The sequence below is a fragment of the Podarcis vaucheri genome (assembly GCF_965113315.1).
Source record: "Podarcis vaucheri genome assembly, chromosome: 2".
NCBI lineage: Eukaryota > Metazoa > Chordata > Lepidosauria > Squamata > Lacertidae > Podarcis > Podarcis vaucheri.
In genome coordinates, this window is record NC_138760.1 from 114,548,326 (window position 1) to 115,693,780 (window position 1,145,455).

Here is a 1,145,455-nt window from a genome sequence, read left to right on the forward strand (position 1 = left end):
GCAAACCCTTGTTTTGCACTGGTGTGGGCTTTTGCAGCTTGCCCCCCTGCTGCTCCTGGCCAGCAGACGTGCCTTTAGCCTTTGGTGAAGCTGTGCCAGTAAACAACGCTTTGTTTTTCCCTGGCGCCGCGGGCTCTTCACCTTCCCTTCTGCTCCTGGCCATCTGCAGGCATCTGCGTCTGCCTCTGTTTACCTTTGCCTTTCCGGCCTCTGCAAAGGCGTTGACCTTGGTTCTCACGAGAAACAGAGCTCTCAGCTGCCGACTCCTTGGCTCCCCCTGGAGGCTGGAATGCTGCCTGGGATGACGTGACGGTCAGCTCCCCCTGCAGCTTGCAACCGGTGCCCTCAGCATCCCTACATTCATTTGCATTCTGGGAAACAGCTAGGACCTCCGATGCAGTCAAACTCTGGGCTGGGATTATTGGCTTGTGAGCTTTCGTCAAAGCAGTCCACATTCCACGTGCAGTGGTGTTGCCTGCCAGCGTCTTAATTTCCTCAAGAGATACGGATAGGACTATTACGTCTATCGCTTTCGAATCATGCGATTTCCATTTCTCTGTCAGAGGAACTGGGGGGGCTTCAGAAACGACATGCCATACCCCAAACTGACGCAGCAAACTCTCACACCATTTTGCCCAGGTTTCATAATTCTGCCCATCCAACTTAGGGCATTCAGCATTTCCATAAGCTTGGAAAAACTCCATTCCAGCTTTTGGCATTAGCCGTGAGTCTATTTATGCCTTCAAAGACTCGTTATCTTGGCAGCCATTAATCACGAAGCCTCTTTGGCTCGGCTCCCAGGCCAATTAATCTGCCGAAGATCAAAGACTCCTTGCGAGGTAAAACAGAAAAGCGTCCGTCCCTTCCTTTTGCTTTCCCCCCCTTCATACCTCTCAAACGCAGTCTGTTGCAGCTTTACTCTCCTGTAGGTGCCGTGAATCTGGGCCTGAAACCTAGTTGTTGGGAAACTGCCAGGGAGATAACGTCCATCTGAGCCCCCAAGCCGGAGTTCTGGACGTCCATCGGCCTCCCGTAGTCACGCAGATCCAACAGTTAGGGGCACAAAGCCTTAGAAATTCCTAGCCACATTCCTAGGCTGGTGCACCCTCTTTCAGCAGAAAGCACAGTCAAAAGCTTGCACCGCAGAAGAGTATATTTAGCATATTTACAGGCTTTATTAGCGTTTAACAGAACAAAAGAAAACGTGACCGTTCTGTGTCAGCATCTCTGGCCAACTAGCAAAACCGAAAGGAATATCAGAACATAAACATCCTGTGTATAGGACATGCGCAGACTCTGTGACTCCCCAAAGCCTGCTCCCTTTTAAGGTGGAACGGAAATATCCTAACATCCCCATCCCACCCACCCTTAGGTTTAGCTAGCTTTGACCTTGCTATGGACTCCGGTTTTTCGCCGCAAGGGGCCTGGTAGGTATTTTTCCACTTGGCACATTTCCAGCCATTTGGTTTTTTTGCCTAAAGGTAAAGGTACCCCTGCCCGTACGGGCCAGTCTTGACAGACTCTAGGGTTGTGCGCTCATCTCACTCTAGAGGCCGGGAGCCAGCGCTGTCCGCAGACACCTCCGGGTCACGTGGCCAGTGTGACGAAGCTGCTCTGGTGAGCCAGAGCCGCACACGGAAACGCCGTTTACCTTCCCGCTAGTAAGTGGTCCCTATTTATCTACTTGCACCCGGGGGTGCTTTTGAACTGCTAGGTTGGCAGGCGCTGGGACCGAACAACGGGAGCGCACCCCGCCGCGGAGATTCGAACCGCCGACCATGTGATCGGCAAGTCCTAGACGCTGAGGTTTTACCCACAGCGCCACCCACGTCGCCGCAAGGGGCCTGGTAGGTATTTTTCCACTTGGCACATTTCCAGCCATTTGGTTTTTTCGCCTACCTCGTAGCAAACGTCACAACTTCCTCGGCATTGGCGGTTAGGCATTGGCAGGGGTTATTGTTATGCAAATGAAGGGGGAAGGAAGCGCCATCACCTTCCCCCCAAGGAAAAGGGTGGTCCGGTAGAGGACTCTGGGGGGTGTTGCCCTGTCCAAAACCTAGGGAGGTGAGGGCCTATGGCACGCCCCCGAGCGGTGACACCCGGGGGATCCTAGTTGGCGTACTTCAGCAGGGCTCCCCCGGCTTGTGGTTAATTCTTCCTGGTCTCCATGCTGGGTAGTCGATAGGAGCCAGTGCCTAAGGCCAATAGCTTTCAATTCCTGTAATCAATAAAGTTGTGGCCTTTTACGCCCATTAACCTTAAATAATGTCTTCATTTCACACGGGGGGAGGGGACTTGCCACGCAAAGGAGATTCCAACTAAACATATGGAAAAACGTTCTGACAGTAAGGGCTGTTCAACAGTGGAACCGTCTCCTTGGAGGTTTTTAAGCAGAGGCTGGATGGCCATCTTTCACGGATGCTTTAGCTGAAATTCCTGCATTGCAGGGGGTTAAGCTAGATGGCCCTTGGGGTCCCTTCTATGATTCTATGATAATTCGGTGCAAAATGTACAGATTGTGTACACAAATTGAAATGGGCTGTACATAATGTCCCAGAGTTTGGTGCTGGAAGCTGGAGGAGCCATTGGTGGTCAAGATGATTGATAGGAGGCCATTAATCTCAGGGACCATCTTGCCTGCATCCATCCTATTAACCCTAGAGCTGCCTGCACACTGAGAAGAGGCCATGTGTCACCTGGTCAAGCTGACCGCCTCCTCCCCAGTACTGGAGATGACCTGGTTCAACCTTCCTGGTCCCTATATTGCTTGGGGGAAACGCTTGATGGTCCTTGAGCACTGCCAGAGCCACTGCCACGTGGTATAATCCATGAGTGGCCGTCACTGTATAGGGTGTTGCCAGTGAGGCCTCTTACAGGGGTGAAGAGCCAACTTCTGAGATGTGCTTTGTGAGAAAGAAGCGGACAAGTTGCTGCAGCACCAGCCATACAACTGCACCATTGAGCTATTCCTGGGGGCGCCGTTCCCTGCTGGCTGCCTATATGTCAGAGATAGGACTGAACAGGAAGGCTGGGAACTGTCCCCTCCTCTGCCTCCTCGGCTCCTCTCGGAAGAGGAGGGGGAGTGGGAAGATTTGCGCCCCTTGGATCCAGCCGTTTCAAGAGGAGAAGGAGACAGGGTTGACTTACAGCTGTGGGAGTTTTTGGAGAAGAATTTGGCAAGTGGCTTCATCCATCTGTTGAAGGCACCAGGCAGTGCCCCGATGGTGTTTGTCAAGAAGAGGAGGACAGTGGTGCTGCATGGATTACAGAAGCCTCAACTGAGCCCCCACTCAGTCCCCACTGGCCCTCATAGGATAGCTGCTTGAGGGTCTGAGGGTGGCCAAAGTCTTCACAAAATGTCAGGAATGAACCAGCTCCAAGCAAAGGTTTGCAGCCAGCTGCAGAAAGCAGCCAAGAACAGAGAAGCTTTGATGTTAGTCAGGCAGGGGAGAGCTGGCAGCTGCAGACTTTAGCTCTTCCTGACCTTGATGGGCAGGGTGATATGGCAGGAGCTGAGAGCAGGCTAGAACACAGCCAAAGCTCGCCAACAGCACAATCAGGCACGAACAAACTCAGAGACAGCCTCTCAGAAAAGGAAGAGGTTGGAGCTGATCCAATAATGGGAGCAAATGGGAGGGCTGCTAGATAGGAAGCAAAACAAGAGACACAAGGGTCATAAGTTCAATATCTTCTTTAGATGCCGGAAGGAGTCTTCAGAAGGGTCATCTTAAGTAATGATGCCGTAGGCTTTGTTAGAGCAGTCTGGAGCTATGTTTGTTTTTGCAATAAATCCTGGGAGGGGTCGCTAACACCCCAGAGGACAGGATCACACTTCAAAACGACCTTGACAGATTAGAGAACTGGGCCAAAACAAACAAGATGAATTTTAACAGGGAGAAATGTAAAGTATTGCACTTGGGCAAAAAAAAATGAGAGGCACAAATACAAGATGGGTGACACCTGGCTTGAGAGCAGTACATGTGAAAAGTATCTAGGAGTCTTGGTTGACCACAAACTTGACATGAGCCAACAGTGTGACGCGACAGCTAAAAAAGCCAATGCAATTCTGGGCTGCATCAATAGGAGTATAGCATCTAGATCAAGGGAAGTAATAGTGCCACTGTATTCTGCTCTGGTCAGACCACACCTGGAGTACTGTGTCCAGTTCTGGGCACCACAGTTCAAGAAGGACACTGGCAAACTGGAACGTGTCCAGAGGAGGGCAACCAAAATGGTCAAAGGCCTGGAAATGATGCCTTATGAGGAACGGCTAAGGGAGCTAGGCATGTTTAGCCTGGAGAAGAGGAGGTTAAGGGGTGATATGATAGCCATGTTCAAATATATAAAAGGATGTCACATAGAGGAGGGAGAAAGGTTGTTTTCTGCTGCTCCAGAGAAGCGGACACGGAGCAATGGATCCAAACTACAAGAAAGAAGATTCCACCTAAACATTAGGAAGAACTTCCTGACAGTAAGAGCTGTTCAACAGTGGAATTTGCTGCCAGGGAGTGTGGTGGAGTCTTCTTCTTTGGAGGTCTTTAAGCAGAGGCTTGACAACCATATGTCAGGAGTGCTCTGATGGTGTTTCCTGCTTGGCAGGGGGGTTGGACTCGATGGCCCTTGTGGTCTCTTCCAACTCTATAATTGATTCTATGATTCTATAGCTGGAGAATCTCCCCCCCCCCATTGTTCTGCCCGGACACTGAGGTCTAGTGGCAAGGGCCTTCTGGTGGTTCCCTCACTGCGAGAAGCCAAGTTGCAGGGAACCAGGCAGAGGGCCTTCTCCGTTGTGGCTCCCACCCTGTGGAAGGCCCCCCCCATATGTCAAAGAGAACAACAACCACCAGACTTTTAGAAGACATCTGAAGGCAGCCCTGTTTAGGGAAGCTTTTAAAGTTTGATGCATTACTGTATTTTAATATTTTGTTGGAAGCCGCCCAGAGTGGCAGCCAGATGGGTGAGGTATAAATAATAATAAAGCATTATTATTATTATTATTATTATTATTATTATTATTATTATTATTATTATTCTGCAGGCTGGTTGAGAGTTGCCTGCTCGGAACATTGTACTATTACAATTGAAACATGGAGCCGGACAGAAAACCCTCATAAGATAGCATCAGGCATCCGTTGAGGTCTGTGACATTCTGTACAGCATGCAGCTGATTTCTTAGCCCATTTGGTTTTGTCCTAACAACCAGCACTTTATGCCTGAAAGGGCACAAGACAACCATCGCCTTCACTCTCCGCTGCCCATCCGAGTGACCCAAGGATGTTGCCAGAAACAGGTGTTCCTTCCACGTTAGATATTATCAAGTGGCTACAGAGGTCCGGGACATTCTGTACAACATTTGGCTATTCCGTCAGTCCTTCGGGATTTATCCTAACAATCAGCTCATTTTACCCCCAATACTGAAAGGCTGCATCAATAGGAGTATAGCATCTAGATCAAGGGAAGTAATAGTGCCACTGTATTCTCCTCTGGTCAGACCTCACCTGGAGTACTGTGTCCAGTTCTGGGCACCACAATTCAAGAAGGACACTGACAAACTGGAACGTGTCCAGAGGAGGGCAACCAAAATGGTCAAAGGCCTGGAAACGATGCCTTATGAGGAACGGCTAAGGGAGCTGGGCATGTTTAGCCTGCTTGGCAGGGGGTTGGACTCGATGGCCCTTGTGGTCTCTTCCAACTCTATGATTCTATGATTCTATGATTCCTCCTTTTTAATTAGCTACGCTTATTGTGTTATCAAGCTGGGAACCTGGACTCCTGATACAAAATTGGACCTGAGGAGGGCATACAAGATGAGTGGAAAACAATAACCCAAGAGAAGACGCCAGTGATTTATTACGCAAGGCAGGAGCCAGGGCTGGAGGAAGGAGAAAAATCTGAGCAGGAGGAGATGGAGCAGGGGGCAGGATGTGGGGCGGGAGCTGGGGCCACTCTGAAGAGCAGCAGGGATAAGGGCAGTGGTTGCCTTGGGCCATTTCAGGCACAAAGTGCTGGTTGTTAAGACAAACCCAAATGGGATCAGCTGTGTGCCATACAGAATTTCCCGGACTGTCAGGGACTGGGCAGAGGAGATATGGCGGAGACTGCCTCCTCAGCCTGACCCTTCCAGGGGGGAGGAAGAGGAAGACAGTTTAGATTTACAACAGGGGTTTGCGGGAGCTCACAGCTCAGAGGCAAATGGGGGGGGGAGTTGGGAAATAATGGGAGAGGAGGAAGAGGAGGAGGAAGCAGCAGAGAGATGACAGCCGATGGACACAGTGTCTTTAGAAAGCATTCCAGGACCACCACCACCACCCTGAACCCAGCAAGCCATAAAGGTAGGAGAGCAAAGAGCTCAAAGACAGAGGGCACATAGCAGCTCCCATAGAAGTGACAAATGAGGAAGTGGGAGAGATGGGGGGATGGAGATTCACTCGGGACAACACCATTATCCAAGAGGCTGGGTTCTATAGCCGCTCTCTGTAAATACTGAATAAAAAGAAACTTCCCTTGTCTTTATACTTTCCCTTTGTCTTTCTACTTTCTACTTTATTCTATATACTATACTGGCAATCAGCTGGGAGTCGCTCATAGCAGCCTGACACAGACCTCAGCTGATGCCTGATGGCATCTTACGTGGAAGACATGCCTATTCCTTTCACTGGGTTTTCTGTTCAGCTCTAGTTTTAAATTGTAACGCCTTGATGTGCTGAGCAATCTACTCTCAACCAACCTGCAGGTGAAACAGAATGGATGAACGCTGGCTTTATAGGCCATATTCCCTATTTTTTTCTGTTAGGCTAGCACTTTTCTGGTTGTAGCATCAGGAGGAGATATCTTGTTGCTATCTTCTCATGATCTCTTCAGGAAGGAACAATAGCGATGGCTAGCCAGAGCTGCAAAAGTTTAGACGAATACAAATTCAATATATTTATTGTCATTGTCCCATACAGAACAATGAAATTGAAAATCTACATAAGACATTCAAAAACCCCTTAAAAACTCTGAAACCCCATTTTAAAATACAATATACTATAGAGACTCCTTATGATGTGTTTAGAACCAAAATTGCATTTGCGTAGAACCTGTTTCTCAGGTGGTTAGTCCTGGTCTTTATAACCCTATACCTTCTTCCAGAAGGCAGAAGCTGAAAGAGATCATTTCTGGGGTGTGTACTATACTGCGCTATCTCTGCAGATTTCTTATGGCATCTGACAGCATAGATTTGATCTAAGGTGGGAAGAGTGCACCCAACCCCTTTCTGCCGCTGTAGTACATTTGAGCTTTTCCCTATTACTCAGTAACAGAAGGTTATGAAAGGAGACTAGTTCCCTCTCCAAATGTAAGGCCTAAGTTTAGTGGAGGTTGCTCCATTTGTGGCCAGCAATTTATTTTTAATTTTCCACTGAAATCCCAAAGCCAGAATCTTTCTGTCCCACCCGTCCTTCAATAATCCATTTCAATCTAGAGAATCCCAAATACTTTTCCGTTAAACTCTCATTCCCTGCACAGGTTAGTCATTCTCAATCCAAGGAGAGCACTATGGCCACAAAGTCCCACCAGTTTGGCTGAAAAACCTGGCAGTAGCTCAACTTCTGGCAAGCGAGACCTCACTTAGTTTGAGGAGCTAGGTTCAACTCAGCCCTTGTATAAGGCCAGGGGAACCTCCTTGGCTTCCCAGTTCATCTGGGCTTGAAAGGTACAAGAGGCTTCTGGCAACAACCTGGGGTGACTCTGGAGAGCAGCAGAGATGTGGGTTCTCTCTGCTTTTGCGGGGAATAATGTACTGATTGTTAGGAAAAATCCTAACAGGTTGAAGAATCAGCTGGATGCTGCACAGAATGTCCCAGACCTCAGAGGCCACCTGATACTATCTGATGTGTGTTCCTGGCAATTAGCAATACATCCATTGTCTAAGGTTGGGAGGAACCTTGTTGGCTTCTCGCTTCATCCCGGGGGATCTTGAAAGGTAGAGGACACCTCTGCCAATATGCTGGGATGGCTCCCAAGAGCAACAGAGGTGTGGGCAGAAGTTCCTTGGGCTTTTCGGCACACAGTGTACTGACTTTCAGACAAATCCAAATGGCCTAAAAGATCAGCTGAATGCTGCACAGAATGTCCCATATTCCGGTGGCCCTCTGATGCTATCTGAACAGGGAAGGACTATTATCAAAAGCATGATCTGTGATTTGTCCAGCTGGAGAAGTAAATTCGGTGTCCATTTCAACCATTAAATATGCCAGACAGGGACATGGCTAGGTGACAACAAGCTGCTGACTTATAAAGTCTTGTACAACTTGAGACCTGATTACTTGAAGGAGTGTCTGCCTGCATATTAAGATCTGTGGGAGAGGCCCGCTTGATGATTCTGAAGCCCCCTGAGATATGTTATGTAGGGGTGATTCCCTGCTCAGTTGTGCTACCCTTGGCCCTCTGATATATGGGTAGTGCTGATTCTGATGAGTTTGAGGCACCAACTTTAGGCATATCGTTTCACTGAAACATTTGCTGGAGCTTAGCGCCTCTGCCTATTTCTTGTAGTTTTCTTTGCTGTCAAGAAAGATGTGATGGACTCATCCCTGTTGGACTGCCTTGGCCCACTCGCACGCCGCCCCTGAGCTAGAAGGAAGCCACTTCCTGAACCCCACCCCAGGCATGAGCTACTCACATGGTTGGCAGAGGAAGGCTGAGGCTCCTCCCCTTTACACACACGGACATTTGGGCCCCTCTCCCAGGGGCTGATGGGAGATGTAGCAAAGGCTGGTGCCATGTTGGAAGGCACCAATGCAGCTGCCATCCCAGGAGCTGCTTTTACAGCCTCCATCCACAGGCCACGCAAAATTGGGGTGCCCGTGATGAAGGAAGAGCCCAGGACACTTTCAAGGAAAGCAAGGTAGCCCTGCTTAAAGGTAAAGGTAAAAGGTAAAGGGCCCCTGGACGGTTAAGTCCAGTCAAAGGTGACTGTGGGGTGCGGCGTTCATCTTGCTTTTCAGGTTAAGGGAGCCAACGTTTGTCCGCAGACAGCTTTCCAGGTCATGTAGCCAGCATAACTAAACCGCTTTTAGTGCATCAGGAGACTGTGATGGAAACCAGAGGACACAGAAACGTCGTTTAATTTCCCGCCACAGTGGTACCTATTTATCTACTGGAATTTTGACGTGCTTTCGAAATGCTAGGTTGGCAGGAGCAGGGACAGAGCAACAGGAGCTCACCCCGTCATGGGGATTCAAACCGCTGTCCTTCCAATCGACAAGCCCAAGAGGCTCAGTGGTTAAGACCACAGCGCCACCGCTTAAAACGGGGCACTTGGCCGGCATGTAATATATACCACATTTTTAACCCATTGCTATTGCAATGGGTTACAAACGAGCTATAAAATATTTTAAATAAACAGATGAATAAAAATAATCAAAAGCGGAACAGTGCAATATTGAGTAAGAGAGACTGAATTGCCTTTATTGTCAGTATGGTTTTCACCCTTTTGAGGATGAAGGCCACTTGCAAGCCGACCCCTTCCATCCCTGGTAACAGTGGCAGATGAAACTGCTTTTCAGGGCCTTTCTTTCCTTCTGCCTCAGATATCCTTTCACGAGGACTTTTCTTGCATCGGAGCTATCGAAGACAATCTTATAACGGTGAGAAGGCAAATGCAGATAAGCATCCGATTCACTGTTTCTACGAACGCATCTTCCATTCATGTTGCAGAGAGTTTTGCTGCAGAACGTGGCCGCAGAAGTCACATTAATGATGTAACGTCCCAAGGGACCACTTATATAGCTTTTCAGTTGCAAGCAGCTTGCCTAAAAGAAAACAAAGACAACAACAGGCTTAGTGGCAGAGCGATACCTTGCACATCTACAGGGAAGTAAACCCCACAGGGTCCACGGTGGCTCACTCCCATATAAACTGGAATATTGGGTTGCAGATTGCATCTCTATTGCCAAATGACCAGGACAGATACTTGTCTGAGTGATCAAGGAATGTGTCCATGGCAAAGAAGGGAATGGGGGGGGATTACCTAAATCTCATTATTATTTATTTATCTGTATGTTTCTACAGCCCTATGGTAGGGAGGAAAGCAGCAAAATGGGTTCTTCATTTTACTCCTCATCTTTTTCTGTAATTTCCAGATCTGTTGACACCACCACGGGATGCGGGTGGCGCTATGGGTTAAACCACAGAGCCTAGGGCTTGCCGATCGGAAAGTCAGCAGTTTGAATCCCCGCGACGGGGTGAGCTCCTGTTGCTCGGTCCCTGCTCCTGCCAACCTAGCAGTTCGAAAGCACATCAAAGTGCAAGTAGATAAATAGGTACCGCTCTGGCGGGAAGGTAAACGGTGTTTCCATGTGCTGCTCTGGTTCTCCAGAAACGGCTTCGTCATGCTGGCCACATGACCTGGAAGCTGTACGCCGGCTCCCTCAGCCAATAAAGCAAGATGAGCACTGCAACCCCAGAGTTGGCCACGACTGGACCTAATGGTCAGGGGTCCCATTACCTTTACCTTGACACCACCACGACGTGTAGGTATATAGGTTTGCCTAGTAGGAGAGCCCACTCAGTTGAGCCACCAAGATTGTCACATTCAGGTGGTATACTAAGGGCTTCAGTGAGAGCCAGTGTGGTGTAGTGGTTAAGAGCGGTAGTCTCGTAATCTGGGGAACCGGGTTCGCGTCTCCGCTCCTCCACATGCAGCTGCTGGGTGACCTTGGGCCAGTCACACTTCTGTGAAGTCTCTCAGCCCCACTCACCTCACAGAGTGTTTGTTGTGGGGGAGGAAGGGAAAGGAGAATGTTAGCCGCTTTGAGACTCCTTAAAGGGAGTGAAAGGCGGGATATCAAATCCAAACTCTTCTTCTACTCTGCATTTACATTTTGCCCTGCTTTTTCTGAGCTCTCCCCCCTTCTCTCTCTCTCTCTCTCTCTCTCTCTCTCTCTCTCTCTCTCTCTCTTTCTTTCTTTCTTTCTTTCTTTCTTTCTTTCTGCCCTAGAGCTTTCACCACGAAAACCAGCTCTTTGAAAAATCTCTTTTCTCCTTTACTTTTTTTTTTGGTTCTTTTTATGATTTTGAATTCTTGAGAGCCCTCTGTTTATCTTACTCATATGTCAGTTTTATTTTCTGAAGCCCAGAGCTTTTTTTCAGAGAGTACTCAAGGCTACGCAGCACCGGCACCTCTTTTTTGTTGTTAAAAAAGTGTGGCACTTACTTCATGGTGATTACTGGCACCCATTTTCCTTTTTTAAAAAAAAGCACTGCTGAAGACTTATATTTGGGGTAAAAAGATACATACAGAGAGGTGTTGGACAGAAGAGGAAGGCAGGCAAGAAAGGTCTTTCTCAAGGTGTGAGGTTGAGGAAGGGGGAAGCTCCCAGGTGAGAGCTGGGAGGATTTACTTCCCTGTATGTGCACTGAACATTAAGATACAATTGTGATAGATTTTGTGTTGTTGTTGCTGCTGTTCTGTTCTGTTCTGTTCTATTATTTTATTTTATTTTTCTTTCTTCTTTCTCCCCCCTTTCTTCTTCTGTTACATCTTTTTGTTTCTTTTTCTGCTTTACATTATTATTATTATTATTATTATTATTATTATTATTATTCTTTAGACCAGTTTGGTTTTTTACTGTATTACAGTGGTACCTCAGGTTAAGTACTTAATTCGTTCCAGAGGTCCATTCTTAACCTGTAACTGTTCTTAACCTGAAGCACCACTTTAGCTAATGAGGCCTTCTGCTGCCGCCGTGCCGCCAGAACCCGATTTCTGTTCTTATCCTGAAGCAAAGTTCTTAACCTGAAGCACTATTTCTGGGTTAGCGGAGTGTGTAACCTGAAGCATATGTAACTTGAAGCGTATGTAACCTGAGATACCACTGTATGTGTAAAAAAACAAAATTAATACACAGGGGTGGGGAGAGAAGAAGATGAGAGGTTACCCAAGAATTCTTGCAAAATCAAATTCATTTTCTTAATTCACTTACTTTACTTAGGGCATACCGATGGTTTCCCCACAGGACGACTCCTGCAGTCCCCAATGCTGCACTCTCACCAATTGTATTCACCAAGTCTTCCTGAAAAGTAAAGCAGGAACATGCATAATAACCAAGAGGCAAAGGTAAGGCACTGCTGTGATGTCCCCATATGAACCAACCTGCGATCATAACATGAAGCTCTTCTTCATGTGCCTCCTACACGAGAGGACCAGAGAGCAACAACACAAGAACGGGCCTTTTTTGTGGTGGCTCCCTCCTTGTGGAGCACTCTCCTCAGGGATGCTCACATGGCACCTTCATTACATAGTTTTAGGCACCAAGCAGTAGCCTTCTTCTCCCAGGGCTTTGGCGAATTAAACGATCTATGGCCTTTTAAACTGTGTTGGGGGGGCGGGTATAGCTTTTGTTTATTACTATGGTGTGTATTTTTGTGTTTTTATATTGTAAACCATTCCATGATCCTTCGATGAAGGGTGATATAGAAATAATAATAATAATAATAATAATAATAATAATAATAATAATAATATACACACTCGTTTTGCTTTTCTTTGCCTTTTTTGGTTCACCGTTGCAGAAACCACTAAAGAAACAGGTTTTTTGAACACTACAACCCACCCCCCTTGCAACACCTGTTTGCCAGAGATTTCACTGGTAGGAATGTGCACACCAGAGGGTATAATGCCGTTTTCTACAACACTGTCAACGCTCTTTTACAAACAAAGGCTAATGTCTATCTCCTGTGAAAACATGCAGCAATTTCAAGAGTGTGGGATCAATCTGAATGACCAGGATAGGTAAAGGTAAAGGTAAAGGGACCCCTGACTGTTAGGTCCAGTCGCAGGCGACTCTGGGGTTGCGGCGCTCATCTCACTTTACTGGCCGAGGGAGCCGGCGTACAGCTTCCGGGTCATGTGGCCAGCATGACTAAGCCACTTCTGGCGAACCAGAGCAGCACACGGAAACACCATTTACCTTCCCGCTGGAGTGGTACCTATTTATCTACTTGCACTGTGTGCTTTCGAACTGCTAGGCTGCCAAGAGCAGAGACCAAGCAACGGGAGCTCACCCCGTCGCAGGGATTTGAACTGTCGACCTTCTGAACAATCCAAATGACCAGGATAGGGCACAATAAATGTGAACCCTTTTCAGCACCCATAAAGCTCAAAAACTCTGTATTCCGAAAACTGCATCCCTGCTACCTGTGTAACTCAACTCTGAAACTGCCTGGATAGCTCAGTTGGTTAGAGCATGGTGCTGACAGTGCCAAGGTTGCTGGTTTGATCCTGGCAACTGCATATTCCTGCATTGAAGGGGGTTGGGCTGCTCGACAATCCTCAGGGTCCCTTCCAACTCTACGATTCTACTGTGAGCTCCCATGCCACCTCCGGCCCTGTGCTTTTCTACAACTCTGTGAACCTGTTGGGAAAAGTCGCCATGTCAACAGTATGTGGGTGATGTCCAGCTCTTATTCAGGAGAGGATGTGCAGTTGCTGGATCGGAGTCTGGGTGCAGCAATGAGTTGGGTGAGGGCCAATGAATTGAGACTGAACTCTGTCAAGATGAAAGTGCTGGTGGTGGGCAGTACTTGGCTCCATGCTGGATGAGGCCGAACTCTTCCAGAAGGATCAGGTGCATAGATTGGGCGGTATTCAAGGACCCAACACTGGAAGGCTGTCTGGATACTTCAAAAGGAGTTCCTGCGCTGGGAGGTGGTGTAAAATGGGACTGCCAGGCTTCTGGGTAGCATTGCCATTTGGGAATGGACCTTGCCAATCCTTAAAGAACAGCACCGGGATGCAAGTAGGCCCAGGTTCGGACTTTGGTCTCTAAAGTAGGTTCCTGGGCCCAAAATACTTGAATGCTTGCCTCTGCCATTATGTGGTACTATCTACAGCAGAGGCCCTGTTGTGGTCCTGTGACTGTGGCACATCATGCAGCCAACTCACATAGCTCATTGTCAGTTATGGCTGTAGAACTTCGCTGTGGTGCTCTGCTGAGGAACTCTCTCCCACTAGAAATATCACACACACACACAAACACACTTTCTGCTGTTGCCAACTTTTCATCACCACATGAAGAAATTTCTGGTGTGTTTAAAGGCATCGGCTCCTGGAGGCCAAGGCACTTTGACACCCCCATCTCTTTTTTTTGAAAGGGCAGAGCCCCCTCAATATTGTCCAGAGAATCTGGCACCTGTGTGTGTATTGTGAATTTAGGGAAGAGAGCGCTTAGTCCTGCTCTGCTCACCATGACAGTATATTTCTTTTTAGAGTGTTTATGGTTTAAATGCATATATTTGTGGTTTAAATGTCTATGTATATGTCTTATAGTACACATATATTGGGGCTGCTATACGTCCGGGTTTTCCTTTCCTGGACATATCCAGGATTCGTCCAGGTGGAATTCCTGAAAACCCGGACATATGGCAACTCACGCCACAAGTGTTGTTATTTTGTCGATTTTCCTTAAAAATACCTCAAAAACTCGATATAGTTTTTGGGAAATTTTTCAAAAAAAAAAAGCAGCTCAGAAACTTTAGTCAAAGAAAGAAAGAAAGAAGAAGAAGAAGAAGAAGAAGAAGAAGAAGAAGAAGAAGAAGAAGAAGAAGAAGAAGAAGAAACGCTTAACAACTTTTGTCTCTGGATTTTCACTTTTTGAAATATAGCAACCCTAACATATATGATTGTGGAGGTTCAGCTCAGGCCAACTCATTCTGGGCCATTCTGGGGACAACCCAGCCTGCCCTGGAACTAGCCTTAAATTGTTTTGGGGAGCAGCAAAAACCTGCTGAGAGCCGGGAGCTTCCATTCTGCAAAGTGCTCCTCCATAAGTGGCCCCTCTGAATGAGCAATCTGCAGGAAAGTCCCTTGCAAGGCAACAACTGTTCAAGAGAATGTCTATTTGTGTGACCACTGCACTTTTGGAGCCCAAAGGATACTAGTTCACTCTCTGGAGAAGGGATTTCTGGTTTCAGAGCATTGCCTACTTAGTGACAGAAGCTGTCCTAGGATCTCGCATGAATTTCTTTCTCTAACATTGGAGCTTTCATGTGTATACAATCAGCTCTCAACAGTAATGTTTAAGCTGGTTCTGGGAGGTTTATAGCTTCTAGTCTATGCCTTTCTCCTTACCTCTGTCAAAGGGCTGTACGTTCTGGCATAAAATGGCCTAGAATACACAAAAACAGGCAAGGCATAGTCCTTTCTAGCCATGGTAGCAACACGCATTGCTTCCATAACCCGATAGCGCACAAATCTCTGAGAGTTCCGACTTGACTGCAGCCTGTGCTGCAGGTATACGGAAGGATATAGGGCAGTGCTTTCTTTCCATAACCAAAGCAGACGGTCGTTCAATTTCAAGTCTAGCTTTTCACATTTTCCTGTGTATTTATCTGGATGCTCCATGAAATTATAATTATGGCATTCCGGGTATACATAGTAACCCCAGAGTCCCTTTGGTCTCATTCTTTTCACTTGGATAAGGGTGTTCTTCATAAACGTCTCCCCTGCCTTTTCAAATGCTTGCTTGGCGGCGCTCCTGATTCTGAAACTAGACCAGTGAGGATTCTCCTTTCTAATAGGTTCGAGAGACCTAATTTTGTACATATTTCTAGTGCCCACGTTCCTCATCCACTGGGGCTTCCAGTCTTCCCAGTCAATGACTCCAAGTCCCTGGAATTGATTCATAGGTATGGCCTTTTTGAGATCAGACTTGACTTTGGCAATGTGCTTGTAAAGGTTTCCGCGCTGTGGTATTCCTCCATTGATGGGCTTAACAGGGGTCTTTAAATAGGGATAGTAGCCCAAGCGATTGTGATAAAATATTGTCACAGTGGAGCCACTCAAATCGTCATTGGGATTTGCATGAATTTTAAAAGTTCTAAGGTCTAAATCCACCTTGTACCGCAGCTGGCACAGTCTGGTTGGTGCGTTCCATAGCACTACGAAAGGCTTGCGTGCGAACAATGGAGTCCTCGCATGCATAATTTCTTTACCATCCACCACCATCACTAACATCCAGACTCCTAGACATGTAATCCACAGATGGCGCAGAGTATGCCATTTTTCTGATACTGCTGTGGCAACTTCATCAAAGGGTGGAAGGAGGGAGGGGGAAACAGAAAGAAAACATTAGTGAACAGTGAAGACAATATCTTTAAAAAACAACATTGTGATTTGATTTTACAAATGAAAAAATAATTGCAATGCCAAATACATATCCCTAAAATGAGATTTCTCTTAATCTTGTGACTCCCCCTCCCGCACATACACATCACTTCCACGAGTCCTATTGTCAACATTTCCAACTGCATATTATTTCATAGTCTATGTTTTATATCAATCCATATTATCCATGATATTTGTTACATTATAAGTGAGATTTAAATCCTGCTAATGTTTTCATCTGCTTACAGTGGTCTGCTAAATCAATTATAAATTTCTCCCATCCTTCCTTGAATTTCTTGTCTTCTTGGTCTCTGACTTTCCCAGTCAGTTTTGCCATTTCAGCATAGTCTAACAGCTTAGTTTGCCATTCCTCTCTGTTAGGGACTCTTTCTTCTTTCCATCAGTGAAGACAAGACCTAACATAACTTTTTCTAAATGGTGAATCAGTTAAAAATCAAGCCCTAGAGCAATTTAGCCCCAGTAAGGCTGCTGCAGAGGCCCGATTGGCAAGTCAGCCTTTCCCAGAAATCAACCCCAGGTTGCAGAATCTAATGTAGCAAAACAGGCACCAACCTCTCCATGTGCAACCCAGGGCTACAATCTACAATCATGGTTTTTAACATTAAGGAAGGGTTAAGGAATGCTTTTGATAAGCTAGATGGACACATGATGTCCTACTGTTTACATTCATAATGTGTTATTACTTTGTCTTTTTTAATCGCTGTGGTGGTCATGTGGGATTGCTATGAGGAATTATGAAAAATGAAGCAAGCCACTGTGTCAGCAGAGAAAGCATTGTTTTGACTGGGTTTGAGTCATTGACACGATTTCTGATTCAACCCCACAAGTCTTCATCTCTGCCCCATTTTCTCTATGCCTGACAGTCATGTACAGTGGTACCTCAGGTTAAGTACTTAATTCGTTCCGGAGGTCCGTTCTTAACCTGAAACTGTTCTTAACCTGAAGCACCACTTTAGCTAACGGGGCCTCCTGCTGCTGCTGCGCCGCCGCCGCACAATTTCTGTTCTCATCCTGAAGCAAAGTTCTTAACCTGAAGCACTATTTCTGGGCTAGCGGAGTCTGTAACCTGAAGCGTATGTAAGCTGAAGCGTATGTAACCCAAGGTACCACTGTATAAGCATTCTACACAGACCAGTTGCTTACCAGGCATCCTGGGTACATAAAGATAAGGAGGTAGCTTTGATGGAGCTTTTGTTAATCTTAGGGCCAGGAAACAGAGTTCAGAAGGAGGTGGTAAAATGCCTGTCCTTCCTTTCCTATGGTTTATTACCTCCGGGGTTTGATGAATGCATTCCTCCTTGATTCCTGTTTATTTAGCCTGAACATGTATGCATGCTCAAATAGGAAGTAGTTCTTTGTAGTTAAGAGGCTTCCTCTGATCTGACTTTGTCCCCACGTGGGGATTTTTGAAATGCTCAGAGGAAATCTGATTGGCTCTTACAAACGCTGTGTAAAAGTTCTTTTGGTAATAAAAATGGCCTCCGCCAGGGTGTGGCAAGCAAACTTTCTCCCAAAGGTCTTGCTCGTCAAGCCTCGTGTCTATTGTATTAATCAGGGTCCAGTCCTTCCTTTGCCTTCAGAACACAACAAATCGCTTAATTTTTAATCATTTTATGCTGCTATATTGGTTAAACACTCCTCATATGTCCCTGTATGGTGTTTTACCCTATTTTTGCTGCATTCACACTACAATACCCCTCTCATGGTATTTGAGGGACAGGGTTCAGGGAGGGAGAGATAATTAAAATGTGACAGCAGAGGGCAGGGCAGAGCAAGCAGCAGCCAGCAGCAGGTACAGAAACAGCATTACTTACATTTGACCAAAAAAGGAGAGAGAAAGGTAAAAAAAAAAATGTTATCATTGTCAAGTATTGTTTTGGAACAATGTCTCTAATATTGTTCTAATGGGGGTGGGGGGGAATAACGTTAAACAGGTCCATGTAGATCCAGCCCTACTCCCTCCCCTTCAATGCCAACTTGGTCTTTGTAGAGAGGATGCTTCCAGAGGGGAGAAAAGTTCCATGAAAATTTTAAAGCCCAGTTACTTCCCTGTAGCAATCTAACAGCTGGTACCCCACCTGCATTGCTCATAGCCTTGCACTTAGCAGAGCCTAGCAACAAGGACACAGGCGGGAGTTTTGTAGCCTAAGGTCATCCCTGTTGCAGAATGGGAAACTACTAGTCCCTTAGCTACCACCAATTCACAGTCTACTTTGGCATAAAGTGGGAAGGTGAAATTAGAAATGCTTCTGAGGGAGTACATCATGTGTTGTGTTACTGTCTAGAGGGGCTGGGAGCTGGGGGCACTGTCATACAGTGGTTCCGCTCCTTCCTCCTGGGCCATGTCTAGAAAGTGGGGGGGGGATGAGTGTTCAGACTCCTGGGCTCACACTTGTGGGATGACTCAGGGTTCTGTCCTTTCCCCATGCTTTTCAACAGCCACTTCCAGCCACTGGAAGCCACTGGAAGAGAGCAACAGGGGGTTTGGGCTGGATGTCCATCAACATGCGGATGATACCCAGCTCTACCACTCTTTCAAATCAGAACCAGTGAAGGCGGTGAAGGTCCTGTGTGAGTGTCTGGAGGCGGTTGGAGGATGGATGGCGGCTAACAGATTGAGGTTGAATCCTGACAAGACAGAAGTACTGTTTTGGGAGGACAGGAGGCGGGCAGGTGTGGAGGACTCCCTGGTCCTGAAGGACGAAGTGCGCAGCCTGGGAGTCATTCTGGACTCACAGCTGTCCACGGAGGTACAGATCAATTCTGTGTCCAGGGCAGCTGTTTATCAGCTCCATCTGATACGCAGACTGAGACCCTACCTGCCTGCAGACTGTCTCGCCAGAGTGGTGCATGCTCTAGTTCTCTCTCACTTCGACTACTGCAATGCACTCTATGTGGGGCTACCTTTGAAGGTCACCCGGAAACTACAACTAATCCAGAATGCGGCAGCTAGACTGGTGACTGGGAGCGGCCGCCGAGACCATATAACACTGGTCTTGAAAGGCTTACACTGGCTCCCAGTACGTTTCAAAGTGTTGGTGCTGACCTTTAAAGCCCTAAATGGCCTCTGTCCAGTATACCTGAAGGAGCGTCTCCACCCCCATTGTTCTGCCCGGACACTGAGGTCCAGTGCCGAGGGCCTTCTGGCGGTTCCCTCGCTGCGAGAAGCCACGTTATGGGGAACCAGGCAGAGGGCCTTCTTGGTAGTGGCACCCACCCTGTTGAATGCCCTCCTACCAGATGTCAAAAAGAAAAATAACTGCCAAACTTTTAGAAGACATCTGAAGACAGCCTTGTTTAGGGAAGCTTTTAATGTTTAATAGGTTATTGTATTTTAGCGTTTTGTTGGAAGCCGCCCAGAGTGGCTGGGGAAACCCAGCCAGATGGGCGGGGTAGAAATTATAAATTGTTGTTGTTGTTGTTGTTGTTGTTGTTGTTGTTGTTATGGTTTCATAGCAAACCATCAGCACTGGTTTAAAGGTGTGTTTTTGTTTGTTTGCAGATTTGTTTTCTGCAAATTTATTTTCCAAAAGATTGAACCATATCTATGGAGATTCAAATATGCTGGATATTTAAGGTGAGTTATGTGTATATGCTGGCTGCAGACACCATTTTAATATTGAAGTAAGCCCCTCTTCCCCGCGATGGTATTTACCAACACAGTAGCAGCCATAGTCATCCTCTGTTTGTTTTGGGCTTCCAGAGTTAGCCTCTCAGAGGTTGTCCCTGCTGAAACATCCCAAACTACCCATCAAAGCTCAAAAAGCAGCTTAGGGATTTCTCTGATTTTAGGAAGGAAGGTGGTAGGTGGGACTTACCTCCACACCTGAGGCAGAGCAAGACTGCAAGCAGCCATTTCTGAGCCAATCCTGGCCCCCAATTATCAAAGAAGAAGCCCTGCTGCATCAGAAAGCCTCTTTGTACTGAGAGGAGGCTGGTTTTGAAGGATGTCAGCTGAGAGAAAGCAGGCTTGCAAGGCAGACTCAGATTCCTGGCAACCATAGTTGTGTAACCTCTAGAAAGCAACGCATTGCTCAGTTTGAGGAACCAGGAGCAAGTGGTCCATTATATGAGGCTGGGAGGAGCCTTCTTGGCTTTTCAGATCACCTGGCCCTGGTGGGTTTGAAAGGTGCTATAAGCCTCTGGCAATATGCTGGGGTGGTTCTAAAGAGCCGCAGAGATGTGGGCAGTGGTTCCATTGGGATAGTTGGAGCATAATGTACTGATTGCTCAGATAAATTCAAGTGGGTTGATGGATCAGCTGAAGCCTTATAGAATGCCCTCAATAAGAACATGAGAAGAGCTTGCTGGATCAGGCCAGTGAACTTCTAGTCCAGCATCTTGTTCTCACAGGATAGCTCAGTTGGTTAGAGCATGGTGCTGATAAAGCCACTTCCGACCCTCAGGAGGAGGTGGTGTTGTGGGCTTCACGCCCCCAACACACGCGTGGGGGCTGGCTTCCAGCCCCCGCGCAATCAGGGGAATCCTCAGGGCCGCATCATCCCCTGAGCCAGCTAATCGGCTTGCTCGGGGTGTGTGGCTTGCCTCACTTAAGGCAAGTGCGGCCCCGGGATCTCCCTCTTTTGGCCGCTCAGCTGCTGACGTTTCCCACCTGCCCACCCTTTAAGGTTCCCCTTCTGACCTTGCTATGGACCTCGGTTGGTCACCGTTAAGGGGCCTGGTAGGATTTTTTTCCACTTGGCAAATTGTCACTGGCCATTTGGTTTTTCGCCTACCTCGTAGCAAATTGTCACAACTACTTTGGTTTTGGCGGTTAGGCATTGGTAGGGGTATTGTTATGCAGATCTGTTGGGGGGGAACACTTCACCTCCCCCGGATATTGAAGGGTAGTCCGGTAAAGGATTCCAGCGGGCGTGGCCTCATCCGAAGCCTATGGAGGCCAGGGCCTAAAGCGCCCCCCCCGAGCGGTGACGCCGGGGGAGTCCCTAGCTGATGTGCATCAGCAGGGCTCCCCCTGCTGGTGTTAACCCTTCCTGGTCTTCAAGCAAACAGGCTGAAGCAGGATAGTTGGATAGGACCAATGCCTAAGCCAATACCACTCATCACCTGTAACCAATTAAGTTGTGGCCAATTTTAGCCCATTAACCTAAAATAATGGTATCACATGTCTTTATTTCTACTGGTGGGAGGCAAGAACTTGCCACGCAACACCAAGATCTTAGGTTTGATCCCCGTATGGGGCAGCTGCATTGCAGTGGGTTAGACTCAATGATCCTCAGAATCCCTTCCAACTCTACAATTCAATGATTCATCCGGAAGCTTAAGGGAAGCAAAAAAAGCAGGACATGAGCACAACAGAACTATCTTCACATGTGATTCCCAGCAACTAGCATTCAAGGGCATACTCTGATCTCTGAGACCTCTTTATGTCTGTCAGGGACCGTGCTGAAGGAATGGTGGGAGCCTCCCCCTCCCCCTGCTCCTGTTCAGAATCCTGAATCTTCCCAGGAGCAGTGGGGCAGTATAGATTTGGAACAGTGGTTTGCAGAGGGACATAGTTCAGAAGACAAAAGTTGGGAAGAGCTAGGTGGTGAACAGCTAGGAGGAGAAGAACTGGGAGAGTTAACTCATTGCGTGACCAGGCGGTGACCGCCCCAGCCCCCAGGGACCAGCAGAAAGGAATAATGACTCTGACAAAGTGTTATGGAATTAAAATTTGGCCACAACTTTATTCATCATCATCATAGACTTTATTGCACTAGCCAAAGCCCATGGCATCGTTCACAAGGGGAACAAAAGGAAAAACAGCAATAACCATAAAAACATTTAGCACTGCAAGTGCAATAGACGACGGTCAAGTCTCCTAGAAATTATTTGTTGCATAAGATAGAATAGCAGGGAAATCTCAGGCAAAATATGCCTTTTTAAATGTCCGAATCCCCTTTGCAGTTGACCGCTATTTTATCTAGCTCTTTTCTCCTGATCTTCTTAGCTGCCAATGCATATAGTGCTACTTTATAAGTTACAAAGTCATCAGAATCATTCAGCAGCCATTTCACCCTTTCCACCCTGTTAGCATGCATTCCATTCGTAAGCAGGGGTTTTATAAATCGGTCTCTTGGATCTATATGGAGCAGGCATTGCAATAAATACAGATCCTCTACACAGGGTTGCCCACATATACAAAGTCTCTCCTCGTACTGTACTTTGCCGTACCGACCATCCAACACCATCGAGGGCATCGATTGGAATCGTAATTCTGTAAAAGCGATTCTTAGTACAGCAAGTGGGAGCTTTGTCAGAAATCTAGCTCGGGTGTGCTCCATTTTAATAAGTGGGAACCATAGTGAACTTTTGATAGAGGCAACTGTGGATAAATTCCTTTCTACATCGGACCTAAAGAGACAATCTCTTAGGCTCCTCCTATCCATCTTCATGGTCACCTGACGATCTTGTAATTGATATTGGGACAAGAGGCTTTGGGTGCCGGCCTTCCAGCATTTGGTCTGTTCCCATTCAGTGTGGGACATAGCGGGGAATCTCTCCTCCGAGAATGATTGGAGTCTTTTCACATAGTTTAGACACTGATAGTCAATTCTAGCCCATATTGTTGTCACGTCCACTTCAACACGGATAAGAGCAGCTGGGGTCCCGTTGGGGAGCAAGAGCACTTTCCTGAGAAATTTGTTCTGCACTATTTCTAAGGCTTTGTTAGCATTTGGGTCCATGCCCCTTATCACTGCTCCATAGAGCATTTGGGAAACCACTTTATTGGCGAAGATTTTCAGCACAGGTTCTACACTGGCCACCCAGTGTAAAATAGAATTTCATTAGTGCTCCACAAGCTTTCTGCCTGGTGGAACAGCTCTGTCTTGCAGTCCCTGCTGAAAGATGTCAAGTCCCGCAAGGCCCTAATCTCTTGTGACAGAGCGTTCCACCAGATCGGAGCCACAGCCAAAAAAGCCCTGGCTCTGGTTGAAGCCAGCCTAACCTCCCTGTGGCCTAGAATCCCCAAGATGTTTTTGTTTAGGGAAGAAAAGGCTAAAGGATTCCGCCCAAGGCCTTAAACCACCAAAGTTGTGACAAATTGCTACGGTGAAGACAAAACCTGCCAATGCAGGAAAATTTATTCCCGGTTCTTCAACAGCAAACAGTCAAAACACCGTAGCAGGGCCTGCTAAACTGGAAGAAAAAAGGGTAACCTGCAAACAAGAAACATTAAACAAAGGGAGGGTTGGGTGGGTGGGTGAAGCTCCTGAGCTGACTGCCTGGCTACTGCCAGCTCCTTCCCCTATTTATGCAACTGGCCCCACCTCTCAGCAGTGTAAATTGACTAACTGAGGCTGGGCGTTAACCTCCAAAGAATAACAACTGAGGCGCAGGCCAGCCCATACAACCAGTAAGTTCCCTGGGGTCCAAAGAGCTGCACGCAATCCCGCAAAGGGTGTCAGCTTCGCCTTTGAGCCAGTGCCACCTACTGGGCTCAACCTCTTCAGCCCCGACTGGGCCAGGTGATCTGGAAAGCACTTCCAGAGACCTTCCACGCAGGAAGCAGGTCTAAGTGCTGTGGACTCACAACTCAGAGCTGTGAGCACCAAACTCACTTCCAGTAGTCAGCGGAGAACAGCAGAGCATGAATCACTCAAACGACAGCTCTGTAGAATGTTGTTGTTTAGTCGTTTAGTCGTGTCTGACTCTTCGTGACCCCATGGACCAGAGCACGCCAGGCACTCCTGTCTTCCACTGCCTCCCGTAGTTTGGTCAGACTCATGTTTGTAGCTTTGAGAACACTGTCCAACCATCTCGTCCTCTGTCGTCCCCATCTCCCAACATCAGGGTCTTTTCCAGGGAGTCTTCTCTTCTCATGAGGTGGCCAAAGTATTGGAGCCTCAGCTTCAAGATCTGTCCTTCCAGTGAGCACTCAGGGCTGATTTCCTTAAGAATGGATAGGTTTGATCTTCTTGCAGTCCATGGGACTCTCAGGAGTCTCCTCCAGCACCATAATTCAAAAGCATCAATTCTTCGGTGATCAGCCTTCTTTATGGTCCAGCTCTCACTTCCATACATCACTACTGGGAAAACCATGGCTTTAACTAAACAGACCTTTGTTGGCAAGGTGATGTCTCTGCTTTTTTCTTTTTCTTTTATTCTCTACAGCTACTGTACAAACTATCTACAAACTAAATGGAGATGCTGGGCTGCACTGAGTGTTACAGCTGCATGAGCAGCGACCTTATCTATACACAGATAACACTCAGACTCCCCCTTTGAAGTCAGGCTGGAGAGGAATAAGTAATGAGCCAAATCCGCCCCCTCCTTTCTGAAACATTAGCAGATTCTTGCAATGGGAGGGGTGAAATATCCTCAAAGGGCACCCATAGTGTAAAGTGTGAGTGCTCACTCTTGTTGGAGAGCCTACATCCGCCCAGCCCAAGATGATAAGGTATATAAGGTATGATAAGGTACAAGCAGATAAGGTGGCAGCTCAGAAACCAAAGTGGGTTGCGAGATCAGGTTGCAAGATGAAAAAGTGACTTGGGAGGGAGTGGGTGTAAACCTTATTTGGGAGCACCTTTACTCTGAGAATGGACTCTTTGTTCTTTTGCTGTGATCATTAAAGCCTCTTTAAATGGTAAGGGACTATTTTTGCTTTGTTCTGCTTATCTACAGGCAAAGGGAGGGAGGAAGCTGCTTCCCCGAAGCCTGACAATGTCTGACTTAGAAGGAATTATTCTTCCTTTTAATAAGTTTTCGGTCCACCCTCATATTTCTTGTTTCACCGGGCCCATATAGCATCAAAACAGTTGATGCGTGCAACTGGGGAGAGATGGCAGGTTGGTTGGCTGGTTAGTCATTTGGCTGAATCAATTTCACTTTGGATCCTGAGTGCAAGAACTGGGAGAAACATCATGATACACTTGGGCTAGGCTAATATCTAGGGTTCCCAAGTCCAGATTTTAATTTACAGTGGTACCTCGGGTTACATATGCTTCAGGTTACATACGCTTCAGGTTACAGATTCCGCTAACCCAGAAATAGTACCTCCGGTTAAGAACTTTGCTTCAGAATGAGAACCGAAATTGTGCTCCGGCGGCGCAGCAGCAGCAGGAGGCCCCATTAGCTAAAGTGGTGCTTCAGATTAAGAACAGTTTCAGGTTAAGAACGGACCTCTGGAACCGAATAAAGTACAAATTAAGAGGTACCACTGTATATTTAAGAGCTCCTCCAGACTTCCTTTTTAAATTGTGCACTGATGATTACTTGTGCTCGTGATGCTGCTTGCGATCCTGCTTTCAACGCATGTTGCACCTGCAAAAGTTTTGGGGCAGTCTCAGTGGTTCATGCATATATACCATAACTTTCTGATGAAATCCCATGATATTTTAAAACCACAAATGTTCTAGTATATTTTTGTCCCACTTTTGTGGCATGATAGCTCCCCTGGGCAGGAATAATGTGGTATGGTTGGGGGGAAATCACAGTACAAAGCAGAGCAGATGAAATCCAGCACTAATACACTATTGTTGTGTCAAGAACATGTTACAGGAGACCCCCACCATAAAAACCCAGTCTGGAGGGGGTCTTAAGGACATGGAACAATGAGTTGTGCCTAGGTTTCTATCTGAACATCACTGTATTCTGGGCAGGAGCGTTGGGCAGAATTGTGGATCTGCTCTGTACATTCATCCTATTCCTTTGCATTGGCCGCACCATCTATTTACAGTGGTACCTTGGTTTATGAACTTAATCCATTCCAGAAGTCCGTTCTTAAACTGAAGCCATTCTTAAACCAAGGCACACTTTCCCTAATGAGGTCTTCCACCACCGGTGCCCTTCCACTATTTGACTTCCATTTGTAGACCAAGGTAAAGTTCGTAGACCAAGGTAAACTTCCAGTTTTGCAGAAGTTCACAAACTGAATAGTTCGTTAAGAGGGCTGTTCGTAATCCGAGGTACCACTGTAATTGAAAACTAGAGTTATCAAGTAGCTGTGATGAAAATGTGAGCCCCTTCAGTGTAGCACAATTTATTGATTTATAGTAGCATTTCTATACAGTGGTACCTCTGGTTAGGAACGCTTCAGGTTACGAGATCTGCTAACCCAGAAGTAGCTGCTCCTGGCCGGGAACTTTGACCCAGGATGTGAATGGAAATCGTGCAATGGAGGCACACGTGCAGCGGGAGGTCCCATTAGTGAAGGAATGCCTCAGGATAAGAACAGTTTCAGCTTAAGAACGGACCTCCGGAACGAATTAAGTTCATAACCAGAGGTACCACTGTATTGCCCTCTTATAAAATAACAAGGCGATGTGTAACAATGGGTGCTAGCATGTCCTTGGCCCATAGTTTATTTATGTGGTTCATAGCATCAGTGTAGTTAGCATGAGTCTAATATAAAATATGCCTTTCAGTAGTTATCTATGACCCTGGTGTAAACTCCTGTCTAAGAAGTGACCTTGTAGATACAAGCAAGCATCCTCACCATTAATGCTTGCCTTACTAAGCTAATTACTAATTACTAGTATGCTTGCATACTAATCTGGTGCTGGCCAGCAAAATTTAATTATCACTCTCCTGTAAGTAGGAAGCAGACTTATCACAGAGAATGATATTCATTTTAAGACACATTTATTATTCAGGAACCGTATAATTAACCAGATGGTTTTCCAAAATTAAGATCATGTCCCCTCAACTTCAAACTTATCTGTGTAAGCAGCATGTCGAACAAGCAGGAACGAGCATCAATAACCAATGATTCAAAAGGATTGAGGTAACATTATTTGCTCACTCAGGCAGACCTTTCACCCCTCCATAGAGAGTACTTGGCCCCAGAGTGTGCTTAAACCACACATTATCAATAATTAGGTAGCTCACAAGCCCCAATGCGATCCCCTCTCTGCTCTGTTTTCAAGGATCAACCCTACGCTCATACCCTATGCTCATATATGTGTCAGTATTCTCAGCACGCAGTCAGAGGTAACTGGCCTCACTCCAGGCAATCGGATGAGATACTTGTTGACCTTCCCGTCTGCGTCTCCCGGCAGGGCACAGGCAAGGCCATAAATCGGCGATCCTCCTCAAACGTGAGAAGAACACACCCTCCTCCTTCTCCCTCCCTGCATTCCCCCAGGGAGGGGAAAAGAGACAGACAGGAGTCCTATTTACATGTCTTTTATTCCTGTCATTCAGCAGTACAGAGAAACGTGTCTGTACCCTCCAGACTCCGGCAGTAGAGTCACAACTCCACCCCTGTACTTCCAGTACAGGTCAGATGACACTCTGAGCTAACATCCGGTGCTCAGTACAGAGAATAGACTGCCCCTTTTTCCCAACAGTACAGTTCCAGACAAAAACATCCTGTTTTGCATTCCAGCCACCTGCAGCTGGCTTTTGCATTGCTGCTTTTTCCTGACAATATGAACCTCATACCAAGGAATGGGTAAGAGGCGCTATTGCCTTGCTGATATAGGATTTGGAATGCGAGAGTTTAACTCTCACATTAGGCACCAATCTCTGATCCCTGGCATTGGGTTCTGCTTCCTTCCTGATTAGGTATGCCACCTCAGTCCCTTATTTTATTCTACTTTCAGTGTGGCTCTGGGGCACACTGTCACGCTCAACTTTTCAGGCTTGAGTAGTTAGGACTCTCTTTTCTCTCTATAATTAAGGTGGGTATTTACTCAAAAGGCTGTATTTGCTGTATTGATAATGTTGCTGTCTCTTTTCATTTCATGTAATAAACCAATCTTTCTTCATGTCTTTGGTGAATTAGCTTATTAGGCATACAATTTTTTTTTACAGAAACACATGCTGAATCTCCACAAAAGAACCCAATCTTCTCAGAGTGCCTAACAGTGGACAATTAACATAGAATGCTCTCTGCTAGCTCTCATGTTGGTGTGTAGATCACATAAGAAAGGTATTCAGTTGCAAATCTCCATTATGTTTGAGTTGGTCTTTTGTTCCCTCTCTCAGGCCACCAAGGAGACAGGTATGAAAATGATTCTCTCTAGAAACACAGCCTCAGACTGTAATGAAGGCTACAGGAGAGGCAGAGCTTTGTTTTCACTTCTATGTGAATTAATGTCATATGTCTAAGATGTGGTACCTGTGCTTGGATAAACACATGGTAACTCTCTGGATGTAACATTATTGTTTTGAGTGTCTGTTTTGGAAGAAGTTCTGTCAGTAAAGCTTTTGAGCCATATTTTTAGACCGGACAATTTTTATTTCAAGAGGAGTCCGATTTTATTCATCATTACAGAGGTCAGTATAACAGCATGTTGTTATATGTCGGTTATTTCCAATGAAAATTTCCTGTCCACAACTGTATTTCCAGTAATTGTAGCTGCATGATCTGGAGTATTTAATCAAGTCACCATTTTCTTTTGGAGAGAGAAAGAGAAGTATTTGTGTTAATAACAGGTATGAAGAGAATGTTACTGAATTTGCCCATAGCAAAAGAGAATACATTTAAAAGGATAAAGTTTACTCCACATCTTTGATGGCTCTTTGGTCTGATCCAATGTGGCTCCTATTGAGCGCTTACAACCATTGAAAAGTCAGGAGGCCGTGACCCTCCTCTACACCCTGTCATTCTAGCCCAGCATATGCAAAGGAAGACTGTAAATGGGACAGACTCTTACCTGAAAATTCTTGATAAAACGTACAAATGTCTCCAATACACGTGTCCGTACTCACATCGCATGGCGTTTCGTAATGATATGAAAAGCATTGTCTGCATGTCAGAGCATCCACTGTAAAAGACAGACATGTTTGTTTGTTTGTTTGTTTGTCCCTGCAAGCACTGCCCTTACTTTAAAACTCATTAAATCAGGGGCTAGATGTTGTAGCAGCCCTGGCTACAAGTTCCCCAGGCGTATGGTGCCTCTGGGGCTGACCAGGGGGTGCTGGTTGCTAGGAGCTGAGGCAGCCTCAGAGTAAGCAAGCAAGTGGGTGAGGGAGCCCAGCCAGCCAGTCCACTAGTCCTTTCTGTTGGGAATGGACAGACAAGTGAGGAGGCAACGCTCTTTGGGATAGGGGTGGCCCAGTGATGGGGGGTGGCTGCCCGGAGGACTCACAAGGAGAGGGGAGTGGAGAGGAGGCTGCAGGAACACTCCACAAGGGAGCGTCTTCAAAAAGGGGTGAAGGGCTGTGGGCTCTGCAGCCAAGGGGTGGCATAACTAGGCTCCTGAGGCTTGGAGCCCATTTCCTCATAGGGGAGCCACAGAAAGAATGTAGTTCGTCAAGGGAGCTGTGGACCCCAAAAGCTTGGAAACCTCTGCTTTGGGGAAAGACTATCTCAAGGAAGCACTGAGGAGATCAGAAGGATGGTGACAGGTTGTGCTCCTCTCCCTGACGATGGACAAGAGATTTATATTGAAAAAGAGGGCATACTGCTCTCAGCAGAACGGGACTCTCATGTAGCCCCAGCAGCTGCCCAAACATTCTGAGTGCAGGGACTACGCTTGCCTTTCAGAAATTGTCCCTGCTGAATCTCCACCGACGCACACAGCTAACATGTCACACAGTTCAAAAAGGAGTTGGGGGGTTTCTTACCTCCAGGCTTGAGGCAAAGCAAAATACAGAACGCAAGCAGGCAGACCCGAGCCACACGTGGGCCCCGATTATCAAGAAAGAAGCTCTGCCCCATTGATACCCCTTTTGTATGAGGAGGCAAGTTCTGAAGTCTGGCAGATGAGAGACCACTGGGTTGCTGGGCAGATCAGGCCTCCTTGGAGTAAGTAGCACCAGCAGCTCAGCCTCTGGTAAGGTGTGATGAACCAAGCTCAACACAGCAATTATATAAGGTCAGAAGAAACCTCATTGGCTTCTCAGGACACCTGGAAGTGATGGGCTTGAAAGATACAAGACGCCTCTGGAAATATGCTGGGGTGGTTCCGAAGAGCAGTAGAGGGGTGGGTAGTGGTTCCTTTGATCTGATTGGGATATAATGCATTGATTGCTCACAAAAATCCAAATGGGCTGTACTGAATGTCCCAGACCTCAGAGGCCACCTGATGCTATCATGCAAGGAAGGAGTTCTTGTTCCTTTCAGTGGGTTTTTTGTCCACCTCCATATTTCTTGGTTGATGGAGTCACACAGGATCAAAGCTGGAGTTGATGCCCATTAATGGGCAGAGATGGAAAGTTGGCTGGTTAGTCAGCTGGTTAGTCAGTTATTTCATCTTGCTTGTTAACTGCAAGGACTTGGAGAAACATCCTAATATGCTAGAGTTGTGATAACTGATCTGATTCCTTTAACAGTCCCTGTTTTTAAACCACACTCAAATACACAGGTCACAGAGTTAATGCTGTTTGTTTGTTTTATTCCTGAAGTTTTGTGACTCTGCGGAGTTGCCTTTAGAATGGTTCAATCCACTGGCATGGTAATGGGAAGAAGAAAGGGATTTGTTTGTGTTCCTGGACCCATGATTGTGATAGAAGGAGTGAGTATTAGAGGGAAGACATTCAGAGTCCCCATCAGAGATAACTGATGTCTGTGCTGAACGGCAGGCTGACCTCTCATTCTTTTATGAGAGGTCAGCCTGCCGTTTATTTGTTTTTTCGTGAAGTTTTGTGGCTCTGCAGCATTGGGTATAAAATGGTTCAATCCACTGGCACATTATGCAGCCACCTCTCATTCCTCATTGTCAGCTGTGGCTGTAGAACTTCGCTGTGGTGCTCTGCTGAGGAACTCTCTCCCACTAGAAATATGACACACACACACAAACACACCGTTCTGCTGTAACCAACATTTCATCACCACATGAATAACTGTCTAAAGCCTGCAGCCCTGGTGCCTTAGCTTCCCTGCCAGGGGTGGAGGAGGAGGAGGGGAGGGCTTGCGCCGTCCAAATCCTGAAGCACCAGGGCCTGGCGAGCAAGCGAGGGGCTGAGCAGGCATTGACTTTTGATGCACCAGGGCCGCCCGCCAGTCTGTTTTTTCTACTCAGGATAAGCTGTTTTGAGTTTGGCAGGGCTTAACTGTCGGATTCTCAAGCCGCAGTCAGAGGTAACTGGCCACTCTCCAGGCATTCGGCTTGAGATCCTAGTTGACCTCCCCATCTGCGTCTCCCGGCAGGATACAGGCAAGGTCACCAATCGGCAATCCCACTCAGCGTGAGAGGGACACACCATTTCTCCCTCCTCCCTGCTTCCCTCAGGGAGGGGAAAGAGACAGACAGAAATCTATTTACATGTCTTTATTTCTGTCATTGCAGCAGTACAGAGAAACACGTCTGCATTCTCCAGTCTCCAACAGTAGAGAGAATAAACTCCACCCCTGTACTTCCAGTACAGGTCATGTGACACTCTGAGCTAACATCCGGTGCTCAGCACAGTGAATAGACTGCCCCTTTGTTCCCACGGTATAGTCCCAAACATCAACATCCTGTTTTGCTTTGCAGACACCTGCAGCTTGCTCTCGCATTGATGCTTTTTCCTGACATTAACTCCCAGGTCAGTAAGCAGATAAAGACCCCTAAGAAGGGGCTGCTGGGTTTACATGTTCGCTGGGCTTTCCCGTGAAAGCCAACAGAGAAATTTATTCCGTGGAGGTTGCGATCAAACAGCAGCTGAAGAAATGGCAATAATAATAATAATAATAATAATAATAATAATAATAATAATAATAATAAAAACCATTATTTATACCCTGCCCATCTGACTAGTTTTATTTAATTATTTATACTTATTTGTATGTGCACACGCAATTATTATTATCATCTCATATTAAAAATTGGGAGAGGGTGGCTTTAGTACAGCCCTCCAGCGTACACTAGTGGCCAAAATTGTGGAACCTTCTGGAAAAAATGTATTTCCGAGTGTTGATGGCTCATAACACCACTTTGTTTTGGAGTAATACCAGTGCTTATTTTCTATGGGATTGCAGGGGGACGTATACCCCTAAACGTTTTGTGAATTTAATGGGAGAAGAAATTCATTGTATTTATTTTCTCCGATTTGAACTGTATTTATTTTTCCCCAGTGGAGATTTTCTTGAGTCAAAATGAACATTTTTTAGAAAGAAAGAAAAAAGCACTGAGTTATACTATAAAATTATATATCAATGGAAAGATAATTTAATGAAGAATATAATACATTAACTTTTATGAAGGATTATTTATTACAACAGTAATCATAAAGAAGAAATGTGAAACACACAGAAAATATCAGATATAAAGGTTAAATAGCTGTGTTTGCACTTTGTGATAAATAAATGTGTTTGGGGTTGCCGTTTGGGCACTCTGTCTCTAAAAGGTTCACCATCACTGCCCTAGGATCTCCATTATGTTTGAGTTGGTCTTTTGTTTCCTCTCTCAGGCCAACAAGGAGAAAGGTGTGAAAATGATACTCTCCAGGAACACAGCCTCAGGCTGTAATGGAGGCCAGGGGAGAGGATGAGCTTTGTTCTCACTTCTGTATGAATTAATGTCATATGTCTAAGATGCTGTACCTGTGCTTGGATAAACACATGGTAACTCTCTGGATGTAACATTATTGTTCTGAGTGTCTGTTTTGGAACAAGTTCTGTTAGTAAAGCTTTTGAACCATAATTGTAGACTGGACAATTTTTATTTCCAGAAGAGTCAGATTTTATTCATCCTATTGCTTCCATATGTGTAATATTAATAATCACAGTACGCCACAACCCACTCCAGTCCCTCAGACAGTTATGCACTTAGGGGACATTATTTTCCTAATAATAAAACAATGAAAGTATACATAAATGAGGACACACACACGAGTGCACAGAGGAGGAGCAAAGCAGTTGAACTGATGAGCGTTTGATTCACAACAATGCTTAGCCAGATGTTCTGATGCCAAGCAAGGGGGAGAAATCTCCTGTCCTCGTGGAGGCTCCCTATGCATTTTGGACTCTGGGAAATCAGTGGTCAAAAATGTGTGGGAACCAGTGCTGAAAACAGATGCTGGAACTCACCAAGAAGTTGTTATAGCAAGTCGTCGGGTGACTCGGGGCAGCCCTGAATAGATGCTGGTGCCCCTGGTTCTGGTGCAAGTCACTTAAATGCATCCTCACCTCCTGTGTTCTCTTAGATTCAGGCGGATGGCTAGGGCGGCTTGGAAGGGCCCTTGCACAAAGGCACATGCATGCAACAGTAGAGGCCTGGCTGGAAAGCTTCAAGCCTGTCGCCACTACATGGGAAATGGATTAAAGAAAATGAAATACAGTGGTACCTCGGGTTATGTACTTAATTCGTTCCGAAGGTCCGTACTTAACCTTAAGCTATTCTTAACCTGAAGCACCACTTTAGCTAATGGGGCCTCCTGCTGCCGCCGCACCGCTGGAGCATGATTTCTGTTCTCATACTGAAGCAAAGTTCTTAACCTGAAGCACTATTTCTGGGTTAGCGGAGTCTGTAACCTGAAGCGTCTGTAACCTGAAGCGTATGTAACCCAAGGTACCACGGTACAGAACTATGGCAAGAGAAACTGATGGACTATGCAGAACTGGCAAAATTGACTCATAAACTACAGGACAAGGATAACTGTGACTTTAAAGATAAATGGGAACCTTTTACAAAGTACTTAAAGAAACAACAAAGTGAACTGGACTCCTTGGCAGGTTTTGAATAAACACTCACAAATTTTTTTATTGACAATAACCAGTTAGATAAATTAAGGACTTATACAATTATGTAACATGCAGAGAATAGAATCTGTAGAGAAACCAGAGACTGGAGCTGAGGGAAGTCAGGGGGGAGGGAGGCGGGTTATTTTATGGGGGGTGGGGGGATCAAGGATGATATGTACTAAGACAATATGTTTTGTTTCAATTCTTAATAAAAAAAATATAAAAAAGAAGAAAAGGAAATACAAATTGGCCCCACCCCATAGTTTGACCAATTACAGAAACGAGCGGTTAAGAGCTAGGTAAAATCATAGATGTAAACAAACAAAAAAGCAGTGTAGACTCTCACACACTGGCCAGCTTCTGTTTTGACTTAAAATGTTTGCTTTGGGCTTTGTTTTGGGTACATGAAGGGAAGACGTGGGACCAAAATGGCACCCACCTGAGAGGTGCTGGAACTGCACTCTGGCATGCTGAAGAAAAGCACTGGTGGGAACCCTCCACAAATACAGAAGACTGCCCACATCACACAATCAGGCTCCAATTTGTGAAGGGAGATGAGGATGATTGGGGTGGAGACTGTGGGTTTGACTCCCCCCAGTAGGTCTGCATCAGAAGGTCTATTATTTGAATTGTAGTGCCATGAAGTCCCTGGATAGATCGAAACAATCTAAGAACAGAATAGGAAAATCATTCATTACAGAAGTCAGTATCGCAGCACGTTATTTTCTCTCTATTTTCCGCTGTCAATTCCTTTCCACAGTCCTCTAGCGATACTCCAGCGCCACATTCTTTGTAGTATTTCATCAAGTCACCATTTTCTTTTGGAGAGAGAAAGAGAAGTATTTGTGTTAATAGCAAGTATGGAGAGAATGTTACCGAATTTGTCCATAGCGAAAGAGAGTCCATTTAAAAGGACAAAGTTTACTCCACATCATTTGGGGGGGGGAGGGGAATTGGTATTAAACTCTTCCAAAGGGTATACCTGGAACAGAATTTCGAACTGATTTTGCTAAAACTGCTAAAATGTCAATGTTAAATTAAAGTTAAAACACGTGCAAGGTACATGTCCAAATAAAGCAAACCCTTAAATATCATAATCTCCACCACTGTTTTTCCTTTTTTTTTATTAAATTTGTACACGGCCCTAAAGCTGCAGGTATCAAGGCAGTTCACATGATAAAATCACAATATAAAAACACAAAATTCGTAATTAAAATAAAAACAAGAACAACCCAATAACCCCACCCCCACCCAAAAAAAACCACATTTCAGTCAAACAAAGGACTGGTTAAAGAGGAACGTTATTGCCTGTCACTTATAGATGTGCAGTGGTACCTTGGTTCTTAAACACCTTGGTACTCAAATGCCTTGGTTCCCAAACACCAAAATTCCTGAAGTAAGTGTTCCGGTTTTCAAACGTTTTTCAGAAGCTGAACATCCAATGCAACTGTCAGCTATTGTTTCCAGGGCACCTGCACCAATCGGAAGCTGCTCCTTGCTTTTTGAACATTTCGGAAGTCAAACGGACTTCTGGAATGGATTAAGTTTGGCGCTCCTGCTTTTGCTATTTATTTTGCGTTTTTGTTTTTGAGGCTTTTTCAGTTAATTTGTTTTTGTGACTGTGTGGAACACAGTTCAGCTACTGATTGATTGATTGATTGATTGATTGATTGATTGTGTGCCTGCAGAAATGGATAAAAGCCCCCCAACCAAACCATGGCTATCATCAGTGCAGCTAAGAAAAGAAATTAATCTTAATATTTATCATCTACAATACTGTCTTATTTATTTTATAGTCATGGTTGATTGTTGATTATTGATCATTGCTTATTGCTTTCATTTTTGGGATCAATGGTCTTGCTAGTAAAATTCATGTTAAATTGCTGTTTTAGGGTTTGTTTTTAAAAGTCTGGAACGGATTAATCTGTTTTGAATTACTTCCTATGGGAAAGCACGCCTTGGTTTTGGAATGCTTTGTTTTTGGAACGGACTTCCGGAACAGATTAAATTTGAGAACCAAGGTACCACTGTATAATAAAGGCACCAGGAGAACCTTATTATCTATGAAGGATTCCAAATACAGTGGTACCTCTGGTTACGTACTGAATTTGTTCTGGAGGTCCGTTCTTAACCTGAAACTGTTCTTAACCTGAAGCACCACTTTAGCTAATGGGGCCTCCCGCTGCTGCTGCTGCTGCTGCTGCTGCTGCACCGCCGCAGCTTGATTTCTGTTCTCATCCTGAAGCAAAGTTCTTAACCTGAGGTACTATTTCTGGGTTAGCAGAGTCTGTAACCTGAAGCGTATGTAACCTGAAGCGTATGTAACCCAAGGTACCTTTTCCTGAGAGTATAAGATACCAATTAGTTCCCTGTATGGAAGTGAGAGCTGGACCATAAAGAAGGTTGATCGCTGAAGAATTGATGCTTTTGAATTCTGGTGTTGGAGGAGACTCTTGAGAGTCACATGGACTGCAAGAAGATCTAACCTATCCGTTCTGAAGGAAATCAGCCCTGAGTGCTCACTGGAAGGACAGATCCTAAAGCTGAGGCTCTAATACTTTCGCCACCTCATGAGAAGAGAAGACTCCCTGGAAAAGACCCTGGAAAGATTGAGGGCACAAGGAGAAGGGGACGGCAGAGGACGAGATGGTTGGACAGTGTTCTTGAAGCTACCTGCATGAGTTTGACCAAACTGTGGGAGGCAGTGGAAGACAGGAACCTGGCGTGCTCTGGTCCATGGGGTCACGAAGAGTCGGACACGACTAAATCACTCAACAACAACAAACAAGCCTTACTTTTCCTGATACTCCCCATTGTTTCATCTTCTTAAGTAAGGTCCCTATGTGTAATGCCCTTTTATATAACAACAAAGCTGACATTCAAGGACCTTATGAGGCAAATCTTTTAGTAATTCTCCCTCGCAGTTGTGTTCAGGGATGGCAATCTCACCCCTGTGCCACCTCTCCTACCTTCTCTTCTGCCACCACCTCTCTGATGCGCCAATGGTGTCAGTAGGGTGTGGGGTGGACAGGGCATGTCACTGGGAGCACAGGTACGAGGGCAAAGGAAGAGGCGCGGCCGCGGAAGAGGAGGGGGGCAAGTGGCACAGTCCTCAGACCCACCTGAGACAACTGCTTCTTTGGAGTGATACAGCCATGAGTCCCCACCCACTCCTCACCACGATTTCACAACTGAGTCCACCTATTTGAAACATCCGGTCATCCCAGTCCAGCATACATAATGGAGGACTATAAATAGGACAGACACATTACCTGAAAATATTTTTCCCAATACACAGACGTCCCCGTTACACTTCCCATCGCTCAGTTCGCATGGTTCGTCAGGATGATTGGAAAAGCATTTTCTGCATCTGACAGCATCCACTGTAAAAGACAGACATGTTTGTTTGTTTGTTTGTTTGTTTGTTCGTTCCTTCGTTCCTGCAAGCACTGCCCTTACTTTAAAACTCATTCAATCAGGGGCTTTGTTAAGGGATGGGCAAAGGGCTGCAAATCTTGGGTCTTGCACACAGGCCCTGCTAACCCTAACACTTCTCCCCCTTTTAACGGTTCTCTTTCCTAAGGGGCAGCTTCTGCACTACAAAGCATAGTGCTGGTGAAACCCCAGGCATTCCCCTCTTAATTGGATGAATTAAGATACATTGGATACAAGCCTTCACACATACACGCATGAAAAAAAATATTATATCCTGAACAGGCAGCCTGACTCACCTCAGCTGAACTTACACCAAGTCAAGTTCTCTCTCAATTTCCCCCAGTTTTGTCCCCAGAGTCTCAGGATGCTTCATTTTCTTCTCCCTGAACCTTTTGACTGGAGATGCCCGGTGGGGGGATTAACCTGGGGTTTTCTGCATGGAAGACATGGGCTCTAACACTTCTCTTAGGGACCCCATGGTAGGAGGCATCTTTACTCACCCACCCCAAAGTGACATCCATTCTTCTGTTGAAAGAGCCTGACACCAGAAGCTCCCTCCAATGTGGAGTCACTCTAGTTTTCAACTAGTGTGTCATGGGACCGTGGGGTGCCTTGAATGATGGTCAGGGGTGCTGTGGGCAACACTAGCCTCCATCCCTCTTTCCTTCCCTGTTTCATCCCTCTGCTTCCCAAAGGCTTGTGCAACTGTTTGCTGCAACAGCCCTGGCTACAAGCTCCCCAGGTGTATGGTGCCTCTGGGGCTGACCAGGGGGTGCTGGTTGCTAGGAGCTGAGGCAGCCTCAGAGTAAGCAAGCAAGTGGGTGAGGGAGCCCAGCCAGCCAGTCCACTAGTCCTTTCTGTTGGACAGACAAGTGAGGAGGCAACGCTCTTTGGGATAGGGGTGGCCCAGTGATGGGGGTGGCTGCCCGGAGGACTCACAAGGAGAGGGGAGTGGAGAGGAGGCTGCAGGAACACTCCACAAGGGAGCGTCTTCAAAAAGGGGTGAAGGGCTGTGGGCTCTGCAGCCAAGGGGTGGCATAACTAGGCTCCTGAGGCTTGGAGCCCATTTCCCCACAGGGGAGCCACAGAAAGAATGTAGTTGGTCAAGAGAGCCGTGGACCCCAAAAGCTTGGAAACCTCTGCTTTGGGGAAAGACTATCTCAAGAAGGCACTGAGGAGATCAAAAGGATGGTGGTGGGTTGTGCTCCTCTCCCTGACGATGAACAAGAGATTTAAATTGAAAAAGAGGGCATACTGCTCTCAGCAGAACTGGATTCTCATGTAGCCTCAACAGCTGCCCAAACATTCTGAGTGCAGGGACCACGCTCGCCTTTCAGTAATTGTCCCTGCTGAATCTCCACCGCCACACACAGCTAACATGTGACAGAGCTCAAAAAGGAGTTGGGGGGTTTCTTACCTCCAGGCTTGAGGCAAAGCAAAATACAGAACGCAAGCAGGCAGACCTGAGCCACACGTCCCGTTGCTCTCCTGGATCCCTGGTGTTACACTTATTCCCTTCCCCTTCTTCCCAGCTGAGTCTCCCCCTAGCGCTGGGACCTTCTCCTGCAGAATCAGAGACCCTCTCTTTCTCCCGTGCCTCTGATGTCAGTTCCCTGACACCACTCCAACAACAAATTATACATTTTAGACATATTCTTAACTTTAGTATCTAACAACTCCGTTTCCAATTTGGTTTTTTCTGTTGCAAAACCATTTCTCTTATCCATCTTATATAATTCATTAATTTGATAATATTGCAACCAATTCACTTTATCTTTAATTTGTTCAAATGGTTTTAATTTAAAACCTTCCTGATCCTCTAACAACAAATCTGAGTACCTCGACCATTTGTTTTCCATATTTAACTTTTTTGGGGCCTGTACTTCCACTGGTGAAATCCATTTTGGTGTTTTTCTTACTAAGAGATCTTTATATCTAGTCCATACATTGTATAACGCCTTTCTAATTACATGATTCTTAAAGCCACTGTGGGCCTTTATCTTGTCATACCATAGATATGCATGCCATCCAAATCAATTATCTTTTTTTTTATAATAATTTTTATTGCATTTTTTCCAAATTACAGAAAGAACAAAAGAATGAACAAAGTAGAAAAAAGAAAGGAAGGAAAAAAAAACAGAAAATCACAACCATTTCAGGAACTTATTTCAAATTTCCATTGGACTTCCCCACATCTCCCGCATAATGCATTCTTAATAATAAAGTTATCAGCAAATTATACCCTTATTTCGTGTGTTTCTTTATGTTTTCAATTGCAATTTAAGTTTAAATCTCTTATTCTCCATTTACTCTAAAAATATAACATAATGTCGTTTTTACTCATTTAAACTTTGATTCTTTCATAGATATTGTCCAATTTCATAGATAATTAAATTTCGTTGCTGGGGCTAACGTTCCAAATCATACGGCATCTTATGATTCATACAACTTATAATACTTTTGCAAATAGTCTTTAAATTTTTTCCAGTCCTCCTCCATTGCCTCTTCTCCCAGGTCTCGGATCCTTGCAGTCATCTCGGCCAGTTCCATGTAGTTCATCAATTGCGTCTGCCAATCCTCCAGTGTGGGCAAATCTTGGGTCTTCCAATGCTTGGCGATAAGAATTCTTGCTGCTGTTGTGGCATACATAAAAAAAGTTCTATCCTTTTTTAACACCTTCTGGCCGACTATGCCCAGAAGGAAGGCCTCTGGTTTCTTGGGAAAGGTGTACTTAAACACCTTTTTTAACTCGTTATAGATCATTTCCCAGAAGGCCTTCAATCTTGGACAAGTCCACCAGAGGTGAAAGAATGTCCCCTCAGCTTCCTTACATTTCCAACATTTATTATCGGACAAATGGTATATCTTAGCCAGTTTGACCGGGGTCATGTACCACCTGTATACCATTTTCATGATATTTTCTTTCAGAGCATTACATGCAGTAAATTTCATACCGGTGGTCCATAACCTCTCCCAATCTTCAGACATGATATTATAACCAATGTCCTGAGCCCATTTTATCATTGCTGATTTAACTATCTCATCCTGGGTGTTCCATTTAAGCAGCAAGTTGTACATTCTCGATAATAACTTGGTCTTTGGTTCTAACAACTCTGTCTCAAGTTTCGATTTTTCCACCTGGAATCCTGTTTTTTTATCTAACTTAAAAACCTCATTAATTTGGGCATAGTGTAGCCAATTTTGCACCTTATCCTTTAATTTTTCAAAGCTCTGCAACCTCCAATTACCTCCAATGTTTTCTATTATTTCCCAATATTTCGGCCAGTATGCCTCCATATTGGGTGTTTTCCGAGCTTTGGCCTCTATTGGTGAAATCCACCTCGGAGTTTTGCTTTCCAATAAGTCTTTATATTTTTTCCAGACCATATATATTGCTTTTCTGACAATATGGTTTTTAAACATTCCATGTGTTTTCCCCTTGTCATACCACAAATACGCATGCCAACCTAACGAATTGTTGAAGCCTTCCAGATCTAGGACATCAGTGTTTTCTAATAAAATCCAATCTTTCATCCAGCAGAAGGCCGCAGCTTCATAATATAACCTTAAGTCTGGCAGGGCAAACCCCCCTCTCTCCTTTGCATCAGTTAGTATTTTAAACTTTATTCGGGGCTTTTTGCCCTGCCAGACAAACCTAGAAATGTCCTTCTGCCACTTTCCAAAACATTCCACTCTGTCCACAACCTGCAAGGCTTGAAACAAAAACAACATCTTTGGCAAAACGTTCATTTTTATAGCTGCAATTCGGCCTAACAAGGATAGTTTCAATCTTGACCAAATTTCTAAATCTTTTTTAACTTCTGACCAACATTTCTCATAATTATCTTTAAATAGATTCAAATTCTTAGAAGACAGATTGACCCCCAGATATTTCACTTTTTTAACAATGTTTAGTTCTGTTTCCTTCTGAAACCCCTCTGTTTCAGTAACTGTCAAGTTTTTCCCTAACACCTTAGTTTTTTGTTTGTTCAACTTAAAACCCGCCACCTGACCAAATTTCTGAATCAATTCCAAAACTCTTTTTGTACTAGGTTCTGGCTCCTGTAGTGTTAAAACCAAGTCATCTGCAAATGCTTTCAGTTTATATTGTTTCGCTCCGACCCGTATTCCTTGTACCTGCCTATCCTCCCTTATCATATTCAGCAAAACCTCCAGAACTGAAATAAACAATAAAGGGGATAGGGGGCACCCCTGGCGTGTTCCTTTTTCAATATGAAGTTCTTCTGTCACCACATTGTTCACTATCAACTTAGCTTTTTGTTCTGAATAGATTGCTTCTATTCCATTCTCAAACCCCCTTCCCACTCCCATCCCTTCCAAGTTTTTCTTCATAAATTTCCAAGAAATGTTGTCAAAGGCCTTCTCCGCATCAATAAAAATTAACACTGCTTTAGTGTTAATATTTGTTTGTAAAAGTTCCAGAATATCGATAATGTTCCTGGTGTTATCAAACAAATGTCTGCCTGGGAGAAAGCCTGCTTGGTCCTTATGGATTACTTCATTTAATACTTTTTTAAATCTGTTAGCCAAAATATCCGCAAATATTTTGTAATCCACATTTAGGAGTGAGATGGGACGGTAGTTCTTAAGTTGAGTCTTTTCAGTTTCCACTTTGGGTATCAGTGTGATGAATGCTTCTTTCCACGTGTCTGGTGCCCTCCCTCCCCCCATAATCTGGTTGCAAACCTCCATTAATGGTTGTATCAAATAGTCTTTTAACATCCTGTAGTACTTGGAGGTGAGTCCATCAGGGCCTGGAGATTTGCCTAGTTGCATATTCTGGATGGCATCCTCGATTTCCTGTTGTGTTATTTTGCAGTTCAAGATTGATCTTTTCTCTTGAGATAGTTTTGGTAGGCCATTGTCTTTCAAAAATTGTTCTATCTCAGTTGCTTCCTCGGACCCTTGTGTATACAGTTTTTTAAAATATTTCTGGAAACACTTTCTAATTTCTCCCGGTTTCTGAATGTTTTTCCCTTCAACTTCTAAGTTGGTAACATAATTTAATTTTTGTCTCTTTTTCAACTGCCAAGCTAGCAGTTTCCCACATTTATTCGCAGATTCAAAAGATCTTTGTTTCATTTGTTTGATTTTCCATTCCACTTCTTGGTTAATCAATTTCGCATATTGTGACTGGTGAAATTTGATTTCTCTTAAAGTCTCTTTTGATTTTGGATTCAATCTTAATTTTTTCTCTCCATCTCTTATCTTCTCCAATATCTTGTCTTTTTTACCATTCCAAAGTTTTTTCTTGATCGTATTCTGTTGTATCAGAAACCCTCTCATGACAGCTTTGCTTGCGTCCCAGATTATTCTTTTTTCCACCGAGGTATTCAAGTTAATTTCAAAATAGTCCTTTAAAGCTTTTTGGGCCTTCTTTACAATCTCTTGATCTCTTAACAGGTTGTCATTCATTTTCCATCTGAAGGAGTCGGCAGTAGTAAATCTCATTTCCATTTTCAAAGCGTTATGGTCGGAGCAAGTCTTTGGGCAGATTTCTATTTTTGTAGTCTTAGGTGCCAGCCCTCTAGTTGCCCAGATTTGGTCGATTCTTGTCCATGACAGGTGGGCCTCAGAAAAGAAAGTTCCTTCTTTACCTAGGGGGTTTCTCGTCCTCCATAAATCAATTAGGTCCATATTGTCAGTTAATTCAAAGAAAGTTTTTGGTAGTCTTCCATCTTTGGTCAGATTCTGATTCTGTGACTTATCCATAAAAGTAGAAACGACCCCATTCATATCTCCCATCATAATGATGTTGGAATAGTCCAGATAGTCCAGTAGTGTCTCATGCAGCTTCTTATAAAATTCTGATTTCCCCTCATTTGGTGCATAAATTCCTAATATCAAAACTTTCTCTCCTTGAGTCGAAATTTCAATAGCCAGGATTCTTCCTTGTTCATCTTTAAACAAAAATTTTGGTGATAAATTCTCCTTGGCGTAGATCACCACGCCTCTCTTCTTAACTCTATCTGATGAGATGAATTCTTGGCCTAATCTTTTATTTATTAACACCTTCCTGTGTAACCTGGTCACATGGGTTTCTTGCAAGCAAATTATGTCCAAATTCTCTTTCTTTAGAATATGGAAGATCCTTTTGCGTTTTTCTGGGGAATTCGCGCCATTAATGTTCCAACTATACAGCTGCAGAGACATCCTGTATCAATCTGTTGTTACTCTTATTGGGCGTCTTCTTTTTTGTCCAAATCCGAGGGTGGTAACTCTTTTCCAGACTCTGGTGGTGGCCAAATAGCTGCCACTCCTTTCTGCAAGTCTTCTCCGTGGTCGTGTAGGAACTTCTGGCTGTCCTCTTTCGTTTTGATTTTTATCTTCTTTCCTTTGTATTTGAATGAGAGACCTTGTGGAAACTCCCACCTGTATGGTATTCCGTTACCTCTCAAAAGTCCAGCTAGGTCAGTGTAGTTAGATCTGAGATCCAGTAGTTGTTTAGGAATATCCTTGTAGATTTGTGCTCTTCTGTCCTGGATCTCAAGTGCTTTGTTAAAATGTAGGTCAAGTAGCTTGTCTCTCTCCTGCTTAGTCCTTAAGATAATCAAACAGTCTCTAGGTCTGTCCTTCCCAGCAGCCCTTCCCAATCTGAATGCAGTTGTTATTTTAAAGTCTATATCTTCGTTTATACCCCAGAATTTAGAAAATTCTGCTGTTAAGAAGCCAATCAAGTCCTCTTTCTCAATCTCTGGGATAGAGCGTAATCTCAAATTATTTTCCCTGTTTCGCAGTTCCACCAAAGACAGATAGGCCTGCTGGTCAGTAATATGTTTATGGAGCGGCCTCACCTCTCCTTTCAGTTCCTCCACTTCTTTAGTTGCTGCTTCTGCTTTTTCATTCGCAGCCTCGGCCAATTTTCGGTTTTCAGATGCAGCGTCCTTTAGATTTCCAATATCTTGTGAATGCTTAGCCACCTGTTCAGAAAGTTTGGTAATTGAAGATGTGGCTAAGTCAATTTTTGCAGTTTAATCATCCACTTTTTTGTTCAAAATTGCAAATTGTTGTAACATTTCCTCTAGGAGAGTGTTAGATCCCCCAGCTGCCATATCTTCACTTGTTGACTGTTCAGGTTCTTCAGCTGGGGTTGTTGGTGATGGTACAGCCTGTAGAACCGCAGGGACTGAAGATCTGCGAGCCTGGGAAACCAGAGTTGTTTGTACCAATTTGCCTTTCCCTGCTTTCGACGCAGCTCTTGTTTTTACTCGGTCGCTCATTCCACACCTGTCTTTGGATTCAAGGTCAAACTGTCAAAAGTTCCATGGGAAAGACAGGCCTCAGAGTGAATAACCAGACCACAGAGAGACAAAACAAAGTTGGTTCTCAGGAAATTGTAAATCCCAAACTCCACTAGAGGGAGTATTGTTCAGTTCAGGAAGGAAGAAACAAAGTTTCAGTCGCCATTAAAGTTCCTGCAGTTAAATAAATTAACCATAGTCTTTAGAGAAGACCTTTTCCCTCTGGCAGAGCCCTCTCAATATTGCCACAATAGTTTCTTAAAAGGTGCAAAATACAGTTGCTTAATTGTATCCACCAGTAATGCCTCTAAGTATCCGTTTCAGCTTTGTAAGTGTATCCGCAAAACACCTTTTGCCCGCTGCAAGTCCGGGACTAGGGGTTTTCAAGTCTTTAAAGTTTTTAAAAGTCTAGCAGAGGAGAAAATCCCCAAACAGAGTAAACACAATAGCAAGAAAATAAAGATAACTTGCCTTTCCCTTCAGTTTCCGACTTCTCCAGACGTATACTGTCTCTCATTTAAAAACCCTTTTGTACTGCTTCCAGCTTGTCAGTTCCTTTGCCTTTGATCGCTAAGCACCACCGGGAGACGGACTTCCTTTTTCTCGTCTCCCGCTTTCAGCCGAATTCACAAATTTGTAATCCAATCTCAAATAAATCTTACTCACGAGTAGTTAATTTGTAATCCAATGTAAAGGAAGAAAGCTCATCCGTAACAGCCGCGCGGCTTCACTCCCGCAGAAAGAGCGATGAATCCACAGCACCGCTTCCCCTCCGCGCTTCCGGAGCCCCTTACGGGGTCCCTTCTTCGTTTTGGGGGTCGCTCTGGGTGCCCGCCGGATCCCACGGCCACGAGCTCACTCTGCTCGTGGTTTAACTTAATGGGTCGTCGCTTTGCCGTAGCGAACGACCCTTTTCTGCGGAGCCCCTCTTCGCTGCGCAAAGAGGACCGCCATTACTCGTTTCGCGCCGCCTCCGGAAGTCGCCATCCAAATCAATTATCCAGTCCCTCCAAATCTAACACATCATCGTTCTCTAATTGAATCCAATCCTTGATCCAGCAGAAGGCAGCAGCTTCAAAGTATACCTTCAGGTCTGGTAGGAAAAAAAAACCCTCTTTCTTTTATATCTGTAAGTAATTTATATTTAATTCTAGGGTTTTCCCCCTGCCAGATAAATTTAAACAATGCCTTCTGCCATTCTTTAAAACATTTAACATTATAAATGACTGGTAGAGCTTGAAATAAAAACAACATCTTCAGCAATACGTTCATCTTAACCACCAATATTCGGCCCATCAATGAAAGTTTTAGATTTGACCATATCTCAAGATTTCTCTTGATTTCATTCCATAATTTTTCATAGTTATCTTTATACAGATTCAAATTCTTTACCGATAAATTCACAGAAACAAGGCCTGTCCTTTCAAAAAGGGTTTTTCTTTCCTCATTATCTATTTTTTCCCTAAAACTTTGGTTTTGCTCTTGTTTAATTTAAATCCTGCTACCTGCCCAAACTCTTGAATCAGCTCCAGTGCTTTTACTGCACTGGTTTCTGGATCTTGTAAAGTTAAAACCAAGTCATCAGGAAAGGCCTTTAATTTAAATTGCTTGGATCCTACTACAATGCCTTTAACCTCCTCCTCTTTCCTCAACATATTTAACAAAACCTCCAGAACAGAAATAAATAGCAGAGGGGAAAGCGGTCACCCTTGCCTGGTTCCTTTCTCAATTCTGATTTCCTCTGAGACCACATTATTAACTATGCTTTTTGCTTTTTGCTCAAAATAGATTGCATTAATACTATTTAGAAATTCCTGGCCAACCTCAATTCTTTCTAAATTTTTCATCATAAATAACCAAGAAATATTATCAAAGGCCTTTTCAGCATCAATAAACATTAACATTGCTTTACAATTTCTTTTCGCTTCCAGTCTTTTTAATATATCAATTCTATTTCTAATGTTATCTTTCATATGTCTCCCAGGCAGTAATCCTGCCTGGTCCTTATGTATATAATCTGATAGAACCTTTTTCAATCTGTTGGCCAAAATATTTGCAAAAATTTTATAGTCCACATTAAGTAATGAGATTGGTCTATACTTTTTGTTGTTGTTTGTTGTTTAGTCATTTAGTCGTGTCCGACTCTTCGTGACCCCATGGACCAGAGCACTCCAGGCACTTCTGACTTCCACTGCCTCCCGCAGTTTGGTCAAACTATAGTTTTTTACATCAGATCTATCTTGATCTGTTTCTGGAATCAGATTAATAAATGCATCTTTCCAGGTTTCGGGAGCTTTGTCCCCTCTTAGAATCTTATTGCACACATCTGCCAATGGTTGAATTAACCAATATTTCAATATTTTATGGTATTTTTCAGATGCCTAACTGCATCTTATTTATTGCGATCTTGACCTCCTGTCTTGTAATCATGCCAGGAGCCTTTTATCCTCGAGAATTTTCTGCATTTCATTTGCCTCAAGAAATTGCTCAATTTTATCCTTCTCTTCCTTACTTTTTTAATGTTTCTCCATGAAGTTTTGTGGCTCCACAGCGTTGGGTATAAAATGGTTCAATCCACTGGCACATTATGCAGCCACCTCCTCTTTGGGAATGTACCTCGCCAATCCTTAAAGAACAGCACTGGGATGCAAGCAGGCCCAGTTCAGGATTCAGACTTTGGTCTATAAAGTAGGTTCCTGGGCCCCCAAATACTTGAATGCTTGCCTCTGCCAATATGTGCAGCAGAGGCCCTGTTGTGGTCCTGTGACTGTGGCACATCATGCAGCCACCTCACATAGCTCATTGTCAGTTATGGCTGTAGAACTTCGCTGTGGTGCTCTGCTGAGGAACTCTCCCCACTAGAAATATGACACACACATACAAACCCCATTCTGCTGTTACCAACTTTTCATCAACACATGAATAACTTTCTGGTGTGTTCAAAACACCCTGGCTTCTGGAGGCCAAAACTGTTTCTATCCCACCCCACCCCACCCCCAATCTTTTCTTTTTCTTTTCTTTTTTTGAAGTGGCAGAGCCCCCTCAATATTCAGAGGGCCTCACCTGAGATATAAGGCTGCTGTGTTGGGCCCCCTCAATTGTCCAGAGAATCGGGCACCTCTAGGTATATTGTGCATTTAGGGAAGAGAGTGCTAAGCCGTGCTCTGTTCACCATGACAGTATATTTCTTTTTAGAGTGTTTATGGTTTAAATGCATATGTTTGTGGTTTAAATGTATGTGTATATGTGTTATAGTACACATATATTAGGGCTGCTGTACGCCTGGGTTTCCCCAGACATATCCTGGATTCGTCCAGGTGGAATTTCCAAAAATCGCTCAAATATCCTGGAAAACGTATGGCAACTCTTGCTGAAGGTGTTGTTATTTGGGTAATTTTCCTTAACAATGCCTCAAAAGCTTCATTTTTTTGGAGATTTTGAAAAAAGAAGAAGAAAAGAAAAGAAACAGCTCAACAACTTAGTGTCCAAATTTTCACTTTTTGAAATATGGCAACCCTAACATATATGGTGGGGGAGGGAGGTTTCACCATGGGCGATTCTGGTGACAACCCAACCTGCCCTGGAACTAGTCCTAAATTGGTTTGGGGAGCAGGACTAATGTTTCAGGGGGGGACCTGCTGAGAGCTGGGAGCTTCCATTCTGCAAAGTGCTCCTCCATAAGTGGCCCCTCTGAATGAGCAATCTGCAGGAAAGTCCCTTGCAAGGCAACAACTACTCAGGAGATTGTCTACTTGTGAGACTGCTGCACTTTTGGAGCCCAAAGGACATTAGTTCACTCTCCGGAGCAAGGAGTTCTGGTTTCAGGGCATTGCCTACTCAGTGACAGAAGTTGCCCTAGGATCTTGCATGAATTCCTTTCTCTAACAATTCAGCTTTCACGTGTATACAATCAGGAGCCTCAGTTGCAAATCTCCATTATGTTTGAGCTGGTCTTTTGTTCCCTCTCTCAGGCCACCAAGGAGAAAGGTGTGCCAATGATTCTCTCCAGAAACACAGCCTCAGGCTGTAATGAAGGCTACAGGAGAGGCAGAGCTTTGTTTTCACTTCTATATGAATTAATGTCATATAAGATGCTGTACCTGTGCTTGGATAAACACATGGTAATTTATGCAACTCTCTGGATGTAACATTATTATTCTGTGTCTGTTTTGGAACAAGTTCTGTTAGTAAAGCTTTTGAACCATAATTTTATACTGGACAATTTTTTCCCCCATAAGAGTCAGATTTTATTCATCCTATTGCTTCCATATGTGTAATATTAATAATCACAGTACGCCACAACCCACCCCAGTCCCCCAGACAATTATGCACTTAGGGGACATTATTTTATAAATAATAAAACAATAAAAGCATACATAAATGAAGACACACCAACGAGTGCACAGAGGAGGAGCAAAGCAGTTGAACTGATGAGCATCAAATGCCAACAGTGTCCTTCAGCTCTCTATATTGGACAAACAGGCCAAACCTTACGCCAAAGAATAAACGGACATAAATCTGACATCAAGAATCACAAAACAGAGAAACCAGTAGGAGAACACTTCAATCTCCCAGGACATTCTATACAAGATCTCAAAGTAGCTGTTTTACTACAAAGGAATTTCAGAAATAGACTGGAAAGAGAAGCTGCTGAATTGCAACTCATTACCAAACTTAAAACCATGGAGAGACCTGGTTTGAACAAAGACATTGGATTCTTATCCCATTATACATGACTAAGCCATTTCTCGCCTTCTCACCCCTTGCCTTTTCCTGTAAGACCTATTACAGTCGTTAAGAGTCGTCAACAGGCTCATCTCAGCTATCTGCCAATCTCCCATTCCCACCACCCTTCTGAGTAATACCCCTCCCCACCTTCTCACTATATAGAAGGATCTGGCAACTTCTGTTTCAGTGTATCTGAAGAAGTGTGCATGCACACGAAAGCTTATACCAAGAACTAACTTAGTTGGTCTTTAAGGTGCTACTGGAAGGAAAAAAATTTTATTTTGACTATGGCAGACCAACACGGCTACCTATCTGTATGATGAGCATTTGATTCACAACAATGCTTAGCCAGTTGTTCTGATGCCAAGTACTGTCAAGGGGGAGAAATCTCCTGTCGTCATGGAGACTACACATACATTTTGGACTCTGGGAAATCACTGTCGAAAATGTGTGGGAACCAGTGCTGAAAACAGGTGCCGGAACTCACCAAGAAGTTGTTACAGCAAGTCGCTGGGCGACTTGGGGCAGCCCTGAATAGATGCTAGTGCCCCTGGTTCTAGTGCAAGTCAATTAAATGCATCCTCACCTCCTCTTAGACTTAGGTGATGTCTAGGGCAGCTTGGAAGGTCCCTTGCACAAAGGCACACACATGCAATAGTAGAGGCCTGACTGGAAAGTTTCAAGCCTGTCTACATGGGAAATGGGTTGAAGAAAAGGAAATACGAATTGGCCTCACCCCATAGGTTGACCAATTACAGCTAAGAGCTAGGTGGAGTCATAGATGTAAACAAGAAAAAAGTGGTGTGGACTCTCACACACTGACCAGCTTCTGTTTTGACTTGAAATGTTTGCTTTGGGCTTTGTTTTGGGTACATGAAGGGAAGAAGTGGGACCAAAATGGCACCCACCTGAGAGGTGCTGGAACTGCACTCCGGCATGCTGAAGAAAAGCACTGGTGGGAACCCTCCACAAATACAGAAGACTGCCCACATCACACAGCCAGGCTCCAATTTGTGGAGGGAGATGAGGATGATTGGGGTGGAGACTGTGGGTTTGGTTCCCCCCAGTAGGTCTGCATCAGAAAGTCTGCAGAGGGCTTTTGTCTGTTATTTGAATTGTGGTGCCATGAGGTTGCTGGACAGATTGGAACAATCTAGGAAAACAATAGGAAAATTATTAATTACATAAGTCAGTTTCGCAGCATGTAATTTTCTCTTTTTTCCCCAATGTGTATTCCTTTCCACAAAGCTCTCTCGATTCTTCACTGCCACATTCTTTGAAGTATTGAACCTTGTCTCCATTTTCTTTTGGAGAGAGAAAGAGAAGTATTTGTGTTAGTAACAAGTATGGAGAGAATGTTACTGAATTTGTTCATAGCAAAAGAGAATACATTTAAAAGGACAAAGTTTACTCCACATCATTGATGGATCTTTGGTCAGATCCAACAGGGCTCTTCTTGAGCGCTTACCACCACTGAAAAGTCAGGAATCCGTGACCCTCCTCTACTTCCAGTCATCCCAGTCCAGCATACACAAAGGAGGACTGTAGCTGGGACAGACTCATTACCTGAAAATATTTCTCCCAATACACAAATGACTCCGGTACATTTCCCATCACTTGGTTCGCATGGTTCGTCAGGATTATTTGAAATGCATGATCTGCATTCGATAGCATCCACTGCAAAAGACAAACATTTATCTGTGCAAACAATGTCCTTACTTTATAACTCATTAAATCAGGAGCTTTGTTAAGGAATGGACCAAGGGCTGACAAACTTGGGTCTTACACACAGGCCCTGCTAATCCTAACACTTCTCCCCCTTTTAACGGTTCTCTTTCCTAATGGGCAGCTGCTGCACAGCAAAGCATAGTGCTGGTGAAACCCCAGGTGCTCCCCTCTTAATAATATTAATTAAGATACATGCTTGTTTGGAGGTTCTAGCAGGGGAGCGCAGCTATCGTATACCCTTGACCGAAGAACGGTACACTCCTTCTATCTGGGATGGTCGTCCTCTTCCACCGAGCGCGCAGCTTCGGGAGGGACGCACATGGAGCGGTGAGGGAGGAAGGGGACACCCGCCTAGCCAGCCAGATCAGCCGAATCAACCCTGGCGATCAATGGGGTGACAGATGTCGCAGCCAGATCGCCCTCACATCCATGGTCCACTCTTCGTTCAGCTGTAGAGAGGCATGACTCCCGCTCCTTTTGGCGCTTAGTTAGGCCTTCGGCACCACCCAATTCAGCTATCCTGATTTCCGCTGACGAATGGATCGCTTATTATTCGGCCAGTTTCGCTTCTCCAAATAATCTTACAGATCACCTTCAATCCCCGTCGGACCTCTGTTCCCGTTCTCCTAGCTCCACCTCCTCAGTAAATTTTACCTCAACCCGCATCTTCAACATCATAATGTCCATGCGTAGGAATAAGGCCCCCGGCCCAGACATGGTCCCGTTGGACCTTTTCCTGACTGATCCTCTTTGGTGGAGTGAACAGCTGACTTCTGTATTCACCGCTATCTCCTCCGCCTTAGACATCCCCGACTCCTGGAGAGAAGCTACAATAGTCCCGATTTTCAAAGGCGGCCAGCCAAACATCCCTAGGAACTATCGCCCCATCAGCTTACTATCTATTCCGGGGAAAATATTTGCCGCTGTCTTACTGGAAGAACTTCTCTCATGGGTCCAGGAGAGGAACATTCTACCGCTAGAACAGATTGGTTTCCGGAAGTCAGCATCAACCATGGACCACTGCCTAACTCTCTATCACCTTGCCAGTAAATACACTGCACCAAGGCAAGGCCACCTGTTTGCCGCTTTCATGGACCTGGAGGCCGCCTTTGATTCCATTCCTAGACAGAGATTATGGTCCAAACTTGCCCATTTGGGAATTGATCCACACCTCCTTTCCCTAATTATTTCCCTTTATTCAAACACCACAGCTCGCGTTCGAATTGGTCCCAACGGCTACCTTACCACCCCATTCCCAACGGCCAGGGGCGTCCGACAAGGTTGTCTCTTGGCCCCTTTACTGTTTAATCTTTATCTTCATGACGCCCTTTCCCCTTTGAAGCTAGCAACTAAGTACCCTCCTCACTTAGCAGGCCACCCCTTTGCTTCCCTTTTCTATGCGGATGATGCTGTCATCTTATCCAGAACAGCTGCGGACCTAGCAAATGCAGTTAATGCATTTATCGCCTATTGTAAGGCGGAAGCTCTTAATATTAATTATAAAAAATCGAAAGTTCTCCACTTCACTCGTTCCCGCAAACTCAAGCTGGAGCCGCTTAAGATCACAGGTGGCTACTTAGAAAAGGTAAAAGCCTTTAAATATCTAGGCTTAATATTTACTTATAATCTCTCCTGGATCACCCATCTACAATCTGCCTCTCTTGCTGCAACTACAACCTCTAATGCCATTGTCCGATTTTATCACCAGAAGGGCGGCAAACACCTTCCAGCAGCAATTCAAATGTTTAATGCCAAAGTTGTCCCTAAACTATTATATGGCTGCGAAGTATGGACTACAGCAATATCAGGTAACTTGGATCGCCCACTTCACATGTTTCTGAGATCTCTTTCCGGCGTCCCAAGATGTGTCTCAGGTGCAGCCTTACGTCTTGAGTTCGCCCAGCCCTCAATTGTAAAACGAGCATGGAGTCGAGCCATTTCCTACAGCTCCCACCTACTACCATCGGATGCTCGAATTAGAGGTGGTTTCTCCAATCTGATCCTAAGAGATATTCATAATTCTCCTTGGAAAACTACAATTAATCTCAAATTCCGCTCTCTTCTCAATTTGAACCGCAAAACTGTTTTTAATTTAGAGTGTATAAGCCCGGCAGCCCTACCTCTAATCAAAAAGAAGCTGCAGCAACTTGACTTCTCTAACACAGCTTCCCATGCAAGAGGGCCGTGTTCAGGCTTAGCCCTAGCTATTCCACCCCCGGAAGGGATCCCTCTATACTGCTTTACAATTCCTTCGGAGGCTAAACGAAGGGCCTTTACCTGTGCCCGTCTCAACTGTTTTCCTACAGCAGTTCTGTCGGGTCGTTACTCCAGAGTTCCCAGCGCAAATAGAACATGCTCCTGCAATGACACGGTTCTGGAGACTATGGAACATGTAATGCTCTTCTGTCCCAATTGGACAGATGAAAGATCTCGGTTCCTAACTCCTCTCGTGAACAAGCTTCATCTCCCAATCCAGCCTTGGATAGTGTCCCTTCTTCTGCAGGATTCTGACCGTTGGATTACCGAGATGACAGCTAATTTCCTGCTTAGTGTGATGAAGAGGAAAGCGGCACCAACTCCTTCCTCAATACCACAGATGTAGTCGATACGCCACACAATCAAACCTGTTTTTTGTATTCTCTGTCACTCAATGTTTTAAATCTCCCGTTACCTTTGTTATCCCCATTTTCTGAAAGTATTCGCCCAGAACGGCATACACTTTTATCTCCCCACCCCCATTTTATGTTGTTATTTCTATGTATATTATGCTATGGCCACATGGCTAATGCAATAAAATCATTATAATTAAGATACATTGGATACAAGCCTATATCTTCACACACAAATGAAAAAAAAATCCTATATCATGAGAGGACAGCATGACTCACCTCCTCAAACATAGGGAGCTCTCTAACACCAAGTCAAGCTCTCTCCCCAGTTTTGTCCCCAGAGTCTCAGGATGCTTCATCTTCTTCTCCCTGAACCTATTGACTAGAGATGCCTGGAGGAGGGGGGTTAACCTGGGGTTTTCTGCATGGAAGACACGGGCTCTAACACTTCTCTTAGGGAGTCCATGGCAGAAGGCATCTTTGGTCTCCCACCCCAAAGTGACATCCATCCAGCTGCTGAAAGAGTCTGACACCAAAACTCCCTTCAGTGTGGAGTCACTCTAGTTCAGTGGTTTTCAACCAGTGGGTCATGGCACCTTGGAGTGCCTTGAATGATGGTCAGGGGGGCTGTGGGCAACACTAGCCTCCATCCCTCTTTCCTTCCCTCCCTCTTCTGATGCCCTCTTGCATCTCTGCCTCCAAAAGGCTTGTGCAGCTGTTTGTTGCAGCAGCCCTGGCTATAAGCTCCCCAGGCGTATGGTGCCTCTGGAGCTGACCAGGGGGTGCTGGTTGCCAGGAGCTGAGGCAGCCTCAGAGTAAGCAAGCAAGTGGGTGAGGGAGCCCAGCCAGCCAGTCCACTAGTCCTTTCTGTTGGGAATGGACAGACAAGTGAGGAGGCATCTCTCTTTGTGATAGGGGTGGCCCAGTGGTGGGGGATGGCTGCAGGAACACTGCACAAGGGATGGTCTTCAAAAAGGGGTGAAGGCCTGTGAGCTCTGTGGCCAAGGGGTGGCATAACTAGGCTCCTGAGGCTTGAAACCCATTTCCCCACAGGGGAGCCACAGAAAGAATGTAGTTCGTCAAGGGAGCCGTGGACCCCAAAAGCTTGGAAACCTCTGCTTTGGGGAAAGACTATCTCAAGGAAGCACTGAGGAGATCAGAAGGATGGTGGCGGGTTGTGCTCCTCTCCCTGACGATGGACAAGAAATTTAAAAAGAAAAAGAGGACATACTGCTCTCAGCAGAACTGGATTCTCATGTAGCCTCAACAGCTGCCCAAACATTCTGAGTGCGGGGACTACGCTTGCCTTTCAGAAATTGTCCCTGCTGAATCTCCACCGACACACACAGCTAACATGTGACAGAGCTCAAAAAGGAGTTGGGGGATTTCTTACCTCCAGGCTTGAGGCAAAGCAAAATACAGAACGCAAGCAGGCAGACCTGAGCCACACGTAGGCCCCGATTATCAAGAAAGAAGCTCTGCCCCATTGATACCCCTTTTGTATGAGGAGGCAAGTTCCGAAGTCTGGCAGCTGAGAGACCACCGGGTTGCAGGGCAGATCAGGCCTCCTTGGAGTAAGTAGCAGCAGCAGCTCAGCCTCTGGTAAGGTGTGATGAACCAAGCAACGGGACAGGGTGTCCTGAAAAGCCAAGGAGATTTCTTCTGACCTTACATAATTGCTGTGTTAAGCTTGGTGCGTCACACCTTACCAGAAGCTGAGCTGCGTCTCCTTGCTGTCCCCGGACCTGATCACAAGGCGGGTGGCGGGGAGAAGAGCGCTTCTCCCCGCTGCCTGCCCCACAAGCGCCTGGGGGGGAAATAATTTTTTTTTTCTTTATTTCCCCCCAAAAAACGTGATGCGTCCTATGGGCCGGTGCGTCCTATGGGGCGAAAAATACAGTAACTGATGTCTGTGCTGAACGGCAGGCTGACCTCTCATTCGTCCCGTGTAGGGCCTGACTTTCTCGAAATGAATGTCAATTCTTCCCCGAAGATATGTTCACATTCATGGCTTGAAACACTGCAAGGGCATTTCTGCCCGGTGCATTTTCAGCCTGCTTTCTGTAGAGGACATGGGTGTCCTTTAGAGAATAAAGTGATGCCAAGGTGCCAGGAAGTGAGGGTGCAATTCTTCATCTCAAAGCAGCTTATTGCTGAGTGCGTGTTATAATGATCAGGAGGAGGGTTACCAGGGAATATTCCCAAACTCACAAATCCTCCTCAATCCAGTGAAAGCTGAACACAGGAATTGTGGAACTGTAGAAGTGTAGAAGAGTTGGAAGGGACCCAAGGGACATCTAATCCAACCTCCTGCAATGCAGAAATCTCAGCTCAAGCATCCAGGACAGATGGCCATCCAACCTCTGCTTAAAAACCTCCAAGGAGCGGAGGGCAAATCTCTCTCTTACATTTCCTGGCATTGTTGAAGCACAGTCAACTCTAATCTACTCAGAGGATGTTTCCACCTGCAAGGAGCTGCATTCTGTGAGGCAGCCACTGTAAGGCAGCCATCTTTAAACATAGACGCATAATGTGCAGTGTTAGCACATCTAAGGGAATGCCATGTTGTCACTATCTGTGCTACAAGTCGGTGTATGTTAATCTTCATTGCCAGGGAATGCTCTCCATGCAGATTATTAATGTAGCTAATAAGGGAGCAGGTGGCGCTGTGGTCCAAACCACTGAGCCTCTTGGGCTTGCCGATTGGAAGGTTGGTGGTTTGAATCCTCGCAATGGAGTGAGCTCCCATTGCTCTGTCCCAGTTTCTGCCCACCTGGCATGCCAGTGCAAGTAGATAAATAGGTACTGCTGCGACAGGAAGATAAACAGCGTTTCCATGCACTCTGGTTTCCATCACAGTGTCCCGTTGCGCCAGAAGTGGTTTTGTTATGCTGGCCACATGACCAGGAAAGCTGTCTGTGGACAAACACCAGCTCCCTCGGCCTGAAAGCGAGATGAGCGCCTCAACCCCATAGTCACCTTTGACTGGACTTAACCATCCAGTGGTCCTTTACCTTTTTTTTAACCTTACTGTAGCCAGCGGAGGTTCTCTCTCCAATCTGACTTTTTGTGTTGAAATAAATTCTCAGCACACACACACAAAAGAAGTTTTAGAGTTTTACTTGCTGGAACTGGGTTTTAACTTTACAAAAACAACAAATGACGCGTTGTCTCAGTTATACATCTATATTATTACACTGATTCAAGCGTGAGGAACATATTTTTATTTATTTTATTAAATTTATATTCTACCCTTCATCCGAAAATCTCAAGGCAGTTCACAAGATAAAAATACAGGATAAAAGCACAAAATAAATTGTTAAAAACAAAAACAGCTTTCTCTGTAAATAGGTGCTTTTAGCTCATCGATGACTTTAAATTTATTTCTCACGGCACACCAGCGATTTTCTTGTGGCATGATATTGCTTTCCAGTATGGAGTTTAGGATCTACTGCCCTGCCTAGGAAGCTGCCTTATACCACATCAGTCCATGAAGCTTAAGGCTGTCCGCACCAGATTTCGGGAGCCCCTCCCCCTCCCAAGGTTGCCGAACTCACACCAACCCCAGCAAACGAGGCCAATGGCAAAGGATGATGGGAGTTGTAGCTCAGCAACATCCAGAGAACCACAGTGTCCCCACATGCGGCACAAAAAATCCTAAGCTACATGGACTGACGGTCTGACACAGCAGAAGGCAACCTCTGCACCTTGTTCATGTCACGAGACAAAGGTTCTTGAGAGCAGAAGCAGTGAGGTCTACAAGGCCTACCCAATCATTCAAGCCTGCTAACTGTTAACAGCAAACTGCTAAGTCACTGTGACTCGTGACTCACTCTCCCTATAAAAGTAGGCAGCCTCTCTGTGGGCCTCAGTGTCTGAGTGTGTGTGTGTGTGTGTGTGTGTGAGAGAGAGAGAGAGAGAGAGAGAGAGAGAGAGAGAGAGAGTCAGCCAGTGTTGTGTTGTTGCAGACAGAGTGGCTCCAGGACTTTAGTAAATCAGTAACTAAGACTGTGCCTCTGTGAAGAAACAAAATAAAAAAAATTCCTTCCAGTAGCACCTTAGAGACCAGCTAAGTTTGTTATTGGTATGAGCTTTCGTGTGCATGCACACTTCTTCAGATACCTTCAGATTGTTGTTGTTGTTGTTTACTTGTTTAGTCGTGTCCGGCTCTTCGTGACCCCATGGACCAGAGCACGCCAGGCACTTCTGTCTTCCACTACCAATAACAAATTTTGTTGGTCTCTAAGTTGCTACTGGGAGGAGGTTTTTTTATTTTGTTTTGACAATGGCAGACCAACACGGCTACCAACCTGTAACTACCTCTGTGAAGAGTCAGATAGCTGAGCACTCTGTGGGTGCTCTTTAACTATGCTGCTTGCAAACAACTTTATTTTCTCAAGTAAAAGTTTTATTCTGTTTATGAAGAAGACTGCGTTCATCAATTTACCGCTGCGCGACAGTTCATACTGATGGGCAGTGAGTTTCCTTTGCCACCGTGCACACTATGGGCTTTAAGAAATTGGGGAGGCTAGGGAAATATTAAAAGATATGTGAAGGAGGCCCTGTTTGTTGTCCTGCCCATGGCTGTAGTACTTTATGTGACTGTGAACCTCTGCTGTAGAACAGTTCCCCCACCCCACTTATTGACACATTTTCATCACTACACAAAGAGATTTCTGGTCTGCCTTACGGAGAGGGGTGAAATGAGTTTTGTTCTATTTGTTCCCATGACTCTGTCAGCAGACCTGGACCTAAAGGTATACGTGGACCAGATCTTAAGCCACTGCGAATCTTCCAGTTCACCTATAGAGTCTGCCTCCTACACTGATTTCAAAGTAATAATTGAAGAGAACTGGTAGGAAATATACCACACAGCCCCTGCTTTTCTGGGTGTTTCATTATTAGTAGAAGTTTATTTATCCCCACCCACCCCTCTAAGTCCAGGACTTTGTTTAATTTAAAAATACTCACACAATGAGTTTCCCCCCTTTTATTTTTTCACTCAGCCTGCTTCGTTCAGAGACTTAAATCAGCCCCCATGCACACTGTATGGAAGCACCCCAAAGGTGAGAGGGCAGCGAGCAGATATGACCAGGGGCTGAGACTGACCAGAGACTGAAATCCATTTTTAAAACACCTATTGCACCTACATTAACAGAACGCTTTTCAGTTTATGAAAGACATAGTCATCACAATCTCATAGGAAATGAAAACGTATTGTACATTCTTGAATCTTGAGGAAGGGAAAAGATAAGGAACAGCATTCTCGAGGGGAAATTCCAGTCACAATGATTACACAGGAAACAAAATGGAATATGGATTACAACTTAAATTTAACTCCATCAAAACAAAACACTGAAGCATCAGATAAAATAAGTGTTTGAAAGCTTGTATTGTTGCACTGCATGCAAAACTAGCAATGTTTTGCTAGTTATCTATTATATTTCAAATAGCCACCTCCCACCAGTCAAAATAGTTTAAACTTTGCTACATTACAGTTACATGGCAGTATTAAGGAAAGAGAAAATAAAATATATTCCAGCTCTCTAACCAAACAGGGCGTCAGGGGGACAGGGTTCAATGGACTCAGGGGAGATGGCAATTCAGAATCCAATGGACAAACCCAGGAGAGTCTGCGTCCAGCCCCCCCCCCCCACTGACCCCCTTGACTGCGAGTGTGGGATGGGAGGATCTAACAACGCAGTTAAGGACTGACCAATCATTAGAATGCTTCCAAGTTAGGGGAGATGCCTGTTGTGCCCAATGTAAAAAAATCACAGTCTATGGATGGGGCTTGTTACTTTTCTGTGTTTGTTTAGCGCTTGCAGTGTTTGTCATGCCAGCTCAGATCCCTGTACAGACATATTGTGGGCAGGGGAGGGTTTTGTTTTTGCTTTTGCTTTTCTTGGCAAACAGCCTTAACATCAGAACTGTTCAAAGGCTTTAGCGTTGTACTAGATAACAGTGGGGAAGGGAGAACCTTAGAAACAATGACAGAAAGATAGCAAAATTAGGCATCTTAGCTTGAGAACATAGATGGAAATTTTGACTTGGATAATGATTTGAAAAAAATAAAAATCAGGCTAATATATTCTATATCCTTTTCTGTGGTTTGTCCAATTGAAACAGGGCTTCCTGGCTTCCATGATGGAGCAAGAGCATGAACTCTTTTAATACAATGTCTTTGTGAGATTTACACCTAATAGCATAACTATTACAACCACAACCAATTTAAGAATGCAATATTAAAATCACTCAATGCAAAAGTCAGTAAAACAGCAGTCTACTTTCTTTTTAACGTGATTGTAGCGGGTCCAAACTTTTCCACAGTACTTTCTGAAGGATTCGGGGGGACAGTTTTTGTAGACTAATTGTAATTGTAATTCACCGGTTTTGACTGCAGAGAGAAAGGAAAGTATTTGCATTTGAATGAATGTGATTTTATTAGCCTAGTCCGTATACAAGAGAAAGGAGAACATACCAAAAAGCACAAAGGTTTACTACACATCCAAGTAAAATACCTCAAACAGAATTTTGATTTTTAATTTGCTTTAAAAAAAGTGGGGGGGGGAATCAACATTAAAATAAAATGAAGCTAAAGGATGGGAGAGATACATGCCAGAATAAATCTATAATCTTAAATCTCAGAATCTCTACAGTAACAGTAAGAGGAAGGATTTTTTTTCCCCTTTGAAAATTGGTCTAAACTTGTATGGATTTTGATATTGAAATTGTAGGCATATATGTGGCTTGGTCCTGTGGAGGGTTGTGTTCCTCTCCTTGATGGTGGACAAGAGATTTAAAAAGAAAAAGAGGGCACACTGCTGTCCGCAGAACTGAGCTCTGACACAAACTCAACATTTACCCAAACATGCCGAGTACTGACACCAATGCTGCAAAGCCCATTTGGAGATTTCTCCATTTTAGGAAGTGAGGTGGAGGAATAACATACAATAACTAGGGGACTGCTTTTTGTTTTAACCATCCCGAGGTAGTAGAGGAAGAGTTTGGATTTCATAGAATCATAGAGTTGGAAGAGACCACAAGGGCCATCGAGTCCAACCCCCTGCCAAGCAGGAAACACCATCAGAGCACTCCTGACATATGGTTGTCAAGCCTCTGCTTAAAGACCTCCAAAGAAGGAGACTCCACCACACTCCTTGGCAGCAAATCCCACTGTCCAACAGCTCTTACTGTCAGGAAGTTCTTCCTAATGTTTAGGTGGAATCTTCTTTCTTGTAGTTTGGCTCCATTGCTCCGTGTCCCACTTTATCACTACCCAATCGGTCTGAACGTATCAGAGAACTATCGGTCTGAACGTATCAGAGAACAAAGGAGACAGAGATGGGGAAGAACTTCGTGCTCCTTGCTGCGGAAGTCGCAAGGATGATTCAGAGTAAGCAACTGTTCTCATTGCTGAGGGTTGCCTGCTTGTGTTGGCAGCATGGTGCTGTAATAAAAAGGACTATAAAACTATCAACAGCTCACTAATTCTTATCAGTGAGCTACTGAAGGGGAAGAGGGACATCTTTAATTCCTTACTTCAATTCTTTTAGCCACAAGTTCTACGAAGAAGAAGAAGAAGAAGAAGAAGAAGAAGAAGAAGAAGAGGAGGAGGAGGAGTTTGGATTTGATATCCTGCTTTATCACTACCCTAGGGAGTCTCAAAGCGGCTAACATTCTCCTTTCCCTTCCTCCCCCACAACAAACACTCTGTGAGGTGAGTGGGGCTGAGAGACTTCAGAGAAGTGTGACTAGCCCAAGGTCACCCAGCAGCTGCATGTGGAGGAGCGGAGACACGAACCCGGTTCACCAGATTACAAGTCTACCACTCTTAACCACTACACCACACTGCCTCTCAGTAATGCGGAGACTTACCTCCAGACTTGAGGCAAAGTAAAACACAGAATGCAAGCAGCCAGGCCTGAGCCATTCGTGGGCCTCGGTTGTCAAGAAAGAAGCCTTGCCCCATTGGAAAGCTTTTTTTTTAAATGAAGAGACTGCTTTTAAAGGCTGGCAACTGAGAAACTACAGAGCTGGCCTCCAGCCAATAAGTCGTTTGTCAGCTACACATCAGTTGGTTTGAGGAAACAGGCTGAATATAGCTTTTAGGGGGGGGGGAATAAATGCCTTTTTATGAAAGGCAATACGCTCTGGTGGTTTTAAACAGCAGGGATGTGGTAGCAGTTCCCTCAAGCTGTTTGGGGCATGGTGTACTGATCATTGAGACAAATCCGAATAAGCTTTGGAGGGATCAGCAGGAAGCTATAAAGATTGTCCCAGACCTCAGATACTATCTTATGTGAAGGGAATATTTATTCCTTTTAATGGGTTCCCTGTCCACCTCCATATTTCTTGGTTGGTTGAGTCACATAGAATCAAAGCTTGGGTTGATGCTTGCGACAGGGGAGAGTTAGAAGGCAGGTAGCTTGGTTTTCTGGTTAGTCAGTTGAGGGAGACCATTTGATCTTGGATGCTGAGTACAAGGAGAACCATCTGAATATGCCAGTGCTGTGCTAAGGGGTATGAGTTCCTTAAAGGGTAAAGGGACCCCTGACTATTAGGTCCAGTAGTGTCCGACTCTGGGGTTGTGCCACTCTTCTCACTTTACTGACCGAGGGAGCTGGCATACAGCTTCCGGGTCATGTGGCCAGCATGACTAAGCCGCTTCTGGTGAACCAGAGAAGCACACGGAAACACCGTTTACCTTCCCGCCGGAGCGGTACCTATTTATCTACTTGCACTTTGACGTGCTTTCGAACTGCTAGGTTGGCAGGAGCAGGGACTGAGCAAACAGGAGCTCATCCCCATCACAGGGATTCAAACCGCCGGCCTTCTGATCAGCAAGTCCTAGGCTCTGTGGTTTAACCCACTGTGCCACCCGCGTCCCTATGAGTTCCTTAAACAGCCCATCTATTTTAAAGCATACTCAAACACACAGGTCACTGTAATCATACCAGCTGCCATTTGTTTGCTTCTTATTGGAATTTTGTGACTCTACAGCGTGGATGCCAGTCTACCAATGCCCAGGCTGCATCAATACCTGTGGTTAGGAAAGTGATGGGAAGATACAGGGGCAGAGGAAGGGGTGTGTGGTGGGGGCAGGTTGCCCCAGGTGTCACCACTGAGGGGGTTGACAAAATACTGGGTGGCACTCACCACGGGGCCTGCAGCGTGCCCCAGCCACATGTCTCTCCTGGGTCCGCCCGCTGCTCCCTCCCCCAAATGTAGGGTGGCTGAGTGGGAGGAGGCAGGCAGACTCCTTGGAGGCCCCACGGAGCGTCCTGCCCTAGCTCGCCCTGCCCCGGCTCGCCCTGCCCCATGGGCAGCTGGCCCCGCTCCTGGGCACAGGGCACGTGCGCCGCCCCAAACGCCCAATCAGCTTGCTCTGCCGCTGGGAAGATACTGGTCGTTGATTGCAGTATCATCAGCTTAATGAAGTATTTAAGTTGGATAAAAAGAACAGTTTTTTTTTTTAATAGAACGTCCCAGTTTGAAAAAGAGTTGCTAGAAAATAAAAATAAATTATTTCCCAAAATGTATAAACTATTATTGGAATGGCAATCAGTGATGATACACTGGGCAAGAGACTGGTTATAATATGGCTGCATGGCAGAGGTTATGGACTGCGGATTTAAAATGTACAGCATGCTATACTTTGGGGGGCGGGAACTGTACAAAAATGATGTATTGATGACATTTAACCCCTAGTAAATTAGCTAAAATGTATAAATTGAAATCAAACGTATACTGGAAACGTAAGGAGAAAGAGGGTGTCTTTTATCATATGTGGTGGATGTGTAAAGTAGTAATGGGAAATGTTTTATAATGAGTTGAAAAAAACTGTTGAAGATTTTATCTCTTTTAAGGAAGCAGAAACTTTTCCTTTAGGAATAATTGGTGCGGAGAACCCGATGGATCAGAAAAAAAATCTTTATGTGCGTGACCATTGCTGCCCAGATGGAAGGAAGATACAGGCCCGATCAAGGAAGAATGGCAGATAAAATTAATTGACTATGCCAAAATGGCAAAGCTCACGGGAATAGTTAGAAACCAGGAAGAGGTAACCTTTAATAAATGATGGGTGAAGCATATAGTTTATTTGAAAAATTATTGTAAACAATTAATTTCATGAGTAGGATTGATGTATTGATGAGCCAGTGTGGTGTAGTGGTTAAGAGCAGTAGTCTCGTAATCTGGTGAACCAGGTTCGCTTCCCTGCTCCTCCACATGCAGCTGCTGGGTGACCTTGAGCTAGTCACACTTCTCTGAAGTCTCTCAGCCTCACTCACCTCACTGAGTGTTTGTTGTGAGGGAGGAAGGGAAAGGAGAATGTTAGCCTCTTTGAGACTCCTTAAAAAGGGAGTGAAAGGCGGGATATCAAATCCAAACTCTTCTTCTTCTTCTTCTTCTTCTTCTTAGAATCATAGAATCATAGAGTTGGAAGAGACCACAAGGGCCATCGAGTCCAACCCCCTGCCAAGCAGGAAACACCATCAGAGCACTCCTGACATATGGTTGTCAAGCCTCTGCTTAAAGACCTCCAAAGTAGGAGACTCCACCACACTCCTTGGCAGCAAATTCCACTGTCGAACAGCTCTTACTGTCAGGAAGTTCTTCCTAATGTTTAGGTGGAATCTTCTTTCTTGTAGTTTGGATCCATTGCTCCGTGTCCGCTTCTCTGGAGCAGCAGAAAACAACCTTTCTCCCTCCTCCATGTGACATCCTTTTATATATTTGAACATGGCTATCATATCACCCTTTAACCTCCTCTTCTCCAGGCTTCTTCTTCTTCTTCTTCTTCTTCTTCTTCTTCTTCTATGTAGAACTTGTACCTAAAAGAATTGAAGTAAGGAATAATTAAAGATGTCCCTCTTCCCCTTCAGTAGCTCACTGATAAGAATTAGCGAGCCGTTGATAGTTTTATAGTCCTTTTTATTACAGCACCATGCTGCCAACACAAGCAGACAACCCTCAGCAATGAGAACAGTTGCTTACTCTGAATCATCCTTGCGACTTCCGCAGCAAGGAGCACGAAGTTCTTCCCCATCTCTGTCTCCTTTGTTCTCTGATACGTTCAGACCGATGAGTCTGAGGGGCTTCCTCTACACTCTCGATTGACGTATCGCCCAACTGCCCCCTTCCTTCTGGTTCTCTCATCCTTATCTCAAAACTGGGCAGCTCCTCTCTTTGCTGTTAGTTTGCTGTGTGCAAGTCTGACTCTCCCTCTCTGCTTCTGAGAATGCTGGAGGCGAGGGGAGTCAGTGGATATTCCCCCTCCTCTTCTGAACTGAGCTGGTCTGCCTGCGTCTGCGTTCTCCAACCTTCCTCTTCCTCAGAAGAAGAAGAAGAAGAAGAGTTTGGATTTGATATCCCGCCTTTCACTCCCCTTCAGGAGTCTCAAAGCGGCTAACAATCTCCTTTCCCTTCCTCCCCCACAACAAACACTCTGTGAGGTGAGTGGGGCTGAGAGACTTCACAGAAGTGTGACTGGCCCAAGGTCACCCAGCAGCTGCATGTGGAGGAGCGGAGACGCGAACCCGGTTACCCAGATTACGTGACTACCGCTCTTAACCACTACACCACACTGGCTCACACCATTCCCTGACAAAAGATTAGCAAAAATTGAAAGTATAAAGGAAATGCAGGGGGATTAATCATAACGTAAAGATCCACAAAGGGTTTTACAACTGAATTACATTTTTTAGAAACTGTCAACTCACATCAAAATGTCATTTTCTTTGCTGAAACCTTTTATTAAGAAATAATAAATTAAATGTTGGATTTTCTGTGGAAGAATTCGATACAAGGTGAAGTGTGTGAGGAATTGAATGGGTGGTGGAAAGGCAGAAAGAAGAGTTAATTTGTCTGTGGCTAGGGGGCACAATCTGGACGGTTCTGCCAGGGGCGTAAGATCTCCTAGCTACGGCTCTGCAGGAAACCACAGGTGGGGAGAGGGCTCTTGTTGTTGTTGTTGTTGTTTATACCCCACCCATCTGACTGGGTTCCCCCAGTCACTCTGGGTGGCTTACAGAATATATAAAACATAATAAAGCATCAAACATTAGAAATTTCCTGATACAGGGCTGCCTTCAGATGTCTTCTGAAAGTTGTAAAGTTCTTTATATCCTTGACATCTGAAGGGTGTTTCATAGGGTCTTGCCTGAGGCTTTACCACAGGCCATTTGAGTATAGCATGCTGAACTAGATGGGTGGTTGACCTAATCCAATTGTCTCATTTTATAATCTTATGTTCTAAATTCAGTTCTCTACATTTCTGCAGGATTTTTTTTTAAAAAATCTGCACCAAAATCCTCCAGTATTCTAATGCAAACTGTTTTCTAATGCACACCGTTTTATACAAAGCTTTGAGTGACATGCACATATTTGCTGGCAATTTCCCCCAATATAATGCATTTTTGTTAGTGATTCTCAGCTATACGATGATGATGATAATCTGGCCCTAACTGCCACTCTGGGCAGCTCCCAACATAATATTAAAAACACGATAAAACATCAAACATTAAAAACTTCCCTAAACAGGGCTGCCGTCAGATGTCTTCTAAAAGTCAGATAGTTGTTTATTTCCTTGACATCAGATGGGAGGACGTTCCACAGGGCAGGCGCCACTACCAAGAAGGCCCTCTGCCTGGTTCCCTGTAACCTCACTTGACGCAGTGCGGGAACCGCCAGAAGGCCCTCAAAGCTGGACCTCAGTGTCCAGGCTAAACGATGGAGAAGCTCCTTCAGGTATACTGGGCCGAGGCCATTTAGGGCTTTAAAGGTCAGCACCAACACTTTGAATTGTGCTCAGTCTCTGTGACCACTCCCAGTCACCAGTCTAGCTGATGGGGTTGTGCAGGGTTGTTAAGGCAGCAGAGAGCATTGTTGGCTGCCCACTCTCCACCTTAGAGCAGATTTATGCCACAAGGTGCCATAGGAAGGCACTGGACATAGTAAAAGATCCATCGCATCCTGGTCACTGTCTCTTCGAGCTCTTGCCGTCGGGACGGAGATACAGGTCAATGAAGACAAGAACGAGCCGTCTTAAGAACAGCTTCTTCTCCAGAGCGATCTCGGCCCTGAATTGGAAGCCCGGGCTTTGAAAGTCATCTAATCTCCCTTGCTGTATTATACTGTATTGTTTAATTAGTGTTTTTATGGAGAAGTCAAGTAATTTCGTTGTCCCCGAAGGGGGCAATGACAATAAAGATATTATTATTATTATTATTATTATTATTATTATTATTATTATTAGCTGCCGCATTCTGGATTAGTTGTAGTTTCCGGGTCACCTTCAAAGGTAGCCCCACGCAGAGCGCATTGCAGTAGTCCAAGCGAGAGATAACCAGAGCATGCACCACTATGGCGAGACAGTCCGTGGGCAGATAGGGTCTCAGCCTGCGTACCAGATGGAGTTGGTAGACAGCTGCCCTGGACACAGAATTGACCTGCACCTCCATGGACAGCTGTGAGTCCAAAATGACTCCCAGGCTGCTCACCTAATCCTTCAGTTACCCCACAAGTGTGCCTTCTGGAGGAAGGCTGTGGTTCATTTGTCATATTTCTTTGAAAAGTGCAGGTTTGTAAAGTTCAGTTTTAAATGTGATCTGAATCACATTTCTCCTCCCTCCCTAGCTCTGGTCAGCGGGGAAGCTGTTGGCAACATTCAGATGAAGGGTTTCTCCTTTAATCCCTTTGATCAACATATGAGGTGCTGATGCTGTAGAAGTGGTCTAAGGGCAGAGCGAGCAGGAGTGGCTAGTGTCTGTAGTCCGGCTCCTCCTCCCTTCATGTCCTCTGAAAATACTTGGAGGTGAAAGTCTGAATGGGCCTTGCGCTTCCACATGTTCCATTTTCTCCTGTGACTGCATCACTTCTCCCTATTATGCCACTCTTTTAGAAATAATTTTATGGGGAAGCTGAAGAAACCATGAAGAGAGTTATCAACATTATTTGCTGATGAATGTTTTTCATTAGATTTTAATATTGCTATACAGTGGTGCCCCGCAAGACGAATGCCTCGCAAGACGGAAAACCCGCTAGACGAATGGGTTTTCCGTTTTGGAGGTGCTTCGCAAAACGAATTTCCTATGGGCTTCCTTCGCAAGACAACAATGCCTTGCGAGTTCCTGCGGGGTTTTTTTCCTCCCCCCCCCTTTTTCTAAGCCACTAAGCCGCTTATCAGCTGATCCAATCAGCAGATAAGCCGCTAAAAGCCGCTAAAAGCCGCTAATAGCACTAATCCGTCAATGGGCTTGCTTTGCAAGACGAAAAAACCGCTAGACGAAGAGAATCACAGAACGGATTCTTTTCGTCTTGCGAGGCACCACTGTACAGTGGTACCTTGGTTCTCAAATGCCTTGGTACTCAAACAACTTGGAACCCAAACACTGCAAACCCGGGAGTAAGTGTTCCAGTTTGCAAACTTCTTTCGGAAGCCAAACGTGCTCCGATTTGAGTGTCACACTTCCATTTTGAGTTTTACGCTTCCAATTTGAGTGCCACACTTTTGTTTTGAGTGTTACGCTGAGGTCTGTCTGTTTTTGCTATTTTGTTTTTGTGTTTTTGTTTCTGTGGCTCTTTTTGTTTTGTTTTTGTGACTGTGTGGAACCCAGTTCAGCTACTGATTGATTGTGTGATTTCAGTACATTGTTTATTGTTTCATTTTATGGATCAATGGTCTCGTTAGATAGTAAAATTCATGTTAAATTGCTGTTTTAGGGGTTGTTTTTAAAAGTCTGGAACAGATTAATCCATTTTGCATTACTTTCTATGGGAAAGCGCACCCTGGTTTTGGAACGCTTTGGTTTTGGAAAAGACCTCCAGAATGGATTAAGTTTGAGAACCAAGATACCACTGTAGTTTCATTATTAGTAGAGGTTTATATATCCCCTGCCCCTAAGGCTGGAATTTAGGTGTGTGTGTTTTTTAATCCAAAATTGAGTTTTTCTCTTTTATTTTTCACACTGACTATTTCTTGCCAACACTCAAAACAGTGCGCCCTGTCACTTTCCCCCAGCAGGTGAAAGGGCAGTGAGCAGATATAATGGACAAGGGACTGAAATCAGTGTGAAATATTTAATGCAACTACATTAACAGAAGACCAGTGAATGCATTTCAGTTTATGACAGATGTAAGCGCATCACACATAAATGAGCCCTGAGGAAGGGAAAATACAAAGAACAATGTTTTCAAGGGGAAAAATCAAGAAACAACAATTACATGGGCAACAAATATAGATTAAAACATAATTACAACTTTTAAACTTTACTCCAAATAAAACACTGAAGCATCTGGTTAAAAAGTATGATATCTTCTTCAGCTAAGAATCTATAAAACAGGAACTCTACCGATGTTGCCTCAAAATGTTGGAAGATGGTCTTAATGTAAGATATGGGGAATGTGGTCAATGGGGATGACCCACATGTGCTTTACTGGAAATGAGAACCAGATAAAGAGTCCTGCTGTTTCGAGGAAAGCAGACTGCGCACAGCACTGCTTGGCAGGTGCCCATGACCTCATCAAGAAATACCACAGTCCACTCAAATTCCGAAGGAAACTGTGCACCTTTGGGGGGGGTGTCATTTTTCAAACAATAAGACAATGAAAGGATATCTAAATGAGTGAACACAAATGAGTGGACCTGCTTCCTAGAGCACAGAGGAGAAGCAAAGCTGTGAATGAGTACCGTATTGGCCCGAATATGCTGCACTTTCTTCCCAAATTCCGACCGTGAAAAGTTAAAGTGCAACTTAAATTCAAGGCCTTAGGTTTTTGCGATATCACTGCTGAAAGAGACATACGGTAAAACAGAACGGGTGTGAGTGCCTGCGGAATTTTAAGGGAGCCGCTTATATTCGGGTATTGTATTTTTTTATCCCCCACCCCTTGAATTTTAAAGGTGCGGCTTATATTCGGGTGCGGCTTATATCCAGGCCAATATAGTATTTGATTCACAGCTACGCATAGACAGTTATTCCGTTGCTGTGCACTGTGAAGTGGGAAAGCTTCTGTACTCATGAAGGTTTCTCATGCATTTAGGACCCTGGAAAAGGAGTGGTCTTTGGTGCGGGAACCTTCCATGAATACTGAAAGCTCCCTGTGTCACAGTGACAGCCATCAGTTCAGAGATGGTGATGAGGATGGGAAAGGGGATCAGGCAGTCTTGCCTTTCCCCTGCATCCTGCTTGTTCTGATGGCATCCGCAAAGAGCTTTCACCTGTCATTTGAATTGCAATGGGTGGAGGAAGATCTGGCTTCCACCATGCCGAAAGGACAAAGAAATTGTTATGTCTTTCTGAGATCCACATTTGAAAGGATAACACCACCACCACCACAGAATTTCTTACCCACCCTCTACCATGAGGTCCCTGGACAGGTTGAAGTGATTTAGGAATGCAATATTCACAGAATCACAGAACTAGAGGGTTGGAAGATACCCCAAGTTTAGTGCAACCTCTTGAGATCCAGGGATCACTGCTAAATCATTAATTACATTGATTAGTCTCACAGCATAACAATTTATGTATTTTTTTATCTTTTTCCCAATCTTTTCCACAGTACGCTTTCGATTTTGCATCGCCACAGTCTTTGTAGTATTTAGTCATTGCACCAGCTGGAAAGAGAAAGGGAAGGATTTCTGTTAGTATTAACTTGTGAATGAAGACAATGTGATTGATTGTTCATAGGCCATGTCACAAAAGAGTAGAGAACATATCAAAGGGACAAGGTTTACTCCACACCAAAGTAAAATACTTTTTGAACTCCATCTTTAAAATGTACCTAAAATAGAATTTGGAATTTATTGCGCTAAAACTACTAAAAAACCAATGTTCAAATAAAATCAGGTGACAGCAGATACATGTGAAAATAAATATAACAATCTCAAACCTCAGAATTTCCACCACAATGATCTAAAATAGATACAGTTTCCTAAATCTGGAAGCCTTTGCTACAGTAAATGCCACCCTACTTCCCAATCTGATCCCGTTTGTTTCGTGTATTTTTCTAATTATTGTTGGTTTGCATTTCCCTGTTGAATTTATTCATTGTGGCCCTAGCGAAGGACACAGGAGGTCCCTAAGATCATAGGCAAGCTCTGCCCTCCCATGCCTGTTTCATCCTCCAATAAGGAAGGACCTCATTGGTCCACGGTGTTGGCCTGCTTAAATGCGCTTGAGAGGGCCAAGGCCACTGGGTCTGCTCCCTTACTTGAAAAGGTTGCTCCACCTGAAAAGAAGACCAAGCCTGCTGGAGTTGTCAAGCACAAGGAGGCTTGTCCAGGTGCTTTTAATCTTGTCCCGGCATGCCCAGATGCAGGCGGAGCCAAACCCATCACAGCCTCTCTGGTATTACTGGTGCTTACTCTGAATCAGGAGGTAGACCAAGCCCCTGATCCAATCTTGACTATGACTCCAGGTGAGTCACACTCCTCAAAACATGGGGGGGGGGGAGTGGCCCTGGGGTGTGACACCCTGCCAACCTGTGGAGCTTTCAAACGGGGAGACCCAGTCTATCTTAGCTTTTCTCTTGGACCTTAAAAAAAAGGTAAAGGACCCCTGACAGTTAAGTCCAGTCACGAACGACTCTGGGGTTGCGGCGCTCATCTCACTTTATTGACCAAGGGAGCCGGTGTACAGCTTCCGGGTCGTGTGGCCAGCATGACTAAGCCGCTTCTGGCGAACCAGAGCAGTCCATAGAAACTCCGTTTACCTTCCCACTGGAGCGGTACCTATTTATCTACTTGCACTTTGACGTGCTTTCAAATTACTAGGTTGGCAGGAGCAGGGACCAAGCAATGGGAGATCACCCCATCATGGGGAGTCGAACCACCGACCTTCTGATCAGCAAGCCCAAGAGGCTCAGTGCTTTAGACCACAGGACCACATAGCTTTAGTTAAACATGAAAAGGGACAGTGTCATGTTTACATCAGAGGGGGATTTAGAGGTACACAATTGGTTCGGTTGCTCTGGGCGTAGTGCCTCGGGGGTGCTACAAGGGGTATAGTTGCCATGTGTCTATTTTTTTAAGGACACATCCTCTTTTTCAGACGTAAAGTTTATGTCGCGGGGGGGGGGTGTTAATTTGCCAAAATGTCCCTGGCTATACTTTCTGGATGAGATATACACACAACTGGCGATTGAAGTTTTGTTTTCCTTTTCTCTTCTCCTGCACCACCCCCCTCTCCCAGGCAATATATCACAGCTTCTATAGCCTACATATAGAAGGGATATTTAAATTGAGAGTAGTCATAATGTCCTCTTTTCTGCTCTTCAAAATATGGCAACCCTGGCCGTATCTATGATGTAGAATGGAAGGAAAGAGGCAAGGGGGCACCGAATTTTGACACCGCACAGGGCAGGGCTGAAATTTGCGACCTGAAGGTCTGCCACTGTTTACATTTCCCTATATAGTGAATATGGAACACTAGGCTTTGTTTTATGCATTAAGGCCCAAAACCTGGAGCACAGACTGAAGTGGAGAGTACACAGAGCAAGATAGAAACAGTGAGGGGAGAGTTAGGAAAGGTGAGGGGAGAGAAACTTTCTGTTCTTCATCAGGAAATTGTGTCTCCACCTGCCTTGCCCCAATAGCCTTTCCCAGACCATGACTTTGAGAACAGCAGCAGCAGCAGCTGGGAAGAGAGGAGTTCAGGGATTTTTAAAAAAAATATATAGTTGCGTGTCTTTGTTTCTCGAGTTGATCCTTTTACATGGTTTTGTATGTTTTGTGATATTTTATGCATTGTGATTTGCTGTTATCTTTATGGATTATAAATTGGTTGAAGAAGAAGAAGAGTTTGGGTTGTTATCCTGCTTTTTCACTACCCAAAGGAGTCTCAAAGCGGCTAACATTCTCCTTTCCCTTCCTCCCCCACAACAAACACTCTGTGAAGTGAGTGGGGCTGAGAGACTTCAGAGAAGTGTGACTGGCCCAAGGTCACCCAGCAGCTGCATGTAAAACATATGTAAAACAGTTTTGCACCTGAGAATACCGGTACCTTGCACTCCACTGTTCTTATACTTTTTGCCCTTGATATTTCTCTCTGTGTCTTGTGTTCTTATGACTACTGAAAGGAGAGGAGCCCTGTGTTCACCTCAACATCAGATCATTCTAGCTTCGGCCATACACAAAAGACGAACATAGACAGGAAAGACTCAGACCCTCTAAGTGTCCCTATTTTCCAGGGACAATCCCAGATTTACAGAAGCTGTCCCAATTTCTGATTTGATCCTGGAATGTCCCACTTTTCCTTAGGACGTCCCTATTTTCATCGGAGAAATGTTGGACAGTAAGGAGTTATGCGGACCCCGAACCAAGGAGATAAGTAACTATGCAACCTTTAGAAGACATCTCAAATTAGCCCTGTATAATGAAGTTTTTTAATGTTTTGTGATGTTTTTATATATTGGAAGCCGCCCAGAGTGGCTGAGGCAACTCAGTCAGATGGGTGCAGTATAAAAAATAAAAATGTTGTTGTTGTTGTTTTATAGGACATCTCTATTTTCATTGGAGAAATGTTGGAGGGTATGAAGACTGCTTACCATCATATACTTTCATCAATGTGCAGAATGATCCTTCACATACCAGACCACTTGGCTTGCATGGCGCATTTGGGGCACCTGAACTGCATTTGTTGCATTGCACAGCATCTACTGCAAAAGAGAGGAAGTTTTGCATTATTGCGAGTCTCTGCAAAATCAGATCAAGGGCTTCAAAATCAGATCAAGGGCTTCGCTATGGAGCCACAGGCCCTGAGCCCTCCTACAACTGCCCTTATTTTCTTCCCTAATGGGCAGTTGTCTGTGCTGCAAAAGAACACTGCCAGCGAGGCCCCAGCCACTGCCCTCTTCATTTGTGGAGGGACCAATTGATACACATTCTGCTAATGCCTACGGCAGTAGCTTTCAACCAGTGTGCTGTGGCACCCTGGGGTGCCTTGAATGATGGTCAGGGGTACCACGGGCAACTCTGGCCTCTGTCCCTCTCTACTTCCCTCCCACCTCTGATGTGCTCTCATGTCTCTGCCTCCCAAACAGCTTCCACGACTGTTTATTGCAGCAGCCCTGGCTATAAGCTCCACAGATGAATGGTGCCTCTGGGAAGCACCTCTCTTTGAGGCAGGAGGGGGCAGCTCAGAGACCAAGGATAGCAGCAGCAGCCGCCTGGAGGACTCTCAAGGGGAGAGGAGGCTGAGGGAGCCCTCCACAAGGGAGGGTGTTCCAAAAAGGGTGAGAGGCTGCCAGCTCTGCAGGCAAGGGGTGACAAAACTGGGCTCCTGTAGTTGGTTAAGAGAGCTGTGGACTCAAAAAGCTTGAAAACCTCTGGCCTACAGAATGTTGTTTGCACCCTTTGCTGTCAGAATTATTATTATTATTATTATTATTATTATTATTATACCCCAACAAAAAGAGAAAGTGGGTTTTCTCTTTGAAAGTCAGACTAAATTTGCATCTATGTGGATAGATTAGGATATGGAAATTGTATGCAAATTTGTGCCATGGTCCTGTGCCCAACACCTTGTACCAAGACAAACCCCTTTGCTAGACGATGGTGAGACGTTTTGTGCTAGATCGGTTTTTCATCAGCAGCCAGAAAAAGCAGCTTCCTCAGATAAAAGGAAAGCTTAACTCTGCCATGAAGTTTGCTACAAACTACTGTAGAACTGAACTCTGACACAGCCTCAGTCCTTGCCCCAACTGAGTGCTGGTACTATGCTTTATCAGTACTTACCAACACAACAGCAACCATCTTCCTTGTTTGTGTGTTTGCATTGTGAGCCTTTCTATTTAAAAAGTTCCCTCTTCACCCCACCACACCACCTCCAAAACTGGCTAATACATGACATAGTTCAAAATAAAACTTGAGGATTTCTCCATTTTAGGAAGAGAAGAGTAGAAATAACATCTATTTGCCAGTGGCTTCATTTTCTTTTCCCTCTTCTAGGGACGGAAGGGATAATACATACCTCCGGACTTGAGGCAAAGCAGAATACAGAACGCAAGCAGGCAGACCTGAGCCACACGTGGGCCCCGGTTATCCAGAAAGAAGTTCTTCCCCATTGGAAATGCTTTTTGTATGAAGAAGCTGCTCTGAAGGTTGACAGATGAGAGACTGCTGGCTTGCAGTGTCGATAAACAGACGTCGCTCAACCTCTCATCAGCAATGTGATGCTCAGGATGAGGAGCTGGGTCCAAGACATCCCTTATATAAGGCTGGAAGCACCTTGTTGGCTTCTAGCCTCATTCTGGTTGGCTTGGAAGGTACAATAAGCCTCTGGCAACATGCTAGAGTGTCTCTGAAGAGCAGCAGGAACAAAGGGCAGTGGTTGCCTTTGGATATTTGATGCACAATGTGCTGATTGTTAAGACAAATTCGGTTGGCTGAGGGGTGAGCTGGATGCTGCATAGAATGTCCCAGACCTCAGAAGCCACCTGATACTATCTGATGTGTGTTCCTGGCAATTACCAATACCTCCATTGTATAAGGCTGGGAGGAACCTTGTTGGCTTTTCACTTCATCCTGGGGGATCTTGAAAGGTAGAAGACACCTCTGCCAATATGCTGGGATGGCTCTGAAGAGCAACAGGGGTGTGGGCAGAGGTTCCTTGGGCTTTTCAACACACAATGTACTGACGATTCAGACAAATCCAAATGGCCTAAAAGATCAGCTGAATGATGCACAGAATGGGAGACTTCCGGGTTGGTGCCTCCGGCAATGGCGGAATTCCTCTGATCAGGAGGAATTTGCCCCGTGGGAATTTGGGTCTGTACCGCCACGGCGAAGGCGGAGACCCGTAAAAATCACAGGCGGGAGAAGCCTGTGAATGTGGATCCAGAAATTGATACAGGAATCTACTTTGATACGGCAAAGTGTGGATGAAGTCAAGGAGAAAACCCTTGCTGCTGAATGTAAAGTAATACAATTGGAGAGAGAGAGAGTCCCATCCATACAAGGACAACTTGATGAACATAAGCTGACATTGGTTATGATTGAACTTAAAGAGAAACAGATGAATTTGAGGATCAGAGCCCTGCCTGAGGAAAAGGAAAGCTTGGCAGAGTTTCAGGAGGAGACAGGACTAGCATTGGTTGAGAAAGAGAGGTATTTGGGGGTTAGTATGACTGCCAGAAATGTGAATTTATTCAAGGATAACTGTGAAGGACGTTGGATTGAAGAGAAGGGGGATTTGGAAATATGGACAAATCTGAAGTTGTTATTGTTGGGCCGAATTGCTGTGGTGAGGATGAGGGTTGCTGTGTTGTCGGGGATGTTGCTTTTGTTTCAAACATTGCAAGCTTTGGATGGGATGGATTGTTTCAGGAGGTGGCAGAGGGACATCTCTAGATTTGTTTGGCAGGGCAGGAAGCCTCAAGTAAAATTTAAGATATTGACGGATGAAAAAGAAGAAGGTGGACTTGCCCTGCCAGACCCCTAAACTTTGTTGTGAACCATCTGCTTTTTGCTGGCTGAGAGAATGGTTGCTTCTTGAAAGCACTGAAGTGTTGAATAATGGCAGATGAAGTTGATGGACTATATGGAATTGGAGGAAATGACTGGCAAGATCCGAGATCAGGGAGAAGAGTCGGGGGAAGAAGATTGGAAAAAGTTTAAAGACTATTTATAGAAATATTGTAAAATTAATGAATGTTAGAAGAATGTTGGAATGAAGTTATATGGTTTTAGTAGAAATGTTATAAGGAATTAAGTATAAATAGATCAATAGAAAATTAAAGGAAAAAATAAGGCAAGAATGTGTTAAGATAATTATAGGATAGAAAACAGAGGAAGATGGAAAGGAATTGCTGAAACAATTAATAGAAGTGGAATACAAAAAGGGAGGTGTGAGGAGGTCGTTGGAAATAAGCGAATGAAAGATAAGATATTGAAAATGTTTGAGTTGTTTTTGTTTGTTTTTGTTTTGTTCTGTATGTAGTGTTTTTGTATTGTATTTGTATTGTTCTCTTTTTTCTTTTTTTGTTTGTAGTGTTGTCTTGAAACTGTTCGAAAAGTAATAAATATCATTTTTTTAAAAAAATAAAAAAATGAATGCTGCACAGAATGTCCCATATATCGGTGGCCCTCTGATGCTTTCTGAACGGGGAAGGATTATTATCAAAAGAAAGGCCTGTTGCTTTCAACTAACAAAACATCCAAGGAAACAAAGACAACAGTAGTTCTGCAGCCATCCTGTATACATTTCTTTGGCAATAGATTCTGCTGAGTTCCTTGGAAGTAAGCAAGAATATTGGATTGCAGGCTACGCCTCTATGACCAGGACAGATATTCCTCCATAGTGTACTGTTAGGATATTTCCGTTCCACCTTAAAAGGGAGCAGGCTTTGTGAGTCACAGAGTCTGCGTATTTCCTGTTGATAGGATGTTTCTGTTGTGTCTATGCTTTCGTTTCTCTCTCTGTGCCTGGACACTGAAGCAGGCAGCCATGTTTTTTTCTTTGTTCTGACCAACGCTGAATAAACTTAAATAATGCTCTCCTGCATGCATCTTTCGCTGTGCATTTTATCTGCTGATAGAGCGTACATCAGCTCTGGAATGTGGCAAGCTATTTCTGGAGCTCATGTCGCTAATTGCTGATACTGCGTGTCTACGGGAGATGGATGGACGTCTGGAGGCGACGTGGAGTCATGATGGAATTTGTCTACCTGGCAGTATCCCAACATGTACACCATTCTGCAGGCATATAATGCTTTCTGTATATCCTTTTCACTAATAAGGTAAAGGTAAAGGGACCCCTGACCATTAGGTCCAGTTGTGGCTGACTGTGGGGTTGCAGCACTCATCTCGCTTTACTGGCCGAGGGAGCTGGCGTACAGCTTCCTGGTCAAGTGGCCAGCATAACTAAGCCGCTTCTAGTGAACCAGAGCAGCACACGGAAACTCCGTTTACCTTCCTGCTGGAGCGGTACCTAATTATCTACTTCCACTTTGACGTGCTTTTGAACTGCTAGGTTGGCAGGAGCAGGGACCGAGCAACGGGAGCTCACCCCGTTGCGGGGATTCAAACCACCAACCTTCTGATCAGCAAGTCCTAGGCTCTGTGGTTTAACCCACAGCACCACCCATGTCCCTATTTTCACTAATAAATTCACTTTAATGCAGTTGCCACTAGTATATGCATTTTTGTGAATATTTGATGACTACACTGCAAAATTCAGATGAATGTAAATTTTTGAAGGATATTTGTGTTTTGGTTCTCATATTGTTTCAGAGAGTAAAAAATTCAGGTACCGACATACCAAAGGAGCTGAAAAGACACTCTATGTATGGAACAACAGTCGCCCGGCTCTTACTAGCCCAGAAATGGAAAGAAGACAAGGTCCCTACCAGAGAAGAATGGCAAACCAAGCTGATGGACTATGCCAAAATCACAAAACTGACTGTAAAACTCAGAAACCAAAAGGATAAAAACTATAAAAGAATGGGGGAAGCTTGATAAGTTACTTAGGAGACCACTGTAAGCAGATGGACACAAGAGCAGGATTTTGACTCACTTGAAGTGGGGGGGGCACTATGGACAATATGGTTTGATATAAAAATTGGAATAAGGATTAATATGCAGTTGTAGATGTTCAAAATAAGACTCCATGAAGGGGATGGGGGGAAGTCTCAAGATTCGGAGAATCTCATAGAGTTATGTTTTTACTCGTTTGTGTTTATTTGTAAAACCAATAAAAAAATTTTTTTAAAAGGAAGTAAAAAAAAAAATCAATAGATTTGGCTTTAAATGCAAATTGATTCGAGCTCTCCTCCATCGCTAGTGCTACATGGGGGAAAGGGTTGGTAAACACAGCTCTAAGTACAGTGGTACTTTGGGTTACATACGCTTCAGGTTACATACATTTCAGGTTACAGACTCCGCTAACCCAGAAATAGTACCTCGGGTTAAGAACTTTGCTGCAGGATGAGAACAGAAATCGAGGACTTCCGGGTCAGCGCCATCGGCGAATGGCGGAGTTCCTCCGACCGGAGGAACAGGTTCTGTGGAAACTGGGTCTTCCCGCCGTGGCGAAGGTGGGGACCCGCTAGAAATCCCAGGCGGAGGAAGCCTGGGAACGTGGGGTTCGGCAGGGCACCAGGAGCGCCCCCCCTACGCACCGGGAACCCCATTTTGGGGCTTCGGAGTGAAGTGGGGTGAGCGGCGCGGTGCTGTGAACTGACTGCTACTTTCACAGAGTGAAGCCACACAGCCATTGCCGGAAAGCGCTGACTTTTTCCTGTGGACAATTGAATTTAAAACAAGTACCCGTGAGTAGAAACGGAAAATTGGATCAAGAAATATTTTAATTTGGCACCGAAGCGGGAAGGTTCAAAACAGGAAGTCCGCCTCCCGCTTTTTGTACATAGACTGAAGCAAAAACCCTGTAAGCTAAAGCCTGGAAAGTCGTTTAAAAAGTTTAAATTTCCTTCATTTATAATTACTGGAACCCCCTTGGAAGCAGGAGAAAGGGGGGGGGGACTTTGTTTAATGCCTGCAGGAGAGGGAGTGAAGAAAGATAAGTTTCCACCGTCTCTAACCTGGGAACGGGGTGTCAGAGACAGAAATTCTTGGAGAGGTTCATTAACTGTGAATGAAATACTTTGACAGATAGCTAAAGAAGAGAAATAAATTGATTCCAATGTTGCCTTCTGCATTCTAAAGAAACAAAATATCTGAAAAACGAAAGTAATTTTCCTTTGTTGGACTTGCCTTAAAAAAATGGATACAAATAGAAATTGTCTCCTCTAGAGGGAGCTTGCTAAATTGTTGCTGCGTCTACTTGAGGACTCTACAGCTGTCAGATTAAGATCTTGGGACCAGGCCTTTTTGACCTTGACTAAATATGAGCTGGGAGGAAGTTTTGGTGCTTGCTTTATGCAAGACAAGTGCCTTGCTGGAACAGATGCATGAGAAGATGGATTTGATGAATGAGAAAATGGATTTGATGACTGTTGTGGATAATAACTGTGGACAAACAGGGAATATTGATACAGAAACTATTCAGGGACCAACTCAGGAACCTGTACTGATTGGGCAAGTGCAGAAGATAATGGAGGAGGTTGCGGTTGCACCTCAAATAATACAAATGGATAGACCCGAGGCCCTACAGGAGCATAAGCCGCTGTCTTTGAAGATTGAAGTTGGCCAGGGGAGTCTGGAGCTGAGGAGATTCTTAACTTTGGAGAGACCTCGAAATATGTCTTTAAATATTTTTTGGACTACATTGATGACTGTGTGGAGTGGGACTCTGGGGAATGGGCTGGTTGGATGAAGGGAGACGAAGATAATTTTGGGTTGGAATCCCCCAGAGACCTACTCCCCAATGAGAAAGGAAAGAAACTAAGAAAGAGACCAACAAAAGACAAGGAAAAGTGCAAGTATAAACAAGAAGAAGAAGATCTGCAGAAGGGACATGGAAGAGACTTAAGGGCCTCGGACATTAGATTACCAGGTTGATGGACTAGATGAAATGGACAGTAAGGACTGACACGACCCGAGGCCAGGAAGAAGAGACCTTGGATGAAGATTGGAAGAGAATTTATAAAGAATTTTTTTTTCCTAGGGAATTAGCTCAAAATTAATGAACACTAGGGGAAATGTTGGAATGAAACTATATGACTCTAGTAGAAAAGATATCAGGAGTTATGTATAATCGAGTATTAAGTGTTAAGCTCTAAAGTATTTTTTGGTAAGATAAGGTTAAACAACTTAAGGTAATTTGAATAACAGAATATGGGGAAAGGATGGAAAGGATTTGTTGAGTGAATTAATAGGTAAATTGTTAAGATAAATTAGTAAAAATTGAGAAAGATGGAAAGAATTTGCTGAAATAATCAATTAAACTAGAATACAAAAAGGGAGGTGTGAGGAAGTCAATGAAACAAACAAATGGAAGTTAAAGATATGTAATATGGGATTTGTGGGTTTTTTCTCCTTCTTTTTTATCTTTTTGCTGTATTGTGGCATTGGTTTTTATGTCTTGGTTTTTTTCTCTTTTTTTCTATGTATTGTAGTGTTGTTTTTAACTTTTTTCTTTTTTTCTTTTTTTCCCTGCAGTTTTGAAATTATTAATAAATATTATTTTTTTAAAAAAAAGATGAGAACAGAAATCATGCTCTGGCGGCGCGGCGGCAGCAGGAGGCCCCATTAGCTAAAGTGGTGCTTCAGGTTAAGAACAGTTTCAGGTTAAGAACGGACCTCCGGAATGAATTAAGTACGTAACCCGAGGTACCACTGTACATTCAGTTGAATGTGCAAAGTTTCCCCCTTCACTCCTTTTGCTCAACAGATGAAATGCTCAAGCTGTGAAAGCAATGTTGGGCCAGAGCTAGCACAAGTGAGTTTTGTTTGTTTTTTCCACTCACCCTGCTTCTTTCAGATGCTCAAATCAGCCCTACTCCCCATTGTGTGTGAAAGCAAGGCTGTCAATTTCCCCCAATGTGTGAAAGGGCAGTGAAAAAATATGACCAGGGACTGAATTTGACCAGAGACTAAAATCCATTACTTAAATATTTATTGCAACTTTCAGGGACAGTGTTTTCAAGGAAAAATCAAGATACAATCATTACATGGGAAGCAAAACAGAATATAGATTTCCACTTAACTTTTAAACTTTGATATAAATATTAAGAAAAGAGAAAAGAGAGAACAATATAAAAGAGAGATAGTCAGTTTATAAGATCAAGAACAGCAATGGGAATATCGGCCTGAAAAGAATTTTTTAAAAATTGGTAACACAACCTAAAAAATGAGCAGTCATATGGCATTCTACTCCCGAGAATGCAACATAATGCAATCTAAACTCACTCTCATTTCCTTTTAATGAACTTTGCCACCATCCACACCACAGACTCATATTTTCAACAACATCTACTGTAATTTGCCCAGTTCAAGCAAGGAGACCTCCTCCAGTCTCTGGTCAAAATTAGGCATTTTAGGCCTCATTATCAGATGTGGGGCTGGTAAATGTGGGCTGTGTAAAACAATGCTTAACCGGTAACTATGAACTCACCAAGGAACATCCCATCCCACCCTAATCTCTAAGACAATTGTGCATTTGAAGGTGGGGGGCGGGGCTTATTTTGAAAACTTCCAGAGAATGAAGGAATGCATAAATGAGTGGGCAGAAGTGAATGGTCCTCCTCTCTAGAGCACAGAGGAGGAGCACAGCTGAGAACTGAAGGAGCATTTCATTCACAGCTAGGGATAACCAGGTGTTCTTATGATGGGAACTGTGCACTGTGAAGCGGAGGCTCTCCTGTGATCATGGGGGCTCCCTCTGCATTCAGGACTCTGGAAAATAATTGATCTAAAACATGTGTGGGAGCCTTCAGAAGTCTCCCCACAAGGCACAGCCGTCCTCCTATTTGTGGAGGGTCATTTGGGTGGCGTATTGGTAGTAGAGCCTGCGGATTTGCCCTTCCACCCAAAGCCCCTCAAGAGATTACAGTACCATATTTTTTGCTCCATAAGACACACTTTTTTCTTCCTAAAAAGTAAGGGAAAATGTCTGTGCGTCTTATGGGGTGAATGTGTGGTCCCTGGAGCCGAATTGCCCAGAGGCAAAAAGCAGATCATGCTTTTTTTTTTGAAAGAGGGAAGTGGGTGTTGAAAGGAAGGAGCTGATGCGCAAGCGATCGGGAGGGAGATAAGGGACCCTAGAGATAAAGGAGGCTGCCTGGGAGGGGGGAGGTAAAGACAGCAAACTTGCAAAGGGGGGAGACAGGAAGACTAAAACAATGAGGAGAGAAATTAGAAGAAAAGGAGGAGCAAAAAACTGCTCCAGCTAAGGAAAAGACACTAAAGAGGGAAGGGGGTGTTGAAACAAAGCTGCTAATCTGCAAGAGATCGGGAAGGGAGATAAGGGATGCTAGAGATAAAGGAAACTGCCTGGGAGGGGGGAGGTAAAAGCCCATGGATCCTTGGAATTTTTGTATTGGGTCACCCCAAATTCATCATCAGATCACATAGCATGTCTATGGCTACAGCCTGCACCAAAAAAATTATGCACCCACTATTTCCTGGGACTGCAGTGGTGCAAAAATGTGGTTACAAAGCACGGATCTACATGGATCCTCAGGATTCTTGCCCGGGGTCCCCAAATTCACCATCAGATCACATGTCTGTGGCCACAGCATGAACCACAAAAACCATACATCCACTGTTTCATTCAGAATATTTTTTTCTTGTTTTCCTTCTCTAAAAACTAGGTGCGACTTACGGTCAGGTGCGTCTTTTGGAGCGAAAAATACGGTACATGCCATCAAAATGGCAACAGAAGTCTTTTGTCTGTCATTTGGGTTACAGTTCATGAAGGCCCGACTTCCACCATGGGGAAGGGACAGAAAGAATCGCTTAATATTTATTGTGTCTTTCTGAGATCTGCACTCAAAAGCAGCAGCTTTTGAGCAGACGGTGATAGCAGTTAGATTGATTGGATTGGAATCATTGCATTCTTACAACGCTTCGTATTTCCATTCAAATGCACCCCCAAAGCAGCTTCCAAAACAAAATAGCAAACTGAGGAGGGAAGGAGGGAAGGGAAAGGCTGATGGGTTAAAACAACTTAAGGATATTCATCAGAACAATAGTCGTGATAACAGCATGTCATTTTCTCTCTGCGATATTCATGCCATTCCTGTCCACACAAGTATTTTAATGGAACAGTGCCACAGAATTTTAGCATTTGAATAAATTCATCCGTGCCAGCTGGAGAGAAAAGGGGAAATATTTGTGTTAGTATTAACGAGTGAACGATGACAACTTTGTGGACTTTGTCCACAGAACGTATCAAAACAGAAGAGAAAATATTTAAAGCTAAAATAAAATTCATTTCAACTCCATTTTTTTAAAGGTATACCTAAAACAGAACCTCAGATTTATTCTGCAAAAGCTACTACAATGTCAACATTAAAATAAAAGTTGCAACATGTGAACAATGCATGTCAAAATAAATACATATCCTTAAATCTCAGAATTTCTGCTGCAATTGTTTAAAATAGGTTGCAAACACCTTTTTCCTCAGACTGCAAAAGAGGCTGCCTTCCAAATGACGTATCAGTTTGTTCCTTGTAATAAAAAAAGGAAGCCTCATTTTCATCCTATCTGCAGTATTTCATCTTCTTAAGTAAGGCCCCTATGCTTTTGAATTATGGTGCTGGAGGAGACTCTTGAGAGTCTCATGGACTGCAAGAAGATCAAACCTCTCCATTCTGAAGGAAATCAGCCCTGAGTGCTCACTGGAAGGACAGATCCTGAAGCTGAGGCTCCAATACTTTGGCCACCTCATGAGAAGTGATGACTCCCTGGAAAAGACCCTGATGTTGGGAAAGATGGAGGGCACAAGGAGAAGGGGACGAGAGAGGACGAGATGGTTGGACAGTGTTCTCGAAGCTACCAGCATGAGTTTGACTAAACTGCGGGAGGCAGTGGAAGACAGAAGTGCGTGGCATCCTCTGGTCCATGGGGTCACGAAGAGTCAGACACAACTAAAAGACTAAACACCAACAACAACACGTAAGGCCCCCTATATGTGATGGGCTTTGATATAAGAACAGAGCTGTCATTCAAGGATACAATGAGGCAAATCTCCTAGTTTTGCTGCCCCCACAGTTACTTAGACGGAGTTATCTGCCCATTTATCTCGCCCGTGGCACATGCTCCCATCCCCACCACACTTTGTGGCCTTCTTCTTTCAGGCTGGAAATCCTCAGCAGCATTTTTGTCATGCCCGATTATGAAAGGTGATGGACTTCACATTTTGGCACCTTTTTCAACCTTGGCAAACTGAGAGTGCAGGAATTTGAGCCATTTCAAGGCTAGCATTCCCACAGCAGTCTGAGGGGAGATGAGACCATGGCTGCAGTATTTCTTCTTTTTTGTAATTTTTCTCTTACCATTTTAAAATGTCAGTCAGTCTGCTAGCTGCTTCAGGGGCATGGAAGACAGAAGCCCTGCAGAACTTTTGTGCCACCCTGCTGCACTTTCCTCCAAGAGACATTGGTCCTGGCAAGGACGCTGTCATTTTCAAACCTGGTGGAACTCTGACCCATGGGGACACTGGTGTCTCTTGGAATGAGAGGTAATGGCAACCATCGCTCTCTGCTCCTGATACGAGACTGCAAATGCTGAACTAAAGCAGAGCTTTCCAAACTTTTCATGTCGGTGACACACTTTTTAGACATGCATCATTTCATAATTCAGTTTTACTAGCAAACCAGAGGTTAAACTAACCCCTTTTCCAATCCCAGGAGGAGCGTGGGAGTGTTTGTGCGACACACTGCAGCTGACACACTAATGTGTCGCGAGACACAGTTTGGGAAGCTCTGAACTAGAGGGACCTTTGATGTAGTCCAGCAGGTCTCCTCTCTCTCCTCCATAACATCAGGTCATCCTAGTCATGGCATACAAAAGGGAGGAATACAGACAGGAAAATCCACTTACCTTCAAAAACTTCTCCAATCATACAGTAGTCTCCCGTACATGTACGATCAGTCGGAGTGCATGTTTCCTCTGTGTCCCACTTGGAGCAAAACCTGCATGTTATAGCATCTGCTGTAAAGGACCAATAATTGTGTTTTATTATTTGTCCCTGCAAACATTGCCCTTATTTAAAACTCGCCACATCAGCTTCATTAGGGGGTAGACCGGGAGTCCCAAGTTGTGGCTCCAAAGAAACAAAGCTCTGTGCTAGGCAGACAATGGGGGGGGGGGAGGGGAGACTCCCAGGTGGCAAATGGGAGGGCCTCCTCCCTCTGCCCAGAATTAGTTAGAACAGAAAGGCAGAATTTGAATTAGATTATTCGGAGTTGGCTGGAATGTTACCTGGAGAAAAAAGGTTGCACTCTGGTAAAGGAGGCAAGTTAGAGAGAGGATCAGAGCATGGTGGCTGATTTCTGTTTTGAATCCACAGTTGCGGCTGTGGGATAAGCAAGACCAGGGGTAGGCAACCTAAGGCTCTGGGGCCGGATGCGGCCAAATCACCTTCTCAATCCAAGCCACGGACGGTCTGGGAATCAGCATGAGCAGAATGTGTTTTATTTAAAATGTATCTGGGTTATTTGTGGGGCATAGGAATTCGTTCTCCCCCCCCCCATGTAGTCTGGCCCACCACATGGTCTGAGGGACAGTGGACCGGCCCACAGCTGAAAAAGGTTGCTGACCTCTGAGCAAGACCCTTTTGGGGTGTCAATGCCACGAACCCCTCCATCGTAGGCTCGGATTGCATATATGTATATATATGCATATATGTATAAATAAACCTTACATTATAAAGACACCACAGTCGCCGCTGTGCCTCATTCCCAAAATGAAACAAACCCTGGTTTAGCATGCCTGGAACCCCTGAAATCTTGCACTGATCAGAGATTGGAGTTTCTTTCTAAACAAAAGGTCTGCATCTTTGCAGGGAGACGACAGAGGCAGCATCAGCTAGAAAAAGACTGAGGAAGGAGAAGAGAAACTGTGGGAAGAAGTGGGGCTTCTCAAGACCCGAGTAAGTAAACTAGAGGGCTTAACTCAGAGCTTTTCGGGGCTGGAGGTGGTTCTGGGGATTGCTTTGGCTTTGTACAATTTCGTTTATATGCACAACCCCTGGAAATTAACCACCACCACCACAGAAGGCCTGACCATAGCACCGCTCAAAGCACTTGCAGGGTTTCTTCACTTTAGGAAGACAGGCAGATGAATTATGTACATTAACTAGTGGCTTGTTTTTCTTTTACCTCTTGTAAGGAGGGATGGGGATGATACTTACCCCCGGACTTGAGGCAAAGTAGAGCACAGACTGCGAGCAGCCAGGCCTGAGCCCAATGTGGGCACCGATTATCAAGAAAGAATCTCTGTCCCATTGGAAAATCTTTTCTCACTGAGAGACTGGTTTCCGAAGGCTGACGGCTGAGGGACACACTTGGCTCTGTGGCAATAAGCTGTAACAGGAGCACAGCTTCTAGTAAGGAACTCACCCCACAGTTTGAAGGACGAGGTTCAAAACAGCTTTTATAAAAGGGATGGGAGGAAACTTCCTAGCTTCTTGGGACATGTGATCCTTGTGGGCTTGAAAGATATGAGAAGCCTCTGGCAATGTGCTGGGGTGGTTCTGAAGAGCGATGGGGATGTGGGTAGCGGTTCCCTTGGACTGTTTGGGGCATAATGTACTGATTGTTCAGACAAATACAAACGGGCTAAGGAGGAACCAGCTGAATACTTTACAGAATGTCCCAGGCAGCAGTGGCTTCCAGATGCTATACAACATTGAAGGAATGCTTGTTCCTTTTGGTGAGCTTTCTGTCCACCTCCATATTTCTTGGTTGATCGAGTCCCACAGGATCAAAGCTGCGATTGATGCTTGCAAGTGGGGACGGGCTGGTTGGTTAGTCAGTTGGGTGAAGCCATTTTATGTTCCATGCTGACTGCAAGGACTTGGAGAAACACCCGTGTATGCTATGGTTGTGCTAATTGATTTGAGTTCCATCAATAGTCCATCTATTTTAGACTATACTCAAAGACATAGGTCCCTGTAACCACACCTGGTGATTTCTTTTTTTTATATAAGATATTTATTAAGATTTTCAAAATATTTCAAAATAAAAATTAAAAAAAATTACAAAATAAAAATAATTAAAAACAACTCAATATTTCCATTACTTATTTTTCATTAGCTTGTTTCCCGGACCTCCTCTCGCCTCCCTTTTTTGTATTCCAATTCAGTTTGTTGGTTCAGCAAATCCTTCCCCTCTTTGTTTATCCTAATCTTTAATCTTAAAAAATTGTAACATTAAATCTTTACCTATTAGTAATCCATTTTTCATATTCCCTTATAGTATTGCAGCTAAAAACCACTTACATGTAGTTTCTATCCAACATCATTCTAACATTCATTAATTTTACAATATTTCTGTAAATAATCTTTAAATTTCTTCCAATCTTCTTCCACCGACTCTTCTCCCTGGTCTCGGATTCTGCCAGTCATTTCCGCCAGTTCCATATAGTCAATCACCTTCATCTGCCATTCTTCAACACCAGGTGATTTCATGCCTCGCCTTCACATCTTCATGGAGTTTTGTGGCTCCACAATATTAGCTATAGATGCCAATGTATCAATCATAGCCTTGTAGAGTTGGAAGGAATCTCAATAGTCATTTAGTCCAACTCCCTGCAATGCAGGAATTTCAATTAAAGAACCTCTGGCAGATGGTCATCCAAACCTCCAATGAAGGAGACTCTGCCACTTTCTAAAGGAGTCTGCTCCACTTTCAAACAACTCCTACTGTCAGAAAGTTCTTCCTAATCTATCAACATATAGATGTGGTGATGCATCAATCACTGGGGTAGTAGAAAAAGAAAATGATTTGTTTGTGTTACTGTATCTTGGTGGGTATAAGCTGTGGATCCAAACCATGGGGGACCACTAACTGTCAGGAGTTCAGCGTATACTCGAGTAGGACCCCGGCAGAGACACATGCCCGACTGGCATGTTCCCTCCCTCCTGGTCGATCGTTCAGGAGCTTCAAAAGCTTTCTTCAGCCCGAACACTTAGGGATCCACAGAGTCCGCGCAGTTCACATGACAGACCTCAGCAACTCAGCATTTTGGCTAATCTACTTTATTTACATATAAACACGTACGGAGCACTGCAAAATGGCTCCCTCTCTCTCTAGCATCAGAAAACAAAGAGAAAAAGAACAAAGGACAATAGTCCCACTTCACGGAACACAGTAACACAAACATCCTGTCTCCGTCACTTCCCACTCTGTGGAGTCAAAACATATATCGTCATATTCAAAATAAAAAAAATCCTTCCAGTAGCACTTTAAAGACCAACTAAGTTAGTTCTTGGTATGAGCTTTCGTGTGCATGCACACTTCTTCAGATACACTGAAACAGAAGTTGCCAGATCCTTCTATATAGTGAGAAGGTGGGGAGGGGTATTACTCAGAAGGGTGGTGGGAATAGGAGATTGGCAGATAGCTGAGATGAGCCTGTTGATGACTCTTAACGACTGTAATAGGTCTTACAGGAAAAGGCAAGGGGTGAGAAGGTGAGAAATGGCTTAGTCATGTATAATGAGATAAGAATCCAAAGTCTTTGTTCAGACCAGGTCTCTCCATGGTTTTAAGTTTGGTAATGAGTTGCAATTCAGCAGCTTCTCTTTCCAGTCTATTTCTGAAATTCCTTTGTAGTAAAACAGCTTCTTTGAGATCTTGTATAGAATGTCCTGGGAGATTGAAGTGTTCTCCTACTGGTTTCTCTGTTTTGTGATTCTTGATGTCAGATTTATGTCTGTTTATTCTTTGGCGTAAGGTTTGGCCTGTTTGTCCAATATAGAGAGCTGAAGGACACTGTTGGCATTTGATGGCATACACAATGTTAGACGATGAGCAATTAAATAGTCCCGAGATGGTATGTGTGATGTTGTTGGGGCCAGTAATGGTGTTGTCCGGGTGTATGTGGCAGCAAAGTTGGCATCTGGGTTTGTTGCAGGCTCTGGTGCCAGTGTCCGTGTTAAGTCTGGTTGTAGTATTATTGTGGGTTAGGAGTTGTTTAAGATTGGGTGGCTGTCTGTAGGCAATGAAAGGTCTTCCTCCCAGAGCTTGAGAAAGAGAACTGTCATTGTCCAGGAGAGGTTGTAGATCTCTGATGATGCGTTGTACTGTTTTAACTTGGGAGCTGTATGTGATGACTAGAGGTGTTCTGTTATTTTCTTTTTTGGGTCTGTCTTGCAGCAAGTTCTCTCTGGGTATCAGTCTGGCTCTGTTGATCTGTTGTCTAACTTCATCTGCTGGGTATTTTAGTTCTGAAAAGGTTTGCTGTAGATCTCTTAGGTGAGAGTTTCTATTTGTAGAATTGGAACAGATGCGGCTGTAACGTAGTGCCTGGCTATATACAATGGACTGTTTGGTATGTTTGGGATGGTAGCTAGAGGCATGTAGATATGTTTGTCGGTCAGTTGGTTTACGGTATAAGGTGGTGTCTATGCGCCCATCCTGTATTTTTATAGTAGTGTCCAAAAAATGTATTTCTTGCATAGATTGATTCATTGTAAGGTTGATTGTGGGGTGAAAATCATTAAATTTCTGGTGAAAGGTGTCCAGGGTCTGTTGACCATGTGTCCAGATGATAAAAATATCGTCAATGTATCGCAGGTACAAGAGAGGTTTGAGTGGGTAGGAGTTTAGGAAACGTTGTTCTAAATCTGCCATGAAGATGTTGGCATACTGTGGGGCCATGCGGGTGCCCATTGCTGTGCCGCTGATCTGAAGGAACAGGTCATCACCGAATTTGAAGTTGTTGTGGGTAAGGACAAATAGGCAGAGTTTGGTGGCAAGAAACAAATTGTTTAGAGGCTTGAAAATCAACACAGCATCCTTAAACCTGGTCCACTAGCATTTGTTGTTGTTTAGTCGTTTAGCCGTGTCCGACTCTTCGTGACCCCATGGACCAGAGCACGCCAGGCACTTCTGTCCTCCACTGCCTCCCGCAGTTTGATCAAACTCATGCTAGTAGCTTCAAGAACACCATCCAACCATCTCATTCTCTGTCGTCCCCTTCTCCTTGTGCCCTCCATCTTTCCCAACATCAGGGTCTTTTCCAGGGAGTCCTCTCTTCTCATGAGGTGGCCAAAGTATTGGAGCCTCAGCTTCACGATCTGTCCTTCCAGTGAGCACTCAGGGCTGATTTCCTTCAGAATGGAGAGGTTTGATCTTCTTGCAGTCCATGGGACTCTCAAGAGTCTCCTCCAGCACCATAATTCAAAAGCATCAATTCTTCGGCGATCAGCCTTCTTTATGGTCCAGCTCTCACTTCCATACATCACTACTGGGAAAACCATGGCTTTTACTATACGGACCTTTGTTGGCAAGGTGATGTCTCTGCTTTTTAAGATGTTGTCTAGGTTTGCCATCGCCTTTCTCCCAAGGAGCAGGCGTCTTTTAATTTCGTGACTGCTGTCACCATCTGCACTGATCATGGAGCCCAAGAAAGTAAAATCTCTCACTGCCTCCATTTCTTCCCCATCTATTTGCCTGGAGGTGATGGGCCCAGTGGCCATGATCTTCGTTTTTTTGATGTTGAGCTTCAGACCATATTTTGCGCTCTCCTCTTTCACCCTCATTAAAAGGTTCTTTAATTCCTCTTCACTTTCTGCCATCAAGGTTGTGTCATCTGCATATCTGAGGTTGTTGATATTTCTTCCGGCAATCTTAATTCCGGCTTGGGATTCATCCAGCCCAGCCTTTCGCATGATGAATTCTGCATATAAGTTAAATAAGCAGGGAGACAATATACAGCCTTGCCGTACTCCTTTCCCAATTTGGAACCAATCAGTTGTTCCATATCCAGTTCTAACTGTAGCTTCTTGTCCCACATAGAGATTTCGCAGGAGACAGATGAGGTGATCAGGCACTCCCATTTCTTTAAGAACTTGCCATAGTTTGCTGTGGTCAACACAGTCAAAGGCTTTTGCATAGTCAATGAAGCAGAAGTAGATGTCTTTCTGGAACTCTCTGGCTTTCTCCATAATCCAGCGCATGTTTGCAATTTGGTCTCTGGTTCCTCTGCCTCTTCTAAATCCAGCTTGCACTTCTGGGAGTTCTCGGTCCACATACTGCTTGAGCCTTCCTTGTAGAATTTTAAGCATAACCTTGCTAGCATGTGAAATGAGTGAAATTGTGCGGTAGTTGGAGCATTCTTTGGCACTGCCTTTCTTTGGGATTGGAATGTAGACTGATCTTCTCCAATCCTCTGGCCACTGCTGAGTTTTCCAAACTTGCTGGCATATTGAGTGTAGCACCTTAACAGCATCATCTTTTAAAATTTTAAACAGTTCAGCTGGAATACCATCACTTCCACTGGCCTTGTTATTTGCAGTGCTTTCTAAGGCCCATTTGACTTCACTCTCCAGGATGTCTGGCTCAAGGTCAGCAACCACACTACCTGGGGTGTACGAGACATCCATATATTTCTGGTATAATTCCTCTGTGTATTCTTCCCACATCTTCTTGATGTCTTCTGCTTCAGTTAGATCTTTACCACTTTTGTCCTTTATTATGGTAATCTTTGTACGAAATGTTCCTTTCATATTTCCGATTTTCTTGAACAGATCTCTGGTTCTTCCCATTCTGTTGCTTTCCTCTATTTCTTTGCATTGCTCGTTTAAGAAGGCCTTCTTGTCTCTCCTTGCTGTTCTTTGGAAATCTGCATTCAATTTCCTGTATCTTTCACTATCTCCCTCGCATTTTGCTTGCCTTCTCTCCTCCGCTATTTGTAAGGCCTCGTTGGACAGCCACTTTGCTTTCTTGCATTTCTTTTTCATTGGTCCACTAGCATAGGGGCAGCCAATTATCTTAATTGAGTAGTTAAATCTTGAATAACTGGCTGCACAGATACTACTGCAGCTCTGGCACTGAATAATGTCAGAAAATCAAAGTGTGGTACTTAACCATGCTTGGAAGTTGGCACTGTAGAATTTGATGGCATAAGTGCGGGAGTAGTTCCTATTAATCATTGCAGGCAATTGGCAACTTGCATGGAGGGAAGAGTGAATCTGTTGACCAGCAAGTAATAGCTTTTTCCACCAGTCTTGCCCCAGCTTCCAGCCCTGGAGCCCTCGTAAGGAAGTTGCTTCCGGAGAAAGACTCTGTTTGCCCACAGGGGGTGGTTGGTTTCACCTGTGCTGCTCTACTTCCAGCCCAAGGAACCTTCAGAAGGCAGTTGTTGCCATGGGCATTGGGTGTATGTGCACTTTAATGAACTGAAGAGAAGGAAGGATTATGAGTCATGGGAGTTGCAGAGCATTTGTGTATGAACTAAGCGGCCTCGGCCCAGTATGCATGAAGGAGCATCTCCACCCCTATCGTTCTGCCCATACACTGAAGTCCAGCTCCGAGGGCCTTCTGGTGGTTCCCTTACTGCAAGAAGTGAGGTTACAGGGAACCAGGCAGAGGGCCTTCTCGGTAGTGGCATCTGTCCTGTGGAACACCCTCCCACAAGATGTCAAAGAAATAAACAGCTATCTGACTTTTAGAAGACATCTGAAGGCAGCCCTGTTTAGGAAATCTTTTAATATTTGATGAATTATTGTATTTTAATATTTTGCTGGAAGCCACCCAGAGTGGCTGGGGAAACCCAGCCAGATGGGCGGGGTGTAAATAATAATAATAATAATAATAATACAGGGCTGGGTTTGTTATTTGGCTGCTGTCAAGCCAACATACCAACGTACCGCACTGTGATACAATATGAGAGGACACTTTCTATTATGGACCGGTAGAAAGAGGTCATCAATTGTTGTTTAACATTATTGGTCTTTCGCAAAACCCTTAGGAAATGGAGTCTCTGTTGGGCCTTCCTAACCACCTGAGTTATATTGTTTTTCCAAGTGAGGTCTTCACTAAGGTAAACTCCCAGGAATTTAAAGGAAGAGACTTTCTCCACACAGCCTCTTAGTTTCTGTTTGCCACTGAGCAGCTGCTTGGAGTCACAGGACTCTGTTTACATTCCAGAGACCTTCCAGACTGTTGGAAGTCTCACAGGAGGGGAGAAGGGATGTGACCTTAGTGGTTTCCTCTTCCTTTGTTCAGTTGCTCTCTGCTTTCATAGAGAGAGGATGTATATTTCTTTGCTGTCTGCGTAGTGAGAAATAAAGCATAGCATGTAGCCATAAATCTCATCACTTCCCTGTGCTGGAAACTCTGCTGGATGGAAATGTGCCCGAGGCCTTATCAGAGGCTCAGGTTGTTAATTATTCGTCGGGAGGGCGATTACGAAGGCTCAGCCGGAAAATGAGTTTTATCAGCTTGGCTGAGTGAAGATTCCAACACAGCCTCCCCCCTCCCCCCCCCCCGATATACAACGGGGCTAGTTCTCCTCTCTTCCTCCGAAAGTCCAACACCATCTTCTTTGTCTTGCTAATATTTAGGTGCAAGTTATTCTCTAGGCACCATGTAGATATTTTTTGAACCTCCCCACTGTATGCTGATTCATCTCCACCTGTAATTAGACCCATTATGGTAGTATCATCTGCAAACTTAATAATTACAGTGGATAGATCAGATGAAATACAATCATATGTACACGCATCCCTGTGGAGTGCCAGTGCTGAACCACAGGGAGGTAGATGTAACACATTGACTGCTTGCAATAAACTTTCCTTTTACATCTCCTGGTGTGTGCCGCGTGGTTTCGGGGTGTTTGTTTGTTTTCAAATGTGCTGTTGATGGGCGGTGCAAGTGCATGTTTGGGGTGCCTGCAGCAGCTGTCACGAGCTTCATGTGCATTTGTTTACTGGGTCATGCTGCGTTGCAGAGTTGGCGCATGCAGCTGTGTTATGGGGCGTGCCTATGGTGGGCTGGTGGGTGGCAACTGGTTGACGGTGCTGTGGTTGCTATGGACACCATGTGTGCCCGTTCTCTGTCCCCATGGGATGTGCGTGAGCGCTCTTGAAGTGGCAATGCCAAGATAAGATCCTTGGGAGTGGTCCCATTTGTAGAGCCATGGGACAGCTCCTCCTAAGCAGCTGCTCTCTGGTTTTAGGGTTTCTTCCCCCTTCGCTGGCAGGGTCTTGCTCAGCCAGTGTTGGTCCATCCCAGAGGCTCCTAAGCAGTCCCATTTCTCTAGGAAAACAGGAGCCAGAACTCACCATAGACACCTAACTCATTCTCTTAGAATGGTAATAGCACCCACCTGAGTGGTGTTAGAACTGAGTTCCTGTGAGTTCCCCCTGAAAAAAAAGCCCTGCTCCTAAGCACCATTTGGGATGGAGGTCACTTAATTGTGCTGGGAGTGTTTCTGCTTACTTCCTGTCATGAGGATTGATCCATTTGGGTGTATCTCTTTATAAACATTTATTTTTCACTCATCTGCTTCTGTCATCCGCTCAAGCCAGCCCCCACCATGCTTCTCTGTAGGGGAAACGTGTGGCGCTGTGGTCTAAACCACTGAGCCTCTTGGGCTTGCCGATCAGAAGGTTGGTGGTTCGAATCCCCGCAACGGGATGAGCTCTTGTGCTCAAATTCTGCTTGCGGGTTTCTCATGGGCATCTAGTTGGCCTCTGTGAGAACCGGATGCTGGACTAAGATGGGTTGTTGACATAATGCAGCAACCTCTTCCTGTGTTCTTATTGTGTATTGGTCAGAGTTTATGAACCGACTTCCCTTGGACACTTGTCAGCCTCGTAACCCTTGCCTTATGTGTGAAAGTGAGGTCCTTATTTTCCTCCTGCGGGTGAAAGGATGTGACCACACATAACCAGAAGCTGAAATCTGATTTCAATATTTATTTGCGATGACAATACCAGAAGATCAGTTCATGCATTTCACTTTAAGAAAAATGGAAGCCTAATATTCTCAAAGGAAACAAAGGTCATACATAAGTGAATGTCGAGGAAGGGAGAATATAAGGAACAAGGCATGCAAGGGAAAATCAGGGTACAATATGGGGAACAAAAAAGAATGTGGATTACAATTTAAAGTTTAAACTTAAAGCAGAAGGGGGGAAATTGAAGCATTAGATAAAATAACAATAGCACAAACAAGTGGTCTCACTTACAAAACTAGCAATAATTGTAATGGTTATCTAACTCTTTGATTTAACACCTAGAACGCTCCAATAGTCCAAACTAGTTAAAAGCTTTATTGTGTTACAGTTACAGGGCAATGAATTCTTAACAGGAAGGAAAGAGTAAAGAGATTTCTCTCTAATCACAGAGATTCAGAGGACCTGAGTTCTGCAAGCCCAGAGGAGAGTTTTATTCAGAATCCAAGGGATAGCAGCCTAAAAGGTCATAGTAGAATTGGCTCCAACGCCATCTCTGAACATCCTGACTAAGTATAGGATCAAATCAGTGGTGTGCAGTGATTTTTTTATAGGGGAACAGTTCAGGCCAGAGGTGCCAGTTTGCGAGAGCGATGGGGGGACGTGACGTTGTGTGTGTGACATCCTGACATTGCAAGTGTAAGCTTTGCGCCTCTCTCCCTAAGCTGAGCAGAAGCCTCCCGTGCTTTGGGAAGGAGGTACCAATGCTCCAATTTACCAGGAACATTGAGGGGACTAGTCTAGTCCCCATAGTCCACTGACCACACACCACTGTATGAAATACCCAAACAAGTCAGTTAAGGACTGACCAATGACCACTGTGCTCCCAGAACTCAGGGAGACACTTGCTATGCCAGAAGTAGAAAGGCAAATATTATCAATGTCATGGGGTTGTGTTTAATTAGTTCCTACTCAGAGTGGCTAGGCTAGGTCCATTAGCTTCAGTAGGTGAGTAAAGCATAGTGGAACCTAAGTTAGCCGTGTCCATTAACCTCAGTGTGCTACCACTGGGCACCTCCTACGTTCCACAATTTGTTCAGAGTATATGTGGTGTACCCTTCAGCGGACAATTCAGAGTTTGCAGGGCATCAGTTGAAGAAGGAGCAAAAAGGCTTTTCTTGTGTCTCTGTGTTTCTTTGTGGCTGATTAGCTGTTTTCCCTGTGTAAAGGTCAGAGGGGGCAGGGTTTCTGTTGAGGCAGGGGATTAGCTGTGGGAGGAGCTTATCAGAGTTTGCAGGGCAGCGGCGCGCGCCTAGCGACGCGCGCAGTTAGATCCATCTTTTAGATTTAAGGGAGCTAGTCTCAAACGTTTGTTGGGGGAGATCTAGGTGTTTTTTTGTGGGGGGGGGAGTTATTTGTCCTGTCTTCAAGCTTTTTATGATGGAGGACCTCTGTAGCCAACCCCAACGACACGATCTCAAGATGGAAGGGGAGGGAACAGCTGCAGTCGCCTGCGATTCCTGCGCAATGTTTGCCATCTTGCCAAAGGTTGCAGGCAGCTTTACCTGCAGCAATTGCATGTTGATTGCCCTCTTAAAAGACAAAGTCCAGCAACTGGAGGAACGTGTAGCTACGCTCCAAAGAATTAGAGAGCTGGAGCTCTTCTTGGAAGCAACAGAGCACACCGTCTCCACCAAGGAGGAGACAGGGGACTCCCCTGAGAAGGAGTCTAGTTCACCAACACAGGAGCCAGATATATGGAGAAACGTGACTCAAAGAAGTAGGAGGCCCAGGGTTCACTCTGATTGCTTAGAAATACACAATCGCTTTGAGGTCCTCACCCTAGCATGGAAGACGAAGAGCAGACTCCATTTGAGGATCTCTCCCTCATTACAGTCGATCAGGTATATGAAGACGAGCAGCAAAGTCAGTCCTCAGGGAATGTGCAGGCGACCTTGGAACGGACAGCTCACGGAAGAACCCCGACCAAACCCAAGAGGAGGCGTGTAGTGGTGATAGGGGATTCCCTACTGAGGGGAACAGAAGCAGTGATCTGTGGGCCTGACAAGATGTCTCGGGAAGTGTGCTGTCTCCCCGGGGCTAAGATCCAAGATGTAACTGAACGACTGCAAGGAATCATAAAACCCACTGACAAATACCCCTTCCTCTTGGTTCATGTGGGAACCAATGACACTGCAAGCAATAGCCTCCAGAAGATCAAAAGAGACTACGAGGCTCTCGGCAGGAAATTGAAGCAACTAAATGCACAAATTGTCATCTCATCTGTCCTCCCAGTTGAACGACGTGGCCCAGGGAGAGAGGGGAAAATAGTGGAAGTGAACAGCTGGCTTCGCAAATGGTGTAAACAGGAACGGTTTGGATTCTTAGATCACGGACTGCAGTTTCTTGAAGATGGACTTCTGGCAAGTGATGGGCTGCACCTCACAACGGTTGGGAGAAATGTTTTTGCCAAAAATCTCAGAAACCTCATCAGGAGGGCTTTAAACTGACTAATGTGGGGGAGGGAGACAGTGCTCCTGAAGGTAGGAGTCTATCAATTAATGAAGATGATCATCCAAATGTCATAGACCAAATGGAGCAAACAGCACGCGGACCTAGTGGTGGGAGGAAAAAATCCTTAAATAAGAGACACGGGGGAATGATTAATGGACTTCAATGTCTGTACACTAATGCGCAAAGCATGGGAAATAAACAAGATGAGCTTGAGCTCTTGGTACAGCAAACTAAATATGACATAATAGGCATCACTGAAACCTGGTGGGATAAGTCCCACGATTGGAATGTAATAATGGGGGGATACAATCTATTTCAGAGAAACAGACCAGACAAGAAAGGAGGAGGAGTGGCGTTATATGTCAGGGATGTGTATACCTGTGAAGAGATCCAAGATTTAGATCCTCAAAGCCAAAGTGAGAGCATTTGGGTCAAAATTAAGGGAGAGAAGAATAACAGAGACCTCATTGTGGGAGTTTACTATAGATCCCCAAGCCAAACGGAGGACATAGATGATGCCTTCCTGGAACAGATGGCCAAGCATGCAAAAGGAAGGGAGATAGTAGTAATGGGGGACTTCAATTACCCGGATATTTGTTGGACGTCAAACTCAGCCAAGAGCATAAGGTCAAACAGATTCCTCACTGGCCTTGCAGACAACTTCATTGTCCAGAAAGTGGGAGAAGCAACAAGAGGAACAGCCATTTTAGATCTGGTCCTAACCAATGTTGATGACCTGGTTAGTGGGGTAGAAGTGGAAGGATCATTAGGCGCGAGTGATCATGCTCTTCTGAAGTTTACTATACAGCGGAAAGGAGCAGCCAAGCATACTAGGACTCAATTTCTTGACTTTAAGAAAGCCGACTTCATAAAACTTAGGGAAGTGCTGGGTGAGATCCCATGGACAGCAATACTAAAAGGAAAGGGAGTTCATGATGGCTGGGAGTTTGTTAAGAGGGAGATAGTAAAAGCACAACGTCAGGCAATACCAATGAGACGGAAACATGGAAGGTGCCTAAAGAAGCCAGGGTGGCTATCTAAAGAACTTTTAACTGAATTAAGATTAAAAAAGGATGTGTACAAAAAATGGAAAAGGGGGGAAACCACCAAAGAGGAATTCAAACAAATAGCCAGCACGTGTAGACACAAAGTCAGAAAAGCTAAAGCACAGAATGAACTCAGGCTTGCTAGAGAGGCTAAAAGCAACAAAAAAGGCTTTTATGGGTATGTTCGTAGCAAAAGGAAGAACAAAGAAACAGTGGGGTCACTCAGAGGAGAAGATGGTGAAATGCAAACAGGGGACACAGAAAGGGCTGAACTCCTCAATGCCTTCTTTGCCTCAGTCTTCTCCAATAAAGAAAACAATGCCCGACCTGAAGAATTTGGAGCAAATGATTCAGCAAAGGAAACACAGCCCAGAATAACTAAGGAGATAGTACAAGAATATTTGGCTAGTTTAGATGTATTCAAGTCTCCAGGGCCAGATGAACTGCATCCAAGAGTATTAAAAGAACTGGCAGATGTGATCTCAGAACCACTGGCAGTCATCTTTGAGAATTCCTGGAGAACAGGCGAAGTCCCGGCAGACTGGAGGAGGGCAAATGTTGTCCCTATTTTCAAAAAGGGGAAAAGAGAGGACCCAAATAATTACCGCCCAGTCAGTCTGACATCAATAGCAGGGAAGATTCTGGAGCAGATCATTAAGCAAACAGTCTGTGAGCACCTAGAAAGGAATGCTGTGATCACCAATAGTCAGCATGGATTTCTGAAAAATAAGTCATGTCAGACTAACCTGATCTCGTTTTTTGACAGAATTACAAGCCTGGTAGATGAAGGGAACGCAGTGGATGTAGCCTACCTTGATTTCAGCAAGGCTTTTGACAAGGTGCCTCATGATATTCTTGTAAAGAAGCTGGTAAAATGCGGTCGAGACTATGCTACCACTCAGTGGATTTGTAACTGGCTGACTGACCGAACCCAAAGGGTGCTCATCAATGGTTCCTCTTCATCCTGGAGAAGAGTGACTAGTGGGGTGCCACAGGGTTCTGTCTTGGGCCCGGTCTTATTCAACATCTTTATCAACGACTTGGATGATGGACTCAAGGGCATCCTGATCAAATTTGCAGATGACACCAAACTGGGAGGGGTGGCTAACACCCCAGAGGACAGGATCACACTTCAAAACGACCTTGACAGATTAGAGAACTGGGCAAAAACAAACAAGATGAATTTTAACAGGGAGAAATGTAAAGTATTGCACTTGGGCAAAAAAAATGAGAGGCACAAATACAAGATGGGTGACACCTGGCTTGAGAGCAGTACATGTGAAAAGGATCTAGGAGTCTTGGTTGACCACAAACTTGACATGAGCCAACAGTGTGACGCGGCAGCTAAAAAAGCCAATGCAATTCTGGGCTGCATCAATAGGAGTATAGCATCTAGATCAAGGGAAGTAATAGTGCCACTGTATTCTGCTCTGGTCAGACCACACCTGGAGTACTGTGTCCAGTTCTGGGCACCACAATTCAAGAAGGACACTGACAAACTGGAACGTGTCCAAAGGAGGGCAACCAAAATGGTCAAAGGCCTGGAAACAATGCCTTATGAGGAACGGCTAAGGGAGCTGGGCATGTTTAGCCTGGAGAAGAGGAGGTTAAGGGGTGATATGATAGCCATGTTCAAATATATAAAAGGATGTCACATAGAGGAGGGAGAAAGGTTGTTTTCTGCTGCTCCAGAGAAGCGGACACGGAGCAATGGATCCAAACTACAAGAAAGAAGATTCCACCTAAACATTAGGAAGAACTTCCTGACAGTAAGGGCTGTTCGACAGTGGAATTTGCTGCCAAGGAGTGTGGTGGAGTCTCCTACTTTGGAGGTCTTTAAGCAGAGGCTTGACAACCATATGTCAGGAGTGCTCTGATGGTGTTTCCTGCTTGGCAGGGGGTTGGACTCGATGGCCCTTGTGGTCTCTTCCAACTCTATGATTCTATGATTCTAAGGTGCTACAGGAAGGAATTTTTTTATTTTGACTATGGCAGACCAACACGGCTACCCATATGTAACTAGTTTCAGGTTAAGAACGGACCTCCAGAACAAATTAAGTTCTTAACCTGAGGTTCCACTGTATACCAATAAGGGCATCAGAAGTGCCACATAAAAGGAAGGTGTATTTTAAAAACTCCCCATTAAAATAGGCCTAAAACAGAATTTTATTTTATTTTTTACCATTTTGCAAAAACTACTAAAATTTAATCATTACCATAAAATGTGTTAGAAGGCAGGAGAGATATATCACAATACATTTATGTCCTGAAAACTCCAAATCCCCACCCTCAGTTCTCTACAAATGATTCCAAATAACTTTTTCCTAAGACGGGAAGTCTTTACTATGACATACTTATTTGTTCCTTGTAACAGAAACCTTACTTTTTCCTACCACACTCCAGGGTTTCCATGCACTTAAGCAAGGGCAGTGTTCTAATTTAATGTTAGAACAGAACTGACATTCAAGAACATAATGAGGCAAAATTTCTAGTACTGTTTCTACACAATTGCATAGTCCATCTTAGACTAATAGGCCTTGGAATCCCCACAGCAGCAGGCTTGAGTCCATCTATTCAAAGTAGGGTTGGTTAAAATATTTCTGATATTCTGTTTTTCAGTGAGAAATGGCAGGTGTTTTTCATACTGCTGCTGGCAGTCTGCACTTGCCAGCCAGTGAACAATTACATGACCAAGTGTACTGAGAGCCTGAGGTAAAAATCCAACCTGCTATGCTTAATTATTATTAAGGAAAGGGGATCTTTCATTTACTGAATATTCATCCTGATTTGCTCGTACAAAAATTCCAGGGGGTCCAATTATATCTAGTCTTTATTTCCTTCAGCGTATTATTATTATTATTATTATTATTATTATTATTATTATTATTATTACTACTACTACTCTGGGTGGATCTACACAGGAAAAACCCCCACTATAAATAAGTCAGAAATTAAATCGCTATAACAAAAGGGGGAGAAACGCTGTGCAAAATCACAAAGAAATTTTTTTGCTCTCCAGCACCTTCTGGTGTTGCGTGTTTATAACGCATTCAACACACTGTTGTTTTTACTAATGTGGCTGAGTCCTCAAATTGGACTCATTGAAATGAATTATCTATTAAATTTAATCTGTCTCCTCTGAGTAAAACTCAGTTGAATGAGTATGCAATAATAAAGAAAATATATTGTTATGATCTCAGCTATATAAGGTGTTAGGTTTTCTTGAGCTTTATGTTGCTTTTCATTTGGTTAATAGCTGTACACAACTCTCTCAGATTTGGAGATACTGCAAGCTCATCTCTAACTTGTTTTTGCAGAATTTGTGAGAGGACTTCAGCAGCTACAGGGGAGTTGCAGTTAAGGAGATGCTGGTAATGTTCTTTCCAGTGCAATGCAATAGCTTCTCTATCTTTTAGAAGTGTGGTACCATCTGCTGAGCGTAGTGGGCATATGTCATGATTTATTGGCCCATAGATGGTCTTTGTGGCTTTAAATAAACTCTGTGCATCATGAGTGTCAGCTAAGTGCTGGATCTCTTGAGGTTTTTTAATCCACCAGGTGTTCTTTAGTTCTCTGGTTCTTCTTTGAACCTCAGCCTTAACGTTGGCATAGTTTTTCTCTCTCTCTCTTAATGGCGTTTCTATCTGCCAGATCTGAAAGGACTTCCTTTTCTTGTCAATCATGTGTTCAATCTCACTGTCATTCTCATCAAACCAGTCCTGATGTTCCTTGGTTTGGTATCCAATAGTTTGTTCACAAGCTGCAATAATGGATGTTTTTTGCTTGTTCTAGTGTTCCTCAATGTTATCAGGGAACTCTGAAAGCAGATGGTCCTTAAGAGTCATGTGGAAGCAATCCCGCTTAATAGGATCTTGAAGGGCTCGAGTGTTCATTTTGCGCCTCAGTTTCCTTCTTTGAAGCCTGTGTTGAGGTGTAAACTTGATAGCCATCGTGGAGCGTATTAATCAGTGATCTGTCCATTTTCAAATATCTGTCTGTTTGCTAGCTGCTTTGGTGGTGCGGAAGCAGGAAACATTGTAGGACCTTTGTGGCCTCCTTGCTCCTGCTTCCCTTTCTTCTAAGAGGCACTGAATCTGTCAAGGACTGAATCATTTCCAAAACTAGTGGATCCATGTGAACATGGAGACAATGGTGTTCCTGGGAAGGAGGGGAAGAGCTCTGCTCTTGGTGCTATGCTGCAGGATGCTTATGAGAAGGAAACTTTTTTGTTGTTTTTTTTGTTTTGTTTTTAAAATGTGTACTTTGGCATATAGGTAAAGGTAAAGGGACCCCTGACCATTAGGTCAAGTCGTGACCAATTCTGGGGTTGCGGCGCTCATCTCGCTTTATTGGCCGAGGAAGCTGGCGTACAGCTTCCGGGTCATGGAGCAGTGCACGGAAACACTGTTTATCTTCCCGCTGGAGCGGTACCTATTCATCTACTTGCACTTTGATGTGCTTTCAAACTGCTAGGTTGGCAGGAGCAGGGACCGAGCAACGGGAGCTCACCCTGTCGCGGGGATTCGAACCACCGACCTTCTGATCGGCAAGTCCTAGGCTCTGTGGTTTAACCCACAGCGCCACCCGCATCCCTACTTTGGCATATACTTTGGTCCAAAGGTGGAAAAACTCCAGCCATGTAAATGTGGTATATGGGGCTTTGTTAAACACATTGAAGCCCAGAACCTGGAGCACAACTAAAGTGAAGACTACCCAGGGTGGCTGGGGAAACCAAGCCAGATGGGTGGGGTATAAATGATAAATTACTATTATTATTATTATTACTACTACTACTATTACAAAGAGCAAGTTAGAATTATTTAAGATGCTCGGATACAGATACGAGGTGCATCTGGAAGCCAGTGCACATTCCTAATGTGTAACTCCTCAGATGCAAAACTGGACAACAGTTTTGCATCTGAGAGCACTTTGCAAGTCCATTACTGTTATGCTTTTCATAGTGTGTGCACATGTACACGTATGTGGCGACTGTGGGAACAGAATACTGAGCCAGCTGGACTTTGGCGATGATCCAGCAGAGCTGCCTTTGTGTTCTCACAAACCCCTGCGTCCTCCTTGACATTAGGTCAGCCTAGTCAAACCTACGAGAGGGAACCTGGGAAAAGAGGGGGAGTGGGGAATATAGGCTCCTTACCATCATATACAATTTTCTTTGAGCACTTAACTCCAGGACATCTGCGGAATAGAGGCCAACATGAACTCACTTCGTGCCATCCATCGCACATTCTGCATTCTACGGCATCCGCTGTAAGAGGCAGGTATTTTTTTTCATAAAATCAAAGAACTATAGAGTTGGAAGGGACCCAGAGGGTCATCTAGTCCAATGCAGGACTGTCAACTAAAGATTATTGTTCGTCCCTGCAAAGGTCGCCCTTTCTTTAAAAGTCAGTAAATCAGGTGCTTTGCTGTGGGTAGGGGAACAGGGTCCTGAAACCCTCTAACTTTTGCACAAGCCCATTGTTTTCTAGCATTTCCTGCTCTAAAAATAAAATAAAAAATAAGCTTTTCCTAATGGGGAAGGCTGAGCCTTCTGCAAGGCAAAGTGCCACTCAGAGCTCAGCTACTCGCCATCTTAATATGTGGATGGACCAATCAACTTACATTATCCTGAACTTCAAAAATCCTGTTGGCACTCTATAGCTCAGGATAGACACTGGAAGCAGCAGCAAGATCTACCCCCCCCCTTCAAAACTTGTCTCTGTGTGTATAGATTAGGATATGGAAATTGTATTCAAACTTGTGGCAAAGTTCTGTCTTTGCTGCACATAAAAAGGTAAAGGGACCCCTGACCATTAGGTCCAGTCATGACCGACTCTGGGGTTGCGACGCTCATCTCGCTTTATTGGCCGAGAGAGGTGGCGTACAGCTTCCGGGTCATGTGGCCAGCATGACTAAACCGCTTCTGGCGAACCAGAGCAGTGCATGGAAACGCCGTTTACCTTCCCGCCGGAGCGGTCCCTATTTATCTACTTGCACTTTGATGTGCTTTCGAACTGCTAAGTTGGCAGGAGCAGGGACCGAGCAACGGGAGCTCACCCCGTTGTGGGGATTCAAACCGCCGACCTTCTGATCGGCAAGTCCTAGGCTCTGTGGTTTAACCCACAGCGCCACCCACGTCCCCTTGCTGCACATAGCATCATCCTTAAGGAAACCAGTTGTATCCTCTTTTTAAAAGCTGGTGGGGTCCCATGTACTAAGTCGGGGCATTGTTTGGGCACTCAGCTCTCTCTCAACTCCACTCATATATTTATCTCCTGTGCACACTTTCCCCTAATGTGCAATTTTTTTAACACATTGGTTAGTTGGAGGAGAGCATCACAAAATTGGGAGATTTTGAAGGATAACTGTGTTTCAATTTGCATCTTGCTGCAGAAAGAGTCACATACCATATTGGCCTGAATATAAGCCACATTTCCCTCCCCCTGCCCCCAATTCCAACTGCGAAAAGTTAAAGTGCGGCTTATATTCGCGACCTTGCAGTATGCAGCCAGGAGTGCTGGGCAAACAGCTCCAGGAGAGCGGCAAAGCAGCGCTTACCCCCATCCTCTCCCCCAAGGCCGGGAAGGGAGAGAGCTCAGTACACAGCCAGGGGCAGTGAGGAATGGAGCAGCTTATATTCGGGTTTTTTTTTTTCTTTTTTCCTTTCCCTTCTCCAATTTTAAGGTGCAGCTTATTTTCGGGCCAATACGGTAAGTAGGTTCCCGTCAAAATCTGAAGTGAATCCAATTTCTCCCTCATTCCAAAGTACCAATACTAATTTTACTACTTCTACTTTTAAAAAAATAAATAAATAACTGTATTTTATGCGAGTTCGCAGAGGATACATGGCAAAGCTCCGAAAGCAGTCTGAGGATTTCTCTTTTTTCGGATAAATTTGGTTTCACCTCTTCAAGGGGCAGGACATACCTTCATGGTTAAGGGAAAGCAAAATAAAGAATGCAAGGAGGTAGACCTGAGCTAAGCACAGGCCCCGATGGTCAAGAAAGAAGCTCTTCCCCATTGGGAGGCCTTTTAGTATGGAGAGGCTGGCTTTGAAGGCTGACAGCTGAGAGACCTCAGGCTTGCAGAGCAGTTGTTCCTGAACCTCTGGTGAGCAGCACATGGCTCAGTGTGAAGAGCCAGGTTCAAGGCATCCAATATATAAGGCCGGGAAAGATCTTCTTGACTTCTTCCCTCATTCTGGTGAGCTTCAAAGGTACAATAAGCCTCTGGCATTATGCAGAGGTGGTTCTGAAGAGCAGCAGAGGTGTGTGGGCAGTGGTAACCTTGAGCTGTTTGGGGCACAGTGTACTGAAGGTTCGGAAAAATCATAATTGGCTGAGGGATCAAACAGAACACCGGAGAGAATGGCCCAGATCTCTGTGGGCACCTGATGCTATCTTACATGGAAGGCATGCTGGTTCCTTCCTTCCTTCCTTTCTTCCTTCCAACCTTTCTTTCTTTCTTTCTTTCTTCTTTCTACTTAAGATATAATTTTCATTTATGACAAACATTTCAAACAGAATCATCATTACTTATACAGTCAAACCTTGGTTCCCAAACGGCTTAGTTGACGAACAAATCGGCTCCCAAACGCCGAAAACCTGGAAGTAAGTGTTCCAGTTCTCGAACATTTTTGGAAGCAGAACGTCCGACGCGGCTTCCGCTTGAGTGCAGCATGCTCCAGCAGCCAATCGGAAGTCTCGCCTTGGTTTTTGAACAATTTTAGGAGTTGAATGGACTTCCGGAGGGGATTAAGTTTGAGAACCAAGGTTCCACTGTATTTACTCTATTTCCCTGCATATCCCAATTTAAATCTATTTTATATTTTATTTCCATCCATTTCATATATGTTTTCAATGGCCGTGTCATTTCGTCTGTGTGATTTTAGGCAGCACTCCTATACACCAGAAGCTGCTGGCATAAAGCAAAAGTAGAATAAATTAAGTCACGCCATGCCTTGCTGGGTTCACCCCTTGCCCACCTCCCTCCCTCCATCTGTGCCACTCACAGTGAGCCAGAGCTCAAACCATTTATAGAGGCTCCCTTATAACATGGTTTAAAAAGTTTTTGTGCATTTTGACCTTGACGTAGCCTAAATAGGCATGCCAACCATAACGGTTGCCATGCCCTTCCAGATCTAAAAGGTCTGTATTTTGTAGTATACATCATTCCATGATCCAGGATAGACAGGCCGCCTCGTAGTAGAGTTTCAAGGCACGGATCCCTGTGGAATCCAGTGCTGGGGGGGGGCTGGTTGCGCCCATCAGAATTTTGCACCCAGAGCCATGACCCCCCCAGCCCCTGACACTACACCACTGATTCCATGTAAATATGGCTTCCCTGCCTCAAAAGCCATGAGGAGAAAGAGAGAGGGGGGGTATGCCAACAATCTGATAGGCCAAAGTGTGTAGCTCAATTATGAATGTAGCTATATTTTACAGTCAACATGAAAGACACCAGAAACCTTGTAGAGTGGAACCTTGGTTTTTGAACACCTCCACAGTCAAATGTTTTGGCTCCCCAAAGCCAAAAACTTGGAAGTAACTGCTCTGGTTTTCAAACGTTTTTTGGAAGCCAAACATGCCACATGGCTTCCGTCTTGAGTTTCCCTATTGTATTGAGGCTTTCGCTTTTCGAACGTTTCCAAAGTCAGTCAGTCTTCTGGAATGGATTACGTTCGAAAACCAAGGTTCCAATGTACTAGAGAAGCAAGTGGTAGAACTCAGGTTCCTTCCTCCTCGCATGACTGGGGAAGTCTGCAGGTTATGGGGACTTGCTGGCCAGTTCTTTTACAGCAGTAGCCCTGCAGGTGGTGGGAAGCTTTCAAGTCCACCCCCAGAGCTTTCATGTCCAGCAGGATTAGATAATCCGAGGAGCCAAAATGGTCCCATCTGACCTTATATAGCCATTATTGGTCAGACTGTTCCTTACTTTGAATAACTTCTTGCTGGGGGAAGCTGCTACATGCTTTCCAAGAGCCCTGTCTGATCCCTCCAGAAGGGCCGGAGAAGAAGTCAACTTCACTCTCTTTGTTCCAGAAAGCCATCCCATGGGGTGCAGCTCTTGGGAGCCATGGGTGGCTCTTACTTGGCTTTTGGCAGCCTGTGTTTTCTTTGGGCTCAGCCCAGGAGGTAAGTCCCACCTGCAAGAGGAAGATTCACATGTATTTCAACTTTATACTTTATATACTTTAACAGTGACAAATCCCAATCTGCTTTTTTGAACTGGAAACGAAGGAGGGATGTGTAAGGTCATATTCTAAATAATAATTAACTTGGAGAGAAGACTGTATGCAGTGCGCACATATATTTATGTTATTGATTAGTTAGATTATCTACATCTTCCCTGGAAGGATGTGTGAGGTCATATTCTAAATGATAATTATAGTAACTTAGAGAAAATGTGTGCAGCACACGCATATGTTTATTTTATTGATTATTTACACTTTTAAACTTCTCTTCCAAGCGAGCCAAGGGTGATGTACTGTTTTTATTTTACTATGAAGGCACAAGATGCATGTCATAAATGAAAGATAACAACAGTGAACACATTATACAATATATGTGAAACTCACCCTCACAAATACCTGGGGAAGGTAAAAGACCCCAGTCAAAGGCGATTATGGGGTTGCAGTGCTCATCTCACTTTCAGGCCATGGGAACTGGCATTTGTCCACAGACAGCTTTCCGGGCCGTGTAGCCAGCAGGACTAAACCGCTTCTGGCAAAACGGGGCACCGTGACGAGTGCCAGAGTGCACTGAAATTGTGTTTACAAATACCTGCCCCCTTTCTCAGGGACGTGGGTGGTGCTGTGGGTTAAACCACAGAGCCTCTTGGGCTTGCCGATCAGAAGGTTGGCGGTTCAAATCCCCACGATTGGGTGAGCTCCCGTTGCTCTGTCCCTACTCCTGCCCACCTAGCAGTTCGAAAGTACATCAAAGTAGTACAAGTAGATAAATAGGTACCGCTGCGGCAGGAACGTAAATAGTGTTTCCGTGCACTGCTCTGGTTCGCCAGAAGCGGCTTAGTCATGCTGGCCACATGACCCAGAAGCTGTACGTCGGCTCCCTCGGCCAATAAAGCAAGATGGACGCCGCAACCCCAGAGTCAGCCACGACTGGACCTAATGGTCAGGGGTACCTTTACCTTTACATTTAACCTCAGTTAGTAAAAGATAGGTCTGGGAAAGACTGTGAAGAGTCAGTCAGTGAAGACAAAACTGAGCTGGTCTTAGAATAAATAGTAGAAGCTACAGTGGCATAAAAGATACCCATTTCTCCCCTTCCCCTGCCCACCATTGTCCAGAGATCATGTATTTGCCTACATCCATTATTTACTTCTTTTCCAGAGCTTGTTGCTTCCATTTTAATCATTGGCAATCATTTTTTTCAGCATGTTTGTCATCACCAGCAGGACCCAGGGCAGGTTACAAATTGTCAAAGATATCCCAATCACAGGGATAGAGTGTGCAGTGATGCTCCCACTGTACTTCTCTCAGATTTTGATCTGCTCTATTTGTCCGCCATTAGGGATCCTTTGGGAACTGACACACACACCCCAGGCACAATTCTGCATTGTAGGGGGTTGGACTAGATGACCCTTGGTGGGCCCCTTCCATCTCTACTGTTCTTTGATCCTGGTGGCTCCCAGCCGCAATGCCTTTACAAGTACAGCGGATTCCATCATTAATTTTTAGAACTATGGGTTTAAATTTTAAAGAGACAGTTTCCCACAGTGAACGCCCCACTCAAGCCCATGTATGTCTGCAAGGAGAGTCAACATTCTCTCTTTCATAGCACATGGAATAACCTGCCGACGGTGCAGAATCGAGGAGCCAGGGTCACGGTGCTTTCCAGCAACAACATACTGCAGAGTTGATCATGGGGGGTGCTTAGCCGAGAGACAGTATAAAGGTAAGGAGACATTGCAGAGTGTTTCTTTCCCATTTGTGTGCGTGTTTGTATACCAGGGCTGCCATACATCTGGATTTTACCGGACATTGCTTGAATTTCAAAGGCAGAATTGACGTCCAAGGAGAATTTCCGCTTTGTCCTGGATCTTAGGCAAGGCAAATGGAAAAATTGAGTTTTTTGAGCTCAATGACTTTGGGGTTTCAGGTTTTCCTTAAAAAAAAGAAAGGCTGGACAATCTTGGAGGTTTCCTTAAAAAGAAAGCTTGTGGTGTCCCAGTTTTTACTTTTTGAAAAAGTATACTCTAGCTTATACTTGGCGACACGTACCCGTCCCTGTCCACCACAGGCAATCATGTACAAAGAGTCTGAGGCCTTGTGTGAAAATGGTGCATGTAGCTGTAAACAACACTGCAGAATGCATTAGTTCTCTAAAAGGTTGAACATTGTGGCTTCTGTTCAAGCAGAGCTGGCCCCGCCATGAGCCGAGCTGAGGCAACTGCCTCAAGCAGTGGCATCTGGCAGGATCCAGGAGTGGCAAATCCTACCGCTATGGTGTGTTTACCTGCTGCTTAGGTAAATAGCCCAGGCCGGGTGATCTTACAGGGTCAGGGGGAGGCTGACAGCAGTGACCGCACACTCAACCACCCTACTTCACCCATTAGAAACTCACTTAACTCACATAATCAAATACAAAAGACACAGACAAAAACAAGCAAACAGGAAACCAGTAGGGAAAGGTGCATTGAAACAACACCAATAATAATAGTAGTAATGACCAGGAAAGAGGACACCACAGAAAGAAAGAGAGAGGGAGGGAGAGAGGAAAATAAAAGGTAGGGAAGAGGAAGAATGGAAAAATGCAAAGGAAAGAAAAAGAGAGTGGGGAAGTGTGTGTGTGTGTGTGTGTGTGTGTGTGTGTGTGTGTGTGTAGCAGTTCATAGAATCATAGAATCATAGAGTTGGAAGAGACCACAAGGGCCATCGAGTCCAACCCCCTGCCAAGCAGGAAACACCATCAGAGCACTCCTGACATATGGTTGTCAAGCCTCTGCTTAAAGACCTCCAAAGTAGGAGACTCCACCACACTCCTTGGCAGCAAATTCCACTGTCAAACAGCTCTTACTGTCAGGAAGTTCTTCCTAATGTTTAGGTGGAATCTTCTTTCTTGTAGTTTGGATCCATTGCTCCGTGTCCGCTTCTCCGGAGCAGCAGAAAACAACCTTTCTCCCTCCTCTATGTGACATCCTTTTATATATTTGAACATGGCTATCATATCACCCCTTAACCTCCTCTTCTCCAGGCTAAACATGCCCAGCTCCCTTAGCCGTTCCTCATAAGGCATCGTTTCCAGGCCTTTGACCATTTTGGTTGCCCTCCTCTGGACACGTTCCAGTTTGTCAGTGTCCTTCTTGAATTGTGGTGCCCAGAACTGGACACAGTACTCCAGGTGTGGTCTGACCAGAGCAGAATACAGTGGCACTATTACTTCCCTTGATCTAGATGCTATACTCCTATTGATGCAGCCCAGAATTGCATTGGCTTTTTTAGCTGCCGCGTCACACTGTTGGCTCATGTCAAATTTGTGGTCAACCAAGACTCCTAGATCCTTTTCACATGTACTGCTCTCAAGCCAGGTGTCACCCATCTTGTATTTGTGCCTCTCATTTTTTTTGCCCAAGTGCAATACTTTACATTTCTCCCTGTTAAAATTCATCTTGTTTGTTTTTGCCCAGTTCTCTAATCTGTCAAGGTCGTTTTGAAGTGTGATCAAAACGACCATGACAGATTAGAGAACTGGGCAAAAAACAAACAAGTCAGGTGATCTTGAAAGTCAGTTGCGCAAGGGATGTTATCTCCAATCCTTTCAATTCAATACCTTTTTTTAAAGTTCACTGAAGAAACTGTGGCATCAAGGTGATTAATTGCTTTATTATTTTTATTTTATTATTATTATTATTATTATTATTATTATTATTATTATTATTATTGAGTTTGTATACTGCTCTTTGTCTGAAGGTCACAGGGTGGTTCACACTTAACAAACTACAACTTAGCAAACTACTTGAGTGGCAGTGTAGCAGGCCATGTGAGCAGAGAAGACAGCTGGGCTCAACCCACTATTTCAAACTCCATATTGAGACTCCAGGAAAAACCCTGGCCCCAACTGACCCTTATCCTCCGCAAATGGTCTTATAGAGAAGGCTGGTTCTGCTGTAATCTGTCACACCTTCCCAACATTCTGTCACACTCTGGTGTGGCAAACTAGCAAGATTCAAAACTGAACGGCAAAGTATGTATCAGCGGATCTGATTCTCCATTGCTGAAATCGCTGGGTGGTCCAACCCAAATGCACTATACACACAAAAATGAGATGGTTCTTACACCAGGTGATCTTGACAGTAGCACAGGTATTAGGAAATACCTCATAAGTAACACAAAGACTCCCTCTTCTCTCCACAATCCCAGATGGCAAATTGCTGAAAAGAATAAAGAACTGTTATATAAATGGTACCAGATGTGAAACCAATTGGACATCTCCCGAAGATGAAATTGAACACGAGGTGCGCTGCTGTACCGACCAAGACTATTGCAACAAAACACTGTAGAGTGTGGGTGATGACAAGCATAACAGTTAAGGCTGAAATCCTACCAACACCTCTTGTGGAACTCAGTAGAATTTCCTTCTGATTAAACATGCATGTGATTGCGCTAGATAAAAATTGCATCCCTACTTCTAATGTGTATCGGCTAGATTTGGAAATTGTTTCTAATAAAAAATAGATAGATAATAGAATATAATTGACAAATCACAGAGCATATTATTGAAAATATTTATCTGTACAAATGGTCAGAATCTTAATATTTATTTAAGACTGTAAAAACACCCTGATGATTGTGTTGTAGCGCCACCTAGAAATCCAGTGAAGAACTAAGTACATGTTTTTAAATGCTGGCTGCTGTCTTTGCAAATACACTCATCTTCGGTGACTCCTTAATTCCAATTGTGCACCATGTTCAGAGTGGTGAAAAGTTGAGGCTCTTCCTCATTTCACTGGAGGCATGGAGCTCCTAATCAGCTTTCATGAATCTGAATGGATTTTCCATGGGTGCCTGTTCCTGCACAAACATTACCACAGGACCTGGGACTGTAGCCTTGTGTGTATATGAGCCTTTCTTCATATACAGTATTCCATTGCCATTCTCTATGCATATTTTTTGAACGCACCTATAGATACAGCACCGCAGTTTGCGCCACCTCGCGGTATCCTTAGCGAAGGGGTAGGCAACCTAGGGCCCAATCGCCTTCTCTATCCGGCCCACGGACGGTCTGGGAATCAGCGTGTTTTTACATGAGTAGAATGTCCTTTTATTTAAAATGCATCTCTGGGTTATTTGTGGGGCACAGGAATTTGTTCATTCCCCCCCCCTCAAAAAAAATATATAGTCTGGCCCACCACATGGTCTGAGGGACGGTGGACCAGCCCATGGCTGAAAAAGGTTGCTGACCCCTGCCCTAGCAGCAACACAAACACTTCCCTTGGGCGCTTAGAAAAACAAAAACAAACTGCTGCAGCCACTACCACCACCATCTAGCAGCTGCCACCATATTTTTCCTCCACAACGTACCTTTTTCCTGGAGGTGAAAATGAGGATTTGAAAGCTGGCTTATGCAGAGTTTGATTATTGTTCTGCCTTCACATGTACACTGGCAGGCAGCAGTTCTTCTAGTGGACACTGCAAAGTGCAATGCATAACCAGCCCACAAACCTTGCTCTTGATTTAGTATCATAGAATTGTAGAGGTGGAAGGGACCCTGGGGGGTTCATAGTGCCCAACCCCCTGCAGTGCAGGAATGTCAACTGAAGCATCCATGATGGCCATCGAACCTCCAAGGAGGAGAGTCCCCAAGCTCCCAAGGGAGACTGCTCCACTGTCCAAGTGCTTTTGTTGTCAGGAAGTTCTGCTGGTGCTTAGCTGGAATCTCCTTTACCTAAAGCCATTGGTTCAAGTTCTATCCTCCGGGGCAGGAGGAAACAAGCTGGCTCCATCGTCCATGTGACTTTGTCCGTAGTCTCTCTAGCCGGGGAGCAGGCTGCTTCAGAGAGTACATCCATGTCAAAGTATATTAGCAAAGCTTAATAACTAGGGCTGCGCACCAGATTCAGCTGAGGCCCAAAGCCTGAGAAAGATCAGGTCTATTCAGTGGGATCCAGGCCTTGGACAAAACTTGGGAAGGAACAGCAGTGTGCAGGATCCTGCCTTCCCAGCTGGTGAATCGGAGGATCAAATGCTGTGCAGTGCCGGTCCACCCACTTAAACAGTATGTTTAAATAGGGTTCTAAATGTTAGAATTCCTCCTCCGTGATTGCAGTCATTGGATTTTTGTCTATCACATGATGGTGTATGTTTTGACTCCACAGAGTGGGAAGTGATGGAGACAGGATATTTGTGTCACTGTGTTCCGTGAAGGGGGACTATTGTCCTTTGTTTTTTATCTTTGCTGTTTGACGCTAGAGAGAGAGGGAGCCATGTTGCAGTGCTCTGCGTGTGTTTATGTGTAAATAAAGTAGATTAGCCAAAATGCTGAGTTGCTGAGGTCTGTTACGCAAGCTTCGAAGACTCTGCGATCCCTAAGTGTGCCGATGTCTGTTGGCATCGGTCTCTGTGATGTTCGGGCAGAAGTAAGCTTATGAAGCTCCTGAATGAAAGACCAGGAGGGAGAGAACATGCCAGTCGGGCATGTGTCTCTGCCAGGGTCCTAGTCGAGTGTAGGGCGAGCTCCTGACACTAAAACCCCACCAGAAACACTTAGATCTGCCCCTGAACTGCTGGAGACATAGATTCAGGTAGCACCAGGGCAGCACAGGGTGAACTGGCCCAACCCAAGGGCCACAGTTTCAGGGGTGGGGGTCACAGGGCAAATCACAAACTATTCAACTGTCCCAATTAAATCAGGACATCCTGTTTTGCAGTGTCATGCTCTCATGTGACAGCATGACACTCGGAAATGTGCATTTTTTGGTTCCGTGTTCTCCTGAAGGTCATATGACTTGCACAGAAGCACAGTCCAGAAGACGTACATGCAAGTTTTCTGCAGGGACATGTTGGAGGGTGTGAGATTGTGGGGTCTTAGTACAGTCCTATTAGTAACATTAAAAGAGCCCTGGTGGATCAGATAAAAGGCTTCCTAGTTTAGCATTTTGTACTCACACTGGCCAGCCTGATGCCTTTGGGGAGCCCAGAAGTGGGACACGTGCTCAACAGCACAAGACACATGCAGTGAGACTTAGGTCATTACCAGCCTGGAGGAAGAACTTCCTTATCCCAAGGTAGGATGAAGTGGGCAGAAGGAGATGTACTTTGTTCCTTTTGATATAGCAGATATACCCTTTGCCTTTTAATGCTTTGCGCCTGGAGCAGAACGATATGGACAAGGGTCAAGACACACTGCTCTTTGAGCTTATGCTAGGATAACATTCCATTTCAGCTTTTGGCACATCCATTGCTGATTGACATGAACTATTAAATTAATTCAATACAGTACTTTTCCGTGTATAATACGAGGGTTTTTTGTATGTTAAAAATCAGGGGTTGTCTTATACATGGATAGTGCAGAGGGGGGACGGGCAATTTGTTTCAGCCGCAAGCAGCAGCTTGTCACTGGTGATTGGGTGGGTGATTGGTGTATGCAGCAAAGGCTGCTTAGGATTGGCTGTTGCTACAGCAATTGGGGTTTGCTGGTCAGCTTCCTGCAGCAACAGCAGCCCTGCAGTTGTCCGGAGGCTTTCAACTCCACCCTCAACAACTTTCAACTCCAGAAGGCCACATGAGCAGAGGAGTCTTACAGAGCCACTCCCTGTGTGTTCCTTACTTTGCCTAGCCTCTTGCTGGGTGCAACTTGTGCTCTGAGAGGAGCCCTGCCTGAACCGCCCTGACCCCAGAAGGGCCAGAGAAGAAGTCAACTTCACACTCTTTGTTCCAGAAAGCCATCCCATGGGGTGCAACATCTTCCCAGGGCCTTGGGGGCCATGGGTGGCTCTTACTTGGCTTTTGGCAAGTGTTTCCTTTGGAGTCAGCGCAGAATGTAAGTCCCACCTGCAAGAGGAAGGTTTGCATGTAGATTACCTGCACTCTCAATTTCTTCAACAGTGACAAATCCCACTCGACTTTCTGAACTGGAAACAAAGGAAGGATGTGTGCGGTCATATTGTAAATGACAATTATAGTAACTTGGAGGGGAAAAAATGTGTGCAGCGCACACACACATTTATTTTATTGATTATTTATGCCTCTCAATTTCTCGTCCCCCCAGGGGAGCCAAGGGTGATGTGCCATTATTATGTGACTATAAAGACACAAGATGCACATTGTGAATGAAAGATAACAACAGCGAACACATTGTGCACTATATATATGTATGAAACTCACTGTCACAAATACCTGCAACCTACCGTATTTTTTGCTCTATAAGACTCACTTTTTCCCCTCCTAAAAAGTAAGGGGAAATGTGTGTGCATCTTATAGAGTGAATGCAGGCTGTGCAGCTATCACAGAAGCCAGAACAGCAAGAGGGATAGCTGCTTTCACTGCGCAGCGATCCCTCTTGCTGTTCTGGCTTCTGAGATACAGATTAATTTTTTTCTTGTTTTCCTCCTCCAAAAACTAGCTGCGTCTTGTGGTCTGCTGTGTCTTATAGAGCGAAAAATACAGTAACCTCAGTTAGTAAAAGATAGGTCTGTGAAAGGCTGTGAAGAGTCAGTGTAGACAAAACTGAGCCAGTTGCATCAATGGTCTTAGATGACCCACGAGGATCCCTTCCGGCGCCACAGTTCTGTGATCCTAGTGGCTCTCAGATGCAATGCCATTCTAGTACAATGGATTCCATCATTAATTTAAGCACAATGGATTAAGATTTTTAAGAGACAGTTTTCCACAGCGAACGTTCCACTAAAGCCCATGTATGTCTGTGTGATGGACAGCAGAGCCAGACCAGAGTCCGGTGGTGGAGTCCCTCGGAAACCCAGCAGAGTGCTGAAGCCTCTCTCTGATGGACTACGGAGCCAGCTAGCCACAGAGTGGGGAGGAACAGCACATTTGGGGGTGGGAGGGATAAAAGGAGCAGTTTCTGTGTGAGTGGCAGCTGATAACACACAAGTCCGGTTAATTAAAAGGGTTGGTTTATTGGTAAATTGCAGAAATTCATGTAATTGGTGTACCGTGAGGAGGATGCACTATATTTAATTGGGGGCGGTTGGCGGGAGCACATCCGCCACATTATTAATGGACGGATTTGCTGCCGTCTGCACAGAGAGTAAAAGTTCTATGTTTCACAGTGCGTGGAATCAACTGCCAAAGCTGCGTAATGGAGAAGCCAGGACTGCCATGCTATCCTCCAGGAGGAATCTGCTCAGTGGGGGATGATGGTGGGTGCTTTATTGAGAAAGAGTACAAAGGTAAGGAGAACTTGCAGCGTGCTTCTTCTCTGTGCGTGTGTGTGTATGCACCTGTATGTGGCGACACCAATTTATACCTCTGTTCCTGTCCACCACAGGCAGTCATGTGCAAATAGTCTGAGGCCCCAGAGCCCCCCTGCCATGAGGTAGACTGAGGAGAATGCCTCAAGCAGCAGAATAGAGCAGGACCCAGGAGCAGCAAAATCCCACCACTAGGGTGTTGTTTTTTTACGCTGCCGTGGTCTATAGCATTGGCTGGGTGAGCTTACAGGGGCGGGGCAAGGCCAACTGCTGTGTCTGCTATTCGCCGAAGGGCTGTTGTGTGGCACAGCCTCCCCACCAGCAGTGTGCTCTTGCACTGCCTCCTTTTCGCAACTTCTCTCCCTCCAGCTGTTCTCTCCCTCTTCCAGACAGTGCGCTGAGGACTGGCTCACTCCTGAAACCCCTGCCCACTCTGCCACTGGGGCGAGAGCAGCAGCCAAGATTGGCTGCTGCTGCTCCTTGCCCTTCTTCTTTAATCCCCAGCTGCCGCCTTCCTGAACTTGGGTGCTGGGCAGCAGGGCCAGGCGCCAGGAAGGATCTGCCTTCCCTGAGCGCTAATTTGGGGTCCTGCTATAGAGGGGGAGCCTCCTGCCCCTCCAGGAGCAGGAGCAGCTGCCATTGCCACCAGCAACCCAACCTCAGTAGCACTTTCTTCTCAGTATATATGCATAGGCACAGATTGCATAGTTGCAATCCTCTACGTCGGTGGTTTTGAATTAGCTAAGTACTGTGGAGCCCCTACTTTTGAAAATGTCAGTATCTCTATGGTAGTTTTTGTTATGTTAATGGAATATCCTCCAACATCCCGGTGATGCAAATCGGGATATGGTCTGGTCCCTCAATGCAATTAAAAGCCACCTCTATCTTGACAACGCCCCCATCTCCTGCGCAGATATATGCACCCCACTCAGTGACCCCTCGCTTCCCACTGGGCACCTCAACAGAGGCCTTGCCCCTCACTCACACACTCTCTACTCTTTCTCTCCCTGCACCATCCAACTGAGGGGAAAAGTGTGTGTGTGTGTTTGTGTGTGTGTGTGTGTGTGTGTTGCAGAAGGTATTCAGCTGAAAGGGAATTGTGCAGGGGATGCTATCTCCAACCCGTTCATTTCAATAGCCTTTTTAAGGTTCACTAAAGAAAAAGTAGCAGGAAGGTGAATAATTGCCTTATATTATTAGTATTATTAAATTTGTATGCTGCCCTTCATCTGAAGATGAACAGGGTGGTTCACCCTTGTTGTTTAGTCATTTAGTCATGCCCGACGCTTCGTGACCCCATGGACCATTAACAAACTACAGTTCCCAAGGGGAGTTGTTCTGTGGTTCACCTCAGGCAGAAAAATGTCTTGGGCTGGCACTTTGTTGGGAACCCAGCCAAATGGGTGGGGTATAAATATTATCATTATCATTATTATTATCATCATTATCATTATCATTATTATCATTATTATTATCTAGTGGAATAGGGTGCAAACTACTACGTGTAAACTGATTTGAGCAGCAATACAACAGGCCATCCAAGCAGGAATGACAGCTGGGCTCAGGAAGAACCTGAAAAGCCCTGGGCCCAACTGACCCTTATCCTCCGCAAATGGTGTTATAAAGAAGGCTGGTTCTGCTGTATTCTGTCACACCTTCCCAACATTCTGTCTCACTCTGGTGTGGCAAACTAGCAAGATTCAAAACTGAACAGCAAAGTATGTATCAGCAGATCTGACTCTCCATTGCTGAAATCACTGGGTGGTCCATTCCTAATGCACTATATACAAAAAATGTGAGATGGGTCTTACACCAGGTGATCCTGACAGTAGCACAGGTACAGTGGTACCTTGGGTTACAGAGGCTTCAGGTTACAGACTCCGCAGGAGGCCCCATTAGCTAAAGTGGTGCTTCAGATTAAGAACAGTTTCAAATTAAGAACAGACCTCCAGAACGTAACCCGAGATACCACTGTATTAGGAAATACCTCATAAGTAACACAAATATGCCTTCTTCTCTCCACAATCCCAGATGGCAGAGTGGTGAAAATAACCAAGGACTGTTATGTAGATAATTCCAGATGTGAAACCAAATGGAGAAATCATGCAGATAAAATTGAACATGAGAAACGCTGCTGTGCCGAAGAAAACTGCAACAACAAATGGTAGAGTGTGGATGAAGACACACGTAACGGTGAAGGCTGAAATCCTACCAACACCTCTTGTGGATTAAGCACCATGGAACTCAGTAGAAATTCCTTCTGATTAAACATTCATACAATTACTCTAGATGAAAAATTGCATCCCTTCTTCTTTAATATTGTAAGACACCCTGATGATTGTGTTGTAGCGCCACCTATAAATCCTGTGAAGAACTAAAGAAACATGATTTTAAATGCTGGCTGCTGTCTTTGCAAATAAACTCAGCTTCAGTGATTCCTTAATTCCCATTGCGCACCATGTTCAGAGTGGTGAAAAATTGAGGCTCTTCCTCATTTCACTGGAGGCATGGAGCTCCTAATCAGCTTTCATGAATCTGAACGGATTTTCCATGGGTGCCTGTTCCTGCACAAACATTACCACAGGACCTGGGACTGTAGCCTTGTGTGTATATGAGCCTTTCTTCATATACAGTATTCCATTGCCATTGTCTATGCATATTTTTGAACGCACCCATAGATACAGCACCGCAGTTTGCACCACCTCATGGTATCCTTAAGCACACTTCCCTTGGGCACTTAGAAGAAATAAACACACTCTTGTCGCCGCCACCCAGTGGCAGAGGAAACCGCTTGGGCACCCGGAGCGGCAAACATGACATGCACCTGGGGGCGGTGTGATCCACCCACAGAGGTGGGGCGATCTGCCCACATGGGTGCACCGAACCTCCTGGGGGTGGCTGCACCGCCTGCCAACCATGCAAATATGCCTGGCGTGCGGCGTTGGCCACCAGGGTTGTGAGTGCCGCCAGCCAGCAGGTGCATCCCCAGCGGCCAGCACCGCTCGCCGAGCGTATTTGCACAATCAGCGGGCAGATTTTCACGGCAACCGCACCAATCATGAACATCCGCCCACTGGGGGTGGGAGCGCCGCCATGCCGATCTGGCCAGGGAGATTTTGTCACACACACCCCCAGGCATGACACCCGGGGCGCACCACACTCCACACACACACCTTGCGATGCCCCTGCCACCACCATCCAGCAGCCACCATTTTTTCCTCCACACCTTTTTCCTGGAGGTGAAAATGAGGATTTGAAAGCTGGCTTAGGCAGAGTTTGATGATTGTTCTACCTTCCTAAGTACTTTGGCAGGCAGCAGGTCTTCTAGTGCACACCGCAGAGTGCCATGCATAGCAGATCCTGGGCCTTGTTCTTGCTTTGTCCATCTTCTCTCTAGCTGGGGAGCAAGCAGCATCAGAGAGGCCAGTTGCATCACAGGCCGGATTCTGTGCCCTGCATGTTAGTGCAATATGCGGTTGGAATGCTGTCAGCTGCCCTTGGCTTTTGCAATGGAAGGGCAAGCAAGACAGAAACTGTGGGTGTTCGGCAGACCTGAGATCCAGCTTTTTTTACCTGTACAGCTCTGTTTCTAAACATTTTATTATTATTATTACTGGTACCTGCCCTTCACCCCCGGCCATGTTAAAGAGGTAAAAAACAACATTAAAAACAACTTACAACAATAAAAAATATGGTACATCTCTTATTATTAATTCATTTGTTACAGTCTGGTCTGTTTTAGTATCTCTATTTGCTCTCTCTGGTTCAGTCTGCATTTAGCCTTCCAAGCAGTTCAGTATTGTGGGAATGGTCAGGGCGGCAGGAGAGGATATATTGTTTGTTAATATCCTTCCTAACTTGCTCTAGCAAGTTCCTTTACTTAGTAGAGTTTACATTCCACTTCTCACGCACAGCAGGTAACTGATTGCAAGCTCATGTGAGCCTATCACTTATTCCTGGTAAGTTCCCTTGAATCCCTCTTAAAAAGAATAAAGGTGCCACAATCTTATTCAAAGATTATATCACAAAGAAAGGAATATATGATAACAACAAGAAGATGAGGAAAATAACAAAGAGACTATCTGGACAGAACTGTGTAATTAAGGCAGCAGCAAGAGTGATGTTTGGATCCCTTTCGGAGCTTGAAGTATGGGTACCCCCAACAAAAATTTAAAAAAAATGGCTGTATAATTTGGAATTAAGGTGATTTGAAATTAATGTGATTTGACTGGCCTGTTAATAAAAAATAGTTTTTTAAAAAATAGAGTTAATGGCATGGTCATCCAAATACTCTACAGTGGTGCCTCGCAAGACAAAATTCGTTCCGCGAGTTTTTTCGTCTAGTGAATTTTTCGTCTTGCGAAGCACGGTGTCGGAAAAGTTTTGGAAAAGCTTCAAAAAACACCAAAAACCTCAAAAAAGGCTACCACACTGCGTTCTATGAGTTGCTCCTTGAAGTCAAGTCGCATCTGTATTAACGGTGTGAAGAAAAAGGAAACAAACTTGCAAGACATTTTCGTCTTGCGAAGAAAGCCCATAGGGAAATTCGTCTTGCGAAGCAGCTCAAAAACCGCAAAACCCTTTCGTCTAGCGAGTTTTTCGTCTTGCGAGGCATTAGTCTTGCGGGGCACCACTGTAATTCATGTCGAAGTACAGTAGCAAAGGTTAATAGCCAGAGCTGTGCACCAGATTCAAATGAGGCCCAAATCTTGACAAAATCAGGCCTTTCACAGGCCTTGGAATCCAAGGATCCAGGCCTCGGAAGCCACTTGGGGAGGTACAATAACGATCAGACTTCACACCTTGCAAGCTGGTAAACAGGAGGATCCAATCCTTTGCTGGTGCACTCACTTCAAAATGTATTTTAAAACCCTATACAATAGTACCTCAAGGTTAAGTACTTAATTCGTTCTGAGGTCCGTTCTTAACCTGAAACTGTTGTTAACCTGAAGCACCACTTTAGCTAATGGGGCCTCCTGCTGCCGCTGCGCCGCTGGAGCACGATTTCTGTTCTTATCCTGAAGCAAAGTTCTTAACCTGAAGCACTATTTCTGGGTTAGTGGAGTCTGTAACCTGAAGCGTATGTAACCTGAAGCATATGTGTCATGGGCTCAGGCACTGAGCCACAGGGGAAGGAGGAGATGGAGAGCGAAGGGGAACAATCTGAGGGGAGTTCAGGAGGGTATGCCAGTGATCAGAGAGATTCCATGAGTCTCTCCAGTGAATCAGAGGATTCCCAGAAAGGGGCCCCCAAAGGCAGGGCAAGGGGGGCCAGTGGGGAGTCTCCAAGCAGCAGCTGGAAATCAGGGGTAGCTTCCCCACCAGAGCGTAGCGGGGGGGAAGAACCCCAAGGGTTAAAACAAGAGCCTCCTGCAGAAGGAGAGAGTGAGGCTGGACTGACCACGCCTCCGTCAGAGAGTGGAGGGGCGGAGGGAAGAGCAGGTCCGGCCAGCCTCCCTGAAGGAGAAAGCAGTGGGGGGGCAGTGTAGCCGTTAGGAGGAAAGTAGGCAGCTGGGCGCGCGCGCCAAGTTCAAATGTGGAGGCGCGCGGGACAGCAGAAAACCCGGATTGGGAGCCAGGTCCTAAAGCCCGCCGGAAGGGTGGGGCGGAGTCAGAAGAATCCGCCTCTGAAGAGAGTAGGAAGGAGGTAACCCCAGAGGGCAGGAGGACCCGGAGGAGAAAGGAGCAAAAGGAGGAGAGGGATAGGTGGAGCAAAGCTCGGCTCTTGAACTGGTGTATGAGCGGGGAGGAGTCAGACGGAGCTTCGCCGGTCTAAGGACTCAGACGTAGCGCTGAGCGCCACGGATGTCAAACCAACAATGAACCACAATAAAGACTTTTGTTTATATAGAGCAACTGGCGTTGGTCCTCTGTGAGCTAGGACCTGAGGCAGCGCTGACAGTAAGCTCCGTCTCCAAATTTTAACCCTAGCAGCGCGAGTTGGCGCAGCGAGGGGCAAGACTTGGTGTTTTGCGAGCTCACAAAGAGAGACAAAGATGACTTCAGAAGGGAAGATGCAACAGCTGGAAAAAGCAGTTGAGGCGCTTTACGCAGAACTGGAAGTTTCCAGGAAGAGAGAGGAGGAAGCAGCGAAGTTCTGCGAGGATCTGCAGACCAGGTGGGAAAGATTGGGCAAGGAGGGGCTGCCGGGACCCAGAGCAACAGAGGGGATTGCTCTTGCAAAGAGGGGGGGCAGCCTAGTAGCCCATTTTGACGGAGACCTGCAGCAGTATCCTAATTTCCGAGCAGATGTAATTTACGCGCTCAAGCTGCTTCGGAAGGACTTTAGGGATGAGGAGGAGAAAGTAGGATTTATCATAACACACTTGCATGGAGAAGCAAGATCCTGGCTGCGCAATTTATGGCACGACAATCATCCAGCCCTCCAGAATGCGGAAGCCTTTTTGAAGGCTATGGACGCTTGTTTCCAATCAACCACTGATGTCAATGTGGCTAGAAAGCAGATGCACGGTTTACGGCAGGGGAAGGCAACAGTAAGACAATACCATGCCAGATTTTTTGCGTTGGTGAATACGCTGCGTTGGGAAAAGGACTCTGTGGTTGTACGAGATCTCTTCTGGGAGGGGCTAAACGCTTCCGTGAAAGATGAGCTGGCCAGGGGCGATAGACCTAGCACCACTGCAGAGGTGGTTCAGAGAGCACTCACAATAGGAGTGAGAATGGAGGAACGCCCATGGAACAGAGATGAGGGTCCCTTAGCACACACACTGACCAAAGCACCTCCTTTCATGCCCAGGGAGAGTGGACGCGCCCAATCCACGGCTCCTTTGGGGGAGGGAGTAGAACCAATGGAGTTGGGTGTTGCTAAGGCTCAGACAGCGGCCAGAGCCCTAACGCCAGGAGCAGTCAAGCCGAAAAATCCTAGAGGGAACAGGAAGTGTTTCTTGTGCGACAGTGCACAACACATGGTCAAAGAGTGTCCCCGGAGGATCCAGAAGCACACTGCAGCCTCCGCAATTATTAAAGGGGGAATTCAGCAGGAGGGGGAGCAGCAGGGAAACGAACAAGCCTGGTTGGAAGCAGAGGCACTGGGGCCCAGCCAGGCAAGGTTTTGAAGCGAGAAGGAAGCTGACAAGCTACCTCCTCATCGGCCCTACGACTGCACGATTGACCTCCTACCAGGAGCGAAGCTGCCAACGGGGAAGCTGTATTCCATGTCTGAGGACGAATTGCAAGAACTCAAGGAGTTCATAGACCTCAATTTGAAGCGGGGATTCATCCAAGAATCCAAAGCAGTAGGGGGCAGTCCAGTGTTCTTCGTGAAGAAGAAAGACATGCCCCAACGGAGACTTGTGGTGGATTTCAGGATTTTAAATTCGAGGACAAAGCCCACTGCCTTCCCCATGCCCAAGATAGACGATCTGCTGACGGCGGTGAGGAAAGGGAGAATCTTCACTAAGCTGGATCTGCGAGGCGCATACAATCTGATACGCGTGCGAGAGGGCGATGAGTGGAAGACGGCCATGTTTACACCCTTAGGCACCTATGAATACAAAGTCATGCCTTTCGGATTGCAAAATGGCTCTCACACTTTCCAAAAATTTATGCACCACGTGTTGGCGGGGCTCCTCTACAAGAAGTGCGTCTGCTTCCTGGACGACATCCTGATCTTCTCGGAATCGCAGGGAGCTCACGAGAAGGACATCAGGGAGGTCCTGCAGAGACTACGGGAGCACAAGCTCTACGCCAAGCTGGAGAAGTGCCAGTTCGACATGACGGAAGTGGATTTCCTGGGATACAAGCTGTCGGACAAGGGGCTCGCCATGGACAGCGCCAAAGTCCGCTCGGTGCTGGACTGGAAGAGCCCACGTAACAGGAAGGAAGTCCAGAAGTTCGTCGGCTTCGCCAATTTCTACCGCAAATTCATTAAGGGATTTGCGAAGGAGACAGCGGCTATCACGGACACCCTCAGCTCCAAGAAGAAGAAGTTCATCTGGACGGAACAGGCGGAGCAGTCTTTTCAGAGGCTCAAGCGTCTTTTCGCGTCCGAGGAACAACTGCTGCACGTCAACCCCGGCAACCCGCTGAGAATTGAGACTGACGCATCAGACAGAGCGGTGGGGGCGGTCCTGTTGCAGCAGGATCCGCAAGAGAACTGGAGGCCCTGCGCATTTTACTCCAGGAAGCTCAGCAAGTCGGAGCAGAACTACACCATCTGGGACAGGGAGTTGCTGGCCATTCATGCAGCCTTCAAAGCGTGGCGGCATTTCCTCGTAGGAGCCCGACACACCGTGCAAGTTCGCACAGACCATAAAAACCTGGAGTACTGGCGCACGGCGAGGTTCCTGAACCAGAGACACATCCGATGGGCGGAGTTCTTTGCGGATTTCGACTTCAAGATAGAGTACATCCCGGGAGACAACAACGTCATGGCGGATGCACTTTCCAGGAAACCGCAGTATCTGGAGGAGGCGGCGCCGGCGGCAGCGAAACACATTTTCACACCGGCAGTGTGGACGTGCTCTGCAGCCACCGTCGACCTGGACGCGGTACGTCGAGCGCTACGGACGGATCCATTCGCGCAATCCAAGATGGAGGAGGTGCGAAGGGGCACAGCGAAGGACGACGAGTTCCAGATACGTGACGGACTGCTCACCCGCAGAGGGGCGCTCTACGTGCCGGGAGATGACCTCCGTGCAAAAGTCCTGCAGCAGTTGCACGACGCGCCCAGAGCTGGACACTTTGGCAAGGAAAAGATGGTGGAATTGGTGGCCAGAGACTTTTGGTGGCCCCAGATGCGAGGGGAGGTCGCAGATTACGTCGCCAGGTGTGACACGTGCCAAAGAGCCAAACCAGTGCACAGGAAACCGGCGGGACTGCTGGAACCGCTACAGACGCCGTTCGAACCATGGGAGCAGGTGGCCCTGGACTTTGTCATGGATTTGCCCAGCTCGCGAGGCAAGACAGCGGTTCTAGTGGTCGTAGACCTGTTCACCAAGATGGCGCACTTCATCCCATGCGCGAAGGTAGCCACGGCGGAACAAACTGCCAAGCTGTTCATAGACCACGTGTTCCGGGTTCACGGCTTGCCACGGTCCATCCTGTCTGACAGGGGGCGCCAGTTCATCTCGAGTTTCTGGCGGAAGCTCCTGGGCATCCTGAACGTCAAGATCAACTTAGCGTCGGCGCGACACCCGCAGACCAACGGGCAGGCGGAGAGGGTCAACGCCATCATGCAGCAGTATCTACGATGCTACGCGAATCAACAGCCCTCGACCTGGGTGGACTACCTGCCGCTGGCCGAGTTTGCCTACAACAACACAAAGCACGGGTCCACAGGGGTGACACCGTTCTTCGCCAACAATGGGCGGCATCCCAGAACCTTCCCGGGGTTTGAGAAGACGGGGGAGGGGGATTCACGAGGGGGAGCTGAGCACTTGGCAGCAGAGTTACAGGAGGTACATGAGCAGCTCAGGAGGCATTTGGAACTAGCCAAACACGCCTACAAAGTGCAGGCAGACAAGCACAGGAGGGTAGGGGAAGATATCCAGGTGGAGGACTGGGTATGGCTAGCGGTCCAGGCAGTGCCGGCCAAATCGTTAGCCAAACAGAAGCTAGGACACAAGCAGTTGGGGCCTTACCAAGTGGAGGCACAAATTAATCCAGTAGCTTTCAGGTTAGCGTTTCCGGAGGGTTCCAGGATGCACCCGGTCTTTCATAGGTCGGTGCTCACACCCTACAAAGCACCACACAGGTTTCAGGCACAAGGGTCAGCACCAGCCCCAAGCAGAAAATCACCTGAGCGAGGGGAGTCACAGAGGGTGACACCAATCAACGAAGTCACGGAAATTTTGGACTCCAGATGGGGGGAGGAGGGAGTAGAATATTTCCTCGCCAGGGAGGGTACCCCGGCTAGTGCCAACAGATGGGTACCGGACTATGCCCTGGAAGAGAACTATCTCAAGGACGAGTTTCATGCACTCTTCCCCCAAAAACCCATGCCAGCTGATTTTTTCGACGACTGGCTTTTCACACCCACACTTTCCACCAGCACGTTCTGAGGGTTCTCGTCGGACGAGGAGGCGGAGCAGGGAGGGAGCACGCCGAGGGGGTCTTGTTCGGGGGTCGACACTGACCGCTCCTATTGGTGGGACGATCAACCGGAGGAGCAATGGAGGCGGAAATGGTTGAAGGGACCTTGGCACGCAGAGTCACCCGAGGTATCGGAGGGTGGGACTAACATGGACGAGTGGGGTGAGGAACAGGGGTTTGAGCAGGAATGCACAGAGATGGAAGAGGAGGAGATAGACGTCGATGAACACAGTAAGGACTGGCTGGAGCCAGCGGGAGGGCTGCACGACAGGGGCAACGAACAGTATCCAGCTCTAGCCCCCGACGAACTGGAGCGCCCGGAACCCACGCCCGGAGAGGGGGAGGGGGGAAGGGGGGCTTCGAGGGGGGGATAGATGTCATGGGCTCAGGCACTGAGCCACAGGGGAAGGAGGAGATGGAGAGCGAAGGGGAACAATCTGAGGGGAGTTCAGGAGGGTATGCCAGTGATCAGAGAGATTCCATGAGTCTCTCCAGCGAATCAGAGGATTCCCAGAAAGGGGCCCCCAAAGGCAGGGCAAGGGGGGCCAGTGGGGAGTCTCCAAGCAGCAGCTGGAAATCAGGGGTAGCTTCCCCACCAGAGCGTAGCGGGGGGGGAAGAACCCCAAGGGTTAAAACAAGAGCCTCCTGCAGAAGGAGAGAGTGAGGCTGGACTGACCACGCCTCCGTCAGAGAGTGGAGGGGCGGAGGGAAGAGCAGGTCCGGCCAGCCTCCCTGAAGGAGAAAGCAGTGGGGGGAGCAGTGTAGCCGTTAGGAGGAAAGTAGGCAGCTGGGCGCGCACGCCAAGTTCAAATGTGGAGGCGCGCGGGACAGCAGAAAACCCGGATTGGGAGCCGGGTCCTAAAGCCCGCCAGAAGGGTGGGGCGGAGTCAGAAGAATCCGCCTCTGAAGAGAGTAGGAAGGAGGTAACCCCAGAGGGCAGGAGGACCCGGAGGAGAAAGGAGCAAAAGGAGGAGCGGGATAGGTGGAGCAAAGCTCGGCTCTTGAACTGGTGTATGAGCGGGGAGGAGTCAGACGGAGCTTCGCCGGTCTAAGGACTCAGACGTAGCGCTGAGCGCCACGGATGTCAAACCAACAATGAACCACAATAAAGACTTTTGTTTATATAGAGCAACTGGCGTTGGTCCTCTGTGAGCTAGGACCTGAGGCAGCGCTGACAATATGTCACCCGAGCAGTGGCGTAGCGTGGGGGGTGCAGGGGGGGCCGGCCGCACCGGGCGCAACATCTGGGGGTTAGGGTTAGGGGCACAAATCCACAGGTTAGGGGGCGCAAATCCACGGGTTAGGGGGTGCAAATTACTTGCCTTGCCCCGGGTGCTGACAACCCACGCTACGCCACTGCACCCGAGGTACCACTGTATTTAACTGTATGTTTAAATAGGGTCTTAGAAAACCACCAGAAACCCTCAGATCTGCCCCTGAACTGCTGAAGAGACAAATCCAGGTGGGGAGGGTGTCCATCAGGGCAGCACAGTGTAAACTGGCCCAACCCAGGGGCCATACATCACAGTGCTAATTGCATGCCCTTCAACTGTCCTGATTAAATCGGGAAATCCTGTTTTGGGGGGCCATGCACTCATGCAAGAGCATGACACACAGAAACGAACATTTTTTAGCTCTGCGGTATCTCACTGGTCAGGTAACTTGTGCAGGAGCATGACCTAGAAGTCGTACATCCCATTTTTCAGCTGGGACATGTTGGAGGGTATGAGACTGTGGGGTCTTTACACAGCCCTATTAATAACATTAAAAGAGCCCTGGTGGATCAGATAAAAGGCTTCCTAGTTTAGCATTTTGTACTCACACTGGCCAGCCTGATGCCTTTGGGGAGCCCAGAAGTGGGACACGTGCTCAACAGCACAAGACACATGCAGTGAGACTTAGGTCATTACCAGCCTGGAGGAAGAACTACCTTGTCCCAAGGTAGGATGAAGTGGGCAGAAGGAGATGTACTTTGTTCCTTTTGATATAGCAGATGTACCCGTTGCCTTTTAATGTTTTGTGCCTGGAGCAGAAGGAGAAGGGTAAAGACAATCACCATGTATAGCTCAGCCCCAAGATGTTCTTTTGGATTATGTTAGGATAACATTCCATTTCAGCTTTTGGCACATCAGTTGCTGATTGATGTGAACTATTTAAATTTATTAAATACCTCCAGGGCTACCTCTTCAGTCCTTCTCTAGGTGCCTGTTCAACTATGGTATTTTGGAAGGTTGCCTGCTGCTTTCAATTTTCCTTTTTTAGTTTTTATGTACCAAGGTGAAAGTGTCCTTCTTTACTCAGGTTTGGGGATCTCTGTTTAATCTTCATGTGATATGATTCTAGCCAGGTTCGGTGTTCACCTTCTAGTAGTTTAGAATTCCTTCATTTTAATTCTTTTCGGTGGATGAACACTTCTATGATACTTACATTTCATTCTGTATAATGGATTCTAAATGTTTGGTACATATTCAACTAAGTCCTACCCAGAGAAGGCCCACTGAAAGTAATGAAGGTAAGCTAGCCATGCCTACTAATTTCAATGGGTCTACTTTAAGTAGGACTAACATTGAATACCACCGTCTGTCTTTTAAGATTTTTTAAGCTGCGTTGAGATTTTAAAAGATAGACAATAAACAGATGCAATAAAGTTGGGTTGCTTTTCTGGTTCCTTTTTTAAAACCTTACCTGAAAGCCTGCATTTTATTGACCTTTTCAGCATACGGTGAGACTAAAGCCAGTTTTGGTCAATGAAATGCAGGCTATTGGACGGGCTAGCAGAGAAAACACATGAATGTGTTTGAAGGTGCACTTAGTGTTTAGCTCAGGTTATGAATGTAGCTGTATTTTATAGTCAGCAAGTGAGACACTAGAAACCTTGTACTAGAAGAAGAAGAAGAAGAAGAAGAAGAAGAGGAGGAGGAGGAGGAGGAGGAGGAGGAGGAGGAGGAGGAGGAGGAGGAGGAGTTTGGATTTGATATCCTGCTTTATCACTACCCAAAGGAGTCTCAAAGCGGCTAACATTCTCCTTTCCCTTCCTCCCTCACAGCAAACACTTTGTGAGGTGAGTGAGGCTGAGAGACTTCAAAGAAGTGTGACCGGCCCAAGGTCACCCAGCAGCTGCATGTGGAGGAGCGGAGACACGAACTCGGTTCACCAGATTATGAGTCTACCTCTCTTAACTACTACACCACACTGGCCTAGAGAAGGAAGTGGTGGAAATCAGGTTCCTTCCTCGTCACCCAAGTGGGGAAGTCTGCAGGCCTGAGGCTTTCAAGTTCGCCCCCAGAGCTTTCATGTCCAGCAGGATTAGGTAACCTGAGGAGCCAAAAAGGTCCCATCTGACCTTATATAGCAATTATTGGTCCATCTGTTCCTTACTTTGAATAACGTCTTGCTGGGGGCAGCTTGTCTTGTTACAGACTTCCCAGGAGCCCTGCCTGATCTCACTGAAGGGCCAGAGAAGAAGCTGTTTCACTCTTTCTATGCAAAAAGGCCATTCAATGGGACCCAGCTTCTTCCCAGGGTCTTGGGGGCCATGGATGGCTCTCTCTTGACTTTTTGCTGCTTACGTTTTCTTTGATCTCAGCCCAGGAGGTAAGTTCCAACTACAAGAGAAAGGTTCTAAGGTATGAACTGAAGCGCAGCCTTTCTTCAAAATGTACACTTCAGATTTTGCAAGGCAGTTGCCCAGCTAAATCATGTACAAATATGCATATACAGTGGTACCTCGGGTTACATACGCTTCAGGTTACAGACTCCGCTAACCCAGAAATAGTATCTCGGGTTAAGAACTTTGCTTCAGGATGAGAACAGAAATAGCGCTCCGACAGCGCGGCGGCAGTGGGAGGCCCCATTAGCTAAAGTGGTGCTTCAGGTTAAGAACAGTTTCAGGTTAAGAACGGAACTCCGGAACAAATTAGATACGTAACCAGAGGTACCACTGTACTATAGTACAGGGGTCAGCAACCTCAGGCCCATGGGCCAGAAGCAGCCCATGGAGGTCATTTAACCTGCCCATGAGCCAGCCCCGAGCCAAGCCACCAGCACAGCATGGTGCGGGGACTCACTTCCGTGGCGCTGGAAATCGCATCTGCACAGATGCAGAAAATCATGTCTGCGCACATGCAGACGCTGAAAATCGCGGGCGCTCCTAGCCCACGGAGGGATCTCTGTGGGACTGATCCAGACCAGGCAAGATAAACCTTGCTGACCCCTGCTATAGTATGTATAAAAATGCACACATTAGTGAAGGTGACATATAAAGTGTTTCATATTAAGGGAAGTTGTGCATATTAAGCAGAACTGCAAACGAAGAAAGGTGTGTTTTAGGAGAAATCTGCTATAAATGCTGATTCATTTTCACTTGAACTATTCCTCTCCCCCTTTTAATCCACCGACTGATGTGGAAATGTGGAGATCTGAACTTCAGAATGGAGAAAGGAGAAACTGAGAGGAATCAAAATTGGCAGGTGCCCCCCCCAATGCAGAAAAAATATGGGTCAGCCACTGTTTGATCCAGACAGTGGCACATATATTATTTAATAGATTTAATAGATGTGATAACACAAAGATGCCCTCTTCTCTCCACAATTCCAGGTCAGCAATTGGTGAAAAAAGTGAAGGACTATTATACAGATGCTTACAGATGTGGAACCGAATGGATATTACATTCATTTGCAAATTAAAGTCGACTGCTGCGACAATGAAGACAAGTGCAATGAAGGTTCTTAGTGTGCGGGTGACATATGGCTAGGGCTGCAACCCTATCCACGCTGACTGTAGAATAAACTCCACTGAACGTAGTGAGATTTCCCTCTGAGTAAACATGATTCCGCCAGATGAAATGTTGCATCGTTGAGCATGGTTCCTCCTTACGTGCTTTTATTGTATTGGCTAGATTTGAAACTAGATTTTTATATATATATATAAAGGGGGGAGGAGAAATGGGCAAATTACAGAACGTGTTGATTGATCTATTTAAATTATGTTTTATTGGTTTTCCAAATTAATACAAATCAGTCCCAATTATTTAAATTTAATACAATTTATTTTAAAAAATAGGTTTCCCGCTCCTGTTGCAAACATATACCCATTACTTCATTCTTCTTTAATCTCCTCTTCATCCTGCTCTTGATGTTAGCCCATTCTCACAACTGACCTTTCTAATTCCCTTACTCAGTACCTGTGTTACTTTTAAAAAATATAAAATCCATTTCACGTGTGTAGTCTTCATAAATGTTTCCCCAGACCTGGTGTGTCGAGATAGGTAATTGCCATCCTCCTTTGTTCAGTTCTCTGTGATGTTTTCAAAGTCACATTCAATTCCTTTGAGATCATGTTCACCAGCTTGTGTGAAGGCTGCAGCTATAAATAACTCCCCAACGAGGTGACCACTCTCTGTCATTAAATTCCACTCTGGGGTTCTTCCGCAGCACAAAGTTAAAAAAAAGCAGAGCCTTTTCACAAATGCAAGCTGTTGCCAAATTTAATTAGCAGCTGTTCAACTTCTTACTCTTAATTGCTCTTTCATACTCCTGGTCAAGTCCAAAGATAATTAAATAAAGTCCACTTAACCCCAGCCTAGGGGAGAGAGCATAATAGAAACACTGTTAAATCATTTGTTGAGCATAAATCAAATGCCTCCCCCTTTCTCTTTCCCTTGGTGCCAGACAGAATAGCATAGCTATGATTACATGTGGCTCACTCATTTTGCAGGAGAGGTCAAGAAAGAAACCATTTGGAAACCTTATGAAAGCAGACAGTGTCTTGTCCCCCCTTTATTAATTTGAAAAACAGCTGGTTCTACTGAATGGTCAACATACCTCATTCCTTCCCGGAACACTGCAGCAGCCAACAGCAGTGTAAAGCCTCGGATCTGGGCACATAACCTCAATGTCGGCATCTGGGGGTCAATAGGCCAGATGGCTTGGCCCCAGCTGGATCGTCTCCCTCTCAACCTTTGCCGTGGAGATTCATTGGCCTCTGCCACCGATGTAAATCAGTGACTCAAGCTTGAGCACTTTACTTAGCAGAGTAAACTGCACAACAGAAGAAGCTTGAGGCTGTAGATACATACTAAAACTACAGATTTATTTTACATAAATCAGGACAAAGAAACATGTCTCTCCTTGCCGTCTTCCCGGAGAGAGACTCAAAGCAAAAGCAATACACAGAGCAGAAGTTCCGCTCACAGGACCCAGCAAACTGTGCTGGAAAGTAAACAGACATGTGACACGCAGCAATCCCAAGTCTGCAACAAAAGGTGGAATGGAATCTACCAACAGTTTAGGCAGTGCCATGCCCTGCCCTCCTGAGAATGACATCACCTTCCCTTATCAGGATGGTGCAAGGGTGATGGTAAGGTTGGGCCACACTGTGATTGGTTCTGCTGGTGCATCCTTGCTACTGCCTCTTGCACATCCTAGCATCATTTCAACAAGCAGTGGTGATGCTGCTCTCAGGAAGGTGGCGGTGTAGGACCACCGTACTGTGCCAGTTTCTCTTGCTGGTACCGGTATGAAAGTAAAGACTAGAAACAGGGGCTGCTGTGCAGCTCTCTGTGGTGTTAGCAGCTAGGGATGTAAGAAGGGCTCTGTTTTCCATCATACTCTGCAGGCATCACCTGCAACTCTGTTTCTATTCTGCTGCAGTTCGTCTTCTGCCAAAAACAATGTTATCCATTTTTCTGTCCACCATGGCAAAATTTAAAAACTTCCCCAATTTATGGAATTAATGAGGTTTTTTCTAAACATCATTTTCTTTCCCAGTTTCTGATCTCATTCAAGAACATGGCTGGATTTAAACATACGTATCTGCAACAAGTCTTACAAGCTTCCCATACACTTCTCTTTCTTTATGCTGATGTGGTGAAATAATCCCGTTTCATTTCTGATGTGATGCATCTTAGACTTTATTTCTCTTGCACTGCAACGTTGTTTAGCTTCCTTGATTTTTATGCCCACCCCCACCCCAGAAACTGTGAGAATGTTAAGGATAGTAGGAAAGGATATATTGAATCAGTATTATCCTTACTTCACTCCTGCTAGTGAGTGATGTAACAGAGCAGATTCCCCTCAATATAACAGGAAGCTTGTTTGCAGATTCGTTTTTAAGCTCTTTAGTTAAGTAATACAATCTGGCTTATTCCTGGTGTCCCCTCTTATCCCTCTTAAAAGAATAAAGACACAAGTGTCTTTCCTTAAAAGTAGCAAGAAGTTTACTCACATTTCAGTTCACGATTTGATCCCTGAAAGGCAGGCTTTGCCTCGTAGTTACATAACAATCTGTGAGTTCATCTCACATGGAGATTGAGCTCAGGTGCTGCTGACTGAGAGCCAGCAGACAGCAAAATTACATTAAGAGAACAAAATGGCTGCAGGAGAGCAGCAGGGCAGCAAGAGAGAGAAAATGGCTGTGTGACTCGGCTCTTTTATGGAGTCAGCCAGGGCCAGAGCCAGGGTCACATGCAGGGGGAGAATGCTCCAGACCAGTGGAACAGGAAGTTACACTGACTGGAGTAACATTCCCCCTGCCTGTGCTCACTCTGGGGAAATAAGGAATGTTGTATTTGACTGTTCCAATGGATTACATCCCACAGAAACTAAGGAAGTTAAACTATGGTTTACTGCAAGAAAAATAATTGCTTCCACTAGATAGCTGCAATTCTGTAAAAAGTTAAGTATGAGCTTTTTAAACATTATCACCAGTCATGAGGGTGCTGACACACCATACACTGAAAGCACAATTTAACACAGAGGCACTAAAGAAGCCTCAGAATTTTCTGAAACAATATGTGAGCCAAAGCACGGCCACCTTTCAAAATTCAGACTTGCCCAATTTTTGCAGTGCAGTTCTCCAACCAAACCTTGTTTACCAAAATACATATATTAGGCGAAAGTGTGATTAAAAATGAACACATTAGTGAAAATAACGTAGAAAGTTCAAATATATTTGGGTAAATTCTTTCCAAAATGTGTACAATTAAGCAAGACTGCATGTAAAGGTGTGTGTTATTCAGGAGGAGTTCACACAAAAATGCTGATAGATTTCTAGGAGGGTGTGAAAAGTGAATGAATCTGCAAATTGCTGCAGAAATGTGGAGAACTAAATTTAAGATTGGGAAGGTGAGAAGCTGAGTACCCAAACTGACAAATCTCCCACCCCTATCTACAAGGTCCAAGTCTAATTAATCTCTGTGAGGGTGCGACAGGGAGGGAGAAATGGGGACAAGAAGGAAAAGAAAGATAAATTGAATGCTTACAGGCAAAGTTCATTGGCAAAGCTCAGTCTCATCCCCACTTAGTGGCGTAGCATGGGTTGTCAGCACCCGGGGCAAGGCAAGTAATTTGCGCCCCCTAACCCATGGATTTGCGCCCCTAACCCGTGGATTTGCGCCCCCTAACCCTAACCCCCAGATGTTGCGCCCGGTGCGGCCGGGCCCCCCTGCACCCCCCACGCTACGCCACTGCTCCCACTCCCAATCTGAGCATGCTCACGCACTTTCACAGAGCATGCTGCTGTTTCAGCTGAAAATATCTAAGGATATTTCCAAGGAAACCACACTTCGGATTTTGCCTGCGTTTTCTTTAAGCACTAGTGGAGATAACTCATCGAGTGGTTGCACATATCACGCTTGCAACAAACAGTTTTTATAGAGGTTCCTTTTTGGCTTCTCATGCTATGCATGCAGTCCCTGTGACTGCTGGTGCAGCCTTCCAACCGGTACTTCACTTTTTTACCTGCAAAAAGATTGGGAAGGTGAGTAAAAGGAGAGAAGCAAGAACAGATGGGATTACAGCTCACCGGGTTCTCCCTAAGGCCGCAAATGTGAGCTTTGCACCTCTCTCCCTAAGCTGAGCAGAAACTCCCTGAGGTTTGGCAAGGGGTGCCAGGCCTCTGACAGGATGCTGGAGCCTTCTGCCTCCTTCCCAAAGCTGGGTGGGCTGTGGGAAGGTGCAGTCACGTCACGAGGGAACCCTCTCTGGCACCCAGAGCAGGATGCCGAGGGGGCGGGATGAACCGCCCGGTGGCGTGTGCACACATGTGGCATCCTGTAGAATCATAGAATCATAGAATCATAGAGTTGGAAGAGACCACAAGGGCCATCGAGTCCAACCCCCTGCCAAGCAGGAAACACCATCAGAGCACTCCTGACATATGGTTGTCAAGCCTCTGCTTAAAGACCTCCAAAAAAGGAGACTCCACCACACTCCTTGGCAGCAAATTCCACTGTCGAACAGCTCTTACTGTCAGGAAGTTCTTCCTAATGTTTAGGTGGAATCTTCTTTCTTGTAGTTTGGATCCATTGCTCCGTGTCCGCTTCTCTGGAGCAGCAGAAAACAACCTTTCTCCCTCCTCTATATGACATCCTTTTATATATTTGAACATGGCTATCATATCCCCCCTTAACCTCCTCTTCTCCAGGCTAAACATGCCCAGCTCCCTTAGCCGTTCCTCATAAGGCATCGTTTCCAGGCCTTTGACCATTTTGGTTGCCCTCCTCTGGACACGTTCCAGTTTGTCAGTGTCCTTCTTGAACTGTGGTGCCCAGAACCGTACAGACTGTGCACACGTGGCAGCCGGTACAGTCACCATGCGAGTGGCAGCCCATACAGATGCCACACGAGTGGCACCCCATATGGACTATGTACACGCAGCATACCATACGGACTGCACACGCGAGGCAGCCCATACTGTTGCTGTGTGAGTGGCAGCCCGTATGGACGCCCCACATGCAGCACCCATACTGACTGAGCATGCACCCTCGTCCACTCTACAGCTGGGGGGAGGCAGTGGGCCATCTTGTCACACACACCCCAGGGTGGCACCCGGGGCGACCTGCCCCCTCCGCCCCCCTTTCGTACACCCCTGAGAAGGTGGTAGGAGGACTCTTGGACCCCATCTGAGCATCCCACCGCCCCGCACCACCCCGCTAATCTGGGCAGAAGCCTCCCAGGCTTTGGGAAGGAGGCACCAGGTTTTCATACTTTAATAGACCAATTCCCCGGGGACATTTAGGAAGCTACTGCCCCTAGTCCACTGTCTTGCACATCACTGCTTTAAATGAGGATCAGGCAAATTCGTAGAGGAGAGGGCTATCGGTGGCTCTTCTGGACTGATCCAGCCTGCGTGCACATCAACATTTGAAGAACATTATTTCCCCAAAGATTCTGAGGTCCTGCAGTTGAGGATGCTGGGAACTGTAGCTCTGTGAAGGGCATACTAAATTTCCCAGGGTTATTTGCGGGGAGAGATGTGCTTTCAATGCTGCCCAGGAGGGAATATGTGTGACCTATCCAGACTACGGGAGAGTTCTCTCTGTCCTTTTTTCCTATCTACATATCTCTTTTTCCCTTCTTCTCAAGGTTGTTTTGCTGTTGTTGTTCTGCAAACCTTAGGACACACCCCGCTCTGCCCCTGGTCTGCCAATTCCTCCCTCTTGTACACAGATACTATGTTTAGCTACAAAAGCATGGAAATCGCCCTAACAGTTCAGAAAAAGCATATAACATTGCTCATGGCCACCCAACATGAGTTCAACTTACCCTCATAGAAAGTGATAGACATACACTGTTCATTAGGCCTTGGGAAACATACGTTTACTTTGTGTTCACAGCCAAAATCAGGGATATCCCGCATACAGTAGCGGCACTTCAGGCTGTAGGCTGCAATGGCAAAATGTTGGAAATGGCATTCAAAACAGTATGACCCCCTACCCTCCAACTTTTCTCCAATGAAAATAGGGATGTCCTATTCTGTTATTCTTGCTGCTGCTGCTGCTGCTGCTGCTGCTGCTGTTGTATTTATACCCCATGCATCTTATTGGGTTGCCCAGCCACTGTGGGCAGCTTCCAACATACCGTATTTTTCGCCCTATAAGACACACTTTTTCCCCTCCAAAAATGAAGGGGAAATGTGTGTGCGTCCTATGGGGCGAATGCAGGCTCCTTGGCTTCAGCGATAGCAACGCGAAGCCTCCAAAGCCTGCGCTCCGGAGGCTTCGCGTTGCTTCAGCTGAAGCCAGGAGAGTCTGCTCTGAGGCTGGCGGTGGGGGAAAGCAGTGCTTCCCCCATTGCCAGCCCCATAGGATGGGGGGCAGCGGGGAGGCGCGCGACGCCTTCCTGCTACTCTCCAACCTGGCTTTGAGGTTGGCAGTGGGGGAAAGCAGCGCTTCTCCCATCACCAGCCCCAGAGGATGGGGGGGCACAATCTGGGTCGAAAAGCCCGTAGGAGCCGCGCAGCCGTTAAAGAGCGCGCCACTCTTGGGGGCTTTTCCCCAAGGAGGGAGAAGGGACTGACTGGCCGAGTCCGTCCCTTCTCCCTCCTTGTGGGCTTTTCCGGGAGATGGGGGAATTCCCCCACCTCCCACAAAAGCAGGCAAAAGCTGCACGCACTTTAAAGGGGCTGCGCGGCTTCTGCTGGCTTTTCTAGGAGGTGGGGGAATTCCCCCACCTCCTAGAAAAGCCCGCAGGAGCCGCGCAGCCCCTTCAAAGAGCGCGCCGCTCTTGGGGGCTTTTCCCCGAGGAGGGAGAAGGGACTGACTGGCCATTTCAGTCCCTTCTCCCTCCTGGTCGAAAAGCCCGCAGGAGTCACGCGGGGCTCCTGTGGGCTTTTGCAGGAGGTGAGGGAATTCTGCCACCTCCCGCAAAAGCAGGAAGAAGGTCTTGGAGTAGCGCACAGGCTGCGTGCAGCCTGTCCACTGCTCCCAGAGCTGCGGGGGGGGGGATCATATTTTTTCCTTGATTCCCCCCCCCTGAAAACTAGGTGCGTCCTATAGGGCGAAAAATACGGTATATAAAAACATAATGTCAGGGGTTCAGGAGCAGAGGCAAGGGCAAGGGAGGAAACAGAGAGCGAGGGGGAGGAGGCAGAAGAAAGGATGAGTGATGACGACGACCCGAGATCTCCGAGTCTTTCCAGTGAATCAGAAGATTCACAGAAAGGAGCACCAGTGGCCAGGGCAAGGGGGGAGCCTAGGGGAACACCCCAGGAGGAAAGGGCCAGAGGGAGCTCAGAGGGGAGCAGTTGGAAATCGGGACCAGCGTCACCAACAGAGAGCAGGGGAGAGGAAGGGTGTCAGGTATCAAGCGCTGGCAGCTCACAACAGGAGGGAGGGCACGAGTCAGGAGTGGCCACACCTCCATCGGGGAGCGAAGAAACAGTCAGACGGAAAGTGGAAGGTTGGGCGCGCGCGCCAAGTTCAAATGCACAGGAAGGTGGCGCAGTAAGCAGCCCGGAAAGGGAGCCAGGTCCTAAAGCCCGGCGCAAGGAGGCAGGAGGGTCCGGGGGGTCGGCGTCAGAAGAATCCAGGAAGGAAGAGACCCAGGGGGGCAGAGGGACCCAGAGAAGAACAGTCAGGCGGAAAAGGTGGAGTAAGGCTAGGATATTAAGTTGGTGCACAAGGGGCGGAGACTCAGACGGAGCTTCGCCGGTCTAACCCATAAGACGTAGAGTTGCACGCAGCAGCTGGAGAATGGAAACTGTAACTCAATAAAGACTTTTACAAAGTGATTGCTGGCTAGCGTGATCCTCTGTGAGCTAGGATCTGGAAGCAGCTCTGACACATAATAAAACAGTAAACATAAAAAACCTTCCCTATACAGGCTTGCCTTTAGATGTCTTCTAGAGGTTGTATAGTTCCTTATCTCCTTGGCTTGGGCCAAACCCTCCAGCATTTCTCCAATGAAAATACGGACGTCATAAGGGAAAGCAGGAAAATATTCTGGGATCAAATCAGAAAACGGGATGGCTTCTGTAACTCTGGGAAAATAGGGACACTTGGAGGGTCTGTGATTTTCACTGAAGACAGTCGTAGGGTTGTAGGCTTGTAGATGGGAGGCCTACTGCTAACATTTTGATTATTTATTTGGATGGCTCAGTTATTCCATACGCAGCTGCATAGTCCGCATCCTTGCTTAACGCTACATGTGAATAACAGCACGGGCGTGCAGCTCAAATATTTGTGTTAGTACTGTTACTAACCAGATCGTACATTTGTTGAATGTGCCATGTGAACACCCCATACGAAATGAATCTACGTGAATGAATCTTTGGCGCAAAATGGCTCCCAGAGCAAAATAACCAGTCCCCAGGGACTGGGCAGAGGAGGAATGGTGGAGACCGCCTCCCCAGCCTGACCCTTCCAGAGAAGAGGAAGATGGCTTAGATTCACAACAGGCGTTTGAGGGAGGTCACAGCTCAGAGGCAGATGAGGGGGAAAGCTGGGAAATAATGGGAGAGGAGAAGGAGGCAGAGCTGGAGCAGCTGGCTGACATGCTATCACTAGAAAGCATTCCAGACCCACCATCTCCCGGAAGCCAGCGAGGCTTGAAAGTAAGTGAGCAAAGAGCTCAAAGGCAGAGGGCACTTGTCAGCCCCCATAGGGATGACGAATGAGGAGGTGGGAGAGATGGGGAGAGGGTGGAGTCACTCGGGACAACGCCATTATCCAAGAGGCTGGGTTCTGTAGCCTCTCTGTGTAAATACCGAATAAAAATACCGAATAAAAAGCAGACTGTAAGAACATTCCTTGTCTTTATACGTTCCGGGGCAACTGGCAGTGGGAGTCGCTGGCAGCAGCCTGACAATAACACAGGGGGGACCAGAGCAGTCACCTTACAACCCTACAAGCAGTAGGTGGTAGGCAAAAGAGAAGGTGTCATGGAACCCCTGGTGCAGAAGGCACCAAGACTAGGGGAATGAGACAGAGTGTTGTGGGACTGGGCATAGGGGCAGGGTCGATATGATTTCAGGTGTGCTGGGAAATCAGTTAAGCCCTGTCCCAGTTTTGAGGGACGTGGCTTGTTTTATTTAATCTGATTCAGCCCAGGTGGGAGTGGGGAGTTTGCCGATTGCGATTTGGAACATACCTGAGAGGACAAGGCAAAGCAGAACACAGGCTGTGAAGGAGAAACCCCTCATCACGCTGGTCTTCCAGGCTAGATCTCTGGCAGGCAAGACGCTGTGGTGAAGAAAAGGGAGGGTATAAAGGTAGTAAAGTAAAAAAGAAATAATTAACATGTGTGCTCCAGACGCAGGAACGATGACTCCACCCTAGTACCTAGCCAAGGGGTGGAGGAGGGATTCATTACTGGCTTAGCATAGCTGCTTCGACTTTTGGGGATTCAGTCTTCTCCTGGATACTTGCATGTGTATACCCACAGGAAGAGGCCCCCAGGAGTGCATAAAGGCCAAGCGCATTAAGACCAGTGGTGTAGCATGGGGCCCCCACTGGGAAGGTTGCCCTGGGCGCAAAATTGCTACAGTCACAAAATTTCAACACCTGGTGCTGCCTCAATATAGTTGCATGCTTCCACTGCTGGGCTCTGTTGAAAACTGCTTCTCTGTGCGAACCAGGAAGTGACCTCTCCAGACAACAGAACGACTCTTATTTTCTTATCTCTGCAGTTGCTATCTCCTGAGTAATGCAGACGCCGTTAGGCAGTTGAATGTGCATGTGTACTCTGTCTGTTTCCCCCCCCCCACCCACTCATCTGCACAGCCCCGAGGGCTGGCAATGCATGCTACACCACTGGTTAAGAAAAAGGAAGCTGCATCTTCAAAGTCTATGCCTATACCCACCCATGGGGCTACCCCTGGTTTTCTCCTACTGCAAAATGAATTATACCATGCTTCCTTTCCATCAAGCTGCAGTGGTGACCCCTACTTGGAGGCTGGTCCTTAGCCATGAGATACGGCCATCCCAGAAGCGGACAGGCAGCCATTATTTGCCCTTTTATTTATTTCAGAATATTTGTAAGCTGCTGTCTACACTTTCTGGTGGTGGCTCTCTGAGGTTTCAGGCAAGGAGCCTTTCCCAGCCCTGTCTGTAGATGCTGGACGTTGAGATTGGGACCTTCTACATGCAAGGCGAAGGGACACGGGTGGCGCTGTGGGTTAAACCACAGAGCCTAGGACTTGCTGATTAGAAGGTCTGCGGTTCGAATCCCCGCGACAGGTTGAGCTCCCGTTGCTCGGTCCCTGCTCCTGCCAACCTAGCACTTCAAAAGCACATCAAAGTGCAAGTAGATAAATAGGTACCACTCCGGCGGGAAGCTAAACGGCATTTCCGTGTGCTGCTCTGGTTCTCCAGAAGCGGCTTAGTCATGCTGTCCACATGACCCGGAAGCTATACACCGGCCCCCTCAGCCAATAAAGCAAGATGAGCGCTGCAACCCCAGAGTCAGCCACGACTGGACCTAGTGGTCAGGGGTCCCTTTACCTTTACCTTACATGCAAGGCAGATGTTCCACCACTGAGCTATGGCTCTTCCCTTAGAATCATAGCAGTGTATTACAACAATAAAAATGCATTTTTTATTTTTATTATTATTATCATCATCATCATTATCATTATCATTATTATTATCATTATTACTACTACTACTACTACTACTATTACTGCAAGTCTGCTCAGACATATAGTTTAGATACCTACACTGGTTTTTTAAGTTGTGCTGAGGCTAATGTGTGTTTTAATGACCCCCCCCCCCTTTTAATGACAGCCCTGTGGATTTGGGCTGTGTTTTCTCTACAGCAGTGATTCCCAAATTTGGGTCTCCAGCTGTTTTTGAACTACAGTTCCCATCATCCCTGCTCACTGGTTCTGCTAGCTAGGGATGGTGGGAGTTGTAGTCCAAAAACAGCTGGAGACCCGAGTTTGGGAAACACTGACCTACAGTTTTATTATGTGCACCACTTAGAGAGCTCTTTGATTAAGTGGTTTAGAAAATCTTTCTCAGTAAATAAACAAATAAGAACAGTGCCTCGAAGAGAATTTTTATTTACACATCACATGTGCCGAATGCAGCTAGAAGTACACAAAGGTTTGACCAGAGCTATCCATAATCTTTTGTGTGACCTCAGTTTCATTTGAGGCACCTCGGAGAGGTTTGTTCTTGATGTAGGAGAGGAGCCTTGGAATGGCATTTGGGAAACTATACTTCTGAGCCACCCCCAGCTCTCTGCAGTTCAATCATTTGGAAGCTGCATGTGTACCACACATGCCCTGACTTTGAAATAAACTCGAATTGTCCTGGCAAACTGAGCACCCTTCATAGGCATCGGAGCAACTGAGCGTTCTGTTCTAGTGGTGGGTGAGAATAACTGACTTCTGGGAGATTTCAGCAGTTGCCTCAGGAGCATTTGATAAGCATTCCCAGGACCAATGGAACTGATGAGTGGAAGGAGAACAGATCAAAAGGTAGAGAAAGAACAGGAGAGAAGATCCACCAACCACAAGGTGAGAACGCAACATGGGCAGAACTTGTGGTTGAATAACCAATACATTAATTAATTCGGACCAGAAATCTTCAGGAAAACAATGCTAACACTGACAAAATGGCTCTAGACTTCATTTGGCATCATTCATTCCCCCGTGATGTCTACATCAGCTTGCCTCTCATCCTGATTTCACAGAGACGTATGTTTCCCTGTCCCTGTTCTGGCCATGGGGACACTGTGAATGGCAATAATTCTGGGGCATGGAGAAACTCCTCGTGGAACTACCAATCTTATAAGTCATGTAGACCCCATGGATCTAAGTGGATCCAGCATAATTAATCTGAGCCTTGAAAAGCACATAGAGATGAAAGAGGAAGTGAGAAAGAGTGTCATTCTTCCAACTTCCTCTTTCAGCTCTTTGTACATTCTCCAGATACCCAGAGATTCAAATTCCACCCAGATCACAGTGCTCATGCTATGCAAGGAGGGAGGGACAGCACCGGGTTGGAGTTAGCTTCCTTCCCTGGTGTTACATAGTAACAGAGTAACAATGAGAAATTAATTGTCCTTTAGCTCCAAGGCACAGCTCCTCAATATATGAGGCTTTGCAAAATTCAGGAAGTGAATTCAGGCTGCCAAATAACCTGTTGCTTGCAGAATAAAGCAAAAGTGATTGAAAAGAAGCTCCTATCATTCATAGCTGCTGGATGTCGTTTCCCCCCTCATAATTAGCATGTGAATGTTGTGGAGGAAAATGGGATGGCATTCTAAAACGATGGTCCCAATGGCTTATCTTGTTCATAACCCGGCATTAAGTTCCATTTCTCATTCAGCATCGTCTCACAATGAAGAGCAAACCGTTATATTTGCAAATGGGCACCAATCCTACAAAGTGAGGGCTTTGCTGACGTGTTTCTAGGCATGTCTTCACCATCCATTCAGTTCCATTCGCACTTGATGTAAGCTATTTTTGCATTCTGCCTTTTTTTTGTTAAGTTCTGGTCTCATTCTTCATATCTTTTTCCAAAATGGATTCAGAAGAGTCTTCTTGGACTTTTTCTGCAAAATAAAAAAAGCAATTGGAAAAATGATGGTCCACAGAGAGCCAAACAACCCTTCGTGCAAGAGACTGGGTACAACTCAACTCCCATTTTTAACTGAAATGCATCCACAATGGACAGCCAATCACTTTCAACCAAAAGTTGGGGAGGTACATTCCTTTCCTTCTGCTGCTCCCTCCTTACCCAAGTTTTGATAATTTTAAAAGGGGTATACCTAAGATGACAGGGACGTGGGTGGCGCTGTGGTCTAAACCACAGAGCCTAGGGCTTGCCAATCAGAAGGTTGGCGGTTTGAATCCCTGTGATGGGGTGAGCTCCCATTGTTCCGTCCCAGCTCGTGCCCACCTAGCAGTTCAAAAGCATGTCAAGTGCAAGTAGATAAATAGGTACCACTCCAGCGGGAAGGTAAACAGTGTTTCCGTGCGCTGCTCTGGTTCACCTGAAGTGGCTTAGTCATGCTGGCCACATGACCCAGAAGCTGTACCCCAGCTCCCTCGGCCAGTAAAGCAAAATGAGCGCTGCAACCCCAGAGTCGGTCACGACTGGACCTAATGATCAGGGGTCCCTTTACCTTTTTAAACAAGCTATAGCTAAGGGCTATAGAGAAGCAGGAGGGAGTGGAGGGATAGATAGCGAGAGGTGGTGGTGAAAGGTAGTACAGGAAGCAGACATAAGCCAAGGTGACTAGGGAGAAGGGCTGCCACTGATACAAAAGAAGGCAATAACTCTAGGGAAGAGAGAAGAACTGGCAAGCCCTTCACCAAAGGAGCCATAAAAAGAGAGCTAGATGAAAGAAAAGGCCGAAGAGATGGACTAGGGATGGATGAATATGTCAATTTCAGTTTCTCCTTTTTTCCAATTCTCAGTTCATTTCTCCACATTCCCACACCAGTTTCCATTGCCCCCCTACACACAATAAAACACCAAAAACAAATTCCTCATGGAAATTCATCAACATTGTAATGCAGATTTCTCCTATTGTACGCAATTCTACCATACAATTTGCCCCCAAAACAATGCAATTTTGTAAGTTATTTACACTAATAGATGCACACTTCCCACTAATGGGAACAGCTGGATAACTGCATTACAAAATTCAAAGCAGTGCAAATTTTGAAGCATAGCTGTGTTTCGGTTCTCACATTGTTTTTTAAAAAATGAGAATTAGGAAGGCTCACCATTCAATATTAACTTTCTCCCCATCTCTAGAAGTGAGAGAAACAGGAACTAGAATTAGCAGGAAAGCTGATTCTGACATAGACAGAGCGGGCAGAACTTGTGTGCCTTGTTGTCCACTGGAAATATTGCCAAAAAAATGCTACAAAGAGGAACTGGCATGGGACCGCACTGCAACAACGCTATAAATGTGACAAGACCTAAGTCAGTACTAACTGTTGCTGAACTGAGCCCAAACTTCTTCAGCCAAAGGACATGGACTTACTTGAGAGTGTTGAGTTGAATATATGAGCTGCCAGGAAATCGCAGTGGTGGGCAGGAGACGGCTTCCTGATCTCAGGTGGCCCTGCGCTGATGTGGAAGAAGTTCTCCTCTGTGGCATTGTAGAGCGGCCATTGCACCTCATTGGGCACGGACCCAGTGGGGTTCCTGTGGAGGAAACAAAAAAAAACACAGTCCAGATCTAAATCTTCTTTTTAAGCCAAAGGCCATTGTGATGTTAACATATGAGAGTGCTGGAGGTGAAATAGTTAAACAAGTTACCCAATCAGAACCCAGGGGGGTGGAGTCAGAGGGACTATAAAAGCAGCTCTGGGAGGTGTGAAAGGGGAGTTCGTTGGGAGTTGGGTGGTTGGTTGGAGTGGGAGTGAATTGGGATAGTCTGTGGGTAGGTTGAGTTAGTGTAGAGAAATAAGCTGAGTCAGGAACAGTTAGGAGATGGAAAGACAAGTAAATATCTGAGAGGTGGTTTAGTGAAGGAGGGCAGATAGAGGAAGTTATAGGTCTGAATAGGCACCCTATGACTGTAATTGACCGATACCATTTATGAAACCACACACTTGTTAAACTGCAATAAATAAACAGAAGTTTGTGTTCCAATTCTAACCTGACTGGACTCAGTATTGGCCCAGGTAGGGCCTGGGTGGTGGCAGTGAGAAATAAAATGTGGCTCAGGGATCAAAATCAATAGCACAAAACAAAGAGAGAGAAAATCACTCATAGCATTATAAAAACAAAAATGGCATGTCTACACTGCGATAATAGCATACTACAAAATAAGTGAAACCCTATCATTTATCATTTGACTCATTTCCTCAGGGCCCCGCTTGGTTAGAAGGCTGGCGGGGGGAGAAGCCTGCTCCTCCCTGTCGCCAGCCCCGCAAACTCGGGAGACAGCGGCAGGGGCGCAGCGCACCCTTCCCGCTGTCCCCCGACTTGGTTAGAAGGCTGGCCCAACCCCGCAAACTCGGGGGACAGCGGGAGAGGCGCAGCGCGCCATCCCGCTGTCTCCCGACATGGTTTGGAGGCTGGCGGAGGGCTTCCTCCTCCCCCAGCCCCGCAAGCTCCCAGAGCGATGCCAAAGCTGCGTGCAGCTTCGGCATGGCTCTGGGTCCCGTTCTGGGGGAGGGGGAAGCTCGGGCTTCCCCCGCCCCAGCCCCGCGCCTGGCGGGGGGGGGATAAATTTTTTTTGCCTTTATTTCCCCCCAAAAAAAAATCTAGGTGCGTCCTATGGACCGGTGCGTCCAACAGTGCGAAAAATACGGTACATGCCTTTTGTTTAAGACAGAGACTGGGAACTGTCCAGCTGTCCAGCTATTTGTTGATGGGAACTCCAGCTCCTATCAGCCCCAGCCAGCATGGCCAATGGTCAAGGATGATAAGAGTTGTAGTCTAGCAACATCTGAAGGGCCACAAGTTCTCCATCCCTGAGTTAGGCCTTTGAGCTTTTCTCTAAAACCTGCCCCTCTATACTGAAACTTGATGTGGCAGTGCCCTTGTCAAAGATACCGAGAAAATGAATGAAAGACCTTGGGAGGTTCAGGCAGAACCTTGGGATGTAGAGTACCCAGAGCAAGGACTATCAGACTATGTCTAGAACATCCAGGGTCAAGTTGGTGGAATGAGTTGTGTTTGAGGCTCTAGAACAAGAGCTGTGAATGCCTTACCCGCTTCTAGCAAACTCCGCCCAATAGCGCATCATCTTGAGGCTCAAAGGGGCGTCAGCTTCCGTGTTTGTTTGATTTACCCTCTGAAGCGACGACAGAGTTCCAAACAGGTAAGGCACCTCAACTCCATGGGCTGCTCCCATCCACTCCTGCCAAATGGAGCCAGAGATGTGGTGGTTGAAGGAGTAGGTGTACACAGGGCTCCCACCTGCTGCCATCTTTTCAGCAGCTTCAGCCAATGGGCACAAAAAGTAATAATCTCTGCACAGTTGGACCATGGCCCCGTGGTACTTTTCTGGCCCATGGCCATCTTCAGCATACTTCAGCGCTACAGTCTTGGCAACATCTTCTTCAAAAGACATTTCGAACAATGTCATTGTTTCTCCCAAGAGCTGCTCCCAAGTTGACGTTCTGTCATCTTCTATGCGATCCGAAAGACCGCTTAGTGCAAAGACAGACCCATCCTCGCCGGTGATGCCTATGAGCAATGGTTTTGCCTGAAGGAGCCCACTCTGCAGAAGTTTCCTTGGCTCATCCAGAAGGAAGTCCCCATCTGTGGTGGGGTAGAATCGATGCATCAAAAGTTGGAACATTCCCCTATCCATTTCCTTCTCCTGTAGGCAACGCAGCGCCACACTGTGATTCCGATCGTCGCAGCCCAGCCGCTGACTCGCTTTCAAGGAGCGCAACTTGCAATGCTCAGGATCCTTCCAAGCCCAGGGTGCATTGGGAGCTCCACTCTGCACCACAGCGCGGGCAAAAAGGGGTTGGCTTGCAGGTGAGAGGAGGTGAAACCCCACAGAGGCTGCTCCCGCACTGTGGCCAAAGAGGGTCAGCTGAAGAGGGTCCCCACCAAAGACAGCTGCGTTCTCCTTCACCCACTTCAGAGCTAGCTGTTGGTCCCACAGGCCCATGTTTCCTGGGACCTCAGGCGGGAGGAACAGAAAGCCGAAGAACGCCAGCCGATAATTCATGGAAACCACAATGATGTTCTCAGTAGCAGCCAGAAGTGCCCCGTTGTACAAGTCTAAGGAACTGGCACCAACCAGAAATCCCCCGCCGTGGATCCAGACAAGGACAGGAACCGGCGCAGAGGGCCGCGGGTGAGGCACCCAGACATTGAGAAAGAGACAGTCCTCTGAATGTGGCGCGTTGGCAACCCACATTTTGTTGAAAGGCCATTGAAAATCGGTCGTCTGGAAGCAAGCCTTTCCAAAGTTGGTGACCTCCAAGACATGGCTCCATGGCTGGTGGGGAAGGGGCTTTTGGAAGCGCAGCTTCCCCAGGGGGGGTTCAGCATAAGGGATACCGAGGTAGGAAGTGACGGAGGCAGAGCCAACCGGGACTCGCTTGCCTTTGATAGGGCCACTGCTGGTCATCACCACGGTGTCATCTTCAGAGGCAGAGCTGGAATTCAGGAGGGAGAGGGAGAGGAAGAGGCCCAAGGATGCCTGGAGGAGAGTAGGCATTGCAGAAGCTGAAAGAAAGGTGGCCCAGGCACAGTTACACCTTAGCTCTGATCCAAAGCGACATACACCAGCCCCCCCTTTTTAAAATAAAAAGCATAGACCCCAGCATATCGACTGTATTGTGTGGGAGAAGACATGGGAGAAGACAGGTGAAAACCCTTCTCTCCACCCTATCCCCTTCTGGATATAAGTGGATTATAGGTGTGTTAAAAAAAAACTTGGCATCAGAGGGACAGCTTCCATGTGAGTACTGGGAATTGCAGGTGGACTGTTGTTGTTATGTACTGAAGTTCTCACCCTGGGCCAGCAGGGAGATACTGTAGATAGTTTTCACTCAGGTCCACATATGCAAATAAGGAATTGAAAGTGATGTTGGATTGGATAGTTACAGAAAGTTGTTACTGTTGCTTTGTAGTTGAGCTCTATATAAGCAGGGTGGCTGAACCCTTCGGTTCAGTTCTGTTCTGGCCTGTGAATAAACAAGAGCTGTTTGAAGAATTGTTGTGTCGACTGATATGTTCACCCAAAACTTAACAGTTGTGCGCTGGTCCTACTTGTGAGCTTCCCATGGGCTTCTGGTTGCTCACTGTAAGAACCGGACACCAGACTAGATGGGCCATTGGCTTGATCCAACAGTATTTTTATTTGATGGGGAGGGAGGGAGGAAAGGAGCCATGACAGTGGGATCAATGCACACCTCTACCTGGAGCCCACAAAAACCAGCACTGATCCTGAAAGCATAGGAACATTTTAAATGTACAGTTGTACCTTGGAAATTGAACAGGATCCATTCCGGAAGTCCATTCAACTTCCAAAAATTTTGAAAACTAAATTGCTGCTTCTGATTGGCTGCAGGAAGCTCCTGCAGCCAATCAAAAGCCACGGAAGCCCTGTCAGACGTTCCGCCTCCAAAAATAGTTTGCAAACCAGAACAGTCACTTTGCAACGTTCGGGAGCCAAAGTGTTCGGGAACTAAGCTGTTCTAAAGCCAAGGTACGACTCTATCAGCAAGCAAACATTCACAGAAGTCCAATAAGAGAGGTCATATATCTATTGTTTGGGAGGGGTGTTGGGGGGTTGCTGCTATTGCTTCTGTTGCTGCTGGTGGTTTTTTGTTTTGTTTTGTTTTGAATCATTATTTTTGTGATTTATGTGAAAATTGTTCAGTTTGGATGTGTACTTTTTGACATTTTTATTTACTGTTTCTGTCTACTTTTGTTCTGCATTTTTCTCATGTTTCAAGCCACACGGAGCATGGTTTGAATTGTGGCATACAAATAAAATTATTTATGTATGGACATGCACCAAATGCATGTTTGTATGTCGACAACAATGTTCACCCAAAAAAAGAACATACACGTGTCTTTGCGACAATGTTTTTGATGGTACCAATTTCACCTTACCAATCTTCATACAGAAGGAATATTATTCCAGTAAAGATGAGCAGGTCTAGGGGAATGACAAGGCCAGTTGTGTAATTCCTTGAGCTGGAATCTTCCAACATCTGACTTTCCACTAAAGCTGAAAGTGGGCAACTCAGTTTACTGACTTTGAACTCCTTAACAGAGACCTTGCAGTCCCCTCATACCTTGACTTTGTTCACCTCTTTCTCTTTTTTTTTCTTTTGAGGGAGCAAGTCCCAATCCGCAGACCCTCACACGCATATGTCCAAGACTTACAGCATGATACAGGGTTAACTTCCCAAATGTTAAACAACTGGAACAAAACGAAGCAAGAAGCTATGGTGCTAGAATGCAGGATTCCTGACTTCCTTTCTTGTGCCACGTTTACTGTCATCTCCCCCACTCCCAGGTTTAATCCCTACTTCTCATCCCACTCTTGGAGGCATCTAAATCTTCTGCATCCTGAAGACTCACCTCCTTTATCCCCGGTGGGGTTTTGCTGCTCCTTGGTGTCCTCTACAGCTCAATCCAAATGGGAAAGGTGGATACTGAGGCTTATAGGACACTTCCAGCTCTGGCAAATAACACCCAGTGAGAAGGCAGCTGCCAATATGTGTGTATGCAAAGGGCAGTGACCGCCAGGCTCTGCCTTCTCTAGGGGACGAGGCATCTTAGGTAAGAGTACACATCAGAGGGCACAGAGGGAGAGCTGTAGCGTGCAACAACAACAAAATGGGTTTCATGGTTATGCAAAGTCTCTGGCCTTTTGGACATAAGGAAATGCAGGTTATTGAGTACAGTGGTACCTCGGCTTAAGTACTTAATTCGTTCCGGAGGTCCGTTCTTAACCTGAAACTGTTCTTAACCTGAAGCACCACTTTAGCTAATGGGGCCTCATGCTGCGCCGCCAGATCACGATTTCTGTTTTCATCCTGAAGCAAAGTTCTTAACCTGAAGCACTATTTCTGGGTGAGCGGAGTCTGTAACCTGAAGCGTATGTAACCTGAAGCGTATGTAACCCGAGGCACCACTGTAGTGGGTTGACAAAGCAGACGACACAGAGATTTCTCCAAGTAGTTCTTTATAAGTAAGCTGGAACTGAACCGAACTGAACACAGCTCAGCCGTCCTGCTTTTATAGGCAGCCGGCTGTCACATTGTAACAACAACAGCCCAGGGTTTCCCACCTAAATTAACTGGCGTGGACCTGAGTGAAAACTACATACACTATCCCCCCTGGTGGCCAGGGTGAGAACTTCAATACATAACACAAGTACTGTATATGTGAACATAGGCAACCGTGGACAGGCATTGAAGAACATCAAAAGCCAGGTTGAGTTTGAATAGTGAGGGCAGGCGGATCTTTATTTATTGAGCATGCAATGTCCCCCAATGAGATTTATTGTAGCAGGGCCATATCAAGGCTTGTTGCTGCCTGAGGTAAAGGACAAGATGTCTGAAGTGCTGGGGGTGTTTCCTGTGTCCGCGCAAACTGGTCAGTTGCAATCCTCCTTGAAGCAAGTAAAATCCTCAGTGATACAATGGGTCATAATATAGATATGGAAGCATGGGAACGATTGTGGAATATGGATATAAAATTTAGAGCATGTTATGATCCAAGAGAAAATTATATGAAAATGATATATCGATGGTAAATTGGCAAAAAAATGTATAAATCCAAATCAAATAAGTGTTGGAAACGTAAAGAGAAAGAAGGTTATTTTTATCATATGTGGTGGTCTTGTAGTGAGGTTAAGGGAAGTATTTTTTGACGTTTTTATTTATTGTTTCTGACTACTTTTCTTCTGTATTTTCCTCATGTTTCAAGCTACATGGAGCATGGTTTAAATTATGGAAAGGTGGCATACAAATAAAATGTATGGACGTGCACCAAATTCATTTTTGTATGTCGACAACAATATTCACAAAATAAAGAACATACACATGTCTTTGTGACAATGTTTTTGATGGTACCAATTCTCACCTTACCAATCTTCATACAGAAGGAATATTATTCCAGTAAAGATGAGCAGGTCTACGGGAATGGCAAGGCTGATTCCCCTTTTTTTGCAATTACCGCTCACACATCAAGCAGTGGGCAGGGTTTGCGACCCGGCGCAGGCTTCCCATTCCAGGGTGGCACCTCTGCCTACTGGCCAGCGCTCCACTTCCTCCCCCGCTAGCAATGGTCACAACTTTGGTGGTTTTAGACCTTGATCAGTATCCTATAGTTTGGATTTGGATTTGATATTCCGCTTTATCACTACCCTAAGAAGTCTCAAAGCGGCTAACATTCTCCTTTCCCTTCCTCCCCCACAACAAACACTCTGTGAGGTGAGTGAGGCTGAGAGATTTCAAAGAAGTGTGACTAGCCCAAGGTCACCCAGCAGCTGCATGTGAAGGAGCAGAGACACGAACCCGGGTTCACCAGATTACGAGTCCACCACTACAGCACACTGGCTCTCTTCGGAATGGGGGTTAGCATTATTATGCATCCCCATGTGGTGTCATCTGCAGGGCCCATTAAAGGGGTGTTTGCGGGAGTCACTGGCCCTGAGTGGTGGTGAAAGGTCAAACTACCAACATCAGGCAAAGTGGGGAATACGCTGTGTAAATTCTCATTTCACAGTCCCCTTCACAGCTGGGGCTGAGAGGGTTGCCGTCCAATGCCTAAGCCAAGGTTTCCTACATCTGAAATTGATAAAGTTGTGGCCTAATTTTATCCCATACATCGTTGTCACGTCTCCATATTTCGGGCTGGCTCCCAGGCCGGGGGAGTTAGCGCATGGGCTGGCAAATAGAAGCAGTACATGTGTGTCTGAGTATCACATTTTATGTCCGTCTTTTTACTTCTTGTAATATGGCAGCCCTAACCCAGTGGCTTGGAGAACCTTTTATCAGTTGGTGTTCATTCTGCAGTTGCGAAGAGTTGATCTTCCAGGGTGGCAGAACCCAGACTTTGGAACAACCTGCCTATTAATATTAGTCAGGAAGACTTTGCTGCATTGTTTTTGGCACTCGGGTTAAACCACAGAGCCAATCACTTGCCGATCAGAAGGTCTGCAGTTCAAATCCCCACAACGGGGTGAGCTCCCGTTGCTCAGTCCCTGCCAACCTAGCAGTTCAAAAGCACGTCAAAGTGCAAGGTACCACTCCTGCGGGAAGGTAAACGGCGTTTCCGTGCGCTGTTGTGGTTTGCCAGGAGCGGCTTAGTCATGCTGGCCACATGACCCGGAAGCTGTACGCCGGCTCCCTCGGCCAATAAAGCGAGATGAGCGCCGCAACCCCAGAGTCGGTCACGACTGGACCTAATGGTCAGGGGTCCCTTTACCTTTAAAACTTTCTTGTTTCAGCCAGTAATTGTCACAGGCGAGTCATTTTAACATGCAGTTTTAACAAGTCTTTTTATTTTATGTATAAAGTTTTAAAGATCGCAGAGTTTATCAGCATCTTTTAAAATGGTGTTCCCTTATTTTTAATGTTTGCTCTTTCGGGTTGCTTTTAAAATGAATGTTTCAGATTGCCCTTTGCAAACCGCTTAGAAGTTTTCCACTGAAGAAGCGGTATATACATTTTGTTAAATGAAAACTTAAAAGATTTGCCCCGTTCTCACAGTGGCGAACCAGAGGCCTGTGAGAAACTCTCAGGCAGAACCCCACTTGTGATTCCCAAGGTTCAGAGAAGGGCAAAGTTCTGCATTTGCTCCACTCGCTCACCCTCTCCTCCTGCTCCCTGCCTCGTTTCTTTTTCTTCTTCTTTTATTTCAGAAAATGTATACACTGCTTGATTGTAAAACAAACAAACCCTCAAAGTGATTTATAGAAAGACAAAACAAGAAAAATTTCCAACCCTACTTGAAAACATACAGAGGTTATAATACTCAAACAGACTGAAATGACCTCAGCTTTCTTTAAGGTAACAAATAATCTGGAAATAAGCACCTAACAGAGAATGAGAAAGGCTGCTGATGTATCCAGGACCATTAGGTGGAGTGAGACCATCACCTTAGATGGCAGATGCTGGGGAGATCGGGAGATTGAGTTCCATCATGCACACACACACACAATTCCTCCTGAGGGACCCCTGAACATTAGGTCCAGTCGTGGCCAACTCTGGAGTTGCGGTGTTCATCCCGCTTTATTGGCCGATGGAGCCGGCATACAGCTTCTGGCGAAACAGAGCAGCGCACGGAAACGCCATTTACCTTCCTGCCAGAGTGGTACCTATTTATCTACTTGCACTTTGACGTGCTTTCGAACTGCTAGGTTGGCAGGAGCTGGGACTGAGCAACGGGAGCTCACCCCGTCGCGGGAATTCGAACCGCTGACCTTCTGATCGGCAAGCCCTAGGCTCTGTGGTTTAACCCACAGCACCAACCGCGTCCCTCAAGGGCCATGGTAGGGATGAGCAAATCTGTCACTTTCAGTTTCTCCCTGTTTCTATCTCTCCCCCCCCCCCCCCAGTCTTCAGTTTTCCACACCTGTTTGTGATTTATTTTAAAATAACCTCATGGAAATCCATCAGCATTTTAGTGCAAAATTCTCCTGATACGCACATTTTTATGCAGGTATGCATACAATTTTTTAAAAGGCAATAATCTTCACATCAATTTCCCTTAATACATCACACTTCCCCCCCCCCCTTGATAGTTTCTCCAGTACATGCCTCAACCTAGGGTGTGCATTTGGTTGGAGACTGGCATTGCAAAATCCGGATAAGGACTGATTTGGAAGGCTATCTGTTTCAGTTTGCATGCTGTTCCAGAAAGTGTGAATTAGGTGTGTTTGCCTTTAAATGAAAACTGACTTGAATTTCTCCCCCACCCCTACTGCGTACTCCCCTCTCTTCAGGATCAGAACTGTGTGTGTGTGCACAATTGGCATCCATGTGCAAGAGCCCGAGATGCATAGAGTTTTCTGGGGATGGGAATCCTGATTAATCAGGATTTCCATTCTCAGGGAGGAAACAGGTGTCTTCTAGAGACCCCATTCATGCATTTGGTGCTCAGAGGTACTGAATGCCTGAATAGGGTTTACATTTTCATTCAATTCATATCTCAGCAGTTTGTCTGCTTCCTCACTCAGCTTTGCCCCCCATGAACTACTACATCCTTTATTTTCTTTTTAACATTTATTCAAAAGTTACAATACAGCAAGTGCTGATTGGAGCGACCAATCTGTGATATTGTGGCAGTGAACCAAACTGTCTTGAACAGCTACATCCCAAACAGTTGTGTAGTGTTTCGTAACATGGCTAGAGGTCCCACAGATTGTGGGCCTAGCTAACCTGTTCTTCAAGTGTGGTTTCCATTGTCTGGGGTCTCATTCTTCGGACCTTTCTCCAAAGTGGGTGAAGTGCTGCCTTCTTCAGAGACCTCAGAAAAGGCTTTCTAAAATGAAAGAAAGAAAGAAAGAAAGAAAGAAAGAAAGAAAGAAAGAAAGAAAGAAAGAAAGAAAGAAAGAGGAAAAGAACTGATCAATAGAAAGTCAACAAAATCTTCATGCCCAAAATCTTAGTCTCTTGACATATTAATCTACTGGTATACTCTCTTGAGCCAATAAACTTTGTTTGAAACCTGGGAAGATGGAGGCTCTGTGGGTAGGTGGTTCCCATGTTTGAGAAATTGGCAAGTTACCTGTTCTGGATGGCATTGCACTCCTACTAAAAAACCTTTTCCCAACTATGTATGATTTGCCAACTATGGCCATTCCTGGACAGGGATAGCCAGTCTACTGTAGTCCATGCATTGGTAACCTCAAGGCTGGATTACTGTAATGTGCTGTATTTGGGGCAGCTGAGGCAGAATGCCGCAGCCAGACTTTTTAAAAAAAATAATTACTCCTACAGTGATGATAACAAGGCTTTCTGGTTCGCAGCCTTCAGCCACCATGCATCCTGTAGCAGAATGTTGTGGGAACTTTTCTAAAAATAGGGAGGGGAAATGGATGGGGAACTTAAGATCCTGCAGTTGTTGTTGGTCTGATAGTCCCGATTTGCCTCTCCCGGTTTCTCGTTTCTCCATTCTTAAAAACTCCTGCAAAATGTGTGTGGCAGATAACATAACTATCTGTGTGGTTTTGTTTGGGCGCTTCATGTTCTTGCTGTTGTTTTCATGTTTCGTAACTGTTACTAAGGGATTTGGGATGTTGGGAGAGTGACCACTGGAGGGGAGGTAAGCCAGTATGGGAGGCAGAAAGGAGGAGCCTTGAAGCAGTGAATGAAACATACTGCTATGGGGAGTTTCACACTTTCCCCTCTATCCTCTATCCAGGACAGCAAAAGGCATTACAGTGGTAGCTCGGGTTACATACGCTTCAGGTTACAGACACTTCAGGTTACATACTCCACTAACCCAGAAATAGTACCTCGGGTTAAGAACTTTGCTTCAGGATGAGAACAGAAATCGTGCTCCGGCGGCGCGGCAGCAGCGGGAGGCCCCATTAGCTAAAGTGGTGCTTCAGGTTAAGAACAGTTTCAGGTTAAGAACGGACCTCCAGAACGAATTAAGTTCTTAACCCGAGGTACCACTGTATCAACAATCAAGGACACTTTCTAGGCCAGGCAAAAACAAGGGGATTGGGTGTGGCCTGGAGAGAACTGCAAGGGCCAGTTAGAGACATATACAGGACCCACATTTTAGGTTCCCCATCCCTTTTCTAGAGCATTCTGGATTCCATTATTATTATTATTATTATTATTATTATTATTATTATTATTATTCCCTGCCCATCTGACTTGGTTGCCTCAGCCTGTCTGAGCAGCTTCCATTATATATAGAAACACAACAAAGCATTTCAAAATAAATAAAAACTTCCCTATAGATGTCTTCTAAAGGCTGTGTAGAGACTTATCTCCTTGTCTTGGAGGTCACAACGGGAGCACAGCTGAGCAACTACATACACTCCCACCCCCAGAGGAGCCCCAAATTCACCTGCTTCTGTCGCATTTGAAAAAAGAGATGCCAGAAAACCACAGTGTGAGGCAGGTGACCTCCGTTTGGGCTGGGCTGCCTTTCCGCCGATATGAAAGAAGTTCTGTTCTGTGGAATTGTAGACGGGCCACTTCACTTCACTTGCCTCTGACCCAGTGGGATTCCTGTTGGGGCAACAAAGAAACCAGAGAGTAAAGAGCGGGTAATCAATAAATAATACAAGATAGATGATGATGATGATGATGATGATGATGATGATGATGATGATGATATTTTTTTATTTATACCCCACCCATCTGGCTGGGTCTACCCAGCCACTCTGGGTGGCTCCCCACAGAATATTAAAAATATGACAAAACATCAAGCATGACAAAACTTCCCTAAACAGGGCTGCCTTCAGATGCCTTCTAAAAGTCAGATAGTTGTTTATTGCCTTGATATCTGATGGGAGGACAGGGCAGGTGCCACCATCGAGAAGGCCCTCTGCCTGGTTCCCTGTAACCTCACTTCTCGCAGTGAGGGAACTGTCAGAAGGCCCTCGGAGCTGAGCATTGGGGGTGAAGATGCTCCTTCAGGTATACTGGGCCAAGGCCGTTTAGGGCTTTAAAGGTGCTCAGAAATGTACTGGGAGCCAATGTAGGTCTTTCAGGACCAGTGTTATATGGTCTCGGCAGCCACTCCCAGTCACCAGTCTAGCTGCCGCATTCTGGATTAGTTGCAGTTTCTGGGTCACCTTCAAAGGTAGCCCCACATAGAGTGCATTGCAGTAGTCCAAGTGGGAGATAACTAGAGCATGCAGCACTCTGGTGAGACAGTCTGTGGGTAGGTAGGGTCGCAGCCTGCGTACCAGATGGAGCTGATAAACAGCTGCCCTGGACACAGAATTGACCTGCACCTAATAGGAGGATGATAGACAGACAGACTCCAACAAGTGAGAGATGTGGTCTGGGATGGGAGGCTCATGATGGTTGGATAGAGAGGCCTGGAGAATCACCTTTCTGTCCCCCCCTCGACTGACATTTCCTACTCTGCCGCTGCAGAATTGAAGCCTTTTGCAACAATAACATGCTGGGAAGCGGGTGCACATTTCAAGCTGAACCACATTCACGACTTGCACAGAGATCAAAGGCAGCCTCTAGGACACAGATAAGCAGGGAGTGTTTGTTTTACGACGCGGAGGGATTAATGCCTTACCCGCTTCTGGCAAAGTCTGCCCAGTATCGCATCACTCGGCGGCTCAATTCAGCATCCTCAGCCGCCGCCTCCGATTGGTTGGTTTGCGACTCGGATGCCATGATTCCAAATAAGTAAGGCAGCTCAGCTCCGTGGGGTGTTCCTGCCCACTTGGGCCAAGTGGTAGAACGGTGGTCAAAGTAGTAAACATAAACTGGGCTCTCGGCTCCTCCGACCTTTTCAGCAAACTCGGCCAGTGGGCACACAAAGAAGTAATCTCCTAAAAACTGAGTCAAGGCCATTTGGTATTGGTACTGTTCTGGCCCATGGCTCTCTTGGACGTACTTCAGTATTGCAGCATTGATGGCATTTTGTTTAGTTCCATGTTTTACTGTTTGATTCACCCCTTCATAGAGCTGCTCCCTGGTAAGTATTGAATCGTTTCCTATGATGCTAGGAAATAGCATTAATACCATATGTGCCCCTTCGTCAGCACTGACACCAGCGAGAATCGGTTTGCCCTGAACACCACCAGTCTCCAGGAGCTTTTGAGGATCGTCGGGGATGAACTCCCCATCGGTTGTCAAAGAAAACATAGGTCCCAGGTCAGAAAATGCCTTGCCTTCCTTTCCCTGTAGGCAGCTAACCATAGCACTGTGGTTAGCTGTAGGACACCCCATGAGGTCGCTCACATTTACCGAAACTCTTAGGGCATCTTCAGGATTCCTCCAACCCCAGGGGGCATTGGGAACTCCACTCTGAAGCACAGCACGGGCAAAAAGAGGTTGGCTGGCCGGCGAAAACAGGTGGAAACCAACTGAGGATCCTCCAGCACTTACACCAAAGAGAGTTATCTGGGCTGCATCACCGCCAAACACAGCTGCGTTCTCACTCACCCACTTCAGAGCCAGATGTTGGTCCCACAAGCCAGCGTTTCCTGGAACATCTGGCGGCAGGTACAGGAAACCCAGACTCCCCACACGGTAATTCATGGAGGCCACAATGACATTCTCTGTAGCAGCTAGGAATGCCCCGTTGTAGATGTCTAGCGAGGCTGTGCCACTGATAAATCCCCCACCATAGATCCATAGAAGGATGGGCACTGGTTTGACTGGTTGTGGATTGGGCACCCAGATGTTGAGAAAGAGACAGTCCTCTGAAAGTGGTGTGTTAGAAAATAATATGGTGGAATTAGGTAGGAAATCAATAACTGCCTGGTGGCAAGAGTTGCCAAAGGTGGTGGCCTCCAAGACCTGGCTCCACGGCTGATGAGGAACGGGCTTCTGGAAGCGCAGTTTGCCTATGGGGGGCTCAGCATAGGGGACGCCCAGGTAGGCGGTCACAGAGCCAGAGCCAGCTGGAAGCAGTTTGCCTCTAATAGGACCGCTGCTGGTGACCACCACAGTATCATTTTCAGAGGCCGAGCTGGAAGCCAGAAAGAAGAGGAGGCAGAAGGAAGAGGGTGAAGTCCAGAATCGAGGCATAGCGGCTGCAGGTGAAAGAATAAGAAATGGGGTTAGGGTGGGAAACACAACAATATATTATTATATATTTCTTTTAGAAATGCTGCAGCCACATGGCAGTCTAGTCTGTTCTTCAGATGTTTCCCAGACTCTTGTTTTCCACATTGTATTTCAGCTTTCACGTGACATACAACCGCATCTGGAAATCTAGTGGGGTATGGTGCATGTTTAGTGCATTTCTACTTTATTTGCAAAATAAAGTTTGGTGCATTTCTACTTTATTTGCAAACTGATTTTTTCGCAAACAGCATGAAAAATGGTGCTAAACTTGCACCATATTCTGCTACATTTCCAGAAGTGCCAGGGATGTGGGTGGCGCTGTGGTCTAAGCCACTGAGCCTCCTGGGCTGGTCGATCAGAAGGTCGGCGGTTCGAATCCCTGTGACGGGGTGAGCTCCCGTTGCTCAGCTTCTGTCAACCTAGCAGTTCAAAAGCACACCAGTGCAAGTAGATAAAGAAGTACTGCTGTGGTAGGAAGGTAAACAGCGTTTCCGTGCACTCTGGCACACGTCACAGTGTTCCGTTGTGCCAGAAGCGGTTTAGTCATGCTGGCCACATGACCTGGAAAGCTGTCTGTGGACAAACGCCAGCTCCCTCGGCCAGCTCCCTCCAACCCCAGTCGCCTTTGACTGAACTTAACCGTCCAGGGGTCCTTCACTTTTATCCTTTTTTACCCAGAAGTGCCCTTCATGTGAAAGCTCAAATGAGGTGCAGAAATTAACAGGGAAACAGCATGAAAGAAAACTGCAATGTGAATGCAACCCAAGTTAACCATATCAACAAGATGGGGAATCTGTGGCCTTCCATGTGCTGTGGGATATAAGTTACCATCAGCTTCAGCCAACATGACCAATGGTCAGGACATTAATGCAACCCAGGATTGGGGGGGGGGAGACCAAGAAAACAATACCAGGTTGTTTTTTAAGAGAAAGAAAGAAATGGCTTGTTGATTTCCTCTTCTCAAGAATTCTCAATATACTGGTTGTTGAAGGATACTGTGTGAGAGGCAAGGAAGTGAGGATCTCCCAGTCTGGGAGAAGATTGGGAAACTCCCAAGTGAAATCTGAGAGTCTTCACTTCCTTCTGTTTGGGATAAGGGCTAATACATACCTGTGAGAGAGGACCTTCTTTCTTTCTCCTTTTCTCTTCGTTTTTATTTTTGTTTAGATCAGTTTGCTTTTTAATGTAATCTTATTATGAAAACTTTTAACAAAACCTTACTTATAAAAGATATTCCCATCTACAACACAACCGCACATTCTCTGCAGTGGCATACTTACCAAATATCTTTGCTCTGGATGCAAGAAGGGCTTCAGACTGCTCCTTGGGGGTGCTGCAAGGAAAGCAGTTTCACCCCTGCAGTTCTTACACTCCCTTCCCCGTCTTTGAGACTGATGTGTTGATCGCTGGTGCTCCTTTTGTATTGCAAGGCCCATGTGGCAAGAGCATCTTCCAGGAATTGCAAGGCTCCTGTGTTATGTTTCATGCCCACATCCGGGTGCCCTTAAGCCACCAGGTACAACTGTCCTGAAATGTGACATTCTTTCTTCTAATGAATGTTGTTTCACCATCACAACCGCCAACATTTTAAGTCACCAAGAATTACGTAACGTTTCAACTACTGGTCATTCAATTGGGTCTTGCGTCAGAGCTAGCATCAGAATTGCATGGGGGTGAGGGGGTCTGAATGATTCCGAATTCCATCCTCTAGTTTCCTTTGGGCCTGGTGATGAGGGGGGGGGGAATCCATATACAGTGGTACCTCAGGTTAAGAACTTATTTCTTTCTGGAGGTCCGTTCTTAACCTGAAATTGTTCTCAACCTGAAGCACCACTTTAGCTAATGGGGCCTCCCACTGCTGCCGCTGCACGATTTCTGTTCTCATCCTGAAGCAAAGTTCTTAACCTGAGGTATTATTTCTGGGTTAGCAGGAGGCCCCATTAGCTAAAGTGGTACCTCAGGTTAAGAACAGTTTCAGGTTAAGAACAGACCTCCAGAACAAATTAAGTTCTTAACCCGAGGTACCACTGTACAATAATCGATCTGGGAGGGGGAGGGAAATGAGCACCTGGGATCCTGTTGTATAAGTGTTTGGTAACCTTTGACACACTCCCAGCATTGGTCTGGCCAAACATGTTGTGCTCCCGCTCTGTTTAAGCAATACAGTCGCTTTTCTGTCACTCTCATCGGAAGGCCAAGGTCTCCGTGGGGCCTTCATCAAAAGCAGCAGCAAAAATTTGTTTTAAAAAATGCACTCAGGTCCCAGCAGCTTCCAGAAGAGGCTGACCTGGCACAGTGTCAAGTTTGAGCTGAGATGGCTACTCTGTTGCATGCACAAAACATGCCGTGACTGCTGGGTATCGTCAGTGCCGGATTTACGTATGAGCTAAACAAGCTATGGGACGCGGGTGGCGCTGTAAGTTAAACCACTGAGCCTAGGACTTGCCGATCAGAAGGTCGGCGGTTCGAATCCCCGTGACGGGGTGAGCTCCCGTTGTTCGGTCCCTGCTCCTGCCAACCTAGCAGTTCGAAAGCACATCAAAGTGCAAGTAGATAAATAGGTACCACTCCGGCGGGAAGGTAAACAGCGTTTCCATGTGCTGCTCTGGTTCGCCAGAAGCGGCTTAGTCATGCTGGCCACATGACCCAGAAGCTGTATGCCGGCTCCCTCGGCCATTAAAGCAAGATGAGCACCACAACCCCAGAGTCGGTCACGACTGGACCTAATGGTCAGGGGTCCCTTTACCTTTTTAAACAAGCTATAGCTAAGGGCACCACTCTCTTGGGGGCCCCCAAAATAATTAAAAGAAAAAAAACCTGGATGTACATTTCCAAAATATAAGATAAAAAACATTTTGTTATGTGCAAATGGCTTTAGATACCTATTAGGTCCATAAGTTACCATATAGCATAGATTCAACACAAAAAACAGTGACAAATTGTTGTTGACAAAGAACAGCTGGACATATAAAGGGCCCCATTACCTTTAGTAGCTTAGGGTCTCATCAAACCTAAATCCACCCATGGGTATTGTTCATATGTGGGCTTTAGCAGGATCCAGATTAGCAATGTGCAACTCAAAGTCTATTCCAGTGTTTATGTTCTGTGTTGTTGTTCCGTTCCAGATTTCATGCTCCGGTTTCTTTAGGGATGTTTTTAATATTTGATGTTTTATCGTGTTTGTAATATTGTGTTGGGAGCCGCCCATACTGGCTGGGAAAACCCAGACAGATGGGCGGAATATAAATATATTATATTATATTTATTATATATAATATATTATATTATTATTATTATTATTATTATTATTATTATTATTATGCAAATAATCTGTAGGAAAATGAGAAACTGAAGCGGACAAATTTGCTTCTGTAGAATGAGAAAAATTCCTTATGGATCTAGGGTCAGCCTTAGCATTAGGGCAGAGAGAGACTTGCCTTAGAAGGCTGATGCTGGAGTGATGGGGAGTTTCAGCAAGTGTGCGCATGCACGCGCGCACACACACACACACACCGCACTCCCCCTGGAAACCATGGAAAAGATGGGCAAATCTGTCCATTTCAGTTTCTCATTTCTTCCCTTCTTAAATTCAGTTCTCCACATTTCCACATCAGTTGGTCATAAATTCACGGGCATTTTAGTGTGAATGTCTCTCCTAATATATACATTTTTATGCAATTTTGCCCAATACTCATATCTCTGCAAACTAATTTCCCCTAATATAACACATTTTTGTATGTCGTTTTCTCCAATGTATGCCTTTCTGCGCACTCTTTACCCTAGTAATATGTGATTTTGTAAACATTGCTTGACTGGAAAATTGCATTGCAAAATTCAGAGAATTGCACATTTTGAAGGATGTTTGTGCTTTGGTTGGTATGTTGCAACAGAAAATGTGAATTAGGTAAACTTGCCTTTCAGTGCAAACTAAATGGAATTTCCCCTCATCCCTAGCCTGTCAGAATTCCCTTCAGTAGGAGATTATGGCTGTATGTGCCACAAGTTACGCAAACCAGGAAGCTAGGCTGCCGCCCTCAAATTGCCTGAGTTGAAAGTGGTGGTCATTGAATTATGGATCAGTCGATTTCTTGTCCAGATAAGTCTTGCGTGCTTCATTTAAGTTTTATTCATCAGTTCTTCCCATCCCAATGTGTGATAAAAGCACTTTAAAAACTACGTGAACATTTGCATTATATTTGAAACAGTTTCCCTCCCACGAAATGTGCATTTCGTACATGCTTTGTGCATGTTATGCATGTTTTGACTTAGCATATCTATCTTATATGCATTTTGTTATGTTTTTGCACTGAGAACCAGATCATAGTATTTAGTGTGCTATTGAAAACCAAATGATACCTATGTTCCATTTCCAGGATGTGCAAATTACATTGGTTCAATTAAAAAAATGCAGACTGAGCAAACATTTCAAGGATCTTTATTAGGAATAAGTTGTTGTCAAAGCATTAAATCCTATAAATGAGATGGAGGCAATGGGGTTGATCCAGCTAACCTCTAATAGAATAAGGTTGTCCTCACACCATTCCCTTCAGTTTTTCTACCACTCAAGCAGTCAGTATCTATATATACTTAGTGTGTGAAGAGGCTATCCAAAATTCACAGGCCAGTCTCACTGGCCATCCTACCTAGAGAATGTGTGGTTGGCACCGTTCCAGATCCCCATTCTTCTTGAAGAAACCCAAGTACAGTGGTACCTCAGGTTACATACGCTTCAGGTTACATACGCTTCAGGTTACAGACTCTGCTAACCCAGAAAAATTGCTTCAGGTTTAGAACTTTGCTTCAGGATGAGAACAGAAATCATACTCCGGCGGCGCAGCAGCAGCGAGAGGCCGCATTAGCTAAAGTGGTGCTTCAGGTTAAGAACAATTTCAGGTTAAGAACGGACCTCTGGAACGAATTAAGTACTTAACCTGGGGGGGCAACTCCCATCTCTTGCGGGGGCACAATTAGTGCCAGCGCCGTCCGTTAAGAGTTTGGGTGTAATCTTCGACACCTCCCTTTCCATGGAGGCGCAGATTGCAGCTATAACAAAGGCGGCATTTTTCCATCTCCGCCAAGCTAAGCAGTTGGCTCCTTACCTCTCTCGCCCGGACCTAGCCACTGTGATCCACGCGACGGTCACCTCCAGACTGGATTATTGTAACTCGCTCTACGTGGGGCTTCCCTTGAGACTGACCCAGAAACTCCAGCGGGTGCAGAATGCTGCAGCGAGACTCCTTACGAGGTCTTCACTGCGAGATCACATTCACCCGGTGCTACACCAGCTGCACTGGCTCCCGGTGGAGTACAGGATCAGGTTTAAGGTGCTGGTTTTAACCTTTAAAGCCCTATACGGCCTAGGACCCTCGTACCTACGGGACCGCCTCTCCTGGTATGCCGCACAGAGGAACTTACGGTCTTCAAATAAAAACATCTTGAAGGTCCCAGGCCACAGAGAAGTTAGGCTGGCCTCAACTAGAGCCAGGGCTTTTTCGGCTGTGGCTCCGATCTGGTGGAACACTCTGTCACAAGAGACCAGGGCCCTGCAGGATTTGACATCTTTCCACAGGGACTGCAAGACAGAGCTGTTCCACCAGGCCTTTGGCCAGGGCACAGCCTGACTCCCTCCCTCGGAAATCTTCGGGGAGCTCTGGCCCAATGGTTGCCAGTGGCCTGAATTAATTAATTTTATAATGAATGATTTTAGAATGATTTTAGAATGTTGTTTATGCTATACTTTTATACTGTTTTATTGTTGTTAACCGCCCTGAGCCCGGCTTCGGCTGGGGAGGGCGGGATATAAATAAAATTTATTATTATTATTATTATTATTATTATTATTATTATTATTATTACCACTGTATTCTGGAGATACCAAATGCCTGAAGAGGGTTTACATTTTTATTCAATTCATATCACAGTAATTTCTTCCCTCGTTCAGGTTTGTTGCAATGAATAGCTATGCTACCGTGTGTTTTGTATATGGTTGCGGATCCCTCAGAGTTTGGCCTAGCTAAACTGTTCCTGAGGTCTGGTTTTTGCCATCTCGAGCCTCATTCTTCACATCTTTCTCCTGAACAGGTGGAATACAACCTTCTTCAGATTTCCCTGCGAAAGGAAAAATAAACAATGGTTGAGGGAAATAACTGATCAACAGAAGATCAAACTCCTCTTGCAGGAGATCTGATTAGTCTCCCGGTTTTTGTTTTCCATCAAAAGCAGGCCCAAATCCTTCCACCCTGGATTCTTATGGTACTCCTCATGCCCCATTGAAGATGGGGTCCTAAGCTGCTTCACAGGAAGCACCCAAGGGGAGCAAGTATTCCCTTCCCCAGCTCACATTTTTAAAAATGCTTTATCGTGGTGGCTCCTGCAGTGACGATAGCAAGGCTCCAGCCATCATGTCTCCTGTACCAGAATGCTGCAGGGACTAAAAATTTAATTTTAAAAAATGAAAAAGGAGGATGGGGAACACATGGTCCTACAGATGTTGTTGGCCTGTAATGCTCATCCCTGACCACTGTGGATGAACAGATCTGCCCATTTTGGTTCTCCCAGCTTCTCATTTCTCTGTTCTTATGATTCAGTTCTCCACATTTCTCCAGCAATTGGCAATTTAAAAAAACAAAACTCATGAAATGTTGTGTTGCAGATAACGTAACCGTCAGGGAACTGCTCAGAGGCGAGAAATAGAAGGGCAGTTGTGTTACAGGGAGCCTCCAAAAATCTTGCGAAGCAATTCCTCTTCCGGGGAGGAGGAAAGCCCCACCTCCAGTGGGGAAGAGGTGCAAGGACCAGAGGATGCTGGTGGGGGCCTTAACACAGCTCCTGGGCAAGCCGGACAGGAGGGAAACACGCCCTTGCCCATCCTGCGCAGTAGCCTAAGGCACAAAGAGGGGAGGAGAAGGTTGGGGGTAACAAAACTCTTATGTTGGGGGAGGTCCAAAGAAAGACCACTCCCAGATTCTGCTAGCGATTGAGCCAGATATGAGCTTCCGGGCTCTTCACTGTAAATAGTTTGCACCAAAATAAAGCCTGTAAAACACAGGTTGGAGTCCTGCCTGGTTACTCTCGAGCAACCGCAACAGCCACCTGACAGTAACTATTCATGTATTTTAATGTTTGATAAGGCCTGAAGCCTGGAAAAGCCAGAGGATAAGTTAGTAAGGGAGTGGGGAGGAGAGTAGGGACCCTGGAGCACTGAGGGGACAAGATAGCTGTGGGGAGTTTGTGGAGGACCTCTGATAAGAGAAAAATGCCCCCTTTTAATAAAATCCCTTCTCCATATTTTCATCTAGCAACTAAGGGCTGTAGGTTCTCAATCCAGAGCTGGGTATCGCCATATCCTCCCTTTCCAAAGAGAGCCCTGAACTCACTTGCTTCTCTTTCATTTGCTAGATGAGTGGCCAGGAAAGCACATCGTGGAGGAGGTGGAATCCATTTGTGCTGGGCTGCCTCTGTGGTAATGTGGAAGACGTTCTGCTCTGTAGCATTGTAGACAGGCCACTGTTCCTCATTCGGCGCAGAACCCGTGGGGTTCCTGTAGACGCAACAAATAAACCAGAGCTTTATTACAGCCTCAGACTGATTTCAGGGTGAGGATCCAATGCTTGAAGTAGACAGAGCTGACATGGAAGTCAGCAGCAAGCAGTCATCCCTAGAACATTTTCAGTTCTGAAAACCACAGATCAGTTACCAAATGGGAACATTTAGATTTGTATACACGGACACGTATGTGCACATGTTGTTGTTTTTTATGATGGTTTAATGATCCAGGTTCCGCCATTTACTTATTTTTATTTAATTAATTGGATTGTCAGACGTCAAAGCAGTTTGCAGGAACAGAATAGATATCTTAAAATGATAACATTCGGAAGTTTACAAAAAGTAATCCAAAAAATTAAAAGTATAAAAGTATAAACAAAACCAGCAGCTGAAAATATTGTTGTGAGTCTGGGGGAGGGTAGCCTCCATGATCCCAGCATTCCTTGTAATTCTTGGGGTCCAAGACTTGCTGGGGGGTTAATGCTGCCAGCCTCTCCATCATAGAAGCAGGTTGTATATCTATGTGTGTGTAAATAAGCCATATACAGTCATACCACGAGTTGAATGTGCTTCGGGTTGAGCACGTTCGAGTTGCGCTCCGCGGCAACCCAGAAGTCCCCAGGTACAAGTGTATCCTAAAGACATGACAGTCTTCATCCCAAGGAAACCAAACCGAGGTGAAACCCCTGGAACCCTAAAATCTAGCAACAAGGTGGTGTGCAACAATTACTTCATTTATTTTTAAAAACATATTAAAAGGCATGCCAGATAGGCGGTCACAGAGCCAGAGCCAGCCGGGAGTCTTTTGCCTCTAATAGGACCGCTGCTGGTGACCACCACAGTTCCATCTTCAGAGGCAGAGCTGGAAGCCAGGAGGAAGAGGAGGAGGCACAAGGAGGAGGGTGAAGTCCGGAAACAAGGCATAGCAGCTGCAGCTGAACGAATCAGAAATAGTAGTGGCATGGGAAACACAACATAAATATTCTATTTTTCTTCTTGGAGTGCCTACTCTAAGATAACCATGTAAAACAAGATTGGGAACCTGTGGCCCTCCAGGTGTTGTCGGACTTCTCACCAGCTTCAGCTAACATAACCTACAGGCATGTGAGGAATACAACTGGGCACCGGAGAAGGAAAGCAGGGAACAAGGCCAGTGTTTTTTTCCTAGAAAAAATGTTTAGGAGTACTCAAATTCCACACTGCTTCACACATTAAACACTCACTTCCAGCTGAGACTCAGGAAACACCATGACAGGAAATGAGACTGCCATTGGGAGTAGCAACGGAACTGACAATTCACTGTGCTAGTGAAGAAACTAATTTTTTAAAAAATAAATAGTTTCTTCTTCTGTTAGATTAACAAAATGTTTAGGGGTATGCATCCCCCCAGAAAAAAACACTGAGCAAGGCATTGGTACAAATTTTCAATAGGAAACAATCATTCCTAAACTGTCAGCCATACACCACATTTGCACATGGCCTGCAGGGATAGAGTTACAAAACTCAGGGAGCAGCAGTATGAGTTGTAAAGGGCAGAGGAATACAGTGGTACCTCGGGTTACATACGCTTCAGGTTACATACGCTTCAGGTTACAGTCTCCGCTAACCCAGAAATAGTGCTTCAGGTTAAGAACTTTGCTTCAGGATATGAACAGAAATCGGGCTCCGGCGGCGTGGTGGCAGCGAGAGGCCCCATTAGCTAAAGTGGTGCTTCAGGTTAAGCACAGTTTCAGGTTAAGAACGGACCTCCGGAACAAATTAAGTACTTAACCCAAGGTACCACTGTATATGGAACAGGGAGGCAGTTCCATAGAATCATAGGGTGTTATGTACTGAGAACAATAGGATCCAAATTGCAGCAGTCTGATTAGTCCTAGAACAATAGGATTCAGAATGCAGCAGTCTGATTGGTCCTAGAACAATGCAGTATGATTGGTTGGCAGGAACCACCCAATCCTGCTCCAGATTGAAGTGAATCCACAACCTGATTGGCTTACTGTAGAATTCCGGAATTAGCCAATCATGTGCAGCCCATTGTGTAAATAATGTATATAAAGCAGATACTGTGAGGGGACTTTCATTCATTCCTCCTCACCACTATGAGCTGAATAAAGAGCATGAAATCACTCTGCGACTCTGAGTATATTTCACTGGCGACGAAGGTGGGATCCCGCTGAGCTGACTGCCACACACAGCACCGCCACCTGCCGCACCGCTGCCTCGCATCGTGTATCCAGGCTTCAGCTCCGGGACACAAGGAACTCAGAATGGCAGCCAACAGCAGCTTCTCGCCATTCAACCCAGCATCTGGAGACTGGGAAGCATACGCCTCCCGTTTCACCTTCCTCCTAGAAGTCAAAGGGGTCACCGACGAAGAAGACGCCAAGAAGAGGGCGATATTTTTCAGCGTCTGCGGAGAGGAGACGTTTGAAATTGCCCGGGCTCTCCTTGCACCTGAAGACGTCGCTACTGTTCCATACAAAACAATAATGGAACAGCTGAAGGGGCACTTTTCGCCGCAGCCCTCAGTGGTGGCTCGTCGCAAAGCCTTCTACGCAAAGCGACAAGCCCCTGGGGAAACCATAACTGGGTTTGTGACCTCTCTCCGCCAAGCCACCCGGTTCTGCAACTTCTCAGAGCTGGAGAACATGCTTCGTGACCGCCTCGTCGGTGGCCTGAAGGATGAGAAGCTGCAACGACGCCTCTACGCTAAGAAGGACCTAACGTTCCAGGTCGCTCTGGAGGAGGCCCTGGCAACGGAAGCTGCTGAGAGGTCGACGCAAGAGGCACGGCCGAGCCTGCCATCCCAACCGAGGGTCCACCACGAAGACCTCACCGACGACTCAGGATCTGACAGGGAGGAGGTGCACCGAGTACAGCAGCGCACTCAAGCAGTGCACAGACCACAGCTGCCTCGACGAGAAGGAGGAAACTGCACAAGCTGCGGGGAGAGTCACGAGAGGAGGACCTGCCGTTTCCGCAACGCAGAGTGCAGGCAGTGCAGAAAATCGGGACACATCGCCCGGGTGTGTCGGGCTCGGCCCACCCGACACCAGGCATCAGATGACCAACCCAAGAGCCCCAGGTCCCGGGGCCCAACGCACCAAGGCAACTCGACGGAGCTCACGGACTGCCAGGTATACCAGTTGCCCCACCCCAATGTAGAGAAAATTTGTGTAGAGGTACAGATAGAGGGGGCCCCATGCCGCATGGAGCTTGACACGGGTTCAACTCTATCCATAATCTCGGCAAAGACTTTAAGGAAACTGTGTCCTACTGGGGGTCCCAAACTCAGGCCGGCCCCATTCACCCTCCGGGACTTCCAGAAACGTAAGGTCCCCACAATGGGGGTGGGGACCTTCAGGGTGCAATACCGAGGGCGGACGCGGCAACTGGACCTGCTTGTGGTCAAGGGCCCCTACATTAGCTTACTGGGATTGGCATGGTTTGGACCACTGGGGCTAGCTGTCACCGGGGTGAACCACACTAGCTTACAAGTGGACGTGGACGCCATATGCAAGGAATTTCCAGGGGTTTTCGACGGGAAATTGGGACAGTATACGGGCCCCCCCATTGCGCTACAGCTTGACCCCACAGTACGACCGGTCAGGCTCAAGGCCCGCCGGGTCCCGTTCGCCTTGAAACCCCGTATAGACGAGGAATTGGACCGACTCGTGGAGCAAGGAGTGCTGGAGCCGGTGCCTAATGCCCCCTGGGAAACTCCAATCGTCACACCCGTCAAGCCTAATGGTTCGGTCCGCATCTGCGCAGACTACAAATGTACTATAAACAAGGCCCACGCATACCCAGTGCCAGTGGTCAGCCATGTCCTTGCCACCCTGGCTGGGTCGAAAATTTTTGGCAAGCTGGACTTGGCCCAAGCATATCAACAGCTGCCAGTAGATGAGGCCACAGCAGAGGCACAGACGATTGTGACGCACAGAGGAGCGTTCAGGGTAAAGCGGCTGCAATTCGGGGTCAGCGTGGCACCAGGCATATTCCAGAATCTAATGGACTCTCTCCTTAAAGGGATTCCTGGTGTCACCCCCTTCTTCGATGATGTGTTGATTGCCGGCCCCACACCAGAGGAGTTTGAGGACCGCCTCCGCACCGTTCTGCACCGTTTCCAGACGGCGGGTCTCAAGGTGAAGCGGGAAAAATGTCTACTAGGAGTGCCTCAGGTGGACTTTCTGGGATTTATGGTGGACGCAGAAGGGGTCCACCCGACTGGGGACAAGGTACGGGCTATTTGTGATGCCCCAGCGCCCAAGAGCAAGACTGAACTTCAGGCCTTCTTGGGACTATTGAACTTTTACCATTCCTTCCTTCCCCACAAGGCGGCGGTAGCGGAGCCCCTACACAGACTCCTGGACAAGCGGGCCCCTTGGGTGTGGGGCCAGCGCCAGGAGGCCGCATTCCAGGCAGTCAAGGACTTGCTTGTCTCAAATTCTGTCTTGGCACACTTCGACGAGAGGCTGCCAGTGGTGCTAGCATGCGACGCCTCACCCTATGGCATTGGCGCTGTCCTGGGGCACCAACTCCCAGATGGAAGAGAGGTACCGGTGGCATACTTTTCCCAGACACTCAACGCAACCGAGCGGAACTACTCGCAAATTGACAAGGAGGGTCTGGCAATCGTGAAGGGAGTAAAAAAATTCCATGATTTCTTGTACGGGCGGCCCTTCACCGTGGTGACTGACCACAAGCCGTTGCTTGGCTTGTTTGCCCCCGAAAGGCAGACCCCCCAAGTGCTGTCTCCTCGCGTCCTCAGGTGGTCAATTTTCCTTGCCAGCTACCAGTATGCACTGATTCACCGACCTGGGAAGGCGATGGGCCATGCGGACGCCCTCAGCAGGCTACCACTACCGGAAACAGGCCCTGACCCAGCACCTGCACAAGAGGTTATGAGCCTGGAGCTGCTTCCCGACCGCCCCATTCAGGCACAAGAAGTTGCACACCATTCCAAGAAAGATAGGGTCATCTCCCGGGTCCTGGACTGGGTGTGGAGGGGATGGCCCAGCAGCAGCCCCGGGCCAGAATTCGCCGGCTACACAACCCGCAAACATGAACTGTCGGCCCACAAGGGGTGCCTGTTATGGGGAAGCAGAGTCGTTGTTCCCCAGCCCCTCCGCAAAAGGGTCCTCACAGCCCTACACGAGACACATCCAGGGGTAGTAAGAATGAAGGCCCTTGCCAGGAGTTATGTGTGGTGGCCGGGGATTGATGGAGAGATAGAGGCCTGGGTCAAACACTGCCAGGCCTGCCAAGAATCCCGCCCAGATCCCCCAAGGGCCCCAGTCCAGTCCTGGGAGTCCGCCCGAGCACCATGGTCACGCCTGCATGTGGATTTCGCTGGCCCCTTTCAAGGGAAAACATTCTTCATAGTAGTGGACTCCTACACCAAATGGCTGGAAGTCGCGCTGGTACCGTCCACTTCTACATCCGCAGCCATCCGGGTACTACGCAGGCTGTTTGCAACCCACGGGCTCCCTGACACTCTCGTCTCAGACAACGGGACTGCATTTACGTCAGGAGAATTCCAAACCTTCACAGCGCAGAACGCCATCCGCCACATCCGTTCGGCGCCATTCCACCCTGCCACCAATGGCCAAGCAGAACGCATGGTGCGGACCACCAAGGACACCCTTCGCCGCATGACGCAAGGGGACTGGGAGTACCGCCTTGCCACATTCCTTCTAGCACAGCACAGCACCCCCAGCTCAACGACTGGCCGGAGCCCCGCTGAACTACTAATGGGTCGGCGCCTTGCAATCAGATTGGACCGCCTTCACCCCGATAGAGCTCAGGATGAGGTAGTGGTGGGGGAAGGCAGGAACCCCCGGACCTTCGAGGCCCAGGACCCAGTGTACGCAAAGAATTTTGGGGCAGGCCCAGCATGGGTACCCGCCACAGTCACCAGGGTCACTGGCCCAGTGTCGTACGAGGTGCTAACGGATGGGGGGCAATGCTGGCGCCGCCACTGCGACCAGATACGGCGACGATTCCCGGGAGAAACCCAGGAGGAGGACAGGTCAGAGGAGTCCCAAGGGAACAGCGGGGCAGTGAGGCCCATAGAGCAGGAGGGGCCAGCAGGAGAGGCAGAATCAGTAAATACAGAGAGGACCCGTGAGGCCGAAAGGACACCAGAACCACGACTGAGCGAGCCGGTTGCACCAGACCAAACAACCCCATCACAGCCAGCATCCTTGGAACACGAGCCAGAACCTGGAGCCCGGACCAGGGAACACCCCAGGCCGCAACGCACACGTAGGCCACCGGCATACCTTGAGGACTATGAATGCGACCTCCCGGGCAGGACTGGAACTTAGAGGGGAGGGGTGTTATGTACTGAGAACAATAGGATCCAAATTGCAGCAGTCTGATTAGTCCTAGAACAATAGGATTCAGAATGCAGCAGTCTGATTGGTCCTAGAACAATGCAGCAGTATGATTGGTTGGCAGGAACCACCCAATCCTGCTCCAGATTGAAGTGAATCCACAACCTGATTGGCTTACTGTAGAATTCCGGAATTAGCCAATCATGTGCAGCCCATTGTGTAAATAATGTATATAAAGCAGATACTGTGAGGGGACTTTCATTCATTCCTCCTCACCACTATGAGCTGAATAAAGAGCATGAAATCACTCTGCGACTCTGAGTATATTTCATAGAGCTAGAAGGCATTCTGCGGGGGACAGACGAGAAGGCTCTCGGGTTCCCTTCGAACTCTACAATCCTATGATTCTAACCACCCTGAGGGCTGACATTCTTCTTCCAGTAACTGTTGCATCACCACCTCACCTGCTGATGTTTTAAGAGTATTTCAGATAGCCATCAGATAGTTGTCCCTCTTTAATCATCTTGCCTGGAGACTAGGTTCATTCAAAAAAATTTCCATTCAGGCAGGCATCACTGTATGTATAAACTCACAAAACCTTCAGGCTCTTTTTGCAAAATAATAACTGATGTGTTACAGTCAGGAGTGACGGGAAGGCCAACCAGATGTTGGCACAGGCAAACCAAGGGATTTGCATGCAGTATGGCCTGCTGCTATTTTATTTAGAAGACAGGAATGTATGCAATATCCCCCATCTTTGGTTGCCCCCAAAATATGGAAATCTGAAATGATGATGATGATGTTGGGGGTGGGGATAATTTTCTCTGATTCTCCCAGAACTAGATTAACCATAGTGACAAGTCCCTAGGGTCTATGAAGTCCTCAAGGATCTCATTCAGCAGTCGCCACACCTGAAGTTCCCCACACCTTTTACTCTTCCATATTTTGAAGAGAATTGGGTTTTCATATGGGCAGTGAATATCGGCCAACTGACCATACGTTCAGTATGGCCTTAGCAATAGGCCCCATCTGATGAAACTGTTTATTTTTTAATCAATTTCTATTTTGCCCTGAAAGGCTCTCCAGATTCTTTTAAATGTGGGAAAGGTATAACACTTCACCATCACAATGCTGCAATAATATCACACATTTATATTTTAAAAAACCAAAAACCTTTCTCCTCAGTGCCATCATTAACCATAATGTCTGTAACCGGAAACAAATATCTTAATATGGGTGTGAGAGTTTTAATCTGTTTTAGTTCTTCTTACTGATACTGTTATTGTTTTATCTTTTTGCGTGGACAGGCGGAGTCCCCAGATCCCGCGCGGTCCCCCCCGTCATGTGGAATAACGACTCATGACAACGTGCTATGGGATTAAATTGGCCACAATTTATTAAATTTCAAATGTGGGTAGACCTTGGCTCAGGCATTGGGCGTTCTCCCTCCCCAGTCCCCAGCCGGGGACCTAGGGAGCATCAGGGTTATCCAGTGGGGGGGGATGGGCCGGCTCTGGAGAACATATGTTCAAGCAGAGATAGCCGCCCCCGTTACGCCGCCACCGCAGGGGAGAGCAATGACGACCTTTCGGCGTACGGTCAAAGCCTCCCTTCAGAAACGCCTTTAACGGGGAACCCTGGTATCACCGCCGCAAAGAGGAAGATGGACTAAAGGATTCCGCCCAAGGCCTGATACCGCCAAAGTTGTGATGTTTTGCTACGGGAAAGGCGAAACCTGCCAATGCAGGGGAATTCCTTTCCGGCCCTTTAACAGCGACCTTAACGTAGCAGCGCCCGCATACCTGTGAAGAAAAGTTAACCTGCAAAACCTGTGAAGAAAAGTTAACCTGCAAAATAAGACATTAAGTGAGGGTGGGAGAAGCTCTGGAGCCAAGTGAGGATTCCCAGGTAAGATCCTCCCTCTATTGTGTGGGCAGGTAATCCCTCCCCTACCTGGCTTGGTCTCCTTGGCAACGCTTCCCCCAGGTGGGATTGGACAACTGACTGAGGTAGGTGGAGACCTCCAGGTATCCCACCTGAGGGAAGGCAAACCAAGCCTATGCTGTTGGAGCCGCTCCAGATCTAGGGGCTGCGCGCATCCACGCAAAGGGCGCCCCCCGTTTTAAGCGGGGAGCGGTCATTGTAAAACACTTTGAGTGTCTTTTAACAGTCAAATGGCATATACATTATCTGCAAAAAATAAAAAATAGGACATAGAATAACAGAAGCTTTTATAGGACCATAAATACCCTTTAAGATGGCAAGGGACCCTTTCCAGCTTTTTCTGATGTTTTGATGGTTTCTAGTCCCTGTAGCATCCTTAGCACATATAGTTATTCATTACTGTACTATTCATACCTATTTCATTTATTTAACATAATTTTTGGTACCTCTAAATTATGAATGCAACAGGTAATCGGATATACAGTGGTGCCTCGCAAGACGAAAAGAATCCGTTCTGTGATTCTCTTCGTCTAGCAGTTTTTTCGTCTTGCGAAGCAAGCCCATTGACGGATTAGCGGATTAGTGCTATTAGTGCTATTAGAAGCTTTTAGCGGCTTATCTGCTGATCGGATCAGCTGATAAGCGGCTTAGCGACTTAGAAAAAGGGGGGAAGGAAAAAAAAACAGCAGGAACTCGCAAGACATTGTCGTCTTGCGAAGCAAGCCCATAGGAGATTCGTTTTGCGAAGCACCTCCAAAACGGAAAACTCTTTCGTCTAGCGAGTTTTCCGTCTTGCGAGGCATTCGTCTTGCGGGGCACCACTGTATCACATCTCTCAATCATGCACACCTATCCTAACAGCTACACCTTAAATGGAGAAATTGAAGAGAGTCCCCTTCTTGTTCAAATCTGCTGGGGCATCCACACCCAGTTACTCAATGCATCATCAAACTGTCCTTCAGCCATTCTATGGGTGAAGCTTCTCCAGAATTACTGCTGTACAGTTGGGCAGAAGGAGCTATCATTCAAAACACCCAAGACAAACCCAACCAAAAGAAGGTAAAAAAACAACACTGAAACTTCTAGAACTCAAGTTTCTGATTTACATTCCTATGGCAGGTCTTCTACCTGTTCTCCAAAGAACATTCCCCCTTTCTCATTCATTTTTTAGAGGCACTCTGATTCGTGGTCTAGAGTTGCTGTGGTTCCAGTTTTTGGTAATGTTCTGAGTTAACCCCCACGGCCAGCTCACATCGCATTTTTGTTCCTTACAGACTCAACCTGATGGGGTTCTCCTGCTCCTCAGTACCCCCTGCAGCCCACTCCAAAGAGGAAAGTTAGGTACTGCTGAGGATCCAGACTCTCATATGAAAAACACCTGGGCAGGGAGCATCTGCCCATCTGTACATATGCAAAAGTCAATGACCGACTGGCTTTGCTCACCCAGTGGGAGGAGGCTACACCTTGGCAGCATCAGAATGTAGGCCGGGGGTCAGAGAGACCTTGCTTTTACATAAATTGGGGGAAGGTGCAGGGGGAAAGACAAAGGGCTGCCTCCAAAATAAGTCATACTCAGAGGAGACCCACTACAATTAAAGGACATGACTAAGATAAGACCATTGATTTCCATGTGCCTCCTCTGAATAGAACTTAAAAGGATTCAGCCCAAGGTTATTGCAATCCTCCTATCCTTTGGCCACGGAGTAATACCAGTGTCCACAAATACAACCAAAGAGTAGCCTGTCTCTCAGAACAAGATGCAGTGCTTAAGTGAATAATTGTGTGACTCTTCTGTCAGCACCCAATCCATGGACTGGCTGGACACAGAGAAGTGGTAGAAGGCACCAGGTAGGTAACCCCCAAGGGAAGAAGGATCAAAGCCCGGGGATTGGTGGTGGGAGTGGTCAGATGGAGAAGAAGGAGCAGACTGGCAGGAGGAGGTGTTGGAATCTGAAGAGGTAACAAGGTTCAGTGAGCAGGAAGAGTCTGTAGCAGAGGGAAGCTCAGAATCAGAGGCAGAAGCAGAAGCTGGAGAGGAGGGGGGTCAATAGGTAGAGAAGAGTCAGGCTGGTGAAGAAGCCAGGGTGTCTTCCACTCCTGCTGCGACCAGCTCTCCCACCCCCTGTTCCCCTAGAACCAGAAGAGTTATGAAGAGGGACGAGCAAAGACAGGCACAATGGCAGAGTCTCAGATTGCTTAGGAAGGATTTGGGGGGGGAGGAGACATAAGCATCTGTGGCAGCCTTTCTCAACCTGTCGGTCCCCAGATGTTGAACTACAGCTCCCATCACCTCTAGCTAGCAAGGCCAGAGCTCAGGGATGATGGGAGTTGTAGTCCAACAATATCTGGGGACCCACAGGTTGAGAACCACTGATCTATGGGAAGGTGATTCAGTTGTTACTGAATCGGGGATGAATATATCAGTTGATTTCTTCTCCAGATAAGTCTTTCATGTTTCAGTTAAGTTTTGTTCATCAGTTCAACCCATCCTAAAGTGTAAAAAAAAAAAAATCACTTTAAAAACTACACAGCGTTTGATTTGCTTTTGAAAGTGTTTCCCTCCCACGAAATGTGCATTTTGTACATGTTTTGTGAGTTCTGTACATATTTAGACAACGTATCCATTTTATATGCATTTTGTTTTTTGTTATGTTATTGAGCTGAGATCTGGATTGCAGTATTTAGTGTACTGTGAAAATCAAATGATACCTGTGTTCTGATCTGCATATCATTTCCAATAGCATTGGCTCAATTAAAAAATGCAGATGGAAAAGAAGTTTCAAACATCCCTATTATGAATATGTTGTTGTGGAAGCATTAAAATCCTATAAATGGGATGGAGGCAATGGGGTTGATCCAGCTAACCTCTAATAGAATAAGGCTGTCCTCACACCATTCCCTTCAGTTTTTCTGCCAATCAAGCAGTCAATATCCATATATACTAAGTGTGCCAGATTCCCATTGTTCCAGGTCCCCATTTTTCTTGAAGAAACATAAGTATTCTGGAGATACCATATGCCTGAAGAGGGTTTACCATAGAATTATCATAGAATCATAGAGTTGGAAGAGACCACAAGGGCCATCGAGTCCAACCCCCTGCCAAGCAGGAAACACCATCAGAGCACTCCTGACATATGGTTGTCAAGCCTCTGCTTAAAGACCTCCAAAGTAGGAGACTCCACCACACTCCTTGGCAGCAAATTCCACTGTCGAACAGCTCTTACTGTCAGGAAGTTCTTCCTAATGTTTAGGTGGAATCTTCTTTCTTGTAGTTTGGATCCATTGCTCCGTGTCCGCTTCTCCGGAGCAGCAGAAAACAACCTTTCTCCCTCCTCTATATGACATCCTTTTATATATTTTATATATTTGAACATGGCTATCATATCACCCCTTAACCTCCTCTTCTCCAGGCTAAACATGCCCAGCTCCCTTAGCCGTTCCTCATAAGGCATCGTTTCCAGACCTTTGACCATTTTGGTTGCCCTCCTCTGGACACGTTCCAGTTTGTCAGTGTCCTTCTTGAACTGTGGTGTCCAGAACTGGACACAGTAGTCCAGGTGAGGTCTGACCAGAGCAGAATACAGTGGTACTATTACTTCCCTTGGTTTACATTTTTATTCAATTCATATCACAGTAATTTCTTCCTTCATTCAGGTTTGTTGCGATGCTATGTTTTGTACATGGCTCCAGATCCAACAAAGTGTGGGCCTAGCTAAACTGTTCCTGAGGCCTGGTTTTCACCATCTCGGGCCTCATTCTTCACATCTTTCTCCTGAACAGGTGGTATACAACCTTCTTCAGATTTCCCTGCAAATGGAAAAAAGAGAGGGTAGGAGGAAAGAACTGATCAACAAAAGATCGCTCCTCATGCAGGAGATCTGATTAGTTTCCTGTTTTAAATCAAAAACAGGCCAAAATCCTCCCATTCTGAATTGTTATGGTACCCTTTGTGCCCCATTGAAGATAGCGTCCTAAGCTCATTCAAGGGAAAAGTACTCTGAGGTGGCTGAGGGGAGCAAGTATTCCCTTCATCCGCTCACTTTTTAAAGAAAATGTCTCATCGTGGTGAATCCTACACTGATGACAGCAAAGCATTTCATCCTCAGGCTCTAAGCCATCATGTCTCCTGTACCAGAACGCTGCGGGGACTAAAAATGAATTTTAAAAAATGAAAAAGGAGGATGGGGAACACATGGCCCTCCAGATGTTGTTTGCTTGTAATGCTCATCCCTGACCACTAACCACTATGGATGAACAGATCTGCCCATTTTGGTTCTCCCAGCTTCTTATTTCTCTGTTCTTAATTTCAGTTCTCTGCATTTTTTGCACAATTGGCGATATATATATATATATTCATGAAAAGTTGTGTAGCAGATAATATGATGTGGTTCAGTTGGTAGCTTAATATTCTCACTGTATTTTTAATGTTTCATAAACCCAGAGGTTAAGCCAGTGATGGCGTCGGGAGAGGCGCAGGAACCTTGGAGCTCTGAAGGAACAATACTGCCATATGGAGTTTTTAGAGAACTCACTTGCTTCTAATGCATTTGCTAGATGAGTGGCCAGGAAAGCACATCGTGGACCAGGTGGCATCCATTTGTGCTGGGCTGCCTCTGTGGTGATGTGGAAGATGTTCTGCTCTGTGGCGTTGTAGACGGGCCACTGTTCTTCTTTCGGCGCAGACTCAGTGGGATTCCTATAGAGGCAGCAAAGAAATCATTGCCACATTACGACTTCAGACTGATATAAGGGTGAAGCAACCAGTACTTAAAGCAGACATTGCTGACATGATTGTCAGCATCGAGTTGTCATCCCTAGAATATTTTCAGTCCTGAAATCCCACAATCAGTTATCAAATGGAGAGGGGCATTAAACGTATTAAAAGGGCATGTCTGTATATATGGGCAGGCATACTTAGTCCTTGGCACAGAAAGGTTAATACCTTACCCGCTTCTGGCAAACTCCGCCCAGTATCGCATCACTCGCCGGCTCAATTCCACCTCCGTCTCCGATGGGTCTTTCCGCAGTGACGCTGCCAAGTTTCCAAACAAGTAGGGGATCTCTGCTCCATGGGGGGTCCCTATCCACTCTGGCCAGGGAAAGCCAGAACTGCGGTGGCTGAAGGAATAAACATAAGCTGGGCTCCCAACCTCCCTGGCCTTGGCAGCAAACTCCATCACTGGGCATAAAAAGGGATAATCTCCCAAATACTGAATCAAGGCCAAACGGTACCGCTCTGGCCCTTGAAAGTATTCAGCATACTTCAGGGCTATAGCCCTCGCAACCTCTTCTGTTTTCAGAGTTTCCAGCACCCGCTCAAGAAGCTGTTCCCAGGTCAGGATCCCATCATTTACTTCAGCACTAGGAAGCATAAGGTATACCAGGAATGAGTCTTCATTAGCCATGACACCAGTGAGAATGGGTTTGCCTTGAATGCCTCTCTCCAGGAGCTTTTGGGGGTCATCGGTGAGAAATTCCCCATCCGTTGTTATTGATCTGATACCACAGAGTTCAGAAAGTGCATGGCTCTCAATTTCCTTCCCCTGTAGGCAGCTGACCATTGCACTGTGGTTAGTTTTAGGACACCCCATGAGCTGACTCACCATCGCTGATTCTCTTTCAGCCATTTCCGGACTCCTCCAGGCCCAGTGGGCAGTGGGGACTCCACTATGAAGCACACCACGGGCAACAAGGGGTTGGCTTGCTGGTGAAAGCAGGTGGAAACCTGCTAAAGCTCCTCCTTCACCTAAGCCAAGGAGAGTCAACCGAGCTGGATCCCCGCCAAAGACAGCTGCATTCTCACTCACCCACTTCAGAGCCAGATGTTGGTCCCACAATGCAACATTTCCTGGGGCAGCTGGTGGCAGGTACAGGAAACCCAGGGTCCCCATGCGGAAATTCAAGTTGCACACAATGACATTCTCTGTAGCAGCTAATAAGCCTCCATTTAAGACATCGGCTGAGGCTGAGTTCATGCTAAAACCCCCACCATGGATCCATACAAGGATGGGCACTGGTGTGACTGGTCGTGGATGGGGCACCCAGATGTTGAGGAAGAGGCAGTCCTCTGAAAGTGGTGTGTTTGGAGTCCATATGGGTCGATCAGGAAAGGAATCGTTATTAAACTGAAGGCAAGAGTTGCCAAAGGTGGTGGCCTCCAAGACCTGGCTCCACGGCTGGTGTGGAACCGGCTTCTGGAAACGCAGTTTGCCTATCGGGGGCTCAGCATAGGGGATGCCCAGGTAAGCGGTCACAGAGCCAGGGCCAGCTGGGAGCCGTTTGCCTCTAATAGGACCGCTGCTGGTGACCACCACAGTATCATCTTCAGATGCAGAGCTGGAAGCCAGGAGGAAGAGGAGGAGGCACAAGGAGGGTGAAGTCCGGAAACAACGCATAGCGTCTGCAGCTGAAAGAATCAGAAATAGGAGAGGCATGGGGCAGCAGCGTAGGAAGGGGGGCAGGGGGTCAGGTCACCCCAGGTGCCATCACGGAGGGGGGTCACAAATTATCAAGGAACAATTACTGCCCTACTAGGGCGGTTTATAAAAGACTTTTTTAAAAAAAGAAAGCCTGCTCCAAAGGTCTTATCTTACTACACTAGGGATTATATAGCTATACAGTCGTACCTCGGGTTACATACGCTTCAGGTTACATACGCTTCAGGTTACAGACTCTGCTAACCCAGAAATAGTACCTCGGGTAAGAACTTTGCTTCAGGATGAGAACAGAAATTGTGCTCCGGCAGCACGGCAGCAGCAGGAGGCCCCATTAGCTAAAGTGGTGCTTCAGGTTAAGAACAGTTTCAGGTTAAGAACGGACCTCCGGAACAAATTAAGTTCTTAACCCGAGGTACCACTGTATATGATATTTCGTGCATATCAGTTAATATCTTGACCCTCCTCCATGAAAATAGCTGTTTACTCAGCCGTTTTCCTATGTAGTGAAGGCTGAAATTTCAGTTCAGTGGAGCAGGGTCGAGATATGAACTGATATGCATGAAATTTCAGATATAGCTATATAATCCCTAGTGTAGTAAGATTTGGAGCAGGCATTATTTTTTTTTTAAGGGTTTTTTATGAACCGCCCTACTGCCCTAACCTCTGCTGGGCTTCCTGGGTCCTGGAAAGTCTGCCTATGTGAAGAAAATGAGACTAGGCTGGGTAGATTAGGCCTTGCCTTGCCTTCACCCCGCCTCCTGCATGCAACCAATTGGCTAGCTGGGTTGGGGGCGGGGCGAAGGCAAGGCAAGGCAAGGCAAGGCCTAATCTACTCAGCCTAGTCTCACATAGGCAGACTTTCCAGGCTGCTGGGAAAGCCTGACAAGGCCGCTGCCTGTCCTGCGCACCCCCTTCAGGCCCCAATCCCCCTCTGAAAAGTCTCTGCTTCCCCCAAAAGCGGAGCGTGTGGGACAGTGACAGTGCCACCGCCCAGTTTTGCCCATGCGTGGCACCAGGAGGAGGAGCTCAATGCCACCCTGAGCACTCAGCAGGGCAGCCTCCCCTTTGGCCCCAATCTTCCCCGCATGAAGCTAGGACCTCCCAAAAGCAGTTGTGTAATTAAAAGAAGATGAGAAAAATCAGCAAAGCAATTCTGTGGCTAACTGACCAATTCCTTTAAGTAGGGTCTATTAATGAAGTTCACACTTTTGACAACCAGTCTGATGCTTTGCAGAAAAATATTCCTAGACACAAGACTTTTATTTTTTAAGCCCTTTCAGTCTCCCATCTCGAGCCTAAGTACAGCAAACTGTACATTCCCACCCCTCTCCCCAAGGCTGGGTTGTTTACTTCTGTGTGCTTGTGTATCTGTGTCTCCCTTGTATCTATTAGGGACTTTCCTTTCCTTTGCTAGCTATGCTACTGATTACTTCTGCCATTTTAATTTTAGAGAAAGTGTTTAATTTAAAAAGGATCTGTACGATAGAATAACAGCGGTAACAATACATTGAAGACAAGTAAATTATTTGGGGGAGGGTGGTCCCAGAGCCCTAGCGCCACCATCCCAAAGAGGATAAAATGGGCGGACTTTGGTACTCTTTTGTCCTCCCCTCCCCCAATGTCTCGCTATCTGAGCTGGATCCCTGCCTGTTGCGTTACATGCAGGGAAACCCATGTGGGTTTCCTCTCTGTGTAAAGTCTTCAAGCTGTGCCTGCGCGTGCCTGACTAATCTGCCCCATTGTCAAAATTTATCTTTTCCCCCACCTCTAGTCTCCGTTGTTGTATCTTCCTGGCTGAGGGGAAAACAGAAGAAGGATGGCCATCGGTCAGGGATGGTCTAGTTGAAATTCCTGCATTGCCCCAGGAGTTTGGCTAAATGACCCTCAGGGGTCCCTTCCAACTCTACAATTCTCTGGTGCAGGCTTGTGCAGAGTTTTAGGTACAAGTTGGATGCAAGGGGTGCATAGGATTGCAGCCCGTCTTATGCACCCTGGGCTCGGGAATAAGTCCCACTCATCATGATGAGACTAGATTGCTGCTGTGCAGTCCTGTTTCTTAAATAAATGTTTTCCTTTTCGGATAATACAGAGCATGGTGAAATCACAATAAATAAAACCTCCCCTTCAGTAGTTTCAAGCACTACTACAGGTTCCACATAATATCTGTACTGCATTGTTTACTGTGACAGCACCTGCACTTTGGAACTCCTCGCCTATTGCAACAAAGCACGTGCCTTTGTGAGACTCTTTTCGGGCACCTGCTAAAAGCATTCTTCTTTAGGCAAGCATACCTAGATGCTTAGGAAGTTGAAGTAATTTCAATCTTTTGTATGTTTTAAAGTAGGATTGTTAATTTTTCTTTATTCTATCTACTGCTGTGGTGTGTTTTGGGGGGTTTTTTGTTTTGGTAAACCACTTTGCAGGTTTTTTAAAATACATTTTATTAAATAAATAAACAATAAATATAAATACAATAACACAAGCCATCACTTGATCATGCACATCTATCTTAACAGCTACACCTTAAATAGAGAAATTGAAGAGAGTCCCCTTCTTGTTCAACTCTGCTGGGGCATCTACACCCAGTTACTCAAAGCATCACCAAACTGTACTATGGATGAAGTTTCTCCACAACTACTGCTGTACGGTTGGGCAGAAGGGGTTATCATTCAAATCTCCAAAGACCTCCAAACCTCCCACAAAAAGGGGTGTGGGCGAGTGGGTGTATATATATATATATGCTGACACTTCTAGAACTTGAGTTTCTGATTTCCATTCCTATGGCAGATCTTCTACCTATTCTCCCATTCTCGTTCATTTTTAGAAGCACTCTGATTTGTGGTCTACCATTTTTTGGTAATGTTCTGAGTTATCCCCCATGGCCAACTCACATCGCATTTCTGTTCCTTACAGACTCACCCTGATGGGGTTCTTCTGCTCCTCAGTGTCCCCTGCAGCTCACTCTGAAGAGGAAAGTTAGGTACTGCTGAGGATCCAGAGACTCTTATGAAAAACACCTGGGCGTGGGAGCATCTGCCCATCTGTACGTAAGCAAAAGTCAATGACCAACTGGCTTTGCTCACCCAGTGGGAGGAGGCTACATCTTGGCAGCATCCGAATGTATGTCAGGGGTCAGAGAGACCTTGCTTTTACATAAATTGGGGGAAGGTGCAGGGGGAAAGACAAAGGGCTGCCTCCAAAATAAGTCATACCCAGAGGAGATCCACTACAATTAAAGGACATGACTATGATAGGACCATTGATTTCCATGTGTCCACTCTGAGTAGAATTTAAAAGGATTCAGCCCAAAGTTATTGCAATCCTCCTGTCCTTTGGCTACGGAGTAATACCAATGTCCACAAATACAACTAACCAGTAGCCTGGCTCTCAGAACAAAATGCAGTGCTTAAGTGAAAACCAGTGTGGTGTAGTGGTTAAGAGCGGTAGTCTCGTAAGCTGGGGAACCGGGTTCGCGTTTCTGCTCCTCCACATGCAGCTGCTGGGTGACCTTGGGCCAGTCACACTTCTCTGAAGTCTCTCAGCCTCACTCACCTCACAGAGTGTTTGCTGTGAGGGAGGAAGGGAAAGGAGAATGTTAGCCGCTTTGAGACTCCCGAAGGGAGTCTTCTTCTTCTTCTTCTTCTTCTTCTTCTTCTTCTTTTTCTTCTTCTTCTGTCAGCACAAAGGGCTTGTCATGGGCCAGGAGTCGGCTTCACCTGCTGAGCAGCAGCCTGAAGTTGCAGAAGGCAGAGTGACTCCACCTGCTGCTGATCAACCTTCTAGCTCGTGAGGAGAACCAGATGGCTCCAGCTTTCTTGAGCAGGGTTTGCAGCGTCAGTCAGTTGCTAGAAACAACATTTGTCATTCCTGGCCAGACCTTGCTGCTTTCTGCTTCTTGTGACCCTGGACTCTCAGCTTCCTTGATCCCCCGGACTGTTAAGCTACGTGAACTGAGATACTCCTGACTTTAGGACTGGACTGAATTTTGCGTACGGACTCTGCCTCCAGGCAAATACCCACCCACCCTGAGACTTGACTAGTTGGCTGGCCACTCCTGCCACTGAGCTCTGCCATGGGTGGGCATCATGGGATACAAGAGGGCTTGGCTCATAGGGGTTATTCTTCTTATATTGTCTTCTGGATAGGAACCACAACAACCCCTCATTTAAGAAACCTGGAACTCCATTTTGGATTTTTAAGTAGCAGCTTTCGAACAATACACACCCATTCCTAAAATATCATTGCAGGCAATGATATTTATTCATATATCCTAAAAGCACCATCGTCTCCGCTATCCATCATTCCAAGGAAACTGAATCCTGCATAAGCACTGTGATCCTGCTGGCATGCAACTCTTTCCAACGTGTCAATGTTTGAGGCATGCTGGGTTCAAACCTAGTTTTATCCTTGCTTTTTTCCTGCACTTTATGCTTCCACCACTCTATGAGGTTTATTCTGTTCTATACAGATTTACAACTATACCTGTAATGAATCCCAGCTTTCTCACTCTGCTTGTATGAAGCCAGGGCTGAAGATCCTGTGGCCCTCCATCTATTGTTTGGCTGCAGCTCCCACCAGAAGAGATTGGGTAGAGATAATAGCAAATGTAGCCCAACAAGATAGGAACGTCTACTGGGTCTCTGTTCCAGCATAAGCACTGGGTAGCCTGGTTCTACTGATACACTGGTTAACCAGTAGGTCACTTCACCGGAGGTGAATGAGATTGTCACTAGGATTTCTTTAATTTTAATGCTGCTGAGAAAACATTTCAATTTAAAAAAAGAATGTGGCTGGTAAACTCTTTCCATGCTATTTAAAATATAGATCATGTAAGTTAAGTTGTATGGGATCAATTCCAATCTGTTACCCCCGAGGATGTGGACAGGCTGCTTGGACGAGTGAAACCAACCACTTGTCTCCTTGATCCTTCCCCATCCTGGCTTATAAAAGCTAGCCAGGAAGGACTAGGTGATGGGCTTCGCAGGGTGGTGAATGCTTCTCTCTGCGAGGGAGCCTTCCCAGACCCGCTGAAAGAGGCGGTTATCAAACCGCTTCTTAAAAAAACATCTTTAGATGCGGCCAATATGGCCAACTATCACCCAGTCTCAAATCTTCCATTCTTGGGCAAGGTGATTGAGCGAGTGGTTGCTGAACAACTCCAGGCTCGCCTGGAAGAAGCGGACCATTTGGATCCCTTCCAGTCGGGATTCAGGCCTCATCATGGGACTGAAACTGCCTTGGTCGCACTGGTTGATGATCTCCGGTGAGCTAGGGACAAAGGTGAGAGCTGTTTCCTAGTTCTGCTGGATATCTCAGCGGCGTTTGATACCATCGACCACAGCATCCTTCTGGACAGTCTAGAGGGGTTGGGGGCACTGTTATACAGTGGTTCTGCTCCTTCCTCCTGGGCCGTGTTCAGCAAGTCGGGGGGTGAGTGTTCAGACCCCTGTGGAGTGCCTCAGGGTTCTGTCCTTTCCCCATCCTTTTCAACATCTACATGCAACCGCTGGGAGAGATCATCAGGGGGTTTGGGCTGGGTGTCCATCAATATGCGGATGATACGCAGTTCTACCTCTCTTTCAAATCAGAACCAGTGAAGGTGGTGAAGGTCCTGTGTGAGTGTCTGGAGGTGGTTGGAGGATGGATGGTGGCTAACAGATTGAGGCTGAATCCTGACAAGACAGAAGTACTGTTTTGGGGGGACAGGAGGTGGGCAGGTGTTGAGGACTCCCTGGTCCTGAATCGGGTAACTGTGCCCCTTAAGGACCAGGTGTGCAGCCTGGGAGTCATTTTGGACTCTCAGCTGTCCATGGAGGTGCAGGTCAATTCTGTGTCTAAGGCAGCCCTGTTTACCAGCTCCATCTGGTACGCAGGCTGAGACCCTATCTGCCCACAGACTGCCTCGCCAGAGTGGTGCATGCTCTGGTTGCCTCTCGCTTGGACTACTGCAATGCGCTCTACGTGGGGATACCTTTGAAGGTGACCCAGAAACTACAACTAATCTAGAATGCAGCAGCTAGACTGGTGACTGGGAGCAGCCACCAAGACCACATAACACCGGTCTTGAACGACCCACATTGGCTCCCAGTACGTTTTCGAGCACAATTCAAAGTGTTGGTGCTGATCTTTAAAGCCCTAAACGGCCTCAGTCCAGTATATCTGAAGGAGCGTCTCCATCCCCATCATTCTGCCCGGACACTGAGGTCCAGCGCCGAGGGCCTTCTGGCGGTTCCTTCACTGCGAGAAGCCAAGTTACAGGGAACCAGGCAGAGGGCCTTCTCGGTAGTGGCACCCGCCCTGTGGAATGCCCTCCCACCAGATGTCAAAGAGAACAAGAACTACCAGACTTTTAGAAGGCATCTGAAGGCAGCCCTGCTTAGGGAAGCTTTTAATGTCTGATGCATTACTGTATTTTAATATTTTGTTGGAAGCCGCCCAGAGTGGCTGGGGAAGCCCAGCCAGATGGGTGGGATATAAATAATACATTATTATTATTATTATTATTATTATTATTATTATTATTATTATTATTAGATGGGGTGGTTAATTAGAGGCCAAAGGAACAGTAATGGCAAAGTGGGTGTGTCACACAATAGCATTTGGCTCAGCTGCCAAATATTTTACACTCCCAGCACATCTGGGAACCTCGCTTTTTGGAAAGACCTGCATAGATTTAGCTATCATTCCTGTCATTCCTTTTAACAACAGCAACAACAATAAAACACCAAACACTTGCATTATTTTTGAACGTATATATTTCCTCACAAAGTCTGCCTTTATCTACACATTTCAACTAAGCACATCCCTTTTTAATATGCATTTTGGTATGTATCTGAGCTGAAAACCAGTATGCAATATTTAGTGAACTGTGAAAACCAAAGTCTGCCTGTGTTCTGATCTGCATATTTTTTTCAGGACAGACGCATCTACGTTGGTTCAATGAAAAATTCAGAGAGAACAAAAGCTTCAAGGATCCCTAATCTTGATATCTTCTTGTGGTGGTTGGAAAAAACCTATGAATGTGAACGATGACAAAGGGGTAATCCGGCTGCCCTCTGAGAGAACGAGGCTGTACTCACTTCATTCCTTTCAGTTTCAGTCCCACTCAAGCACTTGCTACCTGTTTATACTGAACGTTTGAAGAGCCTTTCCAGAATGACCAGGCTAAGCCATGCTGCCTAGGGGATGCATGACTGACATCAGCATAAAGGCGTCCTATAGGCCATCTGTCATGGATGCTTTAGCTGAGACTCCTCCATTGCAGAGGGTTGGACTAGATGACCCTTGGGCCCCTCCCAACTCTGATTCTATTATTCTATGCAGGTGGCTCCCTCCTTGGGGAGGGAAACCCTAAATGAGTCCATGTCTTCTGCAGATCCCATTCATGCACGCAGTTGCCCAGAGTACCAAATGCCTGAGCGGGATTTGCATTTTCATCAACTGCCTATCACACCATTAATTTTTTTCTTCAGTCAGTTTTGTCCCAATGAACAGCTGCATTGTGAATAGTTGTGTTAAGGAGCAGGCCTAGCTGAAACTGTTTCTAAGGCATGATTTTCCCCATTTCAGAGCTTCCCTTTTCACTTGCTGCAAGATATTTCCTGTTCTGCCTTTCTAAGTTTCTGTCGCACTGTTCACATCTTTCTCCAAAGTAGATGAAGCAGGAACTTCTGGAGATTTTTCTGCAAAAGACAAATGTGAGACAGAGGGAAGGAACTAATGAGCAGAAGGTCAAACGACTATCCATGGAGGAGATTGCTCAGTCTCCTGACTTTTGTTTTTAAGCAAAAGCAGAATCCCCTCCCCACATTTTATGGTACCCTTCATGCCCCACTGAAGATGGGGTCTTAAGCTGCTTCAGGGGCAAAGCTCTCAGAGGTGGCTGAGGGGAACAGGTGTTCCTTTCCCTCCTCACTTTACCAATTATTTTTTTTTTAAGCCCTTGCCGCTACTCCTACAATGACAACAACAAAGTTTCCTTTTCCACAGCATGCAGCCATCATGTCTCCTGTACCAGAATGCTGTGGGAACTGATGAGGCCTTTTTTAAAAAGCAGAGGATGGGGAACCTGTGGCCCTCCAGATGTTGTTGACCTTTGGTGATCATCCCTGACCAGTAGCCAATAAAGATAGACAGATCTGCCAATTTTGGTTCTCCCAGTTTCTCATTTCTTCATTCTTAAATTCAGTTCCTCACATTCCTGCAGCTGCCGGCAATTTAGGTGGAAAAGGACTCATGAAAATATGTGTGGAAGATCATTTATCTATTCGCGTCGTTTTGTTAGGTTGTTTAATGTTCTTGCTGTTTTAACATGTTTCATTAGGCCAGTTGCCTGGGAAAACAAGGGAAAGAATTGAATTGTAAGCAAGTGAAGGTTGAGGGTTTGGGGCAGCCTTGGCACCTGTTGCTAAGGGATTTGGGGTGTTGGGAGAATGACCTTTGGAGGGTGGTTAAGCCAGTGAGGGGAGAGGAGAAGAGGAACTGAGGGAGCAATACTGCTGTGGGGAGTTTGTGGAGAACCTTTGATAAAAGAAAACCGCCCTCGATTTCTTGAAGTGGCCATGAGGAGAACTGAACAGGACCGTGATGTGAGAAAGAACAGCGAGATGATGATTCGCTTTCAGCACTGGTGCCTGGTATGCTGAGGCAACTCTTTCTTAGAGAGGGACCTATTTGGGCCTTGTTCTAGAACATTCTGGGCTCACAGAAGATAGCACTGGTTCCAAGTTTTGGAGGGCCCTTGAACAAAGCACACATCATGAGGCCCCTTCTCTTACCGAGTCAACCGCCACTCTGGCATTATCACCGGCTGGTATTATTCACCTTTCTCCTCACTGCTACCACCGGCTTGTTTGCCAGATGGAGAGGCAAGCAGACAGGGACATCCACTGCTTCGCCTTTTCACCCACCCACCCCTTGTCTGAGCCAGGGTGACAGGCAGGTGTACAAGCAGGTTGCAACGAAGAGAAGCAGGTGGGGACGGATCCTGTCCATGGTCCCTCTCCTGGGGTGCGGGCCCAGAACATATGCCCACCTCTTTGTGCAGCCCTCACAGAAGTGTTGCCTTCTCTCAGTGATATCCCTTCTCCTAGTGGTTGCACTGGGGGCATGGATCTGATCACGCCAAGGCCACGGGTCTCATTCCCTCACGAGCCACCTGCCTATTCCTGTACGGCAGGGGCTTGCACTAAATGATCCTTGGGGTTTGTTCCAACTCTACAATTCTCTGATTCTGTTCTGTGATTCTAATCCAGAGCTGGGAACTGCGTATGGTTCCTTTCCTAAAAGGGCCCTAATCACACCTGTTTGTGTGGCCTTAGAATGCATGGAGCTCAGGAAATCGCATTGTGGGCTAGGTGACATCCGTTTGAGCTGGGCTGCCACATCTGTGCCAATGTGGAAGAACTTCTCCTCTGCGGCGTTGTAGACAGGCCACTGTGCCTCATCTCCCATGGACCCAGTGGGATTCCTGTAGAGGAAACAAAGAAATCAGAGCCATATCTCAGCCTCAGATTGGTTTGCAGGGTGAAGCTTCCAGTGTTGTATAATGCAATAAATAGATAAGCCACACCAGGATTTAAATGCTGTCTAAACCTTGCTCCCAGTGCTGCTGGGAGTGCTGTGCCACAAATAAAAGTTGCCCCATAGCCGACATCAGAAGTGGGCAGCTGTGCAAGGATTCCAGTTGCTGACAGCAGTCCTGTATATGGGCAACAGATTCACTTTAGGAAAAATGGCTGTGTTTCTCAAAATGGTGCCCTCCAACCCAGGATCACACAGGCATTGTCCATGATAACTACAGCAGATATGGAGAACGCCTTTCAGAGCAGGGGCCACATTACCTCATACATAAGCTTTAGGGAGCCAAAAGTGGGCCGGTCAATTGATGTGACTCTTGCCTTGTACAATAGGCTACATTCCTGCCATGAAAACATCAATCTCTCCATCGAGGCATGCAAGAAATATTACCTCACTTTAAGGACATATTCCAGTCTGGGAAAAGCCCTCATGATGGCACAGAACCCAGCAGGTGAGAGGGTTGCACTGGGGAGGGAGACGCCCAATGACTGGACAGAGAGAATCCCACCCGTCCTCCACAAAATGGAAGCCTTTTAGCAAAGGAAACATGCTGGGAGGTGGACAACCCACAACATTCAAGCTGAACCACATTCACAACCTGCGCAAAGGTGCCATCAATGACACAGATGATCCGAAAGTGTTTGACTAATGCCTTACCCGCTTCTGGCAAATTCTGCCCAGTATCGCATCACTTGGCGGCTCAATTCGGCTTCGGCAGCCTTCACCTCCGACCGGTTTGTTTGCAACACTAATTCCACGCTTCCAAACACGTAAGGTACCTCAGCTCCATGAGGTGTCCCCGCCCATTCAGGCCAAATAGAGTCAGGATTGCGGTGGTCAAAGGAGTAAACATAAACTTGGTTCTTATCTTTCCCCACCTTCTCAGCAAACTTAAGCAGAGGGCACACAAAGAAGTAATCTGCCATATAATGACTCATGGCCAAACGATATTGTTCCGACCCATGGCTACCTTCAGTGTACTTCTGTAGCACATCCTGGTCAACATTTTGTTTGGTTGCTCCTTTCAAAGTTCCATTGACTGCTATAAGGGCCTGCTCCCGGGTCAGTATTGCATCCTTCGAGGTCATGTTAGGAAACATAAAAAATACCATGGTTGACCCTTCATCAGCAGTGACACCAGTGAGAATGGGTTTGCTGTGAACAAGGCCACTCTCCAGCAGCTTTGGGGGATCATCTGGGAGGAACTCCCCATCCGTTGTCAATGAGAAGAAAGTTTGCAAGGCATCAAACATTTTGCTGTTCATTTCCAACCCCTGTAGGCAGCTTACCATAGCACTGTGGTTAGCTTTAGGGCACCCCACAAGGCCACTAACCATAGCTGAATCTCTTAGGGCATCTTCAGGATTCTTCCAACCCCAGGGGGCATTGGGAACTCCACTCTGAAGCACAGCACGGGCGAAAAGGGGTTGGCTTGCCGGTGAAAGCAGGTGGAAACCAACTGCGGCTCCTCCAGCACTTTCGCCAAAGAGGGTTATCCGGGTTGCATCACCGCCAAACACAGCTGCGTTCTCACTCACCCACTTCAGAGCCAGATGTTGGTCCCATAAGCCAACATTTCCTGGGGCATCTGGTGGCAGGTACAGGAAACCTAGGGTCCCCACGCGGTAATTCATGGAGGCCACAATGACATTCTCTATAGCTGCTAACAAGGCCCCATTGTACATATCCAAAGAGGCTGTGCCAATGATGAAACCCCCGCCGTAGATCCAAAGGAGGATGGGCACTGGTGTGACTGGCCGTGGGTGGGGCACCCAGATGTTGAGGAAGAGGCAGTCCTCTGAAAGTGGTGTGTTAGCAGCAAATAGCTCTGCAAATGGCATTTTTTCAATGTTTACCTGAAGGCAAGAATTGCCAAAGCTGGTGGCCTCCAAGACCTGGCTCCACGGCTGATGTGGAACTGGCTTCTGGAAACGCAGTTTGCCTATTGGGGGCTCAGCATAGGGGATGCCCAGGTAGGCGGTCACAGAGCCAGAGCCAGCTGGGAGTCTTTTGCCTTTAATGGGACCGCTGCTGGTGACCACCACAGTATCATCTTCAGAGGCAGAACTGGAAGCCAGGAGGAAGAGGAGGATGCACAAGGAGGAGGGTGAAATCCAGAAACAACACATAGCGGCTGGTGCTGAACGAATCAAAAATAAGGGTGGGGTGGGAAACATTAAAATATGGGACATTTGAATAATGCAACCAAGCCTGAATACAAGAAGAAACCCAAATAGAAGGGTCAGTATCAAACATATCTGCTTTTTGTATGTCCCTTCCTACAAAAGAACATATACCACAATAAAAACTCTTTAAGGTACCAGGGGACACTGTCCAGTATTTTGATGGTTTCTAGTCCCTGTACCCTCCTAAGCATATATAGTTATTAATTCCTATTTTATTTAACAGAAGTTTTGGTTCCTCTAAATTATGAATGCAACAGGTAACTGGGTATATCACATCTCTCGATCATGTACATCTGTCCTAACAGCTACAGTACACCTTAAATGGAGACATTGAGAAGTATCTTCACCTTGATCAAATCTCCTGGGGAATCAACACCTGGATACTCAAAGCATCTCCAAACTGTACTTTAGCTATTCCACAAATAAGGTTTCTCCAGATCTATTGTTCTACAGTTTGACAGAAGGGGTTATCATTGAAATCGCCAAAGACAAACCCAACCCCAAAAAAGATAAAAACAGCAACAACATTGACACTGCTAGAACTCAAGTTTCTGATTTCCTTTCCTATGGCAGATCATTTACCTGTTCTACAGAGAACATTTCCCCATTCTCATCCATTTTAAGAGACACTCTGATTTGTGATCTAGAGTTGCTGTGGTTCCAGTTTTTGGTAATGTTCTGAGTTAACCCCCATGACCAGCTCAAATCACATTTCTGTTCCTTACAGACTCACCCTGATGGGTTTCTCCTGCTCCTCAGTATCCCCTGCAACTCACTCTGAAGAAGAAAGTTAGGTACTGCTGAGGATCCAGAGACTCTTATGAAAAACACCTGGGCGTGGGAGCATCTGCCCATCTGTACGTAAGCAGAAGTCAATGACCAACTGGCTTTGCTCACCCAGTGGGAGGAGGCTACATCTTGGCAGGATCCAAATGTATGTCAGGGGTCAGAGAGACTTTGCTTTTACATAAATTGGGGAAAGGTGCAGGGGGAAAGACAAAGGGCTGCCTCCAAAATAAGTCATACTCAGAGGAGACTCACTACAATTAAAGGACATGACTATGTGATATACAGGTGGTACATGACACCAGTCAAGCTTGCAAAAATCTATCATTTGCCCGATAATAAATGTTGGAAATGTAAAGAAACTGAAGGTACATTCTTTCACCTTTGGTGGACGTGCCCAAGGATTCAGGCTTTCTGGGAGATGATATATAATGAACTGAAAAAGGTATTTAAATATACCTTCTTGAAGAAACCAGAGGCCTTTCTCCTGGGCATAGTCGGCCAATTGGTACCAAAGAAAGACAGAACTTTTTTTATGTATGCCACAACAGCAGCAAGAATACTTATTGCAAAGTATTGGAAAACACAAGATCTACCCACCCTGGAAGAATGGCAGATGAAGGTGATGGACTATATGGAACTGGCGGAAATGACTGGCAGAATCCAAGACCAGGGAGAAGAGTCGGTGGAAGAAGATTGGAAGAAATTTAAAGACTATCTTCAGAAATATTGTAAAATTAATGAATGTTAGAATGATGTTGGATAGAAACTAAGTGGTCTTTAGCTGTAATGTTATAAGAGAATACGAGAAAATTGTTATTAACAGGTCAAAACTTAATGTTATAATATTTTAAAATTGAAGATTAAGATGATTGAAGAGGGGAGGGATTTGCTGAATTAAAAATTTAAATTGGAATACAGAAAAGGGAGGCGTGAGGAGGTCCGGGAAATAAGCAAATGATAATATGTGATGGAAAGACTGAATTGTTTTTAACTATTTTTATTTTTATTTTTATTTTGTATTTTTTCTTTTTTTTCTTTTATATTTGGTAACTTTTTTGAAAATCTCAATAAATATCTTTATAAAAAAATAAAATAAAGGACATGACTATGATAGGACCATTGATTTCCATGTGTCCACTCTGAGTAGAACTTAAAAGTTATTTCAATCCTTCTGTCCTTTGGCCATGGAGTGATACAAATGTCCACAAATACAGGGAAAGAGCGACCTGGAACTCCAATTTGGATTTTTGAGAAGCAGCTTTCCAAGAATATACACCCATTCCTAAGGCATGTGCAGGCAATGAGATTTATTCCACTAACAGGATCAGCAACAGATTAAGAAAATGGGGATTAATACACAAATAGATTCTAATCTAGAATGCTCCAGCTTCTCCAAAGGTCCAGATGCGCCAATGGCAGCTTGTCCCATCAGGCTTTTCTCACAGTCAGTTTGGGGATGCAACCAATGAGTAAGGTCCTTCTAGATCCATAATTTGATAGCAGTTTAGCAAGGAACTCCAACCAGCAGGTGGCAGCAGAGATGTTGCAATAGCAACTGGGGGTGCCAGCTAGGGTTGCCAAACTTCAAAAAGTAAAATTCATGACACCTGGGAGTTCCTAACAGCTTTTTGAGCTGTTACCACTGCTTTGCCCATCTGATGCCATTTTTAAACCCGAAAACCAGGACATGTCATGAATTTTCCTGACTTATGGCAAGCCTAGAATTGCAACACTGGGAGGGGTTTCCTGCAGTGCCCAGAATTGTTTAAGCGAAGAAATGTGCTTTGAATGTGCTTCAGATGAATATTTTATACGCACCTTGACTGTGTGTATGAGTCCCTATCCTGAACTTCCTGGGTCTGCCAGGAACCTTGACTCTCTTTTTTTTCATATAATTTTTATTATTTTCATTAATAAAATAAAAACATAAAATATAACAACATTATAATAGCCATTTCTAAAACATTTGCTCCGCCGAGATCATGACTTCCCTCCCTCCCTTCAACTGATTTCTAATTTCCTGATAAATTATATACACATTTCTGCTGTCAGTTTCTGTCCTTCAATATATCTCAAGTCCTTCTATTATCCATGGTCAGATACTATTTTTATATTATGTGGCAAGATTCATATCAATCCCGCTAGTGTCTTCACATTTTTGCAATAGTCTCTTGGGTACTCAATAATCGACTTGGTGGATTACAGATCCTCACAGTCAGTTTGGCTAACTCCGCATAGTCCATCATCTTCATCTGCCACTCCCCGATCATTGGTAATTCTTGTGATTTCCACCTTTAGGCTAAAAGAATTCTTGCCGCAGTTACCGACAAAAGAAGAATGGAGGATGAAACTGATGGACGATTTCTGTTCTCATCCTGAAGCAAAGTTCTTAACCTGAGGTATTATTTCTGGGTTAGCAGAGTCTGTAACCTGAAGCGTATGTAACCTGAAGCATATGTAATCCGAGGTACCACTGTATGTGTTTGCCTTGTACATTTATGAACGTTCATTTTATATTTGGGACCTTAGAATTCTTATAACACAGGCATACTAAAATACAGTATCCAGAATTGGACCTAAAACCTTAGCTCTCACTCCAATGTATGCTCATGGACTGACCGCATAATGGGACAACTGCTTTAATAAACACACCCGTCTGAAAAGCCACATCCACAGACCTGGGAGTCTGTAACCTGAAGTGTCTGTAACCTGAAGCGTCTGTAACCCAAGATACAATCGGAAGAGCACAGGACTCTGAATCTCAGGGTCATGGGTCTGAGTCCCATGTTGGGCATGGCAAAGAGTCAGACTACATGACCCTTCTGGTCCCTTCAAACACTACAGTTCTATGATTCGATGGCCTAGTATTACAATTACAAATGTTAAGAACATCAGAAGAGCCTGCTGCATGAGGCCACTGCCCCTTCTAGCCCAGCATCCTGTTCTCCCCATGGCCAACCGGATGCCTGTGGGGAAACCCACAAGTGGAATCTGAGCATACGAACCCTCTCTCCCGCCTGTGGTTGTCAGCAACTGGTATTCAGAAGCCTCGCTGCCTAAAACTGCGGATACAGAGCATCTGCATCTGTACCGCGGCCGTTGCGCGATTTCTGTTCTCATCCTGAGGTAAAGTTCTTAACCCGAAGTACTACTTCCAGGTTAGCGGAGTCTGTAACCTGAAGCGTCTGTAACCCGAGGTACCACTGTACAGTGGTACCTCAGGTTACAGATGCTTCAGGTTACATATGCTTCAGGTTACAGACTCCGCTAACCCAGAAATAGTGCTTCAGGTTAAGAACTTTGCTTCAGGATAAGAACAGAAATTGTGCTCCGGCGGCGCAGCAGCAGCAGGAGGCCCCATTAGCTAAAGTGCTGCTTCAGGTTAAGAACAGTTTCAAGTTAAGAACGGATCTCCGGAATGAATTAAGTACTTAAACTGAGGTACCACTGTATCAGTGATTCTTCATGCAGGGCAACTTCCAGCTAGCAATACAGTGGTACCTTGGGTTACAGATGCTTCACGTTACAGACGCTTCAGGTTACAGACTCCGCTAACCCAGAAATAGTACCTCGGGTTAAGAACTTTGATTCAGGATGAGAACAGAAATCGTGCGGCGGCAGCGGGAGGCCCCATTAGCTAAAGTGGAACCTCAGATTAAGAACAGTTTTAGGTTAAGAACGGACCTCCAGAACGAATTAAGTTCTTAACCCAAGGTACCACTGTACCATAATTGATCTGAGAGGGGGAGGAAAATGAGCACCTGGGATCCTGTTGTATAAGTGTTTGCTAATGCAGGGACCTTTGACACACTTCCAGCGTTGGTCTGGCCAAACATGTTATGCTCCCGCTTTAAGCAATATGGTTGCTTTTCTGTCACTCTCATCGGAAGGCCAAGGTCTCTGTGGGGCCTTCATCAAAAGCAGCAGCAAAAAAATAAAAAAAAATGCACTCAGGTCCCAGCAGCTTCCAGAAGACGCAGACCTGGCACAGTGTCAGGCTTAATCCGATACAGCTACTCTATTGCATGCACAAAACATTCTGTGACTGCTGGGTGTCATCAGTGCTGGATTTACGCATGAGCTAAACAAGCTATAGCTAAGGGCCCCACTCTCTTGGGAGCCCCCAAAATAATTAAAAGAAAAGAAACCTGGATGTACATTTCCAAAATATAAGATAAAAAACATTCCCTTATGTGCAAATGGCTTTAGATACCTATTAGGTCCATAAATTACCATATAGCATATATTCAACACAAAAAACAGTGACAAATTGTTGTTGACAAAGAACAGCTGGACACACAAAGGGCCCCATTACCTTCAGTAGCTTAGGGCCTCATCGAACCTAAATCCGGCCCTGGGTATGTAGGCTTTAGCAGGATCCAGATTAGCAATGTGCAACTCAAAGTCTGTTCCAGCTTTTATGTTCTGTGTGTCTGTTCCAGATTTCATGCTCCGGTTTCTTTAGGGATGTTTTTAATATTTGATGTTTTATCGTGTTTGTAATATTGTGTTGGGAGCCGCCCATACTGGCTGGGAAAACCCAGACAGATGGGCGAGATATAAATAAATTATTATTATTATTATTATTATTATTATTATTATTATTATTATTAAGCAAATAATCTGTAGGAAAATGAGAAACTGAAGCGGACAAATTTGCTTCTGTAGAATGAGAAAAACTCCTGATGGATCTAGGGTCAGCCTTAGCATTAGGGCAGAGAAAGACTATTGCCTTAGAAGGCTGATGCTGGAGTGATGGGGAGTTTCAGCAAGTGTGCGCATGCACGCACACACACATGCACGCACCACTCGTCCTGGAAACCATGGAAAAGATGGGCAAATCTATCCATTTCAGTTTCTCATTTCTTCCCTTCTTAAATTCAGTTCTCCACATTTCCGCATCAGTTGGTCATTTTCTAAAAGAACATCCTCGTGAAAATTCACGGGCATTTTAGTGTGAATGTCCCTCCTAATATATACATTTTTATGCAATTTTGCCCAATACTCATATCTCTGCAAACTAATTTCCTCTAATATAACACATTTTTTATGTCATTTTCTCCAATATATGCCTTTCTACGCACACTTTAACCTAGTAATGTGTGATTTGGTAAACATTGCTTGACTGGAAAATTGCATTGCAAAATTCAGAGAATTGCACATTTTGAAGGATGTCTGTGCTTTGGTTGGTATGTTGCAACAGAAAGTGTGAATTAGGTAAACTTGCCTTTCAATGCAAACTAAATGGAATTTCCCCCTCATCCCTGTCAGCATTCCCCTCAGTAGGAGATTAGGGCTGTATGTGCCACAAGTTATGCAAACCAGGAAGCTAGGCGTTGCCTTCAAATTGCCTGTGTTGAAAGTGGTGGTCATTGAATTATGGATCAGTCGATTTCTTGTCCAGATAAGTCTTGTGTGCTTCTTTTAAGTTTTATTCATCAGTTCTTCCCATCCCAATGTGTGACAAAAGCACTTTAAAAACTACGTGAACATTTGCATTATATTTGAAACAGTTTCCCTCCCACAAAATGTGCATTTCGTACATGCTTTGTGCATGTTATGCATGTTTTGACTTAGCATATCTATCTTATATGCATTTTGTTATGTTTTTGCACTGAGAACCAGATCATAGTATTTAGTGTGCTGTCGAAAACCAAATGATACCTATGTTCCATTTCCAGGATGTGCAAATTACATTGGTTCGATTAAAAGAATGCAGACTGAGCAAACATTTCAAGAATCTTTATTAGGAAGAAGTTGTTGTCAAAGCATTAAATCCTATAAATGAGATGGAGGCAATGGGGTTGATCCAGCTAACCTCGATTAGAACAAGGCTCACACCATTCCCTTCAGTTTTTCTGCCACTCAAGCAGTCAGTATCTATAGATACTTAGTGTGTGAAGAGGCTATCCAAAATTCACAGGCCAGTCTCACTGGCCATCCTAGCTAGAGAATGTGTGGTTGGCACCGTTCCAGATCCCCATTCTTCTTGAAGAAACCCAAGTACAGTGGTACCTCAGGTTACATACGCTTCAGGTTACATACGCTTCAGGTTACAGACTCTGCTAACCCAGAAAAATTGCTTCAGGTTAAGAACTTTGCTTCAGGATGAGAACAGAAATCATGCTCCATCGGCGCAGCAGCAGCGGGAGGCCCCATTAGCTAAAGTGGTGCTTCAGGTTAAGAACAGTTTCAGGTTAAGAACAGACCTCCGGAACGAATTAAGTACTTAACCTGAGGTACCACTGTATTCTGGAGATACCAGATGCCTGAAGAGGGTTTACATTTTTATTCAATTCATATCACAGTAATTTCTTCCCTCGTTCAGGTTTATTGCAATGAATAGCTATGCTACCGTATGTTTTGTACATGGCTGCAGATCCCTCAGAGTTTGGCCTAGCTAAACAGTTCCTGAGGCATGATTTTCGCCATCTCGGGCCTCATTCTTCACATCTTTCTCCTGAACAGGTGGTATACAACCTTCTTCAGATTTCCCTGCAAAAGGAAAAATAAACAATGGTTGGGGGAAATAACTGATCAACAGAAGATCAAACTCCTTTTGCAGGCGATCTGATTAGTCTCCCAGTTTTTGTTTTCCATCAAAAGCAGGCCAAAATCCTTCCACCCTGGATTCTTATGGTACTCCTCATGCCCCATTGAAGATGGGGTCCTAAGCTGCTTCACAGGAAGTTCTCTGAGGCATTCAAGGGGAGCAAGTATTCCCTTCCCCAGCTCACATTTTTGAAAATGCGTTATTGCAGTGGCTTCTGCAGTGAGGCCAGCAAGGCTCCAGCCATCATGTCTCCTGTACCAGAATGCTGCGTGAACTAAAAATGAATTTTAAAAAATGAAAAAGGAGGATGGGGGACACATGGCCCTCCAGATGTTGTTGGCCTGTAATGCTCAACCTTGACCACTATAACCACTATGGATGAACAGATCTGCCCATTTTGGTTCTCCCAGCTTCTCATTTCTCTGTTCTTATGATTCAGTTCTCAACATTTCTCCAGCAATTGGCAATTAAAAAAAACAAAACTCATGAAATGTTGTGTTGCAGATAACATAACTATTCATGTGGTGGCTCTTATTTTAATGTTTGATAAAGCCTGGAAAAGCCAGAGGATAAGTTTGTAAGGGAGTGGGGAGGAGAGTAGGGACCCTGGAGCACTGAGGGGACAAGACAGCTGTGGGGAGTTTGTGGAGGACCTCTGATAAGAGAAAAATGCCCCCTTTTAATAAAATCCCTTCTCCATATTTTCATCTAGCAATTGCACTACTAAGGGCTGTTGGTTCCCAATCCAGAGCTGGGTATCCCCCCTTTCCGAAGAGAGCCCTGAACTCACTTCCTTCTATTTCATTTGCTAGATGAGTGTCCAGGAAAGCACATCGTAGACCAGGTGGCGTCCATTTGTGCTGGGCTGCCTCTGTGGTAATGTGGAAGACGTTCTGCTCTGTAGCATTGTAGACCAGCCACTGTTCCTCATTCGGCACAGATCCGGTGGGATTCCTGTAGAAGCAACAAAGAAATCAGAGCTTTATTACAGCCTCAGACTGATTTCAGGGTGAGGATCCAATGCTTGAAGAAGACAGAGCTGACATAAAAGTCAGAAGCAAGTAGTCATCCCTAGAACATATTCAGTTTTGAAAACCACAGATCAGTTACTAAATGGGAACATTTAGATTTGTATACACTGAAATGTATGTGCACATGTTGTTGTTTTTTACGTTGGTTTAATGATCCAGGTTCCGCCATTTACTTATGTTTATTTAATTAAGTGGATTGTCAGATGTCGAAGCAGTCTGCAGGAACAGAATAGATATTTTAAAATAATAACATTCAGAAGTTTACAAAAAGTAATCCAAAAAATTAAAAGTATAAACAAAACCAGCAGCTGAAAATATTGTTGTGAGTCTGGGGGAGGGTAGCCTGCATGATGCCGGCCTTCCCTGTAATTCTTGGGGTCCAAGACTTACTGGGGGGTTAATGCTGCCAGCCTCTCCATCATAGCAGCAGGTTGTATATCTGTGTGTGTGCAAATAAACCATATATCCTAAAGACACAGCAGTCTTCATCCCAAGGAAACCAAACCAAGGTGAAACGCCTGGAACCCTGAAATCTAGCACCCCTCAGATATTGGGACGGTGTGCAACAAGATAATTACTTCATTTATTTTTAAAAACATAGTAAAAGGCATGTTGGCATATATGGGCAGGCATACTTAGTCCTTGGCACAGAAAGGTGAATACCTTACCCGCTTCTGGCAAACTCCGCCCAGTATCGCATCACTCGCCGGCTCAATTCCACCTCCGTCTCCGATGGGTCTTTCCGCAATGATGCTGCCAAGTTTCCAAACAAGTAGGGGATCTCTGCTCCATGGGGGGTCCCTATCCACTCTGGCCAAGGAAAGCCAGAACTGCGGTGGCTGAAGTAGAAAGCATAAACTGGGCTCCCAACTTCTCTGGCCTTTGCAGCAAACTCCATCATTGGGCATAAAAGGGGATAATCTCCCAAATACTGAATCAAGGCCAAACGGTACCGCTCTGGCCCTTGAAAGTATTCAGCATATTTGAGGGCTATAGCCCTGGCAACCTCTTCTGTTTTCAGAGTTTCCAGCACCCGCTCAAGAAGCTGTTCCCAGGTCAGGATCCCAACATTTACTTCAGTACTAGGAAGCATAAGGTATGCCATGAATGAGTCTTCATTAGCCGTAACACCAGTGAGAATGGGTTTGCTTTGAATGCCTCTCTCCAGGAGCTTTCGGGGGTCATTGGTGAGAAATTCCCCATCCGCTGTTACTGATCTGATACCACAGAGTTCAGAAAGTGCATGGCTCTCAATTTCCTTTCCCTGTAGGCAGCTGACCATCGCACTGTGATTAGTTTTAGGACACCCCATGACCTGACTCAACATCGCTGATTCTCTTTCAGCCGTTTCAGGATTCCTCCAAATCCAGCGGGCAATGGGAACTCCACTATGAAGCACACCACGGGCAACAAGGGGGTGGCTTGCCGGTGAAAGCAGGTGAAAACCAACTGAGGCTGCTCCAGAACCGAGGCCAAGGAGAGTCAACTGAGCTGGATCCCCGCCAAAGACAGCTGCATTCTCACTCACCCACTTCAGAGCCAGATGTTGGTCCCACAATGCAACATTTCCTGGGGCAGCTGGCGGCAGGTACAGGAAACCTAACATTCCTAGACGGTAATTCATGGAGGCCACAATGACATTCTCTGTAGCAGCTAGTAAGCCTCCATTTAAGACATCTGCTGAGGCTCAGTTCATGCTAAAACCTCCACCATAGATCCATAGGAGGATGGGCACTGGTGTGACTGGTCGTGGATGGGGCACCCAGATGTTGAGGAAGAGGCAGTCCTCTGAAAGTGGTGTGTTTGGAGTCCATATGGGTCGATCAGGGAAGGAATCGTTATTAAACTGAAGGCAAGAGTTGCCAAAGGTGGTGGCCTCCAAGACCTGGCTCCACGGCTGATGTGGAACCGGCTTCTGGAAACGCAGTTTGCCTATGGGGGCTCAGCATAGGGGATGCCCAGGTAGGCGGTCACAGAGCCAGAGCCAGCCGGGAGTCTTTTGCCTCTAATAGGACCGCTGCTGGTGACCACCACAGTATCATCTTCAGATGCAGAGCTGGAAGCCAGGAGGAAGAGGAGGAGGCACAAGGAGGAGGGTGAAGTCCGGAAACAAGGCATAGCGTCTGCAGCTGAAAGAATCAGAAATAGGAGAGGCATGGGGCAGCGGCGTAGGAAGGGGGGCAGGGGGGGCAGGCCACCCCAGGTGCCATTACGGAGGGTGGTCACAAATTATCAAGGAACAATTACTGCCCTACTAGGGCGGTTCATAAAAAACTTTTTTAAAAAAAATGCCTGCTGAAATATAAATAAAATAACACAAGCTATCTCTCGATCATGCACATCTATCCTAACAGCTACACCCTAAATGGAGAAATTGAAGAGAGTCCCCTTCTTGTTCAAATCTGCTGGGGCATCTACACCCAGTTACTCAAAGCATTGCCAAACTGTACTATTGGTGAAGCTTCTCCACAAAGCCCTTTCCGAGCCTGCAGAGGAGAGGGTGTTGCGGGCAGGACCCTCCCACATTTCGCGGGGGCTTCCCTTGCCCCCGCGAGACTTGGGGGGAATCCCCGGGCGTGCTTGCAACCCAGCCCGCCAATTGGCGGGCGGGGGAGGCGTGGCCCAGGCTATTTAGGGCCAGGCACGCCTGGGGACCGCCCTCTTTTTCCCCTCGCCCAGCTGTTGAGCGGTTTGCCCATCCCACCCACCCTTAGTTTAGCTAGACTTGGCCTTGCTATGGACTCCGGTTGGTCGCCGCAAGGGGCCTGGTAGGAATTTTTCCAAGTTGGCGCAATTCTCTGCCTTTTGGTTTTTTCGCCTACCTCGTAGCAATCGTCACAACTTTCTCGGTATTGGCGGTTAGGCATTGGCATGGGGCAAATGGAGGGGGGAAGGAAGCGCCATCACCTCCCCCCAATGTGAAGGGGTAGTCCGGTAGAGGACTCCAGGGGGGCGTGGCCTTGTCCGAAGCCTGGAGAGGTAGGGCCTCCGGCACGCCCCCGAGCGGTGACACCCGTGGGGTCCTAGTTGGCGTACTGCAACAGGACTCCCGCGGTTTGTGTTCAACCCTTCCCGGTCACCATGCCGGGTAGTCGATAGGAGCGAATGCCTAAGGCCAATACCTTCAATTTCCGTAATCAATAAAGTTGTGGCCTTTTATGCCCATTAACCTTATATCATTGTGTCCGTGTCTTCATTCATTTGGGGGAGGAAACTTGCCACGCAACTACTGCTGTACGGTTGGGCAGAAGGGGTTATCATTCAAATCTCCAAAGACCTCCAAACCTCCCACAAAAAGGGGTATGTGTGGATAGGTGGGTGTGTATATATATATATACTACCCCTACACTGACACTGCTAGAACTCAAGTTTCTGATTTCCATTCCTATGGCAGATCTTCTACCTATTCTCCCTTTCTCATTCATTTTTTAGAGGCACTCTGATTTGTGGTCTAGAGTTGCTGTGGTTCCAGTTTTTGGTAATTTTCTGAGTCATCCCCCATGGCCAGCTCAAATCACATTTCTGTTCCTTACAGACTCACCCTCATGGGTTTCTCCTGCTCCTCAGTATCCCCTGCAGCTCACTCTGAAGAGGAAATTTAGGTACTGCTGAGGATCCAGAGACTCTTATGAAAAACACCTGGGCGTGGAAGCATCTGCCCATCTGTACGTAAGCAAAAGTCAATGACCAACTGGCTTTGCTCACCCAGTGGGAGGAGGCTACACCTTGGCAGGATCCGAATGTATGTCAGGGGTCAGAGAGACTTTGCTTTTACATAAATTGGGGGAAGGTCAGGGGGAAAGACAAAGGGCTGCCTCCAAAATAAGTCATACTCAGAGGAGACCCACTACAATTAAAGGACATGACTATGATAGGACCATTGATTTCCATGTGTCCACTCTGAGTAGAACTTAAAAGGATTCAGCCCAAAGTTATTGCCATCCTCCTGTCTTTTGGCAACGGAGTAATACCAGTGTCCACAAATACAATCAACCAGTAGCCTGGCTCTCAGAACAAGATGCAGTGCTTAAGTGAAAACTTGTGTGATTCTTCTGTCAGCACAAAGGGCTTTTCATGGGCCAGGAGTCAGCTTCACCTGCTGAAGCTCAAAGTTATTTCAATCCTTCTGTCCTTTAGCCATGGAGTGATACAAATGTCCACAGATACAGGGAAAGAGTGACCTGGAACTCCAATTCCAGGATTTTGGATTTTGAGAAGCAGCTTTCCAAGAATATACACCCATTCCTAAGGCATGTGCAGGCAATGAGATTTATTCCACTAACAACTAGTGGATCAGCAACAGATTAAGAAAATGGGGATTAATACACAAATAGATTCTAATCTAGAATGCTCCAGCTTCTCCAAAGGTCCAGATGCACCAATGGCAGCTTGTCCCATCAGGCTTTTCTCACAGTCAGTTTGGGGATGCAACCAATGAGTAAGGTCCTTCTAGATCCATAATTTGATAGGAGTTTAGCAAGGAACTCCAACCAGCAGGTGGCAGCAGAGATGTTGCAATAGCAACTGGGGGTGCCAGCTAGGGTTGCCAAACTTCAAAAAGTAAAATTCATGACACCTGGGAGTTCCTAACAGCTTTTTGAGCTGTTACCACTGCTTTGCCCATCTGATGCCATTTTTAACCCCGAAAACCAGGACATGTCATGAATTTTCCTGACTTATGGCAAGCCTAGAATTGCAACACTGGGAGGGGTTTACTGCAGTGCCCAGAATTGTTTAAGCGAAGAAATGTGCTTTGAATGTGCTTCAGATGAATATTTTATACGCACCTTGACTGTGTGTATGAGTCCCTAGCCTGAACTTCCTGGGTCTGCCAGGAACCTTGACTCTCTTTTTTTTCATATACGTAATTTTTATTATTTTCATTAATAAAATAAAAACATAAAATATAACAACATTATAATAGCCATTTCTAAAACATTTGCTCCGCCGAGATCATGACTTCCCTCCCTCCCTTCAACTAATTTCTAATTTCCTGATAAATTATATACACATTTCTGCTGTCAGTTTCTGTCCTTCAATATATCTCAAGTCCTTCATTATCCATGGTCAGATACTATTTTTATATTATGTGGCAAGATTCATATCAATCCTGCTAGTGTCTTCACATTTTTGCAATAGTCTCTTGGGTACTCGATAAATTTACTCCAAACAGTCTCTAGAATTTCTGATCGACTTGGTGGGTTACAGATCCTCACAGTAAGTTTGGCTAACTCCGCATAGTCCATCATCTTCATCTGCCACTCCCCGATCATTGGTAATTCTTGTTGTCAGGGGTTCAGGAGCAGAGGCGAGGGCAAGGGAGGAAACAGAGAGCGAGGGGGAGGAGGCAGAAGAAAGGATGAGTGATGACGACGACCTGAGATCTCCGAGTCTTTCCAGTGAATCAGAAGATTCACAAAAAGGAGCACCAGTGGCCAGGGCAAGGGGGGAGACTAGGGGGAAACCCCAGGAAGAAAGAGCCAGAGGGGACTCAGAGGGGAGCAGTTGGAGATCGGGACCAACGTCACCGCTAGAGAGTAGGAAAGAGGAAGAGCGCCAGGGAGCAAGCGCTGGCAGCTCGCAACAGGAGGGAGGGCACGAGTCAGGAGTGGCCACACCTTCATCGGGGAGCGAAGTGACGGTTAGACGGAAAGTGGAAGGTTGGGCGCGCGCGCCAAGTTCAAATGCACAGGAAGGTGGCGCAGTAGGCAGCCCGGAAAGGGAGCCAGGTCCTAAAGCCCGGCGCAAGGAGACAGGAGAGTCAGGGGGGTCAGCGTCAGAAGAATCCCGGAAGGAAGAGACCCAGGGGGGCAGAGGGACCCAGAGGAGAACTGTCAGGCGGAAAAGGTGGAGCAGGGCTAGGATATTAAGTTGGTGCGCAAGGGGCGGAGACTCAGACGGAGCTTCGCCGATCTAAGCATAAGACGTAGGGTTGCACGCAGCAGCTCGAGAATGGAGACTGTAACTCAATAAAGACTTTTATTTAACGATCGCTGGCTAGCGTGATCCTCTGTGAGCTAGGATCTGGAAGTAACCCTGACACTTGTGATTTCCACCTTTAGGCTAAAAGAGTTCTTGCCGCAGTTACCAACAAAAGAAGAATGGAGGATGAAACTGATGGACTATGCAGAATTAGATAAATTAACAGGAAGAATTTGAAACCTGCGGGACCAGAGATTCACAGAAGACTGGTGTAAATTTACGGACTATTTGAAAAGTAACTGTGATGATCAGATTACGCTAGTAGGTTTGCAAGAAGTTTTGTAAGGTGAACTATTTGAAATATTGCAAAAAAGGTAACGAGGAGAATTGTTAGTTAAGATAATTAAAGGCAATATGAATTTAAGAAATGCAGAAGAAGTGATAAGAATGGAGGATCATCAGAGGTGCTGATGGAAGTCCAAAAAGATTGTATAAGAAGTGAAGTTCTATTGTATGATTGATAATCAATATGTTGAAATTAATAAAAATTATTATTAAAAAAAGAATTCTTGCTGCAGTGGTGGCATACATAAACAGTTTTTGGTCTGCTTTTGTAATCTCTTCTCCCATCAACCCAAGCAAAAACACTTCCGGTTTTGGGGGGAAGGTATATTTTTAACTTGACTCTTGCATTGAACCTGAACTCTTGCTGGAGACTGAATCACCATCTGAATGTGACCACCCTCTGGAAGATAATAGCCACTGTGCATTTGAGAAGGACAGTTAATGCCTTACTGGGCAAACTCCACTCAGTATCGCATCACTCTGCCATATATGTTTGTTTATAAATGCTCTACTAAATAAATAAGTAAAGCAGGCAGTGTTCCACTAAAAAATAATAATTATCTAGTACATATCAGTAGAGCATGAAACTCTTGATCTCGAGGTTGTGGGTTCGAACCTCACATTGGGTGGAAGAATCCTTCACTGTAGGGGGTTGGACTAGATGATTCTCATGGTCCTTTCCAACTCTATGATTCTGTTCTATGACTCTCTCACTCACTCTCTCTCTCTCTCACACACACACACACACACTCACACCAGCTTAAATAAATGTTCTTGCACCACACCGCCAAATTGTGTGGCACACATATTTGTCTATAACATAACAACCACATTTATTATAAACTTCCCCTTTTTCAGTTAAGGGCACAGTAGGAGGGCGCTGTCCCCTTGGCCTCTCTCTACTGCCCAACAATTCCCAAAAGAGATTTTTTAAAAAGCTGTTCTGCTAACCAGCACGAAGAGTACAGCTCTCTTTGCTGACCTTGGGGTTCTTTCAGCAAACAAGCTGCAGTCATTCACCTTCCGGACCCTGGCTTTGAACACGTTCTGTGTTTTCTAGGAAAATGTGAGTTGCTGCTTGTTTTTGGGTTTCCTCCCCGGTACGCCCCAGTTCTTTCACACATCTGCCTCAAGGATAGGGAAACCAGCCAGGCTGGATCCATAAAAGACTGTAGGTGAGGCTAAGGTAAAGGTAAAGGGACCCCCGACCATTAGGTCCAGTCGTGGCCGACTCTGGGGTTGCGGCGCTCATCTCGCTTTATTGGCCGAGGGAGCCGGCGTACAGCTTCCAGGTCATGTGGCCAGCATGACTAAGCCGCTTCTGATGAACCAGAGTAGCGCACAGAAACGCCTTTTACCTTCCCACCAGAGCGGTACCTATTTATCTACTTGCATTTTGATGTGCTTTCGAACTGCTAGGTTGGCAGGAGCAGGGATCGAGTAACAGGAGCTCACCCTGTCATGGGGATTTGAACAGCCAACCTTCCAATCGGCAAGCCCTAGGCTCTGTGGTTTAACCCACAGCGCCACCCGCGTCCCTGTTGGTGAGGCTACCCAACTCTTAATCACCTGACATCAGACATCATGGTGGTGGATGTGAAGTGATTTCCTTTGCCTGCAACCACATGTCTTCTATACAGACTCCCAATATTAAGTCCAAAAGGATTTCAGGATCCTTTTGCTAGAGTTATGGCATGAATATGTGTTAACCTTTTCCCCACAAGAAAACTCATACACAAGAGGAGCAAAGAGAGACTGGTTTATTGCATGAAATGAAAGTTTCAGAATATATGGATGCCGCTTCAGACAGCAAAATTACCCTATAGGCAGGCAGCAGCTCTTGCCACACCAACACACCTTGATTTAAAAAGTAAAATAATCCCTGACTATTCCCAAAAGTCTACAGAAAGTGTGTGTGACAATATTGCCACAGAACTGACACTGAAAGTAAAGTAAGAAAGGGAAGAAGAGGGGCATCTGTGTCCTGAAGCAAAGCACGTTTTGGTTCTTTGAGGGTGTTGAGTTTATTAATGGAGTTTGGAGAGCTAGCTAACCATTGAAAATCAAGTGGCTTTGTACTCATTTTAGCCAATGCATCCTATCCTAAAGGAGAGGAAAGAGGTTGAGCAATTTCTTATAACACCGACATGGATTTGTTCTATTGTCTCTTTCCCACAAGTTCCTGTCTGCTTCCTATGTCATTTACTTTGTTCCGTTGGTTGGTGGAAGAATATAACCCTAGTGAGAGATGGCTAAACTGGTGGTCTTTGTTTTCTGAAGCCTGAAGGTTATCTTACTGTGAAAGAGGCATGGCATTGTGGTATGTATTATGAATATTATTTGGGGGAAACAGGTGGAAGAATGAAGTTGTTAGCTTTGAACTACAGGAATCAAACTATCACTCATCAGGACCAAAGCAAAAGTAACTTAAACTTTGCTAATATCAAAAGGAAATGTACCGTATTTTTCGCTCTATAACACGCACCCGACCATAACACGCACATAGTTTTTAGAGGAGGAAAATCCGTAGGCATGCCACCCATAGGCATTTCCTCCATAGCACGCACAGACATTTCCCCTTACTTTCTAGGAGGAAAAAAGTGAGTGTTATGGTGCAAAAAATACGGTATATTAGATGTTTCAGGAATCTACATCTGCCAAAGATATTGAAACCCACTTCTCAAAGCAGCAGAACAGTTACTTTGCTAGAAGTTCAAAATTTCGCAGACACATTAAAAGATGTGTTTTCAATTGGTTGTGAGCGTGTTAAGATCACAGGAAGCAGTGGGTCTTGACTTCCGGAGGCGGTGCGAAACAGCAATGGCGGTCCTCTTCGGTCTCTGAAGAGGGGCTCCGCAGGAAAGGATCGTGCGCTGCGGCACAGCGGCGATCCACTAAGAAAAACCACGGGCAGAGTGAGCCCATGGCCGTGGGACTCGGCGGGCACCTGGAGCGACCCCCAAAACGAAGAAGGGACCCCGTAAGGGGCTCCGGAAGCGCGGAGGGGAAGCGGTGCTGTGAGTTCATCGCTCTTTCTGCGGGAGCGAAGCCGCGTGGCTGCTGCTGATGAGCGCTGACCTTTCTTCCTGGAACATTGGATACTAAATTACCTACTCGTGAGTAAGGGCTACTCTTTTTGGGATTACAAATTCTGAATTTGGCTGAAAGTGGGGGACGAAAAACAGGAAGTCCGTCTCTCGGCAAATGCTTAAAGATCAAAGGCAAAGAAACTGACAAGCTGGAAGCAATTCAAAGGGTTACAAATTTGGAATTATCGTGCGTTGGCGGAACTGGCAATTGAAAGAGTAAAGGCAAGTTTCTTCTTTCTTATTGTACTGATTTAACTGGAGACTCTCTCCTCTCTGTGGATTATAAAAGTTTAAGACCCAAATATCGGGCTGACAGAAGGAAAGAGAACTGTCATTGCGGAAACTGTATCTAAAATAGAAACTGTTATATTTGGGCGCTCTTGGAAGATACAATTAAGGAACTGTAGCTGGCACCTTTTGGATGAGACTTTGTGGCAACTCGAGAAATGCTCTGTAAGTTAAAACTTTAAAAAAAAAGTTTTGAAGGACTATTGTTAAATTTTCTGGGATTGCAGGGACTTTAATGGCGGACAAATTTCTTTCTTTCTTTCCTGAACTGTAACAATACTCCCTCTAGTGGAGTTTGGGATTTACAAGTGCCTGGGAACAAACTTTATTTTGACTCTCTGCTGTCTTTTTATCTACACTGGGGGACTGCCTTTCCCATGGGAAAATAGACAATTTGACCTTGATCCATAGACAGGTGTGGAATGAGTGGCCCACCGAAAACAAGATCTGCAAAAACGAAAGCAGGGAAAGCTCAACTTGTGCAAACAACTTTGACTACTCAGTCACGCAGATCATCTGTCCCAGCTGTATTAGAGGAAGCTGAACAGCCAACAACAGAGGATATGGCTACAGGAGGAACTGAAACTCTTTTAAAAGAAATGCTAGAACAATTCGCAATTCTAAATAAGAAGGTGGATGATCAAACGGCAAAAATTGACCTAGCCACATCCTCTATTACAAAATTGTCTGAACAAGTGGCACAACACTCACAAGCAATTGGAAATCTTAAAGAAGCAGTTTCTGAGAGTCGGAAATTGGCTGAAGCTGCCAATTTAAAGGCAGATCAAGCAAATCAGAAAGTTGAGGAAATAAAAGGGCAGGTAGGGCCACTACATAAACACATCAGTGACCAGCAGGCCTACCTGTCTATGGTGGAACTGAGAAATCGGGAAAATAATTTGAGATTACGATCTATCCCAGAGCTTGAGAAAGAAGATTTGATTGGCTATTTGACAGTAGAGTTCTCTAAGTTCTGGGGTATAAAAGTAGACAAAGATTTTAAAATAACAACTGCATTTAGACTGGGGAGAGTAACAAGGAAGGACAGACCCAGGGATTGTTTGATCATTTTGAGATCCAAACAGGAGAGAGACAAAATACTAGATCTTCATTTTAAGAAATCACTTGAGATCCAAGATAAAAGAGCGGAAATCTACAGGGATATACCAAAACAACTTTTGGACCTCAGAACTGTATACACTGATCTAGCAAGATTACTGAGAAGCAACGGGATACCTTACAGGTGGGAGTTCCCTCAAGGCTTATCTTTCAACTATAAAGGAAAGAAAATTAAAATTAAAACAAAAGAGGATAACCAGAAGTTCCTGCAAGACCACGGAGAGGACCTTCAGAAGGGAATAGCGGTTCCTTGGCCTCTACCACAGTCTGGAATAGAACCAAACCTTCTCCCTCGGGTCCGGAAGAAAAGGAGGACACCCCATAAAGAGCAACAACAGATTGATTCAGGATGTCTCTGCAGCTGTACAGTTGGAACATTAATGGCGCAAATTCCCCGGAAAAAAGGAAAATGATTTTTCATATCTTGAAAAAAGAACATTTGGATATAATCTGTTTGCAGGAAACACATGTGACGAGACTCCATAGGAAAGTGTTAATTAACAAAAGACTGGGCCAAGAATTTATCTCATCAGACAGAGTTAAGAAGAGAGGCGTGGTGATCTACGCAAAGGAGAACCTGTCACCGAAATTTTTGTTTAAAGATGAACAAGGACGAATCCTGGAAATTGAAATACAAACTCAAGGAGAAAAAGTCTTGATATTAGGAATTTATGCACCAAATGAGGGGAAATCGGAATTCTACAAGAAGCTGCATGAGATATTGCTGGACTATCTGGACTACTCTAACATCATAATGATGGGAGATATGAATGGGGTGGTCTCTACCCTTATGGATAAGTCTCAAAACCAAAATTTAACTAAAGACGGCAGACTACCTAAAACCTTTTTTGAACTGACAGACAATATGGATCTGATTGATACTTGGAGGACAAGGAACCCTCTAGGTAAAGAGGGAACTTTCTTCTCTGAGGCCCATCTGTCATGGACAAGAATCGACCAAATCTGGACAACTAGAGGGCTGGCACCTAAGATTACAAGAGTGGAAATCTGCCCAAAGACCTGCTCCGACCATAACGCTCTGAAAATGGAATTGAGATTTACCCCAGCCGGTTCCTTCAGATGGAAAATGAATGACAACCTGCTAAGAGATCAAGAGATCGTAAAGAAGGCCCAAAAAGCTTTAAAGGACTATTTCGAAATTAATTTGAACACCTCAGTGGAAAAGAGAATAATCTGGGACGCAAGTAAAGCTGTAATGAGAGGGTTTCTGATACAACAGAATACGATCAAGAAAAAACTCTGGAATGGAAAAAAGGATAAGATATTGGAGAAGATAAGAGATGGAGAGAAAAAATTGAGATTAAAACCAAAATCAAAAGAGATTTTGAGAGAAATTAAATTCCACCAATCACAATATACGAAATTGATAAATCAAGAAGTGGAATGGAAAATTAAACAAATGAAACAAAGATCTTTTGAATCAGCGAATAAATGTGGAAAACTGCTAGCATGGCAGTTGAAGAAAAGACAAAAATTGAACTATGTTACCAATCTAGAGGTTGAAGGGAAAAATATTCAGAAACCAGGTGAAATTAGAAAGTGTTTCCAGAAATATTTTAAAAAACTGTACACGCAAGGGCCCGAGGAAGTGTTTGAGATGGATCAATTTTTAAAAGCCAATGGTCTACCAGAACTATCTCAGGAAAAGAGATCAATCTTGAACCACAAAATAACACAACAGGAAATTGAGGATGCCATTCAGAATATGCAGTTGGGCAAATCTCCAGGCCCAGATGGACTTACCTCCAAGTATTATAAGATATTAAAAGACTATCTGATACAACCATTAATGGAGGTCTGTAACCAGATTATGGAAGGAGGGAAGGCACCGGAAACGTGGAAAGAAGCTTTCATTACATTGATACCTAAAGTGGAAACTGAAAAGACTCAGCTTAAGAACTACCGTCCCATCTCACTCCTAAATGTGGATTACAAAATATTTGCAGACATTTTGGCAAGTAGACTTAAAAAGGTATTGAATGAAGTAATTCACAAGGACCAGGCAGGCTTTCTCCCAGGCAGACATTTGTTTGACAACACCAGGAATATTATTGATATTCTGGAACTTTTGCAAACCAATATTAACACTAAAGCAGTGTTAATTTTCATCGATGCGGAGAAGGCCTTTGACAACATTTCCTGGAAGTTCATGAAGAAAAACTTGGAAGGGATGGGAGTGGGACGGGGGTTTGAAAATGGTTTAGAAGCAATTTACTCAGAACAAAAAGCTAAGTTGATTGTGAACAATGTGGTGACAGAAGAGTTTCAAATTGAAAAAGGAACACGGCAAGGGTGCCCTCTCTCCCCCCTATTATTTATTTCAGTCCTGGAGGTGCTTTTGAATATGATTAGGAAGGACCGGCAGGTACAAGGAGTACAGGTCGGAGCGAAACAATATAAACTGAAAGCTTTCGCAGATGACTTGGTTTTAACATTACAGGAGCCAGAATCTAGTACAAAAAGAGTCTTAGAATTGATTCAGGAGTTTGGTCGGGTGGCGGGATTTAAGTTGAATAAACAAAAAACCAAGGTATTGGGGAAAAATTTGACAACTTCAGAAACAGATGGGTTTCAGAGGGAAACAGAGTTAAATGTGGTTAAAAAAGTGAAATACCTGGGGGTTAACTTGTCTTCCAAAAATTTGAATTTATTCAAAGATAATTATGAAAAATGCTGGTTAGAAGTTAAAAAAGATCTAGAAATTTGGTCAAGACTGAAACTTTCCTTGTTGGGCCGAATAGCAGCTATAAAAATGAACGTTTTGCCAAAGATGTTGTTTTTGTTTCAAACCTTACAGATCGTGGACAGAGTGGAATGTTTTGGAAAGTGGCAGAAGGATATCTCAAAGTTTGTTTGGCAGGGCAAAAAGCCCCGAATAAAGTTTAAAATACTAACTGATGCAAAAGAAAGAGGGGGGTTTGCCCTGCCAGACTTAAGGTTATATTATGAAGCTGCAGCCTTCTGCTGGATGAAAGATTGGTTGTTACTAGAGAACACTGATGTCCTAGATCTGGAAGGGTTTAATAATTTGTTAGGATGGCACGCGTATTTGTGGTACGACAAGGTAAAAACACATAAAATGTTCAAAAACCATATTGTCAGAAAAGTAATATTTATAGTCTGGACAAAATATAAAGACTTGTTAGAAAGTAAGACCCCGAGGTGGTTATCACCAGTGGAGGCCAAGGCTCGGAAATAACCCAATATGGAGGCCGGCTGGCCAACATATGGGGAAATAATAGAAAAAATTGGAGACAATTGGAGGTTACAGAGTTATGAAAGACTAAAGAATAAGGTGCAAGATTGGTTTCACTATGCTCAAATTCAGGAGGTGTTTAAGATGGATAAAAAAACAGGTTTCCAGGTGGAAAAATCGAAACTAGAGACAGAACTGTTAGAACCAAAGACTAAGCTATTATCAAGAATGTATAACTTGCTGCTTAAATGGAACACTCAGGATGAGACAGTTAAATCAGCCATGATAAAATGGGCTCAAGACATTGGGTACAACATTATGTTTGAAGACTGGGAAAAGTTATGGACCACCGGTATGAAATTTACGGCATGTAATGCCTTGAAAGAAAATATTATGAAAATGATATACAGGTGGTACATGACCCCAGTCAAGCTTGCAAAAATATACCATTTGTCGGACAACAAATGTTGGAAATGCAAGGAGGCTGAAGGGACATTCTTTCACCTCTGGTGGACCTGTCCAAGAGTGAAGGCATTCTGGGAAATGATATATAATGAGCTAAAAAAGGTGTTTAAGTACACCTTCCCTAAGAAACCAGAGGCCTTCCTACTGGGCATTGTTGGCCAGAAAGTGTTAAAGAAGGACAGAACGTTTTTTATGTACGCAACTACAGCAGCAAGAATTCTTATTGCAAAGTACTGGAAGACACAAGATTTACCCACACTGGAAGAGTGGCAGACGCAATTGATGGACTATATGGAATTCGCTGAGATGACCGCCAGGATCCGAGATTTGGGAGAAGAAGCAATGGAGGAGGACTGGAAAAAATTTAAGGACTATTTGCAAAAGCTTTATAAATTATATGAATTATAAGAACTCGCATGATTTGGAAAGATTAGCTCCAGCAATGAGAGTGGATGACATATGAAACTAAATAATAATTAATGAAAGGATTAATGTTTAAATGTTTAAAATGATACCATATTTGTTTTTTTAGAATAAATTGATAATAAGTAATTTAAACTAAAACGCAAGTTTTTGAAAGTATAAAAGAAACGCATGAAATAAGGTTATAATTTGCTGATATTTTTATTGTCAAGAATGCATTGTGGGGGAGATGTGGGGAAGTCCAATAGAAGACTGAAATAAGCTTTGAAGTGTTCTATTTTTTCTTCTTTTCTTTCTTTGTTGTTGATGTTTCTTTGTATAATTGATTGTATATTTTTATCTGGAAAAAAAGCAATAAAATATTTTTTTTAAAAAAGGAAGCAGTGGGTCTTTATCAGCATGGAAGTCCCAGAATATCTTGTCAGGTTTTCTTCTAGGTCACTTGGTAATGATGCTTTATACTTGAGGGACACAAAGTCAAGCAACACCTGTTGAAACGATGAGTGTGGTTTGGTCAGATTGCAAATATAGGCATGAATGAGAGAAATGCGTTTAGCCAAAAAAATGTGTGTGTTAGGCAAAACTTCAGACAAAAAAAAGGGTATTAGAATAAATTAGCACTATAATGCTGATGAATTTTCATGAGGACTTAAATATATATATATTGCAAATTGATGTGTAAATGTATGGTAAAGGCAAAAGTAATGGACCCCTGGGTGGTTAATGTCTTGTCGAATCAGACTATGGGGTGTGGCACTCATCTCCACTTTCAGGCCAAGGGAACCGGCATTTGTCCACAGACAGCTTTTCTGGATCCTATGGCCAGCAGGACTAAACCACTTCTTGCGCAACGGGACACCGTGACGGAAAACAGAGTGCACAGAAACACCGTTTACCTTCCCGCCACGGCGTACTTATTTATCTATTTGCACTAGTGTGCTTTCGAACTATTAGATTGGCAGGAGCTGGGACAGAGCAACGGGAGCTCACTCTGTCGTGAGGATTCAAACTGCCGACCTTCTGATCAGCAAGCCCAAGAGGCTTGGTGGTTTAGACCACAGCGCCACCCACATCTCAGCATATGGAAATGTGGAGAGCTGAGGAAGAGGGTAACAGGAGAAAGCACTCGCCTACTTCAGCTCCCTTTGGGCTGCAGCACAAAGCCTTCCTGGTGTGGGGAAATGGACAGATGTTCATGTTTGCATTTAAAACATGGTTCCAGGCACAGGTTGCAGAAGGAAGCCATTTTAGCTGTGGGCCATGCAAACCATTAAGCCGGATGACAGAGAGGGGAGAAAATGTCCTCCTCTCAACTGCTCAGTGTGGTCTACCCATTCATTCTCTGTTCATTCATTCATCTTTCTGTACTCCCCAGCGCCAACATTTCCTCTGTAGTCCTAATGACCTTTCATGGAGATGCCCTCTATTGAGTTGTGGATTCCTTTTCGCCGTCCTCCTCCTTCTTGTGTGAAGCAGCAGAATCCTCTTTCAATTTGTCTGTAGAAGAAGGGGAAGCAGAAAGAAAGAAAGCCAGAGAAAAGTTTGAATCTGGAAATGAGATGTTGAAGACTCTGGAACAAGGGTCGCTGACCTATTTAGGCATATATCCACATCTGGATTTTGGAGTGAGTGCCCAGCTCTGGTTTCTTCTCCTAGAAGTGAGAGAGGAAGTGGGAAAGAGTCTCAATCCACCAGCTTCCTCCTTCAGTTCTTGGCTTTTCACAGGACAAAAGGTAACCTCACTTACCATCTTATGGCCAAAGGATGGAGGGGTAGAGAGTACTGCCATGGGCACCCACGCCATTGCACCCATGGTCATCACATTGGCAATCCCTGTTCTAGAAGCCCAGGGCCAGTAGAATCTCCTTTCAGCTGTAGGTGATGCCAGTTACAGTACAGTCATTAGAAGCATTTGCCTTATGAGGTCTTAGCCCCCACCGCAGTCCACTCACACCCATACTGCAAGGCAAAGAACAGAGCTCACTTATCATTCTATTGAAGAAAGTGCAGTGTTGCACAGGTGACCTGTCCACAACCGGGGTTGGCTCAGTGCTTAGGTGGAAGAAGTTCTGCTGTGTGGCATTGTAGAGCGGCCACTCTACCTCTCCGGCAGCTGACCCCGTTGGTTTCCTGCAGAGGGTGTAAAACAAATATATAGCCCTAAACACCAATATACTGCTCTCCATCTTCCATCCTGGCAAAAGGCATTGTAAGAGTTTGGGGATATATCACAGTCAGGCAAAAAAGACACTTGAGGAGCGAAACAGAGCCAGTGAGAGCTGGAGAATTCTGAAGGCCACATTTGGACCTTGTCAGATTTGCAGATGACACCAAACCGGGAGGGTTAGCTAATGCCACAGAAGACATGATCAGAGTTCAAAATGACCTTGACAGATTGGAGAACTGGGCCCAAGCTAACAAAATGAATTTCAACAGGGACAAATGTAAGGTTCCTGTACTTAGTCAGGAAGAACCAGATGCGCAAATATAAGATGGGGGACACCTGGCTTACTAGCAGTGCATGTGAAAAGGATCTAGGAGTCTTAGTGGACCGCAAGCTCAACATGAGTCAAAGGCTAGTGCTATTCTAGGCTACATAAACAGAAGTATAGCGTCCAGCTCAAGGGAAGAAATAGTACCAGTAGTATCTTAGTCAGACCACACCTGGGATACTGTGTCTAATTCTGGGCACCACAGTTTAAGAAGTTGGGGTGTGTGCAGAGGAGGGCAACCAAGATGATCAAGAGTTAGCAAGCCAAGTCTTATGAGGACCGGTTGAAGGAGCTGGGTATGTTTAGCCTGGAAAAGAGGAGACTGAGAGGAGAGATGATAGCAAGCTCTCTCTTTTTCTTTCTTTTTTGTTATTGATACATGAAAAAAGAAAAGAAAAACAGGACAAGAAATACAAATCAACCCATGATATAAACAATATTAGTTACAAATCAATAAAACAAAAAGCGGTCCTTTGACTATAGACCCGACCTCCCGTCCATTCCTTATTTCAGTTATCTATTCTTTGTTGCCAATACACGTTTTTGTCTTAAATTTACTAATTATTGATTTATCTAAGGTTTCAGATCTTTCTTAAAACTACTACTAAAGTTACTCAAACGCTGCAAGAGAGTTGAAGCTACTGTAATTGTTTTTCAAACAAACTTTAAAGACTTCTCATTTTGAGATGAAGAAAGCAAGCTCTTGTAAAGTGAGGCAGGGCTGGCTCAGGGAGAGTGGTGGGAGATGTGCCCCCCTCAAAAAAAATAAATTGTGCCTGAAGCGATTGCCCCAGCAACCACACACACACACACACACACACACACAGTGCCTCTGCTTGGGAGGTTCTGCTCTCTCTTTCCTTGGAGGTTGCTAAACAGTGGTTGGATGGCCATCTGTCATGGATACTTTAGCTGAGATTCCTGCATTGCAGGGGGTTGAACTAAATGACCCTTAGGGTCAGCTTCCAACTCTACAGTTCTATGATTCTATGATCTCATCGTACACTTCCCAAACCTGGTGATCTCCAAATGTTCTCAGTTACAACTCCCACCGGCTCCATGTTCAGTAGGCATAATAGGAATGGCAGTCAAAAAGATATTGGAGGGTATCAGGCTGGGGAAGGCAGCTATAAGGGCCTTCTGTATAAAGGTGAAGGACAAGCAAGGATGCCTTACCCACTTCTGGAAAACTCTGCCCAGTATCGCATGACCCTACGGCTCAGATCAGCCTCTGCTTCTGTGTAAGTTTGATTGGCAGCCAGAGCTTTCTCGAGGGTTCCAAATAGGTAAGGCAGCTCAGCATCATGGGGTGCCCCAACCCACTCAGGCCAAAAAGAGCCTGAGGTGTGGTGCTTGAAGTAGTAAGCGTACACAGGGCTCCCAACTTCTTCCAGCTTCTTAGAGAATTCATCCATTGGGCACGAAAAGAAGTAATCGCGAAAGGACTGCGACAAGGCCCTGTAATACTGGACTGGATCCTGGCCTTCCTTGCTGTACTCCAGGGCCACAGCCTGGGCAACTTCTTCCGTTGCATTTCGTATTGCCATCCGTATCCCTTTCAGAAGTAGCTCGTGAGTGAACTGGTGGCGCTCGATGCCAGGAAAACTAAACGGCATAAAGGTGTTGCCTTCGTCGGAGGTAAAACCAATGAGAACTGGCTTGATCTTGATGTGCCCAGGCTCCAGAAGCTTCTGAGGGTCATCAGGCAGGAAATCTCCATCTGTTGTTGGTACCACAGGAAGATCGATAAGATATTTGCCTTTCTCAAAGAGGAGCATTTCCTGTGGAGAGAATTCTGTGGCATCTTTTGCCTGCAGGCAGCTCATCACAGCGTTGTCATCGCCATCAGCACAGCCCACCAGCTGGGCGATAGCGAGGGATTTTTGCTTGGCTTCCTCAGGACTCTCCCAAGCCCAGATGGCACTGGGAGATCCACTCTGAATCACAGCTTGGGCAAAAAGGGGCTGGCTGCCTGGTGAAAGGAGGTGGAAACCCACTGCTGCTGCTCCAGCGCTGTGGCCAAATATGGTCACCCGAGTCGGATCTCCTCCAAAGGCGGCGGCATTCTCATGGACCCATCTCAAAGCCAGCTGTTGGTCTAGCAAGCCCAAATTTCCTGGAGCTGCTGGTGGCATGGAGAGGAAGCCTAGCATTCCCAGGCGATAATTCAGGTTGACAACTATCACTCTCTCGGTAGAAGCTAAGGATTCCCCTTTGTACACGTCCAGGGAAGATGTCCCACTGAAAAATCCTCCTCCATGAATGAAAACAAGGACAGGGGTTGATGTAGAGGGACGCGGGTGGGGAACCCAGATGTTGAGAAAGAGGCAGTCTTCTGACAGTGGCGTATTGGGTGCCCACACGTCTGCATCAGGGATGCCAGAAAAAATAGACTGGTGGCAAGAGTTGCCATAGCTGGTGGCTTCCAAGACTTGGCTCCATGGCTGATGTGGAAGGGCCTTCTGGAAACGCAATTTCCCCATAGGGGGCTCAGCATAGGGAATACCCAGGTAAGCCGTCACAGAGCCGGAGCCAGCTGAAACATGCTTGCCCTTGATGGGGCCACTTTTGGTGACCACCACGGTGTCATCGTCAGGGGCAGAGCCAGAGGCAGGTGAAAAGAGGAGGAGAATGAAGATGTAGGGGAGCGAAGAGAGGATACCAGGCATTGCAGCAGCTAGAAGGAGATTTTAAAAGTTACATTCAATAAAAGGCAGGTCATTTCTCTCTCAGTGATCCACTGCTCTGGCCTGCTCACATCAAGCCCTGCTCTGTGGTTCTTCCCCAAGGTCCCACAAGGGCACCACACATCATGGACCTTGGATGCCTTCTGCAAACAAGCCATGAGCTCCCTCACTTAGCAACCTGGGCTGACTCAGCACCGGGCTCCGTTTACATTGTTAGAAAGGTGGAAAATCAAACGAATTTAACACATTTTCTCCAGGTTTATGTGTTCCAAGGCTCAGTGTCAGGGAACTGACATCAGAGGAAAGGGAGGTGGTAGGGCTCCCAGAGACTGGGAGAGAGTCAGCAGCTAAAGCAGGGACAAGGAGGGGGAGCGAGGGGTCTCTGGAGGAGGATCTCAGTAATGCTGAGAGAGACGCAGCAGCCCAGGCAGGAAACAGCAGGGGAGAGAAAGGGGTGAGAGACACTTCCAGCGAAAATAGCGGGGAGGTGTCAGAAGCAACTGCAGGGAGACCCATGCTTCGCCGGAAGCTGCCACGTCGTGAGTCCAGGAGACGCGTTTCCGTTAAGGAACTTCTTTGCTGGAAGCGCTTCCGCAGGCAGCCACTGTCAGACTCTACTAGTGACTAGAGCAGACATGTCTGAGGAGCTCTGTCACACACAGAGGTTTGTGGGGCCGCACAAACTCTGAAGGGGCACAATTTTAAGCACAAGCAGCTAATCATCCCCTGACAGCAGTCTGACAGTCTCTGTACGCTGCCTGTGCAGGAGAAAGCATCATGAGCGACCCAGCCGGAGCCGGAGGAGCAGGGGGTGGAGCTGGTCCAAGCTTGGAAGAAAGGTATCAAGCTCTGGAGGTCCAACTTGCGCTGCAGACGGCGAGGCTCGAGGAGAGAAGGGCTCAGGATGCTGACAAAAAGGGGAGAACCACTCAGTTCCCCAGAAAGGTACCAGGATTGGTGCAGAAGTTTGGGGGGGACCCCAAGGATTACCATGCCTTTAGGACTGAGATGCAATATGCCCTGAATGTGCAGTTTGATGAGTTCCCTGATGAGGAATCGCGAGTTGCTTTCGTAATTGGGCATCTTGAGAAGGGGGCGCGGGACTGGGTTCGACCCCTGATGGCAACGCACAACGATATCCTAAAGGACACTATGAAATTCTTTCGTGCAATGGATATCATGTTTTCCAGCGATATTGAGGAAGGGGTGGTGCGCAGACAGCTAATGGCTTGCAAGCAGGGAAGCAGATCTGTCCGTGAGTACTGGACTGAATTTACCATGCTGATTCACAGATTGGGGTGGGATTTATCGGCAGCACCCATTCAGATGCTATTTGAAGAAGGTCTTTCTTCAGCTGTGAAAGACGAGCTGGCCAGGAGCCCCAGGGCGGTGTCTATGGATCAGCTGACCAAATCTGCGCTGACCATTGGAGCGCGCCAGGAGGCAAGAGCCTTGGAGAGGCGGGAAGGGAGAGGGGAACGTTGGAAGGAGTTACGCATTCCAGACATTCCTGAGCCAGCTTTCCCGCCGGCAGAGCCGATGGAAATCGGAACAGCCCGCGCGCGCGCAGTTTCAAAGCCCAGTGAGGGGGCGAAGAAGGAGGGAAAGGGAGCCCGGAAATGCTATCTCTGCCAACAGCCAGGCCACTTTGCCAGAGTCTGCCCCCAGAGGAAGGAATGGCAAGGGATGGTGGGAGCAGTTGAGGGGGAAGAGCAGGGAGAAACGGAGCAGGTAAAAGCCAACGCCTGGTTGCCAACGTCACGGCACTGCAGCCAGGCCAAAGAGCAGTGAAAGTGCCCGTGCCAGAAGCTCCTCGACCTGCTCTAGTGATTGAAGTGTCGCTAGAGCTGCAAAATGGACACCCCCTAAAAATAAAGGCGCTGTTGGACTCAGGCAGCTCCTGCAATTTTATGAGCAAGGAGTTTGCTGCTGAACATCAGATACAGACTATCCCTTTAAGCAACCCCCTGCAGGTGACCACGATCGATGGCAGGGAACTGTTGGGAGGAGGAGTTAGCTTGCAGACCGTCCCAATGATAATGAGGGTGGCAAGGCACACAGAACTGATAGCGTTTAATGTGGCCACCTTGGGAGGCGCTCCCATTATTTTGGGAATGAGCTGGCTAGCCTTACATGATCCGCTGGTGGGCTGGCATCAAAGAGTGGTTTCCTTCGGTTCAGCACATTGCTTAGAACACTGCAGGGGGGAAAAGGGGTCAGCAGGGGCCCAAGCCACCCTAGCAGGGACTGAAGTAATGGGGAAGGGGAAGGTGCCACCACAGTATGCTGATCTCAGCGACGTGTTCAGCGAGAAGGAAGCTGACCAACTACCCCCGCATAGGCCCTTTGATTGCCAGATCAATTTACTCCCTGGAGCACAGCTTCCTGTAGGCAAGTTGTATGCCATGTCAGACAGGGAAATGCAGGAGTTGCGAGCGTTCATTGACAAGAACCTGAAGAGAGGCTTCATCAGAGAGTCCAAGGCAGCGGGGGGTAGCCCAGTGTTTTTTGTGGATAAAAAAAACACGGACAAGCCGAGGCTGGTATGTGACTTTCGGCGCCTAAATGCAGTGACAGAGCCGGCGGCTTTTCCTATGCCCAGGATTGATGATATTTTGACCAGGGTGCGAAAAGGAAAGATTTTTACAAAGCTGGACCTAAGGGGGGCGTACAACCTGATACGTATAAGGAAAGGGGATGAATGGAAGACCACCATGTTCACCCCTTTGGGGGCATTTGAATACCTCGTTATGCCTTTTGGATTACAAACAGGCTCCGCGTGTTTTCAAGCCTTCATGAACCACGTACTGGGGCCTTTGCTCTACAAGAATTGCGTGGCCTTCTTAGATGACGTGTTGGTGTATTCGGAGAATGAGGAGCAACATGTGAGAGACGTCAGAGAAGTGTTGAGCAGGCTGCAAGCCAACAGACTGTGGGTGAAACTGGAGAAGTGTCAGTTTCATACCAAGGAGGTGGAATTCCTGGGGTACCGCTTGTCAGACAAGGGGTTGGCCATGGACCCCGGCAAGGTTCAAGCGGTGCTGGAATGGAAAACACCCAAGACCAAGAAGGATGTGCAGAGGTTCCTAGGGTTTGGAAACTTTTATCGTAAGTTCATCCGAAACTTCGCCCACCTGACGGCGCCCATCACGGACTGTCTCAGCAGTAAAAAGAAGTTTGTTTGGACGGGGGAGGCGGAGCGAGCGTTTGAGGAACTGAAAAGGGCCTTCGCCTCTGATGAACAACTTCTACATGTGGATTTACAAAAAAAGCTGAGGGTCGAAACAGACGCTTCTGACAGAGCCATAGGGGCGGTGCTTCTTCTGCAGCCGGGGAAGGAGGGGTCAGAGTGGCGACCGTGTGCCTTCTTTTCGCGAAAGCTGAACAAATCTGAGAGGAACTACACGGTGTACGACCGGGAACTTCTTGCGATTCATGAGGCCTTCCGGAGATGGAGGCACCTGCTAATTGGTGCACAACAGAAGGTGCAAGTGTGCACGGACCATAAGAATCTAGAGTATTGGAGAACTGCGCGAGTGCTCAACCAACGGCAGTTGAGATGGGCCCAGGAGTTCTCCAAATTTAACTTTGAGATTTGTTACGTACCAGGCCCGGAGAACGTTAGGGCGGACGCTCTCTCACGCAAACCTGAATATTTGGAGGGAGAGGGTGCACCCAAAGAGACCCATGTCATTCCCGAGGACCGCTGGGTGTGTGGGGCGGCATTGGTGGGGCAAAGGGAACTGGTAGAGGGAACGGTGCAGGATGAATACGCCCAGGACAAACTCAGGGGTCTCAGGAGGGAGGGAGACAAACCCGGGGGTTTTGAGGAGAGAGATGGGGCGTTGTACTACAAGGGAGCGTTATACATACCTGAAGGGGAATTGAGGGAAAAGGTACTCAAGCAACTGCACGATAGCCCCACAGCAGGGCATTTTGGGCAACACAAAACCATGTGGCTGGTTACCAGGGAATTCTGGTGGCCCAAGGTCAGGGAAGATGTGCGGGAATATGTGAGAGGGTGTGACCGATGCCAACGAGCCAAGGGGGAGAGGCGGGCACCGGCAGGTTTATTAGAACCACTACCCACGCCGGAAAGGCCATGGGAGGCAGTGGCAATAGATTTCATGACTGATCTGCCCAGGTCCAAAGGGAAAACAGCCATCATGGTTGTGGTAGACCTGTTAACCAAGATGGCCCACTTTATAGCCTGCTCACATGCGGTCACAGCGGAAGAAACCGCTAAATTGTTTGTGGAAAATGTGTTTAGGCTGCATGGCGCCCCCTTGAGGGTGGTTTCTGACCGAGGGAAACAATTTACTTCCAGGTTCTGGAGGAAGCTCATGAGCTTATTGCATGTAGAGGTGAATTTCTCTACTGCCCGTCATCCAGAAACCAACGGGCAGGCGGAAAGAGCTAATGGTGTCCTCCAGCAATATTTGAGGTGTTATGTGAATGACAGAGAGAATGATTGGGTGGAGAAGCTGGCGTTGGCAGAATTTGCCTACAACAATGCAGAGAACGTGTCCACGGGGATGAGCCCTTTTTTGGCTAATCACGGGTGTCATCCCCGAGCCTTCCCAGGGGGGGAAGGGGAGAACTGGAGCGTTCCAGCCGCAGAACAGTTCGTTGAAGAAATGGAAGCGATCCATCGCCAGCTCCAACTTAATTTAAACAGGGCGAAGGAGGAATATAAGAGGCAGGCAGACAAAACCAGAAGGGAAGGGGAAAGCATTAGGGTGGGGGACCAGGTGTGGCTGTCCACCCAAGGGTTACCATTTAAAGGAGGTTGTAAGAAGTTAAGACCCAAAAGACTGGGCCCATTTGAAGTCACGCAACAGGTCAACCCAGTGGCTTTCAGACTCCGGTTACCGAACCACATGAAGTTGCACCCAGTGTTCCACAGGTCGTTGCTGTCACCGTATATAGGGGACAGAGAGGGGAGGGTCAATAGGGGACCAGCTATGGAGGAAAAAGAACACAGCTACCATGTAGCGGAGATTCTCGATTCCAGGTGGAAGGGAGAGCAAGTAGAGTATTTGGTAATGTGGGAAGGGGAGCCGGAGTCGGAAAACACCTGGGTCAGGGCAGAGGATGTAGATGACGAGGTTTTGGTTGAAACTTTTCATCAGAGATTCCCTCGTAAACCCCAGCCAGTGGCGAGGTTCCGGAGGGAATACTTCGCCACCACCGACGAAGAAGAAGAGTTGGAGGGGTTCTCTGATTCCGAGGTGGAGGAGGATTCAGCGAGTCGGAACGAAGACCGATGGAGGGAAATGTTCGAGACGTCTGAAGATGAAGAGGATTCTTTTCGGGGTTTCAGCTCCTCACCGCCCAGAGGAGAGAGTAGGGGCGGGGGAGAAGGGGGCCCTGGAGGGGAGGTGGATGTCAGGGAACTGACATCAGAGGAAAGGGAGGTGGTAGGGCTCCCAGAGACTGGGAGAGAGTCAGCAGCTAAAGCAGGGACAAGGAGGGGGAGCGAGGGGTCTCTGGAGGAGGATCTCAGTAATGCTGAGAGAGACGCAGCAGCCCAGGCAGGAAACAGCAGGGGAGAGAAAGGGGTGAGAGACACTTCCAGCGAAAATAGCGGGGAGGTGTCAGAAGCAACTGCAGGGAGACCCATGCTTCGCCGGAAGCTGCCACGTCGTGAGTCCAGGAGACGCGTTTCCGTTAAGGAACTTCTTTGCTGGAAGCGCTTCCGCAGGCAGCCACTGTCAGACTCTACTAGTGACTAGAGCAGACATGTCTGAGGAGCTCTGTCACACACAGAGGTTCGTGGGGCCGCACAAACTCTGAAGGGGCACAATTTTAAGCACAAGCAGCTAATCATCCCCTGACACTCAGCTATTCAGGAGGTTTGGGAGACCACTTACTCTAGCCATTTCCTGCCCTATTTTTCTGTCTAGGAATCAAATTTAACCACTCATTTCTACATTCTTTATGTATGTCTATGTTCCTATTTCCCCCCTAAATTGCAGCAGGGATGCAAATATGCTTGGAAGTGCATCAGGTGGCGGTGATTAATTTAATCCTTTCACTGCAGATCAAGAGACCAATGAATATTGCAAGGTTTCAACTCCCCTTTTGGAAATGTCCTTTGGATTCCATAACTCTTAATATAACTTGTTTATATTGATTAAAGCTCCATTGAACGCAGTGAAACTTATCCCTGAGTAAGCATGCACAGGGATTGCCACAAGTTTGAGTTCTGACTCTGTGTGTTCCCTTGATGCAGTTGCTGTTTTGCTTTCTCCAGTGTTCCCAATGTTTCTTAAAGCAACAGTTCTTTTTCCAGAACAAGGCTCTTTCCAGAAACAGAGGCTGATGGTGGGTAGGTAATAGAGAGCCTTCATTGACATTTTTCATCCAGCACTTATGTCACAGGGACATACTAGGCTGTCTGATGGCAAAATGCCCCCGGAAACTCAGCTGGACTTTTGAGTAAGCGTACATAGATGAAAGCTGTACCCGGGCATAAGCAACATTAATTCAATAGGACTTACTCCTGATTAGACATGGTTAGGATTGCAGCCTTTGCCATATCACAGGGATGTTGTTGGGACCCATTTCTTAGGAATGGAGGAGAAATTCTGTCTATCCAGTATGCATTTAAAGTTGAAACACAGCTATTCTGAATTTTGTGTCTGAATTTTGTGATACAATTATCTAACCCAACAATGCTTACATAAATGGATGTATTAATGGAAAGTGGAAGGAAGAGTGAGGATCTTAGTGAAAATAGCATAAAAATGCATTATATTAGGCAAATTGTTTCCCCCAAAAATTGTTAATCAGTCAAAACTGCTTATAAATATATATATATATTATGATAAATTCCTACTATGCTGCTACTTAATTTCTGTGGCAATGTCTTTATAAATGCAAATGGATGCAAAATGTGGAGAGCCGAATTTATGGTTGGAAAAATGAGAACCGGAGAAGAAGAAGAAGAAGAAGAAGAAGAAGAAGAAGAAGAAGAAGAAGAAGAGGAGGAGTTTGGATTTGATATCCCGCCTTTCACTCCCTTTAAGGAGTCTCAAAGCGGCTAACATTCTCCTTTCCCTTCCTCCCCCACAACAAACACTCTGTGAGGTGAGTGGGGCTGAGAGACTTCAGAGAAGTGTGACTGGCCCAAGTGTGACTGGCTCAAGGTCATGTGGAGGAGCGGAGATATGAACCCGGTTCCCCAGATTATGAGTCCACCGCTCTTAACCACTACACCACACTGGTGTAGAGACTGATATGGACAGACTCACCATCCCTATTCAGAAGTAAGATCTTCTGGGATTGATGACACTTCCTTCCTAGTAAGTGTGATTGGGAGTGCAACCTAAATCACCCACCTGAAGCAAAATAATTCAAGAGCAAGTCACTAGACCTTTGGAAAACCTGCAAAGAGGGGAGGGCTTCTGGGTCATAAATGACAGAATGGGCATCACATCCCTCTTTCCCCTCTTTCTCACTCCACACCCCAAAAGCTTGGGTTAAAGCTATGTGTAGCTGTTGTAGTTCAGAGAAATAGCAGTCCAAGGAAAAGATCAGCCAGGGTTGCCTTAAATACAGGAATTGCATAGATTCCTGCAACAGACTTGAACAGTCAACCTTGACATTGTTTCAGAATTAGATGCATGCAGGCCTAGGAAGTCTAAATCCAAACCAATTCTTCAAAAGCAAATGGGTTTTACTAATTGTAAGGACTCACCTCCCGTCTCCTTCATGAGTTGTTTTCCACTCCTGATCCCAGCTCAGGCCAAAGGGGAGAACAAATTGCAGAAGGGACAAGTGTGTTCTCTGCAATGTTCACAAACAACCACCAGCGACAGAGGGTAACTGTACTAACTGAAAAGAGCATTGACCTCTCGGGCTCTGTCCAAAGAGTGGGAGGATGCTATAGATCGACAAGGTGGAAGTTCATGTCTTGGATCAAGCATATGGGGAAATGGAGGCGTGGCTTTGCTACGGAGTGATAGAGCAGATTCCCAATCCTTGATATGCAACCTTGTGGCTTTGGGAGAAGAGTCCCTGTCTAAGGCTATCAGGGGAATGGTGACTATGCTGTCCCCCACATACACACACTAATGGGGGCAGTGGGACTCTGAATACCAGGTGGGGGGAGCATTATTGTGCTCAGGTCCAACTTCGGGTCATCTGGTTGGCCACAGTGAGAACAGGATGCTGGACTAAATGGGCCTGGGGCTTGATCTGGAAGACTCGTGTGTTCATAAGAGTGTGTCTTAATTTATTTTAAATATTGTTGCATGCCACCCCACTCTTGAAGCAGTGCAAGATTCCAGGGGTTTCAGGCACTGACCCAGAGTTTGTGTTTCCTTTTGGAAGTGAGGTCAAGCAGAGACTGTGGTGTCTTTATGATGTATGGTTTATTTACATGTACAGTGGTACCTCGGGTTAAGAACTTAATTCGTTCCAGAGGTCCATTCTTAACCTGAAACGGTTCTTAACCTGAGGCATGCTTTTGCTAATGGGGCCTCCTGCTGCCGCTGCACCATTGGCGCACAATTTCTGTTCTTATCCTGAGGCAAAGTTCTTAACCTGGAGCAACCGCTTCTTGGTTATCGGAGTTTGTAACCCGAAGCATCTGTAACCCGAGGTACCACCGTATCATTAGAATCTTAGAATCATAGAACTGGAGAGTTAGAAGGGACACAACCTGAGCCTACAATGGAGGGGTTCACAGCATCAGCAGCCCAAAGCAGTCTTGATTCTCCCGTATCCACAGCCTTGCACTGACAAGGTGGAAATCCAGTGCTAGGATCAAAGGCGTTGGGAAACAGGGGCTTACTTTGATGTGGAGTTTGAAGGGAGATCTGCAACCTCACAGCGCTCAGAAGAGAAGGGTTCCTGAACATATTTTGGTTCTTTATTTTAAATATTTTTATTCCACCTTTCCTATTGGCTTTTGGCGGTGTGTTAAGTAACATTAAAGCAAGCAATTGGCCGTTGGCCCCTGGGCTTGCTGGCCTTCCACCAAGTTGTGTCACAAGTTTATTTGTACTTACACTCTCACTTTTAAGAAAAAGAAGCAATGAGACCTGGGTAAATAAATGCTACTGCCCTGCTATCCATTGGATAGATCAGTTGGTTACAGCATGGTGCTGATAACGCCAAGGTTGTAGGTTCGATCCTCGCATGGGACAATTGCATATTTCTGCACTGCAGGGGGTTGGACTAAGTTGACCCTCAGGCTCCCTTCCAACTCTCCAATTCCATGATTCTATGAATCTGGGAAAGGCAATGATGGAGCTTCAGGAAGCCTCACTTCTCGTAACTCCATGGCACACAGCGAGAATTGATGGGAGGAAATAGGGTTACAGTGGTACCTCGGGTTAAGTCCTTAATTCGTTCCAGAGGTCCGTTCTTAACCTGAAACTGTTCTTAACCTGAAGCACCACTTTAGCTAATGGGGCCTCCTGCTGCGGCCGCGCCGCTGGAGCACAATTTCTGTTCTCATCCTGAAACAAAGTTCTTAACCTGAAGCACTATTTCTGGGTTAGTGGAGTGTGTAACCTGAAGCGTATGTAACCTGAAGCGTATGTAACCTGAGGTACCATTGTATATCTGATTCAAGAGAGAGAAGCAGCTGAGGGAGGCTTGGCAGGAATTGCTCAGGGGGGACCAGGGAGTGCCTGGGTGCAAGAAGAATTCTGACACAGCCCTGAATGATCAAAAGGCGTCATGTGAAGTAAGAGGGAGAGTCCCCCAGCAGAGAGCAGGAGGAAATCCAAGCTGAGGAACAGGGAAGCAAGAGGCAGAAGTATTTGCAGAGAGTGAGTGAAGGGCAGGAGAAATCCCTGCATGAATCGGAGTGAAGATGTGGCCTGTAAATGGAGGGTTGTTTGTTTCGGAGTGTCTGTCTGAAAGAGGAACTGAGAAACAGGAAGATTAGGTGCAGGAATTGTAACTTCACTTCGCAATTTACTTTTTCCCATTTTAACTGGAAAAATTGTTGGTGGAGGGATAATAAAAAGGAAATAATCACCAGACTCCAAAAGTTCTCAAAAGTTGCTGTTGGCTTCTTTTATTTGTTTGTGGCTGTGGAATCTTAGAGCAAAGGCTGAAATCATATTTTAAAGCTGTTGTTAATGACTGAATGCATCTGAAAACACTTCTTTCTCTCTCGTTTTTCTTTGAAAAGTGAGATCCTCAAGATATTCACACACAAAGTAAAATCGACCTGCCACATTGCTTGGCTGAGATTCGGGATAGTTGAAGAACGAGGATAGTTGCATTTTTAAGTGAAATCTACATCATCCATTTCCAGATACTTTTACCAATCAGAGTCACTTTCTTCATCCATCAGCTCAGAGTCTGGAAAACAGGAAGGCATGTTTGGGTAAAGGAAGCTGCAGTAGGAAAAATGCTGGGGTTGCAAATCATATTCCCATTTGCATTGAACCATTCTGAAACTAATGGAAAATTGAGGGGGCACCTCTCCCCATACCAACCCTGAAATGGATAGGAGGGGGCGGGCTCTGCTTGTGCCTCCACCAATGAATGTTGCTCATTCTGCAGGGATAAAAATGAGAGTCTTTTCTGTGGTGGCACCTTAGTTATGGACACGCACACCCTCCCCTTGGAAGCATAACAACACTAACAGGTTTCTTGCGCTTGGTGAAACCCCATTTCTGACCTCTCTGCTTGGAGGACCTAAGAGTTTGTCTTAGGCTGTGTACATAGACCTACAATGTCAGGAAGTCTGCCCCAATAGGAGGTGACCTTAGAAAGCACCATCTGCATATGCAGGCAGGCAGAAATGAGGATGATATTTATATGCCACCCATCTGACTGAGTTGCCCCAGCCACTCTGGGCGGCTCCCAGAAAAATATTAAAAACACAATAAAACATCAACCATCAAAAACTTCCCAACAGGGATGCCTTCAGGTGTCTTCTAAAAGTCAAATAGTTGCTTATTTCCTTGACATCAATTGGGATAGCATTTCATAGGGTGGGTGCCACTACCAAGAAGGCCCTCTGTCTGGTTCCCTGTAACCTCACTTCTCACAATGAGGGAACCGCCAGAAGGCCCTCGGCGCTGGACCTCAGTGTTTGGGCTGAACGATGGGGGTGGAGATGCTCCTTCAAGTATACTGGGCTGAGGTCGTTGAGGGCTTTAAAGGTCAGCACCAACACTTGTTGTGCTTGGAAGCGCAGCCTCGTCATAAAACAGATTATAACTTTTCCAGAAGAATACGCTTTAGATCGGCAAATAAGACAGGGTGGCATATGGGATGTAAAGGTAAAGGTAAAGGGACCCCTGATCATTAGGTCCAGTCGTGACCGACTCTGGGGTTGCGGCGCTCATCTCGCTTTATTGGCCGAGGGAGCCAGCGTACAGCTTCCGGGTCACGTGGCCAGCATGACCAAGTCGCTTCTGGCGAACCAGAGCAGCACACAGAAACGCCGTTTACCTTCCCACCGGAGCGGTACCTATTTATCTACTTGCACTTTGACGTGCTTTCGAACTGCTAGGTTGGCAGGAGCAGGGACCAAGCAATGGGAGCTCACCCCGTCATGGGGATTCGAACCACCAACCTTCTGATCGACAAGTCCTAGACTCTGTGGTTTAACCCACAGTGCCACCCGCGTCCCTCATCATGGATGAGGCCATGTGTACAGCACCCCAAAGCAGCACTTGCATCCAACACTTGGTGCATATTATCACGGAGTGTGCTGGTGCCTATCAAGTGACCGGCTGGCATGGGCGGGGCAAGACAGTGTCACAGACAGATGCTCCCGAATTACATTGAACAGAAGGGTTATCTGGCTGGGATGTGGTATCTTCCAACTCCCCCCACCCGCCAGCCCAAAACCGTGCTCTTCCTGACCCTTAAATCCTTCCGTGGCTAGCCACACCCAGAAGCCGCAGTAACGGGTGGGCAACACCTCCTCGGCCTGAGCTGGCTCTGTGGTAATGCGGAAGAAATTCTCTCCTGTGTAGACAGGCCATGCTCCATCATCAGGAGACCTGTGAGGGGAAGCAAACATCACCAATCAGTAAAAGGAATAAGAATGAGATAAAAATCAAGTGCGGAAATGTAATAAAATTCCACTAGTTAAGCGCCACAATAAGCACAACCATAGAAGTTGCTCTGTGACAAAGTGCAAATGGGCGGGTCTTTCCTCAATCCACTGTCACTCAGCTGCCGGGTAGGACAACGGTAGCCAGAGTTGTGTTTGAGGAGGTTGGAAGCAGACTGGAAGCTGTAGACACAGGACTCAGCTACACAGCTGCAAATATAACGTTTTAAGTGTGTTTTAAGCGCATTATACAAATGTGCCACTAGATGGCAATGGTGAGCTTTAGGCAAATGCCATATATTTTTCAAGACGCCTTTTTAAAAAAGGTATTTTCACAGCGTTTTTTATAAGGATCTAGAGTTCACCACCGAGTCGTGCTTGCTCTATGCCTGCGAAGAAAGGAGAAGCTTGACCTTTTGAGGGGTGAATGCTGCAAGCCCCTCCATCTTGTGCTCGGGTTGTATAGGTTTATCCTAAAAACACCACAGTCGCTGCTGACCTTCACTCCAAAGAAACTGAACGCCACCATCTAAATCAACATGCACTGCTGCTCAAAAGCAAGGTCATGTTTAACTTTTTGCCAGTTTGCTTTTCCTGGTCTTGATAAGATAACATGGGATGTTTCAAAGAACTTAACAAACCCGTTTACGATCCGGCGATACTCTCAATACAACAACTCACAATAGTAAGTCCAGAGCTTTTTCAAAAATACGTAAATAAAACGATGACCCTTCCTTCCTCCTTATTTTCTGTTTTTAGAAGAAATGTTGGTTCCCCCCGCCCCACTTATTTACTGTTGTAAGCCACTTTGGGTAAGCTTTGCCTGGAAAAGTGGCGTATAAAATGTGGGGAGGGGAAAGCAAAGATTGTTGCTGTTCTGCCAATTCAGGCCATCACTGATTATGATAAGCAAAGCCAAGAAATTTGGGCTGCATGCACACTCTACATTTAGAGCACATCTCCTCCCCAACCCCAAAGAATCCTGGGAACTCTAGTTTGTTCAGGGCGCTGAGAACTGTAGCTTAAGTGAAGAGTAATCTGCGGTTCCCAGGATTCCTTGTGGGGGGTGCTTTGAATGTTCAGTACGTACGAAGTCTTGTTCTCAAAATGGGTAAGAGGAAGAGTGCCCAAATGGGGAGCTTGCTAGTCAAAGAGAACAAGGACCAGCTCTTCTGTTGCCGGTGCTAAAGACTGGAGGGATCACTTACCCGGTCCTTATAAACTGTCCCCAGTAGCTCATAACCCTTTGGCTCAGGGTCCCCTCAGCCTCTGTGTATCCTGACGTAGACAGTGGGTCACCAAACAGAAAGGGCAGCTCAGCACAATGGGGCACTCCAACCCAGTCGGAGACGGTTACAAAGGAGGGCTGGTGAGTGAAGGCGTAGGCAAATGCTAGACTTTGGGCTTCTGCCACACGGGTGGCCACCACAGCCACAGGGCATAAGAAAAAGTAGTCTCCAGATGCTTTGATCAAGGCGTTCCGATATCGTTCTTCCCCCTGCTCCTCCTGACTGTAGATGGTTGCTGCGGCTTTGATGATCACCTCAGGTGCCTCTGGCACCATCAGACGGAGGCCTTCCAACAGTTGCTCGTAGTTAATCAGGCTGTCGTTGTATAGGCTGAAACCAGGGGCATTTCCTGCGAGGAAGATGGTGCCTTCATCACGGGTGAAGCCGGTCAGGATGGGTTTGTCCAAGAATTGCCCAGCTTCCAGAAGTTTAGAAGGGGCATCCGGAAGGAATTCCCCATCGGTCGTGGGCACGAAAGGGAAACCCAACAAGGTTTTATGACTGAGGATAGGCAAGTCCTTCATCATCTCCCCTGGGTCTTTCTTCCGCAGGCATCGCACGACAGCCCTGTCATCACCCTCAGCGCAGCCCAAAATCCGGCCCAGGGTTCGCCCTCTGTTCATAGCCTCCTCAGGCCTCACCCAAGCCCAGGGGGAAATGGCGGCACCACTTTGTAAAGTGGCCTGGTCGAATAGAGCCTGACTCGCCGGCGAGAGAAGGTGGAAACCAACCGAGGCGGCCCCGGCACTCTGACCGCCCAGGGTGAGACGGGTTGGATCCCCTCCAAAGGCGGCCATGTTTTCCCTCAGCCAACTCAACGCCAGGTGTTGGTCCCACAAACCAGCGTTCCCCGGAGCCTCTGGGGGTAGCGAGAGGAATCCCAAGGCACCTAGGCGGTAGTTCATAGAAGCCACGATGATATTCTCAGTGGCAGCTAGGAAGCTCCTATCGACGGAGCCAGACCCGTTGAGAAAACCCCCTCCATGGATCCAGACGAAGGCAGGAGCTGGCGCAGAGGGTCGGGGATGAGGCACCCAGACATTGAGGAAGAGGCAGTCTTCAGAGAGGGTGGATTCCGAGTTTTGTTCCGCACGATAGCCGGGAAGTTCTATACTCCCTTGGTGGCAGGTATTGCCAAAGCTGATGGCGTTCAGGGTGTGGTTCCAAGCCTGGTGAGGACGGGGTTTTTGAAAACGCAGCTCCCCCACAGGAGGTTCAGCGTAGGGGATTCCCAAGAAAGCTGTCACCGCGCCAGAATCTGTCATGAGGCGTTTGCCACGGATGGGACCGCTGCTTGTGATCACCAGAACATCTTCCTCAGAGGCGGAACTGAGGCCCAGCAGGAACAGGCATGAAAATACTCGGCACAACATCATGGCAACTGAAAGGAATTAGTTTTTTATGTAACTTTTTTTTAAAAATGACTGCTTTAGACTGTTTATTGTTAACAGCTTAGAGGCCTTTTGTTCTAGTAAGGAGTATATAAATCTTTTATTTTTATTAGCATGTGAAAAGCAACAATAACATACAGTGGCACCTTGGTTCTCAAACTTAATCCATTCCAGAAGTCTGTTCCAAAACCAAAGCGTTCCAAAACCAAGGCACACTTTCCCATAGAAAGTAATGCAAAATGGATTAATTCATTCCACACTTTCAAAAACAACCCCTAAAACATCAATTTAACATGAATTTTACTAACGAGACCATTGATCCATAAAATGAAAGCAATAAACAATGTTCTGCAGTCAATCAATAAATCAGTAGCTGAACTGGGTTCCACATTGTCACACAAAAAGAGCCACAAAAATGCAAAATAAATAGCAAAAACAGACAGACCCAGCGTAACACTCCAAACAGAAGTGTGGCACTCAAAACAGGGCACATTCAACTTCCAAAAAATTTGCAAACCAGAACACTTACTTCTGGGTTTGCAGTGTTTGGGTTCCAATTTGTTTGAGTACCAAGGCGTCTGAGAACTAAGGTACCACTGTATTGCAGGAAAATAACTTGCATCAAAGCAACAGACACAAACCAGCAAGGAGGCCGTTTGAAGAAGGAAACACAGAGCAATGAGCAGAAAAGGAACCAGATTATGCATCTTGAGAGCCATAAAGACAAGAAGACATGAAGAGCTTAAATGCAGAGGTGGCCGCAGGAAAAAGGAACAAACGTCTGTGAGAAAATTAACAAATATTTCCAAATGAAACAAGGGTAGCCAAATTGGTGGAGCATGTGACTCTGGATCTCAGAGTTGTGGGTCCGAGCCCCACATTGGGCAAAGGATTCCTGCATTGCTGGGGGTTGGATTAGATGACCCTCATGGCCCCTTCCAATTCTACAAGTCTATGTTTCTATGAAGGCCCACTTAACTGGAATGAGGACTGTACCGTAGCCTCAAATGTTACTTAATCCTTTCGCCAGCAGGTGGCAGCAAAGTCCATCTGTTTAGCAGTACCGAGGGTGAGCTTTCTCAGGATAGTGCTGGCATCGGTCTGTCTCTCCTCTAAAGATAAAGGTAAAGGGACCCATGGCCATTAGGTCCAGTAGTGGCCGACTCTGGGGTTACGGCACTCATCTCACTTTACTGGCCGAGGGAGCCGGCGTACAGCTTCCAGGTCATGAGGCCAGCATGACTAAGCCGCTTCTGGCGAACCAGACCAGCGCACGGAAACGCCGTTTACCTTCCCACTGGAGCAGTACCTATTTATCTAATTGCACTTTGACGTGCTTTCGAACTGCTAAGTTGGCAGGAGCAGGGACCAAGCGACGGGAGCTCACCCCGTCGCGGGGATTCGAACCACAACCTTCTGATCGGCAAGTCCTAGGCTCTGTGGTTTAACCCACAGTGCCACCCGCGTCCCTCCTCTCCTCTAAAGGACTTCCCAAATGTTACAGCTGTAGCTGCTGAAAGCACATAGCAGTTGCCTTGGCTCCCTGCCCCTAACTACCCTAATACCTCCAACTTTTAAAAACACATTCTCGGTGCATGCAAACCATCTATTCTGTTCAGATGTTCAGCTGAAGGAGAGAGCCGGTGTTGTGTTGTGGTTAGAGAGTCAGACAAGGACCTGGGAAACCAGGGTTCAAATCCCTACCTGGCTATGAAACTCACTGGGTGACCTTGGGCCAGCCACAGTCTCCCAGCCTAAATGGCCTCACAGGGTTGTGGAGAGGATAGAAAGCTCTGGTGAAAGGCGTTGCCCTCCAAAGAGCAGCTATTTGCCCCAAGACCAAAAAAATTAAAACAAAACAAAATAAATCCCTAAATAACATTTTTTTTCAGCTGCCAGAGTGGGTGAGAAAAACTATTGCAGGAGTGAGGGTTAAATCCCCCACTTCCTGAGTAGCTGCACGGAGCCTTTAAAACAGGAGATCCAGTGATGGAGATCCAGTCACAAATCTCCATCATCACCTCCTTTGTTTGGCCCTCAGCATTTAACCCTTCCTTGGGTGGTGGAGCAGAGCAGAGACTCACCTCTTTGAGCCATGATGAAGTTGTGGGTTTGTGGTTCTGAGCCAAATTCCCAGTTCGGTTTGGAAGCAGACGGATTAGCAACAGGTCAGCTATTGTTGTCTCAGGAACAAGCGGGTAGTCTGTGGTTATGACCCTGGTGTCTCTTTGCCTCTTAGCCAGATGGCATATCTCTGTGGAGATACCATATCAGCTGTGCCCCAGTGGAACCCCAGAACGAAGGTCAAAAGCTTAGGAAAATATCCACCTCCTCTGATTAAAGTCTCTGGCAGTATCTTGAGATGAAAGATCTTCATTTGACCTATGATCGCTGCATGCACATGGCACGCCGAGAGCACATCATTTCCCCCAAAGAATCCTAGGGATCTCACGCAGCTACAATTCCCAGCACCCTTAGAAAACTACAGTTCCCAGGATTCTTTGGGAGAAACCAAGTGCTTTAAATATATGGTAATTGCCCCACTATTAGGCTGCTAACACTGAGCACAAAGGCCCGTATAGTTAAAGCTATGGTTTTCCCAGTGGTGTTGTATGGAAGTGAGAGCTGGACCATAAAGAAGACTGATCGCCGAAGAACTGATGCTTTTGAATTATGGTGCTAGAGCAGACTCTTGAGAGTCCCATGGACTGCAAGAAGATCAAACCTCTCCATTCTGAAGGAAATCAGCCCTGAGGGCTCACTGGAAGGACAGATCCTGAAGCTGAGGCTCCAATACTTTGGCCACCTCATGAGAAGAGAAGACTCCCTGGAAAATACCCTGATGCTGGGTAAGATGGAGGGCACAAGGAGAAGGGGACGACAGTGAACGAGATGGTTGGACAGTGTTCTCAAAGCTACCAGCATGAGTTTGACCAAACTGCAGGAAGCAGTGGAAGACAGGAGTGCCTTGCGTGCTCTGGTCCATGGGGCCACGAAGAGTCGGACACGACTAAACGACTAAACAACAACAACACTGAGCACAGAGTGCATTCCTCAGAACACACTGGAGTTTGGTTTGGTGTCCTTAGGTATGGAGCTTGCTTGACGGTAAGGGACAAGTGGCCTATGGGGGGGGGGGTTTCTGTACAACTTTTGAAGTTGTTTTGCAACTTTTCTGGTCCAGTGTTTACAACATTAACATCTGGAGGGCCCTGGCTCGATCGAATTGAGACATCCTTTTCAGGGGGACGTCACTTGAGCCTGGCTTAGCCATCCCACCTGCTTCTTCTTCCCACTCTGAAACCATTCCCTCCCATTTTGGCACTGGATTATGACAGAGTTCCCTGTCAGGAATCCAGAAGATCCACCACATCTGGCTTTGTCCTGAATCCATCCATCACCTGATCTTGCCCCACTCCAGGAATATTTCCCATGGGAAAGTCTCTGAGCAGCGTCCCTTAGCTGTTTATAACTTTTTAATGGTGCTTGCTGTTCCTGAGAGACCTTGTGCACACCTGGCACCTCGACTCCCATTTGGTGCTTCGATGTTTGTTTGCATTAATCCACACTAGACTGAGAGCGGACTACATTTCCCAGATGCCTTTGCTGCATGAAACCAGGAAGAGGATGCACGCGGACGGCTTAGTTGGAGAAAGCGATTGATCCGGAGGCGTTTCTTTGTCCCTGCGTAAGATGTGCTGATGGAGTAACGATCTGGGGGTGCAAAAGGTAGGGTCTTTTTAGGTAAGTCCAGGAGAGAGAGAGCAGATTTCCACATAAAGGGGATTTAATGGATTATCACGCTGTATTTTATGCATGTTTATCTGGATCTAACTCACTCTGCGTTTCACGGCGCTTCCTGCAATTTATTTGCAGCACGGCTCAGTCCTGCCATCTGTTTTCATTGCCAGGGAATTTCCCTTTCACGTTGTGGCATCGAGAAAGAACTTGTTTTAAAATAAGAGGAGGGTGATTTTCCTTAACCGCTCGCTTTAAATAATAAGAATGCAAAAATAAATATACTCGCGCTTCTCCGAGTGTTTTCCACATTCACCACTCTTTTTTTTTTAAAAAAAATTACACATTTTCTCAGGTTACAACAAAGTATATTGGGTTCATAGTTTCACCCATTGATGCAATTGTTTTGATTTTTGGCTTCTGAAGAAATAATCATACAATTAAGATCCAGCAAAAATAGAAGCTGAAGACATTGGAATAGCCCTGTGAGATTGCATGACATAGGTTGCCGTTTGCTACAACCGCTGCCTTTTTTTCCTTTTTTAAAAAATCCCTGTTTACTGCAGGTTTCTCTTCTGTTGTGTCAGCACCATCACTTTAAAAAAATATTGTAACGATTCCCTGTGTCAGCCATGATAAAAGACAAAGAAGCATTTCAGAGGCTCAGCTTCCTCTACCAGGTAAGGGAGAGTATTTCTTGTACACCAGTCGTATTTGCTAGCTACCACGTTGTTCACAAAATACTGTACTTGCAGAATCCTCATCCTCTCTCTGGTCCATGGGGTCACGCTCTGGTCCATGCTCTGGTCCATGGGGTCACGAAGAGTCGGACATGACTAAACAACAACAACAAACAGTGTAGTTTGCAATGATTCAGTTAATTCTCAAATGTATGCCAGACAAGCGCAATGCCCATCAATAACCGCTGCAGTCAGTGAAAATAGCACTATAGTTTTCACATAGCTAAGTAAATTAAAACCTGGAGTGGGACAAACTGCCTAACTATTTTATCCTTCTGCCACTGTAAGCTCTGGTCCATAGAAGCTTATGCTATGGTATACTTGGCTATAAGCTGCTGCAGGACCGTACTGTTTTTTCCATAAGAGACTTAATAAGTTATGGGTGCTGCCATTGGCAAGGACCTGTTGTGCAGGAACACCGTGCATTTATGGAATCTGCATGGCCCCGAGTTTCTCGGTTGGGTGGGGGGTGATGCTGAGGATGTTCAACTTACTTCCATTCCCCCGCAACAGGCAGCGCATTGCGTCCTTCGGCAGAACCCAGAGAACCAGGAACTGGCTCGCTTTTATTGCCACACGCAGAACAGCATCAGCCGGCGGCTCGTGTTAAGACAGTGAGTGCCAGGACAGTAGTTAGGGGACCCAGATGCCCATGAACCCCAGCCACTGGCATTCACAGACATCCTGCTTCTGATACAGGGACGCGGGTGGCGCTGTGGTCTAAACCACTGAGCCTCTTGGGCTTGCCAATCAGAAGGTCAGCAATTTGAATCCCCACGACGGGGTGAGCTCCCTTTGCTCCATCCCAGCTCCTGCCAACCTAGCAGTTCGAAAGCACACCAGTGCAAGTAGAAAAATAGGTACCACAGTGGTGGGAAGGTAAATGGCGTTTCCGTGCGCTCTGGCTTCTGTCACAGTGTCCTGTTGCGCCAGAAGCGGTTTAGTCACTCTGGCCACAGGACCCGGAATGCTGTCTGCGGACAAACGCTGGCTCTCTCAGCCTGAAAGCGAGATGAGCACCACAACCCCATAGTCGCCTTTGACTGGACTTTACCACCCAGCGGTCCTTTACCTTTACTCAGCTGTCCAACACAACATTTGCTACTTTACCTTCATTTCCCTTTGTCTTGCAGGGATCCATCTGTGAAAAGAACCATCTGCAAATCTTGCTTCTCGCCTCTCGTCCCTGGAGTCAGCTCCACTGTGCGCCAGAGAAGTGAGTGGCCCTTTCTCTTGTTCTTCCTCCTCCTCCTCCTCCTCCCCTCCTCTGTGCGGCTATGTGGGCTCTGTGCCCTGGAGAGGCCCCTGGGTCTGGTGCAGAGGTTCCCCTCTTCACAAACAAAGCCGAGAGTAGGCTGCACCAAGTTAGGAAGGCAGGAAGGACAAAACAAGGGAGTGGCTTTCCCACTGAAAGATGTACGGGTGGCACTGTCCACAAACTAAATTACCCTGAGCATTCCCCCAGAATGGTGGCGAACCAGTTCACACATTCCTACTTGAAAGTGTAGCGTGGCCTCCCCCTGGTAAGGGGTGGAGCCTACGGATAATCACTAGGGCCAGATGGAAATTCGTGGAGGGCCACATTCAGCCCCCAAGACTTGGGTTCCCTATAGCTGCTCTACAGGGAACCAGTGGCCCTCCAGATGTGGCTGAGGGCCATCTTCCATTATCCCTGTCCATTGGCCATGTCAACTGGGACTGATGGGATTCAACAACATCTGCAGGGTTCCCCATCCCTGCTTTTTGGGGATCCTCCTTTATTTCTTCTTCGGAGGAAGTAGAGACCGCTGGAGAATTAATATTTCTTCCTAACTTCCCTTTATGTACAGATTATTAGATTGAGAGATGGATTGTTGTGGTTGTGAGCGCAGAAACAAGCGAGGCTGGGCAAAGAAAAAGTGAGGGAACCGATGATGTAGCTGAAAGTTTGGGAGGAAAGCTGGAAATATCAGGGCAGGGAAGGAGTCTGACCCACTGTTTTCCAGGCTTCCCTGACTCATTTGCTCCTCGCCTCTCTCACCAGAGCGCCGTCATCAGCGGTGGACCATTGTGCGTTGTCTCACCTGTGGCCTCACCAAGCGTTTCCTCAGCAACCCCAACTACAAGTTGTGGTCGGAGCAACCTGAGGCGTTGCTGGAGAAGCAGACGCCCCCTAGTGAAGGAGCAAAAGGTGAGTGAAGATGTTAAGCGTTTTAATATTATTATTATTATTATTATTATTATTATTATTATTATTATTATTATATCCCTCCCCTTCGAGCTGAAAATTTCCAGGGTGGTAGACAACATTTCATCAAATAATAGTACAGTTTGTTCTAATACAAGACAGTAGTTGCCATAAAATTTTAAAACCAGCAAGCATTGTCATATTATTAAAACAATAAGTAACAAAGCATGATAAGGAAGAGCAAAACAACCCATCGTTTAATCTGCCCTTTTCTGAAGCTGTTCCGGGGGGAGGGGGGTCAGATGTATCTTCAGTGGCAGGGAGTTCCATATCCAGGGCACCATGGCAAGGAAGGTCCTGCCTTGGGCTGTCATACAGTGAAATGCACCTGTTGATGGAAGTATAGTAAACGCTTTTCCAGCTGATCTTAAGCCAGTGCTTAAGCCCCAATGCCTTCTCATAATTCTCTTGAATAAAGGGCTTGAGTTGTTGGGGAAATATGGTAGGGAAACGTTTGAAAAGTTTCCATACAAAGGGAAGGAATTTTGCACAGACAAAGAGGGGTCAATTGTTGCAGTGGCGGCCATTTTAAGGGTCTTGGTAAAGTTGAAGGGGAGTAAAGATGTGGGCAGCAAAGGTTTGGCGGCCCAAACTAGGTGTGGAGAACGTAGCTGTGGAAAACATTTTTAGGAAGAAGCTTCAATGGAATCACCTTGGGCTGTTTTTCTTTCCTTGTGTCCAGCTTCAGGCCAGACCCCCAGCTCAGTGCAGCAGCCCCCCAAGGCCTCCCGAGCAGAAAAGGCAACACCACCTGCAAGTTCTGGACCTCACAGCCGTGCCTCTGAGGAGACGACAGCAGGCACCAAATCTAAAGGGAAGAAGGGGCAACGAACTCTTCCCAGTCAGGCAGGCAACTGTGACTTGGTAGAAAACGCATAAGCCCCAAGTCGGGGCAGAAGAGTCAAATGTGCTTAATACGATTATTGGCTGTGGAGAAAGGACCCTGGATTGTTTGGAAACTGAAACCTAACTGGCTAACCTGTGGGACTTGAATGGCTGAGGTGATTTGAGTTCAGTGATAACGGCCCTCTTTTATAACGCAACTAGCTTTGAGGCACCCACAAGAGAGGGGCTGGAGCCCATAGCGGCCTAGTCAATACCATGGCCTGCATTTCTTTTATCCCGCCATCTCCATAGCTTGAGGTTCATTTTCCACCTGGAGGGGTGTCTCCACTTAGGAATTGTTGGAGACCAGGAGATTTTGTTGAACTCCTTCCTGTTGGAACTTGAGGTGAAGCGATGATGGGGAAATAGCTTCCCATCATGTATTACACTATGTAAAAACTTGGAAATAAAATTTTGTTTCAACAGGATCATTCTTGCATTGTGTTCTGAGTCATGCAGTGGCTTCACCCTCAAAGACCTAGTGATAAAGTAGACGCCACACATAAGATTTTGAAGATGGCTCTTTAATTGCAGGATGGCAACTATGACCAGCAGTATCATTCTCATTCATATATATATATATATATATATATATATATATATATATATTCCAATGCAATGTGTTTCACTCTCTTGAACCCAAGAGAGGGTCTTCTTGCTTCTAAAACTACAAACTACAAGAAAGAAGATTCCACCTAAACATTAGGAAGAAGAAGAAGAAGAGTTTGGATTTGATATCCCGCCTTTCACTCCCTTTTTAAGGAGTCTCAAAGCGGCTAACATTCTCCTTTCCCTTCCTCCCCCACAACAAACACTCTGTGAGGTGAGTGGGGCTGAGAGACTTCACAGAAGTGTGACTGGCCCAAGGTCACCCAGCAGCTGCATGTGGAGGAGCGGAGACGTGAACCCGGTTACCCAGATTACGTGACTACCGCTCTTAACCACTACACCACACTGGCTCTCGGAAGAATTTCCTGACAGTAAGAGCTGTTCGACAGTGGAATTTGCTGCCAAGGAGTGTGGTGGAGTCTCCTTCTTTGGAGGTCTTTGGAGGTCTTTAAGCAGAGGCTTGACAACCATATGTCAGGAGTGCTCTGATGGTGTTTCCTGCTTGGCAGGGGGTTGGACTCGATGGCCCTTGTGGTCTCTTCCAATTCTATGATTCTATGAAAACTGCTTTGAAGCAGCCCATAAATGATACCATCAACCATGGTATCCTTCTGGAGCGACTCTCTGAACTAGGGGTGGGTGGCACCGCTTTGCGGTGGTTCCAGTCCTACTTGGATGGTCGTCCCCAAAGGGTGTTGCTTGGGGAATGCTTTTCAGCCCCATGGAACCTTCAATTTGGGGTTCCGCAGGGCTCAATCCTATCCCCCCATGTTGTTTAACATCTACATGACACCACTGGGTGGGATTATCCGGAGGTTTGGAGTACGTTGTCAGCAGTATGCTGATGACACTCAGCTTGTATTTCTCCTTTACATCTGCAGGTGAGGTAGCGGAAGTACTGGACCAGTGTCTTGCCTCGGTAACGGACTGGATGAGAGCCAACAAACTGAAGCTCAGTCCAGTTAAGACTGGGGTACTGTTAAGTGGGTGGTTCCCTAGACCAGATGGGTGGGAGATTGCCTGTTCTCGATGGGGTTACACTTCCTCTGAAGGAGCAGGTTTGTAGCCTGGGGGTCCTCCTGGATCCTTTGCTGTCGCTCGAGGCTCAGGTGGCCTCAGTAGCCCAGAGTGCCTTCCTTCAGCTTCAGATGGTGGGCCAGCTACGCCCCTACCTGGACAGGGATAGACTAACTACTGTTGTCTATGCTCTGGTAACCTCAAGCTTCGATTACTGCAATGTGTTATGCCTAGGACTGCCTCTGAAGACGGTTCAGAAATTTCAGCTAATGCAGAATTCAGCGACCAGGTTGCTCCTCAGAGCAGAACAGTTTGAGGATATTACACTGATCCTGGTATGACTGCACAGGCTACCAATTCGTTTCCGGGCCTAATTCAAAGTGCTAGTTTTGATCTATAAATGTCTCAGGACCACAATACCTCAAGGATCACCTTTTTCCATATGAACCTACCCGGACCCTGAGATCAACTTCTGAGGCCCTTCTCTGTTTTCCTCTTCCTTGAGAGGTCCGGAGGGTGGCAACTCAAAAACGAGCCTTCTCTGCAGTGGCTCCCCGTCTTTGGAATGGTCTCCCCAGCGAAGTTAACCTGGTACCTTCATTATTTTACCTTTAGGCGCCAGGCAGAAACTTTCCTTTTTAACCACACTTTTGGTTGATTTGATTGTCATCCTGTGCCCTTTGGAAATGTGTGTGTGTTTTTTTTTGGGGGGGGGGGTTGCGTTGTTTATATTTTGATTTTATTTTGTGAACTCCCCCGAGACCTCCGGGTATAGGGCGGTATATAAATTCAATAAATAAATAAACTAGTGTCCGCCTCTCTGCCATCTGCTCTGCTGTCCCAGTTTTGGGGGCTTCTGTTGACATTGCTAACTATCCTCTACAGTTTTCTTTGCATTTGAGTTTGGAGATTTTCGTTTAAATTTGGAGTCTTCAAGCTGGCGTTCAATTTCACTGCTTTGCGGAATCACTGAACCCAAGTTAATTAGGTCTATTAATTTCAATAGGTTTACTCAGAGTAGAATTAACATTGAATACTGCCCCCACTTATGCCAGAATACTTTATGTGATGATAATTGTGGGGGAGAAGAAATAATTCTGGAGAAATGGTAGGGTGTGTGTATGTGTTGCTCAATGTTTCTGCTGTTCTCTCCCTTTGCACAATCTCCCTTTCCTTGGAAAGAGATGTTTTACCAAAATCATCATCATCATTGTGGTCATCTTTGTAGTAGCGAGGATTAGGATTGCAGCCTAAATGTGTGTGTGTTGCTCAATTCCCCATTTACCATATTTTTCCTTGTACAGTGGTACCTCGGGTTACATACGCTTCAGGTTACAAGTGCTTCAGATTACAGACTCCGCTAACCCAGAAATAGTACCTCAGGTTAAGAACTTTGATTCAGGATGAGAACAGAAATTGTGCGGCGGCAGGGGGAGGCCCCATTAGCTAAAGTGGTGCTTCAGGTTAAGAACAGTTTCAGGTTAAGAACGGACCTCCGGAATTAATTAAGTACATAACCAGAGGTACCACTGTATTAGACGCCCCCATGTATAAGATGAACCCCTATTTTGGGGGGACTAAAAATTAAGAAAATGGGGGGAGATTGCCAAGAGTTGTTGAGCGCTTTTTTGCGGAGGAGGAAAGCAAAACATTTCTATAGCTCTTCTTTGGGAGGCAGTTAGCAAAAAAACACCCTACAGAGCACCACTTTCAATCGCACGTGTCACTAAAGCAACCTACCGTCTGCCCGATCAGCAAAAGCAGACGCAAGACACTCCTGATTGACGCAGCACCAGCCAATACACAGCGGACGTTGCCGCAATCACCTTTCACCTGCCCAATCACAACTGACACTCTCCTGCTCGCTGCAACAACCAATCGCACATCCAAAAAAGACACTACCCATGTTTAAGGCAAACCACCGCCCCCGCCCCCCATTTTATACTTTATTTTTGGGTAAAAAAGGTTGTCTTATACACAGAAAAGTACGGTAATTTGGAGCAGGTGGTGTTAGCAACAACAGCACCATCATCGTAGTAGAAGCAGTGGAATTATGATTGCAACCTGTGCGTGTTGCTGAATGCTTTTGTTGTTGCATCATCACCACCCTAGCACGATATCGTCCTCTTTCAACTCAGCGTTGTCAAATGAACGTGTTGTTATCATTATCATCATTCTTATTACAATCACAGCACAGTCTAGGTGACCTATTGAAACTAATGGCCCTAACTTAGCCATGGGTCTTAACTCTGAACAAAATTTACTTGAATACCACCCTTAAAGTTGCATGTGGGTTTTTATTTATTTCATAGCTATTGTCATAGCACCAGGACAGGACAGAATCCCAGCAGAAGCGCTGACAGAAGGCCTCAATTCCTCCCTCAAAACACACCTGCACAATCTCCTCTTGCGATGTCGGGAACAAGAATCTGTGCCACAAGACATGTGCAACCCCAGCTTTGTGACTTTCTACCAGAACTAAGGTGACTGCCATGACTGACAACCAGTGTTCAAAACTCCCATTGTTCTAGGTGCGTTTTGCGACAGGGAATTTCATTAGCGCGAGCAGTTTCTGAGCTCTGGGCACAGTACTGCGCCTAAGAATTCAGATTAAAACTGGAGAGTGGAAGGAAGGGAGGGCCTTTTTATGCCTTCCCCACTTCCAGCTACTCTCTGAAAACTGGAGAAGAAACCCTCTTAAAGGGGGTTGGGCAGGGGAAGGACTAGACCATGTGAAAACTGAACATAATAGCTGCAGTTCATTTTCAGCTTTGTATTCTTGTTATTTAAAAAGCGTGCCTAGACATTCTGTTGTTGTGCCCATAACCTCTATGGTGCCATTTAGCTCCTAGCTTTCAAATCTCAGTTTCTAACACTGCTGAGATCTCCCTGTTGAGCACTGTAGGGAAAGCCTTTGCCTGTGTAGTTCTCAACAGACTGCAGTCACTGACAGCATCTGTTCTAAGCCACAGTGTGGCTTTAGAGCTGGGAGGTCAACAATCAACATGATTTTCTCCCGATGCCAGCTGCAGGAGAAATGCTGTGAGCAGAGACAATTCTGGTACATCGTCTTCCTGGACCTTACAAAGGCCTTTGATCTTGTCAGCTGAAAAGGTCTCTGTTCTCGCCTCATCTCTCTTTGGCACATTCTTCTCCCTATTGCTCTCAGATGCCTTCAGCTCAACTGAAGATGGTGTGTTCATCCATTCAAGGAGTGATGGGAATCTGCCCAACCTGGCACGTCTCCACTCCAAGACCAAGGTGTGGCAGGTCCTCATCTGAGAGAGGTTGTTTGCAGAAGACGCAGCCTTGACAGCGCACACTGAGGAAACTCTACAGAGACTCATCGGCCGTTTTGTCCAAGCCTGCAGGGAGCTCGGCCTACCACCAGGCTGCTGAAGACCAACATTTTGAGTCAGGACATCACCAGCATCACCACTGGTGATCACATGCTGGAGGTGGTAGACGATTTTGTCTACCTGGGTTCCACCATAACCAGCAATCTCTCCCTTGAGGCTGAACTGGACAAGTCTATTGGCAAGGCAGCTATGGCAATGGCTCACCTCTCCAAAAGGGTTTGGGGGAATGTGATGCTAACATCCAACACCAAGAAGAAGCTCTGCCAGGCTTGTGTGCTGAGCATGTTGCTCTATGGAAGTGAGTTGTGAACTTATAACCATCAGGAGTGACACTTCAGTGCCTTCCAAATGCGCTGTGTCAGGAAGATTTTGAATTGTCGCTGGACAGGAAATAATAATAATAATAATAATAATAATAATAATAATAATAATAATAAAATTTTTATACCCCGCCCTCCCCAGCCAAGACCGGGCTCAGGGCAGCTAACACCAGATATAAAAACAATTGATTGAAATACAACTTAAAAAACAAGATTAAAATACAACATTAAAATGCAGCCTCATTTCAGTAGAAACTCAAATCAAAAACTTTTTTGGTGATGAAAACGTCAAGTCTTCACCAAGGCTAACTATCCAGACTGGTCCTACATGGGCCAGAAAAAAGCCAGGGAAGTCCCCAAATAGGAGTTCCATCACAGAAGGAGAAATGAAAAAAAGAAAAAGGGCTAGGGGATCAAGTTGGTTCCAAGCCAAAGGCCAGGTGGAACAACTCTGTCTTACAGGCCCTGCGGAAAGAGATCAGATCCCACAGGGCCCTGGTCTCATGAAACAGAGCATTCCACCAGGCCGGCGCTAGTGTAGAAAAGGCCCTGGCTCTGGTTGAGGCTAATCTGACTTCCTTAGGGCCCGGCACCTCTAGGGTGTTGCTATTTATGGACCTTAAGGTCCTCCATGGGACATACCAGGAGAGGCGGTCCCGTAGGTGCAAGGATCCTATCAGGAAAGAGTTTCAAACAAACGTGCTCTCCCAAGTCCACATTCCCAACATGTTTGCACTCCTGTGTCAGCGACGTCTACGCTGGCTTGGTCATGGCTACACAATGGAAGATGGAAGGATCCCCAAGGATATGCTCTATGGGGCTTCAGGTACCAGGACCATTGGCAGACCGACTGTGTTACAAAGATGTCTGCAAATGGCAACGTCGACCCTGACATGTGCCACTGTATTCTGCTTTGGTCAGACCTCACCTGGAGTACTGTGTCCAGTTCTGGGCACCACAGTTCAAGAAGGACACTGACAAACTGGAACGTGTTCAGAGGAGGGCAACCAAAATGGTCAAAGGCCTGGAAACGATGCCTTATGAGGAACGGCTAAGGGAGCTGGGCATGTTTAGCCTGGAGAAGAGGAGGTTAAGGGGTGATATGATAGCCATGTTCAAATATATAAAATATATATAGAGGAGGGAGAAAGGTTGTTTCCTGCTGCTCCAGAGAAGCGGACATGGAGCAATGGATCCAAACTACAAGAAAGAAGATTCCACCTAAACATTAGGAAGAACTTCCTGACAGTAAGAGCTGTTCGACAGTGGAATTTGCTGCCAAGGAGTGTGCTGGAGTCTCCTTCTTTGGAAGTCTTTAAGCAGAGGCTTGACAACCATATGTCAGGAGTGCTCTGATGGTGTTTCCTGCTTGGCAGGGGGTTGGACTCGATGGCCCTTGTGGTCTCTTCCAACTCTGTGATTCTATGTGGGAATCCCTTGCAGATGACCGCAGTGCTTGGAGGCAGACAGGCAGGTCATGTATTCATAGCAATGGCCAGAGGAGAAATGACCTCTGGGAGGAGGGCAGAGAGAAGAAAGGTCATGGTGCATCTGCAGGAGCATAATGGGACGCCTTTGTCTTCTCCAGCTGCAACAAATATGTATCTCCCCTATTAGTCTCTGCAGCCACAGTAGGTGCTGCAACCTTCAAACAGTTTGACTTCACCCCAGAGACTCACTCCTCCATCTTCTCCTGAGACTGACAGGTGCCAATTTAGTGCATCATGGATCCTACCCATCTGGATATGCAGGAGTAAGTGGGTAGGTACTGGCAGCAACTGCCAGAGAGTAAGACACAGTGGCAGCCCTGCAGGGCTCTTGTATTGCAGTTGGGCAACAAAGGGGTATAAGAGGCTCTCTTGAGCTTCTCCCTGTCCTTCGTTCCAGGGTGGACCTAACAATGGCAGCAGTTCAAATGTTGTGAAAGAGGCTGAGCTGTCCCTTCTACAACGATTTAAGACAGTATCTTATAACTCCATACTTACCCCAGCTCAGTTCCCAAAGAGGAAAGCAGACAGCATATCTGCTAAATAAGTCTTCTGGGAAAACAACCTTGTCAGTGGCTAAATTTCTTTTCCTGGCACTCAAGTGTCGGAAACGTATAACCTGAATGCTTTGATGTGGGTTATCTGTGAGAGGTCTAGTTCTGTGGCCCTACCTTACTTATGTATCTCCTATGATGTTATAGCTTATAATTATTGTGTAATGTTTTAATTCTGACTATCGGTCGAATAAAGAAATTGATTGATTGATTGTTGTGAAAGAGGCAGTTCTTAACTGAAAACAGTATGGAATAAAAGCAGCTTATGGACTCCCATCAAATCTGGCATGGTGCTCAGTAATCATCTTCATCACCCCTCTGGTCAGTTCCAACACATATAAAAACACAATAAAACACCAGAGGAATGGCTTACGAAACCAATGGACTATGTTGAAATGGCTAAATTAATTGCCAAACTAAGAACTGCCAAACTACATGTATCACCCATACATGTAGTTGCAGGCAGGATTTCAAATAAAAGCAGTTACTGGAAGATTTAATGATAGTGGAGTTTAGATAATAAATGCATATGAATTGTAAAACAGCTAATAAAAAGAAGTAAAGTACAAACTTCAGGAAAGGAGGAGTAAATATCGCCAGATAGGAATATCGCCAGACAGGACACACACACACACTAAAACATCAAACATTAAAAACTTCCCAATACACTCTTGCATCTTTGCACTTGTGTACAAAAGGATCTCAAACCTTGTGGCAGAGAACTCTTGCACACCAGTTAGTAGTAGTAGTAGTAGTAGTAGTAGTAGTAATTTGTACACCGCCCATCTGGCTGGGTTTCCCCAGCCACTCTGGGCGGCTTCCAACAAAGATTAAAAAGACATTAAAATGTTACACATTAAAAACTTCCCTTTCGCAACCGTCCCACTTCACCTAGAACAACCCTTTTCCAACATTTCATTTGTTCAGTAGTCTCCTCCCACTCTGTGTACATAACTTGATGAATCACTGTTCTTGAAATCATTGCAACCAGTCTCTCGAATCCCTTTCCAGGGGAGCAAGGGAGACACCGAACACGCTGAGAACGAGAGAAAAATAAAACCCACCAGGAAAAAGAGAGAGAGGTGAGTCTGTGCTGTCTTGGGAGATGCACACATGCCTCAGGTGATGGGAGAAATCTCGCCTAGAGGATGTGGCACGGTTGGTCCATTTAGCTTAGTCTTGCCTAAGCTACATGGACAGGCAACAGCTGCCCGGGGTCTCTAACAGGAGTCCTTCCCAGGTCTACCTGAAGATGCTGGCGATTGAACCTTGGACCTCCTGCATGCAACGCAGATGCTCTTATCATTAAGCTACAGCCCTTCCCTTAGTGTGGGTGGCAAGGAGAGGAAGCAGGGTTGGGGAGAAATAAAAGGGGATTGCAGAAAGGGAGATGGAGAGACACCCTGCTTACTTTTGGCTCCAGCCCTGATCACTGCTGGTGGCCCCTAGAAGATTGAGGTAAAGGGGACCCCTGACCTTTAGGTCCAGTCGTGACCGACTCTGGGGTTGTGGCACTCATCTCGCTTTATTGGCCAAGGGAGCCGTCATGTGGCCAGCATGACTAAGCCGTTTCTGGCAAACCAGAGCAGCGCACGTAAACGCCGTTTACCTTCTCGCCGGAGCGGTACCTATTTATCTACTTGCACTTTGACATGCTTTGAAACTGCTAGGTTGGCAGGAGCAGGGACTGAGCAACGGGAGCTCACCCCATCGCGGGGATTTGAACCGCCGACCTTCTGATCGGCAAGTCCTAGGCTCTATGGTTTAACCCACAGCGCCACCCGTGTCCCCCCTAGAAGATTACCACTGAGGGAATGCGCCCCTCCAGAGGAAGAATAGGTTACAACTCCCCTGCTCTTAACTTTCGAGCTAGCTGTCATTCAAAACCAAAACTAGGCTTTAAACTGGACTGGACGGTATATGAAACTAAGTTATATTAATGAAAGGACTAATGTTTAAAATAACATTATATTTGTTTTTAGAGTAAATTGATAACAAGTAATTTAAACTTAAAACGCAACTATCTGAAAGTACAAAAGAATGCATGAAACAAGGTTATAACTTGCTGATATTTTTATTGTTAAGAATGCACGGTGAGGGAGATGTGGGGAAGTCCGGTAGAAGACTGAAAAAAGTTCTGAAATGATGAATTTTTCTTTTTTCTCTTCTTTTTATTCTTGTTTCTTTGTATATCTGACTTTGTGTCTTTATCTGGGGGAAAAATGCAGTAAAAAATATTATTTTAAAAAAAATAAGAAATTCCACCTCGGCTATTCAGAGGTGTTATGGGAACACAAGAAGGAAGAGTGCTGTTGTGCTCATGTCCTGTTTTTGAGCTTCCCATGGGCATCCTGATCTAGATGGGCCAATCGACTGATCCAACAGGACTCTTCTGACATAGTGTGTTCTGTGTATTCTACAATTTCTGGGACATTTCCCTTTCAGCTGCTGCAATGGCCCCCCATCTCCTTCCTTGGCTCTTGTGCCTCATCCTTTCGCTGGTGGGACAAAGTTCAACTGCTGAAGATGACTTGGTGGTGGTGACCAGCAGTGGCTCAGTCCGGGGGAAGCGTCTCCCGTCTGGCTTTGGCAACGTCACGGCCTTTTTAGGCATCCCCTATGCTGAGCCCCCTGTAGGCAAGCTGCGCTTCCAGAAGCCCGTTCCTCATCAGCCATGGAGCAAGGTCTTGGAGGCCACCAACTTCAGCAATTCCTGCCCCCAGATACTTATTTCCGGCACTCCAGATGCCGAAACATGGACGGCCAACACGCCCCTCTCAGAGGACTGTCTCTACCTCAACGTCTGGGTGCCCCATCCTCGGCCCTCCAAGCCAGCCGCTGTCCTTGTCTGGATCTATGGCGGGGCCTATTTTCTTGGCACCACCTCCCTAGTGATATACAATGCGGAATTCTTCGCTGCTGCCGAGAATGTCATTGTGGTCTCCATGAATTACCGCCTGGGGCCTCTAGGTTTCCTTTCGTTGCCACCAGCTGTCCCAGGGAACATGGGCCTGATGGACCAGCAGCTAGCCATGTCTTGGGTGAAGCAAAATGCAGCTGCCTTCGGTGGAGACCCTACTCGGATAACCATTTTTGGCGTGAGTGCTGGGGGAGCCTCTGTTGCATTTCACCTCCTCTCACCAGGGAGCCAGCCTCTTTTCCACCGTGCTGTGCTAGAGAGTGGAGCTTCCGTCGCGGCCTGGGCTTGGCTGAATCCTGAGGAGGCCAGGAGAAGAAGTCAGAAGCTGGCCGAAGAGATGGGCTGTGCTCAAGAAGAGGTCCCTGCTTTGGTGAGTTGCTTGCAGGGAAAGAACGCATCAGAGTTCCAAACCGCCCAGTTCCTTGTTGTGGACCCCACGGTGGTTCTGAATCCACCCTTTGCACCAACAACGGATGGGGAATTCCTCACCGATGAGCCACGGAAGCTTCTAGAATCCAAGAACTTCACAGCTAAGCCCATTGTGATTGGTACCACCTCCGACGAAGGGTCCATCTTCGTCTTATATGCAAGCCCTTTTTTGAACACGACCAAAGACTGCCTTTTGACCCGGGAGCAACTGTTGAAGGGGCTGCAGATCACCGTCCGCAACGCAACCAGTGACTTCATCAAAGCTGCAGCTGAGAGGTACAGTCAGGCAGAACCTGAAGGCCCAGCAAGGTACCGTTCAGCCATGGTGAAAGCCTGCGGCGATTACCTTTTCGTCTGCCCAGTCACGGATGTCGCCACAGCAGTGACAGAGGCTGGAAGCCCCGTGTACGTCTATACATTCCGCCACCGCAGCACTGGCTCTGTTTGGCCTGAATGGCTGGGGGCATGCCATGGAGCTGAGGTCCCGTATGTTTTCGGAACTTTGACGCTGTTGAAAGGAACCAAGGAAAAGCACACAAAGGCCGAGTTGGAGCTTATCTCCCGTGTCATGCGGTACTGGGCGGAGTTTGCCCGAAGCGGGTAAGAGAACTTTTTGGTTTCTCCTTTCAGTCACCCTTGCCTCAACAGCACAAAGACAGTCGCTTCTCTATGAGTACGACAACTTAGCCAAAAGACTTGTTTATTGCTTTGAGATTGAAAACATGAAACTTATGGGTAACCCACAACTTGTGCGTATTCCATACCCTCCAACATTTCTCCGATGAAAATAGGGGCTTCCTATTCCATAAGGGACGCGGGTGGCGCTGTGGGTTAAAGCCTCACGCCTAGGGCTTGCCGATCGAAAGGTCGGCAGTTCGAATCCCCGCGGCGGGGTGCGCTCCCACTGCTCGGTCCCAGCGCCTGCCAACCTAGCAGTTCGAAAGCACCCCCGGGGGCAAGTAGATAAATAGGTACCGCTTACCAGCGGGAAGGTAAACGGCGTTCCGTGTGCTGCGCTGGCTCGCCAGATGCAGCTTTGTCACACTGGCCACGTGACCCGGAAGTGTCTCCGGACAGCGCTGGCCCCCGGCCTATAGATGTGAGATGGGCGCACAAACCCCAGAGTTTGTCAAGACTGGCCCGTTCGGGCAGGGGTACCTTTACCTTTTACCTTTATTCCATAATAATAATGTATTATTATTTAGATCCCGCCCATCTGACTGGGGTGCCCCAGACACTCTGGCGGGCTTCCAACATATATAAAAAATGTAGAAAAACATTAAGCATTTAAAATCTTCCCTACGCAGGGCTGCCTTCAGATGTCTTCTAAAGGTTGTATAGTTCAGGGGTCAGCAACAATTTTAAGCCGTGGGCCGGTCCACCGTCCCTCAGACCATGTGGTGGGCCGGACTATATTTTGAAGGGGGGAAATGAACAAATTCCTATGCCCCACGAATAACCCAGAGGTGCATTTTAAATAAAAGGACACATTCTACTCATGTAAAAACACGCTGACTCCCAGACAGTCCACGGGCCGGATTGAGAAAGCGATTGGGCCTCATCCGGCCCCCTGTCCTTAGGTTGCCTAGCCCTGGTATAGTTACTTATCTCCTTGGCTTGAGGGGGTCACATAACTCCACACCCTCCAAAATTTCTCCCATGAAAATAGGGATGTCGTAAGAAAAAGCAGGACATTCCGGGCTCACATCAGAAACTGGGACGGCTTCTGTAAATCCAGGACTCTCGCTGGAAAATAGAGACACTAATGCCAGAGAGTCTCACATTCAGCTTTACACGTTTGGCAAAAAAAACCCAAAATTAAAAGGGGGTGGAAAATGGGTGGGTGTCCAGGACAAAAGACTTTGTCAATCCCGCCCGCCACTGAACCCAATATGTTTTGGCTATGGTTTTGGCAATGGTAAGTTGAGGGTGGCCTGTTTAAAAGCCAAGCTCAAACTAAGATTAGGAAGCATTTCTGATATTCTCAGTGTTCAAAATTTTAGCTGATATCATAATTTGTGTGCATGCTAATTATAAATAATGTCATTATCTCAGCCTCTCTGGATCTAGCTTGCGTTTCTCTATACTAAGGTAGCTATTCTACTTATTCTACTATAACTCCACACTTCTTTCTCCTGTGGGTTGAGGCAGGGGTCGCTAATAGCTAATCACGATGAGCAGGCAAAACCTCCGGAAGCTGCTATGCACTGATAACGCTGATTGCAAGAAGGGTTGTTTGTGCATGTGCAGAGTTGCACAGTTAACAGGCACTGCATTCCGTTTTTGTTGGGGATAGTGAGCAACTGATTAGTGTGAAAGCAGAGTGTTTCGAAATTTTGTACAAAGTACACGCGCATGCGCATGCATGCACACACACACACACGAGTTAGCTATAATGCAATTGCATTACAGTGGTACCTCAGTTTTCGAAGAGCTTAATTCACAAACAACTTGGAAAGCAAACGCTGGAAAACCGGAAGTAGGTGTTCCGGTTTTCGAACTATTTTGGAAGCTGAATGTCCCCTGTGTTTCCTGTTGCGCTGCTAATTTGTGTCCCTCCCGCACCCCCATTGTAATTCAAGCCTTCTGTTTCCAATTGCAGTGTTCTGAGGTGATATTTGGAGCTTGGGGCTTTTTCAGTTAATTTGTTTTTGTGACTGTGTGGATCCCAGTTTAGCTACTGATTGATTGATTGATTGATTGATTGTGTGACTGTGGAAATGGATAAATGGATACTGTTTTATTTATTTTATAGTAGATCACATTGTTTTCATTTTATGGATCAATGGTATCGTAAGATAGCAAAATTCATGTTAAATTGCTGTTTTAGGGATTGTTTTTAAAAGTCTGGAATGGATTAATCTGCTTTGTATTATTTTCTATGGGAAAACACGCCTTGGTTTAGGAACGCTTTGGTCTGGGAACAGATTTTCCAGAACGGATTAAGTTTGAGAACCAAGGTATCACTGTATAGTTTTGAGATCTGGTTCTCACAAATCTGGAAATTAATATTTTAATGGACAAGCTGACAACTCATGTACGAGAGAGTCAAACGGACAAGAAAATCACTACTTCTCAATCTACCAGTTTTATTACATACGTAACATCAACAGAACATAGTTACAGGCCTCCAAAACCACATGGTGATTGGTGGGAACTTTGCTTAACTGAAATGACTAAAAAGTTAAATGTAATTAAACAGACATTTGGTGCTTTGCAGGGGTGGGGGTGGTAAAATCAACTGTATGAACCACTGTTTATGACTGCAAATAAAGAAAAACAATGAGGAGAGAATGCATGCAAGTCCGTGAAATAAGACTGCAAGAAAGAAAATGCACCTTGAAAGAGAGAAAAATAGTATATGTTACATTATAGTAATTCTGGGGACGCTGGTGGCGCTGTGGGTTAAACCACAGAGCCTAGGGCTTGCCGATCAGAAGGTCAGCAGTTCGAATCCCCGTGACGGGGTGAGCTCCCGTTGCTTGGTCCCTGCTCCTGCCAACCTAGCAGTTCGAAAGCACGAAGTGCAAGTAGATAAATAGGTACCACTCCGGTGGGAAGGTAAACGGCATTTCCGTGTGCTGCTCTGGTTTGCCAGAAGCGGCTTAGTCATGCTGGCCACATGACCCGGAAGCTGTATGCGGACAAACGCCAGCTCCCTCAGCCAATAAAGCGAGATGAGCGCCACAACCCCAGAGTTGGCCATGACTGGACCTAATGGTCAGGGGTCCCCTTTACCCTTTACCTATAGTAATTCAACACCTTTAATTACTGCCTGGTTAGTCTAAAATAAATTTTAAAAAGGAAATTGGATTAACAGAATCAGAAATAGTACTCCCATCTAGTATCAAAAAAGGCAATAGTTTTGACTTTCTGAAATATTTTGTATATTGTATATTGTATACACCAGATTTCTCAGAAAGTACACAAATCTGTCTCTTATTATGGAATCACAGATCCATTGGTCTCTGCGGTCTGTAAAAAGGAAACGGTTGCTCTTTTAACTGGAAATCATCTTTCTTCCTCCTCTACATGATTTTGTGAAATCACAGCCTCGTTAGTCTTTGGCTCAATGAGCTCTAAACCAAGTTTAGAATATATAGCTGACGATGATGAAAATGGGAGGCATGTTATCCCTCCTCCAAAACCGGCAACATTACATTAGCTTAATTATGAACACGAGTAAAGTATTTCACTGATACTCAACATCGTTGTTTCGGAAACTCCGTCAGATGGGCAGGGTACAAGAAAGCAGAGTTGTGTATCGTGTGCCTCACACAGAACCAGGGCTATTTGAACAATGATTTCTTTGCTTCCCACTCAGCAACCCGACTCCTTCCGATGCCAGTGAAACAAAATGGCCCGTCTACGACCCGGCACAGCCGAACTTCTTCGTCCTCAGCACCGAGCCACCCCGTGTGATGGAGCCATCACTGGCTCAGCAATGCAGTTTTTGGAAGACACTCCCATCAGGGGCATCAAAGCCAAGTGAGTGGAAAGGGGGAACAGACAGGGCCAAATGCTTTCCTTGCAATGGTCACCTGCCATGGATGCTTTAGCAAGGATTCCTGCATTGCAGGGGGTTGGACTAGATGGCCCTAGGGGTCCCTTCCAAGTCTGTAATACGAATAAATGTCCCCCACCACCATTCAGGCATGGCTTTTTCCAGTTAAAACACAGTGATTTGGGTTTTACATGAACAAATTTCTCACTTGCGCACATATTCGCTTGGGGAGCTCATTCTCACCTCAGATATCTCTTGAAGGTCTTTTGTTTATACTGACAGGCTTATTCAGTTGCTTGCAGTCATTTCTATATTTATTTTGCTTTGTTTTATGTGCATTTTATTGTATTTCTTCATCATCATCATCATTTATACCCCAGCCATGTGGCTGGGTTTCCCCAGCCACTCTGGATGGATTCCAACAAAATATTAAAAATAGGATAAAACATCAGATATTAAAAAAAAATCCTAAACAGGGCTGCCTTCAGATGTCTTCGAAAGTCAGAGAGTTGTTTATTTCCTTGACATCTGATGGGAGGACGTTCCACAGGACAGGCGCCACCACTGAGAAGGCCCTCTGCCTGGTTCCCTGTAACCTCGCAGTGAGGGAACCGCCAGAAGGCCCTCGGAGCTGGACCTCAGTGTCCGAACTCATATTGGTGACTGGAATGTAAATATTTTTGTAAATAAAATAAAAATAGATCAGAAGCTCAGTGTGGTGGTGGTGGCCCAGGAGAAGGGAAATTCTCTGAGGCAGCCCTAAGTTGTGGAATTCCCTCCCTACAGAAGTGTGTTTGCATCTGGCACCTTCATTACCTAGTTTTTTGTCATGTGCTGAAGACATAGCTTTTTACGATGGTCTTAGACACCTGGGAGATATATTCTTATGTTCTTATTTATAGCATCCACCATATACTTACGACCTTAATTGTTGAAAGCAGTTTTTTTAATATATATTTTTCATTGCTGTAACCCACCCTGGGATCTCACAGGGAAGGGTGGATAAGAAATCAAAATACTACTATTAATAATAATAAGTTCATTTCCTCCTTCATTTGCCATTAAAATCCAAGAAGATGTCTTATCCACACAGGAATATGAAAGGAAGGAGGAGCTGTGAATTAAGAGAAAGGCTTTTTTTTCACAGGTAAGTATCAGTAAGGATGGAGAGAAAGAAAGGATCTGGTTGGAAGTTGGGAGAAAGTAGTCCAATGGGACCAGTATAATTTTTTTGGTGGAATACAATTTTCTCCAGCCAAAATTAAGCGTTTAAAAGATCCATTTGAAAAGATTTGATTGGGGAGCAATTTAAGCATCTGCTCCTGGAAATAATGGGGATTAAAAAGTGGTTAATTTGAGTTGGGTTGTGGTTTATATTTACTTCAGTTTATGCCACCACACTGTCCCATTTGATTCACGGTACTTGATACTATTTTTACATTGGCAATTACAGTGGTACCTCGGGTTACATACACTTCAGGTTACAGACTCCACTAACCCAGAAATAGTGCTTCAGGTTAAGAACTTTGCTTCAGGATGAGAACAGAAATCGTGCTCCGGTGGCGCAGCAGCAGCAGGAGGCCCCATTAGCTAAACTGGTGCTTCAGGTTAAGAACGGACCTCCGGAACGAATTAAGTACTTAACCTGAAGTACCACTGTAGTTCTACGCAAAGAAGACCTGTTGAAATGAACGGAAATTACTAACAGGTTCCTTAAACTTCAGTGGACCTACCCTGAGGAAGACTTGGTTGAATACAACTAAGTCAACATAACAGCTCCTACACCTTCCGGGTCCTTACGGAAGACGGGTTACTGCACCACTAGCACCTGGGCACCCCTTGGAGACGACGGGCAGGTTATAAATGTGAAATAATCACAATACATTGTGAACTGAAATAGGAGTGTAGTGCAAAGGAGAACATTTTTCTTCCATATTTCATTTTTATATGTATATGGAGAAATAGTCATTTTCTTGATTGAAAATATTTGGATCCTCTCAGTCACCAGGATTTCCTCTTTTCAAACATTATAAAAATATGAAATTGTTGATATGAAACACACCAACATTTAAACCAAGGATGGAGAATGTGTGACCCGTTACCCCCAGCCAGCATAGTCAATAGTAAGGATTGACTCAAGTTCAGCAACATATGGAGGGCCATATGTTCCCCACCCCTGAGTTAGGCTCCATCTGTGGTCTAAACCACTGAGCCTAGGGCTTTCTGATCGGAAGGTTGGCGGTTCAAACCTGTGGCGGGGTAAGCGCCCGTTTTTCGGTCCCAGCTCCTGCCAACCTAGCAGTTCAAAAGCACATCAAAGTGCAAGTAGATAAATAGGTACCACTCCGGTGGGAAGGTAAATGGCGTTTCCGTGCACTGCTCTGGTTTCACCAGAAGTGGCTTAGTCATGCTGGCCACATGACCTGGAAAAACTGTCTGTGGACAAACATCGGCTCCGTCGGCCAGTAAAGCGACATAAGCGCCGCAACCCCAGAGTCGTTTGTGACTGGACTTAACTGTCAAGGGTCCTTTACTTTTACCTCTACAGAAGGCGTGTAATGCAATATCTGATACCACTTCAAACAGCCATGGCTTCTCCCCCAAAGAATCTTGGGCAATGTAGTTTGCTAAGGACGTTGAGAGTTATTAAGAGACCCCTAGTCCCCTCTCAGAGCTACACTTCCCAGAGTTCCCTGGGAAGGGAGCAGGATTGTTAAATGTTGCTGAATTACAGGTCCCATAAACTCTGACCATTGGCCATGTTGGCTGAGGCTCATGGGAGTTTTGTAGTCCAACAACAAGCTACAGGTTCTCAACCATTGGTTGGCGGGGTCAGATCAAAATCAGCACACCCTCAGAAATGTCATGGCCTGCACATGTGCTTTGGGGAAGATCTTCCAGGACACCCATTCGCAACCACACTGAGCTATCCTCCACCTGTAAAAAGATCTCCTGCTAACACCAAATGCTTTGTGTCCCTCAGAGATGTCTGAAAAGATGCAGAAGAACCTATTATGTGGAATTATAAAGCTTCGTTTTCACAGAAAAGGCTTGCTACTGCCTTGCAAAGACCTGCTGAAAGCCAAGGTTGATTCTCCAAGGGCTGCAACTCTTCGAGATGAAGCAGAAGTATAGTGAAAATGGATACCTTTGTTTTCTTTTTGTGAACCACTAGGCATCCACAAACTCAGCCCTCCAGATGTTTTGCGACTACAACTCCCATCATCCCTAGCTAACAGGACCAGTGGTCAGGGATGATGGGGATTGTAGTCCCAAAACAACTGGAGGGCCGAGTTTGGGGATGCCTGACTTAGAGGTTTGCTTGCTTTTTTTACAACCAAGCGGGATGTAACTTTTATGCAATAAATAAATCTTTTGAAAGCATTTTCCCAGTTTCCTATTCCTGCCTCTGCATTACAGCAACAAAGGTCAGCAATATAAAGTGAAATTTTGTGTGGAAACGGCTGTGAAAAGTTTAGCTTTAGTGGGGATATTCATGTTCTGCACAAAGGCCAAAGTTCAGATCCTCATATAGAGTCTGAGTTCAACAACATCTGGGGGGCCATACAGTCCTCTCTCCGCATTTATATTTTGTTTTTACCAGCTAGATTTATTATGACATTTATATCCCGCTTTTCCTCCAAAAATTTCAAAGTGGTGTGCATGGTTCTCCCCTTCCACATATTTTCCCCTTAACAACCCTGTGAAGCTGAGAAGTAGTGACTGGCCCAAGGTCACTCAGTAAGCTTTATGGCCAAGTGGGGTCTTGAACTCTGGTCTACTGGGTCTTGGATTGCATTAAATGCAGCCAGTACAAGCATGGTATATGTCGGTTATTTGGTTATTATACAAGAAGAATTCATTGGATCCCTAAATCCTAAGGCAAGGTGGAATACTGTCCATTAAAAGAGAGCCCCAGAAGAAGTTCTGAAACACAAAACATGCAGCAAAGAAAAGTGTGGGAATATGGGCTACTAAATATCCTGTTTTAAGTCGTTTACAACACTTCCCCTTTCTACCCTCTTAGCATAGAATAGACCACAGAGTTGGGTATGTTAAAATGGTTTTTACTTACAAACTTTCCAAAGGTCAGATTCATGCGTTTTTCCGTGCCGCAGCAAGAAAACACAGGCAGACATTTTGGGTTACAAAATATAGTAAAATGTTTCTGAACAAGTGGTCTGAGCTTGGAGCGATCAAGCTCACACACATCCTATCTGGCCAAGTTCACATGTTGGAAGAAGACAAACAGTAGAAAGAAAGAGAACAAAGAACCTTCCTAACCGTTTGCCACCACAAGTGAGAGGGCAGAACCTGGTTGAGTCTAGGGGAAAAAGCTTACTCTATGGTCTTAACCCTTTCATCCATTAGCAACAGCTAAGCATGCTGTTTTATATGAGGCTGCAATTATATCCCACAGCTTTAGTAAGAGAGGCCAGGGGCAAGCCATCAGCAATATCCCCTCCTTCAAAATGAATGGGGTGGTGTGAGAGTGGTACCACAGCCTTGAGTGTGCACACTTATCCCAGTATTGTCCATGCTCAGAATTTTTGTAGAGTTTAAAAAAAATAAAAGTGGGACAAACTGATGTGCAGAGTACAGTGGTAACTTGGTTCTCAAACTTAATGCATTCCAGAAGTCTGTTCCCAAACCAAAGCCTTCCAAACCAAGGCACGCTTTCCATAGAAAGTAATGCAAAATGGATTAATCCGCCCCAGACTTTTAAAAACCCCTAAAACAGCAATTTAACATGAATTTTACTGTCTAAGGAGACCATTGATCCATAAAATGAAAGCAATAAACAATGTACAGTACTGCAGTCACACAATCAATCAATCAATCAGTAGCTGAACTGGGTCAAACGCAGTCACAAAAACAAAACGAAAAGAGCCGCAAAAACAAAAATGCAAAAACAAAATAGCAAAACCTCAGTGTAACACTCAAAATGGGAGCGTGGCACTCAAAACGCAGCACGTTCGGCTTCCCAAAAAAGTTTGCAAACCGGAACACTTACTTCTGGGTTTGTAGTGTTTGGGTTCCAAGTTGTTTGAGTACTAAGACGTTTGAGAACCAAGATACCACTCTACCTGAAATAGTCTCCTATCACACCAAACCCTCTTTGCAAAGGAATCCCGAGGAGGCAGTAATATTGGGCAGACACTAGGTGGCACCATAATGCTAAGCATCAAGAGCAGAGACTTTTAACCCCAAAAGTTTGGTGTATGGGAGTCTCCAATGAAATATCTGGCCACAAAGATAGGTATACTGACACCCTGCAGCTGGTGTGTATATTTCCCTCTGAAGTTAGTACAGTAAGAAGTTGTTCTTGTCAGGAAGAAGAGTATTCTTTTTTTTTAAAAAAAATGCATTTTTATTAAAGTTATACACAAAAAACAGACATATATGAAAATACAAAGAAAAAATTACAAAAAAAGAAAAAAAAGAAAAACCACACATCCGAAAAAAACAACAACACACAATCTGAACTTCCCTCCATCCTTTTGATAAGTATCAAATATCTCCTTCCATTACGTATTTGATTTTCAATCTATAGTCTTAAATTCACTCGCTGGTCGTATTGTTCTAACCCCGTCAATTCACTTTAAGCATTTATTCCAATATATTTCCAAAATTTACTCCAATTTTTCAGAAATTTCTGTTCATCCTGATCTCTTATTTTACATGTTAGTTTGTCAAGCTCAGCATAGTTTACCATTCTAATCTGCCAGTCCTTTATGTTGGGGATGGTTTCCACTTTCCAATATTGTGCCAACATAATTCTCGCTGCTGTGGTGGCGTAGAGGAATATCGTCCTATCTTCCTTTTTAATTTCTTTATCCATCATTCCCAACAGGAAGGCTTCAGGCCTTTTGGGAAAGGTATACTTAAATATTTTTTTAAGTTCATTATAAATTAATTCCCAAAAGCCTTTCACCTTTTTACATGTCCACCATAAATGATATAGGTCACCCTCCACCTCGCCACATTTCCAGCATCTCTTATCTTTTAATCTATACATTTTGGCCAATTTCACAGGAGTGTGGTACCATCTATATAGCATTTTCCAGATGTTTTCTCTCAATGCCATACATGCTGTGAACTTTATGTTACAATTCCAAACTTCTATCCACCTTTCAAAATCAATATTATAACCAAAGTCAATTGCCCATTTAATCATTGCCTCCTTCACCTCCTCATCTTTTGTGTACCACTCTAGTAATATATCATAAATTCTAGACAGGGTTTTATTATTGCCTTCTATTACTTCTATATTAAATTTTGATTTTTTTTATCATCAAAACCCGCCTTCCTCTTATCCTCTTTTAACAAATCATTCACCTGGTGGTATTGCAGCCAACCAGTGAATAAATTTTTTATTTCTTCATAAGGTCTGAGTTTGGGCCCTTGGTCAGTTTTTCTTAACATTTCTTCATAGGTGGCGTTTATCTCCTCCATATTTATTTTCTTAATCGTTAAGACCTCTATTGGTGAAATCCACCATGGGGTTTTTCTTTCAAGGAGGTTTTTGTTCCTTTCCCATGCTTGATATAATGGTCCCCTAAAAATATGGTCTAAGAAACTCTTGTGAACTTTCACTTTCCCATACCAAAGGTACGAATGCCATCCGTACCAATTATTAAAGCCTTCCAGATCCAGTAGCTCTCTATTCTCCAGTTTTATCCAATCTTTTACCCAATATATACAAGCCGCTTCATAGTATAAGCTTAGGTCCGGGAGAGAAAAACCCCCTCTTTCTTTTTTGTCTATCAAAATTTTCATTTTTATCCGTGGCCTTTTCCCCTGCCAAATATACTTTGCCAAGGCTCTCTGCCACTCTTTACATTGTTTTAGGCCTTTAAGTATGGGGATGGTTTGGAATAAGAATAACATTCTAGGCAGAATGTTCATTTTAACAACAGCTATCCTCCCCAAAAAGGAGAGTTTCATCCTCCCCCAAATTTCCATGTCTTTCTTTATACTCCTCCAGGTGGCATCGTAATTATCCTTGTATAAATTTATGTTCTTAGCTGTAACCCAGATCCCAAGATATTTCACTTTCTTAGCTACCGCAATTTTGGTCTTTCTTTCTAGATCTATCACTTCTTCCTTTGTTAAATTTTTAACTAACATTTTGGTTTTGTTTTTATTTACCTTAAGTCCTGCCACGGCTCCAAATTCGTCAATTTTTTGTAAAGCTTCTTTTACGCTGTTTTTTGGGTCTTCTAAGGTTAGTACAATGTCATCTGCGAAGGCCTTGATTTTGTATTCCCTCTTTCCTACCCTGACTCCTGTGACTTCTGTTGCCCCCCTCAGTCTCTCGTTTAATATTTCTAATACTGTTATAAACAATAGAGGGGACAGGGGGCAGCCTTGTCTAGTTCCTTTATATATACTAAAATATTCTGTTGTGGTGTTGTTTATTACCAATTTTGCCTTCTGTTCCTTATATATAGCTTCTATACCTTTTCTAAATTTCTCTCCCATTCCCATCATTTCCAAACTTTTCTTCAAGAAATCCCACGAGATGTTATCAAACGCTTTCTCAGCATCAATGAATACCAAGGCCGCTTGTCTATCTATGTTGTTGTTTAGTCGTTTAGTCGTGTCCGACTCTTCGTGACCCCATGGACCAGAGCACGCCAGGCACTTCTGTCCTCCACTGCCTCCCGCAGTTTGATCAAACTCATGCTAGTAGCTTCAAGAACACCATCCAACCATCTCATTCTCTGTCGTCCCCTTCTCCTTGTGCCCTCCATCTTTCCCAACATCAGGGTCTTTTCCAGGGAGTCCTCTCTTCTCATGAGGTGGCCAAAGTATTGGAGCCTCAGCTTCACGATCTGTCCTTCCAGTGAGCACTCAGGGCTGATTTCCTTCAGAATGGAGAGGTTTGATCTTCTTGCAGTCCATGGGACTCTCAAGAGTCTCCTCCAGCACCATAATTCAAAAGCATCAATTCTTCGGCGATCAGCCTTCTTTATGGTCCAGCTCTCACTGCCATACATCACTACTGGGAAAACCATGGCTTTTACTATACGGACCTTTGTTGGCAAGGTGATGTCTCTGCTTTTTAAGATGTTGTCTAGGTTTGCCATCGCCTTTCTCCCAAGGAGCAGGCGTCTTTTAATTTCGTGACTGCTGTCACCATCTGCACTGATCATGGAGCCCAAGAAAGTAAAATCTCTCACTGCCTCCATTTCTTCCCCATCTATTTGCCAGGAGGTGATGGGCCCAGTGGCCATGATCTTCGTTTTTTTGATGTTGAGCTTCAGACCATATTTTGCGCTCTCCTCTTTTACCCTCATTAAAAGGTTCTTTAATTCCTCTTCACTTTCTGCCATCAAGGTTGTGTCATCTGCATATCTGAGGTTGTTGATATTTCTTCCGGCAATCTTAATTCCGGCTTGGGATTCATCCAGCCCAGCCTTTCGCATGATGAATTCTGCATATAAGTTAAATAAGCAGGGAGACAATATACAGCCTTGCCGTACTCCTTTCCCAATTTGGAACCAATCAGTTGTTCCATATCCAGTTCTAACTGTAGCTTCTTGTCCCACATAGAGATTTCGCAGGAGACAGATGAGGTGATCAGGCACTCCCATTTCTTTAAGAACTTGCCATAGTTTGCTGTGGTCAACACAGTCAAAGGCTTTTGCATAGTCAATGAAGCAGAAGTAGATGTCTTTCTGGAACTCTCTAGCTTTCTCCATAATCCAGCGCATGTTTGCAATTTGGTCTCTGGTTCCTCTGCCTCTTCTAAATCCAGCTTGCACTTCTGGGAGTTCTTGGTCCACATACTGCTTGAGCCTTCCTTGTAGAATTTTAAGCATAACCTTGCTAGCATGTGAAATGAGTGAAATTGTGCGGTAGTTGGAGCATTCTTTGGCACTGCCTTTCTTTGGGATTGGAATGTAGACTGATCTTCTCCAATCCTCTGGCCACTGCTGAGTTTTCCAAACTTGCTGGCATATTGAGTGTAGCACCTTAACAGCATCATCTTTTAAAATTTTAAACAGTTCAGCTGGAATACCATCACTTCCACTGGCCTTGTTATTTGCAGTGCTTTCTAAGGCCCATTTGACTTCACTCTCCAGGATGTCTGGCTCAAGGTCAGCAACCACACTACCTGGGGTGTACGAGACATCCATATCTTTCTGGTATAATTCCTCTGTGTATTCTTGCCACCTCTTCTTGATGTCTTCTGCTTCAGTTAGATCTTTACCACTTTTGTCCTTTATTATGGTAATCTTTGTACGAAATGTTCCTTTCATATTTCCGATTTTCTTGAACAGATCTCTGGTTCTTCCCGTTCTGTTGCTTTCCTCTATTTCTTTGCATTGCTCGTTTAAGAAGGCCTTCTTGTCTCTCCTTGCTGTTCTTTGGAAATCTGCATTCAATTTCCTGTATCTTTCACTATCTCCCTCGCATTTTGCTTGCCTTCTCTCCCCCGCTATTTGTAAGGCCTCGTTGGACAGCCACTTTGCTTTCTTGCATTTCTTTTTCATTTGGGATGGTTTTAGTTGCTGCCTCCTGTATAATGTTGCGAGCCTCCATCCATAGTTCTTCAGGCACTCTGTCCAGCAAATCTAAATCCTTAAACCTGTTCCTCACTTCCACTGTGTATTCATAAGGGATTTGGTTTAGATTGTATCTTACCTGTCCAGTGGTTTTTCCTACTTTCTTCAGTTTAAGCTTGAATTTTGCTATAAGGAGCTGATGATCTGAGCCACAGTCAGCTCCAGGTCTTGTTTTTGCTGACTGTATAGAGCTTCTCCATCTTTGGCTGCAGAGAATATAATCAATCTGATTTCGATGTTGCCCATCTGGGGATGTCCATGTGTAGAGTCGTCTCTTGTGTTGTTGGAAAAGCGTGTTTGTGATGACCAGCTTGTTCTCTTGACAGAACTCTATTAGCCTTTGCCCTGCTTCGTTTTGATCTCCAAGGCCAAACTTGCCAGTTGTTCCTTTTATCTCTTGATTCCCTACTTTAGCATTCCAATCCCCTATAATGAGAAGAACATCCTTCTTTGGTGTCACTTCGATAAGGTTTTGTAAGTCTTCATAGAACTGGTCAATTTCAGTTTCTTCAGCACCAATAGTTGGTGCATAAACTTGGATTACTGTGATGTTAAAAGGTCTGCCTTGGATTCGTATCGAGATCATTCTATCATTTTTGAGACTGCATCCCAGTACAGCTTTCGCCACTCTTTTGTTGACTATGAGGGCCACTCCATTTCTCTTACGGGTTTCTTGCCCACAGTAGTAGATATGGTAGTCATCCGAACTGAATTCGCCCATTCCCGTCCATTTTAGCTCACTGATGCCCAGGATGTCAATATTTATTCTTGCCATCTCATTTTTGACCACATCCAACTTACCCAGGTTCATGGTTCTTACATTCCAGGTTCCTATGCAATATTTTTCTTTACAGCATTGGACTTTCCTTTCACTTCCATGCATATCCACAACTGAGCGTCCTTTCGGCTTTGGCCCAGCCGCTTCATCAGCTCTGGATCTACTTGTACTTGTCCTCCGCTCTTCCCCAGTAGCATGTTGGACACCTTCCGACCTGAGGGGCTCATCTTCCAGTGTCATAACTTTTATATGCCTGTTGTCTTTGTCCATGGAGTTTTCTTGGCAGGGATACTGGAGTGGCTTGCCGATTCCTACTCCAGTTGTCTATCTATGCTCATATCCAAATATTCAATAATGTCTATCAGGTTCCTTACATTGTCCCTTAGTTGTCTCCCTGGGAGGAAGCCCGTTTGATCTTTATGTATTCTGTTGTTCAAAACCTTGAAGAGTATTCTGGCACCTTAAAAAATAAACAGTTTTTTTTTATTCTGTGAGCTAGAGGAGCTTGCTCATGCCAGTGTATTGTCTGTAGCAGACAGTTACACACAACTCTGGGGCCAAAAGGCAGCACTGGGTCTTTGGAAACCAGAGTCATAGAAGAGGCTTGTTCACACAACACACTCTACACAGGTATACGTGTGCAAGTGCTTATGTGAAAAAGGTATACTCTTGTTGATTTGTACACCTCAACTATTGTCTGCACAGACTGTACACATGTGAAGCTCTGCATGTACGGTAAATAACTATGAGTGTACAGCTATTTGTGTACACAGGCACACAGATTTTACACTTGCTGAATGGAATGGGTGAACAGCCTTAAGAAAGCTCCAGGTCCAGCTCTCAGTGGCAATTTGTTGTTGTTGTTTAGTCGTTTAGTCGTGTCCAACTCTTCGTGACCCCATAGACCAGAGCATGCCAGGCACTCCTGTCTTCGACTGCCTCCCGCAGTTTGGTCACACTCATGCTGGTAGCTTCGACAACACTGTCCAACCATCTCATCCTCTGTTGTCCCCTTCTCCTTGTGGCCTCCATCTTTCCCAACATCAGGGTCTTTTCCAGGGAGTCTTCTCTTCTCATGAGGTGGCCAAAGTATTGGAGCCTCAGCTTCACGATCTGTCCTTCCAATGAGCACTCAGAATGGAGAGGTTTGACCTTCTTGCAGTCCATGGGACTCTCAAGAGTCTCCTCCAGCACCATAATTCAAAAGCATCAATTCTTCGGCAATCAGCCTTCCTTATGGTCCAGCTCTCACTCCCATGCATCACTACTGGGAAAACCATAGCTTTAACTATTTGGACCTTTGTTAGCAAGGTGATGTCTCTGCTTTTTAAGTTGCTGTCTAGGTTTGACATCGCAAAAACAAACACGTGAAGTGTGAAAGCTCATTTTGTGGTCACGTGCCTTAAATCACAGCTTGCTTTGTAGCTCTGCTACAACAAACAAAAACATGGATCCAAAGCACGGATCCTCACAATTTTAATCAACCAAGCTCCTACATTTATCATGTAAACCGGGGTGCCCAAACTTTTTTCAAAGAGGGCCAGATTTGATGTAGTGAACACGCGTGAAGGCTGATCAAAGTTGTTGCACTTTTTATAGGATTTTACCCCAGGACATATACTGCCATGGGGGCTGGGTTAAATCACCCGGCAGCCCGGCCTAGGCCCCAATATGGACTTTGGACATGCCTGATGTAAACCTACCTCACCATCCATGTGTAGGACTGCACCATGTGTTGCTAAAGCATAAGCTGAAGGAACGCAGCCTCATGATCCATGCGCTGGAACCTCAAGACTAGACTACTGCGATGCATTCTGTGTGGGGCTACCCTTTGGCTTGGTGCACAGGCTGCAGCTGGTGCAAAACACTGCGGGTAGACGGTTGTTTATCACCAGCCCACAACTCCAGTGCTCAAAAGTCTGCACAGCCTGACTTGACAACTACTGGGCCAGGTTCAAGGTTCCTGTATTAATTTAGGTAAAGGTAAAGGGACCCCTGACCATTAGGTCCAGTCGTGACCGACTCTGGGGTTGCGGCGCTCATCTCGCTTTATTGACCGAGGGAGCCAGCGTACAGCTTCCGGGTCATGTGGCCAGCATGACTAAGCCACTTCTGGCAAACCAGAACAGCACACAGAAACACCATTTACCTTCCCGCCAGAGCGGCACCTATTTATCTACTTGCACTTTGACGTGCTTTTGAACTGCTAGGTTGGCAGGAGCAGGGACCGAGCAACGGGAGCTCACTCCGTTGCGGGGATTCGAACCGCTGACCTTCTGATCAGCAAGTCCTAGGCTCTGTGGTTTAACCCACAGCCCCACCCGCATCCCTTTGTATTAATTTACAAGGCCCTTAATAATTTGGTCCTTGAGGATACATCAAGGACCACCTAATGCCTTATATCCCAGCCCGATTACTGAGGTATTTGTAACTGTTAGCGGTCCCCAGTGTCTGGGATGCATGACTCACATTCTCCCCGAGCTGTGGGTGCTGTACTGCGGACCCAGTTTCATGAAACTTCCTTCCGGCTGAGGTCAGACAAGCCGCCAACCCTGTCGAACATCTGGCACCTACTCAATACTTTTTAAAAATTCCAGCAGGCATGTTAATTGAAGCTTGGTTTTATAATTTTAACTGATTTTTACATTGTATCTTTGTAAACCGCTTGCTTAGAGGCCGTGGTAGTTGAGCAGTATATAAATTCCTTAAGTTAATAAGTTAAGTATATTTAGTTGAGCACTTATAACTTAAATTCCTTAAGTTATAAATTCGATAAGTTAATAAACAAATGGTAGTTTCTGCAGAGCTATGCCAATGTTTCCCAAACTTGGGTCGCTAGCTGTTTTCGGACTACAATTCCCATCATCCCTGACCATTGGTCTTGCTAGCTAGGGATGATGGGAGTTGTAGTCCGAAAACAGCTGGGAAACGCTGACCTACGCAGATGAGTTAACTCACAGCTGACCCAGCAGGCTTGAACTCTGCACCCATCAGCTATGGGGCTGTGACTTCAACTCCGCCTTCTCCAGGGGCTAGCTGCACGAGGGAGTTATCTGGATCCAGTCCAGCAACATCTGTGCCTGACACACACCTGACAGCTGTGGGGTATGTGGGCACCATTTGCAGGAAAGAATTTTGCAGGCCTAACTTGGGAGCCGAGTCTAACCCACAAGCTGGAGGTTCCCTACTGGTTACAAACAGTTTATTATTATTATTATTATTATTATTATTATTATTATACCCTCCACTCTGTGTGGCTTCCAACAAAAGATTAAAAATACATTAAAATGTCAGACATTAAAAACTTTCCTAAACAGGGCTGCCTTCAGATGTCTTCTAAAAGTCAGAGAGTTGTTTATCTCTTTAATGTCTGATGGGAGGGCATTCCACAGGGCGGGCGCCACTACCGAGAAGGCCCTGCCTGGTTCCCTGTAACCTCACTTTTCACAGTGAGGGAATTGCCAGAAGGCCCTTGGCACTGGATCTCAGTGTCTGGGATGAACGATGGTGGCGGAGACGCTACTTCAGGTATACTGGACCGAAACCGCTTAGGGCTTTAAAGGTTAGCACCAACACTTTGAATTGTGCTCGGAAAGGTGCTGGGAGCCAATGTAGGTCTTTCAAGACTGGCGTTACGTGGTCTCGGCGGCAGATAGCAGCGCTCACAGCTTACGGACTGCACCGTGTAACAGGTGTCTGGCCCAGCAGCCTAAGGCGGACAAGCCATTGAAACAGGCATTCAGAATCCATTCATTTCATAAACCCTGCAGGGCTCAATCTCTGTGTTTGTGTATGTTTCTGTTTTGCCCAAGGGTCTGGGGGTGGGAGAGAGCTCTTTAGCATGATGCTTTTAAAACAATTAAATTATCAACAAACAAACTTGATGCTACGAATAGCAACGTCAGGTGCTACCGGGGGGGGGGGGAGAGAAGGGGGTCTACTCGGAAGTAAATACTGCGTCCAGGCGCAATTAGCGCTGATTTAAGGTGCACCAAGACTGCCTGAAAACCTCACCAAAGATATGCAACAAAACGCTTCGTTGCAGAGGGGAGAGTTTGTGCACCGTGGGGGCTGGAGGGCTTCTATTCTACATGCGGGGGTGGGGGGGCGAGGAAAATGTGCTCCGTGGGGGGGCGGGGAAGGCAAGGAAAGGAGCTGAGCTCTAACTATAGGCTCCCACGCTTGAGCAGGCCCGACTCGGTGGGGCGGACCACCCTCTCTCCTGGAGGAGGAGGAGGAAGAGGAGGAGGAGGAGATTCCCATTCACGGCGTGGCCTCCCGCGCTCCTGAACGGGAAATCTCTGCAGCCCAAGACTCTCCGCGAGGCAGCTCCTCCCTTCCTGCCTTGAGCCGCCGCCAGCCGCGCCCCCCTCCCCAGTTATCTGCTGCCTGCCAAGCCCCGCCCCTCTTCATTGTCCTCCCCTTCTGTTTATACACAAAGACCCCCATCTTCTTCCCCCTTCCCCTTCCTCCATCCCTCGCTTTTTTCCCTCTCTTTCCTTTTTTTAAAAAAAAATATTTTCTCTTCCCCTTCTTTTTTTCCACCCTTTCTTTTTTCTCTTTCTCCCCCCCCCCACCTCCCCGCCCTCCTGCCTTCCTGGGTTAAAGGCTTTGAGCAATGGGTCTGGAGGTGGAGCTCGTCGGAGGATTAGAAGAAGCGGATGTGAGAAGAGATTGAGAGGGATTTCTCTCTCTCTCTGCCTCGCTCTGTCGCTCCGATCCCGAAAACTTCTCGGAAAGAAGCAGAGGGAGGAGGAAAGAGGAGGGTTTTTTTGTGTGTTTTTTTAAAAGCGAACTAACCAAACCCCCATCGTCACCTCCGCCCAGCAACAATCCTGACTCAGACCCGCTTGCATCTGCCCTCCCTTCCCCTCGGCTTGGGGAAAGGAGGAAAAAGAGATCTGCTGCTGAAATCTACCGCCAAGCAGAGGACCAGCTCCGCCCGCGCCCAGCCACGCTCCCGGGGATCATGGGCCAAGCGAGGGATCCAGCCTGCCGCCTGCCCCACGCCTCCAGGACCTAGCTGGATTGAGACTCTCCTCGCGTGTTGTTGCGTGTCGTCGGAATACCCTTTCCCCTCCGGGTCCTCCGAGCACTGGAGGTGGCTTTTTCCCCCGTCTTGGCGTCTTGAGGACAAGCCGCCGCTCCGGATCTGGGTTCTGATTTCGGAGCGGACGACCCTCCTGCCTTCTCGGACGCCTGGGTTCTAACGGAGCCGTGAAGAAATTCCGCGGAAGGTGGAGCGGGGGAGGAGAAGAAGAAGAAAGGATTCTTTTGATCTCGAAATTCACTGCTTTTTCTCGGGCACTTTGATTCTCTCCAGATACTGAAATACATTATCTCTACCGCTGTCTTTAAAAAAAAAAAAGCTCCTTTGATCTCTTGGTTCCTCACCGGACTCCTGGGTTCTGTCGACTTACTGGAACGCTCCACCATTTTAATTATTTATTTTTGATGTCTATAATCCTCTTTCCTCCCGAGCTCCCGGACTGCTGAATTCTCGGGATTTTCTGAATATTAAGAAATTCTTGTTCTACAGACATCCAGCCACCTCTCTCCATCCTTTTGGACTTCTGGGTTTCCAGCTTGAGATTTGAGCCCGTCTCCCCCCCCCCCAGGGCTTTGTGCTGATTTCCTCATCAGGGATCCTGGCTTCCTGACCCAGTTAAGAACTTTTAAGAGGAGTTAGGTACCAAAGTCAACTCGGCACCTCCATTGTTGCTGGATTTAAACTCCTGGAATCGCTTGAAATTCTCGCATCCGGACTCTGGTAAATTTGATATTTAATTTTTATCTCATTTGCACGCCGCCTCTTGCAGACCCACAAACCCACTTTTCCTTTTCAGTCATCCACTGGGGGGCATCCTGATCAGTTTCTGCCAACAGGCAGGAGAAATCAGAGCCGTTCAGGATTTATTTTATCCCAGTTATTTAATTACAACTTACTTCCTGTCAATAATATTAATCTCCCCCCTACCCCCCACCCCTGTTGCCAATCGCATGGGTCCTTGGTGACCTTCTGAACCCGAACCATTCCCCTCCTCAGGTTCAGATGAAAAGAATTCCCTCCTCCACCCCCAAATTGGGAGCCAAAAAAAATGCCCCCCAAACTATATCCCTGTTATCTGAGATTAGTTGCCACTACTTGTACGGAAACCGCAGGACCTGCATGTTTTAAATTAGATCAAGTAAGAATCATAGAATCATAGAGTTGGATGAGACCACAAGGGCCATCGAGTCCAACCCCCTGCCAAGCAGGAAACACCATCAGAGCACTCCTGACATATGGTTGTCAAGCCTCTGCTTAAAGACCTCCAAAGAAGGAGACTCCACCGCACTCCTTGGCAGCAAATTCCACTGTCAAACAGCTCTTAAGTAAGGAGGATGGCCTGTCAGCCCCTTAGCCTGTGCACACACTTGCCTCTTCAGATTAGTCTGTGCCACTGTTTCAATCTGGATTAAACAACCTGGAATAATTTCACCACCCCTGGTTTATTACTGCCTGACACCAATAAGAATTAAAAAGCACACCTGCAGCATGAATAGCCATTGAGTGGGTTTTCAGAACAGTGGTACATAGGGAGCTACCTTATTATAAATCAGGCTCTCCAGGATGGAGGGGTGGGCATCCTCTTCCCCATCTCTTTAACCACTCTGGCCTCATCTACAAAACTATGGCTGCAGCGTGCCACACTGCCCACCCCCTTTCTCTGAGGCTCCTTCCTTCAGTGGTGTGGTGCCTGAGCTCCTTGCGTGAAGATCCACGTGGAGAGCTGTCACCGCCCCAAGGCAGGGGAGGCAGCGGTGTGCGGTGTGTGTATGGGTGTGAGCCGGAAAAAAGATGAGTGGATTGCATGCAGGGAAAGAAGGCAACTCCCAGGTGGAGCTCCTCGAAAAAGGGCTTTGGACCCTCACAGTTACCTTTCCTTCCCAAGTTCCTCCATTTTCTTCTTCATCGTTTTCCTTCTCTGACTCTGTCTTGCTCCCCCTTCCTTATATCACAACCCTCTTTCCTCGCAGCAATTCCATCTCCTTCCTGCCTTGCCTTCCCCCCCCCCTCCTTCAATCACATCCCCATTCCCTTTCTCTCACAAGCCTTTTCCCATCTACTCCCATTTTGCTATTCACCTTCCTTCCTTCTCCCCCCTCCTCTTTTTCCCCTTCGCTTCCCTCTTTATTCCTCTTTATCACTCTTCCTCCTCCTGGAGTCTTTCACTTTCCCCAACTTGCTCTCCCTCCCTCTTCCTCCTCTTCTTTCTCATCCCTGGATTTCCCCGTCTTCTTCTCACGTTCCCTCCTTCTTTCCCAGGTGTCCCTCCCCGAGCTCCTCAGACGAAGATGTCTTCTTCGGCTTCGGCTCTGCCGGAGTGGAAGCTCCAGCTCCTGGAGCGCCGGCGCAAGGAGGAGGAGGAGGCCCGCCGGCGGGAGCGAGAGCAGCAAGACCGCATGGCCAAAATGCCCGTCTGGAAGCGGGAGATCATCGAAAGGCGCCGGGCCAAGCAGGGCTCCGGCACCTCTTTCTCCGAGTCTGGGGGGCCAGGAGGGACTGAGAGCGGTGCAGCTCCGGCTTCCAGCGCTCCGCAGCCCTGCCAAGAGGGGGAGCCGGAGAGTTCGGTGCTGCAGGAGAAAATCGGCCCCATCCACCAAAACCCGTTCATCCAGCTGGAGAAGCGGCGCTACAAGGAGTCCGAAAGTGACCTCGCCAACGCCAAAGCCAAGCAGATTGTCGACCTCTATGGGCAGATCCCGGGCGTCCGCACCTTGCGTGCCGACAACGTCATCATCATCGAGACGGTCCCGGGGGCACCGCCGGCGCAGCTGGCCAGCAGCCGGCAAACGGGCGAAGCCAAATCGGGGAGCGTGGAATCTCTCAACGAGCTGCTGGCTCGGCGCGGGGGTAGCGTGACCGAGATCCGCGCCGGGGAGGTCTTCATCGTCAAGTCGGCCTTGAGCCGCAGCGTGGAAGATCTCAATTCGGTTGGCCGGGCCGAGAGCCGGGGGTCGCTGCCTGAGCAGCACCGAGGGAGGGTCAGCAAACTGCTGAGCCACTTCAGCCAGGAGGGCGGCAACATCGGGTCGGCGTCCCCGCGCCCGGTGAGGTCGCTGAGTACCGAGAACCTAACGGAAAGCAGCTACGTGGCAAGGAGGCCGGCCCGGGTGGCAGCGGACCCCAGCCCGACCCGGAAGCACTTCGACAGCAGCCCTCCGCACGACCTTCCCGGATTGAGCCCGCCTGTTCCCTACACTGTGGCATCTTATCGCAGCCAGTTTGAATCCAAATCGAGCAGCGGCGAAGGCTGGCCGGACAGCCCTCCCAGGCGCTCCCCAACTGGGAGGAGCTGGGGACGGGAGGCTGCGTCTCCAGAGAGAAGCCCCAGGAAGGACAGTGTTGATTCGGAGGCCGCTTTTGAGATCCAGCCGGCCCCCCCGCCGGCTCCGGTGGCTGAGGACGATGTCCAGGGCAAAGCCTTGGCCAACCTTCGCCTGCACTCTCGGAACTCCTTTGTGGTCGTTCCGCGCCGGGCCCCGTCCTCCCCACCCCCAGAACTCAAGCAGGAAGCCAGCCCTTCTCTGCCTGCTGTCAAGCCCCCAGCCCCCACTTCCTGCTCCTCGCTTCTCCCAGACGCGGAGGAAGAGCCGCCCGAGGCTGCAGAGGCCATGAGGCGTGGTGTGGGGAGCGGTGTCGCCAAGGAGGATGTCCGGGTGGGGGGCTTGGCCCGCGCCTCGTCCCCCCACCCGGCCGTGCAGCGCCGCAGCGGCAACACCATCACCATCAACCCTCGCAAGGCCCCAGCCGCACCTGTGTCCGTGGTGGAGAACGGCATCGAGAGCGACACTTCCCCGGCTGCGGCGCCCATGAAGAAACGCTACCCTACGGCCGAGGAGATCCAGGTGATCGGAGGCTACCTGTCCCTGCAGAGGTCCTGCCTTGCCAAGAACGACCCACACCGGAAAAAGGTACACACACCTGGCGGGCTGGGCTGGGCCTGGCTCAGTTTTGCAGGACCTCCTTCGCTTCTCTCGCCACTGCCCCCTTTTGAGTTTGCTTCTTGCTGCCTTAAGTTGGCCCTGCCTGCTTTCTAACTTAGGTGTTACTCTTTCATCGTCTTCCTTCTCTCCCAAATTATCCTCCAATTCCTTTTGTTTTCTTTTTCCAGCTTCCCTCCCTTCTTTCATTACTTCGTCCTCTTTACTCATAGCTCTGACGCAACTGGAAATAGTCATGTAAGGAATTGTACCGAGGCAACTTAGCTGGTTGAAGGGTGTGGGATTTGAAAGCAGGAGCCAGAACCTAAGCTGGTGACCTAGGCTCCGTTTATGATTGAGCCTTCCAGGAGCTTTTCTTTTTACAAAGTGCAGAATGCTTCACTATTCCCATTTTACAGATGGAAAAATGAGGCCAAGAAGATGCAGCTTGCTCGAGGGTAGACGTATGTCTGAAGGGATTTGAATTCATGCCTAGGAAGCTGTCAGACCATTGATCCACCTAGCTACATTTTGGCTACACTGACTGGCAGCCGCTCTGCCGGGGATCAGACAGGGTGCAGGGCTCCCATCCCTTTCTGAGGATGGCAGGGATTGAACCTGGGTCGCATCTTTTGCAGGCAAAAGTGTGTGCTCCACCCACTGAGCTTCACAGCCTTGCAGGCCCTGGGCTCTGGCCCCGAAACACCCTAGCTTTCTTTCAGCTACTTCCTCTTGGTCTTGAGCATTCCTTTCACATTAGGCATAGTGATGTGAAGGCCTTTTTTTGTTTTGTATATTAAAAGGCGCACTGTATACGCAGTAATTTTACTCATTGCCTTGTAAGGCAAAACGTTTAGCAGGATCAGCTGTCTGCTGGAGCACTTAGTCCTTTTCTCCTGTGCTTTTTTTGTCCCCCTTTCACTCTTTCTTTTATCTCTTCCCTCCACCCCTTCTCTGAATTTCCTCCTCACCTTCTGCCCTCAGCCTTGCTCTGACAAACTGCTGCATCCTGAGAATTGCAGTCGCCTTCCCTGTGCATAATTTTACACAGGAGCTGTGGCTGTGGTTTGATGTTGACCAACAAACTCTGGACAAAAGCTTGGAGTGTTTGCACACTAAAAAAGCACTTTTGAGCTTCTGTTTCTACTGGTGCCATGCTTGGGTGTTCTTAATGGAGGACAGAATGCAGAACCCTGTCTTCAATGTGTAGGGTTATTGTTGTTGTATTTTTACACTTGTTTGCAGTTGTTTTTGGTTTTACAGATGGATTTAAGACTCTCATTTGTAAATTACCTTTGGCTATTTATAGACGAGGACCCCGGGAGAGCCCCAGTTACAGGCTAGGTCCCCTGTTGGGCTGGCTGGGCTTCACAAGCTGCAGACCCGAAATGCAAATCTTCTCCCGGTTCAAAGGGGGATCAATATCACAGTTGTAGTTAACATGCAATTGCTTGTTCATCTGAAATTTCATCAGGAGTTGGCTGTGATCACTTGAATGCAACCACTGCCAAAGGGAGAAAAGCTTCCCCTGTGAAGGAGTGGGGCATCCTTTTCTCAGTAAACACATTTCTCCAAGACGCTTGGTTCTCTGTTTCTTCACACGGTGGTCTGGATTATGGGTTGTGTGGTGTGTGCTCAAATGTGTCTGCGTGTGTGCAGATTGTCGTGACTCATGGCAAGAGATGTTCCCATTTCCAGTCATTCTCAATATCCGAAGAGCAAAACGCCAGCAATTTCCGACTTTTGCCAGTAAATGTTGAACCCGTCAGGGTATCCAAATGTCATGCTTGTTTTCCCATCGTTTAGTTGTTCAAAGGACGCTTCTCATGCCATAGATACGAATGTCAAAAAAACACAAGCTGCACACTCACAGATGTTTCTGGTGTTTCCAGTTGGGCTGTTAAAAATCTTAAGAGTTACTGGTTAATGCCAGCATTTACCAAATTCTGACATTGACCACAACACACACACAAGTCCTTGTTTGCATGTAACAATAAGCTAGGCTCTCTGACATATCATGTTTTCAGAGAATCAAAGAAGGGAAGATTACAGTCAACGTAAAGAGCTACGGAAATGACTATAGTAGCAGCAGCAGCAGCATACTTGCATGCTGTAAATGGAGCAAGATAGGACATGTCAAATCCAGAGGAGAATCTTCTGCACAGCTTCTAGGTAGAGCTTAATGCAGCCTAAAGTTTCAGCTCTGATTTGGGCCTCTGAGGAACAGGGTGCTTTGTGAATTACGGAGGTGACTAGTTGTCTTGAGCCATATCCTGGGATCTGCTCTCTGTTTGGACTAAAACACAAACAGAAACCAAGCTGTGGAAAAGGAAAAGAATCAGGTTGGAAGGGACATTGTCACCTACTAAAGCAAGAAGGTCCCATAGCCATGATTTACTCTTTCACCAGGGACAAGACTCAACACTAATGTTTTCTAGCGTGCCAACACCTGAAACATTAGAGTCCCTGGCTGCCAGTGGTGCATCGTTTTCTAATATGTGATACATATATGAAATAGGTCTATTTATTTGCAGAATGGTCACTTTCCTGCTCTGCTGGAAAAGACTGCACAGAGCAGCTCATGAATGTCAGTGGCAGGACAGTCCCTACCCCTAGTCTTAAAAGTCTCCGGGGCATGACACAAAAGGAAAAAAGGACTGGGAGGGAGGAGGAAAAACCTAAGTTCATGTGCTGTGTCTTAGGTACAGAGCTCTTGCAATGAGCAGCTGGAATGCAAAGAGTTCGAGGAGAGGAGGAACCAAAAGTTGCTGACCTTTGAGCTGGTGGAGAGGATCTGTAGTCCGCTTGCTTGCTTGCTTGCTTGCTTGCTTGCTTGCTTGCTTGCTTGCTTTCTCTCTCTTTCTCTCTGTCCTATGATAGAATGTCTGGTGATAGTTGGCAGTTGACGGGATCCTGTTGGAGCTGCTCTGTGAGATCTGTCTTTGAAAGAGGGGGCATATTCACGGCAATAATTCCTTGGTGGAGGGCAGCTCCTCCAGAGCTAAGCGGCAGCAACTTTCTCCTCAGGGCCTCACCCATCTGGTCACCCTCCTGTGTGTCTATGGAGAGGAACCTATGAGCATCCAGGTGTTACAAGACTACACCTGGAGGACCGCAGGTTCACCATGCCTGCTCTATGGCATCTGCACTGCGGCAGAAGCTCCTCTTTGAGTGGCTGCAGCTTACACAAGATGGCGTCGCCTTAGGCTCTACGGTGTGTGACCTTGGGTTTGTGGTGTGTGTGTCTGTGGAAGTGCAGTGTTCAAAATTCGCCAGGCGCATTTTGCACCTGGTTGTCGGCCACTTGCGACCAAGTGAAGGTGCCAGGATGGCACCTGACGTCTCCACCATCCGGAGGTGCATCTCTGGAGCAACACATCCTGTAGAATTCTATGTGTTATATTTTATCTGCGCAATTTCAGGAAACAAAAAGCCGTATTGAAAAATACGACCTTCGAACCGTCTGCCCCCAAAATAGGAACTAGGCATTCTGTTTTGGCTATTGCAACCCTAGTTTAAGGAACTGTTTGGTGCTCAGCTTATATATCTGAGTTTCTAACACTGGTAGCCACACTTACTTCATTACACCAGTATTTTCGACCTTGTGCAGCACTGGTTTGTGGCCCTTGAGAGGTTACCACAGGGCAATCTGGCCCCTGGGCATAAAAGCTTTAGCTGCCTGTGCCATAGAGGAAACACTCCAGGCATAATACAGTGGTACCTCGGGTTGCATACACTTCAGGTTACATACGCTTCAGGTTACAGACTCTGCTAACCCAGAAATAGTGCTTCAGGTTAAGAACTTTGCTTCAGGATGAGAACAGAAATCGTGCTCCGGCGGCGTGGCAGCAGCAGGAGTCCCTAGTAGCTAAAGTGGTGCTTCAGGTTAAGAACAGCGTCAGGTTAAGAACGGACCTCCGGAACGAATTAAGTACTTAACCCGCGGTACCACTGTAAATGCCTCCCTTGCTGCCATGGAGATAACTTCCTGCTCCTCTCGCCATGTCAGTGGAAGAGTCCAAAATGTGCTGCCCTCAAACGGCACCCAAAGTTCACCACTTGAGACGGAGTCTTTGTGAGTCGGTTGGCCTCGAAAGCATCTAGTTCATGCTGGAAGACATTACACACAGAAGCCTTAAGTTCCCTCCCACAAAAGCCCTTTCATGCTAGCCGCCCTATACTATGCTTCTGGGGTCATTGGATGGGCCCCGAACAAATGTAGTAGCCTGTCTCTTCAGTGCATCATAAGGGAGTTATTTAGCCAAATTGCCAGCTACGTGCAAGGCATCCAGGCTACGTCTTTCTTGCCGGGTGCCATTTTCAGCCAGCTTCAGAAATGCTACCCAGTTCCTAGCCACCCATAAGCACAGACATCTGCCTCCCGGCTTATTAATGCTGTCCTGCCATTTCCAACGTCTTGCACAACATTCCCCCAACGTGGGAATCAGCGACTAAATAGCAGCTTTAAGTCTCGAGCAACTTAGCTAAATACACCCTTTACGGGGATCCTTTGTCAGTCTTTAATTATCACTCATTAAGAAAATTCCTCAGTTCTTCTGTTCCTCAACTCCAAGCCATTAGTGCTGGTGTCCGTAAGGAACATGGGCTTTTGAACCACATCTGCCCCACGTTATACTACATTAAGTCAAACGAGGTTTAAATTGACTTAACATTCTTGGTTTCTCAAAAGGAACTCTGGGAATTATATGTTGTATTCAAGGGCTGAGAATTCTGCTTCAGTCACCAGCCCCATTGCGGAATGGAGTTTCTTTGAGAGGGAGACTTGGCGGTTTAAAAGGGGTAATTACTTTTTAATTAACCGTGATTTAGTTTGTTACGGTTTTCACAATGGAAGACTGCAGTCCCTTGTTCTGCTTACCAACTTCCCTTCTTCCCAGCCTAGGCTGCTCTTGCGCATTGATGTGCAGAAATCCACCTCCAGGGCATGGAGACAGACATTGTCAGCAGCTAATGTCAGCTACAGTGACTGGTTGAAACTTTGACAATGCTGTGGACTTTTTGAGCTTCAGGTACCATCTCAAAACAGACATAAACCAGCAGCTGAGATCCACACACAGTGCCACACACAGTCATGAGAAGGGGAAGTCAGTAAGCTTTGTCTCCTCCCCCCCCCCCCCCCAGTGTGCATGGAAGCATTTTGTGGCCATGCGTGCGGGAGCTTCTCTGAATTCCGCCCAGTGTTTGCTTGAAGAAACTTGCAGACTCGCATTCCAGAGGTCATTATGGCTTCGAGGTCTGTGAGGGCTACATGGCCACTTTCAGCTCCTGCAGATGTTGTTTCCGTAGGCAGGGCCTGGAAAAAAAACACAGAAACTTACAAAGAAGCAAAACGTTCAAGAATTAAAGCCAACTCAGGTTTATCCTTGCCTGCTCTGTGAACTAGTAAATGGAGCATTCCTCTGCTATTATCACCCAAGCCTTCTTGTTCATCTCCACAACAGAATTACCTATGTCTGTGCATTGTTTTTTAAAAAACATTTTTATTTGATTTTACAAATACAAGGTTATTAAAATCCAAATATAAAGCCATATACAGAGATTCCTCTGAATCTCGTGACTCCCCCCCACCCCCTCCATGGGGTCCAATTTTGAACATTTACAACTGCATATTCTTCCATACTATTTTATATCAATCCATATTGTCCGTGATATTTATTAAGACTATAAGTGAAATCAAAATCCTGCCAGTGTTTCCATCTGCTTACAGTGGTCTCCTAAATAACATAAATTTTCCCATTCTTTTATAAAGGTTTTGTCCTCTTGGTTTCTGAGTTTTCCAGTCATTTTTGCCATTTCGGCATCATCCATCAGCTTGGTTTGCCATTCCTCTCTGGTAGGGACCTTGTCTTCTTTCCATCTCTGAGCTAGTAGCATCCGGGCGGCTGTTGTTCCATACATAAAAAGTCTTTTCTGCTCCTTTGGAATGCCGGTGCCTATAATTCCTAATAAAAAAAAGCTTCTGGTTTCATGATGATATATAGTGTTTGTGTGTTTTATATCCCCTCATGCAATGCTCTGCACCTTGACTGAACCTTCTTCATTCTGATGGTCTGGCTAGCTTGGGTGAGTTTGGCATATAGATATCCTTACCTCTGGTTTGACCGCCATGCAACATCTCTCACTCCCAATTTCTATGGTGTTCAGAATTTCAAAATATTGCATGCTGGTGGTGGGGAATCTGTGGCTCTCCTGGTATTGCCAAGCACCAATCCTGTCATTCCTGGTCATTAGCCATGTTGGCCGAGGCTCCCAACTCCTGTAACATCTATAGGACCAGAGCCTTCCCATCCCTGTCGTACTGTTTAGGAAACAAAGTGATCCCCATAAAGGCAGACAGTATTTCTAGGAACCAGAGCTGACACTATAAAGTTACAGTGTCATTCTACTCAAGGCAACTGGCACATGTAGGTTCAAATTCTATTTTTTGCCGTTAAATGGGCACAAGTTATCCTGATCGCAATCTCCCCTTCTAACCTGTGTGTTTTGATCCCCTCCCTCGCCATCCGACATACTTGTTTGCATTTCACCCAAGCCTGTTCACGACATCCCTCAGGGGGGAAATTCCAACCCTGCCTTTTCATCCATTGCTGGACTCTTCTTTTCCTTGTCTTCCTTCACAAAAAGCCCTTTTATCGAGTCTGATTTGCTGGAAGCAGCTAAGCCTGACTGGAGTCCTCCCCACCCCACCCCGCCGCTTCATTTCTTTGGCCTGAGCTATTGCTGTTGGGCTCCGGTCCAGGGCTGACACAACGGCCTCTGAGAGGAAGCGAGGCTGGCTGACATCAGCTGAAAGCAGCGGCTGGCTTGCCCTCAGCCTCCTCCTTCCTCTTCTGAGGGAGCAAATCTGTGAGAACGATCTCCCAACTCTTGCTTCCTTGCCTGGGCCAAAGCCCAGTCAGAAAAGGGAGCTGGGCTACAGGGCTAATCTGATTTCTGGTGGGGGAAAGGGCAGAGATGTTACAAATCACCCGACAGAGAAACTTTGCTGGGGAAAACAGCCATCCGAAAGATGGCGTCCTGTGGTAACTCAGAAGGCGACGAGCTTCTTGTGGCATTAATAGACAACGGCTTATTTCAACACACATGTTTATTTGGATTTTTAAATAATCCACATTCACCCCCTCGCAGAACTTCCACTGTGAGGGTCACAGTTTGCTAAGCCTTTAACTTGTTTTTTAAACTGTCTGACATGGCTGTGGGGATGATTCAGACCCACCACAAGTCCAGCAGATGAAGATTCCTGTTTCTCTCTCATTCGTCTTGTGCAGGGAAGGAGAGGAGGATGGGTACATGGGGAGCTCCTGCAGCCTCCCCACCTGCCACCATAGCGATCTGTCACGCTGCCTTGATGAGTGGAGGGGAAGGAAAGAGAAACTGTTGAGCCTCTGCACCTGTGGCAGAGTTGGATCATGCCTCAAATATTTGCTTAGAGCGAGGAAACGTTGCTGAGGGGGCATGCGGGCAGTTCCAAAGATGGCTACATGCTTCACAAATGGAGCCAGTGTCTTGAAGAATTGTGGGCCATGGGGAAGTGTCAGCAAATGCAGCGTTTTCCCTCATGGCACTGCAGGGATGGGAGAACCGTTGCACTGTTCAGAAGTTGCTAATGTGCAACGGCACCTGTCAGCAGCATTCAGTCTTTCCAGACCCATAAAGTACTGATATAACCCCTATCTGCAACTTATGACACAGATTTAATTCTATGGGTTAGGTGTGTGTGTGTGTGTTTTGCCTCTACTAGCCCTAAGCCTATTTCTTATCTCCCCCTTTTCCCCTTCCTTTTGCTCACCTCTCTCTCTCTGCCTTTGTCTCCAACATATACTTGTAGCACTGTTGATTTGGAGGAGAAACACAAACACATTAGGCTAGCAACTCATCCACAAGAAAGATCCATGATCCCATTGGTGGAGTGTGTGTGTGTGTTGCATTGATGGCGCATACATATATTCTTGAGTCATCAGATGTCTCTTTTTACTCAAGAGTCACCCAAACCTATAGATTACTTTTTGCCGTAGTGTCACAGGGCCACAAAGAACAGTGTAATGGGCAACCTGATCACAGAAATCCTGTCAAGTTCATTTCTCAGGAAGTGTTTATAGGACCACAGCCCTGATCTGCAGCTGTATTCACGCTTTCCTGAAAGTAAGTCCCATTGAGCTTAGCGAGGCTTACTTCTGAGCAAACGTGTAGGATTGCACTGGTTTTGTCCCTTCCTCTTTAATTCTTTTATTCCTAAAGCGCCATTTGTTAATCACTGCCATCCACTTTGTGGCTCAATCCCAAATTTTTTGGCTTAAAACTTATAGCCTGGTGAGTTCAGTAAGACCTATGTCCCAGTCAGCATGCTGGTAGATGGGGCATATTATTTGTACCTACACCCCCCCCCCAAGTCCATCGTGTGTGCTTTGCAGACATATTCCAGCCTGTTAGCCTAAAACCATTATACAGTGGTACCTCGCAAGACGGATGCCTCGCAAGACAAAAAACCTGCTAGACGAAAGGTTTTTTTGTTTTTTGAGCTGCTTCGCAAGATGATTTTCCCTATGGGCTTGCTTCGCAAGACGGAAACGTCTTGCAAGTTTGTTTCCTTTTTCTTAACACCGTTAATACAGTTGCGACTTGACTTCGAGGAGCAACTCATAGAACGCGGTTAATACACCGTATTAACACCGTTAATACAGTTGCGACTTGACTTCGAGGAGCAACTCATAGAACGCGGTGTGGTAGCCTTTTTTGAGGTTTTTAAAGACTTTGGTGATTTTTGAAGCTCTTCCAAAACGTTCCCGACACTGTGCTTCGCAAGACGAAAAAAATCGCAAGACGACAAAACTCGCGGAACGAATTTATTTCGTCTTGCGAGGCACCACTGTATATAAAGAGAAAAGCATTTTGTTGACTCTTGCAACAGGAAAGCTTGATCGTTTTTCCTCTCCCTTTTCAGATGTGATCCAGTCATCCTTATCCTCACACTGCTGTCCTATGCACAGCATAGTCTCAGTTAGTTCATTGGGGCATATTCCTATATTCCTATATATACATAGGATTTCAGCCTCGGTTTCTCTTTTCTCACTGCTGCCCATCCCTGATTGACAGTCAAGTACAATTCTGTGGATATCTATTTAGAAAGGCCCCATTCAGTTTATCCCCAGGTAATTCTGTACAATGTAGATCTCTCTTTTCTCTCTCTCTGGGACTGCCCTTCTCCTGGTTCCAGCTGCCTCTTTGACAGATGCAACCCGCATCGCGAGCAAGAACACAGACAATACACAATTTTCCACACCCTGCCTCTGTAGTGGCCCCTGCCAGCATAGGATTCTGGGGATATTTTGTTGAGTCCCCTCCTCCTAGGCCCTGCGGTTTTGGCTGCATCTCAAAACGCCTTTTGTCTCCTTCTGGCTCTAACGTCCTGCCAGCTGTAGCTGGCCCAGGGGCTGCTGGGTGAGCACAGAGAGGATGCCAGAGAGGATGCCAACACTCAGGAAGTTAGGAGTGGTGGAATTCCTTTCTGTTGCTAACAGAGACGTTGGTTTTCCCCAGGGCCTTTTGCAACACCGGGGATCTTTATGTACAGAGGGCACGTGCTCATGCAGGAATCACATACCCACCCACTCACATGCTCTCCCTATTGCAAAGCACTTGGAGAAGGAGTTTCAGGGGCCTAACAGAAGAGAAGAAGAGGGTAAATAAGGGATCTCTGGGTTTACCGTAATTCCCGCTTCTGGAAGGGGAGTGATGTTTTGTGGGCTAGAACAGAATAGGACAAAAATAAGACTCTGCCACCATGATCAGAAGAAAGAAAAAGCCCAGGCAGCTCTTTAAGAGGAACTTTATGTGCATAAATTAGCACAGGCGTGGGAAACCTCTGGTCCACTGGCCAAATTAGGACCCGCCCAAAGTGGCCTGCAGGGTGTTGGAGGAGCTCAGGATCCAGTCTGCTGGCTGGATCCTGAAATGAAGCCTTGCAGAGAGTGTGATGGTGACATATATTGCTGCCGACCAATTATGTCCAGCTATATGGGCCAGTTCAGAAGCTGGCAACCTTAATTCTATCACCAGATCTGGAAAAAAAATAGTAGTTAAAGCAGGGGAAATGGCTAGACTTCCTATCTTCTGCCAAGAGGCTGATGAGGGAATTGGCAGTGTCCTGAGTCCTGTGGCATCTTAGAAAGTTTTCTGGGCATTTGACAAAGAAAAAAAACCCTAGCAATTCTTGGTTTATTGGTTTCCGGCTTCGTGACGAGTCAATGGTGGAGGTTCAGGCAGGGGAAAGCCAGGATTTATGAGGCAAAAATCTTGGCAGTGTTCCCCAGTGGGTTCTGGGGAGCTCACGGCAACCTGAAAGGCAGAGCGGGTGCGACCTGGGAGTATGTCCCGGCCATGGATGAGCCTCCATCTCCAGCATGGTTTGTGCTTGGTTTCTCCATAATTCGCACAATTGGTAGTAATCAAGAGGTGCTCCTGGATTGACATGTGCCAAAGGGCTGCAATCTATCAGCTGCCAAAAGGATTGGGCTTGGCTCTTTGGAGTTTATTGTGGCTTTATTTTGCTAATTTGTTAGTTGCCTAATACAGGGCAGTCTCTAAGGAGACTTATGATCAAGCATAAAATACATACAAAATAGTTAAAAATAACCATCAACAATTAATGAACATCAAAATTAAATCAATACTTTAAAAAAACACACAAAAACTCCAGCCTCCGCAGGAAACAAGGAAACAGAAATACTTTCAGCAACTGGCACAAACTAATCCAAATGATGAACTAGGCTCTTGCCCAGGAAAGCTAATACTACAATAAATGTTGTAGCCTTTAAGATGCAAGAGGGTTCATTGATGTATTTGCTGCAAGAGTCTAATAGGCTTCTTAGCCCCTCTTAGCTTTTCAGTGTTTCCAAATTAGGTTATAATAAAGATGAGTGGCCTGGAGAAATAGAGTGAGGCACTTAATACCGCATGTACAAGATTACGTTTTGTGTTTAATCCAGAGCTATCACCAGGGTGACCAGCTGCAAGAAAGGACAGGGTTCCTGTACCTTTCATAGCTGTGTCAATTTCCCTCTTCCATATAGCTATTAAAGGCACAGGAGCCCTGCCCTTTTCAGTATCTGGCAACACCAGGTTCAGTAGTCAACTAATACAGATTATAATCCTCACTTTTACCCAAAGGCAGGTGAGAAAAGGGTGGGAACGGCCCACCCTTTCTCTGTTTAAAAGAGCATTAACGGGTAACTAATACACACTGGATGATCTGTTGGGCACACCCTTAAGAGTAATAATTTCTACTATGAAATAAGCAGAGAAAAGTGACAGCAGCAGCCCAGAACTACAGGCCTAACAAAACAGTGAGAGAGTGACAAAAGGAAATGTCTCTACCAAAGAATTGGTAGGTGTCATGATTGCCAGATGTGGTGATGGTGACTAGCTTAGGTGGCTTTCGTTTTTATTTTCAAACGACTGTTAAGCAAATTCATGTTGGATGAATCCCTCAATGGCTATTTGTTGTGGTAATTAAATAGACCCCCCATATTACAGAGGCAGTATACCCAGAGGAATTTTGAACGAAATGGCTCTCCTTGTACAACAAGATGGCGGGGAGCCTGTGGCCCTCTGGATATTGTTGGACTCTGTTAAAAAGAATAGCTAAGGGGGCTCTCAAAAAAGGTAATGAGAGTGGGGCAGAACCCCTCTTCTCTCCCTGTAATTCAGTCCCCGAAGATAGCTGGGTTTGGATGGGCAGCCTGAGGGCCAGACCAATGGTGACATTCGCTTATGTGGGTTGGTCTTACGTGGCTGGTTTCCTAGTTTTTCAACAAATAGGTGTGGGTGGGCCTGAGGCCAATAAGGGACCATTTCCACACACTACAGGCCTGATCCAGACAGGAACCCTCAAATCGGCTATTTATTTTGTTTTGGTTTTTTTAATCAGTCACAAACGGCCAAGACTCTCTGCCTAGTTTGATCCTCAGTAAACAAAGCAGCGCAAGCCTGGAAACCAGCCAGTCATACAGCGACAGAGAGAGATAGTGAGGAGATCAAGGCACGTTGGCCATAGGACGAGGTGACCTCCCCCCCCCCAGCCCTCAAATTATGGGGGGGAGGAATAAGGGTCCTTTATGAAATCCACAAACCCCACCTCCCTGTTCCTCCCAGATTCAGCCAAATCATGTCCCCCTGCAGCCTTCGAATGCCGGAGAAATCAGGGATTTTCAAAAAAGTTGGCCTTTGTGTAGTTCAAGAAGTAAGTTTTTCAGCATCTGCCATTTGCACTTTTTGAGGAGACCTCCCTGAGAATCTGTCTGTGGCAGATGATACACATGGGGCACCGAGGACATTTTTGCGTGTGCAACTGGCAGAAGGTCCAGGGAGGCATCATGGAAGATTAAATACAGAGGGGAGCAGGAGTGGGAGCAGCAGACCAGGGCTCCTCCTGGCAGAAGCCGCCCGCTGTGTTTTTCCAAAGGAAGTCATAAAAAATATACTGAAGTCAGTGTTTATGAAGTTGCCACAGTTACCATGGAAGGCCTCTTTTAACTCCTCACTTCTTTGCGGCAGATGCCCTTAAGAAACCTCCCACCCAAGGCCTGCCGCTTTTTGGCACACACTCAACCCATCCCCTCTGCAGTTGCCTCAGGCCATCGCTGAGAAACATTCCTGGCATTGCGTTGAACTTGATTCCACTGGTTTCAGCTCAGCGCTTCCTAAAGGATGCTTGTGCTAAGGAAGCACTGGCGGAGTTACTGGGAGTGGCACCACTGAGAGTCCAGAGCGATAGGCAGGGATGTCTGTTGCTGCGATTGTGGAGACAGAACAATAACATCCAAGACCAGGGCTGGCACTGTGATTAAGCAGAGTGAGGCGGCTGCCTCATACAGCTCATTTGGAGTGTCTTGAAGTGGCAGCAAACTTGAATTTATTATTGTTGGATTTTTACTGCCAGGGAGTGTTGGTGCTTGTGGGATTCTCCGCTTCAAATGCCAAAGGCTGGAGAACCATAGATACTTACATGGGAGATATGTGCCAGTGAACTCAGCTGGGCTTGCTTCTGAGTAAATAGGAATAGGATTGGACTGAAATTAACTTGGGCATTATGTGCCTTGACTTGTGTGGTTTTGGGTGACACCATTTTGCCGTTCTGTTCTTTATGTGGCCAAATTCCACAGGCAGGCCCTAACCATGGCTGAATTGCATTACCCTTGATTCTCCACCATGAGGGTGGGGTGGATGTTTATTGTATCTCTCCCCCCCTTTTACTATTATTATAGTCTTAATAATTTTTTGCGCTTTTTGTTGCAAACCACTCGGTGGGCTCATGATGAAGGGCGATATATAAATCTAATAAATATATAATAATTCTGGTTTGTGACAGCTTGGGTTCTGCCATTTTGTCTATTTCAGTTTTAGAGCCACAGTTGCTGCTGCAGTCAACAGGGGTCCTATAGATCTGTGTTGCCATAGATCTGTGTTGCCAACTTTTGTTGCAGCCTTGCTCCTGTGTCATTGAGAGCAGCGTAACACATAGATGTTATGCACGTGACACTTTCCCAGGGATTCTCCCCCACACCCACTGCAGCTGTGCAGCACAATTCTGAGCATGTTTACTCAGAATTACTCACAGGTAAGCGTGCATAGGACTGTGGCCAGCAGAACTGTACTTGACCAGATGAAGGGATGGGGAACCCATGGCCCTCCAGAACTCAATGGGGATAAATGGGGGTTGCTGCCCAACATCTGAAAGGCCACAGCTTCCCCATCCAGCATCCTGAAGTAGCCAATACTATTTCCCTCCAGGAAGTGCACAAACAGGGAATGAATGCAACAGCTCTCCCATGGTGTTGCCCCCCCCCCACCAGCCAGCCACTGGAATCCAGTGGACATGCAAGCTCTAAACACAGAGGCTCCATTTAGACAACTTGGCTAATAGGCTGCTGATAGAGTTATTCTTCCCCACCCCTCGGAATGTGTCTAATCCCCTTTTAAAGCCATCTAAGCCTGAGGCCATCACCATACAGTCCGACAGCGAATTCCATAGATTAACTGTGCATTGCATGCAGCGGCTGGGGGCGCGCGGGGGGGGGGCGGAATCCTTTCTTTTGCCTGGCAGTAGACTGTGGGAATATTATGGGAGTTAGGGACAAAATGTCCTCTCTATTCGACTTTCTCTGCTACAGGGTGGGGGAAGCCATGGTCCTCTATAGTCTAGAGTGGGCATAGGCAACCTCGGCCCTCCAGATGTTTTGAGACTACAAGTCCCATCATCTGTGACCACTGGTCCTGTTACCTAGGGATGATGGGAGTTGTAGTCTCAAAGCATCTGGAGGGCCGAGTTTGCTTATGCCTGGTCTAGAGGCTCTTGGGCTTCAACTCCCCATCAGGCCCAGCCACCCTGGCCAGTGATCAGGGGTGCATGGGAGGGCCACAGCTTCCCCACCCCCCTGCGCTACATTCTGCATATTTTTTAAAATAAAGCTCTGTCACGTAGAGCATGAGATGTTTAATCTCAGGGGCTCATGTTGGGCAAAAAAAATTCCTGCATTGCAAGGGCTGGACTAGATTCTCCGTCCCCACCCTACAGTTGCATTCTCCGCCCTAAACTAAAAAGCCCCCAGTGTGTCAACTTTTCCTTGATCGTTCATCCAATTCCTTAGATTGTTTTGGCGGTTCTTTTCTTTTCTTCTCTTGATTAATAAATATGTTTTAGTCATTTTGCATCCGATGATAGACAACAGTAAAGAGGACAACAATGAGTAGTATCAGACCCTAAACCTTCTGAACATGTGGCAGTTCTGAGAACTCTTAATTTGCAGAGGGCTTTGCAATATTTACTTGTGTTTTCTCTCAAGACATCTCTTTAGAGGTTGGTCACTGTTCTTCCCCAATTAGGCTATGGGAGAAGCAAGGCTGAGGAATAACACTTAGAGTCTACGGCAGAGATACAGAAGGGTCAGAGTTCAGTTCTCAATCTGTTTGTGACAGCGCTGTCTCTCCAGATGCATTTGACCCTCTCAGCGTCTCTTGTTTTTCTTGGTTCTCTCCTAGAACTACCTGGAGATGTCAGGGAACGAATCTGGGACATAAAGCTTGCAGAGCAGAAGCCCTTTGCCAGTTAGGCCAGACTTTTGATTTGTTCCACGGCAGATGAGGCAGAGGAGTGAGAAGCAAAGGAGTCAAGAGAGAAAACTGAGGTGGGAGGAGCTACAGCAGCAGTATTTGGCAACCCTTTTGCAGGGTGGCATTACATTCACTAGTCTCGTAGTGTCTGGGTGACCCTGAGGTCATCCAGTCTACCCCCTGCAATGAGGAATCTTATCTTAAGCACAGAGCCTTACGTTTACATCTGGCTGGTTGCTCCTTTCCAGACGTACCATCTTGCAGCCCATTGCATACAACCAAATGTGGTAAGGGCTGCTGTTTCTAGAGCTTGACTGGCTGTGGTTTCCGGCTTCCGTCATCCCCTTTGATGCCCTCTAGAAAGAAATTTCTGGTAAAGATTGCCCAACCTCACCTTCTGGGTAGCCACCACTCTTGCTGCTGTTTTGGCAGATTGCCTTATCTCGTCACAGAGCCTGCTAGGGCTGAGCATGCACAATTGCGCAAAACGTGATGAAGAAAAATGAAAACGGCTGCAATTTTTTGAGGGAGGGGGAAAGAGAACTGCAGAATTGCACATTCCGGGTTGGGTTCCACCCATTTGTTTCCTGTGTTATTTCTCCTTGTGACAAATTGCCGAAACTGAATCGTCCAATCGCACAATTGTTTCTGAACCCCTGTACGTGGACAAGTTTGACATGCCTTAAAGTTAAGATTTCAGTATTACAGGTTCATGGAGGATGGGTCTCTCAGCTGCTATAAGTCGTACAAACTATGCCTCCATGTTCAGAGTACCTCTAGAATAATAATCAATCAGTCATAAGCACACACAGGCCTGGTTCTCACATAACACTAAACCATGGTTTATTAAACTAGTTTCTTAAACCATGGCTTAGCGCTATGTGAAAACCAGCTCAGCAGCTTACCTGTGGTTTATTAACTATAGTAAAAGGTTGCTCATTAGCCAAGGTTTGTACTTGGTTTATAAACCTTACTTAATGTTAACCATAGCTTAGCATTATGTGCAAATCCAGACCTTAACTATGGTTAAGGAAGTGTCACTGCCCCAAAGCTGAGAGTGAAGAGCAGTTCTTCCTGGCTTGTGTGTCCTTTAGTGGGGGGAAAGGGGGAGGAATGTAAGAAACCAAAGTTTAAATGATTTGTCTCCCAGATGCCTCAGTTTTACCTATGGTTTGCTGTTACATGCAAACCGTGCCACAGACACATTTAATTATTGAGAATAAAACACCCATCAGCAAAAATCCACCCCATAAAAGGACAAAACAGAGGGTCAGTTAAACAGGGCTTTACATATACTAGAATAACACCATTTACACCTGGCATCTAAATGCGGTAAGGAAGGAAGCCTCCTACTACATACTCAGGGGTGAGGAATTCCCAAAGGGGACGCCACTACCAAGAAATCCCACTTTTCCAGCTGCTATACCTCAGCAAGCAATAAGATGCAGCCTCATCCGGGAAGTCAGTCCTTAATGAGGCTTGGAATGCCTCCATGGAGGCTTAGAAAAAAGCTAGAAAATAGTTACAGCAGGGATGGGGAGCCGGTGGTCCTCCAGACATTGTTGCGCTACAGCTCCCATCATCCCTGACCGTCCTCCATGCTGCCTGGGGCTGATGGGAGATGGAGTCCAACAATACCTGGAGAGTAGCAGGTTCCCCATCCCAGGATTGCAATATCTCAGTTTCTCATTCTGGTATCATAGCAAGCTGGTGAGGTGGGCCTGTTCTGGGAGATAGTGGCTTGCTCAAAGCCCACTCATAGCAGACCGACTGCATCTTCTCACCATCTATTTCTTCACTGTTTGAAGTCACTTCCGCCTCGCCAACCCCTGCCTGCATCACAGTTCTTCCGAAAACAGGAAGCAGTGAATGTGTGGGGCGGAAACCAGAGGCGGCAAGAGTCCTTCGCCGTGCACCGAGTGCACCCTGGCTAGCTCCACTCAGGAAGTGGGTTGTTGCACTTACTAAAGATGGAAAGCAGGCAGGCATGGGGAGGAGGCTGGAGGCTACGAACAGGCCAGAGGTTTGTCTATGGTTCCTGGCTATGCTCAGTGAATTCTGAACAGATTGTAGGATCGGATGTAAAACCCAGGCTCACTTCCTCTTAAAAACATTTCTCTGGTGGGGGAAATAACCCAGGCAGTATATCTGTGCCAAAATCTTCCTTGTTCAAGAAATGCAGCTGCAATTTCTCCACCCTGACTACCAATTTTAACTTCTTCTCACGGTTTCCGGTCACAGTCGTTCACGTGCACTAGAGCTGCTTTTGCTTCTGAGCGTGCTTTTGGAACTCCTGCCAGGGCAGAGAGTCGTGGTTTGGGATGGGGTGTTGTGCTAGCTGCGATAACCTGTGTGCTGTGCTGTGTTGTAAAGGCGAAGAAAACACATGTAAGATGTCTGGTACAGACCTGCCTAAACTAGCGCTGCCATATGTCTGGATATTCTCAAACATTACCAGGATTTCAAAGGTGGAAGTCCGGAATGTGGGCCTTTCTTAAAAAAAAGAAAGCTCAACAGGGTGTCCTGGTTTTTATTTTTTGAAACAGAATTGTTTTAAGCAGGTGCCAAAAGCAGTACAGTGGTGCCTCGCAAGACGAAAAGAATCCGTTCTGCGAAGCAAGCCCATTGACGGATTAGCGCTATTAGCGGCTTTTAGCGGCTTATCGGATCAGCTGATTAGCGGCTTAGCGGCTTAGAAAAAGGGGGGAAAGGGGAAAAAACCCGCAGGAACTTGCAAGACATTTTCGTCTTGCGAAGCAAGCCCATAGGAAATTTGTTTTGCGAAGCACCTCCAAAACAGAAAACTCTTTCATCTAGCGAGTTTTCCGTCTTGCGAGGCATTCGTCTTGCGGGGCACCACTGTACAGTAAAGGCACCTGCCTGATGTCAGTAGGAAGTGAGTTCCAAAGTTTGTGTGCTGCCACACTAAAATACTGATTTCTTGCAAGTATTATGTTGCACCTGTAACAGTGCCAGTTCCTGGGTCAAAGTGCTTGATAAGGCATATATGAAGCAAGGTGATCCTGTAAAATCTTACGGTTGTGGGTTCGAGCCCCATATTAGGCAAAAGATTCCCCGCATTGCGGGAGGTTGGACAAGATTATCCTTGAGGGTCCCTTCCAACTATGATTCATTTGTAGCACCTTGAACTTGGCCCAGTAGCAAATCGGCAACCAGGGCAGATCTCTGAGCAGTGGTGGCAGATGCTGACAGGCTCTCAAGCCTGACAGCAACTGTTCTGCAGCATTCTGCACTATCTACAACTTTCTGATGAAGTGCAAGGGAAGCTCCACATGGAGTGCCTTGCAGTAATACAGTCTCGAAATCACCAGCGTCTGAACTGCTTTCACGCTTTTCATGAAAGTCACAAATATGTACAATGGGGGGGGGAGCAAAGGGTGTTTAAGGAGATAATAGAAATCACTGGGTTAAAGCTGACTGAAAGTCCAGAGGTAGCATTGCTATCAATTTACGATCGGGTGGAAGGTTCGCAGGGGGCGCAGGTGGTGCTGTGGGTTAAACCACAGAGCCTAGGGCTTGCCGATTAGAAGGTTGGCGGTTCGAATCCCTGCGATGGGGTGAGCTCCCGTTGTTCGGTCCCTGCTCCTGCCAACCTAGCAGTTCGAAAGCACAAAGTGCAAGTAGATAAATAGGTACCACTCCGGTGGGAAGGTAAACGGCGTTTCCGTGCGCTGCTCTGGTTCGCCAGAAGCAGCTTAGTCATGCTGGCCACATGACCCAGAAGCTGTACGCCGGCTCCCTCGGCCAGTAAAGTGAGATGAGTGCCGCAATCCCAGAGTCGTCCGTGACTGGACCTAACGGTCAGCGGTCCCTTTACCCTTTACCTTTAGAAGGTTCGCAGGCTATGAAGGACTTGCTCACAAATTTATTGACAGCTGCACGAATTATGATAGCTAGAAGTGGAAGGGGCAAGCAGAATACAAAATGGAAGAATGGTATAAAGAGGTATGGGATATAGCTAATAATGATAAATTAACATGTGCCATTAATGTAAGATGGGGAATATTCAGGAGAAATGGTTTTGAGGAGATATGGAGGGTGTTTGTAGAATTCTTACTGTTAAAACGGAAAGGGGTCAAACCATCGCTAGAGGTGTTCGAATTTTGGGAGGTTGGATAGTTACAGTGGAATGGTCTCCGTGGTGGGGTGCACATTTTTATTCTTATTCGTTTATGATTATTACTTTGTCAAAAGAAAAAAGAAAAAAATTAAAAGGGAAAGAAATAAATTCAGGAAAAAGAAAAGTCACGAATATGCTTCCTCCCCCTCTTTCACCCTAGCAAGTTAGGTTTGGCCGAGAGGCTGTCACCGGCTAATCTGTGGCCCTTCAGACATTGGATTCCAACTCCTATCAGCTCGGAGAGATTTCTGCCTGAAGAGCTGCTGGGCTCTATAGACCAAATGTTCTGACTTGGTATAAGGCAGCAGTCACAGGGTGTTTGTTACACACATGCAGTTTCGGTTCAAATCATTAACGGTTCAGCTTGCAGGTGATTCTCTTATTTGAAAGCACTTCCTCCAGAACTGCAGAGGTCTTTGTTGTAGGCCACTTCGCTTCTGCTTGCAGCAGTCTTATCGGTTGGGATAAATGTGGGTTAATCTGCAGGGAATTAATGTGGGTTAGAGATAAGAAGATCCTGTCTCGGCAGGGTAGAGGGCAGGATTAGAGCCAGTAAATCCTAAATGGTACACCACAGCACGCTGGTGTCCCAGAAGAGTACTGCTATGAGAAATAAGCTAATGACATAATTAAAAGTTCCTGTGAGCCCAGAGGATTTACCGGTAAAGGAGGTAGCCTGTTGTATCTCTTTGTGTTACATCGTTCTCTGCCCTGCGTGGGAGGCAGGAAATTATTTTCAGCACTGGATGCCAGCGTCACTCCTAATTAGTTGACATCCGTCCGTCTTAGGAGACAATGGAGTGCACCTTGTGGGGTGAGATCAAGCTGTTGAGCAGTTGCAGCGCCTGCTGTGGCTGTAGATGCGGGAGAGACATGTTTTGTTGTAGCTGGGGCAGATGCACTCCTAATAAAGCAACAAAAGAACCACTCATTCTTAGAGGAGGCTGCCTGTTCATCTCTACATGAGTCATGGACTGGGGTTGCAGGGTCTGGAGTAGGGATTGCCCTTTCCTTACCACCTTCTTGGTACGAGAGTATTTTCCTGTTTTAATCCAGAGGAGGTAGCTGGAGGGCAAGGTGGGGTTGTGGAGAAGAAATGTGACTCATCTACCAGTCTGGAAGTGTTTCTGGTCGTATTTGTGCCTAAGATAACCTTTCATATGAGATCATAATAAAGCAAAACCCAGTAGTAGGGTTGCATGCTCTGCACATCTTGAGAAAGCTGGTGGTTCCTTTTAACCTGCTGATTCCTGTACATAAAAGGGTTCCACACTCGTAAAACGAGTTTGCTACCCATTTCTTGCATATAGGAGTTCGTAGAATGGGCCCTCCGCCCCACACAATAGCATTCATGTGTTGTAGCTGCCTATCCTTTCTTCCCCAGCTAATAGCAACTTTTAGGGATGGGGAATTAAGATCAGAACAAGGACTAGAGGAGTAGATGTTGAGCAAGGGCTCAACCCCCAGCGTCTCCAGGCCGGACTGGGCGAGAACCTACTCTGAAATCTTGGAAAGCCCCTGCCAGCCAGTGTAAGACAGCACTGAACTAGATGAACCAATGATCTGACTAAGTAGAAGACAGCTTCCTACGTTCAGGCCTCTCCCATAGGCAAATTCCCCGATCTTCAAAGCCGCCGTACGGAGGTGGCAATTAAAAAAAAGAATCCCAGCAGTAATTGCAAGATATCCTAATCCTAGATCTCTCATGCCATTTCCAGACTGGCAAGAAGTATCCTGGCTCACCAGTTGAGACAACCTGCTTTGCATGCAGACGATATCAGATTCATTCCCTGGTATCTCCAGTTAAATGGCTCGGGCAGCAGGTAACAGGAGAGACATTTAACCAAGACCTTGGAGAGCTGCTGGCAGTCAGAGCAGACAGTATTGAGCTAAAGGAACCAATAGTTTGACCCCAATATAAGGCGACTTCCCGTGTCGGTCCTCAGTGAAGGTGCAAGAAAAATATGTCCTTTCCTGCTCTGCTTCCTGTTGTGAAATTTACCCTCTCTCTGACGGCATCATTACAAAGCACAACTGGGTTTATTTAATCATTTTTTAGGGGGGGGTGTCATCAGAGCAGCAGCACACAAGGTTGAATTCTTCCTTCCCCTTGCGATTAAAAGCTCCTATAGGTGTGAATGGGGGTGGGGGGCTGATTTTCATCAAGATTGCAGCTGGGGAAGGGCGGATTATACCTCCTCATGCATTGCCTTCTGTGTGAAAAAATGGCACACACCCCTTACCTTTTGTTAGATAAACAAAACGAAAACCCCTACTTCTTGTTGTTGTTTTAATTGGTGTCTCTTGTGTCAAGTGTAGTTTGGCCCTGAGGGGGACGGCTTCAGTACCCTGGGAAGAGGAGAGAGCAGGCCTTGTTCGTGTACTGCTGCAAACCGCTCTTTAAATAGAAGTCCATTTTCCTCACCTGACTTACTTCTGGTGTACAGGAGTTGCAGAGCACTCAGGACTTAAATGGGTACTTGTTAAAGCAGAAGTTAACTGTGTGGATGTGGCAGAGATCAGAGTCTGAGTTAGTTAAGCTTTAAACGCCCATTAACCGCTCTGCTGTACTCGCAGTCAGAGTGGATTTTTGTTCCCCTCGTGCTTGCAGTTCTGGTTGGGCAGGCCTGAAACAGTTGCCGTTTCTCAATCTATATATAAGCCAAAGAGACATTTGTTACCCAGGCTGCATTGATTGGTGCAGAGAACAAGGTTGTAGTCTTGTGTATGTTAGTCTTGTGGTGGGCTTAAACCAGAGAGGCCTGCCTTCAAATGTTTCCACAGAGCTCCACTGGGTGACTGTGGGCTTTTCATCATTCTCATAGCCGGATCTCCCCTGCAGGGTTGTTGTGAAGATAAAGGATGGCACGTGAGGCACGCTAAGCTCCTCAGGAAAAGGGTGCGAAAGATATCTATGGAGTGCAATCTGTTTTTTTACTCCCCTACTCCAGAAAGCATCACATCCTCAAAGGCAAGCTGATTTAGACCCCATCTGCACTGTATACTTAAAGCAGTATCATACCACTTTAAAAAGTCATGGCTCCGCCTGCCCCCCCCAAAAAAATCCTGGCAATTGTAGTTGGTGCTGGCTGTTAGGAGACACCCCCCCCCAAAAAAAGAGCTAAAATTCCGAAAGTTCCCTGGGAAGAGGGATTGGTTGTTAAATCACTCTGGGAATTGTAGCTTTGAGAGGGAAATGGGGTCCGCTAACAACTCTCAGCACCTTTAACCAGCAACAAGGTTCTTTGGGGAAGCCATGACAGTTGAAAGCTGCATGATACTGCTTTAGGTGTGTAGTGCAGGTGAGCCCTTGGGCAGAGATGGGGATTTATAGCCAAGGCTGTAGGCAGAAATGTGTTTGTTGCAGGCACCCGACTGCTTCCGCACAGCGTTTCCTGTTTAAAAGGAACTACCTAAGAGCACCTGCCTGGATTATATATATATATTTATTTATTTATACACACACACACACACACACACACACACGTATAGCATTTTGTGGAAGAACTTTAGAGTCAGACCTGGGTGAAGCTAAATCATGCTGGACAACAAAGGTGGCACTAAAATGGAACTGCAGATCAAAGAGTTCACCCCTGCCTACGCTGCTGGACTTTGTTAAGAATATCCTGGCTGGAGGGGTAGAACGGCAGCATGATCTGCCTGCTTTTCAGACTGGACATTTCCCCCCCCCTCACCCCAAAATGAAGCCCCCTTTCTCTGGCAGCCCCTTTAGCCTACAGTTGCTGCTGCAGGCAACAGGGGTCCTTTGGATCTGTGTTGCCAGCATTGTAGCTATCATGTCCATCTCTCTAGTAACAATCCTATAAATGGGGCAGATTAGGGTTCAATCAATGCGTGACTTGATGTTCAAAAGCTGCAGGAAGGAAAGCAAACCGCAATCTCATCCCTTTGGGACTGGGATCCAACTGCATACCTGAGTCTTCTACTGACAGTGGGTTGCTCTCCAGATGTTGGACTACAGTTCCCATCAGGCTTGACCATTGGCTGTGATGATCGGAACTGATTGGAAATACAGTTAAACAGCACCTGAAGAGTGCCACATTGGCAGCCTCTATTCTAGTGTGCAGTAGCAGGAGAGGTAAGTCAGCCGAAAGGGAAAAAAGGTGCCTTCTTCGTTCTTAGGCAGAGGTTGGATGGCCATCTGTCATAGAGGCTTTTGCTGAGATTCCTGCTTTGCAGGGAGTTGGACTAGATGACCCTTGGGTCCCTTCCAACTCTATGATTCTTGAAAGCCTTTTCCATCCAATCCCAATAGATATAAATAGCACTCCAAGGCTCGTGTTGGAGGCTGGCTGGAGCCCTGAACAAGAGCACTCCTGGTGGTTGGGGAATTGCAGCAACATTTTTTGGTTGGTGTTACAGCTCCCTTTATGTTTGAACTAGCCTGCTAAATTAAACCCATTATTCATTCATTCACACCTTTCATGCTGCCTGGAGGTCTGCTTTGTGATGATACTGGTTTTGTAACTCCATCATTTGTTTTCAATTTGTTTTCATTTATTTTGTTTTATTATGCTTGTGAGCCACTTTGAGAGTCCTGTGCAAGACTGAGAGGCAACATATATGCTGCCACTCTGCCAGGAAGTACCTGAGACAGCATAAAACCATTAAAAAATGCAAGGAAGCCTCAAAAGTGCTGAAACTCACTAAAAGCTGGCATTAAATTCAAAGCAGCAGCATAAAAATACACCACGAAACTGTTGTAGCGCCCCAGCGGTAAAAGCCACAGTCTGTTTAATTACTCATCAGTATATAGCGACTAAAACAAAAAGGTTTTTTTTTAAAAAAAAATAAAAGCAATAAAATCAGTCACAACAAAACCTAAGCACACCACAAGAACAGTAAAATAATGAGTCCAAAGAACGTTTATGATTATAAGCATATTACTGTCTTGTGCTGACTGCCAGGAAGAGCTCTGTAAAACATCAAATGACACCAGTCGCCAGCAAAATGCTGTTACTGCAGGGGTAGCCAAATGGGTTTCCCTTGGGAAAGAGTTCTGCAGCATGGGTGCCACGATAGAGACAGTCCCTCCCTCCCCTTTTTATTTATTTTCTGAGCCATCAGTGGGACTTCAAGCACAGACTTTTCTCCCAGATCTTGGATAGCAGGACGGAACGTATGGGAGAAGACAAGTCAAATGAACTATTTGTTTATTGTTACTTAATCCTACCTTTCCTCACAGTGGTTCTCAACCTGTGGGTCCCCAGATGTTGTTGGACTACAACTCCCATCATCCCTGAGCTCTGGCCTTGCTAGCTAGGGGTGATGGGAGTTGTAGTTCAACAACATCTGGGATGCCCTCCAGATGTTGTTACACTACAATGCCCATCAGCCCCAGCCAGGGTGGTCAGTACTGGGGATGATAGGAGTTGGAGTTCAGCGTCTGGAGCTCTGCTCTAACGGCTATGCCAGGTGTAGGTTCTCTGTAAAGACAGACTCCTATTGATACGATGGGCAACCTTTGGCACTACAGGTATTGTTGGACTCTGACTCCCATGAGGCCCAGCTAGCATAGCGAGGAGTGATGAGAGCTACCATCCAAGAACACTTGGAGAGCCACAAAGTTCCCCATCTCTACTTCAGAGCTCAGCACCGAAATCTTAGCAAGGGCCCAGCAGAGCCGAGAATATTGTTGTTTTGCTCCCAGCGCAAAAGTAATCTTAAGTGCCGAATTCTGCGCTATCCTGGATAATTTTCAAGGCTTGCTCCTTGTAGATCCTGTTGCCAAGGCAACAGATGACAGTGTTCAGATCCATATCAGAGAGGAAGGGGTTCTCTAGCAATTGAGGAAACAGAGCTCTCCCTCACCATGCAAAATAGATTCAACAAGCACTCGCAGCTGCAAGCTTGCGGTAGACAAAACAACCTAGGATTGCAGTGCCAGCGACACTTGCATCTAAGCATCTAGTGAACTTTGCTGCATTATCCCTCATCTGTGCCACGGCACTATCCACACATATATTCAAGGCTGTTTGAGTGGCAGCTGGCCATCAGTTAAGATAACCAATACATAGATCATAGAATCTGAGGGGACCCCGGGGGTCATCTAGTCCAACCCCTGCAGTGCAGGAACAATCAATATAATTTAATACTTCTAAGGGATATAGGGCACTGTGCAGGGTTTTCAGAGGCCCAAAAAGACAATTCCCTGACATCGGAAGAGATTACAACCCAAGGGAATAACTAACGTGGTGGGGTGAGCAAGAGTAACAAGGGGGGAATGCGAGCAAGCCCATGCAACTTAAATAGACTTAAACTTGGCTCCGGTTTGGGACAAAGATTAAGAGGTTTAGCCAAAAGCAGACATAATTACAAAGGAAAAAGGAAACTGGGAGACCTGAAAGGAAAAACCAACAAATGTTGCAGCGTGAAGTGCTTCTATTCAGAGTTCCAGTCCTTTTCTGTCCCCACCCCCAGTTTTTTAAATTTCTCCCCCTCCCTGAAAGACAGTCAGCATTCTGCAGACACTGAGCAGCTGTTTTAGGATCTCCCTCCTCTTCTTTCTTTCCTTTTCCCCTCTAAAGATTTGTGGGCTTCCGGCAAACCTTTCAGAGTTTCCGCAAACCAGCCGGTACCTTCCTCTTGTTTGCGTGGGTTGTACAGTTTTGACTACAGAAGGATTGGCGCTCAGATAACGGGCTGGCTGTTGGTGTGTTTAGGGATGGTTTAGAGAACTCAGAAGCCGGTTTCCATGGGTGTAGCCAAGGCGGGGGGGGGGGCAGTTGCCCCCCCATCAAGTAAAACAATAGAAATACTTAACTAACTGACCAATCATGCCGGTACTGCCCCCCCCCCCCCAATAATCCTGGCTATGCCCATGCCAATTTCTTGTTCTTTCCCCTATACTGTTTCACATCTGACCCTTGCGATCGGTGGGCATCCCCTTCCTTGGCCTTCTCATTGCCCTTCCCTCCTTCCCTCTTCTGTCTTGAATTTTGCATTTCCTCCCTCCCCACCGCAGCTGCTGGGGCCCCACCCATCCTCCTTGAGGAATGCACCCGTTCTGAGTCATCCCCTCCGCCAAAGCAGTCCTGGGTGGGTAGGAGACAAAAGCCCAGGACCCCTGCAGCTGCTGCTATACCACCACCAAGTCTAGAGAGAACCCTCTCGGGACTTTACTCTGCTTTTCCTTTGCTGCTGATACCGTGCGTGGGAAAAGAAAGAAAATCCAGAAAGCAGCTTCTGGGTCTCCTCCTGGGAGGAAAGCCGGGAATATTTATTCTTGTATGAAAGAGCGAGGGAGTGAACACAAATTCCAGAGCTATGTTACATCTGTTCCTGGGGGGGGGGGGACCAGCAGCACAACTGGGGCGCCTTGAAGCCTAACAAATGCTAGCGTGGCAGATGCGATTGAGAGCTAGAGTCCACTCAGTCAGGTCACAGAATCATGGAGTTGTAGATTTGGAAGGGACCCTGAGAGTCATCAAGTCCAAAGCTCCTACAATGCAGGAATCTTTTGCCCATAGCAGGCATAATCCGGCCCGCCAGTCGGTTTAATCCAGACTATGTGGCCGGTTGACCTAAAAAAAAGGTCAACAACTTCATCAAATCTGGCCCTCTTTGGACAAATCAAATCTGGCTTTCTTTGGACATCACTGGCCTATGGGGCTCAAACCCATGGACCTGAGATTAAGAGTCTCATGCTCTATCGATTGAACTATTCCTCTCATATACCACTACAGTGATCCTTGGTTGTCAGATGCCTTGGTACTCAAACAACTTGGAACCCAAACACTGCAAACCCAGAAGTAAGTGTTCCGGTTTGCAAACTTTTTTTGGAAGTCGAATGTGCTCCATTTTGAGTGTTACACTTCCAATTTGAATGCCACACTTCTGTTTGGAGTGTTATGCTGAGGTCTGCCTGTTTTTGCTATTTATTTTGCGTTTTTGTTTTTGCGGCTCTTTTTTGTTTGTTTTTGTTACTGTGTGGAACCCAGTTCAGCTACTGATTGATTGATTGTGTAACTGCAGTATATTGTTTATTGCTTTCATTTTATGGATCAATGGTCTCGTTAAATAGTAAAATTAATGTTAAATTGCTGTTTTAGGGGTTGTTTTTTAAAGGTGTGGAATGGATTCATCCATTTTGCATTACTTTCTATGGGAAAGCGCGCCTTGGTTTTGGAACGCTTTGGTTTTGGAACAGACTTCCAGAACGGATTAAGTTTGGGAACCAAGGTACTATTGTAGATTCCTATTGTGGTGCAGCAGCTAGTTAGATCCCCTGGCCATGAAATTCTGGAAATTCTGCTGGAAATTATTTTTGCAAATCGCCTGCGTCCACGGGTAGCTCCAAATCAGACTGGCTGTGGTAAAAGTGGAAGGGAAATTAACCTTTCTCCCCACTCCCTAATCTATTTTGGCCCTCATTGAGTAGCCTATGTAATCCCATCCCATCACGATTTTGAGATAAATTGCAGTGGCTGCTTTCTTTTTGTTGGTGGTGTGGGAAATGCACTCCGCACATGTTCTGTGGCATTCTAGTATTACTTTGTTTGCTGTAGTCTAGAGGCTGAAAATAGGTTTTGAGGTTAAGCCGCATATCATCATAGTTCTCAAAGGATAGCTTCTACATAACCAGAGGGGGGAAACCAAACGAAATAGACTGATCTTCTTCTGTGCTCTTATCATCAGCTTGGAAGCTTTCCAAGCAAGGATTAGCATGATCACCTGGTACTATTTGACAACATGTTGTTAAAAGTAAAGTGAAGGCAGTTTTTAAAAGGTGAGCTTTTGCTTCTACTGACACTCCCCCCCCCACACACTTTTGCTTAAAACCCTTCCCATGTTAAAAACAAAACAAAACCCAAGTACATCAAATTGCAAATATCAGAATTTTGTACCAGAATTCATGCCACGTCATTCTGCTGCATTATTCTGTGTGTGTTGAATATCCAGCTGTTTTTGTACTACATTTCCAATCATCCCTGACCACTGGTTCTGCTAGCTAAGGACAATGGAAGTTGTAGTTCAAAAACAGCTGGAGACCCAGGTTTGGGAAACTCTGGTGTAGACCAACACCCCACCCCCATTTCTGAAGGTGTGACTCTTCCTTGCTAAGGCCCATAACTAGAACTGGCAAGTTTTTGTTTTTTAACTGCTTCCTGTGACTGGAACAGCAGCTTGAATTGATTCAGCAAGTAACAATGTTTGCCGCCGGACTGTGGAAATGTTTCCCCTGTTCCTTTCTGTTGTGAAGGCACAAGCCATTTCCAACACACCCTCCCCATGCCTTTCGGCAAGGCTTTTCTCTTCCCTGTTCAGTCTACAAACAAATCTTCTCTTCCCTGGGTCATTAATAGACTTCAGTTAATTTAGATTAGCTTGGATTAATTCCCATGGGAACACTTGGGAAGGAGATCAAGGACCCCCTAGGTCGCTAAACATAGAGGGCCTGGGAAGGAGCACGTTGATGGCATCAGTGGCCTGAACCAACAATCTGGAAACTGGGTCCTTAAAACTGCAATGGGGGGGCTTCTAAGGGGTTCATCCCTGCCTGCCAGAACCAGCAGGACTTTATGACAAAATCAAAAACGAAGTCTGGGCTTCCGCGGTCCATTCCGAGCTCAGCTTTGTAAAGTTACAGTTAATCATTTACAGAGGACGTTTAAAGCTCTGTAAGTTAAGCACTTTACAATCCCTATCGTGTCCTTTCTCACACCATCCCTCTGAAGTACATGATTCCCCCTGCTTGTACAGCAAACAAATTGTGCAAGGCACTGCCTTAAGTCATGGTTTCCTGTGTTGCCTGAGGTCACTCTGGGTCTTCCTTGTTCCAGGTAGCAGCAGCAAGGAGGCCGTGTCATTCGGGGCTGCAGAACCATTGGCCCTCCAGATGTTGCTGGACTACAACTCCCATCATCCCTGACCCTTGGCTGTGCTGGCTGGGGCGGATGGGAATTGGTGTTCAACAACATCTGGGGAGGGGCAGGTATCCCCCAGCCTTGATGTGCAGCGTCAATTTACAAAAATAAAAATGAGGAATGAACTGCGACCACCTTTTTGCCGGTGACCTTATTTTCCCCTACCATAGCTTTTTTTTGCTTTGCAGCTCTGTGGCTTATGGAAATTCCACAGGTGCGGAGTGTGATTGTTTTCCTGCTCTGCTAGCAGCCTTCCCAGAAGTGTGAGAAACAGGATGCTGGACTCGGTGCAAGGCACTTAGGTTTTTATAGCAAGGAAATTGATTAATAGGGCTAAACATAATCTGTTGAATTTTGGCCTGCCACAAGTTGCTGAGTTTTAAGCCTGTCTAGAAGCCACATTTCCTGACCTTTGAAAGCCGGGTCTCTTGGCCCAGATGTCTCAGCGGAAGTCGAGAGCCTTTCTTTCTTCAGACGTTCTCCGTATGTTTGCTAGAAGCATGCACTGCGGTGGGGAAGGTTGGGGTTCTTGATCAATTCCATTTGTCCATTGCTGGGGAACATGAAACCCTCCAGATATTGTGTGCTAAAACTCCGATCAACCTCAGCCAGCCTGGCCAGTGTGGTCAAAGAAGATGGGAGTTTTAGTTTACAAAATCTGGAGGACACCCCCATGGGCTAGCCTTCTACAGTATTACAGGCAACCTGGGCAAATTGGGATTGCACCACTGTCTTTCTGTGCCAAATGTTTGGTAACGAGAGTAGCTGACTGAGATAACTGCCAACCTACCAATGGGCTGAACAGAGATTAGGCAAATTCATGGAGGCTAAAGCAGGCAATGGCTTCTAGTCAAGATGGCTATATGCTACCTGCAGGATTAGAGGCAAGCCAAGAGTGATTTTACGTTCACATCCTCCTGGGGGGGGTGTTTCCAGTAGGCATCTGGTTGGCCCCTTGGGAGGAATACACTGAATTGGATGCATTTATTTTAAAAATCTTTTAAGAGACTTTTTTGTCTATAAATCTCAGAGCATCACGCAATAGCCACAAGACGGCGAAGACCAATAAATAACAGTTTGAACATTCAGATTGCCATAGAATTTCAGCAACTGCAGCTGCCGGATCCAAACAATATCAACAGCCAGGAAATGCCAGGGTAGGCAGAAAGGTTTGCGAAAACACCCCATGCTCAATGCTCGCCTGGTCCCCATGGGGATCCTGCTCCTTCGGTCTGATCCAGCAAAGCTCGTCTTATGATCAAGTGCTCCTCCTGAGGCCCAATGTCCGCTACTGAGAGCCTATCAGAATATATTGGGTCCTTACCGGCCCCCCGCAGGCAGCATATTCTACCTCCTCTTTCTGCATGCTATTTTGGACTGCCATGCTCTCAGCGCTCGCCAAGGTGACGGGTCTCAGAGGACGTCTGCCCTTGAGAATGGTTGCTTGACTCTCTTCCGCTGCAGGGGTGTGTGGTGTGTGGGGCAGTTTAATCTCATTTCCTCCGAGGTTTATCTCCTGCTGCAGCTTCCACTCTATATTTTGCCATGGGGGTTGAGCATGTGCGTGCATAAGGGAGGGGACGACACATGCTGGCAGGCAGCAGCAGTGACTTACCTGGCAAGGAAGGCTAGGCAACCTCCTTTATTTTTAAGGTGCCCGAAGGAGTAGGAACGTGTTTTGGTTTTTCCCCAGCAGAACCAACAAAGAACCTTGCAGCGCCCAAACGACTGGCAAGCTTATTGTGGCATAATCAGCTTGTTCGTTCTTATTTCATTCCACGTATTCGTACCCCATTTGATATTCCAAATTCCTAGGCGGTGTGCATAAACATTAGGAATAGACAGAGAAAAGGGATGATTAAAATTCATCATAGAGACAGACCTTCAAATGCCTGCTGAAATAGGAAAGACTTTGGAAAGAGTTCCACAGAATTGGGCCCATAGCACAGAATGCAAGGCTTCTGTTTGTGACAAGCCATGGGGGACCGCCAACAGAGACTCCCCACCCACAAAGATCTCAGTGATATAAGGCAGGGCTCCCAAAGTTGGGTCTCCAGCTGTTTTGGGATAACAGTTCCCATCATCCCTGACCACTGGTTCTGCTAGCTAGGGATGATGGGAGTTGGAGTCCCAAAACAGCTGGAGACCCAAGTCTGGGAAACCCTGATATAAGGGATCAAGGGGTCCTTAAGGTATCATGGGCCTAAGCTGTTAAGGGCCTTGTAAATTAATACAAGACCCTTGAACACTGGCCTGGAAACATATGGGCAGCCAGTAAAAGCTTTTAAGCACTGGTGTTATGTGCTGACAGGAGTCTGCCCCCGCCAACAGTCTAGCCACAGCTAAGTTGCCACAAAACTCTTTGTTGTCTTTATTTTCAGGTCATCTCCTCACTCCCTCTCCCTGAAGCTTGTGCTTTCCTGTTTCTTCTTGCCTTTCCCACCTTTCAACCCACCATTCCGCCTCCCCGCTGCTGACCCAGGGTATATCTCTGTAAGCAGGAGAAGTTTGCTCTCAAAAACAAAACAGCAGCACTCACAACGCAGCACAGTCCCCTGGGGTGCCGCCCGCAACTTGCAGGTGGTTTGTTCCTGCCGGATGCTCCTGTCTGAATGAAAGGGACCCACTGGTTTAACCTAGTGCAGTGTGTATGCCAATATTGCATCCTCCCGCTGTTGTTCGACTCCCATCGTTCCTGACCGTTAGCGGTGCTTGACTGGGACTGATGGGAGTTGGAGCCCAACATCTGTTGACTGCCCCCATCAAGTGAGAGGTTGGCTCCGTGGCCTGATCTTGCATGGCCAGAAAAGGAGCAGGAGATGACAGAGCAGAACACTGTGGAACTCGAGATCTAACCAGCTTTCTCCTTTTCCACGCAGCTTAAGATTTCGTTCAGCGAGAACCAGCTGGAGAGGACCTTCCAGTACCCGTCAGAGGGCTCCTTGCTGGAGGAATATGGGCCTCCTGATGAGTCAGAGCCTCTGACCTGCACCAACCCCCATGGGGATGATGAAGACGAAGAGGAGGAGATGCTGCTGCTTCATCGGGGCCTCCCGGGCCTGCTGAGGACCAAACCCCTCATTGTAGGTGAGTACGGGCAATACAGATCTAGATGAACCTATGGCTGGTTTCGGTATAAGGCAGCTTCGTGAGTTCCTGAGAGGCAGGTTGGGAGTCAGTTGCGCAGTCTGAAAAGAGGGAAAGCCTTGCAGATCCAATGTTCGGTCTCACCAAGAGCTTAAATCACTTGGAGCTGCTACGCATCGGTTTTCAGACTGGACCGCTTGACACACGGCAAGCAGCTGGAGAACGGAGTGTTAAATACTCCCTATGACCAGTGGTTCTCAAAGTGGCAGGAAGGGTGGTGGGAAGATTCAGGGACAATCAAAGAAACGTTTAAAGGTTTTGTTTGTGTAGATGAAAAGAAGAGACTTTGTCTCAAATTAGACCTATGGCAAACAAGATTAGCTGGCAAAAGCAAGCTCACAGCTCTCACTGAGTTTGTAAACATACTTAAGGTACATATGTAAGAGGCTCGCTTAAGATCATATTCATGCTCCTATACAGCTGCATTGTTTTGTACTTTCTGGGTGTCCTGTGATCGTATTATAAAGTACAGTAGTACCTCGGTTTTCGAGCGTCTCAGAAACGTTTTGGTTTTTGAATGCCGAAAACCCGGAAGTAAATGCTTCCGTTTTCAAACGCACCTCAGAAGTTGAATAGCTTCTGGGTTTTTTTCAGTTTTCTCCATTGACTTTGCAGACTGCCCTTTGCGCCTCGGTTGTCAAACATTTCAGAAGTCGAACGTTTTTCCGGAACGGATTACGTTTGACAACTGAGGTACCACTGTAGTTGTGTTCTATGTTACAGTATTCCTAAGAGTACCCCCCCCCCGCAAGTATTTATTATCAATTTAGAAAAATTGTGTCGTGCGAGCAAATTTTTATTCTGAAAGTGTGTCCCAAAGAAAAAAGTTTGTGAACCACTGCCCTATGTGAAGGATGGGGCTCCTAAATCCCATCAGCCCCAACCTCACAACCAACGGTCCAGGATGACGAGAATCCAGCAATTTAGTGAAAAGGGGTTCAACATTCATTACTCCTTAGGTCTTCATGCTTTCCTTTTTTGCTGACAATGCCTGTGTTCCTTCTCTCCCTCTTTGCAGACGAGTCTTGTCGGCGGTAACCCCGTTCAGCCTCCATCGCAGAGTACAGCGGAATATGCACAAGGATTCCATGCCACATTCTGAATCCTCCAACTGGACCTTTTATCTCTTTCCGTCTTCCAGTGACTATCGCACCCAGGAAAGAAGCTGGGGCCACGAAAGACTGAGGGGGGTGGGGAGGCGACCACTTTTATCCTGCGGCTACAGGTGCATTTCTTCCTTCGGATGGAGACCACTCCGAAAATACTCTCCCATTTTTGATACATATATTTTTCCCTATCTGACTGAAATCATGTGAGAGACGCTGCCCAACGTAGCTGGGAGAGGGCGCTCTCAACTTTCTCCTTATCCTTGCACTGCCAGCCAACAAGGAATCTGACGCAGCAGCGACTTAGATACTTCATTTAAAAACTGCCAGCAGGGGGAAGCACTGAACCTTGTATGCACACTTCTCTGGGGTTGCAGAGTTTCAAACAAGGGCTAATGATAATGGTCATATCTTTCTTCCTGCTGTCACTCAAAATACAGCTGAAAGCCTCACTGGCCAAGGGACCTTTCTGTAATTGGGTTTGTTTGTTTGTTTGTTTGTTTGTTTGTTTGTTTGTTTGTTTTGTAAAATATTGTCCAGTAGGACTTAATTGCTGCCATGTGAGTGAGATGAGATTTGGGGAGGGAGGGAGTAGGGTGGGGAGGGAATAACTAGCTTTGAGAAGGGACCATTTTGTTGGCACACAGCCTATCAGTATTTCGGGGGGGGGGGCTTTCTACTTGCTTTTTTCCCCAAAGCCATTCTGGAGGAAGGCAATTCAAAATGCCATGGCTCTAGTTATTCCACCAAGAGCCATGAGTAATAAGGCATGTTACTGGGCAAATGGGGAGGGGTCCTGGGTGTTTATTGAAGCAGGAGCGCTCAATATTCAGGCATGGAAGTGGGTCAATGGGGAAGGGCAATCTGCATGTGGGCAGCGCTAGTTGCTCTTTGGGGCCGTTTGGGGGGGGGTTCCCCCCCTCTTTTTGTTTCAGACAGGGGCAGTTCATGTTTGGAAGCAAAGCAAAATATGCAGGGGTTGCAGTGGGGATAGCCAGGCGAAAAATGCAGCGTCCTGTTGCAGTCATGACCATTTCCTGTTTGGGATTCAGCACTCACGTGGGATTGAATGACGGGCGATGAAGAGGCAGATTGAATGTTAGAAAATGAAGTGATATTTTGATAAACAGGGGTTTGGGTTCGTTTGTTTCTCCCCCCCAAAAAATATTATTTTACAAACTGTCTTCTTAATTAGTATTTGCCATTTTTTGCCATGTGGCATTTTGAAGTGGAAAGAAGTGGACCCAGAGATTAAAAACTGAGAACAGCTTTCAGAAATGATTGAATGCATAGCAGTTGCAGCTCATAGTATAAACAGAGCTGGCTTCAGGTTTTGGGGAAAGCCTCAGATGAGAGATTACCAGGAGTCCCCTTCATCAGCAAGGGGCCGCACAAACTGAAGGAGCACTCCACAATCCTTTCCCCAGATGACTGATGCAAGCAAACCCAGGCATTACCATTCTGGATCTTTCTTTGCCAATTCAGCAGTCATTTAAGTCAGCCGATGACAATAAGAACCTCAGTAATGGTGAAGAGGAAGTCAAAGAGCATGTTGTGCATTTGTTCAAAGGTGTCTTATCCAGTTTCTTGAGTGGGCCCTGCTGTTGGTCTCAGGTCAGAGCTTCAGGGATCAGCACCACTGCTGAGACCCATTTCTCAGTAGCGGAGCCATCGCCAACTGCTCGAGCCACAAAGCCAGGTGCTTGTCCTCTTTGGTACCGCTGCTTGTTTACCTGCCCTCTCTGGATGAGTAATTATGGAGAAGGTGCAGTATCCCTCTGTATCCCTTTGAGTGAGAATGCACCTGGGGCTAGAGTGAGGATGGCGGAACCTGTTGGTCTGCCAGAAGTTAGCAAACTCCATCTCCCATCAGCCTCAGCCAGCAGGGATGATGGGAGTTGTTATCCACTAGAATCTGGAAGGCGACAAGTTCACCATATCTGAACTAGAGATAGCAAGCTAAATGTGGCAGTGACAAGAATACTGGCCCTCTCAGGGAAGCAGCAGCCTATCAAGGGCATATTGCCCAATGTCCACTGCCAAAAAATAATATACAAGTGGAGCAGCCTCAGGGCCTTGGCAAATGCCCCACCGTGACACCACAATGCATATATATTTTTAATCCTCTTAGATGAAAATGTGTAACTAAACTGAAGCATCCAGCTTAAATTGGGGGAGTTTTTTAAATTCGTGAACAGGAGCTCCCCACAATTGGAGCGAATAAAACCTGGGAAAACTGGTCGGTTAAATGCCTTGAGGAACAACGCAACTCATCTGCAGGAGAGGATGCATACACAGAGCAGAAGACTGACCAACGTATGAGAGCAGAAAGTTGTTTCTTTAGAGTGCAGGTTGTAGACTGAGCAAACAGTATGAATGAGTGGAAGGAGGCATTGATGAGAGGGAATGAGGAACTTTATACTTGTTTTTTCCCTCTCTCTCTCCCTTCCTTCCTTTCTAATTTATCTTGTTATCTGTGCACAGTTGTTATTATCATTTCCCTCTCCCCCCCCTTATTTTGCACTGCGGGAACAGCCATGTCTGGAGCCCATTAACAGGTGAATGAGTGAATGATTGAACACAGCAGACGTTTCTTTCTTTGCTGGGGGGAATGAGGTCTGCGCAGATCAATGTGTGTGGGGCAAGGGCCGAAGCAGCTGTGTCCAGCCATTTCCATCAGTGTTGTTGTTGAAAAAAATGGTATTGTTATTATTATTATTAACAATAAACCAGAATGATGTTGCACGTTGACCTATTGTTCTTCTGTTGTCTCTTAGCCATGATAGTTAAATGGACTCTTTGTTTACAGAAGCCATATTCCTCTGAATACTGGTGACAAATAAGAAGACAGGCATCACCCTCGTGGACAAGCCACGATTGGACTACATGGACATGTCATGTTCCAGCAAAGCAATATGATGCTCTTCTACCTTTAAGGGTGTCTCTTCTGCACTCTGATGGAGGAGGAATCTGGGTTGGCTTGTAGAATCACAGGACAAAAAGAGTTTATTCTCTCCCACCATAAAAACTATTCCCCCACCAGCTCCCTCTATCAAAACACACACACACACACACACACACACACACGTTGAAGTAATACGTACAGATTGTTAATATTCTTATTTATTAGACTTCTTAGTCACTTGTTAGTAGTGAGTTTGACCAAACTGCGGGAGGCAGTGGAAGACAGGAGTGCCTGACATGCTCTGGTCCATGGGGTCAAGAAAAGTCAGACATGACTAAACGACTAAACAGCAACAACAACAAAAGTTACTTGCTACCTGAAGTTCTCCAAGTGACTTAGAACATAATGAAAATACATTGGTCCATGTAGCTCAATATTGCCTACACTGACTTGACAGTGGCTTGCCAATAAAAAGAAAAAGGCTGTCCACTGGAGTTAAGGAAAAACACATCCCCTGAGGTGTCACCAACACACCGCCACAGCTTGTGGTAGTCCCTGAAACATATAACAACAATCAACTGAAATTAACCTTATGTAAGGATAGCCTGCTGGATCAGGCCAGTGGCTTATGTAATCCAGCCTCCTGTTCTCGCAGTGGTTTAACTTGCGTGTGTGAAACCGGGGAGCAGAATATGAGCACAAGACCACACTCTCCCCTCCCATGATTTCCAGCAACTGGTATTCGGAAGTACTTCCAAATACCAGTTTCCCACGCGTGAGTTAAATCACTGTTAATTTGTGTAATCCTCTTTTAAAGCCATCCAAGTTGGTGGCCATCACTGCCTCCTGTGGGAGCAAGATCCATAGTTTGTCTATGCGCTGCATGAAAAAGTGTACAGTATTACTAAGCCACTTACCCACTGAAAAACAGAAAAACTCTTCAGATTGCAAGAAAAGTATTAAGGCTGGCTTAACAAAGTCAAAGAAAGGAACGGAAGGCGACCAGTTATTCAAACATCTGGTTTGTGCTGGATTCTTTATCAATGCTTTACACCAAAATAATAATAATAATAATAATAATAATAATAATAATAATAATAATAATAATAATAATAATAATATAAAAAACTCCTCTCTCTCATACCCTCTCTATGATCCTCCCGTCTCTATGGTCAGCCACGGCGTAACAACAGCAACCGGAAAGCGCTTCTTCAACCAGAGCGTCGACCGGCTGGCGAGGGCGCATGTCCGGAAGCGCTCGAAGGTGACGGGAGCCGTTGGAGAACCGGCTTTCCGCTGCCATGGCGGGCGAGCTGGAGCGCTGGGTGTCCGGGCAGCTTCACTCTCTGCTGGGGCTGAGCGAGCGCCATGTGGTCGCCTTCATGGTGGGCCTGGCTCACCGGAGCCGAACCCCGGAGGACCTGCTCGCGCGCCTGGAGGAGACGGAGACGCTGCGCGCCGCGGACCCTTCGGCGCGAGCCTTCGCGCAGCAGCTGTGGGAGCGGGTGAGGCCCCGGCGGCCGTTGGGCGCGAGGCCGGACTCGGGGGCGGGAAGGGGGGGGGATAACGCGTCAGAAACAAAGCGACGCTGGAGTTCTCTGGGGGTGGCGCGCCTTGACTACGATACTTGGCATTTAGTGCTTGTGAGTGTCCAGGTAGAGTTACCACCTTTCTACTTGCAAAAGGCGGGGCCGGGCGGTTGGTGGACGATTTCTCTTTTTTCTTCTGGTGCTGAAGTGACTTCAAAGCCATCCATTACAACCTATGGCAGCCCAACAGGATGGCCCCTCTGGAATTTGTCACACATGCGTGCGCTCACATGACTTTGTAAATCCGCCCGTGCTTGGCTACCCAGAGCTGAAATGCATGCCCTTCCACACATATGCATTTGGAGAGGATCCCTAACTTAGCAAAAAGGGGGGCGAGAGAGAGAGAGACCCGAAATACAGGACATAGCATTTCACAATGAAATATGGAACAATCCTGTGTTGTGCAGAACAGGTGGCAACCCTCTGCCCATAGCCCTTCCAGGATGTGGGACTGGCCACCCTTGGAAGACAGCTCAGGAACTTTGCTTGGTCCAAAATGCGGCATACAGATGCAGTGTTTCTCAAACTTGGGTCCCCGCCTGTTGTTGGACTACAGCTCCCATCATCCCTGACCAGTGGTCCTAGTTAAGGATGATGGGAGTTGTAGGCCAACAACAGCTAGGGACCCAAGTCTGAGAAAGATTTGGGTTTATGGCTGGGGGCTTCACCTCCATCGTCCAGCCCGGACCCTGAGGTCCAGCTCCAAGGACCTTCTGGTGGTTCCCTCATTGCGAAAAGTGAGGATACAGGGAACCAGGCAGAGAGCCTTCTCAGTAGTGGCACCTGCCCTGTGGAACACCCTCCCATAACATGTCAAGGAGATAAACAACTATTTGACTTTTAGAAGACACCTGAAGGCAGCCTTTTCAGAGAAGTTTTATTGTGTTTTTAATATTTTGTTGGGAGCGTTTTAATATTTTGTTGGGAGTGGCTAGAGCAACCCAGTTAGATGGGCAGCATAGAAATAAAATTGTTTTTAAAAATTAAAAAAATTTCCAGGAGCACCTTAGAGACCAACTAAGTTTGTTCTGGGTATAAGCTTTCGTGTGCATGCACACTTCTTCAGATACCAACAATAAAATTGTTTTTGTTCATATCTCATATGAACCCCTGTGTTGAAAAAGCTGCACTGGTTGCCAGCTTGTTCCCTGGGCCTAATTCACGATGCTTCCGTTGGTGCCTACAGCCTTAAATGACTTGGGAACCAAAATACCTGAAAGACTGCCTCCTCCCTACAAAACTACTGGTGCCAAGATCGGCACTTTTGATAGTTTCTCTGCCTTCAGAAGTTGGGGTGGGGGTGGCTCTGAAGAGGCCATTCTCTGTGGTGGTCGCTAGGTTGTGGAACTCCCTCTCCACAAAGGTATATCTGGCACCTTTCTTATACAGCTTACACTGATTGCTGAGGATGCATCTCTAACCTTGCTTTTGACACTTGTGGTGTATATTTTTAGGACCCACCTTATTTCTGTAATTTTGTTCTTAAACTGTTTTTAATATTCACCTTGGGGTAAAGGGTGGGTAATTGTAAAAACAATCGTCATCATCATCTTGTTATTTTTACAGTTGGTCAGTATTATCCCCATTTTATAGATGTGGAGGGGAATGAGGCTAAGAGTTGTGCTGAAGGCCACTTAGTGAATCTCTGACAAAGATGCAGTTGTCTTTCAGCCACTGTGCTAGCTCTCTACACTTTAAATGCATGTGGTTGTACATAAAGTGCAACTAATGTGAGGAGCAGGTGAGGGATGGAGAAATTTGTGGTTAGGAAGCACATCTGAAGCATCACCCTGAGAGGAGTTACCTTTTTGAGGAATGGTAATAGGCACTCAAGGGATGCGGGTTTTGCGTGTGAGGATGGAAGTGGGTAAAACCTCAGCGCCTAGGACTTGCCGATCATCAGGTTGGCAGTTTGAATCCCCGCGGCGGGGTGCGCTCCCGTTGCTCAGTCCCAGCGCCTGCCAACCTAGCAGTTCGAAAGCACCCCCGGGTGCAAGTAGATAAATAGGGATCGCTTACTAGCGGGAAGGTAAACGGCGTTTCCGTGTGCTGCGCTGGCTCGCCAGATGCAGCTTGTCACGCTGGCCACGTGACCCGGAAGTGTCTTCGGACAGCGCTAGCCCCCAGCCTCTTAAGCGAGATGGGTGCGCAACCCCAGAGTCGGACACGACTGGCCCGTACGGGCAGGGGTACCTTTACCTTTATGGAAGTCATAGTTTCCTTGTTTTCTGTGTCTGATTTGTTCCCTCACCAAATTTCCTGGTAGGTTCCGCACCAGGCCCCAAGGGAACGTCCAGCTAGGTTGGCCGAACAGGAAGCCTTGGCCTTTCAGCAGAAGAACCGTTCATACACCCTGCTGGAGGACAGCGATGATGAAGAGACTAGCGAGGCAGCTCGGGGCTCCAAGCGTCAGCGCCCTCCGCGAGGCCCTGAGGGCAAGCAGCGAAAGCGGCATAAACACCTGAGGCAGCGCAAGGAGGAAGAGGAAGACGACAAGGACTCTGATGAGAAGGGCAGCCGAGATGATGGGGGAAAGTGAGTATCAGTCACTTGTAGAGAGCAAGATTGGGTGAGGAGCAAAGGAAGCGATAGTTATAATTCTTTTGTCATTCTTGGTGTAGGAAGTCAGCAGCATCCCCCACCATTAAGGAGGATTCAGAGGATGAGTGGGACCGGAGTGAGCGAGAGCGACTGCAGGACCTGGAGGAGCGGGACGCTTTTGCTGAACGTGTCAAACGCAAGGACAAGGAGAAGACACGCAACATTCTGGAGCGTTCAGACAAGAAGGTGTGACCTCAGCCTGTGGCCCCTGCTTTTGGCAGCCCTTCCTGATTGCTCTCCCTGGTTTGTGTCCCCCTCTGTCTAACCTGAATGTCTCACGCTGCCCATCTGTTTTTTATTGCTGCCAGGAATTATCCACTTGCAGTCGAAAAAATCTGGCTTAAAATCTGATCTTGGTACCTAATACCTTTAAAACACAATAGGATTGTGCATCTACTCAAGCTTTAAAAGCACCCACTGCAGAATTCAGTCTTTTACTAATCACAACTTTTCTGAGCCTTACGACAGCAAAAGAATGCCTCAAAGAGAGTTTGGGTAACATCTGGTTAAAATGTCAGTTTCAAGAAAAGGAGAGGTTCCTGAATTACGATTTCAATGTTCAGTAATAGGGCATAAGTACACTGTGTACCTCCTCATCACTAAGCTCCTTTTCCCAAACAACAAGAGGGAATGAGTTACACAAAACAGCAAGGTCATTCAGAGTTACTTAATGCTGAGCATTTGCTGATGTTGCACATCTCTGTGCAGGTTACTCTAGTGTAGAATTTTAGCTCTGTATTCATATATTCTAAAGCATGGAATAACCTGTGTAAGATTGGCACCTAAACAACGCTGGCATATAGGACCCCGTCCTTTTTTTACTCATTTTCCTCACTTCATTCTTTGCAAGGACTTCTTTTCCATTTTCTAGTACTAAACCTGCCCCTACTTTCCTTGCAATTTTGAAATGTCTGCCTTGCCTACTCCATGGTTCTTGCCTCAAGGCCATGTGCTCTAATAATTCTTGCTAGTATTTTCTTTGCCATTTATATACTTCATGCTGTGTATATTTAATTATGTAATTATTATATTTAATTCTCAGCTTTGATGCCGATTTATTTAAACAATTTATATCCTACTTAACTACAGCTGTCTATAAATGGTTTACAAAGACGCAGTACAAAAAACAAAGATTAGTTAAAATTATAAAATCAAACTTCAATTAAAGTGCATTCTGGCTTCTGCAGTTAGAGAAGGATAAGAGAAGTCATGTGTAAATTATGGAATGGGGAAAAGTCAGGGAGGGTAATGGTTTTCTTGCTGAAAATGTTCCTAACAATTCTGTGGACTTGTGCATGACCAGGCCATAGTCTTTAAAAATATTGCACCAAAAGTGTGGTGATAGGGACCCTGTTGACAATCTGCTTTGGTTGAACTATATGTTTGTGTCTTTTATCTTCTGATCCTGCCAAGTCTAGGCCTATGAAGAGGCTCAGAAGCGTCTGAAGATTGCAGAAGAAGATAAGAAAGTTATGGTAGGAACTTTATTTTTACTGTTGGATGGTGTAGCTTCTGGCTCATTAAATTTGTAGCTGTATTCTACAATTTGTAGTTATATTCTACAATATTTTACTACATCTTATTTTTTAACCACTAATCTTTTTATTCTTAACTATCTTTGATCAGACTAATAGAATGATTTTACCTTTGTTCCCTGAATGCCACACAATGTGTTTACTGGGGTATAAGGGGTAACCGCAGCTTTTCAGAAAAGTACAAAATTAATGATTTGCAACCATTTTTCCTGCTTGCATACATTAGCTTTCATGGGGCAGTTTGGCTGGTGGGTTTAGCAAGCTACCAACCTAGCAGAAATACTTTCTCCTAGTGAGAGGCTGGTTTAGAAGCCTATTTATTTCACAAAAGCCCAGTTCATATTAGGGATCATGAATCAAACTCTCATAGTCCTTGCTATTTGACTTACTTGCCTGGCCCCATATTTTCCCTTTCTGCCTGACAGGTTCCAGAGCTGCGTAAGAAGTCCCGCCGAGAGTATTTGGCGAAACGCGAAAAGGACAAGATAGAAGACTTGGAGGCAGAGATAGCCGATGAGGAGTACCTCTTCTCTGAGCTCAACCTAACCGCCCAGGAGCGGCAGGAGCTGGAATACAAACGTGAAGTTCGCGACTTGGCAAAACGGTACAAGCAAGCTGGAGAACAGGAAAAGTTGGAGAAGAGCAATCGCTACTATATGCCTGAAGAGAGTCGCAGCAAGGTAACTATCATGCCCGTAGCAAAATTGGGAGCCTAGACCCCTATGAAGAATGGTTGGTAAAAGGAGCTCTGTGGCAGAGTATATGTATAATGCCATTAACTCAGGGGTAGGGAACTTTGGGCCCTCCAGATATTGTTGAACTGCAACTCCCATCAGCCTTGACCATTGCCCATACTCATAGATATCTCATAGAGAGTTGGAAGGAACCCTGAGGATTATATAATCCAACCCCTTGCAATGCAGCTGTCCCTTATGGGGATCGAACCTGCAACCTTGGCGGTTCTCAGCACATTTGGGGGATAAAATCGGTTTGCTGAGATTTCAGACTAAGGCTCAGCAATACATACACTTGTTTGCAAACAAGATTCCTTTATTTGTTTATAGTATGTAGAACTGCATGGCCCAGTAGGAATAGAAGACACCATCTTTTGCCTGGTCATATCACTTGCTATAGTGCTGTGAACGTTGACTATAACAAATGGAGAGGAGGAGACAGAACACAGCTACATATCTCCCCTACCCCAAGAGTATGCTGTTTGCATTAGCAGCTTGCAGCAGTTTCAGCTGGAATGTTTGGGACTCTTGTGCAGGAGAGTCCTCTGATAAAATCGGTTACCATACAGAACTGCCCTGGGGGAATGTGCTTGTGTAGTTGTGGCATGTCTAGGATGGTGCTGCACTTTGTTTTTCTCCTTAGAAATGAATGGCAGGCATTCCTTCATATGGGAGAAAGTAATGAGGATAAATCTATGCCGTTCTTGATCTCAGCCATTGAGATTCAAGCCTGTTTCTGGCTGCATAGCCACACCCTAAGTTCTGTTTCCTGGTCACACTGTAGCCCAAGGGTAGGGAACCTCCAGTCCTAAACCTAATTTTATGTGGGTGGCAAGGAGGAGGGGCACATAAGGTAAAGGAAGTAGCAGGAAAAGAGGGTAGCTCTGCTCACTTTTGGCTCCAGCCTTGCCAACTGCTGGTATCTGGTCCCTAGTGGATTACCATGGTGAGAGAAAAGTTGCTCACCCTTGCATCGCAGAATGGTGGATTGTGAAAACTTGCTTCCATATACAAGAAGAGTGTCTGAGGGTTTGATGCTTGTTCAACATGGCTTATGTAAACTCAAATGCAGCATGCTTTTGAATAAATGTGCAACAGTTTGGGCTGTGAATATACCTCCAATTTAGTGCTGCCTCACAAGGCTCTGAGATACAAGATGCACAAAGGAAATTTCCATACTGATCTGTTTTTGCCCTGCAGAAGATACCTGATCGCTATGAGGATCCCCAGACAGAGGATCACATGGCCCCTCGAGATGAGCAGCGGCGCTGGGAGGAGGACCACATCGGGGCAGCTTCCCTCCGTTTTGGGGCCCGGGATGCCAGTCAGCGCCATCCTCACAAAGACTATGAATATGTGCTTGAAGAGGATGAGATGATCCAGTTTGTGAACGCCGTGCAGATGCGGGGCACAAACCAGGGCAAGGTGAGAGTAGGTTGTTGGTTAGGGAATGGGACACAGGGCGGCTGGGACCAAAATAGTTAAATCGTGTAGTGAAGTTGTCTTGAAGAGAAACTGCTGTGTGAAAAGAAAACAAGGCCATATTTGACGTGATTGAAAGGGAGCAAGCAAACTGTGTTACAGATAAGAAAACATTTGGGGACACCAGGAGATGGAGAATGCAACAAATTTATCTGTAGAAGCTTGAAAGAGAATTGCAGATTAAGCACTTATGCATAGCTGATGGTGGGAAATAGGGTAGTACCATGAAATGGAGCAGAGCCTCTTCATATTGCTGAATGTGTGCAAACTAGACATGATAGGGGCATTCACGTGTTTGTTCACTTGTCTTCCCCATTTCCCATTCACCTACGAAGCATCGTTGGGTGTGTGGGTCTATTTTTTTTAAAATCAGAAGGGGCACATGGATGAGTGATGCTGAGCTTCTCCCCCACCCCACAAACACAAACATGTTTACCTCCCTGCCCTCTTTCACCACAGGCATCTTTCTCTAGTCCTCCCTCACTTCCAATATCAGAGCTTGCCAGGGATCATGAAGGGTTTGAAGTTGGAGGGAGGGCTCAGTTCCTATATCACCCACATGTTCCTTTTGAGGTAGGAAATCCTACCTACCTACCCACCCACCCCACATCCTTGATTTAGATGTTAACAAGGGAGACAGATGAACAACAAATGTGGCTACCTCCAGTATACCTGTTGTTTTGACAGCTTTCCTGAGCATCTTTAGAAGCAGCTTGTTTGAGTCTTGCTTGTTTGAGCAGGGATTTGGTGTTAGATATGTCAGTATTTAGGAGGGGACACGGGTGGCGCTGTGGGTAAAAGCCTCAGCGCCTAGGGCTTGCCGATCGAAAGGTCGGCGGTTTGAATCCCCGCGGCGGGGTGCGCTCCCGTTGTTCGGTCCCAGCGCCTGCCAACCTAGCAGTTCGAAAGCACCCTCGGGTGCAAGTAGATAAATAGGTACCGCTTACTAGCGGGAAGGTAAACGGCGTTTCCGTGTGCGGCTCTGGCTCGCCAGAGCAGCGATGTCACGCTGGCCACGTGACCCGGAAGTGTCTCCGGACAGCGCTGGCCCCCGGCCTCTTGAGTGAGATGGGCGCACAACCCTAGAGTCTGTCAAGACTGGCCCGTACGGGCAGGGGTACCTTTACCTTTACCTTTACCTATGTCAGTATTTAAGCCCAAGTATGCATAGACACCTGCATGCTCAAGTTCTGTTTACATAGGATAAGCTACTGGAAGATAGGAAAATGCCTTGTACTGTGGCAATCCAAATATCCATTTAGCCCAGAGTTATTTCTGGGATCTTCTGCATGTAAAGCGTGGTACTCAGCAACTGAACTACCATCCCTCCCCAGTTCTGCATGTGGAGCTGGCTTTTCCCAGTGGCAGGATTTAAGTGTAGAACAACAGGGATTTCACCCATGGTCTGTTGCTCTGGGGTAACTAAATCTCTATGGCCACTTTCTTTCACTTAGTCCGTGGAGGAGAATCCAGAGTTGTCCGAAGCTGAGCGCAAGAAGCTTTCCATCCAGGAGGTGCGCCGCAGCCTGCCTATCTTTCCTTACCGTGCAGACCTGTTGGCCGCCATTGCCGAACATCAGACGCTTATCATAGAAGGAGAGACCGGCTCTGGCAAGACCACTCAGATCCCACAATACTTGTTTGAAGAGGTAACTTCGCACAGAAAGTGAGGGATTGTGAAGATCAAGTAAACCTGCACTTTGGCTAGCTAGAGGAAGTGCTTCCTTTGCACTTGCTGCCTCTTCCTGGTAGAAGCTTTTCAGCATCTGAATGAACAGCCCAGTACAAATGCAGTCTGTGAGTACTAAGCAAGATTTTCTTTCTTCCTACAGGGCTACACACAGAAAGGAATGAAGATTGGTTGCACCCAGCCCAGGCGAGTGGCAGCCATGAGTGTTGCTGCCCGTGTTTCCCAGGAAATGGGTGTCAAACTTGGAAATGAGGTATGTACTTGGAGGTGGGGGGCTGCAGAAGAAAAATGTATGTCCTGTTCCCAGTTGTTTCAGCTAGTCATTTCTGAATTGATTTTTACAGTGTCTAGTAGTCCTAACAGCAGCCTACTTGGTCTCAGATAAATATGCTTTGCTGGTGTGACAATGTTCATGCATTAATAGATGGGAAGGACCCATCCTTCCCTTTTGGAATATATTTGGGTAACCGAGAAAATAGGTGTTAAATCAGCTTGGAGTAAACTAAGGTCTCCTTTCTATGCATCCTTTGTTTGTCCATGTCTGTCCTTGATCTGGTGGTAGTACAACCAGCACTATCACCCAGAGGTCAGGTACACTGTTTCCTTCTTTCTTTCTGATGGGAATTTTTATACAACTTACAAATGTATGTGTCCCGCTTTTAGTCTATTGAGCTAAATTGACTTCCTAGCCAAATACTGTTCTGTGGGTAATAAGGATGGCTTCATGGAAACCTGTATCTAAAATTCAGCCTTTCCACAGGTGGGCTATAGCATTCGTTTTGAGGACTGCACCTCAGAGCGGACAGTGCTGAAGTACATGACAGATGGGATGCTGCTGAGAGAATTCCTCACTGAGCCTGACCTGAGCAGCTACAGGTGAGCAACAGCCTACCCACTAGAAGTCTGTAGAGAGCTCAGTTGGGAGGTGGTGAACAGCTCTCTTGTTTCTGAGGGATGGTTGAGCTAGATAAGGTAGAATGCTCAGGAGGAAATCTTGATTTGGGATTATATAGAGTTACAATATGGGCTAAATGCTAGTATGTGTTGTACAGAACATGGAATGCAGCTTTAATACCAGAGCCCCAACTTTGCTTGTATGCATACAATAAAAATCTAAGCATGTCGTCACACTGCAGTTCACTTGGCCACACACAGGTGGTGCTTGAAACTACAGCATGTTGAACGGCATCCGAGGAGAGCCACAGAGGGTCAGTCAGAACAGGCTGCTGCAGCACCCCTTCCGGCAGCCACTCTTCTCCGCTAGCTTCTCTGCCTGCTATCCCCAGAGCTGGGGATCCCTGCAGGATCTAGATTTCTAGATCTACGTTACTCCTCCACAGCCTTCTTGGAGGAATGCTGCTTCTGCCACCAGTTAGGATGAAGAGTTGGGCCTGCAGGAGGAACAGCAAGGAAAGAAGTGGCAGTTAGCTAGCCTAGCAATCTTCTGATGTTGCTGATTAGGCACAGATAAGTTGGCAATGGTGGCAGCAGCAGATTCCCAAGCTGGCGGCTGCTTGTAGCATCCTTCTTGTTGCTCACCTGCCTGGCCAACTCTTTATCCTGGTTGGCCGCAGGGGCATGAGATGGAAAGGGGAAGGTCTAAGACGTTAGTGCAAGAGGGGGTGGGATAGGCAGAGTTGGTGAGGTATGGGGGGGGTCGGCAGGGTTAGCAATCAATGGGAGCAGGTGCACAGCCCCCGTTATATAAATAAAAACCCAAGAGCAGTTTCCTAGTCCTCAAGATTGTGGAGAGAAACATAGAAGCAGTTTCTACTAAGAAGGAAAGGAGTAATTGAGAAGGTCTTTTCAGAGCCTTTTCAGTGGGAAGCTATTGCTTAGTACAGCTGCCATCCCACGCTGCTCATGTTCTTTTGTAATAAATGGTCCATAGCTTTTAAATGACAACTGGTAGTTCAGCAGCACGGCCTCCCTAATTTCTTCCCTAGTGTCGTCATCATAGATGAGGCTCATGAGCGCACACTGCACACAGACATCCTGTTTGGGCTGATCAAGGACATTGCTCGCTTCCGGCCTGAGCTGAAGGTGCTGATTGCCAGCGCTACCCTGGATACGGAGCGCTTTTCCACCTTCTTTGACGATGCTCCCATCTTCCGCATTCCTGGGCGCCGCTTCCCTGTTGACATCTTCTACACCAAGGTCAGCAAGCAGAGAGGCCTGTTGTGGGTTGTGTGTGTGAACATTGCTAAGGAAACAGAGCTGCACCGATGATCAGGACCAGTGCTCATGACAATAGTATACCAAAGGAGCTAAACACAGTGTTATTACTTTTTTAAAAAGCAAGATTCCCAGAACTGTACCCAGAACTGCATTCTGGGCCACATTCAACTAATGGATCCTGCTAACAGAAGTCCACAGAAGGATTTTCACTGGTGCAATAGGGCTTTTGCCCCCTATCCCTTGCATTGGCTCTGAAGAGGGGTCAGGAGAGCCCCTGGAAAAGCGGGGGGGGGGGAGAGATAGTGAGGACTTTGGTTAAAAGCTAAGCTGTGAGTGACATTGTGTTTAATTGAGAGAGAGGAATATCAGCAAGTCCTGGTGTTAGAATAAGCAGAAGACGGGTGCTGGAAGCAGCAGTGAAATTAGGTTCCCCAAAAGAGAGATCAAGTGGTACAAGTTGTAACAGAAGCCACTGAGAGGCAGAGATGGGCTTTGCTTATATGGGTCAGTAGGAGATAGTGATTTCTCTACCTTCCATCCTCTAGGCTCCAGAAGCTGATTACCTAGAAGCCTGTGTGGTATCAGTACTGCAGATCCATGTTACACAGCCTCGAGGGGACATCCTTGTATTCCTCACTGGCCAGGTATGTCCGTGTTTGTTTCAGTGCCCACTTTGCCCTTGGAGGGGGAGGGGGGAGACATGCAACAGCATCCGACTCCCACTATTTGTCGACAGGAAGAAATTGAAGCATGCTGTGAGATGTTGCAAGATCGCTGCCGTCGCCTGGGTTCCAAGATTGCAGAACTTCTGGTCCTCCCGATCTATGCTAACCTGCCCTCTGACATGCAGGCCAAGATCTTTGAGCCAACCCCACCAGGGGCCAGGAAGGTAGGAGCATGGAGTAGAGAAGGAAAGGGGAGCGAAGCTTTGGCTGTTTGCAGTGGAGCTTTATGTCTCTCTACCCACTCTGGAGGAAGGGGGCACTTGGCAGGTTTGGGCTGTAGAGCTAGTGATGGTTTTAGGAACTGGTTTTGTGTTTCAGGGGATGTAGTTTCAAGCTGCTTAGTGTTCTGGGGTTGTGGCTTTGAAGGGGATTGTGCAAGGACCAGTTTTGAGTTCACAGTCTGGAGTCAGACTGTTGGCTCAACTAGCCTGCCATTGTTTACTCTGACACAGGTCCTTCCCAGCCCTTTTGCCTGAAATCTTTTTTAAATTAAGAAGCCAGGTCTAAACCTTCATCAAAGCATGGGCTCTTACCGCTGAGTTATGTCCCTTCCTCTCATAGTGTGCTTTAGGCTATGACAAAAACTTATGTATCTTTTCCCTTCTCCAGGTTGTCGTAGCTACCAACATTGCGGAGACATCTCTGACCATAGACGGCATCATATATGTGATTGACCCTGGCTTTTGCAAGCAGAAGAGCTACAACGCTCGCACAGGCATGGAGTCGCTCATTGTCACTCCGTGCTCTCGGGTACTGGGCTTCTCTACTTTTATTCATCACATTCCTAAGTTTAGTCTTTGGGTTACCTGCAATTTTCATTCAGTCCGTTTCCTCTCTCAGGGAGAACAGTCTAGCTACCAAATAAAATGCCAGGGAGAGGGTGTAAACTGTACTAACGGGTTATGCAGCATAAATTAGATATGTACAAAAAGTGACTCTGTTAAGCCACAAGTTTGAATCTGGTTTTTTTTTTTTTCTGTCTCAAAATCCCCATACGGTAGCATCTGCATAGCCACAAATGGCTTATGTGCTGGTTACCAGTACATTACAGGGAGTCTGGGACCAGTGGCTAGGAAGTGGGTCTTGGGTACGGTGTAACTTTTAAGGGACAGAAAAGTGAAAGTTGATAAGGCGATAGCTAGATATCAAAGCAAAAATGGATTATTGTTGGTCACTCTCATCATAAAGATGTTGAGACCACTTTTGTAAAAGTAAATCAGAACATCTTGTGCAATGGTTTGCTAGGAAAATTTAGATTCCCAACTGTAAACACAAGTTTCCATTTCCCATGAAATTATTGAAACTTACATACGTTTGTGGGGGTTTTATGGTGTGCCTGCATCTGGTTTCTGAGGCTGCCTTGAGCACTGCATACATTTCAAGTGTGCCTTTTCCACAGTCATAAGGACTATAGATGTGCCCATATACCGTTTTTTTCGCTCTATTAGACTCACCCGACCATAAGACACACCTAGTTTTAGAGGAGGAGAACAAGAAAAAAAATGTTGTCTCCCTCTTTGCTCAGCGCCTCTCCAGCAAAGCGGGAGGAGAAATGGAGCCCCTTCCATTTCTCCTCCCGCTTCGCTGAAGGGGCACTGCGCAGAGAGGAAAAGCTGCGCAGCAGCTCTCCAGCAAAGCAAAGCCAGGAGAGCAAGAGGGATCAATCCCTCTCGCTCTCCTGGCTTCAGCGAAAGCAACGCGAAGCCTCCTGAGCGTATCGGGAGCACTCCCGCTGCGTTCAGGAGGCTTTGGGCAGCTATCCCTGAAGCCAGGAGAGCAAGAGGGATTGGTGCGCACTCTTGCTCTCCTGGCTTCAGCGAAAGATGCGCAGCCTGCATTCGCTCCATAAGACGCACACACATTTCCCCTTACTTTTTAGGAGGGGAAAAGTGCGTCTTATAGAGCAAAAAATACGGTACTCAGTGAAGCCAGACATTCTGTATGTGCCGTGCTAGACAGCAACATGGAATTCTAGACCACCTTAATCAGGAACATGTTAATTTCACGGAGGTGCTGTTAGTCCTTGTAATAACCCTGATAAGTTGTCTTTGGAATCTGGTGGGATAAGTTGCCAGTTATCACCCCCCACATCCTCACAGACGCAATGCTTCATCGTCTCCTTCCCTCTTTCCCTCAGGCTTCTGCCAACCAGCGAGCAGGACGGGCTGGCCGTGTGGCTGCAGGGAAGTGCTTCCGTCTCTACACAGCCTGGGCCTACAAGAATGAGATGGAGGAGACCACAGTGCCAGAAATTCAAAGGACCAACCTGGGCAATGTGGTGCTGCTGCTCAAAAGCCTGGGTGCGTGGTTAGTCAATCTAGGATGAGAATGATGTACAGGAGTTGCTCAACTTTCCCTAAAACACCTCCTTATTAAGGCTTCTCTGGATGAGAACAAGCCCATCATTTCCTAGGGTCCTATTTTCCGTTTTAAAAAGACGGGAGGGGGTGCATTTCCTGGTGACAGAAGTACTTGGAAGGTTTGCAGGGTGTTTCTAAGTCTAGCTTTGCTCCATTTCTCCCTTTAGGCATCAATGACCTGATCCACTTTGACTTCATGGACCCACCGCCCCATGAAACACTAGTATTGGCACTGGAGCAACTCTATGCCCTGGGAGCCCTCAACCATCTTGGCGAGCTCACCAAGGTATCGTTTCGTAGGCTCGAGGACATGCTCTGCTACCTGGGCTGAAACTGAGCTGGATTTTCCAGCTGGCTTCATTGGAAAAAGAGCTGGAAGTAGGAAAGGAGGCCGGAGCTCCAATCACACTGACATCTTCTGCTTTCTTCCCAGTTCAGGGCTTCGTGGGTACAGATGGTTTTCATAGCATTGTTATGGATGATGTAAAATACTTGCCATTTTTCACCTGAAAGATGGTGGGGTGTTGCCCTGTGGTAGAGCTCTGTTGAGCAACTACAATGCTAGATTTAGGAACCTATGCTCAGGCTGGTTGCTGCTGAGACAGAAAGCTAGCTGGTAGCCTTGGGCCTTTCACTATTTCTCAGCCTAACCTAGGCTCACACTATTATTATGATGAAAGAGGAGGGGGACATGAATGCTCCCCTAAGCTCATTAGAAGGATATAAAAAAAGTAAGAGATAATAAATGTCTTCCATGGGTTGAACATGTACCCTTCTACTATGATCTTGACAAAACTCAAAAGCTAGGCAGTGTTAGGAAAAGCGGTGAAACTGTTCCCAAGAAAAGGTTTCAAATGGTTAAATTACACTTTTTATTTATTTGCACAATAGCCCACTGCATCCCAGTGACTCCAGGTAGGCACCAATATGAAAACAGGAAACCCCCAATTAGGACAGTTAACCTGAAAGGGTGTGTTTCTGGGACAGGATTTGGGATTTCCTCTGCAGGAGGAGTTTGCCCCCTTCCTTCCTTCCTGTCAGCATATGTGATCAGTTGCATCCATGCACAAACTAAGTGCCAGGATACAGCTGCACCCCCCTCTGCTCTTAAAAGGAAGACTAATGCATTGTGGCGTTGAAGTCGACATTTGTGCATTTGTACAGCAAAGTTTGTCCTTCTTGTGTTCTGTATTTAGCTGGGCCGGAAGATGGCAGAGCTGCCTGTGGATCCCATGCTGTCCAAGATGATCCTGGCTTCAGAACAGTGAGTCCTTCTCTGCCTTCCTCTGTCTCTTTCCAGCCAATTAATTGCGTGCTTAGCATTCCGTTCTAGTAACCACAAGTGAAGCTTGTGATCCCTATTATCTCTCTTAGTTCCTAGTTCCTCTTAGTTCCGCCTACTTATTGCTATTTCCCCAGCAAATTCCAAAGCTCTCAAAAACCTGAACGAGCTCTATTAACTGTTTCTAGAGAGGGACATGTTAGGCTGTTAAGCAAAGATAAACATCTTATGGAATCGTAAAAACGAAGACATTTATAGATCTGCTTTTGTGTGTGCCTGTTGCTGTCATCATTGGCAAACTATTCCTTTGTTCTTTGTTGTGACTTGTGATCGAGAGTTGATTTCTTTTTTCACAGAGAATATAAGTGACCTACTAAGTAATAAACCATTCTACTCAGGGTAGTAAAACATTGTTTTGTTTTGCTTTTAAATGGCAGGTGGCTAAAAGTAGATTTTATCTTGGTTGCATTTTAAATATTGTAGATTTTTAATTTTTATTATCTAATTAAAATTAATCCAAGCACGTGGAACAAACACTTGGATGATATTAAATTCATTTGTAAATTAACCTGTTTTGAGTAGTTAGGTTTGTTTAGGAAACCTTGGAAGTACCTGATTTAAAATTGTGATCAGTCCAGCTGCCCTTTAATTTTTCAGATTGTATTGCTTCCTGCTTCTGGTTGTCTTATTCCCCAACTTTCTGAAGTTACCTTTCTATCGTAAGGCTGTTGCTCTGGATTGAGACTGGCTTTGTTTCTGCCTTGCCGAGATCTAATGCTGTCCTGTTCCTCTGCTGGCATTCTCCAGGTACAAGTGCTCAGAGCAGATCCTTACCATCGCTGCCATGCTTTCAGTCAACAATGCCATTTTTTACCGGCCCAAGGACAAAGTGGTCCATGCTGATAATGCCCGCATGAACTTCTTCCTGCCTGGTGGGGACCACCTGGTTCTTCTCAATGTTTATAATCAGGTAAGGAAGAACTTCTAGGAACATAGGAAGCTGCCTTATACCGTCAAACTATTGGCCATCTAGCTAAGCACCATTTAGTCACTGACAGTGACATTCCAGGGTTTCAGAGATGGACGTTCCCATCCTTATCAGGAAATACCTGGACTGAACCTTAGACCTTCTTCATGGAAAGGAGGTGTTCTACCCAGAGCTATGAACCTTTGCTTATGCTGTGCATATGGAGTCAGGAAGGAGAGGGGCCTTTTGTTAATCCGTTTCAATTGAGTATCCGGCTAGCTCAGGAAGAGAGTTGGCACAGTGGATGCGGATGGCTTTCATGTGCTAGATTTGAGCAGAATGCTGTTTATAGTGGTGGTCTGTACCATGTTGCTAAGGAGTGTGATTACGTCTCCACTGCTAAAGCTCCTTAGAGCAGATTAAACAGATATTTGGTGGGTGAATTTCAACCCTTTGGGTAGGAGGATTGATTAGATGGCCCCTTGAGATCCGTAAGAGACTTGCATCCAAGTGCATCTAGTCGCAAGAGCATGGCCTTTCTGATTAAGAGTGTATTTAGGCAGAAATCCTGTTTTAGGGGTTGAGAGTCTAGTCACCTCTGACTAGGAAAGGCTCATTGGCTGTCACGACGAGAAATTAGGTACAGTATTCCCTTGAGGGACACCAGCTCTGTGGTTGTAGTTAGGTCGGTGGGTGGACGAGAGCCCCAAAAGTGAGACTTGGTTATACCTCTCCTTTCCTCCTTTCTTAGTGGGTGGAGTGCGGTTACTCCATGCAGTGGTGCTATGAGAACTTCATCCAGTTCCGCTCCATGAGACGAGCCCGGGACGTGCGAGAACAGCTGGAAGGTTTGATGGAGCGGATTGAAGTGGACATCACTTCCAGCGAGGGAGACTACATCCCAGTCCGCAAGGTACAGGCTCCCCAGTTTCCATTACAGTGGTGCCTTGCAAGACGAAAAGAATCCGTTCTGTGATTCTCTTCGTCTAGCGGTTTTTTCGTCTTGCGAAGCAAGCCCATTGATGGATTAGCGGATTAGCGCTATTAGCGGCTTTTAGCGGCTTATCTGCTGATCGGATCAGCTGATAAGCAGCTTAGGTCTTAGAAAAAGGGGGGGAAGGGGGAAAAACCAGCAGGAACTCCCAATACATTGTCGTATTGCGAAGCAAGCCCATAGGAAATTCATTTTGCGAAGCACCTCCAAAACAGAAAACTCTTTCGTCTAGTGAGTTTTCCGTCTTGCGAGGCATTTGTCTTGCGGGGCACCACTGTACTTCCTCCAGGGCTGCTTGTAAATGTGGTGGTTGCCACAGGCATGTCAGTGTTTTGCAGATCTAGAAATGGAGGATGGGGGGAACCCAGCATAGATTTGGGAGGCAATGGAGAAGCTCTGTCATACTTGGGGAAGAAGTCCCATGCATGCTGTAATTTAGATGGATGCAGCCCTGTGTGGGGAATAGCCCTCTGTTTCAACTTGACTTTGTTAAATTTCTGTGCATGAAATTGTGTTGCTAAATGTGTATTACGCAATGCAGAAGGAAAGTGCACTGGAAACGCAACCTACAACACTTTGTAGTAACTTATCAGATCAAAGACTCTACCAGTCCTAAATATATCACGCAACACTGAGCATTTTTGATCACTTGAAATGCCAGGGAGTGTAATAAGTAGATGGCTGTGTCAGGCAGAGCAAGCCGGTTCCCCCCCCCCCATTACGTTTTTGGATCTTTTTCATTCTTGACTCCTTTTGACTCTTCCTCTTGTTCTTCCGCAGGCCATCACTGCTGGCTTCTTTTATCACACGGCCCGCCTGACCCGCAGTGGCTACAAGAGTGTCAAGCACCAGCAAACAGTCTTTGTCCACCCCAACAGTTCCCTCTTTGAAGAACAACCACGCTGGCTCATCTATCATGAGCTGGTCTTCACCACTAAAGAATTCATGAGACAGGTAAAAAGACCGTAATCCATGCTGGGACTTCTGGGGAGAACTTTCAAGATTATAACTCAAGCTAAGCCCTAAAGGAGACAGATGACCCGTAATTTTAGAAGAAATCTGTATAACATGGGTAGCATTTGCAAATCCAGCCTTGATAACTGATACAGGAAGAGCTTGATGGGGGTCTTGTGATGGGGGTAGTCTGTCTTTCCACTGTACTACCTTCCCAGTGAACATATATTTTGAATGGAAAAGGTCCCAGGTTCAGTCCGTGACACGTCTACTGTATTTTTCGCCCTATAGGGCGCACTGGCCCATAGGGCGCACCTCGTTTTTTTTTGGGGGGGGGAATAAATAAATAAATAATCCCCCCAGCTGTGGGGCTGGGGTGGGGGAAGCCCGAGCTTCCCCCAACCCCAGCCCGCAGAACAGGCTGCTATCCGCAAGCCTTGTGAGCCTGGCGGGAGTTGCTGCCGGGCTCGCAAGGCTTGCGTACATCTGTGCGAAGCACGGGGCGCACTCCAGAGGGCGCCCCGTGCCTCGGGCTGCAGCCCGCAAGCCTTGAGAGCCCGGCGGCAACTCCCGCCGGGCTCCCAAGGCTTGCGGATAGCTTCCTGAAGCCTGGAGAGCGAGAGGGCTCAGTGCGCACTGACGCCTCCCGCTCTCCAGGCTTCAGCGAAAGCCTGCATTCACCCCATAGGACGCATACACATTTCCCCTTCATTTTTGGAGGGGGGAAAGTGCGTTCTATAGGACAAAAAATACGGTGATTAAAAGGACCACAGGTAGTAGTGATCTCTGCAGGATTGCGGCTGCTAGTCAGAGTAGATAATTATAAGTTAGACCAAAGGGCTTCATTGGTGTAGAAACATTCTTGTATTTTATTGTGCTCACTCTTTAGCAGGGTCTATGGAACGCTTTGGTTTTCCCCAAAGAAGAAAATGATCAGTGTGCCAGTTGACAGTGAGTGGGGCCAACAATGAATATTCTCTGTACCTTGCAGGTCATAGAGATTGACAGTACGTGGCTGTTGGAGGTGGCCCCGCATTACTACAAAGCCAAAGAGTTGGAGGATGCGTCCAACAAGAAGCTACCCAAGAAAGTGGGGAAGACCCGGGAGGAGCTGGGATAGGCTTCTTCTCAGTTATCTGCTTCTCCCCACCAACCCTAGGACACTTACTTGTACAGCTGTATAGTTTTGATGTCATTACAAGGCATTGAATAAAACCTTTTTTCTACAAACACTCATGAGTAATTGCTTCCCTTCTCTTTCTTGGTAAGAGGAGGAAAGTCTCTTTGGAACTCATACAGCTATCTTGGACTGCAGTGTAGCTATGGCTATTTAAGCTACTATAGTTTGTCACTTGTGTTGGCTATATTCATGCTATGCAAGCATTTGCACATTTTGCAGGGGAGTCCATTAATTCAGCTAGGTCTAATACAGAATGCTATCTAGCATTCACAGCAGTTCCCAGCCAATGCAGGCAGCTAACCTACACTCTGGGGCAGTTCATACATTATCTTGTGGCTGAACAGTTTGGTTAAGGATTTCCAGTATATAAAGCTGGTGGTCTGTGCTGCTAAAAAGTTAAAATTCTCTCAAGAACAAATGAATGCTGGAAATAATTCAGTGATAAGTATGTTCTTATTTTCTAACTTATTCTGCTTCCCCCTAACAAGTTAAGCTCTGTAGGACACTGACATTCTGCTTCCAAACCTTGGAAAGCTTGGCACACCTCTCATTTTAAGATTCAGGATGTCTTAGTGACATTTTTAAGCATCTTTGCAATCATTAAGATTAACATTTTCTCTTTAGTGAAAAGAAAGCTGACATTCTTAAGACTTATTTCACAGTACCACTTTCTGTGCTCACACAATTATGACATTTGACACCATACCTCAACAAAGCTTCCAAAGATGCTACTAGCCGATGGGGAATTTACTAATGTAAAATCTGCTGTGCCTGTACTCAGTACAAAATCTACAATGTTGCTACAGGAAGCTGGAATGCCTGCCTTGTTTTTTGTTACATAGTAGAAAAAACCCTGTGTAAGATACAGAAATGTGTTGTAGAGAAATCTGAAACAGGCTTTTATTTATAGCAGTGGTTTTCATCCAGTGTGCAGTGGCACCCTGGGGTGCCTTGAATGATGGACAGGCAACACTGGCCTGCCTCTGTCCCTCTTTCTTCCCCTTTGATGCCCTCTTGCATCTCTACCTCCCAAAGGTTGTCAAAGCTGTTTGTTGCAGCAACCCTGGCTACAATCTCCCCAGGCGAATGGTGCCTCTGGGGCTGGCCAGGAGGTGCTTCCCAGGCCCCTGAGGGGCAGTGTGAGGAGGCACCTCTCTTTGGGGGGGGGGCAGCTTAGAGACCAGGGACGGCAGCAGCAGCTGCCTGGAGGACTCCCAAGGAGAGGGGAGAGTGTTCGAAAAAGGGTGAGAGGCAGCCAGCTCTGCAGGCAAGAGGTCACATAAGTGGGATCCTGAGTCCTTCAGGGGTGCCACAGAAAGAATGTAGTTGGTCAAGAGAGCCATGGACTCAACAAGATTGAAAACCTCTGATTTATATTGTCAGCTGCTACTCTGCTTCTCTTAAGCCAAGGGTGACTGAGCTGTGGCCTGCCAGGTGCTGTTGGACTCTCTTCCCATCAGCTCTAGCCAGCAGGGCTAATGGTCAGGTTTGATGGAAGTTGTGTCTAAGTATAAATATAACCTGCCAATTACCTAATAATTTTCCTAGCCCAACAGAGCAATTGTTTTGATTAATATAACCATCCTTATAATGATTTTTAAGATACAATATAAAATCAACCATAAGTCTAGATTGGCGCTGGACAAAATTTTCATGCAGTTCAATTTTCTGTGCAAAGAAGCTCTTGCCAAGACAAAGCCACCCTTTATGAAAAATTGTTTATAATAATAATAATTTATTATTTATACCCCGCCCATCTGGCTGAGTTTCCCCAGCCACTCTGGGCGGCTCCCAATCAAGTGTTATAAAGTGTGTTTGCACATTATATGCCTTGATTCTATCCCTTCTCAGAAAGCACTTTGATCCATAGAGGCATTCCTCATTTCATGGCGATCTCTATAAAGTGCTGCTAAGAGATGATGCACAGCACCAACCCCATCGCTGTGATTCGCCTCCTCTGCAGTGACCATTGGCATCTGAAAGCTGCCAACCCTTTTTGACCATCTGCATGTGCCCTGAAAGACTGCCAAAACAGGGACCGCCTTTTCATGCTGCTGAAAAGGTGTTGTGAAACGGGGGCTTCTGTTCTGAATCAGTAGTTTAGATGCAAGTTGTGCTACGATGGAGCCACTTCATTCGCCCAGACTTATTTTCAACATAAACCTTTTATTATGTACAGATTAAATTACAACCATCTTTATACAGCGCTTGCTGGTGCAATTGACAGTATAGCCACATGGAAGGCAAAGCCCACGCTATTTATAGAGAGGCAACACCGACACACAATGAGCCACTAGTGGCATCCTGCCGGCCACACACAGATATTGTCAATGAGCTGAGAGACATGACTAGCGAGAGAGCTGGACTTCAGCTATCCCTACAACCTAGTGGTGCTTCCTGCTGCTTGCCAGCCAGAATTGATAACAGCAGGAGCAGCGACGGCTTCTGTTCTGACAGCCCCAGGCCCAGCAACGAGGCTACGACAAGCTTTTTCAACTTGTTCAGGGGAGGCTGGGATGGCATGAGCTGCAAGGGGAAAATAAGCCAGGAATTAGGCTGGTGAGTATAAAATATCTTTGTCTCTAGAACCAAGCAAAGTGAAGGGGTGGCAGGCATGGGGAGGGAGAGAGTGTTTCTGCTCTCTCCTGCAGGTGGTATTCATGCACCAACACTCACCTTGCTGACCCTGTGACACTTAATCAATCCTTGTGAATCTAAGTAGAAAGTAGAATAGGCATCATAGGTCCTGGAGAGGAATTTTTTTATAAAAAAAAAAATTAGGCAAAAGATCAGATGGGTGATGTCTTCAAACAAATACAGCATGAAAGTACACATGTTTTGAATATGTTAAAGCATCTGAAAGGCTCGGCTCATGCTAACAGCCCTCAAACAGCACCCAAATAAGTAGAATACACTATTTTTCTAAAGACTTTCCCATAGCTACTTAACCCTAGCCACGGCAAGCCAGTCTAAATACAGTGGTACCTTGGTTGTCAAACGGCTTGGCTCCCGAACAAATCGGCTCCCAAACACTGCAAACCTGGAAGTAAATGTTCCGGTTTGTGACTGTTTATTGGAAGCTGAACGTACAACGCAGCTTCCGCTTGAGTGCAGGACGCTCCTGCAGCCAATCGGAAGCCACGCCTTGGTTTTCGAACAGTTTCGGGAGTCGAACTGACTCCCAGAATGGATTAAGTTCAAGAACCAAGGTACCACTGTACAGTACAGTGCTTTCAAAAGACCAGCCCTGGTGTAAGATTTTCATTAAGACAGAGCAAGATGGTTAGCTTTTCACTTCCTCCCCCACCCCACAAAAAAAAGAACGATAGAAGCACGTCAAAAGCCCTAGTTCTGATGCCAGGGATTACACAAGACGGTACATTTGTCTGGGGCTGCTCAGCTCTAAAGAGACTGCTTCCCCAAAGGAGATGTCTCACCTGTACAGCTCACTCTTATCCTTCTTGTAGAAGCGCAAAAGGAACACATGGAAAGGCAGCCCTTTAATCCGCCACCGGGCTTGGATGCTCCAGTTCTCAGGGTGCTGTGTCACCTTCAGCACCTCCATGTGCAAACTGGCAAAGTAGTTCCAAGCCAAGAAACGGCAGAAGGTCAGCGCCAACTGGTACATGGTTCGGCCGCTGGTGATGGGAGGCAGAGAGGTGAAGAGAATGGAAAGGTCAGACTGGGATAGGAAATAAAGACACACTTTTCCCCCATCCTCCCAGGTAGGGAATGACCTAGTCCTCTCATCCCTACCGAGAAAGATGATTCACACTGTCATCTCAAGTAGAACTTCCCCCTCTGTTCATCCCTGCAGGTTTAGACAAAAGCAGTACAGTTCCAGCCGTAACACCTGGAAAGCTGATTAAGAAGGTTCTCCCAACCATTCTTCCTTCCCTAAATAGTTCCAAGGGTAGCCAGCCTTTTGGGGACCCATTTGCAAGCTGGAGAAACTGTCGTGAGCACTCCACACAAATCACCACCTTTTCAGCCAACTACAACATAGGGCTTTTTTCAAGCTTAATTTCAGGCATGGGAGAGGGCTCTATAGGAAAGTCTCTGCGGACACTGGCAACCCCCAATAAGCTCGCTCGCTCACTCAGGGGCAAGTTGACACATGCCTTTCAGCCCCTGAGGACTACAACAAAGACTCACACATGCCACGGATAACTCATGTATTCTCGCATTAAACAAAATGCTTGTTGGGGGTGGGGGAAAGAGGAGGAAACATACAAATTCTGCTGCAAGTTAGTAATTCACAAATATTTGGGAATTAGACCTTTAAGCATATGATCCCCTGACACAGAACAGCTAGATGCTGAAGGCAACCAAGGGATTTCAGAGGATAACTGAAGTAGCAGCAATTGTTGGGGATGTTTCAGTAAGCTGAAGCAAGATCATCCAACCAATATCAGAGCACAGGGATGAGGGTCCAAAGCTCTTTCATCATACTGTTGTTTCTTCCAACATGCTCTCAGGCAGAAGCAACACTTCACCGTACTACAAGGGGCCCATGCTAGAAGAGAGCCCTGTAAATCTTCGTTTCTCTACTTATGCTCAACTCAGATTCAATGGTAAGGTATTTGCCGAACGGCATAAGCACATGAGAGTCCATTTCAAAATATTCAGAGACTAAGGCATGACTCCGGGAAGCCCAGCCTGAGCTCTTTATTGCTCTTGCTGTGTCTCTGCAGTGTGACACCATTTGCCAAGTGTCACATCCAATGTGACAGGACAGGGTATGTAATTATAAGAAGACATTGACAAAGGAGATGCGATAGATGAGGAATTGTGAAAGAAACCTTGCCCTAAATACAGGCTGATGAAAAGTGGGGTGGAGTTTAATAAATAAAATACAAAAGATGAGGTAGAGTGCCAGCTAGGGCATTGGGAATGGTGCCATTTTGGAAAGATTTGAGTAACGCCCACTGAATATAGCAAACCAGTGATTCAGGTTGTCTAGACGCTGCCTGCTTTCTTGAGTCCTCAAGATGGTCCATTATCTTTGGGATGCTTCCCAGAGAGAGCCAGATAACTTCTGCTAAGCAACCATTAGATCTTTAACTTACACAATGGATAGAAGGGACTGTTTTCTTTCATCTGCTTTAAACGTCTCACAGAACCTTTCCCCCGTCATCAGAGAGCAGGTCATTCAGCAGGCAGGCATCCCCCCCAATCCCTTCACTGTTCCTAGAACTGACCGTGTTCTCAGGTGCAGAATCTCATTGATGAACTCTACTTCCTGGGAGTAGATCCCATAGTCGTGGGTCTTCAAAAAGAAGTACGGTAACTGGAGGGGGGGAGAGACAAAACAAAAACTATGAAGTATGAAACATTCCCAGCCCAGCTGCAGGCTTCCTGTGCTACCTTCAAAAAACTTCCCCCTGTCCTCAGCTTTCACATCTGTAGTACGTGGCTAACAGCTCTCTCTTCCTCAATTCAGATTGTGGGCTCTTTGGCCTAGGTTTGACCCAGGGGAGTGGGAACATATTCTTGGCTAATTCCAATTCGAAACCGCAACTTCATATGTGGAAATTTACATTTTAAAATCTGATATTCTGACTCAGCCTTCCATGCACAAATATAAAATAGAATTGGTATATACACTTTAGTAAGAAAGTGGGCCAGGATTCTGAGACTCGTGCACGTAACAAAATGTTTTCTGCATGGATGGGACTTGTTACGTGCTGGATATTAATGCACCAAAGTCCCCTGGGCTTTCATGAGTAGCTCCAGGAGGTGGTTGTAAGAGAAGGAGAACTCCAAGCTACTTCTTGGGTTTCTCGGATCCCTGCCTTGAACTCCCGCCTCATTACAAAAGAGGCTTTTAGAAGTCAAATACTCAAGCCCTTAAAATATGAAATCCTATGCTTCAATTTCAAGTTTTCAGTTCTCAGTGGTATTTCTTTACTGCTATCATTTCTGGGCCCTCTAGGGTCTCAAGCAGGCAGAGGTTTTCCCCACTGCCTGTGACCTGTGATAGTGAGGCTTCCTCACTGAGGCTACTTCCACCCTACTCCTCACCCCTCCACCCCTGCCAATAACACAGATAAACATGATGGCTGGAAGTCATCCAAGGAGATATGGGAAGATTTCTCAATGTGGCAGGCATTTCCACTAAGACTATGCACATACCATACATTTAAAGCACATGACTCCCCCCTGCCCAATCCTGGAAACTAGTTGTTAAGGGTGCTGGGAACTGTAGGTCTGATGGGTGAACTACAGTTCCCAAGATTCTTTGGAGGAGGCAGGAAGGAATGTGCTTTAAATGTCTGTTGTGTAAGCAGCCCAAGTCAGTTTTGCATGATAAATTATTTGTGTCTTCTCATGAAAGGAAGGCACTAGAACAAAGAAAACACTGCAGACAAAGGTTGTGGCATAGAAGATTTCAGATCTTAGTACATGAAACTAACTTACTTCATGATATTCACCACGTAAAAACCACCTCGGGGTGAATTTATCTCATAAATTATTATTATTTACTGAATTTATATACTGCCCAATACTCAGAGGTTGCAGGGCAGTTCACAGAATAAAATCAAGATACAAAACCACAAAATACCCAATAAAAATAAAAACAACAACCCAATACCCCCCCCAAAAAAAAAATTAAAGGGGCATAGGATGTTAATCAGATCAACCAAAGGCCTGGTTAAAAAGGAGCATTTTTGCCTGGTGCCTAAAGGTGTGTAATGAAGGCCCCAGGAGAACGTCCCTGGGGACAGCATTCCACAAACGGGGAGCCACTGCAGAGAAGGCCCCGTCTCGTGTTGCCACCCTCCGGACCTCTTGAGTAGTAAAGCAGTAAATGCTGAACCTAACCTCCAAGTATGTCAAGATGAGGAATCCAAAGGACAGCATAACAAGAAGGGGCCCTTAACTCCTGCCCAAGCCACACAGAACAGAACCCAGCCTGCCATGCCACTCCTTATTCCAATATCGAGTTCAGAATATGCTACCCTGCTTTCGGGAAGTCTTCCAGCCCCAGCAAAGCAAAAGCACTAAGCCCCATAACAGGACAAGATCCCCCATATATACCTCTTTCCGTAGTTTCTGATGCATGACTGCAAGATGCTCTTCCATGCTGGGGTCATCCTTTTCTGGAGAACTAACTGGGGAGGGAGTCCCGGTAGTAGCCCTGAAAGGTGCAAGGGGCCCCAGTGCCACCTCTGAAGCCTGGTAAGGCGATCGGTACTGCCAGCCGTGGAAAAGGCTGTGCAGGGAGTCTAAAGAGGCACCGTCCAGCCCTTCACTCTCTTGCACCACAATGTCGTCCTCTTGCCTCCCGTTCACCAGCGTGATGGCACCCTCCATGCCCTCTGGTGGGGAAAGCACAGCGGGGTGGGGAAGGACCCTTGTCTCTAGACAGCGCATCGGTGGGCAAAGGCTGGTCTTCAGTTTCGTAATGTTGATAACGGCAAAGTTGTCCCCAGGAGGTGCAGGCAGGACGGTGGGAACTTCCGATGGGTTCTTGGTGAAGAGGGAGTGGAATGTCGGTCCTATGGAACCGGAAGAGACTAGCCCTGGAGGTAGTTTGTCCCATGAGCCATCCAGGTCCTAGAATAAAAGAAGGTATTTGAGGACAATTAAAGCAAGCTAGCCCAGCTGTGCCCCTGGAACTCCTGAGAAGTGAAAGAAGCTTGCAAAAGCACCTTAATCAGGCTTCCTCAAACTTGGCCCTCCAGATGTTTTTGAGACTACAAGTCCCATCATCCCTGACCACTGGTCCTGCTAGCTAGGGATCATGGGAGTTGTAGGCCAAAAACATCTGGAGGGCCAAGTTTGAGGAAGCCTGACCTAAATTATCCTCCTCAAAAAAACAGAAGCATTTTTGCTCGGGTTGATGGGAGAAGAAATTGCAAAAGTATATCAAAGACTATTTATGTATGCTACCACTGCAGCAAGAACTTTGTTAGTCCAAAGGTGGACATCACAAGAATTACTAATGACTGAGGAGTGGCAGATGAAGATGATGGACTATGTGGAATTGACCAAGCTGACTTTGAGGATCCAGAACCAAGACAACCAGAAATTCCAAAGAGATTGAAGTAAATTTATGGAATATATGAAAGATCATTACAAAAATGTGAAGACACTAGCAGGACTGATATGAATCCTGTAACATAACATAAAAATAGTATCTGACCTCTGATAATAAAAGGATTGGATATATGTTGAAGGACAGAAACTGGCAGCTAAATTGCACATACAATTTATTAGGAAATGGGAAACCAGTTGAAGGGAGGGAGGGAAGTCACAAGCTCAGTGGAGCAAATGAAATTGATTTGTTATTGTAATGTTGTTATATTTGCAATGTTGTTTTATGTTTTTTTATTAAAGAAAAATTATATTCCAAAAAAAAGGAAGTCCTACAGCTTCAGCCACCATTCTCGGTTCTTTTTAAAAACCCACACACACCGATAAATGGGAAGCGTGACAAGATTTGACATAAGACTGACAACTGCTAAGTTATTGGTTCTGGCACCAGGCCTATACAAGGATCTAAAGAGAACAGTCCCATATTTCTTTCCTCAATTCCTGCACCAGCCAGTTTCCATCTCCCAGGCTACCTTGGTATTCAGCGAGAATGGAACTGTTTTAGATATTTCACATCCTCACACCAGATCACATCAGTTAAGTGGTCATTTTTGTGTTCAGCATTGCATAGAAACTGACACACAAGATAGTGCAAAGTAAAAATGCCTAGCAACAATATCAGAGGCAGAACCTGGTACAGTCATACCTCGGGTTAAAGTAGCTTTGGGTTGAGTGTTTTCAGGTTGTGCTCCGCGGCAACCCGGAAGTAACGGAACATGTTACTTCTGGGGTTTGCTGCTTGCGCAGACACTCAAAATGATGTCACGCGCATGCGCAGACGCGGCAAATTGCAACCCGCGCAGACACGGGTTGTGTTTGCTTCAGGATGCAAACGGATCACATTCACATCCAGAGGTACCACTGTATTTTGAAAATGTCAGTTTTCCAGTTGGCATAAATGCAGGGCAAAACCTGAAAACGGGTGGGCAGAGCTGAGTGAAGCTTCACAGACTAAGATGGTATCCAGTGATCAGACAGTAAGCCCCACTTCAGCAATTTGCCCTTGCCTACAGATCCTATTCCCTGCTTCCCCACTGTTTGCTGTCTATCTCAGGGACAATGAAAGAGTGTGCCTTCAGGGATGAAGTCAAACTGTTGGAAAGTTACAGCACTTGCTGTGGCTGTAGAGCCTGATACAGGAGAGACATGTTTTATTGTAGGCGGGGCACAAGAAGGCGTCTGCTTTTGCTGCTCTGGGTGCACCAGGAAATTTCTTCTCTCTGCCCAGTGGTCACTCCTTCTCCAGTCACTGCTATATAGCTCATCTTAGCACAGCCCCAACCCAACCCCTTGTTGTGAAGATCTGAATTTTAGAAGGCCAATAAATTGTGGCGTATGCAGTGCTTTTTTTCTGGGGGGACGCTCCTCAACATTTTGTGAATCTTTGTACTTTTGTCCATTTACTGTATTTATTTTTCCCAATCTGAACTATAAAATGGTGATTTTCTTGAGTCAAAATGAGAGTACAGTGGTACCGCTGGTTGTGAAGGGTGTCCATTCCGGGGCCCCATTCGCAACCTGCAAGGAACGCAACCCGCGTCTGCATGGGTCGCGATTCGCCACTTCTGCACATGCGCGTGACGTCATTCTGCGCGTCTGCACAAGCGGCGAAACCCAGAAGTAACCCTTTCCGGTACTTCCGGGTCGCTGTGGGAGGCAACCTGAAAAGATGTAACCTGAACCCAGCGTAACAAGAGGTATGACTGTACCCCTAAACATTTTTTAAAGGAAAAAAAGCACTGGGCGTACATATGCAGATAGATATAAGAGGGCATGTGTATTGTGGCACTTTAAGAACCATGATGACTATGTTTCCAGGGTACCGGGTCCACTTCACCATGCACTCAAGCCCCCTCCCAAGCATGTACTGTGTGTGTGTGTGTGTGTGTGTGTGTGCACGCGCGCATGCATACGCATACACACACACAACCAGATAGATAGATAAATAAACATAAACCAAACACACAATCACACACACACACAGCTAGATAGCTAGATAAATAAACATAAACATAAACACACAATCACACACACATACACACACACGGGCTCAGCGCACGAGGGAGGCACGAGCAACGATCCAGTTGCCAATCTCGCCACTCGCGATCCTACCCAACTCAGTGCTCAGCAAGTTGGTCCCACGGACCATGTGCCAACCGCCCCCCACCCCCAAAGCAGCCCTCCTTCCAGGACTCCCATCAGCAGCACTCAGAAAGGAGCAGGGTCGCCTGGCCACGCCCCCTCCGCGCCCGGCCACGCCCCTTCGTCCACCCCGACCTCCCGTCTCCCGCTCTCTCCTCGCTCGCTCTCTCACCTTCGGCCGCGCCCGGTAACAGCATCGCGCCGCGTCGCCGTGGCCCAGCCGGAGCCTGCCGCCGCCGCTTCCTCCCCACCTCCACGGGCAGCGGGGCCCCAGGCGCCCGGCCACCGCCCGGCTCCGCTGGTACATAATGCGGACACAGGGCGGCTCCCCACCTCCAGCCCAACGCCTCTCGCCTCAGAAAGCGCCCGCTGCAGCCGGCGAAGCCACGGCGCCTGCGCCGGCAAGGGAACCTCCAAATGCGCAGGCGCAGTGCCGTAGTCTCCTTGGGCTGAAGGAGGAAGGCGTGCGCAGGCGCCCTCTTGGCCGGGCCCCGACCCCGCTTTGAACTTTCCGCGAGCGAGCGAGAGCTCTTCGCCCACTGCGCTTGCGCAACGAGGCTGCTGCTGCTGCTGCAAGGGGTTACGGTTCTGCTGCAGGGAGACTTCCGGGTCTCTATCGCAGCTGACAGCATCCTCCATGTGCGGGGGTCGAGAGTGCTAGAAATGCAGAGGGCCGACAAAAAAATGGCAGTACGGAGTCCTTCGAGTCCTGTCCTTATTTTCCCCCTCCCAGGATATTCCTTCCCATCCTCTCACATCACACACACAGCATGCACTGAGCACAGCCAGGGCTCACTGGGCATTTTTTGGGGGGGTCAACACCCCTTCTCCTCATAAGAAGTTGAATGTATTTTGTTCCCCAAAGCTGCAAATGTCTCCCTCTTGCGATTATGTAGTCAAAACGATCAACCCTAGAAGAACTTCGCTTTTAGTTATGTAGGATAATTAAATGTAAAAGCCCCAAAACACACGTGATTAGAGGCTCCTTTGGGTGGAGGGGATTTGACATAACCATGCCCCTAACAACGAAGTGCCCCTGTGCATTTTTTTAATGCCTCATGACAGGTAGAAAGGCAACAGTTTCACAAAGTATTGCATAAAGGTGTATCTTTCAGAGTCTCTCATTACAGTGGTACCTCACTCAGGTTACAGACTGCGCTAACCCAGAAATAGTACCTCGGGTTAAGAACTTTGCTTCAGGATGAGAACAGAAATCGTGGTGCGGCGGCAGCAGGAGGCCCCATTAGCTAAAGTGGTGCTTCAGGTTAAGAACAGTTTCAAGTTAAGAACGGACTTCCAGAACGAATTAAGTACATAACCAGAGGTACCACTGTACAGTCCTTTGAAAAAGCTATGTCCTCTACCCAGGATAGTGAAAGAAACCTCATGTCCTTAAAGATGTGATAGGAAGATGATAATAATACAGCCTTCTAAAAGCCTTAATGACAGGTAAAGACATAGATCTCAAAAGCTGAGAGCCAATATTTATCATAATAGGCTTCACTATTACAGCAACCCCCTTGGTGAATCCTTACACCCTTAACATGAAGTTGCTCAGTTCCAGTCATAAAGCCCAGTCTTTTAGCTCACTTTTCCTACTTGTTGCTGTTGGTGAATGTTAATCTGGTTTTACCAGTTTATTACCAGTTGAGAGCTGGTCACACCAACACAAACCAGATTGCATCAATTACTCCTTTTGAATGGCTCTCGCTTTCACAGGAAAATGGAAATTGTGCATTGCTCTATCTTCCAGCCTCCCTTCGCGATAATGTATTTCCCTCTGTATGCACACATAAAGTTAGGAACTATTAGGTGGGTTCTCATCCACAAAACCTTACACTACAATATTATTTGAACCCTTTAAGGTGTCGTCAGACTCGTGCTACAACAGACACAACTCCACTTCTGTAATTTCCTCACAAAATGTTTGCTTCAGTTATGAGTGCAGGTATCAAACACGGCGTGCGTATATAGAATTATATAGACTATTGGTTTCAGTGAGTTTAGGTACACCCAATACTTTTTTTTCTGGGGGGACGCAGGGGTACACATACCCCTAAACATTTTGTGAATCTAAGTTTGGCCTCATTGAGGGGCAGTATTTCAATATGAGTAGGAAAATGAGAATACCCCTAAACATTTTTTAAGAAAAAAAAGCACTGGGTACACCTAACAGCAGCTCCCTTTCCATTTTCTATCCTGCATATATTCCCGCCCCCTTCTCCTTAACATTGTTTCTTTAGTTTAGGTAGTACAATATTACTTTAAATTTTGCCAGGTAGTTAGCGTTACTTTGATTCAGAAGTAAGTTTCCTAAAAAATAGTTCCTTGTAAGATTTTGAAAAATAAAGTTACACTGAATATCAGAACTTTCACTGTTGCCTTATTCTTCCCCAAATAAACAAACAAACAAAATTATTTCCTACTTTAAACCCTGTTTTATTCCAACAGCTAGAGAACAGGCTCAACTGAAAGACAAAAATAAATAAATTGCAAGCTAGAGAAGTTACACTGATTTCAACACACTGGAACAAAAAGGTACTTCTCATGTACTTGCAATTCTTTTGTCCTGCATATGGAAGCTTCTAATCTGAATAGGAAATGATGGCTGCAAGGAACTCCGCTTTTTCTCTATCTTGAGCCTGCCCAGACTTAAGTGCTAGAAAACTTTTCTGCATCTATGGGACAAGCAGCCCCAATTGCACGTGTTCAAATAGGGAAAGAAAGCTGGAAGATGCAATTGCATCTTTGCACCAGAACAATGACTGCAAAAGCTAATTCATGCATGTTTTTCAGGGGTCTGTGACTGCATCAAATGTGTAATTTATGCATGCTCTTCAATGCTGTGCTAGCTTGAAGAGATACTTGCATGATCAACCCTCAACAACAGCAATAGCTTGATACGAAATAACCTGTTATACCTACATCTACATAAATTCTGCACAGGACATTAATAGCTATGGGAAGACAACAACTCTGTTCTGTTCAATTCAATATTTAATGGCACATTCTGTATGATGGTACATGTGCAAATGACTGACATGAGGAGATGACACTATCAAGTCTCTTAAGCTCAACACCCGGTGTTTTCATTAGATCTTAAAAATTCTTCCTAATCTCCAAGCAGCCCAGTTAAGGTGATGCATACTGCTAATGGTTGCGCATCTATTTAAAATGTTTTTGCCCCTTCATGTTCACCCTGCCCTGTTTGGACAAGGTGCTGACTTACCTTTGCATAAGTTAGCGCTCCTTTCCAGCCGGTGCAACGTGGAGGCAGAAGCAGATGCCAGAGTCTATAATGGTTTGCCTAAATGGTTTAAAATGATGTGGCCACTACCACCAGAAGAGAATACTATATGGAAAAAGATACTAACATTTGCTCTGTTATTCAAGCCTTCAGGAGCTTTGGCCTAGACACATTAATAAGTTAACAAATGAATGAGAGAACATTAATAAGAAAATGAACAGAAAAGTAAAAGGCATAGGAAGTGCACTTAGCCGATTTTGTAAGGCATTCATTCAATGAAATAAGTATGAACTCACTTTTAACTCCAGTGTTGGCTAATTTGAACTAAACACTCTACTAAGACCATATTCATGTAGATTATATTTAGTCCAATTCGGAAGAGAAATATACCAAATTGGAAGGGGTAAATTTAAATCTAGATTAAGCGGATCCAGAAGTGCTAAATCCCTTTTGATTAAATTGGACCAAGTTGATTTCCTGCACATGCTATTTATTCCTTCCTGTGTTTTCTTCCTACCGCTCTTCATATTCAGGGCAAAGGAAAAGGAAGTGAGCGGCCTTCCCTCCTCAAAGTTTGTGGGAAGTTCCAACATTGTACCGAAACAATTATCGAAAATTTGAATTCAGGCTTTCCTATTTTTCTTGGGATGGAGCAAAAACCCACATAAGATTTGCCAAGTAAAATTCGGTTGGCACATTTCAGCACTGGTATCTGAATTCTGTAAAAATTCAGGCCCTTTTAAGTTTACAAATGCAGGATCACCTAATCGAACGGAGTTTCATTAAAACGCTAGTTTCAAACGATGAAAAGAGGAGGATTTCAAACTGAATGGAGCGAGCAGGAAATACAACAGAAAGGCACCACATCAAGGTGAGTGAGAGGGATATAGTGAATGGCATGCTGCTTCTGCTGGTCCGATCCAGGGCAGAAGGAAAAGGAGCAGGAAAATGCTGGCAATTTAATGCCAGAGGGAGGAGACATTCCAGGTAAGACGGGTTGATCCAAGTCAGTATGTCAGCAAGAGAGGAATCTAAGCTAATTCAGTCCTCTTCCTCATATTGGCAAGATTATCTGTTCTTGGCTGAAGACAACAGCCACAAGTGCAGGCCATTCCTCTCACCAGGGTCTGGTATTGCAATACAGATACTTGTGGTGGATCCATTTGGCTTCATAGGGGCTCCCTGCTACTGTCCATAGCGGCTTCATCTGCCAGGGACTCCTGGGCAGATTGTGCCACCCTCTGTTCTGCTGCGGGGAGAGTCTGGCAACGTGATGGCCGTTTTCGCAGGAGGATTGGCTGTTTGTGACTGCCAAAGCGCAATGGTCCTTAATCCTTTCTGGAGGAGCTAGAGTCATAAGAGTTCTGGAATCCATCCTCTGATGTGTAGCTTCTGCAGAAGGATGAGCTGTCTCTCCCATCTGCCCGACGTTGGCTGGTTCTGGGGGGCTGATGATGGTGCTGTCCAGCCTAGTGGAGAAAACAAATATAATCATCATGATCCCTTTTATCATATGTGGTGGTATTGTAGTAAGGTTAGAGCTTACTGGGAAATGATACACAATGAATTGAAAAGGATGTTCAAAATAACTTTTTGGGGGGGGGGGACTAGAAGCTTTTCTTTGGGGAATTATAGGGACAGAACTACCTAAATTGTATAGCAATTTATTTATGTATGCTACTACAGTGGCAAGAATGCTACTTGCCCAAAAGTCAAAAGAAGCAGAAGTCCCAGCAAAGGAAGAATGGATACAAAAACTTATGGAATATGCAGAAATGGCGAAACTTACCAAAGAATAAGAAAGCAAGATAACCAAACTTTTAATAAAAGAATAGAAATGGTTTGTTGAATATTTACAGATAAATTGCAAACAGATAAAAACATTGTCAGGGTTATTGTAATAGCCTGCAGTTTCATAAGAGTATATATTTAAAGTAGATAATTAAAGGAGAAAATTAAATATATTTGGATATACAGAAAATATTTTTAAAAAATTTAAGGAACTGCAGAAAGAGGAGGAAGTAAGTTTGAAATGTTAAATTGATTGTAAAACTAATGAACTGTATAAACTTGAAAAGTATAAATAAAAACTTAAAAAATGAATAAATCATATGACATGATCCAAAGGCTAATGGTGGTGATGTTCAGTTTTTACACAATCCTTTTAAAGCAAGTCATCTAGACTAGAAGTACAAATTTGATATTGTCATCCTATTAAGAGCCTTCATTAGCCACTGTTGCCTTTAAGAAGCAGAAAAGCATTTGGGCAATATCTAACTAAATCACACTCAGATTAGACCCACTGAAATTAAGGGATTTGGTTTATTTACACTCACAGCGAGCAACTGGAAGATTCCTAGCAGTGAAGGAGGGAGAAAGACTGGCCACTGCGTTTGGAGGGAAAGAAAGAAAACCATTTCCCTCCAGGGATTGAGATTGTTCTCTCCTGCGGGTGGGGAAGAGCTATAGCTCAGTGGTAGAGAATCTGCTTTGCACGCAGAAGGTCTCCGGTTCAATCCCCGGCACCTGCAGGTACCACTGGGAAAAATCCATGAACCACTGCTGTAGGAGTGCAAAAATCCAGAGTGTGGGGTCAGGTGGGATTACTATGAGGAATTCTAAAATATGCATCAAGCCATTGTGTCCACGATGAATGCATTGTGTTGACTGGGTTTAATTCATTGACAATAATTTCTGATCAAATCCCACAACCCTCTGCATCTCTGGCCATTTCCTCTACTGCCCATTTCTCTTGCTTGACAAGTCACATACACAGCCCAGTTGCTTTGCCAGGCATGCATAAAGATAGTGGGCAAGCTTCTTTGATGTAGCTTTTCTGGCATGTTAATCTTAGGATGTTAACCTTAGGGCCAGGAAACAGGTTTCACATAAAGGTGATAATGATCGCTGTCCTCCTGGCCATCCTTCTTATCATGTGTATTGATTGTTTATGACCTTCGGGGTTGCCGAATGCACTCCTTTGTAGTTTTCATTCATTTACCCCAAAAGTATGCATGCTTAACTAGTGTTTGTAGTTTAACTTTGTCCCCACGTGGGGTTTGTTTAAATGCTCAGAAGAAATCTGATTGGTTCTTACAAACACTCTGTAAAAAGCTCTTTTGTGAATAAAACGACCTGGGCCAGGGGCTGGAGGCAGAGATTATTATACGCACCCTTCCCAGAGTCCTGCTGGTTCAAGCCTCTGTGTGTATTCTTATTAATCAGAGCTCAATCCTTCCTCTACTTTGGGAACGCCTCACACTGCTGGTCTATATAAACAATACCAAGTGGGATTGTGCCAGCAGGAGGCACTGTAATATACTTGCAGCGCTGCTGCAGGCTGAATTACTTAGGTATGTTTGGTTAGATGGTCCTGCACGTAGTAAAATACCAAACCAAAATAGCTTTTGGTGCCTTCAGTTGTTTTATTGGAAGAAAAGTCATGGGGCAGGGAAGTAACAAGAAGTACCTCTCTGACTCCTGAAGCTTTCTGGGTGAACTGAGGTTGTCCTCTAAGTCATCTAGATAGGAAGAAACCAGACACAATGCAGCGTTTCAGTAATACAGACATGACAATACCCCTCCCCCTCCCCTCCCAAATTCTTCATAATGGAAGGCAGACACACTATATTAAAACTAGCCCTTAGGCAGAAATTCCTCAAACATTAGCAAGTAATAGCTAGAAAGAAACCAATCAGAGCTTCGTCAATTAATCTGTTCCACATGGTTGAGACTGCTTTTGCACAAGGCCAGAATTTGATATCGAGGACGTAATTCAAAATTCCTGAGAACCGCAGCTTGGGTATTTCTTTTTTAAAGAAACATCTAGGGCAGTGTTGTTGTTGTTTTGTCCAATAGGAACATAGGAATCTGCCTTACAAACAGGCCAGACTATTTGTCCATGTAGCCTAGTAGAGTTTACAGAATACATCCTTTGGGTGTAGAAAAGTTCCAGGGTCAATCCTTGAAATCTCCAGTTAAAGGATCCAGGTTGGAGGGCTGGAAAAAGGTCCCCTGCCAGAGACAGCACAGGGCTAGGTGGACCAAGAAGCTAACTCTGAATCAGACAGGTTCAATGCTTGCTTTCCTCTTCCCTCCCTAGGCCTTTTGTGCTGTCTCTATTAAATTGTGAGCCTGCAGACAGGGACTGTTACCTGCTAATACCAGCACAGTGCTGAGAAAACTTGCAGCACTTTAGAGCAAATAATAATGAGGCATAACATTAAATAAACACTGTAGAAGTGCTATAGAAACGTTCACCGTGAACAGCACAATCCTAAGTGTGCCTACGGAATTCAGTGGGGCCGACTTCCAGGTAAATGAAGTAAAGATTGCAACCTGGGCGAGTCCTTTATGGGCTAGGATCCAAGTGCTGTAATGTAAGTGTGGGGAAACCTTTGGCCCTCCAGACATTGCTCAACTACAGAACCCATCATCCTTGGCTATGCTTGCTGGGCCCTAATGGGCGCTCCAGTTCAGTAACATCCGGAGGGAGACAAAGGTTCTCCAAATCTGCTGAAACGGTTAACCTGTACAGCAGTACCTCAGAAGTTGAATGGAATCCATTTCAGAAGTCCATTCAACTTCCAAAAAGTTCGGAAACCAAGGCGCGGCTTCCGATTGGCTGCGGGAAGCTCCCGCAGCAGGAAGCTCCCGCAGCCAATCAGAAACCGCGTTGGATGTTCGGGTTCCAAAGAATGTTCGCAAACCAGAACACTCACTTCTGGGTTTGCGGCATTCGGGAGCCAAAACGTCCGAATACCAAGGCGTTCGGGATCCAAGGTATGACTGTATTTGCCCCACTACCCAGTCCCTTGAGGAAAAAGCTGGCTATAGATCAGGAAATGTCTCCTATGCCTCCAGCGGTCACTCACTTGCTCTTTTATCGGAAAGCTCCACGGCTGGGGCAGAGTTCTTGAAGCGGCTGTAAGAAGACTTCTGAGCCATGAGGCTGTCCTTTAGAGTGCCTGTCCTGGAGGGCGGGAGGGGGAAGACAAGCGGGAGGGTGGAGATGAAGCGGCGGCAGCAGAAAGCAGCAGGCAGGGCAGGAACACCAAGCAAGGAGGCAATGGGACAAGGATGTCCCACAGGAGAGGATGCACAGAATGAAATCCATCCAGTGGGGCACAGTCCGTCCCCCCCATTCAAAAGGAATTATACTGCAGAAGGTTGTACCTGGAGGGGAGAAGTGAGCAACATTGCAATGTACCGTATTTTTTGCTCTATAAGACTCACTTTTTCCCTCCTAAAAAGTAAAGGGAAATGTGTGCGCATCTTATAGAGTGAATGCAGGCTGCGCAGCTATCACAGAAGCCAGAACAGCAAGAGGGATAGCTGCTTTCACTGCGCAGCGATCCCTCTTGCTGTTCGGGCTTCTGAGATTCAGAATATTTTTTTTCTTGTTTTCCTCCTCCAAAAACTAGGTGCGTCTTGTGGTCTGGTGCGTCTTATAGAGTGAAAAATACAGTACTTTCCCTTGTACTTGGACGACGTTACTTTATATCAACCCTCTGCCCCTACCTGGATTCATTACCCCAACCCTGTATAAGGTAGGCTAACTCAAGAAGGGCAAGCAATCCACACAAGGCAAAGGAGAGGTTTGAACCAAGGTTTCCAGGGTTCAGCCTCAGTGCTCTATTTGCCTACTATTTTACACCAATTCCTGGAAAGGGAGAGGATTTGCAAGTTATTCCATAAGCCAGCAGATGCGGAACAAAAAAGACAAGGCCACGCATTGAAACTTTGCAAAAAAAATTCCAAACTTTATTGAAATGTAAACAAAAGGTTTTGTATTTTCCATGCCAGACACCAACAGCCAAAGGCAGTTCAGAGTCTCAGGTGCTTTGAGATAAGAAGAGAAAGGGGTTGGGAAAGGCAAGGGGCCTCAAGGAGCGGTGCTTCTCAAGCAGCCAAATCTGAATTTAAAGAGGAAAAGGGTGGGGGGCAATGTTGGGAGTTCCCCACATCTGAGCAGCTTTTATAGTCCGTTGTGTCCAGGGAAAAGGGACGTTACTTGGGCTCATGAGCTTCATTCTAGAGAAAAGCTTAAGACGCTAAGCAAACTTCTGCCTTGTCCACAGACGTCATCTCCAAGTGGCTGCTGTCTCACTCAGCTTCACTTTCCCCCCATTTAGCAATACTGAGCTGAGAAGGGTGGGGTCTAAAGATGGCAACTGGGGATGTGCTGTAAGACATAAGAACTGCTATGCTAGGTCTGACCAAAGGTCCGTCACAGCTTTCAGCTGGATGCTCCCAGAGAAAAATGGCTTCCAACAGGCATGATGAAGAGAGCCATTCCCCCATTTGGCCTCAGCATCTGGAGAACAGAGCAATACTGGGATGTATTCAGGGCTAGTCCTACTCGAGAGCTGACCTACTGAAGTTAACAGACATGACTAACTTAGGTTCCTTAATTTCAATGATTTTACCCTGTGTAGAACTTAGGTGGATACAACCTACTGTGTATGAACTTTAGAGGGCCCCCTTTTTAAAACCAGGCATAGGCAAACTCGGCCCTCCATATGTTTTGGGACTATAACTCCCATGATACCTAGCTAACAGGAACAGTGGTCAGGGATGATGGGAATTGTAGTCCCAAAACATCTGGAGGGCTGAGTTTGCCTATGTCTGTTTAAAACCATAAAGGCTGTCAGTGACAGACCTAGCCAATGCTATTTTTCTAGAAAAAGAGGTGCCGGAACTCACCATGAACGCCTCCCTTGTTCTCTTATAATGGCAATGGCACCCACCTGAGAGATGCCGGAACTAAAAGCCAGCCCTGGACCACTGTAAAATTATCAGGGCTGGTCCAATATAGTAATAATAATTTATTCTTTATACCCCGCCCATCTGGCTGGGCTTCCCCAACAACTCTGGGCAGCTTCCAACAAAATATTACAATACATCAAACATTAAAGGCTTCCCTAAACAGGGCTGCCAATACCTTTTGCTGCCTCAAGCTCATCATAACCCCCACCTTTTTCTACATACGAATGAATCTTACTTAACACTGCTGATGGGACAGACCATTTGGCACACCCAGCTCTATTCTTCAGCACCTCCCTGCCACTCGTCACCTCTCCGCTTCTGCCATCTGAGGCAGCTGCTTCCCTTTGCCTAACGGTAGCACCAGCCAGCCCTGATATTTATAGCAACACTCGTTGGTGAAGCTCAGTATCATTCAGGGGCCTGGTCTAAATACAAGTTAAGAGTCAAATTTAAAAGCAGCATGAGCCAAATACTCCAAGAACTAGATAGCCACTAGGCTGGGGGTTTTTTTTTTGAGAGAGAGAGAGAGAGGACAGATTAGATTCAGCGATGGAGGATAGGAGTATCGTAAGCGATCAAAAATGCTAAACTAAAACAGAACTGCAAGAATGACACCAAGTACCAGTTACGGAGGACAAAGAGTAGCAGTAAAACCATCTCCTGCATAATCTTCTTATAAACCTCCTGGGAGCAACCAGCTGGCTGCTGTTAGAAACCAAATGCAACACAGCAAAGCAGTTCCAATGTTCTTAAGCAAAGTGGTCTCCTGTTACAGCCGAGCCCAAGCTACTTGGTGGCACAACCTATGCAAGGTGTAACCGAATACAAGGGCACTCCACACTGCCACATGATACAATTGGCGGACCACACAGGGTGACGACCATTGGCACACTCAGCAGGCAGTGATTCAACCTACCCCTGTCTCTGGCCTCTGCGGTCTCCTCTCTGTTGATCTGGTGTCACAGGAGCACAAACTGTGTATGCCGGAATGCGTGTGGCACTTTACAGTTCTGCAATTTCAGCCCACATGAGGAATATAGCATTGGGCTCTGAATAAAAAAATTTCTTCCAGTAGCACCTTAAAGACCAACTAAGTTAGTTCTTGGTATGAGCTTTCGTGTGCATGCACACTTCTTCAGATACATGTGTGCATGCACACGAAAGCTCATACCAAGAACTAACTTAGTTGGTCTTTAAGGTGCTACTGGAAGGAATTTTTTTATTTTGACTATGGCAGACCAACACGGCTACCTATCTACTATTGGGCTCTGAAGTTAGCATCCCAAGTCTCATGAATTTTCATTGAATCTGTGAGCCTGTGTGTGATGACAGATTTGAAATCGGGCAATGCCACGATTTGTAAGCTCAGAAGCCAGAGGAGAGTCCGAAGGGAAAAGGCAGAGTTTCATTGCCCCTGAATTTTAATCATGGCCACATTTTTATCCTGCCCTTTCCCCAAGCCGCTCAAGCAAGCACACAGGACATCTGTGCCCCCGCCCCCATTTTATCCTCACAACAACCCTGTGAGGTACGTTAGGCACAGAGAGGGAAAGAGGGGGTAAGGTCACCCAGCAAGCATCAGGGCTGAGTGCGGATTTGAATCCAAGTCTTCCCCGTCCTAGTCCAACACCCCATCCACACCACACCACACAAGCTCTATATAGTTCCCCTGCTCCTTATATTATTACTACACCTACTGGTTAAGTAAACATCGAAATTACAGTAGCTAAGTAACCTCATTGGCAAGTTGCTGTTTTCCCTGGCGCAAGAGTTTAGGCTACCTTGGCACTTTTATCCTCAATATATGTGCACTTGCTTCTCTGGCATGCCCGACACCTTTCGGTTTCTTGCTGGAGACCAATTCTCCCCTCCAAGGCACGCAAGACCCAACTCTCATTCTAGGGACTTCTAGTTTCCCGCTTCTCGTCCTCTAAACCTGTCCATCTCCACTCCCAAGTCTGAAAATAAAGGCCAGAGCTTCTGCTTCTCCAGCTGAGGTATCCATTTTAAAGCCCTGTAAGGATTCCTCTCCTGCTTTGTGAAGACAGGGGCAACAGCTGTCAAAGCCAGGTCCTTCTACGCTACATCCCAAACACATCAGCAGCCTCAGGTGACATTCTGAAAGGAATTCAGGGCAGAACATGCTATAGACACAAGAATGTCTGAAGGCAACACACAGTTGGCAAATCACAAAGTGGAGAAAGATGGGAGAATGCAGGGAGGTGGACAAAGGTGGGCAAATCACCTTCTTTCTTCCTCTCTCTTAAAATTTGGCAGAGAGGGTGAAACTACTATCAGTGTTGTGTTCTATGGAAACTGGGCCACGTGGAAACACGATTGTGGTTCTTCTCACATTTCCACCATAACCCCACTAAATGAAACCTTGATAAGTACCTTTGGCTACAGCTGCAACTTTATTAGGAGATAATCTGGGGGGTGGCAGGGGGAGAGGAGGAGATACTGAAGGAGGACTAGGTGGATTTCACCAAGAGCAGCTGTGGCCTTTGCTGGGCTCAACTCTGCTTTGGGGGGATGCACCAGGGGAACTTTCCCAGGCCTACTTTGGAAAAGCAGAGCCCCAGCTTCGCAGGCAGACAGATGGTCCCAGGCACAATCCTTCTGAATACAGTGGTACCTCGGGTTACATACGCTTCAGGTTACAGACTCCGCTAACCCAGAAATAGTGCTTCAGGTTAAGAACTTTGCTTCAGGATAAGAACAGAAATCAGGCTCCGGCGGCACGGCGGCAGCAGGAGGCCCCATTAGCTAAAGTGGTGCTTCAGGTTAAGAACAGTTTCAGGTTAAGTACGGACCTCAGGAACAAATTAAGTGGGTTCAGAATAAGAGGGAAATCACAACAAATTAAATAAAAAAAAATCCCTGGTGACTGCTTAGTAATATTTAATTCAATGGAAATGAAGAACACCTCCAGATGTTGTCGGGCTCCCAGCACCCATAAGCCCTAGTGCAGATATGGCCAACGGTCAGGGATAATGGAGTTGGGAGTCCAGCAACATCCCCACCTCCGACCTAGCATCTCTGGGTCCAGGGTTTCAGATAGCAGGAAAAACTCCTTTCTGCCAATCAAATTAGACTGCGCTGGGCGAGATGGACCAATGGTCTGGCTCGGTACAAGGCCATTCCATTTCTTCCACCTATGCATACCTTAAAACAGAACACACTGTAGCCCGATTTAATGTCTCAGCCACTCCCTCCAAGGGAAGGGTAACAAGTATCTAGAAAGAGGCTGAGGTGCGTAACGGCAAGGGCAAGGGAGAAAAAAGGGCACTCCTTCAGAGTAAGGGACTATGCATGGCGGGGGTGAGGGCAGATAAGGGAGTTTTTAGGGGTTTCATAGAGACCCCTAATGCCTGCCCACTAGTTCAGCCTTGCAAGTAAGTTTACAGCAGCTCCTAGCCTGCCAATGGATCACTGTTAAAGTTAGATCATTCTTCCGGCCTGTCCATATATCAATCTCTGCCATTCACAGCACATGGATACAAAATGCACAAAACGCAACAGGGAGCGTGACCACAACTGGAAAAAAAACTAGAACAAACACGCTATGCTGTAAGTTTTTCAGGGATCAGGGCACTTTGTCAAAATCCACGATGAAAGTGGGAGGGATTCCTACTGACTAGCCAAACATACAGGAAAAATATCACAGGCCCCAATTTTAATAATATGAAGCCGCCAGACAGCTCCTCTGACTTGGGCTCTGCTAAAAGCAGTGGATCCCACATAAAAGGAAACAGGCTTTTGAAGCCCTACAATAATGATGATGATGATGATAATAATAATAATAATAATAATAATAATAATAATAATGCAGCAAACTCTGTTTACCAGAGATAACAGCAGGATGTGTCTGCCCCCCAGGCTGATGCCTCTATCAGAGGCTCTGAAGTTAAACTGTCTCTCTCCAATCTAAAACTCACAGGCAGCCGGCCAGGTAGCGCCTTACACTGTAAATCCAAAACCGTACCTGCCTCATGGTGGTAAGACTATAACCACCATTTCAATAATTCGCTTGTTTTTAATAGTAAAGTAAAATCTGCCATCTGAAGTGGGCGATCTCATCCCTTCTAATAATACACCCAGTCCTGACAGTGTTACGTTTTGTCACCAGTCCGACGACTACTCATTTAATCTATGTGGCCAGTTTTTCAAAAGTGAAATCTTACAGAACTAAGTGATAATTTACAGTAAACTTGCATTGTCTTCTTTGGATCCATGATTGGCAGGTCACAACAGACGACTGACAGGTCTATATGGCGACAGGCAGCAGACCACAGTGTCAAAGAGTGTATACTTGGGACACCAGTACTTTCCCAGCTGTAAGCTCTCACCGCTTTGAAGCTGAAGCCCAACTTAATAAATAATTTGAATTTCGTCAAAGCCCAGCAGTCGGTGCTGCTCTTTGAAAAAAGCAGCTAAGTTCCTTTCCTTAAGGGCATTCCGGAATCTTGGCATTAAAAAATTGAAGACCAAAAACACACACACACACAATATAAATAAACCCACATCCTTACAGGTTCTACCCATAAAGCTTATAAAAAGGAAGGGATGAGGAAATTGGATGTAAAACCAAATTTCGCTGCTAGAAAGAACTCAAGGACGCAAGTGGAAGCCCAACGGCTGGGTAGACACACAGCAGAGACCGGCGATCAATGGCTGTTTTCAGCACGATTCAGGGAGCTGGTGGTGGAGAGGGGGAGGAAGAGAAGAAAGGAAAGGGAGGGAAGAGGAGGGGGTTGAAAACAGAAAAAAAGAAAGAGAGGTTAGACCCCCAAACGAACCATTTGGGGGAAATCTATCAGGTTAAGATAACGAAGAAAACATCTCATTTCCGAGAGACACAGTGCTAATGGATAAATGGTACTCTGGAAATGGTGGATATATTATACTTTTGATGCTGGATTAAGTGCAAGGATGAGGAGGACGGATGGCAAGCACTAAGGAGGGGGAAGGAATGTGAAGATGCTGCCATGGCAAGAGGATAAACAGCTGTGTAGGACAGCAAGACCTTTCTAGAACCTCTGATTTCTGAAACTTCCTGAGGCCCTGTCTACATTTCTCCAAACCTTTTATAGCATATCAGATACTATTAACTGCTGTGTGAAATAAATATGATCCAGGGCACTCTTTATTCTGAGGAACCAAGGTGAAAGCGCATACAATTAGAATTGAAGACCCACAAAAAGTTGTTCTTTTTAATAACTGCATTAGTAGCATGCATGGAAAATGTACAATACACTGTTAAAAACTGTATTTCATGCACAGCAACATCCACAACCTAAGATTAATATAGCCTAGTCATGCAAAACTGGCACATCTTTATGGCTTTATAGCTTTCGAGAGCCACAAACAAATCAAACATAATCTCATCTAGCACTCAGTGAGCCAAGTTCTAACCTAGCATCCTTTCGGCATGTCAGATGCAAAGCAAACTGACAAGCTGCAAGCGCTCAGTCCCATTTCATGTGGTCTGCATGTGATAAAAGACCAATTCTGCCAACTAGCAGAATTGCACAGAGGAATTAGCCACCCAGGGCCACAAGGAATGATATGAAAGATTAAATCCTGGGAGGGAGCCTGTGGGTCACTCCAGTGCAAATCTCTCTATTCCTATGTCTAGGGCAGCTCATCTTTGCCATCACTTTCTGTACATTCCCACATCTCACTCAAGGTTAACGCTGTACCTAAATGAGCACATCTCTGCCCCTCCCCTAGACGTGCAAATCCCACATTTACTGCTGAAGCTCTGTTGCATTTGCAACCACATGAACTCCACCCATCCATCTTGCCTTCATTTATCTTGGCTCGCTGTTGCCACTGCCCTCTCTGATTCCAAGGCTGCCCCTGGCACTCAGTCTCTAGTCCCAACCTGGTCTTTTAACTCCTGTGTCCAGGAAAGGGTAAGCACAATGTAGGAACTAGGTACCTACGCAATACACTAGCAACCACTGCTAGATGGAACGGGAGGTAGCTAGAAAGAGCATTGTAGCTGTTTAAGTAACTACAACGTGCTCATCCTTCTTCCCTGTACTGTTCACACAGTCAGTGTTTTCCAGGGTCTCAAGACATACAGCTTTATCCCAGGGATTTCAACATCCATCACCCAATTCCAGATGGTACAGTTTCAAAATAGGGTACTGAGCACATAGCTAATCTTCTCCAGAATCAGTTTTCATTTTACAAAGCAAGATTCTAGCTAGCCCTTATGGTATGAAGATATGTTTGAATGCAAGTGGGCAATGTCTGGTGAAGTCTCAGAAGCCAGAGGAACTGCTTAACGCCTTTTTTTTAAAATTGATTTACAGTGGGGGTATTTAGTACCTTGCACAGCTGTATTCTTCCCATCTCACTTGACTAATATAATAATAATTTTATTATTTACAGCACATCCATCTGGCTGTGCTTCCCCAGCCACTCTGGGCAGCTTACAGCATATATTAAAAAATTGCAAAACATCAGACATTAAAAATTTACTGATACAGGAAAGTGAAGTCAGAATGAAATGTGTAAAAGTAAGGCAAATTACACAAATCATTTCATTTTGTAATAATTTTTACGGGCAGCAGAATTCAGTTTTTCTTGTCAAGGACTTAGAATGCATGGATGCATAGTTTGAACTACTTAAGTTCAGGGAACAGACTTCTCTGTTAACAAGGCTCCAGTGTGACAAGACAAAAAAAATCAGAATCTGAAGTCATTTGGAAATGAAATGCCTGCTAGTGTTTTGATTCAGATATCCTTAAGGACTGACTACTTCCCAACCTCAACAGAAACAATATTCTGTCCCACACATACACACACAGAGAGAGAGCATTCTTTCCCACCTACTGCAAGATTTTCAGATACCCCACATCTCCAGCTGTACCTGGTTCTCCGCCTCTGTGAAGCTGGGTCTCCGGGCTCACCATTCATCAGAAGGTGGGCCGTTGAGTGGGGAGGGCAGAGGCGCAAGTTCTTCAGCAGCTCCTGCTCATTGAGGAAAGGCTTGAGGCAGCCTCGCACTGGGGAGTTGCCCAGACTGCTGGAGCGGGTCAGTGAGCGAGACTGGTTGAAGGGCCAGGGTGGTTCAACTTCTTCCTTCAGGACTATTTGTGGGGACATATAAAAAAAAAAAAGGTTCAGTCCTCCAGTTCCTAGAGAGGCCCAAGGTATGTATTCAATAAGGCAGCCACTCTGGGTCCCTTAAAAGCCACAGCATCACCATCACCTTCACCTTCTCACTTGCTGTAAGGCCAAAGACCCAGAGAACAACCTTGCTTTTTTCTCCCACTCGCACTACAGAAAGTTCAAAAACAGCTGCATCCTTACTTATGGAAAGCCAGGTAGGACAAAGTTTGAGCATTTTCTTCTTTATGCAATGTTTCCCTGACATCCTGTCAGGGGACCAGTTTAGAACTGGCACATTCTAAAAAGTGGTGGCTGAGCCCCGGGATCTTGTAGCTCACTTCCTAGACAAGGGAACCCTTTTTCTTCTAAAAAAATTTGCCCACTCATTTCCAAGCTTGGATGAAAGGTAGACCAGGCTTCCTCAACCTCGGCCCTCCAGATGTTTTTGAGACTACAATTCCCATCATCCCTGACCACTGGTCCTGCTAGCTAGGGATCATGGGAGTTGTAGGCCAAAAACATCTGGAGGGCCGAGGTTGAGGAACCCGTCTGTAGGCTCTTCTGACTGAAGTCTGTCTCAGATTTCAAAACTGACTTGCCGCTTCTCCTACTCTCCTAAATCAAACAGCTGCCGTACCCTAGATGGGGCCTAGTGACCTAACTGCGACATGTATCACAGAACCACAAACACATAATATGCACATTCCTCTGCTTCATGAAGTCATCTGGTCACTCTACCCTGAGAAACAACATGAAATGGGTTCTCTTGTCTTGGCTTCATTCACAACTTGCCCCCTCAATCTGGAGGCTGATCTGGAACGCTTCCACCAAAAAGAGAACCACTTAAACCCACTTCCCAGTCCAGAAGCAGCCTCAGCTATTAATCTCTTACACTCTCGGTCTGATGAAGAATATGGTTTTATCTCCCCCTCATGACGCTTTGGAGGCAACTTTCTCACTGGAGCTGCGAGGAGAGGGAGAGAGAAAGATGAGTAAGCCTTTGAGGAGGAAGGGAAAATCAGTTAATCACATAAAAACATTTTATCTCAGATAAAATAAATAAAATAAAATAAAATCTTATTCCAAGCATGAGAAGCAGTTGTGAGGAAGATCCCTTAATAATCAAAATAGTTCAATACTGTGAGGTATATAAAAAGGGGGGGGATAGAAATAAAGATGAAAATAGGAGAATAAGTCCAGCAAAGCCAGTGTAATTTATCAAAGTATGTTCTAATTCTTATATTCACAAAGTACAGATCAATAAACTCTAGTTCATCTCATCGGACCAATTGCACTCGTAGAAGTTGATTATTAGTAGGCTAAAAAAGAGTATCATTTAATTATCTCCCTCGTAGATTTAAAAGAACACATCCATGGTGGACCTCCTTTTTACACCGCTAATGTTTGCTGAATTAATTTCAATTTAAATAAACAGTTTATTATCCTCTTGGTAGTTAATTAATTCTAGGCTTTAAAGTTTTGGAAAAGCTACTGCTTTGATGCATGGAGCTTGAGGCTTCTCGTCGTGGAGCTGCGTTGGAGCTTGGTGCTTTCGGCTCCATCTCACCCCCCACAGCTGGAGAGCGGGACAAGAATCAGAATTGTGCTGCTGGACCCCTTTGAACCCAAAAAGAACCTTTGGGGCTTTCTCGGGGGTGCACAGCACCCATGTGCTTCCCCAGAACTCTCACGATGAGCAAGCCGTTCATGGAGAACAGAGCTTGCCATCTGACACCATTCCACGGTAACCCGGAAATGGGAGTAGGGATTTTAAGAGCTTTTTCTGAGCAACCAAATGAATAGCAGTTCTAAACTGTGGGTGATCATCTAAGAATTAACCTAGAAGAACATGATTTCATGAATGATAGTTAAGGCATGCAATAGGAACAGTCCCTTAATTGTATTCCAAGTTCTAGCCAACGAGCAAAAGCATGTGTAGGCAATCTATTCAGGAAATTCCAGGAACAACACTGGAAATCTGTCATTAGACAGAGGGCCCTCACTTCCTTTTCTCTGTGTTTAATTGGCATAATTGCCGTTCCGTTTTCAGATTCTTGGCAGATGCTGAATCACAGCCAAACGGATGTGGTATACTTGTTCTACACTTAAGCTTAGCTTGAAATTATTACTCTCAAACCCCCATCAACGCCACTAATATAAACCCAGCGGCGGAGGAAGCTGATTGGGCACCTGGCGGGGCGGGGCGGGGCACACCGCAGGGCCTCCGGAGTCTGCCTGCCTCCTCCCACTCAGCCACCCTACAACTGGGGGGGGGAGGCAGCGGGCAGACCGTTTGGGCAAGAGACACGTGGCACGGGAGCACTGCAGGCCCCACGGTGAGTGCCACCAGACACTTTGTCATACCCCTCAGTGGTGACACCCGGCGCAAACCTGCACCCACTGCACCCCCCTTCGCCCTTGTATAAATCCATGGTGTAGGATTCTTATTAATGACTTCAGTTTTTGGAGCTGTCAGCAGGCCAAGACAGAGCGGGGGCCATACGGGCTACTTGGCCCAGGCCTCCGATTCCAAAGGGGGCCTTGGTCAGCATATTTTTTTAAAGCACTGCAGTATTGTATATATTTTTTCCATTTTGTCTTTATATGCAGATACGGTTCAAGCCTTGAAATAAAGTTATTTGTCAGCATAACTTTTGTGATCATTATTTATATACTTACTTATTTATAAGACTTCAGTTATTCCCAGGGTAAAAAAAAAGGGGGGGGCACATTATCTACCTGGCCTGGGCCTCTGCCTGGCTCTGCAAAGCCCTGACTGCCAGTCTTGGGGAAAAGGATAACATTGGGCATTGTCAGCCAATTGGTGTCAAAGAAAGATAGAACATTTTTTATGTATGCTACAACAGCAGCAAGAATACTTATCGCAAAGTATTGGAAGACACAAGATCTACCCACTCTGGAAGAATGGCAGATGAAGGTGATAGACTACATGGGACTGGCTGAAATGACTGGCAGAATCCGAGACCAGGGGAAGGAGACGGTGGAAGAAGATTGGAAGAAATTTAAAATTTATCTTAAGAAATATTGCAAAATTAATGAGTGTTAAAATGTTGTGGTTATAGAAAGTAAGGGATTATAGTTGTAAAAGTTTAAGAAAAGAAAAGGAAAAAATTAGATAAAATTAAGGGGGAGGATTTGCTGAAATAAATTTGGGAATTGGAATGCAGAAAGGGGAGGTATGGGGAAGTCGGTGAAGTAAGTTTTAAGAAAAAAAGGATTTGAAATTATACATGTTTGTTTTTGAGTGTGTGTGTTTGTATTGTGTATTGTGTGTGTTTTTATAATTTGTGAAAATTCAATAAATATTTATTTAAAAAGGGATAACATTGTACATGGTGTAGACAAAATGGGGAGCTTTTATCCCTCTCTCATTATACTAGAATCTGGGGACATCCATCCCCAGGACAGAGAAAAGGAAGCACTTCATCACACAGTGGATGACTAACCATGTATGGAATTCAGTACACAAGATGCAGTAATGTCCCGCCAGCATGGACAGCTTATACAAATTCATCAGGGAGGAAGGCTATCAGTGGCTAATAGACATGATGGTTATAGCTCTACTTCCACAGTAGACTGCAATATCCTTCCAAATATCAGCTGCTGGGAACCACAAGTTGGGGTTGCACTCAGGTCTTGCTTCTGAGCTTCCCTTGGGCGTTTGGTTGACTACTGTGAGAAATGGGATGCTCAATTTGATAGGCCTTGCTTTTATTTTGGACCAAAACAGCATCCATACTTCTGAAACCTTTCATGACTTGGACATTCTGGCTATTTGGGCCCAGAATAACCATCTATTGCTTGAGGGTTCCATTTTAACTTCATTACTGGCACAGAATAAAGTCATTCCGTTATTCAGCTCAAGAGTGGGAAACAGAATCCCGTGATGTGTTGTGTAAACCGACAGGTCATTGTGCACAACGCAAACACTGAATTCTACCATAGATTTTGGAATTTTTAACATCACAAGCTGCAAACATTTAGTATTCATCAGGAGGTGGCAAAGGTAACTGACACGCAAAATGCTCAGAAGCCAGCCTGTGTTGAGGGAGATCTTTTTTAAAAGAAGTGAAGAAGCTTCTATACCATTTGCCTCTTCTAACCCTTCTCATGAACAGCACCCCACTCTTAATCACATGCAGAATCAAAGCAAAAGGACGTAGCAATGTTTGTGCCACTGACTCACCATGGTGGTGGCTGAAAAAGCCCTGGAAAATCACAAAGTTGTTCACCTGAAAGAAGAAAAATGAGATTTTAAAAAAATCAGCCAGCAAACCAAACCTACCCCGTTCCAAGCTTCTTGTGAAACACATTTGTAGGGCTCCCTAGTTACCTCCCCGCTCACCCTCTTTTTTGCTGCTGGTCTGCATATTTGCTTCGGGGGGGGGGAATACAGCTCTTAAGGGTAGGGGCTTAGTAGCAGAGCATATGCTTTGCATCTTGGTTTGTGCAATTTATAAGCCTTTCACTACATGGTGACAGGTCAATAAAAATGCACACACGAAACATCAAACTATCATTCAACTAATCATTAGCAAAACACTTATTACAATATATTTGGTAACAGGCAATGAAACAAGATCGTACTGACTGGCTACTTACTGTTCCCTTTAAATACAATCAATCAAAGATTCCCAGTAGTTTTTGAGCAGAAGGTCTTCAAGAGAACAGGGTAGAGCAGAGATAAGGAACCTCTGTCCTTCCGGACACTGTCAGACTACAACATCCATCACTCTTGGCCATTAACCATGCTTGCTGGGGCTGATGGGAGTTGGAGTCCAACAATGCTGGAGGGCCAGAGGTTCCCCACTACAAGGAGTGTGCAGTTCCATTAAAGTGTGGCCACTCAGAACCACCTTTGGGTGACCCAGAGAAAGGTCAAGACGCATTCTGCTGCTGTTGGGCTGTAAGCTGCCTAGACGGAAGATCGTCTGCGAGATCCAAGTGGTTCCGAGAGGATATGCCAGGTACAATAAGAGAGCATACAAAATCCATTTTATTCTTTGCTTCCTGCACAGCACACATCTATTCCCAACTTCTCTGGAGCCATTCCCTTCTTGTCCCACAGTCTGTGCAAGCTTAAAAATGAATACTTTCAGAGATGATGGACACAAACTCAAGTGAACAGAGTATTATTGCATTAGCTATCAAACTGCCTTGAGGGTGATTTTTTATTTAAAAAAAAAACTACTACCACCAAGTGGTGTATAAATTTTATGAAACAAATAATAAATTAAGTCAAAAGGTGAAGGAATTGCTGTTGCGTTCTTCCGTCCTGGCTTCCCATCACAAACAGACCAGCTCACCTGGGGAATAGTGTCACAAAGATTATAGTGTTTCCGGAGAAAGCAGAGCAGTTTCTCTGAGGGGCGATCCACAGCCAGTTTGTGAGGCTCCACTCGCTCTTGCTGAGGGAGGGGAGACAGAGAGAAGTGAAGATAAAGGTTGGGGACAACAGCTTCCACCTCAAAAGAAGGGGTAAAATTTAGGAGCTGGATCTAAAGCATCAGTTGCGGGGCCAGCAGCAAGTTTCTATGAACCCTGAAAGGTGCAATAACAGGGAGGGCAGGTGAAAAGAGGTATCAACAAAACCAAAGCAACAGCAGCTGCTGTTATTTACAGAAGAGAGGTGCAACCAACTTGCTAAGACTGTGAAGCAACTCACAGGGCAAGAATGTTAAACAGTGGATCCCAAGAGCTTGTCCCAACCCCATCCAGGTCAGCCTGGCTACGTGAATTAATTAATGCCTATTAGGATAACCATCCACACAGCTAAAATTAAAAGGAACTGAGAATAGCTCTAGGGCCATAGAAACCACAATGGCCACAAATAAGCATTGCACATTGGATGGGATGTGTTCTCACAGAGATAAAATATCCCCTGGAGAAGACTCTGTGGAGAAACTGTATTTCATGCCTGTTGTCTCACTGATCACCTTATCTGTGGTCAAGAATGAAACCTCCACACAGGTTGATTAACTGTGAAGGGGATTGAGCCTTTAAATGCAGGGAGTAGGCACACAGAATACAGGGATATGTGACCCAGCCAGGATATTACAGGGGCTGGGGAGAGACAGAGACGGAGAAAGAGAGAGAATATGCAGAGGCACACCTGCAGCATGTAATGGAAGAGCTCCTTGCCATAGCCATGCCTCTGGAGGGACTCGTGAATGTAAAAGTCCAATACGCACAGTGGTTCCACTTCATTGTGAGTTCCGTGGCGGTCCTGAAAGAAAGAAGGAAGACTTGCAAGATGTGTATCTATATTTAAACACAAAGCAGAGTACACAGAATAAAAACAGACACTTCATACTCACACCATTAGTAATAGAGCTAAAATATCTGAGCCACTTATACCAATACATGCTAGCTTACGCTTACTTTTCTGAGACACTCTTGCTTAAATCAAGTTGTCAAATGCTACTTTAAGGAAATTCAGGCCCCATGTTTTGACATAGCATGCAACACGATTACAATGAAAACCAACTATAGCTCACGTATCTATATTGCTAGCACTTTCATTTTAAAGATCTTCCTTCTACCTCCAACACATACAAATGTCAGCTGACTTCATGGATATTATAAAGAAGGGAGGCAGTTGTCCCCACCTAGTTCTGCTAGATCTCTCAGTGCCCTTTGATACCATCAACCATGATTCTTTAAGGAAGGGGATAGTCTTATTTTTTATTTTTATAAATATTTTTTATTAATTTTCCAACATACATTTATAATATCCAATCTAAATTTATCACATATTTTCTCTTTTGGACTTCCTTCAGCCTCTCTAACAATCATCCATTATTCAATTTTTTAATTACACATTTCCTAATTTTTGCATTTTATATACCTTCACCCTCTTATTTTTCTTCAACACAATATTTCTCAAACATTCACAGAGCCTCTTGAAATCTCACTAGCGTTGTTTGCTCATCACATATACATTTCAAATAATCTGAAAATTTTCCCCAATCTTCAATGAACTTTTGGTCTCGTAGATATCTGATCTTCCCCGTTAGTTTGTCTAGTTCTGCATAATCCATCAGTTTCATTCTCCATTCTTCTAACGTCGGTAGTTGTTCCTGTTTCCATTTTTGAGCCAGTAGTATTCTCGCTGCAGTTACTGCATATTGGAAAAGTTTACAGTCCTTTCTATTTATCTCATTTCCTACTATTCCTAAAAGAAAAGCCTCTGGTAGGAACGGGATAGTCTTAGTCCTGTTTGGTACCAATGACCCTTTTGCACCAGAGACAACTGCTCTGCACATAAAGGCAACTTCCCATTGCAACTTACCAGTACAAAGAGTTTCTTGTATCCCACCTTCAGGAAGCCAATTATGACTCCTTTCCCGGCCCTGGTAGCAATGAAGAAAAGATACAAACCATTAGTTAGAGATGTATGAACAATGGGCCCCTGAGGCAGAGGAGGGCTATCATTTATTACTTTAATTTATTTATTCCTGATGGCGCCATGGGATCTACAGTCACTTAGAGCAAAAACATTGTTTGCAAAACACCTGCTTATTTACACTTTTAGGGCAAGAGATAAAACCTGCTGTATAAAATTGAGATAAGGGGCCCAAGGTAGACTATCAACCTTCCCTAACCTGGTGCTTGCCAGATGTTTTAGACTACTGCTCCCATCAGCCCTGACCATTGGTCATGATTACTGAGGCTGATGGAAGTTGGAGTCCAGCAAATATATAGAGGGCCAAAGTGTCCTCATCCTTGAACTAGAGTATAGCATTATTAAATAGAGACCTTTTTTTGCTTTTCAAATTCCAGAATCATAATGATTTATGCAAATCAGGAAAATATATGCTATTCCAGGAGCAGAGGATTTTTGGACAAGAATGTCACAGACAGAGGGAAAGAAGCACACAGACACAGGTATACATGGAAATAGCAACTGTGAGGGACAATCAACTGTGCTGAAGGAAACAGGGCAAGATCTCCCCACCCACACAATAAAAAAGGAGGGGGAATTCTGATATTTCAAGGATTCTGCAAATCCCTGAAAAATATTTCTATGGTTGCTATGGCTAAGCAGATTGTGTAGCGTTCCTGTCTATGGTTCAGAACAACAAAGCCTTTTCTTGCTGCCTCCCAAGATGTTCCCACAGAAATGACTTGGGCTGCAATCCTATGCACACTTACCTGTCCCACTGAACTCAGTGGGATTTACTACTGAGTAGGCATGCAAAGGACTGGACCCTTAAGACTCCAGCCCCTCAGTCGCAGCCACACTCACGTTTTTGCTTCACTGTCCTTCAGAATGTAGAGAACATGGCGGTTGGTTTGCATTCGTGAGGCGCTGGTGATTGGAGTTGGCAGGTTCTGGGCCTGAAACCAAAAAGTTTCGAGTTTCACTAACTCAAGAAGACTTTAAAAAAAAAAAAAAAGACTTGGAAGGGCAACTGAACAAACTGATATCTGAACTAGAGCTTATATCCCTTGGAGAGAAAAAGATCCCCTCCTTTCTTGCATTCTCTAGGCAGAACTATACTGTGAGACAGTGAATCTTCCAGGCCAGAGCAATTTAAGACCTACAAAGCCAAACACAGCTGCTTCACCTGTGCTTTTGCCCAGGCATTTAGGAGATGAGTCATTTTCAATGGAACTGTTTCTCCCACCCACCCACTTCTGCTCCACAGTTATATTTGTGTTTTAGTTACAGTTTTAAGTGAATTGGCCGAGGCTTACAAGGGATAGGCAACCTGGCTTCACACACATCCTCCTGTTTACCCAGACCATAATCTATTCTGCGGCCCTTTAAACCCTCCAGATGAAAACCCTGACCCACCTTGGCAGATGCCCTGCCCATCTCATCTATGATCCTCATGAGCTGCTGCTGGTGATCCACCCTGGCCATGAAGAAAAAGAGAGAGAAAGAGAAGCAACTAGGTTGAGAGTCTGAATAATCTAATCAGAATAGAAACCTAGAACGAACAGGAAATGATCCAAATCCTTGAAGGAGGAGAGGAATGTTTGACACGTTGGAGGCAGCATAGTATCAGGCAGCTTCTGCAATGTCATACCCCGGGAAAGAAAGAAATAATAGGAGGCTCCTGGAATTGACCGAGCACATTAGGAAAAATAGCAACTCAGAACAGAGATAAATTTTGGAAATGGTTTAAGGCTGCCTAATAAAGATCCGTCCAGGACGCTAAGCAGAAGAAGACTGCTGCTGGATCAGACCAGAGGTCCATCTAGTAAAGCATCCTTTTCCCCTCAGTAGCCAATTTGTGTTTCTGGGAATACCACAAACAGCATATGAAGCTAACAGCCCTCTCCTGCTGTTGCTGACAAAAGCAAAAGGACAAGAGATTAGTCAACAAAAGGTACCTCATCCATGCAACCAGGTAATCCTAAAGCAATGGGGCATCGCACTGCTATACACTGTGGGTGGATGGATGGATGGATGGATGGAAAGAATGACGCTAATGGAAACTGTCATTGCCCATATTGAAAAAAATATTTTTAATGCTTCAAGACCATGGTTTTCAGACTCTGTTCTGAGAAATTCTAGGCTTCCTTGGAAGTTTATTAAGGGGTTCATCCAAGTAACAGCAGACAAGCTTCCATGAAAGACAACTTGATCACTATTACTTATTGGCCTTTGCAATGCTCCCCCCGTAAGATAGCTCACAATACATACTAGATCATCACCTCCATTATGAAGGGGCAACTGTGGAACCCCAAACACCTAACAAGAACCCTACATCAGGGTAGGGTACCCTGGCCCTCAGACTCTCACCAGGTCACAGCCCTCATCAGCCCCACTTCACACCTTAATGTGTTTTTGACAGGCTAGAATGCTTCATTGAACACTGATAATGTCTACTGGGTGCCTGGATGGAGGATGAGGAGGGGTGTGTCAGTGTGTAGAAGAAGCTAGCCTACTGTACAAAGATAACACACAGAAGCTCCTTCTGTCGATGCATAAAGGATTCCCTACAGATACAATGCCTGAGAGGCACTGCTGTAAGACAACAGAAATGCAGGGACAGTATCTGCCACAGGGAACTGTTATATCTTTTCTGTGCAGACTTATAGAGCAAAAATAAACCCCCTGCAAAGCACATACAGCAACAGGGATCATTGTTCTAAGACAATAGATTGAAGTAGATTAGCCACCATTCTCAGGATGGCAGCTGTAGCTAATTTTAAATATCCTATCCCAGGCTGTGCAGGTAAGAGTAAAACCGTTAGCTACTTCACTTTAAGACTGTTCATGGTCGAACAGAGAACTATAAATCATGCTCTGAAGTAGGCCGATACCATTTAAACCTCACTATTAACCATTTCAAATTATAATATTCTACACTATCATCTTCAAAATAGTAGTAGCACCTTATATGCGACAATCTTCAAAACACCCTTACAAGGTGAGCTCAGGCTATGACAGTGTTGAATGTTGACATGTTGAATGTTACCCAACAAAGCTTAGGTTTAAGTTAACTTTCTTCTGTTTGTATAAACGTCTTAATTGTCATTAAAAAAATTAAAAAACAAACACCAGGTGTCTATGCTAACATGCAACCATGGAGTAATTGACCTGTAAAGCATTTATCATTTCTGTATCTACCCATCCACTTCAAGCGTCACAAACATGGGCTAACCCCCACTTTATTCCCAAAACACGTATGCGAACGTGAGGCTAGGATTCAAATCTCTTTTCAGCTAGGTGACCTTGGGCCAGTCGCTATCTTCAGCCTAACCTACCTCACGGAGTTGTTGTGGGAGGGGAGAAATGGAAATAACAGGTAGAGGGGGGGCAGGGGGAGAGAGAGAACCACGTCTGAACAGCCGGAATTCCTTGAACAAAAAGTTGGGCACAGATGTTAGCATGTAAACAAAGAGGGAAAGAGCGAGCGCAGGAACATTCATGGCTCAGGTCACATGTCTAGGAGTAAAGCCCCGCGGCATTGACTTCTGAGTTAGGAACCAGGGTGTCAAAATGTATACCTACATACGGTATATAAAGGTTGACACCCTCATTCCCGGGGGAAAGAGGTGAGAAGCAGCCAGGGCTATCAATTACCCAGCATGCCCCGCGCCTGAGACAATAGATGGGCGTGGGAACAGCCGCCAGGAGCGGCTCCTGAGGGCGTCACGGGCGCGCAGGGAGAGCGCCTCCCCGCGGTGCGCAGGCGCAACTGAGGGGGCGGACCGCCGCCCTGCGCTGTTTTCGCGGGGCGAAACGAGCCCCATAAGCGAGGGGGGGGGTATGGCAGGCCCCCCCAAAGCCCGTGCCGCTGCCATGGTTACCTGTGGGTATTGGCGAAGCCGGCCCCCCTCCGGCCCGACGGCCGCAGGTGTTGATCCACCGTCGTAATCCGCTCCGCGAAGAGCGCGTCCACGTCGAAGGGGAACTCCATAGCCCCGGCATCCGGGTCCTTTTCTCTCTGCCGCCCCGGTCGCGCCGACTCACGCCTCTGAGCGACGCGGAGCGCGCGCGCGGCCGGCCCCGCCCCTAGCGACCGGGCCTGCTGCCGGCGCCTCCGTTGCCAGGCTCGCCCTAGCAACCGGACGGCCCGTAGCAACCGCCGCCTTCCTCGCCCGCCGCCGAGCGTCTAGACTTGAAGGCCTGCTAGCGGGAGAACCTGCCTCCGTTGCCACGTTTACAACGCACTTTCCCTTTGGAAGTTCAGCCTTGCCCTGGTTGTCCAGCAGCACGGATGTCTACTGAGTTGTCCCTGTTCGCCAGCCTTGTTTAAGGATCTTTTATTTTTTATTTTATTTTTAATTGAATGTGTTTTATTTTACACCATGATGTGAGACCGTGACACCTGTTTAATAAAAGTATACACATCTGTAACTTCACCCAGAATACACTTTTAATGCACATTTTTTTTAAAAAGCGCTCATCTGACAAATTGTTTTGCAGTCCAATCATAATAATAACTTATTATTTATTCCCCGCCCATCTGGCTGGACTTCCCCAGCCACTCTGGGCAGCTCCCAACCAAATATTAAAATATATATTAAACCAAATATTAAAAACATGACACAGCATTAAACATTAAAAACTTCCCCAAACAGGGCTGCCTTCAGATGTCTTCTAAATAATAATATTCTTCTTGAGAATAACTGGCCTATAGAAGAGTTCGATCTAATTCAATGACTCACATCCTATGTAAGCATTGCTTGGTCCCAATAAAATTACTAATTTGCCTTTCCTGTGACTTTTGTTCTAAAGTAGGGCTCCCATAGGTCTGGGATTTTCCAGGCATTACTGGGATTTCAAAGGCAGAAGTGACGTCCGGGGGGGGGGATTTCAGGAAGGTGGCAGTTTGTCCTGGATCTTTGGCAGGTAAACCAAAAAATTGCATGTGTTTTTTTGGTTTGCTTTTGCATTAAAAAAAAAGGTCAACAACTTTGGGGTTTGAAATATGACCACCCTATCTAATGGACTAACGTGGCTATGTGCTTTTGATAGTCATCCATTACTTTTATATTCTGCTTTTCTGCCACTGACAGTACAGTCTTCTGAAGAGAATGTGTAAAGTCTAATAGGCACAATATTAGAGGGAAAAGAGATGGAGTGAGACGAGGGAAATAATTAACTTCAGGTACCAACTCTGCTGTCCTAATGTTACATAATCATTATAATGATCAGGTGGAACAGCCACCGGGGGAGCCAGTTCTGGAAGAAGAGCCTTATGTAATGCGCATGCAATCTTAATGAGCAAATTGCTCTACAGTTGGCAAACATTTAAACCTGCATTATACTATTATTATCCTTTAAGTCAGGGCTGGCATCAGCTCCTTGCATCCACGGGCAGATGGAAGGCGACCGCAGTGGCTTCAAAAGGTTTGCCACTGATGCTTAATGCAAAATTTTATCTATACGCCCCTGATTATAGCATTTTTCAAAACCTCTTAGCACTGGTGAAGGCTAAGAACTTTAAACAAGAGTTAAAGCATTTGCACGTTAGAGTTTAACAAAACTGCATGTCTTCACCAGTGTGGTGTAGTGGTTAAGAGCGGTAGTCACGTAATCTGGGAAACTGGGTTCGTGTCTCCACTCCTCCACATGCAGCTGCTGGGTGACCTTGGGCCAGTCACACTTCTGTGAAGTCTCTCAGCCCCACTCACCTCACAGAGTGTTTGTTGTGGGGGAGGAAGGGAAAGGAGAATGTTAGCCGCTTTGAGACTCCTGAAGGGGAGTGAAAGGCGGGATATCAAATCCAAACTCTTCTTCTTCTTCTTCTTTTAAGAAAAGGGTGACACTTGTACTCCAACTTCATCCTGAAGTGTCGGGAACAGCATGGCTGTAGCTGAATGCATATTATGCAGTCATAAGTTACAGGCAAGTACTGTTGGCTGTCCCGGACCATTATTACATGATTATCACATGATGCCTTGTAATTAAGGCATTCAAAACTCTTTCCGCCTTCCCTGACAGTTTCTTTAGAGATAATTGCTGGCACGACAGGAAGTGTGATGCACTAATTTACCAGGCCATTTACAGCCATTCTCAAATACAGAACATCAGCAGAGATCATAAGCAGAAACAAAACACTGCTTTATGTACAGTATTTATTATTTGTTCTCTCACACACAGTCACACATCTGAAGTTATTATGCACTATAAGGAATGGAAAAAAGATTCTCAAAAGGTACAGCCTTCAAATGCTTGTAGGGACGTGCTAGTGGGCTGCAACAGGAGCACTACTATCATGCAAATATATGGTACAGTGGTGCCTCGCAAGACGAAATTAATCCGTTTCGCGAGTCTCTTCGTCTTGCGGTTTTTTTGTCTTGCAAAGCACGGCTATTAGCGGCTTAGCGGCTATTAACGGCTTAGCGGCTTTAAGAAAAAGCAAACAAACTCGCAAGACGTTTCATCTTGCGAAGCAAGCCCATAGGGAAATTCGTCTGCGGAACAACTCAAAAAACAGAAAACTCTTTCGTCTTGCGCGTTTTTCGTCTTGCGAGGCATTCGTCTTGCAAGGTACCACTGTAAAAGGTTAGGGACGCAGGTGGCGCTGTGGTCTAAACCACTGAGCCTCATGGACTTGCCGATCAGAAGGTCCGCTGGTCAAATCCCTGCAACAGGGTGAGCTCCCGTTGCTCTCTGTCCCAGCTCCTGCCAACCTAACAGTTCAAAAGCACGTCAAAGTGCAAGTAGATAAATAGGTACCGCTCTGGCGGGAAGGTAAACGGCGTTTCTGTGTACTCTGGTTTTCGTCAAGGTGTTCCGTTGTGCCAGAAGCGGTTTAGTCCTGCCGGCCACATGACCCAGAAAGCTGTCTGTGGACAAACGCCAGCTCCCTCGGCCTGAAGCGAGATGAGCGCCACAATCCCATATTCACCTTTGACTGGATTTAACCTCCCAGGGGTCCTTTACCTATGGTAAAAGGTTAAGAAATGGGTCTCCCAAATGCATGATTAGGTTAAAAGTGGGTCCTGGCTCTGACAAGGTTGACGACAACTGGATTACAGGATACTGATTTGCAGCAGCAGAGGATTTTCATCTCCCACGAATGCATACAGCAGACTGTGAAGTAAGAAAACTTCCAGTTTCTCAAAGGGAGTATTCAGCATGAAGCTGAAGTTCAAATCCATTAGGAAATTCAATACAGTGGATCTCTGACTCAACAGACCCTGGGAGTGCCTACCTCACAGTGGAAATTGCTCCATTTCCAGAATGGCTTTTTTTTACTACCCACCTTCTTGTGCCAATTTATCCCCTGCAGCCCTAGTTAAGAGGGCATTAATTTGATTGCAAAGTAGTCTGCATGTTATATCTTGCTTTTTGACTTGTTAGCTTCCTTCTGAGTAAGCAAGTGAAATCCTTTGTTTTGTTAGGTTACTTTGGGGCGTCACTGTGCTCTTTGTTTTGAATATTTGCACAATTCAAACTTAACCTTTAGGCATAGTGTCATCCACCCAACAATTTGCTGGCTGAAGCTGTTCTTGATGTTGCACCAGGTTTTGGTTTTTTAAACTGCTGTATATTATGGTTGCAACTAAATGCATTCATCTGCGAAAGGGAGGTAATGATAGGGGAGGGAATACCAGTGTCAACACAGGTTATGAGTGAAGCCACTGAAAAGTGACAGCACGCTAGTTTGGTTCTTCCGGATGTTAGTTTTGTAGCACAGCTTGGGTGTCAAAATGGGTTCCCTTTCTCTCCCCCCACCCTTCTCATATCAAATTCAATTTTCCTTACATGGTTTCTGTGAGTAGCGTGCTAAAGAAACAGCTTTCCCCACATGTGATAAATAGAATGCTGGAAACGCAAAGTAGATGGAGCTTTTTCCCATATGTGGTGGACATGTAAAAAAGTTAAAGGAACAGTTCAGAGGTTCCTAGGAATCAGAAAAACTTATTCATGTATGCAACAATAACGGCGCGGATCTTGTTAGCCCAACAATGGAAAGTGAGAGAGGTCCCTATTAAGGAAGATTGGCAATTTAAGGTAAGAGTATTGCAGAATCAGCAGGCCTAATGAGTAGAATAAGAGAACAAGAAGACCAGGTATTTAAAGAGTGGAAAATTTTTGTTAAGGATACTGAAAATAATTGTGCACAGCAGAATTAAAGTAATTCAACAGAGTAACATATTTTGAACTGATGTAAGATAGGAAAATTAAATTAGATGGCTATATTAAAATATGCAGGAATGGTGGATAAGTTAAATGAAGCTTCGAAGGGGAGGGACAGAAGTCAGTGAATGTATGGTATAATAAAAGATGTTTAATTCGAAATATAAAATTTGAAAATTTAATAAAAGTGAACAACAACTGTAGCGAAGGAAGAAAAGGTTTGAGAACTGTGACATTCTGACCCAGTTCCCATGATTCAGAGTGAGCGAGGGATCATGTGGATTCCCAGAAAGAAGATTGCAGCTGTTTTGCAGTCGTGCTGGCAACTCCCATCAGCCATACTGCACAATGGACTGGCCTCAAGTACTTGTTGGAAATTTGGGTGCCACTCAGCTGGCTGAAAGGGGGTGGCATGGGTTCAAGGAGTAATGAGCCTCCAGCTTCCCAGACTATCCCTGTACTTTTATCACCATGCTGACTTCTCCCTCTCTTTCATGTTCAGACTGGCAAATCTCAGGCTGCAGCCTCTTTATAACTTCCCGCTCCTCCTCACATTCTTTCTCTGGACCTTGAGCCAAGAGATCATCTTGGATACACCTTCTGAGAACAAAGGGGCAAGCATGGCTTCTTTGTTTCTCCACCTAGATAGCTAGCTAAGTCAACCAGAACTCGGTGTCTCAGTCTGAATACCTTTCAACTAAAAGTGTGCTCCAAGCATGGGCTCATTTAGTGAAGGTTAACTTCTGCTTATGCATATTGTTGTAAACAAAAATCTGCCCTTTCCCCCTTATGGGGTATCCAAGAGCCCATATAGAGTCCTTACATAGGTTCCCTATTGGTAGGAGAAAATAACAGAGGTCAACCAGAGAATATTGAAAAGCAAAGCAGCTAGTAAGCCTGATCTTTATTGACCTGTTGCAACAGGGTGCTCCTCTCATACGCTGAAGAGGAGGAGGAACCCAGAACAATGGAGTGCAAGGCCTTATATAGACATTTTAAATTCCCTGCCCCAGAGCTCAAGACCACCCCTCCATACATACATTACATAAGGGGTGTAACCCAAGACCACCACCCTAGATACATCATACCTACATCACAGAAAAGGCAGTCTAAAACAGAAATTTGAATGTTTATCTCCTGTCTGGCAGGTTACTTGATTGGATACCCTGCTTACTTGATTGGATTGACTGGGGAGCCTGGCCAGTCTTTTGTAATGATAAATACTTAGTTCCTGGACCAGGTCACAGGCTCACACCCTATTCATATCTTAAATGTGCCCTTAAGACAGGATTAGTGAAGGAAAAGACAATGGGGAGGCTTTTCCATTTTCCATTGACCTTGCAGAGAAAACATTTGCTCAGTTTGGGAATCAAAATGGTTTCAGGTCGGTCTTCCTGTGCTGATTGATCTATGTCCGTGCTTGGTTGGTACCCTTATGAACATTAAACGTGTATCTAAGACCTCAAAATTCCCATCACAGAATAAACACAATACCTGCTCACTGGAAGGTTGAGTTTGGAGTTTATGGTTGCCCAGTACCCAACCTTTGCTTTTGCTTCTCCCCTACCCCACACCACGGTCAGATATTGACGGGGGGAGGGGAAATCAACCACCAGAGTCACGGATAAGGTCTCTGACTTTATTGACACATGGGTAGATGAGCAAACAGAAGGCAGCCAAGATCTATCCATCCAAACTGGATGTTCAAAATATTTTCAAGGACCAATTCTACAACCACTAGGGTGTGTTTCACCCAGTGCCACCTGCCTAACTCACGGGGGACTGCTCTCCTCTTTCAGGTAGTCCTTGTAAATCCTCCTCATCCGTTGAATCTCCTTCTCCGGGGGCTGCTGCCACTCGTACCACTCATACCACGCTGTCTTGTTCTGCAGGGCTGGGGACGGAGGGGTCTTGGTGACAGCTGGATGCCGGTTGCTGTAGTCCTCGTGGAAAGTGACAAAGGGGACGCTAGAGGATAAAAGGCCTGAGGGAGGGGGCGGAGGAGTAAACATGTCAGAAAGACAGCTTCTTGCTATCTCCAAAGAAGATGGAACGACAGCCCCTCCCACACCCACAATATCTCCCTGTTGCTGGGCTGAAGAATCTCCCACTGCTGATATGGAGTACGGGTGGGGCTGCGTTATCCCACACACAGCCCTGCAGGCATCCTCTCCCCCTCCAGCTTCAACCCAACTCTCTTCCCCTCCTTTGCTCAGCTTCATGCCACTCACCACTGTCCCGAGCCATCTGAATAGCTTTGGTCAGTTGCTGATACTTCTTCATACAGATACCTGCGACAGAAGGAGGCAAACATTTCAAAGTGCAGAAGAGACTGCATCCGCATGCAAATAAAAACTTGTTTGCACTTAGGGAGGAGAGTCTATCACGCTTCTTATACCTTAGAACCCGGACAGGCCAACTTCTCTACTCATGGAGTGGTTTCTCCAAATCAAATAGTCTGGTAGTGTACCTTTTCATGAGTACAGTGGTACCTTGGGTTAAGAACTTAATTCGTTCTGGAGGTCTGTTCTTAACCTGAAACTGTTCTTAACCTGAAGCACCACTTTAGCTAATGGGGCCTCCCGCTGCCGCGCGATTTCTGTTCTCATCCTGAAGCAAAGTTCTTAACCCAAGGTACTATTTTATGGGTTAGCGGAGTCTTTAACCTGAAGTGTATGTAACCCGAGGTACCACTGTAATTATGATGTCACAAAAGAGCTTGAAAGTATGGAGTCTGGGCATGAGCAGGCCTTTCCACAGGAAAATGAGGAGGCTCATGTACAGTGGTACCTCGGGTTACATACGCTTCAGGTTAAATACGCTTCAGGTTACGGACTCCACTAACCCAGAAATATTACCTCGTGTTAAGAACTTTGCTTCAGGATGAGAAAAGAAATCGTGCTCCGGTGGCGCGGCAGCAGCAGGAGGCCCCATCAGCTAAAGTGGTGCTTCAGGTTAAGAACAGTTTCAGGTTAAGAACGGACCTCTGGAACAAATTAAGTACTTAACCCGAGGTACCACTATACACCTTTTAAAATAGGTCAGGATTCTAAGAAGCTGCCTTATTCCGAGTCAAACCACCTGACAGTCTAGCCAGTGCTGCCTCCTGTGATTGGCAGTGGCTGGCTCACCAGCATGATAGGCCTATCACCTGCTGCCTCGTTTGCTTGTTAATGCCAGGGATTAATCCTGGAAACTTGTATTGCAAGGCATGTACCCTCCCACGCAACTACCATCCTTTCCCTAAAACTTGGCCACACAGCATGACCAATTCCAAGGAGGTCAGGTCAGGTTGCGCAGCAAAACTATGCTTCTGGCCAACAGGCTACTACTCTGTGTGGCACTTAGAAAAATATAAAAAAACCATAAAGAGCCCTGTTGGCTCAGACCAAAGCTCATTACTCCAGCATTCTGTTTCCTCCAGCTTTTTCAGAAAGCCCACAAGCAGGTCTTGAAGCAAGTGGTGTATACCGCCTTTCATCCGAAGACCTCAGGGTGGTTCACAACATTAAAATACAAAATACAGTGGTGCCCCGCAAGACGAATGCCTCACAAGACGAAAAACTCGCTAGACGAAAGGGTTTTGCGTTTTTTGAGTCGCTTCGCAAGACGAATTTCCCTATGGGCTTGCTTCGCAAGACAAAACGTCTTGCGAGTTCTTGCGAGTTTGTTTCCTTTTTCTTAAAGCCGCTAATAGCCGCTAAGCCGTTAATAGCCGCTAATAGCCGTGCTTCGCAAGACGAAAAAACCGCAAGACGAAGAGACTCGCGGAACGGATTAATTTCGTCTTGCGAGGCACCACTGTAAGGCCGCAAAATGCGTAATAAAATACCCCCAACACATTTTAAAGGTCTTAGAATGTTTATTCAGCCAAAGGCCTGGATATAGAGATACGTTTTTGCCTGGCGCCTAAAGATATGTAGTGAAGGTGCCAGGCAAGCCTCGCTGAGGAGGGCATTCCACAAACAAGAAGCCACTGCAGAAAAGGCCCATTCTTGTGTTGCCACCCTCCAGAACTCTTGTACACAAAGAGAGGCCTCAGATGATGAGTGCAGGAACCAGTCAGTTAATATGTGGAGAAGGTGGGAGAAAGCTAGAATTTTTCCAGTGCTGCCAACTGTTTCAGTCCAGTATAGTCGCTCTGTGGTGTTTGGCCTAACAGGGCCAAAATTAATAATGATTACTGCTGCACTCAGAAGACCCAGGTTCAAATCCCAATTCAGACACAAAGCTCCAGGGATGGCCTTGGAGAGGGAGAAGACAACCATGAGTCTTTTGAAAGAAAGGTGCAATAAATAGGCAATGGACTAGGATCATGACTAATGGACGCTGATATACATTCCATGAATCTGACTAACCCCTTTTTAAAAGCTGTCTAAACTTGTGGTCATCTGGTTGCAGTGAATTCCATTAAAAAATATGTATTGCGTGAAACAGTTGGGTTTTTTTAGGAGGTCTGCCCTGAATCCACTGTTAATCAGTTTTTGTGAGTGACCACAAGTTCTAGTACAATGGGAAAGAATTTGGAGGCTGAGAAGAGCCTCTCTGGCATTTGCCTGTCTGGTATAGAGTATGGCGGCCAAGAGGGCCAACATGGAGCCCTGCAGGCTTTCGCTGCGCACCTCGGCTCCTTGGCGATCACGGAAATGTCCTCTGCCTCTCTGGCCGGCTTAGCAGAGCGATCACAGCGGACAGAAGCGAGTGCAGTGTGTGGGCAATAAATCAGAACACACACAAGGCTTTCTCTTATCTTCTCCAGCCTTTAATCGTGTAGCATAACAACATAAATCACACCCGGCGAAAGCTCGCACATCTTCCCTCTCGCATAGCGTACAAGAATGAAACACTCAGAGTAAACCACTCCCGTATGTGTTTGTAACAATGCCTCAAGATGTGAGACGTCACTCAGAACTCTTTAACCCTGTAAGTTCTGAAACCCTTAACATAGAGTTCTCACTTCCTTCCAGTGCCGGAAACCTCAACAAGGTAGACAACAACAGGGATGTAGAATTAAGTGGAATGGGGGATATGAACGGTGGCTCACCTGTGTGCGTCGGGTGGTAGGCGATGCCTGTGTGGGGGCTGATGAACTGCTCCAGAAGCCTCACATTCTGCAGGAATAATCAGACTTTACATGTTACAATTCAAAAAAGGGATCATGGGCACTAAAGCTATTTCTGCCAGTTCCCTATGAAGCTGCCATTAGTTAGTTAGACCATTGGTCCATCTTAAACTCAGTCCTGTTGATACTGACTGACAGCTGCTCCACAGGACCTCCCGGCCCTACCTAAGATGCCGAGAATCGAACCAAGGACCTTCTAAACGCTAAGTAGATGCTTGACCAAAGAGCTACATAGCTCTTCCCTTTGGGGCCATCTGACATGCTGTGGTGGCGACGTGAGCCGGGGGCCTTCTCTGCAGCCACAGAGTGTCCTCTCTAGGGAAGGTCGCCTCATTCCTCCCTTACTGGCTCTTAAGATGTCAAGGCAAGAAAGCTGGAGGGCCTTGAACGTTGTACTTTTACCTCTCTTACTGGTCCCTGCTGTTCTGATTAACATGGCGACCAACCCCACCCCCCCTTTTCAAAATGTAGCAAATTTTTATACTACAGTGGTACCTCTGGATGCAAACGGGATCCATTCCGGAGCCCCGTTCACATCCTGAAGCGAACGCAATCCGCGTCTGTGCGAGTCGCCTCTTCTGTGCATGACATCATTTTGAGCGTCTGCGCACGCATGAGCGGCGAGACCCCGAAGTAACACGTTCTGTTACTTCTGGGTCGCCACAGAGCACAACCCAAAAACACTCAAACCGAAGCTACTTCAACTCGAGGTATGACTGTATTTTTTAACAAGTCTTGTTATCTGCTTTGGAGACTTTCAGTTGAAAAGGAGGTTATTTTAATTCAGAAACAAATTTTGGTTCCTCTTACCCTATAATCCAAGAAGAGGTTTTGGTCTCTGCAGATAGGGCAGGGATTCCCACAGACGTGCTTTCCTCTCTGCAGGAACAAATGTATGAAATGAATGTCATTACATTTTAAAAAGAAGAGGTGCTGGTATTGGTAAAAGTATCATGGGTTCCACCACAAAATGGCTACTATAGGCAGCCCAAAAAGAAGTGACGGTATTGTGTCATACGCACACAGTATCCATTTGGAACTTCGTTTTCCTGGCACACATCACAAAAAATAGGGAAAGAAACACACTCACAATGCAAGTCTTCCGGGTCTTCTGTGGCGGAATCTGGCCCTTGTGATTGCGCCGGTAGCCAAACCAGACGGGATTGCTGCCATATCTTTCTATGTATTCTAAAGGAGGGAGAGAGAAAACGATGCCAGTCAATCACAGTAGCATTTTGTCAAGGCTCTCCAAAAGGACAACACAGCAGAAGCTATCAGCCTCCTGAGCCCAACTATTACAGATTCAAGTACACATCCGCTTCACACTGTGTGCCCCAGATGAAACAACAGGCTTACTGTATTGTGAAGGAAAAGGTGATGGTAGTTTAAGAAACTTGGGCTGCAGCTCTATCGACTTGTGAGCAAGCCCCACTAAGCCGCGTGATTTACCTCAGAGCAAGTCATGCCTTCGACTGCACCGTTCATCAAAATCTCAGATGGTGGTTAAAGGAACATTGGTGTTGTGATGAACCACACCCATTAAAAAATAAATAATTTATTTAATACACCCTCTCCAAGACTACAAGCATCCCTTTGAGCACAAGCCCATGCACGACTTCTCAAATGTAGGTCCCACGGGGCTCAATAGATTTTATTCCCATCCTAGTGTCAAAATAAAAAAATTCTTTCCAGTAGCACCTTAAAGACCAACTAAGTTAGTTCTTGGTATGAGCTTTCGTGTGCATGCACACTTCTTCAGATACACTGAAACAGAAGTAGCCAGATCCCTCTATATAGTGAGAAGGTGGGGAGGGGTGTTACTCAGAAGGGTGGTGGGAATGGGAGATAGGCAGATAGCTGGGAGAGCCTGTTGACGACTCTTAACGACTGTAATAGGTCTTACAGGAGAAGGCAAGGGGTGTGAAACTGTTCTCAGAGCCTCTCTGCAGATTTGTCTCACCCTATCCTTTAGCGTTATTTCTGCCAGTGATATTTGTTCCTCCAACTTGACCACCCCCAGTTGCCCCAAAGTTTCCTGCTCCTCTTCCCTGCTGCCCCTTGTGGCTTGAACTCCCCACGTAGCACTTTCTTCCTTCAAAACCTACCGCTCTCATGAGGATTTTTACTTAACTGCTTAGTTCTCACTCCCAAATCAACTGGAGATTATGTAGCTGCTAAGCGCATTGACCTCCTCTTCATCCAGTACTGCCCTTGCCTCACTCTTTCTTGCCTTGACCCCATTACCTCCCTCTGCTGTTTAAATTTACATCCTAATCTCTCTCTCACGCACACACAGACAGAACGCTCTATAAAACACCATGAACACTGATAGTGCTATATAAATTAAAACAGCACAGAATTGCTTGCTGGGAGTTCAGTGAGTTTTAAAATCTAGCAGTCACCCAATTGCTACTGCTATGTGCCCCAAGCAAACTTTTGTTGTTGTTGTTTAGTCGTTTAGTCGTGTCCGATTCTTCGTGACCCCATGGACCAGAGCACGCCAGGCACTCCTGTCTTCCACTGCCTCCCGCAGTTTGGTCAGACTCATGTTTGTAGCTTCGAGAACACTGTCTAACCATCTCATCCTCTGTCGTCCCCTTCTTCTTTCCCAACATCAGGGTCTTTTCCAGGGAGTCTTCTCTTCTCATGAGGTGGCCAAAGTATTGGAGCCTCAGCTTCACGATCTGTCCCTCCAGTGAGCACTCAGGGCTGATTTCCTTAAGAATGGAGAGGTTTGATCTTCTTGCAGTCCATGGGACTCTCAAGAGTCTCCTCCAGCACCACAGTTCAAAAGCATCAATTCTTCAGCGATCAGCCTTCTTTATGGTCCAGCTCTCACTTCCATACATCACTACTGGGAAAACCATGGCTTTTACTATACAGACCTTTGTTGGCAAGGTGATGTCTCTGCTTTTCAAGATGTTGTCTAGGTTTGCCATCGCCTTTCTCCCAAGGAGCAGGCGTCTTTTAATTTCGTGACTGCTGTCACCATCTGCAGTGATCATGGAGCCCAAGAAAGTAAAATCTCTCACTGCCTCCATTTCTTCCCCTTCTATTTGCCTGGAGGTGATGGGCCCAGTGGCAATGATCTTCGTTTTTTTGATGTTGAGCTTCAGACCATATTTTGCGCTCTCCTCTTTCACCCTCATTAAAAGGTTCTTTAATTCCTCCTCACTTTCTGCCATCAAGGTTGTGTCATCTGCATATCTGAGGTTGTTGATATTTCTTCCAGCGATCTTAATTCCGGCTTGGGATTCATCCAGCCCAGCCTTTCACATGATGAATTCTGCATATAAGTTAAATAACCAGGAAGACAATATACAGCCTTGCCGTACTCCTTTCCCAATTTTGAACCAATCAGTTGTTCCATATCCAGTTCTAACTGTAGCTTCTTGTCCCACATAGAGATTTCTCAGGAGACAGATGAGGTGATCAGGCACTCCCATTTCTTTAAGAACTTGCCACAGTTTGCTGCGGTCGACACAGTCAAAGGCTTTCGCATAGTCAATGAAGCAGAAGTAGATGTCTTTCTGAAACTCTCTAGCTTTCTCCATAATCCAGCGCATGTTTGCAATTTGGTCTCTGGTTCCTCTGCCCCTTCGAAATCCAGCTTCCACTTCTGGGAGTTCTCGGTCCACATACTGCTTGAGCCTGCCTTGTAGAATTTTAAGCATAACCTTGCTAGCGTGTGAAATGAGTGCAAGTGTGCGGTAGTTGGAGCATTCTTTGGCACTGCCCTTCTTTGGGATTGGGATGAAGACTGATCTTCTCCAATCCTCTGGCCACTGCTGAGTTTTCCAAATTTGCTGGCATACTGAGTGTAGCACCTTAACAGCACCATCTTTTAAAATTTTAAATAGTTCAGCTGGAATGTCATCACTTCCACTGGCCTTGTTATTAGCAGTGCTTTCTAAGGCCCATTTGACTTCATTCTCCAGGATGTCTGGCTCAAGGTCAGCAACCACACTACCTTTGTTATTTAAAAGTTTGCCATAAAGCAAACTTTATGGCTTTGCTAACCATTCTTTACTGAGAATCTGGTACATATTCATAGATGGCCAGAAGAAACTACTTTATACTGAATCAGGCTAATGGGTCATCTGGTGTCGTACTGCCAATGGCTTCAGGAAGAATGTTCCAAGCACAGCAACTGGAGGTACCAGTGACTGAACTTGACCCAGTGAGCTTAGTGCTCAACTGTAGCTGGAAGGAGGCAAACAAGATAGCCGCACGAACCCAAAGCAGAGAGCCAATGACCGCACATTCCCAAGAGATACAAGGGAAATCACACAGAGCAAGAATGCTGGTCCTGCTTTGGAACATGCCTGGAAAAAATACTTCTGAGAACCATTTGTATGCTGTCCCACAGGAGAAAGGCATGGCACACTTATAAGAACTGCATGTACGTAATGGTGTATGCGAGGTTAAAAAAAGAAAATGTAAAGTCTAGTACATGGATAGGCAAACTAAGGTCCAGGGGCCGTATCCGGCCCAATCGCCTTCTAAATCCGTCCAGCGGACAGTCTGGGAATCAGCATGTTTTTACAAGAGTAGAATGTGTCCTTTCATTTAAAATGCACCTTTGGGCTATTTGTGGGGCATAGGGATTAATTCATATATATTTTTCAAAATATAGTTCGGGCCCCAAGTCTGAGGGACAGTGGACAAGCCCCCTGCTAAAAAAGTTTGCTGACCCCTGGTCTAGCACATTTCTATAGGAGATTCTTCCAGCCCTGATAACCCTCTAGATGTTGCTGTTTGTTTGTTTATAACTTGTTGTTTACATAAGAAAATAACCTCTAAGGGACTTACAAAAAGTTAAAACATGAAGGCATAGCACAAAGTTAACAATATATTACCAAAAAATAAAATAAAAAATCACAAAAAAACTGTAAAACAAACCAGGTAATGGCAGAAAACTTTAGCAATATAGAACATTTGATCAACAAACAACAGAAGAATTAACCTAATCTGTCAGTGCATGGGAGAAGAGGACATTTTTATCTGGTGCCAAAGAAATGTTAATAATGTTGCCAGGCAGACCACAACAGGGAGAGCATTCCACAAGTGGGGAGCCACAGCTAAAAAGGCCCTTACCATTGTCACCAATTCCAAACTGCTATCAGGGCTGCAACGCCCATCAGCCCCAAACAGAGTGGCCAATGGCCAGCTCCTGTATGTAACTGTACTGTTACATACAGGCAGGGGTCAACATTCTTAGCCATGGGGATTATTCCAGGAGTAGCCAATGTGGCGACCGCAGCACCTGGAGACAGTCAGGTTGTGTATCTGCAGCAGTGACCAGAGGAGGAATAACCACGGGGAGGAGTACAAAGAGAAGAAATGCCATGGTACACCTGCAGCAGTACAACCAGACACCTTCACCTGCCCCAGCTGCAACAAAACATGTCTCTCCAGTATCAGCCCCTACGGCCACAGGAGTTGCTAACTCTCCAATGGTTTGACTCCACTCACAAAGGTGCACCCATCCACTGTCTCCCTAGACAGACAGATGCCAACATGAGCCAATGTGGCATCTAACAGATGTTGTGGACTACAATTCCCTAATCCACAGGCCATCCAGGCCAAGGCTGGTGGAAGTTGGAGTCCAAAACATCTGGAAGGCGCCACACTGACTAATACAGCATTATCCACTTTTATCTATGTAAAAAGATCTGCAGTCGCATGAATGTCATTGCAGCTCATGCCCTATTCTTAAACGACACACCACTTCTTTCACTTGCGTGCGTGCGTGCGCACACACACACACACACTGCTGCTGTCCTTATATTCCCCAGATACCTTCAGACTCAAAGTACTCCCACGGTTTCTCTTTAAAACGTGATTCTGTGTCAGAAGCCGCTTGCTCTGTGGGTTCAGCTTCGCCGGCCTCTGTGCTGTAAATACGGAAAGTTAATCGCTTGGGCTGCAGGACGGAAATGCTGGATACATTCTAAAAGGCAGAAGCAAAGCAAGGCATGTGTAAAAAGGCAGATATCGATATGAATGGTGATAGTGGTTTGTTTGTTTTTTAAAAAGCAGAAACCCTGTATAGGGAAGGTTTTAATATTTGATGTTTTACAATTTGTTGAATGCCACCCAGAGTAGCTGGGGCAACCTGGTCAGGTGGGTGGCATAGAAATTAATAATAATAACAATAATACAGTAATTATTATTATTACATCACAGCAAGTTCAAAAAGCTATATTCCTCAAATGAAGTGTTCAGAAATTAAGGGCCCCATTTGCCATCTCCACTGCCAATTCAGCACACAATAGAAGACAATAAAACTATTCTCATTCTTTCTTGAAACTATGCAAAATAAGTAGCAGTCATATTTTCACTTTTCCTATAGGGAAATTAAATGCAGCCAATATGGGGGGTAAGGAATTCTGTGGTTATGATGGAATTCAAATAATTCTCAGATCCTGGCCTCACACAATATGCATTTATGGGACAGAGAAGACATAGTTCTCCTGTTAACCATGCTCTCTCCTCCATCATGCAGTGTACACAATACATAGTTGAGCTGTACAAATCACCAAGTGTATCACACTTGTATGTGTGCAGCCATAGCTTGCACCTGCGTCCACCGTAATGTATGAACAAGCCTATTAGAAATGGCTATTGTTACACTTTAAGAATTGGTGTCTTTTGCTTTCTCCCCCACCCTTCTCCTTTTTAGACTGAAAGCCTATGGGAGGGAATGTCTTGTTTTGATTGGCTGCAGGAAGGATGGGGGGCGGCTTTTCAGATGAAAAGCAGCAGGGTGAGCTTTCTCTGCATAAATAAAATGAAAAAACATGGAGAGGCTAACATAGATTTAGCTTATTTATCCTCTAATAAATTAAATAAATAATTTGTCCTCTATTAAAGCTATATTAAAGAGACTAGAACTGGCTATGAATTTAGTAAGTAATTAAATCAGGCTGCAATTCTTACCCTGCCTTACTTGGGAGTAAGCCCCATTGACTTCAGCAAGGCTTTCATTTGAGTAGACATAGATAGGATTGTGCTGTTTTGTTATTACTGTAACTGGCTCATGCTCATAGCAAAGGATAAAGGTGAATTAACACACTAACATGCGGGCACCATCAATTACTGGTAATTAATTATAATCAGACACCACTGGGCATGGTAATTTAATTATAATCTCTTCCGGGCAGGGACCGGAACATTGTAAAATAAGAATCACTGCCTGTAATACAGAATTTACACCCATGCTTCCCAAGTCCAAAAGTGCAGTCCATTTTAGTTACAAAACCATAGCGGACAATTAATACAGAAACAGTAGTTTAAGATTTTTTTCTCTGAATAGATAAATGGATGGTTTACAATGTCTATATAAATACAGCGATGTAACCATGGATACAGACATCCCGCTTTCCGCAGCGGGTAAAAGAGGAAGAGCCCCGTCATTTAAAGCCCTCATTTAAAGTTTCTCGTCAGGTAAAAGAAGCAACGATGGAGAATTAGAGAAGGGCAAGAAAGGAGAAGGAAACAGAATTAGCCGAACTTAGTACGAGCACAAAGAGAAACAATTTTGTTTCTGCGGAAGCCTCTAACCCCCGCATAATAAAACGAATACTTCGAGTTGTAGGCGAGCTCCCCGGTGAAACACAAAAGGCTCCTCACCTGCGCCCAGAGAGGCCTCCGAAGCACAGTGCGAGCCACCAAACAGCCCAAGCTCCTGCTGAGCAGCATGGCACAACTGGAGGCAGCCATCTTGGAGTCCGAAGGTTTCGCTGCGCATGCGCCATAGCGCTCCTTCCTCAAGGTGACCTTGTACGTGGTGCCCTTGGGGCATCGACAGGTTTGGGCCCATAGTTTTAAAAAAAAATTATTCCCCAAGAGCCTCTGGTATTTATTCACATATAAAAGTCCACGACAAAAAAAAAACCAAAATGGAAATTTATTTAAATTCGCGTTTTGCTATGACGCGGCCTATTCCCCGTTCAGCCCAGTCTCGCGCACGCGCACAACGCTCTCCACAATAAAACACTGCGCCACAACCCGCCGACCCCCGATAGAGCTTCTTCACTGCGCATGAACACAATGGTTGACCATTGTGCCGAGTTCGGTACTCGCCGTCAACCACCGAGCTAGGCGCATGCTCGGTTTGTGACGCCGTCTCGCACTCACCTTCCCTGCCCCCCACGGAAACTAGGGCGGCGGCCGCGCGCGGGCGCGCACACGTCGCGGCTCTGGCAACAGATCGCGCATGCGCACACGTGTTCTACTAACTGCGCCACAACCTTCACGGGCGGAATTTTTTATTTCGGCTCAGTTAGTCGGATTGGATTTCAAAATGCGATTCAGGTGATGTGTTTTGAAGTAAATTTTGATTCGGATTTGGCCGGGCAACTGTGTCGGCATGGGGCGGCGGCGCGCGCTCTCGCCTTTGTTCTTTACCGCATCGCGCGACGATGGGAGGGGGGAGTTGGGGAGAGGGAGTGGCCTCCTATAAAAGCCTCCGCGCGCGCCCTGGTCGGCCATTCTGGGGTCTGTTAAAAGGTAAGTACGGTGTATCTCGGAACGTTATTGTGGGGAACGGCTAGGGTGGGGACAAAGGGGCATTACGTTAGGGTTATTTTTATTTTTCCCCTTCCCAGAATGCGTCTTAATTGGCGATTTTTAGTAAATTATTTGATTGGCTGTACCTGGAGGTAAATTGTCCTTTCAAGACTGTTCTTAGCTGAATTATCCTTAAAGGAAATATTACCCATTTAAAACCGAGCAACTTAATTTTAAAGGGACGTCTTCCCTTAAAAAGAAAAGGGGAAAAATACTTTCTTCGCCCCCCCCGCCCGCCCCAATGATCGTCGTGGTTCCTCTCCTTAACAAAGGCTTGTTGTTACCTAACAGTTCGGTTTTATTGCTTGCTTTTTCTCCCCCTCTGAGTTTAAATTCTTAAGCTTAACTTTGTGATTTTTTTCTCTCTTTTCTTGTTATAGGTTTGGTTTGGCTTGAGACACCACCGTCGAACTTGCTCCGCGAAACAAAGAGAAAAATACCCCCACAATCTTGAGCCTCTGAGACGACACTAAAAAAGCCAGCTACATTTCAGATCGTCTGTATTGGGAAGCTGATAAAATTCTTTGTGACCTTGAAGGAGAACCGCCACTAAAAAACATAAAAAAACAAAATTAATATTTAGCAACAACTTTCCCTGATTTTTTTAATAGGCAACTTTTTGTTATTTATTGACCGTCCAAAAAGTTGCTATATTTTTTAAAAATGAAAACCAAATATTATTTTTTCTTTAAAAACACAGCTTAATCCAAAAAAAGCTAAACCTTGAGGCGCTGTCGACGAGAAAATTAATTGGATAGTAAGTGTCGCATTTTCAACCAACTGACCAAAAGAAAATTGGTCCGTGTCGAAGTGAGCTAATGGCACGAAGAAAAGACAAAAAAAATGGAGGGGAAGTGGGTTTTGTTTGAGGTGTTAACCCTTAAGACTCGGGCATTTTGTCACCTAAAATGCATATTTATAAGGAGCATGATGGTCTCTTAGACAATCCATCATCTCCAGGACTTGTCAAGGGTTAATGAGCTCCCACATAATAGATGGTGGTGACTGAGCCATAAAGTACTACTTCTTTGTGTGGGAGACGTAGAAATGGAGCTAAATAAGCAATCTGTACATAAAGATTGCAGGGTAAGAGGCGAAGGGATGAAGAAAGCAATAACTTTGTTCTAGCCAGTAGTTAGGCAGTTTAAAATACAGGGTGATATGTCAGTATCTTTCTAAATTTGTCAATGTTAAAATGGGGGTTGTGGGGTTTTTTAAAAAAAAATATTGGAAGGTTTTATAATGTATATGTAAGTATGTAATGCTGCAAAAAATAACTAGCAATCTAAAAATAAAGATTGCAACATGATGGGAAAATTGTTTTAAACCACTCAATTTTTTAAAAAAAGCCAATTAAGAGTTTTCTCGGACTCAAATGAGGTCTAATGTTTTTGAAATGTTCATCCTATTTATTTCCCCTTGCTGCAATATGGCGGTGCTATTTTATCTTTTGTCCCTGACAAGCAGCATTGTATATTTCCTTTACAGGACCTTTCCATTCTAATGCCATTTTCTACCTCCTCCCAAGTGGAGGGTAAAAGAAGGGGGGGGAGTGGAGTTAACCCTATAGTAGTGACTAATGGGAGGTTCTTTGAATCTCCGGCACTCACGGACAAATTCCTTTCTCCCCCCCCCAACTGTGTATGTTAAATAGGTTCTAGTCTATAGAACTGACATAATATGCTACAAATTGTGTATATGGTGGGGATTGTATTGCTATAGTTTCCTCTTAATAGATTCTAAAGCCTCTTGCTTTTTTTCCTAATTGCCTGTGCTTCTAAAATGGCGTCGCTGCCTCTTTCCTTCCTCATGTACAAGAACCCACAAGGCTTGCTGGGCAAGGGAGCTGATGTAAGCAGCTTGTAGTAAACTCCTCCCCCTGAATAGCTTGTGTTTGGCGCCCCAAGCAAGCAGAAGTGAAATGGAGGAAGGAGAGATGATGGGGGAGGGGAGAACGCCTTAACCTTCTCCTTCATCACCTTTCAAAAAAACCGATCTAATGAAATTCCACTCCCACTTCATATATAGGAGGAGATCTTTAGATACAGCTTGATAAGTGCAAAGTATTATCATAAATCCACAATGTGTTTTTTTAGGTTTCAACATCACATGAGCTTTGGATTTCAGTTATTTCTCCCATGTTTGTCTGCTGTACTTGTATTAGGAATTTTTTGTCAAGTGCTTATGTTTAGTATCAGGCAGGCAAACTGTTTTGTGTCTTTTCCTTCTCTTCTCTTTTCCCCTTCCCTTTTTTCATCTCTAGGTTTCTTTGAGGGTGGGCTTGACTGGGAAAGCATGTTCAGACAAATTAATTGCTGAGATGAAATGCTACCACTGGACCCCAAATCTTTTGCGAGTGTCAATGACACTTGCTGGAAAAGTTATAAAAGGGGGGGTGTCTGCATTTTCTCCGGCCACATGCACACAGCTGGGGGAGGGGGTAAGTTTTGTCTTAATTTGCCACATTCCACAGTTCCTGTACAATGTACTAGGAAAGAAGTTATCATTAGGAAAAATGGGAATCCAGCACTTGTATTACCTCATCAAAGGGAGGGGAACAGCCACAATTCCACCTGGTAAGCAAAATCTTTCTGGTATTAATTACATTTCACAACCTTCATTTCTGTTCCAGACCACTTTGTTTTATTTTTATTTTTTTGCTGCTGTTCTCTTCCATTGTCAGCGCCATGAAGTGACACCTACTGATGCATGCAGGCTGTTAAGGGTGTTAAATGTTTGCCAATCTGCTTAGGACACTAATGTTTAAGTTGGTTAATTCCTTAAAACAAGAGGAATCTGGATTTTTAAAATGGGTCTGCATGAACATCAAAGAGCATTTTAGAGATGCTGCCCTTGTGACTTCCCCCCATTAAGCACTGGATCCTTTACTTTCTGTGGGGAATGTTTCACAAAGCAGAATTTAAATGCCTCCATCTACACCTCCGGTGGTAGCATTTCATATTGTAATACTCCCCTCCCCGAAAGAACAAATGACACACTTCTGGCTAGAAGTCCTTATAGCACTGAGGCACTTGTCATTTCTTGTTGAAGAATATTTCAAAGTGCCCTATTAAGAAAGACACCTATTGTCAGGTTAACTTGTGTTTGGGAGTGGGGAATAGAATGAGGTAAGCTATATAATACAAGCTTCTTAAAAGTAAACTTTGCAGAAGACAATTTCATCTCAAAATGCGGGTATTGGGTAATGTTCAGATCATGCACCGATTAAGTGGGCCTTTAAATTTCAAAACTGATAACGCTCCATTAGAGGTGAAGTGATCTTAGGAGAATAAAACATACTGTCCACAACAGTTATGGGATAACTAGCAGCACTGGTGCATCAAGAATAGTTCCTAATAGGCTTTATATCCTTAAAGCACAACAGCAGATGTTCATATTGGTTCAGTAAAGACACATCAGAGTGATAATTCCAATACAGTGTGAGCTTAAAAGGTATAATAAAAACTAGCAGTGTCATTGAACTGCTAAAATTCTATTTTAAAAGTTAAGGAATTCAGTTTTAAGATAAGCAAAGTGTTGGTGTGAGTAGCAGCCTTTCTGGAAGCACAATGGCTTAACTAGGAATTTACCCAAACTCGTAAAAGTAAGGCAAGTAGTGTGGCGTAAGACTTCCCTTAAATCCATTGTTTGAAGGATTCCCTCTTAAGGAAAAACAATGCTTTAGAATCTTTGTTGGCTTGGTATTCTGAAATTTGAATTCTGGAAGCCTGGCAAAAGAGCTGCAGGCCAGTTAAGCATTATAAAGACTAGTGGTGCCATGGGCTTCAGAAGTCTTGGCCTGTTTCCTTATGGCTTAGCTTCTCTGCCAAAAGTTATACCTACATTATTAGGTCAGCCAGTGAGCTGGTGAGGAAATGAAATGTCACAAGACTTTGGGACAAGCTGGTTTAGATCCTGTGTGTGCATAGTGTAAAAACAACAGTCTGAAAAGTTGGCTCTTCCTTAGTAACTTCCCCACAAGTCTGGCATTCTGTTTCTTCATCTCTTAACCGCTGCCGAAGGAAACATGGACTAAGTTAGAACCTTGACCTAAATTTGATGGACAGTAGTACATGTAGTCTGGCCCCTTGCTTCCTGCATACTTTGTGAGGGAAAAGGTATTCCCTTTTGAGAAAATCATTCTTAACTGGAAATTTCAGTGGGGCCAATTTCCATGTAAGTGTAATTAAGCTTGGTGCAAACTAGAAACCTGAGTAATTAACATTTCCCGTAGTAGTTTTGGCAGTTTGTCCGTTCTTTTTAGAAAATTTATTGGTGTTTAACATAATGCCATAAATTGGTCTGAAAGGTGTCGCAGGACTGCGGTCTCTGCAACAGCAGCCATGCAGCTTGAATTTAACAAGACCTATTTGGAAACAAATCCCCTCAACAGTGAGATTTACTTTCAAGTCTATCCAGGATTGCAGCATTTAGCGTTCCTCTCACATCTTGGCTCCATCTTAAAACCTGTGACATTCAGGAGCTAACATAAAAAGAAAGATCAGTTGGATGCCATGAACTCCTTTGCTTAGAGAAGTCAGTAAGCCTCAAGCTAGGTGGTTTTGCTTCTAAGTTAAAATGAAAACTGGCTTTTTGAATTTTGCACTTTTGAAATGCTGACCTCAAGTGGAATTACTTGTCTGCTACAGATCAGTTTCCCCATACTTGCTAGAGTGGAAATTCAGCACACTACCGTAGTGAACAGAGTACCTTTCAAAGAAAGTGAAGCAGACATACTTTTATGTGGGAGTGGGGGTGATCTGAAAACTTGCAGTAAGCAACTGTCACTTCAGTAATTCCCTTGGGAACACATTTATCTAAGACACTTTGCTAACATATATTAATAGAATTGTAGGATATGAAGATGTCTTAATTGGATTAAAATCCCGAGTCCATTCTCTAAAACTGTAAGTATCAAATGACTCTCCCCATGGAGTCCAATCCTGGAGAACTTGTTTTCAGGACAATTGGAGCATTTGGGAGAGGATAATGCTGAATAGATGAGTAGACATGCTTAGCTTGTGGTTCCAGTATCGCCTGTATCTTCCTAGTTGGTTCTCCGTCCAGTTTTTGGCTTTCTATGGTACAGCCTACATGTTACGTATGCTTCAGCAAGCCCAAATTCTGTAGTGTTTTTGTAAAAAGATTGACAGGAGTCTCTGCAAGATAGCAAAGTAATACAATGGGAGCAAATAACTCTTGAGTAATCGGCTTGCTTCTTGCTTGTATGGCAGCAGTTGACACAAGGCATTCTTACAGGAGTGCCTTGTGGGGAACTGCTTTGAGGTTCCTTGCATAACTTATTTTCCAAATCCGTGCTTTTGGTTTAGAAGTAGGGTGGAAGTTGGTAATTTTTAACTTTACACAATTTATGAACATGGATGAAACATTTAAGCATTAATTCACAGTTGTCCTAATAAAAAATGTGTTCTCTTTAGCGATGGTGCAACATGCTACAGTGTTTTTATTGCAAGTTGAGTTTTTGTTGACACCTTAAATTACAGAGGTGTCAGATATCTGCATTTTTAAAAAACAAACTACCTTGCAATTATTTTTTCCCCTTCTTGACCTTTGATATACACGCTATGAAAGTGGCATAATGTTTAATTTCAAAAAGGTTTGTATATGATCAAGGAACCAGTACATTTAACTGCCTAGTGTTATATCTGCCTCTGGAAGCATTTCTAAGTGTGAAAAGTAGTTTTGTTAACTGTTAAGGAATGAATGCTGAGACTTCCCTTTTTTATGTTCATCTGGCATTTTACTATTTTTTGTCTTTTTTTCAAAATAGGGGTGGCATGACTGAGTGCAGATGTATTTAGAATTTGTTCTGAATGGTGTTCCGAGTCTTAAATAAGACAGAGTTTGATTGAATTCCTATGTTTTCAGTCTGCTCTTTGAAAAGACTGCTTACCCTTTCAGGGTTTTTTAAAAACGAAATGAAGGCTTTGATCCTAAATGGCCCTTTATTCGTATTTATTTGGGGGGGTATTTTTGTGGTTAGTATTTGGAATATGTTACCTCTAATTTGGAAGAAAAATATTTAAAATGCCAACTGTGTTTCACACTGGATCTGTTTGCTTGGGCACTACGTAGTAGCTCTTGTGCCAAGTTGTAGTAAAATCATGTCCCTGTTTGCAAATACTAGAACTGTATAGACTGGAGACAAGCACAGTTGCCATTTCTGGTAAGGTTACTGAGGGTTGGATTTATGTGCATGTTAATGAGTACAGGCCCTAAAATCTTCCCCTGTGTGCCTTATTGGGAAATATAGCATATATTTGAGGTTTAGTCAGCTACAGGAAGATTATCGGAGTATACTGTTGTCGACTTGCCAGGATCTGACATGGCCCTTATTTTTCTGAATTGCATGTCACATTTCAATACAGTCATACCTTGGGTTACAGACGCTTCAGGTTGCGTATTTTCGGGTTGCGCACCGCGCCGAACCCAGAAGTACCGGAACGGGTTACTTCCAGGTTTCGGCACATGCACAGAAGCGGCAAATCGCAACCCGCGCGTGCACAGACGCGGCGCTGCGGGTTGTGAACGTGCCTCCCGTATGGATCACGTTCACAACCCGCGCGTCCACTGTATGTTCGGAATTTTAGCATGGTCAGTTAACTAGTTTTTCTAATGGAGGATGAATGTTGACCAGTTTTTGGCTTCATAGCAAAACCAGCTCTGTATAACTGACACTGTCAAACAGTTAAAACAATCCTAATGTGCTAAGAAAAGAATGGGCATTGCTGTATCCACATTCACAAATGAAACAGCATCTCCCCCTCCATTAGTAGTAGTACTGTTAACTTTTGTATGGCTTTGTGCAGCCTGTTTGTTTGGGAACAACTTCTGCAGAGTTGAAGTGTTACATGCATAGTTACTGTACAGGGAATGGAAACTTCATGATGAGCATGAATTTTGAATGTATCTTTACTAATCCTGTGTGATACACCTGGAATGACTGCGAAACTCTTAACTCTTCAGTTTGTTGAGATGTTATAGCAATGTCTTGGTCAAATAGGTTATTGTTTTACAGCTGTGTAGTAGAGGAGAGGGTCACAGCTGCAGAGAAAAAGCTGGCAGTATGAGATTGAGAACTGTGAGTCATAATTAGAAATAAGAATAATTCTGCTAAAATTATATCTTGAAATCAAACACATTGCCATTTTCATAGCGTTCCTTTTCAGAATCTAACTATGTACCTTGGAGCATATGAAAGGTTTCAACTTGTTTCTAAGCTGTTAAAGTAGCTTGCTGCCATCATATTCCCTACTCTAGCTTTTTTAATTTACAGTAAGTACATTTACCCCAGCCCTTGGTAAATTGCCTCTCTAAACCCTTCATTAGTAAATTGTCCATAATCCTTGCAGGATTCTATTACAGGACATGTTGCTTTGAAAACTTCTTTCAAGTCATCATCTAACACAGATTACTTTTCAGAGTATTGACTCTTAATCTGTCAGCAGTATTTTGTGGGGCAGCTTCTGTACAAAAATAATTATATGGCATTTGCAATCCTAATACTGTAGCTTTGTGCATATGCAGGGAAATGACATCTTTTTTGAAGGGGGGAACTTAGATTAATGTTCTTTATAGGGGGGGATGTAATTCATAGCAGCTGAAAGCTAAGCAAACGGGACCTGTGATATCTTCAAAGTGTCGTGGCATAAACTTGAGAACCTAGAGCCAATCTAATCAGAAATAAGGACGCGCTAGCTCATGAAAGCTTGTGCCATAATACATATGTGCTATTTTTTCTGAAGTGTCTCAGGGCTTTCTCATAAATGTGGCGCTTTATCCTGGAGTCCAGTAAACCCTGATAAAGGTCAGTGTCATACTGCTCCTTAGGGGACTTAAAATTACTTGCATTACTTTACATCTAATGTCCAATGTACTTTACATCTAATTACTTTACTAATACACCTAAATTCATGCATGAAATGGATGTGGGGAACATTGTCACAAACCCATAGCTATGGAGCCTGGAAAGTTGAGAATGGACTGTTCTATAGAATTACCAGTCTCACAAGGTTTGTAGCGCACATTGATACTTTAAATTATAGTCCATCTTTGTAGCGGATCGAATGGCAACAAAAGGAGAGACCCTCAAACACAGGCGTGGAACACCAACTAGTTAAACTTGCTACCTCAGTTCTCCACATTGCAGATGTAGGTGTTCTCAGTGTTCCACTGATTGCAAGGCCAGGGAGGTTGGGCAGACTGAAGTTGCTGAAATTGTACATAAGTAACATGCATATTTTTTGAATTTCTCCTGGGAATGTAGTGCTGGAAATTGCCAGATTGACAGCTCTGGAGACTGAAGTCCTCTCTTCACCGCCACAGCAGGCTGAGTCCAAGCATCATCAGTGCAAGTCTTCGTCACCAGTGTATTGCTGCCTTGCATGTGAAAGGCCATATTGTGGGGTGAAAGGGGGAGTTCAGTCTCCAAAGCCCACTTGGTCATTTGGCCTATGAACTACAGGGTGAATTCACAAACATGGACCTTGAATGCAAATGCTTCAGAACTGGACTGAAGCCACGCAAAAAGATCTTCAAGCAACCACAAGCTGGTAACACCTTCCAATCTCCTGCTCAGTTGCCCAGCTGTCCTTGGATTTAATTTTCCATCATATGAGTGCATAATAACCTATTGATTATCACCAACAGTGGACTCACTTTTTAAAATAACCAAATTCAAGGATTTAGAAGAATGTAGGACCTCTCCTGGACCCTATTGATTTAGGGGGAAATCTCAGGCACTGAAAAAAAGCAGGCCTATGAGAAGATCTGGATTTTGTAGTCTAGTCCTGTATTTAAAAAAACAACAACTTGAAACCACACTTGCTGGGAGATAATGCCTCCACAGAAGGCAACTCAAGTCACCAGTCCAATTTCACATTGAGAGTGAACACAAAGGTAGTTTTAGTCTTCCAGGCAGCTACATATATTAAATGCTACAGACTTCTTGAATTGGAGAGTACATTTTTCAACACAGACAGTTGCTACTGCATCAAACTTGCAAGGATTTAAGGTGCTTCAGAATGCATACTGTATTGCCATTAGATAAGTGACATTTACATAGATGCAACCCTGTTTCAGATTGGCATCTGAGCCTGATCCAGTAGAAAGATGCTTAGCAGGTTGCTACAGGCTACCTCTTTGAACAATTTCAATAGCTAGCACGCCTCTTGATGCAACTAGCTGCCCTTGCAAAGAAGATAGAAAATCAGGAAGCCCCAAATCTTAACATGAAACTGGCATCTCACTGCCGCTCTAAGATTTGTGTTGGTCAATCATACATGGTACTCTTTCAGAGACTAATAAACCATAATGTGAGGAAGAGACGGTCTTGACTCGGGCATGATTTTATACCAGCAAGTTCCTACGTTGGCTACCAGAAGTTAACTGTAGAAACATCAGCTGCTCTTGGTTTAATTGCAGGGGGCACAGCTGGAGCACTGCACAGTCTCAAACCAGCTGCCACCCATAATGTGTGCTCATGAGAGAGAGAGAACCATGCACTGGATCAGATTTAAACTAAATTGGCTTCCTTGCTACAATTTAGCTCAATTGCTACCCATGACCAAGCACTGCCCTGTGCTTTGGGGCCTTGACAATCAGCAGCTATATATTATAACAACTGGCCCTGAAAGTTGAGAAGTACATTAAACGTTAGGGGAAGTTGCCAGTAAAAGAGCATGATTCATGAACCTCTTCAGGTAGCTTTTACCATAAAGCTCGCACATCCGCTGACAGCCCCCTTTATTGTTGGCAGCATAGAAATGCATATGGCCATGGCCTTTTTTAATCACACAGCTTCAACTCTTGACTCGCACAGAATATACCATTGAAACACTGCTTTCTGAGCATAGCAACTTCATGAGCCCTTTCCTCAGAAAAGGGGTTGTGCACTTGGCTGATGACCCCCACTGGAATATAGGACCTTTCCTATGAGTGCCTGATGTTGCTGCTCATGGCAATAGAAGTGCTGTGGGTTAATGACACAGTTGAATGTACACCTGAAGGTGCTAGTGTAACAAGAAGAGGTTGCTGCTCCATTTACAATAATGGCAGTGGAGGAACAAGAGAGAGGGCCCTTGGATCTTGCTTGGCTGTTTCCTGATATATGAAGCAATGGACAATTGCAAGCTGCTAGGTCCAAGAAGCCTTTATGTGACCCAGTGAAATAATTACATCTAAGCAACTGTTGTAAATGCTCGTTCATCGCACTTGCCCGTTTTGAATGGGTGTGCTCTTCTGTGTGCTGTATTCCTGTAAAACAAATACTTAGAGTGGATGTCAGAAATGTTACCACCAATAAAACTAGATTCTGGTATATTGCCTCTCACACTTCTCGTGAACTTTTATATTATAGCCTGGCTATATCTCACTGAATTATTTACAGTGTTCTTTTTAGAGTCAGGCCTACATACTCCAGTATGAATAATCCTGCCTTAAAGATAGTAAACTTGTGTAGGATTGTGCTATGAAGTTCGTAAAAGTTATAAAATCTTATGATATTAGTAGGGAAGAACTCTCAGAACATTAGGTAGAAAGACATTTGTTGTGACTGAAATATATGAGACTTGGACTGCATGTGGCGAAACACAAAATGTTTATTTTTAAAAAAATACTTGTTGGAGTTGGAAACAAAATATCTTGTAATGGCCTTCATATTTCACCAACACACGTTCAAAGGTCATGGTGATCAACAAAATGGCAAACAAATTATCAGTGCAGAGGGTAGCATTTCTTCACTGTTTCTCACTGTCTTTCGTTATCTCTTTGCTTACTGCTCCTTTGTATTTTCCAAAGTTTATATGATTGAGGAAGCTGCTTGTTGGCTCAAAGAATAGGATAACTCTTCAGTGCAAATCTTGATCCTTTCTCTGCACTGTACATTGACTCCTGAAAACTTTATCTAAAGAGGAAACATGATAATACTTTGCACTTACTAGAATTGAAAGCTACCCCCTGAAATTTTCTCTCACTTCTTTTTTTAGCAAAGGGAAGGTATAGTTTTAACTGTTTTGAGGAGTTAGAACTAACTGTAGTACGCTCCTTTTCTCCTGTATTTTATCAGAATTTCCAACCATGGGTTCCAGACCGATAGACCCAAAGGAACTCCTGAAAGGACTGGACTGTTTCCTTGGCAAAGATGGAGAAGTCAAAACACATGAAGGAATCACTAAAATTTTCAAGTAGGTTTCTAGTGTTAAGGGTATAATTGAAAGGCTTGTTGTGACTCCTGAAAAGTGATGGCTTACTAAAACCTTACGTTGTACATGCAATGTAAGAACCCTCCAGCGTAGTTTACAGCTGTTCAGCTATGGCAGGCATCCCCAAACTCTGCCCTCTAGATGTTTTGGGACTACAGCTCCCATCATCCCTAGTTAACAGGACCAGTGGTCAGGGATGATGGGAATTGTACTCTCAAAACATCTGGAGGGCCAAGGTTGAGGAAGCCTGACCTTGCATATAATTCTGAAAACTAGGTCAACTTACTGGGTGAGCTGGAATTGATAGAAATTGAATTCCCTTCTCTCAACAAATGTATCTGTGTGTGTCACCCCACTGAAAAAGCTCCCCTTTCCTTACAAATATTATCTGCTGACTATACACAGTCTCATCTTCTGGATGGCCTGCTTGCAGTAGTAGTTAATATTTCCCTTTTCTCCAATTTTAGCTTGATGAAAGATGCCCAGAAGATGGTCAGTCGCTGCATCTATCTGAACATCTTGTTGCAGACCAGAACACAAGACATACTCTCAAAGTAAGGACTTTTGAATGTTTCTAATGAATAGAATTTGGTCTGCTAGTTCCAGAGGCAGAGGGGAGTTCTGTGGATTAAGTCTAGGAAAGGGGCTGGGGTGGACTTCTGACTCATGTCGCCACCTCCAGCAAAAGGAATATGCTTTCTATAATTACGGATGCCACTGAATTGTCCAGTCACTCACTTTACTTCACGTATTTTGCATTTTATGTTTTAACCCACCCTGTGGCCTCTCGATGATACATAAATAAATAATACTGAAATAAATAATAATAGTTAGCAAGGTGAGCCTACCTGTATTCAGGATATTCATATCCCTGCTTTGCTTTTGCCTGTCTGTCCGCCTCCCAGTTAGTCTTACAAATCCTAGGCACTCGTCGCAACCATCTAGGAGGAACGGTGAGCAAGGCACTTATCTCAACAAAGTGTGTTCCCCTCTTTCTGCAGATTCATCAAGGTTGGTGGCTACAAGCTTCTCAACACGTGGCTGACCAGCTCAAAAGCAGCGAATAACGTGCCCCTCCTGCAGCAGATCCTGCTCACCCTGCAACACTTACCCCTTACTGTGGATCATCTGAAACAAGTTAGTCAATGAAACAGCTTTGGGCGTTGCTCTTCACCCTTGCCCTTGGGTTTCAGGGCAGCAGAAATGCCCTGTGGCAAGGTGGGTGGGCCAGGAGGGCTTGGCCTTTTTCTCGGGATCACACGCCTTTCCCAAAGCCAGTACCCCCTGGGTGCAGTAGTAGCAACCTGACACGCATTGTTTCAGCCTGGCGTTTTGCTTGATGTGATAACCTATTTTTTCCTCCCACCCTTTCTATTTCAGAACAATACTGCCAAGCTGGTCAAGCAGCTCAGCAAGACAAGTGAGGATGAAGGTAAAAACCTGTTCCCTGGACACTTGTAGAATTCTGACACATGCCCTCTTAGGGGCTGCACCCTTACATTGGTTATCACTATATTCCAGCAGCTCATTCAATGCTTATGTCTCTCTCCTTTCCAGAGCTTCGCAGACTGGCTTCAATACTGGTCAGTGACTGGATGGGTGTCATCCGCTCCCAGAGTAGCTCCCAGCCTACAGGTGAGTGACTCTGCGCTGTCTCACAGATGCTTAGGTTAAGTTTGTAATAGCCAAATCTGGCTGTTAACCGGTCTCATCCTTCAGAACTAAGAACAAGTGTTTCCCAAACTCTGGTCTCCAGCTGTTTTTCGACTACAACTCCCATCATTCCCAGCTAACAGGACCAGTGGTCAGGGATGATGGAAATTGTAGTCTGATTGGTATATTCACACATTGTTTAAAGCAAGTACAAACAGTGATGAAATCTCCCTTAGCTACATCCCGAAAAGGCCAGGAAGTATTCCGACTTTAACCCTTCTGATCTTCATTCTTCCTTGCAGAGCGAGACAAGAAAAAGCGGAAGGAGGAGAATAAAGGCAAATCACCCGTTCAGGAGAAGCCTCAGGAGGCCAAATCGGAAACCAAGCCTGAAGAGACCCCTGAGAAGAAGAAAGAAAAGCCAAAATCTCTTCGCACTACAGCGCCCAGCCATGCTAAGTTCCGTTCCACCGGTAAGTGCTGGCATAGTCATGCTTAATGAGGCAGTATGGTGTAGCATTTAAGAGTTGGACTAGGACCCTGGGAGAACAGAGTTCAAATCCCAACTCAACTGTGGAGCTCACGAGGTCACCTTGGGCCAGTCGCAGCTTCTCAGCTTAGCCCCACCCCACCAAGTTGTTGTGAGGATAAAATGGGGGGGACGGGACTGTGTATACCACTCTGAGCTCCTTGGGAGGAAAGGTGGGATATAAATGTAGCCAACAAAATAATACGTTTTTGAGCAAAAATACATTCTAGAAACAGCTGGCTTGCAGTCTTGGATAGGCAGGCAGACCATACTTGCAGAGCTATTCTGGGATCATTGCAGCTGTTGTTGGAAACAGTTATGACACTGAATGTTGCCGTTAACTTGCAGGGCTGGAAATGGAGACTCCATCCCTCCTTCCCGTAAAGAAAACTGTCAGTGCTGCAGTAACCTCGGACAAATACAACTTGAAGCCAATACCACTGAAGAGACAGAAGTAAGTCCTTGGATCCTAATGATGACTTCATCTCATTGCTCTTAACTACTTGTCGATTGGAGGATCTCAACCCAGGATTGGGAAAGCTTCAATTATTCCTGTTGAGCCAGCACTTTCCTAAGTTGTAACATCAACTCTTTCAGGAGGCGGGAGTTGATGGTGACAGGAGGCCTTTTGTTTGTTATCTGTAGTGAATGAGGTGTAATAGTTGGAGAAAGTGACACAAGCCGTTCTGTTCACAGATTTTTAGATATGCTGGAGCAAGGAAGTTTGGAATAGTGATAGAGCAGAATCTGGATTCACACTGCCCTGGGATCTTCTGATAAAAGGGCGGGCTGTAAATTGGATAAATAACAACAGCAGGGACGTTCGTTAGACGAATAAAATATGCAATTTGTGTCTCCAAGACAATTTGTCTACTACAAGAGATATAAACTCCCGAAACTGATGGTGACCTTCCTATTGCCCCCTCCTCTTTTAACTGACTGGGTGCCTTTTCCTCCTGCAGCACATCTACTCCCATTGCAGAAAACCCACCTGCTGAGAAGAAATACAAGCCCCTCAATACCACCCCTAACACTACCAAAGAGATTAAAGTCAAGATCATCCCCGCACAACGTAAGCTTCTCTAATTTTTGTTTTTTTTAATGGTTGTTCACACCATTGTGTCTTACCCAGAAGGCTTGTCCCAGGTAGAAAAGGACCTATGGAGTAACATGCTCTATAGAGGCAGCTAGAATACCAGTGCTCTGACCTTCCTCATGAGTGAGGCTGTTGTGGCTGCTGAATGTTTCCGAGGCTGCAGACCTTGCCATGCTTGCTTGGGAGTAGCTCCCACTGAGCACGGTGGGGCATCTTATGACTAAACACGCTCAGGATTGCACTGATGAGGGAATTTGATTACAGAATTGCTTTCAACCCGTTTTTCTCCATTCATCCCCAGCTATGGAAGGTTTGGGCTTTTTGGATGCCCTAAACTCTGCCCCTGTCCCAGGGATCAAGATCAAGAAGAAAAAGAAAGTTTTGTCTCCAACTGCAGCAAAGGTGAGAGGAACCTGTTACCGTATTTTTCGGCCCATAGGGCGCATCGGCCCATAGGGCGCACCTAGTTTTGGGTTTTTTTGGGGGGGAAATAAAGAAAAAAAAATTTTCCCCCCCAGGCGTGGGGCTGGGGATAGAGGCAGCTCTGCGCAAGCCGTGGGAGGGCTCCCGCGGCTTGTGCAAAGCTACCCGAAGCCCGGGTGCGACTGCTCAGCGCGCCCAGGCTTTGGGGTGCAGGCAGCTCTCCGCAAGCCGTGGGAGCCCGGCGGGAACTACCGCAGGCTCCCAAGGCTTGCAGATAGCTTCCTGAAGCCTGGAGAGCGAGAGGGGTCGGTGCGCACCAACCCCTCTCGCTCTCCAGGCTTCAGTGAAAGCTTGCATTCGCCCCATAGGACGCACACACATTTCCCCTTCATTTTTGGAGGGGAAAAAGTGCGTCCTATAGGGCGAAAAATACGGTAATAATAGGAATTGTTGTTATTATTATTATTATTATTATTATTATTATTATTATTATTATTATTTATACTTTGCCCCTCTGGCTGGATTTCCCCAGCCACTCTGGGCAGCTCGCAACAGAATGTTAAAAACGCGATCAAACATTAAAAATTTCCCTAAACAGGGCTGCCTTCAGATGTCTTCTAAAAGTCAGATAGTTGTTTATCTCTTTGACATCTGGTGGGAGGGCGTTCCACAGGGCGGGCGCCACTACCGAGAAGGCCCTCTGCCTGGTTCCCTGTAGCTTCACTTCTCATAGTGAGGGAACTGCCAGAAGGCCCTCAGAGCTGGACCTCAGTGTCCGGGCTGAACGATGGGGGTGGATGTATCAATATGTATATTGATGGCCAAAGCCCCAACTTCCCCTACTGTTAACACCGTATCTGGCAGTTAACTAAATAGAGGCTTGGGGTGTGTTTCTCAATCTTTAGTCAAGCCCCTTTGAAGGGAAGCCAGTTCAAGAAATGAGTGCCACCAAGCCAGCTTCACCAGAGCTTACCCCTGCATCAGAGCCAATGGATGTGGATAGACCTGGCACCCCTGTACCAGCTGTGGAGGTTCCTGAGCCAATGGAGACAAGTAAGGAATAGCAGGAGGGAAGGCACATCCAGTGTAACTCTGTGTGTGTGTGTGTGTGTACATGGAGCAGAGCTTTTTACCCGATGCTGTGCTGAGTTTGTCCAGGAAGCCTTCACCATCTTAAAATTGCTGTCTCAAAGCGAGATCCTGAGCAGCTAGTGCATGGTGTCTAAAAGGCAACTGGCCTAAGGGATATACATGGCATCTGAAACAGGTTAGGGGTTTCCCCGCCTCTTCTGGCCCTGGTATTCAAAGCATGCGATGTCTCTGCATCTCTGTTGCTCAGCTTGCATGTGGTTGTGCTTTTGCAGACTCCTCTGAGCAGGGCGGATTGCTGGATTCCAAACCAGCCGATAGCCCGGTCGACTCAACCCAGCTGACAAAGAAGGGCAAGAAGAAGAAGACTGTGAGCTGGCCTGAGGAAAGCAAGCTGCGGGAATACTTCTACTTCGAACTGGATGAGACAGAGCGAGGTGAGTGCCCTGTTCTGGAGAGAAGGTTTGTGCAAATAAAAGGAATTGGAATGCGAAAACACACATGCCCAGCCCAGGGATTCCTTCTGCAGTGGCTAAGTCAAGGCCATGTGGCAGTGAAAACAATTACCGTATTTTTTGCTCTATAAGACTCACTTTTTCCCTCCTAAAACGTAAGGGGAAATGTGTGTGCGTCTTATGGAGCAAATGCAGGCTGCGCAGCTATCCCAGAAGCCAGAACAGCAAGAGGGATTGCTGCTTTCACTGCACAGCGATCCCTCTTGCTGTTCTGGCTTCTGAGATTCAGAATATTTTTCTTCTTCTTTTCCTGCTCCAAAAACTAGGTGCGTCTTGTGGTCTGGTGCGTCTTATAGAGCGAAAAATGCAGTATTCTGGGCACTCTTGGTTTTTCATCAAGGGTTTCTTTGCAAGCAGTAATGTCCAGGGTTTATTTCTTTGTTGAATTAAAGCTTTGATATTCAGGAACCGAGGGTCCTCTAGGCTAACATATATTGTTTGCTGTGGGAAAATTTGGAGTTTCTCTGTTGTGCTGATCAACAGAAAGGATTGGTTTTCCCTTCCAAGAAGTTGGTGTGGGAAGGCAATAATGAACCTTCAGTGTTTGCACACGAGGGTCCCTGGCTGCATTGTTAAAAAGAGTTTTGCCAGATCTTATTTTAGGCTTACCTGTCTGCTCTGTCCTCACAGTCAATGTGAACAAAATCAAAGACTTTGGCGAAGCTGCCAAGCGAGAGATGCTGAAGGATCGTGAGGCCTTTGAGACAGCACGTCGGCTCAGTCACGATGCCATGGAGGAGAAGATCCCCTGGGTCTACCCGAAGCCCATTGACTTGCCTTCTCCACTGGTTCAGCCAGGAAGCGGGAGCCAGGAGAAGTTCACCCAGGCTGAGCGCGAGAAAGGCATTTTGCAGGAAATCTTTCTCTCCAAAGAGAGGTAGGTGAACTCCAGCAAATGTGCTGACGTGTGCATTTTGAGCACTTGAGACCCTGTCATCTTCAGCAGATGACTTCCAGACTGAGTATAGGACACAGAAACTAGATGGAATACGGACCTGACTATAGGCAATGCTCTAATTTTAACAAGGATTCAGTCATGTATCCTGGAAGACAGCAGTGGAGAAACAGTATTAGTTACATGGCTGGGAGAGGCAATTCCATGGCTAGTCCCATTTTGGGGAGGACCTGGGCAGTTATAGCTCTATCTTCCCGTTTCTTCTGCAGTATCTGGGCTCTCAGCAGTTCTCACCGTGCTTGTCCTCTCTATGTGGCAGGAGAAGGACCTTTATTACGGAGGGCACTAGGTGAACTGTCCAGAGTTGGCCCAGGGATTTCAAGTTTCTTGGCTTTCCTAGTTTCAGGCCTAGCAGTCTTAACTTAGGCAAGGCATTATCCGTCTCTTCTCTCCCTGTATTAATTCCAGACTAATATTCTCTCTCCCTAGTGTTCCCGACAGTCCTCATGAGCCTGACCCAGAGTCCTATGAGCCAGTGCCGCCCAAGCTCATTCCTCTGGATGAGGTAAGTGCTTTCCCACTTTGGTGGTTTCCAATCCCCTGCTTTGAGCAGAGGAAAGCAAAAAAATAAAAAATAGTGGCTACGACAGGAGTGGGAGTGATAGCCAGGGCTAGTCTTGCAACTGTGCAGCAGGCCAATATTTTATTTTTTTAAGAGCAGGACACTTGATAGACGAAAACTCCTAGGTTCCCTGTGCTAAGAAAGCATATTTTAGAAAGGGACCCAGAAACCCTGTGCTCTATGCCTATTCCCCCCCCCCCCTCTCTGTGTTGGTTTCCCTTCTGTGTAGTGGAAACAAGCTGGAGAAGGGGAATATTTTGGATCAGAAGCACAGCCGATGTCCCCTGGGCTAGAACAGCCGGCTCTCCCACCCACCCACCCACCCGCCCCGTCTCCCTGGGTTTGAGCAGCCAGCTCCCCAGCAGCCAGCCTCTGCTGACTCCTTCTGTCTCCTCTGTCACCTCTCTCAGGAATGCTCCATGGATGAGGCTACCTACGAGGAAAGACTCGACCCAACCACCGCCTCGCAGTCTCCGGACGGAGCTGGGGGCTCGAAGCTGCCCCCGGTCCTGGCCAACCTCATGGGCAGCATGGGGGCAGGCAAGAACCCGCAGGGCCCCAACCCCAACTCCATCAACGTGCAAGAGATCCTCACCTCCATCATGGTAACTAGAACTGCCACATTGCAGTCTTTTGAACAGCAGAAAACCAACCGCAGCTGACTTGGCCTGCCATGCCTCCTTCTCACCTGCCTCCGTTGCAGTTGAGAAGCCGAATTTCTGCTGAGCCAACTATTGGCCCCATCTTACCGACACCTTCAAATAGGTGCAGAGACCAGAATCCTCCTCCTCCTCTTCCCCTCATGAAATAAAAAGAGCAGGAGACTATCCCACACTGCGCCAGGAAGAGAAGCTGATAAATGGGATTCTGTCCTGAAACCCGTTTTCTGGTGCCTTCCTTTGCGCAAAACCGGAGTAGCTCCCCTGCCCCAGCTAAGCAGAGGTGTACGCAGGACCAGTGTAGCCAGTGGGGACAGGGTAGGCCAAGGCTGCAGACCTCCTTTCTAACCCCACGGCTTATCTTCCCCATTTATTGCAGGGTGGCTCCAACAATCACAAAACAGAAGAGTTGCTGAAGCAGCCAGATTACTCCGACAAAATCAAGCACCTCCTGGGCAACTTGCAGGGTCAGCCTGGACCGGGTCCTTCAGGAGGTGAGTTGGTTTCATATGGCACCTTAATCCCTCCCCCTCCCCCCATGTTGAATAGGCCTCGCTGTTTCCATCAGCTGTCCTCCCAGATATGCCACACAGTTCCTCCCCACGAGTCAGTTGCATAAGGCATCATAGGGCTGCTTCCCCCCACTTTAAAATGGAAGCCTAAGTAAAGGACTGGGTGGCCCATCCAAGGGAGGACATGCCAAAGCTTTGCGTTTGAATTCCAGGCTTACAGTGGCTAATGGGTTGGGTTTAGCCTGGTGGTTATGTAGAGCTGTTTCTCGCTCTCCTTTCTTTTTTCTTTCATATACAGCTGTTTTTCTCTGGTTCTCCTTTGCGATGGGACTCCATTAACAGTTCCTTTCTTCTCCTTATAGTTCCTCACGGACTGCTTGGAACAGGGCCCGGTCCAGTCCCCAACGGATTTCCCCCGGGGCCCAAAAACATGCAGCTCTTCCCTCCTGTAGTTCCAGGACCTATGCCTGGTAAGTAGAGATGGGTTCTTCCTAAAAAGAAAAGGCCAGCATGGAATCATAGAATCAAAAAGCTGAAAGAGGGAGCATGAGAATCATCTAGTCCAACCCCCTGCAATGCAGAAATCTTTCACCCTATGCGGGGCTCGAAACCACAACCCTGAGATCAAGAGACTTATGCTCTTACCAACCGATTTATCCCTGGGATTGGGGGAGGGGGGCATGGCATATTCCTGAAAAACGATTGTCAGTTGTGTTTCTTTGGCTAAACCCGAAGCCACGCTCATTGTGCTCCCCTTCTGTCTTCCCCAGGACCCCACGGGGGCCCAGTTGGTCCTAACATGCCACCCGGCCCTGGCGTGCCCAGCGGGCCTCGAATGATGGGGCCACCCCCTCCCCAGTGTAATGATGGCTACTGGGACCCTCCCGACGGCATGCGAGGTGGGCCCCACGGAGGCATGAGAGGCGGCAGCCCTGGTCCGGGCCCCGGCCCTGGCCCTTTTCACCGTGGGCGAGGTGGCAGAGGCGGAGAGCCCCCTTTCCGTGGACGAGGCGGCAGGCGGAACGGCGGCCCCCCTAATGGTAGGGGTGGCCCTCCCAACAACAGCATGGGCGGTGGCCATGGAGGGGGACACGGCGGTGGCGGCCACGGAGGGGGACACGGCGGCGGCCACGGAGGCCACGGAGGAGGGGGCCACCCCGGGGACCACGGCAGGGGCCACCCCGGGGACCACGGCCGGGGACATCCTGGCGGTCATCCAGGGGACCACAGCAGGGGACATCCAGGTGGCCATCCAGGGGACCACGGCCGGGGATATCCAGGGGACCACGGCAGAGGTCACCCAGGGGACCACGGCAGGGGACATCCAGGGGACCACGGCAGAGGTCACCCAGGGGACCACGGCTGGGGGCACGGAGGCGGCCATGGTGGAGGTAAATACTGGAGATTTTCAGTGCTCTTCCCTTGATGGGGTGGGATTTGCAAGGGTGTCAGCACAGCATGCAGAGTTTCACAGGGAGGCAAGCAGCTGCTAAAAGAAAAAGCAAAGGGGAACAGAAATGTTTGAATACAGATTGTCCGTCCCCTTTGTCTTTGGCCCCTAAAGCAGATTCTTCAGATGTTAACAATGCTGCCCAGGGCATAGGATAGTCTCTTCCCATTTACTTTTAATAGCATGCTTGCTTTTGAAACTTGTTTTGCCATCTTTGGTTCTTTGTGATGCATCGCATTCTGGGTCTGCGGGTGGCTGGGATGTAACAGCATGTTGAGGGAAGGGGTGCATGCAAAGTGGCCCGAACTTCCTTCCCGCCGTGGCTGACTGCCCTGTCCCTTCCCTTTTGCCTCGCAGACAGGTCGGAGCGCCCCGTTTGCCGTCACTTCACGATGAAAGGCAGCTGCAGGTACGAGAACAAGTGTGCCTTCTACCACCCTGGCGTCAACGGGCCGCCCTTGCCCTAGTCGCAGGGCCCCGGGCCCCTCTCCCCAGCTCTTCTTAACTGTGGTATCAGCACACATTCCCATGTCACGGACTCTGGGACTTGAACCCCCAACTCTCGAGACTCATGCTGCATCCACCTTTTTATGGCTTCTGTGAGGCCCTTTAAACGTTTGGGGCAAGGGGGAGCCGACCACTCTCCCCTCCGCTGCTACTGATATGAACTGCCACATCCCCCCCCCCAAAAAAAGAGGAAACCACTGGGAGGCACCTTCTCCGTCTGGTCTGTGGAGCGATGAGGCCACCCATGGCTGTGAAAGCACAAGAGACGTCAGGGCAGGATTTTTGGAAAAGCCGACCGACCTGTGTAAATATCCCTGTGAAAACCAGCAGAGGAGGAAGAGGCACTGCAGCTCTGAAAGGCCTGCCTGGGCTGGGCTGTATTCCACCACAGGTTCCCAGGAACCAGGCCTGCACTGAGGACTTTGCTTTTCCTCCGGCAGAACAGCTGGCTTCCACAGGCAAACGCTGCCGTTTTAGGAACACGCCTGTGAGCCAGGGCGAGAAGCAGCCGCTTCTGGATTATTCTGCGGTCGACGAATCTACAGCCCTGGTTGAAGGCCCACTGGGAGATGGGGGAATTCCAGTAGTTGCCACTTGCACAATACCTTACTGGTGCCCCAGCCTCTCCCCTTTGTCACATCTTCCCCGCTGGCTGCAGAGATGCGGTTTCCTTTGGTGCTATGTTCTGTCATTAGGGGAAACCTACAAACTGTTTTCTATGAAAACTCAACCTTGACTCTAATGATTTAGGGGGGTAATTTTTGTTTTCCTGATTTATGTTGTTGGTTGTGGGTTTCTTTTTTTCTTTTTTTAAGTGTCTCACAAGGTGTGGGCTTGTCATTACATCTTATGTCTCCCGTTCTCCTTGAAGTGGGTGCAGTCGCCCCTCTCCTGAGGGCAAGGAAATGTCTCTTCTCTCTCTAAGTTTTGTATATTTTGTACATTAGTAATAAACATGGTGGGAAAATGAGTTATCTAATTTAACCCTTGTCGTCTGGGCTGGCTGTTCTTTTCCCTGGCAAATAAATTACATTGTATTCATTGAACCAGGGCTCGAGGGGAAAAGGGGTGAATGGTTTTGAATTATTACCTGAACCAGCCAATTCTCCAGCATAGGCTGGCTTGAGCGGTGCTCTCATTGAACCATCTGTCCAAGAGTGTTTCTTTTGCAAAAGAAAACGGTAAAAGAGTTTTGCTCCACAAACCAGAGACACATCTCCAGCCTTCAGTTCCTGCAAGCTCACATGCAGCAGATTAAAGCGATTACATTCTCTAGGAACTATCTAGTTCCCCAGCAAAGTACTCTGAACCTTCTGTCTGTCCCAAATCTACTACCAGTGAGCCTAGTTTCTAGTACAGAGGTACCATGGTTTAGAACCATAATCGGTTCCAGAAGTCTGTTCATAAACCAAAACAGGTTGTAACCCAAGTCGTGCTTTCGCCAATGGGGCCTCAAAAAAAAAATTTGTTCGTAACCCAAAAAAAATGAGTTGTAATTGAGAAAAAGTTCGCAAACTGGGACACACACTTCCGGGTTTGGCGTGTTTGCAAACCAAGGTACCACTGCATTACAAGAAGAAAAACTTATCTCAGTCCACTTTCTTCATACAACTCTGTCAAATGTCCCTGCTTGCTTTCTCCTGCTGTTAGTGAACTCCAGCCATTATTTTTCCACACAGAGTTGCTTCATTTAGGTTGCCCCTTTTTTGCACGTTTGCTAAAACAAGTTTGTTGTCGAGTGCTGAGAATTTTTAAAGTTTCCTCTGAAGTTGAGCCAGGCAAGTTGGGGTTGACTCCCCTCTGCCACATAGGCCAGGCACCATCATGCAACTTGGCACCCGTCATCCCTGGCTGCTGTTGGGAGTCTCAACAACATGTAGAGAGGCCCACAGGTTTCCCCAGACATGCTGTAGTTCGAAGAGACCCACTGTCTTGGCCTGTGTGTCGTCTTCACTAAACATGTTTCTCTGAAGCCTTTCTAATCTTCTGATAATTTCCACATCCATTTCTTAACGTGCAGGCATTATCTTCCATAATGCCAATGCCAAGGATGATAATAATTTTTAAAAAATTATTTATATCCTGCCCTCCCCAGCCAAAGCCGGGCGCAGGGCGGCTAACAACAATAAAATAGTACAACATTCTAAAAGCATTTCATTATAAAATTCATTCAACTCAAATTGATGGCAACCATTAGGCTAAAGTTCTGAGGAAGATTGCCAAAGGAGGGAGTCAGGCTGTGCCCTGGTGGAACAGCTCTGTCTTGGAGGCCCTGCGGAAAGATGTCAAGTCCCACAGGGCCCTAGTCTCTTGTGACAGAGTGTTCCACCAGATTGGGGGCACAGCCGAAAAAGCCCTGGCTCTAGTTGAGGCCAGCCTAACCTCTCTGTGGCCTGGGACCTTCAGTATGTGATCTGGGCATAGTTAGCTTGTTTTCTGAAAGGGGCTTGCCCATTTCACACCATACATGAAACTGCAGAGCTACAAAACTAGGTATTTCATCAATTTTGGGGTAATATCTACCGAGGGCAGGACACGACATTGTAAAGCCACTGACATTAACATCACCCTTGGTGGAAGCAGTTTAACTCAGGTAGCTATACAGAGGTGGCTTTTCTTCCTCCAAAGTTCTGCTGGATAGGTTGAACGCAACAAGTAATGTGTAGTTTAAACAGTGATGGGTATGTGGCAGTCGGTGCTATGGCTCCTAAGCTACTTATAGCAGACTTTCAGAATATATAGGTGTGAATTGAAGGTGGCAGTAATGCTCTACCACTGGCAAAAGAATGGCTGACTCTACCCTTAAGCAGAGGGAGAGCCCTGGCTCAGGTATGAGTTTTGACAGAGCTGATCTGATCTGCATCTCGGAAGCTAGCCACTGCAGTGGTGATGCTGTCCCAATGCCAATAGGATTCAGGTGCCAGCCTTAGTTGGCTTTGGTACTTAGAATAGGGAGGGCATTGTCTTGTCCACTGCCTCAGGCAGCAAGATGTCTTGACCTGGACAAAATGGGCGAGTTGTTCTCAACAGGCAGGTAGCACCATGATGGCTCAGAAATAAACCTAGGCCTGGAACAATTGGAAGACCTACAGTGCTGCTCTACTAAAGCGGAGCCAGTCTGGTCCTGTAAATTTACCAGTCCGAGATCCTGTACGAGTTCTTCTGGAGAAAGATGTTAACAACAAAGGAGTAATTTGTTGTGGGATCATGAATGGTTCATGGCGCCTTCCCTACATATTCCAGTTGCCAGTGGAGGCTGCTAGGAATAGTTTGTTGTGAGGCAGCTGCAATGGGCATGGATGGGGAAACTTGGTGCTTTAGAGCTCTTGGGACTCCCATCAGCTGGAGCAAACAAGGTCCATGTTCAGGGGTGGTGAGAGATATAGTCCAGCGATGTCTGGAGAGCTTCAGGTTGCTGTTGGCTCATCATGGATGGAACCATCTTTTTCTTTTTTTAAACCACTTCTGTTGCTTATCTATGGTAGAATCTACAGGAAAAACCTACACGATGCCCTCCTTATATTGTTGGAATCCAACTTCCATAAGTCCCAGCCAACATGGCCAATGGTCTGGGATAATTAGGCAACATCTGAAGGGCACTACATTGGTAACCCCTGCATTATGGCATCATGAGGTCATTTCGATTTCAAGTCTTCAGTTCACTTTTGAGGGCTGGATTCAACCAACTAGCTCCACCAATGGGAGCCCACAGAAGACATTCAACTGCTGCAACCGGGATCCCCTCCCTGTGCATTTGCTTGTGCTTGGGTGGGGGGAGGGGAGTTGGGAGAACCTCTGGAACAGAGTGCAAGAGAAAGGGGGGAGATCCTTTCATCAGGCAAAGATAAACAATACACATAGCCTTGAATTCCTCCTTCAGTTTCATAATTTAAGCCATGGGTAGGCAACCTAAGGCCTGGGGGCCAGATCCGGCCCAATCGCCTTCTCAATCTGGCCTGCAGACAGTCCGAGAATCAGCGTGTTTTTACCTGAGTAGAATGCGTCCTTTTATTTAAAATGCATCTCTGGGTTATTTTGGGGGCATAGGAATTCGTTCTTTTCTCTCTTTTTTTCAAAATATAGTCCGGCCCCCCACAAGGTCTGAGGGACAGTGGACCGGCCCCCTGCTGAAAAAGTTTGCTGACCCTGATTTAAGCTTTCTCTATAATTTGCTGATATCATTTGTATGCCTAAATTGTTTCTAGAGCTAATTTTATCCATTTCTCATTAAACTGTTAAAATGAGGAAGCTGTACCACAGCCAAGAGCTTATGTTGATCCATTTTTGTCACCTGATGAAGAAAAAAAAAATTACTGGCAAACTTGTCTGTGTCCACTTCGTTCTGCACAATATAGTTTGCTGCTCTCAGAGAAGAGTGGAGAATGTTGATAGGGCGCCTCTTGCCAGACAAATACCCCAAATTGTGGCTAGAAAGTGGAAGTGGTGGGGAATATGGAAGGCATGCAAACTTTGCCCTAGACAGCATCTTAGGTTAAGCAATGCAAATTTAGCCTGGCTTCTAAACAGTCATTGTGCTGGCGTTAATTACAAGGCACCACGAGTAAATTAAAACAAAAACAAAAACTTCACAGCAACGGAATGCAGGTTTCATGTGACTGAATCATTCGGTTGAAAGACTTTAGAGACTGAGACAAGCAGCAAAGGCTTGAAAAAGCTGTGCTTTGAGCAGACGTCACTCCGAGAGTTGTTTAGTTGCAAACCACAGATTCCTTTCCGATACACTTTTGAGCCTGATTCGAGTCCCGCAGGAACAATGGCTTATAAGGCAAATGGGACTTCAAATGCAGTACCTTTCTTTGCCTGGATTCTAGGTACATTCTAATTGTTTAGCAGCTTGCTAGGATAAGGGATGCGGGTGGCGTTGTGGGTTAAACCACAGAGCCTAGGACTTGCCAATCAGAAGGTCAGAGGCTCGAATCCCCGCGACGGGGTGAGCTCCCGTTGCTCGGTCCCTGCTCCTGCCAACCTATCAGTTCGAAAGCACGTCAAAGTGCAAGTAGATAAATAGGTACCGCTCTGGTGGGAAGGTAAACGGCGTTTCTGTGCGCTGCTCTGGTTTGCCAGAAGCGGCTTGGCATGCTGGCCACATGACCCGGAAACTGTACGCCAGCTCCCTCTGCCAAGGGAGGGAGGCGAGCGCCGCAACCCAAGAGTCGGTCACGACTGGACCTAGTGGTCAGGGCTCCCCTTTACCTTTAGGATAAGTCAAAGCTAAACGCTCTAACAAGAGAGAGCACTAACCTTGCACCAAGGGTGCAACATGAGGACAGCGGGTCTTGTGGCTTCAAGAATAGTGTGAAAGAAGAGGAGAATTTTAGCAGGTAGCACTTGTTCATCCCAGGACATCGCCAAACTGCACCTGACAACGTTCCCTCTTCTACACAGCCACAAAAAGGTTCCACCTTTTCCATCTTGGTACCTGCGCCAGAGTTTACACAAGGTTGTTGTCGCAAGGTTTGGAGCATGTCCCTGCATGAGAGTTTTCTAGCCATTTCAGACATATCTATGCTTGGTGCTCAGAATCATAGAATCATAGAGTTGGAATAGACCACAAGGGCCATCGAGTCCAACCCCCTGCCAAGCAGGAAACACCATCAGAGCACTCCTGACATATGGTTGTCAAGCCTCTGCTTAAAGACCTCCAAAGAAGGAGACTCCACCACACTCCTTGGCAGCAAATTCCACTGTCGAATCAGCCACCTGTCGTCTGATAGGATTAGCTTCCTGCATATTTCACCTTTTCCTTAGGGTCAGGCACATGTAGCCATTGCAAAGTAGCATTTTCCTGCTTTCTTCCACTGCCTTACGGAAGCCGAGCGCATTAAGTAGGCCTTTCCAGCTCTATTGTCACGAGGAAAAGGCCTTTTGTATTTTTAACCACAGAGACAACCATAATAAGCAAAAGCGCTCGGGACAATTCGTGTATTTGGTAACTTGCCGAGTCAATGCTTGTTGGAGACATTTGTGCTTATGATCTATTCGTTTTCTATTACATATAATGCTTCTGAAACGTGTAACAAGCCTCTTAATTCTGTGTTATCCTTTTATCTCCAAGTTAAATAAAGCAGTGTTGTTGGGTTTTTTTAAAATCTAGATTGAAATTTTATTGCAACGAGCAATTCAGCAGTAAGGACACCTTAGCAACTGCATGGCAACTACACTGAAACATTTGTGTGTGCATGGACTAAACAAGCCGAGATTTCTGCATTGCAGTGGGTTGGAGTAGATGACCCTTGGGGTCCCTTTTAACTCTGCAATTCTATAATTCATAGTGACTGGGAGGAAAGAAGCAGATGGGGCTATTTTCTGGCCTGGTTATTTCTCCCTTGCAAGGAAAGATGCCCCCCCCCACCTCAGGACTGTGTGTCTCAGGAGGCACATCTGCAAACAAGAAGCTGTCATGGGTAACCCACACATATCAACCGGTTGGCTACTGGCTACAACAGAATGCTTGCTTCAAGCTAAAAAAAATTTTTGGGGGGGGCGCTGCGGGCACATCGGCACCACATTGGCAATTCTAGTGCTAGGAAGCAGGACTTTAACACTGCTTAGAGGCCTCCCCCTCAAAGGAGGCAGTGATGGTGGGGAAACACTTGCCTGCATCCTTCCCCTTGCTCAACCAACTTGTTCCCACCTTCTCACTCTCTATTCTCCAGAATTAAAAAAAAACTAAACCTGTTTGCAATTGCATAGAGACCTCTGTTGGCTAGAGCATGGTGCTGATAACACCAAGGTCTCAGGTTCTATTCCTGATGGGACAGCTGCATATTCCTGCACTGAAGGGGGTTGGACTAGATGACCGCCGGGGTCCCTTCCAACTCTATGATTCTAAGATGAATATGATTCTCCTTAAACAAAAGATTTTAAGTAACCAAAATGATCAAAGGTCTAGAAACGATGCCTTATAACAGCTAAGGGAGCTGGGCATGTTTAGCCTGGAGAAGAGGAGGTTAAGGGGTGATATGATAGCCATGTTCAAATATATAAAAGGATGTCATATGGAGGCGGGAGAAAGGTTGTTTTCTGCTGCTCCAGAGAAGCGGACACGGAGCAATGGATCCAAACTACAAGAAAGAAGATTCCACCTAAACATTAGGAAGAACTTCCTGACAGTAAGAGCTGTTCGACAGTGGAATTTGCTGCCAGGGAGTGTGGTGGAGTCTCCTACTTTGGAGGTCTTTAAGCAGAGGCTTGACAACCATACGTCAGGAGTGCTCTGATGGTGTTTCCTGCTTGGCAGGGGGTTGGACTCGATGGCCCTTGTGGTCTATGTCAACTCTATGATTCTATGATTCTAAGTACAGTGGTGCCTCGCAAAACAAAATTAATTTGTTCCGCAAGTTTTTTCTTCTTGCGAGTTTTTCGTCTTGCGATGCACGGTTTCCCATAGGAATGCATTGAAAATCAATTAATGCGTTCCTAGGGAAACCGACTTCAGACCAGATCCGGGGACAGTCTGTCCCCCGACCTCTTCTGAAGGCTGGGGGGGGGGGACAAGGGCTTTTCTTCCCACCCACCCCAGCATTTTAAAAAACCCCGGGACAGCGGAGGGCTTCTCCGCTGTCCGGGGCGATTTAAAAGCCCCTGGGAAGGCAGGCAGGGGGGACAAAGACTTTTGCCCCCCGCCAGCCTTCAGAAGAGGTCCTGGACCTCTTCTGAAGGCTGGCGGGGGGCGAAAGTCTTTGTCCCCCCCGCCTGCCTTCAAAAGCTGTCCGGCCAAGGCTTCGCGGACCTCTCCGCGAGCAGCGGCAGCGCTGCCGCTGTTTGCGGAGAGTTGCCGGCATGCCGAAGCCTGCGCGCGCTGAGATCAGCGCGCCCAGGCTTTGCGGACCTCTCCTGCCTTCAAAAGCCGTCCGGGATAGCGGGAAGCTATCCCGGACTGCTTTTAAAATGCTGGCGGTGGGGAGCAAAGCCTTTCGGCCCCCGCCAGCCTTCCTGGACCTCTTCTGAAGGCCGAAGGGGGGGGAAAGGCTTTGCTCCCCACCGCTAGCATTTAAAAGAGGTCCCCGGAGATTTCCCTATGGGCTTTCGTCTTGCGAAGCAAGCCCATAGGGAAATTCGTTTTGCGAAGCGCCTCCAAAACGGAAAACCCTTTCGTCTAGCGGGTTTTCCGTCTTGCGAGCCGTTCGTCTTGCGGGGCACCACTGTATATAAACGGGAAAGATACTGAGTAGGCTCTTCTATGAACTGTATTAAATGTATGAAGTATGTTGCCTTCTTCCTTGTTTATTCAGAGATATTGATAATCTGGATTATAATCTTAGTGACTCATTATCTGATGCATTGTTGTAAACTGTGCAATTGTGTTTCCATCTCAGCGCTTGTTTTTCAATGTGCTGACATATATGTTAGTTCCTGATCTTATCACTGTGTAACTGCTTGGAGTCACGGGACTCTGTTTACATTCCAGAGACCTTCCAGGCTTTGGGAAGTCTCACAGGAAAGGAGACAGGATGTGACGTTAGTGGTTTCCTGTTTCCTTTGTTCCAGTTGCTCTCTGCTTTCATAGAGAGAGGCTGTCTTTTCTGCCTGCGTAGCTTAGAAATAAAACTCTTTACAATGTAGCCCAAACCTCTTGTCTCTTTCCTGTGCTGGAAACTCTACTGAAGAATGTGCCTGAGGCCTTATCAAAGGCTCAGGTTGTTAAACACGTTGGGAGGCGATTCCAAAAGACTCGGGGGAAGAAAATGAGCTTTATCAGCTTGGCCAAGCGGAGATCCCGACCATATATACACATCTATATATATAAATAAATAACTACAAAGGCAGCCCATCAGGCAAAAGCATCCTTCACATTTTAATTTATTAAGTGTACGGTGGGAGGAAAAAGAGAGAGGAGATCTGTAAAAATGACACCAAAATGCCAGCCTCGGGGGTGGGGACAACAAGCCACTGGGAGACACACCCTCACTTTTCCAACCCCCTCAAACACTTTTAACTTTCCTGCTGGTGGTGGAGAGGGAAGAGTAAGATGGAGTTGTCAGCTCCTTCTAAATGCTCACTCTTTCCTCCCTCAGCTGTCAGATAAATAGAGTCCGGCTTCTCAAGGAAAAGGAGGAGCTTCTGCTAGGAAAACCAAGGGAGGCGGGGCCTATACTGAAGAGGCCCCGCCTCTTTCATCCTCATTCCCGGGGCCGATTGACCAAAACTTCGCCCAAGGCCTCCAGCACTTCACGCTTGTAATCTTCGAAGTCGCCATCTATCTGGTTGACAGAGCGGTCTTCCACCACCCAAAGGTGGCAGTTGGTCTCTGTGATAAGCCGGGCGTCGTGGCTCACAACGATCACGGCTGGAAGGGGGAAGAGGCGGGACAGTTAGCGCATCCTGCTCTAAGAAAATCCCACTTGCTGCAAAAAAACCCCCACAAAAAAAACCTTCCACAGGACAATATACCGCACTTTTCCATGTATAAGACAAGGGTTTTTTACTCTAAAATAATGTTAAAAAACGGGGGTTGTCATATATATGGATAGTGCATAGGGAAGTCGGGTTAGTGATTTTCGGCATTCCCCCCAAATTTTCTTAAATCTGAGTCCACAAAAATTTATACACGGGGGCGTCTTAAACATGGAAAAATACGGTATGTGCCTCTTCTGGTCTCAAGAGCTACCAGAGAGAAGTAGTGGCTGGGAACATGAGCAGGGCATGTCCGTATTTGTACTGTATTTGTTAGAAAATGTATTTTATTAAGAATGAATTGTAAGGGTGAAAAGAAAACCAATGTAATGTAATGTAATGTAATGTAATGTAATGTCATGTCATGTAATGTACCGTATTTATTTTTTGCTCTATAAGACTCACTTCCCCCTCCTAAAATGTAAGGGGAAATGTGTGTGCGTCTTACGGAGCGAATGCAGGCTGTGCAGCTATCACAGAAGCCAGAACAGCAAGAGGGATTGCTGCTTTCACTGCACAGCGATCCCTCTTGCTGTTCTGCCTTCTGAGATTCAGAATTTTTTTTTTCTTGTTTTCCTCCTCCAAAAACTAGATGCGTCTTGTGGTCTGGTGTGTCTTATAGAGCGAAAAATACGGTATTGTAATGTAACAGCTGCAAAATCTTGTGACTCCAATTAAGGTCACAATTAAGGTCACAGAAATGCAGAATCATGTTCACATGTGGTGGGGGTGAAAATACGTACAATTTTTTTGGCAAAGGGTGTTTAAGGAAATAACAGAAATCACTGTGTTAAAGCTGACCAAAAGTCCATTATTATCAATTTACAATGGGATGGAAGGTTCGCAGCCTATGAAGGACTTGCTCACAAATTTATTGACAGCTACCAGAATTATTAGAGCTAGGAAGTGGAAGGGGAAAGGCGAATACAAAATGGAAGAATGGTATAAAGAGGTGTGGGATATAGCTATTAACGATAAATTAACATGTGCCATTAAGGTAAGACGGGGAATATGCAGGAGAAATGATTTTGAGGAGATATGGAGGGTTGTTTGCAGAAATTGTACTGTTAAAACGGAAAGGGGTCAAACCATTGCTAGAGGTGTTAACATTTTGGGAGGTTGGATAGTTACAATGGAATGGTCTCGGTGGTGGGGTGCACAGTTTAATTCTTATTCATTTATGATTATTACTTTGTCAAAAAAAGGAAGAATGTATGAAATGCAAATAAATGTATAAAATATAAACAAACAAACAAACCGCAAAAAAAGAAAAACGTGGAATCATTGCTGTGTCAATTCGTTAACTCCCTTTAAAAGTGTGTGTCTGTTAGATAGAAAGGGTTGGAGTTGGCTGGCTGTTTCACTGAATATGGAAACTTCAAACAGACGCTATATCTGGAGGAGTTTGTGAGGACAGACAAGCTATGGACTGCTAACTTACGCACTGCTATAAAGGAGTTTTGAAAGCAAGAAGCAAGAAGACCCTCTCTTGGGCTCAAGGGAGAGAGAAACACACTGTATTGGACTTAATATGCATATATAATACTGCTTGTTAATATTTGCCATCCTGCAGGTGAAGAGTCATCTTCAAAATCTTGTGTGTGAGGTCTACTTCATCACTAGGGCTTTGAGGGTGAAACCGCTGCATGTAGGAAATGTAGGAAACATAATCCATATGCTCTTTAGAATGGCCTTCCCCAACCCCGTGCTCTCCAGATTTTCCACTCACCGCCTTTATACTCGTTGATGGCATCGCCCAAGGCATCGATTGACTCAATATCCAGGTTATTCGTCGGTTCATCCTGGGGGGGGGGGGGGCAAGAAAGTCACAAAAAGAGGATGAAGTACATGGGGTTGGGGACAGTCTCCTGGATTTGCATTGCTCTACAGTGGTGGTGGGTTGGGCTTGAAGAAGGATGATTCAGCTCCCAGGTTCTGCAGCAGCAGAAATCTTTGTAGTACAGTGGTACCTCGGGTTACATACGCTTCAGGTTACAGACTCCGCTAACCCAGAAATAGTACCTCGGGTTAAGAACTTTGCTTCAGCATGAGAAGAGAAATCGTGCAGCGGTGGTGCGGCGGCTGCAGGAGGCCCCATTAGCTAAAGTGGTGCTTCAGGTTAAGAACAGTTTCAGTTTAAGAACGGACCTCCGGAACGAATTAAGTACGTAACCAGAGGTACCACTGTACTGAGCAGATTTCAGAAAGCAGCCTGACTGGGTTTCCAAGCATTAGCAACCGGAAGCCAATGCAGACTCAGGAAGGTGCTTTTAGGACCTTTAAGCTTAGCTCAGGATCTGAATCAGAGGGTAGCTGAATGGGGTTGTGAAGAAAAGAGCATCAGAATTGTAAGAAGGTGCACCAAGGATTACCATCCTTTCATTAAGAGACAGGGAAAGAAAGGAAAGAAAGGAAAAAGAAAGAAAGAAAGAAAGAAAGAAAGAAAGAAAGAAAGAAAGAAAGGAAGGAAGGAAGGAAGGAAGGAGAGAGAGGGGGGGGCAGGCAGGCAGGCCCTTATTGTGGGCCTCTCTGCTTAAAAGATCCAACAGTCTGGGACCACTCCAATACACTCTGCTGGCGGTAAAGGTATCCCTGACCATTAGGTTTAGTCGTGGCCGCTCATCTCGCTTTATTGGCCAAGGGAGGATTGGACAGCCATTTCTGATAATTATTAAAGTAAAGGTAAAGGGACCCCTGACCATTAGGTCCAGTCGTGACCAACTCTGGGGTTGTGGCGCTCATCTCGCTTTATTGGCCGAGGGAGACGGCGTACAGCTTCCGGGTCATGTGACCAGCATGACTAAGCCACTTCTGGCGAATCAGAGCAGCGCATAGAAACGCCGTTTACCTTCCCACCAGAGCGGTACCTATTTATCTACTTGTACTTTGACGTGCTTTCGAACTGCTAGGTTGGCAGGAGGAAGGACCGAGCAACGGGAGCTCACCCCGTCGTGGGGATTCGAACCGCCGACCTACTGATCGGCAAATCCTAGGCTCTGTGGTTTAACCCACAGCGCCACCTGCGTCCCTGCTGCTGGCGGTAAGGTAAGCGCAATTCCTTGGGGAACAATCCCAGTGCTCCAAAATTGATTAGGTTCAAATTTATTGCTATTTTGTAGTAATGAGATAACTATCACAATCTTACAAGATATATCACATACGCCGCCCCTCCTCTTCAAGGGGTTATGTGTGGGACTCACCAAAATGAGGACATCTGGTTCCCTACAAGCAAGTTCGGCAAAGACCACGCGGGCTTTCTGTCCCCCTAGAAGGAAGTACAAAACAGAAGAGAGACAATGAATGTGAGATGCATAGGAACCCAAGAAGAGCCCATCTTGTCCAACACCCTGTTCTCACAGGAGCCAGGGAAGTGTGCAAGCAGGATCAGAGCACAGGAGCAATATCCCCGCTTGCGGCTGGTTTTCCGAGGCACACAATCAATCAATAAAATAATAATAATTATTATTATTATTATTATTATTATTATTATTATTATTATTATACCTCGGGTTACAAACTTAACTCGTTCCGGATTATTATTATTATTATACCTCGGGTTACAAACTTAACTCGTTCCGGAGGTCTGTTCTTAACCTGAAACTGTTCTTAACCTGAAGCACCACTTTAGCTAATGGGGCCTCCCGCCGCCACCGCGTGATTTTCATTCTCATCCTGAGGTAAAGTTCTCAAGCCAAGGTACTACTTCCGGGTTAGCAGAGTCTGTAACCCGAAGTGTTTGTCACCCGAGGTACCACTGCATTATTACTTTATATACCAGAGAGCTTGCAGATCTGGATGGTATGGGCGTGGCTCTCCAGGCCAAAGCGCCCCAGGCATTTGCGGGCATCCTGGTAGGGCAGGTTGAAGTTGCGCTGCAGGTACTCTGTCGCCGTTTCCTGCATATTCAGCTGGTCGGCATACTGCTGGTTGAAGAACCCGATTTTCTGCCAGGAGAGAAAAGGACAGGTCTTTCATCCTGCAAAGGGAAATGTCCCCCGCCCGGTTGTGGCGCATGCCCTGTGGAACACCCTCCCATCCAATGTCAAGGAAATAAACAACTATCTGACATTTAGAAGACACCTGAAGGCAGCCCAGTTTAGAGAAGTTTTTTTTTTAAAAAAAACAAATTATGTTTTTATGTGTTTTTTATATTCTGTTGCGAGCCACCCAGCCAGATGGGCAGGGTATAAATATTATTATTATTATTATTACTACTACTACTACTACTATTACCCCCCCACTCCCTTAACCAGTTTAAAAGGGTGCCACACTGAGGTGCTGTGTGAGCTCAGCTCAGTTCCTGGCACCTCAGGACAGAGAAGAGGGACTTGACATCTTTCCGTAGGGCCTGAAAGACGGAGCTGTTCCACCAGGCCTTTGGCCAAGGCATAGTCTGACCCCCCTCTCTCCTTCTGTAATCCTCATAGAGCTCTAGCCCAATGGTTGCCATTAATTTGATTCTGAATTGATTTTAGAATGTATTTTAATTAATTGACTGTGTGATTTTATGTACACTGTGCTATTTTTACTTGTTAGGCACTCTGAGCCCGGCTTTGGCCGGGATATAAATATAAATATTGTTATTGTTGTTATTATTATTATTATTATTATTATTATTATTATTATTAGAGATCCCATTGCTCTGCACTGATCTTTCAGCAGACCACTCTTATCGAGACATGCATCCATTATGTGTACATCCCTTGTATGCAGGAGAACTGTGACCCACATCATCCAGGGGACCTGTGGGACCCTATAGCAGAGTTTCAGCAAGAAGTGAGGCTGCGTAGGGTATGTGGCATCACGGAAGCTTCTTTATTTACAGCAAATCAAAACAACAAACACGGCTAGTGTGAACAGTGTCTCACATGTCTTCTCTGTCCGAGAGCAGAGAACAAAGAGCAGAAAACTAAAGCACAAAGAACAGATGTTCAGTGTGTGTTCCATACACTTCCAGCACTATGGAATGTAAATAAGGATCACATGATCCAGCAATGAGAGAATGAAATCCCAACATCCACAAGCTTCTTGGAGGAGAGGCGGGGAACTAATGTAATAGCCACCATAAAAGAAAGAAATCAATCCAGGGCCTCTCACATTCAACCCCAGGACCCTCTGCCTCCCAGCAGCTTCTTAAAAGCAAAGGTAGGAAGCCCCTCTGTCATATGTGTCTTGTTAGGTGAAGACATAAACTATTTGTTTTCATGGTTTCTTGGAACAAACCAGCTTCCAGCAGGACAAAGATCCTTCCATTTGGAGTCACAGGCTTGCTTTGCTATTCCAGATGTGAACCGCCCCCCACCCCGCTCAAAATGTCATTCCACATTCTCTGCTGTATTGTCATGGGTACTTACCAGCCTGTGGTTTTTCCTCATTTCCCCTCTTGTCTGGAAGGATGAAAACAGAAACAAAAACAAGTTAAGAGTGTAGTCCAAGGGTCTAATGACCTTCCCTGAGATACAACCAGATCAAAGAAGAAGTGCTTGAAAAGATCGGATTCAGCAGGGCCAAAATGCCAGATGCAAGGATGTTGCTTGCCCAGAGCTGGAAAGATGATAAGATACCTATGAGGGCGGACTGGCAGATGAAACTATTGGACTATTGCAATGATACACAGACTTTGGATATAATTGTGGACTGTAAACTGGATAGATTTATAATCTGCAGTTGGAAACGGTTTTTAATGAAACCACAGAGGGGAGGAGGGAAGTCCTAGGATTCGAAAGAATATTTGTGTTAAATTTTAATATTTAATATTTGCAAGAATATTTTTCTGTGAATGAACTTGTGAAACCAAAACACACACACACACACACACGCGCACACACACACACATATCCATCCATCAAAAGGCAGCCTATTTTGAGATCGTGCAAAATGGAAAGGAATGATTTTGTGCCTGGTTAAGGTGCAAGAGGGACATTTGAGCAGCAGTGATAAGTGTGATAAGAGTTTGCCTGGATTTGACCAACACCTACTGTTCTTTTGGTCCCTGTATGGGCCACCAAAACACACACACACACACACACACAAAAACACCCTACTGTTCTTTTGAATAAAATTTTGGGTTGGGCAGCTCTTGGGATAGGCATTTGCTCAGCAGTTAAACTCCTCAGGTCTAGGCCTACAAACCTGGGTAGGAGAGCGCTTGCTGGCTGCAAAGCAGAGCCTAAGGTTAAATGCTCTTGCAGAAAGCCCCAGATTCACAGGAGGTGAGCAGGCATAGACAACAGCTGGGCCTGCTCCAGCCAGACCGCCCTGTTCCCACCACAGGGCCAAGAAACACCACTTGCCCTGCAGGAAGGAACCCCTGATGCCAGCTCCTGTTTCAGCAGGGATGGTTGTTTTGTGAGCACATGGTCCTTGGTGTACCTGTAGCGCTTTTATAAATGTCGCTTAAAGGATTCTATAGTGAAAAAGTGGTATATGAGTCTACTAAATAAACACATGTGGCCATCCACAGATGGGTCCTGCAGCTCACCCCTTGCTCCCCAGCAATGGCGTGGCCCAATTCATGCACCACGGGGGCTGAATTTGAGGACACACTTAGAGCAGCTCTTCTCGCTGCCTGAGCAGAAATGGGAAACACATTCCTGTCGGGATCAGCAAAGGCATGTGGTGGAGGGAAGACAAGCAGAAAAGGGAGGCCATCTCAGGAACAAAGCGGGATGATTAAAAAAAACGAGGAAGACCAAAAAGGGGAAAGAGGGGCAGGGCTCACTTACCGGCGTCAATTTACCCGTTAACAGCAACAGCAGCGTACTTTTCCCGACGCCGTTGGGACCCACAATACAGACTGAGGGGAGAGAGAAAGGCACAGTCAACTTTGAGATTTCTGTGTGGCAGGAGATGCTTTCAGGAGATCCTCCCCGTGGCCTGCTCTCAAGAGCTGAGGCAGACAGACTTGAGAAGGGAACTCTCAGGCAAAAATAAAACACTGGAAGACGTTAAAACGGGGATAAGCAAGTGTGGCTCCAGATATTGCTAGACCTTTAGCTGTGACGGCCTGGGCTGATGGAGTCCAACAACATCTGGAAGGAGCTATGACGGTTTCAAAGGACATCATGTAGCCAGCATGCTGAGGTGGATTTCTCGTTCAGTAAACAAGAGGCATACAAGTTTCTTAGAAGGACTTATTCACCGCCCCCGACCCCAAAATCACTTACTTCGAGATTCCATGTCAATCCCAAAGTCCAAATTTTTGAAAAGAGGCTTCTGCCCCTCATAACAGAAGTCCACACCTACAGGAGGGAAAAAGGAGGAGAGTGGGCTACAGGGAAGGAAATATCTCTAACTGTAGTCACCCTGTTGTAGGAAACCATGGAAATAAATTTTGTGTGTACGTGCTATTCTCAATAAATATATTAATCTATTATTATTTCAAAGCTAGTTTTGAAGAAGCAATAGAACAAAATAGAATCTGGAGATCTCAACAACAGTGTTTCTTTCACAATTAAATGTGTGTTTTTGGTCTTAGTGGCTCAGTGGCCCGTTCTAGCTACGCAAGCCTGTTTTGCTTTCGTTATAGTACAAGTCTATTTCATATATGCTCTTATGTGCTATTGCTGTAATATACTGTTGTAGCTATCAGTTACAATGATTGCCTCTTAAAACTACAGTGGTACCTGGGTTCTCAAACGGCTTAGTTGTCGAACAAATCGGCTCCAGAACACACCAAAGCCAGAAGTGTTCCGGTTTGTGAATGGTTTTCAGAAGCTGAACGTCCAATGCAGCTTTCGATTGAGTGCAGAAAGCTCCTGCAGCCAATTGGAAGCCGCACCTTGGTTTTTGAATGGTGTCGGGAGTCGAACGGACACCTGGAACTGATTAAGTTCAAGAACCAAGGTACCACTGTATCTGGAAGCAAAACACTCTTGTTACAAGAACATAGCTGTTTTCATAATATGTTGAGACACATGTAAAAGGTTATTCTTAAATGTTGTAGTAGTAGTAGTAATAAATAATAATAATAATAATAATAATAATAATAATAATAATAATAATAGTATATTAATATCAATCTATCTATCTATCTATCTATCTATCTATCTATCTAATGGGGTGCGGGTGGCGCTGTGGTCTAAACCACTGAGCCTAGGGCTTGCCAATCAGAAGGTCGGCGGTTAGAATCCCCGCGATGGGGTGAGCTTGGTCCCAGTTCCTGCCAACCTAACAGTTCAAAAGTACGTCAAAGTGCAAGTACAGTAGATAAATAGGTACTGCTCTGGCGGGAAGGTAAACGGCGTTTCCGTGCGCTGCTCTGGTTCGCCAGAAGCAGCTTAGTCATGCTGGCCACATGACCCGGAAAAACTGTCTGTGGACAAACGCCGGCTCCCTTGGCCAGTAAAGCGAGATGAGCGCCGTAAGCCCAGAGTCGTTCGCGACTGGACTTAACTATCAGGGGTCCTTTACCTTTACAGTGGTACCTCAGGTTAAGTACTTAATTCATTCCGGAGGTCCGTACTTAACCTGAAACTGTTCTTAACCTGAAGCACCACTTTAGCTAATGGGGCCTCCTGCTGCCGCTGTGCCATCAGAGCACAATTTCTGTTCCCATCCTGAAGCAAAGTTCTTAACCCGAAGTATTATTTCTGGGTTAGCGGAGTCTGTAACCTGAAGCGTATGTAACGTGAACGTAACCTGAGGTACCACTGTATGTATGTATGTATGTATGTATCTATCTATCTATCTATCTATCTATCTATCTATCTATCTATCTATCTAATAGATGCCATTGATTTCTTTTATTTGTGATTTTCCAAAGTCACCCAGACAACTGCCTGCCCCTGCTCCCCAATGGACTCTCCTTTGCTAAGGCAGACTCGTACCGTGCAAGCCCAGAATGGGTGGGCTGAGGGGTGGCGGGTTTGGAAAGGTGAATTTAACAGTGTACTCCTTTGGCCGCTTCAGCAGCTCGGGCACCTCACTCGCCTCTTCATCCGGGTTCTTCTTACGGCACTTCTGCTGCTTTCGGGTCAGGGCCTCCTTGGTCTGCTTTTCCTGGGGACGGCCGGAGAGAGACAGGTTAACAGGGACACCGACCATTGGCAAGCATTCTTGACAGGCCCAATCTAGGCTGCTATGCTCTTTTAATCTCAGCAGACAGAAACCCTTAATTAAAAAGTGCAATACTGTGTACATTTTTTCCAGAAGGGCCACTGAGACTAGAACCAACCCCCCTCCTGTCAACTTCCACCACTGGAGTAAAAGTCCTGCAACAAAAAAGGCTTTTATGGGTATGTTCGTAGCAAAAGGAAGAACAAAGAAACTGTGGGGTCACTCAGAGGAGAAGATGGTGAAATGCAAACAGGGTACACAGAAAGGGCTGAACTACTCAATGCCTTCTTTGCCTCAGTCTTCTCCGATAAAGAAAACAATGCCCGACCTGAAGAATTTGGAGCAAATGATTCAGCAAAGGAAACACAGCCCAGAATAACTAAGGAGATAGTACAAGAATATTTGGCTAGTTTAGATGTATTCAAGTCTCCAGGGCCAGATGAACTGCATCCAAGAGTATTAAAAGAACTGGCAGATGTGATCTCAGAACCACTGGCAGTCATCTTTGAGAATTCCTGGAGAACAGGCGAAGTCCCGGCAGACTGGAGGAGGGCAAATGTTGTCCCTATTTTCAAAAAGGGGAAAAGAGAGGACCCAAATAATTACCGCCCAGTCAGTCTGACATCAATAGCAGGGAAGATTCTGGAGCAGATCATTAAGCAAACAGTCTGTGAGCACCTAGAAAGGAATGCTGTGATCACCAATAGTCAGCATGGATTTCTGAAAAATAAGTCATGTCAGACTAACCTGATCTCGTTTTTTGACAGAATTACAAGCCTGGTAGATGAAGGGAACGCAGTGGATGTAGCCTACCTTGATTTCAGCAAGGCATTTGACAAGGTGCCCCATGATATTCTTGTAAAGAAGCTGGTAAAATGCGGTCTTGACTATGCTACCACTCAGTGGATTTGTAACTGGCTGACTGACCGAACCCAAAGGGTGCTCATCAATGGTTCCTCTTCATCCTGGAGAAGAGTGACTAGTGGGGTGCCACAGGGTTCTGTCTTGGGCCCGGTCTTATTCAACATCTTTATCAACGACTTGGATGATGGACTCAAGGGCATCCTGATCAAATTTGCAGATGACACCAAACTGGGAGGGGTGGCTAACACCCCAGAGGACAGGATCACACTTCAAAACGACCTTGACAGATTAGAGAACTGGGCAAAAACAAACAAGATGAATTTTAACAGGGAGAAATGTAAAGTATTGCACTTGGGCAAAAAAAATGAGAGGCACAAATACAAGATGGGTGACACCTGGCTTGAGAGCAGTACATGTGAAAAGGATCTAGGAGTCTTGGTTGACCACAAACTTGACATGAGCCAACAGTGTGACGCGGCAGCTAAAAAAGCCAATGCAATTCTGGGCTGCATCAATAGGAGTATAGCATCTAGATCAAGGGAAGTAATAGTGCCACTGTATTCTGCTCTGGTCAGACCACACCTGGAGTACTGTGTCCAGTTCTGGGCACCACAATTCAAGAGGGACACTGACAAACTGGAACGTGTCCAGAGGAGGGCAACCAAAATGGTCAAAGGCCTGGAAACGATGCCTTATGAGGAACGGCTAAGGGAGCTGGGCATGTTTAGCCTGCAGAAGAGGAGGTTAAGGGGTGATATGATAGCCATGTTCAAATATATAAAAGGATGTCACATAGAGGAGGGAGAAAGGTTGTTTTCTGCTGCTCCAGAGAAGCGGACACGGAGCAATGGATCCAAACTACAAGAAAGAAGATTCCACCTAAACATTAGGAAGAACTTCCTGACAGTAAGAGCTGTTCGACAGTGGAATTTGCTGCCAAGGAGTGTGGTGGAGTCTCCTACTTTGGAGGTCTTTAAGCAGAGGCTTGACAACCATATGTCAGGAGTGCTCTGATGGTGTTTCCTGCTTGGCAGGGGGTTGGACTCGATGGCCCTTGTGGTCTCTTCCAACTCTATGATTCTATGATTCTATGAATATCTGAGGCCACGCAGAAGGCTACGGGTGCAATCTTATCCCAACGGTTGTGCTTATTTAATCCCTGTAAAGAACACTGCAGCGTGTAGTTCCACAGATTAACTCATGGGAAAGCTCTGCCGCCTTGGACCGCCCTGCTCCCAGGAAGCCCATAGAGAAGAACCTAACTGCGCAACTTTTTTTTTTTTTTGGGGGGGGGGTTCCCTCCCGGGTTTGTGGGTCCCATGACAGAATACAAAGTGGAAACCTACTGCCTGCTTTGTTGACTTCCCTCCGGCCTTGAGGTCTTTCAGTTTCTTCTCTTGCTTCTCATACTGTTTCAGAAGCTCCTTCTGTTTCTGCTGATACATCTTCTTGAAAGTCACTGGGGTGGGGTGGGGGGTTGAAGAGAGATGCAGAGGGGTGAAGAGAACTCTTAAGAACTGCGTTGGTTGGATCAATCAGCCTGGATCTGCCTTCTCCTGTTGTTGGACAACAACTCTCATCAGACCCGGTCAGCACCCAATAGCCAGGGATGATGGGAGTTGTAGTTCAACATCATCTTGGAGATCTGAACTATCTTTTTTTTTTAAAAAAAAAAATATTTATTAGAGTTTCAAAGAAGTTACAAAAAAAAGAGAAAAAGGAAAGGAGAGAAGAAAAAAGAAAAGAAAAGCAGAAAATACGAAATACAAGAAAATATAAACAATTAAAAACAATTCCATCTTTCCATGTCTTATCTCTCTTTTACTTGTTTCCCTGACCTCACACCTCCCTTTTTTGTATTCTAGTTCAATTAAATATTTCAGCAAATCCTTTCTGCTTGGTTTTTATCCTAATAATTTATCTTAGTGTACTATAATTTTACATTCTCATTTCACCACTTAAAAAATCAATTTTTACCTAATCTTTTATATCATTTCTGCTAAAACCACATTGCTTCATTCCAACATCCTTCTAGCATTCCTGGATCTTGCAATGTTTCTGTAAATAAATTTTAAATTTTTTCCCAATCTTCTTCCACCAACTCTTCACCTTGGTCTTGGGGAGATCTGAACTATCTTGGTCTTGAATTGGGAGTCTGGCTGTGGCCAGCAAAGACCTTGAGGTAAAGGCTCTCCACCCTGTTATGAAGCACTCCCCGGAGACCAGATTTTTGCTATCGCAGACAGCGCCTGAGCCTGGAAGTTCTATTTTGGCCCTGAAAAAGCCTCCATGGCAGGAACCCAGGCGTGCGTGTTTAAGCCACCTTAGTTGCAATATCTCCTGGGGGCGGGGAAAGGGTGTCAGGATTGCAAGTGAGAACTGCAGGCCGGCATACACACTTCATAACACCCAACACTTGCAGGCACCGGTATTTGCTAATCAGAAGTATATTGCTACCAGATGAGGAAGTTGCCTTTTTAGCTGTTATGGGTGATAAGGACGCATGGACTAAATTTTCCAAGAAGAGGTTTGTGAATGACAGCTGTTGTTTAGTTGTGTCCGACTCTTCATGACCCCATGGACCAGAGCACACCAGGCACTCCTGTCTTCTGAATGACAGGCGACAGAGATTCAAATCTCCATGGAAATGCACCCTGGGAAAGTCAGGCATGGGGAAATCTAGTTTTGCAGATACCCCTAGACTATGGGAAGTGGATTTCAATGCGATCCAAGTCACTGCTTGTCGCTGAGCAGGGACTTGTTTTGCTCCAGGGCTCAAAACCAGCAGCAACCTGGTTTCAGTTGCTCAATCCTATAAAATACATTTGCACATTTGATAAAGCTGTCTTGCTATCTCAGCACTTGCATATTGGCAAAAAAAAAAAAAGGCCGGAGACACGTTAGGCTGGAACACCCCGGAGTTTTAAGATTCCACCGAATCTACTGAATCCCTAATCCTGAGCCCTCATGTTTCCAGAGGGGTGCCCCCCATTTCTCCTCCCATATTTAAGGGGGGGGGAGAGAATGGAGCCACCTCTGCTTAGAGTTGGGCAGGGAGTTCAAATTCTGACACCTCATTACCGGACAAGCATTGCATAGATTTATTTAGTTATTCTGGTGGCAAAACTGAACTTTTCTGTCCCGCTATTCCCCATTCTCCCCCTTCCTTGAATTTAAATTGATTTGATCAGAAGCCAGAGCAAAGGGAGGAAGAGAAAAGGGAAAGAAATTGCCAAGGAGTCAGTTCTGAACTTTGCAGCAAATGGCCGTATGTTGGCTGAGTTAAGTCGTGAGGTAAAATATATTGAACAGAGAGAGGGAGAATGAGTTTTGCCAAACATCAGCATTCCACGTTCTGTGTGAAAACGTCCATTTCCCTTGCCGTGGTGGAAGGCGTGGGAACTGAGAGGCAGCCCTGAAATATTTTGCTACAGTCATGCAACTCCACTCCCAAGTCACAAGATCTGTGTCCTTGCTCTGGTTTGAACAAAGGAAGGAGCTTATGTTGTATCTGCAACAAATGGAGGCCGCTGGAGACATGGCTCTGGGGCAAGGAGATTTCACAGTCTAACAACATTCCACCCAGAAGGGGTGTTTCGGGCCTCTAAGTTTCTGAAGTACCGCACGCTGAACTGGAAGTAGACCTCAATCCCAGAGACTCAGACAGGGCGTAAATGTACAAAGGTAACAGCAGCCTGGGCACTTGGTGAAAATCAGGCCCTCTCCACTGAGAGCACCCCTTCAGCTCAGTTCAATTCACGCAACTTCTAGATTCAACCCTCTGATTCTAACTGTATTTGAAAGCTGGCCTTTAAGAGAATTCGATACTTTACGCTCTTTAAAACAACAACAACCCACACAACACAAAAACACACAGTCAAAAGACTGCCCCGACAAGTCTAAAACCCTTCAAGTTCCGAGGAATTTTGAAGTTGAAACGTCCGAAGTCAAAATCCAATTTCTCTAACTTGACGGATTTCTAGATATATATTTTTTAGGGGGGGGGGGCTTCAGTTCTACAAAGTTACCTTATGACCGATATTGAATGAGTTTTCCTTGATGTTTCACTTCCTTAACTCCCCCCGCAAAGAAACACAACAGCACCCTAGAAACGGCATTGCCCCCCCCAACAAAAAAACCTGCCTAGTCCTTAAATGTGGAGGATTCTGTGGGCACTTACTGTAGTTTCCCCGGTAGTAGAAAAGCTTCTGCATGTCCAGATGGATGATATCCGTACACACGTCGTCCAGGAACCCCTGGTCGTGAGAGACAATAAGGAGGGTCTTCTTCCATGTTTGGAGGTAGCTGTAAGAGGGTGTGGAGTAACCGTTAGACAATGAAAGAGAGAGGACTGGTTTTCAGTTTTAACCCATCACCAGATACTTTTAAAAAAGATTATAGGGAGTACATTTTCCTTGTAATGGAACCACCCTGCTTTGGAAGCAGCGGCCCAGAGCGCCTTCCATCAGCTGGTGGCCCAGCTACGCCCCTACCTGGACAGGGATAGCCTAACTACTGTTGTCTATGCTCTGCTAACCTCAAGGTTAGACTACTGCAATGCGTTATATGTAGGGCTGCCTCTGAAGACGGTTTGAGGATATTACACCGATCCTGGTCCAACTGCACTGGCTACCAATTAGTTTCCAGGCCCAATTAAAAGTGCTGGTTTTGACCTATAAAGCCTTAAGCAGCTCAGGACCGCAATACCTCAAAGAGCGCCTCTTTCCATATGAACCTACCCAGACCCTGAGATCATCTTCTGAGCCCCTCCTTTCTGTGCCTCCTCCTCGAGAGGTCTGGAGGGTGGCAGCACGAGAACAGGGCCTTCTCTGCAGTGGCTCCCCGTCGGTGGAATTCTCTCCCCAGGGAGGTTCGCCTGGTGCCTTCATTATACACCTTTAGGCGCCAGGCAAAAACGTTCCTTTTTAACTAGGCCTTTGGTTGATCTGATTGGCATCCTATACTCTTTTAAAATGTAGCTCTTTTTTTAGGGGGGGGTGTTGTTTTTATTTTGATTATCTATATTGTAGTTTTTATGTCAATCTTTTCTGTGAACCGCCCTGAGACTTCTGGGTGTAGGGCGGTATATAAATTCAAACAACAACAGTTACTACGTACAGATGTTCAGGGTTAGGCCGTCTTTTGAAATCAGAAACAGAGGCAAAAGGAGAAGGATGTAGGTAAGGTGGCAATTAGGAGGGGCTGAGAAATTAACAGAGAGGGAAGAGTTCTGCCCCAAGGAAAGCCTTTGACCTGTGTAAAATAAAATAGGGCCTTTTCAGTGGTGGCTCCCTGGTTGTTGAATGCCCTCGTAAGCACAGCCTGCTGGATCAGGCCAATGGCCCATCTAGTCAAGCATCTCCCAGTGGATACCCAGGTGCCTCTGGGAAACCAGCGAGTCTAACAGGAGCATCAGGACTCTCTCCCCTCCTGTCGTTTCCAGCAACAGGTATTCAAAAGCAATGATGCTTTCTCTAGTCAGGTGTGCCCATCTCCATCCCTAACTTTGAGGGATTTGAAAATATTCCGGTTGGCCCAGGCATTTGGTGGTTGAAGAATACTGTTCCTGGCTGCCCCGAGATCAACGCATAGACACATATTTTAATCTCAAGTGCTTTTAGATGTTTTTCATTGCAATTGTGTTTTAGAACATTTTAACCCGTTTTAAAATGTTTTTTACAAACACAGCAAACTGTGCATCTGTTCTCAGCCCTGGGCTCTATGGGGAAGAAGGGTGAGATGTAAATCAGCGGCGTAGCGTGGGTTGTCAGCACCCGGAGCAAGGCAAGTAATTTGCGCCCCCTAACCCCTAACCTGCCGCCGCTGCCAGCTTCTTCTTGCTGCTGCCTGGTCTGGTCTGGTGTGGTTCTCTCCCGCGCTCAGCGCTGCGCTGGGCGGCTGCTGCACTGTCCCTCCCCCAGATAGTCCCTCGCTCGCTCGCTCTCCGCATCGCACCCCTGGCACCCACCCCCTCCACAGTGGGCGGCGACCCAGCGGCTTGGATTCGCACAGCCAGCACTGCAGTGAGAGAGAGTGAGTGAGCCAGGTAGGGGCAGAGAGCTGCGAGTGCGAGCGCACCCCCCCAGATGTTGCGGCCGGCCCCCCTGCACCCCCCACGCTACGCCACTGATGTAAATTCAATAAATCAGTAACTAAAGCTCGCGTGCATCTTATTATTTCCCACTAGGGCCTGTGTCTGCGTGTCATAAACAATGCACAGCGTGGTTGGTTTTCCTTGGTTGACGCTGGTGGTTTTTAAACTTTTATTGCAAATCGTCCAGAGGGTGGTGTCCATCGGGGAAGTAGGAGGGTGGAAATGAATGATATTAAGGTAAAGAAAAAAGGCTAGCACCAAAACTGCTTTGCCCACCCTTCACTGGAAAGCAGGCATGTTCACCCACGCAGGTGTCCCCCCCCAGCTGCCGAGCTGTTATGCCCCCAAACGCACGGAGGCAGCAACTTACTTGTTAAGCCAGATGACGGCGTTGAGATCCAAGTGGTTGGTGGGCTCATCGAGCATCAGCAGTGTGGGCTCCATAAACAGCGCTCTGAAAGGAGAGAACGGCTAGCAATGACAAAGGGTCAAAGCTTGGTGGCAGAGCATCTACTTTGAAGGTCAAAGATCCTGGGTTCGACCCCCAGCATCTCCAAATGGGGCAGGGAGAAAACTGTGCCTGGAACTCTGGAGAGCTGATGCTGTCAGAGTAGACAATACTGAGCGAGACGGTTTGACTGTTCCTGCACAGGCAACAGACAGCATCTTAAAAGGCAGAGATATCACTTTGCCAACAAAGGTCCGTATAGTTAAAGCTATGGTTTTCCCAGTAGTGATGTATGGAAGTGAGAGCTGGACCATAAAGGCGGCTGATCGCCGAAGAATGGATGCTTTTGAATTATGGCGCTGGAGGAGACTCTTGAGAGTCCCATGGACTGCAAGGAGATCAAACGTATCCATTCTTAAGGAAATCAGCCCTGAGTGCTCACTGGAAGGACAGATCCTGAAGCTGAGGCTCCAATACTTTGGCCACCTCATGAGAATAGAAGACTCCCTGGAAAAGACCCTGATGTTAGGAAAGATGGAGGGCACAAGGAGAAGGGGACGACAGAGGACAGGATGGTTGGATAGTGTTCTCGAAGCTACCAGCATGAGTTTGACCAAACTGTGGGAGGCAGTGGAAGACAGGAGTGCCTGGCGTGCTCTGGTCCATGGGGTCTCGAAGAGTCAGACATGACTAAACAACAACAACACACAAGCAACAGAGGCCATTTGCTCTTCGTGCTCAGTTCCTGTTTGCATAAACTGGCTTGGCCTCTCCTTAAACAGGCCCACATTTCATTGGCGACTAGGAGTGGACACTGGCCGCCTGATCAGTTCTGAACAGAGGAGAGGTGCAAATAAAACATCTCTTTGTGGGTGAGAGTGGCGGTGGCTTATGATATAGGTGTCTATCCTCCTAGTGACAGGAAGGGGGGGCACGCCTTGCGCTCCTGTCTCATTTTCAGCTCTTTTAAAAGTGGCAGCCATTTTGTGTTACATCACACCTCCAAGGCAGCCATTTTGTGTCTGGTGCCCACGGCACTTTCTCAAAATTCCAAAATGTGCTTTGTTGGCTCCCATGACAATCCCTGATCTACCTTGTGTGGTGCAAGACAGAGTGCTTTTGAGGCAGAATGTGGCTGCAGTGGACTTCCTTATCCTAAAGCCACTTGTGACAAGAGAAAATGAGTGGTATACCACCGAGGTGTACATTCATAGGAGACACAGTGCAATTAGCAGACACGACTGGGTTAGGTCCATTAACGTCTACTTTGAGGAAAACTTAGTTGACAACCACTCATCACAAGCTAGCACCTGTGACCTTTCACCCCTTGCTTTATTTGACTTCCGTGCCACAATTTGAATGATGTTGTATTGGATTTCCAATTAAAACTGTTCTGTTACCCAGAGAATATTGGCTACGGGGCAACAAACGAAAAGGAATTAACTTCAAGGATACGTCATGCTGATGCTCCCATTTCTCCACCTCTCCCCACCTGACAATTACCTGGCCAGGGACACCCTCATCCGCCAGCCTCCAGAGAACTTCTTGGTCTGCCGGTTCTGCATCTCAGGGTTGAAGCCCAAACCTGCCAGGATTCTCCGGGCTTTTGCCTCAGCTGCTGCGGCTCCTGTGGCCCGCAATTCCTCATAGACCTGGGGAAAGGGGAGGAAATAGATGGTGTGAGCAGGGATCAACAAAAGGGAACAGGCTAACAACCAGAAATTGAGTGTGAACATGTCCCTTCCTTTTTTTCTCACCCCACAGGAGAAATATTTAATTTGCTTTGCTGGCTTTTGTAAGATGATGATGATGATGATAATAATAATTTATACCCCGCCCTCCCCAGCCAAGACCGGGCTCAGGGTGGCTAGCACCAAATATTTGATTGAAACAATTGATTGAAATACAGCTTAAAAAACATTTTTACAGTTCTGCGAATGTATCTAAGGACACATTTTGAGTGATGCCAGCCATTCCAGATCAGAGAAATCCTGTCACAGGACAGGGAACGCTTCACAAGTACCTTCTCCAGCCGTTCTGCAGCCCCGTCGTCCCCTTTCTCCAGCAGCGCCTGCAGGCGCTTCTCCTCCTCCAGCAACTTCAGCCGCTTGGTGTCGGCCTTGAGCACAGCCTGCACTGCGGGGGTCTCATCCGCAACCACCTCTGTTAAGATAAAGGAGGACACCACCGTGAAGACTCTGCTGCTTAAGCCCCACGGCCAAGGATTGATCAAAGCTAGCACCAAATTATTATTTTTTTAAAAAAAGAAAATCTCTGCAGCCAAAACACTCATATTGTGCTACTGAATGGAGAGGGGGCAGGGCTCTAAGATCAGTGGCTGAGCATCTGGTTTGCATGCAGATGTTATGGACTGGGGAACCCACAAAGGAACCCACAGGGGAAGAAGGCTCAGAGCTCAGGGACTGGCGGTGGAACAAAGCTAAGCGACCAGAGGGAGAAGGAGGAGCAGACTTGGAGATGATGTCGGAAGCTGAAGAGGCAACAAGGTTTAGTGAGCAGGAAGAGGCTGTGGCAGAGAGCAGTCTAGAATCAGAGCAGGGGTGAAGAGGCAGAGATCTGGCTGCTGAAGAAGCAGAGAGTCTCCCCCTCCTGCTGTAACCAGCTCCACTCCCCTCTGGTTTCCCAGAACATGCAGAGAAATGAAGAGGGTGCAGCAGAGACAGACAAAACAAAGGAGCCTTTGGCTGCTGCGGAAGGAACTACGGAAGTAGGGCCCATCTTAGAGAGCGGTGGGAAGGCAGAGACCTTCAGTCTTTGCAACTACCTCATTGGGGCAAGACCCTGCTGGGATCACTAAGGCTGAACTGATTTGGTTTCTTCACTGACACTGGGTGTTTTATGGCTGACCTATTCCTGACTCTGGCTCAGAAGTCCCCAGTAATATCTAGCTGGGGCTAAGAGAGACACTCTGCTGAACCCCTGGAGAGCTTCTCCCCATCGGCACAGGCAGTACTGAAATGAGCTGGTGGTTTGAGTCAGTTCCGTGAACCGTCCTGAGACCTGCGGGTACAGGCGGTATATAAATCCAATCAATTTATCTATCAATAAAATAATAATAATAATAGACGGCAGTTTTCTCTGTTCTTAATAAGAGGGACCCCCTGCCTAGGCGGGACAATGAATGGACTGCAGAGGGAAGGAACGCTTCTTCCTTTACCTTGTTCACAGAGCAGGACATCAATATTGGGAGGAATGCTCAAGGCCCGGTTGGCAATATGTTTCAGCAAGGTAGTTTTGCCTTTCCTGGAGAGAGAGGGGGAGAGGATTGGAATATTGGTGCTCTCCTTAAGCAAAAGCAACCATAGACAAAACAAGAGCTTACAGATAAAGTGCTCAAAAAGAAAGCTGCAAACATACCAACAGATATTTAACATTCCATAAAACGCTACAAGGACATTTTTTTAAAAAAGCACTCCTATACAGTGGTACCTCTGGTTACAAACTTAATTCGTTCCGGAGGTCCGTTCTTAACCTGAAACCATTCTTAACCTGAGGTACCACTTTAGCTAATGGGGCCTCCCGCTGCGGCTGTGTGATTTCTGTTCTCATCCTGAGGTAAAGTTCTTAACCCAAGGTACTATTTCTGGGTTAACGGAGTCTGTAACCTGAAGCGTTTGTAACCCGAGGTACCACTGTAATAAATTTATAAAGGAACATGTCAATTAAAAATGGGAGCAGCCATTTTTTAATTGGCATGTGCCCGAGGGATTGAGGACAGGAGTACTTCCTTAATATGTTTTTACACGTGTAAATGGGACCAAGACCACTGAAATAATTCCACCTGTGTGGTCCAGAGAGGAGGGAAGGCCAATAAGGACGCTGCTGGGCTGGGAAAGGAACTTTAGACAAAGTTTTGTTACATTCCCGCCTCAGGCCTTCCCCCCCCCCCCCGCAAATTACTCTCTGCAGCATCATGCCTGTGGTCACTGGAGATTTAGTTCAAATATTTGCGGACCACACTTCCATGTAAAATATCACAAGGCGACACACAACCTAAACAAACGCAAGGCAAAACAATTTTTAAACATCATTTAGGTTCAACAGGCCTGTCTAACTAATACGGTTTTTGAAAGGCCTCTTAAAACGAGCAGGGGTGACTCCTGGGAAACCTCTACTGGCAAGGAGTTCCATAGGGCAGGACCTGCCACAGTAAAGGCCTGACGAACCTTAGGGGGAACTAAAGACCGCACAGCAACCGAGGTGGAGCATATAAATTATTATTATTATTATTATTATTATTAGGAATCAGGCAGTGAGCTCATAAGGTACTTTGGGGCCCAAGTTGCTTATAGCTTTGTGAATTAAAGAGATAGTGTGTTTCATCATCCACTGGGGTAAGCAAAGAAAACAGTGGAGATTCACCTCTTAACAGACACCTACCCATTAGGCCCCACCAGGCCGTATCGGCGCCCGGCCACAATATATAGATCTGCGTTGACAAACAACTCTTTGCCGTGAGCCGAGATGCTAAATTTCTCCAGCTGAAATAGAAGGTAAAGGAAATCCTTTTTATTATAATTTATTTAGGAGACCACTGTAAGCAGATAAAAAACATTAGCAGGATTTTAATAACACTTGTAACGTAGGAAATAACATGGATAATAGGGACAGATACAAATTATGGATTATGAAATAATATGCAGTTGAAAAGGTTGATAGTAGAACCCAGGGAGGGGGTGGTGGGAAGTCTTGCGATTCAGAGAAATCTCCTAAATATGGATATGCATTCTGCACTGTTATAACTTTGCACTTGTAAAATTAAATAATAATAATAATTTCAGGGGAGGGGCGGGGAGAGGTCCTTCTTAATGTCTTTTAACCTCTTGTTTCCATCTGCTGGCTCTGAACGTTTAGACAAGCCTACCCAGGATGCAGGTTTTAATCTACTTTTACTCTACTCTTGTTCTAACTTTTTGAAAGTCTTGAATTATTGCCAAAAAATTTTTATTCGTGGTAATTTTGTTGCTTTAGCTTTTTTGTAAACTGCTTTGAGGCTACCTCCCTTCATTCTCCTAAAACACCTTTCCTGGACCTTCCACCCAAGATGTTTTAACTGGAGGTGCTGCAAATTTGGCCTGAGGCCTTCACGCCTTGGCCCAACCTGTTTCCCTCCATACAGATGTTTCTGGTGGAAGATGAAGTGCAAAACATCTGGGCCAAGGCTGCCCCTCCTTGCTCTGCCAAAGGTGACTAAGCTTCCTCTTAAGCTTACATATCCGTCGAGAAAATATAATTAGGCGTCCACTCTTGAGACGCAATGGAAGAAGAGACTGGAGGAATGATCCAGACTGGAGAAGAAGAAGAGGAGTTTGGATTTGATATCCCGCTTTATCACCACCCTAAGGAGTCTCAAAGCGGCTAACGTTCTCCTTTTCCTTCCTCCCCCACAACAAACACTCTGTGAGGTGAGTGGGGCTGAGAGACTTCAGAGTAGTGTGACTGGCCCAAGGTCACCCAGCAGCTGCATGTGGAGGAGCGGAGACGCGAACCCGGTTCACCAGATTATGAGTCCACCGCTCTTAACCACTACACCACACTGGATCTGGTGGACAAGGGGCAAGGTGGAGCCAGTGGAACGAGACAGCCATACCTTGATGTCAGAGGCGTTTTCCAGCATGGCTTGCCGTGAGGACATCTCCGCTTGGGACACCGAAAAGTCGTTCTCTGCCGCGCTGGCTGCTTTTAAGGTTGCCACCTGCCGCTCGAACTCCAGCTGTTCGGAGGAGGAAACAAAGTCTGGCCATGAAACAGCAACAAAAAAAGAGACTCTTCCTCATCTACCATTTGCCAGGTGCCAGTCTGCCCACCAACTCACTCTCCAGAGACTTATTTCTATCCAGGATTTGACCTTACAACTGGCAGGCAGAGAAAGCCACAAGTCCTTTTTTTGCCCCCTGGCCAGCCACAAACAGGAATAACCTTTTGGGCCTTTTCCTTCGGTCCCTGGCAGAGATCTAACCTGCTTCTTGAGCTTCTTCTTCTCCTTTTTGCTGAGATGGGCGTAGGGATCGTCTTCCTTCTTCTCCCCTTCCTCTCCCTCCTCTTCCGACTGCTACAGAAATCACAAGGTGGTGCGGTTTGTGTTAGCAAACGGGGCCAGGAAAGGAAACCAAGAAGGCCCTAATACGAAACCTTTGGAGAGACCCCTCAAGGTCAGTTCAGAGTTAAGACTCCTCTCCTGCCCTCTCTCGCTTCTGGTACAGCTCTGCAGGGCTCAAGAGTCCTTTCTGCAGGGAATGAACCCCAGGAAATAGAAGAGGTGCTTCCATAGACCTCTTCAGTCTCTCCAGAAAACTTGCCGGAGTTCCGGGTCAGTCATAGGGTTGAGAAGTGGCTTGCTCATATAGCTCTCCCTTTCATTCCTTGCCCACGTGAAGTAGAAAGGAAGGAGGTGGGGGTTTTTTGGGGGGTGGGGTAAGCTGCAGTGGCACCTAGGTCTTATTGTCCCAGGCACTAGGAACAGCCTTGCCTAACCTGGGGTCCTTCACATCTTTTGGACTACAACTCCCATCAGCCCCATGCTGGCTGGGGCTGATGGGAATTGTAGTCCAAGCCATCTCCAGGTTGGAGAAGGATGTTAGAAGGAGTATGGTTTGCACTCCACCCAATGGGTGACTTGCGGAAGTCAGTTGGTAGTTCACCGCACCTCAACCAGTGTGACGTATCAGCAGAGATTCCCTGCTCCCAGCAGAACAGCTTCTTCCACAATCCCCTATTAAGGGGGGAAAACTCCTCACCCACACAGTTCAAAGTAACGAAGTGAACGTCCTAGAGACTATTATACTTTCTCTAGGCACATTTCCTGAACCAATGGGAGGGTGAATGGCTCAGCAAGGCATACACTCAACCTCCCTGGTGTTGCTACGGTAACCTGGTGCGCCTGGCACCCTTATCTCAGAACATCCAGACGTGGGAAATATACTCCAAGCACTGTGCCATTTCACCCATTGTTAACATGCCACCAACACACACACCCCATAGCTTTTTGCCAGAACCCTCACCAATAGGTGAGTTTGCCTTGCCCAGTGTTTTTTGTTCCTAGTAGACAGGAGGAGCGGAGATCTAAGCTATGCACACAGGCACCGGTAAATACAAGAGACAGCCAGCATGGCGTAGTGGTTAGAGTGTTTGACTGGGTCCTGGGCGACGTGGGTTCTAGTCCTCACTCAGCCATGAAGCTCACCTTCGGCCCACTACCCGATCTCAGCCTAAACCATCTTGCAGGAATTTTGTGAAGATAAAATGAGGGAGAGCCATGCTTGAGAACCCTGGATGAACGAATGTGGGAGGCAAGCGCAATTAATAGAATACTAATAAATAACAAACAGCCTTTTCGCATGAAAGGAGAGAGCAGGAGCCTTAAAGCTCTCTCCTCTGCCTTCCTGCATAAGGTGGAATGCAGTGTGGACAAAGCTCAACTAATGCAGCGAAGTCACAAGCTCCCTTACCGGCTGGCTGCCTTGTTTGGGCTTCTCTTTGCCCTTTCTGGCCTCTTCCTCTTGGTCATCCTCATCCCCCTCTTCCTCGTCGTCTATCTCCTCAGCCTCCAGAGCGGCAAACATGTTCTGTGAAACCAAAGAAACAAAAACTCGTATAAGAACGTGACTTAAGAAGAGGCCCGCTGGGTCAGGCCAATGGGTCTTCTAGTAAAAAAAGAAAAGGTATAGGACCGCTGGATTGTTAAGTCCAGTCAAAGGTGACTATGGGGAGTGGCGCTCATCTCACTTTCAGGCCGAGGGAACCAGCGTTTGTCCACAGACAGCTTTCTGGGTCATGTGGCCAGCATTACTAAACTGTTTCTGGTGCAACGGGACACCACGACGAAAACCAGAGCGCATGAAAACGCCATTTACCTTCCCGCCGCAGCGGTACCTATTTATCTACTTGCACTGGCATGCTTTCAAACTGCTAGGTTGGCAGGAGCTGGGACAGAGCAACGGGAGCTCACCCTGTCGCACGGATTCAAACTGACGACCTTATGGCCTGCAATCCCAAGAGGCTCAGTGGTTTAGACCACAGCGCCACCCGCAGTCCCTGGGTCTTCTAGTACAGCATCTTGACCAATCAGATGCCTGCAGGGAATCTCATAAGCAGGACCTGAGCACAGGAACACTCTCCCCTCCTGTGGTTTCCAGCAAGTGCTGTTCATCATTCCTGCCTCTGACTGTGGAGACAGAGTATAGCTTTCCTCAGGAAAAGGTTACAGTGACTGCGCTCACGAATCATGGCAAACCAAGGGTGGAACCTGAGCCAAGCCCCCTGTGTTGATGGACTACAAGTCCCATCATACCTGACCCCAATGGCCATGCAGGAGAGCCAGTACGGTGCAGCTGCTTATGAGCACTGGCTCAGGACATGGGAGCAGGCTTCAGCTGCGAAGACCACTGGGCGAACTTTGGCCAGGCATTGCCTCCTAGCCTAATCTACCTCACAGGGCTGTACGAGAATAAAACGGGGAGCAGGAGAACACCATGTACACCACCTCAAGCTTCTCAAGAGGCATTGTAATGTCACCACAAATAAAATAAATAAGCACCATCTGCAGGGCCACAGATACCGCACTCCTGCAGTAAGCTATGGTTGTGAATGCACAGATGGCTCTTGCTTCAATTTCCTCCCCACTAGCAAGTGGAAGCAACAAACCATGATGCTCAAAGCTAGGGTTCCATCCATTTCTCTCGAAGAAACCGTGGATTGGTAAAACCAAGGTTTGCTCTTGGCTGACAAACACTGGTTTGTTGGGATGCCGGTGGCACAGCACTACTAAGTCTTGGGGGTTGGGATTTTGGCCACCAGGAATCGCCTTGAGGTGTCCCTTACCTTGGTCGGTTGATTCTTCTTCCCTGCAGCCTGTTTGGTCGCAGTCTAAAAGAAGTATGGAAAGAGATGAGAGAGGCAGAAGGGAGCATGAAAGGCAGCTGTTGCAGCAAACCCTTTCTCCTCCACATGCCCAAATCTTTCCCCTCTGCTTTAAGGTGAGTTAAGCAACTTGAGTATCAGCTATTTTAACTGTCAGGCACATAACCCAGAAGCCTGGGATTCTCCTGTTTGTCTAACTACCCAACTCTGTTTCACATGACTCTCCCATTCCTCTCCTGCTGTACCTTAGCTTTCTCCTTGGGTTTCTTTAACTCTTCGTTGTCTTCCTCCTCATCGCTCTGAGCCAGGATAGCAATGGCTGGACCCCCTCTCTAGGAGTGCAGGTGAAAAACAGACAAAATGTACAGGTAATGCATACCAAGTCAAAAGGGGGTTCAGTACCCAGGGTAAATGAGTAGTATTATCACTATTATTATGGTCATCATCACAACCAATTTACAGTGGTACCTCGGTTTTCGAATGTCTCGGAAGCCAAATGTTTCGGTTTTCAAACACCGAAAACCCAGAAGTAAATGCTTTGGTTTTCGAACGCACCTCAGAAGTTGAACAACTTCCGCTGAGGTTTTTTTCAATTTTCTCCACTGAATTTGCAGACCGCCCTTTGTGCCTCGCATTTCGAATGTTTCGGAAGTCAAATGGTCTTCCGGAACGGATTATGTTCGAAAACTGAGGCACCACTGTGTTGTTATTATTTTCATCATAATCATCAATTAGTCATCATCACTACCATAAAATTTATTTTATCAGCCAGCTTCTACACAGTCCTCTCAAGGCAACGTTCAATAAGAAACAGCTAAAAATTCAAAACAAAAAACCCAGCCAATACATTTCAGACAAAACTAAAACAAAACAAATAGATGCTTGTAGGAAAGACTCATTTATCCAGCTGGAAAAGCCTAAATTTGCTGCTTTCTGACTTCCTTCACTCTGACCAAAGCAGAAATGAAATCTCACACAAATTTAAACTTCAGCTGAGTTTCAAGACCTGAAGCTGAAATTCTGACATCCTGGAATTTTCAAGCTCCATGGGTTTCTGTTCCTCTAAGGCACTGGATTGTTTCCAGTCTCTCCCAGGTGACAACTGGGAAATTATGTTTTGTCTCCAGGGCATCTACTGACTGCCCACTATCCCTGATCAACTATCTACAATTTGCCATGCTGTATGCAAATGCTTTTTACTCTGCAAGCCCAAATCCTTCAGAAATGCTCCAATTCATTTTCCTTTTTAACTCATGCCCTGCAATTAAAATAAAATTATTGAAATTATATATTTTAGCGTGATCTGCACAATTAATAAAAGCAAAAAAAAAAAAAAAAAACAACTGGGAGAGCATATGGGTTTTCAAAATGGTCCACGTAGTCCCAATGGCATATTTTGGCATCAAATATACAGTTTCAAAGATAGAGCCTCTCCCAAGCCCCAGCCTCAATTGCCTATCTGTAAAATGGGAATAATATCAAGCTGCTTTATAGCGCAAGGGTGGTGGAAGACAGAAATAAAAAGGTTCATAAGGCAATTTGAACAGCTTGGACTGCTCAGGCCATTCCAGGAACGTTTTATGCTCAAAAGTAGGATACAAATTTACAAATAAATAATTTAAGAAGAATACTAGCAACTAAAACATTAATTTAATGTTTCGATTTAAAGGTTAAAAAACGCTGTCTTCATTATCAACGATGAAACACCAAACCTCCTGTTTTCCTTTGTTCTTCTCATTTTTCCTACTCTTCCTCTTTGTGTCTTCCTCCTCTTCCTGGGAAATAAAAGACAAGAAATTCTGATTATTATTTCCTACCACGACCAATGCAAATTAGCACAGGGAAGCCCACCTATCTAGAGTGGTCCAGCCATTGAGGATTTGCATTATTATTTTAAAAATTAAATTACGTGTGTTACAGCATAATAGTTACAATCATAAAGAATTAGCAAAGCCCGTGAACACAATTAATTCCAGCCTATGATACATCCTGGAGAGCAATACTGCATTGTTCTTATCCCAACTATTATATTTGTTGCATTTTCTAACTCCCAGTGGAGGAATATAAGAAATATAAGGAGGGCTCTGAGGAATCTCCTTCCTGTTGAAGTTTCCAGGAAAAGCTGGAAGCAAATATTGGTGCGGTACCAAAGGCATCCCTAACTGCCCGGTTTGGTTTTTGAAGACATGAATCCTGGGCATCTGGTTCCAATGCCAGTATTCCATCCCTAGAACATATGTATTAAGAACAGAAGTGCCCCTGAGCCAGTGCAGAGTGCATTTTCTTCACCCTTGTGTAACAACAGAGAACTCCAATGGTGAGGCTTTTAAGGGGAAGAGCTGTCGGAATCTCTGTGCAACCGAGCTGATAAAGCTCATCTTCCGGAATTGCCCTCCGACGTGATTAACGACCTGAGCCTTTGATGAGGCTTAGGCACATTCCCATTCAGCAAAGAATCAAAACAGCACGCGGAAGTGATGAGATTTATGGCTACATCGCTATGCTTTATTTTCTAAGCTACGCAGACAGAAAAGAACTCATCCTCTCTCTGTGAGAGCAGAGAGCAACTAGAAAACAAAGGAACAGGAAACCAGTAACATAACACCTGTCTCCTGCCTTCCGTGAGACTTCCAACAGCCTGGAATGTCTCTGGAATGTAAACAGAGTCTTGTGACTCCAAAGCACTGCACAGTGCCAAACAGAAACTAACAAGAGCTTCCAGGTAAGAAAGGTGGGTTTTTTTTGGTTTTTTTAACCAATCAGATGTGAACCCAAACTCTTTCCCACAACAGCGCCACCCAGAAGCATGCACTGCCCAAACAATTTGGTCCCAACATTTTTAAGGGACCACTTCCTCCTACATATCCTGTTTGCAACCCCTCACAGGACAAGATCAAGAGGGTGATCCCAGGAGGAATGGAAGCACTGGTTTAAATCTGAAAAGAGAGGCACCCTCCGTGGTTATCGAGGGTTCCCTTGACTCTGTCATCTTTTTAAAACATAGGAGACGTTAATGATATAGGCAGGAGTTTGACAGCTGCTGCTAAAATATGATTTACTGACCCACTTCTACACAGAGCCAGACCAATGGCCTATGTGGTACAGTCCAGTCCACCCCGATACTCACCTGCCCACACCTGGTTTGATATGATGTCAGGGGTGCAGCAGGTAAAGCCATGTCAGGAAAGCAACAACTGGGGACTTTAAAGTGTGCTCCCCCAAGTAGCTTTTCTCTGCAAGAGGGGCTTGCATTCAGTGCTTTTCAAATTTGGCACCTCACTTCGTTTTATTGTATTTTTAATATTTGTTGGAAGCCAGAAACCCAGCCAGATGGGTGGGGTATAAATAATAATAGTAGTAGCAGTTATTAAAAAGGTAAAGGACCCCTGACTGTTAGGTCCAGTCGCGGATGACTCTGGGGTTGTGGCGCTCATCTCGCTTTACTGACCGAGGGAGCCGGCGTTTGTCTGCAGACAGTTTTTCCGGATTGTGGCCAGCATGACTAAGCGGCTTCTGGCGAAACCAGAGCAGCACACGTTTACCTTCCCACCAAAGCGGTTCCTATTTGTCTACTTGCACTTCGATGTGCTTTCAAATTGCTAGGTTGGCAGGAGCAGGGACCAAGCAACAGGAGCTCACCCCGTTGCGGGGATTCGAACCACAGACCTTCTGATCGGCAAGTCCGAGGCTCTGTGGTTTAGACCACAGCGCTACCCGCATCCCTTAGCTGCTGTTGTTGTTGTTAGGATCAGCTCCACTCAGAAGCTACCAGCTGGCACTCCCAAGTGCAGCCAACCCCTGCAAGAAGCAGGACTTGCCTTCACAGAGTTCAAATTTGAGTCCAAATTTGGCATGCAATATAAGCCCTGCTTTCAGCAGGAATCTTTGCAGCCAGAGCTGCGAAGGAAGACTTGGGGAACGCTTTGCCAATTCTTCCCTTTGATCCTGAATCACCTGACATTATATGCCATCAGGAGACAGACAGGTTGGCCAGTTCTGGATTGTGGCTGGATACAGTCCCCCACCCCAGTGGACACGTGCTTCTTCCAGCCCTCTATTTTGGCTCGCCTAGTGCAGCCCAGACTGACCTTCTGCTTGGCTTTTGGCCCCTTCTGGCCTGGTTTCTTCTCCTTTTCATCATCTGAAGCAGCCTAAAGAAGCAGAGATGGGTTGTTTATCTGCACTAGGGAAAAGGCCAGAAAGCATCCCTGTTGACTCTGGTTTTGCACTTTGCCACACTGCAACCTCCCAGGAGCAAATGCATACAGGAGAGAGGACTGTCCTGCAGGGCTAGAAAAACCCCAGCAGTCTGATCACTTAGTTATCTATCTGCAGCTCCTGTGCTTAGGAGTCTGAGACCTTTTCCCAGTGCTGGGAAGGCTGATTGCCAAAGGGTTTGAAGACCAGTGCCAAAGAATTTGAGAACTTCAGTATAGTCCTGCTGACAGTCGTTCTCTGGCTGTCTGCATGCTGGAAAATCCCTATGTTCTGTATGTCCTTGGCTCTGCATAAATTTACCCTTCTGCTTATATGAGGAAGGCGGAAGGAACTACACAGAATACTGAAGACCCACCTCCAAACCACCAAGAGCCCTGGGTAACCCTGCATCTCAGCCGTCATTTGACCAGGCCTTTCCGAAGTATTTCAAACCCCTCTATCTGCAGACATAGTGGCAAGAAGCAACTTCTTTTTAATAGGAGTAAATGTTTTGCATTCCGCTCATGCACTACAGAGTCCAAATACGCAAGTGAAGAAGCGTACAAAATTCCTCTTCTGGCACTGTGTCCTGGCCTACCTAATACTCTACAAATTCCCATCCTGATCCAAATCACTTCCTGTCGGATCCAGAGGGAGGCTAACCTTGTTGATCTTATTCTTGTCAGGCCTGGTTGCTTTTGGCGGTTCCTCTTCGTCGTCGTCTTCCTCCTCACTCTGATCCTGGCTCAAAGCGGCAAAGACATTTCCCCCCTAAAGAGAGAAAGCAAGCGGCAGTGAAGAAACTGCAGAGACAAGTACCGTGTAACAAGCTCCCCTTTGCTTGGTCCCCAAAAGTGAAAGGCAGCTTCTCCTGGGGGATTTGCTGGTGGCGCTCCAAATTTTACCGTGCAATGGTCTGGCCACAGAAAGGGAGTCCATTGCGCACAAAGAAAAAGAAGAAGAAGAAGAAGAAGAAGAAGAAGAAGAAGAAGAAGAAGAAGAGGAGGAGTTTGGATTTGATATCCCACTTTATCACTACCCAAAGGTGTCTCAAAGCGGCTAACATTCTCCTTTCCCTTCCTCCCCCACAACAAACACTCTGTGAGGTGAGTGAGGCTGAGAGACTTCAGAGAAGTGTGACTAGCCCAAGGTCACCCAGCAGCTGCATGTGGAGGAGCGGGGAAGCGAACCCGGTTCCCCAGATTACGAGTCTATCACTCTAAACCACTACACCACACTGGCTTTGTTAGTCTCATCCATGGGCCTGAAGTTGACAGTATCCCCTCAACCTGCTGCGGACGCCCCAGGGCGTTATTATTATTATTTATTTGTCCCACCCTTCCCTAACCAAAGGAAACGTCAAAATGCCCAGAAACCCACCTTCTTTTTCTTGCCAGCTTTGCTGATGGGGAGAGGCACTGGAAAGGAAACAAAAAACTGTGAATACCTGCAGGGCAAGAACAGGACGTTGGGGCGAGGTGAATCATTGGGCTGATCTTGCAGTTTCTTCTTGGGTTCCAAGGAGCTTATTCAGCCCAGATCTCTGTCTCCAGCAGTGACTAGCCAGATGCGGAGGAAAGCTCACAGGTAAGCCACGAAATAAACCCCACACTCTGTTTACAACCAGCAGCGCATAGCCTCTGCTAATGAAGGCAACACCACTGCTAACACAGACCTCCTTGAACTGCTAGCCTTAGATATAAATCAGCGGTGGGGAAGCTGCGGTTCTGCAGGTGGTAGCAATGCTCCCATCAGGTCCAGCTAGCATGGCCAATGGTCAGGGATGATAGGTTTTGTAGTCCCTGGCAACATTGGGTGGGCCACAGGTTCCCCGTCTCTGACATAAACCTGTTCCGTGAGGCCAGGAACACTACTGCAGGGGGGCCCCTATGTCCAATATGATTTGGCCCTTGGCTCATTTCACATAGGTGGAGGAAGGGCCAGAAGAAAGGAAGAGGAAAAGCTAAAATGGATGAAGGAAAGGGGAGGGGAACCCACTCCAACCAATAGTTTGGGCATCTGGGAAGAAGCCTGTTTTTATGAGCACAATTCAAGTTTCACGTTTCCGAGCACAATTCAAAGTGTTGGTGCTGACCTTTAAAGCCCTAAATGGCCTCGGTCCAGTATACCTGAAGGAGCGTCTCCACCCCCATCGTTCTGCCCATACACTGAGGTCCAGCGCCAAGGGCCTTCTGGCGGTTCCCTCGCTGCGAGAAGCCAAGTTACAGGGAACCAGGCAGAGGGCCTTCTCGATGGTGGCACCTGCCCTGTGGAACGCCCTCCCGCCAGATGTCAAAGAGATAAACAACTACCAGACTTTTAGAAGACATTTGAAGGCAGCCCTGTTTATGGAAGCTTTTAATGTTTAATAGATTATTGTATTTTAATATTCTGTTGGAAGCTGCCCAGAGTGGCTGGAGAAACCCAGCCAGATAGGCGGGGTATAAATTATTATTATTATTATTATTATTATTATTATTATTATTATTATTAGGGGAGGTGGCAGAAAGAGAAGATGAGAGAAGGAGTGGCCCTGCCCACTAGCCACCACAAGCTCCATTTCCACCCACCACCTACATGCACCTTTCAACCGATAACCCCTGAGGAAAAGAAGGTCCCCAACCCCTGTCCTAAGGACCAATGGGAAGAAATGCCTTGGAACTCACACAGAGCGAAGGGTGACCGGCTTGTGGCTTTCCAGATGGCTGTTGGACCACAACTCCCAGCAGCCCCAGGCAGCATAGCCAAAGGGTCAGGGCTGATGGGAGCTATAGTCCCCAGCAAGATCCCAGAGCAGGAGTGGGGAACATGGGCCTTCCCAATGTTGACTGCAACTCCCATCAGCCTTGGCCATGGGAGTTTTCGTTCAGCAACATCGGGATGGGGAGGGGGCACCAGCTCCCTGCCTCTGGTCTAGGGGGTTGGACAGGTTCCTCAGCCCCAATGTAGAAAATCTCCCCCCCCCCCCAAAGATCGCAGCCTCCAACCTTCCTCTTCCTCATCACTGGCTTGGGCCGACAGCTTCTTCAGCCGCTCAATCAGCTGGTTCTCGTCGTCATCGTCTTCCGCCTCTTTTTTCTTTCTGTCTTTTTTCTTGTCTCGTCGCTTCTTTTGCTGGGGCTGCTGCAGCCATGAAAACAGACAGGGAAACGAGCAAACAAGCATGAGGAGGGTGGGTCAACCTGCCTTTCTTAGGAAATTATCTCCCCGTGGCACTGTGACATCCTCAGCCCCATTGCAGAGGTGAACTTTGGTAATATGGCGCCCTGAACCAGGGCAAAATTTGGTACCCTCCCTGCCCAATATTTCTTATTTTAAGAATAATTCATTTTGGTACATTTGCTTTTTAATGGATCTTCTGAGTAGGTACCTGAATAATAATAATAATAATAATAATAATAATAATAATAATAATAATAATTTTGTGTTCCCTCAGCTTGGCATCCTGTATGGAGAAATGGCCCACACTACCCTAAATCCAGTGCTGCCCAATGTGGTCAACTAGCATGCCCTCTGGTGACAAGACCCACAATATATATTCCTCCCAGGTTCGTGGGTTCAAGCCCCACACTGGGCAAAGGATTTCTGCATTGCAGGGGGTTGGGCTGGATGACCCTCGTGGTCCCTTCCAACTGTACCATTCTATGATTCTACGATTCTGTGATCCTGCTTGGCACTCCTGGTTCCAAAGTCACTTACCTGTTGTTGTTGCTGCTGCTGCTGCTCTTTCTCAACTGCTTGCTCCTCACTGGCATGTTTCTCCTCCACAGCCAGTTCCTCAAAGAACTTGGGAGACAGAAGGGGAAAAGTTTAGGATAGTGGCAGGGAGGTAGTAGCCCCCTCCCTCCGAACCACTACCCCCTACTGGAAGGAGGGCAAAAGGCTTCTCCATCCCCTCCAAAAACCAAAAATAAATCCTCAGTAAGCCAAAAATATTAAACAACCCACCAATTATTGGATTGGCTTTACATATAAATGGAGCTACTACCTCTCAGCTGAATTATGGAGGTGGATAAACAGGAAAGGGGTGGCAAAGCATTCTGGGACATCAAGAAGTGCTAGAGGTGCAGTTAACAACCACCAGTGCACCGTCCCCAAAATGCTGAAGTGTTTGGAGGAGGAAACGGAGCATTTGTGGAAGGTGGCAAAGTTCTCATGAAGGTCAACAGAACTACAGAGAGTGTCCAGATTCGTGGGTGAAGTCAACAGAGGACGAGGCTTACCGACTTTTTGGTCTTTTTATCCTTCTTCCCCTTCTTTACCACTTTGTCTGAAAGAAAGAATCGGGAGGTATTTGAGATACAAATCCAAGAGTATTTGTCTTCAACCACGGAAAAAAAGTATATATATCTCTCTGTCTCCCCCCACACACTGAGACCAGGAACCGAGAAGTGTTCGGGCACACGAGGTCACACACCATATTCCACACTCAAGTCCACTATTTACGATTGAAAGTCAGAGTGGAGCAGAGGCAGTCAAGATGCTGCTCTCCACATGTTGCTGCATTTGCATCACCCTTGACCAATAAGCTATGCCAGCTGAGGCTCATGGGAGTTGTAGTGCAGCAACATCTGAAGGGCAGCACGTTGGCCATCTCTCAGTTGAACTAGGAATGGGAAGAACTGGGCTCAAATCCCCAACCCAGCCACAAAGCTCACCAAGTGATCTTGGGTTAAGTCACTCTTTTTCAACATAACCTACTGGGCTGTTATGGGGAGAAAACAGGGAACGGGGAGAGAAGCACGTACTTCACCCTGATAAACTGAGGATTTTAAAGAAAGGCAGGGGGAAAGTATCAGAAATAAAAGCTGAATTACAACATGGTGCAATTACACAAGGTGCTGCAGGTTAGACAAATACATATACGTGGGTATATATGGATTCATATAGAGAGGGAGGAAAGCAAATTGAAAATATAAAAGCATTAGCCTAAGAACAATAGTAAATCATCTCAATTGCAATTTCAGAATGCCTGGCAAAATAGGAATGCCTCAATTTGTTTCCAGATATTGGCCAGGGGAAACATGCTTCACCAGGAAAATACATTCCATATTAACTATTATTATTGTTAGTATTATTTTTTAAAAAACAACATTACACCACCCCTCATGAAAAGATCTCACAAGATAAATATACAAGATAAAAGCACAAATAAATAATTAAAACAGAAGCAACAAACACATTTAAAAGGCTGTGGGATATTAATCAGCCAAAGGTTGAAGAGGAATGTTTTCACCTGGCATCTATTTCTTACCATGATGTCCGATCTATTAGAGGTTCACATTAGCTTAAAATAAAGTCATAAAGCTAAGAAAAAAAGTCCATTCCAGTCCTACCTGGAGACACCAGGACCTTTTGGGTGTAGTCATATACTCTACCACTGAGCTACGACTAGCTGTGAACAGGTAGCATAGTTTTCTTCTTTCAATTATGACACATCCCATTTCACAGCAGACTAAGCCTGCTAGGCTTCTTCCAAGCCCAGCAACCTTTTCCTCCCAGCTCCAATTACCCCGGCCTGTCAAGCTCATGCATCTCACTCTGCCCACACCCCAACTTAGTCGAGTCTCTCCTGCCTCTTTCACTCCAGCCAGCTTCCTGCACAGCCAATTGAAAATGGCCTCTCTCCCTTGTCCCATATCCCCAGTTCATATGTTAGAACTGGCAATCTGCAGGTGGTTGATGGACTTCAATGCCCAACCATCATGGTGAATCCTTAGGGAAGATGGAGAAATCTGGAGGTCCACGAGGTCCCCGCTCCTGCTATACAGGGTTACTAAGCCCTTTGTTTGTGGGGCTCCTGGATCTTCCCACGACTACATACACACGGAAAATCAATGGCCATTCTGCCGGCAGCGGAAATGCAGTAATAGGAAATGCTAGTGCTAGATCCTTTTTCTCAGAGCACTCTCCTGCAGCTAGCACTGCTGCTTACAACCAGTGTTCAAAATCTGCCAGGCACCAGGTTGGGGACTGCAGAAGGAAATGTCACTTAGAGAAGGAATGGAAATATCTTCCTTAGTGGCGTCCCGTGTTTCGCTAGCCCAAAAATGGAAAATGAGCGAGGTCCCAACCAAAGAAGAATGGCAAACGTAAAACTGATGGAATACACGCAGTTTGCAGATCTAACATGTAGAATAAGAGAACAAGAAGAACGCACGTTTAAAGAAGACTGGAAAATGTTAACTGAGTTTATGGGTGAAAACTGTTCATTTAAAAACACTGGTAGCATTAATTTAAATTCAACAGATTTGATGGATGTAACATTGGATTACTGAATGGTTTAGTTCATGTAAAATATGCAGGGATGTATTGTATGAAAATCGAACCACGGAAAGAGAAGAAGGGTAGTCATTGATTTAAGGTTGTTTAAGTGAATATCTTGAAATGTGATTGAGAAAATTTAATAAAAATTGTGTGTGTTGAGAGAAATATTTTCCTTGACGCTTGAAGTAGTTTTATTCTCGAATGTTTTATTTGATGTTTTAATGTGTTGTGAACCGCTTTGTTCTTTAAAATATAAAGCGCTACAGAAATGGAATCAATTATAATAATTCTCGGGGGGGGGGGAATCAGCGCCTAGAAATTCCATTGTGGCGACTGCAACCTAGATTTAAGGGACCATTTAGCAATTAGATTATATATACTGTATCTGAATTTCTAACAAAGTTTACGACTATAGCTTCCGCAACTGCAGCTCTGCCTCTTTGTTAGAAGCTCAGGAGCCAAACAAGGAAAATAATTATACTATATATAATTGGCAACTCATGGATTACAGCAACATGTGTTGGGACTCACCTGGTTCCCTTCATCATAGCCCAATGCCCCACCCTTTCTCTTCCAAATGCCTTGTCACTGGTGTCTGTAAAATGGGTTGAGCGGTTGAGAAACTTTTATGGGAATTGTTGGGCAGCTCCTTTTGCTGGTGAAAGTTAAGAAAATACAGGCTAAGGAGCAAAAGGATGCTGCCCCAGCCCCAAGTCCACATTAAATAATGCTGAACAAAATATTTCTGTGCAGTTAGCATATTTTAACCAGTCGGAACCTCTGCCCTTTTTCTAGCAAAGGACATGGCAGGAAAGAACTATGGTGTTAGCAGGAAGGAGGAACATATACTGCTTCCACAAGTGGCAGCAGAACATACAGACATCATGGTCAGTAGTCACTGAAAGCTATTTTTATGAAAATTTATTTTGTTTATTTGCTCTTTATAAACAAAATAAATAAGCATTACTACGGCTAAGAGACTGAGTAGCTAATAAGGAAGTCTCTGGTAGAGATCCAACCTCTGCAAACTACTCTCTCTCAGCCCCCTCATCTACAATTCAGGGAATAATAAAACAACTAAACTAAGGATTACAACTAGATCAGATCATGGATTCGAGACTCTCTCAACACTTAAGCACTCCACAAATATCAAAGACTTGTTAAAAGCATACACACACCTTGTTTTTATATACATTAGCAGCTAAGATTAGCTGAAACTTTGATTTACTTAGTACAGGTTGGGTTTATCAGTTTAATCTAGAGTATTTTAAATTTATTTTTATATCACTGTTTCTTTTCCTAGGGAATTCCGTGGTCAAATTATCTCTAGTTATATAAATGAAGACACATATGGAAGCTCACATGTTATGAGGCCTTTTAGTCTAGTTCCTTGTCCAAGCCACAAAGTTTCATCCCCAATATTCCTCCTCTATCTAGCCAGCCACCTGAACGTTCCTTTAACACGCAAATCAAGGAGCACATCAAAAATACTAAGAACAGCAATGAAACCAGTGCCGCATCTGGCACTTCCTAGAGCAACCGGAAAAAAATCTGGGCCCTTATCCATTTAGACAAAACCTAAGCAGCAAATTAGGAAAGAGAGAGTTGGAGGAGGGGAAAGAGAGGCAGGAGCAACTGGAGGGGGGGGAGGAGTGTGTGTGATAAATGCTGGCAAACACATTCAGACACACCTACGGCCAGTGCTTTTTTTGTGGGGAGATGCATACCCCTAAACATTTTGTGAATCTAAGTTTGGCCTCATTGAGGAGCAGTATTTCAATATGAGTAGGAAAATGAGAGTAACCCCTAAACTTTTTTTTAAGAAAAAAAGGAGCACTGCCTACGACTATGCGAGACCCGCTGACCACGGCAGAGCTTGCGTCTGAGCAGACAGACACGTGTATGGACAGAGGTGTGTGAACGGTGGCTGCTTGTTTTGGGTTGTTTTAAATGGCAAACACTTTTACACGGAATTGTGTGTGTTATCCCCCCCCCCCGCCCAGCCCTCCCGCCTCCGCCCTCACCTCCAGCGCCCTCTCCGGGGCAGCGCTTCTCTTCTTCGTCCCCGACCCACTCCTCCTGGGGCTGCTGCACCTGTCTCCCTCCCTTCGGCATGGCTGCTCCCTTCGCTCCGGCGCCCGCCGCCTGCTTCTTTGCGGCTCTTCCTACCGCAATCTTGGCTCAACACATGCCCGCCTGGGCCGCACTGCGCCTGCGCGGGAGGTGACGCGACCGGGGCTTTTCCGGGCCAGAAAGAGAACAGATGCTTTCGTCAGTGATCCCCGAGCGCAGGCCGGGTGCAGCATAGAGATCAGGAAGCGCCTCTCCTAGAAAGGCACGGGAGAGATCGGGTTGCCACAAAGAGATGAGGCAGCGCCTATCCTGGAGGGGCACGGGAGAGACCGGGTTGCCACAAAGAGATGAGGAAGCGCCTATCCTAGAAGGGCACCGGAGAGACCCGGGTTGCGACATCGAGATCAGGAAGCGCCTCTCCTAGAGCGGCCCAGCAAAAACCCGGAAGATTAGTCGCAGGCTGCAGGAGAGCAAATGGAGACGTGCAGTTTCTAGGACGTGCACAAGTTTTCTTTTCCGCTTATTTTAGCCAAGAGTGGGAAGGGGGTAGCTGCCTCCGAGAAAGACCTGCAGCGCTTTTTACTGAGAGGAATGCAGGTGTATGCCCAGAATGAAACATGTCCAGCAAGAAACAGCAACTCTGTACAGTATACACTTAAGAATGCAGGATTGCTTGGTTTAAGTACACACCTCGCGTTTGAATAATAATAATAATTATTATTATTATTATTATTATTATTTATTTATACCCCGCCCATCTGGCTAAGTTTCCCCAGCCACTCTGGGCGGCTTCCAATCAAGTGTTAAAAACCACATCAGCCTCTTTCCCTCCTACGCACCCCAAGATAGGAATCCTGGGAACTGTAGTTTTTAAAAGAGTGCTGCAAACTGCACCTCTCCGAAAGGGTAAAAACTACACTTCCCAGGATTCTTTGTGGGAAGCCTTGTGCTTTAAAATGTAGTGCGAATACATGGCTATAGTCATTATAGCTGTGATTACTGATTTTTACATAGCCTCTAAGAAGAAGAAAACTACACTGGGCAGAAGTTCCAGAGTTTACAAAACCAAATATAAAAAGCTATAAGATTAATGGCAAAGCTTACCATGGCATCGATCAAGGTTTATAATCAGCTGTGAGTAGTGTCAGCTTTTTTGTGGTGGCTCTGGTCCTATCTCTAGGGTCAGTTTCCAAGAAAGGCATTGATTGTCTCTTGGCTCCCAGGCATTTGTGCAATGGGATGCTGAAGAATATCAGACTGTCCCCAGTGCTATTTTAACATATATATGTAGCTATTGGGAGTGGTCATCAGTACACTAACAATTGAATCAGGACAGGCTGCACAAGTCCTGGACTTGGTGGTGGGACAAACAAATTTACATTGGATAATGAATGACAAGACAGAGAGGCCCTGTGGGTAGATGGTTCCTAAGTCCAGGTAATCAGTCAATTGCCTGCTTTAGATGAAGTCATCCTCCGTCTGAAGGAGGAGGTTTGCAGTTTGTGGGTGCTCCTAGATCCATCTCTCTTGCAAGAGGCCCAGGTGACCTCAGGGAATTGGAGTGCCTTTTACCAGCTTTGGTTAGTAAGACAGCTATGGCTGTTTGTGGGTCAAGATAGCCAAGCTTATATTGTCCATGTGCTGCTATATACTCTACGTGATGTGGCTCTTGAGGCCATAGGCGCCGACTCCATGGGGCTTGAGGGGGCCCGAGCCCCCTCAAAAATTCGTTTGGGGGGCTCCGCCCCCCCAATAATCTCCGGCGCCCCTCCAGCAGAGCGCCATCGCCGCCGCTCCCCCAGCCCAAAATGCACAGGGTCGGGCTGCATGCCTCCTGCCCTCCCTCCCGAGCAAAAGCTCCACCCAATTTCCTTCGGAGCTGATTAATAGGCGCAGCACACTCTCCCCTATTTGCGCACGAGGAGGCGGCGCCACTTTATTTGCATATTCATGAGCTTATTTATTATTCATGAGCTTTCCCGGGCCCCCCAAATATTTTTTATAAGTCCGCGTCCCTGCTTGAGGCTAACCTGGAAGCTCCAGCTAGTTGAAAATCCTGTTTTTATATATGCAGTTCTTTATACATTTTTATTGCATTGTAAGTGGCTTTAGGACAACTCATGGGAAGCCATTAAAAACCCAATGAATAATGTAGCAGTGACCATTAACTTAATGAAAGAATGTAAGTTTTCAAAGAATGTCAGTTCCTTTGTTAGTGGCAAAAAATCTATATAACGATACAATATGATATCTTTATTGTCATTGTCCCATACAGAACAATGAAATTGAAAACAAGACAGTTAATGGAATATTTAAAATCTGGCTGCAATTCCAAACACATAGACAGCCAGCTCTAATTGCATTCTTATTAATTAAGTCCTAATATATTAGATGGGCCCTCCAGGACATAGTAAGATCCATTATTAACCTCACTTCTTAATAAGCATTCTTAAATCAGTTGATTTCAGTGGGCCTAGACATGGCACTTATGATGTCCTGCCTCCCCCATTAAAATGTTTTCTTGTTGTTTTTTATAGGGATTTGGTTTCTTTGTTTTAGATTCATCTTGGAAGTCAGCCTGGGAATGCTTTTTACGCTGAAGGTCTGAACCACATTTATTAAATAAACAAATGTCATCTTGTTTATAACACTTGCATACTATCTATAGGCATTTGCCTTAGATGCAAATGGCGTTGTTCTATACCAGTACAGTGGTACCTCGGGTTACATACGCTTCAGGTTACATGCGCTTCAGGTTACAGACTCCTCTAACCCAGAAATAGTACCTCGGGTTAAGAACTTTGCTTCAGGATGAGAATAGAAATCGTGCTCTGGTGGCGCGGCAGCAGCAGCAGGAGGCCCCATTAGCTAAAGTGGTGCTTCAGGTTAAGAACAGTTTCAGATTAAGAATGGACCTACGGAACGAATTAAGTACTTAACCCAAGGTACCACTGTATATGAAAACATTATTATAGCCAAACAATAATATGTCAGCTCACATTAACAATCTTAATTTAAATCTATATATATTAACATAAGCAGCCCACATGACCAGATAGAAAACCAAATGAGACTGATATACAGTTGAAAGAGCAGTAAGTTATTCAGACCACTGAGGGAAGGGTGCTGGGTGTTTTTCTTCCAAGTCCATTTCTCTTGTTCATCTGTGATGCGGAAACAAACAGTATTAATTGAAATTAGTAAATTGCATGTTGCATTGCATTAATTCTTGCATTGCAGGGGGTTGGACTAGTTGACCCTTGGAGCCCCTTCCAACTCTACGAGTCTCAAGTCTTTGTAGTACGTAGGTGGGAATTCCGTCTGCGCTTTTCCCAAGCAGCACTAGGAGGCGCTCAAGGGTTCCATCAAATGGATGAATGGAGTAGTTTAGTTCGGTCCGCTTCCTTCCCCGACAGAAATGGTACGGCCCGAGCGCCCTTGCAGAATGGCAGTCTTGATTTCTCCCCCCCCGCGCCACCCTCAATGGTACCGTCCGCAAATCCCAAACCGCGTTCCATTTTCCTGGAAGGCGACGTTCCATCGCCTCCGTCCACCCCCCTTTTTATGAGTCCCGAATGGTTTCGCCAAACCACTCCGCTCCCCCCTCCTCTCCGCACAAGTTCTGCTCTTTCCGCTTCCTACGTCACGGCCCCGCATTCTTTCACTCGGGAGGTCCCCGCCCCTTTCCCTTTCGGCCCCGCCCCTTGCGCGGCGCTCATTGGGCCCTCGCCTCTCCGCCGAGGAGCGCTCTCCCCTTGGCCCCGCCCACTCCGGTGCCGCGCGTCGGGGCTGGTGGTGGAGGAGGAGGAGGAGGAGGGGACGGCAGCCGGGATAGGACATGCACCGCAAGAGGCCGTTCAGCGCTAAGCAGAAGAAGAAGCAGCTGCAGGACAAACGGGAGAGAAAGCGGCAGGGTGAGCGCGGGAGGGGGCGGGGCCGTGCGGGAGGAGGCGGGGCCCCGCCTTGAAACATCTGGAAGGATGTAGCATTCCCCCACCCTCTTTGGGCTGCATGTGGGGAGCATCCCCCCTCTCTTCAACATCTGTATTCTCACCTTTCTCTTACCTCCCCCAAACATCTCTCCCCTTTTCATGATGAGAAGGAACCCATCATTAGCAACATCTGGTTCTCATGATCGCCCACATAAACATCTGGGTAGCATAAGGCCACGCCTCCTCTTCCTCCTTGAAACATTTTAGAGGGGGCGTTGGAAGGAAGAGAAAGCGTGACCTCTACCTCTCCTCCATTAAAACAAATCGGGGGGTGGATATTTATTGGCTTCTGCAGGAAACGCTTATATAGAAAGCAAATCTTCTTCCCTGAAAACGTATAGCACCTCTCTCTTCCTCTCCCTTTCCCTCTTTTCTCCCTCTCTCGCTCTCTCTCTCTCCCTTTTTGCAAAGCGGGGGTGGGCAGGTATAAGTGAGCCAGGCCTTTCAGCTCACGACTTAGCACCCCGCTGCTCCCCTCCTGGAAACAATTTGGAAGATGAGTCTAGAGATGTTCACTTTCTCTCTCTGGTTTCTCACATGTTGGGTGCATGCTGTTAATTCATGTTAATTTACAAGCCTCATTTCCCCCCACCTCCCTTTGCATGTACGTACATGGAATTGTCAACTCTTGTGGAGCAGTCCAGTCTTCTCCCTTCAATGAAATATTAAATCAGGCCCTTTTGGTAGAGGGAGCGCTAGCCTCTTACTTCTGAACCACCTTTTAAACTGTGTTCAAAATAAAATTGTAGGTCCACCGCCCTCAATTTTTGGATAATGGTTTCTTGATGAACACTTGAAGGATGATTCTCTCTTTGGAAGGCATTGGGGGTGCTTGCTATATTTCTGTGTACCCCCAACATCTGCAATGCAGTGGCCATTATACTGTTCTCTCTTTTTCTCCCACCTAAACTGCTTAATGGAATAAACTGCCCTTCTCCAGTGCATCGGGAATGCTGTGTCCTCACCTTCCGGTAGCTGGGAGACAGAAACATTTTTCAAATAGAGAACACAACTCTTTCCTTCAGTTATTTTGGCTTAGGGCTATAACCATTGAATTTGTTCTACTATTCATATTCAGTTTTGCCCCTTGCCAGATCTTACACATGGTTTCAACAACAGCTCTAAAAGAGCAGGGAAACTGCGAAAATGGTGTGGTTTGTTAAGAAACATGTTAGAGGGGATGGAATTAAGTAAGACGAAACCTTAAAATGCAATTGTATGTAATTTGTGTTATAAATATCAGTGTTGGGTGAGCAGGAAATCACTAGTTTTGTTCAATAGTTCAATAGTTGAGTAACAAATGTAATTTTCTATATGGATTTTTTATTTATTAAAAAAAAAAGAACCCATTAGTAAAAGGTTGCATTAAAGTAGGGATGTGGAACCTGTGGTCGTCAAGATGTTAATGCCGGCTTGGACTGACAAGAGCTTCGGAGTCAGACCATAGGCCCTCCTAGGTCAATATTGTCTAAACCAGGGGTGCCCAAACTTTTTTCAAAGAGGGCCACATTGTTGAGCTTTTTTTTAGGGTTGAAGTTTTTCTGGGGTTTTACCACGGGGGCCAGATTTAATCGACCGGAGGAACTGAACATTGAACTTTCTGCATGCGAAACAGATCCTTTGCAGCTAAGCCAGGTCTCTTCTCCTGGAGTCCCCCAACAACATCTGGAGGGCCACAAGGTTCCACCTTGGCCTTATTAACTTGCACTGAAATCAGTAGGGCTGTATCTTTGTTTAGAATTACATTGTAGTGTTTGCATCAGGTCTGCATATATTGCAACTCACCAAGCTGAATGCAGCCTGCCTGGTGGTTAGCAGCCCTCATCACTGCAGGCCCAGGCAGGGTCTGCAGTATCAAGAGGTTCATATACCGCTGGTCAGATGTGATGTGAACTCCGTTCAGCGTGGTGGACCACAAATTGCTCAGGCCTGCGCCATGTCCCATTCCACTTCCTTTATAGCTATTATTGTCATTGTTGTATTTTGTTATAACCATTATTGTCGTAGTTGCTTGTACCCCACCCATCTGACTGGGTTGCCCCAGCCACTCTGGGTGGCTTCCAACAGTTATAAAAGCATAATAAGACGTCGGACATTGACTTTGGTGCATTAAGGGGGGAGATGCACATCCCACTGTCCCTGGATCAGATCCTTGTATTCACAATTTCTGCAGTCGGAAAGCTACAGGGTTTTTGAGACTGTGATAGGTGCATGTGGTATAAATGGAAGCTTTGCGCAGAAACAAAGGGTAGTAGTACCGATCGGTGTGCCATTATAGCTGGAGCTACGCTAAGCCATTCATTCCAGTGCAATGCGATCGTTTTCGTTGCAGTCGTATTTAAAAATAGCCAGCGTGGTCCAGGCTATTTAGCTGTACTCCTGCGCCCTGCAAGGTTTTTGTTGACTGTAGCATCTTTGGCGGGCAGAGCTTAAAAGAGGAAGGGGGTGGTTACGCATCATCTTGTGTTGCTGCGTTATTGGGGGGGGGGATTCATACGAATAAGGGAAGGGGGGAAACCCCACCTCTTGTGACAGAAAGAGAGAGATGCACTGTGCTCAAACTGCTACTGTGCCAACTCAACTAGAAACAATTCGAAAGAAAAGTGCTGAGCTTCAGTGACAGGCAGTGGGATGAAAACGCTTTATGGGGGTTATGAATTACGTGCTAATGGGACCGAAATAACTCTGAAGGGCATTAAATGAGCAGCTGGCGCTTTTTTTGCACTGGTTTCTCAGATAAGAGAGCTCCGGTTGACACAGAACAGAAAGGTGGGCATGTGTTATGAGTGTGTCATCGTCCTTTAGATAGTGAAGATAATGTCTTGCGCCTAATATAGTGGAATCTGGATCTTTGAAGTGCCTTTCCATATCTCGTCTTTAGTAATCCTTGCAGAAGCCCTGTAAAGTTGGTTGGTGAAAATGGTCCAAGTTTTGGATGAGACAGTCATTGTTTGCCTGATGGCACTTAGATGAGTTAATGGGTGAAGCAGCCATTCTGTTTGCAGGGGGTGGTTTATCCATAGCTGAGTGAATAAAACCAGTTCCACTTCACTTCTGGGCTGGAACTGTGGAAGAAACTGCTTCTGGGATTGCATTGCTGCACTGGGTGAAGAGGGCCCTTTCTAGATAGAATACTGTCGCACAGTGTATAGTTAAACTATGGAACTCCCTGCCACAGGAGGCAGTGATGGCCACCAACTTGGATGGCTTTAAAAGAGGATTGGACAGCCATTTCTGATAATTATTAAAGTAAAGGTAAAGGGACCCCTGACCATTAGGTCCAGTCGTGACCAACTCTGGGGTTGTGGCGCTCATCTCGCTTTATTGGCCGAGGGAGACGGCGTACAGCTTCCGGGTCATGTGGCCAGCATGACTAAGCCGCTTCTGGCGAACCAGAGCAGCGCACGGAAACGCCATTTACCTTCCAGCCGGAGTGGTGCCTATTTATCTACTTGCACTTTGACGTGCTTTCGAACTGCTAGGTTGGCAGGAGCAGGGACCGAGCAACGGGATTCGAACTGCCGACCTTCTGATCGGCAAGTCCTAGGCTCTGTGGTTTAACCCACAGCACCACCCATGTCCCATTATTATTATTTATGATTATGATTATGACTATTTTATTAATACAAGTTTGTATCAAACTGCATTAATTATCAAATTGCTTTACACAACATTCCTTTTGTGTGTGCTTTTATTTGAATATGCTGATGGGAATGTTGCTTGCTAATATTATTATTATTAACATATAAAACGCATACATTTGCATTTACACAATACATATACACAACAGACTGCCTTATTTTCATAGCATAAAACATACCTACATTACTCTATATTATACCTACCTATAGTATACATATCAACATACCTACACACCTACCCCACACGGACACCCACCAAGTGACTTGACTTTCAGTCATTCTTGCTACGCTACTTTATTTTTCCAATTAGTTTAAACACATTTCATTATTTCTTTAACTCTTCTTCTATCTTAACTTTACTCTGCTTTCACTCTAATCATTTTCTGGATTCACTCAATATCTGTCAAAAGTTCTACTTTTTCCACATAGATTTTGATGTATTCCTTAAAGATAGCCCACTCCTTATTCACTCTTTGTACCATATCCCCTCCTTGGCTGGGGAGGGCGGGTTATAAATAGAAATTATTATTGTTGTTGTTGTTGTTGCTGTTGTTGTTATTATTATTATCCTCTCTGTTAATTCGGCAATATGGAAGTATTCCATCATTTTAGATAGCCAGTCTGTTTTAGTTAGGACACTGCTGCTTTTCCAGTTTTTGGCAATTAACCTTGCCTCTGTAGTTGCATACATAAATATTGGTCTGACCGTTCTTTTATTTCCTCTGACATGATACCTAGGAGAAAGGATTCTGTTTTCCCCCCAAATGAAAATCTAAACATCTTTTTCATTCGTTGTAAATATTTTCCCAGAATCCCACTATCTCTTTGCACTCCCACCACATGTGTAGAAAGCTTCCTGCCCTGTTGTGCATCTCCAACAAACATCACTGCAGTTTGTATACATTTTTGCCAGGCGAACCAGGGTCAGATACCATCTATATTGCATTTTCATTACATTCTCTCTTAAATTATAGCACACCGTAAATTTAATATCCCTTTTCCTCAGCCATTCCCATTGGCTCATCATAATATTTCCCCCTAAATCCTGGGCCCACTTTACCATCACTGTCTTCACTTGCTCCTCCTCTACCTCCCATTCTAGGAGCAAATCATATAATTTGGAAATACGTTTACTTTTAGATTGGATTAAGTACTCATCCAATCTTGAAATTTCTTTCTCAGTTCCTTTTTGTTTATCTTTTGGCAATCTCTGGTTAATTTGAAAATATTGCAGCCAATCGTTCAAATATTTTTTAAGTTCCTTATATTCTTTCAATTTATTATTTTCCTCTTCCAGTAATACCTTATATGTTGCCCAGTTGTTATTCATATTCTTTCTCTTTACGGTCATGATTTCTAAGGGTGAGGTCCACCAAGGTGTTTTGGGTTCTAGGATCCCTTTATGTTTCATCCATATTTTATACAATGATTTCCTTATAATATGGTCCATAAAACCATTGTGGACTCTCACCTTTTCATCTATTAGGTATTCATGCCATCCAAATCAAGTGCCTACTCCCTCCAGATCTAGCACATCACTATCCTTTAACTCAATCCACTCCTTTAACCAGGTCAGACCTGCTGCAACATGATATAATTCCAGGTCAGATAGGTCAAATCCGCCTCTCTTTCTCCGATCAGTAAGTAATTTATATTTTATTCTAGGTTTTTTACATTCCATACAGACCTGGTTAGATCTCTTTTCCACTTCTTAAAACAATCCATTCCTCCTAGAATCGGCATGGTTTGGAATAGAAATATCATTCTGGGCAATATATTCATCTTTACTGTTGAGATACGGCCCCAAAATAATAGATGTAGCCTATTCCAAGTTTCTAAATTTCTCTTTATCTCCTTCCATACTTTAACATAGTTTTCTTGAAATAGGTCTATATTTCTTGTTGTCATCCATATGCCGAGATATTTCATCTTTTTTTTAATCTCCAACCCTGAGATTTTTTGTAGCTCGCTTTTTTCTTGATTCCCCATATTTTTTACTAAAAGAATTGTTTTTTTATAGTTTTATCTTAAAGCCAGCTAGGTGTCCAAATTCATATATACATTCTATTGTTCTTGGGATACATTCTATCAGATTTTCAGTAGTGATGATCAAGTCGTCCACGAAGGTTCTTAACTTTATACTTCCCCCTCATCACAATCCCTTTTTAATAGCCTTGCAGATTCGTTGTTGCTGTCAAATCAAAAACTAAATACTTTAGAGATGACTGAGGGATATCGCTGTCACACGCCAGATTCGACCTTTTCAAACGTGACTAGATTAGAGAAGTATGACCGTTCCACCAGCCCCCCTGCCTGCACACATCAAGATGTCGAAGTTCAGCTTAAATGGTGGATCGAGCAAAGCTTTTGGGAAGTACCGTATTTTTCGCTCTATAGGACACACTTTCCCCCCTCCAAAAATGAAGGGGAAATGTGTGTGCGTCCTATGGAGCGAATGCAGGCTCCTTGGCTTCAGCGATAGCAACGCAAAGCCTCCGAAGCGCAGAGAGAGAGCTCCCCCCGCGCTCCGGAGGCTTCGCGTTACTTTCGCTGAAGCCGCTTGAAGTCCCCGGAGTGCAGCGGCAGTTCGCGCTGCTCTCCGGGGGCTTCAGGCAGCTATCCGCAAGCCTTCAGAGCGCAACAGGAGTTAACGCTGCGCTCTAAAGGCTTGCGGATAGCTGCCTGAAGCCCGGAGAGCGAGACGGGTCAGTGCACACCGATCCCTCTTGCTCTCCAGGCTTCGCTTCGCAGGAGAGGCGCTGCACAGTTTTCCCTCTCTGTGCAGCGCCCCTTCGGCGAAGCGGGAGGAGAAATGGAAGGAGCTCCGTTTTTCCTGCCGCTTCGCTGAAGGGGCGCTGAGCAGAGAGGGGGAGAATTTTTTCCCCCTGTTCTCCCCCTCCTATGGTCCGGTGCATCCTATGGTCTGGTGCGTCCTATAGAGTGAAAAATACAGTAAATATATAATTGCACAGTGCTTGAAATCATGGATGGAAAGCTGTGGAGCTGTTAATGAAATCCATATACAGTAGTACCTTGTTTTACAGAAGCTTGAGGTTATGTGTTTTCGGGTTGCGCACCGCGCCGAACCCGGAAGTACCCGGACGGGTTATTTCCGGGTTTTGGCGCATGCGTAGAAACACCAAATTGCAACCTGCACGTGTACAGACGCAGCACTGTGGGTTGCGAATGCTGCAGGTTGCAAGTGTGCTTCCCGCACGGATCACGTTCGCAACCCGAGGTTCCACTGTATCCCACTCTCTGACTTCTGGCCAAAACTTTTAAGTTCCACACACACACCGTCCACAGTTGGGGCATTATAGTAGTAGCTTTGCTCACATGAACATATAAGCAAATAGGGAGTCCTGTGGTGGTTCTTCAGGTGAGATTAATTTACTTCTGTGTTCTTCGTTTGTGGTTTTGAAGGCAGGGCCACATCACAGTCTTTCTCCTTGCCTATTCAGTGCATGCAGGGGAGGTAGCTTGAGTTCTCCTTCCAACTCCCAGCAGCCTCTAGGTAGTGTGGCCAGTGGTCAGAGATGATGAGAGTTGTAGTCCTGCAACATCTGGAGGAACACATGTTCCCCAGCCCTGAAGTGGTAGATAGAAGGACTCAGGCTTCAAACTTTTAATGTCCCTGTGAAGTAATTGTGCTTGGATTTTTTTCTGCAATATTTGTAACGGCCATTAAAGCCACTGGGACCAGGATATCTGAAGGGTGACCTTCTTCATGATGAGCTTCTTGCTTTACTAAACAACCCCCAAAAATGGGAAACTTCCTTATACAGTGGTACCTCGGGTTACAGACACCTCGGGTTACAGAGACTTCAGGTTACAGACTCCGCTAACCCAGAAGTAGTACCTCGGGTTAAGAACTTTATCTCAGGATGAGAACAGAAGTTGTGTGGCGACAACAGCGGGAGGCCCCATTAGCTAAAGTGGTACCTTAGGTTAAGAGCGGTTTCAGGTTAAGAACAGATCTTCGGAACGAATTAAGTTCTTAACTGGAGGTAGCACTGTACCAAGTCAGACCATTGTTTCATGTAGCTCACCATTGTCTACACCAGGGTTTCTCAAACTTGGGTCACCAGCTGTTTTCGGACTACAGTTCCCAACATCCCTGACTGCGTCTTGCTAACTAGCTAGGGATGATGGGAGTTGTAGTCCGAAAACAGCTGGATCTCCAAGTTTGGGAAACACTAGTCTACACTGACCAGCATCGTCTTTCTAGCTTGTTGGACTGGAATGTCTACCTTCCCCACTGGGATATGCTGCGGATTGAACTGTGAGGACCGTTTGCTTGCCAATCATGTTCTCTTCTGCTGAGCCTCAGATCTCGACTGACATCTGCCTACTGCTGGCTGGCGTAGGGGCTCTGGATGCAGGGCTATAAATCAGCCTATCCTTGGAAGCAAACAGGAAAAACAGGAACGTGTTGCAAGGATCAAAGACCTTCATCCTGAGGGCCAGATTAAAACGTTAAGACTGAGAACAGGAAATATGGGGAGAGGCATACTCTCAGGTGTGGCTGCTGCAAGAGAAGGCAGTGGCACTGTTGCATTGGCATGGCCATTAACAGCCAGTAAGCCCAGTTGGCCACTGGGAAAGTTGTTCAGTGGTATCTCGGGTTACCAGAATTCGTTCCAGAGGTCTGTTCTTAACCTCAAACTGTTCTTAACCTGAAGCACCACTTTAGCTAATGGGGCTTCCTGCTGCTGCTGCGCCACCGGAGCATGATTTCTGTTCTCATCCTGAAGCAAAGTTCTTAACCTGAAGCACTACTTCTGGGTTAGCGGAGTCTGTAAACTGAAGCGTATGTAACCTGAAGCGTATGTAACCTGAGGTACCACTGTACTTCAGAATCTAGTCCACTGGGTATGCAAGCGTATGTGCAAAGCAAAATATGTCTTCGTATGTAAATGATTGGTGCTGAGGGGAGAGCTCTGTGTTAGTCAAGTTCTCTGCTCCACAAATTAGGGGCTGGGTCTCCTGTTTCATGATTTGGAAAAATGGCTGGCTCTTTATCCTCCCCGCCTGCCAACACCGCAGCCCGGCTTTGCAGATGTGGGCTGGGAGCTGTCGATAGCAAGACTTACAGGCCCCACCCTGGGGTGAGTCATCTGTTTCCTGCCTTTTGAGCCCCTTCTCGGCCTCAAAATCCCCTCAGAAACAACCAGCAAGACTGTTGCAGCTCTTTCGGACAAATCCCCTCTCTGCTCCTCCTGTTGAGGAGTTGTTTCAGAGTCGATAACAGAAGCGCTGGCGGCCTGTCCTTTCTCCTTCCTTTGGCCTCCTCCTTTGGCCTTCGACAACTGGAATCTTCCCTCAAGTAGTAGGAATGAGCCCTGGAATCCCTATAGTTCTACCTCCCTCTGTTAAGTCTGCAAACACCTATCCCTGTGATAATGAAATTCTGGTTTATATCAGAGGAGGTGGACTCCAACTCTCATGATTCCCATCCAGCATGATCAGTGGTCAAGGATGATGGGAGTTGTAGTTCCCATCTGGGAACCCATTGCTTCCCACCCCTGGTGTGGTTTTCAGCCAGGGTGGATAAAAACCATTGATATTAAAAATAAAATAAAAAAATAAAAATTGGATATTTTTTAAATTTAAATCAGAATTTTTTGATCTAAATCAGATTTTTTTTAATCTAAATCAGATTTTTAAAATAAAATGCTTTTGGAGAAAAAAATCTTCTTAAGGATAGTTTTCTGTTTAAGTTACATTATAGTTCAAAGGCTATTCATCAGGAAATAAGGATTTGTTTAAAGTTTTTCATGTGTGCTAAAACTCGGTCTAAGTTTTTTTTTAACTTAGTTGACAAACATGGATACATATGCTATAATGTTATTGTTTTAGTTAAATAAATTGTTTAAAGTGTTATTAAGGAAATGATTATTTTTCTCCTTCCAATAAAGTACAGCAGAAAAGTTGTCCAAATATAAACAGTTAACTTATTAAACCTCACAATAATTTCATAATTATCTCTCTATGTATTTCTAATAGTATAACCAAATCAGTCATTTTTGATATACAGTGGTACCTCAGGTTAGGTACTTAATTCATTCTGGAGGTCCGTACTTAACCTGAAACTGTTCTTAACCTGACGCACCACTTTAGCTAATGGGGCCTCCCGCTGCGGCTGTGCCGCTGGAGCACAATTTCTGTTCTCATCCTGAAGCAAAGTTCTTAACCTGAAGCACTAATTCTGGGTTAGCGGAGTCTGTAACCTGAAGCGTATGAAACCCGAGGTACCACTGTAACTGTAAAAACTACTCTGAAAATTTATTATTCCAAAAATGAAACCTGGTTGTAAATATTAAGATGATACCAGCAAGAATGATCCTTTCTGTAAAGAAAAGGATTTAAATCAAGTCTTACTGACTAGTGATTTAAATTGTGATATACCGTATTTTTCCGTGCATGACTAGGTTTTTTTCATAAAAAATAATTTCAAAAATTAGGGGGCCCCGTCTTATACACGGGGCCATCTCCCCCCATTTTCTTAAATCTGAGTCCCCAAAAATAGGTGGCGTCTTATAGATGAAAAAATGTGGTAACCCCCCCCCCGTGCCTCCCAGAAATTGTGAGGGGGTTGGGAGAACCCCCAGAACAGCAATAGGAGGGGAGATGGTTCCATCATCAAGAGAGCAGAAGCTTTTGTACAGGCAGAGTGGTCTACTTAGCGCTACTTTGAATTCCTTCCCTGGGGTTTCAGAGTTACGACTCGGCCTCTCTGCTCACTTCCCCTTTGCTTGTCCCCCCAGGCTTTCAAGATGGCGTGAGGTCCAGCTCCAACAGCCGGAGTGGCAGCCACGACAGGCACGAGGACCATACGGACACGTCGGACAGCGAGTCGTTCTCTCTGCAGGTGCGCAAGCTGAACCAGCAGCCCCAAGTCCGCAAGCCGGGAGAACATGGCTACGATCCCAACAGGTAATGCGGGGGATTTTGCTGCGCTTGATTTGAAGAAGCATCCGGGGAGGGGCTGAAGCTGCCCCACAACTTTTAAGATACGTTCTTCATCAGGGACATATTCTCGCATGAGCTCCCCAGACCCCGTTCCATTGCCTGAGCCCAATTCACAGTGCTTGTTCCCAGCTTTCAGGGACCTACATGGGTTGAGACCCAGTTAGCTGAAATCTGCTTCCATCCCACTCTGTTGATGCCCTGTGTTCCTCTTCAGAGGCCTCTCTTTGGGTGCCCTTCCTGCTGGAGAAAGCTCCAGCTTCAGGGATGGAGAACTTGTGGCCCTCCAGATGTTGCTTAACTCTAAGCCCCATGGCCTCAGCTGATGTGGCTCCTGGTCTGAGAAGATGGCAACATCTTGGGCAGCTGCTGAGAGCCGATCGCTACTAAAACCGCTCCCTTGGACCCTGCTCTTCCTACTCTCCAATGAATGCCAAGCAGCCGCCTTTGTATTTACCACAATGCCCCCCATAGCAGCGCTGTTGCTGCAAGGCATTCTGGGCAATTACAATGGAGTCCACCTGATGCTTATTGGAGGAGCCCCTTTCTCCTGCTAAGCCCTCCCGCCCACACGTGTGCCCGGCGTAACCATAACATGCATGTTTAATTATGCTAACGAGATTGAACAGCCATAACATAGATCTGACTTTCCAGCTACTTGCAGTGGTGGAACAGCCTGTGGGCCTCTGGGGGGCATTGGACTACAAATCCCATCACCCTTGACCACTGGCCATGTTGCCAGGACTGATGGGAGCCGGAGTCCCATAATATCTGCAGGGCCATAAATTAATCATGCCTGGATTAGAGTGATTCACGGCCAGAAAACCTATTATCCTCCAGATGTGGTTGGACTTCCACTCCCATCTAGGGGTGATGGGATTTGTAGTCCACTGATATCTGGAGGGCTATAGGTTCCCCACGCCTCCTTGAACCCATTTATTTCCTTATTTGGCAAATTCTTTTTTTCATGGACGTTGGTTAATGGCCTGGGCCTACTCAATGAAAGTGCAACTTTTGTGGCCAGAATGTGTTGGTTGTTCTTAGCTCAGGTGTGATAATTTTGCTGCACGTGAGACAGTGAGTCCTCCATTCTTGTCCTGCCTTTGAATTCCCCTCAGCTGAACAGGCCGCCCTGATATAGTCCGTTTTGAAATAGAATCGAGGACCTGCTTTCAAAATTGTGATTCTGCTGCTCTGACATCTTCACGGCAGAAATCCCTTTCCCTCACGCGTGCACGCGAACATTTAAGAAGTCAGCAACGTGCTTTTAACTCCTGTACTCTTCTCAGTAAGAGACTTGCACATGAGAAGGATGTAGGAAACGTTTCTCCCGACTTGTGAACATTACCAAAATAGGCCATGCTCCACCATTTCCTGTTGTGCCTCTGAGTGCAACATAGAGCAAAGGACAAGTTCTCCTTTAGAGGGCAGAACAGGGAAGAGCTGTCAGTATCACCACATAACCCTCCTCCTGTGGGGTGAATGTACGTTAAAGCACGCATGCGAAAGTAAGTCACAATGTTCACGTGAGCATGCAACACTATTGGCTTGTGTTCGCATGAACACTATCTCTCCTTCTGGAGCAGAGTATTCTGTCTGCAGTTTCCCACCACCAGACTTGGATTTTCTCTCTCTTCTTTTGTATATATTCCATGGAAATGAAAACCAGGCACTCAGCGGAGTCTGCAGCTTGTTGCAAGAATGTGTGTCTTGCATGGCGAAAGTCTTGGGTTTAACCCCTGCCATTGCCCCACTTGTGAATTCCAGCACCTGGCATTCAGAGGGAGAACGTAGCCATCATGGTCCTTGATCACAGCCACCTATGTTCCTTGTTAGATAACAGCTCCAGTCAGAGGACCTTACTGGGCCTCATGGATCAGCGATCCAACTTGATGTGAGGCAGGCTCTTTTATTGCACTTTTATTGCACTCTTATTTCATAACCCATATCTCTTTTCCACCTGGTCCTATGAGGTAGGCTGAGAGAATACTCTTAAAGCTTGTGGTGTAATTTCATCCCTGAAGATAAACATCCCTGCAAAAACTTGGCCAGTACAAGGACGGAGTGAGACTTTAGAAGCCCGCGAAATCCCTTCTCAACTATCTGGGGGAAGGGACAAATATGAATGAATGGAACAAGTCGTCTGTAGCAAGGGCATCCATGATGCTACTATTGTTTGTTATTGTTTTGTTTCATTGAAGGTTTTGTTGTTTAGTTGTTTAGTCGTTTAGTCGTGTCCGACTCTTCGTGACCCCATGGACCAGAGCACGCCAGGCACTCCTGTCTTCCACTGCCTCCTGCAGTTTGGTCAGACTCATGTTTGTAGCTTCGAGAACACTGTCCAACCATCTCGTCCTCTGTCTTCCCCTTCTCCTTGTGCCCTCAATCTTTCCCAGCATCAGGGTATTTTCCAGGGAGTCTTCTCTTCTCATGAGGCGGCCAAAGTATTGGAGCCTCAGCTTCAAAATATGTCCTTCCAGTGAGCACTCAGGGCTGATTTCCTTCAGAATGGAGAGGTTTGATCTTCTTGCAGTCCATGGGACTCTCAAGAGTCTCCTCCAGCACCATAATTCAAAAGCATCAATTCTTCGGCAATCTGCCTTCTGTATGGTCCAGCTCTCACTTGCATACATCGCTACTGGGAAAACCATAGCTTTAACTATACGGACCTTTGTTGGCAAGGTGATGTCTCTGCTTTTTAAGGTGAGAGGCGGAAAAGGCGGATCCAGCCAGCAGATCCTTATCTCCCCTACCTGCTGTGACTGGTGGGAAAGCCTATCACCTGATGCTATGGTGACATGGCATTTGGAAGCCCCAACAGTCAGCTGAATGTTGGGAACTTTGAAATGCTCTTCATAAGACCCTCGCAAACAGCCTTGCACGACGCTGCCTGTCCGCTGTAGTTGGGACTTCAAAGCATCACGCAGGGGCTTTCAAAGAGCTCTGCACTGTGCTCTGAAGTCTCCAATTTTTGGGACTTCAGAAGCACTCTGTGTGTGTTGCTTCAGAAGGCCCCTTTTGTCTCAGCCCGGTTGCCTTCTTAACTGCCCACACCTGATATCAGGTGATTGGCAAGTGGGGGGTAGTTTGGCAGAGTGGCCTGGCAGGCCAAATGGGCTGGGGAGGCCCTGCCTCTGATTTCAGGTATTTGTGGTACCACCCTTTGTAATATAGTTGTCTGGATAGTTGGCCTTGGTGAAGATTTGATGTTTTCATCCCCAAAAAGTTTTTGATTTGGGTTTCTACTGAAATGAGGCTGCATTTTAATGTTGTATTTTAATCTTGTTTTTGAGTTGTATTTTAATCAATTGTTTTTATACCTGGTGTTAGCTGCCCTGAGCCCGGTCTTGGCTGGGGAGGGCGGAGTATAAATAAAAATTATTATCATTATTTGCCACAGGGTAGTTTACAATACACAAATTAAAGAGAAATTGAAGCAGCAAAATAAAAAAGTTTTTGTTTGTTTTTAATCCTCCAGTGCTGTTTTAAACTACAAAGTATTAAAATACCTGTCTTAACATTGCACCTAAGGGACGATAACATTTGATGCCAGGCAATCCCCATAGACAGAGGCTATAGATATATATACAGTGGTACCCCGCAAGACGAACGCCTCGCGAGACGAAAAACTCGCAAAACGAAAGGTTTTTTTGTTTTCGAGTTGCCTCGCAAGACGAATTTCCCTATGGGCTTGCTTCGCAAAACGAAGCTTGCCCCGGGGACAGCGGGTCTTCTCTTTTGAAGCAAGGGGCGGCGGGGAGATCGCTTCTCCCCGCAGCCGATTGCTTCAAAAGAGGTCCGGGGGCAGCGGGAAGCGCTTCCCGCTGCCCCCGGACCTCTTTTGAAGCAAGCGGCTGCGGGGAGATCGCTTCTCCCGGTGCTCCGAAGCGGGGCGGGGGGCGGGAACACCTTCTGAAGGCTGGCGGGGGGCAAAAGTCTTTGTCCCCCCTGCCTGCCTTCCCAGGGGCTTTTAAATCGCCCCGGACAGCGGAGAAGTCCTCCGCTGTCCCGGGGCGATTTTAAAATGCCGCCCGCCAGCATTTTAAGATCGCCCGGACAGCGGAGAAGCGGAGAAGTCCTCCGCTGTCCCGGGGTTTTTTAAAATGCTGGGGGTGGGAAGAAAAGCCCTTGTCCCCCCCCCCCAGCCTTCAGAAGAGGTCGGGGGACAGACTGTCCCCGGACCTGGTCTGAAGGCGGTTTCCCTAGGAACGCATTAATTGATTTTCAATGCATTCCTATGGGAAACCGTGCATCGCAAGACGAAAAAACCGCAAGACGAAGAGACTTGCGGAACGAATTAATTTCGTCTTGCGAGGCACCACTGTACTGGCCTTTGTGGAAGTAGACAAGAAGAAGATGCTGGATCAGGCCAATGGCTGCTTCTAGTCCAGCATCCTGTTCTCACAGAGGCCAACCAAATGCCTATGGGGAGCCCATAAGCAGGATCTGAGCACAAGAGGCTCGCCACATTTGTGCAGTTTCTAGCAACTGGGATTCAGAAACTCTGGTTTGTAGCCATTAATCACTTTATCTTCCATGAATTCGTCTAATCTTTTAAAGCCATCCGAGTTGCTGGCTGTCATTACTGCTGGCCTTTCCTGAAATAGGGAGAGAATGTTGGGGTCACATCCTTTGCTGCAACTTTTTAATGTAAATATTTTAAATTAAGTTTTACATAACAAATTTCCATTTAAACATATCATTCGCCTTTACTTTTAGGATTCTCAGAATCCCTTGACTTCCCTCCGCCCATCTCTGGTTTCCATTATCCATCCCTTTTTATTCCACTTATCCTATTCCCCCCCCCCCACAATTTGTTATATCTATTTTTAACTTTTCCATTCTATTTTGTCTTTTACAAGTGTTCTAATCCTGCGAAGGTTTTTAACTGTTTACAATGTTCTCTTAGGTAACCTATAAACTTTTCCCATTCTCTCCTAAACTTTTTCTCGTCCTGGTCTCTGATTCTCCTGGTCAGTTTCGCCATTTCGGCATAGTCCGTCATCTTCATCAAACGTCCTTCTATGGTTGGAACTTTGTCTTCTTTCCCTTTCTGGGCCAGTAGTATTCTTGCTGCTGTCGTCGCATACATAAATAGTCTTTTCTGCTCTTTTGGAATCTATGTACCTATAATGCCTAACAAAAAAGCCTCTGATTTTTCCACAAATGTTATTTTAAACGTTTTCCCCCAACTCATTATACATCATTTCCCAGAATGCTTTTGTTACCTTGCACATCCACCACATGTGGTAGAACGTGCCTTCTTTTTATCTGCATTTCCAACATACTTTGCTGCAGTTTTTTCATGTGGCAGGTAACCTGGGCCTCCTTTCGGATGTATTAATAAAATAATAATAAAAATTCATTTATATCCCGCCGTCCCCAGCCGAAGCCGGGCTCAGAGCAGCTAACAACAGTAAAATGATACAACATTCTAAAATCATGTCATTATAAAATCAGTTCACATCAGATTAATGGCAACCATTGGGCTAGAGTTCTGTGAGGATTGCCAAGGGAGGGGGTCAGGCAGTGCCCTGGCCAAAGGCCTGGTGAAACAGCTCTGTCTTGCAGGCCCTGCGGAAAGATGTCAAGTCCCGCAGGGCCCTAGTCTCTTGTGACAGAGCGTTCCACCAGATTGGAGCCACAGCCGAAAAAGCCCTGGCTCTGGTTGAGGCCAGCCTAACCTCTCTGTGGCCTGGGACCTCCAAGATGTTTTTGTTTGAAGACCGTAAGGTCCTTCATGTATTGCTTAAATCACTGTAATCCTAAAACTGAGCAAGACGTGCCCGTTTCTGGGCCTCGGGTGGGAAGCTGGGCAGTGAATTTCAGCCAAGGATGGCCCCTCACTTTTAGCTCCTGCCTGATCTTTCCTGCTTTCACTGCTTTCCCCCTGCCTGACAGATACCGGCTGCACTTTGACCGGGAGAGTAGAGAGGAGGTGGAGCGGAGGAAAAAGATTGCCCGAGAGAAGATCTTGGAGCCTGCTCCAGAAGTTGAGACAGAGGTGGACATAGAAGACGTTTATAAGACTGGTTCAGGTGAGCAAAGGGCATTCAGGTGGCTAAGGCATTCCTGGGGAGTCTCGGCTGACAGGGGAAAATGCTGAAGATTTCCTCCCTCTGTAAAGCACTACCCCTCCTGGCCTCTGGAGGCAGCAGACAGTTTTGCCCTATGGAAGCACCATATGCAGGTGGTTTAAAAATGGGCCCAATAGGGAAAAAGGGGGATTAAGTATGAAAGTTCCCTGTATCACTAAACAGTAGGTTGATAAAGGGTTGCCACATTTTAAAGAGAAAATCTAGAGCTTCTTTTTTTTGGCCAAAGTTGTTGAGCTTTATTTGCAAAATATCCAAAAAACAAGTTTTTGAGCTATTTTTAATGGAATTCTCAAAAAAAAATAATCAACACTTCTGATATGGGCTGCAATACACCCTGGATTTTCCAGGACATTTAAACTGATTTCTGAAAATTCCGTCTGGACCCTATTGTTGATGGTTGAATCCCGGATATGTCCAGGAAATTCCGGACTTATGGCAGCCCTGGTTTGATATATATAACATTAATGTGACTGCATGCAAGTTTAAAACTCCTTAATGGCCTGGCAACTTGCCATGTTGCCCACGTTCCATCGGTTCAGTAAGCCTCTGCTCAATTCAGTTTGTTATGTTCCCATTCTTATCATTATGTCAGCCTCGTCCTGGCTTTCTGAAAGGCTTTATATTTCTCGGATTCTCCAAATGGTAGCCATCAGTGAAAAGCATCAATTGGAGTTGGAGTGATCAGGGAAGCTTCTTGATGCAAGATGTAGCTTTTCCCCTTAGAACTTCTCTCCTGCCTCCCACAAGACGTTGGCTATATCTTCCAACTGATCCTTAACCTTTCTCAGCACTGGATTTTCCAAAACGCCCGCCCTGGAATTATCAGATGACCAAGGACCAGCTCTTAGCCCGAGAGGAGAAGTGTTTTCGGGAATATCTCGAGAATATCTACAGTACATTCCCACCAAGCCAGCTGAGCTACTTTGAGCACAATTTGGAGGTGAGCCTTTAAAAGCCTTAAGAGCTGAGTGGGGTGATCTTTTCCACCAGTCCATTCCTTTCATGCAGCCAGAGTCAAGTGTCAAAAAAGGATTTGTAACTGGCTGTCTTGTGTAATTAACTTTGCTTGTATGGTTCAGGGTTTCAGCTATTTTGGGGCAAGAGCTGGGGCGACAAAGAGTTGTGTTTCTTTAGCCACATTCACGCCATGCCTTTAAAACACAACAATACCACTTTAACCTGTCATGGCTTCTCCCCAAGGAATTCTGGGGGCTGCAGTTTGTTAAGGGTGCTGAGAGTTGTTGAGATACCCCAATATATTCCCCTTACAGAACTAAAATTCCCAGAGTTCCCTCTGAAGAGGGACTGGTTGTCATAAACCACTCTGGCAATTGTAACTCTATGTGAGGGGAATTGTGGGGTCTCCTACCAGCTCCCAGCAACCTTAGCAAACTACGGCTCCCCAGAATTCTTTGTCAGAAGTCAAGACTGTTTAAAGAAGTATTGTAGTGCTGTAAATATATGGTGTGAATGTGGCCTTTGTCTCTGCAGCCCTCGGTGTAACTTGAGACCTGATCCAGCCTAATCCAATTTGGTGTGCTGTCTCCTACACTCTGTCAAAAAGCTGTGACTAAATGCAGGTTGTAGCTAGATCATCAAACCAGCTCCTTTCTCTCTCTCCCCCATTCCTTTTTTGCTTAATGTTCAGTTCAACAGAGTCCTGGAGAATATGAAAGTTTGCTCACTATTTTATGACATTTACGTTGGCCCTTATAAAGATATCGCCCCCAACTGCAGATTTTGGATTCCCCCCACCGTATGAACCAGCACTGTTTCCTTTGCCTCCAGTCCTTTAAGAAACTATTAATACTAGTTAACGCCTAATTCTGTTTCCATGGCTATTCGCTTCACATATTATGCCGTTTCTAAACAGGAAATGCTATTGTGCAGAAAATAGCATGAGAATCATGTGGCGATTGCACATGTGCATATTTCACTGGGTGTACAAGCAATGAAAAGGATGCAGTTGACAGCAGCTCCCCAGGATTCGTGCACCCAGTGAGACAACGTGTGCGATTTTCACACATGACAATCTAACACGCGGCTTTCATGCTTTTTCCTATGTGCTTTCATTTTTTCCTTTTCTTTCTTTCTTTCTTGGGTTTTTGGTGCAGTGTAAACACAATGACGTTTGCTGATTCTGTTCCAAAGTGCCAATTAAGCCTTGGGGAGTTGTGATTGCTGGGATACCAGTCCTGACTCCAATTTGATTTCAAGCATTGTGACCCAGGTTCAAAGGGGTCCTTTTAATCCACTTAGGCCTAGTGTAATCTTACACAGGCCTTTTTCTAATCTCCTGGTTTCTCTTGTAGACATGGAGGCAGCTGTGGCGTGTACTGGAGATGTCCGACATTGTGTTGCTCATTACAGACATCCGGCACCCAGTAAGGACATTTTGCGGTTCTGTTGATGACTGGTGACTCGTTCTTGATAGACCTTGTTTGCGCAGACCTTTGACTTGGTTTCTCAGATCCTTTAATGTGATTTAACTAGCTAAACAGGAGGACAATTTCTAGGGCTGAGTCCCTGGTGTGCAGCCTCCCCCCCAAAAAGTATTTTTCTACATGCCCCAAGAGGAGTCCTAGGGTAGCAGTTTAATGTGAATTCCTAGCTAAGAACCACTTAAGAATAAAATGGGAAAATCCTTTGGGAGCCACATACTCTGGGTCCTGGGGGCAGTGTCTCCCATGACAATGTGGAATGACATTTTGTATAACGTCACCCCCACCTGCCACTACATTCTATTTTTTTAATATTAATTTTTATTTGGTTTTACAAATTTAAATTTACTTTTAGAATCACAGATAAAACAAACAAACACAAGATTCTTTCGAATCTTTAGACTTCCCTCCATGGGTTCCGTACTTGTCATTTTCTACTGCATATTCTAAGTCACTCCAATTATTTGATTGTTCGTTACATCCAAAGTCCTTGTTACATTAAAAGTGTTTATTTGAGTTCAATTGTTTACAGTGGTAACTCCCAAATAAATCTCCCCCATTCTTTGTTAACATTTTGGTCTTCCTGGTTTCTGATTTTCCTGGTCATTTTTGCCATCTCTGCATAGTCCATCAACTTTAGTCTGCCATTCCACTCTGGTAGGGACCTTGTCATCTTTCCATCTCTGAGCTAAAAGCATCTTGCCACCTCTGGTCTAAACCACTGAGCCTCTTGGGCTTGCTGATCGGAAGGTTGGCGTTTCAAATCCCCACGACGGAGTGAGCTCCCATTGTTCTGTCCCAGCTCCTGCCAACCTAGCAGTTTGAAAGCACACCAGTGCAAGTAGATAAATAGGTACCGCTGTGGCGGGAAGGTAAACGGTGTTTCCATGCGCTCTGGTTTCTGTCATGGTGTTCCATTGTGCCAGAAGCAGTTTAGTCACACTGGCCACATGACCCGGAAAGCTGTCTGTGGACAAACGCTGGCTCCTTCGGCCTAAAGCGAGATGAGTGCCGCAACCCCAGTCACCTTTGACTGGACTTAACTGTCCAGGGGTCCTTTCCCTTTATATCACAGAGAAGAAAGAAGGAAGAAATACGTATTCTTAGCCCTCACTGTTTGGGACCTCTCACTTAATTTGGTTCTCCCCCAACCCTTCCTGCCCAGGTCATCAACTTCTCCCCAGCCCTCTATGACTTTGTGACTAAGCAGATGAAGAGGAACCTCATCCTGGTACTGAACAAGATTGACCTGGCTCCCCCATCCCTGGTGGTGGCCTGGAAGCACTACTTCAAGAGCCGCTTCCCCGAAATCCACGTGATCTGCTTCACTTCCTATCCGCAACAGGACCAAGATCCCAGCACTGGTATTTTCTTGTTCTTTTTCCAATAAATTGCATTAGCGTTTATAAAAAAGAGACACAAAACTGATACCAAATATATATATTTTTTAATCCAACGTAAATGTAAATGAAATCAAAAGCATAGAGAAGAAAAAGGAAAGGAGGAAAAGGAAAGGAAAGGAGAGAGAAAAGGAAAGAGAAAACAATCAGAAGAAAGAGATAGAAAAGAACTCAAAAGAGAAAGTAGACAAGATAAAACACAGAAATTAAAGATCTGTTTTTTCGAAGCAATAAGTCAACATGTAAACACCCCCTTTGACTTCCATGCCTTCCTAAACTGCATGGAAGTCAAAGATGCTGCTTTGGTTGCTTGCCTCCCTTTTTCTGAATCTTTAGATCCAACTACTTTTAAAGGAAGAGATGCGTTGGCTCACTTTTAGGAAGAGGTGTGTTGGCTTTACTTTGCTGCTGGGTGAAATCTTGGCTCCCAGGACTTGATTTTCTGGGTTTTCTCTCTCGTCAGTGTTTAAGAAACGCCGGAAGCGTCGAAAGGGCTGGAGCAGAGCCATGGGGCCCGATCAGCTGCTGAGCGCTTGCGAGAGCATCGTGGCTGGAAGAGGTGAGTTTGCATGCGTCACTCTGAGCTCTTGGCTTACCCCTGCGGAGTTGATTTTACTCCAGGGCTAAAATTCTTCTGGATGTCAGCACCTGTTTGTTCTTTAAACAAGGAAAGCGCCCAGAACTCAATCCTGCTTATAAGCCGCATTTTCTGATCCTGAAGCTTCTTTAGCCCATGCAAATGGAACCTCAGAAATAATGAGAGGCACTCTGTGGCTCAGTTTGTATGTAGCACTCAGCCAAAGCATGGCTTAGCATGAAGGGGAAGGCTCCTGGAGAGATCGTGGCTGCTTTGTTCCACCTCCGCTGCTGCTGCTGCTGTGATACTGTGAGATAAGCCACGGTTTGGTTTACTGCGACATCTGAACCTCTGCTCATGGTTTGTTTCTTTGAGACAAACCACAGGCCTGTAAACCAAGAGCAAACCTTGGTTACCAAACCATAGCTTAGCTTACAGCAGTGCAGCAGGGTCAGGACTAGAGCGGGAGCAAAGTAGCCATGATCTTCCCTCTGGGGAGGTAAAAGGGTAAAGGGTAAGTCCCATCAAAGACGACTATGGGGTTGTGGCGCTCATCTCGCTTTCAGCCCGAGGGAGCCGGCGTATGTCCACAGACAGCTTTCCAGGTCATGTGGCCAGCATGACTAAACTGCTGCTCGCGCAACGGGACACCATGACGGAAACCAGAGCACACAGAAATGCCGTTTATCTTCCCGTCGCAGCGGTACCTATTTATCTACTTGCACTGGTGTGCTTTGGAACTGCTAGGTTGGCAGGAGCTGGGACAGAGCAACGGGAGCTCACCCCATCTCAGGGATCCGAACTGCCGACCTTCAAATCAGCAAGCCCAAGAGGCTCAGTGGTTTAGACCACAGCACCACCCATGTACTTATGTGTTCACACTAACCCATGACTAACATAGCACATGGACCAGGCCTGTGTCTGCTCTAAGGTTCCCTCCAGCTAATCTAGGCATTGAGAGTAACACAGTCCCAACAAAGTTTTGATACGATATTTGTGTAGCCCAGTTTTCCTTCTCTTTCAAGCGGAAGTAAGCCCCACATAATTTCACCTGTGCTTGGATTTGTGCATTGGATTTCAGCCTTAGATTCAAAAACGGGTTGTGTGGTACTGTTTGCATCACTGCTTGTTATGAGTCTTTTTTTGGCATCTCTTTCCTCTTTTCTCCAGTGGACTTGAGCACCTGGAAGGAGAAAATCGAGCGGGATGCAGCTACCTCTCGCCTGCCGCTTGAGGACTCGGAGGAAGAGGACGACGATGACGAAAGCGCAGCTGTACTAGTGGAGCACCAGACGGATGTGGCCATGGAAGCCGGGGGCTTCTCCCAGGAAATCTATAAGGATGGAATCCTGACAGTGGGCTGTGTAGGTGAGTGCGCCCTCTGGTGGTGGACAAAGACATCCAGCTAGAAACTGTTGAGTGTTGACTCTTAAGTTGGGCTGCGATGGTTATAAAAGTACTTGCTTAAGAAATAGTAAAGGTAAAGGGACCCCTGACCATTAGGTCCAGTCGTGGCCAACTCTGGGGTTGTGGCGCTCAGCTCGCTTTATTGGCCAAGGGAGCCGGCGTACAACTTCCGGGTCATGTGGCCAGCATGACTAAGCTGCTTCTGGCGAACCAGAGCAGCGCACGGAAACACTGTTTACCTTCCTGCCGGAGCGGTACATATTTATCTACTTGCACTTTGACGTTCTTTCGAATTGCTAGGTTGGCAGGAGCAGGGACCGAGCAATGGGAGCTCACCCCGTCACAGGGATTCGAACCGCCGACCGTCTGATCAGCAAGTCCTAGGCTCTGTGGTTTAACCCACAGCACCACCTGCGTCCCACAAAGAAATAAGCTTTATTAAATGATTGCCTCATTTGCTGCTCTTTATATTATATATTTATATTATATTATTGCCTTCCTGAATGGGTACCTGATGACACAGTTCTCCCTTCCTTCAAATCCCTCCTCTAAACCCTCCTTTTATGTATGGTCTTTGGTTTGGTTTATCCTCATAGTCCTCATTTGTCACTGCAGCCAACCTTTAGGCCAACGGTTCTCCACCTGTGGGTCCCCAGATGTTGTTGGACTACAACTCCCATCATTTCTGAGCTCCGGCCTTGCTAGCTAGGGGTGATGGGAGTTGTAGTTCAATAACATCTGGGGGACCCACAGGTTGAGAAAGTTTGCTTTAGGCAAATGCACTGGTATCTGCCCACATTCCTTCTATACTTTCCTTACCTCTCCTCCCTCCCCCCTGCTCTCTGTTTCCCCACTTGCCTGTTTTGGATTTTAAAGCTCATTGGGAGTGAGGACCCACCTGCGTTGCCTTTCCTTGAGGCCCCGTAGGCAGCAAGGGTGCAGCATAAATAAACCGGTAAACCTTATAGGGTATCTAATGCAGGACATGCAGGGCTAGAGCATCCCTAACAAATGACTTTCCAGGCTCAGCTTGAAAACGTTCAGATTTTAAAGCTCATTGGGAGTGAGGACTTGCCTCACTGTGAGGCCCCACATGCACCAGTGGCGCAGCATAAATACATTTGGAGGTAGACCTCAGAGGACATCCATGACCAGAGCATCCACAACATACAATTGCCCAGCCTCTGCTTAAAGACCTCCAATACCTCTTCCTCCCTCACAGGCTTTCCCAACGTGGGCAAGTCCTCGCTCATAAATGGCTTGGTGGGCCGCAAGGTGGTGAGCGTCTCCCGCACTCCAGGCCACACCAAGTACTTCCAGACCTACTTCCTGACGCCCACAGTCAAGCTGTGCGACTGCCCTGGGCTCATCTTCCCCTCCCTTGTTGACAGAAAACAGCAAGTAAGTGCTTGTGAAGTAGGAGAGGAGTGAAGGAGACAAACGATCTGGGAGGGATTTGTTGCTGGGGCTTTGGGGGAGAGGGCGTGAGGTTGAACAAGGTGGGAGATGGCATTTGTGTTGTTTCTTCAGCAGGGGGAGTAGAACTCAAAAGTCTGGTTGGTCTCACATTGGTTGAAAGGAAATCTCTTGTGTCTTAATCTGCTTCCACGGAGTAATACATGGGATCTGCAAGCCCTGTAACAGGTGTGCCCTTGTGCTCTCATTTTTAGATCCTGGCTGGCATCTACCCTATTTCCCAGATCCAGGAGCCCTACACTTCTGTGGGGTTCCTGGCCAGCCGAATTCCAGTCCAAGCCTTGCTCAAGCTGAAACATCCGGACGCCGAACATGGGAAACCTGAGCCCCCGTGGTGCGCCTGGGATGTCTGCGAAGGTAAAAGGGTAAACGAGGGTGCAGCGAGGGCATGGCGCTGCCGTTTAGCACAGGGTAGCCAACCCAGATGCCGTAGACCAGGGTTTCCCAAACTTGGGTTGCCAGCTGTTTTTTGACTACAACTCCCATCATCCCTGACCACTGGTCCTGCTAGCTAGGGATGATGGGGGTTGTAGTCCAAAACAGCTGGAGACCCAGTTTGGAAAAACCCTGCCACAGATAGCAACTACCAGCCTCACTCAGCACAGCCAATTGTCTGGGATAATGCAGGTGGGTGGGGCCCATGACGTTTGGAGGGCACCATCCTGGCAACCCTTGATTTAGCAGGAAGGCTGAGCATTGTCAATACGTCTGTGAACTCTGACACCATCTCTACCCTCTTTTTAGCCTGGGCTGAGAAGCGAGGCTACAAGACCGCCAAGGGAGCCCGCAATGACGTCTACCGAGCAGCCAATAGCCTCCTACGCCTGGCAGTGGACGGGCGCCTCTGTGTCTGCATGAGGCCTCCGGGCTACTCTGCAAGGAAAGGTACCTGTGGTCAAGGATCAAATCATCAAGCTTATAAAAGCCTCACTTGAAGCAGAGTCAGCAGGAGCTATGCAAGGGAAAGTCCTGTCTCACAAACCTATTAGAATTCAATGTCAACGAGCATGTACAGAGTGGGGATCTGGTTGACACAGTGTACTCGGACTTCCAAAAAAGCTTTTGACAAAGGTGCCTCAGCAAAGACTCCCGAGTAAGCTTAGCAGTCATGGGATAAGAAGAAGAGGTTTTGTAGTGGATCAGGAATTAAGGTTAAGTATTAGGACTTGCCGATCAGAAGGTTGGCGGTTCAAATCCCCGCCACGGGGTGAGCTCCCATTGCTCGGTCCCTGCTCCTGCCAACCTAGTAGTTTGAAAGCACGTCAGAGTGCAAGTAGATAAATAGATACCACTGCGGCGGGAAGGTAAACGGTGTTTCTGTGCGCTGCTCTGGTTCGCCAGAAGCGGCTTAGTCATGCTGGCCACATGACCCGGAAGCTGTACGCTGGCTCCCTCGACCGATAAAGCGAGATGAGTGCCGCAACCCCAGAGTCGGCCACGACTGGACCTAATGGTCAGCGGTCCCTTTACCTCTATCTTTATCAGGAAGCAGAGAGTAGGAATAAATGGGCAGTTCTTTGAATGAAGAGGTAGAGAAAGTGAAGCCACCAAGTTTCAACATTGGGATCTGTACTTTTCATAGCATCGTGGAGTTGGAAGGGACCCTGAGGGTCATCTAGTCTGCAATAAGGAATCTCAATTTAAAAGCATCCATGACAGATGGCCATCCAACGCCTGCTTTAAAACCTCCAGTGATGGAGGGTGCACAACCTCCCGAGGGAGTCCGTTCCACTGTCAAACAGTTCTTAGTGTCAGAAAGTTCTTCCTTATGTTTCATTGGAATCTCCTTTCTTGTAACTTGAATCCATTGGTTCAGGTCATCATCACCATCATCATCTAGTTACAGGTAGGTAGCCTTGCTGGTCTGCTGTAGTCAAAACAAAACAAAAAAATTTCCTTCCAGTAGCACCTTCGAGACCAACGAAGTTTGTTGTTGGTATGCGCTTTCCTGTATCTGAAGAAGTGTGCATGCACACGAAAGCTCATACCAACAACAAACTTACCGGTAGTTGGTCTCTAAGGTGTTTACCTTTTTTAAGGTGCTACTGGAAGGAATCATCATCAACATTGTCATCAATTTATACCCCATCCATCTGGCTGGGTTTCCCCAACGACTCTGGGCAGCTCCTAACAGAATATTAAAAACACTATAAAACATCAAACATTAAAAACTTACCTAAACAGGATTGCCTTCAGATGTCTTACTGTCCTACTCTCCAGAGCAGGAGAAAACCAGCTTGCTCCATCTTCCATGTGACAGCCCTTTTGCACTTGTTCATAAATGATCTGGAGTTAGAGGTAAACCAGAGGCTTATCTCCTGGGAATCGCGGCAAAATTGAAGAGTATTGAAATTCCCTCTGTACGTGAATGGATACAAAAGCGGACAGAATATGCAGAATTAGATGGTCTATCAGAAAAAATAAAGAATAAACGAAAACAGGAATTTGTTTCAAAATGGGAGGTTTTCAAAGAATATTTGAAATATAATTACAGTAGTTTAAATTCTGTTGCAGCATTTGAGGAATTTCAGTAATAGTTGCAAGTTAGACATGAGAGTTAAGGTATATTAAGAATAAGTTAAATTATGATAAAAGTGTGTGTTGGCAATAAGTGATATAAAATTGAAATAAGGAATAGACGGGAGGTCGGGTCTATAGTGTTAAGAGAGCCAGTGTGGTGCAGTGGTTAAGAGCGGTAGTCTCGTAATCTGGGGAACCGGGTTCGCGTCTCTGCTCCTCCAGATGCAGCTGCTGGGTGACCTTGGGCTAGTCCCACTTCTTTGAAGTCTCTCAGCCCCACTCACCTCAGAGTGTTTGTTGTGGGGGAGGAAGGGAAAGGAGATAGTTAGCCGCTTTGAGACTCCGTAAAGGGAGTGAAAGGCGAGATATCAAATCCAAACTCTTCTTAAGACCAACTTACATTTTATTGTTTGTTTTAAAAATTGTGTTTATTGTTATTCCTGTGTGTAATTTTGTATTTGTGTTTTCCTTTTTTTGCATTAATAAATAAAAAATAATTATTATTAAAAGTAATCATAGTAAACCATCAGAGATTTATGAAGCACTCCTCTCCAAACGGACCTCTCCAAACTGAGCACATGGGTGGTAAAACGGCAAATGCAGTTCAGCGTAAACAAGTGTAAAGTGATGTGTGTTGGGACAAAATGTCTATATACAGTCGTGGAATCTGAAATTGAGACTTTCAGGGGACAGTTCCCCACACCGTTTTACTTGAATATGAAATTTGCCACCTTAGTGGCTTTCACTGGGTGTCCTTTGACCCTTGGCAATTCCTGTGATTCTGACAGTCTCTCTCTCTCTCTCTCTCTCTCTCCCCTTCAGCCATGTGGGAACACCACCCTGAAACAACTGAGATTGCCGCTTTGCAAGAGGCCCACCGCCATGATGGCAAGCGCAGCTCTGGGGAGGAGGAAGAGGAGGAGGAAGACGAAATCTCCAGCTCGGGAGAAGAAGAGGATGACGAGAAAGACCGTGATGCAGACGAAGAAGGCGAGGAGGAAGAAGAGCTGCACTCGGCGCCCAAGAGCGGGCCTAGCCAGCCTGGCCCTTCTAGGAAGGGAAAGTTTGCTGGCCGGAACTTGTTTGCTTTGCTTGGGGAGGATGAATGTTAGCAGCTTCCCCTGATGGACAGACTGAGAGGGGATGGATGGCTCTCTCCTCTCCCCCATTCTGCTCCCGTCTCTACCCCCCCCCACACCCCATGTTCATTCTCAAGCTCCAGAGCCGCTGTATATCAATAAAGGTGATGTTTATTTCCTGGCCCACCTCCCATCACTGTGGGGAGGGCATAGGGCAAGGGATAAGAATGCAGGGTCGGCCTGACATCCTTCAGTTCTCTGGCTCCGACAGCAGCCATCCAGGCATTTCTGCAAAACTCACAATCAGGAAATGAAGGCGAGAGCCACCCTCTCTTTCTGATCCCACCCTGTCTGAGGAAATCCCGTATACAAATAGCAAATTCAATTTCCTAGTAGCCAACCTTTATGTGGCCAAAATGGAACCCTTCCTCCAAGGAAGAGAGGGAGGTACCAGTAACCTTGAGGCAGCTCCATTGGTTAAGTATGTCCAATAAATTTTTAGGTGGGGGGGAAAGATAGCCAAAGCCACGCAAGGAGAACTGGACATGCTCAGTGGATACCGAAAACTGGCTGTGGGGGTGGGCGCTGGTGGACAGCAGGCATGGAAAACTGGAGAGGGATGGAAAGCAATGGAGTGTGCTGAAAAAGGGTAATGTTTTGAATCAGAAGCACTCAGTGCCTCAGCATTTTCTTCCATGTCTTTACTGGACAGGCTGCTCTGGTGCTTATCACTGGAGATAGAGAGAGTACCTTGCCTTCAACTTCTTCTCAATGCCAGCATCCCCCTTCCTTCATCCATAGCCATAAATGACGATTGCTGAGCCTGATGGGGGTTGGAATTCAGCAACATCTGGAGGGCCAAAGGTTCCGACACTTACTTGCAGGCTCCGGACTAAGACTGAGATCATCAGAGTTGGGTCCTTGTTGACTAAGAGCGCCGGGGATTATGGGAGTTGTAGTCCAACAACATCTAGGGACCCAAGATTGAATGACACCGGCTTGTAGGACATATTGTTGCTGAGGCTAAGCAGTCCTGGGTCTTGGTACGAGGCCACACGTATACCACCTTGAGTTTCGTGATGGAAGAAAGGAAGGATATGGCAGCAGAAAAGTAGAATGTTTCTTAAATAAATCAAGGCCCATGGTTGCTTTTTGCTGAGCCCTGCTATATAGGTCTGCAGGACTCTGCCTCATGTTGGATTTAGGGCAGGGGGAGGTGTGTTGCCAGGATACTCTTTTCATCCTGCTTGCATTTTTCTGTATAAAGAATGTAAATCATTTTAACTGATTTTAATAGCATTCTGATATTGCTTTAAACTGCCCAGCAACACCTTCAGGTCATGTGGGTTTCCCTTGTTGATTCCAGTATCCATCTGGTCTAGACCACACCCAGAGGCAGGGATGGTCTTCGAACAATGATTAATCCTGCCTCCTCGGTAATGACATGGTCTGGTCTTAGCGTAACTCCTCCTCCTGCCCATGATCACTGAGAGCAGATTCCCAGTGCATCCCCCCCCCCCTGTGGAACCTGCCCCAGCCATTCTGTTGGCTGGGGCCCACTCCCATGCAGCCCTGATCCTGCCCCTTAAAAACAAAACACAAACTATACAACTAATAAACAACAAAAAACAAAAACAAAACAGTTATACTCAAATTAATCCCCAACCAGAAACCCACCCCCCCAACACAGCAAAAAAAGGGGGGGGACTGCTTAAGGGCATTTTAAAACACGTTAGACACTCATTTCTATAGCATGTGAGCCTTTGTGTCAGTGTCAGGTAAACAGGTATTTTGTTTTTATTGGCGGTGGGAGAGACCAGAGTGTCCAGGAGGTGGTTGGTTGCAGGATATTCGTCAAAGCAATGCCCAATCTCTGCGGTGTTTGAAAGTGACCCCCAATGGTTGTTTACACATGCGAGGGATCCATTGCCTGCTGCAGTCAACATGTGGCAACCGTTTGCGTCTAAACTCCTGGGAGGCAGAGACCCAAATCTGGACCGAGACAAGGGGACGGCAGATCTCTAGCTAGGGATTGACCCAAGCTCCTTCTGCCCGCTGACCAGAAAAGCCATATCCCCCACAAAAAAAGCCCACCCTGAGATTCCTTCTCCTTTCACTCCAGTTTTACAAAGGCAAACTCCTATTAGGCAAAGGTGGGTTGCAGAACCTCTAAAAAAAATTTGCTTTAAAAGAAAAATTGTGGTGGTTCTCTCATTGCGAATAAGTGAGGTTCATAGACCACAGAATCATAGAGTTGGAAGGGACCAAGAGGGTCATCTAGCCGAACCCCCTGCAATGCAGGAATCTTTTTGACAAGGTGGGACTCAAACCCACAACCTCAAGAAACTCATGCTCTACCAGCTGAACTATCCCAGGACTCAGATCAAATTCAGCCGGTGGGATTGCAAACAATGAATCGGGAGCAAAGCTTTTGTATGAATATATTACCTCAAGTTATTCTGATGCTTCCAAATGCACTGGTAAAAGAAATTTTCAGATTGAACAAGTGGTATCATCATCATCATCATTCCCCAGCCAATTGGGGCAGCTTCCAGCAAAATATAAAAACATAGTAAGACATCAAACATTAAAAACTTCCTGAATCTGCTTCTTTGAGAGAAGTCGACAAATTTAGGACGGATGCTCTATATCAACTCAATGACAGGGAACCAGGCAGAGGGCCTTCTTGGTAGTGGCACCTGCTCTGTGGAACGCTCTGGAACGCTCTCCTGTCAGTTGTCAAGGAAATAAACATCTATATGACTTTTATAAGACAGCCCTGTATGGAAAAGCTTTTCATATAAATTTCATATAAATTTTATTGCATTAGCCGTGTGGCCATAGCATGATATACATTAAAATAACAACATAAAATGGGGGTGGGGAGGTAAAGGTAGATATCGTCCTGGGCAAATACTTAAAGAGGGAAAAAGAAAGAAACACACACACACACACACACACGCAAAAACTGCTGAGGCTGGAGGAGGACCGTTAAAGGGTCCTTCAGCTCTTCAGATTTGTCCTAACTCCATTGTCCTTGTACAATAAGGCTACTTGGAACTTCGTTCGATTGTGCGGCGTATCGACTGCAGCTGTGGTGTTAAGGAAGAAGTTAGTGCCGCTTTCCTCTTCATCACACTAAGCAGGAAGTTAGCTGTCATCTCGGTAATCCAACAATCAGAATCCTGCAAAAAAAGGGACACCATCCAAGGCTGGATTGGGAGATGAAGCTTGTTCACGAGAGGGGTTAAAAACCGAGATCTTTCATCTGTCCAATTAGGACAGAAGAGCATTACATGTTCCATAGTCTCCAGGGCCGTGTCATTACAGGTGCATGTTCTATTTGCGATGGGAACTCTGGAATAACGACCTGACAGAACTGCTGTAGGAAAACAGTTGAGACGGGCACAGGTAAAGGCCCTATGCTTAGCTTCCGAAGAAATTGTGAAGCAATATAGAGGGATCCCTTCAGGGAGTGGAATAGCTAGGGCTAGGCCTGAACACGGCCCTCTTGCATAGGAAGCTGTATTAGAGAAGTCAAGTTGCTGTAGTTTCTTTTTAATTGGAGGTAGGGCCGCCGGGCTGATATACTCTGAGTTAAGAACAGTTTTACAGTTCAAATTGAGAAGGGAGCGGAGTTTGAGGTTAATTGTAGTTTTCCAAGGGGAGTTATGAATATCTCTTAGGATCAGATTGGAAAACCCACCTCTAATTCGAGCATCCGATGCTAATAGGTGGGAGCTATAGGAAATGGCTCGACTCCATGCTCGTTTTACAATTGAGGGCTGGGCGAACTCGAGTCGTAGGGCTGCACCTGAGACACATCTCGGGACGCCGGAAAGAGATCTCAGAAACATATGAAGAGGGCGATCCAAGTTAGCTGATATTGCTGTAGTCCATACTTCGCATCCATATAATAATTTAGGGACAACTTTGGCATTAAATATTTGAATTGCTGCTGGAAGGTGTTTGCCGCCCTTCTGGTGGTAAAATCGGGCAATGGCGTTAGAGGTCGTGGTTGCAGCGAGAAAGGCAGATTGTAGATGGGTGGTCCAGGAGAGATTATTAGTGAATATTAAGCCTAGGTATTTAAAGGCTTTTACCTTTTCTAAGTAGCCACCTGTGATCTTAAGCGGCTTCAGCTTGAGTTTGCGGGAACGAGTGAAGTGGAGGACTTTCGATTTTTTATAATTAATATTAAGAGCTTCCACCTTACAATAGGCGATAAATGCATTAACTGCATTTGCTAGGTCCGCAGCTGTTCTGGATAAGATGACGGCATCATCAGCATAGAAAAGGGAAGCAACAGGGTGGCCTGCTAAGTGAGGAGGGTACTTAGATGCTAGCTTCAAAGTGGAAATTGCATCATGAAGATAGAGATTAAACAGTAGAGGGGCTAAGAGACAACCTTGTCGGACGCCCTTGGCCGTTGAAAATGGAGTAGTGAGGGAGCCGTTGGGCCCACTTCGGACGCAAGCTGTGGTGTTTGAATACAGGGAAATAATTAGGGAGAGGAGGTGCGGATCAATTCCCAGATGGGCAAGTTTGGACCATAATCTCTGCCTAGGAATGGAATCAAAGGCGGCCTCCAGGTCCATGAAAGCGGCAAATAGGTGGCCTTGCCTTGGTGCAGTGTATTTACTGGCAAGGTGATAGAGAGTTAGGCAGTGGTCCATGGTTGATGCTGACTTTCGGAAACCAATCTGTTCTAGCGGTAGAATGTTCCTCTCCTGGACCCATGAGAGAAGTTCCTCCAATAAAATAGCGGCAAATATTTTCCCCGGGATAGATAATAAACTGATGGGGCGATAGTTCCTAGGGATGTTTGGCTGGCCGCCTTTGAAGATCGGAACTATTATAGCTTCTCTCCAGGAGTCGGGGATGTCTAGGGCGGAGGAGATAGCGGTGAATACAGAGGTCAGCTGTTCGCTCCACCAAAGAGGATCAGTCAGGAAAAGGTCCAACGGGACCATGTCTGGGCCGGGGGCCTTATTCCTTCGCATTGACATTATGATGTTGAAAATGCGAGTTGAGGTAAAGTTTATTGAGGAAGTGAGACTAAGAGAGCAGGAACAGGGGTCCGACGGGGATTGGAGGAGATCTGTAAGATGATTTGAAGAAGCAAAACTGGTTGAATAATAGGCAATCCATTCTTTTTAAAAGCTTTTAATATTTGATGTTTCATTAGTTTTTAAAAAATATTCTGTTGGGAGCTGACCTAGTGGCTGGGGAAACCCAGCCAGATGAGCAGGTATAAATAAGGTTGTTGTTATAATATTATTATTCTTATGCTTAATTGAATAGCAGTTCCCGGAAGTCGCCGGAGGGGAGAGATGCTCTTATGCTCCAATCCTTCTTGCAGGCTTGGCCACCGTGAGGAGACAGTGCTGAGATTCCTGCATTGCAGGGGGTTGGACTAGATGACTCTCAGGGTCCCCTTCCATCTCTACGATTCTATGATTCTAACAGGGTGCGGGACTAGATGGGCTTGATCGAACTACAGGGCTCTTCGTGTGTGTGTGTGTGTGTGTGTGTGAGAGAGAGAGAGAGAGAGAGAGAGAGAGAACACCTTCAGGGAGAGGCCATGTCTCTTCTTTGCAAGGAGGATGAATCAGCTGCAATACCCCCACACTTGAGCCACTGCTTCCCTGCCTGCTCTCTCTCCACCCCCAACTATGGGTATTGCACACCCCACTAAATCTTGCTGCACCCCAAGGCGCTTTGCACTACCCGATTCCTTGCAGGACAAGGGCAGTGCACGACGGCAGAGGGGCGGGTCAGCTGTTCCGCTTAAGCCGGGCCCCCTTTCCCAGGTCAGTATGGAGCAGCCCCACCTTCTCTCTCTCTCTCTCTCTCTCTCTCTCTCTCTGGCAGCCTGCACTCTCTGCCTTTAACCCTTAAAGCAAGGAGCATCTGTTCCCTATACTCGAAGCCCAGGTTCCCCTCCCTCCTCTCCCCATTGGCTGGGTACTGCAATTATCCCGCCCCCGGAGATATCCTGCCTCCCAGGCGGGGGCTCCCATTCCTGCCCCCGCTGCCCAGGGTCGCTGTCACCATCGCCAGGATTTCGTGTGAGTGCAAAGCCAGCGGCGGGGAAGGAGGGAAGGGGCTTGGCAAGGGGTGGGGGTCCAGGATGAGAAGCCCCGGGACGGGGAGAGGCGGCCTGCACAAGTCCGGGCGGGGGGAAGAAGAGAAGGGAGGAAAGGGAGCTGCTCTTTTTAATGGGATCTTGAAGGTGGGGGCGGGGGCGTGTTCCTCTGCGGAATGAGAGAGAAGCTTCTTCCTGCCAGGGCAGGGGGGTCCTGGCAGGAAGAAGGAAGGAAGGGGTGAGGCCTTCTCCAAAGCAGCTCTTTGTTCCTTGAACTCCTTTCATAAAGTAGTGGGGGCAGGGCCGAATTGAGGTTTGATGAGGCCCTAAACTAGGTAGGAGGTAATGGGGCCCTTTATATGTCCAGCTGTCTTTTGTCAACAACAAATTGTCGCTGTTTTTTGTGTTGAATATAGTCAGTATGGTAATTTATGGACCTAATAGGTTTCTAAACCGTTTGCACATAACAGAGTATGTATTTTCTCAAAGTAATTGTTGAACTGAAATACAATTATGAAGTATATTGATAGTGAAATAATTATTAAGCTCTAACTTAAAATGATTTTGTTCTTCATAACGAACTTAATAATGCAAACACATTGGCATTTGGCAATAACAAAAGTTCCTTTAGAAACACAATTTACAAAGACTCCTAATCTAGTCCTAGAAACGTGCTATAATAGTAGGTGTAAATATATGATGCAAACTACTAATAATTATAAATAGCATTATTAATATGAAAGTACCGTATTTTTCGCACCATAGGACGCACCGGACAATAGGACGCACCTTGTTTTAGAGGGGGGAGAACAAGGGGGGGGAATTCTTCCGCTCTCTGCCCAGCGCCCCTTCAGTGAAGCGGCAGGAGGCGCTGCGCAGAGAGTGGGAGAATTTCCCCCCTCTTGTTTTCCCGCTCTAAAACAAGGTACGTTTAAGGTGCGTTCAGGCGGCTACCTTGGAAGCCTGGTTATATCAGTACAGTGGTACCTCGGGTTACAGACGCTTCAGGTTACAGACTCTGCTAACCCATAAATAGTACCTCGGGTTAAGAACTTTGCTTCAGGTTCCTTTCGACCTGCTCTTTGGGGCTGGCGGGGGGAAGCCCACCACCAGCCCCAAAGAGCAGGTCAGGGAGGAGCGGAAAGGCGCAGCAGAGAGGCTGCTGCCATAGTCACGCGTCACTTCTCCAGCTGGGAGAGGGTCGCAGGGCTATGGCTTCTTCGCTCCATAGGACGCACACACATTTCCCCTTCATTTTTGAAGAGGAAAAAGTGTGTCCTATAGAGCGAAAAATACAGTAATTGTTATAACCTGTACAATGCAATTGTAGTTAATACAATGCATTTTTTAATATAATCAATATTACCATAATAGTCCACAGTCTTCATTAGGACAGCAGACCTTTGTACCCTGTTACACTTAGTGAGTGTAAAATACAGTATTTCTAGTACAGTGGTGCCCCGCAAGACGAACGCCTCGCAAGACGGAAAACCCGCTAGACGAAAGGGTTTTCCGTTTTGGAGGCGCTTCGCAAAACGAATTTCCCTATGGGCTTCCTTCGCAAGACGAAAGCCCATAGGGAAATCTCCGGGACAGCGGGGAAGCGCAGCGCGTCTTCCCCACTGTCCTCGGACCTCCTCCGAAGCCTGGCAGCGGGGCGGGGACACCTCCCGCCGCCCGGCTTCGGAAGGATGCTCCGAAGCCTGGCTGCGGGGCGGAGAGACCTTCTCCCCGCGCCAGCCTTCGGATGGCTGTCCTGAAGACTTGGGGTGGGAGAAGGGTTTTCCTTCCCATCGCCAACATTCAGAATGCTGTTCTGAATGTTGGCGGTGGGGAGGAAAAACCCTCCTCCCACGCAAGCCCCGGGAACAGAGGAAAAGCGCTGCGCGCCTTCCCCTCTGTTCCCGTACCTGTCCTGAAGGCTTGCGGTGGGGAGAAAAGCCCTTCTCCCCACCGCCAGCCTGGCAAGCGGTTTCCATAGGAACGCATTAATTGATTTTCAATGCATTCCTATGGGAAACCGTGCTTCGCAAGACGAAAAACTCGCAAGAAGAAAAAACTTGCGGAATGAATTAATTTCGTCTTGCGAGGCACCACTGTAATATGTTGCATTTATAAATAATACCAATGCTATACACACCTGTACATAAAAATTATTTTACAGGACTAATTGTATTACTGCATCTACCCAATACCCATTCAACTGTATAATTTTATCGTGATTCATTGTGTACTGTGTATACAAACAGTACACAAACATGATCTAAATTACAATACTTTCCTTCTTGCCTTTGCCAAAGCAAAGTCACTGAGGATATCATCAAATGATAAACTGCTTAGCTTGTCACTTTCTGTATACATGAGGCTGAAGTAACATAAGTTATCTTGAGACATTGTTGTTAAAATTCATTTTTTATCCTCTTCAGCTGAGAAACGAATCTTTACAAATGGCAATTTGCAATCATCATTCAAAGGAACATTCTCAGAATTGCTTCTACATTAGGGAATGCTGATTGGACATTGTTGTTGTTCTTTAGTCTCTTAGTCGTGTCTGACTCTTTGTGACCCCATGGACCAGAGCACGCCAGGCACTTCTGTTTTCCAGTGGCTCCTGCAGTCTGGTCAAACTCATGTTAGTAGCTTTGAGAGCACTGTCCAACCATCTCGTCCTCTGCATGTAAGTTAAATAAGCAAGGAGACAATATACAGCCTTGTCATACTCCTTTCCCAATTTTGAGCCAATTTTGTTCCATATCCAGTTCTAACTGTTCCTTCTTGTCCCACATAGAGATTTCTCAGGAGACAGATGAGGTGGTCAGGCACTCCCATTTCTTTAAGAACTTCCTATAGTTTGCTGTGGTCCACACAGACAAAGACTTTTGCGTAGTCAATGAAGCAGAAGTAGATGTTTTTCTGGAACTCTCTAGCTTTCTCTCTAGCTTTCTCTATAATCCAGCACATGTTTGCAATTTGGTCTCTGGTTCCTCTGCCCCTCCAAAATCCAGATTGTACTTCTGGGAGTTCTCGGTCCGCATACTGCTTAAGCCTGCCTTGTAGAATTTTAAGCATAACCTTGCTAGCGTGTGAAATGAGCACAATTGTGCGGTAGTTGGAGCATTCTTTGGCGCTGCCCTTCTTTGGGATTGCGTTGTAGACTGATCTCCAATCCTCTGGCCACTGCTGAGTTTTCCAAACTTGCTGGCATATTGAGTGTAGCACCTTAACAGTATCATCTTTTAAGTTTTTAAATAGTTCTGCTGGAATGTCATCACTTCCACTAGCCTTGTTATTAGCAGTGCTTTCTAAGGCCCGTTTGACATCACTCTCCAGGATGTCTGGCTCAAGGTCATCAGTCACACTATCTGGGGTGTACGAGACATCCAAATCTTCCTGGTATAATTCCTCTGTGTATTCTTGCCACCTCTTCTTGATGTCTTCTGCTTCTGCTAGGTCCTTACCACTTTTGTCCTTTATTATGGTAATCTTTGCATAAAATGTTCCTTTGATATCTCCAATTTTCTTGAACAGATCTCTGGTTTTTCCCATTCTATTGTTTCCCTCTATTTATTTGCACTTCTCATTTAAGCAGTCCCTCTTGTCTCTCCTTGCTATTCGTTGGAAGTCTGCATTCAGTTTCCTGTATCTTTAACTATCTCCCTTGCATTTTGCTTGCCTTCTGTCCCCTGTGGTTTGTAAGGCCTCATTGGACAACCACTTTGCTTTCTTGCATTTCCTTTTCATTGGGATGGTTTTCACTGCTGCCTCCTGTATTATGTTCCGAGCCTCCATCCATAGTTCTTCAGGCACTCTGTCCACCAAATCTAAATCCTTAAATCTGTTCCTCTCTTCCACTGTGTATTCATAAGGGATTTGATTTTGATTGTATCTTTTTTTTAAATAATATTTATTAAAGTTTCAAGTAATACAAAAGAAAAAATCAACAAAAAAGAAAATTTTTCTCATTACATTTCCAAATTTTCAGTAACTTTTGTCCCAGAACTTCCCCTCACCTCCCCTTCTTGTATTCCACATCCAAATATTTATCTAGCAAGTTCTTATCCCTAACCTTTAACCTTAACTTATTTATTATATTTAATTCAATTTACGTATCAACTTTTAACTTGTAGTACATTAATCCTTTATACTTAAAACTTCCTTCCTAAGATCAGCCCAATTTCCCTTCCACGGATTCCCCAAATTTATACTAATAACAGCAAAAACTTTTAAAAGAATATCAAAGATGTCAAACAGCTTTTGGATTTCCATACCCCACCCTCCCTTCCCCGGCCTCGATCCCAAAACCGTTGTCCATTAATCCATTTATTGTCAGCCTGGCAACCTCACGTCCGAGGCTCTTAAATCTCTTTCAATCCCTCTCTGCCGGTTTCTTTGAATGTCCTTTGTATTTGACACCAAGGCTCGGAGGGGCCCAATCCCTATAGTTTCCATGATCTTTCCAGCCAGGCCTCCATATTTAAAGGTGGAGCTCCAATCTTGTTTCTTAATATTTTTAAATCCAAGTGTCCCAAAAGCTCCAGCTTCCACCTTAATCGAATTTATAGTCTCCATCTTTGCAGGCCTCCGGCTCACCCTTGCCCTCTGTAGCATTGCAGCCCCTCCTTCCTGCTCCTTCTGGTCAGCATCTTCTTCCACTTCTTCCACTTCTTCAGTTTTCCCTGGGTTCTTTCCTTGTTCTGCTGCCTGGGTTTTGTACGTCAAGTCCTTTTCCAATTCAGTAGGTACACTTATTGTTGACTCAGAAGTTATGACGCTTGTAGACAAAACATGGCCTTGTTCATACATCCTTTGTAACTTTCCCACGAGAAAAGCAACCTCTTCCAGGCCAGCAAGTATTTTCCGACCTATTTCCATTCTTGTAGTGTCCCTGAATCCCCTCTAGAGAGATTCTGGTTATTCAGTATTTCTTTCAGTTCAAGCCAACAGCCAAGTTAGTTTGTTTCAGCCCTTATTTATTTTCAACAACTTGCAACTATATTTATATCCAATGTAGCCGGCAGGAACATCAGAAACAAAGTTCTCTATTTTTCCAACTTTGACAGCTAATTTGACAGCTGTCAAAGTCTTTATGTCTCTCAGCAGGCTCCTCTCGCGGATCGCTCCCGGCCTCGGGGGGGTGGGTGGGTGGCACATTAATCAAAGTATTAACTCTTCTCCTCCAGCACAGTCACTTATATTGTCAATCCATGCAATTAATAACTTTTATCCAAAACAAAAGCTCCTTTCTCGATCTTGGTTGTCAATTCCTTGCTTTGACATGTTTACAATGGGGGGGAGACGGACTTCCTCTTTGCACCTCCCCCCGCTCGTGCCGAATTCAATAAAGAAATTTTTTAATCCAATTTCCAGGTTACTCACGGGTTGTTGTTTTCAGATTAAGTCCAAATTTCCAGAGGAAGAAGTTAGCGCTCTCCGCCGAATGGCATGCGGCTTCGCTCGGCAGGGGAAGCAATGGACTCGCAGCGCCGCGCCGCTCCCCGTCCCCCGCTCCGTAGCCTTTAAAAAGGCTCCTTCGCGGGTCGGGAGGGCGCTATTGGCACCTGCCGAGTCACCAAGTCCACGGGCATCCGCGCCCGTGGTTTTTAAGGGTCCCCGCGTCGCCGGCGCAGCAGGACCCGGCCCCTATCGAGCAGACTCCCTCCGGGGCTCGGAGGGAATCCGCCATTCGGCGCTGGCGCCAACCCGGAAGTCCTTGATTTTGATTGTATCTTACTGGACCGGTGGCTTTCCCTACTTTCTTCAGTTAAAGCTTGAATTTTGCTATAAGAAGCTGCTGCTCTGAGCCACAGTCAGCTCCAGGTCTAGTTTTTGCTGACTGTATAGAACTTCTCCATCTTTGGCTGCCAAGAATATAATTAATCTGATTTCAATGCTGCCCATCTGGTGATGAGCATGTGTAGAGTCATCTCATGTGTTTTTGGAAAAGAGTGTTTGTTATGACCAGCTTGTTCTCTTGACAGAACTCTATTAGCCTTTGCCCTGCTTCATTTTGAACTCCAAGGCCAAACTTGCCAGTTGTTCCTTTTATCTCTTTGACTCCCTGCTTTAGCATTCCAATCCCCTAGGATGAGAAGAACCCCCTTCTTTGGTGTCAGTTCTAGAAGGTGTTGTAAGTCTTCCTAGAATTGGTCAATTTCAGTTTCTTCAGCACCAATAGTTGGTGCATAAACCTGGATTACTGTGATGTTAAAAGGTCTGCCTTGGATTTGTCTTCATAGAATTGGTCAAGTTCATTTTGTTGAGCATTGGTAAGGTAAAGGGACCCCTGACCATTAGGTCTGGTCATGGCTGACTCTGGGGTTGGGGCGCTCATCTTGCTTTACTGGCCAAGGGAGCTGGCATTTGTCTGCAGACAGTCATGTGGCCAGCATGACTAAGCTGCTTCTGGCGAACCAGAGCAGCGCACGGAAACACCATTTACCTTCCCGCCGAAGCGGTACCTATTTATCTACTTGCACTTTGACGTGCTTTCGAACTGCTAGCCTGGCAGGAGCAGGGACCGAACAACGGGAGCTCACCCCATTTCAGGGATTCGAACCGCCGACCTTCTGATTGGCAAGTCCTAGGCTCTGTAATTTAACCCACAGCGCCACCCGCGTACCTCAGCATTGGTAGTTGGTGCATAAACCTGGATTACTGTGATGTTAAAAGGTCTGCCTTGGATTTGTATCAAGATCATTCTGTCATTAGGCGCACAGCCCCTGTGGGGGCCGGCTCTCCCGGACGCTGTCTCTGATCACGCAAACTGGTTGCAGGAGCTCGAAATAAACAATTAGAGAGAAGCAAATGCACATATTTCGAGTGAAGATCGGGAGTTAAGACTGCTAATTGAAGTGACCTCTGTGAAGTAGAGCGATGGGCTGGATTCAACAATATATCAAGAAGAAGATACATCAAAGGGTCGGTATGTCGGAACGGGACTGAAAGGGGGGGGGAAACCTTTCTTTTTTTATCTTATGTGAGTACCTAACAACCCTCCCCCCAAGAAGAATCATTGCAATTACTGATTACAAGCAGGATGGTTAAGATCTGTGTGGGAATAAATTACTAATCAAAGACATGGCTTGTGGAATATTGGAAAGGAATGAAAGGCCTTTGTGATGCAGTTATAAAGAGAGATTTGTTAGGGCAGGCCTGCCTACAGGATTTATGATCGAGGGGAACAGACCATGGCTTGTTATTACATCGGACTGTGAGTTTGACCTGGCAGAACCCCCTAAGAAGATTGAGGAGAGACTGACAGGCCTGCGAGAATTAATGGACAGGCTTTAAGAATGTTTTGTACGGAAGTGTAGAAATGGCGTCTGTCTGTTTTGAATATGGCTCTTGGAGGAATGGAAAATCCACACAGGATATAACGTTTGTTTTCAACCTGCTTGTGGAGACTATCAGAGGTCACAAAGAAAGGAATATATGACAACAATAAGACGATGAGGAAAATAATAAAGAGAAGATGGAGTAGAACTGAGAACTGTGAATACCATTTGGACAGAACTGTGATCATTAAAGCAGCAGCAAGAGAGATGTTTGGATCCCTTTCTGAGCTCGAAGCATGGGTACCCCCAACAAAAATTTAAAAATTTGGCTGTGTAATTTGGAATTAATGTGATTTGATTGGTTTGTTAATAAAAATTATATTGAAAGAGATCATTCTATCATTTTTGAGATTGCATCCCAGTACAGCTTTTGCCACTCTTGTTGACTAAGAGTGCTACTCCATTTCTTCTATGGCAGTCTTGTCCACAGTAGTAGATATGATGATCATCCAAACTGAATTTGCCCATTCCCGTCCATTTTTGTTCACTGGTGCCCAGGATGTCAATACTTATTCTTGCCATCTCATTTTTGACCACATCCAGCTTACCATGGTTCATGAATCTTACATTCCAGGTTCCTATGCAATATTTTTCTTTGCAGCACTGGACTTTCCTTTCACTTCCAGGCACATCCGCAACTAAGCGACCTTTCGGCTTTGGCCCAGCTGCTTCATCAGCTCTGGATCTACTTGTACTTGTCCTCCACTCTTCCTCAGTTGCATGTTGGATGCCTTCCTACCTGAGGGGTTCATCTTCCAGCGTCATAACTTTTATACGACCATGGAATTTTCTCGGCAGGGATACTGGCGTGGCTTGCTGGTTCCTGCTCCAGGTGGACCATGTTTAGTCAAAACTCTCCACTTTGACCTGTCTGTCTTGGGTGGCCCTGCACGGCATAGCTCATAGCGTCTCTGAGTTATTCAAGCCCCTTTGCCATGACAAGGCAGTGATCCATGAAGGACACGGTCATTAAATATTATTTGGTACAGATCCTGATGTGTCAGATTATCAAATCGTCTACATATTCTTATTGTCTTTCCTTACTAATTATTATTCCATGAAGTACTTCACATTTTAATCTAGGCATATTAGCATATCTTTTTTTGAGCAGTATTTTGCCATATATTCATCAAAACATTTCCACTCCTTTTAAAATTTTTGATTCAAATGATTTCTTATTATAGCAGTTAATTTTGCCAGAATTAAATATTCATTTAGTTTACAAATCCACTCCTCCTTTGTGGGTATAGTTTTTTACTTCCACCTAGCAACAATCACTATTCTAGCAGCTGGACTTGCATATGGAAAAATCCCCCCCCCCCCGGTATCTCATCATCTATCAATCCAAGTAGATATGTCTCTGTTTTGTTTCTTATTGATATTTTCAACATCTTCTTTAGTTCTTTGTGTACTACTATCCAAAATTTCTTAATTTCCTCACACTTCCACCACATATGTGGTCCAGGCAGTGGTATTTATATAATTTCAAACAAAGCATTTCGGTTTCAACCAATCTTATACACCAGAGATGTCCAAGCGCTGGACCGCAATTGACAGGTAGACCTCTGTGTTGTTTTGGGTCGATTGTGAGATCTTTGAAGGCCCTGCCCCCTTTCCGCAAGAACTTCTGCACATGCTCCTGTTTCTGTTTTTGCTCAGCAGTTCCTTGTTTTAATGTTTATTGTTGCCAAAAGAATCTAAATTTTTCTTGCGTCTCCCACCTCCTTAAAAAAGTCCCCTTACAGTTGCACATTCCTGATATTCATCATTACCTCATTTTATTATAATACACACGCACAACAAGAACTGACAATTTCTGCTGAATACGTTCTGATCCCTACCGCGTTCTGTGACATTGTGTTGGTGTGCATGTTGGGAACCTGTGTTACATGCAGCCATTTGCATCATGTGGCGACTCATGTTCCAGCTTTCAGCTGTATCTTTGTGATTCTCGTATTAGCTGTATTTGTGCCCCAATTGGGAGGTGGCAACTTGCAAAATAATCAGTTTAATAAAGCACAGGCTACCATAACTTCTGTATTAGAAGCACACTCAAGGATTTACAGAGATACACATTATCACATTTATTGTGGCCCTTTGGGCAACTGCCACAAGGCCACTAATGCCCATACCATGCCAGCCTTGGGAAGGGAGAAGGGACAGGCAGACGGAAGGAATTGCCAAAGGTGTTTGAAAATGGGTGGAGGCTCTTGGGAAGCGGGTGCCCAATAGGGGCTTCTAAAGGGGCAGCAGAATGTCTTGGGCAGAATTCCTTCAGGGTCTCTGAGACTCCCTTGACTTCTTCCTTCCTCCCAGGAAGCTACAACTTGCCTTGGCTTCTTTGCTCCTCAAGAAATTGAACCTGCAAACCTGGTCGGGATGGACGGAGGAAGATGGACAGCTGACCTGCTCAAGCTGTCTCCTGCATCCCTCCCTACGACCTCTGCGCATCCCCTCCCGGGACCCTCAGAGAAATCTGGTGAGTTTCAGGGGAGAGGAGATGGGGACATGGATGGCTGGATGGTGGAGGGAGAAAGAGGAAAAGATGGAGAGGAGACCAAAGGCAGGAAGGGCCAGGCAAGAAGAAAGAAGGAAGGAAGGGAGGGATGAGGCCTTTTTCAAAGCAGCTCTTTGTTTTTGGAATCCCTTTCATAAAGTAGTGGGGGCAGATTTTCTTTCTCTATGCTTTTAAATCTCTGGTGTTATTTCCACTGCAGGATTAAGTGACGAAAATGATGTTGCACACCAATCCAGAAAAATGGGTGAAGGGGGCTATGGTAATGCTTCCCGTCATTATGTATACTTCATATATTTAAATACCGTATTTTTTGCTCTATAACACGCACCAGACCATAACACGCACGTAGTTTTTAGAGGCGGAAAACAAGAAAAAAAATATTCTAAATGAAACAGTGGATGTATGATTTTTGTGGTTCATTCTGTGGCCACAGACATGTGATCTGACAGTGAGTTTAGAGTAGCCCAATGCAAAAATCCTGAGGATCCATGTGGATCCATGCTTTGTAACCACGTTTTTGCACCACTGCGACCCTAGGCAACAGTGGGTGCGTGATTTTTTTTGGTGCAAGATGTAGCCATGGACATGCTATGTGATCTGATGGTGAATTTGGGGTGACCCAATGCAAAAATCCTGAGGATCCATGCTTTGTAACCACGTTTTTGCACCATTGTGGCCCCAGGCAACAGTGGGTACGTGATGTTTTTGGTACAGACTGTAGCCATGGACATGTAATGTGATCTAGTAATGTGAGCCAGTATGGTGTAATGTAATGTGAGCCAGTGTGGTGTAGTGGTTAAGAGCGACAGACTCCTTTGTTGAGTTTGAGCAAACGCAGCAACAGAAGCAGGTGGGCAGTAAGATCCTGAGGTAGAATGCAGGAAAGCAGCAGCTTCCGCCTTCCCTCCGCCCGCCCGCCCGATCTTATTTTTGCCTATTTTTGCCCCTGCGCTCCGGCGAGTCAGCTCCAGGGACCATACATTCGCTCAATAACACGCACAGACATTTCCCCTTACTTTTTAGGAGAAAAAAATCTGCGTGTTATAGAGCGTAAATTACGGTAGTTTATATTACTTTTATTTTTTTAAAGACTGGGTCAGAGTGATACATTCCACCAGCAGAAAAATACAGTGGATGCATGCACCTCCCCAGTTTTGTGGGCTTTCGGGACAAAGGACCTGTTATCATGATACATAGTTCATGTGGCTGGAGGCTCTACACATAGTACTGGGCATATGAAGACCAAGTGGCACCAGCTTTCCTAATCAAGAGTCCCCTTTGTCAGACTGCAGCCCACAAAAGCTTAAGCCATAATACATTTATGTGCCTTTCAGGGCTGCAGAAGATGAATTAACAGAAGCATAGTTAATCTATGGACTTCTATCCTACTGGAAACAGTGACTGCCAGCAAGTTGGATATCTTGAAAAAAAGGGATTAGGCTGGTGTCTGTGCTCTGCGCTTGCGGTCCTAGGCAATAATCCTTCATTATACTAGTTTCTGGAAAGCACAGGAAAGCAGAGGGCTTTTGGGCTGAAATCTTGCTTGCTGGTTTCCTACAGGCATCTGCTTGGCTACTGTGAAAACAGGGTGCTGGACTGGGTGGGCCTTTACCCAATGCAGAAGGCTTTGTTTAGGTTCTAATATATTGCAATATTTTTACACTTACATGTTACATAACAACAGTTCAGTTTTACTTCTTACTCATAGGAGAGACTGCTATTGGAGCCTGTGATCCTTTCCTCACTTGAAAAAGAAAAAGACAGATGTTTCTTATAAGCCAGTTCCACCGTAGATCTCTATTATAAAATGATGGTGCTTTCTTAAGTGTGAATGGAGTGATCATGGGTTTCTCTTGCCATTATCTCATCTGCATTCCTAAAAATTTGGAACATGGAGAGGACAGTTGAGAATGGAGAAGGTGTTAAAATAAGAGAAGGTGCACATGGGAATTGACGTGTGTTCAGTTCCTTTCTTGTCTTTCATAGAAGTCTAACAGGATTCTCTCTCCCCCGACCCCTCTCCCAAACAGGTGAGGAAGACGATGGTCAGAATTCTACGGAGCCATCTGTGAATTCATTGGGAAGAACAAAGAAACAGTTTAAATGCAGGGAATGTGGAATGTGCTTTAGTCACTTTGGAAGACTGAGGATACACCAACAAACTCACACAGGAGAGAATCCATTTAAATGCATTGAATGTGGAAAGAGCTTCAGTCATACTGGCAATCTTAGAACACATCAACGAACTCACACGGGGGAGAAACCATTTAAATGCATTGAATGTGGAAAGAGCTTCAGTCATACTGGCAATCTTAGAACACATCAACAAACTCACACGGGGGAGAAACCATTTCAGTGCACTGAATGTGGAAAGAGCTTCAGTCGTAGTGGAGACGTTAGAATACATCAACGAACTCACACTGGGGAAAAACCATTTAAATGCATTGAATGTGGAAAAATCTTCAGTCATAGTGGAGCCCTCAGAACACATCAACGAAGTCACACGGGGGAGAAACCATTTAAATGCATTGAATGTGGAAAAATCTTCAGTCGTAGTGGAGACCTTAGAATACATCAACGTACTCACACTGGGGAGAAACCATTTAAATGCATTGAATGTGGAAAGAGCTTCAGTTGTAGTGGAGCCCTTAGAAGACATCAACGAACTCACACTGGGGAGAAACCATATAAATGTATTGAATGTGGAAAGAGGTTCAGCCATAGTGGAACCCTCAGTACACATCAACGAACTCACGCGGGAGAGAAACCATTTAAATGCATTGAATGTGGAAAGAGCTTCAGTCATAGTGGATCCCTCAGAACACATCAACAAACTCACACGGGGGAGAAACCATTTAAATGCATTGAATGTGGAAAGAGCTTCAGTCGTAGTGGAGTCCTTAGAATACATCAACGAACTCACACAGGGGAGAAACCATTTAAATGCATTGAATGTGGAAAGAGCTTCATTCATAGTGGAATCCTTAGAATACATCAACGAACTCACACAGGGGAGAAACCATTTAAATGCATTGAATGTGGAAAGAGCTTCAATCGTAGTGGAGCCCTTAGAATACATCAACGAACTCACACAGGGGAGAAACCATTTGAATGTACTGAATGTGGAAAGGGCTTCAGTGAGATTGGATCCCTCAGAAAACACCAAGAAACTCACATGGGAGAGAAGCCATTTAAATGCATGGAATGTGGAAAGAACTTCAGTGAAAGTGGAACACTTAGAATACATCAACGAACTCACATAGGGGAGAAACCATTTAAATGTATTGAATGTGGAAAGCGCTTTAGTCGTAGTGGAGACTTTAGAATACATCAACGAACTCACACCGGGGAGAAACCATTTAAATGTATTGAATGTAGAAAGAGCTTCAGTCATAGTGGAGCCCTAAGAAAACATCAACGTACTCACATGGGGGAGAAACCGTTTAAATGTATGGAGTGTGGAAAGGGCTTCAGTCAAAATGGAGCCCTTAGAATACATCAACGAACTCACACGGGGGAGAAACCGTTTAAATGTATGGAGTGTGGAAAGGGCTTCAGTCAAAATGGAGCCCTTAGAATACATCAACAAACTCACAGGGCAGAAACCATTTAAATTTATGGAGTGTGGAAAGAGCTTCAGTCAAAATGGAGCCCTTAGAATACATCAACAAACTCACAGGGCAGAAACCATTTAAATTTATGGAGTGTGGAAAGAGCTTCAGTTGTAGTGGAGACCTTAATATTCATGAGCGAATTCACACAGGTGAAAAGCCATATAAATGTATGCAGCGTTCAACTCAAGTATCACTACTTAATTCACATCAAGAAACTCATAAAGGCAGAAATCAATTTTAAATACATGGAACCCGTGTGATGTTCTGGTTTTTGTATTTAAATTTGTATACACATATATATGTTTTAAAGTAATGAAGGTCACATATACTTGATGTACAAAAGAAGTTGCAAGTTGTTGCTAGATAAATGGGGGAAGTGTGAATATGGAATGCTCAAGGTATGTGATGAATCTGTTGAGTTTTGACCTCCGCCCTTCAATGCCAAAATGATGGGCTGCCCTTGTCTTGTGGATCAGCATCTTTCAGGCTTGAGGGAATTGCCTTCCTTCCCCCTTGGCCGTAGATAAGCAGAACAAAGGAAAAGGGGTCTTCTTACCAGTTAGAAGCTTTAATGATCCCAGCGAGAGAACAAAAACCTGTCTTCTAGGAATGGCAGTGCTCCCAATTAAGAGGTCTACCCCTTTTCATCCCTAGTCACCCCCGTCACTTCTGCATCTCGTAACCTCAGCTCATACACTCTGTGCTTTCTGTCCTGCCATTTTCGCAACTCTCCTTGAACTTGGGGAAAGCGGAGGGATGTTTTCCAGACACAGTGAATCTGTTAACTCTCTCATGTTTCTTCTGCAAGGTGTTCCCCATCCAGTATTTCCCAGCTTCTGCCTTCTGAACTATGTTCCTCTGCAAACCACTGTTTCAAATCTATACAGTCCTGCTGCTCCTGGGAAGATTCATGGGGAGGCTCCCACGGATGCGCCTCAGTGCTGCTTTCCTCAGCTGGGTCCCTGGTTAGGTTAGGGTTTAGGGGAGAAAGCATGGGTCTGGCCCTTGGGTGGGGGCGAGGGGAGAAGGGAAGAGAAGTAGAGGCGATGCTTCTTTTTCCACGCAAGGCTAGTTCTTGTTTCTCCCAAGTACGCGCCTGTAATCAGCGAGCGTGCATTTAGCAGGAGTGCATCCCTTTGTCTCATAGCCTAAGATGCTTCAGGAGGCATTAGGGCGAAGCGTGTGTATCACACATGTGCTGTGAGAGCAATGGTGGGGGGGGACGGTAAATAACTGTCGGGGTGCTTAAAAGGAGGCTTTTGTTTCATGAGAGGGGGTGGGGGAGGAGAGCCTTAGCAATGCCGACCAGAAAGAGCCAAGCGTGCCTATAGGATACATGTGGTTGCTACTCTGAATTTGAAGATGGGTAGTGGTAGTGGAAAATGCTTCTGCTAAAAGCAGATCTAGGGAAGATTAAGTTAATTGCAACCTTAAACACACTTGGGTCCCATTAGAGAGGATCCTCATGAGGCCGGAGGAACATTGCCCGGCTGTGAGGTGTAATGTCCACCACTCCCTGCAAGGCCTTTCCCACCTGGCCTAGGGGGTGGGGTGTAGGGATGATCGCGGAGTGGGCAGTGGGGTCCGGAGGGAGCACACTGCACCAGCAGGCAGCCACAGTCTGCCTGCACGCATGACCTTGGGGTGCGGGGCACCCGCCCCCCAGACAAGCCACACCTGTCTGAACATCGTTCCCTCTGTCTAACCTTTTGCAGTCTCAGTACTCTGCGGTGTCCTGTCTGTAACCTTTGTCTCTGAGACCTTTTGTCTCCTTCATCATACACTGTGCAAGGGGGAAATGACGCGGTGGAAACAGGTGCCAAAATAACTTTGTACCACCCCACTATCTCAGGACCGGAAGATATGCAAAGGTCACAGCCCAAAATGTATCTGCTTGGGTTTGCATATTTGTCTCAATAAAAGGAGGCTCCACAGGGCTGGCCGGCAGCTTGCATGCAGCTCACCTGTGTGCAGCTCACCTGCATTATCAACTCCCTGCCTCATGTCCTTCACTTCAGTGGGGCCCAGACTCACCCAGCCCTACTATGTTAAATTTGTATTCTGTAGTTGACCTCCTTTGCAATGTTTTATTTTGAAATCTTTTTAGATAATATTTTAGATTTCTCATATGTTGCTTTGAATGTATATTCTATACAGTAGTAAGTTGGGACAAAAATGTTATGTCCTGAAGTTCTCACCCTGGGCCAGCACGGGGATACTGTAGATAGTTATGCAAATGAAGGATCGAAAGTGGCATTCAGTGATTGGATAGTTTGTATGCAAATGAAGGATCGAAAGTGACGTTCAGTGATTGGATAGTTTTAGAAAGTTGCAACAGTTACGATTGTTCTGGAGCACTATATAAGCAGGCTGACTGAGCTCAGTTCAGTTCTGTTCCAGCTTACAAATAAAGAGCTGCTTTGGAAGAATCGCTCTGTCGTCTGATATGTTCGCCCACAACCTAACAGTGGCGACGAGGATGGGATCGATGGACATCAGAGCATAGCCGGATGTGGCCATCCTCTGGACTGAGCTGAATCACTGAGCAAAATCACTTAACAGAAGCAATTCAGAGCTGACTGTTCTGGCTAGAGCACTGTGTTCCATCCATCGCCCTTCACGCCGGCATCAGAATCATGGCTTCACTTGTACCTCTACCGCTGTTTCCGCCAGCCTCTGAATCATGGGACTCCTACCTTGCTCGGTTTGACTGCTTCCTCCAAGCCAATGAGCTGACAGCAGTATCAAAGGAACGGAAGCGGGGCTTATTCCTCAGCCTCTGTGGGCCTGAGGCGTTCGAAACGGCCCGAGCATTGCTTGAGCCTGAAGCAGTCCAGGCAACACCATGGGACACGATTCAAGAGAAGCTCCGAAACCACTACGCACCAAAGCCGTTCAGGATTGCTGCCTGCCATGCGTTTTACCACCAGAACCAGGCAGAGGGGGAGTCAATCAACAACTACACCACCGCCCTCTGACAGGCTGCAATGCACTGTGAGTTCCGAGGCTTAGACGATGCCCTGATGAATCGAATCATCTGCGGGGTCTGGGACATCCATCTGCAACGGCGTCTCCGCGCCAAGCCAGACCTCATGCTGCAGAAAGCCATTGAGGAGGCCGTGACCAGCAGCCCGCCTCTTGCTAGGAAGCTAGTTCTAGTGCATCACGAAGAGGCCAGCAGTGATGAGGCATCCTCCAGTGAAGACGATGACGTGCACCACACAAAGCGGGAGCACAGGAAGTTCCAACAGAAGTCCAAGGGCCAACCGGAATGTGCCGGCTGCGGAGGCAACCATTCCCGTGCCAAGTGTTGATTCAGAGACGCCATCTGTCGGACGTGTTCCAGAAGGGGCCACATCGCTAAGGTCTGCCGATCGGCTCCGTCTGACACACACACCCCTTCACCGACTCGCAAGTCCAAGTCTTCACTCCAATCTGCCAAGGAAAGCTGTTTCGCTCTCACCAACTGCCGCTGCCCGTCTGGAACCACAATTGGCCAAACCGACTTGCCTACGCGACGCAAGCTGAACGTCACGGTGCTCATTGAAGGAGCTCCATTTGACATGGAGATTGACACCGGGTCTGCCCTGTCCATCATGTCTTGGAGCACCATCAAAAGACTGGTACCCAGAGTGTCCAAAAGGCAACTCGATTCTCACCGTGTACACCTGAGAGAATACCGGGAAACGACATTCCCGTGGTAGGCGTTGGCCGGTTCTGGATCGCCTTCAAGGACTTTTCGGGCCTGCTCCGACTGGTGGTGGTCGAAGGTCAGCGGCCAAGCCTCCTAGGGCTAGTCTGGTTTGATGCCCTCGGCCTGGAAGTCACCGGCATCAACTGCATCTCTAACGCAGAGACTGAGGGTCTGGTCAAAGACTTTGCCGAGGTTTTTGACGGCACTTTGGGGCAATATACAGGTACGCCCATCTCCTTTAGCCTTGATCCACAAGTCGCCCCCATCAAGCTAAAGCAACGCTGGGTTCCCTTTGCTCTCAAGGCTAAGGTGGAGAAACAACTGGACAAGCTGATCGCCCAAGGAGTTTTGGAGCCGGTTGACCACGCCAAGTGGGAAACCCCCATCACGCCTGTCAAGCCAGACGGGTCGGTGAGAATCTGCGCCGACTACAAGTGCACGATCAACAAGGCACTTCAGCAGCACGCTGTTGTTCAACACCTGCTGCATTCCTTGGGTGAGGGTAAGGTCTTTGCTAAGCTGGACCTTGCCCAAGGCTATCAACATCTGCCCTTTGATGATGCCACTGCTGAAGCCCAGACCCACCGAGGGGCATTTCGTTGCCGCCGTTTGCAGTTCGGGGTGAGTGTGGCCCCTGGCATCTTCCAAAGCCTTATGGAGCGTCTCCTGCAAGGGCTTCTGGGCGTGGTACCATATTTTGATGACGTCTTGGTGTTTGCAGACTCACACCAGCAGCTTTTCCGAGTGCCTCCGTGCCATGCTGACCAGGTTCCAGGAGGCCGGGCTCAAGGTAAAGAGGGAGAAGTGCCAGATCGCTGTTCCACAGGTGGAGTTCCTGGGCTATCATATTGACACCTCCGGCCTTCACCTGACCACATCCAAGATCCGCGCTATCCAGCAGGCCCCCATCCCAAAGAACAAGATGGAGTTGCAGGCGTTCCTGGGACTGCTGAACTTTTATAACATGTTCCTGCTCCACAAAGCCACGGTGGCTGAGCCTCTTCACCAACTCCTCAGCACAAAGACACCTTGGTCCTGGGGTCATCGGGAGACGGCCGCCTTCAATGCAGTCAAGGCTCTCCTTTCATTGGACAGTGTGCTGGTACAGTACAGTGAAGCCAGGCCGCTGGTCCTTGCCTGCAACGCCTCACCTTTTGGCATTGGCACTGTCCTTAGTCACCGTTTTCCAGATGGAAGAGAAGCACCGCTCGCCTACTTTTCCAGGACGCTATCTCCAACGGAATGGAATTACAGCTAGCTCGACAAGGAGGCACTGGCACTTGTGGCTGGAATGAAGAGGTTCCATGAATACCTCTACGGCAGGACTTTCAACCTCATCACCGACCACAAGCCGCTCCTGGGCCTCCTCGCCGGTGATTGACCAACTCCACCGGTCCTCTCGCCGCGCATGCTGCAATGGACTGTTTTCCTGGCTGCCTACCACTACCGGCTCGTCCATTGCCCGGGGAAATCGATGGGCCATGCCGACACCCTCAGCCGTTGCCCTCTTCCAGCGTTTGTGGAAGACCCGGCTCCAGCTTCATCACTGCTCCTGATTTAGGATCTTCCGGCAGCGCCTGTATCGGCTGCCACTGTGGCCTCCGCACCTGCCCAGGATCGCACCATCAGCCGTGTGCTCAACTGGGTGTGGAGGGGGTGGCCACAAGGGCCTTTTGCATCGGAGTTCCAGCCCTTCACAACCAGACAACATGAACTCTCGGCTCATCGCAGCTGTCTGCTGTGGGGAGACCGCATCGTGATTCCCCAAAGACTCCGTCAACGTGTGCTGGAGGCTCTGCACGTTGGCCACCCGGGAATTGACAAAATGAAGGCGTTGGCTCGGTGTTACTCATCACCGACCACAAGCCGCTCCTGGGCCTCCTCGCTGGTGATTGACCAACTCCACCGGTCCTCTCGCCGCGCATGCTGCAATGGACTGTTTTCCTGGCTGCCTACCACTACTGGCTCGTCCATCGCCCGGGGTGGGCCATGCCGACATCGTCCATCGCCCGGGATGGGCCATGCCGACACCCTCAGCCGTTGCCCTCTTCCAGCGTTTGTGGAAGACCCGGCTCCAGCTTCATCACTGCTCCTGATTGAGGATCTTCCAGCAGCGCCTGTATCGGCTGCCACTGTGGCCTCCGCACCTGCCCAGGATCGCACCATCAGCCGTGTGCTCAACTGGGTGTGGAGGGGGTGGCCACAAGGGCCTTTTGCATCGGAGTTCCAGCCCTTCACAACCAGACAACATGAACTCTCGGCTCATCGCAGCTGTCTGCTGTGGGGAGACCGCGTCGTGATTCCCCAAAGACTCCGTCAACGTGTGCTGGAGGCTCTGCACGTTGGCCACCCGGGAATTGACAAAATGAAGGCGTTGGCTCGGTGTTAGGTCTGGTGGCCTAAAATGGACGATGCCATCACTGCCTGGGTTTCCACCTGTCAAGTGTGCCAAGAATCGAGGCCTGCACCACCGGCAGCTAAGGGACACACCTGGGAGACACCCAAGACACCCTGGTCGAGGGTGCACATCGATCTGGCCGGCCCCTTTCACGGCCGGACTTTTATGGTAGTGGTGGACACCTATTCCAAATGGCTGGAGGTGGCCCTGATGCCCTCCACCACTACCGAGGCCGTCATCCGGGTGCTGCGAGGCCTCTTTGCGACGCATGGGTGTCCTGATGTCCTTGTCTCTGACAATGGACCACAGTTCACATCAGGCGCTTTTGAGCGGTATCTTTTGGGACTGGGCATCCGCCATGCCCTAACGGCACCATTTCATCCATCCAGCGACGGGCAAGCAGAGAGAATGGTGCGCTCGGCAAAAGAGGCACTGGCGCACCTGGACCAGGGAGACTGGCACGAGCGGGTTGCCAAATACTTGTTCGTACAACACATCACCCCTCATGCGGCCACAGGGCGGAGTCCTGCTGAACTGCTTATGGGCCGCCGCCTCAGGTCCCCGCTCAACCGGCTGCACCCAGACTTTGCTGTGCCCGAACCCCCATGCTGTGCCAACGCGCCATGGTCATTTGTTCCCAGAAACCATGTCTTTGCCCGGAACTTTGTGGGGGACATTCCTTGGGTGCTAGCAACAGTAGTGGTAGTTACTGGACCTCGCTCGAAGAGGTGGCACTCGAAGACGGATGCTTGTGGTGCCGGCACATAGACCAGCTTAGGTGCAGGGTTGGGGACTTGGACACTACCGTGGTGCCCCCAACTGCGCTCGTGGCTCTGGAACAGACACTTACAGATGGTGAGGCTCCACCTACACCTCCCTTGCAAACTGCCGGCATGGAGCCAAACCAAGCCGCTTCAGAGGGTCTGCCAGACTTACCACAGACTCAGACCACTACCGTGCCTGACATTCCACCAACTCCACTTGCGGAGGTTCCACCCACAGCAGCGGATCCAGGGGACTTGGTTTCAATGCTACCTAGGGTCGCACCACAGCCTCAGCAAGAATTGGGTGGCCCCCCGGACTTGGCTACCAGTCCCCGGTGGTCTGGAAGAGTTTCCAAGCGCCCAACTTATTTAAAGGACTATGTTGTTGGACATGTATCACTGTTGGTCTAAGTATGTGAAATGTAACCGATATGCTCTTGTGCCTAATTGAACCATTACGTGTAGTGCTGTATATAAGAAAACCATTACGATTGTAACTAACACCTTATCTCGGTGGGGAGGGGTGTTATGTATTGAAGTTCTCACCCTGGGCCAGCAGGGGGATACTGTAGATAGTTATGCAAATGAAGGATCAAAAGTGACGTTCAGTGATTCGATAGTTTGTATGCAAATGAAAGATTGAAAGTGACGTTCAGTGATTCAATAGTTTTAAAAAGTTGCAACAGTTATGATTGTTCTGGAGCTCTATATAAGCAGGCTGACTGAGCTCCTCAGTTCACTTCTGTTCCAGCTTACAAATAAAGAGCTGCTTTGGAAGAATCGCTGTGTCGTCTGATATGTTCGCCCACAACCTAACAAAAAACACCTCGGGTGACAAACACTTCAGGTTACAAACTCTACTAACCCGGAGTTAGTACCTCGGGTTGAGAACTTTATCTCAGGATGAAAAGGGAAATTGTGTGGTGGCAGCGGGAGGCCCCATTAGCAAAAGCGCACCTCAGGTTAAGAACAGTTTCAGGTTAAGAATGGACCTCCAGAACCAATTAAGTTCTTAACCCGAGGTACCACTGTATTTCACTTTTTTCAAATTGTTTTATTTATGTTTTATTGATATTTGCTTTAACCCGCTTTGAAGTTATTTTTTAAAAATATAAAGGGTATAGAAATTAAACAAACAAAAAATAAATAAATGTATAGAGCAGGGATATCCAACGTGGGGTTGCTCACATGTTGGGCAACAGCTCTTATAAGCCTCAGCCCGTACGGCCAAGGTTGATGGGAGTTGTAGTTGAAAAGCTCAGGGGTGGAAAATCTCATGTTTCTTACAACTTTTCATTATGAATAATTATAGGCAAAACTTTTGATGATTCAGAGCTCATTTTTAGCTTCCAGGAGCAGCTGGTCACTTCTGCTTTATAAACAAACTCAAATATATTGACACACTTTACATTAAAATTAAATTTCAGAAGAGAGACAAACAATTTTTTTTAAAAAAGCCATTTTTTAACTTTACAAACCATTATCTTCTCAATCCAAGATTTGCTTTTCATATGTATAAAAATACTTGGTTAGCAAGGGGGGGTACAGAAATAATAATAAAAAAGTGACAATAAAAGCATTATCAGCATTTAAAAAGAAATGCTAGTGGATGTTCTTCTGCAAGCTGTTCCCCATCCAGTATCTCCCAGCTTCTGCCTTCTGAACTATGTTCCTCTGCAAACCACTGGTCCAAATCTATACAGTCCTCCTGCTCCTGGGAAGATTCAGAGGGAGGCTCCCACGAATGTGCCTCAGTGCAGCTCTCCTCAGCTGGGTCCCTGGTTAGGTTTTGGTTTAGGGGAGAAAGCATGGGCCTGGCCCTTGGGCTGGGGCGAGGGGAGAAGGGAAGCGAAGTACAGTGGTACCTCGGGTTATACATGCTTCAGGTTACATACGCCTCAGGTTAGATTCCGCTAACTGTCGAGAATCCAGCTCGACATCAGTAAGAAAATCAGTAAGAAATCAGTCTCACACCAAGATGACTTGAAGAAGCTTTGGCTACAGCCGTAACGTTTATTGTGTGCAGTAAAAAATAGATCATCCTCCCTCCTCCAGCACTGCGCTTGCTCTGCCTGGTACTGAAAGGTACCAAATCAAAGGAATGTAACCTTGCTTTTGCCCACAGACAAAGAGAGTGTTATGTTACGTGAGCCAATCATTAGTCTAGCATGAGGTGGTCACGTGCTCATCATGCTCTTAGCAATATCTCGTGCTGTAAAATCACTCTGCAATAATAAGAACTCTGCTCATGCTCTTATGTACAAGCAATCATTTTCCCACATGCCCTCTTTTCTTGTTTATATTATAAGAGGAAATCTTAATCAGAATCATATATCTCATTACCTAAGCGTTTATATTTTGCAATATAAATTCCCCTTGTAACCCCTGTGGTGGGCCGTGGTCGATACCACCATGCAGTACATTGGGAAATCAAAGAAGGCAAGCATTGAATACAACAGCACACCATAATAAAACCAACAATACATGCAATTACAATCAATAACATTTTTCTTAACCATAATCGATTAGGCAACCAAGAAAACAACCAATCCCATGGATCAAAACCTTCAGGTGGATTTAAAGGATTATGGGTTATCATTTGTTCCATATAATCAATAGTAGCGGAGATATTGGTTGATTGATCAGTTATATACATACAACAATGAGAATGAATTAAGGCACAAATTCCACCTTTAGATGCAAGAATTATGTCCAAAACATAAAGGCTTTGAAGAGAAACGTCCCTTATCTCTGACATTTCTGTGTTAATCATTTTTAAAGCCAAGATAGTAGAATTAAACAAGGCTTCAGTCCAGTTTGCCAATCTATGCAGGTCACGGTAATTCATCCCTACACCTAAAGAGGGAAAAAGGGATCTAGAGATGGCTGTTCCTGTATAATGAGAAATAGATGATTGTACTTCCCTTCTGTTACGCAAACGAACCTCTGGGAGCTCGTCCATTTTATATATCAGGGGTATCACTACTCCTAGAGTGCAGGTTCCAGAAAAAGCAAAGGGGATTTCTTTGTAGGCCCTTGTGCCACAGAGTAACCATAAATCAGATTGAAGCAAACATGTAGATTTACTGCTCTTTCTCATCCAGTCGAACCAAACATAAAAATCTCTACACGCAGCCTGTTGGTCATAAGTCATGTAAATTGTGACATTATTAACTGAAACTTTTGGCCTACCACTCATAGTGGTAACATTAAGAAAACAAGAAGATCCATTAACATACTCATATGTCCAATTACAATATGGATAATGACCTAAAAATTTATTGCTACTATGATTGAAACGAAAACAATGAGGCGCTATTTCAACAAGCGATAAAGACATAGGAGGTGAACTTGTACGATTGTCCTTCATATTATTGCTAATCTTGTATGAAGCATTTACAGGAATACCATGTAATAAAATGCCAGAACTTTTCGATTGAGGAGGAATATGCATACACACCCAACAATCAGAAAGATTAAGCAGGGAAGCAAAATGATTTATGTCTCTAACATAAGTGTTATTATTCCAAATCTGATGATATGGTTCAGGCCTCCGGGCCTTCTGTAAAAGAGCAGCACGACGAAAGCGGCGCTTTATAATGTCCACAGAAGAACTCCACCCGTGTGACATAGAATTGTTGGGCCAATCAGGACGATGCCATACTGGTTGCTTGGGGGGGCAATAAGGATGAGAATGGTAAATTATTCCAATGGCCACTTCCGAGCAACCTGTGTGATATTTCGTGGCTCGATTATTGGCATGTAAAAACCACAATCCAGAAGAAGTCACACAACCATTTCTGCAGATACAGGAGCCCATTTGCTGTAAATAAGTCTGATGTATTGCTCCTTGTACTGCTGAGTCAAAAGTCCAAGCCCAATGAAGCGTGATGACACAGATGGGATGGTTGCTATTAGGAGGCAAAACCCAAGCGATGCCAGTCCAGCGAGGGCATCCTTCAAAGCCAGGCTCACTTCCCAAACAAGAGGCGGCAAAACTATAATGGTAATTGGTAGTCGCAGTGGCTTCCCAGGGGGAAGGGGGGCCAATGCGATAAGGATGAAAACGGCCTTTCACCGCGCCTGGAAACACAGGAACAGCTGTGGAAGGTGACTCTATCCAAGGCGCATCAATATGGCGATGTCTCCAACTGCAGTGCGGGTTGAGATCAGGTGAGGGGTCATCACCGGCAGGCAGCGTAAAATACGGTTTCAAGGCGCTGGTGTCTCCTTGGGCGAAGACGAGGCAACAGAGGAGCGGCAAGGTCGAACGCAGCGGGCTGGAACCCATCGTGAAACTCCGTCCACGTCAATGGCAGCAAATCCGCGACCCCAGGAAAGCAAGGGAGCTGGACCCTTCCACTGTGGATCTGGAAGCAACCTGTAAGACACTAAAGGGCGCTGCAATACTTCTTCCTTCCGGAAATGAAGTTCAGCAGGCGTAAAATCCTTATTGTGGGGGTACAAAAGATGATTTAGAGTAAACAATACTTGATGTACAGCATTAGGTATTTCAGATACAATAGCCGAGCGACCTCCCAATTGCTTGTTGAGAAGGGTCTTAAAGGTCAAATGGGAACGCTCGACAATCGCCTGCCCTGTAGAATTGAAAGGAATGCCATGAGTCAACTTCACATCCCACAAAGAACAAAAATCAGAAAAGGCCTGAGAAATATATGCAGGGCCATTGTCAGTTTTTAAAGTATGGGGTTTTCCCATAACAGCAAAACAACGCATCAAATGCTGAATAACATGTCGAGTGGTCTCACCTTTAAGAGGAGTGGCCCAAATAAAGCCAGAGGCAGTGTCCACAGTGAGATGTACTTTAGAAAATGGAGCCAAAGATGGCGTGTGTGTGACATCCATTTGCCAAATTGCCAGGGGATGCAGGCCTCTGGGGTTAACTGCATCATAAGGGATGACTGTTGGAGATTTAGAGCACACAGCACACTGCGACACAATGTCTCGAGCTTGAGAAATGGGCAACGAAAAAGATTTTGCTAAAACTTTAGCATTTTGATGAAATACAGAATGGCTTTCAAATGGATCAGAAAACAATGAAAAAATACCGTTCTTCAAAGCTAGATCTGCTCGGGCGTTACCTTCTGCCAAGTAGCCAGGGTGGCCAGTGTGAGATCTAAGATGGGCTACATAAAACTGACAAGTTCTAGCTTGTACCAAACCCTGCAAAGTGGAAAACAATGTAAACAAGTTATTGTCAATAGCAGGAGTGATATACGACAGCGGTAACACATTCAGCAGATTATATACATACTGAGTATCCACAATAAGATTGAAAGGGATATCAGCAAACTGTTGGAATGCTAGAATTACAGCTGCCAGTTCGGCACGTTGTGCTGAGGTCTGCTCAGTAGTATATAAACTTTTCCATTCCCCCTCCTCTTCCCACACCACCACCCCCCTGGATTTGGTGCCGTCGGTGAATACAGTGAGGGCGGAGGGTAAGGGCAGGGGGGACAAGGCAGTTCGCAGGACATAACGTAGCCCTGTAAGAAAAGACAAACGAGGGTCTCTAGGGGGATTGTGAATGATTTATCCCAAGAAATCAGCAAAAGCTATTTGAGTAGAAACGGCTGTCATCATCAAATGCATAAGTTCCTCCTGGGAGAAGGGCAGGTACACTGACTGTAAGTCCATTCCAGAGAGAGCAAGGGCTCGATGTCGGCCCTTGGCAACAAGGTCCATGACGCTGTTGGGTGTAGCATACACATTACGCGGGGGAGTATGAGGCAGATGAAGCCACTCCACAATAGACACAGTCCCAGGCTTCTGGCCTGTGGTGTACAATATAGCTGTTGGAAGGAGCGGAGTGGCAAATACTGCAAGAGATAACTGTGCCATGGAAAGAGAAGGAATCCTGTCCACCATACATCTGCGAAGATGGTTGTTCACAGTGGTTAGAGCCTCTTCCATTGCAGAGGTGACTGTGATCTTGTCCGCTGGATTCTTATGTCCTTTAAGGGCAGAAAATAGTGGAGACAGAGTGGAGGTGGGCAGGTCCAAATAACTCTTTATCCAATTCAGCTGTCCGAGAATTTGTTGTAAATCCACCAATTTAAGATGATCTGGGAGCTGTAGTTGAGGTGTGACTGGAATGGCAGCAGATGCTGTCAGCTTGTGTCCTAGGTACGTAATGGGTAAGGTCCGCTGGATTTTTTCCTTAGCCACTGTCAATCCTGCTTGCATCAGAGTATGGGTTAAGTCCTCAAGAAGAGCGTCAGAGATGTGCGCTGAAGAAAGAAGGATATCGTCCATGTAATGATAACAAATAACCACTGGGTGGCGCTCACGGAATGGTTGAAGTGCCTTAGCCACAAAATACTGGCACAAAGTTGGAGAATTCCGCATGCCCTGTGGGAGAACCACCCACTGAAAATGTTGGGTGGGTTTGGAGTTGTTCAGGACAGGCAGGGTAAAGGCAAACCGCTGTCTGTCTTGATGTGCCAGAGGGATAGAGAAAAAACAGTCCTTGAGATCGATGACTGCAAGCTGATGGTCTTGTGGCAGCATGTTGGGATTTGGAATGCCAGGTTGCAAAGTCCCCATAGGTTGCAGTTGGTTGTTGACCTTTCGAAGGTCGTGCAAAAGACGCCAACGGTTCGAGGCTTTCTTTTTGATGACAAAAATAGGCGTATTCCATGGGCTGGTAGAAGGTTCAATGTGCCCCAGTTCGAGTTGTTCCGCAATTAACTGGGCTGCCACTGCAAGCTTCTCTTTAGGCAAGGGCCACTGATCTATCCACACGGGGGTGTCAGTGGTCCAACAAAGAGAAAGCGCAGTCTGGGGCATGGCAGGGGCAGCCCTCAGCATAAATTTGTAGAAATTGTAGTTTTTGCTGCGGCAAGCAGATCTCGCCCCCAAAGGGAGACAGGAATGTCCAGAACCAGTGGTAATATAGTCATCTCAAAGCCTTGTGAGCCTTGAATCAAAATAGGGTTCCTGCTGCGCCGAGCCGAAGTGGAACCTCCAATGCCGATAACAGTAGAAGCCGGTTCCGTAGCCCAGGCAGGGGGCCAATCCTTGGTGGCAATCACAGAACAGTCCGCCCCTGTGTCCAAAACACCAGTAATTGTGCGACCTCCAAGGGTCATCTGGATCTTTGGGCGCTCCTCCGTGACTGAGAAGGTAGCAGCAACAAGAGGGTCATGGTTCTGGGTTGACCCTGGGACGCATATGATTTTTGCTACAGGAGAGCCAGGTCGCAGATGCGCCTGGCGATCAGAGAATACAGTCACATAGGGGTCATTTTGTTGTAACCCATGTAAAACATCTGGAACAAGGTGAATCCCTTGCTGCAAAACCTCTGACATTGGAAAGACAAGGCACTGTGCTGTAGAAGAAAAACCAGCCCCTACTGACACTCTGACTTGGTGTGGCACATAGGGGACTGGCAGGTGTAAGTCCTGAGTTAAAAAGAGGCGAGGCAAGGCCGGAGGTGGGATGGCCGGAGAATGCACTGGATCCCCTATTGTTGAACCTGGGCCCGGGGTGGGCCCGACTGGCGGTTTCCCGTCGGCTGGTTCTGTTGGTTTTGGTGATTTTGCTGATTTGCATTGGAGCGGCACTGGTTAGCCCAGTGGAAACCCTTCTTACAAATGGGGCACTTTGTGCTAGGGCGGCGTTGCTGCGTGGTGGATCTGCACTGTGCACGGAAATGGCCTACTTTGCCACATGTAAAACAGGATTTATCCTTTGCAGGATTTTGGGACACTGTGGAAGATAAGGCCGTGGCTAGAAGGTGAGCTTTGTGTGTCTCAGTGCCCACTGACTGGCAGGCTTTAAGCATATCAGCAATGGCTATGTTTGTTGTTGCCATCAGAGGGCGCAGCGCTTGCTTACAGTCCTCATTCGAATTATCAAACGCAAGCTGGCGTACGATCACTTCCTGGGCTGCTATGTCCTGAACTTGGCGCTTGAGGGTATTATACAAGCGATCAACAAATTGTCCATAGGGCTCTGCAGGGCCCTGTCTGACGCTGCCCCAGCGACCACCTTGCTCATTCTTGTCATCAGGGACAGAGGCCAGAGCCTCTCGGGCTGAGGCTGTAGTGGCCTCCCAATACTGAGGGTCGAGAGTTAGCTGTTGGGCAATGCTAAGAAAATTGCCTCCACCCGTTAACCCATCGAGGACATCAGCTTGGGTCAACATGAGAGGGGCTGGGGGTTGGGCGGCACCAACAGCCAGAGCAGCCAGAGCAGCCTGGTGATTAGCCAATGCAACATTATTAAGATTATTTCGAATCCCATCAGCACGACGTTGGCAGGCCCAGTGCCAAGCTTGTATAAACAAAATCATTTGATGAGGCTGCATAACAGTGCGGGCTAATAATTTTACATCCTCTGGAATCAAGTTTTGTTGAAAAATAGTGCCAAACAGTCCGAGAGTGTAGGGTGATTGCAAACCATTTTCCCTCACAGAAGAATACAGTTCCTTTATGAATCTCAAATCAAACTGTTCATGCCGGGCTGGTCCTCCCCCCGGGGCAGCAGGAGCAATTACAGGGAAGAGATTCGGAGTGTCTGAATCAAAGGCAAGCAAAGGAGCAGCAGCACGAAGAGAGTCTTGGAGAGGGGTGGAAATGGGGGGTGTGGAATGCGAATAATGCGGGGGAGGGACAACAGGAGCCGAAGGAAAAATGTCTGGCGGCTTAGGTTTAGAAGGCTGATAAAACACTGTCTCTGAAGGCAACATGGGGGCCGGGAGGGGGGGCAAAGGAGCCGACGCCGCAGCCAAAAGGATATTTGCAGGAGTTAAACTTGACATAGCCTTATAAACTTTACACCAGGCATGCAAAACCTTGACATCAATCTGAGGATGGCTTTGGAAAAATCGCCCTATCTTCTCCCAATCTTTCAAACAATAATTTCCATCCTGAGGAAACCAGGGACAGTGAGTATCCAAGGCTTCTATAAGGGACTTAAGATCAGCATCTGAGACAATAAGGCTGTTGCTGGCCAAAAGAAATTTAAGGTCTTCAAAAAACTTTTTCTGTGGTGGAGAGAGAGACTGCCCCATAATGGCAAAAGAAAGGGGGGGAGCAACTCACCGGGATCCACTAGGTGGATGAACGACGTCTGGAACCCTTGCAGGGCGAGGCGAGAGCTGAACTTTGCAAAACAGCGTGAGGTCCGAGATAAATCACACGGGGCACCAATTGTCGAGAATCCAGCTCGACATCAGTAAGAAAATCAGTAAGAAATCAGTCTCACACCAAGATGACTTGAAGAAGAAGCTTTGGCTACAGCCGTAACGTTTATTGTGTGCAGTAAAAAATAGATCATCCTCCCTCCTCCAGCACTGCGCTTGCTCTGCCTGGTACTGAAAGGTACCAAATCAAAGGAATGTAACCTTGCTTTTGCCCACAGACAAAGAGAGTGTTATGTTACGTGAGCCAATCATTAGTCTAGCATGAGGTGGTCACGTGCTCATCATGCTCTTAGCAATATCTCGTGCTGTAAAATCACTCTGCAATAATAAGAACTCTGCTCATGCTCTTATGTACAAGCAATCATTTTCCCACAGCTAACCCAGAAATAGTACCTCGGGTTAAGAACTTTACTTCAGGATGAGAACAGGCGGCGCAGCAGCAGTGGGAGGCCCATTAGCTAAAGTGGTGTTTCAGGTTAAGAACAGTTTCAGTTTAAGAACGGACCTCTGGAATGAATTAAGTACTTAACCCGAGGTTACCACTGTAGAGGGGATGCTTCTTTTTCCTTGCAAGGCTAGTTCTTGTTTCTCCTTAGTGCGCGCCTGTAATTAGCAAGCATGCTCTTAACTGGAGTGCATCCCTTTGTCTTGGAGTGCAAGATGATTCAGGAGGCCTGTGGCGTTTGCCTCCTAGGATGGGTCATAAGGAAAGGGTTAAAATGGGTGTGATGTGATTGGCCAGTGAGAATGCAGGGGGGGAGTAAAAGTTAGAGTGGGAGATTTTGAAAGTCAGTTGAGGTTTGGGAATTGGAGAAGGAAGAGGGAGGAATAGGCAGTGGGTTGGTTGAGTTGTATTGTGAGAGAGTGAGAGGAATTATTAGGTTGAGTCAGATACATAGTTGGAATAATCAGTTTGGAGTTGTTAGGAACTAAGATTAAGAAACTGACAAGAGAAAAATAAACTGAAACCATACGCTTGTTCCTGCATTTAAAAATAAACTTGATTATTTGTTAATGTTAACAACTGTCTGGACTCCGTGTGTCTCCGAGAGAAGCAGGGTGGGGGCAGCGAAGAAAGCAATCACGGTGGTGGCACAGGGTCAATAGACCTTCAAACGTCCGGGGGCCCTGTGTGACCGCCACAAGGCCTTAGAGCGAAACACGTGTATCTCACATGTGCCTTGAGAGCAATGGAGGAGGGACAGTCGGGGTGCTTAAAAGTAAGCTGTTGTTTCGTGGGGGGGGGAGTCTTAACGAAGTCGAAAAGGAAGAGCCAACCGCGCCTACAGGATACGTGTGCTTGCTACTCTGATTTGGAAGATGGGCAGTGCAAGTGGCACATGCTTGTGTAAACGCAGATCTAATGAAGATTAAGTTAATGGCAACCTTTTTTAAAATTAATATTCTTCATTGATTAAAAAAAATGCATGTCTATACAAACATTATGTACAATCTCTTAACAGGTAGAAAAAAAGAAAATAATATAAAATATTTAACTTTACAAAACTTAATGTTCTCAGTCCATGATTTGCTTTTCTTATGTATAAAAATGTTTATTTCCTGGCCCACCTCCCATCACTGTGGGGAGAGCCTGGGGCAAGGGATAAGAATGCAGGGTCAGCCTGACATCCATCAGTTCTCTGGCTCCGACAGCAGCCATCCAGGCATTTCTGCAAAACTCACAATCAGGACATGAAGGCGAGAGCCACCCTCTCTTTGTGACCCCACCCTGTCTGAGGAAAACCCGTATACAAATTGCCAATTCAATTTCCTAGCTGCCAGCCTTTATGTGACGAAAATCGAACCATTCCTCCAAGGAAGAGAGGGAGGTACCAGTAACCTTGAGGCAGCTCCATTGGTTACGTATGTCCAATAAATTTTTAGGTGGGGGGAAAAGATAGCCAAAGCCACGCAATGAGAACTGGACATGCTCAGTGGATACAGAAAAATGGCTGTGGGGGTAGGGGCTGGTGGACAGCAGGAATGAAAAACTGGAGAGGGATGGAAAGCAATGGAGTGTGCTGGAAAAGGGTAATGTTTTGGATCAGAAGCACTCAGTGCTTATCACTGGAGATAGAGTACCTTGCCTTCAACTTCTCAATGCCAGCATCCCCCTTCCTTCATCCACAGAGATAGATGACGATTGCTGAGCCCAATGGGGGTTGTAATTCAGCAACATCTGGAGGGCCAGAGGTTCCCACACTTACTTGCAGGTTCCGGCCTAAGACCGAGTTCATCAGAGTTGGGTCCTTGTTGGCTAAGAGTGCCGGGGATGATCGGAGTTGTAGTCCAACAACATCTAGGGACCCAAGATTGAATGATGCTGGCTTGTAGGACATATTGCTGCCTAGGCTAAGCAGTCCTGGGTCTTGGGAGGAGGCCACACGTATACCACCTTGAGTTTCATGATGGAAGAAAGGAAGGATATGGCAGCAGAAAACGAGAATGTTTCTTAAATAAATCAAGGCATCTGGTCGCTTTTTGCTAAGCCCTGCTATATTGAAGGGAGTATCGAAATACTGCAAAACTATGCCTAAGGTCCCCTGGGCATGAACAGAGTGCCTTTCTCCCCAGGGAAAGCAACATCTCTATCTCTCTCTCTCTTACTCACTCACTTGAAGGGAGTAGGCAGGGGTGCACTGACAGTTGGGAGGCAACGCCCGGAGAGCAGGAGGAGAAATGCATCTGAAGCAAACAAGATACGCAGGGTTGGCTGATAAGCGAAAGGAGTGCACTGCCAAAATGCTTTAGCAACACCCAAAGAGGCAATAAGGCAAATCGAGGAATATGATATGGTGGGGTGGGGTGAGGGGCTGCAGGAGTATAACTATTGCTGGCTCACGTGTATTGGGGGCCACCAGCCTTTGGAAACAATTCCGCTGGTTGCCTCTGCGCAGATCACAATAAACCCTTTTCTCCGAAGGAACTGAATCCCTGGTGCTTCTTTATCTCCTCTAAGTCCTGGGTAAGCGAGCAAATGGATCCCAAGTAAATAAGGCTTCAGATTTGGGGGCTCGTCCGGGATTTGCCCCAACCCATTGGACCAGAGGCCAGGCTCGACCGTGGTGAACAGCTCAGACCGGAGTTCGCAGCTCCAGCGCGCACCCTCCCAGTTTGTAGAGGGAGCCAGCCACACCGTCCTGGAGTGGAGACACCCGGTCGAGGGAGAAAAGAGGCGGCCGAAGGGGGGAATCCGGAGAAAGAAAGAAAAAAGAGGTAAGCCCGAGGGAAAGGGCTAGGGGTCCGAGGGAAAGGACTAGAGGTCTGATCAGCCTCACCTGGCTGTGGCAGTGCAGTGCCCGGCACCTGCCCGTGTGACAGTAGAGTGTCCGGCAGTGCCACCAGGAAGGGAAAGGGAACTGGCTGAGGTAGGAGTGCCACTAGTAAAGGATTAGTGTGGTACCAGGGGACTTATAGGGTAGGAAGGGGGGGAAAGGGAAATTTGTGTTGTGTGTTGTGTGTTGTGTGTGGTGTGTTTGAAGAGAAGTCCCGTACAGGAGCAGAGTATTCTGTTAGACATGGGGTCTGGAGGCAGTAAATGTACCCCCTTGCAGTGTTTCCTGGATAGCTGGAGAATAGCTACAAGAGATGATGACTGGGGTTTTAAATTAAAGAAAGAACGACTCAGAACTTTATGTGAAGTAGAATGGCCCACGCAAATAACTGGCTGGCCATCAGAGGGCAGTCTCGACCTGCAGTTAATAGACCCCCTGTGGCGAAATATAGTTAATGTTCACCCAGACCAGATTCCTTATATCTCCACCTGGAAAACTAATGTGGAAAAAAATCCCTCATGGCTGAAATCCTGCCGCAGTAGAATAGACCAGGGCGCCCACCTGTGTGCAGTCAGAACACAGCCAAAACCCCCGGTCTTACAGGACCCAGAAGAAGAAGAAGGAGGTGTATTGAGACCTCCTCCCCCATATGCCCCACCAACGGCACCGCCAGCACCAGGGGCAGCCAAAGATGATGAATCAGATGAGGAAAAGGAAGAGGATGAGGAGTTTAGACAGACTATTGGAAGGTTGACAAAGGGTGGAAAGAGGTGGACTGAAGAACAAAGGAAAAGAGTTAGAGATTTTGTAGAGGACTTTAAGAAAGAAATAGACGTTAGTGGGCACTTAGTGAGTGCTGCGGAGTGTAAAAGGGACCAATGGAAAAAGAAACAGAGACATTGGGAACAGGCTTGGGATAGAGCCGCCCTGCATAAGGCAGCCAAGGAACAAAAGGAGAGAGCAGAGAAGATAGCCCCCCTGCGCCGGGTTTATGACCCACCAGGACCCCCAGAGGCGAATGGGGCGCCAGCGCCACGAACATATACCGTCCAACATGTGCCTTTCTCAAGTGCAGATGTATGTAATTGGCGCAATCAGAACCCCTCTTTTGAGGAGAACCCAGCGAAAATTATAAAATTGTTTGAAGGGATCTTTAAAACCTATAATCCCACTTATGATGATGTACAATACCTCCTGGACTCACTACTAACTACAGAAGAAACTAGGAGAGTCCACACTGAGGCAAGAGCGCATTTGCGGGCTCAAAACCTGGGTGAGGTGGCCATAAATATCGCCTACCCCCGAGAAACCCCTAACTGGGATTACCAAGAAGTGGGAGGCCAAAATTCTTTAAATACGTACCGCCAACATGTATTGACTGGGATGAGGCGGGCCTCTCGGAAGCCTACTAATTTGATGAGAGTTAGGGAAGTGATTCAGAAACTTGATGAGCCACCTGGGGCGTATTTAGAAAGACTGAAAGAGGCATATAGACAGTATACTCCCCTGGACCCAGATGATGGAGCAAATGCCCCCATTGTAAAGGCCGCCTTTGTAGCCCAGGCAGCTTCCGATATTCGCCAAAAAATCCAGAAGCATGAAGGGTTCATGGCACATTCCTTGGAGTGGATGCTAGAAATAGCGCAGACTACTTATAACCAGAGAGAGGAGGAAGCTCAGAAAAAGAAAGAGAAATACCAAGCTAGGAAGTTGATGGCGCTACGGGCTAGCAGCCCTTTGGGAGGAGAAGCCACCCGGGGAGGAGGGCGAAGTCGCTTGGGACGGAACCAATGCGCGATTTGCCGGCAGGAAGGGCACTGGAAACGGGAGTGCCCGCAAGCACAAGAAGAAGCCAGGGGACGAGGAGCTAGGATGTCCGAACCCGCCCAGGTTACACCAGGCCTGGGTCCAAGACCCTGGGCTCCTGGGAATCAAGGGAGGGGTAGAGGAAGAGGCCAAGGGCCTCCATGGATGCCACCACCGCAGCGGCAGCCGGGAGCCATGAGCCTGAGGGAAGATGAAGAGACTTATTAGGACAGACCGGGCCCAGCTGATATAGGTTCCCGTGAGCCCATGGTCAAGATACAAGCAGGGAACCAAATGATGCCTTTTTTAGTGGACACAGGAGCGGCTTACTCTGTCGTCCCAATCCCCATGACTAAGCCTACCACCAAAACAATCAGCGTAATTGGGGCAACTGGGAAATCACAAAAGGCCCCCTTTCTACAGCCTGTAACTTGTAAATTAGGAGGCCAGGTAGTACAACATAAATTCTTGTACATTCCGGAATGCCCCATCCCATTGTTGGGCCGAGACTTATTGGCAAAACTACAAGCTCAAATTTTCTTCAACCCATCTGGGGAAGTTGCCATGTCCACTGGGCCCGTTGGAGAGTGGACCCTAGAGGTACCATTGAGGGAACATTGGCGCCTCATGATGGTAGAAGAAGAGGAGGGAATTGTCCCTGATGAACTCCTCAATGAGGTAAACCCTGAAGTGTGGGCAGAGGACAACCCCCCCGGCATGGCCAAAAATATACCTCCAATAATTGTAAAGCCAAAGCCATTTGCCAATCCAGTAGCTGTGAACCAATATCCTATCCCGAGGGCGGCAGCAGAGGGAGTATGGATCCATCTAGATCGGCTTCTTCAATATGGCATTCTGAAACCATGCCAGTCACAGTGGAACACCCCCTTACTCCCTGTAAAGAAGGAGGGAGGAGGATTTAGACCAGTCCAGGACTTGAGGCTGGTGAACCAGGCAGTGGAAACGCTCCACCCAAATGTGCCAAACCCATACACATTACTGAGCCTTATTCCACCAACAGCTCGGTGCTTCACAGTGCTGGATTTAAAAGATGCATTTTTCTGCTGCAGATTAGCAGAAGAAAGTCAGCTTTTATTCGCATTTCAATGGACTGACCCAGGGACTGGCACCAAGGTTCAATACACCTGGACTAGGCTCCCACAGGGGTTCAAGAATTCCCCAACCCTTTTTGGGGTGGCATTAGCCTCAGATTTGGCTAGCTTCCCCACCTCCCCAACTAGGGTTCTGTTGCAGTATTCAGATGACCTCTTATTAGCATGTTTGGATAAAACAACATGCATGGAAGCCACCAAGGACTTGTTAAACCACCTGGCTGAGGCTGGATACCGGGTATCCAAGAAGAAGGCACAGATATGTCAGCCAACTGTAAAATACCTTGGTTTTGACATCTCTCACCAACAGCGAACTATAAGGGAGGAAAGAAAACAGGCTATTATTCAGATACCAGAGCCAAAGAACCGCAGGGAGCTCCGTGGCTTTCTGGGATCCGCAGGGTTCTGTAGGATATGGATACCAAAATACAGCAGCATTGCTCGGCCCCTGCATGAGTCAACTAGGGGAACAGAGAAGGATCCTTTTATATGGGGCAGGGAACAGCAGCAGGCTTTTCAGGATCTTAAAGTGGCATTACAACGAGCCCCAGCGCTTGGCATCCCAAACCCTGAGAAGCCTTTTACCCTGTTCATAGATGAAGGCCAGGGGGTAGCCAAGGGAGTTTTATGCCAGAAACTGGGAAATTGGCAGCAACCCATCGCATACTTGTCAGAGAGGCTAACCTCAACAGAACAAGGGTTGCCCCCCTGTATGAGAGCGGTTGTGGCAGTGGCCACCCTACTCGCAAAGGCAGATAAATTCACGTTTGGACAAGACACCATCTGTGTGACTCCACACGCAGTCCCAGCCTTACTTGACATGAAAGGCACCTATTTTCTATCACAAGCGAAAATGAGAAAGTGCCAGATGCTGTTATTACATCCACGCCTGAAGTTTCAGGTTACCACAGCCCTTAACCCAGCTACCTTATTACCGGTAGGAGAAGGTGAGGGACCGACCCATGATTGTGTAGAGGTCATGGATGAAGTGTATTCCAGCAGGCCTGATCTTAAAGACGAGGCGAACCCACATTGGCCTACATGGTTTGTGGATGGAAGCAGCTTTGTTGAGGCTGGACAGCGAAAGGCAGGATATGCAGTGGTAGCCCTTGAAAACAACGTGGTCGAGGCCAGCTCACTCCCACCGGGAACCTCAGCCCAACTGGCTGAAATAACAGCACTTACCAGGGCCCTGTGCCTAGCAAAAGGGCAAAAGATCAATATCTATACTGACTCAAAGTACGCTTTCCTCACCTTGCATGCCCACGGGGCACTGTGGAAGGAACGAGGTCTGCTCACCTCCAGAGGGGGTCAAGTGGCGCACCCTCAGGCGCTCTTGGACCTTCTGGACGCTGTCTGGGAACCTGAAGCAGTGGCAGTGATACACTGTTATGGACACAAAACTGGACCTAGTGAAGAGGCCAGGGGAAACCGCCTGGCTGACCGGGTAGCAAAGGAAGCAGCCCGGGGTTCATCCCCAACACCTTTCATTGGGGCCCTGGTACCAGAAGAAATTCTGGATAGCACCTTGAAACCAAGGTACTCTGCCCATGAGGTGGCTACCGCAGATGCTGAGGAGCTAAGGCTCTCTAAAAAAGGATGGTACCTCACCCCTGATGACCGGATATGGATCCCAGGATCATTGTCCCGGCAAGTAATTCAGCGGTACCATGAGTCCACTCATGTGGGACCTGATGCCATAACCAAGCACCTGGGAAAGTGTTTTTATGTGGCCAACCTCTACCAACTGGCTGCCCAAGCTTCCAGGAAATGTATGTTGTGCCAAAGGAACAACCCTAGAACTGGACACCTGGCTCCACCAGGAGTTCAGCACAGTGGTACAGCACCCATGGAGGACCTCGTTGTGGACTTTACTGAATTACCTCGGTGTGGATTGTATCATTATTTGCTTGTGGCAGTATGTACATACACGGGATGGGTTGAGGCATGGCCCACCAAGACTGAGAGGGCATCTGAGGTTACTAGGTGTTTGTTGCGAGAAATCATTCCCCGTTATGGTTTGCCTCGCTCCATAGGATCGGACAATGGCCCTGCATTTGTGCAAAAGGTTTTGCAGGAACTGGCAAAGATGTTACAGATTAACTGGAAGCTGCATACTGCATATAGACCCCAAAGTTCTGGGAAGGTGGAAAGAATGAACAGGACTTTGAAAAATCAACTGTCCAAGTTGACCCAAGAAACAGGGTCTAATTGGGTGTCCATGTTGCCCTTGGCTTTGCTTAGAATCCGTAGCCTCCCATCGAAACGTACTCACTTGTCACCCTTTGAAGTGATGTTTGGGAGACCGGTTCCTTATGTGCGCATGCTTTCACCTATCCCTGTTCAAGATGTGGAGTTGAATAATTATGTGCAGTCTCTTTCCCAAGTTTTTCTCTCTCTCAATAGGTGGGCCCAAGCTCGGACTCCTTGCATTTTAATCGAGTCCTTGCATCAGTTCAACCCAGGTGAGGAAGTATGGGTTAAAGACTGGGCCCAAACCCCGCTGCAACCGTGCTGGAAGGGACCCTACACTGTTCTCCTCTCTACACCCACTGCTGTGAAGGTCGCTGGCATCACCCCTTGGGTCCACTACACACGGGTGAAGAAAGCTGCTTCAGATTGGACTGTGTCTCAGCATCCTGAAAATCCCCTCCGGTTGACCATCTCCAGGTGCCCAGCGGACGACCACCCTGCTGGTATCACTCCAGGTGCTGATACCTCTACGCACGCTTAAGAAGTGGATGGAGGAGCGCCCGCTGGCAGCGCTCCCAACGTGCCTGCAGTTCGAGTGACACCACCTGATGATGTTTTGAATCCCAAAAGAACTCTAGTGTGTATTATTTGGTGTGAGGAAGAGCCCGTGGGTATTTTGACACCAAGTGCTGGCCGTGTCAATGCTGCCACCTACTCTTGTGGGTGTGTGGTAATCCACCAACCTTGGGCTCCTTCCCCGTGGGGCTTGTGTTTGCCCTCCACCAACCAAGGATATAGTCACCCCGCAGGACTAGAAGGGTTCTATTTGCATACTATAGGATTTGACGCTTGGAGGTTTCCACACCCCTTTATCCTAATCACCCCAAACGCCCAGGCAGGCCAAACCTTCCCCAGACCCTTATTATGATTAAGGAGTGGTGGGAGGAACCTTGGAACCATTGGGCATGGTGGATAGGAGTAATATGTACTGCCCTGATTATCTGGATGGTTTTTTATTTCTGTTGGCACGAACGCCATAGGTTTTTTGGAAGGAAGAGAGCCCCCTCCATCCCCTTGATGATCCTTCTCCTATTTATGGTGGGAGAATCCACTCCCAAGGCCGAATGCTTCCAGGCCTTAAATCGTAATAGCATTTTCCCCACACAGGAAATGAGAAGACAGGGGGCTCAGAGTCTCTATAACAAGTGGCTTCAATTGGCAGAAATAGTAGCCCATGAAGCAAATAAAACTGCTTGTCTTGTTTGTACCCTCGGACCCTTTGATGGAGGAGGAGGAATGCCCATGCTCCCCGTACCCCTCAATCGTTCTCAGATCCAATATACGTATAGTCCATCCCGCCCAACTCCTTATTGGAACCATTCAACTCCTTTACGAGTCTATAGGGTCTCTGGATGGTTCTGTACTAATAAAACCCGAAATGTCGTTTACAACCATACGAGGTTTTTAGGCCGGTCATCATGTAATTGTACATGTGGTCCTTTGGACATCTCTGAGTGTGGCGGGGCTTGTACCAACCTTGCATTCCTGGAGGCAAATTCTCGAGCCAGCTGGACCTCTTCTCAGCGCGGCAGTAATATTTATTGGATTTGTGGGACAAAAGCTTATCACCTCTATCCACAGAACGGATATGGTGTCTGCTTTCCAGCATTTCTTGTACCTCCAATGTGGATACCCTCTTCCCCATCCCATCGTAACCGCCGCTCTGTTGATATCCCCAACATTGCGGGGGGTAGTAAACAAACCTGGGGAAAGGACGAATGGCCACCTGAACGCATAATTGCCCACTATGACCCTGCCTCCTGGAATCCTGATGAATTGGTGACAGGAGCCCGAGAACCCATTTACAATCTCAATCGCATCATCCGGCTCCAGGCAGTGGTGGAAATCATAGCCAATGCCACGGCCACTGCCCTCCGCCTCGTGGCCACCCAGTTAGATGAAACCCGCACCGCCGTTTTTCAATTACGATTGGGAATGGACTTTATTTTGGCCAAGGAAGGAGGATTTTGTGCGGCCCTTAACCTGACTGGTGGAGCATGTTGTTTTAACATTTCAGATCATGGTGAAGCCATCCGTAATTTGGCGGCTAGTATTGAAAAAGTAGCCCATGTTCCTGTACAAACTTGGGAAGGATGGGATATGTCCTGGCTAGACAATTTCCTCCCAACAGGGTGGCTCCGGGGGCTCTTTGCTATGCTTATGGGACCTTTGCTAATTTTGCTTTCGCTCTGCTTTTGTATGCCCTGCTTGGTGCAATGCTTGCAAAATATGATGCAAAAAATGATGTCCCGAATGATGGGGCCCCGTGTGATTGCCCTCATGCGAGAGTATAGGCCCATCCCTGTGAACGAACCTATGGATTAGGTTATTCAGAAGAAGAGGGGGGAAATGAAGGGAGTATCGAAATACTGCAAAACTATGCCTAAGGTCCCCTGGGCATGAACAGAGTGCCTTTCTCCCCAGGGAAAGCAACATCTCTATCTCTCTCTCTCTTACTCACTCACTTGAAGGGAGTAGGCAGGGGTGCACTGACAGTTGGGAGGCAACGCCCGGAGAGCAGGAGGAGAAATGCATCTGAAGCAAACAAGATACGCAGGGTTGGCTGATAAGCGAAAGGAGTGCACTGCCAAAATGCTTTAGCAACACCCAAAGAGGCAATAAGGCAAATCGAGGAATATGATATGGTGGGGTGGGGTGAGGGGCTGCAGGAGTATAACTATTGCTGGCTCACGTGTATTGGGGGCCACCAGCCTTTGGAAACAATTCCGCTGGTTGCCTCTGCGCAGATCACAATAAACCCTTTTCTCCGAAGGAACTGAATCCCTGGTGCTTCTTTATCTCCTCTAAGTCCTGGGTAAGCGAGCAAATGGATCCCAAGTAAATAAGGCTTCAATATAGGCCTGCAGGACTCCGTCTCATGTTGGATTTTGGGCAGGGGGAAGTGTGTTGCCAGGATACTCTTTTCATCCTGCTTGCATTTTTCTGTATAAAGAATGTAAATCATTTTAACTGATTTTAATAGCGTTCTGATACTGCTTTAAACTGCCCAGCAACACCTTCAGGTCATGTGGGTTTCCCTTGTTGATTCCAGTATCCATCCGGTCAAGACCAGACCCAGAGGCAGGGATAGTCTTCAAACAATGATTAATCCTGCCTCCTCGGTAATGACATGGTCTGGTCTTAGTGTAACTCCTCCTCCTGCCCATGATCACTGAGAGCAGATGTCCCAGTGCATCCCCCCCCCCTGTGGAACCTGCCCCAGCCATTCTGTTGGCTGGGGCCCACTCCCATGCAGCCCTGATCCTGCCCCTTAAAAACAAAACACAAACTATACAACCAATAAACAACAAAAAACAAAAACAAAACAGTTATACTCAAATTAATCCCCAACCAGATATCCACCCCTCAACACAGCAAAAAAAAAAGGGGGGGGGGGAGAAGAAAAAAATTAAAATGTCACCAACTGCTTAAGGGCATTTTAAAACACATTAGACACTCATTTCTATAGCATGTGACCCTTTGTGTCAGTGTCAGGTAAACAGGTATTTTGTTTTTATTGGCGGTGGGAGAGACCAGAGTGTCCAGGAGGTTTTTGGTTGCAGGATATTCGTCAAAGCAATGCCCAATCTCTGTGGTGTTTCAGAGTGACCCCCAAGGGTTGTTTACACATGGGAGGGATCCATCGCTTGCTGCAGTCAACATGTGGCAACCGTGTGCGCCTAAACTCCTGGGAGGCAGAGACCCAAATCTGGACCGAGACAAGGGGATGGCAGATCTCTAGCTAGGGATTCACCCAAGCTCCTTCTGCCCGCTGACCAGAAAAGCCATATCCCCCAGAAAAAAAGCCCACCCTGAAATTCCTTCTCCTTTCACTCTCCAGTTTTACAAAGGCAAACTCCTATTAGGCAAAGGTGGGTTGCAGAACTTCTAACAACATTTTGCTTTAAAAAATAATTGTGGTGGTTCCCTCATTGTGAATGAGTGAGGTTCATAGACCACAGAATGAAAGAGTTGGAAGGGACCAAGAGGGTCATCTAGCCGAACCCCCTGCAATGCAGGAATCTTTTTGACAAGGTGGGGCTCAAACCCACAACCCCGAGAGTCTCATGCTCTACCAACTGAGTTATCCCAGGACTCGGATCAAATTCAGCCGGTAGGATTACAATGAATGGGGAGCAAAGCTTTTGTATGAATATATTACCTCAAGTTATTCTGATCCTTCCAAATGCACTGGTAAAAGAAATTTTAAGACTGAACAAGTATTATTATTATTATTATTATTATTATTATTATTATTATTACCCAGCCAATTTGGGTGGCTTCCAGCAAAATATAAAAACATAATAAGACATGAAACATAAAAAACTTCCTGATTCTGCTTCTTTGAGAGAAGCCGACAAATTTAGGACAGATCCTCTATATCAACTCTATGACAGGGAACCAGGCAGCGGGCCTTCTTGGTAGTGGCACCTGCTCTGTGGAACGCTCTCCAGTCAGATGTCAAGGAAATAAGCATCTATCTGACTTTTATAAGACATCTGAAGGCAGCCCTGTATGGAGAAGCTTTTAATGTTTGATGTTTCATTGGTTTTTTAAAAATATTCTGTTGGGAGCTGCTAGTGGCTGGGGAAACAGCCAGATGAGCGGGTATAAATAAGGTTGTTGTAATATTAATATTACGGGACGCGGGTGGCGCTGTGGGTTAAAGCCTCAGCGCCTAGGGCTTGCCGATCGAAAGGTTGGCGGTTCGAATCCCCGTGGCGGGGTGCACTCCCGTTGCTCGGTCCCAGCGCCTGCCAACCTAGCAGTTCGAAAGCACCCCTGGGTGCAAGTAGATAAATAGGGACCGCATACTAGCGGGAAGGTAAATGGCGTTTCCGTGTGCGGTTCTGGCTCGCCAGATGCAGTTTTGTCACACTGGCCACGTGACCCGGAAGTGTCTCCGGACAGCGCTGGCCCCCGGCCTCTTGAGTGAGATGGGCGCACAACCCTAGAGTCTGTCAAGACTGGCCCATACGGGCAGGGGTACCTTTACCTTTAATATTAATATTATTATGCTTAATTGAATAGCAGTTCCCGGAAGCCGCCGGAGGGGAGAGATGCACTTGGGCTCCCATCCTCCTTGCAGGCTTGGCCACCGTGAGGAGACAGTGCTGAGATTCCTGCATTGCAGGGGGTTGGACTAGATGACTCTCAGGGTCCCCTTCCATCTCACCGATTCTATGATTCTAACAGGGTGCGGGACTAGATGAGCTTGATCGAACTACAGGGCTCTTCGTGTGATCTGTCTGTGCATCCAGACGAACGTTTTCCTGATCTGTGTGTGTGTGTGTGTGTGTGTGTGTGTGTGTGAGAGAGAGAGAGAGAGAGAGAACCTTCAGGGAGAGGTCCCTGTCTCTTTTTTGGAACGAGGTTGAATCAGCTGCAATTCCCCACCACCACCACCTGACCCACAGCTTCCCTGCCTGCTCTCTCTCCACCCCCAACCCCAATTATGGGTATTGCATTGCATGCGCCCCCAAGCTTGCTGCACCCCGAGGCGCTTTGCACTCACCCTATTCCTTGCAGGACAAGGATAGCAGAGGGGGCGGGTCAGCTGTTCCGCTTAAGCCGCGCCCCCCTTTCCGAAATCAGTATGGAGCAGCAGCAGCACCTCCCCATCTAGCAGCGTGCACTCTCTGCCTTTAACCTTTAGGACAGTGAGCATATATTCCCTATACTCGAAGCCCAGGTTCCCTCCCTTCCCTCCCCATTGGCTGGGTACTGCAATTATCCCGCCCCCGGAGATATCCTGCCTCCCTGGCGGGGGCTCCCATTCCGGCCCGCGCTGCCCAGGGTCGCTGCTGCTGTCAGGATTTCGGGTGAGTGCAAAGCCAGCGGCGGGGAAGGAGGGAAGGGGCTTGGCAAGGGGTGGGGGGTCCAGGATGAGAAGCCCCGGGACGCGGAGAAGAAGAGAAGGGAGGAAAGGGAGCTGTTCTTTTTAATTGGGCCTTGAGGGGGGGGGGGCGTCGTGTTCCGCTGTGGAAAGAGAGAAGCTTCTTCCTGCTCGGATCTGGTGCAAAGGGAGTTGCATGGAAGGAGGCGGGAAAGGGGAGAGGGTTGGGTATTGCAGACCAGGCATACCATAGTAGTAATAATAGTAATACTATGATATTTATACCCCCCCTCATTTTCTGGGTTTCCCCAGCCATTCTGGGCGGCTTCCAACAAAATAAGAAACACCAAAAACATCCAAACATCCAAGTCTTCCGTTTTGTAGAGATGGGGACATGGATTGCTGGATGGCAGAGGGAGAAAGAGGAAAAGATGGGGAGGAAAACAAAGGCAGGGGGGCCAGGCAGGAAGAAGGAAGGGGTGAGGCCTTCTCCAAAGCAGCTCTTTGTTCCTTGCACTCCTTGCATAAAGTAGTGGGGGCAGGGCCGGACTGAGGTTGGATGAGGCCCTAAGCTACTGGAGGTCATGGGGCCTTTTATATGTCCAGCTGTTCTTTGTCAACATTTTTTGTTATTTGTCGCTGTTTTTTTGTGTTGAATATAGTCAGATTGGTAATTTATGGACCTAATAGGTATCTAAAACCATTTGCACATAACCGAGTATGTATTTTCTCAAAGTAATTGTTGAACTGAAATACAATTATGAAGTATATTAATAGTGAAATAATTATTATTCATAACAAACTTAATATTGCAAACACATTGGCATTTGGCAATAACAAAAGTTCCTTTAGAAACACAATTTACAAAGACTCCTAATCTAGTCCTAGAAACTTGCTATAATAATAGGTGTAAATATATGATGCAAACTACTACTAATTATAAATAACATTATTAATATGAAATTAAGTGTTATAACCTGTACAATGCAATTGTAGTTAATATACAATGCATTTTTTAATATCAGTATCAATATTACCATAATAGTCCACATTCTTCATTGGGACAGCAGACCTTTGTACCCTGTTACACTTAGTGAGTGTAAAAGACAGTATTTCTAGTAATATGTTGCAATTTTAAATAATACCAATACTATACACACCTGTACTTATACCCAATGCATCTACCCAATACCCATTCAGCTGTATAATTTTATCATGATTCATTGTGTACTGTGTATACAAACAATAGACAAACATGATCTAAATCACAATACTTTCTTGCATTGCCAAAGCAAAGTCACTGGGGATATCATCAAATGATAAACTGCTTAGCTTGTCACTTTCTATGTACATGAGGCTGAAGTAACATAATTTATCTTGAGACATTGTTGTTCCAAATTCATTTTTTATCATCTTCAGCTGAGAAACGGATCTTTACAAATGGCAATTTGCAATCATCCTTCAAAGGAACATTCTCAGAATGGCTTCTACATTAGGGAATGCTGATTGGACATTGTTGTTGTTTAGTCACTTAGTCGTGTCTGACTCTTTGTGACCCCATGGACCTTAGCACGCCAGGCACTCCAGTTTTCCACTGCCTCCTGCAGTTTGGTCAAACTCATGTTAGTAGCTTTGAGAGCACTGTCCAACCATCTCGTCCTCTGCATATAAGACTGATCTTCTCCAATCCTCTGGCCACTCTGAGTTTTCCAAACTTGCTGGCATATTGAGTATAGCACCGTAACAGTATCATCTTTTAAGATTTTAAATAGTTCCACTGGAATGTCATAACTTCCACTTTCGTTGTTATTAGCAGTGCTTTCTAAGGCCTGTTTGACTTCACTCTCCAGGATGTCTGGCTCAAGGTCATCAGTCACACTACCTGGGGTGTATGGGACATCTATATCTTCCTGGTATAATTCCTCTGTGTATTCTTGCCACCTCTTCTTGATGTCTTCTGCTTCTGCTAAGTCCTTACCACTTTTGTCCTTTATTATGGTAATCTTTGCACAAAATGTTCCTTTCATATCTCCAATTTTCTTGAACAGATCTCTGGTTTTTCTCATTCTATTGTTTCCCTCTATTTCTTTGCACTGCTCATTTAAGAAGTTCCTCTTTTCTCTCCTTGCTATTCGTTGGAAGTCTGCATTCAATTTCCTGTATCTTTAACTATCTCCCTTGCATTTTGCTTGCCTTCTGTCCCCTGCGGTTTGTAAGGCCTCACTGGACAACCACTTTGCTTTCTTGCATTTCCTTTTCATTGGGATTGTTTTCATTGCTGCCTCCTGTATGATGTTCCGAGCCTTCGGGTTCTTCAGGCACTCTGTCCACCAAATCTAATTCCTTAAATCTCTTCCTCTCTTCCACTGTGTATTCATAAGGGATTTGATTTAGATTGTATCTTACTGGACCAGTGGTTTTCCCTACTTTCTTCAGTTTAAGCTTGAATTTTGCTCTAAGAAGCTGATGATATGAGCCACAGTCAGCTCCAGGTCTCGTTTTTGCTGACTGTATAGAACTTCTCCATCTTTGGCTGCAAAGAATATAATTAATATGATTTTATGCTGCCCATCTGGTGATGTGCATGTGTAGAGTCATCACATGTGTTTTTGGGAAAGAGTGTTTGTGATTACCAGCTTGTTCTCTTGAGAGAACTCTATTAGCCTTTGCACTGCTTCGTTTTGAACTCCAAGGCCAAACTTGCCAGTTGTTCCTTTTATCCCTTTGACTCCCTACTTTAGCATTCCAATCCCCTAGGATGAGAAGAACATCCTTCTTTGGTGTCAGTTCGAGAAGGTGTTGTAAGTCTTCATAGAACTGGTCAATTTCAGTTTCATCAGCAGCAGTAGTTGGTGCATAAACCTGGATTACTGTGATGTTAAAAGGTCTGCCTTGGATTTGTTTCGAGATACTTCTATCATTTTTGAGATTACATCCCAGTACAGCTTTTGCCACTCTGTTGTTGACCATGAGGGCCACTCCGTTTCTTTTACGGGTTTCTTGTCCACAGTAGTAGGATATGATGATCATCCAAACTAAATTCGCCCATTCCCTTCCATTTTAGTTCATTGATGCCAGGGTGTCAATATTTATTCTTGCCATCTCATTTTTTACTACATCCAGCTTACCATGGTTCATGGATCTTACATTCCAGGTTCCTATGCAATTTTTTTCTTTGCAGCACTGGACTTTCCTTTCACTTCCAGGCACATCCGCAACTGAGCGACCTTTCGGCTTTGGCCCAGTTGCTTCGTCAGCTCTGGATCTACTTGTACTTGTCCTCCGCTCTTCCTCAGTAGCATGTTGGATGCCTTCCGACCTGTGGGGTTCATCTTCCAGCGTCATAACCTTTATACGACCATGGAGTTTTCTCAGCAGGGATACAGGAGTGGCTTTCTGGTTCCTGCCTGTCTGTCTTGGGTGGCCCTACACTGCATAACTCATAGTGTGTCTGAGTTATTCAAGCCCCTTTGCCATGACAAGGCAGTGATTCATGAAGGACATGGTCATTAAATATTACTTGGTACAGATTATCATGTTCATGGCTTTGACTTTTTAATGTATTGATGAAAATGGTTGAGTTCTCCAACAAGGTTCATGTCCACATCTTCAGGATATGTTTGGCTTAAAGCATTAACTTCTTCACAAATCTCTTCCTTTGCAGCATCTAATTTTGTTAAGAATGAAATAATAATAATAATAATAATAATAATATTTATACCCCACCCATCTGGCTGGATTTCCCCAGCCACTCTGGGCTGCTTCCAACAAAAAATTAAAAATGCATAAAATCGTCAATCATTAAAAACTTCCCTAAACAGGACTGCCTTCAGTTGTCTTCTAGATGTCAGATACCGTATTTTTCGCACCATAGGACGCACTTTTCCCCTGCTAAAAAGCAAGGGAAAATGTGTGTGCGTCCTATGGAGCAAATGCAGGGGGCAGGCAGGCGGGAAAAGCCCTCAAGAGCCCCACACAAGCTTCGTGCACTCTTGCGGGCTTTTCTCTGGGAGGGAGAAGGGACTGACTGGCTGCAGCAGTCCCTTCTCACTCCTGGGGGAAAAGCCCCCAAGAGCGGCACCCTCTTTAAAGGCTGCGCGGCTCCTGCGGGCTTTTCTACGGGGTGGGGGAATCCCCCCACCTCCCAGAAAAGCCAGGAGAAGCCGCACAGCCCCTTTAAAGAGCGTGCGGCTTCTGCGGGAGGTGGGGGAAGCTGCAGCGGATTCCCTTCTCCCGGGCTCCCTTTGAAGCGGCAATGTGGGAGGGGAGCAGCTTACACTCGTGTAAGCAGCTCCTCTCCCACTTTCCTCCTTCAAAGCAACTACGGAGGAGGGAAGGAAGGGGACCATGGATCCTCCGCTGCTCGAGGCTGCAGCGGATTCCTCCTCCGTAATTGCTTTGAAGCAGGAAAGTGGGAGGGGGCAGTTTACACTCGTGTAAGCAGCTCCTCTCCCACTTTCCTGCTTCAAAGCAACCACGGAGGAGGGAAAGAGGGGACCCATGGATCCTCTTCGCTGCTCGAGGCTGCAGCAGATTCCCTCCTCCCGGGCTCCCTTTGAAGCAGCAAAGTGGGAGGGGAGCAGCTTACATTTGTGTAAGCAGCTCCTCTCCCACTTTCCTCCTTCAAAGCAACTACGGAGGAGGGAAGGAAGGGGACCATGGATCCTCCGCTGCTCGAGGCTGCAGCGGATTCCTCCTCCGTAATTGCTTTGAAGCAGGAAAGTGGGAGGGGGCAGTTTACACTCGTGTAAGCAGCTCCTCTCCCACTTTCCTGCTTCAAAGCAACTACGGAGGGGAGAAGGAAGGGGACCATGGATCCTCTGCTGCTCACGGCTGCAGCGTATTCCTCCTTGATTGCTGGGAGTTTCTCTGGGCAGGAATTCCCTCAGCTTAAGTGGGGTGGGGGAAGTGTGGCAGGTAGGGGGGTACTGAGAGACACATGTCTCTCAGATGAAAATTGGGAGTGCGCATTGTGTGAAGTGGCTGTGGATCTCCTGCTGCAGAAATGGGGACGCGGGTGGCGCTGTGGGCTAAAGCCTCAGCGCCTAGGGCTTGCCGATCGAAAGGTCGGCGGTTCGAATCCCCGCGGCGGGGTGCGCTCCCGCTGCTCGGTCCCAGCGCCTGCCCACCTAGCAGTTCGAAAGCACCCCCGGGGGCAAGTAGATAAATAGGTACCGCTTACCAGCGGGAAGGTAAACGGCGTTCCGTGTGCGGCTCTGGCTCGCCAGAGCAGCGTTGTCACGCTGGCCACGTGACCCGGAAGTGTCTTCGGACAGCGCTGGCCCCCGGCCAATAGATGTGAGATGGGCGCACAAACCCCAGAGTCTGTCAAGACTGGCCCGTTCGGGCAGGGGTACCTTTACCTTTACCTTTATTGTGTGAAGTGGCTGTGGATCTCCTGCTGCAGAACTGTAGGACTGTATAGAGTTGGGAGGGCCACCCAAGGGTCATCTAGCCCAGCCCCCTCACAATGTAGGAATCACAGCTAAAGAACGTCAGGCAGATGGTTCCCCAATCGCTGCTTAAAAGCCTCCAGTGGTGGAGACCCCAAACGCCTTCCGAGGTCATAGAATTGCAGTGTTGGAAGGGAACCCCAGGAGTCATCTAGTCCAGCCCCGGTGGACAGCGGGCGCAATCCATCCCGTTGCGCAAGACTAAAGATGCTGCGCAAGGCTAAAGAAAAAGCCAAAGCAATGGGCTGGAGGGATCGCACTTGCTGCCTTGTCTTCTTTAGCTGCACTGGAGAGGTTTAGCTCCTGGCTGGAGAGGTTGCGCGGCTATGGATCCCGTGCGCTGTCTTGGCTTCTTTGCTCTTTGGGGCTGGGGGGGGGGACCCGGGCTTCCCCCGAAGCCCCGAGAAGCTCTGGGAGAAGTGGACAGGCTGCATGCAGCCTGTCCGTTGCTCTTTGGGGCTGGGGGGGATAATATTTTTTTCCTTGATTTCCCCCTCTAAAAACTAGGTGCGTCCTGTGGTCCGGTGCGTCCAATAGAGCGAAAAATACGGTAGTTGTTTATTTCCTTGACATCTGACGGGAGGGTGCTCCACAAGGGCAGGCGCCACTGCCTGGTTCCCTGTAACCTCACTTCTCGACAGAAGGCCCTTGGCGCTGTACCTCAGTGTCCGGGCTGAACGATGGGGTTGGAGATGCTCCTTCAGGTATACTGGGCCAAGGCCGTTTAGGGCTTTTAAGGTCAGCTCCAACATTTTGAATTGTGCTTAGAAACATACTGGGAGCCAATGTGGGTCTTTAAAGACCAGTGTTCTGTGATCTCGGCGGCTGCTCCCAGTCACCAGTCTTTTTTGCAGTATCATTCTACAGTGGTACCCCGCAAGACGAACGCCTCGCAAGACGGAAAACCCGCTAGACGAAAGGGTTTTCCGTTTTGGAGGCGCTTCGCAAAACGAATTTCCCTATGGGCTTGCTTCGCAAGACGAAAGCCCATAGGGAAATCTCCGGGGTCCTCTTTTAAATGCTAGCGGTGGGGAGCAAAGCCTTTCCCCCCCCCCTCCGGCCTTCAGAAGAGGTACAGGAAGGCTGGCGGGGGCCGAAAGGCATTGCTCTCCAGCGCCAGCATTTTAAAAGCAGTCCGGGATAGCAGGGAAGCGCTTCCTGCTATCCCGGACGGCTTTTGAAGGCAGGAGAGTCTCCGCCAGCAGCGGCAGCGCTGCCGCTGCTGGCGGAGAGATCCGCGAAGCCTGGGCGCGCTGCGCGCAGACTTCTGCATGCCAGCAAGTCTCCGCCAGCAGCGGCAGCGCTGCCGCTGCTGGCAGAGAGATCCGCGAAGCCTGGGCGCGCTGCGCGCAGGCTTCTGCATGCCGGCAAGTCTCCGCCAGCAGCGGCAGCGCTGCCGCTGCTGGCAGAGAGATCCGCGAAGCCTGGGCGCGCTGCGCGCAGGCTTCTGCATGCCGGCAAGTCTCCGCCAGCAGCGGCAGCGCTGCCGCTGCTGGCGGAGAGATCCGCGAAGCCTGGGCCGGACAGCTTTTGAAGGCAGGCGGGGGGAGCAAAGACTTTCACCCCCGCCAGCCTTCAGAAGAGGTCCAGGACCTCTTCTGAAGGCTGGCGGGGGGCAAAAGTCTTTGTCCCCCCTGCCTGCCTTCCCAGGGGGAGAAGTCCTCCGCTGTCCGGGGCGATTTTAAAATGCCGCCCGCCAGCATTTTAAGATTGCCCCGGACAGCGGAGAAGTCCTCCGCTGTCCCAGGGTTTTTTAAAATGCTGGGGGTCTGAAGAAAAGCCCTTGTCCCCCCCCCAGCCTTCAGAGGAGGTCCGGGGACAGACTGTCCCCGGACCTGGTCTGAAGTCGGTTTCCCTAGGAACGCATTAATTGATTTCCAATGCATTCCTATGGGAAACCGTGCATCACAAGACGAAAAACTCGCAAGAAGAAAAAACTTGCGGAACGAATTAATTTCGTCTTGCGAGGCACCACTGTATACTGATGCCCTTTGTGCCAGATTTGATTCTAATGCATCCATCGCAGGTATAAATGCTTTGATTCTGAACTTGTTTCCTGGCTCAAGGTTCTCTAAAGCTTCATCTTCATCCTCACCTATATGCCTCCTTATAGATCAGCAGTTCTCAACCTGTAGGTCCCCAGATCTTGTTGGACTACAACTCCCATCATCCCTGAACTCTGGCCTTGCTAGGTAGGGGTGATGGGAGTTGTAGTTCAACAACATCTGGGCACCCACAGGTTGAGAAAGGCTGTTCTAGATCTTCTTCTGCTTTTCTTGTAATCAACATCAGGCAATTTGTCCTTTGCCTGTTCTTTAAAATGATCAAAAAGATCTCTGGAACCAAGTTCCTCCATTTTATTCGAAATGTTTGTGGCTTGATTACTTGTTTCACCCTTCTCTGTGGTATCAATATGCAGCCAATGCAATGCAGAAATTATTCCATTGTAACTGCCAAGTTCTGCACTTGTGGCCCTTGAATGAGTTTCCCATCTTGTCTTTGGCAAAAACTTTGGAACTTTTTAAAAAATAAATAAATTTGTATTCAGATTTTATAACAAATTTTAGCATAAGCAAAAAATTAATTTTTTCTGTGTATAAGACTGTGTATAGATGTTCCCCTCCCCCCCAAAAAAGATTTAAAATTGGGGCTCGTCTTATACACTGGTAGTGCTGAGGGGTGTTTTCTTAATTTGGAGTCCCTCCATGGGACGTCTTATAGACAGAAAAATACGGTACATTTTACATTCCAATGAACACCCCCCATGACTTCCCCCAACTTCCCTTTCTGGGTTATTGTTGTTAAATCCTTTAGTCGTGTCTGAATCTTTGTGACCCTATAGACCAGAGCACGCCAGGCACTCCAGTTTTCCACTGCCTCCCGCAGTTTGGTCAAACTCATGTTCCTAGCTCTGAGAGCACTGTCCAACCATCTCGTCCTCTGCATATAAGTTACCGTATTTTTCGCACCATAGGACACACTTTTTCCCTCCTAAAAAGCAAGGGAAAATGTGTGTGCGTCCTTTGGAGCGAATGCAGGCTTTTGCTGAAGCCTGGAGAGTGAGAGGGGTTGGCGCGCACCGACCCCTCTCGCTCTCCAGGCTTCAGGAAGCTATCCGTTAGCCGTGGTGTCAGTGTTTGTAAAAAGCAAAAAAAAGAAGGAAAGGGTTCTGACCTCCCTTTAGCTTCTCAGCCTCCTTGTCGGCACAAAAAAAGTCCATGGGAATATCCTTGCAGAGTTTTATTAAAAGTCTTTGTGCAAAACACGACTGAATAACTATACACACCAGCACTAACCAACCAACCAACCCAAACACCAGCCACAGCCCAAACTAACATTTCTCACTTATATATACAACTTGGTGCAGACCGCTGAGTCATGCTGACCCAGCTTTATTCGCATTAAAGAAACAGCGGCCATTTTAGCCGTGACACCCCTTCTGTTTCTTAAATGCGAAAAACCCCAACAGAAACAATACATTACAACAATACAACAATACATTATATACATAAACCCAGTTTTGTCATCAGTTCATTATGGCATGTTGCTGGCAAAGGCTTGGTAAACAAATCAGCAATATTATCTTGTGATTGACAGTACTCCAGTTTGATTACCCCATTCTGTACACAATCTCTCACATTCGCATGACGGATAGCAATATGTTTTGATGCGGATTTCATTATTTCCGAGCCCGCTAATGCAATGCACGATTGGCTATCTTCATACACTTGGATAGGCAAATCTACTTTACAATCTAGATCTTTTAGTATCTGTATAAACCACATGATTTCATTGCATGCTAGCGACAGGCTCCCATATTCTGCCTCACAGGATGAGGTCGCAACAAATCCTTGTTTCTTTGACCTCCATCCAATTATGGAATTGGCAAACATCATAACCATTCCACTTGTAGATTTTCTAGTAGCTACACAGCTTCCCCAGTCCGCATCAACAAATACTTCTAGTTTTTCATCTTGTGTACTAGATATCTTTAAACATACATTTAATGTCCCCTTTAGATATCTGATAAGCCTTTTCAAAGCACACCAATCAGCAGTACTGGGTTTAGATACACGTTGGCTCAGAACATTTGTAGCACATGCAATGTCTGGCCTTGACCACTGGCTTAAATACAACAGGGATCCTATTATTGAGTGATACAACTCAGGCTGATCAAATTCATCATCACACAGTGTCTTTGGGAAATCTGGTGTCATGGGAGTCTGAACTGGCTTGCAGTTTTCCATGCCAAACTGCTCTATTAAATGAAGAATTTTCTCTTTCTGACTCAATAGGAAGCTTCCATCAGCTTCCTGCCTTACTTCTACTCCCAAGTAATTGCTTACAGGCCCTAAGGCTTTAAGCTTAAACCTCTTTTCTAGCTGACTTGTGAGCTTCTGGATCTCATCTGTGGAACTCCCTGCCACAAACAAGTCATCAACAAAGACTAAGAACATTAGATATTTGTTGCCTGTCCCCTTGGTGTACAGGCATGGATCAGCCACACTCCTTTTAAAACCAAGTTTTACAAGGGCTTCGTTTAAACACTGGTTCCAACACCTTCCACTTTGTTTGAGACCGTAAACAGCCTTTCTCAAACGCCAGACTGCACCATTCCCCTCTTCAAACCCAGGGGGTTGTCTCATTAACACTTCATGGTCTAAATTTGCATGCAGATATGCAGCATCAACATCAAAATGGTGCACTGCTAGTTGTCTTACAGCAGCAATGGAAAGCATTAAACGAAAAGTTTCACTCTTTACCGTGGGAGAAAACACTTCATCATAACTCTCCCCTTTAATTTGAGTGAACCCTCTGGCTACTAATCTGGCTCGAAAACGTGGTTCCCCAGATGCAAGGGTTTTCCTTTTGTAAACCCACTTGCATGACACCACTCTGCCACCAGGTGGCGGCATTATGACCTCAAACACTTTGTTACGTTTAAAAGAGTCCATTTCTTCTTTCATAGCTTGTTCCCACAAAGCACGTTCCCCAGGGGGTAAGTCTAAGACTTCGTTATAACTTTGTGGTTCCACACAACTCACATTGCATACTCTCACTCCTCCTAGGGTCAAACGTTGAGGAGGTACACCCTTGTTTGAACGCTGGGAGCGCCTAGGCACAACTACTTCTTCTTCCCCCCTTATCTCTGGCTCTTCTTCCTCTTCCTCTAGAGAAGAAGTATTATCTATTGCCACATCTTTTGGGGAGATCTGTGCCTCCTCCTCATCCTGCTCCTGTGTTGCCAATGGCTGAGAAGAAGCCTCTTCTCTTACTTGCAGGGGCAGTAGGCAATCAGGGTTGGCATGGATCGCAGTCCATCTGTCCTGGTCAGCGAAGTCTGCACTTCGTGACAGAACCACGCGTCCTGGGCGTAAATTGAAACGCCACCCTTTGCCATAGGACTGATATCCCACAAACCGCAGTTTCTGCGCTCTAGCGCCCCCTTTAGTCTTCTGTGGAAAAGGGCCTATCACGTCACAATGGACAAGTTCTAAAACCTCTTTAGATACTCTGTCGCTTTTAGAAGCTACAGGCTTCCTCTTAGATTTGGCCATTTTACATACATTGCAATCTAGGAAACAGTTACAGCTATTTAGTTTTAGGTTCTTGCACACCTTTTGCATTTCTGAAAGCACACGGAAATTGGCGTGACCCAGTTTTCTGTGCAGTTGATGTACACACCCCTTATGAACTGGCAAATTATCCTGAACCACCTGGGCTGCTTTAACCGGCTTGTCCTGCATTACATATAACCCATTTTCCAACTTTGCATGGCCACATACCTGAGTTCCATTCTTTATCAGACAGCCATCCTGCGTGAACTTAACACTATACCCTGCATTAATCAAACAGCTTACAGACAGTAAACAATAGTCCAAACTGCTGACAAACAGAGTCTCTGGTAGAGTAGTGTTCAAGCACTGCAGGAAACATGTTCCCTGGCCATCAATCTTGCTTCTACGACCATCAGCAAGATAAATTGAGTCTTTTCCATCAGCTGGCTTCTCCAGGGTCTTAAAGTCCTCCCTACTATTGCAGATAATCCTGCTGCTGCCAGAGTCCAGCAACCATGTTCCTCGAGGTATCTTCCTCTCCTCCCGAGAAAATGCAGATACAAACTGAGCAGAACGCATGTTCTTCTTCCCTGAAGAGAACCCCTTCTGCTTATGTTTCTGCGTCGATAGCTGCCTCTGCTCCACGTCGTCTCCTGGAAGTCTTGCCCTGCATTGACGTTGGAGATGCCCGGGTTGGTTGCATCTATAGCATCTCCTCACCGCCATGGCCAAGTCCAAACCTTGGCGTTGCTCCATTGGCAGATTCTGCTGCTGGCCCCCTCGGCTGTAACTCCTCCGTTCTTGGAGTTCAGCCTGTCTATCTGACCTTCTTTCTGCTTCTTCGGTCAATCTTCCAACCACATACTCAAGGGTCAGATCTCGGGGACGCATACTCTCCATGCTGTTAATCACGGGCAACCAGCTTTCAGGCAAACTTGAAAGGATAATGTAGGTTTGGTCAGTCTCATCATAACGCTTACCTCTCTGTTGTAGTTGAAGAAACAGAGATTTCAGCGTTTGAAGATGAGTTGCCAAACTCTCACCTTCTTTCATAACAGTCCTGAACAGCCTTCTGGTCAGAGAAATTATAGTTCCAGCAGTTTCTCTGACATGCATTGCCCTTAATAAATTCCAGCACTCAAACGCTGTGCTGGCATTTGCTACATGCAATAACTGAGAGTTGCTCAAACACAGCATAATTTGGGCACGGGCCCTTTCATCCAGCCGTTTTTTCTCAGCAGAGTCCCGTCTCAAAACCTCAGTTTCAACACAGTCCCATAGTCCATCTCTCCTTAGCAACTGCTGCATTTTAATTGACTCAGCCAGTTGCTTTCTGAGAGAAGTTCAAAAGGGATGCCTCCCTCAATATTTACAACTTGGGAAGACTGGAAACCTGCCATCTCTGCTGGTGCTTGCTGAGCCCCTTCTGTGGGGCCTCCAGCAATCTCTCCTGACTCTCTCTTTAGAGTCCAACTAGATGGTCCTGGCTGGCACTCACCGGCTTCTAGCTGCTGCCTCCGTTGACCCTCAGGTCCCGCCTGGCTCTGCAACTGGTGTAGCCGCTCTGTGAGTCGCCTGCTGTGGTCCTCTAGCAGTTCAAACTGTTCCAGTAGCCGATGCTGAGTGCTTTCCTGATCCCCAGATCCTAGCCGCTCCAGCGTCGCTGCAGACAGTTACAGCTTGCCACCAACTGCTCCAACGCACAGCCACTGGCTCCGTACACCACCAGGACTCACCAGCTCCTTGCTGAAATGCTGTTAGTCGTTTTGCACTCTGCACATGCTCAGAAACACTGGGCCCATAACCTGCCAGTGTTTGTAAAAAGCAAAAAAAAGAAGGAAAGGGTTCTGACCTCCCTTTAGCTTCTCAGCCTCCTTGTCGGCACAAAAAGAGTCCACGGGAATATCCTTGCAGAGTTTTATTAAAAGTCTTTGTGTAAAACATGACTGAATAACTATACACACCAGCACTAACCAACCAACCAACCAACCCAAACACCAGCCACAGCCCAAACTAACATTTCTCACTTATATATACAACTTGGTGCAGACCGCTGAGTCATGCTGACCCAGCTTTATTCGCATTAAAGAAACAGCGGCCATTTTAGCCGTGACACGTGGGAGACCCAGCTCTCCCACGGCTAGCAGAGCGCTGCATTAATCCCGAAGCTTGGGGCGTGCGGAGCTCAGCACGCCCCAAGCTTCTGGGTGCCGGCAAGGTCTAGCGCTCCGCTAGCCGTGTCTAGGCTGCGGATAGCAGCCTGCTTCCCGGAGCGTCGGGCGCCCTAAAAGCAGAGCGCCCGGTGCTGCGGGAACACATCCGCAGCGTGGGGACCCTTGCAGGAGTTCCCCGCAAGGCTCCCCAAGCTGCGGATAGCAGCTGCCGCCTGGCGGGTGGGGCCCGCTGAAGCAGAGCGCCCCGCTCGCCAGGCAGACATCAGCCAGCCCCACAAGCTCGGGGGACAGCAGGGAGGCGCAGCGCCACTATCCCGCTGTTTCTCGACCTGGTTCGGTTTCCCTGACCAACTTTGGGGGGGGAAATAAAGGGATTTCCCCCCCTTTATTTCCCCCCAAAAAAACTAGGTGTGTCCTATGGTCCGGTGCGTCCAATCGTGCGAAAAATACGGTAAATAAGCAGGGAGACAATATACAGCCTTGTTGTACTCCTTTCCCAATTTTGAGCCAATCAGTAGTTCCATATCCATTTCTAACTGTTGCTTCTTGCCCCACATAGAGATTTCTCAGGAGACAGATGAGGTGGTCAGGCACTCCCATTTCAAAATATGTACACAAAACCAACAAAAAGACTCACAGGTTTATAGTGGCACCAGCTTTCCTAGTCAAGAGCCCACTTTGTCAGACTGCAGCCCACAAAAGCTTAGACCATAATATATTTATGAGCCTTTAAGGACTGCAAAAGATGAATAAACAGAAGCATAGTTAATCTATGGACTTCTATCCTACTGGAAACAGTGACGGCCAGCAACTTGGATATCTTGGGGGGAAAGGATTAGGCTGGTGTCTGTGCTCTGCCCTTGCGGTCCTAGGCAATAATGCTTCTTAATACTAGTTTCTGAAAAGCACAGGACTCTTGGGCTGAAATCTTGCTTGCTGGTTTCCCCCAGGCATCTGCTTGGCCACTGTGAGAACAGGGTGCTGGACTGGGTGGGTCTTTGCCCGATGCAGCAGGCTCTGTTTAGGTTCTAGAATCATAGAATCCTAGAGTAGGAAGAGACCACAAGGGCCATCGAGTCCAACGCCCTGCCAAGCAGGAAACACCATCAGAGCACTCCTGACATATGGTTCTAATATGTTGCAATATTTTTACACTTACATGTGGCATCAGAACATTTCAGTTTTACTTCTTACTCATAGGGGAGACTGCTATTGGAGCCTGAGATCCTTTCCTCACTTGAAAAGGAAAAAGACAGAGATGTGTCTTAAAATCCAGTTCCACTGTAGATCTCTACTACAAAATGATGGTGCTCTCTTAGGTGTGAATGGAGTGATCATGGGTTTCTCTTGCCATTATCTCACCCTCATTCCTAAAAATTTGGAACATGGAGAGGACAGTGGAGAATGGAGAGGGAGTGAAAATAAGAGAAGGTGCACATGGGAATTGATGTATGTTGAGTTCCTTTCTTGTCTTTCTTAAAAGTCTAACAGGATTCTCTCCCTCCCCCCAACTCCCAAACAGGTGAGGAAGACGATGGTCAAGATTCTACGGAGCCATCTGTGAATTCATTGGGAAGAACAAAGAAACAGTTTAAATGCAGGGAATGTGGAATGTGCTTTAGTCACTGTGGAAGAATGAGGATACACCAACAAACTCACACAGGGGAGAAACCATTTGAATGTATGGAGTGTGGATGGAGCTTCAGTCACAGTGGAGCCCTCAGAACACATCAGCGAACTCACACTGGGGAGAAACCGTTTAAATGTATTGAATGTGGAAAGAGCTTCAGTCTCAACGGAACACTTAGAATACACCAACGAACTCACACTGGGGAGAAACCATTTAAGTGTATTGAATGTGGAAAGAGCTTCAGTCAGAATGGAGCACTTAGGAGACATCAACAAATTCACATGGAGGAGAAACCATTTAAATGTATGGAGTGCGGAGAGGGGTTCAGTCACAGTGGAGCACTTACGATGCATCAACGAACTCACACTGGGGAGAAACCGTTTAAATGCATGGAGTGTGGAAAGAGCTTCTGTGAAAAAGCAACACTTAGAAAACACCAACGAACTCACACTGGGGAAAAACCATTTAAATGTATTGAATGTGGAAAGAGCTTCAGTCAGAATGGAGCACTTAGGAGACACCAACAAACTCACATGGGGGAGGAACCATTTAAATGCATTGAATGTGGAATGAGCTTCATTCGTAGTGCAGAACTTAGAATACATCAACGAACTCACAAGGGGGAGAAACCATTTAAATGTATTGAATGTGGAAAGAGCTTCAGTTATAGTGCAGAAATTAGAATACACCAACGAACTCACACTGGGGAGAAACCATTTAAATGTATTGAATGTGGAAAGAGCTTCAGTCAGAATGGAGCACTTAGGAGACATCAACAAATTCACATGGAGGAGAAACCATTTAAATGTATGGAGTGCGGAGAGGGGTACAGTCACAGTGGAGCACTTACGATGCATCAACAAACTCACACTTGGGAGAAACCATTTAAATGTATTGAGTGTGGAAAGAGCTTCAGTCGTAGTGGAGACCTTAAAACACATCAACGAACTCACACTGGGGAGAAACCATTTAAATGTATTGAATGTGGAAAGAGCTTCAGTCTCAACGGAACACTTAGAATACACCAACGAACTCACACTGGGGAGAAACCGTTTAAATGCATGGAGTGTGGAAAGAGCTTCTGTGAAAAAGCAACACTTAGAAAACACCAACGAACTCACACTGGGGAGAAACCATTTAAATGTATTGAATGTGGAAAGAGCTTCAGTCAGAATGGAGCACTTAGGAGACATCAACAAACTCACATGGGGGAGGAACCATTTAAATGCATTGAATGTGGAATGAGCTTCATTCGTAGTGCAGAACTTAGAATACATCAACGAACTCACAAGGGGGAGAAACCATTTAAATGTATTGAATGTGGAAAGAGCTTCAGTTATAGTGCAGAAATTAGAATACATCAACGAACTCATACGGCAGAGAAACCATTTAAATGCTTTGAATGTGGAAAGAGCTTCAATCAAAGTGGAAACCTTAGAAGACATCAACGAACTCACATGGGGGAGAAACCATTTAAATGCATTGAATGTGGAAAGAGCTGCAGTCGTGGTGAAGACCTTAGAATACATCAACGAATTCATACGGGAGAGAAACCCTTTAAATGTATTGAATGCGGAAAGAGTTTCAGTCGTAGTGGCAATCTTAGAACACATCACCGAACTCACACGGGGGAGAAACCATTCAAATGCATTGAATGTGGAAAGAGCTTCAGTAGTAGTGGATACCTTAGAATACATCAACGAACTCACACGGGGGAGAAACCATTCAAATGCATTGAATGTGGAAAGAGCTTCAGTAGTAGTGGATACCTTAGAATACATCAACGAACTCACACGGGGGAGAAACCATTTGAATGCATGGAGTGCGGAAAGAGCTTCAGTAGTAGTGGATACCTTAGAATACATCAACAAACTCATACAGGGCAGAAACCATTTAAATGTATGGAGTGTGGAAAGAGCTTCAGACAGTGTGGAGAGCTTAATATTCATGAGCGAATTTACACAGGTGAAAAGCCATATCAATGTATGCAGTGTTCCACTCAAGGTTCATTCTTTACTTCACATCAAGAAACTCATAAAGGCCGAAATCAATTTTAAATGCATGGAATCTGTGTGATGTTCTGGTGTTGGTATTTAAATTTGTATACACGTATATATGTATTAAAGTAATGAAGGTCACATATACTAAATGTAGAAAAGAAGTTGCAAGTTGTTGCTAGATAAACGGGGAGAGTGTGAATCTGGAATGCTCAAGCTGTGTGATGAATCTGTTGAGTTTTGACCTCCGCCCTTCAATGCCAAAATGATGGGCTGCCCTTGTCTTGTGGATCAGCATCTGTCGGCTTCAGGGAAATGGGATACCTCAGATGTTGGGAAACAATGCCCATAAGCCTCAGCCCATATGGCCAAGAATGATTGGAGTTGTAGTTCAAAAGCTCAAGGGTGGAAAATCTCACATGTCTTACAACTTTTCATTATGAATAATTATAGGTAAAACTTTTGTTGATACAGAGCTCATTTTTAGCTTCTAGGAGCAGCTGTTCACTTCTGCTTTATAAACAAACCCAGATATATTGACACACTTTACATTAAAACCAAATTAAGGCAAAGATCAACCATTTCTTCTGCAAGCTGTTCCCATCCAGTATTTCCCAGCTTCTGCCTTCTGAACTATGTTCCTCTGCAAACCACTGTTCCAAATCTATACAGTCCTCCTGCTCCTGGGAAGATTCAGAGGGAGGCTCCCACGAATGCGCCTCAGTGCAGCTCTCCTCAGCTGGGTCCCTGGTTAGGTCTTGGTTTAGGGGAGAAAGCATGGGCCTGGCCCTAGGGTGGGTGTGAGCGGAAAAGGGAAGAGAAGTACAGTGGTACCTCGGGTTACATACGTCTCAGGTTACAGACTCCGCTAACCCAGAAATAGTACCTCAGGTTAAGAACTTTACTTCAGGATGAGAACATGCGGCGCAGCAGCAGTGGGAGGCCCATTAGCTAAAGTGGTGTTTCAGGTTAAGAACAGTTTCAGTTTAAGAATGGACCTCTGGAATGAATTAAGTACTTAACCCGAGGTACCACTGTAGAGGGGATGCTTCTTTTTCCTTTCAAGGCTAGTTCTTGTTTCTCCTGAGTGCGCGCCTGTAATTAGCGAGCGTGCTTTTAACTGGAGTGCATCCCTTTGTCTTGGAGTGCAAGATGATTCAGGAGGCCTGTGGCGTTTGCCTCCTAGGATGGGTCATAAGGAAAGGGTTAAAATGGGTGTGATGTGATTGGGCAGTGAGAATGCAAGGGGGGAGTAAAAGTTAGAGTGGGAGGTTTTGAAAGTCAGTTGAGGTTTGGGAATTGGAGAAGGAAGAGGGAGGAATAGGCAGTGGGTTGGCTGAGTTGTATTGTGAGAGAGTGAGAGGAATTGTTAGGTTGAGTCAGATACATAGTTGGAATAATCAGTTTGGAGTTGTTAGGAACTAAGATTAAGAAACTGACAAGAGAAAAATAAACTGAAACCATACGCTTGTTCCTGCATTTAAAAATAAACTTGATTATTTGTTAATGTTAACAACTGTCTGGACTCCGTGTGTCTCCGACAGAAGCGGGGTGGTGGCAGCGAAGAAAGCAATCACGGTGGTGGCACAGGGTCATAGAATCATAGAATCATAGAGTTGGAAGAGACCACAAGGGCCATCGAGTCCAACCCCCTGCCAAGCAGGAAACACCATCAGAGCACTCCTGACATATGGTTGTCAAGCCTCTGCTTAAAGACCTCCAAAGTAGGAGACTCCACCACACTTCTTGGCACACTTCCTTTGTCTAGGAGTGCAAGATGATTCAGAAGGCCTTAGAGCGAAGCGCGTGTATCGCATATGTTAAGTTGATTGCAGCCTTTTTAAAAATTAATATTCTTTATTGATTAAAAAATTTGCATTATACAAACATTAAGTACAATCTCTTAACAGGTAGAAAAATAATAATAATAGAAAATAGAATATTTATAAAGAAAGAAAAAAATTAAGAATTAACAAAGATAAGAAACCAAGAAATAATAGGAAGAAAAAAAGACAAAGTTATTTACATAGTAAAACTATTCAACAACACAATCCTTCCCATCCTTCTCATTATACTGTTTCATATAACATTCTTTTTTACACAGGCTTACATTATATAATACCATTTCTTTCTGCTTTGTATATATTCTTTTGATCTTTTTCTTTACAAATATCATTCAATTTCTGCTCATATGGAGTGATTTGTGCAATAAAGTTTTACATAATTCTTAAATATTATCTATTCTCTAGTTGTTTTTTATTTCAATATTCCTCTAACTGATCTTGTCAGTTTTGCTAATTGCAGTTATCATGAGTATCTGCCGATCTGTAATCTCTGGGAGTGTTTCATTTTTCCAGCTCCTTGCTATAAAGGTTCTAGCTGCTGTTATACTATACATAAACAATGATCTCATAACTTTTTAAATTTCTGATGGTAATCTACCAAGTAGGAAAATCTTTGGCGTTTTGTTTTTTTAAAAGTAATTTTAAATAGTTTCTTAAACTCGTTATAAATACAGTGGTACCTCGCAAGACGAATGCCTCTCAAGATGAAAAACGCGCAAGACGAAAGAGTTTTCCGTTTTTTGAGTCGTTCCGCAAGACGAATTTCCCTATGGGCTTGCTTCGCAAGACGAAACTTCTTGCGAGTTTGTTTCCTTTTTCTTAAAGCCGCTAAGCCGTTAATATCCGCTAAGCCGCTAATAGCCGTGCTTTGCAAGACGAGAAAACCGCAAGACGAAGAGACTCGCGGAACGGATTAATTTCGTCTTGCGAGGCACCACTGTATCATTCCAGTATTTGCCAATGGCTACACCGGTCCACCACGTATGACCCCTCCTCTTTTTTACATCTCCCACAGGTTGATGTTTTCCCTTTATACATTTTAGCAAGCTTTTTTGGGGTAAGATGCCATCTATATACCACTCCCTGCAAAGCCTTTCCCATCTGGCCTACGGGGCGGGGCGCAGACTCACCCAGCCCTACTATGTTAAATATGTATTCTGTAGTTGACCTTTGTAATGTGTTTTGAAATCTTTAAGATAATAGTTCAGTTTTCTGTTACGTTGCTTTGACCGTATACTCTATATTTCACATTTTTCACATTGTTTTATTTACCGTATTTTTCTCTCTATAACACGCACCCGACCATAACACGCACGTAGTTTTTAGAGGAGGAAAACAAGAAAAAAATATTCTAAACGGAACAGTGGATGTATGATTTTTGTGGTTCATGCTGTGGCCACAGACATGTGATCTGATGGTGAGTTTGGGGTAGCCCAATGCAAACATCCTGAGGATGCATGTGGAGCTGTGCTTTGTAACCACGTTTTAAGTGGGGAGGGAAGGAAAGCACTCAAGGGACAAGGAGCACGTGTGGAGTGTGTGGAGAAGGATGCTGCTAATAATGCAGAAGAGGGGTACAAGGGGAGAAGGCTCCTCTCCTCTCCCGCTTTTCTCCTTTAAAGCAAGCAGGCTCTGCTTCTCTCCCTCCTCCCTGGCTCATCCCCCCGGCTTAGCGAGCTGAAAATCTTTCCTGCTATTTAGCGGCTGAGTGTTGAGGAGAGAGGGACAAAGAGCGTGCTTGCTTTAAAGGAGCCAACCGGACACTTGTGTAAGCGGCTCCTCTCCACTCCCGCTTTGCTCCTTTAAAGAAGCAGGCTCTCTGTCTCTCCTCCCCACTCAGCGGCTCTTCTCCCGCTTTGCTGTTTCAAAGCAAGCCACGGAGGAGGGAAGCATTTGCTCCGTAACACGCACAGACATTTCCCTTTACTTTCTAGGAGGGAAAAAATGTGTGTTATGGAGCGAAAACTACGGTATGTTTTATTGATTTAGTATGCTGTAAATCGCTTTGAGGTTTTTCTTAAAATTATAAAGTGGTATAGAAATTAAATTAAAAAAGTATAGAGCAGGGATATCCAACATGGGGTTGCTCAGATGTTGGGCAACAACTCCCATAAGCCTCAGCCCAGATGGTCAAGATTGATGAGAGGTGTAGTTCAAAAGCTCAAGGGTGGAAAATCTCACGTCTCTTACAACTTTTCATTACGAATAATTATAGGTTAAACTTTTGTTGATACAGAGCTCACTTTTAGGGAGCAGCTCGTCACCTCTGCCTTATAAACAAACCCATATCTATTGACACAATTTACTTTAAAAGCAGATTTCAGAACAGAGATAAACATTTTTTTTTTAAAAAGACCTTTTTAACTTTACAAAACATTGTGTTCTCGATCCATGATCTGTTTTTTATATGTATAAAAATGTTTATTTATTGGCCCACCTCCCATCACTGTGGGGAGAGCCTAGGGCAAGGGATAGGAATGCAGGGTCGGCCGGACATCCATCAGTTCTCTGGCTCTGACAGCAGCCATCCAGGCATTTCTGCAAAACCACCCTCTCTTTATGAGGAAATCCCGTATACAAATAGCCAATTCAATTTCCTAGCTGCCAGTCTTTATGTGGCCAAAATGGAACCCTTCTTCCAAGAAAGATAGCCAAAGCCACGCAAGGAGAACTGCACATGGTCAGTGGATACCGAAAACTGGCTGTGGGGGTGGGGGCGCTGGTGGACAGCAGGCATGGAAAACTGGAGAGGAATGGATAGCAATGGAGTGTGCTGGAAAAGAGCAATGTTTTGGATCACAAGCCCTCAGTGCCTCAGCATTTTCTTCCATGTCTTTACTAGACAGGCTGCTCTGGTGCACTGGAGATAGAGAGAGTACCTTGCCTTCAACTTCTTCTCAATGGCAGCATCCACCTCCCATCATCCACAGCCATAGATGACGATTGCTGAGCCTGATGGGGGTTGTAATTCAGCAACATCTGGAGGGCCAGAGGTTCCCACACTTACTTGCAGGCTCCGAACTAAGACCGAGATCATCAGAGTTGGGTCCTTGTTGACTAAGAGCGCCGGGGATTATGGGAGTTCTAGTCCAACAACATCTAGGGACCCAAGATTGAATGATGCTGGCTTGTAGGACATATTGCTGCCTAGGCTAAGCAGTCCTGGGTCTTGGGAGGAGGCCACACGTATACCACCTTGAGTTTCGTGATGGAAGAAGGGAAGGATATGGCAGCAGAAAAGTAGAATGTTTCTTAAATAAATCAAGGCCCATGGTTGCTTTTTGCTAAGCCCTGCTATATAGGCCTGCAGGACTCAGTCTCATGTTGGATTTTGGGCAGGGGGAAGTGTGTTGCCAGGATACTTTTTTCATCCTGCTTGCATTCTTTCTGTATAAAGAATGTAAATAATTTTAACTGATTTTAATAGCGTTCTGATACTGCTTTTAACTGCCGAGGGTGGGGCCTTATAGTGAAGGGTGGCAACAAAGTAATAATCTGAATGCAGTGCTCTGCATTGGGATACAAAAGGAGCAACCTAGAATGAGTTTCGTTTGCCTAACTGGGCTCCCAAAATTGTTTCCTATGGTAATGACACACGGCATGAGCCTCACAGAAGTGAGTGAAGAGCAAAATGAAAGCTATTCAGTTAGCTAACCTTGACCGTGGCAGAAATGCATTTTCCCACCTTCCCTTGAAACAGCCTTGCCCTACAATGCTGTGTCAGAAGCTGTCCATGGCAACGATCCCAGATCTCTGAAGGCAGGCAGTGGGGACGAGTGCTGTGTTGCCCTGTGAGGAACACGAAACGGCACTGGAGGCTGCCATTGTCAGCTCCATTGTGTTCACTGTCACCCCTGATTGCTTGCCTTCTCCACATCCACACCATATTTAAATCACTCTAGTACCACTTCAGTCAGTCATGGATTCCCCCAAAGCATTCTGGGAGCTGTAGTGAGTACGGCTGGCTGCTGCTGTTGCTGCTGCTTGTCACTGTTTCTGTATGTCTGTGAGGAGAATACAGGACACTGCAAAAGACACAAGGTGCCATAAGCTAGACAGAGAGTGATCCCTCCCTATACATGTAAATAGAGAGACTTCTGTTCAGGAGATTTCTGTATAAAGAACTCTTTATATAGGGGAAATGGGGACTAAGTGAGGTTGGAGTGGAACCATGTTTGCATGAATATGACAATGTAAAATATGTTCTCCATTTAAATTTTTATTAAAATAATTCGTTCAGTTACCCAGAAGAGTCATTAGGCTTTTTTTGCTGTAAGCTACTTCATACATTGTAAGAAGGGGGTCAGGAAACCCTTGATCCCGCTCCTTAAAATACTGAATGGACTCCTAAATAAATATGCATAGGCCCAGACTGCACTGCAGCCCACATCTCAGAATAACAGATAGGCACCATACTGAGATTTCTGTAACTGCTCCATACAGGGCATGTTAAAAGGTGATAGTAAATCTGCTGCATACATGTTATCTATGTGCTTTGTGGAGTATGTTTGGGGGCTTAGAGGAAATTTCCTCAACTACGTCTTATTTACCTACCACATACTGTCTGCCTCTTAGGTGCAAAAAAAGTGGCAGCCCTAATTCCTAGACTGGCCCTTTGCAGGATCACATTCCATGGCTTTCCAATGAAGCTGCATTGAAGAATGTTAATGGATGAGAGAGGCTGTTGTTTTTAAAAATGTTTTTATTAAATTCTTGGGTACACCCAGAGTCCCTGTTTTCAAGTCACAGAATCCTTCAAACAAATCAGTCCTATTCAGAGTGAGACAGTACTGTTCTAGGCAGTATGGAGTTGGGAGGGGGAAGAAAAGTGGGGAGAGAGAGGGAAGGAAAGCGAGAAAGAAATAAACATTTCATTCATTTCTATAGTATGTGAGCTTTTGTGTCAGCGTCAGGTAAACAGGTATTTTATTTTTATTGGCAGTGGGAGAGACCCTGAGGGCTCAGGAGGTGGCTAGTTGCAGGATATTCGTCAAAGCAATGCCCAATCTCTGTGTTGTTTCAGAGTGACCCCAATGGCTGTTCACACATGCGAGGGAGCCATTGCCTGCTGCAGTCAACATGTGGCAACCGTGTGTGTCTAAAATCCCAGGAGGCAGAGACCCAAATCTGGACCGTGACAAGGGGATGGCAGATCTCTAGCTAGGGATTGACCTGTGGGAATGTTTAGAAAGGCAGGAGAGGATATATTATTTGATGATATCCTTACTAACTTGCGTTAAAAAGTTCTATATCTTAGCAAAGTTCAAACATTCTCCTTTTCAAATTTGCACAGCAGTAAGCTTGTTGCAGGCTCGTCTGAGCCTCACTATTTAAGATTCCTGATAAGATCCCTTGTTATCCCTCTTTAGAAGTGTAGACAGGACAGTCTTACTAAAATCAATATAAAAGTAGTTTATTCATTTTCATTCAGTTCACAATTAGATTCCTGAAGGCAGGCTTAAGTTACAAAAGTATATATCTATATCTATACATAATCTATAATATAAGGGAGTTAGTCCCAAGTGACTGCGACTGAGCAGTCACTTCTCCTAACACATAGAAAAAAACAAAATGGAGAAGAAAGAATGAAGCACATGGAGGAGGTGTGCTCCACCACCCAGAATAGGCCACACCTATTTCAAGTCACATGTAGAGGAAGCGCTTTTCCCATCTCAGGAGGAAAGAGGAAGTTTTCTCCTGGGTGGCACAAAGCATCCCCTAGCATGTCCACTCTAGGAATGTTGTACCTGACTGCTATGATTTCATATCCCACAGACCCAAGCTCCTCCTGCCCACTGACCAGTAAATGTCCCCCACAAAAAAAGCCCACCCTGAGATTCCTTCTCCTTTCGCTCTCCAATTTTACAAAGGCAAACTCCTATTATGCAAAAAATTGCTTAATAAAAAATTGTGGTGGTTCCCTCATTGTGAATAAGTGAGGTTCATAGACCACAGAATGATAGAGTTGGAAGGGACCAAGAGGGTCTTCTAGCCGCACCCCCTGCAATGCAGGAACCCACAACCCCCAATGCTCTACCAACTGAGTTATCCCAGGACTCGGATCAAATTCAGCCGATAGGATTGCAATGAATCGGGAGCAAAGCTTTTCTATGAATATATTACCTCAAGTTATTCTGATGCTTCCAAATGCATTGGTGCAAATAAATTTTCAGATTGAACAAGTAGTATAATTACTATTGGTTGGCGGCTAACAGATTGAGGTTGAATCCTGACAAGAAAGAAGTACTGTTTTTGGGGGACAGGGAGCGGGTTGGTGTGGGGGATTCTCTGGTCTTGAATGGGGTAACTGTGCTCCTGAAGGACCAGGTGCGCAGCCTGGGAGTCACAGCTGTCCATGGAGGCGCAGGTTAACTGTGTCCAGGGCAGCTGTCTACCAGCTCCACCTGGTACGCAGGCTAAGACCCTACCTGCCCGCGAACTGTCTCACCAGAGTGGTGCATGCTCTAGTTATCTCACGCTTGGACTACTGCAACGCGCTCTACGTGGCGCTACCTTTGAAGGTGAACCGGAAACTGCAATTAATCCAGAATGCGGCAGCTAGACTGGTGACTGGGAGTGGCCGCCGGGACCACATAACACCGGTTCTGAGAGATCTGCATTGGCTCCCAGTAGGTTTCCGAGCACGATTCAAAGTGTTGGTGCTGACCTTTAAAGCCCTAAACGGCCTCGGTCCTTGTTATGTACTGAGTTCAATAGGATCCAAACTGCAGCAGGCTCATTGGTCCTAGAACAATAGGATCCAAAAGGCAGCAGTCTGATTGGTCCTAGAACAATAGGATTCAGAAGGCAGCAGTCTGATTGGTCCTAGAACAATGCAGCAGTATGATTGGTTGGCAGGAACCACCCAATCCTGCTCCAGATAGAAGTGAACCCACAACCTGATTGGCTTACAGTAGAATTCCGGAATTGGCCAATCATGGGCAGCCTATTGTGTAAATAATGTATATAAAGCAGATACTGTGAGGGGACTTTCATTCATTCCTCCTCACCACTACGAGCTGAATAAAGAGCATGAAATCACTTTGCGACTCTGAGTATATTTCACTGGCGACGAGGATGGGATCCCGCTGAGCTGACTGCCACACACAGCACCGCAGCACCGCCACCTGCCGCACCGCTGCCTCGCACCGTGTATCCAGGCTTCAGCTCCGGGACACAAGGAACTCAGAATGGCAGCCAACAGCAGGTTCTCGCCATTCAACCCAGCATCTGGAGACTGGGAACCATACGCCTCCCGTTTCACCTTCCTCCTAGAAGCCAAAGGGGTCACCGACGAAGAAGACGCCAAGAAGAGGGCGATATTCTGCGGAGAGGAGACATTTGAAATCGCCCGGGCTCTCCTTGCGCCTGAAGACGTCGCTACTGTTCCATACAAAACAATAATGGAACAGCTGAAGGGGCACTTTTCGCCGCAGCCCTCAGTGGTGGCTCGTCGAAATGCCTTCTACGCAAAGCGGCAAGCCCCTGGGGAAACCATAACTGGGTTTGTGACCTCTCTCCACCAAGCCGCCCGGTTCTGCAACTTCTCAGAGCTGGAGAACATGCTTTGTGACCGCCTCGTCAGTGGCCTGAAGGATGCGAAGCTGCAACGACGCCTCTACGCTAAGAAGGACCTAATGTTCCAGGTCGCTCTGGAGGAGGCCCTGGCAACGGAAGCTGCTGAGAGGTCGACGCAAGAGGTACGGCCGAGCCTGCCATCCCAACCGAGGGTCCACCATGAAGACCTCACCGACGACTCAGGATCCGACAGGGAGGAGGTGCACCAAGTACAGCAGCGCACTCAAGCAGCGCACAGACCACAGCTGCCTCAACGAGAAGGAAGGAACTGCGCAAGCTGCGGGGAGAGTCACGAGAGGAGGACCTGCCGTTTCCGCAACGCAGAGTGCAGGCAGTGCAGAAAATCGGGACACATCGCCCGGGTGTGTCGGGCTCGGCCCACCCGACGCCAGGCAGCAGATGACCAATCCAAGAGCCCCAGGTCCCGGGGCCCAATGCACCAAGGCAACTCGACGGAGCTCACGGACTTCCAGGTATACCAGTTGCCCCACCCCAACGTAGAGAAAATTTATAGAGAGGTACAGATAGAGGGGGCCCCTTGCCGCATGGAGCTTGACACGGGTTCAACTCTATCCATAATCTCGGCAAGGACCTTAAGGAAACTGTGTCCTACTGGGGGTCCCAAACTCAGGCCGGCCCCATTCACCCTACAGGACTTCCAGAAACGTAAGGTCCCCACAATGGGGGTGGGGACCTTCAGGGTGCAATACCGAGGGCGGACACGGCAACTGGACTTGCTTGTGGTCAAGGGCTCCTACATTAGTTTACTGGGATTGGCATGGTTTGGACCACTGGGGCTAGCCATCACCGGGGTGAACCACACTAGCTTACAAGTGGACGTGGACGCCATCTGCAAGGAATTTCCAGGGGTTTTCGATGGGAAATTGGGACAGTATACGGGGCCCCCCATTGCGCTACAGCTTGACCCCACAGTACGACCGGTCAGGCTCAAGGCCCGCCGGGTCCCGTTCGCCTTGAAACCCCGTATAGACGAGGAATTGGACTGACTTGTGGAGCAAGGAGTGCTGGAGCCGGTGCCTAATGCCCCCTGGGAAACCCCAATCGTCACACCCGTCAAGCCTAATGGTTCAGTCCGCATCTGCGCAGACTACAAATGTACCATAAACAAGGCCCTCACGGCCCACGCATACCCAGTGCCAGTGGTCAGCCATGTCCTTGCCACCCTGGCTGGGTCGAAAATTTTTGGCAAGCTGGACTTGGCCCAAGCATATAAACAGCTGCCAGTAGATGAGTCCACAGCACAGGCACAGACGATTGTGATGCACAGAGGAGCGTTCAGGATAAAGCGGCTGCAATTCGGTGTCAGTGTGGCACCAGGCATATTCCAGAATCTAATGGACTCGCTCCTTAAAGGGATTCCTGGCGTCACCTCCTTCTTCGATGATGTGTTGATTGCCGGGCCCACACCAGAGGAGTTTGAGGACCGCCTCCGCACCGTTCTGCACCGTTTCCAGACGGCGGGTCTCAAGGTAAAGCGGGGAAAATGTCTACTAGGAGTGGACTTTCTGGGATTTATGGTGGACGCAGAAGGGGTCCACCCGACTGGGGACAAGGTACGGGCCATTTGTGATGCCCCAGCGCCCAAGAGCAAGACTGAACTTCAGGCCTTCTTGGGACTATTGAACTTTTACCATTCCTTCCTTCCCCACAAGGTGGCGGTAGCGGAGCCCCTACACAGACTCCTGGACAAGCGGGCCCCTTGGGTGTGGGGCCAGCGCCAGGAGGCCGCATTCCAGGCAGTCAAGGACTTGCTTGTCTCAAACTCAGTCTTGGCACACTTTGACGAGAGGCTGCCGGTGGTGCTAGCATGCGACGCCTCACCCTATGGCATTGGCGCTGTCCTGGGGCACCAACTCCCGGATGGAAGAGAGGTACCGGTGGCGTACTTTTCCCAGACACTCAACGCAACCGAGCGGAACTACTCGCAAATCGACAAGGAGGGTCTGGCAATCGTGAAGGGAGTAAAAAAATTCCATGATTTCTTGTACGGGCGGCCCTTCACCGTGGTGACTGACCACAAGCTGTTGCTGGGCTTGTTCGCCCCCGAAAAGCAGACCCCCAAGTGCTGTCTCCTCGCGTCCTCAGGTGGTCAATTTTCCTTGCCAGCTACCAGTATGCACTGATTCACCGACCTGGGAAGGCGATGGGCCATGCGGACGCCCTCAGCAGGCTACCACTACCGGAAACAGGCCCTGACCCAGCACCTGCACAAGAGGTTATGAGCCTGGAGCTGCTTCCCGACCGCCCCATTCAGGCACAAGAAGTTGCACACCATTCCAAGAAAGATAGGGTCATCTCCCGGGTCCTGGACTGGGTGTGGAGGGGATGGCCCAGCAGCAGCCCCGGGCCAGAATTCGCCGGCTACACAACCCGCAAACATGAACTGTCGGCCCACAAGGGGTGCCTGTTATGGGGAAGCAGAGTCGTTGTTCCCCAGCCCCTCCGCAAAAGGGTCCTCACAGCCCTACACGAGACACACCCAGGGGTAGTAAGAATGAAGGCCCTGGCCAGGAGTTATGTGTGGTGGCCGGGGATCGATGGAGAGATAGAGGCCTGGGTCAAACACTGCCAGGCCTGCCAAGAATCCTGCCCAGATCCCCCAAGGGCCCCAGTCCAGTCCTGGGAGTCCGCCCGAGCACCATGGTCACGCCTGCATGTGGATTTCGCTGGCCCCTTCCAGGGGAAAACATTCTTCATAGTGGTGGACTCCTACACCAAATGGCTGGAAGTCGCACTGGTACCGTCCACTTCCACGTCCGCAGCCATCCGGGTACTACGCAGGCTGATTGCAACCCACGGGCTCCCTGACACTCTTGTCTCAGACAATGGGACTGCATTTATGTCAGGAGAATTCCAAACCTTCACAGCGCAGAACGCCATCCGCCACATCCATTCGGCGCCGTTCCACCCTGCCACCAATGGCCAAGCAGAACGCATGGTGCGGACTACCAAGGAAACCCTTCGCCGCATGACGCAAGGGGACTGGGAGTACCACCTTGCCACATTCCTTCTAGCACAGCACAGCACCCCCAGCTCAACGACTGGCCGGAGCCCCGCTGAACTACTAATGGGTCGGCGCCTTGCAATCAGATTGGACCGCCTTCACCCCGATAGAGCTCAGGATGAGGTAGTGGTGGGGGAAGGCAGGATCCCCCGGACCTTCGAGGCCCAGGACCCAGTGTACGCAAAGAATTTTGGGGCAGGCCCAGCATGGGTACCCGCCACAGTCACCAGGGTCACTGGCCCCGTGTCGTACGAGGTGCTAACGGATGGGGGGCAATGCTGGCGCCGCCACTGCGACCAGATACGGTGACCATTCCCGGGAGAAAACCAGGAGGAGGACAGGTCAGAGGAGTCCCAAGGGAACAGCGGGGCAGTGAGGCCCATAGAGCAGGAGGGGCCAGCAGGAGAGGCAGAATCAGTAAATACAGAGAGGACCCATGAGGCCGAAAGGACACCGGAACCAGAACCACGACTGAGCGAGCCGGTTGCACCAGACCAAACAGCCCCATCACAGCCAGCATCCTTGGAACACGAGCCAGAACCTGGAGCCCGGACCAGGGAACACCCCAGGCCGCAACGCACACGTAGGTCGCCGGCGTACCTCGAGGATTATGAATGCAACCTCCCGGGCAGGACTGGAACTTAGAGGGGAGGGGTGTTATGTACTGAGTTCAATAGGATCCAAACTGCAGCAGGCTGATTGGTCCTACAACAATAGGATCCAAAAGGCAGCAGTCTGATTGGTCCTAGAACAATAGGATTCAGAATGCAGCAGTCTGATTGGTCCTAGAACAATGCAGCAGTATGATTGGTTGGCAGGAACCACCCAATCCTGCTCCAGATAGAAGTAAATCCACAACCTGATTGGCTTACAGTAGAATTCCGGAATTAGCCAATCATAGGCAGCCTATTGTGTAAATAATGTATATAAAGCAGATACTGTGAGGGGACTTTCATTCATTCCTCCTCACCACTATGAGCTGAATAAAGAGCATGAAATCACTTTGCGACTCTGAGTATATTTCAGTGCTGTATACCTGAAGGAGCATCTCCACCCCCATCGTTCAGCCTGGACACTGAGATCCAGCGCCGAGGGCCTTCTGGCGGTTCCCTCATTGCGAGAAGTGAGGCTACAGGCAACCAGACAGAGGGCCTTCTCGGTAGTGGCGCCCGCCCTGTGGAACGCCCTCCCATCAGATGTCAAAGAGATAAATAATTACTTGACATTCAGAAGACATCTTAAGGCAGCCCTGTTCAGGGAAGTTTTTAATATGTAATGCTGTACCATTTTTTAACACTGATTGGGAGCTGCCCAGAGTGGCTGGGGAAGCTCAGCCAGATGGGCGGGGTATAAATAATTTATTATTATTGTTGTTGTTGTTTCTGCTCCTTTGACAGAATCCGACAAATTTAGGACAGATGCTCTATATCAACTCAATGACAAGGAACCAGGCAGCGGGCCTTCTTGGTAGTGGTACCCACTCTGGAATGCTCTCCCGTCAGATGTCCAAGAAATAAGCATCTATCTGACTTTTATAAGACATTTGAAGGCAGCCCTGTATGGAGAAGCTTTTAATGTTTGATGTTTCATTGGGTTTTCTGTTGGGAGCTGCCCTAGTAGCTGGGGAAATCCAGCCAGATGAGCGGGTATAAATAATGTTGTTGTTACCATATTATTATTATGCTTAATTGATAGCAGTTCCCGGAAGCCGCCGGAGGGAATAGATGCACTTGGGCTCCCATCCTCCGTGCAGGCTTGGCCACCGTGAGGAGACAGTGCTGAGATTCCTGCATTGCAGGGGGTTGGACTAGATGACTCTCAGGGTCCCCTTCCATCTCAACGATTCTATGATTCTAAGAGGGTGCGGGACTAGATGGGCTTGATCAAACTACAGGGCTCTTCATGTGGTGTGTGTGTGCATCCAGACGAATGTGTTTCTGTTTGTGTGTGTGTGTGTTGACAGACAGACAGAGAGAGAGAGAGAGAGAGAGAACCTTCAGGAAGAGGCCCCTGTCTCTTCTTTGCAAAGAGGCTGAATCAGCTGCAATACCCCCACACTTGAACCACTGCTTCCCTGCCTGCTCTCTCTCCACCCCCAACCCCAGTTCCATGGTTATTGCATTGCATTGCGCACACACCCCAAAGCTTGCTGCACCCCAAGGCGCTTTGCACTCAGCGAATTCCTTGCAGGACAAGGGCAGTGCCCGACGGCAGAGGGGGCGGGTCAGCTGTTCCACTTAAGCCGGGCCCCCTTTCCCAGGTCAGTATGGAACAGCCCCACCTTCTCTCTCTCTCTCTCTCTCTCTCTGGCAGCTTGCACTCTCTGGCTTTAACCCTTAAGGCAACGAGCACCTGTTCCCTATATTCGAAGCCCAGGTTCCCTCCCTTCCCTCCCCATTGGCTGGGTACTGAAATTATCCCGCCCCCGGAAATATCCTGCCTCCCTGGCGGGGGCTCCCATTCCCGCCCCGCTGTCCAGGGTCGCTGCTGCTGCCAGGATTTCGGGTGAGTGCAAAGCCAGCGGCGGGGAAGGAGGGAAGGGGCTTGGCAAGGGGTAGGGGTCCAGAATGAGAAGCCCCGGGACGGGGAGAGGCGGCCTGCACAAGTCCGGGCGGGGGGAAGAAGAGAAGGGAGGAAAGGGAGCTGTTCTTTTTAATTGGGCCTTGAGGGGGGGGGGGCGTCGTGTTCCGCTGTGGAAAGAGAGAAGCTTCTTCCTGCTCGGATCTGGTGCAAAGGGAGTTGCATGGAAGGAGGCGGGAAAGGGGAGAGGGTTGGGTATTGCAGACCAGGCATACCATAGTAGTAATAATAGTAATACTATGATATTTATAACCCCCCCCCCCCATTTTCTGGGTTTCCCCAGCCATTCTGGGCGGCTTCCAACAAAATAAGAAACACCAAAAACATCCAAACATCCAAGTCTTCCGTTTTGTAGAGGAGATGGGGACATGGATTGCTGGATGGCAGAGGGAGAAAGAGGAAAAGATGGGGAGGAAAACAAAGGCAGGGGGGCCAGGCAGGAAGAAGGAAGGAAGGGGTGAGGCCTTCTCCAAAGCAGCTCTTTGTTCCTTGCACTCCTTGCATAAAGTAGTGGGGGCAGGTTGGATGAGGCCCTAAGCTACTGGAGGTCATGGGGCCCTTTATATGTCCAGCTGTCCTTTGTCAACAACTATTTGTCGCTGTTTTTTGTGTTGAATATATGCTATATGGTAATTTATGGACCTAATAGGTATCTAAAACTATTTGCACATAACAAAATCTGTATTTTCTCAAAGTAATTGTTGAACTGAAATACAATTGAGAAGTATATTAATAGTGAAATACAATTAAGTGTATTAATAGTGAAATAATTATTAAGTTCTAATTTAAAATGATTTTGTTATTCATAACAAACTTAATGCAAACACATTGGCATTTGACAATAACAAAAGTTCCTTTAGAAACACAGTTTACAAAAAATCATGATCTAGTCCTAGAAACTTGCTATAACTTGAAAATATAATAGGTGTAAATATACAGTGCAGACAACTACTAATAATAAATACCTTTATCAATATGAATTTAATTGTTATAGCCTGTACAATGTAATTGTAGTTAATGCAATGCATTTTTTTCATATCACTCAATATTACCATAATAGTCCACATTCTTCATTGGGACAGCAGACCTTTGTACCCTGTTAGTGAGTGTAAAAGACAATATTTCTAGTAATATGTCACATTACAAATAATAGCAATACTATACACACCTGTACATAAAAATTATTTTACAGGACTAATTGTATTACTGCATCTACCCAATACCCATTCAACTTTATAATTTTATCATGATTCATTGTGTACTGTGTATACAAACAGTACACAAACATGATCTAAATTACAATACTTTCTTGCCTTTGCCAAAGCAAAGTCACTGATGATATCATCAAATGATAAACTGCTTAGCTTGTCACTTTCTATATACATGAGGCTGAAGTAATTTATCTTGAGACATTGTTGTTCCAAATTCGTTTTTTATCCTCTTCAGTCAAGAAACGGATCTTTACAAATGGCAATTTGCAATCATCATTCAGAGGAACATTCTCAGAATTGCTTCTACATTAGGGAATGCTGATTGGACACTGTTGTTGTTCTTTAGTCACTTAGTCGTGTCTGACTCTTTGTGACCCCATGGACCAGAGCACGCCAGGCACTCCTGTTTTCCAGTGGCTCCTGCAGTCTGGTCAAACTCATGTTAGTAGCTTTGAGAGCACTGTCCAACCATCTCTTCCTCTGCATATAAGTTAAATAAGCAAGGAGACAATATACAGCCTTGTCGTACTCCTTTCCCAATTTTGAGCCAATCAGTTGTTCCATATCCAGTTCTAACTGTTGCTTCTTGTCCCACATAGAGATTTCTCAGGAGACAGATGAGGTGGTCAGGCACTCCCATTTCTTTAAGAACTTGCCATAGTTTGCTGTGGTCCACACAGTCAAAGGCTTTTGCGTAGTCAATGAAGCAGAAGTAGATGTTTTTCTGGAACTCTCTAGCTTTCTCCCTAATCCAGCACATGTTTGCAATTTGGTCTCTGGTTCCTCTGCCCCTCCAAAATCCAGCTTGTACTTCTGGGAGTTTTTAGTCTGCAGACTGCTTAAGCCTGCCTTGTAGAATTTTAAGCATAACCTTGCTAGCGTGTGAAATGAGCGCAATTGTGCCGTAGTTGGAGCATTCTTTGGCGCTGCCCTTCTTTGGCATTGCGTTCTAGACTGATCTTCTCCGATCCTGTGGCCACTGCGGAGTTTTCCAAACTTGCTGGCATATTGAGTGTAGCACCTTAACAGTACCATCTTTTAAGTTTTTAAATAGTTCCGCTGGAATGCCATCACTTCCACTGGCCTTGTTATTAGCAGTGCTTTCTAAGGCCCATTTGACTTCACTCTCCAGGATGTCTGGCTCAAGGTCAGCAACCACACTACCTGGAGTGTACGAGCCATCCATATCTTTCTGGTATAATTCCTCTGTGTATTCTTGCCACCTCTTCTTGATGTCTTCTGCTTCTGTTAGGTCCTTACCACTTTTGTCCTTTATTATGGTAATTTTTGCACAAAATGTTCCTTTCATATCTCCAGTTTTCTTGAACAGATCTCCATTCCCATCCATTATAGTTCACTGATGCCCAGGATGTCAATATTTATTCTTGCCATCTCATTTTTGACCACATCCAGCTTACCATGGTTCATGGATCTTATATTCCAGGTTCATATATTTTTCTTTGCAGCACGGGACTTCCCTTTCACTTCCAGGCACACCCGCAAGTGAGCGATGTTTCGGCTTTGGCCCAGCTGCTTCATCAGCTCTGAATCTACTTGTACTTGTCCTCCGCTCTTCCTCAGTAGCTTATTGGATTCCTTCCGACCTGAGGGGTTCATCTTCCAGTGTCATAACTTTTATACGACCATGGAGTTTTCTCGGCAGGGATACTGGCGTGGCTTGCTGGTTCCTGCTCCAGGTGGATCACGTTTAGTCAAAACTCTCCACTTTGACCTGTCTGTCTTGGGTGGCCCTGCACGGCATAGCTCATAGCGTCTCTTGAGTTATTCAAGCCCCTTTGCCATGACAAGGCAGTGATCCATGAAGGACACGGTCATTAAATATTATTTGGTACAGATCCTGATGTGTCAGATGATCATGTTCATGGCTTTGACTTTTTAATGTATTGATGAAAATGGTTGAGTTCTCCAACAAGGTTCATGTCCACATCTGCAGGATATGTTTGGCTTAAAGCATTAACTTCTTCATGAATCTCTTCTTTTCCAGCATCTAATTTTGTTAAGAATGAAATAAATAATAATAATAATAATAATAATAATAATAATAATAATAATAATAATAATATTTATATCCCAACCATCCGGCTGGATTTCCACAGCCACTCTGGGCGGCTTCCAACAAAAAATTAAAAATACATAAAATCGTCAATCATTAAAAACTTCCCTAAACAGGGCTGCCTTCAGTTGTCTTCTAAATGTCAGAGAGTTGTTTATTTCCTTGACATCTGATGCAGGGTCTTCCACAGGGCGGGTGCCACCAGTGAGAAGGCCTGGTTCCTTGTAACCTTGCTTCTCGCCAGAAGGCCCTCAGCGCAGGACCTCAGTTTCTGGGCTGAACGATGGGGTTGGAGACGCTCCTTCAGGTATACTAGACAGAGGCCGTTTAGGGCTTTTAAGGTCAGCACCAACATTTTGAATTGTGCTCAGAAACATACTGGGAGCCAACGTGGGTCTTTCAAGACCAGTGTTCTGTGATCTCGGTGGCTGCTCCCAGATACCAGTCTTTTTTGCAGCATCATTGTATACTGATGCCCTTTGTGCCAGATTTGATTCTAATCCATCCATCGCAGGTATAAATGCTTTGATTCTCAACTTGTTTCTTGGCTCAAGGTTCTCTAAAGCTTCATCTTCATCCTCACCTATATGCTTCCTTATAGATCAGCAGTTCTCAACCTGTGGGTCCCCAGATGTTGTTGGACTACAACTCCCCTCATCCCTAAGCTCTGGCCTTGTAGGTAGGGGTGATGGCAGTTGTAGTTCAACAACATCTGGGGACCCACAGGTTGAGAAAGGCTGTTCTAGATCTTCTTCTGCTTTTCTTGTAATCAACATCAGGCAATTTGTCCTTTGCCTGTTCTTTGAAATGATCAAAAAGATCTCTGGAACCAAGTTCCTCCATTTTATTCGAAATGTTTGTGGCTTGATTACTTGTTTCACCCTTCTCTGTGGTATCAATATGCAGCCAATTCAATGCAGAAATTATTCCGTTGTAACTGCCAAGTTCGGCACTTGTGGCCCTTGAATGAATTTCCCATCTAGTCTTTGACAAAAACTTTGGAACTTTTTTTTAAAAAAATATTTTATTCAGATTTTATAACAAATTTAAGCATAATCAAAACACCAAATTACCGTATTTTTCCGTGTATAAGACTAGTTTGTTTTTTACAAAAAAAAAAAAAGTTTTAAAATTGGGGCTCGTCTTATGCACAGGTAGTCCTGAGGGGTGTTTTCTTAATTTGGAGTCCCTCCTTAATTTGGAGTCTTATACATGGGGGCATCGTATAGACGGAAAAATACGGTACATTTTACATTCCAATTAATCTCCCCACCCCCCATGACTTCCTCCAACTTCCCTTTTTGGGTTATAGCATATTCATTTCTTCTGTTTTTAATTTCATACACCTTATATATTGAAAATTAAAATTATACCTTATAACCCTCCCTTCTCCTTCCTAGCGCCATCTTCCCCAGCAAAGCGGGCGCTTTAGGCATAGCCTCCAACGCGAACCTGGGCCCTGGGCAGGGTTCTGCTAAGCCTTACCCTTCGCCCTCCTGTCATTGGGCGGCGGCTAAGGTGGCTGCACCATGTGGGGTGTTGGCTGGGCGCGGGGGGAGGGTGGCAGAAGGTGGTGTTTGGAAGCTCCCGGACTGGCGGTAAGTCTCTTGCCTGCGTGTGTGGCGGCTTTGGGTGGGCTGCGCGCCTTCGCCAGTATTTGCAGGCCAGCAGCTGTGGATGAGTTAATCATAGAATCATAGAATCATAGAGTTGGAAGAGACCACAAGGGCCATCGAGTCCAACCCCCTGCCAAGCAGGAAACACCATCAGAGCACTCCTGACATATGGTTGTCAAGCCTCTGCTTAAAGACCTCCAAAGTAGGAGACTCCACCACACTCCTTGGCAGCAAATTCCACTGTCGAACAGCTCTTACTGTCAGGAAGTTCTTCCTAAGGTTTAGGTGGAATCTTCTTTCTTGTAGTTTGGATCCATTGCTCCGTGTCCGCTTCTCCGGAGCAGCAGAAAACAACCTTTCTCCCTCCTCTATGTGACATCCTTTTATATATTTGAACATGGCTATCATATCACCCCTTAACCTCCTCTTCTCCAGGCTAAACATGCCCAGCTCCCTTAGCCGTTCCTCATAAGGCATCGTTTCCAGGCCTTTGACCATTTTGGTTGCCCTCCTCTGGACACGTTCCAGTTTGTCAGTGTCCTTCTTGAATTGTGGTGCCCAGAACTGGACACAGTACTCCAGGTGTGGTCTGACCAGAGCAGAATACAGTGGCACTATTACTTCCCTTGATCTAGATGCTATACTCCTATTGATGCAGCCCAGAATTGCATTGGCTTTTTTAGCTGCCGCGTCACACTGTTGGCTCATGTCAAGTTTGTGGTCAACCAAGACTCCTAGATCCTTTTCACATGTACTGCTCTCAAGCCAGGTGTCACCCATCTTGTATTTGTGCCTCTCATTTTTTTTGCCCAAGTGCAATACTTTACATTTCTCCCTGTTAAAATTCATCTTGTTTGTTTTTGCCCAGTTATCTAATCTGTCAAGGTCGTTTTGAAGTGTGATCCTGTCCTCTGGGATGTTAGCCACCCCTCCCAGTTTGGTGTCATCTGCAAATTTGATCAGGATACCCTTGAGTCCATCATCCAAGTCGTTGATAAAGATGTTGAATAAGACTGGGCCCAAGACAGAACCCTGTGGCACCCCACTAGTCACTCTTCTCCAGGATGAAGAGGAACCATTGATGAGCACTCTTTGGGTTCGGTCAGTCAGCCAGTTACAAATCCACTGAGTGGTAGCATAGTCAAGACCGCATTTTACCAGCTTCTTTACAAGAATATCATGGGGCACCTTGTCAAATGCCTTGCTGAAATCAAGGTAGGCTACATCCACTGCGTTCCCTTCATCTACCAGGCTTGTAATTCTGTCAAAAAACGAGATCAGGTTAGTCTGACATGACTTATTTTTCAGAAATCCATGCTGACTATTGGTGATCACAGCATTCCTTTCTAGGTGCTCACTGACTGTTTGCTTAATGATCTGCTCCAGAATCTTCCCTGCTATTGATGTCAGACTGACTGGGCGGTAATTATTTGGGTCCTCTCTTTTCCCCTTTTTGAAAATAGGGATAACATTTGCCCTCTTCCAGTCTGCCGGGACTTCGCCTGTTCTCCAGGAATTCTCAAAGATGACTGCCAGTGGTTCTGAGATCACATCTGCCAGTTCTTTTAATACTCTTGGATGCGGTTCATCTGGCCCTGGAGACTTGAATACATCTAAACTAGCCAAATATTCTTGTACTATCTCCTTAGTTATTCTGGGCTGTGTTTCCTTTGCTGAATCATTTGCTCCAAATTCTTTAGGTCGGGCATTGTTTTCTTTATCGGAGAAGACTGAGGCAAAGAAGGCATTGAGGAGTTCAGCCCTTTCTGTGTCCCCTGTTTGCATTTCACCATCTTCTCCTCTGAGTGACCCCACTGTTTCTTTGTTCTTCCTTTTGCTACGAACATACCCATAAAAGCCTTTTTTGTTGCTTTTAACCTCTCTAGCAAGCCTGAGTTCATTCTGTGCTTTAGCTTTTCTGACTTTGTGTCTACACGTGCTGGCTATTTGTTTGAATTCCTCTTTGGTGGTTTCCCCCCTTTTCCATTTTTTGTACACATCCTTTTTTAATCTTAATTCGGTTAAAAGTTCTTTAGATAGCCACCCTGGCTTCTTTAGGCACCTTCCATGTTTCCGTCTCATTGGTATTGCCTGACGTTGTGCTTGTAGTATCTCCCTCTTAACAAACTCCCAGCCATCATGAACTCCCTTTCCTTTTAGTATTGTTGTCCATGGGATCTCACCCAGCACTTCCCTAAGTTTTATGAAGTCGGCTTTCTTAAAGTCAAGAAATTGAGTCCTAGTATGCTTGGCTGCTCCTTTCCGCTGTATAGTAAACTTCAGAAGAGCATGATCACTCGCGCCTAATGATCCTTCCACTTCTACCCCACTAACCAGGTCATCAACATTGGTTAGGACCAGATCTAAAATGGCTGTTCCTCTTGTTGCTTCTCCCACTTTCTGGACAATGAAGTTGTCTGCAAGGCCAGTGAGGAATCTGTTTGACCTTATGCTCTTGGCTGAGTTTGACGTCCAACAAATATCCGGGTAATTGAAGTCCCCCATTACTACTATCTCCCTTCCTTTTGCATGCTTGGCCATCTGTTCCAGGAAGGCATCATCTATGTCCTCCGTTTGGCTTGGGGGTCTATAGTAAACTCCCACAATGAGGTCTCTGTTATTCTTCTCTCCCTTAATTTTGACCCAAATGCTCTCACTTTGGCTTTGAGGATCTAAATCTTGGATCTCTTCACAGGTATACACATCCCTGACATATAACGCCACTCCTCCTCCTTTCTTGTCTGGTCTGTTTCTCTGAAATAGATTGTATCCCCCCATTATTACATTCCAATCATGGGACTTATCCCACCAGGTTTCAGTGATGCCTATTATGTCATATTTAGTTTGCTGTACCAAGAGCTCAAGCTCATCTTGTTTATTTCCCATGCTTTGCGCATTAGTGTACAGACATTGAAGTCCATTAATCATTCCCCCGTGTCTCTTATTTAAGGATTTTTTCCTCCCACCACTAGGTCCGCGTGCTGTTTGCTCCATTTGGTCTATGACATTTGGATGATCATCTTCATTAATTGATAAACTCCTACCTTCAGGAGCACTGTCTCCCTCCCCCACATTAGTCAGTTTAAAGCCCTCCTGATGAGGTTTCTGAGATTTTTGGCAAAAACATTTCTCCCAACCGTTGTGAGGTGCAGCCCATCACTTGCCAGAAGTCCATCTTCAAGAAACTGCAGTCCGTGATCTAAGAATCCAAACCGTTCCTGCTTACACCATTTGCGAAGCCAGCTGTTCACTTCCACTATTTTCCCCTCTCTCCCTGGGCCACGTCGTTCAACTGGGAGGACAGATGAGATGACAATTTGTGCATTTAGTTGCTTCAATTTCCTGCCGAGAGCCTCGTAGTCTCTTTTGATCTTCTGGAGGCTATTGCTTGCAGTGTCATTGGTTCCCACATGAACCAAGAGGAAGGGGTATTTGTCAGTGGGTTTTATGATTCCTTGCAGTCGTTCAGTTACATCTTGGATCTTAGCCCCGGGGAGACAGCACACTTCCCGAGACATCTTGTCAGGCCCACAGATCACTGCTTCTGTTCCCCTCAGTAGGGAATCCCCTATCACCACTACACGCCTCCTCTTGGGTTTGGTCGGGGTTCTTCCGTGAGCTGTCCGTTCCAAGGTCGCCTGCACATTCCCTGAGGACTGACTTTGCTGCTCGTCTTCATATACCTGATCGACTGTAATGAGGGAGAGATCCTCAAATGGAGTCTGCTCTTCGTCTTCCATGCTAGGGGAGAGGACCTCAAAGCGATTGTGTATTTCTAAACAATCAGAGTGAACTCTGGGCCTCCTACTTCTTTGAGTCACGTTTCTCCATATATCTGGCTCCTGTGTTGGTGAACTAGACTCCTTCTCAGGGGAGTCCCCTGTCTCCTCCTTGGTGGAGACGGTGTGCTCTGTTGCTTCCAAGAAGAGCTCCAGCTCTCCAATTCTTTGGAGCGTAGCTACACGTTCCTCCAGTTGCTGGACTTTGTCTTTTAAGAGGGCAATCAACATGCAATTGCTGCAGGTAAAGCTGCCTGCAACCTTTGGCAAGATGGCAAACATTGCGCAGGAATCGCAGGCGACTGCAGCTGTTCCCTCCCCTTCCATCTTGAGATCGTGTCGTTGGGGGTGGCTACAGAGGTCCTCCATCATAAAAAGCTGAGATGGAAGTGGATCTGAGCCAAAGCTAGAAAACCCAGAGAAAAAACAGAGTTGTGCCGCTGTGTGCAACAAAGAGGAGAAGAGAAGTTCTCCTTTAGAAGGCAGAACAGGCAAGAGCTGTCAGTATCACCTCATAACTCTCGTGTGGGGTGAAAGTATGTTAAATGGGAGATAAAGACGGGGCTTGCAAAGTGTGCTGTTGGGAGGGTGGGAAGCGCAGCTGCTTTGTGTTGATGCAGAGGAGGCGGCTGCTTCCGAATTAAGCCTCCTAATTAAGCGGGGTCCCTCCCTGCCTCCCAGGCGGGGGCTCCCATTCCTGCCCCCGCTGCCCAGGGTAGCTGCTGCTGCCAGGATTTCAGGTGAGTGCAAACCAGTGGTGGAGGAGGAGGGAAGGGGCTTTGCAAGGGGGTGGAGGTCCAGGATGGGAAGCCCCGGGACGGGAAGAGGCGGCCTGCACAAGTTCCAGATTTGGGAAAAGGAAGGAGGAAAGGGAGTTATGTTTTTAATGGGGGCTTTGAAGGTGGAGTATGGGGGTTGCACTGTGGAAAGAGAGAAGCTTCCTCCTGCACGGATCTGGTGTGAAGGGGGTTGCAGGGAAAGGGGAGAGGGTTGGGTATTGCTGGCCAGGCTCATAATATTAATAATAATAATAATAATAAATACCCTGCCCATTGTCTGGGTTTCCCCAGCCCCTCTGGGCGGCTTCCAACAAAATAAAAAACACCCAAAACAACCAAATATTGAAGTCTTTTGTAGAAATGGCCTTCGATTTTAAAGAAATGCCCTCTTAAAGAAATCACGTGGTGTAAATATGTATGTTGTCCTCGAGGTCGAAGCACACACAGAATACCTAGTATGAGCAAGCAGTGCTCCAAAGTGCTTCTCTTGTGAACTTGCCATCTAAGTTGTTTACTAATGGCAAAGGCTCCTGTTTCCCAAAAGGACAGGAGGGGGAGGTCTCTCCCCCACTTTTAAGCCACCCCACTCCCACCGCATGGAAGGCAGAGGTCTTGTTCTTTCACAACATGAGTAAACCTTGTGTGTATCTGAAGTGAACCAGGTGCTGCGGCTCCTTCCCCTATCACTGGGCTGCTGCAAGAAAAGGCAGCGGAGGAGGAGGAAACAGATGGGTTTGAAGGCTCTTTCGGCCCCTCTCTCCTGAGCAGAGGGTGTTTGCAGGGCAGGAGGACAGAGGAGGCAGCAGTGGGTAGATCCACCGCCTCTCCCAGGGGGTCCAGATGCAAGCAGGGGGCTTCCTTCTCCATGTATTCAGAGCAGTCCTTTGCAAATTACTGTCTTTCTCGGTGTATAAGACGAGGTTTTTTTTACCCAATTTTTAAAGTTAAAAAACATGGGTCATCTTATACATGGAATATAGCAATTAAATATATAAATAAATGCAGTACTTGCTCTGGCAGTCGCAGCTCCTCGCAGTGGCGAGCCCTAGGGCCTCCATATTCTGCTTGCCTCCCCCCACTCTGCCCGCCCTACAGCTGGGAGGGAGGCTGTAGGCTGTTCGTTTTTGCCGTGCAGCGTCTTTGTGCTGCTCAACAAACTTTGCAAACTAATGGGAAAGTCCGCCTGCAAAACAAAGCTGCTGATCAAAGATATTTCTCCCCTCTATGCCTTTCCTGCGCCTTTCCCAGGCAGAAACCACCTATCAGCTCCCCGATTGCCACTGGCAGCCGCCAATCACGCTCCCGCTTGCTGCGACAAGGGCAGCTGTCTATTGGCTGCCGCAGCAGCAATTGGAGGGCTAATGGCAGCGATCAGGCAGCTGCAACGCGAGTGGTTGTGAGCTGCGTTCTGGTGGGTTAGTGATTTTCAGCATTCCCCCCAAAAAATCCTCCCCAGAAGCTCAATCCCCCTATTTTCAATATTTTGAGGCTCCCCAAATAGGGGTCGTCTTATAGAGAGAAAAATACGGTAAGTCTCATGTTCCATGGGATATAGTCTTATCTCCTGAGTTCACACCAATAAAACTCCGAAACAGAGAGGAGTCCACCATTGTTTATTGCATAGCAATAGGTTACAGTTGGATTGTTCCACAAAACTGCAACCCTGCCCAGTGGTTCAGGCAGTGTTATTTATATAATTTCAAACAAAGCATTTCGATTTCAACCAATCATTTACATCAGAGATGTCCAAGCGCTGGACCACAATTGACAGGTAGACCTCTGTGTTGTTTTGGGTCGATTATGAGACCTTTGAAGGCCCCGCCCCCTTTCCGCAAGAACCTCTGCACATGCTCCTGTTTCTGGTTTTGCTCAGCAGTTCCTTGTTTTAACGTTTATTGTTGCCAAAAGAATCTAAATTTTTCTTGCGTCCCCCGCCTCCTTAAAAAAGTCCCTTTAGAGTTTCACGTTCCTCATATTCATCATTACCTTATTTTATTTATAATACACATGTGCGATAAGCACTGGCAATTTCTGCTGATTTAGTTTTGATTCCCACAGCATTCTGTTACGTTGTGTTTGTGTGCATGTTGGGAACCTGTGTTACATGCACCATGTGGCGACTCATGTTCCAGCTTTCAGCTGTATCTTTGTGATTCTCATATTAGCTGTATTTCTGGCCCAATTGGGGGGCGGCAACTTGCAAAATAATCAGTTATAAAGCACAGACTACCATAACTTCTGTTTTAGAAGCACACTCAAGGATTTACAGAGATACACATTATTACATTTATTGTGGCCCTTTGGGCAACTGCCACAAGGCCACTACTGCCCATACCATGCCAGCCTTAGGAAGGGAGAAGGGACAGGCAGATGGAAGGAATTGCCAAAGGTGTTTGAAAATGGGTGGAGGCTCTTGGGAAGTGGATGCCCAATAGGGGCTTCTACAGAGGCAGCAGAATCCCTGCAGGGGCTCTGAGACTCCCTTGACTTCTTCCTTCCTCCCAGGAAGCTACAACTTGCCTTGGATTCTGCGCTCCTCAAGAGGCTGAACCTATAAACCTGGTCAGGATGGACGGAGGAAGATGGTTCATTTATTGTCTTTCCTAAAAGTCTAACAGTATTTTCTCTCTCTCCCCCCACTCCCAAACGGGTGAGGAAGACGATGGTCAGAATTCTACGGAGCCATCTGTGAATTCATTGGGAAGAACAAAGAAACAGTTTAAATGCAAGGAATGTGGAATGTGCTTTAGACCAACAAACTCACACAGGAGAGAATCCATGTAAATACATGGAGTGTGAAAAGAACTTAAGTGAAAGTAGAGACCTTAGAATACATCAACAAAATCACAATGGGGAGAAACCGTTTAAATGCATTGAATATGGAAAGAGCTTCAGTCATAGTGGAGACCTCAGAACACATCAGCGAACTCACACAGGGGAGAAACCGTTTGAATGTATGGAGTGTGGAAAGAGCTTCAGTGAAAGTGGAAACCTTAGAAGACATCAACGAACTCACACGGGGGAGAAACCATTTAAATGCATTGAATGTGGAAAGAGCTTCAGTCGTAGTGGAGACCTTAGAAGACATCAACGAACTCACACGGGGGAGAAACCATTTAATTGTATTGAATGTGGAAAGAGCTTCAGTGATAGTTCAGCCCTCAGAACACATCAACAAACGCACACGGGGGAGAACCCATTTGAATGTATTGAATGTGGAAAGAACTTCAGTTGTAGTGGAGCCCTTAGAACACATCAGCGAACTCACACAGGGGAGAAACCATTTAAATGCATTGAATGTGGAAAGAGCTTCAGTGATAGTTCAGCCCTCAGAACACATCAACGAACTCACACAGGAGAGAAACCATTTCAATGCATTGAATGTGGGAAGAGCTTCAGTCGTAGTGGAGACCTTAGAAGACATCAACGAACTCACACGGGGGAGAAACCATTTAATTGTATTGAATGTGGAAAGAGCTTCAGTCATACTGGAGCTCTTAGAACACATCAACAAAGTCACACAGGGGAGAAACCATTTGAATGTATTGAATGTGGAAAGAACTTCAGTCTTAGTGGAAACCTTAGAAGACATCAACGAACTCACACGGGGGAGAAACCATTTAATTGCATTGAATGTGGAAAGAACTTCAGTTGTAGTGGAGCCCTTAGAAAACATCAACGAACTCACACAGGGGAGAAACTATTTGAATGTATTGAATGTGGAAAGAACTTCAGTCGTAGTGGAGACCTTAGAATACATCAACGAACTCACACGGGGGAGAAACCATTTAATTGCATTGAATGTGGAAAGAACTTCAGTTGTAGTGGAGCCCTTAGAAAACATCAACGAACTCACACAGGGGAGAAACCATTTGAATGTATTGAATGTGGAAAGAGCTTCAGTTGTAGTGGAGAACTTAGAACACATCAACGAACTCACACGGGGGAGAAACCATTTAAATGCATTGAATGTCGAAAGAGCTTTAGTAGTAGTGGAAACTTTAGAATACATCAACGAACTCACACGGGGGAGAAACCGTTTAAATGCATTGAATGTGGAAAGAACTTCAGTTGTAGTGGAGCCCTTAGAACACATCAGCGAACTCACACAGGGGAGAAACCATTTAAATGCATTGAATGTGGAAAGAACTTCAGTTGTAGTGGAAACCTTAGAAAACATCAACGAACTCACACAGGGCAGAAACCATTTAAATGTATGGAGTGTGGAAAGAGCTTTATTCAAAGTGGAATACTTAGAACACATCAACGAACTCACACAGGGGAGAAACCATTTAATTGTATGGAGTGCGGAGAGAGCTTCAGTCAAAGTGGAGGTCTTAGGAAACATCAGCTAACTCATACAGGGGGGAAACCACAGATGTAGGAAATGTGGAAAGAGCTTTGGAAGGCGTGGAGACCTTTATATTCATGAGCGAATTGACCCAGGTGGAAAGCCATATCAATGTATGCAATGTTCCACTCAAGGTTCCCTGTTTACTTCACATCAAGAAACTCATAAAGGTGGATATCAATTTTAAATGCATGGGATCCGTGTGATGTTTTGGTGTTTGTATTTAAATTTGTACACATACACACATATATATTCAAGTAATGAAGGTGACATATACTAAATGTACAAAGTAAGTTGCAAGTTGTTGCTAGATAAACGGGGATATTGTGACTCTGGAATGCTCAAGGTCTGTGATGAATCTGTGGAGTTTTGACCTTTGCCCTTCAATGCCAAAATGATGGGCTGCCCTTGTCTTGTGGATCAGCATCTGTCGGCTTCAGGGAAATGGGATACCTCAGATGTTGGGAAACAGCGCCCATAAGACTCAGCACATATGGCCAAGAATGATGGGAGTTGTAGTTCCAAAGCTTAAGGGTGGAAAATATCACGTGTTTTACAACTTTTCATTATGAATAATTGTAGGTACAACTTTTGTTGATACAGAGCTCATTTTTAGCTTCTAGGAGCAGCTGGTCATTTCTGCTTTATAAACAAAGCTAAATATATTGACACACTTTACATTAAAACCAAATTTCAGAACAGAGACAAACAAATTTTTTTTAATGCCCTTTTTTACTTTACAAACTATTCTCAATCCAAGATTTGATTTTCATATGTATAAAAATACTTTGTTAGCAAGGGGGTATAAAAATAATAATTAAAAAAGCTACAATAAAAGCATTCTCAGCATTAAAAAAGAAATGCTAGTTGATGTTCAAGGCGTTGAGTTACAAATTAAGGCAAGGGTCAACCATTTCTTCTGCAAGCTGTTCCGCATCCAGTATTTCCCAGCTTCTGCCTTCTGAACTATGTTCCTCTGCAAACCACTGGTCCAAATCTATACAGTCCTCCTGCTCCTGGGAAGATTCAGAGGGAGGCTCCCACGAATGCGCCTCAGTGCAGCTCTCCTCAGCTGGGTCCCTGGTTAGGTCTTGGTTTAGGGGAGAAAGCATGGGCCTGGCCCTAGGGTGGGTGTGAGCGGAAAAGGGAAGAGAAGTACAGTGGTACCTCGGGTTACATACGTCTCAGGTTACAGACTCCGCTAACCCAGAAATAGTACCTCAGGTTAAGAACTTTACTTCAGGATGAGAACATGCGGTGCAGCAGCAGTGGGAGGCCCATTAGCTAAAGTGGTGTTTCAGGTTAAGAACAGTTTCAGTTTAAGAATGGACCTCTGGAATGAATTAAGTACTTAACCCGAGGTACCACTGTAGAGGGGATGCTTCTTTTTCCTTTCAAGGCTAGTTCTTGTTTCTCCTGAGTGCGCGCCTGTAATTAGCGAGCGTGCTTTTAACTGGAGTGCATCCCTTTGTCTTGGAGTGCAAGATGATTCAGGAGGCCTGTGGCGTTTGCCTCCTAGGATGGGTCATAAGGAAAGGGTTAAAATGGGTGTGATGTGATTGGCCAGTGAGAATGCAAGGGGGGAGTAAAAGTTAGAGTGGGAGGTTTTGAAAGTCAGTTGAGGTTTGGGAATTGGAGAAGGAAGAGGGAGGAATAGGCAGTGGGTTGGCTGAGTTGTATTGTGAGAGAGTGAGAGGAATTGTTAGGTTGAGTCAGATACATAGTTGGAATAATCAGTTTGGAGTTGTTAGGAACTAAGATTAAGAAACTGACAAGAGAAAAATAAACTGAAACCATACGCTTGTTCCTGCATTTAAAAATAAACTTGATTATTTGTTAATGTTAACAACTGTCTGGACTCCGTGTGTCTCCGACAGAAGCGGGGTGGTGGCAGCGAAGAAAGCAATCACGGTGGTGGCACAGGGTCATAGAATCATAGAATCATAGAGTTGGAAGAGACCACAAGGGCCATCGAGTCCAACCCCCTGCCAAGCAGGAAACACCATCAGAGCACTCCTGACATATGGTTGTCAAGCCTCTGCTTAAAGACCTCCAAAGTAGGAGACTCCACCACACTTCTTGGCAGCAAATTCCACTGTCGAACAGCTCTTACTGTCAGGAAGTTCTTCCTAAGGTTTAGGTGGAATCTTCTTTCTTGTAGTTTGGATCCATTGCTCCGTGTCCGCTTCTCTGGAGCAGCAGAAAACAACCTTTCTCCCTCCTCTATGTGACATCCTTTTATATATTTGAACATGGCTATCATATCACCCCTTAACCTCCTCTTCTCCAGGCTAAACATGCCCAGCTCCCTTAGCCGTTCCTCATAAGGCATCGTTTCCAGGCCTTTGACCATTTTGGTTGCCCTCCTCTGGACACATTCCAGTTTGTCAGTGTCCTTCTTAAATTGTGGTGCCCAGAACTGGACACAGTACTCCAGGTGTGGTCTGACCAGAGCAGAATACAGTGGCACTATTACTTCCCTTGATCTAGATGCTATACTCCTATTGATGCAGCCCAGAATTGCATTGGCTTTTTTAGCTGCCTCGTCACACTGTTGGCTCGTGTCAAGTTTGTGGTCAACCAAGACTCCTAGATCCTTTTCACATGTACTGCTCTCAAGCCAGGTGTCACCCATCTTGTATTTGTGCCTCTCATTTTTTTTGCCCAAGTACAATACTTTACATTTCTCCCTGTTAAAATTCATCTTGTTTATTTTTGCCCAGTTCTCTAATCTGTCAAGGTCGTTTTGAAGTGTGATCCTGTCCTCTGGGGTGTTAGCCACCCCTCCCAGTTTGTTGTCATCTGCAAATTTGATCAGGATGCCCTTGAGTCCATCATCCAAGTCGTTGATAAAGATGTTGAATAAGACCGGGCCCAAGACAGAACCCTGTGGCACCCCACTAGTCACTCTTCTCCAGGATGAAGAGGAACCATTGATGAGCACCCTTTGGGTTCGGTCAGTCAGCCAGTTACAAATCCACTGAGTGGTAGCATAGTCAAGACCGCATTTTACCAGCTTCTTTACAAGAATATCATGGGGCACCTTGTCAAATGCCTTGCTGAAATCAAGGTAGGCTACATCCACTGCGTTCCCTTCATCTACCAGGCTTGTAATTCTGTCAAAAAACGAGATCAGGTTAGTCTGACATGACTTATTTTTCAGAAATCCATGCTGACTATTGGTGATCACAGCATTCCTTTCTAGGTGCTCACAGACTGTTTGCTTAATGATCTGCTCCAGAATCTTCCCTGCTATTGATGTCAGACTGACTGGGCGGTAATTATTTGGGTCCTCTCTTTTCCCCTTTTTGAAAATAGGGACAACATTTGCCCTCCTCCAGTCTGCCGGGACTTCGCCTGTTCTCCAGGAATTCTCAAAGATGACTGCCAGTGGTTCTGAGATCACATCTGCCAGTTCTTTTAATACTCTTGGATGCAGTTCATCTGGCCCTGGAGACTTGAATACATCTAAACTAGCCAAATATTCTTGTACTATCTCCTTAGTTATTCTGGGCTGTGTTTCCTTTGCTGAATCATTTGCTCCAAATTCTTCAGGTCGGGCATTGTTTTCTTTATCGGAGAAGACTGAGGCAAAGAAGGCATTGAGTAGTTCAGCCCTTTCTGTGTCCCCTGTTTGCATTTCACCATCTTCTCCTCTGAGTGACCCCATTGTTTCTTTGTTCTTCCTTTTGCTACGAACATACCCATAAAAGTCTTTTTTGTTGCTTTTAACCTCTCTAGCAAGCCTGAGTTCATTCTGTGCTTTAGCTTTTCTGACTTTGTGTCTACACGTGCTGGCTATTTGTTTGAATTCCTCTTTGGTGGTTTCCCCCCTTTTCCATTTTTTGTACACATCCTTTTTTAATCTTAATTCAGTTAAAAGTTCTTTAGATAGCCACCCTGGCTTCTTTAGGCACCTTCCATGTTTCCGTCTCATTGGTATTGCCTGACGTTGTGCTTGTAGTATCTCCCTCTTAACAAACTCCCAGCCATCATGAACTCCCTTTCCTTTTAGTATTGTTGTCCATGGGATCTCACCCAGCACTTCCCTAAGTTTTATGAAGTCAGCTTTCTTAAAGTCAAGAAATTGAGTCCTAGTATGCTTGGCTGCTCCTTTCCGCTGTATAGTAAACTTCAGAAGAGCATGATCACTCGCGCCTAATGATCCTTCCACTTCTACCCCACTAACCAGGTCATCAACATTGGTTAGGACCAGATCTAAAATGGCTGTTCCTCTTGTTGCTTCTCCCACTTTCTGGACAATGAAGTTGTCTGCAAGGCCAGTGAGGAATCTGTTTGACCTTATGCTCTTGGCTGAGTTTGACGTCCAACAAATATCCGGGTAATTGAAGTCCCCCATTACTACTATCTCCCTTCCTTTTGCATGCTTGGCCATCTGTTCCAGGAAGGCATCATCTATGTCCTCCGTTTGGCTTGGGGATCTATAGTAAACTCCCACAATGAGGTCTCTGTTATTCTTCTCTCCCTTAATTTTGACCCAAATGCTCTCACTTTGGCTTTGAGGATCTAAATCGTGGATCTCTTCACAGGTATACACATCCCTGACATATAACGCCACTCCTCCTCCTTTCTTGTCTGGTCTGTTTCTCTGAAATAGATTGTATCCCCCCATTATTACATTCCAATCGTGGGACTTATCCCACCAGGTTTCAGTGATGCCTATTATGTCATATTTAGTTTGCTGTACCAAGAGCTCAAGCTCATCTTGTTTATTTCCCATGCTTTGCGCATTAGTGTACAGACATTGAAGTCCATTAATCATTCCCCCGTGTCTCTTATTTAAGGATTTTTTCCTCCCACCACTAGGTCCGCGTGCTGTTTGCTCCATTTGGTCTATGACATTTGGATGATCATCTTCATTAATTGATAGACTCCTACCTTCAGGAGCACTGTCTCCCTCCCCCACATTAGTCAGTTTAAAGCCCTCCTGATGAGGTTTCTGAGATTTTTGGCAAAAACATTTCTCCCAACCGTTGTGAGGTGCAGCCCATCACTTGCCAGAAGTCCATCTTCAAGAAACTGCAGTCCGTGATCTAAGAATCCAAACCGTTCCTGTTTACACCATTTGCGAAGCCAGCTATTCACTTCCACTATTTTCCCCTCTCTCCCTGGGCCACGTCGTTCAACTGGGAGGACAGATGAGATGACAATTTGTGCATTTAGTTGCTTCAATTTCCTGCCGAGAGCCTCGTAGTCTCTTTTGATCTTCTGGAGGCTATTGCTTGCAGTGTCATTGGTTCCCACATGAACCAAGAGGAAGGGGTATTTGTCAGTGGGTTTTATGATTCCTTGCAGTCGTTCAGTTACATCTTGGATCTTAGCCCCGGGGAGATAGCACACTTCCCGAGACATCTTGTCAGGCCCACAGATCACTGCTTCTGTTCCCCTCAGTAGGGAATCCCCTATCACCACTACACGCCTCCTCTTGGGTTTGGTCGGGGTTCTTCCGTGAGCTGTCCGTTCCAAGGTCGCCTGCACATTCCCTGAGGACTGACTTTGCTGCTCGTCTTCATATACCTGATCGACTGTAATGAGGGAGAGATCCTCAAATTGAGTCTGCTCTTCATCTTCCATGCTAGGGGAGAGGACCTCAAAGCGATTGTGTATTTCTAAGCAATCAGAGTGAACCCTGGGCCTCCTTTGAGTCACGTTTCTCCATATATCTGGCTCCTGTGTTGGTGAACTAGACTCCTTCTCAGGGGAGTCCCCTGTCTCCTCCTTGGTGGAGACGGTGTGCTCTGTTGCTTCCAAGAAGAGCTCCAGCTCTCTAATTCTTTGGAGCGTAACTACACGTTCCTCCAGTTGCTGGACTTTGTCTTTTAAGAGGGCAATCAACATGCAATTGCTGCAGGTAAAGCTGCCTGCAACCTTTGGCAAGATGGCAAACATTGCGCAGGAATCGCAGGCGACTGCAGCTGTTCCCTCCCCTTCCATCTTGAGATCGTGTCGTTGGGGTTGGCTACAGAGGTCCTCCATCATAAAAAGGACAAATAACACAAAAAAACACCTAGATCTCCCCCAACAAACGTTTGAGACTAGCTCCCCTAAATCTAAAAGATGGATTTAACTGCCCTGCTGCCCTGCAAACTCTGATAAGCTCCTCCCACAGCTAATCCCCTGCCTCAACAGAAACCCTGCCCCCTCTGACCTTTACACAGGGAAAACAGCTAATCAGCCACAAAGAAACACACACACACAAGAAAACCCTTTTTGCTCCTTCTTCAACTGATGCCCTGCAAACTCTGATAAGCTCCTCCCACAGCTAATCCCCTGCCTCAACAGAAACCCTGCCCCCTCTGACCTTTACACAGGGAAAACAGCTAATCAGCCACAAAGAAACACACACACACAAGAAAACCCTTTTTGCTCCTTCTTCAACTGATGCCCTGCAAACCGTCAATAGACCGTCATACGTCTGGGGGCCCTGTGATCGCCACAAGGCCTTAGAGCGAAGCACGTGTATCTCACATGTGCCTTGAGAGCAATGGTGAAGGGATGGTCGGGGTGCTTAAAAGTAAGCTGTTGTTTCGTGGGGGGGGGGGAGTCTTAACGAAGTCGAAAAGGAAGAGCCAACCGCGACTACAGGATACGTGTGCTTGCTACTCTGATTTGGAAGATGGGCAGTGCAAGTGGCACATGCTTGTGTAAAAAGCAGATCTAATGAAGATTAAGTTAATGGCAACCTTTTTTAAAATTAATATTCTTCATTGATTAAAAAAAATGCATGTCTATACAAACATTATGTACAATCTCTTAACAGGTAGAAAAAAAGAAAATAATATAAAATATTTAACTTTACAAAACTTAATGTTCTCAGTCCATGATTTGCTTTTCTTATGTAATGTTTATTTCCTGGCCCACCTCCCATCACTGTGGGGAGAGCCTGGGGCAAGGGATAAGAATGCAGGGTCAGCCTGACATCCATCAGTTTTCTGGCTCCGACAGCAGCCATCCAGGCATTTCTGCAAAACTCACAATCAGGACATGAAGGCGAGAGCCACCCTCTCTTTGTGACCCCACCCTGTCTGAGGAAAACCCGTATACAAATTGCCAATTCAATTTCCTAGCTGCCAGCCTTTATGTGACGAAAATCGAACCATTCCTCCAAGGAAGAGAGGGAGGTACCAGTAACCTTGAGGCAGCTCCATTGGTTACGTATGTCCAATAAATTTTTAGGTGGGGGGAAAAGATAGCCAAAGCCACGCAATGAGAACTGGACATGCTCAGTGGATACAGAAAAATGGCTGTGGGGGTAGGGGCTGGTGGACAGCAGGAATGAAAAACTGGAGAGGGATGGAAAGCAATGGAGTGTGCTGGAAAAGGGTAATGTTTTGGATCAGAAGCACTCAGTGCTTATCACTGGAGATAGAGAGAGTACCTTGCCTTCAACTTCTCAATGCCAGCATCCCCCTTCCTTCATCCACAGAGATAGATGACGATTGCTGAGCCCAATGGGGGTTGTAATTCAGCAACATCTGGAGGGCCAGAGGTTCCCACACTTACTTGCAGGTTCCGGCCTAAGACCGAGTTCATCAGAGTTGGGTCCTTGTTGGCTAAGAGTGCCGGGGATGATCGGAGTTGTAGTCCAACAACATCTAGGGACCCAAGATTGAATGATGCTGGCTTGTAGGACATATTGCTGCCTAGGCTAAGCAGTCCTGGGTCTTGGGAGGAGGCCACACGTATACCACCTTGAGTTTCATGATGGAAGAAAGGAAGGATATGGCAGCAGAAAACGAGAATGTTTCTTAAATAAATCAAGGCACCTGGTCGCTTTTTGCTAAGCCCTGCTATATAGGCCTGCAGGACTCCGTCTCATGTTGGATTTTGGGCAGGGGGAAGTGTGTTGCCAGGATACTTTTTTCATCCTGCTTGCATTTTTTCTGTATAAAGAATGTAAATAATTTTAACTGATTTTAATAGCGTTCTGATACTGCTTTAAACTGCCCAGCAACACCTTCAGGTCATGTGGGTTTCCCTTGTTGATTCCAGTATCCATCCGGTCAAGACCAGACCCAGAGGCAGGGATAGTCTTCAAACAATGATTAATCCTGCCTCCTCGGTAATGACATGGTCTGGTCTTAGTGTAACTCCTCCTCCTGCCCATGATCACTGAGATCAGATGTCCCAGTGCATCCCCCCCCCCTGTGGAACCTGCCCCAGCCATTCTGTTGACTGGGGCCCATTCCCATGCAGCCCTGATCCGGCCCCTTAAAAACAAAACACAAACTATACAACCAATAAACAACAAAAAACAAAAACAAAACAGTTATACTCAAATTAATCCCCAACCAGATATCCACCCCTCAACACAGCAAAAAAAAGGGGGGGGAGAAGAAAAAAATTAAAATGTCACCAACTGCTTAAGGGCATTTTAAAACACATTAGACACTCATTTCTATAGCATGTGACCCTTTGTGTCAGTGTCAGGTAAACAGGTATTTTGTTTTTATTGGCGGTGGGAGAGACCAGAGTGTCCAGGAGGTTTTTGGTTGCAGGATATTCGTCAAAGCAATGCCCAATCTCTGTGGTGTTTCAGAGTGACCCCCAAGGGTTGTTTACACATGGGAGGGATCCATCGCTTGCTGCAGTCAACATGTGGCAACCGTGTGCGCCTAAACTCCTGGGAGGCAGAGACCCAAATCTGGACCGAGACAAGGGGACAGCAGATCTCTAGCTAGGGATTCACCCAAGCTCCTTCTGCCCGCTGACCAGAAAAGCCATATCCCCCAGAAAAAAAGCCCACCCTGAAATTCCTTCTCCTTTCACTCTCCAGTTTTACAAAGGCAAACTCCTATTAGGCAAAGGTGGGTTGCAGAACTTCTAACAACATTTTGCTTTAAAAAATAATTGTGGTGGTTCCCTCATTGTGAATGAGTGAGGTTCATAGACCACAGAATGAAAGAGTTGGAAGGGACCAAGAGGGTCATCTAGCCGAACCCCCTGCAATGCAGGAATCTTTTTGACAAGGTGGGGCTCAAACCCACAACCCCGAGAGTCTCATGCTCTACCAACTGAGTTATCCCAGGACTCGGATCAAATTCAGCCGGTAGGATTACAATGAATGGGGAGCAAAGCTTTTGTATGAATATATTACCTCAAGTTATTCTGATCCTTCCAAATGCACTGGTAAAAGAAATTTTAAGACTGAACAAGTATTATTATTATAATTATTATTATTATTACCCAGCCAATTTGGGTGGCTTCCAGCAAAATATAAAAACATAATAAGACATGAAACATAAAAAACTTCCTGATTCTGCTTCTTTGAGAGAAGCCGACAAATTTAGGACAGATCCTCTATATCAACTCTATGACAGGGAACCAGGCAGCGGGCCTTCTTGGTAGTGGCACCTGCTCTGTGGAACGCTCTCCAGTCAGATGTCAAGGAAATAAGCATCTATCTGACTTTTATAAGACATCTGAAGGCAGCCCTGTATGGAGAAGCTTTTAATGTTTGATGTTTCATTGGTTTTTAAAAAATATTCTGTTGGGAGCTGCCCTAGTGGCTGGGGAAACCCAGCCAGATGAGCGGGTATAAATAATGTTGTTGTAATATTAATATTACGGGACGTGGGTGGCGCTGTGGGTTAAAGCCTCAGCGCCTAGGGCTTGCCGATCGAAAGGTTGGCGGTTCGAATCCCCGTGGCGGGGTGCACTCCCGTTGCTCGGTCCCAGCGCCTGCCAACCTAGCAGTTCGAAAGCACCCCCGGGTGCAAGTAGATAAATAGGGACCGCATACTAGCGGGAAGGTAAATGGCGTTTCCGTGTGCGGTTCTGGCTCGCCAGATGCAGTTTTGTCACACTGGCCACGTGACCCGGAAGTGTCTCCGGACAGCGCTGGCCCCCAGCCTCTTGAGTGAGATGGGCGCACAACCCCAGAGTCTGTCAAGACTGGCCCGTATGGGCAGGGGTACCTTTACCTTTAATATTAATATTATTATGCTTAATTGAATAGCAGTTCCCGGAAGCCGCCGGAGGGGAGAGATGCACTTGGGCTCCCATCCTCCTTGCAGGCTTGGGCACCGTGAGGAGACAGTGCTGAGATTCCTGCATTGCAGGGGGTTGGACTAGATGACTCTCAGGGTCCCCTTCCATCTGAACGATTCTATCATTCTAAGAGGGTGCGGGACTAGATGGGCTTGATCGAACTACAGGGCTCTTCGTGTGATCTGTCTGTGCATCCAGACGAACGTTTTCCTGATGTTTGTGTGTGTGTGTGTGTGTGTGTGTGTGAGAGAGAGAGAGAGAGAGAGAGAGAGAGAGAGAGAGAGAGAGAAACCTTCAGGGAGAGGTACCTGTCTCTTTTTTGGAACGAGGTTGAATCAGCTGCAATTCCCCACCACCACCACCTGACCCACCGCTTCTGAAATATACTCAGAGTCGCAAAGTGATTTCATGCTCTTTATTCAGCTCATAGTGGTGAGGAGGAATGAATGGAAGTCCCCTCCCAGTATCTGCCTTATATACATTATTTACACAATGGGCTGCACATGATTGGCTAATTCCAGAATTCTACTGTAAGCCAATCAGGTTGTGGATTCACTTCAATCTGGAGCAGGATTGGGTGGTTCCTGCCAACCAATCATGCTGCTGCATTGTTCCAGGGCCAATCAGACTGCTGCATTCTGAATCCTATTGTTCTAGGACTAATCAGACTGCTGCAATTTGGATCCTATTGTTCTCAGTACATAACACCCCTCCCCTCTAAGTTCCAGTCCTGCCCGGGAGGTCGCATTCATAGTCCTCAAGGTATGCCGGTGGCCTACGTGTGCGTTGCGGCCTGTGGTGTTCCCTGGTCTGGGGTTCAGGTTCTGGCTCGTGTTCCAAGGGTGCTGGCTGTGATGGGGTTGTTTGGTCTGGTGCAACCGGCTCGCTCAGTCGTGGTTCTGGTTCTGGTGTCCTTTCGGCCTCACGGGTCCTCTCTGTATTTACTGATTCTGCCTCTCCTGCTGGCCCCTCTTGCTCTATGGGCCTCACTGCCCCGCTGTTCCCTTGGGACTCCTCTGACCTGTCCTCCTCCTGGGTTTCTCCCGGGAATCGTCGCCGTATCTGGTCGCAGTGGCGGCGCCAGCATTGCCCCCCATCCGTTAGCACCTCGTACGACACTGGGCCAGTGACCCTGGTGACTGTGGCGGGTACCCATGCTGGGCCTGCCCCAAAATTCTTTGCGTACACTGGGTCCTGGGCCTCGAAGGTCCGGGGGTTCCTGCCTTCCCCCACCACTACCTCATCCTGAGCTCTATCGGGGTGAAGGCGGTCCAATCTGATTGCAAGGCGCCGACCCATTAGTAGTTCAGCGGGGCTCCGGCCAGTCGTTGAGCTGGGGGTGCTGTGCTGTGCTAGAAGGAATGTGGCAAGGCGGTACTCCCAGTCCCCTTGCGTCATGCGGCGAAGGGTGTCCTTGGTGGTCCGCACCATGCGTTCTGCTTGGCCATTGGTGGCAGGGTGGAACGGCGCCGAACGGATGTGGCGGATGGCGTTCTGTGCTGTGAAGGTTTGGAATTCTCCTGACGTAAATGCAGTCCCGTTGTCTGAGACGAGAGTGTCAGGGAGCCCGTGGGTTGCAAACAGCCTGCGTAGTACCCGGATGGCTGCGGACGTGGAAGTGGACGGTACCAGTGCGACTTCCAGCCATTTGGTGTAGGAGTCCACCACTATGAAGAATGTTTTCCCCTGAAAGGGGCCAGCGAAATCCACGTGCAGGCGTGACCATGGTGCTCGGGCGGACTCCCAGGATTGGACTGGGGCCCTTGGGGGATCTGGGCGGGATTCTTGGCAGGCCTGGCAGTGTTTGACCCAGGTCTCTATCTCTCCATCAATCCCCGGCCACCACACATAACTCCTGGCAAGGGCCTTCATTCTTACTACCCCTGGATGTGTCTCGTGTAGGGCTGTGAGGATCCTTTTGCGGAGGGGCTGGGGAACAACGACTCTGCTTCCCCATAACAGGCACCCCTTGTGGGCCGACAGTTCATGTTTGCGGGTTGTGTAGCCGGCGAATTCTGGCCCGGGGCTGCTGCTGGGCCATCCCCTCCACACCCAGTCCAGGACCCGGGAGATGACCCTATCTTTCTTGGAATGGTGTGCAACTTCTTGTGCCTGAATGGGGCGGTCGGGAAGCAGCTCCAGGCTCATGACCTCTTGTGCAGGTGCTGGGTCAGGGCCTGTTTCCGGTAGTGGTAGCCTGCTGAGGGCGTCCGCATGGCCCATCGCCTTCCCAGGTCGGTGAATCAGTGCATACTGGTAGCTGGCAAGGAAAATTGACCACCTGAGGACGCGAGGAGACAGCACTTGGGGGGTCTGCTTTTCGGGGGCAAACAAGCCAAGCAACGGCTTGTGGTCAGTCACCACGGTGAAGGGCCGCCCGTACAAGAAATCATGGAATTTTTTTACTCCCTTCACAATTGCCAGACCCTCCTTGTCAATTTGCGAGTAGTTCCGCTCGGTTGCGTTGAGTGTCTGGGAAAAGTACGCCACCGGTACCTCTCTTCCATCTGGGAGTTGGTGCCCCAGGACAGCGCCAATGCCATAGGGTGAGGCGTCGCATGCTAGCACCACCGGCAGCCTCTCGTCGAAGTGTGCCAAGACAGAGTTTGAGACAAGCAAGTCCTTGACTGCCTGGAATGCGGCCTCCTGGCGCTGGCCCCACACCCAAGGGGCCCGCTTGTCCAGGAGTCTGTGTAGGGGCTCCGCTACCGCCGCCTTGTGGGGAAGGAAGGAATGGTAAAAGTTCAATAATCCCAAGAAGGCCTGAAGTTCAGTCTTGCTCTTGGGCGCGGGGGCATCACAAATGGCCCGTACCTTGTCCCCAGTCGGGTGGACCCCTTCTGCGTCCACCATAAATCCCAGAAAGTCCACCTGAGGCACTCCTAGTAGACATTTTTCCCGCTTCACCTTGAGACCCGCCGTCTGGAAACGGTGCAGAACGGTGCGGAGGCGGTCCTCAAACTCCTCTGGTGTGGGCCCGGCAATCAACACATCATCAAAGAAGGGGGTGACACCAGGAATCCCTTTAAGGAGAGAGTCCATTAGATTCTGGAATATGCCTGGTGCCACGCTGACCCCGAATTGCAGCCGCTTTACTCTGAACGCTCCTCTGTGCGTCACAATCGTCTGTGCCTCTGCTGTGGCCTCATCTACTGGCAGCTGTTGATATGCTTGGGCCAAGTCCAGCTTGCCAAAAATTTTCGACCCAGCCAGGGTGGCAAGGACATGGCTGACCACTGGCACTGGGTATGCGTGGGCCGTGAGGGCCTTGTTTATGGTACACTTGTAGTCTGCGCAGATGCGGACCGAACCATTAGGCTTGACGGGTGTGACGATTGGAGTTTCCCAGGGGGCATTAGGCACTGGCTCCAGCACTCCTTGCTCCACGAGTCGGTCCAATTCCTCGTCTATACGGGGTTTCAAGGCGAACGGGACCCGGCGGGCCTTGAGCCTGACCGGTCGTACTGCGGGGTCAAGCTGTAGCGCAATGGGGGGGCCCGTATACTGTCCCAATTTCCCGTCGAAAACCCCTGGAAATTCCTTGCATATGGCGTCCACTTGTAAGGTAGTGTGGTTCACCCCGGTGACAGCTAGCCCCAGTGGTCCAAACCATGCCAATCCCAGTAAGCTAATGTAGGGGCCCTTGACCACAAGCAAGTCCAGTTGCCGCGTCCGCCCTCGGTATTGCACCCTGAAGGTCCCCACCCCCATTGTGGGGACCTTACGTTTCTGGAAGTCCCGTAGGGTGAATGGGGCCGGCCTGAGTTTGGGACCCCCAGTAGGACACAGTTTCCTTAAGGTCTTTGCCGAGATTATGGATAGAGTTGAACCCGTGTCAAGCTCCATGCGGCATGGGGCCCCCTCTATCTGTACCTCTACATAAATTTTCTCTACGTTGGGGTGGGGCAACTGGTATACCTGGCAGTCCGTGAGCTCCGTCGAGTTGCCTTGGTGCGTTGGGCCCCGGGACCTGGGGCTCTTGGGTTGGTCATCTGATGCCTGGTGTCGGGTGGGCCGAGCCCGACACACCCGGGCGATGTGTCCCGATTTTCTGCACTGCCTGCACTCTGCGTTGCGGAAACGGCAGGTCCTCCTCTCGTGACTCTCCCCGCAGCTTGCGCAGTTTCCTCCTTCTCGTCGAGGCAGCTGTGGTCTGTGCGCTGCTTGAGTGCGCTGCTGTACTCGGTGCACCTCCTCCCTGTCGGATCCTGAGTCGTCGGTGAGGTCTTCGTGGTGGACCCTTGGTTGGGATGGCAGGCTCGGCCGTGCCTCTTGCGTCGACCTCTTGGCAGCTTCCGTTGCCAGGGCCTCCTCCAGAGCGACCTGGAACGTTAGGTCCTTCTTAGCGTAGAGGCGTCGTTGCAGCTTCTCATCCTTCAGGCCACCGACGAGGCGGTCACGAAGCATGTTCTCCAGCTCTGAGAAGTTGCAGAACCGGGCGGCTTGGCGGAGAGAGGTCACAAACCCAGTTATGGTTTCCCCAGGGGCTTGTCGCTTTGCGTAGAAGGCATTTCGACGAGCCACCACTGAGGGCTGTGGCGAAAAGTGCCCCTTCAGCTGTTCCATTATTGTTTTGTATGGAACAGTAGCGACGTCTTCAGGCGCAAGGAGAGCCCGGGGGATTTCAAACGTCTCCTCTCCGCAGACGCTGAAGAATATTGCCCTCTTCTTGGCGTCTTCTTCGTCGGTGACCCCTTTGGCTTCCAGGAGGAAGGTGAAACGGGAGGCGTACGCTTCCCAGTCTCCAGATGCTGGGTTGAATGGCGAGAAGCTGCTGTTGGTTGCCATTCTGAGTTCCTTGTGTCTCGGAGCTGAAGCCTGGATACACGGTGCGAGGCAGCGGTGCGGCAGGTGGCGGTGCTGCGGTGCTGTGTGTGGCAGTCAGCTCAGCGGGATCCCATCCTCGTCGCCAGTGAAATATACTCAGAGTCGCAAAGTGATTTCATGCTCTTTATTCAGCTCATAGTGGTGAGGAGGAATGAATGAAAGTCCCCTCCCAGTATCTGCCTTATATACATTATTTACACAATGGGCTGCACATGATTGGCTAATTCCAGAATTCTACTGTAAGCCAATCAGGTTGTGGATTCACTTCAATCTGGAGCAGGATTGGGTGGTTCCTGCCAACCAATCATGCTGCTGCATTGTTCCAGGGCCAATCAGACTGCTGCATTCTGAATCCTATTGTTCTAGGACTAATCAGACTGCTGCAATTTGGATCCTATTGTTCTCAGTACATAACAGCTTCCCTGCCTGCTCTCTCTCCACCCCCAACCCCAATTATGGGTATTGCGCCCCCAAGCTTGCTGTACCCCGAGGCGCTTTGCACTCACCCTATTTCTTGCAGGACAAGGACAGCAGAGGGGGCGGGTCAGCTGTTTTGCTTAAGCCGCGCCCCCCTTTCCGAAATCAGTATGGAGCAGCAGCACCACCCCCCCTCTAGCAGCTTGCACTCTCTGCCTTTAACCTTTAGGACAGTGAGCATCTGTTCCCTATACTCGAAGCCCAGGTTCCCTCCCTCCTCTCCCCATTGGCTGGGTACTGCAATTATCCCGCCCCCGGAGATATCCTCCCTCCCAGGCGGGGGCTCCCATTCCCGCCCCGCTGCCCAGGGTCGCTGCTGCTGCCAGGATTTCGGGTGAGTGCAAAGCCAGCGACGGGGAAGGAGGGAAGGGGCTTGGCAAGGGGTGGGGGGTCCAGGATGAGAAGCCCCGGGACGGGGAGAAGAAGAGAAGGGAGGAAAGGGAGCTGTTTCTCTTAATGGGGCCTTGAAGTTGGGGGGGGGAGGGGTTTCCACTGTGGAAAGAGAGAAGCTTCCTCCTGCCCGGATCTGGTGCAAAGGGAGTTGCAGGGAAGGAGGCGGGAAAGGGCAGAGGGTTGGGTATTGCAGACCAGCCTCGCCATAGTAGAAATAATAGTAATAATAATCTGATATTTATAGCCCCCCCTCATTTTCTGGGTTTCCCCAGCCATTCTGGGCGGCTTCCAACAAAATAAGAAACACCAAAAACATCCAAACATCCAAGTCTTCCGTTTTGTAGAGGAGATGGGGACATGGATTGCTGGATGGCAGAGGGAGAAAGGGGAAAAGATGGGGAGGAAAACAAAGGCAGGGGGGTCCTGGCAGGAAGAAGGAAGGGGTGAGGCCTTCTCCAAAGAGCTCTTTGTTCCTTGCACTCCTTGCATAAAGTAGTGGGGGCAGGTTTGATGAGGCCCTAAGCTACTGGAGGTCATGGGGCCCTTTATATGTCCAGCTGTCCTTTGTCAACAACTATTTGTCGCTGTTTTTTGTGTTGAATATAGTCAGATTGGTAATTTATGGACCTAATAGGTATCTAAAACCATTTGCACATAACCGAGTATGTATTTTCTCAAAGTAATTGTTGAAATGAAATACAATTATGAAGTATATTAATAGTGAAATAATTATTATTCATAACAAACTTAATATTGCAAACACATTGGCATTTGGCAATAACAAAAGTTCCTTTAGAAACACAATTTACAAAGACTCCTAATCTAGTCTTAGAAACTTGCTATAATAATAGGTGTAAATATATGATGCAAACTACTACTAATTATAAATAACATTATTAATATGAAATTAAGTGTTATAACCTTGTTGGGGGTGGGTGGGTGTAATGGATATTTGGTTGGGGATTAATTTTAGTATAATTGTTCTGTTTTTGTTTTCTGTTGTTTTATTGGTTCTGTATAGTTTGTGTTTTGTTTTTAAGGGGCTGGATCGGGGCTGCCTGGGAGTGAGGCCCCAGCCAACACAATGGCTGGGACAAGCTCCACAGGGGGGGAAGCACTGGGACATCCGATCTCGGTGATCATGGGCAGGAGGCGGAGTTACGCTAAGACCAGACCATGTCATTACCGAGGAGGCAGGTTTAGTCGTTGTTTGAAGACTATCCCTGCCTCCGGGTCTGGCCTTGACCAGATGGATACTGGAATCAACAGGGGAAACCCACATAACCTGAAGGTGTTGCTGTGTAATGCCAGGTCAATGATGAATAAAACCACTGCCATCCACGACCTGATTATGGATGGAGGATTTGACCTGGCTTGTGTGACAGAGACCTGGTTGGATGAGGCAGATGGGCCTGTCCTTGCTGCCGCTTGCCCACCAGGTTTCTCTTACGCACAGCAAACCAGGTCATGTGGGCGGGGAGGGGGGGTTGCAGTGATTTTTAGGAAGTCATTAGTTTGCACCAGGCGTCCTACTGGGAAGACCCAGTTTTCTGAGTGCATGTTCTGGAAGTTGGGCAATAGGGGCAGTACAGGATTCCTTTTGGTGTACCGACCTCCCCGCTACACCAAGGATTCCCTGTCCAAGCTGCTTCAGGTCGTGGCGGATGTTCTCCTGGAGACACCTAGTTTGGTTGTCCTAGGGGATTTTAACATCCACGCCGACACGACCTTACAAGGGGCCGCTCGGGACTTCGTGGAAAGCATGGCCTCCATGGGGCTGTCCCTGAATAAGTTGGGCCCAACTCATAGTCATGGACATGCCTTAGACCTGGTATTCACCTCTAGTGACGTGGGTGATCTGACACTAAGTAAAAGTGAAACCAAAGAAGTGCCATGGTCAGATCACTTCCTGGTGCAACTGGACTTCTCCGTGACCCTTCCCCTCTGCAGGGAGGTGGGACCAATTCGGATGGTCCGCCCCCGCCACTTAATGGATCCAAATGGTTTCCAGAGAGTGGTAGGGGATGCTTTATCCCATGTTGATGGCCTTTCAGCTGATTCCCTGGTGGCCCGCTGGAATGCGGAGTTAACCAGGGCTATCGACTGTCTGGCTCCGAAGCGCCCTCTCCGATTGCATGGAGCCCGGACAGCCCCGTGGTTTTCTTCGGAGCTGAGGGCGATGAAACAATTGCTGAGACGGCTAGAGCGTCGGTGGCAGAAAACTCACTCCGAATCTGACCGGACACAGGTTAGAGCTCAACGTCGAGCCTACCAAGTGGCGATAGCGACGGCGAAGAAGACTTTCTTCACCGCCTCTATTGCATCTGCAGAAAATAGTAGCAGGAGACTCTTTCAGGTGGTCCGCAATTTAACGGAACCACCTTTACCACCGGGGCCTTGTAAAGACCCCAAGATCTCCTGCAATGATTTTGCAAAGTTTTTTGCAGATAAAATCACTCATATTCGGAAGGAGCTAGACACCACCGTGGGAGCAGGGCCGGGGCGGGAGAGTGCTAGAGCCCTGTCTGGTCAAGTTGCATGGAATCAATTTCAATCCGTTACCCCCGAGGATGTGGACAGGCTGCTTGGACGCGTGAAACCAACCACCTGTCTCCTTGATCCTTGCCCATCCTGGCTTATAAAAGCTAGCCGGGAAGGGCTGGGCGATGGGCTCTGCGGGGTGGTGAATGCTTCCCTCTGTGAGGGAACATTCCCAGATCCGCTGAAAGAGGCGGTCATTAAACCGCTTCTTAAAAAACCATCTTTAGACCCGGCCAGTATGGCCAACTATCGCCCAGTCTCAAATCTTCCATTCTTGGGCAAGGTGATTGAGCGTGTGGTTGCTGAACAACTCCAGGCACGCCTGGAGGATGCGGACCATTTGGATCCCTTCCAATCAGGGTTCAGGCCTCATCATGGGACTGAAACTGCCTTGGTCGCACTGGTTGATGATCTCCGGCGAGCTAGGGACAAAGGTGAGAGTTGTTTCCTAGTTCTGCTGGATCTCTCAGCGGCCTTTGATACAATCGACCATAACATCCTTCTGGACCATCTAGAGGGGTTGGGAGCTGGGGGCACTGTTATACAGTGGTTTCGCTCCTTCCTCCTGGGCCGTGTTCAGAAAGTGGTGGTGGGGGATGAGTGTTCAGACCCTTGGGCCCTCACTTGTGGGGTGCCTCAGGGTTCCGTCCTCTCCCCCATGCTTTTTAACATCTATATGAAGCCGCTGGGAGAGATCATCAGGGGGTTGGACTGGGTGTCCATCAATATGCAGATGATACCCAGCTCTACCTTTCTTTCAAATCAGAACCAGTGAAGGCGGTGAAGGTCCTGTGTGAGTGCCTGGAGGCGGTTGGAGGATGGATGGCGGCTAATGGATTGAAGTTGAATCCTGACAAGACAGAAGTACTGTTTTTCGGGGCAGGGGGCGGGCTGGTGTGGAGGACTCCCTGGTCCTGAATAGGGTAACTGTGCCCCTGAAGGACCAGGTGCGTAGCCTGGGAGTCATTTTGGACTCACAGCTGTCCATGGAGGCGCAGGTCAATTCTGTATCCAGGGCAGCTGTCTACCAACCTGGTACGCAGGCTGAGACCCTACCTGCCCGCGGACTGTCTGGCCAGAGTGGTGCATGCTCTAGTTATCTCCCGCTTGGACTACTGCAATGCGCTCTACGTGGGGCTACCTTTGAAGGTGACTCAGAAACTACAGCTAATCCAGAATGCGGCAGCTAGACTGGTGACTGGGGGCGGCCGCCGAGACCACATAACACCGGTCTTGAAAGACCTACATTGGCTCCCAGTACGTTTCCGAGCACAATTCAAAGTGCTGGTGTTGACCTTTAAAGCCCTAAACGGCTTCGGCACAGTATACCTGAAGGAGCGTCTCCACCCCCATCGTTCTGCCCGGACACTGAGGTCCAGCGCCGAGGGCCTTCTGGCGGTTCCCTCATTACGAGAAGCGAAGCTACAGGGAACCAGGCAGAGGGCCTTTTCGGTGGTGGCGCCCGCCCTGTGGAATGCCCTCCCATTGGATGTCAAGGTGATGGACAACTACCTGACATTCAGAAGACATCTTAAGGCGGCCCTATTCAGGGAAGCTTTTAATGTATGATATTTTAGTGTTTTTTGGTTTCTGTGGAAGCTGCCCAGAGTGGCAGGGGAAACCCAGCCAGATGGGCGGGGTACAAATAATAAATTATTATTATTATTATTATTATTATTATTATTATTATTTAGTTAATACAATGCATTTTTTAATATCAGTATCAATATTACCATAATAGTCCACATTCTTCATTGGGACAGCAGACCTTTGTACCCTGTTACACTTAGTGAGTGTAAAAGACAGTATTTCTAGTAATATGTTGCAATTTTAAATAATACCAATACTATACACACCTGTACTTATACCCAATGCATCTACCCAATACCCATTCAGCTGTATAATTTTATCATGATTCATTGTGTACTGTGTATACAAACAGTACAGAAACATGATCTAAATTACAATACTTGCCAAAGCAAAGTCACTGAGGATATCATCAAATGATAAACTGCTTAGCTTGTCACTTTCTATGTACATGAGGCTGAAATAACATAATTTATCTTGAGACATTGTTGTTCCAAATTCATTTTTTATCATCTTCAGCTGAGAAACGGATCTTTACAAATGGCAATTTGCAATCATCCTTCAAAGGAACATTCTCAGAATGGCTTCTACATTAGGGAATGCTGATTGGACATTGTTGTTGTTTAGTCACTTAGTCGTGTCCGACTCTTTGTGACCCCATGGACCTTAGCACGCCAGGCACTCCAGTTTTCCACTGCCTCCTGCAGTTTGGTCAAACTCATGTTAGTAGCTTTGAGAGCACTGTCCAACCATCTCGTCCTCTGCATATAAGACTGATCTTCTCCAATCCTCTGGCCACTGCTGAGTTTTCCAAACTTGCTGGCATATTGAGTATAGCACCGTAACAGTATCATCTTTTAAGATTTTAAATAGTTCCACTGGAATGTCATAACTTCCACTTTCGTTGTTATTAGCAGTGCTTTCTAAGGCCTGTTTGACTTCACTCTCCAGGATGTCTGGCTCAAGGTCATCAGTCACACTACCTGGGGTGTATGGGACATCCATATCTTCCTGGCATAATTCCTCTGTGTATTCTTGCCACCTCTTCTTGATGTCTTCTGCTTCTGCTAGGTCCTTACCACTTTTGTCCTTTATTATGGTAATCTTTCCACAAAATGTTCCTTTCATATCTCCAATTTTCTTGAACAGATTTCTGGTTTTTCTCATTCTATTGTTTCCCTCTATTTATTTGCACTGCTCATTTAAGAAGTTCCTCTTTTCTCTCCTTGCTATTCGTTGGAAGTCTGCATTCAATTTCCTGTATCTTTAACTATCTCCCTTGCATTTTGCTTGCCTTCTGTCCCCTGCGGTTTGTAAGGCCTCACTGGACAACCACTTTGCTTTCTTGCATTTCCTTTTCATTGGCATGGTTTTATTGCTGCCTCCTGTATGATGTTCTGAGCCTTCGGGTTCTTCAGGCACTCTGTCCACCAAATCTAATTCCTTAAATCTCTTCCTCTCTTCCACTGTGTATTCATAAGGGATTTGATTTAGATTGTATCTTACTGGACCAGTGGTTTTCCCTACTTTCTTCAGTTTAAGCTTGAATTTTGCTCTAAGAAGCTGATGATCTGAGCCACAGTCAGCTCCAGGTCTCGTTTTTGCTGACTGTATAGAACTTCTCCATCTTTGGCTGCAAAGAATATAATTAATATGATTTTATGCTGCCCATCTGGTGATGTGCATGTGTAGAGTCATCACATGTGTTTTTGGGAAAGAGTGTTTGTGATTACCAACTTGTTCTCTTGACAGAACTCTATTAGCCTTTGCACTGCTTCGTTTTGAACTCCAAGGCCAAACTTGCCAGTTGTTCCTTTTATCCCTTTGACTCCCTACTTTAGCATTCCAATCCCCTAGGATGAGAAGAACATCCTTCTTTGGTGTCAGTTCGAGAAGGTGTTGTAAGTCTTCATAGAACTGGTCAATTTCAGTTTCATCAGCAGCAGTAGTTGGTGCATAAACCTGGATCACTGTGATGTTAAAAGGTCTGCCTTGGATTTGTTTCGAGATCCTTCTATCATTTTTGAGATTACATCCCAGTACAGCTTTTGCCACTCTTTTTGCCACTCCGTTTCTTTTACGGGTTTCTTGTCCACAGTAGTAGGATATGATGATCATCCAAACTAAATTCGCCCATTCCCTTCCATTTTAGTTCATTGATGCCAGGGTGTCAATATTTATTCTTGCCATCTCATTTTTTACTACATCCAGCTTACCATGGTTCATGGATCTTACATTCCAGGTTCCTATGCAATTTTTTTCTTTGCAGCACTGGACTTTCCTTTCACTTCCAGGCACATCCGCAACTGAGCGACCTTTCGGCTTTGGCCCAGTTGCTTCGTCAGCTCTGGATCTACTTGTACTTGTCCTCCGCTCTTCCTCAGTAGCATGTTGGATGCCTTCCGACCTGTGGGGTTCATCTTCCAGCGTCATAACCTTTATACGACCATGGAGTTTTCTCAGCAGGGATACAGGAGTGGCTTTCTGGTTCCTGCCTGTCTGTCTTGGGTGGCCCTACACTGCATAATTCATAGTGTGTCTGAGTTATTCAAGCCCCTTTGCCATGACAAGGCAGTGATCCATGAAGGACATGGTCATTAAATATTACTTGGTACAGATTATCATGTTCATGGCTTTGACTTTTTAATGTATTGATGAAAATGGTTGAGTTCTCCAACAAGGTTCATGTCCACATCTTCAGGATATGTTTGGCTTAAAGCATTAACTTCTTCACAAATCTCTTCCTTTGCAGCATCTAATTTTGTTAAGAATGAAATAATAATAATAATAATAATATTTATATCCCACCCATCCGGCTGGATTTCCCCAGCCACTCTGGGCTGCTTCCAACAAAAAATTAAAAATGCATAAAATCGTCAATCATTAAAAACTTCCCTAAACAGGACTGCCTTCAGTTGTCTTCTAGATGTCAGATACCGTATTTTTCGCACCATAGGACGCACTTTTCCCCTGCTAAAAAGCAAGGGAAAATGTGTGTGCGTCCTATGGAGCAAATGCAGGGGGGAGGCAGGCGGGAAAAGCCCTCAAGAGCCCCACACAAGCTTCGTGCGCTCTTGCGGGCTTTTCTCTAGGAGGGAGAAGGGACAGACTGGCTGCAGCAGTCCCTTCTCACTCCTGGGGGAAAAGCCCCCAAGAGCGGCACCCTCTTTAAAGGCTGCGCGGCTCCTGCGGCCTTTTCTATGGGGTGGGGGAATCCCCCCACCTCCCAGAAAAGCCAGGAGAAGCCGCACAGCCCCTTTAAAGAGCGCACGGCTTCTGCGGGAGGTGGGGGAAGCTGCAGCGGATTCCCTTCTCCCGGGCTCCCTTTGAAGCGGCAATGTGGGAGGGGAGCAGCTTACACTCGTGTAAGCAGCTCCTCTCCCACTTTCCTCCTTCAAAGCAACTACGGAGGAGGGAAGGAAGGGGACCATGGATCCTCCGCTGCTCGAGGCTGCAGCGGATTCCTCCTCCGTAATTGCTTTGAAGCAGGAAAGTGGGAGGGGGCAGTTTACACTCGTGTAAGCAGCTCCTCTCCCACTTTCCTGCTTCAAAGCAACCACGGAGGAGGGAAAGAGGGGACCCATGGATCCTCTTCGCTGCTCGAGGCTGCAGCAGATTCCCTCCTCCCGGGCTCCCTTTGAAGCAGCAAAGTGGGAGGGGAGCAGCTTACATTTGTGTAAGCAGCTCCTCTCCCACTTTCCTCCTTCAAAGCAACCACGGAGGAGGGAAGGAAGGGGACCATGGATCCTTCGCTGCTGGAGGCTTCAGCGGATTCCCTCCTCCGTGATTGCTTTGAAGCGGCAATGTGGGAGGGGAGCAGCTTACACTCGTGTAAGCAGCTCCTCTCCCACTTTCCTGCTTCAAAGCAACTACGGAGGGGAGAAGGAAGGGGACCATGGATCCTCTGCTGCTCACGGCTGCAGCGTATTCCTCCTTGATTGCTGGGAGTTTCTCTGGGCAGGAATTCCCTCAGCTTAAGTGGGTTGGGGGAAGTGTGGCAGGTAGGGGGGTACTGAGAGACACATGTCTCTCAGATGAAAATTGGGAGTGGGCATTGTGTGAAGTGGCTGTGGATCTCCTGCCGCAGAACTGTAGGACTGTATAGAGTTGGGAGGGCCACCCAAGGGTCATCTAGCCCAGCCCCCTCACAATGTAGGAATCACAGCTAAAGAACGCCAGGCAGATGGTTCCCCAATCGCTGCTTAAAAGCCTCCAGTGGTGGAGACCCCAAACACCTTCCGAGGTCATAGAATTGCAGGGTTGGAAGGGAACCCCAGGAGTCATCTAGTCCAGCCCCGGTGGACAGCGGGCGCAATCCATCCCGTTGCGCAAGACTAAAGATGCTGCACAAGGCTAAAGAAGAAGCCAAAGCAATGGGCTGCCTTGTCTTCTTTAGCTGCACTGGAGAGGTTTAGCTCCTGGCTGGAGAGGTTGCGGGGCTATGGATCCCGCGCGCTGTCTTGGCTTCTTTGCTCTTTGGGGCTGGGGGGGGGACCCGGGCTTCCCCCGAAGCCCCGAGAAGCTCTGGGAGAAGTGGACAGGCTGCATGCAGCCTGTCCGTTGCTCTTTGGGGCTGGGGGGGGATAATATTTTTTTCCTTGATTTCCCCCTCTAAAAACTAGGTGCGTCCTGTGGTCCGGTGCGTCCAATAGAGCGAAAAATACGGTAGTTGTTTATTTCCTTGACATCTGACGGGAGGGTGCTCCACAAGGGCAGGCGCCACCACCAAGAAGGCCCTCTGCCTGGTTCCCTGTAACCTCGCTTCTCGACAGAAGGCCCTTGGCGCTGTACCTCAGTGTCCGGGCTGAACGATGGGGTTGGAGATGCTCCTTCAGGTATACTGGGCCAAGGCCGTTTAGGGCTTTTAAGGTCAGCTCCAACATTTTGAATTGTGCTTAGAAACATACTGGGAGCCAATGTGGGTCTTTAAAGACCAGTGTTCTGTGCCGGGGCGATTCGGAGAGCCTGGCGAAGAGAGATGGAGAATTTGACAGCTGCCAAAGGAGCTGTCAAAGCTGGAAAATATAAAGAGGACTTTGCTACAAGTTTTTCTTTGCTGGTTAATTTTGCTACAATTTGATATAAATATGGATATAAACTGTCGGGGAAAAAGAAACAACAAATTGACTTTTGGATTAGAGGATACAAAGTTATTGCAATCCCCCTAGAGGGGTTTCGGGACATTACAAGTGTCGTATGTGGAAAACTACTCTGGGATGTGCATAGGTCTTATCTCTTGGGAAAGCTGCAGAACTGAAATATTATTTTGTCTACAGAGGTGACCATAATACAATAGAATCTTCTATTGAAGCAAGAAAGGAACTGGACGTAAGTCCTTGTCCCTGAATAACAAACCTCTGTAGAGACACTAAGTTTTGAAACAAGAATGTTTTGACAGCTGAACAAGACAGAAACCGGAGAAAACAAGAAGCAAAAGAGTAAATGACTAAATACGACACGGAAAGAACAACGGGAGGAGCAACAAAAGATTAAGGAAAATTAAAGGCCTCTATTAGACTGGATTTATGAAGTTAAATATTATTAAAACAACCAAATCTGAAGAAACCGGCAAGATGGACTGAGAAAAATTTGGCTGTGGACTTAAGATCTCCAGGCCGACAACATACAGACAAATGGACATGGGGAATCAAAACCGGGGAAGGGAGGGGGAACCCTAGAATCCAAAGGCTTTGTAACCAATTTTTTGAACTTTTCTATATATTCTATCTTATATTCTTTATAACTTTGATCTTATATGTTTTCGTTTTTTCCTTTTTTAGAAAGGGGGAACTCGTGGAAGGAATGAGAGCTGATCTTGGGGGAAAATTTTGTTTTATTATAAGACGAGGAGTGATGTTAAGATTGTGTAAATTTAAATTGGTTTATGAGTAATATATATTAGGCTTAAATTTGGGGATGAGAACTTGTGGAACCAACTTAGGGAAAGGGGAATACAGTCGGGAGGGGAAGGAGGAAGTCCCAGAAAGAAGGTTATGAAAAGAAGGGTCTAAGCTAGTCTCTCTTTTTCTTTCTTTTCTTTATCTTTTTTATCTTTTCTATTCTGTTAAATTTTAATAAATATGATTATAAAAAAATAAAGACCAGTGTTCTGTGATCTCGGCGGCTGCTCCCAGTCACCAGTCTTTTTTGCAGTATCATTCTACAGTGGTACCCCGCAAGACGAACGCCTCGCAAGACGGAAAACCCGCTAGACGAAAGGGTTTTCCGTTTTGGAGGCGCTTCGCAAAACGAATTTCCCTATGGGCTTGCTTCGCAAGACGAAAGCCCATAGGGAAATCTCCGGGGTCCTCTTTTAAATGCTAGCGGTGGGGAGCAAAGCCTTCCCCCCCCCCTCCGGCCTTCAGAAGAGATACAGGAAGGCTGGCGGGGGCCGAAAGGCATTGCTCTCCAGCGCCAGCATTTTAAAAGCAGTCCGGGATAGCAGGGAAGCGCTTCCTGCTATCCCGGACAGCTTTTGAAGGCAGGAGAGTCTCCGCCAGCAGCGGCAGCGCTGCCGCTGCTGGCGGAGAGATCCGCGAAGCCTGGGCGCGCTGCGCGCAGGCTTCTGCATGCCGGCAAGTCTCCGCCAGCAGCGGCAGCGCTGCCACTGCTGGCGGAGAGATCCGCGAAGCCTGGGCGCGCTGCGCGCAGGCTTCTGCATGCCGGCAAGTCTCCGCCAGCAGCGGCAGCGCTGCCACTGCTGGCGGAGAGATCCGCGAAGCCTGGGCGCGCTGCGCGCAGGCTTCTGCATGCCGGCAAGTCTCCGCCAGCAGCGGCAGCGCTGCCGCTGCTGGCGGAGAGATCCGCGAAGCCTGGGCGCGCTGCGCGCAGGCTTCTGCATGCCGGCAAGTCTCCGCCAGCAGCGGCAGCGCTGCCGCTGCTGGCGGAGAGATCCGCGAAGCCTGGGCGCGCTGCGCGCAGGCTTCTGCATGCCGGCAAGTCTCCGCCAGCAGCGGCAGCGCTGCCGCTGCTGGCAGAGAGATCCGCGAAGCCTGGGCGTGCTGCGCGCAGGCTTCTGCATGCCGGCAAGTCTCCGCCAGCAGCGGCAGCGCTGCCGCTGCTGGCGGAGAGATCCGCGAAGCCTGGGCCGGACAGCTTTTGAAGGCAGGCGGGGGGAGCAAAGACTTTCACCCCCGCCAGCCTTCAGAAGAGGTCCAGGACCTCTTCTGAAGGCTGGCGGGGGGCAAAAGTCTTTGTCCCCCCTGCCTGCCTTCCCAGGGGCTTTTAAATCGCCCCGACAGTGGAGAAGTCCTCCGCTGTCCAGGGCGATTTTAAAATGCCGCCCGCCAGCATTTTAAGATCGCCCCGGACAGCGGAGAAGTCCTCCGCTGTCCCAGGGTTTTTTAAAATGCTGGGGGTGGGAAGAAAAGCCCTTGTCCCCCCCCCCCAGCCTTCAGAGGAGGTCCGGTGACAGACTGTCCCCGGACCTGGTCTGAAGTCGGTTTCCCTAGGAACGCATTAATTGATTTCCAATGCATTCCTATGGGAAACCGTGCATCGCAAGACGAAAAACTCGCAAGAAGAAAAAACTTGCGGAACGAATTAATTTCGTCTTGCGAGGCACCACTGTATACTGATGCCCTTTGTGCCAGATTTGATTCTAATGCATCCATCGCAGGTATAAATGCTTTGATTCTGAACTTGTTTCCTGGCTCAAGGTTCTCTAAAGCTTCATCTTCATCCTCACCTATATGCCTCCTTATAGATCAGCAGTTATCAACCTGTGGGTCCCCAGATCTTGTTGGACTACAACTCCCATCATCCCTGAACTCTGGCCTTGCTAGGTAGGGGTGATGGGAGTTGTAGTTCAACAACATCTGGGCACCCACAGGTTGAGAAAGGCTGTTCTAGATCTTCTTCTGCTTTTCTTGTAATCAACATCAGGCAATTTGTCCTTTGCCTGTTCTTTAAAATGATCAAAAAGATCTCTGGAACCAAGTTCCTCCATTTTATTCGAAATGTTTGTGGCTTGATTACTTGTTTCACCCTTCTCTGTGGTATCAATATGCAGCCAATGCAATGCAGAAATTATTCCATTGTAACTGCCAAGTTCTGCACTTGTGGCCCTTGAATGAGTTTCCCATCTTGTCTTTGGCAAAAACTTTGGAACTTTTTTTTTTTTAAAAAAAAATTGTATTCAGATTTTATAACAAATTTTAGCATAAGCAAAAAATTAATTTTTTCTGTGTATAAGACTGTGTATAGATGTTCCCCTCCCCCCCAAAAAAGATTTAAAATTGGGGCTCGTCTTATACACTGGTAGTGCTGAGGGGTGTTTTCTTAATTTGGAGTCCCTCCATGGGACGTCTTATAGACAGAAAAATACGGTACATTTTACATTCCAATGAACACCCCCCATGACTTCCCCCAACTTCCCTTTCTGGGTTATTGTTGTTAAATCCTTTAGTCGTGTCTGAATCTTTGTGACCCTATAGACCAGAGCACGCCAGGCACTCCAGTTTTCCACTGCCTCCCGCAGTTTGGTCAAACTCATGTTCCTAGCTCTGAGAGCACTGTCCAACCATCTCGTCCTCTGCATATAAGTTACCGTATTTTTCGCACCATAGGACACACTTTTTCCCTCCTAAAAAGCAAGGGAAAATGTGTGTGCGTCCTATGGAGCGAATGCAGGCTTTTGCTGAAGCCTGGAGAGTGAGAGGGGTTGGCGCGCACCGACCCCTCTCGCTCTCCAGGCTTCAGGAAGCTATCCGCTAGCCGTGGTGTCAGTGTTTGTAAAAAGCAAAAAAAAGAAGGAAAGGGTTCTGACCTCCCTTTAGCTTCTCAGCCTCCTTGTCGGCACAAAAAGAGTCCACGGGAATATCCTTGCAGAGTTTTATTAAAAGTCTTTGTGCAAAACACGACTGAATAACTATACACACCAGCACTAACCAAGCACTAACCAGCATTAAAGAAACAGCGGCCATTTTAGCCGTGACACCCCTTCTGTTTCTTAAATGCGAAAAACCCCAACAGAAACAATACATTACAACAATACAACAATACATTATATACATAAACCCAGTTTTGTCATCAGTTCATTATGGCATGTTGCTGGCAAAGGCTTGGTAAACAAATCAGCAATATTATCTTGTGATTGACAGTACTCCAGTTTGATTACCCCATTCTGTACACAATCTCTCACATTCGCATGACGGATAGCAATATGTTTTGATGCGGATTTCATTATTTCCGAGCCCGCTAATGCAATGCACGATTGGCTATCTTCATACACTTGGATAGGCAAATCTACTTTACAATCTAGATCTTTTAGTATCTGTATAAACCACATGATTTCATTGCATGCTAGCGACAGGCTCCCATATTCTGCCTCACAGGATGAGGTCGCAACAAATCCTTGTTTCTTTGACCTCCATCCAATTATGGAATTGGCAAACATCATAACCATTCCACTTGTAGATTTTCTAGTAGCTACACAGCTTCCCCAGTCCGCATCAACAAATACTTCTAGTTTTTCATCTTGTGTACTAGATATCTTTAAACATACATTTAATGTCCCCTTTAGATATCTGATAAGCCTTTTCAAAGCACACCAATCAGCAGTACTGGGTTTAGATACACGTTGGCTCAGAACATTTGTAGCACATGCAATGTCTGGCCTTGACCACTGGCTTAAATACAACAGGGATCCTATTATTGAGTGATACAACTCAGGCTGATCAAATTCATCATCACACAGTGTCTTTGGGAAATCTGGTGTCATGGGAGTCTGAACTGGCTTGCAGTTTTCCATGCCAAACTGCTCTATTAAATGAAGAATTTTCTCTTTCTGACTCAATAGGAAGCTTCCATCAGCTTCCTGCCTTACTTCTACTCCCAAGTAATTGCTTACAGGCCCTAAGGCTTTAAGCTTAAACCTCTTTTCTAGCTGACTTGTGAGCTTCTGGATCTCATCTGTGGAACTCCCTGCCACAAACAAGTCATCAACAAAGACTAAGAACATTAGATATTTGTTGCCTGTCCCCTTGGTGTACAGGCATGGATCAGCCACACTCCTTTTAAAACCAAGTTTTACAAGGGCTTCGTTTAAACACTGGTTCCAACACCTTCCACTTTGTTTGAGACCGTAAACAGCCTTTCTCAAACGCCAGACTGCACCATTCCCCTCTTCAAACCCAGGGGGTTGTCTCATTAACACTTCATGGTCTAAATTTGCATGCAGATATGCAGCATCAACATCAAAATGGTGCACTGCTAGTTGTCTTACAGCAGCAATGGAAAGCATTAAACGAAAAGTTTCACTCTTTACCGTGGGAGAAAACACTTCATCATAACTCTCCCCTTTAATTTGAGTGAACCCTCTGGCTACTAATCTGGCTCGAAAACGTGGTTCCCCAGATGCAAGGGTTTTCCTTTTGTAAACCCACTTGCATGACACCACTCTGCCACCAGGTGGCGGCATTATGACCTCAAACACTTTGTTACGTTTAAAAGAGTCCATTTCTTCTTTCATAGCTTGTTCCCACAAAGCACGTTCCCCAGGGGGTAAGTCTAAGACTTCGTTATAACTTTGTGGTTCCACACAACTCACATTGCATACTCTCACTCCTCCTAGGGTCAAACGTTGAGGAGGTACACCCTTGTTTGAACGCTGGGAGCGCCTAGGCACAACTACTTCTTCTTCCCCCCTTATCTCTGGCTCTTCTTCCTCTTCCTCTAGAGAAGAAGTATTATCTATTGCCACATCTTTTGGGGAGATCTGTGCCTCCTCCTCATCCTGCTCCTGTGTTGCCAATGGCTGAGAAGAAGCCTCTTCTCTTACTTGCAGGGGCAGTAGGCAATCAGGGTTGGCATGGATCGCAGTCCATCTGTCCTGGTCAGCGAAGTCTGCACTTCGTGACAGAACCACGCGTCCTGGGCGTAAATTGAAACGCCACCCTTTGCCATAGGACTGATATCCCACAAACCGCAGTTTCTGCGCTCTAGCGCCCCCTTTAGTCTTCTGTGGAAAAGGGCCTATCACGTCACAATGGACAAGTTCTAAAACCTCTTTAGATACTCTGTCGCTTTTAGAAGCTACAGGCTTCCTCTTAGATTTGGCCATTTTACATACATTGCAATCTAGGAAACAGTTACAGCTATTTAGTTTTAGGTTCTTGCACACCTTTTGCATTTCTGAAAGCACACGGAAATTGGCGTGACCCAGTTTTCTGTGCAGTTGATGTACACACCCCTTATGAACTGGCAAATTATCCTGAACCACCTGGGCTGCTTTAACCGGCTTGTCCTGCATTACATATAACCCATTTTCCAACTTTGCATGGCCACATACCTGAGTTCCATTCTTTATCAGACAGCCATCCTGCGTGAACTTAACACTATACCCTGCATTAATCAAACAGCTTACAGACAGTAAACAATAGTCCAAACTGCTGACAAACAGAGTCTCTGGTAGAGTAGTGTTCAAGCACTGCAGGAAACATGTTCCCTGGCCATCAATCTTGCTTCTACGACCATCAGCAAGATAAATTGAGTCTTTTCCATCAGCTGGCTTCTCCAGGGTCTTAAAGTCCTCCCTACTATTGCAGATAATCCTGCTGCTGCCAGAGTCCAGCAACCATGTTCCTCGAGGTATCTTCCTCTCCTCCCGAGAAAATGCAGATACAAACTGAGCAGAACGCATGTTCTTCTTCCCTGAAGAGAACCCCTTCTGCTTATGTTTCTGCGTCGATTGCTGCCTCTGCTCCACGTCGTCTCCTGGAAGTCTTGCCCTGCATTGACGTTGGAGATGCCCGGGTTGGTTGCATCTATAGCATCTCCTCACCGCCATGGCCAAGTCCAAACCTTGGCGTTGCTCCATTGGCAGATTCTGCTGCTGGCCCCCTCGGCTGTAACTCCTCCGTTCTTGGAGTTCAGCCTGTCTTTCTGCTTCTTCGGTCAATCTTCCAACCACATACTCAAGGGTCAGATCTCGGGGACGCATACTCTCCATGCTGTTAATCACGGGCAACCAGCTTTCAGGCAAACTTGAAAGGATAATGTAGGTTTGGTCAGTCTCATCATAACGCTTACCTCTCTGTTGTAGTTGAAGAAACAGAGATTTCAGCGTTTGAAGATGAGTTGCCAAACTCTCACCTTCTTTCATAACAGTCCTGAACAGCCTTCTGGTCAGAGAAATTATAGTTCCAGCAGTTTCTCTGACATGCATTGCCCTTAATAAATTCCAGCACTCAAACGCTGTGCTGGCATTTGCTACATGCAATAACTGAGAGTTGCTCAAACACAGCATAATTTGGGCACGGGCCCTTTCATCCAGCCGTTTTTTCTCAGCAGAGTCCCGTCTCAAAACCTCAGTTTCAACACAGTCCCATAGTCCATCTCTCCTTAGCAACTGCTGCATTTTAATTGACTCAGCCAGTTGCTTTCTGAGAGAAGTTCAAAAGGGATGCCTCCCTCAATATTTACAACTTGGGAAGACTGGAAACCTGCCATCTCTGCTGGTGCTTGCTGAGCCCCTTCTGTGGGGCCTCCAGCAATCTCTCCTGACTCTCTCTTTAGAGTCCAACTAGATGGTCCTGGCTGGCACTCACCGGCTTCTAGCTGCTGCCTCCGTTGACCCTCAGGTCCCGCCTGGCTCTGCAACTGGTGTAGCCGCTCTGTGAGTCGCCTGCTGTGGTCCTCTAGCAGTTCAAACTGTTCCAGTAGCCGATGCTGAGTGCTTTCCTGATCCCCAGATCCTAGCCGCTCCAGCGTCGCTGCAGACAGTTACAGCTTGCCACCAACTGCTCCAACGCACAGCCACTGGCTCCGTACACCACCAGGACTCACCAGCTCCTTGCTGAAATGCTGTTAGTCGTTTTGCACTCTGCACATGCTCAGAAACACTGGGCCCATAACCTGCCAGTGTTTGTAAAAAGCAAAAAAAAGAAGGAAAGGGTTCTGACCTCCCTTTAGCTTCTCAGCCTCCTTGTCGGCACAAAAAGAGTCCACGGGAATATCCTTGCAGAGTTTTATTAAAAGTCTTTGTGTAAAACATGACTGAATAACTATACACACCAGCACTAACCAACCAACCAACCAACCCAAACACCAGCCACAGCCCAAACTAACATTTCTCACTTATATATACAACTTGGTGCAGACCGCTGAGTCATGCTGACCCAGCTTTATTCGCATTAAAGAAACAGCGGCCATTTTAGCCGTGACACGTGGGAGACCCAGCTCTCCCACGGCTAGCAGAGCGCTGCATTAATCCCGAAGCTTGGGGCGTGCGGAGCTCAGCACGCCCCAAGCTTCTGGGTGCCGGCAAGGTCTAGCGCTCCGCGGATAGCAGCCTGCTTCCCGGAGCGTCGGGCGCCCTAAAAGCAGAGCGCCCGGTGCTGCGGGAACACATCCGCAGCGTGGGGACCCTTGCAGGAGTTCCCCGCAAGGCTCCCCAAGCTGCGGATAGCAGCCTGCCGCCTGGCGGGTGGGGCCCGCTGAAGCAGAGCGCCCCGCTCGCCAGGCAGACATCAGCCAGCCCCACAAGCTCGGGGGACAGCAGGGAGGCGCAGCGCCACTATCCCGCTGTTTCTCGACCTGGTTCGGTTTCCCTGACCAACTTTGGGGGGGGAAATAAAGGGATTTCCCCCCCCTTTATTTCCCCCCCAAAAAACTAGGTGTGTCCTATGGTCCGGTGCGTCCAATCGTGCGAAAAATACGGTAAATAAGCAGGGAGACAATATACAGCCTTGTTGTACTCCTTTCCCAATTTTGAGCCAATCAGTAGTTCCATATCCATTTCTAACTGTTGCTTCTTGCCCCACATAGAGATTTCTCAGGAGACAGATGAGGTGGTCAGGCACTCCCATTTCAAAATATGTACACAAAACCAACAAAAAGACTCACAGGTTTATAGTGGCACCAGCTTTCCTAGTCAAGAGCCCACTTTGTCAGACTGCAGCCCACAAAAGCTTAGACCATAATATATTTATGAGCCTTTAAGGACTGCAAAAGATGAATAAACAGAAGCATAGTTAATCTATGGACTTCTATCCTACTGGAAACAGTGACGGCCAGCAACTTGGATATCTTGGGGGGAAAGGATTAGGCTGGTGTCTGTGCTCTGCCCTTGCGGTCCTAGGCAATAATGCTTCTTAATACTAGTTTCTGGAAAGCACAGGACTCTTGGGCTGAAATCTTGCTTGCTGGTTTCCCCCAGGCATCTGCTTCGCCACTGTGAGAACAGGATGTTGGAGTAGGTGGGTCTTTCCCCAATCCAGCAGGCTCTGTTTAGGTTCTAGAATCATAGAATCCTAGAGTTGGAAGAGACCACAAGGGCCATCGAGTCCAACGCCCTGCCAAGCAGGAAACACCATCAGAGCACTCCTGACATATGGTTCTAATATGTTGCAATATTTTTACACTTACATGTGGCATCAGAACATTTCAGTTTTACTTCTTACTCATAGGGGAGACTGCTATTGGAGCCTGAGATCCTTTCCGCACTTGAAAAGGAAAAAGACAGAGATGTGTCTTAAAATCCAGTTCCACTGTAGATCTCTACTACAAAATGATGGTGCTCTCTTAGGTGTGAATGGAGTGATCATGGGTTTCTCTTGCCATTATCTCACCCTCATTCCTAAAAATTTGGAACATGGAGAGGACAGTGGAGAATGGAGAGGGAGTGAAAATAAGAGAAGGTGCACATGGGAATTGATGTATGTTGAGTTCCTTTCTTGTCTTTAAAAGTCTAACAGGATTCTCTCCCTCCCCCCAACTCCCAAACAGGTGAGGAAGACGATGGTCAAGATTCTACGGAGCCATCTGTGAATTCATTGGGAAGAACAAAGAAACAGTTTAAATGCAGGGAATGTGGAATGTGCTTTAGTCACTGTGGAAGAATGAGGATACACCAACAAACTCACACAGGGGAGAAACCATTTGAATGTATGGAGTGTGGATGGAGCTTCAGTCACAGTGGAGCCCTCAGAACACATCAGCGAACTCACACTGGGGAGAAACCGTTTAAATGTATTGAATGTGGAAAGAGCTTCAGTCTCAACGGAACACTTAGAATACACCAACGAACTCACACTGGGGAGAAACCATTTAAGTGTATTGAATGTGGAAAGAGCTTCAGTCAGAATGGAGCACTTAGGAGACATCAACAAATTCACATGGAGGAGAAACCATTTAAATGTATGGAGTGCGGAGAGGGGTTCAGTCACAGTGGAGCACTTACGATGCATCAACGAACTCACACTGGGGAGAAACCGTTTAAATGCATGGAGTGTGGAAAGAGCTTCTGTGAAAAAGCAACACTTAGAAAACACCAACGAACTCACACTGGGGAAAAACCATTTAAATGTATTGAATGTGGAAAGAGCTTCAGTCAGAATGGAGCACTTAGGAGACACCAACAAACTCACATGGGGGAGGAACCATTTAAATGCATTGAATGTGGAATGAGCTTCATTCGTAGTGCAGAACTTAGAATACATCAACGAACTCACAAGGGGGAGAAACCATTTAAATGTATTGAATGTGGAAAGAGCTTCAGTTATAGTGCAGAAATTAGAATACACCAACGAACTCACACTGGGGAGAAACCATTTAAATGTATTGAATGTGGAAAGAGCTTCAGTCAGAATGGAGCACTTAGGAGACATCAACAAATTCACATGGAGGAGAAACCATTTAAATGTATGGAGTGCGGAGAGGGGTACAGTCACAGTGGAGCACTTACGATGCATCAACAAACTCACACTTGGGAGAAACCATTTAAATGTATTGAGTGTGGAAAGAGCTTCAGTCGTAGTGGAGACCTTAAAACACATCAACGAACTCACACTGGGGAGAAACCATTTAAATGTATTGAATGTGGGAAGAGCTTCAGTCTCAACGGAACACTTAGAATACACCAACGAACTCACACTGGGGAGAAACCGTTTAAATGCATGGAGTGTGGAAAGAGCTTCTGTGAAAAAGCAACACTTAGAAAACACCAACGAACTCACACTGGGGAGAAACCATTTAAATGTATTGAATGTGGAAAGAGCTTCAGTCAGAATGGAGCACTTAGGAGACATCAACAAATTCACATGGAGGAGAAACCATTTAAATGTATGGAGTGCGGAGAGGGGTACAGTCACAGTGGAGCACTTACGATGCATCAACAAACTCACACTTGGGAGAAACCATTTAAATGTATTGAGTGTGGAAAGAGCTTCAGTCGTAGTGGAGACCTTAAAATACATCAACGAACTCACACGGGGGAGAAACCATTTAAATGTATTGAATGTGGAAAGAGCTTCAGTCAGAATGGAGCACTTAGAAGACATCAACGAACTCACATGGGGGAGAAACCATTTAAATGCATTGAATGTGGAAAGAGCTGCAGTCGTGGTGAAGACCTTAGAATACATCAACGAATTCATACGGGAGAGAAACCCTTTAAATGTATTGAATGCGGAAAGAGTTTCAGTCGTAGTGGCAATCTTAGAACACATCACCGAACTCACACGGGGGAGAAACCATTCAAATGCATTGAATGTGGAAAGAGCTTCAGTAGTAGTGGATACCTTAGAATACATCAACGAACTCACACGGGGGAGAAACCATTTGAATGCATGGAGTGCGGAAAGAGCTTCAGTAGTAGTAGATACCTTAGAATACATCAACAAACTCATACAGGGCAGAAACCATTTAAATGTATGGAGTGTGGAAAGAGCTTCAGACAGTGTGGAGAGCTTAATATTCATGAGCGAATTTACACAGGTGAAAAGCCATATCAATGTATGCAGTGTTCCACTCAAGGTTCACTCTTTACTTCACATCAAGAAACTCATAAAGGCCGAAATCAATTTTAAATGCATGGAATCTGTGTGATGTTCTGGTGTTGGTATTTAAATTTGTATACACGTATATATGTATTAAAGTAATGAAGGTCACATATACTAAATGTAGAAAAGAAGTTGCAAGTTGTTGCTAGATAAACGGGGAGAGTGTGAATCTGGAATGCTCAAGCTGTGTGATGAATCTGTTGAGTTTTGACCTCCGCCCTTCAATGCCAAAATGATGGGCTGCCCTTGTCTTGTGGATCAGCATCTGTCGGCTTCAGGGAAATGGGATACCTCAGATGTTGGGAAACAATGCCCATAAGCCTCAGCCCATATGGCCAAGAATGATTGGAGTTGTAGTTCAAAAGCTCAAGGGTGGAAAATCTCACATGTCTTACAACTTTTCATTATGAATAATTATAGGTAACTTTTGTTGATACAGAGCTCATTTTTAGCTTCTAGGAGCAGCTGGTCACTTCTGCTTTATAAACAAACCCAGATATATTGACACACTTTACATTAAAACCAAATTAAGGCAAAGATCAACCATTTCTTCTGCAAGCTGTTCCCATCCAGTATTTCCCAGCTTCTGCCTTCTGAACTATGTTCCTCTGCAAACCACTGTTCCAAATCTATACAGTCCTCCTGCTCCTGGGAAGATTCAGAGGGAGGCTCCCACGAATGCGCCTCAGTGCAGCTCTCCTCAGCTGGGTCCCTGGTTAGGTTTTGGTTTAGGGGAGCAAGCATGGGCCTGGACCTTGGGTGGGGGCGAGGGGAAAAGGGAAGAGAAGTAGAGGGGATGCTTCTTTTTCTGCGCAAGGCTAGTTCTTGTTTCTCCCAAGTATGCGCCTGTAATCAGCGAGCGTGCATTTAGCAGGAGTGTATCCCTTTGTCTAGGAGTGCAAGATGATTCAGAAGGCCTTAGAGCGAAGCGCGTGTATCGCATATGTTAAGTTGATTGCAGCCTTTTTAAAAATTAATATTCTTTATTGATTAAAAAATTTGCATTATACAAACATTAAGTACAATCTCTTAACAGGTAGAAAAATAATAATAATAGAAAATAGAATATTTATAAAGAAAGAAAAAAATTAAGAATTAACAAAGATAAGAAACCAAGAAATAATAGGAAGAAAAAAAGACAAAGTTATTTACATAGTAAAACTATTCAACAACACAATCCTTCCCATCCTTCTCATTATACTGTTTCATATAACATTCTTTTTTACACAGGCTTACATTATATAATACCATTTCTTTCTGCTTTGTATATATTCTTTTGATCTTTTTCTTTACAAATATCATTCAATTTCTGCTCATATGGAGTGATTTGTGCAATAAAGTTTTACATAATTCTTAAATATTATCTATTCTCTAGTTGTTTTTTATTTCAATATTCCTCTAACTGATCTTGTCAGTTTTGCTAATTGCAGTTATCATGAGTATCTGCCGATCTGTAATCTCTGGGAGTGTTTCATTTTTCCAGCTCCTTGCTATAAAGGTTCTAGCTGCTGTTATACTATACATAAACAATGATCTCATAACTTTTTAAATTTCTGATGGTAATCTACCAAGTAGGAAAATCTTTGGCGTTTTGTTTTTTTAAAAGTAATTTTAAATAGTTTCTTAAACTCGTTATAAATACAGTGGTACCTCGCAAGACGAATGCCTCTCAAGATGAAAAACGCGCAAGACGAAAGAGTTTTCCGTTTTTTGAGTCGTTCCGCAAGACGAATTTCCCTATGGGCTTGCTTCGCAAGACGAAACTTCTTGCGAGTTTGTTTCCTTTTTCTTAAAGCCGCTAAGCCGTTAATATCCGCTAAGCCGCTAATAGCCGTGCTTTGCAAGACGAGAAAACCGCAAGACGAAGAGACTCGCGGAACGGATTAATTTCGTCTTGCGAGGCACCACTGTATCATTCCAGTATTTGCCAATGGCTACACCGGTCCACCACGTATGACCCCTCCTCTTTTTTACATCTCCCACAGGTTGATGTTTTCCCTTTATACATTTTAGCAAGCTTTTTTGGGGTAAGATGCCATCTATATACCACTCCCTGCAAAGCCTTTCCCATCTGGCCTACGGGGCGGGGCGCAGACTCACCCAGCCCTACTATGTTAAATATGTATTCTGTAGTTGACCTTTGTAATGTGTTTTGAAATCTTTAAGATAATAGTTCAGTTTTCTGTTACGTTGCTTTGACCGTATACTCTATATTTCACATTTTTCACATTGTTTTATTTACCGTATTTTTCTCTCTATAACACGCACCCGACCATAACACGCACGTAGTTTTTAGAGGAGGAAAACAAGAAAAAAATATTCTAAACGGAACAGTGGATGTATGATTTTTGTGGTTCATGCTGTGGCCACAGACATGTGATCTGATGGTGAGTTTGGGGTAGCCCAATGCAAACATCCTGAGGATGCATGTGGAGCTGTGCTTTGTAACCACGTTTTAAGTGGGGAGGGAAGGAAAGCACTCAAGGGACAAGGAGCACGTGTGGAGTGTGTGGAGAAGGATGCTGCTAATAATGCAGAAGAGGGGTACAAGGGGAGAAGGCTCCTCTCCTCTCCCGCTTTTCTCCTTTAAAGCAAGCAGGCTCTGCTTCTCTCCCTCCTCCCTGGCTCATCCCCCCGGCTTAGCGAGCTGAAAATCTTTCCTGCTATTTAGTGGCTGAGTGTTGAGGAGAGAGGGACAGAGAGCGTGCTTGCTTTAAAGGAGCCAACCGGACACTTGTGTAAGCGGCTCCTCTCCACTCCCGCTTTGCTCCTTTAAAGAAGCAGGCTCTCTGTCTCTCCTCCCCACTCAGCGGCTCTTCTCCCGCTTTGCTGTTTCAAAGCAAGCCACGGAGGAGGGAAGCATTTGCTCCGTAACACGCACAGACATTTCCCTTTACTTTCTAGGAGGGAAAAAATGTGTGTTATGGAGCGAAAACTACGGTATGTTTTATTGATTTAGTATGCTGTAAATCGCTTTGAGGTTTTTCTTAAAATTATAAAGTGGTATAGAAATTAAATTAAAAAAGTATAGAGCAGGGATATCCAACATGGGGTTGCTCAGATGTTGGGCAACAACTCCCATAAGCCTCAGCCCAGATGGTCAAGATTGATGAGAGGTGTAGTTCAAAAGCTCAGGGGTGGAAAATCTCACGTCTCTTACAACTTTTCATTACGAATAATTATAGGTTAAACTTTTGTTGATACAGAGCTCACTTTTAGGGAGCAGCTCGTCACCTCTGCCTTATAAACAAACCCATATCTATTGACACAATTTACTTTAAAAGCAGATTTCAGAACAGAGATAAACATTTTTTTTAAAAAAAGACCTTTTTAACTTTACAAAACATTGTGTTCTCGATCCATGATCTGTTTTTTATATGTATAAAAATGTTTATTTATTGGCCCACCTCCCATCACTGTGGGGAGAGCCTAGGGCAAGGGATAGGAATGCAGGGTCGGCCTGACATCCATCAGTTCTCTGGCTCTGACAGCAGCCATCCAGGCATTTCTGCAAAACCACCCTCTCTTTATGAGGAAATCCCGTATACAAATAGCCAATTCAATTTCCTAGCTGCCAGCCTTTATGTGGCCAAAATGGAACCCTTCTTCCAAGAAAGATAGCCAAAGCCATGCAAGGAGAACTGGACATGGTCAGTGGATACCGAAAACTGGCTGTGGGGGTGGGGGCGCTGGTGGACAGCAGGCATGGAAAACTGGAGAGGAATGGATAGCAATGGAGTGTGCTGGAAAAGGGCAATGTTTTGGATCACAAGCCCTCAGTGCCTCAGCATTTTCTTCCATGTCTTTACTAGACAGGCTGCTCTGGTGCACTGGAGATAGAGAGAGTACCTTGCCTTCAACTTCTTCTCAATGGCAGCATCCACCTCCCATCATCCACAGCCATAGATGACGATTGCTGAGCCTGATGGGGGTTGTAATTCAGCAACATCTGGAGGGCCAGAGGTTCCCACACTTACTTGCAGGCTCCGAACTAAGACCGAGATCATCAGAGTTGGGTCCTTGTTGACTAAGAGCGCCGGGGATTATGGGAGTTCTAGTCCAACAACATCTAGGGACCCAAGATTGAATGATGCTGGCTTGTAGGACATATTGCTGCCTAGGCTAAGCAGTCCTGGGTCTTGGGAGGAGGCCACACGTATACCACCTTGAGTTTCGTGATGGAAGAAGGGAAGGATATGGCAGCAGAAAAGTAGAATGTTTCTTAAATAAATCAAGGCCCATGGTTGCTTTTTGCTAAGCCCTGCTATATAGGCCTGCAGGACTCTGCCTCATGTTGGATTTTGGGCAGGGGGAAGTGTGTTGCCAGGATACTTTTTTCATCCTGCTTGCATTCTTTCTGTATAAAGAATGTAAATAATTTTAACTGATTTTAATAGCGTTCTGATACTGCTTTTAACTGCCGAGGGTGGGGCCTTATAGTGAAGGGTGGCAACAAAGTAATAATCTGAATGCAGTGCTCTGCATTGGGATACAAAAGGAGCAACCTAGAATGAGTTTCGTTTGCCTAACTGGGCTCCCAAAATTGTTTCCTATGGTAATGACACACGGCATGAGCCTCACAGAAGTGAGTGAAGAGCAAAATGAAAGCTATTCAGTTAGCTAACCTTGACCGTGGCAGAAATGCATTTTCCCACCTTCCCTTGAAACAGCCTTGCCCTACAATGCTGTGTCAGAAGCTGTCCATGGCAACGATCCCAGATCTCTGAAGGCAGGCAGTGGGGACGAGTGCTGTGTTGCCCTGTGAGGAACACGAAACGGCACTGGAGGCTGCCATTGTCAGCTCCATTGTGTTCACTGTCACCCCTGATTGCTTGCCTTCTCCACATCCACACCATATTTAAATCACTCTAGTACCACTTCAGTCAGTCATGGATTCCCCCAAAGCATTCTGGGAGCTGTAGTGAGTACGGCTGGCTGCTGCTGTTGCTGCTGCTTGTCACTGTTTCTGTATGTCTGTGAGGAGAATACAGGACACTGCAAAAGACACAAGGTGCCATAAGCTAGACAGAGAGTGATCCCTCCCTATACATGTAAATAGAGAGACTTCTGTTCAGGAGATTTCTGTATAAAGAACTCTTTATATAGGGGAAATGGGGACTAAGTGAGGTTGGAGTGGAACCATGTTTGCATGAATATGACAATGTAAAATATGTTCTCCATTTAAATTTTTATTAAAATAATTCGTTCAGTTACCCAGAAGAGTCATTAGGCTTTTTTTGCTGTAAGCTACTTCATACATTGTAAGAAGGGGGTCAGGAAACCCTTGATCCCGCTCCTTAAAATACTGAATGGACTCCTAAATAAATATGCATAGGCCCAGACTGCACTGCAGCCCACATCTCAGAATAACAGATAGGCACCATACTGAGATTTCTGTAACTGCTCCATACAGGGCATGTTAAAAGGTGATAGTAAATCTGCTGCATACATGTTATCTATGTGCTTTGTGGAGTATGTTTGGGGGCTTAGAGGAAATTTCCTCAACTACGTCTTATTTACCTACCACATACTGTCTGCCTCTTAGGTGCAAAAAAAGTGGCAGCCCTAATTCCTAGACTGGCCCTTTGCAGGATCACATTCCATGGCTTTCCAATGAAGCTGCATTGAAGAATGTTAATGGATGAGAGAGGCTGTTGTTTTTAAAAATGTTTTTATTAAATTCTTGGGTACACCCAGAGTCCCTGTTTTCAAGTCACAGAATCCTTCAAACAAATCAGTCCTATTCAGAGTGAGACAGTACTGTTCTAGGCAGTATGGAGTTGGGAGGGGGAAGAAAAGTGGGGGGAGAGAGGGAAGGAAAGCGAGAAAGAAATAAACATTTCATTCATTTCTATAGTATGTGAGCTTTTGTGTCAGCGTCAGGTAAACAGGTATTTTATTTTTATTGGCAGTGGGAGAGACCCTGAGGGCTCAGGAGGTGGCTAGTTGCAGGATATTCGTCAAAGCAATGCCCAATCTCTGTGTTGTTTCAGAGTGACCCCAATGGCTGTTCACACATGCGAGGGAGCCATTGCCTGCTGCAGTCAACATGTGGCAACCGTGTGTGTCTAAAATCCCAGGAGGCAGAGACCCAAATCTGGACCGTGACAAGGGGATGGCAGATCTCTAGCTAGGGATTGACCTGTGGGAATGTTTAGAAAGGCAGGAGAGGATATATTATTTGATGATATCCTTACTAACTTGCGTTAAAAAGTTCTATATCTTAGCAAAGTTCAAACATTCTCCTTTTCAAATTTGCACAGCAGTAAGCTTGTTGCAGGCTCGTCTGAGCCTCACTATTTAAGATTCCTGATAAGATCCCTTGTTATCCCTCTTTAGAAGTGTAGACAGGACAGTCTTACTAAAATCAATATAAAAGTATTTTATTCATTTTAATTCAGTTCACAATTAGATTCCTGAAGGCAGGCTTAAGTTACAAAAGTATATATCTATATCTATACATAATCTATAATATAAGGGAGTTAGTCCCAAGTGACTGCGACTCAGCAGTCACTTCTCCTAACACATAGAAAAAAACAAAATGGAGAAGAAAGAATGAAGCACATGGAGGAGGTGTGCTCCACCACCCAGAATAAAGGTAAAGGTAAAGGTACCCCTGCCCGTACAGGCCAGTCTTGACAGACTCTGGGGTTTGTGCGCCCATCTCACATCTATTGGCCGGGGGCCAGCGCTGTCCGGAGACACTTCCGGGTCACGTGGCCAGCGTGACAAAGCTGCATCTGGTGAGCCAGCGCAGCACACGGAACGCCGTTTACCTTCCCGCTGGTAAGCGGTCCCTATTTATCTACTTGCACCCGGGGGTGCTTTCGAACTGCTAGGTTGGCAGGCGCTGGGACCGAGCAGCGGGAGCGCACCCCGCCGCGGGGATTCGAACCGCCGACCTTTCGATCGGCAAGTCCTAGGCGCTGAGGCTTTAACCCACAGCGCCACCCGCGTCCCCCTACCACCCAGAATAGGCCACACCTATTTCAAGTCACATGCAGAGGAAGCGCTTGTCCCAGCTCAGGAGGAAAGAGGAAGTTTTCTCCTGGGTGGCACAAAGCATCCCCTAGCATGTCCACTCTAGGAATGTTGTACCTGACTGCTACGAATTTCATATCCCACAGACCCAAGCTCCTCCTGCCCACTGACCAGTAAATGTCCCCCACAAAAAAAGCCCACCCTGAGATTCCTTCTCCTTTCGCTCTCCAATTTTACAAAGGCAAACTCCTATTATGCAAAAAATTGCTTAATAAAAAATTGTGGTGGTTCCCTCATTGTGAATAAGTGAGGTTCATAGACCACAGAATGATAGAGTTGGAAGGGACCAAGAGGGTCTTCTAGCCGAACCCCCTGCAATGCAGGAACCCACAACCCCCAATGCTCTACCAACTGAGTTATCCCAGGACTCGGATCAAATTCAGCCGATAGGATTGCAATGAATCGGGAGCAAAGCTTTTCTATGAATATATTACCTCAAGTTATTCTGATGCTCCCAAATGCACTGGTACAAATAAATTTTCAGATTGAACAAGTAGTATAATTACTATTGTTGTTGTTATTCTCCAGGCAATTTGGATGACTTCCAGCAAAATATAAAAACATAATAAGACATCAGACATTTAAAACGTCCTGATTCTGCTCCTTTGACAGAAGCCGACAAATTTAGGACAGATGCTCTATATCAACTCAATGACAAGGAACCAGGCAGCGGGCCTTCTTGGTAGTGGCACCCACTCTCTGGAACACTCTCCCGTCAGATGTCCACGAAATAAGCATCTATCTGACTTTTATAAGACATCTGAAGGCAGCCCTGTATGGAGAAGCTTTTAATGTTTGATGTTTCATTGGGTTTTCTGTTGGGAGCTGCCCTAGTAGCTGGGGAAACCCAGCCAGATGAGCGGGTATAAATAATGTTGTTATCATATTACTATTATGCTTAATTGATAGCAGTTCCCGGAAGCCGCCAGAGGGAATAGATGCACTTGGGCTCCAATCCTCTTTGCAGCCTTGGCCACCATGAGGAGACAGTGCTGAGATTCCTGCATTGCAGGGGGTTGGACTAGATGACTCTCAGGGTCCCCTTCCATCTCAACGATTCTATGATTCTAAGAGGGTGCAGGACTAGATGGGCTTGATCGAACTACAGGGCTCTTCATGAGTTCTGTCTGTGCATCCAGACGAATGTGTTTCTGTTTGTGTGTGTGTGTTGACAGAGAGAGAGAGAGAGAGAGAACCTTCAGGAAGAGGCCCCTGTCTCTTCTTTGCAAAGAGGCTGAATCAGCTGCAATACCCCCACACTTAAACCACTGCTTCCCTGCCTGCTCTCTCTCCACCCCCAACCCCAGTTCCATGGTTATTGCATTGCATTGCACACACACCCCAAAGCTTGCTGCACCCCAAGGCGCTTTGCACTCAGCGGATTCCTTGCAGGACAAGGGCAGTGCACGACGGCAGAGGGGGCGGGTCAGCTGTTCCACTTAAGCCGGGCCCCCTTTCCCAGGTCAGTATGGAGCAGCTCCACCTTTTCTCTCTCTCTCTCTCTCTCTCTCTCTCTCTCTCTCTGGCAGCTTGCACTCTCTGGCTTTAACCCTTAAGGCAACGAGCACCTGTTCCCTATATTCGAAGCCCAGGTTCCCTCCCTTCCCTCCCCATTGGCTGGGTACTGAAATTATCCCGCCCCCGGAAATATCCTGCCTCCCTGGCGGGGGCTCCCATTCCCGCCCCGCTGCCCAGGGTCGCTGCTGCTGCCAGGATTTCGGGTGAGTGCAAAGCCAGCGGCGGGGAAGGAGGGAAGGGGCTTGGCAAGGGGTAGGGGTCCAGAATGAGAAGCCCCGGGACGGGGAGAGGCGGCCTGCACAAGTCCGGGCGGGGAGAAGAAGAGAAGGGAGGAAAGGGAGCTGTTCTTTTTAATTGGGCCTTGAGGGGGGGGGCGTCGTGTTCCGCTGTGGAAAGAGAGAAGCTTCTTCCTGCTCGGATCTGGTGCAAAGGGAGTTGCATGGAAGGAGGCGGGAAAGGGGAGAGGGTTGGGTATTGCAGACCAGGCATACCATAGTAGTAATAATAGTAATACTATGATATTTATACCCCCCCCCCCCATTTTCTGGGTTTCCCCAGCCATTCTGGGCGGCTTCCAACAAAATAAGAAACACCAAAAACATCCAAACATCCAAGTCTTCCGTTTTGTAGAGGAGATGGGGACATGGATTGCTGGATGGCAGAGGGAGAAAGGGGAAAAGATGGGGAGGAAAGCAAAGGCAGGGGGGCCAGGCAGGAAGAAGGAAGGAAGGGGTGAGGCCTTCTCCAAAGCAGCTCTTTGTTCCTTGCACTCCTTGCATAAAGTAGTGGGGGCAGGTTGGATGAGGCCCTAAGCTACTGGAGGTCATGGGGCCCTTTATATGTCCAGCTGTCCTTTGTCAACAACTATTTGTCGCTGTTTTTTGTGTTGAATATATGCTATATGGTAATTTATGGACCTAATAGGTATCTAAAACTATTTGCACATAACAAAATCTGTATTTTCTCAAAGTAATTGTTGAACTGAAATACAATTGAGAAGTATATTAATAGTGAAATACAATTAAGTGTATTAATAGTGAAATAATTATTAAGTTCTAATTTAAAATGATTTTGTTATTCATAACAAACTTAATGCAAACACATTGGCATTTGACAATAACAAAAGTTCCTTTAGAAACACAGTTTACAAAAAATCATGATCTAGTCCTAGAAACTTGCTATAACTTGAAAATATAATAGGTGTAAATATACAGTGCAGACAACTACTAATAATAAATACCTTTATCAATATGAATTTAATTGTTATAGCCTGTACAATGTAATTGTAGTTAATGCAATGCATTTTTTTCATATCACTCAATATTACCATAATAGTCCACATTCTTCATTGGGACAGCAGACCTTTGTACCCTATTAGTGAGTGTAAAAGACAATATTTCTAGTAATATGTCACATTACAAATAATAGCAATACTATACACACCTGTACATAAAAATTATTTTACAGGACTAATTGTATTACTGCATCTACCCAATACCCATTCAACTTTATAATTTTATCATGATTCATTGTGTACTGTGTATACAAACAGTACACAAACATGATCTAAATTACAATACTTTCTTGCCTTTGCCAAAGCAAAGTCACTGATGATATCATCAAATGATAAACTGCTTAGCTTGTCACTTTCTATATACATGAGGCTGAAGTAATTTATCTTGAGACATTGTTGTTCCAAATTCGTTTTTTATCCTCTTCAGTCAAGAAACGGATCTTTACAAATGGCAATTTGCAATCATCATTCAGAGGAACATTCTCAGAATTGCTTCTACATTAGGGAATGCTGATTGGACACTGTTGTTGTTCTTTAGTCACTTAGTCGTGTCTGACTCTTTGTGACCCCATGGACCAGAGCACGCCAGGCACTCCTGTTTTCCACTGCCTCCTGCAGTCTGGTCAAACTCATGTTAGTAGCTTTGAGAGCACTGTCCAACCATCTCGTCCTCTGCATATAAGTTAAATAAGCAAGGAGACAATATACAGCCTTGTCGTACTCCTTTCCCAATTTTGAGCCAATCAGTTGTTCCATATCCAGTTCTAACTGTTGCTTCTTGTCCCACATAGAGATTTCTCAGGAGACAGATGAGGTGGTCAGGCACTCCCATTTCTTTAAGAACTTGCCATAGTTTGCTGTGGTCCACACAGTCAAAGGCTTTTGCGTAGTCAATGAAGCAGAAGTAGATGTTTTTCTGGAACTCTCTAGCTTTCTCCCTAATCCAGCACATGTTTGCAATTTGGTCTCTGGTTCCTCTGCCCCTCCAAAATCCAGCTTGTACTTCTGGGAGTTTTTAGTCTGCAGACTGCTTAAGCCTGCCTTGTAGAATTTTAAGCATAACCTTGCTAGCGTGTGAAATGAGCGCAATTGTGCCGTAGTTGGAGCATTCTTTGGCGCTGCCCTTCTTTGGCATTGCGTTCTAGACTGATCTTCTCCGATCCTGTGGCCACTGCGGAGTTTTCCAAACTTGCTGGCATATTGAGTGTAGCACCTTAACAGTACCATCTTTTAAGTTTTTAAATAGTTCCGCTGGAATGCCATCACTTCCACTGGCCTTGTTATTAGCAGTGCTTTCTAAGGCCCATTTGACTTCACTCTCCAGGATGTCTGGCTCAAGGTCAGCAACCACACTACCTGGAGTGTACGAGCCATCCATATCTTTCTGGTATAATTCCTCTGTGTATTCTTGCCACCTCTTCTTGATGTCTTCTGCTTCTGTTAGGTCCTTACCACTTTTGTCCTTTATTATGGTAATTTTTGCACAAAATGTTCCTTTCATATCTCCAGTTTTCTTGAACAGATCTCCATTCCCATCCATTATAGTTCACTAATGCCCAGGATGTCAATATTTATTCTTGCCATCTCATTTTTGACCACATCCAGCTTACCATGGTTCATGGATCTTATATTCCAGGTTCATATATTTTTCTTTGCAGCACGGGACTTCCCTTTCACTTCCAGGCACACCCGCAAGTGAGCGATGTTTCGGCTTTGGCCCAGCTGCTTCATCAGCTCTGAATCTACTTGTACTTGTCCTCCGCCCTTCCTCAGTAGCATATTGGATGCCTTCCGACCTGAGGGGTTCATCTTCCAGTGTCATAACTTTTATACGACCATGGAGTTTTCTCAGCAAGGATACTGGTGTGGCTTGCTGGTTCCTGCTCCAGGTGGATCACGTTTAGTCAAAACTCTCCACTTTGACCTGTCTGTCTTGGGTGGCCCTCCACGGCATAGCTCATACCGTCTCTGAGTTATTCAAGCCCCTTTGCCATGACAAGGCAGTGATCCATGAAGGACACGGTCATTAAATATTACTTGGTACAGATCCTGATGTGCCAGATGATCATGTTCATGGCTTTGACTTTTTAATGTATTGATGAAAATGGTTGAGTTCTCCAACAAGGTTCATGTCCACATCTGCAGGATATGTTTGGCTTAAAGCATTAACTTCTTCATGAATCTCTTCTTTTCCAGCATCTAATTTTGTTAAGAATGAAATAAATAATAATAATAATAATAATAATAATAATAATAATAATAATAATAATAATAATATTTATATCCCAACCATCCGGCTGGATTTCCACAGCCACTCTGGGCGGCTTCCAACAAAAAATTAAAAATACATAAAATCGTCAATCATTAAAAACTTCCCTAAACAGGGCTGCCTTCAGTTGTCTTCTAAATGTCAGAGAGTTGTTTATTTCCTTGACATCTGATGCAGGGTGTTCCACAGGGCGGGTGCCACCAGTGAGAAGGCCTGGTTCCTTGTAACCTTGCTTCTCGCCAGAAGGCCCTCAGCGCTGGACCTCAGTTTCTGGGCTGAACGATGGGGTTGGAGATGCTCCTTCAGGTATACTAGACAGAGGCCGTTTAGGGCTTTTAAGGTCAGCACCAACATTTTGAATTGTGCTCAGAAACATACTGGGAGCCAACGTGGGTCTTTCAAGACCAGTGTTCTGTGATTTCGGTGGCTGCTCCCAGATACCAGTCTTTTTTGCAGCATCATTGTATACTGATGCCCTTTGTGCCAGATTTGATTCTAATCCATCCATCGCAGGTATAAATGCTTTGATTCTCAACTTGTTTCTTGGCTCAAGGTTCTCTAAAGCTTCATCTTCATCCTCACCTATATGCTTCCTTATAGATCAGCAGTTCTCAACCTGTGGGTCCCCAGATGTTGTTGGACTACAACTCCCCTCATCCCTAAGCTCTGGCCTTGTAGGTAGGGGTGATGGCAGTTGTAGTTCAACAACATCTGGGGACCCACAGGTTGAGAAAGGCTGTTCTAGATCTTCTTCTGCTTTTCTTGTAATCAACATCAGGCAATTTGTCCTTTGCCTGTTCTTTGAAATGATCAAAAAGATCTCTGGAACCAAGTTCCTCCATTTTATTCGAAATGTTTGTGGCTTGATTACTTGTTTCACCCTTCTCTGTGGTATCAATATGCAGCCAATTCAATGCAGAAATTATTCCGTTGTAACTGCCAAGTTCGGCACTTGTGGCCCTTGAATGAATTTCCCATCTAGTCTTTGACAAAAACTTTGGAACTTTTTTTTTAAAAAAATATTTTATTCAGATTTTATAACAAATTTAAGCATAATCAAAACACCAAATTACCGTATTTTTCCGTGTATAAGACTAGTTTGTTTTTTACAAAAAAAAAAGTTTTAAAATTGGGGCTCGTCTTATGCACAGGTAGTCCTGAGGGGTGTTTTCTTAATTTGGAGTCCCTCCTTAATTTGGAGTCTTATACATGGGGGCATCGTATAGACGGAAAAATACGGTACATTTTACATTCCAATTAATCTCCCCACCCCCCATGACTTCCTCCAACTTCCCTTTTTGGGTTATAGCATATTCATTTCTTCTGTTTTTAATTTCATACACCTTATATATTGAAAATTAAAATTATACCTTATAACCCTCCCTTCTCCTTCCTAGCGCCATCTTCCCCAGCAAAGCGGGCGCTTTAGGCATAGCCTCCAACGCGAACCTGGGCCCTGGGCAGGGTTCTGCTAAGCCTTACCCTTCGCCCTCCTGTCATTGGGCGGCGGCTAAGGTGGCTGCACCATGTGGGGGGTTGGCTGGGCGCGGGGGGAGGGTGGCAGAAGGTGGTGTTTGGAAGCTCCCGGACTGGCGGTAAGTCTCTTGCCTGCGTGTGTGGCGGCTTTGGGTGGGCTGCGCGCCTTCGCCAGTATTTGCAGGCCAGCTGTGGATGAGTTAATCATAGAATCATAGAATCATAGAGTTGGAAGAGACCACAAGGGCCATCGAGTCCAACCCCCTGCCAAGCAGGAAACACCATCAGAGCACTCCTGACATATGGTTGTCAAGCCTCTGCTTAAAGACCTCCAAAGTAGGAGACTCCACCACACTCCTTGGCAGCAAATTCCACTGTCGAACAGCTCTTACTGTCAGGAAGTTCTTCCTAAGGTTTAGGTGGAATCTTCTTTCTTGTAGTTTGGATCCATTGCTCCGTGTCCGCTTCTCCGGAGCAGCAGAAAACAACCTTTCTCCCTCCTCTATGTGACATCCTTTTATATATTTGAACATGGCTATCATATCACCCCTTAACCTCCTCTTCTCCAGGCTAAACATGCCCAGCTCCCTTAGCCGTTCCTCATAAGGCATCGTTTCCAGGCCTTTGACCATTTTGGTTGCCCTCCTCTGGACACGTTCCAGTTTGTCAGTGTCCTTCTTGAATTGTGGTGCCCAGAACTGGACACAGTACTCCAGGTGTGGTCTGACCAGAGCAGAATACAGTGGCACTATTACTTCCCTTGATCTAGATGCTATACTCCTATTGATGCAGCCCAGAATTGCATTGGCTTTTTTAGCTGCCGCGTCACACTGTTGGCTCATGTCAAGTTTGTGGTCAACCAAGACTCCTAGATCCTTTTCACATGTACTGCTCTCAAGCCAGGTGTCACCCATCTTGTATTTGTGCCTCTCATTTTTTTTGCCCAAGTGCAATACTTTACATTTCTCCCTGTTAAAATTCATCTTGTTTGTTTTTGCCCAGTTCTCTAATCTGTCAAGGTCGTTTTGAAGTGTGATCCTGTCCTCTGGGGTGTTAGCCACCCCTCCCAGTTTGGTGTCATCTGCAAATTTGATCAGGATACCCTTGAGTCCATCATCCAAGTCGTTGATAAAGATGTTGAATAAGACTGGGCCCAAGACAGAACCCTGTGGCACCCTACTAGTCACTCTTCTCCAGGATGAAGAGGAACCATTGATGAGCACTCTTTGGGTTCGGTCAGTCAGCCAGTTACAAATCCACTGAGTGGTAGCATAGTCAAGACCGCATTTTACCAGCTTCTTTACAAGAATATCATGGGGCACCTTGTCAAATGCCTTGCTGAAATCAAGGTAGGCTACATCCACTGCGTTCCCTTCATCTACCAGGCTTGTAATTCTGTCAAAAAACGAGATCAGGTTAGTCTGACATGACTTATTTTTCAGAAATCCATGCTGACTATTGGTGATCACAGCATTCCTTTCTAGGTGCTCACAGACTGTTTGCTTAATGATCTGCTCCAGAATCTTCCCTGCTATTGATGTCAGACTGACTGGGCGGTAATTATTTGGGTCCTCTCTTTTCCCCTTTTTGAAAATAGGGATAACATTTGCCCTCTTCCAGTCTGCCGGGACTTCGCCTGTTCTCCAGGAATTCTCAAAGATGACTGCCAGTGGTTCTGAGATCACATCTGCCAGTTCTTTTAATACTCTTGGATGCAGTTCATCTGGCCCTGGAGACTTGAATACATCTAAACTAGCCAAATATTCTTGTACTATCTCCTTAGTTATTCTGGGCTGTGTTTCCTTTGCTGAATCATTTGCTCCAAATTCTTTAGGTCGGGCATTGTTTTCTTTATCGGAGAAGACTGAGGCAAAGAAGGCATTGAGGAGTTCAGCCCTTTCTGTGTCCCCTGTTTGCATTTCACCATCTTCTCCTCTGAGTGACCCCACTGTTTCTTTGTTCTTCCTTTTGCTATGAACATACCCATAAAAGCCTTTTTTGTTGCTTTTAACCTCTCTAGCAAGCCTGAGTTCATTCTGTGCTTTAGCTTTTCTGACTTTGTGTCTACACGTGCTGGCTATTTGTTTGAATTCCTCTTTGGTGGTTTCCCCCCTTTTCCATTTTTTGTACACATCCTTTTTTAATCTTAATTCGGTTAAAAGTTCTTTAGATAGCCACCCTGGCTTCTTTAGGCACCTTCCATGTTTCCGTCTCATTGGTATTGCCTGACGTTGTGCTTTTACTATCTCCCTCTTAACAAACTCCCAGCCATCATGAACTCCCTTTCCTTTTAGTATTGTTGTCCATGGGATCTCACCCAGCACTTCCCTAAGTTTTATGAAGTCGGCTTTTCTTAAAGTCAAGAAATTGAGTCCTAGTATGCTTGGCTGCTCCTTTCCGCTGTATAGTAAACTTCAGAAGAGCATGATCACTCGCGCCTAATGATCCTTCCACTTCTACCCCACTAACCAGGTCATCAACATTGGTTAGGACCAGATCTAAAATGGCTGTTCCTCTTGTTGCTTCTCCCACTTTCTGGACAATGAAGTTGTCTGCAAGGCCAGTGAGGAATCTGTTTGACCTTATGCTCTTGGCTGAGTTTGACGTCCAACAAATATCCGGGTAATTGAAGTCCCCCATTACTACTATCTCCCTTCCTTTTGCATGCTTGGCCATCTGTTCCAGGAAGGCATCATCTATGTCCTCCGTTTGGCTTGGGGGTCTATAGTAAACTCCCACAATGAGGTCTCTGTTATTCTTCTCTCCCTTAATTTTGACCCAAATGCTCTCACTTTGGCTTTGAGGATCTAAATCTTGGATCTCTTCACAGGTATACACATCCCTGACATATAACGCCACTCCTCCTCCTTTCTTGTCTGGTCTGTTTCTCTGAAATAGATTGTATCCCCCCATTATTACATTCCAATCATGGGACTTATCCCACCAGGTTTCAGTGATGCCTATTATGTCATATTTAGTTTGCTGTACCAAGAGCTCAAGCTCATCTTGTTTATTTCCCATGCTTTGCGCATTAGTGTACAGACATTGAAGTCCATTAATCATTCCCCCGTGTCTCTTATTTAAGGATTTTTTCCTCCCACCACTAGGTCCGCGTGCTGTTTGCTCCATTTGGTCTATGACATTTGGATGATCATCTTCATTAATTGATAAACTCCTACCTTCAGGAGCACTGTCTCCCTCCCCCACATTAGTCAGTTTAAAGCCCTCCTGATGAGGTTTCTGAGATTTTTGGCAAAAACATTTCTCCCAACCGTTGTGAGGTGCAGCCCATCACTCGCCAGAAGTCCATCTTCAAGAAACTGCAGTCCGTGATCTAAGAATCCAAACCGTTCCTGCTTACACCATTTGCGAAGCCAGCTGTTCACTTCCACTATTTTCCCCTCTCTCCCTGGGCCACGTCGTTCAACTGGGAGGACAGATGAGATGACAATTTGTGCATTTAGTTGCTTCAATTTCCTGCCGAGAGCCTCGTAGTCTCTTTTGATCTTCTGGAGGCTATTGCTTGCAGTGTCATTGGTTCCCACATGAACCAAGAGGAAGGGGTATTTGTCAGTGGGTTTTATGATTCCTTGCAGTCGTTCAGTTACATCTTGGATCTTAGCCCCGGGGAGACAGCACACTTCCCGAGACATCTTGTCAGGCCCACAGATCACTGCTTCTGTTCCCCTCAGTAGGGAATCCCCTATCACCACTACACGCCTCCTTTTGAGTTTGGTCGGGGTTCTTCCGTGAGCTGTCCGTTCCAAGGTCGCCTGCACATTCCCTGAGGACTGACTTTGCTGCTCGTCTTCATATACCTGATCGACTGTAATGAGGGAGAGATCCTCAAATGGAGTCTGCTCTTCGTCTTCCATGCTAGGGGAGAGGACCTCAAAGCGATTGTGTATTTCTAAACAATCAGAGTGAACTCTGGGCCTCCTACTTATTTGAGTCACGTTTCTCCATATATCTGGCTCCTGTGTTGGTGAACTAGACTCCTTCTCAGGGGAGTCCCCTGTCTCCTCCTTGGTGGAGACGGTGTGCTCTGTTGCTTCCAAGAAGAGCTCCAGCTCTCCAATTCTTTGGAGCGTAGCTACACGTTCCTCCAGTTGCTGGACTTTGTCTTTTAAGAGGGCAATCAACATGCAATTGCTGCAGGTAAAGCTGCCTGCAACCTTTGGCAAGATGGCAAACATTGCGCAGGAATCGCAGGCGACTGCAGCTGTTCCCTCCCCTTCCATCTTGAGATCGTGTCGTTGGGGGTGGCTACAGAGGTCCTCCATCATAAAAAGCTGAGATGGAAGTGGATCTGAGCCAAAGCTAGAAAACCCAGAGAAAAAACAGAGTTGTGCCTCTGTGTGCAACAAAGAGGAGAAGAGAAGTTCTCCTTTAGAAGGCAGAACAGGCAAGAGCTGTCAGTATCACCTCATAACTCTCGTGTGGGGTGAAAGTATGTTAAATGGGAGATAAAGATGGGGCTTGCAAAGTGTGCTGTTGGGAGGGTGGGAAGCGCAGCTGCTTTGTGTTGATGCAGAGGAGGCGGCTGCTTCCGAATTAAGCCTCCTAATTAAGCGGGGTCCCTCCCTGCCTCCCAGGCGGGGGCTCCCATTCCTGCCCCCGCTGCCCAGGGTAGCTGCTGCTGCCAGGATTTCAGGTGAGTGCAAACCAGTGGTGGAGGAGGAGGGAAGGGGCTTTGCAAGGGGGTGGAGGTCCAGGATGGGAAGCCCCGGGACGGGAAGAGGCGGCCTGCACAAGTTCCAGATTTGGGAAAAGGAAGGAGGAAAGGGAGTTATGTTTTTAATGGGCGCTTTGAAGGTGGAGTATGGGGGTTGCACTGTGGAAAGAGAGAAGCTTCCTCCTGCACGGATCTGGTGTGAAGGGGTTGCAGGGAAAGGGGAGAGGGTTGGGTATTGCTGGCCAGGCTCATAATATTAATAATAATAATAATAATAATAATAATAATAAATACCCTGCCCATTGTCTGGGTTTCCCCAGCCCCTCTGGGCGGCTTCCAACAAAATAAAAAACACCCAAAACAACCAAATATTGAAGTCTTTTGTAGAATGGCCTTCGATTTTAAAGAAATGCCCTCTTAAAGAAATCACGTGGTGTAAATATGTATGTTGTCCTCGAGGTCGAAGCACACACAGAATACCTAGTATGAGCAAGCAGTGCTCCAAAGTGCTTCTCTTGTGAACTTGCCATCTAAGTTGTTTACTAATGGCAAAGGCTCCTGTTTCCCAAAAGGACAGGAGGGGGAGGTCTCTCCCCCACTTTTAAGCCACCCCACTCCCACCGCATGGAAGGCAGAGGTCTTGTTCTTTCACAACATGAGTAAACCTTGTGTGTATCTGAAGTGAACCAGGTGCTGCGGCTCCTTCCCCTATCACTGGGCTGCTGCAAGAAAAGGCAGCGGAGGAGGAGGAAACAGATGGGTTTAAAGGCTCTTTCGGCCCCTCTCTCCTGAGCAGAGGGTGTTTGCAGGGCAGGAGGACAGAGGAGGCAGCAGTGGGTAGATCCACCGCCTCTCCCAGGGGGTCCAGATGCAAGCAGGGGGCTTCCTTCTCCATGTATTCAGAGCAGTCCTTTGCAAATTACTGTCTTTCTCGGTGTATAAGACGAGGTTTTTTTTACCCAATTTTTAAAGTTAAAAAACATGGGTCATCTTATACATGGAATATAGCAATTAAATATATAAATAAATGCAGTACTTGCTCTGGCAGTCGCAGCTCCTCGCAGTGGCGAGCCCTGGGGCCTCCTCCCACTCTGCCCGCCCTACAGCTGGGAGGGAGGCTGTAGGCTGTTCGTTTTTGCCGTGCAGCGTCTTTGTGCTGCTCAACAAACTTTGCAAACTAATGGGAAAGTCCGCCTGCAAAACAAAGCTGCTGATCAAAGATATTTCTCCCCTCTATGCCTTTCCTGCGCCTTTCCCAGGCAGAAACCACCTATCAGCTCCCCGATTGCCACTGGCAGCCGCCAATCACGCTCCCGCTTGCTGCGACAAGGGCAGCTGTCTATTGGCTGCCGCAGCAGCAATTGGAGGGTTAATGGCAGCGATCAGGCAGCTGCAACGCGAGTGGTTGTGAGCTGCGTTCTGGTGGGTTAGTGATTTTCAGCATTCCCCCCAAAAAATCCTCCCCAGAAGCTCAATCCCCCTATTTTCAATATTTTGAGGCTCCCCAAATAGGGGTCGTCTTATAGAGAGAAAAATACGGTAAGTCTCATGTTCCATGGGATATAGTCTTATCTCCTGAGTTCACACCAATAAAACTCCGAAACAGAGAGGAGTCCACCATTGTTTATTGCATAGCAATAGGTTACAGTTGGATTGTTCCACAAAACTGCAACCCTGCCCAGTGGTTCAGGCAGTGTTATTTATATAATTTCAAACAAAGCATTTCGATTTCAACCAATCATTTACATCAGAGATGTCCAAGCGCTGGACCACAATTGACAGGTAGACCTCTGTGTTGTTTTGGGTCGATTATGAGACCTTTGAAGGCCCCGCCCCCTTTCCGCAAGAACCTCTGCACATGCTCCTGTTTCTGGTTTTGCTCAGCAGTTCCTTGTTTTAACGTTTATTGTTGCCAAAAGAATCTAAATTTTTCTTGCGTCCCCCGCCTCCTTAAAAAAGTCCCTTTAGAGTTTCACGTTCCTCATATTCATCATTACCTTATTTTATTTATAATACACATGTGCGATAAGCACTGGCAATTTCTGCTGATTTAGTTTTGATTCCCACAGCATTCTGTTACGTTGTGTTTGTGTGCATGTTGGGAACCTGTGTTACATGCACCATGTGGCGACTCATGTTCCAGCTTTCAGCTGTATCTTTGTGATTCTCATATTAGCTATATTTCTGGCCCAATTGGGGGGCGGCAACTTGCAAAATAATCAGTTATAAAGCACAGACTACCATAACTTCTGTTTTAGAAGCACACTCAAGGATTTACAGAGATACACATTATTACATTTATTGTGGCCCTTTGGGCAACTGCCACAAGGCCACTACTGCCCATACCATGCCAGCCTTAGGAAGGGAGAAGGGACAGGCAGATGGAAGGAATTGCCAAAGGTGTTTGAAAATGGGTGGAGGCTCTTGGGAAGTGGATGCCCAATAGGGGCTTCTACAGAGGCAGCAGAATCCCTGCAGGGGCTCTGAGACTCCCTTGACTTCTTCCTTCCTCCCAGGAAGCTACAACTTGCCTTGGATTCTGCGCTCCTCAAGAAGCTGAACCTGTAAACCTGGTCAGGATGGACGGAGGAAGATGGTTCATTTATTGTCTTTCCTAAAAGTCTAACAGGATTTTCTCTCTCTCCCCCCACTCCCAAACAGGTGAGGAAGACGATGGTCAGAATTCTACGGAGCCATCTGTGAATTCATTGGGAAGAACAAAGAAACAGTTTAAATGCAAGGAATGTGGAATGTGCTTTAGACCAACAAACTCACACAGGAGAGAATCCATGTAAATACATGGAGTGTGAAAAGAACTTCAGTGAAAGTAGAGACCTTAGAATACATCAACAAAATCACAATGGGGAGAAACCGTTTAAATGCATTGAATATGGAAAGAGCTTCAGTCATAGTGGAGACCTCAGAACACATCAGCGAACTCACACAGGGGAGAAACCGTTTGAATGTATGGAGTGTGGAAAGAGCTTCAGTGAAAGTGGAAACCTTAGAAGACATCAACGAACTCACACGGGGGAGAAACCATTTAAATGCATTGAATGTGGAAAGAGCTTCAGTGATAGTTCAACCCTCAGAACACATCAACGAACTCACACGGGGGAGAAACCATTTCAATGCACTGAATGTGGAAAGAGCTTCAGTTGTAGTGGAAACCTTAGAACACATCAGCGAACTCACACAGGGGAGAAACCATTTGAATGCATTGAATGTGGAAAGAGCTTCAGTCGTAGTGGAGACCTTAGAAGACATCAACGAACTCACACGGGGGAGAAACCATTTCAATGCACTGAATGTGGAAAGAGCTTCAGTGATAGTTCAGCCCTCAGAACACATCAACAAACTCACACGGGGGAGAACCCATTTGAATGTGGAAAGAACTTCAGTTGTAGTGGAAACCTTAGAACACATCAACGAACTCACACAGGGGAGAAACCATTTGAATGCATTGAATGTGGAAAGAGCTTCAGTCGTAGTGGAGACCTTAGAAGACATCAACGAACTCACACGGGGGAGAAACCATTTAATTGTATTGAATGTGGAAAGAGCTTCAGTGATAGTTCAGCCCTCAGAACACATCAACAAACGCACACGGGGGAGAACCCATTTGAATGTATTGAATGTGGAAAGAACTTCAGTTGTAGTGGAGCCCTTAGAACACATCAGCGAACTCACACAGGGGAGAAACCATTTAAATGCATTGAATGTGGAAAGAGCTTCAGTGATAGTTCAGCCCTCAGAACACATCAACGAACTCACACAGGAGAGAAACCATTTCAATGCATTGAATGTGGGAAGAGCTTCAGTCGTAGTGGAGACCTTAGAAGACATCAACGAACTCACACGGGGGAGAAACCATTTAATTGTATTGAATGTGGAAAGAGCTTCAGTCATACTGGAGCTCTTAGAACACATCAACAAAGTCACACAGGGGAGAAACCATTTGAATGTATTGAATGTGGAAAGAACTTCAGTCTTAGTGGAAACCTTAGAAGACATCAACGAACTCACACGGGGGAGAAACCATTTAATTGCATTGAATGTGGAAAGAACTTCAGTTGTAGTGGAGCCCTTAGAAAACATCAACGAACTCACACAGGGGAGAAACTATTTGAATGTATTGAATGTGGAAAGAACTTCAGTCGTAGTGGAGACCTTAGAATACATCAACGAACTCACACGGGGGAGAAACCATTTAATTGCATTGAATGTGGAAAGAACTTCAGTTGTAGTGGAGCCCTTAGAAAACATCAACGAACTCACACAGGGGAGAAACCATTTGAATGTATTGAATGTGGAAAGAGCTTCAGTTGTAGTGGAGAACTTAGAACACATCAACGAACTCACACGGGGGAGAAACCATTTAAATGCATTGAATGTCGAAAGAGCTTTAGTAGTAGTGGAAACTTTAGAATACATCAACGAACTCACACGGGGGAGAAACCGTTTAAATGCATTGAATGTGGAAAGAACTTCAGTTGTAGTGGAGCCCTTAGAACACATCAGCGAACTCACACAGGGGAGAAACCATTTAAATGCATTGAATGTGGAAAGAACTTCAGTTGTAGTGGAAACCTTAGAAAACATCAACGAACTCACACAGGGCAGAAACCATTTAAATGTATGGAGTGTGGAAAGAGCTTTATTCAAAGTGGAATACTTAGAACACATCAACGAACTCACACAGGGGAGAAACCATTTAATTGTATGGAGTGCGGAGAGAGCTTCAGTCAAAGTGGAGGTCTTAGGAAACATCAGCTAACTCATACAGGGGGGAAACCACAGATGTAGGAAATGTGGAAAGAGCTTTGGAAGGCGTGGAGACCTTTATATTCATGAGCGAATTGACCCAGGTGGAAAGCCATATCAATGTATGCAATGTTCCACTCAAGGTTCACTGTTTACTTCACATCAAGAAACTCATAAAGGTGGATATCAATTTTAAATGCATGGGATCCGTGTGATGTTTTGGTGTTTGTATTTAAATTTGTACACATACACACATATATATTCAAGTAATGAAGGTGACATATACTAAATGTACAAAGTAAGTTGCAAGTTGTTGCTAGATAAACGGGGATATTGTGACTCTGGAATGCTCAAGGTCTGTGATGAATCTGTGGAGTTTTGACCTTTGCCCTTCAATGCCAAAATGATGGGCTGCCCTTGTCTTGTGGATCAGCATCTGTCGGCTTCAGGGAAATGGGATACCTCAGATGTTGGGAAACAGCGCCCATAAGACTCAGCACATATGGCCAAGAATGATGGGAGTTGTAGTTCCAAAGCTTAAGGGTGGAAAATATCACGTGTTTTACAACTTTTCATTATGAATAATTGTAGGTACAACTTTTGTTGATACAGAGCTCATTTTTAGCTTCTAGGAGCAGCTGGTCATTTCTGCTTTATAAACAAAGCTAAATATATTGACACACTTTACATTAAAACCAAATTTCAGAACAGAGACAAACAAATTTTTTTTAATGCCCTTTTTTACTTTACAAACTATTCTCAATCCAAGATTTGATTTTCATATGTATAAAAATACTTTGTTAGCAAGGGGGTATAAAAATAATAATTAAAAAAGCTACAATAAAAGCATTCTCAGCATTAAAAAAGAAATGCTAGTTGATGTTCAAGGCGTTGAGTTACAAATTAAGGCAAGGATCAACCATTTCTTCTGCAAGCTGTTCCGCATCCAGTATTTCCCAGCTTCTGCCTTCTGAACTATGTTCCTCTGCAAACCACTGGTCCAAATCTATACAGTCCTCCTGCTCCTGGGAAGATTCAGAGGGAGGCTCCCACGAATGCGCCTCAGTGCAGCTCTCCTCAGCTGGGTCCCTGGTTAGGTCTTGGTTTAGGGGAGAAAGCATGGGCCTGGCCCTAGGGTGGGTGTGAGCGGAAAAGGGAAGAGAAGTACAGTGGTACCTCGGGTTACATACGTCTCAGGTTACAGACTCCGCTAACCCAGAAATAGTACCTCAGGTTAAGAACTTTACTTCAGGATGAGAACATGCGGCGCAGCAGCAGTGGGAGGCCCATTAGCTAAAGTGGTGTTTCAGGTTAAGAACAGTTTCAGTTTAAGAATGGACCTCTGGAATGAATTAAGTACTTAACCCGAGGTACCACTGTAGAGGGGATGCTTCTTTTTCCTTTCAAGGCTAGTTCTTGTTTCTCCTGAGTGCGCGCCTGTAATTAGCGAGCGTGCTTTTAACTGGAGTGCATCCCTTTGTCTTGGAGTGCAAGATGATTCAGGAGGCCTGTGGCGTTTGCCTCCTAGGATGGGTCATAAGGAAAGGGTTAAAATGGGTGTGATGTGATTGGCCAGTGAGAATGCAAGGGGGGAGTAAAAGTTAGAGTGGGAGGTTTTGAAAGTCAGTTGAGGTTTGGGAATTGGAGAAGGAAGAGGGAGGAATAGGCAGTGGGTTGGCTGAGTTGTATTGTGAGAGAGTGAGAGGAATTGTTAGGTTGAGTCAGATACATAGTTGGAATAATCAGTTTGGAGTTGTTAGGAACTAAGATTAAGAAACTGACAAGAGAAAAATAAACTGAAACCATACGCTTGTTCCTGCATTTAAAAATAAACTTGATTATTTGTTAATGTTAACAACTGTCTGGACTCCGTGTGTCTCCAAGAGAAGCGGGGTGGTGGCAGCGAAGAAAGCAATCACGGTGGTGGCACAGGGTCATAGAATCATAGAATCATAGAGTTGGAAGAGACCACAAGGGCCATCGAGTCCAACCCCCTGCCAAGCAGGAAACACCATCAGAGCACTCCTGACATATGGTTGTCAAGCCTCTGCTTAAAGACCTCCAAAGTAGGAGACTCCACCACACTTCTTGGCAGCAAATTCCACTGTCGAACAGCTCTTACTGTCAGGAAGTTCTTCCTAAGGTTTAGGTGGAATCTTCTTTCTTGTAGTTTGGATCCATTGCTCCGTGTCCGCTTCTCTGGAGCAGCAGAAAACAACCTTTCTCCCTCCTCTATGTGACATCCTTTTATATATTTGAACATGGCTATCATATCACCCCTTAACCTCCTCTTCTCCAGGCTAAACATGCCCAGCTCCCTTAGCCGTTCCTCATAAGGCATCGTTTCCAGGCCTTTGACCATTTTGGTTGCCCTCCTCTGGACACATTCCAGTTTGTCAGTGTCCTTCTTAAATTGTGGTGCCCAGAACTGGACACAGTACTCCAGGTGTGGTCTGACCAGAGCAGAATACAGTGGCACTATTACTTCCCTTGATCTAGATGCTATACTCCTATTGATGCAGCCCAGAATTGCATTGGCTTTTTTAGCTGCCTCGTCACACTGTTGGCTCATGTCAGGTTTGTGGTCAACCAAGACTCCTAGATCCTTTTCACATGTACTGCTCTCAAGCCAGGTGTCACCCATCTTGTATTTGTGCCTCTCATTTTTTTTGCCCAAGTACAATACTTTACATTTCTCCCTGTTAAAATTCATCTTGTTTATTTTTGCCCAGTTCTCTAATCTGTCAAGGTCGTTTTGAAGTGTGATCCTGTCCTCTGGGGTGTTAGCCACCCCTCCCAGTTTGTTGTCATCTGCAAATTTGATCAGGATGCCCTTGAGTCCATCATCCAAGTCGTTGATAAAGATGTTGAATAAGACCGGGCCCAAGACAGAACCCTGTGGCACCCCACTAGTCACTCTTCTCCAGGATGAAGAGGAACCATTGATGAGCACCCTTTGGGTTCGGTCAGTCAGCCAGTTACAAATCCACTGAGTGGTAGCATAGTCAAGACCGCATTTTACCAGCTTCTTTACAAGAATATCATGGGGCACCTTGTCAAATGCCTTGCTGAAATCAAGGTAGGCTACATCCACTGCGTTCCCTTCATCTACCAGGCTTGTAATTCTGTCAAAAAACGAGATCAGGTTAGTCTGACATGACTTATTTTTCAGAAATCCATGCTGACTATTGGTGATCACAGCATTCCTTTCTAGGTGCTCACAGACTGTTTGCTTAATGATCTGCTCCAGAATCTTCCCTGCTATTGATGTCAGACTGACTGTAATTATTTGGGTCCTCTCTTTTCCCCTTTTTGAAAATAGGGACATTTGCCCTCCTCCAGTCTGCCGGGACTTCGCCTGTTCTCCAGGAATTCTCAAAGATGACTGCCAGTGGTTCTGAGATCACATCTGCCAGTTCTTTTAATACTCTTGGATGCAGTTCATCTGGCCCTGGAGACTTGAATACATCTAAACTAGCCAAATATTCTTGTACTATCTCCTTAGTTATTCTGGGCTGTGTTTCCTTTGCTGAATCATTTGCTCCAAATTCTTCAGGTCGGGCATTGTTTTCTTTATCGGAGAAGACTGAGGCAAAGAAGGCATTGAGTAGTTCAGCCCTTTCTGTGTCCCCTGTTTGCATTTCACCATCTTCTCCTCTGAGTGACCCCATTGTTTCTTTGTTCTTCCTTTTGCTACGAACATACCCATAAAAGTCTTTTTTGTTGCTTTTAACCTCTCTAGCAAGCCTGAGTTCATTCTGTGCTTTAGCTTTTCTGACTTTGTGTCTACACGTGCTGGCTATTTGTTTGAATTCCTCTTTGGTGGTTTCCCCCCTTTTCCATTTTTTGTACACATCCTTTTTTAATCTTAATTCAGTTAAAAGTTCTTTAGATAGCCACCCTGGCTTCTTTAGGCACCTTCCATGTTTCCGTCTCATTGGTATTGCCTGACGTTGTGCTTGTAGTATCTCCCTCTTAACAAACTCCCAGCCATCATGAACTCCCTTTCCTTTTAGTATTGTTGTCCATGGGATCTCACCCAGCACTTCCCTAAGTTTTATGAAGTCGGCTTTCTTAAAGTCAAGAAATTGAGTCCTAGTATGCTTGGCTGCTCCTTTCCGCTGTATAGTAAACTTCAGAAGAGCATGATCACTCGCGCCTAATGATCCTTCCACTTCTACCCCACTAACCAGGTCATCAACATTGGTTAGGACCAGATCTAAAATGGCTGTTCCTCTTGTTGCTTCTCCCACTTTCTGGACAATGAAGTTGTCTGCAAGGCCAGTGAGGAATCTGTTTGACCTTATGCTCTTGGCTGAGTTTGACGTCCAACAAATATCCGGGTAATTGAAGTCCCCCATTACTACTATCTCCCTTCCTTTTGCATGCTTGGCCATCTGTTCCAGGAAGGCATCATCTATGTCCTCCGTTTGGCTTGGGGATCTATAGTAAACTCCCACAATGAGGTCTCTGTTATTCTTCTCTCCCTTAATTTTGACCCAAATGCTCTCACTTTGGCTTTGAGGATCTAAATCGTGGATCTCTTCACAGGTATACACATCCCTGACATATAACGCCACTCCTCCTCCTTTCTTGTCTGGTCTGTTTCTCTGAAATAGATTGTATCCCCCCATTATTACATTCCAATCGTGGGACTTATCCCACCAGGTTTCAGTGATGTCTATTATGTCATATTTAGTTTGCTGTACCAAGAGCTCAAGCTCATCTTGTTTATTTCCCATGCTTTGCGCATTAGTGTACAGACATTGAAGTCCATTAATCATTCCCCCGTGTCTCTTATTTAAGGATTTTTTCCTCCCACCACTAGGTCCGCGTGCTGTTTGCTCCATTTGGTCTATGACATTTGGATGATCATCTTCATTAATTGATAGACTCCTACCTTCAGGAGCACTGTCTCCCTCCCCCACATTAGTCAGTTTAAAGCCCTCCTGATGAGGTTTCTGAGATTTTTGGCAAAAACATTTCTCCCAACCGTTGTGAGGTGCAGCCCATCACTTGCCAGAAGTCCATCTTCAAGAAACTGCAGTCCGTGATCTAAGAATCCAAACCGTTCCTGTTTACACCATTTGCGAAGCCAGCTATTCACTTCCACTATTTTCCCCTCTCTCCCTGGGCCACGTCGTTCAACTGGGAGGACAGATGAGATGACAATTTGTGCATTTAGTTGCTTCAATTTCCTGCCGAGAGCCTCGTAGTCTCTTTTGATCTTCTGGAGGCTATTGCTTGCAGTGTCATTGGTTCCCACATGAACCAAGAGGAAGGGGTATTTGTCAGTGGGTTTTATGATTCCTTGCAGTCGTTCAGTTACATCTTGGATCTTAGCCCCGGGGAGACAGCACACTTCCCGAGACATCTTGTCAGGCCCACAGATCACTGCTTCTGTTCCCCTCAGTAGGGAATCCCCTATCACCACTACACGCCTCCTCTTGGGTTTGGTCGGGGTTCTTCCGTGAGCTGTCCGTTCCAAGGTCGCCTGCACATTCCCTGAGGACTGACTTTGCTGCTCGTCTTCATATACCTGATCGACTGTAATGAGGGAGAGATCCTCAAATTGAGTCTGCTCTTCATCTTCCATGCTAGGGGAGAGGACCTCAAAGCGATTGTGTATTTCTAAGCAATCAGAGTGAACCCTGGGCCTCCTTTGAGTCACGTTTCTCCATATATCTGGCTCCTGTGTTGGTGAACTAGACTCCTTCTCAGGGGAGTCCCCTGTCTCCTCCTTGGTGGAGACGGTGTGCTCTGTTGCTTCCAAGAAGAGCTCCAGCTCTCTAATTCTTTGGAGCGTAACTACACGTTCCTCCAGTTGCTGGACTTTGTCTTTTAAGAGGGCAATCAACATGCAATTGCTGCAGGTAAAGCTGCCTGCAACCTTTGGCAAGATGGCAAACATTGCGCAGGAATCGCAGGCGACTGCAGCTGTTCCCTCCCCTTCCATCTTGAGATCGTGTCGTTGGGGTTGGCTACAGAGGTCCTCCATCATAAAAAGGACAAATAACACAAAAAAACACCTAGATCTCCCCCAACAAACGTTTGAGACTAGCTCCCCTAAATCTAAAAGATGGATTTAACTGCCCTGCTGCCCTGCAAACTCTGATAAGCTCCTCCCACAGCTAATCCCCTGCCTCAACAGAAACCCTGCCCCCTCTGACCTTTACACAGGGAAAACAGCTAATCAGCCACAAAGAAACACACACACACAAGAAAACCCTTTTTGCTCCTTCTTCAACTGATGCCCTGCAAACTCTGATAAGCTCCTCCCACAGCTAATCCCCTGCCTCAACAGAAACCCTGCCCCCTCTGACCTTTACACAGGGAAAACAGCTAATCAGCCACAAAGAAACACACACACACAAGAAAACCCTTTTTGCTCCTTCTTCAACTGATGCCCTGCAAACCGTCAATAGACCGTCATACGTCTGGGGGCCCTGTGATCGCCACAAGGCCTTAGAGCGAAGCACGTGTATCTCACATGTGCCTTGAGAGCAATGGTGAAGGGATGGTCGGGGTGCTTAAAAGTAAGATGTTGTTTCGTGGGGGGGGGGAGTCTTAACGAAGTCGAAAAGGAAGAGCCAACCGCGCCTACAGGATACGTGTGCTTGCTACTCTGATTTGGAAGATGGGCAGTGGAAGTGGCACATGCTTGTGTAAAAAGCAGATCTAATGAAGATTAAGTTAATGGCAACCTTTTTTAAAATTAATATTCTTCATTGATTAAAAAAAATGCATGTCTATACAAACATTATGTACAATCTCTTAACAGGTAGAAAAAAAGAAAATAATATAAAATATTTAACTTTACAAAACTTAATGTTCTCAGTCCATGATTTGCTTTTCTTATGTAATGTTTATTTCCTGGCCCACCTCCCATCACTGTGGGGAGAGCCTGGGGCACGGGATAAGAATGCATAGTCGGCCTGACATCCATCAGTTCTCTGGCTCCGACAGCAGCCATCCAGGCATTTCTGCAAAACTCACAATCAGGACATGAAGGCGAGAGCCACCCTCTCTTTGTGACCCCACCCTGTCTGAGGAAAACCCGTATACAAATTGCCAATTCAATTTCCTAGCTGCCAGCCTTTATGTGACGAAAATCGAACCATTCCTCCAAGGAAGAGAGGGAGGTACCAGTAACCTTGAGGCAGCTCCATTGGTTACGTATGTCCAATAAATTTTTAGGTGGGGGGAAAAGATAGCCAAAGCCACGCAATGAGAACTGGACATGCTCAGTGGATACAGAAAAATGGCTGTGGGGGTAGGGGCTGGTGGACAGCAGGAATGAAAAACTGGAGAGGGATGGAAAGCAATGGAGTGTGCTGGAAAAGGGTAATGTTTTGGATCAGAAGCACTCAGTGCTTATCACTGGAGATAGAGAGAGTACCTTGCCTTCAACTTCTCAATGCCAGCATCCCCCTTCCTTCATCCACAGCCATAGATGACGATTGCTGAGCCCAATGGGGGTTGTAATTCAGCAATATCTGGAGGGCCAGAGGTTCCCACACTTACTTGCAGGCTCCGGCCTAAGACCGAGTTCATCAGAGTTGGGTCCTTGTTGGCTAAGAGTGCCGGGGATGATCGGAGTTGTAGTCCAACAACATCTAGGGACCCAAGATTGAATGATGCTGGCTTGTAGGACATATTGCTGCCTAGGCTAAGCAGTCCTGGGTCTTGGGAGGAGGCCACACGTATACCACCTTGAGTTTCATGATGGAAGAAAGGAAGGATATGGCAGGAGAAAACGAGAATGTTTCTTAAATAAATCAAGGCACCTGGTCGCTTTTTGCTAAGCCCTGCTATATAGGCCTGCAGGACTCCGTCTCATGTTGGATTTTGGGCAGGGGGGAGGTGTGTTGCCAGGATACTCTTTTCATCCTGCTTGCATTTTTTCTGTATAAAGAATGTAAATCATTTTAACTGATTTTAATAGTGTTCTGATACTGCTTTAAACTGCCCAGCAACACCTTCAGGTCATGTGGGTTTCCCTTGTTGATTCCAGTATCCATCCGGTCAAGACCAGACCCAGAGGCAGGGATAGTCTTCAAACAATGATTAATCCTGCCTCCTCGGTAATGACATGGTCTGGTCTTAGTGTAACTCCTCCTCCTGCCCATGATCACTGAGAGCAGATTCCCAGTGCATCCCCCCCCCTCCTGTGGAACTTGCCCCAGCCATTCTGTTGACTGGGGCCCATTCCCATGCAGCCCTGATCCTGCCCCTTAAAAACAAAACACAAACTATACAACCAATAAACAACAAAAAACAAAAACAAAACAGTTATACTCAAATTAATCCCCAACCAGATATCCACCCCCCAACACAGCAAAAAAAAAAGGGGGGAGAAGAAAAAAATTAAAATGTCACCAACTGCTTAAGGGCATTTTAAAACACATTAGACACTCATTTCTATAGCATGTGACCCTTTGTGTCAGTGTCAGGTAAACAGGTATTTTGTTTTTATTGGCGGTGGGAGAGACCAGAGTGTCCAGGAGGTTTTTGGTTGCAGGATATTCGTCAAAGCAATGCCCAATCTCTGTGGTGTTTCAGAGTGACCCCCAAGGGTTGTTTACACATGGGAGGGATCCATCGCTTGCTGCAGTCAACATGTGGCAACCGTGTGCGCCTAAACTCCTGGGAGGCAGAGACCCAAATCTGGATCGAGACAAGGGGACAGCAGATCTCTAGCTAGGGATTGACCCAAGCTCCTTCTGCCCGCTGACCAGAAAAGCCATATCCCCCAGAAAAAAAGCCCACCCTGAAATTCCTTCTCCTTTCACTCTCCAGTTTTACAAAGGCAAACTCCTATTAGGCAAAGGTGGGTTGCAGAACTTCTAACAACATTTTGCTTTAAAAAATAATAATTGTGGTGGTTCCCTCATTGTGAATGAGTGAGGTTCATAGACCACAGAATGAAAGAGTTGGAAGGGACCAAGAGGGTCATCTAGCCGAACCCCCTGCAATGCAGGAATCTTTTTGACAAGGTGGGGCTCGAACCCACAACCCCGAGAGTCTCATGCTCTACCAACTGAGTTATCCCGGGACTCAGATCAAATTCAGCCGGTGGGATTGCAAACAATGAATCGGGAGCAAAGCTTTTGTATGAATATATTACCTCAAGTTATTCTGATGCTTCCAAATGCACTGGTAAAAGAAATTTTCAGATTGAACAAGTGGTATCATCATCATCATCATCATCATCATCATCATCATCATCATTCCCCAGCCAATTGGGGCAGCTTCAAGTTATTCTGATCCTTCCAAATGCACTGGTAAAAGAAATTTTAAGACTGAACAAGTATTATTATTATTATTATTATTATTATTATTATTATTATTACCCAGCCAATTTGGGTGGCTTCCAGCAAAATATAAAAACATAATAAGACATGAAACATAAAAAACTTCCTGATTCTGCTTCTTTGAGAGAAGCCGACAAATTTAGGACAGATCCTCTATATCAACTCAATGACAGGGAACCAGGCAGCGGGCCTTCTTGGTAGTGGCACCTGCTCTGTGGAACGCTCTCCAGTAAAATGTCAAGGAAATAAGCATCTATCTGACTTTTATAAGACATCTGAAGGCAGCCCTGTATGGAGAAGCTTTTAATGTTTGATGTTTCATTGGTTTTTAAAAAAATTCTGTTGGGAGCTGCCCTAGTGGCTGGGGAAACCCAGCCAGATGAGCGGGTATAAATAATGTTGTTGTAATATTAATATTACGGGACGCGGGTGGCGCTGTGGGTTAAAGCCTCAGCGCCTAGGGCTTGCCGATCGAAAGGTTGGCGGTTCGAATCCCCGTGGCGGGGTGCACTCCCGTTGCTCGGTCCCAGCGCCTGCCAACCTAGCAGTTCGAAAGCACCCCCGGGTGCAAGTAGATAAATAGGGACCGCATACTAGCGGAAAGGTAAATGGCGTTTCCGTGTGCGGTTCTGGCTCGCCAGATGCAGTTTTGTCACACTGGCCACGTGACCCGGAAGTGTCTCCGGACAGCGCTGGCCCCCGGCCTCTTGAGTGAGATGGGCGCACAACCCTAGAGTCTGTCAAGACTGGCCCGTATGGGCAGGGGTACCTTTACCTTTAATATTAATATTATTATGCTTAATTGAATAGCAGTTCCCGGAAGCCGCCGGAGGGGAGAGATGCACTTGGGCTACCATCCTCCTTGCAGGCTTGGCCACCGTGAGGAGACAGTGCTGAGATTCCTGCATTGCAGGGGGTTGGACTAGATGACTCTCAGGGTCCCCTTCCATCTCTACGATTCTATGATTCTAAGAGGGTGCGGGACTAGATGGGCTTGATCAAACTACAGGGCTCTTCGTGTGATCTGTCTGTGCATCCAGACGAACGTTTTCCTGATCTGTCTGTGTGTGTTTTGTGTGTGTGTGTGTGTGTGTGTGTGTGAGAGAGAGAGAGAGAGAGAGAGAGAGAGAGAGAGAGAGGTCCCTGTCTCTTTTTTTGGAACGAGGTTGAATCAGCTGCAATTCCCCACCACCACCACCACCTGACCCACAGCTTCCCTGCCTGCTCTCTCTCCACCCCCAACCCCAATTATGGGTATTGCATTGCATGCGCCCCCAAGCTTGCTGCACCCCGAGGCGCTTTGCACTCACCCTATTCCTTGCAGGACAAGGACAGCAGAGGGGGCGGGTCAGCTGTTCCGCTTAAGCCGCGCCCCCCTTTCCGAAATCAGTAAGGAGCAGCAGCAGCACCTCCCCATCTAGCAGCGTGCACTCTCTGCCTTTAACCTTTAGGACAGTGAGCATATATTCCCTGTACTCGAAGCCCAGGTTCCCTCCCTCCTCTCCCCATTGGCTGGGTCCTGCAACGCTTTCCCCTCACAATTATCCCCCAGAGATATCCTGCCTCCCAGGCGGGGCTCCCATTCCCGCCCCGCTGCCCAGGGTCGCTGCATCTGCCGCCGCCCTCAGATTTCGGGTGAGTGCAAAGCCAGGGGCGGGGAAGGAGGGAAGGGGCTTGGCAAGGGGTGGGGGGTCCAGGATGAGAAGCCCCGGGACGGGGAGAAGAAGAGAAGGGAGGAAAGGGAGCTGTTTCTCTTAATGGGGCCTTGGAGGGGGGGGAGGGGGGTTCCGCTGTGGAAAGAGAGAAGCTTCCTCCTGCCCGGATCTGGTGCAAAGGGAGTTGCAGGGAAGGAGGCGGGAAAGGGCAGAGGGTTGGGCATTGCAGACCAGCCTCGCCATAGTAGTAATAATAGTAATAATAATCTGATATTTATTACCCCCCCTCATTTTCTGGGTTTCCCCAGCCATTCTGGGCGGCTTCCAACAAAATAAGAAACACCCGAAACATCCAAACATCCAAGTCTTCCGTTTTGTAGAGGAGATGGGGACATGGATTGCTGGATGGCAGAGGGAGAAAGAGGAAAAGATGGGGAGGAAAACAAAGGCTGGGGGGCCAGGCAGGAAGAAGGAAGGGGTGAGGCCTTCTCCGAAGCAGCTCTTTGTTCCTTGCACTCCTTGCATAAAGTAGTGGGGGCAGGTTGGATGAGGCCCTAAGCTACTGGAGGTCATGGGGCCTTTTATATGTCCAGCTGTTCTTTGTCAACAACTATTTGTCGCTGTTTTTTGTGTTGAATATAGTCAGATTGGTAATTTATGGACCTAATAGGTATCTAAAACCATTTGCACATAACCGAGTATGTATTTTCTCAAAGTAATTGTTGAACTGAAATACAATTATGAAGTATATTAATAGTGAAATAATTATTATTCATAACAAACTTAATATTGCAAACACATTGGCATTTGGCAATAACAAAAGTTCCTTTAGAAACACAATTTACAAAGACTCCTAATCTAGTCCTAGAAACTTGCTATAATAATAGGTGTAAATATATGATGCAAACTACTACTAATTATAAATAACATTATTAATATGAAATTAAGTGTTATAACCTGTACAATGCAATTGTAGTTAATACAATGCATTTTTTAATATCAGTATCAATATTACCATAATAGTCCACATTCTTCATTGGGACAGCACTTAGTGAGTGTAAAAGACAGTATTTCTAGTAATATGTCGCAATTTTAAATAATACCAATACTATACACACCTTTACTTATACCCAATGCATCTACCCAATACCCATTCAGCTGTATAATTTTATCATGATTCATTGTGTACTGTGTATACAAACAGTACAGAAACATGATCTAAATTACAATACTTGCCAAAGCAAAGTCACTGAGGATATCATCAAATGATAAACTGCTTAGCTTGTCACTTTCTATGTACATGAGGCTGAAGTAACATAATTTATCTTGAGACATTATTGTTCCGAATTCATTTTTTATCATCTTCAGCTGAGAAACGGATCTTTACAAATGGCAATTTGCAATCGTCCTTCAAAGGAACATTCTCAGAATGGCTTCTACATTGGAGAATGCTGATTGGACATTGTTGTTGTTCTTTAGTCACTTAGTCGTGTCTGACTCTTTGTGACCCCATGGACCTTAGCACGCCAGGCACTCCAGTTTTCCACTGCCTCCTGCAGTTTGGTCAAACTCATGTTAGTAGCTTTGAGAGCACTGTCCAACCATCTCGTCCTCTGCATATAAGACTGATCTTCTCCAATCCTCTGGCCACTGCTGAGTTTTCCAAACTTGCTGGCATATTGAGTATAGCACCGTAACAGTATCATCTTTTAAGATTTTAAATAGTTCCACTGGAATGTCATAACTTCCACTTTCGTTGTTATTAGCAGTGCTTTCTAAGGCCTGTTTGACTTCACTCTCCAGGATGTCTGGCTCAAGGTCATCAGTCACACTACCTGGGGTGTATGGGACATCCATATCTTCCTGGTATAATTCCTCTGTGTATTCTTGCCACCTCTTCTTGATGTCTTCTGCTTCTGCTAGGTCCTTACCACTTTTGTCCTTTATTATGGTAATCTTTGCACAAAATGTTCCTTTCATATCTCCAATTTTCTTGAACAGATCTCTGGTTTTTCTCATTCTATTGTTTCCCTCTATTTCTTTGCACTGCTCATTTAAGAAGTTCCTCTTTTCTCTCCTTGCTATTCGTTGGAAGTCTGCATTCAATTTCCTGTATCTTTAACTATCTCCCTTGCATTTTGCTTGCCTTCTGTCCCCTGCGGTTTGTAAGGCCTCACTGGACAACCACTTTGCTTTCTTGCATTTCCTTTTCATTGGGATGGTTTGATTGCTGCCTCCTGTATGATGTTCCGAGCCTTCGGGTTCTTCAGGCACTCTGTCCACCAAATCTAATTCCTTAAATCTCTTCCTCTCTTCCACTGTGTATTCATAAGGGATTTGATTTAGTTTGTATCTTACTGGACCAGTGGTTTTCCCTTCTTTCTTCAGTTTAAGCTTGAATTTTGCTCTAAGAAGCTGATGATATGAGCCACAGTCAGCTCCAGGTCTCGTTTTTGCTGACTGTATAGAACTTCTCCATCTTTGGCTGCAAAGAATATAATTAATATGATTTTATGCTGCCCATCTGGTGATGTGCATGTGTAGAGTCATCACATGTGTTTTTGGGAAAGAGTGTTTGTGATTACCAGCTTGTTCTCTTGACAGAACTCTATTAGCCTTTGCACTGCTTCGTTTTGAACTCCAAGGCCAAACTTGCCAGTTGTTCCTTTTATCCCTTTGACTCCCTACTTTAGCATTCCAATCCCCTAGGATGAGAAGAACATCCTTCTTTGGTGTCAGTTCGAGAAGGTGTTGTAAGTCTTCATAGAACTGGTCAATTTCAGTTTCATCAGCAGCAGTAGTTGGTGCATAAACCTGGATTACTGTGATGTTAAAAGGTCTGCCTTGGATTTGTTTTGAGATCCTTCTATCATTTTTGAGATTACATCCCAGTACAGCTTTTGCCACTCTGTTGTTGACCATGAGGGCCACTCCGTTTCTTTTACGGGTTTCTTGTCCACAGTAGTAGGATATGATGATCATCCAAACTAAATTCGCCCATTCCCTTCCATTTTAGTTCATTGATGCCAGGGTGTCAATATTTATTCTTGCCATCTCATTTTTTACTACATCCAGCTTGCCATGGTTCATGGATCTTACATTCCAGGTTCCTATGCAGTTTTTTTCTTTGCAGCACTGGACTTTCCTTTCACTTCCAGGCACATCCACAACTGAGCGACCTTTCGGCTTTGGCCCAGTTGCTTCGTCAGCTCTGGATCTACTTGTACTTGTCCTCCGCTCTTCCTCAGTAGCATGTTGGATGCCTTCCGACCTGTGGGGTTCATCTTCCAGCGTCATAACTTTTATACGACCATGGAGTTTTCTCAGCAGGGATACAGGAGTGGCTTTCTGGTTCCTGCCTGTCTGTCTTGGGTGGCCCTGCACTGCATAACTCATAGTGTGTCTGAGTTATTCAAGCCCCTTTGCCATGACAAGTCAGTGATCCATGAAGGACATGGTCATTAAATATTACTTGGTACAGATTATCATGTTCATGGCTTTGACTTTTTAATGTATTGATGAAAATGGTTGAGTTCTCCAACAAGGTTCATGTCCACATCTTCAGGATATGTTTGGCTTAAAGCATTAACTTCTTCACAAATCTCTTCCTTTGCAGCATCTAATTTTGTTAAGAATGAAATAATAATAATATTTATACCCCACCCATCCGGCTGGATTTCCCCAGCCACTCTGGGCGGCTTCCAACAAAAAATTAAAAACACATAAAATCGTCAATCATTAAAAATTTCCAAAACAGGGCTGCCTTCAGTTGTCTTCTAAATGTCAGATACCGTATTTTTCGCACCATAGGACGCACTTTTCCCCTCCTAAAAAGCAAGGGAAAATGTGTGTGCGTCCTATGGAGCGAATGCAGGGGGAGGCAGGCGGGAAAAGCCCTCAAGAGCCCCACACAAGCTTCGTGCGCTCTTGCGGGCTTTTCTCTAGGAGGGAGAAGGGACAGACTGGCTGCAGCAGTCCCTTCTCACTCCTGGGGGAAAAGCCCCCAAGAGCGGCACCCTCTTTAAAGGCTGCGCGGCTCCTGCGGCCTTTTCTACGGGGTGGGGGAATCCCCCCACCTCCCAGAAAAGCCAGGAGAAGCCGCACAGCCCCTTTAAAGAGCGCACGGCTTCTGCGGGAGGTGGGGGAAGCTGCAGCGGATTCCCTTCTCCCGGGCTCCCTTTGAAGCGGCAATGTGGGAGGGGAGCAGCTTACACTCGTGTAAGCAGCTCCTCTCCCACTTTCCTCCTTCAAAGCAACTACGGAGGAGAGAAGGAAGGGGACCATGGATCCTCCGCTGCTCACGGCTGCAGCGGATTCCTCCTCCTTGATTGCTGGGAGTTTCTCTGGGCAGGAATTCCCTCAGCTTAAGTGGGGTGGGGGAAGTGTGGCAGGTAGGGGGGTACTGAGAGACACTTGTCTCTCAGATGAAAATTGGGAGTGGGCATTGTGTGAAGTGGCTGTGGATCTCCTGCCGCAGAACTGTAGGACTGTATAGAGTTGGGAGGGCCACCCAAGGGTCATCTAGCCCAGCCCCCTCACAATGTAGGAATCACAGATAAAGAAAGCCAGGCAGATGGTCCCCCAACCGCTGCTTAAAAGCCTCCAGTGGTGGAGACCCCAAACGCCTTCCGAGGTCATAGAATTGCAGGGTTGGAAGGGAACCCCAGGAGCCATCTAGTCCAGCCCCGGTGGACAGCGGGCGCAATCCATCCCGTTGCGCAAGACTAAAGATGCTGCGCAAGGCTAAAGAAGAAGCCAAAGCAGTGAGCGGGATGGATCGCGCTTGCTGCCTTGTCTTCTTTAGCTGCACTGGAGAGGTTTAGCTCCTGGCTGGAGAGGTTGCGCGGCTATGGATCCCGCGCGCTGTCTTGGCTTCTTTGCTCTTTGGGGCTGGGGGGGGGAACCTGGGCTTCCCCCGCAGCCCCGAGAAGCTCTGGGAGAAGTGGACAGGCTGCATGCGTCCTGTGGTCCGGTGCGTCCAATAGAGCGAAAAATACGGTAGTTGTTTATTTCCTTGACATCTGACGGGAGGGTGCTCCACAAGGGCAGGTGCCACCACCAAGAAGGCCCTCTGCCTGGTTCCCTGTAACCTCGCTTCTTGACAGAAGGCCCTTGGCGCTGTACCTCAGTGTCCAGGCTGAACGATGGGGTTGGAGATGCTCCTTCAGGTATACTGGGCCAAGGCCGTTTAGGGCTTTTAAGGTCAGCTCCAACATTTTGAATTGTGCTTAGAAACATACTGGGAGCCAATGTGGGTCTTTAAAGACCAGTGTTCTGTGATATCGGCGGCTGCTCCCAGTCACCAGTCTTTTTTGCAGTATCATTGTATACTGATGCCCTTTGTGCCAGATTTGATTCTAATGCATCCATCGCAGGTATAAATGCTTTGATTCTGAACTTGTTTCCTGGCTCAAGGTTCTCTAAAGCTTCATCTTCATCCTCACCTATATGCCTCCTTATAGATCAGCAGTTATCAACCTGTGGGTCCCCAGATCTTGTTGGACTACAACTCCCATCATCCCTGAACTCTGGCCTTGCTAGGTAGGGGTGATGGGAGTTGTAGTTCAACAACATCTGGGCACCCACAGGTTGAGAAAGGCTGTTCTAGATCTTCTTCTGCTTTTCTTGTAATCAACATCAGGCAATTTGTCCTTTGCCTGTTCTTTAAAATGATCAAAAAGATCTCTGGAACCAAGTTCCTCCATTTTATTCAAAATGTTTGTGGCTTGATTACTTGTTTCACCCTTCTCTGTGGTGTCAATATGCAGTCAATGCAATGCAGAAATTATTCCATTGTAACTGCCAAGTTCTGCACTTGTGGCCCTTGAATGAGTTTCCCATCTTGTCTTTGGCAAAAACTTTGGAACTTTTTTTTAAAAAAAATATTTGTATTCAGATTTTATAACAAATTTTAGCATAAGCAAAAAATTAAATTTTTCTGTGTATAAGACTGTGTATAGGTGTTCCCCTCCCCCAAAAAAATAGATTTAAAATTGGGGCTCGTCTTATACACTGGTAGTGCTGAGGGGTGTTTTCTTAATTTGGAGTCCCTCCATGGGACGTCTTATAGACAGAAAAATACGGTACATTTTACATTCCAATGAACACCCCCCATGACTTCCCCCAACTTCCCTTTCTGGGTTATTGTTGTTAAATCGTTTAGTCGTGTCTGAATCTTTGTGACCCTATAGACCAGAGCACGCCAGGCACTCCAGTTTTCCACTGCCTCCCGCAGTTTGGTCAAACTCATGTTCCTAGCTCTGAGAGCACTGTCCAACCATCTCGTCCTCTGCATATAAGTTACCGTATTTTTCGCACCATAGGACGCACTTTTTCCCTCCTAAAAAGCAAGGGAAAATGTGTGTACGTCCTATGGAGCGAATGCAGGCTTTCGCTGAAGCCTGGAGAGTGAGAGGGGTCGGCGCGCACCGACCCCTCTCACTCTCCAGGCTTCAGGAAGCTATCCGCTAGCCGTGGGAGACCCAGCTCTCCCACGGCTAGCGGAGCGCTGCATTAATCCCGAAGCTTGGGGCGTGTGGAGCTCAGCGCGCCCCAAGCTTCTGGGTGCCGGCAAGGTCTAGCGCTCCGCTAGCCGTGTCTAGGCTGCGGATAGCAGCCTGCTTCCCGGAGCGTCGGGCGCCCTAAAAGCAGAGCGCCTGGTGCTTTGGGAACACATCCGCAGCGTGGGGACCCTTGCAGGAGTTCCCCGCAGGGCTTCCCACGCTGCAGATGGCAGCCTGCCGCCCGGCACGAGGGGCGCCCTGAAGCAGAGCGCCCCTCGCGCTGGGCAGACATCCGCAGCGTGCGGAGCCCTGCAGGAGTTCCCCACAAGGCTCCCCAAGCTGCGGATAGCAGCCTGCCGCCTGGTGGGTGGGGCCCGCTGAAGCAGAGCGCCCCGCTCGCCAGGCAGACATCAGCCAGCCCCACAAGCTCGGGGGACAGCAGGGAGGCGCAGCGCCACTATCCCGCTGTTCCTCGACCTGGTTCGGTTTCCCTGACCTGCTTTTGGGGGGGAAATAAAGGGAATTTTTTCCCCTTTATTTTCCCCAAAAAAAACTAGGTGCGTCCTATGGTCCGGTGCGTCCAATCGTGCGAAAAATACGGTAAATAAGCAGGGAGACAATATACAGCCTTGTTGTACTCCTTTCCCAATTTTGAGCCAATCAGTAGTTCCATATCCATTTCTAACTGTTGTTTCTTGTCCCACATAGAGATTTCTCAGGAGACAGATGAGGTGGTCAGGCACTCCCATTTCAAAATATGTACACAAAACCAACAAAAAGACTCACAGGTTTATAGTGGCACCAGCTTTCCTAGTCAAGAGCCCACTTTGTCAGACTGCAGCCCACAAAAGCTTAGACCATAATATATTTATGAGCCTTTAAGGACTGCAAAAGATGAATAAACAGAAGCATAGTTAATCTATGGACTTCTATCCTACTAGAAACAGTGACGGCCAGCAACTTGGATATCTTGGGGGGAAAGGATTAGGCTGGTGTCTGTGCTCTGCCCTTGCGGTCCTAGGCAATAATGCTTCTTAATACTAGTTTCTGGAAAGCACAGGACTCTTGGGCTGAAATCTTGCTTGCTGGTTTTCCCCAGGCATCTGCTTCGCCACTGTGAGAACAGGATGTTGGAGTAGGTGGGTCTTTCCCCAATCCAGCAGGCTCTGTTTAGGTTCTAGAATCATAGAATCCTAGAGTTGGAAGAGACCACAAGGGCCATCGAGTCCAACGCCCTGCCAAGCAGGAAACACCATCAGAGCACTCCTGACATATGGTTCTAATATGTTGCAATATTTTTACACTTACATGTGGCATCAGAACATTTCAGTTTTACTTCTTACTCATAGGGGAGACTGCTATTGGAGCCTGAGATCCTTTCCTCACTTGAAAAGGAAAAAGACAGATGTGTCTTAAAATCCAGTTCCACTGTAGATCTCTACTACAAAATGATGGTGCTCTCCTAGGTGTGAATGGAGTGATCATGGGTTTCTCTTGCCATTATCTCACCCTCATTCCTAAAAATTTGGAACATGGAGAGGACAGTGGAGAATGGAGAGGGAGTGAAAATAAGAGAAGGTGCACATGGGAATTGATGTATGTTGAGTTCCTTTCTTGTCTTTCTTAAAAGTCTAACAGGATTCTCTCCCTCCCCCCCAACTCCCAAACAGGTCAGGAAGACGATGGTCAAGATTCTACGGAGCCATCTGTGAATTCATTGGGAAGAACAAAGAAACAGTTTAAATGCAGGGAATGTGGAATGTGCTTTAGTCACTGTAGAAAAATGAGGATACACCAACAAACTCACATAGGGGAGAAACCATTTGAATGTATGGAGTGTGGATGGAGCTTCAGTCATAGTGGAGCCCTCAGAACACATCAGCGAACTCACACTGGGGAGAAACCGTTTAAATGTATTGAATGTGGAAAGAGCTTTAGTCTGAACGGAACACTTAGAATACACCAACGAACTCACACTGGGGAGAAACCATTTAAATGTATTGAATGTGGAAAGAGCTTCAGTCAGAATGGAGCACTTAGGAGACATCAAAAAATTCACATGGAGGAGAAACCATTTAAATGTATGGAGTGCGGAGAGGGGTTCAGTCACAGTGGAGCACTTACGATGCATCAACGAACTCACACTGGGGAGAAACTGTTTAAATGCATGGAGTGTGGAAAGAGCTTCTGTGAAAACGCAACACTTAGAAAACACCAACGAACTCACACTGGGGAGAAACCATTTAAATGTATTGAATGTGGAAAGAGCTTCAGTCAGAATGGAGCACTTAGGAGACACCAACGAACTCACATGGGGGAGAAACCATTTAAATGTATTGAATGTGGAAAAAGCTTCAGTTATAGTGCAGAAATTAGAATACATCAACGAACTCATACGGCAGAGAAACCATTTAAATGTATTGAATGCGGAAAGAGTTTCAGTCGTAGTGGCAATCTTAGAACACATCAACGAACTCACACGGGGGAGAAACCATTTGAATTCATGGAGTGCGGAAAGAGCTTCAGTAGTAGTGGATGCCTTAGAATACATCAACAAACTCATACAGGGCAGAAACCATTTAAATGTATGGAGTGTGGAAAGAGCTTTAGTCTGAACGGAACACTTAGAATACACCAACGAACTCACACTGGGGAGAAACCATTTAAATGTATTGAATGTGGAAAGAGCTTCAGTCAGAATGGAGCACTTAGGAGACATCAAAAAATTCACATGGAGGAGAAACCATTTAAATGTATGGAGTGCGGAGAGGGGTTCAGTCACAGTGGAGCACTTACGATGCATCAACGAACTCACACTGGGGAGAAACTGTTTAAATGCATGGAGTGTGGAAAGAGCTTCTGTGAAAACGCAACACTTAGAAAACACCAACGAACTCACACTGGGGAGAAACCATTTAAATGTATTGAATGTGGAAAGAGCTTCAGTCAGAATGGAGCACTTAGGAGACACCAACGAACTCACATGGGGGAGGAACCATTTAAATGCATTGAATGTGGAATGAGCTTCAGTCGTAGTGCAGAACTTAGAATACATCAACGAACTCACAAGGGGGAGAAACCATTTAAATGTATTGAATGTGGAAAAAGCTTCAGTTATAGTGCAGAAATTAGAATACATCAACGAACTCATACGGCAGAGAAACCATTTAAATGCTTTGAATGTGGAAAGAGCTTCAGTCAAAGTGGAAACCTTAGAAGACATCAACGAACTCACATGGGGGAGAAACCATTTAAATGCATTGAATGTGGAAAGAGCTGCAGTCGTGGTGAAGACCTTAGAATACATCAACGAATTCATACGGGAGAGAAACCCTTTAAATGTATTGAATGCGGAAAGCGTTTCAGTCGTAGTGGCAATCTTAGAACACATCACCGAACTCACACGGGGGAGAAACCATTCAAATGCATTGAATGTGGAAAGAGCTTCAGTAGTAGTGGATACCTTAGAATACATCAACGAACTCACACGGGGGAGAAACCATTTGAATGCATGGAGTGCGGAAAGAGCTTCAGTAGTAGTGGATACCTTAGAATACATCAACAAACTCATACAGGGCAGAAACCATTTAAATGTATGGAGTGTGGAAAGAGCTTCAGACAGTGTGGAGAGCTTAATATTCATGAGCGAATTTACACAGGTGAAAAGCCATATCAATGTATGCAGTGTTCCACTCAAGGTTCACTCATTACTTCACATCAAGAAACTCATAAAGGCCGAAATCAATTTTAAATCCATGGAATCTGTGTGATGTTCTGGTGTTGGTATTTAAATTTGTATACACGTATATATGTATTAAAGTAATGAAGGTCACATATACTGAATGTAGAAAAGAAGTTGCAAGTTGTTGCTAGATAAATGGGGAGAGTGTGAATCTGGAATGCTCAAGCTGTGTGATGAATCTGTTGAGTTTTGACCTCCGCCCTTCAATGCCAAAATGATGGGCTGCCCTTGTCTTGTGGATCAGCATCTGTCGGCTTCAGGGAAATGGGATACCTCAGATGTTGGGAAACAATGCCCATAAGCCTCAGCCCATATGGCCAAGAATGATTGGAGTTGTAGTTCAAAAGCTCAAGGAAAATCTCACATGTCTTACAACTTTTCATTATGAATAATTATAGGTAAAACTTTTGTTGATACAGAGCTCATTTTTAGCTTCTAGGAGCAGCTGGTCACTTCTGCTTTATAAACAAACCCAGATATAATGACACACTTTACATTAAAACCAAATTAAGGCAAAGATCAACCATTTCTTCTGCAAGCTGTTCCCCATCCAGTATTTCCCAGCTTCTGCCTTCTGAACTATGTTCCTCTGCAAACCACTGTTCCAAATCTATACAGTCCTCCTGCTCCTGGGAAGATTCAGAGGGAGGCTCCCATGAATGCGCCTCAGTGCAGCTCTCCTCAGCTGGGTCCCTGGTTAGGTTTTGGTTTAGGGGAGCAAGCATGGGCCTGGACCTTGGGTGGGGGCAAGGGGGAAAGGGAAGAGAAGTAGAGGGGATGCTTCTTTTTCTGCGCAAGGCTAGTTCTTGTTTCTCCCAAGTATGCGCCTGTAATCAGCGAGCGTGCATTTAGCAGGAGTGTATCCCTTTGTCTAGGAGTGCAAGATGATTCAGAAGGCCTTAGAGCGAAGCGCGTGTATCGCATATGTTAAGTTGATTGCAGCCTTTCTTAAAATTAATATTCTTTATTGATTAAAAAAATTGCATTATACAAACATTAAGTACAATCTCTTAACAGGTAGAAAAATAATAATAATAGAAAATAGAATATTTATAAAGAAAGAAAAAAATAAAGAATTAACAAAGATAAGAAACCAAGAAATAATAGGAAGAAAAAAAGACAAAGTTATTTACATAGTAAAACTATTCAACAACACAATCCTTCCCATCCTTCTCATTATACTGTTTCATATAACATTCTTTTTTACACAGGCTTACATTATATAATACCATTTCTTTCTGCTTTGTATATATTCTTTTGATCTTTTTCTTTACAAATATCATTCAATTTCTGCTCATATGGAGTTATTTGTGCAATAAAGTTTTACATAATTCTTAAATATTATCTATTCTCTAGTTTTTTATTTCAATATTCCTCTAACTGATATTGTCAGTTTTGCTAATTGTAGTTATCATGAGTATCTGCCGATCTGTAATCTCTGGGAGCGTTTCATTTTTCCAGCTCCTTGCTATAAAGGTTCTAGCTGCTGTTATACTATACATAAACAACGATCTCATAACTTTTTAAATTTCTGATGGTAATATACCAAGTAGGAAAATCTTTGGCGTTTTGTTTTTTTAAAAGTAATTTTAAATAGTTTCTTAAACTCGTTATAAATACAGTGGTACCTCGCAAGACGAATGCCTCTCAAGATGAAAAACGCGAAAGACGAAAGAGTTTTCCGTTTTTTGAGTCGTTCCGCAAGACGAATTTCCCTATGGGCTTGCTTCGCAAGACGAAACTTCTTGCGAGTTTGTTTCCTTTTTCTTAAAGCCGCTAAGCCGTTAATATCCGCTAAGCCGCTAATAGCCGTGCTTTGCAAGACGAGAAAACCGCAAGACGAAGAGACTCACGGAACGGATTAATTTCGTCTTGCGAGGCACCACTGTATCATTCCAGTATTTGCCAATGGCTACACCGGTCCACCACGTATGACCCCTCCTCTTTTTTACATCTCCCACAGGTTGATGTTTTCCCTTTATACATTTTAGCAAGCTTTTTTGGGGTAAGATGCCATCTATATACCACTCCCTGCAAGGCCTTTCCCACCTGGCCTACGGGATGGGGCCCAGACTCACCCAGCCCTACTATGTTAAATATGTATTCTGTAGTTGACCTTTGTAATGTGTTTTGAAATCTTTATGGTAATAGTTTAGTTTTCTGTTACGTTGCTTTGACCGTATACTCTTTATTTCACATTTTTCACATTGTTTTATTTACCGTATTTTTCGCTCTATAACACGCACCCGACCATAACACACATGTAGTTTTTATAGGAGGAAAACAAGAAAAAAAATATTCTAAACGGAACAGTGGATGTATGATTTTTGTGATTCATGCTGTGGCCACAGACGTGATCTGATGGTGAGTTTGGGGTAGCCCAATGCAAACATCCTGAGGATGCATGTGGATCTGTGCTTTGTAACCACGTTTTAAGTGGGGAGGGAAGGAAAGCACTCAAGGGACAAGGAGCACGTGTGGAGTGTGTGGAGAAGGATGCTGCTAATAATGCAGAAGAGGGGTATAAGGGGAGAAGGCTCCTCTCCTCTCCTGCTTTTCTCCTTTAAAGCAAGCAGGCTCTGCTTCTCTCCCTCCTCCCTGGTTCATCCCCCCGGCTTAGCGAGCTGAAAATCTTTCCTGCTATTTAGCGAGCTGAGTGAGGAGGAGAGAGGGACAGAGAGCTTGCTTTAAAGGAGCCAACTGGACACTCGAGTAAGCGGCTCCTCTCCACTCCCGCTTTGCTCCTTTAAAGAAGCAGGCTCTCTGTCTCTCTCTCCTCCCCTCTCAGCGGCTCTTCTCCCGCTTTGCTGTTTCAAAGCGAGCCACGGAGGAGGGAAGCATTTGCTCCGTAACACGCACAGACATTTCCCCTTTCTAGGAAAAAATGTGTGTTATGGAGCGAAAACTACGGTATGTTTTATTGATTTAGTATGCTGTAAATCGCTTTGAGGTTTTTCTTAAAATTATAAAGTGGTATAGAAATTAAATTTAAAAAGTATAGAGCAGGGATATCCAACATGGGGTTGCTCAGATGTTGGGCAACAACTCCCATAAGCCTCAGCCCAGATGGTCAAGATTGATGAGAAGTGTAGTTCAAAAGCTCAAGGGTGGAAAATCTCACGTCTCTTACAACTTTTCATTACGAATAATTATAGGTTAAACTTTTGTTGATACAGAGCTCACTTTTAGGGAGCAGCTCGTCACCTCTGCCTTGTAAACAAACCCAAATATATTGACACAATTTACTTTAAAAGCAGATTTCAGAACAGAGATAAACAATTTTTTTTTTAAAAAAGACCTTTTTAACTTTACAAAACATTGTGTTCTCGATCCATGATCTGTTTTTCATATGTATAAAAATGTTTATTTATTGGCCCACCTCCCATCACTGTGGGGAGAGCCTAGGGCAAGGGATAAGAATGCAGGGTCGGCCTGACATCCATCAGTTCTCTGGCTCCGACAGCAGCCATCCAGGCATTTCTGCAAAACTCAAAATCACGACATGATGGCAAGAGCCACCCTCTCTTTGTGAGGAAATCCCGTATACAAATAGCCAATTCAATTTCCTAGCTGCCAGCCTTTATGTGGCCAAAATGGAACCCTTCTTCCAAGAAAGATAGCCAAAGCCACGCAAGGAGAACTGGACATGGTCAGTGGATACCGAAAACTGGCTGTGGGGGTGGGGGCGCTGGTGGACAGCAGGCATGGAAAACTGGAGAGGGATGGATAGCAATGGAGTGTGCTGGAAAAGGGCAATGTTTTGGATCACAAGCCCTCAGTGCCTCAGCATTTTCTTCCATGTCTTTACTAGACAGGCTGCTCTGGTGCACTGGAGATAGAGAGAGTACCTTGCCTTCAACTTCTTCTCAATGCCAGCATCCACCTCCCATCATCCACAGCCATAGATGACGATTGCTGAGCCTGATGGGGGTTGTAATTCAGCAACATCTGGAGGGCCAGAGGTTCCCACACTTACTTGCAGGCTCCGAACTAAGACCGAGATCATCAGAGTGGGGTCCTTGTTGACTAAGAGCGCCGGGGATTATGGGAGTTGTAGTCCAACAACATCAAGGGACCCAAGATTGAATGACACCAGCTTGTAGGACATATTGTTGCCTAGGCTAAGCAGTCCTGGGTCTTGGGAGGAGGCCACACGTATACCACCTTGAGTTTCGTGATGGAAGAAGGGAAGGATATGGCAGCAGAAAACTAGAATGTTTCTTAAATAAATCAAGGCCCATGGTTGCTTTTTGCTAAGCCCTGCTATAGAGGCCTGCAGGACTCCGTCTCATGTTGGATTTTGGGCAGGGGGGAGGTGTGTTGCCAGGATACATTTTTCATCCTGCTTGCATTCTTTGTGTATAAAGAATGTAAATCATTTTAACTGATTTTAATAACGTTCTGATACTGCTTTTAACTGCTGAGGGTGGGGCCTTATAGTGAAGGGTGGCAACAAAATAATAATCTGAATACAGTGCTCTGGATTGGGATACAAAAGGAGCAAGCTAGAATGAGTTTCGTTTGCCTAACTGGGCTCCCAAAATTGTTTCCTATGGTAATGACACACGGCATGAGCCTCACAGAAGTGAGTGAAAACAAAATGAAACCTATTATTCAAGAATCCAGTCAGTTAGCTAACCTTGACCATGGCAGAAATGCATTTTCCCACCTTCCCTTGAAACAGCCTTGCCCTACAATGCTGTGTCAGAAGCTGTCCATGGCAACGATCCCAGATCTCAGAAGGCAGGCAGTGGGGACGAGTGCTGTGTTGCCCTGTGAGGAACACAAAACGGCACTGGAGGCTGCCATTGTGGGCTCCATTGTGTTCATTGTTACCTCCCTATTGCTTGCCTTCTCCACATCCACACCACATTTAAATCACTCTAGTACCACTTCAGTCAGTCATGGCTTCCCCCAAAGCATTCTGGGAGCTGTACTGAGTACGGCTGGCTGCTGCTGTTGCTGCTGCATGTCACTGTTCACTGTTTCTGTGTGTCTGTGAGGAGAATACACGACACTGCAAAAGACACAAGGTGACATAAGCTAGACAGAGAGTGATCCCTCCCTATACATGTAAATAGAGAGACTTCTGTTCAGGAGATTTCTGTATAAAGAACTCTTTATATAGGGGAAATGGGGACTAAGTGAGGTTGGAGTGGAACCATGTTTGCATGAATATGACAATGTAAAATATGTTCTCCATTTAAATTTTTATTAAAATAATTCGTTCAGTTACCCAGAAGAGTCATTAGGCTTTTTTTGCTGTAAGCTACTTCATACATTGTAAGAAGGGGGTCAGGAAACCCTTGATCCCGCTCCTTAAAATACTGAATGGACTCCTAAATAAATATGCATAGGCCCAGACTGCACTGCAGCCCACATCTCAGAATAACAGATAGGCACCATACTGAGATTTCTGTAACTGCTCCATACAGGGCATGTTATAAGGTGATAGTAAATCTGCTGCATACATGTTATCTATGTGCTTTGTGGAGTATGTTTGGGGGCTTAGAGGAAATTTCCTCAACTACGTCTTATTTACCTACCACATACTGTCTGCCTCTTAGGTGCAAAAAAAGTGGCAGCCCTAATTCCTAGACTGGCCCTTTGCAGGATCACATTCCATGGCTTTCCAATGAAGCTGCATTGAAGAATGTTAATGGATGAGAGAGGCTGTTGTTTTTAAAAATGTTTTTATTAAATTCTTGGGTACACCCAGAGTCCCTGTTTTCAAGTCACAGAATCCTTCAAACAAATCAGTCCTATTCAGAGTGAGACAGTACTGTTCTAGGCAGTATGGAGTTGGGAGGGGGAAGAAAAGTGGGGAGAGAGAGGGAAGGAAAGCGAGAAAGAAATAAACATTTCATTCATTTCTATAGTATGTGAGCTTTTGTGTCAGCGTCAGGTAAACAGGTATTTTATTTTTATTGGCAGTGGGAGAGACCCTGAGGGCTCAGGAGGTGGCTAGTTGCAGGATATTCGTCAAAGCAATGCCCAATCTCTGTGTTGTTTCAGAGTGACCCCAATGGCTGTTCACACATGCGAGGGAGCCATTGCCTGCTGCAGTCAACATGTGGCAACCGTGTGTGTCTAAAATCCCAGGAGGCAGAGACCCAAATCTGGACCGTGACAAGGGGATGGCAGATCTCTAGCTAGGGATTGACCTGTGGGAATGTTTAGAAAGGCAGGAGAGGATATATTATTTGATGATATCCTTACTAACTTGCGTTAAAAAGTTCTATATCTTAGCAAAGTTCAAACATTCTCCTTTTCAAATTTGCACAGCAGTAAGCTTGTTGCAGGCTCGTCTGAGCCTCACTATTTAAGATTCCTGATAAGATCCCTTGTTATCCCTCTTTAGAAGTGTAGACAGGACAGTCTTACTAAAATCAATATAAAAGTATTTTATTCATTTTAATTCAGTTCACAATTAGATTCCTGAAGGCAGGCTTAAGTTACAAAAGTATATATCTATATCTATACATAATCTATAATATAAGGGAGTTAGTCCCAAGTGACTGCGACTCAGCAGTCACTTCTCCTAACACATAGAAAAAAACAAAATGGAGAAGAAAGAATGAAGCACATGGAGGAGGTGTGCTCCACCACCCAGAATAGGCCACACCTATTTCAAGTCACATGCAGAGGAAGCGCTTGTCCCAGCTCAGGAGGAAAGAGGAAGTTTTCTCCTGGGTGGCACAAAGCATCCCCTAGCATGTCCACTCTAGGAATGTTGTACCTGACTGCTACGAATTTCATATCCCACAGACCCAAGCTCCTCCTGCCCACTGACCAGTAAATGTCCCCCACAAAAAAAGCCCACCCTGAGATTCCTTCTCCTTTCGCTCTCCAATTTTACAAAGGCAAACTCCTATTATGCAAAAAATTGCTTAATAAAAAATTGTGGTGGTTCCCTCATTGTGAATAAGTGAGGTTCATAGACCACAGAATGATAGAGTTGGAAGGGACCAAGAGGGTCTTCTAGCCGCACCCCCTGCAATGCAGGAACCCACAACCCCCAATGCTCTACCAACTGAGTTATCCCAGGACTCGGATCAAATTCAGCCGATAGGATTGCATTGAATCGGGAGCAAAGCTTTTCTATGAATATATTACCTCAAGTTATTCTGATGCTTCCAAATGCATTGGTGCAAATAAATTTTCAGATTGAACAAGTAGTATAATTACTATTGGTTGGCGGCTAACAGATTGAGGTTGAATCCTGACAAGAAAGAAGTACTGTTTTTGGGGGACAGGGAGCGGGTTGGTGTGGGGGATTCTCTGGTCTTGAATGGGGTAACTGTGCTCCTGAAGGACCAGGTGCGCAGCCTGGGAGTCATTTTGGACTCACAGCTGTCCATGGAGGCGCAGGTTAACTGTGTCCAGGGCAGCTGTCTACCAGCTCCACCTGGTACGCAGGCTAAGACCCTACCTGCCCGCGAACTGTCTCACCAGAGTGGTGCATGCTCTAGTTATCTCACGCTTGGACTACTGCAACGCGCTCTACGTGGCGCTACCTTTGAAGGTGAACCGGAAACTGCAATTAATCCAGAATGCGGCAGCTAGACTGGTGACTGGGAGTGGCCGCCGGGACCACATAACACTGGTTCTGAGAGATCTGCATTGGCTCCCAGTAGGTTTCCGAGCACGATTCAAAGTGTTGGTGCTTACCTTTAAAGCCCTAAACGGCCTCGGTCCTTGTTATGTACTGAGTTCAATAGGATCCAAACTGCAGCAGGCTCATTGGTCCTAGAACAATAGGATCCAAAAGGCAGCAGTCTGATTGGTCCTAGAACAATAGGATTCAGAAGGCAGCAGTCTGATTGGTCCTAGAACAATGCAGCAGTATGATTGGTTGGCAGGAACCACCCAATCCTGCTCCAGATAGAAGTAAATCCACAACCTGATTGGCTTACAGTAGAATTCCGGAATTAGCCAATCATAGGCAGCCTATTGTGTAAATAATGTATATAAAGCAGATACTGTGAGGGGACTTTCATTCATTCCTCCTCACCACTATGAGCTGAATAAAGAGCATGAAATCACTTTGCGACTCTGAGTATATTTCAGTGCTGTATACCTGAAGGAGCATCTCCACCCCCATCGTTCAGCCCGGACACTGAGATCCAGCGCCGAGGGCCTTCTGGCGGTTCCCTCATTGCGAGAAGTGAGGCTACAGGCAACCAGACAGAGGGCCTTCTCGGTAGTGGCGCCCGCCCTGTGGAACGCCCTCCCATCAGATGTCAAAGAGATAAATAATTACTTGACATTCAGAAGACATCTTAAGGCAGCCCTGTTCAGGGAAGTTTTTAATATGTAATGCTGTACCGTTTTTTAACACTGATTGGGAGCTGCCCAGAGTGGCTGGGGAAGCTCAGCCAGATGGGCGGGGTATAAATAATTTATTATTATTATTGTTGTTGTTGTTTCTGCTCCTTTGACAGAAGCCGACAAATTTAGGACAGATGCTCTATATCAACTCAATGACAAGGAACCAGGCAGCGGGCCTTCTTGGTAGTGGTACCCACTCTGGAATGCTCTCCCGTCAGATGTCCAAGAAATAAGCATCTATCTGACTTTTATAAGACATTTGAAGGCAGCCCTGTATGGAGAAGCTTTTAATGTTTGATGTTTCATTGGGTTTTCTGTTGGGAGCTGCCCTAGTAGCTGGGGAAACCCAGCCAGATGAGCGGGTATAAATAATGTTGTTGTTACCATATTATTATTATGCTTAATTGAATAGCAGTTCCTGGAAGCCGCCGGAGGGAATAGATGCACTTGGGCTCCCATCCTCCGTGCAGGCTTGGCCACCGTGAGGAGACAGTGCTGAGATTCCTGCATTGCAGGGGGTTGGACTAGATGACTCTCAGGGTCCCCTTCCATCTCAACAATTCTATGATTCTAAGAGGGTGTGGGACTAGATGGGCTTGATCAAACTACAGGGCTCTTCATGTGGTGTGTGTGTGCATCCAGACGAATGTGTTTCTGTTTGTGTGTGTTGACAGAGAGAGAGAGAGAGAGAGAGAACCTTCAGGAAGAGGCCCCTGTCTCTTCTTTGCAAAGAGGCTGAATCAGCTGCAATACCCCCACACTTGAACCACTGCTTCCCTGCCTGCTCTCTCTCCACCCCCAACCCCAGTTCCATGGTTATTGCATTGCATTGCGCACACACCCCAAAGCTTGCTGCACCCCAAGGCGCTTTGCACTCAGCGAATTCCTTGCAGGACAAGGGCAGTGCCCGACGGCAGAGGGGGCGGGTCAGCTGTTCCACTTAAGCCGGGCCCCCTTTCCCAGGTCAGTATGGAGCAGCCCCACTCTCTCTCTCTCTCTCTTTCTCTGGCAGCTTGCACTCTCTGGCTTTAACCCTTAAGGCAACGAGCATCTGTTCCCTATATTCGAAGCCCAGGTTCCCTCCCTTCCCTCCCCATTGGCTGGGTACTGCAATTATCCCGCCCCCGGAAATATCCTCCCTCCCTGGCGGGGGCTCCCATTCCCGCCCCGCTGCCCAGGGTCGCTACTGCTGCCAGGATTTCGGGTGAGTGCAAAGCCAGCGACGGGGAAGGAGGGAAGGGGCTTGGCAAGGGGTGGGGGGTCCAGGATGAGAAGCCCCGGGACGGGGAGAAGAAGAGAAGGGAGGAAAGGGAGCTGTTTCTCTTAATGGGGCCTTGAAGGTGGAGGGGGGGGTCCGTTGTGGAAAGAGAGAAGCTTCCTCCTGCCCGGATCTGGTGCAAAGGGAGTTGCAGGGAAGGAGGCGGGAAAGGGGTGAGATTTGAGTATTGCAGACCAGCCTCGCCATAGTAGTGGTAGTAGTAATAATAATCTGATATTTATACCCCACCCATTTTCTGGGTTTCCCCAGCCACTCTGGGCGGCTTCCAACAAAATAAGAAACACCAAAAACATCCAAACATCCAAGTCTTCCGTTTTGTAGAGGAGATGGGGACATGGATTGCTGGATGGCAGAGGGAGAAAGGGGAAAAGATGGGGAGGAAAGCAAAGGCAGGGGGGCCAGGCAGGAAGAAGGAAGGGGTGAGGCGTTCTCCAAAGAGCTCTTTGTTCCTTGCACTCCTTGCATAAAGTAGTGGGGGCAGGTTTGATGAGGCCCTAAGCTACTGGAGGGAATGGGGCCTTTTATATGTCCAGCTGTTCTTTGTCAACAACTATTTGTCGCTGTTTTTTGTGTTGAATATATGCTACAGTGGTACCCCGCAAGACGAACGCCTCGCAAGACAGAAAACCCGCTAGACGAAAGGGTTTTCCGTTTTGGAGGCGCTTCGCAAAACGAATTTCCCTATGGGCTTGCTTCGCAAGACGACAGCCTATAGGGAAATCTCAGGGACAGCGGGGAAGCGCAGCGCGTCTTCCCCACTGTCCTCGGACCTCCGAAGCCTGGCGGCGGGGCGGGGACACCTCCTCCCGCCGCCGCCGGGCTTCGGAAGGCTCCTCCGAAGCCGGGCGGTGGGGCGGGAACACCTCCACCCGCCGCCCGGCTTCGGAACGGTGCTCCGAAGCCGGGCGGCGGGGCGGGAACACCTCTTCTGAAGGCTGGTGGGGGCCAAAAGTCTTTGTCCCCCCTGCCTGCCTTCCCAGGGGCTTTTAAATCGCCCCGGACAGTGGAGAAGTCCTCCGCTGTCCCGGGGCGATTTTAAAATGCCGCCCGCCAGCATTTTAAGATCGCCCGGACAGCGGAGAAGCGGAGAAGTCCTCCGCTGTCCCAGGGTTTTTAAAAATGCTGGGGGTGGGAAGAAAAGCCCTTGTCCCCCCCCCCAGCCTTCAGAAGAGGTCCGGGGACAGACTGTCCCCGGACCTGGTCTGAAGGCGGTTTCCCTAGGAACGCATTAATTGATTTTCAATGCATTCCTATGGGAAACCGTGCATCGCAAGACGAAAAACTCTCAAGATGAAGCGACTTGCGGAACGAATTAATTTCATCTTGCGAGACACCACTGTATATGGTAATTTATGGACCTAATAGGTATCTAAAACTATTTGCAGATAACAAAATCCGTATTTTCTCAAAGTAATTGTTGAACTGAAATACAATTGAGAAGTACATTAATAGTGAAATACAATTAAGTATATTAATAGTGAAATAATTATTAAGCTCTAACTTAAAATGATTTTGTTATTCATAACAAACTTAATAATGCAAACACATTGGCATTTGGCAATAACAAAAGTTCCTTTAGAACAGGGGTCTGCAACCTTTAAGACAAAAAGAGCCACTTGGACCCGTTTCCGAAGAAAAAAACAACTGGGAGCCGCAAAACCATTGCGACATTTAAAACAAATATATCTCCGGAGCCGCGATCTGACAGCGGGCGGGAAGGTGACGTCGGGACAGTGCATGACTAACGCACGTACCACCCCCATGCGACGTCACAGCCAGTACAGCGCCCGCCACAGTGGGGAGTGTCGGGGCGCACAATGCCTCTCCTCCCCTCGCTAGTATCCGCCCCAGAGCCGCGGCAAAGGTGTAAAAGAGCCACATGCGGCTCCGGAGCCGCGGGTTGCAGACCCCTGCTTTAGAAACACAATTTACAAAGACTCCTAATCTGGTCCTAGAAACTTGCTATAACTTGAAATTATAATAGGTGTAAATATACAGTGCAGACAACTAATAATAATAAATACCTTTATTAATATGAATTTAATTGTTATAGCCTGTACAATGTAATTGTAGTTAATGCAATACATTTTTTAATATCAGTCTCAATATTACCATAATAGTCCACATTCTTCATTGGGACAGCAGACCTTTCGTTTTTTATCCTCTTCAGTCAAGAAACGGATCTTTACAAATGGCAATTTGCAATCATCATTCAGAGGAACATTCTCCGAATTGCTTCTACATTGGGGAATGCTGATTGAACACTGTTGTTGTTCTTTAGTCACTTAGTCGTATCTGACTCTTTGTGACCCCATGGACCAGAGCACGCCAGGCACTCCTGTTTTCCACTGCCTCCTGCAGTCTGGTCAAACTCATGTTAGTAGCTTTGAGAGCACTGTCCAACCATCTCGTCCTCTGCATATAAGTTAAATAAGCAAGGAGACAATATACAGCCTTGTCGTACTCCTTTCCCAATTTTGAGCCAATCAGTTGTTCCATATCCAGTTCTAACTGTTGCTTCTTGTCCCACATAGAGATTTCTCAGGAGACAGATGAGGTGGTCAGGCTCTCCCATTTCTTTAAGAACTTGCCATAGTTTGCTGTGGTCCACACAGTTAAAGGCTTTTGCGTAGTCAATGAAGCAGAAGTAGATGTTTTTCTGGAACTCTCTAGCTTTCTCCCTAATCCAGCACATATTTGCAATTTGGTCTCTGGTTCCTCTGCCCCTCCAAAATCCAGCTTGCACTTCAGGGTGTTCTCAGTCTACATACTGCTTAAGCCTGCCTTGTAGAATTTTAAGCATAACCTTGCTAGCGTGTGAAATGAGCACAATTGTGCCGTAGTTGGAGCATTCTTTGGTGCTGCCCTTCTTTGGCATTGCGTTCTAGACTGATCTTCTTGCTGGCATATTGAGTGTAGCACCTTAACAATATCATCTTTTAAGATTTTAACTAGTTCCGCTGGAATGTCATCACGTCCAATGGCCTTGTTATTAGCAGTGCTTTCTAAGGCCCATTTGACTTCACTCTCCAGGATGTCTGGCTCAAGGTCATCAGTCACACTACCTGGAGTGTACGAGCCATCCATATCTGTCTGGTATAATTCCTCTGTGTATTCTTGCTACCTCTTCTTCATGTCTTCTGCTTCTGTTAGGTCCTTACCACTTTTGTTCTTTATTATGATAATTGGTAATTTTTGCACAAAATGTTCCTTTCATATCTCCAATTTTCTTGAGCAGATCTCCATTCCCACCCATTTTAGTTCACTGATGCCCAGGATGTCAATATTTATTCTTGCCATCTCATTTTTGACCACATCCAGCTTACCATGGTTCATGGATCTTATATTCCAGGTTCATATATTTTTCTTTGCAGCACGGGACTTCCCTTTCACTTCCAGGCACACCCACAGGTGAGCGATGTTTCGGCTTTGGCCCAGCTGCTTCATCAGCTCTGAATCTACTTGTACTTGTCCTCCGCTCTTCCTCAGTAGCATATTGGATGCCTTCCGACCTGAGGGGTTCATCTTCCAGTGTCATAACTTTTATACGACCATGGAGTTTTCTCGGCAGGGATACTGCCGTGGCTTGCTGGTTCCTGCTCCAGGTGGATCACGTTTAGTCAAAACTCTCCACTTTGACCTGTCTGTCTTGGGTGGCCCTGCACGGCATAGCTCATAGCGTCTCTTGAGTTATTCAAGCCCCTTTGCCATGACAAGGCAGTGATCCATGAAGGACACGGTCATTAAATATTACTTGGTACAGATCCTGATGTGTCAGATTTTGACTTTTTAATGTATTGATGAAAATGGTTGAGTTCTCCAACAAGGTTCATGTCCACATCTGCAGGATATGTTTGGCTTAAAGCATTAACTTCTTCATGAATCTCTTCTTTTCCAGCATCTAATTTTGTTAAGAATGAAATAAATAATAAATAATAATAATAATAATAATAATAATAATAGTAATATTTATACCCCAACCATCCGGCTGGATTTCCCCAGCCACTCTGGGCGGCTTCCAACAAAAAATTAAAAATACATAAAATCGTCAATCATTAAAAACTTCCCTAAACAGGACTGCCTTCAGTTGTCTTCTAAATGTCAGATAGTTGTTTATTTCCTTGACATCTGATGCAGGGTGTTCCACAGGGCGGGTGCCACCAGTGAGAAGGCCTGGTTCCTTGTAACCTTGCTTCTCGCCAGAAGGCCCTCAGCGCTGGACCTCAGTTTCTGGGCTGAACGATGGGGTTGGAGACGCTCCTTCAGGTATACTAGACAGAGGCCGTTTAGGGCTTTTAAGGTCAGCACCAACATTTTGAATTGTGCTCAGAAACATACTGGGAGCCAACGTGGGTCTTTCAAGACCAGTGTTCTGTGATCTCGGTGGCTGCTCCCAGATACCAGTCTTTTTTGCAGCATCATTGTATACTGATGCCCTTTGTGCCAGATTTGATTCTAATCCATCCATCGCAGGTATAAATGCTTTGATTCTCAACTTGTTTCTTGGCTCAAGGTTCTCTAAAGCTTCATCTTCATCCTCACCTATATGCCTCCTTATAGATCAGCAGTTCTCAACCTGTGGGTCCTCAGATGTTGTTGGACTACAATTCCCATCATCCCTGAGCTCTGGCCTTGCTAGGTAGGGGTGATGGCAGTTGTAGTTCAACAACATCTGGGGACCCACAGGTTGAGAAAGGCTGTTCTAGATCTTCTTGTGCTTTTCTTATAATCAACATCAGTCAATTTGTCCTTTGCCTGTTCTTTGAAATGATCAAAAAGATCTCTGGAACCAAGTTCCTCCATTTTATTCGAAATGTTTGTGGCTTGATTACTTGTTTCACCCTTCTCTGTGGTATCAATATGCAGCCAATGCAATGCAGAAATTATTCCGTTGTAACTGCCAAGTTCGGCACTTGTGGCCCTTGAATGAATTTCCCATCTAGTCTTTGACAAAAACTCTGGAACTTTTTTTAAAAAAATTTTTTTTATTCAGATTTTATAACAAATTTAAGCATAATCAAAACACCAAATTACCGTATTTTTCCGTGTATAAGACTAGTTTGTTTGTTTTTTTTTAAAAAAAAAGTTTTAAAATTGGGGCTCGTCTTATGCACAGGTAGTCCTGAGGGGTGTTTTCTTAATTTGGAGTCCCTCCTTAATTTGGAGTCTTATACATGGGGGCATCGTATAGACGGAAAAATACGGTACATTTTACATTCCAATTAATCTCCCCACCCCCCATGACTTCCTCCAACTTCCCTTTTTGGGTTATAGCATATTCATTTCTACTGTTTATAATTTCATACACCTTATATATTGAAAATTAAAATTATACCTTATAACCCTCCCTTCTCCTTCCTAGCGCCATCTTCCCCAGCAAAGCGGGCGCTTTAGGCACAGCCTCCAGCGCGAACCTGGGCCCTGGGCAGGGTTCTGCTCGTTCCCTCGCTCACCCAGGGAGGTATCTGGGCAGCCTGGCCTGCTAAGCCTTACCCTTCGCCCTCCTGTCATTGGGCGGCGGCCAAGGTGGCTGCACCATGTGGGGTGTTGGCTGGGCGCAGGGGGGGTGGCAGAAGGTGGTGTTTGGAAGCTCCCGGACTGGCGGTTAGTCTCTTGCCTGCGTGTGTGGCGGCTTTGGGTGGGCTGCGCGCCTTCGCCAGTATTTGCAGTCCAGCAGCTGTGGATGAGTTGTGTTGGCTTTTTGCAGTATGGTAACGCTGCAGAGAGCTTGCTGGGGAGATCATGCATTAAAAAGAAAGGACTCAAAAAGTACTTAAAGGTTTTAATAAGAAAAACAAAAACTCCATTTACACTAAATACATTAACAAACAAACATGACCCAACCACCAACCCATCCCCCAGGGTAATGGGAGAGCTAGGTGCTGCTCCTTATATACTCTACCCAAATGCTGACACGCCTTAATCAAATACAACTCAGCAGCACCTGCTATGTTTCACAGCTGTAAAGCTGGGTCTCGTTATCTTGCTCTGGCCCCTTAAAGACATACACATGGAGTGGAACAATGATGAACCTATACATTTAAAGAAACCATTCAACATTTCCCCTGCGGTTCATCATTGTGGAACAAAAACATAAAGCATACTTTGTACATGTTTTTCATGTGTAACCTTTGGAAGTGCTTTTGTAAAAATGTCTGCAATTTGATTGTCACCTGGAACATATTTAAATACAACCATTTCATCAGCAATTAGTTTCTTTACAAATTCTAAACGTAATCTTAAGACTCTGGTGCGCTGCGTATTGGTCTCTGAACACAGGATAGCAAGTCCACTCTGGGAATCAAGATAAACTCTTACTGGTAGTGTTACTTGCATTTGTAGGTCTGCAAATACTTGCAGATACCATTCTACATCACGAGTGGCCTGAACGCATGCACATAATTCACTCTCTGTTGTGGAGAGACAAATAATGGTTTGTGTCTGGGACTTCCATTCAAATGGACAACCGTTATAACAAAACACCATACCAGACACACCCCTGCAATTATTTTGTTCCACTGCATGAGATGCATCGCAGAAAATTTCAAAACCTTTGTCAATACATGTTGTAAACTGCAACCTATAATGTTTGGTATGTTTAAGGTACATTACCACTCTCTTAAGAGCAGAGAAACATTGTGTAGTGGGCTTTTCCACAAATTTTGCCAGAAAGTGAAAAGCATAAGTTATATCTGGTCTTGAGATTCTTTGAATGAAATTTAGCTTGCCTATAGCAGAACGATACAAAGTTTTGTTAGGAAATGGCTTATCTTCACCTGTAAAGGTGAAACCACACACCATAGGTGTTTCCTTCCCATTTGCATTTTCTAAACATAGCATTTCAACAAGATCATCAATTTTTGCAGTTTGATGAACCAGAAAAGATCCATTGTTGTCTTTCTCAATTTGCATGGACAAGTAATTTTTAGCTATGCCTAATTCCACCACATCAAATTTCTTCTGTAACTGTGAAACTACCTGTTCATATTCCTGTTTAGTTTTTGTAGAAATTAACACGTCATCTACATACACACATATTTTTGTTACAGAGTTTGCCCTTTCCTTTATAAACACACAATTGTCTGCCTTTCCTTGTGAAAAACCAATATCTAGCAATTCTTTTGCTAAAGTTTGGTGCCAATTCCTTCCACTTTGGTGCAGACCATAAAGGGATTTATTTAATTTGCATACCAAACCTTCAGCAGCGTCTATGCCTTCAGGGACACGCATAAAAATTTGTTCTTTTAAATCTGCAAACAAATATGCAGTTTTTATATCTAGGTGATAAACAGAATGTCCACGTTGTGATGCATCTTTTAACAAAAGCTTAACTGTTTCATATTTTACACTTGGTGAATAGCACAAATCATAATCTTCGCCTGGAATTTGTTGAAAACCCTTAGCAACTAGTCTTGCCTTGTACCTTACAACTTCATTTTTGTCATTCATTTTAACTCTATAAACCCATTTTGAATCAATAAGTCTCATATCTGGGGTTTGTGGTACAAGAGACCAAGTGTTATGCTCTTTTAAAGAAGCTATCTCAGAGTTCATAGCTTTATACCAATTTACAGCTTGGTGCTTAGGTAAATTCTGAACATCATTGTAGCTTTTTGGCTCAAAAACCACCTTATTGGCATACACAGTATTAAAATGTTCATCTGCGAAACGTTGTGGCTTCTGCCTCTTTCTATCTGAACGTCTCAGTCCGGAAGGAGAGTCAGACTCCTCAGACTTAATGGGACTCAGTGAACTACTAGTTTCAGGTTGTAAATCATCACTGTCAGACTGAAGAGGTGCCTGTAGGCTAAGCTCACGGTCAGAAAACTCAAGAGAATCTAACCTCTCCTCAGGTGCCTGTGACTTTAAATCCTCAAACAAATTATTCGATTCAACAGGCTTTTTGTCTTTTCCCATTAATTCAGAATCACCATTTCCTCCTGCTGCTTCTTCTACCTCTTCTTCCTCAGTATCATTTATACCATTAGTATCTTGGAAAACAGCAACCCCATTCCAATTTACAGTTTGTATCATGCTTCTGGTAATATGAAATTTGCCAGTTGCTGGTATGTAAATTCTGTACGCCCCCTGCTGGTAGCCCATTAATTTTCCCTGAACACTACGTTCACCCAATTTCTGCTTAGCAGGATAATGCATAATTACATCTGAACCCCAAATACGTAGGTATTTCAGATTAGGGCGTTTTTTAAACAGCTTCTCATAGGGGGTGACATCTAAACCAGAATGATAACTGCGATTTCTAACATAACAAAAGGCATGGAGCGCTTCAGCCCAAAACACTTTGGGCAGATTAGCATCGTGCAGATAAGTTTTAACCCCTGCCTGCAGGTCACGCTGCACAACTTCAACAAGCCCATTTTGCCAGGGACTTCGGGGGCAAGATAACTCATGAGTAGTCCCCTGCGCTTCCAGGAATTTCTCAAAATCCTCAGAAACAAATTCCCCACCCCGGTCAGAAAACAGGTTCTTAATAGGTTTGTTAAAGTGCGTTTTTACCCAGTTGCAAAAAACCTTGTACTTCTCAAATGCTTGGGACTTCTCAGCTATTGCATAAGTCCAACAATATCTACTATACTGGTCTATGAGGGTAAGCCAGTACTTAGAACCTCCTAATGATGGTGGGAGTGGCCCAACTAAATCACAATGTACACGCTCAAATGGCTCAGTTACTTTCCTATCTGAGCACCTACCCTTGCGTGCAACTTTAATCTTATTCTTGCAACAGGATAGACATTGCATAAAGAATTTACATGGTTTTAAGTTGAGGCCATTGACAATATTCTGTGTCTTAATTACATCAGCAAAATTCAGATGTCCCAGAATTCTGTGCGCCACGTGGACACACCCAGAATGTGGTCTTACATTCCTCAACCCCTGGCTTGACTGTGCTACTCTGCAATTTATAGGCGATTGGGAGTAGGTTCGAAAATACAGTCTATATAAACCATCAGATTCCCGGGCATACAATAGATGTTCGTTCCCCTTGAAAAACTCACACATTGACTTTAAGAAACGCACAGTTATGCCTTGACGAGCAAAACATCTTACTGATAATAAATTGTCCATTGACGGGCAGTAAATGCAGTTTGCTATAGTAATGTTTAAAGAGTCAAGTTTAACAGTACCCTTGCCAAGCGACTGCAGGACTTGTGAATTGGCTAAATGTACATTACCAATTTCCTCTTTGAAAGAAATAAACAAGCTTCGATCATTGCAAACGTGCTGCGATGCTCCTGAGTCGATAACAAAAGACTTTCACTTGGCATCTTTAATTCTTTTACGATCTTTAGTCCGAGCGTGAAAAGCTCGCGGCTCGTTTCTGTCTCTACTATACGATGCTGGCTGCTGGGCTGACGACCGTGACTGACGAACAGAAACAGGCTTGGGAGTACTTTGCTTTCCTTTGGATCTGCAGTCCCTTGCAAAATGTCCTTGCTTATTGCAGAACCAACAACGCTTTGCAGCTTTAAATGCAGTTGTATCACCACAGGTTTGCATATGGCGTTCCTCATTCTTTCTGGAAACAGGAGTGCTTATGGCACAAGCCTCCCTTCTATCCAACTCGCCCATTAATCTTGCCGCTACCCCTTCCACAGTTAATTGTGCTGGTGGAACGGCAGATATCTGGCTAGCTATACCATCAAAGTCCTCATTAAGGGAACAAAGGATGATAAAAACATACTGAATATCAGGTATCTCCATGTCCCTTCGAATTAACTCGCCGCGTATTGCCTCCAGACGTCTCAAGTGTGCTGCCAAATCACCACCAGGCTGCAACTTCGTCTGGTACAACTGCTTGAAATACGTCAGTGCAGACGCTGACTCTTTTCTAACATGCACTGCTGCAAGACTGTCCCACATTTCTTTGGCAGTTTTCTTATTTCTTATATAGACTACTTGCTGGTCGCTGACTGCCAAATTAATTATCGCCCTGGCTTTTGCATCTCCTTTCGACCAAGCATTAGTTACAGGGTTAGGAGGGTCATCAGTTACATAGGTCCATACTTCTCTAGAGGTCAAAAGCGCCTCCACCCGAAAAGACCATAAACTATAGTTCTCATCTGTCAGCTGTGGGAAGACCAGAGCCTTCTCAGCTTCAGGAACCCGGTCAACCATTCTGGAACTCTTCCAGACCCACAAAAACTACGCTAACAGGAGAAGGAGTTTTCAAACCTTTCTCAGAGTCCAAAAATATGCAGTCATCCACTCAGCAGCTGGGCCCATAACCAAAGATGTTGGCTTTTTGCAGTATGGTAACGCTGCAGAGAGCTTGCTGGGGAGATCATGCATTAAAAAGAAAGGACTCAAAAAGTACTTAAAGGTTTTAATAAGAAAAACAAAAACTCCATTTACACTAAATACATTAACAAACAAACATGACCCAACCACCAACCCATCCCCCAGGGTAATGGGAGAGCTAGGTGCTGCTCCTTATATACTCTACCCAAATGCTGACAAGCCTTAATCAAATACAACTCAGCAGCACCTGCTATGTTTCACAGCTGTAAAGCTGGGTCTCGTTATCTTGCTCTGGCCCTTGCTCTGGCCCCTTAAAGACATACACATGGAGTGGAACAATGATGAACCTATACATTTAAAGAAACCATTCAACAAGTTGTGCCTCTGTGTGCAACAAAGAGGAGAAGAGAAATTCTCCTTTAGAAGGCAGAACAGGCAAGAGCTGTCAGTATCACCTCATAACTCTCGTGTGGGGTGAAAGTATGTTAAATGGGAGATAAAGACGGGGCTTGCAAAGTGTGCTGTTGGGAGGGTGGGAAGCGCAGCTGCTTTGTGTAGATTTAGAGGAGGCGGCTGCTTCCGAATTAAGCCTCCTAATTAAGCGGGGTCCCTCCCTGCCTCCCAGGCGGGGGCTCCCATTCCCGCCCCCGCTGCCCAGGGTCGCTGCTGCTGCCAAGATTTCAGGTGAGTGCAAACCAGTGGTGGAGGAGGAGGGAAGGGGCTTTGCAAGGGGGTGGAGGTCCAGGATGGGAAGCCCCGGGACGGGAAGAGGCGGCCTGCACAAGTTCCAGATTGGAGGAAAGGGAGTTCTTTTTTTAATGGGGGCTTTGAAGGTGGAGTACGGGGGTTACACTGTGGAAAGAGAGAAGCTTCCTCCTGCACGGATCTGGTGTGAAGGGAGTTTCAGGGAAGGAGTTGCAGGGAAAGGGGAGAGGGTTGGGTATTGCTGGCCAGGCTCATAATAATAATAATAATAATAATAATAATAATAATAATAATTAATAAAAAAAAAATACCCTGCCCATTGTCTGGGTTTCCCCAGCCCCTCTGGGCAACTTCCAACAAAATAAAAAACACCCAAAAAAAAAATACTGAAGTCTTTTGTAGAAATGGCCTTCGATTTTAAAGAAATGTCCTCTTTAAGAAATCATGTCATGTAAATATGTATGTTGTCCTCGAGGTCGAAGCACACACAGAATACCTAGTATGAGCAAGCAGTGCTCCAAAGTGCTTCTCTTGTGAACTTGCCATCGAGTTGTTTACTAATGGCAAAGGCTCCTGTTTCCCAAAAGGACAGGAGGGGGAGGTCTCTCCCCCACTTTTAAGCCACCCCACTCCCACCGCATGGAAGGCAGAGGTCTTGTTCATTCACAATCCCAGTAAACCTTCTGTGTATCTGAAGTGAACCAGGTGCTGCGGCTCCTTCCCCTCTCACTGGGCTGCTGCAAGAAAAGGCAGCGGAGGAGGAGGAAACAGATGGGTTTGAAGGCTCTTTCTGCCCCTCTCTCCTGAGCAGAGGGTGTTTGCAGGGCAGGAGGACAGAGGAGGCAGCAGTGGGTGGATCCACCGCCTCTCCCAGGGGGTCCAGATGCAAGCAGGGGGCTTCCTTCTTCTCCATGTATTCAGAGCAGTCCAACCATGTATTCAGAGCAGTCCTTTGCAAATTACTGTCTTTCTCGGTGTATAAGACGAGGTTTTTTTACCCAATTTTTAAAGTTAACGGGTCGTCTTATACATGGAATATAGCAATTAAATATATAAATAAATGCAGTACTTGCTCTGGCAGTCGCAGCTCCTTGCAGTGGCGAGCCCTGGGGCCTCCATAGTCTGCTTGCCTCCCCCCACTCTGCCCGCCCTACAGCTGGGAGGCTGTAGGCTGTTTGTTTTTGCCGTGCAGCGTCTTTGTGCTGCTCAGCAAACTCTGCAAACTAATGGGGAAGTCCGCCTGAAAAACAAAGCTGCTGATCAGAGATATTTCTCCCCTCTATGCCTTTCCTGCGCCTTTCCCATGAAACATCTTGGAGACTACAAATTTCTGCACTGCTCCTCTTGTGTAACGTTGCACCGCCCGCCTGCTATTCCGTAGCCTCCTCTACCCATGCAGACTCTGTAAATGAAGGGGGACGGGGAGGAGGCCACCTGCAAAGCGGAGCTGCCGATCAAGCTATTTCCCCCCTTTCTGCCTTTCCTGCGCCTTTCCCAGGCAGAAACCACCTATCAGCTCCCCGATCGCCACCGGCAGCCGCCAATCACGCTCCCGCTTGCTGCGACAAGGGCAGCTGTCTATTGGCTGCCGCAGCAGTAAGCAGGAGGGCTAATGCCAGCGATCAGGCAGCTGCAACGCGAGTGGTTGTGAGCTGCGTTCTGGTGGGTTAGTGATTTTCAGCATTCCCCCCAAATAATCCTCCCCAGAAGCTCAATCCCCCTATTTTCAATATTTTGAGGCCCCCCAAATAGGGGTCGTCTTATAGACAGAAAAATACGGTAAGTCTCATGTTCCATGGGATCTAGTCTTATCTCCTGAGTTCACGCCAATAAAACTCCGAAACAGAGAGGAGTCCACCATTGTTTATTGCAAAGCAATAGGTTACAGTTGGATCGTTCCACAAAACTGCAACCCTGCCCAGTGGTTCAGGCAGTGGTATTTATATAATTTCAAACAAAGCATTTTGATTTCGACCAATCATTTACATCAGAGATGTCCAAGCACTTGACCACAATTGATAGGTAGACCTCTGTGTTGTTTTGGGTCGATTATGAGACCTTTGAAGGCCCCGCCCCCTTTCCGTAAGAACCTCTGCACATGCTCCTGTTTCTGTTTTTGCTCAGCAGTTCCTTGTTTTAAGGTTTATTGTTGCCAAAAGAATCTAAATTTTTCTTGCGTCCCCCGCCTCCTTAAAAAATTCCCTTTAGAGTTTCACGTTCCTCATATTCATCATTACCTAATTTTATTTATAATACACATGTGCGATAAGCACTGGCAATTTCTACTGATTTAGTTTTGATTCCCACAGCATTCTGTTACGTTGTGTTCGTGTGCATGTTGGGAACCTGTGTTACATGCAGCCATTTGCACCATGTGGTGACTCATGTTCCAGCTTTCAGCTGTATCTTTGTGATTCTCATATTAGCTGTATTTCTGCCCCAATTGGGGGGCGGCAACTTGCAAAATAATCAGTTATAAAGCACAGACTACCATAACTTCTGTTTCAGAAGCACACTCAAGGATTTACAGGGGTAAACATTATCACATTTATTGTGGCCCTTTGGGCAACTGCCACAAGGCCATTCCTGCCCATACCATGCCAGCCTTAGAAAGGGAGAAGGGACAGGCAGACTGAAGGAATTGCCAAAGGTGTTTGAAAATGGGTGGAGGCTCTTGGGAAGTGGATGCCCAATAGGGGCTTCTACAGAGGCAGCAGAATCCCTGCAGGGGCTCTGAGACTCCCTTGACTTCTTCCTTCCTCCCAGGAAGCTACAACTTGCCTTGGATTCTGCGCTCCTCAAGAAGCTGAACCTGTAAACCTAGTCTAACAGGATTTTCTCTCTCTCCCCCCACTCCCAAACAGGTGAGGAAGACGATGGTCAGAATTCTACGGAGCCATCTGTGAATTCATTGGGAAGAACAAAGAAACAGTTTAAATGCAAGGAATGTGGAATGTGCTTGAGACCAACAAACACACAGGAGAGAATCCATGTAAATACATGGAGTGTGAAAAGAACTTCAGTGAAAGTAGAGACCTTAGAATACATCAACAAAATCACAATGGGGAGAAACCGTTTAAATGCATTGAATGTGGAAAGAGCTTCAGTCGTAGTGGAGCCCTCAGAACACATCAGCGAACTCACACAGGGGAGAAACCGTTAGAATGTATGCAGTGTGGAAAGAGCTTGAGTTCTAGTGGAGCCCTTAGAACACATCAACGAACTCACACGGGGGAGAAACCGTTTGAATGCATTGAATGTGGGAAGAGCTTCAGTCAAAGTGGAGACCTTAGAAGACATCAACGAACTCACACGGGGGAGAAACCATTTAAATGCATTGAATGTGGAAAGAGCTTCAGTGAAAGTTCAACCCTCAGAACGCATCAACGAACTCACACGGGGGAGAAACCATTTAAATGCATTGAATGTGGAAAGAGCTTCAGTGGTAGTTCAACCCTCAGAACGCATCAACGAACTCACACGGGGGAGAAACCATTTAAATGCATTGAATGTGGAAAGAGCTTCAGTCGTAGTGGATACCTTAGAAGTCATCAACGAACTCACACGGGGGAGAACCCATTTCAATGCACTGAATGTGGAAAGAGCTTCAGTGAAAGTCAAAACATTAGAATACATCAACGAACTCACACGGGGGAGAAACCATTTAATCGCATTGAATGTGGAAAGAGCTTCAGTCATACTGGAGCCCTTAGAACACATCAGCGAACTCACACAGGGGAGAAACCATTTGAATGCATTGAATGTGGAAAGAGCTTCAGTTGTAGTGGAGACCTTAGAAGACATCAACGAACTCACACAGGGGAGAAACCATTTGAATGCATTGAATGTGGAAAGAGCTTCAGTCGTAGTGGAGACCTTAGAAGACATCAACGAACTCACACGGGGGAGAAACCATTTAATTGTATTGAATGTGGAAAGAGCTTCAGTGATACTGGAGTCCTTAGAAGACATCAACGAACTCACACGGGGGAGAAACCATTTAAATGCATTGAATGTGGAAAGAGCTTTAGTAGTAGTGGAAACTTTAGAATACATCAACGAACTCACACGGGGGAGAAACCATTTAGATGCATTGAATGTGGAAAGAGCTTTAGTAGTAGTGGAAACTTTAGAATACATCAACGAACTCACACGGGGGAGAAACCGTTTAGATGCATTGAATGTGGAAAGAGCTTTAGTAGTAGTGGTCCCCTTAGAATACATCAACGAACTCACACGGGAGAAACCGTTTAAATGTATTGAATGTGGAAAGAGCTTCAGTCAAAGTAAAAACCTTAGAATACATCAACAAACTCATACAGGGCAGAAACCATTTAAATGTATGGAGTGTTGAAAGAGCTTCAGACAGTGTGGAGACCTTAATATTCATGAGCGAATTCACCCAGGTGAAAAGCCATATCAATGTATGCAATGTTCCACTCAAGTTTCACTCTTTACCTCACATCAAGAAACTCATAAAGGCGCAAATCAATTTTAAATGCATGGAATCCGAGTGATGTTTTGGTGTTTGCATTTAAATTTGTATACACATATATATGTATTAAAGTAATGAAGGTCACATATACTAAATGTAGAAAAGAAGTTGGAAGTTTTTGCTAGATAAACGGGGAGAGTGTGAATCTGGAATGCTCAATGTCTGTGATGAATCTGTGGAGTTTTGACCTTTGCCCTTCAATGCCAAAATGATGGGCTGCCCTTGTATTGTGGATCAGCATCTGTCTGCTTTAGGGAAATGGGGTACCTCAGATGTTGGGAAACAATGCCCATAAGCCTCAGCCCATATGGCCAAGAATGATGGGAGTTGTAGTTCAAAAACTCAAGGGTGGAAAATCTCACGTTTCTTAGAACTTTTCTTTGTGAATAATTATAGGTAAAACTTTTGTTGATACAGAGCTCATTTTTTATTCCAGGAGCAGCTGGTCACTTCTGCTTTATAAACAAAGCCAAATCATAGAATCATAGAATCATAGAATCATAGAGTTGGAAGAGACCACAAGGGCCATCGAGTCCAACCCCCTGCCAAGCAGGAAACACCATCAGAGCACTCCTGACATATGGTTGTCAAGCCTCTGCTTAAAGACCTCCAAAGTAGGAGACTCCACCACACTCCTTGGCAGCAAATTCCACTGTCAAACAGCTCTTACTGTCAGGAAGTTCTTCCTAATGTTTAGATGGAATCTTCTTTCTTGTAGTTTGGATCCATTGCTCCGTGTCCGCTTCTCTGGAGCAGCAGAAAACAACCTTTCTCCCTCCTCTATGTGACATCCTTTTATATATTTGAACATGGCTATCATATCACCCCTTAACCTCCTCTTCTCCAGGCTAAACATGCCCAGCTCCCTTAGCCGTTCCTCATAAGGCATCGTTTCCAGGCCTTTGACCATTTTGGTTGCCCTCCTCTGGACACGTTCCAGTTTGTCAGTGTCCTTCTTGAATTGTGGTGCCCAGAACTGGACACAGTACTCCAGGTGTGGTCTGACCAGAGCAGAATACAGTGGCACTATTACTTCCCTTGATCTAGATGCTATACTCCTATTGATGCAGCCCAGAATTGCATTGGCTTTTTTAGCTGCCGCGTCACACTGTTGGCTCATGTCAAGTTTGTGGTCAACCAAGACTCCTAGATCCTTTTCACATGTACTGCTCTCAAGCCAGGTGTCCCCCATCTTGTATTTGTGCCTCTCATTTTTTTTGCCCAAGTGCAATACTTTACATTTCTCCCTGTTAAAATTCATCTTGTTAGTTTTTGCCCAGTTCTCTAATCTGTCAAGGTCGTTTTGAAGTGTGATCCTGTCCTCTGGGGTGTTAGCCACCCCTCCCAGTTTGGTGTCATCTGCAAATTTGATCAGGATGCCCTTGAGTCCATCATCCAAGTCCTTGATAAAGATGTTGAATAAGACCGGGCCCAAGACAGAACCCTGTGGCACCCCACTAGTCACTCTTCTCCAGGATGAAGAGGAACCATTGATGAGCACCCTTTGGGTTCGGTCAGTCAGCCAGTTACAAATCCACTGAGTGGTAGCATAGTCAAGACCGCATTTTACCAGCTTCTTTACAAGAATATCATGGGGCACCTTGTCAAATGCCTTGCTGAAATCAAGGTAGGCTACATCCACTGCGTTCCCTTCATCTACCAGGCTTGTAATTCTGTCAAAAAACGAGATCAGGTTAGTCTGACATGACTTATTTTTCAGAAATCCATGCTGACTATTGGTGATCACAGCATTCCTTTCTAGGTGCTCACTGACTGTTTGCTTAATGATCTGCTCCAGAATCTTCCCTGCTATTGATGTCAGACTGACTGGGCGGTAATTATTTGGGTCCTCTCTTTTCCCCTTTTTGAAAATAGGGACAACATTTGCCCTCCTCCAGTCTGCCGGGACTTCGCCTGTTCTCCAGGAATTCTCAAAGATGACTGCCAGTGGTTCTGAGATCACATCTGCCAGTTCTTTTAATACTCTTGGATGCAGTTCATCTGGCCCTGGAGACTTGAATACATCTAAACTAGCCAAATATTCTTGTACTATCTCCTTAGTTATTCTGGGCTGTGTTTCCTTTGCTGAATCATTTGCTCCAAATTCTTCAGGTCGGGCATTGTTTTCTTTATCGGAGAAGACTGAGGCAAAGAAGGCATTGAGTAGTTCAGCCCTTTCTGTGTCCCCTGTTTGCATTTCACCATCTTCTCCTCTGAGTGACCCCATTGTTTCTTTGTTCTTCCTTTTGCTACGAACATACCCATAAAAGCCTTTTTTGTTGCTTTTAACCTCTCTAGCAAGCCTGAGTTCATTCTGTGCTTTAGCTTTTCTGACTTTGTGTCTACACGTGCTGGCTATTTGTTTGAATTCCTCTTTGGTGGTTTCCCCCCTTTTCCATTTTTTGTACACATCCTTTTTTAATCTTAATTCAGTTAAAAGTTCTTTAGATAGCCACCCTGGCTTCTTTAGGCACCTTCCATGTTTCCGTCTCATTGGTATTGCCTGACGTTGTGCTTTTACTATCTCCCTCTTAACAAACTCCCAGCCATCATGAACTCCCTTTCCTTTTAGTATTGTTGTCCATGGGATCTCACCCAGCACTTCTCTAAGTTTTATGAAGTCGGCTTTCTTAAAGTCAAGAAATTGAGTCCTAGTATGCTTGGCTGCTCCTTTCCGCTGTATAGTAAACTTCAGAAGAGCATGATCACTCGCGCCTAATGATCCTTCCACTTCTACCCCACTAACCAGGTCATCAACATTGGTTAGGACCAGATCTAAAATGGCTGTTCCTCTTGTTGCTTCTCCCACTTTCTGGACAATGAAGTTGTCTGCAAGGCCAGTGAGGAATCTGTTTGACCTTATGCTCTTGGCTGAGTTTGACATCCAACAAATATCTGGGTAATTGAAGTCCCCCATTACTACTATCTCCCTTCCTTTTGCATGCTTGGCCATCTGTTCCAGGAAGGCATCATCTATGTCCTCCATTTGGGTTGGGGATCTATAGTAAACTCCCACAATGAGGTCTCTGTTATTCTTCTCCCCCTTAATTTTGACCCAAATGCTCTCACTTTGGCTTTGAGGATCTAAATCTTGGATCTCTTCACAGGTATACACATCCCTGACATATAACGCCACTCCTCCTCCTTTCTTGTCTGGTCTGTTTCTCTGAAATAGATTGTATCCCCCCATTATTACATTCCAATCGTGGGACTTATCCCACCAGGTTTCAGTGATGCCTATTATGTCATATTTAGTTTGCTGTACTAAGAGCTCAAGCTCATCTTGTTTATTTCCCATGCTTTGCGCATTAGTGTACAGACATTGAAGTCCATTAATCATTCCCCCATGTCTCTTATTTAAGGATTTTTTCCTCCCACCACTAGGTCCGCGTGCTGTTTGCTCCATTTGGTCTATGACATTTGGATGATCATCTTCATTAATTGATAGACTCCTACCTTCAGGAGCACTGTCTCCCTCCCCCACATTAGTCAGTTTAAAGCCCTCCTGATGAGGTTTCCGAGATTTTTGGCAAAAACATTTCTCCCAACCGTTGTGAGGTGCAGCCCATCACTTGCCAGAAGTCCATCTTCAAGAAACTGCAGTCCGTGATCTAAGAATCCAAACCGTTCCTGTTTACACCATTTGCGAAGCCAGCTGTTCACTTCCACTATTTTCCCCTCTCTCCCTGGGCCACGTCGTTCAACTGGGAGGACAGATGAGATGACAATTTGTGCATTTAGTTGCTTCAATTTCCTGCCGAGAGCCTCGTAGTCTCTTTTGATCTTCTGGAGGCTATTGCTTGCAGTGTCATTGGTTCCCACATGAACCAAGAGGAAGGGGTATTTGTCAGTGGGTTTTATGATTCCTTGCAGTCGTTCAGTTACATCTTGGATCTTAGCTCCGGGGAGACAGCACACTTCCCGAGACATCTTGTCAGGCCCACAGATCACTGCTTCTGTTCCCCTCAGTAGGGAATCCCCTATCACCACTACACGCCTCCTCTTGGGTTTGGTCGGGGTTCTTCCGTGCGCTGTCCGTTCCAAGGTCGCCTGCACATTCCCTGAGGACTGACTTTGCTGCTCGTCTTCATTTACCTGATCGACTGTAATGAGGGAGAGATCCTCAAATGGAGTCTGCTCTTCGTCTTCCATGCTAGGGGAGAGGACCTCAAAGCGATTGTGTATTTCTAAACAATCAGAGTGAACCCTGGGCCTCCTACTTCTTTGAGTCACGTTTCTCCAAATATCTGGCTCCTGTGTTGGTGAACTAGACTCCTTCTCAGGGGAATCCCCTGTCTCCTCCTTGGTGGAGACGGTGTGCTCTGTTGCTTCCAAGAAGAGCTCCAGCTCTCTGATTCTTTGGAGCGTAGCTACATGTTCCTCCAGTTGCTGGACTTTGTCTTTTAAGAGGGCAATCAACATGCAATTGCTGCAGGTAAAGCTGCCTGCAACCTTTGGCAAGATGGCAAACATTGCGCAGGAATCGCAGGCGACTGCAGCTGTTCCCTCCCCTTCCATCTTGAGATCGTGTCGTTGGGGGTGGCTACAGAGGTCCTCCATCATAAAAAGCTTGGAGACAGGACAAATAACTTCCTCCACACAAAAAAGAACCCTAGGTCTCCCCCAACAAACGTTTGAGACTAGCTCCCCTAAATCTAAAAGATGGATATAATTGCGCGCGCCGCTGCCCTGCAAACTCTGATAAGCTCCTCCCACAGCTAATCCCCTGCCTCAACAGAAACCCTGCCCCCTCTGACCTTTACACAGGGAAAACAGCTAATCAGCCACAAAGAAACACACACACTCAAGAAAACCCTTTTTGCTCCTTCTTCAACTGCTGCCCTGCAAACTCTGACACACTTTATATTAAAACCAAATTTCAGAACAGAGACAAACAATTTTTTTAAAAAAACCCTTTTCTTCTTTACAAACCATTATCTTCTCAATCCAAGATTTGCTTTTCATATATATAAAAATATTTGGTTAGCAAGGGAGTACAGAAATAATAATTAAAAAGCTACAATAAAAGCATTATCAGCATTTAAAAAGAAATGCTATTGGATCTTCAAGGCATTGAGTTACAAATTAAGGCAAAGATCAACCATTTCTTCTGCAAGCTGTTCCCCATCCAGTATTTCCCAGCTTCAGCATTCTGAACTATGTTCCTCTGCAAACCACTGGTCCAAATCTATGCAGTCCTCCTGCTCCCGGGAAGATTCAGAGGGAGGCTCTCACAAATGCACCTCAGTGCAGCTCTCCTCAGCTGGGTCCCTGGTTAGGTTTTGGTTTAGGGGAGCAAGCATGGGCCTGGCCCTTGGGTGGGGGCGAGGGGAGAAGGGAAGAGAAGTAGAGGGGATGCTTCTTTTTCCATGCAAGGCTAGTTCTTGTTTCTCCCAAGTATGCACCTGTAATCAGCAAGTGTGCATTTAGCAGGAGTGTATCCCTTTGTCTTGGAGTGCAAGTTAATTCAGAAGGCATTAGAGCGAAGCGCGTGTATCGCATATGTTAAGTTGATTGCAACCTTTTTAAAACAAAATTAATATTCTTTATTCATTAAAAAATTTGCATGTCTATACGAACTCATCCATTCTTAAGGAAATTAGCCCTGAGTGCTCATTGGAAGGACAAATCGTGAACCTGAGGCTGCAATACTTTGGCCACCTCATGAGAAGAGAACACTCGACTTCCTGGGTCGGCGCCATCGGTAATGGTGGATTCCCTCTAACTTTGAGGATTTAAGCTTTGCGGAAATTGGGTCTTGCCGCTACGGCGAAGCGGGGACCCCTCTAAAAATCACAGGCGGGTGAAGCCTGTGACCGTGGGACTCGGCGGGCACCTTCAGCCCCCCCCCAATTTACAAGGGAACCCGACTATGGGCTTCGGAGCGAACGGGGTGAGCGGCGCGGTGCTGAGAACCAACTGCTTCTTCCTTGGAGCGAAGCCGCACAGCTGTTGCCAGAGAGTGCTGACTTTTTTCCTGTGACAATTCGGCCATCAAAACAACTACCTGTGAGTAGGTTAAATCTGAAAATAAGGGAAACAAAGGTTTAATTTGGCACCGAAGCGGGAAGGTTTTTAAGATAGAGAAAGGGGCACGACAAGGTTGCCCAATTTCCCCATTGCTCTTTATTTTGGTCCTGGAGGTTCTCCTAAATATGATCAGAAGGGACCAACTGGTTAAAGGTATATAAGTCGGAGCCAAACAGTACAAATTGAAAGCTTTTGAAGACAATCTAGTACTGACATTACAGGAGCCAGAATCTAGTACTAAAAGAGTATTGGAATTGATTCAAGAATTTGGTCAGGTTGCAGGATTTAAGTTGAATAAGTTAAAAACTAAAGTTCTAGAGAAAAATCTAACGCCGATTGAGAAAGAGAGGTTTCAGACGGAGACAGGTTTAACATTGGTTAAGAAAGTAAAATACCTGGGGGGTTAATATGACCGCTAAGAACTTGAATTTATTTAAAGATAACTATGAAAAATGTTGGTCAGAAGTGAAAAAGGATTTAGAAATATGGTCAAATTTGAAGCTTTCCTTGCTAGGCCGTATTGCTGCTATAAAAATGAATGTATTGCCAAGAATGTTGTTTTTGTTTCAATCATTGCAAATTTTGGACAAAATGGACTGTTTCAAGAAGTGGCAGAGAGATATTTCCAGATTTGTCTGGCAGGGCAAGAAGCCCAGAATAAAATTTAAAATAGTAACTGATGCAAAAGAAAGAGGTGGATTTGCCCTGCCAGACCTTAGACTTTATTATGAATCAGCAGCATTTTGCTGGCTGAAAGAATGGCTGCTTCTTGAGAACACAGACATTTTGGATTTAGAAGGTTTCAATAATGTATTTGGGTGGCATGCATATTTGTGGTATGACAAGGTCAAACCACATAAAGCATTTAAAAACCATATTGTCAGGAAAGCATTGTTCAATGTCTGGATAAGATATAAAGATTTGCTTGAAAATAAAACCCCAAGGTGGCTATCACCCATGGAAGCGAAGGCTCAGAAAAAGCTCAATATGGAGGCCAAATGGCCGAAATATTGGGAGATTTTGGAACAATAATTGCAGAGTTTTGAGAAACTTAAAAGATAAAGTGCGAGATTGGCTCCATTATTATCAAATAAGGGAGGCTTATAATCTGGACAAGAAAATTGGCTTCCAAGTGGAACTTGGCTCACTCTTGGCCTCTCTTTTAACACCTTGTGGAGATGCCCCACCCTGCTCCAGAGTAAATAAAACAATGTGAAAAATGTGAAATATAGAGTATACGGTCAAAGCAACGTAACAGAAAACTAAACTATTATCTTAAAGATTTCAAAACAACACATTACAAAGGTCAACTACAGAATACATGTTAAATAGGGTTGGGTGAGTCTGGGCCCCGCCCCCTAGGCCAGGTGGGAAAGGCCTTGCAGGGAGTGGTATATAGATGGCATCTTACTCCCAAAAAGCTTGCTAAAATGTATAAAGGGAAAACATCAACCTGTTGGAGATGTAAAAAAAAGGAGGGGTCATACTATCATACGTGGTGGACCTGTGTAGCCATTGGCAAATACTGGAATGATATTTAGAACGAGTTTAAGAAACTATTTAAAATTACTTTTAAAAAAAACACCCTCTCTCCTCAACACTCAGCTCGCTAAATAGCAGGAAAGATTTTCAGCTCGCTAAGCCGGGGGGGGGGGTGAGCCGGGGAGGAGGAAGAAAAGCAGAGCCTGCTTGCTTTAAAGGAGCAAAGAGGGAGAGGAGAGGAGAGGAGCCTTCAGCCCTTAAACCCCTCTTCTGCATGATTAGCAGCATCCTTCTCCACACACTCCACACGTGCTCCTTGTCCCTTGAGTGCTTTCCTCCCCCCCCCACTTAAAACGTGGTTACAAAGCACAGCTCCACATGGATCCTCAGGATTTTTGCATTGGGCTACCCCAAACTCACCATCAGATCACATGTCTGTGGCCACAGAATGAACCACAAAAATCATACATCCACTGTTTCGTTTAGAATATTTTTTTCCTTGTTTTCCTCCTCTAAAAACTATGTGCGTGTTATGGTCGGGTGCGTGTTATAGAGCGAAAAATACCTCCAAGCCAACGAGCTGACAGCAGTATCAAAGGATCGGAAGCGGGGCCTATTCCTCAGCCTCTGTGGGCCTGAGGTGTTTGAGACAGCCTGAGCATTGGTTGTGCCTGAAGCAGTCCAGGCAGCACCATGGGACACGATCCAAAAGAAGCTCCGCAACCACTACGCACCAAAGCCGTCCAAGATTGCTGCCCGCCATGCATTTTACCACCGGAACCAGGCAGAGGCGGAGTCAATCAGCAACTACACCACTGCCCTCAGACAGGCTGCCATGCACTGTGAGTTCCGAGACTTAGACGATGCCCTGATGGATCGAATCGTCTGCGGGTTCCGGGACATCCATCTGCAACGGCGTCTCCTCGCCAAGCCAGACCTCACGCTACAGAAAGCCATTGAGGAGGCTGTGGCCTCAGAAGCTGCCCAGGAGATCCGCAAGTCCAGCAGCCTGTGTCTTGCTAGGAAGCAAGTTCCAGTGCATCATGAAGAGGCCAGCAGTGATGAGGCATCCTCCAGTGAAGACGATGACGTGCACCAGACAAAGCGGGAGCGCAGGAAGTTCCAACAGAAGTCCAAGGGCCAACCGGAATGTGCCGGCTGCGGAGGCAACCATTCCCGTGCCAAGTGTCGATTCAGAGACGCCATCTGTAGGAAGTGTTCCAGAAGGGTCCACATCGCTAAGGTCTGCCGATCGGCTCCATCTGACACCCCCCTTCACCGACTCGCAAGTCCAAGTCTTCACTCCAGTCTGCCAAGGAAAGCTGTTTCGCTCTCACCAACTGCCGCTGCCCGTCTGGAACCACGATTGGCCAAACTGACTCACCTACGCGACGCAAGCTGAACGTCACGGTGCTCATTGAAGGACCTCCATGTGACATGGAGATTGACACCGGGTCTGCCCTGTCCATCGTGTCTTGGAGCACCATCAAAAGACGTACCCAGAGTGTCCAAAAGGCCACTCGACTCTCACCGCGTACACCTGAGAGACTACCAGGGAAACGACATTCCCGTGGTAGGCGTTGGCCGGTTCCGGATTGCCTTCAAGGATTTTTCGTGCCTGCTCCGACTGGTGGTGGTCGAAGGTCAGCGGCCAAGCCTCCTAGGGCTAGACTGGTTTGATGCCCTCGGCCTGGAAGTCACCGGCATCAACGGCATCTCTAACGCAGAAACTGAGGGTCTGGTCAAAGACTTTGCCGAGGTTTTTGATGGCACTTTGGGGCAATATACAGGTACGCCCATCTCCTTTAGCCTTGATCCACAAGTCGCCCCCATCAAGCTAAAGCCACGCCGGGTTCCCTTTGCTCTCAAGGCTAAGGTGGATGAACAACTGGACAAGCTGATCGCCCAAGGAGTTTTGGAGCCGGTTGACCACGCCAAGTGGGAAACCCCCATTGTCACGCCTGTCAAGCCAGATGGGTCAGTGAGAATCTGCGCCGACTACAAGTGCACGATCAACAAGGCACTTCAGCAGCACGCTTATCCGGTTCCTGTTGTCCAACACCTGCTGCATTCCCTGGGTGAGGGTAAGGTCTTCGCTAAGCTGGACTTTGCCCAAGCCTATCAACAACTGCCCATCGATGATGCCACTGCTGAAGCCCAGACGATCGTCACCCACCGAGGGGCATTCCGTTGCCGCCGGTTGCAGTTTGGGGTGAGTGTGGCTCCTGGCATCTTCCAAAGCCTTATGGAGCGTCTCCTACAAGGGCTTCCGGGCGTGGTACCATATTTTGATGACGTCTTGGTGTCCGCAGACTCACACCAGCAGCTGTTCGAGCGCCTCCGTGCCGTGCTGACCAGGTTCCAAGAGGCCGGGCTCAAGTTAAAGAGGGAGAAGTGCCAGATCGCCATTCCACAGGTAGAGTTCCTGGGCTATCTTATCGACGCCTCTGGCCTTCACCCGACCACATCCAAGATCTGCGCTATCCAGCAGGCCCCCATCCCAAAGAACAAGACGGAGTTGCAGGCGTTCCTGGGGCTGCTGAACTTTTATAACATGTTCCTGCCCCACAAAGCCACGGTGGCTGAGCCTCTTCACTGACTCCTCAGCACAAAGATGCCTTGGTCCTGGGGTCATCGGCAGACGGTGGCCTTCAACACGGTCAAGGCTCTCCTTTCATCAGACAGTGTGCTGGTACAGTACAGTGAATCCAGCCCGCTGGTCCTTGCCTGTGACGCCTCACCTTTAGGCATCGGCGCTGTCCTTAGTCACCGTTTTCCAGACGGAAGAGAAGCACCGCTCGCCTACTTTTCCAGGACACTATCTCCAACGGAATGGAATTACAGCCAGCTTGACAAGGAGGCACTGGCACTTGTGGCTGGAGTGAAGAGGTTCCATGAATACCTCTATGGCAGGACTTTTGACCTCATTACTGACCACAAGCCGCTCCTGGGCTTCCTCGCTGCGATGGACTGTTTTCCTGGCTGCCTACCACTACCGGCTCGTCCATCGCCCGGGGAGATCGATGGGCCATGCCGACGCCCTCAGCCGTTGCCCTCTTCCAGCGTTTGTGGAAGACCCGGCTCCAGCTTCATCGCTCCTCCTGATTGAGGATCTTCCGGCAGCGCCTGTATCGGCTGCCACTGTGGCCTCCGCATCTGCCCAGGATCGCACCATCAGCCATGTGCTCAACTGGGTGTGGCCACAAGGGCCTTTTGCATCGGAGTTCCAGCCCTTCGCAACCAGACAACATGAACTTTCGGCTCATCGCGGCTGTCTGCTGTGGGGAGACCGCGTCGTGATTCCCCAAAGACTCCGTCAACGTGTCCTGGAGGCTCTGCACGTTGGCCACCCGGGAATTGTCAAAATGAAGGCGTTCATTTTGACAATTGCCATCACTGCCTGGGTGTCCGCCTGTCAAGCGTGCCAAGAATCGAGGCCTGCACCACCGGCAGCTAAGGGACACACCTGGGAGACGCCAAAGACACCCTGGTCGAGGGTGCACATCGATCTGGCTGGCCCCTTTCACGGCCGGACCTTTATGGTAGTGGTGGACGCCTATTCCAAATGGCTGGAGGTGGCCCTGATACCCTCCACCACTACCGAGGCCGTCATCCGGGTGCTGCGAGGCCCGTTTGCGACGCATGGGTGTCCTGATGTCCTTGTCTCCGACAACGGACCGCAGTTCACGTCAGGCACTTTTGAGCGGTATCTTTTGGGACTGGGCATCTGCCATGCCCTAACGGCACCCTTTCATCCATCCAGCAACAGGCAAGCAGAGAGAATGGTGCGCTCGGCAAAAGAGGCACTGGTGCGCCTGGACCGGGGAGACTGGCACGAGCGGGTCGCCGAATACTTGTTCGTGCAACACATCACCCCTCATGCGGCCACAGGGCGGAGTCCTGCTGAACTGCTTATGGGCCGCCGCCTCAGGTCACCGCTCGACCGGCTACACCCAGACTTTGCCGTGGCCGAACCCCCAGGCTGTGCCAACGCGCCGCGGTCATTTGTTCCAGGAAACCAGGTCTTTGCCCAGAACTATGTGGGGGACATTCCTTGGGTGCCAGCCACAGTAGTGGGGGTCACTGGACCTTGCTCGTACCAGGTGGCACTCGAAGACGGACGCTTGTGGCGCTGGCACATAGACCAGTTTAGGCACAGGGTTGGGGACTTGGACACTACTGTGGTGCCCCCAACTGCGCTTGTGGCTCCAGAAGAGACACTTACAGATGGCGAGGATCCACCTACACCTCTCTTGCAAACTGCCAGCATGGAGCTGAACCAAGCTGCTTCAGAGGGTCTGCCGGACTTCCCACAGACTCAGACCACTCCACTTGCGGAGGCTCCACCCACAGCAGCGGATCCAGGGGTTTTGGTTTCAACGCCACCTAGGGTCGCACCACAGCCTCAGCAAGAATTGTGTGGCCCCTGGACTTGGCTATCAGTCCCCGGCGGTCTGGCAGAGTTTCCAAGCGCCCAACTTATTTAAAGTACTATGTTGTTGGACATGTATCACTGTTGGTCTAAGTATGGGAAATGTAACCGATATGCTTTTGTGCCTAATTGAACCATTACGTGTAGTGCTGTATATAAGGAAACCATTACGATTGTAACTAACGCTTTATTTCTTGGGGATGGGTGTTATATACTGAAGTTCTCACCCTGGGCCAGCAGGGGGATACTGTAGGTAGTTTTCACTCAGGTCCGCGTCAGTTATTTAAGGCGGGAACCCCTGGGTTGTTGTTGCTACAATGTTGACAGCTGGCTGCCTATAAAAGCAGGCTGGCTGAGCTGTTTTCTGTTCAGTTTGTATTCCAGCTTACAAAATAAAGAGCTGCTTTGGAGAAATCGCTGTGTCGTCTGCCATGTCTACCCACTATTTAACAGGAACCATGTTTGTTTAAATATGACAATGGAAAATATGCTCTCCATTTAAATTTTTATTAAAATAATTCATTCAGTTACCCAAAAGAGTCATTAGGCTTTTTTTGCTGTAAGGTACTTCATACATTTTAAGAAGTGGGTCATGAAACCCTTGATCCCGCTCCTTAAAATACCAAATGGGATTCCTAAATAAATATGAATGGGCCGGGGCTGCACAAAAATTGTTATTTTGTACTGCAGCCCACATTTCAGAATAACAGATAGGCACCATACTGAAATTTCTGTAACTGCTCCAGAGAGACTTGTTTTTTAAAATGTTTTTATTAAATTCTTGGGTACACCCAGAGTCTCTGTTTTCAAGTCACAGAATCCTTCAAACAAGTCAGTCCTATTCAGAGTGAGACAGTACTGTCCTAGGCAATATGGAGTTGGGGGGGGGGAAGAAAAGTGGGAAGAGAGAGGGAAGGAAAGCGGGAAAGAAATAAACATTTCATTCATTTCTATAGTATGTGAGCTTTTGTGTCAACGTCAGGTAAACAAGTATTTTATTTTTATTGGCAGTGGGAGAGACCAGAGGGCTCAGGAAAGTGGTTGGTTGCAGGATATTTGTCAAAGCAATGCCCAGTCTCTGTGGTGTTTGAGAGTGAACCCCCCCCCCAATGGCTGTTCACACATGCGAGGGAGCCATTGCCTGCTGCAGTCAGCATGTGGCGACAGAATACCCAAATCCTGTCTGTGAAATCACCCCAGGCTTCAATAATCAACCAGGCCTCAAAACTGTCCAAAACTCCTTTTGTCTTCTAAAAATCCAAAACAGCTTTTCTCTGCTCTTCTCTGCTTTTCTCACAAGATGCTGTGGCAAAAGGCAAAATGTTACTTTTAAAGGCTGATGAATAGGCTCTGTCATTGCCAAGAGTACTCAGGCCTGAGAAACGAATCTTATCTCATTTGGTTGCAACATCTTGGACATGCTGAACCACCAGGGCTCCTCGACCCACCCCCTCGGCTTCTCATTCCCCCTTTCCTGGGAAGAGTCCAATAGTCCCAAGACAGCTTTCTGTTCATGCTCAGAGGAACTCATGCGGCAGGACTCCAGGAAAAGGAGGAGAAAGGAGGAGGGAACTGGAAAGGAGTATATATGCTTGTGCACAGGAAGGACTGTGCATGCTTTTTGTGACTTATCACACTTGCTCCTTCTACCAGTTCATGGATGGTAGAAATAAAAAGCCTTTTCTCTGAAACTATTCCTTGAGTGTCTGTTGACTCCCACTTCCCTTTCCCAGGCGCAATATTTTTCCCACCCGAGGGCAAAGCCTCATAAGGCTACATGTGTGTCTAAAATCCCAGGAGGCAGTGACCCAAATCTGGACCGTGACAAGGGGATGGCAGATCTCTAGTTAGGAAGTGACCTGTGGGAATGTTTAGAAAGGCAGGAGAGGATATATTATTTGATGATATCCATACTAACTTGCGTTAAAAAGTTCTGTATCTTAGCATAGTTCAAACATTCTCCTTTTCAAATTTGCACAGCAGTAAGCTTGTTGCAGGCTCGCCTGAGCCTCACTATTTAAGATTCCTGATAAGATCCCTTGTTATCCTTCTTTAGAAGTGTAGACAGGACAGTCTTACTAAAATCAATATAAAAGTAGTTTATTCATTTTCATTTAGTTCACAATTAGATTCCTGAAGGCAGGCTTAAGTTACAAAAGTATATATCTATATCTATACATAAACTATAATATAAGGGAGTTAGTCCCAAGTGACTGCGACTCAGCAGTCACTTCTCCTAACACATAGAAAAAAACAAAATGGAGAAGAAAGAATGGAGCACATGGAGGAGGTGTGCTCCTCCACCCAGAATAGGCCACGCCTATTTCAAGTCACATGTAGAGGAAGCGCTTGTCCCAGCTCAGGGGGAAACAGGAAGTTTTCTCCTGGGTGGCACAAAGCATCCCCTAGCATGTCCACTCTAGGAATGTTGTACCTGACTGCTACGAATTTCATATCCCACAGACCCAAGCTCCTCCTGCCCACTGACCAGTAAATGTCCCCCACAAAAAAAGCCCACCCTGAGATTCCTTCTCCTTTCGCTCTCCAATTTTACAAAGGCAAACTCCTATTAAGCAAAAACTTGCTTAATAAAGAATTGTGGTGGTTCCCTCATTGTGAATAAGTGAGGTTCATAGACCACAGAATGATAGAGTTGGAAGGGACCAAGAAGGTCTTCTAGCCGAACCCCCTGCAATGCAGGAACCCACAACCCCCAATGCTCTACCAACTGAGCTATCCCAGGACTCGGATCAAATTCAGCCGATAGGATTGCAATGAATCGGGAGCAAAGCTTTTCTATGAATATATTACCTCAAGTTATTCTGATGCTTCCAAATGCACTGGTACAAATAAATTTTCAGATTGAACAAGTAGTATAATTACTATTGGTTGGAGGATGGATGGCGGCTAACAGATTGAGGTTGAATCCTGACAAGACAGAAGTACTGTTTTTGGGGGACAGGGAGCGGGTTGGTGTGGGGGATTCCCTTGTCTTGAATGGGGTAACTGTGCCCCTGAAGGACCAGGTGCGCAGCCTGGGAGTCATTTTGGACTCACAGCTGTCCATGGAGGCGCAGGTTAACTCTGTGTCCAGGGCAGCTGTCTACCAGCTCCACCTGGTACGCAGGCTAAGACCCTACCTGCTCCAGATAGAAGTGAATCCACAACCTGATTGGCTTACAGTAGAATTCTGGAATTAGCCAATCATGGGCAGCCTATTGTGTAAATAATGTATATAAAGCAGATACTGTGAGGGGACTTTCATTCATTCCTCCTCACCACTATGAGCTGAATAAAGAGCATGAAATCACTTTGCGACTCTGAGTATATTTCACTGGCGATGAGGCTGGGATCCCGCTGAGCTGACTGCCACACACAGCACCGCAGCACCGCCACCTGCCGCACCGCTGCCTCGCACCGTGTATCCAGGCTTCAGCTCCGGGACACAAGGAACTCAGAATGGCAGCCAACAGCAGCTTCTCGCCATTCAACCCAGCATCTGGAGACTGGGAAGCATACGCCTCCCGTTTCACCTTCCTCCTAGAAGCCAAAGGGGTCACCGACGAAGAAGACGCCAAGAAGAGGGCGATATTCTTCAGCGTCTGTGGAGAGGAGACATTTGAAATCGCCCAGGCTCTCCTTGCGCCTGAAGACGTCGCTACTGTTCCATACAAAACAATAATGGAACAGCTGAAGGGGCACTTTTCGCCGCAGCCCTCAGTGGTGGCTCATCAAAATGCCTTCTACGCAAAGCGGCAAGCCCCTGGGGAAACCATAACTGGGTTTGTGACCTCTCTCCGCCAAGCCGCCCGGTTCTGCAACTTCTCAGAGCTGGAGAACATGCTTCGTGACCGCCTCGTCGGTGGCCTGAAGGATGAGAAGCTGCAACGACGCCTCTACGCTAAGAAGGACCTAACGTTCCAGGTCGCTCTAGAGGAGGCCCTGGCAACGGAAGCTGCCGAGAGGTCGACGCAAGAGGCACGGCCGAGCCTGCCATCCCAACCGAGGGTCCACCATGAAGACCTCACCGACGACTCAGGATCTGACAGGGAGGAGGTGCACCGAGTACAGCAGCGCACTCAAGCAGCGCACAGACCACAGCTGCCTCAACGAGAAGGAGGGAACTGCGCAAGCTGCGGGGAGAGTCACGAGAGGAGGACCTACCGTTTCCGCAACGCAGAGTGCAGGCAGTGCAGAAAATCGGGACACGTTGCCCGGGTGTGTCAGGCTCGGCCCACCCGACGCCAGGCAGCAGATGACCAATCCAAGAGCCCCAGGTCCCGGGGCCCAACACACCAAGGCAACTCGACGGAGCTCACGGACTTCCAGGTAGACCAGTTGCCCCACCCCAACGTAGAGAAAATTTATGTAGAGGTACAGATATAGGGGGCCCCTTGCCGCATGGAGCTTGACACGGGTTCAACTCTATCCATAATCTCGGCAAGGACCTTAAGGAAACTGTGTCCTACTGGGGGTCCCAAACTCAGGCCGGCCCCATTCACCCTACGGGACTTCCAGAAACGTAAGGTCCCCACAATGGGGGTGGGGACCTTCAGGGTGCAATACCAAGGGCGGACGCGGCAACTGGACTTGCTTGTGGTCAAGGGCTCCTACATTAGTTTACTGGGATTGGCATGGTTTGGACCACTGGGGCTAGCTGTCACCGGGGTGAACCACACTAGCTTACAAGTGGACGTGGACGCCATATGCAAGGAATTTCCAGGGGTTTTCGATGGGAAATTGGGACAGTATACGGGGCCCCCCATTGCGCTACAGCTTGACCCCGCAGTACGACCGGTCAGGCTCAAGGCCCGCCAGGTCGCGTTCGCCTTGAAACCCCGTATAGACGAGGAATTGGACCGACTTGTGGAGCAAGGAGTGCTGGAGCCGGTGCCTAATGCCCCCTGGGAAACCCCAATCGTTACACCCGTCAAGCCTAATGGTTTGGTCCGCATCTGCGCAGACTACAAATGCACCATAAACAAGGCCCTCACGGCCCACGCATACCCAGTGCCAGTGGTCAGCCATGTCCTTGCCACCCTGCCTGGGTCGAAAATGTTTGGCAAGCTGGACTTGGCCCAAGCATATCAACAGCTGCCAGTAGATGAGTCCACAGCAGAGGCACAGACGGTTGTGATGCACAGAGGAGCGTTCAGGGTAAAGCGGCTGCAATTCGGTGTCAGTGTGGCACCAGGCATATTCCAGAATCTAATGGACTCGCTCCTTAAAGGGATTCCTGGTGTCACCCCCTTCTTCGATGATGTGTTGATTGCCGGGCCCACACCAGAGGAGTTTGAGGACCGCCTCCGCACCGTTCTGCACCGTTTCCAGACAGCGGGTCTCAAGGTAAAGCGGGGAAAATGTCTACTAGGAGTGCCTCAGGTGGACTTTCTGGGATTTATGGTGGACGCAGAAGGGGCAGCTCCCAACAGAAAACCCAATGAAACATCAAACATTAAAAGCTTCTCCATACAGGGCTGCCTTCAGATGTCTTATAAAAGTCAGATAGATGCTTATTTCTATCTGTACGAGGTGGAAACCCAGCCAGATGAGCAGGTATAAATAATGTTGTTGTTACCATATTATTATTATGCTTAATTGATAGCAGTTCCCGGAAGCCGCCGGAAGGAATAGATGCACTTGGGCTCCCATCCTCCTTGCAGGCTTGGCCACTGTGAGGAGACAGTGCTGAGATTCCTGCATTGCAGGGGGTTGGACTAGATGACTCTCAGGGTCCCCTTCCATCTCTACGATTCTATGATTCTAAGAGGGTGCAGGACTAGATGGGCTTGATCAAACTACAGGGCTCTTCATGAGTTCTGTCTGTGCATCCAGATGAATGTGTTTCTGTTTGTGTGTGTGTGTTGACAGAGAGAGAGAGAGAGAGAGAGAGAGAGAACCTTCAGGAAGAGGCCCCTGTCTCTTCTTTGCAAAGAGGCTGAATAAGCTGCAATACCCCCACACTTGAACCACTGCTTCCCTGCCTGCTCTCTCTCCACCCCCAACCCCAGTTCCATGGTTATTGCATTGCATTGCACACACACCCCAAAGCTTGCTGCACCCCAAGGCGCTTTGCACTCAGCGGATTCCTTGCAGGACAAGGGCAGTGCCCGACGGCAGAGGGGGCGGGTCAGCTGTTCCACTTAAGCCGGGCCCCCTTTCCCAGGTCAGTATGGAACAGCCCCACCTTCTCTCTCTCTCTCTCTCTCTCGCTCTCTCGCTCTCTCGCTCTCTGGCAGCTTGCACTCTCTGGCTTTAACCCTTAAGGCAACGAGCATCTGTTCCCTATATTCGAAGCCCAGGTTCCCTCCCTTCCCTCCCCATTGGCTGGGTACTGCAATTACCCCGCCCCCGGAAATATCCTGCCTCCCTGGCGGGGGCTCCAATTCCTGCCCGGCTGCTCAGGGTCGCTCCTGCTGCCAGGATTTCGGGTGAGTGCAAAGCCAGCGGCGGGGAAGGCGGGAAGGGGCTTTGCAAGGGGTGGGGGGTCCAGGATGAGAAGCCCCGGGACGGGGAGAAGAAGAGAAGGGAGGAAAGGGAGCTGTTTCTCTTAATGGGGCCTTGAAGGTGGAGAGGGGGAGGGGTTTCCACTGTGGAAAGAGAGAAGCTTCTTCCTGCTCGGATCTGGTGCAAAGGGAGTTGCATGGAAGGAGGCGGGAAAGGGGAGAGGGTTGGGTATTGCAGACCAGGCATACCATAGTAGTAATAATAGTAATACTATGATATTTATAACCCCCCCCCCATTTTCTGGATTTCCCCAGCCACTCTGGGCGGCTTCCAACAAAATAAGAAACACCAGAAACATCCAAACATCCAAGTCTTCCGTTTTGTAGAGGAGATGGGGACATGGATTGCTGGATGGCAGAGGGAGAAAGGGGAAAAGATGGGGAGGAAAACAAAGGCAGGGGGGTCCTGGCAGGAAGAAGGAAGGGGTGAGGCCTTCTCCAAAGCAGCTCTTTGTTCCTTGCACTCCTTGCATAAAGTAGTGGGGGCAGGGCCGGACTGAGGTTGGACGAGGCCCTAAGCTACTGGAGGTCATGGGGCCCTTTATATGTCCAGCTGTTCTTTGTCAACAACAAATTGTCGCTTTTTTGTGTTGAATATAGGCTGTATGGTAATTTATGGACCTAATAGGTATCTAAAACTATTTGCCCATAACAAAATCCGTATTTTCTCAAAGTAATTGTTGAACTGAAATACAATTGAGAAGTACATTAATAGTGAAATACAATTAAGTATATTAATAGTGAAATAATTATTAAGCTCTAACTTAAAATGATTTTGTTATTCATAACAAACTTAATGCAAACACATTGGCATTTGGCAATAACAAAAGTTCCTTTAGAAACACAGTTTACAAAAAATCATGATCTAGTCCTAGAAACTTGCTATAACTTGAAAATATAATAGGTGTAAATATACAGTGCAGACAACTACTACTAATAAATACCTTTATTAATATGAATTTAATTGTTATAGCCTGTACAATGTAATTGTAGTTAATACAATGCATTTTTTTATATCAGTCTCAATATTACCATAATAGTCCACATTCTTCATTGGGACAGAAGACCTTTGTACCCTGTTACACTTAGTGAGTGTAAAAGACAGTATTTCTAGTAATATGTCGCATTTATTAATAATAGCAATACTATACACACCTGTACATAAAAATTATTTTGCAGGACTAATTGTATTACTGCATCTACCCAATACCCATTCAGCTGTATAATTTTATCATGATTCATTGTGTACTGTGTATACAAACAATAGACAAACATGATCTAAATCACAATACTTTCTTGCATTGCCAAAGCAAAGTCACTGAGGATATCATCAAATGATAAACTGCTTAGCTTGTCACTTTCTATGTACATGAGGCTGAAGTAACATAATTTATCTTGAGACATTGTTGTTCCAAATTCATTTTTTATCCTCTTCAGTCGAGAAACGGATCTTTACAAATGGCAATTTGCAATCATCATTCAGAGGAACATTCTCAGAATTGCTTCTACCTTAAGAAATGCTGATTGGACACTGTTGTTGTTCTTTAGTCACTTAATCCTGTCTGACTCTTTGTGACCCCATGGACCAGAGCACGCCAGGCACTCCTGTTTTCCACTGCCTCCTGCAGTCTGGTCAAACTCATGTTAGTAGCTTTGAGAGCACTGTCCAACCATCTCTTCCTCTGCATATAAGTTAAATAAGCAGGGAGACAATATACAGCCTTGTCGTACTCCTTTCCCAATTTTGAGCCAATCAGTTGTTCCATATCCAGTTCTAACTGTTGCTTCTTGTCCCACATAGAGATTTCTCAGGAGACAGATGAGGTGGTCAGGCACTCCCATTTCTTTTAAGAACTTGCCATAGTTTGCTGTGGTCCACATTGTCAAAGGCTTTTGCGTAGTCAATGAAGCAGAAGTAGATGTTTTTCTGGAACTCTCTAGCTTTCTCCCTAATCCAGCGCATGTTTGCAATTTGGTCTGTGGTTCCTCTGCCCCTCCAAAATCCACCTTGTACTTCTGGGAGTTCTCAGTCCGCGTACTGCTTAAGCCTGCCTTGTAGAATTTTAAGCCTGCCTTGTAGAATTTTGACTGGGAGCGGCTGCTGAAAGACCTACAATGGCTCCCAGTACGTTTCCGAGCATAATTCAAAGTGTTTGTGTTGACCCTTAAAGCCCTAAATGGCCTCAGCCCAGTATGCCTGAAGGAGCGTCTCCACCCCCATCATTCTGCTCGGACGGTGAGGTCCAGCGCTGAGGGCCTTGTGGCGGTTCCCTCATTGCGAGAAGCAAAGCTACAGGGAACAAGGCAGAGGGCCTTCTCGGTAGTGGCGCCAGCCCTGTGGAACGCCCTCCCATCAGATGTCAAAGAGATAAACAACTACCTGACGTTCAGAAGACATCTTAAGGCAGCCCTCTTCAGGGAAGTTTTTAATGTGTGACATTTTAGTGTATTTTTGGTCTCTGTGGAAGCCGCCCAGAGTGGCTGGGGAAACCCAGCCAGATGGGCGGGGTACAAATAATAAATTATTATTATTATTATTATTATTATTATTATTATTATTATTAGCATAACCTTGCTAGCGTGTGAAATGAGGACAATTGTGTGGTAGTTGGAGCATTCTTTGGCGCTGCCCTTTGGGATTGCGTTCTAGACTGATCTTCTCCAATGCTCTGGCCACTGCTGAGTTTTCCAAACTTGCTGGCATATTGAGTGTAGCACCTTAACAGTATCATCTTGTAAGATTCCGCTGGAATGTCATCACTTCCACTGGCCTTGTTATTAGCAGTGCTTTCTAAGGCACATTTGACTTCACTCTTCAGGATGTCTGGCTCAAGGTCATCAGTCACACTACCTGGAGTGTACGAGCCATCCATATCTTTCTGGTATAATTCCTCTGTGTATTCTTGCCACCTCTTCTTGACGTCTTCTGCTTCTGTTAGGTCCTTACCACTTTTGTCCTTTATTATGGTAATTTTTGCACAAAATGTTCCTTTCATATCTCCAATTTTCTTGAACAGATCTCCATTCCCATCCATTTTAGTTCACTGATGCCCAGGATGTCAATATTTATTCTTGCTATCTCATTTTTTACCACATCCAGCTTACCATGGTTCATGGATCTTGTATTCCAGGTTCATATATTTTTCTTTGCAGGACTGGACTTTCCTTTCACTTCCAGGCACACCCATTCTATTGTTTCCCTCTATTCTTGGCACTGCTCGTTTAAGAACTCCCTTTTGTCTGTCCCTGCTATTCGTTGGAAGTCTGCATTCAGTTACCTGTATCTTTAACTATCTCCCTTGCATTTTGCTTGCCTTCTGTCCCCTGTGGTTTGTAAAGCCTCATTGGACAACCACTTTTCTTTCTTGAATTTCCTTTTCATTGGGATGGTTTTCATTGCTGCCTCCTATATGATGCTTTGAGCCTCCATCCATAGTTCTTCAGGCACTCTGTCCACCAAATCTAAATCCTTAATTCTGTTCCGCTCTTGCACTGTGTATTCATAAGGGATTTGATTTAGATTGTATCTTATTGGACAGTGGTTTTCCCTCCTTTCTTCAGTTTAAGCTTGAATTTTGCTATTAGAAGCTGATGATCTGAGCCACAGTCAGCTCCAGGTTTGGTTTTTGCTGACTGTATAGAACTTCTCCATTTTTGGCTGCAAAGAATATAATCAATTTGATTTCGATGCTGCCCATCTGGTGATGTGCATGTGTAGAGTCATGTGTTGTTGGAAAAGAGTGTTTGTTACGACCAGCTTGTTCTCTTGAGAGAACTCTGTTAGCCTTTGCACTGCTTCGTTTTGAACTCCAAGGCCAAACTTACCAGTTTTTTCTTTTTATTTATTTGACTCCCTACTTATATTCTAGGTTCCTATGCAATATTTTTCTTTGCAGCACTGGACTTTCCTTTCACATCCAGGCACACCCGCAAGTGAGCAACGTTTCGGCTTTGGCCCAGCTGCTTCATCAGCTGTGGATCTACTTGTACTTGTCCTCCGCTCTTCCTCAGTAGCATGTTGCATGCCTTCTGACCTGAGGGGTTCATCTTCCAGCGTCATATGTTTTATACGACTCGGCAGGGATACTGGCGTGGCTTGCTGGTTCCTGCTCCAGGTGGATCATGTTTAGTCAAAACTCTCCACTTTGACCTGTCTGTCTTGGGTGGCCCTGCACGGCATAGCTCATAGCGTCTCTGAGGTATTCAAGCCCCTTTGCCATGACAAGGCAAATCCATGAAGGACATGGTCATTAAATATTACTTGGTACAGATCCTGAAGTCAGATTATCATGTTCATGGCTTTGACTCCTCCCCCCCATTTAAATTATTTTATTGGTTTTCACGTATTACTTTACAATAGATATACCACAGCCAACACCATTTCCTCCCCATCCCCCCATACATTTACATTTCTATTTCCTCAGTCCATCATATTATTCTTTTCTCCTTCCTCCCACTTCCCTCCGCCCCCACTCGATTTCCTCCACATTATACACTTTACAATAATCTTTTCATTCTACAACCTTCTCAAATCATCTACATATTCTTATTAACTTTGCTTACTAATTATTCTTCTATCCAGTACTTCACATTTTAATCTCGGCATATTAGCATATTTTTTTTGAGCAATATTTTGCCGTATATTCATCAAAACATTTCCACTCCTTTTAAAATTTTTGATTCAACTGATTTCTTATCATAGCAGTTAATTTTGCCAGAATTACATATTCATTTAGTTTACAAATCCATTCCTCTTTTGTGGGTATAGTTTTTGGCTTCCACCTAGCAGCAATTACTATTCTAGCAGCTGTACTTGCATACGGAAAAATCTGTTAGGATATTTCCGTTCCACCTTAAAAGGGAGCAGGCTGTGAGTCACAGAGTCTGCGTATTTCCTGTTCACAGGATGTTTGTTTCCTATTGCTTTCGTTTCTCTCTCTCTGTGCCTGAATACGCTAGCAGGCGGTCATGTTTTTCTTTGTTCTGACCAACGCTGAATAAACTTGTAAATATGCTCTCCTGCTGTGCAACTTTTGCTGTGTGAATTCTGCTGATAGAGTGTGCACCAGCCTAAGAATGTGGCAATCTGCTTCTGAGGCTTCGTGTCGCTAATTGCTGATACTGCGTGACTACGGGAGATCGATGGACGTCCGGAGTCCGGCTGGAGGCAGTGACGGTCGATGTCTCCCTGGCAGTATCCCAACAACAGGTTTTGGGCCCAGATTCACGGCACTTACAGGAGAGTAAGACTGTGACAGACTGCTGAGGTATGTGGAAAAGCGAAAGAGGAGGCTTTTCTGTTGGGCCGCGGCAAAGAGTCTTTGATGTCCGGCAGGGCTTAATTGGCCTGGGAGCCGAGCCAGAGGCTTCGTGATTAATGAGCTGCCAAGATAAGGAGTCTTTAAAGTAAAGAAAGAGACTCCGGCTCAAGTAAAGACCTGAAATGGAGTTTTTCCAAGCTTCTGAGGCTGCTGAATGCCCAAAGTTAAATGGGAAAAATTATCAGACCTGGGCAAAATGGTGTGAGAGTTTGCTGTGTCAGTATGGAGTGTGGCATACTGTGTCTGAAGCCCCTCCAGTTCCTCTGACAGAGAAATGGAGGGCCCAGAATTCGAGGGCCATTGACGTAATAGTCTTATCCGTGTCTCTGGAGGAATTTAAAACGCTAGCTGGAAACACGACTGCACAAAAGATGTGGAATGCTTTGAAGAAAGCTCATCTGCCAGTCATCCCAGCTCAGAGTCTGAATGCCCAGAGTGTGAATGCATCGGAGGTCCAGGCTGTTTCCCAGAATGCGAGTGAATGCAGGGATGCTGAGGGCACCGGTTGCAAGATGCAGAGGGAGCTGACTGTGATTTCATCCCAGGCAGCATTCCAGTCTCCAGGGGGAGCCAAGGAGCTGGCAGCTGAGAGCTCTGTTGCTCGTGGGAACCAAGGTCATCGCCTTTGCAGAGGCCGGAAGGCTGGAAATAAACAGAGCAAGATGCCTGCAGATGGCCCGAAGCAGAAGGGGGGTGAAGAGCCCACGCCAGTGGAAAACAAGGCCTTGTTAGCTGGCACTGCTTCACCAAAGGCTAAAGGCAAGTTTAATGGCCAGGAGCAGGGGGGCAAGCAGCAAAAGCCCACGCCGGTGGAAAACAAGGTTTTGCTTGCCAGAAAAGCTGCTCCAAAGGCTAAGGCCAGGTTTATTGTGGACTCTGGCGCCAGCTGCCATTTATCAAAGGATAAGCACCTGTTTATCTCCTTCACACCTCAAGACGGAGAGATCCACCTGGCTGATGGAAGGACGTTGCAAATTGCAGGAAAAGGGACTGTAAAGCTGGCAAGTCTGCACACTACCATCAGAGATGTACTTTTTGTTCCAAGTGCTGCGGACAATTTGCTCAGTGTCCCACAGCTGACTGTGCATGGTTTTGAGGTTTCCTTCAAGAGGAACGTCTGTGTCATCAGGAAAGGCAAAGAGGACATTTTGCATGCAAAGTTTATAGATGGTTTATTCTGTATAACTTATGATGACAATGCTGTTATGTCAAATGTTGATTCTTGTTGTGTTGCACAAACTAACAAGGTTCTTCATGCAGGATGCATTCATGAAGCACATCGAAGATTTTGTCACATGTCTTGGCAAGCGCTGGCCAAGATGCCTGGTTTGGTTGAAGGTTTGAGCATCAAACCTTGTAAGTTTCACATGAAGTGTGTATCTTGTGCAGAGAACAAGGTGAAGGTTGCTCCAAAAGGCAAGGAGTCTAGCAGGCAGGCTTCCAAACCCTACCAGCTAGTGCACGCAGACCTGGTTGGTCCACTTGCGTCCTCTTTGGGAGGAGCAAGGTACTTCATGGTTCTAATTGATTCTTTTTCTAGGTACATTCATGTGTTTATGCTTGAGCAGAAATCGCAAGCGTTTCCTAGGTTCAAGGCATTCTGTGCTTGGTTGGAGAATGTTCATGGTAAACGTATCGGCTGTCTCTTTACTGATCGGGGCGGGGAGTTCACTTCTCAGCAGTTTGAAGCTTTCCTGACTGAGAAGGGAATCCAGCATGACTTGTCAACGCCTAGATCGCCATGGATGAATGGACTTGCTGAGCGAGCAAACCAAACTTTGCTTCAAGGCCTGAAAACCTTGTTGCATGATGCCAACCTCCCTGAGAAGTTTTGGGGGGAAGCTCTGTCGACGTTTACTTATTCCTATAATCGGAGACTGTCATCACCTATAGGTTGCAGTCCCTACGAGAAGATGTTTGGAAAGAAACCGAACATCAAGCACATGAGAATCTTTGGTTCTGACATGTGGGTACACACCCCACAAAGCAACAAGCTTGGGAAGCGTGGGGCACATGGTTTGTTCATGGGGTACGAAAAAGGTGCATACAGGGTATGGATGACTAACTCTAAGTCCATTTTCACAAAGAGTGTTGAGTACAATCCTAAGTGGGGGGGAAATGTGGGAATTTTCCAGAGTTACCCAGAGGAGGATGAAGGTGATGTGAAAAAAGCAGATGATGCTGAGGAAGATGAGGAGGATGATGATAGTGATGATCAGAGTTCGGATTCCAGTTCAGTTGGTGGCGCTGCTGCTGGTGTCAGCGACAGTGGTGACACAGCAGACTACAAGAGCGCAAAGGCCTCAGTCAGACCATCTGATGCGTCTGACAATGAACTGGAAGAACCACTGTTCACCATTGGTCGTTTTTCTCCTAAGAAGGAGGAGATGAGTCCAGAGGACTTGCGTCTGGTCCGCAGGTCTGAAAGGGCGACCAAAGGCAGACCTCCAAAGAGATTTGCTGATGAGTTTGCTAAGACTGCAACTGCTGTTCTTAGTAGCTCAGAGAAGGTGTGGGAACCTTCAAGCTTCAAAGAGGTTCAGGAGTTAACCTCTAAAGATGCTGAGCCTTGGCTTAATGCCATGAAGGCTGAAGTTGATTCCTTGAACAGGAACCAAACTTGGGAGCTGGTACTGGTAGTCCCAGGAATGAGACTGGTTGGCAGCAAATGGGTCTTCAAGGCCAAGACAGACCAGAATGGCAAGGTTGTCAGACACAAAGCCAGATTGGTTGCCAGAGGTTTTTCACAGGTACCAGGACAGGATTACCACGAGACCTACTCACCCACCATGAAATATGAGAGCGTTCGACTGATGCTCAAGATCGCTGCAGAGGAGAAACTGCATCTTTCCCATCATGACATCAATACAGCTTTTTTGTACGGGATTTTGGGGGAGGAGCTGTACATGCTTCCACCTGATGGAATGCAGATACAGAAGGGAATGGTCTGTAAACTGCGGAAATCCTTATATGGTCTCAAGCAGAGTGCCAGGTGTTGGAACACAAAACTCACTGAGACATTGCTTTCTCTAGGTTTTCACCAGGGCAAAGCTGATTCGTGTGTGTTTGTCAAGGAGGAGGGGCAAAACAAACTGTATTGTTTATGTTTTGTTGATGATCTTCTGATGTTTTGGAAGAATCAGGCTTTTTACCGAAGCACCCTAGCTCAGCTGAAGGAGCACTTTGACATGAAGGATCTTGGTGAGGTATCCAACTATCTTTCTCTGCAGGTGGAGAGGGACCAAGCAGGTAATTTTCTGGTACACCAAACACAGAAAATTGCTGATGTATTAACCAGGTTGAATTTGGTTGATGCAAACCCAGCAGACACACCGATGGTGACAGGTTACCAGGTAGATAGTACTGCTGAAGCGTTTTCTGACACTACGCTGTACAGATGTATTCTAGGCAAGTTGAATTTCATTGCTAGATGTTCAAGACCTGACATAGCTGTAAGCACTAACCTGCTTAGCAGACATGCTAACAATCCTACTGTTCAGGATTGGAAAGCTCTGAAGCGCATAGCCCGCTATTTGAAAGGGACTATGCACTACAGGCTGAGGTTCACCAGTCAGAAGACTGGAGGTCTTGAAATCTTTGCAGATGCTAGTTTTGGAAGTGACACCACGGATGTTACAAGCACTTCTGGAGTATGCTACATGTACAACCACTGTCTGTTTGACTGGTTGTGCAAGAAGCAGACGACAGTGAGCCTAAGTTCCTGTGAAGCAGAACTCAATGCTCTGTCATTTTCACTCATGGATTGTGAATGGTTGATGCAACTGTTTAAGGACATCGGAGTTTATGTGAAATGTCCTATACAAGTGTATCAAGACAATAGATCCTGTTTGGCTTTGCTGAACTCAGAGAGTTGCAAGCAAAGAACCAAGTACTTGCAGATTAAGCTACATCGTGCAAGAGAGTGTATTCAAAAGGGACTGATTCGGGTGTTCTACATGGCAGGAAATGAAATTCCTGCTGATCTGTTGTCTAAGGTTTACGTAAGAGAACAACTTAAGGTTTACGTACAGAAGTTGCAATTGGGTTGAACCACAGGTACTACAGGTTACACGGAAAGGGGGAGGATGTTAGGATATTTCCGTTCGACCTTAAAAGGGAGCAGGCTGTGAGTCACAGAGTCTGCGTATTTCCTGTTGCACAGGATGTTTATGATTCCTATTGCTTTCGTTTCTCTCTGTGCCTGAATACGCTAGCAGGCGGTCATGTTTTTCTTTGTTCTGACCAACGCTGAATAAACTTGTAAATATGCTCTCCTGCTGTGCAACTTTTGCTGTGTGAATTCTGCTGATAGAGTGTGCACCAGCCTAAGAATGTGGCAATCTGCTTCTGAGGCTTCGTGTCGCTAATTGCTGATACTGCGTGACTACGGGAGATCGATGGACGTCCAGAGTCCGGCTGGAGGCAGTGACGGTCGATGTCTCCCTGGCAGTATCCAAACAAAATTCTCTCTCTCCCCCCCCCTGTGGTATCTCATCATCTATCAATCCAAGGAGATATGTCTCTGGTTTGTCTGTTTTTGATATTTTCAACATCTTCTTTAGTTCTTTGTGTACTACTATGCAAAATTTCTTAATTTCCTCACAACTCCACCACATATGTGGTCCAGGCAGTGGTATTTATATAATTTCAAACAAAGCATTTCTATTTCAACCTATCTTATACATCAGAGATGTCCACACGCTGGACCGCGATTGACAGGCAGACCTCTGTGTTGTTTTGGGTCGATTATGAGACCTTTGAAGGCCCCGCCCCCTTTCCGCAAGAACTTCTGCATATGCTCCTATTTCTGTTTTTGCTTGTTTTAATGTTTGTTGTTGCAAAAAGAATTAAATTTTTATTGCATCCCCCGCCTCCTTAAAAAAGTCCCTTTGCAGTTGCACGTTCCTGATATTCATCATTACCTCATTTTATTATAATACACACGCACAACGAGCACTGGCTATTTCTGCTGAATATGTTCTGATGCCTACCACGTTCTATTACGTTGTGATGGTGTGCATATTGGGAACCTGTGTTACATGCAGCCATTTGCGTCATGTGGCGACTCATGTTCCAGCTTTCAGCTGTATCTTTGTGATTCCCAAATTAGCTCTATTTCTGCCTCAACTGGGGGGCGGCAACTTGCAAAATAATCAGTTTCATAAAGCACAGGCTACCATAACTTCTGTATTAGAAGCACACACAAGGATTTAAAGGGGTAGACATTATCACATTTATTGTGGCCCTTTGGGCAACTGCCACAAGGTCACTACTGCCATACCATGCCAGCCTTAGGAAGGGAGACGGGACAGGCAGACGGAAGGTGTTGCCAAAGGTGTTTGAAAATGGGTGGAGGCTCTTGGGAAGAGGGTGCCCAATAGAGGCTTCTACAGGGGCAGCAGAATGTCTTGGGAAGAATCCCTGCAGGAGCTCTGAGACTCCCTTGACTTCTTCCTTCCTCCCAGGAAGCTACAACTTGCCCTGGCTCCTGCGCTCCTCAAGAAGTTGAACCTGCAAGCCTGGTCAGGATGGACGGAGGAAGATGGACAGTTGACCTGGTCAAGCTATCTCCTGCATCCCTCCCTACGACCTCTGAGCATCCCCTCCCGGGACTCTCAGAGAAATCTGGTGAGTTCCAGGGGAGAAGAGATGGGGACATGGATGACTGGATGGTGGAGGGAGAAAGAGGAAAAGATGGAGAGGAGACCAAAGGCAGGAAGGGCCAGGCAGGAAGAAGGGAGGGAGGGAGGGAGGGGTGAGGCCTTCTCTAAAGCAGCTCTTTGTTTTTGGAATCCCTTTCATAAAGTAGTGGGGGCAGATTTTCTTTATGCTTTTAAATCTCTGGTGTTATTTCAAGATTAAGTGACGATAATGATGTTGCACACCAATTCAGAAAAATGGGTGAAGGGGCTATGGAACTGCTTCCCGTCATTATTTATACTTCATATGTTTAAATAGTTTATATTACTTTTATTTTTTTAAGGACTGGGTCAGAGTGATACATTCCACTAGCATCAAAATACAGTAGATGCATGCACCTCCCCAGTTTGGTGGGCTTTTCGGACAAAGGACCTGTTATCATGACACACAATACCTGTGGCTGGAGGCTCTACACATAGGATTGGGCATATGAAGACCAAGGGTGGCCAGTACTATAAGCAAATTGTGTGAACTTACAGAAAGGGGTTGTGTGTGAGAGTGAGTGAGTGGGATAATAATTTATATTGCCCCTGTAATTCTGTCCCTCCATAAACTTACATGGAGATACAGTGGTACAACCTTGGTACAAATTTCAAAATCAGTGCACAAAACCAACAAAGAGACTCACGGGTTTATAGTGGCACCAGCTTTCCTAATCAAGAGTCCACTTTGGCAGATTGCAGCCCACAAAAGCTTAGTTCATAATACCTTTATGAGCCTTTTAGGGCTGCAAAATATGAGTAAACAGAAGTACACGAGACAGTGACTGCCAGCAACTAGGATAGCTTGAAAAAAAGGGATTAGGCTGGTGTCTGTGCTCTGCCCTTGCGGTCCTAGGCAATAATGCCTCATTATGCTAGTTTCTGGAAAGCACAGGAGGGCAGAGGGCTCTTGGCCTGAAATCTTGCTTGCTGGCTTTTGCTTGGCCACTGTGAAAACAGGATGCTGGACTAGGTGGGCCTTTACCCAATCCAGCAGGCTCTGTTTAGGTTCTAATATGTTGCAATATGTTTACAGTTACATGTAGCATAAGAACACTATAGTTTTACTTCTTACTCATAGGGGAGACTGCTGTTGGAGCCTGAGATAATTTCCTCACTTGAAAAAGAAAAAGACAGATATTTCCTATAAGCCAGTCTTATAAGCCAGTTCCACCGTAGATCTCTATTATAAAATGATGGTGCTTTCTTAAGTGTGAATGGGTTGCTCTTGCCATTATCTCATCTTTAGTCCTAAAAATTTGGAACATGGAGACAATGGACAATGGAGTGAAAATAAGAGAAGGTGCACATGGGAATTCACATGTGTTCAGTTCCTTTTTTGTCTTTCTTAAAAGTCTAACAGGATTCTCTCCCCCCCCCACTCCCAAACAGGTGAGGAAGATGACGGTCAGAATTCTATGGAGGCATCTGTGAATTCATTAGGGAGAACAAAGAAACAGTTTAAATGCAGGGAATGTGCTTTAGTCACTGTGGAAGAATGAGGATACACCAACAAACTCACACAGGAGAGAAACCATTTGAATGTATGGAATGTGGAAAGAGCTTCAGTGCAAGTGGTAACATGAGAAGACATCAAGGAACTCATACAGGGGAGAAACCGTTTGAATGCATTGAATGTGGACAGAGCTTCAGTCGTAGTGGAGCCCTTAGAACACATCAACGAACTCACACAGGGGAGAAACCGTTTGAATGTATGGAATGTGGAAAGAGCTTCAGTCGTAGTGGAGTCCTTAGAATACATCAACGAACTCATACAGGGGAGAAACCATTTAAATGCATTGAATGTGGAAAGAGCTTCAGTCGTAGTGGAGTCCTTAGAAGACATCAACGAACTCACACGGGGGAGAAACCATTTAAATGCATTGAATGTGGAAAGAGCTTCAGTGAAAGTGGTCACCTTAGAAGACATCAACGAACTCACACAGGGGAGAAACCATTTAAATGTATTGAATGTGGACAGAGCTTCAGTCGTAGTGGAGACCTTAGAATACATCAACGAACTCACACAGGGGAGAAACCGTTTGAATGCATTGAATGTGGACAGAGCTTCAGTCGTAGTGGAGCCCTTAGAACACATCAACGAACTCACACAGGGGAGAAACCGTTTGAATGTATGGAATGTGGAAAGAGCTTCAGTCAAAGTGGAGACCTTAGAATACATCAACGAACTCACACAGGGGAGAAACCATTTAAATGCATTGAATGCATTGAATGTGGAAAGAGCTTCAGTCAAAGTGGAGCCCTTAGAATACATCAACGAACTCATACAGGGGAGAAACCGTTTGAATGTATGGAATGTGGAAAGAGCTTCAGTCGTAGTGGAGTCCTTAGAATACATCAACAAACTCACACAGGGGAGAAACCATTTAAATGCATTGAATGTGGAAAGAGCTTCAGTCAAAGTTGTGACCTTAGAAGACATCAACGAACTCACACAGGGGAGAAACCATTTAAATGTATTGAATGTGGAAAGAGCTTCAGTGAAAGTGGTCACCTTAGAAGCCATCAACGAACTCACACAGGGGAGAAACCATTTAAATGTATTGAATGTGGAAAGAGCTTCAGTGAAAGTGGTCAACTTAGAATACATCAACGAACTCACACAGGGGAGAAACCATTTAAATGCATTGAATGTGGAAAGAGCTTCAGTCGTAGTGGAGTCCTTAGAATACATCAACGAACTCACACGGGAGAGAAACTATTTAAATTCATTGAATGTGGAAATAGCTTCAGTCACAGTGGAAACCTTAGAAGACATCAACAAACACACGGGGGAGAAACCATTTCAATGCATTGAATGTGGAAAGAACTTCAGACATAGTGGATACCTTAGAATACATCAACGAACTCATACGGCAGAGAAACCATTTAAATGTATTGAATGTGGAAAGGGCTTCAGACGGAGTGCAGACCTTAATATTTATAAGCGAATTCACCCAGGTGACGAGCCATATCAATGTATGCAGTGTTCCACTCAAGGTTCACTCATTACTTCACATCAAGAAACTCATATAGGTGGATATCAATTTTAAGTACATGGAACCCATGTGATGTTTTGGTGTTTGTGTTTAAATTTTTATACACATATATATGTATTAAACTAATGAAGATCACATGTGCTAAATGTACAAAGTAAGTTGCAAGTTGTTGCTAGATAAACGGGGAGAGTGTGAATCTGGAATGCTTAAGGTGTGTGATGAATCTGTTGAGTTTTGACCCCCACCCTTCACTGCCAAAATGATGGGCTGCCCTTGTCCTGTGGATGAGCATCTGTCAGGCTTCAGGGAATTGGCTTCCTTCCCCGTTGGCCATAGATAAGCAGAACAAATGAAAAGGAGTCTTCTTACCAGTTAGGAACTTTAATGATCCCAGCAAGCAAAGAAAGAACCCGTCTTTTAGGAATGGCAGTGCTCCCAATGAAGAGGTCCACCCCCTCACATCCCTAGTCACCCCGTCACTTCTGCGTGTCATAATCTTAGCTAGTTCCCTCTGTGTTTTCCGTCCTGCCACTTTCGCAGCTCTCCCCTACCTTGGGGAAAGCGGATGGATGCTTCCTTGCAAGGCTAGTTTTTGTTTCTCCTGAGTGTGCGCCTGTAATTAGCGAGCGTGCTTTTAACTGGAGTGCATCCCTTTGTCTTGGAGTGCAAGATGATTCAGGAGGCCTTAGAGCGAAGCACGTGTATCGCACATGTGCCTTGAGAGCAATGGTGGAGGGACGGTCGGGGTGCTTAAAAGTAGGCTGTTGTTTTGTTAGGGGAGGTGTCTTAGCGGCGTCGAACAGGAAGAGCCAACCCGCGCCTACAGGATACATGTGCTTGCTACTTTTTATTGGAAGATGGGCAGTGGAAGTGGCACATGCTTGTGCTAAAAGCAGATCTAATGAAGATTAAGTTAATGGCAACCTTTTTTTAAATTCATATTCTTTATTGATTAAAAAAAATTGCATGTCTATACAAATATTATAGGGACGCGGGTGGCGCTGTGGGCTAAAGCCTCAGCGCCTAGGGCTTGCCGATCGACAGGTCGGCGGTTCGAATCCCCGCGGCGGGGTGCGCTCCCGCTGCTCGGTCCCAGCGCCTGCCAACCTAGCAGTTCGAAAGCACCCCCGGGGGCAAGTAGATAAATAGGTACCGCTTACCAGCGGGAAGGTAAACGGCGTTCCGTGTGCGGCTCTGGCTCGCCAGAGCAGCGTTGTCACGCTGGCCACGTGACCCGGAAGTGTCTCCGGACAGCGCTGGCCCCCGGCCAATAAATGTGAGATGGGCGCACAAACCCCAGAGTCTGTCAAGACTGGCCCGTTCGGGCAGGGGTACCTTTACCTTTACCTTACAAATATTATGTACTATCTCTTAACAGGTAGAAAATAAGAGAATAATATAATATAGAAAATTTATAAATAAAAAATAAATATGTAACAAAGGTAAGAAACCAAGAAATAATAATAAGAAAAAAGACAAAGTTATTTACATAGTAAAAGTACTCAACGACACAATCTCCCATCCTTCTCATTATACTGTTTCATATAACATTCTTTTTTCCCAAATAATTTTTATTAACAGGCCAATCAAATCACATTAATTCCAAATTACACAGCCAAATTTTTAATTTTCTGTTGGCGGTACCCATGCTTCGAGCTCAAAATGGGATCCAAACATCTCTCTTGCTGCTGTTTTAGTGTACACAGCTCTGTACAAACAGTATTCACAGTTCTGTTCAATCTTCTCTTTGTTATTTTCCTCATCGATATAACATTTTTTTTTACACAGGCTTACATTATGTAATATCATTTCTTTCTGCTTTGTATTCATTCCTTTGATCTTTTTCTTTACAAATATCACTCAATTTCTGCTCATATGGAGTTATTTGTACAATAAAGTTTTACATAATTCTTAAATGTTATCCATTCTCTAGTTGTTTTTTGTTTCCATATTCCTCTAACTGATGTCGTCAGTTTTGCTAATAAGATGAGTATCTGCCAATCTGTAATCTCTGGGAGCCTTTCATTTCTCCTTGCTATAAGGGTTCTAGCTGCTGTTATACAATAGATAAAGAATGATCTTATAACTTTTTAAATTTCTGATGGTAATATACCAAGTAGCGATATCTTTGGCGTTGTTTTTTTTAAAAGTAATTTTAAATAGTTTCTTAAACTCGTTATAAATATCATTCCAGTATTTGCCAATGGCTACACAGATCCACCTGAGTGACGCGGGTGGCGCTGTGGGTAAAACCTCAGTGCCTAGGACTCGCCGATCGTCAGGTCGTCAGTTCGAATCCCTGTGACGGGGTGAGCTCCCGTTGCTCGGTCCCAGCGCCTGCCAACCTAGCAGTTTGAATGCACCCCAGCTGCAAGTAGATAAATAGGGACCGCTTACTAGCGGGACGGTAAATGGTGTTTCCGTGTGCTGCACTAGCTCGCCAGATGCAGCTTGTTACGCTGGCCACGTGACCCGGAAGTGTCTCCAGACAGCGCTGGCCCCCGGCCTCTTAAGTGAGATGGGCGCACAACCCTAGAGTCAGACACGGCTGGCCCGTACGGGCAGGGGTACCTTTACCTTTACACAGGTCCACCACATATGATAGTATGACCCCTCCTCTTTTAAACATGTTGATGTTTTCACTTTATACATTTTAGCAAGCTTTTTGGGGGTAAGATGCCATCTATATACCACTCCCTGCAAGGCCTTTCCCACGTGGCCTAGGGGGCAGGGCCCAGACTCACCCAGCCCAACTATGTGAAATATGTATTCTGTAGTTGACCTCCTTTGTAATGTTTTACTTTGAAATCTTTTAAGATAATATTTTAGTTTTCTGTTATGTTGCTTTGAATGTATACTCTATACAGTAGTAAGTTGGGATAAAAACACCTCGGGTGACAAACACTTCAGGTTACAAACTCCACTAACCCGGAGGTAGTACCTCAGGTTGAGAACTTTACCTCAGGATGAGAACGTAAATTGCACGGCGGCAGCGGGAGGCCCCATTAGCTAAAGTACCTCAAGTTAAGAACAGTTTCAGGTTAAGAATGGACCTCCAGAACCAATTAAGTTCTTAACCCGAGGCACCACTGTATTTCACTCTTTTCAAATTGTTTTATTTATGTTTTATTGATTTAATATGCTGTAAACCGCTTTGAGGTTTTTCTTAAAAATATAAAGCAGTATAGAAATGAAATAAATAATAATAATATAGAGCAGGTATATCCAACATGGGGTTGCTCACATGTTGGGCAACAACTCTTATAATCCTCAGTCCGTAGGGCCAAGTTTGATGGGAGTTGTATTTCAAAAGCTCAGGGGTTTAAAATCTCATGTTTCTTACTGAGGCATCTGATCAAGGCCTGTATTTTAAAATGAGCTTAAAGATTTGCAAATGTTTCATGCCAGGCAGAAAACCAGCTGGCTTTGGCAGATGTTTATCTTCCTGAACAGGGCCCCCCTGATTTATAGCAGGAGACAAAATTCTCAAAGTTGTAAAAGGGAATTACAGGCTGGAAGCAAAGGTTACACTGACCCTACATATTACAGAATACAATCAAGCTGCAAAAACAATAATTAAAGTTGGTAAATAGTAAGATAATACCATGTGCCTTCCATCAGACTAGCCACATTTTCCTAAGGTTAAAGGGCAAGAGCTAATGGGAAAAGCAGCTGGCTGGAAAAGGGGGGGTGTAAACTGAAGAGGCTTTCTTTTGAGGCTGTAAACTGAGTTCCTTTTTTATCTTGCAAAGGCCTATTCTTCTAAAAAGCTATCTGTTAATGTATGAGATTTGTTGGCTTAAATGTAACTATGCAAAGGATTTAGAAAGTAAGAAATGTTAGATTCTTATGTTAGATTCTTATTTCATTGATGGTGTATGAGAATGTGAACCCAAGATCTCTGTAAGACCATGAGCCATCTGTTTTAGCCATCTGTTTTGGAATGGAGGGGAAAGGGGCAAAAGGTGATCTGGTAATTAAGGTGCCTTGTCGAGGCAAATGTTAGATATATGGCTACTTGTTTGCCATTTATGGATAGAAGGAAATATAGCTCTTTGTCTCCCATAAAAGGTAATAGGAAATGGGTGTATCTTTTATGATTGGTTCTAGCAAACAGCCAATAGGAATTTCAACCAGGCTGATTGGACAGAGGCAGCCAAAGGAGGAGCAAGGGGGCGAGGAAATATAAGTGCTGACCATCAGGGCTGGAGTGTGCAGAGCTTTGGTAACCATATACCACTGTGTCTATCATTTATATGTCTGACAAATAAATTATTTTAATTTCTATTGCTGCGTTGAATATTTCATTCCAGCTAAGCGTTGACCACAAGCAGGGTGCTACATTACAACTTGTCATCATGAATAATTTTAGGTAAAACTTTTGTTGATACAGAACTCATTTTTAGCTTCCAGGAGCAGCTGGTCACTTCTGCTTTATAAAGAAACCCAAATATATTGAAACACTTTACATTAAAACCAAATTTCAGAACAGATACAAACATATTTTTTTTAAAAAAAAACACACCTTTTTTTTTTACTTTACAAACCATTATCTTCTCAATCCAAGATTTGCTTTTCATATGTATAAAAATACTTGGTTAGCAACTATTTACAGAAATAAAAAAAAAGCTACAATAAAAGCATTATCAGCATTTAAAAAGAAATGCTAGTGGTTGTTCAAGGCATTGAGTTACAAATGAAGGCAAAGATCCAACCATTGCTAGGTAGAGCCTGGAGACATAATCCTAGAATCAACCCCTGCCCCCCCCAGCCCGCTTTTGCCTCTAAATGTACTTCGCTATGGCGAAGCGGAGACCCTCGTGAAAAAATCACAGACAGAGGAAGCCTGTGACCGTGGGACTCAGCGGGCACTGTTAGCGCCCCCCCAAATTGTGAAGGGACCTCGCAAGGGGTTCCGGAGCGGGACGGGGTTGGCGCGGTGCTGTGAGTCGATCACTCTTTCCGTGGGGTGAAGCCGCTAAGCTGTTGCCGGAGAGCGCTGACCTTTTTTCTGGGACCATTCGGCTCTTAAACAACTACCCGTGAGTAGGTGAAGTTTTACGAACTTGAGATTAATGGGGGGGGGAGTTTGAATTTGGCACTGAATCGGGAAGGCGCAACCAGGAAGTCCGTCTCCCGGCTTTGTTTAAGATTCTAAAGCAAAGACTTTCAATTCTAATGTGCTGGAGAATGGAACTATAAAGATCTAAATCTGAGCATCAAAGAGAAGAATTCCTCCTCAAGTAAAGAGAGGGGGAAGAGGATAAATTTGACTGTTATCCTTTCATCTGTGGATTTACAAAAAAAAAACCTATTGAACTCCCGGTAATGGGCTGCCAAGCTGTTAGAATTGTCAGGCTGCTTTGAACTGCTACATTGAAACTTGCATTATTTGGAGACATTATAATTTTGGTAAGATCAACTCTGCAAAAAGTTAAAGGTTTTGGAAGGTTTTCTAAGGACTTGCAACTGTTGTTAATTCTTAAGGGACACTTTGAAAGTTGGGAAAGACTGTGACTTTAAAGATAAACATAGTGTCCCCCTAGAGGAACATTGAAACTGTGCATTTACTGGGGGAATTTTCCATCTCTGACTTTGGGGATTTTCCATGGGAAGAGTTGACCGTGAGACTGACCTTGACTCACAGACAGAAGTGGGATGACAGGCAGAACAACAAGGTCATCTAAAACCAAAACACAGCAGCCTAGCATAATTTCTCAGCTACGCAGATCATCTGTTCCCAGTCTTTCTGTGGCACAGGAGGAAGAGTTAGATAAAATTAGGCCTAAAGGAATGGCTTCAGGAGAGGATTTTACCTCGATGTTAAATAAAATTTATGAAAAATTGGATGGCCTAAGTAAGCAAGTGACTGAACAATCAACTAAAATTGACCAAAACACGGCTAGTATTAATAATTTGAGCCAGCAAGTTAATTTAAACACACAATCTATTGGGAAATTATTGGAAGATACTGCGTCAAACCGTAAAATTGCTGAGGAGGCTAAAGAGAAAGTAGAGGCTGTGCAAGAAGAAATAAAGCCGATGCGTAAACAGATTGGAGAACATCAGGCACTTCTGTCTATGATAGAACTGAAAAATAAAGAGAATAATTTGAGGATCAGGGCAGTACCAGAACTTGAAAAAGAGAATTTAATTGAGTACTTGACACAGGAATTTGCAGAATTTTGGTCTCTGGAAGAGGATAAAGCCTTTAAAATAGTAAGTGCATTCAGACTTGGAAAGGGAGGGAGGAAAATCAAGTCGAGAGACTGTTTGATCTCCCTCAGAACGAAGGAGGAGAGAGATAAGATACTGAGTGTGCACTTTCAGAAGACCTTGGAGATCAAAGACTCAAGAGTGGAAATTTATAAGGATATTCCGAAACATCTACTTGAACTCAGAACTAATTACGGAGATTTAGTGGCCCTATTGAGAAGCAGTAAAATTGTTTTTAGGTGGGAATTCCCCCAGGGGCTGTCTTTTACTTTCAAAGGGAAAAAAGTTAGAATAAGATTAGTTGAAGACAAGGAAAAAAATTTGAGTGATTACGGAGAAGACCTTCAAAAAGTGGATTGAGGAAGAACTAAGAGCCTTAAGATCTGGACCATTAAGCTCTGTACTAGCACCTTTGGGAACTGACAAGTCTGGGAAAGTGATACCACCGTCAAAGGAGGAAGAACTTTTGGGAGCAGTAGGAGGGAAATAGAACTACCACATTATGTCTCTGCAACTATTAAGTTGGAACATTCATGGTTTGAACTCCCCAGAGAAGAGGAGGAAAGTTTTCCATTTATTAAAAAAGGAGCAATTGGACTTAATTTGTCTACAGGAAACACGTGTGATTAGGCTACACAGGAAAGTATTGATTAATAAAAGACTGGGCAAGAGTTTATCTCATCGGACAAGGTTAAAAAGAGAGGAGTCGTCATTTATGCAAAAGAAAGCCTATCACCAAAATTTCTTTTTAAAGATGAACAAGGAAGAATTTTGGCAATTGAAATTCAAGCCCAAGGAGAAAATTTTTTGATTTTAGGAATCTATGCACCAAATGAGGGGAAATCGGAGTTTTACAAGAAGTTGCATGAGACAATGTTGGATTATATGGACTACAACAACATCATCATGATGGGAGATATGAATGGAGTGGTATCCATGAACATGGACAAGGCACAGAAACAGTTTGTAACAAAAGAGGGCAGACTACCGAAAACGTTTTTTGAACTGACTGACAATATGGACTTGATTGATATCTGGAGAACTAAGAACCCCCTAGGAAGAGAAGGTACATTCTTTTCTGAAGCCAAAATGACATGGACTAGAATTGACCAAATATGGATAACTAGAGGACTGGCACCTAAGACAAGAAAGGTGGAAATCTGCCCAAAAACTTGCTCCGACCATAATGCTGTAAAGATGGAAATGAAATTAACTCCAATCGGTTCCTTTAGATGGAAGATGAATGACACCTTACTAAGAGACCAAGAGATTATCAAGAAGGCCCAAAAGACTTTGAGACACTATTTCAAAGTAAACTTGAAAACTACGGTTGAAAGAAGAGTAATCTGGGACGCAAGCAAAGCAGTTATGAGAGGGTTTCTGATTCAACAGAATGCAATAAAAAAGAGAACTCAAAATGAGAAAAAAGACAAAATTCTGGAGAAAATAAAAGGAGAGAAGAAATTAAGATCGAAACCAAAGTCACAAGAGATTCTGAGAGAAATTAAGTTATATCAAGTACAATATATGAAACTGATAAATCAGGAAGTAGAATGGAAAATTAAACAGATGAGACAAAAGACATTTGAGTCGGCTAATAAATGTGGAAAACTGCTAGCGTGGCAGTTGAAAAAAAGACAGAAGTTAAATACTATTACAAATCTTGAGATAGAAGGAAAGGACATTCAGAATCCAGTGGAGATTAGAAGGTGCTTCCAGAGATACTTTAAGCAACTTTACACACAAGGGCCACAGAAAGAGACTGACATAGATCAATTTTTAAGAACCAACGGATTACAAAAAATTTCTCAGGAAAAAAGGATAATGCTGAACCACAAAATTACAGAACAGGAGATTGAAGGTGCCATTCAGAATATGCAACTGGGGAAATCTCCAGGGCCAGACGGGTTAACTGCAAAATATTATAAATCTTTGAAAGATTGGTTAATTCAACCATTAAAGCAGGTTTGCAACGAGATTTTGGAGGGGAAGAAGGCGCCTGAGTCGTGGAAATAAGCTTTTATTACACTTATACCGAAAACTGAGTCTGAAAAGACACAACTTAAGAATTACCGCCCCATATCCCTGTTAAATGTGGATTACAAAATTTTTGCTGACATTTTGGCTAATAGATTAAAAAAGGTACTTGTTGAAGAGATACATAAGGACCAAGCTGGCTTTCTCCCAGGTAGACACTTGTCTGACAATACAAGAAATATAATTTACATTTTGGAGAAATTACAAGTGAATATTAATATAAAAGCAGTTTTAATTTTTATTGATGTGGAGAAGGCCTTTGACAATATTTATTGGAAGTTTATGAAGAAAAATCTCCAGGGAATGGGGGTGGGACAAGGGTTTGAAAATGGTATATGTGCAATTTATTCAGAACAAAAGGCCAAATTGATAGTTAATAATGTGGTGACAGAAGAATTCAAGATAGAAAAAGGAACACGACAGGGTTGCCCTATCTCTCCATTACTTTTTATTTCGGTCCTGGAGGTTTTGCTGAACATGATTAGAAGGGACCGTCTGATTAAAGGTATTCAGGTCGGAGTTAAACAATATAAATTGAAAGCTTTTGCAGATGACCTGGTTTTGACGTTACAGGAGCCAGAATCTAGTACGAAAAGGGTATTAGAACTGATTCAAGAATTTGGTCATGTGGCAGGATTTAAGTTGAACAAGCCAAAAACTAAGGTTTTGGAGGAAAATTTAACACCAATGGAAAAAGAAAGGTTTCAGAATGAGACAGGTTTGACTGTGGTTAAGAAAGTGAAATACCTGGGGATTAACATGACAGCAAAAAAATTGAATTTATTCAAAGACAATTATGAGAAATGTTGGTTAGAAGTTAAAAAAGATTTAGAAGTTTGGTCAAAATTGAAGCTTTCCTTGTTGGGTCGAATTGCAGCTATAAAGATGAATGTTTTGCCAAAAATGTTATTTTTGTTTCAAACTTTGCAGATTGTGGACAAGATGGACTGTTTCAAGAAGTGGCAGAGAGATATTTCTAGATTTGTCTGGCAGGGCAAAAAGCCCAGAATAAAATTTAAAATATGACTGATGCAAAGGAAAGAGGTGGGTTTGCCCTGCCAGACATTAAACTTTACTATGAATCAGCAGCATTCTGCTGGTTGAAAGACTGGCTGCTTCTTGAGAACACAGACATTTTGGACTTAGAAGGATTTAACAACGTTTTTGGGTGGCATGCATATTTGTGGTACGACAAGGTTAAAGCACATAAAGCATTTAAAAACCATATTGTCAGGAAAGCATTGTTTAATGTCTGGATAAGAAACAAAGATCTATTGGAAAACAAAACCCAAGGTGGCTGTCACCTATGGAAGCAAAGGCTTTGAAAAGACTCAATATGGAGGCCAAATGGCCGAAATATTGGGAGATATTAGAACAAGAAGGAGATATGCTTGGCAGGGGGTTGGACTCGATGGCCCTTGTGGTCTCTTCCAACTCTATGATTCTATGATTCTATGATATATTGAAATTGCAGTTTCGAGAAACTAAAAGACAAAGTGCGAGATTGGTTGCATTATCATCAAATTAGAGAGGCCTATAATTTGTACAAAAAAATGGGCTTCCAGGTGGAAAAATCAAAATTGGAAACAGAACTGTTAGAACCTAAAACTAAGATACTATCAAGAATGTATAACTTGCTGTTAAAATGGAACACACAGGATGAAACGGTTAAATCAGCTATGATTAAATGGGCGCAAGACATTGGTCATAACATCATGTTTGCTGACTGGGAAAAGTTGTGGACCACCGGTATGAAATTTATGGCATGTAATGCCCTAAGAGAGAATATTATGAAAATGATTTACAGGTGGTACATGACCCCAGTCAAGCTTGCAAAAATTTATCATTTGCCTGATAATGTTGGAAATGTAAAGAAACTGAGGGTACATTCTTTCACCTTTGGTGGACGTGCCTAAAGATTAAGGCTTTCTGGGAAATGATCTATAATGAACTGAAAAAAGTATTTAAATATACCTTCCTTAAGAAACCAGAGGCCTTTCTCCTGGGCATGGTCGGCCAATTGGTGTCAAAGAAAGATAGAACATTTTTTATGTATGCAACAACAGCAGCAAGAATACTCATCGCAAAGTATTGGAAGACACAAGATTTGCCCACCCTGGAAGAATGGCAGATGCAAGTGATGGACTATATGGAGATGGCAGAAATGACCGGCAGAATCCGAGACCTGGGAGAAGAGTCGGTGGAAGAGGATTGGAAGAAGTTCAAAGTCTACCTGCAGAAACATTGTAAAATTTTTGAATGTTAAAATGATGTTGGATATAAAAATAATATGGCATTAGTGATAAAGTTAAAAAGTGTATGCAAAAATGACTAAAAGAAAAGGGGCGAAAGACTAGAGTAATATTATGTCAAATTTAAATAATATGGCACAAGGGATTAAGTTATAAGGAATAGGTAAGAATCGATTTAAAAAGAGAAGAAAGATAGGAGACATAATAGAGTGAACTATATAATTATAAATGAGATTTGAAAGAGGGTAAGGATTTGCTGAATTTGATTGGCTAAAGAGGAAGTCAAGAAAGAAGGGTTAAACAAGTATGAAGTTAAAAACTGGATTTTTTCTTTTTTATGTTTTTATTGTCTTTTGGGGGTATTTTTTCTCTTTTATGTATTATTTTGTATGTCTATTTTCTTTTTCTATGTTGTATGTATCATAAGTGCTTTTTTTTGTAAAACTTTAATCAACATCTTTCCCCCAAAAAAATCTTTCTGAAGGCCTTGTCTTCTTCAGCCCAGGTAGGCCTTGGAATTCAGAATGCTTTGGAACGGAATTAACGCGACAGAAGCAAGAGGATGGGCAATGAATTCTGATTGCTTGCTTGGAACAGAAATGTATTTGGAAGACACTGTGCTGAAGAGGTATATTTGCAAAAAGCAAAAAAGCCTCACAGCCCACTCCACAAATTAAAGCAATCTTAACAAACTACAGCTCCCAGAATTCTTTGGGGGAAGCCATGACTGTTTAAAGTGGTATAGTGCCCTTGAAGGACAGAGATGCCCTTGAAGGACAGAGATGCCTCAGCTTTCTAAATCTTGGTTGCCAACCTCATCTCTGATGCCAAGCTAGGTCTAGAGGTGTGAGGCTGCATGTCTGCTGCTGCAACTGATTCCTGTATAAAATATACACCACGGTTGGGTTGAAACGGCACTCTTTACACTTACCTGGTTTGCACATGGTGTTAATGTGCCAAGGGTGGAGAACTTCAGACCCGGGGGGCCAAATGCACATGTGGTCTGTGGTCCTCTGAATTCACTGCTCTGAATCCATGGCTCTGCTTCGCCCCTTAGCAAGCGGGGGTGTACCTTTCAACTCTTGACAATGCCTCCTCCCTCTTTGGTAGAAGGCAGATAGTTGTGTGTGTATCAGATATAACTTCCTCTAGAAAGGCAAAAGTTGCGCTCCTTGTTTGACCCACCTTTGCCTCTCTCACCCTGCCCAGCCCTGGCATGTGGCCTCTGGAAGGCGATCCAGGAGGGAATCTGGCCCTTGGTCTGAAAAACAGTGGAAGCTTCCAAACTGACAGTTGTGCAAGAGCATGCAAACCTAAGGCCTGCCCACTGTGAGATTTTGACCAGCTTCTGCTCATCTGAAGCCGAAGCTGATACTGGCCCATCTTATCTTGAGCCCAAACAGCGTAGTCCACACAGCGGAAGGATAAGCAGTATGTGCCACATTCTTAATTTTTTATTTACACTTCTATGCTGAGAGAATACAAACATGCATCTTGCCTCTGCGAGAGCAGAGAAGCAACTCCTCTCAGAAACAAAGAACACCGAGAGAAACAGTGAAAAACAGGAAACCAGTGAACGTCACATCCAGTCTCCCATTCCCGTGGGAACCCAACGGTAACGCTGACTGTGGAATGTAAACAACTGTCTTGTGACAAGCATTTTGCTGCACAGTGAAGGAAGCAGAAACCAACATCCTCCCCTTTCTGTGAACATCACTGGGCAGCATGTTCGTATAATATCAGTACAAACCCAACTTCTGCACATAGGTACAGTGTTGATCCCTTGACACAATCTTGGACAATACATCAGCAGGAATTTCATTACCTGGCATATAGGACACCGTTATGAGTCCCTTCTGAATACGTTCCCTAGCATGTTGCAGTTTCAATTGCAAATGCTTCGTGCTTTGCTTACAACCTTCAGAATTCAGCAAAGCCAAACATGCTTTATTGTCCTGGTAAACCTGGATTGGACATTTGACAGGAATTTTCATGTCTTTGCACAATTGTAACAACCATTCACAATCTTTAAGTGAATAAGACAGTGCATTCAGTTCAGCTTCACAAGTACTTAAGCTAACTGTTGTTTGCTTCTTGCATGACCAATCAAATAGACCCTGATTGTACATGTAGCAAACTCCAGACGTACTTTTCCTGTCTGTAGTGTCACTTCCAAAACTTGCATCTGCAAATATCTCAAGGCCACCAGACTTCTGATTGTTAAATCTCAGTCTGTAATGCATAGTGCCTTTCAAGTAGCGTGCTATGCGTTTCAGAGCTTTCCAATCCTTAACAGTAGGATTGTTGACTTGTCTGCTTAGCAAATTGCAGCTAACAGCAATGTCAGGTCTTGAACACCTGGCAATGAGGTTTAGTTTGCCTAGCACACTTCTGTACAGTGTAGTGTCAGAAAATGCTTCTTCAGTGTCATCTACCTGATAACCTGTTGTCATTGGTGTGTCTACAGGGTTAGCATCCATCAGGTTTAGTTTGCTTAACACATCAGCAATTTTCCGTGACTGGTGTACTAGAATGTTACCATCTTGATCTCTCTCTATTTCCAGAGATAGGTAGTTGTTTACCTCACCAAGATCTTTCATGTCAAAGTGCTCTTTCAGTTCAACTAGGGCGTTATTGTACATTGTGACATCCTTCCAAAAGAATAAAATATCATCAACATAAAACAAGCAATACAGCTTCTTTTGCCCCTCCTCTTTGACAAATACACACGGATCAGCTTTCCCTTGCTGAAAACCTAGAGAAAACAATACTTCAGTGAGTTTTGTGTGCCAACACCATGCACTTTGAGACCATAAAGGGATTTCTTCAGAGCACAAACAAATCCCTGTTCTACCTGTACGCCATCAGGTGAAAGCATATAAAGAGATTCAGCTAGAGACCTGTACAAAAATGCTGTATTCACATCATGGTGAATAACGTGTAGATTCTCCTCTGCAGCCAGCTTGAGCATAAGCCTAATGCTCTCATACCTCACGGTGGGTGAGTAGGTCTTGTGATAGTCTTTTTTTTTATAATAATTTTTATTGCATTTTTTTCCAAATTACAGAAAGAACCAAGGAAGGAAACAACACAAAAAATAGAGAGAAAGAAAGAAAGAAAGAAAAAAAGAAAAAAAAAACAGAAAATCCCGACCATTTCAATACCTCATTTCAAATTTCTGTTGGACTTCCCCGCATCTCCCGCATAATGCATTCTTGACAATAAAGTTATCAGCAAATTATACCCTTATTTCGTGTGTTTCTTTGTGTTTTCAATTGCAGTTTAAGTTTAAACCTCTTATTTTCCATTTACTCTAAGAATTTAACATGTTATCATTTTTACCCATTTAAACTTTGGTTCTTTCATAAATGTTATCCAATTTCATAAATAATTAAATTTTCGTTGCTGGGGCTAACATTCCAAGTCATACGGCATCTTAAGATTCATATAACTTATAGTACTTTTGGAAATAGTCTTTAAATTTTTTCCAGTCCTCCTCCATTGCCTCTTCTCCCAAGTCTCGGATCCTTGCAGTCATCTCGGCTAGTTCCATGTAGTTCATCAATTGCGTCTGCCAGTCCTCCAGTGTGGGCAAATCTTGGGTCTTCCAATGCTTAGCGATAAGGATTCTTGCTGCTGTTGTAGCATACATAAAAAAAGTTCTATCCTTTTTTAACACCTTCTGGCCGACAATGCCCAGAAGGAAGGCCTCCGGTTTCTTAGGGAAGGTGTACTTAAACACCTTTTTTAACTCGTTGTAAATCATTTCCCAGAAGGCCTTCAATCTTGGACAAGTCCACCAAAGGTGAAAGAATGTCCCCTCAGCTTCCTTACATTTCCAGCATTTATTATCGGACAAATGGTATATCTTAGCCAGCTTGACCGGGGTCATGTACCACCTGTATACCATTTTCATAATATTTTCTTTCAAAGCATTACATGCAGTAAACTTCATACCGGTGGTCCATAACCTCTCCCAGTCTTCAGACATGATATTATAACCAATGTCCTGAGCCCATTTTATCATAGCTGATTTAACTGTCTCATCCTGAATGTTCCATTTAAGCAGCAAGTTATACATTCTCGATAATAACTTGGTCTTTGGTTCTAACAACTCTGTCTCAAGTTTCGATTTTTCCACCTGGAATCCTGTTTTTTTGTCTAGCTTAAAGACCTCATTAATTTGGGCATAGTGTAACCAATTTTGCACCTTATCCTTTAATTTTTCAAAGCTCTGCAACCTCCAATTACCTCCAATGTTTTCTATTATTTCCCAATATTTCGGCCAGTATGCCTCCATATTGGGTTTTTTCCGAGCCTTGGCCTCTATTGGTGAAATCCACCTCGGAGTTTTACTTTCCAGTAAGTCTTTGTATTTTTTCCAGACCATATATATTGCTTTTCTGACAATATGGTTTTTAAACATTCCGTGTGTTTTCCCCTTGTCATACCACAAATACGCATGCCAACCTAGCGAATTATTAAAGCCTTCCAGATCTAGGACATCAGTGTTTTCTAGTAGAATCCAATCTTTCATCCAGCAGAAGGCCACAGCTTCATAATATAACCTTAAGTCTGGCAGGGCAAACCCCCCTCTCTCCTTTGCATCAGTTAGTATTTTAAACTTTATTCGGGGCTTTTTGCCCTGCCAGACAAACCTAGAAATGTCCTTCTGCCACTTTCCAAAACATTCCACTCTGTCCACAATCTGCAAGGCCTGAAACAAAAACAACATTTTTGGCAAAACGTTCATTTTTATAGCTGCAATTCGGCCTAACAAGGATAGTTTCAATCTTGACCAGATTTCTAGGTCTTTTTTAACTTCTGACCAACATTTCTCATAGTTGTCTTTAAATAAATTCAAATTCTTAGAGGACAGATTGACCCCCAGGTATTTCACTTTTTTGACAATGCTTAGTTCAGGTCTTGTGATAGTCTTCACCTGGTACCTGTGAAAAACCTCTGGCTACCAATCTGGCTTTGTGTCTGACTATCTTGCCATTTTGATCAGTCTTCGCTTTGAAGACCCATGTGCTTCCAAGCGGTTTCATTCCTGGAACTACTGGAACATGCTCCCATGTTTTGTTCCTCTCAAAGGAATCAAGCTCAGCCTTCATGGCATTTAACCATGGCTCAGCATCCTTTGAATCCAAATCCTGGATTTCTTGGAAACTTGAAGGTTCAAATACCTTCTTGGAGCTTTTAACAGCTGCTACTGCTGTCTTAGCAAATTCATCAGCCAATCTCTTTGGAAGTCTGCCTTTTGTGGCTCTTTCTGACCTGTGAATTAGCCGTAGGTCTTCAACACTCTCCTCTTCCTTCTTAGGAGAAAAGTGACCTATTGTGAACAATGGTTCCTCCAATTCTTGATCAGAGCTTTCAGAGGGTCGCATAGAGGCTTTCGCACTCTTGAAATCCTCTGAATCACCCGATTCAGTTTCAGACTCAGAATCAGGACCTTCATCAGTGGGTGTGGGTTGTTGCGGCAGCTGTGGCTGTTGCTGCTGCTTTTGCTGCTGCCTATCCTCAGTCTCATCACTGTCATCAGGATAACATTGGAAAATTCCCACATTCTCCCCCCGCTTGGCATTGTACTCAACACTTCTTGTGAGCCTAATTGTCTTCGAGTCAGTCATCATTCTGTAAGAACCTTTCTGATAACCTAGAAAGATACCATGCAATCCACGCTTGCCTAACTTGGAGCTTTGTGGTGTGTGAACCCACATGTCAGAACCAAAAATTCTCATGTGTTTGATGTATGGCTTCTTGCCAAACATCTTCTCATAGGGGGTACAACCAATCACTGAAGATAACCTGCAATTATAACTAAACAAAACATGAGAGAGATTCGGCCCAATAACTCTCTGGAAGATTGGCATCATGCAGCAAGGTTTTTAACCCTTGAAGCAATGTCTGATTTGCCCTCTCGCAAAGTCCATTCTGCCATGGCGAACGAGGACTAGACAAATCGTGTTGAATTCCTTTCTCAGTCAGAAAAGCTTCAAACTGCTGAGAAGTGAATTCCCCCCTGCAATCAGTGAAAAGAGTCTTTATCTTCTTACCATGCACATTTTCCAACCAAGCACAGAATTCCTTGAACCTTGGAAAAGCCTCTGATTTTTGCTTGAGATTGTACACATAAATATACCTGGAAAATGCATCAATGAGAACCATGAAGTACCTGTTTCCACCCAAAGAGGGCGACAGTGAACCAACTAAATCAGCATGAACAACTTGGAATGGTTCTGTAGCTTGCCTACTAGACACCTTACCTTTCACAGCCATTTTCACTTTGTTTGCTGCGCATGCCTTACACTTCATGTGGTACCTGCAGGGTTTAATAGTCATACCTTCAACCAAGGCAGGCATTTTAGATACTGCCTCAAAATGCAAATGACCAAATTTCCTGTGAAAATCATTGTTATGTAGTGTAGTTTCACCCTGGGCCAACAGGGGGATACTGTATATAGTTTTCACTCAGGTCTGTAGATAGTTTTCACTCAGGTCCGCGTCCGTTATTTTAGGCGGGAACTCTGAGCTGTTATGGTTACAATGTTGACAGCCGGCTGACTATAAATACAGGCCGGCTGAGCTGTTCGCTGTCAGTTTATTTCCAGCTTACCAGAATAAAAGAGCTACTTGAAGAAATCGCTGTGCCGGCTGCTATGTCAACCCACAACTTAACACTGGCGACGAGGATGGGATGGATGGACATCAGAGCACAGCCAGATGCGGCCAGCCTCTGAACTGAGCTGAATCACAGAGCGAAATCACTGAGCGAAATCACTGAGCGAAATCACTGGGCAGAACCAATTCAGAGCTGACTGTTCTGGCTGGAGCACTGTGTTCCATCCATCGCCCTTCACGCCGGCATCGGAATCATGGCTTCACTTGTGCCTCTACCGCCGTTTGCGCCAGCATCTGAATCATGGGACTCCTACCTCGCTCGGTTCGACTGCTACCTCCAAGCCAACGAGCTGACAGCGGTATCAAAGGATCGGAAGCGGGGCCTATTCCTCAGCCTCTGTGGGCCTGAGGTGTTTGAGACGGCCCGAGCATTGGTTGCGCCTGAAGCAGTCCAGGAAACACCATGGGACACAATCCAAGAGAAGCTCCGCAGCCACTACGCACCAAAGCCGTCCAAGATTGCTGCCCGCCATGCGTTCTACCACCGGAACCAGGCAGAGGGGGAGTCAATCAACAACTACACCACCGCCCTGCGACAGGCTGCAATGCACTGTGAGTTCCGAGACTTAGACGATGCCCTGATGGATCGAATCGTCTGCGGGGTCCGGGACATCCATCTGCAACGGCGTCTCCTAGCCAAGCCAGACCTCACGCTACAGAAAGCCATTGAGGAGGCTGTGGCCTCAGAAGCTGCTGAACGCTCCGCTCAGGAGATCCGCAAGTCCAGCAGCCTGTGTCTTGCTAGGAAGCAAGTTCCAGTGCATCATGAAGAGGCCAGCAGTGATGAGGCATCCTCCAGTGAAGACGATGATGTGCACCAGACAAAGCGGGAGCGCAGGAAGTTCCAACAGAACTCCAAGGGCCAACCGGAATGTGCTGGCTGCGGAGGCAACCATTCCCGTGCCAAGTGTCGATTCAGAGACGCCATCTGTAGGAAGTGTTCCAGAAGGGGCTGTGGAAGTTGTTTGATCTGGCGCGACCCCCGCTAATTGATTTACGATCCTCAATTAGCTCTTTACTGCCCGGCACACTTCTCCTGCCGCACGCTCTGCTCCGATCTCTCAGTCACGCCTCAGCAGAGATATCACAGCGGTGTAAAACTGTCATGTAGCTTGGCTTCCAGACAAACACACACAGTCCAGGTTTGTCTATTTACAGCTTTTATTCCAACATTTCTCAGGAATTTCCAGGACTATTTGCAGCCATGACAAAACTGCATCCTTTCCCCACAAATTACAGAGTGGGACTGGCATACTCTTCCCAAGCTCCTCCCAAGCTTCCAAAATTGACGTCAGAATGGTGTGGCATCATGGGAAGAACTTAACCCGTTAAGTTCCAACCTCAACAGGGGCCACATCGCTAAGGTCTGCCGATCGGCTCCGTCTGACACCCCCCCTTCATCGACTCGCAAGTCCAAGTCTTCACTCCAGTCTGCCAAGGAAAGTTGTTTCGCTCTCACCAACTGCCGCTGCCCGTCTGGAACCACGATTGGCCAAACCGACTCGTCGACGCGACGCAAGCTGAACGTCACGGTGCTCATTGAAGGAGCTCCATGTGACATGGAGATCGACACCGGGTCTGCCCTGTCCATCGTGTCATGGAGCACCCTCAAAAGACTGGTACCCAGAGTGTCCAAAAGGCAACTCGACTCTCACCGCGTACACCTGAGAGACTACCAGGGAAACGACATTCCCGTGGTAGGCGTTGGCCGGTTCCGGATTGCCTTCAAGGATTTTTCGGGCCTGCTCCGGTTGGTGGTAGTCGAAGGTCAGCGGCCAAGCCTCCTAGGGCTAGACTGGTTTGATGCCCTCGGCCTGGAAATCACCGGCATCAACTGCATCTCTAACGCAGAGACTGAGGGTCTGGTCAAAGACTTTGCCGAGGTTTTTGACGGCACCTTGGGGCAATATACAGGTACGCCCATCTCCTTTAGCCTTGATCCACAAGTCGCCCCCATCAAGCTAAAGCCACGCCGGGTTCCCTTTGCTCTCAAGGCTAAGGTGGACGAACAACTGGACAAACTGATCGCCCAAGGAGTTTTGGAGCCGGTTGACCACGCAAAGTGGGAAACCCCCATCGTCACGCCTGTCAAGCCAGATGGGTCGGTGAGAATCTGCACTGACTACAAGTGCACGATTAACAAGGCACTTCAGCAGCACGCTTATCCGGTTCCTGTTGTCCACCACCTGCTGCATTCCCTGGGTGAGGGTAAGGTCTTCGCTAAGCTGGACTTTGCCCAAGCCTATCAACAACTGCCTGTCGATGATGCCACTGCTGAGGCCCAGACGATCGTCACCCACCGGGGGGCATTCCGTTGCCGCCGGTTGCAGTTCGGGGTGAGTGTGGCTCCTGGCATCTTCCAAAGCCTTATGGAGCGTCTCCTGCAAGGGCTTCCGGGCGTGGTACCATATTTTGATGACGTCTTGGTGTCTGCAGACTCACACCAGCAGCTGTTCGAGCGCCTCCGTGCCGTGCTGACCAGGTTCCAGGAGGCCGGGCTCAAGGTAAAGAGGGAGAAGTGCCAGATTGCCGTTTCACAGGTAGAGTTCCTGGGCTATCTTATCGATGCCTCCGGCCTTCATCCAACCACATCCAAGATCCGCGCTATCCAGCAGGCCCCCACCCCAAAGAACAAAACGGAGTTGCAGGCATTCCTGGGGCTGCTGAACTTTTATAACATGTTCCTGCCCCACAAAGCCACAGTGGCTGAGCCTCTTCACCGACTCCTTAGCACTAAGACGCCTTGGGCCTGGGGTCATCGGGAGACGGCGGCCTTCAACGCGGTCAAGGCTCTCCTTTCTTCAGACAGTGTGCTGGTACAGTACAGTGAATCCAGGCTGCTGGTCCTTGCCTGCGACGCCTCACCTTTTGGCATCGGTGCTGTCCTTAGTCACCGTTTTCCAGATGGAAGAGAAGCACCGCTCGCCTACTTTTCCAGGACACTATCTCCGACGGAACGGAATTACAGCCAGCTCGACAAGGAGGCATTGGCACTTGTGGCTGGAGTGAAGAGGTTCCATGAATACCTCTATGGCAGGACTTTTGACCTCATCACTGACCACAAGCCACTCCTGGGCCTCCTCGCCGGTGATCGTCCAACTCCACCGGTCCTCTCACCACGCATGCTGCGATGGACTGTTTTCCTGGCTGCCTACCACTACCGGCTCATCCATCGCCCGGGGAAATCGATGGGCCATGCCGACGCCCTCAGCCGTTGCCCTCTTCCAGCATTTGTGGAAGACCCGGCTCCAGCTTCATCGCTCCTTCTGATTGAGGATCTTCCGACAGCGCCTGTATCGGCTGCCACTGTGGCCTCCGCGTCTGCCCAGGATCGCACCATCAGCCGGGTGCTCAACTGGGTGTGGAGGGGTGGCCACAAGGGCCTTTTGCATCGGAGTTCCAGCCCTTCGCAACCAGACAACATGAACTCTCAGCTCATCGCGGCTGTCTGCTGTGGGGAGACCGCGTTGTGATTCCCCAGGGACTCCGTCAGCGCGTCCTGGAGGCTCTGCACGTTGGCCACCCGGGAATTGTCAAAATGAAGGCGTTGGCTCGGTGTTACGTCTGGTGGCCTAATATGGACGATGCCATCACTGCCTGGGTGTCCGCCTTCCAAGCGTGCCAAGAGTCGAGGCCTGCACCACCGGCAGCTAAGGGACACACCTGGGAGACGCCAAAGACACCCTGGTCGAGGGTGCACATCGATCTGGCTGGCCCCTTTCACGGCCGGACCTTTATGGTAGTGGTGGACGCCTATTCCAAATGGCTGGAGGTCGCCCTGATGCCCTCCACCACTACCGAAGCTGTCATCCGGGTGCTGCGAGGCCTGTTTGCAACGCATGGGTGTCCTGATGTCCTGGTCTCTGACAACGGACCGCAGTTCACGTCAGGCACGTTTGAGCGGTATCTTTTGGGACTGGGCATCCGCCATGCCCTAACGGCACCTTTTCATCCATCCAGCAACGGGCAAGCAGAAAGAATGGTGCGCTCGACAAAAGAGGCACTGGCGCGCCTGGACCGGGGAGACTGGCATGAGCGGGTCGCCGAATACTTGTTCGTGCAACACATCACCCCTCATGTGGCCACAGGGAGGAGCCCTGCTGAACTGCTTATGGGCCGCCGCCTCAGGTCACCGCTCGACCGGCTACACCCAGACTTTGCCGTGGCTGAACCCCCAGGCTGTGCCAACGCACCACGGTCATTTGTCCCAGGAAACCAGGTCTTTGCCCGGAACTATGTGGGGGACATCCCTTGGGTGCCAGCCACAGTAGTGGGAGTCACTGGACCTCGCTCATACCAGGTGGCACTCGAAGACGGACGCTTGTGGCGACGGCACATAGACCAGCTTAGGCGCAGGGTTGGGGACTTGGACACTACCGAGGTGCCCCCAACTGCGCTTGCGGCTCCGGAAGAGACACGTACAGATGGCGAGGCCCCACCTACACCTCCCTCGCAAACTGCCAGCGTGGAGCCGAACCAAGCCGTTTCAGAACAGACTCAGACCACTCCACTTGCGGAGGCTCCACCCACAGCAGCGGATCCAGGGGAGTTGGTTCCAACGCCACCTAGGGTCGCACCACAGCCTCAGCGAGAACTGTGTGGCCCTCCGGACTTGGCTACCAGTCCCCGGCGGTCTGGCAGAGTTTCCAAGCGCCCAACTTATTTAAAGGACTATGTTGTTGGACAGGTATCACTGTTGGTCTAAGTAGGGGAAATGTAACCGATATGCTTTTGTGCCTAATTGAACCATTACGCGTAGTGCTGTATATAAGGAAACCATTACGATTGTAACTAACGCCTTATCTCGGTGGGGAGGGGTGTTATGTAGTGTAGTTTCACCCTGGGCCAACAGGGGGATACTGTATATAGTTTTCACTCAGGTCTGTAGATAGTTTTCACTCAGGTCCGCGTCCGTTATTTTAGGCGGGAACTCTGAGCTGTTATGGTTACAATGTTGACAGCCGGCTGACTATAAATACAGGCCGGCTGAGCTGTTCGCTGTCAGTTTATTTCCAGCTTACCAGAATAAAAGAGCTACTTGAAGAAATCGCTGTGCCGGCTGCTATGTCAACCCACAAGGCAGGCATTTTAGATACTGCCTCAAAATGCAAATGACCAAATTTCCTGTGAAAATCATGAATACATCTTGCATGCATGTTGTTCTGGACACCGGACCTTTGCCTTTTCCTTTTCCACGCGATGAGCTTTCGCTGCGCTGCTCTGTCTTGGCCCTAGGAAATCTGCATTCCCTCTTCATATGGCCTAGATGTCCACACGAGTAGCATTTCACTGCCTTCAAAGCTTTGGCGCCATCTGGTGGTTCCACTGCATTCTGGGATGACGTCTGTGAAGACTCCCCCTTACCGATGCAGCTAGCACCCCGGCGGTCTGCTTCATTCAGAATCATGGCAGTAACATGGGCTACTGTGAGCTGAGCAGTTGGCTGAACAGCAATCTGAGTGGCAACGGACTCCCAACTTGAACCCAAAGAATGTAGTATCATGAAGGAATACACAGCCTCTGGAAAGGTGAGTCCTCTCTGTTGCAGCTCATGTCTCAGATTCTGCATCTCCATCAGATGTGTACGCACATCTGCACCTTCAGCAAGTGCCATATCATGCAGCTTGGCATAGTAGAACAAAGAAGCACCAGCTTCTGTTCTCAAATGAGAATCTTTCAAAGTGTCCCAAATTTCTCTGGCTGAGGTCTTGCCACGCAACAGACAGAGCTCTTCTGGGGAGACTATCAATGTAAGTGTTCCCCTTGCTTTGGAATCCTTAGCTGCCCATTCATCTGTTATTGGAGCTTTGGAATCCCGAAAGCATCTGCCAGCCTTTCGTTAGCCATCTCTGCTGCTTTAAATCAAGCTGTGTCTGTGTCTACTGCAGCTTCATTCCAAAAGCACTTTTAAAAAGGTACTTTCGGTTTTTCAAGCCTCCCAAGCCTGTGAGCCTGTGCCACGGCAAATGGCTTTAAAAGTTCAAAGTCCAGCCATAAAGCCATTAATTAGGAGCTGGCAGGTTGCCTGGAGCATGATCACATACCTCTCATCAATCATCTTGACGCACAGAGCAGATAACGTCCGATCCGTCCCTCTGCATTCCGATTCCGTTTTTCTGGGCCCATAACCAAAAATATGAGATTTTGACCAGCTTCTGCTCATCTGAAGCTGAAGCTGATACCGGCCCATCTTATCTTGAGCCCAAACAGCGTAGTCCACACAGCAGAAGGATAAGCAGTATGTGCCACATTCTTAATTTTTTATTTACACTTCTATGCTGAGAGAATACAAACATGCATCTTGCCTCTGCGAGAGCAGTGAAGCAACTCCTCTCGGAAACAAAGAACACCGAGAGAAACAGTGAAAAACAGGAAACCAGTGAACGTCACATCCAATCTCCCATTCCCGTGGGAACCCAACAGTAACGCTGACTGTGGAATGTAAAAAACTGTCTTGTGACAAGCATTTTGCTGCACAGTGAAGGAAGCAGAAACCAACATCCACATCCCACTGAACTATGCTAGGCCATGACTTCTGTCATTCCTGGCCATTGGCCACCCCAGTAGGGGCTAATGGGAGTTGGAGTTAAGGAATGGTTGAGGGAACTATAGATATACTATGAAAAAAAGCAAGACTTTTAGAGAGATGTTATCACAGCTGTAGGGCATGTGCACATTTCCCTTCCCTTTGATGGGATCTCAGCACTCGAGATGCTGCTTAGATTTGTTTATCACCCATCTGTTGGTTTCTGCTTCCTTCACTGTGCAGCAAAGTGCTTGTCACGGGACAATGTTTTGCATTCCACAGTCAGAGTACTGTTGGGTTTCCCACGGGAATGGGAGACTGGATGTGACGTACACTGGTTTCCTGTTTTTCACAGTTCTCTCGGTGTTTCCGAGGAGAGAAGAGTTGCTTCTCTGCTCTCGCAGAGGCCAGGTGCATGTTTGTAATCTCTCAGCATTGAAGTGTAAATAAAGTAAAGTATGTGGCACGTACTGCTCATCATTCCGCTGTGCAGAAGAGTCTGCAAATACAACACCATCACCCCCCTCCCATTTGCTAGTGGATTCATTGCTACAGAGTTCTTGTGTATATGGTTGCATACAGGTACTAGTGGCAGTGTTGATTGTCTTCCCCCCCAACCCACCCATGCAATTATGGTGGTTTTTTAAAAAAGAAAAGGGGATCTTTTTCCAGGGGTACTCAAGGTTACGCAGTACTGGAACCTCTTTTCCCCAAACTGTTCAAAGTCTGACACTTACTGTAACAATTTCATGGTGATTACCAGCTCCATATTTGCTTTAAAAAGAAAGCACTGAAAATAGGGGTTGCTTTTTAAATTTATTGCTTTGTTTGTCATGATTGAAAGCAAAGAACTTCCCCTCTCTCCTTACAAATTAAAACTGCCTTCCACTTTTTTTCAGTATTTCCTGTGAAGAAAATTGCTTTCACATCCGTAGCAGGCATCTAAAGTACATGGTTCCCCCCCCCCCAAAGATTCATGGGAGTGGTCGAATGGGAGGTATTCTTTGACAGGGCGTCTGTCTTGCTGCTGCTGCATGTCACTGTTGACTGTTTCTGTGTGTCTGCAAGGAGAATACAGGACACAGGGTGTTATGAAGGAGCAATAAGCCAGGCAGAGAGTGGTCCCTCCCTATAATGTAAATAGAGAGACTTCTTTTCAGGAGATTTCTGTATAAAGAACACTTTGCTGAGTTGGAAGTGGGGACTAAGTGAGGCTGGAGTGGAACCATGTTTGCATGAACATGAGAATGTAAAATATGGTCTCCATTTAAATATTTATTAAAATAATTTATTCATTTACTCAGAAGAGTCATTAGGCTCTTTTTGCTGTAAGCTGCTTCCTACATTGTAAGAAGTGGGTCATGAGACCCTTGATCCCTCCTCGAAATACAATCTGAACCAAATGGGTGAGGCAGTAAAGAGTTTATTGATTACAATACGTTCTTGCAAGAGGAAAGGGGTCCACAGTAGCTGATGTTCCCTATACTGGAAGCCCAGCTTCCCTCCCTCGTCTCCCCATTGGCTGGTCCTGCAAGGTTTTCCTTCCCCCAGTTATCAAAGGAAAGGAAAGAGGCTGGGGGGGGGGGGGAGAGAGAAACTTCTCCTTCCTCGCCAGAGTCACCTGACTTCCAGCTTCACCAGCGGAGATAAAATCGAGGCTTGCAAAGGAGGGAGGGAAGGGGTCTGCTTCGTCCTAATTGTTGTTGTTTAGGCGTGTCCGACTCTTTGTGGCCCCATGGACCAGAGCACGTCCTAATTAAGCCTCCTAATTAAACAGTGTCACTCCCTGCCTCCCAGGCGGGGGCTCCCATTCCCGCCCCCGCTGCCCAGGGTCGCTGCATCTGCCGCTGTCTTCAGGATTTCGGGTGAGTGCAAAGCCAGCAGCGGGGAAGGAGGGAAGGGCCTTTGCAACTGGTGGGGGGTCCAGGATGAGAAGCCCCGGGACGGGGAGAAGAAGAGAAGGGAGGAAAGGGAGCAGTTTCTCTTAATGGGGTCTGGAAGGTGGAGGTGGGGAGGGGTTTCCACTGTGGAAAGAGAGAAGCTTCCTTCTGCCCGGATCTGGTGCAAAGGGAGTTGCAGGGAAGGAGGCGGGAAAGGGCAGAGGGTTGGGCATTGTTGGGCAGGTTAATAATAATAATAATAATAAATAATAATAATAATAATAATACCTGCCCATCTGGCTGGGTTTCCCTAGCCACTCTGTGCGGCTTACAACATAGATAAACCATAATAAAACATCAAATGTTAAAAATTTCCCAATACAGTGGTGCCTTGCAAGACGAAATTAATCCGTTCCACGAGTCTCTTCGTCTTGCAGTTTTTTCGTCTTGCAAAGCGCCGCTATTAGCGGCTTAGCGCTATTAGCGGCTTAGTGGCTATTAGCGGCTTAGAAAAAGGGGGAAAAAGGAAAAAAACTCGCAAGAACTCGCAAGACGTTTTCGTCTTGCAAAGCAAGCCCATAGGGAAATTCGTCTTGCGAAGCACCTCAAAAATGGAAAAACCCTTTCGTCTAGCGAGTTTTTCGTCTTGCGAGGCGTTCGTCTTGCGGGGCACCCCTGTACAGAGCTGCCTCCAGATGTCTTCTAAAAGTCAGATAGTTGTTTATTTATTTGAAATTGGAAGGGAGGGCGCCACCAGCGAGAAGACCCTCTGCCTGGTTCCCTGTAACTTCGCTTCTTGCAGGGAGGGAACTGGCAGAAGACCCTCGGAAGTGAACCTCAATGTACAGCCTTCCTTCCTTCCTTCCTTCCTTCCTTCCTTCCTTCCTTCTCTTTAGGCACCAGGCAAAAGCATTCCTCTTCTCCCAGACATTGGGCTCATTAAACAATCTATGGCCTTCACACCTGCAATTGTACGTGCCTAAGGGGGCAGTTGTCATTCTTTATTTCTTACTGTGCTGTGCATCTCTGATTTTCTATTGTAGGCTGCCCTGTGATCTTCGGAGGAAGGGCAGTATAGAAATGTAAAGAATAGCAGTAAAAATAGGAAGCCCTGTTGTGTTCAAGGGGGTGGTTGGGACAGAGTCTCTGATTAGCATGCATAGCCCTGTTGTGTTCAAGGGGGTGGTTGGGACAGAGTCTCTGATTAGCATGCATAGCAGGTCAGGCTAAGGAGGGAATAATAATAATAATAATAATAATAATAATAATAATAATTCATTACTTGCACCCTGCTCATGTGACTGGGTTCCTCGGCCACTCTGGAAGGCTTCCAACAAAATAAAAAACACCGAAAACATTGAATACTTCCCTGTACAGGGCTGCCTTCAGAAGTCTTCCATTTTGTAGAAATGGCCTTCAATATTAAAGAAATGCCCTCTTTAAGTAATCACGTGATGTAAACATGTACACTAGTGGTCAAAATTGTGGAAACCTTTTGGAAAAGTGTATTTCTGAGGTTTGATGGCTCCTAACACCACTTTTTTTTTTAGTAATACCATAAAATTATATATCAGTGGAAATATAATTTAATGAAAAATGTAATGCAATAACTTTTATGAAGGATTATTTATTACAACAGCAGTCATAAAGAAGAAACGTGAAATGCATACAACAAAAGAGATATACCAAAATTCTCACCGTGTCAGTTAATACTTAGCTGGGTAACCTTTAGCCTTCCATGGAGTAAAGTAAGCTTTTTAGTTCTGCAGCTGTAATAATCTAAGATTAAATTATTTCCCTTATTAATTGGGTTTTATTGCTGGGCTGCTTCTGACTAACAAGTTTCTTTAGTCAGCTCCATAGATTTTTGATTGAGTTAAGGTCTGGGCTACGTATTTTGGGGCATTTACTTTCCCATTAATGACTCAAATTTTGTCCACACCTCGTGCTGTCATACAGCCCCGATCATAGCACTGACTTGGTGTTTCACGGAAGGTGCAACGTAAATAGGATGTAAATCTCCTCCAGTTCTCCTCACGTATTTCATGGCATCACTACCAAGCGAGATTTTGGTCTCCTCACTCCAAATAACACTGTCCCATTGTTCTGCTGTCCAGTTAACATGGGTTTAGCCCAGTCTGATTTTGTAGTGACTGCATCTCCTTATACCTCTTCCAAAATTTAGAAATGTCCCCTTTGGTTAAGTTTCTGCCAATTTTTCTTCTAATATCTTCATAACTGTAGCCTTGTTCACTTAATAGTACTATTTTACATCCCTTTCTAGGTGACCAGTCAACTCTTTGCACCATTTATTTAATTTTATTACGTTTTACAAGCTCACTAAATGAAAAAAAACCTCAACCAACTTGATAGCAATCGCACAACACATTTTTAAAAAATATATTTTTATTGAATTTTCAAATTATAACAACAAATTTCCACAAATCTTAATTGAACAATTTCTATATCCGTATTTCTCCCCTCCCTCCTCTTTGGCTTCCCCCATTTTTCCGTATTGATTTATTACACAAATTCTATACTCTGCTGATTTTGCTTCTTATATAGTTGACAAAACCTGCCAATGAGTCCATATCTTTATACAGTGGTGCCTCGCAAGACGAAATTAATTCGTTCCACAAGTCTTTTCGTCTTGCGAGTTTTTCGTCTTGCGAAGCACGGTTTCCCATAGGAATGCATTGAAAATCAATCAATGCGTTCCTATGGAAACCGCCTTCAGACCAGGTCTGGGGACAGTCTGTCCCCCGACCTCTTCTGAAGGCCGGCGGGGGGCGAAAGTCTTTGCTTCCCCCCCGCCTGCCTTCCCGGGACAGCGGAGACTTCTCCGCTGTCCCGGGGTGATATTAAAATGCAGGCAGGCAGCAGCGAAGGCTTCGCTGCTGTCCCCCAGCATTTTTAAAGCCCCCGGGACAGCGGAGACTTCTCCGCTGTCCCGGGGCGATTTTAAAATGCTGGCGGGCGGCAGCGAACCCTTCGCTGCCGCCCGCCAGCGAACCCTTCACTGCCGCCCGCCAGCATTTTAAAAACCCCGGGACAGCGGAGGACTTCTCCGCTGTATGGGGCGATCTTAAAATGCTGGCGGGTGGCAGCGCTGCCGCCCGCCAGCATTTTAAAATCGCCCCGGGGCAGCGGAGGAATTCTCCGCTGTCCCGGGGTGATTTAAAAGCCCCCGGGAAGGCAGGCAGGGGGGACAAAGACTTTTGCCCCCCACCGGCCTTCAGAAGAGGTCCAGGACCTCTTCTGAAGGCGGGCGGGGGGCAAAAGTCTTTGCTCCCCCCCGCCTGCCTTCAAAAGCCGTCCGGGAAAGCGGAGAAACGCGCTGCGTTTCTCCACTCTCCCGGAAAGGCAGGAAGGGGGGAGCAAAGACTTTGGCCCCCCGCCGGCCTTCAGAAGAGGTCCAGGAGCTCTTCTGAAGGCTGGCGGGGGGCCAAAGTCTTTGTCCCCCCTGCCTGCCTTCCCGGGGGCTTTTAAATTGCCCCGGGACAGCGGAGAATTCCTCCGCTGTCCCAGGGTGATTTTAAAATGCTACCGGACGGCTTTTGAAGGCAGGCGGGGGGAGCAAAGACTTTTGCCCCCCGCCCACCTTCAGAAGAGGTCCAGAGGGCTCTCCAAGCTGCGGATAGCAGCCTAGGCGGGAACTCTTCTGAAGGCTGGCGGGGGAGAACGGCTTTTCTTCCCACCGCCAGCCTTCAGAACAGCTGCACACCTTCCCCTCTGTTCCCGGACCTGTCCTGAAGGCTTGCGGTGGGAGGAGGGCTTCCCTCCCCACCGCCAACATTCAGAATGCTGTTCTGAATGTTGGCGGTGGGGAGGAAAAACCCTCCTCCCACCGCAAGCCCCGGGAACAGAGGAGAAGCCCTTCGCACCTTGTCCTCTGTTCCCGGACCTCCCACCACAAGCCTTAGGGAGGTCCGGGAACAAAGGAGAAGGCGCGCTGCGCTTCCCCGCTGTCCCCGGAGATTTCCCTATGGGCTTTCGTCTTGCGAAGCAAGCCCATAGGGAAATTCGTCTTGCGAAGCCGCTAAAAATCGGAAAACCCTTTCGTCTTGCGGGTTTTTCGTTTAGCGAGGCATTCGTCTTGCGGGGCACCACTGTACTGTCTTTTTATATAGTTTATAAATGGTTCCCACTCTTTTTTGAAACCAATGTTGTCTCTCTCATGTATTCTCTCTTGTCAGCTTAGCCAGTTCCGCGTAGTCCATCAGCTTGGCTTGCACTGCTTCCTTTGTTGGCGTTTTCTGTTTTCCATACTTGTGCTAATAAAATTCTTGTTGCTGTTGTCGCATACATAAACTATGTCCAATTTCCCTCTCATGTATCATGATCTAAAATTAGAAGCAGGAAAGATTCTGGTTTTTAAACAAAGGGTTTCTTCAACATTTTTTTCAGTTCATTATATATCATTTCCCAGTATTCTTTAACCTTCTTGCATTCCCAAAATACATGAAAAAAGTACCACCTTTCTCTTTACATCTCCAACATATCTTGGATCCCGTTTTATACATTTTTGCAGTTTTTCCAGTGTGATACACCATCTATATATCATTTTCAAATACAGTGGAGGCCCCATTAGCTGAAGTGGTGCTTCAGGTTAAGAACAGTTTCAGGTTAAGAACGAACCGCTGGAATGAATTAAGTACTTAACCCAAGGTACCACTGTAATTTTCTCTTAATGGTATACAATCTGTAAACTTTACATTTGTTTTCATAAACTTTCCCATTCCTCCAACTGTATATTAAGCCCAACATCCGGAGCCCATTTTATTTGGGCCGATTTTACCTTCTCATCTAAAGTCTCTCCATATAGCAAAATGTTATATGCTTTCTTCAATAATTTGGTTTTTCCCTCCACAATTTCCTTTTGAAAGTTTGAGATAGTATAGCTGAACCCCCTTTTATTATCTTCTTTAAATTGCTCATTAATTTGTCTGTGATGCAACCAACTTTGTAAAGTACCTTTCAAGTTTTCATAACTTTTAAATTTCAAACCTTTCTCCTCTTCTATTAACAAATCTCTATATGTTGGCCACTTTCCTTTTTTATTACCCCTCCAGCTACACAGGGTCTAATCCTGCCAGACTTTGGTGGATGTCTCAAAAATTTCCAAGGTGTTGGATATTCAAATTGCAGAGCTTGTCAAAACTGAGCGGCAACTATTTACAAATCCTGTTCTTTCAGCAAAGCAGGAATTTTAGGGTTAAAAATACATTTGCTTTCATTCAGAGGCTGTAATGTAGATTTTTGGGGGCTTTCATCTTATTCAGAAAACGTCTCTGCAGGGTTCTCCCCTGAATAGCGGAAGCGCGGCTTCCATTTTTAATACTTCTCACTTTGAAGTTCAAATTAAAGTCCAAATATTTTTAATTCCTCTCCAAAAGATTATTTCTATTTTACCTTATAACAGAAAATCTGTCACTTCAGAGGGCGGCTTTTATGCTTTGGATATTCATGTGTGCGTTGGAGCCGACAGCCCACCTCGACCGTCCTTCCCCTCCCCCACCCGCTGCTGATGCAACTGCGGGAGCCGGTTTGACGGGAGTCCTGGGGCTCAGCTGGACCCCGTTGGAGCCCCACTCTTCTGCAGAGTTTTATGAGGGCTTTTCTTTTTTAGCCCTAAAACATCCCCTCGGTCGCCTGAAATCCCCCTAAAGGCTCCGTCTTACTCGGACGGCGCCCCAGGTGACGCCATTTCCTCCACCATCCAGACTGGAAGCCCATAATCACCAAGTCAACTCTTTGTGCCATTTGTTTAATTTTATTACATTTTGCAAGTTCACGAAATGAAAGGGGGGGAAAAAACCCAACCACCTTGATAGCAATCACATAACACACTAACAAAATCCTGCTTATTTATGTCGTAATCCTTCCTAAAAGTTGTTGTATTACATTCTACTTTAAATTACAGTGGTACTTTAAATTACAGTGGTCCGTTCTTAACCTGAAACTGTTCTTAACCTGAAGCACCACTTTAGCTAATGGGGCCTCCTGGTGCCGCCGCGCCGCCAGAGCACAATTTCTGTTCTCATTCTGAAGCAAAGTTCTTAACCCGAGGTACTATTTCTGGGTTAGGGGAGTCTGTAACCTGAAGCGTCTGTAACCCAAGGTACCACTTACAGATGGGTAGCCGTGTTGGTCTGCCATAGTCAAAATAAAAAAATTCCTTCCTGTAGCACCTTAAAGACCAACTAAGTTAGTTCTTGGTATAAGCTTTCGTGTGCATGCACACTTCTTCAGATACACTGAAACAGATTGCAACTCATTACCAAACTTAAAACAATGGAGACACCTGGTCTGAACAGAGACATTGGATTCTTATCTCATTATATATGACTAAAAGCCACTTCTCACCTTCTCACCCCTTGCCTTTTCCTGTAAGACCTATTACAGTCGTTAAGAGTCGTCAACAGGCTCATCAGGCTCATCTCAGCTATCTGCCAATCTCCGATTCCCACCACCCTTCTGAGTAATACCCCTCCCCACCTTCTCTATATATAGAAGGATCTGGCAACTTCTGTTTCAGTGTATCTGAAGAAGTGTGCATGCACACGAAAGCTTATACCAAGAACTAACTTAGTTGGTCTTTAAGGTGCTACAGGAAGGAATTTTTTTATTTTGACTATGGCAGACCAACACGGCTACCCATCTGTAACTGGAACCATGGAAGGCACCACATTGAGCCGCATGAAATGGAAGTCCATCAACCTCACCAAGAAACTTGCACAGGTACAGACTGATATCTTCTTTCTTACTAAATGCAAGAACCTGGACATTATACCCAAGGGTCTTAGAATTAAGAACCCTCTACAATCCACGTATCCCACTGAATATGCAAGAAAACTATGCAACACTTTCTCTAAGAAGCTGCTCAAACATCTGATCAGCGTTCTCTACTCTAAACAGAAGCTAATAAAGGAGGAACTCCTTGTATTAGACAACTCTATCAGGAACCACCAAGCTTGGCAAGAGTTCCAAAAGGAAAAACAAAACATTTACCACTCTCAACTGGAGCTACTGAAAAAACAGAAAAACAAGAAACTCTCTAACCTTTCCAACCTACAGGCTACTAATCAAAACAAGATCAACAATATTGTCAATCTCTCACAGCAAGCACTCAGCCCAGCTGAGGAATCAGTCCTTTCACGTGGACTGTCATTCTGCCCTGCCAAATCCCCACACATGATCCAGTTCTACGGGGACTTGGAAGCATTTTTCCGCCGTTTACGCCTGAAGGAGTATTTTCAACACACACAACAACAAGACAAATCAGAACAAACAACAACTTCACAGACAACTTTCCAACACCGCCTTTTACACAAAATTGGACTCAGACCCCACACAAGAATACAAGAAAGAACTGAACAAGATTGTTAAGGAGCTACCCCCACACATCCAGGAACAGATCCTCACCAACACACCAACAGAACCTCGACCAGGAACTTTCTATCTTCTACCTAAAATACACAAACCAGGAAATCCAGGACGCCCCATCATTTCAGGTATTGGCACTATTACAGTGGGTGTCTCCGGTTATATGGACTCTGTTCTGAAACCATATGCCATCAGTGCTCCCAGCTATGTACGTGACACCACAGATTTTCTGAGGAAAATACAATCTTTAAATAACCTTCCCAACAATACTATACTAGCTACTATGGACGTGGAATCTCTGTATACCAACATCCCACACAACGATGGTTTACAAGCTATAAGGAACACCATTTCAGATAAAACCACAGCGGACCTTGCCACCAAACTCTGCCAATTTGTCCTTACCCACAACAACTTCAAATTCGGTGATGACCTGTTCCTTCAGATCAGCGGCACAGCAATGGGCACCCGCATGGCCCCACAGTATGCCAACATCTTCATGGCAGATTTAGAACAACGTTTCCTAAACTCCTACCCACTCAAACCTCTCTTGTACCTGCGATACATTGACGATATTTTTATCATCTGGACACATGGTCAACAGACCCTGGACACCTTTCACCAGAAATTCAATGATTTTCACCCCACAATCAACCTTACAATGAATCAATCTATGCAAGAAATACATTTTTTGGACACTACTATAAAAATACAGGATGGACGCATAGACACCACCTTATACCGTAAACCAACTGACCGACAAACATATCTACATGCCTCTAGCTACCATCCCAAACATACCAAACAGTCCATTGTATATAGCCAGGCACTACGTTACAGCCGCATCTGTTCCAATTCTACAGACAGAGACTCTCACCTAAGAGATCTACAGCAAACCTTTTCAGAACTAAAATACCCAGCAGATGAAGTTAGACAACAGATCAACAGAGCCAGACTGATACCCAGAGAGAACTTGCTGCAAGACAGACCCAAAAAAGAAAATAACAGAACACCACTAGTCATCACATACAGCTCCCAAGTTAAAACAGTTCAACGCATCATCAGAGATCTACAACCTCTCCTGGACAATGACAGTTCTCTTTCTCAAGCTCTGGGAGGAAGACCTTTCATTGCCTACAGACAGCCACCCAATCTTAAACAACTCCTAACCCACAATAATACTACAACCAGACTTAACACGGACACTGGCACCAGAGCCTGCAATAAACCCAGATGCCAACTTTGCTGCCACATACACCCGGACAACACCATTACTGGCCCCAACAACATCACACATACCATCTCGGGACTATTTAATTGTTCATCGTCTAACATTGTGTATGCCATCAAATGCCAACAGTGTCCTTCAGCTCTCTATATTGGACAAACAGGCCAAACCTTTCGCCAAAGAATAAACGGACATAAATCTGACATCAAGAATCACAAAACAGAGAAACCAGTAGGAGAACACTTCAATCTCCCAGGACATTCTATACAAGATCTCAAAGTAGCTGTTTTACTACAAAGGAATTTCAGAAATAGACTGGAAAGAGAAGCTGCTGAATTGCAACTCATTACCAAACTTAAAACAATGGAGACACCTGGTCTGAACAGAGACATTGGATTCTTATCTCATTATATATGACTAAAAGCCACTTCTCACCTTCTCACCCCTTGCCTTTTCCTGTAAGACCTACTACAGTCGTTAAGAGTCGTCAACAGGCTCATCAGGCTCATCTCAGCTATCTGCCAATCTCCGATTCCCACCACCCTTCTGAGTAATACCCCTCCCCACCTTCTCTATATATAGAAGGATCTGGCAACTTCTGTTTCAGTGTATCTGAAGAAGTGTGCATGCACACGAAAGCTTATACCAAGGTACCACTGTATCTTTCCATTGATATATAATTTTATGGTATTACTCCCCAAAAGGGGGGTATTATGATCCATCAAAACCCAGAAAAACAACACCTCCAAGGTTTCCACAATTTTGACCACTAGTGTATGTTGTCTTCTAGGTCCAAAGACACACATGCACACACAGATAGCATGAGCAAGCAGGGCTCCAAAGTGCTTCTCTTGAGAACTTGCCATCTAAGTTGTTTACTCACGGCAAAAGCTCCTATTTCCCAAAAGGACAGATGGGGGAGCTCTCTCTCCCACTTTTAACCCACCGCACGGAAGGCAGAGGTCTTGTTCATTCACAACCCCTGGATCCACCGCCTCTCCCAGGGGATCCAGATGCAAGCAAGGTGCTTGCTTCTTTTCCATTCAAGGGCAACCCATGTATTCAAAGCAGTCCTTTGCAGATTAAGACTTAAGTTCAAAATAAGTACAAAAACCCGACAAAAAGACTCACGGGTTTATAGTGGCACCAGCTTTCCTAGTCAAGATTCCACAATGTCAGACTGTAGCTCACAAAAGCTTAAGCCATAATACATTTATGAGCCTTTATGGGCTGCAGAAGATGAATAAACAGAAGCATAGTTAATCTATGGTCTTCCATCCCACAAGAGACAGTGACGGCCAGCAACTTGGATATCTTGAAAAAAGGGATTAGGCTGGTGTCTGTGCTCTGCCCTCGTAGTCCTAGGCAATAATGCTTCTTAATACTAGTTTCTGGAAAGCACAGGAGGGCAGAGGGCTCTTGGGCTGAAATCTTGCTTGCTGGTTTCCCACAGGCATCTGCTTGGCCACTGTGAGAACAGGATGCTTGACTAGGTGGACCTTTACCCGATGCAGAAGGCTTTGTTTAGGTTCTAATATATTGCAATGATTTTACACTTACATGTGGCATAAGAACACTTCAGTTTTAATTCTTACTCATAGAAGAGACTGCTATTGGAGCCTGTGATCATTTGCTCACTTGAAAAAGAAAAAGACAGAGATGTGTCTTATAAGACAGTTCCACCGTAGATATCTACTATAAAATGATGGTGCTTTCTTAAGTGTGAATGGAGTGATCATGGGTTTCTCTTGCCATTATCTCATCTGCATTCCTAAAAATTTGGAATATGGAGACAGTTGAAAATGGAGAGGGAGTGAAAATAAGAGAAGGTGCACATGGGGATTGATGTGTGTTCAGTTCATTTATTGTCTTTCCTAAAAGTCTAACAGGATTCTCTCCCTGCCCCAAACAGCTGAGGAAGATGATGGTCAGGATTCTACGGAGAGGTCTGTGAAATCAGTGGGAAGAGCAGAGAGGCCATTTAAATGCAGGGAATGTGGAATGTGCTTTAGTCACTGTGGAAAAATGAGGATACACCGACGAATTAACACGGGGGAGAAACCGTTTGAATGCATGGAGTGCTGAAAGAGCTTCACTCAAAGTGGTAAACTTAGAATACATCAACGAACTCACACAGGGGAGAAACCATTTAAATGTATTGAATGTGGAAAGAGCTTTGGTCAAAGTGGAAACCTTAGAATGCATCAAAAAACTCACACAGGGGAGAAACCATTTAAATGTATTGAATGTGGAAAGAGCTTCAGTCGTAGTGGAGCCCTTAGAAGACATCAACGAACTCACACGGGGGAGAAACCATTTAAATGTATTGAATGTGGAAAGAGCTTCAGTCGTATTGGAGCCCTTAGAAGACATCAACAAACTCACACGGGGGAGAAACCATTTAAATGTATTGAATGTGGAAAGAGCTTTGGTCAAAACGGAGACCTTAGAATACAGCAACGAACTCACACAGGGGAGAAACCATTTAAATGCATTGAATGTGGAAAGAGCTTCAGTCAAAGTGGAAACCTTAGAATGCATCAACAAACTCACACAGGGGAGAAACCATTTAAATGTATTGAATGTGGAAAGAGCTTCAGTCGTAGTAGAGACCTTAGAATACATCAACAAACTCACACGGGAGAGAAACGGTTTAAATGTCTCAAATGTGGAAAGAGCTGCAGTCGTAGTGGTCACCTTAGAATACACCAACGAACTCACACAGGGGAGAAGCCATTTAAATGTATTGAATGTGGAAAGAGCTTCAGTCAAAGTGGGACACTTAGAATACATCAACAAATTCACATGGGGGAGAAACTATTTAAATGTATTGAATGTGGAAAGAGCTTCAGTCATAGTGGAGCCCTTAGAATACATCAACGTACTCACACGGGGGAGAAACCGTTTCAATGTATTGAATGTGGGAAGAGCTTCAGTCAAAGTGGAAAACTTAGAACACACCAACTAACTCACACAGGGGAGAAACCATTTAAATGCATTGAATGTGGAAAGAGCTTCAGTCGTAGTGGAGACCTTAGAATACATCAACAAACTCACACGGAGAAACCATTTAATTGTATGGAGTGTGGAAAGAGCTTTAGTCAAAGTGGAGGCCTTAGGAAACATCAGCTAACTCACACAGGGGGGAAATCACAGATGTAGGGAATGTGGAAAGAGCTTAAGACAGAGTGGAGACCTTAATATTTCTAAGCAAATTTACACAGGTGAAAAACCATATAAATGTATGCAACGTTGCACTCAATGTTCACTATTTAATTTACGTCAAGAAACTCATAAAGGCAGAAATCAATTTTAAATACATGGAACCCATGTGATGTTTTTGTTTTTGTATTTAAATTTGTATACACATATATATGTATTAAAGTAATGAAGGTCACATATACTTGATGTACAAAAGAAGTTGCAAGTTGTTGCTAGATTATCCAGGGGGAGAGTGTGAATCTGGAATGCTCAAGGCGTGTGATGAATCTGTTGAGTTTTGACTCCAGCCATCACTGCCAAAATGATACGCTGCCCTTGTCTTGTGGATCAGCATCTTTCAGGCTTCAGGGAATTGCCTTCCTTCCCCTTGGTCGTAGATAAGCAGAACAAAGGAAAAGGAGTCTTCTTACCAGTTAGAAATTTTAATGATCCCAGCAAGGGGACAAAGAACCTGTCTTCTAGGAATGGCGGTGCTCCCAATGAAAAGGTCCAGTCCCTCACATCCCTAGTCACCCTGTCACTTCTGCGTCTCGTAATCTGAGCTAGTTCCCTCTGTGCTTTCTGTTCTGCCACTTTAGCTGCTCTCCTTGACCTTGGGGAGAGCGGATTGATGCTTTCCAGAGACAGTGAATCTGTTAACTCTCCCCCCCCCTCCAGAGTTTCTTCTGCAAGCTGTTCCCCATCCAGTATTTCCCAGCTTCTGCCTTCTGAACTATGTTCCTCTGCAAATCACTTTTCCAAATCTATACAGTCCTCCTGCTCCTGGGATGAATCCGGGGAGGGGGTGCTTTTTCTGTGCAAGGCTAGTTCGTGTTTCTCCCGAGTATGCGCCTGTAATCAGTGAGCGTGCATTTAGCAGGAGAGCATCCCTTTGTCTCGGCGTTTAAGATGCTTCAGGAGGCCGTAGAGCGAAGCATGTGTATCGCACATGTACTGTGAGAGCAATGGTGGAGGAATAGCAAATGACTGTCAGGGTGCTTAAAAGGAGCCTGTCGTTTCGTGAGAGGGGGTGGGGGGAGGAGAGTTTTAGTGACGCTGAACAGGAAGAGCCAAGCGCACCTATAGGATACATGTGCTTGCTACTCTTGAGTTTGAAGATGGGCAGTGGGAGTGGCACAGGCTTTTGCTGAAAGTAGATCTAGGGAAGATTAAGTTAATTGCAACCTTAAACACACTTGGGTCCCATTAAAGAGGCTGCTCATGAGGCCGGAGGAACATCGCCCGGCTGTGAGGTGTAAAGTCCACCACTCCCTGCAAGGTCTTTCCCACCTGGCCTAGGGGACGGGGCCCAGACTCACCCAGCTCTACTATGTTAAATATCAATTCTGTGGTCGACCTTTGTACTGTTTTATTTTGAAATCTTTAAGATAATATTTTTGTTTTCTGTTATGTTGCTTTGACTGTATATTCTATATTTCACATTTTTCAGGTTGTTTTATTTATGTTTTATTGATTTAATGTGCTGTGAACCGCTTTGAGGTTTTTCTTGAAAATATAAAGTGGAATAGAAATTCCTGTATGGCCAAGGTTGATGGGGATTGTAGTTCAAAAGCTCAAGGGTGGAAAATCTCACGTTTCTTACAACTTTTCATTATGAATAATTATAGGTAAAACTTGTTGATATAGAGCTCATTTTTGGGCTTCCAGGAACAGCTAGTCACTTCTGCTTTATAAACAAACCCAAATATATTGACACACTTTACTTTAAAAGCAGATTTCAGAACAGAGATAAACAAAACCTTTAAAAAAATCTTTTTACTTTACAAACCATAATTTTGTCAATCCAAGATCTGCTCTTCATATGTATAAAAATACTTTGTTAACAATGAGATACCAAAATAATAATAAAAAATCTGCAATAAGACATTATCAGCATTTAAAAAGAAATGCCAGTGGGATGTTCAAGGCATTGAGTTACAAATTAAGGCAAAGATCAACCATTGCTAGGTAGACCCAGGAGACTTAATCCTAGAATCAACCCCTGCCCCCCACAGCCTGCTTTTGCCTGTAAATGTATTTGATTCAAAGGTCACATAAATCATCATGATTTTTTCCTCATTGATTCTGATGGGCGGGAGGGAGTTAAAAGTCACCCCATGGAGGTATATATGGGTCTGAGTGGCAGGTGATCCACTGCCAGACCGCCATCTTGACAAGAATCTTTCTCAAGGCCTTGTCTTCAAGAGGACAGGCAATGAATTCTGATTGCCTGCTTGGAACAGAAATGTATTTGGGAGACACCGCTGAAGAGAAAAAGGGAAAAAACTCACAGCCCACTCCACAAATTATCCAGGCTGCTATGCATTTTCCCACCTTCCCTTGAAACAGCCTTGCCCTACAACGCTGTGTCACAAGCTGCCCTTGGGAATGGTCCCACATCTCAGAAGGCAGGCAGTGGGGACGAGTGCTGTGTTTCCCTGGGAGGAACACAATGGCACTGGAGGCTGCTGAGCAAAATGGCCCCCAAGGGCTCCATTGTGTTCCCACTTACCTCCTGATTGCTTGCCGTCTCCCTCAAGGGCCACATCCACACCACATTTAAATCACTCTAGTACCCCTTCAGTCAGTCATGGCTTCCCCCAAAGCATTCTGGGAGTTGTAGTTTGCTGAGAGGAGACTCCCTGTTCCCCTCCCAGAGAGATAATACGTAGAGTGGCTTCACTGCCTATTCCTTGTCACAGAGAACTTGGTGAATTGTAACTCTTTGAGGGAAATAAGGGTTTTAAGGGTTGCCATGGTTGAAGACTTGATTTCCTCTTCTCTTCTCTCCCCCCCTCCAGCAATATAGCTTCTATAGTTTCTATAGACTACATATGGTAGAGATATTTAAAATGAGAGTCCTCATAAGGACTCTTTTTTGCTCTTCAAAATATGGCAACCATACCTAACAGCTCCAAGCAACCTTAACAAACTACAGCTCCCAGAATTCTTTGGGGAAAGCCATGACTGTTTAAAGTAGTATACAGTGGTACCACTTGCCCCCTTGAACCGTGCCCGTCCTGGCTGATTAGAGCATGTCCAGACGAGGTGCGGGCCCCCCTGGATGAGATCATTAATCAGTCCCTTGGTATGTGGACTTTCCCAGGGGAGTTGAAGGAAGCAGTGGTGCATCTATTCTTAAATAAAACATCTCTAGATCCTTTAGATCTATCCAATTACCACGCGGTTTCGAATCTTCCATACCTGTGTAAGATAATTGAGAGAGTACCGTATTTTTCGCTCTATAACACGCACCCGACCATAACACGCACATAGTTTTTAGAGGAGGAAAATAAGGAAAAAAATATTCTAAACGAAACAGTGGATGTATGATTTTTGTGGTTCATGCTGTGGCCACAGACATGTGATCTGACGGTGAGTTTGGGGTAGCCCAGTGCAAAAATCCCAAGGATCCATGTGGATCCATGCTTTGTAACCACGTTTTTGCACCACTGCGGCCCCAGGCAACAGTGAGTGTGTGATTTTTTTGGTGCAAGCTGTAGCCATGGACATGCTATGTGATCTGATGGTGAATTTGGGGTGACCCAGTGCAAAAGTCCTGAGGATCCATGTGGATCTGTGTTTTGTAACCACGTTTTAAGTGGGGAGGGAAGGAAAAGCACTCAAGGGACAAGGAACACGCGTGGGGTGGGTGGAGAAGGGTGCTGTTAATGATGCAGAAGAGGGGTATAAGGGGAGAAGGCTCCTCTCCTCTCCTGCTTTGCTCCTTTAAAGGCTCTGCTTCTCTCCCTCCTCCCCAGCTCGCTGGAAAACTTTGCTATTTAGCCAGCTGAATGGGGAGGAGAGAGGGACAGAGAGCCTGCTTGCGAAAAACTTTGCTGCTATTTAGCAAACTGTTCTCTCCCTCCTCCCCGGCTTGCTGAAAAAAAAGCTCCGGAATTGTGTAAGCGGCTCCTCTCCCGCTTTGCTCCTTTAAAGCAAGCAGGCTCTCTGTCCCTCTCTCCTCCCCACTCAAGGGCTCTTCTCCCGCTTTGCTGTTTCAAAGCGAGCCACGGAGGAGGGAAGGAAGGGGAACCATGGATCCTCTGCTCACGACTGCAGCAGATCCCCCCGCCATCCATAGGCATTAGCTCCATAACACGTACAGACATTTCCCTTTACTTTCTAGGAGGAAAAAAGTGAGTGTTATGGTGCAAAAAATACGGTAGTTGCGGAACAGCTTGGTAGGTTTCTGGATGAAACATAGGCTCTGGACCCATTTTAGTCAGTCTTTCACCCTGGTTACAGCACCGAGACAGCTTTGGTTGCCCTAACATGATCTCCATTGACAGCTGGGTCGAGCTGGGTCGGGCCTGCTGATTCTCTTAGCCTTCGGCATGATCACGAACCTTTGGACCACCGCCTTTCCGACGTAGGGATTCAGAGCACAGTCCAACAATGGCTGCGCTCCTTTATCTCAGGTCGGGGACAGAGGGTGGTGCTAGGGAGGGAGTGGTCACTGCGGTACTCCTTGGTGTGTGGAGTCCCACAGGGTGGAATCCTTTCCCTGATGCTTTTTAATATCTTTTACGTACCCCCTTGCCCAGATTGTCCAGAGCTTTGGGCTGGGTTGTCATCAATATGCTTTTGACAGCCAGCTTTATCTGTTGATGGACGGCCGCCCTGACTTGGCCCCGGACACACTGACTAGATGCTTGGAAGCTGTGGCTGGATGGCTGCGTGGGAGGCGTTTGAAGTTAAATCCTTCGAAGACAGAGGTCTTCTGGCTGGGTCGGGACAACATAGGGTTGGGGTCCCAACTCCCATCTCTTGCAGGGGCTCAATTAGTGCCAGCACCTTCTCTCAAGAGCTTGGGTGTAACCTTTGACGCCTCCCTTTCCATAGAGGTGCAGGTTAAAGCCACAGCAAAGGTATCATTTTTCCATCTCCGCCGTATTAAGCAGTTGGTTCCTTACCTTTCTCGCCCTGATCTGGCCACAGTGATCCATGCAACGGTCACCCGGTGGAGTACAGGGTCAGGTTTAAGGTGCTGGTTTTGACCTTTAAAGCCCTATGCGGCCTAGGACCCACTTACCTATGGGACCGCCTCTCCTGGTATGCCCTGCGGAGGACCTTAAGTTCCGCAAATGACATTTTGGAGGTCCTGGCTCTCAAGGTGGCTAGATTGGTCTCAACTAGGGCCAGGGCCTTTTCAGTACTGGCCCCAACTTGGTGGAACACTCTGCCACAAGAGACTAGGGCCCTGCAGGACTTGACATCTTTCCGCAGAGCTTGCAAGACAGAGCTGTTCCACCCTCCTTTGGTTTGACTCAATCTGACAATGTTTCCTTCCCCTTCTGGTTTTGATTTATGGGCTACTTTTAAAATGAGGCTGCTTTTTAAATTGCATTTTAATCTGTATTTTAAATTGGTTTTTTCTCCCCCTATTATGTTTTTACTGTAATTTTACCGGTGTTAGCCATCCTGAGCCCAGCTCTGGCCAGGGAGGGTGGGGTATAAATAAAAATCATTAGAATTATTATCAGACATTAAGAACTTCCTGATCCTGCTTCTTTATAAGACATCTGAAGGCAGCCCTGAATGGAAAAGCTTTTAATGTTTGATGCTTCATTGGATTCTAAAAAATATTCTGTTGGGAGCTCCCCTAGTGGCTGGGGAAACCCAGCCAGACGAGCGGGTATAAATAATGTTGTTATAATATTATTCTTCTGCTTAATTGAATAGCAGTTCCCGGAAGCCGCTGGAGGGGAGAAATGCTCTTGGGCTCCCATCCTCCTTGCAGGCTTGGCCACCATGAGGAGACAGTGCTGAAATTCCTGCATTGCAGGGGGTTGGACTCGATGACTCTCAAGGTCCCCTTCCATCTCAACGATTCTATGATTCTAACAGGGTGCGGGACTAGATGGGTTTAATCAAACTACAGGGCTCTTCGTGTGGTGTGTGTGTGTGTGCATGCACACGAACGTTTTTCTGTGTGTGTGTGTGTGAGAGAGAGAGAGAGAGAGAGAGAGAGAGAACACCTTCAGGAAGAGGCCCCTGTCTCTTCTTTGCAAAGAGGCTGAATCAGCTGCAATACCCCCACACTTGTCCCACCGCTTCCCTGCCTGCTCTCTCTCCACCCCCAACCCCAGTTCCACGAGTATTGCATTGCACTGCACAACCCCCACCCCGCAAAGCTTGCTGCACCCCGAGACGTGGGGTCAGCTGTGCTGCTTAAGCCACACCTTCTTTCCCAAGTCAGTATGAGCAGCAGCACCCTCCCCTCTAGCAGCTTCCACTCTCTGCCTTTAATCTTTAAGGCAACGAGCATACCTTCCTTCAACTGGAAGCCCAGCTTCCCTCCCTCCTCTCCCCATTGGCTGGGTACTGCAATTATCCCGCCCCCGGAAATATCCTGCCTCCCAGGCGGGGGCTCCCATTCCCGCTCCCGCTGCCCAGGGTGGCTGCCACCATCGCCAGGATTTCGGGTGAGTGCAAAGCCAGCGGCGGGGAAGGAGGGAAGGGGCTTTGCAAGGGGTGGGGGGTCCAGGATGAGAAGCCCCGGGACGGGGAGAAAAGAGAAGGGAGGAAAGGGAGCTGTTTCTCTTAATGGGGCCTTGAAGTGTGGTTTCCAGTGTGGAAAGAGAGAAGCTTCCTACTGCCCGGATCTGGTGCAAAGGGAGTTGCAGGGAAGGAGGCGGGAAAGGGGAGAGGCTTGGGCATTGCAGACCAGCCTCGCCATAGTAGTAATAATAGTAATAATAATGATATATATACCCCCCCCCCATTGTCTGGGTTTCCCCAGCCACTCTGGGCATCTTCCAAGAAAATAAGAAACACCAAAAACATCCAAACATCCAAGTCTGCTGATGCTTCATTGGTTTTTAAAAAATATTCTGTTGGGAGCTGCCCTAGTGGCTGGGGAAACCCAGCCAGACGAGTGGGTACAAATAATGTTATAATATTATTGTTATGCTTAATTGAATAAGGTTTCCTGGAAGCCGCCGGAGGGGAGAGATGTTCTTGGGCTCCTCGCAGGCTTGGCCACCATGAGGAGACAGTGATGGGATTCCTGCATTGAAGGCGGTTGGACTAGACGACTCTCAGGGTGCCCTTCCATCTCTATGATTCTAACAGGGACTAGATGGGCTTGATCAAACTACAGGGGTCTTCATGTGATCTGTGTGTGCATGCAGACGAATGTTTTTCTCTGTGTGTGTGTGTGTGAGAGAGAGAGAGAGAGAGAACCTTCAGGGAGAGGCCCCTGTCTCTTCTTTGCAACGAGGATGAATCAGCTGCAATACCCCACACTTGACCCACTGGATTCTGTATATTCTTTCCTTCCACTTCCAAATTTGTAATGGTGTTAAATTTTTGTCTTTTTTTCATTTGCCAGGCTAACAATTTTCCCACATTTATTAGCCGATTCAAATGTCTTTTGTCTCATCTGTTTAATTTTCCACTCTATTTCCTGATTCATCATTTTCATATATTGAACTTGATGTAGCTTTATTTCTCTCAGAATCTCTTGTGACTTTGGTTTTGCTCTCAGTTTCTTCTCGCCTTCTTTTATTTTCTCCAAAATTTTATCTTTTTTCTCATTTTGAGTTCTCTTCTTTATTGCATTCTGTTGAATCAGACACCCCCTCATAACCGCTCTGCTTGCGTCCCAGATTACTCTTTTTTCAACGGTAGTATTCATATTTATCTCAAAATAATCTCTCAAAGTTTTTTGGGCCTTCTTGGTAACCTCTTCGTCTCTAAACAAGGTGTCATTCATCCTCCATCTGAAGGAGCCAATCGGTGTTAGTTTCATCTCCATTTTCACAGAATTATGGTCGGAGCAAGTTATAGGACAAATTTCCACTTTTCTAGTCTTTGGAGCCAGTCCTCTAGTTATCCAAATTTGGTCAATTCTTGTCCATGTCATTTTGGCTTCAGAGAAGAAAGTTCCCTCTCTACCCAAGGGGTTCTTTGTTCTCCAAATGTCAACTAAGGCCATATTGTCAGTCATCTCAAAAAAGGTTTTTGGTAGTCTGCCGTCCTTGGTAACTACCTGTCTCTGTGCCTTGTCCATATTTGTAGATACCACTCCATTCATATCTCCCATCTTGATGATATAATAGTCCAGATAGTCCAACAAGGTCTCATGCAACTTTTTAAAGAATTCAGATTTCCCCTCATTTGGTGCATAAACTCCTACTATCAAAAATTTCTCTCCTTGTGTTTGAATTTCAATTGCCACAAATCTTCCTTGATCATCTTTGAAGATAAATTTCGGTGATAGGCTCTCTTTTGCATAAATCACTACTCCTCTTTTTTTAACCTTGTCCGATGAGATAAACTCTTGACCCAATCTTTTATTGATCAATTCTTTTCTGTGTAGCCTTATCACATGTGTTTCCTGTAAACAAATCAAGTCCAATTGCTCGGAGAGCTTTCACTATGGCACGGTTTCAAACATTGCCAACTGCTTACCTGACCGGTAGATACACAAAAACCCCAGTAGAACATAGTCTCTGTCCTTGCCTTATGAAAACTAAAGAGGATCTTACACATTACTTCCTCTATTGCCCCATTTACTCGGGCTTTAGAGACGCATTGCTGCAAATTATACCCAACTCTATAACCAGTCCTGAAGATAGAGTAAAATTTTTGTTAGTTGATGCAAACCCACGCATTACCCATGTGGTAGCGGTCTTGGTGATGAAGGCCATGAAAGCCAGGGAAAGATTTATGGACGACAATGTAAAGACCCCATCATCGTCTGTTTAACTCGCTGCTCGTTTTCCCTCCTTTTCTATCTTGTGGGAAGAAGGTTTTGTTGGCATAGTATGTAATGAATTTTAATATTTTTTAAGTACTGTAGTGTTGATTTTTGTGCACAGGCATGGTCCTCACAATAAACGGATTTCATTTTGAATAAATGAAAGACTTTTTTCCTTTTCTGCGGGGAGTTAAAACCATTAATGTTCCAACTTAATAGTTGCAGAGCCATGATGTAGTTACTTTGCTTTTCCTCCAACTGCACCCAGTGTTTGTTCTTGTTCTGTCGGTGGTATCACTTTCTCTGAGTTGTCCAATCCAAAAGGTAGTGTTGCTATGTCTAGTATTCCTGTTTTTAGTGCTCTTGGCTCTTCTCCAGATTCTTTCTGCAGGTCTTCTCCGTGATCTTTCAAAAATCTTTCTTTATCGTCCACTGATCTTATTTTTATCTTTCTTCCTTTAAAGCTGAAGGATAGGCCTTGGGGAAATTCCCACCTGAAAACAATTCTATTACTTCTTAGCAGGGCAACCAGATCTCCGTAGCTGGACCTAAGATCCAGAAGGTATTTCGGGATGTCTTTAAATATCTCCACCCTGTTCTCCCCCCCCCTCTTCCAAGCCTAAAAGCACTTATTATCTTAAAGTTTTGATTCTCAGAATCTAGGTTCCAAAAGTCTGCAAATTCCTGCATAAGTCACTTAGGTTGTCTTTCTCAAGTTCAGGTACGGACCTGATCCTCAAGTTCGTTTGTTTTTCCTTCAATTCAATCATAGACAACATCGACCTATGGTCCTCGAGTTGCCTACATATCGGTGGTGTCTTCTCCTCTACAGCAACTGCTTTTTCCTTTGCTTCTTCAGCTGTCTTTCGGGTCAAAGTAGATTCCTGCAGCAATTTCTCAATAGTTTCTGTATTAGTATTCACCTTCTGTCCCAAGTTATTAATGTTTGTAGTGTTTTGATCAATTTTAGTTGATGCTTCAGCTACTTGTTAACTTAATTTTTCCAAAGATTCATTAATTTTGCCTAATGCCAGAGCTAAAACATCTTCAGATGCCATTCCTTTTGACTTAAGTTTTTTTTATAAGATATTTATTAAAGTTTCAGAAATTATATAAAAACAAAACAGCAATACAAACACAAACAAAAACAAGTATAATTTCAATCCCTTATTTTCTTGTAACTTACTTCCCCGACCTCCTCATACCTCCCCTTTCTGTATTCCAATTTCTAATTATCAATTGAGCAAATCCTCTCCCTTATTTTTCATTTTATTTTTAACCTTTCTTTTCTTTTTACATGATCATTACAGCTGAAAACCACTTAACTTCTAAACCAACGTCATTCTAACATTCATTAATTTTGCAATGTTTCCTAAGATAATCCTTAAATTTCTTCCAATCTTCTTCCACCGTCTCTCTTTCCTGGTCTCGGATTCTGCCAGTCCCATATAGTCTATCACCTTCATCTGCCATTCTTCCAAGGTGGGTAGATCTTGTGTCGTCCAATACTTTGCGATGAGTATTCTTGCTACTGTTGTAGCATACATAAAAAAAGTTCTATACTTCTTTGACACCACTTGGCCGACCATACCCAGGAGAAAGGCCTCTGGTTTCTTCAGAAAGGTATATTTAAATACCTTTTTCATTTCATTATATATCATTTCCCAGAAAGCCTTAATCTTTGGGCACGTCCACCAAAGGTGAAAGAATGTACCTTCATTTTCTTTACATTTCCAACATTTATCATCAGGTAAGTGGTAAATTTTTGCGAGCTTGACTGGGGTCATGTACCACCTATAAATCACTTTCATAATATTCTCTCTTAGGGCATTACATGCCGTAAATTTTATACCAGTGGTCCACAACTTTTCCCAGTCAGCAAACATAATGTTATGACCAATATCTTGTGCCCACTTAATCATGGCTGATTTAACCGTTTCATCCTGCATATTCCATTTCAACAGCAAGTTATACATTTTTGACAAATTCTTAGTTTTGGGTTCTAACATTTCTGTTTCCAATTTTGATTTTTCCACCTGGAAGCCAATTTTTCTGTCCAACTTATAAGCCTCCATTATTTGATAATAGTGAAGCCAGTCTCGCACTTTATCTTTTAATTTCTCAAAACTCTGCAATTTCAGTTTGTCCCCTTCTTGTTCCAAAATTTCCCAATATTTCGGCCATTTGGACTCCATATTAAGCCTTTTCAAGAGCCTTTGCCTCCATTGGCGACAACCACCTTGGGGTTTTGTTTTCCAGCAAGTCTTTATATTTAATCCAGACATTATACAATGCTTTCCTGACAATATGATTTTTAAAAGCTTTATGAGCTTTAACCTTGTCATACCACAAATATGCATGCCACCCAAAAATATTGTTAAAGCCTTCTAAATCCAAAATGTCTGTGTTCTCAAGAAGCAGCCAATCTTCCAACCAGCAGAAAGCTGCTGATTCATAGTAGAGTTTAAAGTCTGGCAGGGCAAATCCCCCCCTTTCCTTTGCATCAGTTAAAATCTTAAATTTTATTCTAGGTTTCTTGCCCTGCCAGACAAATTTAGAAATATCTTTCTGCCACTTCTTGAAACAGTCCATCTTGTCCACAATTTGCAATGTTTGAAACAAAAACAACATTCTAGGCAATACATTCATCTTAATAGCCGCAATTTGACCAGACAAGGAAAGCTTCAAATTTGACCAAATTTCTAAGTCTTTTTTCACTTCTGTCCAACATTTCTCATAATTATCTTTAAATAAATTCACATTTTTAGCTGTCATGTTAATCCCCAAATATTTCACTTTCTTAACCACAGTTAAACCTGTCTCATTCTGAAACCTCTCTTTTTCAATAGGTGTTAAATTTTTCTCTAATACCTTAGTTTTTAACTTATTCAATTTAAATCCTGCTACTTGACCAAACTTTTGAATTAATTCTAAGACCCTTTTAGTACTAGATTCTGGCTCTTGTAATGTAAGTACCAGATCATCTGCAAATGCTCTCAGTTTGTACTGTTTAGCTCCGACCTGTACCCCTTTAACCAGCTGATCCCTTCTAATCATGTTCAGCAAAATCTCCAGGACTGATATAAAAAGTAATGGGGAGATTGGGCACCCCTGACGTGTCCCTTTTTCTATCTTAAATTCTTCCGTAACCACATTGTTTACAATTAGCTTAGCTTTTTGTTCAGAGTCAAGAAATATTGTCAAAGGCTTTCTCCGCATCCACAAATATCAAAACTGCTTTAGTGTTTATATTCACTTCTAACTTTTCCAAAATGTCAATTATATTCCTTACATTATCTGACAAACGTCTTCTCGGGAGAAAGCCCACTTGGTCTCTATGAATCTCCTCCTTTTGACTTAAGTTGAACAGATGCTGCCCCTGGTGGTGCAGAAGGGCCAGATGCTGATGCTCTTCGCTGCTGCCATGATTTACCAGACCTTGTTGTTTTTTCTTGAAGCAAGTCTATTTTTTCTTTTCCATCTGCCATAACACTTTAACTGGAGCCCAAGGTTGATCCCACGGCCAGAGTTTGTTTTGAAGTGGAAAATTCCCCTGGCCAGTTGTAACAATTTCAAACTTTCTCTAGGGGGACACAGTAACAGTCAATACTTGTTGCATTAAAATAACTCTTCCTAGTCCCCCATTTAACAAAATAAGCAACAGTTTCAATTTCAGTTAGTTTTCTGTTACCTTAAAATCAGGAGAAACCAGTCAGAAACAATGTATCTCTCTTGCAGAGTTAGCTGTCAAAAATTACATTGTCCATAAGCAGCGCGCTTCACAATGCGGCAATCTTATTGTCCATTGGCAGCCTGTTTCCAGGCTTTAAGCGGTGGACTTTTGTTTCCTTTCCTCTCTTTTTGCAGGAAAATTTACTTCTCCCTTCCCCCCCTCTCCTGCAACCAAGGGAGGGAGATCTCTTGTATTGATGTTAAGATTATAGTCCTTTTCAGTCGACTTTCCAGGTCTTAGCTTAGAAGTTCTTTGCTTTGATCTGTTAACAAGAAGCGGAAGGCGAACTTCCTGTTTAAACCTTCCCACTTCGGTGCCAAATTAAACCTTTGTTTCCCTTATTTTCAGATCTTCAGTTTTAACCTACTCACAGGTAGTTGTTTTGATGGCCGAATCGTCACAGGAAAAAAGTCCGGCAACAGCTGTGCGGCTTCGCTCCACGGAAGAAGCAGTTGGCTCTCAGCACCGCGCCGCTCACCCCGTTCGCTCCGGAGCCCGTAGTCGGGTTCCCTTGCAAATTGGGGGGGGGTGTGCTGAAGGTGCCCGCCGAGTCCCACGGTCACAGGCTTCACCCACCTGTGATTTTTAGAGGGGTCCCTGCTTCGCCGTAGCGGCAAGACCAAATTTCCGCAGAGCTAAATCCCTCAAAGTTAGAGGGAATCCGCCATTACCGATGGCGCCGACCCCGGACGTCGAGTCTTCTCATGAGGTGGCCAAAGTATTGCAGCCTCAGCTTCACGATCTGTCCTTCCAATGAGCACTCAGGGCTAATTTCCTTAAGAATGGATGCGTTTGCATAGACATGCAAATTTTTTAATGGATAAAGAATATTTTTTTAAAAAAAGGTTGCAATCAACTTAACATATGCGATACACGCGCTTCGCTCTAATGCCTTCTGAATTAACTTGCACTCCAAGACAAAGGGATACACTCCTGCTAAATGCACACTCGCTGATTACAGGCGCATACTTGGGAGAAAGAACTAGCCTTGCAAGGAAAAAGAAGCATCCCCTCTACTTCTCTTCCTATTCTCCCCTCGCCCCCACCCAAGGGCCAGGCCCATGCTTGCTCCCCTAAAACAAAATCTAACCAGGGACCCAGCTGAGGAGAGCTGCACTGAGGCGCATTCATGGGAGCCTCCCTCTGAATCTTCCCGGGAGCAGGAGGACTGTATAGATTTGGACCAGTAGTTTGCAGAGGAACAGTTCAGAAGGCAGAAGATGGGAAATACTGGATAATGCTTTTATTGTAGCTTTTTTATTATTATTTCTGTACCCCCTTGCTAACCAAATAATTTTATACATATGAAAAGCAAATCTTGGATTGAGAAGATAATGGTTTGTAAAGAAGAAAAGGGTTTGTTTCTTTTAAAAAAAAATTGTTTCTCTGTTCTAAAATTTGGTTTTAATGTAAAGTGTGTCAATATATTTGGCTTTGTTTATAAAGCAGAAGTGACCAGCTGCTCCTGGAATAAAAAATGAGCTCTGTATCAACAAGTTTTACCTATAATTAAAGTTCTAAGAAATGTGAGATTTTCCACCCTTGAGTTTTTGAACTACAACTCCCCATCATTCTTGGCCATATGGGCTGAGGCTTATGGGTGTTGTTTCCCAACATCTGAGGTACCCCATTTCCCTCAAGCAGACAGATGCTGATCCACAAGACAAGGGCAGCCCATCATTTTGGCATTGAAGGGCGGAGGTCAAAACTCAACAGATTCATCACACACCTTGAGCATTCCAGATTCACACTCTCCCCGTTCATCTAGCAACAACTTCCAACTTCTTTTCTACATTTAGTATATGTGACCTTCATTACTTTAATACATATATACGTGTATACAAATTTAAATACCAACACCAAAACATCAAATGGATTCCATGCATTTAAAATTGATTTCCGCCTTTATGAGTTTCTTGATGTGAGGTAAAGAGTGAAACTTGAGTGGAACATTGCATACATTGATATGGCTTTTCACCTGGGTGAATTCGCTCATGAATATTAAGGTCTCCACACTGTCTGAAGTTCTTTCCACACTCCATACATTTAAACGGTTTCTCCCCTGTGTGAGTTTGTTGATGTGTTCTAAGATTGCCACTCTGACTGAAGATCTTTCCACATTCAATGCATTTAAACGGTTTCTCCCCCATGTGAGTTCGTTGATGTGTTCTAAGGGCTCCACTGCAACTGAAGCTCTTTCCACATTCAATGCATTCAAATGGTTTCTCCCCTGTGTGAGTTTGTTGATGTATTCTAAGGTATCCACTACGACTAAAGCTCTTTCCACATTCAATGCATTGAAATGGTTTCTCCCCCGTGTGAGTTCGTTGATGTCTTCTAAGGTGACCACTTTCACTGAAGCTCTTTCCACATTCAATGCATTCAAATGGTTTCTCCCCCGTGTGAGTTCGTTGATGTTTTCTAAGGCCTCCACTAGAACTGATGCTCTTTCCACATTCAATGCATTCAAATGGTTTCTCCCCCGTGTGAGTTCGTTGATGTATTCTAAGGCCTCCACTACGACTGAAGCTCTTTCCACATTCAATGCATTCAAATGGTTTCTCCCCCGTGTGAGTTCGTTGATGTATTCTAAAGGCTCCACTACGACTGAAGCTCTTTCCACATTCAATGCATTTAAACGGTTTCTCCCCCGTGTGAGTTCGTTGATGTGTTCTAAGATCTCCACTTTGACTGAAGCTCTTTCCACATTCAATGCATTCAAATGGTTTCTCCCCTGTGTGAGTTCGCTGATGTGTTGTAAGGCCTCCACTAGAACTGATGCTCTTTCCACATTCAGTGCATTCAAACGGTTTCACCCCAGTGTGAGTTCGTTGATGTATTGTGTGAGTTCGTTGATGTATTCTAAGGGCTCCACTAGAACTCAAGCTCTTTCCACATTCAATGCATTCAAATGGTTTCTCCCCTGTGTGAGTTCGCTGATGTGTTGTAAGGCCTCCACTACAACTGAAGCTCTTTCCACATTCAATGCATTCAAATGGTTTCTCCCCCGTGTGAGTTCGTTGATGTGTTCTAAGGCGTCCACTATGACTGAAGCTCTTTCCGCACTCAATACATTTAAATGGTTTCTCCCCCGTGTGAGTTCGCTGATGTGTTCTAAGGGCTCCACTAGAACTCAAGCTCTTTCCGCACTCAATGCATTCAAACGGTTTCTCCCCTGTGTGAGTTCGTTGATGTGTTCTAAGGCATCCACTATGACTGAAGCTCTTTCCGCACTCAATACATTTAAATGGTTTCTCCCCCGTGTGAGTTCGTTGATGTTTTCTAAGGTCTCCACTATGACTGAAGCTCTTTCCACATTCAATGCATTCAAATGGTTTCTCCCCTGTGTGAGTTCGTTGATGTATTCTAAGGTTTCGACTTTCACTGAAGCTCTTTCCACATTCAATGCATTCAAATGGTTTCTCCCCTGTGTGAGTTCGTTGGTGTATTCTAAGGGCTCCACTTTGACTGAAGCTCTTTCCACATTCAATGCATTCAAACGGTTTCTCCCCCGTGTGAGTTCGTTGATGTGTTCTAAGGTGTCCACTATGACTGAAGCTCTTTCCGCACTCAATACATTTAAATGGTTTCTCCCCCGTGTGAGTTCGCTGATGTGTTCTAAGGGTTCCACTTTCACTGAAGCTCTTTCCGCACTCAATGCATTCAAACGGTTTCTCTCCTGTATGAGTTCCTTGATGTCTTCTCATGTTACCACTTGCACTGAAGCTCTTTCCACATTCCATACATTCAAATGGTTTCTCCCCTGTGTGAGTTCGTTGATGTGTTCTAAGGGCTGCATTCTGTCTGAAGCTCTTTCCACATTCAATGCAATTAAATGGTTTCTCCCCTGCGTGAGTTCGTTGATGTGTTCTGAGGGCTGCATTCTGTCTGAAGCTCTTTCCACATTCAGTGCATTGAAATGGTTTCTCCCCCATGTGAGTTCGTTGATGTTTTCTAAGGTCTCCACTACGACTGAAGCTCTTTCCGCACTCAATACATTTAAATCGTTTCCCCCCCGTGTGAGTTCGTTGATGTGTTCTAAGGACTCCAATACAACTTTCACTGAAGTTCTTTTCGCACTCCATGTATTTACATGGATTCTCTCCTGTGTGAGTTTGTTGGTGTATCCTCAGTCTTCCAAAGGGTCTAAAGCACATTCCACATTCCTTGCATTTAAACTGTTTCTTTGTTCTTCCCAATGAATTCACAGATGGCTCCGTAGAATTCTGACCATCGTCTTCCTCACCTGCTTGGGAGTGGGGGGGGGAGAAAATCCTGTTAGACTTTTAGGAAAGACAATAAATGAACCATATTCCTCCGTCCATCCTGACTAGGTTTACAGGTTCAGCTTCTTGAGAAGCGCAGAAGCCAAGGCAAGTTGTAGCTTCCTGGGAGGAAGGAAGAAGGGATTCTGCTGCCTCTGTAGAAGCTCCTATTGGGCACCCACTTCCCAAGAGCCTCCACCCATTTTCAAACACCTTTGGCAATTCCTTCCGTCAGCCTGTCCCTTCTCCCTTCCTAAGGCTGGCATGGTATGGGCAGGAATGGCCTTGTGGCAGTTGCCCAAAGGGCCACAATAAATGTGATAATGTGTATCTCTGTAAATCCTCGAGTGTCCTTCTAAAACAGAAGTTGTGGTAGTCTGTGCTTTATAACTGGTTATTTTGCAAGTTGCCGCCCCCCAATTGGGGCAGAAATACAGCTAATAGGAGAATCACAAAGATACAGCTGAAAGCTGGAACATGAGTCGCCACATGATGCAAATGGCTGCATGTAACATAGGTTCCCAACATGCACACCAACACAATGTCACAGAACGCAGTAGGGATCAGAACATATTCAGCAGAAATTGCCAGTGCTTGTTGCGCATGTGTATTATAATAAAATGAGGCAATGATGAATATCAGGAATACTTGGCTAGTTTAGATGTATTCAAGTCTCCAGGGCCAGATGAACTGCATCCAAGAGTATTAAAAGAACTGGCAGGTGTGATCTCAGAACCACTGGCAGTCATCTTTGATAATTCCTGGAGAACATGCGAAGTCCTGGCAGACTGGAGGAGGGCAAATGTTGTCCCTATTTTCAAAAGGGGGAAGAAGAGGACCCAAATAATAACCACCCAGTAAGTCTGACATCCATACCAGGGAAGATTCTGGAGCAGATCATTAAGAAGAGTTTGGATTTGATACCCCGCCTTTCACTCCCCTTCAGGAGTCTCAAAGCGGCTAACAATCTCCTTTCCCTTCCTCCCCCACAACAAACACTCTGTGAGGTAAGTGGGGCTGAGAGAATTCAAAGAAGTGTCACCCAAGGTCACCCAGCAGCTGCATGTGGCGGAGCGGAGACGCGAACCCGGTTCCCCAGATTACGTGACTACCGCTTTTAACCACTACACCACACTGGCACTAAGCAAACAGTCTGTGAGCACCTAGAAAGGAATGCTGTGATAACCAATAGTCAGCATGGATTTCTGAAAAATAAGTCATGTCAGACTAACCTGATCTCGTTTTTTGACAGAATTACAAGCCTGGTAGATGAAGGGAACGCAGTGGATGTAGCCTACCTTGATTTCAGCAAGGCATTCGACAAGGTGCCCCATGATATTCTTGTAAAGAAGTTGGTAAAATGCGGTCTTGACTATGCTACCACTCAGTGGATTTGTAACTGGCTGACTGACCGAACCCAAAGGGTGCTCATCAATGGTTCCTCTTCATCCTGGAGAAGAGTGACTAGTGGGGTGCCACGGGGTTCTGTCTTGGGCCCGGTCTTATTCAACATCTTTATCAATGACTTGGATGATGGACTCAAGAGCATCCTGATCAAATTTGCAGATGACACCAAACTGGGAGGGGTGGCTAACACCCCAGAGGACAGGATCACACTTCAAAACGACCTTGACAGATTAGAGAACTGGGCAAAAACAAACAAGATGAATTTTAACAGGGAGAAATGTAAAGTATTGCACTTGGGCAAAAAAAATGAGAGGCACAAATACAAGATGGGGGACACCTGGCTTGAGAGCAGTACATGTGAAAAGGATCTAGGAGTCTTGGTTGACCACAAACTTGACATGAGCCAACAGTGTGACGCGGCAGCTAAAAAAGCCAATGCAATTATGGGCTGCATCAATAAGAGTATAGCATCTAGATCAAGGGAAGTAATAGTGCCACTGTATTCTGCTCTGGTCAGACCACACCTGGAGTACTGTGTCCAGTTCTGGGCACCACAATTCAAGAAGGACACTGACAAACTGGAACGTGTCCAGAGGAGGGCAACCAAAATGGTCAAAGGCCTGGAAACGATGCCTTATGAGGAACAGCTAAGGGAGCTGGGCATGTTTAGCCTGGAGAAGAGGAGGTTAAGGGGTGATATGATAGCCATGTTCAAATATATAAAAGGAGGGAGAAAGGTCGTTTTCTGCTGCTCCAGAGAAGCGGACACGGAGCAATGGATCCAAACGACAAGAAAGAAAATTCCACCTAAACATTAGGAAGAACTTCCTGACAGTAAGAGCTGTTGGACAGTGGAATTTGCTGCCAAGGAGTGTGGTGGAGTCTCCTACTTTGGAGGTCTTTAAGCAGAGGCTTGACAACCATATGTCAGGAGTGCTCTGATGGTGTTTCCTGCTTGGCAGGGGGTTGGACTCGATGGCCCTTGTGGTCTCTTCCAACTATGATTCTATGATTCTATTCTAGGAACGTGAAACTCCAAAGGGACTTTTTTAAGGAGGCGGGAGATGCAAGAAAAATTTAGATTCTTTTGGCAACAATAAACATTAGAACAAGGAACTGCTGAGCAAAAACAAAAACAGGAGCATGTGCTGAAGTTCTTGCGGAAAGGGGGCGGGGCCTTCAAAGGTCTCATAATCGACCCAAAACAACACAGAGGTCTGCCTGTCAATTGCAGTCCACTGCTTGGACATCTCTGGTGTATAAGATTGGTTGAAACCGAAATGCTTTGTTTGAAATTATATAAATACCAATGCCTGGACCACATATGTGGTGGAGGCGTGAGGAAATTAAGAAATTTTGGATAGTAGTACACGAAGAACCAAAGAAGATGTTGAAAATATCAAAAACAAACCAGAGACATATCTCCTTGGATTGACAGAAGATGAGATACCACAGGGGGCAAGAATTTTTCTCTATGCAAGTACAGCTGCTAGAATAGTGATTGCTGCTAGGTGGAAGTCAAAAACTATACCCACAAAGGAGGAATGGATTTGTAAACTAAATGAATATTTAATTCTGGCAAAATTAACTGCTATAATAAGAAATCAGTTGTATCAAAAATTTAAAAAGGAGTGGAAATGTTTTGATGAATATATGGCAAAGTATTGCTCAAAAAAAGATATGCTAATATGCCTAGATTAAAATGTGAAGTACTGGATGGAAGAATAATTAGTAAGGAAAGATAATAAGAATATATAGATGATTTGAGAAGATTGTAGAATGCAAAGGTTATTGTAAAGTGTATAATGTGGAGGAAATAGAATGGGGGCGGAGGGAAGGAGGAAGGAGAAAAGAATAAAATGATGGACTGAGGAAATAGAAATGTAAATGTATGGGGGGATGGGGAGGAAATGGTGTTGGCTTTGGTATATCTGTATTGTAAAGTAATATGTGAAAACCAATAAAATAATCTAAATGGGGGGGGGGGGAGCCAAAGCCATGAACATGATCATCTGACGCATCAGGATCTGTACCAAGTAATATTTAATGACCATGTCCTTCATGGATCAATGCCTTGTCATGGCAAAGGGGCTTGAATAACTCAGAGACAAGGAGAAGGGGACGACAGAGGACGAGATGGTTGGACGGTGTCCTCGAAGCTACAAGCATGAGTCTGACCAAACTGCGGGAGGCAGTGGAAGACAGGAGTGCCTGGCGTGCTCTGGTCCATGGGGTCATGAAGAGTCGGACACGACTAAACAACTATAACAACAACAACATAACTCAGAGACGCTATGAGCTATGCCGTGCAGGGCCACCCAAGACCGACAGGTCAAAGTGGAGAGTTTTCAGTAAACTTGATCCACCTGGAGCAGGAACCAGCAAGCCACGCCAGTATCCCTGCCGAGAAAACTCCATGGTCGTATAAAAGTTATGACGCTGGGTATTGTTGGCCAAGGGGTGTTAAAGAAGGATCAAACATTTTTAATGTATGCAACAACAGCAGCAAGGATACTCGTCGCCAAGCATTGGAAAACTCAAGATATACCCACACTGGAAGAATGGCAGATGCAACTGATACGACTATATGGAATTGGCCGGGCAGAATCCGAGACCTGGGAGAGGAGACGGTGGAAGAAGACTGGAAAAAATTTAAGATTTATTTGCAAAAATATTGTAAATTGTATGAATGTTAAGCAGGATGCTTGATCATAAACAATTTGGCACCATCGGAACAGATGAAGTGAATTATGAAGATAAGTTAAATTTATGAAAAACCAATTTATTTTTTTAGATAACTATTAGGCTAAGCTTATTGTTTTAATAGAGTGAAATGAATATATCTAAAATTTAAGATATAACGTTGGAAAACTAGATTGTAAGGTGGGGACAAGGTGATAAATTTGCTGGATTAATTTTTATAAATTTGGAACGCAGGAGCGGGAGATGTGAGGAAGTCCAAAGAGGACAAGAAAATATGTTATAAAATGTGATATTTTTGTATGTTTTGTTTTGTGTGTTGTAACCAAAAAATCTTTAATAAATATTATAAAAAAAAAAAAGTTTATGACGCTGGAAGATGAACCCTGGAAGTGTGCCTGGAAGTGAAAGAAAAGTCCAGTGCTGCAAAGAAAAATATATGAACCTGGAATATGAGATCCATGAACCATGGTAAGCTGGATGTGGTAAAAAATGAAATGGCAAGAATAAATATTGACATAGTGGGCACCAGTGAACTAAAATGGACAGGAATGGGCGAATTCAATTTGGATGATCATCATATCCTACTACTGAGGACAAGATTCCCATAGAAGAAATGGAGTGGCCCTCTTAGTCAACAAAAGAGTGGCAAAAGCTGTACTGGGATGCAATCTCAAAAATGATAAAATGATCTCGATACAAATCCAAGGCAGACCTTTTAACATCACAGTAATCCAGGTTTTTTGCACCAACTACCAATGCTGAGGGACGTGGGTGGCGCTGTGGGTTAAATCACAGAGCCTAGGACTTGCTGATCAGAAGGTCGGCGGTTTGAATCCCCATGATGGGGTGAGCTCCCGTTGTTCGGTCCCTGCTCCTGCCAACCTAGCTGTTCAAAAGCACCTCAAAGTGCAAGTAGATAAATAGGTACCGCTCCGGTGGGAAGGCGTTTCCGTGCACTGCCCTGGTTCGCCAGAAGCGGCTTAGTCATGCTGGTCACATGACTGTCTGCAGATAAATTCCAGCTCCCTCGGCCAGTAAAGCAAGATGAGCGCCCCAACCCCAGAGTCAGCCATGACCGGACCTAATGGTCAGGGATCCCTTTAACCTACCAATGCTGAAGAAACTGAACTTGACCAATTCTAGGAAGACAAATCCAAGGCAGACCTTTTAACATCACAGTAATGCAGGTTTATGCACCAACTACTGGGGCTGAAGAAACTGAAATTGACCAATTCTAGGAACAAAAGAGTCAACAAAAGAGTGGCAAAAGCTGTACTGGGATGCAATCTCAAAAATGATAGAATGATCTATCCAAGGCAGACCTTTTAAGATCACAGTAATCCAGGTTTATGCACCAACTACCAATGCTGAGGGACAGGGGTGGTGCTGTGGGTTAAATCACAGAGCCTAGGACCTGCTGATCAGAAGGTTGTCGGTTCGAATCCCCATGATGGGGTGAGCTCCCATTGTTCGGTTCCTGCTCCTGCCAACCTAGCAGTTCAAAAGCAGGTCAAAGTGCAAGTAGATAAATAGGTACCGCTTCGGCGGGAAGGTAAATGGTGTTTCCATGCGCTGCTCTGGTTCGCCAGAAGCGGCTTAGTTATGCTGGCCACATGCCGATCTGCACACAAAAGCCAGCTCCCTCGGCCAGTAAAGCAAGATGAGCGCCCCAACCCCAGAGTTTACCTTACCAATGCTCAACAAAATGAACTTGACCAATTCTAGGAAGACTTACAACACCTTCTAGAACTAACACCAAAGAAGGATGTTTTCCTCCTCCTAGGGGACTGGAATGCTAAAGTAGGGAGTCAAAGAGATAAAAGGAACAACTGGTAAGTTTGGCCTTGGGAGTTCAAAATGAAGCAGTGCAAAGGCTAATAGAGTTCTGTCAAGAGAACAAGCTGGTCATAACAAACACTCTTTTCCAACAACACATGAGATGACTCTACACATGCACATCACCAGATGGGCAGCATCAAAATCAAATTGATTATATTCTTTGCAGCCAAAGATGGAGAAGTTCTATACAGTCAGCAAAAACTAGACCTGGAGCTGACTGTGGCTCAGATCATCAGCTTCTTATAACAAAATTCAAGCTTAAACTGAAGAAAGTAGGGAAAACCACTGGGTCAGTGAGATACAATCTAAATCAAATCCCTTATGAATACACAGTGGAAGAGAGGAACACATTTAAGGATTTAGATTTGGTGGACAGAGTGCCTGAAGAACTATGGATGGAGGCTCGAAGCATCATACAGGAGGCAGCAATGAAAATCATCCCAATGAAAAGGAAATGCAAGAAAGCAAAGTGGTTGTCCAATGAGGCCTTACAAACCGCGGGGGACAGAAGGCAAGCAAAATGCAAGGGAGATAGTTAAAGATACATGAAATTGAATGCAGACTTCCAACGAATAGCAAGGAGAGACAAGAGGGACTTCTTAAACGAGCAGTGCAAAGAAATAGAGGGAAACAATAGAATGGGAAATACCAGAGATCTGTTCAAGAAAATTGGAGATATTAAAGGAAGATTTTATGCAAAGATTACCATTATAAAGGACAAAAGTGGTACGTGTGGGAGCCATGAAGCCATGGCAGAGGCTTGTAATTGTTGCGTGGTGCCTCGCTGACCGGCATGTCTGTGCCTTGCAGTGTATTGAATGTATTGACCTTATATGGAGTTGTGTTCCCTCTGGGCAGTAATTATCTTATATGGTGATGGGTGTTGTAAAGCCATGATTGGGCGATGTAACGTGAGACACTGGCAGACGGCCATGCAGGCTGGGAGAAAAAGGATAATAAAATTACCAGAGAGGAGAGAAGTCGAAGGAGCTGCCCTCCATCCTGAAAATACTGCTGTCTCTCTGTGTCTTTTTTCTATGCTGTGCACCATTTGATGACGGCTGGTTTCCGTCAGGTACGGACCTTACAGAAGCAGAAGACATCAAGAAGAGGTGGCAAGAATACACAGAGGATTTGTGCCAGGAACATATGGATGTCCCATACACCCCAGGTAGTGTGACTGATGACCTTGAGCCAGACATCCTGGAGAGTGACGTCAAATGGGCCTTAGAAACCACTGCTAATAACAAGGCCAGTGGAAGTGATGACATTCCAGCGGAATCTTAAAAGATGATGCTGTTAAGGTGCTACACTCAATATGCCAGCAAGTTTGGAGAACTCAGCAGTGGCCAGAGGATTGGAGAATATCAGTCTACAATGCAATCCCAAAGAAGGGCAGCGCCAAAGAATGCTCCAACTACTGCACAATCATTTCACACACTAGCAAGGTTATGCTTAAAATTCTACAAGGCAGCCTTAAGCAGTACGCAGACCGAGAACACCCAGAAGTGCAAGCTGGATTTTGGAGGGGCAGAGGAACCAAAGACCAAATTGCAATAATGCGCTGGATTAGGGAGAAAGCTAGAGAAATCCAGAAAATCATCTACTTCTGCTTCATTGACTACGCAAAAGCCTTTGACTGTGTGGACCACAGCAAACTATGGCAAGTTCTTAAAGAAATGGGAGTGCCTGATCACCTCATGTGTCTCCTAAGAAATCCCTATGTGGGACAAGAAGCAACAGTTAGAACTGGATATGGAACAACTGATTGGCTCAAAATTGGGAAAGGAGTACGACATGGCTGTATATTGTCTCCTTGCTTATTTAACTTATATGCAGAGGACGAGGTGGTTGGACAGTGCTCTCAAAGCTACTAACATGAGTTTGACCAGACTGCAGAAGGCAGTGGAAAACAGGAGTGCCTGGCATGCTCTGGTCCATGGGGTCACAAAGAGTCAGACACGACTAAGTGACTAAAGAACAACAACGATGTCCAGTCAGCATTCCCTAATGTAGAAGCAATTCTGAGAATGTTCCTCTGAATGATGATTGCAAATTGCCATTTGTAAAGATCCGTTTCTTGACTGAAGAGGATAAAAAATGAATTTGGAACAACAATGTCTCAAGATAAATTATGTTACTTCAGCCTCATGTACATAGAAAGTGACAAGCTAAGCAGTTTATCATTTGATGATATCCTCAGTGACTTTGCTTTGGCAAAGGCAAGAAGGAAAGTATTGTAATTTAGATCATGTTTGTGTACTGTTTGTATACACAGTACAGAATGAATCATGATAAAATTATACAGTTGAATGGGTATTGGGTAGATGCAGTAATACTATTAGTCCTGTAAAATAATTTTAATGTAAAGGTGTGTACAGTATTGGTATTATTTATAAATGTGACATATTACTAGAAATACTGTCTTTTACACTCACTAAGTGTAACAGGGTACAAAGGTCTGCTGTCCCAATGAAGAATGTGGACTATTATGGTAATATTGATACTGATATAAAAATGCATTGTATTAACTACAATTGCATTGTACAGGTTATCACACTTAATTTCATATTAATAATGCTATTTATAATTATTAGTAGTTTGCATCATATATTTACACCTATTATTATAGCAAGTTTCTAGGACTAGATTAGCATTCTTTGTAAATTGTGTTTCTAAAGGAACTTCTGTTATTGCCAAATGCCAATGTGTTTGCATTAAGTTTGTTATGAATAACAAAATCATTTTAAGTTTGAGCTTAATAATCATTTCACTATTAATATACTTCGTAATTGTATTTCAGTTCAACAATTACCTTGAGAAAATACATACTCTGTTCTGTGCAAATGGTTTTAGATACTGATTAGGTCCATAAATTATCATACAGCCTATATTCAACACAAAAAACAGCGACAATTTGTTGTTGACAAAGGACAGCTGGGCATATAAAAGGCATATAAAAGGCTTCATTACCTCCAGTAGTTTAGGGCCTCATCCAACCTGCCCCCACTACTTTATGCAAGGAGTTCAAGGAACAAAGAGCTCTTTGGAGAAGGCCTCACCCCTTCCTTCTTCCTGCCTGGCCCCCCTGCCTTTGCTTTCCTCGCCATCTTTTCCTCTTTCTCCCTCTGCCATCCAGCAATCCATGTCCCCATCGCCTCTACAAAACGGAAGACTTGGATGTTTGGATGTTTCTGGTGTTTCTTATTTTGTTGGAAGCTGCCCAGAATGGCTGGGGAAACCCAGACAATGGGCAGGGTATTATTGTTATTATTATTTTATTGCGAGCCTTGCCAGCAATACTCATATCTCACCACTTTCCCGCCTCCTTCCCTGCAACTCCCTTTGCACCAGATCTGGGCAGGAGGAAGCTTCTCTCTTTCCACAGTGGAAACCCCTCCCTCCCTCCACCTTCAAGGCCCCGTTAAGAGAAGCAGCTCCCTTTCCTCCCTTCTCTTCTTCTCCCCGTCCAGGGGCTTCTCATCCTGGACCCCCACCCCTTGCCAAGCCCCTTCCCTCCTTCCCCGTCGCTGGCTTTGCACTCACCCGAAATCCTGGCGATGGTGGCAGCGACCCTGGGCAGCGGGGGCGGGAATGGGAGCCCCCGCCTGGGAGGCAGGATATTTCCAGGGGCGGGATAATTGCAGTACCCAGCCAATGGGGAGAGGAGGGAGGGAAGCTGGGCTTCCAGTTGAAGAAAGGTATGCTCGTTGCCGTAAAGAGTAAAGGCAGAGAGTGGAAGCTGCTGGGGGAGGGGCTGCTCGATACTGATTTGGGAAAGGGGGCGCGGCTTAATTAGAACAGCTGACCCGCCCCCTCTGCCGTCCTGCACTGTCCTTGTCCTGCAAGGAATCCGGTGAGTGCAAAGTGCCTCGGGGTGCAGCAAGCTTTGGGCGGCGGGGTTGTGCTTTTGTTGTTTAGTCGTTTAGTCGTGTCCGACTCTTCGTGACCCCATGGACCAGAGCACGCCAGGCACTTCTGTCCTCCACTGCCTCCCGCAGTTTGATCAAACTCATGCTAGTAGCTTCAAGGACACCATCCAACCATCTCATTCTCTGTCGTCCCCTTCGCCTTGTGCCCTCCATCTTTCCCAACATCAGGGTCTTTTCCAGGGAGTCTTCTCTTCTCATGAGGTGGCCAAAGTATTGGAGCCTCAGCTTCACGATCTGTCCTTCCAGTGAGCGCTCAGGGCTGATTTCCTTCAGAATGGAGAGGTTTGATCTTCTTGCAGTCCATGGGACTCTCAAGAGTCTCCTCCAGCACCATAATTCAAAAGCATCAATTCTTCGGCGATCAGCCTTCCTTATGGTCCAGCTCTCACTTCCATACATCACTACTGGGAAAACCATGGCTTTTACTATACGGACCTTTGTTGGCAAGGTGATGTAATGCAATACCCATAATTGGGGTTGGGGGTGGAGAGAGAGCAGGCAGGGAAGCCGCAGGGGGGGGGGGTTGCAGCTTATTCATCCTCCTTGCAAAGAAGAGACATGGCCTCTCCCTGAAGGTACGCTCTTTCTCACTCTCACTCTCTCTCTCACACAGATCACATGAAGGCAGTCATCTTTGAGTATTCCTGGAGAACAGGCAAACAGTCTGTGAGCACCTAGAAAGGAATGTTGTGATCACCAATAGTCAGCATGGATTTCTGAAAAATAAGTCATGTCAGACTAACCTGATCTCGTTTTTTGACAGAATTACAAGCCTGGTAGATGAAGGGAACGCAGTGGATGTAGCCTACCTTGATTTCAGCAAGGCATTCGACAAGGTGCCCCATGATATTCTTGTAAAGAAGTTGGTAAAATGCGGTCTTGACTATGCTCCCACTCAGTGGATTTGTAACTGGCTGACTGACCGAACCCAAAGGGTGCTCATCAATGGTTCCTCTTCATCCTGGAGAAGAGTGACTAGTGGGGTGCCACAGGGTTCTGTCTTGGGCCCGGTCTTATTCAACATCTTTATCAATGACTTGGATGATGGACTCAAGGGCATCCTGATCAAATTTGCAGATGACACCAAACTGGGAGGGGTGGCTAACACCCCAGAGGACAGGATCACACTTCAAAACGACCTTGACAGATTAGAGAACTGGGCCAAAACAAACAAGATGAACTTTAACAGGGAGAAATGTAAAGTATTGCACTTGGGCAAAAAAAATGAGAGGCACAAATACAAGAGGGGTGACACCTGGCTTGAGAGCAGTACATGTGAAAAGGATCTAGGAGTCTTGGTTGACCACAAACTTGACATGAGCCAACAGTGTGACGCGGCAGCTAAAAAAGCCAATGCAATTCTGGGCTGCATCAATAGCAGTATAGCATCTAGATCAAGGGAAGTAATAGTGTCACTGTATTCTGCTCTGGTCAGACCTCACCTGGAGTACTGTGTCCAGTTCTGGGCACCACAGTTCAAGAAGGACACTGACAAACTGGAACGTGTCCAGAGGAGGGCAACCAAAATGGTCAAAGGCCTGGAAACGATGCCTTATGAGGAACGGCTAAGGGAGCTGGGAATGTTTAGCCTGGAGAAGAGGAGGTTAAGGGGTGATATGATAGCCATGTTCAAATATATAAAAGGATGTCATATAGAGGAGGGAGAAAGGTTGTTTTCTGTTTCTCCAGAGAAGCGGACACGGAGCAATGGATCCAAACTACAAGAAAGAAGATTCCACCTAAACATTAGGAAGAACTTCCTGGCAGTAAGAGCTGTTCGACAGCGGAATTTGCTACCAAGGAGTGTGGTGGAGTCCTCTACTTTGGAGGTCTTTAAGCAGAGGCTTGACAACCATATGTCAGGAGTGCTCTGATGGTGTTTCCTGCTTGGCAGGGGGTTGGACTCAATGGCCCTTGTGGTATATTCCACCTCTATGATTCTATGAAGAGCCCTGTAGTTTGATCAAGCCCATCTAGTCCCGCACCCTGTTAGAATCATAGAATCGTAGAGATGGAAGGGGACCCTGAGAGTCATCTAGTTTAACCCCCTACAATGCAGGAATCTCAGCACTGTCTCCTCACGGTGGCGAAGCCTGCAAGGAGGATTGGAGCCCAAGTGCATCTCTTCCCTCCGGCGGCTTCCGGGAACTGCTATCAATTAAGCATAATAATAAAAATAATAGCAATAAAATTTTATTCATATCCCGCCCTCCCCAGCCGAAGCTGGGCTCAGAGCGGCTAACAACAGTAAAATGATACAACATTCTAAAATCATTTCATTATAAAATCAGTTCACATCAGATTAATGGCAACCATTGGGCTAGAGTTTTGTGAGGATTGCCAAGGGAGGGTGTCAGGCTGTGCCTTGGCCAAAGGCCTGGTGGAACAGCTCTGTCTAGCAGACCCTGCGGAAAGATGTCAAGTACCGCAGGGCCCTAGCCCAGAGCGTTGCACCAGATCGGAGCCACAGCTGAAAAAGCCCTGGTTCTGGTTGAGGCCAGCCTAACCTCTCTGTGGCCCGGGACCTCCAAGATGTTTTTGTTTGAAGACTGTAAGGTCCTCTTTGGGACATACCAGGAGAGGTGGTCCTGTAGGTACGAGTGTCCTAGGCTGTATAGGCCTTTAAAGGTTAAAACCAACACCTTAAATCTGATCCTGTACTCCACCGGGAGACAGTGCAACTGGTATAGTACCGGGTGAATGTGATCCCACAGGGAGGACCCCGTAAGGAGTCTCGCCACGGCATTCTGCACCCGCTGGACTTTCTGGGTCAGTCTCCAGGGCAGCCCCATGTAGAGCAAGTTACCAAAATCCAGTCTGGAGGTGACCGTTGCGTGGATCACAGTGGATAGGTCAGGGCGAGAGAGGTAAGGAGTCAACTGCTTAGCTTGGCGGAAATGAAAAAATGCCGCCTTTGTTATAGCTGCAGTCTGCACCTCCATGGAAAGGTGTCGAAGATTACACCCAAACTCTTAACGAACAGTGCTGGCACTAATTGTGCCCTCGCAAGAGATTGGAGTTGCCGCTCCCAATCCCCTATCGTCCCAACTCAGTCAAAGGACCTGTGTCTTCGAAGGATTTAACTTCAACCAGCTCCCGCGTAACCATCCAGCCACAGCTTCCAAAAATCTGATCAGTGTGTCTGGGGCCGAGTCAGGATGGCCATCCATCAACAGATAGAGTTGGGTGTCATAATAATAATAATATGTTATAATAATAATAATATAACATTATTTATACTCGCTCATCTGGCTGGGTTTCCACAGCTACTAGGGCAGCTCCCAACAGAATATTTTTAAAAAACCAATGAAACAAACATTAAAAGCTTCTCCATATAGGGATGCCTTCAGATGTCTTATAAAAGTCAGATAGATGCTTATTTCCTTGACATCTGACGGGAGAGCATTCCACAGAGCGGGTGCCACTACCAAGAAGGCCCTCTGACTGGTTCCGTCATTGAGTTGATATAGAGCATCTAAACTAAATTTGTCGGCTTCTGTCAAATAAGCAGAATTGGGAAGTTTTTAATGTCTGTTGTCTTATTGTGTTTTTATATTTTGCTGGAAGCCGCCCAAATTGGCTGGGGAATAATAATAATAATAATAATACCACTTGTTCAGTCTTAAAATTTATTTGTACCAGTGCATTTGGAAGCATCAGAATAACTTGAGGTAATATATTCATACAAAAGCTTTGCTCCCGATTCATTGCAATCCTACCAGCTGAATTTGATCCGAGTCCTGGGATAACTCAGTTGGTAGAGCATGAGACTCTCGGGGTTGTGGGTTTGAGCCCCACCTTGTCAAAAGATTCCTGCATTGCAGGGGGTTCGGCTAGAAGATCCTCTTGGTCCCTTCCAACTCTTTCATTCTGTGTCTATGAAACTCACTTATTCACAATGAGGGCAACACCACAATTTTTTATTAAGCAATTTATAAAATTGGAGAGCGAAAGAAGGAGGAATCTCAGGGTGGGCTTTTTTTGTGGGGGACATGACTTTTCTGGTCAGTGGGCAGGAGGAGCGTGGGTCTGTGGGATATGAAATTCGTAGCAGTGAAGTACAACATTCCTAGAGTGGACATGCTAGGGGATGCTTTGTGCCACCCAGGAGAAAACTTCCTCTTTTGGATCTGGAAGTGTACGACAATAATTTTGGCTGGCACGCATATTTATGGTATGACAAGGCAAAGGTGTATAACGGTTTTAAAAACCATATTGTTAGGAAAGCATTGTATAATGTTTGGAACCGATACAAAGATTTGCTGGAAAGTAAAACCCCCAGGTGGTTGTCACCAATGGAAGCTAAGGCAGTGAAAAAACTTAATATGGACTCTAATTGGCCAAAATATTGTGAAATTTTAGAACAAGATGGTGAAAAGTTAAAACTTCAGAGTTACGAGAAGCTAAAGCATAAAGTTCGAGATTGGCTACATTACCATCAGATAAATGAGACATTTAAGCAAGACAGGAAACTAGGTTTTCAGAAGGAGAGGTCAAAGTTAGAAACAGAATTGTTAGAACCCAATACTAAGAATCTGTCCAGAATGTATAATTTGCTGCTGAAATGGAACACACAGAATGAAACGGTGAAATCAGCTATGATTAAATGGGCACAGGACATCGGTCATGACATTATGTTCGCTGACTGGGAACAGTTATGGACCACCGGTATTAAGTTTACGGCATGTAGTGCCTTGAAAGAGAACATAATGAAAATGATCTACAGGTGGTACATGACCCCAGTCAAGCTTGCAAAGATCTATCATTTGCCCAATAATAATTGCTGGAAATGTAAGGAATCTGAAGGAACTTTCTATCACCTTTGGTGGACCTGCCCAAAGATTAAGGCCTACTGGGAAATGATCTATAATGAAATTAAGAAAGTCCTTAAGTGGACATTTGCAAAGAAACCGGAGGCTTTTCTCTTGGGCATGGTCGGCCAATTGGTACCAAAGAAGGATAGGACATTCTTTATGTATGCAACTACAGCAGCAAGAATCCTGTTGGCAAAGTATTGGAAGATGCAAGAACTACCTACTCTGGAAGAATGGCAGACGAAGGTGACTGAATTTATGGGACTGGCAGAGATGACCGGCAGAATCCGCGACCAGAGGAAAGAGACAGTGGAGGAGGATTGGGAAAAATTTAAAGTATATCTTAAAAATTGTTGTAAAATTGTGGATTGATAAGATGTTAAGGGGTAAGAAACAGAGAACTACAGCTGTAAATGATAATGTTAAGAAAATCTAAAGAGAGTTAATTAGAAAAATTGATTGAAGGGTTGCTAAAAAATGGCAAAATAAGGATGCAGTGAAAGGGAGGTATGGGGAAGTCAAATTTTATTTGTATGTATTTGTCTTTTGAGGTGTGTTTGTTCTCTTTTGTTTTGTTTGTTGTCTGTTTTGAAAATCATTAAAAATTATTATTAAAAAAGAGAGAAAACTTCCCCTTTCCTCCTGAGCTGGGACAAGCGCTTCCTCTACATGTGACTTGAAATAGGTGTGGCCTATTCTGGGTGGAGGAGCACAATGCTCGTGTGCTTCATTCTTTCTTCTCCATTTTGTTTTTTTCTATCTGTTAGGTGTAGCAGGAACCCCCCCACCCCAATCATTCTGTTTGTATAAAGAAGCAGAGAAATACGCTAAGGAATCTCTGAAAGAAGAAGATGAATCAGATGATGAAAATATGTAACACATTGTTACTTTAAAACAAATGTTTTAATCTGTACTACGGGCCTGTGTATGTATTTGCCATGATGTATGTGCTGGAAGACTATTTTGAGTGACCAACTTGCACTAAAAAAACTTCACACACACACACACACACACGCCACATTTCTGTTATGAATTCATAGAAAATCAACCATACATTGGATTTGCACTGTTCCATTTTTATTTTACTCCATATGACAAGAACTAACAAAGGGGGGTGACTTAGTCCTGGTCAGCCATAATCCCTTCACTGTCTCAGCACATACACAGGAGCCCTGCCCATGCCAACCCTGATGATCCCAGACAGAAGACAATCAAGATCACAAAGAACTTGCATATGGGAGTGGATTCAGCATGGACTGAAACAAAGGACACTGATCAGATCTTCCCTCAGGGGGCAGGAAACTGCAAACTCCCCTTTGTCTCCTAGAAGTTCCTGGAAGGGGAGGGGGAAAGGAGGAACCAGCCAGGTGACAAGACACTCAGGTTACCACCAACTCCTCCCTCAGCCCCTCCTTTCTGTAATGTATGCATGATGTTTCTGGGGGTGGGCTAGACCTAGAGGAGGGGAATTTCAAAAGTTTTTATAAGACCTTGCACACTATTCTTCTGGGTCTTTCCTCTCTCCTGCAAGTGAGGGGAATACCCTGTTGCAACAGTTCAATAAAGGCCAAGCCTACAGGCTGCTGTTTTGCTCCAAGTTATCCTGGTTGGTGTCTTTGTTTTGTCCAAGGGAGCCCTCGGATTTTTCCTGTAACATAGGAAAAGTGACTGCTGAGTCGCAATCACTTGGGACTAACTCCCTTAGATTATAGTTTATGTATAGATATAGATATACTTTTGTAACTTAAGCCTGCTTTCAGGAATCTAATTGTGAACGGAATGAAAATGAATAAACTACCTGTATATTGATTTTAATAAGATTGTCGTGTCTACACTTTTAAAGAGGGATAACAAGGGATCTTATCAGGAATCTTAAATAGTGAGGCTCAGATGAACCTGCAACAAGCGTACAGCAAGTTGTTAACGCAAGTTAGTATGGATATCATCAAATAATATATCCTCTCCTGCCTTTCTAAACATTCCCACAGGTCAATCGCTAGCTAGAGATCTGGCCCTCCAGATGTTGCTGAATTACAACCCCCATCAGGCTCAGCAATCGTCATCTATGGCTATGAAGGAAGGGGGATGCTGGCATTGAGAAGAAGTTGAAGGCAAGGTACTCTCTCTGTCTCCAGTGATAAGCACCAGAGCAGCCTGTCCAGTAAAGACATGGATGAAAATGCTGAGGCACTGAGTGCTTCTGATCCAAAACATTTCCCTTTTCCAGCACACTCCACTGCTATCCATCCCTCTCCAGTTTTCCATTCCTGCTGTCCACCAGCGCCCCACCCCCACAGCCAGTTTTCTGTATCCACTGAGCATGTGCAGTTCTCATTGCGTGGCTTTGGCTATCTTTCCCCCCCACCTAAAAATTTATTGGATATACGTAACCAATGGAGCTGCCTCAAGGTTACTGGTACCTCCCTCTCTTCCTTGGAAGAAGGGTTCCATTTTGGCCACATAAAGGCTGGCAGCTAGGAAATTGAATTGGCTATTTGTATACGGGATTGTATACGGGTGAGATTTCCCCCCCTTGAGCTTTTGAACTACACCTCTCATCAACCTTGACCATCTGGGCTGAGGCTTATGGGAGTTGTTGCCCAACATCTGAGCAACCCCATGTTGGATATCCCTGCTCTATACTTCTTTTATTTAATTTCTATACCACTTTATAATTTTAAGAAAAACCTCAAAGCGATTTACAGCATACTAAATCAATAAAACATACCGTAGTTTTCGCTCCATAACACACATTTTTTCCCTCCTAGAAAGTAAGGGGAAATGTCTGTGCGTGTTACGGAGCGAATGCTTCCCTCCTTTGTGGCTCGCTTTGAAACAGCAAAGCGGGAGAAGAGCCGCTGAGAGGGGAGGAGAGAGGGACAGAGAGGCTGTTTCTTTAAAGGAGCAAAGCGGGAGAGGAGAGGAGCCGCTTACACGAGTGTCCGGTTGGCTCCTTTAAAGCAAGCAGGCTCTCTGTCCCTCTCTCCTCAACACTCAGCTCGCTAAATAGCAGGAAAGATTTTCAGCTCGCTAAGCCGGGGGGAAGAGCCGGGGAGGAGGGAGAAAAGCAGAGCCTGCTTGCTTTAAAGGAGCAAAGAGGGAGAGGAGAGGGGCCTTCTCCCCTTCTCCCCCTCTTTGCATGATTAGCAGCATCCTTCTCCACACACTCCACACGTGCTCCTTGTCCCTTGAGTGCTTTCCTTCCCTCCCCACTTAAAACGTGGTTACAAAGCACAGCTCCACATGGATCCTCAGGATTTTTGCATTGGGCTACCCCAAACTCACCATCAGATCACATGTCTGTGGCCACAGAATGAACCACAAAAATCATACATCCACTGTTTCATTTAGAATATTTTTTCCCTTGTTTTCCTCCTCTAAAAACTACGTGCGTGTTGTAGTTGGGTGCGTGTTATAGAGCGAAAAATACGATAAATAAAACAATGTGAAAAATGTGAAATATAGAGTATACGGTCAAAGCAACGTAACAGAAAACTAAACTATTATCTTCAAGATTTCAAAACAACACATTACAAAGGTCAACTACAGAATACATATTTCACATAGTAGGGCTGGGTGGGAAAGGCTTTGCAGGGTGTGGTATATAGATGGCATCTTACCCCCAAAAAGCTTGCTAAAATGTATAAAGGGAAAACATCAACCTGTTGGAGATGTAAAAAAAAAGAAGGGGTCATACTATCATACGTGGTGGACCTGTGTAGCCATTGGCAAATACTGGAATGATATTTATAATGAGTTTAAGAAACTATTTAAAATTACTTTAAAAAAAAATCCCCAAAGATTTTTCTACTTGGTATATTACCATCAGAAATTTAAAAAGTTATAATATCATTGTTTATGTATGGTATAACAGCAGCTAGAACCCTTATAGCAAGGAGCTGGAAAAATGAAATGCTCCCAGAGATTACAAATTGGCAGATACTCATGTTATGATATCTACAATTAGCAAAACTGACGAGATCAGTTAGAGGAATATGGAAACAAAAACAACTAGAGAATGGATAATATTTCAGAATTATGTAAAACTTTATTGTACAAATAACTCCATATGAGCAGAAATTGAATGATATTTGTAAAGAAAAATATCAAAGGAATGTATACAAAGCAGAAAGAAATGGTATTATATAATGTAAGCCCGTGTAAAAAAGAATGTTATATCAAACAGTAGAATGAGCGGGATGGGAATGATTGTGTCGATGAGTAGTTTTACTATTTAAATAACTTTGTCTTTTTTCCTTACTATTATTTCTTGGTTTCTTATATTTGTTAATTCTTTATTTTTTTCTTTCTTTATAAATTTTCTATTTTCTATTATTTTGTTTTTTCTACCTGTTAAGAGATTGCACATGTTTGTATGTTGTTGTTTAGTCGTGTCCGACTCTTTGTGACCCCATGGACCAGAGCATGCCAGGCACTGCTGTCTTCCACTGCCTCCCGCAGTTTGATCAAACTCATGTTTGTAGCTTCGAGAACACTGTCCAACCATCTCGTCCTCTGTCGTCCTTCTCCTTGTGCCCTCCATCTTTCCCAACATCAGAGTCTTTTCCAGGGAGTCTTCTTTTTTTTAAAAGATATTTATTAAAGTTTCAAGAAAGATTACAAAAAAGTTGCAAAATAAGAAAAAAAGAGAGAAAAGAAAAAATTACAAAATACAGAAAAGCAAAAAACAATTAAAATCAAATCAATCTTTTCGTATTATCTTTCGTTTACTTGTTTCCCTGATCTCCTCACACCTCCCTTTTTTGTATTCCAGTTCAGTTAGTTAAATCAGCAAATCTTTTCCCTCCTTGTTTTTATCTTATTCCTCTACCTGAATGTATTATATATTTACATTCTCATCTGATAGCAATCCATTTTTACATACTCCTTTATAACATTGCTGCTAGAACCACTTAACTTCATGCCAACATCATTCTAACATTCATTAATTTTGCAGTGTTTATGTAGATAGTCTTTAAATTTCTTCCAATCTTCTTCCACCAACTCTTCTCCCTGGTCTCGGATTCTGCCGGTCATTTCCGCCAATTCCATATAGTCCATAACTTTCATCTGCCATTCTTCCAGGGTGGGTAGATCTTGTGTCTTCCAATACTTTGCAATGAGTATTCTTGCTGCTGTTGTAGCATACATAAAAAAGTTCTATCCTTCTTTAACACCAATTGGCGGACCATGCACAAGAGAAAGGCCTCTGGTTTCTTCAGGAAGGTATATTTAAATACCTTTTTCATTTCATTATATATCATCTCCCAGAAAGCCTTGATCTTTGGGCACGTCCACCGGGGTGAAAGAATGTACCTTCATTTTCTTTACATTTCCAACATTTATTATCAGGCAAATGGTAGATTTTTGCAAGCTTGACATATTAATTTCACATCGTTTTTCACAACTTATTTCTTTTTTAGGACTTCCCTCAGCTGTTCCGTAAATCATCCATAGTTATAATTTAGATTATGCATTTCTCAAATTTATATTTATATATATCATTTTCATAATATTCTCTCTTAAGGCATTACATGCCATAAATTTCATACCTGTGGTCCATAACTGTTCCCAGTCAGCCAACATAATGTTATGTCCGACATCTTGTGCCCATTTTATCATAGCAGATTTCACCGTTTCATCCTGAGTATTCCAGTTTTGGGATCTAACAGTTCTGTTTCCAATTTTGATTTTTCTACCTGGAAGCCAATTTTCTTGTCCAGATTATAAGCCTCCCTTATTTGATAATAATAGAGCCAATCTCGCACTTTATCTTTTAGTTTCTCAAAACTCTGCAATTTCAATTTATCTCCTTCTTGTTCCAAAATCTCCCAATATTTCGGCCATTTGGCCTCCATATTGAGCTTTTTCTGAGCCTTCGCTTCCATCGGTGATAGCCACCTTGGGGTTTTATTTTCAAGCAAATCTTTATATCTTATCCAGACAATGAACAATGCTTTCCTGACAATATGGTTTTTAAATGCTTGATGTGCTTTGACCTTGTTATACCACAAATATGCATGCCACCCAAATACATTATTGAAACCTTCTAATTCCAAAATGTCTGTGGTCTCAAGAAGCAGCCATTCTTTCAGCCAGCAAAATGCTGCTGATTCATAATAAAGTTTAAGGTCTGGCAGGGCAAATCCACCTCTTTCTTTTGCATCAGTTAGTATTTTAAATTTTATTCTGGGCTTCTTGCCCTGCCAGACAAATCTGGAAATATCTCTCTGCCACTTCTTGAAACAGTCCATTTTGTCCAAAATTTGCAATGATTGAAACAAAAACAACATTCTTGGCAATACATTCATTTTTATAGCAGCAATACGGCCTAGCAAGGAAAGGGGGCTCTGCTTAAGCCGAGCCCCCTTTCCCAAGCCAGTATCGAGCAGCAGCACCCTCCCCTCTAGCAGCGTGCACTCTCTGGCTTTAACCCTTAAAGCAAGGAGCATCTGTTCCCTGTACTGGAAGCCGAGGCTTTCCCCTTACAATTATCCCCCGGAGATATCCTGCCTCCCAGGCGGGGGCTCCCATTCCTGCCCGGCTGCCCAGGGTCGCTGCCATCATCGCCAGGATTTCGGGTGAGTGCAAAGCCAGCGGCAGAGAAGGAGGGAAGGGGCTTGGCAAGGGGTGGGGGGTCCAGGATGAAGCCCCGGGACGGGGAGAAGAAGAGAAGGGAGGAAAGGGAGCTGTTTTTCTTAATGGGGCCTTGAAGGTGGAGGGGGGAGGGGTTTCCACTGTGGAAAGAGAGAAGCTTCCTCCTGTCCGGATCTGGTGCAAAGGGAGTTGCAGGGAAGGAGGCGGGAAAGTGGTGAGATTTGAGTATTACTGGCAAGGCGCGCAATAAAATAATAATAATAATAATAATAATAATAATAATAATAATAATAATACTCTGCCCATTGTCTGGGTTTCCCCAGCCACTCTGAGCGGCTTCCAACAAAATAAAAAACACCGAAAACAACCAAACATTGAAGTCTTTTGTAGAAATTGCCTTCGATTTTAAAGAAATGCCCTCTTTAAGAAATCACGTGGTGTAAATATGTATGTTGTCCTTGAGGTGCAAACACACATAGCGTGAGCAAGCAAGCAGTGCTCCGAAGTGCTTCTCTTGAGAATTTGCCATCTAACTTGTGTTATGTACTGAGTTGAATAGGATCCAAACTGCAGCAGTCTGATTGGTCCTAGAACAATAGGATCCAAAAGGCAGCAGTCTGATTGGTCCTAGAACAATGCAGCAGTATGATTGGTTGGCAGGAACTACCCAATCATGCTCCAGATAGAAGTGAATCCACAACCTGATTGGCTTACAGTAGAATTCCGGAATTCACCAATCATGTGCAGCCCATTGTGTAAATAATGTATATAAAGCAGATACCTTGAAGGGACTTTCATTCATTCCTCCTCACCACTATGAGCTGAATAAAGAGCATGAAATCACTTTGCGACTCTGAGTATATTTCAGTTGTTTACTCATGGAAATGACTCCTATTTCCCAAAAGGACAGGAGGGGGAGGTCTCTCCCCCACTTTTAAGCCACCCCACTCCCACTGCATGGAATGCAGAGGCCTTGTTCATTCACAACATCGGTAAACCTTGTGTGTATCTGAAGTGAACCAGGTGCTGCGGCTCCTTCCCCTCTCACTGGGCTGCTGCAAGAAAAGGCAGCGAAGGAGGAGGAAACAGATGGGTTTGAAGGCTCTTTCTGCCTCTCTCCCCTGAGCAGAGGTATTTGCAGGGCAGGAGGACAGAGGAGGAGGCAGTGAGGGCAGAGGAAGCAGTGGGTGGATCCACCGTGTCTCCCAGGGGGCCAAGATGCAAGGAAGGGGCTTCCTTCTCCATGCAAGGGCCACCCATGTATTCAGAGCAGTCCGTATGTTCCACGGGATTTACTCTCAGGCTGTCGTAAGCGAGAAAATGGCTTATCTCCTGAGTATACGCCAATAAACTTAGAAACGAGAGGAGATATGAGTTGTGTTTATTGCAAAGCAATAGGTTACAGCTGGATCGTTTCACAAAACTGCAACCCTGTCTGGTGTTCCAGGCAGTGGTATTTATATATGTAATGTCAAACAAAGAATTTCAGTTTCCACCAATCATTTACATCAGAGATGTCCAAGCGCTGGACCGCAATTGACAGGTAGACCTCTGTGTTGTTTTGGGTCGATTGTGAGACCTTTGAAGGCCCCGCCCCCTTTCCGCAAGAACTTCTGTGCATGCTTCTGTTTCTGTTTTTGCTCAGCAGTTCCTTGTTTTAATGTTTATTGTTGCCAAAAGAATTTAAATTTTTGTTATGTACCCCCCCCCTTGAAAAAGTCCCTTTGGAGTTCCACGTTCCTGATATTCATCATTACCTCATTTTATTATAATACACATGCACAACAAGCACTGGCAATTTCTGCTGAATATGTTCTGATGCCTACCACGTTCTGTTACGTTGTGTTGGTGTGCATGTTGGGAACCTGTGTTGCATGCAGCCATTTGCATCATATAGCAACTCATGTTCTACCTTTCAGCTGTATCTTTGTGATTCTCTTATTAGCTGTATTTTTGCCCCTATTGAGGGGCGGCAAGTTGCAAAATAATCAGTTTCATAAAGCACAAACTACCATAACTTCTGTATTAGAAGCACACTCAAGGATTTAAAGGGGTACACATTATCACATTTATTGTGGCCCTTTGGGCAACTGCCACAAGGCCACTACTTCCCATACCATGCCAGTCTTGGTAAGGGAGAAGGGACAGGCAGACGGAAGGAATTGCCAAAGGTGTTTGAAAATGGGTGGAGGCTCTTGGGAAGCGGGTGCCCAATAGGGGCTTCTACAGGGGCAGCAGAATGTCTTGGGCAGAATCCCTGCAGGAGCTCTGAGACTCCCTTGACTTTGTCCTTCCTCCCAGGAAACTACAACTTGCTTTGGCTTCTGTGCTCCTCAAGAAGTTGAACGTCCAAACCTGGTCAGGATGGACGGACGAAGATGGGCAGCTGACCTGCTCAAGCTGTCTCCTGCATCCCTCCCTACAACCTCTGATCATCCCCTCCCGGGACCCTCAGAGAAATTCCAGGGGAGTTCCAGGGGAGAGGAGATGGGGACATGGATGGCTGGATGGTGGAGGGAGAAAGAGGAAAAGATGTAGAGGAGACCAAAGGCAGGAAGGGGAAGGAAGGAAGGAAGGAAGGAAGGAAGGAAGGAAGGAAGGAAGGAAGGAAGGGGTGAGGCTTTTTTCAAAGCAGCTCTTTGTTTTTGGCTGGAGGCTCTGCACACAGGATTGGGCATATGAAGACCAAGGGTGGCCGGTATTATAAGCAAATTGTGTAAACTTACAGCCAGGGGTTATGTGTGAGAGTGGGTGAGTGGGATAATAATTTATAGAGCGCCTCTAATTCTGTCCCTCCATAAGCTTACATGGAGATACAGGGGTACAACCTTGGTACAAATTTCAAATTAAGTGCACAAAACCAACAAAGAGACTCATGGGTTTATAGTGGCACCATATTTCCTAACCAAGTGTCCCCTTTGTCAGACTGCAGCCGACAAAAGCTTAGACCATTATACATTTACGATCCTTTAAGGACTCCAAAAGATGAGTAAACAGAAGCATAGTTAATCTATGGACTTCTATCCTACTGGAAACAGTGACAGCCAGCAAGTTGGATATCTTGAAAAAAGGGATTAGACTGATGCCTGTGCTCTGCCCTCGTGGTCCTAGGCAATAATGCTTCTTAATACTAGTTTCTGGAAAGCACAGGAGGGCAGAGGGCTCTTGGGCTGAAATCTTGCTTGCTGGTTTCCTACAGGCTTCTGCTTGGCCACTGTGAAAACAGGGTGCTGGACTAGGTGGACCTTTACCCGATGCAGAAGGCTTTGTTTAGGTTCTAATATATTGCAATGATTTTACACTTACATGTGGCATAAGAACACTTCAGTTTTAATTCTTACTCATAGAAGAGACTGCTATTGGAGCCTGTGATCATTTGCTCACTTGAAAAATAAAAGGACAGAGATGTGTCTTATAAGCCAGTTCCACCGTAGATCTTTACTATAAAATGATGATGCTCTCTTATGTGTGAATGGAGTGATCATGGGTTTCTATTGCCATTGTCCCATCTGCATTCCTAAAAATTTGGAACATAGAGAGGACAGTGGAGAATGGAGAGCACGTGAAAATAAGAGAAAGTGCACATGGGAATTGACGTGTGTTTAGTTTCTTTCTTGTCTTTCTTAAATGTCTAACAGTATTCTCTCCCCCCCAACTCCCAAATAGGTGAGGAAGAGGACGGTCAGAATTCTATGGAGCCATCTGTGAATTCATTGGGAAGAACAAAGAAACAATTTAAATGCAGGGAATGTGGAATGTGCTTTAGTCACTGTGGAAGAATGAGGATACACCAACAAATTCACACAGGAGAGAAACCATTTGAATACATGGAGTGTGGAAAGAGCTACAGTTGTAGTCAAACACTTGGAATACATCAACGAAATCAAATGAGGTAGAAACAGTTTAAATGTATTGAATGTGGAAAGAGCTTCAGTGAAAGTAGAAACCTTAGAATACATCAACGAACTCACACGGGGGAGAAGCCATTTAAATGCATTGAATGTGGAAAGAGCTTCAGTCAGAATGGAGCACTTAGGAGACATCAACGAACTCACACAGGCGAGAAACCATTTAAATGTATTGAATGTGGAAAGAGCTTCAGTGAAAATAGAAACCTTAGAATACATCAACGAACTAACACCGGGGAGAAACCATTTGAATGTATTGAATGTGGAAAGAACTTCAGTGACAGTGGAACACTTAGAATACATCAACGAACTCACACGGGGGAGAAACCATTTACATGTATTGAATGTGGAAAGAGCTTTAGTGAAAGTGGAACACTTAGAAAACATCAACAAACTCATACAGGGCAGAAACCATTTAAATGTATGGAGTGTGGAAAGAGCTTCAGGCTTTGTGGAGACCTTAATATTCATGAGAGAATTCACACAGGTGAAAAGCCATAAATGTATGCCGTGTTCCATTCAAGGTGCACTCTTTACTTCACACTCATAAAGGCGGAAATCAATTTTAAATGCATGGAACCCGTGTGATGTTCTGGTGTTTGTATTTAAATTTGTACACACACACATATATATATGTATTAACGTAATGAAGGCCACATATACTATATGTACAAAAGAAGTTGCAAGTTGTTGCTAGATAAACAGGGGGAGAGTGTGAATCTGGAATGCTCAAGGTGTTTGATGAATCTGTTGAGTTTTGACCTCCGCTCTTCACTGCCAAAATGATGGGCTGCCCTTGTCTTGTGGATCAGCATCTGTCAGCATCTGTCAGGCTTCAGGGAACTGGCTTCCTTCCCCCTTGGCCGTAGATAAGCAGAACAAAGGAAAAGGATTCTTCTTACCTGTTAGAAACTTTAATGATTCCAGCAAGAGAACAAAGAACCCGTCTTCACACAAATGGCGGTGCTCCCAATGAATAAGTCCACCCCCTCACATCCCTAGTCACCCATGTCACTTCTGCATCTTGTAACCTGGGCTTGCACCCTCTGTGCTTTCTGTCCTGCCACTTTTGCAGCTCTCTCTGACCTTGGGGAAAGCGGAGGGATGCTTTACAGAGACAGTGAATCAGTTACCTCTCTCTCCCCTAGTGTTTTTTCTTCAAGCTGTTCCCCATCCAGTATTTCCCGGCTTCTGCCTTCTGAACTATGTTCCTCTGCAAACCACTGTTCCAAATCTATACAGTCCTGCTGTAGATTCAGGGGGATTGGTCTCCCACCATTGTGCCTCAGTGCAGCTCTCCTCAGCACCATCCCTGGAGATTGCAGTTAGATTTTGGTTTAGGGGAGAAAGTGTGGGCCTGGGTCTAGGCCAGGGGTGGGGGGGAATAAGGGTAGAGAATTACAAGGGATGCTTCTTTTTCTGCGCAAGGCTGGTTCTTGTTTCTCCTGAGTACACGCCTGTAATCAGCATGTGTGCTTTTAGCAGGAGAGCGCCCCTTTGTCTCAGAGCGTAAGATGCTTCAGGAGGCATTAGAGTGAAGCGCCTGTATCGCACATGTGCCATGAGAGCAATGGTGGGGGGAATGTAAATACCTGTCGGGGTGCTTAAAAGGAGGCTGTTGTTTCATGAGAGGGGGCGGGGGGAGGAGAGCCTTAGCAACGCCAAACAGAAAGAGCCAAGCGTGCTTATAGGATACATGTGGTTGCTACTCTGACTTTGAAGATGGGCAGTGGGAGTGGCACATGCTTCTGCTAAAAGCAGATCTGGGGTAGGGAAGATTAAGTTAATTGCAACCTTGAACTATGGTTACCAGACGTCCCCATTTCCCGGAGAAAGTCCCCGGATTTACAAATCTGTCCCCGGACAAAATCCGCCCCTGGAATGTCCCTGGATATCATTTAATGTTCCGGGTTTATATTTTAAGTGTTGTACATTTATTAGTAGGGAATGAATGTTGCATGATTGTTTCATCGGCACAAGACACATCATATGGAGACTTCTGGCAAGGCAAAATGGCGGGCGCCATGGCAGCAGCAGCTCCTGAAGCCAGCCAGAGTCAACTGCGCTACCAGGCTGGCTCCAGGGTGCTGAGACTGTCGCTGACGCTTCCACTGCTGAGGAGGAACTGGGGAAACCACCGACACCCCCCCCCCACGACCCAAATCAAGCCAGGAGCGAGAGCACCTGGCCAACTGCCCAGCAGCGCTCCGGGGCCAGGAAAACCCTGGAGAAAAGGCAGGGAGAAGAAGGAGAAGGAAGAGAAAGAGGAAGGATAAAAAAGAGGGGATCCCCGACCTTGCCATGCCACTGCTGCCGCTGAGGAGCAGAGGGAGGAGAGCACTGGGAGGGCAAGGACACATGACCGAACCCAGGTCCGACCTGAGCCTACTCCACTCCAAGAAAGCAGGCCAGGGCCCAGAGGAAGGCTGCGCGACAGAGGAGACCACAGAAGAGATTACTTCTTAATTTTTCTTTAAAAATAGCTTTTTAAAAATAACTTCTTTTCTCTTTTTTTAAAAAAAACGTGTCCCCAGATTGCTACTCTGACTTTAAAGATGGGCAGTGGAAGTGGCACATGCTTCACTTCTGGGTTGGCGCCATCGCCGAATGGTGGACTCCCTCCGAGCTCCGGAGGGAGCCTGCTCGGCAGGGGCTGGGTTCTACCGCGCCGGTGACGCGGGGACCCTCAAAAACCATGGGCGCTGAAACCCATGGGCATGGTGACTCGGCGGGCACCGTTTGCCCCCCCGACCCGCGAAGGAGCCTTTTTAAAGGCTGCGGAGCGGGTGACGGGGTGGTGGTGGTGCTATGAGTCCTCCGCTTCCCCTGCCGAGCGAAGCCGCATGCCATTCGACGGAGAGCGCTGACTTCTTCCATTGAAAATTTGGACTTAAAAGAATAATCCGTGAGTAATTGGAACTCGGATTAAAAAGGGGGAATTTTTTTTTTTTTAATCTGGAGCGAGCGGGGGAGGTGCAAAAAGGAAGTCAGCCTCCCCCCTGTTGTAGAGGAGTTAAAGCAAAGGATTTGACAACTAAGATCGAGCGCAACCTTATTTGGATAAAATTATCAATTTCGCGATGGAAAAGTATAAGATTGGGCTGGAGGAGAAAAGTGGAATGTGAATTAAAATGCAACCCCCCCCCCCGGAAACCCCGGGAGCGATCCGTGAGAGTGCCGGGAGAGGAGAAATAGAGGTTTTGACAGCTGTCAAAGGAGCTGTCAAAGTGGAAGAACAAAAAGAGAACTTTGTTACGAGGACTTTGCCGGTTACATTTGTTACAAATTGGATATAAATTGTTTAAAACAAGGAATAACAAGTTACTTTGACTGTTGGGTGTGATCTGGAAGGAAACTGAGTTACTATAATCCCTCTAGAGGAGCTGTGGGACACTACAAGTATTGTTGCTATGGAATTTGAATAGGACTTTTTATCTCCTGGGAAACTGCAGAAGTGGAACACTATTTTGTCTACAGAGGTCTATACACTAAAGGAGACAATAGATTTATCTATTGAAGAATGGAAGGGACTTGACGTAATGTTTTGTTCCTGAATAACAAAGCCTCTGTAGAGGAATTAGAAGCTTTTGGAATTAGAACATTTGTGCAGAAGAACAGGGGGGGGAAAAAAGGAGGAGAGAGATCAACAAGAACAACAAGAATAACAAGAACTGGACAAAGGTGGAAGTGGGAACATTTGGGACATCCAGATTTGAAAGATCTAAAGGAATAAAATTGGAGGTTTTACTCTTAAATATAAAGATCTGGATGGAAAAAATGGACCTTTTTGAGACAGACTCCTTCCAAGATTGGACATTCAAAATTAAAGATGACCAAAAGACGACAAAGACTATTTAAAAGACGACAAAGCGGACTGGTGAAGGACTATGGCTTAGATGTGGGAGCTCCAGAACGACAGTAGACATTGATGGACATTGGGAACGCAACCGGGAAAGGGGGGAGGGAAATTTGGAATCCAAAGCGTGTTAAATTACAATTTATTCCTTTTTTATTTTTTTATTCAAATCTGTATTAAAGAGGGGAACTCGTGGAAGGGAACAGGTCGATTTTAGGGGATGGGAAAATATTTTTAAATTGGGTCAATGATAAGAAGTTTAAAACTTGGGGTAAGAATTTGTTGAATTTATTTGAAAGAATTGGAATACAAGAGGGGGAGGGGAGGGGAAGTCCTGGAAAGATGCTAATGAAAATAAGGTTTTAAATTTGGATGTTTTTCTTTTTCTGTTATATTTGAAAATTTTTAATAAATATTATTTTTTTAAAAAAGGAAGTGGCACATGCTTCTGCTAAAAGCAGATCTAGGGAAGATTAAGTTAATTGCAAGCCTAAACACACTTGGGTCCCATTAGAGAGGATCCTCATGAGGCCGGAGGAACATCACCCGGCTGAGAGGCGTGAAGGCCACTCCCTGCAAGGCCTTTCCCACCTGGCCTTGGAGGCAGAGCCCAGACTCACCCAGCCCTACTATGTTAAATTTGTATTCTGTAGTTGACCTCCTTTGTAATGTTTTACTTTAAAATCTTTTAAGGTAATATTTTAGTTTTCTGTTATGTTGCTTTGAATGTATACTCTATACAGTAGTAAGTTGGGATAAAAACACCTCGGGTGACAAACACTTCAGGTTACAAACTCCACTAACCTGGAGGTAGTACCTCAGGTTGAGAACTTTACCTCAGGATGAGAACGGAAATTGCACGGCGGCAGTGGAAGGCCCTATTAGCTAAAGTGGTACCTCAAGTTAAGAACAGTTTCAGGTTAAGAATGGACCTCCAGAACCAATTAAGTTCTTAACCCAAGGCACCACTGTATTTCACTCTTTTCAAATTGTTTTATTTATGTTTTATTGATTTAATATGCTGTAAACCGCTTTGAGGTTTTTCTTAAAAATATAAAGCAGTATAGAAATGAAATAAATAACAATAAAGTATAGAGCAGGGATATCCAACATGGGGTTGCTCACATGTTGGGCAACGACTCTTATAAGCCTCAGCCCGTACGGCCAAGGTTGATGGGAGTTGTATTTCAAAAGCTCAGGGGTTTAAAATCTCATGTTTCTTACCACTTGTCATCATGAATAATTTTAGATAAAACTTTTGTTGATACAGAACTCATTTTTAGCTTCTGGGAGCAGCTGGTCACTTCTGCTTTATAAACAAACCCAAATATATTGAAACACTTTACATTAAAACCAAATTTCAGAACAGATACAAACATAATTTTTCTAAAAAAAAACCACACACCTTTTTTTTTACTTTACAAACCATTATCTTCTCAATCCAAGATTTGCTTTTCATGTGAATAAAAATACTTTGTTAGCAAGGGGGTACAGGAAAAAAAATGTTACAATAAAAGCATTATCAGCATTTAAAAAGAAATGCTAGTGGTTGTTCAAGGCATTGAGTTACAAATGAAGGCAAAGATCAACCATTGCTAGGTGGAGCCTGGAGACATAATCCTAGAATGAACCCCTGCTGCCCCCCCACAGCCCGCTTTTGCCTGTAAATGTATTTGATTCAAAGATCATATAAATCATATATTTTGACATTAATTCTGATGGGCGGAGGCGAGTTTAAAGGCAACCAAAGTATGGAGATATATTTGGGTTTGAGAGGCAGGTGGTCCACTGCTGGACAGCCATCTTGACCAGAACCTTCCTCAAGGCCTTGTCTTCTTCAGCCCAGGTAGGCCTTGGAATTAAGAATGCTTTGAATTAACGCGACAGAAGCAAGAGGGTGGGCAATGAATTCTGATGGCTTGCTTGGAACAGAAATGTATTTGGAAGACACTGTGCTGAAGAGGTATATTTGCAAAAAGCGAAAAAACCTCACAGCCCACTCCACAAATTAAAGCAACCTTAACAAACTACAGCTCCCAGAATTCTTTGGGGGAAGCCATGACTGTTTAAAGTGGTATAGTGCCCTTGAAGGACAGAGATGCCTCAGCTTTCTAAATCTTGGTTGCCAACCTCATCTCTGATGCCAAGCTAGGTCTAGAGGTGTGAGGCTGCATGTCTGATTCCTGTATAAAATATACACCACGGTTGGGTTGAAACGGCACTCTTTACACTTACCTGGTTTGCACATGGTGTTAATGTGCCAAGGGTGGAGAACTTCAGACCCAGGGAGCCAAATGCACATGTGGTCTGTGGTCCTCTGAATTCACTGCTCTGAATCCATGGCTCTGCTTCGCCCCTTAGCCAGCAGGGATGTACCTTTCAACTCTTGACAATGCCTCCTCCCTCTTTGGTAGAGGGCAGATAGTTGTGTGTGTATCAGATATAACTTCCTCTAGAAAGGCAAACGTTGCGCTCCTTGTTTGACCCACCTTTGCCTCTCTCACCCTGCCCAGCCCTGGCATGTGGCCCCTGGAAGGCGATCCAGGAGGGAATTTGGCCCTTGGTCTGAAAAACAGTGGAAGCTTCCAAACTGACAGTTGCGCAAGAGCATGCAAACCTAAGGCCTGCCCACATCCCACTGAACTATGCTAGGCTATGACTTCTGTCATTCCTGGCCATTGGCCACGCTAGTAGGGGCTAATGGGACTTGGAGTAAAGGAATGGTTGAGGGAACTATGGATATAGTGTGAAAAAATAAAGACGTTCAGAGAGATGTTATTACAGCTGTAGGGCTTGTGCACATTTCCCTTCCCTTTGATGGGATCTCAGCACTCGAGATGCTGTTTAGATTTGTTTATCACCATCGCCCCCCTCCCATTTGCTAGTGGATTCATTGCTACAGAGTTCTTGTGTATATAGTGGCATACAGGTACTACTGGCAGTGTTGATTGTCCCCCCCCCCCCAATTTATTGCTTTATTTGTCAGGACTGAAAGCAAAGCAAAGAACTTCCCCTCTCTCCTTACAAATTAAAACTGCCTTCCACTTTTCCTCAGTATTTCCTGTGCAGAATATTGCTTTCACATCCGTAGCGTACATTTGGCAGGCATCTAAAGTACATGGTCGTCGTCCCCCCACCCCCCGGAGTGGTCGAATGGAAGGTATTCTTTGACAGCGTGTCTGTCTTGCTGCTGCTGCTGCTGCTGCATGTCACTGTTCCCTGTTTCTGTGTGTCTGTGAGGAGAATACAGGACACTGCATAAGACACAGGGTGTTATGAAGGTGCAATAAGCCAGGCAGAGAGTGGTCCCTCCCTATAATGTAAATAGAGAGACTTCTTTTCAGGAGATTTCTGTATAAAGAACACTTTGCTGAGGTGGAAGTGGGGACTAAGTGAGGTTGGAGTGGAACCATGTTTGCATGAACATGAGAATGTAAAATATGCTCTCCATTTAGATATTTATTAAAATACTGTATTCATTTACCCAGAAGAGTCATTAGGCTTTTTTGCTGTAAGCTGCTTCCTACATTGTAAGAGTGGGTCATGAGACCCTTGATCCCTCCTTGAAATACAATCTGAACCAAATGGGTGAGGCAGTAAAGAGTTTATTGATTACAATACGTTCTTGCAAGAGGAAAGGGGTCCACAGTAGCTGATGTTCCCTGTACTGGAAGCCCAGGTTCCCTCCCTCGTCTCCCCATTGGCTGGTCTTGCAAGGTTTTCCTTCCCCCAATTATCAAAGGAAAGGAAAGAGCGGGGGGGGGGAGAAACTTCTCCTTCCTCGCCAGAGTCACCTGACTTCCGGCTTCACCAGCGGAGATAAAAGGAGGGAGGGAGCTGCTTCCTTCTAATTAAGCCTCCTCATTAAGCGGCGTCACTCCCTGCCTCCCAGGCGGGGGCTCCCATTCCTGCCCCCGCTGCCCAGGGTCGCTGCATCTGCCGCCGCCCTCAGATTTCGGGTGAGTGCAAAGCCAGCGGCGGGAAGGAGGGAAGGGGCTTGGCAAGGGGTGGGGGGTCCAGGATGAGACGCCCCGGGACGGGGAGGAAAGGGAGCTGTTTTTCTTAATGGGGCCTTGAAGGTGGGGGAGGGCGGGTTCCCGTTGTGGAAAGAGAGAAGCTTCTTCCTGCCCGGATCTGGTGCAAAGGGATTTGCCTGGAAGGAGGCGGGAAATGGGAGAGGCTTGGGCATTGATGGGCAGGTTAATAATAATAATCATAATACCTGCCCCTCTGGCTGGGTTTCCAGTGTGGCTTGTTGTAAATAAAAATATGCCCTTTTCCCTTATGGGGTATCCAAGAGCCCATATAGAGTCCTTACATAGGTTCCCTATTGGTAGGAGAAAATAACAGAGGCCAACCAGAGAATATTGAGAAGCAAAGCAGCTAGTAAGCCTGATCTTTATTGATCTGTTGCAACAGGGTACCCCCCTCACACGCAGGAGAGGAAGAGGACCCAGAACAATGGCCTGCAAGGCCTTATAAAGACTTTTGAAATTCCCATTCTCTAGATCAAGACCACCCCCAGAAACATTATGCATACATCACAGAAGGGGTGTAACCTAAGACCACCCCTCAGATACATCCCACCTACATCACAGAAATTTAAATGTTGTTTTTCTCTTCTCCTTGTTTATCTCCTGTCTAGCAGGTTACTTGATTGGATTTTCTGGGGAGCCTGGCCATTCTTTTGTAATGCTAAAATACTTATTTCCTGGGCCAGGTCACAGGCTCACACCTTATTCAAACACAGATTAAAGGAAGAGACAATGGGGAGGCTTTTCCATTTTTAACCTTGCAGAGAAAGGATTTGGTCAGTTTAGGAATCAAAATGGTTCCAGGTTGGCCTTCCTGTACTGATCTATGTATGTGCAGTTATGAACATTACTATATATCTAAAACCATAAAATTCCTATCACAGCTTACAACTTAGATAAACCATAATAAAAGATCAAACGTTAAAACCTTCCCAGTATAGGGCTGCCTCCAGATGTCTTCTAAAAGTCAGATAGTTGTTTATTTGAAATTGGAAGGGAGGGCTTTCCACAGGGAAGGCGCCACCACCGAGAAGGCCCTCTGCCTGGTTCCCTGTAACCTCGCTTCTTGCAGGGAGGGAACTGGCAGAAGACCCTCGGAAGTGAACCTCAGTGTCCTTCCTTCCTTCTCTTTAGACACCAGGCAAAAGCATTCCTCTTCTCCCAGGCATTGGGCTCATTAAACAATCTATGGCCTGTCCAGTTAACATGGGTTTAGCCCAGTCTGATTTTGTAGTGACTGCGTCTCCTTATACCTCTTCCAAAATTTAGAAATGCCCCCTTTGGTTAAGTTCCTGCCAATTTTTCTTCTAATATCTTCATAACTGTAGCCTTGTTCACTTAATAGTACTATTTTACATCCCTTTCTAGGTGACCAGTCATCTCTTTGTGCCATTTATTTAATTACGTTTTACAAGCTCACTAAATGAAAAAAACCTCAACCAACTTGATAGCAATCGCAAAACACATTTTTAAAAAAAATATTTTTATTGAATTTTCAAATTATAACAACAAATTTCCACAAATCTTAATTGAACAATTTCTATATCTGTATGTCTCCCCTCCCTCCTCTTTGGCTTCCCCCATATTTCCGTATTGATTTATTAAACAAATTCTATACTCTGCTGATTTTGCTTCTTATATAGTTGTCAAAACCTGGCAAAGAGTCCATATCTTTATACTGTCTTTTTCTATAGTTTATAAATGGTTCCCACTCTTTTTTGAAATCGATGTTGTGTCTCTCATGTATTCTCTCTGTCAGCTTAGCCAGTTCCGCGTAGTCCATAAGCTTGGCTTGCACTGCTTCCTTTGTTGGCGTTTTCTGTTTTCCATACTTGTGCTAATAAAATTCTTGTTGCTGTTGTCGCATACATAAACTATGTCCAATTTCCCTCTCATGTATCATGATCTAAAATTAGAAGCAGGAAAGAGTCTGGTTTTTAAACAAAGGGTTTTTTCAACATTTTTTTCAGTTCATTATATATCATTTCCCAGTATTCTTTAACCTTCTTGCATTCCCACCATACATGAAAAAAGTACATATCTTGGATCCTGTTTTATACATTTTTGCAGTTTTTCCAGTGTGATATACCATCTATATATCATTTTCAAATACAGTGGTACCTCAGGTTATAGATGCTTCAGGTTACAGACTCTGCTAGCCCAGAAATAGTACCTTAGGTTAAGAACTTTGCTTCAGGATGAGAACAGAAATCGTGCTCCGGCGGCGGGAGGAGGCCCCATTAGCTGAAGTGGTGCGTCAGGTTAAGAACAGTTTCAGGTTAAGAATGGACCGCTGGAATGAATTACTGTATTTTTCGCTCTATAACGCGCACCTGACCATAACACACACATCGTTTTTAGAGGAGGAAAACAAGGGAAAAAACATTCTGAATGAAACAGTGGATGTATCATTTTTGTGCTTCATGATGTGGCCACAGACATGTGATCTGATGGTGAATTTGGGGTGACCCAATGCAAAAATCCTGAGAATCCCTGTGGATCCATGCTTTGTAACCACGTTTTTGCACCACTGCAGCCCCAAGCAACAGTGGGTGTGTGATTTTGGGGGGGCAGGCTGTAGCCATGGAAATGCTATGTGATCTGATGGTGAATTTGGGGTGACCCAATGCAAAGATTATGAGGATCTATGTAGTTCCATGCTTTGTAACCACATTTTTGCACCATTGCAGCCCCAGGCAACAGTGGGTGCGTGATTTTTGGGGGCAGGCTGTAGCCATGGACATGCTATGGGATCTGATGGTGAATTTGGGGTGACCCAATGCAAAGATCCTGAGGATCCATGTGGATCCATGCTTTTTAACCACATTTTAAGTGGGGAGGGAAGGAAAAACACAGAAGGGACAAGGAGCAGGAGAGGGGTGTGCAGGGAAGCAGCTGGCTAAGAATGCAGGAGAGGGGTATAACGGGAGGGGGGAAAGGAAGGCAAAAGTTTTCCCTCACCTACCCACCCAAGCCAGCCAGCTTTCTCTCTCTCTCTCTCTCTCTCTCTCTCTCCCTCCTGCATGTTTTCAGCAGCACCAGAGCACAGAGAGGACACTCTGCTTTCCCCTCTGCTTGCCTGGAGGGGAGGGGCTTTCACTGCTCTTTGTTCCATTTGAGCAAAAACAGCAAGGAAACAGAGGAGGGTGGGCAGTAAGACCCTGAGGCAGAATGCAGGAAAGCAGCCGCTTCCTCTTTTCAGGTTTCCCTTCTCCAAGACGCGCAATTTGATTTTTGCCTGATTTTTTTTGCCTCCCCTCGCGCCATTTGGCTCCAGGGACCACACATTCGCTCAATAACACACACAGACATTTCCCCTTCCTTTTTAGGAGAAAAAATCTGCGTGTTATAGAGGGAAAAATACGGTAAGTACTTAACCCAAGGTACCACTGTAATTTTCTCTTAATGATATACAATCTGTAAACTTTACATTTGTTTTCATAAACTTTCCCATTCCTCCAACTGTATATTAAGCCCAACATCCGGAGCCCATTTTATTTGGGCTGATTTTACCTTCTCATCTAAAGTCTCTCCATATAGCAAAATGTTATATGCTCTCTTCAATAATTTGGTATTTCCCTCCACAACTTCCTTTTGAAAGTTTGAGATAGTATAACTGAACCCCCTTTTATTATCTTCTTTAAATTGCTCATTAATTTGTCTGTGATGCAACCAACTTTGTAAAGTACCTTTCAAGTTTTCATAACTTTTAAATTTCAAACCTTTCTCCTCTTCTATTAACAAATCTCTATATGTTGGCCACTTTCCTTTTTTATCACCCCTCCAGCTACACAGGGTCTAATCCTGCCAGACTTTGGTGGATGTCTCAAAAAATTCCAAGTTGTTGGATATTCAAATCGCAGAGCTTGTCAAAACTGAGAGGCAACTATTTACAAATCCTGTTCTTTCAGCAAAGCAGGAATTTTAGGGTTAAAAATACATTTGCTTTCACTCAGAGGCTGAAATGTAGATTTTTGGGGGCTTTCATCTCATTCATCTCATTCCATCTTATTCACAAAACGTCTCTGCAGGGTTCTCCCCTGAATAGCAGAAGTACGGCTTCCATTTTTAATACTTCTCACTTTGAAGTTCAAATTGAATTTAAGTCCAAATTTTTAAATTCCTCTCCAAAAGCTTCTTTTTCTTTTACCTTATAACAGAAGATCTGTCACTTCAGAGGGCGGCTTTTAGGCTTCGGTTATTCAGGTGTGCGTTGGAGCCGACAGCCCGCCTCGACTGTCTTCCCCTCCCTGATGCAACTGCGGGAGCCGGTTTGACGGGAGACCTGGGGCTCAGCTGGACCCCGTGGCAGCCCCACTCTTCTGCAGAGTTTTGTGCGGGGGGCTTTTTTTAGCCCCTAAACCTCTCCTCGGTGGCCTGAAATCCTCCTAAGGGCTCTGTCTTACTCCAGCCTGGAAGCTCGCAATCACAAAGTCAACTCTTTGTGACATTTATTGTATTTTATTACATTTTACAAGTTCACTAACTGAAAGAACAAAAAAATCCCCAACCAACTTGATTGCAATCACATAACACACTGACAAATGTCCTGCTTATTAATGTTGCAATCCTTCCTAAAAGTTGTTGTATTACATTCTACTTTAAATTACAGTGGTACTTTAAATTACAGTGGTCTGTTCTCAACCTGAAACTGTTCTTAACCTGAAGCACTACTTTAGCTAATGGGGCCTCCTGCTGCCGCCGTGCCACCAGAGCACAATTTCTGTTCTCATTCTGAAGCAAAGTTCTTAACCCGAGGTACTATTTCTGGGTTAGCGGAGTCTGTAACCTGAAGCATCTGTAACCTGAGGTGTCTGTAACCTGAAGTACCACTGTATCTTTCCGTTGATATATAATTTTATGGTATTACTCCCAAAAAGGGGGGGGGGTATTATGAGCCATCAAACCCCAGAAAAACACCTTCTCCAAGGTTTCCACAATTTTGACCACTAGTGTATGTTGTCTTCTAGGTCCAAAGACACACATGCACACACAGATAGCATGAGCAAGCAGGGCTCCAAAGTGCTTCTCTTGAGAACTTGCCATCTAAGTTGTTTGCTCACGGCAAAAGCTCCTATTTCCCAAAAGGACAGGTGGGGGAGGTCTCTCCCCCACTTTTAACCCACCCACTCCCACCGCACGGAAGGGATAGGTCTTGTTCATTCACAATCCCTGGATCCACCGCCTCTCCCAGGGGATCCAGATGCAAGCAAGGTGCTTTCTTCTTCTCCATTCAAGGGCAACCCATGTATTCAAAGCAGTCCTTTGCAGATTAAGACTTAAGTTCAAAATAAGTACAAAAACCCGACAAAAAGACTCATGGGTTTATAGTGGCACCAGCTTTCCTAGTCAAGATTCGACAATGTCAGACTATAGCTCACAAAAGCTTAAGCCATAATACATTTATGAGCCTTTATGGGCTGCAGAAGATGAATAAACAGAAGCATAGTTAATCTATGGTCTTCCATCCCACAAGAGACAGTGACTGCCAGCAACTTGGATATCTTGAAAAAAGGGATTAGGCTGGTGTCTGTGCTCTGCCCTCGTAGTCCTAGGCAATAATGCTTCTTAATACTAGTTTCTGGAAAGCACAGGAGGGCAGAGGGCTCTTGGGCTGAAATCTTGCTTGCTGGTTTCCCCCAGGCATCTGCTTGGCCACTGTGAAAACAGGATGCTTGACTAGGTGGGTCTTTGCCCGATGCAGCAGGCTGTTATTAGGTTGTAATACGTTGTAATAATTTTACACTTACATGTGGCATAGGAACACCTCAGTTATACTTCTTCCTCATAGGAGAGACTGCTATTGGAGCATGAGATCATTTCTTCACTTGAAAAAGAAAAAGACAGAGATGTGTCTTATAAGCCAGTTCCACCGTAGATATCTACTATAAAATGATGGTGCTTTCTTAAGTGTGAATGGCGTGATCATGGGTTTCTCTTGCCATTATCTCATCTGCATTCCTAAAAATTTGGAATATGGAGACAGTTGAAAATGGAGAGGGAGTGAAAATAAGAGAAGGTGCACATGGGGATTGATGTGTGTTCAGTTCATTTATTGTCTTTCCTAAAAGTCTAACAGGATTCTCTCCCTGCCCCAAACAGGTGAGGAAGATGATGGTCAGGATTCTACGGAAAGGTCTGTGAAATCAGTGGGAAGAGCAGAGAAGCCATTTAAATGCAGGGAATGTGGAATGTGCTTTAGTCACTGTGGAAAAATGAGGAAACACCAACGAACTAACACGGGAGGAAAACCGTTTGAATGCATGGAGTGCGGAAAGAGCTTCACTCAAAGTGGTAAACTTAGAAGACATCAACGAACTCACACGGGGGAGAAACCATTTAAATGTATTGAATGTGGAAAGAGCTTTGGTCAAAACGGAGACCTTAGAATACATGAACGAACTCACACAGGGGAGAAACCATTTAAATGCATTGAATGTGGAAAGAGCTTCAGTCAAAGTGGAAACCTTAGAATACATCAACAAACTCACACAGGGGAGAAACCATTTAAATGTATTGAATGTGAAAAGAGTTTCAGTCGTAGTGGAGACCTTAGAATACATCAACGAACTCACACGGGAGAGAAACGGTTTAAATGTATCGAATGTGGAAAGAGCTGCAGTCGTAGTGGTCACCTTAGAATACACCAACGAACTCACACAGGGGAGAAACCATTTAAATGTATTGAATGTGGAAAGAGCTTCAGTCAAAGTGGGACACTTAGAATACATCAACAAATTCACATGGGGGAGAAACTATTTAAATGTATTGAATGTGGAAAGAGCTTCAGTCATAATGGAGCCCTTAGAATACATCAACGTACTCACACGGGGGAGAAACCGTTTCAATGTATTGAATGTGGAAAGAGCTTCAGTCAAAGTGGAAAACTTAGAATACATCAACAAACTCACACGGGGCATAAACCATTTAAATGTCTTGAATGTGGAAAGAGCTTCAGTCAAAGTGGAAACCTTAGAACACACCAACTAACTCACACAGGGGAGAAACCATTTAAATGCATTGAATGTGGAAAGCGCTTCGGTCAAAGTGGAGACCTTAGAAGACATCAACGAACTCACACGCAGAAACCATTTAATTGTATGGAGTGTGGAAAGAGCTTCCGTCAAAGTGGAGGCCTTAGGAAACATCAGCTAACTCACATGGGGGAAACCACAGATGTAGGGAATGTGGAAAGAGCTTAACACGAAGTGGAGACCTTAATATTTATAAGCAAATTCACACAGGTTAAAAACCATATAAACGTATGCAACGTTCCACTCAAGGTTCACTATTTAATTTACATCAAGAAACTCATAAAGGCAGAAATCAATTTTAAATACATGGAACCCATGTGATGTTTTGGTGTTTGTATTTAAATTTGTATACACATATATATGTATTAAAGTAATGAAGGTCACATATACTTGATGTACAAAAGAAGTTGCAAGTTGTTGCTAGATTATCCAGGGGGAGAATGTGAATCTGGAATGCTCAAGGTGTGTGATGAATCTGTTGAGTTTTGACTCCACCCTTCACTGCCAAAATGATGAGCTGCCCTTGTCTTGTGGATCAGCATCTGTCAGGCTTCAGGGAATTGCCTTCCTTCCCCCTTGGTCGTCGATAAGCAGAACAAAGGAAAGGGAGTCTTCTTACCAGTTAGAAACTTTAATGATCCCAGCAAGGGGACAAAGAACCCGTCTTCTAGAAATGGCGGTGCTCCCAATGAAGAGGTCCACCCCCTCACATCGCTAGGCACCCCTGCCACTTCTGCGTCTCGTAACCTGAGCCTGTACCCGCTGTGCTTTCTGTCCTGCCACTTTTGCTGCTCTCCTTGACCTTGGGGAGAGTGGATGGATGCTTTCCAGAAACAGTGAATCTGTTAGCTCTCCCCCCCTCCAGAGTTTCTTCTGCAAGCTGTTCCCCATCCAGTATTTCTCAGCTTCTGCCTTCTGAACTATGTTCCTCTGCAAATCACTTTTCCAAATCTATACAGTCCTCCTGCTCCCTGGGAAGATTCAGGGGAGGGGGAGGTTCCCACAAATGCGCCTCAGTGCAGCTCTCCTTAGCTGGGTCCTTCATGACGGTGGTTAGGTTTTGGTTTAGGTGAGAAAGTGTGGGCCTAGGCTGGGGGGGGGGGAGCAGAGAGAAGGGAAGAGAAGTAGAGGGGATGCTTTATCCATGCAAGGCTAGTTCGTGTTTCTCCCGAGTATGTTCCTGTAATCAGCGAGCGTGCATTTAGCAGGAGAGCGTCCCTTTGGCTGGGAGCGTAAGATGCTTCAGGAGACATTAGAGCAAAGCATGTTTATCGCACATGCACTGTGAGAGAGTGGTGGGGAGATGGTAAATAACTCTCAGGGTGCTTAAAAGTAGGCTGTTGTTTCGTGAGAGGGGGTGGGGGGAAGAGAGTTTTAGCGACGCTGAACAGGAAGAGCCAAGTGCACCTACAGGATACATGTGCTTGCTACTTTGAGTTTGAAGCTGGGCAGTGGGATTGGCACATGCTTCTGCTGAAAGCAGATCTAGGGAAGATTAAGTTAATTGCAACCAGAAAAACACTTGGGTCCCATTAGAGAGGCTGCTCATGAGGCCGGAGGAACATCGCCCTGCTGTGAGATGTAAAGTCCACTCCCTGCAAGGTCTTTTCCACCTGGCCAAAGGGGTGGGGCCCAGACTCACCCAGCTCTACTATGTTAAATATGAATTCTGTAGTTGACCTTTGTACTGTTTTATTTTGAAATCTTTAAGATAATATTTTTGTTTTCTGTTATGTTGTTTTACTGTATACCCTATATTGTGGCTGGGGGGAGCCAGCTGGGTGGGGTATAAATAATAAATTAGTAGTAGTAGTAGTAGTAGTAGTAGTAGTTATTATATTTCACATTTTTCACATTGTTTTATTGATTTAATATGCTGTGAACCGCTTTGAGGTTTTTCTTGAACATATAAAGTGGAATGGAAATTAAATTTAAAAAGTATAGAGCAGGGATATCCAACATAGGGTTGCTCAGATGTTGGGAAACAACTCCCATAAGGCTCAGCCCGTACGGCCAAGATTGATGGGGGTTGTAGTTCAAAAGCTCAAGGGTGGAAAATCTCATGTTTCTTACAACTTTTCATTATGAATAATTATAGGTAAAACTTTTGTTGATACAAAGCTCATTTTTAGCTTCCAGGAGCTTCTGCTTTATAAACAAACCCAAATATATTGAAACACTTTACTTTAAAACCAAATTTTAGAACAGAGGCAAACATAACTTTTTTTAAAAAAAAAAAAAATCTTTTCACTTTACAAACCATAATTTTCTCAATCCAAGATTTGCTTTTCATATGTATGAAAATACTTTGTTAACAAAGAGATACCAAAATGATGATAAAAAATCTGCAATGAAACATTATCAGCATTTAAAATGAAATGCCAGTGGGATGTTCAAAGCATTGAGTTACAAATTAAGGCAAAGATCATCCATTGCTAGGTAGTCCAGGAGACTTTCCGTATTTTTCGCCCCATAGGGCGCACCTATGGCGGACCACAGCCCCCAGAACAGGCTGCTACCCGCAAGCCTAGGGAGCCGGCGTGACTTCGTGCCGGGCTCCCGAGGGTTACGGAGAGCTGCCCGAAGCCCGGGGTGCGCTGTTCAGGATGCAGACAGCTCTCCACAATCCTAGAATCAACCCCTGGCCCCCACAGCCCGCTTTTGCCTGTAAGTAGACTTGATTCAAAGATCACATAAATCATCATGATTTTTTCCTCATTGATTCTGATGGGCAGGGCGAGTTAAGTCACTGCATGGAGGTATATATGAGTCGGAGTGGCAGGTGATCCACTGCCAGACCGCCATCTTGACAAGAATCTTTCTCAAGGCCTTGTCTGCAAGAGGACGGGCAATGAATTCTGATTGCTTGGAACAGAAATGTATTTGGGAGACACCGCTGAAGAGAAAAAGGGAAAACACTCACAGCCCACTCCACAAATTATCCAGGCTGCTGTGTGGCAGAAATGCATTTTCCCACCTTCCTTTGAAACAGCCTTGCCCTACAATGCTGTGTCACAAGCTGCCCTTGGGAATGGTCCCACATCTCAGAAGGCAGGCAGTGGGGACGAGTGCTGTGTTGCCCTGGGAGGAACACAATGGCACTGGAGGCTGCTGAGCAAAATGGCCCCTGTGGGCTCCATTGTGTTCCCACTTACCTCCTGATTGCTTGCCTTCTCCCTCGAGCGCCACATCCACACCACATTTAAATCACTCTAGTACTCCTTCAGTCAGTCATGGCTTCCCCCAAAGCATTCTGGGAGCTGTAGTTTGCTGAGAGGAGACTCCCTGTTCCCCTCTCAGAGATATAATACGTAGAGTGGCTTCACTATCTATTCCTTGTCACAGAGAACTTGGTGAATTGTAACTCTGAGGGAAATAAGGGTTTTAAGGGTTGCCATGGTTAAAGACTTGATTAAAGACTCTTCTCTTCTCCCCCCACCTCCCGGCAATATAGCTTCTATAGTTTCTATAGCCTACATATGGTAGAGATATTTAAAATGAGAGTCCTCATAAGGACTCTTTTTTGCTCTTCAAAATATGGCAACCACACCTAACAGCTCCAAGCAACCTTAACAAACTACAGCTCCCAGAATTCTTTGGGGGAAGCCATGAATGTTTAAAGTGGTATACAGTGGTACCACTTGCCCCCTTGACCCGCGCCCGTCCTGGCTGATTAGAGCATGTCTAGATGAGGTGCGGGTCCCCCTGGATGAGATCATTAATCAGTCCCTTGGTACGTGGACTTTCCCAGGGGAGTTGAAGGAAGTAGTGGTGCATCTATTCTTAAAGAAAACATCTCTAGATCCTTCAGATCTATCCAATTACCGCCCAGTATCGAATCTTCCATACCTGTGTAAGGTAATTGAGAGAGCAGTTGCCGAACAGCTTGGTAGGTTTCTGGATGAAACATAGGCTCTGGGCCCATTTCAGTCCGTCTTTCACCCTGGTTACAGGACCGAGACGGCTTTGGTTGTCCTAACAGATTATCTCCATAGACAGCTGGATTGAGGCGGGTCTGGACTGCTGATTCTCTTACATCTGTCAGCAGCCTTCACGAACCTTTGGACCACCGCCTTGCCGACGTAGGGATTCAGAGCACAGTCCGACAATGGCTGCTCTCCTTTATCTCAGGTCAGGGACAGAGGGTGGTGCTAGGGAGGGAGTTGTCACTGCGGTACTCCTTGGTGTGTGGAGTCCCACAGGGTGGAATCCTTTCCCTGATGCTTTTTAATATCTTTTATGTGCCCCCTTGCCCAGATTGTCTGGAGCTTTGGGCTGGATTGTCATCAATATGCTTTTGACAGCCAGCTTTATCTGTTGATGGACGGCCGCCCTGACTTGGCCCCGGACACACTGACTAGATGCTTGGAAGCTGTGGCTGGATGGCTGCGTGGGAGGCGTTTGAAGTTAAATCCTTCGAAGACAGAGGTCTTCTGGCTGGGTCGGGACAACATAGGGTGGGGTCCCAACTCCCATCTCTTGCAGGGGCTCAATTAGTGCCAGCACCTTCTCTCAAGAGCTTGGGTGTAACCTTTGACGCCTCCCTTTCCATAGAGGTGCAGGTTAAAACCACAGCAAAGGTATCATTTTTCCATCTCCGTCGTATTAAGCAGTTGGTCCCTTACCTTTCTCGCCCTGATCTGGCCACAGTGATCCATGCAACGGTCACCCAGTGGAGTACAGGGTCAGGTTTAAGGTGCTGGTTGCAGCCACAGCAAAGGTGGCGTTTTTCCATCTGCACCGTATTAAAGCAGTTGGTCCCTTACCTTTCTCGCCCTGATCTGGCCACAGTGATCCATGCAACGGTCCCCTCCAGGCTTGATTATTGTAACTCGCTCTATGTGGGGCTGCCCTTGAGGCTGACTCAGAAACTCTAGCGGGTGCAGAATGCCGCGGCAAGACTCCAGTGCTTTACCAACTGCACTGGCTCCCAGTGGAGTACAGGATCAGGTTTAAGGTGCTGGTTTTGACCTTTAAAGCCCTATGCGGCCTAGGACCCACTTACCTATGGGACCGCCTCTCCTGGTATGCCCTGCGGAGGACCTTAAGTTCCGCAAATGACAACATTTTGGAGGTCCTGGGTCTCAAGGTGGTTAGGTTGGTCTCAACTAGGGCCAGGGCCTTTTCAGTACTGGCCCCAACTTGGTGGGACGCTCTGCCAAAAGAGACTAGGGCCCTGCGGGACTTGACATCTTTCTGCAGGGCCTGCAAGACAGAGCTGTTCCACCTGGCCTTTGGTTTGGACTCAGTCTGACCCTTATGTTTCCCTCCCCTTATAGTTTTGATTTATGGGCTACTTTTAAAATGAGGCTGCATTTTAAATTGCATTTTAATCTGTATTTTAAATTGGTTCCCCCCATTATGTTTTACTGCAATTTTACTGGTGTTGCCCGGCTCTGGCCAGGGAGGGCGGGGTATAAATAAAATTTATAATTATTACTATTATTATTTTTATTATCAGACATTAAGAACTTCCTGATCCTGCTTCTCCTGTATGGAGAAGTTTTTATGTTTGATGCTTCATTGGTTTTTAAAAAATATTCTGTTGGTAGCTCCCCTAGTGGCTGGGGAAACCCAGCCAGATGAGCAGGTATAAATAAGGTTGTTGTTACAATATTATTATTCTTATGCTTAATTGAATAGCAGTTCCCGGAAGCCGCCGGAGAGGAGAGATGCTCTTATGCTCCCATCCTCCTTGCAGGCTTCGCCACCGAGAGGAGACAGTGCTGAGATTCCTGCATTGCAGGGGGTTGGACTAGATGACTCTCAGGGTCCCCTTCCATCTCTACGATTCTATGATTCTAACAGGGTGCGGGACTAGATGGGCTTGATCAAACTACAGGGCTCTTCGTGCGGAGGGGTATGTGAGTGAGTGAGAAAGAGCGTACCTTCAGAGAGAGAGGTAGGGGTGTGTGTGTGTGTGTGTGTGTGTGTGTGTGTGTCTGAGAGAGAGAGAGAGAGAGAGGGAGAGAGAAAACCTTCAGGGAGAGGCCATGTCTCTTATTTGCAACCAGGATGAAGGAGCTGCAATACCCCCACACTTGACCCACCGCTTCCCTGCCTGCTCTCTCTCCATCCCAAACCCCAATTATGGGTATTGCATTGCATGCGCCCCCAAGCTTGCTGCATCCCGAGGCGCTTTGCACTCACGGGATTCCTTGCAGGACAAGGACAGTGCACGACAGAAGAGGGGGCGGGTCAGCTGTTCTAATTAAGCCGCGCCCCCTTTCCCAAGTCAGTATCGAGCAGCAGCACCCTCCCCTCTAGTAGAGTGCACTCTCTGCCTTTAATCTTTAAAGGCAACGAGCCTCTGTTCCCTGTACTCGAAGCCCAGAGTCCCTCCCTCCTCTCCCCATTGGCTGGGTCCTGCAAGGTTTTTTCCCTGACAATTATCCCCCGGAGATATCCTGCCTCCCAGGCGGGGGCTCCCATTCCTGCCCGGCTGCCCAGGGTCGCTGCCACCATCGCCAGGATTTCGGGTGAGTGCAAAGCCAGCTGCGGGGAAGGCGGGAAGGGGCTTTGCAAGGGGGTCCAGGATGAGAAGCCCCGGGACGGGAAGAAGAGAAGGGAGGAAAGGGAGCTGTTTCTCTTAATTGGGCCTTGAAGGGGGAGGGGTCCGTTGTGGAAAGAGAAGCTTCCTCCTGCCCGGATCTGGTGCAAAGGGAGTTGCAGGGAAGGAGGCGGGAAAGGGCAGAGGGTTGGGCATTGCTGGGCAGGCTCGCAATAAAATAGTAAAACTAATAAATATAATAATAATGCCAATTATTATTTTCTGGGTTTCACCAGCCCATTTTCTGGGTTTCCCCAGCCACTCTGGGCGGCTTCCAACAAAATAAGAAACACCAAAAACATCCAAACATCCAAGTCTTCCGTTTTGTAGAGGAGATGGGGACATGGATTGCTGGATGGCAGAGGGAGAAAGAGGAAAAGATGGGGAGGAAAACAAAGGCAGGGGGGCCAGGCAGGAAGAAGGAAGGGGTGAGGCCTTCTCCAAAGAGCTCTTTGTTCCTTGCACTCCTTGCATAAAGTAGTGGGGGCAGGGCCGGACTGAGGTTTGATGAGGCCCTAAGCTACTGGAGGTAATGGAGCCCTTTATAGGTCCAGCTATCCTTTGTCAACAACAAATGGTTGCTGTTTTTGTGTTGAATATAGGCTGCATGGTAATTTATGGACCTAATCGGTATCTTAAAAAATACAGTTGAGAAATATATTAATAATGAAATACAATTACGAAGTATATTAATAGTGAAATAATTATTAAGCTCTAACTTAAAATGATTTTGTTAGTCATAAGAAACTTAATAATGCAAACACATTGGCATATGGCAGTAACAAAAGTTCCTTTAGAAACACAGTTTACAAAGAATCATGATCTAGTCCTAGAAACTTGCTATAACTTGAAATTATAATAGGTGTAAATATACAGTGCAGACAACTACTAATAACAAATAGCTTTATTAATATGAAATTAATTGTTATAGTCTGTACAATGCAATTGTAGTTAATACAATGCATTTTTAGATATAAGTATCAATATTACCATAATAGTCCACATACTTCATTGGGACAGCAGACCTTTGTACCCTGTTACACTTAGTGAGTGTAAAAGACAGTATTTCTAGTTATATGTCGCATTACAAATAATAGCAATACTATACACACCTGTACGTAAAAAGTATTTTACAGGACTAATTGTATTACTGCATCTACCCAATACCCATTCAGTTGTATAATTTTATCATGATTCATTGTGTACTGTGTATACAAACAGTACACAAACATGATCTAAATTAGGAAAAAGGTAAAAGGCGGATCTACACGGATCCTCGTGAATTCATATGATTTTTTCATTCAAATTAAATAAAACCACCATGATACTGTAGACCATGTCTTACTCTGTAGACAGCATCAAAAAAATCATGCATCCACTATTTCGTGGGGCCGCAGGGGTGCAAAAACATGGTTAAAAAACACGGATCCTCATGGATCCTCATGCTTTTTGCATTGGGCCAACCCAAACTCACTGTCAAATCACATATCATGGCCAGGGGCACAGCTTGCACCACAAAAAACTCGGATCCACGCCTGCCTGGCCGTAACGTGGCCCAAAAATGTAGTTTTGAAGCACGGATCCTCATGGATCTTCACGCTTTTTGCATTGGGCCACCCCAAAATCACTGTCAAATCACACATCAAGGCCAGGGGCACAGCCTGCACCACAAAAAAACTCAAATCCACCATCATCTGGCAACGGCATGGTCCAAAAACGTGGTTTTGAAGGTCGGATCCTCAAGGATCCTAACGCTTTTTGCATTGGGCCACACCAAATTCATTGTCAAATCACACATCCTGTCCAGGGATACAACTTGCACCACAAAAAACTAGGATCCGCAGCTTTCTGGTCATAACACGCCCCAAAAACGTGGTTTTGAAGCACGGATCCTCATGGATCCTCACACTTTTTGCATTGGGCCAACCCAAACGCACCATTAAATCAAACATCATAGCCAGGGGCACAGTCTGCACCACAAAAATCACGGATCCACGGCTTCCCAGTCATACCGTGGCCCAAAAACGTGGTTTTGAAGCACGGATTCTCATGGATCCTCACACTTTTTGCACTAGATCAGCCCAAAGTCACTGTCAAATCACACATCATACCCCGGGGCACAGCCTGCACCACAAAAAAACTCAGATCCACGGCTTCCTGGCCACACCATGGCCCAAAAACGTGGTTTTGAAGCACAGATCCTCATGGATCCTCACACTTTTTGCACTAGATCAGCCCAAATTTACCGTCAAATCACACATCATGGCTAGGGGCACAGCCTGCACCATAAAAAACTAGGATCCATGTCTTCCTGGTCATACCACAGCTCAAAAATGTGGTTTTGAAGCACGGATCCTCATGGATCCTAACGCTTTTCGCCTTGGGCCAGCCTAAACTCACCATCAAATCACACATCAATTTACAGGGGCACAGCCTGCACAACAAAAAACTCAGATCCACGGCTTCCTGGCAACACCGTGGACCAAAAACGTGGTTTTGAAGCACGGATCCTCATGGATCCTCACACTTTTCGCATTGGGCCAACCCAAACGCACCGTTAAATCACACATCATAGCCAGGGGCACAGTCTGCACCACAAAAATCACGGATCCATGGCTGCCTGGCCACTCCGTGGCCCAAAAACGTGGTTTTGAAACACGGATCCTCATGGATCCTCACGTTTTTCTCTTTGGGCCAACACAAACTCACCCTCAGATCACACGTCATAGCCAAGGGCACAGCCTGCACCACAAAAATCTTGAGTTGCACTACAAAAATCACAAAAATGCCCTTACCTGCACTGTTAATGTCACCACTGCAATATTATTATTAGAGCCGATAGGAGAATATATGACTACCGTATTTTTCGCTCTATAGGACACATTTTTTACCCTCCAAAAATTAAGGGGAAATGTGTGTGCGTCCTATGGAGTGAATGCAGGCTCCTTGGCTTCAGCGATAGCAACACGAAGCCTCCGAAGCGCAGAGGGAGCGCTCCCTCCGCACTCCAGAGGCTATGCGTTGTCTTCGCAGAAGCCTGGAGAGCGAGAGGGGTCGGTGCGCACCGACCCCTCTCGCTATCCAGGCTTCGGGGATAGCTGCCTGAAGCCTTTGGAGCGCAGCGCAAGTTCCCGTTGCACTCCGAAGGCTTGCGGAGAGCCGCCTGAAGCTTGGAGAACGAGAGGGGTCGGTGCACACCGATCCCTCTTGCTCGCCAGGCTTTGCTTCGCTGGAGAGGCACTGCACAATTTTTTCTCTCTGCGCAGCGCCCCTTCAGTGAAGCTGGAGGAGAAAGGGAAGGGGCTCCATTTCTCATCCCGCTTCGCTGAAGGGGCGCTGAGCGGAGAGGGGGAGAATTTTTTCCTCCTGTTCTCCCCCTCCTATGGTTCGGTGCGTCCTATGGTCCGGTGCGTCCTATAGAGCGAAAAGTACGGTATATATTGTACCAAGATATGGTTCATCTTCAAGAACAGATCAAATACATGCCAAAGTATTAAAGAGAAGACAAAATATGAAACTGCTTACATACTGTCAACTAATATCCAGATTCAAGAAAGACTGTATGGCAAACATTTAAATCAGTGAAAATACAGAATTTGAGTCCATCATAACAGAGTTCTACCTTTTGGGTAAAATTTATAAACTATTACTCAAATATGACACCAAGCCCGAACAAGCAAAACCTTATATGACAAAATGGATGCAAAAATTTTAAGAGCAGTTCACAGTGGAACAATGCGAACAATTATGAATAAAGGGAAAAAAAATTACTGCAAGTTAAGCCCTAAAACAAAATTGGTACAGTGGAACCTCAGGTTGCAGACATAACCCGTGACTGAGGCACGTTTGCAACCCACAGCGTTCGCATCCTGAAGCGCCACATCTGCACAGGCACCGGTGCAATTTGGCGCTTCTGCGCATATGAAAGCGGCGAAACCCGGAAGTAACCCGTCCCGGTACTTCCAGGATTCCCGTGGTCTGCAACCCAAAAACACGTAACCTGAAGCGGCCATAACATGAGGTAAGACTGTACAAAAATGTTCTTTCTATGGTATATAACTTTGAAAAATATACAGAAGATGAATAATGCAATGAATGGACATTGCTGGAAATGTGATAGACCTTAAGGAATCTTCTTCCATTTATGGTGGACCTGTGAAAAGACCAAATAGTTTTGGAGGAAAGTTCATTTCGAAATGAAAAAATGTAAAAAAACCCCACACCTAAATTTGCATTGGACCCCAAAACTGTGCTGTTGGGAATGACTCCTTCAGCACCTGTATTGTGAAATCATCAGACGAACTATTTAGTTATATGACCACAGCAGTCAGAGTGGTGTTGGCCAACATATGGAAATCTGACATATGTCCTGAAATAGATGCATGGAAAGAGAAACTATCAGAATATGCAGTAATGGCAAAACTCGAGAATTTAGTAAATAATTGACTCATCTTTATAATTTGTATACAACTTAACAGAACTGTAACAAAATGAACATCTGTAAGGATTTGTATAATAGACCTTAGTTACAAAAATATTTCCTGTTTAAAAATAGAAGCTTTGTGTGTATATGATAAAGAAAGAAATATATAGTAGAAGAAATCTTGTCTGTCTGATCTAGAAATGAAATCATATTTTAAAATAATTCTTGCTTTAGATTTTTATAATCATATATGGTATTTCTCCAATAGCAAACTACCTAGAACTGGAAATAATATTTAGTACACTAACCTTTGGTTAACTCTTGATAAATGTCAGCTTGCTGAGTTATTTTGTACGATTGTGATTCAATGTTATATTTGCGCTCAACAAGGGAAACCCACATGACCTGAAGGCGTTGCTGTGCAATGCTAGGTCAATGATTCATAAGACCACTGCCATCCATGACTTGATCGTGGATGGAGGACTTGACCTGGCATGTGTAACAGAGACTTGGTTGGATGAAGCAGATGGTCCTGTCCTAGCTGCTGCTTGTCCACCAGGTTTCTCTTACACACAGCAACGCAGGTCATGTGGTCGGGGGGGGGGTTGCATTGATTTTTAGGAAGTCACTAGCTTGCATTATGTGTCCTACTGGGAAGACCCAGTTCTCTGAGTGCATGTTCTGGAAGCTGGGCAATAGGGGCAGTACAGGATTACTTTTGGTGTACTGACCTCCCCGCTGCACCAATGATTCCCTGCCCGAGCTGCTTCAGGTCATGGCGGATGTTCTCCTGGAGATACCTGGTTTGGTTGTCCTAGGGGATTTTAACATCCATGCCAACATGACCTTACAAGGGGCTGCTTGGGACTTCGTGGAAAGCATGGCCTCCATGGGGCTGTCCCTGAATAAGTTTGGCCCAACTCATAGTCATGGACATGCCTTAGACCTACTGTTCACCTCTAGTGACGTGGGTGATATGACACTAGGTAAAAGTAAAACAAAAGAAGTGCCATGGTCAGATCACTTCCTGGTGCAACTGGACTTCTCTGTGACCCTTCTCCTCTGCAGGGAGGTGGGACCAATTCGGATGGTCCGCCCCCACCACATAATGAATCCAAATGGTTTCCAGAGAGTGGTAGGGCATGCTTTATCCCATGTTGATGGCCTTTCCGCTGATTTCCCTGGTGGCCCGCTGAAATGCGGAGTTAACCAGGGCTATCGGCTGTCTGGCTCCGAAGCGCCCTCTCCGATTGCATAGAGCCCAGACAGCCCCGTGGTTTTCTTTGGAGCTGAGGGTGAGGAAACAAACGCTGAGACGGCTAGAGTGCCGGTGGCAGAAAACTCATTCTGAATTGGACCGGACACAGGTTAGAGCTCAATGTCGAGCCTACCAAGTGGTGATAGCGACGGCGAAGAAGACTTTCTTCACCGCCTCTATTGCATCTGCAGAAAATAGTAGCAGGAGACTATTTCAGGTGGTTTGCAATTTAATGGAACCACCTTTACCACTGGGGCCTTGTAAAGACCCCAAGATCTCCTGCAACGATTTTTCAAATTTTTATGCAGATAAAGTTGCTCATATTCGGAAGGAGGTAGACACCACCGTGGGAGCAGGGTCGGGGCGAGAGAGTGCTAGAGCCCTGTCTGGTCAAGTTGCATGGAATCAATTTCAATCCGTTACCCCCGAGAATGTGGACAGGCTGCTTGGATGTGTGAAACCAACCACCTGTCTCCTTGATCCTTGCCCATCCTGGCTAATAAAAGCAAGTCAGGAAGTGCTGGGCAATGGGCTCTGTGGGGTGGGGAATGCTTCCCTCTGTGAGGGGGCATTCCCAGACCTGCTGAAAGAGGCGGTCATTAAACCACTTCTTAAAAAAACATCTTCAGACCCGGCCAGTATGGCCAACTATCGCCCAGCCTCAAATCTTCCATTCTTGGGCAAGGTGATTGAGCGGGTGGTTGCTGAACAACTCCACGCATGCCTGGAGGATGCGGACAATTTGGATCCCTTCCAATTGGGATTCAGGTGTCATCATGGGACTGAAACTGCCTTGGTCGCGCTGGTTGATGAACTCTGGTGGGCTAGGGACAAAGGTGAGAGCTGTTTCCTAGTTCTGCTGGATCTCTCAGCGGCTTTTGATACAATCGATCATAACATCCTTCTGGACCGTCTAGAGGAGCTGGGAGCTGAGGGCACTGTTATACAGTGGTTTCGCTCCTTCCTCCTGGACTGTGTCCAGAAAGTGGGGGGGGGGATGAGTGTTCAGACTTACTTGTGGGGTGCCTCGGGGTTCCGTCCTCCCCTCCATGCTTTTGAATATCTACATGAAGCTGCTGGGAAAGATCATCAGGGGGTTTGGGCTTGGTGTCCATCAATATGCGGATGATACCCAGCTCTACCTCTCTTTCAACTCAGAACCAGTGAAGGCGGTGAAGGTCCTGTGTGAGTGCTTGGAGGCGGTTGGAGGATGGATGGCAGCTAATGGACTGAGGTTGAATCCTGACAATATGGAAGTTCTGTTTTTGGGGGACGGGGTGGGCTGGTGTGAAGGACTCCCTGGTCCTGAATGGGGTAACTGTGCCCCTGAAGGACCAGGTGCGCAGCCTGGGAGTCATTTTGGACTCACAGCTGTCCATGGACGTACAGGTCAATTCTGTAACGAGGGCAGCTGTCTACCAGCTCCATCTGGTACGCAGGCTGAGACCCTACCTGCCTGGAGACTGTCTTACTAGAGTGGTGCATGCTCTTGTTATCTCCCACTTGGACTACTGCAATGTGCTCTACGTGGGGCTACCTTTGAAGGTGACCTGGAAACTACAACTAATCCAGAACGTGGCAGCTAGTCTGGTGACTGGGAGTGGCCACCAAGACCATATAGCACATGTCCTGAAAGACTTACATTGGCTCCCAGTACATTTCCGAGCACAATTCAAAGTTTTGGTGCTGACATTTAAAGCCCTAAATGGCCTTGGCCCAGTAGACCTGAATGAGTGTCTCCACTCCCATCATTCTGCCCAGACACTGATGTCCAGCACCAAGGGCCTTCTGGCGGTTCCCTCACTGCGAGAAGCAAAGCAACAAGGAACCAGGCAGAGGGCCTTCTTGGTAGTGGCGCCCGCCCTGTGGAATGTCCTCCCATTAGATGTCACAAGAGATAAAGAACTACCTGACATTTAGAAGGCATCTGACGGCAGCCCTGTTTAGGGACGTTTTTAATGTGTGACTTTTTAATGTAGTTTTATTTCATTTTTTTGGAAGCCACCCAGAGTGGCTGGGGAAACCCAGGCAGATGGGCAGGGTACAAATATAGTAGTAGTAGTAGTAGTACTTCTTTGTAGGATTTGATAATCTTTATAGGTTTTTTAAATTTATAATCTATCTATCAATCTGTCTATCCCCTCCCCCTTTTCCCTTTCTGTACTTCCCTAGCCTTATAAAATTGAATATATATATATATATTTAAAATTTATGGCTCCACAGTTTTCTGGGTCGCCCCATATTCATTACCCAACCACCTATGCTGCTCATGGCCAGATCACTTTGGGGCACTGCCATGCTGTAAAAAGATTCTCATGAAGCACAGATCCCCATGGATCCTTAGGTTTTTTATGTTTGGTCACCCTGAAATCACTATCAAATCACACTTGATGTGTATGACCACAGAAAACCACTGTGAAGAACAGCACCTGGAAATTTTTGATGCTGCTAAACCTCAAGAATATCCAAGGCAGAGATTGTGATGATCTTACCTGTGAATGTAAATTATCAAACCAACTAGATGGAGACCACCAAAGTAACCATGAAAAGCAATCACCTGTCTTGCGTCAATTCAGCTACAAATGGTTTTGGGACAAAAGTTGGTTGCTTGGGGGGGGTAATTATAAATGGAGGTTTAACTGCAAGTTTTCTTGCCAACAGATTTTGTCAGTGCAAACTTTGAAATAGGGTGTTTCCAACGTGGTGCCCATGGGCATCATGGTGCCTGCTGACAGCTTTCCTGGAGTCCACCACGTGTTTTTAGAAAAAGAACAGGATTAGTGGTGAATTGTGCCCAGCATGACTTCAGATTGTTCATAGTACATTTGATTGACTGCAGGGGCATACGAAGGGGCAGCGGGGTGATGGTGCCCCGGGTGCCATGCTGGGGGGAGAGTGACAGTACGGTCGCTGTACTGGCTGCCGCTTGTGCGGCAACTGTACAGGCAGCCCCTCTCGCAGCCCCTCATGCAAACTTGACTATCCACACAGGGACCATCTATTTTTGTTTTTTTCTGATACTGGATTTTAAGTTACAGTTACATCTTTTAAAACAGCTGTCAGTATATCACACTGTATTCCACTACCCTTCCAAAGGAACACGTGGCTCTCCCCACATAGCGGGTTAGGTTGAGACTGCTGATCCAAAGTGATCAGTAATTTTTACGGTAATTACAATCCTGCTTTCCCTTGTACCAGCTTACCTTGACTTCAGTAAGTTCTTTGAAAAGGTCCCCCATGATATTATTGCAAAAAAACTAGTAAAATGTGGGCTAGACAAAGCTACTGTTAGGTGGATTTGTAATTGGTTGATGGGCTGAACCCAAAGAGTGCTCATCAGTGGCTCAAATTCATCCTGGAAAACAATGACTATTGGGGTTCCACAAGGTTCTGTCCTGGGCCTGGTGCTATTCAATATTTTTATAAATGATTTGGATGATGGAATAGAGGGTGTGCTAATCAAATTTGCAAATGACTGCAAACTGGGAGTTGTTGCTAATACACCGGAGGGCAGGGTCAGAATTCAAAATGACCTGAATAGCCTAGAGACCTGGGCCAAAACCAACAATATGGAGTTCAATAGGGAGAAATGTAAGGTACTACACCTGGATAGAAAAAATGAAATGCACAGGTGGGGGACACTTGGCTTGACAACGGTACCTGTGAAAGGGATCTGGGAGTCTTGGTCGACCACAAGCTGAATATGAATCAACAGAGTGATGTGGCAGCTAAGAACGCCAATGCAATTCTGGGCTGCATCAATGGGAGTATAGTGTCTAGATCAAGCGAAGGAATGCTACCACACTATTCTGGTTGGTCAGACCACACCTGAAATATTGTGTCCAGTTCTGGGCACCACAGTTGAAGAAGGATATTGTCAAGCTGGAGCATGTCCAGAGGAGGGTGACCAAAATGTAAAAGGTCTGGAATCCAAGCCCTATGAGGAGAGACTTAGGGAGCTGGATTTGTTTAATCTAGAGAAGAGAAGATTAAGGAGTGACATGATAGCCATGTTTAAATATTTGAAGGGATGTCATGTTGAAGAGGGAGCAAGCTTGTTTTCTGCTGTTCTAGAGACTAGGATGCAGAATAATGGATTCAAACTATGGGCAAATAGATTCCACCTGGGCGCGGTAATCCAGTCAGGGAAAAAGGGAGGCATACTATGTTTAGGGCACCGTTTCCAGCCCCTTCCCCTTTTCGGGGTGAGCATAGTGGATCCTAAAAAGGGCTGCTCAGTCATGGCTACAGCTGCTGAGCTGCTCAACTGCCTCATTCCTTGAGTCAGAACGACTGACCGCCCATGTGTCGGTTCATGACTAGGAGCTTCACATTCCTGCCCCCGTAGCCATTTAATGATCGCCATGGGGGAAGGGTTTGGGGGGGTTGGGTTGGGTTTTTGGAAGACACCTGTGCGTGAATTTGTTTTATGTATGTAGATCAGTGCACGCTGACCAACGCACAGTCTTCGCAGTAGGGCTCTGTTCTGATGGCATGAGTATTCACGACAAACTGGTGGATCCTATCTGCTGCAGCCTTTATCCGCCTTCAGAGCTGTTGTAACACACTGTTATCATAACACACTGCTTGTTATCACCCGCCTGTTCTGCCGTTGAGGACTTATTGGATCATTCTTTGTCTAGCTCCTTCCCTGTTATGTACTAAGCTTGGATCCTAGAGCAATAGGCAAGTAGGATCCTAGAATGCAAGAACTGATTGGCTTGCAGGAAAGACCAATCAGGCTCCAGGAGGGAAGCAGAATCAGCCAATCAGACAGGACTCATTGTGTAAATAGTGTATATAAAAGCCTGAGGTTTTGGGGGAAATTCAGTCACTGTTTTACAAGCTGCAATAAAGAGCATGAAATCACTACAGGACTCTGAGCATATTTAATTTTCTTTGACCTTACCATCTTGGGTGACCCTGCTGGGAGTACGAGATTCCCAACGGCTTCGCTCACAAGGGTCATAGGAATGCGCAAGCCCACTCACCATGACAAGTGAGAGAACTGAGATAGATTGCAGTGAGCCCTGGTCTCATTAGACAAAGCGTTCCACCAAAAAGGCTCTGACTCTGGTTGAGGACAGCTGGATATGTTTTGGGCCAGGGACCACCAGTAGGTTGCTGTTGGATGAGCGTCACACTCATGGGGGGGTGTATTGGAAGATACCGTAAATTTCGCTCCATAACACGCAGATTTTTCCTCCTAGAAAGTAATGCGAAATGTCTGTGCGTGTTATGGAGCGAATGCCTACAGATGGCGGGGGAATCTGCTGCAGTCGTGAGCAGTCCGTGGCTCGCTTTGAAACAGCAAAGCGGGTGTAAGCGGCTCCTGTCAGCTAGCGGAGCCGGGAAGGAGGGAGAGAAGCAGAGCGGGAGTTGGCTGCTTTAAAACAACCCCGTGCTCTCTGTCCCTGCCTGCAGTTTTTTGCTGTCCGATTTTGGATTAGGCACTGTAGGGGCTGTGTGTGTGTGCTTGAGCTATCGTTCTCCTCCTCCTGCTTCCCCTTCACTCTCCCTGCGCCCCTGCGACGTTAGAATTGACACTCTGTGTGTCTGTGTGTGCGTGAGGGCTGCTTCTCCTCCTGCTTCCCCTTCACTCTCCCTGCGCCCCTGCGACGTTAGAATTGACACTCTGTGTGTCTGTGTGTGCGTGAGGGCTGCTTCTCCTCCTGCTTCCCCTTCACTCTCCCAGCGCCCCTGCGACTTTAGAATTGACACTCTGTGTGTCTCTGTGTGTGAGAGGGATCGTTCTCCTTCTCTTGCTTCCCATTCACTCCCCCAGCGCCCCTGCGACGTTAGAACTGACACTCTGTGTGTCTGTGTGTGTGTGTGAGGGCTGCTTCTCCTCCTGCTTCCCCTTCACTCTCCCTGCGCCCCTGCGACGTTAGAATTGACACTCTGTGTGTCTGTGTGTGTGTGTGAGGGCTGCTTCTCCTCCTGCTTCCCCTTCACTCTCCCTGCGCCCCTGCGACGTTAGAATTGACACTCTGTGTGTCTGTGTGTGCGTGAGGGCTGCTTCTCCTCCTGCTTCCCCTTCACTCTCCCTGCGCCCCTGCGACGTTAGAATTGACACTCTGTGTGTCTGTGTGTGTGTGAGGGCTGCTTCTCCTCCTGCTTCCCCTTCACTCTCCCTGCGCCCCTGCGACGTTAGAATTGACACTCTGTGTGTCTGTGTGTGCGTGAGGGCTGCTTCTCCTCCTGCTTCCCCTTCACTCTCCCTGCGCCCCTGTGACGTTAGAATTGACACTCTGTGTGTCTGTGTGTGCGTGAGGGCTGCTTCTCCTCCTGCTTCCCCTTCACTCTCCCTGCGCCCCTGCGACGTTAGAATTGACACTCTGTGTGTCTGTGTGTGTGTGTGTGAGGGATCGTTCTCCTTCTCTTGCTTCCCATTCACTCCCCCAGCGCCCCTGCGACTTCCAGCGCCCTGCAACTTTAGGGCCAGTTCTCTCTCTCTCTCTGTGTGTGTGTTGACCTCACTGTGCTTGTTGGGGGAGAGTGTTGGTCGCACTTTTTCTTGATTTGTCTCAGAGTGGTTACTATCGTGGTTTCCTTGCTGGGGAGGAGGGAGAGATGCAGAGCCTGCTTGTTCTAAAGGAGCAAAGCCGGAGAGGAGCCTCTCCTGCATTATTAGCAGCACCCTTCTCCACCCCCCTCCCACGTGTGCTCCTTGTCCCTTGAGTGCTTTTCCTTCCCTCCCCACTTAAAACGTGGTTACAAAGCACGGATCCACATGGATCCTCAGGATTTTTGCACTGGGTCACCCCAAATTCACCATCAGATCACATAGCATGTCCATGGCTACAGCCTGCACAAAAAACACACACGCACCCACTGTTTCATGGGGCCGCAATGGGGCAAAAACGTGGTTACAAAGCATGGACCCACATGGATCCTCAGGATTTTTGCATTGGGCTACCCCAAACTCACCGTCAGATCACATGTCTGTGGCCACAGCATGAACCACAAAAATCATACATCCACTGTTTTGTCTAGAATATTTTTTTCTTGTTTTCCTCCTCTAAAAACTACGTGCGTGTTATGGTCAGGTGCGTGTTATAGAGCGAAAAATACGGTAATTCCCACAGATAAGAAAGGTCACAGACTGCTTAGGGCTTTAAAGATTAGCACCAAAACCTTGAACCTAATTCGATACTCCACATGGAGCCAATACAGCTGATGAACCACCAACTGAATGTGGGCTCTCCACAAAGTCCAAGTAAGGACTCATGCATCTGCATTTTAGACCATTTGGAGTTTCTGGAGCAATCTCAAGGGTAGCCCTGCATCTCTCTCTCTCTCACTCTCTCTCACATTTATACCCTGCCCTCCCCGGCTCAGGTGTACAGCAAGTTAAAGTAGTCTTTAGGTGACTACTGCATGGATCACCACGGCTAGGTTGGAAAGGGACAGGTGCGGTACCGATTGCCTAAGCTGACATAGATTAAAAAATGCCAGTTTGGCTACATTTGTGACTAATGCCTCCATAGAGACAGAAGCATCCAGGATCACAAAGGGACTCCTGATGGCAGCTACAGGTGACTATTGAGCCCCATGAAGAGCTGGGAGCTGGCAAACCAAACTGAAATTATTCTGGCCCAGCCATTGGATGCCCATCTTTAATGGATAGAGATTCAGCCGACTCCATTTCCTCCATCACAGCACACCCACCATAAAATTGGCCAATATATCCAGGGCAGCATCTGGCCAGGGCTATGAAGCAGTAGATCCATGATGTTTGTGGTCAGATCTGTGGTTATGTACAAGATATTTGAATAAAGGGTGAATTTGGGGTTCCCCAATGCAAAAAGGGTGATGATCCATGAGGACCCATGCTTCAAAACCATGTTTTGGGGCCATGGAGTGGCCAGGAAGCCGTGGATCCGTGATTTTTGTGGTGGATGCTGTGCCCATGGCCATGATGTTTGATCTGATGGTGACTTTGGGCTGATCTAGTGCAAAAATAATGAGGATCCATGAGGATCCATGCTTCGAAACCACGTTTTTGGGCCATGGCGTTGCCAGATAACCGTGGATCCGAGTTTTTTGTTGTGTAGTCTGTGCCCCGGGGTATGATATGTGATTCGCCGTTGAGTTTTGGTTGCCCAAATGAAAAAAGCGTCATGATCCGTGAGGATCCGACCTTCAAAACCACGTTTTTGGTCCATTGTGTTGCCAGGAAGCCGTGGATCTCAGTTTTTTGTGGTGCAGGCTGTGCCCCTGGACATGAAGTGTGATTTGACAGTGAGTTTGGGTTGGCCTAATGCAAAAAGCGTGAGGATTTGTGAGGATCTGTAATTCAAAACCACGTTTTTGGGCCATGGAGTGGCCAGGAAGCCGTGGATCTCAGTGGTGGATGCTGTGCCCCTGGCCATGATGTGTGATTTGACAGTGATTTAGGTGTGGCCTAATGCAAAAAGCGTGAGGATCCATGAGGATCCGTGCTTCGAAACCAAGATTTTGGGCCACAATGTGGCCAGGAAGCCGTGGATCCAAGTTTTTTGTGGTGCAGGCTGTGCCCATGGACATGATGTGTGATTTGACAGTGAGTTTGTGGTGGCCCAATGCAAAAAGCGTGAGGATCTGTGAGGATCCGTGGTTCGGAACCACGTTTTTGGGCCACAGTATGGCCAGGAAGCCATGGATCAGTGATTTTTGTGGTAGATGCTGTGCCCCTGGTCATGATGTTTGATCTGATAGTGACTTTGGGCTGGTCTTGTGCAAAAATCATGAGGATCCATGCTTCAGAACCACGTTTTTGGGCCACTGTATGGCCAGGCAGGCGTGGATCCGAGTTTTTTGTGGTGTTGGCTGTGCCCCTGGCTATGATATGTGATTTGACGGTGAGTTTGGGTTGGCCCAATGCAAAAAGCGTGAGGATCCATGAAGATCCATGCTTCAAAACGACGTTTTTGGTCCACGGTATGGCCAGGAAGCCGTGGATCCGTGATTTTTGTGGTGCAGGCTATGCCCCTGGACATGATATGTAATTTGACGGTGAGTTTGGGCTGATCTAGTGCAAAAATCATGAGGATTCATGAGGATCCTCCCCAATTTGGTGGTCTTTTGGGACAACGGACCTGTTGTCATGATACACAATACCTGTGGCTGGAGGCTCTACACATAGGATTGGGGATGGCCGAGGGTGGCCAGTTTTATAAGCAAATTGTGTAAACGCCCTTCTTACAGTCGGGTTGTGTGTGAGAGTGGGTGAGTGGGATAATAATTTATAGCGCCCCTGTAATTGTGTTCATGCATAAGCTGACATGGAGATACTGTGGTACAACCTTGGTACAAATTTCAAATTAAGTGCACGAAACCAACAAAGAGACAGTGACTGCCAGCAACTAGGATAGCTTGAAAAAAAGGATTAGGCTGGTGTATGTGCTCTGCCCTTGCGGTCCTAGGCAATAATGCTTCTTAATACTAGTTTCTGGAAAGCACAGGAGGGCAGAGGGCTCTTGGGCTGAAATCTTGCTTGCTGGTTTCCTACAGGCTTCTGCTTGGCCACTGTGAGAACAGGGTGCTGGACTAGGTGGGCCTTTTCCCAATCCAGCAGGCTCTGTTTAGGTTCTAATATATTGCAATATTTTTACAGTTACATGTGGCATAAGAACATTTCAGTTTTACTTCCTACTCATAGGAGAGACTTCTATTGGAGCCTGTGATCCTTTCCTCACTTGAAAAAGAGAAAGACCAAGATGGTTCTTATAAACCAGTTCCACCGTAGATCTCTATTATAAAATGATGGTGCTTTCTTAAGTGTGAATGGAGTGATCATGGGTTGCTCTTGCCATTATCTCATCTTTAGTCCTAAAAATTAGGAACAATAGACAGTGGACAATGGTGTGAAAATAAGAAAAGGTGCAAATGGGAATTCACCTGTGTTCAGTTCCTTTCATGTCTTTCATAAAAGTCTAACAGGATTCTCTCTCCCCCCTCCCCACTCCCAAACAGGTGAGGAAGATGACAGTCAGAATTCTACGGAGCCATCTGTGAAGTCATTGGGAAGAACAAAGAAACAGTTTAAATGCAGGGAATGTGGAATGTGCTTTAGTCACTGTGGAAGAATGAGGATACACCAACAAACTCACACAGGAGAGAAACCATTTGAATGTGTGGAGTGTGGAAAGAGCTACAGTCAAATTGGAAACCTTAGAATACATGAACGAACTCACACGGGGGAGAAACCATTTAAATGCATTGAATGTGGAAAGAGCTTCAGTTCTAGTGGAGGCCTTAGAAGACATCAACAAACTCACATGGGGGAGAAACCATTTAAATGCATTGAATGTGGAAAGAGCTTCAGTGATAGTTCAGCCCTCAGAACACATCAACAAACTCACACGGGGGAGAAACTGTTTAAATGCATTGAATGTGGAAAGAGCTTCAGTCGTAGTGGAAACCGTAGAATACATCAACGAATTCACACAGAGGAGAAACCATTTAAATGTATTGAATGTGGAAAGAGCTTCAGGCATAGCGGAGCCCTTAGAATACACCAACGAACTCACACGGGGGAGAAACCATTTAAATGCATTGAATGTGGAAAGAGCTTCAGTGATAGTTCAGCCCTCAGAACACATCAACAAACTCACACGGGGGAGAAACCGTTTAAATGCATTGAATGTGGAAAGAGCTTCAGTGAAAGTGGAACACTTAGAAGACATCAACGAACTCACACGGGGGAGAAACCGTTTGAATGTATGGAGTGTGGAAAGAGCTTCAGTGAAAGTGGAACACTTAGAAGACATCAACGAACTCACACTGGGGAGAAACCATTTAAATGCATTGAATGTGGAAAGAGCTTCAGTTCTAGTGGAGGCCTTAGAAGACATCAACAAACTCACATGGGGGAGAAACCATTTAAATGCATTGAATGTGGAAAGAGCTTCATTGAGAGTGGAACACTTAGAAGACATCAACGAACTCACACGGGGGAGAAACCATTTAAATGCACTGAATGTGGAAAGAGCTTCAGTGAAAGTAGAAACCGTAGAATACATCAACGAATTCACACAGAGGAGAAAGCATTTAAATGTATTGAATGTGGAAAGAGCTTCAGGCATAGCGGAGCCCTTAGAATACACCAACGAACTCACACGGGGGAGAAACCATTTAAATGCATTTAATGTGGAAAGGGCTTCATTGATAGTGGAACACTTAGAAGACATCAACGAACTCACATGGGGGAGAAACCATTTAAATGTATGGAGTGTGGAAAGAGCTTCCGTCAAAGTGGAGGCCTTAGGAAACATCAGCTAACTCACATGGGGGAAACCACAGATGTAGGGAATGTGGAAAGAGCTTAACACGAAGTGGAGACCTTAATATTTATAAGCAAATTCACACAGGTTAAAAACCATATAAACGTATGCAACGTTCCACTCAAGGTTCACTATTTAATTTACATCAAGAAACTCATAAAGGCGGAAATGAATTTTAAATGCATGGAACCCATGTGATGTTTTGGTGTTTGTATTTAAATTTGTATACACATATATATGTATTAAAGTAATGAAGGTCACATATACTTGATGTACAAAAGAAGTTGCAAGTTGTTGCTAGATTATCCAGGGGGAGAGTGTGAATCTGGAATGTTCAAGGTGTGTGATGAATCTGTTGAGTTTTGACCTCCGCCCTTCACTGCCAAAATGATGGGCTGCCCTTGTCTTGTGGATCAGCATCTGTCAGGCTTCAGGGAATTGCCTTCCTTCTCCCTTGGTCGTCGATAAGCAGAACAAAGGAAAAGGAGTCTTCTTACCAGTTAGAAACTTTAATGATCCCAGCAAGGGGACAAAGAACCCGTCTTCTAGAAATGGCGGTGCTCCCAATGAAGAGGTCCACCCCCTCACATCGCTAGGCACCCCTGCCACTTCTGCGTCTCGTAACCTGAGCCTGTACCCGCTGTGCTTTCTGTCCTGCCACTTTTGCTGCTCTCCTTGACCTTGGGGAGAGTGGATGGATGCTTTCCAGAAACAGTGAATCTGTTAGCTCTCCTCCCCCCTCCAGAGTTTCTTCTGCAAGCTGTTCCCCATCCAGTATTTCTCAGCTCCTGCCTTCTGAACTATGTTCCTCTGCAAATCACTTTTCCAAATCTATACAGTCCTCCTGCTCCTGGGAAGATTCAGGGAAGGGGGAGGTTCCCACAAATGCGCCTCAGTGCAGCTCTCCTTAGCTGGGTCCCTCATGACGGTGGTTAGGTTTTGGTTTAGGTGAGAAAGTGTGGGCCTAGGCTGGGGGGGGGGAGCAGAGAGAAGGGAAGAGAAGTAGAGGGGATGCTTTATCCATGCAAGGCTAGTTCGTGTTTCTCCCGAGTACGTTCCTGTAATCAGTGAGCGTGCATTTAGCATTTGGCTGGGAGCGTAAGATGCTTCAGGAGACATTAGAGCAAAGCATGTTTATCGCACATGCACTGTGAGAGCTGTGGTGGGGAGATGGTAAATAACTCTCAGGGTGCTTAAAAGTAGGCTGTTGTTTCGTGAGAGGGGGTGGGGGGAAGAGAGTTTTAGCGACGCTGAACAGGAAGAGCCAAGTGCACCTACAGGATACATGTGCTTGCTACTTTGAGTTTGAAGCTGGGCAGTGGGATTGGCACATGCTTCTGCTGAAAGCAGATCTAGGGAAGATTAAGTTAATTGCAACCAGAAAAACACTTGGGTCCCATTAGAGAGGCTGCTCATGAGGCCGGAGGAACATCGCCCTGCTGTGAGATGTAAAGTCCACTCCCTGCAAGGTCTTTTCCACCTGCCCAAAGGGGTGGGGCCCAGACTCACCCAGCTCTACTATGTTAAATATGAATTCTGTAGTTGACCTTTGTACTGTTTTATTTTGAAATCTTTAAGATAATATTTTTGTTTTCTGTTATGTTGTTTTACTGTATACCCTATATTGTGGCTGGGGGGAGCCAGCTGGGTGGGGTATAAATAATAAATTAGTAGTAGTAGTAGTAGTAGTAGTAGTAGTTATTATATTTCACATTTTTCACATTGTTTTATTGATTTAATATGCTGTGAACCGCTTTGAGGTTTTTCTTGAACATATAAAGTGGAATGGAAATTAAATTTAAAAAGTATAGAGCAGGGATATCCAACATAGGGTTGCTCAGATGTTGGGAAACAACTCCCATAAGGCTCAGCCCGTACGGCCAAGATTGATGGGGGTTGTAGTTCAAAAGCTCAAGGGTGGAAAATCTCATGTTTCTTACAACTTTTCATTATGAATAATTATAGGTAAAACTTTTGTTGATACAAAGCTCATTTTTAGCTTCCAGGAGCTTCTGCTTTATAAACAAACCCAAATATATTGAAACACTTTACTTTAAAACCAAATTTTAGAACAGAGGCAAACATAACTTTTTTTAAAAAAAAAAAATCTTTTCACTTTACAAACCATAATTTTCTCAATCCAAGATTTGCTTTTCATATGTATGAAAATACTTTGTTAACAAAGAGATACCAAAATGATGATAAAAAATCTGCAATGAAACATTATCAGCATTTAAAATGAAATGCCAGTGGGATGTTCAAAGCATTGAGTTACAAATTAAGGCAAAGATCATCCATTGCTAGGTAGTCCAGGAGACTTTCCGTATTTTTCGCCCCATAGGGCGCACCTATGGCGGACCACAGCCCCCAGAACAGGCTGCTACCCGCAAGCCTAGGGAGCCGGCGTGACTTCGTGCCGGGCTCCCAAGGGTTACGGAGAGCTGCCCGAAGCCCGGGGTGCGCTGTTCAGGATGCAGACAGCTCTCCACAATCCTAGAATCAACCCCTGGCCCCCACAGCCCGCTTTTGCCTGTAAGTAGACTTGATTCAAAGATCACATAAATCATCATGATTTTTTCCTCATTGATTCTGATGGGCAGGGCGAGTTAAGTCACTGCATGGAGGTATATATGAGTCGGAGTGGCAGGTGATCCACTGCCAGACCGCCATCTTGACAAGAATCTTTCTCAAGGCCTTGTCTGCAAGAGGACGGGCAATGAATTCTGATTGTTTGCTTGGAACAGAAATGTATTTGGGAGACACCGCTGAAGAGAAAAAGGGAAAACACTCACAGCCCACACAAATTATCCAGGCTGCTGTGTGGCAGAAATGCATTTTCCCACCTTCCTTTGAAACAGCCTTGCCCTACAATGCTGTGTCACAAGCTGCCCTTGGGAATGGTCCCACATCTCAGAAGGCAGGCAGTGGGGACGAGTGCTGTGTTTCCCTGGGAGGAACACAATGGCACTGGAGGCTGCTGAGCAAAATGGCCCCCAAGGGCTCCATTGTGTTCCCACTTACCTCCTGATTGCTTGCCTTCTCCCTCGAGGGCCACACCCACACCACATCCTGCTTGGCAGTGGGTTGGACTCGATGGCCCTTGTGGTCTCTTCCAACTCTATGATTCTATGATTCTATGAAATCACTCTAGTACCCCTTCAGTCAGTCATGGCTTCCCCCAAAGCATTCTGGGAGCTGTAATTTGCTGAGAGGAGACTCCCTGTTCCCCTCTCAGAGATATAATAAGTAGAGTGGCTTCACTATCTATTCCTTGTCACAGAGAACTTGGTGAATTGTAACTCTGAGGGAAATAAGGGTTTTAAGGGTTGCCATGGTTAAAGACTTGATTGCCTCTTCTCTTCTCTTCTCCCCTCACCCCCGGCAATATAGCTTCTATAGTTTCTATAGACTACATATGGTAGAGATATTTAAAATGAGAGTCCTCATAAGGACTCTTTTTTGCTCTTCAAAATATGGCAACCACACCTAACAGCTCCAAGAAACCTTAACAAACTACAGCTCCCAGAATTCTTTGGGGGAAGCCATGACTGTTTAAAGTAGTATACAGTGGTACCACTTGCCCCCTTGACCCGCGCCCGTCCTGGCTGATTAGAGCATGTCTAGATGAGGTGCGGGTCCCCCTGGATGAGATCATTAATCAGTCCCTTGGTACGTGGACTTTCCCAGGGGAGTTGAAGGAAGCAGTGGTGCATCTATTCTTAAAGAAAACATCTCTAGATCCTTCAGATCTATCCAATTACCGCCCAGTATCGAATCTTCCATACCTGTGTAAGATAATTGAGAGAGCAGTTGCCGAACAGCTTGGTAGGTTTCTGGATGAAACATAGGCTCTGGATCCATTTCAGTCCGTCTTTCACCCTGGTTACAGGACCGAGACGGCTTTGGTTGCCCTAACAGATGATCTCCATAGACAGCTGGATTGAGGCGGGTCTGGACTACTGATTCTCTTACGTCTGTCAGCAGCCTTCACGAACCTTTGGACCACCGCCTTGCCGACGTAGGGATTCAGAGCACAGTCCGACAATGGCTGCTCTCCTTTATCTCAGGTCGGGGACAGAGGGTGGCGCTAGGGAGGGAGTTGTCACTGCGGTACTCCTTGGTGTGTGGAGTCCCACAGGGTGGAATCCTTTCCCTGATGCTTTTTAATATCTTTTACGTGCCCCCTTGCCCAGATTGTCCGGAGCTTTGGGCTGGATTGTCATCAATATGCTGATGACACCCAGCTTTATCTGTTGATGGACGGCCGCCCTGACTTGGCATCGGACACACTGACCAGATGCTTGGAAGCTGTGGCTGGATGGCTGCGTGGGAGCCGGTTGAAGTTAAATCCTTCGAAGACAGAGGTCTTCTGGCTGGGTCGGGACATCATGGGATTGGGGGCCCAACTCCCATCTCTTGCGGGGGCTCAATTAGTGCCAGCGCCTTCTGTCAAGAGCTTGGGTGTAAGCTTTGATGCCTCCCTTTCCATAGAGGCACAGGTTGCAGCCACAGCAAAGGTGGCGTTTTTCCATCTGCACCGTATTAAAGCAGTTGGTCCCTTACCTTTCTCGCCCTGATCTGGCCACAGTGATCCATGCAACGGTCACCTCCAGGCTTGATTATTGTAACTCGCTCTATGTGGGGCTGCCCTTGAGGCTGACTCAGAAACTCCAGCGGGTGCAGAATACCGTGGCAAGGCTCCAGTGCTTTACAAACTGCACTGTCTCCCAGTGGAGTACAGGGTCAGGTTTAAGGTGCTGGTTTTGACCTTTAAAGCCCTATGCGGTCTAGGACCCACTTACCTATGGGACCCCCTCTCCTGGTATGCCCTGCGGAGGACCTTAAGTTCCGCAAATGACAACATTTTGGAGGTCCTGGGTCTCAAGGTGGTTACATTGGTCTCAACTAGGGCCAGGGCCTTTTCAGTACTGGCCCCAACTTGGTGGAACGCTCTGCCAAAAGAGACTAGGGCCCTGCGGAACTTGACATCTTTCTGCAGGGCCTGCAAGACAGAGCTGTTCCACCTGGCCTTTGCTTTGACTCAGTCTGACCCTTTTGTTTCCCTCCCCTTATGGTTTTGATTTATGGACTACTTTTAAAATGAGGCTGCTTTTTAAATTGCATTTTAATCTGTTTTTTAAATTGTTTTTTTTCCCTCCCCCTATTATGTTTTTACTTTAATTTTACTGGTGTTAGCCACCCTGAGCCCGGCTCTGGCCAGGGAGGGTGGGGTATAAATAAAATTTATTATTATTATTATTATTATTATTATTATTATTATTATCATCATCATCATCATCATCATCAGACATTAAGAACTTCCTGATCCTGCTTCTTTATAAGACATCTCATGGCAGCCCTGTATGGAGAACTTTTAATGTTTGATGCTTCATTGGTTTTTAAAAAATATTCTGTTGGGAGCTGCCCTAGTGGCTGGGGAAATCCAGCCAGATGAGCAGGTATAAATAAGGTTGTTGTTACAATATTATTCTTATGCTTAATTGAATAGCAGTTCCCGGAAGCCGCCGGAGGGGAGAGATGCACTTGGGCTCCAATCCTCCTTGCAGGCGTGGCCACCATGAGGAGACAGTGCTGAGATTCCTGCATTGCAGGGGGTTGGACTAGATGACTCTCAGGGTCCCCTTCCATCTCAACGATTCTATGATTCTAACAGGGTGCGGGACTAGATGGGCTTGATCAAACTATAGGGGGATCTTCGTGGGATCTGTGTGTGTGAGAGAGAGTGAGAAAGAGCGCACCTTCAGGGAGAGGCCACGTCTCTTCTTTGCAAAGAGGCTGAATCAGCAGCAACCCCCCCCCCACCCGTCGCTTCTGTGTGCATGCAGAGGAACGTCTTTGTGTGTGTGTGTGTGTGTGTGTGTGTGTGTGTGTGAGAGAGAGGGAGAGAGAAAACCTTCAGAGAGAGGCCATGTCTCTTATTTGCAACCAGAATGAAGGAGCTGCAATACCCCCACACTTGACCCACCGCTTCCCTGCCTGCTCTCTCTCCATCCCAAACCCCAATTATGGGTATTGCATTGCATGCGCCCCCAAGCTTGCTGCATCCCGAGGCGCTTTGCACTCACGGGATTCCTTGCAGGACAAGGACAGGGCACGACGGAAGAGGGGGCGGGTCAGCTGTTCTAATTAAGCCGCGCCCCCTTTCCCAAGTCAGTATCGAGCAGCAGCACCCTCCCCTCTAGTAGAGTGCACTCTCTGCCTTTAATCTTTAAGGGAACGAGCATCTGTTCCCTGTACTCGAAGCCCAGGTTCCCTCCTTCCTCTCCCCATTGGCTGGGTACTGCAATTATCCCGCCCCCGGAAATATCCTGCCTCCCAGGCGGGGGCTCCCATTCCCGCCCCCGCTGTCCAGGGTCGCTTCTGCTGCCAGGATTTCGGGTGAGTGCAAAGCCAGCGGCGGGGAAGGAGGGAAGGGGCTTGGCAAGGGGTGGGGGGTCCAGGATGAGAAGCCCCGGGACGGGGAGAAGAAGAGAAGGGAGGAAAGGGAGCTGTTTTTCTTAATGGGGCCTTGAAGGTGGAGGGGGGGAGGGGTTTCCACTGTGGAAAGAGAGAAGCTTCCTCCTGCCCGGATCTGGTGCAAAGGGAGTTGCAGGGAAGGAGGCGGGAAAGGGGAGAGGGTTGGGCATTGCAGACCAGCCTCGCCATAGTAGTAATAATAGTAATAATAATCTGATATTTATACCCCGCCCAATACAATACAATTACGAAGTATATTAATAGTGAAATAATTATTAAGCTCTAACTTAAAATGATTTTGTTATTCATAACAAACTTAATAATGCAAACACATTGGCATATGGCAATAACAAAAGTTCCTTTAGAAACACAGTTTACAAAGAATCATGATCTAGTCCTAGAAACTTGCTATAACTTGAAATTATAATAGGTGCAAATATACAATGCAGACAACTACTAATAATAAATAGCTTTATTAATATGAAATTAATTGTTATAGCCTGTACAATGCAATTGTAGTTAATACAATGCATTTTTTAATATAAGTATCAATATTAGAAAAAACAGTCCACATTCTTCATTGGGACAGCAGACCTTTGTACCCTGTTACACGTAGTGAGTGTAAAAGACAGTATTTCTAGTAATATGTCGCATTTATAAATAATATCAATACTATACACACCTGTACATAAAAATTATTTTACAGGACTAATTGTATTACTGCATCTACCCAATACCCATTCAACTGTATAATTTTATCATGATTCATTGTGTACTGTGTATACAAACAGTACACAAACATGATCTAAATTACAATACTTTCCTTCTTGCCTTTGCCAAAGCAAAGTCACTGAGGATATCATCAAATGATAAACTGCTTAGCTTGTACATGAGGCTGAAGTAACATAATTTATCTTGAGACATTGTTGTTCCGAATTCATTTTTTATCTTCTTCAGCTGTGAAATGGATCTTTACAAATGGCAATTTGCAATCATCATTCAAAGGAACATTCTCAGAATTGCTTCTACATTGGGGAATGCTGATTGGACACTGTTGTTGTTCTTTAGTCACTTAGTCGTGTCTGACTCTTTGTGACCCCATGGATCAGAGCACGCCAGGCACTCCTGTTTTCCACTGCCTCCTGCAATTTGGTCAAACTCACGTTAGTAGCTTTGAGAGCACTGTCCAACCATCTCGTCCTCTGCATATAAGTTAAATAAACAAGGAGACAATATACAGCCTTGTCATCCTCCTTTCCCAATTTTGAGCCAATCAGTTGTTCCATATCCAGTTCTAATTGTTGCTTCTTGTCCCACATAGAGATTTCTCAGGAGACAGATGAGGTGGTCAGGCACTCCCATTTCTTTAAGAACTTGCCATAGTTTGCTGTGGTCCACACAGTCAAAGGCTTTTGCGTAGTCAATGAAGCAGAAGTAGATGATTTTCTGGAACTCTAGCTTTATCCCTAATCCAGCGCATGTTTGTAATTGGATCTCTGGTTCCTCTGCCCCTCCAAAATTCAGCTTGTACTTCTGGGAGTTTTTAGTCCGCATAATGTTTAAGCCTGCCTTGTAGAATTTTAAGCATAACCTTGCTAGCGTGTGAAATGAGCGCAATTGTGCAGTAGTTGGAGCATTCTTTGGCGCTGCCCTTCTTTGGCATTGCGTTCTAGACTGATCTTCTCCGATCCTGTGGCCACTGCTGAGTTTTCCAAACTTGCTGCCATATTGAGTGAAGCACCTTAACAGTATCATCTTTAAAGTTTTTAAATAGTTCTGCTGGAATGTCATCACTTCCACTGGCCTTGTTATTAGCAATGCTTTCTAAGGCCCATTTGACTTCACTCTCCAGGATGTCTGGCTCAAGGTCAGCAACCACACTACCTGGAGTGTACGAGCCATCCATATCTGTCTGGTATAATTCCTCTGTGTATTCTTGCCACCTCCTCTTGATGTCTTCTGCTTCTGTTAGGTCCCTACCACTTTTGTCCTTTATTATGGTAATCTTTGCACAAAATGTTCCTTTAATATCTCCAATTTTCTTGAACAGATCTCCATTCCCATCCATTTTAGTTCACTGATGCCCAGGATGTCAATATTTATTCTTGCTATCTCATTTTTGACCACATCCAGCTTACCATGGTTCATGGATCTTATACTCCAGGTTCATATATTTTTCTTTGCAGCATTGGACTTCCCTTTCACTTCCAGGCACACCCGCAAGTGAGCGATGTTTCGGCTTTGGCCCAGCTGCTTCATCAGCTCTGAATCTACTTGTACTTGTCCTCCGCCCTTCCTCAGTAGCATATTGGATGCCTTCCGACCTGAGGGGTTCATCTTCCAGTGTCATAACTTTTATACGACCATGGAGTTTTCTCAGCAGGGATACTGGTGTGGCTTGCTGGTTCCTGCTCCAGGTGGATCACGTTTAGTCAAAACTCTCCACTTTGACCTGTCTGTCTTGGGTGGCCCTCCACGGCATAGCTCATACCGTCTCTGAGTTATTCAAGCCCCTTTGCCATGACAAGGCAGTGATCCATGAAGGACACGGTCATTAAATATTACTTGGTACAGATCCTGATGTGTCAGATGATCATGTTCATGGCTTTGACTTTTTAATGTATTGATGAAAATGGTTGAGTTCTCCAACAAGGTTCATGTCCACATCTTCAGGATATGTTTGGCTTAAAGCATTAACTTCTTCATGAATCTCTTCTTTTCCAGCATCTAATTTTGTTAAGAATGAAATAATAATAATAATAATAATAATAATAATAATAATAATAATAGTAATATTTATATCCCAACCACCACCCGGCTGGATTTCCACAGCCACTCTGGGCGGCTTCCAACAAAAAATTAAAAATACATAAAATCATCAATCATTAAAAACTTCCCTAAACAGGGCTGCCTTCAGTTGTCTTCTAAATGTCAGATAGTTGTTTATTTCCTTGACATCCGATGCAGGGTGTTCCACAGGGCGGGTGCCACCAGTGAGAAGGCCTGGTTCCTTGTAACCTTGCTTCTCGCCAGAAGGCCCTCAGCGCAGGACCTCAGTTTCTGGGCTGAACGATGGGGTTGGAGACGCTCCTTCAGGTATACTAGACAGAGGCCGTTTAGGGCTTTTAAGGTCAGCATCAACATTTTGAATTGTGCTCAGAAACATACTGGGAGCCAACGTGGGTCTTTCAAGACCAGTGTTCTGTGATCTCGGTGGCTGCTCCCAGTCACCAGTCTTTTTTGCAGCATCATTGTATACTGATGCCCTTTGTGCCAGATTTGATTCTAATCCATCCGTCGCAGGTATAAATGCTTTGATTCTCAACTTGTTTCTTGGCTCAAGGTTCTCTAAAGCTTCATCTTCATCCTCACCTATATGCCTCCTTATAGATCAGCAGTTCTCAACCTGTGGGTCCTCAGATGTTGTTGGACTACAACTCCCATCATCCCTGAGCTCTGGCCTTGCTAGGTAGGGGTGATGGCAGTTGTAGTTCAACAACATCTGGGGACCCACAGGTTGAGAAAGGCTGTTCTAGATCTTCTTCTGCTTTTCTTGTAATCAACATCAGGCAATTTGTCCTTTGCCTGTTCTTTGAAATGATCAAAAAGATCTCTGGAACCAAGTTCCTCCATTTTATTCGAAATGTTTGTGGCTTGATTACTTGTTTCACCCTTCTCTGTGGTGTCAATATGCAGCCAATGCAATGCAGAAATTATTCCATTGTAACTGCCAAGTTCTGCACTGTGGCCCTTGAATGAATTTCCCATCTAGTCTTTGACAAAAACTCTGGAACTTTTTTTTATAAAAAAATATTTTTATTCAGATTTTATAACAAATTTAAGCATAATCAAAACACCAAATTACTGTATTTTTCCGTGTATAAGACTAGTTTGTTTGGTTTTTACAAAAAAAAAATTTAAAATTGGGGCTCGTCTTATGCACAGGTAGTGCTGAGGGGTGTTTTCTTAATTTGGAGTCCCTCCAAATAGGGGGTGTCTTATACATGGGGGCATCGTATAGACGGAAAAATACGGTACATTTTACATTCCAATTAATCTCCCCACCCCCCATGACTTCCTCCAACTTCCCTTTTTGGGTTATAGCATATTCATTTCTACTGTTTATAATTTCATACACCTTACATATTGAAAATTAAAATTATACCTTATAACCCTCCCTTCTCCTTCCTAGCGCCATCTTCCCCAGCAAAGCGTGCACTTTAGGCACAGCCTTCAGCGCGAACCTGGGCCCTGGGCAGGGTTCTGCTCGTTCCCTTGCTCACCCAGGGAGGTATCTGGGCAGCCTGGCCTGCTAAGCCTTACCCTTCGCCCTCCTGTCATTGGGCGGCGGCCAAGGTGGCTGCACCATGTGGGGTGTTGGCTGGGCGCAGGGGGGGGGTGGCAGAAGGTGGTGTTTGGAAGCTCCCGGACTGGCGGTTAGTCTCTTGCCTGCGTGTGTGGCGGGTGTGGTGGCTTTGGGTGGGCTGTGCGCCTTCACCAGTATTTGCAGTCCAGCAGCTGTGGATGAGTTGTGCCTCTGTGTGCAACAAAGAGGAGAAGAGAAGTTCTCCTTTAGAAGGCAGAACAGGCAAGAGCTGTCAGTATCACCTCATAACTCTCGTGTGGGGTGAAAGTATGTTAAATGGGAGATAAAGACGGGGCTTGCAAAGTGTGCTGTTGGGAGGGTGGGAAGTGCAGCTGCTTTGTGTTGATGCAGAGGAGGCGGCTGCTTCCGAATTAAGCCTCCTAATTAAGCGGGGTCCCTCCCTGCCTCCCAGGCGGGGGCTCCCATTCCCGCCCCCGCTGCCCAGGGTCGCTGCTGCTGCCAGGATTTCAGGTGAGTGCAAACCAGTGGTGGAGGAGGAGGGAAGGGGCTTTGCAAGGGGGTGGAGGTCCAGGATGGGAAGCCCCGGGACGGGAAGAGGCGGCCTGCACAAGTTCCAGATTTGGGAAAAGGAAGGAGGAAAGGGAGTTCTTTTTTTAATGGGGGCTTTGAAGGTGGAGTACGGGGGTTACACTGTGGAAAGAGAGAAGCTTCCTCCTGCACGGATCTGGTGTGAAGGGAGTTGCAGGGAAGGAGTTGCAGGGAAAGGGGAGAGGGTTGGGTATTGCTGGCCAGGCTCATAATATTATTATTATTATTAATAATAATAATAATAATAATAATAATACACTGCCCATTGTCTGGGTTTCCATAGCCCCTCTGGGCAGCTTCCAACAAAATAAAAAACACCTAAAACAACCAAATATTGAAGTCTTTTGTAGAAATGGCCTTCGATTTTAAAGAAATGTCCTCTTTAAGAAATCATGTCATGTAAATATGTATGTTGTCCTCGAGGTCGAAGCACACACAGAATACCTAGTATGAGCAAGCAGTGCTCCAAAGTGCTTCTCTTGTGAACTTGCCATCTAAGTTGTTTACTCATGGCAAAGGCTCCTGTTTCCCAAAAGGACAGGAGGGGGAGGTCTCTTCCCCCACTTTTAACGCACCCACTCCCACCGCATGGAAGGCAGAGGTCTTGTTCTTTCACAATCCCAGTAAACCTTGTGTGTATGTGAAGTGAACCAGGTGCTGCGGCTCCTTCCCCTCTCACTGGGCTGCTGCAAGAAAAGGCAGCGGAGGAGGAGGAAACAGATGGGTTTGAAGGCTCTTTCTGCCCCTCTCTCCTGAGCAGAGGGTGTTTGCAGGGCAGGAGGACAGAGGAGGCAGCAGTGGGTGGATCCACCGCCTCTCCCAGGGGGTCCAGATGCAAGTAGGGGGCTTCCTTCTTCTCCATGTATTCAGAGCAGTCCAACCATGTATTCAGAGCAGTCCTTTGCAAATTACTGTCTTTCTCGGTGTATAAGACAAAGTTTTTTTACCCATTTTTTAAAGTTAAAAAACATGGGTCGTCTTATACATGGAATATAGCAATTAAATATATAAATAAATGCAGTACTTGCTCTGGCAGTTGCAGCTCCTCGCAGTGGCGAGCCCTGGGGCCTCCATAGTCTGCTTGCCTCCCCCCACTCTGCCCGCCCTACAGCTGGGAGGGAGGCTGTAGGCTGTTCGTTTTTGCCGTACAGCATCTTTGTGCTGCTCAGCAAACTCTGCAAACTAATGGGGAAGTCCGCCTGCAAAACAAAGCTGCTGATCAGAGATATTTCTCCCCTCTATGCCTTTCCTGCGCCTTTGCCGTGAAACATCTTGGAGACTACAAATTTCTGCACTGCTCCTCTTGCGTAACGTTGCACCGCCCGCCTGCTATTCTGTAGCCTCCTCTACCCATGCAGACTCTGTAAATGAAGGGGGAAGGGGAGGAGGCCACCTGCAAAGCAGGGCAGTTTTCAGGGCAGCAGTTGAAGAAGGAGCAAAAAGGGTTTTCTTGTGTGTGTGTGTTTCTTTGTGGCTGATTAGCTGTTTTCCCTGTGTAAAGGTCAGAGGGGGCAGGGTTTCTGTTGAGGCAGGGGATTAGCTGTGGGAGGAGCTTATCAGAGTTTGCAGGGCAGCGGTGCGTGCAGTGATACCCATCTTTTAGATTTAGGGGAGCTAGTCTCAAACGTTTGTTGGGGGAGACCTAGGTTTTTTTTTGTGGGGGGGAAGCTATTTGTCCTGTCTTCAAGCTTTTTATGATGGAGGACCTCTGTAGCCACCCCCAACGACACGATCTCAAGATGGAAGGGGAGGGAACAGCTGCAGTCGCCTGCGATTCCTGCGCAATGTTTGCCATCTTGCCAAAGGTTGCAGGCAGCTTTACCTGCAGCAATTGCATGTTGATTGCCCTCTTAAAAGACAAAGTCCAGCAACTGGAGGAACGTGTAGCTACGCTCCAAAGAATTAGAGAGCTGGAGCTCTTCTTGGAAGCAACAGAGCACACCGTCTCCACCAAGGAGGAGACAGGGGACTCCCCTGAGAAGGAGTCTAGTTCACCAACACAGGAGCCAGATATATGGAGAAACATGACTCAAAGAAGTAGGAGGCCCAGGGTTCACTCTGATTGTTTAGAAATACACAATCGCTTTGAGGTCCTCTCCCCTAGCATGGAAGACGAAGAGCAGACTCCATTTGAGGATCTCTCCCTCATTACAGTCGATCAGGTATATGAAGACGAGCAGCAAAGTCAGTCCTCAGGGAATGTGCAGGCGACTTTGGAACGGACAGCTCACGGAAGAACCCCGACCAAACCCAAGAGGAGGCGTGTAGTGGTGATAGGGGATTCCCTACTGAGGGAAACAGAAGCAGTGATCTGTGGGCCTGACAAGATGTCTCGGGAAGTGTGCTGTCTCCCCGGGGCTAAGATCCAAGATGTAACTGAACGACTGCAAGGAATCATAAAACCCACTGACAAATACCCCTTCCTCTTGGTTCATGTGGGAACCAATGACACTGCAAGCAATAGCCTCCAGAAGATCAAAAGAGACTACGAGGCTCTCGGCAGGAAATTGAAGCAACTAAATGCACAAATTGTCATCTCATCTGTCCTCCCAGTTGAACGACGTGGCCCAGGGAGAGAGGGGAAAATAGTGGAAGTGAACAGCTGGCTTCGCAAATGGTATAAACAGGAACGGTTTGGATTCTTAGATCACGGACTGCAGTTTCTTGAAGATGGACTTCTGGCAAGTGATGGGCTGCACCTCACAACGGTTGGGAGAAATGTTTTTGCCAAAAATCTCAGAAACCTCATCAGGAGGGCTTTAAACTGACTAATGTGGGGGAGGGAGACAGTGCTCCTGAAGGTAGGAGTCTATCAATTAATGAAGATGATCATCCAAATGTCATAGACCAAATGGAGCAAACAGCACGCGGACCTAGTGGTGGGAGGAAAAAATCCTTAAATAAGAGACATGGGGGAATGATTAATGGACTTCAATGTCTGTACACTAATGCGCAAAGCATGGGAAATAAACAAGATGAGCTTGGGCTCTTGGTACAGCAAACTAAATATGACATAATAGGCATCACTGAAACCTGGTGGGATAAGTCCCACGATTGGAATGTAATAATGGGGGGATACAATCTATTTCAGAGAAACAGACCAGACAAGAAAGGAGGAGGAGTGGCGTTATATGTCAAGGATGTGTATACCTGTGAAGAGATCCAAGATTTAGATCCTCAAAGCCAAAGTGAGAGCATTTGGGTCAAAATTAAGGGAGAGAAGAATAACAGAGACCTCATTGTGGGAGTTTACTATAGATCCCCAAGCCAAACGGAGGACATAGATGATGCCTTCCTGGAACAGATGGCCAAGCATGCAAAAGGAAGGGAGATAGTAGTAATGGGGGACTTCAATTACCCAGATATTTGTTGGACGTCAAACTCAGCCAAGAGCATAAGGTCAAACAGATTCCTCACTGGCCTTGCAGACAACTTCATTGTCCAGAAAGTGGGAGAAGCAACAAGAGGAATAGCCATTTTAGATCTGGTCCTAACCAATGTTGATGACCTGGTTAGTGGGGTAGAAGTGGAAGGATCATTAGGCGCGAGTGATCATGCTCTTCTGAAGTTTACTATACAGCGGAAAGGAGCAGCCAAGCATACTAGGACTCAATTTCTTGACTTTAAGAAAGCCGACTTCATAAAACTTAGGGAAGTGCTGGGTGAGATCCCATGGACAACAATACTAAAAGGAAAGGGAGTTCATGATGGCTGGGAGTTTGTTAAGAGGGAGATAGTAAAAGCACAACGTCAGGCAATACCAATGAGACGGAAACATGGAAGGTGCCTAAAGAAGCCAGGGTGGCTATCTAAAGAACTTTTAACTGAATTAAGATTAAAAAAGGATGTGTACAAAAAATGGAAAAGGGGGGAAACCACCAAAGAGGAATTCAAACAAATAGCCAGCACGTGTAGACACAAAGTCAGAAAAGCTAAAGCACAGAATGAACTCAGGCTTGCTAGAGAGGTTAAAAGCAACAAAAAAGGCTTTTATGGGTATGTTCGTAGCAAAAGGAAGAACAAAGAAACAGTGGGGTCACTCAGAGGAGAAGATGGTGAAATGCAAACAGGGGACACAGAAAGGGCTGAACTCCTCAATGCCTTCTTTGCCTCAGTCTTCTCCGATAAAGAAAACAATGCCCGACCTGAAGAATTTGGAGCAAATGATTCAGCAAAGGAAACACAGCCCAGAATAACTAAGGAGATAGTACAAGAATATTTGGCTAGTTTAGATGTATTCCAGTCTCCAGGGCCAGATGAACTGCATCCAAGAGTATTAAAAGAACTGGCAGATGTGATCTCAGAACCACTGGCAGTCATCTTTGAGAATTCCTGGAGAACAGGCGAAGTCCCGGCAGACTGGAGGAGGGCAAATGTTGTCCCTATTTTCAAAAAGGGGAAAAGAGAGGACCCAAATAATTACCGCCCAGTCAGTCTGACATCAATACCAGGGAAGATTCTGGAGCAGATCATTAAGCAAACAGTCTGTGAGCACCTAGAAAGGAATGCTGTGATCACCAATAGTCAGCATGGATTTCTGAAAAATAAGTCATGTCTGACTAACCTGATCTCGTTTTATGACAGAATTACAAGCCTGGTAGATGAAGGGAACGCAGTGGATGTAGCCTACCTTGATTTCAGCAAGGCATTTGACAAGGTGCCCCATGATATTCTTGTAAAGAAGCTGGTAAAATGCGGTCTTGACTATGCTACCACTCAGTGGATTTGTAACTGGCTGACTGACCGAACCCAAAGGGTGCTCATCAATGGTTCCTCTTCATCCTGGAGAAGAGTGACTAGTGGGGTGCCACAGGGTTCTGTCTTGGGCCCGGTCTTATTCAACATCTTTATCAACGACTTGGATGATGGACTCAAGGGCATCCTGATCAAATTTGCAGGTGACACCAAACTGGGAGGGGTGGCTAACACCCCAGAGGACAGTATCACACTTCAAAACGACCTTGACAGATTAGAGAACTGGGCAAAAACAAACAAGATGAATTTTAACAGGGAGAAATGTAAAGTATTGCACTTGGGCAAAAAAAATGAGAGGCACAAATACAAGATGGGGGACACCTGGCTTGAGAGCAGTACATGTGAAAAGGATCTAGGAGTCTTGGTTGACCACAAACTTGACATGAGCCAACAGTGTGACGCGGCAGCTAAAAAAGCCAATGCAATTCTGGGATGCATCAATAGGAGTATAGCATCTAGATCAAGGGAAGTAATAGTGCCACTGTATTCTGCTCTGGTCAGACCACACCTGGAGTACTGTGTCCAGTTCTGGGCACCAAAGTTCAAGAAGGACACTGACAAACTGGAACGTGTCCAGAGGAGGGCAACCAAAATGGTCAAAGGCCTGGAAACGATGCCTTATGAGGAACGGCTAAGGGAGCTGGGCATGTTTAGCCTGGAGAAGAGGAGGTTAAGGGGTGATATGATAGCCATGTTCAAATATATAAAAGGATGTCACATAGAGGAGGGAGAAAGGTTGTTTTCTGCTGCTCCAGAGAAGCGGACACGGAGCAATGGATCCAAACTACAAGAAAGAAGATTCCACCTAAACATTAGGAAGAACTTCCTGACAGTAAGAGCTGTTCGACAGTGGAATTTGCTGCCAAGGAGTGTGGTGGAGTCTCCTACTTTGGAGGTCTTTAAGCAGAGGCTTGACAACCATATGTCAGGAGTGCTCTGATGGTGTTTCCTGCTTGGCAGGGGGTTGGACTCGATGGCCCTTGTGGTCTCTTCCAACTCTATGATTCTATGATTCTATGAAAGCGGAGCTGCCGATCAAGGTATTTTTCCCCTTTCTGCCTTTCCTGCGCTTTTCCCAGGCAGAAACCACCTATCAGCTCCCCGATCGCCACCGGCAGCCGCCAATCACGCTCCCGCTTGCTGTGACAAGGGCAGCTGTCTATTGGCTGCCGCAGCAGCAAGCAGGAGGGCTAATGGCAGCGATCAGGCAGTTGCAACGCGAGTGGTTGTGAGCTGCGTTCTGGTGGGTTAGTGATTTTCAGCATTCCCCCCAAATAATCCTCCCCAGAAGCTCAATCCCCCTATTTTCAAAATTTTGAGCCCCCCAAAATAGGGGCCGTCTTATAGACAGAAAAATACGGTAAGTCTCATGTTCCATGGGATCTAGTCTTATCTCCTGAGTTCACACCAATAAAACTCCAAAACAGAGAGGAGTCCACCATTGTTTATTGCAAAGCAATAGGTTACAGTTGGATCGTTCCACAAAACTGCAACCCTGCCCAGTGGTTCAGGCAGTGGTATTTATATAATTTCAAACAAAGCATTTCGATTTTGACCAATCATTTACATCAGAGATGTCCAAGCGCTGAACCACAATTGACAGGTAGACCTCTGTGTTGATTTGGGTCGATTATCAGACCTTTGAAGGCCCCGTCCCCTTTCCGCAAGAACTTCTGCACATGCTCCTGTTTCTGTTTTTGCTCAGCAAAAAAAAATCTAAATTTTTCTTGCGTCCCCTGCCTCCTTAAAAAAATCCCTTTAGAGTTTCACGTTCCTCATATTCATCATTACCTCATTTTATTTATAATACACATGTGCGATAAGCACTGGCAATTTCTGCTGATTCAGTTTTGATTCCCACAGCATTCTATTACGTTGTGTTGGTGTGCATGTTGGGAACCTGTGTTACATGGAGCCATTTGCACCATGTGGCGACTCATGTTCCAGCTTTCAGCTGTATCTTTGTGATTCTCATATTAGCTGTATTTCTGCCCCAATTGGGGGGCGGCAACTTGCAAAATAACCAATAAAGCACAGACTACCATAACTTCTGTTTTAGAAGCACACTCAAGGATTTACAGAGATACACATTATCACATTTATTGTTGCCCTTTGGGCAACTGCCACAAGGCCATTCCTGCCCATACCATGCCAGCCTTAGGAAGGGAGAAGGGACAGGCAGATGGAAGGAATTGCCAAAGGTGTTTGAAAATGGGTGGAGGCTCCTGGGAAGTGGATGCCCAATAGGGGCTTCTACAGAGGCAGCAGAATCCCTGCAGGGGCTCTGAGACTCCATTGACTTCTTCCTTCCTCCCAGGAAGCTACAACTTGCCTTGGATTCTGCGCTCCTCAAGAAGCTGAACCTGTAAACCTAGTCTAACAGGATTTTCTTTCTCTCCCCCCACTCCCAAACAGGTGAGGAAGACGATGGTTAGAATACTACGGAGCCATCTGTGAATTCATTGGGAAGAACAAATAAACAGTTTAAATGCAAGGAATGTGGAATGTGCTTTAGACCAGTGTTTCCCAAACGTTTTTGGGCAACGGCACACCTGTTTACCGGGAAAAAATCTCGCGGCACACCACCATTAAAGCCCCGCCCCGTGACGTCAGCGCGCAGCGTCACGCCAGGAGGGACGCACAAAAGTGAACGTTTTTTCCCTTCCCCTTGCCGGGGTGGGAGGAGGCAGCAGAGCGAGGGACTGAGGGACGGCGGCAGCTGAGGCGGCGGCGGCTGTTGTGGTGGTGGCGGCGATAGCGGGCGGAGGAGGAGCCGTCGCCGGGAGTTGCTGCTGTTGCTGCTGCTGCCCGGACATGCCGGCCTCCTCCTCCTCCGCTGTCTCGCGCTCCTCCCTTTTGCGCGCGCTGCCCCGCCGCTCGGCACCACCACCGCGGAGCCGCCCCCGGCTCGACGCGGATCCTCGCCGCCGCCGCCGCCTCTCGCCGCCCGACTCGCCCGCCTCCCTCCCACGGCACACCAGCCGGTGTCTCACGGCACACTAGTGTGCCGCGGAACACCGGTTGGGAAACACTGCTTTAGACCAACAAACTCACACAGGGGAGAAACCATTTGAATGTATGGAGTGCGGAAAGAGCTTCAGTGAAAGTGGAAACCTTAGAAGACATCAACGAACTCACAAAGGGGAGAAAACATTTGAATGTATTGAATGTGGAAAGAACTTCAGTTGTAGTGGAGACCTTAGAACACATCAACAAACTCACACGGGGGAGAAACCATTTAAATGCATCAAATGTGGAAAGAGCTTCAGTGAAAGTCGAAACCTTAGAATACATCAACGAACTCACACAGGGGAGAAACCATTTGAATGCATTGAATGCGGAAAGAGCTTGGCTTCTAGTGGAGCCCTTAGAACACATCAACAAACTCACACAGGGGAGAAACCATTTGAATGCATTGAATGTGGAAAGAGCTTCAGTCGTAGTGGAGACCTTAGAACACATCAGCGAACTCACACAGGGGAGAAACCATTTGAATGTATGGAATGTGGAAAGAGCTTCAGTTGTAGTGGAGCCCTTAGAACACATCAACGAACTCACACAGGGGAGAAACCATTTAATTGCATTGAATGTGCTAAGAACTTCAGTTGTAGTGGAGCCCTTAGAACACATCAGCGAACTCACACAGGGGAGAAACCATTTGAATGTATGGAATGTGGAAAGAGCTTCAGTTGTAGTGGAGACCTTAGAAAACACCAACGAACTCACACAGGGGAGAAACCATTTAAATGCATTGAATGTGGAAAGAGCTTCAGTCGTAGTGGAATCCTTAGAAGACATCAACAAACTCACACAGGGGAGAAACCATTTGAATGCATTGAATGTGGAAAGAGCTTCAGTCGTAGTGGAGAGCTTAGAATACATCAACGAACTCACACAGGGGAGAAACCATTTTAATGCATTGAATGTGGAAAGAGCTACAGTGAAAGTCGAAACCTTAGAATACATCAACGAACTCACACAGGGGTGAAACCGTTTGAATGCATTGAATGCGGAAAGAGCTTGGCTTCTAGTGGAGCCCTTAGAACACATCAACGAACTCACACAGGGGAGAAACCATTTGAATGCATTGAATGTGGAAAGAGCTTCAGTCGTAGTGGAGCCCTTAGAACACATCAACGAACTCACACAGGGGAGAAACCATTTGAATGTATTGAATGTGGAAAGAACTTCAGTCGTAGTGGAGCCCTTAGAACACATCAACGAACTCACACAGGGGAGAAACCATTTGAATGTATGGAGTGCGGAAAGAGCTTCAGTGAAAGTGGAAACCTTAGAAGACATCAACGAACTCACAAAGGGGAGAAAACATTTGAATGTATTGAATGTGGAAAGACCTTCAGTTGTAGTGGAGACCTTAGAACACATCAACGAACTCACACAGGGGAGAAACCATTTGAATGTATGGAGTGCGGAAAGAGCTTCAGTGAAAGTGGAAACCTTAGAAGACATCAACGAACTCACAAAGGGGAGAAAACATTTGAATGTATTGAATGTGGAAAGACCTTCAGTTGTAGTGGAGACCTTAGATCACATCAACGAACTCACACGGGGGAGAAACCGTTTAAATGCATTGAATGTGGAAAGAGCTTCAGTCAAAGTGGAAACTTTAGAATACATCAACGAACTCACACGGGGGAGAAACCGTTTAAATGCATTGAATGTGGAAAGAGCTTTATTAGTAGTGGTCCCCTTAGAATACATCAACGAACTCACACAGGGGAGAAACCGTTTAAATGTATTGAATGTGGAAAGAGCTTCAGTCAAAGTAGAAACCTTAGAATACATCAAGAAACTCATACAGGGCAGAAACCATTTAAATGTATGGAGTGTTGAAAGAGCTTCAGACAGTGTGGAGACCTTAATATTCATGAGCGAATTCACCCAGGTGAAAAGCCATATCAATGTATGCAATGTTCCACTCAAGTTTCACTCTTTAACTCACATCAAGGAACTCATAAAGGCATAAATCAATTTTAAATGCATGGAATCCGTTTGATGTTTTGGTGTTGGTATTTAAATTTGTCACATATACTAAATGTAGAAAAGAAGTTGGAAGTTTTTGCTAGATAAACGGGGAGAGTGAATCTGGAATGCTCAAGGTGTGTGATGAATCTGTTGAGTTTTGACCTCCGCCCTTCAATGCCAAAATGATGGGCTGCCCTTGTCTTGTGGATCAGCATCTGTCTGCTTTAGGGAAATGGGGTACCTCAGATGTTGGGAAACAACGCCCATAAGTTCTAAGAAACGTGAGATTTTCCACCCTTGAGTTTTTGAACTACAACTCCCATCATTCTTGGCCATTCTTTAGAACAGAGACAAACAATTTTTTAAAAACAAACAAACCCTTTTCTTCTTTACAAACCATTATCTTCTCAATCCAAGATTTGCTTTTCATATATATATAAATATTTGGTGAGGAAGGGGGTACAGAAATAATAATATAAAAGCTACAATAAAAGCATTATCAGCATTTAAAAAGAAATGCTATTGGATCTTCAAGGCATTGAGTTACAAATTAAGGCAAAGATCAACCATTTCTTCTGCAAGCTGTTCCCCATCCAGTATTTCCCATCTTCTGCCTTCTGAACTATGTTCCTCTGCAAACCACTGGTCCAAATCTATACAGTCCTCCTGCTCCCAGGAAGATTCAGAGGGAGGCTCCCACAAATGCGCCTCAGTGCAGCTCTCCTCAGCTGGGTCCCTGGTTAGGTTAGGGTTTAGGGGAGCAAGCATGGGCCTGGCCCTTGGGTGAGGGCGAGGGGAGAAGGGAAGAGAAGTAGAGGGGATGCTTCTTTTTCCGCGCAAGGCTAGTTCTTGTTTCTCCCAAGTATGCACCTGTAATCAGCGAGTGTGCATTTAGCAGGAGTGTATCCCTTTGTCTTGGAGTGCAAGTTAATTCAGAAGGCATTAGAGCGAAGCGCGTGTATCACATATGTTAAGTTGATTGCAACCTTTTTTAAAAAAATTAATATTCTTTATTGATTAAAAAATTTGCATGTCTATACAAACGCATCCATTCTTAAGGAATTTAGCCCTGAGTGCTCATTGGAAGGACAGATCGTGAAGCTGAGGCTGCAATATTTTGGCCACCTCATGAGAAGAGAAGACTCGACCTCCGGGGTCGGCGCCATCGGTAATGGTGGATTCCCTCTAACTTTGAGGGATTAAGCTTTGCGGAAATTTGGTCTTTCTGCTGCGGCAAAGTGGGGACCCCTCTAAAAATCACAGGCGGGTGAAGCCTGTGACTGTGGGACTCGGCGGGCACCTTCAGCACCCCACCCAATTTACAAGGGAACCCGACTACGGGCTTCGGAGCGAACGGGGTGAGCGGCGCGGTGCTAAGAACCAACTGTTTCTTCCGTGGAGCGAAGCCGCACAGCTGTTGCCGGAGAGCGCTGACTTTTTTCCTGTGACAATTCAGCCATCAAAACAACTACCTGTGAGTAGGTAAAATCTGAAGATCTGAAAATAAGGGAAACAAAGGTTTAATTTGGCAGGGAAGGTTTAAACAGGAAGTCCGCCTTCCGCTTCTTGTAAACAGATCAAAGCAAAGACCTTCTAAGCTAAGACCTGGAAAGTCGACTGAAAAGGACTATAATCCTAACATCAATACAAGAGATCTCCCTCCCTTGGTTGCAGGAGGGGGGGGAAGGGAGAAGTAAATTTTCCTGCAAAAAGAGAGGAAAGGAAACAAAAGTCCACCGCTTAAAGCCTGGGAACGGGCTGCCAATGGACAATAAGATTGCCACATTGTGAAGCGCACTGCTTATGGACAATGTAATTTTTGACAGCTAACTCTGCAAGAGAGATACCTTAAAATCAGGAGAAACCAGTCAGAAACAATGTAACAGAAAACTAACTGAAATTGAAACTGTTGCTTATTTTGTTAAATGGGGGACTAGAAAGAGTTATTTTAATGCAACAAGTATTGACTGTTACTGTGTCCCCCTAGAGGAAGTTTGAAATTGTTACAACAACTGGCCAGGGGAATTTTCCACTTCAAAACAAACTCTGGCCGTGGGATCGACCTTGGGCTCCAGTTAAAGTGTTATGGCAGATGGAAAAGAAAAAATAGACTTGCTTCAAGAAAAAACAACAAGGTCTGGTAAATCGTGGCAGCAGCGAAGAGCATCAGCATCTGGCCCTTCTGCACCACCAGGGGCAGCATCTGTTCAACTTAAGTCAAAAGGAATGGCACCTGAAGACGTTTTAGCTCCGGCATTAGGCAAAATTAATGAATCTTTGGAAAAATTAAACAAGTAGCTGAAGCATCAACTAAAATTGATCAAAACACTACAAACATTAATAACCTTGGGACAGAAGGTGAATACTAATACAGAAACTATTGAGAAATTGCTGCAGGAATCTACTTTGACCCGAAAGACAGCTGAAGAAGCAAAGGAAAAAGCAGTTGCCATAGAGGAGAAGATACCACCGATATGTAGGCAACTCGAGGACCATAGGTCAATGTTGTCTATGATTGAATTGAAGGAAAAACTAACGAACTTGAGGATCAGGGCCGTACCTGAACTTGAGAAAGACAACCTAAGTGACTTTCTTATGCAGGAATTTGCAGACTTTTGGAACCTAGATTCTGAGAATCAAGACTTTAAGATAGTAAGTTCTTTTAGGCTTGGAAGAGGGGGGGAGAACAGGGTGAGAGACTGTTTGATCACCCTCCGAACAAGAGGAGAGAGATAAAATCTTGAGTCTGCATTTTCAGAAGACCTTGGAAATACATCAATCAAGAGTGGAGATATTTAAAGACATCCTGAAATACCTTCTGGATCTTAGGTCCAGCTACGGAGGTCTGGTTGCCCTGCTAAGAAGTAATAGAATTGTTTTCAGGTGGGAATTTCCCCAAGGCCTATCCTTCAGCTTTAAAGGAAGAAAGATAAAAATAAGATCAGTGGATGATAAAGAAAGATTTTTGAAAGATCACAGAGAAGACCTGCAGAAAGAATCTGGAGAAGAGCCAAGAGCACTAAAAACAGGAATACTAGACATAGGACACTACCTTTTGGATTGGACAACTCAGAGAAAGTGATACCACCGACAGAACAAGAACAAACATTGGGTGCAGTTGGAGGAAAAGCAAAGTAACTACATGGCTCTGCAACTATTAAGTTGGAACATTAATGGTTTTAACTCCCTGCAGAAAAGGAAAAAAGTCTTTCATTTATTAAAAAAAGGAACAATTGGACTTGATTTGTTTACAGGAAACACATGTGATAAGGCTACACAGAAAAGTATTGATCAATAAAAGATAGGGTCAAGAGTTTATCTCATTGGACAAGGTTAAAAAAAGAGGAGTAGTGATTTATGCAAAAGAGAGCCTATCACCGAAATTTATCTTCAAAGATGATCAAGGAAGATTTGTGGCAATTGAAATTCAAACACAAGGAGAGAATTTTTTGATAGGAGTTTATGCACCAAATGAGGGGAAATCTGAATTCTTTAAAAAGTTGCACGAGACCTTGTTGTACTATCTGGACTGTAATATCATCATGATGGGAGATATGGAGTGGTATCTACAAATATGGACAAGGCACAGAGACAGGTAGTTACCAAGGACAGCAGACTACCAAAAACCTTTTTTGAGATGACTGACAATATGGACTTAGTTGACATTTGGAGAACAAAGAACCCCTTGGGTAGAGAGGGAACTTTCTTCTCTGAAGCCAAAATGACATGGACAAGAATTGACCAAATTTGGATAAGTAGACTGGCTCCAAAGACTAGAAAAGTGGAAATTTGTCCTAAAACTTGCTCCGACCATAATGCTGTGAAAATGGAGATGAAACTAACACCGATTGGCTCCTTCAGATGGAGGATGAATGACACCTTGTTTAGAGACGAAGAGGTTACCAAGAAGGCCCAAAAAACTTTGAGAGATTATTTTGAGATAAATATGAATACTACCATTGAAAAAAGAGTAATCTGGGACGCAAGCAAAGCGGTTATGAGGGGGTTTCTGATTCAACAGAATGCAATAAAGAGAACTCAAAATGAGAAAAAAGATAAAATTCTGGAGAAAATAAAAGAAGGCGAGAAGTCACAAGAGATTCTGAGAGAAATAAAGCTACATCAAGTTCAATATATGAAAATGATGAATCAGGAAATAGAGTGGAAAATTAAACAGATGAGACAAAAGACATTTGAATCGGCTAATAAATGTGGGAAATTGTTAGCCTGGCAAATGAAAAAAAGACAAAAATTTAACACCGTTACAAATTTGGAAGTGGAAGGAAAGAATATACAGAATCCAGTGGAGATTAGAAAATGTTTCCAGAGATACTTTAAACAATTATATACACAAGGGCCACAGAAAGAGATTGATATAGATCAATTTTTAAAAACAAATGGACTACAAAAAATCTCTCAAGAAAATAAGTTAATGTTGAACTATAAAATAACGGAACAGGAGGTAGAAGGTGCTATCCAGAATATGCAACTGGGTAAATCTCCAGGGCCGGACGGTTTAACTTCAAGATATTATAGATCTTTGAAAGATTGGATAATTCAACCACTAAAGGAAGTTTGTAATGGAATTTTGGAGGGGGGAAAAGCACCAGCGCCGTGGAAGGAAGCTTACATTACACTTATACCGAAAACTGAGTCTGAGAAGACACAACTTAAGAACTACCGCCCCATATCTCTGCTTAATGTGGATTACAAAATCTTTGCAGATATTTTGGCTAAAAGATTTTTAAAAAGTACTAGTGGAAGAGATAAAGACCAAGAAGGCTTTCTCCCGGGCAGACACTTGTCTGAACAACACGAGGACTATCATTAATATTTTAGAAAAATTACAAGTGAACATTAATACTAAAGCAGTTTTGATATTTGTGGACGCGGAGAAAGCTTTTGACAACATTTCTTGGAGTTTTATGAAGAAAAATCTTCAGGGGATGGGGGTTGGTCAAGGTTTTGTAAATGGTATAGGTGCAATTTATTCAGAACAAAAGGCTAAACTAATTGTTAACAATGTGGTGACGGAGGAATTTAAGATAGAGAAAGGGACACGACAAGGTTGCCCAATTTCCCAATTGCTCTTTATTTTGGTCCTGGAGGTTCTCCTAAATATGATCAGAAGGGACCAACTGGTTAAAGGTATATAAGTCGGAGCCAAACAGTACAAATTGAAAGCTTTTGCAGACAATCTAGTACTGACATTACAGGAGCCAGAATCTAGTAATAAAAGAGTATTGGAATTGATTCAAGAATTTGGTCAGGTTGCAGGATTTAAGTTGAATAAGTTAAAAACTAAAGTTCTCGAGAAAAATCTAACACCGATTGAGAAAGAGAGGTTTCAGATGGAGACAGGTTTAACATTTGTTAAGAAAGTAAAATACCTGGGGGGTTAATATGACCGCTAAGAACTTAAATTTATTTAAAGATAACTATGAAAAATGTTGGTCAGAAGTGAAAAAGGATTTAGAAATATGGTCAAATTTGAAGCTTTTCTTGCTAGGCCGTATTGCTACTATAAAAATGAATGTATTGCCAAGAATGTTGTTTTTGTTTCAATCATTGCAAATTTTGGACAAAATGGACGGTTTCAAGAAGTGGCAGAGAGATATTTCCAGATTTGTCTGGCAGGGCAAGAAGCCCAGAATAAAATTTAAAATACTAACTGATGCAAAAGAAAGAGGTGGATTTGCCCTGCCAGACCTTAGACTTTATTATGAATCAGCAGCATTTTGCTGGCTGAAATAATGGCTGCTTCTTGAGAACACAGACATTTTGGATTTAGAAGGTTTCAATAATGTATTTGGGTGGCGTGCATATTTGTGGTATGACAAGGTCAAAGCACATAAAGCATTTAAAAACCATATTGTCAGGAAAGCATTGTTCAATGTCTGGATAAGATATAAAGATTTGCTTGAAAGTAAAACCCCAAGGTGGCTATCACCGATGGAAGCGAAGGCTCAGAAAAAGCTCAATATGGAGGCCAAATGGCCGAAATATTGGGAGATTTTGGAACAATAAGGAGATAAATTGAAATTGCAGTGTTTTGAGAAACTAAAAGATAAAGTGCGAGATTGGCTCCATTATTATCAAATAAGGGAGGCTTATAATCTGGACAAGAAAATTGGGAAACAGAACTGTTAGATCCCCAAACTAAGATATTATCAAGAATGTATAACTTGCTGTTGAAATGGAATACTCAGGATGAAACGGTGAAATCTGCTATGATAAAATGGGCACAAGATGTCGGACATAACATTATGTTGGCTGAATGGGAACAGTTATGGACCACAGGTATGAAATTTACGGCATGTAATGCCTTAAGAGAGAATATTATGAAAATGATATACAGGTGGTACACGACCCCAGTCAAGCTTGCAAAAATCTACCATTTGCCTGATAATAAATGTTGGAAATGTAAAGAAAATGAAGGTACATTCTTTCCCCTCTGGTGGACGTGCCCAAAGATCAAGGCTTTCTGGGAGATGATATATAATGAAATGAAAAAGGTATTTAAATATACCTTCCTCAAGAAACCAGAGGCCTTTCTCTTGGGCATGTTCGGCCAATTGGTGTTAAAGAAGGATAGAACTTTTTATGTATGCTACAATATCAGGAAGAATACTCATTGCAAAGTATTGGAAGACACAAGATCTACCCACCCTGGAAGAATGGCAGATGAAAGTTATGGACTATATGGAATTGGCGGAAATGAGCGGCAGAATCCGAGACCAGGGAGAAGAGTTGGTGGAAGAAGATTGGAAGAAATTTAAAGACTATCTACATAAACACTGCAAAATTAATGAATGTTAGAATGATGTTGGCATGAAGTTAAGTGGTTCTAGCAGCAATCTTATAAAGGAGTATGTAAAAATGGATTGTTCTCAGATGAGAATGTAAAGATATAATACAGTCAGGTAGAGGAATAAGATAAAAACAAGGAGGGAAAAGATTTGCTGATTTAACTAACTGAACTGGAATACAAAAAGGAGGTGTGAGGAGGTCAGGGAAACAAGTAAACGAAAGATAAGATATGAAAAGATTGATTTGATTTTAATTGTTTTTTGCTTTTCTGTATTTTGTAATTTTTTCTTTTCTCTCTCTTTTTTTCTTATTTTGCAACTTTTTTGTAATCTTTCTTTAAATCTTAATAAATATCTTTTAAAAAGAAGAAGAGAAGACTCCCTGGAAAAGACTCTGATGTTGGGAAAGATGGAGGGCGCAAGGAGAAGGACGACAGAGGACGAGATGGTTGGACAGTGTTCTCGAAGCTACAAACATGAGTTTGACAAAACTGCGGGAGGCAGTGGAAGACAGGAGTGCCTGGCGTGCTCTGGTCCATGGGGTCACGAAGAGTCGGACACGACTAAACAACAACATACAAACATTATGTACAATCTCTTAACAGGTAGAAAAAAACCAAAATAATAGAAAATAGAAAATTTATAAAGAAAGAAAAAAATAAAGAATTAAAAAAGATAAGAAACCAAGAAATAATAGTAAGGAAAAAAGACAAAGTTATTTACATAGTAAAACTACTCATTGACACAATCATTCCCATCCTGCTCATTCTACTGTTTGATATAACATTCTTTTTTACACAGGCTTACATTATATAATACCATTTCTTTCTGCTTTGTTTACATTCCTTTGATCTTTTTCTTTACAAATATCACTCAATTTCTGCTCATATGGAGTTATTTGTACAATAAAGTTTTACATAATTCTGAAATATCCATTCTCTAGTTGTTTTTGTTTCACTATTCCTCTAACTGATCTCGTCAGTTTTGCTAATTGTAGATATCATGAGTATCTGCCAATCTGTAATCTCTGGGAGCGTTTCATTTTTCCAGCTCCTTGCTATAAGGGTTCTAGCTGCTGTTATACCATACATAAACAATGATCTTATAACTTTTTAAATTTCTGATGGTAATATACCAAGTAGGAAAATCTTTGGCGTTTTGTTTTATTTTAAGTAATTTTAAATAGCTTCTTAAACTCATTCTAAATATCATTCCAGTATTTGCCAATGGCTACACAGGTCCACCATGTATGATAGCATGACCCCTCCTTTTTTTTACATCTCCAACAGGTTGATGTTTTCCCTTTATACATTTTAGCAAGCTTTTTGGGAGTAAGATGCCATCTATATACCACTCCCTGCAAGGCCTTTCCCACCTGGCCTAGGGGGCGGGGCCCAGACTCACCCAGCCCTATTTAACATGTATTCTGTAGTTGACCTTTGTAATGTGTTGTTTTGAAATCTTTAAGATAATAGTTTAGTTTTCTGTTACGTTGCTTTGACCGTATACTCTATATTTCACATTTTTCACATTGTTTTATTTACCGTATTTTTCGCTCTTACACACACCCGACCATAACACGCACGTAGTTTTTAGAGGAGGAAAACAAGGAAAAAAATATTCTAAACGAAACAGTGGATGTATGATTTTTGTGGTTCATTCTGTGGCCACAGACATGTGATCTGATGGTGAGTTTGGGGTAGCCCAATGCAAAAATTCTGAGGATCCATGTGGATCTGTGCTTTGTAACCGCGTTTTTGCACCACTGCGGCCCCAGGCAACAGTGAGTGCGTGATTTTTTGGGTGCAAACTGTAGCCATGGACATGCTATGTGATCTGATGGTGAATTTGGGGTGACCCAGTGCAAAAACCCTGAGGATCCATGTGGAGCTGTGCTTTGTAACCACGTTTTAAGTGGGGAGGGAAGGAAAGCACTCAAGGGACAAGGAGCATGCATGGAGTGTGTGGAGAAGGATGCTGCTAATCATGCAGAAGAGGGGTTTAAGGGGTGAAGGCTCCTCTCCTCTCCCTCTTTGCTCCTTTAAAGCAAGCAGGCTCTGCTTTTCTTCCTCCTCCCCAGCTCACCCCCCCCAGCTTAGCGAGCTGAAAATCTTTCCTGCTATTTAGCAAGCTGAGTGTTGAGGAGAGAGGGACAGAGAGCCTGCTTGCTTTAAAGGAGCCAAGCGGACACTCCTCTCCTCTCCCGCTTTGCTCCTTTAAAGAAACAGGCTCTCTGTCCCTCTCTCCTCCCCTCTCAGCGGCTCTTCTCCCGCTTTGCTGTTTCAAAGCGAGCCACGGAGGAGGGAAGCATTAGCTCCGTAACACGCACAGACATTTCCCCTTACTTTCTAGGAGGGAAAAAATGTGTGTTATGGAGCGAAAACTACGGTATGTTTTTTGATTTAGTATGCTGTAAATCACTTTGAGGTTTTTCTTAAAATTATAGTGGTATAGAAATTAAATAAAAGAAGTATAGAGCAGGGATATCCAACATGGGGTTGCTCAGATGTTGGGCAACAACTCCCATAAGCCTCAGCCCAGATGGTCAAGGTTGATGAGAGGTGTAGTTCAAAAGCTCAAGGGTGGAAAATCTCACCTGTATTCATTCCCGTATACAAATAGCCAATTCAATTTCCTAGCTGCCAGCCTTTATGTGGCCAAAATGGAACCCTTCTCCCAAGGAAGAGAGGGAGGTACCAGTAACCTTGAGGCAGCTCCATTGGTTACGTATATCCAATAAATTTTTAGGTGGGGGGAAAAGATAGCCAAAGCCACGCAATGAGAACTGCACATGCTCAGTGGATACAGAAAACTGGCTGTGGGGGTGGGGTGCTGGTTGACAGCAGGAATGGAAAACTGGAGAGGGATGAATAGCAGTGGAGTGTGCTGGAAAAGGGAAATTTTTGGATCAGAAGCACTCAGTGCCTCAGCATTTTCATCCATGTCTTTACTGGACAAGCTGCTCTGGTGCACTGGAGATAGAGAGAGTACCTTGCCTTCAACTTCTTCTCAATGGCAGCATTCACCTCCCATTATCCAGAGCCATAGATGACGATTGCTGAGCCTGGTGGGGGTTGTAATTCAGCAACATCTGGAGGGCCAGAGGTTCCCACACTTACTTGCAGGCTCCGTCCTAAGACCGAGTTCATCAGTGTTGGGTCCTTGTTGACTAAGAGCCCCGGGGATGATGGGAGTTGTAGTCCAACAACATCTAGGGACCCAAGATTGAATGACACTGGCTTGTAGGGTATATTGCTGCCTAGGCTAAGCAGTCCTGGGTCTTGGGAGGAGGCCACACGTATACCACCTTGAGTTTCGTGATGGAAGAAGGGAGGTATATGGCAGCAGAAAACTAGAATGTTTCTTAAATAAATCAAGGCCCATGGTTGCTTTTTGCTAAGCCCTGCTATATAGGCCTGCAGGACTCCGTCTCATGTTGGATTTTGGGCAGGGGGGAGTGTGTTGCCAGGATACTTTTTTCATCCTGCTTGCATTCTTTGTGTATAAAGAATGTAAATAATTTTAACTGATTTTAATAGTGTTCTGATACTGCTTTTAACTGCTGAGGGTGGGGCCTTATAATGAAGGGTGGCAACAAAATAATAATCTGAATACAGTGCTCTGCATTGGGATGCAAAAGGGGCAAGCTAGGATGAGTTTCGTTTGCCTAACTGGGCTCCCAAAATTGTTTCCTCTGGTAATGACACACGGCATGAGCCTCACAGAAGTGAGTGAAAAGCAAAATGAAAGCTATTCAATTAGCTAACCTTGACCGTGGCAGAAATGCATTTTCCCACCTTCCCTTGAAACAGCCTTGCCCTACAATGCTGTGTCAGAAGCTGTCCATGGCAACAATCCCAGATCTCAGAAGGCAGGCAGTGGGGACAAGTGCTGTGTTACCCTGTGAGGAACACAAAACGGCACTGGAGGCTGCCATTGTGGGCTCCATTGTGTTCACTGTCACCTCCTGATTGCTTGCCTTCTCCACATCCACACCACATTTAAATCACTCTAGTACCACTTCAGTCAGTCATGGATTCCCCCAAAGCATTCTGGGAGCTGTAGTGAGTCTGGCTGGCTGTTGCTGTTGCTGCTTGTCACTGTTCACTGTTTCTGTGTGTCTGTGAGCAGAATACAGGACACTGCAAATGACACAGGGTGCCATAAGCCAGACAGAGTGATCCCTCCCTATACATGTAAATAGAGAGACTTCTGTTCAGGAGATTTCTGTATAAAGAACTCTTTATAGAGGGGAAAATAGGGACTAAGTGAGGTTGGAGTGGAACTGTTATGTACTGAAGTTCTCACCCTGGGCCAGCAGGGGGGTACTGTAGGCAGTTTTCACTCAGGTCCGCGTCAGTTATTTTAGGCGGGAACCCCTGGGTTGTTGTTGCTACAATGTTGACAGCTGGCTGCCTATAAAAGCAGGCTGGCTGAGCTGTTTGCTGTTCAGTTTCTATTCCAGCTTACAAAATAAAGAGCTGCTTTGGAGAAATCGCTGTCTCGTCTGCCATGTCTACCCACTATTTAACACTGGCGACGAGGATGGGATCGGTGGACATCAGAGCACAGCCAGATGCGGCCATCCTCTGAACTGAGCTGAATCACAGAGCGAAATCACTGAGCGAAATCACTGGACAGAACCAATTCAGAGCTGACTGTTCTGGCGAGAGCACTGTGTTCCATCCTTCGCCCTTCTCTCCGGCATCGGAATCATGGCTTCACTTGTGCCTCTACTGCCGTTTGCGCCAGCCTCTGAATCATGGGACTCCTACCTTGCTCGGTTTGACTGCTACCTCCAAGCCAACGAGCTGACAGCAGTATCAAAGGATCGGAAGCGGGGCCTATTCCTCAGCCTCTGTGGGCCTGAGGTGTTTGAGACAGCCCGAGCATTGGTTGCGCCTGAAGCAGTCCAGGCAACACCATGGGACACGATCCAAGAGAAGCTCCGCATCCACTACGCACCAAAGCCGTCCAAGATTGCTGCCCGCCATGCGTTTTACCACCGGAACCAGGCAGAGGGGGAGTCAATCAGCAACTACACCACTGCCCTCAGACAGGCTGCCATGCACTGTGAGTTCTGAGACTTAGACGATGCCCTGATGGATCGAATCGTCTGCGGGGTCCGGGACATCCATCTGCAACGGCGTCTCCTCGCCAAGCCAGACCTCACGCTACAGAAAGCCATTGAGGAGGCTGTGGCCTCAGAAGCTGCTGGAGATCCGCAAGTCCAGCAGTCCGTGTCTTGCTAGGAAGCCAGTTCCAGTGCATCATGAAGAGGCCAGCAGTGATGAGGCATCCTCCAGTGAAGACGATGACGTGCACCAGACAAAGCGGGAGCGCAGGAAGTTCCAACAGAAGTCCAAGGGCCAACCGGAATGTGCCGGCTGCGGAGGCAACCATTCCCGTGCCAAGTGTCGATTCAGAGACGCCATCTGTAGGAAGTGTTCCAGAAGGGGCCACATCGCTAAGGTCTGCCGATCGGCTCCATCTGACACCCCCCCTTCACCGACTCGCAAGTCCAAGTCTTCACTCCAGTCTGCCAAGGAAAGCTGTTTCGCTCTCACCAACTGCCGCTGCCCGTCTGGAACCACGATTGGCCAAACCGACTCGCCTACACGACGCAAGCTGAACGTCACGGTGCTCATTGAAGGAGCTCCATGTGACATGGAGATTGACACCGGGTCTGCCCTGTCCATCGTGTCTTGGATCACCATCAAAAGACTGGTACCCAGAGTGTCCAAAAGGCAACTCGACTTTCACCGCGTACACCTGAGAGACTACCAAGGAAACGACATTCCCGTGGTAGGTGTTGGCCGGTTCCAGATTGCCTTCAAGGATTTTTCGGGCCTGCTCCGACTGGTGGTGGTCGAAGGTCAGCGGCCAAGCCTCCTAGGGCTAGACTGGTTTGATGCCCTCGGCCTGGAAGTCACCGGCATCAACGGCATCTCTAACGCAGAGACTGAGGGTCTGGTCAAAGACTTTGCCGAGGTTTTTGATGGCACTTTGGGGCAATATACAGGTACGCCCATCTCCTTTAGCCTTGATCCACAAGTCGCCCCCATCAAGCTAAAGCCACGCCGGGTTCCCTTTGCTCTCAAGGCTAAGGTGGATGAACAACTGGCCCAAGGAGTTTTAGAGCCGGTGGACCACGCCAAGTGGGAAACCCCCATCAGGGGTCAGACGGGTCAGTTAGAATCTGCGCCGACTACAAATGCACGATCAACAAGGCACTTCAGCAGCACGCTTATCCGGTTCCTGTTGTCCAACACCTGCTGCATTCCCTGGGTGAGGGTAAGGTCTTCGCTAAGCTGGACTTTGCCCGCCCAAGCCTATCAACAACTGCCCGTCGATGATGCCACTGCTGAAGCCCAGACGATTGTCACCCACCAAGGGGCATTCCGTTGCCGCCAGTTGCAGTTCAGGGTGAGTGTGGCTCCTGGCATCTTCCAAAGCCTTATGGCGTGTCTCCTGCAAGGGCTTCCGCGCGTGGTACCATATTTTGATGACATCTTGGTGTCCGCAGACTCACACCAGCAGCTGTTCGAGCGCCTCCGTGCCATGCTGACCAGGTTCCAAGAGGCCGGGCTCAAGGTAAAGAGGGAGAAGTGCCAGATCGCCGTTCCACAGGTAGAGTTCCTGGGCTATCTTATTGACGCCTCCGGCCTTCACCCAACCACATCCAAGAGCCGTGCTATCCAGCAGGCCCCCATCCCAAAGAACAAGATGGAGTTGCAGGCGTTCCTGGGGCTGCTGAACTTTTATAACATGTTCCTGCCCCACAAAGCCATGGTGGCTGAGCCTCTTCACCGACTCCTCAGCACAAAGACGCCTTGGTCCTGGGGTCATCGGGAGACGGCGGCCTTCAACACGGTCAAGGCTCTCCTTTCATCGGACAGTGTGCTGGTACAGTACAGTGAAGCCAGGCCGCTGGTCCTTGCCTGTGACGCCTCACCTTTTGGCATCGGCGCTGTCCTTAGTCACCATTTTCCAGACGGAAGATAAGCACCGCTCGCCTACTTTTCCAGGACACTATCTCCAACGGAACGGAATTACAGCCAGCTTGACAAGGAGGCACTGGCACTTGTGGCTGGAGTGAAGAGGTTCCATGAATACCTCTATGGCAGGACTTTTGACCTCATTACTGACCACAAGCCGCTCCTGGGCCTCCTCACTGGTGATCATCCAACTCCACCGGTCCTCTCACCGCGCATGCTGCGATGGTCTGTTTTCCTGGCTGCCTACCACTACCGGCTCGTCCATCGCCCGGGGAAATCGATGGGCCATGCTGACGCCCTCAGCCGTTGCCCTCTTCCAGCGTTTGTAGAAGACCCGGCTTCAGCTTCATCGCTCCTCCTGATTGAGGATCTTCCGGCAGCGCCTATATTGGCTGCCACTGTGGCCTCCGTATCTGCCCAGGATCACACCATCAGCCGTGTGCTCAACTGGGTGTGGAGGGGGTGGCCACAAGAGCCTTTTGCATCCGAGTTCCAGCCCTTCGCAACCAGACAACATGAACTTTCGGCTCATCGCGGCTGTCTGCTGTGGGGAGACCGCGTCGTGATTCCCCAAAGACTCAGTCAACGCGTCCTGGAGGTTCTGCACGTTGGCCACCCGGGAATTGTCAAAATGAAGGCGTTGGCTCGGTGTTACGTCTGGTGGCCTAACATGGACGATGCCATCACTGCCTGGGTGTCCGCCTGTCAAGCGTGCCAAGAATCGAGGCCTGCACCACCGGCAGCTAAGGGACACACTTGGGAGACGCCAAAGACACCCTGGTCGAGGGTGCACATCAATCTGGCTGGCCCCTTTCACGGCTGGACCTTTATGGTAGTGGTGGACGCCTATTCCAAATGGCTGGAGGTGGCCCTGATGCCCTCCACCACTACCGAGGCCGTCATCCGGGTGCTGCAAGGCCTGTTTGCGAGGCCTGTTTGCGACGCATGGGTGTCCTGATGTCCTTGTCTCCGACAACGGACCGCAGTTCACGTCAGGCACTTTTGAGCGGTATCTTTTGGGACTGGGCATCCGCCATGCCCTAACGGCACCCTTTCATCCATCCAGCAACGGGCAAGCAGAGAGAATGGTGCGCTCGGCAAAAGAGGCACTGGTGCGCCTGGACCGGGGAGACTGGCACGAGCGGGTCGCCGAATACTTGTTCGTGCAACACATCACCCCTCATGTGGCCACAGGGCGGAGTCCTGCTGAACTGCTTATGGGCCGCCACCTCAGGTCACCGCTTGACGGGCTGCACCCGGACTTTGCCGTGGCCGAACCCCCAGGCTCTGCCAACGCGCCACAGTCATTTGTTCCAGGAAACCAGGTCTTTGCCCGGAACTATGTGGGGGACATTCCTTGGGTGCCAGCAACAGTAGTGGTAGTCACTGGACCTTGCTCATACCAGGTGGCACTCGAAGAGGGACGCTTGTGGCGCCGGCACATAGACCAGCTTAGGCGTAGGGTTGGGGACTTGGACACTACCGTGGTGCCCCCAACTGCGCTTGTGGCTCCGGAAGAGACACTTACAGATGGCGAGGATCCACCTACACCTCCCTCGCAAACTGCCGGCATGGAGCCGAACCAAGCCACTTCAGAGGGTCTGCCAGACTTACCACAGACTCAGACCACTCCCCTTGCGGAGGCTCCACCCACAGCAGCGGATCCAGGGGACTTGGTTTCAACGCCACCTAGGGTCGCACCACAGCCTCAGCAAGAATTGGGTGGCCCCCCGGACTTGGCTATCAGTCCCCGGCGGTCTGGCAGAGTTTCCAAGCGCCCAACTTATTTAAAGGACTATGTTGTTGGACATGTATCACTGTTGGTCTAAGTATGGGAAATGTAACCGATATGCTTTTGTGCCTAATTGAACCATTACGTGTAGTGCTGTATATAAGAAAACCATTACGATTGTAACTAACGCCTTATCTCGGTGGAGAGGGGTGTTATGTACTGAAGTTCTCACCCTGGGCCAGCAGGGGTATACTGTAGGTAGTTTTCACTCAGGTCCGCGTCAGTTATTGAAGGCGGGAACCCCTGGGTTGTTGTTGCTACAATGTTGACAGCTGGCTGCCTATAAAAGCAGGCTGGCTGAGCTGTTTTCTGTTCAGTTTCTATTCCAGCTTACAAAATAAAGAGCTGCTTTGGAGAAATCGCTGTCTCGTCTGCCATGTCTACCCACTATTTAACAGGAACCATGTTTGTTTAAATATGACAATGGAAAATATGCTCTCCATTTAAATTTTTATTAAAATAATTCATTCAGTTACCCAGAAGAGTCATTAGGCTTTTTTTGCTGTAAGGTACTTCATACATTTTAAGAAGTGGGTCATGAAACCCTTGATCCCGCTCCTTAAAATGCCAAATGGGATTCCTAAATAAATATGAATGGGCCGGGGCTGCACAAAAATTGTTATTTTGTACTGCAGCCCACATTTCAGAATAACAGATAGGCACCATACTGAAATTTCTGTAACTGCTCCAGAGAGACTTGTTTATTAAAATGTTTTTATTAAATTCTTGGGTACACCCAGAGTCTCTGTTTTCAAGTCACAGAATCCTTCAAACAAGTCAGTCCTATTCAGAATGAGACAGTACTGTCCTAGGCAATATGGAGTTGGGGGGGGGGAGAAAAGTGGGAAGAGAGAGGGAAGGAAAGCGGGAAAGAAATAAACATTTCATTCATTTCTATAGTATGTGAGCTTTTGTGTCAACGTCAGGTAAACAAGTATTTTATTTTTATTGGCAGTGGGAGAGACCAGAGGGCTCAGGAGGTGGTTGGTTGTAGGATATTCGTCAAAGCAATGCCCAATCTCTGTGTTGTTTCAGAGTGACCCCCAATGGCTGTTCACACATGCGAGGGAGCCATTGGCTGCTGCAATCAACATGTGGCGACCGTGTGTGTGAAGGGACAGAATACCCAAATCCTGTCTGTGAAATCACCCCAGGCTTCAATAATCAACCAGGCCTCAAAACTGTCCAAAACTCCTTTTGTCTTCTAAAAATCCAAAACAGCTTTTCTCTGCTCTTCTCTGCTTTTCTCACAAGATGCTGTGGCAAAAGGCAAAATGTTACTTTTAAAGGCTGATGAATAGGCTCTATCATTGCCAAGAGTACTCAGGCCTGAGAAACGAATCTTATCTCATTTGGTTGCAACATCTTGGACATGCTGAACCACCAGGGCTCCTCGACCCACCCCCTCGGCTTCTCATTCCCCCTTTCCTGGGAAGAGTCCAATAGTCCCAAGACAGCTTTCTGTTCATGCTCAGAGGAACTCATGCGGCAGGACTCCAGGAAAAGGAGGAGAAAGGAGGAGAGAACTGGAAAGGGGTATATATGCTTGTGCACAGGAAGGACTGTGCATGCTTTTTGTGACTTATCACACTTGCTCCTTCTACCAGTTCATGGATGGTAGAAATAAAAAGCCTTTTCTCTATTCCTTGAGTGTCTGTTGACTCCCACTTCCCTTTCCCAGGCGCAATATTTTCCCCACCCGAGGGCAAAGCCTCATAAGGCTACATGTGTGTCTAAAATCCCAGGAGGCAGTGACCCAAATCTGGACCACGACAAAGGGATGGCAGATCTCTAGCTAGCGATTGACCTGTGGGAATGTTTAGAAAGGCAGGAGAGGATATATTATTTGATGATATCCATACTAACTTGCGTTAACAAGTTCTGTATCTTAGCATAATTCAAACATTCTCCTTTTCAAATTTGCACAGCTGTACACTTGTTACAGCCTCATCTGAGCCTCACTATTTAAGATTCCTAATAAGATCCCTTGTTATCCCTCTTTAAAAGTGTAGACACGACAATCTTATTAAAATCAATTATACAGGTAGTTTATTCATTTTCATTCAGTTCACAATTAGATTCCTGAAGGCAGGCTTAAGTTACAAAAGTATATATCTATACATAACTATAATCTAAGGGAAAACAAAAAAAATTCCTTCCAGTAGCACCTTAAAGACCCACTAAGTTAGTTCTATAATATAAGGGAGTTAGTCCCAAGTGATTGCGACTCAGCAGTCACTTTTCCTAACACATAGAAAAAAACAAAATGGAGAAGAAAGAATGAAGCACACGAGCATTGTGCTCCACCCAGAATAGGCCACACCTATTTCAAGTCACATGTAGAGGAAGCGCTTGTCCCAGCTCAGGAGGAAACAGGAAGTTTTCTCCTGGGTGGCACAAAGCATCCCCTAGCACAGTGTTTCCCAACCTTTTTTGGGCAAAGGCACACTTGTTTCATGAAAAAAATCTCGAGGCACACCACCATGCCAGATGGGGAAAGGTCACTTTTTACTCATGTAAAAAAAAAAAAAAAAAAAAATAGCAACAGCATAGAAGGTAATGGTTAGGCTAGCATCCCTCTTCCAAATATGCTAGGTTTTTATTTGCAGGGACTGTTCTACATGGGAAAGCATTCAGCACTGTCATTCTCCCATCTGCCATCTGAATTGGTACTATTCTGGGTCAACTTACTCTGCTGCATGTGTAGATGAAAATGGCACCAAGTGTGGGGGAGGGGGCAGAACAGGTTTCAGATACAGGATATTAAGCATACACGTACTTCAGATTGAATTGGTTGCTTGCTTTGCAAGTTTTCATTTCCCAAATGACTGCCTTGGCAAGCGCAATACCTACCAGGTCTCGCGCTGCCGCTTCCCGCGCTCTCAAGGACCCGGGAGGAGGAAGGCGTGAAGGGAATCCCGAAGGCGCGAAAACCTCGCGCATGCGTAGGCCTTCCGCCTGCGACAGCCCAGTAGGCCGGCCGAAGCGAGCGGCGATGGGATGTGGGAGGGAGCTCGCTCGCCGCCCCGCGTGTGCCTATGTGGGGCACGTTACAGCCCCGTGACGTCAGCGCCACGCAGGCAGCCAGGCAGGCAGACGGCGAGAGCCCCGCGCTGGGCGGCCTCTCCTCGCCGCCCCGCCTCTCGCTGCCCGACTCGCCCGCCTCCCTCCCACGGCACACCAGGCAACGTCTCGCGGCACACTAGTGTGCCGCGGAACACCGGTTGGGAAACACTGCCCTAGCATGTCCACTCTAGGAATGTTGTACCTGACTGCTATGAATTTCATATCCCACAGACCCAAGCTCCTCCTGCCCACTGACCAGAAAATGTCCCCCACAAAAAAAGCCCACCCTGAGATTCCTTCTTCTTTCGCTCTCCAATTTTATAAAGGCAAACTCCTATTATGCAAGAAATTGCTTAATAAAAAATTGTGGTGTTGCCCTCATTGTGAATAAGTGAGGTTCATAGACACAGAATGAAAGAGTTGGAGGGGGCTAAGTAGGTCATCTAGCCGAACCCCCTGCAATGCAGGAATCTTTTCGACAAGGTGGGGCTCGAACCCACAACCCCAAGAGTCTCATGCTCTACCAACTGAGTTATCCCAGGACTCGGATCAAATTCAGCTGGTAGGATTGCAAGGAATCGGGAGCAAAGCTTTTGTATGAATATATTACCTCAAGTTATTCTGATGCTCCCAAATGCACTGGTACAAATAATTTTTCAGATTGAAAAAGTGGTATAATTACTTCTGTTATTATTATTCTCCAGGCAATTTGGATGACTTCCAGCAAAATATAAAAACATAATAAGACATCAGACATTAAAAACTTCCTGATTCTGCTTCTTTGACAGAAGCCGACAGGGAACCAGGCAGAGGGAACCAGGCAGAGGGCCTTCTTGGTAGTGGCACCCACTCTGGAATGCTCTCCTGTCAGAGGTCAAGGAAATAAGCATCTATCTGACTTTTAGAAGACATCTGAAGGCAGCCCTGTATGGAGAAGTTTTAATGTTTGATGTTTCATTGGTTTTTAAAAAATATTCTGTTGGGAGCTGCCCTAGTGGCTGGGGAAACCCAGCCAGATGAGCGGGTATAAATAATGTTGTTGTAATATTAATATTATTATGCTTACTTGAATAAGGTTTCCTGGAAGCCGCCGGAGGGAAGGGATGCACTTGGGCTTCCATCCTCCTTGCAGGCTTGGCCACCGTGAGGAGACAGTGCTGAGATTCCTGCATTGCAGGGGGTTGGACTAGATGACTCTCAGGGTCCCCTTCCATCTCTACGTTTCTATGATTCTAACAGGGTGCGGGACTAGATGGGCTTGATCAAACTACAGGGCTCTTCATGTGATCTGTGTGTGCATGTAGACGAACGTTTTTCTGTTGGTTTGTTTGTGTGTGTGTGTGTGTGTGTGTGTGAGAGAGAGAGAGAGAGAGAGAGAGAGAGAGAGAGAACCTTCAGGGAGAGGCCATGTCTCTTCTTTGCAACCAGGATGAAGGAGCTGCAATACCCCACACTTGACCCACCGCTTCCCTGCCTGCTCTCTCTCCACCCCCAACCCTAATTATGGGTATTGCATTGGCACAACCCCCAAAGCTTGCTGCACCCCGAGGCGCTTTGCACTCACCGGATTCCTTGCAGGACAAGGACACTGCACGACGGAAGAGGGGGCGGGGCAGCTGTTCTAATTAAGCCGCGCCCCCTTTCTCAAATCAGTATGGAGCAGCCCCACCCTCTCTTTCTCTGTCTCTCTCTGGCAGCTTGCTAGAGAGCCTCTCTCTAGGCTTTAACCCTTAAAGCAACGAGCCTCTGTTCCCTATATTCGAAGCCCAGGTTCCCTCCCTTCTCTCCCCATTGGCTGGGTACTGCAATTATCCCGCCCCCGGAAATATCCTGCCTCCCAGGCGGGGCTCCCATTCCTGCCCGGCTGCCCAGGGTCGCTTCGGGTGAGTGCACAGCCAGGGGCGGGGAAGGAGGGAAGGGGCTTGGCAAGGGGTGGGGGGTCCAGGATGAGACGCCCCGGGACGGGGAGAAGAAGAGAAGGGAGGAAAGGGAGCTGTTTCTCTTAATGGGGCCTTGAAGGTGGAGAGGGGGAGGGGTTTCCACTGTGGAAAGAGAGAAGCTTCCTCCTGCCCGGATCTGTTGCAAAGGGAGTTGCAGGGAAGGAGGCGGGAAAGGGGAGAGGGTTGGGCATTGCAGACCAGCCTCGCCATAGTAGTAATAATAGTAATAATAATCTGATATTTATACCCCGCCCATTTTCTGGGTTTCCCCAGCCACTCTGGGCGGCTTCCAACAAAATAAGAAACACCAGAAACATCCAAACATCCAAGTCTTCCGTTTTGTAGAGGCGATGGGGACATGGATTGCTGGATGGCAGAGGGAGAAAGGGGAAAAGATGGGGAGGAAAGCAAAGGCAGGGGGGTCCTGGCAGGAAGAAGGAAGGGGTGAGGCCTTCTCCGAAGAGCTCTTTGTTCCTTGCACTCCTTGCATAAAGTAGTGGGGGCAGGTTGGATGAGGCCCTAAGCTACTGGAGGTCATGGGGCCCTTCATATGTCCAGCTGTCTTTTGTCAACAACAAATTGTCACTGTTTTTTGTGTTGAATATAGGCTGTGTGGTAATTTATGGACCTAATAGGTATCTAAAACCATTTGCACATAACAGAGTATGTGCATAATACAATTATGAAGTATATTAATAGTTAAATAATTATTAAGCTCTAACTTAAAATGATTTTGTTATTCATAACAAACTTAATAATGCAAACACATTATGACATTTGGCAATAACAAAAGTTCCTTTAGAAACACAATTTACAAAGACACCTAATCTAGTCCTAGAAACTTGCTATAATAATAGGTGTGAATATATGATGCAAACTACTAATAATTATAAATAGCATTATTAACATGAAATTAATTGTTATAACCTGTACAATGCAATTGTAGTTAATACAATGCAATTTTTATATGTATCAATATTACCATAATAGTCCACATTCTTCATTGGGAAAGCAGACCTTTGTACCCTGTTACACTTAGTGAGTGTAAAAGACAGTATTTCTAGTAATAGCAATACTATACACACCTGTACATAAAAGTTATTTTACAGGCCTAATTGTATTACTGCATCTACCCAATACCCATTCAACTGTATAATTTTATCATGATTCATTGTGTACTGTGTATACAAACAGTACACAAACATGATCTAAATTACAATACTTTCCTTCTTGCCTTTGCCAAAGCAAAGTCACTCATGATATCATCAAATGATAAACTGCTTAGCTTGTCACTTTCTATGTACATGAGGCTGAAGTAACATACCGTATTTTTCGCTCTATAAGACGCACCAGACCACAAGACGCACCTAGTTTTTGGAGGAGGAAAACAAGAAAAAAAATATTCTGAATCTCAGAAGGCAGAACAGCAGAAGGGATCGCTGTGCAGTGAAAGCAGCAATCCCACTTGCTGTTCTGGCTTCCGGGATAGCTGCGCAGCCTGCATTCGCTCCATAGGATGCACACACATTTCCCCTTACTTTTTAGGAGGGAAAAAGTGAGTCTTATAGAGCAAAAAATAAGGTAATTTATCTTGAGACATTGTTGTTCTAAATTCATTACAAATGGCAATTTGCAATCATCATTCAAAGGAACATTCTCAGAATTCCTTCTACATTAGGGAATGCTGACTGGACATTGTTGTTGTTTATTCGCTTAGTCATGTCTGACTCTTTGTGACCCCATGGACCAGAGCACGCCAGGCACTCCTGTTTTCCACTGCCTCCTGCAGTTTGGTCAAACTCATGTTAGTAGCTTTGAGAGCACTGTCCAACCATCTCGTCCTCTGCATATATCGTCCACCTAGCCTAGGTGGCGAGGCCCAGACTCACCCAGCCCAATCTTATGTTTCTTTCAACTTCATTATGAATAATTATAGGTAAAACTTTTGTTGATACAGAGCTCACTTTTAGGGAGCAGCTAGTCACTTCTTTATAAACAAACCGAAATATATTGACACAATTTACTTTAAAAGCAGATTTCAGAACAGAGGTAAAGAAAAACTTTTTTTTTAAAAAAGACTTTTTTTAACTTTACAAAACAAATGTTCTCAGTCCATGATTTGCTTTTCATATTGTCAGGGAACTGCCATCGGAAGGACAGGAGGTGGAAGGGCTCACACAGGTTGGGAGAGACTCAGCAGCTGAAGAGGGAACCAGCAGGGGGAGAGGAGGGGCTCCGAGGGAATGTGAGCAGGAGGGATGGCTCAGAGACACTTCCAGCGAAGACAGTGGGGAGGTTTCAGGACCTCCTATAGGGACACCCACTCCTCGCCGGAAACTGTCACGCCGAGAGTCCAGAAGACGCGTGTCAGGGGCTGCCTCAGGTCTCAGCTCACTAAAGACCAACGCCAAGGTCTTCTTATATACAAGGATGTTTATTGCAGTTCATTATTGGTTCCACAACCGAGGCGCGCAGCCCCGCGTCTCTTAGCCTAGACATTTGAAGTCCCCTCTGAATCGGTCCCGCCCCTACACCAGTTTAAGAGGCTTGTGCTAGACCACCTCTTCCTGTCCTTTCTTTTCCGCAGGGTCTTTCTGCCCCCCTGGGTTCCTTCCCTCCTGCTCTCCCCTGACGCGGATTCCTCAGATGCCTGCTCCCCCCTCCTTCGTGCTTTGGGGCCAGGCTCCTCCTCCGGGCTCTCTGCATTTCCGCGCGCCTCCACATTTGAACTTGGCGCACGTTCACTACCCCTGACCTTCCTTTTGACAGCTACACTACTCCCTGTACTACTCTCCGCCCCTTCCGGCAGGACGTCCTGCCCCGATCTCCTTCCCCCGTCTCCTTCCTGCTCTGCTCCGTGTGTCACACTGGGAACTCCACCCTTCTCACTCCATTCCTCCTGGGAAGCCGACCCCGATCTCCCACTCCCACTCGGGGTTTCCCTGCTGCTTCCCTGCTCCTGGCAAGTCCCCCCTGTGACCCCCCTTGGCTTGACCAGGGGCGCCCCCTTCTGGGAATCCTCCGATTCACTTGAGAGACTCATGGAAGACCTCAAGTCATTGTATTCCTCTTCCTCACTGTCCTGGGTTTCTTCCCCATCGCTCTCCGTCTCCCCCCTCACCTGTGCCTCTGTCCCTGAACCCCTGACAACGCGTTTCCGTTAAGGAACTTTTATGTTGGAAACGATTCCGAAAGCAACCACTGTCGGAATCTGCCAGCGACTGACGGAGCCATGCTTAAGGCGCTCTGTCACAGACAGAGGTTTGCGGACTTGAGCAAACTCTGAGGGACTAGGATTTTACGCACAAGCAGCTCATCATCCCATCACACATATGTATAAAAATGTTCATTTCCTGGCCCACCTCCCATCACTGTAGGGAGGGCATAGGGCAAGGGATAAGAATGCAGGGTCGGCCTGACATCCATCTGTTCTCTGGCTCTGACAGCGGCCATCCAGGCTGTTCACACATGCAAGGGAGCCATTGCCTGCTGCAGTCAACATGTCTCAACCGTGTGCGTCTAAACTCTTAGGAGGCAGAGACCCAAATCTGGACTGAGACAAGGAGATGGCAAATCTCTAGCTAGGGACTGACCTGTGGGAATGTTTAGAAAGGCAGGAGAGGATATATTATTTGATGATATCCTTACTAACTTGCTTTAGCAAGTTCTATATCTTAGCATAATTCAAACATTCTCCTTTTCAAATTTGCACAGTGGTAAGTTTGTTGCAAGCTCATCTGAGCCTCGATATTTAAGATTCCCGATAAGATCCCTTGTTATCCCTCTTTAGAAGTGTAGACAGGACAATCTTTTTAAAATCAATATAGAAGTAGTTTATTCATTTTCATTCAGTTCACAATTAGATTTCTGAAGGCAGGCTTAAGTTACAAAAGTATATATCAATATTTATATGCTTTCGTAGATTTTCACGGGTACAGGAATGCAGGTTTTGGTGTCTTCGGGTGTCTTCCCGTGTAAGAGTCGGGGTGTCTGTGCGACGTTTCGACGAGGTCTCACTCGTCATCTTCAGGCTGGTGCTTTCGGCTTCTTGTTACTAAGAATCATCCCCAGAGAAAAATCATCCAGATGCCCCAAACTCTACGGTCTCCCCAAGATACACAAAGAAGGAACACCACTCAGACCAATAGTCAGCTCCATAGGCTCACCTCTACAAAATCTCGCTAAATTTCTCGCTAAGCAACTTCAGCCCTATGCAGAATCCATCGCTTCACACGTTACTAACTCCTTCCAGTTCATAGAAACAATAAAGAAACAATACCTACATCCCGATGACCTACTTGTGAGCTTCGATGTTGTATCTCTCTTCACTCAAGTGCCCATTAATGAAGCCTTGACAGCCATTCAAAACAAATACAACCCCCCCAAATACATCCTGGACTTGACCAACCACTGCCTAACCAACACGTACTTCATCCACAATGGACAAAGATACAAACAGATAGAAGGAGCACCTATGGGATCACCCCTCTCACCGGTCATCGCAAATTTGTACATGGAACACTTTGAAACCAATGCTTTAGACAAGTCAGAACACAAACCCAAACTTTGGCTCAGATATGTTGACGACACCTTTGTAATTTGGCCACACGGGAAAGAAAAACTAGATAGCTTCCTCACACATCTCAACAGCCTACACCCCAAAATACAATTCACTATGGAAATAGAAGACAACAACCAACTCCCCTTTCTTGACGTCCTAATCTACAAAAAACCTGATGGCTCCCTAGGACACACTATCTACCGGAAAAAAACACACACCAACCGCTACTTACATGCACAATCACACCACCACCCTGCACAAATAAACTCCGTAGCCAAGACTCTCATCTCCAGAACCAAACGCCTGGCTGACAAAGACCACTTGACAACTGAGTTACAGAATCTCTCAAATGTGTTAATCGCCAATGGATACCAGAAAAACAGGGTTACGAAGCTAATCCAAAAAGAAACACCCCCCAAAAACCAAGACACAGAAGAAAACAATGGCATGGCCCTCCTTCCTTATATCAAGGGCACTACAGACAAAATCAGCAAAATCCTCCATAAACACAATATCAAAACAGCCTTCTGCACCAACCAAAAAATAGCCAATATTCTCAGAAACCCAAAAGACAAAATCCAGCTGGAAAACCAAGGGGTCTATGAAATACCCTGCAAAGTCTGCCCAGCCACGTACATTGGACAAACAAACAGACGAATAAATGCACGTATCGCAGAACACAAGAATGCCGTCAAAAAAGAAGAAAAAACTTCCTCTCTTTTCCAACACATGAAAGAAACAGGACACGAAATTAATTTTGCAGATTCCAAATTGCTCTTTAACATGGAACATCACCACAAGAGAATAATCATGGAAGCCATCGAGATAGAGAAACACCCTCACAACATGAACAAGCGTGACGACACGTCCCGCCTGCCAGACATCTGGAAATTAGCCCTCCCCACAAAAACCGACACCAGAACCAGAGGCACACAGAACGCCGTCACCAATCAACCACACCAGACCCAAACCCAGACCCTCTCCACAGACATATTACAGACTCCATCCAGTAGCCAAACTATAGTGGCACCTCCGGATGCTGCACCCCCCTGCAATCCCTACACAGATCTGGCTGGCACAAGGCACAAAACCACAGCTCGCCCCTATACACGAAGCCAAGCCAGAGCACAACTAAATGCAGCACAGCCATCTTCTCAGAAAAACTCTTCACAAGCTCAAGAGGTCAAGACACGAAAGCTTTAGCAACTAATCTACACTTAATGACCCACCCAGTGGTATTCAGAATATCACTCATGAAATCACCCAAGATATCCCTCAAGTAATTAAGGAACAAAAGAAGAAAAGGCACACTAATCTAGGAACTTCCTCTCTGCCCAGAACGTTGGAGGCTATACACCACACCCCTCAACAGTATTTATAGGAACTCAAACACCAGACTCTGCTCTGTTCCAGTAACAAGAAGCCGAAAGCACCAGCCTGAAGATGACGAGTGAGACCTCGTCGAAACGTCGCACAGACACCCCGACTCTTACACGGGAAGACACCCGAAGACACCAAAACCTGCAATATTTATATCTATATATATATAAACTATAATATAAGGGAGTTAGTCCCAAGTGACTGCGACTGAGCAGTCACTTCTCCTAACACATAGAAAAAAACAAAATGGAGAAGAAAGAATGAAGCACATGGAGGAGGTGTGCTCCACCACCCAGAATAGGCCACACCTATTTCAAGTCACATGTAGAGGAAGCGCTTGTCCCAGCTCAGGAGGAAACAGGAAGTTTTCTCCTGGGTGGCACAAAGCATCCCCTAGCATGTCCACTCTAGTAATGTTGTACCTGACTGCTACGAATTTCAAATCCCACAGACCCAAGCTCCTCCTGCCCACTGACCAGAAAAGTCATGTCCCCCACAAAAAAGCCCACCCTGAGATTCCTTCTCCTTTCGCTCTCCAATTTTACAAAGGCAAACTCCTATTATGCAAGAAATTGCTTTAAAAAATTGTAGTGGTTCCCTCATTGTGAATAAGTGAGGTTCATAGACCACAGAATCATAGAGTTGGAAGGGACCAAGAGGGTCATCTAGCCGAAAACCCTATAATGCAGGAATCTTTTTGACAAGGTGGGGCTTGAACCCACAACCCTGAGAGTCTCATGCTCTACCAAGTGAGTTATCCCAGGACTCTGATGATATTCAGCCGATAGGATTGCAATGAATGGGGAGCAAAGGTTTTGTATGAATATATTACCTCAAGTTATTCTGATGCTCCCAAATGCACTGGTACAAATAAATTTTCAGATTGAACAAGTGGTATTATTATTATTATTATTATTATTATTATTATTATTATTCCCCAGCCAATTTGGGCGACCCAGCAAAATATAAAAACATAATAAGACAACAGACATTAAAAACTTCCCGATTCTGCTTCTTTGACAGAAGCTGACAAATTTAGTTTAGAGATGCTCTATATCAACTCAATGACAGGGAACCAGGCAGCGGGCCTTCTTGGTAGTGGCACCTGTTCTGTGGAACGCTCTCCCGTCAGATGTCAATGAAATAAGCATCTATCTGACTTTTATAAGACATCTGAAGGCATCCCTATATGGAGAAGCTTTTAATGTTTGATGTTTCATTGTTTTTTTTAAAATATTCTGTTGGGAGCTTACCTAGTGGCTGGGGAAACCCAGCCAGGTGAGCGGGTATAAATAATGTTGTTATAATATTATTATTATAACGTATTATTATTATTATGACACCCAACTCTATCTGTTGATGGATGGCCATCCTGACTCGGCCCCAGACACACTGATCAGATTTTTGGAAGCTGTGGCTGGATGGTTACGCGGGAATCGGTTGAAGTTAAATCCTTCGAAGACACAGCTCCTTTGACTGAGTTGGGATGATAGGGGATGGGGGTGGCAACTCCCATCTCTTGCGGGGGTGCAATTAGTGCCAGCACCGTCCATTAAGAGTTTGGGTGTAATCTTTGATACCTTTCCATGGAGGTGCAGATTGCAGCTATAACAAAGGCGGCATTTTTTCATTTCCACCAAGCTAAGCAGTTGACTCCTTATCTCTCTCGCCCTGACCTATCCACTGTGATCCATGCAACGGTCACCTCCAGACTGGATTTTGGTAACTTGCTCTACATGGGGCTGCCCTTGAGACTGACCCCGAAAGTCCAGCGGGTGCAGAATGCCGCAGCGAGACTCCTTACGGGGTCCTCCCTGTGGGATCACATTCACCCAGTACTATACCAGTTGCACTGGCTCCCGGTGGAGTACAGGATCAGGTTTAAGGTGTTGGTTTTAATCTTTAAAGGCCTATACAGCCTAGGACACTCGTACCTACGGGACCACCTCTCCTGGTATGTCCCAAGGAGGACCTTACAATCTTCAAACAAAAAACATCTTGGAGGTCCCGGGCCACAGAGAGGTTAGGCTGGCCTCAACCAGAACCAGGGCTTTTTCGGCTGTGGCTCCGATCTGGTGCAACGCTCTGGGCTAGGGCCCTGCGGGACTTGACATCTTTCCGCAGGGTCTGCTAGACAGAACTGTTCCACCAGGCCTTTGGCCAAGGCACAGCCTGACCCCCTCCCTTGGCAATCCTCACAGAACTCTAGCCCAATGGTTGCCATTAATCTGATGTGAACTGATTTTATAATGAAATGATTTTAGAATGTTGTATCCTTTTACTGTTGTTAGCCGCTCTGAGCCCAGCGTCGGCTGGGGAGGGCGGGATATAAATAAAATGTTATTGTTACTATTTTTATTATTATGCTTAATTGAATAGCAGTTCCCGGAAGCCGCCGGAGGGAAGGGATGCACTTGGGCTTCCATCCTCCTTGCAGGCTTGGCCACCGTGAGGAGACAGTGCTGAGATTCCTGCATTGCAGGGGGTTAGACTAGATGACTCTCAGGGTCCACTTCCATCTCAATGATTCTAACAGGGTGCGGGACTAGATGGGCTTGATCAAACTACAGGGCTCTTCATGTGATCTGTGTGTATGTGAGAGAGAGTGAGAAAGAGCGTACCTTCAGGGAGAGGCCACGTCTCTTCTTTGCAAAGAGGCTGAATCAGCTGCAACCCCTGCGACTTCCCTGCCTGCTCTCTCTCCACCCCCAACCCCAATTAAGCCGAGCCCCCTTTCCCAAGTCAGTATCCAGCAACAGCACCCTCCCCTCTAGCAGCTTGCACTCTCTTGTTTTAACCCTTAAAGCAAGGAGCATCTGTTCCCTGTACTTGAAGCCCAGGTTCCCCCCCTTCTCTCCCCATTGGCTGGGAACTGCAAGGCTTTCCCCTTACAATTATCCCCCGTAGATGTTCTGCCTCCCAGGAGGGGGCTCCCATTCCTGCCCGGCTGCCCAGGGTCGCTGCCACTATCGCCAGGATTTCGGGTGAGTGCAAAGCCAGTGGCGGGGAAGGAGGGAAGGGGCTTGGCAAGGGGTGGGGGGTCCAGGATGAGAAGCCCCGGGACAGGGAGAAGAAGAGAAGAGAGGAAAGGGAGCTGTTTCTATTAATGGGGCCTTGAAGGTGGAGGGGGGAGGGGTTTCCACTGTGGAAAGAGAGAAGCTTCCTCCTGCCCGGATCTGGTGCAAAGGGAGTTGCAGGGAAGGAGGCGGGAAAGGGGTGAGATTTGAGTATTGCTGGCAAGGCTTGCAATAAAATAATAATAATAATAATAATAATAATGATAATAATAATACCCTGCCCATTGTCTGGGTTTCCCCAGCCACTCTGAGCGGCTTCCAAAAAAATAAAAAACACCCAAAGCAACCAAACATTGAAGTCTTTTGTAGAAATTGCTTTTGATTTTAAATAAATGCCCTCTTTAAGAAATCACGTGGTGTAAATATGTACCGTATGTTGTCCTTGAGGTGCAGACACACCTTGCATGAGCAAGCAAGCAGTGCTCCAAAGTGCTTCTCTTGTGAACTTGCCATCTAGGTTGTTTACTAATGGCAAAGGCTCCTATTCCCCAAAAGGACAGGAGGGGGAGGTCTCTCCCCCACTTTTAATGCACCCACTCCCACCGCATGGAAGGCAGAGGTCTTGTTCTTTCACAACATGAGTAAACCTCCTGTGTATCTGAAGTGAACCAGGCGCTGCAACGCCTTCCCCTCTCACTGGGCTGCTGCAAGAAAAGGCAGCGGAGGAGGAGGGTTTGAAGGCTCTTTCTGCCTCTTTCCCCTGAGCAGAGGGTGTTTGCAGGACAGAGGAGGAGGCAGTGAGGGCAGAGGAAGCAGTGGGTGGACCCACCGCCTCTCCCAGGGGGTCCAGATGCAAGGAAGGGGCTTCCTTCTCCATGCAAGGGCCACCCATGTATTCAGAGCAGTCCGTATGTTCCACGGGATTTACTCTCAGGCTGTCGTAAGCGAGAAAATGTCTTATCTCCTGAGTTTACGCCAATAAAACTTAGAAACTAGAGGAGATAGGAGTTGTGTTTATTGCAAAGCAATAGGCTACAGCTGGATCGTTTCACAAAACTGCAACCCTGTCTGGTGTTCCAGGCAGTGGTATTTATATATGTAATGTCAAACAAAGAATTTCAGTTTCCACCAATCATATACATCAGGGATGTCCAAGCGGTGGACTGCAATCGACAGGTAGACCTCCGTGTTGTTTTGGGTCGATTATGGGACCTTTGAAGGCCCTGCCCCTCTCCACAAGAACCTCTGCACATGCTCCTGTTTGTTTTTGCTCAGCAGTTCCTTGTTTTAATATTTGATATTTATTGTTGACGAAAGAATTTAATTTTTTGGTTATGTACCCCCACCCTTTAAAAAGTCTCTTTGGAGTTTCACGTTCCTCATATTCATCATTACCTCATTTTATTTATAATACACATGTGCGATAAGCACTGGCAATTTCTGCTGATTCCCACAGTTTTGATTCCCACAGCATTCTGTTACGTTGTGTTGTTGTGCATGTTGGGAACCTGTGTTACATGCAGCCATTTGCATTATGTGGCGACTCACGTTCTAACTTTCAGCTGTATCTTTGTGATTCTCATATTAGCTGTATTTCTGCCCCAATTGGGGGGCGGCAACTTGCAAAATAATCAGTTTCATAAAGCACAGGCTACCATAACTTCTGTATTAGAAGCACACTCGAGGATTTACAGGGGTAAACATTATCACATTTATTGTGGCCCTTTGGGCAACTGCCACAAGGCCACTACTGCCCATACCATGCCAGCCTTGGGTGGAGGCTCTTGGGAAGCGGGTGCCCAATAGGGGCTTCTAAAGGGGCAGAAGAATGTGTTGGGCAAAATCCCTACAGGAGCTCTGAGACGCCCTTGACTTCTTCCTTCCTCCCAGGAAGCTACAACTTGCCCTGGCTTCTTTGCTCCTGAAGACGTTGAACCTGCAAACCTGGTCAGGATGGACGGAGGAAGATGGACAGTTGACCTGGTCAAGCTGTCTCCTGCATCCCTCCCTACAACCTCTGAGCATCCCCTCCCGGGACCCTCGGAGAAATCTGGTGAGTTCCAGGGGAGAGGAGATGGGGACATGGGTGGCTGGATGGTAGAGGGAGAAAGAGGAAAAGATGGAGAGGAGACCAAAGGCAGGAAGGGCAAGGAAGGAAGGGGTGAGGCCTTCTCCAAAGCAGCTCTTTGTTTTTGGAATCCCTTTCATAACGTAGTGGGGGCAGATTTCCTTTCTCTATGCTTTTAAATCTCTAGTGTTATTTCCACTACAGGATTAAGTGACAATAATGATGCACACCAATCCAGAAAAATGGGTGAAGGGGCTATGGAAATGCTTCCCGTCATTATGTATACTTCGTATATTTAAATAGTTTATATTACTTTTATTTTTTTAAAGACTGGATCAGAGTGATAAATTTCACCAGCATCCAAATACAGTAGATGCATGCACCTCCCCGGTTTGGTGGGCTTTTGGGAGAAAGGACCTGTTATCATGATACACAGTTCCTCTGGCTGGAGCCTGTTCACATAGGATTGGGCATATGAAGACCAAGGGTGGCCAGTATTATAAGCGAATTGTGTAAACATGCCAGTCTTACAGTCAGGGTTTGTGTGTGAGTGGGTGAGTGGGATAATAATTTATAGCGCCCCTGTAATTATGTCCATGCATAAGCTGACATGGAGATACAGTGCTACAACCTTGGTATAAATTTCAAATTAAGTGTACAAAACCAACAAAGAGACAATGACTGCCAGCAATTAGGATAGCTTGAAAAAAAATGATTAGGCTGGTGTCTGTGCTCTGCCCTTGTGGTCCTAGGCAATAATGCTTCTTAATACTAGTTTCTGGAAAGCACAGGAGGGCAGAGGGCTCTTGAGCTGAAATCTTGCTTGCTGGTTTCCCACAGGCTTCTGCTTGGCTACTGTGAAAACAGGATGCTGGACTAGGTTGGCCTTTGCCCAATCCAGCAGGCTCTGTTTAGGTTCTAATATGTTAAAATATCTTTACAGTTACATGTGGCGTAAGAACACTTCAGTTTTACTTCTTATTCATAGAAGAGATTGCTATTGGAGCCTGTGATCCTTTCCTCACTTGAATAAAGAGAAAGACTGATGATGGTTCTTATAAGCCAGTTCCACCGTAGATCTCTATTATAAAATGATGGTGCTTTCTTAAGTGTGAATGGAGTGATCATGGGTTGCTCTTGCAATTATCTCATCTTTATTCCTAAAAATTAGGAACAATAGACAGTGGAAAATGGAGTGAAAATAAGAAAAGGTGCAAATGGGAATTCACCTGTGTTCAGTTCCTTTCATGTCTTTCATAAAAGTCTAACAGGATTCTCTCTCCCCCCTCCCCACTCCCAAACAGGTGAGGAAGATGACAGTCAGAATTCTACGGAGCCATCTGTGAAGTCATTGGGAAGAACAAAGAAACAGTTTAAATGCAGGGAATGTGGAATGTGCTTTAGTCACTGTAGAAAAATGAGGATACACCAACAAACTCACACAGGAGAGAAACCATTTGAATGTGTGGAGTGTGGAAAGAGCTACAGTCAAAGTGGAAACCTTAGAAGACATCAACAAACTCACACGGGGGAGAAACCATTTAAATGCATTGAATGTGGAAAGAGCTTCATTGAGAGTGGAACACTTAGAAGACATCAACAAACTCACACGGGGGAGAAACCATTTAAATGCACTGAATGTGGAAAGAGCTTCAGTGAAAGTAGAAACCGTAGAATACATCAACGAATTCACACAGAGGAGAAACCATTTAAATGTATTGAATGTGGAAAGAGCTTCAGGCATAGCGGAGCCCTTAGAATACACCAACAAACTCACACAGGAGAGAAACCATTTGAATGTGTGGAGTGTGGAAAGAGCTACAGTCAAAGTGGAAACCTTAGAATACATCAACAAACTCACACGGGGGAGAAACCGTTTGAATGTATAGAGTGTGGAAAGAGCTTCAGTGAAAGTGGAACACTTAGAAGACATCAACGAACTCACACGGGGGAGAAACCATTTGAATGTATAGAGTGTGGAAAGAGCTTCAGTGAAAGTGGAACACTTAGAAGACATCAACGAACTCACACTGGGGAGAAACCATTTAAATGCATTGAATGTGGAAAGAGCTTCAGTTCTAGTGGAGGCCTTAGAAGACATCAACAAACTCACACGGGGGAGAAACCATTTAAATGCATTGAATGTGGAAAGAGCTTCATTGAGAGTGGAACACTTAGAAGACATCAACGTACTCACACGGGGGAGAAACCATTTAAATGCACTGAATGTGGAAAGAGCTTCAGTGAAAGTAGAAACCATAGAATACATCAACGAATTCACACAGAGGAGAAACCATTTAAATGTATTGAATGTGGAAAGAGCTTCAGGCATAGTGGAGCCCTTAGAATACACCAACGAACTCACACGGGGGAGAAACCATTTAAATGCATTTAATGTGGAAAGAGCTTCATTGATAGTGGAACACTTAGAAGACATCAACAAACTCACACGGGGGAGAAACCATTTAAATGCACTGAATGTTGAAAGAACTTGAGTTCTAGTGGAGCCCTTAGAACACATCAATGAACTCACATGGGGGAGAAACCATTTAAATGTACGGAGTGTGGAAAGTGCTTCAGATGGAGTAGAGGCCTTAATATTTATAAGCGAATTCACCCAGGTGAAAAGCCGTATAAGTGTATTCAGTGTTCCACTCAAGGTTCACTCTTTACTTCACATAAAGAAACTCATTAAGGCGGAAATGAATTTTAAATGCATGGAACCCGTGTGATGTTCTGGTGTTGGTATTTAAATTTGTATACAGATATATATGTGTTAAAGTAATGAAGGTCAGATATACTAAATGTACAAAAGAAGGTGCAAGTTTTTGCTAGATAAACAGGGAGAGTGTGAATCTGGAATGCTCAAGGTGTGTGGTTAATCTGTTGAGTTTTGACCTCCGCCCTTCACTGCCAAAATGATGGGCTGCCCTTGTCTTGTGGATCTGCATCTGTCAGGCTTCAGGGAATTGGCTTCCTTCCCCTTTGGCCGTAGATAAGCAGAACAAAGGGAAAGGAGTCTTCTTACCAGTTAGAAACTTTAATGATCCCAGCAAGCGAATTCTATGGAGCCATCTGTGAATTCATTGGGAAGAACAAAGAAACAATTTAAATGCAGGGAATGTGGAGTGTGCTTTAGTCACTGTGGAAGAATGAGGATACACCAACAAACTCACACAAAAGAGAAACCATTTGAATACATGGAGTGTAGAAAGAGCTACTGTTGTAGTCGAACACTTGGAATACAGCAACGAAATCAAATGAGGGAGAAACAGTTTAAATGTATTGAATATGGAAAGGGCTTCAGTCAAAATGGAGCCCTTAGAAAACATCAACAAACTCATACAGGGCAGAAACCATTTAAATGTATGGAGTGTGGGGGACTTCCGGTTTGGATCGCCAGCAGCATGGGAGCGCGGAGAAGTTGCTGATCGACTTCTCCGGACTGCACAGGGGTTTTTGAGGGGGCAACGCGAAGGCACCGCGACCCCCGAAACCTCAAGGGGGGCCCCCTTGAGGGAAGCGCAACCAGCAGCGTCGGAGGGTCCTGAAACTCTTTTGAGCTTTCTCTATTTCGGGATGGACTCAGGAGCGACGGGACTGAGAGACGCACCACGGTAAGCTCTGCGGACCCCGTGCAGCAATGCCTCGAGCTCCCGCTGAAAAGCGGCGACAAATTCCCGTAATTTTAAGAACAGCCGCCTTTGGGGCTGTTTAACAAATGCTGGAACTGAAATTTGAAAAATAGAGCCCAAGGTGCGCTGGATGCGAACAGATTAAACTGAGGTGCCCGACCTGTATTTCGGATCTAAGATGGCGCTGGGACGTTAATCGGGAGAGTGAAACAAAGAAACCTTTACTCACCCGCTGCAGAAACGAAGAAGGGAAAGTCCCCGGTGGGAGTTTCGCGGGGCAAAAGTACCCAAGTAAGAAGGTTACAAATTGGTTAGAAAACTTTGGAAACTTTGTATTGCATAGACTTTTGAAGCCAAGTTCTGAGAGAGACTTAAAAGGAGTATTAAGAAGACCGAACGGAGGCGTTTACCGGAAAGGGCAGGAGGGGGAGAGGAGAGACGACCAGCTTAAGGCATAAAAAAAAAACGAGCCTCATCCCCCCCCCCACTGCCTCGTTAACCTTAATAGCGGCACAAAAGCAATTTTGGACCTTTGTTCTTCCTCCTCTCTTTACAAGTTTTTTTTTCTTTTTTTGGCTCTTGCCCATGTTTGCTGTTTGCTAGCAACGGGAGGAGAGCCTTATATGAGACCGCGCATATATGAGACGCCAGTCTTTACCCCCACCGGGCAGTAACTAAGTTGGAATTTTGATATTTGGATACTTGGCCGGACTTTAAAGGACTTTAAAGGACCTAACTATAGTTTTGGACCTAAACTGACTTAACTTAAGCTATGGAAGTTACGTTCTCCCTCAGGTTTGATTAATTTGTAGAGCACTTTTTTCTTCAGGAAAAGTAGAAGCCCCGCCCCCTACACCATCTCTGTGGTTTACTCAAGACCTGTAGTGAGACTTGGAAATTTGTGGGATCCTCAAGCCTTGTTCCATCTCCTGCCTCCCCTCCCTCCCCACGCCTGCCCCCCTTTTACCCCCCTTGTTTTCAACCTTGGTTGCTCCTACGGAAATACCAACCTGACAAGAGCCCGAACACTGTCTGTAATACGCAGAACTGGATTAGGCTAAACAAGTGGCTGAAGTCAGACTAAAAGAAAGACATTCAATTCTTTCTCATATTGCACCCTGATTTTTTGTACGTCCTCCCTACCTCTTTTCTATTGTCCTTTTATTTTTCCTTCTATTTTCTCTTATTCCTTTTTTCCGTACTACCTTTTTCTCTTTCCCTTTCCCCTTTTTATTGATCCTAATAACAGTGCTCTGACCTGTCCAAGGAGCAGGTCAGGGAAACCTTCCCTGAGATAACTAAAATTATTTAAGATTGTGCGCCCTCCAGGGGAGAGATATAAGAAATATAAGTTTGTCCACCTCTAGAGATAGAGTGTGAGGACGGAGCGGACCGGGCAGATGGCGGGAAGGGACGGGAAAAAGCCGGTAGGAACACCAATAGAGAGGAAAACTTCAAGGCAAGAGGAAATAAGAGATCTAGATGCTTTATGGTTAAAGATAAAAGAAGAATTTAGACAGAACGAAACCCACATGGGAAAAAAGTTGGGAGAAATGCAGGAATCATTTGATAAAAAAATAGAAGAAGTGGTAGGGGAATTGTCAAATAAAATTAAAGATTTAACGGTCCGAACAAAGTCCTTAGAGGATTCAAACAAAAAAATACAAAGAGAATCGAAAGATCAAAGAAGAGAAGTTGAAAAAATTAAAGAAAATTTTGGAGAATTAAGCAAAAGCCAAGACCAAGTATTGGACAACTTAGCTTTGATGGAAATGAAACAAAAACAGCTAAATTTAAAATTTAGAGGAATAGAGGAAGTGAGAGATGAAGACATAAAAGGAAGAATGACTAAAGAACTGGCGAGGTGGTTAGCACTGAGAGAAGACGAAGTTGCACAAACGATAGAAAACGCCTTTAGAATAAAAATAAGACCAAAAAAAAAAAAAACAGACCAAAAAAGATTTCAGGAGACTGCTTGGTAATCTTTAAATCGATAGAAATGAGAAACATAATTTTGAGAGAAAGTTACCAGAAGAAATTGGTAATTGATGGGAAACCAATTATCATTTTTAAAGAAATACCAATCAGACTCCTTCGCAAGAGAGAGGGCTATAAACAGATAGTCAACACGTTGAAAAGGAATGGTATACAACATAGATGGGAATTCCCAGAAGGGATTTCCTTTTTTTACAAAGGAAAAAGATTCAAGATAACAGAGAACCAGGAGGTCAGCAAATTTCTTCGGAGATATGAAAAAGATCTCGGGGGGACGGTGGAAAGATATGGAGGGAAAGGTGGAGAAAAGGAGGAGGAAGGGAGTGCGGGATTGAGGGAGAGGCTGGAGGATGGAGGGGAGGGAGGGGGGAGGAGGATGAGGGGGGAGAGGAGAGGGAGGAAGAGGTAAGAGAGGAACAAGAAGAAACAGAGGACAAAAATACCCGAATCTAAACTGGTTAAAATCTAAATCGACAAAGTACTGACCTTTTAGTAGATAAAAGTGATAATGAACCTCAAAATTTTAACATGGAATGTAAATGGAATGAACGAAAAAACAAAAAGCAATAAAATTGTAAATGTGTTGAAAAAGAAAAAACTGGATGTAATCTGTATACAAGAAACTCATATAGCCAAAAAGCATAAACATATATTAGTAAATAAGAATTTGGGAACAGAATTTATAAACGCCACGAGAGAAAAAAAAAGAGGAGTGGTAACATACGTCAATGAAAAATGGGAACCGAAACTGACCTACAAGGACGAAGAAGGAAGAATACTGGGGGTCCAAATAAGTTTTCAGGGAGAGAAGATTAATGTGGTAAACATCTACGCCCCAAACTCAAACAAGTCAGAGTTTTTTAAAAAACTAGAACAAGTGTTATTAGAACTAGGAAATAATAAGACGATATTATTGGGAGATTTCAATGCAGTACCGACACTAGAAATGGATAGACAAACAGAAAAGAGAAAACGAAAACAAGGAAAGTTACCGAAATCATTTCAAGATTTGGAAGAAAATATGGACCTAACAGATATATGGAGACATAAGCACCCAACAGAGAAGCAGTTCACCTTCTTTTCAGAAGTACATAAAAGCTGGGGAAGAATAGACCAAATCTGGGCTTCGAGGGAAATTACCTTAAGAGCTATAAAATGTGAAATCCAACCGAGAACCCTTTCCGATCATAACTCAATAACATTGGAAATAAAAGGGGAATCGCAAGGAGGCTTTAGATGGAGGTTGAGTGAATACTTATTAAACAATGACGAAGTTATCGAAAAAGCTAAAGCCACTCTAAAAGAATACTTCGATCTGAATCTCAATACAGGAACAAATATTGAAACAGTCTGGGACGCCAGCAAAGCGGTTTTAAGAGGATTCTTTATCCAGCAAAACAATCATAAAAAGAAATTAAGGAAGCAAAAGATAGATGAAATACTCAAACAGTTAAGGGAGCATGAGAAAAAACTAATAGAACACCCGAAAGATGAACAAAGCATACAATTAATAAAAATATTACAAACTCAATATTCAATGCTAACGAACCAGGAAATAGAATGGAAAATCAAGTTAATGAGGCAGAGATATTTTGAGTCAGCGAATAAAACGGGGAAATTTTTAGCCTGGCAACTGAGAAAAAGACAAAAGCAGAATGTTATAAACAAAATAAAGGTAGAGGAAGAATTAATAGTAGACCAAAAAAAAATACAAAAAAATTTCCTTAAATTCTATGAGGAGCTATATAAGAAAGGAGAAGAGGATCCAGCACAAATAGAAAGATATCTAGAAAGCTGCACAGGGAAGACTGTTACGGATGAAGAAAAAAATGAATTAAACAGACTTATAAGTATGGAAGAAATTCAGAATGCGATAAAAAAAATGAAACTGGGAAAAGCACCAGGACCGGATGGCTTATCGGCTAAATATTACAAAGTTTTGGGAAACCAACTGGCACCAGTGCTTTGTGATACTATGAACAACATTTTAAGAGGAGGGAAAAAATACCCGAGTCCTGGAGGGAAGCCTTTATAACACTAATCCCCAAACCAGACACAGATAAAACGAGTATGAAGAACTACAGGCCAATATCCTTGCTAAATAATGACTATAAAATATATGCGGATATTATGGCAAACAGATTGAAAAAATGTTTAATAAATTTGATTCATAAAGATCAAGCGGGTTTCCTCCCAAATAGATTCCTGAAAGATAATGTGAGGCATGTTATAAATATAATTGAATATTTGGAGGTCAACAATAATATACCTGCGTCCCTGATTTTCATAGACGCGGAAAAAGCGTTTGATCACGTCTCCTGGAGGTTCTTACTAAAATCCATAGAGAAGGCAGGGATAGAAGGCGAATTTCTAAAAGGAATACAGGCAATATACTCAAACCAACATGCCAGACTGGTAATAAATAATAATCTTACAAATAGATTTAAAATCGAGAAGGGAACAAGGCAGGGATGCCCTCTCTCCCCGCTTTTGTTCATTTTGGTCTTAGAAGTCCTGGCGAATAAAATAAGGTCAAAGTCAGAGATAAGAGGGATTAAAATAGGATGTAAGGAGTATAAATTAAAGGCATACGCGGACGACCTGATGTTATCTATAGAAGAACCACAAGAAAGCATTGGCAAAGCACTAGAGACATTGGAAGAGTACGGCAAATTAGTGGGCCTCAAGTTGAACAAACTTAAAACCAAAATGCTGATGAAGAATATGAGAAATGAAGTGAAGGAAAAATTAGAGAGACAATATGGAATCAAAATGGCAAAAAAAATAAAATATTTAGGAATTTGGCTCACACCTAAAAACATAAATTTAATTGAAGACAATTATATGACAACATGGAATAAAGTAAAAAAAGATCTGGATGTTTGGAATAGAGTGAACCTCTCGTGGTTGGGTAGGATGGAAGCAATAAAAATGAACATACTCCCCAAGATGCTGTTCTTATTTCAAAATATTCCTGTAATTAGAGGGCATAAAATTTTTAAGGACTGGCAGAAAGCCCTTTCAAGGTTCATATGGCAGGGAAGAAGGCCAAGGATCAGATTCAAATTACTTACAGATCGAAAGGAGAGAGGAGGATTGGCAGTACCCAATTAAAAATTATATTATGAAGCGGCCTGTCTATGCTGGGTCAAAGACTGGATAACTTTAGAGAACACTGACCTTTTGGACCTGGAAGGGGCAGACAACAGGTTTGGATGGCATGCTTACCTTTGGTCAAATAAAGAAAAAGCACACAAAGGGTTTTCGAATCATATTATCAGAGGCCCCCTGTATGAAGTTTGGGGAAAAAACAAAAAATTGTTAGAATGGAAAACACCCTGGTGGTTGTCACCAACAAACATCTTAACAATTAAAAAGATAAACCTGGAAGAGCAGAAATTGACGTATGAAGATTTATTGGTAAGATCTCAAGATAGCTGGAGATTAAGATCGTATGAAGAACTAAAGGATAAGTTGACGGGATGGATACAGTATCATCAGATTAATGCAAAATGGACAGAAGACAAAAAAACAGGAATGAATGAAAAGAAGTCTAAATTTCAGATCGAAATAATTGAAAGTAAATCTAAGATACTGTCTAAGATGTATAATATACTATTGGAATGGGACACAAAAGATGAAAAAATGAAGGAAGTCATGGGCAAATGGGCGACAGATCTGGGGTATAACATAGAATATGAAAAATGGTCTAAATTGTGGAACGAGGGAATAAAATTTACGGCAAGCGCTGCAATTAGAGAGAACTTAGAAAAGATGATATATAGATGGTATTTAACACCAGAAAAATTAAGTAGGATGTTCAAAACTGAAAACAAGGCCTGCTGGAAATGTAAAACAAAAGAAGGCAATTTCATACATATGTGGTGGTCATGTGAGGAAACAAAAAAATTTTGGAATCAGATATATAATGAGTTGAAAAAGATATTTAGACACACATTTCCCAAAAAACCAGAGGCCTTTCTATTAGGGATTATTGGAAATGAAATCCTAGAAAAAGATAAAACTTTATTTCAATATTTAACAGCAGCGGCCAGAATGCTAATCGCCCAAAACTGGAAAAGCACAAACCTCCCAACGGTGAGGGATTGGCAATTAAAAGCATATGATTTTATAGAATTGGCTAGAATGATGCAAAGAATTAGAGATCAAAAAAATACAAAGTTGAAAGAAGATTGGAACAAATTCATGGTTTATTTTGAAGGAAATTTTAGAAACCTACCAACTACAGCAGGTTTGTTATAAAACTTTCGATGTTTAAACTAAAAGTAAATACCAGCTGTAAAAATGAAATCTTTGAAAGTAGAAACCCGAAATCAGTAGGGAAGGAAGTCGACGTTGTATGTTAATTGTGTTGTGATTTTTTTCTTATATATATCTATTTTCTTTTTCTTTTTTTTCTTTTCTTTTTTCTTTTGGTGTCTAATCTTTTTTTCTTGAATGTTTTTGAATGTATTTGGTTTTTCCTTTTTGTGTGTGAAAATGAAACTTAATAAAAAGAATTTATTAAAAAATAAATAAATGTATGGAGTGTGGAAAGAGCTTCAGACAGTGCGGAGACCTTAATATTCACGAGCGAATTCACACAGGTGAAAAGCCATAAATGTATGCCGTGTTCCACTCAAGGTGCACTCTTTACTTCACATCAAGAAACTCATAAAGGTGGAAATCAATTTTAAATGCATGGAACCCGTGTGATGTTCTGGTGTTTGTATTTAAATTTGAGCTTGCAGGGCAGCAGTTGAAGAAGGAGCAAAAAGGGTTTTCTTGTGTCTGTGTGCTTCTTTGTGGCTGATTAGCTGCTCTCCCTGTGCAAAGGTCAGAGGGGGCAGGGTTTCTGTTGAGGAAGGTGATTAGCTGTGGGAGGAGCTTATCAGAGCTTGCAGGGCAGCAGCGCGCGCCTAGTGGCGCGCACATTTTGATCCATCTTTTAGATTTAGGGGAGCTAGTCTCAAACGTTTGTTGGGGGAGACCTAGGTTTTTTGTGGGGGGAGTTATTTGTCCTGTCTTCATGCTTTTTATGATGGAGGACCGCTGTAGCCACCCCCAACGACACGTTCTCAATATGGAGGGGGAGGGAACAGCTACAGTCGCCTGCGGTTCCTGCGCAATGTTTGCCATCTTGCCAAAGGTTGCAGGCAGCTTTACCTGCAGCAATTGCATGTTGATTGCCCTCTTAAAAGACAAAGTCCAGCAACTGGAGGAACGTGTAGCTACGTTCCAAAGAATTAGAGAGCTGGAGCTCTTCTTCGAAGCAACAGAGCACACCATTTCCACCAAGAAGGAGACAGGGGACTCCCCTGAGAAGGAGGCTAGTTCACCAACACAGGAGCCAGATATATGGAGAAACGTGAGTCAAAGAAGTAGGAGGCCCAGGGTTCGCTCTGATTGTTTAGAAATACACAATTGCTTTGAGGTCCTCTCCCCTAGCATGGAAGACGAAGAGCAGACTCCATTTGAGGATCTCTCCCTCATTACAGTCGATCAGGTATATGAAGACGAGCAGCAAAGTCAGTCCTCAGGGAATGTGCAGGTGACCTTGGAACGGACAGCTCACGGAAGAACCCCGACCAAACCTAAGAGGAGGCGTGTAGTGGTGATAGGGGATTCCCTACTGAGGGGAACAGAAGCAGTGATCTGTGGGCCTGACAAGATGTCTCGGGAAGTGTGCTGTCTCCCCGGGGCTAAGATCCAAGATGTAACTGAACGACTGCAAGGAATCATAAAACCCACTGACAAATACCCCTTCCTCTTGGTTCATGTGGGAACCAATGACACTTCAAGCAATAGCCTCCAGAAGATCAAAAGAGACTACGAGGCTCTGGGCAGGAAATTGAAGCAATTAAATGCACAAATTGTCATCTCATCTGTCCTCCCAGTTAAATGACGTGGCCCAGGGAGAGAGGGAAAAATAGTGGAAGTGAACAGCTGGCTTCGCAAATGGTGTAAACAGGAACGGTTTGGATTTTTAGATCACGGACTGCAGTTTCTTGAAGATGGACTTCTGGCAAGCAATGGGCTGCACCTCACAACGGTTGGGAGAAATGTTTTTGCCAAAAATCTCAGAAACCTCATCAGGAGGGCTTTAAACTGACTAATGTGGGGGAGGGAGACAGTGCTCCTGAAGGTAGGAGTCTATTAATAGATGATGATCATCCAAATGTCATAGACCAAATGGAGCAAACAGCACGCAGACCTAGTGGTGGGAGGAAAAAATCCTTAAATAAGAGACACGGGGGAATGATTAATGGACTTCAATGTCTGTACACTAATGCGCAAAGCATGGGAAATAAACAAGATGAGCTTGAGCTCTTGGTACAGCAAACTAAATATGATATAATAGGCATCACTGAAACCTGGTGGGATAAGTCCCACGATTGGAATGTAATAATGGGGGGATACAATCTATTTCAGAGAAACAGACCAGACAAGAAAGGAGGAGGAGTGTCAGACTAACCTGATCTCGTTTTTTGTCAGAATTACAAGCCTGGTAGCTGAAGGGAACGCAGTGGATGTAGCCTACCTTGATTTCAGCAAGGCATTTGACAAGGTGCCCCATGATATTCTTGTAAAGAAGCTGGTAAAATGCGGTCTTGACTACGCTACCACTCAGTGGATTTGTAACTGGCTGACTGACCGAACCCAAAGGGTGCTCATCAATGGTTCCTCTTTATCCTGGAGAAGAGTGACTAGTGGGGTGCCACAGGGTTCTGTCTTGGGCCTGGTCTTATTCAACATCTTTATCAATGACTTGGATGATGGACTCAAGGGCATCCTGATCAAATTTGCAGATGACACCAAACTGGGAGGGGTGGCTAACACCCCAGAGGACAGGATCACACTTCAAAACGACCTTGACAGATTAGAGTGTTGGCTTTTTGCAGTATGGTAGCGCTGCAGAGAGCTTGCTGTGGAGACCATGCATTAAAAAGGGACTCAAAAATAACTTAAACAAGGTCTTCATTACAAAAACAAAAACTCCTTATACACTAAATACATCAACAACAAACCAGACCCAACCACCAAACCATCCCCCAGGGTAATGGGAGAGCTAGGTGCTGCTCCTTATATACTACACCCAATTGCCAACACAGCTTAATCAATACAACTCAGCAGCACCTGCTGTGTTCCACAGCTGTAAAGCTGGGTCTTGTTATCTTGCTCTGGCCCCTTAAAGACATACACATCGGGTGGAACAGTGATGAACCTTTACATTTAAAGAAACCATTCAACATAGAGAACTGGGCAAAAACAAAACAAGATGAATTTTAACAGGGAGAAATGTAAAGTATTGCACTTGGGCAAAAAAAAATGAGAGGCACAAATACAAGATGGGGGACACCTGGCTTGAGAGCAGTACATGTGAAAAGGATCTAGGAGTCTTGGTTGACCACAAACTTGACATGAGCCAACAGTGTGATGTGGCAGCTAAAAAGGCCAATGCAATTCTGGGCTGCATCAATAGGAGTATAGCATCTAGATCAAGGGAAGTAATAGTGCCACTGTATTCTGCTCTGGTCAGACCTCACCTGGAGTACTGTGTCCAGTTCTGGGCACCACAGTTCAAGAAGGACACTGACAAACTGGAACATGTCCAGAGGAGGGCAACCAAAATGGTCAAAGGCCTGGAAACGATGCCTTATGAGGAACGGCTAAGGGAGCTGGGCATGTTTAGCCTGGAGAAGAGGAGGTTAAGGGGTGATATGATTTTTTGTTGTTGTTTAGTTGTGTCCGACTCTTTGTGACCCCGTGGACCAGAGCACGCCAGGCACTTCTGTCCTCCACTGCCTCCCGCAGTTTGATCAAACTCATGCTGGTAGCTTCAAGAACACCATCCAACCATCTCATTCTCTGTCGTCCCCTTCTCCTTGTGCCCTCCATCTTTCCCAACATTAGGGTCTTTTCCAGGCAGTCTTCTCTTCTCATGAGGTGGCCAAAGTATTGGAGCCTCAGCTTCAGGATCTGTCCTTCCAGTGAGCACTCAGGGCTGATTTCCTTCAGAATGGATCGGTTTGATCTTCTTGCAGTCCATGGGACTCTCAAGAGTCTCCTCCAGCACCATAATTCAAAAGCATCAATTCTTCGGCGATCAGCCTTCTTTATGGTCCAGCTCTCACTTCCATACATCACTACTGGGAAAACCATGGCTTTTACTATACGGACCTTTGTTGGCAAGGTGATGTCTCTGCTTTTTAAGATGTTGTCTAGGTTTGCCATCGCCTTTCTCCCAAGGAGCAGGCGTCTTTTAATTTCGTGACTGCTGTCACCATCTGCAGTGATCATGGAGCCCAAGAAAGTAAAATCTCTCACTGCCTCCATTTCTTCCCCTTCTATTTGCCAGGAGGTGATGGGCCCAGTGGCCATGATCTTCGTTTTTTGATGTTGAGCTTCAGACCATATTTTGCGCTCCCCTCTTTCACCCTCATTAAAAGGTTCTTTATTTCCTCTTCACTTTCTGCCATCAAAGTTGTGTCATCTGCATATCTGAGGTTGTTGATATTTCTTCCGGCAATCTTAATTCCAGCTTGGGATTCATCCAGCCCAGCCTTTCGCATGATGAATTCTGCATATAAGTTAAATAAGCAGGGAGACAATATACAGCCTTGCCGTACTCCTTTCCCAATTTTGAACCAATCAGTTGTTCCATATCCAGTTCTAACTGTAGCTTCTTGTCCCACATAGAGATTTCTCAGGAGATAGATGAGGTGATCAGGCACTCCCATTTCTTTAAGAACTTGCCATAGTTTGCTGTGGTCAACACAGTCAAAGGCTTTTGCATAGTCAATGAAGCAGAAGTAGATGTCTTTCTGGAACTCTCTAGCTTTCTCCATAATCCAGCGCATGTTTGCAATTTGGTCTCTGGTTCCTCTGCCTCTTCTAGATCCAGCTTGCACTTCTGGGAGTTCTCGGTCCACATAATGCTTGAGCCTTCCTTGTTGAATTTTAAGCATAACCTTGCTAGCATGTGAAATGAATGAAATTGTGCGGTAGTTGGAGCATTCTTTGGTGCTGCCTTTCTTTGGGATTGGGATGTAGACTGATCTTCTCCATTCCTCTGGCCACTGCTGAGTTTTCCAAACTTGCTGGCATATTGAGTGTAGCACCTTAACAGCATCATCTTTTAAAATTTTAAACAGTTCAGCTGGAATACCATCACTTCCACTGGCCTTGTTATTTGCAGTGCTTTCTAAGGCCCATTTGACTTCACTCTCCAGGATGTCTGGCTCAAGGTCAGCAACCACACCACCTGGGGTGTACGAGACATCCATATCTTTCTAGTATAATTCCTCTGTGTATTCTTGCCACCTCTTCTTGATGTCTTCTGCTTCAGTTAGGTCTTTACCACTTTTGTCCTTTATTATGGTAAACTTTGTACGAAATGTTCCTTTCATCTTTCCGATTTTCTTGAACAGATCTCTGGTTCTTCCAATTCTGTTGTTTTCCTCTATTTCTTTGCATTGCTCGTTTAAGAAGGCCTTCTTGTCTCTCCTTGCTGTTCTTTGGAAATCTGCATTCAATTTCCTGTATCTTTCACTATCTCCCTTGCATTTTGCTTGCCTTCTCTCCCCCGCTATTTGTAAGGCCTCGTTGGACAGCCACTTTGTTTTCTTGCATTTCTTTTTCATTGGGATGGTTTTAGTTGCTGCCTCCTGTATAATGTTGCGAGCCTCCACCCATAGTTCTTCAGGCACTCTGTCCAGCAAATCTAAATCCTTAAACCTGTTCCTCACTTCCACTGTGTATTCATAAGGGATTTGGTTTAGATTGTATCTTACCTGTCCAGTGGTTTTTCCTACTTTCTTCAGTTTAAGCTTGAATTTTGCTATAAGAAGTTGATGATCTGAGCCACAGTCAGCTCCAGGTCTTGTTTTTGCTGACTGTATAGAGCTTCTCCATCTTTGGCTGCAGAGAATATAATCAATCTGATTTCGATGTTGCCCATCTGGTGATGTCCATGTGTAGAGTCGTCTCTTGTGTTGTTGGAAAAGCGTGTTTCTGATGACCAGCTTGTTCTCTTGACAGAACTCTATTAGCCTTTGCCCTGCTTCGTTTTGAACTCCAAGGCCAAACTTACCAGTTGTTCCTTTTATCTCTTGATTCCCTACTTTAGCATTCCAATCCCCTATAATGAGAAGAACATCCTTCTTTGGTGTCACTTCTATAAGGTCTTGTAAGTCTTCATAAAGGTAAAGGTAAAGGTACCCCTGCCCGAACGGGCCAGTCTTGACAGACTCTGGGGTTTGTGCGCCCATCTCACATCTATTGGCCGGGGGCCAGCGCTGTCCGGAGACACTTCCGGGTCACGTGGCCAGCGTGACAACGCTGCTCTGGCGAGCCAGAGCCGCACACGGAACGCCGTTTACCTTCCCGCTGGTAAGCGGTACCTATTTATCTACTTGCCCCCGGGGGTGCTTTCGAACTGCTAGGTTGGCAGGCGCTGGGACCGAACAGCGGGAGCGCACCCCGCCGCGGGGATTCGAACCGCCGACCTTTCGATCGGCAAGCCCTAGGCGTTGAGGCTTTAGCCCACAGCGCCACCCGCGTCCCCCTTCATAGAATTGGTCAATTTTAGTTTCTTCAGCACCAGTAGTTGGTGCATAAACTTGGATTACTGTGATGTTAAAAGGTCTGTCTTGGATTCATATCAAGATCGTTCTATCATTTTTGAGACTGCATCCCAGTACAGCTTTCGCCACTCTTTTGTTGACTATGAGGGCCACTCCATTTCTTTTACGGGTTTCTTGCACACAGTAGTAGATATGATAGTCATCCGAACTGAATTCGCCCATTCCCGTCCATTTTAGCTCACTGATGCCCAGGATGTCAATATTTATTCTTGCCATCTCATTTTTGACCACATCCAACTTACCCAGGTTCATGGTTCTTACATTCCAGGTTCCTATGCAATATTTTTCTTTACAGCATTGGACTTTCCTTTCGCTTCCATGCATATCCGCAACTGAGCGTCCTTTCGGCTTTGGCCCAGCCGCTTCATCAGCTCTGGATCTACCTGTACTTGTCCTCCGCTCTTCCCCAGTAGCATGTTGGACAGCTTCCGACCTGAGGGGCTCATCTTCCAGCGTCATAACTTTTATATGCCTGTTGTCTTTGTCCATGGAGTTTTCTTGGCAGGGATACTGGAGTGGCTTGCTGGTTCCTCCTCCAGGTGGATCACGTTTGGTCAAAACTCTCCACTATGACCTGTTCATCTTGAGTGCCCTGCTCGGCATAGTTCATACCTTCTCTGAGTTCTTCAAGCCCCTTCGCCAAGGCAAGGCAGTGATCCATGATAGCCATGTTCAAATATATAAAAGGATGTCATATAGAGGAGGGAGAAAGGTTGTTTTCTGCTGCTCCAGAGAAGCGGACACGGAGCAATGGATCCAAACTACAAGAAAGAAGATTCCACCTAAACATTAGGAAGAACTTCCTGACAGTAAGAGCTGTTCGACAGTGGAATTTGCTGCCAAGGAGTGTGGTGGAGTCTCCTTCTTTGGAGGTCTTTAAGCAGAGGCTTGACAACCATATGTCAGGAGTGCTCTGATGGTGTTTCCTGCTTGGCAGAGGGTTGGACTCGATGGCCCTTGTGGTCTCTTCCAACTCTATGATTCTATGATTGTACACACACACATATATATATGTATTAAAGTAATGAAGGTCACATATACTATATGTACAAAAGAAGTTACAAGTTGTTGCTAGATAAACGGGGAGAGTGTGAATCTGGAATGCTCGAGGTGTGTGGTGAATCTGTTGAGTTTTGACCTCCGCCCTTCACTGCCAAAATGATGGGTTGCCCTTGTCTTGTGGATCAGCATCTGTTATGCTGCAGGGAATTGGCTTCCTTCCCCCTTGGCCGTAGATAAGCAGAACAAAGGAAAATGAGTCTTCTTACCAGTTAGAAACTTTAATGATTCCAGCGAGAGCACAAAGAAACCGTCTTCACACGAATGGCAGTGCTCCCAATGAAGAAGTCCACCCCCTCACATCCCTAGTCACCCATGTCACTTCTGCATCTTGTAACCTGGGCTCGTACCCTCTGTGCTTTCTGTCCTGCCACTTTCGCAGCTCTCCCTGACCTTGGGGAAGGCGGATAGATGCTTTCCAGAGACAGTGTATCTGTTAACTCTCCCCCCCCCGCTCCGGAGTTTCTTCTGCAAGCTGTTCCCCATCCAGTATTTCCCAGCTTCTGCCTTCTGAACTATGTTCCTCTGCAAACCACTGTTCCAAATCTATACAGTCCTGCTCCTAGGAAGATTAAGGGGGATTGGGAGGCTCCCACCATTGTGCCTCAGTGCAGCTCTCCTCAGCACAATCCCTGGAGACTGCGGTTAGGTTTTGGTTTAGGGGAGAAAGCGTGGACCTGGGTCTAGGCTGGGGCGCGCGCGGAGAATAAAGGTAGAGATTTACAAGGGATGCTTCTTTTTCTGCGGAAGGCTGGTTCTTGTTTCTCCTGAGTACACGCCTGTAATCAGCGTGTATTCTTTTAGCAGGAGAGCGCCCCTTTGTCTCGGAGCGTAAGATGCTTCAGGAGGCAATAGAGTGAAGCGCCTGTATCATACATGTGCCATGAGAGCAATGGTGGAGGGCATGTAAATACTTGCCGGGGTGCTTAAAAGGAGGATGTTGTTTCATGGGGTGGGGTGGGGGGAGGAGAGCCTTAGCAACGCCGAACAGAAACAGCCAAGCGTGCTTATAGGATACATGTGGTTGCTACTCTGAATTTGAAGCTGGGCAGTGGGAGTGGCACATGCCTCTGCTAAAAGCAGGTCTGGGGTAGGGAAGATTAAGTTAATTGCAACCTTGAACTATGGTTACCAGACGTCCCCATTTCCTGGAGAAAGTCCCCGGATATACAAATCTGTCCCCGGACAAAATCCGCCCCTGGAATGTCCCTGGATATCATTTAATGTCCCTGGGTTTATATTTTAAGTGTTGTACATATATTAGTAGGGAATGAATGTTGTATGATTGTTTCAACGGCACAAGACACATCATATGGGGACTTCTGGCAAGGCAAAATGGCGGGCGCCTCGGCAGCAGCAGCTCCTCAAGCCAGCCAGAGTCAACTGCGCTACCAGGCTGGCTGCAGGGTGCTGAGACTGCCGCTGATGCTTCCACTGCTGAGGAGGAACTGGGGGAACCACTGATACCCCCCCCATGACCCAAATGGAGCCAGGAGCGAGAGCACCTGGCCAACTGCCCAGCAGCGCTCCGGGGCCAGGAAAACCCTGGAGCCAAGGCAGGGAGAAGAAGGAGAAGGAAGAGAGAGAAAGAGGAAGGAGAAAAAAGAGGGGATCCCTGACCTTGCCATGCCACTGCTGCCACTGAGGAGCAGAGGGAGGAGAGCACTGGGAGGGCAAGGACACGTGACTGAACCCAGGCCCGACCTGAGCCTACTCCACTCCAAGAGAGCAGGCCAGGGCCCAGAGGAAGGTCACACGACAGAGGAGAACACAGAAGAGATTACCTCTTAATTTTTCTTTAAAAATAGTGTTTTAAAAATAACTTTTTTTCTCTCTCTTTTTTAAAAAAGGGTCCCTGGATTGCTACTCTGACTTTGAAGATGGGCTGTGGAAGTGGCACATGCTTCTGCTAAAAGCAGATCTAGGGAAGATTAAGTTAATTGCAAGCCTAAACACACTTGGGTCCCATTAGAGAGGATCCTCATGAGGCCGGAGGAACATCGCCCGGCTGTGAGACGTGAAGGCCACTCCCTGCAAGGCCTTTCCCACCTGGCCTTGGGGGCGGGGCCCAGACTCACCCAGCCCTACTATGTTAAATTTGCATTTTGTAGTTGACTTCCTTTGTAATGTTTTATTTTGAAATCTTTAAGACAAAATTTTAGTTTTCTGTTATATTGCTTTGACAGAGGTACATTCTTTCACCTTTGGTGGACATGCCCAAGGATTAAGGCTTTCTGGGAAATAATATACAATGAATTGAAAAAGGTATTTAAGTATACCTTCCTGAAGAAACCAGAGGCCTTCCTCCTGGGCATAGTTGGCCAATTGATGCCAAAGAAGGATAGAACTTTTTTTATGTATGCTACAACAGCAGCAAGAATTCTCATTGCAAAGTATTGGAAGACACAAGATGTACCCACCCTGGAAGAATGGCAGATGAAAGTGATGGACTACATGGAATTGGCAGAAATGACTGGCAGAATTCGAGACCTGGGAGAAGAGTCGGTGGAAGAAGAAATTTAAAGACTATCTACAGAAATACTGTAAAATTAATGAAATGTTAAAGGGATGAATGTTAAAGGTTAAAACGATGTCTGATGGAAAATAAGTGGTATTGGTAAAAAGATTTCTAAGAAAATGTAAATAGGGATTGACAATTGGAAAATTGATATTTATAATAGGTTAATATCTTGAGTGAGGATAAATGCCATAGGGTAAGGACTTGCTGAATTAATTATTTGAAATGGAATACAAAAAGGGAGGTGTGAGGAGGTCAAGAAACTAGTGAATGAAGTATAAGATATGAAAATACTAACCTATTTTCTGTTTTGCTTTTTCTTTCCTTTTTTCCTTTTCTTCTTTTCTTAGCTGTTTTCTATTGTGTATTTTTAATGTGTTTTGTCTTTGTATTTTTCCATTTTTGTAGTTTTTTATGTTTAATTTTTGAAACTTTTTATTGTTTGTGAAACTTTAATAAACATTATTTAAAAATAAATAAATATTGCTTTGACAGTATACTGTAAATAGTAGTAAGTTGGGATAAAAACACCTCGGGTGACAAACACTTCAGGTTACAAACTCCACTACCCTGGAGGTAGTACCTCAGGTTGAAAACTTTACCTCAGGATGAGAACGGAAATTGCACGGCGGCAGCGGGAGGCCCCATTAGCTAAAGTGGTACCTCAAGTTAAGAACAGTTTCAGGTTAAGAATGGACCTCCAGAACCAATTAAGTTCTTAACCCAAGGCACCACTGTATTTCACTCTTTTCAAATGGTTTTATTTATGTTTTATTGATTTAATATTCTGTAAACCGCTTTGAGGTTTTTCTTAAAAATGTAAAGCAGTATAGAAATGAAATAAATAACAATAAAGTATAGAGCAGGGATATCCAACATGGGGTTGCTCACATGTTGGGCAACGACTCTTATAAGCCTCAGCCCGTACAACCAAGGTTGATGGGAGTTGTATTTCAAAAGCTCAGGGGTTTAAAATCTCATGTTTCTTACAACTTGTCATCATGAATAATTTTAGGTAAAACTTTTGTTGATACAGAACTCATTTTTAGCTTCCAGGAGCAGCTGGTCACTTCTGCTTTATAAACAAACCCAAATATATTGAAAAACGGTACATTAAAACCAAATTTCAGAACAGATACAAACATAATTTAAAAAAAAAAACACACACCATTTTTTTTTACTTTACAAACCATTATCTTCTCAATCCAAGATTTGCTTTTCATGTGTATAAAAATACTTTGTTAGCAAGGGGGTACAGAAATAATAAAAAAGCTACAATAAAAGCATTATCAGCATTTAAAAAGAAATGCTAGTGGATGTTCAAGGCATTGAGTTACAAATGAAGGCAAAGATCCAACCATTGCTAGGTGGAGCCTGGAGACATAATCCTAGAATCAACCCCTGCCCCCCACAGCCCGCTTTTGCCTGTAAATGTACTTGATTCAAAGATCACATAAATCATATTTTTTGTCATTAATTCTGATGGGCGGGGACGAGTTAAAAGTCACCCACCGCATGGAGATATATTTGGGTTTGAGAAGCAGGTGGTCCACTGCTGGACGGCCATCTTGACCAGAATCGTTCTCAAGGCCTTGTCTTCTTCAGCCCAGGTAGGCCTTGGAATTAAGAATGCTTTGGAACTGACGCGACAGAAGCAAGAGGATGGGAAATGAATTCTGATTGCTTGCTTGGAACAGAAATGTATTTGGAAGACACTGCTGAAGAGGTATATTTGCAAAAAGCAAAAACACCTCACAGCCCACTCCACAAATTAAAGCAACCTTAACAAACTACAGCTCCCAGAATTCTTTGGGGGAAGCCATGACTGTTTAAATTGTTATAGTCCCCTTGAAGGACAGAGATGCCTCAGCTTTCTAAATCTTGGCTGCCAACCTCATCTCTGATGCCAAGTCAGGTATAGAGGTGTGAAGCTGCATGTCTGCTGCCGCAACTGATTCCTGATTAAATATACACCACGGTTGGGTTGAAACAGCACTCTTTGCACTTACCTGGTTTGCAAATGATGTTAATGTGTTTGCACATGATGTTAATGTGCCAAGGGTGGAGAACCTCAGATTCAGGGGGCCAAATGCACATGTGGTCTGTGGTCCTCTGAATTCACTGCTCTGAATCCATGGCTCTGCTTCACCCCTTAGCCAGCTGGGATGTACCTTTCAACTCTTGACAATGCCTCCTCCCTCTTTGGTAGAAGGCAGATAGTTGTGTGTGTATCAGATATAACTTTCTCTAGAAAGGCAAAAGTTGCGCTCCTTGTGTTGTGACGTGGGGTTTGTGATTTCAGCTCTCTTGATATAACATGCTGGAGACAGTTCTCTAGTAACACTTCTTTATTAAAGCAACAAGACTAAAGACTGGGGAGAGGAAAGCTACATTTATAGGGACAGGGAACTAGCAAGAAAGGATACATTTTGGAGGGAACAATATCAGGCAATCACAGTCCTGCCTTTTGGAGGGAACCAATAAGACAGAGGATCCAAATACAGCAGCTTAAATGAACCAATAGTACCTGTACCCTCTGGAACCAAAAGGCAGTTACTTTACCCTAATGCAAATACAGACAATAATAATACAGATATAAAATCCTTTGACTCAATACACAACACCTTGTTTGACCCACCTTTGCCTCTCTCACCCTGCCCAGCCCTGGCATGTGGCCTCTGGAAGGCGATCCAGGAGGGAATCTAGCCCTTGATCTGAAAAGCAGCGGAAGCTTCCAAACTGACAGTTGCGCAAGAGCAAACCATGCAAGCCATTGGCCACGCCAGTAGGGGCTAATGGGAGTTGGAGTTAAACTGACCAAGGGTCTGGAAACCAAGCCCTATGAGGAATGGTTGAGGGAACTATGGATATAGTATGAAAAAAGCAAGACGTTTAGAGAGATGTTATCAGGACGTTTAGAGAGACATAGTCAAGGTACCAGAACCTCTTTCTCCCAAACTGTTCAAAATATGACACTTACTGTAACAATTTCATGGTGATTACCGGCACCATATTTGCTTTAAAAAGAAAGCACTGAAAATAAGGGTTGCTTTTTAAATTTATCGCTTTGTTTGTCACGACTGAAAGCAAAGCAAAAAACTTCCCCTCTCTTCTTACAAATTGAAACTGCCTTCCACTTTTTCAGTATTTCCTGTGAAGAATATTGCTTTCACATCCTTAGTGTACATTTGGCAGGCATCTAAAGTACATGGTTCCCCCCCCAAAAAAAAAAGATTCATGGGAGTGGTGGAATGGGAGGTATTCTTTGACAGGGCGTCTGTCTTGCTGCTGCTGCTGCTGCTGCATGTCACTGTTCCCTGTTTCTGTGTGTCTGTGAGGAGAATACAGGACACTGCAAAAGACACAGGGTGTTATGAAGGTGCAATAAGCCAGGCAGAGAGTGGTCCCTCCCTATAATGTAAACAGAGAGGCTTCTTTTCAGGAGATTTCTGTATAAAGAACACTTTGCTGAGGTGGAAGTGGGGACTAAGTGAGGTTGGAGTGGAACCATGTTTGCATGAACATGAGAATGTAAAATATGCTCTCCATTGAAATATTTATTAAAATAATTTATTCATTTACCCAGAGGAGTCATTAGGCTTTTTTTGCTGAAAGCTGCTTCCTACATTGTAAGAAGTGGGTCATGAGACCCTTGATCACTCCTCGAAATACAATCTGAACCAAATGGGTGAGGCAGTGAAGAGTTTATTGATTACAATACGTTCTTGCAAGAGGAAAGGGGTCCACAGTAGCTGATGTTCCCTCTACTCGGAGCCCAGCTTCCCTCCCTCGTCTCCCCATTGGCTGGTCCTGCAAGGTTTTCCTTCCCCCAGTTATCAAAGGAAAGGAAAGAGGCTGGGGGGGGGGGAGAAACTTCTCCTTCCTCGCTAGAGTCACCTGACTTCCGGCTTGACCAGCGGAGATAAAAGGAGGGAGGGAAGCAAAGGGCGGAGGGGAGGGGGCTGCTTCTTCCTAATTAAGCCTCCTCATTAAGCGGCGTCACTCCCTGCCTCCCAGGCGGGGGCTCCCATTCCCGCCCCCGTTGTCCAGGGTCGCTGCATCTGCCGCCGCCCTCAGATTTCGGGTGAGTGCAAAGCCAGCGGCGGGGAAGGAGGGAAGGGGCTTGGCAAGGGGTGGGGGGTCCAGGATGAGAAGCCCCGGGACGGGGAGAGGCGGCCTGCACAAGGCCGGGCGGGGAGAAGAAGAGAAGGGAGAAAAGGGAGCTGGTCTTTTTAATGGGGCCTTGAAGGGGGGGGGGGGTTCCATTGTGGAAAGAGAGAAGATTCTTCCTGCCCAGATCTGGTGCAAAGGGAGTTGCATGGAAGGAGGCGGGAAATGGGAGAGGCTTGGGCATTGCAGGGCAGGTTAATAATAATAATAATAATAATAATAATAATAGTACCTGCCCATCTAGCTGGGTTTCCAGTGCGGCTTACAACATAGATAAACCATAATAAAACATCAAACGCTAAAAGCATCCCAATACAGGGCTGCCTCTAGATGTCTTCTAAAAGTCAGATAGTTGTTTATTTATTTGAAGTTGGAAGGAAGGGCGCCACCTCCGAGAAGGCCCTTTGCCTGGTTCCCTGTAACCTCGCTTCTTGCAGGGAGGGAACTGGCAGAAGACCCTCGGAAGTGAACCTCAATGTAGAGCCTGCCTTCCTTCCTTCCTTCCTTCCTTCCTTCCTTCCTTCCTTCCTTCTCTTTAGACACCAGGTGAAAGCATTCCTCTTCTCCCAGACATTGGGCTCATTAAACAATCTATGGGCTTCACACCTGCATTTGTGGTTGTGTAAGGGGGCGGTTGTCGTTTTTATTTCTTACTGTGCTGTTCAACTCTGATTTTCTATTGTAAGCTGCCCTGTGATCTTCGGAGGAAGGGCAGTATAGAAATGTAAAGGATAGCAGTAAAAATAGGAAGCCCTGTTGTGCTCAAGCGGGTGGTTGGGACAGAGTCTCTGATTAGCATGCATAGCAGGTCAGGCTAAGGAGGGAATAATAATAGTAGTAGTAGTAGTAGTAGTAGTAATAATAATAATAATAATATAATATAGTATCATTACTTGCACCCTGCCCACCTGACTGGGTTCCTCGGCCACTCTGTAAGACTTCCAACAAGATAAAAAACACTGAAAACACTTCCCTGTACAGTGGTGCCTCGCAAGACGAAATTAATTCGTTCTGCAAGTCTCTTCGTCTTGCAAGTTTTTCGTCTTGCGATGCACGGTTTCCCATAGGAATGCATTGAAAATCAATTAATGCGTTCCTATGGAAACCGCCTTCAGACCAGGTCCGGGGACAGTCTGTCCCCGACCTCTTCTGAAGGCTGGGGGGGGGGACAAGGGCTTTTCTTCCCACCCCCAGCATTTTAAAATACCCCGGGACAGCGGAGGACTTCTCCGCTGTCCGGGGCAATCTTAAAATGCTGGCGGGCGGCATTTTAAAATCGCCCCGGGACAGCGGAGGACTTCTCCGCTGTCCGGGGCGATTTAAAAGCCCCTGGGAAGGCAGGCAGGGGGGGCAAAGACTTTTGCCCCCCGCCAGCCTACAGAAGAGGTCCAGGACCTCTTCTGAAGGCGGGCGGGGGGCGAAAGTCTTTGCTCCCCCCCTGCCTTCAAAAGCTGTCCTGGACAGGCTTCGCGGACCTCTCCCTCTGCTTGCGGAGAGTTGCCAGCATGCCGAAGCCTGCGCGCGCTGAGATCAGTGCGCCCAGGCTTCGCGGCCCCGCCGCCCGGCTTCGGAGCATCGTTCCAAAGCCGGGCGGCGGCGGGAGGTGTTCCCGCCCCGCCGCCCGGCTTTGGAGGAGCCTTCCGAAGCCCGACGGCGGGTGGAGGTGTTCCCGCCCCACCGCCCGGCTTTGGAGGAGCCTTCCGAAGCCCGGCAGCGGCGGGAGGAGGTGTCCCCGCCCCACCGCCAGTCTTCGGAGGAGGTCCGAGGACAGTGGGGAAGACGCGCTGCACTTCCCCGCTGTCCCGGAGATTTCCCTATGGGCTGTCGTCTTGCGAAGCAAGCCCATAGGGAAATTCGTTTTGCGAAGCGCCTCCAAAACGGAAAACCCTTTCGTCTAGCGGGTTTTCCGTCTTGCGAAGCGTTCGTCTTGCGGGGTACCACTGTACAGGGCTGCCTTCAGAAGTCTTCCATTTTGTAGAAATGGCCTTTGATTTTAAAGAAATGCCCTCTTTAAGTAATCACGTGATGTAAATATGTACACTAGTGGTCAAAATTGTGGAAACCTTTTGGAAAAGTGTATTTCTGAGGTTTGATGGCTCCTAACACCCCTTTTTTGAGTAATACCATAAAATTATATATCAATGGAAATATTTAATGAAAAACGTAATGCAATAACTTTTATGAAGGATTATTTATTACAACAGCAGTCATAAAGAAGAAACGTGAAACACATACAATAAAAGAGTTATACAAAAATTCTCACCCTGTCAGTTAATACTTAGCTGGGTAACCTTTAGCCTTCCATGGAGTAAGGTAAGCTTTTTAGTTCTGCAGCTGTAATAATGTGAAACTAAGATTAAATTATTTCCCTTATTAATTGGGTTTTATTGCTGGGTTGCTTCTGACTAACAAGTTTCTTTAGTCGGCTCCATAGATTTTTGATTGAGTTAAGGTCTGGGCTGTGTATTTTGGGGCATTTACTTTCCCATTAATGACACAAATTCTGTCCACACCTCTTGCTGTCATACAGCCCCAGATCATAGCACTGACTGGGTGTTTCACGGAAGGTGCAATGTAAATAGGATGTAAATCTTCTCCGATTCTCCTCACGTATTTCATGCCATCACTACCAAGTGAGATTTTGGTCTCGTTACTCCAAATAACACTGTCCCATTGTTCTGCTGTCCAGTTAACATGGGTTTAGCCCAGTCTGATTTTGTAGCGACTGCGTCTCCTTATACCTCTTCCAAAATTTAGAAATGCCCCCTTTGGTTAAGTTCCTGCCAATTTTTCTTCTAAGATCTTCAGAACTGTAGCCTTGTTCACTTAATAGTACTATTTTACATCCCTTTCTAGGTGACCAGTCAGCTCTTTGTGCCATTTATTTAATTTTATTACGTTTTACAAGCTCACTACATGAAAAAAACCTCAACCAACTTGATAGCAATAGCAAAACACATTTTTTTAAAAAATATTTTTATTGAATTTTCAAATTATAACAACAAATTTCCACAAATCTTAATTGAACAATTTCTATATCCGTATTTCTCCCCTCCCTCCTCTTTGGCTTCTCCCATATTTCCGTATTGATTTATTAAACAAATTCTATACTGTGCTGATTTTGCTTCTTATATAGTTGTCAAAACCTGCCAAAGAGTCCATATCTTTATACTGTCTTTTTCTATAGTTTATAAATGATTCCCACTCTTTTTTTGAAATCGATGTTGTGTCTCTCATGTATTCTCTCTGTCAGCTTAGCCAGTTCCGCGTAGTCCATAAGCTTGGCTTGCACTGCTTCCTTTGTTGGCGTTTTCTGTTTTCCATACTTGTGCTAATAAAATTCTTGTTGCTGTTGTCGCATACATAAACTATATCCAATTTCCCTCTCATGTATCATGATCTAAAATTAGAAGCAGGAAAGAGTCTGGTTTTTAAACAAAGGGTTTTTTCAACATTTTTTTTCAGTTCATTATATATCATTTCCCAGTATTCTTTAACCTTCTTGCATTCCCACCATAAATGAAAAAAGTACCATCTTTCTCTTTACATCTCCAACATATCTTGGATCCTGTTTTATAAATTTTTCCAGTTTTTCCAGTGTGATATACCATCTATATATCATTTTCAAATACAGTGGTACCTCAGGTTACATATGCTTCTGGTTACAGAGTCTGCTAACCCAGAAATAGTACCTTAGGTTAAGAACTTTGCTTCAGGATGAGAACAGAAATCGTGCTCCGGCGGCGCAGCAGCAGCAGGAGGCCCCATTAGCTGAAGTGGTGCGTCAGGTTAAGAACAGTTTCAGGTTAAGAATGGACTGCTGGAATGAATTAAGTACTTAACCCAAGGTACCACTGTAATTTTCTCTTAATGATATACAATCTGTAAACTTTACATTTGTTTTCATAAACTTTCCCATTCCTCCAACTGTATATTAAGCCCAACATCCGGAGCCCATTTTATTTGGGCCGATTTTACCTTCTCATCTAAAGTCTCTCCATATAGCAAAATGTTATACGATCTCTTCAATAATTTGGTATTTCCCTCCACAATTTCCTTTTGAAAGTTTGAGATAGTATAGCTGAACCCCCTTTTATTATCTTCTTTAAATTGCTCATTAATTTGTCTGTGATGCAACCAACTTTGTAAAGTACCTTTCAAGTTTTCATAACTTTTAAATTTCAAACCTTTCTCCTCTTCTATTAACAAATCTCTATATGTTGGCCACTTTCCTTTTTTATCACCCCTCCAGCTACACAGGGTCTAATCCTGCCAGACTTTGGTGGATGTCTCAAAAATTTCCAAGTTGTTGGATATTCAAATCGCAGAGCTTGTCAAAACTGAGAGGCAACTATTTACAAATCCTGTTCTTTCAGCAAAGCAGGAATTTTAGGGTTAAAAATACATTTGCTTTCGGACTTCCGGTTCGGCGCCAGCGCTAATGGCTGCTCTCTCTCCGAGCTCCGGAGAGAGGACGGCTCTGCGAGTTCGGGTCTGACCCGCTTCGGCAAGCGGGGGACCCCTAAAATCACAGGAACGGATCCTGTGAACAAGGAGATTCGGTGGGCACCCGAAGCGCCCCCCCTTTACCGCAGAAAGAGCCTTTTTAAAGGCTCCGGAACGACAACGGGGGAGCGCGGTGCTGAGAATCGCTACCCAGCCCGCAGAGTGAAGCCGCGTCGCCATTAGTGGAGAGCGTCGATTCCCTTCCTAAACAATCTGGACAAAAAAGACCCGTGAGTAAGACTGAACCTCTATTCGTGCTAAAACTATCTGAAACTAGGCTGAAAACGGGAAAGGCAAAAATTAAGGAAGTCTGCCTTCCCCCGACTGCATGACAATCAAAGCAACGAAAGTTATTAAGCTGCATCCGCAAGGGAAAATTGCTTTTAATTGCTTGAATCCGACATTTGGACTTTGACCATTCCCTCTAGCTTGCAGGGCAGAGGGGAGGAAAAAGTGACTTTACATGCTGCATGACTAATTTAAAGGAAAAGGAAATTCTCTGCAGCCTCCAACCTGGTACGAACTGCTCAAAAACAAAGGAACACTGAACTGACTTCAGATTCCTGTGAAGGTAACAAAGTGGAAGCTTTATTGTCTACTTGATACAAAGTTTTGGGACTTTCTGGATACAATTTATCAGGGAAGGCTGGGACTCTATTTACTGGGAAAGTGTTGCAATAGATATATAGAAGCCTCCTGATAAATTTGATTTATAAATACTCTTTATTTCGGTTTGCGGACATTCTGATTTGCTCCCTCTAGAGGGTAAACTAAAAATTGCTACGCTTTGGGACAGTGGAATTTTCCTTTTGGTGAAGGCTCCTGTGGGAAACGACCTTGGGATATGAGTGGCCCAGCAGATGAGATAACCACGAGAGCAAAGACAAAGCAGCTACAGCAACATAAGAAAAGAGGCTCGATTTCAGGAGCAACTTCTACAGTGACGACAGGACAAGAAAGAGGTACAGCAGTCTCCATGGATGCAGTATCGCAAGCCCTTCTCAAGATAAACCAATCCCTGGAGAATTTAACAAAGCAAACGGCAGAGAATACTAAGAAATTGACAGAGAATTCACAGAAATTGACAGACTTGACAACCAGACTTGATTTGAACACAGAATCTATAAACAAGCTCACACAAGAGAACTCCGCCACACGTCAAATTGCCGAGGAAGCCAGAACTATTGCTGGAGAGACCCAGGAAAAATCAGAACCGATCGCCAGGAAGGTCTATGACCACGACGAAACTCTGGCACTGTGGGAATTACAAAGAAAAGAAAGGAATTTGAAATTACGATTAATTCCAGAGGATGAAGGAGACAATCTTACGGATTTTTTAATGAAGGAGTTTGCTGATGCCTGGGAAGATCTAGAGGAAGACGAAATCCAAATTACAACGGCTTTCAGACTGGGCAGAAGACAAAATAGAAAGGTACCGAGAGACTGCTTGATTACCTTGAGATCGAAGGAGGAAAGAGATAAAATACTAAGACTGCATTTTGAAAAAGCCTTACAAATTGGAAACTCACCGATACAGATTTTTAAAGATATCCCCAAACATATTTTGGACTTGAGAGCTTCTTATAAGGACTTGGTCTACTTGCTCAAGAAGAACAACATTCGTTTTAGGTGGGAATTCCCACAGGGACTGTCCTTTGACTACAGGGGAAAGAAGGTGAAAATAAAGACGACACAGGATAAAGACAGGTTCCTGCATAAAAATCAAGAAGACCTACAGAAAGGAACTGTAGACCCAACTGCTGAGCAAAAGGGTGTAATAGACATCTTGAACCTCTCGTTTGGACAGAACCTTCCACCACCAACAGAGGAGGAACAACAACTGGGAGCAGTTGGAGGAATACCAGAAAAATAACAAGATGGCCCTGCAATTCCTTAGTTGGAATTGTAATGGGATGAACATGCCTTTGAAGAGACGACAAGTATTCCACATTTTGTACAGAGAACAACTGGACGTGATTTGCTTACAGGAAACTCACATAACTAGAGCCCACAGGAGACTACTTATGAATAAAAAATTGGGACAAGAATTTATCTCATCGGACAAAGTGAAAAAAAGAGGAGTTGTGATCTATGTAAAAGAGAAGTGGGCTCCAAAAATGATTTTTAAAGATGAAGAAGGAAGATATCTAGCGGTGGAGATACAAGTACAAGGAGAAAAATTCTTGATAATGGGGATTTACGCACCAAATGAAGGTAAAGCAGAATTCTTTAAAAAACTTCATGAAACTCTGATGGACTACTTGGATTACAATATGATAATCATGGGAGACATGAATGGTGTAGTTTCTACAAATATGGACAAGACACAAAGACTGACACTCACTAAAGAAGGGAGACTCCCTAAGACTTTTTTTGAAATGACTGAGAACATGGACTTAATAGACATCTGGAGAACAAGGAACCCTCTTGAAAGAGAGGGAACCTTCTTCTCCCAAGCACAGATGACCTGGACCAGAATTGATCAAATTTGGATCACTAGTGGAATGGCCCCAAAGATTAAGAAGGTAGAAATCTGCCCAAAAACCTGCTCCGACCATAACGCGGTGAAGATGGAAATGAAACTTACAACAACTGGTCAGTTCAGATGGAGAATGAATGACACCCTGTTTCGAGATAGAGAGTTCCACTTGAAGGCCCAAAAAACTTTAAAGGACTATTTTGAAATCAATCTAAGGGCCGATGTGGAAAGAAGAGTGAGCTGGGACGCAAGTAAAGCTGTGATGCGAGGGTTTTTGATTCAACAAAATTCAATAAAGAAGAGAAAGGAGAAGGAAAAAAGAGAAAAAATTCTGGAAAAGATAAAAGAAGGAGAGAGAAAATTAAGGTCAAAACCAAAGTCCCAGGAGATTTTGAGGGAGATTAAATTGTATCAAACACAATATATGGAATTAATGAACCTAGAGATAGAGTGGAAAATAAAGCAAATGAGACAAAAGTCATTTGAGTCGGCAGACAAATGTGGCAAACTTCTGGCATGGCAACTTAAGAAAAGACAGAAATTAAATACAGTTACAAGTCTAGAAGTGGATGGAAGGACTATATCTAAACCAAATGAAATAAGAAACTGCTTTGTGAGTTATTTTAAAAAACTCTATTCTCAAGGATTACAAAATGAAGAAGACATAGATAAATTCCTCAATAAACATGGATTACAAAAAATCTCTCCTCAAAGTAAGGTGGTTCTAAACCAGAGAATATCAGAACAAGAGATAGAGGGTGCCATTCAGGACATGCAACTGGGCAAATCTCCAGGGCCAGACGGACTGACTTCCAGATACTATAAATCGTTAAAGGAATGGCTGATTCAACCGTTAAAGGATGTCTGTAATGAGATCTTAGAGGGAAAAAAGGCACCCGAATCGTGGAAAGAAGCATATATTTCACTCATACCAAAGACAGAGACTGAAAAGACTCAATTGAAGAACTACCGCCCAATTTCGTTACTTAATGTGGATTACAAAATTTTTGCAGACATTTTAGCAAAAAGATTTAAAAGAGTACTGATGGAAAAGATTCACAGAGACCAAGCAGGCTTTCTCCCAAAGAGACACCTCTCAGACAATGTTAGGAATATAATAGACATATTGGAAAAGTTGGAGGTGAATATAAATACTAAAGCAGTTTTGATATTCGTGGACGCGGAGAAAGCCTTTGACAATATCTCTTGGAGTTTTATGAAAAAGAATCTTCATGGGATGGGGGTAGGCCAAGGATTTGAGAATGGTATGGATGCGATATATTCAGAACAAAGAGCTAAGTTGATTGTAAATAATGTAATAACGGAGGAACTTAAGATAGAAAAAGGAACACGTCAGGGATGCCCAATTTCCCCATTGCTTTTTATCTCTGTTCTGGAGGTGTTGCTGAATATGATTAGAAATGACCAGCAGGTTAAAGGTGTACAGGTCGGAGCAAAACACTACAAGTTAAGGGCTTTTGCAGATGACCTAGTTTTGACTTTACAAGAGCCATACACTAGTACGAAAAAGGTGTTGGAGATAATTCAACAATTCGGCCAGGTAGCTGGATTTAAATTGAATAAACAAAAAACTAAAGTCTTAGGGAAAAACTTGACAGATATAGAGAAGAATAAGTTTCAAGAAGAGACGGGTTTGACGGTGACTAAGAAGGTGAAATACCTAGGGGTTAATTTAACATCTAAAAATCTGAATTTGTATAAGGACAACTATGAAAAATGCTGGACAGAAATTAAAAAAGATTTAGATATATGGTCAAATTTGAGATTATCAATGTTAGGCCGAATTGCAGTAATTAAGATGAATGTATTGTCTAGAATGTTATTTTTGTTTCAAACTTTGCAGATTATTGACAAGATGGACTGTTTCAAGAGGTGGCAGAAGGATATTGCGAAATTTGTCTGGCAGGGCAAAAAGCCCAGAATAAAATATAAAATATTAACAGATGCAAAAGAAAGAGGGGGATTTGCCCTGCCGGACTTAAAATTGTACTATGAAGCAGCAGCATTCTGCTGGCTGAAAGAGTGGATGCTCCTCGAGAATACAGATATCTTGGATTTAGAAGGTTTCAATAATGCATTTGGTTGGCATGCATATTTATGGTATGATAAAGTTAAAGTGCATAGTGCCTTTAAAAATCACATTGTAAGGAAAGCGTTGTTCAATGTTTGGATGAGATACAAAGATTTGTTGGAAAACAAAACCCCTAGATGGTTGTCACCTTTAGAGGCGAAGGCTCACAAGAAACTCAATATGGAGGTCGGATGGCCAAAGTATTGCGAGATTTTAGAACAGGATGGAGAGAGACTGAAATTAAAGAGCCATGAAAAACTAAAACCCAAAGTACAAGATTGGCTCCACTATTACCAAATAACGGAGGTTTTTAAACAAGACAGGAAAATTGGCTTCCAGGTGGAAAAATCAAAACTCGAGACAGAATTGCTAGAACCCAATACTAAGAATTTGTCAAGAATGTATAACTTGCTGTTAAAATGGAATACACAAGATGAAACAGTTAAATCAGCTATGATTAAATGGGCACAGGACATTGGTCATAATATAATGTCTGCTGACTGGGAAAGGTTGTGGAACACCGGAATTAAATTTACGGCATGTAGTGCCTTAAAGGAAAATGTTATGAAAATGGTTTATAGGTGGTACATGACCCCAGTTAAGCTAGCAAAAATTTACCATTTGCCTGACAATAAATGTTGGAAATGTAAGGAAACTGAAGGTACTTTTTACCATCTTTGGTGGACGTGCCCGAAGATTAAGGTCTTCTGGGAGATGATATATAATGAAATGAAAAAGGTATTTAAATATACCTTTCTTAAGAAACCAGAGGCCTTTCTCTTGGGCATTGTCGGCCAATCGGTGCTAAAAAAGGATAGAACTTTCTTTATGTATGCAACAACAGCAGCAAGAATACTGATCGCAAAGTATTGGAAGACACAAGATCTACCCACCGTGGAAGAATGGCAGATGAAAGTGATTGACTATATGACATTGGCGGAAATGACGAGCAGAATTCGGGACCAGGGAAAGGAGATTGTGGAAGAAGACTGGAAGAAATTTAAGATTTACCTTAAGGACTATTATAAACTTGATGAAGTTTAGAATGTCGAGATTCTACAGAGAGAAAGGGTTGCAGTAATATAAGATTAGATTAAGAAAGGATTATGATGAATTAGAGTCGGAAAAAACATTTATAAGTTGCTATAAAATTTGGACAGGAGGATGCAGAAAGGGGAGGTATGGGGAAGTCCGAGGAAAGAAGTTTGTGAAAAGATATTATGAAAGTATATTTATTTGTTTGTTTGTATTCCTTTTTGTGTTTGTTTGTTATAAAAACCCTTGTAAAATTAATAAAAAATATTATAAAAAAAAAAATACATTTGCTTTCACTCAGAGGCTGAAATGTAGATTTTTGGGGGCTTTCATCTCATTCCATCTTATTCACAAAACGTCTCTGCAGGGTTCTCCCCTGAATAGCAGAAGTACGGCTTCCATTTTTAATACTTCTCACTTTGAAGTTCAAATTGAATTTAAGTCCAAATTTTTAAATTCCTCTCCAAAAGCTTCTTTTTCTTTTACCTTATAACAGAAGATCTGTCACTTCAGAGGGCGGCTTTTAGGCTTTGGTTATTCAGGTGTGCGTTGGAGCCGACAGCCCGCCTCGACCGTCTTCCCCTCCCCCACCCGCTGCTGATGCAACTGCGGGAGCCGGTTTGACGGGAGACCTGGGGCTCAGCTGGACCCCGTTGCAGCCCCACTCTTCTGCAGAGTTTTGTGCAGGTGGGGGGGGGTTTGCCCCTAAACCTCTCCTCGGTGGCCTGAAATCCCCCTAAGGGCTCGGTCTTACTCAGACAAAGCCCTGGGCGCTGCCATTTCCTCCACGATCCAGCCTGGAAGCCCACAATCACAAAGTCAACTCTTTGTAACATTTATTGTATTTTATTACATTTTACAAGTTCACTAACTGAAAGAACAAAAAAATCCCCAACCAACTTGATTGCAATCACATAACACACTGACAAATGTCCTGCTTATTTATGTTGCAATCCTTCCTAAAAGTTGTTGTATTACATTCTACTTTAAATTACAGTGGTACTTTAAATTACAGTGGTCTGTTCTTAACCTGAAACTGTTCTTAACCTGAAGCACCACTTTAGCTAATGGGGCTTCCTGCTGCCGCCGTGCCGCCAGAGCACAATTTCTGTTTTCATTCTGAAGCAAAGTTCTTAACCACTGTATCTTTCCGTTGATATATAGTTTTATGGTATTACTCCCAAAAAGGGGGGGAATTATGAGCCATCAAACCCCAGAAAAACACCTTCTCCAAGGTTTCCACAATTTTGACCACTAGTGTATGTTGTCTTCTAGGTCCAAAGACACACATGCACATACAGATAGCATGAGCAAGCAGTGCTCCAAAGTGCTTCTCTTGAGAACTTGCCATCTAAGTTGCTTACTCACGGCAAAAGCTCCTATTTCCCAAAAGGACAGGAGGGGGAGGTCTCTCCCCCACTTTTAACCCACCCACTCCCACCGCACGGAAGGCAGAAGTCTTGTTCATTCACAATCCCTGGATCCACTGCCTCTCCCAGGGGATCCAGATGCAAGCAAGGTGCCTTGTTCTTCTTTATTCAAGGGCCACCCATGTATTCAAAGCAGTCCTTTGCAGATTAAGTCTTAAGTACAAAATAAGTACAAAAACCCGACAAAAAGACTCACAGGTTTATAGTGGCACCTGCTTTCCTAGTCAAGATTCCACATTGTCAGACTGCAGCTCACAAAAACGTAAGCCATAATACATTTATGAGCCTTTAAGGACTGCAAAAGATGAATAAGCAGAAGCATAGTTAATCTATGGACTTCCATCCCACAAGAGACAGTGATGGCCAGCAACTTGGATATCTTTAAAAAACGGATTAAGCGGATTTCTGTGCTCTGCCATCGCAGTCCTAGGCAATAATGCTTCTTAATACTAGTTTCTGGAAAGCACAGGAGGGCAGAGGGCTCTTGGGCTGAAATCTTGCTTGCTGGTTTCCCACAGGCATCTGCTTGGCCACTGTGAAAACAGGATGCTTGACTAGGTGGGTCTTTGCCCGATGCAGCAGGCTCTGCTTAGGTTCTAATAAATTGCAATAGTTTTACAGTTACATGTGGCATAAGAGCACTTCAGTTTTACTTCTTACTCGTAGGAGAGACTTCTATTGGAGCATGAGATCATTTCTTCACTTCAAAAAGAAAAAGACAGCTTCCGGGTTGGCGCCATCACCGAATGGCGGACTCCCTCCGAGCTCCGGAGGGAGTCTGCTCGGCAGGGGCTGGGTCCTACCGCGCCGGTGACGCGGGGACCCTTAAAAACCACGGGCACGGAGCCCGTGGACATGGTGACTCGGCTGGTACCGCAAGCGCCCTCCCGGCTCGTGAAGGAGCCTTTTTAAAGGCTACAGATCGGGTGCCGGGGAGCGGCGTGGTGCTGTGAGTCCTCCGCTTCCCCTGCCGAGCGCAGCCGCATGCCATTCGACGGAGAGCGCTGGCTTCTTCCAAAGGAAATTCGGACATTTAACAACAACCCGTGAGTAATTGGCAAATGGGTATAAAAGGAGGGAAAAAAAGAATTTTTTTGGATTCGGTACGAGCGGGGGTGATCTAAAAAGGAAGTCAGTCCCCCCCCCTGATTGTAAACATGCCAAAACAAGGACTGGGAAACCAAGATCGATCTAGAAGTTTATTGCTGACAAAAATTATTAATTCCACGATGGAAAACTACAAGAATTGTGCTGGAGGAGAAAAGTGGAGGGTGAGAGGGAAAAGGCAACCCCCCCCCCGGGAACCAGGGCGATTCGGAGAACCTGGCGAAGAGAGACGGAGAATTTGACAGCTGTCAAAGTAGCTGTCAAATCTCGAGAATATAAAGAGGACATTGTTACAAGTATCTTGCTGGTTAATTTTGTTACAATTTGATATAATATGGACATAAACTGTCGGGGGGAAAAAGAAACAACAATTTGACTTTTGGATTAGAGGATACAAAGTTATTGCAATCCCCCTAGAGGGGTTCCGGGACATTACAAGTGGCGTATGTGGAAAACTACTCTGGGATGTGTACAGGTCTTATCTTCTGGGAAAGCTGCAAAACCGAAACACTATTTTGTCTACAGAGGTGACTACATTACAATAGAATGTTCTATTGAAACAAGGAAGGAACTGGATGTAAGTTTTAGTTCCTGATCAACAAACCTCTGTAGAGATACTAGATCTTGGAATAAGAATGTTTTAGCAGCTGAACAAGACAAGAAACCTGAGACAGTAAGAACAAAAGAACAAAGGACCAGCTACGACACGGAAAGAACAATGGGAGGAGCAACAATGATCAAGGAAAATTAAAGGCCTCTATTAGACTGGATAAATTGAAGTCAAACATCATTAAAACAAATAAACTTAAAGAAAACCGGCAAGATGGAGAAAAATTTGGCTGTGGACTTGAGATCTCCAGGCTGATTACATACAGACTGATGGACATGGGGAATTTAAACTGGGGAAGGGAGGGGGAAATTTAGAATTTAAAGGCTATGTAACCAACTTTATGAACCTTTCTATATCTATTATCTTTTATTTCTTTATATAACTTTGATATTTTGATCTAACATGTTTTTTCTAAAAAAAAGGGGAATTCGTGGAAGGAAAGGGGAGCAGATCTTGGGGTGAAAATCTTTTTTCTAGTTTGTTAAAGATGAAGAGTGATGCTGAGATTGTATATATTTAAATTGGCTAATGGGTACAACATATTAGATTAAAATTGGGAAAGAGAGCTTGTGGAACCAACTTAGGGAAAGGGGAATACAGTCGGGAGGGGAGGGAGGGAGTCCCAGAAAGAAGGCTATGAAAATAAGGGTTTAAATTTCTTTTTCTTTTTCTTTCTTTTTTTATCTTTTATCTTTTTTCTATTCTGTTATTATTGGAAATTTTAATAAATATGATTATGAAAAAAAAGGAAAAAGAAAAAGACAGAGATGTGTCTTATAAGCCAGTTCCACTATAGATATCTACTATAAAATGATGGTGCTTACTTCATTGTGAATGGAGTGATCATGGGTTTCTCTTGCCATTATCTCATCGGCATTCCTAAAAATTTGGAACATGGAGACAGTGGACAATGGAGAGGGTGTTAAAATAAGAGAAGGTGCACATGGGAATTGACATGTGCTTAGTTCATTTATTGTCTTTCCTAAAAGTCTAACAGGATTCTCTCCCTGCCCCAAACAGGTGAGGAAGATGATGGTCAGGATTCTACGGAGAGGTCTGTGAAATCAGTGGGAAGAGCAGAGAAGCCATTTAAATGCAGGGAATGTGGAATGTGCTTTAGTCACTGGAAAAATGAGGAAACACCAACGAACTAACACGGGGGGAAAACCGTTTGAATGCATGGAGTGTGGAAAGATCTTCAGTCAAAGTCGAAACCTTAGACTACATCAACGAACTCACACAGGGGAGAAACCATTTGAATGCATTGAATGTGGAAAGGGCTTCAGTCAAAGTGGAGACCTTAGAACACATCAACGAACTCACACGGGGGAGAAACCATTTAATTGCATTGAATGTGGAAAGAACTTCAGTTGTAGTGGAGCCCTTAGAACACATCAGCGAACTCACACAGGGGAGAAACCATTTAAATGCATTGAATGTGGAAACAGTTTCAGTCATAGTGGAAACCTTAGAACACATCAACGAATTCACACAGGGGAGAAACCATTTGAATGCACTGAATGTGGAAAGAGCTTCAATCATAGTGGAGCCTTTAGAACACATCAACGAACTCACACGGGAGAGAAACCATTTGAATGCATTGAATGTGGAAAGAGCTTCAGTCGTATTGGAGACCTTAGAATACATCAACGAACTCACACAGGGGAGATACCATTTGAATGCATTGAATGTGGAAAGAGCTTGGGTTCTAGTGGAACCCTTAGAACACATCAACGAACTCACACAGGGGAGAAACCATTTGAATGCATTGAATGTGGAAAGAGCTTCAGTCGTAGTGGAGACCTTAGAAGACATCAACGAACTCACACAGGGGTGAAACCGTTTGAATGTTTTGAATGTGGAAAGAGCTACAGTGAAAGTCGAAACCTTAGAATACATCAACGAACTCACACAGGGGAGAAACCATTTGAATGCATTGAATGTGGAAAGAGCTTCAGTCATAGTGGAGACCTTAGAATACATCAACGAACTCACACAGGGGAGAAACCATATAAATGTATTGAATGTGGAAAGAGCTTCAGTCATGCTGGAGCCCTTAGAAGACATCAACGAACTCACACAGGGGAGAAACCATTTGAATGTATTGAATGTGGAAAGAACTTCAGTTGTAGTGGAGCCCTTAGAACACATCAACGAACTCACACCGGGGAGAAACCATTTAATTGCATTGAATGTGCTAAGAACTTCAGTTGTAGTGGAGCCCTTAGAACACATCAGCGAACTCACACAGGGGAGAAACCATTTGAATGTGTGGAATGTGGAAAGAGCTTCCGTTGTAGTGGAGCCCTTAGAACACATCAACGAACTCACACGGGGGAGAAACCATTTAAATGCATTGAATGTGGAAAGAGCTTTAGTCGTAGTGGAGACATTAGAAGACATCAACGAACTCACACTGGGGAGAAACCGTTTAAATGCATTAAATGTGGAAAGAGCTTTAGTAGTAGTGCTCCCCTTAAAATACATCAACGAACTCACACAGGGGAGAAACCGTTTAAATGCATTGAATGTGGAAAGAGCTTTAGTAGTAGTGGTTCCCTTAAAATACATCAACGAACTCACACAGGGGAGAAACCGTTTAAATGTATTGAATGTGGAAAGAGCTTCAGTCAAAGTAGATACCTTAGAATACATCAACAAACTCATACAGGGCAGAAACCATTTAAATGTATGGAGTGTTGAAAGAGCTTCAGACAGTGTGGAGACCTTAATATTCATGAGCGAATTCACCCAGGTGAAAAGCCATATCAATGTATGCAGTGTTCCACTCAAGTTTCACTCTTTACCTCACATCAAGGAACTCATAAAGGCGTAAATCAATTTTAAATGCATGGAATCCGTTTGATGTTTTGGTGTTGGTATTTAAATTTGTATACACATATATATGTATTAAATTAATGAAGGTCACATATACTGAATGTAGAAAAGAAGTTGCAAGTTGTTGCTAGATAAACGGGGAGAGTGTGAATCTGGAATGCTCAAGGTGTGTGATGAATCTGTTGAGTTTTGACCTCCACCCTTCAATGCCAAAATGATGGGCTGCCCTTGTCTTCTGGAGCAGCATCTGTCTGCTTTAGGGAAATGGGGTACCTCAGATGTTGGGAAACAACGCCCATAAGTTCTAAGAAACGTGAGATTTTCCACCCTTGAGTTTTTGAACTACAACTCCCATCATTCTTGGCCATTCTTTAGAACAGAGACAAACAATTTTTTTTTTTAAAAAAAACCTTTTCTTTATAAACCATTATCTTCTCAATCCAAGATTTGCTTTTCATATATATATAAATATTTGGTTAGCAAGGCGGTACAGAAATAATAATAAAAAAGCTACAATAAAAGCATTATCAGCATTTAAAAAGAATTGCTATTGGATCTTCAAGGCATTGAGTTACAAATTAAGGCAAAGATCAACCATTTCTTCTGCAAGCTGTTCCCCATCCAGTATTTCCCATCTTCTGCCTTCTGAACTATGTTCCTCTGCAAACCACTGGTCCAAATCTATACAGTCCTCCTGCTCCCGGGAAGATTCAGAGGGAGGCTCTCACAAATGCGCCTCAGTGCAGCTCTCCTCAGCTGGGTCCCTGGTTAGGTTAGGGTTTAGGGGAGCAAGCATGGGCCTGGCCCTTGGGTGGGGGCGAGGGGAGAAGGGAAGAGAAGTAGAGGGGATGCTTCTTTTTCTGCGCAAGGCTAGTTCTTGTTTCTCCCAAGTATGTGCCTGTAATCAGCAAGTGTGCATTTAGCAGGAGTGTATCCCTTTGTCTTAGAGTGCAAGTTAATTCAGAAGGCATTAGAGCGAAGCGAGTGTATTGCATATGTTAAGTTGATTGCAACCTTTTTTAAAAAAATTAATATTCTGTATTCATTAAAAAATTTGCATGTCTATACAAACGCATCCATTCTTAAGGAAATCAGCCCTGAGTGCTCATTGGAAGGACAAATCGTGAAGCTGAGGCTGCAATACTTTGGCCACCTCATGAGAAGAGAAGACTCGACTTCCGGGGTTGGCGCCATCGGGAATGGTGGATTCCCTCTAACTTTGAGGGATTAAGCTTTGTGGAAATTTGGTCTTTCCGCTGCGGCGAAGTGGGGACCCCTCTAAAAATCACAGGCGGGTGAAACCTGTGACCGTGGGACTCGGCGGGCACCTTCAGCGCCCCCCTAATTTACAAGGGAACCCGACTACGGGCTTTGGAGCGAATGGGGTGAGCGGCGTGGTGCTAAGAACCAACTGTTTCTTCCGTGGAGCGAAGCCGCACAGCTGTTGCCGGAGAGCGCTGACTTTTTTCCTGTGACAATTTGGCCATCAAAACAACTACCTGTGAGTAGGTAAAATCTGAAGATCTGAAAATAAGGGAAACAAAGGTTTAATTTGGCACCGAAGCGGGAAGGTTTAAACAGGAAGTCCGCCTCCCGCTTCTTATGAACAGATCAAAGCAAAGACCTTCTAAGCTAAGACCTGGAAAGTCGACTGAAAAGGACTGTAATCCTAACATCAATACAAAAGATCTCCCTCCCTTGGTTGCAGGAGGGGGGGGAGGGAGAAGTAAATTTTCCTGCAAAAAGAGAGGAAAGGAAACAAAAGTCCACCGCTTAAAGCCTGGGAACGGGCTGCCAATGGACAATAAGATTGCTGCATTGTGAAGCGCGCTGCTTATGGACAATGTAATTTTTGACAGCTAACTCTACAAGAGAGATACATTGTTTCTGATTGGTTTCTCCTGATTTTAAGGTAACAGAAAACTAACTGAAATTGAAACTGTTGCTTATTTTGTTAAATGGGGGACTAGAAAGAGTTATTTTAATGCAACAAGTATTGACTGTTACTGTGTCCCCCTAGAGGAAGTTTGAAATTGTTACAACAACTGGCCAGGGGAATTTTCCACTTCAAAACAAACTCTGGCCGTGGGATCGACCTTGGGCTCCAGTTAAAGTGTTATGGCAGATGGAAAAGAAAAAATAGACTTGCTTCAAGAAAAAAACAACAGGGTCTGGTAAATCGTGGCAGCAGCGAAGAGCATCAGCATCTGGCCCTTCTGCACCACCAGGGGCAGCATCTGTTCAACTTAAGTCAAAAGGAATGGCACCTGAAGATGTTTTAGTTCTGGCATTAGGCAAAACTAATGAATCTTTGGAAAAATTAAACAAGTAGCTGAAGCATCAACTAAAATTGATCAAAACACTACAAACATTAATAACTTTGGGACAGAAGGTGAATACTAATACAGAAACTATTGAGAAATTGCTGCAGGAATCTACTTTGACCCGAAAGACAGCTGAAGAAGCAAAGGAAAAAGCAGTTGCCGTAGAGGAGAAGATACCACCGATATGTAGGCAACTCGAGGACCATAGGTCAATGTTGTCTATGATTGAATTGAAGGAAAAACAAAGGAACTTGAGGATCAGGGCCGGACCTGAACTTGAGAAAGACAACCTAAGTGACTTTCTTATGCAGGAATTTGCAGACTTTTGGAACCTAGATTCTGAGAATCAAAGAATCAAGACCAAGCAGGCTTTCTCCCGGGCAGACACTTGTCTGAACAACACGAGGAATATCATTAATATTTTAGAAAAATTACAAGTGAACATTAATACTAAAGCAGTTTTGATATTTGTGGACGCGGAGAAAGCTTTTGACAACATTTCTTGGAGTTTTATGAAGAAAAAACTTCAAGGGATGGGGGTTGGTCAAGGTTTTGGAAATGGTATAGGTGCAATTTATTCAGAACAAAAGGCTAAACTAATTGTTAACAATGTGGTGACGGAGGAATTTAAGATAGAGAAAGGGACACGACAAGGTTGCCCAATTTCCCCATTGCTCTTTATTTTGGTCCTGGAGGTTCTCCTAAATATGATCAGAAGGGACCAACTGGTTAAAGGTATATAAGTCGGAGCCAAACAGTACAAATTGAAAGCTTTTGCAGACAATCTAGTACTAACATTACAGGAGCCAGAATCTAGTAATAAAAGAGTATTGGAATTAATTCAAGAATTTGGTCAGGTTGCGGGATTTAAGTTGAATAAGTTAAAAACTAAAGTTCTCGAGAAAAATCTAACACCGATTGAGAAAGAGAGGTTTCAGACGGAGACAGGTTTAACATTGGTTAAGAAAGTAAAATACCTGGGGGGTTAATATGACCGCTAAGAACTTGAATTTATTTAAAGATAACACTGAAAAATGTTGGTCAGAAGTGAAAAAGGATTTAGAAATATGGTCAAATTTGAAGCTTTCCTTGCTAGGCCGTATTGCTGCTGTAAAAATGAATGTATTGCCAAGAATGTTGTTTTTGTTTCAAGCATTGCAAATATTGGACAAAATGGACTGTTTCAAGAAGTGGCAGAGAGATATTTCCAGATTTGTCTGGCAGGGCAAGAAGCCCAGAATAAAATTTAAAATACTAACTGATGCAAAAGAAAGAGGTGGATTTGCCCTGCCAGACCTTAGACTTTATTATGAATTAGCAGCATTTTGCTGGCTGAAAGAATGGCTGCTTCTTGAAAACACAGACATTTTGGATTTAGAAGGTTTCAATAATGTATTTGGGTGGCGTGCATATTTGTGGTATGACAAGGTCAAAGCACATAAAGCATTTAAAAACCATATTGTCAGGAAAGCATTGTTCAATGTCTCGATAAGATTTGCTTGAAAATAAAACCCCAAGGTGGCTATCACCGATGGAAGCAAAGGCTCAGAAAAAGCTCAATATGGAGGCCAAATGGCCGAAATACTGGGAGATTTTGGAACAAGAAGGAGATAAATTGAAATTGCAGAGTTTTGAGAAACTAAAAGATAAAGTGCGAGATTGGCTCCTTTATTATCAAATAAGGGAGGCTTATAATCTGGACAAGAAAATTGGCTTCCAGGTGGAAAAATCAAAATTAGAAACAGAACTGTTAGATCCCAAAAGTAAGATATTATCAAGAATGTATAACTTGCTGTTGAAATGGAATACTCAGGATGAAACAGTGAAATCTGCCCATAAAATGGGCACAAGATGTCGGACATAACATGTTGGCTGACTGGGAACAGTTATGGACCACAGGTATGAAATTTACGGCATGTAATGCCTTAAGAGAGAATATTATGAAAATGATATACAGGTGGTACATGACACCAGTCAAGCTTGCAAAAATCTACCATTTGCCTGATAATAAATGTTGGAAATGTAAAGAAAATGAAGGTACATTCTTTCCCCTCTGGTGGACGTGCCCAAAGATCAAGGCTTTCTGGGAGATGATATATAATGAAATGAAAAAGGTATTTAGATATATTTTCCTCAAGAAACCAGAGGCCTTTCTCTTGGGCATGGTCGGCCAATTGGTGTTAAAGAAGGATAGAACTTTTTTATGTATGCTACAACAGCAGCAAGAATACTCATTGCAAAGTATTGCAAGACACAAGATGTACCCACCCTGGAAGAATGGCAGATGAAAGTTATGGACTATATGGAATTGGCAGAAATGACCGGCAGAATCCGAGACCAGGGAGAAGAGTTGGTGGAAGAAGATTGGAAGAAATTTAAAGATTATCTACATAAACACTGCAAAATTAATGAATGTTAGAATGATGTTGGCATGAAGTTAAGTGGTTCTAGCAGCAATGCTATAAAGGAGTATGTAAAAATGGATTGTTATCAGATGAGAATGTAAAGATATAATACATTCAGGTAGAGGAATAAGATAAAAACAAGGAGGGAACAGGGAGGTGTGAGGAGGTCAGGGAAACAAGTAAACGAAAGATAAGATATGAAAAGATTGATTTGATTTTAATTGTTTTTTGCTTTTCTGTATTTTGTATTTTTTTCTTTGCATCATATAGCAACTCATGTTCTAGCTTTCAGCTGTATCTTTGTGATTCTCCTATTAGCAGTATTTTTGCCCCTATTGAGGGGCGGCAACTTGCAAAATAAGCAGTTTCATAAAGCACAGACAACCATAACTTCTGTTGTAGAAGCACACTCAAGGATTTACCGAGATACACATTGTTACATTTGTTGTGGCCCTTTGGGCAACTGCCACAAGGCCACTACTGCCCATGCCATGCCAGCCTTGGGAAGGGAGAAGGGACAGGCAGACGGAAGGAATTGCCAAAGGTGTTTGAAAATGGGTGGAGGCTCTTGGGAAGAGGGTGCCCAATAGGGGCTTCTACAGGGGCAGCAGAATGTCTTGGGCAGAATCCCTGCAGGAGCTCTGAGACTCCCTAGACTTCTTCCTCCCAGGAAGCTACAACTTGCTTTGGCTTCTGTGCTCCTCAAGAAGTTGGACCTGCAAACCTGGTCAGGATGGATGGAGGAAGATGGACAGTTGACCTACTCTAGCTGTCTCCTGCATCCCTCCCTACAACCTCTGATCATCCCCTCCCGGGACCCTCGGAGAAATCTGGTGAGTTCCAGGGGAGAGGAGATGGGGACATGGATGGCTGGATGGTGGAGGGAGAAAGAGTAAAAGATGGAGAGGAGACCAAAGGCAGGAAGGGGAAGAAAGGAAGGAAGAAAAGTGTGAGGCTTTTTTCAAAGCAGCTCTTTGTTTTTGGCTGGAGGCTCTGCACATAGGATTGGGCATATGAAGACCAAGAGTGGCCGGTATTATAAGCAAATTGTGTAAACTTGCCAGTCTTACAGTCAGGGCTTATATGTGAGAGTGGGTGAGTGGGATAATTTATAGAGCGCCTGTAATTCTGTCCCTCCATAAGTTTACATGGAGATACAGTGGTACAACCTTGGTACAAATTTCAAATTAAGTGCACAAAACCAACAAAGAGACTCACAGGTTTATAGTGGCACCATCTTTCCTAACCAAGTGTCCACTTTGACAGATTGCAGCCCACAAAAGCTTAGCTCATAATACATTTATGAGCCTTAAAGGACTCCAAAAGATGAATAAACAGAAGCATAGTTAATCTATGGACTTCTATCCTACTGGAAACTGACAGCCGGAAAGTTGGATATCTTGAAAAAAAGGGGATTAGGCTGGTGTCTGTGCTCTGCCCATGTGGTCCTAGGCAATAATGCTTCTTAATACTAGTTTCTGGAAAGCACAGGAGGGCAGAGGGCTCTTGGGCTGAAATCTTGCTTGCTGGTTTCCCACAGGCATCTGCTTGGCCACTGTGAGAACAGGATGCTTGACTAGGTGGGTCTTTGCCCGATGCAGCAGGCTGTTATTAGGTTGTAATACATTGTAATAATTTTACACTTACATGTGGCATAGGAACACCTCAGTTATACTTCTTCCTCATAGGAGAGACTGCTATTGGAGCATGAGATCATTTCTTCACTTGAAAAAGAAAAAGACAGAGATGTGTCTTATAAGCCAGTTCCACTATAGATATCTACTATAAAATGATGGTGCTTTCTTAAGTGTGAATGGAGTGATCATGGGTTTCTCTTGCCATTATCTCATCTGCATTCCTAAAAATTTGGAACATGGAGAGGACAGTGGAGAATGGAGAGCGCGTGAAAATAAGAGAAAGTGCACATGGGAATTGACGTGTTTTCAGTTTCTTTCTTGTCTTTCTTAAATGTCTAACAGTATTCTCTCCCCCCCCCAACTCCCAAATAGGTGAGGAAGAGGATGGTCAGAATTCTATGGAGCCATCTGTGAATTCATTGGGAAGAACAAAGAAGCAATTTAAATGCAGGGAATGTGGAATGTGCTTTAGTCACTGTGGAAGAATGAGGATACACCAACAAACTCACACAGGGGAGAAACCATTTGAATGTATTGAATGTGGAAAGAGCTTCAGTGAAAGTAGAAACCTTAGAATACATCAACGAGCTCACACGGGGAGAAACCATTTGAATGTATTGAATGTGGAAAGAGCTTCAGTGAAAGTGGAAACCTTAGAAAACATCAACGAACTCACACGGGGGAGAAACCATTTAAATGCATTGAATGTGGAATGAGCTTCAGTGACAGTGGAAACCTTAGAATACATCAACAAACTCACACAGGAGAGAAACCATTTGAATGTGTTGAATGTGGAAAGAGCTTCAGTGAGAGTGGAGCCCTTAGAGGCCATCAACGAACTCACACGGGGGAGAAACCTTTTAAATGTACTGAATGTGGAAAGAACTTCAGACTGTGTGGAGACCTTAATATTCACGAGCGAATTCACACAGGTGAAAAGCCATAAATGTATGCCATGTTCCACTCAAGGTGCACTCTTTACTTCACATCAAGAAATTCATAAAGTCGGAAATCCATTTTAAATGCATGGAACCCGTGTGATGTTCTGGTGTTTGTATTTAAATTTGTACACACACGTATATATATATGTATAAAAGTAATGAAGGTCACATATACTATATGTACAAAAGACGTGGCAAGTTGTTGCTAGATAAATAGGGGGAGAGTGTGAATCTGGAATGCTAAAGGTGTGTGATGAATATGTTGAGTTTTGACCTCCGCCCTTCACTGCCAAAATGATGGGCTCCCCTTGTCTTGTGGATCAGCATCTGTCAGGCTTCAGGGAAATGGCTTCCTTCCCCCTTGGCCGTAGATAAGCAGAACAAAAGAAAAGGAGTCTTCGTACCAGTTAGAAACTTTAATGATTCCAGCGAGAGAACAAAGAACCCGTCTTCACACAAATGGCAGTGCTCCCAATGAAGAGGTACACCCCCTCACATCCCTAGTCACCCATGTCACTTCTGCATCTTGTAACCTGGGCTCGCACCCTCTGTGCTTTCTGTCCTGCCACTTTCGCAGCTCTCCCTGACCTTGGGGAAAGCAGAGGGATGCTTTACAGAGACAGTGAATCAGTTACCTCTCTCTCCCCTAGTGTTTTTTCTTCAAGCTGTTCCCCATCCAGTATTTCCTGGCTTCTGCCTTCTGAACTATGTTCCTCTGCAAACCACTGTTCCAAATCTATACAGTCCTGCTCCTAGGAAGACTAATGGGGATTGGGAGTCTCCCAGCATTGTGTCTCAGTGCAGCTCTCCTCAGCACAATCCCTGGAGACTGCGGTTAGGTTTTGGTTTAGGGGAGAAAGCGTGGGCCTGGGTCTAGGCCCCGGGGGCTTGGAGAATAAAGGTAGAGATTTACAAGGGATGCTTCTTTCTCTGCGCAAGGCTGGTTCTTGTTTCTCCTGAGTACACGCCTGTAATCAGCGTGTGTGCTTTTAGCCGGAGAGCGCCCCTTTGTCTCAGAGCGTAAGATGCTTCAGGAGGCATTAGAGCAAAGCGCCTGTATCGCACATGTGCCATGAGAGCAATGGTGGGGGGAATGTAAATACCTGTTGGGGTGCTTAAAAGGAGGCTGCTGTTTCATGAGAGGGGGCGGGGGGAGGAGAGCCTTAGCAATGCCGAACAGAAAGAGCCAAGCGTGCTTATAGGATACATGTGGTTGCTACTCTGACTTTGAATCTGGGCAGTGAAAGTGGCACATGCTTCTGCTAAAAGCAGATCTGGGGTAGGGAAGATTAAGTTAATTGCAACCTTGAACTATGGTTACCAGACGTCCCCATTTCCTGGAGAAAGTCCCCGGATTTACAAATCTGTCCCCGGACAAAATCCGCCCCTGGAATGTCCCTGGATATCATTTAATGTCCCTGGGTTTATATTTTAAGTGTTGTACATTTATTAGTAGGGAATGAATGTTGCATGATTGTTTCAACGGCACAAGACACATCATATGGGGACTTCTGGCAAGGCAAAATAGTGGGCGCCATGGCAGCAGCAGCTCCTGAAGCCAGCCAGAGTCAACCGCGCTACCAGGCTGGCTCCAGGGTGCTGAGACTGCCGCTGACGCTTCCACTGCTGAGGAGGAACTGGGGGAACCACTGACACCCCCCACGACCCAAATGGAGCCAGGAGCGAGAGCACCTGGCCAACTGCCCAGCAGCGCTCCGGGGCCAGGAAAACCCTGGAGCCAAGTCAGGGAGAAGAAGGAGAAGGAAGAGAGAGAAAGAGGAAGGAGATAAAAGAGGGAAGCCTCAACCTTGCCATGCCACTGCTGCCGCTGAGGAGCAGAGGGAGGAGAGCACTGGGAGGGCAAGGACACGTGACCGAACCCAGGCCCGACCTGAGCCTACTCCACTCCAAGAGAGCAGGCCAGGGCCCAGAGGAAGGCTGCACGACAGAGGAGACCACAGAAGAGATCACTTCTTAATTTTTCTTTAAAAATAGTGTTTTCATAATAACTTTTTTCTCTTTTTTTAAAAAAAACGTGTCCCCAGATTGCTACTCTGACTTTGAAGATGGGCTGTGGAAGTGGCACATGCTTCTGCTAAAAGCAGATCTAGGGAAGATTAAGTTAATTGCAACCCTAAACACCCTTGGGTCCCATTAGAGAGGCTGCTCATGAGGCCGGAGGAACACCGCCCCCCTGTGAGGCGTGAAGGCCACTCCCTGCAACGCCTTTCCCACCTGGCCTAGGGGGCGGGGCCCAGACTCACCCAGCCCTACTATGTTAAATTTGTATTCTGTAGTTGACCTCCTTTGTAATGTTTTACTTTGAAATCTTTTAAGGTAATATTTTAGTTTTCTGTTATATTGCTTTGACAGTATACTCTATACAGTAGTAAGTTGGGATAAAAACACCTCGGGTGACAAACACTTCAGGTTACAAACTCCACTAACCTGGAGGTAGTACCTCGGGTTGAGAACTTTACCTCAGGATGAGAACGGAAATTGCACGGCGGCAGCGGAAGGCCCCATTAGCTAAAGTGGTACCTCAAGTTAAGAACAGTTTCAGGTTAAGAATGGACCTCCAGAACCAATTAAGTTCTTAACCCAAGGCACCACTGTATTTCACTCTTTTCAAATGGTCTTATTTATGTTTTATTGATTTAATATGCTGTAAACCGCTTTGAGGTTTTTCTTAAAAATATAAAGCAGTATAGAAATGAAATAAATAACAATAAAGTATAGAGCAGGGATATCCAACAAGGGGTTGCTCACATGTTGGGCAACGACTCTTATAAGCCTCAGCCCATACGGCCAAGGTTGATGGGAGTTGTGCATGGAGATATATTTGGGTTTGAGAGGCAGGTGGTCCACTGCTGGACGGCCATCTTGACCAGAATCTTTCTCAAGGCCTTGTCTTCTTCAGCCCAGGTAGGTCTTGGAATTAAGAATGCTTTGGAACTGTATTGATGCGACAGAAGCAAGAGGATGGGCAATGAATTCTGATTGCTTGCTTGGAACAGAAATGTATTTGGAAGACACTGTACTGAAGAGGTATATTTGCAAAAATCAAAAAAAACCTCACAGCCCACTCCACAAATTATCTAGGCTGCTACCTCTTTAAAATAGTTCTTGCTTGTGAATCAAAGTTAAAAATCCTATACAGTGGTACCTCGCAAGACGAATGCCTCGCAAGACAAAAAACTCGCTAGACGAAAGGGTTTTTTGTTTTTTGAGCTGCTTTGCAAGACGATTTTCCCTATGGGCTTGCTTAGCAAGACGGAAATGTCTTGCAAGTTTGTTTCCTTTTTCTTAACACCGTTAATACAGTTGTGACTTGACTTCGAGGAGCAACTCATAGAATGTGGTGTGGTAGCCTTTTTTGAGGTTTTTAAAGACTTTGGTGGTTTTTGAGGCTTTTCCAAAACTTTCCCGACACCGTGCTTCGCAAGACGAAAAAAATCGCAAGACGACAAAACTCGCGGAACGAATTAATTTCGTCTTGTGAGGCACCACTGTACTTTAAAAATCACTTGGACAGAAGTTCTGTAGCAAAAAATGAATGGCAAAACCCAGTTCTAATGCTTTGCTATTATAATTAATTTCAGCTGAGGCATCTGCTATGCTTTTTAACAGCTGCAGAATCCCAGTCAGGTGTGCCTGGTGTCCTCTTGGGCAGAAAGGCCAGTAGCAGAGGCCATGACAGACAGAGCCACCCCCTGACTGGTTGTAAGTAAAGCCAGCTAGCAGGTGGGGAATGGCTGGGGGCAGACTGAGGTTACTGGGGCAGTGCCCCACTGATTCCACAGGGCCCAGCTTTCCCAGAGATGGGGAACATTTTGTCTTTTGACCTACGTGCCTGCTGTCTGCAGTTGTAAATCGTAAAAAAGCCTCCCTCAAACAACACAACCTGACCACCTCATGTTGATGGCAGCTGAAGTCCACCAACTTCTGGAGGGCCATGGGCTTTCCCCAGCCCCTGCTCTAGAGACTTCCCTCCAAGGAACTTGGGGTTGAATTCGGCCATCTTTGGAGTTCCACCTCTTTCCTCAAGGATTCCAACCTACTGGGCCATGTGGCTTGACCTGGGATCACCATATAGAACTCCTTATATGTGTTTTAAGAGTTGTAGTAAAGTAGGCCTGCTGGAAGCCAGAACTCTTAGGTCCCATTTATAGACCACTCAAGTCCCGAGTGCGTAAAAGCAAAAGGAGATATAAGGCACATTTCATCGTTCAGTGCTTAGCATGGAAGAGTGCAAGGTACCAGACTCTCAGGACCCAAAATACTAGGACACCAGCACCCACATATAAAATTGGGGCCACACCGGTTCAGTTCCCCCTCAAGGACGGAGGGGCCATTCTTGTCCAGCTGAGCTTGCAGGTAGAGGTAGTCCTGCTGGTCGAGGTTGTGGGCGCAGGTGATGTAGGCCATGAAGAGCAACACGAGGAGCAGGCGTTCAAGGGAGAGGCAGGGAACGGCTCACAGGATGAGGAGAAACCGCCGGTACACAGGGTGGCAAAGGTAGGAGAAGAGGTGGACAGCACGCATGGACTTCACAGGCAAAGGGTCCCCCATGCCCAGGTAGTGGTAGTAAACCTGTGGAACGAAAGAAACACCCGTTTCCATTGCAGACACACAAATCTTTTGAGGAAATGACACCATTTTAGACCTGCGTACACATTGGGCAACTACATATTCACAAAGGGGGAATGTGAGATCTGTTTACGTTTTGTTATCTGGACTGCTGAGAAAACATTTAATTGCTTCTGCGGTCATTGCCTTGGCCAAAAATCCCTCAGAATTCTAGAGATGGAAAAAAGATAAAGTCCCTACCAAGGAGGAATAACAGATTAAACTGTTGGACTATGCCGAAATGGCAAAACTGACTGAAAATTTCAGAAACCAAGAAGACCAGAACTTTGTTAAAGTGGTCTCCAAATTTTCCCCATCCTTTGTTAGAAAGCACTGAAAATCGGGGTTGCTTTTTAAATTTATCGCTTTGTCACGACTGAAGGCAAAGCAAAGATTGTCCCCTCTCTCCTTACAAATTAAAACTGCCTTCCACTTTTTTTCAGTATTTCCTGTGAAGAATATTGCTTTCACATCCTTAGTGTACATTTGGCAGGCATCTAAAGTACATGGTTCCCCCGCCCAAAAAAAAGATTCATGGGAGTGGTCGAATGGGAGGTATTCTTTGACAGGGCGCCTGTCTTGCTGCTGCTGCTGCTGCATGTCACTGTTCCCTGTTTCTGTGTGTCTGTGAGGAGAATACAGGACACTGCAAAAGACACAGGGTGCTATGAAGGTGCAATAAGCCAGGCAGAGAGTGGTCCCTCCCTATAATGTAAACAGAGAGGCTTCTTTTCAGGAGATTTCTGTATAAAGAACACTTTGCTGAGGTGTAAGTGGGGACTAAGTGAGGTTGGAGTGGAACCATGTTTGCATGCACATGAGAATGTAAAATATGGTCTCCATTGAAATATTTATTAAAATAATTTATTAATTTACTCAGAAGAGTTATTAGGCTTTTTTTGCTGTAAGCTGCTTCCTACATTGTAAGAAGTGGGTCATGAGACCCTTGATCCCTCCTCGAAATACAATCTGAACCAAATGGGTGAGGCAGTAAAGAGTTTATTGATTACAATACGTTCTTGCAAGAGGGCGGGGTCCACAGTAGCTGATGTTCCCTCTACTCGGAGCCCAGCTTCCCTCCCTCGTCTCCCCATTGGCTGGTCTTGCAAGGTTTTCCTTCCCCCAGTTATCAAAGGAAAGGAAAGAGCGGGGGGGGGGGAGAAACTTCTCCTTCCTCGCCAGAGTCACCTGACTTCCGGCTTCCCCAGCGGAGATAAAAGGAGGGAGGGAAGCAAAGTGGGGAGGGGAGGGGGCTGCTTCCTTCTAATTAAGCCTCCTCATTAAGCGGCGTCACTCCCTGCCTCCCAGGCGGGGGCTCCCATTCCCGCCCCCGCTGCCCAGGGTCGCTGCATCTGCCGCCGCCCTCAGATTTCGGGTGAGTGCAAAGCCAGCGGCGGGGAAGGAGGGAAGGGGCTTGGCAAGGGGTGGGGGGTCCAGGATGAGAAGCCCCGGGACGGGGAGAGGCGGCCTGCACAAGGCCGGGCGGGGAGAAGAAGAGAAGGGAGAAAAGGGAGCTGGTCTTTTTAATGGGGCCTTGAGGGGGGGGGGTTCCATTGTGGAAAGAGAGAAGATTCTTCCTGCCCAGATCTGGTGCAAAGGGAGTTGCATGGAAGGAGGCGGGAAATGGGAGAGGCTTGGGCATTGCTGGGCAGGTTAATAATAATAATAATAATAATAATAATAATAATAATAATATAGCTGGGTTTCCAGTGCGGCTTACAACATAGATAAACCATAATAAAACATCAAACGCTAAAAGCTTCCCAATACAGGGCTGCCTCTAGATGTCTTCTAAAAGTCAGATAGTTGTTTATTTATTTGAAATTGGAAGGAAGGGCGCCACCTCCGAGAAGGCCCTTTGCCTGGTTCCCTGTAACCTCGCTTCTTGCAGGGAGGGAGCTGGCAGAAGACCCTCGGAAGTGAACCTCAATGTAGAGCCTTCCTTCCTTCCTTCCTTCCTTCCTTCCTTCCTTCCTTCCTTCCTTCTCTTTAGACACCAGGCGAAAGCATTCCTCTTCTCCCAGGCATTGGGCTCATTAAACAATCTATGGGCTTCACACCTGCATTTGTGGTTGTGTAAGGGGGCGGTTGTCATTTTTATTTTTTACTGTGCTGTTCAACTCTGATTTTCTATTGTAAGCTGCCCTGTGATCTTCGGAGGAAGGGCAGTATAGAAATGTAAAGGATAGCAGTAAAAATAGGAAGCCCTGTTGTGCTCAAGGGGGTGGTTGGGACAGAGTCTCTGATTAGCATGCATAGCAGGTCAGGCTAAGGAGGGAATAATAATAATAGTAGTAGTAATAATAATAACAATATAGTATCATTACTTGCACCCTGCCCACCTGACTGGGTTCCTCGGCCACTCTGTAAGGCTTCCAACAAGATAAAAAACACTGAAAACATTGAATACTTCCCTGTACAGTGGTGCCTCGCAAGACAAAATTAAATCGTTCTGCAAGTCTCTTCGTCTTGCAAGTTTTTCGTCTTGCGATGCACGGTTTCCCATAGGAATGCATTGAAAATCAATTAATGCGTTCCTATGGAAACCGCCTTCAGACCAGGTCCGGGGACAGTGTGTCCCCGACCTCTTCTGAAGGCTGGGGGGGGGGGGACAAGGGCTTTTCTTCCCACCCCCAGCATTTTAAAATACCCCGGGACAGTGGAGGACTTCTCCGCTGTCCGGGGCGATCTTAAAATGCTGGCGGGCGGCATTTTAAAATCGCCCCGGGACAGCGGAGGACTTCTCCGCTGTCTGGGGCGATTTAAAAGCCCCTGGGAAGGCAGGCAGGGGGGACAAAGAATTTTGCCCCCCGCCCGCCTTCAGAAGAGGTCCAGGACCTCTTCTGAAGGCGGGCGGGGGGCAAAAGTCTTTGCTCCCCCCCCTGCCTTCAAAAGCTGTCCTGGACAGGCTTCGCGGACCTCTCCCGCTGCTTAAGCAGCGGAGAGTTGCCAGCATGCCGAAGCCTGCGCGCGCTGAGATCAGCGCGCCCAGGCTTCGCGGCCCCGCCGCCCGGCTTCGGAGCATCGTTCCGAAGCCGGGCGGCGGCGGGAGGTGTTCCCTCCCCGCCGCCCGGCTTCAGAGCATCGTTCCGAAGCCGGGCGGCGGCGGGAGGTGTTCCCACCCCGCCGCCCGGCTTCGGAGGAGCCTTCCGAAGCCCGACGGCGGGTGGAGGTGTTCCCGCCCCACCGCCCGGCTTCGGAGGAGCCTTCCGAAGCTTGGCGGCGGCGGGAGGAGGTGTCCCCGCCCCGCCGCCAGGCTTCGGAGGAGGTCCGAGGACAGTGGGGAAGACGCGCTGCGCTTCCCCGCTGTCCCGGAGATTTCACTATGGGCTTTCATCTTGCGAAGGAAGCCCATAGGGAAATTCGTTTTGTGAAGCGCCTCCAAAACGGAAAACCCTTTCATCTAGCGGGTTTTCCATCTTGCTAGGCGTTCGTCTTGCGGGGTACCACTGTAAAGGGCTGCCTTCAGAAGTCTTCCATTTTGTAGAAATGGCCTTTGATTTTAAAGAAATGCCCTCTTTAAGTAATCACGTGATGTAAATATGTACACTAGTGGTCAAAATTGTGGAAACCTTTTGGAAAAGTGTATTTCTGAGGTTTGATGGCTCCTAACACCCCTTTTTTGAGTAATACCATAAAATTATATATCAATGGAAATATCATTTAATGAAAAACGTAATGCAATAACTTTTATGAAGGATTATTTATTACAACAGCAGTCATAAAGAAGAAACGTGAAACACATACAATAAAAGAGATATACAAAAATTCTCACCCTGTCAGTTAATACTTAGCTGGGTAACCTTTAGCCTTCCATGGAGTAAGGTAAGCTTTTTAGTTCTGCAGCTGTAATAATGTGAAACTAAGATTAAATTATTTCCCTTATTAATTGGGTTTTATTGCTGGGTTGCTTCTGACTAACAAGTTTCTTTAGTCGGCTCCATAGATTTTTGATTGAGTTAAGGTCTGGGCTATGTATTTTGGGGCATTTACTTTCCCATTAATGACACAAATTCTGTCCACACCTCTTGCTGTCATACAGCCCCAGATCATAGCACTGACTGGGTGTTTCACGGAAGGTGCAATGTAAATAGGATGTAAATCTTCTCCGATTCTCCTCACGTATTTCATGCCATCACTACCAAGCAAGATTTTGGTCTTGTTACTCCAAATAACACTGTCCCATTGTTCTGCTGTCCAGTTAACATGGGTTTAGCCCAGTCTGATTTTGTAGCAACTGCGTCTCCTTATACCTCTTCCAAAATTTAGAAATGCCCCCTTTGGTTAAGTTCCTGCCAATTTTTCTTCTAATATCTTCAGAACTGTAGCCTTGTTCACTTAATAGTACTATTTTACATCCCTTTCTAGGTGACCAGTCAGCTCTTTGTGCCATTTATTTAATTTTATTACGTTTTACAAGCTCACTACATGAAAAAAACCTCAACCAACTTGATAGCAATCGCAAAACACATTTTTTTAAAAAATATTTTTATTGAATTTTCAAATTATAACAACAAATTTCCACAAATCTTAATTGAACAATTTCTATATCCGTATTTCTCCCCTCCCTCCTCTTTGGCTTCCCCCATATTTCTGTATTGATTTATTAAACAAATTCTATACTCTGCTGATTTTGCTTCTTATATAGTTGTCAAAACCTGCCAAAGAGTCCATATCTTTATACTGTCTTTTTCTATAGTTTGTAAATGGTTCCCACTCGTTTTTTGAAATCGATGTTGTCTCTCTCATGTATTCTCTCTGTCAGCTTAGCCAGTTCCGCGTAGTCCATAAGCTTGGCTTGCACTGCTTCCTTTGTTGGCGTTTTCTGTTTTCCATACTTGTGCTAATAAAATTCTTGTTGCTGTTGTCGCATACATAAACTATATCCAATTTCCCTCTCATGTATCATGATCTAAAATTAGAAGCAGGAAAGAGTCTGGTTTTTAAACAAAGGGTTTTTTCAACATTTTTTTTCAGTTCATTATATATCATTTCCCAGTATTCTTTAACCTTCTTGCATTCCCACCATAAATGAAAAAAGTACCATCTTTCTCTTTACATCTCCAACATATCTTGGATCCTGTTTTATAAATTTTTCCAGTTTTTCCAGTGTGATATACCATCTATATATCATTTTCAAATACAGTGGTACCTCAGGTTACATATGCTTCAGGTTACAGACTCTACTAACCCAGAAATAGTACCTTAGGTTAAGAACTTTGCTTCAGGATGAGAACAGAAATCGTGCTCCGGCGGCGCAGCAGCAGCAGGAGGCCCCATTAGCTGAAGTGGTGCGTCAGGTTAAGAATGGACTGCTGGAATGAATTAAGTACCGTATTTTTCGCTCTATAACACGCACCTGACCATAACACGCACATCGTTTTTAGAGGAGGAAAACAAGGGAAAAAATATTCTGAATGAAACAGTGGACGTGTCATTTTTGTGCTTCATGCTGTGGCCACAGACATGTGATCTGATGGTGAATTTGGGGTGACCCAATGCAAAAATCCTGAGAATCCCTGTGGATCCATGCTTTGTAACCATGTTTTTGCACCAGTGCAGCCCCAGGCAACAGTGGGTGCGTGATTTTGGGGGCCAGGCTGTAGCTATGGACATGCTATGTGCTCTGATGGTGAATTTGGGGTGACCCAATGCAAAGATCCTGAGGATCCATGTGGATCCATGCTTTGTAACCACGTTTTTGCACCATTGCAGCCCCAGGCAACAGTGGGTGTGTGATTTTGGGCGGGCAGGCTGTAGCCATGGACATGCTGTGTGCTCTGATGGTGAATTTGGGGTGACCCAATGCAAAGATCCTGAGGATCCATGTGGATCCATGCTTTGTAACCACATTTTAAGTGGGGAGGGAAGGAAAAACACAGAAGGCTAAGAATGCAGGAGAGGGCTATAACGTGAGGACAGGAAGGCAAAAGTTTCCCCCCACCCACCCACACAAGCCAGCCAGCGTGCTCTCTCTCTCTCTCTCTCTCCCTCTCCCTCCCCCTCCCACCTGCATGTTTTCCGGCTGCCTGATATATACGTATTTTATTTAACTGCCTTGACAGAAGAAAGCATTTTAACTGCATTAAGAACTATTTAGCAGCGAAACCTAAGCTTTGCCATCCCTTAAGAGGTACAGACACTGTAATCTTCCAGATCGCATGAATTTACAGGCAAAACACTGTTTAAGGATTTCATCCTTTTAAATGGAAGAAAGCATATTTGAATGCTGTGTGTCTCCAAAAACAAAAAGCAGAAAGTCAAATCAGAATTTTAAACTGAACCTGTAATCTCTCTTCCCTTCACAAACATTGTTCCCTCCGGAGCATGGGGAGGAATTAGAGGGACGCTCTGCTTTCCTCTCTTCTTGCCTGGAGGGGAGGGGCTTTCCCTGCTCTTTGTTCCGTTTGAGCAAACACAGTAACGAAACAGAGGAGGGTGGGCAGTAAGACCCTGAGGCAGAATGCAGGAAAGCACCCACTTCCTCTTTTCAGGTTTCCCTTTCAGGTTTCCCTTCTCCCTGAAGCGCGGTTTGATTTTTGCCTGATTTTTCGGCTCCAGGGACCACACATTCGCTGCATAACACGCACAGACATTTCCCCTTCCTTTTTAGGAGAAAAAATCTGTGTGTTATAGAGCGAAAAATATGGTACTTAACCCAAGGTACCACTGTAATTTTCTCTTAATGATATACAATCTGTAAACTTTACATTTGTTTTCATAAACGTTCCCATTCCTCCAACTGTATATTAAACCCAACATCCGGAGCCCATTTTATTTGGGCCGATTTTACCTTCTCATCTAAAGTCTCTCCATATAGCAAAATGTTATACGATCTCTTCAATAATTTGGTATTTCCCTCCACAATTTCCTTTTGAAAGTTTGAGATAGTATAGCTGAACCCCCTTTTATTATCTTCTTTAAATTGCTCATTAATTTGTCTGTGATGCAACCAACTTTGTAAAGTACCTTTCAAGTTTTCATAACTTTTAAATTTCAAACCTTTCTCCTCTTCTATTAACAAATCTCTATATGTTGGCCACTTTCCTTTTTTATCACCCCTCCAGCTACACAGGGTCTAATCCTGCCAGACTTTGGTGGATGTCTCAAAAAATTCCAAGTTGTTGGATATTCAAATCGCAGAGCTTGTCAAAACTGAGAGGCAACTATTTACAAATCCTGTTCTTTCAGCAAAGCAGGAATTTTAGGGTTAAAAATACATTTGCTTTCACTCAGAGGCTGAAATGTGGATTTTCTGGGCTTTCATCTCATTCCATCTTATTCACAAAACGTCTCTGCAGGGTTCTCCCCTGAATAGCAGAAGTACGGCTTCCATTTTTAATACTTCTCACGTTGAAGTTCAAATTGAATTAAGTCCAAATTTTTAAATTCCTCTCCAAAAGCTTCTTTTTCTTTTACCTTATAACAGAAGATCTGTCACTTCAGAGGGCGGCTTTTAGGCTTCGGTTATTCAGGTGTGCGTTGGAGCCGACAGCCCGCCTCGACCGTCTTCCCCTCCCCCACCCACTGCTGATGCAACTGCGGGAACCGGTTTGACGGGAGACCTGGGGCTCAGCTGGACCCCGTTGCAGCCCCACTCTTCTGCAGAGTTTTGTGCGGGTGGGGGGGGGTTTGCCCCTAAACCTCTCCTCGGTGGCCTGAAATCCCCCTAAGGGCTCGGTCTTACTCAGACAAAGCCCTGGGCGCTTCCATTTCCTCCATGATCCAGCCTGGAAGCCCGCAATCACAAAGTCAACTCTTTGTGACATTTATTGTATTTTATTACATTTTACAAGTTCACTAACTGAAAGAACAAAAAAATCCCCAGCCAACTTGATTGCAATCACATAACACACTGACAAATGTCCTGCTTATTTATGTTGCAATCCTTCCTAAAAGTTGTTGTATTACATTCTACTTTAAATTACAGTGGTACTTTAAATTACAGTGGTCTGTTCTTAACGTGAAACTGTTCTTAACCTGAGGCACCACTTTAGCTAATGGGGCTTCCTGCTGCCGCCGTGCCGCCAGAGCACAATTTCTGTTTTCATTCTGAAGCAAAGTTCTTAACCACTGTATCTTTCCGTTGATATATAGTTTTATGGTATTACTCCCAAAAAGGGGGGGGGGAATTATGAGCCATCAAACCCCAGAAAAACACCTTCTCCAAGGTTTCCACAATTTTGACCACTAGTGTATGTTGTCTTCTAGGTCCAAAGACACACATGCACACACAGATAGCATGAGCAAGCAGTGCTCCAAAGTGCTTCTCTTGAGAACTTGCCATCTAAGTTGCTTACTCACGGCAAAAGCTCCTATTTCCCAAAAGGACAGGAGGGGGAGGTCTCTCCCCCACTTTTAACCCACCCACTCCCACCGCACGGAAGGCAGAAGTCTTGTTCATTCACAATCCCTGGATCCACTGCCTCTCCCAGGGGATCCAGATGCAAGCAAGGTGCCTTGTTCTTCTTTATTCAAGGGCCACCCATGTATTCAAAGCAGTCCTTTGCAGATTAAGTCTTAAGTACAAAATAAGTACAAAAACCCGACAAAAAGGCTCACAGGTTTATAGTGGCACCTGCTTTCCTAGTCAAGATTCCACATTGTCAGACTGCAGCTCACAAAAACGTAAGCCATAATACATTTATGAGCCTTTAAGGACTGCAAAAGATGAATAAGCAGAAGCATAGTTAATCTATGGACTTCCATCCCACAAGAGACAGTGATGGCCAGCAACTTGGATATCTTTAAAAAACGGATTAAGCGGATTTCTGTGCTCTGCCATCGCAGTCCTAGGCAATAATGCTTCTTAATACTAGTTTCTGGAAAGCACAGGAGGGCAGAGGGCTCTTGGGCTGAAATCTTGCTTGCTGGTTTCCCCCAGGCATCTGCTTGGCCACTGTGAAAACAGGATGCATGACTAGGTGGGTCTTTTCCCGATGCAGCAGGCTGTTATTAGGTTGTAATACGTTGTAATAATTTTACACTTACATGTGGCATAGGAACACCTCAGTTATACTTCTTCCTCATAGGAGAGACTGCTATTGGAGCATGAGATCATTTCTTCACTTGAAAAAGAAAAAGACAGAGATGTGTCTTATAAGCCAGTTCCACCGTAGATTTCTACTATAAAATAATGGTGCTTTCTTAAGTGTGAATGGAGTGACCATGGGTTTCTCTTGCCATTATCTCATCTGCATTCCTAAAAATTTGGAACATGGAGACAGTGGACAATGGAGAGGGTGTTAAAATAAGAGAAGGTGCACATGGGAATTGACATGTGCTTAGTTCATTTATTGTCTTTCCTAAAAGTCTAACAGGATTCTCTCCCTGCCCCAAACAGGTGAGGAAGATGATGGTCAGGATTCTACGGAGAGGTCTCTGAAATCAGTGGGAAGAGCAGAGAAGCCATTTAAATGCAGGGAATGTGGAATGTGCTTTAGTCACTGGAAAAATGAGGAAACACCAACGAACTAACACGGGGGGGAAACCGTTTGAATGCATGGAGTGCGGAAAGAGCTTCACTCAAAGTGGTAAACTTAGAATACATCAATGAACTCACACAGGGCAGAAACCATTTAAATGTATTGAATGTGAAAAGAGTTTCAGTCGTAGTGAAGACCTTAGAATACATCAACGAAATCACACGGTGGAGAAACCGTTTGAATGTATGGAGTGTGGAAAGATCTTCAGTCAAAGTCGAAACCTTAGACTACATCAACGAACTCACACAGGGGAGAAACCATTTGAATGCATTGAATGTGGAAAGAGCTTCAGTCAAAGTGGAGACCTTAGAAGACATCAACGAACTCACACAGGGGAGAAACCATTTGAATGCATTGAATGTGGAAAGAGCTTCAGTCAAAGTGGAGACCTTAGAAGACATCAACGAACTCACACAGGGGAGAAACCATTTAATCGCATTGAATGTGGAAAGAACTTCAGTTGTAGTGGAACCCTTAGAACACATCAACGAACTCACACAGGGGAGAAACCATTTGAATGTATTGAATGTGGAAAGAACTTCAGTTGTAGTGGAACCCTTAGAACACATCAACGAACTCACACGGGGGAGAAACCATTTAATTGCATTGAATGTGGAAAGAACTTCAGTTGTAGTGGAGCCCTTAGAACACATCAGCGAACTCACACAGGGGAGAAACCATTTAAATGCATTGAATGTGGAAAGAGTTTCAGTCGTAGTGGAAACCTTAGAACACACCAACGAATTCACACAGGGGAGAAACCATTTGAATGCACTGAATGTGGAAAGAGCTTCAGTCGTAGTGGAGCCCTTAGAACACATCAACGAACTCACACGGGGGAGAAACCATTTGAATGCATTGAATGTGGAAAGAGCTTCAGTCGTAGTGGAGACCTTAGAATACATCAACGAACTCACACAGGGGAGAAACCATTTGAATGCATTGAATGTGGAAAGAGCTTGGGTTCTAGTGGAACCCTTAGAACACATCAACAAACTCACACAGGGGAGAAACCATTTGAATGCATTGAATGTGGAAAGAGCTTCAGTCGTAGTGGAGACCTTAGAATACATCAACGAACTCACACAGGGGTGAAACCGTTTGAATGTTTTGAATGTGGAAAGAGCTACAGTCAAAGTCGAAACCTTAGAATACATCAACGAACTCACACAGGGGTGAAACCATTTGAATGCATTGAATGCGGAAAGAGCTTGGCTTCTAGTGCAGCCCTTAGAACACATCAACGAACTCACACAGGGGAGAAACCATTTGAATGCATTGAATGTGGAAAGAGCTTCAGTCGTAGTGGAGACCTTAGAATACATCAAAGAACTCACACGGGAGAAACCATATAAATGTATTGAATGTGGAAAGAGCTTCAGTCATACTGGAGCCCTTAGAACACATCAACGAACTCACACAGGGGAGAAACCATTTGAATGTATTGAATGTGGAAAGAACTTCAGTTGTAGTGGAGCCCTTAGAACACATCAACGAACTCACACCGGGGAGAAACCATTTAATTGCATTGAATGTGCTAAGAACTTCAGTTGTAGTGGAGCCCTTAGAACACATCAGCGAACTCACACAGGGGAGAAACCATTTGAATGTATGGAATGTGGAAAGAGCTTCCGTTGTAGTGGAGACCTTAGAACACATCAACAAACTCACACGGGGGAGAAACCATTTGAATGCATTGAATGCGGAAAGAGCTTGGCTTCTAGTGGAGCCCTTCGAACACATCAACGAACTCACACAGGGGAGAAACCATTTGAATGCATTGAATGTGGAAAGAGCTTTAGTCGTAGTGGAGACGTTAGAAAACATCAACGAACTCACACTGGGGAGAAACCATTTAAATGCATTGAATGTGGAAAGAGCTTTAGTCGTAGTGGAGACATTAGAATACATCAACGAACTCACACTGGAGAGAAACCGTTTAAATGCATTGAATGTGGAAAGAGCTTTAGTAGTAGTGGTCCCCTTAGAATACATCAACGAACTCACACAGGGGAGAAACCGTTTAAATGTATTGAATGTGGAAAGAGCTTCAGTCAAAGTAGAAACCTTAGAATACATCAACAAACTCATACAGGGCAGAAACCATTTAAATGTATGGAGTGTTGAAAGAGCTTCAGTCAAAGTAGAAACCTTAGAATACATCAACAAACTCATACAGGGCAGAAACCATTTAAATGTATGCAATGTTCCACTCAAGTTTCACTCTTTACCTCACATCAAGGAACTCATAAAGGCGTAAATCAATTTTAAATGCATGGAATCCGTTTGATGTTTTGGTGTTGGTATTTAAATTTGTATACACATATATATGTATTAAATTAATGAAGGTCACATATACTGAATGTAGAAAAGAAGTTGCAAGTTGTTGCTAGATAAACGGGGAGAGTGTGAATCTGGAATGCTCAAGGTATGTGATGAATCTGTTGAGTTTTGACCTCCGCCCTTCAATGCCAAAATGATGGGCTGCCCTTGTCTTCTGGAGCAGCATCTGTCTGCTTTAGGGAAATGGGGTACCTCAGATGTTGGGAAACAACGCCCATAAGTTCTAAGAAACGTGAGATTTTCCACCCTTGAGTTTTTGAACTACAACTCCCATCATTCTTGGCCATTCTTTAGAACAGAGACAAACAATTTTTTTTTAAAAAAAAACCTTTTCTTTATAAACCATTATCTTCTCAATCCAAGATTTGCTTTTCATATATATATAAATATTTGGTTAGCAAGGCGGTACAGAAATAATAATAAAAAAGCTACAATAAAAGCATTATCAGCATTTAAAAAGAATTGCTATTGGATCTTCAAGGCATTGAGTTACAAATTAAGGCAAAGATCAACCATTTCTTCTGCAAGCTGTTCCCCATCCAGTATTTCCCATCTTCTGCCTTCTGAACTATGTTCCTCTGCAAACCACTGGTCCAAATCTATACAGTCCTCCTGCTCCCGGGAAGATTCAGAGGGAGGCTCTCACAAATGCGCCTCAGTGCAGCTCTCCTCAGCTGGGTCCCTGGTTAGGTTAGGGTTTAGGGGAGCAAGCATGGGCCTGGCCCTTGGGTGGGGGCGAGGGGAGAAGGGAAGAGAAGTAGAGGGGATGCTTCTTTTTCTGCGCAAGGCTAGTTCTTGTTTCTCCCAAGTATGTGCCTGTAATCAGCAAGTGTGCATTTAGCAGGAGTGTATCCCTTTGTCTTAGAGTGCAAGTTAATTCAGAAGGCATTAGAGCGAAGCGAGTGTATTGCATATGTTAAGTTGATTGCAACCTTTTTAAAAAAAATTAATATTCTGTATTCATTAAAAAATTTGCATGTCTATACAAACGCATCCATTCTTAAGGAAATCGGCCCTGAGTGCTCATTGGAAGGACAAATCGTGAAGCTGAGGCTGCAATACTTTGGCCACCTCATGAGAAGAGAAGACTCGACTTCCGGGGTTGGCGCCATCGGGAATGGTGGATTCCCTCTAACTTTGAGGGATTAAGCTTTGTGGAAATTTGGTCTTTCCGCTGCGGCGAAGTGGGGACCCCTCTAAAAATCACAGGCGGGTGAAACCTGTGACCGTGGGACTCGGCGGGCACCTTCAGCGCCCCCCTAATTTACAAGGGAACCCGACTACGGGCTTTGGAGCGAACGGGGTGAGCGGCGTGGTGCTAAGAACCAACTGTTTCTTCCGTGGAGCGAAGCCGCACAGCTGTTGCCGGAGAGCGCTGACTTTTTTCCTGTGACAATTCGGCCATCAAAACAACTACCTGTGAGTAGGTTAAATCTGAAGATCTGAAAATAAGGGAAACAAAGGTTTAATTTGGCACCGAAGCGGGAAGGTTTAAACAGGAAGTCCGCCTCCCGCTTCTTGTGAACAGATCAAAGCAAAGACCTTCTAAGCTAAGACCTGGAAAGTCGACTGAAAAGGACTGTAATCCTAACATCAATACAAAAGATCTCCCTCCCTTGGTTGCAGGAGGGGGGGAGAGAGAAGTAAATTTTCCTGCAAAAAGAGAGGAAAGGAAACAAAAGTCCACCGCTTAAAGCCTGGGAACGGGCTGCCAATGGACAATAAGATTGCTGCATTGTGAAGCGCGCTGCTTATGGACAATGTAATTTTTGACAGCTAACTCTGCAAGAGAGATACATTGTTTCTGATTGGTTTCTCCTGATTTTAAGGTAACAGAAAACTAACTGAAATTGAAACTGTTGCTTATTTTGTTAAATGGGGGACTAGAAAGAGTTATTTTAATGCAACAAGTATTGACTGTTACTGTGTCCCCCTAGAGGAAGTTTGAAATTGTTACAACAACTGGCCAGGGGAATTTTCCAATTCAAAACAAACTCTGGCCGTGGGATCGACCTTGGGCTCCAGTTAAAGTGTTATGGCAGATGGAAAAGAAAAAATAGACTTGCTTCAAGAAAAAACAACAAGGTCTGGTAAATCGTGGCAGCAGCGAAGAGCATCAGCATCTGGCCCTTCTGCACCACCAGGGGCAGCATCTGTTCAACTTAAGTCAAAAGGAATGGCACCTGAAGATGTTTTAGTTCTGGCATTAGGCAAAACTAATGAATCTTTGGAAAAATTAAACAAGTAGCTGAAGCATCAACTAAAATTGATCAAAACACTACAAACATTAATAACTTTGGGACAGAAGGTGAATACTAATACAGAAACTATTGAGAAATTGCTGCAGGAATCTACTTTGACCCGAAAGACAGCTGAAGAAGCAAAGGAAAAAGCAGTTGCCGTAGAGGAGAAGATACCACCGATATGTAGGCAACTCGAGGACCATAGGTCAATGTTGTTTATGATTGAATTGAAGGAAAAACAAACGAACTTGAGGATCAGGGCTGTACCTGAACTTGAGAAAGACAACCTAAGTGACTTTCTTATGCAGGAATTTGCAGACTTTTGGAACCTAGATTCTGAGAATCAAAGAATCAAGACCAAGTAGGCTTTCTCCCGGGCAGACACTTGTCTGAACAATACGAGGAATATCATTAATATTTTAAAAAAATTACAAGTGAACATTAATACTAAAGCAGTTTTGATATTTGTGGACGCGGAGAAAGCTTTTGACAACATTTATTGGAGTTTTATGAAGAAAAAACTTCAAGGGATGGGGGTTGGTCAAGGTTTTGGAAATGGTATAGGTGCAATTTATTCAGAATAAAAGGCTAAACTAATTGTTAACAATGTGGTGACGGAGGAATTTAAGATAGAGAAAGGGACATGACAAGGTTGCCCAATTTCCCCATTGCTCTTTATTTTGGTCCTGGAGGTTCTCCTAAATATGATCAGAAGGGACCAACTGGTTAAAGGTATATAAGTCGGAGCCAAACAGTACAAATTGAAAGCTTTTGCAGACAATCTAGTACTAACATTACAGGAGCCAGAATCTAGTAATAAAAGAGTATTGGAATTAATTCAAGAATTTGGTCAGGTTGCAGGATTTAAGTTGAATAAGTTAAAAACTAAAGTTCTCGAGAAAAATCTAACACCGATTGAGAAAGAGAGGTTTCAGACGGAGACAGGTTTAACATTGGTTAAGAAAGTAAAATACCTGGGGGGTTAATATGACCGCTAAGAACTTGAATTTATTTAAAGATAACACTGAAAAATGTTGGTCAGAAGTGAAAAAGGATTTAGAAATATGGTCAAATTTGAAGCTTTCCTTGCTAGGCTGTATTGCTGCTACAAAAATGAATGTATTGCCAAGAATGTTGTTTTTGTTTCAAGCATTGCAAATTTTGGACAAAATGGACTGTTTCAAGAAGTGGCAGAGAGATATTTCCAGATTTGTCTGGCAGGGCAAGAAGCCCAGAATAAAATTTAAAATACTAACTGATGCAAAAGAAAGAGGTGGATTTGCCCTGCCAGACCTTAGACTTTATTATGAATTAGCAGCATTTTGCTGGCTGAAAGAATGGCTGCTTCTTGAAAACACAGACATTTTGGATTTAGAAGGTTTCAATAATGTATTTGGGTGGCGTGCATATTTGTGGTATGACAAGGTCAAAGCACATAAAGCATTTAAAAACCATATTGTCAGGAAAGCATTGTTCAATGTCTCGATAAGATATAAAGATTTGCTTGAAAATAAAACCCCAAGGTGGCTATCACCGATGGAAGCAAAGGCTCAGAAAAAGCTCAATATGGAGGCCAAATGGCCGAAATACTGGGAGATTTTGGAACAAGAAGGAGATAAATTGAAATTGCAGAGTTTTGAGAAACTAAAAGATAAAGTGCGAGATTGGCTCCTTTATTATCAAATAAGGGAGGCTTATAATCTGGACAAGAAAATTGGCTTCCAGGTGGAAAAATCAAAATTAGAAACAGAACTGTTAGATCCCAAAAGTAAGATATTATCAAGAATGTATAACTTGCTGTTGAAATGGAATACTCAGGATGAAACGGTGAAATCTGCTATGATAAAATGGGCACAAGATGTCGGACATAACATTATGTTGGCTGACTGGGAACAGTTATGGACCACAGGTATGAAATTTACGGCATGTAATGCCTTAAGAGAGAATATTATGAAAATGATATACAGGTGGTACATGACACCAGTCAAGCTTGCAAAAATCTACCATTTGCCTGATAATAAATGTTGGAAATGTAAAGAAAATGAAGGTACATTCTTTCCCCTCTGGTGGACGTGCCCAAAGATCAAGGCTTTCTGGGAGATGATATATAATGAAATGAAAAAGGTATTTAGATATATTTTCCTCAAGAAACCAGAGGCCTTTCTCTTGGGCATGGTCGGCCAATTGGTGTTAAAGAAGGATAGAACTTTTTTATGTATGCTACAACAGCAGCAAGAATACTCATTGCAAAGTATTGCAAGACACAAGATGTACCCACCCTGGAAGAATGGCAGATGAAAGTTATGGACTATATGGAATTGGCAGAAATGACCGGCAGAATCCGAGACCAGGGAGAAGAGTTGGTGGAAGAAGATTGGAAGAAATTTAAAGATTATCTACATAAACACTGCAAAATTAATGAATGTTAGAATGATGTTGGCATGAAGTTAAGTGGTTCTAGCAGCAATGCTATAAAGGAGTATGTAAAAATGGATTGTTATCAGATGAGAATGTAAAGATATAATACATTCAGGTAGAGGAATAAGATAAAAACAAGGAGGGAACAGGGAGGTGTGAGGAGGTCAGGGAAACAAGTAAACGAAAGATAAGATATGAAAAGATTGATTTGATTTTAATTGTTTTTGCTTTTCTGTATTTTGTATCTTTTTCTTTGCATCATATAGCAACTCCTGTTCTAGCTTTCAGCTGTATCTTTGTGATTCTCCTATTAGCAGTATTTTTGCCCCTATTGAGGGGTGGCAACTTGCAAAATAAGCAGTTTCATAAAGGACAGACAACCATAACTTCTGTTGTAGAAGCACACTCAAGTATTTACCGAGATACACATTGTTACATTTGTTGTGGCCCTTTGGGCAACTGCCACAAGGCCACTACTGCCCATGCCATGCCAGCCTTGGGAAGGGAGAAGGGACAGGCAGACGGAAGGAATTGCCAAAGGTGTTTGAAAATGGGTGGAGGCTCTTGGGAAGAGGGTGCCCAATAGGGGCTTCTACAGGGGCAGCAGAATGTCTTGGGCAGAATCCCTGCAGGAGCTCTGAGACTCCCTAGACTTCTTCCTCCCAGGAAGCTACAACTTGCTTTGGCTTCTGTGCTCCTCAAGAAGTTGGACCTGCAAACCTGGTCAGGATGGATGGAGGAAGATGGACAGTTGACCTACTCAAGCTGTCTCCTGCATCCCTCCCTACAACCTCTGATCATCCCCTCCCGGGACCCTCGGAGAAATCTGGTGAGTTCCAGGGGAGAGGAGATGGGGACATGGATGGCTGGATGGTGGAGGGAGAAAGAGTAAAAGATGGAGAGGAGACCAAAGGCAGGAAGGGGAAGAAAGGAAGGAAGAAAAGGGTGAGGCCTTTTTCAAAGCAGCTCTTTGTTTTTGGCTGGAGGCTCTGCACATAGGATTGGGCATATGAAGACCAAGAGTGGCCGGTATTATAAGCAAATTGTGTAAACTTGCCAGTCTTACAGTCAGGGGTTATGTGTGAGAGTGGGTGAGTGGGATAATTGATAGAGCGCCTGTAATTCTGTCCCTCCATAAGTTTACATGGAGATACAGTGGTACAACCTTGGTACAAATTTCAAATTAAGTGTACAAAACCAACAAAGAGACTCACAGGTTTATAGTGGCACCATCTTTCCTAACCAAGTGTCCACTTTGACAGATTGCAGCCCACAAAAGCTTAGCTCATAATACATTTATGAGCCTTAAAGGACTCCAAAAGATGAATAAACAGAAGCATAGTTAATCTATGGACTTCTATCCTACTGGAAACTGACAGCCGGAAAGTTGGATATCTTGAAAAAAAGGGGATTAGGCTGGTGTCTGTGCTCTGCCCATGTGGTCCTAGGCAATAATGCTTCTTAATACTAGTTTCTGGAAAGCACAGGAGGGCAGAGGGCTCTTGGGCTGAAATCTTGCTTGCTGGTTTCCCACAGGCATCTGCTTGGCCACTGTGAGAACAGGATGCTTGACTAGGTGGGTCTTTGCCCGATGCAGCAGGCTGTTATTAGGTTGTAATACGTTGTAATAATTTTACACTTACATGTGGCATAGGAACACCTCAGTTATACTTCTTCCTCATAGGAGAGACTGCTATTGGAGCATGAGATCATTTCTTCACTTGAAAAAGAAAAAGACAGAGATGTGTCTTATAAGCCAGTTCCACTATAGATATCTACTATAAAATGATGGTGCTTTCTTAAGTGTGAATGGAGTGATCATGGGTTTCTCTTGCCATTATCTCATCTGCATTCCTAAAAATTTGGAACATGGAGAGGACAGTGGAGAATGGAGAGCGCGTGAAAATAAGAGAAAGTGCACATGGGAATTGACGTGTTTTCAGTTTCTTTCTTGTCTTTCTTAAATGTCTAACAGTATTCTCTCCCCCCCCCAACTCCCAAATAGGTGAGGAAGAGGATGGTCAGAATTCTATGGAGCCATCTGTGAATTCATTGGGAAGAACAAAGAAGCAATTTAAATGCAGGGAATGTGGAATGTGCTTTAGTCACTGTGGAAGAATGAGGATACACCAACAAACTCACACAGGGGAGAAACCATTTGAATGTATTGAATGTGGAAAGAGCTTCAGTGAAAGTGGAAACCTTAGAAAACATCAACGAGCTCACACGGGGAGAAACCATTTGAATGTATTGAATGTGGAAAGAGCTTCAGTGAAAGTGGAAACCTTAGAAAACATCAACGAACTCACACGGGGGAGAAACCATTTAAATGCATTGAATGTGGAATGAGCTTCAGTGACAGTGGAAACCTTAGAATACATCAACAAACTCACACAGGAGAGAAACCATTTGAATGTGTTGAATGTGGAAAGAGCTTCAGTGAGAGTGGAGCCCTTAGAGGCCATCAACGAACTCACACGGGGGAGAAACCTTTTAAATGTACTGAATGTGGAAAGAACTTCAGACTGTGTGGAGACCTTAATATTCACGAGCGAATTCACACAGGTGAAAAGCCATAAATGTATGCCATGTTCCACTCAAGGTGCACTCTTTACTTCACATCAAGAAATTCATAAAGGCGGAAATCCATTTTAAATGCATGGAACCCGTGTGATGTTCTGGTGTTTGTATTTAAATTTGTACACACACGTATATATATATGTATAAAAGTAATGAAGGTCACATATACTATATGTACAAAAGACGTGGCAAGTTGTTGCTAGATAAATAGGGGGAGAGTGTGAATCTGGAATGCTAAAGGTGTGTGATGAATATGTTGAGTTTTGACCTCCGCCCTTCACTGCCAAAATGATGGGCTCCCCTTGTCTTGTGGATCAGCATCTGTCAGGCTTCAGGGAAATGGCTTCCTTCCCCCTTGGCCGTAGATAAGCAGAACAAAAGAAAAGGAGTCTTCGTACCAGTTAGAAACTTTAATGATTCCAGCGAGAGAACAAAGAACCCGTCTTCACACAAATGGCAGTGCTCCCAATGAAGAGGTACACCCCCTCACATCCCTAGTCACCCATGTCACTTCTGCATCTTGTAACCTGGGCTCGCACCCTCTGTGCTTTCTGTCCTGCCACTTTCGCAGCTCTCCCTGACCTTGGGGGAATTGGATGGATGCTTTCCAGAGACAATGAATCAGTTAGCTCTCTTCCCCCCAGTGTTTTTTCTTCAAGCTGTTCCCCATCCAGTATTTCTGCCTTCTGAACTATGTTCCTCTGCAAACCACTGTTCCAAATCTATACAGTCCTGCTCCTAGGAAGACTAATGGGGATTGGGAGTCTCCCAGCATTGTGTCTCAGTGCAGCTCTCCTCAGCACAATCCCTGGAGACTGCGGTTAGGTTTTGGTTTAGGGGAGAAAGCGTGGGCTTGGGTCTAGGCCCCGGGGGCTTGGAGAATAAAGGTAGAGATTTACAAGGGATGCTTCTTTCTCTGCGCAATGCTGGTTCTTGTTTCTCCTGAGTACACGCCTGTAATCAGCGTGTGTGCTTTTAGCAGGAGAGCGCCCCTTTGTCTCAGAGCATAAGATGCTTCAGGAGGCATTAGAGCAAAGCGCCTGTATCATACATGTGCCATGAGAGTAATGGTGGGGGGAATGTAAATACCTGTTGGGGTGCTTAAAAGGAGGCTGTTGTTTCATGAGAGGGGGCGGGGGGAGGAGAGCCTTAGCAACGCCGAACAGAAAGAGCCAAGCGTGCTTATACGATACATGTGGTTGCTACTCTGACTTTGAAGCTGGGCAGTGAAAGTGGCACATGCTTCTGCTAAAAGCAGATCTGGGGTAGGGAAGATTAAGTTAATTGCAACCTTGAACTATGGTTACCAGACGTCCCCATTTCCTGGAGAAAGTCCCCGGATTTACAAATCTGTCCCCGGACAAAATCCGCCCCTGGAATGTCCCTGGATATCATTTAATGTCCCTGGGTTTATATTTTAAGTGTTGTACATTTATTAGTAGGGAATGAATGTTGCATGATTGTTTCAACGGCACAAGACACATCATATGGGGACTTCTGGCGAGGCAAAATAGTGGGCGCCATGGCAGCAGCAGCTCCTGAAGCCAGCCAGAATCAACTGCGCTACCAGGCTGGCTGCAGGGTGCTGAGACTGCCACTGACGCTTCCACTGCTGAGGAGGAACTGGGGAAACCATTGACCCCCCCCCACGACCCAAATCAAGCCAGGAGCGAGAGCACCTGGCCAACTGCCCAGCAGCGCTCCGGGGCCAGGAAAACCCCGGAGCCAAGGCAGGGAGAAGAAGGAGAAGGAAGAGAAAGAGGAAGGAGAAAAAAGAGGGGATCCCCGACCTTGCCATGCCACTGCTGCCGCTGAGGAGCAGAGTGAGGAGAGCACTGGGAGGGCAAGGATACGTGACCGAACCCAGGCCCGACCTGAGCCTACTCCACTCCAAGAGAGCAGGCCAGGGCCCAGAGGAAGGCTGCAAGACAGAGGAGACCACAGAAGAGATTACTTCTTAATTTTTCTTTAAAAATAGCGTTTTAATAATAACTTTTTTTCTCTTTTTTTAAAAAAAACGTGTCCCCAGATTGCTACTCTGACTTTGAAGATGGGCTGTGGAAGTGGCACATGCTTCTGCTAAAAGCAGATCTAGGGAAGATTAAGTTAATTGCAACCCTAAACACCCTTGGGTCCCATTAGAGAGGCTGCTCATGAGGCCGGAGGAACATCGCCCGCCTGTGAGGCGTGAAGGCCACTCCCTGCAATGCCTTTCCCACCTGGCCTACGGTCACCCAGCCCTACTATGTTAAATTTGTATTCTGTAGTTGACCTCCTTTGTAATGTTTTACTTTGAAATCTTTTAAGGTAATATTTTAGTTTTCTGTTATATTGCTTTGACAGTATACTCTATACAGTAGTAAGTTGGGATAAAAACACCTTGGGTGACAAACACTTCATGTTACAAACTCCATTAACCTGGAGGTAGTACCTCGGGTTGAGAACTTTACCTCAGGATGAGAACGGAAATTGCACAGCGGCAGTGGAAGGCCCCATTAGCTAAAGTGGTACCTCAAGTTAAGAACAGTTTCAGGTTAAGAATTGACCTCCAGAACCAATTAAGTTCTTAACCCAAGGCACCACTGTATTTCACTCTTTTCAAATGGTTTTATTTATGTTTTATTGATTTAATATGCTGTAAACCGCTTTGAGGTTTTTCTTAAAAATATAAAGCAGTATAGAAATGAAATAAATAACAATAAAGTATAGAGCAGGGATATCCAACATGGGGTTGCTCACATGTTGGGCAACGACTCTTATAAGCCTCAGCCCGTACGGCCAAGGTTGATGGGAGTTGTATTTCAAAAGCTCAGGGGTTTAAAATCTCATGTTTCTTACAACTTGTCATCATGAATAATTTTAGGTAAAACTTTTGTTGATACAGAACTCATTTTTAGCTTCCAGGAGCAGCTGGTCACTTCTGCTTTATAAACAAACCCAAATATATTGAAACACTTTACATTAAAACCAAATTTCAGAACAGATACAAACATATTTTTTTAAAAAACACACACACACACTTTTTTTTTACTTTACAAACCATTATCTTCTCAATCCAAGATTTGCTTTTCATGTGTATAAAAATACTTTGTTAGCAAGAGGTTACAGGAAAAAAAGCTACAATAAAAGCATTATCAGCATTTAAAAAGAAATGCTAATGGATGTTCAAGGCATTGAGTTACAAATGAAGGCAAATATCAACCATTGCTAGGTAGAGCCTGGAGACATAATCCTAGAATCACCCCCTGCCCCCCACAGCCCGCTTTTGCCTGTAAATGTATTTGATTCAAAGATCATATAAATCATATTTTTTGTCATTAATTCTGATGGGCAGGGCGAGTTAAAAGTCACCCACCGCATGGAGATATATTTGGGTTTGAGAGGCAGGTGGTCCACTGCTGGACGGCCATCTTGACCAGAATCTTTCTCAAGGCCTTGTCTTCTTCAGCCCAGGTAGGCCTTGGAATTAAGAATGCTTTGGAACTGTATTGATGCGACAGAAGCAAGAGGATGGGAAATGAATTCTGATTGCTTGCTTGGAACAGAAATGTATTTGGAAGACACTGTACTGAAGAGGTATATTTGCAAAAAGCAAAAAAAAACCTCACAGCCCACTCCACAAATTATCTAGGCTGCTACCTCTTTAAAATAGTTCTTGCTTGTGAATCAAAGTTAAAAATCCTATACAGTGGTACCTCGCAAGATGAATGCCTCGCAAGACAAAAAACTCGCTAGACGAAAGGGTTTTTTGTTTCTTGAGCTGCTTCGCAAGACGATTTTCCCTATGGGCTTGCTTAGCAAGACGGAAACGTCTTGCAAGTTTGTTTCCTTTTTCTTAACACCGTTAATACAGTTGTGACTTGACTTCGAGGAGCAACTCATAGAATGTGGTGTGGTAGCCTTTTTTGAGGTTTTTAAAGACTTTGGTGGTTTTTGAGGCTTTTCCAAAACTTTCCCAACACCGTGCTTCGCAAGACGAAAAAAATTGCAAGACGACAAAACTCGCGGAACGAATTAATTTCGTCTTGCGAGGCACCACTGTACTTTAAAAATCACTTGGACAGAAGTTCTGTAGCAAAAAATGAATGGCAAAACCCAGTTCTAATGCTTTGCTATTATAATTAATTTCAGCTGAGGCGTCTGCTATGCTTTTTAACAGCTGCAGAATCCCAGTCAGGTGTGCCTGGTGTCCTCTTGGGCAGAAAGGCCAGCAGCAGAGTCCATGACAGACAGAGCCACCCCCTGACTGGTTGTAAGTAAAGCCAGCTAGCAGGTGGGGAATGGCTGGGGGCAGACTGAGGTTACTGGGGCAGTGCCCCACTGATTCCACAGGGCCCAGCTTTCCCAGAGATGGGGAACATTTTGTCTGTTGACCTACCTGCCTGCTGTCTGCAGTTGTAAATTGTAAAAAAGCCTCCCTCAAACAACAACAACCTGACCACCTCATGTTGATGGCAGCTGAAGTCCACCAACTTCTGGAGGGCCATGGGCTTTCCCCAACCCCTGCTCTAGAGACTTCCCTCCAAGGAACTTGGGGTTGAATTCGGCCATCTTTGGAGTTCCACCTCTTTCCTCAAGGATTCCAACCTACTGGGCCATGTGGCTTGACCTGGGATCACCATATAGAACTCCTTATATGTGTTTTAAGAGTTGTAGTAAAGTAGGCCTGCTGGAAGCCAGAACTCTTAGGTCCCATTTACAGACCACTCAAGTCCCGAGTGCGTAAAAGCAAAAAGAGATATAAGGCACATTTCATCGTTCAGTGCTTAGCATGGAAGAGTGCAAGGTACCAGGCTCTCAGGACCCAATATACTAGGACACCAGCACCCACATATAAAATTGGGGCCACACTGGTTCAGTTCCCCCCCAAGGACGGAGGGGCCATTCTTGTCCAGCTGAGCTTGCAGGTAGAGGTAGTCCTGCTGGTCGAGGTTGTGGGCGCAGGTGATGTAGGCCATGAAGAGCAACACGAGGAGCAGGCGTTCAAGGGAGAGGCAGGGAACGGCCCACAGGATGAGGAGAAACCGCCGGTACACAGGGTGGCAAAGGTAGGAGAAGAGGTGGACAGCACGCATGGACTTCACAGCCAAAGGGTCCCCCATGCCCAGGTAGTGGTAGTAAACCTGTGGAACGAAAGAAACACCCGTTTCCATTGCAGACACACAAATCTTTTGAGGAAATGACACCATTTTAGACCTGCGTACACATTGGGCAACTACATATTCACAAAGGGGGAATGTGAGATCTGTTTACGTTTTGTTATCTGGACTGCTGAGAAAACATTTAATTGCTTCTGCGGTCATTGCCTTGGCCAAAAATCCCTCAGAATTCTAGAGATGGAAAAAAGATAAAGTCCCTACCAAGGAGGAATAACAGATTAAACTGTTGGACTATGCCGAAATGGCAAAACTGACTGGAAATTTCAGAAACCAAGAAGACCAGAACTTTGTTAAAGTGGTCTCTAAGATAAATTATAAATTTTCCCCATCCTTTGTTAGAAAGCACTGAAAATCGGGGTTGCTTTTTAAATTTATCGCTTTGTCACGACTGAAGGCAAAGCAAAGAACTTCCCCTCTCTCCTTACAAATTAAAACCGCCTTCCACTTTTTTCAGTATTTCCTGTGAAGAATATTGCTTTCACATCCTTAGTGTACATTTGGCAGGCATCTAAAGTACATGGTCCCCCCCCCCAAAAAAAAAGATTCATGGGAGTGGTCGAATGGGAGGTATTCTTTGACAGGGCGCCTGTCTTGCTGCTGCTGCTGCTGCTGCATGTCACTGTTCCCTGTTTCTGTGTGTCTGTGAGGAGAATACAGGACACTGCAAAAGACACAGGTTGTTATGAAGGTGCAATAAGCCAGGCAGAGAGTGGTCCCTCCCTATAATGTAAACAGAGAGGCTTCTTTTCAGGAGATTTCTGTATAAAGAACACTTTGCTGACGTGGAAGTGGGGACTAAGTGAGGTTGGAGTGGAACCATGTTTGCATGAACATGAGAATGTAAAATATGCTCTCCATTTAAATATTTATTAAAATAATTTATTCATTTACTCAGAAGAGTCATTAGGCTTTTTTTGCTGTAAGCTGCTTCCTACATTGTAAGACGTGGGTCATGAGACCCTTGATCCCTCCTCGAAATACAATCTGAACCAAATGGGTGAGGCAGTAAAGAGTTTATTGATTACAATACGTTCTTGCAAGAGGAAAGGGGTCCACAGTAGCTGATGTTCCCTGTACTGGAAGCCCAGCTTCCCTCCCTCGTCTCCCCATTGGCTGGTCCTGCAAGGTTTTCTTTCCCCCAATTATCAAAGGAAAGGAAAGGAAAGAGGCTGGGGGGGGGAGAGAGAGAAACTTCTCCTTCCTCGCTAGAGTCACCTGACTTCCGGCTTCACCAGCGGAGATAAAAGGAGGGAGGGAAGCAAAGGGGGGAGGGGAGGGGGCTGCTTCCTCCTAATTAAGCCTCCTCATTAAGCGGCGTCACTCCCTGCCTCCCAGGCGGGGGCTCCCATTCCCGCCCCCGTTGTCCAGGGTCGCTGCATCTGCCGCCGCCGTCAGGATTTTGGGTGAGTGCAAAGCCAGCGGCGGGGAAGGAGGGAAGGGGCTTGGCAAGGGGTGGGGGTCCAGGATGAGAAGCCCCGGGACGGGGAGAAGAAGAGAAGGGAGGAAAGGGAGCTGCTCTTTTTAATGGGGCCTTGAGGGGGGGGGGGTTCCATTGTGGAAAGAGAGAAGATTCTTCCTGCCCAGATCTGGTGCAAAGGGAGTTGCATGGAAGGAGGCGGGAAAGGGGAGAGGCTTGGGCATTGCTGGGCAGGTTAATAATAATAATAATAATAATAGTACCTGCCCATCCAGGGTGGGTTTCCAGTGCGGCTTACAACATAGATAAACCATAATAAAACATCAAACGTTAAAAGCTTCCCAATACAGGGCTGCCTCTAGATGTCTTCTAAAAGTCAGATAGTTGTTTATTTATTTGAAATTGGAAGGAAGGGCGCCACCTCCGAGAAGGCCCTTTGCCTGGTTCCCTGTAACCTCGCTTCTTGCAGGGAGGGAACTGGCAGAAGACCCTCGGAAGTGAACCTCAATGTAGAGCCCTCCCTCCCTCCCTCCCTCCTTCCTTCCTTCCTTCTCTTTAGACACCAGGCGAAAGCATTCCTCTTCTCCCAGGCATCGGGCTCATTAAACAATCTATGGCCTTCACACCTGCATTTGTGGTTGTGTAAGGGGGCGGTTGTCGTTTTTATTTCTTACTGTGCTGTTCAACTCTGATTTTTCTATTGTAAGCTGCCCTGTGATCTTCGGAGGAAGGGCAGTATAGAAATGTAAAGAATAGCAGTAAAAATAGGAAGCCCTGTTGTGCTCAAGGAGGTGGTTGGGACAGAGTCTCTGATTAGTATGCATAGCAGGTCAGGCTAAGGAGGGAATAATAATAATAATAATAATAATAATAATAATAATAATAATAATAATAAAATCATTACTTGCACCCTGCCCACCTGACTGGGTTCCTCGGCCACTCTGGAAGGCTTCCAACAAAATAAAAAACACTGAAAACACTGAATACTTCCCTGTACAGGGCTGCTTTCAGAAGTCTTCCATTTTGTAGAAATAGCCTTCGATTTTAAAGAAATGCCCTCTTTAAGTACAGTGGTGCCCCGCAAGACGAATGCCTCGCAAGACAAAAAACTCGCTAGACGAAAGGTTTTTTCATTCGCGATTTGCCTCGCAAGACGAATTCTCCTATGGGCTTGCTTCACAAGACGAAAACGTCTTGCGACTTTGTTAAACCGTTTAAACCGTGCTTCGCAAGAAGAAAAATTCGCTAGACAGCAAAAATTGCGGAACGAATTAATTTCGTCTTGCGGGGCACCACTGTAATCACGTGATGTAAATATGTACACTAGTGGTCAAAATTGTGGAAACCTTTTGGAAAAGTGTATTTCTGAGGTTTGATGGCTCCTAACACCACTTTTTTTTTGAGTAATACCATAAAATTATATATCAATGGAGATCTAATTTAATGAAAAACGTAATGCAATAACTTTTATGAAGGATTATTTATTGCAACAGCAGTCATAAAGAAGAAACGTGAAACACATACAATAAAAGAGATATACAAAAATTCTCACCGTGTCAGTTAATACTTAGCTGGGTAATCTTTAGCCTTCCATGGAGTAAGGTAAGCTTTTTCGTTATGCAGCTGTAATAATGTGAAACTAAGATTAAATTATTTCCCTTATTAATTGGGGGGTCTGCATAAAAGGCAGATCTACACGGATCCTCATGGATCCTCCACTTTTTAAAAAATAATTCCAACAAATGCAGTGTCAAATCACACCTAGAAGGCACGCCTACAATCTGGACTATAAAAAACGTGGATCCAACACTTTGCCGCGCTGCAGCACCATAAAAACATGGATCCGAGGCACGGATCCTCATGAATTCATATGATTTTTATATTGAAACAAAATAAAAACATCATGATACTGTAGACCACATCTTAGACTGTAGGCAGAACCAAAAAAATCACGCATCCACGATTTCGTGGTGCCGCAGTGGCGCAAAAACATGGTTAAAAAACACGGATCCTCATGAATCCTCATGATTTTTGAACTAAATCAGCCCAAACTCACTTTCAAATTACACATCATGTCCAGGGGCACAACATCCACCACAGAAATCATGGATCCATGGCTTCCTGGCCACACCATGGCCCAAAAACGTGGTTTTCAAGAACGGATCCTCATGGATCCTCACACTTTTTGCATTGGGCCAACCCAAACTCACCGTCAAATCACACATCATAGCCAGGGGCACAGCCTACACCACAAAAAACCCGGATCCACGCCTGCCTGGCCACGCCCTGGCCCAAAAACGTGGTTCCGAAGCACGGATCCTCATGAATCCTCATGATTTTTGCACTAGATCAGCCCAAAGTCACCATTAGATCAAACATCATGGCCAGGGGCACAGCATCCACCACAAAAATCACGGATCCACGGCTACCTGATCACTCCGTGGCCCAAAAAGGTGGTTTTGAAGCATGGATCCTCATGGATCCTCAAGCTTTTTGTATTGGGCCAACCCAAACTCACCGTCAAATCACATATCATGTCCAGGGGCACTGCCTGCACCACAAAAAACTCGGATCCACGGCTTCCTGGCCACTCCAAGGCCCAAAAACGTGGTTTTGAAGCACGGATCCTCGTGGATCCTCACGCTTTTTGCATTGGGCCAACCCAAACTCACTGTCAAATCACACATCATAGCCAGGGGCACAGCCTGCACCACAAAAAACTCGGATCCACGGCTTCCTGGCCACTCCAAGGCCCAAAAACGTGGTTTTGAAGCACGGATCCTCATGGATCCTCACGCTTTTTGCATTGGGCCAACCCAAACTCACTGTCAAATCACACATCATGTCCAGGGGCACAGCCTGCACCACAGAAAACTCGGATCCACGGCTTCCTGGCCACTCCAAGGCCCAAAAACGTGGTTCCGAAGCACGGATCCTCATGGATCCTCACGCCTTTTACATTGGGCCATCCCAAACTCACCATCAAATCACACATCATAGCCAGGGGCACTGCCTGCACCACAAAAAACTCGGATCCACGGCTTCCTGGCCACTCCAAGGCCCAAAAACGTGGTTTTGAAGCACGGATCCTCATGGATCCTCACGCTTTTTGCATTGGGCCAAGCCAAACTCACCGTCAAATCACACGTCATAGCCAGGAGCAGAGCCTGCACCATAAAAATTATGGATCCACGGCTTCCTGGCAACGCCATGGCCCAAAAACGTAGTTTTGAAGCACAGATCCTCAAGGATCCTCACTCTTTTCGCATTGGGGCTCCCGAAACTCACCATCAAATCACACATCATAGCCACGGGCACAGCCTGCACTACAAAAATCATGAGTTGCTCTACAAAAATCACAAAAATCCCCTTACCTGCACTGTTAATGTCACCACTGCAATATTATTATTAGAGCCGATAGGAGAATATATGACTACCGTATTTTTCGCTCTATAGGACACACTTTTTACCCTCCAAAAATTAAGGGGAAATGTGTGTGCGTCCTATGGAGTGAATGCAGGCTCCTTGGCTTCAGCGATAGCAACATGAAGCCTCCGAAGCGCAAAGGGAGCACTCCCTCCACACTCCAGAGGCTACGCGTTGCTTTCACTGAAGCTTGGATAGCCGCCTGAAGCCTTTGGAGCACAGCGCAAGTTCCTGCTGATCTCCGAAGGCTTGTGGTAAGCCGCCTGAAGCCTGGAGAACGAGAGGGGTCGGTGCACACCGATCCCTCTTGCTCTCCAGGCTTTGCTTCGCTGGAGAGGCACTGCACAATGTTTCCTCTCTGCGCAGTGCCCCTTCAGTGAAGCTGGAGGAGAATCCAATAATGAAGTTATGTTCTTGGGGGACAGGGGGTGGGCTGGTGTGAAGGACTCCCTGGTCCAGAATGGGGTAACTGTGCCCCTGAAGGACCAGGTGCGCAGCCTGGGAGTCATTATGGACTCACAGCTGTCCATGGAGGCACAGGTCAATTCTGTATCCAGGGCAGCTGTCTACCAGCTCCATCTGGTACGCAGGCTGAGACCCTACCTGCCCGGAGACTGCCTCACTAGAGTGGTGCATGCTCTTGTTATCTTCCGCTTGGACTACTGCAATGTGCTCTACTTGGGTCTACCTTTGAAGGTGACCCAGAAACTACAACTAATCCAGAACGCAGCAGCTAGTCTGGTGACTGGGAGTGGCCACCAAGACCATATAACACATGTCTTGAAAGACTTACATTGGCTCCCAGTACATTTCTGAGCACAATTCAAAGTGTTGGTGCTGGCCTTTAAAGCCCTAAGCGGCCTCGATGCAGTATACCTGAAGGAGCATAATAGATGCCTTTCTTGCCTCCAGGGTGATCATGGCCAAAGAGCTAGGTCACAATGGAACAATTTTCCCACTTACCGTACTTGCCACTTCATGCAGATATGTCAAAGATTGCCAGTGCAAGCTCTGAAGAACTATTTGAGATTAGGAGTGCTAAAGAAAGGTGTTTTGATTATTCCAGTAAATGACAGAGAAGTCCACTGGAAACTGATAGTAATCATTTTTAAAAGGAAGACCATGCTCTATCTAGATTCCAAACATGGATTGAACCACTCTGTGATTGATGCAATAACATCCTTCTTAGCATGTTTGTATAAGATGGATTCAAAATATCCCTATAGTTTTGCGGCTGATCATTTTTTGCACCAACTGATATACCCAGGCAAGGTACCGTAATTCCAGTGACTACGGTCCTTTCACATGTACCATTGCCCATCTGATTGCGTCTGCTGCCCAATTACAGTTCATACAAAAGGATATGGCTGCCATTAGACCCTGGATTGCAAAAGAAATAATACAGTACTGTGGGAAAACCTATTTTGAAGGACAAGACAAATATTTTCAAGTGGAAATTGATGCTGTTCCTCCCAAGAAGAGACAAATCTTGAACGAGAGTTACATTACTGTGTCTCGATCATGCCCAGAGGGATGGAAGGATACACTAACCTATTGCTCAGATATCCTTGTTTGAAGGCTGCTGGTCACTATGTTTCTTGAAGGAAGGGTGCAGGAGGCCCAGTGGTGACCTAACTATGGCTTACTGTGAAGGAAACTGCAAGGACTGGTACCACTGCTTTCGCATAGGCATTGATTCAAAAGAACTTCCAGAGGTTTTTGTGTGTCCAGACTGTCAAACCACTGTGGCCAAATAGATTTTGAAACTGCGAACTGTCATATTCCACAGGTTGGTATAATACAGCAAAATCCAAACATATAGTTTTCATCATCATGGCAGGGATGGTCCTTTTCCATAGAATTCTTATTTATGGAGTTAGTTTTTATATCTTGCTTTTCTCTACTTGAAGGAGTCTCAAAGTGGCTAAAAATCTCCTTTCCCTTCCACCCCCACAACAAACACTCTGTGAGGTGAGTGGGGCTGAGAGAGTTCAGAGAGAAGTGTGACTGGCCCAAGGTCACCCAGCAGCTGCATGTGGAGGAGCGGGGAAGCGAACCCAGCTCACCAGATTAGAGTCCACCGCTCTTAACTACTACACCACAGAAACGTATCTCTTAAAACTCTGGAGCAAGCTGTTCAGTTCAGCCTCATAGTGATACTGATTTGTGGAGGGAAGGTTGGTGATGAGCAAGATCTGTTCCCATTTCCCAACACAGAGACCATAGAGCAGTTTCTTTTGGGGGCTGAACCTGCAGAGTGTTTCTGTTCAGAATTTCCGTGGCAGAAATTGGCTAAGTGCCTTTATAAACATTCAGCTTCTCAAATCGAACCCCATCATGAAACTTTCAGGTGTAGCTGTTGGAGGTGGAGGGCAGAGAAGGTGCTAGTCCTTACCTCCCTCCTCCCAGCCTATCATTGCCCAATGGGCTGAATTTCAGGGCTTTTGCATGTAAAGGGCAAGCTTGTTCTTTACTTGTTTAGACTCTTTAAACTTGGAAACAGATATTTGGCTCCATGACCAAAATGACCAAAAGGGTCAGCTTCTAGAGGACTGGAAAGATCATACTTGTACTTCCTCTACCCTCAGCCCTAACTCCGTTGAGTATTTTTTGTTATGAGACTGAGTGTTTGGGGCTGATGCTGTAGCATTCTTGTCTGGGGGCTTGATGGAAAAACAGAAAAGTGACCCTCACCTAACTCTCCAATGCCCTTCAACAAGAATGCTGTAGGAAATATTGCTAAGCCCAAAGGGAGGCAAGAATTTGCTTCAGCTCACCTTGTTAATGGCAGAGCAAAAGCTATGCGTGTGTCATTCTCAATCAGTCTACTTTCAGGACTGATTTTAGAACCCTCTTATATCAGGAGGTGGCCCCATCATGCAAACATGACTATCCACACAGGGACCATCTAATTTTTTTTTCTTCTTCCTGATACTGGATTTTAAGTTACAGTTACATCTTTTAAAACAGCTGTCAGTATATCACACTGTATTCCACTTGCCTTCCAAAGGAACACGTGGCTCTCCCCACATAGCGGGTTAGGTTGAGACTGCTGATCCAAAGTAATCAGTAATTTTTACGGTAATTACAATCCTGCTTTCCCTTGTACCAGCTTACCTTGACTTCAGTAAGGCCTTTGAAAAGGTCCCCCATGATATTATTGCAAAACAACTAGTAAAATGTGGGCTAGACAAAGCTACTGTTAGGTGGATTTGTAATTGGTTGATGGGCTGAACCCAAAGAGTGCTCATCAGTGACTCACCTTCATCCTGGAAAAAAATGACTACTGGGGTTCCACAAGGTTCTGTCCTGGGCCTGGTGCTATTCAATATTTTCATAAATGATTTGGATGATGGAATAGAGGGTGTGCTAATCAAATTTGCAAATGACTGCAAACTGGGAGGGGTTGCTAATACACCAGAGGACAGGGTCAGAATTCAAAATGACCTGAATAGCCTAGAGAGCTGGGCCAAAACCAACAATATGGAGTTCAATAGGGAGAAATGTAAGGTACTGCACCTGGATAGAAAAAATGAAACGCACAGGTGGGGGACACTTGGCTTGACAACAGTACCTGTGAAAGGGATCTGGGAGTCTTAGTCGACCACAAGCTGAATATGAGTCAACAGTGTGATGTGGCAGCTAAGAATGCCAATGCAATTCTGGGCTGCATCAATAGGAGTATAGTGTCTAGATCAAGTGAATGAATGCTACCACACTATTCTGGTTGGTTGGTCAGACCACACCTGAAATATTGTGTCCAGTTGAAGAAGGATATTGTCAAGTTGGAGCATGTCCAGAGGAGGGTGACCAAAATGTAAAAGGTCTGGAATTCAAGCCCTATGAAGAGAGACTTAGGGAGCTGGATTTGTTTAATCTAGAGAAGATAAGATTAAGGAGTGACATGATAGCCATGTTTAAATATTTGAAGGGATGTCATGTTGAAGAGGGAGCAAGCTTGTTTTCTGCTGTTCTAGAGACTAGGATACAGAATAATGGATTCAAAATATGGGAAAAGAGATTCCACCTGGGCGTGGTAATCCAGTCAGGGGAAAAGGGAGGCATACTATATTTAGAGCACCATTTCCAGCCCCTTCCCCTTTTCGGGGTGAGCATAGTGGATCCTAAAAAGGGCTGCTCAGTCATGGATACAGCTGCTGAGCTGCTCAACGGCCTCATTCCTTGAGTCAGAACGACTGACCGCCCATGTGTCGGTTCATGACTAGGGGCTTCACATTCCTGCCTCCGTAGCCATTTAGTGATGGCCATGGGGGGAGGGTTTGGGGGGGTTGGGTTTGGTTATTGGAAGACGCCTGTGCGTGAATTTGTTTTATGTGTGTAGATTAGTGCACGCTGACCAACGCACAGTCTTCGCAGTAGGGCTCTCTTCTGATGGCATGAGTAGTCATGACAAACTGGTGGATCCTATCTGCTGCAGCCTTCATCCGCCTTCAGAGCCGTTGTAACACACTGCTTGTTATCACCCGCCTGTTCTGCCGTTGAGGACTTCTTGGATCATTCTTTGTCGTAACTCCTTCCCTGTTATGTACTAAGCTTGGATCCTAGAACAATAGGCAAGTAGGATCCTAGAATGCAAGAACTGATTGGCTTGCAGGAAAAGACCAACCAGGCTCCAGGAGGGAAGCAGAATCAGCTAGTCAGACGGGACTCATTGTGTAAATAATGTATATAAAAGCCTGAGGTTTGGGGGGAAATTCAATCACTGTTTTACAAGCTGCAATAAAGAGCATGAAATCACTACAGGACTCTGAGCATATTTAATTTTCTTTGACCTTACCACCTTGGGTGACCCTGCTGGGAGTATACGAGATTCCCAATGGCTTCACTCACAAGGGTCATAGGAATGTGCAAGCCCACTCACCATGACAAGTGAGAGAACTGAGATAGATTGCACTGAGCCCTGGTTCTCCTTAGACAAAGCGTTCCACCAAAAAGGCTCTGGCTCTGGTTGAGGACAGCTGGATATGTTTTGGGCCAGGGACCACCAGTAGGTTGCTGTTAGATGAGCGTCACACTCGGGGGGTGTATTGGAAGATAATTCCCACAGATAAGAAAGGTCACAGACTGTTTAGGGCTTTAAAGATTAGCACCAAAACATTGAACCTGATTCGATACTCCGCCTGGAGCCAATCCAGCTGATGAACAACCAACTGAATGTGGGCTCTCCACAAAGTCCAAGTAAGAACTCATGCATCTGCATTTTAGACCATTTGGAGTTTCTGGAAGAAGAAGAAGAAGAAGAGTTTGGATTTGATATCCCGCCTTTCACTCCCTTTAAGGAGTCTCAAAGCGGCTAACATTCTCCTTTCCCTTCCTCCCCCACAACAAACACTCTGTGAGGTGAGTGGGGCTGAGAGACTTCAGAGAAGTGTGACTGGCCCAAGGTCACCCAGCAGCTGCATGTGTAGGAGCAGGGAAGCGAACCCGGTTCCCCAGATTACGAGTCTACCGCTCTTAACCACTACACCACACTGGCTCTCCACACTGGCTCTCACCAGACTGGAGCAGTCTCAAGGGTAGCCCTGCATATCTATCTCTCTCACTCTCTCTCTATCACATTTATACCCTGCCCTCCCCGGCTCAGGTGTACAGCAAGTTAAAGTAGTCTAGTCTGCAGGTGACTACTGCATGGATCACTACGGCTAGGTTGGAAAGGGACAGGTACGGTACCAATCGCCTAACCTGACATAGATTCAAAAATTCCAGTTTGGCTACATTTGTGACCAATGCCTCCTTAGAGATATAAGCATCCAGGATCACACCGGGACTCCTGATAGCGGCTACAGGTGACTATTGCGCCCCATGAAGAGCTGGGAGCTGGCAAACCAAACTGAAATTATTTTGGCCCAGCCATTGGACGCCCATCTTTAATGGATAGAGATTCAGCCGGCTCAGTTTCCTCCATCCCCGCACACCCACCTAAAAATTGGCCAATATATCCAGGGTAGCATCTGGCAGTAGATCCATGATGTTTGTGGTCAGATCCGTGGTTATGTACAAGATATTTGAATAAAGGGTGAATTTGGGGTTCCCGAATGCAAAAAGTGTGATGATCCATGAGGATCCGTGCTTCAAAACCACGTTTTTGAGCCATGGAGTGGCCAGGAAGCTGTGGATCCATGTTTTTTGTGGTGCAGGCTGTGCCCATGGCCATGATGTGTGATTTGACGGTGAGTTTGGGTTGGCCAATGGAAAATGCATGAGGATCCATAAGGATCCATGCTTTGAAACCACGTTTTTGGGCCACGGTATGGCCAAGAACCCGTGGATCCGAGTTTTTTGTGGTGCAAGCTGTGTCCCATGGCATGAAGTGTGATTTGACAGTGATTTAGGGGTGGCCCAGTGCAATAAGTGTGAGGATCCACGAGGATCCGTGCTTCAAAACTACATTTTTGGGCTACGGTGTCGCCAGGAAGCCATGGATCCGTGATTTTTGTGGTGGATGCTGTGCCCCTGGCCATGAAGTTTGATCTGATGAAGACTTTAGGCTGATCTAGTGCAAAAAGCGTGAGGATCCATGAGGATCCGTGCTTCAAAACCACGTTTTTGGGCCTTGGAGTGGCCAGGAAGCCATGGATCCGAGTTTTTTGTGGTGCAGGCTGTGCCCCTGGCTATGATGTGTGATTTGACAGTGAGTTTGGGTTGGCCCAATGCAAAAAGGGTGAAGATCCATGAGGATCCGTGGTTCGGAACCAGGTTTTTGGGCCACGGTATGGCCAGGAAGCCGTGGATCTGAGATTTTTGTGGTGCAGGCTGTGCCCCTGGCCATGATGTGTGATTTGACGGTGAGTTTGGGGTGGCTCAATGCAAAAACCGTGAGGATCCATGAGGATCCGTGCTTCAAAACCACGTTTTTGGGCCACGGTATGGTCAGGAAGCCCTGGATCTGAGATTTTTGTGGTGCAGGCTGTGCCCCTGGACATGATGTGTGATTTGACGGTGAGTTTGGGGTGGCTCAATGCAAAAACCGCGAGGATCCATGAGGATCCGTGCTTCAAAACCACGTTTTTGGGCCACGGTATGGTCAGGAAGCCCTGGATCTGAGATTTTTGTGGTGCAGGCTGTGCCCCTGGACATGATGTGTGATTTGACGGTGAGTTTGGGGTGGCTCAATGCAAAACCGCGAGGATCCATGAGGATCCGTGCTTCAAAACCACGTTTTTGGGCCACGGTATGGTCAGGAAGCCCTGGATCTGAGTTTTTTGTGGTGCAGGCTGTGCCCCTGGGAATGATGTGTGATTTGACGGTGAGTTTGGGGTGGCCCAATGCAAAAAGTGTGAGGATCCATGAGGATCCGTGCTTTGGAACCACGTTTTTGGGCCATAGAGTGGCCAGGAAGCTGTGGATCCGAGTTTTTTGTGGTGCAGGCTGTGCCCCTGGGAATGATGTGTGATTTGACGGTGACTTTGAGCTGATCTAGTGCAAAAATCATGAGGATTCATGAGGATCCGTGCTTCGGAACCACGTTTTTGGGTCATGGTGTTGCCAGGAAGCTGTGGATCTCGGTTTTTGTGGTGCAGGCTCTGCCCCTGGACATGATGTGTGATTTGACTGTGAGTATGGGTTGGTCCAATGCAAAAAGCGTGATGATCCATGAGGATCCGTGCTTCAAAACCACGTTTTTGGGCCACGGTATGGTCAGGAAGCCCTGGATCCGAGTTTTTTGTGGTGCAGGCTGTGCCCCTGGGAATGATGTGTGATTTGACGGTGAGTTTGGGGTGGCCCAATGCAAAAAGTGTGAGGATCCATGAGGATCCGTGCTTTGGAACCACGTTTTTGGGCCATAGAGTGGCCAGGAAGCTGTGGATCCGAGTTTTTTGTGGTGCAGGCTGTGCCCCTGGGAATGATGTGTGATTTGACGGTGACTTTGAGCTGATCTAGTGCAAAAATCATGAGGATTCATGAGGATCCGTGCTTCGGAACCACGTTTTTGGGTCATGGTGTTGCCAGGAAGCTGTGGATCTCGGTTTTTGTGGTGCAGGCTCTGCCCCTGGACATGATGTGTGATTTGACTGTGAGTATGGGTTGGTCCAATGCAAAAAGCGTGATGATCCATGAGGATCCGTGCTTCAAAACCACGTTTTTGGGCCATGGAGTGGCCAGGAAGCCGTGGATCCGAGTTTTTTGTGGTGCAGGCAGTGCCCCTGGACATGATGTGTGATTTGACGGTGAGTTTGGGTTGGCCCAATGCAAAAAGCGTGAGGATCCATGAGGATCCGTGCTTCGGAACCACGTTTTTGGGCCACGGTTTCGCCAGGAAGTCGTGGATCTGTGATTTTTGGGGTGGATGCTGTGCCCCTGGACATGATGTTTGATCTGATGGTGACTTTGGGCTGATCTAGTGCAAAAATCATGAGGATTCATGAGGATCCGTGCTTCGGAACCACGTTTTTGGGCCAGGGCGTGGCCAGGCAGGTGTGGATCCGAGTTTTTTGTGGTGTAGGCTGTGCCCCTTACTATGATATGTGATTTGACGGTGAATTTGGGTTGGCCCGATGCAGAAAGCGTGTGGATCCATGAAGATCCGTTCTTGAAAACCACGTTTTTGGGCCACGGTTTCGCCAGGCAGCCGTGGATCCGTGATTTTTGTGGTGGATGCTGTGCCCATGGCCATGATCTTTGATCTGATGGTGACTTTGGGCTAATCTAGTGGAAAAATCATGAGGATCCATGAGGATCCGTGTTTTTTAACCATGTTTTTGCGCCCCTGCGCCCCCCCGAAACAGTGGATGCGTGATTTTTTTGATGCTTTCTACAGAGTAAGACATGGTCTACAATATCATGGTGGTTTTATTTAATTTGGATGAAAAAATCATATGAATTCACGAGGATCCGTGTAGATCCGCCTTTTACCTTTTTCCTTAATTGGGTTTTATTGCTGGGTTGCTTCTGACTAACAAGTTTCTTTAGTCGGCTCCATAGATTTTTGATTGAGTTAAGGTCTGGGCTATGTATTTTGGGGCATTTACATTCCCATTAATGACACAAATTCTGTCCACACCTCTTGCTGTCATACAGCCCCAGATCATAGCACTGACTGGGTGTTTCACGGAAGGTGCAATGTAAATAGGATATAAATCTTCTCCGATTCTCCTCACGTATTTCATGCCATCACTACCAAGCAAGATTTTGGTCTCGTTACTCCAAATAACACTGTCCCATTGTTCTGCTGTCCAGTTAACATGGGTTTAGCCCAGTCTGATTTTGTAGCGACTGCGTCTCCTTATACCTCTTCCAAAATTTAGAAATGCCCCCTTTGGTTAAGTTCCTGCCAATTTTTCTTCTAATATCTTCAGAACTGTAGCCTTGTTCACTTAATAGTACTATTTTACATCCCTTTCTAGGTGACCAATCAGCTCTTTGCGCCATTTATTTAATTTTATTACGTTTTACAAGCTCACTACATGAAAAAAACCTCAACCAACTTGATAGCAATCGCAAAACACATTTTAAAAAAATATATTTTTATTGAATTTTCAAATTATAACAACAAATTTCCACAAATCTTAATTGAACAATTTCTATATCCGTATTTCTCCCCTCCCTCCTCTTTGGCTTCCCCCATATTTCCGTATTGATTTATTAAACAAATTCTATACTCTGCTGATTTTGCTTCTTATATAGTTGTCAAAACCTGCCAAAGAGTCCATATCTTTATACTGTCTTTTTCTATAGTTTATAAATGGTTCCCACTCTTTTTTTGAAATCGATGTTGTCTCTCTCATGTATTCTCTCTTGTCAGCTTAGCCAGTTCCGCGTAGTCCATAAGCTTGGCTTGCACTGCTTCCTTTGTTGGCGTTTTCTGTTTTCCATACTTGTGCTAATAAAATTCTTGTTGCTGTTGTCACATACATAAACTATATCCAATTTCCCTCTCATGTATCATGATCTAAAATTAGAAGCAGGAAAGAGTCTGGTTTTTAAACAAAGGGTTTTTTCAACATTTTTTTCAGTTCATTATATATCATTTCCCAGTATTCTTTAACCTTCTTGCATTCCCACCATAAATGAAAAAAGTACCATCTTTCTCTTTACATCTCCAACATATCTTGGATCCTGTTTTATAAATTTTTGCAGTTTTTCCAGTGTGATATACCATCTATATATCATTTTCAAATATAGTGGTACCTCAGGTTACATATGCTTCAGGTTACAGACTCTGCTAACCCAGAAATAGTACCTTAGGTTAAGAACTTTGCTTCAGGATGAGAACAGAAATTGTACTCCGGCGGCGCAGCAGCAGCAGGAGGCCCCATTAGCTGAAGTGGTGCATCAGGTTAAGAACAGTTTAAGGTTAAGAACGGACCGCTGGAATGAATTAAGTACTTAACCCAAGGTACCACTGTAATTTTCTCTTAATGATATACAATCTGTAAACTTTACATTTGTTTTCATAAACTTTCCCATTCCTCCAACTGTATATTAAGCCCAACATCCGGAGCCCATTTTATTTGGGCCGATTTTACCTTCTCGTCTAAAGTCTCTCCATATAGCAAAATGTTATATGCTCTCTTCAATAATTTGGTATTTCCCTCCACAATTTCCTTTTGAAAGTTTGAGATAGTATAGCTCAGTGTTTTTCAACCACTGTTCCGCGGCACACTATCTGTTTAACCTTGAAGTCCCCCCCCCCAGTGCGCTCTCCTTCCTCGGCGCTCCAAGCGGCGCTCCGGCTCCCGGGGGCGGAGGAAGAAGCTCCCGGGCTTCGGCGTGTCCTCCCGGGTGAGCGCCACTCGAGAGCCGCGAGGTGGGCGCTGCGGACGGAGGCGCTGCCCGCCGAGCTCGCAGGCAGCCAGGCAGGCAGACGGCGAGAGCCCCGCGCTGGGCGGCCTCTCCGGGGAGCGAGAGGCACCGAGGAAGGAGAGCGCGCGGGGGGGACTTCAAGGTTAAACAGATGGACGTTGTGACCACAATCAGTTTGAATCCCTCTTTTTTTTCTAAGAAAATAAACATTTTACTGTTTTTAGGTATTCTCGTCTTATACCCATTCATGCAGTCCAGTGTGTTTAAAGAATAATTGGGTAAACAGGGTGGGAGCAAAGCACCCCTTTGGAATTATCCTGTGAGAGGATGTTATTTTAAAGCACCTGTGTGCCAATTTGGGATGTCTGTAGAGTTTATTTTTCCACATTATAAAAATATGATACTCTCTCTTCTCAAAGGCAGATGTAATATTTTTAACAAATATTGTCATGAGTAAAAATAAGCCTAAGGTTTTTTTTTTAAAAAAGTCACATTTTCGCCCACTAGGCGGGCGCCGGACTGTGTCCACCCTATTTCCCATCCGTCCTGGGTGGGGATCAGATCGGATGGGATCGGATGAGAGTGGACAGGCAGTCTGCTCTCATCCGATTCCCCATAGAGAGCAGCGGGGCTCTGACATCTCCCTCTCCGCACACAGTGGTGGTGTGCCTCGTGATTTTTTTCATGAAACAAGTGTGCCTTTGCCCAAAAAAGGTTGAAAAACACTGGTATAGCTGAACCCCCTTTTATTATCTTCTTTAAATTGCTCATTAATTTGTCTGTGATGCAACCAACTTTGTAAAGTACCTTTCAAGTTTTCATAACTTTTAAATTTCAAACCTTTCTCCTCTTCTATTAACAAATCTCTATATGTTGGCCACTTTCCTTTTTTATCACCCCTCCAGCTACACAGGGTCTAATCCTGCCAGATTTTGGTGGATGTCTCAAAAATTTCCAAGTTGTTGGATATTCAAATCGCAGAGCTTTTCAAAACCGAGAGGCAACTATTTACAAATCCTGTTCTTTCAGCAAAGCAGGAATTTTAGGGTTAAAAATACATTTGCTTTCACTCAGAGGCTGTAATGTAGATTTTTGGGGGCTTTCATCTCATTCATCTCATTCCATCTTATTCACAAAACGTCTCTGCAGGGTTCTCCCCTGAATAGCAGAAGTACGGCTTCCATTTTTAATACTTCTCACTTTGAAGTTCAAATTGAATTTAAGTCCAAATTTTTAAATTCCTCTCCAAAAGCTTCTTTTTCTTTTACCTTATAACAGAAGATCTGTCACTTCAGAGGGCGGCTTTTAGGCTTCGGATATTCAGGTGTGCATTGGAGCCGACAGCCCGCCTCGACCGTCTTCCCCTCCCCCACCCGCTGCTGATGCAACTGCGGGAGCCGGTTTGACGGGAGACCTGGGGCTCAGCTGGACCCCGTTGCAGCCCCACTCTTCTGCAGAGTTTTGTGCGGGGGGGGGGGGGCTTTTTTAGCCCCTAAACCTCTCTTCGGTGGCCTGAAATCCGCCTAAGGGCTCTGTCTTACTCAGACAAAGCCCTGGGCGCCGCCATTTCCTCCACGATCCAGCCCGGAAGCCCGCAATCACAAAGTCAACTCTTTGTGACATTTATTGTATTTTATTACATTTTACAAGTTCACTAACTGAAAGAACAAAAAAATCCCCAACCAACTTGATAGCAATCACATAACACACTGACAAATGTCCTGCTTATTTATGTTGCAATCCTTCCTAAAAGTTGTTGTATTACATTCTACTTTAAATTACAGTGGTCTGTTCTTAACCTGAAACTGTTCTTAACCTGAAGCACCACTTTAGCTAATGGGGCCTCCTGCTGCCGCTGTGCCGCCAGAGCACAATTTCTGTTCTCATTCTGAAGCAAAGTTCTTAACCCGAGGTACTATTTCTGGGTTAGCGGAGTCTGTAACCTGAAGCATCTGTAACCTGAAGCGTCTGTAACCTGAAGTACCACTGTATCTTTCCGTTGATATATAATTTTATGGTATTACTCCCAAAAAGGGGGGTATTATGAGCCATCAAACCCCAGAAAAACACCTTCTCCAAGGTTTCCACAATTTTGACCACTAGTGTATGTTGTCTTCTAGGTCCAAAGACACATGCACACACAGATAACATGAGCAAGCAGTGCTCCAAAGTGCTTCTCTTGCCATCTAAGTTGTTTACTCACGGCAAAAGCTATTTCCCAAAAGGACAGGAGGGGGAGGTCTCTTCCCCACTTTTAACCCACCCACTCCCACCGCACGGAAGGCAGAAGTCTTGTTCATTCACAATCCCTGGATCCACTGCCTCTCCCAGGGGATCCAGATGCAAGCAAGGTGCCTTGTTCTTCTTCATCCAAGGGCCACCCATGTATTCAAAGCAGTCCTTTGCAGATTAATTCTTAAGTACAAAATAAGTACAAAAACCCGACAAAAAGACTCACGGGTTTATGGTGGCACCTGCTTTCCTAGTCAAGATTCCACATTGTCAGACTGCAGCTCACAAAAACTTAAGCCATAATACATTTATGAGCCTTTAAGGACTGCAAAAGATGAATAAGCAGAAGCATAGTTAATCTATGGACTTCCATCCTACAAGAGACAGTGATGGCCAGCAACTTGGATATCTTGAAAAAAGGGATTAAGCTGATTTCTGTGCTCTGCCATCTTAGTCCTAGGCAATAATGCTTCTTAATACTAGTTTCTGGAAAGCACAGGAGGGCAGAGGGCTCTTGGGCTGAAATCTTGCTTGCTGGTTTCCCCCAGGCATCTGCTTGGCCACTGTGAAAACAGGATGCTTGACTAGGTGGGTCTTTTCCCGATGCAGCAGGCTGTTATTAGGTTGTAATACGTTGTAATAATTTTACACTTACATGTGGCATAGGAACACCTCAGTTATACTTCTTCCTCATAGGAGAGATTGCTATTGGAGCATGAGATCATTTCTTCACATGAAAAAGAAAAAGACAGAGATGTGTCTTATAAGCCAGTTCCACCGTAGATATCTACTATAAAATGATGGTGCTTTCTTAAGTGTGAATGGAGTGATCATGGGTTTCTCTTTCCATTATCTCATCTGCATTCCTAAAATTTTGGAACATGGAGACAGTGGACAATGGAGAGGGTGTTAAAATAAGAGAAGGTGCACATGGGAATTGACATGTGCTTAGTTCATTTATTGTCTTTCCTAAAAGTCTAACAGGATTCTCTCCCTGCCCCAAACAGGTGAGGAAGATGATGGTCAGGATTCTACGGAAAGGTCTGTGAAATCAGTGGGAAGAGCAGAGAAGCCATTTAAATGCAGGGAATGTGGAATGTGCTTTAGTCACTGTGGAAAAATGAGGAAACACCAACGAACTAACACGGGGGGAAAACCGTTTGAATGCATGGAGTGCGGAAAGAGCTTCACTCAAAGTGGTAAACTTAGAATACATCAACGAACTCACACGGGGGAGAAACCATTTAAATGTATTGAATGTGGAAAGAGCTTTGGTCAAAACGGAGACCTTAGAATACATGAACGAACTCACACAGGGGAGAAACCATTTAAATGCATTGAATGTGGAAAGAGCTTCAGTCAAAGTGGAAACCTTAGAATACATCAACAAACTCACACAGGGGAGAAACCGTTTAAATGTATTGAATGTGAAAAGAGTTTCAGCCGTAGTGGAGACCTTAGAATACATCAACGAACTCACACGGGAGAGAAACGGTTTAAATGTATCGAATGTGGAAAGAGCTGCAGTCGTAGTGGTCACCTTAGAATACACCAACGAACTCACACAGGGGAGAAACCGTTTCAATGTATTGTATGTGGAAAGAGCTTCAGTCAAAGTGGAAAACTTAGAATACATCAACAAACTCACACGGGGCATAAACCATTTAAATGTCTTGAATGTGGAAAGAGCTTCAGTCAAAGTGGAAACCTTAGAACACACCAACTAACTCACACAGGGGAGAAACCATTTAAATGCATTGAATGTGGAAAGAGCTTCAGTCAAAGTGGAAACCTTAGAATACATCAACAAACTCACACGGAGAAACCATTTAATTGTATGGAGTGTGGAAAGAGCTTCAGTCAAAGTGGAGGCCTTAGGAAACATCAGCTAACTCACACAGGGGGAAAACCACAGATGTAGGGAATGTGGAAAGAGCTTAAGACGAAGTGGAGACCTTAATATTTGTAAGCAAATTCACACAGGTTAAAAACCATATAAATGTATGCAACGTTCCACTCAAGGTTCACTATTTAATTTACATCAAGAAACTCATAAAGGCAGAAATCAATTTTAAATACATGGAACCCGTGTGATGTTTTGGTGTTTGTATTTAAATTTGTATATACATATATATGTATTAAAGTAATGAAGGTCACATATACTTGATGTACAAAAGAAGTTGCAAGTTGTTGCTAGATTATCCAGGGGGAGAGTGTGAATCTGGAATGCTCAAGGCGTGTGATGAATCTGTTGAGTTTTGACTCCACCCATCACTGCCAAAATGATGGACTGCCCTTGTCTTGTGGATCCGCATCTTTCAGGCTTCAGGGAATTGCCTTCCTTCCCCCTTGGTCGTAGATAAGCAGGACAAAGGAAAAGGAGTCTTCTTACCAGTTAGAAACTTTAATGATCCCAGTAAGGGGACAAAGAACCCGTCTTCTAGAAATGGCGGTGCTCCCAATGAAGAGGTCCACCCCCTCACATCGCTAGGCACCCCTGCCACTTCTGCGTCTCGTAACCTGAGCCTGTACCCGCTGTGCTTTCTGTCCTGCCACTTTTGCTGCTCTCCTTGACCTTGGGGAGAGTGGATGGATCCTTTCCAGAGACAGTGAATCTGTTAACTCTCCCCCCCTCCAGAGTTTCTTCTGCAAGCTGTTCCCCATCCAGTATTTCCCAGCTTCTGCCTTCTGAACTATGTTCCTCTGCAAATCACTTTTCCAAATCTATACAGTCCTCCTGCTCCTGGGAAGATTCAGGGGAGGGGGAGGTTCCCAGAAATGCCTCGGTGCAGCTCTCCTCAGCATGGTTTCTCAAGACGGCGGTTAGGTTTTGGTTTAGGCGAGAAAGTGTGGGCCTAGGCCGGGGGGGAGGGTCGAGAGAAGGGAAGAGTAGTAGAGGGGATGCTTTTTCCATGCAAGGCTAGTTTGTGTTTCTCCTGAGTACGCACCTGTAATCAGCGAACGTGCTTTTACCTGGAGTGCATCCCTTTGTCTCGGAGCGTAAGATGCTTCAGGAGGCCCTAGAGCGAAGCGTGTGTATCGCACATGCACTGTGAGAGCAGTGGTGGAGGAATAGCAAATAACTGTCAGGGTGCTTAAAAGGAGGCTGTTGTTTCGTGAGAGGGGGTGAGGGGAGGATAGTTTTAGTGACGCTGAACAGGAAGAGCCAAGCGCACCTACAGGATACATGTGGTTGCTACTCTGACTTTGAAGATGGGCAGTGGAAGTGGCACATGCTTCTGCTGAAAGCAGATCTAGGGAAGATTAAGTTAATTGCAACCATAAATACACTTGAGTCCCATTAGAGAGGCTGCTCATGAGGCTGAAGGAACATCGCCCTGCTGTGAGATGTAAAGTCCACCTGGCCAAAGGGGTGGGGCCCAGACTCGTCCAGCTCTATTATGTTAAATATGAATTCTGTAGTTGACCTTTGTACTGTTTTATTTTGAAATCTTTAAGATAATATTTTTGTTTTCTGTTATGTTGTTTAGACCGTATACTCTATATTGTGGCTGGGGGGAGCCAGCTGGGTGGGGTATAAATAATAAATTAGTAGTAGTAGTAGTAGTTATTATTATTTTTCACATTGTTTTATTGATTTAATATGCTGTGAACCGCTTTGAGGTTTTTCTTGAAGATATAAAGTGGAATGAAAATTAAATTTAAAAAGTATAGAGCAGGGATATCCAACATGGGGTTGTTCAGATGTTGGGAAACAACTCCCATAAGGCTCAGCCCGTATGGCCAAGATTGATGGGAGTTGTAGTTCAAAAGCTCAAGGGTGGAAAATCTCATGTTTCTTACAACTTTTCATTATGAATAATTATAGGTAAAACTTTTGTTGATACAAAGCTCATTTTTTGCTTCCAGGAGCTTCTGCTTTATAAACAAACCCAAATATATTGAAACACTTTACTTTAAAACCAAATTTTAGAACAGAGGCAAACATAACTTTTTTTTAAAAAAAAAATCTTTTCACTTTACAAACCATAATTTTCTCAATCCAAGATTTGCTTTTCATATGTATGAAAATACTTTGTTAACAAAGAGATACCAAAATGATAATAAAAAATCTGCAATGAAACATTATCAGCATTTAAAATGAAATGCCAGTGGGATGTTCAAAGCATTGAGTTACAAATTAAGGCAAAGATCATCCATTGCTAGGTAGTCCAGGAGACTTTCCGTATTTTTCGCCCCATAGGGCGCACCTATGGCGGACCACAGCCCCCAGAACAGGCTGCTACCCGCAAGCCTAGGGAGCCGGCGTGACTTCGTGCCGGGCTCCCAAGGGTTACGGAGAGCTGCCCGAAGCCCGGGGTGCGCTGTTCAGGATGCAGACAGCTCTCCACAATCCTATAATCAACCCCTGGCCCCCACAGCCCGCTTTTGCCTGTAAGTAGACTTGATTCAAAGATCACATAAATCATCATGATTTTTTCCTCATTGATTCTGATGGGCAGGGCGAGTTAAGTCACTGCATGGAGGTATATATGAGTCGGAGTGGCAGGTGATCCACTGCCAGACCGCCATCTTGACAAGAATCTTTCTCAAGGCCTTGTCTGCAAGAGGACGGGCAATGAATTCTGATTGTTTGCTTGGAACAGAAATGTATTTGGGAGACACCGCTGAAGAGAAAAAGGGAAAACACTCACAGCCCACACAAATTATCCAGGCTGCTGTGTGGCAGAAATGCATTTTCCCACCTTCCTTTGAAACAGCCTTGCCCTACAATGCTGTGTCACAAGCTGCCCTTGGGAATGGTCCCAGATCTCAGAAGGCAGGCAGTGGGGACGAGTGCTGTGTTTCCCTGGGAGGAACACAATGGCACTGGAGGCTGCTGAGCAAAATGGCCCCTGTGGGCTCCATTGTGTTCCCACTTACCTCCTGATTGCTTGCCTTCTCCCTCGAGCGCCACATCCACACCACATTTAAATCACTCTAGTACTCCTTCAGTCAGTCATGGCTTCCCCCAAAGCATTCTGGGAGCTGTAGTTTGCTGAGAGGAGACTCCCTGTTCCCCTCTCAGAGATATAATACGTAGAGTGGCTTCACTATCTATTCCTTGTCACAGAGAACTTGGTGAATTGTAACTCTGAGGGAAATAAGGGTTTTAAGGGTTGCCATGGTTAAAGACTTGATTAAAGACTCTTCTCTTCTCCCCCCACCTCCCGGCAATATAGCTTCTATAGTTTCTATAGCCTACATATGGTAGAGATATTTAAAATGAGAGTCCTCATAAGGACTCTTTTTTGCTCTTCAAAATATGGCAACCACACCTAACAGCTCCAAGCAACCTTAACAAACTACAGCTCCCAGAATTCTTTGGGGGAAGCCATGAATGTTTAAAGTGGTATACAGTGGTACCACTTGCCCCCTTGACCCGCGCCCGTCCTGGCTGATTAGAGCATGTCTAGATGAGGTGCGGGTCCCCCTGGATGAGATCATTAATCAGTCCCTTGGTACGTGGACTTTCCCAGGGGAGTTGAAGGAAGTAGTGGTGCATCTATTCTTAAAGAAAACATCTCTAGATCCTTCAGATCTATCCAATTACCGCCCAGTATCGAATCTTACATACCTGTGTAAGGTAATTGAGAGAGCAGTTGCCGAACAGCTTGGTAGGTTTCTGGATGAAACATAGGCTCTGGGCCCATTTCAGTCCGTCTTTCACCCTGGTTACAGGACCGAGACGGCTTTGGCTGTCCTAACAGATTATCTCCATAGACAGCTGGATTGAGGCGGGTCTGGACTGCTGATTCTCTTACGTCTGTCAGCAGCCTTCACGAACCTTTGGACCACCGCCTTGCCGACGTAGGGATTCAGAGCACAGTTCGACAATGGCTGCTCTCCTTTATCTCAGGTCAGGGACAGAGGGTGGTGCTAGGGAGGGAGTTGTCACTGCGGTACTCCTTGGTGTGTGGAGTCCCACAGGGTGGAATCCTTTCCCTGATGCTTTTTAATATCTTTTATGTGCCCCCTTGCCCAGATTGTCCGGAGCTTTGGGCTGGATTGTCATCAATATGCTGATGACACCCAGCTTTATCTGTTGATGGACGGCCACCCTGACTTGACATCGGACACACTGACCAGATGCTTGGAAGCTGTGGCTGGATGGCTGCGTGGGAGCCGGTTGAAGTTAAATCCTTCGAAGACAGAGGTCTTCTGGCTGGGTCGGGACAACATGGGATTGGGGGCCCAACTCCCATCTCTTGCGGGGGCTCAATTAGTGCCAGCGCCTTCTGTCAAGAGCTTGGGTGTAACCTTTGATGCCTCCCTTTCCATAGAGGCACAGGTTGCAGCCACAGCAAAGGTGGCGTTTTTCCATCTGCACCGTATTAAAGCAGTTGGTCCCTTACCTTTCTCGCCCTGATCTGGCCACAGTGATCCATGCAACGGTCCCCTCCAGGCTTGATTATTGTAACTCGCTCTATGTGGGGCTGCCCTTGAGGCTGACTCAGAAACTCTAGCGGGTGCAGAATGCCGCGGCAAGACTCCAGTGCTTTACCAACTGCACTGGCTCCCAGTGGAGTACAGGATCAGGTTTAAGGTGCTGGTTTTGACCTTTAAAGCCCTATGCGGCCTAGGACCCACTTACCTATGGGACCGCCTCTCCTGGTATGCCCTGCGGAGGACCTTAAGTTCCGCAAATGACAACATTTTGGAGGTCCTGGGTCTCAAGGTGGTTAGGTTGGTCTCAACTAGGGCCAGGGCCTTTTCAGTACTGGCCCCAACTTGGTGGGACGCTCTGCCAAAAGAGACTAGGGCCCTGCGGGACTTGACATCTTTCTGCAGGGCCTGCAAGACAGAGCTGTTCCACCTGGCCTTTGGTTTGGACTCAGTCTGACCCTTATGTTTCCCTCCCCTTATAGTTTTGATTTATGGGCTACTTTTAAAATGAGGCTGCATTTTAAATTGCATTTTAATCTGTATTTTAAATTGGTTCCCCCCATTATGTTTTACAGCAATTTTACTGGTGTTGCCCGGCTCTGGCCAGGGAGGGCGGGGTATAAATAAAATTTATAATTATTACTATTATTATTTTTATTATCAGACATTAAGAACTTCCTGATCCTGCTTCTCCTGTATGGAGAAGTTTTTATGTTTGATGCTTCATTGGTTTTTAAAAAATATTCTGTTGGTAGCTCCCCTAGTGGCTGGGGAAACCCAGCCAGATGAGCAGGTATAAATAAGGTTGTTGTTACAATATTATTATTCTTATGCTTAATTGAATAGCAGTTCCCGGAAACCGCCGGAGGGGAGAGATGCTCTTGAGCTCCCATCCTCCTTGCAGGCTTCGCCACCGAGAGGAGACAGTGCTGAGATTCCTGCATTGCAGGGGGTTGGACTAGATGACTCTCAGGGTCCCCTTCCATCTCTACGATTCTATGACTCTAACAGGGTGCGGCCCTAGATGGGCTTGATCAAACTACAGGGCTCTTCGTGCGGAGGGGTATGTGAGTGAGTGAGAAAGAGCGTACCTTCAGAGAGAGAGGTAGGGGTGTGTGTGTGTGTGTGTCTGAGAGAGAGAGAGAGAGAGAGAGGGAGAGAGAAAACCTTCAGGGAGAGGCCATGTCTCTTATTTGCAACCAGGATGAAGGAGCTGCAATACCCCCACACTTGACCCACCGCTTCCCTGCCTGCTCTCTCTCCATCCCAAACCCCAATTATGGGTATTGCATTGCACAACCCCCCCCAATGCACCCCCCCAAAGTTTGCTTACCCTGAGGCGCTTTGCACTCACGGGATTCCTTGCAGGACAAGGACAGTGCACGACAGAAGAGGGGGCGGGTCAGCTGTTCTAATTAAGCCGCGCCCCCTTTCCCAAGTCAGTATCGAGCAGCAGCACCCTCCCCTCTAGTAGAGTGCACTCTCTGCCTTTAATCTTTAAAGGCAACGAGCCTCTGTTCCTTATACTCGAAGCCCAGGTTCCCTCCCTCCTCTCCCCATTGGCTGGGTCCTGCAAGGTTTTTTCCCTGACAATTATCCCCCGGAGATATCCTGCCTCCCAGGCGGGGGCTCCCATTCCTGCCCGGCTGCCCAGGGTCGCTGCCACCATCGCCAGGATTTCGGGTGAGTGCAAAGCCAGCTGCGGGGAAGGCGGGAAGGGGCTTTGCAAGGGGGTCCAGGATGAGAAGCCCCGGGACGGGAAGAAGAGAAGGGAGGAAAGGGAGCTGTTTCTCTTAATTGGGCCTTGAAGGGGGAGGGGTCCGTTGTGGAAAGAGAAGCTTCCTCCTGCCCGGATCTGGTGCAAAGGGAGTTGCAGGGAAGGAGGCGGGAAAGGGCAGAGGGTTGGGCATTGCTGGGCAGGCTCGCAATAAAATAGTAAAACTAATAAATATAATAATAATGCCAATTATTATTTTCTGGGTTTCACCAGCCCATTTTCTGGGTTTCCCCAGCCACTCTGGGCGGCTTCCAACAAAATAAGAAACACCAAAAACATCCAAACATCCAAGTCTTCCGTTTTGTAGAGGAGATGGGGACATGGATTGCTGGATGGCAGAGGGAGAAAGAGGAAAAGATGGGGAGGAAAACAAAGGCAGGGGGGCCAGGCAGGAAGAAGGAAGGGGTGAGGCCTTCTCCAAAGAGCTCTTTGTTCCTTGCACTCCTTGCATAAAGTAGTGGGGGCAGGGCCGGACTGAGGTTTGATGAGGCCCTAAGCTACTGGAGGTAATGGAGCCCTTTATAGGTCCAGCTATCCTTTGTCAACAACAAATGGTTGCTGTTTTTGTGTTGAATATAGGCTGCATGGTAATTTATGGACCTAATCGGTATCTTAAAAAATACAGTTGAGAAATATATTAATAATGAAATACAATTACGAAGTATATTAATAGTGAAATAATTATTAAGCTCTAACTTAAAATGATTTTGTTAGTCATAAGAAACTTAATAATGCAAACACATTGGCATATGGCAGTAACAAAAGTTCCTTTAGAAACACAGTTTACAAAGAATCATGATCTAGTCCTAGAAACTTGCTATAACTTGAAATTATAATAGGTGTAAATATACAGTGCAGACAACTACTAATAACAAATAGCTTTATTAATATGAAATTAATTGTTATAGTCTGTACAATGCAATTGTAGTTAATACAATGCATTTTTAGATATAAGTATCAATATTACCATAATAGTCCACATACTTCATTGGGACAGCAGACCTTTGTACCCTGTTACACTTAGTGAGTGTAAAAGACAGTATTTCTAGTTATATGTCGCATTACAAATAATAGCAATACTATACACACCTGTACGTAAAAAGTATTTTACAGGACTAATTGTATTACTGCATCTACCCAATACCCATTCAGTTGTATAATTTTATCATGATTCATTGTGTACTGTGTATACAAACAGTACACAAACATGATCTAAATTAGGAAAAAGGTAAAAGGCGGATCTACACGGATCCTCGTGAATTCATATGATTTTTTCATTCAAATTAAATAAAACCACCATGATACTGTAGACCATGTCTTACTCTGTAGACAGCATCAAAAAAATCATGCATCCACTATTTCGTGGGGCCGCAGGGGTGCAAAAACATGGTTAAAAAACACGGATCCTCATGGATCCTCATGCTTTTTGCATTGGGCCAACCCAAACTCACTGTCAAATCACATATCATGGCCAGGGGCACAGCTTGCACCACAAAAAACTCGGATCCACGCCTGCCTGGCCGTAACGTGGCCCAAAAATGTAGTTTTGAAGCACGGATCCTCATGGATCTTCACGCTTTTTGCATTGGGCCACCCCAAAATCACTGTCAAATCACACATCAAGGCCAGGGGCACAGCCTGCACCACAAAAAAACTCAAATCCACCATCATCTGGCAACGGCATGGTCCAAAAACGTGGTTTTGAAGGTCGGATCCTCAAGGATCCTAACGCTTTTTGCATTGGGCCACACCAAATTCATTGTCAAATCACACATCCTGTCCAGGGATACAACTTGCACCACAAAAAACTAGGATCCGCAGCTTTCTGGTCATAACACGCCCCAAAAACGTGGTTTTGAAGCACGGATCCTCATGGATCCTCACACTTTTTGCATTGGGCCAACCCAAACGCACCATTAAATCAAACATCATAGCCAGGGGCACAGTCTGCACCACAAAAATCACGGATCCACGGCTTCCCAGTCATACCGTGGCCCAAAAACGTGGTTTTGAAGCACGGATTCTCATGGATCCTCACACTTTTTGCACTAGATCAGCCCAAAGTCACTGTCAAATCACACATCATACCCCGGGGCACAGCCTGCACCACAAAAAAACTCAGATCCACGGCTTCCTGGCCACACCATGGCCCAAAAACGTGGTTTTGAAGCACAGATCCTCATGGATCCTCACACTTTTTGCACTAGATCAGCCCAAATTTACCGTCAAATCACACATCATGGCTAGGGGCACAGCCTGCACCATAAAAAACTAGGATCCATGTCTTCCTGGTCATACCACAGCTCAAAAATGTGGTTTTGAAGCACGGATCCTCATGGATCCTAACGCTTTTCGCCTTGGGCCAGCCTAAACTCACCATCAAATCACACATCAATTTACAGGGGCACAGCCTGCACAACAAAAAACTCGGATCCACGGCTTCCTGGCAACACCGTGGACCAAAAACGTGGTTTTGAAGCACGGATCCTCATGGATCCTCACACTTTTCGCATTGGGCCAACCCAAACGCACCGTTAAATCACACATCATAGCCAGGGGCACAGTCTGCACCACAAAAATCACGGATCCATGGCTGCCTGGCCACTCCGTGGCCCAAAAACGTGGTTTTGAAACACGGATCCTCATGGATCCTCACGTTTTTCTCTTTGGGCCAACACAAACTCACCCTCAGATCACACGTCATAGCCAGGGGCACAGCCTGCACCACAAAAATCTTGAGTTGCACTACAAAAATCACAAAAATGCCCTTACCTGCACTGTTAATGTCACCACTGCAATATTATTATTAGAGCCGATAGGAGAATATATGACTACCGTATTTTTCGCTCTATAGGAAACATTTTTTACCCTCCAAAAATTAAGGGGAAATGTGTGTGCGTCCTATGGAGTGAATGCAGGCTCCTTGGCTTCAGCGATAGCAACACGAAGCCTCCGAAGCGCAGAGGGAGCGCTCCCTCCGCACTCCAGAGGCTATGCGTTGTCTTCGCAGAAGCCTGGAGAGCGAGAGGGGTCGGTGCGCACCGACCCCTCTCGCTATCCAGGCTTCGGGGATAGCTGCCTGAAGCCTTTGGAGCGCAGCGCAAGTTCCCGTTGCACTCCGAAGGCTTGCGGAGAGCCGCCTGAAGCTTGGAGAACGAGAGGGGTCGGTGCACACCGATCCCTCTTGCTCGCCAGGCTTTGCTTCGCTGGAGAGGCACTGCACAATTTTCTCTCTCTGCGCAGCGCCCCTTCAGTGAAGCTGGAGGAGAAAGGGAAGGGGCTCCATTTCTCATCCCGCTTCGCTGAAGGGGCGCTGAGCGGAGAGGGGGAGAATTTTTTCCTCCTGTTCTCCCCCTCCTATGGTTCGGTGCGTCCTATGGTCCGGTGCGTCCTATAGAGCGAAAAGTACGGTATATATTGTACCAAGATATGGTTCATCTTCAAGAACAGATCAAATACATGCCAAAGTATTAAAGAGAAGACAAAATATGAAACTGCTTACATACTGTCAACTAATATCCAGATTCAAGAAAGACTGTATGGCAAACATTTAAATCAGTGAAAATACAGAATTTGAGTCCATCATAACAGAGTTCTACCTTTTGGGTAAAATTTATAAACTATTACTCAAATATGACACCAAGCCCGAACAAGCAAAACCTTATATGACAAAATGGATGCAAAAATTTTAAGAGCAGTTCACAGTGGAACAATGCGAACAATTATGAATAAAGGGAAAAAAAATTACTGCAAGTTAAGCCCTAAAACAAAATTGGTACAGTGGAACCTCAGGTTGCAGACATAACCCGTGACTGAGGCACGTTTGCAACCCACAGCGTTCGCATCCTGAAGCGCCACATCTGCACAGGCACCGGTGCAATTTGGCGCTTCTGCGCATATGAAAGCGGCGAAACCCGGAAGTAACCCGTCCCGGTACTTCCAGGATTCCCGTGGTCTGCAACCCAAAAACACGTAACCTGAAGCGGCCATAACATGAGGTAAGACTGTACAAAAATGTTCTTTCAATGGTATATAACTTTGAAAAATATACAGAAGATGAATAATACAATGAATGGACATTGCTGGAAATGTGATAGACCTTAAGGAATCTTCTTCCATTTATGGTGGACCTGTGAAAAGACCAAATAGTTTTGGAGGAAAGTTCATTTCGAAATGAAAAAATGTAAAAAAACCCCACACCTAAATTTGCATTGGACCCCAAAACTGTGCTGTTGGGAATGACTCCTTCAGCACCTGTATTGTGAAATCATCAGACGAACTATTTAGTTATATGACCACAGCAGTCAGAGTGGTGTTGGCCAACATATGGAAATCTGACATATGTCCTGAAATAGATGCATGGAAAGAGAAACTATCAGAATACGCAGTAATGGCAAAACTCGAGAATTTAGTAAATAATTGACTCATCTTTATAATTTGTATACAACTTAACAGAACTGTAACAAAATGAACATCTGTAAGGATTTGTATAATAGACCTTAGTTACAAAAATATTTCCTGTTTAAAAATAGAAGCTTTGTGTGTATATGATAAAGAAAGAAATATATAGTAGAAGAAATCTTGTCTGTCTGATCTAGAAATGAAATCATATTTTAAAATAATTCTTGCTTTAGATTTTTATAATCATATATGGTATTTCTCCAATAGCAAACTACCTAGAACTGGAAATAATATTTAGTACACTAACCTTTGGTTAACTCTTGATAAATGTCAGCTTGCTGAGTTATTTTGTACGATTGTGATTCAATGTTATATTTGCGCTCAACAAGGGAAACCCACATGACCTGAAGGTGTTGCTGTGCAATGCTAGGTCAATGATTCATAAGACCACTGCCATCCATGACTTGATCGTGGATGGAGGACTTGACCTGGCATGTGTAACAGAGACTTGGTTGGATGAAGCAGATGGTCCTGTCCTAGCTGCTGCTTGTCCACCAGGTTTCTCTTACACACAGCAACCCAGGTCATGTGGTCGGGGGGGGGGGGTTGCATTGATTTTTAGGAAGTCACTAGCTTGCATTATGTGTCCTACTGGGAAGACCCAGTTCTCTGAGTGCATGTTCTGGAAGCTGGGCAATAGGGGCAGTACAGGATTACTTTTGGTGTACTGACCTCCCCGCTGCACCAATGATTCCCTGCCCGAGCTGCTTCAGGTCATGGCGGATGTTCTCCTGGAGATACCTGGTTTGGTTGTCCTAGGGGATTTTAACATCCATGCCAACATGACCTTACAAGGGGCTGCTTGGGACTTCGTGGAAAGCATGGCCTCCATGGGGCTGTCCCTGAATAAGTTTGGCCCAACTCATAGTCATGGACATGCCTTAGACCTACTGTTCACCTCTAGTGACGTGGGTGATATGACACTAGGTAAAAGTAAAACAAAAGAAGTGCCATGGTCAGATCACTTCCTGGTGCAACTGGACTTCTCTGTGACCCTTCTCCTCTGCAGGGAGGTGGGACCAATTCGGATGGTCCGCCCCCACCACATAATGAATCCAAATGGTTTCCAGAGAGTGGTAGGGCATGCTTTATCCCATGTTGATGGCCTTTCCGCTGATTTCCCTGGTGGCCCGCTGAAATGCGGAGTTAACCAGGGCTATCGGCTGTCTGGCTCCGAAGCGCCCTCTCCGATTGCATAGAGCCCAGACAGCCCCGTGGTTTTCTTTGGAGCTGAGGGTGAGGAAACAAACGCTGAGACGGCTAGAGTGCCGGTGGCAGAAAACTCATTCTGAATTGGACCGGACACAGGTTAGAGCTCAATGTCGAGCCTACCAAGTGGTGATAGCGACGGCGAAGAAGACTTTCTTCACCGCCTCTATTGCATCTGCAGAAAATAGTAGCAGGAGACTATTTCAGGTGGTTTGCAATTTAATGGAACCACCTTTACCACTGGGGCCTTGTAAAGACCCCAAGATCTCCTGCAACGATTTTTCAAATTTTTATGCAGATAAAGTTGCTCATATTCGGAAGGAGGTAGACACCACCGTGGGAGCAGGGTCGGGGCGAGAGAGTGCTAGAGCCCTGTCTGGTCAAGTTGCATGGAATCAATTTCAATCCGTTACCCCCGAGAATGTGGACAGGCTGCTTGGATGTGTGAAACCAACCACCTGTCTCCTTGATCCTTGCCCATCCTGGCTAATAAAAGCAAGTCAGGAAGTGCTGGGCAATGGGCTCTGTGGGGTGGGGAATGCTTCCCTCTGTGAGGGGGCATTCCCAGACCTGCTGAAAGAGGCGGTCATTAAACCACTTCTTAAAAAAACATCTTCAGACCCGGCCAGTATGGCCAACTATCGCCCAGCCTCAAATCTTCCATTCTTGGGCAAGGTGATTGAGCGGGTGGTTGCTGAACAACTCCACGCATGCCTGGAGGATGCGGACAATTTGGATCCCTTCCAATTGGGATTCAGGTCTCATCATGGGACTGAAACTGCCTTGGTCGCGCTGGTTGATGAACTCTGGTGGGCTAGGGACAAAGGTGAGAGCTGTTTCCTAGTTCTGCTGGATCTCTCAGCGGCTTTTGATACAATCGATCATAACATCCTTCTGGACCGTCTAGAGGAGCTGGGAGCTGAGGGCACTGTTATACAGTGGTTTCGCTCCTTCCTCCTGGACTGTGTCCAGAAAGTGGGGGGGGATGAGTGTTCAGACTTACTTGTGGGGTGCCTCGGGGTTCCGTCCTCCCCTCCATGCTTTTGAATATCTACATGAAGCTGCTGGGAAAGATCATCAGGGGGTTTGGGCTTGGTGTCCATCAATATGCGGATGATACCCAGCTCTACCTCTCTTTCAACTCAGAACCAGTGAAGGCGGTGAAGGTCCTGTGTGAGTGCTTGGAGGCGGTTGGAGGATGGATGGCAGCTAATGGACTGAGGTTGAATCCTGACAATATGGAAGTTCTGTTTTTGGGGGACGGGGTGGGCTGGTGTGAAGGACTCCCTGGTCCTGAATGGGGTAACTGTGCCCCTGAAGGACCAGGTGCGCAGCCTGGGAGTCATTTTGGACTCACAGCTGTCCATGGACGCACAGGTCAATTCTGTAACGAGGGCAGCTGTCTACCAGCTCCATCTGGTACGCAGGCTGAGACCCTACCTGCCTGGAGACTGTCTTACTAGAGTGGTGCATGCTCTTGTTATCTCCCACTTGGACTACTGCAATGTGCTCTACGTGGGGCTACCTTTGAAGGTGACCTGGAAACTACAACTAATCCAGAACGTGGCAGCTAGTCTGGTGACTGGGAGTGGCCACCAAGACCATATAGCACATGTCCTGAAAGACTTACATTGGCTCCCAGTACATTTCCGAGCACAATTCAAAGTTTTGGTGCTGACATTTAAAGCCCTAAATGGCCTTGGCCCAGTAGACCTGAATGAGTGTCTCCACTCCCATCATTCTGCCCAGACACTGATGTCCAGCACCAAGGGCCTTCTGGCGGTTCCCTCACTGCGAGAAGCAAAGCAACAAGGAACCAGGCAGAGGGCCTTCTTGGTAGTGGCGCCCGCCCTGTGGAATGTCCTCCCATTAGATGTCACAAGAGATAAAGAACTACCTGACATTTAGAAGGCATCTGACGGCAGCCCTGTTTAGGGACGTTTTTAATGTGTGACTTTTTAATGTAGTTTTATTTCATTTTTTTGGAAGCCACCCAGAGTGGCTGGGGAAACCCAGCCAGATGGGCAGGGTACAAATATAGTAGTAGTAGTAGTAGTACTTCTTTGTAGGATTTGATAATCTTTATAGGTTTTTTAAATTTATAATCTATCTATCTGTCTATCCCCTCCCCCTTTCCCTTTCTGTACTTCCCTAGCCTTATAAAATTGAATATATATATATATTTAAAATTTATGGCTCCACAGTTTTCTGGGTCGCCCCATATTCATTACCCAACCACCTATGCTGCTCATGGCCAGATCACTTTGGGGCACTGCCATGCTGTAAAAAGATTCTCATGAAGCACAGATCCCCATGGATCCTTAGGTTTTTTATGTTTGGTCACCCTGAAATCACTATCAAATCACACTTGATGTGTATGACCACAGAAAACCACTGTGAAGAACTGCACCTGGAAATTTTTGATGCTGCTAAACCTCAAGAATATCCAAGGCAGAGATTGTGATGATCTTACCTGTGAATGTAAATTATCAAACCAACTAGATGGAGACCACCAAAGTAACCATGAAAAGCAATCACCTGTCTTGCGTCAATTCAGCTACAAATGGTTTTGGGACAAAAGTTGGTTGCTTGGGGGGGGGTAATTATAAATGGAGGTTTAACTGCAAGTTTTCTTGCCAACAGATTTTGTCAGTGCAAACTTTGAAATAGGGTGTTTCCAACGTGGTGCCCATGGGCATCATGGTGCCTGCTGACAGCTTTCCTGGAGTCCACCACGTGTTTTTAGAAAAAGAACAGGATTAGTGGTGAATTGTGCCCAGCATGACTTCAGATTGTTCATAGTACATTTGATTGACTGCAGGGGCATACGAAGGGGCAGCGGGGTGATGGTGCCCCGGGTGCCATGCTGGGGGGAGAGTGACAGTACGGTCGCTGTACTGGCTGCCGCTTGTGCGGCAACTGTACAGGCAGCCCCTCTCGCAGTGACCGTATGGCCCATATGGGCAGCTGCTCTCGTGGCGACTGTACAGGCTGCTGCTCGTGTAGCGTCCGTACAGGCAGCCCCTCTCATGGCGGCCGTACAGGCTGTATGGGCAGCCGCTCTCCTGGTGACCATACAGGCTGCCGCACACGCGGTGTCCATACAGGTTGCCATGCATGCACAGTCCGTACAGGACATTGTGTGCGCACCCATCATCCAGGACTTGTTACCATATTATAGCTGCCACAAAATCTATCGGCATGTCACCAGAACCAGGGAAGCCTTGCCAGTTGCAGCTCACACAGTTGAAGTGAAATAAAAGACAGAAGAGTAGATCGGGAAGAAAGTTCCCCAGACTGCAGGAAAAGATAACAGTAGCTCCAGCATCTGATTCATTGCAGGCTGCTGAGGGGTTTGACTCCTTAAGATCACCAACTGACTATGAAACACCTGGAAAGCACTCAGCCTCAGATGACCTCCACTCCAAAAAGTGGGAAAGAGGATTAAACAGTGACCAATATTGATTCTTTTGATAGCAGCCCCATATTCTCAACACAAAGTGAGAAGTGTTTGGACAAATCACTAATTTGTACATCAGTTCCCCCATGGCACAACTGTACCTTCCCCACACTCAGTCTACAAACCATGGGACTTGTGGGTTCAGTTGGCAACATCTGTGTGTATGACTATGACATAAACACACTGAAAGGATCAAAGTGGATAAATGATCGCATAATAGATGCCTTTCTTGCCTCCAGGGTGATCATGGCCAAAGAGCTAGGTCACAATGGAACAATTTTCCCACTTACCGTACTTGCCACTTCATGCAGATATGTCAAAGATTGCCAGTGCAAGCTCTGAAGAACTGTTTGAGATTTGGAGTGCTAAAGATAGATGTTTTGATTATTCCAGTAAATGACAGAGAAGTCCACTGGATACTGATAGTAATCATTTTTAAAAAGAAGACCATGCTCTATCTAGATTCCAAACATGGATTGAACCACTCTGTGATTGATGCAATAACATCCTTCTTAGCATGTCTGTATGAGATGGATTCAAAATATCCCTACAGTTTTGCGGCTGGTCATTTTTTGCACCAACTGATATACCCAGGTAAGGTAATTCCAGTGACTATGGTCCTTTCACATGTACCATTGCCCATCTGATTGCTTCTGCTGCCCAATTACAGATCATACAAAAGGATATGGCTGCCATTAGACCCTGGATTGCAAAAGAAATAATACAGCACTGTGGGAAAACCTATTCTGAAGGACAAGACAAATATTTTCAAGTGGAAATTGATGCTGTTCCTGTTGGAATTCTGCCTGGGTCAGAGGAATGTGCCACAGCGTAGGCACCGGCAGATATTCCTGTCGACCTCCCCGCGTCTCCACTCTGCTGATAAGCAGGCGAGGTCCCGGCGATTCATCTCAGATGTGTGAGAGGAACACACCGTTCATCATCTCTCCCCTTTGGTGTCCCCCAAGAGGGGAAAGAAGCAGACAGAAAACTATTTACATCTTTTATTTCTGTCTCTCATATCAGTACAGAGAAACATGTCTGCACTCGACAACAGCAAGAAGAAACTCCACCCATATACTTCCAGTACAGGTCATATGACACACACTCTGAGCTAACATCCGGTGCTCAGTACAGAATGGACTGCCCCTTTGTTTCCATGGCAACAGTCACAAACATCCTGTTTGGCTTTCCAGCCACAAGCAGCTGACTGAGCTGCTGGAGCCTTTGCTTGCTGCAGCATTGGTGCTTTATGGTAACATACTCCCCCTAAAGTATCAATGCGTGCTGCGAGCAAAGCGTCATCCAGAGAAGAAAACAAACAGTTGTTATACTTATAACATTCCCCTGTTGTTTCAGTTCCACCCTTGGAACTACCCGCCACTGGTTTTACCAATGTACCTCTCTGGTTGTGTGACTTCACATTTCCTTGGTTAACAACTCTCTGTTGTGCCTTTGTCTCTGACTCAGACACAGCTTCAATCTGTCCTTGATCGTTTACAACAGCAACATATGCTAGGTTAGCAAACTCCTTTGAATACCTCTTGGGTGGTACACCCTTTGTTGCTCTCTCAGACCTTCGTAAGAGCTGCTGCTCTTCTCTGCTTTCTGGTTCAGCCTCTGAACACTCTGGAGAACCAGTACTAAGCTTAATCAGTGGTTTATCCTCCTCTTCTGAGGGTCTAGTCATCATTTGAGATTTCCTCTCAATGACTGTGACAACTGAGCTGTCTGAGCTATCAGTGTCATCATCATCAGTACCACTGAACTCAATAAGATCAAACTCATCATCATCATCATCAGAATCATCTGTGGAAAATGTGTGAACAATCACTCTCTCCCGTTCAGGAGCACTCTCTAGAAACTTTGTGAGAATCACCTGACCAGATTCAGACAAAATTACTCTATAGAGACCTTTTTCATAACCTACAAAGATGCCTCTGGCATTCTTTACCCCACTTGGAGCTTCTGTTCTCACATGAGACCCGAAAACCTTGAAGTAGGCAACAGAAGGTTTTCTATTAAACAGCTTCTCAAAAGGAGAACATCCCAACTCTGTTGAGACTTTTCTCAGCCACACATGAAGATAGGACGCTAGAGATTCGGCCCAATATTCATGTGGCAAATGTGAACTCAGCAATTGCGCATGCATCCCCTTTTGCAATTCTTTGTTCACCCTAACACAGACACATTTCTTCCATGCTTCCTCGGAAGTAGCAAGTTTGTGTCTTATCCCTTTCTCATCCAGGAACCTCTGGAAATCCTGTAAAAGAAAAACTGGCTTGTCATCTGTGAAAAGACAATCAATGTTAGCATCATGCATACTTTTAACCTTGTCACAAAACTCCTGAAACTTTTCTAAAGTTTCCTGCGGTTTCTTCATCATACAAACCCAAGAATAATTAGTGTAACAATCAACACACACAAGGTAATATTTTGCTCCGCCTCTAGATGGTTCTAAAGGACCAATCACATCAGCATACACCCGCTGAAAAGCTCTGTGGACCTTCTTAGCCACCTTCCTGGTGTTCACACTGGTCACACCTGCAAGAGAAATTTCGTTAGAATCAGAAGTATTACATTTCATGTAATCACTTTGATCAAAAGTCAACAAATACAGTCCATCTTTCTCTTTGGCAGTAAGAAACAGTTCTCCATCTTTGTAGATCTTGCATCTTTTAGCATCATAGGTCAGTTGCAGTCCCTTCTTTGCAATCTGCGACACACTCAGCAAATTAAATCTCAGTTCTGGAACCAGGTAAACATCACTTATAGTCAAGTTCAGACTCTCAAGATACACAGTTCCAATTCCGGTCGCTTCCAGTTCTTGACCGTTGGCTTGTTTCACAGTGAAGCTTTGCTTCTTCAACGTCGAAAACAGTTCTCTGTGTGGGCAGAGGTGCTTCGTGGCGCCGGTATCGATTATGAATGCGTTCCCAACATCTGGCGTGGTTCCTTTCGCCATCATAGCCTTTGCAGGTTTCATCTGGCACTTGGTACGGCTTTTGCTTGACGCCTCAGGCTTCGTTGAGCTGTTCTTGGCTCCTTTTGACTGTCGCGGCTTCTTACAGTTTCGCTGTAGATGCCCAGTCTGTCCACAATTGTAGCATCGGACGGCACTCAATGCTACGGCATCACCAGCAGTGGGAAGATTTGAACTCTGTTCTTGCCTCCCTCTGTCCTTCACTTCCAGTGCAGCAAGTCTGTCGTGTTCGTTCAGGACGACGGCAGACACTCTTTCCGCGGTTAGATCCTGAGCAGGTAGCGAACCAAGCTGACTGGCAACAACCTTGTAGGTGGGGTTCAGGCTGTTTATCATCATGAAGCAAAACACTTCCTCCTGTAGACGGAAATTGCGTTCCACCATCTGTTGACGCAGGTACTTCATTTTTGTCAGGTGCGCTTGAACATCTCCATCAGGCGCTAATCTCAGATTGGTCAACTTCTCAAAATACAGCAACGCTGAAGAACCAGCATCTCTCTGATGCGTTGTACGCAGCGCGTTCCAAACCTCTTGCGCAAATTCCAAATGCTGTATATGCACAAGCTGCTCATCTGAGACACACAGAATTATAGCAGTTCTAGCCTTCACATTCTGTGACTCCCAAGCACGCGTTGGTGCTGCTGGGATGGGATTCTCAATCACCTCAAACAGTCTCTGATTCTGCAGCAGGGCCTTCATCTTTACAGACCAAGATGAATAATTGTCATTGGTCAGGAGGGGTGGAGAAGGCAAGCCTCCCCCCTTCTTGGCATCCATTTTGAGTCCTTGCATTGACTCTGAAACACAAGCCTCTAAAATCCAATAGCTGGCTTGTTTACACTCTTGACACCTGGCAACTCTGACTCTGGCTGCGTTGGAAAGTCCCTTCCAGCAGTTCGTGAGGACCTAGTCATAACAAAACTTTGCTTTCGCTTCTCTGAAGCATAGTCTGACTTTCCAGCCCTCTCGAGTAACTTTCCATTTCTCCTCTCTGAGGCACAGCCTTCTGAAGGACGTTGCCTAGCAACAGCGCATTCCTTTCCTCGGACAGGAAACCACAAAAATGCCTGGTATGCAGGCCTCTTCTAAGTTGGAGCTGCTTTCCCACACTCGCTCCTCCGTGAAGCAGAGAATGAATCATTCTGCATTCACTCTTTTAAGCCCTTAAAAGTCTCATACCTTGAGCATTGGCTTGGCTGTCAGCTTCTTCTGGTCAGCTTCTGGCTGCAGAGAATCAGCCTCTCAAATCAGGCTTCCATGTAGCAGAGGAGGACAATTCACCAGCCTCTCCTTCAGATGTCCGATGGACAGCAACCATCCTCTGCTACCACTGTTGGAATTCTGCCTGGGTCAGAGGAATGTGCCACAGCGTAGGCACCGGCAGATATTCCTGTCGACCTCCCCGCGTCTCCACTCTGCTGATAAGCAGGCGAGGTCCCGGCGATTCATCTCAGATGTGTGAGAGGAACACACCGTTCATCATCTCTCCCCTTTGGTGTCCCCCAAGAGGGGAAAGAAGCAGACAGAAAACTATTTACATCTTTTATTTCTGTCTCTCATATCAGTACAGAGAAACATGTCTGCACTCGACAACAGCAAGAAGAAACTCCACCCATGTACTTCCAGTACAGGTCATATGACACACACTCTGAGCTAACATCCGGTGCTCAGTACAGAATGGACTGCCCCTTTGTTTCCATGGCAACAGTCACAAACATCCTGTTTGGCTTTCCAGCCACAAGCAGCTGACTGAGCTGCTGGAGCCTTTGCTTGCTGCAGCATTGGTGCTTTATGGTAACAGTTCCTCCCAAGAAGAGACAAATCTTGAACGAGAGTTACATTACTGTGTCTCAATCATGCCCAGAGGGATAGAAGGATACACTAACCTATTGCTCAGATATTTTACGTTCCTTGTTTGAAGGCTGCTGGTCACTATGTTTCTTGAAGGAAGGGTGCAGGAGGCCCAATGGTGACCTAACTATGGTTTACTGTGAAGGAAACTGCAAGGACTGGTACCACTGCTTTCGCATAGGCATTGATTCAAAAGATCTTCCAGAGGTTTTGGTGTGTCCAGACTGTCAATCCACTGTGGCCAAATAGATTTTGAAACTGCGAACTGTCATATTCCACAGGTTGGTATAATACAGCAAAATCCAAACATAGTTTTCATCATCATGGCAGGGATGGTCCTTTTCCATAGAATTATTATTTATGGAGTTAGTTTTTACATCCTGCTTTTCTCTACTTGAAGGAGTCTCAAAGTGGCTAAAAATCTCCTTTCCCTTCCACCCCCACAACAGACACCTTGTGAGGTAGGTGGGGCTGAGAGAGTTCAGAGAGAAGTGTGACTGGCCCAAGGTCACCCAGCAGCTGCATGTGGAGGAGCGGGGAAGCGAACCCAGCTCACCAGATTAGAGTCCACCGCTCTTAACCACTACACCACAGAAACGTATCTCTTAAAACTCTGGAGCAGGCTGTTCAGTTCAGCCTCATAGTGATACTGATTTGTGGAGGGAAGGTTGGTGATGAGCAAGATCTGTTCCCATTTCCCAACACAGAGACCACAGAGCAGTTTCTTTTGGGGGCTGAACCTGCAGAGTGTTTCTGTTCAGAATTTCTGTGGCAGAAATTGGCTAAGTGCCTTTATAAACATTCAGCTTCTCAAATCGAACCCCATCATGAAACTTTCAGGTGTAGCTGTTGGAGGTGGAGGGCAGAGAAGGTGCTAGTCCTTACCTCCCTCCTCCCAGCCCCATGATCTGTTGCCCAATGGGCTGAATTTCAGGGCTTTTGCATGTAAAGGGCAAGCTTGTTCTTTACTTGTTTAGATCTTTAAACTTGGGAACAGATATTTGGCTCCATGACCAAAATGGTCAGCTTCTAGAGGACTGGAAAGATCATGATTGTACTTCCCCTACCCTCAGCCCTAACCCCGTTGAGTATTTTTTGTTATGAGACTGAGTGTTTGGGGCTGATGCTGTAGCATTCTTGTCTGGGGGCTTGATGGAAAAACAGAAAAGTGACCCTCACCTAACTCTCCAATGCCCTTCAACAAGAATGCTGTAGGAAATATTGCTAAGCCCAAAGGGAGGCAAGAATTTGCTTCAGCTCACCTTGTTAATGGCAGAGCAAAAGCTATGTGTGTGTCATTCTCAATCAGTCTACTTTCAGGACTGATTTTAGAACCCTCTTATATCAGGCCACATGGTCACTGGAGGTGGCCCCATCATGCAAACTTGGCTATCCACACAGGGACCATCTATTTTTGTTTTTTTCTGATACTGGATTTTAAGTTACAGTTACATCTTTTAAAACAGCTGTCAGTATATCACACTGTATTCCACTACCCTTCCAAAGGAACACGTGGCTCTCCCCACATAGCGGGTTAGGTTGAGACTGCTGATCCAAAGTGATCAGTAATTTTTACGGTAATTACAATCCTGCTTTCCCTTGTACCAGCTTACCTTGACTTCAGTAAGTTCTTTGAAAAGGTCCCCCATGATATTATTGCAAAAAAACTAGTAAAATGTGGGCTAGACAAAGCTACTGTTAGGTGGATTTGTAATTGGTTGATGGGCTGAACCCAAAGAGTGCTCATCAGTGGCTCAAATTCATCCTGGAAAACAATGACTATTGGGGTTCCACAAGGTTCTGTCCTGGGCCTGGTGCTATTCAATATTTTTATAAATGATTTGGATGATGGAATAGAGGGTGTGCTAATCAAATTTGCAAATGACTGCAAACTGGGAGTTGTTGCTAATACACCGGAGGGCAGGGTCAGAATTCAAAATGACCTGAATAGCCTAGAGACCTGGGCCAAAACCAACAATATGGAGTTCAATAGGGAGAAATGTAAGGTACTACACCTGGATAGAAAAAATGAAATGCACAGGTGGGGGACACTTGGCTTGACAACGGTACCTGTGAAAGGGATCTGGGAATCTTAGTCGACCACAAGCTGAATATGAATCAACAGAGTGATGTGGCAGCTAAGAACGCCAATGCAATTCTGGGCTGCATCAATGGGAGTATAGTGTCTAGATCAAGCGAAGGAATGCTACCACACTATTCTGGTTGGTCAGACCACACCTGAAATATTGTGTCCAGTTCTGGGCACCACAGTTGAAGAAGGATATTGTCAAGCTGGAGCATGTCCAGAGGAGGGTGACCAAAATGTAAAAGGTCTGGAATCCAAGCCCTATGAGGAGAGACTTAGGGAGCTGGATTTGTTTAATCTAGAGAAGAGAAGATTAAGGAGTGACATGATAGCCATGTTTAAATATTTGAAGGGATGTCATGTTGAAGAGGGAGCAAGCTTGTTTTCTGCTGTTCTAGAGACTAGGATGCAGAATAATGGATTCAAACTATGGGCAAATAGATTCCACCTGGGCGCGGTAATCCAGTCAGGGAAAAAGGGAGGCATACTATGTTTAGGGCACCGTTTCCAGCCCCTTCCCCTTTTCGGGGTGAGCATAGTGGATCCTAAAAAGGGCTGCTCAGTCATGGCTACAGCTGCTGAGCTGCTCAACTGCCTCATTCCTTGAGTCAGAACGACTGACCGCCCATGTGTCGGTTCATGACTAGGAGCTTCACATTCCTGCCCCCGTAGCCATTTAATGATCGCCATGGGGGAAGGGTTTGGGGGGGTTGGGTTGGGTTTTTGGAAGACACCTGTGCGTGAATTTGTTTTATGTATGTAGATCAGTGCACGCTGACCAACGCACAGTCTTCGCAGTAGGGCTCTGTTCTGATGGCATGAGTATTCACGACAAACTGGTGGATCCTATCTGCTGCAGCCTTTATCCGCCTTCAGAGCTGTTGTAACACACTGTTATCATAACACACTGCTTGTTATCACCCGCCTGTTCTGCCGTTGAGGACTTATTGGATCATTCTTTGTCTAGCTCCTTCCCTGTTATGTACTAAGCTTGGATCCTAGAGCAATAGGCAAGTAGGATCCTAGAATGCAAGAACTGATTGGCTTGCAGGAAAGACCAATCAGGCTCCAGGAGGGAAGCAGAATCAGCTAGTCAGACGGGACTCATTGTGTAAATAATGTATATAAAAGCCTGAGGTTTGGGGGGAAATTCAATCACTGTTTTACAAGCTGCAATAAAGAGCATGAAATCACTACAGGACTCTGAGCATATTTAATTTTCTTTGACCTTACCACCTTGGGTGACCCTGCTGGGAGTACGAGATTCCCAACGGCTTCGCTCACAAGGGTCATAGGAATGCGCAAGCCCACTCACCATGACAAGTGAGAGAACTGAGATAGATTGCAGTGAGCCCTGGTTCTCCTTAGACAAAGCGTTCCACCAAAAAGGCTCTGACTCTGGTTGAGGACAGCTGGATATGTTTTGGGCCAGGGACCACCAGTAGGTTGCTGTTGGATGAGCGTCACACTCATGGGGGGGTGTATTGGAAGATACCGTAAATTTCGCTCCATAACACACAGATTTTTCCTCCTAGAAAGTAATGCGAAATGTCTGTGCGTGTTATGGAGCGAATGCCTACAGATGGCGGGGGAATCTGCTGCAGTCGTGAGCAGTCCGTGGCTCGCTTTGAAACAGCAAAGCGGGTGTAAGCGGCTCCTGTCAGCTAGCGGAGCCGGGAAGGAGGGAGAGAAGCAGAGCGGGAGTTGGCTGCTTTAAAACAACCCCGTGCTCTCTGTCCCTGCCTGCAGTTTTTTGCTGTCCGATTTTGGATTAGGCACTGTAGGGGCTGTGTGTGTGTGCTTGAGCTATCGTTCTCCTCCTCCTGCTTCCCCTTCACTCTCCCTGCGCCCCTGCGACGTTAGAATTGACACTCTGTGTGTCTGTGTGTGCGTGAGGGCTGCTTCTCCTCCTGCTTCCCCTTCACTCTCCCTGCGCCCCTGCGACGTTAGAATTGACACTCTGTGTGTCTGTGTGTGTGTGAGGGCTGCTTCTCCTCCTGCTTCCCCTTCACTCTCCCTGCGCCCCTGCGACGTTAGAATTGACACTCTGTGTGTCTGTGTGTGCGTGAGGGCTGCTTCTCCTCCTGCTTCCCCTTCACTCTCCCTGCGCCCCTGCGACGTTAGAATTGACACTCTGTGTGTCTGTGTGTGCGTGACGGCTGCTTCTCCTCCTGCTTCCCCTTCACTCTCCCAGCGCCCCTGCGACTTTAGAATTGACACTCTGTGTGTCTCTGTGTGTGAGAGGGATCGTTCTCCTTCTCTTGCTTCCCATTCACTCCCCCAGCGCCCCTGCGACTTTAGAATTGACACTCTGTGTGTCTGTGTGTGTGTGAGGGATCATTCTCCTTCTCTTGCTTCCCATTCACTCCCCCAGCGCCCCTGCGACTTTAGAATTGACACTCTGTGTGTCTGTGTGTGTGTGTGTGAGGGATCGTTCTCCTTCTCTTGCTTCCCATTCACTCCCCCAGCGCCCCTGCGACTTCCAGCGCCCTGCAACTTTAGGGCCAGTTCTCTCTCTCTGTGTGTGTGTGTGTTGACCTCACTGTGCTTGTTGGGGGAGAGTGTTGGTCGCACTTTTTCTTGATTTGTCTCAGAGTGGTTACTATCGTGGTTTCCTTGCTGGGGAGGAGGGAGAGATGCAGAGCCTGCTTGTTCTAAAGGAGCAAAGCCGGAGAGGAGCCTCTCCTGCATTATTAGCAGCACCCTTCTCCACCCCCCTCCCACGTGTGCTCCTTGTCCCTTGAGTGCTTTTCCTTCCCTCCCCACTTAAAACGTGGTTACAAAGCACGGATCCACATGGATCCTCAGGATTTTTGCACTGGGTCACCCCAAATTCACCATCAGATCACATAGCATGTCCATGGCTACAGCCTGCACAAAAAACACACACGCACCCACTGTTTCATGGGGCCGCAATGGGGCAAAAACGTGGTTACAAAGCATGGACCCACATGGATCCTCAGGATTTTTGCATTGGGCTACCCCAAACTCACCGTCACATCACATGTCTGTGGCCACAGCATGAACCACAAAAATCATACATCCACTGTTTTGTCTAGAATATTTTTTTCTTGTTTTCCTCCTCTAAAAACTACGTGCGTGTTATGGTCAGGTGCGTGTTATAGAGCGAAAAATACGGTAATTCCCACAGATAAGAAAGGTCACAGACTGCTTAGGGCTTTAAAGATTAGCACCAAAACCTTGAACCTAATTCGATACTCCACATGGAGCCAATACAGCTGATGAACCACCAACTGAATGTGGGCTCTCCACAAAGTCCAAGTAAGGACTCATGCATCTGCATTTTAGACCATTTGGAGTTTCTGGAGCAATCTCAAGGGTAGCCCTGCATCTCTCTCTCTCTCACTCTCTCTCACATTTATACCCTGCCCTCCCCGGCTTAGGTGTACAGCAAGTTAAAGTAGTCTGCAGGTGACTACTGCATGGATCACCATGGCTAGGTTGGAAAGGGACAGGTGCGGTACCAATCGCCTAACCTGACATAGATTAAAAAATGCCAGTTTGGCTACATTTGTGACCAATGCCTCCATAGAGACAGAAGCATCCAGGATCACAAAGGGACTCCTGATGGCAGCTACAAGTGACTATTGAGCCCCATGAAGAGCTGGGAGCTGGCAAACCAAACTGAAATTATTCTGGCCCAGCCATTGGATGCCCATCTTTAATGGATAGAGATTCAGCCGACTCCATTTCCTCCATCACAGCACACCCACCATAAAATTGGCCCATATATCCAGGGCAGCATCTGGCCAGGGCTATGAAGCAGTAGAGCCATGATGTTTGTGGTCAGATCTGTGGTTATGTACAAGATATTTGAATAAAGGGTGAATTTGGGGTTCCCCAATGCAAAAAGGGGACGCGGGTGGCGCTGTGGGCTAAAGCCTCAGCGCCTAGGGCTTGCCGATCGAAAGGTCGGCGGTTCGAATCCCCGCGGCGGGGTGCGCTCCCGTTGCTCGGTCCCAGCGCCTGCCCACCTAGCAGTTCGAAAGCACCCCCGGGGGCAAGTAGATAAATAGGTACCGCTTACCAGCGGGAAGGTAAACGGCGTTCCGTGTGCGGCTCTGGCTCGCCAGAGCAGCGTTGTCACGCTGGCCACGTGACCCGGAAGTGTCTTCGGACAGCGCTGGCCCCCGGCCAATAGATGTGAGATGGGCGCACAAACCCCAGAGTCTGTCAAGACTGGCCCGTTCGGGCAGGGGTACCTTTACCTTTACCTAATGCAAAAAGGGTGATGATCCATGAGGATCCATGCTTCAAAACCATGTTTTGGGGCCATGGAGTGGCCAGGAAGCCGTGGATCCGTGATTTTTGTGGTGGATGCTGTGCCCATGGCCATGATGTTTGATCTGATGGTGACTTTGGGCTGATCTAGTGCAAAAATAATGAGGATCCATGAGGATCCATGCTTCGAAACCACGTTTTTGGGCCATGGCGTTGCCAGATAACCGTGGATCCGAGTTTTTTGTTGTGTAGTCTGTGCCCCGGGGTATGATATGTGATTCGCCGTTGAGTTTTGGTTGCCCAAATGAAAAAAGCGTTAGGATCCGTGAGGATCCGACCTTCAAAACCACGTTTTTGGTCCATTGTGTTGCCAGGAAGCCGTGGATCTCAGTTTTTTGTGGTGCAGGCTGTGCCCCTGGACATGAAGTGTGATTTGACAGTGAGTTTGGGTTGGCCTAATGCAAAAAGCGTGAGGATTTGTGAGGATCTGTAATTCAAAACCACGTTTTTGGGCCATGGAGTGGCCAGGAAGCCGTGGATCTCAGTGGTGGATGCTGTGCCCCTGGCCATGATGTGTGATTTGACAGTGATTTAGGTGTGGCCTAATGCAAAAAGCGTGAGGATCCATGAGGATCCGTGCTTCGAAACCAAGATTTTGGGCCACAATGTGGCCAGGAAGCCGTGGATCCAAGTTTTTTGTGGTGCAGGCTGTGCCCATGGACATGATGTGTGATTTGACAGTGAGTTTGTGGTGGCCCAATGCAAAAAGCGTGAGGATCTGTGAGGATCCGTGGTTCGGAACCACGTTTTTGGGCCACAGTATGGCCAGGAAGCCATGGATCAGTGATTTTTGTGGTAGATGCTGTGCCCCTGGTCATGATGTTTGATCTGATAGTGACTTTGGGCTGGTCTTGTGCAAAAATCATGAGGATCCATGCTTCAGAACCACGTTTTTGGGCCACTGTATGGCCAGGCAGGCGTGGATCCGAGTTTTTTGTGGTGTTGGCTGTGCCCCTGGCTATGATATGTGATTTGACGGTGAGTTTGGGTTGGCCCAATGCAAAAAGCGTGAGGATCCATGAAGATCCATGCTTCAAAACGACGTTTTTGGTCCACGGTATGGCCAGGAAGCCGTGGATCCGTGATTTTTGTGGTGCAGGCTATGCCCCTGGACATGATATGTAATTTGACGGTGAGTTTGGGCTGATCTAGTGCAAAAATCATGAGGATTCATGAGGATCCGTGTTTTTTAACCATGTTTTTGCACCACTGCGGCACCACGAAACCGTGGATGCGTGATTTTTTTGGTTCTGCCTACAGATTAATGTAGCCTTATTGGAGTTCACTGATTGGGTCTGCGTTGCTCCGGGACAGGAGGAAGGAAGTCAAAATGACACCGAGTTGGTTCAAAGAAAGAGTTTATTCTGCTCTCCGGATAGCAGAAGGCACTTGCGTGATTAGTCCACAGCAAGTCCAAAGAAATGACAGGCTTCATGCAGTTTATATATCCTCCAGGCACCCTCTCACTCCTCCCCTAGGAGCCCAACCACGTTGGCGTACGTACACAGGTTGACATCACATATGTTCCTGCTCTGGTACGCTCAACCATAAAAGGATCTTCCTTCCTGTACTTCTGACCATAAAAGGATATTCCTGTTCCTACTCCTATCTTGGAGCAAGAGGTCACTACTTCCGAGAACATGCTCTGGCGTTAGTCCCAGACTTGGGTCTCCCCGTCATTTGTGGTCAGAACATAAGATATGTCTGTGTCTGTTCTACTGGTAAAGTCAAGGCCAGTCTTGCCGTCAAACTGATAAGGGAGAGAGCTGTGTTCTTGTTTTGCATTTGCTCAACGGCTAAAGTTTATGCATTTTAGCTAAGGAGAAATGGCGATTTTGGTGCAGTTTAAAAATGCCTGTACAGTCAGTTTTGGATTTGGGAAACCCATTCCTTCACTAAGATGTGGTCTACAGTATCATGGTGTTTTTATTTTGTTTCAATATAAAAATCATATGAATTCATGAGGATCCGTGCCTCAGATCCATGTTTTTGTGGTGCTGCAGCGTGGCAAAGTGTTGGATCCACGTTTTTTATAGTCCAGTTTGTAGGTGTGCCTTCTAGGTGTGATTTGACACTGCAATTTGTTGGAGTTATTTTTTAAAAAGTGGAGGATCCATGAGGATCCGTGTAGATCCGCCTTTTACCCAGACCCGTGAAATAATTATTAAGCTCTAACTTAAAATGATTTTGTTATTCATAGCAAACTTAATAATGCAAACACATTGGCATTTGGCAATAACAAAAGTTCCTTTAGAAACACAATTTACAAAGACTCCTAATCTAGTCCTAGAAACTTGCCATAATAATAGGTGTAAATATATGATGCAAGCTACTAATAATTATAAATAGCATTGTTTATATGAAATTAATTGTTATTACCTGTACAATGCAATTGTAGTTAATACAATGCATTTTTTAGATATAAGTATCAATATTACCATAATAGTCCACATTCTTCATTGGGACAGCAGACCTTTGTACCCTGTTACACTTAGTGAGTGTAAAAGACAGCATTTCTAGTAATATGTCACATTTATAAATAATAGCAATACTATGCACACCTGTACATAAAATTTATTTTACAGGACTAATTGTATTAACGCATCTACCCACTACCCATTCAACTGTATAATTTTATCATGATTCATTGTGTAGTGGGTATAAAAACAGTACACAAACATGATCTAAATTGCAATACTTTCCTTCTTGCCTTTGCCAAAGCAAAGTCGCTGCGGATATCATCAAATGATAAACTGCATAGCTTGTCATTTTCTATGTACGTGAGGCTGAAGTAACATAATTTATCTTGAGACATTGTTGTTCCAAATTCATTTTTTATCCTCTTCAGTCGAGAAACGGATCTTTACAAATGGCAATTGCAATCATCATTCAAAGGAACATTCTCAGAATTGCTTCTACATTAGGGAATGCTGACTGGACATCGTTGTTGTTGTTTAGTCACTTAGTCGTGTCCGACTCTTTGTGACCTCATGGACCAGAGCACTCCAGGCACTCCAGTTTTCCACTGCCTCCTGCAGTTTGGTCAAACTCGTGTTAGTAGCTTTGAGAGCACTGTCCAACCATCTCGTCCTCTGCATATAAGTTAAATAAGCAAGGAGACAATATACAGCCTTGCCGTACTCCTTTCCCAGTTTTGAGCCAATCAGTTGTTCCATATCCAGTTCTAACTGTTGCTTCTTGTCTCACATAGAGATTTCTCAGGAGACAGATGAGGTGGTCAGGCACTCCCATTTCTTTAAGAACTTGCCATAGTTTGCTGTGGTCCACACAGTCAAAGGCTTTTGCGTAGTCAATGAAGCAGAAGTAGATGATTTTCTGGAACTCTCTAGCTCTCTCCCTAATCGAGCGCATTGTTGCAATTTGTTCTCTGGTTCCTCTGCCCCTCCAAAATCCAGCTTGTACTTCTGGGAGTTCTCGGTCCGCATACTGCTTAAGCCTGCCTTGTAGAATTTTGACTGGGAGCGGCCGCCGAGACCACATAACACCGGTCTTGAAAGACCTACAATGGCTCCCAGTACGTTTCCAAGCACAATTCAAAGTGTTGGTGTTGACCTTTAAAGCCCTAAACAGCCTCGGCCCAGTATGCCTGAAGGAGCGTCTCCACCCCCATCGTTCTGCCTGGACGCTGAGGTCCAGCGCTGAGGGCCTTCTGGCGGTTCCCTCATTGCGAGAAGCAAAGCTACAGGGAACAAGGCAGAGGGCCTTCTCGGTAGTGGCGCCCGCCCTGTGGAACACCCTCCCATCAGATGTCAAAGAGATAAACTACTACCTGACATTCAGAAGACATCTTAAGTTCAGGGAAGTTTTTAATGTGTGACATTTCACTGTATTTTTGGTCTCTGTGGAAGCCGCCCAGAGTGGCTGGGGAAACCCAGCCAGATGGGTGGGGTACAAATAAAAAATTATTATTATTATTATTATTATTATTATTATTATTATTATTATTATTTTAAGCATAACCTTGCTAGCGTGTGAAATGAGTGCAATTGTGCGGTAGTTGGAGCATTCTTTGGCGCTGCCCTTCTTTGTCATTGCCTTCTAGACTGATCTTCTCCAATCCTCTGGCCACTGCTGAGTTTTCCAAACTTGCTGGCATATTGAGTGTAGCACCTTAACAGTATCATCTTGTAAGTTTCCGCTGGAATGTCATCACTTCCACTGGCCTTGTTATTAGCAGTGCTTTCTAAGGCCCATTTGAATTCACTGTCCAGGATCTCTGGCTCAAGGTCATCAGTCACACTACCTGGGGTGTATGGGACATCCATATCTTCCTGGCATAATTACTCTGTGTATTCTTGCCACCTCTTCTTGATGTCTTCTGCTGCTGTTAGGCCCTTACCACTTTTGTCCTTTATTATGGTAATCTTTGCATAAAATGTTCCTTTCATATCTCCAAATTTTCTTGAACAGATCTCTGGTTTTTCCCATTCTATTTTTCCCCTCTATTTCTTTGCACTGCTCGTTTAAGAAGTCCCTCTTGTCTCTCCTTGCTATTCGTTGGAAGTCTGCATTCAATTTCATGTATCTTTAACTATCTCCCCTGCATTTTGCTTGCCTTCTGTCCCCCGCAGTTTGTAAGGCCTCATTGGACAACCACTTTGCTTTCTTGCATTTCCTTTTCATTGGGATGGTTTTCATTGCTGCCTCCTGTATGATGTTCCGAGCCTCCATCCATAGTTCTTCAGGCACTCTGTCCACCAAATCTAAATCCTTAAATCTGTTCCTTTCTTCCACTGTGTATTCATAAGGGATTTGATTTAGATTGTATCTTACTGAACCAGTGGTTTTCCCTGCTTTCTTCAGTTTAAGCTTGAATTTTGCTCTAAGAAGCTGATGATCTGAGCCACAGTCAGCTCCAGGTCTAGTTTTTGCTGACTGTATAGAACTTCTCCATCTTTGGCTGCAAAGAATATAATCAATTTAATTTCGATGCTGCCCATCTGGTGATGTGCATGTGTAGAGTCATCTCATGTGTTGTTGGAAAAGAGTGTTTGTTATGACCAGCTTGTTCTCTTGACAGAACTCTATTAGCCTTTGCACTGCTTCGTTTTGAACTCCAAGGTCAAACTTGCCAGTTGTTCCTTTTATCTCTTTGACTCGCTACTTTAGCGTTCCAATCCCCTAGGATGAGAAGAACATCCTTCTTTGGTGTCAGTTCTAGAAGGTGTTGTAAGTCTTCCTAGAATTGGTCAAGTTCAGTTTCTTCAGCATTGGTAAGGTAAAGGGACCCCTGACCATTAGGTCCAGTCATGGCCCACTCTGGGGTTGGGGCACTCATCTTGCTTTACTGGCCGAGGGAGCTGGCATTTGTCTGCAGACAGTCATGTGGCCAGCATGACTAGGCCGCTTCTGGCGAACCAGAGCAGCGCACGGAAACGCCGTTTACCTTCCCGCTGAAGTGGTACCTATTTATCTACTTGCACTTTGACATGCTTTTGAACTGCTAGGTTGGCAGGAGCAGGGACCGAGCAAGTGAGCGATCTAGGCATATTAGCATATCTTTTTTTGAGCAATATTTTGCCATATAGTCATCAAAAAAATTCCACTCCTTTTTAAGTTTTTGATTCGACTGATTTCTTATTATAGCAGTTAATTTTGCCAGAATTAAATATTCATTTAGTTTACAAATCCATTCCATGTTTGTGGGTATTGTTTTTGACTTCCACCTAGCAGAAATCACTATTCTAGCAGCTGTACTTGCATATGGAAAATCCCCCCCCATGGTATCTCATCATCTGTCAATCCAAGGAGATATGTCTCTGGTTTGTTTGTTATCAATATTTTCAACATCTTTGATTCTTCGTATACTGCTATCCAAAATTTCTTAATTTCCTCACACCTCCACCACATATGTGGTCCAGGCAGTGGTATTTATATAATTTATCTGTTGTTTTGGGTCGATTATGAGACCTTTGAAGGCCCCGCCCCCTTTCCGCAAGAACTTCTGCACATGCTCCTATTTCTAACAAGCACTGGCTATTTCTGCTGAATATGTTCTGATGCCTACCGCGTTCTTTTACGTTGTGATAGTGTGCATGTTGGTAAGCTGTGTTATACGCAGCCATTTGCATCATGTGGCAACTCATGTTCCAGCTTTCAGCTGTATCTTTGTGATTCCCATATTAGCTGTATTTCTGCCTCAACTGGGGGGGCGGCAACTTGCAAAATAATCAGTTTCATAAAGCAGAGGCTACCATAACTTCTGGAAGGAAGGAAGGAAGGAAGGAAGGAAGGAAGGAAGGAAGGAAGGAAGGGGTGAGGCCTATGGCCGCCAAGAGTGCCAACATGGAGTCCTGCAGGCTTTCACTGCGCACCTCTGCTCCCTGGCGATCACAGAAACGTCCTCTCTGCCCTCTTTGGCCGGTTTAGCAGAGCGAATACAGCGGACAGAAGCGATGCAGAGTGTGGGTAATAAATCAGAACACACACGAGGCGTTCCTTATCTTCTTAGCCTTTAATCGTGTAGAACAACAGCATAAATCACACCTGGCGAAAGCTCGCCCATGTTCCCTCTCGCGTTGCGTACGAGAAACAGACTGAAAACACTCAGAGTAAACCACTCCCGTAAGTATCTGTAACCATGCCTCAAGAATGTGAGACGTCACTCAGAACTCAGAACACCCCCTCTCGTCTTGCATCTTGAGGGAACCTGTGAACACCTATTTACAGACCTCTTTTGAGTTCAACTCACCTCCCATTGCCTTTTGCCTCCCACTGGCATCTGTCCCAGGCAACTGTTGAACCCCTTCAACACTCCCAGAATCGCACTGTGCGAAACCAATCCACGCACTGGTGACCTCAAACCTCTCAGGTGGAACACCCTTTGTGGTGCGAGTTGACCGCCGGAGCACAACCTCAGGTGCTCCTCCTGACCCACTGGGATCAGCAAGCGTGTCTCCTACCTCAGAAGACTCCCCCTCTGACTTGCTGCGTCTTCGGGCCTTCTGGACTTTGCTAACAGGAGATGAAGGCTCACTCTTGGGTTCTCGCTTAACAGCCTGTGGAGAAACCCACCCCTGTGCTTGACCCTCATCAGAGACCTGGTCCTCAGCAACAGGCTCCGCCTCTGTCTCTCCTTCCTCCTCAGAATCAGATAGACATTCTGAGAGAACATCAGGACCATCATTAAGTCTTGACCAACCATCCTGCTCACAGAACGCAGCATGCTTACTGACCAGAAGCTTGGTCTGACCACCCCCTGGGTATGCAAACTTCCACCCATTTGTCGCTGGTTCATACCCACAGAAGATCATTTCCTGGTACCTTGGACCACCTTCCTTCCGTTGAGCTGTTGGTATAGGCACCCAAGCCCTGGAACCATACACACAGAAGAAATGCACCTGTGGCTTTTTCCGGTGCAACAGATAAACGGTGTGTCACCTACAACGTGGTTGTAGGATCTGTTAAAGATAAAACTGGCAGATTTCCAAGCTTCACTCCAAAAGCTCTGAGGCAGCCCAGAGTCACATAGTAAAACCCTGACAGCTTCAGCCAGTGTTTCACTCCTGTGTTCTGCCACGCCTCTCTCTTGAGGAGACTTAGCATTCGTCACCTGGTGACGAATTCCCTTTTGTTTGAAAAACTCCTTCAGAGCAGACCCAGTAAACTGTGACCCACGGTCGCTCTTGAACCCTTGCACCTTGGTGGAGAACCTTAGTTCCACCTCCGCAACCCAATCCTTGATCAGTTGCGCCGCCTCCCCTTGCGTTCTCAGCGAGAAAGACCACCCATTCTGAGTAAAATCATCTGTCAGCGTCAGCACAAACCTGGCCCCACCCAGACTCTGACACTCCATGGGTCCTGCAAGGTCTGTGTGTACAAGCTCAAAAGGTTTTGTGGTTACCCTCTCCACCCTGGGATAACTTCACCTTTGTACCTTTACTTTTCTGCATGCCCTGCACTCTAGGGATCTCCCACATGCTTTGAGTTTGCAACCCTTAGTGCAGCTGGGCAGCCTTTGAACATCTTCTAAACAGGTGTGTAACGTTCTCCTGTGCCATAGATGAACACAAGAATCATGGCTGGGAACACTAGCACACTGCGCCTGTGCTCTTCCGGCATTCCCCCCACCCTCCAGGGGTGATTCCAGAGCAAAGAGATTGTTCTTGCATTCCACGTTGACAAGCTGTTTCCCCCCTCTGAAAATGGAACAGACATCATTTTCAAAACAAACTTTGTACCCTTCCTTTACAAGAGCAGGTACAGATAACAGGCAACAATGCATCTCTGGCACAACGTAGACCTCTAGCTCCACCTGCAAAAAGGAAACATAAACATTTGCAACGTTAGACACTGGCATTTGTGACCCATTAGCAAACTGAACAGTTTTCCCAGCTGAAACAGCCCTGCAGTTCCGCAGCTCCCCAGCAGGTGGCGCTCCTATCAGGTGATGACTGGCACCCGAATCAATTATCCAGCGCAACACTCTGTCCTTGCTGGGGTTGTTTTTTAAAGTTGCCATGGAAGCAGTGAGATGATAACAGTCTCCCTTCTCTGAGTCACGTCCTCCCTTCGCGTTCCCACGCTGGCCTCCTCTCCTAGACTGGTTCCCATGGGAAACGTCCTTGGAGACATCCTGCCCGGCCTCTCTTCTCCTCTGCGGGCAAGCTCTTTTGAAATGGTTGTTGGACCCACAGATATAACACTGACGAGTGGAAAAAGCCTCAACAGAGCTTTCAGCTGGCCTGCCCCCCCTGCAACCGGACGGGCTCCCTGTGCCAGCTCTGCCCTCTCTGACCCGGCGTTCCTGTTCGTCAGCCAAGCGTCCTGTCACGTACTCCAGAGTCAAATCTCCGGGACTCATCGATTCCAAAGTTAGACACAAATTGTCAAAGAGCTGAGCAGAATATAAACCTTCAGCTCCTCTGAAAAGTTGACTTGCAACAGCCTCAACTCATTGAAAACAGAGAGCATCTCAGTAACATGCTGTCTGATGTTCCCACCGGGACGCAACTTCATCTCAAACAAGCGCCTGGTGGTGTGGATCTTTGCACCAGCCGTGGTCCTGTGGTGCACCCTCTCAAGAGCTGCATAAGCTTCCTGAGCAGTGTCAAGCCCCTCCACCAAGGGTAGCTGTGAACCCTCCAAACTGAGCACTATAGCTCCCAGGGCTTTCTGGTTTTTCCTCTGCGAAGCATGAGCAGCTGCAACATCTGCTGCCAAAGCACCGGCCGCCGCTGGTGGTAGTGGGGGCCCTTGGACCGCCTCCCACAGCCCCTTGGCTACCAGCCAGGTGCTTAGCTTCCGGCTCCATTCTTGCCAATTTTGGCTGTTTAATTTTTTGAAGGGGACAGTGTATGATTCATGGCTGTCTGCCATCTTCTCCCCCGGGGGCTAAGCGTACTCATGTCTCGGCAGTAGCTTCCTCCGGCTTCCGGCAGATCAGCTTCCTCTCCCCAGTGAGCTCCTTTCAGCCTCGAAGAAAGCAAAGCTCTAGCTGGCCCCAGCGTCTTCACAGCTGGCTTCCCCCACACATGGGACGTTCCTCCTGCAACAGCTTCAAAGCGTTGGCAAACTGCCCATAACCTATGGCCGCCAAGAGGGCCAACATGGAGTGCTGCAGGCTTTCACTGCGCACCTCTGCTCCCTGGCGATCACAGAAACGTCCTCTCTGCCCTCTTTGGCCAGTTTAGCAGAGCGAATAAATCAGAACACACACAAGGCGTTCCTTATCTTCTTAGCCTTTAATCGTGTAGAACAACAGCATAAATCACACCCGGCGAAAGCTCGCCCATGTTCCCTCTCGTGTTGCGTACGAGAAACAGACTGAAAACACTCAGAGTAAACCACTCCCGTAAGTATCTGTAACCATGCCTCAAGAATGTGAGACGTCACTCAGAACTCTTTAACCCTGTGAGTTCTGAAACCCTTAACAAGGCCTTCTCTAAAGCAGGTCTTTGTTTTTGGAATCCCTTTCATAAAGTAGTGGGGGCAGATTTTCTTCCTCTGTGCTTTTAAATCTCTAGTGTTATTTCCAATGCAGGATTAAGTGACAATAATGATGTACACCAATCCAGAAAAATGGGTGAAGGCGGTTATGGAAATGCTTCCCGTCATTAATGATACTTCATATATTTAAATAGTTTATGTTACTTTTATTTTTTAAAAGACTGAGTCAGAGTGATACATTCCACCAGCATCAAAATGCAATAGATGCATGAACCTCCCCAATTTGGTGGTCTTTTGGGACAACGGACCTGGTGTCATGATACACAATACCTGTGGCTGGAGGCTCTACACATAGGATTGGGGATGGCCGAGGGTGGCCAGTTTTATAAGCAAATTGTGTAAACGCCCTTCTTACAGTCGGGTTGTGTGTGAGAGTGGGTGAGTGGGATAATAATTTATAGCGCCCCTGTAATTGTGTTCATGCATAAGCTGACATGGAGATACTGTGGTACAACCTTGGTACAAATTTCAAATTAAGTGCACGAAACCAACAAAGAGACAGTGACTGCCAGCAACTAGGATAGCTTGAAAAAAAGGATTAGGCTGGTGTATGTGCTCTGCCCTTGCGGTCCTAGGCAATAATGCTTCTTAATACTAGTTTCTGGAAAGCACAGGAGGGCAGAGGGCTCTTGGGCTGAAATCTTGCTTGCTGGTTTCCTACAGGCTTCTGCTTGGCCACTGTGAGAACAGGGTGCTGGACTAGGTGGGCCTTTTCCCAATCCAGCAGGCTCTGTTTAGGTTCTAATATATTGCAATATTTTTACAGTTACATGTGGCATAAGAACATTTCAGTTTTACTTCCTACTCATAGGAGAGACTTCTATTGGAGCCTGTGATCCTTTCCTCACTTGAAAAAGAGAAAGACCAAGATGGTTCTTATAAACCAGTTCCACCGTAGATCTCTATTATAAAATGATGGTGCTTTCTTAAGTGTGAATGGAGTGATCATGGGTTGCTCTTGCCATTATCTCATCTTTAGTCCTAAAAATTAGGCACAATAGACAGTGGACAATGGTGTGAAAATAAGAAAAGGTGCAAATGGGAATTCACCTGTGTTCAGTTCCTTTCATGTCTTTCATAAAAGTCTAACAGGATTCTCTCTCCCCCCTCCCCACTCCCAAACAGGTGAGGAAGATGACAGTCAGAATTCTACGGAGCCATCTGTGAAGTCATTGGGAAGAACAAAGAAACAGTTTAAATGCAGGGAATGTGGAATGTGCTTTAGTCACTGTGGAAGAATGAGGATACACCAACAAACTCACACAGGAGAGAAACCATTTGAATGTGTGGAGTGTGGAAAGAGCTACAGTCAAATTGGAAACCTTAGAATACATGAACGAACTCACACGGGGGAGAAACCATTTAAATGCATTGAATGTGGAAAGAGCTTCAGTGAAAGTGGAACACTTAGAAGACATCAACGAACTCACACGGGGGAGAAACCGTTTGAATGTATGGAGTGTGGAAAGAGCTTCAGTGAAAGTGGAACACTTAGAAGACATCAACGAACTCACACTGGGGAGAAACCATTTAAATGCATTGAATGTGGAAAGAGCTTCAGTTCTAGTGGAGGCCTTAGAAGACATCAACAAACTCACATGGGGGAGAAACCATTTAAATGCATTGAATGTGGAAAGAGCTTCATTGAGAGTGGAACACTTAGAAGACATCAACGAACTCACACGGGGGAGAAACCATTTAAATGCACTGAATGTGGAAAGAGCTTCAGTGAAAGTAGAAACCGTAGAATACATCAACAAATTCACACAGAGGAGAAAGCATTTAAATGTATTGAATGTGGAAAGAGCTTCAGGCATAGCGGAGCCCTTAGAATACACCAACGAACTCACACGGGGGAGAAACCATTTAAATGCATTTAATGTGGAAAGGGCTTCATTGATAGTGGAACACTTAGAAGACATCAACGAACTCACATGGGGGAGAAACCATTTAAATGTATGGAGTGTGGAAAGAGCTTCAGATGAAGTAGAGGCCTTAATATTTATAAGCGAATTCACCCAGGTGAAAAGCCGTATAAGTGTATTCAGTGTTCCACTCAAGGTGCACTCTTTACTTCACATAAAGAAACTCATTAAGGCGGAAATGAATTTTAAATGCATGGAACCCGTGTGATGTTCTGGTGTTGGTATTTAAATTTGTATACAGATATATATGTGTTAAAGTAATGAAGGTCAGGTATACTAAATGTACAAAAGAAGGTGCAAGTTGTTGCTAGATAAAAAGGGGGAGAGTGTGAATCTGGAATGTTCAAGGTGTGTGGTTAATCTGTTGAGTTTTGACCTCCGCCCTTCACTGCCAAAATGATGGGCTGCCCTTGTCTTGTGGATCAGCATCTGTCAGGCTTCAGGGAATTGCCTTCCTTCCCCCTTGGTCGTCGATAAGCAGAACAAAGGAAAAGGAGTCTTCTTACCAGTTAGAAACTTTAATGATCCCAGCAAGGGGACAAAGAACCCGTCTTCTAGAAATGGCGGTGCTCCCAATGAAGAGGTCCACCCCCTCACATCGCTAGGCACCCCTGCCACTTCTGCGTCTCGTAACCTGAGCCTGTACCCGCTGTGCTTTCTGTCCTGCCACTTTTGCTGCTCTCCTTGACCTTGGGGAGAGTGGATGGATGCTTTCCAGAAACAGAGAATCTGTTAGCTCTCCCCCCCTCCAGAGTTTCTTCTGCAAGCTGTTCCCCATCCAGTATTTCTCAGCTTCTGCCTTCTGAACTATGTTCCTCTGCAAATCACTTTTCCAAATCTATACAGTCCTCCTGCTCCTGGGAAGATTCAGGGGAGGGGGAGGTTCCCACAAATCTGCCTCAGTGCAGCTCTCCTTAGCTGGGTCCCTCATGACGGTGGTTAGGTTTTGGTTTAGGTGAGAAAGTGTGGGCCTAGGCTGGGGGGGGGGAGCAGAGAGAAGGGAAGAGAAGAGAAGTAGAGGGGATGCTTTATCCATGCAAGGCTAGTTCGTGTTTCTCCCGAGTACGTTCCTGTAATCAGTGAGCGTGCATTTAGCATTTGGCTGGGAGCGTAAGATGCTTCAGGAGACATTAGAGCAAAGCATGTTTATCGCACATGCACTGTGAGAGCTGTGGTGGGGAGATGGTAAATAACTCTCAGGGTGCTTAAAAGTAGGCTGTTGTTTCGTGAGAGGGGGTGGGGGGAAGAGAGTTTTAGCGACGCTGAACAGGAAGAGCCAAGTGCACCTACAGGATACATGTGCTTGCTACTTTGAGTTTGAAGCTGGGCAGTGGGATTGGCACATGCTTCTGCTGAAAGCAGATCTAGGGAAGATTAAGTTAATTGCAACCAGAAAAACACTTGGGTCCCATTAGAGAGGCTGCTCATGAGGCCGGAGGAACATCGCCCTGCTGTGAGATGTAAAGTCCACTCCCTGCAAGGTCTTTTCCACCTGGCCAAAGGGGTGGGGCCCAGACTCACCCAGCTCTACTATGTTAAATATGAATTCTGTAGTTGACCTTTGTACTGTTTTATTTTGAAATCTTTAAGATAATATTTTTGTTTTCTGTTATGTTGTTTTGACTGTATACCCTATATTGTGGCTGGGGGGAGCCAGCTGGGTGGGGTATAAATAATAAATTAGTAGTAGCAGTAGTAGTAGTTATTATATTTCACATTTTTCACATTGTTTTATTGATTTAATATGCTGTGAACCGCTTTGAGGTTTTTCTTGAACATATAAAGTGGAATGGAAATTAAATTTAAAAAGTATAGAGCAGGGATATCCAACATGGGGTTGCTCAGATGTTGGGAAACAACTCCCATAAGGCTCAGCCCGTACGGCCAAGATTGATGGGAGTTGTAGTTCAAAAGCTCAAGGGTGGAAAATCTCATGTTTCTTACAACTTTTCATTATGAATAATTATAGGTAAAACTTTTGTTGATACAGAGCTCATTTTTTGCTTCCAGGAGCTTCTGCTTTATAAACAAACCCAAATATATTGAAACACTTTACTTTAAAACCAAATTTTAGAACAGAGGCAAACATAACTTTTTTTAAAAAAAAAATCTTTTCACTTTACAAACCATAATTTTCTCAATCCAAGATTTGCTTTTCATATGTATGAAAATACTTTGTTAACAAAGAGATACCAAAATGATAATAAAAAATCTGCAATGAAACATTATCAGCATTTAAAATGAAATGCCAGTGGGATGTTCAAAGCATTGAGTTACAAATTAAGGCAAAGATCATCCATTGCTAGGTAGTCCAGGAGACTTTCCGTATTTTTCGCCCCATAGGGCGCACCTATGGCGGACCACAGCCCCCAGAACAGGCTGCTACCCGCAAGCCTAGGGAGCCGGCGTGACTTCGTGCCGGGCTCCCAAGGGTTACGGAGAGCTGCCCGAAGCCCGGGGTGCGCTGTTCAGGATGCAGACAGCTCTCCACAATCCTAGAATCAACCCCTGCCCCCCACAGCCCGCTTTTGCCTGTAAGTAGACTTGATTCAAAGATCACATAAATCATCATGATTTTTTCCTCATTGATTCTGATGGGCAGGGCGAGTTAAGTCACTGCATGGAGGTATATATGAGTCGGAGTGGCAGGTGATCCACTGCCAGACCGCCATCTTGACAAGAATCCTTCTCAAGGCCTTGTCTGCAAGAGGACGGGCAATGAATTCTGATTGTTTGCTTGGAACAGAAATGTATTTGGGAGACACCGCTGAAGAGAAAAAGGGAAAACACTCACAGCCCACACAAATTATCCAGGCTGCTGTGTGGCAGAAATGCATTTTCCCACCTTCCTTTGAAACAGCCTTGCCCTACAATGCTGTGTCACAAGCTGCCCTTGGGAATGGTCCCACATCTCAGAAGGCAGGCAGTGGGGACGAGTGCTGTGTTTCCCTGGGAGGAACACAATGGCACTGGAGGCTGCTGAGCAAAATGGCCCCCAAGGGCTCCATTGTGTTCCCACTTACCTCCTGATTGCTTGCCTTCTCCCTCGAGGGCCACATCCACACCACATTTAAATCACTCTAGTACTCCTTCAGTCAGTCATGGCTTCCCCCAAAGCATTCTGGGAGCTGTAGTTTGCTGAGAGGAGACTCCCTGTTCCCCTCTCAGAGATATAATACGTAGAGTGGCTTCACTATCTATTCCTTGTCACAGAGAACTTGGTGAATTGTAACTCTGAGGGAAATAAGGGTTTTAAGGGTTGCCATGGTTAAAGACTTGATTAAAGACTCTTCTCTTCTCCCCCCACCTCCCGGCAATATAGCTTCTATAGTTTCTATAGCCTACATATGGTAGAGATATTTAAAATGAGAGTCCTCATATTTAAAATCAGAGTTTGTAGGGCATCAGTTGAAGAAGGAGCAAAAAGGGTTTTCTTGTGTCTGTGTGTTTCTTTGAGGCTGATTAGCTGTTTTCCCTGTGTAAAGGTCAGAGGGGGCAGGGTTTCTGTTGAGGCAGGGGAATAGCTGTGGGAGGAGCTTATCAGAGTTTGTAGGGCATCAGTTGAAGAAAAAGCAAAAAGGGTTTTCTTGTGTCTGTGTGTTTCTTTGAGGCTGATTAGCTGTTTTCCCTGTGTAAAGGTCAGAGGGGGTAGGGTTTCTGTTGAGGCAGGGGATTAGCTGTGGGAGGAGCTTATCAGAGTTTGTAGGGCATCAGTTGAAGAAGGAGCAAAAATCCATCTTTTAGATTTAGGGGAGCTAGTCTCAAACGTTTGTTGAGGGAGATCTAGGTGTTTTTTTGTGTGAAGGAAGTTATTTGTCCTGTCTTCAAGCTTTTTATGATGGAGGAGCTCTGTAGCCAACCCCAACGACACGATCTCAAGATGGAAGGGGAGGGAACAGCTGCAGTCGCCTGCAATTCCTGCGCAATGTTTGCCATCTTGCCAAAGGTTGCAGGCAGCTTTACCTGCAGCAATTGCATGTTGATTGCCCTCTTAAAAGACAAAGTCCAGCAACTGGAGGAACGTGTAGCTACGCTCCAAAGAATTAGAGAGCTGGAGCTCTTCTTGGAAGCAACAGAGCACACCGTCTCCACCAAGGAGGAGACAGGGGACTCCCCTGAGAAGGAGTCTAGTTCACCAACACAGGAGCCAGATATATGGAGAAACGTGACTCAAAGAAGTAGGAGGCCCAGGGTTCACTCTGATTGCTTAGAAATACACAATCGCTTTGAGGTCCTCTCCCCTAGCATGGAAGACGAAGAGCAGACTCCATTTGAGGATCTCTCCCTCATTACAGTCAATCAGGTATATGAAGACGAGCAGCAAAGTCAGTCCTCAGGGAATGTGCAGGCGACCTTGGAACGGACAGCTCACGGAAGAACCCCGACCAAACCCAAGAGGAGGCGTGTAGTGGTGATAGGGGATTCCCTACTGAGGGGAACAGAAGCAGTGATCTGTGGGCCTGACAAGATGTCTCGGGAAGTGTGCTGTCTCCCCGGGGCTAAGATCCAAGATGTAACTGAACGACTGCAAGGAATCATAAAACCCACTGACAAATACCCCTTCCTCTTGGTTCATGTGGGAACCAACGACACTGCAAGCAATAGCCTCCAGAAGATCAAAAGAGACTACGAGGCTCTCGGCAGGAAATTGAAGCAACTAAATGCACAAATTGTCATCTCATCTGTCCTCCCAGTTGAACGACGTGGCCCAGGGAGAGAGGGGAAAATAGTGGAAGTGAACAGCTGGCTTCGCAAATGGTGTAAACAGGAACGGTTTGGATTCTTAGATCACGGACTGCAGTTTCTTGAAGATGGACTTCTGGCAAGTGATGGGCTGCATCTCACAACGGTTGGGAGAAATGTTTTTGCAAAAAATCTCAGAAACCTCATCAGGAGGGCTTTAAACTGACTAATGTGGGGGAGGGAGACAGTGCTCCTGAAGGTAGGAGTCTATCAATTAATGAAGATGATCATCCAAATGTCATAGACCAAATGGAGCAAACAGCACGCGGACCTAGTGGTGGGAGGAAAAAATCCTTAAATAAGAGACACGGGGGAATGATTAATGGACTTCAATGTCTGTACACTAATGCGCAAAGCATGGGAAATAAACAAGATGAGCTTGAGCTCTTGGTACAGCAAACTAAATATGACATAATAGGCATCACTGAAACCTGGTGGGATAAGTCCCACGATTGGAATGTAATAATGGGGGGATACAATCTATTTCAGAGAAACAGACCAGACAAGAAAGGAGGAGGAGTGGCGTTATATGTCAGGGATGTGTATACCTGTGAAGAGATCCAAGATTTAGATCCTCAAAGCCAAAGTGAGAGCATTTGGGTCAAAATTAAGGGAGAGAAGAATAACAGAGACCTCATTGTGGGAGTTTACTATAGATCCCCAAGCCAAACGGAGGACATAGATGATGCCTTCCTGGAACAGATGGCCAAGCATGCAAAAGGAAGGGAGATAGTAGTAATGGGGGACTTCAATTACCCAGATATTTGTTGGACGTCAAACTCAGCCAAGAGCATAAGGTCAAACAGATTCCTCACTGGCCTTGCAGACAACTTCATTGTCCAGAAAGTGGGAGAAGCAACAAGAGGAACAGCCATTTTAGATCTGGTCCTAACCAATGTTGATGACCTGGTTAGTGGGGTAGAAGTGGAAGGATCATTAGGCGCGAGTGATCATGCTCTTCTGAAGTTTACTATACAGCGGAAAGGAGCAGCCAAGCATACTAGGACTCAATTTCTTGACTTTAAGAAAGCCGACTTCATAAAACTTAGGGAAGTGCTGGGTGAGATCCCATGGACAACAATACTAAAAGGAAAGGGAGTTCATGATGGCTGGGAGTTTGTTAAGAGGGAGATACTAAAAGCACAACGTCAGGCAATACCAATGAGACGGAAACATGGAAGGTGCCTAAAGAAGCCAGGGTGGCTATCTAAAGAACTTTTAACTGAATTAAGATTAAAAAAGGATGTGTACAAAAAATGGAAAAGGGGGGAAACCACCAAAGAGGAATTCAAACAAATAGCCAGCACGTGTAGACACAAAGTCAGAAAAGCTAAAGCACAGAATGAACTCAGGCTTGCTAGAGAGGTTAAAAGCAACAAAAAAGGCTTTTATGGGTATGTTCGTAGCAAAAGGAAGAACAAAGAAACAATGGGGTCACTCAGAGGAGAAGATGGTGAAATGCAAACAGGGGACACAGAAAGGGCTGAACTACTCAATGCCTTCTTTGCCTCAGTCTTCTCCGATAAAGAAAACAATGCCCGACCTGAAGAATTTGGAGCAAATGATTCAGCAAAGGAAACACAGCCCAGAATAACTAAGGAGATAGTACAAGAATATTTGGCTAGTTTAGATGTATTCAAGTCTCCAGGGCCAGATGAACTGCATCCAAGAGTATTAAAAGAACTGGCAGATGTGATCTCAGAACCACTGGCAGTCATCTTTGAAAATTCCTGGAGAACAGGCGAAGTCCCGGCAGACTGGAGGAGGGCAAATGTTGTCCCTATTTTCAAAAAGGGGAAAAGAGAGGACCCAAATAATTACAGCCCAGTCAGTCTGACATCAATAGCAGGGAAGATTCTGGAGCAGATCATTAAGCAAACAGTCTGTGAGCACCTAGAAAGGAATGCTGTGATCACCAATAGTCAGCATGGATTTCTGAAAAATAAGTCATGTCAGACTAACCTGATCTCGTTTTTTGACAGAATTACAAGCCTGGTAGATGAAGGGAACGCAGTGGATGTAGCCTACCTTGATTTCAGCAAGGCATTTGACAAGGTGCCCCATGATATTCTTGTAAAGAAGCTGGTAAAATGCGGTCTTGACTATGCTACCACTCAGTGGATCTGTAACTGGCTGGCTGACCGAACCCAAAGGGTGCTCATCAATGGTTCCTCTTCATCCTGGAAAAGAGTGACTAGTGGGGTGCCACAGGGTTCTGTCTTGGGCCCGGTCTTATTCAACATCTTTATCAACGACTTGGATGATGGACTCAAAGGCATCCTGATCAAATTTGCAGATGACACCAAACTGGGAGGGGTGGCTAACACCCCAGAGGACAGGATCACACTTCAAAACGACCTTGACAGATTAGAGAACTGGGCAAAAATAAACAAGATGAATTTTAACAGGGAGAAATGTAAAGTATTGCACTTGGGCAAAACAAATGAGAGGCACAAATACAAGATGGGTGACACCTGGCTTGAGAGCAGTACATGTGAAAAGGATCTAGGAGTCTTGGTTGACCACAAACTTGACATGAGCCAACAGTGTGACGCGGCAGCTAAAAAAGCCAATGCAATTCTGGGCTGCATCAATAGGAGTATAGCATCTAGATCAAGGGAAGTAATAGTGCCACTGTATTCTGCTCTGGTCAGACCACACCTGGAGTACTGTGTCCAGTTCTGGGCACCACAATTCAAGAAGGACACTGATAAACTGGAACGTGTCCAGAGGAGGGCAACCAAAATGGTCAAAGGCCTGGAAACGATGCCTTATGAGGAACGGCTAAGGGAGCTGGGCATGTTTAGCCTGGAGAAGAGGAGGTTAAGGGGTGATATGATAGCCATGTTCAAATATATAAAAGGATGTCACATAGAGGAGGGAGAAAGGTTGTTTTCTGCTGCTCCAGAGAAGCGGACACGGAGCAATGGATCCAAACTACAAGAAAGAAGATTCCACCTAAACATTAGGAAGAACTTCCTGACAGTAAGAGCTGTTCGACAGTGGAATTTGCTGCCAAGGAGTGTGGTGGAGTCTCCTACTTTGGAGGTCTTTAAGCAGAGGCTTGACAACCATATGTCAGGAGTGCTCTGATGGTGTTTCCTGCTTGGCAGGGGGTTGGACTCGATGGCCCTTGTGGTCTCTTCCAACTCTATGATTCTATGATTCTATGATTCTATGACTCTTTTTTGCTCTTCAAAATATGGCAACCACACCTAACAGCTCCAAGCAACCTTAACAAACTACAGCTCCCAGAATTCTTTGGGGGAAGCCATGAATGTTTAAAGTGGTATACAGTGGTACCACTTGCCCCCTTGACCCGCGCCCGTCCTGGCTGATTAGAGCATGTCTAGATGAGGTGCGGGTCCCCCTGGATGAGATCATTAATCAGTCCCTTGGTACGTGGACTTTCCCAGGGGAGTTGAAGGAAGCAGTGGTGCATCTATTCTTAAAGAAAACATCTCTAGATCCTTCAGATCTATCCAATTACCGCCCGGTATCGAATCTTCCATACCTGTGTAAGGTAATTGAGAGAGCAGTTGCCGAACAGCTTGGTAGGTTTCTGGATGAAACATAGGCTCTGGGCCCATTTCAGTCCGTCTTTCACCCTGGTTACAGGACCGAGACGGCTTTGGTTGTCCTAACAGATTATCTCCATAGACAGCTGGATTGAGGCGGGTCTGGACTGCTGATTCTCTTACATCTGTCAGCAGCCTTCACAAACCTTTGGACCACCGCCTTGCCGACGTAGGGATTCAGAGCACAGTCCGACAATGGCTGCTCTCCTTTATCTCAGGTCAGGGACAGAGGGTGGTGCTAGGGAGGGAGTTGTCACTGCGGTACTCCTTGGTGTGTGGAGTCCCACAGGGTGGAATCCTTTCCCTGATGCTTTTTAATATCTTTTATGTGCCCCCTTGCCCAGATTGTCCGGAGCTTTGGGCTGGATTGTCATCAATATGCTGATGACACCCAGCTTTATCTGTTGATGGACGGCCGCCCTGACTTGGCATCGGACACACTGACCAGATGCTTGGAAGCTGTGGCTGGATGGCTGCGTGGGAGCCGGTTGAAGTTAAATCCTTCGAAGACAGAGGTCTTCTGGCTGGGTCGGGACAACATGGGATTGGGGGCCCAACTCCCATCTCTTGCGGGGGCTCAATTAGTGCCAGCGCCTTCTGTCAAGAGCTTGGGTGTAACCTTTGATGCCTCCCTTTCCATAGAGGCACAGGTTGCAGCCACAGCAAAGGTGGCGTTTTTCCATCTGCACCGTATTAAAGCAGTTGGTCCCTTACCTTTCTCGCCCTGATCTGGCCACAGTGATCCATGCAACGGTCACCTCCAGGCTTGATTATTGTAACTCACTCTATGTGGGGCTGCCCTTGAGGCTGACTCAGAAACTCTAGCGGGTGCAGAATGCCGCGGCAAGACTCCAGTGCTTTACCAACTGCACTGGCTCCCAGTGGAGTACAGGATCAGGTTTAAGGTGCTGGTTTTGACCTTTAAAGCCCTATGCGGCCTAGGACCCACTTACCTATGGGACCGCCTCTCCTGGTATGCCCTGCGGAGGACCTTAAGTTCCGCAAATGACAACATTTTGGAGGTCCTGGGTCTCAAGGTGGTTAGATTGGTCTCAACTAGGGCCAGGACCTTTTCAGTACTGGCCCCAACTTGGTGGGACGCTCTGCCAAAAGAGACTAGGGCCCTGCGGGACTTGACATCTTTCCGCAGGGCCTGCAAGACAGAGCTGTTCCACCTGGCCTTTGCTTTGACTCAGTCTGACCCTTATGTTTCCCTCCCCTTATGGTTTTGATTTATGGACTACTTTTAAAATGAGGCTGCTTTTTAAATTGCATTTTAATCTGTATTTTAAATTGGTTTTTTTCTCCCCCTATTATGTTTTTACTGTAATTTTACTGGTGTTAGCCACCCTGAGCCCGGCTCTGGCCAGGGAGGGCGGGGTATAAATAAAATTTATTATTATTATTATTATTATTATTATTATTATTATTAGACATTAAGAACTTCCTGATCCTGCTTCTTTATAAGACATCTGAAGGCAGCCCTGTATGGAGAAGTTTTACTGTTTGATTCTTCATTGGTTTTTAAAAAAATATTCTGTTGGGAGCTGCCCTAGTGGCTGGGGAAACACAGCCAGATGAGCGGTTATAATGTTGTTGTTACAATATTATTCTTATGCTTAATTGAATAGCAGTTCCCGGAAGCCGCGGAAGGGGAGAGATGCTCTTGGGCTCCCATCCTCCTTGCAGGCTTGGCCACCGTGAGGAGACAGTGCTGAGATTCCTGCATTGCAGGGGGTTGGACTAGATGACTCTCAGGGTCCCCTTCCATCTCAACGATTCTATGATTCTAACAGGGTGCGGGGCTAGATGGGCTTGATCAAACTATAGGGCTCTTCGTGGGATCTGTGTGTGTGAGAGAGAGTGAGAAAGAGCGCACCTTCAGGGAGAGGCCACGTCTCTTCTTTACAAAGAGGCTGAATCAGCAGCAAACCCCCCCCCCCACCCGTCGCTTCTGTGTGCAGGCAGAGAACGTCTTTGTGTGTGTGTGTGAGAGAGAGAGAGAGAGAGGGAGAGAGAAAACCTTCAGGGAGAGGCCATGTCTCTTATTTGCAACCAGAATGAAGGAGCTGCAATACCCCCACACTTGACCCACCGCTTCCCTGCCTGCTCTCTCTCCATCCCAAACCCCAATTATGGGTATTGCATTGCATGCGCCCCCAAGCTTGCTGCACCCCGAGGCGCTTTGCACTCACGGGATTCCTTGCAGGACAAGGACAGGGCACGACGGAAGAGGGGGCGGGTCAGCTGTTCTAATTAAGCCGCGCCCCCTTTCCCAAATCAGTATCGAGCAGTAGCACCCTCCCCTCTAGTAGAGTGCACTCTCTGCCTTTAACCCTTAAGGCAACGAGTATCTGTTCCCTATACTCGAAGCCCAGGTTCCCTCCCTCCTCTCCCCATTGGCTGGGTCCTGCAATTATCCCGCCCCCGGAGATATCCTGCCTCCCAGGCGGGGGCTCCCATTCCCGCCCCCGCTGCCCAGGGTCGCTGCATTTACCGCCGCCCTCAAGATTTCGGGTGAGTGCAAAGCCAGCGGCGGGGAAGAAGGGAAGGGGCTTGGCAAGGGGGTGGGTGTCCAGGATGGGAAGCCCCGGGACGGGGAGAAGAAGAGAAGGGAGGAAAGGGAGCTATTTCTCTTAATGGGGCCTTGAAGGTGGAGGGAGGGAGGGGTTTCCACTGTGGAAAGAGAGAAGCTTCCTCCTGCCCGGATCTGGTACAAAGGGAGTTGCAGGGAAGGAGGCGGGAAAGGGCAGAGGGTTGGGTATTGCAGACCAGCCTCGCCATAGTAGTAATAATAGTAATAATAATCTGATATTTATACCCCGCCCATTTTCAGGGTTTCCTGCACAAGTTCTGGATGGGGGAAGAGGAAGGAGGAAAGGGAGTTCTTCTTTTTAATGGGGGCTTTGAAGGTGGAGTAGGGGGGTTACGCTGTGGAAAGAGAGAGAGGCTTCTTCCTGCACGGATGTGGTGCGAAGGGAATTGCATGGAAGGAGGGAAGAGGGTTGGGTATTGATGGCCAGGCTCATAATATTATTATTAATAATGATGATGATGATGATAAAATAAATAAATAAATAAATAAATAAATAATAAAAATAATACCCTGCCCATTGTCTGGGTTTCCCCAGCCAGTCTGGGCGGCTTCCAACAAAATAAAAAACACCCAAAACAACCAAACATTGAAGTCTTTTGTAGAAATGGCCTTCAATTTTAAAGAAATGCCCTCTTTAAGAAATCACGTGGTGTAAATTTGTATGTTGTCCTCGAGGTGCAAACACACATAGCATGAGCAAGCAAGCAGTGCTCCAAAGTGCTTCTCTTGTGAACTTGCCATCTAAGTTGTTTACTAATGGCAAAGGCTCCTGTTTCCCAAAAGGACAGGAGGGGGAGGTCTCTCCCCCACTTTTAAGCCACCCCACTCCCACCGCATGGAAGGCAGAGGTCTTGTTCTTTCACAACATGAGTAAACCTTGTGTGTATCTGAAGTGAACCAGGTGCTGCGGCTCCTTCCCCTCTCACTGGGCTGCTGCAAGAAAAGGCAGCGGAGGAGGAGGAAACAGATGGGTTTGAAGGCTCTTTCTGCCCCTCTCTCCTGAGCAGAGGGTGTTTGCAGGGCAGGAGGACAGAGGAGGCAGCAGTGGGTGGATCCACCGCCTCTCCCAGGGGGTCCAGATGCAAGTAGAAGAAGAAGAAGAAGAGTTTGGATTTGATATCCCGCCTTTCACTCCCCTTCAGGAGTCTCAAAGCGGCTAACATTCTCCTTTCCCTTCCTCCCCCACAACAAACACTGTGAGGTGAGTGGGGCTGAGAGACTTCAAAGAAGTGTGACTGGCCCAAGGTCACCCAGCAGCTGCAAGTGGAGGAGCGGAGACGCGAACCCGGTTACCCAGATTACGTGACTACCGCTCTTAACCACTACACCACACTGGCTCAAGTAGGGGGCTTCCTTCTTCTCCATGTATTCAGAGCAATCCAACCATGTATTCAGAGCAGTCCTTTGCAAATTACTGTCTTTCTCGGTGTATAAGACGAGGTTTTTTTACCCAGTTTTTAAAGTTAAAAAGCATGGGTCGTCTTATACATGGGATATAGCAATTAAATATATAAATAAATGCAGTACTTGCTCTTGCAGTCACAGCTCCTCGCAGTGGCGAGCCCTAGGGCCTCCATAGTCTGCTTGCCTCCCCCCACTCTGCCCGCCCTACAGCTGGGAGGGAGGCTGTAGGCTGTTCGTTTTTGCCGTGCAGCGTCTTTGTGCTGCTCTGCAAACTAATGGGGAAGGCCACCTGCAAAACAAAGCTGCTGATCAAATATATTTCTCCCCTCTATGCCTTTCCTGCACCTTTCCCGTGAAACATCTTGGAGGCTACAAATTTATGCACTGCTCCTCTTGCGTAACGTTGTACCGCCCGCCTGCTATTCCGTAGCCGCCTCTACCCATGCAGACTCTGTAAATGAAGGGGGAAGGGGGGAAGGCCACCTGCAAAGCGGAGCTGCCAATCAAGGTATTTTTCGACTTTCGCCTTTCCTGCGCCTTTCCCATGCAGAAACCACCTATCAGCTCCGCGATCGCCACCGGCAGCCGCCAATCACGCTCCTGCTTGCTGCGACAAGGGAAGCTGTCTATTGGCTGCCGCAGCAGCAAGAAGGAGGGCTAATGGCAGCGATCAGGCAGCTGCAACGCGAGTGGTTGTGAGCTGCGTTCTGGTGGGTTAGTGATTTTCAGCATTCCCCCCAAATAATCCTACCCAAAAGCTCAATCCCCCTATTTTCAAAATTTTGAAGCCCCCAAAATAGGGGTCGTCTTATAGACAGAAAAATACGGTAAGTCTCATGTTCCATGGGATCTAGTCTTATCTCCTGAGTTCACACCAATAAAACTCCGAAAGAGAGAGGAGTCCACCATTGTTTATTGCAAAGCAATAGGTTACAGTTGGATCGTTCCACAAAACTGCAACCCTGCCCAGTGGTTCAGGCAGTGGTATTTATATAATTTCAAACAAAGCATTTCGATTTCAACCAATCATTTACATCAGAGATGTCCAAGCGCTGGACCACAATTGACAGGTAGACCTCTGTGTTGTTTTGGGTCGATTATGAGACCTTTGACGGCTACGGCTCCGCCCCCTTTCCGCAAGAACTTCTGCACATGCTCCTGTTTCTGTTTTTGCTCAGCAGTTCCTTGTTTTAATATTTATTGATGCCAAAAGAATTAAATTTTTTTTGCGTCCCCCGCCTCCTTAAAAAAGTCCCTTTAGAGTTTCACGTTCCTCATATTCATCATTACCTCATTTTATTTATAATACACATGTGCGATAAGCACTGGCAATTTCTGCTGATTTAGTTTTGATTCCCACAGCATTCTGTTACGTTGTGTTTGTGTGCATGTTGGGAACTTGTGTTACATGCACCATGTGGCGACTCATGTTCCAGCTTTCAGCTGTATCTTTGTGGTTCTCATATTAGCTGTATTTCTGCCCCAATTGGGGGGCGGCAACTTGCAAAATAAGCAGTTTCATAAAGCACAGTCTACCATAACTTCTGTATTAGAAGCACACTCGAGGATTTACAGAGATACACATTATTACATTTATTGTGGCCCTTTGGGCAACTGCCACAAGGCCACTACTGCCCATACCATGCCAGCCTTGGGAAGGGAGAAGGGACAGGCAGGCGGAAGGAATTCCCAAAGGTGTTTGAAAATGGGTGGAGGCTCTTGGTAAGCGGGTGCCCAATAGGGGCTTCTACAGGGGCAGCAGAATGTCTTGGGCAGAATCCCTGCAGGCGCTCTGAGACTCCCTTGACTTCTTCCTTCCTCACAGGAAGCTACAACTTGCCTTGGCTTCTGCGCTCCTCAAGAAATTGAACCTGTAAACCTGGTCAGGATGGACGGAGGAAGATGGTTCATTTATTGTCTTTCCTAAAAGTCTAACAGGATTTTCTCTCTCTCCCCCCACTCCCAAACAGGTGAGGAAGACGATGGTCAGAATTCTACAGAGCCATCTGTGAATTCATTGGGAAGAACAAAGAAACAGTTTAAATGCAAGGAATGTGGAATGTGATTTAGTCACATTGGAAGACTGAGGATACACCAACAAACTCACACAGGAGAGAATCCATTTGAATACATGGAGTGTGGAAAGAGCTACAGTTGTAGTCAATCACTTAGAAGACATCAACTAACTCACACGGGGGAGAAACCATTTAAATGTATGGAGTGTGGAAAGAGATTCAGTGAAAGTGGAAACCTTAGAAGACATCAACGAACTCACGCAGGGGTGAAACCATATAAATGTATTGAATGTGGAAAGAGCTTCAGAGAAAATGGAGCCCTCAGAAAACATCAAGAAACTCACACTGGGGAGAAACCATTTAAATGCATTGAATGTGGAAAGAGCTTCAGTCGTAGTGGAGACCTTAGAAGACATCAACAAATTCACATGGGGGAGAAACTATTTAAATGTATTGAATGTGGAAAGAGCTTCAGTCATAGTGGAGCCCTTAGAAGACATCAACGTACTCACACGGTGGAGAAACCGTTTCAATGTATTGAATGTGGAAAGAGCTTCAGTGAAAGTGGAAACCTTAGAAAACATCAACAAACTCACACGGGGGAGAAACCATTTCAATGCACTGAATGTGGAAAGAGCTTCAGTCGTGGTGGAGTCCTTAGAAGACATCAACAAACTCACACAGGGGTCAAACCATATAAATGTATTGAATGTGGAAAGAGCTTCAGTGATAGTGGAGCCCTCAGAACACATCAGCGAACTCATACAGGGGAGAAAGCATTTGAATGCATTGAATGTGGAAAGAGCTTGGGTTCTAGTGGAGCCCTTAGAAGACATCAACGAACTCACACAGGGGAGAAACCATTTGAATGCATTGAATGTGGGAAGAGCTTCAGTCAAAAAGGAGACCTTAGAATACATCAGCGAACTCACACAGGGGAGAAACCCTTTAAATGTATTGAATGTGGAAAGAACTTGGGTTCTAGTGGAGCCCTTAGAACACATCAACGAACTCACACGGGGGAGAAACCCTTTAAATGTATTGAATGTGGAAAGAGCTTCAGACAAAATGCAGGCCTTAGAAGACATCAACGAACCCACTACACAAGCACATTAGTGACCAGCAGCCCTACCTGTCTATGGTGGAATTGAGAAATCGAGAAAACAATTTAAGATTGCGCTCCATCCCAGAGCTTGAGAAAGAGGACCTGACCGGCTATTTGACAACAGAATTTTCTAAATTCTGGGGTATAAAGGAAGACAAAGATTTTAAAATAACAACTGCGTTTAGATTGGGAAGAGTCACCAGGAAAGACAGGCCCAGAGACTGTTTGATTATCCTAAGGACCAAACAGGAGAGAGACAAAATACTTGACCTTCACTTTAATAAATCACTTGAGATCCAGGACAGAAGAGCGGAAATTTACAAGGATATTCCCAAACAATTATTGGATCTCAGAGCTAACTACACTGATCTAGCTAGACTTTTGAGAAGCAACGGGATACCTTACAGGTGGGAGTTTCCACAAGGTTTATCATTTAACTACAAAGGAAAGGTTAAAATTAAAACGAAAGAGGACAGCCAGAAGTTCCTACACGACCACGGAGAGGACCTGCAGAAGGGAACAGCAGTTCCTTGGCCTCCACCACAATCTGGAAAAGAACCAACACCCTCGGACTTGGACAAAAAAGAAGACACCCCATAAAGAGCAACAACAGATTGATACAGGATGTCTCTGCAGCTGTATAGTTGGAACATTAATGGCGCAAATTCCCCGGAAAAACGCAAAAGGATTTTTCATATTTTGAAAAAAGAACATTTGGATATAATTTGTTTGCAAGAAACCCATGTGACTAGGCTCCATAGGAAAGTGTTAATTAACAAAAGATTAGGCCAAGAATTTATCTCATCAGACAGAGTCAAAAAGAGAGGCGTGGTGATCTACGCAAAGGAGAACCTATCACCGAAATTTTTGTTTAAAGATGAACAAGGAAGAATCCTGGCAATTGAAATACAAACTCAAGGAGAAAAAGTTTTGATATTAGGAATCTACGCACCAAATGAGGGGAAATCAGAATTTTACAAGAAGCTACATGAGACGTTACTGGACTATCTGGATTATTCCAACATCATTATGATGGGAGACATGAATGGGGTGGTCTCTACTTATATGGATAAGTCACAGAACCAGAACTTAACTAAGGATGGCAGACTACCAAAAACTTTTTTTGAACTAACTGACAATATGGACTTGATTGATATATGGAGGACGAGAAACCCCTTAGGTAAAGAAGGAACTTTTTTCTCTGAGGCCCACCTGTCATGGACAAGAATCGACCAAATTTGGACAACTAGAGGGCTGGCACCTAAGACTATAAGAGTGGAAATCTGCCCAAAGACCTGCTCCGACCATAATGCTTTGAAAATGGAAGTGAGACTCACTCCAGCTGATTCCTTCAGATGGAAAATGAATGACAATCTGTTAAGAGATCAAGAGATTGTAAAGAAGGCCCAAAAAGCTTTAAAGGACTATTTTGAAATTAATTTGAATACCTCAGTGGAAAAAAGAATAATCTGGGACGCAAGTAAAGCGGTTATGAGAGGGTTTCTGATACAACAGAACACGATCAAGAAAAAACTTTGGAATGGAAAAAAGGATAAGATACTAGAGAAGATAAGAGATGGAGAGAAAAAATTAAGATTGAATCCAAAATCAAAAGAGACTTTAAGAGAAATTAAATTCCACCAGTCACAATATACGAAATTGATAAACCAAGAAGTGGAATGGAAAATTAAACAAATGAATCAAAGATCTTTTGAATCTGCGAACAAATGTGGGAAACTGCTAGCTTGGCAGTTGAAAAAGAGACAAAAATTAAATTATGTTACCAACCTAGAAGTTGAAGGGAAAAACATTCAGAAACCGGGAGAAATTAGAAAGTGCTTCCAGAAATACTTTAAAAAATTGTATACCCAAGGGTCTGAGGAAGCGATTGAGATAGAACAATTTTTGAAAGACAATGGCCTACCAGAACTATCTCAAGAGAAGAGATCAACCTTGAATTGCAAAATAACACAACAGGAAATTGAGGATGCCATTCAGAACATGCAGCTAGGCAAATCTCCAGGACCTGATGGACTTACCTCCAAGTATTATAGGATGTTAAAAGACTACTTGATACAACCATTAATGGAGGTTTGTAACCAGATTATGGGGGGAGGGAGGGCACCAGAAACGTGGAAAGAAGCATTCATCACACTGATACCCAAAGTGGAAACTGAAAAGACTCAACTTAAGAACTACCGTCCCATCTCACTCCTAAACGTGGATTACAAAATATTTGCAGACATTTTGGCAAATAGATTTTAAAAAGTATTAAATGAAGTAATTCATAAGGACCAAGCAGGCTTTCTCCCAGGCAGGCATTTGTTTGACAATACCAGGAACATTATTGATATTCTGGAACTGTTGCAAACAAATATTAACACCAAAGCAGTGCTGATATTTATTGATGCTGAGAAGGCCTTTGATAATATTTCTTGGAAGTTTATGAAGAAAAACTTGGAAGGGATGGGAGTGGGACGGGGGTTTGAGAATGTAATAGAAGCAGACATCCATTGGACAAGCAATATACATTCCATTCCGAGCCACATCACTCGATGTCACGGATCGACCAGGTCTGGATATCAAATGAACTTTGTCCTAGGGTAAAACAAGTTGAAATAAAACCGAGAGTAATCTCTGATCATAGTCCGATAGAATGGGAACTGGAGAGCTATGACAGAAGAACTTTTAGATGGAGACTAAAGGATTATCTTTTAAATGATCAAAGAATTGTAGAAAATGCGCATAAAAAGCTATCAGAATATTTCATGGATAATCGAGATAAAGGTACAAACATTAACGTAGTCTGGGACGCCAGCAAAGCTGTGATAAGAGGATACTTTGTCCAACAGAATTCGATTAAAAATAGGAACAGAGAGAAAGGGAAAGAGGAAATCTTAAGGCAGATTATGGACAGTGAACAAAAATTAATTCGAAAACCCAACTCTCAGAAAATAAAAGAAAACATAAAAATTCTCCAAGCCCAATTTGCTGCGATAATAAATAGAGAGATAGAGTGGAATATTAAAAAGTTAAGACAAAAGAGCTTCGAATTCTCAAATAAATCTGGAAAGTGGTTGGCGTGGCAGATTAAGAAGAGAAAAGAACAAAGTACAATAAATAGAATTATAATAGAGGGAGAAGAGGTTACTGATCCAAAAGGAATTAGGAAAGAGTTTCTAGATTACTATAGAAGCCTTTATAAAAAGAAAGATAGAAACAACTCAAGGAAGATAGAAAGATTTCTGAAAGAGAAAATGGTGCAGAAAATCCCAATTGACAAGAAGCAACGATTGAATAAGTTAATTGAAACAGAAGAGATATAGGAGGTAATTAAAGATCTAAAAAGAGGGAAGGCTCCGGGACCCGATGGATTCACAGCAAGTTACTACAAAGAGATGAAATCTGTACTTGTGAACCCTTTGAAGGAGACTATGAATAATGCTTTAAGAAAAGGAGAAATCCCAGAGACCTGGAAGGAGGCGTTCATTACTCTCATCCCGAAGCAGGACACAGATTTAACTCAGGTTAACAACTATAGGCCAATCTCGTTGTTGAACACGGACTACAAAATATTTTCAGGTATTCTAGCAAGAAGACTGAAGTCCATATTGGTGGAAATTATTCATAAAGACCAGGCCGGATTTCTTCCAGGCAGGAATATGAGGGACAATATAAGAAGTATAATTAATATGCTAGAATTCCTATCGGTTAGAATCGACAAGCAGGCGATAATGATGTTTGTAGACGCGGAAAAAGCGTTCGACAACGTGGCGTGGGACTTTATGATGAAGAACTTAGAACACCTGGATGTAGGCAGATATTTTTTTAATGGAGTGAACGCAATATACAGAGATCAAAAGGCCAAACTGATCATAAACAATATTGTGACAGAAGAAATAAAGATACAGAAGGGAACACGACAGGGATGTCCACTCTCCCCGTTGCTGTTCATAATGGTATTGGAAGTACTTCTGAATTCAATCAGACAAAACCGGAAAATTAAAGGAGTGACAATTGGACAACACGCTTATAAGACCAAAGCATTTGCAGACGATTTAGTCATCATGACGGAAGACCCAATAACTACAATAGAAGAAATACTAAAGGAAATAGACCAATTTGGAGAAATAGCAGGCTTTAAATTAAATAAGAGGAAAACAAAGATGATGGTAAAGAATATAGATCAAAGAACAATAGAAATAATCCAAGAACAGTCACAGATACAGGTGGTTAAGAAAATAAAATATTTGGGGATTTGGCTTACGCCTAAAAATATAGACTTATTTAAAAATAACTATGAGCCAGTGTGGAGAGAAATAAGAAAAGACCTGGAAGCATGGGGAAGACTGAAACTGTCTCTTTGGGGAAGGATTAATACTATTAAAATGAATGTATTACCGAGGGTATTATTTTTATTTCAGACCATTCCCATAATTAAGGGGGGTAGAGTGTTCAAGGAATGGCAGAGAGTACTATCAAGATTTATATGGCAGGGCAAAAAACCCCGTATAAAATATAAACTGTTGACAGATAGAAGGGAAAGGGGAGGCTTTGCCTTACCGGACTTGGGACTCTACTATGAGGCAGTATGTCTCTGCTGGATAAAAGATTTGGGCCAAGCTAAAGAATAAGGAGTTACTCGATTTAGAGGGTTTTAATAACAGGTTCGGCTGGCATGCCTATCTGTGGTGTGGTAAGAGGAAAATGCATAAGGGGTTTGAAAATCATATTTTTAGAGGCCCACTTATCGAAGTATGGGAAAGATATAAGAACATACTAGAACCTAAGATCCCACACTGGCTTTCACCCCTCAAAGTGATGAGCCTCAAGAAAATCAATATGAGTGGAGACTGGGCAACATATGAACAACTGCTAATGAAAGAGAATGGGAAATGGAAATTAAAACCGTATGAGCAGATTAAGGGGTACGTGTACGACTGGTTGCACCATGTCCAAGTTAACGAGATGTTTAGAAAAGAGGCTAAAGATAGAGGGTACGCAGATAAAGAATCAAAATTCCAGACGGAAATTATAAATAGTGAGGTGAAAATAATATCTAGAATGTATAAGATGTTGCTGGATTGGAATTTGGCAGACGAAGAAGTTAAGACAGTAATGATTCGATGGGCCAATGATGTGGGCCATGCTATACAATTTGAAGATTGGGAGAATGTGTGGAAAGAGGGTCTGGATTTCACTGCGTGTACATAGGCGCCGACTCCATGGGGCTTGAGGGGGCTTGAGCCCCCTCAAAAATTTTTTTGGGGGGGCTCAGCCCCCCCAATAATCTCGGGCGCCCTTGCCGCCATCCCCCGCCTCCTCCCCACCTGCTCCCTCCCCAGCCAGCCAGCCAGCCGCGCGCCCTAGCTGGAGAGCCCCGGCCGTCCCCCGCGAGGACAGGGGAATCCCCGGGGGCGGGGGCTTCTGCCTCTAGCCCCAGGTTTCCCGCATATCAGCTGTTCCGGAGCTGATTAATAGGCAGCAGCACGCTCTCCCCTATTCGCTCACGAGGGGGCGGCGCCACTTTATTTGCATATTCATGAGCTTATTTGCATATTCATGAGCTTATTTACATTTCACGAGCTTTCCCGGCCCCCCCCAATATTTTTTATAAGTCCGCGTCCCTGTGCGTGTATGACGGTGAAAGAGAACGTCATGAAGATGTTTTACAGGTGGTACATAACACCTGCGAAATTGTCAAAAATGTACAAAGTAGACAGCAAATGTTGGAAGTGCGAAGAGAAGGAGGGTGTTTTTTATCACATGTGGTGGGAGTGCAGGAGAGTGAGAGAATATTGGGAGGAAGTATATATTGAATTAAAAAAGGTTCTAAAATATACGTTTACCAAAAAACCCGAAATTTTCCTGCTAGGAATACTAGGGAATGAAATTAAGAAAAAAGACCACAAATTTATGTATTATGCAGTAACAGCAGCAAGGATAGTCCTTGCTCAGAAGTGGAAAAAAAAGGAAATGCCAACAATAGAGGAGTGGAGATCGAAGTTACTAGACTACGCGGATTTGGACAGATTAACTGGAAAGATCAGACATCTAAGAGACCAAAAGTTTGTCAAGGACTGGGGGAAATATGTGGATTACTTGGAGCATCTTAGTGAAGGTCAAATAACGTTAAGGGGATTCAGAGAAGCACTGTGAAAGAGGAAGAGGTATTGTCTAAGGTAAATAGAGGTAGAAGAATGTCTAATGACAATACATACTAGGTAATGTGTATCTTAGAATTTTATTGCGGAAGATTTACGGGCGGGTTGAAGGAAGTCCAGGAAGAAACGACTATGTTAACTTGATAGGTGAAAAACTTTTTATTTGTATATATGGTATATCTGTCCTGTGTTGTTATTCTTGTTCTTTATTCTTATGCTTTAGTATTTCATTCTTTTTTTCTTTACTTCTGGAAAACTAATAAATACTTATCTGAAAAAAAAAAGAGAATGTAATAGAAGCAATTTATTCAGAACAAAAGGCTGTTGATAGTGAACAATGTGGTGACAGAAGAGTTTTATATTGAAAAAGGAACACGACAGGGGTGCCCCCTATCCCCTCTATTATTTATCTCGGTCCTGGAGGTGTTGCTAAATATGATTAGGAAGGATCGGCAGGTACAAGGAATACGGGTCGGAGCGAAACAATATAAACTGAAAGCATTTGCAGATGACCTGGTTTTAACACTACAGGAGCCAGAATCTAGTACAAAAAGAGTTTTAGAATTGATTCAAGAATTTGGTCGGGTGGCGGGATTTAAGCTGAATAAACAAAAAACTAAGGTACTAGGGAAAAATTTGACATCTTCTGAAACAGATGGGTTTCAGAAGGAAACAGACTTAAACATTGTTAAAAAAGTGAAATACCTGGGGGTCAATCTGTCTTCTAAAAATTTGAACTTATTTAAAGACAACTATGAGAAATGTTGGTCAGAAGTTAAAAAAGACCTAGAAATCTGGTCAAGATTGAAATTATCCTTGTTAGGCCGAATTGCGGCTATAAAAATGAACGTCTTGCCAAAAATGTTGTTTCTGTTTCAAGCCTTGCAGATCGTGGACAGAGTGGAATGTTTTGGAAAGTGGCAGAAGGATATTTCAAAATTTGTTTGGCAAGGCAAAAAGCCCCGAATAAAGTTTAAAATATTAACTGATGCAAAAGAAAGAGGGGGGTTTGCCCTGCCAGACTTAAGGTTATACTATGAAGCTGCTGCCTTCTGCTGGATGAAAGATTGGATTCTGTTAGAAAACACTGATGTCTTAGATCTGGAGGGCTTTAACAACTCGCTAGGTTGGCATGCGTATCTGTGGTATGACAAGGCAAAAACACATGGAACGTTCAAAAACTATATTGTCAGAAAAGCAATATTTATGGTCTGGAAAAAATATAAAGACTTACTTGAAAGTAAGACTCCGAGGTGGTTATCACCAATAGAGGCCAAGGCTCAGAAAAAACCTAATGTGGAGGCCGGTTGGCCGAAATATTGGGAAATAATAGAAAACATTGGCGATAATTGGAGGTTGCAGAGCTTTGAAAAATTAAAGGGTAAGGTGCAAGATTGGTTTCATTATGCCCAAATCAATGAGGTTTTTAAGTTGGACAAAAAAACAGGATTCCAGGTGGAAAAATCGAAACTTGAGACAGAGCTGTTAGAACCAAAGACCAAGGTATTATCGAGAATGTATAACTTGCTGCTTAAATGGAATACCCAGGATGAGACAGTTAAATCAGCCATGATAAAATGGGCTCAGGACATTGGTTATAATATCATGTCTGAGGACTGGGAAAGGTTATGGACCACCGGTATGAAGTTTACGGCATGTAATGCCTTGAAAGAAAACGTTATGAAAATGGTATACAGGTGGTACATGACCCCAGTCAAGCTTGCTAAGATATACCATTTGTCTGATAATAAATGTTGGAAATGCAAGGAGGCTGAGGGGACATTCTTTCACCTTTGGTGGACTTGTCCAAGAGTGAAGGCCTTCTGGGAAATGATCTACAACGAGTTAAAAAAGGTGTTTAAGTTCACCTTCCCTAAGAAACCGGAGGCCTTCCTTCTGGGCATTGTCGGCCAAAAGGTGTTAAAGAAGGATAGAACCTTTTTTATGTATGCTACCACAGCAGCAAGAATCCTTATCGCTAAGTATTGGAAGACTCAAGATTTGCCCACACTGGAAGAGTGGCAGACGCAATTGATGAACTACATGGAGCTAGCTGAGATGACTGCCAGGATCCGAGACTTGGGAGAAGAAGCAATGGAGGAGGACTGGAAAAAATTTAAGGACTATTTGCAAAAGTTTTATAAGTTATATGAACTATAGGATTTCGCATGACTTCGAATGTTAGCCCCAGAAACGAGAGTGGAATACATACGAAATTAGATAATATTAATGAAAGAATCAATGTTTAAATGGCCAAAAAGGACAGTATGTTTGCTTATAGAGTAAACGGAAAATAAGGGATTTAAAATTAAATTGTAATTGAAAGTATAAAAGAAACACAGGAAACAAGGTTATAATTTGCTGATAAATTTATTGTTAAGAATGCTCTGTGCGGGAGATGCGGGGAAGTCCGTTGGAAAATTGAAATAAGTTGTTAAAAAAAGAAAAAAGAAGACATCAACGAACCCACACAGGGGAGAAACCATTTGAATGTATGGAATGTGGAAAGAGCTTCAGTTGTAGTGGAGACCTTAGAACACATCAACGAACTCACTCGGGGGAGAAACAATATAAATGCAATGAATGTGGAAAGAGCTTCAGACAAAATGCAGCCCTTAGAATACATCAACGAACTCACACAGGGGAGAAACCGTTTAAATGTATGGAATGTGGAAAGAGCTTCAGTTGTAGAGGAGACCTTAGAACACATCTACAAACTCACTCGGGGTAGAAACCATTTAAATGCATTGAATGTGGAAAGAGCTTTAGTCGTAGTGGAGACCTTAGAAGACATCAACGAATTCACACGGAGGAGAAACCATTTGAATGCATGGAGTGCGGAAAGAGCTTCAGTCAAAGTGGAAGTCTTAGAAGACATCAACAAACTCATACAGGGCAGAAACCATTTAAATGTATGGAGTGTGGAAAGAGCTTCAGACAGTGTGGAGACCTTAATATTCATGAGCGAATTCACCCAGGTGAAAAGCCATATCAATGTATGTAGTGTTCCACTCAAGGTTCACTCTTTACTTCACATCAAGAAACTCATAAAGGCGGAAATCAATTTTAAATGCATGGAATCTGTGTGGTGTTCTGGTGTTAGTATTTAAATTTGTATACACATATATATGTAGTAAAGTAATGAAGGTCACATATACTGAATGTAGAAAAGAAGTTGTAAGTTGTTGCTAGATAAACGGGGAGAGTGTGAATCTGGAATGCTCAAGGTGTGTGATGAATCTGTTGAGTTTTGACCTCCGCCCTTCAATGCCAAAATGATGGGCTGCCCTTGTCTTGTGGATCAGCATCTGTCGGCTTCAGGGAAATGGGATACCTCAGATGTTGGGAAACAACGCCCATAAGCCTCAGCCCATATGGCCAAGAATGATGGGAGTTGTAGTTCCAAAGCTCAAGGGTGGAAAATCTCACGTGTCTTACAACTTTTCATGAATAGTTATAGGTCAAACTTTTGTTGATACGGAGCTCATTTTTAGCTTCCAGGAGCAGCTAGTCACTTCTGCTTTATAAACAAACCCAAATATATTGACACACTTTACATTAAACCCAAATTTCAGAACAGAGACATTTTTTTAAAGCCCCCTTTTTTTCTTTACAAACCATTATCTTCTCAATCCAAGATTTGCTTTTCATATGTATAAAAATACTTGGTTAGCAAGGGGGTACAGAAATAATAATAAAAAAGCTACAATAAAAGCATTAAAGGTAAAGGTAAAGGTACCCCTGCCCGAACGGGCCAGTCTTGACAGACTCTGGGGTTTGTGCGCCCATCTCACATCTATAGGCCGGGGGCCAGTGCTGTCCGGAGACACTTCCGGGTCACGTGGCCAGCGTGACAAAGCTGCATCTGGCGAGCCAGCGCAGCACACGGAACGCCGTTTACCTTCCCGCTGGTAAGCGGTACCTATTTATCTACTTGCACCCGGGGGTGCTTTCGAACTGCTAGGTTGGCAGGCGCTGGGACCGAGCAGCGGGAGCGCACCCCGCCGCGGGGATTCGAACCGCCGACCTTTCGATCGGCAAGCCCTAGGCGCTGAGGCTTTTACCCAGTGATAATGCTTCACAATAAAAGCATTATCAGCATTTAAAAAGAAATGCTAGTGGATGTTCAAGGCATTGAGTTACAGATTAAAGCAAAGAGCAACCATTTCTTCTGCAAGCTGTTTCCCATCCAGTATTTCCCAGCTTCTGCCTTCTGAACTATGTTCCTCTGCAAACCACTGGTCCAAATCTATACAGTCCTCCTGCTCCTGGGAAGATTCAGAGGGAGGCTCCCACGAATGTGCCTCAGTGCAGCTCTCCTCAGCTGGGTCCCTGGTTAGGTTTTGGTTTAGGGGAGCAAGCATGGGCCTGGCCCTTGGGTGGGGGCGAGGGGAGAAGGGAAGAGAAGTAGAGGGGATGCTTCTTTTTCTGCGCAAGGCTAGTTCTTGTTTCTCCCAAGTATGCGCCTGTAATCAGTGAGCGTGCATTTAGCAGGAGTGTATCCCTTTGTCTTGGAGTGCAAGATGATTCAGAAGGCCTTAGAGCGAAGCACGTGTATCGCATATGTTAAGTTGATTGCAGCCTTTTAAAAAATTAATATTCTTTATTGATTAAAAAAATTGCATGTCTATACAAGCATGTACAATCTCTTAACAGGTAGAAAAAACAAAATAATAGAACAAAATAATGTGTTCAAAATAATAGAAAATTTATAAAGAAAGAAAAAATAAAGAATTAACAAAGATAAGAAACCAAGAAATAATAGTAAGGAAAAAAGACAAAAGTTATTTACATAGTAAAACTACTCATCGACACAGTCCTTCCCATCTTTCTCATTATACTGTTTGATATAACATTCTTTTTTACACAGGCTTACATTATATAATAACATTTCTTTCTGCTTTGTATATATTCTTTTGATATTTTTCTTTACAAATATCACTCAATTTCTGCTCATATGGAGTTATTTGTGCAATAAAGTTTTACATAATTCTTAAATATTATCTATTCTCTAGTTGTTTTTTGTTTCAATATTCTTTTAACTGATCTTGTTAGTTTTGCTAATTGTAGTTATCATGAGTATCTGCCAATCTGTAATCTCTGGAAGCGTTTCATTTTTCTAGCTCCTTGCTATAAGGGTTCTAGCTGCTGTTATACCATACATAAACAATGATCTTATAACTTTTTAAATTTCTGATGGTAATATACCAAGTAGCAAAATCTTTGGCGTTTTGTTTTTTTTAAAGTAATTTTAAATAGTTTCTTAAACTCGTTATAAATATCATTCCAGTATTTGCCAATGGCTACCACATATGATAGTATGACCCCTCCTCTTTTTTACGTCAGATTGATGTTTTCCCTTTATACATTTTAGCAAGCTTTTTTCGGGTAAGATGCCATCTATATACCACTCCCTGCAAGGCCTTTCCCACCTGGCCTACGGGGCGGGGCGCAGACTCACCCAGCCCTACTATGTTAAATATGTATTCTGTAGTTGACCTTTGTAATGTGTTTTGAAATCTTTAAGATAATAGTTTAGTTTTCTGTTACGTTGCTTTGACCGTATACTCTATATTTCACATTTTTCACATTGTTTTATTTACCGTATTTTTCTCTCTATAACACGCACCCGACCATAACACGCACGTAGTTTTTAGAGGAGGAAAACAAGAAAAAAATATTCTAAACGGAACAGTGGATGTATGATTTTTGTGGTTCATGCTGTGGCCACAGACGTGATCTGATGGTGAGTTTGGGGTAGCCCAATGCAAACATCCTGAGGATGCATGTGGAGCTGTGCTTTGTAACCACGTTTTAAGTGGGGAGGGAAGGAAAGCACTCAAGGGACAAGGAGCACGTGTGGAGTGTGTGGAGAAGGATGCTGCTAATAATGCAGAAGAGGGGTATAAGGGGAGAAGGCTCCTCTCCTCTCCTGCTTTTATCCTTTAAAGCAAGCAGGCTCTGCTTCTCTCCCTCCTCCCCGGCTCATCCCCCCGGCTTAGCGAGCTGAAAATCTTGCTTTAAAGGAGCCAACCGAACACTCGTGTAAGCGGCTCCTCTCCACTCCCGCTTTGCTCCTTTAAAGAAGCAGGCTCTCTGTCCCTCTCTCCTCCCCACTCAGCGGCTCTTCTCCCGCTTTGCTGTTTCAAAGCGAGCCACGGAGGAGGGAAGCATTTGCTCCGTAACACGCACAGACATTTCCCCTTACTTTCTAGGAGGGAAAAAATGTGTGTTATGGAGCGAAAACTACAGTATGTTTTATTGATTTAGTATGCTGTAAATCGCTTTGAGGTTTCTCTTAAAATTATAAAGTGGTATAGAAATTAAATAAAAGAAGTATAGAGAAGGGATATCCAACATGGGGTTGCTCACATGTTGGGCAACAACTCCCATAAGCCTCAGCCCATATGGTCAAGATTGATGAGAGGTATAGTTCAAAAGCTCAAGGGTGGGAAATCTCACGTTTCTTACAACTTTTCATTATGAATAATTATAGGTTAAACTTTTGTTGATACAGAGCTCACTTTTAGGGAGCAGCTCGTCACTTCTGCCTTATAAACAAACCCAAATATATTGACACAATTTACTTTAAAAGCAGATTTCAGAACAGAGATAAACCTCCCATCACTGTGGGGAGAGCCTGGGGCAAGGGATAAGAATGCAGGGTCGGCCTGACATCCATCAGTTCTCTGGCTCTGACAGCAGCCATCCAGGCATTTCTGCAAAACTCACAATCAGGACATGAAGGCGAGAGCCACCCTCTCTTTGTGACCCCCACCCTGTCTGAGGAAATCCCGTATACAAATTGCCAATTCAATTTCCTAGCTGCCAGCCTTTATGTGGCCAAAATGGAACCCTTCTGTCAAGGAAGAGAGGAAGGTACCAGTAACCTTGAGGCAGCTCCGTTGGTTACGTATGTCCAATAAATCTTTAGGTGGGGGGAAAAGATAGCCAAAGCCACGCAATGAGAACTGCATATGGTCAGTGGATACCGAAAACTGGCTGTGGGGGTGGGGAGCTGGTGGACAGCAGGCATGGAAAACTGGAGAGGGATGGATAGCAATGGAGTGTGATGGAAAAGGGCAATGTTTTGGATCACAAGCCCTCAGTGCCTCAGCATTTTCTTCCATGTCTTTACTAGACAGGCTGCTCTGGTGCACTGGAAATAGAGAGAATATCTTGCCTTCAACTTCTTCTCAATGCCAGCATCCACCTCCCATCATCCACAGCCATAGATGACGATTGCTGAGCCTGATGGGGGTTGGAATGCAGCAACATCTGGAGGGCCAGAGGTTCCCAAACTTTCCTGCAGGCTCCGGCCTAAGACCGAGTTCATCAGAGTTGGGTCCTTGTTGGCTAAGAGCGCCGGGGATGATGGGAGTTGTAGTCCAACAACATCTAGGGACCCAAGATTGAATGATGCTGGCTTGTAGGACATATTGCTGCCTAGGCTAAGCAGTCCTGGGTTTTGGTAGGAGGCCACACGTATACCACCTTGAGTTTCATGATGGAAGAAAGGAAGGATATGGCAGCAGAAAACTAGAATGTTTCTTAAATAAATCAAGGCCCATGGTTGCTTTTTGCTGAGCCCTGCTATATAGGCCTGCAGGACTCAGTCTCATGTTGGATTTTTGGCAGGGGGAAGTGTGTTGCCAGGATACTCTTTTCATCCTGCTTGCATTCTTTCTGTGTAAAGAATGTAAATCATTTAAACTGATTTTAATAACATTCTGATATTGCTTTAAACTGCCGAGGGTGGGGCCTTATAGTGAAGGGTGGCAACAAAATAATCTGAATACAGTGCTCTGGATTGGGATACAAAAGGAGCAACCTAGAATGAGTTTTGTTTGCCTAACTGGGCTCCCAAAATTGTTTCCTATGGTAATGACACACGGCATGAACCTCAAAGGAGTGAGTGAAAAGCAAAAAGAAACCTATTATTCAAGAATCCAGTCAGTTAACTAACCTTGACTGTGGCAGAAATGCATTTTCCCACCTTCCCTTCAAACAGCCTTGCCCTACAACGCTGTTTCACAAGCTGTCCATGGCCACGGTCCCAGATCTCTGAAGGCAGGCAGTGGAGACAAGTTTTAACTGATTTTAATAGCATTCTGATATTGCTTTAAAATGTCCAGCAACACCTTCAGGTCATGTGGGTTTTCTTTGTTGATTCCAGTATCCATCCGGTCAAGACCACACCCAGAGGCAGGGATAGTCTTCGAACAACGACTAAGCCTGCCTCCTCGGTAATGACATGGTCTGGTCTTAGCGTAACTCCTCCTCCTGCCCATGATCACTGAGATCAGATGTCCCAGTGCATCCCCCCCCCCTGTGGAACCTGCCCCAGCCATTCTGTTGACTGGGGCCCACTCCCATGCAGCCCTGATCCTGCCCCTTAAAAACAAAACACAAACTATACAACCAATAAACAACAAAAAACAAAACAGTTATACTCAAATTAATCCTGAACCAGATATCCACCCCCCCCAACACAGCAAAAAAAAGGGGGGAATTAAAATGCCACCAACTGCTTAAGGGCATTTTAAAACACATTATACACTCATTTCTATAGCATGTGAGCCTTTGTGTCAGTGTCAGGTAAACCGGTATTTTGTTTTTATTGGCAGTGGGAGAGACCAGAGTGTCCAGGAGGTGGTTGGTTGCAGGATATTCATCAAAGCAATGCCCAGTCTCTGTGGTGTTTCAGAGTGACCCCCAATGGTTGTTTACACATGCGAGGGATCCATTGCCTGCTGCAGTCAACATGTGGCAACCATTTGCGTCTAAACTCCTGGGAGGCAGAGACCCAAATCTGGACCAAGACAAGGGGACGGCAGATCTCTAGCTAGGGATTGACCCAAGCTCCTTCTGCCCGCCTACCAGAAAAGCCATATCCCCCACAAAAGAAGCCCACCCTGAGATTCCTTCTTTCACTCTCCAGTTTTACAAAGGCAAACTCCTATTAGGCAAAGGTGGGTTGCAGAACTTCTAACAACATTTTGCTTTTTAAAAAAAATTGTGCTGGTTCTCTCATTGTGAATAAGTGAGGTTCATAGACCACAGAATGAAAGAGTTGGAAGGGACCAAGAGGATCTTCTAGCCCAGGGGTCTGCAACCCGCGGCTCCGGAGCCGCATGTGGCTCTTTTACACCTTTGCTGCGGCTCCAGGGCGGATACTAGCGAGGGGAGGAGACGCATTGTGCGCCCCGACACTCCCCACTGTGGCGGGTGCTGTACTGGCTGTGACGTTGCATGGGGGCGGTGCGTGCATTAGTCACGCACCGTCCCAACGTCACCTTCCCGCCCGCTGTCAGATCAGAGGGCAGCGGCGCGCATGCTTTAAATGTCACAATGGTTTTGCAGCTCCCAGGTTTTGTTTTTTTCTTCAGAAATGGGTCCAAGTGGCTCTTTTTGTCTTAAAGGTTGCAGACCCCTGTTCTAGCCGAACCCCTTCAATGCAGGAATCTTTTTGACAAGGTGGGGCTCGAACCCACAACCCCGAGAGTCTCATTCTCTACCAACTGAGTTATCCCAGGACTCGGATCAAATTCAGCTGGTAGGATTGCAATGAATCGGGAGCAAAGCTTTTGTATGAATATATTACCCGCAAGTTATTCTGATGTTTCCAAATGCACAGGTACAAATAAATTTTAAGACTGAACAAGTATTATTATTATTATTATTATTATTATTATTATTATTATTATTCTCCAGCCAATTTGGGCGGCTTCCAGCAAAATATAAAAACATAATAAGACATCAGACATTAAAAACTTCCTGATTCTGCTTCTTTGACAGAAGCCGACAAATTTAGTTTAGATGCTCTATATCAGGGGTGTCAAACTCAAATTCATCGGGGGCCGCATCTGCAGTTTGGTCACCCTGAAAGGGCGGGTTGTATCTGTAGGACTATGTGTCCACTCTTTATTATCATAAATTATTGTCACTGCATTCAATTATTGCTGTTTTTTGTAATAATGTAAACAGTCCAGAAGGATGTTATGGTCGATTGTATCAAAGGCCGCTGAGAGATCCAGCAGAACTAGGAAACAAAGTTGTTACAAAGAATGAGCCCTAATGAGACAATTGCTGCAATCCTATGTGCATTTATTTGAAACTCCTGTTGAAGAAAGTGAGGCATGGGGCTGTAAATAAAATGGGGGGGGGTGGGAGAGAGAGAGAGAGCTCTGACAGGAAAGCATCAACATGCCTTGTGCACTCTCATTTTCCTTGGCTAATTCCCCTGCCTCCCCCCATCTCGGGGTGCCATTGCATAGCGCAAAAGGCAAAAGAGCGCGAGCACGCTGCCTGCAACTGGATCTCCAGCTTCTTCCTTTCCTTCCCCGAGGCGGGAGGAAGAGATCAAGCCGGAGCTGCTGGCAGGGCGGAGAGCGAGCCGCCCAATTGTGTGACCGAGTGATGGAAGGGCTGCAAGGAGCTGCGCCCGATCTCCTCCCAGGAATGTGCCAGTGGGACTGACATGTGCCGGAAGGCGGGGAGAACCGCTCAGCGCCGCTTCGCGGAGTCCAACTTGTGGAGCTGAGATAGAGAGCCGGGCGCCAGATCGCCTTCCTCGCTTGGCTTGCCGCGAAATTGCAAGAGGAGGAGGAGGAAGGCGGTGGTGGGGGGCGGGGAGCGGAGGGGGTGCCAGGGAACACAGCCCCCTCCCATCACGGCCATCATCATCGCCACCCCCATTTTACATTTATTTTACGGGTGTTTGGAGTGTGTGTGCGCGCGCCTCTCTCTCTCTCCTACTCACCCCCCGCATCAGCCACCCCATATTCCCTTTTTTTATAATTATTTTTATTGCTTTTTTTCAGATAAAGATGTACAGTCACTTACACAAAGAAACATCAGCTATGAAAAAAGAAAAGAAAAAAGAAAAAAGAATTGATCATTTCAAAACTTATTTTAGTCTATCATCAGACTTCCCCACATCTCCCCACAATGCATTCTTTACAATAAAAACATCAGCAAATTATAACCTTGTTTCATGCGTTTCTTTTCTACTTCAATTCTTACCTTTTAGTTTAAATTACTTATTGTCAATTTACTCTGAAAAGCCAATATAATAACATTTTTAAACATTTAAACATTGGTCCTTTCAATAATTTGTTATTTAGTTTCAATGTCCTCCACTCTCATTGCTGGAGCTAATCTTTCCAAGTCGTGCGAGTTCTTATAATTCATATAATTTGTAAAACTTTTGCAAATAGTCCTTAAATTTTTTCCAGTCCTCCTCCATTGCTTCTTCTCCCAAATCTCGGATCCTGGCAGTCATCTCGGCCAATTCCATGTAGTCCATCAACTGCGTTTGCCACTCTTCCAGTGTGGCCAAATCTTGAATCTTCCAGTGTTTTGCGATAAGGATTCTTGCTGCTGTAGTTGCATACATAAAAAATGTTCTATCCTTCTTTAACACCTTTTGGCCGACTATGCCCAACAGGAAGGCCTCTGGTTTCTTGGGAAAGGTGTACTTAAACACCTTTTTTAGCTCGTTATAAATCATTTCCCAGAAGGCCTTCACTCTAGGACACGTCCACCATAGGTGAAAGAATGTCCCTTCAGCCTCCTTACATTTCCAACATCTATTGTCAGTCAAGTGATATATTTTTGCCAGCTTGACTGGGGTCATGTACCACCTGTATATCATTTTTATAATATTTTCTTTCAAGGCATTGCATGCCGTAAATTTCATACCGGTGGTCCATAACCTTTCCCAGTCTTCAAACATAATGTTGTGCCCAATGTCTTGTGCCCATTTTATCATGGCTGATTTGACTGTCTCGTCCTGAGTATTCCATTTGAGCAGCAAATTATACATTCTTGATAATAGCTTAGTCTTTGGTTCTAACAATTCTGTCTCTAGTTTCGATTTTTCCACCTGGAAGCCTGTTTTTTTGTCCATCTTAAACACCTCATGAATTTGGGCATAATGAAACCAATCTTGCACCTTATCCTTTAGTCTTTCATAACTCTGTAACCTCCAATTATCACCGATTTTTTCTGTTATCTCCCCATATGTCGGCCAGCCGGCCTCCATATTGGGTTTTTTCCGAGCCTTGGCCTCCACTGGTGATAGCCACCTCGGTGTCTTACTTTCTAATAAGTCTTTATATTTTGTCCAGACTATAAATATTGCTTTTCTGACAATATGGTTTTTGAACATTTTATGTGTTTTTACCTTGTCATACCACAAATACGCATGCCATCCCAACGAGTTATTGAACCCTTCCAGATCTAGGACATCAGTGTTCTTTAACAACAACCAATCTTTCATCCAGCAGAAGGCTGCAGCTTCATAATATAACCTTAAGTCTGGCAGGGCAAACCCCCCTCTTTCTTTTGCATCAGTTAGTATTTTAAACTTTATTCGGGGCTTTTTGCCCTGCCAAACAGACTTTGAAATATCCTTCTGCCACTTTCCAAAACATTCCACTCTGTCCATGATCTGTAAGGTTTGAAACAAAAACAGCATTTTTGGCAAAACGTTCATTTTTATAGCTACTATTCGGCCCAACAAGGAAAGTTTCAGTCTTGACCAAATTTCTAGATCTTTTTTAACTTCAGACCAACATTTTTCATAGTTATCTTTAAATAAATTCAAATTCTTGGAAGACAAGTTAACCCCCAGGTATTTCACTTTTTTAACCACATTTAACTCTGTTTCCCTCTGGAACTCATCTGTTTCTGAAGATGTCAAGTTTTCCCCCAATACCTTAGTTTTTTGTTTATTCAACTTGAAACCCGCCACCCGACCAAACTCCTGGATCAATTCTAAAACTCTTCTTGTACTAGATTCTGGCTCCTGTAACGTCAAAACCAAGTCATCTGCAAAAGCTTTCAGTTTATATTGTTTCGCTCCGACCTGTACTCCTTGTACCTGCCGGTCCTTCCTGATCATATTCAAAAGCACCTCCAGGACTGAAATAAATAATAGGGGGGAGAGAGGGCACCCCTGTCGTGTCCCTTTTTCAATTTGGAACTCTTCTGTCACCACATTGTTCACTATCAACTTAGCTTTCTGATCTGAATAAATTGCCTCTAAACCATTTTCAAACCCCCGTCCCACTCCCATCCCTTCCAAATTTTTCTTCATAAACTTCCAGGAAATATTTCAAAGGCCTTCTCCGCATCGATAAAGATTAACACTGCTTTGGTGTTAATATTAGTTTGCAAAAGTTCCAGAATATCAATAATGTTCCTGGTGTTGTCAAACAAATGTCTACCTGGGAGAAAGCCTGCCTGGTCCTTGTGAATTACCTCATTCAGTACCTTTTTAAGTCTGCTTGCCAAAATATCTGCAAATATTTTGTAATCCACATTTAGGAGTGAGATGGGACGGTAATTCTTAAGCTGAGTCTTTTCAGTTTCCACTTTAGGTATCAATGTAATGAAAGCTTCTTTCCACGTTTCCGGCGCCCTCCCTCCATCCATAATCTGGTTGCAAACCTCCATTAATGGTTGTATCAAATAGGCTTTTAATATCTTATAATACTTGGAGGTAAGTCCATCTGGGCCTGGAGATTTGCCCAACTGCATATTCTGAATGGCATCTTCAATTTCCTGTTGCGTTATTCTGTGATTCAAGATTAATCTCTCTTCCTGGGATAGTTCTGGTAGGCCGTTAACATTTAAAAATTGGTCCATCTCAAACACTTCCTCGGGCCCTTGCGTGTACAATTTTTTAAAGTATTTCTGGAAACACTTTCTAATTTCACCTGGTTTCTGAATATTTTTCCCTTCAACCTCTAGATTGGTAACATAATTCAATTTTTGTCTTTTCTTCAACTGCCATGCTAGCAGTTTTCCACATTTATTCGCTGATTCAAAAGATCTTTGCTTCATTTGTTTAATTTTCCATTCCGCTTCTTGATTTATCAATTTCGCATATTGTGATTGGTGGAATTTAATTTCTCTCAAAGTCTCTTTTGATTTTGGATTTAGTCTCAATTTTTTCTCTCCATCTTTTATCTTCTGTAATATCTTATCCTTTTTTTCCATTCCAGAGTTTTTTCTTAATCGTGTTCTGTTGTATCAGAAACCCTCTCATTACAGCTTTACTTGCGTCCCAGATTATTCTCTTTTACACCGAGGTGTTCAAGTTAATTTCAAAATAATCTTTTAAAGCTTTTTGGGCCTTCTTTACAATCTCTTGATCTCTTAACAAGTTGTCATTCATTTTCCATCTGAAGGAACCGGTTGGAGTAAATCTTAATTCCATTTTCAGAGCGTTATGGTCGGAGCAGGTCTTTGGGCAGATTTCCACTCTTACAGTCTTAGGTGCCAGCCCTCTAGTTACCCAAACCTGGTCGATTCTTGTCCATGACAGGTGAGCCTCAGAGAAGAAAGTTCCCTCTTTACCTAGAGGGTTCCTTGTCCTCCATGTGTCAATCAAATCCATATTGTCAGTCAGTTCAAAAAAGGTTTTAGGTAGTCTGCCATCCTTAGTCAGATTTTGGTTTTGAGACTTATCCATTAAGGTAGAAACCACCCCATTCATATCTCCCATCATAATGATGTTAGAATAGTCCAGATAGTCCAGCAATGTCTCGTGCAACTTCTTGTAGAATTCCGATTTCCCCTCATTTGGTGCATAAATTCCTAATATCAAAACTTTTTCTCCTTGAGTTTGTATTTCAATTGCCAGGATTCGTCCATGTTCATCTTTAAATAAAAATTTCGGTGACAGGTTCTCCTTTGCATAAATCACCACACCTCTTTTCTTGACTCTGTCTGATGAAATAAATTCTTGGCCCAGTCTTTTATTAATTAACACTTTCCTTTGGAGTCTTGTCACATGTGTTTCCTGCAGACAAATTATATCCAAATGTTCTTTTTTCAAAATATGAAAGATCCTTCTCCTTTTCTCCGGGGAATTTGCGCCATTAATGTTCCAGCTGTACAGCTGCAGAGACATCCTGGATCAATCTGTTGTTACTCTTTATGGGGTGTCCTCTTTTTCTTCCGTACCCGAGGCAGAAGGTGATGGTTCTACTCCAAGCTGTGGTTGTGGCCAAGGAACCGCTATTCCCTTCTCAGCCACCCCATATTCCCAAAGAACAACTTGATCACGGGCATCGTCGGTCCTGGAAAGGCTGGCTGTGCAAAGATGGAGACGGAGGCGAAATGAAGAGGAAGGGAAGCCCCGGGCTGGTGAAATCCAGCGCGGAGGAGAAGAGGACGCCTCCCGCAGGGCGAGTTTGCACGCTGGGATCCAGCAGCCCCGGAGAAGAGCCAAGGCTGGAATAAAAAAAGTTTCTCTGAGGAGAAAGACTCCCCCTCCGCGGCACGGAGAGACCTGACCTTCCGCTTGCTCTTTTTGAGCAGTGAGCGGGAGAGAGAAGCCAGCTGCCCGCCTCGCTTCGGCCCCCGACGACGAAGGCGCAAGTTGAGAGACGCGGGGACATTTGAAGCAGCAGCCACGTCCTTAAGAGCGACGGGGGGAGGCGAGTAGGGAGCTGCACCATGTAAACTTTCTTGTGTCAAAAAAAAAAAAGCAAGAGAAAAAGGTGAAGGCTGGCGGCGGCTACACGGGCCACATGACGAGGTCTGGCGGGCCGGATTCGGCCCGCGGGCCTTGTGTTTGACACCCGTGCTCTATATCAACTCAATGACAGGGAACCAGGCTGAGGGCCTTCTTGGTAGTGGCACCCACTCTGTGGAACGCTCTTCCGTCAGATATCAAGGAAATAAGCATCTATCTGACTTTTATAAGACATCTGAAGGCAGCCCTGTATGGAGAAGCTTTTAATGTTTGATGTTTCATTGGTTTTTAAAAAATATTCTGTTGGGAGCTGCCCTAGTGGCTGGGAAAACCCAGCCAGATTAGCGGGTATAAATAATGTGGTTGTAATATTAATATTATTGTGCTTAATTGAATAGCAGTTCCCGGAAGCCGCGGAAGGGGAGAGATGCTCTTGGGCTCCCATCCTCCTTGCAGGCTTGGCCACCGTGAGGAGACAGTGCTGAGATTCCTGCATTGCAGGGGGTTGGACTAGATGACTCTCAGGGTCCCCTTCCATCTCTACGATTCTATGATTCTAACAGGGTGCGGCCCTAGATGGGCTTGATCAAACTACAGGGCTCTTCGTGGGATCTGTGTGTGTGTGTGTGTGTGTGTGTGAGAGAGAGAGAGAGAGAGAGAGAGAAAACCTTCAGGGCGAGGTCCCTGTGTCTTTTTTGCAACGAGGTTGAATCAGCTGCAATTCCCCCCCACCTGACCCACCGCTTCCCTGCCTGCTCTCTCTCCACCCCCAACCCCAATTATGGGTATTGCGCCCCCAAGCTTGCTGCACCCTGAGGCGCTTTGCACTCACCCTATTTCTTGCAGGACAAGGGCAGTGCAGGACAGCAGAGGGGGCGGGTCAGCTGTCCTAATTAAGCCGCGCCCCCTTTCCCAAATCAGTATCGAGCAGCAGCACCCTCCCCTCTAGCAGCTTGCACTCTCTGCCTTTAACCCTTAAAGCAAGGAGCATCTGTTCCCTGTACTCGAAGCCCAGAGTCCCTCCCTTCTCTCCCCATTGGCTGGGTACTGCAAGGCTTTCCCCTTACAATTATCCCCCGGAGATATCCTGCCTCCCAGGCCGGGGCTCCCATTCCTGCCCGGCTGCCCAGGGTCGCTTCGGGTGAGTGCACAGCCAGGGGCGGGGAAGGAGGGAAGGGGCTTGGCAAGGGGTGGGGGGTCCAGGATGAGACGCCCCGGGACGGGGAGAAGAAGAGAAGGGAGGAAAGGGAGCTGTTTCTCTTAATGGGGCCTTGAAGGGGGGGGGGGTTGGCGTGTTCCGCTGAGGAAAGAGAGAAGCTTCCTCCTGCCCGGATCTGGTGCAAAGGGAGTTGCAGGGAAGGAGGCGGGAAAGGGGAGAGGGTTGGGTATTGCAGACCAGGCTCGCCATAGTAATAATAATAGTAATAATAATAATCTGATATTTATACCCCGCCCATTTTCTGGGTTTCCCCAGCCACTCTGGGCGGCTTCCAACAAAATAAGAAACACCAGAAACATCCAAACATCCAAGTCTTCCGTTTTGTAGAGGAGATGGGGACATGGATTGCTGGATGGCAGAGGGAGAAAGAGGAAAAGATGGGGAGGAAAACAAAGGCGGGGGGGGGGGGCCAGGCAGGAAGAAGGAAGGAAGGGGTGAGGCCTTCTCCGAAGCAGCTCTTTGTTCCTTGCACTCCTTGCATAAAGTAGTGGGGGCAGGTTGGATGAGGCCCTAAGCTACTGGAGGTCATGGGGCCCTTTATAGGTCCAGCTGTCTTTTGTCAACAACAAATTGTCGCTGTTTTTTGTGTTGAATATAGGCTGTGTGGTAATTTATGGACCTAATCGGTATCTAAAAAAATGTGCACATAATTGTTGAACTGAAATACAGTTGAGAAATATATCAATAATGAAATACAATTATGTATATTAATAGTGAAATAATTATTAAGCTCTAACTTAAAATGATTTTCTTATTCATAACAAACTTAATAATGCAAACTTAATAATGCATATTGGCATATGGCAATAACAAAAGTTCCTTTAGAAACACAGTTTACAAAGAATCATGATCTAGTCCTAGAAACTTGCTATAACTTGAAATTATAATAGGTGTAAATATACAATGCAGACAACTACTAATAATAAATAGCTTTATTAATATGAAATTAATTGTTATAGCCTGTACAATGCAATTGTAGTTAATACAATGCATTATTTTATATAAGTATCAATATTACAAAAACAGTCCACATTCTTCATTGGGACAGCAGACCTTTGTACCCTGTTACACGTAGTGAGTGTAAAAGACAGTATTTCTAGTAATATGTCACATTTATAAATAATAGCAATACTATACACACCTGTACATAAAAATTATTTTACAGGACTAATTGTATTACTGCATCTACCCAATACCCATTCAACTGTATAATTTTATCATGATTCATTGTTTACTGTGAATACAAACAGTACACAAACATGATCTAAATTACAATACTTTCCTTCTTGCCTTTGCCAAAGCAAAGTCACTGAGGATATCACCAAATGATAAACTGCTTAGCTTGTCACTTTCTATGTACATGAGGCTGAAGTAATTTATCTTGAGACATTGTTGTTCCGAAATCATTTTTTATCTTCTTCAGCTGTGAAATGGATCTTTACAAATGGCAATTTGCAATCATCATTCAGAGGAACATTCTCAGAATTGCTTCTACATTAGGGAATGCTGATTGGACACTGTTGTTGTTCTTTAGTCACTTAGTCGTGTCTGACTCTTTGTGACCCCATGGACCAGAGCACGCCAAGCACTCCTGTTTTCCACTGCCTCCTGCAATTTGGTCAAACTCATGTTAGTAGCTTTGAGAGCACTGTCCAACCATCTCGTCCTCTGCATATATAAGTTAAATAAACAAGGAGACAATATACAGCCTTGCCATACTCCTTTCCCAATTTTGAGCCAATCAATTGTTCCATATCCAGTTCTAACTGTTGCTTCTTGTCCCACATAGAGATTTCTCAGGAGACAGATGAGGTGGTCAGGCACTCCCATTTCTTTAAGAACTTGCCATAGTTTGCTGTGGTCCACACAGTCAAAGGCTTTTGTGTAGTCAATGAAGCAGAAGTAGATGTTTTTCTGGAACTCTCTAGCTTTATCCCTAATCCAGCGCATGTTTGCAATTTGATCTCTGGTTCCTCTGCCCCTCCAAAATCCAGCTTGTACTTCTGGGAGTTTTTAGTCTGCATACTGCTTAAGCCTGCCTTGTAGAATTTTAAGCATAACCTTGCTAGCGTGTGAAATGAGCGCAATTGTGCAGTAGTTGGAGCATTCTTTGGCGCTGCCCTTCTTTGGCATTGCGTTCTAGACTGATCTTCTCCGATCCTGTGGCCACTGCTGAGTTTTCCAAACCTGCTGGCATATTGAGTGTAGCACCTTAACAGTATCATCTTTTAAGTTTTTAAATAGTTCCGCTGGAATGTCATCACTTCCACTGGCCTTGTTATTAGCAGTGCTTTCTAAGGCCCATTTGACTTCACTCTCCAGGATGTCTGGCTCAAGGTCATCAGTCACACTATCTGGGGTGTATGGGACATCCATAGCAACCACACTACCTGGAGTGTACGAGCCATCCATATCTGTCTGGTATAATTCCTCTGTGTATTCTTGCCACCTCCTCTTGATGTCTTCTGCTTCTGTTAGGTCCTTACCACTTTTGTCCTTAATAATAATCTTTGCACAAAATGTTCCTTTAATATCTCCAATTTTCTTGAACAGATCTCCATTCCCATCCATTTTAGTTCACTGATGCCCAGGATGTCAATATTTATTCTTGCCATCTCATTTTTGACCACATCCAGCTTACCATGGTTCATGGATCTTATACTCTAGGTTCATATATTTTTCTTTGCAGCATTGGACTTCCCTTTCACTTCCAGGCACACCCGCAAGTGAGCGATGTTTCAGCTTTGGCCCAGCTGCTTCATCAGCTCTGAATCTACTTGTACTTGCCCTCTGCTCTTCCTCAGTAGCATATTGGATGCCTTCCGACCTGAGGGGTTCATCTTCCAGTGTCATAACTTTTATACGACCATGGAGTTTTCTCGGCAGGGATACTGGCGTGACTTGCTGGTTCCTGCTCCAGGTGGATCACGTTTAGTCAAAACTCTCCACTTTGACCTGTCTGTCTTGGGTGGCCCTCCACGGCATAGCTCATACCGTCTCTGAGTTATTCAAGCCCCTTTGCCATGACAAGGCAGTGATCCATGAAGGACACGGTCATTAAATATTACTTGGTACAGATCCTGATGTGTCAGATGATCATGTTCATGGCTTTGACTTTTTAATGTATTGATGAAAATGGTTGAGTTCTCCAACAAGGTTCATGTCCACATCTTCAGGATATGTTTGGCTTAAAGCATTAACTTCTTCATGAATCTCTTCTTTTCCAGCATCTAATTTTGTTAAGAATGAAATAATAATAATAATAATAATAATAATAATAATAATAATATTTATACCCCAACCATCCGGCTGGATTTCCACAGCCACTCTGGGCGGCTTCCAACAAAAAATTAAAAATACATAAAATCGTCAATCATTAAAAACTTCCCTAAACAGGGCTGCCTTCAGTTGTCTTCTAAATGTCAGATAGTTGTTTATTTCCTTGACATCTGATGCAGGGTCTTCCACAGGGCGGGTGCCACCAGTGAGAAGGCCTGGTTCCTTGTAACCTTACTTCTCGCCAGAAGGCCCTCAGCGCTGGACCTCAGTTTCTGGGCTGAACGATGGGGTTGGAGACGCTCCTTCAGGTATACTAGACAGAGGCCGTTTAGGGCTTTTAAGGTCAGCACCAACATTTTGAATTGTGCTCAGAAACATACTGGGAGCCAACGTGGGAGAAGCTTCCTCCTGCCCGGATCTGGTGCAAAGGGAGTTGCAGGGAAGGAGGTGGGAAAGGGGAGAGGGTTGGGTATTGCAGACCAGCCTCGCCATAGTAGTAATAATAGTAATAATAATCTGATATTTATACCCCACCCATTTTCAGGGTTTCCTGCACAAGTTCTGGATGGGGGAAGAGGAAGGAGGAAAGGGAGTTCTTCTTTTTAATGGGGGCTTTGAAGGTGGAGTAGGGGGGTTACGCTGTGGAAAGAGAGAGAGGCTTCTTCCTGCACGGATGTGGTGCGAAGGGAATTGCATAGAAGGAGGGAAGAGGGTTGGGTATTGATGGCCAGGCTCATAATATTATTATTAATAATAATGATGATGATGATAATAATAATAATAATAAATAAATAAATAAATAAAAATAATACCCTGCCCATTGTCTGGGTTTCCCCAGCCAGTCTGGGCGGCTTCCAACAAAATAAAAAACACCCAAAACAACCAAACATTGAAGTCTTTTGTAGAAATGGCCTTCAATTTTAAAGAAATGCCCTCTTTAAGAAATCACGTGGTGTAAATATGTATGTTGTCCTCTAGGTCGAAGCACACACAGAATACCTAGTATGAGCAAGCAGTGCTCCAAAGTGCTTCTCTTGTGAACTTGCCATCTAAGTTGTTTACTAATGGCAAAGGCTCCTGTTTCCCAAAAGGACAGGAGGGGGAGGTCTCTCCCCCACTTTTAAGCCACCCCACTCCCACCGCATGGAATGCAGAGGTCTTGTTCTTTCACAATCCCAGTAAACCTTGTGTGTATCTGTAGTGAACCAGGTGCTGCGGCTCCTTCCCCTCTCACTGGGCTGCTGCAAGAAAAGGCAGCGGAGGAGGAGGAAACAGATGGGTTTGAAGGCTCTTTCTGCCTCTCTCCCCTGAGCAGAGGGTGTTTGCAGGGCAGGAGGACAGAGGAGGCAGCAGTGGGTGGATCCACCGCCTCTCCCAGGGGGTCCAGATGCAAGTAGGGGGCTTCCTTCTTCTCCATGTATTCAGAGCAGTCCAACCATGTATTCAGAGCAGTCCTTTGCAAATTACTGTCTTTCTCGGTGTATAAGACGAGGTTTTTTTACCCAGTTTTTAAAGTTAAAAAGCATGGGTCGTCTTATACATGGGATATAGCAATTAAATATATAAATAAATGCAGTACTTGCTCTTGCAGTCGCAGCTCCTCACAGTGGCGAGCCCTAGGGCCTCCATATTCTGCTTGCCTCCCCCCACTCTGCCCGCCCTACAGCTGGGAGGGAGGCTGTAGGCTGTTCGTTTTTGCCGTGCAGCGTCTTTGTGCTGCTCTGCAAACTAATGGGGAAGGCCACCTGCAAAACAAAGCTGCTGATCAAATATATTTCTCCCCTCTATGCCTTTCCTGCACCTTTCCCGTGAAACATCTTGGAGGCTACAAATTTCTGCACTGCTCCTCTTGCGTAACGTTGCACCGCCCGCCTGCTATTCCGTAGCCTCCTCTACCCATGCAGACTCTGTAAATGAAGGGGGAAGGGGAGGAGGCCACCTGCAAAGCGGAGCTGCCGATCAAGGTATTTTTCCACTTTCGCCTTTCCTGCGCCTTTCCCATGCAGAAACCACCTATCAGCTCCGCGATCGCCACCGACAGCCGCCAATCACGCTCCTGCTTGCTGCGACAAGGGAAGCTGTCTATTGGCTGCCGCAGCAGCAAGAAGGAGGGCTAATGGCAGCGATCAGGCAGCTGCAACGCGAGTGGTTGTGAGCTGCGTTCTGGTGGGTTAGTGATTTTCAGCATTCCCCCCAAATAATCCTACCCAAAAGCTCAATCCCCCTATTTTCAAAATTTTGAAGCCCCCAAAATAGGGGTCGTCTTATAGACAGAAAAATACGGTAAGTCTCATGTTCCATGGGATCTAGTCTTATCTCCTGAGTTCACACCAATAAAACTCCGAAAGAGAGAGGAGTCCACCATTGTTTATTGCAAAGCAATAGGTTACAGTTGGATCGTTCCACAAAACTGCAACCCTGCCCAGTGGTTCAGGCAGTGGTATTTATATAATTTCAAACAAAGCATTTCGATTTCAACCAATCATTTACATCAGAGATGTCCAAGCGCTGGACCACAATTGACAGGTAGACCTCTGTGTTGTTTTGGGTCGATTATGAGACCTTTGAAGGCTCCGCCCCCTTTCCGCAAGAACTTCTGCACATGCTCCTGTTTCTGTTTTTGCTCAGCAGTTCCTTGTTTTAATGTTTATTGATGCCAAAAGAATCTAAATTTTTCTTGCGTCCCCCGCCTCATTAAAAAAGTCCCTTTAGAGTTTCACGTTCCTCATATTCATCATTACCTCATTTTATTTATAATACACATGTGCGATAAGCACTGGCAATTTCTGCTGATTTAGTTTTGATTCCCACAGCATTCTGTTACGTTGTGTTTGTGTGCATGTTGGGAACTTGTGTTACATGCACCATGTGGCGACTCATGTTCCAGCTTTCAGCTGTATCTTTGTGATTCTCATATTAGCTGTATTTCTGCCCCAATTGGGGGGCGGCAACTTGCAAAATAAGCAGTTTCATAAAGCACAGACTACCATAACTTCTGTATTAGAAGCACACTCGAGGATTTACAGAGATACACATTATTACATTTATTGTGGCCCTTTGGGCAACTGCCACAAGGCCACTACTGCCCATACCATGCGGGCCTTGGGAAGGGAGAAGGAACAGGCAGACGGAAGGAATTGCCAAAGGTGTTTGAAAATGGGTGGAGGCTCTTGGTAAGCGGGTGCCCAATAGGGGCTTCTACAGGGGCAGCAGAATGTCTTGGGCAGAATCCCTGCAGGCGCTCTGAGACTCCCTTGACTTCTTCCTTCCTCACAGGAAGCTACAACTTGCCTTGGCTTCTGCGCTCCTCAAGAAATTGAACCTGTAAACCTGGTCAGGATGGACGGAGGAAGATGGTTCATTTATTGTCTTTCCTAAAAGTCTAACAGGATTTTCTCTCTCTCCCCCCACTCCCAAACAGGTGAGGAAGACGATGGTCAGAATTCTACAGAGCCATCTGTGAATTCATTGGGAAGAACAAAGAAACAGTTTAAATGCAAGGAATGTGGAATGTGATTTAGTCACATTGGAAGACTGAGGATACACCAACAAACTCACACAGGAGAGAATCCATTTGAATACATGGAGTGTGGAAAGAGCTACAGTTGTAGTCAAGCACTTAGAAGACATCAACTAACTCACACGGGGGAGAAACCATTTAAATGTATGGAGTGTGGAAAGAGATTCAGTGAAAGTGGAAACCTTAGAAGACATCAACGAACTCACACAGGGGTGAAACCATATAAATGTATTGAATGTGGAAAGAGCTTCAGAGAAAATGGAGCCCTCAGAAAACATCAAGAAACTCATACTGGGGAGAAACCATTTAAAAGCATTGAATGTGGAAAGAGCTTCAGTGATAGTGGAGCCCTCAGAACACATCAGCGAACTCACACAGGGGAGGAACCATTTAAATGCATTGAATGTGGAAAGAGCTTCAGTCGTAGTGGAGACCTTAGAAGACATCAACGTACTCACACGGGGGAGAAACCGTTTCAATGTATTGAATGTGGAAAGAGCTTCAGTGAAAGTGGAAACCTTAGAAAACATCAACAAACTCACACGGGGGAGAAACCATTTCAATGCACTGAATGTGGAAAGAGCTTCAGTCGTGGTGGAGTCCTTAGAAGACATCAACGAACTCACACAGGGGTCAAACCATATAAATGTATTGAATGTGGAAAGAGCTTCAGTGATAGTGGAGCCCTCAGAACACATCAGCGAACTCATACAGGGGAGAAAGCATTTGAATGCATTGAATGTGGAAAGAGCTTGGGTTCTAGTGGAGCCCTTAGAACACATCAACGAACTCACACAGGGGAGAAACCATTTGAATGCATTGAATGTGGGAAGAGCTTCAGTCAAAAAGGAGACCTTAGAATACATCAACGAACTCACACAGAGGAGAAACCCTTTAAATGTATTGAATGTGGAAAGAGCTTGGGCTCTAGTGGAGCCCTTAGAACACATCAACGAACTCACACAGGGGAGAAACCATTTGAATGCATTGAATGTGGGAAGAGCTTCAGTCAAAGTGGAGACCTTAGAATACATCAACGAACTCACACAGGGGAGAAACCCTTTAAATGTATTGAATGTGGAAAGAGCTTCAGTGAAAGTGGTCACCTTAGAAGCCATCAACGAACTCACACAGGGGAGAAACCATTTGAATGCATTGAATGTGGGAAGAGCTTCAGTCAAAAAGGAGACCTTAGAATACATCAACGAACTCACACAGGGGAGAAACCCTTTAAATGTATTGAATGTGGAAAGAGCTTGGGTTCTAGTGGAGCCCTTAGAACACATCAACGTACTCACACGGGGGAGAAACCCTTTAAATGTATTGAATGTGGAAAGAGCTTCAGACAAAATGCAGGCCTTAGAAGACATCAACGAACCCACACAGGGGAGAAACCATTTGAATGTATGGAATGTGGAAAGAGCTTCAGTTGTAGTGGAGACCTTAGAACACATCAACGAACTCACTCGGGGGAGAAACAATATAGAATCATAGAATCATAGAGTTGGAAGAGACCACAAGGGCCATCGAGTCCAACCACCTGCCAAGCAGGAAACACCATCAGAGCACTCCTGACATATGGTTGTCAAGCCTCTGCTTAAATATAAATGCAATGAATGTGGAAAGAGCTTCAGACAAAATGCAGCCCTTAGAATACATCAACGAACTCACACAGGGGAGAAACCGTTTAAATGTATGGAATGTGGAAAGAGCTTCAGTTGTAGAGGAGACCTTAGAACACATCTACAAACTCACTCGGGGGAGAAACCATTTAAATGCATTGAATGTGGAAAGAGCTTTAGTCGTAGTGGAGACCTTAGAAGACATCAACGAATTCACACGGAGGAGAAACCATTTGAATGCATGGAGTGCGGAAAGAGCTTCAGTCAAAGTGGAAGTCTTAGAATACATCAACGATTTCACACAGGGGAGAAACCGTTTAAACGTATTGAATGTGGAAAGAGCTTCAGTCAAAGTAGAAACCTTAGAAGACATCAACAAACTCATACAGGGCAGAAACCATTTAAATGTATGGAGTGTGGAAAGAGCTTCAGACAGTGTGGAGACCTTAACATTCATGAGCGAATTCACCCAGGTGAAAAGCCATATCAATGTATGCAGTGTTCCACTCAAGGTTCACTCTTTACTTCACATCAAGAAACTCATAAAGGCGGAAATCAATTTTAAATGCATGGAATCTGTGTGATGTTCTGGTGTTGGTATTTAAATTTGTATACACATATATATGTAGTAAAGTAATGAAGGTCACATATACTGAATGTAGAAAAGAAGTTGCAAGTTGTTGCTAGATAAACGGGGAGAGTGTGAATCTGGAATGCTCAAGGTGTGTGATGAATCTGTTGAGTTTTGACCTCCGCCCTTCAATGCCAAAATGATGGGCTGCCCTTGTCTTGTGGATCAGCATCTGTCGGCTTCAGGGAAATGGGGTACCTCAGATGTTGGGAAACAACGCCCATAAGCCTCAGCCCATATGGCCAAGAATGATTGGAGTTGTAGTTCAAAAGCTCAAGGGTGGAAAATCTCACGTGTCTTACAACTTTTCATTATGAATAATTATAGGTCAAACTTTTGTTGATACGGAGCTCATTTTTAGCTTCCAGGAGCAGCTAGTCACTTCTGCTTTATAAACAAACCCAAATATATTGACACACTTTACATTAAACCCAAATTTCAGAACAGAGACATTTTTTTAAAGCCCCCTTTTTTTCTTTACAAACCATTATCTTCTCAATCCAAGATTTGCTTTTCATATGTATAAAAATACTTGGTTAGCAAGGGGGTACAGAAATAATAATAAAAAAGCTACAATAAAAGCATTAAAGGTAAAGGTAAAGGTACCCCTGCCCGAACGGGCCAGTCTTGACAGACTCTGGGGTTTGTGCGCCCATCTCACATCTATAGGCCGGGGGCCAGTGCTGTCCGGAGACACTTCCGGGTCACGTGGCCAGCGTGACAAAGCTGCATCTGGCGAGCTAGCGCAGCACACGGAACGCCGTTTACCTTCCCGCTGGTAAGCGGTACATATTTATCTACTTGCACCCGGGGGTGCTTTCGAACTGCTAGGTTGGCAGGCGCTGGGACCGAGCAGCGGGAGCGCACCCCGCCGCGGGGATTCGAACCGCCGACCTTTCGATCGGCAAGCCCTAGGCGCTGAGGCTTTTACCCACAGCGCCACCCGCGTCCCTTCACAATAAAAGCATTATCAGCATTTAAAAAGAAATGCTAGTGGATGTTCAAGGCATTGAGTTACAAATTAAAGCAAAGAGCAACCATTTCTTCTGCAAGCTGTTTCCCATCCAGTATTTCCCAGCTTCTGCCTTCTGAACTATGTTCCTCTGCAAACCACTGGTCCAAATCTATACAGTCCTCCTGCTCCTGGGAAGATTCAGAGGGAGGCTCCCACGAATGTGCCTCAGTGCAGCTCTCCTCAGCTGGGTCCCTGGTTAGGTTTTGGTTTAGGGGAGCAAGCATGGGCCTGGACCTTGGGTGGGGGCGAGGGGAGAAGGGAAGAGAAGTAGAGGGGATGCTTCTTTTTCTGCGCAAGGCTAGTTCTTGTTTCTCCCAAGTATGCACCTGTAATCAGTGAGCGTGCATTTAGCAGGAGTGTATCCCTTTGTCTTGGAGTGCAAGATGATTCAGAAGGCCTTAGAGCGAAGCACGTGTATCGCATATGTTAAGTTGATTGCAGCCTTTTAAAAAATTAATATTCTTTATTGATTAAAAAATTTGCATGTCTATACAAGCATGTACAATCTCTTAACAGGTAGAAAAAACAAAATAATAGAACAAAATAATGTGTTCAAAATAATAGAAAATTTATAAAGAAAGAAAAAAATAAAGAATTAACAAAGATAAGAAACCAAGAAATAATAGTAAGGAAAAAAGACAAAAGCTATTTACATAGTAAGACTACTCATCGACACATTCCTTCCCATCTTTCTCATTATACTGTTTGATATAACATTCTTTTTTACACAGGCTTACATTATATAATAACATTTCTTTCTGCTTTGTATATATTCTTTTGATATTTTTCTTTACAAATATCACTCAATTTCTGCTCATATGGAGTTATTTGTGCAATAAAGTTTTACATAATTCTTAAATATTATCTATTCTCTAGTTGTTTTTTGTTTCAATATTCTTTTAACTGATCTTGTTAGTTTTGCTAATTGTAGTTATCATGAGTATCTGCCAATCTGTAATCTCTGGAAGCGTTTCATTTTTCTAGCTCCTTGCTATAAGGGTTCTAGCTGCTGTTATACCATACATAAACAATGATCTTATAACTTTTTAAATTTCTGATGGTAATATACCAAGTAGCAAAATCTTTGGCGTTTTGTTTTTTTTAAAGTAATTTTAAATAGTTTCTTAAACTCGTTATATCATTCCAGTATTTGCCAATGGCTACCACATATGATAGTATGACCCCTCCTCTTTTTTACGTCAGATTGATGTTTTCCCTTTATACATTTTAGCAAGCTTTTTTGGGGTAAGATGCCATCTATATACCACTCCCTGCAAGGCCTTTCCCACCTGGCCTATGGGGCGGGGCGCAGACTCACCCAGCCCTACTATGTTAAATATGTATTCTGTAGTTGACCTTTGTAATGTGTTTTGAAATCTTTAAGATAATAGTTTAGTTTTCTGTTACGTTGCTTTGACCGTATACTCTATATTTCACATTTTTCACATTGTTTTATTTACCGTATTTTTCTCTCTATAACACGCACCCGACCATAACACGCACGTAGTTTTTAGAGGAGGAAAACAAGAAAAAAATATTCTATTTTTTTTTATAATATTTTTTATTAGTTTTACAAAAGTTTTTATAACAAACACAAAAAAAAAACAAACAAACAAACAAGTATAACTTCATAATGTCATTTCATAAACTTCTTTCCTCGGACTTCCCCATACCTCCCCTTTCTGCATCCTCATGTCCAAATTTTATAGCAACTTATAAATATTTTTTCCAACTCTAATTCGTCATAGTCCTTTCTTATTCTAATCTTATATTACTGCAACCCTTTCTCTCTATCGAATCTCGACATTCTAAACTTCATCAAGTTTATAATAGTCCTTAAGATAAATCTTGAATTTCTTCCAATCTTCTTCCACAGTCTCCTTTCCCTGGTCTCGAATTCTGCTCGTCATTTCCGCCAATGTCATATAGTCGATCACTTTCATCTGCCATTCTTCCACGGTGGGTAGATCTTGTGTCTTCCAATACTTTGCGATCAGTATTCTTGCTGCTGTTGTTGCATACATAAAGAAAGTTCTATCCTTTTTTTGCACCAATTGGCCGACAATGCCCAAGAGAAAGGCCTCTGGTTTCTTAAGAAAGGTATATTTAAATACCTTTTTCATTTCATTATATATCATCTCCCAGAAGACCTTAATCTTCGGGCATGTCCACCAAAGATGATAAAAAGTACCTTCAGTTTCCTTACATTTCCAGCATTTATTATCAGGCAAATGATAAATTTTTGCTAGCTTAACTGGGGTCATGTACCACCTGTATACCATTTTCATCACATTTTCCTTTAAGGCACTACATGCCGTAAATTTAATTCCGGTGTTCCACAACCTTTCCCAGTGAGCAGACATAATATTATGACCAATATCCTGTGCCCACTTAATCATAGCTGATTTAACTATTTCATCTTGTGTGTTCCATTTCAACAGCAAGTTATACATTCTTGACAAATTCTTAGTATTGGGTTCTAGCAGTTCTGTCTCGAGTTTTGATTTTTCCACCTGGAAGCCAATTTTCCTGTCTTGTTTAAAAACCTCCATTATTTGATAGTAGTGGAGCCAATCTTGTACTTTGGGTTTTAGTTTTTCATGGCTCTTTAATTTCAGTTTCTCTCCATCCTGTTCTAAAATCTCACAATACTTTGGCCATCCGACCTCCATATTAACTTTCTTATGGGCCTTCGCCTCTAAGGGTGACAACCATCTAGGGGTTTTGTTTTCCAACAGGTCTTTATATCTCATCCAAACATTGAACAACGCTTTCCTTACAATGTGATTTTTAAAGGCGCTATGCACTTTGATTTTGTCATACCATAAATATGCATGCCAACCGAATGCGTTATTGAAACCTTCTAAATCCAAGATATCTGTATTCTCGAGGAGCATCCACTCTTTCAGCCAGCAGAATGCTGCTGCCTCATAGTACAGTTTTAAGTCCGGCAGGGCAAATCCCCCTCTTTCTCTTGCATCTGTTAATATTTTATATTTTATTCTGGGCTTTTTGCCCTGCCAGACAAATTTCGCAATATCTTTCTGCCACCTCTTGAAACAGTCCATCTTGTCAATAATCTGCAAAGTTTGAAACAAAAATAACATTCTAGGCAATACATTCATCTTAATTACTGCAATTCGGCCTAACATTGATAATCTCAAATTTGACCATATTTCTAAGTCTTTTTTAATTTCTAACCAACATTTTTCATAATTGTCCTTATATAAATTCAAATTTTTAGATGTTAAATTGACCCCTAGGTATTTCACCTTCTTAACCACCATCAAACCCGTCTCTTCTTGAAACTTATTCTTCTCCAAATCTGTCAGGTTTTTCCCTAAGACTTTAGTTTTTTGTTTATTCAATTTAAATCCAGCTACCTGGCCAAATTGTTGAATTATCTCCAACACCTTTTTCGTGCTAGTGTATGGCTCTTGTAGAGTCAAAACTAAGTCATCTGCGAAAGCCCTTAACTTGTAATGTTTTGCTCCGACCTGTACACCTTTAACTTGCTGGTCCTCTCTAATCATGTTCAGCAACACCTCCAGGACCGAAATAAAAAGCAATGGGGAAATTGGGCACCCCTGTCGTGTTCCTTTTTCTATCTTAAGTTCCTCAGTTATTACATTATTTACAATCAACTTAGCTTTTTGTTCGGAATATATTGCACCCATACCATTCTCAAAACCTTGTCCTACCCCCATCCCATGAAGGTTCTTTTTCATAAAACTCCAAGAAATGTTGTCAAAGGCTTTCTCCGCATCCACAAATATCAAAACTGCTTTAGTATTTATGTTCACCTCTAACTTTTCCAAAATGTCTATTATATTCCTAACATTGTCTGAGAGGTGTCTCTTTGGGAGAAAGCCTGCTTGGTCTCTGTGGATCTTTTCCATCAGTACTCTTTTAAATCTTTTTGCTAAAATGTCTGCAAAAATTTTGTAATCCACATTGAGTAACGAAATTGGGCGGTAGTTCTTCAATTGAGTCTTTTCAGTCTCTGTCTTTGGTATGAGTGAAATATATGCTTCTTTCCACGATTCGGGTGCCTTTTTTCCCTCTAAGATCTCATTACAGACATCCTTTAACGGTTGAATCAGCCATTCCTTTAACGATTTATAGTATCTGGAAGTCAGTCCATCTGGCCCTGGAGATTTGCCCAGTTGCATGTCCTGAATGGCACCCTCTATCTCTTGTTCTGATATTCTCTGGTTTAGATCCACCTTACTTTGAGGAGAGATTTTTTGTAATCCGTGTTTATTAAGGAATTTATCTATATCTTCTTCATTTTGTAATCCTTGAGAATAGAGTTTTTTAAAATAACTCACGAAGCAATTTCTTATTTCATTTGGTTTAGATGTAGTCCTTCCATCCACTTCTAGACTTGTAACTGTATTTAATTTCTGTCTTTTCTTAAGTTGCCATGCCAGAAGTTTGCCACATTTGTCTGCCGACTCAAATGACTTTTGTCTCATTTGCTTTATTTTCCACTCTATCTCTTGGTTCATCAATTCCATATATTGTGTTTGATACAATTTAATCTCCCTCAAGATCTCCTGGGACTTTGGTTTTGACCTTAATTTTCTCTCTCCTTCTTTTATCTTTTCCAGAATTTTTTCTCTTTTCTCCTTCTGCTTTCTCTTCTTTATTGAGTTTTGTTGAATCAAAAACCCTCGCATCACCGCTTTACTTGCGTCCCAGATCACTCTTCTTTCCACATCGCCCCTTAGGTTGATTTCAAAATAGTCCTTTAAAGTTTTTTGGGCCTTCAAGTGGAATTCTCTATCTCGAAACAGGGTGTCATTCATTCTCCATCTAAACTGACCAGTTGTTGTAAGTTTCATTTCCATCTTCACGGCGTTATGGTCGGAGCAGGTTTTTGGGCAGATTTCTACCTTCTTAATCTTCGGAGCCATTCCACTAGTGATCCAAATTTGATCGATTCTGGTCCAGGTCATCTGTGCTTGGGAGAAAAAGGTTCCCTCTCTTTCAAGAGGGTTCCTTGTTCTCCAAATGTCCATTAAGTCCATGTTCTCAGTCATTTCAAAAAAAGTCTTAGGGAGTCTCCCTTCTTTAGTGAGTATCAGTCTTTGTGTCTTGTCCATATTTGTAGAAACTACACCATTCATGTCTCCCATGATTATCATATTATAATCCAAATAGTCCATCAAAGTTTCATGAAGTTTTTTAAAGAATTCTGCTTTACCTTCATTTGGTGCATAAATCCCAATTATCAAGAATTTTTCTCCTTGTGCTTGTATCTCCACCGCTAAATATCTTCCTTCTTCATCTTTAAAAATCATTTTTGGAGCCCACTTCTCTTTTGCATAGATCACAACTCCTCTTTTTTTCACTTTGTCCGACGAAATAAATTCTTGTCCCAATTTTTTGTTCATAAGTAGTCTCCTGTGGGCTCTAGTTATGTGGGTTTCCTGTAAGCAAATCACGTCCAGTTGTTCTCTGTACAAAATGTGGAATACTTGTCGTCTCTTCAAAGGCATGTTCATCCCATTACAATTCCAGCTAAGGAATTGCAGGGCCATCTTGTTATTTTTCTGGTATTCCTCCAACTGCTCCCAGTTGTTGTTCCTCCTCTGTTGGCGGTGGAAGGTTCTGTCCAAACGAGAGGTTCAATATGTCTATTACACTCTTTTGCTCAGCAATTGGGTCTAAAGTTCCTTTCTGTAGATCTTCTTGATTTTTATGCAGGAACCTGTCCTTATCCTGTGTCGTCTTTATTTTCACCTTCTTTCCCCTGTAGTCAAAGGACAGTCCCTGTGGGAATTCCCACCTAAAACGAATGTTATTCTTCTTGAGCAAGTAGACCAAGTCCTTATAAAAAGCTCTCAAGTCCAGAATATGTTTGGGGATATCTTTAAAGATCTGTATCGGTGAATTTCCAATTTGTAAGGCTTTTTCAAAATGCAGTCTTAGTATTTTATCTCTTTCCTCCTTCGATCTCAAGGTAATCAGGCAGTCTCTCGGTACCTTTCTATTTTGTCTTCTGCCCAGTCTGAAAGCCGTTGTAATTTGAATTTCGTCTTCCTCTAAATCTTCCCAGGCATCCGCAAACTCCTTCGTTAAAAAATCCGTAAGATTGTCTCCTTCATCCTCTGGAATTGATCGTAATTTCAGATTCCTTTCTTTTCTTTGTAATTCCCACAGTGCCAGAGTTTCATCGTGGTCATAGACCTTCCTGACGATTGGTTCTAATTTTTCCTGGGTCTCTCCAGCAATAGTTCTGGCTTCCTCCGCAATTTGACGTGTGGCAGAGTTCTCTTGCGTAAGCTTGTTTATAGATTCTGTGTTCAAATCAAGTCTAGTTGTCAAATCTGTCAATTTCTGTGAATTCTCTGTCAATTTCTTAGTATTCTCTGCCGTTTGCTTTGTTAAATTCTCCAGGGATTGGTTTATCTTGAGAAGGGCTTGTGATACTGCATCCATGGAGACTGCTGTACCTCTTTCTTGTCCTGTTGTCACTATAGAAGTTGTTCCTGAGATCGAGCCTCTTTTCTTGTGTTGCTGTAGCTGCTTTGTCTTTGCTCTCGTGGTTATCTCATCTGCTGGGCCACTCATATCCCAAGGTCGTTTCCCACAGGAGCCTTCACCAAAAGGAAAATTCCACTGTCCCAAAGCGTAGCAACTTTTAGTTTACCCTCTAGAGGGAGCAAATCAGAATGTCCGCACACCGAAATAAAGAGTATTTATAAAACAAATTTATCAGGAGGCTTCTATAAGTATATTGCAGCACTTTCCCAATAAATAGAGTCCCAGCCTTCCCTGATAAATTGTATCCACAAAGTCCCAAAACTTTGTATCAAATAAACAATAAAGCTTCCACTTTGTTACCTTCACAGGAATCTGAAGTCAGTTCAGTGTTCCTTTGTTTTATGAGCAGTTCGTACCAGGTTGGAGGCTGCAGAAAGTTTCCTTTTCTTTTAAATTAGTCATGCAGCTTGTAAAGTCACTTTTTCCTCCCCTCTGCCCTGCAAGCTAGAGGGGACGATCAAAGTCCAAATGTCGGATTCAAGCAGTTAAAAGCAGTTTTCCCTTGCGGATGCAGCTTAATAACTTTCGTTGCTTTGATTGTCATGCAGTCGGGGGAAGGCAGACTTCCTTAATTTTTGCCTTTCCCGTTTTCAGCCTAATTTCAGGTAGTTTTAGTACGAATAGAGGTTCAGTCTTACTCACGGGTCTTTTTTGTCCAGATTGTTTAGGAAGGGAATCGACGCTCTCCACTAATGGCGATGCGGCTTCACTCTGCGGGCTGGGTAGCGATTCTCAGCACCGCGCTCCCCCGTTGTCGTTCCGGAGCCTTTAAAAAGGCTCTTTCTGCGGTAAAGAGGGGGCGCTTCGGGTGCCCACCGAATCTCCTTGTTCACAGGATCCGTTCCTGTGATTTTAGGGGTCCCCCGCTTGCCGAAGCGGGTCAGACCCGAACTCGCAGAGCCGTCCTCTCTCCGGAGCTCGGAGAGAGAGCAGCCATTAGCGCTGGCGCCGAACCGGAACAGTGGATGTATGATTTTTGTGGTTCATGCTGTGGCCACAGACGTGATCTGATGGTGAGTTTGGGGTAGCCCAATGCAAACATCCTGAGGATCCATGTGGATCCATGCCTTGTAACCACATTTTAAGTGGGGAGGGAAGGAAAAGCACTCAAGGGACAAGGAGCACGTGTGGAGTGTGTGGAGAAGGATGCTGCTAATAATGCAGAAGAGGGGTATAAGGGGAGAAGGCTCCTCTCCTCTCCTGCTTTTCTCCTTTAAAGCAAGCAGGCTCTGCTTCTCTCCCTCCTCCCCGGCTCATCCCCCCGGCTTAGCGAGCTGAAAATCTTGCTTTAAAGGAGCCAACCGAACACTCTTGTAAGCGGCTCCTCTCCACTCCCGCTTTGCTCCTTTAAAGAAGCAGGCTCTCTGTCCCTCTCTCCTCCCCACTCAGCGGCTCTTCTCCCGCTTTGCTGTTCCAAAGCGAGCCACGGAGGAGGGAAGCATTTGCTCCGTAACACGCACAGACATTTCCCCTTACTTTCTAGGAGGGAAAAAATGTGTGTTATGGAGCGAAAACTACAGTATGTTTTATTGATTTAGTATGCTGTAAATCGCTTTGAGGTTTCTCTTAAAATTATAAAGTGGTATAGAAATTAAATAAAAGAAGTATAGAGAAGGGATATCCAACATGGGGTTGCTCACATGTTGGGCAACAACTCCCATAAGCCTCAGCCCATATGGTCAAGATTGATGAGAGGTATAGTTCAAAAGCTCAAGGGTGGGAAATCTCACGTTTCTTACAACTTTTCATTATGAATAATTATAGGTTAAACTTTTGTTGATACAGAGCTCACTTTTAGGGAGCAGCTCGTCACTTCTGCCTTATAAACAAACCCAAATATATTGACACAATTTACTTTAAAAGCAGATTTCAGAACAGAGATAAACCTCCCATCACTGTGGGGAGAGCCTGGGGCAAGGGATAAGAATGCAGGGTCGGCCTAACATCCATCAGTTCTCTGGCTCTGACAGCAGCCATCCAGGCATTTCTGCAAAACTCACAATCAGGACATGAAGGCGAGAGCCACCCTCTCTTTGTGACCCCCACCCTGTCTGAGGAAATCCCGTATACAAATTGCCAATTCAATTTCCTAGCTGCCAGCCTTTATGTGGCCAAAATGGAACCCTTCCTCCAAGGAAGAGAGGGAGGTACCAGTAACCTTGAGGCAGCTCCATTGGTTACGTATGTCCAATAAATCTTTAGGTGGGGGGAAAAGATAGCCAAAGCCACGCAATGAGAACTGCATATGGTCAGTGGATACCGAAAACTGGCTGTGGGGGTGGGGAGCTGGTGGACAGCAGGCATGGAAAACTGGAGAGGGATGGATAGCAATGGAGTGTGATGGAAAAGGGCAATGTTTTGGATCACAAGCCCTCAGTGCCTCAGCATTTTCTTCCATGTCTTTACTAGACAGGCTGCTCTGGTGCACTGGAAATAGAGAGAATATCTTGCCTTCAACTTCTTCTCAATGGCAGCATCCACCTCCCATCATCCACAGCCATAGATGACGATTGCTGAGCCTGATGGGGGTTGGAATGCAGCAACATCTGGAGGGCCAGAGGTTCCCAAACTTTCCTGCAGGCTCCGGCCTAAGACCGAGTTCATCAGAGTTGGGTCCTTGTTGGCTAAGAGCGCCGGGGATGATGGGAGGTTGTAGTCCAACAACATCTAGGGACCCAAGATTGAATGATGCTGGCTTGTAGGACATATTGCTGCCTAGGCTAAGCAGTCCTGGGTCTTGGTAGGAGGCCACACGTATACCACCTTGAGTTTCATGATGGAAGAAAGGAAGGATATGGCAGCAGAAAACTAGAATGTTTCTTAAATAAATCAAGGCCCATGGTTGCTTTTTGCTGAGCCCTGCTATATAGGCCTGCAGGACTCAGTCTCATGTTGGATTTTTGGCAGGGGGAAGTATGTTGCCAGGATACTCTTTTCATCCTGCTTGCATTCTTTCTGTGTAAAGAATGTAAATCATTTAAACTGATTTTAATAACATTCTGATATTGCTTTAAACTGCCGAGGGTGGGGCCTTATAGTGAAGGGTGGCAACAAAATAATCTGAATACAGTGCTCTGGATTGGGATACAAAAGGAGCAAGCTAGAATGAGTTTTGTTTGCCTAACTGGGCTCCCAAAATTGTTTCCTATGGTAATGACACACGGCATGAACCTCGAAGGAGTGAGTGAAAAGCAAAAAGAAACCTATTATTCAAGAATCCAGTCAGTTAACTAACCTTGACTGTGGCAGAAATGCATTTTCCCACCTTCCCTTCAAACAGCCTTGCCCTACAACGCTGTTTCACAAGCTGTCCATGGCCACGGTCCCAGATCTCTGAAGGCAGGCAGTGGAGACAAGTTTTAACTGATTTTAATAGCATTCTGATATTGCTTTAAAATGTCCAGCAACACCTTCAGGTCATGTGGGTTTTCTTTGTTGATTCCAGTATCCATCCGGTCAAGACCACACCCAGAGGCAGGGATAGTCTTCGAACAACGACTAAGCCTGCCTCCTCGGTAATGACATGGTCTGGTCTTAGCGTAACTCCTCCTCCTGCCCATGATCACTGAGATCAGATGTCCCAGTGCATCCCCCCCCCCTGTGGAACCTGCCCCAGCCATTCTGTTGACTGGGGCCCACTCCCATGCAGCCCTGATCCCGCCCCTTAAGAACAAAAAACAAACTATACAACCAATAAACAACAAAAAACAAAACAGTTATACTCAAATTAATCCTGAACCAGATATCCACCCCCCCCAACACAGCAAAAAAAAGAGGGGGGAATTAAAATGCCACCAACTGCTTAAGGGCATTTTAAAACACATTATACACTCATTTCTATAGCATGTGAGCCTTTGTGTCAGTGTCAGGTAAACCGGTATTTTGTTTTTATTGGCAGTGGGAGAGACCAGAGTGTCCAGGAGGTGGTTGGTTGCAGGATATTCATCAAAGCAATGCCCAGTCTCTGTGGTGTTTCAGAGTGACCCCCAATGGTTGTTTACACATGCGAGGGATCCATTGCCTGCTGCAGTCAACATGTGGCAACCGTGTGCATCTAAACTCCTGGGAGGCAGAGACCCAAATCTGGACCGAGACAAGGGGACGGCAGATCTCTAGCTAGGGATTGACCCAAGCTCCTTCTGCCCGCTGACCAGAAAAGCCATATCCCCCACAAAAGAAACCCACCCTGAGATTCCTTCTTTCACTCTCCAGTTTTACAAAGGCAAACTCCTATTAGGCAAAGGTGGGTTGCAGAACTTCTAACAACATTTTGCTTTTAAAAAAAATTGTGCTGGTTCTCTCATTGTGAATAAGTGAGGTTCATAGACCACAGAATGAAAGAGTTGGAAGGGACCAAGAGGATCTTCTAGCCCAGGGGTCTGCAACCCGCGGCTCCGGAGCCGCATGTGGCTCTTTTACACCTTTGCCGCGGCTCCAGGGCGGATACTAGCGAGGGGAGGAGACGCATTGTGCGCCCCGACACTCCCCACTGTGGCGGGTGCTGTACTGGCTGTGACGTTGCACGGGGGCGGTGCGTGCATTAGTCACGCACCGTCCCAACGTCACCTTCCCGCCCGCTGTCAGATCAGAGGGCAGCGGCGTGCATGCTTTAAATGTCACAATGGTTTTGCAGCTCCCAGGTTTTGTTTTTTTCTTCGGAAATGGGTCCAAGTGGCTCTTTTTGTCTTAAAGGTTGCAGACCCCTGTTCTAGCCGAACCCCCTGCAATGCAGGAATCTTTTTGACAAGGTGGGGCTCGAACCCACAACCCCGAGAGTCTCATGCTCTACCAACTGAGTTATCCCAGGACTCGGATCAAATTCAGCTGGTAGGATTGCAATGAATCGGGAGCAAAGCTTTTGTATGAATATATTACCCGCAAGTTATTCTGATGTTTCCAAATGCACAGGTACAAATAAATTTTAAGACTGAACAAGTATTATTATTATTATTATTATTATTATTATTATTCTCCAGCCAATTTGGGCGGCTTCCAGCAAAATATAAAAACATAATAAGACATCAGACATTAAAAACTTCCTGATTCTGCTTCTTTGACAGAAGCCGACAAATTTAGTTTAGATGCTCTATATCAACTCAATGACAGGGAACCAGGCAGAGGGCCTTCTTAGTAGTGGCACCCGCTCTGTGGAACGCTCTTCCGTCAGATATCAAGGAAATAAGCATCTATCTGACTTTTATAAGACATCTGAAGGCAGCCCTGTATGGAGAAGCTTTTAATGTTTGATGTTTCATTGGTTTTTAAAAAATATTCTGTTGGGAGCTGCCCTAGTGGCTGGGAAAACCCAGCCAGATTAGCGGGTATAAATAATGTGGTTGTAATATTAATATTATTATGCTTAATTGAATAGCAGTTCCCGGAAGCCGCGGAAGGGGAGAGATGCTCTTGGGCTCCCATCCTCCTTGCAGGCTTGGCCACCGTGAGGAGACAGTGCTGAGATTCCTGCATTGCAGGGGGTTGGACTAGATGACTCTCAGGGTCCCCTTCCATCTCTACGATTCTATGACTCTAACAGGGTGCGGCCCTAGATGGGCTTGATCAAACTACAGGGCTCTTCGTGGGATCTCTGTGTGTGTGTGTGTGTGTGTGTGTGTGTGTGTGTGAGAGAGAGAGAGAGAGAGAGAGAGAGAGAGAACCTTCAGGGAGAGGTCCCTGTGTCTTTTTTGCAACGAGGTTGAATCAGCTGCAATTCCCCCCCACCTGACCCACCGCTTCCCTGCCTGCTCTCTCTCCACCCCCAACCCCAATTATGGGTACTGCGCCCCCAAGCTTGCTGCACCCTGAGGCGCTTTGCACTCACCCTATTTCTTGCAGGACAAGGGCAGTGCAGGACAGCAGAGGGGGCGGGTCAGCTGTTTTGCTTAAGCCGCGCCCCCCTTTCCCAAATCAGTATGGAGCAGCAGCACCCTCCCCTCTAGCAGCTTGCACTCTCTGCCTTTAACCCTTAAAACAAGGAGCATCTGTTCCCTGTACTCGAAGCCCAGGTTCCCTCCCTTCCCTCCCCATTGGCTGGGTACTGCAATTATCCCGCCCCCGGAAATATCCTGCCTCCTAGGCGGGGGCTCCCATTCCTGCCCGGCTGCCCAGGGTCGCTGCTGCTGCCAGGATTTCGGGTGAGTGCAAAGCCAGCGGCGGGGAAGGAGGGAAGGGGCTTGGCAAGGGGTGGGGGGTCCAGGATGAGAAGCCCCGGGACGCGGAGAAGAAGAGAAGGGAGGAAAGGGAGCTGTTTCTCTTAATGGGGCCTTGAAGGTGGAGGGGGGGGTCCGTTGTGGAAAGAGAGAAGCTTCCTCCTGCCCGGATCTGGTGCAAAGGGAGTTGCAGGGAAGGAGGCGGGAAAGGGGAGAGGGTTGAGTATTGCAGACCAGCCTCGCCATAGTAGTAATAATAGTAATAATAATCTGATATTTACACCCCGCCCATTTTCTGGGTTTCCCCAGCCATTCTGGGCGGCTTCCAACAAAATAAGAAACACCAGAAACATCCAAACATCCAAGTCTTCCGTTTTGTAGAGGAGATGGGGACATGGATTGCTGGATGGCAGAGGGAGAAAGAGGAAAAGATGGCGAGGAAAATAAAGGCGGGGGGGGGGGTCCTGGCAGGAAGAAGGAAGGGGTGAGGCCTTCTCCAAAGCAGCCCTTTGTTCCTTGAACTCCTTGCATAAAGTAGTGGGGGCAGGGCCGGACTGAGGTTGGATGAGGCCCTAAACTACTGGAGGGAATGGGGCCCTTTATATGTCCAGCTGTCTTTTTGTCAACAACAAATTGTCGCTGTTTTTTGTGTTGAATATAGGCTGTATGGTAATTTATGGACCTAATAGGTATCTCAAACCATTTGCAGAGTATGTATTTTCTCAAGGTAATTGTTGAACTGAAATACAATTATGAAGTATATTAATAGTGAAATAATTATTAAGCTCTAACTTAAAATGATTTTGTTATTCATAACAAACAATATTGCAAACACATTGGCATTTGGCAATAACAAAAGTTCCTTTAGAAACACAATTTACAAAGACTCCTAATCTAGTCCTAGAAACTTGCTATAATACTAGGTGCAAATATATAATGCAAACTACTAATAATCATAAATAGCATTATTAATATGAAATTAAGTGTTATAACCTGTACAATGCAATTGTAGTTAATACAATGCATTTTTTTATATCAGTATCAATATTACCATAATAGTCCACATTCTTCATTGGGACAGCAGACCTTTGTACCCTGTTACACTTAGTGAGTGTAAAAGACAGTATTTCTGGTAATATGTCACATTTATAAATAATACCAATAGTGTACACACCTGTACATTAAAATTATTTTACAGGACTAATTGTATTACTGCATCTACCCAATACCCATTCAACTGTATAATTTTATCATGATTCATTGTGTACTGTGTATACAAACAGTACACAAACATGATCTAAATTACAATACTTTCCTTCTTGCCTTTGCCAAAGCAAAGTCACTGAGGATATCATCAAATGATAAACTGTTTAGCTTGTCACTTTCTATCTATATGAGGCTGAAGTAACATAATTTATCTTGAGACATTGTTGTTCCAAATTCATTCTGGAACTCTCTAGCTTTCTCCCTAATCCAGCACATGTTTGCAATTTGGTCTCTGGTTCTTCTGCCCCTCCAAAATCCAGCTTGTACTTCTGGGAGTTCTCAGTCTGCATACTGCTTAAGCCTGCCTTGTAGAATTTTAAGCATAACCTTGCTAGCGTGTGAGATGAGCGCAATTGTGCGGTAGTTGGAGCATTCTTTGGCGCTGCCCTTCTTTGTCATTGCGTTCTAGACTGATCTTCAATCCTCTGGCCACTGCTGAGTTTTCCAAACTTGCTGGCATATTGAGTGTAGCACCTTAACAGTATCATCTTGTAAGATTCCACTGGAATGTCATCACTTCCACTAGCCTTGTTATTAGCAGTGCTTTCTAAGGCCCATTTGACTTCACTCTCCAGGATGTTTGGCTCAAGGTCATCAGTCACACTACCTGGGGTGTATGGGACATCCATATCTTCCTGGCATAATTCCTCTGTGTATTCTTGCCACCTCTTCTTGATGTCTTCTGCTTCTGTTAAGTCCTTACCACTTTTGTCCTTTATTATGGTAATCTTTGCATAAAATGTTCCTTTAATATCTCCAATTTTCTTGAACAGATCTCTGGTTTTCCCATTCTATTGTTTCTCTCTATTTCTTTGCACTGCTCGTTTAAGAAGTCCCTCTTGTCTCTCCTTGCTATTTGTTGGAAGTCTGCATTCAATTTCCTGTATCTTTAACTACCGTATTTTTCGCACTATAGGACGCACTTTTTCCCCTCCAAAAATGAAGGGGAAATGTGTGTGCGTCCTATGGTGCGAATGCAGGCTTTTGCTGAAGCCTGGAGAGCGAGAGGGGTCCGTGCGCACCAACCCCTCTCGCTCTCCAGGCTTCAGGAAGCTATCCCAAGTCTTGCAAGCCCGGCGGGATGTCCCGCGGGCTCGCAAGGCTTGCGGGCAGCAGCCTGCACCCAAAAGCTGGGGACAGCGGGGAGGCGCAGAGCCGCCACCCCGCTATTCCCCGACCTGATCTGGAGGCTGGCGGGGGGAGAAGCAAGCCTGCTTCTCCCCCCCCAGCCCCACAAGCTCGGGGGATAGGGGGATGGCGAAGCGCCGCCATCCCGCTATTCCCCGACGTGATCTGGAGGCTGGGGGTGGAAGAAGCAAGCCTGCTTCTCCCCCCCCCCACCATCCCCACAACCTCCAGATCAGGTCGGGGAATAGCGGGATGGCGGCGCTCCGCCATCCCGCTATTCCCCGACCTGATCTGGAGGCTGGGGGTGGGAGAAGCAAGCCTGCTTCCCCCCCGCACCAGCCCCACAACCTCCAGGCTTCAGGAGAGCCCCACCGCCAGCCCCACAAGCTCGGGGGACAGCGGGAGAGGCGCAGCGCGCCATTCCCGCTGTCCCCCGACTTGGTTAGAAGGCTGGGGGGGGGAGAGCCTGCTCCTCCCCGTCGCCAGCCCCGCAAACTCGGGAGACAGCGGGAGAGGCGCAGCGCGCCATTCCCGCTGTCCCCCGACTTGGTTAGAAGGCTGGCGGGGGGGGAGCCTGCTCCCCCCCGTCGCCCGCCCCGCAAACTCGGGAGACAGCGGGAGAGGCACAGCACGCCTTTGCCGCTGTCCCCCGACTTGTCTAGAAGGCTGGCGGGGGGAGAAGCCTGCTCCTCCCCGTCGCCAGCCCCGCAAACTCAGGGGACAGCGGGAGAGGCGCAGCGCGCCTTTGCCGCTGTCCCCCGACTTGTCTAGAAGGCTGGCGGGGGGAGAAGCCTGCTCCTCCCCGTCGCCACCCCCGCAAACTCGGGAGACAGCGGCAGGGGCGCAGCGCGCCCTTCCCGCTGTCCCCCGACTTGGTTAGAAGGTTGGCCCAGCCCCGCAAACTCGGGGGACAGCGGGAGAGGCGCAGCGCGCCATCCCGCTGTCTCCCGACATGGTTTGGAGGCTGGCGGAAGGCTTCCTCCTCCCCCAGCCCTGCAAGCTCCCAGAGCGATGCCAAAGCTGCGCGCAGCTTCGGCATGGCTCTGGGTCCCGTTCTGGGGGAGGGGGAAGCTCGGGCTTCCCCGCCCCGCGCCTGGCGGGGGGGGGATATTTTTTGGGGGCTTTATTCCCCCCCCCCAAATCTAGGTGCGTCCTAAGGACCGGTGCGTCCAATAGTCCGAAAAATACGGTATCTCCCTCGCATTTTGCTTGCCTTCTGTCTCCCGCGGTTTGCAAGGCTTCATTGGACAACCACTTTGCTTTCTTGCATTTCCTTTTCATTGGGATGCTTTTCATTGCTGCCTCCTGTATGATGTTCCAAGCCTCCATCCATAGTTCTTCAGGCACTCTGTCCACCAAATCTAAATCCTTAAATGTGTTCCTCTCTTCCACTGTGTATTCATAAGGGATTTGATTTACCGTAGATTGTATCTTACCGGCCCAGTGGTTTTCCCTACTTTCTTCTGTTTAAGCTTGAATTTTGCTCTAAGAAGCTGATGATCTGAGCCACAGGCAACTCGAGGTCTTGTTTTTGCTGACTGTATAGAGCTTCTCCATCTTTGGCTGCAGAGAATATAATCAATCTGATTTCGATGCTGCCCATCTGGTGATGTCCATGTGTAGAGTCGTCTCTTGTGTTGTTGGAAAAGCGTGTTTGTGATGACCAGCTTGTTCTCTTGACAGAACTCTATTAGCCTTTGCCCTGCTTCGTTTTGATCTCCAAGGCCAAACTTGCCAGTTGTTCCTTTTATCTCTTGACTCCCTACTTTAGCATTCCAATCCCCTATAATGAGAAGAACATCCTTCTTTGGTGTCACTTCTATAAGGTGTTGTAAGTCTTCATAGAATTGGTCAATTTCAGTTTCTTCAGCACCAGTAGTTGGTGCATAAACTTGGATTACTGTGATGTTAAAAGGTCTGCCTTGGATTCGTATCGAGATCATTCTGTCATTTTTGAGATTGCATCCCATTACAGCTTTCGCCACTCTTTTGTTGGCTATGAGGGCCACTCCATTTCTTTTACGGGTTTCTTGCCCACAGTAGTAGATGTGATGGTCACCCGAGCTGAATTCGCCCATTCCCGTCCATTTTAGTTCACTGATGCCCAGGATGTCAATATTTATTCTTGCCATCTCATTTTTGACCACCTCCAACTTACCCAGGTTCATGGTTCTTACATTCCAGGTTCCTATGCAATATTTTTCTTTACAGCATTGGACTTTCCTTTCGCTTCCAGGCATATCCGCAGCTGAGCGTCCTTTTGGCTTTGGCCCAGCCGCTTCATCAGCTCTGGATCTATTTGTACTTGCCCTCCGCTCTTCCCCAGTAGCATGTTGGATGCCTTCCGACCTGAGGGGCTCATCTTCCAGCGGCATAACTTTTATATGCCTGTTGTCTTTGTCCATGGAGTTTTCTTGGCAAGGATACTGGAGTGGCTTGCCGGTTCCTCCTCCAGGTGGATCACGTTTGGTCAAAACTCTCCACTATGACCTGTTCATCTTGTGTGCCCTACTCGGCGTAGTTCATAGCTTCTCTGAGTTCTTCAAGCCCCTTCATCACGGCAAGGCAGTGATCCATGAAGGGGATCCTAATTAAGCCTCCTAATTAAGCCTCCTAATTTAGCCGGGTCACTTCCTGCCTCCCAGGCGGGGGCTCCCATTCCCACCCCCACTGCCCAGGGTCGCTGCATCTGCCGCCGCTGTCAGGATTTTGGGTGAGTGCAAAGCCAGCGGTGGGGAAGGAGGGAAGGGGCTTGGCAAGGGGTGGGGGTCCAGGATGAGAAGCCCTGGGACGGGGAGAAGAGGAGAAGGGAGGAAAGGGAGCTGCTCTTTTTAATGGAGCCTTGAAGGTGGTGGGGGGGAGGGGTTTCCGCTGTGGAAAGAGAGAGGTTCCTCCTGCCCGGATCTGGTGCAAAGGGAGTTGCATGGAAGGAGGTGGGAAAGGGGAGAGGGTTGGGCATTGCTGGCAAGGCTCGCAATAAAATAATAATAATAATACCCAGCCCATTGTCTGGGTTTCCCCAGCCACTCTGAGCGGTTTGCAACAAAATAAAAAACAGCCAAAGCAACCAAACATTGAAGGCTTTTGTAGAAATGGCCTTCGATTTTAAAGAAATGCCCTCTTTAAGAAATCACGTGGTGTAAATATGCATGTTGTCCTCGAGGTGCAAACACACATAGCATGAGCAAGCAAGCAGTGCTCCAAAGTGCTTCTCTTGCCATCTAAGTTGTTTACTAATGGCAAAAGCTCCTGTATGTTCCATGGAATCTACTCTCAGGCTATTGTAAGCCAGAAAATCACTTATCTCTTCAGTTTACACCAATAAAACTCAGAAACAGGAGGAGTTAGGCGTCTAACATTGTTTATAGCAAAACAATAGGTTACAGTTTGATCGTTCCACAAAACTACAACCCTGCCTGGTGTTCCAGGCAGTGATATTTTTATATGTAATGCTGAACAAAGCATTTGAATTTCCACCAATCGTATACAGTACAGTACATCAGAGATGTCCAAGTGGTCGACCACAATCAACAGGTAGTCTTCTGTGTTGTTTTGGGTCAGTTATTGGACCCTTGAAGGCCCCTCCCCTCTCCGCAACCACTTCTGCGCATGCTCCTGTTCTCTTTTTGCTCAGCAGTTCCTTGTTGTTTTTAAAATAATTTTTATTACATTTTCAGTTTTTTGTAATCACAATATCCATACATAAATCAAGAAGCTGAAACATCGCTCTATCCGAGCATCGACCTCCTCTCGCCCCTCATTCTGACTTTCGTACATATTTACCTTATACTTAGCATTTCTATAGCCACTTTTTTACCTTCTCTCTTATTTTTATATTTCCTCTTATTAAATGCTAATCAGTTCCTTATATTGTCATTATGAAACATTTCAACCCAAAGCTACAAACCTTTTCAGATGTTTACAATATTCTTTCATATACTCGGCCCCAGACACACTGATCAGATGCTTGGAAGCTGTGGCTGGATGGTTACGTGGGAGCCGGTTGAAGTTAAATCCTTCGAAGACAGAGGTCCTCTGGCTGGGACGGGACGATATGGGATTGAGGGGGCAACTCCCATCTCTTGCGGGGGTGCAATTAGTGCCAGCACCGTCCGTTAAGAGTTTGGGTGTAATCTTCGATACCTCCCTCTCCATGGAGGCGCAGATTGCAGCTATAACAAAGGCGGCATTTTTTCATCTCCGCCAAGCTAAGCAGTTGGCTCCTTACCTCTCTCACCCTGACCTGGCCACTGTGATCCACGTGACGGTCACCTCCAGACTGGATTATTGTAACTCGCTCTACGTGGGGCTGCCCCGGAGACTGACTCAGAAACTCCAGCGGGTGCAGAATGCCGCAGCGAGACTCCTTATGGGGTCTTCGCTGCGGGATCACATTCATCCGGTGCTATACCAGCTGCACTGGCTCCCGGTGGAGTACAGGATCAGGTTCAAGGTGCTGGTTTTAACCTTCAAAGCCCTACATGGCCTAGGACCCTCATATCTACGGGACCGCCTCTCCTGGTATGCCCCACAGAGGAACTTACGGTCCTCAAATAAAAACATCTTGAAGGTCCCAGGCCACAGAGAGGTTAGGCTGGCCTCAACTAGAGCCAGGGCTTTTTCGGCTGCGGCTCCAACCTGGTGGAACGCTCTGTCACAAGAGACAAGGGCCCTGCAGGACTTGACATCTTTCCGCAGGGCCTGCAAGACAGAGCTGTTCCACCAGGCCTTTGGTTAGGGCACAGCCTGACTCCCTCCTTTGGCAATCTTTACAATACTTTAGTTTATGGTTGCCATCAATTTTGATTTTAATTAATTCTTATGATGTTTTTATAATGTTGCACTATTTTAGTGTTGTTAGCCGCCCTGAGCCCGGCTTCGGCTGGGGAGGGTGGGATATAAATAAAATTTATTATTATTATTATTATTATTATTATTATTATTATTACTATTATTATTATATAATATAAATTTGCTGCAGTGTTTTTGAAACAGTTTGTTGCGCTGATTCTGGATCTTCCCCGTCAGCTTTGCTAACTCTACGTATTCCACCATCTTACTCCGCCATTCTTCCAATGTTGGAATCTCCTGCAATTTCCATTTCTGAACCAGAAGAATCCTTGCGGCCGTTGTGGCACACATAAATAGATTCACATCTTTTTTAAAAATTTCATCTCCAATTAGACCTAACAAAAATTAACTGGTTTTTTACTGAAATTGTATTTAAATATCTTTTTTATTTCATTGTAAATTGTACCCCAATATGTTTTCACCCTAGTAACACGTCCACCACATGTGGAGGAAATTCCCCTCCTTTTCCTTAAATTTCCAACAGTTTTTATCCTGATTTCTATACATTTTTGCAAGTTTGGCCGGTCTCATGTACCATCAATACATCATCTTCATTTGATTTTCTTTGAGTAACATACATGCTGTGAATTTAATGGTTTTGGTCCATAATATTTTCCATTCTTCAAAATCAATATTATGTCCCAAATCCTGGGCCCATTTGATCATAACACTTTTTACCTCGTCATCCTTTGTGTGCCACTCCAATAATAGCTTGAACAATTTCGACAGTGTTTTCCTTTTACTACTCAACAATTCAGTCTCTAGTTTTTATTTGATGCTACCAAACCTAGTTCTCTTGCTATCTTCTCCGAATACATCCTGCAATTGGTGATACTGCAATCAATCAGTTAATTTTTCTCTCAGTTCTTCAAATGGATTTACCTTTATTTTGTTATCCACTTCCATTAACAGGTCTTTGTATGTTGCCCCTTCACTTCCCATGTTTTTCTTTTTTACTGCAAAGGCTTCCAATGGAGAAAGCCACCACAGGGTTTTACGTTCAACCAGTGTTTTGTATCTATTCCAAACTTCGTATAATGATTTCCTAATGGTGTGATTTAAAAAACCTCTTACATATTTTAACCAGCAGCTCCTTGTTTTAATGTTTATTGTTGCCAAAAGAATCTAAATTTTTCTTGCTTCCCCCGCCTCCTTAAAAAAAGTCCCTTTAGAGTTTCACGTTCCTCATATTCATCATTGCCTCATTTTATTATAATACACATGCGCAACAAGCACTGGCATTTTCTGCTGAATAAGTTCTGATGCCTACCGCGTTCTGTTACATTGTGTTAGTTGTGCATGTTGGGAACCTGTGTTGCATGCAGCCATTTGCATCATGTGGCGACTCATGTTCTAGCTTTCTGCTGTATCTTTGTGATTCCCATATTAGCTGTATTTCTGCCCCAATTGGGAGGTGGCAACTTGCAAGATAGCCAGTTTCATAAAGCACAGGCTACCATAACTTCTTTATTAGAAGCATACTCAAGGATTTAAAGGGGTACACATTGTTACATTTATTGTGGCCCTTTGGGCAACTGCCACAAGGCCACTAATGCCCATACCATGCCAGCCTTAGGAAGGGAGAAGGGACAGGCAGACGGAAGGAATTCCCAAAGGTGTTTGAAAATGGGTGGAGGCTCTTGGGAAGCGGGTGCCCAATAGGGGCTTCTACAGGGGCAACAGAATGTGTTGGGCAAAATCCCTGCAGGGGCTCTGAGACGCCCTTGACTTCTTCCTTCCTCCCAGGAAGCTACAACTTGCCCTGACTTCTGTGCTCCTGAAGAAGTTGAACCTGCAAACCTGGTCAGGATGGACGCAGGAAGATGGACAGCTGACCTGGTCAAGCTGTCTCCTGCATCCCTCCCTGCAACCTTTGAGCATCCCCTCCCGGGACCCTCGGAGAAATCTGGTGAGTTTCAGGGGAGAGGAGATGGGAACATGGATGGCTGGATGGTGGAGGGAGAAAGAGGAAAAGATGGAGAGGAGGCCAAAGGCAGGAAGGGCCAGGCAGGAAGAAGGGAGGGAGGGAGGGAGGGAGGGAGGGAGGGGTGAGGCTTTCTCCAAAGCAGCTCTTTGTTTTTGGAATCTCTGGTGTTATTTCCACTGCAGGATTAAGTGACGATAATGATGTTGTTCACCAATCCAGAAAAATGGGTGAAGGGGGCTATGGAAATGCTTCCTGTCATTAATTATATTTCATATATTTAAATAGTTTATGTTACTTTTATTTTTTTAAAGACTGGGTCAGAGTGATACATTCCACCAGATTCAAAATACAGTAGATGCACGCACCTCCCCAGTTCCGTGGGCTTTCGAGACAAAGGACCTGTTATCATGATACACAGTTCATGTGGCTGGAGGCTCTGCACATAGGATTGGGCATATGAAGACCGAGGGTGGCCAGTATTATAACCAAATAGTGTAAACTTGCCATTTTTACAGACGGATTGTGTGTGAGAGTGAGTGGGATAATAATTTATAGCGCCCCTGTAATTCTGTCCCTCCATAAGCTTACATGGACCTACAGTGGTACAACCTTGGTACAAATTTCAAAATATGTGCACAAAACCAACAAAGAGACTCACCGGTTTATAGTGTCACCAGCTTTCCTAATCAAGAGTTCCCTTTGTCAGACTGCAGCCCACAAATACCTTTAGGTCATAATACCTTTATGAGCCTTTTAGGCCTGCAAAAGATGAATAAACAGAAGCACAGGAGACAGTGACTGCCAGCAACTAGGGTAGCTTGAAAAAAATTATTAGACTGATGTCTGTGCTCTGCCCTCACAGTCCTAGGCAATAATGCTTCTTAATACTAGTTTCTGGAAAGCACAGGAGGGCAGAGGGCTCTTGGGCTGAAATCTTGCTTGCTGGTTTCCCCCAGGCTTCTGCTTGGCCACTGTGAGAACAGGGTGCTGGACTAGGTGGGCCTTTTCCCAATGCAGCAGGCTCTGTTTAGGGTCTAATATATTGCAATATTTTTACACTTACATGTGGCATAAGAACATTTCAGTTTTACTTCTTACTCATAGGAGAGACTGCTGTTGGAGCCTGAGATCATTTCCTCACTTGAAAAAGAAAAAGACAGGTGTGTCTTATAAGCCAGTCTTATAAGCCAGTTCCACCGTAGATATCTATTATAAAATGATGGCGATTTCTTAAGTGTGAATGGAGTGATCTGTTACGATATAGAAGCAATGCAGCTGCGAGCTGCTAGTTTGAAAACATCACATGATGTTGGGACTGTCCGTGGGAAACAGAGGGCACCGGAATTAGCTCAGAGTGTAATATGAGCTGTACAGGAAGTGTTTGTCTCTCGACTGCTGGAGTTTGAAGAGAGCAGTCATGTTTTTTGTAACGCTGCAAAGACAGAAATAAAGGCATGTAAATACGTTTCTGTCTGTCTCTTTCCCCTGCTGGGGGGGCAACAAAGAGGGGGATGTTCTTCTCACGCTGAGAAGGATCGCCTATCGTGACCTCTGCCTGGATCTTGCTGAGGAATGCAGACAGGGAGGTCAACAGGAGTCCAAGCCGGGTGCCTGGGAGTGTTGACAGTTTCTCCTGATAAAGGCTTGATTTCCGACATGATCATGGGTTGCTCTTGCCATTATCTCTTCTTTATTCCTAAAAAATTGGAACATGGAGACAGTGGACAATGGAGTGAAAATAAGAGAAGGTGCACATGGGACTTCACATGTGTTCAGTTCCTTTTTTGTCTTTTTTAAAAGTCTAACAGGATTCTCTCTCCCCCCCACTCCCAAACAGGTGAGGAAGACGATGGTCAGAATTCTACGGAGCCATCTGTGAATTCATTGGGAAGAACAAAGAAACAGTTTAAATGCAGGGAATGTGGAATGTGCTTTAGTCACTGTGGAAGAATGAGGATACACCAAGGAACTCACATGGGGGAGAAACCATTCAAATGTATTGAATGTGGAAAAAACTTCAGTCAAAGTGGAGACCTTAGAATACATCAACAAATTCACACAGGGGAGAAACCATTCAAATGTATTGAATGTGGAAAGAACTTCAGTGATAGTGGAAACCTAAGAATACACCAACGAACTCACACAGGGGAGAAACCATTTAAATGTATTGAATGTGGAAAGAGCTTCAGTCGTAGTGGAACACTTAGAATACATCAACGAACTCACAGGGGGGAGAAACCATTTACATGTATTGAATGTGGAAAGAGCTGCAGTCAAAGTGGAAACCTTAGAATACATCAACGTACTCACACAGGGGAGAAACCATTCAAATGTATTGAATGTGGAAAGAGCTTCAGTCAAAGTAATCACCTTAGAATACATCAACGGACTCACACAGGGGAGAAACAATTTACATGCATTGAATGTGGAAAGAGCTTCAGTCGTAGTGGAACACTTAGAAGACATCAACAAACTCACACAGGGGAGAAACCATTTAACTGTATAGAATGTGGAAGGGGCTTCAGGCGTAGTGGTCACCTTAGAACACATCAACAAACTCACACAGAGAAACCATTTAGTTGCATTGAATGTGGAAAGAACTTCAGTCAAAGTGGAGACCTTAGAATGCATCTACAAACTCACACGGGGGAGAAACTATTTACATGTATTGAATGTGGAAAGAGCTTCAGTCAAATTGGAAACCTTAGAATTCATCAACGAACTCACACAGGGGAGAAACCATTTAAATGCATTGAATGTGGAAAGAGCTTCAGTCATAGTGGAGACCTTAGAATACATCAACGGACTCACACAGGGGAGAAACCATTTAAATGCATTGAATGTGGAAAGAGCTTCAGTTGTAGTGGAACACTTAGAAGACATCAACAAACTCACACAGGGGAGAAACCATTTAACTGTATAGAATGTGGAAAGGGCTTCACGCGTAGTGGTCACCTTAGAACACATCAACAAACTCACACAGAGAAACCATTTAGTTGCATTGAATGTGGAAAGAACTTCAGTCAAAGTGGAGACCTTAGAATGCATCAACAAACTCACACGGGGGAGAAACTATTTACATGTATTGAATGTGGAAAGAGCTTCAGTCAAATTGGAAACCTTAGAATTCATCAACGAACTCACACAGGGGAGAAACCATTTAAATGCATTGAATGTGGAAAGAGCTTCAGTCATAGTGGAGACCTTAGAATACATCAACGGACTCACACAGGGGAGAAACCATTTAAATGCATTGAATGTGGAAAGAGCTTCAGTCGTAGTGGAGCTCTTAGAAGACATCAACAAACTCACACAGGGGAGAAACCATTTAACTGTATAGAATGTGGAAGGGGCTTCAGGCGTAGTGGTCACCTTAGAACACATCAACAAACTCACACAGAGAAACCATTTAGTTGCATTGAATGTGGAAAGAACTTCAGTCAAAGTGGAGACCTTAGAATGCATCAACAAACTCACACGGGGGAGAAACCATTTAAATGTATTGAATGTGGAAAGAGCTTCAGTCTTAGTGGAAACCTTAGAAGACATCAACGAACTCACACAGGGGAGAAACCATTTAAATGCATTGAATGTGGAAAGAGCTTCAGTCATAGTGGAGGCCTTAGAAGACATCAACAAACTCACATAGGGGGGAAATTGTTTAAATGTAGGGAGTGTGGCAAGAACTTCAGTCAAAGTAGACACCTTAGGAAACATCAGCTAACACACACAGGGGGGAAACCACAATGTAGGGAATGTGGAAAGAGCTGCAGATGCAGTGGAGACCTTAATATTCATAAGCAAATTCACACAGATGAAATGCCATATAAATGTATGCAGTGTTCCACTCAGTTTTCACACTTTGCTTCATATCAAGAAACTCATAAAGGCAGAAATCAATTTTAAATGCATGGAACCTGTGAGATGTTCTGTTGTTTGTATTGAAATTTGTATACACACATATATGTGTTAAATAATGAGGAGATTTCACCCCTCTCATATCCAAGAATCTGCTGATGTTCTCTGCTGATTCTCTAGAGAGGAGGGGCAGTTTCTGCTCTCTACTTATTTCACTCCAACCTCACATCAAAGAGAGAGAGACTGAGTTTTAGAGAGAGCGAGATAAGGTTGCTGCTAAGAGCAGCTGCAGACATTCAGTGCAGTTCAGCATTTTTCATTTAGACCTCATTTAGCTCTGTATATAGTTGTGTATTATAGTTGTAGATAGAATAAAGAAGATATTCTACAGAGCTGCTCTCCGAGTCGTTTATGGTCTGCTATACTCTGCTGTGCGACGACTGTCTTCTTGTTGGAGTGAATCCGGTGCTCACAACTCTAAGCTGTGAGTCCACAGCACTTTGACCTGTTCCTGTATAGAAGGTGGTCTCTGGAAGTGCTACCCAGCTCGCCTAGCCCAGTTGAGGCTGAAGTGGATGAGTCCAGTTGGTGGCTCAAGGGCGATGCTGACAAGTCACATATAGTAAATGTACAAAATAACTTGCTAGTTGTTGCTAGATAAAAAGGGGGAGAGTGTGAATCTGGAATGTTCACATATATATGTATTAAAGTAATGAAGGTCACATATACTAAAGGTACAAAAGAAGTTGGAAGTTGTTGCTAGATAAACACGGAGAGTGTCAATCTGGAATGCTCAAGGTGTGTGATGAATCTGTTGAGTTTTGACCTCTGCCCTTCACTGCCAAAATGATGGGCTGCCCTTGTCTTGTGGATCAGCATCTGTCAGGCTTCAGGGAATTGGCTTCCTTCCCCCTTGGCCGTAGATAAGCAGAACAAAGGGAAAGGAGTCTTCTTACCCGTTAGAAACTTTAATGATCCCAGCGAGAGAACAAAGAACCCGTCTTCTAGAAATGACAGTGCTCCCAATGAAGAGGTCCACCCCCTCACATCCCTAGTCACCCCCGTCACTTCTGCGTCTCCTAACCTGAGCCTGTACCCACTGTGCGTTCTGTCCTGCCACTTTTGCAACTCTCCTTGACCTTGGGGAAAGCGGATGGATGCTTTCCAGAGACAGTGAATCTGTTATTCCCCCCCCCGAGTTTCTTCTCCAAGCTGTTCCCCATCCAGTACTTCCCAGCTTCTGCCTTCTGATTGACTTCCCGCTCCTTCCCTGCTCGGGTGGCGAGCCTATTTGGGCTTGCCCATGAAGGCTGATGGATCCTGATAGATTCCATCAGGCCTTGCGGGACCCTGCTCCTCCTGGCGACTCATTAGATGACCTTGTCGAGGACTGGAATAACCGGCTATTGGCAGCCATCAATGAGGTCGTCTAAGCACCCTCTGTGACCCCATCGAAACCGGGTCCCTTGGTTTACTGAAGAGCTCCAGAAAATGAAGTGGGATGTGAGACAGCTAGAGCAAGTATGGCGACGGACTCGTGACGGAGTTTCAAGAACATCTTATAGGACACTTGTGAAAGCCTATGAGATGGCTGTGAAAGCTGCTAAGAAATCTTACTTCGCAGTTTCCATTGCATCTGCTAGCTCTCGCCTGGCACAACTTTTTAGAATAATTAGGTCGATAACGTCCTTAGGAGGACAACCAAATTTAGGCACAAATTCGACCCATAGTTGTGAGGCATTCGCAAGCTTTTTTGTGGAGAAAGTCCTGTTGCTCCGCCATGACTTCCCTGCCAATTTAGATACATTGACTGAACTGGAGGCCCCTCGACTGTCTTCGGGTCCAGTGTTGGACCATTTTGATCGGATACTCCCTGCTGATGTGGATAGATTCCTCCAAGCTGGTAGGCCCACCACCTGCCTCCTCGATCCGTGCCCGTCTTGGCTGATTAGGGCATGTCCAGATGTCGTGTGGACCCCCCGTTTGAAATTATCAATTTGTCCCTTGGCATGGGGGCATTCCCAAGGGAACTGAAGGAAGCAGTAGTGTGTCTGCTCTTAAAGAAAACGTCACTAGATCCTTTAAACCTATCCAATTACCGCCTAGTTTAAAATCTTCCATATCTGGGTAAGGTAATTGAGAGAGCGGTTGCTGAACAGCTTGATAGGTTTCTGGAGGAAACATCGGCTTTAGATCCATTTCAGTCTGGGTTCCGTCCTGGTTTCGGGACCGAGACTGCTCTGGTTGCCCTAACAGATGATCTCCATAGACAATTGGATCGAGGCGGGTCAGGACTGCTGATTTTTAGATTTGTCAGCAGCCTTTGACATGGTCGATCATGATCTTCTGGACCACCGCCTTGCTGACATGGGGATAGAGGGCATAGCCCGTAAATGGCTGTGCTCTTTTATCTCTGGTCGGGGACATAGGGTGGCGCTAGGGAGGGAGGTGTTGTCACGCCACTCCTTGGTGTGTGGAGTGCCGCAGGGCACAATCCTCGCCCCAATGCTTCTTAACATCTTTATGCACCCCCTTGCCCAGATTATCCGGAACTTTGGGCTGGGCTGTCACCAATATGCTGATGACACTCAGCTCTATCTGCTGATGGATGGCCACACCGACTTGGCCCCGGACACACTGACCAGATGCTTGGAAGCTGTGGCTGGATGGTTTCATGGGAGCCAATTGACACTAAATCCTTTGAAGACAGAGGTCCTATGGCTGGGTCGGGATGGCATGGGAATGAGGGACCAACTCCCTTCTCTTGAGGGGGCCCAATTAGTGCCATTGCCTTCCGTTAAGAGTTTCCATGGAGGTGCAGGTTACAGCAACAGCCAAGGCGACATTTTTCCACCTTTGCCGCATCAAGCAGTTGGCCCCTTACCTTTCCCGCCCCAATCTGGCCACAGTGATCCATGCAATGGTCACCTCCAGGCTTGACTACTGTAATTCGCTCTATGTGGGGCTGCCCTTGAAGCTGTCCCAGATACTCCAGCGGGTGCAGAATGCTACATTGAGGCTCCTCACGGGGTCTCTGCCATGGGAGCATATTCACTCAGTGCTTTTCCAGCAGCACTGGCTCCCGGTGGAGTACAGGGTCAGATTTAAGGTGCTGCTTTTGACCTTTAAAGCCCTTCACAGCCTAGGACCCTTGTACCCACCTTGTACCTACGGGACCGCCTCTCCCGGTATGCCCCACGGAGGACCTTAAGGTCCATAAATAGCAACACCCTAGTGGTCCTGGGCCTTAAGGAAGTTAGATTAGCTTCAACCAGAGCCAGGGCCTTTTCAACACTGGCTCCGACCTGGTGGAAAGCTCTGTCTCATAAGACCAGGGCCCTGCAGGATCTAGTTTCTTTCTGCAGGTAAGACAGAGTTGTTCTGCCTGGCCTTTGGCTTGGAGCCAGTTTGATTCCCTCCCCCTCTTTCTTTTCTCCTGTGATGAGGCTGCGTTTTAATATCTTAATGTTTCAATATTTTAATGTTGTATTTTAACCTTGTTTTTAAGTTGTAGTCATTCAACTTGTTTTTATTATTGCTTGTTAGCAACATGGAGCCCGGCCTTGGCTGGGGAGGGCAGGGTATAAATAAAAAATATTATTATTATTACTATGAACTATGTTCCTCTGCAAACCACTGTTCCAAATCTATACAGTCCTCCTGCTCCTGGGAAGATTCAGAGGGAGGCTCCCACGAATGCGCCTCAGTGCAGCTCTCCTCAGCTGGGTCCCTGGTTAGGTTAGGGTTTAGGGGAGCAAGCATGGGCCTGGCCCTTGGGTGGGGGCGAGGGGAGAAGGGAAGAGAAGTAGAGGGGATGCTTCTTTTTCCACACAAGGCTAGTTCTTGTTTCTCCCAAGGATGCGCCTGTAATCAGTGAGTGTGCATTTAGCAGGAGAGCATCCCTTCGTCTTGTAGCCTAAGATGCTTCTAGAGCCATTAGAGTGAAGCGTGTGTATCACACATGTGCCGTGAGAGGAATGGGGGGGCGGTAAATAACTGTTGGGGTGCTTAAAAGGAGGCCGTTGTTTCATGAGGGGGGCGGGGGGAGGAGAGCCTTAGCGATGCCGAACAGAAAGAGCCAAGCGTGATTATAGGATACATGTGGTTGCTACTCTGACTTTGAAGATGGGCAGTGGGAGTGGCACATGCTTCTGCTAAACGCAGATCTAGGGAAGATTAAGTTAATTGCAACCCTAAACACACTTGGGTCCCATTAGAGAGGATCCTCATGAGGCCGGAGGAACATCGCCCGGCTGTGAGGCGTGAAGGCCACTCCCTGCAAGGCCTTTCCCACCTGGCCTTGGAGGCAGAGCCCAGACTCACCCAGCCCTACTATTAGTAGATAGGTAGCCGTGTTGGTCTGCCATAGTCAAAATAAAAAAAATTCCTTCCAGTAGCACCTTAAAGACCAACTAAGTTAGTTCTTGGTATGAGCTTTCGTGCATGCACACTTCTTCAGCCCTACTATGTTAAATTTGTATTCTGTAGTTGACCTCCTTTGTAATGTTTTATTTTGAAATCTTTAAGATAATGTTTTAGTTTTCTGTTATGTTGCTTTGACAGTATACTCTATATTTCGCTTTTTTCACATTGTTTTATTTATGTTTTACTGATTTAATATGCTTTAACCTGCTTTGAGGTTTTTCTTAAAAATATAAAGAGTATAGAAATTAAACAAATAAATAAATAAATGTATAGAGCAGGGATGTTGGGCAACAACGCTTATAAGCTTCAGCCCATACGGCCAAGGTTGATGGGAGTTGTATTTCAAAAGCTCAGGGGTGGAAAATCTCATGATTCTTACAACTTGTCATCATGAATAATTACAGTGGTACCTCAGGTTAAGTACTTAATTCGTTCCAGAGGTCCGTTCTTAACCTGAAACTGTTCTTAACCTGAAGACCACTTTAGCTAATAGGGCCTCCTGCTGCGCCACCGGAGCATGATTTCTGTTCTTATCCTGAAGCAAAGTTCTTAACCTGAAGCACTATTTCTGGGTTAGCGGAGTGTGTAACCTGAAGCATGTGTAACCCGAGGTACCACTGTATAGATAAAACTTTTGTTGATACAGAGCTCATTTTTAGCTTCTGGGAGCAGCTGGTCACTTCTGCTTTATAAAGAAACCCAAAAATATTGAAACACTTTACATTAAAACCAAATTTCAGAACAGAGACAAACCAAACTTTTTTTAAAAACACACACCCGTTTTTTTTACTTTACAAACCATTATCTTCTCAATCCAAGATTTGCTTTTCATATGTATAAAAATACTTTGTTAGCAAGGGGGTACAGAAATAATAATAAAAAAGCTACAATAAAAGCAGTATCAGCATTTAAAAAGAAATGCTAGTGGATGTTCAAGGCATTGAGTTACAAATGAAGGCAAAGATCCAACCATTGCTAGGTGGAGCCTGGAGACATAATCCTAGAATCAACCCCTGCCCCCCCCCAGCCCGCTTTTGCCTGTAAATGTACTTGATTCTAAGATCACATAAATTATAGTTTTTGTCATTAATTCTGATGGGCAGGGCAAGTTAAAAGTCACCCACCGCTTGGAGATATATTTGGGTTTGAGAGGCAAGTGGTCCACTGCTGGACGGCCATCTTGACCAGAATCTTCCTCAAGGCCTTGTCTTCTTCAGCCCAGGTAGGCCTTGGAATTCAGAATGCTTTGGAACTGACGTGACAGAAGCAAGAGGATGGGCAATGAATTCTGATTGCTTGCTTGGAACAGAAATGTATTTGGAAGACACTGTGCTGAAGAGATATATTTGCAGAAAGCAAAAAAACCTCACAGCCCATTCCACAAATTATCTAGGGTGCTACCTCTTTAAAATAGTTCTTGCTTGTGAATCAAAGTTAAAAATCCTATACTTTAAAAATCCCTTGGGCAGAAGTTCTGTAGCAGAAAATGAATTGAAAAACCCAGTTTTTCTGTGCTTTTTAACAGCTGCAGAATCCTAGTCAGGTTTGCCTGGTGTCCTCTTGGGCAGAAAGGACTGCAGCAGAGTCCATGACAGACAGAGCCACCCCCTGACTGGTTGTAAGTAAAGCCAGCTAGCGGGTGGGGAATGGATGGGGGCAGACTGAGGTTACTAGGGCAGTGCCCCACTGATTCCACAGGACCTAGCTTTGCCGGAACATTTTGTCTGTTGACCTACCTGCCTGCTGTCTGCAGTTGTAAATCATAAAAAAGCCTCCCACAAACAACAACAACCTGACCACCTCACCTAAATTCCAGTTGGTTATCAGTGACTCATTGTTCTTCTTAGCACTAGTGGGGGGGACTTTTGGGGCCCAATATATCCCTTTAAGCCTATGCAGCAGGTATGGGGCATCCACAGCCCTCCAGATGTTGATGGCAGCTGAAGTCCACCAACTTCTGGAGGCCCATAGGCTTTCCCCACCCCTGCTCTAGAGACTTCCCTCCAAGGAACTTGGGGTTGAATTCTGCCATCTTTGGAGTTCCACCTCTTTACTCAAGGATTCCAACCTACTGGACCATGTGGGATCACCATATAGAACTCCTTATATGTGTTTTAAGAGTTGTAGCAAAGTAGGCCTGCTGGAAGCCAGAACTCTTAGGTCCTATTTATAGACCACTCAAGTCCCGAGTGTGTAAAAGCAAAAAGATCTACAAGGCACATTGCAACGTTCAGTGCTTAGCATGGGAGAGTGCAAGGTACAAGGCTCTCAGGCCCCAATATACTAGGACACCAGCACCCGCATATAAAATGGGGGCCACACCGGTTCAGTTCTTAAGGACGGAGGGGCCATTCTGAGCCAGCAGATCCCCATAGGCTGCCTCCTCACGGGAGAAGATCTGGAACTTCTTGTCCAGCTGAGCTCGCAGGTAGAGGTAGTCTTGCTGGTCAAGGTTGTGGGCGCAGGTGATGTAGGCTGTGAAGAGCAATGCGAGGAGCAGGCGGTCAAGAGAAAGGCAGGGAACGGCCCACAGGATGAGGAGAAACTCCAGGTACACAGGGTGACGAAGGTGGGAGAAGAGGCGGGTGGCACTTGTGGACTTCACGGCCAAAGGGTCCCCCATGCCCAGGCAGTGATAGTAAACCTACGGAACGAGAGAAACACCCATTTGCACCGCAGATGCCCAAATCTTTTGGGGAAACAAGACACCATTTTAGACCTGTGTACACATTGGGCCTCTACATATTCACTAAGGGGGAATGTGAGATCTGCTTTTGTTTGTTGTCTGGACTGCTGAGGCAGCACTAGGTGCTTCTGTGGTCTCTGCCTTGACGAAAAATCCCTCAGAATTCCAGAGATGGAAACAAGAGAATGTCCCTACCAGAGAGGAATGGCAAATTAAACTGCTGGACTATGCCGAAATGGCAAAACTGACCCTTATGCTCAGGAACCAAGAAGACCATAACTTTAAGAAAGGATGGGGGAAATTTATAATTTATCTTGGAGACCACTGTAAACAGATGAAAACATTAGCAGGATTGCAGTAACACTCGTAGCAAGTACTATGGACCTATATAAAATATGGACTATTGAAAGAGATGCAGTAGAAAAGGTTTAATAATAGAACCCACGGAGGGGAAGGTGGGAAGTTCAGAGATTCTGAGGAATCTCCAAATGTGGATGTGTGTAGCTGTATTGTATCTTATAGTTTTAAAATAAAAAAATTATTTAAAAATATATAAATCCCTCAGAATTCATCCAAATCCAATGCACCCCCCTAACTACTATCACTGTAAAGCCAGAGTACATTAAGAACTTCCAAGAGAGAGGTCATGGCTTCCAAATTTGCTTCAACCCTGGGACCTCTCTTTTTAGAAATATTTTACAGCAGGAGGAAATATCTTCTATCACCCTCATTGGTTGGTTCATTCAGCCTCGCTGAGCTCAGCCACCAAATACCGGATGGTGGCCTCTCTAGATGGGAAAAGGGACGCTGCGCGGTACCTGTTTGACCCCCATCAGCTCTGCGTAGTCAAAGATGAGGAGGATGCTAAAGATGACCAGCCAAGCAATGAAGTGGAGGATGAAGCAGATGAGAGGGACCCAAGTGACCCACGGCTCCCTGCTCGTATTCCAGAGCACAGGAGCATCCTGCACAGGCTGCCAGAACCTCATCAGCAGCTAGGTGGGAAGGAAAAGGCGCATTAGATAAAAGTAGATTGTCCTGCAGGCACACGTCTAATGTGGCTGCATTTTGGGACTCCAAAACTGTGATCACATTGTAGAAAATCCGCTGGCCCTGCAGGCATTAGCCAAATCATACAAATCATATCCATACTGGGTTGTTTTTTTAAATTGTGCAAGATTCTAGCCCTCATCATTGCAATGATGCATTTTGCTTCACAACATAATGAAGGCTATGCTGAGTTAACGGTGTGAGTTTGGGAGGTCCGTTCTCAAAATAAACTGTACTAAGGAGTACTATGCTGAAATTGGGGGGATTTGCTTTGGCAATAACAATTCCATGAAAGTGCAGAGTGTGAAATCTAAACGGCATCATGCCAGGAAGATTTTTTCTGCATTTTGAGTTTAGCGTTTCTGACTTGGCTAAGAATTCACTCTGAGTTGCTCTGTTATCTTGCCTGTGGGACTTCTTCCTCCCCTTCAGTCCTCTCCCCCCATTTTGCTGCCCCAAATTGATACCCCTACCTGGAGAGTCAGCGCTGTGCAGAAGACATAGAAAGATCTCTGTAGAACTCCAAAGCAACTTCTGGTCCAGTGTTTGACTTGCTGAGTGGCCATGAGGCTGTGCTGCAGGATGAAGAGGACAATTAAGCCCACGTCCACAATTAGTGGCCGCAGAATCTTGGGATCCCTCAGGGCAGCTTCCCATTGAAGATTAGGAGCAGCATCTGCAAAGAAAAGAGGTTCAGTCAAAATGAGGCCTAGTGCATCCTTCCACAAACTGGTGTTCTCTGGATAGCTCAGTTGGTTAGAGTGTGGTGCCGATAGTGCACCCGTAAGGGACAGCTGCATATTCCTGCATTGCAGGGGAATTGGACCAAATGATTCTCAGGGTCCCTTCGAACTCTATAATTCTGTAATCTCAGATCCTGTTATTTATGACATGTTGGACTCCAACACCCATCAGTCCCAGCCAGCAGGGATGGTGAGAGTCGTACTTCAAAACTTGTGGATGATAGCAGGTTGGGGAAGGCTCTCTTAAAGTATTGGGAAGCTTCTGGATTGAATGGCCTTAACATACAGAGCAGGAAGTAGAACATACAGACATTTTTATCCAATCATCTTTAACGACATCATGGGATATTATTACCAAACCATATTGTTCACATACTAATAGCATGGGGGGAGGAGGGGAGCCAGACCACATCTTTAGCCCTGCCTGCCTTTCACAACAAGGCGCCACATTTATTTCTGCTTGTTGGAAAATGCCCAGGGCAAGACGCAAACTTCCAACAGGAACCATTGCAACATAAAATCACAGTGTTAAAAGCATCTTATCTAAGATCTAGGAATTCCTATCATTTGACTTTCTCAGTTTCAAAGTGGCTGCTTTAGAGTTTCAGCCTCCTGCCACTCGCCTGGGCGTCTTCAGGATCCAAACCAAAAATAAAAGGAAGGGATGAACGGGCAATTTTTCACACCTCTTGGCATGCTGCTGAACTACAACTCCCGTCATCCCTCAGCACTGCCCATGCTGCCCTGGACCCGATACAGAGCCCCACACCTGGGGGGCCGCCGGATCCCTGCTCCTCCGCCCAAAGACCGCGCACCTCGCACCCCTTTGCAACCCCAAGCACTCATTCCCTCCTCCGCAAGGCCCCTCCATTTCTCTCCCGCCCCTACGCCCCCGCACCGGTTCTGTGCTGGGCAGCCCCCGTCCCCGGCTGCAGGAACAGAGCGCGGAAGGAGACGAAGCGGATCAGCTCCACGCCGGTCCCGAAGGTGAACAGGAAGCTGCCCAGCGCCGGGACCATCATCAGGAGCTGAAGAGCAGCCATGGCGGGCAAATTGCGCTTCTCCCGCCGCCTGGAGGAACCGCCCTGCGGAGAGGAGGGGCTCCCTCCGGAATCCCCACGCCCTCCCGCTACGTCACAAGCGCGTAATGGGGGGGAAATTCCTCCCTATCAGGAGCGGGATGGAGAAGGGGGTCTTCTCCCTTTGCCGAGTGACATCACACGCTGGGAAGGGGCTCTCGTCGAGGGATTCCTCCTTCACGTCGTGACATCACGAAGAACTCTTGGGGGGCTTTGACGTCATACAGGATCTAGGGAGCAGAACCTCCCCGCCCGCCGAAATATTCCTCCCCGTGGCAGAGGAACAAGTAAGTGTTGTCCCCCCAACCCACCCCCCAACCCCAGCTCCCTCGAGCCTTGTAAGGAATCAGCGCCTGCTCTTTTCATCCAGGGGCCTCGACGCAGCTCTCGTTCTTCCATCCCCACGTTGGGCAAAAGATTCCTGCATTGCAGGGGGTTGGACTAGATGACCCTGGTGACCCCTGATAACTTTGTGATTCTTTGATCCGGACCAAGAACGACGGCAAACCGCAACGAAGAAAGCAGAAAGCGGATTCTAAGCGCAGCACCGCGGAGGAGGGGCTAAGAATGCCACCGTTCTCACCTTGCCTGCTCACAAGTGAGCGCAATGGAATCCGCTCTCAGGTAAGCCTGCGTAGGTGGCTAGGATCCCAGTCTCATGTGCCTTAGGGTAAGTAGCATCTAACACAGGGGGTCTTACTTATGAGTAGGCATGTATAGGATTGCACAGTGAAACAAACGCCGCCACCCCCCACCGCCTGGCATGCGAATGTAGGGATGTGACATTTTGGGGTCGCCTTCCTTTTTCAATCCAAACATAATTAATAAAACAGGTTATAAATCATAAACAGTGGTGGAGCTTCGTGTGTGTGTATGTGTGCGGGGAGAGCAAGCGGGGCTGGGGCTGGCACGTGTCCTAGGGGCATGGCACGCCACCTATGGTGGTGGTGGGGAGCCGCGATGGCACCCCACTGGGATCGCACTGCTGGGGGTTGTGCGCTCCCCCCCCCACTCTTCTTCCTCCGCCAGCGGTCATAAACACAACAGAACAAAGTAATTAAACGGTGGTGCTGTGGTCTAAACCACAGAGCCTAGGGCTTGCCAATCAGAAAGTTGGCGGTTCAAATCCCCATGACAGGGTGAGCTCCCGTTGTCCGGTCCCTGCTCCTTCCAACCTAGCAGTTCGAAATCATGCCAGTGCAAGTAGATCAATAGGTACCGCTCTGGCGGGAAGGTAAACGGCATTTCCATGTGCTGCTCTGGTTTCGCCAGAGGCGTTTTAGTCTTGCTGGCCACATGACCTGGAAGCTATCTGCGGACAAACGCTGGCTCCCTCAGCCAGTATAGCGAGATGAGCACCGCAACCCAGGTTAGGGGTCCCTTTACCTTTACAGTGTCCACACATTAAACATCAAATGCCATAGGTTAAAATCCTAAACCCTTAAAATGTAAAGTAGCAGCAATAAAACATTGCCCCCATGTATTCCATTTATTAAAAGCGGGGATTAAAGGGGGGGGACCAAGTTTTGTTCCGATAGCTATAAATAAGCAGAGGAGGAGGTCTGGTGAACTCCTGAGGACGATGATTGTTAAAGAGTGTGACAGCTGATTAATTCATCCAAAATTTAAAAACCATCGCCTACTGTGTCAGGGAGAAGATGTGCAACTGTAGGGCTGGTAAATGGCACTGCAATCTTATTATACATGTCTACTCAGGAGTAAATCCTATTGCGTTGGTCCAGGAGGCTTGCTCCTGGTGCAGCTTGACATACCCAAGGGCTTTGAATCTGCTTTTAACAGGGCTCAGCGAGATTTTTAGGCCTGTGTGCAAGTTTGGATTTTTGATCAAGTTCTTCCAAATCAGCCCTGCAGCCCTCAGGTGAAAAGAGAGAAACTGCCCACCTGTCAAGTTTCACCCTGCAGGAACAGGGAAGAAAAGGATGAAGACTCCTGGGCAGAAAAGGTTCCCCAACCCTGCTGTAGATTAAAGCAGAGTTAGGGAAGGAAGGAAGCCTCCCCCCTCCCCCCCCGGACACCTCGCGTTTGCCTTGCATTGTCTTTTTAATTTTTTTAAAATATACTTTTCAAATTTATACATTTCATTAATTTTACAATCATTTTAACATTTGGAAGTTTGACTTCTTTCCCCCTCTTTCTGCAGTTCCTTAAATTTATTTTTTATATCTTCTGCATATCCAAATTCATTTAATTTGCTCATTTAATTATCTACTTTAAATATATACTCTTATGAAAAGTGCAGGTTATTACAATGCCAATGTTTTTATCTGTTTGCAATTTATCTGTAAATATTCAATCAACCATTTCCATTCTTTTATAAAAAGTTTGTCATCCTGATTTCTTATTCTTCCGGTAAGTTTCACAATTTCTGCATATTCTGTAAATTTTTTTATCCAAAAACTTCTGCTTCTTTCCATTTTTGGGCCAGCAGAATTCTTGCTGCTGTAGTCACATACATAAATAAATTTCTACATAATTTAGGCAGTTCTGTCCCTATAATTATTTTGGGAATTATAGGGAATTTGGGAACTTTGGCTTGCAGTGTCATTGGCCAATATTAGAGGAGAAGGAGAAGAATACACTGGTACTTCGGGTTACATACGCTTCAGGTTACAGACTCCACTAACCCAGAAATAGTACCTCGGGTTAAGAACTTTGCTTCGGATGAGAACAGAAATTGTGCTCCGGTGGTGCAGCAGCAGCAGCAGCAGGAGGCCCCATTAGCTAAAGTGGTGCTTCAGGTTAAGAACAGTTTCAGGTTAAGTACGGACCTCCAGAACGAATTAAGTACTTAACCCGAGGTACCACTGTACCTGGGTCAGTATTGTTTACACCAGGTATCTTTACAGACCCAGGAACCATTTTTAATGCAAACATACATTCGGGGACCCATTTCTTAACCTTTCACCACAAATTTGCACGGTGGTAGTGCTCCTGTTGCAACCCACCTTGGATCAGGTGACGAACCCACTAGTTGAAAAGCAGTGGTCTACTCTGGCTTCATCCCAGCTAGATGTATAAAGGATGCTCTTGCCACCAGGTGGCAGTTCTTAAGTCCCCATGAAGGAAAACATTTTTGCTTTCCTTGCACTTCCTGTTCTGGTGAGGCCAATAAGTGGATCCTCAATGCCTATCCATTGCTTCAGTCAGTCCCTGGAGACTGAATCATCTGGTGAACCTATCATGGCTCATGCTTCAAAGGAACAGTTAATTCCACAGGTGCACAGCACCACATGCCAAAGCTGCCATTAGCACATTTAAAAAATAAATAAATCGTTATTGAACGAGAAAAACCTTAAAATACATACAATAGCGACGTAAAAACATTCACTAGATTGTAGAGATTGTAAAGAGTATAGACAGAAAAAAGAACAGACGAAAGAAAAAAGAAAGAGAAATAAGAGTTTGAATAGAAAAAGAACATAATTATATCTGATATGCGAATCAGCAAAGAAAGGGAACTTCCAACTACACCCATTGTACTGATTTACAATTAAACTATTATTTACACAGTTATATAAAGTTGTTTTTCTTTGACTTAATTTAACATTTCCCAACAAATGCTTTATTTTGCATGGCTCATTCAATATCAGCCAGGAAGCTTTTATTAGCACATTTTTATGGTTGGTCTTGGTGTTTCGTGGGTCAGGATTTTGCAAGTAAAAAATCAAACAAACCGAAAAGGCAAAGACAAACACTAAGTTATTGCAGAGACGCGGGTGGCGCTGTGGGTTAAACCACAGAGCCTAGGACTTGCCAATCAGAAGATCGGTGGTTCGAATCCCCGCAACGGGGTGAGCTCCCGCTGCTCGGTCCCTGCTCCTGCCAAACTAGCAGTTCAAAAGCACGTCAAAGTGCAAGTAGATAAAGGTAAACACCGTTTCCGTGCGCTGCTCTGGTTCGCCAGAAGCGGCTTTGTCATGCGGGCCACATGACCCAGAAGCTGTACGCCGGCTCCCTCGGCCAATAAAGCGAGATGAGCTCCACAACCCAGGAGTCGGCCACGACTGGACCTAATGGTCAGGGGTCCTTTTACCTTTATTGCAACTGTGATTAGTGATCAAATTGTAAAGACAGAGAAAGGGTGTGTGTGCCATGGTTCACACATACTGACCTGTCACTCCTCTTTCCTGAATGCCGGATATTTATTGAGGTGTCTCATTCATTCATAGGGAATGAGGGTGAAGCAAGGTTTAAAAGCGCATGCCAAAGAGCATCACATGGCCTTCTGTGGGAGCCCCCAAGTTGTGCCTGGCACCTTCATTGTACAGCTTTTGGCTAGTGCTGAATATGTGGCTCTTCATCCTAAATTTTGACACCTGAATTCTAAAGCTGGGAGGGAACCCAAAGGTCATCTTGCTCATCCCACTGCAATGCAGGAATCTTTTGCCCAATGTGGGGCTCGAACCCACAACTCTGAGATTAATGCTCTATCGTGCTCTGCCAACTGAGCTATCCTTACTGAGGTGTGTGTTTTTAGGACCCTCCTTGTTTCTGTGTTTGTATGTTGTTTTAAATATTATATTTTAATTGTTGTATCCCGCCCTGGGACCTTGTAGTTAATAATACTAATAAACCAAACTGCAGCGGAACAAAAACAGCACTGATTGCGATGGTTATAGGTTGCAGCAGAATTTGCTGCCGTCTTACATCCCTGGTGGTGGCTGGTGTCAGCTTCGCCTTTGAGCCAGTGCCAACGACTGGGCTCAACCTCTTCAGCCCCAACTGGGCCAGGCGAGCTGGGAAAGCACTCCCAGAGACCTTCCACTGCAGGGAGCAGGTCTAAGTGCTGTGGACTCACAACTCAGAGCTGTGAGCACCAAACTCAGTTCCAAAAGTCAGCGGAGCACAGCAGAGCATGAACCACATGGATGAGAGCTCTGAAGTATAAGTTCTTTTATTCTCTACAGCTACTGCATAAACTAAAGACTAATTGGAGACGCTGGACTGCATGAGTGTTACAGCTGCTTGAGCAGCGACCTTATCTATATACAGATAACACTCAGACTCCCTTTGAAGTCAGGCTGGAGCGGAAGAAGCGCTGAGCAAAATCTGCCCCCTCCTTTCTGAAACATTGTCAGCAGATTCTTGCAATGAGAGGGGTGAAACATCCTCAGCTGGACCTATAGGCTAGACTGTGCTGGGGTGTGTGTGGGGGGGGGGGGTTTCCTCTGATGTCTGGCACATGCCCTGTTAAGATCAGATACTCTTTTGGTCCTTCAAGACCTGTCAGAGGCCACCATCCAGACAAAAGGAAGCATGTTTCAAGTTTCATTGATGTCCAAATCTCTCCCATTGAAATAAATGGGCTGAAATTATACAAATTCAGAACCAAGTGCAGAAGGCAGAGGCAAAGGATTCTGGTGGCGAAGTTAACTTCTTTTCAGCCTGAATTTATTATAGGCTGTTTCTGGTGGACGCTTGCATGCATGAGGAAGACTCTGCCATGAATCAAAGGGAGGCACCATTTGTGAATCTTTACTCACAAGTATCCATATAAGTGCTCTGATGTTTCAGAGCTTGCATTCCTTTGGGATAAGGAATGCACTTCCTTATCCATTAAACAGATAATAATCTATCTGATGAATATTGTACGTGTTGGTTGGCTAATTGAGCTCATCAAAGAACATCACTCTAAAAATGCAACTAATCTGTTCTAATGTGGGAGGCTTTGAATCGCAATTATCTGTCCTTGGAATTGTGGGGTTTTAACTTTCAGCAGTTGTTTGCTTCAGCTTGTGATAAGGAAAGTACCAGTAATCCTTTACTGCAAAAATAAAAATTAGAACCTTAGAATTGTAGAATTGGAAGGGATCACGGTTAACCCTTTGTTGTTGTTGTTTAGTCATTTAGTTGTGTCCAACTCTTCATGACCCCGTGGACCAGAGCACGCCAGGCACTCCTGTCTTCCACTGCCTCCCACAGTTTGGTCAAACTCATGTTGGTAGCTTCAAGAACACTGTCCAACCATCTTGTCCTCTGCCGTCCCCTTCTCCTTGTGCCCTCCATCTTTCCCAACATCAGGGTCTTTTCCAGGGAGTCTTCTCTTCTCATGAGGTGGCCAAAGTATTGGAGCCCCAGCTTCAGGATCTGTCCTTCCAGTGAGCACTCAGGGCTGATTTCCTTAAGGCTAACCCTTACATGATCGCTAAACATCCATTAGATTTCACTTGATTTCAAAAGTGGCTCAAAGCTCAAAGATGATATAGTAATTAACAGGGAAACAGAATAAACAATTGTATGAATGAGGCCTAACTCTCACTGATTTCAACACGGTTTTCTTCCAAATGTGCTGAGCTTTGCATCTGTGTACTTCCATTGCTTGCATGCTTACTCAATACGTAATATCTACTGAATGCACTGAGACTGACTGCCAGGTAAGGACTGTAGCCTTAGATGTCCTAAATGTCTGGCTAGTTCTTAGCTGTTATTATTTGTTACATCTGAGTCCTGCCCTTTCCCCAGTGATGCCATTCTAACACCCCAACAATTCTTTGAGGTAGGCTATCGTGGGATACTGTGACTCGCCAAAGCAAAAACTCAGAAATCTTTGAATTTAGGATTGCTGACGTTCTAATGCAATGCATTTTTTGATAACATCGCCTAACTTGCCATACATCCAGGTTTTCCAGGACATTTTGCCGATTCAGCAAAAATCCGCTCGGATGCCATTTTAGCAGCCAGATTCCCTGGTGGCTCAGTTTGGGGGCAGCTCGGGGGCCAGTTAAATGGCCTCCGTGGGCCACTTCCGGCCCATGGGCCTTAGGTTGCCTACCCCTGGTCTAATCTCTGTGTGCATAAATCAGAATAAATGCTCAGTAAAGAGATGGTCTGGAAGCTCCGCTCAATTCCTTCTCTCACTCATCGCCAAGAGTTTGAGGGAGGGTGTTGACAAGCTGAAATAGATCCAGAGGAGGGTGAAAAAGACTGTCAGTGGTCCAAATGTATACATACCATACATTTAATGCACACACCCCAAAGAAACATGGGAACTATAGTTTCAGGGTGCTGGGAATTATAGCTCTGAGAGGGGTAAGCCTTCAGAATTAATTTTTTTTGGAGGGGTGCTTTAAGTGTTTGGTGTGTAAGCAGGCAAAGTCCTCTGAGGAAGGTTGAAGGAGAAGAAGTGTTTGGATTTGATATCCCGCTTTATCACTACCCGAAGGAGTCTCAAAGCGGTTCACATTCTCCTTTCCCTTCCTCCCCCACAACAAACACTCTGTGAGGTGAGTGGAGCTGAGAGACTTCAGAGAAGTGTGACTGGCCCAAGGTCACTCACAGCTGCATGTGGAGGAGCGGAGATGTGAACCCGGTTCACCAGATTACAAGACTACCACTCCTAACCACTACACCACACGGGCTCTCAGTATGGAGTTGGGTGTTTGGAGAAGAGACAGTTAAGAGGTGATCGGTTTTTGTTTTTAAGTTCTGACACATAGATGAGGAAGCAAGTTAGTTTGGGATCTTAGTCAATGGGTTCAAATTACAAGACAGGGGATTTTGATGGAACATTAAGAAAAGATACCTGATTATACGAGCTGTGCAGCATTGGAACTGGCTGTTCCAGAAAGTGATGGATGTTCCTGCATTGGAAGTGTTTATGAAGAGGCTAAGTGGCCATCTCTGGGGGATGCTATAGTAATGAATTGTTAGTTGCAAAGGGGAAAAAATAGGCTTAAAAAACTAGGATAATTCCTGGATGCCAAGATCCAAATTTGGGATGCAAGTACTTTTGGGTGAGGGAACCCACAGAGATCTAAAATCACACAACATGCAGTAAAGCAAAGCATAGAAATATAGATCTTTAAAATATACCGTACTAAGTTCCAAAATCCCCCACTAGTGTAAGCATAGAAAAAGATCACACGTTTGGTAAGTTAAAAATGATTTACTTACAAACTCTCCAAAGGTCAGATTCATGTGCTTTTCCATACAGCAGTCAGAAAAAGTTGCACAGGCAGTAAAACTTGGCTTAGTTACAGTGGTGAAAGTTCCTAAATTATGGGTATAGGAAGACAAGAATAGCTTGTAAGAGCTATGTGGATAAGTTGCAGCAACCAGCCTAGCCTCTTCACCGAGGCTGAGCTTTTCTGGTAGACTCAGGGGGAACAAAGCCTTGATTACCTAGTCCCCCCCAAGGTGAGCTAAGCCAGTCAGGACAGCTTACTCTATGCTTTTAACCACCTCATCCTGCATTATTTAACTTCAGCATGTTGGTTATATGAGACTGGTTATCCTACAACATGAATCTCCAGTAACTGGCACTCAGAGGCATACTATCACCAGGGGAAGTAGAACATAGCCACTGTGTCTGTTGATAGGCTTATCCCCCATTAAGTTGTGTAATCCTCTTTGGACGAGATCAGGGTTCCCACCAGTGGTATACAAACTTAATTCAAGTCCTACCAAAATAGCTAAAATGTGTAAGACAAAAACAAATCTGTGCTGGAGGTGTGGTAAAACAGAGGGGACACTTATACAGTGGTACCTCGGGTTACATATGCTTCAGGTTACATACGCTTCAGGTTACAGACTCCGCTAACCCAGAAATAGTACCTTGGGTTAAGAACTTTGCTTCAGGATGAGAACAGAAATCGTGCTCCGGCGGCGCGGCAGCAGCAAGAGGTCCCATTAGCTAAAGTGGTGCTTCAGGTTAAGAACAGTTTCAGGTTAAGAACGGACCTCCGGAACGAATTAAGTACTTAACCCGAGACACCACTGTACATGTTTGGTGGACCTGAGAAAAAACCAAAAGCTTCTGGAACACAGTATATGATGAGCTTTAAAAAATGTTTAAGTATAACTTTATGAAAAATACAGAAGCTTTTCTACTAGAGATAACGGACACAGGTATAGCAAGAGTAGACCAGAAAATATTCCTCTATGCCACAGGAACGGCAAGGATCCTAACTGCTAAAAACTGGAAAAAAGAAATTGTGCCAACAAAAAAGGAATGGCAAGACAAACTGTTAGGGTATATTGAACTGGCTAGATTAACAGAGGCAATTAGAGATCACACCAGACAAGAGTTTCAAAAAGCACGGGGGAAATGCAGAGAATACTTCACAAAACAGTGCCCTAAAATACATACCTGGACTTGTTTTGATTAATGTCTGCAGGAGACTTTGTGGATATTTAAGTTATAATTAGAAAAATCTAATCAACTTTTGGAAAAAACCAAAGTTGTGAGTCCTCGATTCCTTCCATCTCCTCTTTGGGAGGAAAAGAATGAGTACGAGCAATGGGTTTTGCACAGGCATAGGCAAACTCGGCCCTCCAGATGTTTTGGGACTACAATTCCCATCATCCCTGACCACTGGTCCTGCTAGCTAGGGATCATGGGAGTTGTAGGCCAAAAACATCTGGATGGCCAAGTTTGTCTATGCCTGCGTAAGCTACTGAAGGTAATGGGGCCCTTTATATGCCCAGCTGTCCTTTGTCAACAACAAATTGTTGTTTTTTGTGTTGAATATATGCTATATGGAAATTCATAGGAGCCTACACAACACAAAACACTGTTGCTGTATGTAAGGTAAAGGTAAAGGGACCCCTGACCATTAGGTCCAGTCGTGGCCGACTCTGCGGTTGCGCCGCTCATCTCGCTTTATTGGCCGAGGGAGCCGGTGTACAGCTTCCGGGTCATGTGGCCAGCATGACTAAGCCGCTTCTGGCGAACCAGAGCAGCGCACGGAAATGCTGTTTATCTTCCCACCGGGAAGACCACCAGCAATTCTCAAGTAGCCCATAGGGGGGAAAGTTTTGGGACCACTGGAGTAGATAACCTTTTATGTATGTATGCATTTTATTTATTAAATTTGTCTACCACCCTTCATTTGTATATCTCAGGGTGGTTCACAGCATAAAAATACAAGACAAAACCAGAAAAATATATAATAAAAACACAAAACAATAACTCCCCCACACTTTTAGGTGCCTTCTAACAATACAAATCAGAGTGTGTAACAGGCATGCTGTCAGCCTTGATCATTGTTTATTACCAGTACTTAGGAGTTTTATGGCTAGCCTGTGTCCAATGATGCTGCAGTCCTTGCCATGACCACAATAGACAATTGAGGATCAAAGTAACAGAGGGATAATCAGGTATTAAGCAGTGACTCTGATCCTGTTGTCAGTAGCAGTAACAACCTGTTGCATGGCGCTTTTTATCTGAGGAACGGCATTGCTCAGTCTTTAGCCAATTAAAATAATCCTTAAATGGAGCTCGTGAGTAAAGAGGAAGCAATTTGAGGTGGCAGCAAGTTCAGGAAGCCAAAGCCTTCCCGGTCACATGTTCCAGAGCTCCATTTTCCATTTGTCAGCTGGAAAAAAGGACCAGAAGGAATACAGTCGACTCCTGTGGCTTTTGCATACTAAAGGTTTCCTCATTTATCTCCTTCATAGGAGGGAATGCCTTTTCTAAGATGGTACATGTCTATCACTCTATGATCATCACACCGGAGTCCAAAAGCATGTGCTATCCTGCAGTATCCTGCCCTTGCATAACTCCATTTTATCAAGTTTCTTCTTTCTTTGGCAATCACTTGTAACTGAGTAAGATTGTCTTCCATAAACATGGTTTTAACAATGGGTCCGTAAGTGGCTGTGGCGGCCAATTCTGGATCCACACATCCTTCCACAGTGGAGACATTGGTTCCCGGTGGGAGTTGATCACTGTGAGTGTTTGCCAAGCGTGCCTTCCTCTTAGCTCATTTCTCCCTTGCGTCCTGAGTTAGAGTATCTTCAAAGCCCATGACACTTTTGGTAAAGACTGTTCTCCAACTGGAGTGCTCTCAGGCCAGTGTTTCCCAGTTGTTGGTGTTTATACTACATTTTCAAGATTTGCCTTGAGAGTCTTTAAACCTCTTTTGTTGACCACCAGCATTATGCTTTCCATTTTTAAGTTCGGAATAAAATAGTTGCTTTGGAAAACAATAATCAGGCATCTGCACAACATGACCAACGAAGTTGATGTTGAAGAATATGTTAGTAATATTAATGTGAGGTATTGGGAACATGTTTATGTACTGCATATGCAAATTATTATCAGCTCAGCCGGATAGCTCAGTTGGTTAGAGTGCACTGCTGGTAACGCCAAGGTTGCAGGTTTGATCCCCGTAAGGAGGTTGGACTTAGATGCTCCTCAGCGTCCCTCCCAACTTTATCATTGTGTGTAAACAAAAGTGTGCTTGTATTTCCTATTCTTTTATGCAGATGTTTGCAAAGCTATGCATGTCGTGAATCCATTCATTCATTTAATCAGCTAAGTCTTCTTTAAGAGAGCACTTAAATATATTCATTAAATGGTATCTCGCATTCTATCACTTAAATAATAGGTGGCATAAACTGCAGATACAAATGAAGCCAAACCTACCTGCTCATCTGTAATACATTGTCTAGGATGGGGCATCTGGGGGTGGGGAACTCCAACTCCCAATATCTCCAGCCAGCATGGCCAATAGGCAGGAATTATGGGAGTTGTAGTTCAACAAATATCTGGAAGGTCACAGATTCCTTGTACCTAGTCTAGGAAGTCTTTCAGAATCATATCACATGATATAATCCACTGGAAATATCATTAAGGCATGGCTCTGTCTCTCAGCTGCCCATCCTCTTTTTAGATTCTAGTTCATGCCCCTTAACTTTGGCCTTTCTCGTTTGAACTAACAGACAGTTGGGGGGGGACCCCTTTGCCCTTTGGCACAGAGCCACTTCCTTTGTTACCTTAGGTAAAGGGACCCCTGACCATTAGGTCCAGTTGTGACTGACTCTGGGATTGCCGTGCTCATCTCACTTTATTGGCCGAGGGAGCCTGCGTACAGCTTCCAGGTCATGTGGCCAGCATGACTAAGCCACTTCTGGCAAACCAGAGCAGCGCACGGAAATGCCGTTTTCTTCCCGCAGGAGCAGTATCTATTTATCTACTTGCACTCTGACGTGCTTTCGAACTGCTAGGTTGGCAGGAGCTGGGACCGAGCAATGGGAGCTCACCCTATTGCGGGGATTCAAACCGACGACTTTCTGATCGGCGAGCCCTAGGCTCTGTGGTTTAACCCACAGCGCCACCCACGTCCCCTTAAGGACCCATAATTAGGGGGGCCATTACTAAGAAACTTGGAGGAGCGCAGAAAGAAGAAATGTTATGGTGCCTCTGCCTCGGCACAACCAGACGCCTTCATCTGCCCCAGCTGCAGCAAAACATGTCTCTCCCACATTGGTCTCTATAGGCACAGCAGGCGCTACAACCCTTCCAACCGTTTGACATCACACCCAAAGGCTCACTCCTCCATTGTCTCCCGAGACAGACCATGTCTGGCTACTCCGGCAATTGGATCCTTGTTGGGTCCAGGAATTAGAAGGAACTCAGGCATGCAGCCTACCCCAGCGTCCAAAACTCACAGCAATGTGAAACAGCACATTTCTCAGATACTGCTTTCAGCTCAAAATAGGCAGGAAAACACTTCTGTTATCTACTGTAGGTAATATCTGGGTATTTTGGGAAGCTGGAGTGATGTTTTAAATGGCCCATTTAAAAACCCTGCTAATGTATTAACTTGTGTACATTGCTTTTGTAAATATGCAATAGACATTTACCATTCTTTTTTATATTTGTTGTCATCTTGCCAAAAACACTTGTAATATTATAGACAATGTACAAAAATTGGAAGTAATCCGAGAAAAAGGCTTCATTGACATGCGTGAATGAAAATATTATAAAGGAACAAAGGGAGGAGGGGATTCAAGTAGTTCCCATACGGTGGATTCAATACTGATAGTGTATATAGTTGTTTTAAATGTTTTATTGTATGCTTTTAAAAAAAATATGTAATGTTTTTGTGAAAATTAATAAAAATATTGTACGAAAAAAAGAGCACATAAAAACACATTTGCCTTGATGAAATAACACCCACCCACCCACTTCAAAATCATTCAAATATGCAAAACACAGGCTTTGTCCCCTCCTGGTCCTTTGCAAAGCTATGCATGTTGTGAATCCATTCATTCATTTAATTGGCTAAGTCTTCTTTAAATGGGAGAGAGCACTCAAATAAAGAAGGGATGCGGGTGGCGCTGTGGTCTAAACCACTGAGCCTCTTGGGCTTGCTGTTTGGAAGGTCAGTGGTTCAAATCCCCAACTGTCTGTGGACAAACACTGGCTCCCTCGGTCTGAAAGGCGAGATGAGCGCTGCACCTCCATAGTCACCTTTGGACTTCACCATTCAGTGGTCCTTTACCTTCTTTATAGACACAACCCCACTTGATTCCTGGGCCTTTGCCTAAGGATGCTCTGGTAACTCCCTTAGCCTGAGCACTTTGACCAATGTGCTCCACCTGCACTTTCCTTCTGCTCACCCAGAATTATGTGGGTGAGTGGGTGCCAGTCTAGCCATGCAAGGTCCTGCTGGAGTGGCAAGCAGGTCTCTTGATGTAATAGTGAATAGCAGCTGGTGCTTATAAACAGCCTGAAAGACCGGCCCTCCTAACTGGCAGTGGTCCTTGGGGAGACCTTTCTCAGTCAATAATTTGCCGTTCTCAGGCTCATGCAAAACCAGGCATAGGCAAACTCGGCCCTCCAGATGTTTTGGGACTACAACTCCCATCATCCCTAGCTAACAGGACCAGTGGTCAGGGATGATGGGAACTGTAGTCCCAAAACATCTGGAGGGCCGAGTTTGCCTATGCCTGTGCAAAACCCATTGCTCGTACTCATTCTTTTCCTCCCAAAGAGGAGATGGAAGGAAACGAGGACTCACAACTTTGGTTGTGCCATGTCCTCCTGGGCACCAGAGAGAAATCCCGATTCTCTCTACCTTTTCCAGATGGGCAGGGTATAAATAAATTGTTATTATATATTATATTATATTATATTATATTATATTATATTATATTATATTATATTATATTATATTATATTATATTATATTATATTCCCCTTCCCATATTTTCTGACCTAAATACTTTCCCTGTTCTATTCAAGTGATGAAATAGATACTTGATCCCTGCCAACTAGGTTCCTACAGGACGGGTTCTTGCTTAACACGAGAGGCAATGTGGCAATGGATTGCCAGCCCTGAGCCAGCTCTCTTCTTTGCTGAGCTGACCTCGCTTTGCAGTGCAGATGGGTATCCAGAAAGGCAAACACGGGATAAGATCAGGATCCACCCTAGCTGCATGTTCAGTCCACTGGCTGTGGTTAGCTGTAATGCTGATGATTTATTTAAACTGCGGAACTCACTCCCACAGGAGGCAGTGAGGCTCTCAAGGGCTACCAGGCACAATGGCAGTGCTCTGCGTCCGCAGCTGGAGGCAGGATTGCTTCTGAAAGGCAGTGGCTGTAAAGTGCAGGAGGGGAGAGAGCTCCTGTGCTCAGATCCTGCTTGCTGGTTTCCCACAAGCATCTGTCTGGCCGCTGTGAAAACAGGGTGCTGGACTAGATGGGCTATTGATCTGATTGAACAGGTGCTTCTTATGTACTTACAGAGCACTGATTCAGGTACACAGTGCCCTGCAGGTAAACATGAACTAAAAAGAGTGATAGCCAGTGCTTTTCTTTCTTTTCTCTTTTTCTCTTTTATTCTTTTTTATTATTACTATTAACATACATACATAGACATTTACGCAATACACATACATAAAACACTACCTTATTTTCATAACATAAAACATACCTACATTACTCTATATAATACCTACTTAGACAGTGGTACCTCGGGTTAAGTACTTAATACGTTCCAGAGGTCCGTTCTTAACCTGAAACTGTTCTTAACCTGAAGCACCACTTTAGCAGCCGTCTGCTGCTGCCGCGCACGATTTCTGTTCTCATCCTGAAGCAAAGTTCTTAACCTGAAGCACTATTTCTGGGTTAGCAGAGTCTGTAACCTGAAGCGTATGTAACCTGAAGCATATGTAACCTGAGGTACCACTGTAGTGTACATATCAACATGCCTACACACCTACCCCACACGGACACCCACCAAGTGACTTGACTTCCAGCCGTTCTTGTTACGTTACTTTATTTTTCCAACTAGCTTAAACGCATTTGCTTTTCTTTCTGGGGGGATGCAGGGGGATGCATACCCCTAAACATACCTGTCAGGGGTTCAGGAGCAGAGACGCAGAGAAGGGAGGAAGCAGAGAGCGAGGGGGAGGAATCCGAAGGGAAAATGAGTGATGATGACGACCCGAGATCTCCAAGCCTAAGCAGTGAGTCAGAGGACTCCCAAAAGGGAGCCCCAGTGAGCAGAGCAAGGGGGGGATCAGGGGGGACACCCCAGGAGGAAGGGAACAGAGGAGATTCAGAGAGTAGCAGCTGGAAGTCGGGACCCACGCTCATAACTGAGGGCGGCAGCAGCTGGAAGTCGGGACCCACGATCAAGACTGAGAGCAGCAGGGAGGAAGGTAGCCAGGCATCGGGTTCCGGAGGCTGTCAGCAGGAGGGAGGGCACGAGTCAGGGGTGGTCACCCCCTCCTCAGAGAGCGAGGCAACGGTTAAGAGGAAAGTAGAGAGTTGGGCGCGCGCGCCAAGTTCAAATGCAGCGGAAGCTGGAGCAGTAAGCAGCCCGGAGAGTGAGCCAGGTCCTAAAGCCCGCCGCAAGGAGGCAGAAGGATCAGGGGGGTCAGCGTCAGAGGAGAGTAGAAGGGAGGAGGCCCAGGGGGGCAGAAGGACCCAGAGACGTAGGGAGAGGCGAAGGAGGTGGAGCAAGGCTAGGGTATTAAGCTGGTGTGCAAGAGGCGGGGACTCAGACGGGTCTTCGCCGACCTAGGGCAGAAGGTGTAGAGCTGCACGCTGCAGTTCAGAAATGAAACCTGTAACTTAATAAAGACTCTTATAAAGTGAACGCTGGCGGACTTGGTCCTATGTGAGCTGGGACTGGGTGGCAGCCCTGACAGTAAGACCCGTCTCTCAAAAGCTTCGGACACCTGATACCTCGCAGCGGAGAGAGAGGCAGCTGGAGGAGGGGATCGGTGTTTGGGAGCAAGCTCACGACGGTTAGCAGAGATGACGGAAGCAGAGAAAGTTGCAGCGCTGCAACAGGCAGTTACCCAATTGAACGCGGAGGTACTGGCATCCAAGAAGAGGGAGGAGGATGCGGCAGCCGCCTACAGAGATCTCCACGCCAGGTTTGAAGCATGGATTAAACACGGGCAGCCAGGACCCAGACCGGAGGGGGTTGGGTTGGCACGGAGAGCAGGAGGGCTTGTGGCTCACTTCGATGGGAATTTACAACAGTACCCCAATTTTCGGGCAGACGTAATGTGCGCACTGCAACTGCTGGCAAAAGACTTTAGAGATGAGGAAGAGAAAGTGGGGTTCATACTATCCCATTTGCATGGGGATGCTAAAGCGTGGCTACGCAATTTGTGGAGGGATAAAGATCCGGCGCTTCAGAATGCAGATGCCTTTATCAAAGCGATGGATGCGTGTTTTTTGTCTACTATTGATGTGGATCTTGCCCGACGGGAGATTCATGGACTAAAACAAGGGAGGGCAAGCGTCCGGCAGTACCACGCCCGCTTTTTTGCGCTGGTCAGTGCCTTAGAGTGGGACCGGGATTCGCCCCCTGTCAGAGACCTGTTCTGGGAGGGTCTAAGCTCTGCGGTCAAGGATGAAATTGCAAGGGGGGAGAGGCCCCGAAGCACGCAGGAGGTGGTCCAAAGGGCGCTGACTGTGGGGGTGAGGCTGGAAGAACGTCCATGGTGCAGAGATGAAGGACGTGGAGGGCGCGAAGCAGCGAGAAGTTTCTCTTTCGTTCCAAGAGAAGCAGCGCGTGCGCAATCCACACCTCCGCCAGGAGGGGGAGGGGAACCGATGGAGGTTGGAGGGGCAAGGGCTCAGTCAGCAGCCAGAGCCCAAGCACCGACAGCAGTGAAAGCGAAGCCTCCTAGAGGGAACAGGAAGTGTTACATCTGCGAGGATCCAGGCCATTTGGCGAAAGAGTGTCCCCGGAGGCTCCACAAGCACACTGCAGCCTCAGCAATGGTGACTGCAGCAACGCAGCAAGGAGAACCACAGCAGGGAAACGACGATGTCTGGCTGGAGACAGAGGCACTGGGGCCCAGCCAGACGCATCAGTGAAGCAGTCCCCAGCGATCTTGCAACCCACGGACCCCCTCCCACCCAAACCAGTAGTGCAGCTCACAGCATCTCTCCAGCTACCCGATGGCGTCACTATCGAAGTGCCGCTTTCCGTGGATTCTGGAAGCAACGCAGACTTTATAGCGCAGGATTTTGTGGAGCAGCACGCTATACAGCTACTGCCTGCCACTCTGCCCCTGCAAGTCGTCACAGTGGATGGCAGAGAGTTGCTAGGGGGGCAGGTGGTGAAGCAGACGCCACCGATGGTGATGCGCCTTGGCAACCACAGGGAAGTCATCAGTTTTAATGTCACCCAACTGTCGGACACGCCCATTGTGTTGGGCATGAGTTGGCTGGACAGGCACAGTCCGACACTGGCTTGGTACCAGAGACAGCTGATCTTCGGCTCCTCTTATTGCGCAGAACACTGCATCCTGCCCAGACAGGAGGGAGAGGAGGAGGAATCACAACTGCAGTTGGGAACGTTGCAAGCAGTCCCCCACAAATACGCAGACTTTCTGGAGGTCTTCTGCGAGAAAGAGGCTGACAAGCTACCACCGCACAGGCAATATGACTGCAAGATTGACCTCCTACCAGGGGCGACGCTGCCGAAAGGGAAGCTGTATTCCATGTCTGAGGACGAATTACAGGAACTCAAACAGTTCATAGATCACAATTTGCAGCGCGGTTTCATCCGGGAGTCCAGGGCAGTAGGGGGCAGTCCTGTTTTCTTCGTGAAGAAGAAAGACACGCCCCAAAAAAGACTGGTGGTGGATTTTCGCCTCTTAAACAAGATGACCAAGCCTTCTGATTTCCCCATGCCCAGGATTGACGACCTACTAGCTACGGTGCGCAAGGGACGCGTGTTCACCAAGTTGGACCTGCGAGGTGCGTACAATCTCATCCGCATGAGGGAGGGCGATGAGTGGAAGACAGCCATGTTCACGCCTCTGGGCACCTACGAATACAGAGTGATGCCGTTTGGATTGCAAAACGGTTCTCACTGTTTCCAAGCTTTCATGCATCATGTGTTGGCGGGACTCCTTTACAAGAAGTGCGTCTGCTTTCTGGATGACATCCTGATATTCTCCGAATCGCAGCAAGCCCATGACCAAGATGTTCGGGAGGTGCTGAAGAGGCTGCAGCAGCATAGACTGTACGCCAAACTGGAGAAGTGCCAGTTCGACACGACGGAGGTGGATTTCTTGGGTTACAAGTTGTCGGACAAGGGGCTAGCCATGGACAGCGCCAAGGTTCGTGCGGTGTTGGATTGGAAGAGCCCGCGCAACCGGAAGGAGGTCCAGCGGTTTGTCGGCTTCGCCAACTTCTATCGCAAGTTTATCAAGGGGTTCGCGATGCAGACGGCGGCCATTACGGACACGCTAAGCTCCAAGAAAAAGAAATTCATCTGGACGGAGCAGGCGGAGCAGTCCTTTCAGGCACTCAAGCGTCTCTTCGCGTCGGAAGAGCAACTGCTGCATATCGACCCCAGCAGACCGATGCGGGTAGAGACAGACGCGTCCGATAGAGCAGTGGGAGCTGTCCTGCTGCAAAGGGACCCACAGGGGGTCTGGAGGCCGGGAGCGTTCTACTCCAGAAAGCTCAGCAAGTCGGAGCAGAACTACACCATCTGGGACAGGGAGTTGCTGGCCATTCATGCAGCTTTCAAGGCGTGGAGGCACTTCCTGATCGGCGCCAAGCACACGGTGCAGGTCTGCACGGATCACAAGAATCTGGAGCACTGGCGCACGGCTCAGTTCCTGAACCAGAGGCAGATACGTTGGGCGGAGTTCTTTGCTGACTTCAATTTCCGAATAGAGTACGTCCCAGGCGACACCAACGTCATGGCGGATGCACTGTCCCGCAAACCGCAATACCTCGAAGAGGCGACGCCAGCGGCAGCCATGCACATCTTCGCGCCAACAGCGTGGGCGTGCGCTTCAGCCACAGTAGACCTGGATGCGGTGCGGCGGGCGTTGCAGGACGACTCCTTCGCGCAGGCGAAGATGGCAGAGGTGCACAAGGGCACGGCGAAGGGCGACGAGTTCCAGATACGAGACGGCTTGCTCTTACGTAAAGGGGCCATCTACGTGCCGGGAGACGAACTTCGCGCCAGGGTACTGCAGCAGCTGCACGACGCACCCACGGCCGGGCACTTTGGCACAGAAAAAACGGTGGAATTAGTCGCAAGGGACTTTTGGTGGCCCAGACTGAGAGGGGAAGTCGCGGACTACGTTGCGAGGTGCGACACCTGCCAGAGGGCCAAACCGGTGCACAAACCACCGGCGGGACTGCTGGAACCGCTGCAAACGCCGTTTGAACCGTGGGAGAGAGTGGCCCTGGACTTTGTTACGGATCTACCCAGCTCGAGAGGCAAGACAGCTGTACTAGTGGTGGTGGACTTGTTCACCAAGATGGCACATTTCATTCCGTGTGCGAAGGTGGCCACGGCGGAACAAACCGCCAAACTGTTCATAGATCACGTGTTCAAAGTGCATGGTCTGCCGCGGTCTATCCTGTCCGACCGCGGGCGCCAGTTCGTCTCGAATTTCTGGCAGAAGCTGATGAGTTTTCTAAATGTCAAGGTCGATCTGGCATCAGCAAGACACCCGCAGACCAACGGGCAAGCAGAGAGGGTCAATGCCATCATGCAGCAGTACCTGAGATGCTATGCCAATCAACAACCTGCGACCTGGGTGGATTACCTGCCGCTCGCCGAGTTCGCTTACAACAACACGAAGCACGTGTCCACAGGGGTGACGCCGTTCTTCGCCAACAATGGGAGGAATCCCAGAACCTTCCCGGGACGGGAGAGAGTGGGGGACGGAGAACCACAGACGGCGGACGCGTTCGCGTCAGAGTTGCAGGCGGTACACGATCAACTCCGACGGCAGCTGGAGCTAGCTAAGCACGCCTACAAGGTGCAAGCTGACAAGCACAGGCGGGTTGGCGAAGAGATCCAAGTGGGAGACTGGGTCTGGTTGGCAGCCCACGCAGTGCCGACCAGGTCACTAGCCAAGAAGAAGTTGGGGCACAAGCAAATTGGTCCGTACCAAGTCGAAGCACAGATCAACCCGGTAGCCTTCCGACTGGCGCTGCCGGAGGGTTCCAGAATGCATCCGGTGTTCCACAGGTCGGTGCTCACTCCCTACAAGGCACCTCACAGATTCCAGGAGCCAGGGACGGCACCGAGTCCGTTCCGGGAGCGGACGGAGACGCGAGGGGTGACGCAGCAAGACCCCATCAACGAGGTCACGGAGATTTTGGACTCCAGATGGGGGGAAGAGGGAGTCGAATACCTCCTAGCCAGAGAGGGCACCCGGGCCAGCGCCAATAGCTGGGTGCCAGACTACGCTTTGGAGGAACCCCTGCTCAAGGACGAGTTTCATGCCCTTTTCCCACACAGACCCATGCCAGCGAGCTTCTTCGACGACTGGCTGTTCACGCCCACACTTTCTTCCAGCACGTTCCATGGATTCGACTCGGACGGGGAACCCGCACTGAGCACCCGTTCCCCAGAAGGATCGCCGGCGGGTTCGGCGTCAGACACCTCGTATTGGTGGGACGATCGACCGGAGGAGCAATGGCGCCGGAAGTGGCTGGAGATGCCAGGTCGAGCGACCGACGCAGAGACTGACATGGACGTGTTCGGGGAGGACCTTGGGTTCGAGCACGGCGGTACAGAGATGGAAGCGGAACAGGTCAACGTCGGCGACCGCGAGGAGGAAGACTCGGAGGTCTTCAGTTGGCGGCCAACCACAGGGAGCGAACTGTATCCGGCATTCCCTCCCGTGATGATGGAGCACCCAGCACCCACACCTGAAAGCGGGGAGGGGGGAAGGGGGGGCTTCGAGGGGGGGATGGATGTCAGGGGTTCAGGAGCAGAGACGCAGAGAAGGGAGGAAGCAGAGAGCGAGGGGGAGGAATCCGAAGGGAAAATGAGTGATGATGACGACCCGAGATCTCCAAGCCTAAGCAGTGAGTCAGAGGACTCCCAAAAGGGAGCCCCAGTGAGCAGAGCAAGGGGGGGATCAGGGGGGACACCCCAGGAGGAAGGGAACAGAGGAGATTCAGAGAGTAGCAGCTGGAAGTCGGGACCCACGCTCATAACTGAGGGCGGCAGCAGCTGGAAGTCGGGACCCACGATCAAGACTGAGAGCAGCAGGGAGGAAGGTAGCCAGGCATCGGGTTCCGGAGGCTGTCAGCAGGAGGGAGGGCACGAGTCAGGGGTGGTCACGCCCTCCTCAGAGAGCGAGGCAACGGTTAAGAGGAAAGTAGAGAGTTGGGCGCGCGCGCCAAGTTCAAATGCAGCGGAAGCTGGAGCAGTAAGCAGCCCGGAGAGTGAGCCAGGTCCTAAAGCCCGCCGCAAGGAGGCAGAAGGATCAGGGGGGTCAGCGTCAGAGGAGAGTAGAAGGGAGGAGGCCCAGGGGGGCAGAAGGACCCAGAGACGTAGGGAGAGGCGAAGGAGGTGGAGCAAGGCTAGGGTATTAAGCTGGTGTGCAAGAGGCGGGGACTCAGACGGGTCTTCGCCGACCTAGGGCAGAAGGTGTAGAGCTGCACGCTGCAGTTCAGAAATGAAACCTGTAACTTAATAAAGACTCTTATAAAGTGAACGCTGGCGGACTTGGTCCTATGTGAGCTGGGACTGGGTGGCAGCCCTGACAATACCCAATACGTTTCCAGGCACAATTCAAAGTGTTGGTGCTGATCATTAAAGCCCTAAACGGCCTCAGCCCAGTATACCTGAAGGAGCATCTCCACCCCCATCCTTCTACCCAGACACTGAGGTCCAGCTCCGAGGGCCTTCTGGTGGTTCCCTCACTGCGAAAAAAGTGAGGTAACAGGGACCAGGCAGAGGGTCTTCTTGGTAGTGGCACCTGCCCTGTGGAACACCGTCCCATCAGATGTCAAAGAAATAAACAACTACCTGACGTTTAGAAGACATCTGAAGGCAGACCTGTTTAGGGAAGTTTTCAATGACTGATGTTTTAATGTATTTTTAATCTCTTCTTGGAAGCTGCCCAGAGTGGCTGGGGAAATCCAGCCATTATCACCATCATCATCATCATTTTGTGAATCTAAGTTTGGCCTCATTGAGGGGCAGTATTTCAATATGAGTAGGAAAATGAGAGTACCCCTAAATATTTTTTAAGGAAAAAAAGCACTGGTTACAGCTTTGATGGTGGTCAAGGAAGCGGAGAAGAAAAAGAGACTAGGGTCCCCCCCGCATCATACTTTTAAAGCATTTTTGCCCCATCTTGGTAGTAATGGCTTCCACTGAAGAGTCCTGGGAACTGTAGTTTGTTAAGGGTGCTGGGAATTGTGGCTCTGCCTTAACAAACTATGGGAGCGTTTGGTGGGAGTCATCACTGCTCAAGTGCTAAGAGAGTGCCTTAAATGTATAGGGCGGATGTGATCTAGGTTAGCAAGGGATAAAAGTTATATATCTGAACCTCATGGGTGATTGGGAATTCAACAAGTTTGTATCAGCTGTTCTTTGTTTCATAGATCACTTTAGTTTTCTTCACTGCTGTATATATTGGCCAGTTCTGCGTTTCAGGTGGAAAGAGCCTAAATAAAGCACTGTTTGTTCAAAGACATATCATCTCATCAAAGTAGCCAAGTGGTGAAGTACTTATCCAGTCAGCGAATTTCACAATAGTTGAATGCAGAAGAACTAATTGCTCAAACATTGTTCATGTGTCTTGCTGCTGTTATTTACTGTATTTTTCCGTGTATAACACGCCCCCGTGTATAGTCTTATACACAGAAAAATACAGTCATTTTATTTTATTTTTTTATCACAGACGGTTATGCAAACTGTTTCACAATGTTATTTCAGTCCTCTTCACAGGAAATCTTTCTTTATCAAACAAAACTAGGTAGATAGAATGCAAAATATATAACTTCAGTGGCTCAGTTATACAAAGTACCAGATATGAAAGGAAGGCAACAAAATTGCCCGTAATCAAATTGTTGCGTAATGAAGCATTAATCACCGTGGTACCTAATATGAAAGGAAGGGAATGTTAAAGTGCTTTGTAATGATTTCTTCAGCATGAATCACTACAGTGCCGAATATGGCCAAGAATGGCATTGTAATGACCGGACACCAAAGAAGGCCTGCACTCACCACAGTACTAAAGCAAAGATGAACATGCCCTCCTCACGATGTCTGAAACCATGGGGCCAGATTTAGGTTTGATGAGGCCCTAAGCTACTGAAGGTAATGGGGCCCTTTGTATGTCCAGCGGTCCTTTGTCAACAACAAATTGTTGCTGCTTTTTTGTGTTGAATATATGCTATATGGTAATTCATAGGAGCCTACACAACACAAAACACTGTTGCTGTATGTAGGTTTTATTTTATTTGTTTTTTATCTTATATTTTGGAAATATACATCTTCTTTTTCCCTTTAATTTTTTTGGGGCCCCCAAGAGAGTGGGGCCCTAAGCTGTAGCTTGTTTAGCTTATATGTAAATCTGGCATTGGGTGTATTCAACAAGGGGCGTGTACACATTGCCAGTTCACAGCACAAGCAAGACCATCGTTTTTCTCAGTTCGGATCAAAGCCGGTTTGGGGAAAAGTGCGTCGAAACACAGCATTCCGTAAGAAAACAAAAGGATAGGTGCAGGATAGATCCGAATTGTGGATTAGGCGGTGTGTACATTGCTTCCGAAACCAGTGGCGTAAGGACACCGGTTGCAGAGCTGCACAACAGCCTTTGTCACTGTGCAAGCAGAAATACTTCCACGAGTACAACAGGACTTCTCCTCCCTCTGCTCTTCCCCTAAACTTCTTCAACATCTGATCTGGGTTTCCCTGCAACCATCTGGAGCAGATTGGGAGGTGATGTGGTGGGCACATGTGGAAGGAAAAGGGATGGGAAGTTCCATTGCACAAGCGGAAATTGTTTGCCCCACACAGCAAACTTTTTCAGCAGACGGCTAGTCCACCGTTCCTCAGACCTTGTGGGGGGCCGGACTATATTTTGAAAAAAAATAATGAACGAATTCCTATGCCCCACAAATAACACAGAGAGGTATTTTAAATAAAAGCACACATTCTACTCATGTAAAAACACCAGGCAGGCCCCACAAATAACCCAGAGATGCATTTTAAATCAAAGGACACATGTTACTCATGTAAAAACACACTGATTCCTGGACCATCCAAGGGCTGGATTGAGAAGGCAATTGGGCCAGCTCCGGCCCCCGGGCCTTAGTTTGCCTACCCATGACTTAGCTGGTCCCAGCCCATTGGCACCAAGGGGACAACCAGAAACTCCAGCAGGCCAAACTCGGCTTAGCATGGAGAGGAAGGGAAATGAAACTACCACTGGAATCATAGAACTGTAGAATTGAAAGGGACCATGTAGGTCATCTAGCCCAACCCCTTGCAACGCAGAAATTTTTCACCCAAGGTGAGGCTCGAACCCACAGCCCGGAGCAGGCTTCCTCAAACTCAGCCCTCCAGATATTTTTGATCTACAATCCCATGATCCCTAGCTAGCAGGACCAGTGGTCAGGCATGATGGGAACTGTAGTCTCAAAACATCTGGAGGGCTGAGTTTGAGGAAGCTTGGCCCATAGATTAAAATTTCCATGCTCTACTGACTGAGCTATCCCAGGAATGCGGTGGGGGAAATTCCAGGGTTTTTGTTCAGAAGACAACAAATGGGTGTCTGAACGCATGTACTTTTAATTGTAAAACCTTTACTGTAGGATGGTACCAACTTCTGTACAGAGGAAGAGTCTTTTTGAAGAGGTCGTTTTGTGTAGCAAATTATTCTTTAGGCAGTGGATCCAGGTCAGAAGCAGGTATAGAGAAGTATTGAGAGTATAGAGAAGTTTGTAATTTCCTTAATCTTCTTCTTCTTCTTCTTCTTCTTCTTCTTCTTCTTCTTCTTCTTCTTCTTCTTCCTCTTCTCCTCCTCCTCCTCCTTCCTTTCCTTATTCTTCCCTTTTTCTATTTTTCTTTTTAACATGAGTGTGATTTTTATTGTCTTTTATGATGAAAACTTTTAATAAAAATCAATTTTAAAAAAGAAGCATAGAATACCCCCTCAGTACACATAAAGAGCCCTGTCCCTGGGCAGGTGATGCCTGTGATAAGTTGAGATTCCTGAATTGCAGGGGGGTTGGATTAGATGACATTTTCGGTCCCTTCCCGCTCTACAATTCCATGCTTCTATGAAACCCTTATCCTGCTGAATGTATTCCTCTCAGACATGCAGCTGATAACGAAAACATGGCAGCCTAGCCTGGAGAAAAGTCTGGTGTCCCTTAACACTTTCTCGTAAACATTATTCCTTGTTGGAGTGGCTAAGTAACCCCGCTTAATCCATGGTCTACTTTTCTCCATATTTACCTCCCTAAAACCCATCCCGATCTCTTCCAGGTTTCACTTGCTACATCACAGGCTCCTCCCATTTCCCCACCCAATCACCTTGTTGCCCCGAAAGCACCATCAGGTTAATGGCAGGGCTGATAGGTGTGGCCAACCGCAGTGATACAGCAGGTGTATGCAGCATCCTGATCCCATCTCGGGATGCTATTTTCAAGGCTGGGCGGGGCTGGGCTCCGGTGATATAAGTCCCAGAGCACAGAGGGAGGGAGCAGGATACTTCTGTCACTCCAAGGCAGAGTCAGCAGAGGGAAGCAGAACTTCTTCTCCTCTTCCTGCTCTCAGAGGCCTCTCAAGATGAACTGTGGAAGTCCTGGGCGATGGCCCTTCTGTGGCATGACTTCTGCGGCCATCTTCCTGGTTCTGTGTCTCCAATTGCAAGGTATGGTTTGGTGGGGCTCGAGGGCTTATTGTCATTCAGACATCGTCAATGCAAACCCTCCAAGTGTCCCTATTTTCCAGGGACAGTCCCGGAATTAAAAATTTGATCCGGGAATGCCCCACTTTTCCTTAAAGGTAAAGGTAAAGGGACCCCTGACCATTAGGTCCAGTCATGGCTGACTCTGGGGTTGTAGCGCTCATCTCGCTTTATTGGCTGAGGGAGCCGGCGTACAGCTTCCGGGTCATGTGGCCAGCATGACTAAGCCGCTTCTGGCGAACCAGAGCAGCGCACGGAAACGCTGTTTACCTTCCCACCGGAGCGGTACCTATTTATCTACTTGCACTTTTGATGTGCTTTTGAACTGCTAGGTTGGCAGGAACAGGGACCGAGCAGTGGGAGCTCACCCTGTCATGGTGATTCGAACCGCCGACCTTCTGATCGGAAAATCCTAGGCTCTGTAGTTTAACCCACAGCGCCACCCTCATCCTTTTCCTTAGGATGTCCCTATTTTCATTGGAGAAATGTTGAGTTCCCCCCCTCCCGGAACTCAGTTCCAGTACCTTTCAGATGGGCGCCATTGCCATTATGAGAGAACAAGGGAGGCTTTCGTGGTGAGTTCCGGCACCTCTTTTTCTGTAAAAATAGCACTTGAGGTCCCTATTTTCATCAGAGAAATGTCGGAGGGTATGTAAATCCCTAATAGTCCCTCAGTCTATCTTCTGAGCACCAGTTGCTGGAAACCACAGAAGGAAAGTGGACTCTTGTGCTCAGGTCCAGCTTGGCGGTTTCCCACGGGCATCTGGGTGGCCATTGTGAGAACAGAATGTTGGATACGATGGTCATGCAGGGTCTTCCTACGTTCTTAACCTGACTCCTTTGCTATTTGGGGTGCCCATGTTTTAGATTTGCTAAGTTGCCAAGGCATTTTGGGCACTGGGGGTGAGGCAGGTAATGAGCTTTTGGCGCAGCCAAAAGAAGATTTTCAGGCTCTGTCAATCCTTGGTTGTCAGGCTCTCCTGTAAGTGCAGGAAGCCAGGGAGACTGTCTGCTATAGACAGAAGTATGTTATGTGTGTATAACACATTAGCGGGAGAGTGGTTCTGCCCATCTGTCAACTTGGCCCTGGAGATGCTTGAGATTGAACCCGGGACCTTTTGCACTCAAGGCATGAGCTCTGCCACTGAGCAACAACCCTTTTCATGATGGCTTAGTTGCTTGGAGCATGGTGCCGGTAACTCCAAGGTTGCAGGTTTGATCCCCATTTGGGACAGCTACATATTCCTGATTCCTGTATTGCAGGGGGTTTGACTAGACTTCCAACTCTACAATTCTATGATTCTGTTATTCTTTCGGACTTTAACTGAAGCAGAGAAAGCCAGGAAGTGTCTCAGACTGCTGTGCATGATTATTCTCTTTTTAAAAATTCTCTTTTTTAAAAAACAACCCATGCTGATTTCTTTAAAAGGCTTCACTTAAAAACAACAATAAACAGCTGTCAGTAGCATTGGTAGAAAGTCTCCCTCACCTCCTGTACTTACAAGGAAGCCCAGATGACGGTGTCAGGTGGTTTTCAAGAAACACAAGCGCCCAGTGAAGCTACAGAGTGTAGACCCCTGGAAAGAGGATTTGCAGTATGGTAAAAAAAAGGGACGTTCACAAACCTCTCCTCCATTTCAAAAGTAAGGTTACCACAACAAAAAGCTCTCATTGTACCCTGCACATGAGAATTTGACCCAATTTCCACCCTCCCCTTTGATAATTTTTGAATGCAATTTCTTTTCTCGCTAATGGATGGGGAATGATAGCAGGGGAATGTGGAAGGAAATTTGCAGCACTGCTCCAATTGCAAAAAACGAGAGCTGGTCCACCCCTAGGGAATGGCATGGCACCGTGGCTTAAAGTGGGAGTAAGAAGAAGAAGATCCAATATTCGTTGATTTATTTGCCCACTGTTTATAGAACTTTTACCACCATTTAAGGGTGGTTTACAAAGTGGTTAACAGCATAAAATCATACGCTAGTAATCAAACAAACAAGAATCAGCTTGCACACCTAGAGCAGACAGAATGAAATGGGAGATAAGATGTAAATGCAGGTGGAGAGAAGACTAGAATCTTGAGAGTGGATGATGGGAATGCAATATTGCCAAGGCAGATCATTTCTTCCCTTTTCATTTTTCCTAGTCTTGTTCTCCCCCCCCTTCTCCCATGTTTGCCTTTATTGCGATTATTGCCAGCACTTGACCTGGATCATGTTAACACGATGCTCTTGGCCTGCCCCTTGCCTGGGGCGAATGTCTTATAGGAGAGATGAGTCCGTCCCTAGTGATGAAAGCCATGCTTTTGTTTTATTACAAATAAACAAATAGATTAGGAAAATGTTTTGTGGCTGGGAGCCAGAATTCCTGGGTAATGTTCCAAATGCGCTCAGCGCTTGGGAATGAGAGGCAGTATCGAGTATCAAATTCATGGGTGTGCCTGGTGCGGTGATTAGCAGTTGCGACACTGGAGGATAAGGCGTGAATTATTCTAAATTCAGATCAAGGCTGGTTTGCGCAGGGGAAATGCATCTCTCTCTGGTGTGTACAGCACTGTGCGATTGCAACTTGAAATGGAGCGGGGCCAAATGATCTTGCTGCATTTAAAGCTACTGATGTGCATGTCCACATTTGGACAAAAGGGTAAAATGTGGGTGAGCATAGATCACAATCAACCAGCTATACTCCAACACTCTTGGAATCCTTCCCACCTACCCGCCCAATTGCAACTAGGTTCTCATGAGCTTTTAGGTTACTCCAACTTAGCAAACCCAGAATGCACCAACTCCCCTTTTGTTCCAATAATATTTTTGCTGCCGGGTGTGACACAGGAAGTGATAGAGGAGGGATGAGCAACATGCGGCCCTCCAGATTAGGGCTCCCCCCCAGCTGGAACTCACCCAAACTCAGTTCCGGCACCTCTTAGGTGGGCGCCGTTGCCATGAAAAGGAGAAGAAGGGAGGTGTTCATGGAGAGTTCCGGCACCTCTTTCATCTAGGAAAAATAGCACGGCTCCAGATATTCCTGGAATACAACTCCCATCATCCCTGACCATCAGCTATATATGCTGATTGGGACAGATGGGAATTGGGAGTTCAATCATGTTTGGAGGAGAGGCACAGATCTGCGATGAAGGAGCTAGGTGTCCTGATTCCTCTTTAATGGAAAGCATGGTGCCCTTGTTCCAGAGAGATTTGCTCATGTCAACATTCCCACAGAAGGGCCCACCCCACCCCTTTCCCAGTTGCCCCTCCCTGACACACACAGAGCGTGTGAACTGAAAGCAAGCGTCCTCAATAAGCCTTTGTTTGCTTTGGTTGTTGTGAGCGGCAGTCTGTGTTCTCCACACCCCTAGACTTCTATGCCACCCACGGGTTATGGTACCCAACCTACTCCTCCCATCTTAGCAATCTGCTTTCCTGCCTTCCCTCCTTGTGCTTCCAAGAATCTCGTCATCCATCAGAGGCCTCACTCAGCACAAGCTGAAACTGATTTTAAAGATCCTCGTGACTTGCCGTGGAAAGAATGATTCTCCAATGTGAGCCTGGTAATTAAGGTGCTTGACAGCATTCCTGAGTGCCTTCCTTTCAACTCCATTAAGATGTAAAAAACGAGGGCTGTCATTCAGTTGAAGCGATTTTATGTTGAGTCAATTTTACTGCCTCCCGATTGCTGAACTGAGGGACAGCCTAGACTTCTTAATAATTTTAAAAACCAAACCAAACAAAAAAAAAAGCAGTGCCTGATGGACCTGATTGGATGGAAGTCAGGGAGGTCAACAATAGGGGGAGCCAGAGCCAATGACAGGCAAGTTTTGTCCCAGTCTTTCGCCCTTTTGAGTTTACAAGGGCAACACTAACTTAGAAGGAGGAAACTGACAGGTATGGACTGGTTGTACGTAAGAAGGCTGTCAAATGGGAGCTGGCACACAGACAGTGGTGGAGCAATATACCCTTTTGCCGTAATGGACCAGCTACCACTGTAAACAAGTGCACCTTTAAAAAAAGCAAAAGCAAGCAATCGTTTAACTGACCCAATTAAATCTGCATAATATTTGCACACATGAGTGAAACGAATTCTGGGAGCTGCTGTTAAGGGTGCTGAGAGTTATTAGAAAAACTCCTACAGTATTTCCCTCGCTGAGCTTCCATCTCTAGAGTTCCCACGTGAAGAGAGATTTATCGTTAAACCGCTTGGGGAACCTGCGAGGGTAACGGAGCGTCTCAGATCCCTTAACAAACTACAGCTCCCAGAATTCTTTGGGGGAAGCCACGACTGCT

General features: G+C 45.7%; 35 protein-coding genes, 15 long non-coding RNA genes and 1 pseudogene across 87 annotated transcripts in view; 28 read left to right on the top strand and 23 right to left on the bottom strand.

The window, feature by feature from the left end:
* Positions 1 to 9,424: 9,424 nt before the first annotated feature.
* Positions 9,425 to 20,252, bottom strand: LOC309524903 (hyaluronidase-1-like). The gene is made up of 4 exons (XM_082210123.1): positions 19,987 to 20,252; positions 15,113 to 16,065; positions 11,967 to 12,056; positions 9,425 to 9,794 (listed from the first exon to the last, which is right to left on the bottom strand). The coding sequence occupies exons 1-4, from the start codon at positions 20,168 to 20,170 to the stop codon at positions 9,468 to 9,470; spliced, it is 1,554 nt and encodes a 517-aa protein (XP_082066249.1). The 5' UTR covers positions 20,171 to 20,252; the 3' UTR covers positions 9,425 to 9,467.
* LOC309525558 lies at positions 12,018 to 28,225 on the top strand. The gene is made up of 4 exons (XR_014216417.1): positions 12,018 to 12,100; positions 12,556 to 12,632; positions 19,671 to 19,745; positions 27,932 to 28,225. It is a non-coding gene; the product is annotated as an uncharacterized lncRNA (long non-coding RNA).
* Positions 28,226 to 28,337: 112 nt separating this feature from the next.
* LOC309525385 lies at positions 28,338 to 30,514 on the bottom strand. The gene is made up of 3 exons (XR_014216209.1): positions 29,690 to 30,514; positions 28,777 to 28,887; positions 28,338 to 28,515 (listed from the first exon to the last, which is right to left on the bottom strand). It is a non-coding gene; the product is annotated as an uncharacterized lncRNA (long non-coding RNA).
* A 2,189-nt stretch (positions 30,515 to 32,703) lies between these two features.
* Positions 32,704 to 55,107, bottom strand: LOC309525327 (uncharacterized protein). Of its 2 annotated transcripts, XR_014216144.1 has the most exons (4): positions 54,884 to 55,107; positions 50,720 to 50,830; positions 49,564 to 50,457; positions 32,704 to 32,996 (listed from the first exon to the last, which is right to left on the bottom strand). XR_014216144.1 is itself a non-coding variant. In XM_082210900.1 (3 exons), exons 1-3 carry the CDS (start codon positions 54,975 to 54,977, stop codon positions 34,416 to 34,418), a joined length of 336 nt encoding a protein of 111 aa, XP_082067026.1. In that variant the 5' UTR covers positions 54,978 to 55,107; the 3' UTR covers positions 33,875 to 34,415. The 2 variants fall into 2 exon arrangements, 1 of the variants encoding a protein (XP_082067026.1); XM_082210900.1 differs by lacking the exons at positions 32,704 to 32,996; positions 49,564 to 50,457; positions 50,720 to 50,830 and adding exons at positions 33,875 to 34,546; positions 37,001 to 37,111.
* A 13,445-nt stretch (positions 55,108 to 68,552) lies between these two features.
* On the bottom strand, positions 68,553 to 75,177 carry LOC309525395. Its single transcript, XR_014216219.1, has 2 exons — positions 73,039 to 75,177; positions 68,553 to 70,108 (listed from the first exon to the last, which is right to left on the bottom strand). It is a non-coding gene; the product is annotated as an uncharacterized lncRNA (long non-coding RNA).
* A 5,811-nt stretch (positions 75,178 to 80,988) lies between these two features.
* LOC309527198 lies at positions 80,989 to 87,526 on the bottom strand. Its single transcript, XR_014217132.1, has 4 exons — positions 87,512 to 87,526; positions 86,247 to 87,018; positions 84,935 to 85,045; positions 80,989 to 83,200 (listed from the first exon to the last, which is right to left on the bottom strand). It is a non-coding gene; the product is annotated as an uncharacterized lncRNA (long non-coding RNA).
* Positions 87,527 to 107,231: 19,705 nt separating this feature from the next.
* Positions 107,232 to 111,936, top strand: LOC309525373. The gene is made up of 3 exons (XR_014216193.1): positions 107,232 to 107,435; positions 109,101 to 109,217; positions 111,683 to 111,936. It is a non-coding gene; the product is annotated as an uncharacterized lncRNA (long non-coding RNA).
* Positions 111,937 to 115,043: 3,107 nt separating this feature from the next.
* Positions 115,044 to 119,059, top strand: LOC309525365. The gene is made up of 3 exons (XR_014216184.1): positions 115,044 to 115,301; positions 116,551 to 116,670; positions 118,723 to 119,059. It is a non-coding gene; the product is annotated as an uncharacterized lncRNA (long non-coding RNA).
* A 16,248-nt stretch (positions 119,060 to 135,307) lies between these two features.
* On the bottom strand, positions 135,308 to 140,672 carry LOC309526107. The gene is made up of 3 exons (XR_014216670.1): positions 140,613 to 140,672; positions 137,289 to 137,408; positions 135,308 to 135,482 (listed from the first exon to the last, which is right to left on the bottom strand). It is a non-coding gene; the product is annotated as an uncharacterized lncRNA (long non-coding RNA).
* A 1,832-nt stretch (positions 140,673 to 142,504) lies between these two features.
* Positions 142,505 to 159,611, bottom strand: LOC309526173 (uncharacterized protein). Its single transcript, XM_082212088.1, has 5 exons — positions 158,144 to 159,611; positions 156,950 to 157,113; positions 147,148 to 148,624; positions 145,467 to 145,630; positions 142,505 to 144,023 (listed from the first exon to the last, which is right to left on the bottom strand). Exons 1-5 carry the CDS (start codon positions 159,604 to 159,606, stop codon positions 143,956 to 143,958), a joined length of 3,336 nt encoding a protein of 1,111 aa, XP_082068214.1. The 5' UTR covers positions 159,607 to 159,611; the 3' UTR covers positions 142,505 to 143,955.
* Positions 159,612 to 165,532: 5,921 nt separating this feature from the next.
* On the bottom strand, positions 165,533 to 181,878 carry LOC309524835 (cholinesterase-like). 2 transcript variants are annotated; one of them, XM_082209943.1, is made up of 3 exons: positions 180,420 to 181,878; positions 167,022 to 167,185; positions 165,533 to 165,753 (listed from the first exon to the last, which is right to left on the bottom strand). In XM_082209943.1, the coding sequence occupies exons 1-3, from the start codon at positions 181,865 to 181,867 to the stop codon at positions 165,659 to 165,661; spliced, it is 1,707 nt and encodes a 568-aa protein (XP_082066069.1). In that variant the 5' UTR covers positions 181,868 to 181,878; the 3' UTR covers positions 165,533 to 165,658. The 2 variants fall into 2 exon arrangements, with proteins under 2 accessions (XP_082066069.1, XP_082066068.1); XM_082209942.1 differs by lacking the exons at positions 165,533 to 165,753; positions 167,022 to 167,185 and adding exons at positions 179,076 to 179,279; positions 180,005 to 180,168.
* Positions 181,879 to 184,829: 2,951 nt separating this feature from the next.
* Positions 184,830 to 186,747, top strand: LOC309525550. Its single transcript, XR_014216408.1, has 2 exons — positions 184,830 to 184,952; positions 185,589 to 186,747. It is a non-coding gene; the product is annotated as an uncharacterized lncRNA (long non-coding RNA).
* A 1,899-nt stretch (positions 186,748 to 188,646) lies between these two features.
* LOC309524836 (cholinesterase-like) lies at positions 188,647 to 194,516 on the bottom strand. The gene is made up of 4 exons (XM_082209944.1): positions 194,408 to 194,516; positions 192,146 to 193,628; positions 191,212 to 191,378; positions 188,647 to 189,591 (listed from the first exon to the last, which is right to left on the bottom strand). Exons 2-4 carry the CDS (start codon positions 193,615 to 193,617, stop codon positions 189,524 to 189,526), a joined length of 1,707 nt encoding a protein of 568 aa, XP_082066070.1. The 5' UTR covers positions 193,618 to 193,628; positions 194,408 to 194,516; the 3' UTR covers positions 188,647 to 189,523.
* Positions 194,517 to 200,189: 5,673 nt separating this feature from the next.
* Positions 200,190 to 205,734, bottom strand: LOC309524834 (cholinesterase-like; annotated as a pseudogene). The gene is made up of 4 exons (XR_014224674.1): positions 205,589 to 205,734; positions 202,716 to 204,176; positions 201,807 to 201,970; positions 200,190 to 200,958 (listed from the first exon to the last, which is right to left on the bottom strand). The product of XR_014224674.1 is annotated as a cholinesterase-like (transcript).
* An 11,556-nt stretch (positions 205,735 to 217,290) lies between these two features.
* LOC309524788 (cholinesterase-like) lies at positions 217,291 to 230,994 on the bottom strand. 2 transcript variants are annotated; one of them, XM_082209829.1, is made up of 5 exons: positions 230,895 to 230,994; positions 220,584 to 222,084; positions 218,900 to 219,045; positions 218,321 to 218,412; positions 217,291 to 217,403 (listed from the first exon to the last, which is right to left on the bottom strand). In XM_082209829.1, exons 1-4 carry the CDS (start codon positions 230,959 to 230,961, stop codon positions 218,339 to 218,341), a joined length of 1,788 nt encoding a protein of 595 aa, XP_082065955.1. In that variant the 5' UTR covers positions 230,962 to 230,994; the 3' UTR covers positions 217,291 to 217,403; positions 218,321 to 218,338. The 2 variants fall into 2 exon arrangements, with proteins under 2 accessions (XP_082065955.1, XP_082065956.1); XM_082209830.1 differs by lacking the exon at positions 230,895 to 230,994 and adding an exon at positions 229,797 to 229,949.
* A 1,110-nt stretch (positions 230,995 to 232,104) lies between these two features.
* Positions 232,105 to 239,044, bottom strand: LOC309524864 (acetylcholinesterase-like). Its single transcript, XM_082210011.1, has 4 exons — positions 238,896 to 239,044; positions 235,340 to 236,801; positions 233,939 to 234,078; positions 232,105 to 232,420 (listed from the first exon to the last, which is right to left on the bottom strand). Exons 1-4 carry the CDS (start codon positions 238,906 to 238,908, stop codon positions 232,380 to 232,382), a joined length of 1,656 nt encoding a protein of 551 aa, XP_082066137.1. The 5' UTR covers positions 238,909 to 239,044; the 3' UTR covers positions 232,105 to 232,379.
* A 1,358-nt stretch (positions 239,045 to 240,402) lies between these two features.
* On the top strand, positions 240,403 to 244,829 carry RPP21 (ribonuclease P subunit p21). Of its 4 annotated transcripts, none has more exons than XM_082210789.1 (6): positions 240,403 to 240,499; positions 241,116 to 241,229; positions 241,803 to 241,903; positions 242,423 to 242,505; positions 243,275 to 243,459; positions 244,199 to 244,829. In XM_082210789.1, the coding sequence occupies exons 2-6, from the start codon at positions 241,182 to 241,184 to the stop codon at positions 244,382 to 244,384; spliced, it is 603 nt and encodes a 200-aa protein (XP_082066915.1). In that variant the 5' UTR covers positions 240,403 to 240,499; positions 241,116 to 241,181; the 3' UTR covers positions 244,385 to 244,829. The 4 variants fall into 4 exon arrangements, with proteins under 4 accessions (XP_082066915.1, XP_082066914.1, XP_082066913.1 ...); XM_082210788.1 differs by having other exon boundaries at positions 240,407 to 240,555; XM_082210787.1 differs by having other exon boundaries at positions 240,413 to 240,540.
* Positions 244,830 to 252,668: 7,839 nt separating this feature from the next.
* Positions 252,669 to 262,984, top strand: LOC309524805 (cholinesterase-like). Of its 7 annotated transcripts, none has more exons than XM_082209867.1 (5): positions 252,669 to 252,829; positions 254,193 to 255,696; positions 259,421 to 259,584; positions 260,674 to 260,747; positions 262,584 to 262,719. In XM_082209867.1, the coding sequence occupies exons 2-4, from the start codon at positions 254,201 to 254,203 to the stop codon at positions 260,718 to 260,720; spliced, it is 1,707 nt and encodes a 568-aa protein (XP_082065993.1). In that variant the 5' UTR covers positions 252,669 to 252,829; positions 254,193 to 254,200; the 3' UTR covers positions 260,721 to 260,747; positions 262,584 to 262,719. The 7 variants fall into 7 exon arrangements, with proteins under 7 accessions (XP_082065993.1, XP_082065994.1, XP_082065995.1 ...); XM_082209868.1 differs by having other exon boundaries at positions 260,674 to 260,751; positions 262,586 to 262,706; XM_082209869.1 differs by having other exon boundaries at positions 252,673 to 252,829; positions 260,677 to 260,747.
* An 11,090-nt stretch (positions 262,985 to 274,074) lies between these two features.
* On the top strand, positions 274,075 to 315,081 carry PPP1R18 (protein phosphatase 1 regulatory subunit 18). The gene is made up of 4 exons (XM_082209835.1): positions 274,075 to 275,723; positions 277,263 to 278,911; positions 310,957 to 311,164; positions 312,243 to 315,081. Exons 2-4 carry the CDS (start codon positions 277,292 to 277,294, stop codon positions 312,260 to 312,262), a joined length of 1,848 nt encoding a protein of 615 aa, XP_082065961.1. The 5' UTR covers positions 274,075 to 275,723; positions 277,263 to 277,291; the 3' UTR covers positions 312,263 to 315,081.
* On the bottom strand, positions 282,302 to 316,513 carry LOC309525450. The gene is made up of 3 exons (XR_014216295.1): positions 316,380 to 316,513; positions 282,861 to 284,234; positions 282,302 to 282,618 (listed from the first exon to the last, which is right to left on the bottom strand). It is a non-coding gene; the product is annotated as an uncharacterized lncRNA (long non-coding RNA).
* DHX16 (DEAH-box helicase 16) lies at positions 316,399 to 428,344 on the top strand. Of its 3 annotated transcripts, XM_082209320.1 has the most exons (20): positions 316,399 to 316,740; positions 319,091 to 319,359; positions 319,446 to 319,611; positions 320,844 to 320,900; positions 321,386 to 321,640; positions 322,895 to 323,119; positions 324,631 to 324,825; positions 325,009 to 325,119; positions 325,627 to 325,742; positions 326,813 to 327,023; positions 327,590 to 327,688; positions 327,781 to 327,933; positions 328,379 to 328,519; positions 329,907 to 330,069; positions 330,297 to 330,415; positions 331,326 to 331,393; positions 332,219 to 332,381; positions 333,130 to 333,291; positions 334,153 to 334,326; positions 335,318 to 335,558. In XM_082209320.1, exons 1-20 carry the CDS (start codon positions 316,537 to 316,539, stop codon positions 335,444 to 335,446), a joined length of 3,180 nt encoding a protein of 1,059 aa, XP_082065446.1. In that variant the 5' UTR covers positions 316,399 to 316,536; the 3' UTR covers positions 335,447 to 335,558. The 3 variants fall into 3 exon arrangements, with proteins under 3 accessions (XP_082065446.1, XP_082065447.1, XP_082065448.1); XM_082209321.1 differs by lacking the exons at positions 333,130 to 333,291; positions 334,153 to 334,326; positions 335,318 to 335,558 and adding an exon at positions 428,332 to 428,344 and having other exon boundaries at positions 332,219 to 332,423; XM_082209322.1 differs by lacking the exons at positions 316,399 to 316,740; positions 319,091 to 319,359 and having other exon boundaries at positions 319,595 to 319,611; positions 320,839 to 320,900.
* On the bottom strand, positions 337,653 to 346,150 carry LOC309525044 (uncharacterized protein C6orf136 homolog). The gene is made up of 6 exons (XM_082210392.1): positions 345,921 to 346,150; positions 342,548 to 343,066; positions 340,708 to 340,796; positions 338,944 to 339,144; positions 338,183 to 338,252; positions 337,653 to 338,032 (listed from the first exon to the last, which is right to left on the bottom strand). Exons 1-6 carry the CDS (start codon positions 346,053 to 346,055, stop codon positions 337,874 to 337,876), a joined length of 1,173 nt encoding a protein of 390 aa, XP_082066518.1. The 5' UTR covers positions 346,056 to 346,150; the 3' UTR covers positions 337,653 to 337,873.
* On the bottom strand, positions 348,728 to 374,364 carry ATAT1 (alpha tubulin acetyltransferase 1). 3 transcript variants are annotated; one of them, XM_082210271.1, is made up of 12 exons: positions 374,178 to 374,364; positions 371,710 to 371,770; positions 371,158 to 371,249; positions 370,201 to 370,261; positions 369,022 to 369,135; positions 368,216 to 368,317; positions 367,096 to 367,141; positions 363,781 to 363,852; positions 362,647 to 362,866; positions 353,870 to 353,967; positions 352,465 to 352,516; positions 348,728 to 350,464 (listed from the first exon to the last, which is right to left on the bottom strand). In XM_082210271.1, the coding sequence occupies exons 1-12, from the start codon at positions 374,285 to 374,287 to the stop codon at positions 350,113 to 350,115; spliced, it is 1,380 nt and encodes a 459-aa protein (XP_082066397.1). In that variant the 5' UTR covers positions 374,288 to 374,364; the 3' UTR covers positions 348,728 to 350,112. The 3 variants fall into 3 exon arrangements, with proteins under 3 accessions (XP_082066397.1, XP_082066399.1, XP_082066398.1); XM_082210273.1 differs by lacking the exons at positions 348,728 to 350,464; positions 353,870 to 353,967 and having other exon boundaries at positions 352,492 to 352,516; positions 374,178 to 374,360; XM_082210272.1 differs by lacking the exons at positions 348,728 to 350,464; positions 352,465 to 352,516; positions 353,870 to 353,967 and adding an exon at positions 359,876 to 360,461 and having other exon boundaries at positions 374,178 to 374,360.
* MRPS18B (mitochondrial ribosomal protein S18B) lies at positions 380,088 to 392,363 on the bottom strand. 2 transcript variants are annotated; one of them, XM_082210680.1, is made up of 7 exons: positions 392,245 to 392,363; positions 389,387 to 389,537; positions 384,675 to 384,772; positions 384,395 to 384,463; positions 383,507 to 383,573; positions 380,694 to 380,753; positions 380,088 to 380,446 (listed from the first exon to the last, which is right to left on the bottom strand). In XM_082210680.1, exons 1-7 carry the CDS (start codon positions 392,308 to 392,310, stop codon positions 380,235 to 380,237), a joined length of 723 nt encoding a protein of 240 aa, XP_082066806.1. In that variant the 5' UTR covers positions 392,311 to 392,363; the 3' UTR covers positions 380,088 to 380,234. The 2 variants fall into 2 exon arrangements, with proteins under 2 accessions (XP_082066806.1, XP_082066805.1); XM_082210679.1 differs by lacking the exon at positions 392,245 to 392,363 and adding an exon at positions 391,220 to 391,542.
* Positions 391,733 to 414,314, top strand: PPP1R10 (protein phosphatase 1 regulatory subunit 10). 7 transcript variants are annotated; one of them, XM_082209384.1, is made up of 20 exons: positions 391,733 to 391,903; positions 392,539 to 392,915; positions 403,245 to 403,362; positions 403,848 to 403,934; positions 404,382 to 404,517; positions 404,761 to 404,812; positions 404,938 to 405,015; positions 405,336 to 405,506; positions 405,911 to 406,016; positions 406,525 to 406,634; positions 406,960 to 407,060; positions 407,987 to 408,134; positions 408,446 to 408,607; positions 409,316 to 409,562; positions 410,070 to 410,145; positions 410,613 to 410,807; positions 411,241 to 411,355; positions 411,736 to 411,843; positions 412,144 to 412,764; positions 413,181 to 414,314. In XM_082209384.1, exons 3-20 carry the CDS (start codon positions 403,256 to 403,258, stop codon positions 413,288 to 413,290), a joined length of 2,730 nt encoding a protein of 909 aa, XP_082065510.1. In that variant the 5' UTR covers positions 391,733 to 391,903; positions 392,539 to 392,915; positions 403,245 to 403,255; the 3' UTR covers positions 413,291 to 414,314. The 7 variants fall into 7 exon arrangements, with proteins under 7 accessions (XP_082065510.1, XP_082065511.1, XP_082065507.1 ...); XM_082209385.1 differs by lacking the exons at positions 391,733 to 391,903; positions 392,539 to 392,915 and adding an exon at positions 394,780 to 396,334; XM_082209381.1 differs by lacking the exons at positions 391,733 to 391,903; positions 392,539 to 392,915 and having other exon boundaries at positions 412,144 to 412,617; positions 412,654 to 412,764.
* On the bottom strand, positions 422,125 to 460,818 carry ABCF1 (ATP binding cassette subfamily F member 1). Of its 2 annotated transcripts, none has more exons than XM_082209420.1 (28): positions 460,579 to 460,818; positions 456,511 to 456,557; positions 455,987 to 456,073; positions 455,275 to 455,407; positions 453,668 to 453,705; positions 452,951 to 453,058; positions 452,179 to 452,241; positions 449,803 to 449,865; positions 448,336 to 448,422; positions 448,052 to 448,096; positions 446,680 to 446,796; positions 445,191 to 445,283; positions 444,822 to 444,944; positions 443,612 to 443,712; positions 442,389 to 442,474; positions 441,234 to 441,373; positions 440,714 to 440,862; positions 439,133 to 439,216; positions 436,849 to 436,973; positions 434,015 to 434,127; positions 431,576 to 431,747; positions 429,914 to 429,988; positions 429,473 to 429,543; positions 428,102 to 428,134; positions 426,523 to 426,691; positions 425,948 to 426,012; positions 424,477 to 424,549; positions 422,125 to 422,640 (listed from the first exon to the last, which is right to left on the bottom strand). In XM_082209420.1, the coding sequence occupies exons 1-28, from the start codon at positions 460,667 to 460,669 to the stop codon at positions 422,474 to 422,476; spliced, it is 2,718 nt and encodes a 905-aa protein (XP_082065546.1). In that variant the 5' UTR covers positions 460,670 to 460,818; the 3' UTR covers positions 422,125 to 422,473. The 2 variants fall into 2 exon arrangements, with proteins under 2 accessions (XP_082065546.1, XP_082065545.1); XM_082209419.1 differs by having other exon boundaries at positions 455,275 to 455,410.
* Positions 460,819 to 464,362: 3,544 nt separating this feature from the next.
* GNL1 (G protein nucleolar 1 (putative)) lies at positions 464,363 to 492,408 on the top strand. The gene is made up of 12 exons (XM_082209824.1): positions 464,363 to 464,541; positions 475,028 to 475,196; positions 481,131 to 481,267; positions 482,116 to 482,267; positions 483,640 to 483,711; positions 484,934 to 485,132; positions 485,632 to 485,727; positions 486,916 to 487,113; positions 488,375 to 488,553; positions 488,823 to 488,985; positions 489,373 to 489,513; positions 491,971 to 492,408. The coding sequence occupies exons 1-12, from the start codon at positions 464,466 to 464,468 to the stop codon at positions 492,258 to 492,260; spliced, it is 1,872 nt and encodes a 623-aa protein (XP_082065950.1). The 5' UTR covers positions 464,363 to 464,465; the 3' UTR covers positions 492,261 to 492,408.
* Positions 492,409 to 498,194: 5,786 nt separating this feature from the next.
* Positions 498,195 to 560,391, top strand: LOC309524694 (uncharacterized protein). Its single transcript, XM_082209600.1, has 3 exons — positions 498,195 to 498,298; positions 507,966 to 508,128; positions 556,796 to 560,391. Exons 2-3 carry the CDS (start codon positions 508,029 to 508,031, stop codon positions 558,958 to 558,960), a joined length of 2,265 nt encoding a protein of 754 aa, XP_082065726.1. The 5' UTR covers positions 498,195 to 498,298; positions 507,966 to 508,028; the 3' UTR covers positions 558,961 to 560,391.
* Positions 560,392 to 565,428: 5,037 nt separating this feature from the next.
* LOC309525563 lies at positions 565,429 to 596,376 on the bottom strand. The gene is made up of 2 exons (XR_014216422.1): positions 596,228 to 596,376; positions 565,429 to 565,697 (listed from the first exon to the last, which is right to left on the bottom strand). It is a non-coding gene; the product is annotated as an uncharacterized lncRNA (long non-coding RNA).
* LOC309525464 lies at positions 587,556 to 594,561 on the top strand. Its single transcript, XR_014216313.1, has 2 exons — positions 587,556 to 589,234; positions 594,199 to 594,561. It is a non-coding gene; the product is annotated as an uncharacterized lncRNA (long non-coding RNA).
* A 6,855-nt stretch (positions 596,377 to 603,231) lies between the features above and the next one.
* Positions 603,232 to 627,560, top strand: LOC309524874 (uncharacterized protein). The gene is made up of 3 exons (XM_082210031.1): positions 603,232 to 603,386; positions 622,301 to 624,774; positions 627,540 to 627,560. The coding sequence occupies exon 2, from the start codon at positions 622,390 to 622,392 to the stop codon at positions 624,379 to 624,381; it is 1,992 nt and encodes a 663-aa protein (XP_082066157.1). The 5' UTR covers positions 603,232 to 603,386; positions 622,301 to 622,389; the 3' UTR covers positions 624,382 to 624,774; positions 627,540 to 627,560.
* Positions 627,561 to 632,571: 5,011 nt separating this feature from the next.
* Positions 632,572 to 653,860, top strand: LOC309526174 (uncharacterized protein; the record flags this gene model as incomplete). The annotated part of the gene is made up of 3 exons (XM_082212089.1): positions 632,572 to 633,116; positions 645,289 to 646,030; positions 653,817 to 653,860. The coding sequence occupies exons 2-3, from the start codon at positions 645,427 to 645,429 to the stop codon at positions 653,858 to 653,860; spliced, it is 648 nt and encodes a 215-aa protein (XP_082068215.1). The 5' UTR covers positions 632,572 to 633,116; positions 645,289 to 645,426.
* On the top strand, positions 646,630 to 763,659 carry LOC309525249 (uncharacterized protein). Its single transcript, XM_082210782.1, has 2 exons — positions 646,630 to 646,918; positions 762,568 to 763,659. The coding sequence occupies exon 2, from the start codon at positions 762,874 to 762,876 to the stop codon at positions 763,498 to 763,500; it is 627 nt and encodes a 208-aa protein (XP_082066908.1). The 5' UTR covers positions 646,630 to 646,918; positions 762,568 to 762,873; the 3' UTR covers positions 763,501 to 763,659.
* Positions 666,150 to 693,805, top strand: LOC309525197 (uncharacterized protein). Its single transcript, XM_082210693.1, has 2 exons — positions 666,150 to 667,326; positions 693,401 to 693,805. The coding sequence occupies exons 1-2, from the start codon at positions 666,623 to 666,625 to the stop codon at positions 693,432 to 693,434; spliced, it is 738 nt and encodes a 245-aa protein (XP_082066819.1). The 5' UTR covers positions 666,150 to 666,622; the 3' UTR covers positions 693,435 to 693,805.
* Positions 682,155 to 692,794, top strand: LOC309527514 (uncharacterized protein; the record flags this gene model as incomplete). The annotated part of the gene is made up of 3 exons (XM_082214340.1): positions 682,155 to 682,481; positions 692,045 to 692,625; positions 692,784 to 692,794. Exons 2-3 carry the CDS (start codon positions 692,118 to 692,120, stop codon positions 692,792 to 692,794), a joined length of 519 nt encoding a protein of 172 aa, XP_082070466.1. The 5' UTR covers positions 682,155 to 682,481; positions 692,045 to 692,117.
* LOC309525018 (uncharacterized protein) lies at positions 689,089 to 899,492 on the top strand. 2 transcript variants are annotated; one of them, XM_082210347.1, is made up of 3 exons: positions 689,089 to 689,159; positions 722,912 to 723,074; positions 842,557 to 844,039. In XM_082210347.1, the coding sequence occupies exons 2-3, from the start codon at positions 722,975 to 722,977 to the stop codon at positions 843,729 to 843,731; spliced, it is 1,275 nt and encodes a 424-aa protein (XP_082066473.1). In that variant the 5' UTR covers positions 689,089 to 689,159; positions 722,912 to 722,974; the 3' UTR covers positions 843,732 to 844,039. The 2 variants fall into 2 exon arrangements, 1 of the variants encoding a protein (XP_082066473.1); XR_014216044.1 differs by lacking the exon at positions 689,089 to 689,159 and adding an exon at positions 899,421 to 899,492 and having other exon boundaries at positions 721,506 to 723,074; positions 842,557 to 844,122.
* Positions 708,844 to 710,923, top strand: LOC309525146 (uncharacterized protein). Its single transcript, XM_082210596.1, has 2 exons — positions 708,844 to 709,948; positions 710,850 to 710,923. Exons 1-2 carry the CDS (start codon positions 709,079 to 709,081, stop codon positions 710,886 to 710,888), a joined length of 909 nt encoding a protein of 302 aa, XP_082066722.1. The 5' UTR covers positions 708,844 to 709,078; the 3' UTR covers positions 710,889 to 710,923.
* On the bottom strand, positions 711,474 to 850,265 carry LOC309525506. The gene is made up of 2 exons (XR_014216361.1): positions 850,058 to 850,265; positions 711,474 to 711,817 (listed from the first exon to the last, which is right to left on the bottom strand). It is a non-coding gene; the product is annotated as an uncharacterized lncRNA (long non-coding RNA).
* LOC309524693 (uncharacterized protein) lies at positions 777,345 to 790,025 on the bottom strand. The gene is made up of 2 exons (XM_082209599.1): positions 789,740 to 790,025; positions 777,345 to 780,225 (listed from the first exon to the last, which is right to left on the bottom strand). The coding sequence occupies exon 2, from the start codon at positions 780,134 to 780,136 to the stop codon at positions 777,866 to 777,868; it is 2,271 nt and encodes a 756-aa protein (XP_082065725.1). The 5' UTR covers positions 780,137 to 780,225; positions 789,740 to 790,025; the 3' UTR covers positions 777,345 to 777,865.
* LOC309525105 (uncharacterized protein) lies at positions 801,429 to 822,173 on the top strand. The gene is made up of 2 exons (XM_082210502.1): positions 801,429 to 801,520; positions 819,437 to 822,173. Exon 2 carries the CDS (start codon positions 819,526 to 819,528, stop codon positions 820,534 to 820,536), a length of 1,011 nt encoding a protein of 336 aa, XP_082066628.1. The 5' UTR covers positions 801,429 to 801,520; positions 819,437 to 819,525; the 3' UTR covers positions 820,537 to 822,173.
* On the top strand, positions 864,482 to 899,138 carry LOC309527515 (uncharacterized protein). The gene is made up of 3 exons (XM_082214341.1): positions 864,482 to 864,937; positions 896,453 to 896,615; positions 897,935 to 899,138. Exons 1-3 carry the CDS (start codon positions 864,902 to 864,904, stop codon positions 899,023 to 899,025), a joined length of 1,290 nt encoding a protein of 429 aa, XP_082070467.1. The 5' UTR covers positions 864,482 to 864,901; the 3' UTR covers positions 899,026 to 899,138.
* Positions 899,493 to 917,778: 18,286 nt separating the features above from the next.
* LOC309525556 lies at positions 917,779 to 947,215 on the bottom strand. Its single transcript, XR_014216415.1, has 2 exons — positions 947,132 to 947,215; positions 917,779 to 918,234 (listed from the first exon to the last, which is right to left on the bottom strand). It is a non-coding gene; the product is annotated as an uncharacterized lncRNA (long non-coding RNA).
* On the top strand, positions 935,349 to 938,090 carry LOC309527516 (uncharacterized protein; the record flags this gene model as incomplete). Its single annotated transcript, XM_082214342.1, has 3 exons — positions 935,349 to 935,365; positions 935,457 to 936,692; positions 937,838 to 938,090. The coding sequence occupies 2 exons, from the start codon at positions 935,349 to 935,351 to the stop codon at positions 936,613 to 936,615; spliced, it is 1,176 nt and encodes a 391-aa protein (XP_082070468.1). The 3' UTR covers positions 936,616 to 936,692; positions 937,838 to 938,090.
* A 2,756-nt stretch (positions 947,216 to 949,971) lies between the features above and the next one.
* Positions 949,972 to 992,829, top strand: LOC309525304 (uncharacterized protein). The gene is made up of 2 exons (XM_082210863.1): positions 949,972 to 950,061; positions 991,761 to 992,829. The coding sequence occupies exon 2, from the start codon at positions 991,850 to 991,852 to the stop codon at positions 992,672 to 992,674; it is 825 nt and encodes a 274-aa protein (XP_082066989.1). The 5' UTR covers positions 949,972 to 950,061; positions 991,761 to 991,849; the 3' UTR covers positions 992,675 to 992,829.
* Positions 965,842 to 1,105,667, top strand: LOC309524682 (uncharacterized protein). 9 transcript variants are annotated; one of them, XM_082209574.1, is made up of 4 exons: positions 1,068,647 to 1,069,389; positions 1,092,205 to 1,092,230; positions 1,101,237 to 1,101,399; positions 1,103,255 to 1,105,667. In XM_082209574.1, the coding sequence occupies exons 3-4, from the start codon at positions 1,101,300 to 1,101,302 to the stop codon at positions 1,105,321 to 1,105,323; spliced, it is 2,169 nt and encodes a 722-aa protein (XP_082065700.1). In that variant the 5' UTR covers positions 1,068,647 to 1,069,389; positions 1,092,205 to 1,092,230; positions 1,101,237 to 1,101,299; the 3' UTR covers positions 1,105,324 to 1,105,667. The 9 variants fall into 9 exon arrangements, with proteins under 9 accessions (XP_082065697.1, XP_082065704.1, XP_082065705.1 ...); XM_082209571.1 differs by lacking the exons at positions 1,068,647 to 1,069,389; positions 1,092,205 to 1,092,230 and adding an exon at positions 965,842 to 966,004; XM_082209578.1 differs by lacking the exons at positions 1,068,647 to 1,069,389; positions 1,101,237 to 1,101,399 and adding an exon at positions 1,041,781 to 1,041,957 and having other exon boundaries at positions 1,092,196 to 1,092,230.
* Positions 971,799 to 1,115,292, bottom strand: NRM (nurim). Of its 2 annotated transcripts, XR_014216072.1 has the most exons (5): positions 1,115,078 to 1,115,292; positions 1,113,910 to 1,114,112; positions 1,113,205 to 1,113,381; positions 1,111,493 to 1,112,344; positions 971,799 to 972,189 (listed from the first exon to the last, which is right to left on the bottom strand). XR_014216072.1 is itself a non-coding variant. In XM_082210641.1 (4 exons), the coding sequence occupies exons 1-4, from the start codon at positions 1,115,220 to 1,115,222 to the stop codon at positions 1,112,027 to 1,112,029; spliced, it is 843 nt and encodes a 280-aa protein (XP_082066767.1). In that variant the 5' UTR covers positions 1,115,223 to 1,115,292; the 3' UTR covers positions 1,111,214 to 1,112,026. The 2 variants fall into 2 exon arrangements, 1 of the variants encoding a protein (XP_082066767.1); XM_082210641.1 differs by lacking the exon at positions 971,799 to 972,189 and having other exon boundaries at positions 1,111,214 to 1,112,344.
* LOC309525078 (uncharacterized protein) lies at positions 998,786 to 1,055,843 on the top strand. 3 transcript variants are annotated; one of them, XM_082210449.1, is made up of 3 exons: positions 998,786 to 998,823; positions 1,045,455 to 1,046,573; positions 1,055,381 to 1,055,843. In XM_082210449.1, the coding sequence occupies exons 2-3, from the start codon at positions 1,045,616 to 1,045,618 to the stop codon at positions 1,055,497 to 1,055,499; spliced, it is 1,077 nt and encodes a 358-aa protein (XP_082066575.1). In that variant the 5' UTR covers positions 998,786 to 998,823; positions 1,045,455 to 1,045,615; the 3' UTR covers positions 1,055,500 to 1,055,843. The 3 variants fall into 3 exon arrangements, with proteins under 3 accessions (XP_082066575.1, XP_082066574.1, XP_082066573.1); XM_082210448.1 differs by lacking the exon at positions 998,786 to 998,823 and adding an exon at positions 1,031,123 to 1,031,260; XM_082210447.1 differs by lacking the exon at positions 998,786 to 998,823 and adding an exon at positions 1,043,825 to 1,043,992.
* On the bottom strand, positions 1,056,855 to 1,142,753 carry LOC309525433. The gene is made up of 3 exons (XR_014216276.1): positions 1,142,678 to 1,142,753; positions 1,117,865 to 1,123,270; positions 1,056,855 to 1,057,187 (listed from the first exon to the last, which is right to left on the bottom strand). It is a non-coding gene; the product is annotated as an uncharacterized lncRNA (long non-coding RNA).
* On the top strand, positions 1,072,166 to 1,077,778 carry LOC309527517 (uncharacterized protein; the record flags this gene model as incomplete). Its single annotated transcript, XM_082214343.1, has 2 exons — positions 1,072,166 to 1,073,064; positions 1,076,178 to 1,077,778. The coding sequence occupies exon 2, from the start codon at positions 1,076,339 to 1,076,341 to the stop codon at positions 1,077,776 to 1,077,778; it is 1,440 nt and encodes a 479-aa protein (XP_082070469.1). The 5' UTR covers positions 1,072,166 to 1,073,064; positions 1,076,178 to 1,076,338.
* LOC309525410 lies at positions 1,115,415 to 1,120,870 on the top strand. Its single transcript, XR_014216244.1, has 2 exons — positions 1,115,415 to 1,115,882; positions 1,120,187 to 1,120,870. It is a non-coding gene; the product is annotated as an uncharacterized lncRNA (long non-coding RNA).
* Positions 1,140,947 to 1,145,455, top strand: part of LOC309525184 (uncharacterized protein) — a 6,018-nt gene continuing 1,509 nt past the window's right edge. Inside the window, exon 1 of the mRNA XM_082210669.1 lies at positions 1,140,947 to 1,141,139. Within this exon, the coding sequence (XP_082066795.1) occupies positions 1,141,055 to 1,141,139 (85 nt within the window). The 5' untranslated portion in view covers positions 1,140,947 to 1,141,054. The remainder of the gene's footprint in view (positions 1,141,140 to 1,145,455) is intronic.

Bases quoted from the DNA above. Each gene is read 5' to 3' on its own strand.
- LOC309524903 (XM_082210123.1), bottom strand. From the start codon at position 20,170: ATGGTTGCCAGGAATCTGAGTCTGCCTTGCAAGCCTGCTTTCTCTCAG. The intron at 16,066-19,986 runs GTAAGTCCCACC...CCTTTGATGAAG, and splicing joins GCTCTGCCTCAGGTGTGGAG to TTGCCACAGCAGTATCAGAA. The intron at 9,795-11,966 runs GTAAGTGAATTA...GTTTTCTTTTAG, and splicing joins ATCGGTATGCCCTAAGTAAA to GCAAGCTGCTTGCAACTGAA.
- LOC309525327 (XM_082210900.1), bottom strand. From the start codon at position 54,977: ATGGGGCAGAGCTTCTTTCTTGATAATCGGGGCCTACGTGTGGCTCAG. The intron at 37,112-54,883 runs GTAAGAAATCCC...TGTCTTTTACAG, and splicing joins GCTTTGCCTCAAGCCTGGAG to TGGATGCTGTCAGATGCAGA. The intron at 34,547-37,000 runs GTAATGTGTCTG...TCTCTCCAAAAG, and splicing joins ATTGGGAAAAATATTTTCAG to AAAATGGTGACTTGATGAAA.
- LOC309526173 (XM_082212088.1), bottom strand. From the start codon at position 159,606: ATGCCTCGATTCTGGACTTCACCCTCTTCCTTCTGCCTCCTCTTCTTT. The intron at 157,114-158,143 runs GTAAGGCATTAA...TTGCCCCAACAG, and splicing joins GCAGACTTTGCCAGAAGCGG to GAATCCCACTGGGTCAGAGG. The intron at 148,625-156,949 runs GTGAATTTGGGG...CCTTTCTTTCAG, and splicing joins TTCAAATGCGACAGAAGCAG to CTTCTGCAATGCCTACTCTC.
- LOC309524835 (XM_082209943.1), bottom strand. From the start codon at position 181,867: ATGCGTTGTTTCCGGACTTCACCCTCCTTGTGCCTCCTCCTCTTCCTC. The intron at 167,186-180,419 runs GTAAGGTATTAA...TTGCGTCTACAG, and splicing joins GCGGAGTTTGCCAGAAGCGG to GAACCCCACGGGTTCTGCGC. The intron at 165,754-167,021 runs GTGAGTTCAGGG...TTCCTTTCGCAG, and splicing joins AGCAAATGAAAGAGAAGCAA to GGAAATCTGAAGAAGGTTGT.
- LOC309524836 (XM_082209944.1), bottom strand. From the start codon at position 193,617: ATGTGTTGTTTCTGGATTTCACCCTCCTCCTTGTGCATCCTCCTCTTC. The intron at 191,379-192,145 runs GTAAGGCATTAG...TTTCCTCTACAG, and splicing joins GCAGAATTTGCCAGAAGCGG to GAATCCCACTGGGTCCATGG. The intron at 189,592-191,211 runs GTGTGATTAGGG...TGTCTTTTGCAG, and splicing joins TTCTAAGGCCACACAAACAG to AAAAATCTCCAGAAGTTCCT.
- LOC309524788 (XM_082209829.1), bottom strand. From the start codon at position 230,961: ATGTTCAGGAACCCTTCTCTTCTGAGCGCTGTGAGGTTGCAGATCTCC. The intron at 222,085-230,894 runs GTAAGCCCCTGT...ATCTCCTTCTAG, and splicing joins CCTTCAAACTCCACATCAAA to CTGCTGCAATGCCTGGTATC. The intron at 218,413-218,899 runs GTGAGCTCTGTT...CTTCTTCTACAG, and splicing joins TTTCTTCAATAGAATGATAA to ACAAATTGAAAGAGGATTCT.
- LOC309524864 (XM_082210011.1), bottom strand. The intron at 234,079-235,339 runs GTAAGTGATCCC...TTCCCCTCACAG, and splicing joins GGACAGTTTATAAGGACCGG to GTCTCCTGATGATGGAGCAT. The intron at 232,421-233,938 runs GTCAGGAAGAGC...CCTGTTTTCCAG, and splicing joins AGCCACGGAAGGATTTAAGG to ACTCTGAGCTGATGGATGAA.
- RPP21 (XM_082210789.1), top strand. From the start codon at position 241,182: ATGATAAAAGACAAAGAAGCATTTCAGAGGCTCAGCTTCCTCTACCAG. The intron at 241,230-241,802 runs GTAAGGGAGAGT...CCCCCGCAACAG, and splicing joins GGCTCAGCTTCCTCTACCAG to GCAGCGCATTGCGTCCTTCG. The intron at 242,506-243,274 runs GTGAGTGGCCCT...ACTGTTTTCCAG, and splicing joins CTCCACTGTGCGCCAGAGAA to GCTTCCCTGACTCATTTGCT.
- LOC309524805 (XM_082209866.1), top strand. From the start codon at position 254,201: ATGGCCCCCCATCTCCTTCCTTGGCTCTTGTGCCTCATCCTTTCGCTG. The intron at 255,697-259,420 runs GTAAGAGAACTT...CTTCCCACTCAG, and splicing joins GCGGAGTTTGCCCGAAGCGG to CAACCCGACTCCTTCCGATG. The intron at 259,585-262,583 runs GTGAGTGGAAAG...TGTGTCCCTCAG, and splicing joins ATCAGGGGCATCAAAGCCAA to AGATGTCTGAAAAGATGCAG.
- PPP1R18 (XM_082209835.1), top strand. From the start codon at position 277,292: ATGTCTTCTTCGGCTTCGGCTCTGCCGGAGTGGAAGCTCCAGCTCCTG. The intron at 278,912-310,956 runs GTACACACACCT...TTTTCCACGCAG, and splicing joins ACGACCCACACCGGAAAAAG to CTTAAGATTTCGTTCAGCGA. The intron at 311,165-312,242 runs GTGAGTACGGGC...CCCTCTTTGCAG, and splicing joins GACCAAACCCCTCATTGTAG to ACGAGTCTTGTCGGCGGTAA.
- DHX16 (XM_082209320.1), top strand. From the start codon at position 316,537: ATGGCGGGCGAGCTGGAGCGCTGGGTGTCCGGGCAGCTTCACTCTCTG. The intron at 316,741-319,090 runs GTGAGGCCCCGG...ATTTCCTGGTAG, and splicing joins CGCAGCAGCTGTGGGAGCGG to GTTCCGCACCAGGCCCCAAG. The intron at 332,382-333,129 runs GTAAGGAAGAAC...CTCCTTTCTTAG, and splicing joins TTCTCAATGTTTATAATCAG to TGGGTGGAGTGCGGTTACTC.
- LOC309525044 (XM_082210392.1), bottom strand. From the start codon at position 346,055: ATGTACCAGCGGAGCCGGGCGGTGGCCGGGCGCCTGGGGCCCCGCTGC. The intron at 340,797-342,547 runs GTATATATGGGG...CCCCCCCTCCAG, and splicing joins ATCAGAAACTACGGAAAGAG to TTACCGTACTTCTTTTTGAA. The intron at 338,033-338,182 runs GTGAGTGTTGGT...TTCCCCTTGCAG, and splicing joins AGTGTCACAGGGTCAGCAAG to CTCATGCCATCCCAGCCTCC.
- ATAT1 (XM_082210271.1), bottom strand. From the start codon at position 374,287: ATGGAGTTCCCCTTCGACGTGGACGCGCTCTTCGCGGAGCGGATTACG. The intron at 367,142-368,215 runs GTGAGCTGGTCT...TTCTTCTTTCAG, and splicing joins TTTGTGACACTATTCCCCAG to GTGAACAACTTTGTGATTTT. The intron at 362,867-363,780 runs GTAAGAGATTAA...CCCCACAAATAG, and splicing joins TTCTTCATCAGACCGAGAGT to TCCTGAAGGAAGAAGTTGAA.
- MRPS18B (XM_082210679.1), bottom strand. From the start codon at position 391,309: ATGGCTGCCTCCAGTTGTGCCATGCTGCTCAGCAGGAGCTTGGGCTGT. The intron at 380,754-383,506 runs GTGAGCCACCGT...CTTCTGTCGCAG, and splicing joins CTACCACCCGACGCACACAG to GTATCTGTATGAAGAAGTAT. The intron at 380,447-380,693 runs GTGAGTGGCATG...CCCCTCCCTCAG, and splicing joins TCAGATGGCTCGGGACAGTG to GCCTTTTATCCTCTAGCGTC.
- PPP1R10 (XM_082209384.1), top strand. From the start codon at position 403,256: ATGGGTTCCAGACCGATAGACCCAAAGGAACTCCTGAAAGGACTGGAC. The intron at 404,518-404,760 runs GTTAGTCAATGA...TTTCTATTTCAG, and splicing joins CTGTGGATCATCTGAAACAA to AACAATACTGCCAAGCTGGT. The intron at 408,135-408,445 runs GTAAGGAATAGC...GTGCTTTTGCAG, and splicing joins TCCTGAGCCAATGGAGACAA to ACTCCTCTGAGCAGGGCGGA.
- ABCF1 (XM_082209419.1), bottom strand. From the start codon at position 460,669: ATGCCGAAGGGAGGGAGACAGGTGCAGCAGCCCCAGGAGGAGTGGGTC. The intron at 449,866-452,178 runs GTCAGTCTGGGC...TTTATTTCCCAG, and splicing joins GGCCAAAAGCCAAGCAGAAG to GAAGAGGAGGAAGACACAAA. The intron at 431,748-434,014 runs GTAGGTTTCCAC...GGCCGTCCCCAG, and splicing joins GGAAGTCAACAAAGCAGGCA to GAAAAGCAGACCAAGGAGGC.
- GNL1 (XM_082209824.1), top strand. From the start codon at position 464,466: ATGCACCGCAAGAGGCCGTTCAGCGCTAAGCAGAAGAAGAAGCAGCTG. The intron at 482,268-483,639 runs GTGAGCCTTTAA...TTTCTCTTGTAG, and splicing joins ACTTTGAGCACAATTTGGAG to ACATGGAGGCAGCTGTGGCG. The intron at 483,712-484,933 runs GTAAGGACATTT...CTTCCTGCCCAG, and splicing joins TTACAGACATCCGGCACCCA to GTCATCAACTTCTCCCCAGC.
- LOC309524694 (XM_082209600.1), top strand. From the start codon at position 508,029: ATGGACGGAGGAAGATGGACAGCTGACCTGCTCAAGCTGTCTCCTGCA. The intron at 508,129-556,795 runs GTGAGTTTCAGG...ACTCCCAAACAG, and splicing joins GGGACCCTCAGAGAAATCTG to GTGAGGAAGACGATGGTCAA.
- LOC309524874 (XM_082210031.1), top strand. From the start codon at position 622,390: ATGTGCTTTAGTCACTGTGGAAGAATGAGGATACACCAACAAACTCAC.
- LOC309525197 (XM_082210693.1), top strand. From the start codon at position 666,623: ATGTGCTTTAGTCACTGTAGAAAAATGAGGATACACCAACAAACTCAC. The intron at 667,327-693,400 runs ACATCAACGAAC...TCCCCTTAGAAT, and splicing joins CGTAGTGGCAATCTTAGAAC to ACATCAACGAACTCACACGG.
- LOC309525146 (XM_082210596.1), top strand. From the start codon at position 709,079: ATGGCAGCCAACAGCAGCTTCTCGCCATTCAACCCAGCATCTGGAGAC. The intron at 709,949-710,849 runs GTAGACCAGTTG...CGCTCCTTAAAG, and splicing joins CGGAGCTCACGGACTTCCAG to GGATTCCTGGTGTCACCCCC.
- LOC309525018 (XM_082210347.1), top strand. From the start codon at position 722,975: ATGGACGGAGGAAGATGGACAGTTGACCTGGTCAAGCTATCTCCTGCA. The intron at 723,075-842,556 runs GTGAGTTCCAGG...ACTCCCAAACAG, and splicing joins GGGACTCTCAGAGAAATCTG to GTGAGGAAGATGACAGTCAG.
- LOC309525249 (XM_082210782.1), top strand. From the start codon at position 762,874: ATGCATCAACAAACTCACACAGGGGAGAAACCATTTAAATGTATTGAA.
- LOC309524693 (XM_082209599.1), bottom strand. From the start codon at position 780,136: ATGTGCTTTAGACCCTTTGGAAGACTGAGGATACACCAACAAACTCAC.
- LOC309525105 (XM_082210502.1), top strand. From the start codon at position 819,526: ATGTGCTTTAGTCACTGTGGAAAAATGAGGAAACACCAACGAACTAAC.
- LOC309527515 (XM_082214341.1), top strand. From the start codon at position 864,902: ATGAGCGAATTCACCCAGGTGAAAAGCCATATCAAT. The intron at 864,938-896,452 runs GTATGCAATGTT...CCTTCCTCCCAG, and splicing joins AGGTGAAAAGCCATATCAAT to GAAGCTACAACTTGCCCTGG. The intron at 896,616-897,934 runs GTGAGTTCCAGG...ACTCCCAAACAG, and splicing joins GGGACCCTCGGAGAAATCTG to GTGAGGAAGATGACAGTCAG.
- LOC309524682 (XM_082209571.1), top strand. From the start codon at position 965,909: ATGGAGGAAGATGGACAGTTGACCTACTCAAGCTGTCTCCTGCATCCC. The intron at 966,005-1,101,236 runs GTGAGTTCCAGG...CCTTCCTCCCAG, and splicing joins GGGACCCTCGGAGAAATCTG to GAAGCTACAACTTGCCCTGA. The intron at 1,101,400-1,103,254 runs GTGAGTTTCAGG...ACTCCCAAACAG, and splicing joins GGGACCCTCGGAGAAATCTG to GTGAGGAAGACGATGGTCAG.
- LOC309525304 (XM_082210863.1), top strand. From the start codon at position 991,850: ATGTGCTTTAGTCACTGTGGAAAAATGAGGAAACACCAACGAACTAAC.
- LOC309525078 (XM_082210449.1), top strand. From the start codon at position 1,045,616: ATGGAGTGTGGAAAGAGCTACAGTTGTAGTCAATCACTTAGAAGACAT. The intron at 1,046,574-1,055,380 runs GCCTTAGAAGAC...GACAAAATGCAG, and splicing joins GAGCTTCAGACAAAATGCAG to CCCTTAGAATACATCAACGA.
- NRM (XM_082210641.1), bottom strand. From the start codon at position 1,115,222: ATGGCTGCTCTTCAGCTCCTGATGATGGTCCCGGCGCTGGGCAGCTTC. The intron at 1,113,382-1,113,909 runs GTAGGGGTATCA...CTTCCCACCTAG, and splicing joins GCACAGCGCTGACTCTCCAG to CTGCTGATGAGGTTCTGGCA. The intron at 1,112,345-1,113,204 runs GTACCGCGCAGC...CTCGTTCCGTAG, and splicing joins AGCTGATGGGGGTCAAACAG to GTTTACTATCACTGCCTGGG.